The sequence below is a fragment of the Opisthocomus hoazin genome, chromosome 1, assembly GCF_030867145.1.
Source record: "Opisthocomus hoazin isolate bOpiHoa1 chromosome 1, bOpiHoa1.hap1, whole genome shotgun sequence".
Taxonomy (NCBI): domain Eukaryota; kingdom Metazoa; phylum Chordata; class Aves; order Opisthocomiformes; family Opisthocomidae; genus Opisthocomus; species Opisthocomus hoazin.
In genome coordinates, this window is record NC_134414.1 from 64,661,830 (window position 1) to 65,783,813 (window position 1,121,984).

General features: G+C 40.3%; 5 protein-coding genes and 1 pseudogene across 18 annotated transcripts; 2 read left to right on the forward strand and 4 right to left on the reverse strand.

The window, feature by feature from the left end:
- Positions 1–109,829: 109,829 nt before the first annotated feature.
- Positions 109,830–357,962, reverse strand: NALCN (sodium leak channel, non-selective). 6 transcript variants are annotated; one of them, XM_075424290.1, is made up of 44 exons: positions 357,895–357,962; positions 347,944–348,090; positions 345,410–345,592; positions 327,761–327,844; positions 325,610–325,749; positions 324,659–324,787; positions 301,682–301,836; positions 270,650–270,792; positions 270,427–270,531; positions 267,628–267,714; positions 229,671–229,802; positions 222,851–223,018; positions 217,926–218,117; positions 210,138–210,275; positions 206,189–206,263; positions 172,362–172,498; positions 169,789–169,930; positions 156,006–156,079; positions 146,035–146,136; positions 145,525–145,594; positions 144,167–144,258; positions 143,880–144,002; positions 141,510–141,566; positions 141,010–141,130; positions 140,777–140,908; positions 138,819–138,986; positions 136,253–136,357; positions 135,432–135,538; positions 133,509–133,629; positions 133,326–133,424; positions 128,303–128,396; positions 127,705–127,811; positions 127,228–127,302; positions 124,183–124,302; positions 123,056–123,124; positions 121,082–121,230; positions 120,288–120,381; positions 119,368–119,500; positions 118,691–118,806; positions 117,621–117,778; positions 116,832–116,982; positions 114,576–114,725; positions 113,795–113,912; positions 109,830–112,051 (listed from the first exon to the last, which is right to left on the reverse strand). In XM_075424290.1, the coding sequence occupies exons 2-44, from the start codon at positions 348,049–348,051 to the stop codon at positions 111,858–111,860; spliced, it is 5,217 nt and encodes a 1,738-aa protein (XP_075280405.1). In that variant the 5' UTR covers positions 348,052–348,090; positions 357,895–357,962; the 3' UTR covers positions 109,830–111,857. The 6 variants fall into 6 exon arrangements, with proteins under 6 accessions (XP_075280405.1, XP_075280389.1, XP_075280413.1 ...); XM_075424274.1 differs by lacking the exon at positions 357,895–357,962 and adding an exon at positions 357,672–357,825; XM_075424298.1 differs by lacking the exon at positions 357,895–357,962 and adding an exon at positions 357,257–357,341.
- Positions 357,963–366,688: 8,726 nt separating this feature from the next.
- ITGBL1 (integrin subunit beta like 1) lies at positions 366,689–530,426 on the forward strand. Its single transcript, XM_075424326.1, has 11 exons — positions 366,689–366,786; positions 368,061–368,272; positions 438,044–438,190; positions 442,142–442,264; positions 445,813–445,953; positions 448,608–448,748; positions 453,046–453,192; positions 506,476–506,592; positions 521,031–521,177; positions 527,576–527,689; positions 529,190–530,426. Exons 1-11 carry the CDS (start codon positions 366,689–366,691, stop codon positions 529,279–529,281), a joined length of 1,479 nt encoding a protein of 492 aa, XP_075280441.1. The 3' UTR covers positions 529,282–530,426.
- An 11-nt stretch (positions 530,427–530,437) lies between these two features.
- FGF14 (fibroblast growth factor 14) lies at positions 530,438–954,205 on the reverse strand. Of its 6 annotated transcripts, none has more exons than XM_075424363.1 (6): positions 954,099–954,205; positions 953,894–954,021; positions 636,192–636,302; positions 627,345–627,448; positions 539,782–539,980; positions 530,438–537,196 (listed from the first exon to the last, which is right to left on the reverse strand). In XM_075424363.1, exons 2-6 carry the CDS (start codon positions 953,982–953,984, stop codon positions 537,060–537,062), a joined length of 642 nt encoding a protein of 213 aa, XP_075280478.1. In that variant the 5' UTR covers positions 953,985–954,021; positions 954,099–954,205; the 3' UTR covers positions 530,438–537,059. The 6 variants fall into 6 exon arrangements, with proteins under 6 accessions (XP_075280478.1, XP_075280494.1, XP_009931762.1 ...); XM_075424379.1 differs by lacking the exon at positions 954,099–954,205 and adding an exon at positions 710,605–710,645 and having other exon boundaries at positions 953,894–953,982; XM_009933460.2 differs by having other exon boundaries at positions 953,894–954,205.
- Positions 954,206–994,296: 40,091 nt separating this feature from the next.
- LOC142364318 (U2 spliceosomal RNA) lies at positions 994,297–994,406 on the reverse strand (annotated as a pseudogene).
- Positions 994,407–1,034,224: 39,818 nt separating this feature from the next.
- On the forward strand, positions 1,034,225–1,093,582 carry TPP2 (tripeptidyl peptidase 2). Of its 4 annotated transcripts, XM_075424400.1 has the most exons (33): positions 1,034,225–1,034,466; positions 1,040,817–1,040,945; positions 1,042,107–1,042,202; positions 1,042,634–1,042,738; positions 1,043,362–1,043,486; positions 1,044,230–1,044,393; positions 1,045,283–1,045,437; positions 1,046,474–1,046,550; positions 1,047,042–1,047,169; positions 1,049,059–1,049,158; positions 1,051,291–1,051,439; positions 1,051,575–1,051,690; positions 1,053,312–1,053,480; positions 1,055,439–1,055,596; positions 1,058,666–1,058,742; positions 1,059,666–1,059,772; positions 1,060,575–1,060,729; positions 1,062,469–1,062,585; positions 1,064,146–1,064,246; positions 1,066,236–1,066,332; positions 1,066,604–1,066,741; positions 1,068,580–1,068,824; positions 1,069,026–1,069,104; positions 1,071,012–1,071,050; positions 1,078,063–1,078,214; positions 1,078,309–1,078,405; positions 1,079,292–1,079,422; positions 1,080,736–1,080,943; positions 1,089,811–1,089,930; positions 1,090,576–1,091,332; positions 1,091,984–1,092,085; positions 1,092,810–1,092,876; positions 1,093,283–1,093,582. In XM_075424400.1, the coding sequence occupies exons 1-30, from the start codon at positions 1,034,305–1,034,307 to the stop codon at positions 1,090,663–1,090,665; spliced, it is 3,786 nt and encodes a 1,261-aa protein (XP_075280515.1). In that variant the 5' UTR covers positions 1,034,225–1,034,304; the 3' UTR covers positions 1,090,666–1,091,332; positions 1,091,984–1,092,085; positions 1,092,810–1,092,876; positions 1,093,283–1,093,582. The 4 variants fall into 4 exon arrangements, with proteins under 4 accessions (XP_075280515.1, XP_075280503.1, XP_075280511.1 ...); XM_075424388.1 differs by having other exon boundaries at positions 1,090,576–1,092,085; XM_075424396.1 differs by lacking the exon at positions 1,092,810–1,092,876 and having other exon boundaries at positions 1,090,576–1,092,085.
- On the reverse strand, positions 1,091,436–1,099,651 carry METTL21C (methyltransferase 21C, AARS1 lysine). Its single transcript, XM_009933462.2, has 5 exons — positions 1,099,495–1,099,651; positions 1,095,377–1,095,537; positions 1,094,139–1,094,281; positions 1,092,500–1,092,617; positions 1,091,436–1,092,240 (listed from the first exon to the last, which is right to left on the reverse strand). Exons 2-5 carry the CDS (start codon positions 1,095,525–1,095,527, stop codon positions 1,091,846–1,091,848), a joined length of 807 nt encoding a protein of 268 aa, XP_009931764.1. The 5' UTR covers positions 1,095,528–1,095,537; positions 1,099,495–1,099,651; the 3' UTR covers positions 1,091,436–1,091,845.
- Between the last annotated feature and the right edge of the window lie 22,333 nt (positions 1,099,652–1,121,984).

The following is a 1,121,984-nucleotide window of genomic DNA, read 5'->3' on the forward strand; positions in this document are numbered from 1 at the left end:
CTGGCGAAAAATCGCCACCAACATTTTTGATGATAACTTTGAAGTTGGCATAGAAGAAGACCCAACAAAGAAGACTATGTGCATATAAGGCTGTCTCAAGATCCTTTTTGTAACCCACACCAAATACATGCAAAGGAGGGATTTAAACTCAGGGCAGTTTAGTTATTGATGTGAGCTGATGGACAGCATTAATCTTCAGAAATCCCTAATTCTTCATTACAGGAAGGAGGCTCAACCCAGTAACCAAGGTCACTGCAGTCAGCTTCAGCACCGCTGGTGCAAGAGGGGAACCACCTTGGTAAAAAAGGAAAAATTGGGTCCATGGTAGTGTTTAGTAGGATAAATATGACTGCTCTTACTGTTAGAGGAGAAGGAATAATTCAAGGGAGTAATTACAGCTAATAAACTCTGTAGTCCAACCTGATGGATTCAGAATGTTTTTCCCTCACCTCCTTAGAAGAAGACCACCTTTCAGGTAAATCTCTGGCATTGACAGATGTTTCAGCGTGGTTGATAAATTCAGTCAAGGAAGATGTATCATTTTTAATGGTAGTTTTCAAAGTGTCAGGTGTACAGCTGGATTCAGGACAAAAAGTGGACTAATCAGTAATCTGGTGGCAGGCCTGCACAGGTGTTACGGTCCAGGAAGATCTGAGCCTTAGAGATTCGTTGTTATTCCCAGAGTGAGATTAAGACACAAACAAGGTCAAATGCCGCAAATCAAATAGGTTTATTGATCACTTGTTCAAACAAAGGCACGAGAAAACAGCGACAGGAAAGAGAGGAAAAGATAGGAAAGAAACCAACCTAGGAAGCAGTCGGGATAGAGTCTCAAGAGATAGTCACCACCATGGATCCAGCAGCGTCTTGTTGGCCCGTAGCTCCTGTAAGCGTCGGTGGTGGGGGTCTCCATAGTTCCTGTGAGCGTTGGTGGTGGGGGTCTCTCCGTCATTTGATTGCATGGCCTTTTATAAGGTGTTCGGAGAGACGGTTCCCTAGGCAATGGCACTTACCCCATGTTCCCCCCGTCCCGTGCACGTGGTTTTTTCTCGGTCCTGGCTCCAGCAGGTCGGGGAGGGGGTCAGTGTCTAGACACATCCTTGTCTAGTTTGTATTTGGCTGGCCTGCCAGGGGGTCCTGCAGCAAGCTTTGCAAACAAGCTTTGAGGCAATTTTCTTAAGATACGGTCTCAGACAACAGGTAACCCAAGATGTACAGTAAAATAATGAAAGTTCCACTGTCATTTCAAATCAGGCACTCTGCCCTCCTGAATTTAGTGAGGAAGGAACTGTACTTTTTCATCAATGTTTGGTAGAGCACTAGGCAGAATGGAATTGCGAGGTTCGTGTTGAATAGATCTACCCAAAGGCTTACCAGTCTACTTCATGACAAAGGGCTGGATGGCTTTGACATAAAAAAGTATATACACCCCAAATGTCCACAGCTATTGAGACAAGAAGAGTAGGTGATTTTGGTGCTATGAGTCCTGGCATGGTACACTGCTTACACATGACTAATAGAATCAGTGTAGCTGCTGCTTCTATTTCCATGTTGACACGTTCATTATCTTTTCTGCTGATACCCAACATGGATAACTGGGTTATCAGTCCTGTTTGTCTAATAGTATTAAATAAAGTGCCTTGTAAATTCCTAAAGTATGGAATGTACCTGGAGTCCCTTTGTGGCTTCACTGAAATTTCAGTTTACTTCAGATCTGAACCCCCCTTGAACAACCACGGTATGGCTAAGCAAGCCGTTCATGGAAAGCCATTAATTTCTGCCATTTCTTTTCTGCTTCATAGCAGACATTGATGATCACCTGTCCCTTATTTAAGTCAAGAGAAAGGATGAATGTTGCTTTTGGAGTTGCTGTCCTTATGTTTTCTTCACTTTACATGTCTCTTCTTTCCACAGAATAAAAAGCAAGTAAGCAAGCAAGCAAGAAATCCAGAAACCAGCTGTGTATCTCTCAGGTTTTTGTTTTTCTCATCTAGTAAGCACAACTGAAAACAGCATTCACTACAAGTCTCAGTGAAGCAAGCCTATCTTCTTGGATTAGCCCAAGTCTAATCTACCATGCTGATAATATTTTGTCTTTTCATTTCAATGCTGCTACTGCAACACCATATGTCTTTTACATATTTCTGTTTATAAAATACTGACTTTTAGTTCACAGACTCTGTTGCAAGAAAAACAGGCAGATAAGACAGGAGAATACAAGTTCTGAAAGAATAAGTGGGAGACAGGCAACAAGAGAGATGTTGTTTCAAAGGACACAGATATGTTGGGCTTTTGTTTGCATTTGGAGAAGAAATAGAAGACTAGCCATTTCTAATCCTATGTCATAGGTTTTCTTTTGCATTCACCAGTGTTATTTAAGGTATGTATTTTTACTCAACCTGGGGCATTGTTATTGCAGATGACTCCACTCACCTTCATGAAAATACTTCCAGAGGATTTTCCCGTCTGAAAATTTTATAAACCAGCTGTCCTAAAAGCATCCCTTGTGAACTTCCTTACTCAACTTATTTTTTGGAGTCCACCTCAAACTATCATCTATGAACTGTCTTCCTCTGAGGCTTGTAAAAATAGGATTGTCCATTACATTAACTTTTAATTACCTCACAAAACTAGATGCTTTGAATCTGTCCTCTGGGCCGTACACAACATCTGGGAGACTCACCAAGTAATGTGTCTGAATGACCAGGAAGATTAATACTGGAACATAAAAAGCACCCATAGGCACTTTGCATTCATTATTATGGAATACTCTAAAGAGAACTTGTGAGAAATATAACATGAAAATAATCTGTAATCTTGCTGTCTTTGCAATAAATACACTTTGTTATTCTTCCAAGCTACAGCAAATGATACGTTATTGTCACTCAAACTGACAGTTAGCAGAGGGAGGCTGTCACCAGTAATCACAATTGCCACTGGCCAGGTGGCAATGTTACAGCCATTACTCTCCACTGCTGTAACTGTGTGAGGATGGATGGCATGAGGTGTTCTTGATCAAATTTCAGGCTGTAAGATAACCATGAGGACTGATTTTTTTTTTCTATAGGAAGGAAATAATTCACCCATTAGAAAGATTATTTTTTTCCTGAAGAAGACAATGCTATGAGTCCAAAAGGAAATTGTTTTTTTGCCAATCTTTAAAATTACTAGACTAAGTAAAGAGAGGCCAAGCAACAAAAGATGAAGAAGCTGTGGTAGAAAAAGAAGAAGAAAAAAGAGGACTACCCTGAACCATATATCTCTGCAGTCTCAGGCACACAGAGTTGTGTTTGCAATAGCAGCACATTCCCTTCCTCAGTTCTCCTGGCACATTGATGATTTTTAGCTAACAGTCTTAAATTCCTCTATCTTTTAAGGTAAGTAGAAGCCCGGAAGAGAAAACCTGACAGATCTTAAAAAAAGTCAGACAAAGTGATGGTTCCCGCTTGATTTTTTCTTCAAAATCTTGTCTAAATTCAGTAATAATGTAAAAAAAAGGAAGTCTGAACAAGTATCAGCCTGTACACAATCTGCAACAACTCTGGGCTCAGGCCTTCTGCCAGTGTCTCTAATGAATTCCTGTTTTCCATCTGCTAGGTGGCAAAGGATGAGGAGAAGATTTTATGCAACCTCTGTTACTTGGGTCTATAAATGCAGGCAGATATTCTTTCAAAGTTTCTCTGAGGGTCACTTTGTCTTAAAGTTTTTCTGTTACTAGAAGCAAACATCAAAAACCCAAGAAAGGTTTTTCTGCAGTGATTTCACATTTCCAGCTTATGTGGCAATGATGGACCTTCCATCCCAAACCCTCTTGAGACACCTCTCATGAGCTCACTCATGCTCTCTCACTTTCCTCGTAGCTCTGAGGTTCCCTTCCAGTTTGATTTACAGTGGACATACGTAATCCACAGATAACCCCCCAGGCACGTACCAAAAGCCTTTGGTTATGAAACAAGGCAGTGCTGTGACCGAAGCCTGCCTGCATGTTCTTACAGTGACAGGTCGGAGAGAGGAACATCCTCAAAGCTGTGACTTAGTTTACAGCTTTTAAACTTGTCGAAGCAAGGTCTTTTTTTCGTCACTTCAAGGATGACTGCAAGAATTTGGAGGCTGACATTTTTTTTGGCTCTGCCCTGTCCTGCTGAGGAACCAAGGCCGAGAGGAGTTACATGGAAGTGTGCAGGGGCTGGACTTTCAGCTATTTACTTCTTGCCTTTTTTGCCCCACGAAATGAGCCTTGAGCCAGAATAACTGCAAAGTTAGCAGGATTACCTTAATCTCCTGTGCACGTACCCTCTCTTGTCCTCTGTTCTCACCTTAGCGCACTGTCTTGCACATAAACTGGTCTCTGGCATGATCTCCATAGCATGATAAACTATGGTTCTCCTGCCTGCTCTGCCTGAAGATGTAAAGTCTTGCTTAAGACCAGCAAAACCATTCATAATTTTATTTTGGGAATACAACCACTTAGCTACCACAGGAGAGGGAATGTCTCAGGAGGTCTGAGAGCATCTCCACTGGGTGCTTTGCAGCTAGTAAACACACAGCTTCTGTAGCTGCCTGCCTGGCAGTACCTTTCTGTGTAACCTGAAGGTGGAAAATGATATCTATGAACTCAGTCACCCAGAAGAGAATAAAACTAATTCAGTTTATGTTTCTCCTGTAGATTCATTCTGCTTCCTTGTTTATGCCCGAACAAAGTGAAGGTCAGCGTCTGAGTGGGATCGATTCGCAGCTCTGTGAAAGATTCCTGTGCCAAATAACAAACAACGCAGCTTCGGGAGTGAGAAAAGCTAAAGGGTTTGCTCTTCAAGGCAACATGTGTGTCCACTGCGATGCTTAACAATTTCAATAGAAGCTGAGGGAGCTGAGGACTTTGCAGAATGAGATCATGACACAAACATGAATGGGTGGACATGAGGTTGTTTATTATTCCAGGTATTTATGTGCTGTAATCACTGGGCTTCTGATTATTCCTGATCTCTTCTGACAATGTATGTTATAAGAGGTGTTTCAGATTATGGTCCAACAGGGGCACTAATTCATATCTGAAATGCCTGTACGTGAAAACCTGAAATAAGGCATTTTCAGAAGCACCTCCTCCCGGTTCTCTGCTACTTTCTAAGACTGAAAATGTGAAAATGTTATGAATGTGGGGTTTTGGTTTTTTTTTTGGTCCATCAGCATCTAAAAAATGGAATGCTGTGCGAAACAAATGAAAACGAACAAAAGATCAACAAAATTTAGTTAGGCCCTAAAAAGGCTATGTTTAGATGTGGGCAACCAGTTTGTTGATACCAGGTTTTGACCAACATGACAAAGTTGTTTTCTGGTTTTCGGATAGTTTACTTTTGTACAAACAGATCAGAAGTCCTCCTCGCAGCCCTGGGGAGGAACTGCTAATTGACTCCATTTGTTGGAAGAGCAGGATGACTGCAGCCTCCTTACAAACGTGTGTCACTGCCCAGCTCTCTTTAGTAGGCTGCAGCTTTTTGAAGAAGACTGGAGGTGAGGAGAAACAGTGGATTTGCTCCAAAGCTTTGCCTCTGCCTGAAGTGACATCTTGTTTCAGCAATGTTACTTGAGAGATTGTCATCCCCAGAAGGTGGAGAGCTCCTTGCCACCACCCTCCAACCAGGTGGAGGGTCCTTGGATCCTCCTTGGATCTGCCTGCTTCACTCCTTGCTTAGTCGGCCCCTAATTCCTCCTAGACATACGAAGCCAGACACCTTAAGGAAATTAACTGCTGGGTCTTTGCCAGCCGTTCTCATATTTTCACAGGGAGCAGACTGGCTCAGTTGGCTACCTGATCAGCGTGTCGTCCTCCGTCAAAGAGTAACGACAAACAACCGATCGGGAGCAGGGGAGGGTGAGTGCTTCACTCGGCACAACTCGGACCTGCTGAGGATGTGTCCAGAGGCAAATGCAGATTCCTCTGGTGGTACAGGGAAAATATTTCTAGTGTTTGAGGATGAAGATTCATATTCCCGGAGGAATAAAAGAAACCCACAAAAATTATTTGGAAATAATGTCGAAGGAAGTACCAGAAATAAGGAACTCTTGTCTGCTCCAGAATTTTACAGTGTCCTTCATATTGCTGCTCAGCTCCTGCAGGACTGAAGTCAGCATTCCTGAAGCTGCTGGGGCATGAACTGTGGCCGTCTCTCTTAGGCCAGCCACAGCGACAGGGATCCAGCTTACAGCTGTGGATAGTGGGGTGCATTTTTCAGAGGTCTGAAACAAATTGGAAAAAACCCTGTTATTGGCATTAATGCACTGAAAAGATAAGGAAGGTAACACAGCAGTATAGCCAGAGTTTCAGTTTGGAAGCTCTGGGGCTGGGTTAATAACTTCTCCCAGCGAGTTTCCAAATCTTTCTTATCACAGTTTATAAAGTAAGTTGAACCATATGACACATGCAAAAGGAATACAAAGGACCTGTAGAATGACTTTGAGTGGTGAGAACAAACTTACAAGCCCTGGCAAAGGGTAGCAAACATCTGCAAGAATAACTATAAGAAGGCAAAGCCAGACCACCAAGTCTGTACATCAAGAGGCAGCAAGAGGCAAGCCTATGTCAGGGGAAAAATTTCAGGTATACCAGGAGTAAATCCAGAGCATACAGAGAGAACAATGAGATCATAAACATGCCAAGTAAAGCCAGTACTCAACAGAGAATTACAATGGTAGAAGGAAAAAGTTGAGATTTTCACAATCAGGGGAGAGTCCATTGTACAAGTGTGATAGAGAGAAATGCTCGATTGTTCTGAAAATAGAGGCAACATTGCCTAGCTTTAGGCAGCAGTTTGCTGGGTTTCAGGATCTCATTCATGGTACTTGTAAATGAAGCTCTTCTCCTGCTTAATGGTGTTGCATTGTGTGTGTACCCATGGACAGCATAAGGAAATTCCAGATACCTGCATGAATGCTGTGGATACTCAGCACCTCTGGAAAAACAGGAGGACAGGAAAAGCCAAGCCAGGTGAGACCTGCAATCCATCTAACTCACTGTGGTACCTTTCTCTCTTGTCAGCACTGGATGCTTCAAAAGGAGACTTGAGACTCAGATGAGCTGACAGACAGAGGGTACACACAATACTGTTGTGAAGGATGCCATCATTGCCCTTCCCTTGCCATCAGCAAGAGATTCCAAAATAGTTCCATGAAATATGGTGTAACTTGTGACATTCACCTTTTAAATGCTTGCATGAATCTGTTGGTGTCTCCCAAGAGGAACGATAATCCCCAGTGATCTTTAAGGTGAATTGCAATACTGGCTGAGCAATGTAGATAAGAAGTACACCAACATTTTGCTGTTTACCAGTTAATGTCTGCATTTAGGACAGCAGTCACAAGGATGGGGCTGAAGATAGACGTCTGAACAGGTCACAGGTGCTGCTCTTGCCTGGGGAACTCCAGAAATATAAGTTGATGTCTCTGGCCCTGGGCCTGCAGACACCAAGCTTGGGATGGTGAAAGTTGCCCAGCACAGGGCTGAATTCTGGTAGAGACCCAGCTTTGATTTTCTTTTTATTTGCACTGGGGCTACTGAAAGCATTGTCATTTAGCAGTAGAGGATTGAGGAGACCCTTGGGATGAGTGGAAGAATCCGAGTGATCTGAGGCATGGTTAAGTGTCAATGTAAGTATTTTGCCCTCTCTTTCCCTTGCCTGCCTTTGGTAGCTGTCGTTTTAAAGAACATAGAAACCAAAAGAAGATGATAATGAGAAAGCAAAACTAGGATGCTTAACTCTGAAGGACTGCGCTGCCATCCTCTGAGCGAGATGAATGGCAGCCAGCTACAGATTAAGCATCTGAAAACCTATCCTGTAAACTCAAAAAGCTAAATCTAAGAACTTGGAGCTTAATAATTTACAAAGAGAACTCGTGAATAATTTAAAGGTTGCAAGAGAGCCATTCCCTGGCCTGAAATTAGTTAGTCTGGTTGCCTTCTTGTACTTGTCAGGCTGGCAGCTCTTCCAGGGAGGAGGGCTGGCTGTTGTCTGTGCTTGTTCAGTAAGCAGTGGAGCACAAATGCTAGGAGGAAATAATAACAATAAATCAATGGGGCCAGCAGCTAACAAATAGTAACTGCAAAATACAAAGAGGGGTACTTCTAGAGGATTCAGGGAAGTGCAAGCCTATTTGAAGGGAACGATCAAGGCAAGATAAGATTTCTTGACTTGTTACATGACCAAAGATGGGCCAGTTTTCAGAAAGCACAGATGTCATATCACTCCCAACAAGATGATTTCCCTGATGATACCAAGCCCTCTTCCAAGGCATGGGGCTCTACATACCCTCAGTGCCACAACCACATGGATTCCTTAAAGTAAGAAGTTGGAGGTGCTGTCATCCTTTCTGTCCACCTGGCTCTTGAGGCAAATGGTTGTGATGGACACTGCTTGTGGCATGATGGTGCTTCAACAGAAGTAGGTACTGGATAGCAAAAGAGCCAGCCTGAAAAGTTTCAGTCTGGCAAAGTTTTAAGCAACCAAATAGCCAGGAAAAAAAATTATCAGGAAGCCTTAACACAAGGCTTTGCTGCCAGCATTGCCTGTAATCCCATTTCTCTTTCCTTAGAATAACAGAGGTCATTTTTCTCAAAAACAAGCATGCCTTTTTTCTTACAGTTACAGGAGGAGAGCAGCCACCAGATCCAGCCCTCTTCCTTGCTTTCCCCTGGATCCCTACAGTTAGAGCATCACAAAATATAAGTTTTCACCTTTCTTGAGAGGTATATCTACTTCTAAGTCAGCAGTGAAAAGATATCCCAGCATGAGAAGAGCAAGCATTCTTTTGTATAAAATGTCATCTTTTAAATCAAAAGTAAAACCAAAGTTTGAACAGTTGTGTTTGGTAAAGAAGTGCAAGTATGCTGTTTGGAGGTATGCTTGGTGTGACCTGATTTCACCAGTTACACTTTGACTCAGTTTCACACGTTTGTGCAAGGCTGCCAAATCTTTGTGCATGAGCCCGTCCATTGCTTGTTTTCCTTGTTAATTATTTCTGGACACCTTTCACAGTTTCAGTTGCTTTAACAGAATCAGAGAGTCATTTAGGTTGGAAAACACCTTTTAAGATCATGGAGTCCAACTGCTTTGCAAAAGGATAGGCATCCCAAAGGTCATCATTGCATTTCTTTGAACTTTGTGAGGGTGGGTGCTGGTAAGAGCAGTCCTGTTGAGGCCCTGACAGTGTGACATTGTCCTTTACTGACACCATAAAAATTCAACAGGAGAGCTGAAGTATAAATGTCCCGATTCTGACAAGTTTCACTGGTGCTTGCAGCTTCTTAGGGACCGAAGTCAGTCAGCTACAATATTCAAGTCTGACAGTAATTAGACTTTATTAGCATCTCACAGAACCACTTGTTCCTTCCTAACGTCTCCTGAAATTGGAACCTGGAATATTTTCCAGCTGCTGTCCTGAATATTTATGTGCTGCTGCTCCCCATGTGTGCATTCAAATAATCTCTGTAAAAAATGGCTGCCCTAATATGTAGAGAAAAAGCCATCTTTATCACATATCTAAAAATATAGCATGTTTTTAGTATTGTTTGTTATGTAAATGTCACACAATGTCAATATTATTATGGGACAGACGAATAATATGTGTAGGACTTGTTCATCAGCTGTTGGCAGATAAAAACTGGAGTGGGTGGACATGAAAAAGCACCTTCAGATGTTGCCTGCTTGATAAATATTTGGATTGTAATTGCACCTCCAGAAATCAGCTCTAAAAATAGAGCGAGACAAAAGAAAAGGAGATGAGAATAAGAATTTATAATAGTGTTTTGTACAATGTCTCCTTCATTAGCATCCATCTGGACAGAACTGATTAAGTCTCTTAGAACATGTCACCAGGCAGGAGAGACAAAGATGAAAGGCTATTCAACAGCAGACAACCAAGAAGTTGTACCATCGGCTGAATGAATGCCTAAACCCTGACAACTAGCAGGCTGCACTACGTTTTCCCTACTTTCCTTCTAACTGGTGCTGTGACATATGCGATTCAAAAAATGTGCTGTTTTCAACCAGCACTTCTCTGAGATTCCGCTTGCCGTGTAATGAACACACTCAGGGGGCAATGCACAACCTCGTCAAAGGCTCGATCCAGACAGAAGGGCCAAAGTTGACAGAGGCACTTCTAAAAGACCAGGGGGAAATGCATTCTCTACAGACAATTAATTAGAAAAAGTTGATGTAGTATTCAGGCTGCTGTACTGAGCTGAAAAACAAAACAGCAGAGGATAGATTTTCAGGCAACAGGCAATTCATTATCTAACACATTTATGTAGAAAAGATTTACTGTCCATAATAATCTTTTTGGATTAATGGTTTTAATTAGCAGAAAAATAGCAGATTCAAACTGTTGAATCATTCTACAAAGATATCCCACACTCTTTGTTAAAGCAGGTGTTATTAGATTTGAAAAGAAGTCAGGCATGGAAGTATTTTTTTTTTTTCGCTTTGCAAGATCTTTCCCTAAAATATCAAATTAGAAAACAAGCTATTATAAACAAAACCTCTGGCAGATTATGCATTCCGAGCTGTACATGCTTTGTCTGAAATCAGATAGAAAATTTGTCAGGAAAGCATCAGGAGAGTCACTGTAAAACTATCTAAATCAGAGGAGGTTTCTGCAATTTTAGCTTTACTTTCTGAAAAGCAAGGTCTATGTAAACTCTCTGTGGCTGAACCAAACCCAGTGTGAAGCCTATAAGTCTTAAGGATAGTGGAGTTCCTGAGTTTTCTCTAAAGGAAAGCTTTAACATAAATTCCTCATCTTACTGGATACCCGAGGCACCGCCCAGGAGATGTGTCTGTTAAGACCCCTGAGAGAGAGGAAAGCTTTGTTTAGAGCTTACACTTTCTTGGAGGCTACAAAACGCACACGAAGGGAAACTCTGCCTATGAGGAGGCATCCGTCTGTGCCCTGTGGAGAGTATCTGCAAAGCTACACAGGAAAAAGTCATTCTGAAGATCCGTGGTGAGGCTACTGAGTGCTCGGGGATCACTGAGCAAGAGGAGGATGGCGCAGGAGCCCATTCCTATTTTGCTTTTGGGATGGAGAGCACGTTTCTGAGAATGGCTGATTTCCAGGACTTCTGCTGCTGGTATATCAAGCTGAGCCAGGAGGTTTTGGAGTCCCTTTCTGCCTTGCCAGCAACTGCTGTGAAGGGTTTTATTAGTCTGGGCAGTGTAGCAGAGTTTGGCTGCAAGTAGCTGATCCTGTTTTGGGAACTCCAGCAGTTCCTCTGGCTGACCCTAGGCATCTCCCCTACCCCATTCCCTTCCTTAGCAGGCTTGACAGCTTTCCCCGTCGGAGTCAGGCTGGGTCGCTCCCAGCTCTTCTCACGCAGGCTATGGATTGTGCTAAAACTCACATTTTTCTGAACATATGTATCTTGATTTCCCATCGAAACAAGCCTGGGATGATCCCTTCTTCAGCCCGTGTGTCTCTCTCCCTACTCTTAATAACTCTTGAACTCAGGAGCTGTTTCCAGCCAGTTTTGACAGAAAGACAGAGGTCTCAAAAGCAATAATGTTTTTACCAGTTTTATAAAATCAAGCTATTGGATAGATGAGAAATGGGAGTATGAACACTTGCAAATTCACCCCTGGCTTATGTCTGATCCCTCTGGCTTACTGGCATCACTGAGCATGCCAGCTCAAGGATCACTGCCAAGATATTCTGTGGGAAGACATTGCATGTGTTTGTGGTGTTAATGGAAAGTTGTGTAATTTGGCGAACAAAAACAATATCAGAGAACACAAATGGCAATCAATGGAGGCTTTGTCACATCTGATGCTCATGGAATTATTTATTCTGCATGAGTGAAAGACCAGTTTACAGCCAACATTAGAAAATGTATAACTATTCAGCAGTTCATCTCAGTCTGAGAAGCTGTTAGTCAGGTTGTGGGCCAAGGGAAAGGTTTCTTAGCAGAAGTACTGCACCAGTAACATGATCTGCTCAGTGCTGCGATGCTAGACAGGCCAAAATTACAGTGAGGTGTAAAATAAGGGGCCTCTGTGTTGCTAACTGTAGGTTTAACAACAAGGGGGAACAACTGGTATATCCTGAACTGGGAAGTGTCACTGTTGCATTGCTCCTACATCTGCTGTATTGTAATCGTAAGGATTGATGCTCTAATGATGTATTTTACAGATGGGTTGTTTATGACACCATACATCAGGGGAATGAAACCCTTTAGATGATCTCACTGTAAATATCTCCCAAGCAGGGGCATTCTGCTGATATTTATTAGAAGATTTGATTGTGCTCAGGATGGGGACTGGCCATTTCTGTGAGCAATGAGTGCTCTGAAGCCATCTTTTTCTACATATAGACCCAAAATTGCTTAGAGGGTGTTCTGTAAAGAATCAGCCGCTCTATTATCCCCACAGTGAGGCATGTAGGCAAAACTGTATTACTATGCAGTGAGCTATTTAGAATTACGATTCGAAAGAAAGGTCCCTTAGCTTCCCTAAATGAGCTCCAAACCTGTTTAAATGGTGGTTACTAGCTTGCAAGTTGTTTTTTGCCTACAGTTCTTATTGAAAATCATGTCTGCTATGAAATAGAGGTATCCTTATGGCTTTCCCCTCTTTCCCTACAAATCTCCAAAGCTGTGAAACTGAGAAAGTTGGAAAGGAAATGCTTTATAGCATCGTGAATTTGCTGACATAAATACTTACTAATCAGAGTGATAAATTTCTGTCTGATCCAAGCAGCAAAGTAAAATAAAAAGGACATATTTGTGCCAGCGTATATCAAAACCCCTTGAGCTGTGCTCAGCTGTCAGACTTCATAAATACCGGATCTGTCATCACAATTCAGTTGCAACACCACAGACAAGACAGTAAGAAAGTATTTATTTGGTGTGATTGTGATATAAACTTCATGTCTGATTCTTCTCTCCCTCATAAAGTGGAATATTAGATTAAATGTTACCATGTGTGCGCTGTAATCAGCCTTCTTTTCATTGACTTCTTTTTGATCTATGAGAGAACAATTTTGCTTATGTTACTTCAGCCAAGAAAAAGCTGATTATATTAATTTCTGAAAATGTGATATTATTAAAATTGAGATAAATGACTCTGAATAAAATACAGAACTTGGAAAAAAAGATTATTTCTATTATTAGCAACAAGGCACATTCTCTCTGCTGTAATTGTGGGGAGACTTGAAATAACCTGGCCTCTCACCACCATCATGGAAGGCAAAGAGAAGGTGAAAAGTACCAAATAACTGCACTTGAGACAGATGTACTGCATCTCTACTGGCACTACAACCCGTATGTCAGCTACTTGACTTAAGGTAGTTTGGGATCCTCAGAGAGCAGAGAGACAGATAGTTAAAAGGCATTTCTCCCCAGTCACCTCTTTTTATCTCTTCTCTTGTGTCTGTTTTTATCTCATCCGTCCTTTGGCAGTAGGGCGGCATACTAATGAGCAAATACCTGGTGCGGCTGGGAGCGTCACTGGGGAATAATTAAAGCTGGTGCCAAACGCCCATCCTGCAGTTATCAGACAGCGTGTGGTTGTGTGTGAGTGCATAGGAACTCATACACATGTGAGGATCAAGAACAGTGACTAAAGACACTTTTATTTCCCATGCTCTGTAACGAGACAGTAAACATCTGATGTATTCATGTTGCTCCAGTTCAGCCTTTTATCCCTTCCAAAGCATTGCTACTATGCTATGGTTCTTCTAACTCCTTCTTTACTTGGGCTTATACTGAATATAATTTCATGTTTGCAATGGGGCTGCATATTAATTGAACTTTTTTTGTTCTGCTCTCTTTCTCTAAGTTTTTTGAATGCATTCTTCTGAAGAAAGGCAGTGTCATTATACTGAAGCACACAGTCATAGATATTTAAATCAGCTTCTAGATGAATGCAAGCAAATGTCAAGGTGACAGCTTGCTGTTGCTTACAGTTTCGTCTTCAAATGTTAAACCATACATTTAATCTATTTATTATGTGTTCCTGTGACAGCTTTTAATTTACTACTAGCAATGCAAATGGTGCTTTCTCAAACACGTAAGCAATACGTGTCCTGTTGAACAGCTAACTGTTAGCAAATAGTTGTATATGTGTAATAAGTAGATGCTAGAGACCAAAAGACAAGGCCAATGTTTGTTCGGGGGAAAAACATGCTGTGGATGTTTCATTGAATGTGAAAATTGTAGAGAGCAAAGGGGATTTACACTGCGGTTCTCCTGTAAGTAGGCATGTCCCCTCTAAGGCTATGGTGTATATTCTACATTTCCAAGCTACTTTACAAGGTTGCTTCGCTGTCACCAAGACATTTTCTTAAAAAACATCTCACAAAATAAAATATGAATAGTATAAATACTTGGTTTCCTTATTTACCAAGAGCAATATTTGGCTTTATGTATTTTAAGTGCAGTTGGCTAGAAAATTGTCCTGATCTAATTTTCTAGAAGTGAATTAATACCTCCAAGCAGAAACATTTAAAAATACCCTTATTTTCAGCAAAATTTATTTTTGATTTCCTAAAAGTATTTTGAAAATGGTTACGTGAAAATATGTACTTGCAAGTGCCTTTTTACTGTTTTGCATAGCAGCATTTCTGATCGTACTCTGTACAAAAATATCATTAGTGGAAACAAAGTCCATATACTATGATGCATTTGCACCACGAAGAGTATCCAGTGGCAACATGCACAACCTGGACAATGTCACAGCTAAAACAGCATATTTTTCCTATAAAGATCCCATTTACATGAAGGAAAATTACATGTGGCCCAGTACAGTATAATTATTTTATGTTATATAAATAAAAATTTATTCAAATTGATTTAAGGGCAAGTATGTGTGACAGCCTCCCACAATTTAATTTCTAAAAATGACAAAGTACTGAGTTACCATAGTCTTACTGGCTATAATCTGGTGCTTACTAAATATATTTCAAAAGGGATGAAACAACAAAAAGATTCTTCTCTTTTGCTGAAGGATGATTAAAATATGCACCACACAGGGCACATCATCTCCTCCACGATCAGCGCAAAATTTTAATTAGCAACTCAATGTCAGTGGCCCCAGCCACAGCGCACCCTGAATTGGTCAGTGGCATGCTGGGCATTAGGAGCTGGTCAGAGCAGTCAAGTCAACCATCAGCACAGGTTTTGATGCATTTCAAAGTGACGCTGCTGACTGGGTGTAGAAAAGAGGAAAGACAAACTGAACAGAGCGGTAATTGTCAGAAAATGCAGGTGCACTGGCAGGGGGGAAGGAAAAGAAGGGGGCATGGGATTTTCAACATGTAGCATACATGGCAGAGCAGGGCTACGCTCCTTGGCTCTCCCGCCTTCCCTACCAGGGTTCTAATGGAGGAAGTGTCTTTATGAGGATAAAAGAAAATCAATACGTCAGAATTAAACCGAAGCAATTGCGCTTTCTTTCCTGTGTGAGTAAAATGGCCGACATCATTTCTTACAGTCAAAGCAGAGTTTATATGCATGCATTAAGAAGAAATATTTGAAGCAGGTTGCAAGAGGGTGGAAAGCACCTCCCTTTTGCTCTTTTGGATGAAAGCTGTGTGGAGGCAGAGCACGTGTGCAAAACTGCCTCAGGAAGGGAGAGCTAGCAAGCGATGCCGATCTGGTGGCTTGGAGGAATTAATCACAGACAGAAGGACACAGGTGTCAGTAGCTGTGGCAGGGTTTGCTGGCATGTCCGGCAGTGCTGATGCTGCAGTGCTGCTCCCCAGACCATGGCCAGCAGATGTCTGATCTGCCTGCCCTGCACCCTGCCTGCTGGCTCCTGTGCAAACCTGCCAGTACCACCTCCTGCCCATGCCCCGGCTCCCCAGCCGGCTGTGGGACCACCACTCGGCTGTGGGACCACTGCTCGGCTGTGGGACCACTGCTCGGCCACAGGGCAATCCAGAGCACTGGCACCCTGGGATTTCACTTTATAAACTTGTGTGCCTCTGAGCTGGCATTGCAATGCTTGTGCAAAAGGCTGCAGGTAGAGAAACTTGAAGCACAATAGAAGACAGAGAAATGGAAGAATGAGGATGAGGATGAGGACGAGGGTGTTGTCCGAAAAGTGGATTCTATACCTGGTATGCAATAAGTCAATCTTCACACACTCAGGAGAGATTTTGTTTTATTCAGGCCTTGGTGCTCGGTGGATTTTCCACAAATCAAGCACACCCAATGCCGGCTTCTTCGTTACATTTATATATTAAATTCATGCATATTCTATCTATCTAATACATATTCATCCTAATCTACATGTGTTGTGCAACTATGGGGCACCAGTCTTCTTGGCTCCTTTTCAGATCTCTCTGCGCATGTCTTCCTCCTTTGTGGGGGTCTCTAGTTGTCCTCAGTGGTCTTCCTGGATGAAGCACCTCAACTCCTTTTATTCATATATGGTTACATGTCACTTAAGGACAACGTAAGGCTAATTTCTTTTGCCAATTTTCCTTTATTTCTTCAAGAAGGAGAACTTGTCTTTGACTAAACGGATAGTGTTGATGACCAGATACTCTGTCTCTAAACTTAGGTTAAATGTTAACACAATTCTGGTCATGCACTACTTGATCAAAGGGATGCTGTTAAACAGAAACCATACCCCTTCTTTCCAAGGGAAGAACTTGTTCTATTACAAGGGTAAGGAGGAGAGAGTTTTCCTGGGAAAGCTGACCCAGTGGACAAGCTGACCCTCAGGAGAGGGCTCACAGCTGACCATCCAGAATGGAGGAAGGGTCTTGTCTCTGGCCAGTCAGCCAGGACCACCTGATCTGGCATCCCTGTACTCAGGCTCTCTGGGCTGATTTCCTTTTGTTACCTCATGACTGTCCTCAAGGCGACACACCTGTGTATTTGCAGGAGCTTCATCTCCTCTGACCTGAGCTTGGACTGAGCTCCTGACCAGCAACTGGGACTTCCCTGCATTTTGGTATTTCGGAGGTGCTGTGTTGGGGTCTGTCCTACTTCCTCACTGGCTTAGCTGCCTCCCTGCCCAGGTGACAGGTGGTGAAAATCCCTTATTTAGGTGCTCCAGTCTCCCAAATGCTTTTTTTGAGAGATATGGCAAAATGATTCATCCCACTCTGTGGTGGAGGATTGCTGAAGGGCAGGTGCAAATAGGAGGGCTGGTGTCCTGGTTTCGGCTGAGATGATAGAGTTAATTTTCTTCCAAGTAGCTGCTGTGTTTTGGATTTAGTATGAGAAGAATGTTGATAACACTGACAGTTTTAGTTGTTGTTAAGAAACTGGGGACTTTCTCCAGTATCCCATATCCAGTTAGTGAGCAGGTGTGCAGGAGCTGGGAGTGAGCACAGCCAGGCAGCTAGCCCATGCTGGCCAGTGAAAATATTCCAGATCGTAGACATCATGCTCAGTTTATGAATGAGGATTGGCTGGGTGACAGGAATCTTTTTTTCTTTTCTCTGTGTGTTCTGAGTTCAGTTTTTTTTGGATTTTTGCAATATTCACAAAATCCATGAGTTCCAGATTCTGCAATTGCTGCTTGGAGACAGGCTGTGAATTGATCATTGGGTGGTGAGAAAATTGTATGTTGATAGGTTGCTTTGCATAGTCATTACTATTGTGATTATTATCATGATTACGAGTAGTATTAGTATTTACTTTGTTGTCCTATTAAACTGTCTTTATCTCAACCCACGAGTTTTACCTTTGTCTATTTCTCCTTCCTATCCTGCTGCGGGGGAAGGGAAGGTGTGAGCGAGGGGCTGTATAGTGCTTAGTTCCTGGCTGCTGGGTTAAATCATGACAGTTGGTTTCACCTACCCAAAAAAAGGTGCTTCAGTCCATTGTGAAAATCCAGCCACAGTGGGCTTCTCAGATGAGGCAACGTTTCTTCCCGCCATGATGCTTTAATCCTTTGCTGAGAAGGCAGAAACTTTTTGAGTTACATACCAGCTAATCCTGCTGATAGCAAATTCCTGGCCACCTCACCAGCCAAATAAGAAAAGTAGCAAGACCCTCCAACTCAGTCGGAAGAGAAGGAGCTAGCTTTCCCTCACTCCCTTTTATTTCAACCCCTTCCAGGTGGAAAGAGATAAAGAAGCAAAAAAATATTTCCTTCCTCCCCTGCTTTTAGTTCTAAAATAAATAGAAAAATAAATTATTAATAACTAAGCAGAGCAAACTGGCTATGGCAAGTCATTATAGTATGTATATTTGTTTTCTTTATACACAAAACCAGAATCAAAATCTCATATAAGCTACTTTTGGCAGCATTTGAAATTACGTGCTGATCTTTTTATGCAACTATCCCTCACTGAAAAAGCTCCTGTAATTTAAATGCTGTGTGAGGCATTTACTGTTCATGTACAATGCAAAGGTCTAAGGGAGGAAACAGGAATTTATCTTATAGCAGTCATTAATGTGACTGTCTTCAGCTAAGCAGAATAGTACAGTGTTCCTGGTTATACACGAGATTCAGACTGTATTTTTTTATGGTCACATATAAACTGGCCCATAATAGCATATCAATAAACCTCAATTACACTCAGGAAAATACTAAAAGCAAAGCTCAAGTGAAGCTCAATAAAGTCTACAGGCATATTAGAGCTGTGTGGAATAGTGACATCCATCTGGTATTTTTCAGTGACTTCTAGTCAATTACTACATTTTGTCGTATGTAATCCTCTTTTATCTTCTGTTCCTGCTGCTACAGTAATTCTCACTCTGCTACATCTGTGGCTTTACTGTGAATTTTTATCACCTATGAGTAAGTGGATCTTTTTTTCTTTTCACTAGCAGTTGTGCTATACCTGCTTGGGGGAAAAAAAATAAAACAAGAAAAAATAAAAGATTTAATTGCATGAGAAGTGAAACAGAGAACTAATGACTGCAAGGTAAGGATGTAAAATAAACCTATTCAGATATGGGCAGATAACAATGAGCATTGCAAAGGTAACTTTCTAATCAGAACATGAATTGTTGAACACATGTTGTAGGTTGAAGTGTCTGGAGTGGCATGTATTTTTAACAGCCTCCTATGGTTTGATCATATTTATGACAACCCATTAAAAAGAGCATTCTAAAATAAGTCATATTTGTATTTTTCTTGGAGAAGGAATCTTTGGTTGTCATTTCCTTATGATGAACTTTAAATCCGGAGATACATTCTCTCTGTATGTTGATAATTACAAGGTTAAAACCTGCAGCAGAAGAGTTCATCTTGCAACACTGATACTCCATACTAGTCTAATCACATAGAATCATAGAATGATTTGGATTGGAAAGAACCTTGAAGATCATCTAATTCCAACCCCCCTGCCATGAGCAGGGACATCTTCCACTAGACCAGTGCTCAGAGCTCCATCCAACCTGGCCTTGAACACATCCAGGGAGGGGGCATCCACAGCTTCTCTGGGCAACCTGTTCCAGTGTTTCGCCACCCTTATGGTGAAGAATTTCTTCCTAATACCTAATGTAAATCTGCCCTCTTTTAGTTTAGAGCCTTTCCCCCTTGTCCTAGCATGCTAAAGCCTACAAAGGCTCCCACTGGTTTGTTTGCAGATGGAGAGGGTGCAAGGAAAAACCTGCTCATTTCACAGTCTTGTGCAAAGGGCAGGCTTCACATAAATCTTTATACTAGGAGAAGCAGAGGGACTGTTCTCTTGGGGTGTCAGACAGAGAAACCTGTCTTGGTGTAAATTATGGCATTATGGGAATATTGCCCGATGCATGGAGCCATCTTAGAACTGCAGAACGCTTTGGGTTGAAAGGGTCCTTTAAAGGTCATCTAGTCCAACCCCCCTGCAATGAGCAGGGACAGTTCTTCACAGTTACCCCAAATTCAGGGGACAATTCTAGATATATAATGAGCTGAAAGAGTCAAAATAAGAGTAGAGCCAAAGAATAAAAGGATAGGAAGAGCATTGAGAAATGCATGGGATTGACCTGCACCCTGGCTCTTCTGCACTCTTGCAAGCACCCATTTGCATGACGTTTTCAGGTGATTGACAGCCCTGCCATGGAGAGGCAAGTGGAAATATCACTCCATGGTATGGTCTTTCTCTAGAAAGATGACTTTCCTTCTCAAGTACATATTCCCAAAGGGCATGGAGCAGAATTGCTTGGATATTTTTTGTTTGGAAGTGATTTTGCTGAAAATGAGATAAAAAAGAAACTAGGGCTCAGCTTGTTTAGTCAAGTAAAAGAGAGACTGATTGCTCCCTCAAAGTACCTCAGGGAAAGAGGACTCTGTAAGGCAGAGGACAAGGCAGAGAGCAGAACTAAGTAGTGTAAACAGGGTAGCACTATACATCATCTGCAAATTAATAGGTTTCTAAGCAGAGGAAGAACGAGGCTCTGGAACTGCTTCCCAGCAGGAACATGGGCTGCAAGAGGCCAGAGTAGACTCTAGATAGAGCATGATTAGCTGAAGAAAGGGATAAAGTAACGAGATTTAAAAAGGCAGCAGAGAACAGGATTTGATGGTGTGGGAGGTCCCTTCCAGGTCTGTAGTCCTATGAAAAATGTTTTTTTGCTTTAAAAACAAACAAAACCAGGTGAACTATTTGACCTTGTCTGCTTTCTCCAGTTTGAATGAGAATATGATGGATAATATTAGTCAGAAGTACAAATGAGAACTGGTTCAAAATGCACATTACCTCTATTTTTATAACTCTTCCCAGTCCCAGAGAGGAGGATCCAGGGACAAAGCCGCCTGTCCTCTCCCCATGCCAGACAAACCTGGCAAAGGGGCTCTGCTGCCCCAAGGACAAAGGTGCAGCAGTACCTTTGATGTATTCAGAACTGTTCAAGCTCCAGAAAAGCAGCTTCTCCTACACCCCTGAAGAGGTACATCTATGCCTGTGTTGCAATTTGCTTGGAGCTGGAACTTAACATTACCTCCATGTCGTGGACTGGCTGCCAGAAGTGGCCGGGGAGGATGACATAGCTCCCTAGACCGACTAGCTGCCTGGATGCGTGCATTCAAATGTCACTCAGTTCCCACAGTAAGCAAATATGCAGCTGCCACCAGACAGCTGTTACGCACTGTAAGTCCCAGTTATAAAACCTGTTATGTATTATTTACTCAGCACTGACAGCTTGCTCTGCGCTGTGCACACAAAGCAGTGTGCTCTTTGCCTGTGAGAGCTTTTGATCTCAGGGATTAAAAATCAGGCACAACCCGAAGGCTTAGGAGACACATTCTAAATCTGGATTACTGGCTGACTGCACCCAGTATCCTGGCCCGCTGTTGTCTGGACTGTGTATTTCCTTTCCAACACACAGCTATTCTTTTTCTTTCTGTGGAAACCAGGATGCATCAAGGGCTCTTGACCTTTCTGGAGTCTGGATACTGCTGGGACATGTACCTAAGAACCAGGAAACAGTCCAGCTGCTTAATCTGCACATAGTCTTAAGCAGCTTTAGATTCAGTGAAGGCAGAAATTCCTGGAAGAATGGAATCAGTAATTCAGCACTTGCATATAACTTTTAAAACACATATTCCAGTCCTCCTCTGCATTTTTTTTTCCCAGCAGGTCTAGTTATCTGAGAAGACAATTACAGTGATGCACACTTAAACTACCTGGCTCACAGATTGCTCAGGTACCTTCATGACATGGTATCATGCCATTTGAACATAGCCAAGCTCAGTGTCTCCAAATGGCGTCAAAACTAGTTGGCACAGAGAATGGGGAGTGCCTGGAGTTAGCTAACAGTAAATGTGAAGAGCAGGGATATCTGAATCCCATCATTCTTCAAAATCTTGGCTGCTACTTTTTATCTTGTATGGCACCTTGTTTAGCACAAGAGCATTAAACCAGCACTTAACCCAGACTAAGGCTGAATGTGTTTCTTGACCAGGGGAATGTCAGACCTATACCACCCAGCTAGCAAAACAAGGACCTCAGTGTTATGGTAGATATTCTCTCCAGTGGTCCTTGATGGGGTGCATCGCTAGGTCACAGAGACTAGACACCCTTGATAATTTCTAAAGACTGTGACAAGATTCAGGACAGAGGGACTGAAGGAGGACAGCCATTCTGTGTACAGAGAGTGGATAAAAAGTGTGGAAAAGGAAGAAGGAAAGAGGTTGAAATAACTGACTGAGCATGAGGACTGGAGGACAGAGGAAAAAAAGAAAGTGAAAGGAGCTACAAGCTCCTTGAGTCTACTCAGGCTTCTTGAGTGTACTGAATCTGAAGAGCCCTAGCAAAAGTGAGAAAAAGCCAGTGAGCACCGATCTTTTACTGGGTGTGTGTTTTGGGCATGATGGATAGATGTTAATGGGTCAACAGGAATGGGATTCAGCCCAGTGATAAAGACACCCAAATTCGGGTGTCTGTAAGTCAGTCTCTACATGATAGCTGTGAGTACAAGGTCCTGCTATAGTCGGTGGAGGTCTAGAAGGAGGCTAGTTGCCTGTGTGTAGCTGAAGAGTTCTTTCTGAGATGCCATAGATTATCCAAGACACTTCTCTGCGGATACCAGGTGTGTCACAGCTTACTACATCTTGCAAATCTGCTCAGTAACAAACAGGATATCCCACAGTATCTCAAAATGATACTAGATGACTAAGTGTAAGGAACTAAATCATGTACCTGGTTGACAGAGTCTGAGGTGTCCGAAGAGCTATTCATCTAACCCTTGCAAATGATGCTGAATGGCTGGCTGGATGTTACTGGTTCAGTTTAAGAGGAACTCGATCCATTGCATGAACATAAGCATCCCCAGTACCCTGGGGGACCTCTCCTGAGATCACTGGTGGTGCTCAGCAAGCTGCCTCATGCCGCTCCCTGCCTTGGTTACTCTCCAAATTCTGAGTACAGAACAATCTCCAGGTCTTGCTGCTTTCACTGTTGTCAGGCAATATTTCCAACAATTATGGAGTTGTAACCCTCTGCCATGCAACACAATTAATCTTTATGAAGTTGCAGTTTCACTGAAATGGAAGACTCGCTGGTGTCCATTAGCAGCTGCTGATTGATGTAATTTTCTTTATTTTGGCCACCCTTGAACTTTAATTATGAAATTAGAGGTTGTTCAAAATGCCGCAGTCAGACAGTCCACTGTTCCAGGTTCAGTGATGAAATGCTCCCTGGCCTTCGCTTTCTGAGCTGGCTTCCCAACAAGTGTCAGGTTAAGTCAGATGAACAGGGGTATAAAGCAGCACAAAACTTGGCGCTCGGATTTCACAGTTCTTGCTTTATTATTTTAGGGCCTCACTCTTCCTTATAGCAGGTTAGGGACCAGAACCACAAAAGAAAAAAATTCAGCTACCTTTCTAAAAGATAACTCACCTTCAGTGAAGATGCCCCTTCTCCTGTCCTTTTACATGCTTGACATCTGTACATCATATTTGCTTTCCTTCTAGGAAGCAGAACTGGATGTGGTTCTAGCTGAGGAGGACTCTTCTCGTTTTATCGAAGGGGTGAATAAAGGAGGAACGACAAGAAAATAGCTCGAGTCCTCTACTGAAATCAAACCTCTGGAGACATAATCATGATAAGTGTGGGGTGACCTGAGACAGGCTATGAGTGAAAGCTAATGGCAGGGAATAGGGATCAAAGGCATGTAAGTTCCAGAGCCGAAGCTTATTTCTGCCACCCTATTTCAGTTTTAGACACACTGCAGCAGCCAGACTATGCTGACTATAGTTTCAGTTTTGCAAAACCTTTTGACTCAGCTTTTGCAAAATCAAGCCAGAACAGTATGAACCTGGGTTTGCATCTATCCAAGACAGCAATATCCAGGTCAGGAAGGGAGAGATGTGCTTGGGAAGAAAAAGTTAATGTTTCTTTTGTTGATCCCCACACTAAACCTCACAAATGTGAGTGACTTTTCTAATGTTCCTGCCCGATTTTCAGACTATTCAGAAAGTCATACACCTTGTTTTCCTCAATTCTGCATTTAGTAAAACTTGTATACATCTGTTAGAGGTCTCTATTCAGTCAAACTTGAAGATATGGCTAAGCAAAGCCAATGAGACTGTTTGCAGGGTTACAGTGAAGTGTGTGGTTGGGAACTTTGCTGAGTCAGGGCCATAGTGACTCGCAAGGCGAGGTGGCACATAGATTGTTATTTAGTTGTTAGAGGCAGAAATAATTACCGGGTTCTTTCTGACTTTTTGGTTTCTTTACTTTAATACATCTCTTTTATTGGTAATATGCAAAACTATACAGTAAATATAAATACAAAAACAAAAAGAGAGCGCAACTCCTGACAGGCTATACCAAGAGAGGAATAAAACCAGGGCAATTTTATCTGAAACTCTACTGAACCACCATTTGTTCTCAGTTTCTGCTGAAAGTTAACTTTCCATATCATGTGGTGGTGTCTTATAATACATGTAGTAGGAGATTCTTTGAAGCTTACACAATGTCTGCATAGTAAATCAGCGCAGCGTGGCTGGCTTGACACGAACCACAGCCATTCAGTTGTTTTCATAACTCATACGGGACATGAAAACACAAACATATATACTCAAAGACATAAGAAGCTGTGAAGAAAGTGTATGAACAAAACCCAAGAGAAGCAAAGAATAAACAACCAGTCAATTTTGAAGTGAACATATTGTGATAAAAATGTTAGCTCAGCTAAAATAAAGCAAGCAGGAGTGGGAGAAAGTGACAGTGGAGAACAGAGTGGAGTCTGGGAGCTGCAGCAGCATTTCTGTCACAGGAGACAGTTCTACAGGAGAGCAAAGTAAACAGCCTTTGAAGTACAGATGTGAAACAGTGACAAGAGAGAGTAATAATTGACTGTATAGCTCTATGAGTGTCCACAGTGCAATAATACTCTATGAGCAGGGTGCAGGGTGCAGCCTGAAGGGCCGGCTGAGGAGGGAGGGCTGGTGCCCCCCTTCACCCGTTCCTGGCGCAGAGGCACCTGGGAAGATCAGATGTGGGGACGGCGCTTGGCCGTTCTGAAGGAGTCTGCCGCCCACCACTTCATGTGCCTGGTTCTAGTGCCGGTTCCCAGATCTGTAACCACATCTCAGAAGTGTCATGTGAGCTGGAAGGATGGAGAAGGAGGGGATTGCACTTTGGGCAGTGGAGGCTTGGAAAAAAGGCACAGTAGTAGACCTGTTCATGAATCGGGGCAGGTTTTGGTGGGAGTGTCTGACTCTGGACAATGCAAGCTGCTGTGATTTAACATAGAAAACCCCAGTATTCAGACCAGTCAGCAGAGCACCATGGCATTTGGGTTTTGGATGACTTAATGGTGCTAAGCAGCTCTGTATGTCAAATCTGACAGTGCCATGCTGTGCCACTGCCATTCCTCTTGGCACCCGGACATGCATGTGGCAGGGGTAGGATGGCATCGGTGCCTTGCTGGGGAGAAAGCTCTGCTCCTCACTGTTCTCATTCCTGTCAATGCTTTTACTTCCTCTCCTCAGCTCTGAGCCTGACCAGGAAGCCTCACCCACTGAGCAGACGAGGGAGAAAGCAAGCTGTCATACCCAAGGGGCATTACAGCAGCAAATCTTGATTGAAGCATCTTATTTGCTGTGTCTTTTATGGAGGCTTGTGTGTTGGAGCATGACAGAAAGCAGGAAAAGTAGTCTTAAAATTTTCTATTGAAAAGCAGTTAAATTTTAAGTTTTTTTTGCCGGTCTCACTGGTGAACAAACTGAAGATGAGCTCCCACTGCGATGTGCTGGCTGAGAGCACGGATGAGAGCCAAGGAGGCGCAAACGGCAGGGTGTCAGGCAGGGGCGGGAGGTCGTATTGTCCCCCCATACAGCACCAGCACGATCGTCTGCAGAATGCTGTGCCCCATGCTAGTGCCAGGCTTTAAAGGGGAAAAAAAAGATGATAAAAACTGGAGAAATTTTAGAAAGGATGATTTTAGAAGTCTAAAGGGATTGTAGAAAGGAACAACAAGGACTGCCAATATGGAAAATATCGTCTGTCGTGACGGGAAGCAGCCCCTTTAGCCTGCAAAAATAAAAGGAGAAGATCCTGAGCTGAGCCGAGCGCAGTCATTGAACACCCCTAGAGAGGGTGGGAGTATCTGACACTAGAGAAGTCGTTAACCCCCTGGAAGAAGGAAGAGCTCGTGTATGTGTTCGGACTACCAACCGAAGCTTGACATTTCAAAGGGGGTTCGCAGTTTTAAATAGCAAAGGTAATTAATCATTGGAGTGATTTGCCAAGGGATGTAACTTTAATTCAAAACTGAATAGGCTTAAAAAATACATTATTTAACTCAGCCAGGAATTAGCCTACTGTTTTGTAGGAATTTAACGCATATAATCACATCAGCCCCTATGGCCTTAAAATCTATTAAACTATTATTTTTTAAATTGACCCAGGTTATCTTCCCTCAAATAGTTTAGCTGCTAACACAATCACATTAGCCATCTTAGGGGGATTATTCATAATTATGGAGGAGAATGTCATCTCAAGGGAAGAAAGGTAGAGTCAGTGATTTCTTTCCATTGTCTAAATACGTCTCGGCTCTAGCAGAGAGTAATGCATAAGAAGTAGCAGCTGTGTTCAGTGAGGTCAGGCTAAGAGGAGGCATGGTATAGTGGCAGCTTTAGGGGAACTAAAATTAAATCCAGAGGAGACTCTAGGTTAATAAAGCTTATTTCAGAAGAAGGACAGTAAGAGCACTTATTGCCCTGGCCAAAAGACACATGGCATGTTCTGGCTTTTCAAAAGAAGAAAGCAACAGCACAAAACAAGTCAAGTCAAACCAAAATAAAACCAAGACAAACAAATTTCTTAACATTTTCTGTAGAACAGACACTATGGAAAAAGATGAGAGATGTCATGTGACAGTCATGGCAAAAATGACACAATTTATAGATAAGAACTCACAAAGTCATTTAGGTCATAAAAAATATTGTTCAAAATAATTTGAGCTATTTCTGAAGTGGATATAAGCAATGAAAAGAATGTCAGCATATGAGCCCTGCATTTGCTATTAGAGAGTAGGGAATAGCATAATGTAAATATGTGAATAATTACGATACTACAGGCACTTGTGGAAGCAGGGGGAAAAAATGAAAGATGTCTTTAGATGTGAGTCTGAATTTGACTGACTTTTTAACAACTTATACAAAACCTACCATTTTCAATGCATGCTTAACATTTCATACCTGGTGCTGAGTTTTACACTGAGATTAACAATAATATGCATATGAGCTGGAGGAATGAAAGAAACTATGTGAATATCACATCTACTTGGCATTCACTTGTCTTGTGATTACTCAGTCCAGCTTCCTGCCCTCAGTACCGTGTTTACCATTCCCTGACAAGTTCACGTTTTCTGTTTGAACCATTTAAATCTTTTAGGAAAAGCCAAAGCAAAACAACCATTCCTCCCTCACCTCAGCCAGCTGCAAAGCAAGGGTCAGGTGATTCAACCCATTACTTCTGCAAAGTAATACACAGCCTCTGCATTACTTTGCAATGCATTTGCAAAGCAGTGCTAATTTATCTCATAGGTCACGTAGCTTATTGATGCTGTGAGTTGCACTCACATGGTTAGTCATTTTGGTATCAGTGAGATTCCTTGAATGTATAATATCTACTCAGTGGGACTGAGGCTTCCAAAATGGGACTCTGAGAATATAAATGGCTTATGCCCTAAAGCAATAGCTGCAATGCCCTGGTGTGGATTTGCAAAGTGTGACGGAGACTCCAAATGAGGGACACAAAAAAATTAATTATGCAGACAACTGAAATTGCTCAGGATTCCTTCCTTTAGGGGACATCATCCTTTCTACTGCCACTGGCTCATGATTATTTATTTGAGCTCACAGTTTTCCATCACAAAAGTGTGGAGGCACAAATCTGTGCCAAAGGGAGATGGCTTTGGAATTAGAATTGCAAGCATCCTCAGAAGGCTGGGGGATATGTGCTTAAATTGTGACTTGAGGGACAAAGATAGAGGACACTGTTCAGGGGATCAGGTCTAGCCCCTTATGGGGGCTGGGCAATGCTGAACAGACTCTGGATATGTCTAAACAGCAGTGCAAAGGTGAGCTGCACCATGTCTTGCTTCCCCAGTCAGTCACACTGGGAATGCTGTGTGTGACCTTTTCTATGAAAACAGAAAATAGAAAAAAATAAAAAGGGAAGGGCAGCTTCCCTTCCTGTAGAAACCAGGCACAGGGGCAGGAGAGATGGTGTTCACTCAGGTTTTGGTTGCAGCCTGCAGCATGGAGCATGCCCAGAGTGCACACCTTGAGCAGGGCACTGAAAAGTGCTTCCCCGTTGCAGCAGTCGGCTCCTTGCCATAGGTGCACAAGTCCAGAAAGATCTGCGGAATGCTACATGCCCAAAGCTTTCTGATTTCCACATCAAAGATGCACATACATAAAATGAAGAGGCAACTCACATGAACATTACTTTACAGATAAATACAAACTTAATTAGCTGATTCAGTGTTTAAACCGAGAATCCAAAGGATGCTATCAAAAAGGGTTTAATATTTCAAAAACTAGGGAGGTGAGAGCATGCAGGAGGAATAAGGCTGTTTATGGATTCAGTGGTAGCATGAGTGTTATATAATTCTCTGAATTGGAATATAAAATTGCACTAACTCTTTGATTTCCGTTCCACTTTGTCTGAAACAGAAAAAGCTTGCTTGCAGTTTATTCATGCTGTGAACTGGTGTAGAAGCTTTTTGCAGATAGTTTTGGCCTGCCTTTATATGTCATCAGGTTGATTCATGTAACTGAGACCATTTTGACAGAGTTGGCAATACTCTGTCTTCTGAGTTCAGAAAGATCAGTCTGGCTTAGCAAGCGTTGCTTTCCGTGCCTCCGGTGAAGGGGGTAAAGCCTTTCTGCCTCATTCATAGAAGTGCAAAATCAATCGTCTTGGGATTTGCCCCCCTTCACCTTTTTCTGGGTAAATTTATGCGAAAGCAGGAGAAACCTAGGTGACATTGCTTTTCATGGGTGCTTTAAAGCCTAAAGCAGGAGCTGAAAGGGAAGTGCTGGAGAGCAGGCACACAAAGCATCAGGTTTCAGCTTTGTGCTCGACATCCAGACACCAGCATCAGCTTCAGATACCTGTACTCACAAAACATGGTTTGGCTATAAATATTCCTGTGAGAAACAGGTAGGTCTGATGTGTCACCACTTTGATCTTCTCTGGGTGAGCTAAGGAGGGCACCTTGACCCCGTGCCTGGGCGCTGACCCACTGGAGACACATGTTGCTGATGTGTGTGCTAGGTGAGAACACGTGCACAGAGCCCAGGCTCAAGCGAGCAAAACTCCTGTAGTCAAACTTTCAAGATTTCACCGAGTAAAAAAGAGCAGATGTATAAAAGAATTTTCTGAATACAAATTAAAGAAATATTAGTCTTTACACAGAATTGTTCCAGGATTGGCAAGTCTCTGTTGGACTCTCTTGCTATGGATTTGGAGAGCTGGACTGGAGGGACGTGAGACCTGCCACAGCCAGTGTACCAGTGCAATCAGCTCCACTTTAGCAGAGAGAGTTCCAAGGCTGTTAAAAAAACAGCTGTCAACTATTGTGCATCAGCAGTGGTAGACGATAGTGCAAACTATTATTTGTTTTCATTCACAGTGCGATATCAGAGATTGTCCCTGTCCCCAGTGAAATGGCAATGTCAAGAGACAGAATAGTCACAGAGCTTGAGAGGAGACACAGGCAGGGAGGATGACGTGGGTGGCACAAGGCTACGCAGCAGGTCAGTGGCGGAGGGGCGCGGGTCTTCAGTGTCCGACCTGGATGGTGCTTCCTCCCCAACTCTCCGCCTTGCAGCACCAAGAGGCTTGCCACCCTTAGTGTTAGGTCTTAAAATAAACAACATGATAGCATCCCATATGTGGTCGCTGAATTAGTGAGGAATGGAAACTGATTTTACAATCTCTTACATTGTTTCCCTGCTGCTGCTGTCACTTTCCAGCAAGATACCCCAGACAGCAGTCTGGCTTAGCAATGACAATTTCAATTAAAAACATTTGTTTTCACATCCTCTTAACAGTTTCCACATGGTGAGAAGTGCCTCCTCTCACCATGTGAATTTTGGGCGTAGGACAGTGAGCAAAGCGTGTATGCTTCTCTCTATATGGAAAAACGTAATTCCATAGTGGCTTCATTTGGCACCGTGCCGTAGCAGAGCCAGGGTGCTGCACTGTTGTGTATCTCACAGTGCTAATGGGGTTTTATTAGAGAAGATTAGCCTTTTTCCAATTTAGAAACAAAAGCAAATAATATACAAACAAAAAACGAACTTGCATGGAAAGGAGTTTGTTTGTTACGATATCTAGCCTCTAAATATGCTGCTACTAGCTTGCAGATCGTACTTCTGCAATGTCTGGGGTTAAGTACACTTTATGTCAGTGCATGCAGATTTAAAGAAGTTGAGGCGTTCCATAGTTTAATGTCCTGACATTTCAATGTAAACACATTTTTCCAACTATTCAGAAGAGTGTTTTCACATCAATACGCTAGGGTTAAGGAAACATTTGTGATGTGCTGCAAACATGACCATTGACCAGCCTTCAGGTTGGGGCAAAGAATTTGTAGAAAAATGATGTTTTCTGTCTACTAGTAACATAATCTTTGTTCCTCCAAAAGCCTATTTCCCCCTCAGTACCTGAGTCCACCACGTTTCACGAAAGTCACAGTGATCAGCCAGCAGTCAAGGCATCAGGACCTGCCCTGTGTTTGAAAATGATATGCAGATATGCTCATGTTTGATGTGAGAGGCAGGCATGAATAAACCTCTATCCCAGAATTTTTGACCTTGGAGGAAACAATATTCACTATCAGTGATTAAAACCTATCCTAGGCTGAGACAGCAACCTCGTCCCCTCACTTCGCAGGATTGCTTGAGACTTTTTTATGTCCCTCAGCTCTCTAGATACCTCCCTACTTAATTTGAAGGCCCCTCTAGTGCTTATTATTATTATTAATTGCCTGTGAACAGTCACCCTGAAATGACTGTTTTCTGGGAGTTGAGTACCCACTTTTATCCTAAAGCTATGTAACTTCTAGCTTTTGCACAGGTACTTGCTTAAATTCCTGGAGAACGATAAAAAGCTGCATACATTGAGGTCTAGCCTGACCAGTGTCAGCACATCTCTCACCTTGTGCACAGGTGTCTAGCAGTTGGAGCACTTACCCAGAGTGGCAGAAACTCAAAAAGAAAGATCAAAAGGCCCAAGGCAAGCTCAGCTGAGGGCATGCCCCTTTCCAGCCATCTCTGGAGCAGACAGAGAAGGCTGGGTGAGGAGGTGGCTTGCTGCTGACATTGTCCTGGTTCCTCGTCTAGCTCTATGTGTCCTGCATCCTTGGCTGTAAAATGGCCAACCATTGCTCAGGTCATCTCAGGGAAGCACTGGTAGGTACTTCTTCTCAGGAGGACCACAGGTGGATGCAGCCGTGACCTGACAGAGAAGCTCAATATTCCTGTTGTTTTCCTGTGCTCTAAGTAGAAGCATTAAATGTTTACCAGAAATGGATTTCAAATGTTTTATTTCCTTGCATAAGAAATGCATGAGAGGTGCTTTCCAAGTGTTTTGACAGCTATGTTGGGTAGAAAGTTCATCCCCTCTCACTGAGCAGCAGGAGCCTCAGCTACTTCTGAGGCATACCTAAGTCAGGCACCGAAAATGAGCACACTGTGGAAAATCATGTTCTTTTTCTCTTTTGCATCAATAAGGAGCGAAGGTGTTATGTTGCCTGTCTGAGTGACTGCAGGAACTGCTGTTGTGGGACTGAAATCAGGGACTTCCCGAGTAATATGCAGACACCATATTGTTCCATAAGGATCCTGGGTTTTTGTGTTCAGGGGAAAACAGTCTGCATAGAAAGTGATGGAGAGAGGTGGTGAGTTGACTCTAATTTAAACTAGACACCTCTTTTTAGATCTTACAGTTGTTTTACTGGACCGCCTTCCTGTTTCAGGATGGCACTGTGGTCTGAGCAAAGAGAGAGTAGAGTTGGTGGCTTGGAAAGAGAAAAAATGGAGGAGGGGAGTGGGATGAGCAAGTGGGATATGGAAGATGGCAGAGGCTGGCTATACTTCAAGGAAGGCTGAAGAGCAGAACCCCAATGGCTGAAAGTGGTAGATGTGAAAAAGAGAAGAGATTAAGAAATATCCTCAAAAGAGAGCTCTAGACAACCAGAAAAGTGAATGCAGCAAGGCAAGGAGGCAAAATAGATGCTTGCACTATATGAAATTTAAAATAACAATAATAAACTTTTTATAAAAATCACTTACCCTACAAATTGTCTTACAAACTCCAGCAAATGCAGTGGGTTTTGCTAATTTCAATGGGACTGCCATCCTGAGAAAATGTTGTTGAACCCTGAGTAAGTCCAGATTTCATGACATCTGCAAAAGTAAAGGATGTTTTCCCAAGCAGGAAAACTAAATTGAATAAATAGTAAATTTGTTTTTGAACTATTTTTGCAGTCCAGCAAATAGTTCTGGAGTTTTCATGCCCAAATATAGCACCTGAACACACGTATCCTATAGACCAGTGGTATTACTTATTGTGTGGATGTTTCTTCATGTTATTTCTCACTTTCTTCTACAGCAAAGAGCAAGAGCTTAAAGCGGTATTACAGAACTTGCAATTTTATAGAACTGACCCTAAATGGGAGGCTCCTGGAAGCAAGAATAGACATAAGCAACTTTTTGACTAGCTAATTAATAGCTTCTGCATTCATTAGCACTGAAATTAGGATATAGAAAACTAAGAATATATGTATGACTGAAGTTTTACTATGAGTGGACAGTGTAAGGCACAGCTGTGCAAGACTTGCTGCAAGCCTGCTGACCTGAATTTTCATTGACTGCAGTGGCCCCTTGTGAACATCCAGCAATCAATAATTGAATAGATTAGAACAAGAGGTCTCTAGAAGCAAATATTAGAGAAACCTCTTCCAGTATATTGATATTAAAGCAATTTCATCCTGGCATAAGAACAAATATATTTACCAACTGTCTGAGTAAATAAATTGGCTTGTTAGAATTGCTGTTAATTTAACAGGGCTGGGGTCATACTTAAATCACCTTATCTGTCCAAGGATAAGGAGTGGACTAAACCAGTTGTCTCTTTTCATAGTTTCTTGAGAGACGGAGAGACAGACACTTCCAGAATTGTATTCGTCTCAGGTAAGATCGATACTGAAAATGCCCAAGAGAAGTGAGAAGGCCTGGCCTGTGAAGGTGCCTGTCCACTCCACTCATTAGATGGTAATCCTTGTCTAGATATCTAATCAGCAGGCAGTCAAAGTTAAATAATGATCTTCACCACTGGTGTCATTGCTGCTATGCAATGTTCAAGAGGTGGCAGAGAGATACATATCACCCATGGCTGGGAGACCCTAGCTCCTGCTTATAAGGGCACCTGAGAGAAAAAAAGGTGAACTTACATGAGTTGACAATTTCAAATGTCCAGCAGGCATCAAAACTACTGGTCTCCATCGGCCATCTGAGGAATAAACCTTGGTAGCACTGGATGCTTTTCTATCTGATTCGCTCATTGGTCTCTTGAGCATAGATATTGTTGCCAGTTGCCAGGATTATTAATTTGGGTATCTATAACAAACAGTATGAAAATGGACATTAAATATTCATAAAACAATAGTTTTCAGATGCTAAATGATTATTGCTGTGAATGACATCTCTCCTGGTCATCACAGTGGTACTCTGTGTGTATACAGAGAAATCTGGATTGAGGAAGGACCTAGAAAGGAGATGTTACTCTGTACAAGGTTGAGATCTCGGTTTTCCAGGTAAATGAGCAATGCCTATGATTTGGTAATCCATAAAATTCTGATCAATTAGAATTCTCTCTTAGAGACCTGTGTAGTTATCTTTGAGTGTTGATTAAGTTTTGTGATAGAGAAGATAAGTCTCTTGAGAGTGGTGGTGGTAAGAAGTGAGAATTTTTCAGGCTGTTCATGCCTACTTCCTTTTCACGTGACCCAAGAGAGCGTTATACTGTTAGCACTGCCAAATCGAAGGAAGCAAGTGAGCAGGAGATCATGACCCCCGGGGCATGTCCATCTTCAAGCGAGTGGTTAATTAAATTCCAGCATCACCTACTGTGCTTGGTAATGTTTGTCTTGCTGTAACTGCACAAGTTAGAAAGAGGCTGGCTTGTCTGGCAAGATCTTGAAATATTAAATTTTAACAGTGAGCAAAATCAGCATTAGCTGTTTCTATATTGACAGAGAAATGTGGAAAACAATGCTACAGCTGCTCTCAGCAAAGACACGAACACAGGCAGGAAAGGGAGCAACCGTAAGTGTGCTCTAGGTCCATAAGTCTTCCCCTCATAGTGTGCCACAGAACTAATGATTTTTCTTTTGGTTTCAAGAGTGATTCAGTCTGGGAAAGACAGAAAATAAGATACTCTGTAATCTTTTATGAGGATTGCCTCCTTACCACTCTTTGGCACATAATGGTATTTGCTGCTGGTTTTCTCTTTGTAGTTTGATTTGTGGGGATTTTAAAGTGTCAAAACACAGTTTACCCACTTTTTATACACTCATAAATCCAAATAAATAATAAAACAAAAATTGGGCCATTTATTCAGTCACTTTTTGGTATATAACCTCATTTTAAAAATACAGGCTTAGCTGTAGGGTAAGCAATCTTTCAGCATTATGTTTCCAATCTGTCAGTCTGATCTGAGCTTAAAGGACTCATATTCTGTTTTTTCCATAGAAACAAAACACTTATTTGACAGTAAGTATAGCTTAAGCTGCCTTACAGACAATATGCATCCCTACTTCTCCATTGTCATTACCTTTGAAAATTGGCCAGTTGTCAGCTGAATGGACTTTGATACCAGGCACTTTGAAGGTCATTGAGCGGCTCCATACAGAGGATTTACCAACACAAGCATTGACAGACTCTGGAGAAAATGTGTGTCAGGGATGAATCTCATGCCACCTTTGTGATCATGAAAATCACCCCACATTTATGTTTACCAGTAAACCAAGATTATATATCATTAATTATGATTTCTGCGTTGTCTCTTCTTTACAAGGTCCCCTTTCAATGCTAAAGCAGATGAATAAATTTAAACTTCCTGACCAGATAAGGTAATGAAGGTAATGAAGATAATAAGGTAATAAAGATAATCAAGGCAAAGACAGCTCTGCCCTGTTCTACTTTTTGTACTTCATCACATTATTCTCAAAGCCAGGGTTTTATTTCACCAGTGCTAGCTACATTGATGCTCTATTCATTCTCTTTTTTGATATCACGGTTTTCTATAACAAGCCTCTAAGAAGAAAAACTTGCTGGCTCCAGTTCCCTGAACACTGTGGAATTAAAATGAATGACAATGATACAGGTTGCAGGGTCTTAAGTTGTCATTATTAGAAATGCATTATAGACAATCTCTAGTAGTTAGACCTCTATGAGGTAGCAGACTCTACTGAGTTGCTTACTGACCAAGACAAAATCTCATTTCTTGAATCGTACCACCTGAACCAAACCTGAAAACTTGAAATATTCAAGCTGCCTACTTTCATTTGTTCCACTATTTAGTTTTCACAGAATCACAGAATCACAGAATGGTAGGGGTTGGAAGGGACCTCTGTGGGTCATCTAGTCCAACCCCCCTGCTGAAGCAGGGTCACCTACAGCAGGCTGCACAGGACCTTGTCCAGGCGGGTCTTGAATATCTCCAGAGAAGGAGAATCCACAGCCTCTCTGGGCAGCCTGTTCCAGTGCTCCGTCACCCTCAGAGTGGGGTGTTTTTTTTTTTTTTTTTTTTTTTTTTTTTTTTGTTCAGGAAACAGAAAAAAAAATTCCAGCTCCTTTTAAAGATTAAAACTTCATGCAGAAGATGTTTCAGCAGAAAGGCCCAGGGCAAATACTTGCCCTGGTAGATCTAAGGGGGAAGCCTGGAGACTGCAGAAATAAATATCTTAGAAATATTCCTAAAAGGAAAGAAATGGTAGAATTTATTTATTTTCTGAGTTTGGTATAAGCAATCTGTTATTTCTGGGTGGTCAAGAAGTTTACACTGGAAAGTTTATCCTATAAACCCCAAACAAAGCCACACCACAAATATTTAAACAACTATGAAGATTTTATAGTAATAGCCACTGGAAAAACTCTTTTTGAAAAAGTCTCAAAATGAATGAGACAAATGAAAATGTTTTTAAAATTCCTTCAGAAAGAGTTTAAACAAAGACAATGGAAAGTTGTCTGCCATCTCATGTACTCAAATTAGTATGTGTAAATGCTGAGTTAAAAAAAGTTGATTATAGTTGTATGAGTTTACAATTTTATCTCAAACATATTTTTCCTAAAACAATAAGGACTGCTGAACATACATGTATGAAATTAGCTGGTATTTTAGTATATTTTTTTCCAGCAAAGTCACCTTTTCTAATGATTGAGATTTCCCCTTCCATACTTATTACTAAAGTCTACCATGGAACACAATCCTGCTGTCCTTACTTGTGCCGAGTAGCGCCTCGTAGCACCCAGTACATCTAAATCGGAAAGAGCAGCAATTGGCTTAGAACCAGAAATGCATTTGAGCATCTAAGAGAATATTCGCACAGCTCACTGTAGTGCAGTGAACAGATCCTTCAGCTGGCTTCAGCTGAGCTACCTCCATAGCCCAACACTGAGACAGTGGCTAACGAGATGACCAAGAGGCATGGTGCTAGCTGGGCCCAGCTGTGTGTCCTTCTTGGGACCTAAATGGTATTGGTGCTGGGTTGTCACATGGATGTAGTAGTTTGCCCCGAGCTTGACTGAAGATCTCCATTCCATTCCACAGTAGAGACATGCCCTTGTCCTCCACAGTAGGAAAGCACCTGTGATGACCACAGCCATGCTACAAAATTTCTGCTATGTCCTCAGCAGCCTCCAGAAGCAGGACCAAGTTTATTCAGACCTGGATATGTAAAAGTGAGTATGAAAGTCTGAAAAAATATGCATAGAAGTCTCTAGCTACATTTGCTGGTATGCTTTTCAGAAAATTAGAATACATTCAAACTTTGCTGATTTCAGGGGAAGCAACAGTTGAGAACACACTCTGGAAACAGGACTTCACAGAGCTGGGATTAAGGGTGACCTAAATCTGGTTTTGTGTCTAGCATTCTTTTCAACAAAACTACAAAAAAGACAAGAAGAAACAGTTCAGAATCTGCTGGATCTGTAAATAGGAAATCTAACTCCTTAGGAACTATCAGAGACTTCCATAAATGCCAGTCCATGACACATGTTTACATTTAGGCAACTAAGCTTAAAGGATATGATTTTAAATATCTCTGGAGCTGTAGGTAAAAAGCATAAAACAAACTGTGTCACCTGTGGAATTTATCTTATCCACCAGGAGCCATAGAGAAGTCAGGTGTCTGCTAAGAGCTAATTATTTGGACTCCTGCTGTACCCAGCAATATATACCTTCTGGAGGACTCTGTATCCCCCGTGTCTTCAGTGCCTAGCTTTATGTGGGATAAGATCCTGTCTGAAAGTGTATTTATTTATTCTCTGACTATAAGGAAGACTTAAATAATTTGATTACATTAGAAGCCTGCTTTTTACCAGTTGTAGATAGACAAAACAAAACAGAAAAATAAAAGAACTTACAAAATATGTAAACGCACAGAAAATATAAAGTACAGAAACATGAGACAATTAGACAAAATGAACCCTATGTAAAGGGTCTTTGTAGAAGTACAGTTCTTAATTATACTCAAATTTAAGAATGAAACTGAGAAGCACTAACTGAACTCCTAAAAAAGAGCAACTATTTTTAGAGTATCCATTCAGCAAACAAGAACCTTCCATTTAAGTAATCCACTGACCTTTTACAACCTGATTCATGCATGAAGAATTAGCCAACAAATTTTCACTATGGTTTTGGATTGTGGTTTTGGGTTTGGTTAGTTTGGTTTGGGTTTTTTTTTTCTTTTTTTGTAGACCCTGAGTCAGTATTTGCACAGCTAAGACAAACTGAAAGTAATATGCAACTGGACCTAAGCAGCATTGTTTCATGGTGGTGTTTGCAGGACAACCAAAAAGCCTCCCTGTGCTTTGGCAGAAAGCAACGGGAACTACCCAACAACACCAGACCATTCAAACTACCCACCAAAGATACTTTCTTTTGCTGATCAGTTATGCTCTAACATAACCTCTGTGACTTGCCCTTCAGCAGATGACATACATGATCGTTCACTTAGGGATGCAGTGACATTAAATGTTGTTGTGGCATCTTGGTCTCGTCTTGATACAAAATGACGTGGTTCTGCGAGTGCAATATGGTTTGGCAAGATATCAAGAAAAAAACCAATTTCACCATAGCCTGTAACACTGTCTGCTTCTGCCTTCCATGAATCTATGGAGCAATCTCCTCAGCAAATTCTGTGGAAGCAAGACAAAATCAGATTATGTGGTAGTCAAGCTCCTATAGCCCCTTTACAAGAAATGTTATTTGCAATGAGTCAAAGACACAGAATCCATATTGACTAAGAGAGAAGAATTTAATGTAAATATATGAATATTAGGTAGTCATAGAGGGAAAAGCTTGTGTTTAAGAACCTGATGTAAAGAAAAACATCTGGAGACTTCTGATTCCGGAACGGTACATGGATTCTAGCTAACTGTAAATAACCATGAACAAAGAATATCTCAGCAGCCAATATTTTTCTCTGCTGGTATCAAATGAAATTCATTTGGTATCAGCTGGAGTTTTTATAGTGCTAATGGAAGTTATTTTCAGTTATCACGTCAGACCATAAGTATACAAAGGCAGCAATTTTGCTAGTAATCTGGAGATCAGTTTGTATGTAGGGGGTATACTTTAGACTGTTTCTGCAGTGAAAGCTTCTATCTTAATAAATGTGGTGAATCATAAATAAAAAGGAAATGATAAAAAAAGGAACATTCATCTGGAGCTAAGGTGGGGTTTGGAAACAATTCATAGTGTGAATGTCTGAACTCTAAAACGTGATGTCCAGTAAGTCTTGTGCTCAAAGGGGAACCAATGTACCTGAGAACAAAATATCACTGATATTTTTCTTATAATAATTCCTCTGATATGCCTTTAACAAATGATGCAAGATATAAACTAGTCAAATTCTTCTGGGCTGCACAGCATACATGTAATTGAAATTTTTTTTAATAAGCTCATGCATTTTAGCACATACCAGACTGCCAAAAAATTAAGTAGCCCAATAAATAAGGAAGAGTTTAACTCTGCTTTTTATAGCTCTCCAAATCCTATCAGCTCTGCCAGTCTCTAAATGTGGTGTGTTGATTATTATTTCAACACACTTTGGTAAGAGGCAAAATCACTCTCCAAAACTGCTTGCTTAGAAGAGCTTTCGTATCTCAAAACTCTGTTAGTCATTTTCTCTAATGACAAATTTAACATTAGCTACTTAAAATCTATCTAGCGTAATGCATGCATGGTGCTTAGAATTTATGCAACATGGTGTGTTACAGCATGCATAGACAATTTCGCTGTGCAAAGAGAGTGGCGCCGGGCTCTCAAAAAGCAATATGGCTGGCTTTGCTTGTATTGCTTAAAAATGTCAATGACTATTAATGATAATGGCCTTTAAAGATGAATAGAGCTTTTTATAGTACTCATCAGTGGTAGCTATGTGAGATGCAGATTGCTGTACTGCATAGATTTCCCTGGCATCCTGATGCCCCCGTTGTCAGACTGGGAGGTCTATCAGGGTATACAACAGTTCCACCCGTGCCTGACTGCCAAAATGTCTTCCCACTGAAAATAGATTGAAGTGTGGAGGTACATGATATGGACTCAAGTTTAGACTTGTTGCATGGTTGGGATCCAACTGGAATTTCATCATGCTTGGAAAAGGCCCCTTATCCCACCCTCTGGCTGGAGTCCTGTGATACTTACCGCAGCAGCTACATGCTTGCTTCTCATACATTCGTAAAGGAACTGTATTTTAACTCACCATATAATTATGTGCAACATTTGTACATTAGGATGCCTGCTATTAATTCTGATAATGTAACACAGTCTGCCAAATTGTGTATTGACTTTCCATATTTCAGGGAAGTCATGGTCAACTAACGAGATAGATAAACAAAAGCAAATGGCTGAATTTAGAATATATTATCACGCTTTTTTTTAACAATGCTTGACTTCTACATTTACCACTGTTTTACCACTTCTGATAAAATACATGTTATGTGAAAGGCACGCCCTCTAATTTTGTAAAGAATTAAAAGGCCAAAGTAATGCAATGGTTCAAATGTTTTCTTTGTTCTGTGAATAAAACTCACCACTGTTTTAAGCTGAAAAGCAGCTAAACAAAAAATTGGAGAATCTGAAGCTGTCACAGACTTTCAGTCCTTTAGTTTTTGAACCCCAAATAATGGATCTGTTTCTATGTAGTGTGCACAAGACATACAGAGACATAGCTTGAAACCAGCACTAGTTTAATGATTTTCCATTCAGGTAACAAAGAGTTGTGATACGACCGTTTGGTTATACTTCTTTAATGGGAATTTTCTTCGCCTGTGCAAACGATTAGACATCAGCCCACATTCTTTTCTGCTATTCTAGTAAAACAACTGAGTCACAAAACCTACCTGAACTGAGAGGCAAAGGTAAGCTTATGGCTGCTTTGTGTAAGAGGACAAAACCGTTTTCCCCAGCACTGCTCAGATCTGGATCTTCATTGCCTTTCCCTTTGTGCAATCAGCTCCACTTTAGCAGAGAGAGTTCCAAGGCTGTTAAAAAAACAGCTGTCAACTATTGTGCATCAGCAGTGGTAGACGAATACTTATAAGTTCAATATGCATTTATATATTAGCTGTAATTACTGTGCATGTGTTCCATAGAGATTATAATCAAAAAAACAAAGAAATATTTGGGTATGATAGAGGAAAACACAGCCTTTAAGCTGTTGCAAGGACTTCTTAGAATGATGAGTGGGACTCAGGGAACCACTCGTCTTATGCTGCCAACAACCCCTGCAGAGGGACTCCCTTTCATGGTTATTCCCCTTGACCTAAAAGGAGCACTGCTGGATTTATGGGAAATGAAAGACAATACCATCTCCATACCATAAGGAAGTGGAATTACCTACAAACATTATACTTCTCCTTCAAACCTTAACTATACCAACATATGGTCTTACTCAAACTGCACTCGAGAACTCGACAAAAAACTTTGTAAGTTTACACACCAAGATAAAATTCTCTATTGACTGTATGGTGGTACCCTGGCTTGACCAGCCTTCTTGACCATTCTGGGGTGTATCCATTACCTTGAACTATAGTATCCTGGTACAGTCTGAATAGTGTATCGAACTTCCCTCAAACTATGGATCTAAATGTAGTCCACGATCTAATGACGTAGCTTGTATGTGGACTGTTGCTGATCATAGAACTGTTTTACACAATGGAGAGAAAAACCTCCAATTACCACACCGCTAGGGCCAGATTAATTATGGAATTGTACCAACAAGATAACTTGTTCTAATATTGATGAGTACCCATGGGTACGGGTGGTTGCAGACCTTTACCATGCTTAAAGAAGTGTATGTTTGTGCCGTAATTATAGTGCTCCAAACCCTAAGACAAGGTCAGATTGTATGATAAATGTAGATCCCAAACAGGTTAACAAATGGGCATATGATATAGTTTCTAGCAACAATGCTGAGCCACAGGCCAAAAGATGCTGAGTTCTTTTCCAGCATTGTCTAAATGGACATAATAGCCTCAATGAACTCGAAAATAGTATGTGTAGCACTTTCATGCTACCTGCGCTATCCGAAACTGTATGGGTGTGTTCTAATGGCCACATATCAGATTACATTCAACCCTATTGGGAAGGATTAGCATGTACTCTAGGTATTCCAAGCTTGTGCCCTACTATAGCTTTTAATTTCATTCAATCCTTAACAGAATCACGATGACATAGAGCTAAAAGACAGTCACAAATGTGGAGCTCTATGCAAGGAAATTGTAACCTTTTTGCCTGGCTGAGCTATTATACCCCAGCAATGAGACTAAATTTAGGAATGAAAGCTTTTTGGGGTATTGGACAGTAATAACCAACAATTGATTATATATAGAAAATTTGACATGGCAAGTAAAATCCCTAGCAAATTGGACAAGAGCAGCAGTTAATGCAGTTGGCTTGCAGCTGCAAGCTACGTCCTAAATGACGCTACATAATAGGTTAGCCTTAGATATGATTTTGTTAAAAGAAAGTGGTGTTCGTGGATGGCTAAATGCCTCCTATCATAGTGAAACCTGTTGTGTGTCTATACCAGTTATATCCGTCACTTTACATCAAGCCACGGATGAAATGTGCAAGATTGCAGAACAGTCTTGAGAACTCTGAAAATATGAAGCAGAAGCCCTGGGAATGGACAGGGGGGATCTTGAAAATTTTGAATTGATATGGACTAAGCATTAGTAGATGGATCCAAAGTTTGATTCAATGTGTATTGATGTTTATTGTACTCCTTATTGTTATCTGTGTGGGTTTGTCATGTGTAAAATCTTCACTAGTTCGAACTTTTTGTACGTGTATTAGAGTGCTTGAAGTTCATAACCCAGAACATATTCCTGTAATACCTTCTCCTATTAGGGAGGAAGATGAGCCTCTCAACCTGTCTGAACCTAAATTCACCTGATATTCTTTTTGGCAAGATGTGACTGAGGTCACAGGGTGGATAATGTGGTCATGGCCTTGCTGGACTTGTCAATGACATGCTCGGACTCAGGCGCCAAGAGCTGAGGAGTTAATTGGCTTGTGCTTATCTTATCAGACAGAAGAAAAGGGGCATAACCCACCACTGTAAATCAAGTAATCTCCGGGACATGACGGAGGCCATGCAGCCAGATGTTGCTTAATCATTTGGCCTCCCTGAGCACATACCAAGATCCCCGCTCTGTAGGGCCGAGCACCGCTTGTGACGACACAAACTTCCATGCCAAGAGCCAATATACACATATAATAATTGACTTAGTCCCACCTCGCCAAAAGATTTTCAAATGTATAAAAACTGGCACCTGAAAACTCTCTTTGGGAGGAGGAGCCAAGCGAGAACCTTACCTGATGGATGGGTTGACAGGCCTGAACCTCTCTCCCCCCCCAGGAAGGGACGCCTTTTTGGTAAGAGTCGCGCCTCTGACTCTGTCAGACGTATCCCTGGGAACATATTGTTAACTAAAGGGCTAAACCACTACTTTGAGCTCAACTTTTTGTAGACAGTGCATTTATCAACGGCAATCTCAAATCTGTGATACCTGTCACTTGAATAAATTACCCGTTGTTTCATCTTTGCGAAACTGTTTCAGTGAAAGTCCTTGGAAGGGCTCTGACAGGCAAGTTGAATCTGATAAGTGGCTACACACCTAACCCTTTAGACATAAACCATTGACCAAGTCTGGGACTACGAGTAGATCCAGCTGCACCTAGACTCCTCTCTGAGACAGAGTTTAGAACGCAAGGGGGTCTGCTCTGAACCTTGTGACTCAACGGGAGGGCTTATCTTTTTCTGCTTATCAGACTCCTTTACCCCTTTTAAGGCGACACCATGACATCCATACTCACTTTGCATTCATGACTTCAAGGCAGTACAGAATTAGGACTCTTCTGGTGAGTACAGGTGCTCTCATTTTCATGCTAAAGACCAAAATGTTGACTCTGACATCAATGTCTGCACTGATACTAAAGCAAAGCCGTTGAAGTGACATCCTGAACTACCTTCACTGCCAGGTTCCTTGGCTAGCAGGTAGTCTGAGCTATTCTATTCTATTCTATTTTCTACTCTATTCTATTCTATTCTATTCTATTCTATTCTATTCTATTCTATTCTATTCTAGTCTAGTCTAGTCTAGTCTAGTCTAGTCTATTCTAGTCTAGTCTAGTCTAGTCTAGTCTAGTCTAGTCTAGTCTAGTCTATTTTAGTCTAGTCTACTCTAGTCTATTCTATTCTTCATAGCAGCCTCACTACCAAAAGAAGTCCAACATTTTTTCAGAAGTATGTTAAGCAGCATACTTAACATCTGTCATACTGAGAATATTTTTTTCTGGCATTTTCTCTCTGCGGAAAGAATCACATGTGGAGTGACATGTTTAGGTTAGATAGGACATTTTTGAAGATTTTCATCTGCTGTGCAAGCCAACTCTATTTGCATTAAAGAAAGAGACATCCAAGCAGCAGAAGGTTCTGGGTTTTGTGATGGTCCTGCATCATCTAGTCCCTTGAGAAAGCTACTTGTCTGAAACAGGAAAGCTATACAATTATAACAGAAAAGTGCATTATGTCAGCAGAAGAGAACTGTCAACTATGTAGTAAGCCCGCAGCAGGCTTAAAGAGGAAGCCTTAAAGAGGAAGTGCAAGACATTGAGGCTCATTTGATATTTTTTGGAAAGCCAATGCAGAAAGAACAAAAATGGTATTATGTGCTGCTAGGGTGCTGTTTTGCTGAAGATTCATTCTGAATATTCTGTACTAGCTGAAGTGTAGGTTATTTCATTGATTTTTTTCATATGGAAGTGATAAAGGCATACATAGAAAAGGAAAAATCAATAGAAGGTAGGATGCAGCCTTTTAAACTCACAGAACTACGTGTTTGTTTAGGAATGCTACTATGAGACAGCTTAGTGTCAGCAAAGAAAAAAGGGTTGGGACTTCAATTTACCTCTGTGGATATTAATCTCCCTCCCTGCAAACTTCTCAGAATGTTCTTCTCTTTTCTGTCAGCTTGCATGTTTAGTTATCAGTTGTGAGTAAAAGATGAATATGAAAAGAATAAAAGTAAACATTGGGAGACATCACAAAGAGAGGTGGAATCTCCTTTTACTTTTCTTCAGCAGAGATTTAAACAGTTTTAGCGAACTTGTGAAGTCCTACTTTCAGCTGGCACCACTATAGCTCATAGTTGAGACCACCAAATGCTGCAGAGAGAGCCCAGCAGATGGGAATTGTATTGGCAGCACCCAATCAATCACAGACAGTGCTGTAGCTGTTTCCATTATACCTTGTAGCCAACATCCACAACTGGCTGTTTTCAGGTTATAACTTACACTGAGTGTGTAGTTAGCCTTTGTCTTGTTCCTGTTTCTGCTTGCTTAGGACTGAGAAGCTGGATGTTGGGCTGACAGCAGGTCGAATCAATACCAACTTCTTCAAGGATCAGCAGACAATTGGATATGTCAAAGAAAAAGACAAAGTTCCTCTTCAGAGTGTTTTGGTCTGAGATGGCACAGGCTGGGTGTGGCTGTCTTTCAGCAGCCAAGAGACGGCTCAGGGTTGCTCAGTGAATCTTCCATCTGAGCCTGGGTTTGTTTCATGGGTGAATATACTGAGCACTGGGATTCAAGCAGGCTGGTAGCTGTGGTGCTGAATGTGCTGGATCCTTGCCATAGAAAAGTGATGTGAGGAAAAGAAGGAAGCTGCATGATGCTCACTATACTTTTTCCTTTATAAAAAGGCAAAAGACCATGAAAATCTTTCTTCACATGAAAGTCCAATGTAGGAATTTACTGTAGGTGAATCAGGCCTGTTGAGTGATCACCAATGAGTAGAAAAGGCAGGCAGTGCACAAAAGTAGGAATGGACAGTCACCCTAGCCTCAATTGTAACAGCAATAACGGCTTTAAAAACTGCATTCCAAACACTAATAGACCATGTACAATGCAATACCATGCTGAAAAACAGAATTTCAAATGATTAATTAGTGGCCCCAGGATATCTTTCAAAGAAATCTTCATTTACAGGTATGCTTTTCCTTTCTGCAAAACTGTATTTGACACAGAATTTGTAAGAAATGCACAATTGATTCAGAAATCATTGAGGAGCTCCTTCTTGTCCCCATTTTTTCTCACGATGACTGACCTGAATTTCTTTTGAGTCAATAGGAAGATTGCTATGATGCCACTGAGCATCCTGTAAATCCTACTTATCAATTCCACTGAGATTACTTGCAGATATTAAGGCTGAGTAGGTATTTGCAGATTTGAGCTGATATTTATAAAATGTAATACTGCAGTAATGATAAGAGAAATAAAGATAATGTAATTATTTCTTTCTCTAATGGAGAAGAAAAACAGTAATTTTTATAGGTTACGAAAAGCTTGCCATGCTCGAACTAAAAGAATCCCAAACCCATGATATAGACACCGAACATGTTTTAACAAGCAGAGTAAACCAGTAAACCATGAATACGGTAATTATCAATAAGCTTTGAATGTTTACAGTGCTACCATGCTGAAAAAACAGTTTGAATTATTAGCAAATTGACTCATTTTTCTAAGGAAATAAATTGCTGCCTCTGCCTCCATCAAATTCTACATTGAAAGCCACAGGACTTAAGTAACAGAAGGGGGAAAACCAAATCTTTTCTTAACAAAGGTTTTCTGTGCTTTGACGGTAGCCATCTGTCATGGTTGAGGGTTGCTAATACTCAAAAAGGTACAACCACCATACCCAGATGTCAGACTTTTATAAACAGGAACTCCTGAAAGCTTACAAGAACATCAATTTATCAGGTTTCCAAAATGAGATTTGGGTTTCCTGTCCTGTCCCGTCCCTCAGTCTGGAAGTTCAAACTCACTTTCTGTTATCTTATTTAGTTATTGCTCTACATTATCTGTGTCAACAGCCTTTTCTAACTTCTGGATTAGCTAAGTTTTCTTTAATGGGTATTTTAACTGATATTCTCTTACTATGTTCATATTAACAGTGGGCAAAGTGTCAAGTTTCACTGATTTGTCAGAGTCAGCTTCTTGCTTCTTTTCTTTTCCTTAATAAAGTGATCGTTGTGTTCACAGTGTTGAGAAAATTACCTTTTCTTGAAATGCAAATAATGCCCGTCTCCATTCTAGAAGTTACTGTTTAAAAACAAACAAACAAAAAATCAAAATATAGCATTATAAAATAATGATACTCAGCATCACTATATAATGAACACAGCTTGGAAAGAAAATCTTTCCTATTAGGCTGCACTCAAAGTGTCCCTCCAGTGCAAGTCAACAGAGCTACATCAGAGTCCAGTTTTTAATTATTTTATTGACTCAGCACTACCTTATGCTGCCATGAGAACACAGAGAACATCTGAACTTCTTTATTTCTTTCCATTTCTTTTTATAAAAGAGGAAGAAAGAAAAAACTGACACAAGAAGAATGCTTTGAGATTTGAATGCTTGGTATACAGAAAAGAAAGTCCATGATCTTTTCTATGAAGTTTTTTTCTGGGCATTTTGGAGAAAATGACTCCTTCATTCTGCATTCCAGAAAGAACGTTTATAATGGCCCACTCTGAATAGACTATTTCAGAAGGAAACCCCTTATAGGTCCGCTAAAACCATGGTAAATCAATAAATTGCCATTGGTGTTTTGTCTATTAGTTGTCACTTAGTTTTTCTTGATTGAATTAATGCAACCAACAACCTCTCTATAATTGATCTTGTAAACTTCTTAATAACATTAGACACAGTGGGGATATAAGTCTCTAGCACAGAGACACAAAATCTTAAGACTGTTTTTTTCACCTTCATATCAGGTGAGAAACTGAACTGAAGGAGTCTAGAAGGGATTCTTGTTGCCTCCCTTCGGCTTCCTTCTGAAAATGAGACATCCAGTTAAAATTAGTCCTCTGGGAGCTCACTAAGTCTGTAAAGAGAAAAAGGCAGCTCCAGCAGATGATTTTACTTTTTCTCAGGTAAGTGTAAGGTAGGTAGGAGGAGCCGCCCTGGAGAGGAACCTCCTTCTCTCCGTTTCCTGGTGGGTTTGTGAGGAAGCACTTGTACCATCTTAGCCGAACCTTTACAGAAAATATGCCAGAAGCAGATTTCAGCATAGGAAATATCCCTCAAAAAGGGTGTTTGCTGCTGTCAGATTAGCTCAACAATGGCAGAAGTATCAGCTGAAAGAAACCTCTCAAAATGCTTTTGTAGATCTGCTGTGTTAACAGCCAATTACAGAACCAGTAAAAAAAAAAAAAAAGGAAAGGCTGACATAAACACTGTAAATGTTTGTATATTTTTTATCAGAATCAACTGGATGTTTTCTCCAAGTGAGAGATCCAAAGGACACTGTCTACTACAGATCACCCAGCTGGGATGTAAGCACTGAGGAGTTATTCTATAGGCAAGTAGGAGAAATTTCTGGAAATTTCCAGATCTTGGAAATTCTTGAAGTCTGTAGGAGGTAATTTCTTGGCACAGGTACTTAGTAAGACAACATGGAAAGATGCCCTTGTAGACTTGTTATTTGTGAATAGGGAAGGACCCATGGGGGATGTGGTTGTAGATGGCTGTCCTGGCCACAGTGATCGTGAAATATTTGAGTTTAAAATTTTCAGTGTAATAAGAAAAAATGACAGCAGAGACGCTACCCTGGACTTCAGAAGAGCAAACTTTAAGCAATTCAGGGAGTTATTTAGCAGAGTACCCTGGGAATCTACTTTGGAGGACTTAGGAGTCCATGAAAGCTGGTCAGTTTTTAAGAACCACAGGAGGACGCAATCCCACTGTGTCGCAAGTCAAGCAAGCGGGTCAGAAGACCATCTTGGCTGAACAGGGAACTCGTGGAGTTCAAGAGGAAATAGAAATTGTATGATCTCTGGAAGCCAGGTCAGCCTTTGCAGGAAGATTACAGAGCTGTGGTTCATATATGCAGGGAGAAGACAAGAAAAGCCAAAGCTCAGAGTTTAAACTGGCCAGTGTTGTTTCAGATAACAAGAAGGGCTTTTTAAACTATGTTAATAGCATGAGGAGGTCTAAAGAAAACTTTGGACTGTGTGTGAGGGATTGCTTAAGCGATCTGGACGTCCACAAATCCATGGGCCCCGATGGAATGCACCCACGAGTGCTGAGGGAACTGGCGGATGTCATTGCTGAGCCACTCTCCATCATCTTTGAGAGGTCCTGGAGGACAGGAGAGGTGCCCGAGGACTGGAGAAAGGCCAATGTCACTCCAATCTTCAAAAAGGGCAAGAAGGAGGACCCAGGGAACTACAGGCCGGTCAGCCTCACGTCCATCCCAGGAAAGGTGATGGAGCAGCTTATCCTGGAGGCCATCATCAAGCAAGTGGAAGAAAAGAAGGTTGTCAGGAGTAGTCAGCATGCATTCACCAAGAGGAAATCATGCCTGACCAATCTGATGGCTTTCTACGATGACATGACTGGCTGGGTAGATGAAGGGAGAGCCGTGGATGTTGTCTACTTAGATTTCAGCAAGGCTTTCGACACAGTCTCCCATAATATCCTCCTAGGGAAGCTCAGGAAGTATGGACTGGATGAGTGGTCGGTGAAGTGGATTGAGAACTGGCTGAATGGCAGAACTCAAAGGGTTGTCATCAGCAGGGCTGAGTCTAGTTGGAGGCCGGTAACTAGTGGTGTCCCTCAGGGGTCAGTACTGGGCCCAGCCTTGTTTAACTTCTTCATCAACGACCTGGATGAAGAGTTAGAATGTACCCTCAGCAAGTTTGCTGATGACACCAAACTGGGAGGTGTGGTAGATACACCAGAAGGCTGTGCTGCCATTCAGTGTGACCTGGATAGGCAGGAAAGTTGGGCAGAGAGGAACGTGATGAGGTTCAACAAAGGCAAATGCAGGGTCCTGCACCTGGGGAGGAACAACCCCATGCACCAGTACAGGCTTGGGACGGACCTGCTGGAGAGCAGCTCTGCGGAGAGGGACCTGGGTGTCCTGGTGGATGACAGGTTAACCATGAGCCAGCAGTGTGCCCTGGCTGCCAAGAAGGCCAATGGCATTCTGGAGTGCATTAGGAGGAGTGTGGCCAGCAGGTCGAGGGAGGTTCTCCTTCCCCTCTACACTGCCCTAGTGAGGCCTCATCTGGAGTACTCTGTCCAGTTCTGGTCTCCCCACTTCAAGAAAGATGAGGAGCTACTGGAGAGAGTCGAACGGAGGGCTACAAGGATGGTGAGGGGACTGGAACATCTCCCCTATGAGGAGAGGCTGAGGGAGTTGGGCTTGTTCAGCCTGAAGAAGAGAAGGCTGAGTGGGGACCTAATATATACTTACAAATATCTGAAGGGTGGGTGTCAGGAGGATGGGGCCAAGCTCTTTTCAGTGGTGCCCAGCGACAGGACAAAGGGGCAATGGGCACAAACTGAAGCAGAGGAAGTTCTGTCTGAACATGAGGAAGAACTTCTTCCCTCTGAGGGTGACGGAGCACTGGAACAGGCTGCCCAGGGAGGTTGTGGAGTCTCCTTCTCTGGAGATATTCAAGACCCACCTGGACAAGGTCCTGTGCAGCCTGCTGTAGGTGACCCTGCTTTGGCAGGAGGGTTGGACTAGATGACCCACAGAGGTCACTTCCAACCCCTACCATTCTGTGATTCTGTGATTCTGTGACTGATACTTTTTGAAGATGGGCATCTGACAAATAGGGATGAAGAAAAAGTGGAGGCATTCAATGCTTTTTTTACTTCAGTCTTTAATAATACTGGTAGACTTCAGGGTGCCTGGTCCCCTGAGTTGGAGGACCATTAGTGTGGGAACAGTGACTTTCCATTTGTGGATGCTGAAATTGCAAGGGACCAGCTGTATCAGCTGAATGTTCAGAAGTCCATGAGACCTGATGGGATTAATCTCAGAGTACTGAAGGAGCTAGCTTGTTATGGTAGGACCCCTCTCAATCATCTACCAAAAGGTCTTGGGAATCTGGGGAGCTCCCTGATGACTGGAAACTGGCCAATGTTATCCCAATCTACAAAAATGGCATGAGGGAAGATCCAGGGAACTACAGACCTGTTAGCCTAACCTCAGTTCCTAGAGAAAATATGGAGAAGATTATACTGAGTACCACTGAAAGGCATTTAAAGAATAACGCACTCCTCAGGCACCATCAACATGGCTTCACAAACGGCAAGTCCTGTTTAACTAATCTGATCTCCTGCTACAGTAAGGTCACCTGCCTCATGGATGAAGGGAAGGTGATGGGTGTAGTTTTTCTGGATTTTAGTAAGGCTTTTGATACTGTCCCTCACAGCATCCTTCTGGACAAGCTGTCCAGCTGTGGGATGCGCAGATCCACAGCGTGCTGAGTGAAGAGATGGCTGAAGGGCAGGGCTCAAAGGATTGTAGTGAATGGGGCTACATCTGGCTGGTGACTGTTCACCAGTGGTGTTCCTCAGGGTTCAGTTCTAGGACCAGTGCCATCCAATATATTTACCAGCAATCTGGATGCAGGAGTTGAATGCACCATTAGCAAGTTTGCTGAGGATACTAACCTGGGAGGTGCTGTTGACTCTCTTGAGGGACAGGAGGCCTTGCAGAGGGATCTGGACAGACTGGAGCACTGGGAAATGTTTAATGGGATGAAATTTAACAAGTCAAAATGCTGGATTCTGCACCTAGGGTGGAGTAATGCTGGGCACAAGTATAAATGGGGAGAGGAGAGGCTGGAGAGCAGCCCTGCAGCAAGGGACCTGGGTGTGCTGGTCGGCAGCAGGCTCAATGTGGAGTGGTTGGCAGCAGGCAACAGAGTGTCCTGGCAGCCCAGAGGGCAAACCCCATCCTGGGGTGCATTAAACACAGCATAACCAGCCCATCAAAAGACGTAATTGTCCCGCTGTGTTCAGCACTGGTGCGGCCTCACCTTGAATATTGTGTGCATTTCTGAGCCCCACAAATGAAGAAAGATGTGAAGGTCCTTGAATGTGTCCAGAGTAGGGTGTTTTGGTTTGGCCTGAATGAATGCCAGGTGCCCACCAAAACCGCTCTATCACTCCCCCTCCTCAGCTGGACAGGGGAGAGGAAATATGATGAAAGGCTCAAGGGTCGAGACAAGGACAGGGAGAGATCACTCACCAATTACTGTCACGGGCAAAACAGACTAAGCTTGGGGAGAAAAGGGAGTTCAATTCATACTGGTCAAATCAGAGCAGGATAGGGACAAATAAATCCAGATCTTAAAACACATTCCCCCCACCCCTCCCTTCTTCCCAGGCTCAGCTTCACTCCCATTTCTCTAATTCCTCCCCCCGGGCAGCGCAGGGGGACAGGGAATGGGGTTTACAGTCAGTTCATCACATGTTGTCACTGCCGCTCCTTCCTCCTCAGGGGGAGGACTCCTCACACTCTGCCCCTGCTCCAGCGTGAAGGTTCCTCTCTTCGGAGACAGTTCTCCGCAAACTTCTCCAACGTGAGTCCTTCCCATGGTCTGCAGCTCTTCACAAACTGCCCCAACGTGGGTCCTTCCCATGGGGTGCAGTCCTTCAGGAACAGGCTGCTCCAGCGTGGGTCCCCCATGGGGTCACAAGCCCTGCCAGCAAACCTGCTCCGGTGTGGGTTCCTCTCTCCACGGGTCCGCAGGTCCTGCCAGGAGCCTGCTCCAGCACGGGCTCCCCATGGGGTCACAGCTTCCTTCGGGCATCCACCTGCTCCGGTGTGGGGTCGTCCACAAGCTACATGTGGATATCTGCTCCACTGTGGACCTCCATGGCTGCAGGGGAACAACCTGCCTCACCATGGTCTTTCACCACAAGCTGCAAGGAAACACTCTCTGCTCTGGCATCTCGAGCATCTCCTGCCCCCTCCGTCTTCACTGACCTTCGTGTCTGCAGAGTTCTTTTCTCTCACTTCGTCTCACTCCTCTCTCTAAATGCCGTCTCCCAGCAGTTTTTAATTCCCCTTCTTAAATATGTTATCACAGGCGCTACCTTGCTGATTGGCTTGGCCTTGCACAGCAGCGGGTCGGTCTTAGAGCCAGCTGGCACTGGCTTTATCAGACATGGGGGAAGCTTCTCGCATCTTCTCACAGAAGCCACCCCTATAGCCCCCCCGCTACCAAAACCTTGCCACACAAATCCATAACAGGCAACAAACCTGGTGAAAGGACTGGAAGGAATGTTCTGTGAGGAGCTGCCGAGGACTTTGGGCTTGTCTGGTTTGGACAGAAGGAGCCTGAGGGCAACCTGACTGCTCTCTACAGCTTCCTGAGGAGGGGAAGTGGAGAGGAAGGTGCTGGTCCCTTCTCCCTGGGATCCAGTGATAGGACTTGTGGGAATGGTTCAAAGCTGTGCCAGGGGAGGTTCAGACTGGACATTAGGAAGCATTTCTTTATGAGAGGGTGGTCAAAGACTGGAACAGGCTTCCTAGAGAGGTGGTTGATGCTCCAAACCTGTCAGTGTTTAAAAGGCACTTGGACAATGCGCTGAATAACGTGATTTAACTTGGTCAGCCCTGAACGGGTCAGGCAGTTGGACAAGGTGATCATTGCAGATTCCTTCCAGCTGAAACAGTCTATTCTGTTCTAAACTTTGAACCAATACAGATTGTCAGAAATGAGTTTTTCAGCAACAAAAATATTACCTTGCCTTTGTTTTGCGACACATGGACAAAAATAGCAATGCTCTGATTCATGCCCATCAGTTTTCATGAAACCAGGAGAGCACTGTGGCTACCCATCAGACTGTTATTCAATCTGATGCCACTAACTCCAGACCTTTTTTGACTGTTGCCAACATGATATATTCATGGGTGCTTATTCTATACTCTCAGGCACCTCGAAGACGTGGTTATTTCACTGAAATCAATGCAGTCTTCAAGATTGTATTTCATAACAGACACTACCCTATTGATCATGACATCCTTTTTAATCAGTTTTTGTAAAGGTTTTTGCTCACATTTAAGGCACTTGTTTGGAGGCAGAAAACTTCCTGGAGATTTAGAAAGAGTTACTTGATCATCTAGTAAAAATGTCAAAATATTAATAATAAAAATCTTTCCTCCTGTTAATATTGGCTGTATTTTACAGAGAATAGCTGGTTTTGAAGGAACTCGGGGCTTAGTCTTCACTACAGTCCTTTGAGATAGGATGAACATGAAATAGTCACTTCTATTTGCTAGTTACTACAGATGCCTCATGGGTCTTGAAGTTCATTAACCATGCCTTCACTGAAATCTCTTCTGAAATGCAGAGTACCAGTTACATGTTCTGAAATCCTGAATATTTACTTTTGTGTCTGGAGGCAGAACACATACTGTGATTTGTTCAATGAGTGCTTTATAAATGTAATTGCAGAAAAGTTCGGGTAGGCTGTCTTAAAGCAACGTCTGCAGTCATGAACAAACACTCCACTACCATGAACAGTAAGCTTGAGACAAAAATTCAGCTGACATCAAGTCAATTGTAGATATGCATCCTTTGCACAGAGAAGCATTGATGTTTGAGGAAATGTCAGTGGGAAATGCAGAGAGCTCTCCAGAAAAGGGGCTTCTAAAATCTACGTATAGATTTTTGCATCCTAGAGAGACGGTGAACTGTTTTCACCCACTTGGGCAACCTAGAATCAGCACCTCTCTTAACTCACATGTGAGTCAACAATACGTTTAGGTCTTGATCTTGCACACTAAAGCTAAACACATGCAACTTTCTGCAGGCATTTGCCATGCCTTCTAGGAGTCAATCAAAAGTAGGTTTGTTACCTTTGCATACAACACATCCACTTTTTGTTGCAGTTTTCGTAAGTGAACAGCATTTCATCTTGAAATGTAAGTTAACCTTCTGAAATGAAAACCTACCTTACTGAAAGAAACAGCAATTTTTTTCTGTGAGACCAAAATATTATTCCTACTTCAGCCTGCAATAGGCTAGCATCTATACAGACGTTCTGTTATCATTACAGATCTATGATGTGCAAACCTTTAATTGTCCAAAAGGTTACACAAGAGAAAAAAAATCATATCTTAAATTTTGATTATGGCTTTTGCTTTATTGCAAGTTATTTTATCTGAGGAGAAAAATCACAGTAAAGGTTTTTTTTCTAAAATAATATCTTAGATTGTTAAGATCCCTAATGTCACCTGATGATTCACAGTGATAGTTCTCATTTATAGCAAATCAGCACCTAATGGCAAGAAAGGCCTGAGGGGAGACTGAGCAGATTATTTTTTTACAGCTGAACTCAAGCAGCACACCAGCTGTATAATTTCGCCATACGTTACTACTTTCAAGGCAAATGAGAACATTATTTCTCTCAAGGAATGCAATATGGCACTATCAAGCTTTTGGACCTTGTCCCCTGAATGAAGCTTTTATGAAGCTTCAGTACTCTATTCATACTTTTAATAAAGAGGGTATCTCATAAACAGAAGACCCATCTGTACCAGCCTTTGCACTATAGAAACAACTGATCTCACAGCTTTCTTTAGTTTTCTGTGCTTGCATTCTAAAGAAAATATGACTAAAATGGAAATTATCAGGCAAAAGTATTAATTAAAAAAATAATAATCTGTCATTCAATAAAACTATTCTTAGTGAAGCCTTAATGCTTTCTGTTTGATGGGTTATGCCAGTCTCAGTAAGTCTTATCACCTCTAAAAGATTTTCCTTGGTGTAAACTGGAGTACTGCATTCCTGGTAGTAAATTTCACCCCAGCCGTGCATGCATGAAGATATCATTGTGCATTTGCAGAGATGGCCATCCAGCCTAGGTCTTTCTCTTCCCAGGCCACGGATACTTCAACAGTCAGTTGTTAATAACTTCTTATTCAGAGTGGTGTCCACGAATTCCCAGTCATCTTGCATTTCGCTCACACCTACTCCCCAGACAAAGCTCCCTAATGCCTCCTTCCCTGTTCCCTCAAAGCCTGTCAGGGCAGCCATTCGTTAGGGTTGGTTTGCAGCTCAGGGGCTATTTCTCCTTTCCAGGCTTATTCTCAGAGCTTCAGAGCTTTCTGTAATGTAGTAAATATGTTGTTGATTTAAGACCTAATTTCAGAGGGATTATTCACATGATTAAAATTACCGTGCACTAAACAGTCTACAGCATGAACACAGCCCCCCCCTCCCCCCCGAGTCATTTTCTATGCCAGTCTGGAGTTGCAGACTCCCTCTGCAAGAATATAGGCACCACACTGGTCTGTTCACTACCTACACACAGTTCTGTGCAGCTACCTGTCCTGCCTCTGACTGCAGATAAAACTATATTTCCAGGTGGGGAATAGGAGCAGGACAAGGAATACGATGCTTCTCTTGAATACTCTGCCAGCCTCTGACATTTAGCAGCTCAGGCAAGAATTTGAGTGGGTTATGGTTACTATGAATTTAGTAACTGCTAGTGGATTTCCCTTCCATGAGCTTAAACAGTGTCCTCCTGAACTTTTAGTAAGCGCACCATCCTGGGGCAGTGAATCCCACATCTCAGTTAGGACTTATCTTTTGTACCTGCTCCGTGTTACTGCTGTTCATCACATTTTCTGTAAAATAAATGTATATGAAGTTGTTTTCTAACTTTTAAAAATTATATAAGTATGTTATACATATAACATCATAATTATAAGTAGTGTGTTATATTATTAGAATTACAATATTGTAATTGTTATTATTCTGTTCTATTCTATTCATTATGTTATATTATATTACTTTGCATTCCATTGAAATGGGTTGGGGGTTTTATAACCTGAATAAGTTTATGAAAAAGAGTAAAGCCAATTAACTCCCAGATAGATGATGTACAGTTTGGGCCAAGATGGAGTCAAGGACCACAACTGGACTTTGTGAGGTCCCTCCACACATCTGCATCAAATTAACAACTCACAGTGCTTCAGGACCTCACATTTTACCGCTTTAGCTATTTTACCACTGCAAGTTATGAGAAATTTGTCACTGGCTTCCATGGGAGCAGTATGGAGCCATATATGAACAACTCAAGGTCACACAGCTATAAAGTATCAGGTCCAGGAAATGAACCTTTATCTCCTGACTCCTTATGTATTGCTTTAACCTCAGGGTGAGCCTTTGTTCTTTTGTTTTCCTTTAAAAAATATTTTGACCAAAACATATTATTTTCTCCATGATGTTACATGAATAATTCCTCCTATATTATGTCTTGGTTACATTTCCCATAGATCTTTGATGTGGAAAGAAAAATAACATACAGTATCTTCCAGTTAAGTAAATTCTCTGCTGAAAAATTCATGAAGCGATTTTACATTTCCTATTGATCAGATCTTCCAAATAGGCTTGTAAACTGAAACCTAGTCTTCCTCAGAGGAATCAAAATCTAAAGCCTGATTCCATGCTTTCTCACATATTTGGACAACTGTGCTAACAGTAAAGTGAGGACTTCTCCAGCATCCGTAGGTGTTGAACACAGGCAGAAAACCCATCGGGCTGTTTGCGGCCAGCCCATCAGTGACCAAGAATTTTGCCCTCACTCACATGCCCTGGAACACATGGAAAGACACGTGACTGTGGAGCTGATCTCCTGACATAGTTGATGAAGTGTGATCAAAGGAGTTGTGAAAAATTTGTTTCAGTCCAAAATCTATCCCCCCATCAATACTTCCCAAAACAACCTCAGACTTTGAAACTTTTTGCCCATATTTTTTTTGTCAGTTGTTTTATATTGAGGACCATAAGAGATAGCCAGTCAGAAACATGGAAGTCCTTTAAGTAATATAATTTATTAATGGCATGTTCCCATGCTGCCAAAGAGATCAGATGCTATGGCGAAAGAAAAACAACTTGGAAACAGAAAAGCGCTAATCCCCATTATGATGTTCATCTCTATACATTCTCCGAAAGCGTTTTATGAACCCATTTGCAGGAAATGAATCCATACAAGATATGGGCTTAGGGGGGAAAAAACAGCATAAGCTGCTATTTATGTGCTCTGACCTCAGAAATTACATCAGATTGACTGTCAGTCTCTGTAGAATGAATCAACAACAGCCCCTGACACTGAGGATTTATTCCCTTGCTTGTGTCATTTGGTTCCCAGAGACAGCTGTGGAATTATTGCTGTTTGCTGACAGGCAAAAGTGTGACTATCACCTTAGACAAATCAAGAAAATATGATAGGGAGTTGTTTTAATTAAAAGAGAAAAGCAAAAGGGAATTACAAGTTTCATTGAGGAGTGCTGCTTGCTAGTTATCTAACATATGTGGGACTTGTAGGCCACTACAATTAGCACTTGGGAGAGATGGGATGTGGCACAGGATTTGCATCACTAGCCAAGGCAGTTCCCAGGTTTGGGCTGTCCCAGGACAGAGAGCACAGGTCTGGCACTTCTGCTCTTTGTCACTGCCTTTGCTCTTTCCTGTGGGATTGGTGGAAGGGAAAGAGCCAGGCAAGGAAGGGTGTTTGCACAGGGCAAAGCATGTGTTTTGTGGGTTGCTTCTTTGTAGTCTTGCATGCAGCGAATAAATACAGACAAACCATTTTATGTTCCGTCTCTTACTCAGAATCTGTTAAGGTGACACAGAATGTTACAATGTCATGGGTTTCCATTTTGATAGTGTCTCAGATCAATTACCATCTGTAAACTAAAAATAATGATAATCTTAATTTAAACTGGAAATCAGCAAAATACATATGAAATATTAAAAAAAACCCAGAAAACTAAACAGGGAAGTAAAAAATATTAGTAAATCAACTGCCAGTCTGCTGATATATGTGACTCAGCTCTTATTGTTTCTGGAAATTCAAAGACCTTATAAGCAAAACACTTACATAAAAGTGCAGCTTATAACAGTAAATAAAGGCACTTGACTTTGCAGATGTGACTTGGCCATAAGATCTTTCAAATTCTTTCTCAATATATACAAAACCTCCTTAACCTGAGGGAAATTATTCATACATTACAAATTTCAGTTTATACTTCTGCAAGGAATAATTTATAAGACACACATAGAATAAGTTTTGAAATGGTGAACAGCTCCAAGCAAGGAACCGATGTTTCAGGTACCCAAGTTCTTTATAGAAAACTGAAGAAAAAAATTTGTTTTTTTTTTCCCCTCAAGATTTAATCTTGTGAATAATTTTCTCGGTTATTTTCATTAGTGACCTTGGCAAAAAATGTCGGCATTTCACAGATTAATTTTCTAGTGCTGATGTCATAAAGGTGGTTGGCACTATTTCTATCAATGAGAATATTATGTGCAAAGTAGATGACCCTGCAGGTTAGAGGGTTAGATCTGTGGTGAAATTTAATGGCATGAAATGAAACTTCAGGCATTTAAGGATGAATAACAAGTATTCCTGTAGCAATTACTGTTGTGGGTTCATAAACTGAAAACAGGAGAAGGAGGAGAGAGCTGGGTGTGGTGATACATTATGGGCATGGCCATTGTCTGGTGACCTTGCAAAATCACGTACGGATCAAGGATATATGAGCAAGGATGTGGTTAGAGTATGGCTGAAGGACTGGGCAGTGTCCCAGGGACTCATGCTGAGTTGTCACTGTTTAATACTGGTTTAGCCATGTTGTAAGAGCAGCCAGGTGTCTGCCAACATACTTATACATGGAAAAAACCTATGTGAGAGATCTCACATATGTCTCCCTGTTGACCTGATTATCGCGACTCACTCTAAAAGACTAGCATTTCAGTCTGAAATAAGCCACCCTCTCAAAGGGCCATGTACACTCAGAGGTCCATTGCCTCTTGCGGAAGAGCCAAAGAGGTCCTGGTCTCCACTCCTTCCTGATTGCATCATGGGACATGCCAAGGTGATAAGTGACGTGATCCCAGATCGTAATTCACTCTCTCTGCATTTTCATGATGGTTATAGGAATTCATGTGTTCTCTGCTTTTAAATTCAGTAGCTAGTACCCAGGTGAAATTCCAAGCTTTCTATTAAAGTCCCTGGAAGCAGGGACTCCCCTGTAACCGAGTGGTGCCAAATTCAAAGCAGTTGAATTAAATTCCTTTGCCTCTTACAGTAACTTTGAAACTGGGTTTCACACCTCTTCCACAGGCAGACAAGATTATTGTTGTATAGAATGTGAAAAAAATTGTTTGAAATAATTTAGTTTTTCCTCCAAACAGTAAGATTGTAGTCTGTTGTCTATTACAGCAAATTTAATGAACAATATTGAAGCATTGATTATAACTCTTAATTTTCAGCAGAAATAAATACTGAATCCTACCAAACCCCTATCATTAATAAATATATTTGGATAATAATATGTTAAAATTTATAGCTTAATACATTAATAATTATATGTACTTGTACTCCCTGGATGTAGCTGTATCTTACACATCCGGCAGAAAAAAATCCTCTTGATTCCCTGCTTGCAAAAGTCTTGACTATTGGCGAAGCCTTGCTAACAACATTACAGATTCTTACAGCACTTTCACTTTGTATCTTTTTCAGTACTGTCATTCCATGCCTCCAGACTTTCATAAAATGATTTTGCTTCTTAAAAACACAAAAGCTGTCTGAAGGCTGAACATTTCTAGTGTCTATGGTTCTATCCTTTGAAAAATTTTCACACTGTTTTTTACAAACTCCCTCTGACTGAATTTTCTAGGCTTTTGACTGGAATTTTGGCCTAGTTCTATACACTCTTAATGGGTTATGATCTCATAGTTCAGCGAACTTCTGTATTGTCTTGATTTTACCTCCAAGCCTTGAATTCTGATCTGAGGCTGTCTCCTCTGCTCTGTCTCTTCTAGTTGCCATTTTCTCCAATCCCCATTACACTTTGCTTGGGAACTCCACAAGCCTACCAAGACAGTACCTCTAACACTGGACGCTTTGCTTTGTTATTGTTTCACAAAGGATGTTGAACCAGGTTCACGTGCTCAAACATTGCTTAACAGGGTCTGTAGCTGCTAACATACAATGGCTCTAATTGTGAAAGTTACTTTGGGGGGGAAAATACAAACCAAAGGGGAGAGAGAAGGTGAAAAGAAAATGCTGAAAGGCTTTCCCCAGGGTCAGCTAGAAGACGAAGTGATGGGGTTCCCCAGTCAAACATCCCCCTCAGGTGCCCTCTCAGCACAGCAGGGAGACTCCCCCCAAAACATTTTCTGTGATAACTACACACTCTTCATCAGGACCTGCTCACACCCTCTCTTGCTGTTCTCACTTACAGTGCTATGAGCACTGATGGGACCATGCTTTGATAAGGGGTAGGTGCTGCTCTTGGTTGTTAAGCTCTGTACATGCATATTATTGGCTCCCATAATGTAAACCAAAAACTGTGACCAAGGGTAGGAAAAAGGGGGGAAGGAAGGTGGGTCTCTCATGCCAACGGCAAAAATGAGAATCTGCTATAGTCACACTAATGGGGTTTGTAGGTGCAAGGCCATGAGAATCACAACATGAGAGCAATAGTATGAGAGCATTAAAGGAAAAACACAGCCCAGATGTCTCTAGAAAATGCTGCCTTGACAGCCTGGGTGAGAGGGTGGGGAGCTGGCAGTGAAAGGTGGGCTGCAGAGTTGTGACAGCGAGGTCCCCAGTGATGCAAAAGGTACCTCAGACACCGAGCAACATTATGAAGTCCAAGAGTTTCCCTCACTTTTTCACTTCTTATATGAAAATATATTCGAAGTTGCATTCTTCATAGAAATATGGTATAGTTCAAATTTCTTTAATACATCTTGGTAAATGCCTTGCTCTTCCTCCTTTAAGTGCAGAGTGCTAAACAAATCTTGAACCTCTGATGGGCAGTATTAAGGAATAGTTTCAGAAGTGGGAGGGGAAGATGGGTTATTTTCTGTTCTTGATGTGCTCTGAAAAGTTAATTCAGAGATAACTGAAGAAAATGGCTGTGAAGGCAGGAGGAAAACTTGTACTCCCTTCTACTAGCATCAACTGAGTCTAACAGATCCCATTCGCACTAGAATGATTGATTTTCTAATAAGCCAAGCCAGGAGGTAGCCTGTTTTTATGTCTCCTGTCTTTCTTTGAATATTCTGCCTGGGGCCCCAGGGAGGAACTGTCTTTTGTATAAATGAAATCTAAGTGATTTTAGGCATCTCAAAAAGAAAAAATCTATGTGTATGCTCTGCGTGGCAAGGAGGAAAAGAAAAATCTGTATCATTTCTAGTCTGACTGTCAGGCTTCACTTCATGCCAAAAACTCCTTTTTGTAAGGAAGGGTCTTTCCCCTTCAAACCTTGCCACCCTTGATTCAGGGACCTTTGAGAAGGCCCTAAGGTCTGTCTCTTCTCTCCATTGTCCCTACTTGCTTGGTACACAGAGTGGAATTTCCCTTCTGTGGGTCCTGTACCCAGCCATTACGCACTCTGACCGTTTTGAGGTTGCCTCCTTCAGGAAAGAGGGCTGTTGACAGGCCTTCGTTGACATCTCAGGGAGATGATGGAAATAAATCAGTGGGTGTGACATATGTGGTGGGGTCCAAGAATCTCCAGACAAGTGTCAAGGACTACTGTAACTCCAGGGTACCACCTTGCCTGAGCTTATGGTGATCATATGGACCCGGGCCCCAACAATGACTGAGAGCACAGCGTTGAAGTTAAAAGCTGAAATTTTGGGGGGTCTGGCCTGTATGTTTATCCCATGGGAAAAAGAGCTCTGGTGGGAGTGTAGTCACAGCCATGTGAGAATATCCAGAAATAATCCAGAAAGTCAACATACAAGAGGAAACTGGCCCTCATGACCTTAAGCATGGGAGGAGGATGGAGAGCACGCTGAACAGTGGAAGTTGTTCCACCTCCTGGCTGAGCTTCAAGGGTGAATATGGATGGCAAAGATAGCAATGTAAAAGGACATGTATCCAGGAATGAGAAAGTCCGTCCAGAATCTTGAGTCTAGGTGGAGACATATATACTGGTCAGGATTGTTCCTTGAGGGTGGTGGATCTGGCAATACCAGACAGCAAAGACTGCCGTGGGTTTACTGATGTTACAGTGATACTGTGACTGATATGTCTGTGGCCTGGTGAGCATCAAAGGATCATTGCTTTTTCTCTTGGGGCCCCAAAGTAGGTAAGCTGCTTCTCTCAGGCCAGGGAGGACATTGCTTTCATTGAAGGGGGCCAGGAATATAGCCTGGATCAACTTAAAAATATTGGCTGGGCTGAATGCAAAGGTAACATTGTGAAACTCAGCAACCTGTGATACATACGTAACTTGAGAGGATGTGATCCAGTAGTCCCAGTGGCCCTATTATCTGTGAAAATGATGTGCCCCTCAATTAGTCGTAACAGTTATCAAAGCAGGCGCACAGTCACCTAACAGCAGGCAAGCTCTGGTCTCTTTAGGTGCAGCTTAGACATTATTTGAAAATTCTACCTGGGAGACCAAAAATACAGAAACCACCTGGCAGTGGTCAAGATTTCAGCTAATATAACCTACATAGTAAGGACTGATGTCAGAGGACCCGTCTTAGTACTAGAGCTTAATTAGGTAAATGTTGCAGCAGGTTTTGGTTGACATAACTTTATGGGACACAAAGCCATTATGCAGCTTCACATCAAGAGGAAAACTGCAGAGCTGAAAAAGAACTGCAATAACAATGAATGCAAACATAATTTTTTAAAAAGTTCTTCTAATAAAAAAAAAGGCTGAGCATGAGACTTTTTTCATTAGCTTCGTGGATGGGTTGAAAATCCATGAAAGTGAGGGAACAGTTGCAGTGTCTCCTGCTGCAAAATACTGAGGCAGATGTAGTACAGTCCAGCCCTAGCAAGGCACCTGAAGGAAAGCCAACAACACTCTCGTCTGTAGTTCTGGCTTGCACTCCAAGCAGTGTCTGGCAGTGAGCAGACTGTGCTCTTCGTCTAAAATCGAACATCTACAAACAGGTTCACATTCATCAGAAGTAGAGTTTGACAAAGTTACAGACAGAAAATGAAGAGATAGCGAGATCCCTGCCATGAAGAGTTTTTGGTCTACTGTAACAGTTGCCTTTTCTGCAGAATGCAGAAGACGCCCACAAGCCCTCCCCTTTACCACTCTATACCAATCACACTGCTGAGACTGGTGTATGCAAACTAGTATAATTATACCATCTTAAAAACTCCGTGGACCCTCTTATTTTGGTAGAGGTGGTTTTTTTTTGGCTGGACCGGGTGCATAAGTAAATGTCAGTTTCCAGATACAGCTCAGCTAATGGAAGAAGATACAACCCCTGGATGCACATTATCCCATTTTGCTGAAGGTTACAGACTTGCTAGTCCAGTTATTACAAGTTCACATTTACCACTTTGGCTTCAGTGGAGCCCAAACTGCACTTCTGTCAAAGCTGAAATTCATTTAATGGAAATACGCAAGATCTGAGCAATCAATATAAAAAGTATCCAAATGATCACCTTACTATCTGCAAGCAGCTCCTTTGGCCTTTCTGTGGTGATCAGGGATTCAGGAATGCCATTTTTTTTTTCTGGTAGGCATCTTCCTTATTGGGTTTGAACAACTCTTAAGATTTTAGCATATACATCTTCAGCTATGAGTCCTTGCACCAGTCCTCTGTAGGTATGGACTTCGTGATCCATGCACCTGATTCTGCAGGCTGTTAAATGTGTGTGTGTGTAAATCTGAATGAGCCACAGCTTTCCCAGTCCTTTCTGCCCCCTGCAAAATTCTTCCCATCCCCTCTCAAGCCTGGCCACTGACTTTCTGGACTTCACCAAAGACCTTCCGGCTTGCTGGAGGAGGTACAGGCTCCCAGCTCTCCGCTCTCTGTGCCCCTCTGCTCTGCCATACCCTGCAGCCTCAAGAACCTTCTCCCCATTTAACTTGCTTCCTAACTTTGCCAAGGAACACAGCAAATGACTAAGAATACAGAAGTAAAATAAATACCATCTGTTTATAAAAAATTAGCATAAATAGTGGCGATCTAAATATGCAACTGAAATAATAGGGAAACCCCTTATTATTCAATGCCTTATTTCACATTCTAACAGACAAAAGCAGACACTTCAGGTTTTTTTATATATATAAAACTATTTGACAGGCTTTTTCAACCTCATACATTAAACAGCTAAGGCAGGCATTTATGCTACAAAGAGCAAGGTTTGGGCCTATAGACCTGCAAAGGAACACACGCGTGTTCTTCCTAATTTGATACAGCCAAAATCAGTCAGGTAATCTTTGACCAAAGATTTAAACTAAGACAATCAGTCTGAGTCTGCCCAAGGAGAATTAAGGTATTGTTCCACTGTTAGGTGGGCAATGGTTTCTGGCAAGGGGTAGTCAACACCTCTAGAGCTGGATGGGGAAAAGCAAAACACCTCTGTGGCTTAAAAATGCTTGGATGATTCAGCCTTTAGGAGGTAGTGTCACTTCCAGGTGGACAATCTGAACTTCATTTGTAGCTGAGTCTTTGGCTGTAGCAAGAGAGGGAAGTTGATGTTAGACATGCTAGTAGGAAAATGTACATGGCTACATACATATTTCATGGGGTTATTTTTAGTGTGTGTCTTGGTCTGTTTCTACTCAGCTGCCCAGTAGGCCTAGGACACTAAAGAGATTCAGTAAGGAAACTTTTGGCATTGTTAAAGATTTACTCTGCGATATGGCACACAGCCCTGAGGGCACCACTAGGCCTTCTGTCTTCAGTGGTCTTCACCTAGCACAGCCCACCCAGGACCCCGGGCCCCATTTCAGTGCAGCCGTGCCCCATCCCAGCTCCAGCGATGCCGTGGGAGTGCCTACGCTCAGTCTTGACTCCGTGCTGCCTCTGGCCAGGCTGGGACCCCAGCTTGTTGCTCCTCAAAAGCACCAGGAGCTCTTGGTGGCCCCATTGTTGGCCCTGGCTCTACCCACAACACTCATCCCTGAGGTCCTCACTGCACCTTGCTCCCCAGCCCCAAGGGACCAGCTGGTCAGCACTGATTTTGAAATTTACGATGTTTCTTATATAAAATAACTATATCTGCCAACACCAGCTAGTAGGTCTGAAGGACTTTTTCCAGACCAACAGTGTGTGTGCTGTGCTCTGCCTGTACCAGCTCCTTGCCACCTCACCTGCTCTGCCATCCTGGGTATGAGTCGCATGCTTTTTTCCCTTTACATGGGAGGCCCCTTTCCTTCAGCCATCGCCTCTGGTGTCCTCTGTCACATCTCTTAGTCATGGCACTGTCCTCTTCCTACAGCTGCATTCTTCTCATGCGGGAAAAGGTTGCTGAAGACTCAGTATTGGCTTGTCTCCAAGGGAGGATTGCAGGACCTGCTGAGCATGAAACGAAGTAGACTGTCTTGGGGAAAGAGTGGCATCTGGGGGATGAGATTCACCCATAGTTAAAGACACCTAAATTTAGGATTTCACTCTTAAGGATCTAAAAGTGAGCTGTGCCTCTAACACTCATGTCAGTCAATATTGCTTTCCAGTGACAAAAAAATGGTTGCTGAAATACCATCTCCTGTTGAGTCACCACCATTTAGAAAACCACTTTCACATACCTACTTTCTGAAACTCAATCGCAGGCAACAAGCTGGATTCCGTTGCCTGCACAAGGGTAGTTTTGGAGATTCCCTAGGCTGCAAGATATTTGCATGAGGTTCAACAAGGTCAAGCGCAAGGTTCTGCACCTGGCTCAGGGTAATCCTCAGTATCAGTGTAGACTGGGGAATAAATGGATTGAGAGCAGCCCACAGGAGAAGGACTTGGGGGTCTTGGTTGATGAGAAATTCAACACGACCCAGCAATATGTGCTCACAGCCCAGAAGGCCAACTGTATCCCCTTTCTGCCCCTCTCCTCCCCTCTGGTGAGACCCCACCTGGCATCCTGCATCCAGCTCTGGAGCCCTCAGCACAGGAAAGACATGGACTTGTTGGAGCAGGTCCAGGGGAGGGCCATGAAAATGATCAGAGGGCTGGAACACCTCTTCTATGAGGAAAGGCTGAGAGAGTTTGGGTTGTTCAGCCTGGAGAAGGGAAGGCTGGGGGGAGACCTTATTGTGGCCTCTCAATTTATAAAGGGGGCTTATAAGTAAGATATAAGTAAGATGAAGACAGACTGTCACTAAGAGGGCCCTCACAGAACAAGGGCAATGATTTTAAACTGAAAGAGGGTAGATTCAGATGGACATATGGAATAAATTCTTCATGATGAGAGTGGTGAGACACTGGAACAGGTTGCTCAGGGAAATTGTGGATGTCCCATCGTTGGAAATGCTCAAGGTCAGGGTGGACAGGGCTTAAAGAAACCTGAGTGAAATATGGTCCTGACCATGGCACGGGGGCTGGACTAGATGATGTTTAAAGGTCCTTTCCAACCCAAATCATTCTGTGATTCTATGATTCTGTGGGGTTAACAAACACAAAGGAGAACTTTGGGGTCGACCCACATTCTGGAAGGCCAGGCAGGGTGTCATGTGGCATCTCAAATACACTTAAGTTCCTTTTCTTCGGCAAAATTTACTGCCTAATCAGCACCATCACTGGGTTCTAAGGAGTGATTCAGTTCACTTTTCATCAACTGAACACATCTCTTGGCTCCTTTGACAGTATTAACAAGATGTCCATTGACTGGAACAGGAATTTAGATACACCCATTTGGATTCCTATATGAAGACACCCACATTTAATTTGTGACTTGAATCCCGCTCTTCATCTCTTTAGCAGTATAACAGTGCCAGACTATTTATAAATCTTCAGCCTAGCTGGAGATTTAAAAACAAACAAGCAAGCAAGCTACTATTAAATCCAAAACACTTTAAAACAGCATACCTTTTACTGCAAGAAGTTACAATATCTTATGTCTTTTAAATGAAAAGTAATATTCTCATAGATTTCCAATTCCTTTGTACATACATGAGGCTGGACAGTTCAGAACAATGCCAAATATATTCAAATTTTTAATGACTTTGTAGGAGCTGGCACCATAGCTATATACAAATATCCCTTCTTATTTGTAAAATAAAGTCCTAACCCTGTTGTCAATTATGGTGTAAGCATCCTTTAGACCCTTAATGCAAATAAGGAATACTTCCATAAATAACAATGTGCAGTCTCTCATTCAAGGTCCTGACAACCCTGACTGCTCATCAAGGTAATACGAGACAGACGTCGCAAGAACAACCTTAGGAATGTCAGTCGCGTACTTTGTCTGCACAAGCTTTCTTGCTGTAATCAACACACCTTTTTATTTCCTTGTTTAGGCATCAGCAGAGAGATGTGTCTTTGCATTTCAGTAAGCGTATGTAATCCCGTCAGCAGTAAAAGAGATTGGAAGCAGCAAGAGAGGCTATATCCTAAGACATTAATCTCTCATCTGTGCCGGAGAATTGTACTGTGTTGGCCTAGGAGTACAGAGATCTCATCACGGTCTCTTTCTGTAAATTCTGTATAAAGCGGTAATGAACAAGTGTCTTTTTTCTCAGAGATATTTTTGTGATATTCTTCTCTGTTCGCCAATTGTGGAATATCAGCAGGTCATAGATTACCAAATGTCTTTCTGCAACCCCAAAACATTTATTACATAAGAGATAAAGAGAAGAAAAATGTATTCTTATGACAGAAAGGGTATTTTATCTCCTTGATAGATGCAAGATTTGATGGGAAATCACCTAGATCCCACTTTACCTGTGTGAACTTAAAAGTGATTTATGCTGAAAACTGTAAGAACTTACAAACCTATGAAGAGAAGAAATCTCTGTTAAAAAAGGAACAATGTATTTTATCTCTGTGCATTTCCACCAAGGTTTTGACAGTTGTAAGGAAGCCTAAAGCTAGGTCTGTAACCGAGTGTAGGCACCGATGTTTGGATCTGCTTTTCAAAGGCAAGTTCTGTATACACAGGTTTGAAGTCTGTGGCTTTTAAGCAAATGTACCTTCTTCTCTTACGAAGCTGGAAGGAGTTACAGAAAGTAGGGTTTTAAAAAATTGAGCACAATCTCTCTTTTCTTGTCTGTAATCTATGAATGAAATTTCTCAGGCAATGTTGCTGGGCAAGTCTTCATGTGGGTTTTATTCCACTGAGAGAGATTAGAGAAAATGAGAAACTGAAATGGGGCTGCAGTTAAGCGGAGTTGGCCATTTGTCACGGCTGTAGACCTAGGAGAGCAGAGGGAATAACGCTGAGGCTGAAACACTGGAGAATGTCTTCAGAGTGAAATGAGCAGGAATATATTTGATGGAAACGAATTTTCTTCCTTTATTCAATGTTTTTGTCTCAGAAATTGGAAAGTGCAATGACCTAATTATATTTCTTTATTGTACTGGCATGGCTTCAAGTGACTGCCATTTCATACTGATTGAAGATTGTAGTTGCTAACCATGTTGCTGTAGAAATTGCACATGCTCTTTCACTTCAAATTGAAAGTGTTCCATTCAATGAAAATAGTCTCTCTGTGCTGAGAGTTGCAGCTCAGAAGTTTGTCCCACAGGTTTTCCAAGCGGTGAGATCCAGGGAAAAAAGAAAGAATGAAGATTTAGAAGGAAACTGTTTTCTAGTCCTATCTCTGTGACTCAAACACCAGAAGACCTTGTTCAAGTCGCTTGTGCTCTTTATGCATCAGCAAAAGGAAATAACGCTCCCTTTACTTCTCAGTGAAGCCCCTTAGGGTTCACAATGTTTTAACTGGCAAGAATAGCCTAGATGCAGTCCAGAGATTCAGTGATGGTGAATATTAGCAACAGAAGTGTTTGTTTGTCCTTAAAGGTCAAAGGCTGAAGTAAAACGTGTATCATCATCTTGCTTACTTGTTTTTATTACGTGCTAGAAAGATTACAGCCTATGAGACTTCCTAAATCACTGATTCAGCTGTGAAGTAAAATGTAATAGTTTATTGACCTGTCATTTTACCAAACTACCCATGCACTGTTAAAAGACCGCTGGGGATGGTAGAACTTGCATTAATGTCTACATTCATTGGCTACGTAGATCTGAACCCCTCTGTACTTCTACTATAAGAGAATTCACGACTGTATTTAATTAATGCTAGGTTTTAATGATTTTCATTATAATTTACTGTGTCATTATGGCTTATTGTAGATGCTCAGTTTGAAAGGAGATGACAAATTTGTGCCTGGAAGAGATGGCATTTTTTAATTTTGCAGGTGATTAAAAAGTATAGGCCAAATTCTGTCCCTAGATTTCACTGAATTCCTCTGAGATAGAATCGGCCTTAGTTTACAATAGACTTGTGCAAGGCTGCAAAGAAAGCTCATTTGCACAATGTTGAAAGGACAATGTTCTACAGGGTATATAAAACAGCTCAGCTTGTCTTTAACTGCTACATAACTCGTGTAGGCTCAAGCTAATTACTTTTTTGGCACAGAGAGACCTGAAGTCTTAGTTGCTTGTTCTGAGCTGCCACTTATAAATTAACTATCAGTATCTCCCAAACTTGTGTGAGTTCAGTGGCTTATTACTTCAACCAAAGGTAGCATATAAGCTTTATATATCAATTTATGAAATACATTGGTTTTTCTACTTGAACTGTTGTTAAGACCATTACTTTTCTTAATTCAAGTTCATTTTACCCACTTACATTTTCTAAAGTTTATGTACTTAGCTGCCTAAGCCTAGACAACTAGTGAAAAAAACTCACAGGTATGCATTTCTTGCAAGAGTTAGAAATAGCTTAACTGAGACAATATAACATCTTGTGTTTAGAGAACCAGGTCTCCTACTGACATAAGAACACATAGCATTAGACCTTATGTGGATAGGATTTGAACTTTTAGGGACTTTCACCATTTTTTCAATATCTTTCTGAACTGTGTTTTCTATGTTAGGAAGGGTCTGACTGTAAAAGCAGAGTAGAGCCAGATAATATTTTACATGAATCTTGATATGAAACGGTTTATGTTGCATCCCAGTATGCCATAAATCAAAACTGTTTCATTTTGTAGTCTGTTTTTCTTTCTCTCTGTTGAAATGTTAATCTCTGAATTTATATGTAGACTAGAATGGAAAGTTTCAAAACTGAGTGGCTGGCACTGATTTCGGAAGTCTGATCATAGTTAGTCAAATTTGAAAGTATTGGCCCAAGATACCGTGTACTTTGGAATATCTCATTTAATATCTCTTTGAAACCTGTTCATGCTTTATTGCAAACAGTGGTGTTGACCTGTGTGTGGAAAAGACTTTTCTTCAGCAAATTTTCATTGCATATGTTCCTCCTCTGTATTTTTGATTTTTTTTTTTACTACTTGATCTGGTGCTAGCATCTATGCAAACACTAGTCAAATTTGTCTACAAAGATAAACATCTTTTGCAGAAAAGTCAAACCAAACAAAATGGAACTTTTCTCCCTTACTTTCCTTTCTCCCCTACCCAGGTTCTGGGTGTGACTAGCAGCAGATACTGCAAGACTCTGATTTGGCAGAATTTCAGCAGCTTTGTGTGCACACACACAAACCTTGATTCACATGAGCACCATGCAAAATCATGTGGTACAGAGCCTAGTTAAGAGTTTTAGATGTTTTAGCTAAGGCTCATATACTCTTCTCGACATTGGTGCCTCTAATCTAATCAAACAGTTTAGTCTTCTAATTTTGTTTGTTCATTTCCTTGGTTTCTTTTTTCTCAGTGTGAGACGATCATATTTATCAGTCAATCAATATGTTGTTTGTGAGATTGTAATTTAGTCTATGAATATTAGAACACTGTAGATCAGCAGGATCCTCACAAGCACACCTTTTTTTCCCCACAAATGAACTAATGTTTCATGTTTTTCATTTAGATTTCACTTACCCTAATGTGAACAAGAAATCAACAATTCAAACTGGTGGCATTGATAAAGAGGCATAAGTGAGGTGAGAACCCACCTGAAAGGCTTGAGTAAGGTGCTTCAGAAATTTTTTCTGTGCATATTTTATTATGCCATTGTTGTTAGGTTTCTTATGCAGGACCTAAAGACAGATCTGATTTGCTTCCATGACAAAAGACTAGCAAAGTTTACAGAAATGCAGCACATTATTTCTGCAGTCTGCATGCACAAGTCTTTTGCTACAGAATAGCTTCTGTAGTTGTAACTAGTGGTGGCTGAAGAAACTTGGATTCAAGGGGTGTAATCAGGATAAAAGAAATGATGTATTGAAAGGGTAGATTTTACTGGCAAGATTTAAGTGCGTGCAATCCATGACTGTAAGGTTGGACCATTGACTGGGAGTTCCCAATTGACTTGAAGAGCTGAATCTCACTGCGCACCCTCCACAAATGCTGCTGCTGAATAAAGCACTGCAAATTCCCACCATGGAAGAGAAAAAACTCTAAATCTGTATGGCAAATAAACAAATGTTCCTTGGAGCATTCATTTGGTACATCCCTGTGGAAAGGGGAACTTCCCTGGTGAAACATGCTGAGAACACCGGTTGTCTGATGTTTTCTTCATTCTGATGAAGTCTAGATGCAATTTCTTCAACTAATCTTAGCCAGCTATGGGTGAAATACATAAATCTAAATTCCCTTTTCAGTCAGTAGAGGGAAAGAGGCTATGAAGAAGGGCAACTCATCCCTTCTTTGGACAGTAGTTAGAGGGTGCATTGTCACGATCAGCCTAAGTCTGTATGAGATGGGATGCTGTTGAAGTGACTGGCCCCAAGTTCCTTCCTGTCCCCAGCTGAGCATCTGCTCTGCCTTCCCTGTGATAAGTCTAGCAATCATCATTTTCTTCTGGTAAGACTATCTAGGTAACCTGAGAGCCCAGGAGCTGAACCATCCTTTACTTATACATTTCCTGAGGGAGACAGAAAATAACAAATTCTTTTCTAAGGAGAATTGATGAAGCTAATGGTCAGATCTAGTCTGCCTAACTTAGAGATCAAGCTGGTTCTTAAAATTTAGGCAAGCAGTGGGACAGTACATCTGAGGGAAATGCCTCAGGTTGCCACATAATCAATGACACCTTATTTGGGTGGATACATTCTCCTCTCTAAGACTTTGAAGGTATCTTCCTCTCTCCACTACTTCTACAGGGGTGGTAGGCATTAGTTTTAAGAGACTGGGAAGGAATTCATCATACCAAATGAGTATCTAAGATAGTAATCCTAAAATCCTTTAATATCCATGGAGAGGGATACATTGAGGGTGCAATTCTCAGTTTCTTTTAGACATCTAAAATGGGTCAGATGAACAAGACTCTGAATGTCTTTATTTTTCTACATGAAACAGGGAGTCTCAGCTTATTAGTTCAGGTGCAAACATCCATATCGTAAAGCTATTGTTTCCAAGGCTAAGTTTACTCTCACCTTATTTATCAAAGATTTACATCCATGACAGACATCCAGTTTAGGGGACTAATTGCCCCTGCCCACCTGGCACTTTTGCCAGATCATACCTGTGTGGCTTCTCTGACGTCTGCAAACGGAGGAACTTCAGCTGTAACCTTTCCCTTAGTTTGCATAGTTACAGGATCTGACTTCTTTGCTAAGTTGCCTGATTTCACAGAAATTATAACAATTTTAAGACAGATCTGTATCTAAGAATACCTAGAGATAAACATCTGCATTGTAGATATTTGAAGTTAGGTAGGCTGAATCGCATCCAGACTGGTCAGGAAAGACTGCTTCCATGGAAAAACATGCTGAAATGGGTCAGGAATTTAAAATAATTACTTCTCCCTACTTTAGCCTAAGTGAGCATTTAAAAACAATGTTGCATTTAACTCTACAGCAATGTGAAGTGCATTTACTGTGTGAGGGGAATATACACTTGAAAATTTCAATTAGACTTCAGTGAGAAGTACCAAGAGTGTGGTGGGAATTGAAGCCCTGATATTGCGACTGGGCTTTCCACTTCACTTTAGCAGCACAGCATTAAGTCGATAGTGAAAAGGATGTTATCAATTAGCATGTACAATAAGTGACTCTTCGACCTAATTACCTGCAGTGTTATCCTAGTTGTAAGAGATGTGTTAGTAGTACATTTACAGTGCACACTCGTGTCCAAAACAGCCTATCCAATTCCTCTAACATCACACTGAAAATGGGGTTAAAATACCTCTGTGACACTCTTCCATGGCTCAGCAAACTTGGTATCAAAAATAAACTTAGCTCCCATTTCGCCAATCTGAGTGATGTTAAGTGATCAAGAATGTCAAGTCACCTCTTTGAACAGGAACAGAACAGCATTTGTTGTGCTCCTGACAAGGCATGAACAAATTTACCTGTGACTAACAAAAGCCTATGGTGGGTAAAAACACTTTATAATTAAAAAGGCAAGTTCTCTTTTGTTCGGTTCTTCCAGCATCGCTATTAATACACATCTATTTCTCAATTCCTTCCTGGGAATAAAACAACAGTTTAAACAAAAGTAGCTCCATTATAACTCTGCATTGCATTGCTTTATCTTTTTTTCTGTTCTGGTGACAAGTTCACTTGGAGGTTAAGATAGTCTAATTGCATTAACTATAAGCTTTAACAGTAAGGAGTGGTTGGATGCTATGGTATTGTTTTTTTTTTTCCTGGCAGTAAAGACGACTAAAGAAGTTCCTGCCTCCTCTCAAACCCAGCTACACGCGTCTATACTCTGGAGGCAAGCCAGTCCCACCTTCTGAAACTCGCTCAGATAACTCGGGTATATGTGTGTTTGTGCTTTAAATTGGATCAAGAAAGTGATCCAGATTCTGACAAACAGATCAAAAATGTGGGTTTTTTTAATCTTTACTAATTCTATGTTTATAGTCTAATAAGGAATATGTGTGTTCAGATCAACACCAGACCGCTAAAGATCACATATGTTCAATGAAGTAAAAAAACAAGATAAAAGGCAAACCCATAGCAGTTTGATATACTTTTACTTTTAATGAGCTAGGTCAGCCCTGGGTTTCATTAATTCCCTTTTTAAGGAGAGCATAAATGATTTTTCCCGCCATAAAAATCTACCGTTTTTCCCACTTACTCATGGCAGGTGTGAAAGATGTGAGTTGCATCTCTTGGATGCCTGTGTATCTTCCTGTTTGATGCTGAGATTCAGACGATCTTTTACCTGCCGCTTGCAGAGAATTGCTGGGATTAGTGACCTGGTAGAGATGAGGTACTTTTGTTAGTTAATAAAGAAAGAACAAAAGTGTGTGGCCTTTTGGGAACAGTTAGTTTCATTCATGCTGCTGGGTATACAACACAACATTGAGGGTCACATACAACTTGCTGACATTTGATTGCAAGGCTTTTCTCAATGCACATCCATCTTCTCTGATCGAAGGTCCCCACTGGTTTAATTTTCCAGCTAGGCAGCTGTACTTGACCATAAAGTCTGCTATAAAGAACACACTTTATACCTCACACTGCCCAATTTTCATCTTCAAGATTCTTCAATATCTTTAGAGTAACTTCTGCTTACTTTTCATCCAGCTTCTGTCTTAGCAAGGATGTTGTGGTGGGTGGAGCAGCCCTTTGAACAGACACTGGAAAGCAGGACATACACAATAGCTCTCCTGCACATAGGCATTTACTTTGCGTGTGGTTGGACAGTCCCTATATTTTCCATTCTTGAGACAGCTTTTCAGGCACCCTCTGCTATGAACAAAATGTCAGCACATATTTCTTCTAGATGAGGTGTTCGATTAGAAAAAGCTTGTGTAAGGGGAAGAACCATTTCTTTTTCTAGGACAGTGGTGTCCTGTGGGTTTTTTTTTTTTTTGCTAGGGTGAATAACTGAGCAATACAATGCTCATGATTTTAAAGCGAATAGGTTTTTATTCAATCTATGTACCTGGCCACCCAAGTTGCATTCATTTGAATTGTGCAGCAAGAAAGATATAGAGACAATGGTTCAGATCCTCAGACTTTGTAAACCATAATGGCTCAGAGGCTTCATGGCCATAAAACTTGGCCCAACCAGAATCATCTCCCCATGGAGGACGTGCACTTTGAGTATTATCTTCCATCTGTGGTACTGTGCTGTACAAGTTTAAAAAACTGATACAGACCTTCAGGAAAAATATACAAATTAACAATTTATCTATCTTTGTTTATAATGTAGTAAATTTATGTTTCCTGCCTTCTTTTAATAACATTTTAAAAGCTAACTTTGTCAATGATCATTAGAAAAGCCTATACAATTCATAACCTCCTTCATATCCTGCCATTTTTCAGCTCCCATTCAAACTGAGAATATTAAATTGCATCTCAATGTAGTTTTAAATCAAAAGGGAAATTTTGAACTGTTTTTGTTAATAAGTAAATCAGCTAACTGGGTCCACAGTCACAGTAACCTGCAACAGGACATGATTCCACAAGTTTACCTTCCCTATTTTGCTGATAAAACTTAGTCATAACCCAAAAGGCCTGTGTCCAGTAATGAAGAGAATCTCCAACCCCAATCTTCAGTTCCTGGAATGCCTGTTAAACTGACTGACAAGGTGTCATACAGATAGCTGCAAGTCTTCTTTCTTGCCACTATAGAAGAATATTTTTCAGTAGAAATCAGCCTTAATACAAGTATTTTACATTCCAGTCAGCATGATCATAGTGTTCCTCCCCACCCGGCTGTATGGCAAAATACCTGCTTGGTAGTAAAAAGCTATTAAGCAGTTAAGAATAGTAGTTCTTATGCTATATGACTCATACTCACTTTTCGTGGGCTCTCTAACTTTCCTGCAGCTGGTAGACTGATTTGCCCATTGTAGCAAGCAATCTCAGGTTGAAATCACTGGAAATTTTACTGAAATGAAGACTGCAGTCCCTGACTTACTGTTCTGCCTTAAACATAATGACTAGCCACTGTACTTCATTATGGCCTAGGTAAGGTCTAGAAGGCTGTGGCACAGACTGCACTATCTTGATCCGTGTATAGTATAGCTCTTTGATAAAGAATTAGACGAAATCTAATTGTTATGTAATGTGCCACGGATCTTTTATTTTTCTGATCTTCAAAAAATAGTCTAATGCAATGAAGATTTACAATAAGATTTATGCACATTCGGATAACACTTCCCTACAGCGTTGATTTCAAAGCTTGTCAGTCAGTTTAATTCAACATTATAACAAAAACAAGTCTAATATTCTTGTCTTTCAACTAACTCTTATTTTGAGAAAATCAAGCTTGTAATAACAAGAATTAGAGCCGTAGACCAGCAGTGCACAATAATGGCTGAACCTCCCAGGGAATGTAGCTGTATTTCACAAAAGGTGAATTGATTTATCTTCATTAAGGAATAGAAACCAACCACAACAGATCACACTGAAGCATTTACTTATCTAGATTCCAATTTACATCTCCACGTCCTGTCATCAATTAAAAGAGAGGTGTTAAACCCTTTTCTTAAAGATGCTGAAGACTTTTTCTTTTGTTGTTTTTTCAGTTACGGATAAAAGTCAAATGCTTCCATTTCTGGAAACCCCCTTTAAGGATACAGTGGAGCCTTGCTACGGGCTTATGCAAGTGTTCTTCTACAGAATCAGATAGGTAAAAGTAAAAATGAGTGAAATATTTCTTTTCTGCCTTAAGGGTGTGGAGGGAGAGAGACAGGAAAAACTGATGAGGCATTTTTAAGTGCAGGGAGATTTAAGAAGGACCCCTGTTTTAAGCAGCAGTGTATGAAATGATAGGAGACGAGTAAAAAGGCTTGGGGCTGTAAGTGGAATTTGGCAGGGAAACAACATTTGCTGAAAAGAAGGATCTATGCTTGTTGTGTGGAGAATTGGTTTCATTTGACCAAGCGATAAGCCTTGTCAAATTATGAGCTATCGTAAAATTTGCAGCTTTTAAAATGTACACGCAGATATATGCATGGCAAAATAAGCTACATAATGAAAAATCTAGAGAGGTAAATTGCTGCAATTCAGAGAAGGCTTGTTGAAAATGTACCTAGCAAGCCTCGTCAGGCACTAAATGACTGCTTGTGCAAAAAAGGGTTCCTGCTGACTTAGTAAGAGATGTTATGCTGCACTTACACCTCCTAGGGATGCATTGCTTGCTGGTCATTGTCAGGGACAAGATAACGGACAAAACAGGATTTTGGTCCAGTTCCATGTGTGCAATTCCTATCTTTCTAAGAATCTAAATTTTACCTGAAACTGAAAAGCTAGTGTCCAAACTGGGATCCCCTATGCAAAGCTCACTGCATTAGAAAATGCAAATCGCACTTGACGTGTCTGGTTTCATTAGATTAAGGTGTGAGCATTGTGTCATGCCACAAGGAAGCCAGTGGGCCAAGACCACTGTTAATTTTCATATCAGTCAGTACAAAGGGACATTTTGCTTTGCAGGTCAAATTCCCAGCTGAAGGTTTAAGGATGCTCTTTCGTGCCTCTATATTCTAGATCTGCAGAAGAAGCTGCCCACACAGCTAGACAGTATTGCTGTTGCCTACTACTGTGCATCTGCTTCCGCATCAATTTTGTAGTGATTTTGACATCATTCTGCAAATCTCATCAGAAACAACAGTGGGTTATCTTCATAAGGTACAATCAACTCTTTTTTGAAAAGGATAACAGCTTACGTCAGATGAAAGAAACAAAGCTCTGTAGGAGCTGTCTGTAGGAACAGGGGTCTTGTCAACAAAGCTATTTGAGAGGTCAGTTCCAATTGAAATTGTATCTTAATATCACAAATTCCTATAAATTTCATCTGGGGGAAAAAAGTGCAAGCTTTGCATTAACCATTTTTGTGACCACTCAGCTCCTTCTGCTCTTATACTTAAAATAACTCCTTAAGCACAGTCTACTTTGTATTACATATGCTGTCTCTTCAACATCCCTTGCTTGCCATCATATCAGGTTCAAGTTCTAGCCAAAACATTTGCAGAAAGTTCCTACCCCTGAGAGCACTAATCTCAATATTTACTTAGTTACGCACTCTTACTAAACATCCCTAGCTAATACAAAAGACAATTAGTTCGCTGATTCATGGACTCTTTTTCTTAGGTTTCAGCTAGGAGCAATAAAAAATGAGGTTAAACGTGCCTTTGAAAAGGCAGTCTGGGTTACAAGAAAGCCTTGAGTTGAATTGTAGATGTCTATTGATGATTAGCTGCTTGGTTCAGTGCTGGTGCAAACTTCTCATCTGGGGAGCTGTTGATTTTATTGCAGAGAATTCTCAAAGTCTGTTAAAGAGAGCTGCCCCAGGGAGCCCCGCAGGCACCCTACACCCGTGGTGCTGGGCAGCGAGTGTGGTCAGGCTTTGCCTGAACCCAAATGTGTACCACAAAAAAAATAACAACACAGGAGAGCTGGTCCTGGGTGGAAGGTACCTAAAAACTGTTCGGTTAAGAACGAGCACTAAGGGCTCCTACCCTATTTAGAAAGCTGCTGACTGAAAAAAGAAAAACTTTGAAGAATTAGTCATTGGAGTCCCTGCGTATTTCAGATCTGCAAAGCAAGCAGGGCACCATGCCATATTTCCCTCTCCCTGGGACTTGTTTTGTGAGGCTGACTCCCAAAGAGCTGTCAGCCAGCTGCGCTTCTTAGCAGTGATGCTGAAGTGTTCACTCAGGAAAGGAGGTAGGAGGCATTTAAATCACTGTGTCAGGCTGCCAAGACCAAAGCAAAAGTTGCACATTTTTAGAAGTGTACTGTGGCAGAACATCTAATAGCCGTAACACAGCGCAGCCATTGTTAGGAGTGTGACACATGAGTGGCCTTTGCCTGGGACATGGCTGGTGGCACCTGCAGGGGCTGCCTCCCCCAGTGGGAGAGCAAAGAAGGGAGAGCCCCAGAACCTCCTTTCAGAGGGCTGGAGCAGGAAGATGAGACTGGCGCTGAGCACGGGAAAATAATTCAAAGAAAGAGAAGAGGAACATCCCGGGGTCACTCTAAGGATCTGGAGAAGGAGCACAAGACTAGTGACTTTTCACAGTGCTATTAGCTCTTTAAGGACCTGTGCCCAGAAACTCTCAGCCATCAGAGGGCAAAATAACCAACTTGGTATGGTGCCCACTCTTAACTCTGTCATTATAAAATTCAGATGATTGAAATTGCTGCCAACACAGGGAAGAAAACAGGGTAATTAGGCAGCCATGTCACTACTCTTCTTTAGTTTGTATTACCAAAGCAGCTAGAAACAGGAGGTATTTCTGCGTCACTGTGTGTTACACAAATACAGAACAAAGAGATGGTCCCGCTCCTCACAGCCTGCAATCTTAATATCCACAAACACCAGACCTTAAAGAAACAATGAAAATGTTGAGAAGTGTGGGTGGTAGCAGGCCAAGCATCTCCCCAGGATCTGCCTGTGCTGAGGGAGGGAGAAGGAAGGGGGGGCTTCAGAGGAGGAATCATAGAATCATAGAATGGTTTGGGTTGGAAGGGACCTTAAAGATCACCTGGTTCCAACCCCCCTGCCATGAGCAGGTACATCTTCCACTAGACCAGGTTGCTCAGAGCTCCATCCAACGTGGCCTTGAACACTGCCAGGGAGAGGGCATCCACAGCCTTCCAGAGGAAGGTTCATACGGTCTTTGGCTGGCACAGCAGAGCCACTGAACAGACATGCGGACGGGGTGAGATGGCAAAGTCACAGGTTTAGGGAGAAAAATCCTTGTGGTGATGTTCTGGCTGCATGTCAAGAGCACAAGGTGACATTTGTCATGAGCAAAAGCTGCTGTGCCAGCTGAGATGTGGGACTGTGACACTGGGAGCAAGTTGGCAAAACAGCCGGGACATGTACGGGTGCATCCCGGGCAGTCTGCGTCAACTCTGAGGAGCAGAAAGCCAGGTTACAAATAACAGCATTATGCTGCTGCTGGAACTAGGCAGTCAATTGTAGCCATAAGTGTTTTCTGAAAAAAAGAAGAAGAAAAAAAGACAATCCCCCCCCCAGCCCTAGGATTTAGAGCTCGTCAAATCTTGTGTCAGTTTGACAGTCCTGGAGCCTGAAGTCCTCTCATTATCCACAGAACAGGTGCAGCACAGAGGCAGCAGGACAGGCTTTTCAGCACTGATCTGACAAGCTTGCCTTTAGCAGTAAGATGCCAGTTTTCTGTGACAGATAAATTGTTGACCTCCTGATGGAGTCTGCAATTTGTGGTGGTAGGAGCAGTAGGGTTTGGGGAGCGATTGTGCTCTCGTGGAGAGCTGAGTTGAGGCAAACCACCAGCTTTGTATACCCTGAGTGAAAAGTCCATCAGCAGTAGTGCATTAGAGTCAAGACCCATTACAGTGTAATTTAAACCAGGACCTCACAGACAAAAATTAAGGGCCCACTTCAGCACTTAAACATGTTCTGACAAAAATTCTGTGTGTTGCCTTTCAGACCCTCGAACCATTCAATATCTTACAGATTCCCCAATTTGATCTTATCCTTCTTGACCTAGCTCAATAACCGGGACACGAAGACTTTAGGAAAAACTGGTGAGAGGGGCACGAGCCAGGTTTGATCTAGAATTGGCAGAGCCACCTCACACACAGATGCTTTACCCAACTACACATACTTCCACTTGGAAGCTGTTTCTCATTCAGTGTTTGTCATATGCTAAACTCACAAGCAGCTCAGCCTTTCAGGACCTGCTGTTCCTGATAGCCTGGAAGCCGAGGCGGAGGAGGCGGGCTGAGTGAACAATCCTGCAAACTCAGGAGGAACCAGATCTCCCATGTCCTGGTCCCTGCAGAAGTGTCCTAACCACCTGGCAATCATGCAAGAGGCAAGGACAATTGCTGCTGTGTGTTTTGAGCTGAGATCTCTGCTGCTCGAGTATGTAAAGATGGCTCCTAGAATACCTGGCAAGGGCCTCTTCTTTCTGACTTAGGTCTCGATACCATCATTTTTTACGTGTCTGATCTCTATTGGTAGTCTCCCTGTCTCCATGGATAGAATAGGTTTTCTATGTTATTGAACCACAAGTTTATTCTAAACTAAGGATTAGTTTAACCAAAACTGCAGCCCAATTTGGAAAGCATTGGTCAAGCAAAAAATCTCATGCCTTAGATATATGATAGGTAGATATCTACAGTTTTTCTCAATTTTTCTTCACGTCTTGAAAACTTTCTGCATCTCACCCTCAACCGTTAATTCCTCATTGGCAGAGACCATGGTTAGCCATAGTTTAGCTTGGGGCTTCAGTTTATTTTCTTTGTGGTTTGTATCAGGCAAACTGGCTTGTAAACCTCTTGTGCTCATTTAATGCTTGGAATTGCTCTGGTTGTGTTTAGGAATTTCACTAGTTTGTACCAGGTCCCTGAAGTACTATCAATATTGTTTGGGATAGCAGAATGCCTTTTAACGTGCATTTTCATACTCTGCACTGCCACTGGAAGATGTCACTATTTTTCAATATCTAATATCTGTTCAAAATTAAACAAATTCATTCAGAAAGCTCCACACCTACTTCCTTTTCAGATATAGATTATCTGTGTGTGTGCAACAAAAAACATGAACTTCATCACATACTTCCCTACCACCCTTTTTGATGTCAATAGTGATATTCTCCATCAGCATACAATAGGGTGAATACATCTTGTTGTCTGATTTAAAGTATAGAATAGATACATATACTGAATATTTTTATACCATTACTTTCCATTTTGCCATCTGCATCTATTTTATTTAAAGGAAGGCTTGTTTTCTTCTAAATATGTTTTGAGTGACTTTTAGTGCCTTTATCAGTATTGATTGTTTGCTTTCCTTACCCGTATTTTTCAGCATTTCCTTTCATCCACTCTCTATTCATCCAAACTTCATGCATGGATTTGTTTCAAATTTTTATTAAACTGTAATGCTTAATCCTTTTTTTTAAAGCAATGGGTTTTTGCCCATAGTATTTATGCAAACTTTGATTTCAGAGCATCCTTGAACCACTTTTAAAACTAGTCAGCTATGCCAACAGTTGCTCTAATTTTTAGAAAACTGTTTTTAAAGGCATAAGTTTATACATCATCTATTGGTGCTATGTCTGTCTGTACTACACATGTAATCAGATCATGATCACTGCTACCTAGGCAACAGTTAATTTTTAGGTCATCTTGTACTGGTGGTTGGCTTGTAGAGTACTGCATCCCCTGGAAACAGGCATTTATTGTTTTCTAGGATAAAAACTTCGCTCTAAACAGCAGCTATTTACTGTCAAATGTGTAGATGTCTTTTCTGAGCAATCGCTGTAAAGTCCTTTCAAAATGTGGAACGACTTTAAACAATGGTGCTTAAAATTTGATGATATCGACTATTAAATTACCTGAACAAGTTACTCATCCAAGAAGGGGTCATCACTTCAGAAGCAGATGATCAGCCCTCCAGAGTGGGAAGACAGCTGATATATCAGTTCATAATTGCTTGTTTTGTGAGGGAATCAGCCCATTTGATCTATATACACCCGAGGGGAGACTCACAGTTTTAGGAACAGTCTGTTGTGCCTGGACTGACAGCTTCAAGGCAAACACTTCACCTCCCTCCTCTATGAAAGTGCAGCATTGCCAGGTGCAACTAGGAGATAAGAATCATAAAATCATAAAATCATAGAATGCTTTGGGTTGGAAGGGACCTTCAGAGATCATCTAGCCCAACCCCCCTGCAATGAGCAAGGACATCTTCAACTAGACCAGGTTGTTCAGAGCCCCATCCAGCCTGGCCTTGAGTGTTTCCAGAGATGGGGCCTCCACTACCTCTCTGGGCAATCTGTTCCAGTGTTTCCCCACCCTTCTGGTAAAAAATTTCTTCCTTATGTCTAGTCTAAATCTACCCTTCCTTAGTTTAAAGCCATTACTCCTTGTCCTATCACAACAAGCCCTGATGAAAATCTTTTCCCCATCTTTCCCGTAGGCCCCCTTCAGGTACTGAAAGGATTTTGAGATTGAGAATAAGGATTTTGAGATTGAGATTAATTTTGAGATTCTGGAATGATCTGGGTGGAAGCAGAATTGCTTGGACTTCGTGGACAAGCTGACTAGTCCTGCTTGGCAATTCTTCTATTAATTCTATTAATTCTTCTATCCTTCTATAAGGACAGATGAAACAGGTGAGCATGATGGCTTCTCGTTCTATGGACATCTGACATTACAGCTTGGAGGCTCCTGCCCAGCTGCTAATCCCTTTCTTGCTGTCTGCTGGTTGAGCTGACGCCCACCCAACTGCTCATATAATCACAGGGACTCCATGTCAAGCCCTTGGAGGAACATTAACGTTGTCCAAAGTGTCAGAGTCCTGATGTTCTGTACCCAGTGACTAGAAAATCTCCCTCCACCTCCCCTTTGGTTACAAGGGAGGCATTAGCTCAGATCATACTGCCATTATTTTTCTTTAAGAGAGGAAGGTGGCACTTTGCATATTAACAAACTGAACTCATACATCCATTTTCAGAGTTAAACAGGGCAAACAGTCAGGAGATATTTATAATAAGTTCCCAACCTTACAGTAAGTTTTAATATTTGAAACACTTGGGTAGCATAACAACTCAGATATTTAAGTGGTTGCCATAGGAGGAAAGAGAAACATTTACTGGCAGTGAAAGAGAACTAAAGCAAGTCTTGCAAGGTACTGTCCTGCATTATCTCAGGCACTTCAGTGTCAATGGGGAATTGGGCATGGCAGGCATCCAAGAGCTCAGCTTTTTACTAGCAGTGATGTTCCCTCTAATGTTTTCGCTTTGAGGGAAATTCATCAGATGTAAAACCTGAAGACACATTATACTGTTCTGATCATCCTCCATTACTCTTGATCCACATGTTTCAATACAGCCAACCCCAAATGCTCAAAATTCACAAATCACACTTTCATAAGTGATCTTGAGTTAGAAGGCATAACTTTTTAAGGAAAAAATCATAAATAACAAAAAGCTTTTTTATTTCCTTCTCTTTTATGAGCTGTTAAGGTACATATAAGTTACTACCATAAGGATTCTTTTGTGAAAGTTAGGTCTAGATATTTCTCCTTGCCTTGCCTTTCATGTTTTTTCCCTTCCCTTCCCTTCCCTTCCCTTCCCTTCCCTTCCCTTCCCTTCCCTTCCCTTCCCTTCCCTTCCCTTCCCTTCCCTTCCCTTCCCTTCCCTTCCCTTCCCTTCCCTTCCCTTCCCTTCCCTTCCCTTCCCTTCCCTTCCCTTCCCTTCCCTTCCCTTCCCTTCCCTTCCCTTCCCTTTCCCCCTTCCCCTCTTCCCTTTTCCCCTTCTCCCTTCTCCCTTTATCTTCCTCTGCCCTCTCCCATCTTTTTTCTTTGTTTTTTTAAATCGATGCTGAGATTCTCAGAAATAATATGATCCTGGACACTAAGAAATACTCTCTGCAGCACAAGACTGCTAATAAAAGCCAAAGTGTTAGCAATACTGGAATTTACACTTGTGGACAGGGTTCCCGGGCTGCTCTTCAGTTACCTTTTTGAATATGTTTTTGGAGAAATGATCCTTCTTTCCTTGCTTTCTCGATAAGAGAAGCCCTGGGTGAGAATGTGTCCTGCTCCATTTTGTCTCTCTTGGCTAATTACACATTGAAGAGAAAGGTTACGAGTTACTCTTGTGCTTGGCTTCAGCTCTTTAAAGGAGGGAGGGTAAGGCATATCAAGTCTGTGAGATCAGTTTCTGACTTTCTCTAGGCCATGCCTTGAAAATACGATTAAAACTGATTTAGTGTTTTTAATTGCTCACAAAAGATCCTTGACTATTTAACATGAACTGCAAAAAACAAAAACCCACCTTGTTTTAGACTGTGGAGATGGGATTCAATAACTCAAAATGTCTGCACTTACATGTCTATATATGAACTGGGTGTCATATCTCTGTTACAAGCAACAGAGATTTCTGGAGGAACTGACTTCTTCATCTTTCTTGAACTGGGGAGCCCAGAACTGGACAGAGTACTCCAGATGAGGCCTTACTAGGGCAGTGTAGAGGGGAAGGAGAACCTCCCTCGTCCTGCTGGCCACACTCTTCTTGATGCACCCCAGGATCCCATTTGCCTCCTTGGCAGCCAGGGCACACTGCTGGCTCATGGTTTAACCTGTCGTCCACCAGGACACCCAGGTCCCTCTCCGCAGAGCTGCTCTCCGGCAGGTCCACCCCAAGCCTGTACTGATACATGGGGTTGTTCCTCCCCAGGTGCAGGACCCTGCATTTGCCTTTGTTGAACCTCATCAGGTTCCTCTCTGCCCAACTTTCCAGCCTATCCAGGTCATGCTGAATGGCAGCACAGCCTTCTGGTGTATCTACCACACCTCCCAGTTTGGTGTCATCAGCAAACTTGCTGAGGGTACATTCTAACTCTTCATCCAGGTCGTTGATGAAGAAGTTAAACAAGGCTGGGCCCAGTACTGACCCCTGAGGGACACCACTAGTTACCAGCCTCCAACTAGACTCAGCGCCGCTGACGACATGATAGAAGCCTATCAACATGCTTCTAATTTGCTCACCAATGTGTGACCTTTGTCTTACGGTTCTGCTACGAGAGTTCCAAAAATTGTTTTGGACCAGTGGATCATGTCTGAAGGAACAAAACAGCAAATATATGGCTGCATTTTATTATGGCTAGTAAATGCTAATAAATGTTAATGTCATTTTCTAATGTACCAAAGAGTGATCTCAGACTCCAGTAAAAGAATCAGTGGATTAGTCTCAGGTAGGCAAGAGATGGATAAACCACTAAGCTCAAATATCACAGGTTGATAAGGAAAATGGAAAACTCAGGGAAGAAAGAGCGTATTTTAAAACACTGCAGTCAGATTGCTTTTTGTTGCTATGGGTCCCTGTCCAGACCTTCCCTTTTCCTCCCAAGGGCTCACGTTTCCACAGGTCTTGTGCTTCTGCCAGCACCATGGGGCCACTGTTGGCACCTGCTGGTGTCTGAAATGGTGGTAGATGCTTGTGTGTGGGCAGCTGAACCAAGCAGGTGAAGGCTTGAGGTTTTGCTGTTTGCTGAGATCATTAGGACACACTTGTTCTGGCTCTGTGGCTTCTCCCCAGAAGCCAGATGTCTGGTGTCTTCCCCATGCTGTCTGAACAAACATCCCCTCCTGCTAGAAAGGATTCCTCTGCTCTGGGGAGTCCTGGGATACTGCATTTAGGCAAGTGTAAGTCTTCATAGTACCACTGAAAGCGGAGATGTTACGTGATCCCAAGTCTGGCCCTGACGGTCACTGTATTTCACGTAAGAAATGTCCTAGACTAGTCTTCCCAGCATACATACAGGGAGATTTTACTCCACCTTGTAAGGATAAAACAGAGACCTCCCATGACTAAAGTGGAATCCCAGAAGTTAAGTATACCTGTGAAAAAAGCAACAGAGTGAAGGGATACTCTCAGCATGGAGTCAGTCAGCCTTGAAAAAATTATTGAAAAGGATAGGAAAAAAATTAATGCCAAGTACTGAGTTGTTATAGATCCTTGTTAAATGAGAAAAGCACAGAACATTATTTTTTCTCTAGGGATTTTTCTCTAGGGACGAGCAGCAATTTCTACCATATTTTAGGTGAACAACAGAATTGCGACATTTTTACACGTTCTTTTCTTCTGGTTGAGACAGACAACCGGTTATCACAAGAACTCGTATTTATTATGCCCAGGTGAGCAGAGAATGATGCATAAATGTAATTCTTTCTTTCTGCTGTAATTCTGAGACCTGCCTCAGCAGGCTGTAATAACAGCTGCCCACCCACGAACACAGAGACACATGATAAGATTATTGTGAGAAAGATTGGTTAATTGGATTAATTGTACAACCGCATAGATTCTCAGGAACAGTCACAGGGAAACAGAAATCTCATAGCAGGCAAGAATTATTTTTTCAAATTATCAATTCAACAGGGAAGAGAACTAGATTTCCACTGCAGGATTTTTACACTCAGAAACCAGCTTTTCTGAAGAGCTGATGTCTTCGATGAACCTGGGTGAGTCTGAGCCCTGCCCATGCCGTGCAGCTTTTGAAAGTAAATCTTTTGGTGTCCGGGGCTGGTACCATGGCTGCAGAAAGCTCTTGTGGTGCAGCCAACATAAACACTGCAAAAGCTGGAAGTGAGAAGCGTTAAACACCAAGCAAAGGAGCCATCACTGTCTTTATTTCTCCCTTTACAATTTATAAAGTATTTGGAAGAAGGCAGTTGATGTAAACATTTTACAGCCCTTTCTCAGCCTTGTTGCTACTTTTCTGTCCACTTTTAATCAGAGTACTATAACAGCACGATTGACAAGAGATAGGGTATTTTCTGTTCCTTAAAATCAGAGGCTTGCTGTGCCCTGCTAGTTTTGCTACCTATTAGCCAGAGGGAAATCTGATGTTTTCGCTTGTCTGGTACATTGAAAAACACCCCTTCCAAGGAATTAGAGAAAGAAAATAGTGACTGAACATACAAAATAGACAGCGAGATGACAGCTGGATGATGGCAATAATATGTAATCTTCAGAATGAATTTTGTTCATTAAGCCTGCAGGGATCCCACACTCAGCTTCTGTAAAACAAGGTCTTTAAAAATTGCACATAAAGACTAAAATGGCCATAATACTTCCTCTTGTAAGTGATAAAGCAATCACTTAGAAACATGAACGATGGCTCTGCAACGTGACTTGGGTCTGTGTGTGACAAGGACCCAAAGACATGAGTTCCTTTCAGAAATGATTGTCATTGAGAAGCTCTGGAGTAAAGCTATGTGAATAAGAGAAGTTGCATATCTCTTTAAATAATACAGAGAAGCAGTTGCATTTTGTTGTCTGCTATTAGCTGCATTATGTATGCCATCCACATTTTCAAATCCTCTCACGAGCTGCCCTTTTTTCCTTTTATCTTGTTTCCATTTCTGAAGTGAAACTCTGAACCCACTGAAATCTGCAGAAGTCTTGTCTTTCTTTACTTGTCTGTTGGCAAATAGTCATATTTGGTTCACCTCAGCAGCCCAAAGGAAAAGATGGGTTTTTTTATATATCCAATGTAATTTCATATCACGTGACCCTTCCTCCTTCCTCGCTGTCTTGCTGAAAAAATGCCTTGTCATTCTTCCATCTTCTTCACTGTTGACACTGGCAGTAGGTGCAAGCAGGTGCTCAAGGAGCACAATAACTTCGGTAACAGACATGATTAGCTCTATTATTGACACTGTTAGCAGTTGTGTACTGAGGGTTAGTGTATACTTTGGAGTATGATGGAGCTCAATAACCTTGTTTGCAAGCGGAGGCAAATGACTTGATCAATCCATACATTCACCTCTTTTTTTCATATTTAAATGACTATTTCAGATTCATCAGTAAATAATAGAAACACATTGAGTAAATCAGTCATTTATTAAGTTGCTGGGGAATCATTTTATTCATATAAGGTATCTTTGCACAAATCAGCAAGAGCTAGTGACAAAAAGCCAGTTATATCTTTAATCCATACTTGCAGTAGTCAGAGCCTTTTTTGCAAAGGTGTGTAGCAAGGAAAGACAAGCTTCGAAGAAAATGGGTAACTATCTTTGCTACACAGAGACCTGTTAATAAATAGACTGGCAGAAGGAAAAACAAGTTAAATGGTATGGGCAAAAATCAGTTGAGCCTGTGTAAACTCATCAATTAAACCTCAGAGAGTCTGGGGCAGTCTGCGTGGGAGCTGTGACCTCTTTGTTACTGACTGAGACCAGGCTTTTCTAATTAACGTGACTCTCCATTGACCACTGCATTGATGATGAGTTTTGTGCAGGTACCTGATCACCATTGTAAATAGAAGCCCAGATATTCAGACTGCAGGTTCTCCACTATGTGCTGCTGATGTATTTTCTCTCTGCATGCAAGACATGGAGCACTACAAAAGAGTTGCCCAGGCACTGCTCTGAAAATTCAGTCCACACAAGTCATCTTCTTTTTCGTTTTTGTCATTCAGCCTTACTGAGTGTGACCTTCCATATATATGGTTTTATTTAAGCGATAAATTACATCCTCGTTATGAGTATATTTTCTTATAATATCCAATAGTATTTAAATACACCAGAGGTTTTTGCTTTGTGCACTTTATGTAGGAGATTATTGCATATTGACACTTTTGCCTTAACAGAGGAGAGGAATATCTTATAAAAATTGATGGTTTCTACTACATGACCTTTTCAAAAAGCGTTATACGTTTTACTTAAGATTCACAAGCACTTGGAAGGCTACTATACACATTACATTTCTGTCCAATTTAATTTCTTCACTCCTCTTCTTTCTTGAAACAATTAGAAAACAGAAAGTCTTTTCTCTAGCTTTAAAGGGAAGACTACTTCTTAATGGAAAGCAAACACGACCTTCTCAGAAACATCATTATATCCTTACACAGATGGAGACAGAGGTGATCAGTGACTAAACAATAAATCTGGGTTGCCTCTCCAATGGGAAAATTAAAAGTGTCAGGGCATGAGCCTAGGCACTGGGACGTACCTGTGATACTGCAGAGCTGTTACAACAGTGCCTGGCATGCCTTCGGACCACGCCAGACCACACAGAGGGTGCCCGCTGCAACTACATAAGCTGGCTCCAGGCTTCACATTCTCGTATGCGAACTGGCATATATTCACATTCCTCTCAGTTACGTGTGTTAGGCAAATTCAAAATATCTGTTGGGATAAAGTCACAGTTCAGGCACCTCGGCTAAGAAAGCTCTTCAGAAAGGAAAAAAGGGTGTGGGAAGAAACTGACATAAAGCTGGAAATAGTTTCACCTTTGCTACAATCTGGACTGTGTCCAGAGAAGGGCAACGAAGCTGGTGAAGGGTCTAGAGAACAAGTCTTATGAGGACCAGCTGATGGAACTGGGGCTGTTTAGTCTGGAGAAGAGAAGGCTGAGGGGAGACCTTATTGCTCTCTACAGCTACCTGAAAGGAGGTTGTAGTGAGGCAGGTGTTGGTCACTTCTCCCAGGTAACCAGCAACAGGACGAGAGGCAATGGCCTCACATTGCATCAGGGGAGGTTTAGACTGGATATTAGGAAAAATTTCTTTACTGAAAGAGTGATGAGGCATTGGAACAGGCTGCCCAGGGAAGTGGTGGAGTCACCAACCCTGCAGGTGTTCAAAAAACATGTAGACACGGCACTTCAGGACATGATTTAGTAGGCATGGTGGTGTTGGGTTGATGATTGGCCCTCTTAGAGGTCTTTTCCAACCTTTATGATTCTATGATTCTACAATAAAGTGAAGTCAGAGCTGTTAGTGAGGGGATGTCCTGCAACAGCTAGGTGAGAGCCCATGGGGAGATAGCTAGAGAAGGGCTGCAGAGAGGACCCAGGGTTTCGGCAGCCACAGCTTAGGAAGACACAGGGGAAAAATGAAAAAAAAAAAAAAAAAGGGATAAAGTCCAAAAGCCAAAAGCTTTGGAGGTGCAAGGAGTTGGTGGCAAAGTTGAGAATCCAGGAGGAGTCTCACTAAATTAGCGCTTGGTGGGGGGTGGAGCTCCTCAGCTGCCAGCTCACACTTTTCTATGCGATTTCCCCAACACAATTTAAAACACACGTTGGGGTTTGCCTCCACAGCAGCATTACCCTCTTTTTCTGAGGAGAGGAGAGGAATGTGTGGGCTTAAAGTTAAAAAACAGTAACAAGGGTTAACATCCCTGGGGACTTCATTTTAATGTTTCTTTCTCAGAAGCGCATTTCTGGTGCCATGCTGGGATTCTAACAGATGAAGCATTTCTGGTTCCATGTTCCTTAATATTTCACCCTTTTATCTTCTGGTCCAGTGAGGAAGTGATGCAGAACTGAAATGCCACCCATACTGTGACAATTCAATTGTTGTTTTATATTTTAAAAATGTCCTGTTGTTCACGGAAATACAACACCACCAGAAAACCAACAGGAAGAAGCTGCATTTGTTTACTTGCCTTAACCACCATGTTTCCTTTGTAAATATCTGGTAGTGATGTGGCCAGCTGGATTAAAATAAATGGGGAGTTAAAGTATCAACGCAGGAAAAAAATTTCATTATAAGCAGTGCGAGGCCAAAAGGAAGCCATCCAAAAATGTTATTGTTGCGTAATTTTTTGTTGTATCGTAGAACATAAACTGAGGTTTGACATCAAACAACATACACTAATCCCAACAGCTTGTGTCCTTGTGTTTTTAAAGTTTATCATCGATGACATATTTTGCTCTTTTGTCACAAGTTAACACTTTTGCATTTCCATCTCAGCATTTCAAACATATTTGCTGCAAGGTGGCAAAACATATCAGAACTGCTTCTGAATATGTTGACCTTGAATTAGATATCTCTTACTGGCAGTGTAAGGCTGGTGACTCCTGCACCTCATCCAGGGCTGGTTGACCAAGGGCTTCTAAACATGAGGGTGGACAATAGTGGGTGACAACATATGTGCATGTACACTTACAAGGCTGAACAAGTTTGTGTGTAATTCAAGAAATACGTGGTTTGATGTCCTGAGCATTTGCTTAAGTTACTTGTGTCCATCTGGTACCGAGAGCAGCTAACAATGGGACCCTACCGAACCCCAGAACAAACCAGGCAGAGGCATTTGAAACAAACTCTCCAGTTACAAGAATAATTCTGTACCTTTTTCTACACTGTATAGCACATAGTTTTATATCAACTATGCAAGCAATGGAATTTTTTTTTATAAAATAGCTAATTTTGAAATTGAAAAGCAGATAAGTACACTGTATGTTTTAAAAGAAATTTGTAATTTAAGGGTTCTTCTCAATAAAAAGGGCCTGGAGTCCAATTTAATAGGCTTTTATTTCTAGAGTTGCTAAATCCTTCACTGCTACATTGCAGTAAGAGAAAGCCAAGTGATTACTGATGTATGCTCTAATTAATCATTTTCCTGTTTTTTCCAGATCTGTCAGCACCATCATTGCTCCTGTTTTAATAACAAAAGATGGAAAAATAGGTCTAATTTAAAACTGTTGCTTAGTATAACATGGGTGGGGGTGTAGAAAACCAGAAAAGAAAAAGCAAACAAGCAGAGATAAAATGATTAATGATTTATTCTAAAACCACCATTGATTTAACAATTTGGGGCTGAATGAGGTATATTTTGGAAAGACCAATTAGCTGACGGCTAGGAGAAGATAACCATGTGTGGAATGTCCTTGCTGAGTGCGTAAAGACAGCGGTATCGAAAGGTTAAAAATGGATGCATGAGAACCTGCTAGGAAACAATTCAGAGCTGAACATGCATGAGGTCAAGTGTGAAAACCATTTCCTGCTTATACTGTTTTTTATCTCCAAGCAGAGAAGAAATCAATCATCCCATACAGTGCACACTTCTGAATAAGAACTAACCACCCCATTCTGGGTAGCCCATTCACCTCAGCTCCATGCATTGCTAATAAAAAAAGAAGAAGGAAAGGATCTTTTTTCTCTGTTACCACAAATTAGGAACAGTATTTTACTTATTCCCCTTGGTGCTGCTTTAAATTCAGGTTAGCTCATGGCCACTGCACACCTGAGAGGGACACAGAAGGTAACGTACAGCTACAAAAATACACGCCATCGCCTGCTTTGACTTCAGCAAACTCTGCAGGCAAAGCTTCCAAGCTTGGGAGGAGTATTTGCCCTAATTTGTGGAGCAGCATTTTACCATTCTCCTCTCTTTCCCTTTCCTTCTCTCTCTCTTTAAACAGAGGTGATTGCCTACGGGAGCTGAGGTAGGGACTCATAGACCCCATTCCATCTGTCAGTTCCTTTCAGTGCAGATGATTTCCTTTTCTCTGTTAGCAAACATTGATTTTCTTAGCTTTGTTTCTTTGGAGCTTTAGTCTCCAAGCCTCTGCTCGCTCTCATTGTGCTGCTACAGATCATCAATAACAGCAAGAAAACCTCTGACAATAATGCAGGATACTTACCTACTGCTTTTTAGCCAGCAGAGAAAACACAAAAGTACAGAAGGAAGCAGAAGGAAGATGCTTAGGTGGTTAATCCCTGCTTAAAACCCTCTTTTACTGCGATGCTGGCAGCAGAACCTGACAGTGGTCAGGCTGCAGCTGAGCAGAGACCTCTGCCTAAAACTGCAGTCGGCAGCATCCCTTCAGTTCGCTGGTCTCTTGTGTGTCTCCATCTGGTTTACCCACCCCTTGTAAACTCTTTTAACTAGCGACCACCTTTTCAGCTTCTGTGTCACAGAGAAATGCCATGCTGCTTATTCTGTTTAAACCCGATCTAGATCAAAGAGGTTTATTTACTTATTATTGGCACGTAAGTAACGAGCACTGAAGCACATTCAGGACAAATGCAACAGGTAACCCACAACGCTGGACATCATTGAAAAAACGATCATGAACACCTACAAATTTCTGAAGACCTTTCTATAATGAAAGCCAGGATGTTTTGATTCTATGCCGTCACTCACTCCCCTTGCCAACGGGGATGCCCTGGGTGCACACCCCGCCTGTGCGATGTGCGGGCGCCTCAGCCCCGTGGGTAGCCCTGCTGTTCCCTGCCGAACCACTTCCCAAGCGGCATTTCAACCCAGGGGATTTCATTTCCAGAGGTCCATATCCCCGCCTCCTGTTGGGTGGGTTCGGCCTAGCTTGACCCCTGTCCCTGACTTAAATCAGGCTGTGGGCTACGTGCTTGTCATACTTGTGTCCCCACGCCCCGCAGCAATGAGGCGTAAAATGTGTGTTATTTGCAGCCTGGCTGTAGTCACCGCTGAGCAGTGCGGAGACACTGACATGCCTGTGTTAATACTTGGGCTTGGCAACACAGTGGTTGAAAAGGCTGGTTTGGTCTCTTGTTTAACAAAGCAGAACATAAACTTATTATTTTATTGTTATTTTTAATTGAAGTAACTCAGGATTGAGCTACCACTGCTACAACAAAAGGCTTTTCCAGAACCCTCTTTTTCTGAGGCTTAGAAATATTGTCTAATTTCCATTCTAAATGTATTCATGGCCACTTTATACCCACCAGTCCTTGCACGAGCAGTGTTCATTAGTCTGAATAACAGCTATTTCACAGGCTGCAGCGCTGGATGCCTGGTAGGAAGCTCCAACAGCCAGGCAGACTTGTGGGCATCCTAAATCCATTTTTCAAGGAATTCTTCAAGGCTGGGGGAACAGCTTGTTGAGAGAGCTGTACGGAAGCCAGATTCTCAGCTGGAGGGGAATGCTAGCAACAGTAGGAAAGATTTCTGGATGAAAACCAATAAATGCATTATTATACAGGATTTTACATGCAGTGGGACACAGTTAGCTTCACTTGCGAGTGGAAGCCAAATTTTCCTTGGCCATTATCCTATCTCCCGCATCTGATACAAGATGGCTTCCAAGGGAAAAAAGAAACTTTCCAGAAGAAAGTTGAATCTACAGCTGGAGATTTAGCTACACTAACTTAGCTTTTATTAAACAAAAGGAAAAGAAGATTAATGCTTTAGCTTGCATACAAGAATGCTTAACTCAGCATGTTACACTTTGCCAGTGTCAACGTGTTGTCCCAGGAGAGCCTCTATGACAGCTCCTAGAACTGCAAGAAGTGAAGAAGTGATTTGTGGCTTTGTATCTGTGGACTGGTTGTGCTCATTTATAGTGCTCTTGGGAGGCAGCAGGGAGAGGCTGGCAACTCGTGTCAACACATTGTCCTGGGACATTAGGAAGCATTTCTGTACCGAGATGGTGGTCAAACACTGGAGCAGGCTTCCTAGAGAGGTGGTTGATGCCCCAAGTCTGTCAGTGTTGAATAGGCATTTGGACAATGCCCTTCACATACTTTAACTTTTGGTCAGCCTGAATTGGTCAGGCAATTGGACTAGATGATCACTGTAGGTCCCTTCCAACTGAAATTGAATTCTATTCTATTCTATTCTATTCTATTCTATTCTATTCTATTCTATTCTATTCTATTCTATTCTATTCTATTCTATTCTATTCTATTCTATTCTATTCTATTTAGTCTATTCTAGTCTATTCTAGTCTATTCTAGTCTATTCTATCTCTTTCCCATGCCTGTCCAGAATACAATTTTCGGCTCTGGTGGGATACTTTCTTCCATTTCATTATGTTTGGTTAGATCAAATCATCAAAGCCTTCCCTGGCACAATGTTGCAGCTTGCAGCAGCAGTAAACTCTGATTTGATTGCCCCACACTAGGGATGCTACATTGTCCAGGTATCTCCAAAATTTAGTGTAAGGTCTCAAAGTTAAGTCACAATTTCTTATTGCCCCTCCTAGAGAAGTTCTGGAGCTGCCGCTGCTCCTTCCAAACCAACATGAGCCTGGAGGTGCCTCCACAGGCATGCCCTTCCCATACTGGATTCACTTCCACTTTTTAAGTGTCCTGGGTTTCTGCTTATAGCAGCACCCAGTTGTGCCTGTGTTCGACTGCCTAACAAGTAGGCACTCTTTGGCAGCTTTTCTGCCTAAGGCTAGTGAGTCCGCTTGCTCTCTGTGAAAAGAGGGAGAAAATTGTTTCCATTATTTTCATATCATGAGCTTTCCAAACCACATCGAGGAACTATTTTGAGGATTGATTTTTTTTTTTTTTTTTACTGTATTTGTATAAAGTGCAAGCATTCACTGTTAGCTTTGGTTTTAAATATTGCCTTCTCAGAGTTCACTGATGACTTTCAGATAGTTTGGAATGTGTTATGCCTCTGGCAGGCATCCTGAGAAATTTATGAGTGCAACCAGCCTCCGGTGCTTCAGGGGTCTTTGAACAAACTTATGTGTCAGCATAACAAGAACGAGCAGCAAGCTGCTGTTGATAGTCAGGGACCTTCTAAGACTGCCCAGGGACAGGAGGTTCTGGAAATTAATAACCTTTATGCTTTAAGTTCTGCTTTTAAAATGTAAATAAAAATAGTTGTCTGAGGATGGACCACTTGAACTCTGGAAGTCTAGTTTTAGGCACAGGAAAGACTTAATACATAGATGCAAGACAATTTTCTTTCTGGAGTCCAGGAGCTGATTAAGCTGTCACTTTTCAGGTTGCTGCATATCATTGATGGACATCGTGCAAGATGGCTCATGTTGTTTATGTATATTTTGCATGTCAGATGGAGCCCATGGCTGGACTTGCACAGTGGAGTCATACTTCCATACAGAATCCTATGACGAGAGTCCACCCTTGCTCTGTTGCTTAACAGGGAAGGCAACACGGTATTTGGTCATCACTGAGAGAGTCTGGGCCCAAGCTGAGCTTCTTTTAAACATGGGGCTGTGCCAAAGGCCCCAGATATTTCTGTGTGTGGGACAAGATAGCGGAAGGCAGAGCCCTAGCAACAGAGATGTGTGGAGTAGGAAGCACCTGGGTAAGTCTCCCACTCGACAGCGGCATTGCCTGGTAAGAAGCGACCCCACCCCACCGAGCTGTGGCACGTTTAGCCCCATAAACTCCAGTCTACAAATGGACAATCCTCAGCCACCATGCAGCCATGGCCAGACACCTCCAAACTACCATAAATGAAAACTTTTCCCCATCTTGCCACTTCCCACAACTCAGGAGTCAGTGCTGAGATGTCTTCTAGTGCTTCAGAGGAAGCCATTTTCTGCAAAACACCTTTTTAGTTGAAAGTAGGAATAGTGGGTCTTCCGTTGGAGCGGAGAGGAGCAAGGTGCCTGTGGGGCTGGGAGCGTCACCTAACATTTTGACAAGGCAGAAGCACTTCTGCTCAGGGATTTGGGAAATACAGGCAAGTTCTCCTTCAATACCCTAAATCCCAGTGTCTGTAGAATCACCCGGTCATGGGGTGCTGAGTGGCAGATGCAGAAATCTTAGTGCCTGGGCCACATGAGCAGAGCGTCGGTGTCACTGGGGACCTTGGTTATGGGCACGTGAGGTCTACAGCGCTGCCTTATGCGCGTGGCCTTAGCAAGCTCGTTCCCCAACGCCTAGGTCCATGATGGCTATGTGCCATGGACTGGGCACCTTCCTACAACAGCATTTTCAAAAATACTCTGTTCGTCCTGGAGTCAAGGCTCTCCATGTCCACAGTGGTGTGGTCCCAGGCTTTTGTGCACAAGACCTTAAAGATTCTGGGCCTCAAAGTACTTCAGGCAAAGACTGCCTCTTGCTACATATTTTTAGAGCATCAAGGAGACCTGAGCTTAGCAGGAGCTGTCAAGCAGAAAGCATTGCTTTTGTGTGGCTCCCAGGTAAATACAGAAAAAAGGACCATCCTTGGTGAGGAGGGCTTTCTCTGAAAACTAGGAGATGCTAAAATACTTATTATTTGGAGCCTGAAAAGCTTGACTGCAAAGTCAGAGTAATTTTAAAGCAAACATAATTTTAAAGCAAACATACTTTAATGTTTGTTTTAACTGGATTTTTTCATAATTTATCTCAGCAAAAGAACAGGTGGTCAGGGCTTTCATGTTTGGCAACTCATATTGCATCTATGCTTACATGTCCTGCAGTGCCCCACATCAGTAGGGAACAGCACTGTAAAATAATAAAAAAGAAATTAAAATCTGCTTTTATGCTGTATTGTTGCTTTGTCTATTGTTACTAACAGACTCACAGGAGAAGAGTAGAAATTAAAAAACTGCTGGAGTGAATTCAGGTAATTTTTAATTATTTGTGACACTGGGAATGAAACGCTAATTGCAAGTCAATGTAGCAAAGACTTACTACTACTGCAGCAACTCCTGCCAGAGAAGCTCCAGCCAGATTAACACTGAGAGCACATACTCTGTTGCTTCAGGGAAACAACACACCCAGGGGGACATAATCAATGAAAGGGTGCCTCAGACGAGCACACCTGTCAAAGGAGGTGAGGATTGGGACAATAAAGCTAGAGGAAGAATTCAGCCAGGAGGGAACCGACTGCATGTGCTTGGATGAGCCGTAGGACACGCCAGGTGTGAAGATGTTTGGGAAGGATGAATGAGGGTCCGTTTGTGTTGGCAGTAGCTTGAAGGGAGATGCTGTATCTAATGGACGGGAAACGTGAGACCTTCACAGCCCAACCAAATGCAAGGAGAGACTTGTTACTGCTCCTCTGTTTGGCCAGCGATGAGCCACCGGCACCCCAAATCACCAAACTGGCTTCACGGCAACTGGCTTCTCAAACTTGCAAAGCAAGGTGAAGAAAGGGAATGAAAAGCATGTTTCTGAAATCAGGAGCCCACACAGTCCGTCCCTGGATAGACCTTGTCAAAGTTTCCTGGGTGCAGTGCAGTTTTTTTAGGCCTTTGGTTTTATTTTTAGATCTGACAGATTTTTACTGGCTTGACCTGTTCTTTATTCCATCTCGTTGAAGTAAAAAGCCAAAAGCTTTCCCAGTATGTGCCACACAATGTGAAAGCTATTGTTCACCACAATACAACTAACAGTATCAGAAAAGGCTTCTCTTCTACTTTATGTAATATTTCAGTGCATATAAATTTTACTTATAAGAAACATTATTATAATATAATGGAAAAAGAAAGCACATACTGCCAGTGGGACTGTGCTGATCAATACTTACACATCTCCCTTGTATTGCTTAATACTCCAGGAGCCAAGCAAAAAGGCATGAATACTGTTAGAGGATTTTTTTTCTACTCAAGAATTTTAAACTTTTTCTTGTAGGTGCCGTTACAGACCTGATCATAAAACCAGAAGACTGAGTGCACTGAGCCAAGATAAGGATCCAATATCCTGTCTGTGGGAGACAGCAATAACAGATGCTCGGAGAGAAAACGCAAGAAATAGCGCATTTATAGAGTGATCTTTCCCCTGGTATGCGCTCGCTGTTTCCAGCAATAACCACTTAAGGGTTTCCCGTGCCAGCCGTGGCATCCAGACCTCCATGTTTAATGAGGGACTCCCCTCACTGGGCTGTCATCAGGTTGTTGTAACGAGGTCCTGAGTAATTCTGCGCCAGCTGGAGCTGGGCAGAGTCCAGACGGCTCCCAAAAAGGGCTCCGAGGTACCGTCCCGAGGGAAGACCTCCTGCCTGGCACCCTCCTGCAGCACGTAGACCCACATCTCATCCGCTCCCCTGGCGGCTGTGTGTGCCGAGTCCCTGGCCCCAGCCACCCGGCTCTGGTCTGCGATGTTGTTCCTTGGGATGAAGTGACAATTAAAGAAAAAAAGAAAGAAAGAAACCTGAAACATCAGCATTTCCAAGGGTCCTCCTGGTAACTTTTACTGCTGGAAAGCTGTAGTTTTGTGTGTTTCAGGAAAAAGAGGTAAAGCCTACACACACTTCTCTACAGTTTACTGAAATAGCTTTCCAGGAACTGAGCATACTGTTGAGTGAATGAAGGACTGCTTCTTCCCTTAGGTCTCAGACATTACTTTCTAGAATACATTCAATACATTGAATTTCAGTAAGTCCAAGTGGTTTTTTTTCCCCTCCCAGTATTTTTCCCTTTGTGCTCAGACCTGCTACCACCCTCCCTACATCCCCACAAGAGCGGCCTCGCTGTGTGCTGGGGGGGTGCAATGGGTCCGTGTCACCACTCAGTCACGAGGTATCAGCACAGGGCGCAGGGCAGCTCTGCTCCGAACAGGATCAGGCTTCTGGCTGAGTCTGCTTGAACTATGCCCCTGCCCTGTTTTCCAGGAGGCAGAAGGCCCCCAGAAGGCAGAGAAAAAGAATTAAAAAAACCGCAGTTCACAGAACTTTTTATTCTGGAGCCGTGGAGAAGTTGTACCTCACCTAAATGGCCCGTGGTGTCACCGTGAGAAAGCACTGCTGGGCCCAGCTCCCTCCCAGGTCCTGCATCAGGGGTCCCCCGAGGCTGCCTGTTACCGAGATGTGCTTTCTGATGTCGAATTTCTCCTCCAGCTGGGACACTGCAGCTCTGTAATTCTGCTTTGCATGATGCGGGATTTGTGAACTTCACCACACCAGGACTGGGGATAGAACTGAAACGACAGCCAGTGCTGTAGTAAATTAGCAAATCAAAGCGTAGTTATTAGAGTTAGAGGCCTTAGGGTGCTGCATTGCAGTGAAAAATACATCTATATACTGAGTGATGGGCCCAGTCTTTACACACTGCATTTTTAGGTATGTCCGATTGATCCAAGTTGAAAACCCAACCAACCTGTTTGCTTCCAGGCAGACACAGCTGTTGGGAGCCTACCGGTCCCTCACATCCCGGGCCTTGAAGAACTGGCTGGGTCAGCCCGAGGGAGCAGCCTGCAGCTTTCAGACTGCAGCAGGGATTGCTCTGGCGGAGGAGAGGGTGAGGTATGACATGTCTCAGCCACCCCAGGGGACTTACTCTGCTGGATGCTGGTTTGCCACAGCAGTGAAGCAGCCCTGAGGGTTATACAGCACCTGAGGAGCAGAACATTCAGAGACATGATTTACCTGCAGGCACATGCTCAGTGCCATCCATGAACACTTGCAAAAAGGCTGATTATGGAAATGCGAAGAATTTGGAAGATCCTTTTTGGCCCCATTGTGAGGGCTGAATGGGGAAAAGCACGGGAGGAAGCACATATGGCACCTACAAAAGAAAGCAGTGAGCACCTTTGATTAGGAGGCTGTCATGTTAAAGAACTGCTGCTTGCGCTTTTAATACCTCCTTACACCCACTGCTCTGTAACAGGAAAGCCTCCTCAGAGACCTGCCTCGCTCTCTTTTCCGCTATCTCCACATATGCCAGATTTCTTTCCAGCAGTGCTTGTATTTCACCCCTTCTCAGCTGACGAACCTCCACGCTGACAAGCTCGTATAGCTTCAGCCAGGTTTCTTTGTTTGCGGGAGAGCACTTGTCCTGGAGAGGTTCACACCGAAAAGAAAGCAGAATCTCATGGTTCTGGCTTTTGGTTTCACTTATGCCCTTGTCTTTGAAGCAGCCTGAGACACTGTGATACACCATCCTTTACAAGAGGAAAGGCTTTTCTTTGTGCTCTGAGGAGTTCATTCTCTCTCTGACTAGTAATTTTGTAGTGTACTATACACTCACTTGCAGGTGTTACTGAAGACAATTTTTGTGCCAGTTAAAGCTGTGACTTGGCACAGAGAGCATATAGCTTTGCAAGTTGCTTTTCTCCTGCCTGGAGAACACATGTTTCTCCTTTCTGCACCTCAGCTTTGGGGACAGCACCGTGCTAAACAGTGGCACGACCTGTCCTGCTGAGCTGCTCCTCTTCATTTTCGGCAGAAGCTACTGAAGACACAACTGTGGCAACCGTTGTCCCTGACTACCCAGCCTCGCACTGCTGATGTGGTGAACTCGCTCTTTCTCCCGAGCATGACAGCGGCCCCAGTATGGCCCCAGTATGGCCCCATGTCCTTTTCAAATAAACCCTGAAGCCCCCCTGGCTACCGTAACGCCCCTTGCATTGGAGCATTCTCTTCACGGCTGCACCCACCACTACCATGAGACAGTGGGCACCTTGCGGACTAGCCCCAGGCCAGCCAGCTAGCAGTCAGTGGTGACGGTGAGCCAGCAGGCTCCTGCTAGGCCTTGCCTACTGGCTTCTTCAGGTGAAAAGAAAACTAATGTCTGCAGGGAAGCTCTGTAAATGTTTCCTGAAAGATGATTTTATGCATCTTACATTCTGCCTTTGCTGCTGGCCATTGCACAGCTTTCACAGGGCTCGCAACCATAGTGGGGCTCTCCCAAGGAGCGATGCCCAGGAAAACACACCCAGATCCCCCTCAACCGCAGTGTTCTCTCCTTCCTCCTTCTTATGTGCCCTTGCTGCCCCCATCCTCTACCCACTGCGCGACTCTAACTTCGCAGCAGCCTCCTTACATTTATCAACAGGATGATCACAGAAGTTTCCAGGAATCTGGAAACTTTTAGGAATCTGGAATCCAGCAATCTGCTGACCCTTAACTTCCTCCCCCATAAATAAATATTGGGTGGAAATGGAAAAGGGTAATGGAAGGTTTTTACTCTGGTTTAGGCTCCAGATTATATTTTTCTGCTGGTAGGTATCCCACTGTGCACAGGAGAGAAAATCTTTCACCCCTTTTCTTAGCACACAGAAGCTGAGCAATGCAGGCGGTGTTTAACTGTAACGCTGAACGCAACAGGCAGTCACGGCAGCAAGTGGTGAGGCAGCGGTCCCTCGCATGCTCACAGGTTGTGTGCCAGTTCCCAGACGTCGCTTAGCAGCAAATTTCAGATGCAGATGTGCACTGAGGATTTTAAATGAAATTCATATGCATTTCAAGTCAACTAATCCCTTGGTGAGACAGCTTACCCGGCAAATATTTCGATACGGCATAAAGTCGTGTGGTTTATGTTGGATGAACACTTGAGGGGGAAGCCCCAAATAACCAGCGTAACCAGTAATGTGAAGCAAAGATGAGGGCATGTAACTGTATGCGGGTGAACCACAACTGGACAAGTCACTGCACGCAGCTGGGTATGGTACGCATGTGGGCATGTGAAATGGAAATAAACTGCAGCAGCTTAAAGTGCCTGTTGAGGAGGGACACCACGGGCTCACTGCAGCCAAAGGGAAACTTCATGCTGCTTTTGGTGGATGGTGTGTACCATCCTGTGCTTTTTTCCCCTTCTCTCCCTCTTACTGTAAAAATTGTTATGAAAACATAACCCCAAGCACTCCCAGCTTTTCATGCTAAAGCACAGAAAGAAAGCTGTGCTTTCAAATATTTGTCAAAATGATTAACTATCCATCAACAAAATATCATCTGTAACGGTATTTCTCATCCAACTACAGCTTGTGAGTGAACATATGTAGATGCTTACAGTCAGGAAAAGAAGATCCAGAAATAAAAAGCAGGCATCACAAAAAGCAGGTGTCACCATTCAAATTATTGAGCATAATTTCTGTGTCCAGGAAATGAAATACGCATTTATTTTGTGGCACAAGATTTCTGACATCCTTAGCTATTTGTTTCTCCAACTTTCGGAGACAGATTTTGAAAATGGTGTCACTCCTGGGAATTGAAATGCAAATGTAAGCTGCATTCCAGCTGACATGCAAATACCACAATCATTGGAGGCAGAGAAAACGAAATGTTGTTGCTAAGTTAATCTTCTATTACAGCTTCCGCACACATCATATACAAGTGGGAATGCAAATGTCACTAGTTGCCCGAAAAGTCATGCTTCCACAAACAAAATAAAGCATTTTTTTGGTAAGTACTACAAGGTTAATGAAAGGTCCCTTGTCATACAATGATGTTAGAAAGTTCTTGTCACTGTGGTATCTAAATACTCTACAAAGCAAAAAAACCCCCAAACTTCTAGCACAAAGACGATCAACCTCCTAATCTTGGTTTGTGTGTGCATGTGCAGACAGCCAACCTGAAGTAACGCCAGCCCTCTAGTGTTAAAAAGGAGTTTAAGCTTGTCACAGTTTTGCAATACCTCCGTAGAAGGCTCAGCTATCGAAAATTGTTGAAATGGCCTGTCTTTGGCATCTCTGACTGTCCAGCTCAGGGGGAATACAACCTTTGCTTACAAATGTGGATGACTGAACAGATATTAGAATAAAACACCGTACCTAGATTGGCTCAGAAAACCATTTCCATGGATAGTACCAAGACCTTTTCCTACTGAAAAGTATGGATTTACTTGAAAGAAGAAAGGCTTGGTGAAAGCAGTCTGAGTCCAAGCTGGCTGCTTGTGTCTAAAAGTGCAGTAAGACAGAGACGGGTGCACCCGGCTCCGAGGGCACATGGCAGGAGCTGTACAGCCACACCGCATGGGCTGCGACCCTCTGCAGAAGCCCCGTCACATCACGGCACATACCCTGGGCCCCATTTGGTGTTTGTGGGGGCCTAGTAAAATCTAATCATCATATTCGTTGTCTGTTTCGTTCAGCTCAGTTGTCTGGGATACGGCAAGGAATGCACTGCGCTGGCCACAGCGTGAAACTGAGAGCTCTGATGTCCTGCGTGCTCCTGGCATGGCATGGGGGCTTGTAGGGACGCTCGGGGCTACATCGTACCCAAGGGCTGCACAAGGTGGAGGGAGCCATGCCCGGCACAGTCTCACCCCAAATGTCTCCCGGGGAGTGGTTCCTGGTGTAAATCACCCCAAACTGCCCAACAATGCCTTGGGGCAAACTGATTGGAGTGGCGCAGGGCAGGGCTGGGGCTGTGCCAGTGGCAGGCAGCGTGGATGCGCAGGGAGCAGGGTGCACGCCGCTCCTCAGACGGCTTTTGTTTAGCACCTCAGCGGCTCCCAGAGATCTTAAGAAAGGCTTCCTCTACACAAAGGAGTTACAACCATACAATCAAAGGTTTGGTTTTAAAACCAATTAAGAAGGGTGATGTGTAGACCTGTGGGAGCACTCCTGCCATTAGAATAAAACCAAGGTTATTCAGGTTTTAACACAGATTAACAGAAAAAATCTTTAAACTGAAATAAGCATTTCCACAGGTATTCAGACTGATTTAGAGCAATCAACTTGCAACAACAGGTTAAATTTAAGCTGGTGCAACTTCCTCATGTAGACAAGGCCTTACAGGTACCTGCTGAATTGACGAATGCATATGAAGTTGAAATACAACTATAGGCCAAGGTCAGAGAAGTGTTCTTGCTGTTGCTGATCCAATTAAGATGAAGGATTTAATACCTGGCTTTTTAAACCTAGAGTATTTTACAGAGCTTAGAAGAAGAAGCAACCGGGTGAAGAGTTAAACCAGCCAAGTTCAGGGCATTGTATTTTCCGCTGGAAACTGAAAAAACGCTAGAGCTAGCTATGAGCAACTGCATTTGGGACCTTCTCCCTCACAGCAGCTAAAACAGTTCACCGGATTGTGTCCTCAGGAGCGTCCGCAGCACAGGAGTGGATAAATTGCACGCCTAACATCACCACTCTGAGAATTTTGGCAGAAAAGCCGAGGCAAGCCTTGCTGCCCCAGCTCGGCTGCTCTCAGCCGCCCCAGCTCTGTGCTGCCTGAGTGGTCCCTTTCCTGGCAGAGCAGCCTGAGGGGCCCTGCATCTGCTCGGTGGAGCTTGAACTCCCCTCCATGGTGGCTGTGGTGGAAAAGCCAGGTTTTGCCATGGAGGGCAGAGGCACAGGCACCTGTTTGCATCTACCAGCTTTAGTTGCTGCCAACAGTAGGGCGGGCAGGGCCAGCTGTGCCTACAGGGACACCGCAAAACTCACCGCCATGTGTCTGGTCATGCTGGAGGAGATGGCAGGCAGCTGAGGAGGAACTGGGAAAAGCGATTATTTTTTTTCCTTGGTGATGATTAGTTTTTGTAATACTTGAAGTGCTGAGGAAGAAGACCCACAGTGATGTCAGCAAACCAATGTTTTGACTGAATCAACTTCAGCAAATTAAGCAAAATATTCATCATTGAGCAGTTTTTAACACACCGATAACCAAGGCAGTGTTCCTCCTTTCCCTGCATGCCATTTTTCTGTATGACATTGTTCTTACGCCAAATACAAAAATCTATAGGAATCATAAAATCATAGAATGGTTTGGGTTGGAAGGGATCTTCAAAGATCGTCTAGTTCCAGCCCCCCTGCCATGGGCAGGGACATCTGTTTCTAGACCAAGTTGATCAGAGCCCCATCTTACTTTGAACACTTCCAGGGAGGGGCATCCACAACTTCTCTGGGCAACCTGCTCCAGTGCCTCACCACCCTCACAGTAAAGGATTTATTCCATGTGTCCAATCTGAATCTACCCTCTTTCAGTTTAAAACCATTAACCCTTGTCTTGTCACTACAGGCCCTTGTAAAAAGTCTCTCTCTGCCTTTCTTTTAGGCCCCCTTTATATGTTGAAAGGCTGCAATAAGGTCTCCCCAGAGCCTTCTCCAGGCTGAACAGCCCCAACTCTCTCAGCCTTTCCTCATAGCAGAGGTGCTCCAGCCCTCGGATCATTTTTGTGGCCTCCTCTGGACCCGATCCAACAGGTCTGTGTCTTTCCTGTGCTGAGGGCTCCAGAGCTGGATGCAGGACTCCAGATGGGGTCTCACCAGAGCAGAGCAGAGGGGCAGAATCATCTCCTTGACCTGCTGGCCACGCTTCTCTTGATGCAGCCCAGTATACGGCTGGCCTTCTGGGCTGTGAGTGCACATTGCTGACTCATGTCCTGTTTTTCATCCACGAGGATGAACTTTTTCGTGGTAGACATAACAAACAAATCTGGGTGAAATTTTGTGCACGACAAAAATTCATGGGGAAAATCAGTTTTTCATTGACCAAAATATTGACAATTTTAAGTCAAACATAGCAAAAAGGTTTTGATGCCATTTTAAAGTAAAAAGAAGAGACAAAGCATGAAAACATTTCAAAACTGAGGTGCATTTGAGAAATGGGCATATTAAGAAAAAGGTAAAACATTTTTTTTGTTTTCTTAGCTTGGTCAGAACAACTGAGAAGCTTGTCTTTATGTAGGAAGATAGATTTTTTTTTAATACCTTCTAAAATGGAAAAAACCCTCAAAACCCAACAGCCAAGTAACTCCTCCTTCTATCTTCTTCTTATTTCTTTTTCCTTTTTCTGTTTTCTTTTTTCTTTTTCTTTCTCTTTTTCTTTTTCACTTTTTTTTTCCTTTCTTGTTTTCCAACGTGCAGTAAACAGACTCCCCAGGCAGTATGAATTTAGAAAATGTGAGAGATGAAAGCACCTGATCCATAGAACATGTAGTTCTGTGGAATGGGTGCTGAGATAAAAAAGCAAGACTCATTACCCTTATAAACTGGTATCAGGCACATTATAACAAAATCACAGCTGTGTTGAATCCTCCATTTCTTTGGAACATGTATTGAGAACACAGAGTACGCTAAGGCACTGTCCACCTTACATGCAGTTGGGGAGCAAAACCTAAAAGAAAACCAGAATACAGGGCACGAGAGAGGATGTGACTTCGAGTTTCTCTGCCAATGAACTCAAGGGCAAACCCTCTTCTCTTATTTTTGGGGCTGAATGTGCTCACAAACAGTAATCGCACCGCAGTGACTTGCATCATGTGGAGGATCCCATTAGAACTTGACTGCCCAAGTCTCTATGACTTACTGATGCCTATCTGGTATAAACCAGTTTGTTTCCAACTTTGACAAAAGTTTTTCTGAAACAAAACAATGCCCGTTGAAACACTGGAGGCTTGTGCCACTGGTGGCTGCTGCTTGAAGAAAAGGCTGATGTCAACACCTCTTCAGGCTGAAAGACAGGTGTTTTTTCCTTTTCTACTTGTACTTAGACATTTCTTGCCTTTCCAGTAAGCTGGCTGTTTAGGAAACACAGCTTTGTAGGTGCCCAAGTAATTTGCCTAAACTCCCCAGTGCAGATATGCAAGTCAGGCAAAAGCATGAAACCAGTAAGGGTACTGGAACGAGTATCTGAGACAGGCATCTGCGGAAGGGGGATAGAATGGCACTGCCTGTACATTTATCTCACTGATGGGTTAATAACTTGGTGCTTAGAGGCTCTTCATCGAGAACAATGGGCAACAGCTGCTAATGTCGTCTGACACATGCACCCTTGGGATGAAGAGGAAGGTTAATTGAATTCTAGCGAGGCTTCCTTTGTGTTGCAGAGCAATTGGACAAATCAGAGCAGCCAGCTACCCAGCATCAGCCTATGCGTGGTGGCAAGTTCATCTGCAGTGTGACTAAACTGCCTTCAACAGAAGGAATAAATTTAGCCTCCTAAAGCTAAATTCAGGGAGACTGAGATAATCCTATTGGTAATTTTGACTGACAGCTCAGGCCAGTGTTTGTTTTCACTTGTCGAAATGTTGTAGGAGAAGGAGCAGGCATTCTTGGATGGGAGGTTTAGCACACATCTTGCTTGCTGGGGCTCCAAATGTCCTGTTACAACAGTGTGAACTCTTCTGCTTCAGTTATTCGTGGATATCCTTATCTGCGCAATAACAAGAGCTGTGGGCATGTTGTGAATAAAAGAAGAGAACAAATAAGATTATTCACAAAGTCATTCACTTGCTTTTGGCATCTAAATCTTGGCTTCTGAGAATCTGTGATACTGGTCTTTGAATGCAGACAATGTTGAATGTAATGTTATTTTGAAGATGTTTACGCGTGATTGGTCCTCATTAGCTAAAACAATGATGGTATTTCCAGCTTGTCAGATAAAAGTGTACTTTATGTTTTTAGCTCGTAATTCAGCTGGCTATCTTCCAGTAGTAAATGGTTTCAGGTTATTAATTTCTTCACTACAAAAGTGATTTTCTGAAATCTGACCTGACTTTGGAATGATATTGAGCTACATCTTTGCTGCACGTTCTCAGGCTTCCCACAAGCTGTGTTTTATTCAAGCACTGACATCATGTACTACACTTCTTGCCCACCCAAGCCACAAAGACTTTTACAACTTGCTTCCTACGGAACAGAGCTCTCTTAGTGGATGAAAAGGAGTCTTTTCATTTGTACAGGGTAACTCTAGATTTAATTCCAGGAGCCAAGGGCATTGTGGGTGGTAATATTCCCCTGGCAATTTTTTTGTTTACCTTTGTCTAGGGTCTGCTCTTGTTTGAACTTTCTCTCTGGCTGTCTGGACTGACTCTGACTTCCTGATGCACCGTTCCCTCTTTGTCACTCCCCATTGTTTACGCAGAGGCTGTTTGAACTTCCATTGTTTTTCAACTCTCCTCTCTGCTTCTTCACCTTCATGTGCAAATGTGCACTGGTTGCTCTGCTGCAGAGTAGAAGGCTACCACTTTCCTTAGTTATGTCAGGGGTGCCATACTAAAGAGGTTTTCACCGTAACCTAGTAGCCTGGGTGCTCTAGTACGTATTATTTTCGTATCTTTGTAACTTCATTTCTCTATCTGCAAAAGTTAAATGGGGGAATAAACAGGTGAGCATTGCTTTCTCAGAGCCAGCTTGCTGATTAAATTAGATGGTCTAGGGATCTCCAGTGTTTTGGAAGACATTGGACGGCAGTCTCGGAAACCATTACAATATTTCCACCACAAATTTCCCTCTGACACACACAAAGACACACAGACACTCTCTGTCTCTTTCTCTCTCATCCAGGCTGTAAAGCAAACAAAGAAAGGGAGTTAAATAAAAATAAATAATGAACAGTCCTATTTAGTCCCATTTTTTGACTGAGACCTCCTGTGGCAGTACTGATGAGATTGGTTGCTGGACTTCACAGAATAGTAGGGGTTGGAAGCGACCTCTGTGGGTCATCTAGTCCAACCCTCCTGCCGAAGCAGGGTCACCTACAGCAGGCTGCACAGGACCTTGTCCAGGCGGGTCTTGAATATCTCCAGAGAAGGACACTCCACAACCTCCCTGTGCAGCCTGTTCCAGTGCTCCGTCACCCTCAGAGGGAAGAAGTTCTTCCTCATGTTCAGACGGAACTTCCTGTGCTTCAGTTTGTGCCCATTGTCCCTTGTCCTGTCGCTGGGCACCACTGAAAAGAGCTTGGCCCCATCCTCCTGACACCCACCCTTCAGATATTTGTAAGCATTTATAAGGTCCCCTCGCAGCCTTCTCTTCTTCAGACTTCTCACCAAAAAAACAAACGCCGTCCAACTAGAAGAGTTTGAAAGCACCTCTTTAAACAATCCTGTACAAACCACACACCTAGCCACTGTGCAGCATTATCACAGATGAGCCAGATATAGCGAATGCAGTTGGAATGAAAACCAGAGGGAGGAATATGGCTTAAAGCAACTCACTTTTATTGACAGAGTACTGTAAGGCAAGGAAAAAATGTTTGTCAGATTTTTTAAAAAGAAGATTTGCAGCAAGAATGATTCAGAAAGATCTGCAGTTCAATATATTATTGAACTTTCAAAGATACTATCTTTTATAAATCCAATATTTATCTTTTTGTTGTATATACAAAAGCTCAACTTAAGCACAAAACAACACAAAAGAAGGGATTTGCATATGAAGTTTTGTTGATGGTTCATAATCTAGTAAACAAGAGAATGCACATGTTCTGTTACTATAGAGTTACACTTGACTAGATTTAAACTTAAATATACCCCAAAACACAAAAAAACCCCACAAAATACAGATGTGTTCAATATGACTATTTTCAAAAAAGATCTAAACCATGTTCAACCATACACAGGGAACAAAACATTGATAGATGCCAAGAAAACTGTATTTTATGGCCAAACTCATTTTGCATTTATGGTGAAGGCATCTGTGAAAACAACGATGTATTCTGACCATTCTACACTAATATTTTGGCCAGAAAACATTGCAAAGCACTGGCTTTTGTCTGCTTTTTAAAGGACATATTTTTTAAGTATTGATGTACATTAACTGTGATCCTCTTACAAGATTTCACATCAGGCCATGTCAGAACAACCTATCATTTCCATAGGAAACAATGGTAACAGAAAGGTCCCAGCTATGCTAAAAAAACCCAGTTGGGCCCAAGCTACAAAATCTGCAACCTCTTAGTTCCTCCCTGAGGGAAGGGTGCATTTTTACTCCATATTTTCAGACAGCATTAAATTCTGAAACTAACAAACTCTGCTGCATTTTGTGGCTTTTCTTCCCCACCTCTGTATCTATAGCATTGGCCTTTCACTTGAAAAACTTTTATGAAAGGGATAGCTGCTTCTTCACAAGCGATAACGTAGCACTATTTGTGCTTCATAAAACAAAAGAAGTCTAACAGGCCAAAATACGATGCGATGCATTGGGATAAAAGGGACAAAAGTACTTAACCACAGTACAGTGTCATGCCTTAGCTTTGCAGGGCTGTAGCATGAGTAGTAACACGGGTAAGTAAAATTCACTTCTACCTATACAGGCAAAACTGAACTGTATTTTAAAAGCCATACAATACTACTCTGTAATTAGAACCTCCAACATGCTAATTTTTATCACACAGACAAGAAGAAAGTTATCTTACGACTACACAAGGAAATGGGACCCAATTAACAGATGAACAATGACACCATACATATATGTAACCAGTACATTCTGAAAATGAAGCATAACCCATGTTTTTCACATGGAAGTCTTTTGCTGGATGCTTAAATGCACAGTTTTCATCTCTTTTCAATTTTTTTTTCCCTGTTTTCTCTATGAAAATCAAGCTCTTTGCATAATTAACCAAACCCCAAAGACATTTACACTTTAAAAGCCAATTCTTTCAACCTTCTGATTTTAAAATGTGTTATCCCATGTCTTGCATATTTTAAAAAAAGGCCCAGAAAGAGCTTAGAATTGTAACTCAGAGTCTGTACTTCGTAAAAATACTTCCCTTGAACATGAAGTCAGTGCTGACCTCTTCAGGTCATTTGTGAATAATAAAAGCTTTCTAAAGAAATGTTACTAAATAGGAACTTACGGAAAACACAAAAAGAAGAAATACATTACCCCTGTATTGTGAAGTGTTGCCACTTTAAAGTACCGTATAGATTGAAGAAAAACACAGAGCTGCGTATATCAAAATACGTTTTCATTATGCAGCTACAGAACATATGAAATCTCTCAATGCTCTGTCGCTAAAGGCGATACAGTCTCTCTGGCTTTGTTAGTACTGCTATTGTATACAGGTTTCTTGAAATACTGTTAGTACCTATAGAGGCTAATTCTTACATATAAGTGTGTGCTATGCTTCATATGGCAGAAGGACAAGCATTTGAAAAAATTTCTGACACTGATTTTAAAGAAATTGTACATCACACAGCGTCTTCAATTCTAAACATAGAAAATCAGATTGTACTTGAAGTTGTTGTTGTTGCAGTATGACTTAAATTTTTCTCAGATATCAAGAAGGTCCTCACCACTCTCATCGCTCTCCACAGTTAATTGTCTTGTCCACCATTTCTTGACTTCTGATCCACAAGAAGCAGCATCAGACATGGGATTCATTTTGCATACAACAGATTTCACAGTTGAACGTCCACCAAAGCGGAGGTTGACTGAAGACACTGAATGGCTTATTGGTTTGGGGGCTACAAAATTAAACAGAAAGTTCTGTATTAGAGTAGGTCTGCTTCTTGAACATTTTCGCTTAGAATTTAGGCATACAGAACTAGCCAGGCTGGGGCAGCTTTAAACTGATTCTGTGCAGAAAGAGTAGAGCTCTGTTCTAATGTTAGTTGTATTTTCAGCTCCAGCTCTTCACATCTGCTGGTAGAGCAGTGTAACTGGGCAGTTCCTCACTCCCTTCTGCTGAGACAGCTGATGCAACAGGTCTCTTCTTACCTGGCTCATCGCAACCTAAATGGTTTAGGCAGTACTTACATGAGCAGATCTGCTGGCAAAATGGTGAAAGTGGTAAGTGCCAGAAAAAGGGAGGGAAAAGTGCATTTAGGGGTGGCAGCTACACCTAGAAAGTGATATTTAACTATGGCCTAGGGGTGGAAGCCAGTACAAGGTGCTGGTATGGCTTTACGAAAGCACTAAAACCAATGTGTAAGTACATAAAACCCACAATTGATCTTAATGATGCTATTCATGATCTTAAATACATGTCTTTGTTGGACTGGAGGCAGACTACTTATTATCTACTGGGCTGTACTCTGCAAGGAGGCGACCCTCCTTTTCTCAGACCGTCTGCCGAGGAACATTCAAGATTGACATGGCTAAGAAAGGAAGCCCTGAACTCCTCATTCTCACTTGAAAAACCTATCAGTTGGCTACAGTAGTACAATTCCTCTTTAGCATGGTCCCTCTTTTTCTCTCTGTTCCAACAAAATGTTGATCTTTGCTGCCTAGTGACATTTCAGGGCAAAAGATGGATTGAAAGCTCTCTGTTGAGCTGTCCTGTTTCTTGGACAAGTACTCTGATCACAAAAGTAGGGTTAATGGTAGCCACAGCATGACCATCTCTTCTACTTCCACTGAGATATGATTAGGGTCTGAACAGCAGCAGCCTTTGAAGGCAGCGCACTGACTCGGAATAGGACTGACTGACGACAGCACACACCTAACCTGCTGGTCATAAGCGTGGCAGGCAGCAGAGGTCAATATGTACTTTCAGAGAGAATATTTCAGGTGGTGGAGAGTGCTCTTAAGCTAATGACTTAATAAGGCCACAGACTGTACCTATGCACCTCTCCCACCCTCCTATAAGGCATAGTCTAGCCTTTCTTTTCTAGCGGACTGTAGTTACTAGAATAACTTGAGGATGATTCCTGTTTCTGAGAAAATAAATGGGAAACTGAATGTACACCCGGCCAATTCCTAGCTGAAGTGAAGATATAAAAATGTATTATTATGGTGTAAGGTATAAATCATACACCTGGTATGCTTAGACAAGACAAGGCAGTCAGAAGTTATTACTGTTGTTAGGAAAAACTTCACAGAATCACAGAATCACAGAATGGTAGGGGTTGGAAGGGTCATTTTCACTGTGCTTTAATATGATAAAAGAGAATTCTAAATGCACAAGATGCTAGCCAAGCATACGGGATGGTACAGCCCCCAATCGAAAGACCCTGAGTAAATGCATGAAAAAAAACAACAACCCAACCGCCTGCACGTGGCAATGCTTGAGCCCATCTTCCAAACTTTCAGAATTGGGAGGGAGAGATTGCTGTATTTCATCATGCATGAGTGTAGAAAAACCCTGATGTGGGTGCAAGCAGCAGGTGGGAGTTAGATCTGTGAATCATGAAGTGTCTCGTGGGCTTGTTATTATACAGCAGTGATTTGCCATGTGGGAACTCTACTGATAAACATTTTTCACTTACCTGATGGCAAACGCCATTGTCCAAATTTCCGCTGAGGTTTCCCAGCATCTGCAGAGTCTTGTCGATAGCCACCTCTGTCAGAAAGTGTTGGGCTAAGGAGCTGCTGCTGGCTACTTGTCTGAAGAGAGAAAAAAGAATCTCAGTCATCGTTCCCCACTGCATGGGAATAATCCTAAGAAGGCTTATCTTTCTATTCTGTTTCCAAGCTTTATACATGAATACAAACAAAACCTATTGCCACTTTTTAAGGCAGCATAGTTTCTGTTCTTTACTGACCCAGAAAATTACTACTAATAGGAAAAAATAAAAAGTCAAATTGGGCTCAATTCCATTATACAGTCCCACCTAAGGGTACAAAATTGTTCTCAGCCTTCTACAGTGGAGTCCTTATGTTGTACCTTCTTCATTCCCTACCCTGGACGAGGCCAGGACTCCTACTCAGAGGACCCAGCACGCTCAATGTTGCCACTCTCAGTGTAAATGCTTGAACAGGAAAGCTTCACATCCTTGAGCCCATACACAGATCACGCTAGAGCTGGAAGCTGGTGCTGCTGTCGTACAGCTGAGTTTGACCTTTACGGTGCTAGCAAGACAGCTAACTAAGCTGGGGAATTACCGCCTTAGACCATCTTGCCTTTACATTTGAAGGCAAAGACTGAAGCAAAACAAGATATTGCTTTCAACTTTCCCAGTTAAAATGATGTTTAAAAAAGAAGAAAGAAGAAAGATGGAAGTTATCTGAGTTTGTTCTGAGTAGCTGATAGTCTTGTGGTTAACGTACCTCTGGCTGTGCACTGTTATCCTGATTGATAGCATTCATATCTTCACTTGGCTGCGTTGTCTCAATGCTGGGAGGATTCAGAAATCGGCTCAGCTCCTGCTGTTGGCTCTCTCGTAGGCTATGGATAATGCTGCACGACTGCTGTTGTTTCTATCAAGGTACAAGATGTGACAACAAAAATGTTCTCGTCGGTGTGTCAGTGTTTGATTTTTTTTAAAGCCTTCTAAATATTTAACCAAACGGTGAGTGCCAGATGTGGATACCAGGTGCATCAATAAAGCTACATTTATCAGATGGTTGTTATTTAAATAAAGTGACTTCCAGCATATGTCTAACCTTTATGGAGGGAATAGAGGATAAAACTTATATTAAGTGGAAGGCAAATTGCTCAAATGTTGGTTTAAACCTAGAGTTTAAAAACATACAAAATTTTGAATTTATGAGTTAAAAGTTCTCGCAAAGAAAAAGAAACAAGGAAATTCGTAGAGATTCACTAAGAATTACACAAAGGAAACGAAAAAAATCTGCTTTCTTTCATGGACTTTGGAACAGGCTGTCAATAAGACTGAATAAAACAGTAGTGGAAACCTTGGGACTGAGTATAGATTTACAATACAAATAGAAAAACAAACCCACTATCTTTATAATCTTACAATCTAATTTGCTTTCAAATTAAAATAAACAGCCGTTAGGAAGGGTTTCTCTTTCCTGGGTTGTTTTCACATGCTCCCTCTAGAGACACTTAGAGACTAACAAGAGAATTTGAAAATATATATTAACTTCCATAATTACATTCAGTTTATAAAAGGTTCATATAATGTGAAATGATCTGAACCATATTATTAGAGTGAAATGAATAGCATATTTACTTTAGCGTAGTGTAATTCAATACCATAATGAAATGAACAACGGAGTTGAACAAATCCAGAACTGAGAGCTGAGATTAAATTTACTGCCATTATTATTACAGAGATGAGATCAAAATGAAACTATCTGATTATGCCTTGAACACTGACGTTTCAGCTGGAATATACATTACATTCAAATTGTCCACTGATGTTTTTTTATAAATTTACAAACAGAAAAAGCCAGATTCCATGTTCACAGGTCTCTGTGAAAAACCTTCATACATAAGAAGTAAGCTTTTCTAAAAATAAAAAAAAACATGCATCAAAACCTGGACTCTGCATTACAATAACTAAAAAATCAGTCATCAAGGCAACCAGGTTGTGACTTCTTACATAAAGGAAGAGTTGTTTTTGGAAGAAAAGAGAAGAACAACTGCAAAACAAATTTCCTGATTTTTTAAAATATAAATTTAATCCCAAACAAATTTCAACCAGCATATACTGCAGCTATCCTGATCAAAGGCAAAGTGTTTCTGATATCAGAAGCACTGCATGAACAGAATACAGAAGGACTGGCTAGGTCTATACTAGTAAATGAAACAGACTGGGATTGCATGCAGTGCTGAAGCCAAATGATGGGCCAGGACTTGCATGGTCTGGCTGATCTTCCCTCTACCACACAAGACAGCTTCAACCACTGTCTACTGGGAGCACTCTCCACCCTGACCCGTGCCTGGAGGGCAGTGATGCTCCTACGGCAGTGGTCTGGGAGAGTATGAGTATGCAGAGGCCGAAACTGTGCTGAGGAACATGCTAATGAGTGACCCCATGCCAGTCCGGAGCCAATGCCTTGGTCCTGCTTCATTTACTGGCACAGACAGAGCTACTGTGTGCCACAGTTCGTACACCTGGTTTGCATGTACACACCACTCATTTGCACACACAGTCACTGTAATGGCTCACTGAAATGATGTGTCTTGACACGGGTTCCATTTGAAGAGTCATCTGCTGGTGACTGATCATGGTATCTTCTGCCAGCAGAGGCAAGGAAATTACACAATTACATTCTGTGAGGAACGATTAGGTCTATGAGGTTTCATCGAATTACATTGTTTTTCCTTTATTCCTTTGACTTTGGTCTCTGCACATGCATCTTCCTGCTGTATTGAAAAGACAGATAAATTTTTGGCAGGAAGACAGTTTTTGCCTTCAAAGGATGCTTATTTTTGTAGCACTTTCAATTGAGCTGTAACATACTTTTTTTTGCTGAGTTAGCAACTGCTACGTATTTCTTCACATAAATATTATCGTGACTGCAGAGTAAATGAAGCATAGTGACAGCAAATTCCAGCATTGCTGAGCAGTACAATTTCTGTAACCACTTAGATCCTGGTTTAGCTTGACTTACTGCTCTGATTCGCTTTAAACACTTCTTCAGCCACATGCGTATGGTCTGTTTGGCCACCTCCTCTTCTATGGTATATTCCAGTTGTTCCCTAGCAAGCAGCTCTTCCAGTTGAAGACTTTTTCTGATATCAACAGACCTATATGAAAGCATGCTGGAAGAAACATAGATATATATATATTTTTAATGCCCATGACCTTACATTTTAATTTAAAAGCTCATATTTAAGACCTTCGTGCAAAAATACATAATTCAGGTGTGTGCAATAAAATCGCATTTGGAGCTAGAAAATGCTGAAATGATTCCAGAAGAGACTTGTGGTACTTAAAACAAATGAGGACCTTATCACCTACCTCTAGCTATCCAATACGGGTGAGCTACTGAACTGTAAGTATTTGTGGTCATTTGGGTCTTTCTTCCCCCTAAGTGTTTATGCTTGGATGTTCTCATTTCTATTTTATTTCTAGTCATATTCACTGTCATGATGTGGGGACAACATTTCATTACTTAGGATACAAGAACAACACGTGACTGCTGTTTATGACAAACTGTCTCCAACGAAAACACTGCAATTACTTAGAGCTGATTTCCTAGGACCCATGTGTTCCATCGCTAATATTTTTGCAGGAAAAAAGGGAAATCTGGTCTTTATATTACATTTGAAACGGCAGTGCCTCTGTGGGTATCAGTCTTGCCTTTTTCCAAGCCTAATGAATACCTGTTAGCCTGGAGAGAAACACAGGCCACTACTAGAACTACTGTTCTACAAATATAGAGAAGATCTCAGAGTACCTGAGCACATCATGGAAAGTGACATCCCCACCATTATGGAGCCGTTCCATTTCATAGCACATGTGCTTGAACAGCAGCTTGTCCTTGTCGAGATCCACCTCCAGCCTGCCCCGCAGAAGCCTCAGCAGAAATTTCACTCGGAAGGTAGGGATTACTCCCTGGGTAAAATTGCATAATAGATGGTAAATTATTACTGCGACCTAACAACCAACTCAGACATTCAACTTGATCAGTGAGAGGAACACTATTTCTCCAAAGACTCTGTGTCAAGTCCTGGCCTATTTCAGTCACTGTGAATACATTACTGATGAATATACACATGCAGCCAGCTTTTCAGCACATTCATGGAAGTCTTCGCTGTTATTTGACTGATATACAATGAGAATCTGTGCTGTTAATTTTGCCAGAAATTTTTAAAATTGCTTGGGGATTTAGTTTCCCCTTTTGCATTAATCTGTATTGAGAATTATACGCCCAAATAGCTGCCTTTGAGAAACTGAAATTAAACTTCAATTTAAACATTCACAGCCAGGCCTATACCTGACTGTAAAACTGTCCTCTTCTCTGTGCACCTTTGGACAGCCGAATGTTGGAAGTTTTTACTGGCTTTTCAAAGGTCTTCTGCTCTAAGAGTCAACCTAGCAGATGTTGCACTTCCTGTGAAAACAATTTTGATCTGCTGTTAAAAATTATGACTGGAAGTATTTCCCTCCAAAACTGTGCTTTGCACAAGTCCAGGCAGATGACATCAGTTGCTCTTCCCTTATCTACCAAAGCAGTAACCCCGTTGTAGAAGGCCATCAAATTTGTCAGGCATGATTCCGATCGTATTGATCCTATTAATACCTACATGTGTTTTCAAATCTACTATTATAAGTATTTCACAGTAGTAAAGAATACAGGTTAGTATTTGAAGGGCCATAAACAATGTTAGATCATGCTTACTGAACTTTCACAACCTTAACAGTAACTGCTCAGTGAATTTTGTCAGCACGCTGTTTTCCCCATATCGATTTTCAAGGAAAAATGTACATTTACTGGATTTCTGTGCTCATTATCAAGTTTCTTACCTCTCTTTTGTCATCAACCATGTTCCATATAATTTGAAAATGCCTAAGATCATTATAACTTAAAAGTTGGTCTTCTTCGGTTGAATAAAACAATGAGAAATTCTCCACAATGATCGCTGAAAACCACAAAATCAAGAAAGCCTGTAGTTACTTTTTACATGGTTAATCTCTACAAGCCACAATACATTTCCACAGAATATGAATTCTGTTGTGCAAACTTCACACTAATAAATGTCTTTAGCTGTATGTTCAGGCAAGGATTTTGAATAAGTAATATACTGACATGCTATGTCCATATTCACTGTTCTCACTTTTTAAAAGTTATATCTTAAATGCTGGTGAGATGCCTAATCTAACATCTTCTAAAATCAATTAGGAGAATTCCAACGATATTGGGATAATGTTGCCTGTGGGAAGGAAAAGCTCAGAAAATAATATTCCTTAGGGTAACTATACTCTGCAAACACAACACATCTCTTTGTTCAAAAAACTTTCATTCCCAATCTTCCTGAGTTTTAGCACACACCATGCCAGAAAACTATCAAACCCATCATATGCATATAAGGTAACAGTGAGCGTACAAGGTAGCCTCATATCTGGATGGCACAACAGACTCAAGTCTAACATACTACATGCCAAGATGGACCTTTTTCTTATTAATGTACATTTTCACTTACCAACAAGCAAATTTAGCATGATGTACGCAATGATGACATAAAATGAACAGAAATACATAAGAGCACCAGCATAATTTCCACAGTCTGTTTTCCAGTAGGTGCTGTTATCTGGTGTACAAAATGGAGGCTGAACCTTCAAAACAAAAGAAAATAAAGTCAATCAATCATAAAAAGAGATTCTTAATTTCTCTGCAATCAATACTATACTTCTGTCTATCAGTTCTTTAAAGCTTCCCAGTTAGGGAATAATACTGTGGACGTTCTTGTGGGCAGGTTTTTTTTGTTCCTTTAGTAGTTAGAAATCAAAAATCAGAGAGAGTTATGACAAAAAAGGCCTAGGCGTGGATCTCACTACCACACATAAGGCACATTGTGCATTATGCCACTTTAAAAAACAACTTGGTGCTCTAAAACACGGTGCTTTTCAAAAAGCTTTCTTGCCCATTCATTTTAAAAAGGAAGGGAATATGATTTTCATCGCAATGGAAATGACAGACACTTACTTGGGCAAAATAAAATGATTCAAGGACAAACTGAGGTCCTTAAGACTACTGTTCACACAGAACAAGCCAAAGTGCGGGCATCGAAGACAAAGTTAATCTGAAAAGCCACCTTGCCTCCGTCAAAGCAGAGATAACAGTGGAAAAGTGAGTTACTGCACTTCTGATTTTGAAAACATATTTGTATTTTTGTTTTTAAATCATGTAATAGCCTAGCCCCATGAAATATTACACTGTGAGTGAGTGATTGGAACTGCAATTTGTGCATCATGTTCTGAGGTTTAATGAACATCATATCCCTTGAAGAGATACGGGCAATCACAACATTCCCTATACAAAGCTAAGACACTGGAAACACTTTGAGATCCAAGGGTGTCTCCTGTTTCTTGCCTACTTTATCTCTGGCAGTATTGTATTTACCATGCAGTCATGCATAATTTTGTTCCAGTCTTCACCAGTAACTATTCTGAAGAGTACAGTAATAGCCTTGCCAGCTGATGAAAAATTTGCGTGTCTGTTTTAAAGAGAGAAAGAGAGATCATTTCATGTCCCAGAACTAAAATGTTGGCAAGAAAAAACACAAATAATCTCAATTTTCTATTGTTCTACTGTTTTAAACTAAAAATACTTACAGTATTATTTGAACGGGCTCATTGAATTATTTATTCCATGACTTAAGCTACAATAACTGAACTCTAGCTCAGACATAGGTCTGAGTATTTTGGCTCATTACATTGAAGAGCTAAAGCAGACTCAAGGCCAGATCCTATCTCCTGTCTCCATTCTCCTCCTGCAGCCCGACGATGCTATTGATTGGGAAATCCCCAGTGAAGAGTCAGTTCACAGCACTGTCCCCTCTCTGTACCAGCCTGGTAAATGGATCCTGTTCCTGGGTGACACCGATAAGGTGTAGCAGGTACACTGTGTTTCAGCAGCCCGGGGCCAGCGCAGTGCTGCTTTGAAGCATATTCCATCTGGCATAATGAAGAACAGCTGTCATTCTGCTCTGGGCTGGGTCGGGTGTCATTTGGTCCAATGCACAAGGACTGGAAAGATGGCTCAGTGTCTCCTACCAGAAATTCTGTTTAGAGCTCTTCAGCTAGGCCTGGGGACTTGTCTGTGTTTCACCACAGATAAACTCTTCTCTAGCAGAATGTGATTTTTTTGGGCTTTTTAAAGAACATCTCCATGAGGTAGTTAAGCGCATACTGTACCTGTTAATGTTCTCTCCATATTTCACTGTACCAAATAAAACCACTCCAGCAAAAGCATAACAAAGAAGCAGTAAGAACATTCCCACTATGATGAAGAAACTCTTGTACATGCTGACAACCACGGTCAGGAGTAGCATTTTTAGTGTCACCTGGAAGGACAGAGAACAAGCAATCCATGACGCCATTGAGGAAATCAGAGATAAAAGGGAAAAGAGAGTTATTGCATTTGCCATTTTGACAATGAATTCTTTACACACATACTTTAATGGATGAGCCCAGTGAAATGGTACATTACGAATTTGATTGGAACTGAACATTTTGTATCTGTCTCTAAAATTCAATATGCTCTTTACTTGTTGAAGAGATCAGCATATCCGCCTACCTTACGAGGTCAAGATGTTGCTCCTCAAAGAGTATATATAGGATAATACAGTGTAGGACAATAAAGCAATAATACAGCTTAACTACAATATTCTAGGATCAGTATACTCCAGAAGTATCAAAATCAGCGTTGCATGAACAGTGGTGTGGTGAACTACTTTTGCCTTATCTGAAAGTGCTGCTAACTGTTAGGTGGAAACCACAGATACTGCAGCCTGTCTAAAGCAATGGGTTGATGTATAGAGAGGAGCATTTCACTAAGATCAGCACAGCTTGATTAAACTAGTAAATTCTCATGCAAGTTGGCCAAAGAGCTTAAGAAGAGAGCATAGTTTAGAAAATTACATAGGCTGTAGGCCTAGATAATAGATACTACTTTTCCATACATGCATGTTGTACATTTTACTCTTGAAAAAGTTATTGCCTAGATTGTCCTAACACCCTTAACCACTTTGGATGCTATGGAAAATTCTGTTTAATGGGACTGAGGGTAGCAGTTTTCTTTAGAATCATGCCAAACTGATAACTCACACTGACTTTAAGCTATCTCATTGCATCACAACAGATAAATTAGTGAAATTGATACAGCTCCTAATATTAAAGCACAAATGACTAGGTTAAAACCTTGAAAAAACTTTAGAATCAATCAGAAAGCTTTGAAGGCAATCACTTGGTCTGGCTGCACAGGAGAAGCAAGGATTTTTCATTTGACTTCCAAGGCTTTACAGGCTCTGTGTAGTTTGATTGAAAGAAAATTTTTTATCTTTACTGAACAAACCCTCTGACTTATTGTTCTTAACCCCAGCAACCTAATGCAGCAGTCTTTTAATCACATTTGCTTTAATATGTCAGACTTCACAGAAAATGTTTGGATAGCCTAAGAAGTTCTACAGCAAGAGAATGCAGAGTGTCACCACTTGTTAAACAAATGTGTTTGTTCTCCACCTACGCTTGTTCTGCCAGCCTACTCTCAATTACACCAGAGCAAATCCAAACACAAAAGAAATGTAAACTTTTGAAGTGACTTGCTTTGCCACCATGAAATGTTTCCAGAAAATTATCTTGGCCCAGTATTTTTTCTAAATTGAACATAAATCCTTTACTGTGATGAGACGTACATTGTAGAGACACAAGACACAGACCTGTCTGTGAGGAATAAATTTCTATAAAAGAGCACTATCATAACAATATGAGAGCATCACCCACCACTCCACTAGTCTTGCAGAGAAAATAAGTAAACAGCATGCACATCACACCACACTGAAATGGCAAGGACTGAAAGTAGCACAATGTATGTTCAGAGTTTTAGAGACCTGTTTTAAAAAACTGTGTGGTATTGCAGTTGCGCTCTTTTTTTTTTTTCAAAAAATGTAGCTTTTCCAGTAACCATAATATAGTGCTATTATACAATATACCTAAAATCCTGACATTTTAAAGACAGCGTGTGAAACTGGCAGACTGCTGCTTGAAGTCTCCTGTTTTTTTGGCATGCCAAATGAAGCCGTACAGAATGTGCACTAGAGATGCATAGCAACTAGTCCTTTAATCTATACATGAGCACTGCAATGGTTGCAGTTCCTAATTTATACTTACATGCTTCCCACAAATTGAGAAAAACCTGAAGACAATTACACACGCCCCCATCATGTATGTGTATGCATTCTGGAATGGAAACACAGAAGACTTAATACATTGTCCCCCAGGGATCTCATGGAAACATCATAATAATTGGTCTTTTAATAATGCAGGGCAGTTGCCATATGAAATAAGAGAAATCATAAACTAGTAGCACTAGTATTTCAGTAACAGGGGAGAAGTAAGAAAATCACAGAAGATGCTCTACCACTTCAAAAACACTACTCCAACCTCTCCACACATCAAATAAAAAAAACTTCCATCCTTCAGTAGCTGGGCTGTAACTGTGTTCAGCAGCCCCAGTCTACTTCTCTAGGCAGTTGCTGGCTTACAGAAACTCCTCAGGCCTTCCAAGCTACTCAGCAGTAGGGAGCAAACTGTGAATGTCAGGGCAAAATGACCAGTCACACAAGACAGGTTTTCCTCCAAACAGAGCTTGGGGCAGACAAGAGAGAAGCCCACAGCCATTTTAGGGTTGTGACTTTGACAACTTGTGATTGATGACAAGTATCAACTATCCCTTCTCCTTTCCTCACAAATAGGGGGGTAGCCAAATTTAAAAACTGGTGTAGGATGGAGGGAGAGCTGCTTTCCTCCCCTCTCCTCCATGCCTTCTTGGAATAAACCTTGCCCTTTAGCCGATACCTGTGGTCCAGAATCGCTGCTGGATTTGGGACACATTGCATTGTTCAGCAATTTTGAACTTTTGCCTTCTTCCAGTCCTCTGCTCCTGTCTGAATTCTATGCATTGCCTCTTTCTTACTTGATGCTCATGAGACTGCTGTTGGCAAGAGCTCTCAGCCTGTTCAGATTCCTTCCTTTCCTCGCTCACATCCCTCCTTAAGACTTCGGTTTTCTACCACATTTAAAGACTCTACCTCATATTAGTAAGACAACTTTTGTACTTCATCATTGCCCAAGACAATGATTCCTTCTTCTTAGCATCAAGCTTAATTTGTTTCAGCCATATTTCAGCCTTATCAAACTCCCAAAGATTTATCGGGATGTACAGCAGTGATTTTACTGTTGGTGCTTAACAGATAAAATCAACCTTAAACACTGGAACTGTGTTTTGCAAATCTTACCAGTAAGGCAAAGTGAAGTATCACCCATATAACTCCAAGAGATGTCACCAAGAGATCGTACCGATTTCTTCTGCTTTGCCAGAAGCCAGAAGGTGACATGGCAATAATCTTCATTGTGACCTATGGATAAAAAGAATTTCTCCATTGTACTGAAGAAATGGTTATTTCTTGCTATAAGAACCTTTTCCAGTCGCTGAAATGTTTTGTTGAGTTCATCTCATGAAACAGTTTCAAGCAGCCAAGGACAGGATTCATGTCAGCTAACTGTCACCATGTGGACAAGTTAGGCTGCTAGACTAACCGGATCATATAATCTTCCCTTAGATGGATGAAAACTGGTATTAGTAGAAGGCCACAGATCACCCAGACCAGGGGTATTCCGGAAGTGTCTCTCTCTCTCCATCAAGTATTGAAGGAAGGAGTGCAGCTTACCACCTCAGACTGCATAAATTACTGTATAAATTGCTCAGGTGAATGTGGGCTTAAGATTTCCTATAGTTAAGCAAGTCATGAAGTTAGAAAAGGATTATGTCAATGACAGGTAGCTAAAAGAGGCAGTACTATCCTATCCAGCTAGCTGTTTCTAATCCGGCTAAAATCACATAAGCACATTTGAACTCAAGAATATAATTGTGTTCTGTGGCACCTATAGTTCAAATTAATTAAAAAGCTTTCCCACATTGCAAATATTTCTTGCTTTAAGGAATACTCCATACTCAGCACCATCTGTACTCAGCAGCATATAAGAGAAGAAAGCCAAGAACACTAAAGGCAGTACATTTTACAATGTACCTGGTAAAAGACAGCAGCCACAGTGCTTGACATTTCCAATACAGGTAATAAAAGTGCAGACAGGAAGCTTAAGAATAGATACTGATAAGAAATAGTCACAACAGCTAACAGACATCAAGGTAGGGTGATGCATGTAGAGGGAACGCTGGAGAGTTTCTCATACGCAATTTGTATTAAGCCTCAAAGCAAATCAAGTGTTACTGTATAAAGACTATAAATGCCAGGCATTCATTACATTATTTTTTCCATCCTACCTTGCAACACTGCCATTTAGCAGTACTCTTTACATTTCTGAAACCTAAATCGTATATAAAAGGACACTAGTTTGAGGTAAAAGGCTGATCTTCCAGTTAGTTTTTTGCCATATAATGTTTTCTGAAGACTGACTACAAAATTGAGAATATTGTCTCTGAATCTCTGATTATCATTTGAGGTGCCTGAAGGTATCTTGTCTCCTTCTATCCAGTCAGCTGAGATGCCACAGAATATTGGAGACAGCTGTGTAAGGCTGGCAGGGATGACACAAGACCTGCAAACATCCCTGCCCTTCTGTAGCAACTAGTGGAGGTAAGGGGAGATCAGCAAGAGTATCCAAAAAAGCTTTTGATGCCTTCAGTTATTTAGGCAACTGAATCTCACCCTATATCTCCCTTGATCACAGGGACAGCTTAAACATCTACCTCACACGTAGAATATAAACACCCAAGTTCAGGTGTCTACAATCTTGAACTGAATACCACACCGCACAAATAAAAAATCACATCTTACTTTATTCTGTGATCATCAGTGTGGTAACAAAAGTGAGATCTCCAAACTCTTCCTATTCTTCTACACCGCATGCACTGATGTGAGCAGCAGAGGTTTAAGACTGAATCAGGAGTTCCTAGACTGGACATAGGGCCATCAGCTATGCAGAAAGCTTTGGCCTTCCTCATGGACCATGCCTGCTAGTGGTAGCAGACTGTGTACATAGCAGACTATGCTGCGTTAGTGAAGATCCTGGGCAGGCATCTGGTTCCTCTCTCCATAAATCACGGGCACTCACAGTGTGATGTGATGGCTTGCCCATTGAGACAGTCAACAAATTTTTCTTGGCTTTGACAAAGTACCTTTGAAATTCTAGAAGTGCATTTGTCTCCTCTGGCAGTATAAGAGAAAAAAAGTATTTCTAAAGACACAGTTACTAGATAAAATAAAACCTGTCTGTGTATGATACAAATAAAACTTTTCTGTGTTTACTCAGTCTCTCAAGAGATACTGATTTCTCCTGGGTAGGGAAAAAAGAAGCAACAACATGGACATACTCTAGCTACTGCTGCTACAAGGTATTCAATTCATTGTTTATTCATCACTGCTGGCAAGCCTTATCACTGGAACATAGGAACTGTCATCTTCGATTAGAGCAGTGAGAAATGTAGTTTACTATCCTGTTTCTGATAGTGGTCAGTATCAGCTGTTCAGAGGGGACTGAAAAGAAAAATAGTCAAACACAAACTTATAAAAGAATTATGTACTAACCTAACCACAGAGGAAGCATCTTCTTTAACCTCATACAAGTGTGCTTTGTTACACTACAGATATCCTTACACATAAAAAAATATATGCTTTTAAAAATGTGTTTAAGTCCTTAGATTCCAATCTTATGAAAACAGGCTAATTGCACTTTGCACAGTTGATTGTGGTGACAGTTTTCTGATAGACAGAGAACCATTACCACACAGGATCAGATCTGTACAACAAAAGAGATAATACTGGAATTTGACATAGCTTATTAAAAGGTATTAAAATGAAGTATGATAATTAAAAAAAAACCAAAACTGAGAGAGGTTTGATGATATCACGGTTACAGAAGGGTGCAGATTAACGCAGCCTGTTCCAAAGAACCAGGCAAAATGGAAATGGATCGAGCAGAACTTCCATGATGTAACACAGACCTTTGTGCTGTACAGGGTGAATTTAATCCAAGATGTTCTGCAAGAAAAGAGTTCAGTAGGTTCACCAAAACACAAGCTGAAATGCTCAGAGTTGAATATATATAAAGGACACAAAGCTGAAAGCGGTGAAATATGACTATAACAAATTAGAAGTTTATTCCTACAATGCGTGTTTAAAGACAAGTGACATGGAGAGCCCCAAACGTAGATGTTCAGAAATGAAAACCATAGTGAAGAATGAGACAACATCCCTAAAGTCAAAATGAAATATATACATACTAGTCTTAATCTCAAGAAGTCATAAAATATATTACTTTACCTCAAGGACAAAAATGAAGGTGAAAACAACAGACATTGTTGCTAAAGGCACAGTCACCGGATCTGCAGCATCCCACTGAAATGCAAACAAAATCTGGTCATAGAAGAGTAGCTGTTAAACAGAACTAAATGTCTATTCATTGCCTTAACTTTTCTTGCAGGTTTTGTTAATGAATAGATTTCAATTTAAAATATATCCAGACAGGAATGCCATCTTGGTGTATTCTCCTCTCACAGATTTACAGCTTAACTGCAAATTAAAAATAGTGGGCCAGACTACTAAACGGCAGAAATTGACTCAGCTCCGTAAATGACAATTAATCTACAGTGATCTGTGCCAGCTGAGATTGCTGTATCTAGAAATCACATTTCCCTACATTCATCACAATAATGGCTCAACTGATTGTTAACTGGCGGTAGGAAATGCGCAACACATGTTGTACTACTATAATGAAACACGTAAAAGAAACACAATTACCTTAACTGATAACAACACAGACTGGGCCAGAACAAGTACAGCAATAGTTCTCTTAAAAAATGGATGCTGAGTTATATCATACATCTTAGCTCTAAAGCCATCGTTATCTGAAAAAGAAAGAGTTTCTTGACATCTTTTCCATGTTCGTTAGTGGCAAAATAATCCTTTGCCAGTTTCAAAATACATTTCTAATTTTCTGCTACAATTTTCCATATCAAATAGGGCTTCTGAACATATAATTTCAAATACTGAACACCACTGTTGCATGAAGGCTTTGGTACTTGTAGGGCAAGTGCATCATTCAACTGCTGTCAGGTTAATACATTCCATTCATATCACTAACAGCCAACTGCAAATATTTTTCATTTAGAAATTCATTTTTTCATTAAGGCTTATCCTAAAACCATCGAAGCGCAACCTTTTTTGGGTTGATTTTAATAGCCTTATGCAGAGATCTGTAGTTGGAGCCTGTTTCCACATTAACTTATGCACAACCTCCTAGTGGCCTCACGATTACAATTTTAATTTGAATCGCAGACTCCTGGGGAATTATGAACACTAGAGCTCAACATGAGTAAAATCAAAATATCTTTGATACCCGGACGAGGTGGGAGATGAAGAGGTTGTGCTATCTTCAGTCTGCTTTTCAGATCTTCCCATCGTCTCTGATCTACAGTCAGTAAAGCTGTCCCCTTAATAAACAAAGAGAATCGTATAAAGCTTTTGTCATATGAAAGCTAGAACATCCAATGCTGTAAACATGAAAACAACATTCCGTTTGGTGCCTGAAATAAAATTACATATGCATCTCTCCTCAGATAAGACACTGTTTGGGTAAAGGAGCCTGAAGTGTCAGCTGGTACTCAGGAGGATTTCTGGATGCATTAGCTGTGAGTTTCTGGGACTCAACTCAGCAGGCACAGTTGTTGCACTTTGTAGCAGCAGCCCAGTGTGGGCACTGAAACACTGCGGGAGGTCTTCCATTTGACTGAACATCACTTGCCAGGAAGCATTGTTTTAAAGAGTGGTCGATTTTGTCCGGACTTTGCTGCAGAAAATCCTGTGGCTCGTCAGTGCAGCTACAGTTTCTCGGGGAACGAGCCCTCCAGGAGACCATTGCTGTTCTCTGGAGCTCTTCTGCATGGGGTGTAATTGAAATAAAATAATCGTATGCTATGAACCTACATGAGCTCTCCACAAAGGAAGTGCAAGGAAAGGTGGAGATACACCTCTAGGGTGGGCAGTGGTACATGGCAACGTGTGTAAGTGTTTTCACAACACAGGAAGAAACAAGCAAACCCCAAACAGAGTTTAACATTATTTAAAGCGACCTTCAAAAAAAAATGAGGCCCTCATCACTTCAGAGTACTGTAAAATCTCACGGAAGGAGTCTCGAGTTACAAAAACAAAGGAGACCTTTTCAAGGTAAATGTCACAAGCCTGCCTCCCAGTCAGCACGGAGCCGCACCGAGCTGGGTGAGGGCTGGTGTGATCTTCGGGGCTCGCCTCGGCATTGGCTTGGGTAGACGCTGGAACTGCGGCTGGCTGTGCCGCTGATAAGGTCGAGATTCCTCGCTCTCAGCGGACATAATCTCTTTACAGAGCTGTGTCCCCAGACAGCACCCTGGGAGGAGGTGCCTTCCAATGAGATGCGGACAAAGCAACAGATCTGAGGATGCCTGTTACTTGTGTCAGGCCCAAACCACACCATTTAGAAACGCTCAAATTAAAAGGCAACTCGTTCACCCCACTGAGTGCGTCTGCTTTATATTCTCGGAGAGCTTTCACTGCAAACAAGACAAAAGCTGGCAAAAAAGCAGACCTTTGTAAAATTTAGAAATAGTGATGCCAAGATGCTCTGTTTCTCAGAAACTACCACTTCCACCAGTGGGATCGTTGTAAGGGGACCACAGAGCAGAGCCCCGCGAGAGGGACTGCTGCTGGGGGAGCTGCGTTTGCATTCGGCCTGCAGCTCAAAGCTGCCAGGTAATATTTGAGTCGATCACATCTTCACTGCCACCTGAACATGTCACTTGGGTGCATTGACAGGCGGGGGTTTTGAAATCGGGGGTGGTGGCAGGCTTCAGGCTACCGTCCTGTTGCTGGCACAGCTGAGAGGCAGCCCAGAGACCCTGTGGTACTGCCCAGTCCAACATCTCCCACCTGCAGCTCTGACAGCTCACACCAAATACTATGGTACATCTGAAAATATTTTGGTGTTTTGTTTTTTTTTTAGAACATCATTCGTTCTCACGTAAAATAGTTTATTCAGCTATGTCCAACTTTCACCCTCCTCAACAACTCCTGGCACTACTCTAACTGTATATCAGCTGTGAACTATCTAAAGCCATCGTCTACTTAAGAGACCAATAGCTTGGCCAAGTAAGTAGTTTTAAGAAGATTCAACTTTACCTCACACAGCGGACTGTTTTGCTCTCTTCCTTCTACACTAGTTGCTAGCCTTCTCTCTAGCTTACTTCACATTTTTTTCAGTTCCTGGGCATTTCTTCACTCTACCTGAATATTGATTGGGCTGAGATTTTTTTCCCCCACTGCATAATTAACTAACATATTCATCTTTTCAGCTCAAATCTGAAACCATTTTCTTTTCCCTATAGTAAATACATACAAAGTAACTTGTATTCAAGAAAACAGAGAGAAAAACAAACATTACTTGCCACAGCAGCTACCTGAGGTTACTAAGAAATAAGTGAAAAAGCTGAACCAGATGACATTGTTCATGAATGATTTATACTGGCTGCATTTTTAATATCATGTAAATTCTATAGAAATACAGCGTGATGTACCTGTTCAGTGTAATTTACAGGGAACAGTTATTAGTAAGTAGCTTTTCTGATGTTCAGACTAACCATTTCCCTGTTTTCAGATACAGAACTGAAGGACTAGAGCATTAATATCTGAAAAAGTGGCTCTAGTTTGAGGAAAATATACAAGCAGAGAAAACCATCCCAAAACAATAAATGTAAAAATCAGATAATTTTCTGAAAGTAATGGGAACCCTAAGTCAGGCCCTACACCTCAGACTTACACACTTACACTGGCGGCTCACGCAGGGGCAATCTGGGCTAAGATGAATTGTTTATCTCCTGTGCTCACAATCCTTAATAAATCTCATGTTCACACCTTCCTGTTCCCTCTCATTTTGAATCACAGCGAACATAAACAAACTTTCAATTTCCACATGAGTTTGAGCTGTGCTGTGTCTTTAAAGCTGCATATCTAGGAGGAGGGAATGAAATACGAATCTGATACACAGTCACGTATAACTAAGGGTAATTTTCATTGGTTCATGTTCATATTTTAAACCTTAAAAATCAAAAACTGGGGAAAGATTTACACTGATATTGTGAGTAAATCCCTTCAAAAGTAACCTATGGATTGGCCCAGTTCACCTTATTTCATAGTCAACACCTGAATAATAAGTTCCCAGTCAATGACATCTCACTAATTTGTGAAAGAAATCTCACAAGCTGCCTTTGCAGGAGGCAGGCTGACACAGTGAACTTGATCTTGTGAGTGACTCCTACGGAAAGAGTGGGTGAAAACACTGTCTAGGAGATTGACAGCTCTTAGTAAGGTTGGGCCTGTTGATACAAAAGCACAGTAAAAGTTGTACCAGTAGCAGCAAAGACCCAGCTCCTTTGGTACCTTTTTTTCTATGACAGTGGCCAAAAGTAGACATCTGTAGGCGTAGCAAAGCAACCCAGGGGAGCAAGTGGGGCTCCTGATGATACTCCATTGCCCACAGAGCTGGCTCAGAATTCATGACAGATACATTCAAGACCACATGCAAAACCGAAAGGGAAATGCACCACTTCCTCACTCCCAACACCACACGTGCCACTCCTCAACAGGGTAAAGGGAAGATGTTTGATCTGCCATCATCAAAAGCTATTTAAGAGCGAACTCTGTAATGCGATATTTCTTCTTCTCACCCACACTCGTGCTTATGAACAGGTTTTTGAGGAAATTGACCTGTGTAGAAAGTGTAAATGGGAATGAAGAAACAATTTATATGATAGAAATGCTCTGCTAACATCTCAGTAGGGTTTCATGGACTATGATGTACATGAAAGAAACATATATAGCTAAATACATCATAGCTATAGATGAAAAACGTTAAAATAATTTTAACATTTCAAATAATATTTTAATTACCTTTATTTTAAATGAAATGACTTGATTTTTTTTTCAAGACTTGCTGAAAAATATTTTGTATTCATCAGTGTAAGGCTGACACATTTGAAAGAGAAGTAATATCACACAGCTGAACAGGAAGGGGCAAAAGCTTCCATAAAAATCCAATGGAATTCTCATACTGGAGAAATTTCAGCTTTGTTAATTCACTAGTCAAAATACAGTGAATAAGAAAATAAATGAACAGCACATTGCTCCTTGTTCTCTAGAACAGATGTATTTTAACAAGAATGACTGCACTTCATCTCACCAAAATCACACTGGAGACATGCAAACACAAAAATACCTTCTGAACAGCAGAGGTTTTAGGCTATTTATTTGGCTCACAACCTGCTTGACTTCAATCCATGATGCCTTGCTTGCACGGCATGCTTACCGGACACACGGTAGTGTGCTGCTCAGCTCCCTTCCAGCAGGAGTCCAGTGGTTTCCCTGAAGGGCAAACTCAACAGTTGTGTTTGCTATGGAGTTTGGGCCAGGGCCACAGTAGGGCCATGGCCAGCACCCAGTTCGTCTCCAGCAGTGGCACACTGGGTTGCCTTGCATCCCCCAGCCCCAGAGTGCACAATCATCCTTTCTCTGTCGTGCCACAAGTGACAAAAATATCACTCTAGCTAGCTGCAACCTAGACATCTCATTATTTTTGGGACTTTGAACTGAAAGATGAAAAAAATTAATAATTATGTCTTGATGCCACAGGGGCACCACAAGAGGCTCAGAAAAAAAAGTCAGATTAAGGGCTGCGCAGTGTGTATGTGGCAGTCCCATCCAGAGGATGCTATCTTTAGTGAGTGTAGACATCAGCTGCTCTGTAACAATTCACCTGGGGACAAGATCTTCTACTTTTCAGGGTAATATGCAAAGCCCATGTGAACTGTGTTTTTTTCCTGGAACACTAGCTACTTTCTTGTTTGAGTGATGGACAATTAATTTCACGATGTACTCTGATTTGCCAGGAAAAAGCCATGCAGCTTTACTTTGGATCTGACATACTGCTATTGCAGGGCTCTAATGAGACCCTTTAGTCGCAACACGTACAAGCACAACATGTCTTTTTACCTGCCACTGCATATATGCCTACATCAAACCAAAACAGCAGAATGAGGAGCATCTGTAAACACATTGTGCCTTAGGTTCAATCTCCGTCTGGAAACACAGCTGCATTGTAAATAAACTCCAGACAGCTTTGAAAGAGTGTGTGATGGATTGCTGTCACCCCAGGCTTGAGTTTTGTAGCAAATATGGATCAGGTGTGTCTGAAGCCATACTTGCAGGCTTGCAGAATGTAAGATTGGTAAGTCAGTCTTACAGGTAGCCTTACCAGGTAACGTAGACAGTGGAGTATCAGTTTCAGGTTTCTTACAGAGCCATTTCTACACACAATAAACCACCTCACTCAGTACCTTGTTTTCATTGAAATTCGCAATGACAACTCCAACGAAAAGGGTCAGTCCAATCATGCAGCCAAGAAATACAAAAACATGAATGTAGATTCCATGGATCTGAATAGACAAAAATAAGATTAATAGTTAAAACAAATCAAAGTAAGTGTTGTACAATTCAAGGACTCTGATGTGTTTCCTTACCGGCCCAACGCGATGAATAATAACATCTCTGACTTCCACCCAGCCTTTTAATGAAAGAACTTCGAATAGTGCCAGCATTGCGTTCCCCACATTGTCAAAATTAAAATTCCGAGGATTTGCCCTGAAATGCAGTACACAAATAGGTGTAACTTCAGCAATAAAGTTGTTCTTTCTAATTGTTACCTTGATTCTTCATAGTCTAACACACAAATACCTTGCAAACTTGGTCTGAAAGCTTCCGAAATATATCATTCAGTCTCAAGAATAAAACAATAGCAATAGCAATAAATATGTACAGCATAATTTTTTTTTGATCTCTATGTATGTTTTATTTTCTTACTCAGAATCTTATTTTTAGCATTTTTGTCAATGAAATTAGCAAAATATAGCGTTCATGGAAAAATTGATCTGATGGCATCAGCCAGAGTCTAAAATAAATTTACCTGAAGGAGATCAGTCTCAAAACCATCTAAATGATTCAGACTCCAAAGTCAGTGAGATCTTCTAGAAAATGCTGTTCCTTGTTTCATTATTATGGGGAACTGATGGTCTAAAGCAAAACTTACTGAGAGGTCATCACATCTTCTTGGCTTTCCTATACCATATGTTCTGACCTTTTGTATCAGTTGAGATTCAAGAGGATGTTTCCATCTGAACATTGGAAGTACCCTCTTTGGGCTAGGTTAGCACATTGCTCTGTCTCTACAATCCAAGAGAGATAATCTAAGGAGCCCAGTTAATTTTCAACAATTTATAAAGTAAATAGTTGTATTCCTGAAGAATTATGAAGTGTTTGGTGCTTCTGAAAATCCAACCATTCAGCGAAAAAGAGAGCTCTCAGATGCAGGCATTTCTTTTAAATGCGGTCCTTCTACTGACACCTGGCTCTTGAAAATCTGGCCTGACACAGCCAACAGGTGGTAAAAACGTCCTTGCAGTAAAACATTCTTCTGCAATAACAAAACATTCCCCATAGTTTACAGTTATGCTGATTAAGATAGTTTTTGCTTATTTCTGGGTCAAGCTGAAGAGGACTGAATTTGCTTACTCCAGGAAGAATTTGTCTGAAGCATACAGAAACAGAGACTTCTGCAGATATCAGAGTTTCACTGACTGTTCAAATCACAGCATACTATTTCATTAGGGTAGGATGGCTCTGAATCTACCACTGCTGGTACATTCTTTATCTGCGCACATAGTCAATTAAAATAATTGTGGCTGTTAAGCTGATTTTGCAAAATGCCACCAACTCACAAACGTAAACAATTAAAAAGAGAGTTTTTTACCTGTTCAGGTGTTGGGAAATATTAATTGGGCTTTATCAGAACACTAATCACAGACATAATATTATCTCCTAAATAATTTTTACTCCACTACTGCACCAGATAGACCACAAGGATTCCCTGCACTGGAAAGAGAAAGAAGCTGCTAGCTGGCATGTTTGATGGCCATAGAAGAGAGAGGCTGGGTTTAGGCATGACTTGCTCATTTTTTTTTATGGGTGGGTGTAGGCAGGTTAATTTCCATTTCTTTTTCTTCCCATCCTTTCCTATTTACTCTTAGGTTCTGTTGTTGATGTATGGCTCGCAGGATCTCATCATAATAGTACTAAAGAAGAATTAAGTGATAATCTTGGCTCAAGACAAAAACTCCCACTGTAATAACAATCACATCTAATCCCTATCTAGGTTCAGTACCTACGGGTATTTTTTTCTTTTCTGCTTCATGAATAGAAGCACAGGTTGAGTCTGGAAAAATTTCATATATCTGGCTTTTTACTAAATATAGCAGAATTTTTACCCTTAATATCATTTGATTTACAATAAAAACGCTCCATCAGTAGTTTAATGCCGTGAAATGTGAGCCATTTTCTACATCAACAGCTGTTTTTGAAGAAACACAGACCAATGTATAGCAACTCACCAGACTCGCGGCACCCAAAATCCAGGCTTTTTCTCTCCAGGTCTTAACTTTAAATTGAGATTTTTGGAAACACTTACATTTATTCTGAAGATGCCATGACAATCTTCCTACAGTGAAATAAACCACAGCCTGAGATTAAATAATGGCCTGTGAGAGATGTGAAAATACCAGTATGGACAGCACTCTTGCCATGATGGTGAAGCAATGTAAACAGAAATGAAGGGTTATTTACAGGTCTGGGATTAACAGTCATGGACCTACACGCAAATGAAAAATGCATTTTAGGAAGGATTCAAAAAACCCTTCTCCTTCCAGGACTGAGAGTGTCGTTCATTTTACAAGACTATCTAGCCTTTCACGTCTTTGCTAAAGACCATTGCTCTTTAGGTGATGCTGATATTTCTCCAAATGGAGAAGAAACATGGTTAACTTTCTCCACGTAACCTACACAGCAACCCCAGCGCTTCTGACCTCTAGCAGCCTAACCCGATTGTTAGCTGCTGACCTAGGAATGCAAAGGTGTCATTTTCCACGGTTAATTCCATACGACATCCAGTCCTTTGCAGATAATATGGCATGAATTTGACCACTTTTTCAGAAAGTCCCCAATGTTTGGATTTGCTTTACTTTTGCACATGAAAACCCAGCCTTACCCTCATTCACTCCTTTATCACCTTTCCCTCCACCAACCCTCTTCTGAACAAGAAAGTGCCCAAGATCTCCAGCTCTCATATGATAGCTCTGATTGCCCCACTTGCTTTCCCCAGCAAGTAGAAATATCACAGCATACTACTATTTTGCAGCAGAAAACCAGTTCTTACCCTAGAGATGATGTGTGGATCATTGCATTTAGCCAGTTTTCCAGCAAATAGCTGCACTCCAAAGCTTGCGAAAACAAGCATTAATGTCAGCAAAAGAATAGAAACCTGTAAAGATAAAGTTAGACTTGTCAAGCTCTCCACCTGCAGACTTGAAAAAGGGAGTCAGATCCTTCTGCAAACTGCAGGGAGGATTGTTTAATTTCACAAACTTGGACATACAGCTTTCATGACAGATCTGTTACTTTAGCTTCTGATCCAGTAACCAGGAGTTGTGTTATTATTGATATTATTATTAACATAGCATCTAAGAATTGTAGACAAGGATCAAAGCTCTCCTGCACACAGTGTACAACCTTGCTAAATTCTGTATACATATGAATTGCCATTCACTTTAAAGAGAACTCTTGAAGTACTTAAATATGTGCTGCTTCTGTTTCGCTGAGTCAGGCTTTACTAATTAATCTGAGTAAGCCATTATTCGATATTTAAATCCAGGATAGCTACAATAAAGATATGCCAGAGCAAATTATGATGTAAATATATGTAATAGAGTACAGTATCTATGAAATGCTAACTAGATTTATACTTGTTATCCTTGCTCTATTACTGTCTGCAAATATTTTTGTAGCTAACCTTTTATGACAACCTGAGCTAATACAGCATTCTACTAAGGAACAAAATTTCTGTTGCTTAGGCTGACAAACATCACATAGGGTCCCAAGACAATAAATTAGGTTCTGATCAAGCAATCACAGACTTCATTACTGTTATTATCATTGGAAGTGTATAATCATGACTGTAATAATAACAACAATGACATAACAACGACATCCAGATCTGTGACCAACAACCGCATTGTCACAGAATCACAGAATAGTAGGGGTTGGAAGGGATCTCTGTGGGTCATCTAGTCCAACCCTTCTGCTGAAGCAGGGTCACCTACAGCAGGCTGCACAGGACCTTGTCCAGGAGGGTCTTGAATATCTCCAGAGAAGGAGACTCCACAACCTCCCTGGGCAGCCTGTTCCAGTGCTCCGTCACCCTCAGAGGGAAGAAGTTCTTCCTCATGTTCAGACAGAACTTCCTGTGCCTCAGTTTGTGCCCATTGCCCCTGTCCTGTCACTGGGCACCACTGAAAAGAGCTTGGCCCCTTCCTCCTGACACCCACCCTGAAGATATTTATAAGCATTTATAAGGTCCCCTCGCAGCCTTCTCTTCTTCAGGCTGAACAAGCCCAGCTCCCTCAGCCTCTCCTCATAGGGGAGATGTTCCAGTCCCCTCATCATCCTTGTAGCCCTCCGCTGGACTCTCTCCAGTAGCTCTTCATCTTTCTTGAAGTGGGGAGCCCAGAACTGGACACAGTACTCCAGATGGGGCCTCACCAGGGCAGTGTAGAGGGGAAGGAGAACCTCCCTCGTCCTGCTGGCCACACTCTTCTTGATGCACCCCAGGATCCCATTGGCTTTCTTGGCAGCCAGGGCGCACTGCTGGCTCATGGTTTAACCTGTCATCTACCAGGACACCCAGGTCCCTCTCCGCAGAGCTGCTCTCCAGCAGGTCCGTCCCAAGCCTGTACTGATGCATGAGGTTGTTCCTCCCCAGGTGCAGGACCCTGCATTTGCCTTTGTTGAACCTCATCACGTTCCTCTCTGCCAGGCTTTCCAGCCTATCCAGGTCATGCTGAATGGCAGCACAGCCTTCTGGTGTGTCTACCACACCTCCCAGTTTGGTGTCATCAGCAAACTTGCTGAGGGTACATTCTAACTCTTCATCCAGGTCCTTGATGAAGAAGTTAAACAAGACTGGGCCCAGTACTGACCCCTGGGGGACACCACTTGTTACCAGCCTCCAACTAGACTCAGAGCCGCTGATGACAACCCTCTGAGTTCTGCCATTCAGCCAGTTCTCTATCCACTTCACCGACCACTCATCCAGCCCACACTTCCTCAGCTTCCCTAGGAGGATATCATGGGAGACTGTGTCGAAAGCCTTGCTGAAGTCCAGGTAGACAACATCCACGGCTCTCCCTTCATCTACCCAGCCAGTCATGTCATCGTAGAAAGCTATTAGATTGGTCAGGCATGATTTCGCCTTGGTGAATCCATGCTGACTACTCCTGATAACTTTCTTTCTTCCACTTGTCTCTGGTTGCCTCTCAAAAAACTTGGAGGTAAAGACCTTCAGCGTGGAAATCAGGTTTACTTTTGTTCTTGCAGAGCTGCCCTACCCTACTTCACATCTTCCCTCCCCAACTAGAAGTATGAATAAGGGGTAGATTTTATTTCGGTAGTCCTCCTGTGTAATTATGGCCAAATACATGCTGAATGAATAATATAATTTATAAAAGAACTATTACAGCAGCTTTATTCAATATAAATGTACATGAGTTACTGATATACCTAATTTTTAACCTGTTTTGTGGTCATCTGCAGTGGTAGCTACAATGAAAAGTAAACAGACAAGAATGGAGAAAAGATTAGAGAACATAAACATTACAGCACAGTGGTATCTTATCACTCCTCTGTATCTTCTTATTAACAACAAGAACAAAATAACTGGCACATACCAAAAAGATTTCCTTAAAGCCACTAAACAGCTCTCGCACCACTTTCCTCATCTGGGGGACCAGTTTGAAAATCCGAAGAGGTCGGAGGCAGCGGAGTACCATTAAGAGCTGAGCTCCAGACTTGGCAGGGACATTCTGAGGCATCCAGCACAGGAATATCAAACTCACCTTGAGGACACAGGGCAGAAAATTGCAAAGAAGGATTACACTTTCAGTGTTTTACTTGACACAGACACAGCACGGAAGATCAATAAACACTTCTATTCCTTAATATTAAAGGGAAGATTAAGGCAAAAAAAGCCTAATTTAGAAAGGACTTGGATTTCCTGTGCCCTGGCTGATTGTCCTAACTAATGGACATCAGCTTCAGCCTCTGTCTTCCCCTTTGACTCAAAATCTATTCTATTCTTTTCAGCAGATGGAACAGTTCCAAAAGAAGAAATCAAATTGGCTGATTCAGAGCAGGGACACGAACTATATTCTTGGAGCAGGCAACATCATCTCTCTACCCCCTTCTCATTTCAAACAGAGATTCTATCCTGAAACTGAGAAATCCTCACCTGGAAAGTCTGTTAACAGTTTCCTTGACAGTTTTTCCAATCACTTTGTTACAGCCATAAGTAGTTTTGTCACCGTGTGGTTTTACCACATGAGTATTATGCATTTGAAAGTGTTTTCAAACAGCATGGTTGTGTCTTGTAGCCTCAACTATCTCTGATAGATTGTCAGTGATTGTAATCCTTATTTTTTATAAACTATATATAAAGTCAACGTGATAATAGGGGGACAGAGGTGAGAGTGTTACAAAGAGGTAAGTGGACAAAAAATGGTGGATCAAGCTGATATCACCAATATGATTAAAGACATAATACGATTTGTTAAAAACAACAGTGGTAAAAGACAGTCGCTCCACCAAAACAAAAAGATCTGCCAGTCCTTCTGACTTACGTTCATATTCCTTTAAGATCACCACAGGCACATATGGAATATCCTAGCTACACCACCTAAATTTTCCTTCAGACAAGCAGAGGGATTCAGGGGGATTTCAAGAAACTAATGCACATACTGATTATGCATACTACAGTAGGAGTTTTGTATAAGTATGCATATTTTTATTTATGCTAACAATGGAATCTTTGATACAAATTGATCATGACAAATTTTATGCAGCACATCTGTCTGGTGAACTAATATCTGAAAGATTTAATCTAAATCCATCAAAGCCATTTTTCTTAGTAATTTCTTCAGTTAGAAAATTTTTCATGTTGTATTATACTGAGCACTGGTTTTGACACATTCTGTGGTGTTTATTGTCATACATGAAGGGGAAATCGACCCCTTTCTCTTATATTTGAATGGAATGCAAGAAATTTCCAGGGGACAAAGAAAACAGTAGAGCATTTTTTTCCTGAGAACCACTACTGACAGGTATGGAATATAGAAAGATGCTGCTTTGCTTTCTTTCTGCTATAGCAACACCAGCAATGAGGACGTGCCCTTCTGTCAACTGGTAGAGGCTTTTGAACCACCTCCTATAAAGCAGGAGAACTGTCAAGAGGAGAGGAAGAGAAAAATGACTAAGAAATAGATAAAATAAAGATTCTCCTGCATAAAAGTGCTGAAGGAAGGTCAGAGATCTTGAGCTTACTTTGGAATGAAATCAGGCCTAATACTTACAACATGTCAACAAATAAATAATCAAAAGGGGCCATACAATGGCCCTTCACTAAATTGCCATGTGCTTATCACATGTCAGTGTATTTTTAGATGTCTAAACAAGTATTTGTACACATAACTGACTGGACTGCACATGAAAACAATGATATTTGCACACAAATTACACTACTGCATTTGCACCAGGATGCAGAGCCAAATTTTAGCATTACCAAACATTTATATATCCAAAGATAGCAAAATTAAGAACGCTACAGAATCCCCCAATAAATATAAAAACTTACAAGATATATAAATATGTCCATAACTCCTCCAAAGTCCCTGATGACAGCTGTTGGTGTAAAAAACAAGCCATCTGCCATAATCTTCAGATTAAGTTCAATGCTCATGAATATTACAAAAACATATTCAGCAATCTGAAAATCAAAGCAGAGAACAGTCATAATTTAGGAACAGGCAGTGGAGAAAAACAAGAAGACTGTGCTTCATTAAATGTAAAACGATTCAGTGACAGTACCTGGAGCGTTGGAGCATGCATAACTCTTCGAAAGGGGGATTCGAACATCATGGAGATGCAGGAGCATATAGTAACAATGATCATGACCCAGTCCAGGTAAGTAACCAAACCCAGCAAGTCGCTGCGAACAATACACAAGATAACCATTACACAGATGCCACGAGTGCCCTGTCACTTTTATTGTGTCTGCCCCACAGTTCAGTGCTTTCCTGCAAAAAATAAATCAAGCTGAGGAGTGTCAAAGATTTCAATATTTCAGAAATGTGTAGTAAAACTAGGGAAGTTACATGCAAGCGAAGAAGAAAAATCTGATAAAAAAATCCCCTTCCTATTCATCCTCATCCCCAAACAACTCCATGTGAAGAGGAACTTTTTTAGGGGAAAAAAAAAAAGAAATACACATGCGCATGCACACATACACACATTACATGCATGTGTGTGCTCACACACTTATACTGCAGGCTTATGTGACCAAGCAAAGTGACTTTTGCAGTGCTTACTAAAGCTGATGATATTTGGTATTTTTCACAGCTCCAGTAACAGGGTCTGTTTTAGAACTATAAAAAGAAGAAAAGATAATCATTTACATTTTATTTTAGTCAGCATTATAATTACACCATGCATCAATCACCTCAAAGTAGTTTATATCCAAAACGAGGCTACATTTTATCTTGTCTTAATTGTAAATGTCTGTATGTTTCATTTAATTCTATGCAATTCTAGTAGTGTCATGAATGCAGCTAGTATCACTCCAATTCATGGCCTACCTGTAACTCCTCTAATGATTCTTTAAGCTGCTAGGTTTTTTTGGGTCTTGCTTTTGTAAGCAAGTACTTAATTTTGTGTTTTGCCTGGGGATGGGGGCGGGGGATAACCTGCTATTGATTTTTATGTTCCAAAGTGCTTCCTCAGGAGTTCTCTCCTTCTGCTTCAAAACCTCTTGGATCACATTCGCAGCTGACACAACAAAAATCCTTCCACAAGCCTATTTCTTTTATTATTTCTTCAGTCACTTTCTGATGAGTATTTCTAGACTCTCCCTATCTGAATTTTCGTATGAAGTTGCTGTGCTTCACCTACCATATCCAAACACCCATTAGGAAGCCAGAGAGAGTGAGAACCACTCTGTAAGTAATAAGCACATATCTAGGTGACACGAGTGAAGTTCTTGCTCCAGCAATTATTCAGCCTTTTTATGCAAAGCAGAATGGCTTCAGCAGGAGAAGCTACAAGAATCATATTCAAGCAGCCTCCCCTGCCCCAGTGGTTAGGGGCACCTTTTACTTATCTTTCAAATCCTTGTAGCAAATCATGCCGAGACAGGATCTGCACTGCGGTATCCTATATCCCATGTGAGGGCTCTAGCCATTGGGATGTGAAATTGCCATCACTTCCTCGCTGAGCTTGAAGTGAAAAACGTACTGACCTGACATTACCACCAGAAAAGATTTCATGGTTCTGAATTACAAGAACACAGGATGCGTACAAGGAGAACAAGAGGCATCTTCCACAAGCCAGGTTCACCCACTTATACCAGTCAGTATACAGAATATACTGGGTTTGGTGCCTTCCCGCTGAAACCACTGACTTTGTGTCTTCTTAAGTTCATACCTCTTCTCCATATTGTATATAGTGGCATTTCTCAACCTTTTTTACTAGAAGGAAATATGTACCTTATCAGTTTGAAAAAGATCTCTAGAATATCTTACTTGGCAAGCTGGGTGGGACACTGAATAAAGTAGGTAGGTTTTAAATAAATGAAAAAATGACTGTTTAACAAAATCAGTTTATACATATAATTGCAAAAATTTTAATTAAACTATTTATAATATAAATACCCTGTTCGTCTTGGGCACTCTACAATGCTAACAGGCACTGACATGTATTTGACAACTGTGTGGGAATGCATGTTTGTGCGTTTTGCTTTGCTGTTTTAATTTGCAACTGCTTCACAGACCAGCGAACCGCAACAAAGTTAGCAGTTGCACAGAAAAGCAGGCACCTAACTCGAGTATGTGCTTCTATGTAGGTGGCAGAACACTTAGATATGGGTATTGTAAAACTGGGTATCTAACCTTCCTGTTGTTCTACCTAAAACAGAGAACAGAGAAAATCGATAGTAAAGCATGTGCTGAAACCAGATCTTCCAAGTGCCAAGCTCACAGCCTCGAGTTACCTTCTATCTTACACGTTGTCTGTTTGCAAGGTGACGTGCATTAACCTTCCAAAATTAGGGTGCCAGCTACGGACACAGGTTTCAAAGAAGAGCTATAAGATGATTCTGTATCACGCTGCTTTGTACATAGATCGGTATCTGCCACATGCACACACCTACAATTCAGTTACTGAGTCTTCCTGGTGTTCACCTGGTCCCAGCTTTTCTCCTTTTATCTCGCACAGTTGAAACACCTCCTCATCTCATTCTGGGTCTCTAATTATGGGCTAAGGAGTCTTTGGGTGAGCACAGATGGGATTAATTTCTCTTCACCTTTTTCTATTCTTTGAGTAACTGTTGGCGAATAAAGACTTCCCGCCTTAGGAGAAGGAACAGGAAGGGAATAGCAGGCTGATTCCTCAAGGTCTAAAAATGAGGGGATAAAACTACCCTTTCCTCTCAGTTCATGCCTGCTTCCCCACAGTCTTGCCCCATCTCAGCGTCGCAGGCTGCTCAAACATGCCTGCCCTTACACAGCATGTTATTGCTTCCTTTCCTCCAACATCAAGACCCTACCATAAGCAACTGACTGCCAGCTCGTGTGGCGACCACATTATAGGCAGCTTTCCTTTCAATAGAGAAGTTAGACCTAGATTTCTGAGGACATGAAAGTAAACACTTGCTGAAACTAATTGTTGATACGGAATAAACTTACGCATTAAAGCGAGCTCGTACCACCACTCGGCAGAAATTCCTGAACCTGTGCTCACGACCAACTATGAAAAGTGGTTTATCAAAATACGGATGATTCTCTCGCAGCTCCTCTTCCTGGACTTTCCTTTTGAAAGATGAAACATAAATTAGTAAGTGATATGCATTATACCCAGCAAAAATATCCTTACACTTCATTCTTTCTTCATCATGACTCTCAATGCTTCTTACTTCATACAGAGAATACTTAACACAGAAAAGTGTGCACTCAGACTTTTGATTTTTAAATACCTTTTCATTTCAGCTTGTTCTTTTTTTTCTTGGATCATCTTTATCTCACTGTCTTCTCTCTGTGCATTTCTGTATCTCACAGTGTTGGAGTGCTAGAAGCAGAATGATTCCTTTTAAATGAGATCTGTGGGTTGTTGTTTTTTAATGTTTCAGATGAAAGCAAGATATGGTATTTTACATAGAAATATTCAAATGAAAAATCTTATTTCCAAAGGCACTGCACATCAGCTCAGTCAAGCATATTGTACAGTATTTTCTATCTGAAGCACAAGGCTGCTTATTTTCATCAACGTTAATTTCAGTTTTAATTTCATGCATGAAGTCCCATCCAGTGCAACTTTTAACTTTAAAAGCAAAGGTCTTGTAAGTTCAGCCAATCTCTCTGAACTGGAATGAATACCATCAAAGTTACTGAGGGCAAAGACCGGGGAAGAAAAGGCTTTAGACGCCTTTCAGCTTCTCGAGCCTGCTGCATGTGCTGCCACGCAGCGAGCTGTGCAGAACGTACAGTCAGGGACTGCAGAGCGCAGGGATGGGGGAGACAGTGGGAGGAGAGCTGCTCATCCTGTGGAGGGTACAATCAGTACTACTACGGAGAGTTAAGTGCGTCTTTGGAGCGCTCCTGGAAGTATAATGCTGGATGTTACCCTTACTATTGGACACAAGCAAAGCCACATCTGCTTTAAAATGTTAGTTACCTACAGTTTCTTTCTACCACCATGCCAGGTAATTCATTAATTACTTCTGACACAGATGTTTTTAAGCATGAAGCACATCTAGAAAATGACTATCATAGTTTGGAAATGGAGGAGCTAATATCGCCCTTTCAGTTTTGAAAGTCACAGAGATCCACGAAATGTCATTATGAATTCGCAGAAGTGAAAATGCACTCAACTGCATGAAACTATAGCACAGTGAAATCTGTGATTGCTATTCTCGCTTTTAGTCTTTGCCCTTTTGTTGGACAGTTCTTATGTTTGAAAAATATTGTTACTCTTCCACGGGAAGTTTTGAAGTGCTGTTTTGACAGCCTGAGTTATTTGTGTAATTCCAGAGTAAGGCTTTTTAAGGTGTCCTGAGTAGCAATTGTATTCCTAATGTGGTCTTTACAGCTCCAGTGAATCCATCTCAGCAAGTGTTTCAAAACCAGTAAGTCTATCAGTGAAATAACGTTCTCGATTATTTTGACATAATTCTAACACAATTACAGTATTTGTTTTATGATTTCAAGATTTCAGAAGACATATTGTAAACAAGATCACAGATCTTACATAGTCCTACACAAGCATTCATTATGTAGTACATATTCTTATTTCTTACATTCTCAAATTGAAACCATCATTTCTATGAGGACTTACATCTTGAGTCAATGTTTCAAGAGATTTTCCTCTGCTGATTCGCTGGCTGTTGGAACCATGCCTCAGTGACCTGAAATAATCATAATCAATTTAACGATACATCTCAAGATGAAATTTTGACCTTTGTAGAATGGCCATTATAAAGCACTGCTCTCTAGCCACACAATATCTCGAATTCTTATCATTTTTCTCTCACTAACATCAGAAGCTTATATGTTCTTCAATTGTTTTCAATCCGGTCTAACGTAAGCCAATTTCTTTCCTTCTGATCTTTAAATTGATAGCTTTGTAGTCAGCAAAGGAAATGACATTTGAAATAAAAAGGCATTTTTTTTCAATTTATACAGTACAATGGATTTCATTATGGTTACAATGAAGAATGTAGAATTCAGTTCTCTGTACAAGTAAGTAATTTCAGTTTTTCACACGTTAGGTATTGCTCAAATTTAATTCTTTTTGTCATCTTTATTTTAAGAATATTTTTAAACCATCCTTTCTGTCTATGTTTACCTGCGTTCTTGTCGTATATGATGCTGGACACTAAGTATTGACCTTTCCTTTGCAGGCTGTCCCTCAAAGGATCCACTCAGCATGCGTTGTCTAGTGCAGGCCCTACGAAGAAATATAATGGTGATGACACAGAGTTTTCAGTATAAATGATAATTTCTGAGGTAGCGCATTCAGACAAGTCAGCTTGGCTTTCTGGGAAGCAATGGCACAGCTTAACAGACAATAACAATAAGACAAAAACGGACTTTCCATGAAAACGTATCTCCAAGGCAATGGTCCCCACTCTGCAACATCACTGGTCATCTAATGAACCTTCTCCATGCTTTAGCAAGGCCCATCTTTGACTTTTTTTCAGTTTGCTGTATAATTTATGGTCTCTCAAGACTTCACCAAGTGTGAAAAGGGTCAAGAAATGCACCACTCATCAGCAAAACCAGCTTCTCAGCAATAAAGAGGGGAATAGTACAAGTACAGCTGTCATTTTAGGCAGGTCCCTTTCAGGGCTGTTTGTGGCAAAACATTTATGTACACACTCAAGACTTACAGTGCATCTTTCAGTGTTCTTCTGCATAACTGGGACTACATATGGTTTGAAATGAAAAGCTGCACATTGCCGATATCCTGTAATATGAAATGTCTGCTTTCTGGGAACACATTGAACTTGCAGCATCTTGTTGTGTGGGTTTTTTCACTTCTCTGCTCATTTGTTTCATTTTGCTTTTCCTGAATTTTGGCAAACACATCTTACACTATTTTGGCAGAAATTGGTATTGGCTGATTAGTAAGCGTGCTACAGCTAAACAGAGCACGCATATCTTTATTTTGCTGGCCAAAGTGAAAAGGATTTGCTTAAAAAAACCAGAGGTTTCCACTGCAAGAACTCATACAACTCTGCTGATGGCTGAGAAATGGAATTTCGTCCAGGAATGCTGCAATTCTATGTTTACACAGTGCACACCTTGTTGCTCACTTTGTGCTCTGCAGTCATTCAGAGAAACTCACACATGACGCGGCTAGTAACATACTTTTTAATTAATTGAATGTCCTTTTTCTTTGAAAACATGAAAAAACCTACATGCTATTGGAGTGACCACTCTATTCGCCAGTCTACTGTAATGCTTTGGGTAAATGCTATTTTTGACAGTATGGGATGATCACGCTTGATGGCAAAAGGTGTCCCAGGCACGTTCTTTCCCCATTATTACTCTGTTTTTTCCCTCTTCTCTGCTATTTCTCCTTCTTTTGGAGAACAAATGACGGGAGTAGAGATCCAAAGTGAGATCTGGAACAAAAATGAGCAACTTAGCATGCTTGTCAGTGTCATCACTGACAATCAGACTAGCATTCTAGAAAAATACATTGTGCTACACTTGTTAGAGAGGGCATTAGATTCCACTACACTGAACTGAAGGATCACGCCATTTAAGAAAATGACTGCATAACTTATAAAACACAGCTCATCTTAGCCAAATCACGAACATTTTAATACCAATGGATTTTAAGCACTGTATTATTGAGGATAATACTACGTAACACTGTCAGAAGACAACAGACATATCATTCAAATACCCGTGCAATTTTCTTACAAAAACACCTCAGCTAAAATTATTTCCTAAAAATATATCCTACCTAACTCCATTAAAATGACAATCCAGTTTTTCCCATCAGAGGCAATGGAAAGTTCTGGGGTCTGACTTCTGTACAGAGGCTTCTTGCTGTGCCAAAGAGGGTAACCTATCCTTTTTCCTGTAAATATGAATTATTGTGCTCTGCTTTTAACAGCTAGAAATGATCTTCTTGACACCAAAAAGTGATTCACACATAAACTTCTCATGCCCCTGAACACAGGTTACTTGAATATCAAGTTATGTAAACTCTTACTGTCCACAATAAAAGAGAACATTAACTACTCAAACAATAAATTCTTTACCTGGCCAATGAATGGGATGGGCTATTTGATTCTTAATGGTATAACAAAATACACTTAACCATATACTATATGGAATGGGGATGCATAAAGGGTAACATTGGTAGAAAGATTGTTAGGATTGTCTATGATCTCTGTCCAAGTTAGATTCCTAAATCCATACTTCGAATTTATATCCATTGCCTCATTTTCAATACCTCTGGAAGCCCTGCAGCTCCTACTGAAGTCAACAGAGAAATAATGAAATGCCAATTGTATAGCACAGAGATCAGAAATTGTTATCAAGGAACTGCAAATAAACTTTTTGTATTTTCAGAGAAAAAGATGCTGTGCTGAAAAGGCCATGGCAACTTTTGACAGCCTTTCTCCTAGCATTCTCCACTTCCTGGGAAATAGCGCCTTAATCTTCCTTGTATTAACTCTTATGAAAAGCCACGCTTTGTCTTCATTTCAACTCAGGATCCAGATATTTTTCAGGTGTTTAGACACCGAGAGTTGCAGATTTCTGGAGACTTTGAAAAAAAAGGCAGGTACTATGAAGTTCAAACTATTTCATGCTTTGGAACCCCTGAAAAATGAGTAGTGAACAGTGTTCAAGTAATATTCTTTGAGCTAGTGCAAAATGTTAAGTGCTTTGATTGATACTACAAAATACTGTACCCTTCACGAATATCCTGAGGTCTCTTGCAGAGGGTATGCATATGGATCCCACTTGGACTTTTTAGGGAGGCATCCTTTCCACACAAGTGTTTTCTCATCTTCTTGCATTCCACTGTAACACCGATTTGTAGTTTTTCTGTATTATTTAACGAGTGAATACTTGCGAAGTAACTGCACTAACTGCATATATTACTATATACTTTTGTTCTTGTTCTCCCTGAAAAGGTGCTCACACTGAAGTCTTAGCAGTGTGGCACGCTTCAGTAAAACACTCAAGTTATCAATATCTCATTCAGCATTGTTTTCATGATGACTATCTTTACTAAATCTTTCTATGCTCTCATTGTATTTCCATCTAACTTGGAAAATATGGTTAACTGTGACAACCTAAGATTCATGGTGAATCCACCTGATAGAAACGTTTGTCTCTTTCGTTCTATAAATTTAATCCAATAAGGCACTCTTTGAACAACAAGCAAAACGCACATTTTCACCACAGCTACACTACTGTTCTTTGGGAAAAATACACTATTTTTTGAAGAAATCTGAAATTGGCTGCTAAAATAAAATGAAATATTAATCCAAATTGGATAATTCATGGTTTTTCTTTCCCATGTTTTTTCTTGTTTCCTTCCATATGTCTCTAAAGGACAAAACAAATAGTCATTTGTTTTCTTTAGTGTCTGCTCAGTCTGTTGAACTATGGTAGCTTACTTTCTTTCCTTTAGTCATTTTGTATTCTCATTGTCATTCTTATTTAACTGCTGCAGCTCTTCCTCTACCAGATGTTTCTATAATAATTATTTTCCTTGGATTACAGAAGACTTGATAGAATCAATGGGGTACGAGGATGGTGAGGGGACTGGAGCATCTCTCCTACGAGGAGAGGCTGAGGGAGCTGGGCTTGTTCAGCCTGAAGAAGAGAAGGCTGAGAGGGGACCTAATATATGCTTACAAATATCTGAAGGGTGGGCGTCAGGAGGATGGGGCCAAACTCTTTTCAGTGGTGCCCAGCACCAGGACAAAGGGCAATGGGCACAAAATGAAGCAGAGGAAGTTCCATCTGAACATGAGGAAGAACTTCTTCACTCTGAGGGTGACGGAGCACTGGAACAGGCTGCCCAGTGAGGCTGTGGAGTCTCCTTCTCTGGAGATATTCAAGACCTGCCTGGACAAAGTCCTGTGCAGCCTGCTGTAGGTGACTCTGCTTCGTCAGGGGGGTTGGACTAGATGACCCACGGAGGTCCCTTCCAACCCCAAACATTCTGTGATTCTGTGAGAAGAAGGAACGTCAAAGGGCCATCCAGTCTTCCACCTCTCTCAAAGCAAGATCAATGATACCTACGCTGTTCTGGGCTGACGTCTGCCTAACTTACTTTTCCATACCTGCAGTGTTGGAGACTCCAAAGCCCATTAACTCTACTTCACAACAATGCTTTATGATGATCTACAACATGGCACAAACCCCATAAAACAGAGTAACTTCTTACCAATGGATATGTGCATTCCAATATTTATTTCTGTTTGTCTCTGCAGGAGGCAGATGAAATCCAATGACATTGTACACTTGTGGAGATTTAAGAAGGTGGTGACTAAGTCTGGATTTTGCTCCCGATGACAACAATCATCATCCAAGCTTAACTCGAATATTTGTTCTGAGAAATGGATGGTATCAAAGCCCAGCACCTCATAAACTGAGCTTACCTGGAACATTTGTTTTAAGAAATGCGTGGTATCAAAGCCTCACAGTTATAAAGAAACAAATCATACTCTTAAGAGACAAAACATAAAATGTATACAGAGAAACTTGCTGTAAGTGATGTAGAACTGAATAATACAAGACAGTTATTTAATGCAGGCAAATTTCTCGTAAAGGATACCAAAGGTATGCCTTCTGTGATGAAACGATGTGGACAAGTGAAAAGCAGTGTTTGACACACTGAACGGTAGAGCATTAAACCAGAAGGACCCTGATAAACTTGAGGACTGAGTCACCAAAAGCTTCAGCAAGTTGGACAAGGAAATGTGCAGTTTCACGCCTGGTGCAGAACAGCTCCATGCATTCATGCAGGCCATGGAGTGGCTGGCTGAGGAAAAGGATCTGGGAGTTACATTGTGCACTGGGTCTGCATGGGATGGAGATACCTGGATGCTAGCTGGATGAATGTGTTCCTGCCATCAGTAAGGCAAACTGCCTACTATATTAAGGAGGAGTGTAGCCCGCAGATAGAGGGAAGTTATCCCTCCTCAACTCAGAGCTGGAGAGGCTCCACCTGGAACACAGTTCTGGGTACTCCAAGAGGGATGCTGAAACACAGGAGCAGGTACAAGAGGTCAATGGCCTACAACACATGACCTCTAGGGAGACTTGAGGGAGCTGTGCTTGTTTGTTTTGATGAAGCGCATGTTACAGCATGAAGCAAAACTCCTGTTATGGCAACAGGACAGAGCAGTGAGCAATGGCCAGAAACCGTGGCTTGGGGCTTCAAACTGAGCTTCAGGAAAGCTCTCTCTCAAGGACAGGGTAGTGCAGTGCTGGAACCAGAGCAGGTGGAAGATGCAAAGCTGACTTGATCCAGGGTTAGCAATAGTCGTACTTCAAGTGGGCAGTTGTGCATCATGGCCTCCAAAGATCCCTTTCGACCAAAACTTCTATGTTCCTGTGATAAACAAACTAATGAAAATGCCTGCTCATTCTCTTACGAGAGGCGGTGTATTAGACTACTGTATTAGAGTCCAGAGACAGTTTATTCAGAGATTAAATTTGTAACTTTCCTAGAAGCACAGAGAATCTTGTTTCTTGCTCATTTTAATATTCAGAAAAAAACCACTGTATTTTGCAGAAATACTTGTATGGACAGCCTGAATAATCTCCTAGCATATTACCAAATTAGTAGAATGGATACTTAATTCAAGCAATTATTTTTTTTCCCCCAAGATGCCGTCATGGCAGTCTCAGTTTCAACCATTAGATAAATCCACTTCACTCATTTAGTTGTTTATGAAACTGAACATTCAACTTCAGCATGAACTATGTTATTCCATCAGGCCCAGTAAATGCATCAAACAAATCTTGACTGGAACAGTGAAAATCCTTCTGCATACCCTTAGCACCAGTTTATAGTTTGACTATAGCATCAGCTATAATCAAAAGCAAATAAAAAGATGCCTATTTTAAAAATGCTAGTTTCCCAAAATGACACAATATATAATTTATAATAAAAAGAATTTTTGTGATTTTGGTGAGTTTGATTTTCTTATCAACAGACCAGAGGACTTCTAAGTTATTCCTTGTATTTTATAAAATAAGGGCATAAACCTTTTTGTGAGGAGGACCAGTCACTGGCACAGGTTACCCAGGGAGGTTGTGGAGTCTCCATCCTTGGAGATATTCAAAAGCTGTCTGGGCGTGGTCCTGGGCAACCTGCTCTAGGTGGCCCTGCTTCAGCAGGTGGGCTGGACCAGATGACATCCAGAGCTCTGTCCCTTCCAACCTCAGCCATTCTGTGATTCAGTGAAGCATGATTTAACAGAGACCAGAATAAGGTTCTGCACTACTGATACTTTGATTGTATTTTGGACTATGTGAGACTACTTCTAATTTGCTCAGTTTCCCCACCATTCTGTGCTGTTTACAATTTATCCTCAGCACTGGAGAGAATGCACTGGCTTATACACAGCATTTTGACTGGACCTTATCCACCTTCTCTACTTCAGAAAGCCAGCGGGACTAATAAACGACTAGACACCCATTCTTAGAGAATGATCCTGCAAGAAATGAGGGTCAGAAGAACCACAGGCACAAAACTTGCTTTTCAGACGAAAGGCAGTGCCCATGGCAAGAGAGAGTGAGACAAAAGTGGGAAACACTGAAGATACGCGGGAACGGTGAAATTTGCTAGAAGCCATGGTTATTGCTGCTGAGGGAAATGCATCATAATTTTCAGAAAGAAATGGAGCTGTTTGTAATTCAGAGGCACTACTAAATGTGATTGCGTTTTGAAAAAGTTGTTTTAACTATCTGTAACTCACTTTTATCTCATTTCATCTTCCTCAGAAGGGTGAAGTCCCCACCTCACAATGGATTTCTGTGAAGGATTCAGCCACTCTGTGTTCTAACACTGGCAGGGGTGATGATACAAATCACTGGTCACAGTCAAAGTGCCCAAGACAGTAGCTGCTACATCTTTGACTCTGTTCCCAGAATTAACTGCACCAAGACCTCAAGGGGGCAAGGTGAAGGTTGGTTTCCAAGCAAGGATCTTCAGAAAATAGGTGGTTTCCCTTGAGTGCAGTAGGAAAGTTGCAGGAAAATGAAGAGGCCCGAGACCTCTGTTTTGCTGCATAATGTAACATTAGATCAGCAGGTGAGAAACCTAGGATTGCATGTATGAACTGTCTCTCTGGGTGGTGAAGGGCTGTTTATGCCCTTCTTCCTCCTCTTGGGGAAGAAGATGTCAAGATGCAGTTCAGTATACAAAAGGAAAAACAAGGTATGGATAGAGGAAGATGCGAAAGACACATAAAGGTACCTGTGTGTAATGCATACTCCTTCTATGAAGAAACATTCTCTATGGCTATCTTGAAACATTCAGAATTGGAGTAAATTATTATTTGACAAGGTTTAAAAAGTCAGGGGAAAAAGGTAAGAGGTGGACTTAAGCTAAAACAGATTTTAAATTCTGTTTTCAGTATGGCAATTTCATCAAGTTGAAATTGCCCACGGGCAGCTTTACTGTGTAGAGGCACTGTTTTAGATAAAAGCTCCTCAATTTTGGTAGATAAAAATTAAAAAGGCGCTATAAGGAATCTTTTCAGAAGGGATATCCTAAGTTACCTCTTATTGTTCTTAGCATAAACACCATTTCTTCTTTTGTCAGATACTTTGAATAGCTGAGACTCAGCTACTTTTATCAAGGAGTATACAGCATTTACAACTAAAGTAAAAATAAGAAAAAGACTCTCTCGTGTCTTCTGAATTTGAGCTTTCCAGTGTTCCTTGAACTGAATCCGAAGTTTCAGCCGTAAATGCCATCCTTTCTTATAACTTCTTCTTCTGTTTGTAAAACTCCTCTCCATCAACACTGGCAACACTGGCATCAACACGGAAATACTGGCAGCGCTCAGGGCCAGCAGGCCCATCACTGGCAATGCTCCCTACTGGCACGCCCACCAGACACACCATGCACACAATTTTCTTATGCTGGAACAGAGGCACTGGAGATGTCACAGTTCAGATCTTACATAAAAATTTTTGGGCAGTAACAAGGAACAATAAAGAGTATTTGTTCCTTTTTCTCAGGAGGAGATTAAAGACTGCCTCTTTGTAAATGACTTATGAGCATTCCTAAAAAGCATTAGAAAACAAATAAGCCCACATTCTGCTACTTGACAGAAGATCCCTCCCTTTCTCTGTGTTCCTCAAAAGTTCATCAATGATGACCCAGGAAGTAGATAAGAAAGCACAACAAATGTACATTAAATTAACAGATTAATTAAAGTAATAGATTAATAGACTAAAACTTTTTCTGCCTGCAAAGTTTATCTTCAGAGGAATTCAGAGGTGAAAGGATGAGTAGTCCTCCAAGATACAAAATTTCAGCAGAAGTTGTGCTCTAAAGGACCAAGTCAGCAGGATTGAAATTGGAAGGACTGATGTCTGATTCTGTCCTGCTGCCTCTGAGAACATACTGAAGTCCAAACAATGGTTTGCTTGGATTCTCCTTCCACTCTGTCTCAGACTTCTCCTGAAAAGGAGAAAGTTCGGTGTTGACTGAAGAATTCATCAGAATTCTGACTTTCAATTTGCAGGACTTCATTTTTTCTTCTGCATAAGAATGAATGTAGCCCCTACAGATGTCACCATTTTTTAACATTTTAAAAATATAAACCAGTAGGATATTCTCTTTGTCTTTGTTTTCTCTGTGGTACAGTATGAGAAACATGCCAAACAAACTGACGTTTGTGTAACCCTAGAGGTGTCAACAACATTTCACAGTTGTAGTATAACATAGAATTTCATTACAAATGTTTTACTGAAACACTGCCATGAAGCCTGTACCTAAATCCATTTTTTTAAAAGGTTTTTGATTAGGACAAAGGGACTTGTACTTATCTATCTGTAACGGCAATGCCTGTAAAATCAAGGTACATTCACATAACCGAAAGAAATGCTTACAAATATCTATCTGTAACAGCAATGCCTGTAAAATCAAGGTACATTCACATAACTGAAAGAAATGCTTACAAATGGAGACCTAAGTTTTGTTAAAATGGAATACTTATGGTCTTGTAGTTACATTTCTCAGTAACATTTTGACAAAGAGCATTCATTTGAATTAGTAATTGTTCATGTTTTCATTACCGTGGGTTTAAAGACAGATAAAGTTGCACATTAATTTCTACATTTCTCCCTGTGCTGTATTCTTAGAGAGTATTAAAAAGAACTAGAGATGTAATATTTCTCAAATGGCATGTAATTACTAGGCACTTTTCACAAAACTTCACAACTGAGAAATCACACTGAATTCCTGCTGCACTGCTCCTCATAAAACACTGCCGTACCTAATCTAATCCCATGGCTGTACTTCCCCGATCAGTTATTCCTGTTTCTACTGCTTATTTACTTGGGACCGGTCATTCACAATATTCTGGAGATGTACCCACTTTGGTGAGAATGTAAACCTCAAAAAAAGAATGATCTCCTGATGTATGCAGGCTTTGCTAATGCACCTCATATCACTGATAGTAACTCTAATGTAAAATCAATAGCAGCATGAAGAACTGCAGCATGGCGTTACCCACACGGTAACTTCAGACATTGGTCTTGGAGACTTAGGAGTGCATCACTTATGGCCCTGAGTACTTACTTGATCTGGGATACCAAAATGAGTCATCATTACAAAAACATCCAGGAAACCCTTCTACAGAAGTCTGGGTTCTGAAGTCTTCTTAATTGTACATTTCCTACTTGGAATATGGTTAGCTGTAGTCTGTGCTTTCTAGTTTACAACCCCTGTGAATGGTTATGTGTATATATATGCGAGAACTAGGCTGGAATTCTTTAGGCAAAATAACACCACTTACGAAGAGACATTTTTTGGTTAATTTAGAAGGAAGACATGAAAAGAGCTGAAATACGATCCTTCTACATGACACAGAATTCAAATACATACTGAAGAAGCACAGTTTCTCTCTTGTTGCTGTTCAAGCACATAATATATCCAGAGAAAAGAGCAATTTATCTTTGATAATTAAGGTAATAGACGTACTATAAAGGGATATGCAATCATAAATATCATACATACAGTAACATTCATGAAAAACAAGGTTATGAGAAATCAGATGACAGTCAAAACAGTATCAAATCACTGTTGACTCTTACCTTAGGATTTTATTGATTGCTGTCTCTTTTTCCAGAAGATTTCTTGCTCTGATGCTGAAAACAGATTTACGGAGCTACAAAATTAAGAAAAAGACACTGTATTTTTTAATCGCTGTAAAATGTACCATGTATTTGATAGACTAATGAAACACTATGGTGCTGAGTATATGCAGAATTAAACCCATAATGTTCTCTGTAATAAAGCTGTTTTTCACAGTCTGTGGCAGAAGTGTCCTCTTCCAGGAAAAGGGTGGTGGAAAAGATCAAAACATAGAACAAATTCCTTGAGAAATATGTAAGATCCTTGTCTTATCTTACAGCATTTGGTCTCCCCATCCCATTCCTTAGCTAGTTCTCGGTGCAAAGAAGCAGGTAGTTTTGTTGTCCAGCACTAACATTATTCCCTTTGTTACAGATTTCTTTTCTTCCTTGGTTGGCCAAGTCACACCTTTGTCTTGATCCTTGCTACTCCTCCTCCACTTTGGATTTTGACTGGGCTGGCTCATACTCTGGAGACACCTTGACTATACAGGAGAGTCAGATAACAAAGCTTAGATGTCTCATTTCAGCGCCTAGAGTTAGGTGAGGTGAAAGCATATCTCCTGTTTTTCCTGAAACCAGGCCTGCCTGCCTGTTCTTGTCCTTGCCCTTTTCACTATCATTTTTTTTACTTTTCCTTTTTTCCCTCAACGTAGAACAAAAAAACATGGTGAGCAAAATGTATTTGCGCTTGCCTCTGGTCATGAACAGTGTTTTAGGCATATTCTTGTGAACAGGACTTACTGGACATTAAACGAGGGACTGAGATACAAGAAAAAACAAGCACTTAGCTCCTACCCAAGTAGTAACAAACATGGCAAATCAAAGAACGAATCACACCTGAAGAATTTAGCTGAGGAATTGCACCTGTGATCAACAGAGAGCCTCTGGCAGGCACCTTGTAAGACTTAACTCTGTCAACTGTTTGGAGATTGTTATCTTGGAGCAAAGAGTTGAGAGAGATTTGGCAGCTCCTAGCAAGATGTGCCCTGTTTTTGATTGCTCTGAAATGGAATCTTTAAGCACATTTCTTTAAAACTACTTATTATAAATATTGGATTTGTTTAATTGATCTGTGTCCGACCTAAGGATATAAGTAATAGATTTCTAAAACACTACCTCAAATCCAGAGTCACTTGACAAACAATTTTGCTAGAACTTCTCTCAAGACTCAGATTGACTCATTCACAGTAAGATGTCTTTGGAGAAAAATAGAAGCCTAGAAAATACCTTAAAACTTGTTAATTATACTGGCTGTCCTTAATAAAACGGCTACTGCTTTTTAAGCCACACCTGTAACAGCAAGCTACAACCTCTTTCCTAAGGCTTGCCTTTTCAAGTGTGGCCCCTTTAACCTTTCTCAAGTCCTAACCCATCTCTGTACAGGCTGTGGAAGTAAGAACATAGATGATTTGAAAACACCACTATTTTGAGATTCTGTGGGTTCCTTAAAAAAACTGCAACTTGCAAACTGAAATAAAGCATGCAACACTTCAGAATGTAGTTTGGAAAATAAGGTACTGGAATTTCAGGTAAGGTTAAAAAAATAGTAACCGAATTACTGAATATTTGAATATATATATAAAAAAATTGTTCCATTGCCTCGACATGGTTAACATCAAAATAAACTGAAAATCACAGTATGAGATATACCATTATATTAAATATTGTGTAGGGGTAAATACTTCATATATGGAAACGTATTTGTGTAGGTTTTAACTCACTTGCAGTACCTCAGCACAGGTTTAGAGGATTTATCAGCATGGAACCTTACTTTGGATTTAGATATAACTGACAATGGTGAAAGCAATGGCACCATTCTCACATCTTTTTCTTCTAATGTCAGTGATTAGTAACTGGAATCCCAGATAATTGATTTTTCCCCATATCGGGATTGTGGAAAGCACCCTCCAAACCACAGGAGTATCTATCCTTTTGCAAGGTGTCAGCTAATGATTTTTTGGGGGCTCAACTAGGAACATCAAACTTATGGTGGAAAGGTGGAAAACAGCTTTTTTCAGTTGTTTTGTCCTGTTATAAATAATTGCTTTAGAATAATTGCAACTACATCAAACATCAGGGGGAAAAAAGTGTGCTGCCTACTAATGCGTCATGTCCACTTATTTCTAATAATAATTCTTTGTGTGTTAACATCTTAGAAATTGAAAAGATTTCAAACACAGAAAGCATTAATTTTCTTTTAAATTTCCAGTTTTTGCTGATCTGATTTCAGGAAAAACACTGAGGCAAATAACTTTTCCTGAAATTGTCTACGGCTGCCTATATGGCACAGGCCACTGCTATTAGGTGTTTAAAACAGGTGCCAAACCACCTCGGCATTAAGCGTGGCCCAAGCAGGGAAACTCGCCCAGGCTGTCAACACAGGAACGTGCCCTGGGAAAGCAGGAGCAAGGAGTCGACTTCTTTTCAAAGACTTTACAAGGAGGCTGAGTGCTTGTACAGACGTATTTAGAGCTTCCCAGGAATACATGAGAATATACAAGTTCCTATATTTTGGTGCCTAGGGATCTCAGTGGTCCTAAACGGAACTGATAATGCAACCCAGGCACTTCCAAGGATCATGGTTTCTGAAGATGCTGGTCTTCGTTGCTCTTCAGGACTTAGGAGTCCTTGCTTCAGCAGAACCCTGGTGAATTTATCTGAAATCTAAAATATCCAGAAGAAGCAATACAAGATAATGGTTTTAGATAGGCACAATTGATCTGTTTCTCATATTTAAAGGAATCAGCAGTCAGTCAAACAGCAACATGCATATGTCAATATGCGTGTTGAAGAAAATCAGACATTGCTATAGATTTTTAAAATATGTGTCCTTATTTCTATATTAGATAAATAAACCAAACTGCTTTCCATTTAATTTTCCTAATTTTCATAGCACACCAGGCAAATGCGATGGAACTATACAAACAGAAAATGGGGGTGATGATCAGTATTTTGTTTAATTATGTCTAGATGCCACATACTGGTGTAGATGGAGGTTGGCAATTAAAACTTGTGATACCTGCCGAGTTCTTGAATGTTGGAGAGGAAATTATTAGCAATGTTAATGTACAAAAGACACTACTTCAACAGATGATGTGGAATTAAATAAGTACAGTATACTCTGCTGAGGTTATTTTGGGGTGTATCTGTTTAGCCTGCTGGGTTTTTTTATTACAGATTGTGATGTACTGTGAGGACACCCTCAGTGTATCTTTAATAGTCATTATTTATTTATTTACTTCTTTATGCAGCCTCTAAGTACACTCAGTGCAGAAATAACAGTGCCATATAGCTTTCTGCTACAGAGCACTATTTTTTAGCACAAGACACTGTCCTGAAATCACCTAGCAGCATCCGATTACTGTTAAATGTGTTTCCAGCAACACATTTTAAAGAACTCCTGCAGGTTACTTTAATCTGTAAGGAACAGCTGTGACAGGTCAGCAAATTACCGATAATATTTCCTGGATGAAAAGGTTTTAGATGTAAGGCATGTGCTCCTACAACACCACGAATAAAGCTCAGGTCTTGGTTCCCACATTCCTTTGAGTTTATTTACACAGATGTGCCCACAGACACAAAATTAGGATATCTGCTGGTGTGACGCTTCATCTGCAAGCCCTGGCACCCTGCACCGCTGCTGCTGGCAGGACAGACCTCAGGCAGACAAAGGGACTCTGTCCTGGCAGTGTGAACTTGATCTGAATGCTACATCCTATGAAATCTCATTTGTCCAAAGCGACAATGACAAAGCAATAAACCACTCTAACTGTTGTAAAACACAGCAAAAACACAGCTAAAACACAGAACATTGTTGCTCTGCAAGTGCCACCCGCTGCTTTGAAAAGGTACTGCAGACTTTTAAAACTTATTTAGTAGTATATTTAAAAATTCCAGGCTTTCTACCCTGGAAAAAGAGTATCTTTGACATCAGATTAAAAGCAAAGCAACACAGGATGGTACCTTCGCTAGATGACAGCTAATGACTGGGTCAGTCCTACAGCCTAGGCATACTGGCACAGCACTTCTGACTTCAGGGGGATCTAAGCCAATTTACATCAGCTAAGATATGGCTCAGTGGTTTTAAGTTTTGAGAAATGCTATTCATTGTCAAGGGTTTGATGTATTTTGCTAGTGACATGTTTGCAGTGAGCAAACCCCAGCAGGCACTGCACAAAGCAATTGTTTTCAATGTGAATTTGACAGAGAATTGTATAGTATCAACAGGTAAAAACTGTGGTGATGTAGTGTATTATTTTTGTATCGGACCACTGCAGAGTTGGCCGAAGAGACAAGCATTGGTGGGTGTTCTGCAGCACAAGGTGAGACAAGGTCATAAGTAAATCAGGAGATACAAATCCCTGAAATGTTTGGTTGACAATGGAAAAAAAAAGTGCATGCAATGTATTTTTTTGTAATGCAATTTCTTAAGTGTTATAAAAAAATTAGAAATTTTAGCTTTAGCTGTCGATAGCAATTTTTTATAGGCAACTGCAGGACCATATGGGAATAGTCTTCTGTACCACGCCAGAAATTCCAAGCAAGAAAAAAAATCACCCAAAGCTTCTGTTTCAGTTTGGAATTTGCTGGATGCCAACTGATGGTTTATGTAGACTTGCAGAATGAACAGATTGTTAGGTATTACATTGTTATTTAAACACGTACAGCTTCTCGCGAAAATATGAAGAGTCAGTACAATAAGCAATGTATCAGAGTGATTTTTAAGAAACAGTAGAGAAATATTTGGGCATAATCTGTTCAAAGATTGAACAATCCATTAAATACAGGATATTTTTGGCCCACAGGAGTTTCCTGCGTAGCCTCTCACAAGCAAACATTATTATTTGTTCAACAACATTCTGCCTACGCATCTTTGGCCTGAAGAGATCTATGAAAATGAATGTGACAAAAATATGAAGTGTTATGGAAGGTCAGACTTCATGTTGTTTGTAGGTACCTAACAAAATGTTCAAAAGATTTTAAGCAGGTTAAGTGACTAAATCCTATAGAAATCAGTGGGGAATTTCTCAAGCTTTTTTGAAAACTTTACTTGATACCTACAGAATCATAAATGATGCAACTGCAAGGGGCCTCTAGAGATCACCTAATCCATTTCCCTCTCTCAAAGTAGAACTAACTATTTTCATTTGGACTGCGAAAATCTGGCCCTTGGCGAGGCTGTCCTACGTAAGCAACAGGCTTGGGAAGCAGTCAAGAAAGTGGTCTAGCATTAGATAAGTGCCACAAGGAGTCAAAGGCTGTCCCTTTTGATCAGATGTCTAGAATGAGAAGTGGACATAATCTCCTCAACTCTTGGGAGTCACTGACCTGAAATAGCCTTATTTCATTCTGTAGACCTTGATTGCTGCCTGTCTCTTAAGGAGAGCCATGTTCTAATTAGCTGACTACTGGTCTGGAAAATCTACATGTCCTTTCATAACCAAGAACCTTTTTCAATTAATTCTGAGAATGCGGACAAGGCTAATATTAGCATACTCATAAACCCCCCCAAGACTTAAAGGGGATGGTAACAGTCCATCTCAGACACATGAGGGAGCAGCTCCAGGGAGGGAGAAAAATCCCTCTCTTTTATGTTGTGTCATACTATGTTTGGGTTTTGCCCTTTGGCATTTCTGAGTTTTTTACTTCCAGTGGTTTAACAGGTAGGTTTTTCACAGAATCATAGAATGATTTGGGTTAAGAAGGGACCTTTAAAGGTCATCTACTCCAACCCCCCTGCAATGAGCAGGGACATCTTCAACTAGATCAGGTTGCTCAGAGCCCCATCCAACCTGGCCTTGAGTGTTTCCAGGGATGGGGCATCTACCACCACTCTGGGCAACTTGCGACAGCGTTTCACCACCCTCATTGTAAAAAATTTCTTCCTTATATCCAGTCTAAATCTACCCTCTCTCACTTTAAAACCATAACCTCTTGTCCTATCACTACAGGCCCCGCTAAAAATTCTGCTCCCACCTTTCTTACAAGCCCCCTTCAGGTAATGGAAGGCTGCTATAAGGTCTCCCTGGAGCCTTCTCTTCTCCAGGCTGAACAGCCCCAACTCTCTCAGCCTTTCCTGATAGGAGAGGTGTTCCAGCCTTCTGATTATTTTTGCAAGTGTGACCTTGGACCAGTTGTTTCCTATCTTTACTTGATGCAGGAGCCAGGGAGATCTTGGAAATGTTAGTACAGAGGGTCGGGCAGATTACTCATGGCAGCCAACAGCAGGGTGGCAGTGATGACTGCTGGCCAAGCTGATGTGGTGTTGTAACACATTCTACTGGGTGCACAGTGATGGTGCAGAAGGCTCCACTCCATACCTTGAGTTGGGGATCTTGAGGCTCTAGGGAAGAGGGCTGGCCTGGGAATGGAAGAAGACTGATACGGACTGGGAGTTTCAAGTGGGAGGTAACTTGGGTTGGGGGAACAAGAAAGAACATTACTCCTGGTTGTACAAGCACACGCATATAATTCCCTTCGCTATAACAAAGTGATCACGACTACATTTAATCAGTTCTTGTGAATGTGTCCTGTGAGTGGGTGAGGAAGACCGAAGGGCTTGGTGCAGGAGATTCGGATTCCTCAGTAGCAGCAGGAAAAGGGAGAGTATGGGCCCCAGACAGAAGAGCTTTCCTGTAACTGAGCACCTCCTTGCCTCTCCCTTCACTCCAAAGTAATGCATGCTCTTCTCTGCTAAAACATATCAGCCCTAAAAATTTTGCTGTGTATCTTGTTTGATTGAAGAAACAGGCAGAGTATGATCAGCCCTTGTGATTTAATGTGTTTTCACAGCATTTGTATGAAACCTTTGAAATCTTTTAGTGCGAAACTGATGAAGTAGAAAGCTAACACCACAAAGAAATGCTAAATTATGGCACTTTTTGAAAATGGCAAAGTGTCCAGTCCCCAGCCTCCTTTCTTTCAGAATGTAATTAAAAATTGGTCTTTTCCAGGCAGAATTTTGAACATACTATGTAGAGTCAAGAGTGACAAAGCAATTTAAAATCATCCGAAGCCAGAGACAGACCATAACAAGAACAAAGTCTTGTTACTATTGCAATTCTGTCTTCTCTGCTCTGACGGCAAACGTGGTCAGGAAAGTTAAACATTAGCAGCTGAAATGTGTATGTGGTAAAATATTTAATGACAAAGTGTCTTTTTCTATAAATTGATTATTCAGACACAGGTACATAAAGACACTGTAACATATCCATCTCATCTGCATATGAACAAAATCTTTAAAAAATGTGAAATAGACAAAGACGTGTCCTGATTAATTTTCAGAAAACCTGAAATATATCACTGCATTTACATATATTAACTTCATTAGAAAGATCTGATGAGAACAGACGTGGGACAAAAATCACCTTCTTTGAAAATCAAGACTGTAATGAGCAAGAAAATGCTGGATTCATAAGCCATTCTCATTCCAGCAGGTAGATTCTTTTCATGACTTTTCTGAATGTTATAGTTAGATAGATTTTGGCAATATCCTGTGAATGACATAAATAGGTAAGACTGAAGAACTTGGCTGTGTTTAATTAACAAGCAGTATATGGAAAGTGAAATTGTAGGACAGAGTTCTACTCAGATACTCAGTAAACGGAGATTAAGATGAAGTTTGAATGATTTTTGTAGATACTTAGGCACAAAGTTCTGCAAGAATTACTTCAGAAAAATGTAGTATTTATTAGTGTTTAAAAATAAATAATCTTTTCTACTTGGAATTCATATGCAATTACGCTTTACTAGTTTCTGCTATATTCAAAATTAATGTGATAAAATTATTTTTTCAAATTACTTAGAGAAAAGAATAACCAGGAACACAGTAGAACGCTATCGTCCTTTATGTGCCAAAATTCTGCTCTGAACAACAGAATGCCCAAAACAAAGATGAGAAGAGGCTGATTAACTTGTAAGTTTATTACAATAAGAAGTGGAAATTCTGGAAATGACAATTTATGAATAAATATTCTACCCTTGGTTCTTTTCTAAGAAGAAAAATTACAAATAAAGTTTATGGCTTCATGCCTGATGATTTCTGAAAGATATCTTGGGACACTCTGTCTTCAATACTAAAAGCTATGCCTTAGAAAAGCTGAAAAGCTATTTCAGCTTTTATAATTACAAATACCTTCTGCAAGGAAAAGTCCTTTCAGAATACATGTGTTTCTTTTCACCAGAAACAGAATAGTCAATGAAAGCAGTTGAGCACAGATCAGAAAAAGACATGCCGGAACAAATTGCCAGATTAAACAACAACATCTTATCAAGAATATCTGGCATGTCTCAGCAGCTCACAAATAGGGTATCTACGATGTTAACCAAACATGCTCTAGAAGTTGTGGGCAATCCTGTGTGCTAAATTTGTGTGTGAAATTGTAAACTGATAAAATCATAAACTTTCCCTGAGGTGTTGACAGATAATGATTTCTACATAAACCACAGGGTGTTGATCTCCAGGGAAGTACTGAGGCCCTTCCAGCATGAGGCTTATAATCAGGCTGATGCTTGTGTTCCATCCCATCTAACTTTAATGGATATCAGCAGGATCATACCTGGCAATGAAGGCAAATAGCCTAAAAAAAGCAGGTGCAAAGCTCAGCAGCCCACCTGCAAAGCAACACAGGTCATCATGAACATATCACCTCGGTGCTCCAACTCCCCAAAGAACACAGAATCCAGTGCGAGGTCTGCTGCGTAATATTCATAGATCTCCATGGTAATGGCTCTGGCTTACCTCTGAGATCAGCTCTCACTTTCTGACCACGACCTCCTGCCACACAGGTACAGTCAGCTATAAGTAGGAAATCAATGGGAGAGGCATATGGCATGGGAGGTCGAGCTTTCACAGGAGCTAGACCTTAATGATGGATCTTGCTCCCACAGGAAAAAGGAATGGCTACTAACTCCACTGCTTGCAGAGCTAAAAACAAAACTCACACAAGTGAAAGGAAACAGAAAGGAAACAGGATGATAAAAAGGACAGGAAAGAGAAAATATGTTTGCTACTATCCAATTAATCTTACAAACGCAGAAATAAGGTGGCTGGCTTGTTTATATTAATTCAGTTAAATGGGAGATGTTCAAAGTCTGAACTATAAAATACACAGATATATTAAATGCTCTTTTGCTTTATTTTGTAATTCACTCCTACTGTGCCACTGCTGTAAACATGCACATGGGTATCTGTCATATTGAGCCACAGGCATTTTCAAAGTTCACCTCATGTGCCTGTCAGTTTTGAACTTCAATTTAACAGCAATGTGCTGTTTTGTGGCCAGAGATATGTAACCAGTTCAGGAGTGACCTCCTCACAACAATTTTCTGCAGGGCTTGCTAGAAGTTGTATGGTCTTAGAACAGCAGTGAGGTGTTTCTGTGCTCCTCTGATTCTAGTCTTGAAGATCAGAAGCCAAGGCAAATGTTCTACAGCCAACTCAGTTGTATTTTACTGGATACCTGCTTTGCTGTAAATCTTACAGCTCGTTTAGTTCTTTGTCCCCCAAAACTTGCTGTGACTATCCCTCAGGCTCTGTGAGAACCACCACAATGAGATGTCCTTGTTTTCTGCCAACTTCCTGTCTTCTCATCCACCCACTCACACAAGAATTTTGTTTCCATATTTCATCCAGTTCTCCTGTCCAAGAATTTACTGAAATATTGGTCAACTAAGGAAACTCCCAGCATAATGTGAATAATTTTCATACAAATGTGGAAGTATAAAAGAACACTTCCTTCTCTGTCTCTAAAACTCCCCTTCTCCCACATCTACAATGTTCATTTAATACCGTATCTTCCTCTTTTCATTTTTTAACCCTTTCCTCAGATACTTTTTCCATTAATTTTATAACAGCACTGCCTCCTTATACTTGCACTTCTTCTGAGCTGTCTTCCTTCTTTCACCAGAAAGTATCTTCATGGTACTTCTACTACAACAGGGGTATCCTCACCAACCTGGCCAGTCCTAGTTTCTATAATTAGACCCAGAGCTCTTCAATTCATGTCCTGCAGACCACATCAGGATAGACTAGCTCAGCACGCAGTGGAGAAGGTCTGTGGCAAGATCAATGGGTTTAAGAAAATTTGCTCAGCAGGACCTCAAGCAGAGAGCAAAAAAATGACCACCCTGAATTTCCAGCAGTGCTAAGCTCAGAGAACCACAGAGAATCCCAGCTTTCCACACAAAGTTACAGATAATCATGAATAACTCAACCAAAGCATCATGCTAAGCAGCCTCCCTGCAGGTCGAGGGAGGTGATTCTGCCCCTCTGCTCTGCTCTGGTGAGACCCCACCTGGAGTCCTGCGTCCAGCTCTGGAGCCCTCAGCAGACGAAGGGCATGGTCCTGTTGGAGTGGGTCCAGAGGAGGTCCACAAAAATGATCCGAGGGCTGGAGCACCTCTGCTGTGAGGACAGGCTGACAGAGTTGTGGCTGTTCAGACTGGAGAAGAGAAGGCTGCAGGGAGACCTTATAGCAGCCTGCCAGTACTTAAAGGAGGCCTACAAGAGAGCTGAGGAGGTATTTTTGACAAGGGCATCTAGTTATAGGACAAGGAGTAATGGCTTTAAACTGAAACTAGATCTAAAAAAAAAATTCTTCACTACGAGGGTGGCGAGACACTGGCACAGGTTGCCCAGAGAAGCTGTGGCTACCCCTCCCTGGAAAACTGTTCAAGGCCAGGTTGGATGAGGCTGTGAGCAATCTGGTCTAGTGGAAGGTGTCCCTGCCCATGGCAAGGGGGTTGTAACTAGATGATCTGTAAGGTCCCTTCCAGCCCAAACCATTCTATGATTCTATGATTCAAGCATCCATAACTGAGATAGCCCAGGTGTTGCTGGCATTGGATGCACAAGAATGAACATGGCACAGTCTGTCTCCACATACCCACTCAGACCCCACGCATCAAGACAGAACTCTTACAGGATGTGTAAAAGGTCAAGGGCATGTAGGTATCTAAAAGTAATTTTTAATATTAGCATTTGGTTAGTTTATTACTTTGATAATAGTTTAGAAATTTGGAAGAGTTAGAAAAACTTCTGGAACTCGCAGACTCCAGTAGAAAACAAGAGTGTAGCAGAGAAATCTGTTTTCCAAAGCTGTTCTTTTGATTTGGCATAGATAAAAATAATTTCAAACTGCTTGTTCTCATGGTTATGGTAATATATACAAATAGATCATTTTTGCAATTACTTTGAGAAGGTAAAATACCTTAAAAAAAGAAAGAACACAATGAAAATCTACTCCTCTTCTACAGCTTAAAACACTTTTTCAAGGAAGTGGGTAGTTATAATGCTGAAAAGACTTACTAAACCCATTATATAGGAGAACAAAACTCGATTTGCTTTATTGATCATCATAAATTATGGGTCAGATACTGATTTTAAATACAAAACCAACACCATATAGATATAGCGGCAGATTGATAAAGAAAAAAAAGAATGTTGCTGAAGTGGTAATAAGGGAATGTATGTATTAAGTACTTCTCACTTCAGGAAGTGTGGAATGCAGAAACAGTGATGTAAGTCCAGGAGAACCTGGTGGAACTAGCCACAGTTCAGACACCACAAAGGGAGGACAGTCAAATCGTCAGGCAGAATCTCACCTTTTGATTCCACCCCATTGTTTTCATCAACTACAATGCAAAAAAGATGTGAAAAGTTTCTGAAGCCACCACACTGCTATCAGGAGCAGTGGGAATGCATCCTACTAGACACCGTGATTAGTAAAATACTTGGTCAGGTCCCTTTTTTTTACAAAGAAAAGCAAAGTATGCATGTAAGGTTTATATTTAAGTGCAACCAGTCATTCCAAGCTTGTTTTAAGGATAAGATATTTTTAAGAAGATTTGTTCATACAAAAGTGAGGTTGCCTTGGCAACTGTAACTATAGAAAGCTAGAGTAATTGCTTTCACAAAATCCTTCTTAGTGCTTTCTCCCTCTTAACACGAATGTATAAATACCTTGTTTAAAGCTACATTTATCAGAAACACTACTCATCATTGATTCTGCCCTTGAGCCATGGGAATCCAAAAGTATGTGCTTAAAGCAGGTTGAATAGTGCAAAACCAATCTGCAAACTCTTTTTTCAGTTCAAAAATGAAAGTGAGATCATGCATGTTTGCTCTTGGAGGGAAATGAAAATTCGAAAAGAATGCAGCATTCTATTTTCGTATTGCACGATCTCATTGAACAAACTCTGCCATATATTCATCTATCTTCAAACACAGTAACATTTCACTTCAGTGAACAGCAGGCAGAAGGAATTAAGGTTGCAATTTAATATACCTACACCATACTCATGTAAACAGATCTACTGAATCCTTGCACAGCTTTGCATTGCATACTGTGGACTTTTCTGTGTGGCTGGGACAAGTTTAAGGTCTCTGTTCATCTCTTCATTATATGGTAGAAATGTACTCTGATTTCCCAGGCACAGTTTTGATTAGCAATTAGCAATATTTGGCATAGTTCTGCTGACCCCTAGGCTTGTCATTTACTACCTTTTCCAATTTTTCTGCTGGGCTTGTTAGAGTAGATGATGTCCATTTAGGCTTGATTCCTTTCTGTGGCCTTCCTTTTACTACAGACCTCCCCCTCAGGCCATGCTGTTCAGCTTTGGCTTACTGATGGCACAGTATACATCAGCCACAGGAATGGGTTCTTGCATTGAAACAGGGATGGAAATTAACAGTAGTTTGCACATTGCCTCTTTTAATTCATTATCAGAAGAGTATTGTTTTCCCCAACTCTGCTTCCTGCCTGTATGAATGCCATCCTGAGTTACAGTTGCAAAACACACGCTAGGAAAGCCAGTTACACTGTATAACTACATTCGTACCCTCTTTCTCTTCCTTGTCTGGGATTCTGTATCTTAAAATGTATTTACAAACTCCTGATATTAATCTTCAAACAGGATTCAAGCACCCTGTTATGAATACTGAAAAGACTTTTCTTTGTCTGTTAAAATGTCACAAACAAGTTACACAACTCTACAAGTGATAAAGAAGTGATATCTATCACTGCAGAAGCCACTAGAAATCTGGGAAACCAGTATCTTCCACAATGCACATGAAGATTTTTGCTGCCCCTCTAGTTTTGCAAAGTGCCAGAAGTCACACACACTTACTTATGCATCATCATCATCATCATCATCATCATCATCATTCCAAACAGTCTTGATATTTTTCAAATCCAACTATCCATTCCAGTCTGGCTGGGAGACTAGCATCATTTAGCACAATGGGTATCAAACACATGTATTCAGCATCCATTTTCTAGCAATTCCTAGGCCAACAGAGGGTTAATGGACTCTAAATTAGAATAATTCTTAAATTTGCACTCATCTCCACAGAGACTTTGCTTCAATGAAGTGAGTTTTCAACGCTGTAACAGTATCCAGGCACTCAAAAATCCAATGTGATATTCACAAACTTTAATTTTCCACTAGCTTCGCAGTGATTAACAGCAAGACTACCCAAAAAAATAGCATCATAAGACAGAGGCACTGAACAAAATTATGTATTAAGTCCTGAATTTTGAAGTCAAAGGAGACAGGGAAATTTAAACCAATTAAGGAGCTGCTGTGATGTCTGTTTTAGGCTAAATTAAATATAGCCTTTTAGCTCGTGTTCAGTCATCCTTGTGTTCACTTTTATGTGGTTTGACAAACTGAGTAATCTGAGGTCTGTCCTCACAATACTCAAGGAAAGATATATAATGCCCTTTTACTTTTGATTTACCTTTTGATCTATATATTTGTTTTCTTCAATTGCTGATCTCTTAGAGTGGTCACAGGAGGAAGACGATGCTGAAGGCAGTCTTCGCAGCAAACAGGTGGTATCTTGTTGCTGGCGATCAATAAACTGCTTCATAAAACTTTCCCTTGTGAACAAATAGAAGATATTGATGGATTAAAATCCCAGGAAGAGTTACTATTTGGCTTTCTTTATGATGTGTCATAACCCATTAGTGCTAAGATGGATAAACTCCAAGTTGTACTGGGCTATAGACGTCTAAAGGGACAGACTGATAAAACTTCATTTATTAAAGACATCCACAACTGAAATGAGAGGTGAGTGGCTTGCATGTAGTTTCGAAGCAAATAATTTTATTCCTTTTAATATTTATTTATCTAATTTATTTATTTACCGAAGTGAGCTCTTTCATTAAACAGCAAATTGTTACTTCAATGTAAATCAAACGCAGATATAATCCAAAGGAAACATACTCTCTGAAAGAAATTCTTGAAGATGTCAAACAACATCTGTTCATATAACTGCTCTGAACGCCAGTATTAAGGTGCTTCAGCAATTCTGTGCCTTACATATGTCATGTTTAAAATGTAGAAGCATTTCTGTTTACAACAAATGTACATTCATCTTGCTGTATTTCAAGTTTAGTAGAGTTGCCCTACTGTCATTGTAAATCGACTATGTAAAACCTAATTTTTTGTCTGGAGAGATAGTTCTACATAGTACAACAGGTTCAGATTTAAAGATACGATTTGCTAGTGATAGTTTGAAGTCTTTTTCAGTAGTTCGCATGATCATGTATTAGTCTAGAGTGTGCTGGGAAAAACACAGCTACAAAGCAATACCAAAACACACTAAAACTAGGAGAATGGGCAAGTTCGGGGTCCTGCACCTGGGGAGGAACAACCCCATGCACCAGTACAGGCTTGGGGCGGACCTGCTGGAGAGGAGCTCTGTGGAGAGGGACCTGGGAGTGCTGGTGGGTGACAAGTTAACCATGAGCCAGCAGTGTGCCCTGGTTGCCAAGATGGCCAATGGGATCCTGGAGTGCATTAAGAAGACTGTGGCCAGCAGACTAAGGGAGGTTCTCCTCCCCCTCTACTCTGCCCGAGTGAGGCCCCATCTGGAGTACTCTGTCCAGTTCTGGGCTCCCCACTTCAAGAAAGATGAAGAGCTACTGGAGAGAGTCCAGCGGAGGGCTACGAGGATGATGAGGGGACTGGAGCATCTCCCCTACGAGGAGAGGCTGAGGGAGCTGGGCTGTTCAGCCTGAAGAATAGAAGGCTGAGAGGGGATCTAATAAATATTTATAAATATCTTAAGGGTGGGCGTCAGGAGGATGGGGCCAAACTCTTTTCAGTGGTGCCCAGTGACAGGACAAGGGGCAATGGGCACAAACTGAAGCACAGGAAGTTCCGTCTGAACATGAGGAAGAACTTCTTCCCTCTGAGGGTGACGGAGCACTGGCACAGGCTGCCCAGGGAGGTTGTGGAGTCTCCCTCTCTGGAGATATTAAAGACCCGCCTGAACAAGGTCCTGTGCAGCCTGCTGTAGGTGACCCTGCTTCGGCAGAAGGGTTGGACTAGATGAGCCACAGAGGTCCCTTCCAACCCCTACCATTCTGTGATTCTGTGAAGAATGCCCTCACTATGTAACCAATCAGTATTTTGATACTAAAAGCAAAACATTTATGACTGCTTCCTTGAGGTTTGGAAGGTTGTTTTTCCTTGACCCTTCTGGCCAGTATTATTCCTTCCATTCAGCTAAGATGATACAAACAGGTCAAACCAGTTGCCTTAGCTTCCTTACGAGTTTAATCAAAAGAAAAGTAACCTTAGGAAACGCAGAGCAACGACAGCCATCCTCTCTCTGGCATGTGCTTGGTGGGGATACTGGAATGGGCATGGCCAGAAGACCTGTTTGGCCAGTCTGTGCTCTTTCAGTGGTCTTAGCAGCCTGTACGTACTACAGCAGCCCTTGGATTTCTGTAAGCTTTTTTTGGGACCATACCAAGAATAATTGTACTGTAACTGATGATCTTGTAGCCAACTGAGGGTCTGATCCTTTGTTAAGGCAAGCTTTACAGGAAAGTAGTAACCATGCAAATACAAAGAGGGGACAAGGTCATGACAAAGTAACTGCTATTGGATGGTTTGTGTTATCCCCTCTAATGATTTGCTGCCAGTTGACCTTATCTTTAAAAAGCTACATGAGAATTGATTAGACTGCTAGCTGGCTATGCCAGCCAACAATCTAAAATCCAAACAGGAGTGGAGAAACAACAACACGCTTGTGAGCCATATTGTACTCGTTACGGTTCCGGTCAATCTGGCTGCTTTCATGAATTCATTGTAAGGAGTGCTAAGAATATTTTTTTTTTTCAAAAGTAAAAATGAGGTAAAACAAAAATGTCACATCCTTTTGACGCCAATGTTAATTCTGTTTAATTTCTGATTTTATGAACTATCTGCCTGACACACAAGTGAAACAGTTCAATATTTTAGGTGCTACATGGCACCAGACAAGTTTACAGCATACTAGCAAAGGAAATATTTCAATACCTGATTTTTGGAACTGTGAAATCTGAAGGAAGCTTGGAGATTTTCACCATCTGTGGCCTGTTTGGGAATTTTTCAAAGATGCGTAGACGCAATGGAAGCTTCTCCTTTGTATCCGCATTTGCTTCACTTTGCTTTAGCTGAAAACAAGAAAATGAAAAAAACATGACAGAAAGGGAAATTTTGCTTTGTAATATCCCAGCCTTTCTTTTCGGAATCCAAATAATAGCAGCAATCATTTAAAGAAACAGAAGATGGCAGCAAAGAACTACAGAAGGTAAATCTGAGTTTATTGGTCTGCTTGTGCTGGAAGCTGAGAAATACCTAACAATACCATGCCTTTAATGGAAAGTCATAAAATGGGAGGATTGCTAATAATTTTAATTTTAAAATACGAAGCATATTAGTGTCCTATTCAATATGCTTATTTCTACGTTTTCTTCACAGATCCCCAACACTTTATCAAGCAAATAAACATCCATGATCTTTTCATACTAGGCACATCTTTCTGTATATGCTGACAGCTCTTCGATATTCAAATAGAACATAGCATTCTAAAAGGGAGAAATTTTAAAGGAATACAGCTCTCAGAACACGAAAATAACAGGAAAATTAGATTCAGATGAATATTATAAGTAATAACAAAGGACTCAAAAGAATGCATCTACATCAGCAATTCTGATACTGAGCTGCAGCAAATCACTTAACGAATGCAGCATTTGTAAGTATCCACAAACAGTAATTCCATGGAATATCACACAACTAAATACAGAAAAGGCAGATACATCTATGTGGACAGATGATGGCTAAATCTAATGATACAAGATAAAAAAGACTTGATATGGAGATATGATTCCTGAATTCTGACTACTTTATGTAGTGATTCAGTTGTGTCATTGCAAGAAAATACAAAGTCAAAAAGAATCAGTGAAATCAGAGACCGAGGGAGACTGAGGGAGGTGATTCTGCCCCTCTGCTCTGCTCTGGTGAGACCTCACCTGGAGTCCTGCATCCAGCTCTGGAGCCCTCAGCAGTGGGAAGACATGGACCTGTTGGAGTGGGTCCAGAAGAGGCCACAAAAATGATCCGAGGGCTGGAGCACCTCTGCTGTGAGGAAAGGCTGAGAGAGCTGGGGCTGTTCAGCCTGGAGAAGAGAAGGCTCCAAGGAGAACTTATAGCAGCCTTCCAGTACTTAACGGGGGCTTACAAGAAAGATGGGGACAAACTTTTTCGTAGGGCCTGTGTTGACAGGACAACGGGTAATGGTTTTAAACTAAAAGAGGGTAGATTTAGACTGGATATAAGGAAGAAATTCTTCACTATGAGTGTGGTGAGGCACTGGCATAGGTTGCCCAGAGAGGCAGTGGAGACCCCATCCCTGGAAATATTCAAGGCCAGGTTGGACGGGGCTCTGAGCAACCTGGTCTGGTTGAAGATGTCCCTGCTCATCGCAGAGGTGCTGGAATAGATGACCTTTAAAGGACTCTTCCAACTCAAACTATTCTATGATTCTATGAAATTAATTTTTGCATTTATTTTAAATGGTATGTGTATTGCATACTATTTCCGTTCTCCTTCTCCCACAGGCTTAGAAGCTTACATTTTAAAACAGATTTTCAACATCAGCACCTGCAGGGAATACTGCTGATAGACATCAGCTATCGATCTTTACCAGGGGCAATTGCCCGGGAAATTGAATGGACTTCTAACTCTCATTTGCACTGCCTAGTGAAACGCAAGCTCCCACAGCATGCTATAGAAGAACAACAGCTCTGCTGCAGTGTCATGCTATTGGCGACATCACCACTTCCAGCCATAGGACAGCTTAAGCTGAAAATCAATTCATATTTCGTTGGGTACAAGTTGTCACGTGGACTAAAAACTGAAGAGCTACACACAAAGATGAATGCGTAATGGTAAAGCACTGAGTCAGAACTGAAGGGGAATATTGTGTAAATCTGTATTATGTCCAGTCCTACTTAATTGCTTCATTAATTATCCTTAAAAGGAAGAAATAATCACATGAATGAAATTCACTTGATATTAAAATGTGAAGAGTTGCAAATACCACGGCAGACAAGGAAAAGGACAGATTCAGAAATAGGGGCAGGAAATAACAGACTGAAAAAATTCTAGACCAAGAATAAGGGCAGAAACTAAACAAGAACTTCTACTTCAATACAGCATCAAAAGGCCAATTTGGGCACCAATTACATTACCAGCCAAAGGCTGTGCTCGCAACCCGTCTCTGTTGGTTAGTCATTATATAGTTTTAGAAAATGGTACAGAGGAACACAGCTCCTCTCCTAGCTGCTTTGAAGAGACCATACCTGGATATGCATTCACTTCTAAACACCATTTTATCACTCTCACACTGACAGGCCAAAATAACGCCGAAAAGAGCCATGAAAACCAGGGGAGAGCTACATAAACCAACTGGGACAAGGGAGAAAAAAGGAGAGAAAGACCAAAGGGACCCAATATTTATACTACATCTACCATAACTGATAATAAAGTAAGGGGAGGAGAGATGATGTAGATTTATGTAAGCAGTATTTGAAAACAAATAATTTCAAGAATATACTAGAGTACCCTAAATATAGGAATGAGAGGATGAAATTAAGAAAGGGAATTCTTAGGCTGAGAATAAAGAATACTTCTTTACAGGGAAATCTCTAAGTGGTTAGAGAGGTCTCCAGAGGGAAGTGTCTCATCATTTCAAATTCAGACTAGACAGAACCCTTGAAACAACAGAGTACTCCAGAAGGAAATCCCTCACTGACAAGGACATGAATTGGATAATCCAGCATGGCTTTTCTGCAACATTGTACTGTTGCAAAGCTTTGGGAAGTGGTCATTTTTCAAGAGGAAAAAAGGTTTCCAATTTCTGCTGGTTTGCTTTTTAATAAGAAATCATTGCATAAATACGCAGATTTTGGCATGGACAAATGACGTCTCTTACAGCTATAAACTCCTGTTTGCAGAAGTCAGTCTATACAGAATAGAGAGCATATGACAGATTGTAACGTTGTCTGAAGACTCTGGGCAGAACAGATCAGGGAGAGCTTGGAAGCAGGAAACTGTACAGTTCAAAAGGTAAGCAAGGGGACAGCAATTCTCCCTGTCTAAACAGGAGAATGATTCAATATAGGCTTTAAAATAACATAAAGTCAAAGCAGTTTTACAGAATATCTCCAATTACTCACGCTGTGATAATATTACATATTCGGGAGCATGAGGCATTTAGCTTCACTGAGTTCTTCTCTACACACTTAGGGTGTAATTGTTGCTCCACATGACATACATCCTATTTTGCATTGCTGCTTAAAACCTTTACATTTCAACTTTCTTTACTTCATAACAAACACTTATATTTTTAAAGGTACAAGATTATGTTGAAATGTGGCAATGATGGTGCAGAGCATTTCTAGTAACAGCTAAACCCAAAATAAAATATCAGGACATTTTATCTATGATTTTAGATTTTACTTATTATTATTACTATTGGCAAAGAAATGCACACTGGTCTGATTTGCTCTGCGTGGTCCTCAGTCTCCAGCGCCAAAGAGCCTACTGGCAGCAGTTCACCAGCATTCTGTCATCCTGACCTAGCTAAATTCTCTTGTGGCTGCTAGAACAGTTCCTGTAAAGCCAATGCAGGAATTTATGTCTATTATTTCCACTACTTCCACAGTGCTTGAGTGTACAGGGGCAGATTTAACGGCACAATACATACGGTACAACTGTCTGCTCTGAACCTAGATCAGAACTTATCCAAATCGTACATAAACGGTGAGGAGTGGCAGAGAAGAAACCTTAATTCAGGATTCCAATAGCAGCATGAATAATACATTCAGATATGGGTCCCTGAAATCCAAGGTCTCCCTGATCTGTTCACATAATTGCCTTAGATCAATACAAAAGACAGCTGTGAGAAAGGCAGACTTATTGGTGAAGAGAGCATTTTTGCGTTTTTTTTTTTCTCCCAGAAAGGCATTATGGCCATGTCTCCATTCGCATCAGAGCAGTTTGAAGTGAATCCCCCAACCATTGGCAAGTGCTGATTGATGGTTTAGTTTATGAGCTGCATTGGTAAGCACAACAGATTCTACCTGAAGGAAACGAAACCCCAAACTCCACCTTGGTTACACAGAAACGCACTCCATGCACTGAGACTGACGTGAGGATCCCAACCAGTGACTGGTCCTTAAGGCAGCTTCCAACCCCATGTGGGGCATGTAGCCCAGCGTGAGACCGAGTCTCTTCTGAAGTGAAACCCCCTGAATGACATGCACTGCAAACACGGCGGCAGCGGCAGCTCCGTCATTGTACTCATTCTCTCCCATGGCGCAGCCCAGGCATTTACGCGGGACGACCTCATTCATACTTACTTAATATAGCTGCAGCTGTAAATTTCTTTGTGACTTCAAGGCTTCCTTACAAAAAGGAGATTGCTAAAACCAGCTTTAGCATAATTAAGATCTGGGCCCTTAAAACTGAAGAGGACCTGTAGGCGGTTGTCCTAAATGCACACAGTACCATGAATGGTGGTGAAACTGGAAGACTGGGGTAGAGGTGGGGGAATAAAAGAGACAGCAGGTAATGAGTAGTGAGAAGAAAGGGTAGGGTTAGCTCTTTAATGCAGACACACGCTGGCTGTGGTCAGACAATTGTGCTGGGAGCAATCACTGCCTCACTGGAGATTACAGCCTTCCCAGCAGGAAGCCGGCATCCCCCACGTAACCACACCGGTCCCACCAGCCCAACAGAGCCGTGCCACGAGACTATTCATAAACCATCCCTCCTCTGCCAAGCTACTACAGCTTTCTCATCTGTGCTTCAGAAAGGAAAGCACTAACATTTAAAAATTTTTAAAAATACACTATATTACAGTACTGGAGCCACACAGCATACACAGTGTTATGCAGAACCTGAAGAGGAGAGTAAGACAATGGTTGTTCTTAATTTTTTTATCTTAAAACAGTGTAGTACTGTAGTCACCCAGACATTAATCACTGCAAGTGTGGTCAGGGTGAAAGTAGTGAGATCTTCTAAAGTGCATATTGCACCTTCTTTGACAGCAGTGACTGGAGTTGCTGAAAAAACATTAAAGCACTGGAGTGAGACAAGCAGCAGGACGTGCTGAGGGGAGCCGTGTCCCCGCAGTGACTCCCTGCGTTCACCAGAAGAGCCCTGCCACAGTGTCCTTCGGTGTTCCAGGCGAGCGCGGGGCAGCGTTGTGCCTGCCCTCCAGCCGACGTCCCCGGCCACAGAAGCAAGATGAGCGATGTGTCTGCAGACGCAGAGGTCTCAGGGGTTGTGGGCTCCGGTGGGAGCTGACAGCCTGGAACACAGAAGTGCTCCAGGGTATGGTAATACCAATGCGATCACTTGAACAGTTCAAAGGGTTAACGAAGGTGAGTATCTTTTAATATCACCAATTTGCTTAGATTATCTTTTAATATCACCACTTAGAGACAGAAAGTAATGTTCTTGCAAAGCAAACCGAAAGCTCAAATTTAACACAGTCATTGAGTTTCTAAGACAATGACACTGGTGAGAACACGTCAAAGGAGAAACAGAATTAACCACAGCCAAAGGAATAAGACCTACGCTTCCTAACTTTTTGTTTTGTTCTCTATTAATTTAATTCTGATTATGGAAGAAGAGCCAGCAATGTGCAAAACACAAAGAGTGAAAGATGCAGTTTGCATATGGTCTGTGAGGCAAGTGTATGCAAAAGTCACTTCAGCGTTCTGTAAGTATTTCAGTGAAATTAAATGATTATGAAAAATTTACCGCAGTGCTCTAACTCTTCCATTTTAGTTGACAGTTTTCTTAACAGGCTGAGATCAATCATGTTCAAAATTAAAAGCTTTGCTACTGATGTACACACAGTTTATTTAAGAACTGGCCAGCTGCCCAGAATAATTTCACGGTGACTGAAAAGTTCAAACCTTTTGAGAAAGTACAGGGGGTCTCACTACAGGATAGTTTTAAATTAATATTTTTTGGTAGATTATAGTGCACTGCTACATATCAACATTTTGCACTGCAAATCTCCTTTAGGAGCTGTATTTGAAGAATAAAATGACTATACAATACAATATCTGTGTTACACTCTTAGCAGCATATGCTATGTGCTCCAACACTAAACACTTTGAGCATGAAAGTGCATGGGGATGAAAGACATTGCGAACTAGATATCAGCACCCATTCAATAGTTTTCCAGAATTATTTACTTATCAAAATTCTCAGATTTACCATCACCTTTGTCTTGTCAAAAGGAGCTTTGAATGAAATTCAAGTAATTAGTACTAAATGACATGTAAATTAAACAATTAAAAATCAGAAAGGCAGATTAAATGAGCCGCTTTTTTTCTTTCTGTATTATTCTGAAATTGGATAGACCCGGTAAATCTTTGGACATGAATGAGCTATGCTAAAAGAAGACATGCACATGGGTAAGCTTTCACAGCCCACTCTCATCTTTAGCATCAATTTGTATCAATATTTTTGTACCTGCATTTGATTTAAAGTTCAACACAAATCAGCTGTTCAGTTATTATTATTTATGCCTGCAATTGCATTCACAATAAAGAAAAAGCTCAATTTTTTTTGCACCACAAAAAAAGTAAGTCAAAAAATAATCTGGAAATTAAGGTAAAAAAATGGTCAAACTGAATTCAGGTAAAAGTAACATTTGCAGTATTGACAAGCAGCATTTGTGACGTCTGGATCATATTAGCATGTCTATTGTGCTATATAAAAGACTGTTAAGGGCCTAACCCCTTGCCTAAGGTCAGATGGTACCCGCTGACTTCAACCACACTTCGTAATGTTTGGCTCTGGGTTCCTCTAGGCCCTGTGGGGTGGCCCTGAGACATAATTACGAGAGTTACTTATCTACAGGTTTTCAAACTCTTCAAGGCATCTGAAGCAACATGAGAGCTTTTACATGCAATTCCCCTGAGCAGCACTTCTGCAGGACGACATTTGGGTTGCATCTTGCTTACTTTGAGAGGGAGCAGAGCTTGCGAGTTTGGCTGAAGGTGGGACAGCCTTACAGGACTGTGTGGCTTAGAGTCCAACCTGGTGAGGCCTTGTCCACGCGTTCTTTGAAAGCAGTCCCTCAGGTGAAATATTCCCTAAACCACACCAAAGTATCGTCTGGGAGAAAGCAGCCGGAGCTACAGGAGAGAGCCAGCAGCGAGCGAGCAGTGAAGCGGCGTGCACAGACAAGGGGTTAACGCTTCAGCTTGCTCTCTTGTCCTCTTTCAGTTAACTGCCTAGATGCACCTGTTCTGAATTCTGCCCTTCAGGCTCACCTAAACAAAGGGGGGCCCTGCAAGCAATAAAAAATTCTCCCATGTAGGGACTGTAAAACAGAACCTAAATTGATTTTAACCACATTCTGTGCTGCCTTCGGGAATTTTCAGTGATTACAGTGGTGCTGGCATTCACAGTAGTGACCGCACTGTTGACAATATAAGGGTAAAACAAACTGAAAAAGTTCCTGGCAGATGGAGAAAAAAGATTACACATATATTTCTCACACGCACAAGATTTGGGTTTTTTATAAATAACTTTTCTGTGTCACAGGGTTTATATGCTGTGTGTAGTACGATTTGGTGTTGCGACTGCTATTTCCCAATTGTTCCCTTACATAACTTTATCTTTAATTTTGCATGAGGTTTTCCAAATTAATAAGATATTGAGTAAGGTTTCACAAACATGGGGTTTTTAATAACTTCCTTCCAGTAACTGTAGCTCCTATCAGTTCTTCAGGAACAAATGTTCCTGACAAGATGTGCTTGCAATTCAAATGGTACAAAACTCCTATAGCAAAATTTGGCTAAAATTTACTCAATCTATTTAGTAGAGGACAGAAATCCACTGTTTCAGAGAGTTTCCCTTTGATTAACTGAGACAAATGAGATTAATTTTTCAGAGCTATTACTTCATACTGTCTACAGATTCAGGCAAACATTGCTGCCTTGACTGCACTTCAGCCACATTTCCAAATCTTTTTCCCCTCTGCAGTGACAAGAATGATACCACTTTATAGAATGAGATCTGAGATTCTGCGCAGTCAGTGTCCATAATCAGGGCCCCAGAAATGTGCTTACCAGACCAGATTCAACCTTCTTGACTTTAGACTCAGGTACCAACCTGAGTTAATTAAGTTATGGCTGCGTTAGTCACTCTTTATAGGCAAAAGTGATGCAGAGGCACTTGTAGAGGTCAGTTCAGATCTTGGGCTGGCTATGTCTTTCAGACGTCCTTATTTTTTTCCATTAACTAAGTAAGGAACTTGAATCCAGTATGTTCTTTAAATCAGACGTGTGATTCCCAGTGTTAGGTAGAATGAATCTGGTCCATAGCATCTGTGATGGTATTCACCTCAGTTAATTATAGTTGTCCAAATGTGAACTATATCGTATAATCGTCTAGGCACTTCCTATATTTGAAAAAGGTATACTCCAGATATTGACTCATCCCATATTAACACAGAAGACAAGCAAGTTGGAATATCACCTTAGGCTAAGTCCTTCATTGAACGTAGAGACAGTATAAGGCTCCACTTATACTAGTAATGTACAGGGGTATGGGTCTAAGAATGGGAATAAGATTGTCCATTGTGTTACACTGTTAGCAAGGCCACTTGCACAGTTTTGGTCTCGGCCAGCTAGTATGCTCCCTGAGCACAGTCTGGGGCTTATCCCAGCTGGGGACACTCCCAGTAGGCAGTATGGACACTTCCCATTTAAGTGGTGCGTAGTTTTGGAAAGGCAAAATAACTTAGCTGTACGTACAAGCCAGGCTGTGCTGGCTGGCCAGCCAGCTTTAGTGACAGAGAGTTGATCCTGGACAGACTGCTCTCTTGATATAGATTTGCCAAATTATTAGCTTAGAGCAGATGTTCTAGTTTAGATAAGATACAATGGCTTACATTATATATGATAAGCCCCACCCTTATTTTAAAAATGTTCAGGGGTAGGTACATTTTCAGATGGATAGTTTAAAATAAATAATGGAAATGAAAGACAAATCTAATGTTAACATGCATGACTATTCTTTTAAGAGCTTTTCCACATATGAATACAGCTTTACCATTTTCATAGTCACTATTTTTCTCTTGGGATAAGTAGCAGAAATATTTTTGTTTCCATACAAAGGTTAGTGAGTCACAAAAGAACGTCCATTACAATAAAAAAATGCATTACATGCTTCATTTAATCAGAGGAAACCGCTTGAGACCTCACTTAAACTAGGCATCATTATTTGATATGAATTGCATACTTGAGGAAAAATAAGCAACTAATATATTATCAAGTGAACAAAAGCACAAGATGTATGAATTCTGCTCTTGTACAAACATAATCATCCAATATTGACTAGGTACAAGATGTTCATCTTCAAGACTTATGGTAAAATTCATTGCAACCTGAAAGGGTGCTTCTGTGCAGGAAGCAAAGAAAGTAGCATTGCAGGACAACTCAGAGACTCTTAATGTTTGCTTACTTCTTCCAGACCCCGCACAAAGGAAGATTCCTGGAGGTAGTTCTGTAAATGGTGCTTGCCTACATGTAGCCAAGACACACAACTTCATCTGCCCTGCTGGGTTCGCAGAAAAATAGAGCCAATCTGGGAAACAACAATTGCAGACAGACTTTCAAAGGTTCTCACCACAGGCAGCTCCCATTTACGTAAGAAAGAGCTGAAGACAGAGAACCAGGCTGTGACTGACTGAGGAAGTCATTACCTTGACTTCCTATCAGGATACAGATGGTGAGAGGTATACAAGATGCTGAACAGCAGTGAAATCACAGAGATGAAAGACTCCATCTGCAGAGAATCTGTGTTTCACTGCTCACAGTTTAACAAAGCAATATAACTTTGACCTAGGCCCTCCTAATACCAAAGTACAGGAAGACTGGATTTTGATCCATACATGCAAACCCTTTATTCTGTGTGATTTGTATAGGCTGCTCTATGCATTGTCCGGGGTATTACATGGGATAGATCACCACTAAACTGGTGTGGATGTAAGGCATATCCAACTTGATTTACTACTTGGTGTCATCTGCATGGCAGGAAACATACCTATGCTATGTGAACCTAATTCCAGATTCCAAAACCAGCCTATGTGTTCCCTATGAATTTGCAAGTGCTGCTTGAAGTGGAGGCAGTTAGGTGTAAATGCTGAACTGTATTTGACACAGACCGTGATGCAGCGTGATGCAGGTGCTTGTGCAGCAGGTTGCAAGCAGTTTCTGTGGCCTGTGGCAATGCAAACCTACGATTCCTTCTTTTCAGATGTGCTGCGGTGTCTATAGACATTCTTGTAAAGGGACACTTTTTTGACACAGATCAATATAATATCATCTTCTAATACATAAAGGATCTCTTCAAAGACAAAAAGAATAATCTACTCATCATCACTGCAGCTAGGACAAGAATGTTTCATCTGCAACATGGAACACAATTCAGACTAGATGCCAGAGAAATCTTTCTCAAAATACCTTACGTAGGTACCTAATGTAATGATGCATTATTCTTGGCCCTACTGGCAGGACAAACTAAGCAAACCTCAACCACTGTGCACAGTACTTTTTTTTTTTCCCAGTAACACCAGTGCTTTTATTAGTAACACCATTATCATGTGTTTTTTCTTCATTAAATGTATCCAGCTAAATATCTGTGAGGCTGTACACTTGCTCCGATCTCCATCTAGTTACAGATTTGTTTGGGATCAGAAAACTGGAGAGGGTCTGTGGAGGCTTCGCAAAGATGATCAGAGAGTTGTAGAACTTGGCAGATGAACAAAGACTGAAGGAATTGAGCTTGTTCAGACTAGAGAAGAGCAGGGTCAAGGGAATCTAATCACAATCTTTCAATATCTAGAAGGTGCTTCTAGAGAATACAGAGGCACACTCTGCACAAGGAGACTTGGTCACAATACAAGAGGCAAAGGGCACCAGCTGCTTCACAGAAAATTCTGCCTAGATAGAACAAAGCAATTCTTCACTATGAAGACAAACATTGGAATAAGTTGCCCAGAGATGCCATGGAATTTCTGCCACTGGAGATATTCAAGACTTTGCCTGATAGGATTCCGGGTATCCTACTCTAACGGCCTGCTTTAAACAGCATGTTGGACCAGACGGTCTCCAGAAGTCCCCTCCAGCCTAGACTCTTCTATGATTCTGTGATTTGGTCATAGCTATCAACCCTAAGACATCAGATAATTACGCTCTTCAGTTTGAGTGTCATGCATCTGCCATCTCTTGATAATCTGTACTTTTGTTCAAACGTTTACCGGGCCCTGTTAGATTCTGTGAGAAGGTAATTTATGTAACTTAGATTCGAGCTAGAGTTTGCAACGAAGATAGTGGACTAAGTTCTACGATCGAATATCCTTAACACTGAGAAAATGTAACTGAAGTTGAGAAAAATTTCATAGCTATAGCTGAGGCCAGAATCCAGTTATTTCTTTAAAAAAGAAAGGCTTTGTCTTTGCACAAATAATCTGCCCCTTGCTTTTTTGTGGTTTCTTTGCTTGTTTCCTTGTTTTGAACCAGAGGCAGTACCTTTAATTTGACACAGGTGGCCTGAGTTTTAGATTCATTGCAGTGTTACAATATTTCTCCAGTACAGAAATTCACACAGAAAGTTAATGTAACCAAAGGACACGCAGAGGCAAACCTCTGAGTGGTAGCTGGGAGGACACAGAGGCTGATCTGCATAACTTCAGAAACCTTTCTGGCTGGACTAGACGAAAACAAAGACAGCTTGGTGTTACTGGCTGCCCTTTCTCCCACACAAGTTTGCTGATGAAATTTTAGCCAGGGCTAGATTCCTGCACCCTGTTATTCCCTCTCACAAGAGACAGCGATGATTCTCTGTGTTCTTGTGGTGATAGATTGCTTCTTTAAAGGGGGAGATATGGGTAAGAATTCTCCCTTAATTCTGAAATAGTGCTCCCACTCGTTGGATATTATGCAGGAAAACCGTGCAGGCTTCCTCATCTTCTGTCATGTTTTAAAAAGAGTGCCTGATCCATTCTCGAGGAACTATAAAGAGCAGTCCTCTAAGTGGAAAATAAGTGACTGACTTACACTCAGGTACCTAAAAATTTCAGTAAAAATGTAATGAATTCATCCTTCTAAGCAGCTAGTTTTTTTACTGACTGAACAAGGACTGAACGTGTAAACAAGTGCATAGATCCACCAGCTCTTATGGGCCTAAGACACAGTTCAGAAAAGGCAATGCAGACCTGTGTGACATGGACCCAAAGGCAAACACAGCACAGATTTTCAAGAATCCAGTTGCCATCAAAATAACAAGTAATGCTACCCAAGCCCTTTCCTTCCTTCTAAAGACCTACAGGAATGTCCCTTACTTCAGAGAATAGAGCATACAGAATCGCCTATGTGCTCTGAGAAGCACTCGCATTCTTCTTAGGTATTCACCAAGTAAAACAAAAAATAAATATTAGATGAGCTCATGGTGATAGAAAAGCTAGGTAAGCATATTTTTCCCTGGTGGTACAAATGAAGCAGCAGAAGCTTACATTTATATTTTTGTTACTGCTGTTCACACATTCATAGCAAATCTGACTCCCATCTCTTCTCCTTGAAAAGTGTGTGCTTTGAGTATGATCTTTGACTAGAATTTTCAAAGGTCCCTATTTTTTTATACAACAAAACCTTCCTCCAAGGGAACGCCTCTTGAATGTAATGTGTTTTCCTGACAAACAATACCTTATTGCATATACTAGGTATTGGAAACTTCTGAATTAATACTTAGGTGTTTATTTCACCATTGGGCATCAAATATATAAGCTGGAATTTATGATCCATTGATACCGTTTTTTAAAAAGGTGATAGACGAGGTAAGAGGTAGGAAAAAACACAAGGTGGAAGCTACAGCCTTCAGGAGACTTTCAAAACTTTCTTAGTTATTGAAAAATGAAAGAGTCTGGCACAAGTAGTTTTCTGGATCACCACATTATCCAGTCTTGAAAGGACAGCTTGTTTTCTAGAAATGGACATATTCTCTGCAAAGGTTACTACTTTTGAAATAGCACTACTTTAAATGCTTTGTCTGTGGCCTGGGAATGGAGGACCACCTTCAATTTCGTGAACTTTCTACTATCTTCTTTCTATGATTAAAAAAAAAAAGATTTAATGCATTTTATGTAGTACTTAATATTCAGTTTGGAATAATTATTGTACTTTTCAGTCCTGCCACTTGTTAAAAATCCATTTACATGGGATTAGATACAATGAAAAGGTAGTTTTTTGTTTTTATTCTATTTTGTAGTTATTTCCCATTTGGAATCACCTCAGGCACTGTCCTCAGAATAATAAAACTCTGGAGGCAAGTAAATCTAACTAGGTCTTTGATTCCCCCCCCCCACATATAGATATATATAAAACTTTATGCCGAGTGTGTTTAAATTAGATATACCAATTATAACACCTTGTTCGCACAGTATGTTCACGAAAAATCCCCATGGTGAAACTCCTACTTTAATGCTGAAACCCCAGCACTCAAAATTTGGAAGTGATGCTACTGCTGAAATTGTCATTGGCATCTTCCTAGATCTGCTGAATGCCTGGCGGTGCTGGGTGAAAGGCACAGGGCTCCAGCAATGTGTTCTGACCAAATGCGCTCAGCATCCCAGAACGGGGTGCAGGAAGAGAGTCAGGACCAGATGAGGTTTCTGCTTTGCAGCTCTTCGCTGTGCAACCCTAATGGGCATCATCAAGATGAAAGAAGAAAAAAGGAAGCAAATTCTTTAAAAAGGGAAGAAATATCTAGCTAGTTCTTAAACGCCTCTATTGAAGCCTTTGATTTTTCACAGCTCTGCTCCTGGTTTACAAGGTGCTCCTGTACATATGAAAACACTTTGGTCTGACAGGTAGAAAGACTCCAAATCCTATCTTTTCCGTCTCCTCCTCTACTGACAGACAAAACACCTCTTCTGAGATATCACTCCACACAGCTTTTTGAGCCAGGTGCCGGAAAAATCAATTACCAGTGCTTGACCCACCACTGTTCCTAGTCTCCATCACAGGCAGTAGTGAGCCGTGTGCTTTGGTTCCACTTATCAAGAATCTTGGTGAGGGAGGAGAAAAACTCCACACTGAAAAGTACAACTGGGTCAAAAAGCGTGAGTACAGTTTTGATCCTCACTGAACAAAGTTGTTAAGAGGTCTGCCAAAATGATGTTTGCATTGCCAGGACAGCGAGACTCCTCAGTATTAAGAGGAGTAAGGTCAAAACTCTCTTCTGAATGAATAATGACTGTAACTGAATGGCCTGGATTTCCCCTAGAAGCAACTTGCTTTCAAAATACTAAGCTGCCTCACCAGAAAAGAGATTTGAGGAGAGCAAATGGAGACAAAGAGAAAGCAAAAAGATGAAATCCCTGAAAAACAGAACCAGTGAAGCATCAGCAAGCTAGCCGCATGCAGGGAGACAGGACTTCTGATTATTTCAGACTGTCTTGCTAACATTTTTTCCATTATGGACTAGATATTTTGAATTCTTGTTAAAAATAAAATAATTTCCAGGAAATGATGTTACAGAGATTCTATCCTAGTAATTCCACATGCTGATTTATTTACTTAGAAAAAACCTGGGAGGGTTTGTAATGAATATTAAACATGACTTTTTCCAAGATGCATTAGCAAAAATGCCAGATTTGCTTGCAAATGCAGATCACTTCAAATAGACCTACCCAGTGAAAAGAAACTTCAGTCAGATTCTAAAGCTGCATGTACAGGTGTACAAAGACAGAATACAGTGAAAATAATAGCAGGCATGGTAGGAAGAAGAGAGCACTGAGGAAGCATTTGTCTGGAATGACTGTACATCATGAGCTAGGGGGCATCAAACGAAATAATTGAGTGGCAGATTCATAAGTAGAAAAAGAAATAATGCTTTTACACAGTGCATCATTAAATTTATCTTTGCTATCAGAGCAGTAAATGCTAGAATATACACAGATTTCAAAATAGATTTAACAAACACATGCAAGAAAAAATCCATCAAGAACTACGAGACAAACATACACCATGTTGGAAGTTCCCAGATCCCTGGAGAGTGGCTACCAAAGTACGAAGTATCACTGGAGAATGAAATCTCACTATGTGCCTTCCATGTTCTTACGCTAGACCCTAAACATCTTTTACTGGCCACTGTCAGAGACTAGATATTGAACCAGGAAGACCTTTGCCTTGATCCGGTACAGCTGTTATATTCCGAGCCTACGGGTTCTTCCTCAGTAAGCTTCATAATAAATGTCTAAGCACAATATTGGCATTATTTTTTTCTACCAGAGACATATATAGTGAAATTGTATCATTGGTCACAAGAAACTGCCAAGTGACTGTCAGTGCCTCGGTTCTACTTTCAGGTGACATTGATACCGATATAGTTAGAGCTAGAAGGGAGACACAGGTTACCAGAAGCTGTCCTTACCCCAGAAACTGGGGGTTCTTGGGGTAAGGGCTGCAGAAGGTTTTCCTTTGATGTCAGTGGCCGTCATCTTGAATACCAAGAAATATCATACTTAAAGAGCAGTAATTTTAGGGTAGAGGTCCAAAAAGATTTACGTTTTAATTTAGTACACTTGGGTCACCGAAGTATAAGTCTCCAGTAGGACTTGCTCTCTTAGGACAGTCCACTGCCATTCCAAACAAGATATGCAGGTCCTCCACATCGTTTTGGTACTGACAATGGATAAAATATCTTGTGGAATTAAGACATGCCTGGTGGAAGAAAAAGTACTACACACATGAAAGCTCATTAGAGGCACTGTTGGAGCTCTAAGGATTTTATTACTAAAGAACACTATTCTTACAAGGCATGCACACACATTTTCAAGCTTTGAGAATATATTCAGCACTTACATAAAATTGGCCTGATTTTAAAAGGGAACTGTTGTCGTTCTGCAACCTGTAAAAATCAGGACACTTTGAGAAACTCTATATATTTGGCAAGCTTATTGTGTGTGGGTGTGTGTGTACACCTGCACTCACATATGCATATGTAACAAAGGTATCTGGAGGACTGAAATGGAGGAAAACTTTTATGATTCTGAACGGTTTGCACATATGTGTGTGTGTGTGTCGATTCAAAATCATACAGGCTGCTGGTATTAAAAAGCAAAAATAGATATTATGTTTTTATGGTTGGGCTGGAAAGCAGACCCAAAATTTACATTTAGGCTATGATAATCAGATGCCTAGAACAGAAAAATAAGCATCTGCAAGTACACTCAGGAGGTCTTTATATCCATTACTCTTTTCAGATAACATAAAAACAACTGCAAACAGAAGAGCTTGTCCTGACATTTTGTTTGGATCTTTTTTGCCCCAAACACAACTGCTTACACTACTGCCTAGAGCGTACCTCATCCTCCCAGAACTCACATGTTATTTTTAGTGCAGAATGGAATGTAGCACACTGCAAGCATTTTAACTACCTCAAGGCACTGGTGGTATAACCAAAAAATATCTGCTCCAGAGTCTCTTTTGTATATTTTAAAAGATAAATACTAAGATTCCTTTTTTTCTTCTCTTTTTTAAAACCTGTGTGAAATACTTTACACTTGACTGAAGTACACACGTTTCAGAAAGATGTGGTCAATGGAAATAAAAATTAGCATCATTCTTTGTCCAGAGCTGAAGTATACCTTTTCTACAAGCTCCTTGCATAACTCTCTGCTTCCCCATCCTAGTTTTTAATCTGATGTCTGGAAATCTCTGACCTGTAAGTAAAAAAGTAATTGCTATTGGCTTGCATATTTAATGGCTGCACTTCTATAGACTGACCACTTCCACGCATAGGGGCATAATAAGAACCTAACGTGACTTTTAATTTTGAATTACTTCTCCAGTAAAAGTTTCACCCTGACACTAAATTAATTTCTCTCAACTGTAAGCAATTAACCAAGGCACCTAGCTTAGTAAACCAGGTATGCTGGACTCCAGCCACAGGAAAGAATGAGCTGGTGGGAGGAAGGGGGCAGAGAGAGAGGGAAATCTGCAGAAGGCAGTTTAGCACTCCTAAGATCTCGCTCTGTCTCTGAAAAAGCCTGTTCCTCTCCATTGCAGAGAGAACTGAGTCAACCGTATTGCTGAGGCCAGAAGTCCGAGGGAGTGAACCCAAGCCTTAAAGTCAGCTCTTATAAGGTTTATGTCAGTGAGTTTTAGCCCAACCAGGGCTTTAACATTTAAATGAATAGTTGTAAGCCATTATAATCTAAAATTCTGGGTGACATTTTACAATGGCTTTGCTACTAATTTAAACATTTACAGGACTGGCTCAAACTTTACCAGTAGATACGCCACCATAATTTTTGTAAGGATTACCTTACCATTAGCATTTTAAACCAGAAATTAGTTTATGTTTCTATAAAGAAAAACAAAACACTTGAGAAGTTTATAGAATAGTTTGCCAAGTCATACAACCAATACTATTTTACCACGCTGAGTCTGTGCCACTGCCCAACTAGTGGCAGCACATGCACATTAACCGAGACCTATGTTTTGTCTGCTGCTTTCAAAGGATCTGTTCACATAAGTGGAAACTACAGAAGCTCATTAGATGAGAGTAAAGTTCAATTTGTGCGTATTGTGCATCTTTTTTTTTAGGACACCATTATCAGAGTCTAAGCACTTACATAAACAAAAAGCACAAAGCACGAGGAGCCCTTTTCTCCCTCATCTCCTAGTAAAACAAATCACCATCCTTTAACCATTCTTGTGGATATTACAGTAGTGCTTAGAGGTTTCAGCAGAGCCTGAGACCACATGCTGTATCAACACACTGTAAACAGGCGTCATCTGTCTTCATGAAGTTAGAATCTGAATTCACCAAGACACAGGAAGATTGGACTGGAAGAATTACTGTTGACGCAGTTTGCTAAATATGGAAGTGAAAGGCTAGCATTTCACTCATATTGAACTTGCTTTATGCTTTTATGTGACAGTAAGAGGCCTCCACAGAAGTAAGGACTGGTCCTTAGTGACCTGCCCAAATTAAAAAACAAAGCCAGGTCTCAAGAAAATAAACCCTTTCTCCCCTGATTTCGCAGGGACACTGAAAGCCTTTTTGGAGCTCAGGAATGAAAAGGGGTAGTGGGAAAGGAGTGGAAGAAATGAAAAGATGAAATCAGGCCCATGGGTCATCCTTGTTATCTGAAACCATGCAAGGGGTCACTTTTGCTCTGTTGGGCATGATGTAGTGAGGATAGTCCTGGAAGACTGCAGTGGTAATGATGATGCAATGTTGTCCTAAGGTTGTACTTGACATAAAAAGTCAGTGACATGATAGCTGGCAACTTAATTCAGAAATCTTAACTACTACTTGATCACTGTGTGAAAATTTTACTGAAACACTGTGCAAATAGGAATGCAGCATTGCTGCACTGTGATGGCCAGCACACGCCAAATATTGTGATGGCTACGTAACATTATCCTTCCAATTCATATTACGCTTCCTCTGGTGGATAGGAAGCTTCATTTTGAATTATATTAATTTCAGTTGCCCTCAGGGGACCTTGAACTAACAGACTCGATTTCTACACAAAGTCATACCGAGCAGAGATGATGATCATTATATAGTTTGTACTGCAGTTCACCTTAGCTTTATACAACTTCATTCTGTTGAAGTTAATGTTGAAGCTCCTGTCAGCTTCACTTGCATCAACAAGTCTGCCTTACTATTTTGCAGTGGCAGATATAACTGTTTTTTAGTTAGTGGGGTGCCTAACCGCAAACTATAGGAGACATACGTGTGCGTGCACATATGCATGTATAACACAGAGGAGGTTTGAGAGAACAGTATTATACAAAGCCAGAATAGGCGCTATTCATTTTCAAGGTAACACTAACAAGATAAAGAAAATTTAGTTGTTATACACTGGAAAATAGAAAACAACAGCCATCTCAACGTGAATGACCTTATAACTTTCTCCCAGCCCCTGCTCATGCTTAATCCAAATTGCCACATCACTGTGAGGTTAGGGAGAGTCAGTGAAAGCCCCATGCATATGCATAAGGACATGCATTCTCAGTAACACCTTAAGTTAAAAAAAAGTATCTGTTGAAACTCTTACCATCTCGTACACATTGCAACACCCAATAAGTTTCCACAAGAATTTTTCTACTTTTTTTACTAGTACTTTAATGCATTACAGACTTTCAAGTCAGCTTTGAAGACAGACACATTTTGAAAGAAAATATAAGTGGTGCCAAATATAAATAAAGACTACGTTATGGCACTCAGAGAAAATCTTCTAGTAAGAATTTTTTATAACTCCTGAGCTCCTGTGTAAGCTACAGCTTCAGTAAATGAACTGGGAAAGTTTGATCTCCTAGAACTGAACCAGAATACCTTTTTCTTCTCATAATTTAAAATCGAAATATATTGTAAGAATTTTAAGAGAGATTCACCAAGTTTTTAAACAAGAAGAAGAAAAACAACTAGAGGAAGAGGAATAGGATAAAGGACAGTCCAGAACCACAGAGCTGAGGTACAGTTTTATGCTGTGGAGGCCTGCATCCTGTATATTCCATGAAAATTTGGTGTCCCTTGCTTCTTGAATGGCTTTAATCTAAGCCTACAATATCTTCATAGGACGAGGTAAGTGGATAAGACCTGTCACTGGAAAGTCTTTTTAGAGGTGCTTTATGTAGATCTGTTGATATCCCAATTTAGAGATCAACAATGACAGCCGGCATTAACAGTTTTGGTTCCTAGAGTAGCTCTGGCAAGTCTTAAAACTGCTTGCAGCTGTTGCAAGCAGCTTGTTTCCTCTCAGCTCATCTAAATCTTCTCATGAACCCAGAGTTAGTTGACATACATCAGGAACTTACTTAAGACATGTAGGGAACCAATGAAAACATCACATTTTCCTCTTCTGTTATCAGTATGACTATCCAGACCCAAAGGCATATACTTCACATAAGGAGCATTCTGAAACAATAGGCTATTGCATACAGCTACCTTGTTCAATACAACTTCTTTGTTTGGGGTAACATTGGTAAAAGTGCCAACTGCTTCAAGCTTCAATACTGCACATGTTCTGGTTTCAGAATAATGCAGGCTCTTGCACTTTAAATATCAAATCACAGATGGTTTGCACTGCAGATAGCTGTGTAACTGCTTTCCTCCAAAATCTGAATTGTTTATGGTTTGGTTTTCATCATAGGGAGAAAGGGAGGATCAAGGACTCTTCCAATACTTTATTTTCTTTTCCCTAGCACAGTCCTCTAAAATGGCCTGCTTTCCAAACAGTCACTTCCCTCCCAAAAGGAAAGTAGTTTGCTTTCAAAAAGTCATGCATCACAGCGTGGCGAGCAGTGCAAGACCACTGGCTAGCTGCCATGTAAACATGTTCTGTGAGAAACCAGGGTTCTGCACTGGGGAGAAAAAGCCACATAGAACCTTAGTTTCTGTGCTTTCATTTTAACAGAGATTAAAATAATTGCTTTTTAGAGCTCTCTTACAGTGTGTAAGTATATTTTCTCGATTCCCAAATCCACATTAAGGAAAAGCTTTTACTTTCGTATTGTTTCAGGCATCCCATTTCAACTATCCTTCAGACCATACAACCTAGACTTCCTTCTCCTACTGGGACCAGGCTTAGGTAGAACTTCTTGGCTACACTCATAGTACTGGAGCATATGAGCTTCAGTTTGGCGGACAGTCAGATTTTGACTTATCTTCTCCCCATGACCAGTTCTGCTGAGTAAATCACTTTGTTAGCCCTCAGTTCAGCAAATCTCCCACAGGGGTTTAATTGTGAAGATTTCTGGACCAAAACAAAGGTAAGGATCAACACAGAAATATTTTTTCTTAGAAGTTCACAGTAAAAAGTGAAAGAAAAGTAATCAGGGCACTTAGTTCAGGTTGCTTTCTTCATTTGTTCTGCAGATAATAATACAAAAAGATGCAGCAGGAGGGTCTAGCAGAAGCTATAAAAATAGCATGTATTTTCACTAGCTAGAAAACCAGTGAGCTGTGTTTCAGTTGTTAGAACTGCTTTACATGAAGAGATGATGAATATCCGGAGGGCAAGAGTGTATGGAAATCAAATTTCACAGCTTAGTATCTTGAAACAGTTAAAAAAGCAACTCAAAACTGGAAAGGTGTAAATATACAGACAGGCAGCTTCAGCAAACATCATGAATGTATACTGAAGATGTCAGTAGCAAAACCTTGGCCTTTTCTTCCTGTTCATCCGATTTCAACAGAACGACAACAAAAAAAACTCAAATGTGAAAATGAGTTAAAATTTGCAACCATCCCCAGCACTGAAAGCAGAAACATGCTATGTGTGAGAGAGACAAAAACACTAATGGAAGATGAGGCTGCAGACCTGACTTCTGTAAATAGTTCTGGAAAAGATCAGTTTATTGCTCATTTTTATGTCTTTGCCAGTATAAATTTCATGTTGGGAACCTAGTTTGTGTGAAAGCTTTCTTTTTGCATCACAAAATTTCAGCACTGTGTATATGCCCTGGAGACAAAAACACTGATAATCAATTTTTAGAAGGATGTTTTAGTCCGAAAGAGAGTAGTGATCATTCCCAGAGCAAGAGCCAACTTTAAAAAGGAGAGACACCTTGAAACATTTCACGCAAACCAGTGCTACATCCGTGAATTTATGGAGCCTCTCTTAATAAACACATGGTTGTTTTGCAAATTTCCAGCAATGGGAGGATGGGTAAATTCCTTTGATAATGATCGTGAGGAAGTGACTACTGCAGTAACAAATGTGTGATCTAATGTAAACAAAAGACCGCATTAACTGTGTCTGGATATGAAAGAAAAAGAACGAATTACTGAGAAAATGGGAACTATAACATGATAGCTGAGGGGAGAAAGGTGCTGAGCATATTGAGAAGATGAATACTGGAGCTCCACAGTAAATAAAAAAAAAAAAATCCCAGTAACTTGATATTGCGGCAGCTACACTGGCTAACATATCATTGCAGGGAATATAAGACAGATATCCTCAACATCATTGGCAGTGCAGTGAGAGCCTTATTCTCTGGGGAAGCAATTCTTTGTATCTTTGTCTTTTAAGACCAAACATAACTACAAAAACTTGCTAGTGAAGTGTGTGAGAACCACATTTCTGACATATTCCCCCAGCAAATGGTGAATGGTTTCACACCGTGCACTGCTTTTCCCCCTGAGCACACCTTTAGCTCCACAAGTGAGCCAGGGCCTGTATTTCCTCCCGAGCCAACCTGGGTCGAAGTCAGGAACTTTGGCAAAGATCCTGCTGGATTCGCACCATGCACCTTTAGAAAACTCACTGAAGCGCCAATGCCAGGGACCCGATGTTTAATGAACCTAAGTTCACAAAGGAGGAATTAGTTCTCTGCTGCAGGTGAAGCGAGATGATCAGCTTTGAATATTGACTTTCAACCTTCTTTCTTGCCATTATCATCTAAATGCCTAACTTAAATTAGGATCCCAAACCCAGGAACTTCAGTAAAATGCCTAGTGCTACCTACCGTGAGTTTGGGCCTCAGTAATGTAAAAGAACCCATATAATTAAACGTCAGTGAAAGTGGGTTCCTAGTTCATTAAAGTTGGAGATTCATGTCATTTAACTTTATCCACTGAAAGCCAGACATTTTGCCTAATTAGTTGTCTAGACTGACTCTGTAATAGAAAAAGAGAACACCCAACTTAGATGGGATGAATCATTCCCTGGAGGGTAACTATGACTACAGGCAAGTTCAGATGACTAGCTTAGGCTACTTCTCTAACTTTTTGCATGGCTAACAGGTGACATGAATCCTATCCTTTGACATTTTAGAAAATTCCAACCTTTAGCTAAAAGAATGAGAATTTTTTTCTTCGTATATAATTGTTCTAAAACTTAAGGACAGTTGCTTCTAGACTTCTGGGTGCTGGATTAACTATAGAAGCATTAAAAATTTTTGTTATGCTGCTTACTGCCTAAGCACACAAAATTCTCATGATTTATTTTTTTCAGTGTATGTCAGAAGATACACTCTTACTTCTTTCTTAAAAATAACTGCATTTTTTTTAAATGCACAAAGTTTTTTATTCTTGGGAGATTTCTTTTACATGGTTTAAAAATGTGAATGTAATTGCTCTAAGTTATATATGAAAAGCACAGACACTGGAAATATTTTTTAACTGCATCAAAATAATAATTGTGTAATCAACAGCTGATTGCACATGAATTTAAGATCCAAGCTACAAACTGTACCTCTTCTCTCCAGCTTACAGACAACTACAGCAATAACAGTAAAAGAAAAATTATGTTTGTTCTGTGGATGTAAGTTTGAATTGTCTGGCATGTGAATACTGCTTTAGTTTAATGAAAATTCCAACTCTACAAGCAACTGAGTATTTGTGACCCTCCTAAAATCAACAGGGTACTACGGAGACCAGATTCCTGCAACACTGAAAAAAAAATATTTGATTCTACTTAATATAAATGCCTGGTTTGAATCTTTTATTCGAATTCATTCTACTTTAGAGAAAAATGTAGAAGGACTCAGCACAATCTCTTTAGAGGCTAACGCTTTGTCTTGACTGACATTAACCAAAATTTCACTCACGCATTCTTTAGTGAAAGGGGAGCAGTATCAAATTCATATTTAGAATATTTGTGCCAGAATTATCTTGTACAATGTTCAGAAAACATCACTCTCCCTTTGGATACTAGGAGGCCAAAAGTCTCATTATAAATCAGTGATTTTCTAACCTAAAGTACTAAACAGAGTAGTAAAGAAGCAGAAGTAACTGCTTAGTGAGGGAAAAAAAGGTGTTAATTGCTGTTTCCCTGACAACAAAACCAGAAAAAACAGGGCAGAGTTTAAAACCAGAAGGATTAACACCTAAAAATGAACACTTTTTTATTATTATTCTTATTCTTTTCAAAGACCTCTGTACCCTGCTGCTGGAGTTCTGGACAACTACGTGGTACTGGATCTCCCCATGCCCCCCCCCCCGCCCCCGCCAAAAAAAGAAGAGTGTTATGGAATTAGATTCCACGATAGTTCTGCCATTTTTGACAGCACCCAAACTCCAGTTAACTTTCTTCTACTGCAGTTGCTCCTTCTTATCAGACAGATTGCCTGATGCTTTCCTTTTATGCTTTGGCTGTAAAAGTCCTGTCAAGACCACCAACATTTGTTGAATTGTCTCTTTTTTCCAAAGCTTCTAAGCATTTCAAAACCCAACCCTGAACCACCGACATCAAATTGAGCTGTTCAGACATTAATCATTGTTGAAAACAAGAACTGATCTCAACAGACAAAACCAGCAAAGGAGCTATCGCTGTCTCCAAGCTTCTTTGTTTATGAAAGTTTCTATTTTGAACATCAAAGAGTTAAAAATGAGATCTAAAAAAGAGAACATGAACATGGTAAGCATCTGCTATTTTTAAAAGCACAGAGGCAAAATAATACCATTCTAAAGGCAGAACTTTTTAAAAAATATATATAATTTAAGTAGATATATATACCTCTGCAGCCTCCTGCATTTGCTGCTTTGATACAGATTCAAGGGGATAAAAATCTTGCATATATTTCATGGTGTTAGGCAGAACTGGAGGGAAAGAAGCATGTACATCTGACAAGCACCTTCACTGGTGAGAGTGAGAATTTCATTAAAGTAGAAGAATGTCCCTACTGCATACTCCTGTTTACTCCTCCAAGCATGCCTGTTGCTAGGTAGTAAGCCATGTATTGGGAAAATAGTTTTAGTAATGAATGCCATCTGTACTCATGTTGTGAGTGTGCACTAGTGAGCACAGACAGTACACGTGTGATATGACAAAGATCTGATCTTCCTTAAGGGAATATTCCTTTGAAGCAGCAGAACTACACTTATGTGAGATTTCAACAATTTAAAGTGGATGACTGACTGGAGACACCTAAGCATTAGAACACACTCTGTTTGATTCCTCCCCATACTGGGAATTTGCGTATGAACCCAGAGATGTCACTGTTCCAGCTTTGATTCTCCAGTAGCAAAACGCGGACACAAGAATCTTGTCTGACATAAGCTGTAAGATAAACCCTCCAAAGTTAGTGAGGTAAACTGGGGTTGTTATCATAAGCATACGGCAAATCAAGAAAATTTTATATTTTAATACTGTTAAAAGTTTATATATTCTAACTGTGGAATTCCAGGAAATAGGACTGCAGAAGTAAGATTGCACGGCCAAGGAAGTTAGGTCACTGCTTATACTCAGAGATGCTTGAGATGCTTGCTCTTTCCCTTGTGGAAACAGAACTCAGTAAATTGGTGGCACCTACGGTTTTAGCCATCAATGGGCTACAAGAATTTAGTTAATCCTTACACTATTTGCAAATTGCTTCTGAAATCCCATTCAGATCATGGAACATTAGGGGTGTAAGAATGCGCGCACCGGGTTAGATCAAAGGTCCACATCACCAGAAGCCTCTCTCTTACAAGGACCAGCAGAAGGTGTCTGAGAAATAAGTGTAAGAACAGATCAAGCACAGAGCAATTATACTTCCTGCGTGCTTTCCTAGCTTTGACAACGTCTGAGGCTGAGAGCTACATCTAAACTATCAGCCCTTACAGGATTTTTATTCCCTTCATTTGCCTTAAAACTAAACCAATTTGATTTGACTGAGTGTTCTTTCATTTTCTTATGGTGGAAGATGTAAAATAGTCTTCTCCTGTTCAACTTCTCACACATTTTGCCATTTCATACAACTCTGTCTTAGCTTTCTTCACAGTCACCTCTATTTACATTATCCTTTTCTGCACATTTTCTAAGTTTATTATATCTTGTTTTTAAAAAGATGGTGTGATGTTATCTGCATGCAGTATTCAAGACATGGAAGCATCTTGGATGTATACAGCAGAACAGGAACATTTTCATTTCTGTTTAACATTTTTTTCTAGTAACTTTTAACAATGTGTTTGCCTTCTGTTTTGGTAAGCACTGAACTGATAGGATAGAGAATATTTATAACAACTCAAAAATATTTCTGGACTGATAATAGCTTAATTAAAACCTACGTTCATGTATCTAGTAGGCTTCTTCTCTATGTGTATTTACTGACATTACATTTAGTCAGACATTTTCTCAGACACAAAATATGAATGGTTCACAGTCAGCTTTAATTTTGCATGCCTCTACTTTGCATCATCAGCAAACCCTGTCATCTCACTATTCACCGCATTTTGTAGATAACTTACAAATAGTGAGCAGTACAGGTCCCAGCCAAGATCTCGATGGAATTCTACTGGTACCTTTCCTTTATTATTAAAAACAATCATTCCTCCCTACCTTCTGTTTTCTATCTTTTCATTACTATTCCACAAGAAAATCTTTCTTCTTAAATTGTGTAAGCTTAGAAGGGATCCACTTTGTATGGTACCAGGGAAGCTGGGACAGACACTTGAGAAGTAGTGTCATGCAGGTGTCATTGCTGTAAACTACAAACTATGCTGCAGGTAAAGGAAAGATAATTCATACAGCTCGCGTAATATAATTACTATAATAATATGATTTCAAAATTTTCAAATTCTAATTTTCTTGTGGTCACCTTACAAAAAAACATACCTCCCTAAAAATTGCCCTCCAAAGGTATCCACTTCTCTTCAATGCCTAGAGAAGCAAACCTGCATGAATATTTCAAACTGCATATACAACTTTGTAATATATTAATGAAGTGGGATGAAGTTTAAAACTCCGTAACATTTCAAATTAACTTGACTGGCTGCAAAAACTATTTCAGGGACCAGGTACTAAAACAGTAGAGGAAGCCCAAAATGGAGTAATAGACATGGTAAAAGTGAGTTTCTCTGTACAGAACGAGGTTGTGGGAATCCTAGAAGTTTACAAAATTCTGATAGGAAACAGTAAAACATAAACAAAGCCGTGTTAAGGAGGGGACATAAAACTAGACAAGAACAACACATATACAGGCTTTTATACTAATAGGAGAACCCTAAAAAATAACATGATTGAACTAGAATTCCTGTTATTAAAAAAACCCACAATGCTGACAGAAAAGACATCTCAGAAACTTGGTAGAAGTAACAAGCAGTAGGATCTGACAGAATCAGAATATGCAGAACCAAGCAATGCATTATCCAGACTGACAGTATGCTGCACCAGTGAAAGAAAGATTGGTGATATTTGTTACAGAAAATCTACAGTCAATAAAGTGAATCAGTTAAATACATATACAAACAGCATAGGTCCCCTCTGTATTGAAACTGCATGCCTAACTGGAAGAAATATTCTACATACGTGTAGATGAGGATTAGACAGTAAACTCAATACGCAAAGTAGTATAAAAGGCCTGAAGACGAGCAGTAATACTAGTGGGAAGCCTTTGTTTATCCTCATATATGTTTAGGAAAGGGTAGGAGAAAGAGATTAAGTTTTTACTCGTGATTCCTCACTAAACTATATAGTCAGAGAACACCTAGGTGAAGAAGCACCTCATGGTTCAGTACTAAGCAAGCTCTACGTTATAAAATAAATATCAAAAAGCTATTCTGTAACAGTGATAAAAATGCTATTAAATTCAGAAATTTTTTTATAGGTAGCAGGTCAAAACCATCTACTACATTGAATTTAAATGTAAAAATTAATTATGTAAAATCACAAAGCTTTTGAAAAGATATTTAAAGGAATAGCCAAATTACAGAAACGGGGAGGAGGAGTGAATGGAGTAACTTTAAATACCCTGTTTTAGAAGCACAGAACACATCTACCACCTACAGAAAAACTTCAAGAAGGTCAGTAAGGCCAGCAATGTCAACTGGAGTGCAAAGAAGGCTTTTAAAAGTAGAGTGCATATGTTTCAGAAAGGGAAGCCATGTGATAAGCAAAGAATAGAGAAAAAAGAATAAATTTTGGCAATTTTTTAATAAAATAATAACATGGCAGATATGGAAAGATTTTGAGGGACTACTTTTTAAAGAAATAAAATCTAATAATGAAGATTTTAAGAACATACAGAAAGCAGCAAGATTCACAGAGTCTAAAAGAGCAACAGACTATTAATCAAGAGTGTTCAGAAAAATAAAACTAAAGCAAGAAAGCAAAATAAATTGTGTTGACCACAGAGGAGGTCAAAAAAGACCCTAAGCCGTGCTGAAAACTAATCTGCAACTAAAATGTCAGGAGAAAAGCTTCTGGAAGATAACTGACACAAGGTCAATATGTTACTTTCCAAGATCTGATAACACCCACTCAAGACTTCTAAAGGATCTCAGATATAACAACGCTGACATGCTAGTGGTGGTGAATAACTTGTCACCTAAATAAACTTGGTAGCTAGAGACAGGAAAGTAGCAAATGTGACTAACTTTAAAAAAGAGCTTCAGGACAGAGCATGGGAAATTACAAGTTAATCAGTCTGACTTCATATCTAGGCAAACTGAATAGAAATGTCGTAACAACAGAATTAGTAAATACATGGAAAATATAATGGGAAAAGCTAACACATCTGCTGTAAAGGAAAGTCATGCTTCACAATCCGCTAAGACTACTGAATTTCTAAAAAGAAAGTCCAAACCTTGTCACAAAAGGCAAAAGAAATCAAAGAAATCCTTCCAGTTTCTTTATAAGTTTGGGGCAACAGTTTCTGGAGAGGGTGGAGAAGACAGGAATAAAAGAGAAGGAAGTTAAGATTGTAGCTGACAGATTTCTTGTGCCTAAGATTGGTATCATCCATATGACTGATGCACCGAACACCACGGAAAGGGGCCTCATGGGAAGATGAGCAGGATCAGCCTCATACCTGAAGACTAAGTTGTGTGTTAGGGTCAGTCTGGATTGCTGCAGAGGATCAAGTTTATTGTGGCTATGAGCTATAGTACAACCCCTTTTCACTTGACTTGAGCTATCATGGCAGACATTGACCAACCTGATCTTCTATGACCAGGTGACCTGCCTAGTGGGTGAGAGAAAGGCTGTGGATGTTGTCTACCTGGACTTCAGCAAGGCCTCTGACACTGTTCCCCACAGCATCCTCCTGGAGAAACTAGCTGCTCATGGTTTGGATAGGTGCACGCTCCACTGGATAAAAAATTGGCTGAATGGCTGAGCCCAGACAGTGGTGGTGAAGGGAGTTCAATCCAGCTGGAAGCCGGTCACAAGTGGTGTCCCCTAGGGCTCAGTTTCGGGTCCAGTCTTGTTTAACATCTTTATCAATGATCTGGATGAGGGGATTGAGTGCTCCCTCAGTAAGTTTGCAGATGACACCAAGTTGGGCAGGAGTGTAGATCTGCTTGATGGTAGGAAGGCTCTGCAGAGGGATCTGGACAGGCTGGATCTATGGGCCGAGGCCAGCTGTATGAGGTTCAACAAGGCCAAATGCCGGGTCCTGCACTTGGGTCACAGTAACCCCATGCAATGCTACAGGCTTGGGGAAGAGAGGATGGAAAGCTGCATGGAGGAAAATGACCTTGGGGTGTTCGTCGACTGCCAGCTGAACATGAGCCAGCAGTGTGCCCAGGTGGCCAAGAAGGCCAACGGCATCCTGGCTTGTATCAGGAACAGTGTGGCCAGCAGGAGCAGGGAGGTGATCGTGCCCCTGTACTCGGCACTGGTGAGGCTGCACCTGGAGTACTATGTTCAGTTTTGGGCCCCTCACTACAACTAAGACGTTAAGTTGCTGGAGCATGTCCAGAGAAGGGCAACAAGGCTGGTGAGGGGTCTAGAGAACAAGTCTTCTGAGGAATGGCTGAGGGAACTGAGGTTGTTTAGTCTGGAAGAGGCTGAGGGGGGACCTTATTGATCTCTACAACTACCTGAAAGGAGGTTGTAGTGAGGCAGGTGTTGGTCTCTTCTCCCAACTCACTAGTGATAGGACGAGAGACAATGGCCTCAAGTTGCATCAGGGGAGGTTTAGATTGAATATTAGGAAAAATTTCATTACTGAAAGAGTGGTCAGGCATTGGAACAGGCTGCCCAGGGAGGTGGTGGAGTCACCATCCCTGGAGGTTTTCAAAAAACATGCAGATGTGGTACTTCAGGATATGGTTTAGCAGGCATGGTGGTGTTGGGTTGATGGTTGAACTTTATGATCTTAGAGGTCTTTTCCAGCCTTAACGATTGTATGATTCTATGATTCTGTGACATAGCAGAGAGGATGAGACAAGTGGCAGAACATGGGAGATGTACTGCGAACAAATGGAGCTGTAGGAATACAAAGAATGATTCTGTTCTTAAACCAGCTGAACGGTGTCTCGGAAAAACAGATTCTTTTCCTGTGTGTGCCTGTGGTGCTAAGTAAATCACTTTAATTAATCCTTTATAAGTTTTATGTTTCTTCTAGATACTTACGAGAGGTACAATAAAAAAGTCAGGAAGGACATTAATAGTTTTACCTTCGTAGCAAAGCTCTAATGCTGTGCAATAAATAATGCACAGGGATCACACATTGCACAATAACAAGAAAAAATATTGACTACTGCCTTACTAAAGTGAGCTCTATCTACTCTTTGCACTAAATGAGGCCAGACTTTTGGAAAGAATAATATGTAATGCCGTAATTAAAAACTGAATCACGATGTACATTCTTAACTAAGTTTCCACTGGTAAATTCAATTCTAAAAGTTTACTAGCTTTTAAATACATTATTTCACCATCTCACTTATAATCTCCTAGTAATTTAATGTATTTTTTCTTTGATTTATTCATATTTAAACCAACTGAACCAACACGAATACCAAGTGTTTACGTATCACTTTACTTTTTAGATTACATTGCAAATATTAACTAATTAGTTCTTTCGCAATGATCTGAAAGAGTAATATTATTTTTCTTATGAAGTTCAAGAAAATGAATTAAGTCCTAATTAAGAAGGACACATCCCAAAAGGGATTATTAGCTAGGTGTGATTTCTGTCCTAAATACATTCTCCTGCTTTCCTTGAAAAGCATTCAATAATTCACCATTTGACAATGCTGTGGGCCTCACGCTTTACAGTCGTTCTAGACAGGGAAAAAATGCAAACATGAGGATGGAAATACTTTTGAGAGCATTACAGTTTCACCATTTTCCACCAGTGAATATACTTTACATTAACAGTTTGAATTATTTGACTCCTCCCTTGGAACACCATTCAGCTTTTAATTATAGATGTAAAAAATTTTTCTCTGCAGCAATATAGATATATTTCTTTATAGAAATGGTCTCGATTAAAACCTAACAGTTACCTCACAATCCTCCTTCTTACAGTCCATTTTTTTAGTGGAGAATTCAAAATATCATTGAATTAAAAACATTTTCTGCTTTATCTTCTGAGATAAGACAGCCAATATTTCAGTATAACAGCGCACAGTCACTATCGGCACTGAGCCTGTGATACCATCACATTTACCCCACAGGAAACCTTTTCTGTTCTAGACAATCAGTCATCCAATCATTCCTGTAATTCCATATAATTCAGCTCCAAGAACCGGCCTCTTACATTCTTTCACCTTAGGCATTTTTAAAACACACAGCACTTCGTCTAACATTAATTTGTTTGGATAAAATACCAGAAGGGAATACATTCAGTAGTACTGAGTAATAGTCTTTGAAGAGAGGCTACTGTTTAAAGCAGCATTCCAAAAGCATAAATACAAGTGAACTAGCGTCAGCCACCTTGGACATCTTTATATGTCATAATGGTGTACAATGCATATACATTATGCATAATATATATGGTCATATATAAAATGACCATTTTGCCAGTCAACCAAACTGGCATGTGCAGTAGCAAAGTGCTGTCCTCTGTTTAAATATCCAATTGGGTCATGGAAACAGACTACCAATGTCACCATGGTGCCACGCTGCCGGGTAGCTAGAAGGTCTGGTGACTCAGGCAGAGGTTTTACTCTGGCCCAGCACCACACTCATGCAGTTATGCTGCTGTCAGTGTCAAAGCTGTGAAGTTGAGGGACTTGGGTTTTTTAATTCTATTTATGTCTTTTGCTTGAGTGTGCTCTACTGCTGTTACAGAGACAGGATTCCTACCAGGCTAACAAGATTTCAGGCTGACACAGTGGCAAACATTGCAAGTGGTGGCCTCTCATCACTGCTTTTTGTTCACCAGTTCCAGAGTGGGCTGCTAAAACACAAACTCCTGCTGCTGCCATTTCAGAAGCAAAGGTGTAGACTTTTAAACTGATTTATGAATTGCTTAGTTTCACAGAAAAGCCACAGAATTTCGTATCTTAAGCTCTTCACTTCAGAAAGTTGATTTGTGCTCCTAACTCATGCAGATGTGAAAATTTTCCTATCAGATTATCAGTACGATATGACATTGTTTACCATACATCTGAGACATTTTCATTTCAGATCATTTACCCCTTGAGACTGGCAAGGAGAAAAATGAATAAACTTGATAAGGTCCACTCTTTGCATACTCAAGACTGTGTGGCCATCCCAAAATCATCTATAAGATCTCTCATTTCACTTATGTGAGCTGATGAACTGAAATCCAGTACTTACATTTTTTTGTGGCAGAAAATACCTGCCCTTTTAACTTATTTCAAGTTTGCAGTATATACTGCTATTTAATACTGCAACAACAAAAGCAATATTGATATCTGGATTGAATTCTATAAAGATGAATTTAAAGTAACTATATAATATTGTCATTTGTCAGTCCCTTGAAGTAACAGGAGATTGGGAAGCAATATTAGCTTAACACATTCTACATATTCAGTGAGCATACATGAAACATACAATCTCTAAATCCACAAATGAGAAGACTGTTGAAAAAGAATACAACAAACACAAACAAAATAAATGAATAAACACATCACTTCGATTTTAAAACTGAAAGAAAAATAATATACAAGGAAAAATAAGGGAGTGGTTACTTGGCATACTAGTTTCAACTAACAGTTCAACGTAAAATAACTAAATTGTCTTGTGATTATTTTTCAAGAACTGAAAGAACATAATTCTACAATTGCTGATGCACCTGAAAGATGAACAAAGCCATCAAATAAATGGTGAAAGAAGGCTATAACCCAAATATTACAAAACAGGTTTCCACATATTGAGCTCTCAATTTGCTATTTCATACATGAAATAGGCAGATGCTGACTATTTTGCTCCTCTTTGTGCAGATTAAAACACAGCTATATATTTATTTAAAAGCTGCAGATACCTTCCTCTCTGGTGGTTCGTGCACAAGGTCAGAATGGCCAGCATGAACTCTCTAACTACATTTGTTTTATGTAGTTGTCATTTGGGGCTTCAAGAATGAGAGAATGGCTTCTTGGTAACCATGGTCCCCAAATCTGGAGAATCAATCAAGCAAGTTAACTTTGCCACATGCCTTTAGCACTCACCTAGCACATTCAACCTTGTCCCCTCTACCCCTTCCTGTCTGCAGACCCTTGCCAGTGCTCCCCCCTGAAGCGCTGCTACGGTGCGCTCATAAAGTACGATAGAGAATCACAGCATGACTTGTTTAGGAAGGGACCTTTAATTATCATCTAGTCCAACACCTCTGCCAAGGGCAGGGAGATCTTTCACTAGATGATAAGCAAAAAGATGACCTAGCTGTGTTTAAAAATTATTTCAATTACATGACTATCTAAGTTGACTTTCACTGAACATTTGAACGAATTTCTAAATCTCTCTTATAGTCTCTTAATTTCTACCTCACATTGTGTGATGGTCAATTATCTAACAAAATACTGCTATTCTCTTCATTTTGATGAAGGTGTTTCCCATCTTTTACCATTAAAAACACCAGTAAAGTAAAGCTTTATTGAAACTATTTCCAAGCACAATAAAAACATGTTCTTACTTGTTTAAGTTTCTTCAGATCTTCATCAAGTTCCAAGTTGTCCAAAATAACAGCAACAAACAAGCTGAGCAGAATCTACAAAACAATTGTAAATTATTTGTTAAAGCTTGCCTTCTTTTGAAATGGCATGGAAAATGAAGGCCCTACTAATGTAAATAGGAGTCTTGCTCTTGACATCTGTTGAACTAATATCACCTGCCACTATATGTCTGCTAGCCATTTTGCAAGTAGCAAATTTTTTTTTTAGCTTATCATACAATTATTATATGAATTTAAGAATTCTGAATTCTAGGTTTTATGACCAATTCCTCATGTGTATTTAACAATATACCCATCCAAATGTATTTCACATGAAAAGAAAATTAAATTAATCAGAAATAATAATAAATAAGAAACACAAAGCAGAATGTAAAACAGCTTGTAAAGCTAAGGTGCTTTTCAATTAAAATGTGAATTACTGGCACAGTGGCCACCTAACACTAATTTACTTTCTGGACTTGCTTAATGCTCAGAGTACCTCTGTGCAAAGTAGCTAACTCCCCTTTGAAAGAAAAGCAAGCTGCCTTATTACCTGCATGCTCTGGGAGCCACAGTATAGGAAACTCATGCTCTTTCCTTTACTATAAATTAAATAGTGTGTAGATATGCCCCTAGGAGGAAGAATGCCAGAGGAAAAAAAGTGTATATCAGATTATTATATTTTTCTTGTGTAGAGATACTGACCAGAGGCCACAGAAGCTGAAAATGTGACTGATATAGCCGAGAAGCAGACAGAACTAGGGAAGCCAGGATGCAGGCAAGGGAGGACACCACCGTTCAGCACATATCTTTAGACAACTTGCAACTTAAGGCAGTAAATTTCTATATACATAGCTTTACAGCTGTCAGTAACTGCCAAGGGTTTAGTCTCTGATGTTCAAGTCAAACATCCTCAAACATACTGAGCTCCTACAGGAAAGCACCAATTTCCTAGAGATATCAGAAGGAATCTAAGTTCTTTTCTAAAATAGTCGCAGGGCTAAAATATTTCTGTGGTCTTGGACAACCGAGTAACAACGAGAGCAGATATATCTGTCCACCACTGTTGTAAATGAAGTGTAAGTTTACCTGTCACTCAATCATACTGGAAAATTATTCCCCAGTATTATTTTTAAGTAGCTTAGTACACCAGACAAGGAGTTTGGAACTCTAACTGCATCTGAGCTGGGTGTCTGGACCTTGTTCCAGAGCAGGATTCCCTTTCCCTCCATGAACTGTAAAGGTACAGAAGACACAGGAAGGACTTTCACTCATAAGCTTATAAAATGTCAGTGTTCAGAAAAAGAAATGTTCTTTTAATAGGAAACTGGCCTTAGAAATACACAGAATTCCCTGCAGCTGTTCGAAAAGGCATATTATATATGCCACATACTTAAACAGCACCTCATACAGTTTTCAATGATCTGGCTACTACGAACAGCGGAAGTTAAGATGGCCTTCAGAATGGCAAAGCAAGACAGAATTCTGATAAAAGACATAATCCCTGGCACAAACTACTTCAATCCCTAATTGCTCATGAACAGTTTTGCTATCATTCTGTCACGATTTTACAGTATTGGTGTTTTTCTTCTTCAGATACTCTATACGGTCTATGATACTCCAGTACCCGCAGCTCAGAGCATACTGGTTAGCGAAGTACAGTTCCACACTAAAAAGTACAGGGCTCATTAAATATATCACCCCTTTATGCACAGATATGTATCAAGGCATCAAGGCTTTCATTAACTGCCTTTTCACTTTTTTTTTCAACAAGAACCAAAGATGATGTATCACAAAAGAAAAATTAAACACAAACTTGTTATTTGTTTAACTTCCTCTGCTGCCATCTCAACTAATAACAGTCCTTGCTTCCAACAGAGGTTTTGGTTTTTGAGCTTCAACTTTTCTTTGCCTGCTAATGTGAAACCTATTCATTTCTTTCCAAGGCTTTACAGTCTGCTTTGCCAAATGCCTGCAATTATCACTTCTCAATTCTAATCCTCCCCCCTCTTCTGGCTGGTGAAAGTTGTTTCTTCATTCGACTTCACTCTTATTATTCACTGATGGCTGTTTATTCTTAGAACTCTTCCCTCTGGTTTTAGCAGCAGCCCAACGATTTTCATGCTCCTTTACTAATTCCATGTTATTTTCTTTCTTTAAGTTTCTTTTGCCTCCAGACAACTCTGCCCTACATAGTGTATCTCTTCCAGGGTCTGAGGAAGATCTTAGAACTGAAACTAACAAGTTCGTAAGGCCAGGTAATTCTCCAAAGTTGTCTTGGCAGAGTTTCTTCATCCGTGTAAAATTTGCACAGGTGAATGAGAAGAAATGTGTACACATCCGAGGCAAAGCAAGGACCGTGTACTTAAATGCAAATTCCCTGTAAAAGGACTGAGGATGGTGTACAGAAAAGTGACCTCGCTCTAGCAAAATAAGTGCTTTGAGTTAAAAAATGGAGAAGTCCCAGATGACTCTTCTAAAACATGAAACGTAAAGTAGAATACTAAAATTGCTCTTACAGCTAAGTTACTTCCCAACTAAGGTGTAAATTTTTAGCACAGAGGCCATCTGACACTAAGTCACTTTATAGACTTGCTTCATGGTCATCTAAGAGATAAAAATGGATTCCAGTTCAGACAATGTTCTTGGTGAAGAATCAGCAAAACAGCAATAAGATTCTCTAACCAGTAACTACTTTCAAATCCATGAACAAAACTCAATTCCCTTTTGCTTTCTATCCTCACTTCCCAAAGAGTTTCAAAGATCACTTCAGCATGAAAAGTTGCTTTTCCAGACCTGAAGAAATCCTCTGAGCCTTGTGAGCAAATTACAAGCCCGATATATCTGCTGATACATACATTTGTTTGGCCTATACTTTAATTTGGCTAAGCAGCTCTAAGAGCATCAAATGCACTTTGATGCCATTTATAAAGTGGTCAAGATACCAATCCATATGAGGGAACCCACTGCACCCACAATTACAGTCACATTATTCAGTCTTTAGGAGTGAAATAGGACATACTGTAAAGTAAAAGAAGTAGATGGAAGCTGACACAGAATGTATAAATACAGGTAGTACCTTACGTAAGTACACAAGTACACAACTGAGCAAAGAAAGAAAATGGAATGAAGAAAATGAAAATAGGAGTAAGTGCATCAAAAACCGCAGTGAATGCAAAATACCAAATGAGCATAAGTAGGAGTGAATTAAGGGTCCGTAAAATAGTTATTACCCTGATTGCGGTATTTTCTCTGTGTTGGTATTCAAAATACAGTACCAAGCCCTTATTGATACAAGATATCAAAAAAACTGTTTTCCTTACCATTTTCTATACAAAAATTTAATCACCTCATTTGCAATGCGCACAGAAAAGATGTTTTTTTAGATAGAATCCCCATTTTCATGCATGTGCAGGAACTGCTTTGTTAGTTCTCATCCTTTTATTGCTTGATATACTATATCGTATATTTTCCATGCATTGATTTTGCATCAGGTGAAAGGAAAGGAGCAATTTCTAGTTAAGAGTTTATATCCTGAGGCTTTACACTTCTCACTTTAACTACTGCTGCAAAGAGAATGCAATGGAAGCTGAGGAGACCACTTCTACATGATAAATAAAACCACTTGCTTAACTCTGCAGTCATTAGAACCGTGGAGGCACAAGACAGATATCAATTGTATTGTTAGTTGAGCAGTGTAACTTGGATCTTATGAAGAACAACACCTCACACCAGAACAAAGGCTCACCACCTTATGCCAAATGGCTGAAGGGTAAATTCTACCACATCAAAGAACTAATCCTAAAACTCTCTATGCTGTAAATGAGCATCACAATTAGTTTTAACTGGCTGAGAAAAATAAGTAATACAACAGCTATGAGAATAATTCAAAACAAAGAAAAACACAGCACATTTGCAAGTGAAGACTTACCAGAGTAGCAAAAAGATGATACAGTATAAAATAAATAGCAACTACTGGTGCCCACATATGACCTACAGCATTCAGTGTCTGATCCATGACATCCACCCATCCTTCCTGTGTAAGAATCTGAAACATCGACATGAACGCCTGTAAGAAAAAGAATTACAAACATATTAACAATTCACAAATTATATGAATATGGTTTTACGGACACATTCCTCAAGTTGATTTCAACTTTTAAAGTCAGGTGAAATGCTATTCCAGAGCTAAAGGAGAAATAAATAGATTAACTTTTGACTGAACTGTAATCTGCAACTTGTAACGTAGTCCTAGCTCCATTAGCCCATATGAAGAGTTTTTTGGTTTCCTCCAGGGCTGACAAAATAGGAGAAATACCCTGAGCATCAGAGATCATAGTTCTGAATGTTATACTTATTGTGTTTTTTGATTATGCTTATTTTCTGTGTTACCTCTCTATAAATATACCTATAATAAAGTGTTATTATTAAACTTCACCATACATTTATGTTATCTTTATAGCAGCAGCATCCTAGGCACCCCACAGCTGAGACTAACCAACACAAGGCAAAGTCCCAGCACTTCCACTCATTTCAGCCAGTCAGATTCTTCCCCTATACATTTTGTAAATAGCATTCTTAGTGGGACTGTTCCTGTAACATTTTCAAATCCCTACAAACCAGGGGTACATGTCAAAAATAGAGAGAATAACGGAAATGTTTCAACCAATTGTCTTTGGTGATAGGAATATATGAATCCAGATAAGCCTGGAACCCAGACATCTTAGACCTTTGAAACCCCAACTTGAGCCTACAGCACAGACCAGAACCTAACTCAACATGCACAATGTCTGACGGTGACATATACAGCATACACAGACACTGAGGACTGTGCTCTGCCTCAGCCACAGAAGTTTGACTATGGTATCAAAGTGAAGTGTGGATCTTGACAGTCTTCAGTCTCTCAATGAGGACAAACTGTTGCACAAGTCTCTTTTGCTTTTGTCTGACAGGAAAAGTACTCTCTTTCCAGACAGCAAGGATCAAAGCTGGTATCTTACTGAAGTTTAATATATAACAAAAAAGTGTTAGAAACTGAAGATGTTAACAATGCAGCTTCCAGATAACAGCATTCCTCAAATTCGAAATGTTGACACAATGATAAAGACATACACATCTACGCTCAGTGTGCCTGACACCCCCAGCAACAGCAGATTAACACAATAATGCACTTAGCACAAAGAGAACAGGACTCTTGTCACACCCATGAGAAAACAGTCCCTGGAGAGCCCTTCACTTCGACTTTAAGCCCAAATGCACGCTGGAAAAGCTGAAAACATGCAGATATATAAACATGTGCTTGAAAAACAATAAAATGGGTTCTAACTAAATTTTAAAGCTGCCAGCAAAACTAATTACAGAATCACAGAATCACAGAGGTTAGGGGTTGGAAGGGACCTCAGTGGGTCATCTAGTCCAACCCTTCTGCCGAAGCAGGGTCACCTACAGCAGGCTGCACAGGACCTTGTTCAGGCAGGTCTTGAATATCTCCAGAGAAGGAGACTCCACAACCTCCCTGGGCAGCCTGTTCCAGTGCTCCGTCACCCTCAGAGGGAAGAAGTTCTTCCTCATGTTCAGACGGAACTTCCTGTGCTTCAGTTTGTGCCCATTGCCCCTTGTCCTGTCGCTGGGCACTACTGAAAAGAGCTTGGCCCCATCCTCCTGACACCCACCCTTGAGATATTTGTAAGCATTTATTGGGTCCCCTCTCAGCCTTCTCTTCTTCAGGCTGAACAAGCCCAGCTCCCTCAGCCTCTCCTCGTAGGAGAGATGTTCCAGTCCCCTCATCATCCTCGTAGCCCTCTGCTGGACTCTCTCCAGTAGCAACTGGAGGGGAGACTTCAAGTTTATGTTATTAATATTAACTACAGGCAAGTACTTTGCTTGGACTCCTTATCAAATTTGCAGAGTTTTTCAAACAAAACAATGTTTTCTCTAAGCAGTTTCTCCCAATGCAAACAGGACCCTTAAGGTTACACCCACACCCTTAAGGGACTCCACTCTAGGCTGTGATTTCTATCCTGCCACGTAGGCCAATTTACTCTAGAGCAGACTGTCCATGTCCCATGCATCTAGCACTTGGTCCTCCATCTCCTCCTGGCCCTATGTGATGTCCCTATGGTGATAACACATCATTAATATTTGGTGACAAGCAGCTGGTTCCAGCTATCTGAAATAATAACAAGGATGTGGCATAGCTTGCCACATGCTGTTTCTGTGTTATGAAATCAAGAGTGTATGCTATATGCCTAAAATTTGAAAGGAGGGTCTGCAAGTGCAAAGCTTGCTGGGGTGCTGTAGCAGGGCTTGGGTAAGGCAGAGATGATGTAATCTGGCGCACCTTGTTATGTAAAGCACTGCATAAAAGGCACTGCCTTTTGGAGTGCCCAGCTGGAGAGAACTTCTTCCCCTGCTCGTGCCCAGGGACTGCCTTGGAGAGAGTTCGCTGGAAGCAGGAAGCAAGTTAACAGCTAAGCAGCATCAGTATCAGCAGGCCAGTGCTCGAGCTCAGCGTCTGACCATCTTTCACTGACCACTGATAAGGATGCTAGGACTGAAGCTTTTTCTCCTCTGTCCATTGTAACTAGCACACATTTTAAAGCAGTCAAATTGGATCATGTTGTCTCCAGATGTCCAGAGGAGGACCTGTGCACTTTGACTGTGTTAGAGGGCTCACAAATATTTAGCTGTCAAGGGCTTTGTAAAAAATGTGCCTGTTGGCTCTCTCAAAAAACCCACACCAGAATCCAGCTCAGTTTCCTATTTCTGCTATGTTCTGTGGCACTCTCTGGAGCAGACAGAAGCATAAACACAGTTAGGCTAAGACCACGGAGTTTGAGAGCTATTTTTACAGCTGCTTTTCAGAATTAAATCACTCTAATCAAATTTTCAGAGATGATTAAGCCTACAAGTCCAAATCACTCACAAGAAGTGAAGCTATGGTGTACATAGAACAGATCAGGGCATCCAAGTGAGCAATTGCACACCTTGGGGGATGATGTTAAGCATGACTTTAATTTCTACATCAGCAATATCTTGACCAAATGTAACATCCCAACCCTTCCTTTGAACATACAGATCCCACAGAGAACAAAAGGTAGCATAAACTAGAAGTAGCAGACAGAGAAAACTGCTTGCAACAACCTTTCTGTAAATCCTTTATGTCAGTTGAAATCTTTGCTGTGTCATGTGTTAGGAGAGCCCCAGGAGGGGGGCTGGAATTTGCACTGTGCCCTCCGCTTGCATGTTCCTGCCAGTAAGCTTGGCCCTAACCAGCACAGGGCTGACCTGCGGCCAGGTCCTCCCCGAGACCCCACCCCGTTGGGTTAGTGTCCCCTCACAGCCGCACACGCAGACTGCTTACGCTACCCAAAACTGCAGACTCTTACTAGTCATTCTTTTCCTTACAAAAAATTATTATAAGGGTTCTGCCAAAAAAGCCCCCAAATCCACCAGCAAGTGTTATCTAGCTCTGCAAAATACCTCATGTCTCTCCCTACGCAAGACCTGCAGAGAAGGAAAGGTCTCAGATCTTTAGCTCAGGAGAGCCCTTCAGCAGCCAGAGGAGCATGCATAAAACACGCAGCAAATTCAACCTCCTTTATAGCTGCCAGTGGTGCCTGAGGGTGAAGATGACAACTGCCCCGCCAGTGCCCCACACAGCTTCACAACCCTCCTTTGTGAGGGGCAGGCGCTGCTTCCCCACGCTCCGAGCATCTCAGGGCAGCGGTGGTCACATCTGTCTGCTGTGACACTCCGTGCCGAAACGCAAGGTGCGCACTACATTAGGTAATACACCCCACTGCTGGATTTAGAAACACCTGAGGGACTGGATAACTGAACTAGTGCAGTATCCCGTCTTCTGAATCACACTAAATTAGTATAGTTTATTGCTTTTTAAAAATACATATTTTAATTAATTCTTCAAGGTATAAACATACTTCCAGTACAATGTTGTGGACCTCTCATTAATACCGGCACTAGATTAATTTGGAAAAGACATTCTTTTAACATCATAAAAGTCTAATCTTCCATCTACAACAGTTGTCCATAAAACATATAGTTATATAAAATGGCCTTTCAGTATAATTTAAACATTTTATTATAACATTAGTCCAATGTATGACAAAAAAATTAGTTTTAAGAAAATACAGCACTGCACAAAGAGCGTGTGCTTTGCACCCAGCAATCTGCTTTGAAGCAAGTTATTTTTAGTTGAAAGGTATATTTCCCACTGTTTATTTTAAAATTAATTTGAAATGCAACTAGCTGACAGAATCAACATCTGTGAAGATGAGACTTAGAGATTTATGCAAATGGTGATTTTCTGAATTAATTTGTGTTATAGAAAAGACTGTCAATTTCTTTGAGTATTTACGCCCTATTATTTAATTAGCTGTTTTGATGATGGAAGTCATACTACCTTTTTATTTATAGTGGAAGATTGGCAAAAGTTCGATGGAACACATGAGCCGAAGTGCCAATTCTGATATCGTGTCCAACTCTTACAGGGGTGGTGTCACACAAATTACGACTTACAGTTATAACATACTTGACGTGTAACTGCCACTTGTCCATAAAATATTATGGGCCAAATCCCAGTAGCCTTATTCATGGCAGTAGTCCTACAATCAGTGGGGTTAATTCCGCAAATAAAGCTAACAGGACTTAGGCCAGCACTGTGAAATGCTTGCAATCTGTTCTACCTGTGTAAACTTACCTTTTTCTCCTAACAGAGTCATGAGTGCTCAATAACACCCTGAGAGAAGAGTAGCTGTCCTGTAAACACGTGGCAGTGGCACTGAGATTGCAACTGCATTGGAGAATTAAGACTACATCATTCAGCCTTTTTAATGGATGATGCTCAGGCTGAACCAACATTTCACAACTTGAGCTCAAGGCTAGGAGTGATGTCCTGGTTTTGCTGAAGACAGGGGGATTTTTGCTGCGGAGATCAGTTGGGCCTGGCTTTCATCTTGTGTTGAGCCATTTGAAAGAAGAGCAGCATTCCCAGCTTTGTAATTTGAGACACTGAGTAGTCAACACATGGCCCCAAAACCCAAGAGAAACTGGGGCACAGAAGTCAGAGACACTAACAACATGTTTTGTTTTCCATGCAGTGAATTCTAAAATTTCTTAGCGGCCATCTTACACCAATGCCTTTGAACAGACACTGCCCCCCTCCTAGTTCCTTCTTCAGGGGTCCCAGCCACCCCCTGTTCTTCTCATGGCTCAATATGTGCGGCCCAAAAAGACGTGCAAAGATAGAGTTGGCAGACCAGTTAAGAACAGTATAGCAAACATCTATATTTTTATACTTACTATTAGAGAGAAAGCCAGTCCATTTGGGAAGTTGCAATGGCCAAAAGAAGGGTGAAATTTGTAGCCATGGCAACACTGAGCTTGTGCCTATTGACTGTTGTCAGGAAACCATGTGAAAACATGCAATTTAGAGGCATTAGTGAAAGGAGGAGGTCTGCTTGTTCCAAAACCCATACTGTGCCTTCTTGTAAAGCACTTATGGTTTCAAAATGATTTTAGCTTTTGTCTGTTTTAGCGCAGAAGGCACTTTAATGCACAAACTCAAAATTCAGCCTCTGGTGTAACCATTCTTGCTAGTGTGCTTGTCCTCTCTGTATTTGTAATTGAAAAAGTCCACAGCAACAGTCCTGGCCATTTTAGGTTTTTGCTCTTCTTTGCAAGTAAGCCCCTAAAAACTTCTTGTAGAATAATCTGCTGATGCAGATTTCACACCACCTCCTACATTATATAGTAATGCAAGCATGTCTTTGGGGTATGGCAAACCCCAAAGCACATATTTTATAACTATCTTCTTGTAAACTGATTCAGCAGTCTTTCTTCAGAGCACACAACACCAGCAGGAATCCTCCAGCCTTTGCTAGGAAGACACACTCCTTTGGAGGGACACCATCACTCACACCATCAATCACAATTTTTGAGTACAAAACTTTCACTAACTCATTACCCTATTAAGAGATATTTCATTAGAAAACTACAAAAAGAAACCACATACTGTAAGGTATACTTCCGAACCACTCATAACGAGGTGAATATGTATACAAATAAACATTAACCAAAAAATAAGGAGAGACTCTTGTTTCTGGCTATCACATAAAAGGTATTAAAATATTTCAGTTCAGTACTGCTGAAACACCTTTTTATTATTGGTAACAGGTCTTCTGTTTTTCCAAAACATAATTCAGAAAACGGAAAACAAGTTTGGATATTTTCTGTTTGTAAAAAACTGTATAATTTATGGAGTAAATATTTTCTCATTCTTCAAACACGTATTTTAGAATATACATATATCTGTTAAAATTCAATATGATAGAAGTTCTTATTGAGGCCCAAATGGCCTCAGATTGAAATGCCCAAAATAATTTAAAATTTTACTAATATCTTGACGTATCTTGGGAATGTTTTCCTGCAAGTGGATCATTCTCAGTTACTTCTACTAATTTATCCACTTAAAATGCGCAGGTGGTTGTGAATCTGTCTTATTTTAATTATACTACAGTAATTCTTTCAGGACTGTTATTGCCATTTTGCATAAATAATAAAAATAATTCCAAAACTAAATTCCATGGTGATTTTAAATTTGCAGTCAGAAGTTTCTTTCAGAAGTTATACACGGGAGTTGGGCATTCAGTAAGGTGGTACTAACACTCAATTTAGAGACAGAAGCCCTACTTCATTAGAAAAGATTAAGTTTTATTATTTTTTTTTTTGCTTTCTTCATCATTTAAAAAATGAACTATACTAATTCTTAATCATCCTACTGGCTGCTTTTCCTAGCACATTTTCCAAAACAGAAAGCATGGTGTTACATTATTCCCTGTGGGTAGGTATTTTTTGTCTTACATTTGATGGCAAACCTCCCATACATCAAGTCCAGGTTGATAATTACAAATTGTGGCCAAGCCATTTTGTTTGCTAAATGCATGACCCTTGAGGCTGTCTTATTCATTGTTATTTAATTGTTCCAATCAATGCACTTTCACTAAAACAGATACATTGGATAACCAAGCTAGAATGACAGAAACAAATAAATTGTGACTGGAAACAATCCATGTACATTCAGTCTAATCCATTATTAAAGAAATGGCAGTATTCTCATTCAGAACAGTGTACTTCAATAAATACATTAGCTCCAATTTCCACTGATTTTCAATGTTCTGTTCTAAATTAATGCAATGCCCATAAATATCCATTATTTATATCCAAAAGGCAAACACTTATTTTGTCAATGCAGACAGGTTTTATAACCCTGTGTAAAACAAACATTCATGTACAAATTAAGAACAACCACTTTCATAATATGAAGATAAAAATCATGTGTAGACATGTTCTATATACATTTTGTGGCTAATATTCACAACTGCGCACGACTCCTCTTTCTGCAGCATGCTAGACTACCATAAAGCCATATGCTTTGTTGTGTCACCACAGCGTATACACAGAATTTCTCTGTGTTCCCTCAATGGCAGATATAGAACACCTAAGCCAAAGACAGACACTGAAGGACTACACGAAGACTGTTACACCCAGAAAATACAATTCTTTTATCTATGCATATGGAGATAAACTGCTCCATGGTTCTTACAAGGAAAGGAAGACTGCTAATGTAATAACAAATACGACATATCAATGACAAGAAAATAATAACAAGCAATGAGTAATCGATGCTTTTTACACTTACCCGTGGAAAGGTGGTAAATCTATCCAGTTCCTCCACAAAACAAAACATCTGTAAACTGATGGCTGACATTACGATTAAAAGGCTGGCAGTAAACACCACCAAACTCCCAAGTTTTTTTCCTGGTCCAAATATCTTATACACAAAATCCTCCAAAGCAGGAGAAATCTTTATCAGCCGAACTACTCTAAGAACCTGCAAAGAAAGAGAAAATAGAACTGTATTAGTTATTTCATTACTACTTTAATCAACCATTTTTTCACAGGATCAGAGACTTCAAGGCCAAAAATGTAGCCCAGTGAGTATCAGGTTGCCACTGCTTGTCACAGACCACACATTGTGTCTTAGGTTAAAACACAAGTCCCGGAGCCTGTCAGGTTTTGTATGTACTTATCTTCGCCTGCCTGGAGATTTGCTTCAGCTAGTAACAGCAGTTACCCAATGACTAGGCAACTGTTAACCTGCTTCGTCTTTCGCTTAGCTTTTTACGATTGTGTGGTGTAATGCTTAGTGTTACACATCTCTTTTTTTCTAAAGTATAGTAATAACAAGCTGTAATTTTGCATGGAATGAACTATCTGTGACCCTTTAACAAAATGCAGCATCGAAGTGTACAGCCAAGGGATGACAGCAGGGGCCTTGAGAGTTCAGGCACAGGAGGATTACCCAGGGCCCCCACGGCTGTGATCAACTCGCCGATCACCAACAGTCATCACAGCAATGCAGTTAGGTAAAGTGGGTTGTGGGGTAACAAAGGGAACAAAGACACAGGCAAAATACAACACTGTCCTGTGTTTTAGGAATTACAGACCTATGAAGGTTTACAGTGTGTTAGCAAACATAAGAATGGCTTCAGGCAGAGGTCAAAATATATCAGTCTACATTTAGCAACTGAGAATCTACTGCAGTGCTAGGTAAACTGCTCCAGTTTGATTATCATCACTGTTAAAAATTCATACTTATTCTAAATGGACAGGGTCCTGAACAGTCTTTGAAGTAAGCTCTGCTTTGAGCAGCAGGCTAGATGAGATGACTTTGAAAGACCACTTCCAACCTAGATTTTTCTATGATTCTGTGTTATTTGTTATATCACATTACATATTCACATACAGAGCTGCCAACTCTTCTTCCACAAGCCATTTCTCAACTTCTGTGACCCAAGACAAAATTGCTTGCATAGCGTATCATATAACCTAGCAAGTTCGGTAATGAATGTATTTTGCTTTTTCAGGCTGCATACAACAAGGGAAATTTTGGGTGGCATTTCTCAGTATCAGAGGAAACAGCACTGTGCGCCACTGACGTATTTGACACCTCTCAGTATTAGTAGTGGTGGTTGAAGCGTGATCATGTGTGGAACTCCTGACCCATCTGCTGCTGACTCTACCTTGGAAAAGCTGCTGACAGCTCTGATCCTCCTACTTCTGCCACTCACACTGGCATGAACAGTGACATAACATCAGTATCAACAAGAGGCAGTGGCAGTCACAACAGTTGCTGGTGACAACAGACAGCAGCATATGAGGCAAATGAGATTCCGTGGTTCTTACAAAGAAAAAGAGTCTCTAGCCCAAGGTATTACCTATATTTCCACAAGAATCATATTGAAACAGAAAGGTAGGAATTACAGTGCAATTATAGGCTGACCTTATGTACAAGTCACATACAATTACTGTGCTGCTTTTGGAGAGAAAATAAGTTTGACAGAAGAATACGGTAGCTGTTTACAGAAAGACTTCACTGCCTTGCAGCTTGCTAATAATGTACGCCTTTGCATTTCACATGAAACTCATCTTCCTACCTATCTGTCAGGTATGCCGAATATACTAGTCATCTAGGCTTTACTGTCAAAGGCGAGAGAGAGGGAAGTCAACTCGAGAGAGCAACTAATTCCAAACATAGCAGACCCCTGTGTGAGATGGGACGAGCCTTCACTGTTTTCAGCAGTTAAAAAGGGTCCTAGATACCTAGGTTACACTGACAGCTTAACTTTCATAACATTAGAACAAGGTGAGACAAAGTGGTACCCGTGATCACATTACATATAATCTGAGCACATGAAACTGGTTAGCAAGGCAGTGACAGACAGCGAGACGGGTGAGATTTCCAAGTACAATGGACATGTAAACATGGTCCTTTCTTCCTCACACGATCTACTTGCAGCATAAATGCTAGCTCTGTTCCCATCAACACTAGTTTTAACACTGACCTCAGTGAGGTGAAGATTTCATGCTGGTCAGTATTCCAATTTGTGTTAGACAAACTGTACTACCTGCCTTACTTTTTTTGCCCTTCCTTTGGGGAACTTTAATTTACCTTTAAGAAACACTCTAATCTTATTGATTCTATTTGTTTTTTTCAATTATTTTCACTAAGTGACAAAGTGAATCTAGCAAAAGTACACTCTAATGAACATTCATGCATTCTATGCAACTGAATCGTAAACTGTATTACATTTAAGAGCTGCAGAGGTGCGCTATGTGGATTAAATATAAAAATACGTTAAAAAACAAATGAAAATGAAAAATACAAAAGAGAATCCACAGCTTTGTTAAAAATTATGGCTGCATCTACTAAAATTGATGATATTTATTCAGGAAATGACTCAGCAGTGTCTTCTACAAGCACAAATACAATACCATCTCTTCAGTGTAGTACAGGTCAAATTTTGTTTAAATCTTTCCCTTTTACACTGGTTTATTACAAATCTCTACAATAACATGCAAATTTTGTCATTTCTCTGCTGATTTTGTGTTCTGCAGATTATAGCCATGGAATGGTAGTCTTTCACAGAGGGCTTTGCAGAAGTGTTCTGAATGAGCATAAAGTGAATGCAAGGAAGACAGGTGGGAGAGTGGACAGTAGCCAGTGTGGTGAAGAGTGAATGATGTGTTGGCAAAAGGTAATGATAAAGACCAATGAATAATGCAGACTGAAATATATGGTAAGGAAAACCAGATAAGCCAAATGATATTTCTACTCACTATCCCGGAATGTGTCAAATAAGAATTCTGTTTTCTGTAATCTGTTTTGTTGGCTGACAAGGAACACATTTAAACTGTCGTCATTAATACCTAAAGGCCTGGAAATTTGCCTAATGCCAAAACGTATCCATGTGAAAAAGATGTTTTGACCTTGGTTGATTCGAAAATGTGTTATCTTGCTTGCCCAGAAGCTTAATTGTGGGGGAATACGGTGTGTACTTCCGTTATACACTGACAGCAAAGGTAAAGCATTTTCCAACCTTACTGTCATTTGCCTCTTAGGGGATCAGGATTGCAAAATACAACCCAAATCTTTCAGTGTAAGAGGTGTTTCTGCTTGTAAAATGTATGTCTCTCATTTATTTGGGGAAAAAAAATCACTTTCTGACATTTTCTATCATAAAAGCTAGCCCTGTTTTAAAAAAAACTCACCACCACCCCCATCACACCCCATCCCAGGAAACTAATTAAATCAATTAAAAGGAAAATACTTATTATTTTATTATCAACATCTGGCTACATTTTAATTATATTTTCAATCCTATGAGTTAGTGATGATGTTACCTATTTAGTTCAATATATTCATAATTTATGCTTAAAATTCCTACAAAAGAAATCATCAGATGTAAGCAGACTTCAACCTAAAAAATCTGGACCAACCACAAACTACGTTGCTAACTGTTGTAACTGAGAGCTCTCAGCTAGGTTTCCTGTGTGCTTTTGATACAAGAGTGCAATGGCATGCTCCTGATAGATCACCCTTTCTTGCAGGTTAGAAATACCATGTCACATTTAATAACAACATTCTACATGTTTCGACAGCATAATGAAAGCTATAACTATCTAAAGCCTTTAAATGATACCAGGTGAAAGCAAAATGGAATTTGTCATCCTGATAGCTTTCTTGACCAGGTTTGTAGAACCATTCAGAAGAATATACAGGATGGCATTTGCAGAAATCTGAAAAGGCCAGCACATTTCAAACCGCACTCGGGGAGGTTGCTCGCCCATATTGTACTCACTTGATTACAATATGTGTCACTATAGCTAATCACATTTATTGACAGGACTCTGTCCGGTGATTTGCTATTTGCCTTTATTGATTATTAATTATTCACCATATCAATCTACTGCTAAATAATGGACAGATATGAAACATTTCTTTTTTTTTTTTTTTAGAAAATCACTTTCTTTAGCACCGTAGAACATAGCACATTATAATGAATCTCAGTGCTTTCTCCCACAACTGGAGGAAGCCCAAGCACTTCAAGGACGATGAATGGGGAATTGGTTGGACTGGCTGACAGAGGGAGAATCAGAAGTCTGAATTAATCAGTCTTTCTTTGTCTCTCCTTCCTGCAATTCCTCAAAGTGAAAATGTGGGAAGAGCCTCAATAAACGCACTTTTCCTCTAGATGAGGAATGGTTGGAGGGCTATAAAAACAAACACTATGGTGATTCTAGAGAAATTACCTCGGAAGACCCATCATAACTGGAGCAGAGACTCTTAGGCATGTGACTGCCAGAGATGAAGATGTGGAGAAGCAACAGCAAGTATACTGAGGCCTCAGGGAAAGAAGCCAGAAAAGCAGCAGTGAGCACTACAGGAAGGCAACGCTGTAAACAGTTGTGTGCAAGGTCAAGGCTGACTGAAGGACAGTCAATAAACTTTTTCAGAACCTACTGAACAGTGTAGCTCAGGTAAGAAATGGGAGTTACTGAAAACAGAAAGGACTTCTCAGCAAAGTTAGAAAGAATCCTATTTCTGTAAATCCACCCAATAAACATAGTTAAGAACAGATGTATTTGCTATTTTAAAAATATCATCAAAATGAGTCAATATTGTGAGAACATCTATAGATTGGAAGTAAATGAGAGCAAAATGTTGATGTGTAGTTTTTTTAATCAGTGTATAAAGTAAAATGTAAAAGTAGCTGATCATACCTGAAAATACGTAAACTGAGAGTGATAGAGGTCTGGATAAATATGAAGAGTAGTTCCAACTACAAGCAGCAATTCAAACTTGTGAAGAGATGAGCTGATGTATCCTGTGAAACCCAAACACCAGATCTTCAGGAGAGCTTCTAAATCAAACAGAACTGTAAAAGCAACCTAGACAAATACATAAAACAAGAAAGATGCATTCAGAACACTGAGTTAAATGAAAAGTTTCTACGTCATGATGTTTATGAAGGTTTTGTATGGCAAAAATAGAGATCTCCATAATATTTAACAAAAACACTCATTCCCCAAACAAAATAAACAATCAATAATAGATTTCTTCATATTGGGTCATATTCTTCCTTAAAATGTACACTTTATGAAATTTTCTGAAGTCTTAACACAGACATGTAGATTCCACAATTTGGAAAGCATGAATAAATCCATCCAGCTGACCTTTATGTACACAGATAAAGAGGGAAAAAATTATGAATGTTTTTTCAAAATGTGAAGCAATATATACGTGCTGTCTGAAGAACTTTAAGAGATCTAAGGAACAAACCAAAGCTTAAAGGTGTCTTGTCTGAAAATTGCTACTTCAATTTTCTAAAGCATCTGTAGTAATGTGACAACCAAAACAGGCAGAGAAGGGGTGATGGAATTTAAGCATCAGAACAAATTAAAAAAAGAGGAAATTCAAACTCAGTTCAAAATTGGTAAATTTGCCATATTTTAAAAGGAGATGGTGTTAAAGAAGTTGAGCAAACAGAGCAAGGTGGGAAGTTACAGGGGAAGAAATCTACCTGTAGGCACTGGATGACTGGGAGATTCTTTCAGAGATCTTTCTTGAAATACTTACACACCAAAATGCATGATGTTCTTTATTTTCTCTTTCTTCTCTCACTACTAAAAATCCTTCTGGCTAGACACACTTCTTCCTCACCCGCCACCTTAATTTACCACTGTATATCCTTTGAGATACTCTCTCTCTCTTACCAGCAGCCAGGAAACCTCATGGAAAAGATGTTTTTCCTCGACTCCGCGATTTTCCTCTCTGACCCTTTACACATTTTGGGGTTTAAACAGGCACTGAAATAACATAGGTGGCATCTATACACAACTAAGACTTTCAAAGTGCTGTGCAAACATTAACAAAATACAGCTCAAACTTCCTTTGAGTGAAAGCACTGTCAGTCTCAACATGGAAAGACTAATTGACTGTGGGCCATAAGGTTTACTGGATTTGGCAAGGGATAATAAAGATAGAGACCAAGATTTTAATCCTGAATCTGACACTGACAGTCTCTGGGATGCTGCCTTAAGCACTTACATTATTTAAACTTTCCAGTCCATCAAAAATATACTTATCAATGTGAAAGAAGGGTTTTGTGAGACAGCTAAATAAAATTTTACATATTTTATGTGTACAAGACTGTCACAAGCAAGAGTGGAGATGGAAATTAAACACTGAAGTTTATCTCCTGTGTTTATTTCCCTAGTCCACACAACTGTTTATGAGCAGGGCTACCAGCTATATTGTATGGCTTCCTCAAGGCATGCAAAATAGCTACCAGGTTTCACATGCCCTCTGAATGAATAAATCAAGGCAAAATGCTTCACAGCAGTCAAAAAAGTTTCTTTGCTTTAGGAAAGAAATACTAGTAAGAAATATTTGTGTGACTTCAGGCATACAAGTATCCATGTACACAGTGTAGGGACACGCTCATGCTCATATTGTCAAACGTATCTGGCCAGTTTTTCAGCCCTTGTTCTGGTAGCTCAAAGAGCTCAAGAAGAGCAATGAGACAAGTTTGAATAAATTATCCCTTTACATGAAAATCTCTATCTGAAACACAAGAAAAATGTTTTATCAAAAATTATAAAATGAAAGCTCACTTTTAAAGGAAAAAACACCTAATTGAGTCCTGAAAGAATAAGGGGAGCGAATTAGGAAAAATGTAACCGTGGGTAGAAAGCAGCTGGAATTCAGCTTCAGAGCAGGTGGAATAACAATGCCATTTAAATACACACTCACACACATATACTTCAGAGTACACAGGCTTCCTATTAGGACAAGACTAACAAATACGATGTTAAGTGTATTTTAATTTATTCTAAAAATGTGTGTGGGGGACCATTTGCATTTTACATGCTTGTCAAACAAATTCAAACCACTAGCACTTAAAAATGTATCAGATGGTTTGCATAACATTTGATTACATTTATACACCTGTCTTCCTGCTGACAGAGCTTGTATTTTTTTCCTTCCTTGTAATTAATTACAGGAGAAGATTCAAAATATCTGACTAGAACTTTTTGTTAGGTGTGAAATGTAATACAATTTTATAGACTTTTTTAAAACTGCAGTCACTCCTTTCATTGCTGTAGAGACAGGGGAAAGGTAAATTCACATAAGAAGCCAGAGCAGACCCACAGAGAAAAAGCAGGGGTAATGCACAAGCAGCCGCCCTCCACCAGATTGCCAGTTCTGCTTCGTGGAGGCCAAAGAGAAGCTATCAGGAACGGGCTGCTTCTCTGAGGGCTCCCTCCCATTCAGTCACCTGGAAGTTTTATGGTGTTAATGTTGCCTTCAGCAGCATTAACTTTTGCCAGCAGCCCCTTAGCATTTTTTTTTTGCAGAGGCAGAGCTTGGCATCAGCCAGTATCCACCAGTGACAGGTCCAGTTAGTTTTTCTTTGTAACTGTGGCTTACTTGAGAGGTTATCAAGCTGTTGGGAAAGACAAGAATTTTGCCGAGCAGGATCAGTGGGATTAAGGGCACAGACCTCCAGCATCTCCCTCGCTATCAGATTTGACACAGCACTCAATTTTTCCTTCAGCCAGGACAGGGCAAAGGCTACACAAAGGCAGCAGTGCAAGGGGACAGACTGCAAAAGGAACCTAGGAGGAAGTGTATAGGAGCACCCGATTTTGAACTCTGGTTTTCGGACCCTTTAAAGCAGTGCGTGTAGGAATCTCACACATCTCCAATAAGACTTCTACTCTGTAATCTCTTTTAATGGAAGACAATGTGGCAGTTGCATACAAAAACAAACATCCATCACTATTCTGTCTAGGTATTGAGCAGGTAAAGTCAACATCTTCAACAACAATTACCAAAATGAGTTTGAAGCTCTACTCTTTACAGGTTCACGGATGCTGCATTGGGGTTTGGAGTCATCCTGCTAAAAGTCTGGTTTTGCTTAACCTGCAGGGCTGATGTATACAAGTTGAAATGCTCATCAGAACCTCTCACACACTACTGGGTATACAAAATTATGCAACCAATGGGATCTGGGTTTAAAATTCACTCCTTGTTTTCTAACCTTTGCCTCCTTTTCTCTTGCATCTGTCTTCTCTTTCCAACAAAGAAAACAGTGTTTTTTTTCCTTGGTACTGGGTATCTCAGTAACTTCACTTAGATTTATCTACTGAATTCAAGTGGATGTATTTTTACAGTTCTAAGCCACTACAACACATGGTTCATAGAATGGATCGAGTGAGCTATTTTATTAGACCACATCTGCTCTTAGGACCAGCAGCTTCCAAAATGACTTCTGGAAAATGTATCAGAAAGCCAAATATATTTGCTGTAATCTGTCTGGCTGTTTCCTTTCGAAAAGGGAATCCCCACTGCTCTTGGCTGCTCAAGCAAGCTCCCTGTGAAGGGAAAGCTTTCTGCAGCCTAGCCTAATGGACAATCCAGAGCAAAAGCAGTGCATCCTGCTCCAACCAGTCTCCCTCACCAAGGACACAAATGAGCCACTGTGCAATAATCTGCATTGTTTGAGTATGCAGCCTTATCAAGGCTCTTAAAAACAACTTCTTTGTATGCCCTGTGCTGCAAAGTACAAGTTTCACAATAACTGAGTAGGAAATGACATCAGCTTATCAATTTCTAATCTCTCCCCAGATTGTTTGGTTTTTTTACTCTTCTGCTCTTCTGTATTTTATACTGCTATATTGTATTTTATACTTCCTGCTGTAAGATCCTAGGTGTTTTTTCTTGTTTGATTTTTATAGTGTCTCTAGTAAAAGCAACATAGATTAAAAAAAAACAACAAAACCAACAAATGGACATCAAAATAGTATACCTTATGACTAAACAAAATATCTTTCTCTATTCTAGGCTAATTTAACTCATATACTTAGAAAAGTAAATATGTAGAATGTAAACAAATTAGTTTTCTGACATCCTCCCCACTAATAAATCAGTAATGTAAGCTATGCAGAGACAGAAAAATATATCTTTAGAGAAAATCAGACATTGTTCTTAGGGCAGAATTATAATATACTAGTCTACATGATACACTCATCTTGAATTATTAAACCCTGGCAAGTGTTTTTGTTGCAAAAAAACCCCCAAAGCCTACACTTGAAATAGATGTTGAAGAGAATGTTTCTAGCACTGATTAATAAAAGCATAATTATACTATATATTCAGTGCCAAAATAGAAATAGCACATGCAGCGTTTCCTATTTTGAATATAAATAGAATTAATGTTATTTGGTTAAGAATCCAGGCTCTGCTTGCTGTATCCTGGGCACAAAGCAAAAATGCCTACCATGGAAACTTCTGACTTCAGGCTTTAATGCTGACTTAATTATTTGATGCCGGCCTAGGATATTGTACTGGTTTTGGGTGGGATAGAGTTCATCATAGCTTGCATGGTGCTGTTTTGCCTATCTGATTAAAACAGTGTGGATAACACAGCGATGTTTTAGCTATTGCTGAGCTGTGCTTGCACAGCATCAAGGCCTTTCCTGCTTCTCACACTGCCCTGACAGTGAGCACAGGGCCGGGACAGCTGACCCCAACTGACCAGAGGGACATCCCACACCATACGACATCATGCTCAGCAATAAAAGCTGGGGGATGAAGAATGAAGGAGGGATGATTCAAGTGATGGCGTTTTTCTTGCCAAGTAACCGTTACATGTAACATTGCTTTCCTGGAGATGGCTGATCACCTGCCTGTCGATGGGAAGTAGTGAATGAATTCCATAGGTTGCTTTGCTTGTGCACGCAGCTTTTGCTTTACCTATTAAACTGCCTTCATCTCAACCCATGAGTTGTCTTACTTCCCCCTGCTGATTCTCTCCCCACCCCACTGGAGGAGAGTGAGAGAGGAGCTGTGTGGGGCTGAGCTGCCTGCTGGGGTTAAACCATGACAGAGATTAAAATGAGTTTTCCTGTCCTCGCTTCTATCTTCAAACCTGTCCAGTGGTGTCATAACAGAATCCAGCATTTGTTGGTTTTATTCCAGTGTCTTATTCCCAGGATCATCCTCTTTAACATGCATGTCATTTTTTGAATGTGCTCAGAACTTGAGATAAAATAAAGGTAATACATTTCACAACTACTCTTGTAATTGATGGCTGGGCCAACATTTACTCAATGTTCATACAAACTACAGCTGTCTCCAGTGGCATGAGAAACAACAGAGCATGACACAGCACCAGTGTCTCTACAATCTGCACTTTTGTGGGGGTTTAGACTCTGGTGCTACCGTTAATTTTCCTTTGCTTTCATTTTTGTCCTGGAGCTGGTGAAGTCTCAGTTTCACAGGATTTTAAGAGATCAGACATAAATTCCAAAACTAAGATAAATTAAAAAATTAGTATCAACTCAATCTCCCTCAAAAAAGGGAGATTCATAAAGCGACATAATGTTACACACTGAAGAGTTTAAAGTTGGGCACCTCAGCCTGACTCTCAAATGTATTTCGACACTTAAAACCCCAAGAGTACAAATCATGAATCTTTTTGGCTTGTGATTCCCCTGCCATTGGCATTGCTTTGTTGCCAACACAGCAGTACCAATGGCAGAGGAATCACAAGGATTATACTGCTGTCATGTGCTCTAGACTAAGAATGTCTCTTCTGGCTCCAAAGAAGGACTGTGTAATTATCAACACCAGAGAAACTGCAGCAATCATAAAGCTAGACATGTGCACAATCCAGGCAGCCATGATCAACAGTTGCGGAGAACTGATTTCGATGCATTTCAGCACTGGTGGCTTTATATTCAGCTACAGTGACAATTCACAGTGTCCATGGAAACTGATTTCACTCGTGATTCAGGAAAAACAAGTATCTATTTGAAGCTATTCCTGTGCATTAGTACCAAAGACTTCAAATATTATTATTTTTTTAAACTGAAAAAAATAGTACTAAAAGACATGTAGGCAATGTTCTAGGATCTCTAGTGCATGCTCTACAGTAAAATCCTTGACCAGCTAATGACACAAGCAGGCTCCCTGCCAGAATGTCACTTATAAAGAAACTTTTTATTTCCACTTCACTGGTTCAGGAGCATAGCCTCCTCCTTCACCAAATTCGTAACTGAATCAATGTTTTTTTTGCAGTGTTCTCTTGAGGTTACTGAAGCCAAGCTATTTGCAACCCTATTTTGGTTATGCTTAAGGACTTTCTTGCAGCTAAGTATATGTCAAATAAAGATGATTTAGGAAGAAGTACTATATTATTTAAAGACAGTGTTCTGTCATTTTTTTAAAGTGAAATTCTTCTGGCTGTTATGCTCCTGCTAGAGAAAGATAGCAACCCAGCAGCCATGCCTTGCCTGAAGATGTTATACTTAAGCCTCAGCTCATTACCACTGACATTTTGTTTGAGGAAATTACCTTTCAAAAGGTTGTAAGATAGGGCTGTCAGCTATTGTCAGACAGAGGAACTTGAACAAGTTAGCAAAGAATTCTTGGAATGCTTAAGGGAATAAAAAAATTACATACTAAAATGACATTCACATTTTCTACTTTAGCTTATCTTGAAAAATATCTAGATAGTAATTTCAGCATACTCACCTCAGCTAGGTAAAATTCATCATATTGTCTCTTAAAATTTTCTCCTTTGTAGTAGTTACTAGCAGCAACAATCACATCTACAGCCACCATGCTTAGTATGAACATATGAAACACAGATGACCTCATCATTTTCTGAAAAAGAAAAGAAAATTTTATCACCAAAATTAGTCAAACTACATGCAATATAAAGTTTTCTTACACTGTCAAAACATTATCAGCTATAATAATACGTTATTATAAAGCTTCTTTACATGAATGTAATTTATTACTCTAAAATATGTTCTAATAAATTGCTTCAACTGCTTTACATGTGCAAGTTGGGGTTTTTTTACTTTCCATTTTTTCATTTGCTAATTGAGTACTTACCGAAGTTTTACCATTTAATATGCTATTCACTGCTTTAGTACATTTTCAAAGCATAAACTACACTTCTAACTACTCAGTTGCCCTTGGTTAATACTCCTTCATTATGATTTATTCATGCAGATCTCAATGACTTATTGTTCAGGAACAAGTAACATCAATTCTATCTTGTACACTCCTTTTGCTCAACAAAGACAAGTAATATGGGATTCACCTGATGTCAAACTATTGCCTAAAAGTACAAAACATATCTAGGTATAGTAGATATGCACATCTGGGCCAATGAACTGTGAAGTACTTCACAGAAAAGTCATGTATCTGTTCACGCAATGCTTTGTGTCACCGCTGCTGCAATCCCACAAAAGAGAAATGGAGGCACATAGCACTGGCCAGGAGTTTACACCCATGAGTTGCCAAAACAGTAGTGATAAGAGGTATGCCAGAAGTTCAAATAATTAATTTCTAGGCCCCACCAGAAAGAGCATGGACTTATGATTTACCGTGGAAACTTAACCACCACCCTCACTGGGCCAGCCACAGCTGTTCCAGTACAAGCTAGAGTCAAACAGGCAGAATGTAGTGTTACTTTACATTAAACCATCTTTGAAAGAATGGTCACTAATATCTACATTTTTTACAGTCTTCCAGAAGTAACACAGTTTATGTCTTTAATGCTTATTTGCAAACACAACATAAGTAAGTTATGCACCATCTTGGTTCCTTGTGTTTGTGTGTAAATTTGTGTTCACATTGGAAAATGCCATTTTTATTTGCTTCTGAGTTTACATGTAAAAGTGCCTGACATAATTTCAGGAAAAATAAAACTCAAAACATAGAAGAACTCTGCCTCATCTCAACTTTTTTCCTGAAGACTGTGTGCCTGTACTGGTTTATAGTCACAGAATCATGTAATTATTTAATTTGGAAGGGACCTCTTGAGATTATCTAGTCTATCCCTGCCTGCCCAAGCAGAACCAGCTACAGCAGGTATTCCAGGACTGTGTCCAGTCAGGGTTGAATATATCGACAGCTGAAGACTCCACAACCTGCTTGTGCACCCTGTTCCACTCTTTGACCACCTTCACAGTGAAAGAGTGCTTTCTTGTGTTTAGATGTTAAAAGTTAGACAATGTCCCAGTGGGAGATAGAAGTAAAATAAAACAATGGAATCTCTGAGATTAGAAGGGGCCTCTTGAGATCATCTAGTCCAAACTCTCTGCTCAAAGCAGCGTCACCTAGAGAAGGTTGTTCAGGACCACATCGGGTTAGGTTTTGAGCGTTTCCAAGGACGTAAACTCTACCACCTGCCTAAGCAACATCATCTTGTGTTTTTACAGTGAAAAAGTTTTTTCTCATGTTTAAATGAGATTTCTTGGTGTTGCCATTTGTGCCCATTGCCTCTTATCCCACCACTGAATACTACTAAGAAGAGCCTGGCTCCATGTTCTTCCTCACATCAGGTATTCTTCCACACTGACTAAGATCTCCTCCCCAGCTTTATTTTCTCCAGGCTAAACAGTTGTAGCTCTCTCAGTCTTTCCTCACTTGAAAGGTGCTCCAGCCCCTTTATCATCTTTGTGACCCTCTGCTAGACTCACTTCAGTATGTCCGCATCTTTCTTGTACCGAGGAGCCCAAAACTGGACACAACACTCCTGATGGCCTCACCAGACCTGAGTAGAGGGGGATCACCTCCCCTGGTCTGCTGGCAATGCTCTTCCTAGTTCTGCCCAGAGAGTTGTTGGTCTTCTCTGCCTCAAGAGCACATGGCTGGCTCATGTTCAGCTTGTCTACCACAGCCCCCAAGGCCTTTTCTGCTAAACTGCAGCTGGTTGGTGCCAAGTCTGTACTGGCGCATGCACTTAATTCTTCCTTGGTGTAGGACTTTGCTTTTCCCTTTCTTGAACACCATGAGGTTTCTGTGTGGTCACCTCCCTAGCTATCAAGGTCCCTCTGAGTGGCAGCACAACCATGTGGTGTATCAGCCACCCCTCCTCATGCAAGCTGGCTTCCTTCTGACCCTACCAGCATAAAATGGTTGTACGTTCCAATCTAGAAAGGGAGGCTTAGGAGACAAAGCCTGAAAGTCAGAAATTTACAGAACAAGGCTGGGTTAATAAGAAAGCCTAAAGAGCAGTGAGGTCACCAAAACAGAGTGGCTAAATGAAGTCTTGCTTTTATTTTTGATCCACAAGGCAAGCTACAAGAATATAATAATTAAAGGTAGGACTACTGGCATCAATCATGCACGAAGATGATCAGAGGGCTGGAGTACCTCTCCTACGAGGACAGACGAAGAGAGTTGGCGCTGTTCAGCCTGGAGAAGGGCTTTTCACAAGGGTGTGTAGTGATAGGACAAGGGAGAATGGCTCTAAACTGAAAGAGGGCAGATTTAGATTAGATATTAGGAAGAAATTCTTCACCATGAGGGTGGTGAAACACTGGAAAAGGTTGCCCAGAGAAGCTGTGGATGCCCCCTCCCTGGAATTGTTCAAGCACAGGTTGGATGGAGCTCTGAGCACCCTGGTCTAGTGGAAGGTGTCCCTGCTCATGGCAGAGGGGTTGGAACAAGATGATCTTCAAGGTCCCTTCCAACCCTTACCATTCTATGATTGTATGATTCTATGATTTTTGTCAGTGGTGTGATTCAAAACAGGTAGCATTGTATCTGTTACATTTCTTTTTCACACAAGTTCTAAACAGATAGTCTCTCTGCATATTTTACACTGTATTTTTAATAGTGTCAAATTTTCCTTCATAGTAATGAAGTATTCTGCCTCAATTGTGAAACGACTTGCTAAAAGAAATTAGTAAGTGAGGCTGTGAAATTTACTTTTCTCTCCCTTCACAAAAAAAAACAACAGAGAAGCAAAATACAGGAAGAATAAAAATGCATAAACCGCCATGGTACACATGTACATACATGCATACTTTCTCATACAGTTTGTACCTTTGGACACTCATGAAAAGATTTTCCAGTGGTATATTTAATGCTGCAAAATAAATTACAATAAACTAAATAATACCTTAATCGCTGTATGATTCAGTAAAATTCAATAAAGCTTATTGTCAATTACTAAAGGTCGTGTTCCCACCTCAACTGAACTGAAAGGAGATGATTTAGCTAATGGACAGTATTATGCTGGCACAACACCATTCAACACCAAGATAATAAAGAAGGAGGTTCACATAGGATACAAGCTAGGCACAGGCTACATAAAGGCAGGAACAGCTGGCTGAGGCAGCAAATTAGGAGATGGCGGTGGCAGGCAATGTGAAAAGCAGCTAGTTGCTGGCAGAAAGACAGAGAGCCCATGGTGCCAGCAAGGTGGAGATATCTGAGCAAATACACATGCACAGCAAAAACACTATGCTGAGGAGACCCCAAAAAGAAACTAATTACTTTTGAATCATAGAATGGTAAGGGTTGGACAGGACCTTAAAGATCATCTAGTTCCAACCCCCTTGCCATGAGCCAGATTGGCATCTGTGTTTCTTAATTTTTTCTACAGCATATCAGAATCTAGCTGTTTGCTTGACATGAATGCTACTCATGATAAGCGGCTTTCGTGTTGGCCTCTCAGAGACAGACTGCAATATCCTTAGGAGATCAATCATAGTGCTCTAGCCCACACACCTACTGTGCCCAACTTTCCCCCTAGTTTAATCTGTCTTAGTTTGTTCTTTCTGCATCACAGAATTTTAATTTGGATTTGTACTCCTGAAATGGCTCAACCACACCTCTGCTGTAATGTTTGACCATGAGAGTTCACTGTTTATTTACACTCTTCTGTATTTGGAATGAAGTCTAACAGAAAGCTGAATTTAGCCCACAGCACTTGCCCAAGCCTTAAAAACCATTTTGGATCACCGGATCAGCAGTGTGTCATTTGGATTACAGCCCTTTTCAGAGCACCCAGCCATGGAAAATTCTCTATGCAAACTTGAAACAAGAGACATAATGCCAGTTTTTGTTCTTGTTTAATTTACTGACCTTTTTAAGCCCTTGGATATCTGTCTCTTAAACTGTGTAGTAAGAAGATGAAAGAAGTGTTCCGATGTCGCTGTCAGCCAGTTGCATGATGGGAAAACTGTGTCTAATATGAAACTGGACTTAAGATTAGCTGTGTTGAAGCAGTCTCAACTGAAATGCCTGTTGCTGCAATCAATCAACTAAAACAATGAAGAATTTCTTATATTTACTATGAATCACTTCTAATGCTGGCATCTGCCTTCAAGCAGGATAATGATTCTCGGTGTCCAGGACACTGTGAAGAACGTGGATGGCACAGTGCATTAAAAATGCAATGGCCATCCAAAATAACACATGACAAAGCACTAACGATCCAAATTCTTCCAGTGTTCAAAATGCACAAAGGAGTTGAGATTTGCTTTGTGCCTAGTTGGGAACTTCATGAAAGCAGAAAAGACTTTTGAGATACTACTCATTTATTTAACATTAGGAATGTGCGTGTTACAGGTGAGGAACTCTAAATGCAGATTTGTACATAATATTCTGGATTCATCCAAAAGCTCAACTAAGCAATGACACTGGAATTGCTGACAGGAGGAGCCTACCTGGGTCACTCAGTCTTATGGCGCATTACCATGCACGGCCTAAAACAGCCTTCTGTCACCCCAGCAGTATCAGAATGGGCTATTGGTCTACTACTACTCCTTCTACCTTCCTGCACAGAGAGGGAGGATGAATGTCATAAACTGGCCTTTGCCAGCTCACTGCTGTGGAGAAAATTCACAGCAGCTGCCACCTTACACAGTCAGAGCCCCACAGATCCTGGCTCAGGAAAGCAGTCACTAAGAAAATTAGAATAACTGAAGATAGAATTACATTTTCCTAACGCTAAACCCCTTTTTGGGGATTGATATCAGGTCATTCCTTGTACCACCATCCTTTACACGGGATTTTTGTTTCAAGTATAATGGATCTTGCTTACTAAGCAAGCAGGTAAGTGTTGCAAACTTCTAGGGTCTGGCTGACTTAATAGTAAAAGAACACATACACCATGTTACCCTGATATTACTAGCTTAAAACTGGCCAGACTGGTAATGTTCAGTATTATCATGTGAACCCTTGAAAAAAGTGTCTTCAAAGGGCTCACTGGTTTTAGTTCAGACCTACAGAAATTCAGACTGCATTTGACAATGCTTCAACACTCTTGGACATGGTCTAAGAGAAAAAAAAAAGAACAAATTGGCTTGAAGAATAAAAAATTACCGACAAAGACCTCAAGCTTATTAGTACTGAGCAAGACATGGTGAGGATTTGATATGCAGGAAAGCTCTGCTTATTTTGGTTGTTCAGTGTGTCAGAAGCTTAGAGTGCTTAATTGTCAGACTGGTAGGGTAGCTCTCAAAAGAACCAAAACCAATTAATGAACAGTGTAAACATCATTTAACTAAAAGACTTTGATAATCACGATACGGGTAAGTAGCTTTTTTCCCATTTTTGATACTCTTGAATTGTGTATTCATCAACAGCAGTAAAAACACAGTTGTATCTGTATCTCTTTATATTTTAGATATACTTTAACACTTCATAAAACAATAGTTATCTCCTCCTCCATGTTTTAATAGGATCGCTCAGGCAAGCTGGTAACTCCCTCTTTTTCTTCATTGCTTTTGCTATTTGCCGAAGGGAGCTAGGTCCTGCTAAAAAATTCCATCCAAGCTTCCACCTAGCGCCACTAAAAGACCTTATACTGGCTACATGATTATTGCGGTTAATTTTGTACTTATCGCTGTAACAATATTGTAGGTTATTTGTACTCATGTCTACACATGCCTACTGGAAGACCATCCTCTCTGGTAGGTAGAATAGATTTTGATTCGTTAAAGTTGTTGTTTAGATGTGTATAAAAGAGTTGGGTGGTATTTTAAAACAGTTATCACAACCGGAAAGGTTACATTTGTACTACTGCAGTCTTTTTCACTTATGAGCATGCTGCAGCCTAGATCGTACTACTGTAGTGGCATGAAGGCAAATAGGACTCCCAGCTCATTTCTGTGCACAGCTCCGCCATGACTTGTGGTGGTGGTAGGTTTTGTGACTGCACTGCAGGTCTTACGGTACCTGATGCTTTTCTTGAAGCCCCATTAGCTGAGGTCACGTAAGTATCACACAATACAGAACCCTTGTTCTGTAGCTGAAGAGCTAACAAAGCATGACTCGACTTCATTACAGCAGCACAGAAAACAGTAAGTCAAATTAAAAATAAAAATGTATTATGAATAAATTCTCTTCTTTTTTCAGCAATTTCTTCAGAGCTTGGCCCACAACTTCTAAATACATGTAGCGGGATCATGGGTTTTACACAACAGGGGCAGTTTAAGTTGTATGCATGGCTTCCATACCCCTAAGAAACTAATACAGGAAACAGTCACTCAAGGTGCCAGCCAATCTTGATTTGATGTGGAAAGCAGGAGACACCACATGCCTCAGAAATTCTTATAAGGTACTGGTCCTGCAACAAGACTAGAAATAGCAAAGAGAACTCGATCTTTAGGATTCTGCACAATATGATTTCTAAGAGTCACTGAGCCAAGATTCAGTCTTGGCCTAAAGAAAAGGGCAAGTTTTTTGATCCTGTACAAGTTTAGTATACTTGTGTTGTTTATTTTATCTTTTTTTTTTTTTTTTAACAAAGTGCTTGAAGATACCTTGACTATGAAAAGAGCTTTAGAAAATCACATTCTATACACTGCTAATCATAGATAATTCATAGCATGAATAGGATAAATTTGATTTTCATCTTGTTGGTTAATGGCCATCTGAGCAAGTACAAAATTGTGAAATTGCAGGAAATTTTCCCTTTTGTTTGCAGAACACTGTAGAGCATTTTACAAGCTGTGTAACTAATTTTCTATAAACCATTTTGCTTTCAACTTACTTTATGACTGCCTGACAAAGACATGCTTGTAAGGAGAATTTAGCAAATTATTCTCATGCTCTGAAATATGAACATTTCTAAAAATGATTAAGCATTAACCACAAATTTTAAGGGAACAGGCTTTTTAATATCTTGCATTGATGCAGTTATTTTTTAGTGTGGGACATTAAAAAAAAAATTGTAAAACTGAGATATCATCTACTGTATTTGAGAGGAACTTCCAGTTGCTAGACAAATTCAAGTAATGCAGCTTCACTGGGGAAACAAGGTAAAGGGTGAGGTTTTAACTAAAGACTGTGAAAGGGGTGGCATTTAGACACTGCAAAGAAAACAAGTCAGTAGTCTCAGCTCAGATGTTACTAACTTTGGAGATAGCAGCGATGCGGTCTTGGCTTTTCAGTACAAGCTGCCTGTCCCAGTGCAATGAGAACAGGGTGATCCTTCACCAATTCAGGCTATAGAGACTTGCTTTAACTTTCTTTATGATGGCAGAGGAACTTCTTAAGGTAGTGATGCAGTAGAGATGAATGTAAAGACTCTAAGATTCATAGCCCAGTGAAAAATCTCCTTGGAAACTCTAGTCACTTTAAGATCACCTTAGCATAGAGAACCTTTGTTACCAGTTGCAGGAGATAATACAGAAGGTATAGGGATATTCAACGAAGCACCCACACCTCAAAAAAGCCCCAAACCAAAATTAAACATCATAACTCTTGCAAGTTTTAGACTATGCAGTTGGAAACCTTTCTATAAGTGTTATCTGGCTGCAGCAGAGCTGACACTGGCCTGGAAGAAAGGGCAGCACAGACAGTAAACTGTCCTGGCTTGAAAAATATTCTACGCATTTCAATTTACTGTGCTTTCTCTTTCCACCTTCTACCTCATCTGATTAGTATGCAAAACTCAAGGTAGGCACTGAATCTGTGTTTTTACAGGGCCTCCTACTACACGGCCTCAAAATAAGCTGGAAATGGGACTATTACCAAATAATGGCAGCATTTCAGGACATGCAAATATGTGCTCCGACATGTAAGCAGGGTCCTGCTTTTAATGCTATCACAATGTTTTTTAAAGCAACAAATATAATTTTTCGATTATTTATAGCTAAAGCCATACAGAAATCAGCAGTTACCAAGGTCTATCTTCTGATACTCCAAATGTCTCTGTAATATTTGAAAATACCAGCAATTCATGAACCTGTCATATTGTACCAGACTCTCCTGCCTTTTTGCATAGCAAATTTTGATATTAAAAAAAAGCCTACTTAAAAAAGGGTACACAGTTAGGAAGTAAATGACTGGAAATAATGATAGAAAGCTTACTGAAGAGAAAGGAAAAACTGTATGATACAACTTTTCTGAGCAACCAAAATTAAAAGGCAAAAGTTTGTGTCCAAAATTAGGCACTTTTTTCCTTACATCCTAGATTTGATAGCCAAAGTCCTATTTCTGCTATAAGGCTAAAGAATAAGTGTTGTATATGCCTCCTTCAGAATAACTGCATCCTGTTTCATATCCTGCAATAACAGAATAAAAAGCAGTAGTACAGATACATTCCTGGACGCCTCTTACTAACAGTAGCCACTATTCTCCTCCCACAAACTTCTAGGAGAACAGTCAAAAAGAGAAATGGTGACTCTTCTGCCCTAAAAATCCATGAAATAATGGCTTCTTTGAAACTGAATGAACCACCTCCTCACCAGTTGATAAATCAGCTAGCACAGATCCGTCATTTTCTCTGCAAGCAGACAGAGAGGAAGTCAGAAGCCTCTCAGTGACTGCAATCTGACTTAGAGAAATGGAGAGCAGCAGCTGCAACATAAAAGAAACCTAAAAATATTACTTAAATTGTTCGTGATGACAATAATGCATAGAGATTGTTACCTTCCCCTCAGATTTTAGAGCTGTTAGTAAGCATATCATCACCTCAGCAGTAATTTTGTTAAAGATACATACTATAAAATGCAATATAGAACCCAAATAATATGAATACAGATATAACTCTTTTTCCTAACCACTGCAACACAGTTTGATACAAAAAATACAATGAGACAAAGTATTGTATAAAAACTGAAATGAAATAGGCTACATTAATTTTTGGTTTATATCTGGTGACTTTATCTAAGTTGTAGGGATGAAGTGGACCCTCTATCTTACTAAGGTGTAATTAATCACCTACCTGTCCTATGTGGATTTGTATGCTCCCCAGCACCACAGTACTTTCAAAAAGAAAGTCTACAAAGTTATCTTCCTCTCATAATAAATAATACTCTAAATTGCAAATTGTCACTGACGTCTTAGCGGCAACCTAGATATCTGAACTAATTTAAAATCACAGTAGTAAATGTGTTTAACCTCAGGTGCAGAAAGAGGTATAGACCCAAACACTCCCACCTGGTCCCAATATGGATTAACATACTATATATACATAAATGTAGAAAAAATACATGTATGCACATATGTACTTGTGTGTGTATATATACACTCATAGGGTAGGCCAAATTTACACCTGATTTGTGATGCTGTGCTCCATCAGTCACCTTATGATGGATGCATTTGACATTCTTAATGTACTTATCTAGGTGTTTCTCTGAAAACTCAAGCTGATTAAGTATCTGCATTATAACATTGCCTGTATTTATATACTGCTGGTAAACCCTCTAGACACAATCTTCAAGTATGTCAACAATGTTGGAATTTCCTCTGTTCGTGTATTTTTATTTTGAGAGTATGCTAACCACAAAGGAAAAAAAAAAACAAAATAATGTTGTGCTTACTGTGCATCAGGACAGCTCCATCTCTAATACTAAATTAAAAGTTTGCTATTATTAAAAAGCTGTACTATGTATGAGCTGTGGTACATAATATATTGATCACTCCTTCAGAAACACACTGATTATTACATGTGCTTCAACTTTCCCCCAAATTTCAGGGAAGGTAAGCGAGGAGGGAAGGAATTTGGAACCTACTTGCACTGTAATTTTTTTCCATGCCTTCAAAATTTCCATAGCTTTCACATTTTACAACTCCAGGAGCCTCACTTCCAACAATTTTCAAGTAGCTCTGCTTCCTTGAATTCTATGCCTTTGAAGGCCTCACCTGGAATGTCTCCCTGACCTTGCTTCAACAGGGTGCTTACTCTTTCAATTACATGTCGGTTCAAGAACCATGTCTTTGAAAGGTCATTTGTTAATCAGATGTGAATTAGCCATTTTCTCTGTCTCTGTTTTCTTTGGTGTTCTATGTCTTGATTCATTCGAAATGTGTTTTATGTTATTGCAGTAGTGTACATTTACTATCTGCTTTATAAATATGAAGAAAAACATTGCTGCTCTTATAATGAGTAGCTCCTGAGATGAAAAGGCAATAGACCTTAACGTAAGAATTGCACCACACTCTTCAATTGGTACTTACTCAGGATGATCATGAAATCTTTCAGAATTCACGGTATTATTTTTAGGCTATAGCATTACCTGTGTACCAAGACAGGTACAGCTGAGCTAGAGAGAAGTTAAACACACTGCCCGCCCTTTATTGCCCCCTCACAGTTTAAAACACCTCCTCAAGTATTTAGCCCAGATTCAGTTTCAGCTGACGGTGTTACTGTGTCAACTCAAATGAGCAAGCTGCTTTTGTCAAAGTTGGTACCTCCTAATTCTGCATAGACTCTGTAGAAGAAATGGCTTTTCAGGGAGAACCCAAGCTCAGCGCTGTACGTATAGGTTTTAGCCCACCCCTCCTCACAACAGTGTTCATGTACCATGAGCAACTTACGTGGGTGTTCTGCGGAGAGTTTAAAGTGACAGAGGGCAGAAGAGAGCTGACACTACTGAGAATGAGTTGGAGGACTGGAAACACAAATTCTACTGTTAAGAATACTTTAAGGCCTATATTCTAGTTCCTTTAAGCTCATGAGAAAACAACATACAGAGCAATTCAGGATAAGAAGAAACTGAGTCAGCATTTGCCAGCAACGTCTTGTACATGGATGAAGCACCATTTTGAGTCCCCAACTACTTCTTGCTTCTTACATACTGAGAAAGCACTAACAAGGCCATGTTTTAACAGAAAAGAAGAACAACAAAAGAAAGAAAAAATAAAAAAGAAGAATAATTTTCTTCAGTTTGAAGAAGTGGTGATGAAAAAACAAAAATGAAATCCAAATGCTTCAAAGGTTATCTGACATGGAAACAACAAAAAATACATCCCTCTAAACAGCTTATTGTCTAACTTCAAAACATATGTGTGGAAGCATTCAGTTCTCTCTTCAGATATTTTGCTGTCAGTACTTCCAAACGGCACGAAAAATTAGAAAATGAGGCTCTAAGAAAGCAGTTCCTCAAGGAAAGAGACATTTTCTTCAGTGGGTTTTCTTTTTACTATTAGTATATTTCCAGACAGTAAGAAAAAAACCTCTGTCATGGAAACGTTTTATACTCAGCTAAAGACCCTTACCTTCTCATAGTTCTTATCATAGCTTCTTACCTTAGTACCATGTTTATTACAGCATACAGAAATTCTTCAGAAGGCTGAGCTAAATTTCAGTGCTTTTTCACAGCTCTTGTATGGTTGAGCTGTTTAAAACATACAGAAGTACCTGATCAGCATTAGAAGTAGTAGAATACTTCAGTTCTTTGGTAACTAAAACTAACTAAAAACTGCCAAATATGTTCTTTAGGCAATTAAGACAACTCTACCCAGAATTAATGAAAATATTTTCCTGGGTCAGACCAGCCACTTGTATTGATAATTGGTTTCTGATTGCAATGCCTTGCATAACAGAGTACATTAATCTTCTTGCTTACCATATGTACTGTACTTGTCTTGGGAACACAGTGTACAATAAATATAGTTCAGACTGGCAATAGTCACCTCACTTAAAACATTTTTTGCTTCTGGTCTTTATCACTTTTACACTTTTGTGTGCCTGAAACAGGCAACAAACATTTCACTTCACATTACAAGGCTTAGACCATTCAGAAACAACCAGTCAGATATGCGATGGGAAACACAAGGAACGTATCCATAGTGGTACGCTACAGAAAACCTAATTATTAGAAAAAAAAATTTTTCTAAAATGAGTTACTTTGCTATATAAATAAGTAACTAAAATTTAAATGGAATTTCCATCTTCTGATTAGAACAGTTTTTCCTTCCATTTTCCTTGCATAATTTAATTACCACACTCTAAAACTTGTGATTTACATATAAAAGCAGAGATTACTTTGAAATAAAACAAATACGCCATTAAAGAAGCAATGAGATGAATAATTAGAAGGAGAAAAAGACTTTTTGCACTTAAGACTCAAAACCTACTTTCTAGTAAAGCAGTTTCCATTCAAACAAAACACACAGAAGAGAATCATTGGAGTATTTCCCCCTAAATGAAATAGCACTGGAAACTGCTGACAACTTACAGGCTCTATTGCTTTGAGCAGGGGGACAGCAGAGCTCATCAAAGATTTTGATTGCCCTTAATTTGGAGGGCAAGTGGTGGTGATTGCTTATGCACTTCCCTTTTTCTTACAAAGCATCTGTTCTCCATCTTCACCAGATAGACGACTTTTACTGCAGTCAAGCTGTGATATCCCTCTTCCTTCCACCAAGGTAGAACCATCATTGTAGATCTGTCTGACCAAAGAGATATGGAAAGACCACTCAAACTAATGTGGCTTTTCAGAATGAAAATAGGTTGATTCCAAGCTGAAAGATTCATACAATTTTTAATTGTTTCCCTCTCACATGTAGGAGCACAAAAAAAAATATTTCCCCACTTTCTAAAAAGGTCATGATATTAAGGCTGGATTTGGACTGGACCACACAAGAATCCTTTTTCGTTAGTCTCTTGGAGAGGCTGGAGTCATAGCACACAGGAGATTACAGCCTTCTGGTTATTTTGAAGCTCGCTTTTCCAAATATGGTTGAATATCAACTCAAACTGAGTTGGGTAATTGAATATGCAACACAATAACTCTTCAGTTTCACAACCACATACAAAAGTTACTTGTAATTGCCATTTTCATCAAGTTTATAGTGCAACATTTCCATCTTTCTCTTAAGAAATTTCTTAAAAGCAAGAGACCTACGACAGAGAGATTGTCTCAAGCCTAATACATGCATCATTAATCCAAACTTCAGTCTCCTTTGAAGTCATTCAAACCCCCCCCAAAAAAAAACCCCACAAAGAATCTTTTAGAAACTTCCACATCACTTCCATTTTTTGATTGTTTTTCTAAATAGGAGTAAGAGCTAAGAATGCAGAAGCCATACGAAAAAGAGATAAGCATAATGTGTAGTGTTCATAACTACGGTCATACTTAGGGCATAAAACCAAGCAGGTCCTACAACAGGCAAATCAACAGGTGCACCAAATGCAGGTACGAGTAAGTCTTCTTTCAAAGCCTGGGAGATTGCGCACAGGGGGGGTACAATTCAAATTTTTGGACTCCATTCACCACCACTGCTTGCCAAAGATGTGATAGCTTCTGCTCATCTATACCCAGCAAACTAGAAGAGCAGTTTAGCTGCAGGTAGAGCCGATTTGCAACACTGACAGCTTTACCACCACGTAATTAAGAGCTGCTTCACCGAATGCTGCTAGAGATGGATAACAGCAAAATAAATGGGACTGATCAAGAAGGAAAGAAACACAAGGTAATTTGTGCTTTTGGATGAAAATGATAAATTTTGGGGCACACCCTCAATACTGAGAAGCGACACGGATAGAAATAAGTTGATTAAGTAAGGGAGAGGAAAGAAAACACACAATTTTCCCTTCACACAAATTCCTGAACTCTTACGATGTTGTTCTCCCCATAAGCCATCCTCTCAAAAATGACTCCCATACTTCCTTTATGAACTTTCACTTCAGAAATACTTACCTGATGTGAAAGCACATGGGGCAGGAATTAAGAAATCTTATCCTCGCAGGAGGGGAAGGACAGAAAAGCAGAACAGGAGCAAAGGAGAACAAAGGGTTTAGCACCACGGTGAGCTTGTAAGAGTAGTCAACAGAACCATGGGCAGCAATGACTGAAGCATTGCTATTCATGGGCTGTGAAACTCACTCTAGGATAAGGATTTACATGAGCCTCACTTCTGGTTCCTGCTCTTCAGCTGGTGAATGCAGTGTTTGCCTAAAAACACAGAACATTAAATCTAACTGGGAATTGAGAAGGAAGGAAATTCAATAAAAGAAAAAGTCAGGTTAAAAGTTTGCCATCAGCACATACACAGCTGTTTCTGAAAGTTTAATTAATAAAAAAAACCTATAATTGTGAATTGATTTTGATAGATACTAAATCAAAATGAAGCAGCTAATTAGTAAACTAAATCTCTTCTGGTCTGATGGTAAGAGTTTCTATTGAAGTTAACTTCAAAGGATTTCTTTAAAAATATGAGCATCAAACATTTTTTTGAACAACAAAGGAACAGTCTTTGATAGGAAAATGCTGTTGTCCTACATTTGTAATATATAATTCTTATTTGATAATTCTCAATGGAATTATAAGGTATCTCATAAGACTTGAGGAAAGAAGAAGCATGCCGTAATTAAATGATAAAACAAACTAATAACATAAGTCAGACAACATTGATGCAAGTTCTGCAAATTTAGATGTTTTCTCATTTGAAAATCATTCAGCTGATTTTATTTTTCCAAGGAAGATCTACAGCACTTTAAAAATGGCCACATTAATATTGTCCTGGGTTTGGCCAGGACAGGGTTAATTTTCACCGGAATCCAGGAAGGGGCACAGCCGGGGGGTGGGGGCTGACCCCACCTGGCCAAACAGAGCCCGGTATTCCATACCATGTGACGTCAGGCTGCGTTCCGGTGGGGGGGGCGGCGCGGGGGGAACGCACTCGCGGCTTGGGGGGGCGCAGCGCCGGTCCTGTTTCGGGAGAGCGGCTGTCTGAGTTGTACGGTTCGTTGTTGTGTTTTCTCCTTATTTGTATCGTCGTTGTTCCTGTTTCCCTCTGTTTGCTGTTCTGTTAAACTGCCCTTATCCCGACCCACCAGTTTCTGCCTCTTTCTTTTCATTCTCCTCCGCACGCCGGCGGGGGGAGGGGCGACCGCGTGGCGCTTTTGTTGCCGGTGGCAGCCGAAACCGAAACATTAAATTGGCGCCCAAGCGTGGGGCAGGGATAACGGCAGGGCTGAGCAGCGGTTGTTAAAACAGCTTTCTTAGATTTTGTTAAATTTTGTTATACGCATTTTTCTGTGTTAAATAGTCGCCGGTAAAAATGTTTCTGTCTTTGATCAGATGGCTGTGGTTTCTGAATCCTTATTTGCAGTATGTATTCAATGCCATGCTGTTCATCATCGCTGGGAAAAAGATCAGGATGATAATTTTGCTCTACCTTACGATATCGACTTATGATATGATAACATCACTGTGCATGAAATTAGGCTTGTATTTGCATGCGGCTCTGCGGTCATTTCCGTACCTCGGATCCTATGTCTTAGAATTTGTGAATAATCAAACCCAGTCTGTGGGGAAAACTGAAGGGGATACCTTCCCCCACTCTTTCGCTCCCCCTCTCTCCTTCAGGCCAGTTCTAACGGCTTTTGATAATTTCGAGTACCCGTGGGATGCTCAGGCCAGCACTCTCCTTTTGTTCTGCCTCCTGAATGGATTTTGGTTTTTGTTTAGGGTTAAGCAAGTCGTTAAGAACATCGTGCAGAGACCTGCCCCGGGGCTGGATAGCTGTGAGTGGCTGGGTGTGTGGGACAGCATGGGCAAGTACCTAGGGCAGTGGACACCTCCGGTGTTTTTTAAACTCACCCCTGAGGAAGTACAGAATCCGGACAAACTAGTAAAGTATCTGCAAAAAGTGTGCTGCCACCCTGGGAACTCCAGAGAGACACAGATCACTGCAACGTGCTGGGGTCTGGCCCACGCCTACCGAGCCCTGTTCAACACTGTTCAGTGCCTTAAGGGGGAAAGGGGGGGAAACGAAGCGGCAGGCACTGCAGCTGGCGCTGCCTCCCCAGCCGGCCCTGCAGCCCCTCCAGCCCAGCAGGCAGTCCCAGCCCCCCCGACCGGCACCACGGCTGCTGCAGCCACAGCTGCAGGGTCTGCCTCGGTTTCCCCAGCGGGCACAGCAGCTGCTCCAGCCCCAGCTCCAGCTACAGGCACAGTGACCAACCTGTGCAGGTAGCAGTCGCCCCCGTAAAACTAAAGAAAGACGCAAAGAGAGCGGATCGCTCCGGGAGGGATGATGATGAGCCAGGGTCATCACGGGAGATAGAGACAGAGATCATCACCCGGTCCCTGTCCCTGGGCGAGCTGCGGGACATGCGGAAAGATTTCAGCCGCCACCCTGGCGAGCACATTGCCACCTGGCTGCTGCGGTGCTGGGATAACGGGGCCAGCAGCTTGGAATTAGAGGGCAAGGAAGCCAAGCACCTGGGATCCCTGGCCAGGGATGGGGGCATTGACAAGGCCATTGGGAAAAAGGAACAAATCCTCAGCCTCTGGAGGAGACTTCTGTCAGGCGTGAGGGAGAGGTACCCCTTCAGTGACGATTTTGTATGCTATCCTGGCAAGTGGACCAATATGGAAAGGGGTATTCAGTACTTGAGGGAATTAGCTGTGCGGGAGCTGGTTTACTGTGACACAGACGATGAGCAGGTACCCACAGACCCAGATGAACTCCAGTGCTCACAATCCATGTGGAGGAAGTTTGTGCGGAGCGCACCCTCCTCGCATGCCAACTCACTGGCAGTTGTAAACTGGAAAGGTAAAGACGCACCAACAGTGGATGAGGTGGCTGTCAGACTCTGCCAATATGAGGAAAGTCTCTCTTCCTCCCTTGTCTCAGCCGTGGAGAAACTGGTCAAGCGACTAGACAGGAATATGTCCTACTCCCCACCTGTACGGGCCAGTGTCTCTGCTATTAGGGGCAGGCGTTTCTCTGCTCAGGAGAGGGAATACAGAGGCTATACACCCCGGGGCACCCTGTGGTTCTACCTGCGTGACCACGGAGAGAACATGAGGAAGTGGGATGGAAAACCCACCTCAAGTCTAGAGGCCCGAGTACGTGAGTTGCGAGGTAAAACAATCACCAACGGGGATTCTGTTAGGAAAAGTGCTGCTCCAGTTTCCAGAAGCCAGCTCTCCAGACCAGGTAGACAGTTTGACCTTGATTCCGATCCTCTGGAGGGGACCTCCAAGTCATTTTTACAGCAGGTGAGCAGCAAATTCTCTGACGAGGATTAGAAAGGCCCTGCCTCCAGCCAGGTGGAGGAAAGGGACAACCGTGTCTATTGGACGGTGTGGATTCGGTGGCCTGGCACGTCAGATCCACAAGAGTATCAAGCTCTAGTGGACACTGGTGCACAGTGTACTTTAATGCCATCAGAGTTCAAAGGGTCAGAGTCCATTTGCATTTCTGGAGTGACAGGGGGGTCCCAAGAGCTGAGTGTACTGGAGGCTGAAGTGAGCCTCACTGGGCAGGACTGGCAGAAGCACCCCATTGTAACTGGCCCCGAGGCTCCGTGCATCCTTGGGACAGACTATCTTAGGAGAGGCTATTTCAAGGACCCAAAGGGGTATCGGTGGGCTTTTGGCATAGCTGCTGTGGAGACGGAAGAAATTAAACAGCTGTCCATTTTGCCTGGTCTCTCAGAGGATCCTTCCATTGTGGGGTTGCTGAGGGTTGAAGAACAACAGGTACCCATCGCAACCACAACAGTGCACCGGCGACAGTATCGTACCAACCGAGACTCCCTTCTCCCCATTCATCAGCTGATCCGCCAGCTGGAGAGTCAAGGAGTGATCACCAAAACTCGCTCACCCTTTAATAGTCCCATATGGCCAGTGAGAAAATCTACTGGAGAGTGGAGACTGACATAGACTACCGTGGCCTGAATGAAGTCACACCACCGCTGAGTGCTGCCGTGCCAGACATGCTAGAACTTCAGTATCAGCTGGAGTCAAAGGCAGCCAAGTGGTACGCTACAATTGACATCGCTAATGCATTCTTCTCCATCCCTTTGGCAGCAGAGTGCAGGCTACAGTTTGCTTTCACCTGGAGGGACATCCAGTACACCTGGAATCGACTGCCCCAGGGGTGGAAACACAGTCCCACCATTTGCCATGGACTAATCCAGACTGCACTGGAAAAGGGTGAAGCCCCAGAACATCTGCAGTACATCGACGACATCATTATATGGGGCGACACAGCGGAGGAGGTTTTCGAGAAAGGGGAGAAAATAGTTCAGATCCTTCTGAAAGCCGGTTTCGCCATTAAGCGAAGTAAAGTCAAGGGACCTGCGCAAGAGATCCAGTTTTTGGGAATAAAATGGCAGGATGGGCGCCGTCAAATCCCAATGGATGTCATCAACAAAATAGCAGCTATGTCTCCACCAACCAGCAAAAAGGAAGCACAGTCCTTCCTGGGTGTTGTGGGTTTTTGGAGGATGCACATCCCAAATTACAGCCAGATTGTAAGTCCTCTGTACCACGTGACCCGGAAGAAGAATGATTTTGAATGGGGCCCTGAGCAACGACAGGCATTTGAACAAATTAAACAGGAGATAGTTCATGCCGTAGCCCTTGGTCCAGTCCGGTCAGGGCAAGATGTTAAAAACGTGCTCTACACCGCAGCCGGGGAGAATGGCCCAACCTGGAGTCTGTGGCAGAAAGCACCAGGGGAGACTCGAGGTCGACCCCTGGGGTTCTGGAGCCGGGGATACAAAGGATCCGAGGCCCGCTATACTCCCACTGAAAAAGAGATTCTGGCAGCATATGAAGGCGTTCGAGCTGCTTCAGAAGTGATCGGCACTGAAGCACAGCTCCTACTAGCACCACGATTACCGGTCCTGGGCTGGATGTTCAAAGAGAGGGTCCCCTCTACGCATCACGCCACCGATGCTACGTGGAGTAAGTGGGTCGCTCTGATCACCCAGCGTGCCCGAATGGGAAACCCCAGTCGCCCAGGAATTCTGGAGGTAATCATGGACTGGCCAGAAGGCAAAGATTTCGGAGCATCACCAGAGGAGGAGGTGACACGTGCTGAAGAGGCCCCACTGTATAACCAGCTGCCAGAAGATAAGAAACAGTATGCCCTGTTCACGGATGGGTCCTGTCGCATTGTGGGGAAGCAGCGGAGGTGGAAGGCTGCTGTATGGAGCCCTACACGACAAGTCGCAGAAACTGCCGAGGGAGAAGGTGAGTCCAGCCAGTTTGCAGAGGTGAAAGCCATCCAGCTGGCTTTAGACATTGCCAGTCGAGAGAAGTGGCCAGTGCTCTATCTTTACACCAACTCTTGGATGGTGGCCAATGCCTTGTGGGGGTGGCTGCAGCAATGGAAGAAGAACAACTGGCAGCGCAGAGGCAAACCTATCTGGGCTGCCCCATTGTGGCAAGATATTGCTGCCCGGCTAGAGCAGTTGGCTGTAAAAGTCCGTCACGTGGACGCCCACGTCCCTAAGAGTCGGGCCACTGAAGAACATCAAAACAACCACCAGGTAGATCAGGCTGCTAAGATTGAAGTGGCTCAGGTGGATCTGGACTGGCAACATAAGGGTGAACTGTTTATAGCTCGGTGGGCCCATGACACCTCGGGCCACCAAGGAAGAGACGCGACATACCGATGGGCTCGTGACCGAGGGGTGGACTTGACCATGGACACTATCGCACAGGTTATCCATGAATGTGAGACATGCGCTGCAATCAAGCAAGCCAAGCGGGTAAAGCCTCAGTGGTATGGAGGACGATGGCTAAAATATAAATATGGGGAGGCTTGGCAGATTGACTACATCACACTGCCACAAACCCGCCAAGGTAAGCGCTATGTGCTCACAATGGTGGAGGCCACCACCGGATGGCTGGAAACCTACCCTGTGCCCCATGCCACTGCCCGGAATACCATCCTGGGCCTGGAAAAACAAGTCCTGTGGCGACATGGCACTCCCGAAAGAATTGAGTCGGACAATGGGACTCATTTTCGCAACAGCCTCATAGACACCTGGGCCAAAGAACACAGTATCGAGTGGGTGTATCACATCCCCTACCATGCACCAGCCTCGGGAAAGATCGAACGTTACAATGGGCTGCTAAAAACCACTTTGAGGGCAATGGGGGGTGGGACTTTCAAAAATTGGGATACCCATTTAGCAAAGGCCACCTGGTTGGTTAACACCAGAGGGTCCACCAACCGGGCTGCTCCTGCCCAGTCAAAACCTCAGCGCCCAGTAGAAGGGGATAAAGTCCCTGTAGTGCACATGCGGAACATGTTAGGGAAGACGGTTTGGGTTAGTCCTGCCTCGGGCAAAGGCAAGCCCGTCCGCGGGATTGCTTTTGCTCAAGGACCTGGGTGTACCTGGTGGGTAATGCGGAAGGATGGGGAAGTCCGATGTGTACCTCATGGGGATTTAATTTTGGGGGAGAACAGTCCATAAATAAATTGTATAAAGTTAGTCGTTAAATAACCCTGTCACTGTCTGTTATCACTGTTATAATTGTTATATTTTGTACCAGTAGTAGCATAGTAAGAATTCTCCAGATTAAAGAAGGATGGACTTTTTCGATGAAAACCTAGCAGAGCACAGCAATGATGGAACTGGACCTGGTTTTCAACAACTGGCATCCAGCAACTTCATCAAGATCAACGTCTCCTGCAGACTGTGGGCACGGGCCACACCAGATACATCAGCCGTGAGCTCCGGATGCAGCAAGTGACCGCCCATCACCACGCATCACCTCCCCTGCCACGGAAGACCATAACGACAGATGGAGCCTGAAGTCATGGATTAAATGAACTCAACGGACACTTTAGAGTGATGATCCATAGACTAAGGGAATGATATCTGGAGACAGGAGAAGTGGTGGTGATCAACTGGACAATGGGGGACCTGGGCATGACGTAGATGGTATGGAATAAGGGGTGGATAATGTCCTGGGTTTGGCCAGGACAGGGTTAATTTTCACCGGACTCCAGGAAGGGGCACAGCCGGGGGGTGGGGGCTGACCCCACCTGGCCAAACAGAGCCCGGTATTCCATACCATGTGACGTCAGGCTGCGTTCCGGTGGGGGGGGCGGCGCGGGGGGAACGCACTCGCGGCTTGGGGGGGCGCAGCGCCGGTCCTGTTTCGGGAGAGCGGCTGTCTGAGTTGTACGGTTCGTTGTTGTGTTTTCTCCTTATTTGTATCGTTGTTGTTCCTGTTTCCCTCTGTTTGCTGTTCTGTTAAACTGCCCTTATCCCGACCCACCAGTTTCTGCCTCTTTCTTTTCATCCTCCTCCGCACGCCGGCGGGGGGAGGGGCGACCGCGTGGCGCTTTTGTTGCCGGCGGCAGCCGAAACCAAAACAAATATCTATCATGAAGTAATATTTCCATTTATACAGTCATCCCTGAAAAACAGGAAAATGTAGGAATTCCAGCTGTTTTATAAGTATTAGGTTTATATGATTTTGATTATATCCAGAATTAAGAAATTTATTTGTCTTTACTGAAAACCATGGCTTTAATTCTGGCCACTGAAATACATCCATAACTGAAGAACTATTCATAAGACATCATGAGATATACACTCTCAGTGCATTTTTATCCTGTTCAAATTCTTTAAAGGGAATCGTTGTCACTGATACACTGCAGTATTATGAAAGAATATACTATTCTAAATACCAGTGAAGCAGAAACTCTTTAGACCTGTATGTACAGTTTTGGCTACCTAGAGAATTATTTTTAGCAGATAAAATCTGATGTGTCTGTAAACCAGAATGTGCCCTCCAAATGCTTCTCATTAGTATCATGATGGGCTTTTATACCTACTTGAAGAGTAGGGCCTGCTGAAAATGAATTACCACAATATGTGATACAGTGTTTGCACTGTGAATTCATCTGGAGTCTTGAACGTTTAAATGGCCTAGGGTTTGAGCTATCATCAATGACTGTCTTAAAATTATACGAATCGCCTCCTGTTGATGTCTCTTTCTTCTGATTATAAAGTGCCTAAGGTGATCAACTCCTATTAGCACATTTAATTGACAGACTCCTACGACAGCCAAATAAATTCCATTCCTTCTATGTCTATGTCTGTACAACCACATCTATGCATAAATATCTATTCTTTCCCTCATTCCCACCCCTAAGGCTTTTAAGTAATTTTTAAATTAATTTCTGGTTAATGCTGCTATCCCAGCAGTGCAAAGATTAAAAACATTTAAATTTAAACTGCATCCATCACTGCCATACATCCCCTTCTAAGCCACAGTTCTATACAATTATTCATCCTTTGCATACCATATCTATTCTTCTTTTAAACAACCAGTAGGATTAACCTTACTGGTTAAATATTCATGATTAATGCTGAACTGAAATGGTGTGTACAGCATAAATTGTACATTGATTTACAACATGGGGTTTTTTTAAGTGAAAAAGGAACTTCAGTTCCAGCATTACTACAGACAATTTTCCAAATGATCTGCAAAAGTAACTACACTGGTTCATGTATACCCACTGGTATTACTGTCCTTTCATTTAATTGATAATGCCAGTTACCAGGGTTTTTAGTTGAATACATTTGCATAATCACAATCCACAAAAATGAGTAAATTTGTAGCATTTACTATATTTCTTGTACATACATTTATCTGTCTCAATATAAGCTCCTTACTGGTTTATGAAAACATAGCACACTCACATAGAATCATAGAATCATAGGTTGGAAAAGACCTCTAAGACCATCAAGTCCAACCATTGACACAACACCACCAGCCTGCTAAACCATGTCCTGAAGTGCCACATCTACACATTTTTTGAACACCTCCAGGGATGGTGACTCCACCACTTCCCTGGGCAGCCTGTTCCAATGTCTGACCACTCTTTCATAAATACTAAAAAAGAAATATTTCCCACTATCCAATCTAAACCTCCCCTGATGCAACTTGAGTAACTTGTTAGTTACTTGGGAGAAGAGACCAGCACCTGCCTCACTACAATCTCCTCTCAGGTAGTTGTAGAGAGCAATAGGGGTCCCCCCTCAGCCTCCTCTTCTCCAGACTAAACAGCCCCAGCTCCCTCAGGTGCTCCTTGTAAGACTTGTTCTTTAGACCTCACCAGCCTCATTGCCCTTCTCCGGACATGCTCCAGCACCTCAGTGTCCTTCTTGTAGTAGAGGGGCCCAAAACTGAACACAGTACTCAAGGTGCAACCTCACCAGTGCCGAGTACAGGGGCACGATCACCTCTCAGCTCCTGCTGGCCACACTGTTCCTGATACAAGCCAGGATGCCGTTGGCCTTCTTGGCCACCTGGGCACACTGCTGGCTCATGTTCAGCCGGCTGTCGACCACCACCCCAAAGTCGTTTTCCACCGGGCAGCTTTCCAGCCACTCCTTAGAGATCAAGATGTTCAAAGCAGTCAAGTGGATTTAGACACATAAGTTCCACTGAAGGAATGAAATAGGTACAAAACAGTTCTTGGAATTGATGAAGCACAGTACACCATTAATTCCCAGACCTAGGCAGCATTCTAGAAATGTGTTCAATGTTATTCATAAGCAGTAAAGTAAATTTCTTACAGCTAGAGTAAATTTAAGGAACTCCCTTTTTTCATTGTATTTATAGCTGGGAGAAATAAACAGCTAGTTTCTCCCACACACCCCTAAATCTTCATGTTTTAAGGAGGAACACTTAGCAAGACCACGTCCCTTTTGCCTCATGGGTTTATGGTATTTTTATTTGTTTCAGGACTGTCTGACATTTAGGTTTGTTTCAATCTGCCATTCTTAATGACTGCAAAACCAATGTTATATACTCACAACATTAGAGATGAAATCCTTCTCCATTACAGCCAGTGGCAAAATGCTTGCTGAATTTGATGGTGCCGGGGTTCTACTGTTTCCCTTCTGCACTTCCCCAAAACAAAAACAGAAAAAATCTGGAGGAACAGAGGGTGAAAAAACCTATATTTGTCACATGCTCTTTCTTCCTCACCTCTTCTCTGAGGGATACATGGAAGAAGGTCTCCAAGCATGAGTGCTTGGCTCTGCTTAGCTCTGCAGAACACCGAGAATGTCCCACAAATTTCCTTTCAGAAATCCAGTCCAAGAGCAGTGAATCATCCTCTTTTGCAGCACAATCAGTGAATAACAACCTGCCTCAGAACAGTCAACTGAAAGACTGGCAAGCCAAAGCTGGTATTTCTGTACCATACACAGCTCTTTCTTTGCCCAAGTAGCCTTGCAGGCAGATCATTGCTCCAGGTTTGGTTTTAGCTAACGGCATTCTCACCTGCAATAAACTCTGCTCAGTCTGCTCTATCTGCTAGGAAGCTACTCCTATGGCCTCTCGAAGGATGCCTACTCACCGCCACCTCGAAGTCTTCTGGCATAAGCCGTAAGACCCTAGTGCTGTAACATACCAACATCTTGTCCGAAATCATCCACATCCTTTGCAATCATGTCCATCTGAAGCACGCTCAGTAGCATCCTTCAAAAAGGTACAGTGGTCCCTTCTCTCACAGGAATCCTTCTGACCGGGAGCACACACAAATAAAACAAATACCGTCCACTACAAGACACAGTGTAAACCAGACTCCCATCCATACCTGAACCCTTACCTTTCCACAAACAATGCCAATGGGATCAATAGGAGCACTGGGGCACAAAATCCTTACATATTTCAATGACTTTAAAGAGATTCATACATATGCTTATGCTTGCTAAACTGCATTTTTTTCTGAATAAACTACTGGTATTCAGGAAACAAAATAAGGACATATATGCTTAACAGTTTCTTAGCTGAAATTTACTTCCTGTTAAATCTGTTAACAACAGAATGTATTTAAATCCACAAAGCTATGAATCACCAAATGTTGTAATTAAGGTCATCTGTGTCTGGTGTGTGCAGGCTATAATACAGCTTTTATTGACATGGTCACCGAAGTCCTGAACTTTTCAGGGAACTTCAGGGGGCTGTAGGATGCACATCAGTTGATGAAATATCCTGCAACATGTGGTGTGAGTAAGGCAGAGAATGGCATAGGGAGAAGGATGGCTTCATAGTTAAGGCAGACAAGTACTTCCTTGGAGAACTGTATTCGATGTCTGCCTCTGCTGAAAACTTTGTGATGCTAACCAAGCTGTCTGAAACTCTTCCTAGCCACTCACTACTGGAGTGTTCCTCATTTTAAAGGTATCCGACTTCAGGGTGAAAATGTGAATTTCCAGTGTGTTGCCTGCCATGTCCTGTGGTGTTTTTCAAAGGTATAGCTGAGTGCTGAGTTCTAGGTGGTTGTGCTTTACAGTTATGCCTTACTATTGCCATAGGACATATTTCTCTCTCTTTTTTTTTTCACTTTAAATTCAGTGCTACTGGTATTTCAAACTTGTATTCAACAAAATCACTTTATATGAAGTGTGTAATATACAGAAAAATGGGAACTTTACTTAAAAGGGATAATGTAGAACTATGAAAAAAAAAGGTTGGTTTGCAGAATTTGTGGTTACGAAAATTTTGCCTTTCAAATAAGCTTATCGTCGAGAGCGCTTAGTAGAATGACTACTATGAGTTCGTGATGAAACAATACCAGCCAAACAGCCGTACCCTGATCTCAGCAAAACACTTCTACTGTGGGTAGGTATGGCTAAAGTCTACCTGATACCTAGCAGTGCACCAACCACTGTCTGATTTAACACAAAAAGATCTAATCTAGGCAAAAAGAGCAGTACAGGAGCTCTTTCGGTTCCACACAGCATACAACAGGAGTGTACTCAGCAGAAAATCAAGACCCCCACTAGAAGAAATGGTTCAGATTATCTTTCAGAGTCAGAGCATGAGATTGCCCACCCATAACAAACTTACTCAGAGGGCTCTTACAGTTGTTTGCTTTGTTTCTGCCCTGTTATGGTAACTGATATGCATAAAGGTATCTATATATGTGTATGCACATGAGTAAAAAAGCATGTTTATCTTTATGACCTCTGATTGAGTGGCAGCAACTAAATGGATGAGGGAGAGTAGAGTGAACCGTGAGGGTTTATCAGCCTTGGTTAAGCATAGCTGGCAGAGAGCAAAGGTTGCTGAATCTCAGCTGGAGAAGAAAGAGAGAAAGAAAGAGAGAAAGAGAGAAAGAGAGAGAGAAAGAAAGAGAGAGAGAAAGAAAGAGAGAGAGAAAGAAAAAGAGACAGAGAGAAAGAGAGACAGAGAGAAAGAGAGAAAGAAAGAGAAAGAGAAAGAAAGAGAGGGAGAAAGAGAGACCGAGAGAAAGAGAGACAGAGACAGAGAGAAAGAGAGAAAGAAAGAAAGAGAAAGAAAGAGAAAGAAAGAAAGAAAGAGAGAAAAAGAGAAAGAAAGAGAAAGAGAGAAAGAAAGAAAGAAAGAGAGAAAAAGAGAGAGAAAGAAAGAAAGAAAGAAAGAAAGAAAGAAAGAAAGAAAGAAAGAAAGAAAGAAAGAAAGAAAGAAAGAAAGAAAGAAAGAAAGAAAGAAAGAAAAAAGAAAGAAAGAAAGAGAAAGAAAGAAAGAAAGAGAAAGAAAGAAAAGAGAGAAAGAAAGAAAGAAAGAAAAGAGAAAGAAATTAAGGATCTGTGAATGGATCTGTTGGTGGTGTCTTCTAAGCTACGCAGTACTGGGAAATTTTACTTTGGGCAGGGGATGAAATGGGGTGACAGAGCGTAAAGATAGTAATACTTCTCTTGCAAACAACCATGAATAGTCAGTGGGATGCAGTTTTTCAGTAAAAGAGAAATGGCTTAGAAGACACCAAGGAAAACTGCGAACGTATCCAAGATGATAGTTCTGAGCCAACAGAATAACAGGCTGGATAGAAAAACTGTAGGCAAATAAAGAGAGCATGAGGGATAGAATTGAATGTACAGTCAGCTTTCACTAATTAGCGTTCCAGTTCCTCCTCTGAGTTACCTAGGATCCTACAGAGGGAAGTGGAGGCCAGAAATAAAGAAAGGAGCACACCACATATACTGCCAACTCTGCTATATTAGCAGTGTCTGTAGTAAAACACCTTCTGAAATCAAGCCCACTAGTGTATATATCTGCTTTCCTCAGTCAAACTTTTCTGAAAAGTTTATGATGAGAAGAGGAAATGATTTATATACACTTGGGGTACTGTGCAATTAATAAAATGTCACTGCATAGATTATACACACCAGGTGGCATTAATGGCAAAATAATGTATAGCAGTTAAAATGTGATGTCTCAAGCTACTATTCAAAGGATGAGGTGAAGATTAAATGAAAACGACTGATTGTGGAAAGCAACTATGAAAAATCCTGAAACACTGCTATTTCAATATGAAAAAGCATGTTGTGGCTCTAGGCCTATAAAAATATAAATAATCTATGTCACAACTAGCAAAGAAAGTATCTGCCGAAGGTGCCTGCTTCTCTCCTTTAAGTACAACCTTCTGTGCCTCAGCTGGATAACTAAATTTTAAATACCTAAAGTAAGTTACGTGTCCATTCCTGCCCATAGGAACAACTGGTTATTGTGTACTAGGGAAGACCGTGCTAGTGTTTTGCCAACGGTCCTGAGAAAAGGAAGCCCATATAACAGTTCTGCACTCACCTGAGGTGGAAAGATCGAGACTGCTTGTGTAGACAAAATGCAAGTTGGGGAAAGAACCCAGCTCAGCTGAGGGACAGTTTTTCAGTTGTGATTCATGTTTGCCTTTCTCATCTTACAAGAGAGTAAAAGAAGTACCTACTGCACCGCACCCTTATCCCTACCAACGCAGAATTATTCTCTAGCCTTTTGTCCAGGCTGACCTGACAATGGCTGCAGCCACTGGAGGGTATTTCCCTGATACCACACAAACTCTTCCACAGGATCTGCAACATTGATTGTTGGACATAAATTCTCTCTTTCTGAATCTTACCCTGTTAGTGTCAGTCATACTTGCTTGTACCACATAATGTACACCCTGCTCTACCCTGTCCCAGTTTTCTGTCCTCTCTACTCACTGCTTTAAAATACTTCGCATTAACAACCAGGCTTGTTTGTTTTCTGCATCTAAGTATTGCACTGTACCCTTTTTGCCTCCATGTTAAGGAATAATTTGTTAAAAACTTTTTACCTGAGGAAAACTCATCCTCTGGTACCATCCAGTACTTTTACTCTGTTAAAAGCAATGAAAGCGAAGAAGCAACTACAAAAACTGATAGCCATATCCAGTCTGCTTAACTGTTAGCCGGCTGCATGGCTCTGGTTTGGACCTCTCCAGTTAGTTCTCCTTAAAACAACACCCAAGCATGGCTCCCCCCACCTGTACAATCCTCTAACATCACAAAAGTCTTTGGATCCTTGAACAACCTCTGTCGCCCTGGTATCAAACCTGACAGCATGCAATACATGATCCCAGCATCAGACCATAAAACTGCTGTTCTGGTGAGCTGCAACACAACCCTTGCATTATTTTGGATACTCAGAACTGAAAAAAAAACCCCACAGAGAAATAATTGTGCCTGAAGGACACAAGGACACCACAGGGACCCAGAAGAGACAAAGGGCCAAGCACTGTGTAAAGTGGGCATGATCGATCTGTTCTGGAGAAGCAAGTATGGAAGGCTGAAGTCCATGTCAGATGGCCTCTGGGCCAGGTATCCATCCTGGCCCTCTTTAGCTAGAAAAATTAAGATAAAGAGTCTGTAAAAGGAAATGCACAGTCTTATAGTGACAGTTCAGGTTTTTGCATTGTCTGAAAGCTCTGAGACACGAACATAAAAGGATTTTATTTTCTGGTGTGGAAAAATTAAAATAACAAACAGAAAAAGAAGACCTCAAACTGCAAAATGCTCACCCTGAATGCCATATTAAATCTCGGGCTAGAAATGAAAGCACATCTATGCCAAAGCAGCGTTGCAAACATGTGCCATCAGTTCTCATACACTAAACACGAAGAAAGTCAGTCTCCTTCCTCCACATGCCACATTGCCAGCTTTCCTCTTCACTCCTGCCAGGCCTCAAAGAACCTCTTTTCAAAGGTCTGAGGTAAGGCTGGAAAGAAAGGGAATTGTAGGAAGGGGAAGCAAAATTGTGAGGGATTCAACTTGAAGATCTGAACTTACTGTACTGCACTGCAGCCTTCAACTTCTTAAAATGCATAGGTCAGCTGAAGACACTTCCCTCTAGCTGGCACTTTAAGAATTCACAAAGCATAAAGGATGTAGACTTTTGACATGGCTGTGCAAATACTTCTCCATATAACAACTGCATTTATGTCAATGAAAACACTCATAAAAACATGATTCTCAGAGGTCTAAGTACCTTCTACTGATTTCAGTAGGATTTAATAAATGCAGAATACTTACGAAAATTCAACATGCATGCTTGCTGAAGCGGGACTTAATTTTGCTTTAAATCTGCACATCAAATATATACAATCTAGATTACTACGGCCTACTGGAGTAAGAGGAAGTAAAGACTTTGGCTTTAGAGATTCACCCCAAAAGAAGCTGCACCCCTAAAATAGGAAAGTAAACACCCTGCGCTCTGATACAGTCTGCAGAGTGATGGGCAACACCAGATTCAGATCCTCAGCTGCCCTCTGGCAATGCCCATCTCACTTCTATTGGCTCTGTGCCACTACGATCCTACCACTGGCATCTGCTAAGGGCTTAGAGACATGTGAGAGGAATCAGGATGCACTGATTCTCAAAAGAGTTAGAGTCAGTGTTCAGAATACCAAGAATACGATGAGAAAAGGCAAAGACAAAGAAAAGGCACAGATTTTTTTTGGTGACATACATTCATGAATAATTGAAAGTAAAAAATTTGATCTGAATATGAAACTGCCACTTGAAAATTTTATAGTTTAGTAAGAGCTGTTTGTCTAAATACCTACTAGCTCAGACTCATTCCACTTACTCTTACTTACTGAGGTGCTGAGAAGGCCACACAGTTTATGTAGCCTCTCCATGACAATGAAGAAATACAGACAATGAGAGAGGCAATTCAGCATCCCCAACATGTGAATTACCATCAGATTCATAATGGGAATCACTCTCTCCACTGACTACTGAGAAGCCCAAAGGATTAGAGACCTCAACAGTAACAAAAACATATTGCAAAGTGATTTTTTTTAAAGTTTCAAAAATCTAAAAAGAACCTCTATAAAGAGCCATCTAATAACCTACAGAGCTGTAGTACATGATGTTCTTTGCCGTCCTGGCAAAAAGAGACCTTTCTTTGAGAAATACCAGAAATAAGGAAAATATTGGGAGGAAAACAATTCACTTGAAGAAAAAAAAAATCCCTGCTAGTTTTATTCTAAGACTCTGCAGTCTTCCACTTTGCTCAGATTTTTCATCCAAGTTACAGCTCTAAAGGAAGTCATGCTGCTGCTGCTGCTGCTGCTGCTTGCAACGCTTTGATTGCTGTAATTGTGCTAAACACAAAAAAGCTACATGACAATTTAAATACCTGTTTTCAGTTTGATGGGATTTGAAACACTGGACATATTTAACCCCAGAAATAAAATTTTCTAAAGGAAACTCAGCTGAACTTTAATTTTAGTGGCATTAGTGAATAGTTTCTATAATCCACTGACACTGATGTGCCCCAAAATTTCTAAATGCAAATTATGAGTACAAGCTGTACTGAAGTCCATTGCTGAAAAGAATGCTAGAAAAATGGTCCACTCTGCCAGTTCAGATCATGCCAAAAAGACTGATGGTAAAAAAAAATCCACATAGCCAAAGCAGTCTTTTAAAAATATTATAACAACTTGCATATTTTTATTGTGGGAGATTTTTTGCTTATTAATTTGACCATGATGTTGGAAGAACTGAATGTCACTACTTCATGCAATTTATTGGTGAACTGTACAGGCCTGTGTGAAAGTGGGTCAAGATTTATAAAAATTCTTTATGTAAAGCTTCTTACTTGCAGAGCAGAAAGTTTTTCTGGGGCCTCGTCTGAAAATTAGGAATTACAGAAAAGGTTCTACTTTCAGCTTGTCCAAATATAAAGGGAAGTTCAGAGATCTTGACTGATTATTAGTGTCAGCCAAGGCTTCCATAACTCTGACACACAGAGATTTTTGAAAATCTACTGCCTCAGACAAATTCCAAATACTTGTTCCCAAATCTCCCAAGGAGATGCCAAGGGCCCAATGTGACTATGTCTTCTGCTGCAGAAGGCCCTCCTCTAACAAAGAACACTGTCAAGGAAAACCACTAGCCTTTTATAAGCTTAATCATAGTTTAACACCTATCTGTTTTGGCTTTGTGATGGGATTCTGATACTTTAAGTCTGCAGGAAAATTACATGTTCAAGCTGAGGAAGTCATGTTCATGAAATCTATTTATTCAAATGCAAAACAGTGAAATCAATAGCAGGTTTTCTTTCTTCTTTGTTTAGTTTCTGTGGTTAGATTGCCACAAACTGTGGCTAGTAATTTACTTCGATTGTAATGAACAAGAACAGACAGTTCAGCAAGTAAATGGAAAACTATGGAGAAGAAAGTACAAACACAAAAGAACTATGTCTCTAACTCATTGTTAACATACGTGCTTCGGTATAATGGTTATAAAGGAAAAGAAGGCAGGCAGGCAAGAAAGAGGGGAGGGAGGGAGGCAGGTTGGTTGTATGCCTTGCAGACTGGAAATATGCATGCAGTTCTTTATCCCCTTGAAATTAGTTTTCTTTCAGATGCATGTGTAGAACAGCACAGAAATAGAAGCATAGACAAAATTACAATAGGAATCTATTAATCATTAAGTTAATTAATGTTTGTCAATGCCAGAATGTTCCCTGTGGGAGATTTGACAGTTGTGTTACAAATGACAGCCTTGTCACCAAATGCAATAATCTCTTTTTTTCACAGTCCTTCCTGATATTCAAGGTCTGTTTCCCTTTCTGAGTTTTCCTCATCACTGATAACTCTATTTGTATACACAAGCATAAACATAAACCAGCCATCCCCCTTGCTTGGTGTTTATAGTCCTCACACACACCAGCCCTCCTCTTGTTACTGATTGCATGTTACAACAGCCTGTGACCCTGTCATTGTCAAGTTTCATTGTTTCAAATTCTTTGCTTTCTTGAAAAGGAGCATCCACCTAAAAATTACAACAAATAATCTTCACACTACATTTTTTGTGATTTCTGAGTAATTTCAGGAAAATCAGCAAATTAACTCCTCGATTGTAATCAACTAAAATGCTACATAGTTACTTTATGTAACTTGTTCCTACAATATGTTCTGGAGGCCAAACTGATAAATGGGTTCAAAAAAAGGCTAGACAAATTGATAGGTGATAAATCCATCAATGGATACTAAATATAATGACCTAAATTTAACATCCACTTCAGAAAGTCCCTAAATGACTGATTGCTGGAGTCCAAGACAGAGAATGAGGACATAAATGGATATACAGAAGCTCCGAGAAGGATGATCTATATATGCCTATTTCTGGTACTGGACGATTTTGGACACATGGCAAACGCATTGTTTGTCTGCTGGTTTTATGCACAGTCCGACATGGGGCTTACTATTTTTCAGGTCCCTTTTAGTAAAAAAAGTAGCAAATTTAAGTAAACATAAAAGTGCATATGGGCAAAATATGTTTGGTTCTCCAGTTTTGTGAGATTATCTTTTTAATTCGTATCAGAAAAAGATAGTGGTTCTCAACATCGCAGCAGCAGCTCATTTACATTACACTTGCCCTGTCCACTTCCTTCTCCAGTTAAATGGACTGTAATCATTTCAGCTGTCTGAACTCATAATTTCTTTTAATAATGTCAACTGAAGTGAACATCAGTTTACATTACCAGATGAGACAGTGAGCTGAGGTGTCCCAGGAGTAAACTCACTGAGCTGCCATTGTTACTGTGGTTAAAGTCCCTGAAAACAGGGGGCAAGCAGACAGCAGAGGATGGGGGAACAGCTTTACCTTCCTCACCTGAAATGGCACAAAGCCGACACTGAGCACAGGCTTAACAACAGCTCATTTTGTGAATGCCCAGTCAGAGTCCAAGAGTGAGCCAGATGTTGGAGCTTACTCCATTCACCACACTTTCACCATTTCTTCCCATACCTTATATACAAGTGGAAAATACTGGAAGCCTCTCTCTTTTTTTATTTTTTTATTTTCATAATGCCCAGGATTTGCTGTCTTCCCATATGCAACCGAGAATAGGAAGTTTGGATGGGGATGGACTTTATTTGTTCATGTTCTTCTGTTACCAACATATTTACTTTCTCTGCAGAGTCTTCCATTTTACCTCATATTTTTTCACCGTTTTTACTTCACTAAATCTAACAGCTTGCTTTTACATTACACTTTGCATACTCTGCTCCCGAGTCTCCTCAGTAAAACTAATATGGTTGTTTTTCAGCCTTGTTTCAGTGCCAAGTACGTTACTGAACTATCCAACTGATGCAATTTCTAGGATTTCTAAATGAGAACAGGGCACAGGAAAAAGAAGTAGAATTTTTTTTTTTTATGACAGCTTCAGGAGTTTAGGATTTGGAATCAATTTAATCTGTTTCTGAATAAGCTTATATAATATACTCCAATAATAAACTCATTCAAATAAAAACTTAATTTTAGCCAACTGAAAGGGAAGATTTTTCTTTCACTGTAAGAAAGGATTTCAATTAATTAAAAGAATTGTATTGTATATGTATTTAATTTAATGAAAGCCACTGTAGGTAAGAAGAGAACAGGACTGAGCAGGCTTACCATCTGCTTGATTCGAAAGTTACACTAAAGGGCAAATTACTGTATAAATAGACTACCACACTTTTCTGGTTCATCAGTAATTATTTCCCATGAAAGAGAAGAAAACCCACTTGTGCTCTCTTCTGTTACTCCTGCAGTGAAAATCCCCAAGTACTGTTTTGTCTCATTTCTCTCTCTCTCTTTCAATATATCCATTCTGAAACTGCTAAAACACTCAATTCCTGCTTCTGTGGCCATGTCTCCTCCATCCTCCATATGTTTTCTGTCTTTCAATACTACTTTTGACTTTTTTGTCTCTACTTCAAGGTTCTCTAAAATTCTGTAACTGTACAGAATCCTGTAACACCTTCAGTTAATAACGGGTAGCATGAAGGACTAACTTTTTTTTTGAGGCAAACAGATATGACAAAATTTCTGACATTAATCATATGTTCAAGAGTGCTGTAATCATAACAATGTTACTTGCTTGCTCGGATCCTAGCTTTGTGACCTTCTATTTCTTCCTTAGATGGAGCACATATGATGAAAAGTGAATACAGTATTTCTAATCTGTTGAAGGTTTTACTGTCAAAAGTACAAGTGCACATACAGTTTGTGAGTAAATGACCACTTCCATTCAAGCCAATACATTACACACAGTGTTCCCAAGCTTTTTCTAAACATCATTCCCATCTCCAGCTGTGCTTTTCATTTCTACTGGACATACGACCCCAAAATATTAGAATGAACAGGGAGTTGCTGTCCAGTTCACTGTTCCCCCCAGGAACCACAGCTCCAGACTTTCTCTGTTCATTACAAAACCATGTATTGAGAAGACTGCAGATGTCATTACTTATGGTGCTAGCAATACAAACCACAGTTTCACAGAAGACACCTGAGTTGAATCTTTCCTGTTCAGCTTTAAATGAGTATGTGTATTTTATAACTCTTTGCAGACAGGAAGACAAAGAGAATGAGTGATAAAAACATCAACAACCTCTAAAATTAACAGGAAAGGAATAATAAGAAACACACTATGCCTTTAACTTGGGAATAAAGGGGTACATACATGCTGAAAGAGTTTTTTAAAGGATTTTTTTCTGGAACCTGGTGTTCAGTTTTTCTTTATTTGTGAACTGAGAGCTTCCTACTGTGCTCGTAGGAGTAAATCACGGTAGGAAGGAAGTTCTAACACACTACAATGTGTTAAAGTAATATCAACAACAGCAAAATAATGTGGCAATGTGAGAGCCTCAGCATGCATTCATGCCAAATGGTTCATGTTGAAATGGAAAACACAAAGATTATTTTTCAGTGACAAAAGAAAATCAATATTTAAAAACAATGCCAGTCATTGAGAACAGTGAGAATAAGTAACAAAAGACCACAAAGCACTTTTGGGAACACTCAAAAGAAAAACAAAATAAATATAAAACCATTATACCTAAATAAAAGCCACTTTGCCCCACATCAGGATAGATTTGCAAGTCAAAATCAGAAACCATACTGATACTAATTTTTCATGTTGCCACTTCCAGCCACTTCTGAAAATCTGAAGAAAACATAGGTGCCTGAGTTGAAGTTCTTTGAAAACAACAGATTAATGCCCACCTTTCTTGCCCATCTCTCGTCGTTCAGTCTTACTCTTACTTACTTGTAACTGCTGCGCTGCTGTATAGAAGAGCCCCTTGCAGGTCCCAGATCTGTTCGCACACGCTGGTTCAGTTCTGCCCGTGTGCCACGCGCCCACCAGAAAGGCAGGAGGGCTCTCAGGAGGGACAAGCGGGGGTACCCTGGCCAGCACAGCGGTGCTCACCTGCCCAGCAGCTGAGACATACCAAGGCACACTACTCACTAGGTGAGATTCTGAAACGCCCTTCTAATCCCCTCTTTGCAGATCAGCTGTTACAGAAGTGTAAAGACATGGTCAGCCTGCTTATTCGTTTTACCTAATTGAGCAGTTTGGTGCAACAACAACGCGTTTGTGTGAGACGAAGCGAGCTACAAAGGTACTGCACAGAGCCTATGCAGCATCTCTGGCTGAATTATTGTCTGCTCAGGAATAACACCAGACCTGCATTGCTCCATGTGCCATAGCAATGTTCCACCTAGGCTAGCAAGGCCTGCCAGGCCGAAACCCCTGACCTGGTCTGTGGTTGTACCAAGCATGGTTGTACAAAGGACAAAGTTGCAAAACCCAGCAAATCCAGCTAGTCCACATGGAGTGTCTCCCAAAACCTGTATTGAGGAGGTTTTTATGTTACACACCACACATAAATCACATTATTCTTTCCCCCACCACTCCCTGCTTTAGAGAACTGGACGTATGTATTTACCAACTCAGATAGATAGCACAAGCCCGTCTTATTGGAGCGCCTCTCAACTAACTAATAGGTTTAAACACCACAGTAGCCACACCTAGGACAGACACACTGTAAGGAATGTGAACTAAACCAAAGACACCTATTAAGTAGTTTTCTCAGGGTCTACAGGAAATTTATGCTTGGCCAATAAATTGATCCCAGATCTCCAGAGTCCTTCTCCCTCTCCTTAGCCACCAGGATACTTCCTCTCCTGATGCACAGTACAGCTTGTTGAAGCAGTAAATTCTAAATAACTCAATACACTGAATAACTGGAGTTTCACCAAAGCACAGACCCAGACCCATGTACAGAACTTTTAATAATGTTCCCTTTCGTATTTGAAGCAGTAATATTTACAGAGCCCAGAGAGGAATTAATAAAACCAAACTTAACTGCAAAATTTAATTAAAATGATACAGGGCAATAGAGAGTCTTCACTACCTTTTTCTAAGAACTCCATCTTTTACAGGATATTGAATGACAATATATTTAGCTAATAAAGGTCAGAAGAATGCATATTAATTGAATGTATCCTAAAGGCAGGACATATATTCCCCAAACTGTTTAACTCTTTCCTAGATTCAGATTTAGGCACCATGTTTCTCTTAAGGAACAAAACTCACCCAAACCCTTAGAGTTTTCATTGTGAGTTCAGGTACATTTTATCCACATACCTGAGACTGTTACTTGAGAACACCACAAATGATGTTCCTGTTGCTGTCAAAACCAAGAATTAAATTTGGGAAGAGGAATTATCAGTTAAGACATATACTATAATTAAGTATATGGCAGTGGTTTGACAAAGCAAAGACATTTGAGAATGAACAGCTTACGGAGGGGATGAAAGGTGCTCACCAACTTAGTGTTCAGCAATGTACATGCTGCCAACAAGTACATGTATTTTAGTTTATACATTAAACCAAACATAACCAAAACTGCCAGCAAACATGATGCTATCAGATTGCTATAGTAGATTTAGCTTTCTACTCTGAAACAAGTTTGTTTCATCCAGAAATGACATTATTTATCCTGCAAATAAAAGTTGGAGCTGCTGTAAAATGTGCTGTAATAAAAAAGGGATTTATAAAATTATTACTCATCTTAGTCTGGATTTATTTAAACTTTGAGGATAGAGTTTTACAAACTCGCCTATATCCAGTTGAGAATACTAAATCTGGAAGTTTCAAACACTCTATGGCTTACTACCTACATGCCTCTTCCCCCTTCTTCTGTGAGCCTATTTTCAAGATGGAACAAGAGAAACGACGTACTTCTGTGTTTATTATGATTAGTCATGCTTCTTGGCATATGTTATTGTACTTTGCAGTTAATAAACAAGCATTTCTGTTGTGAATAACCTAGGAGTGGAATCAGTTCATATACAAGGTATGAGAAATAAAGGATTACTACTAATGTTATTTCATATTTAAAAAATCTAAAATCTTTCTCTCATGAGCACACAAAATACAGCCTTTACAAGGAATGCATTTTTCTAATCTTATCCCTTTGGGTGTGGCATATCTTTCTTTGTCAGTCTGTGATTTTCATGAACAAGCCTGCACCGCAGAAAGCAACGGATTTAAAGAAATTTATGACTAAAGCTGTTGTAGCTATTTCTCACCACAGTCTCCTTGTGCCAACATTTGAGTGGTAGTGGTTACACACACTGATTTATTAAAAAGCAGCGTCATACCTGTAGACACGCAGGAGCTCTGCCCTGGGGTTTATTCACATCAACAGCCACAAGCTGCCAACCTCCAGCAGCATCTTCATGAAACATCTTGAAAGGGAAAACTGTTGTCAGAAATGTTTTACATGCCAATAAATACAAGCGAAATCTAATACACTTCCCTTAAGGACCTGCGCACATTTTGATGATGGATAGTTTAAAATAAGAGGGAATTGGTTCTTACCACTACAGAAAAAAACAATGTGCTCTTTTCCTAACATGAACAGATTCTGAATTTTACTCAGATAACATAAAACACAATGTGTCTCTGCTAGTCCTAATGTAGGAACCGATTCTATTAACCTCTGATCAGTATCATTAGACAGTGGTACCTGTTCAGAATAAATTCCTTACTGAGGTAAGCTCACCCTGAGGCAACACAAATACATTGTGACCAAAAAATAAATTTCATGGTGCATTTGGAAATAACAGACAACTTTGTCCATTTTAATGGCAACTTTATTTTACTCCAAGGATCAGACTTTATTTTTACTTCACTGATGCATATCAAGAGTAGCTGTACAGTCCTTCCGTACTGTTGCACAGAGCTTGTAATTCCTGCAGAGCTGAATGATGTCCTGGCTCTAATGATGTTAGTGGTAAAGGCTCTCTTGACCACAGTGGTATTCACATTTTACCAGTAACCTCTGGAAGTGTAGGTGTAGGCATTCTGGCTTTTCTGTTGTGTTTGTTTTTTTTTCTTTAATCAGAAATCAGGACATAAAAAGATGCAGACTGCTGGACATCAGGAACAGTGAGAAACCATGTCTGGAAGTGATTAACACTGTCCTTGAAAATGTCCTTGAAGGAAAATGAATGGCTGTAGCATTTTGAATTGCCACCTGAGAGTCTGTATACACTACCTAATGCTGTGTGCCGAAGTTCTCACCTCAGTCCCACCTTTTCCTTGACACCCAGCACCCAAACAAGTCACCTCGAGAACACAGCCACAGCAGCGCGGCTGAAGCTTAAAAGCCATCCTGAGAGAAGTGCTCATTAGACTGGAGACAGCGTCACGCAAAGTAGCATCGCTGCACCAGGAAGAGTTGCCAGCTCAAATCAGAACTGAGCTACTCCTCTTGGTACCACGCTTTAACGTGCAGCACTGGAGTGCTTTACAAGAACCTCCCTTCATTCTTCTCCAGAGATCCCTTCCTTGACTTTGACTCTTGGACACCCATTTTCTCTCCTATAGGACTTTGTTTCGGGACCAGTTTAATGATTTATGAAGTGGGCAAATGAAACAAGATACTGTTGCTTCTTCTCAAGGTCATTTCACATACAAAAAATCCAAGGTTCCTAACTTTCATCTGGTGCTTTGAACAAGCAATGATGCACAGAATTTTCTGCCCTTCCTAACACAGAAAAAGAGAAATAATTTTTGAAGTTTGGTAAGCTGGACTCTCTTTATGTCTTATTATGACACTGACTCGAGGGACAAAGTAACCATTTGCTTGCCTGCAACCAACATGCTATTTTTATTTTGCGTGATGCAACTTATATTCAACATGTTCATATTCTTTGGCATGACAATATTATTTTGGAAATTTCTTTTATCTTTGAAATTCCTTAACGCTGGCTGCTTCTGGACTTCCCCTACATTAATCCCTCTGTTCCAGCTTCTAGTTCAGAGTATGTCGATTAAGCCTCTGTGGCTCAGGAATTTTTCCCCTCAGAGATGAAACGAGGGAAAGACCTTTTTTTGTTATATTTTAAATTGATATCACAAAATCTGCACTGACAAAGACATATATAGAGTAGAAATTATTGCCACAAAGTCTATTTGAGGCAAAAAACACAGCAGAAGGCAGGAAAGGACTAGATTTACATATGGATTACAGGAATATCCAGAGGAATATCAGAAAATATTTAATAAATAATTTTGAAACACTTCATCCTCTGGCTTCAGAAAATAAATAATCTCTAGCTACAGAGGTTAGAAAAATTTTCCTTATGTGTATGTTTCTTGCATCCGCCTTCCTACGGGCTTTTTGCAGGCAGTCAGTACTGGTCCCTCTTATACATGGCAAACTGCACTAGCCTGGAAAAGCCTGGCCTTTCGTACATTCAGGATACATAATATGACTGTTACAACAGTGAGCGGGAGAATTTAAATCTCAGTCTGTTAATCCTTCGTTTTCATACTGGGTCTTTCACACCACCCAGCCCACACATAGCACCCTTCCTATCATGGCGTCTTCCTACCCATTATCTCACATTCAGGGTCTCACTTTCTGTGGCTGCCTCAAATATTAGCATGGATCTTTCACTGCCTCAGCACCTCACTCCTCCTCGGTCTCAACCTGCCCTTCTCAGTTCCAGAACCGGCTTCCTCAAACAGTTCAGCTACTCTCTGACCTATCTTCTGCCAGCTACAGCTCGCAATTTCAGCTCTTCTTCCTTAGCACAGAAAGTGATATTCAACAGCAAACCTAATTCCAAACCCACCAATGACATGCTAAAAAAGCATTACCCTACTCCATTAAAAGAAAATAAAAACCTAGCGATAATATACCCAGCCATATAGAGAACCATATTGCAGTCTCCTCTATTATTCTTTTTTAGGAAAGCCTAGCTGCACATAGACTCTAGAATTTAATTTTATACGAAAATTCATATATCAACTTTAAAATACATGTAGTAGCATGCAAAGTCAAATAAATCAGATAAAATAATCATTAACAGGAATTTTTGGCTTATTATTCATTCATAAACAAACCCCAACCAAGCCCCCAGAGAATCTCAGTATCTCAGGTGCTTCACCTGGGTGGTGGCAGTTGAAGTAGTACTGCTCCTGGACCCCCACATCTGCTGGAACTGTACTCTGATCTCTGCAAACGTTTCAATGATGACTGCGATGAAAACATTCTGAAAAAACAACATGAAAGAATGGCTGACACAAAGCTCAGCAAGCAGAAAAGAGAAGAAATTCATCCTAGTATGATCTACATTTCAGACAGTTTTAAAAGAACACATTTTTCAGTACCTTAACAAGCCAGGCCAGAAAGAAAATTAAGGTGATGAAATAGAAATATGAACGCCATCGGGGAAAGCTGTCGATTGCTCGGTACATAAGGAACACCCAGCCTTCCTGAGAAGCAGCTTCGTAAACAGTAAATATGCTTGTGCCTGTCAGAGGAAAAATGAAAATGTTTGGCATTAAGCCTCCCTGAATGTTTTCAATATCAGCAAACCATAATCTTTCGTCTACTTTATTTTCCTTTTCTCTAAAGGATATCAATCAGCTCTCTTCTCCCCTCTTCAAAGAGAAGTTTTTTCAAGTGCATTTCTATCTTTCTTCCTTTTGCAATTGAGTATGAATTGGTTCTGTATCAGACCAGACTGACTCCCTTCTCTCCCTGGACACACACGCATAATCCCTCAGCTGGGTTCACTGGCAGCATGCAAGTGTCTCCAAGGGCAGAATTTGTCCCTTCATGTGACTTCAGCAGCACATGTGAGAAAAGGCAGATTTAATTAAAACTATCAGGATCAGCATTCAGTAGGTGAAAGAAATCACACACTGAGTAAGCAGCAATACACTGAGAAGATGCCTGACATCAGCAAGCACAGTTAAGAGTCTACAACAAGCTACCGCACAGCTTCGAAATGCAGGCAGGTAGCCAGGGTAGCTGCATTAACACATGTGTTGCTTTGAAAAACGCTAAAGCATTTTTAAGTTGAACTTCCTATAGCACTCTGAGGAGGGGGGAGGAGGTGGAAGAAAAGTTATGAGGAGCTTTTGTGTGCAGAAATCATTTGTGAATGAAAGCTATGAAGTTACTAATTTTAAACTTGAGATGCAAACCCATCCTAGTGTCTGAGGGATAACATGCTCCAGCCAGCTCCCTGTTCCTCCTTATCTCTGCAACGCAAGCTTCAAAATACAGACTGTGGTTAGGGCTCGTGCAGCATTCTTGTTTGAAGTAATTTTTTGTTCTGAGAAAGAATACAATTAAGCTGTGAAATTAAACTGTGAAATCTCACAAACTGCTGTGAAATCTTGGAATTGTCGTACAGCCACCTGCCAGCTCCGCTCCACTACTGCTTGGTCTCATGAAATCTCTTGGACAAAAGAGAGGGAGCGTGAGGAGTACTGACCTTAGCACAACATAGCAGCTGCTAGTAACACACGGACAGTAAGCATGAGCCAGCCGACTGTCTGATCCTGTTCACAGAGAAAGGGTTCTAGTCAGAAATTCCTGAGTCCAGGAGTTTCCCCAAAAAATCACACCAGGCTATATGGAGCTCTGCACTGTTATTCTCCCACTGAATTTGCAGCATCTACATCTTTTTGTCTGCTAACACAGGTAGGATGAACCTGGAATTGGTTCTGCCTTAGGGAATCCCTTCTGCAGAAAAATCTTCACTGATAAGAGCAGACAGGGATGAATGGAATTTTTTCTGTATAAACTTGCCCTCTGATATGTAGATGTTGAATGGTTAACATGGTCATGATGGGTAGGCAAAAATGTTAATGCTTTCTGTTAACTTTTCTGGTTATTGGATTCCTTCCTATTTACTGCATATGGTTCTCAGAACCAAGAGACAGAAATAAAAATAAAAGGAAAGCAAAAGCATTCAAACGTAGATAGCAAAACCCTTTCTGCTGTTTCAGAAAAGAGAGTGGTCTCTATCAATACTGAAATATTCATCAGTGATTACTTCGTGGGTATCTTACATTTCAAAAATTCATAAAGTAATGGTTAAATCATCTAATATTATACTGTTGCTGAACTGATTAAATTATTGAATAAAATAGTGCTGCTGAAGACAGGCAGAGATTAAGAAAAGAAAGGAATCTATTAAAAGTTGCTGGCTAGGAAACTGTAATTAGTCATTACCAATGGGAAAGTCACAGTGAAGATCAGTAAAACGGGGGATATCATGAAAAGTATTTATAACACATACACTGGGCCATCTGCCACAATAAAGCAATACTGTGAATAGACAAAAATGCACAATTAACCCAATTAAAATAATATATATTTGTTTGTGACACTAAATTGAAAATATGGCTTGTATATAACTGGTACAGGTCTTCTTAAGGCTAATAGAAAGCAATCACAACTAAGAATATACATCCTTACTCAACATATGTAACTAGAAAGTAATAAAGCTTTCAGTACTGATGCCTGGTACCATGCTGTTAACTATCTCTGGAAATACTGTTCCAACTAGACACAGAATAAAGGCATGACAGTAAGGGATCCAACACCATGAAATGTTTTTTTTTGAAAAGAGTAATTCTTAGTTAACATCTGCCTTAGCACATGTTTTTCCTCTTCTAAAAGTTACATTTGATGACAATCAGCAACTGATTGTATTTTTTCTGAGTATTTCTTTAATATCTGACTACATCTTCCTAAAGCCAAAGTGTAAGTTATTAAAAAGACTCTCCTTTAACAGCAGCATGTCCTGCTTTTCTCACCATGTTCAAATCCATATGGAGGGAGAAAGAGTATCAAAATTTTAAGTGATGGTGGGATACAACACAAAAAACCAGACACAGCAATGCTGCCACGTATGAAATCTAACTTATGCCCCTTAGATCAAACAGCAAAATTCTCTTTTTCCACAGGTGCCGGTATTCTGTCTATCAGTGACATAGCATCTTCTACCAGTTCAGAGGGCTTAAGTCCTGACCACGTTGCGCTAGGAGTCCCATACTTAAGGCACATCAGAGCACAGGACATTGCATAAAAATTAGGAATATGGGTGGCAGGGGGAATGGGAGCTTGAAAACCTGCAGAGCCTGGCTATTTTGATATACAACAGGTTTTACTTACTTCAAAATATAGTCATCTCTTGCCAACATCCAGAACATTTAGATCAAGATTCGTGCAATCTAACTACAGGGATCAGCGAGACATTTCAGTCATGAAAAATATTTGAACCATGAAGAGGGTTAAACACATGTGTATAATCACATTACTCATCAGTTTAGGCATGTTGTCATGGGTAACTTGTTGAGTTTGGGACTAGGATTTCAACATCTGCATCTGGAATATTATTAAATCTTGGTAAACAAAAACATCTAGAAAATATTTATGGTAATTTTGCCATTTGTTTCAGTAGATGGCTAAACCTTGGTGACAAGAAAGATTAAAGCCATTTAAGAGGAACTTTCTGATGACAACAGAAGTAAAATAAAAGAATGTACTTTGAAATTTTTTTGTTTCACTGCTTTTGCTTGAACTTGTCTAATAAAATCCACGTTTTGATGTTTCAGTAAAACAATTCCTTTAACCACGCTGATGGTTAATCAAAACAAGGAAGGAAAACATTTCTCAACACACAGATTAAAACTAAATAAATCAATACCATAATCTGTATCATCAGTCTCATAAGGCCATTTTTATGCAACCAGTAAACACTTGTAACTTTGGAAATATTTCACAACTGCACATGGTCATTAGCAAAACCAAAAGGAAAAAAAGTCCAGAAAATGGAAGATTTAGTGGAGTATGGGAGAAGAGACTGAATCTTGCTCAACTTATGCTACATTTTCATTTGCTTCACACCTTATGGAAGAAAAGACAGCAATCAGAGTCAAACTGTATCCCTACTAATAATGCACGTTTAGGTATATTTGCATTCAGCACTGAAATGCAGGGGGCTTATGCCTTCCTTCAATACATGTCTCCTTTGGACCTATCAGCTGGGAGCATCAGCCTAAAGGGGCATAGAGGAACTAGTTGTTTTAACACCAAAACGGTTGTAATAAATGAAAATTTCACTGGTTTCCATGCCATCCCAGGGAGCAAGATCACCTGGCTCTTCCATGTTAAACAAACAAATAGCAGGGAGAAAAGAAATGAAAGAGCCAGAGCACACAGGTGATGATTTCGCACAGGGGAGTGAAGAAACCTCTCCTGCCAAAATCCTATCTTCTAAATACTTTAAAAATGTAGAAAGTATTTATTTAAAAAAGCACTCACAGTTGACAGAAGAGAACAGCATCACTACAGTGTGTTTTATATTTACGCATATTTTGTTTGTTTTCTGCTTGTTTCTGTGCCTCTGTCACACCACCATGCTTGGTGGCATCAGCTCTTCCTATAATCAGCTCATTCCGCGAATGGACATCATCAAAGGGACTGTGCTGAATAATGCTGTAATTTTATAACTGCAGAATTAAAGGAGCAGAGCTAAAAGGTCACACAGATAATTCACTGAATCTGGAAACAGAACCCTTTCCTCCTTACTCTGTGTTGCGTTCTTGCCTCTAGATTAAAAATCCCGTATTATTGGAGGATGCAGGATGTTGAGGTGTTGTCTTTCATTACTATCTTCCTTCCACGTGATTTGCAGCTATTCCAAGTCAGAAACAAAAAATGAAAACTAAGCTTAGGTATGCTATTAATTCCAGCATTTTATGCATGTGTAACCTATGTTTATTGACTACCTTGGTTTACCACATCAGGGTTCTCCCAGTTTCCTTGTGCCTGCTGTGAAGTTGCTGTGAAAGGAAATTTACAGGAGGGCCCCTTTACGTGAAAAAAACCGGCACAAGTTTGATTTTGTAATTTTTTTCTTTTTAATCAGGAATTATCCAGGCAAGTAAAAACGTATTAAAAGCTTAAAACACCACATATTGTCACCAACAAAACGCCTCAGATGCCAGCCGGCAACGCGCCGCTTTTCCTTACTTCACAGCAGCCGCCAGATGGCGATCGTGCACCTCGGGCACATCTGGAACATCAGGAGGCGGCGGCGGGCGGGCGGGCTGAGCTCCCTCTCGGGCGGGTAACCTGCCTCCCGGGCGGGTAACCAACCTCCCGGGCGGGTAACCAACCTCCCGGGCAGATAACCTCCATCCCGGGCGGGTAATCAACCTCCCGGGCAGCTGGCCTCCCTCCTGGGTGGGTAACCTACCTACCGGGTGGGTAACCAACCTCCCTGGCGGCTGACCTCCCTCCTGGGCAGGTAACTTACCTACCGGTGCGCCGGCAAAAGAATGCGATTTTCTATTTCCCGGCAAAACCAAGCAGCCTTCTAGCAGGAGCTGCTGTCTAATTTAACTCTGCTCGTTGTGCTGAATACTGAAAGGTAGCCTGCCTTCAGGTGTTTTTGTGAATGCTATGTCCATAAAGGAACAACCTCTCACTGAGGCTACAGAAATGTTATCAGCCCCTTCTGTTCCTGCTTGCTCTCACTGATAAAATGATGAAGCTGAACGTTCCTGCAAGGCATGGATATTCTCTCTGACCAGTCAGCTTTTAATTTACGTCTGATCTTTCAGCATCGAGTTATTTGCGTGCAGTCAGGATTTTCCAGCAGTCTTACACTATCGCTTTGGTGAAACTAGAAGGGAATAGAAATTACCCAGAAATGCAAGGCTGAAGTTGCTTGCACGTCTGGGAAGCAGCTGGTAGATAGGACTGAAATCAACATAAAGATCAAAGCCGGAACAGCTTCATGGGGTTTCTTGCTTGTCTCTAAGTGAGCAATCCAGCCTATTTTACTATCCCAGACCAACTCAAATCAGTCAGTTTGCCAGCCAGCAGAAATGAGGAGGAAAAGAAGAAAAACGAAACACACTAATGCTCTGCTCTTCCTTTGAAACTTCAGACCCCAGTGCCGTTTCCTTGGGACTGAGCTGTGGAAAAGGTGGCAAAACAGAAACTGTACAGAGCACTGATTTACAACAGCAGAAGAAACACACTGCCAGTCTGAACGCAGTATTTAAACCTTTTTAAGTAGAGTGACTTCAAACACACAGCAGTGATGTGTTATTGATTCATTCTGAAAATGTTTCCTTATGAGAAGATGACGCTTCTTCATATGAGAAAAAACTACACGCAGAGACTGTATAAAGCCACCAAGAAGGAGATACAGAAACACTGCAAATACAACGGCTCGGATCAATGCAATTCGTTCCACAGACTCAGTAATGGAAAGATGGAAAGTCAGCCAACTTTCAGCAAAAATTTTGATGGACTTCGTTGCACTGTTTGCAAGTATTTTAGAAATCTGTTCACTATTTTGAAGTGTTAGTTTACTAATACGAACGTAGCAAGGCTGGCATACGTATTGACCACACAGGGTAAACAGGAGTACGGCAGTTCGTGCTTAGTTAAACCGTTACTGCCTTACATCTGATAGTGCTTGTGGTATTTTACGCTTTACAAAAAGAAATCTGTTTTGCATTTCTGAACAAGTTCATGGTGTAAACAGGGACAACCATTCTTCAAAATCACTTTCGGTGTGCATGTTTATGGATATTTAGCTGGACTAGCATTTATATTTGCTTTAACACTTATTTCATTAAAATGCTCATCAGCTACATGTTCACTAATAACCTAGCAAATAGGAATCCAAAATGACAGCAGAGCTCATAAGCTGGGTTTATGTGCATAAACACGGTCTGCTTTTTCCTTTTTGCGACTACACAGCTGTAGTGCTAATATACACTCTCTTTTATAATCACTACTTTTTTGTGTGTGTGGCAGCTTTACAAAATTCACTGGCAGTTGACAAGAATCAAGGAAATACTGAGCTGTGAATTGTTCACACCTCGCACACCACTACCTGGAAGCTCTGCAGCACAGTCAACAACTCCCTCCTCTCCTTCTCCCTAGAAAGCCTTTTTAAGGACGCAGCTTTTCTCAGAACCCTGGGCTCCCCTCCTCAACAGAACGGGCAGAGCTTCGGGCTGGAGCCTGGAAGTAGGACACTGCCATAGCTGTGCTTTTCCCTATCAGGGAATCACACTGTAATAATACTCACTTCTTAGATCTAAAAACCAAGAATACAGTAATTCATAGGCCTTGATTTTAAGAGTGACAAACGCCGTGAAGATGGGCCTGCCACCACCTCAGTCTTTCTAATGAAACATCTCTGATTTGAAGTACAGTCATAGTAGAGTAAATGACTGCTACAGTAAATGTTATGACAAAACTGTGTAACAAAAAACCTTAAACAGAAGAACTCTACAATTTATATTAACTTATTCCTTTTAAAATGAGCCATCTTTTTATAGGACTGTTTCTTCTTTTAAAATACACTATGTATGAAGATGCCTTTAAAACCATACAGTAAAAGTGACAGTCCAGAAACTAAACATTCAGAAATTCACACAAATTGTCACGTTAAAAAGTTGATGAACACTTTAAGGGTCATCATATTAAACAGACAAATTTAAGGCATGTTCTCAGTACAGACACTATTCGAATTATCATTCAGCCATATATTAAACTTTGAGAATGACTGTTAAAATCAGTGATGCATCCCTTTGTTAGAGAGAAAACAAAGCAGGCAAATCTTCTTTGACACAAGGCATGTAAATTCAGCATTGACTTCCATACACTGTCAGTCACAACTATTCACTTGTTGCATCAACTTTTTTTTTTCCCAGTAGTTACAGACACAGCAATCTACTTCAAGTGCAATCCTAAAACATCAAACCTAGCGTGCATAGTGGCGTCAATTAATGTGTTTAATTAATCAGAATCTTTGTAAGAATTATCAAAGAATAAAACCATAGAACGTCTCCACATAGTAACATTTCCGCATCTAGAGTGACAACGATGATACTTTACCCAAAAGCAGAGTTAAATAAGAAGCATGACTGTAAACTCTACCATGAGAGATCATTTCATAAAGTCTTGAGTCTGGTCAACTGGTACCAACTGTCTCGAAAGCATGAAAATGTGTGGAGGCAGAAAAAATGCACTAAAAGAATAGACGTAGGAGCTAACGAGAATATGCCTTAGTGATTCAGCTGAACAGAAGAGTAACTGGAGGACCTTGGCATACACAGAGCCCCTAAAATTTTGCGCATCTTTGGGAAATACAGATTACAAGAGATTGCCTGACCTACATGGAGCATTTCCAGTGTGATATTTCTATTAGCAAGAACTGAACAATCAGAGAAGTTCAAGACAAAAAGCCTTATAGGAAACAACAGGCTGGCACAGTCCATAAAGAAATATCATGTCAAGAAAGTGCTAAAAAAGATCTCGCAAGTGATTTTCAAACCTACTGCAGTGTATTTTATTTGACCTCCACAACAATGTGTTTCCTTATTTCCAGTTGCAGTGCAACCCCTTCATCCTAAAGTTTCAAAACAATCCAATCAATTAGCAATTCAAAAACCCTACAGCACAAATATTTAACAAAGGAAAGAACCTCCTTGCCCCCAGCACAGGTTTAAGAGACAGAAGAGGACCAAAGAGAGCTTTAAATTCACTTTACAAGAACGCGTGCTGGTGACTGTGTACAGGCTGGCCAGGTCGACAAAGAGTTACAGCAGGCTAGGTATGATGGGAGATAGGAAGGTATCCAAGGAGGAAATTACACAGTATATCATTTAATAGCTTATGAAGGCTATATTTATTTTTTTACCATAGGGTAGGAGAAACAACAGTTTAAGGCAACCTTGACAACCAAAGCTGCTGCACTGCCCTAAAGCTCCATTTTGGCGCCATTCAGTTCCTTTGAGCATCACTTGTGAAATCTACGCACTTCTCTGAGGATGTACTCCCTCCCTTAAAACAAGAAAATCAGCCCCTTCCTCTACATGGAAAACATTTTCAAAGGCAGTTGCACGAAATTTTATCCCTCCTGCAATCAGTGGTAAAACTATTGTCATCTGTTTTTAAAAATTGCTCCCCAAAGCATCCTAATTTAATTTCCCACAGCTATAGTGTATGTCTGAACAAGCCTTTATTCTTTTCTGTATAAAAGTTTAATCTAAGGACAACAGTAGAAAATTCCAATGAGCAAGACCTGCTGAGTATTCAGTGACCAGAAATAAGACAGCAGCAGCGGTTAGCTCAAAGCATTTCTGTCAAAAAAACAAAAGGACAGTAAAGCTTGCAAAGAAACTTGAAAGCCGAGGAGGTATTATAAAACAGATAATGTAAGAAAACTCCTTAGCCTCCACGCATCTGAATAACAGGAGCAAATATACAGTGCCAAATGCATCCTAAGAGACCAGTCTAACTGAAGAGACAAAATCTTCCTTTCCTAACAGGGTGAAAGGAGCTATATGATTGACTGTTACAAGAAAACCTAATCGACACTCAATGACCTGTTCAGCTATTAATGAGTTAAGTACTCCCTGGTATCTGTTACGTGCCACTAGAAGTAAAATAATTTACCTACTTTGTTGATGTGAGGGAGAGGTTTGCCCACTAGCCTAGTATGTGCAGTTAGGGAGACAACTTTTTCTTCTCTCCTTCAGAAAATGAAAGGTTGAGTTGAAAAGAAAATGAATTCGTGTAACATCTGACTTCTTTTAGTCTTGACTGTCTTAAAGAAAATGTTTGCATGACCAGAGATCTACTGGTTATCAGAAGAATTCTTGGAAGACTAGCAGTAATAGACTAAGCAGCTGGCAGGTTTATTTGGAAATGAAATTCAAAATCTTTGGCAAGAAAAGCTGTATAAACTGCCAGATATTTTGGAGGAGAAAGAACGTTCAAAGTTTTAACACACTCTGTTTAAATCTTGTTTTCAGTATTATCTCTTTCTGCAGAAATCCTTTCTGATCTTTATGCACTACTGAAAATAGTTCCACACACCCATAACAGAAATTTCCTGGACTTCTCAATGTTAAATCAATGATTTTTTTTTCCTCAGATATGCCTTCTCTCTTTTTTCTCAGCATCAAGTTTACCTGCAAAGATATTTATTCTTTGTGTAGGTGTGTGTCAGCTTTGTGCTTTGACTTAAAGTTGCTTTAATTTCTTATAGACCTATGATATTTAACATATTTTTCTTCAACGATTTTTGCCAAAGTGGAAAATGTGGTGTTTTGTACTGAGCCACATGAAGATGTGGCTTGAAAAACAGGACTGTTGTATGAAGAAAAAAAAAAAGGTTTGGCATTGCTCAGTGAAGCAGTTTCCCAAGAAATACAGATCAGACCTACCCCCAGTAATTTTTTACCAAAGGATGAGCTAAACAGACCTCGTTTTCCATATGAAAATAATTTTCAGTTGGTGAAATGAAATCAGAGATTTTAGATCCGAAGGTACAAACAAGCAAAATACATAAATTTGGGGATGACCTTCTGCATGCCATTTACTTCACAGCGACTACTTCTTTGCCTACTCTTCACCTTACAAAAGACCTTTGGAAGTCTACCCACTCCCTTCACTGAAGTAACACGTCTGCAGGTCCTATATGGCTTGGGTAGAGGTTTATACTGTTACATTATGTCCCCGTATTTTTCAGAACAAGAGACAAATCCTGATCCCAACTTGGAAGCTCTGCCAGCACATTTATGTAATACCGAAAACTATGTTCACAATTTTCATATCATGCTGCCCAAAGTCAGGCACGTGAGCTGCTGTTCAGATAGCTGCATATAGTCTGATCCTTTGAGATGCTGAAGGAGACAAGTTCAAAATTTTCAGTCCTGGCCTGAATGCTAGTGCTTGAAGCCAAAGGGAATTTTATCATACCTTTGGCAGAAATTGAGTTAGATCTATGGTTCTGAAAGACTACCGTAGAAGTTCCCGCAAAACATAAAAGATGTTGGGAAAACAATATATTTGATCTGTGTGTTGTTTTCAAAACACTTACTAAACTGCCTGACATATTAAAAATAAAGCTAAAGATTGATACTGTAAGATGTATCCAACAGCAGAAAGCACACCTGTTTCCAGACCCATTCATTCTACAGCATCTGGGAGATGGGCTTCCTAAATGAAGACAAATGCAACAGAGCATCTAAAAAAAGCGTGCTTTCAAAACTGACCATGAGGCAGATCTGTGGTTCCCTGGCGTTCAAACTATTTTCAGTGACTCTCCTAAGGAACTTGTAAATATCAACTAAATGCTTTTAGCAGGATTCAAGCACTCAGGTCAGAAATAATTGAAATAGAGGGAAAACAACTGCTAGCAGGCAATAGCAAGTACTGGAATAACTGAGAGGACTATAGAATTGTGTCCTCTAAACTCTTTAAGAATACCTCAGATAAGCACCTATGAGAATGATGTAGGTAGAGGTGACTCAAATCTTGGAGTGACCAGTCAATGAGCTGGACCTTGAAACAGATATCCTTTTGAGGTTTGTATGGGTTTTCTCCAGTTTTACAGCATTTAAGAAATCTGTGTCACAAAGAACCTCTGGAATTGAAAACACTTTACCTGCAAGTCTTGTTTTCTGTGATATAATCATCTAAATGATCTGATTTACACCTAGACAAATATCATACTTAATCCTAACAGCAAGACCTGAAAACAGAAAGAAAAATCTATTTATCTCCAGTCACCAGATAATATTCTGAGTTATCCTCTGTATAATGAACAGAAAGCTAAACAATCTCTTCCAGGAAAAGAATCCAAACAATAAAGCACTGATAAAGTTTTTTTAAAAAAGACAAAACAAAACAGCAATGTGAGAGAATATTAGAATGAACTCATACAAGGAGAAAATGAAATCACAATATTAGGTGGACAAGGTATGTGATGAAATCTGGATTTGTAGTGAAATCCAGTGATAAAGAACTTCAATGACTAAAAACATCCAAAGATTTTTTTTTTTATTACAGCTAAGAGCATCAAACAACTACCCAGCTTCTTTCTATAGTACTGACGGTGCAAATTATTTGGCCTAGCAACCAGATGGCTTTCTTGTCTAACATCCCTTTATTTATTGGACAAAAAAACAAAAAACAAACTATGGAAATTAAAACTGGGAGAGCAGGTGAGAGGAAATCCTCTTAACTGTTTCACAGTCATCTAAAGCCAGTACAGTGTCTCATCCTTACTGGTTACAAAAAGAACGGTATTACCATGCATGAAGTAATCTGTGTGCGTTTAGGCAGCACATAGACACCGCCTTGTCCAAATGCTGCACACAGACACTACAAAGAAAAACTGAGTTCAAAGTGCAAAGAGAACTTTGCGTTAGGGTTTTGCCTGGAAAACTACTGTAGGAGGTGCAGAGCCAGCTTCCACTGCTTCTGAACCAGCTAAATCATATTCCTCAGCAAAAAGCCCTCTTTTCTTTTTCTTCCATAAAGCAAGCATTTGTGAGTCATGGGTTGTAGATCTAACTTCTGTAAAGTAGGAGATGTAAGGTAACACTGTGAATAAATAAAATGTCATTCAGGACATGATTTGATGACAACCTAACTCTGTCTGTAAGACTCTGAATGCCATGTTAAAAGCATCACAGCCACGTGACACAAAGTACTGATTTGCTATAAGCGGATTCTGCCATTTCAAAAATACCCTTTTTTAGAGGGTTTCACTGAAAGGTTGCACACTGCAACAATGTATTGTCCATCTGCACCCTAACTTGTGCCACAGTAGGTATTGTCTGGTCTCCTACCTCCAGCATAAAGTTGGCCCAAAGGATTACGCTGGTATAAACTCAGTATTGCGTGCCTCTCAGTGACTGCAACAGCAACACATTTGCGTACCCTGCCTCATCCTGAGCAATCCCTGCTGTGGGTCTAAACACAGGTCAAACCACAGCCTGAGTCTACTGCAAAGCAGCACTTCTGCAAGCACTTACGTAGTCATACACTGTAGCTCCTGTTCCCGTGGACGTGCCTGCACCAAGCACATCTCCCTCCAACCCATACACACCTTCAACACTATTCCAAACAGGCTCACATCCTCCACAGGCTGACATTCCCTCGTGCCACACATACCTTCTATACCGGGTTATACAATCACATCCCTGGTGAGCTATGACACCAGGTATGTGACATAACGCTCATGGGAACTTTGCACTGAAAAATCCCACAACATTTTTGAGGTATGCTTTGGGACCACAGGGGTGACTTGGGGGTCCAGTGGAGATCAAACCAACCACTGTACATATGGATGCACAACCATTCTGCTCTAGAAGAGACTAGGCTTGAGTAGTGTGAACACGAATCAGCCTATATCACATTGTAGACCAAAGATCAACGCCAAACAGATGATTTTGTTAGTGCAAATCCCACCTCTAACTAATCTTCACAGTTCATACACGTATTCACAGCATATGGCTCAGCAGCACTATGCATCAGAAAGACAGGTGGCCAAATATCTAAGTGCAAATACAACCTCTGGCAGTAGGAAGTTTCTAAGTTCAGGTTGCCAGAAAATGGAAAATATAGAGGGCAAATATCACTAAGCACTCATCTGTGAACATCAAGAAAGACAAAAGGTAATACTGGCATTGAAACAAATGGCCATGAACATGACGTAGGCTGATTTTAGTAATTTTCTAATCATTGGAGAAATAAAGTCCTGAAAGAATTTTCCATCTTGTTTTGCCTCTTTCATTCCTAAGCTTTCTAAGTTGCGACTTCATACTTCTATGAACAATGGATATGGCACAGTTCCCTATGGTCACAAGATAGAGTGGACAAGAGCATCACCAAGGTTCCTTCCAGCTGAAAAACAAGGTTTCATCAGTAAATGTGATGATACAGGCCCCAAACAAAACCCCACTAAGTCTAATAGAGTCCAGTTGTTCTAAATAACACAGGCCTAATCCTCAATTAGCAAACAATACAAAAATGTTAATTATTTCATTTTCATTGGCTTCCTGACAGAGGAAATTTCTAAGAATGCTTCTAATGAAGTTATGCGGGAAAGATTAAGACTGTGCTCCCTTCTGGAAGTTCTCAAGAATGTGGCTGATTCAATAAAGTCCTGCACAACAGCTGGGGAAGGTCATTCTTTGGTACAGAGTCTGGTTTTGTTGCAATATATTTGTTTACTCTGAACTGCACGGAAATTCTCCAGGGAGAACACTTTGTAAGTTGCACCTTTCCCACTGTACCCGAGCACACTGTGGACACAGCTGCAATCCTGCATCTGTCTGTGGTAAGTGAATTTCATACAAAACAAACAATATCCCCCTACTTTGGTCAAAAATGTTCACCACAGCAGCTGTAATCATTCGAACACTCCAAAAACTGCTGTCAGCATAGTGGGTCAAGTCTATTGCTGACCTTGATATTTAACCGAAATGAAGGACTGCTTAAGGACCAGAAGGAACTAAACCTGTGTTTAGAAAAAGCAGAAGAAGTCATAGTTCTTGGAGATTCCAAGAGTCTACAGATCCACGAAAGCATGTGTGTTATGGATTTCACAGATTTCTAAGGAACGAAATGAAATCAGAAAGCATCGGGAGAAAGACAAGTTGATGGAGACTAGCTAGTTTGGTATGACAACATAAGTCATCACATCTATCTGACAAATTTGGCAAAATATTTGAGAAGATAACAGACAGAAAACAGATTGGTGTGAAGGAACTAACATAGTGTACTTTGACTGGGTTTAAGACACCTGTGAAATTACTGTAGAGAGGAGGTTAATGACAGTTTGAGTAGCACAGAAGCAGCAGCGTTCTTCACTGGATAAAATGACCAGGTAAAAGACTAATCTGATTGTGAAATAACTATACAGACATCTACTAAATTAATCGTACAAGCTCTCCAGAGCAACCACTCAAAAACAGTGTTCTCCCCTGCTACTCCAAACTCTCTTCAGCATTTCACTTAGTGCCCCAACTACTGCAGTCAATATCCCTAGCTATTTCCAGGGCATTTACCACCTTGATATGTGAATGTCAGTGAAATACACATCTGTGGCTACCGTACAATAATGGCAGAGTGCTGACTTTTTAAATGGCCTCTGCAGTGTGCAATTTTCGTTCTCTGCCACTACCCCTCTGTGAATCGCCATTATTGCGCCATAGTTCTGTATGAGATACCGAGGACAAAAAGAGAACACGTAATGGCAGAATTATGATTCTACACGAAATGTAAAAAATGGAAAAAGCAAAAAGAAAACACAGACAGAGTTTGTCCTGGAGAAAAGGATTAAATAGTAATAGAAGTGAAGCTTTTTTGTTTGAGAGATGATGATAGACATATTTAATTAGTAGTCACTTAACCTCAGAATTCTAAGTAAAATGCCTAAAAACAGCAGATGAAAAACCAATGCAAGAAAAATATTCATATGCAGAATATATCAAACTTGGCTAATACAGCAGGATATGTAAGTAGCACACATACCACTATAAAAAACATGCAAAACCTGCCACACGCAGGTAGTTAGAAGAAAATAACACCACCATTCATCAGAAGAGACATGCAGAAGTCCTGTTATGACTAATCTATTTTATTGGAATTTTTCAGCCCCTGGGTAGCTTCTGTCAAGATGAATCAGCTATGTATGGAGTCAGCTCCTTGAGAAACAGAACTGATTTCTGAAGTTTTTATTTTGTACACACTACCACAGAGCAGCTATGCTCTGTGAACGGTCAGATGTCCCTGTGTTGTCCCAAAAGTGGGATCCTTTACCCGGTGTGCGATATGCCAATACGCACACAGAGCAGAGTATTGCCTTTATTGCATATTTGTGCAGATACGGGCGCTAGGTGACAGTTCCACAAAGCTAGCACACCGCTTAGCAGAGTCACAACGACTATGTACTCTTACAAAACCAAAGAAATTACTCATTATATTCTGATTGGTTCATCGTATTGTATGCTTATTTTAAAGGTATACTCCTTCCTTACTTAACTATGCATGCTCGCAAGCTGGGGGGGTGCAGTCATTTTGGTTCTGAATTGAATCAGTGGTCATAATCTCCCCCTGCCACCTTTAACTTTTTCCCAGTTACCCTAGATTTTTGTTAACTTCCTGCTTCGTCAGCAGTCATCCAGCTTTCGGTGCCTTCTGGGCTGGATGTTCCCCTTTTGTCAGTCTGTTAGCTCCTCTTAAGGGCATAATTGTTAGTAAGGCATGCATTGTTTATACAAAGTAGTCAGGCCTAAATTAAACAATGTTACTACAACCGAAGTATTTCTACACTGTATTACTACAACACAAGCATTTTTGCCCTGTATCACTACAACCTAAGCACTACTATGACCTAAATATTTCTGCCCGATATCACCTGTCGCACTGGTGACTGAGGGGGCTGCTAACCGTTTTCACTTCTTTTGAATTTTATGCAATAAAAATAAATTCTAATTCTTTCAGTATCATGAATTTAAAAAGTGTATAGCTTAGCTGGAAACAGGGGCCCAAACTCATTGCAGCTGTTTAAGTGACAAAATTGGGAGCTTAGTTACTGCAATCTTCTTCACAGGGGAAAGAAAAAGATGATACTGTTGTGTGGTTTACTCCTTTTCAGACGTGAACCGAGACTCTCAAACTGCGGATTTGTGCTAATTATCTAATCTTAGGAGGCATAAACTGTGGCCAAAATCTCTTGCTGAAATTAGGCAAAGTACTGATCATTTTGGTACTCTCTACTACAAGGTGACTGTAGTACAGTTTTGTTGGAAATGTAGAGGATAACCTTCTAAAAGATAGATAAGATTTTTGTATAAGAGTTGAAAATACTGACTGCAGTGTGGGAGATGATGTATCTTGATGCTTCCCAAGACGACCAGTCACACCTTCCCTGAAGATGGAATAGCATGTCTTCAAAAAGTCTTAAATTCTGCTGAGTATTAAGGAGAACCTCCAAAGCAGCTTGTATCATTAAAGACTCTGTCCACTGAAAATATCTGTAGAGACTTTCAGAAAGATAGCAATTATTTAGAAGTATAGAGAAATACAGAAGTAGGAACTATTCGTTAGATGTGTTAAAGATTTATGCAGATCACCTGCTAGATACTGCAAGATCTAGCTCCCAGTTTGATCACAACCAAATCAGAGTAAAGAATACATAAGGTACTTAATGTTCTTAGATAACTCTTTTAGTCTTTCAAGTAATTTCTATTCCTTCTCAGTTGCTATGAGAAAGGCAGTAACTGGAAGTGAACAGTCTTAGAGTTTTCTGAAGAAATATTCCAGTAGTTCAGAGGGGATCCAAAATATTACACTATTCTTTTAGCTTGTAATCTCAGTCTCTTCCAATACCCCTCAGTGCGTACTAGATATTGCGTAAGAATTTCTTCCCATGGCAATGTCATGACATTGAGCCTAGAGCAGAATACAGTAACCACTGAAAGTCCCTAAGAACAGCAGCGAAAAGACACTTAGGGAAAGAAACATTCAATATTTAAATATTTGAATGGTAGAGTAATACATTGAGACGGTGCACTATTTAATGAAGAAGGAGTATGCCACTGCACATTTACCACAGCACACTGCAAGGGTCGCAGCATGTATGAAGTCAGTCACCACATATGAGTCGATGTGCTGGAGAGTCACACCTAAGCTTCCGCTCTGTGTGTGCTGCCCCCTCTAGAGTGACCACCTGCGATCTAGATTTTCTAGAATAGCAATATTCCCCCTTACTCCCCAGCAGAAGTGGGAAAGTCAAGGTGCAAGCTGGCCCTGTGTTATCAAATCAAAGGTCTTAAATCAAAGATGATTTGGTAAGCTGCTCTAATTACAGTAACAGAGGGCATGTTGCATGACTGTTGTAGACTGTATTTGTAGTGGGTGGTTTTTGTCATTTCCACCAAATTTACAAAAACGCTGCTTAGGGTAAAATAACCAAATCTCAGGAGGCAAGGTAAAAACAATGTGTCCCATGCATTATGCAAGTGTTGAAGGTTAAAGCCTGTAAACTGGTCGTGTACTGAAGCTCCCGTCTGAAAGTGAAAATCTTCCACTGCGAAAACAATCACCTCTATTACCCAGTAACTGCAGCGTTCATTATGCAGAGCTATATTGTCTTAATAGCACTGACTGATAATTAAACTGATAGGATCTAATTTTCTTGGTATGGAATGACAGGTTTCTAATTGCTTAACTTCATGCTTTGCCTATTGGCTAAGAGTTTCCTGCTCCTTCCTGTGGCTGAAATTAGTCACGCCTTTTGTTTCAGGGCTGTCGCACCTTCAACTCCTCTTTCTATTTTTTCCCATTGTTCTCTGTTCCTCCTCAGACTGTGAGTTGTTGAGTAGCTATCCACACAGTTATTGTCTTCGACATAAGCCTTCTTCAGTTCTCATGCAGAGTGCAAACTGGTGGGCTGGGAGGTTGTTTTTGCTTGAAGCAGCTCTTTCTATTTATTTTCTTAGTGAATCCTCATTAAGGAGACGGTCTTAATGTGCATTTATTTCGCTTTGACCATAGCATTCCTAGCATGCATGTGTCACCTATTTGCTTTACTTAGCCTCTCATAGTTACCCGACCCTTTGGTTAGCACTCTGCATTAGAGAAAAAAGAAATGTCACTGTAGATAACAGACCTGAGTGTTTCAACTCACGCTTCCCATAGGAATTATAGGTAAGCAGTAGCAGCAGTACAAAGGCAAATTTCCTCCTTCACCTTCACAGAGCACGTATCATCCCAGAATCACGCTGGGAGACCTCACTACGCTGGAGCAGGGGCAGCAGAAACTAAGTCGAAGGTCATCTGCGGAAATAGCACTGACACTATGCGTAACGCACAATCTGCGGCAGCGGGCACTGGCACACTGCAGACTCTCCTTGGGATGCAGTGCAAAGGCTGCCCTCAGCTACGGGCACCCTCCAGGAGCTTGGGTCCTGCAGAGCCGCTTGCAATGTCTCCAGCACCAGATTCCCCAGCAAGCTCCGTTCCAAGACTTCTTAAACCCTGTGTTGGAGCAAATAAGCCCTCTTAAAACACAAACCAGTAAGGAGCAAGGGGCAGGGATATCCAAGTGGTTCAGTAAGAAGCCAACAGCTGTGCTGGTGCCAGGGAGTTCTACTGAATTTTCATTTTTTTTCATGATTATGCTTGTGATCTCCTACTAATCACAGGGGAAAACTTACGTAGAATTTAAGACTATGCTACTTGAGATACATTAAGAAACAGTACATGAAGTTACATGTCAATAAGGGATCGATATGTGTGAGGCAAGACAGCTTACAGTAGAAAAAAGCATAACAAGATGCAATTAAAGCTTGCATTTGACACGCATCAACTTTCACTTTCTTATACCCTTCAATTAAGACAGCCTTTCTGCCATACTTTGCTCTTCCATCTCTGCAGCTCATGACCAGTGACAGTTTATGGGCCTTTTACTCAACATCAGCAAGTATGATTTTTTTTTTTTTTAACACTGCCATACCTATCACACTATTAGCACATATTTTAGAAAGGAAACTTCAAAACACTTGTTTTCAAAATGAAATCTAACCAAAACATATTGGTTCAGCGTGAAAATCATTCTTTCTGCACTCCCAGGCACAGATGGGAATGAGAGACAGGAGAAAGCGCACAGCACAGATGTCAGACAGGTCATTAAATTCTGTGCAGCATACTATAATGACACGAGTCATATATCAAACTATATATAGCAGAAAAAGGTGGCCACCAGGAAGGATCCACAATTGCAAACAAAACTGAGAAATAAAGAAAAAGCAAAGCTTTCCAGAAAGTTGTTTTACTCCATTACAGATCCAACTATTTAGCTGGTGCAACTAACACGAACACCCTGAAATGGCAGGGGAAAGTATGTTCCACTGAATTCTCTCAGCAGCAGTAAAGTTTTCTTTGACTGTCAGTACAGGACAACTGTACTAATCTATTCACATTAGTTTCACCTGATTGCGTAGTTTAATGCAAGACTCAATTACTCTGGGATTAACACAGCAATAAATTAAAATTCTGGAGGACTGCTCAAATTACTCTAAGTTTCCAAAACTCTGCCACTTCCCACATAACATTGTTAGTGTAACAGCTAATTCAATGGACATTATTTGTGCAATTTTTTTGTGTCTCTAAACAATTGCTTCAAAAAAAAAAAAGAAAAAGTCTTAATTAACTAGGGAACTAAAACAGCCTCACTGAGAAAAATGGCAAGCACACAGAAATATCAAATGGCTAAGGGAGTTACCTGCAGCATCCTGCTATTTTTTTAATTTTTTTTTCAAATTCAAGCCACTTATTCAGTTGTCTAAAATCAGAAGCATTGTCTTAGTACCCATTTTTGAAAATCCATGGGTTTAGGTATGTATCTCTCTGTGTTACTCTTCCAGCAGAGAAATACAAAGAGTTCACTGTGACCATCAGTGACAGCCAATATTTACATTCCAGTCATGCCCTTGGACCAATGCAGTACAACCAGTTTCACCAGTCGGTGTGTGCTGTGGAGTGCCAGGACACTGGTGCCTCAGCCCTGGGGAAGGGAGACTGGAGCTGCCTTCTGATCCACATATTGGGGTTCCTTCTCCCACAGAAATCAAGCAGGAACAAAGAAGTAGCAATGAAGTATCTCTCTGGTATAAGGTCACGACAAAACCAGGACCTGAGACATGCAGGGCCCCAGTTGATATATGGCCTTTAAACAAAGCCCATTGGCTTTCCACTGCAAATTCAGGGCCTTACATAATGTATTTAAGACACAGTTGTTTCTAATCTGCTGAAAATTTCTCATGAAAGGCTCTTTGCTAATACTTTCTCCTGTGAAACTTAATCTACATCACCCACACAACAATGATATACCAGATGTGACTCCCTTCATCAACAGCAAGAAATCAGAGAGCTTGAAGAAACTGAAACTTCAGAAAACATGCTCCCTGCTAGAATCTGATTGTTTTGGCACTGTGTTCCCTGCAAACCAAGAACTGACCTGTTTTTTTCCTTTCCACATACATCCACAATCCATGCAAACTCATTGACTAACACTGCCTTATGTTAGAGAACCTCCACTTTAAAATGATTCTGCTTGTTTAGATGGAATTGTCATACTAAAGAACAAAATTCAAATAATCTAAAAATGTCTGGCAAACTACACCTCTTCAGTGGAAGGCTCTTCAAGACCTCAGGTCTGAAAGGCACATTCAGTCCTATAGCAACAATAATTTTGCCATGTGCCACAGAATTTTTGCTGAATTGACCTAATTTACACACCCTAAAACCACTATCACCCCCAAATTGTTTGGTAACTGTCGTATCTCATCTCTGTCAGGAAGATACAGTGAATCACATATATTTGTCTGCTTTTTATAAACCTTACTGCATAACTTTTACAGTATATATAAACAGCATATTTATGATCAAAGGCAGGCAGTAAATAATAAGGGCAAATCACTCAGTGTCTGCCCAGAAGAAAACTCCATACTGAGGATATTAGCATTTCTAAAATCAGTTGGCTGCCAGCCAGTTATCCTGGGGAATGTCTTAAAAACTGGTATTGTGATTATAAGGTTTATGAACCCTTGAATAAACTTCTGTCTAAATGGAGAAAACAGGTATAACGAGGACAGGACTGTCTCCAAATCAACAAAAAACTTTGCAGCGGCAACAACTCAGTATGAGTGTCTTCAAGCCCACCTAACACAGCAGCACGAGTGTTCTGACAGCATTGTATCCGAACAGAACAGAGACACCTCCTTTTGGAGCTGAGCTAATGTAGCAATAAAGCATCCATTTAAGGGGGAGAAGTGACAAGCATAAGGTGGGATATCCTTGCCAAGCCGCAGAAACAGTGGACCACCACCACACAACACCACAGCCATGGAAACTACAGAACTGGTGACCTACTTGAAAAATTATGTGGCTAATTCTAAAGTTCTTGCTAATATTTCTTATTCAAAAGACGCAGAAATAGGATCAAAATACAAAGTCTACTTTGCAGAATGTGGAGACAGGTCAAGGGGAAAAACTTCTTGTTGTCTGTCGTCTGCAAGCTGTTGGTTTACCAGATTCTGCTTTACTGTGCAATGCAAAGATGTGCACATCCTATGGACACTGCCAAGGCTGGAAATATTTGCGCCATATAAACACATTTTGAAAAATTGTTTGCCTAGTCTTCTTCATTTCTGTTTCTGCTCATAAGCAACAGTCCTTTCTTACTGCACCAATTTGAGAATTAAATCGTATCATCCTGCTTCTTAGACAAGCCTGTGTAATTCTCGAATAGCAAAGTGAATTTTCTACACACTGCATTGCTAAATCTCTCAGTTCTGACAGTTCAAGATTATACCAAGCATATTTTCTATTTTAAGGTTAAGATATCAACTAAACCACTGCACATGTCAGCAGTTGGGAAAGAATGGACCAGAATGCCTGAAACTATTTTAACTGTTCAATTAGTAAGCTAATAATTAATATTAATTGCACATGGAGGATAAGGTATTCAAAAGAGAAGCTGTCTTAAGGAAAAGAAAAAGTGGTAACTCAGCCACCTAGGTGACATAAAAGCATGAGAGGCAGCACATGAATGAGGCATCAAAAAAGTTCTGACTTGGTGAACAGAATAAAAATCTAGAATTTTTGAGAAAAAAATCACCAAGGAAAAGCTACCTTTATAGCTCTGGATGACAAGAAGAGTTCCTAAAACATTCTTTCTTACTTGATGGGTTGAGAAAATTTTAGTGAGAGAAAAATTTATGTAAAAACTATTATCTTGTATCCTGTACAAGATTTAATCCTAACAAAGAACACAAGCAAGCATAATGTAAGATGAACAGAGCTTCCAATACTTGCAGACTCACATGATGGCAAAAAATACACGTTCTATCAAAGAGCATAATGGAAAGAGGGCTTGTTGGTAGAACCCTTGTAGAAAGATGGTCATTACCGCACTTTCTGAAGCTGAGCCTCTAAGCAAACTGGCATTTGGAACCTCAAAGGAAAGAGCGGTTCAACACTGAGTGGAATTAAAGGTGAACACTGAGAGAGAGGAGTGTTGTGTCAAAAAATGCTTTTTTGTATTCTGTGAAAACGGAATATATCATAGATCTCCATTTTTTTCCCTACAGGAAGGACGAATGGGTTTAGAATCCTTAAGAAAAGTTTGAGAACAGGAAAATGTAAAACCAGAAGTCAAGTCAAACAACACTTGAAAGTACAAATGCTAAAATACAGCACAGAAGAGAGGTGTGTGGACTGAAGTTGAGACAGGTGAAGGAGCAAAGGTGTTTTCCCTCAGTGTCTCTTTAACTGTTTGTCTTCCTTGCTTCTCAATACCTGAATGAGTGATTGTAAGTTTATGTTAACCAGCAGTAAAACAACTAGGTGAAATTCCCTGAGGGGAGATATTTTTGCCCATGACAGTGCCTCAGCTGGGATCAGGGCCCTACTGCTGTCCATCTGCAAGGCCTAGGAAAGAATTCCAGTGAGAAAAAGAAAAATCTATTGCCATTTTTGAAAGAACGATTTTCACTGGGTTCTCAGTCAGTGGACTAATGGGGCGTGCTTTAAGTCACTCTGGCTCACATTTAGAAAATAAGAGTTTTATCGCTAGACAGTCTGAATGGCTTCCCTAATTACATTCTGACGCCTTCACACATTAACATCATTATCACTTGTCATGTTACCACACGATAACTCCACAGGCTGCGGTCATGGATGAAGGCCTCCTTATTAAGCACTTTACATGCAAGTGCCTGAACCAAACAGCTGCATAAGTGGAATAAGATTAGACCTGTTTATCAAAGTATTTAATACTATGATGCACTTGCTAGGATAAACAGAGCATTAAGACTCAATACATATATCAAGTGTACATACCATCCATAGAATTAAAGAGTCTGACCACAAATTTTGATGAAATCATTACTGAGCCAACGCTTCCCTCATAAGAGCTCAATCTCTCAGCCTTTAGCGGGTACAATTAAATGGAGGCTCTGTCTTAACAATTACACCCGCTCATTGCTTTGTATGACCTGACTCAGAGCCGAGGGAGTCAGGCTGTGGTGTCGGTGCTGATCCGCGTTTCTGGCCATCTGTGTCTGTGCAAAACAACACCGGCGTCGTTCAGGTGGAGATGACTGTATGAAAGGGCAGCAGGGGTAGGAAGGAGGCGTACAGCAGGCTGAGAACACCCTTCCAATCATTTTCACTATCAGTTTTATCTCCTACTCTGATTAAATAACCTGCAAATATAATTTTTATTCTGTTCATCAATTCATAATCCATTGTTCCTCATGGACCTGGAAGTCTCAGAGCTGGTAAAGCAGGCAGCTGCCTAGGACAACTGATCAGTCATAATCCACCTGCTTCTATTGCTCATGCCAGGGGCTCCTAATGCCACCAACAGACAAGTGTGTCGGGTGGGCGTGGAGTGACGGACAGCTGAAAAGATCAGCCATTGCCACCAGTGACAGCCCTTTGCTTCATCCAGCGGCAGCAGGAACAGCAAGTTGGATTTTCAAGTGTTTTCTTTTATGTTGGTATGTCTTGTTAACATTCAGCCTTCTAAATGTTAAAGGTGGTTTCATACATTTTTGTGTTAGGCAGTCCATGGAGAAAAATTGGAAGTAACTTCACGGAAGAATGACACAGAGCAGGAGTTTATAGCACTCTCTCTAGTCACTGAGTCTCATGTTGCCTGCTCTCCTCTGGGGCCAGGGATTCCTGCTGCTGCAGCCTGGGAGGGAGGGAGGGAGGTGGAAGGGCTCGTGCTCTGCCCCGGCCCCTGCACGGGGGCGAGCAGGGCATCCTTCGCATCCTTCCAGAATGCAAGTGCCTCACTTTGACCACATACAAAAATGTGGGTCACTTCTACTGTCTCTTTAAGAACCTGTAGCAGTCTCCTGCAGTCAAATTCATTATATGGGTGTCCCCATAAACAGATGGATTTGTAGCTCTGAATGCTTGCTGTTTCTAGGAGTACCTAATCGGGGATCTGATTCAGGCTGACTTTTCAGCTTTTATTCCAGACTGGTATGAGCATCCTTCCTCCCTTTCCAGCTGTTTGGCTTTCATGTGTCCATCACACCAACCACTCAACACACTACTCAGCCACTCTAATCCTAGAGACAGGCACCCAACCTCTAGGCAACACTAAATCTCTCATGGAAAATATACTTAACCGTCTGTGGCAGTGAGGCACAAAATCCAGATTCACGGTGTACATTCTGAACCTTAATTCCTTCCTTCTGAACAATGGACCTAATGCCACCCCAATCTTCTTCCACTCTGAGAGTAGCGCCTTCGCAATTCAAACTGCTTGCACACTCTAAGTCTTTTCCGCATCATATAGGAACTCCTCAGAGAACCAATGTAAGTCCCATGTTTGGTAGATAAAATTTCAATTTATGAGTAAACAAAGGGACTATTTTGATCCCAGTACAAGTCTTTCATTGAAACAATACCTATAAGTGGATTGAGGAAGTTGACTTTGGCCCCACTGTGATGTCTGCTTTAACAAACACTAAATTAGGTTCACTTTTAATCTAATCATGGTAGACATTTTTCAACAGTGACACAGAAAATCTTTTCTTCTAATTACCAATTTTTAAAAAAGCTCTCAACTGTAGGCATGTCAAGAATATTCAAACTCTGGGTCACATATTATAAGGGAAAAGGCCTTATAGTAAAAGTGGGAAATATCTGAGACCTAAAGCTCTGTTGCTGTTTTACAGCCCATGAAATGAGATGATTTTGCTGGCTCACCATGCCATTGAACAGTGTTCAGTTCTACTGTAAGGAAAGTAAGGTTTAATACAGATGCAATTTTTGTATATGTGCTTTGAAGCACTCCTTACCACTGAAATTTCATTATTGGTCTCCAAGATACATGTGTGTGTTTATCCTGTAAACTAAACATTAATAAGGTAGTCTTTGTCAAATACTTTCTGCAGGTATGAGATGTAATTAGTATCATTTAATAGGGTACTGGCCCTAGCAAATGACAGATAGGTTGATCAAACAGCACAGAATAAGATCTCCTCCTTTTCCGCTCAGAATGATCTTTCATGGCATAAACTTCTTTCCCTTACTTTTTAAAGAATATTTTTAAACTTTTTAAGTTTAAAAATTTTTTAAACTTTTAAAGAATTTTTTTAAACTTTTAGGTATCCTTCATTCTGGACTTTCTTTTCCTTTTGAGAATATTTGAAGCAATATGTAGCACTCTAAATCATGAAAAAACATTCTCTAGGATTACGTGAAGAGTAAAATCAGTAATGTAGCTGCAAGTGTACATCTGTATATGATTACAGATGATTGCACTCATGAGACATGTGGAATGATTACTAGCCAGATGCTACAAAAATCTGAATGCAAAAGGATCTGTACTGGGTGGAAGGTACAGGTAAGGAGGAAAACTTCCCAGGATCCAGCAACAGCAGGGGTTCTGGCACATTTGTGTCTCTGTGGCACCCTTTCCAGCAGCACCCACATAGACAGCTCTACCAACATCCTCGGTGTGGCCCTGATAGCAATTACTGCCATGTTAAATATTGACTAAAGATAGGTGCACACTCAGATACAGTGACACGGAAGGCAGAACAACTTGTCATAGTTCTCCATTTGCCAAGTCTTGCACACTTTTATTTAATTCAACAATTACATTTATGCTTTTTAGATATACCAGATGAAAAGACTCATGCAGATACAATCACATGCCTAATGAGCTGTACAATTACTGGTGTTTATTCACAAAACAAAGGTAATTTTTCTCAGTATTTAGCTCAACATTTTTTGCACACTTTGGGATACTGTCTTCCTATCAGCTATATTTTATGGAATTAAACACAGCTAGGAAAAACACAGAGAAGAGAATAAAATCAGAAAGAAGAAACAGGCCAACTGTGAATGTACCCGAAGCTCTCAGTGGGAGACAAGGCTGAAGGCTGTTCTAATATGAAGGAAACATCAACCTTTTAATAGAAGCCTGAATCAAAATCAGCTAAGAAGTCTGAGAAAAAGAAGAGTTTGACAGTACCACACAGGTATAGTCAATAGTAAGGAGCTTTGCCACCCACATCCACACAGCCAGGCAAGCCTTTCATTCATATCCTTCCTCTTACTCCCACTCAGCCCCACAGGTAGTATTCGAAAAATCTTTCGAGCATCCCGATGAATAAAAAACTCCATTTAATATGAAGGCTCCAACTGAATAAGAACACCTACTTAAGTTCTCTGTCAAACTGTTGGAACAAATACTTGGTTTCTACTGAGTTCATGAGAAACTTACTGGAAGAAAGCAGTAACTTCTTGTAGCCTCTCTTCAGCTGGAATCTGAAACATCTCAAGCCACCTCACTTAGAGGGGCAGATTATTCTCTCTATTCTGTCCTCCCATTTCAGAACTTCACAGAGAAAGGGATTTGGGGTACTGAGGGCTTAGCTAATGGGTTCTCCACTCAATGTTTCATTAATTCACCAGTTTCACAAACAATTCTAAGACAGACCTCTGTGACTGTTGCTCATAACTTTCCTAGAGTTATAGCCAGACAGAACTGCCCTGGCTTTTAGTAATTTCGCTCTCATTAGAGACTACACTGGTGAAGCTGGCAAAACTGACTGGTGTTAATTTCATTCTACATCTAATCTAGAAATATACATGTTGAAGAACAGAGGCACTAGCTGTAGATATATGCTGATGTGGCCCATGTTTGAAAAATTTATATTATTAATACATACTGAAAGGGTGCAGGCACTGGAGAACCTATGGCACAAATCTTACTTTATTACTTCTGTACAAATGCAGAATGGAAGCAGGTTTTGTAAGAGACGAGAAGCACCTGACCATCTACATCTTGATTTCAAAAGGCTTTTAACATTCTCTTACCATGAAAACATACAGAAATATGACCAGGTGAAACTGCTGTGTGATGGGTGCAAAACCATTTAAGTGTCCGCATGAGCAACTATTAATGAAACATTGTCACGAAAAGGAAGACTGTCAAACAAGGTTTCAACAGAGTCTGATCTTGGTCTGGTTCTATTTACTTTTTCACTCTTGACCAGGTTGATAGAAAATAAATTAACTCCTCAAATTTCAGCTAAAAGTAAGCCAAGAGGCACTGAAAGTATTCAGAAAGAAAGAATTAGAATTCCAGAAGATCTTTGCAAAATGAAGAAATAGTCCGAAAGAAAAAAGAAAGTATGCTTTTCAACAGAGACAAATGCAAGCCTTTACATTTTAAAAGAAATAATCAAGTAAACAAATAAAGGATGGGAAACAGTGATGGCAGCTCTTTCAAAAGGACACAAGGGCTGTCACATGAATCACCCACAACATGCTGTTCTGAAAATGGAAAACATCTCACTGGGATGTAGAAGCTGTAATAAAGCTTAAGAACACATAAAGTAATGGCCCTACTGGGGTATTCTGCCAGTACTGAACTTCAACAAAGAGGTAAATCAGCTGGAGAAAGTCTAGAGAAGGACAATAAGAATAATTTAAGGTATAAAATGTAAGTTCAATAGCAAAAGACTGAAACATTTGGAGCTATATAGCCCAGCAGGGCCACAGAGGGTAGCAGAGGCATAGTGATAGTCTAGAAAGATGCAGAAAAGCTTTTTTAAAGTTTTCTCTATGTCAGTAGTGAGTAAGGTGAGAAATTATAATCTTAAATTACAAAAAAGATAGATTCAGGTTATACTTTAGAAAAAATATTCCTACGAGTACAGACAATGAATCAGTACAATAGATTGCCTGGAAAGATTGTAAAGTCTGCTTCACGTCAGAAGGGGATGGCTTAGATTATTTTGACAGGATGACTTCAAGCTGTATTTATCAGTCGTCTGTACCTGTGTTCTTCCTTAAAATATACATACATACTTGCATAGAAGCACACGTGAAACAGATAAACAGAACGCCTCAAAACTAAAAATAGTACATTTGGGAAATAAATACATTGTTAAGTAACAAAACTTACACTATCATCTTTCCAATTTTCATCCCTTTAAAGCCAAAGCCATTTATAAAAGTGGGAGGAAGGTATGGCCAAAATTAAGGGATTATCCAAATATGAAACTACCTAATTGGCATAGGCCTCACAGTATAAAAAACTCTATTAACTTTCATCTGATTAGGACAGTTTGGTCTTCACCCAGCAATAAAATTGTAAAACCCCCTCACTTTAAAGAGAAGAAAAATAACAGAAATAATCAAATTCAAACAGGCATAGCATGTACTTATATATCACAAATTAAGTGGTACTAATTATACAGTAGCTGCCAAACTGCTATGCTTTTGTGATTTTTATAATGATAGATTTCAGGAACCAACAGGACAGGCTGCATAATAATATCTGCAAGTAAAATATCACTGAATGTATACAATAAAATAGCATAATTACTCAGAAAATATGTACCGCATTACTTACCTGTTAACTACATACAAAGGGGCATCACAAAATGTAGATTTATAAAATATGGATAAACTTGCTGGTTATAACCCTGTTTATAATATTTGAGGAAGCTTATTTAACATTTTTTGGCAAAGCTGTTGTGTCTTACCCAGTTTTTTAAAGTTTAGCTTTCAATTGATACTCAATTACTCGCTGCTGTACTGAGAGGTGTTATATCCTGGTTACCTACTTCTAGACAAAAACAATATATCAATGACAAGTCTCCTAAATCTATTAGCAATCTTTGATCTTTAAAATGCAACACTCAGAATGACATACTGATCAAGTACAGGACTGTGACTCAGGAGATCAGAGTTTGAGCCCTGTTTTTCCAACCAGCATTGCAGGCACCCTGGGACAAACTTTTTCGCCTGTCTTTGTCAGTCTTCCCCCATCATCAAGAACATTCTGGCCTCCTTTATTAAGCACTCTGAGCCTTGTTCAAATCCTCTACCCACTTCAGCTTGTCTAAGGCATTGCAACTACTTTTCCCTGGTGACCAGGTAGGCAGCTAGAATAACGGCCTTCAACGCCACAAATAATTTTGCATGTCAAGATAAGCAGGGTGATTTCAATCTGAGGCATAATTACGCTGGTGATACACCTATCCTACCTCCTCTGCCAAACCATCTCAAACTAGAGAACTTGCATGTGGATGTTTTTAGCTTCTGTGTGTGAACACAGCTCGTGTTCACCCAGGCATGGCAGTATGTCACTAACTTAGGAATGTGAAGGTTCTCTGAGAGATCAGACAGGGTTATCCTTTGAGATCTACTGCAGAAAAAAATGTATATAAAACATAGGTATCAGTAGTGATTATCAGTAGTGCTATTCAGCTAGCAGTACCGGTACAACTGGTATGCCTCTGACTCCCAGAGGAAAGAGAATGGAGCTTGGTTGAAATCAGTTTTTTCTCCCCCTCTCACAACAAAAAAGAAAGGACACAAATGGCAGGTTTTGTTCAGAAAGTATTTGGTATGAGAGAGTACTTGTTGTAACAGGACTCTGAGACTATTTCTTGTAACTCTTTGGCTCATTGTGTATATTCAGCAGCCTGGGAACCAACTGAAGTGATTTCAGTTGCAAAGGCTTTCAGTATTCAAAAAAACTTTTTGGATTGCAGTCATTCAGTCATTAAACCTTTTTATTACATTCAAGTTCAGCTGGGGCCAGGATAACAGTCTGGAGCTCAAGCCAGGAAAAATGAAAAAAAAAAGCTTGTCAGTCAGAGAGATGCCTCAGAAAGAATACGGCCTGCAGGCATGCTTTATCATTTGAAGGGACTTCCCTACCTGTGCTGAAACGAAAATTAACAGCTGCAGGCTCCTGTTGGACCTTTTTCTGTTAAATAAATGTGAGCTAACCACAATGTTCTGACAGGGTAGCTGCATATTTTCCATTTGGATATGGATCTTGCCACAGCTGCCCATGCTCTTGCCACCTTTCCTGAATTATTGTTCTACGCTTGTTTCCCCATGGGGATGACATGACACATTGCAGCTAGCAGAGAAGGTATTCTCCTGGTGACTCTGCAGTGTTTTTCACAGAACACAAAATGCAGCTGTACTGCAAAATCTGCCTGACTCCCAATCATTTTTCTGGGTGATGTTCTGACCTACACAGTTTGGATTGAGACTGCCACAGATACACATGCTCTCAGTTTCTCTCCCTCCTTCTCTTTAGAACCAAAATGATTCAAAGTAATTCTGGGTGGTTTTTTATGCATGGGAATTACTACTAAAATTAGACAAATAGGATGCATTATATACTCTAAAATGAATCATAAATAAAACACAGAAATTAGTCATCACATTTGCATACTGGTGATAATCAACAGTTGACTCTTCCTAAATAAAGACATTGTTTTAAAGTTATTTAAATCCTGGGATCCCAGGCAATGTAAAAATAGATGATAACTTCATCATTCCAAAGCAAATAGCACAGCTTCTTTCTGGCGTGTGCTCTACTTGAGCAGAATACTGATTGCACTTGCTATCTTTTCAGCACAGATATGAGCTATCTGTTCTATTAATTTCATAAACATTTTTAAATGGATACTGAAATGGATGTTACCAGTAGGACAGACCTATCTCATTAAAGCCACTGTAGCCCAGCTCTTGCCTGCTTAGTCCCAGATCTTCAAGGTCCATGCACTTAAATCCAGGTGGGCACTGGTAACCTTCTTCTAGCTCTCTGGAACAGTGGGTGTCTGGGATAGCTAAATTATTCCAGGTCACATTTCTGTGAAAAATACAAAATTAAAGTGTTACATAAACTCAACCCATAGCAAAACTAAATACTTGAAAGCGAGAGGACTAAAGTGGAAAGTACATCAGCTATTATTTTTGCTATCTGATGTTCTTTGCTATATGTTTTTTTCCTTAATTAAGCACTTATTGCAAAGGGCAAGCCAACTGACTCCTAAGACTTCAGTCTTATATAATTCTAGTACAAATAGCAACAGCAGAATTTTCATACTAATGCCTAGAGACCCCATCAAAAGTGCAGACTCTCTAAGACACACAGGAGGTAACATACAGCTGCACGAACAGTTCTTTAATGCAGTTCAGACACTGCTTCAGGCTCCTTTGCAAATACCAAGAGTGTGTTCAACTGCAGTCAACACTGTGACTTTGACTTCCACACACACTACCTGAGTAAGCTTTGACACTCTTTAAAAGGATCACTGTGGATGACTTGCCAGCCACCTGAATATGTATTTAGCTTCTTGTACCCTGAGGAAGAACTTCTTTACTTTGAAGGTGACAGAGTACTGGAACAGGCTGCCCAGAGAGGTTGCGGAGTCTCCTTCTCTGCAGATATTCAAAACCTGCCTGGATGAGGTCCTGTGCAGCCTGCTCCAGGTTAACCAGCTTTGGCAGGGGAGATGGACTAGATGATCGCCAGAGGTCCCTTCCAACCCCTACCATTCTGTGATTCTGTGACACCTTGGTCAGGCCAGGTTTCCATCGCAGATGGACAGCCACAGTCACAGGCAAGAAGTCAAATCATTACAGGTTTAGTGCAGTCAGTACCTAGGTATTACTGTGACAGTATCTAGGTATTGCTGTGACTGAAACAGATCTGATTCACTTTTAGTTCACTCCAGTAATGACTTGGTAGAACAGGTGAAAAAATTTGCACTGGTTTGAACTGGTTCAAACTGATTTATGTTGGTAAACGTAACTTTCAAAAGCAGAAAGATCATGAGACAAAGGGCAGCATGGCAACACAGTGTGTTGGGCATTTTTTACTGTTGCCAGAGGCTGAGCATCACTTGTCGTTGCAACTTCTCTGGCACCTGGGGCTGAGCTGCTGAAAAGAGTCTATCACACTGCACCAGAATGGGAATTCAGGTACGTTCAGCACTAATGGACATAGAAGCTAAAAGGAGAGGGAGGACAAGTTTGTACCTCTCTGGTCTGTTAAATCTCTGCTTGCGGCATGTACACATGACGATGGGTATTCAAGTACTCCCAAACTTTGGTAAGGAGAACCTTAAGCAGTTGATTCCTCCTGAGCACTGATAGCACCCAGTTAATAATTGCAATACATAGTCCTTTGCCAAAACCAAACACTGGTCACCCCATTTCCCAAGAAGTAGTTTAGTTAAGAGGTAACCCTAGCAAACGGCCCCTCTCCATCCTGAGCAGGTCCCTGTTAGGGTCTACAAAGCAACACAGCACAGTATTACAGCACAGAAGTGAGGATTCACGTTACTTGTGCTATGAGTCAGCTGGGTAAACCAGAGAGAAGAAAGGTTGCAATATGACATGGCTCCAACTATGCTGAACAGGTACACAGCTAAGCAACACCCGTTTTTCTCCTTGCTTCTCTTCTCTCATCCAGCAAATGAAAATCCTGATTTTTGGTTCAGTCCTAGGGCAATTTCAAATCAGACATTAAAAGCTAATCACAGCGAGTTCTGGTCTGAGAAAAAAAAACAGTTGACAGCATTTTTCCATTCATGTTCAGGTTGATTCTGACTTCCTGGTCACAGCACAGACTTGATACAGAAACACCCAAAATGAATTGCTGAAAGTTACAAAGTAAATCTTGTAGTTTTCACCCTGTTATCTTGAGGCTTCAGACCAGTGCCTTAAAACTCACCATTTTAACTAATCTTGCTTGTCCACAGAAAAGGTTAAACTTTTCAGTCTGCCCTTTAGTATACTTTGTAACTTAATGTTCTTCTGAAAGTCCTCTTCTTTTAATCTAACTCAGAGTTGCATTTTGACAACTAAATTGGGTGAAAGGAAGCTTTAATTACTTTATTTTTCTTGCTTTTATGCACTGCATGCAATAGCAATACATTAGTCTAAATCCGTCAGTGTGAAACTAAAGCTTCCTACACACATTTTCCTAGGCAATTATGAATGCAGAGAAATAACTGTAGTTGTACCCATTCTGTAGTCATTTCTTCATGATACAAGAAAGCCATACATATCTGCATGGATGCACACACAGACATGTACAGCTCCAGCTGAAGATTTAAACAACACCCTGAAATTTAGCTATGTGTGTTAACTAGAAAGATGCACAAGCATATATACACTCACTCCACTTTTTGTAAACATGCTCAGTACACGTCACTCAAGAATCTAAAAATTCATCTGGGGACCTTAATTCCTTTATACTAGAATATGTTAATTCATACCCAGTTGTATGCTTTAATTACATTAGATATGGGATACTGCCATCAAAGAGCCATTATAATATACAGAATTATCATAAGACAACATTTAATGGATATTTTCAGAAATGAAAATGAATCATTGGCTCGAGCACATTCAGAACCCCAGATACTGGCATCTAATGAATTTTATATTATGGTTGGCATTAGAAAATCACTCAGATCCAACAGGCTAGCAGTGTTAGGGCATATTATTAAAAGTATTGCTGGCTCATTCACCACAATGCAAAACACTCATTTTAAGTGCTTCATTTAAACCTAGGTCATTTTTATATCCCATCAAACCTCTTTCTGAAGAAAAGCTGTCCCCATGCACTGAGTATGATTTAGGCTAAAAAGTAAGAATCTCTGCTTATAGTACCTGTACAGATATAGGCTTTTTTTTGACCAGTGTCACTAGGCAATTTGTGTTCTGCCTCAAGACAGTAAATAAGCATAGACTAGTCTACATGGACTAGACAATGTTAGACATCTAGTCTAGAAGTGGCTAGAATACCAGACATTTTCAATATCAGATGATTTAAATTGTTCTATTCCTTCACAGGCCATACTCAACATCCATCACGTACTGAGATGCTGAGTCAGCACATAACTAGTTTTAAGCATCTCAAAACTTTGATTAGACAATGTGCTTAAATATCTTGCTGAACAGGGTGCCTTGATAAAATTATGAATTCTTGCAACATGACCAAAGAAATAATTCATCCTAATAGACCAACTGAGCATTTTTATGCAGAGCATTCAATGTGCATGGAGTACAGCATCAGCCCAACAAGGAAGCAGAGAAATTAGTTCTGCACAGGAATGCAAAGGATGCAGAAGGAGAATTGAGTCCACATTTGCTTGGTAAGAATCCTCCAATAATAAGATTGTTGCAAAAGACATAGCAGTGCTACTCTGACATGTTTTTAACCGCCTGAAGAATGTTCTGACTACATACATACATACACCACGAGAAGTACCCGAATTGATGTATCTTGGCAGTACATGCGCCTGTTTTCCATGGCATCTGTAGCAAAACCGCTCTTTCAATCACTATGTGCTCATGTGTCATGGTTTAACCCCAGCCGGCAACTAAGCACCACACAGCTGTTCGCTCACTCCACCCGCAGCAGGATGTGGGGAAGAGAATTGGAAGGGTAAAAGTGAGAAAACTTGTGGGTTGAGATAAAGAACATTTTCATAATTGAAATGAATAACAATAATAAAAAATATTGTAATGAAAAGGAAAATAACAAAGAGAAAGAAATAAAACTCAAGAAAGACAAGTGATGCAAATGAAAGCAACTGTTCACCACCAACCGACAGCTGCCCAGACAGTCCCTGAGCAGCAGCCCCCTGGCCAACCTTCCTCCTAGTTTGTTGCTGAGCATGACGTCATATGGGATGGAATATTCCTTTGGTCAGTCTGGGTCAGCTGTTCTGGCTGTGTTTCCTCCCAGCCTCTTGCATATTCCCAGCCTACTCGCTGCTGGAGTGGCACGAGGAGCAGAAAAGGCCTTGACACTGTGTAAGAACTGCTCAGCAATAGCTACACATCCCTGAATTATCAACACTGTTTGCAGCACGAATTCAAAACATAGCCCCATACTAGCTACTATGAAGAAATTTAACTCTTCCCCAGCCAAACTCAGCACAGCATGTGAGCACAATCTTTCTTTGAGCACAAACTCTCTTTGAGCACCATCACTTTATTAGGGTTGTTCTTCAAAGAGAGGTTTTGACATCTTAAGAGACAAATCACCCGTGGTAGCTCCTAACTTCCTATTTTCTGTTAGCCTGACCTTCTGTGCTGAAAATAGAAATGGAGAAAAAATGAGATTCTTTTTTATTCTGGTATTCTATTAATTTTCTAAGATATCACCAGAAAGCCATTCAAAATTAACAATCTATTCATGTAGCTATCAGATCCAGAAAATCACAGAAAAAATTAAGCAGGATTTTTATTGATAAAGTATTTAAAAAAATATTCCAAATGGTCAATTAGGTAATGAAGTCACTAACTAAAAATGAATTAACTGGAGCTGAAGGATTGTCTGTATTAGTTGAAAGGAACCATATGTCTCTGCACCAACACCAGGCACTGCACAGCTGCTGACTAAAGAACTACTGTGTTGGTAAAAAAACCATAGCAGACATAAAAAATGGCTGGTGGATCATGAAGCAAGTAAGTAGCAACTATACAGCTTCCAAACAGGGAGCAATACATCAACTGGGACTTCAGAGGAATTGGCACTGGGTTCTGTGTTATCCATTATCATTAGTGACCTGTGGGACTGTGTAAACTCTGCTTCATCGAAATCACACAAAGCATATGTTGAAGGATAACAAAAAGCTTTGAGAACAGAGAGATTAAAGGTTACTCTCAGTAACTGTGATTTAACATCAAGTAATGAATTCTGAAAGTGATAGAACCTAAATGCAAAATGGACACTGCTGTACAGAAAGCACTAATACTGAAATAGGCTTCAATCAGATGATCCATAAGAGAGAGATTTCTCTTTAAGGTATCAAGAATTCAGAGTTTCCTCTTCTGCTATATGAATTTAGATGTCAAGAGAAGTGTGGCCAGAAGGGCAAGGGAGGCAATTCTGCCCCTTTACTCTGCTCCCGTGAGACCCCACCTGGAGTACTGCATCCAGCTCTGGAGCCCCCAACATAAGAAGGACATGGATGTGTTGGAGTGGGTCCAGAGGAGGGCCACGAAGATGATCAGAGGGCTGAAGTACCTCTTCTACGAGGACAGGCTAAGAGAGTTGGGGCTGTTCAGCCTGGAGAAGGAAAGGCTCTGGGGTGACCTTATAGCAGCCTTCCAGTACCTGAACGGAGCCTACAGGAAGGATGGAGAGGGACTTTTCACAAGGGTGTGTAGTGATAGGACAAGGGGGAATGGCTGTAAACTAAAAGAGGGCAGATTTAGATTAGATATTAGGAAGAAATTCTTCACCATGAGGGTGGTGAAACACTGGCCCAGGTTGCCCAGAGAAGCTGTGGATGCCCCCTCCCTGGCAGTGTTCAAGGCCAGGTTGGATGGAGCTCTGAGCAACCTGGTCTAGTGGAAGATGTCCCTGCTGATGGCAGGGGGGTTGGAATCAGATGATCTTTCAGGTACCTTCCAACCCTTACCATTCTATGATTCTATGATTCTATGATTTTCATGCCTATACATTTTTCTACAAGACTCCTCTGTTTTGCCATATTGCCAGAACAGGAGGCAAAAGCAAGTGAGAATATAGCAATAAACCTGAAATAAATCTGGAAGAGAGCACAGAGCTCCCTTCTGCAGAGAAGTTCCTGCAGCTCAAATTAAATTGATTCTGGGCCAGGATCACTCAATAAACATTTTCTGATAAAGTAATACTGTGGTTCTACGTTGAATTTAGACAAGCTTTCTCATGAGTATTAGTAATACTGCTCTCTTACATTATATAGGTAAATGATATCTAATTCATTGGTCTTTATGCTGAAAACCAGGGTCATCTACTACCACGAAACACCTTAACTGCACCACTCTAGACAATTATTATAGCCCATGACCATTTTTTTAAGCTTTAAATTCTATATTATATCAGTATTTTATGAAATGAGATGTATTTACAAGCTGGGTTCATAGTGGGAAAGCAAGGTTAGATGTGTCATAAGCATCCTGATTTTAGCAATGTTTTTGGAGCTTTCTTTGAAGAACCAAAATATAAATGCAAGATATGTATAGACTGGCAGATTAAAAATTACGGAACCTCTCAGGTCACAGATCCGATATAGCAAATACTAATTTCTAGGGTAGCAAACATTAACTTCTGTCTTGCCAATCATACAGAAGAACAGATCTTCACATCCTGTGTAGAAAAAGACTTAGCCACAAACACTCTGCATTCTAGATTTAAAACTCCCTCCTGAAATTGAGTCAATGCAAATACCCAAGACTTGTAACTCAGTTTGATTTTCCTCACACAGACAGGTAGTGCCATTTGGGATGCCTGATGGTGACCCGTTTAATCTTTAGGTGCTGATGCAGGAGGTCACAGGTCTCTGTAGGTCCTGTGCCACACCTCAGAACCCTGTGTCATACTTGAGTGTCTTGCACACATCACCTATTTCAAGTAGCACTAAATGCCTACACATGGATAACAGCATGAAGCCCTTCAGGTTAAAAAAATGATGGTTCCTATGGTAAATAAGCCAAGTGATCAGCCTTAGTTTGCTTTCCCCTGATACCAACATTCAGTTTTAGAGCACAGAACCTTGTTTTCCAATAAAGAGACTTTCCTTAAAGAAGGTAATTTACAGAAATGAAAAAGGAAAAAAAAAAGATAGTCCTGGCACATCCATAATTATTCGCTGTAATTTGATACCAATAAAAATGAGGAAATTTGATATTAAGGTTCCTGTGACAACATTATACCAGCAACATTGTGTAGAAGGGACGTTTTAAATAACTTTTCCATTTAGAATCTGTCCTTTTAAAAGCTCATATAGCTCATGCCAACTACTATACAGCCGCCAATATCACTAGGCAGTTAAAAAGATATCTTTCATACTCCCATTTACACTTGCTTTCAGAGACTTGCGGAATTTAAAAGATAGGAAGCCTAGATGGAAAAGTGCTTGCTTTTTATCTGAATCCTTGTAAAAAAGAAAAGGGAGAAGGGTTAAAGTTCATTTATTGCTTGGTGACCGTGAAAGCAACCTAAGCACCTAGGCAAATTTCCTTTCATTTGCCCTTTTAAACGTGTCTTTTATTCCCAAATTTGCACGTTAATTCTCAGAGTGTTAACCCAAACAAGTCCATTTTCTCCAGTGGGAAGCTCTGAACATACAACTGCTGTTAAACAGATAGTTCCTAGACTACTTCCTTACACACTGTTGCTCTTTTTACAGAAAGACCTAACAGCAGCCTCTCCTGCACAATTGTTAGAATACTGTGTTGTAATAAACATATTTGTAAGAATTTTGTTTCTATCATGAAATTTTCTATTGATCATTTTTGTAATTATTATCACATTATGACCTCAGCTTAACAAGGAAGATATAGACCCTCAGCAAGTTTGCTGATGACACAAAACTGGGTGGAGTGGTGGATACACCAGCAGGCTGTGCTGCCATTCAGCGTGACCTGCACAGGCTGGAGAGTTGGACACAGAGGAACCTGATGAAGTTCAACAAGAGCAAGTGCAGGGTCCTGCACATGGGGAGGAACAACCCCATGCATCAGTACAGGCTTGAGACTGACCTGCTGGAGAGCAGCTCTGCGGAGAGGGACCTGAATGTCCTGGTGGATGACAGGTTGACCATGAGCCAGCAGTGTGCCCTGGCTGCCAAGAAGGCCAGTGGCATCTTGGGGTTCATTAAGAGGAGTGTGGCCAGCAGGACGAGGGAGGTTCTCCCTCCCCTCTACACTGCCCTAGTGAGGCCCCATCTGGAGTACTGTGTCCAGTTCTGGGCTCCCCAGTTCAAGAAAGATGAGGAGCTACTGGAGAGAGTCCAGCGGAGGGCTATGAGGATGATGAGGGGACTGGAGCATCTCTCCTGCGAGGAAAGGCTGGGGGAGCTGGGCTTGTTTAGCCTGAAGCAGAGAAGGCTGAGAGGGGACCTTATAAATGTCTACAAATATCTTAAGAGTGGGTGTCAGGAGAATGGGGCCAGACTCTGTTCAGTTGTGCCCAGTGGCAGGACAAGGGGCAACAGACACAAACTGAAGCATAGCAAGTTCCATTTGAACACAAGGAAGAACTTCTTTACTTTGAGGGTGACAGAGCACTGGAACAGGTTTCCCAGAGAGGTTGTGGATTCTCCTTCTCTGGAGATATTCAAGACCCGCCTGGACAAGGTCCTGTGCAGCCTGCTGTAGGTGACCCTGCTTCGGCAGGGGGGTTGGACTATGTGATCGTCAGAGGTCCCTTCCAACCCCTAACATTCTGTGATTCTGTGATATTCTGTGATGTAGAAATCAGTGATACTGTTATTTCTAAAATTTGCAGTAGTAGTTTATCATTATTATTGGGTGTATTTTTTTGTAAGTGTACTGTCAGCTAATTCTCCTGTCACTGAAGTCAGACACATACAAAAAACTTCAGTGAAAGGAAGTCATACTGTACTTGAGTTCTATTGATAGATCTTCTAGCTTGTGCAGAAAGAGATGGTAACTTATGACAATGCTGCTGCCGGAGTCATTACAGGTTCTAGAACATCCAGGAACAGTATCATTCAAAATCACCAGTGATAGTTAACGAAATTTCAGACACTACTTCTCTGGCCTGAGGATTACAGATATGTCTAGGCACAATTCTTCCTCTAATATTTTATAATATTTTATAATCTTAGCATGCCCAAGGGTCATTTTTAAATGTCATGTTTTACTTTTAGACAAACTTAGGTCTAAAGTCATAATGTACCATACTTACAGAACCAGCTTGCCGTTTTTAATCTGAGAACAAAATCTGTTTCATCTTTTAAACTGTAAGTGTGAAAACTTCATCTATATTTAATGTTTCTCGTAATTATATCCGTAATTATAACTATGAAGCTTTCAAACCTTTCTGGTAACATATTGTCTCTGATATCTATTTATTATTTTTATCACATTAAAAGATAAGAAAGGGCATGCTTAAAGGACTCATGACTTTAGGAACACTACAAACATAAAGCTTAAGCTTTGGCAACATTCCATATTTTACATTTTGACTTGGCAAACACAGATGTCACTACTCAAGAATTAGTAACTGAGGAGAATATCCGACAGCATCTGCTATGGATAATTATATTCAAATCAACAGGCCCAAATAACTGAGGGCATCTCTCATCTCTTCTATTAATTTTTAATAAATCTTGAAATAGCAGGGAAATTCCAGAAGAATGCTAATGTGCCATTAATTTTTAAAGAACAAGCAGCATGACTGATTAGCCTGACATCAACCAAGACAAAAGAAAGAGTGAGCTGATACGAAGTCTAACTGACAAAGAACTTCAATGTAACTAACGGCAGACAGTATGGATTTAAAGAAAATAATTCTCATCATAATAACGTGATTTTGATAAGATTACAGATTTGTCCAACAAAATTGCCTAGCTTAGACTTTGTAAAGCAATTCATTCAATAACACAAGACGGATTAAAAAGTTGGCACTATGAAATATCAATAAAGCTACATGGGCTGAAAACTGACCAACTGACATGTCAGAAAAATACTTGCCAGTAAAATCATCATCATGATCCACTGTAACCAATAAGGGAGCAACAGGTATAAAATCAAGTATACGGATAAAAAAAGTAAATAACAATGCGGACAGGGCAGTCAGTTACCAGGATCATTTGGTCACCTGAATCAACTGAGACAAAATGCACTTTAATAGAGACAAATGCAAAGTTATAAATGTAGACCACCAAAAGCAAACTTTATGGCCTACGGCCTATTGAATAAAAGGTATAAAAGAGAATGGAAATACTATATTACAAAATATAGATGCTACATGAAAGTTTGAGATGAGGGGATAGTAACAGAGCATCCTCTCATATTCGTACCAATATCATCACAGCAATAAAAAGCCAGTGCTTTCCCAGACTGTACAAGCAGAACAATAATGAACTAATGTCCCTCTCTGGATGGCACTCATATAAACTGTGATTAATATTACGTACAGGGTTTTTGTTTCTATTTTTTTTAATATTTGAAAAATTGAGGAAATCATACAAAGACATGAAAATAAGAACACTAGAGAACATGCTTTGCAGTAAGAGACTTAAAGAGCTAAGTAATGTTATCTTATTAAAAAGCATATTGAAAATTGCCTCAGTTGTGCATAAGTGGATTCACACAGAGCAAATACTGAGAATTAAGGTTCTGTGTAATCTAGCATAAAAAAATAACAAGAACAGAAAGCTAACAGTTGAAGCCAGACAAATTAAGATGATGCATTAGGAACCTATTTTTTAACAGTGAAACAGTTTTTTGTATAAACAAAAAGTTCCCTTACTTATGAATTGTTCTGCCAACTAATTGAGAATAGATACATATCTAGGAGCCACACTGGATGCAGACACAAGCTATAAAGTTTTATAAAGGGGAAACAAAATGAAGTCTGACTAGGTGATTCAATTGTTTCTCTTGACTCTAAATTCAATATATAGATACTGTAATATTTTACTACTGCTAATATATTGTCTTTCAGTATATTTGCCCCAAGGTACATAGGTTTTTATATCTTTATATCAATTCAGATCTTTTATTCATTTCTATGTTCAGTTTCAGATTTCAGTATTGGGGTTTCTCGACAGTTTTCACAGTCCTCTAGTGTCTAAGCTTGAGCTTTTGTGAACAGAACTTGAAGATTCTTACTTTTTTGGTCAATTTTTCAAGAAAAAAATTGTTTACATGTTTATTCAACAAATTAAGAAAAGTACTGGTCTTACTCCCTTTCTCCTCCCACCCATATTCAGTAATAAGGCGTGATTAAATCAGACTGTCTATTATATAAGGCAGTAATACTAGGGAAAGTTTCATTTGATTTTGATTGTAGCATTTTTTTCATTTCGTACGTGACTTAAGTTAGGGTCTACAAAATGTGCCTTTGATATTCCATCTATTCCTATTCACTGCACAGGAATTTTGAAGAGATTCAAATTAAATCACCGACCTTATCTCACATGTCAGGATGTGAAAATTCAAAGACCCAGCATCTCTTAGCTGAACTACTGGAACGAGCTGCACAATAAAAAGCTACAGCTCTGCTGTCCTGACTTATCCCACCTCATTTTAGGCAATGAACGCAGACAGAGAGAGAAACACATCTCCAGAGGTTTGGAGGTTGATGGGTTCAGCCACACTGCAGAAGCATCCTTCTCTCTCTGCCAGCCAGAAAGGGAATTGAAGGCATTTAGGTTCCTAACACAGGTGCTAACATCAAAACCAGGTGACTCTGTACTCATGGCAGATCACTTCTGTGACGCAAAGCCAAGGCTGTCACTGCCCAAATGAAAACAGGATGGCTGCAGTTGCTTAACAGTTTTGACAATCTATTGGTCTGATCATTAGTTACTGGCATTAGAAGAAATTAAATTCCAATCACTCTGTCATTATCCTTCAGAGTAACAAAGACACTGAAATTATCCACAGAAGAATGAGTAAAAGAAGAAATCTTTCCTATAGGCAGTGCTGGAATGTACATCCAGGCACCAGAAAGGAAAGCTCAAAGAAGAAAATTTTCAGAAGTTCCAGTATGGATTTGTTCTTGAAGTACTATTCATGAACAGTACTATTCTGAGACTTTATCAAATGCCACCTGGCATAACAACTCTAGACAGCTCATTTTTGTGACTGGTCAATCAGTCATGAGGGAGCTGAGTTCAAACAGTAATAGCAAGATATGTTCGTTAATGCAAGACTTGATTCACAGGAATCAAAACTATGAATTAATGGCATTTGCACAATGGAGGAGGCAGTTGCTATAAGTGCTAATACATAGGAAATCAACAGGAAGAGTTAAAAACAAATCTAGCTAGCTTGCAAGAATCTGCATTTCAGCAAGTTGTATCAAACGAGACATATTTACAAGTTGAAGGGATCTCATACCTATAGTACATATTACAATCCAATTAAGTATTTCCCTAGAGAATTCAAAAGAAAGAGTGAAAAACTCATCTGTTCTCTTTTAAATTGCCAGGACATGAGCTGAAATATATGAAACAATCTAAGCTGAAGACTGCATCCATTTTGATTTTAAAGTATGTTCCGGATCACTTCAAAAAACCTAAGTTTGCATATCAGGCTTGCCTGGATTAAATACAGAAAAATAGCTTCTGAGTAGCTGTCTACCAACTACAGGGAAAACACATGGTCATTAATCTGCACTGTAGGATCTGAAAACCTTAAGGATGAAGTTCAGCTGGGATTCACTTCCATCACAGCTCACAAGCACTTTTGGACCCATCACTCACAACAGCAGCTAGCTACAACTAGCAAGCAGAGGAGGTTTCTGGCTTTCTCCTTGGACCACTGCACCATGCAGTTTTCTCTACAAACTTTCTGCTGAGACACAAGACAGGGTAATCAACATCGTAAAAGAATACTGCCCTGAATCCAAATCTGAACTACATACAAAACAAATTCCTTCCTAAAGCTCGTGTTTCGAAGTGTCAAGACCATACTTAGGATGACTTCATCAAAGGCATTTACACAGATGAGTCACTAAGGTAACACCTTAAGCTGCAGGAGATGGGACTCTTAGCATAGCAAAAGAAAACGGCTGCTATCACTGAGCATGTAAGAACAAATTTTCAACATCATCCAGCTAGCTTGAAATGGAAACTACTTAGCATTTGATGACTGGCCATTTGACTGGAACTGGCCATTCCACCAAAGCTCTCACTTTACCTAGGTGAAAGCAGCTTGATCTCTCCATTTTATAGCATGACTGGTACACAAGGTGGACCGGAAGACTTATTGTCAAAACTGGATCGCTGTTTTATCTGGTTGAAGGGCTTCCCTGGCAGACATTACAGAGAACAATATCATTAAAATATGCAGCTTCAGACCTCCAGTAAGGTCAAATAATTTTGTCAATAACGGATCTGAAATGTTGCTGGGGCTCCAAGAAACCCAAATGTAAAAGCCCAAAGTGGTCCAGCTTTCAAGCCTACAGGCTACATCCAGCTCAAGAGAGAAAACTAAATGAGCCACTGTTAGTCTGTAACCAAAGCTTTTTCTTCAAAAAACAGCTGAAAAGCCCTTCTCATTAACCTGCCAGGTAGAAGGTGTACAAAAAGTTGGTCTGGATTGTAGTTTCAATACTGTCCCTAGGCAATGGCCATGATGATCAAGAGACGAGGCAAGCAGCATAAAAGATCAAGCTGTAACAGGTAATAACTCTTCTTTCTGCTGCCTTTGCAGGCACCCCACATAACGAGAGAGTGTGAGGAGGCTACTTCTTTCTTTGAGGTGAGCTAGGAGGGCAGGGATGAAGAGCAGGAGCTGGAAGGGAGAGGGTGGGCAGTAAACTACGATCTGTGAAGAAAGCTGGGCAAGCCGGGCATCAGTGAGCCCAGCAGAGCCTGTTACGGCAGGGACATCAGGGTGGCCAGTATTTTAGGCACTGGAAAAGAGGGAATGGGGTGCATTTGTGTCAAGTACAAACAGTGTGGTTCACTGACTATAAAGGCAGCTGATGAGTCTGTTCTATGCTAAGGAGACAGGGAGTGATGCTGGATTTGGGGGCTTTTCTGGAAATTTATTTAAAACTCTTCTATGTTACATGAAAGGGAGAGCACAAAGGACCAAGGAACTGACTAAGTAAGAGGCTGGAAAAGCAGTGGCGGGGAAAGGGGATGCACGTAAAGATTGAGTAGGAACATATTTTACGTTACTGTGAAGCAAAAATGAATAATTACACCTCTGATAGAAGTATGTTTTGGTGAGAGAATTGCATACACCATGTGGGATAGGACAAAAAATTAATTTGGAACATTCAAGAGCACGCTTTCACCCCAACTCCAAAGTTTAGTTGTACACAGTGAGAGAAAACCAGAAGATGCAGCAAGCCACTCTCTCACCTCTGCCCTAACACACAACAGTTCCACTCCTGCATCCAGTCCTCCCCATTTTCAACATGGCCTCCTTTAAAAGAGATGTAGCAAAGGCAAACAGCTCTTCCGATGCTGAGGATAATGATACCTGACTTTCGTTATGTCAAGAAGGACCACACATAATCATAGGAATATAAGGCTGGAATGAATCCTCAACAGAACATTAAATATAGTTCCCTGCCCTGACTACTTCTGTCTTTCCCAAGAGAAGTTCCTACAGCCTGTTACAAAGATCCCCAGTGGGGAAATTCAGAATCTCTCAAACAGATGGACTCCAGTGCAGTCTTATCCTTGAAACTACAAAGCTTTTTCCTGATATCCTATCTAACCTCAAATTTTCTTCCTGAAATTTAATACAAGTACTTCTTATCCTAGTAGTAGTACAGACAAGTACCAGATTCCTCTTCTCTGTGCAACAGTTTTTATCCACTCAAAAACTGCTACATGCCCACTACTTCCCTTTACTGTCAAATGCTCCTTATCAGCTCTCCCTATGTATGTACACTCTTTCCCTTTTCACCTCCTTTAGACTCTCTCCAAATAATGCCTATATGTTGTCTGATACTGCAATTTATACACTTCCACAAGAGCACAATTCTGTTCTTCTCTGTTCCTCCATTATGCTCCCAAAACACTTTATGAAGAACTACCTCCTAAACAGCCATTCTCAGCGCTGTATTTGTACAGCTCATTTTTTCCTAAGTGCAGTATATTGTCTCTGCTGACTTTCAACCAATTTTTTCAGAACGTGTCTCCAATTTGTCAAGATCATTTTCATTCTAATCTTGCCTTCCAAAATGTTTACAGTCCCTCCCAGCCTCATGTCATCCTCAGTGCAGTTAGTATGTTCTATCTGCCATCATCCAGGATGCTAATGAAACTTCCAAATAGCACAAGACAAACTTGTGTGGATCCCAGTTCTTTCTGTTCCGATAACAAGCCATTAATACAACTCAATGAGCATGTTTTCCAAGCAGTTTTGCACCTATTCTATGATTATCTTAATTTTAACCATGTTTCTCCTTGCAGCTTACAAAAATGTCCTGTGAGACTGTTGCAAAACATAAAGATAAATGTTCCTAAAATAAAGATACACGTTATCCACTCTTCTCTCCAATTCACATGGTTGTTACCCTGCCACAGCTAATTATATTGGATTGAGATGGTTTATTCTTGACAAATCCATATTAGCTGCTCCTCGCTTTCTTGTTATTTTTCCAGCTGCTTACAGATTTTTGTTTATTCACTACAGAATTCTCTCGGGGACAGAAGTTAAGCTCACCTGGCTTTTCTTCCCCCGTCTCTAATTCCTTCCTCCTTTTTAAACTTCTTCTGTTTTCCTGTCTTCCAGTTCCTCAACCCATCCTCCACAAGTTCTCAGAAATAATAAAATAGCTGAGATGATAGCTTAAGTGTGTTCATAAGTATCTCAGAATGATTAGTCTAGCATTTCCCAGACCATTCTGAATTGTAGTAATCCAAGGGAGTGGGAGAGGAATCAAATTTAGACGTCGCATTCAGCTTCCAGAAAGCAGTATAAAACTGAAAAGTCATCTATTTTTCGAAACAATGTATGAGATGATAGATCACTCATAGAAACCGAGCTCAAGACTTTTTAAAAACTTCTTTCTTACTATTTCCTGTAACTGCTTGCATATCCAGAAGTGACTCTTCCTCCCAGCGTTTCCAGGCTAAGGAAGATGTACTGCTCAGTTGTAACTGCTGTCTAACCTGTGAATATCAGGACACCCACAGACATCTCCATCAGTTGTCTGGTTTCCTCTTGCAATACAAAGAAGAGAATTTTTCCAGCTTCCCTTCTATTCAAGAAAGCACCCCATCGCCAACCTGGCAGATTCAGTGGAGCGCACTCTTACAGTTCTGTTTTTCTAGTGATGTCTGGCCTATCCCTCAATTTTAGGATATACTGGAGCATGTCCTGACTTGCGGCATCCTGGCCTCCTGCAGGTTTCCTGTGGAAAGTTCAGAACTCTCTGGGCCTTAATTCTGTACAGTGATTAGACGGTAAAAAGCTTGTGGATAAATATAGAACTTGTTGGAGTTGTAGTAGTTGTAGAAATGTGGCAGTTATGTTATTTAAATTCTTGTATTATAGTCAGCCAATTTCACTATAGCCTATAATATTCACTCCAGTTTACTCAAAAGGAGTACTTACTAGTCAGAGAAGGAGACGAATCCCATAAAGGCTGACAGGCTGTGTAGAAGTTCAATAAACTTTGACATTTTCACTGGGACAAAGAATTCTGTAAACCTGAATGTCTCCAAATCTTAATACAGGTAAACACATATCATTACTGAGACACCAGATGCTGAGGTTATTGAGTTCCAATCACTCTACAGTAGATCTTGATTAAAAGGTCACCTTCTCACTCAAAATGGAGCTGGGCAAAGAAAAACACTGGAAAGCCTGTGTGAAACGAATCAACAGCCCAACTGCTTTGGATAACTGTCTATGTGACAGTTCTAGACAAAAGCAGGATTTCTGCTCAGAAATCACATGCCGTCTGAAAGTGAGGAGATTCCACTCCTGAAGACTTCTTCCCTCAGGCCATCACCTCAGCACTCTCTTCCATCCTTTTGATAGGATCCCATTTGGATTGAATTACTTCCCTTTTAGTATGACGCTGTATTTTTCTTGATTTCAGTTGGGGTCTTCTCCCTGAGGAGTTTATACCAGAGGCATATCACCATTAACAGAGATTGCGAATAAATCCCAAAGGCAGTATGAAAGCAGTGCTTGTTGTTCAGCTAGCATCAATAAATTAATGTGCCCTGTTAAAGAAGTCCTGTTATGTTGATTTTTCAAGCTTCGTCTTTGATTTCTTCCCTTTCTCGGAAATCCAATTACTCATTCATATTTTCCCACTGCTGATGTGAGACAGTATCTCGAACCCCTTCTGTTCTTTATAATCATATTTACTTATTCTATTAAATATCTTGGTGAATTTTCAGCTCCAGAGTCTTTGAAGCTGTTTTCTGACATTTTTGTGGCTTATGCATAGACAGATGGAAAGATGACCAAGAACATCTTCGATCTTTCTGTTACTTCGTAATTATTTTTCTTATCTGTTTTCCTGGGCAGTTCCTACTTTAGACAAGAAACCTTGCAAAGCATTTTAAATTGACTGCCATGGTGACAAGGCAGACAGGTCTACAGAATCTACACCCTACCGAAAGCTTTAAAAAAAGCCCCTTAAAGAATGACTTTGGGAGAAGAAATAGGTAAGTACTACATTTTATGGTAGTTAGCCATATTAGCCTTCTTTGTTTTGATAAGTGAAGGATTCCCTTTCCCTATCTCCCATGCAGGCTGAGAAGTACAAAAGGAAAATTTACTGTTGTGGAATAAATTCAATCTAATCATGCACTATGAAAGTATTTTTGTGTAGTCAAACACATCTTGGTAATAAAAATAAAGAAAAAACTCAGTACCTAGTGTATGAGGACATATAAAATACTCTAGCAGAATCAAAGCAATGGTTTGGAAATAATTTCTTTCTCCTGCCCTTGTAGAAGTAGCTTTTATATACTGGAGGTGCCCAAGAGCAAATTACAGTAGATTTGGGAACATAACCTATTTTCCCCATATTTGTTCACTTCTTTGAAATTAATCTCAGATAGAACAAAATAACCTGTCAAACTGCTTATAATGTATGGACTTCTATAGATAATTGGATTATACATACATTACATTGCAACCATACTGTATATCTTTCAAGCAACTAAAGAAGATCTACACTAAGGAAACCCATGTAATACACCGCTTATTGTCAGAAAAAAAGATATACCGATCCAAGAAATCATCAGGGAAAAGCTATGACAGCACAGTTGTAAGAAAATAAGTAATAAACACAAGGGAATACTGAGTGATAAAATTGTCTAGGAAGAAGACAGTGTTCCCTGTAGGGAGCAAACGTCTCACAAAATAAAGAAGATTATAAGAATGAGGGAAAAAATGATTTATCATCAAACAAAAACAGAAAAAACTTTTCAGCCTTTGGAAGGAAGTCAGATTTTGCTGATTTCACAGATGGAATGAAAAACTCAGACCACAGTTAGCTCACTTCAGTATTTCTGTTTGTCAGAGTTAACATTAGAAAATGACTGAGGAGGCGGAGAGACAGGAGGTCAGGCAGTGTGGGCGTCAAGAAGGATGGAAAGATAAAAGGACTTGCAGCAGACAAAGAGGCAGCGAGTGTCTGATAAGGCTGCCACGTCCTTTAAAATAAAAAAAGAATAGCAAGATTTTAAGATGCTGTTTTCAAAAGACACTTGCATCCCTTATAATAATAATTCAGAAGGCAGCAGATTTAAAAAGAGTGACTTCTAATATTTCTGAAATAGATGAAGTCTTGACCTCAATAATAAGACTTTACCCTTGCCACTTGCCATAGAATTCAGCATAATATCAGGCAAATCACCTAAAATTAAAGTTCTCACAGGTGGTCACAAATTGGATGCTTTTCATTTTCTAGTCTTGACTGGGGAGCCTTGGATCTGGTTTGCAGAAATACTGAGTATTTACAGCTGTGGCTCATTAAAGACTCTGAAATTATCTAAGCCCAAGTATAGCCAACTTTGGCTGCTCTCCATTGCCTGGAACAGAACCACCTGAGACAGACAGACAGACAGACAGAACTTCTGAGAGGAATGTTTAATCCTCATTACAAAGTTGATAAATTGAACCTCAAATACAGAAGTAACATTTGCCTATGCAATTTTTGCGCTTTTGTGCTCTACTACATCTCAGCTAATAAACTCTCAGAAATGGTATGTCTTCGCCTTTCAAACTACATTTTGGACCAATGTCTGCCTCTAAATTGTCCTCTTTTGGCACTGGAACAATTATTTCTTTCTCCATATTTATTTTCCCAGCCCATGGTTGTTGTTTTTATAAATTCTGCAGCCAGCTCTGGGAAGGTTAGCCCTGACCTACATGAAGAAGGCATAGCCTAACTCTACTCAGAGTTTCTGCACTGCATGCCTCAGAAATTAAAAAACGATCAGATATGTATGTGTGCACAAGGTATAACAATTAAATTTACAGACAAGAAGAAGAAATAAGTGTTTTCAGAGTGGGAATGAGCCATAGGTCAAAAGTAAGGTATAAGTCCACATGTCAAGCAACAAAGAAAAAAAAAATATTGTTCTTTGTGTGAGCACCATTCATTTGTCAGAATAAATGAGGGAGCACTTCTAGGAAAAAAGTGTTTTTCAATGTGACTGTAGTCCTCACAGATAACCATGGGGGCCATTTAAAGTTTCAGTTCTGCTTTGGAGATGGCAAAAGTGATTAATTACTTTCTGAAGGTGTGCCATTTGTTACTTCAGAAGACTTCTAGCATCTATGAGATAAAAAAAAACAGTCCTAGAATAAATCACTAATCATAGAGTAATTTAGGTTGGAAGGCACCTCAAAAGATCGTTCAGTCCAATCTTCTGCTTAAAGCAGGACTAACGTCATACATGGACTGGGTTGCTGATGGCCTTATCCAATCTAGTTTTGGAAACTTCCCAATGACAGAGGTTATATGTTTTCCCTGGGCCACATATTTCAGTGCTTACCTGCTCTGAGCGAGAAGAATTTGTTTTGTGTCCCACTCAAATTTCTCTCATTAGATCACGGGATGATTGCTACTTGTCCTGTCAGTGTGCAGACCTCTAGCATTTTTCTCCCTGCTTGTCTTTGTTTCACACTGAAAAGACCTGTTTCTACTTGGCTCTTCCTTGAAAAAAGCTGTGTTGTACCTTTTGAGCATCTTTCATTCGTCTCTGAAGATGTTTTTCAGTCGTACTGTATTTTTTCAACATAAAGTTGTAGTCCATCCTTGATCTAACATAATGCTGTAGACCAGCCTGTCCATAAAGAAACTTTGGGTTTTCGTTCTTTTTAAGTAATACATGCACTCCTATTTTAGTCTCTTTGTTTAACATTTCAGATCCTGTGTAAGGATTTAAAAGCACTGTATAAATGTGATGTTCTTTTTGGAATGAATTCAAAAGCTGTTGTAAATAAGTTTAAGCTTTTACTCTATCGCAGTCGTGAATTTCATTAATTATCTATTTAAAGGTTTTTTTTCTTCGTTTTTAGATATTTTCTCTTGATTTGTATGTGCTTACTGTCAGTTTTCATTAGCAGTTACCTGTTGGAGGATTTAGCTTAAGTCTTCAGTCATGATTTTGCGTACTACTGGCACAGAATGCAAAAGGTATAATTTCCGATGGACATCTTTTTATACCTTTAAACACTTTCAATCTCAGCCCTTCCATTAAAAGGCTAGTCGCTGTGCAAATGGGTATGTACAGAAAAATAAAGCTGATGATGGTTTTGATGCCATGAAAAGCCGGAGTTGAAGACTCAATAGTCGGTGGCGAGCCAGCCGACAGAAAAGCTCTAAGATAAAGAGGCTCCTAAATAACACTACTTAGACAAGTTTGACTTTCTGTTTTGCGGGGGGCAGAAAAGCTCTAAGATAGACAGACTCCTAAATAATGTTCTTTAGTCAGCTCAGCCTTGGGAGCGCAGATGCACCAAGCTACAGAGATAAAGAGGCACCAGGAGGGCAACAAGACCAAAGCAAAACAACCTGTAAGGACACGGTATACGTGATCTTAGAACTGAGTCTGCGCAGAAACAAAGGTCAACCAGTAGACACTGTGATGAAGGGTACAAGGCTTCATCTGAAGGCCCCCGACAACCACTCAGGGACGCTAACAGACATGTGTGAAAGACATTAACATATGCTAATTTGTTCTTGGAAAAGTCATGAATATGCTAAGCATTTCTCAGAAATAGAATAAATATGTATATTGTGATTTTATTTAACCTGAAATGACAGGGTGTTTGGCGTGCATGTTTGGAGGAGAGATTCCCCGTGTGCCTGGCACCGTAATAAAGGATACCTGCTTAATAGTCTTATGACTATTGAGTCTTCAACTCCAGCTTTTCACGGCATCAGGTGCCTACCCCAGGTACCTAAAAAGTAACTTAAACTAGATTTGTAATTTTTAAACAGCTAAAAAAAATATACACACTTGATGATACTGAAAGAAAAAGGAGTTAAGGCTAGACATTCAACCTCAAATCTAAAATTTCATTAATTCTGCATGCTTGACTTTTCCAACTTTAACCAATCTTAGACAGGGTTTTATTTTTATTTTATGTACTGGATATTTGACCCTTTTAACCTATTTGTGTAATTCAGCTTTTCAACAACCTAAAATTGAGTTGTTTCTGTAAAGTTTCTTTTTGTTTTTTTTAAATAAGGAAGCATTTAGAGAGCAAGCCATGCAGAAAAAAATTCGACAAAATTTTTATGGGCAACCTTAAAGTTGTAAACCTAACTTTCCACGTTGCAAACATTATTATGTCCCACTTCATCTTTTCCTTCTGATTTCCGGGAAAAGCTGTATCCAGTGACACAAGCAATTACATGATGCTCTATTTTCCCGGTGTTGTCTGTTCCACTTCTTGTTTTTCCAAACAGCATTGGTAAATCACAGAATAGCAGATCTTTTCATTACCACAAACATATTTTTCACAAAGATTTTTTCCCCATGTCTATGGGAAACTGTAAAAAAATATGTGCTATAAAGATTTTCTTCTAAAAAAGCTGGAAAGTCAGAATGAAATATCTCATTTCCAGTCTAGGTGAAGATTAGCCTCGTATTTTACTACAGTATTGATTAAATAAACAAGAAAATATCCGAAAGTCAATTTTTTCACTTAACAAAATACCATATAATGTCTAGCTTATTCTCATATAATTTTGTAACCTTTTTTCTATCTGACTTTTAATAACCTCATTTTACATTTGACAGCTCATAGGCCCTAGTTTAGAAGAATCATGTAACACCAGAGTTTTGTGATAACCAGACTTATTATTCAGCACAGTGGCAGATTAAGCAGTGTTTTGCTTTCTTATAATGTCTACTCTACTTATTTTATGTTCTGACAAATTCAATACAGGAACAAAAGGATCCAAATCTGACTAAAATAAAGGCTACAACTTCAGAGCTTACATTTCCCTATCCAAAGAAGCAGGGACAAAATGAAGAAATAAATGCAACACAATCTCACAATGTAATGGTGGTCGAGCATACAGTCAAGCCCTCAATTCAACAGGACATGTAAACATATACTTATCTATAATTTTATGAGCCATCCCAGTGACAAGAGGCTATATTGTACTTCAAGTTAATCTTGTGTTTAAGTATGTGCTGAATCAAAACCATGATGTATACTCGACCACCAGTGTAAAATAGTACTCATAAGTATTCTCCAAAGGCTAGGTAAAAAGGGTCTTTGAGCATCAGTTCCCAATGACCTCTTAATCCAGAAAAGGTGTGAGATCCTAGGGGTAGTTTTGCCCTATACTTTAGGTCTGGCCCGTCACCCAGATGTTCTGGGAAAAGACAGGAGAATACAGTGAAAGCTGATGAATCATCAGCGACCTGAATCAGCTGCAAGTGGCAATGCTCCTCTTAAAGCCTCCTCTGCTCTCCTGCTCTCTCACTCCCCCACACACATACACAGTCACTCACCCCGTAACTCAGACTTCAGCCCCATGCCATAATTTGTAATCTCTCTGTCACAGTTAATATTTGTATTTTTCATAATTCCTAAAATTTTTGTTTCCCCAATTTATCTCAGTGTATTTCGGTGGACTACTTTCAATCTATCAAATCCAATTTACACACACTGATGCTAACTACAAATATACACACATGCACTGAAAGAACAGACCCATGTCATGCCCACACAGGCTAACTCACCCTGGCTGTGTGTCATCGGTCACGCAATGGTATGTAAAAGTTCCAAACATCTGCACTCCCAGGATCCCATACAGGAGGAGAAAGAACAGAAGGAAAATCGAAACGCTCCAGATTTGCTCTCCGGAACGCCTGGCAAAAAGATAAATATGACACTGAATGTACAGGCAATGTGAAGCTTCCTCTGAAAAGCTCCAGAATAGAAAATACGCTCACATAGAGAAAGTAGTATTTCATCCTGCAGAAAATTTGTCCTTAAAATTGATCTCTCCCTCTGTGCAGAGACAGAAAAGGGAGACATGATTTTTTCTAAACCCTTAAGTTAGGGTAATAAAACCAGCTGTAAACTACAAAGGGTGGAACAATAAAAAGCCCACATAAAATGTATAATTTCTAGCTGTTGTAAACTAGTATCTAATGACTTATACAGACAAGATATGATGATGAAATAAAGTTGATACCAAATAAAGACCAAAAAACTTTCACGTTACCATTACACAGCTTTTGCCTTTACATGCTTCATCAAACATACTTATGTGTGTTTACTTGCATGTAAACATCTCTATACATATACCAACACAAGTACACTCGTAACTGTAACAATTAGGGCATGTGCTCATGTGTTTTTATTAACAAATATCGCTCTACTAAGAGTGTTCACCTTGATTATTAAGTGCCCATATTAACACAATTTACTGCCATTGGTTGAAAATTGCTGGGTAATTGTTATCAGCAAAATGCTTTAAGATTTATTTAAATATTTGACAGTTTTGATAATTTTCTAGGGAACCCGATGATTCCTTAAATATGCAAAATAGCAAGAACTTTTTGGCCCAAACTAAAACTCAGGAATACCAACTAAGCATGAAAGGTCATTCTCTGAGCTGCATAATCAGTCTTCAAAGTCAAAACTGAAATTTTCTCTGTTGTTCTTCAGATAACAGCCTTACTTACTTCAAGATATTTGTTATCCTAGTTCTTGGCAGCTCAAAACGAAAATATATCCGGAATGCTCGAATCATAATGAGCGGCCGTGGAATCCGTAACATGCCCCAGGGTGACATCTGGTCAACTATTTCAGCAATTTCAAACACCTACAAACAAAAGAATCAGGAGTTTTTCTTGATGACCCTGTCCAGTTCCTGTATTCATTTAGAGAACTTTTAAAACTATGAACACTACACATGATTTTTATTTTCATTTTCTGTCTTGTCTTGGTTTAATTTATGGTTCATTTTAACTATGTTTTTTAGAAGAAAAGTCTCAGTAAATCCTTTAATCCATTTCTAAGTTATCCTAATGAAATTCCAAAAATATACTCTGCCTATGTTCATAATGCTTCTGTCTCAAACAACTCAAGAAGACTGTGCAAGCTTCTGTCAGCTGCCTGCTTCTGTGCTAGTCCTACGCCACAAGTTGCCCACAACTTTGTTAAGAGTGAATAATTTACATTGCCAAATATGAAAATCAGTATCTGTTAATGTTGCACACCACTAGGGTTTTTACTATTATATAAAAGTACACATACACAGATTATGAATCACAGAATCACAGAATCACAGAATAGTAGGGGTTGGAAGGGACCTCTGTGGGTCATCTAGTCCAACCCCCCCGCCGAAGCAGGGTCACCTACAGCAGGCTGCACAGGACCTTGTCCAGGCGGGTCTTGAATATCTCCAGAGAAGGAGACTCCACAACCTCCCTGGGCAGCCTGTTCCAGTGCTCCGTCACCCTCAGAGAGAAGAAGTTCCTCCTCATGTTCAGACGGAACTTCCTGTGCCTCAGTTTGTGCCCATTACCCCTTGTCCTGTCACTGGGCACCACTGAAAAGAGCTTGGCCCCATCCTCCTGACACCCACCCTTCAGATATTTGTAGGCATTTATAAGGTCCCCTCGCAGCCTTCTCTTCTTCAGGCTGAACAAGCCCAGTTCCCTCAACCTCTCCTCGTAGTGGAGATGAGTTGAAACATGCTTATAAATTCTCCATTTAATACCAAGTGCATGAGAAATCTGTACATGTTCTTCTCCTAGACTCCATTTACATCACAAATTTCAGCCAAGCCACAGGACAGTGAAACCGTTTCCTTAATACATTGACAGGTTAGGCACTCCATGAAGACTATTTAGCTTAATGATTGGGTGAAAATGTCTTGTTTTAATCCTTGCCTCTCACTCTCTCAGGGTAACTGCTTAACTTAATATTTGCTCAAAATACTAAGAAAATGGAGGGGGAACCTGAAAACGCATAAACTGGGTAATCTACAGTGCTTATCTGTAATGATCAACCTTCACTCTACATGTGTACACAATGTACCACAGTTTCCACTTTGTGTAAAGCAGAAAATTACAATGTGTCTTACATTATTCAGAAGTGGATAAGTTATGCCTAACAGCAATCACTACAGAACTTTTACAATCCTTACAGTATCGCAGGCCCAGTCTCACAGTCTTCAATTTGCTCTTACCCAAAAAACAGGCTACGGTTAAGGACTGATTGGTTTGCAGGACACAATTTGACCTGTACCTTAACACTCTATGCTTTTTTGTAACATGTACAAGTTCCATTCTTTACGAAAATTTATCCATTTTTTTCCAAATATATTTATTATTTTTTCCATTGTGCTTTAACTTGAATTTTGGAAAAGGTTTTGTTAGGTGTGGGCCATATTACATGAAACCTCTCCACTCACTGTATCACTATGCCTACAGCATGGCAAACATCTACCATTGGAATCATTCTCTCTTTAGTTGCCTAAGGTGGTCACCATCGCATCTTACTAGACTCAACGGAAGGAGATGAGCACAACTGTCATACGGAGTAAGAGATACATGACTCTCTGAAGATCCTTCTCTTTCCTTTTGACTATGCAGAGGGTTTATGATAAAAAGCTTCAGATTAATGTATAACTTCTCAGTAAGAAAAATTAAACAAGATAAATTCTACTTCTAATGTGCAATTACGGAGCTATTGAAATCAGCACAGTATTTTAAAAACAATTTGACCCAAGTACAGCTATACTGCCACAACTCGTAATTACTTGGTTGTGCCACATATTTTTCACAATTAAGAAATTATTCATTGAAAAAGGTAAGTGAAATAATTACCTGTAAAACCAGTGACACCCAAAGACAAAAGACCATGAATCCATCAAACACACACCAGCGATCCTTTACATAGGAGCTATCACCCTACAAGAGAGAGAACAGCTAAGAGGCAGATTGTTGTTTTACTGTCAGGATTTACAAATATCATAAACAAAAGTTCTCAGAAGAAGGAAAAGTCTTCTCTGTACCACTTTTAAAATGCCACTTTTGAAAGACTCCTAAAGCCTAGTATCTGAGCCAGAATACGCTGGAAACATAAACACATCTTCTGGGCGAATAAATGGTAGCTTCATTCTTGTGCAGTGCTCCTCATCTTGTGTCAAAAAAGAATGTATAGAGAGATCTATTATTCACACTTTGATGTAAATCAAAAAACACACAAAAAAAAGGGCATTGAACTCACTTTTCCATTGCATTGTCCATTACAAAACAAGCAAAAAAAATACACATGAAGTGTAAAATGCTAGCAATCTAGTACTGTGCCATTCAAGTACTTCAATATTGTTCAACAGCTTCGATTAAATTGGTATCATTTTACATTACTTTTTTCATAAGTTTTCAATCATTTTTCAAGCTCTAGGAAAGTCTTGCCATTTCCAAAACACTGGACAGTAAACACCATCCCATCACAGCATAAGCTTTCACCTTTTTTTGGACATTTCCTGAGCAAGTCTTCACCACCTCAAAAGGACAATGCATTCTTCAGACTTCATTAACAATAGGTATGGTGAACTTTTCAACACTGACATCATTGGCACTCCACTAATTGTCTAGCACAAGGACTCAGAGCATACTTTTGCACTACTGAATAAAAAAAAAAAACAAACCTCAGGAAAGAAAACTGAGCACTGGATCCTTGAGGACCCATACGCCCTCCTACCTGTTCTCTGGCTCTGCTTTAGGCTTCTTCAAGTAGCTCTCTAAAATAACACCTGAGCATGGTTTTGGTGATAGTCCAATCCAGAGATCACTCATAAAAGGCAGCATGGAGAAGACTGCATCCAAGCTGAGTTTTATCCATACTACAGTATTCTCAACCACTGCTCCAGCTTGCATGCTTAGATATCCTCATGTCTCACAACGACTTGCAACACAGACCCTCCACTTTTTTAGGTAGATGACAGCTGAGAGTTAGACAGTTTCATGCACCACATGAAGCACAGAGGAAGCAAATGCATATACATAGATGCAGCTTGTTGAAAGAGAGACAAGACCAGACCTAAGGAAAGTGGATATCCCAGTTTCATGTTGTATAGCAGTAAAAACATACCCAGAGACATTGCCAGTGTATCTCAGGGCACATAAACATCCCTTTTCAAATGAGGTTTCTCCCAACAGATTAAACATACCCTCCTCTTCCTTACACGTTATTTGGTTCCTTTTCTCCCCTTAGCACTCTTCCAGATACAAACTACAGTGTTTGACATCCACTATTCACAGGCATAACTGGGGAAAAAATTATTGCCAGGTCTCAAGAATCTTGAAGACCTTACCGGACTTTGGCCTGCTATGTGATTCCTGGCTTCATACACACTGTTTCTTCTCTCAGGGGTAGTTATTTTAGTTAACCTGTACTTGTTTTTAAATGTCTCAGCATTTTTATTGATTCTAAAAGCACAGACAAGATGTTTTGTTTTAATCTAATATTTTCAATGACATACACTATCCTAAAAATGATTTATCATTCCTTGCAATAGGTGACAGCAAGATATATTGTGTAAGTACAGGCAAAATATGTTTTTTTTTTTAAAGTTTTATTTCAGTTGCAAAAAACCTTCAGGGCAGAAGTGAACAAAGTAAGGAGATAAGGAAAATACAGTAAGTGATTTTCAAATCAGAAATAAAGGACAGAGAACTTCAACACCATTTTCAAATAGAGGATTTTCTAACATACAACGATGCTCAAATTCTCCTCAGTCCAAGAACTAAGCAGATGAAGACTGCAAATCAGGGGAGCAACAGACCAGGAACTTTTGCACCTGAATTTTAACCTGTCCTTCTTGAAGAAAGTAGACTTAGTTCACCAAGTCAAGCCTGAGTTAATCAGTAACTCTTTGCTCAGGGCTAAACAAACTCAGCTGTTTCAGTGGTCATGCTCAGTAACTGTGAAGCAGATAAATGTTATTTCTCTGCTGAGATCAGCTACCAATACCCTAAATCTCTTACTAGTCTCTCCTCTGACCCTGTTCCCTCTCAGTGAACAGATCTCCAGTGAGATCTGTATCAACATGCAACTTGAGTCCTTCACTTGTGCTTCTGAACAAAGATGCTGATTGGTCTTTCTCTTGCTGAAGAACTCTTTGAAACTTACTTTTTTCCTTTTAAGCACACTTCGTCTAAAGCAAGAAGTTTTCCCTGAGTTGTGCTGTACAGATCTGAGCATGAACTCATGCTGTATTCACCCTCCTCTGAATAACCCGTCAAGCACTCACTAAAAGCCAAATCTTTTTTTAGAAATTGCTTTTTCTCTCCACAATATGTACAGCATGATTGAAGCAGCTCTGCTGTTTTCTCCTTACAAAGGAAGATGTCGTGACCCTTTCCAGTCTTCTCACCAGTCAGGCTGCTCCACCACCTCACTTATCATCACATCAGGCCAGCTTCCCCCGCTACATCCTCCCTGCCAGGGAGGCTTTCAGAGGATCACCCACAGAAACTCAGGGCACCTGAAATACATCTGTAGAAACTGCTCATTTATGGGGAGGTTCTGGCCCCTTCCGCTTCGCATGCAAGGTCATCTTTGGCAGAATCCTTTTCACATTTGTTGGTGGGCTGGCAGTGGACGTGGTGAGGAATCTTTAACACATTGATGCTGTGGACTGGCATATGGGATGTCATTTGCTGTTGGAAGTATTTTTAAAGCAGGATCACATCCTGGGTAATGTGAAGATCAGAATATACCTTTTGGTATGAATCTTGATAGCGCTACTTCCATGAAAAATCTAATTCTGACTAAACACAGGCTAGCACTCACATATTAATAGCAATGAACAGTGAGTTTCATTCACATTTGGAAAAAGCCTTGGGCTGAAATTCCACACTGACAGTCAATCGCAGCCTGTTCTTACACTTGGAAAGGAACATAGATACATGAAATTTAAATACATCTGGTGACATCTTACCTAAAATAGCTGAAGTATTGCAATGTCTTAATCCCTCACCCTTTTTTCATCTTGTCTGCCGAAATTTGAGAATTATTGATGAGGTTTCTTTTAGCATTTTTTTGTGAATGTAGTATCCCAGACCATTTAAATTATGGTTTATAAGTCTTTGAAACATGATCTAAACATTTGCAAAAGATGAAGAATTAGTACTGTAGACTAGAAGCCTTGTGCTGAGACTAATCTAAACTTCTTCAAGTCCATGACTGCAGGCTTGGGACAGCCTTTGGAAAGCTTTAGCATACTAAACCATGCCCTGACTTCATGCCTCTCCCAGGCAAACTAAGGGGTGCCGCTCAAACTCAGTGGACTAGCTAACAAAGTAACAGCTATTAAACACAAAACATTTTAAGAGACATAAATCTGAAGTCCAAAGCTGCAATATTGCTTAGCTGTTAGATGGATCAATCTTTTCTTTGTTAATTAGAGGCCTACTCATCATTTTGTAATACCCTTCCTAGTCTCCCCAGACATTTTCTCCTAATATGCTTCCATCTTTTCCCTCCATATTTATTTACAACTGGTCAGCATCTCTGTTAGGCTAGTACAGAACCACGGAAATGGCTTTCTTGGTAAACCACACATGTGGAATGGATCGGAAGTCTGCCTCTCTCTTAGAGATGTTAATCTGAATTAATCTGAAATTTGACATCCTGAAAGAACAGACAAGCTTGACATAAAGGTCTGTAATTAAAATATTCTCTGCCCTGTAAGACCTTAACCTAATTTTCTGTGGCAATGTTGCCATAACTAAGAAAAAATACCTCAAGTTCAGCATAAGATCCTAGTGTTTCTTTACCTCTTCGAAAATAGGACCAACAAATAAATCTCCTCCCTTCCCTCTACGTTCACCTTATTTCATCAGTTTTTGCCTAATTTTAGCCCCATTACATTAACTGAGTACAATGTATTAGCTTATTTGTTCATTTTTTATTTTCACATACAATGCTAATACCCCAATAACAGCACTGAGATGATGCAAGATACACCTTAATTGTAACCAGACAAAATTATTAAAGATAAAACACCTATTGCCAGTGCCTTAAATAGTCATTACACAAGTTCACAGAAAAAAAAGCAATTTTATAAGACCTAACTCACTGGAAATGTGAGACAATACAAAATACAGACAGAACCACAGATAGAAGTAGTAACACCTGAGGGAGTCTTTCCATGAGAGCCATTGCAGTTTAACTTACACCAGAAGGGAAGACTAGCCAGACTGTAATTTTTTCATAACAGTTTATTCCATTATCAACCTTACTGAGAACAAAATGCTCTATGAAATCAACATCTGAATCGCATAAAGCAATCTGACAGAAGATTGGTTATGTCTGCTAATTCTGTTAAGCAATTTCAGTCTCTCATGGGTAAGGCAGACAGCTTAGCTAGATGATAGCACAGTCACCTCACATGTCATTTCTGCCCTGCTTATCTCTCAACATCTCAGGAACACCTCAGGGTGAACAGCAAATCCCTGCAAGTGAAAAGCCTCCTCTGCCTCCCTGCTTGCCTCCAGGATTTCCTTTTTCTCTCTCACCCCTGACTACAACCTGTTCTCGGAATCCTTCCCTCCCGCGTCTTTCCAGTCGCCTCTGTGGGAAAGCTAAATAAAAGAAGTGACAGGACATTTGCTCTGAGTAATCAGATTTATCATCATCTGCTCTGGAAAGGAGTCCTGTAGGCTTGGGTCTGTCATTAGGAGAAGCTTAGTCGCCCACTTTTCCTCACAGTCTCTGACAAAGAGGGTAACTGAGAGATGATACAAATGCAAAGAGACCAGCAAGCTCAGTAGCAACCAGCTACTTCGCTATTCTATCATGGTCACTGGATCCTGCATGTGGTGGTGGTAAATAAAGCACATCAACAACTCCAGCAAATTCTGCAGATCACCCTGTGGGCTACTTTGTGTAGCACTACAAATAAGCATTAAGGGGTGGAGGCTGACGTTTACTGTTATTTTAGGAGCAGCAGAAGTGCACAGCAGGAAACAGAAGGAATTGAGGGAATCACAATTTGGAAGAATCATTTTTCCCCCCTCTGCTACGCTTATTATAACGCAAAAAGAGCAAGCCAGAAGAGAAGGCACAGCTGAGTTAGGAAAACAAGACTCGCCCTCCCTCCCTCATTCCCATACTCCACAGAAGCACCACAGGGCACGGAGGTTGGAGTGGGACAGAAAATGAAACCAGAGCTCAAGGGAGCACCTAGCCTAACCTCCCTCTCCCCCCAGCAAATGCAGATAAAGTTATACACGCATACATACACGGAGGGTATGTACCTCCTACCTGGTCACACATACACATACATCCCTTATGTTTCTGGCTCAACTTCAAACTTTCCCTATTTCTTTAAAAACCTGCAGGTTACAGGTCTGTTTAGTAGCAGAATGATGTGGACAATCTAGCTCAGCACACAACCTGTCAAATACTTTCCTTCCTCACACAGACAAGAGAATGAAGAGATACAGCCTATTCAAAAAGAAAAGCTGCCTCTGACTTCTGTTCTCATTTCTCCTCTTCTGTTCTCCCAAAATAAAATTATTTCTCAGATGTGATCATGTGTCAAATATTAGCCCCCTTCTTCCTTCTTCAGAGCTTTGCAACTCCTCAGCTGCCCTGGCGACCAACTGAAGCGGTACCTGAGACAGAGAGACGACTCTCAACCGCACTACCTACTTAAAGTCCATCTTCTGCTCTGTGTAGCATTTTATTATGCAACAACCAGCAATTTATATACTAGCCATCTTTTACTGTAAAGTACTTCTGTAACTGTAAAATGATCATCCATGCAGGAAAGGAAGGAAACTTTTTTTTTTTTTTAAAGTTTGTGTTTGGGAAAAAAAGAAACAATAAGGGGGGAAACATCACAGCTTCTTATTTCTGTATGTCATCTTTTTCTCATAAAGTGCGTTCATTCACAGTGAAAGAACTTACTTAAAATATATCCACATAACAGTAATTAATTTGTAATAGCCAATGGAATTAGAATTGCTGTATGAACCTCAACTCTAAATCATTACAGTGGGTGTAATATCACTTTATCATCAATGAGTTAAGTTCAAATTGTAACTACTCATGTATTGTACTGAACTCCTCCATGATCAGATGCTTCTAAGTAACATATTACACTGTGCGTAATTTATCTTTGTCATAACACGTTATGTAATATTTATATTAATCTTGTAGTATACATTTGAAAAACATTGCAAAAAATCACTTGATGTTACAGCACACAAAACAAAGTTACTCTATTTATAATTAAAAAAATGGAACACAGCTCTCAATGGTTCTTTGTCTTAGAGGGTGATTCCACACGTTACAGGCATACAACACACAGTTCCAATCTATCATTTTAAAAAAGCTATAACCACTACAGAACCACTACTTCATCAGTTGCAATAATTAAAAAACCTCAGATTTTAAGTAAATTTGTTGAGATTTTCAGGTTATTTTAGGAACTACCAATGAAGATGTAAGGCTATTTCATTCATTAAAGAACACTCTCAGGCATATTTTTAAGGCATAGTAGATTTTTGTTAATTTATGTAATTAACTTCAACAAACTTAGTATTTCATGTTTCATATTGTAATGAGAGGTTTTTAAACTATAGTATTCACCATCTCAGTTGTTGTTTCTAACAGAAATAAAAAAACCCACCAAAAAGTCTGTACAGGAAGAAACAATCCCAGCCGTGAAGTAAGAATCAAGACTTTCAAACAAACGAGGAAGGACCAATTTAGTTGCTAAAAATTCTACAACAGTGTCTGCTGCAAAATAGGGGTGGGGTGGGGAAGGGGCAGACTGGGAGGCATTAAAAAATGGCATTTTAAACTAAAACTGTTAAAGAAAATGTAAAAGCAAACCAGAAAGAAACATGAACACATTACACAACACTCCTTTCCTCAAGTACAAAAAATATCTAGGAGAATAACCATTTCCACAAAACGATGCAAAGGAATGCCTCAGCCCACCTCCTATATCAGCCAAATCACCCTAGAGCATCTCAGTTCAGCTGAGTAGTAACTAATTCAGACTGTCCACTATTCAGAGCTGCCACACACAGCCTTCCTATACAGTCAATAGAGGACAGATGCTAACAGCATCTATATAAATAGTTATCTATACCCAACAGTAGGTATGGCTTCCCATTTGGGAAAGGAGCTTTGCTGGGGTATTACATTGCTGCTTTCTTGATACACCACTTTACTGCTGCAGTTGGGTGCCATCAAGCCCTGCAGAGAGATTTTATGGGTTACTACACTGAAAGCCTGAATTTCATTTCCCTCTCCATCTGCTCACCAGCCAACTGTATTCGGTGTCGTAAGTATTGCCTTGGCTCCCTTGGATGTCTTAAAGGTTCAGCAGATCTAAAATCGGCTGATCAGGAGGAAGATGAACAGGAACCCTCTATCTGGAACAGCACTCACTGTTTCCAGCAAGTGCACAGGGAAAAAGTCTTCACTGTGAGAACAATCAAAATTGGAACACGCTGCCCAGAGAAGCACTAGCACCTCCCTTGCTGGAAATATTCAAGATTCAGCTTGATAGGACCCTGGATAATCGAAATTAAGACCCTGCTTTGAATAAGAGGTCAGTCTGGACCATCTCCATAGGCCTCTTCCAACCCAGACTCTTCTCCGGTTGTGTGCATCTAAGACTATCTCCTCAAGATGCCAGTTCCTTGCGGGAGACCCCAGTTCTACATTTAGTTCCACATTCACAGACATTTGTTTGTGTTTGGAAGTACTCTGCAGCCTTAAGAAGGCAATGTGTGTTAAGCACGGCTGTGCTTCAGCCAGCAGTATTCTGCCCTCCCCCAGCTCCAATATTTACAGCAGATGCAATGTGTGGGTTTGGATCCAAATGATTCAAGGTGAAAGCTTTCACTCTGAAGCATCAAATATTGCCTGGAGATTGAATAGGGAAATTTGATAGCCAAATGGTCTGATCTAACATGACAAAACTCGGATTTATGATCGTCATTCACAGCTCTCCTTCAACAGAAAAAAGCCACAATGATGAAAGTTGGACTAGATAAGAAGGAGGCATTTTTCAGAGAGAGGATTTTATTATTTGGTAATTAGCGTTATTAAAAGCTGGAGAATCCATTTTATACTACAGAGACCAGGAAAAGCTTATTGAAACAACAAGCTTAGTATAGCTTTAAGAAAGCAATATTTATATTAGTGGTGGACAACACAATATTCTGAAATGAAACTTTTCATTCAGTTTACTACCTTAAAAATCCCACACAAACGTCCTCATTTTCATGAAAATACAGCTGCACGGAAATGTTCTTCTTCTATTCCGCTGGGATTTGGATGTCATTAAGATTTTTTCATCTTGAAGTCTTGTTTTATTCTCTCAAATTAAGAGAGAAGACAACATGGGCATAAAATAAAATAAAATAAAATAAAATAAAATAAAACAAAAATTGTTTTTTTAATTATAGCAGATTTCTCTCAAAATTCAAGTTTCCACACAGAAAGGCACATTAGGGATGAAGTTCCCTCTCTTCCTACCTGAATATATAACATGTTATGCAATATGTTGATTTCACTGCTATCCCAGCGTATGTGTCATTTTACCCTGACATGAAGCAATACATTAACAATGTCCCTTGATAATAGCCGCTTTCACAAAGAAAAACAGCAAAGTAATCCTTGAAAGTGCTATTAGAAAGGGAAAAAAATCAGCATTACCGAAAACTAAAGTTTATTTCATGTAATTGGGCTGTATATTGAAAGAGCAATTTCTAAATACACTATGAAACTCAGTATGCTGTATATTTTTTCTTAGCACCTTTAAGGTTAAATTATGATCACCATGGTAAGTCACTAAGTATTACATGGACACATACTTCAATCCATGCCCCAAAATAATTTCTCATTAAAAACTTCTATGACCCATTGACTGGTTATTTTAGAAATACTGCCTACATGAGTTCACTAAGAATTTAAATGCCTTTGATTTTCTAATAGTCTAACGCAAAAATGGCGCAAAAAGTCCCACTGTGTAATATGCGTCATTACCTTCCCATGACAAACACTCCAACAAAACAAGTAACCATAGAAACAGGTGCGTATATTCTAGTGCCATGGTGTCTAACCTTCTCCAGCCCCCAGGCAGTATCACCCAACTAGCCGCACGCTGCAGGCAACTTTGGATTTGTTTTCCTCATGATAATCAGGTTTAATTTTTTTAATTTCCTGTGACTGGAAACTGCATCGGAGGATTTCGCTAGCAACATGATCCCAGTAGGCTGGGAACAGATGTCCTTGCGATGGACATACACACTTAGCAAAACAGCAACAGACAAACACAGGAAAAAGGTGAGTCAGATGAATCAACTTTTGTAGACTGAAGGTCTTATTCAAATAATGGATATCAATACTGTGAAATAATATTTAAAACTCACAATCACAGCTGCCAAAATAATCCAGTATTTTTAAAGTTCAATTTTAAGACAATTTGAAATCATACACTTCTTGACAACACAGAATAGCATGGCACCTGCATTACACATCCAGGTTTCCAACAGCATTATACCTCATATAGAATTCTATATTTTTAATATACCTGTGTAAAATAATTTGACGTGAGGACAATTAATTTTACCTTATAATCCCAAGAAGTAGAGTCAAAGAGGAAACTCAAATCTTAAATCAGCTAGGTCTTTTTTCATGTTTGTTCTGTGAGCTTTTTACTACCACAGGTAAGTAGTTTTCTGTTTTTTCCCTCCACATAATCAAACTCTGTTTAATCAAAGCACCTCATCATTTTCTCACCCTTGCCACTGATTCCACTGGTTACGCCCCTGCCCTCCAGATTGAAGTTCTCGCTCCTGTTTGTGACTTACTCATCCTGAGACTGAGCTTTCACCACCAGGCATCACGAGGACACCAAAGCATGCTGACATGGGATGACAGGAGCCAAACATTCTGTTTTACTACCTGACCTTTGAAAACACCACCACTTCCTGATCCTTAAATCATTTATATGCCACGGGGTATACAGGACATCTAAAGTCACAAAGCGCAGTAATTTCAGAATTTCCACCTTTCGTTTTCAGTCTGTAACGCAGCAGAAACTCCCTTGACAAAGTTACTAAAAGCTGGTGAGCAAGCTGACAGTGTTTCAGCACAATTCAATTAATACTTCCATCATTTATCAGAAGGATTAAACTCATTTTGTAATTTCTCCATTCTCATTAGATGAAGGTGGAATGTTTAATATTAAAAGTACTGAAAAGAAGGAAAACCAGATACTTGTAATAACGTGCAGTAAACAACAGTTCTGTAATCCGTAACTCAAGACAAACTTCTGAATTAGGATGAATACAGAAGAAACTCATTTAAGCATAAATGAGTTAATGCCATAATGCTGCGAAAAGCTTCCCCCATGTCTGATAAAGCCAGTGCCAGCTGGCTCTAAGATGGACCCGCTGCTAGCCAAGGCCAAGCCAATCAGCAACAGTGGTAGCGCCTCTGTGATAACATATTTAAGAAAGGGAGGAAAAAACCCTCTGTGGTGAAATGGCAGTGAGGAGAGACCAAGACACCAAGGTCAGTGAAGAAGGAGGGGGGGAAGGAGGTGCTCGAGACACCGGAGCAGAGAGTCTTCCCTTGCAGCTCGTGATAAAGACTATGGTGAGGCAGGTTTTTCCCCTGCAGCCCATGGAGGTCCACAGTGGAGCAGATCTCCACCTGCAGCACATGGAAGGGACCCCACACCAGAGCAGGTGGATGGCTAAAGGAGGCTGTGACCCTGTGGGGAGCCCCGTGCTGCGGCAGGCTCCTGCCAGGACCTGCGGACCCGTGGAGAGAGGAGCCCACGCCGGAGCAGGTTTGCTGGCAGGGCTTGCGACCCTGTGGAGGACCCACGCTGGAGCAGCCTGTTCCTGAAGGACTGCACCCTGTGGGAAGGACCCACGCTGGGGCAGTTTGTGGAGAACTGTCTCCCATGAGAGGGACCTTCATGCTGGAGCAGGGGAAGAGTGTGAGGAGTCTTCCCCCTGAGGAGGAAGGAGTGGCAGAGAGAGCGTGTGATGAACTGACCGCAGCCCCCATTCACCGTCCCCCTGTGCCACATGGGGGGAGGAGGGAGAGAAATGGGAGTGAAGCTGAGCTTGGGAAGAAGGGAGGGGTGGGGGGAAGGTGTTTTAAAATCTGGCTTTATTTCTCCCTATCCTCCTCTGATTCGATTGGTGATGAATTGAACTTCCTTTTCTCCCCAAGCTCAGTCTGTTTTGCCCGTGAGTAATTGGTGAGTGATCTCTCCCTGTCCTTGTCTCGACCCTTGAGCCTTTCATCATATTTCCTCTCCCCTGTCCAGTTGAGGAGGGGGAGTGATAGAACAGTTTTGGTGGGCACCTGGCATTTATCCAGGCCAAACCAAAACACACCCCACATTGCTTGCACTACAGGGGAAAATTCCTTCTATCGGCAGACAACTGAATGTACAGGGCTAAGCCCACATGGCTCAGGTAAGGCTCCATCCTTGATTCTCTCCTCAAGCAGACAGACAGCAACTACAGCAACCAAAGCACCTATCAGAAAAACGACCAGAAATAATGCTCTGTGCACAGGGCTAATGCTGCCAGGGAACACCCAACATGCTGAAAGCCACTGATTTTGGTTAACTAAGTAATCTGGCCTTTAGTACTTGACAGAAACAAAGGAAACAGCTCCCACCCATTGATGACCGCGCTGGCATAAGATTAAGCTTTGTTTCAGTTCCTGCATGAATTCACTGAGGAAGTGCTGAAAGCTAACGGTGCACCCATTCACCTCAGCCTCCAGCAGGAGTACTGAAGTCAGTGAGCAGCACTCAGTGCTACCAAAATAAAATCCGACAAATCCACTCGCAACTACTTCAGTCAGTACAAAAGTTTTGCTGTGAATGTAATTGATTTAACAATAGGGGAAATGTCAAGGACCATTACTTCTGACTTTCTATACTCTCCGTTGTTAGCTGACATGTGTCACAACTGCACAGTGAAAAGAAAGACATTTCTATTAAATTCAGCGCACCACTCATGCTATATAAAAAAATTTCTGATTTTCAGCATGATGATACTAAAATAAGTGTCAACTAGACTTTTTCAACAGACAGGAGAGAGAACTCTCACACTTTTTGTTTTACAGTGTTACTCTTTTAACAGAGGAACAGGATAAGCCATGCCTCCTTTTCACATGATTTCAATACAGGTTTTCTAATACCAGCATGATAGTGATAAGAAGTCACAGAAAGGATGTGGTATAATGAAGATAATTTCACATATCCTCACAGTGTCCATGGAGTGAAATAACTATTCATCCCTCATTCCGTAAAGGCTGAATTTTCACCTGAGACATCTGTTACTTGGTTCCTTTTTGTTATCGTGGATGTGATTTCTTTCATACCACAGACACAGTTTCCTCAAAGTTTCTCAGATTTTGGCATTTCTGGTTATTTTCTTATATATAATGCCACCAGTGCAATTGTGTCTAATATGAGCAATTTACCTGGCATAGTTCTCCATCTCCTTACTCCATCTCCTAATACAAAGGCTGAAAGTAAAAACTTCTACGAAAGATAAAATATCTTGAAAGTAAGGTACCCTTACCTTGCTCACACCCATGTCAGACAACCTTCAGAAGACACCTTATTATAAAGCAGAAGATAGCTTTTGCATCACAATGATTAAAAGAAATACAAAGTCCTCCCATCGCAGGTTAGGCTATCTGCTCTCTTTCAGAAGTCTGACGCTCATCTAATCTCACATCTGTTTTAAGCCTGAGAGTTATCTTTCATTTCTTTAATTCCACCCCCTCTTTTTTTCAGTGAGGAGATCATTTTGGAAACTTTCCTTGAATCAATGAACAGACCTATGTCGAGCACATACAGTCATATTCATAAGTGATACATGAGTGGGCATGTAAATGTGAGCTTTGATTCTGAGGGACTACAAGTCTTTTCAGCTAGGTTACAAGTTGATTCATGAACTATTTCAACAGACACAAACATTAGTTAATTCATGGTGCTCTCAGAAGCCTGCCAATCAATCAGTAAGTTATGCTGTAGATGTAAACTGCATGTAATCAGGAGACCACTTTAAATCTTATTCAAGATACAGTGAAGGAGACTGATCTGCTTTCACTTAAACAGACTTATTACTTCCTTGATGCAGCTGGTTATAGCAGGGCTCTTTCTGACCAAGGAGCCTCAGACATGAAAGAAATCAGAACCAAAGAGTCACTGAACTCTATTCACATTCTGGGAAATCAAGATCATGCAAATAAATCTAGTACCAGCTGAAGAAAGTGTAATTCTGAACTGAAGAGATCATGAAAACACTAATGTCAAATTGAATTTAGTAACTTCTACTATTGCACCAAATTTATTACATTTTATACATCGGCACATGGTGTGGTACTGCGATGGCCAAAATTGCATTTATTTTTTAGAAGGCTGTAATTTCATTCATAAAACCAAAGAAATATATTACGCTTGCACACAATGTTAAACTTTTAGATTCTTTACACAAATATAGATCGCCAGTAGCAGGCAGTAAAATGAAGATAATTTCAGCTAAATGTGGAAGTTCCAGTTTTACAATCCCAATTAATCAGAAGTTAGCCACTTCTCTAGACTTTGCCTATGTCTGCAAATCTTCATACTCTAAGTGTTCTGGCAGTCACCTTATTATGTGTTTCTTGATAAACTCCAAGTAACACAGAGTATTTCTGACCTGATAAAATATTACTTAGAGCCTAAAAAAGTAGTTGCCAGAGAAGCAGAAGTATTCTATGAGAGGCTAGCTGATAACAAACCCATCACTGTTCACTGTATCAACATAAAAGAGATCCCTGACTCCTTGTGAATCACTGATACTCCACTGCATTATTCAGCCACCCTGGTACCAGTAGAGCTTTGTGTTTCAGGATATTGCAATTCAGCCTCTATCTGCTGAGCAGGCATACCTAAGTATAGTTGGGAAAAATATTACACCATGAAGATGATCTAACTTCATGCATTTCCATCTTATGTGAGAGAATCAAAAATACAATTAAATTAAGTAATCTCTTGAAACACCCCTGAATTATTCACTGAATTGTATGAATGATGAGATTAGACAGCACATTAGAACTGGAAGACTTTTAAGTCCATGGCAGTGATGGCTATTGTTTGTTCTCTATTGTCAACAATAATTAAAACTAGATGTTTCATTTCATTCAATTAAAACATGCCTATTCCTAAAGTCCACACTGTTCTGGTGTCATTAAATTTTATGTAAAATTTGTGTCAACATCTAGCCTTTCCTCACGTACCATGTTCTGACATTCAAACAAGTCAAAATCAAGAAGTCCCCTGGCCTTTGTTCTTACCTTCAATCACCCCTGAAGTAGAGCTGCACTTTATATTTAATGTCTCTAGGTCTGAGACAAAGAAATAATATGTATGTGATAACCCTGAAAGAACCTCATTCACCATTTCATTAAAATGGCCTTTTTAATTTTACACACTCCACAGCTTTTTTAACGTGTAGAAAGTCTGTGATATTTACCATTAAAATTTAATTTTTTTCAATGACTTTTAAAGAGATCAGAATTTTTAATTTCTGAAACATTAGGTCTTTAAGATGTGTCTGTAACACAATTTAGTAGACATCTGCTAACATGCTTCATAAGCCATTCCTACAAAAATATTGATGTGGCTAAGTCACATCATCCATTAATTCATGTGCTACTCAGAGAACAGAATTTACAATGCTCTGAAATCATTAAAATGTGTGATCCACATAGCAATGTTGCAGGAAAAATATTTAACTATGAAAATTTGCATATCTAGGAATGCAGCAGTTTTTTAAAATAATGTTAAAACATTGCTGTACTTATTACAGCATATTTGCATGACTGAAATCCATTTCAAGATTATTTGCTCACAAAAATCTAATAGGTTAAACATAAATCAAAATAGTAAGCCATGAAAGTTTCTCTTATAACTACTTGAATAACTTGCTTGATGAAGTAATTAACACCTAACTTTCAATATCATCAGACTATTCAGCTGGAGGCCAGGTAGTATTCATGGCAGTTATTCTCTAGTCAGTGATATTATATATTTACTGACTTCATCTATGTGAAACAGATTTAATACTGTGTACACAGTATTTTACTAAGCTACTCTATCATTTCACAGTGAGCTCTAGCACAGGCCATCATTCTTCAAGTCAGAACACCATTTTGAATATAAGCATAAAAATATGTCGTAAGAAACAGACTGACTTGGTCAAATTCTCTCTCTCATATAAAACTTCATAGACCATTACAAGTAGTCTTACTGTTTTTACATACATTTTATATAATGCAGCCAGCCAACATTAGGCAGACTGTCCTAGAATTTTGTATCTAAAAAGACCTCAACCAGTACAAAATTATAGCCTGTATTTAATTTTTCAGATATGAGTTTCAAGGTAAAGACATCAGTTCACTTGTTCACGACAAGTAACGATAGCCTGTAATACTAAAACCCATAATACAATTATCATATCACAAGCTTTTCAGTACTTTCTTCCCAGACAGTGCCTATAAACTGAATATAATCCATTACACTGCACATTTATACCCACTTCATTTCTTCCAGAGGAGTCAATCTATCATAACACCTCTTAGAAGCAAACAGTGTATGATAGCAATAATAAGGAGTGTCAATATACAGTTTCAAAAAAAAAAAAAAAGGACCACGGACCCTGTAGTAGATATATCCTGTACTGTGATCTTCTGGTTTCTTTAATATTTGTATTTCGTGCTCCTTGTCTAAACACGTCTGTGTCTGTTTTCTTTGTAGGTGGTAGATATTTATATGAGCAGTGCCCTTGTAATTCAAAGAGTCCCCTGTATCGATTGTCTTCCCAAACGAACAAGCAACCACGAAGACTCACAAGGCACAGGCAGCCCAAATTTTGAACAGATTTTACTAGCTCAGCAACAGTTCTTCAGAAGGAAATATGAGTAATAAAAGGCACAATGCCACAGCAACATTTCAGTTTAACTTTCCTTCTGGGGTAACAGAACACTTCGATGGATGTATCACTTCGTCAGTTTATACAGGGAAAAGGGAAACTTTTTACAGACAAAAGGCTCGGATTTGCAGAAACTACTTTCCTTCTCTAAAACCCCTGGGAACCAGAGGAAGTACATTTCTCATTTGTCCTCAGAAGCTGTTAATTAGACATGTCTTAACATTTTCCAAATCTTCATAGCTCAGCTATACTCACATTGTTCTTAATTGGAACTTAAGTGCATGGTGCCTACCTTCTCCATAAATTAGGTTTCTCGCTGGACTAAAATCTTGCATTAATCATGGTTCAAAAATTTATTAGCATTTCATTTCCTAAGGCTTTCACAGAAATACCGATTTATGGTAAAGTTCAGTAGAAACATATGGCAATACATTCACTGATCCTACGTTCACTAAAAGTCTTGAATGCACTTAAATTAGGACTACAGTTCATAAACAAATTTCCTTATACAAAGATGTTTCATATACAAAACATCTTTATTAAATGCTAATAGGTTTCTAAACAGTGCCTTATTTTACTTTGATTGCCACTATCTTTGGAAGTCCATGGATCATTATGTTCTTGGCAGAGTTATAGTATTTAACCAATATTTTCCCTAGAATCAATAATCCAAAGAGTAAGTCAAGTAGTTCACTAAAAAATGATTATTCACTGATTAGCATTCAAAGAAACAATTTGATAACATACTGAGGGAGCACTCAATCCCCTAATCCAGATCACTGATAAAGGTGTTAAACAAGACTGGCCCCAAAACTGAGCTCTGGGGAACACCACTTGTGACCGTCCACCAGCTTTTCATAGAAGACTGGAAACAATCATAAAAAAATACTACAAAATAATGATTACTGAAAAATTCTGCATTTCACGTTCTTCAATATCTTATGTATGCAAACGAATTAGTCCAGCAACAACAGTAAACATATGATAACAGAATCATTTGTTTACCAACATGCATTATATTAAGAAAAAAAATTCAGTAAAGCAAGATAACTTTCTCACTTAGCTCACAGTAAGGCATATGTTCCTATTTAAATAACCACACAACAACACATCCAGCCTTCTGAAATTAAAATCAAAGTTCTAAGTCCTTATATGGATCTCTAGACATTTACAAAATATTCTTGCTAATGTACATGTATCTTATTTTTCTTTTCATTCTTCATATTAATACAATGAAACTATTTCTTAGCAGAAAACTATTATTACGAATGTTGGTATTATATTTTGAGGGGATTAAATATGCAGTACAGCTGCATCTTTGTCAATCTGTCTTTTCAGTTTATATGCGATAGTGTTGCCTAGAGTTAAAAACAATCACAGCAAAAAGAACTGGGAAGTTAAAAAATGAAGATCAAATGTCACCAGCATATACTCAGATCATTTGCTTGAGGACTTGCAGAATACTGTTTAAAAGCTTACCTTAACTATCCCACGGATATGCATTTTTGCTATCATCTCTGCAGTGTAAAGAAACATCAATAGAGTGTCAAGAGCAAATGTCACATACTGGAGAGGAGGATAATGCTCAAAGGTTTTTGGAGTGTTCATACAAACAGAAATAACACTGATGATGGCACAGATTCGTAGTAATGAGTGCACCCACTGAAAAAAAAAGCAAAAACAAACCCAAGACATTGTGAGATTGTTTTCATGTTCAAAAAGAGCTCAAATATTTAGCCTTCATAACTTGTACTGGCACTTTCTGTAAACACGTTTGCGTTTTTCTTTTACACCATGATTCACATATTAAAGGTCTTCATCCAAAAATAAGCGCTCCTGACTTTATTTTGGTTTTATATATACACACACATATATATGTATGTGTATATATATACATATATAATTTTATTAGTTAATTTGGGAAGTTGTAGAATTCAGAAACCAAGAATTAAGAATGAAGAAACTGAAAATTAGGATTCCATCATTTCTACTTTGTAGCTTTTGTAATCCGATTTCTCTTCAAATGACAACTTGTCACATTTATGTGCAGACAATAAGTGGAATTAGTTGATGTTACACATTGGGTGAATAAATTAAATGAAAATATCTGTGGAAAAATTTAGTTCCACATTCAGATGAACTGATTTTTAAATCAGTTTACAGTTCCAAAAATTAAGTGAGAGGCATGGGGATTAAAAGTATTCTTCCATTTATGAAAAGAAAAAATATAAAAGAGACCATGTCACAGAAAGCTACTTTGTAACATCACGATTCACTTTTCTTCCAAACAAGTTTTGTTGCTATAAGAGAACAGTTCACTTCTATGACTACTTCGGGCTCAGTCCCACTACAATCATTATTAATAAGGCTGATATTCAGTGCCAGTCACAGTGAGAGGTCTAAGAAAATAGTAGAATGTATCAATACAGGGGTTTAAGGATGCATTTTTTTTCTTTTAAATTAAAACACCACTGAAGCATCTTGAAGACAGACAAATGTAATGAATCACAGTTGATAAGGTCATATCTATCAAAACAAGAAGAAAAAAGATACTTCAACATGAAAAAAATTTTCCAAACAAAAAAACCACTGAAGCGTGTTTACAGCAATTTTTCATCTGAGGAACAATTCTACATTAATTCACACCACCTCAGACCTTTTGATACCAACAAGATTTAAGAACACTCGCCTAACTTAACACTCACTGTACACTCACCAATGCGTAATGATAGTTGACCTGAACTGAATAGCTCTATCATTCGCATACTCTGAGCCCAAATTAATAATCTGGGCCTGGAAGGCACATGATGAATGATTTCTTATGTCCCTTTAATATCCACTTTGTTTCAAATCTTGTTTCAACTGAAAAAATTAACATAAATATTAGAAGTGTGGCTGGTATCAAAAATGTTGTCTGCCACAGTAAAATGTCAGTATTGTACATGCTAAGCAATATACAACTAGTCCATCTCCACGACAAGAAAAAAATTATTCCATCAAAAAGCTGTGTACTGTGTGCTAAGAACCATAGGTAGATAAACCAGCATATATTTCGATGACATTTTGAGCTTATAGCAGCAGTCAATACAAATATTCTTTAAAACATTATGTAGCATAAATTAATATATGGGTATTGTCTTGCCAATGATTTAGGTGTTAAAACTCAGCAGAAAAGCTGAGGGGATCTGGCACCCATGCCACAAATCATATGATAGTTCCATTAAATGAATGTAATCTAACAACGTGTATTATTTCAGAATATTTGACTTTCTGTTGTTACAAAGTAAAAATTTATACACTACTTGAAGAGAAATGTGAAAATGCCTTCTCTGTAAAACATAAATCATTCAAAATTTAGGAATCTCAGACATACGCTGCCTGTTGAATAAATAATTTAATCATAATAACCATATTTACATGGCAAAGGCATTTTCTTAATACTGCACGTTCTATTAATAACTCCACTTCCAAAGAAGCTTTCCCCAGTTTTAAGTTGCCAGACACTTAACATACACCTATCTATTGCTTAGGGCAGGTTGTAGGTTAAATGATACCAGAAAAATGTGAGCTGTACTTCAAAATAACCAGCCAAAATATACTTTTATATTCATAAGTGATGTAAAAGGAGATTCAAAAGTCAAAAGTGTCAACTGCTGGCTACCACTGTAGCAAAAAAATGCTCCTTTAGACATCCTTTTCAAAAGCTTGTTTTACAAACTTAACTTCTAATTTCAACAAATGTTAGGAACCAGAGACATTGAAATAATGGCTGTTTAAAAAAACAATCAGTAGATTAAGTGGTTGGCAAACACTGTTTGATAATCCCCATCAGTCTGCAGCAACCAAAAGAAACCTTTTTTTGGATCTTTTGCAAAAAATGAACTGGCAGATTAGCAACTATAGCTCAATATCCGTTCCTGACAAATAAGTTTAAAATCTTTTGTGGAAGTCATATTTCAACAATACAAGTTACATTTAACTTAAAATTAGTAACTACAGAAAGAGATACCCACTGGTTTGTTAATCCACAGAATATCTGCATTGTCTGACAAAGATTCATCAGGACCGAAATCTGTAACTGGCTGGGTTTCCACCCTTGAACTTTGTTTCCTTTTTAGCATCCTGAAGTTAACTTTTGTTATCTATAATCAGGAAACCTCCTTGGGGAGAAAAAAAAGAGCAGACATTAATTCACTCCGACCATTTCAGAATGCATTTTGAACAGCTTTACAAACAACCTGGAGCATTTTGTTTTCATGCAAACTGCTTTTGTACTTAACGATTAACAGGATCTTCATTTTATTAAAAAGCTTTGCCTATATAAATCACTGACATGACTCTTGTTTGTTTAAAAAAATTTACATAAAGGTATGCAATGCAAACAATTACTGGAAATTTAACAATGCTGACAGAAAATTCATACCAATATGCATAGAATGCTATTGCTCTGAACTTAAACCCAGAGTAATCATTGGATGGATTTGACCTGGAGCCATTTAATTTAATGGTGACATTTCCATTTATTACACTAGGCTAAGATAAAGCCCAACAAGCCAAAGGCAAACAGGCGATGTTAAGCATCCAACAGATGTTAGTTCTTTACTGAAATCAGAAGAGTCTTTTTGCTACATATTACTATTAACACGCATTTTTCTAATCCTTTTTTTTTTATATTAGCAATTATCTATCCAACAGCCAGACAGCTGGCTGTCTCTGGGGCTTGTGTTGGCACATGGAAGCACTGGTGAAAATGTGTTCTTTCCACAAGGTCACGCCGAGTCTGGACACTCCTGTGCAGCTGGCACAGACTGAGCATTCTGTACAGTCAGCAACGTGAGCCACGGCTAGCAGACACACTACGAGAGCAGAAACATGGGCTAGATCTCACTATGGACTTTCCCACAGACACAGTACACAGATCTCAAAGAGATGAAGTAGATACACTCTTCCAAGGAAGAACAGGCTGCCCAGAGGGGAGCATGGGACTTGCACAAAAGCTGTCATTCATGAAATACAATCCCTTACAGATTTTTTTTTCAGGAAAGCGAAAGAGAGGGAGTAAGCTAGATCTCAGGACCTTGTTGTGTACCTTTACTCTGGATCAAGTGTGGTTTGTAAATGACACTAACTGGAAAGTTTGTCAAAAATAGTATAAAATGGAATCATAGAATGGCTTGGGTTGGAGGGGACCTTTAAAGATCATCTAATCCAAGCCCACCTGGCACGGACAGGGACACCTTTTACTAGACCAGGTTGCTCAAAGCCCTGACCAACCCGGCCTTGAACACTTTCAAAGATCTACATCTACAACTTCTCTGGGCAGCCTGTCCCAGTGTCTCACCACTCCCACTTTAAAGAACTTCTTCCTTATGTCCAACCTAAACTGTCCCTCTTTCAGGTTAAAACTTTTGCCGCCTTGTCCAGTCCCTACAGGCCCTGGTAATTACAGGCCCAAGTACCACAATGGTGACTGCAACATGAACGCAAGAGACCCTGTCCACAAACAGCCGGAGGAAACAGTGGGCTCAGGACTGCAGAGGGACCCGTGTGCTTGGTCTCAGCTGGCCTTTTCACCACATAGGCTGCTGCTTCACGTTTGAACACCTATACATCCTTCACTGTCTCTTCTTTTAGCTATTATGGCAAACATAACCTATTCACCTTCTTCCAAATCCCTCAGAGTTGAGTCTACTCTACTCTACTCTTATTTACTCTCTTTCAGATTCAAGAGGCCAGCTTCCGTCTCTGTAATTCCCCTGCTGCATTTTTAGAAGAGTCCTTCTGTGGTTTCTTTGACCGTGTCTCTCCACTTAACGAGCTCCATATGTGAGCTCCTTGCAAGCTTCTGCAAGGTTTTGCAGTACCTCTTTCATATCTGTCAGTAAACTAAAACTCTTGATCGTGATGACTGTGCCGTCAGTACGACCTCGTGTTTTCCTTCCTATATGCACCTATCTTGTATCTCCTGTCTAATATTTAAAAAACAAGTCTGAACCATTGGTCTATCTTAGTATAGACCATCAAGCAACAGAGTCAAAGTCTCGGACCGATGCTCCCAGCTGGAGGAGCTAACATTACGCAATAATTGCTTTTTTAAAATAAACAGAAATTTTATAAAGGCACAAAATAAGGGACAACTTCTGACATCTTTATTTGTGTTGGATGGTCAGTGACAACAATCTTGGCACAAATGAAACCAGTAAGCTGTCACTAAAAAATATGCAAATATTGTAAAATAAACATTATAAATGGTCTTTCTCTAACAAATGAAGACTGAAGTAATATCCATACAAGTTGTACGTTCTCTTAACCCTCAAGCTTCATGCTCCAACTTCTTTGCCATAACTGAACTCACTACTTCCTCCTCTTTAGCAATTTTTTCCTGCTTTCTCCTATTTATTTCTAAGCCTAATGTATTGACCTATTTTCTCGACTTGGACCAAATCATAACCAGAAATGCTTGAAGCCTCAGAGATGTTGGTATACTTTTTGAGGTCATGAAGTCTTAAAGTGGCTACATTTAGCACAGTGATACGAAGTTTATTCCGATGTCTTGGGAGCTGCACTTCTCAAGATCTTAGAAAAAACAAAAAGACACTTTCTAAAATGTTTCATGCAAATATGTTCCTTTGGAAACTGTTACTCAAAAGCTAATCAGTGAATTAACAAAATAATAATTTTATGTTTACCATTTCTGGTAATGGCTATGACAGTGCTCCTAGTCAACTCTTCAGAAAATATGTACCAACAAACAGAGAACCAATAAGATAAGTACAATCAATAATTATGAGAAAAGGCTCAGGATATGAAACACTGACAAGCCACTATTTTTTTTTTTTTTTATAAATGACACTAAATAACAAGCTGTGTCCATTTGGGGAAGAAATTAGGTAATTATCAACTGTCTGTTAGAAAGGCTCTGTTGTTTTTATGCTTTTCTCAGTATTGCTTATTTATGCATCTGATGTGCAGGAAGATTAGCCATATCCTTATAATGAAACTGCCACTTACCCTTTTACCCAGTGACTTTTTTTTTTTTTTAATTGATCTAGGCACAGAAAATATTGTGAAATTTAGATGTCCACTCAGTTCACATACTTAAATGTTATGACTAAAGAGATCAGAATTCTTATTTTTAAGAGGTGACCTTGAATAAACATATCACCATGTATACAAATCCAATGGAAGGGAGGAAACATTTATGGAATATAAGAATCAGCTTGTTTACTTCTCTACTTGAAATGAGCAGAAATGCCCACAAAAAAATGCAAAATAAAGATGACAAGCCAAGAATCTTCTGGAAATGGTCTTCAGCAAGATTACTGAAAGTATAGCATGGCTGATCTCAAGCTCTTATACAAATTTTTGTTGTTATTCTCCGTACTTTTATTTTTCCAGGCAACGCGCAGGCTCTCGCATGTGTCTGCTACTGTAGAGCAACACAAAGCCCAGTGCAGCCTTGGGACGGCCGTGTGTGTAAGGAATTTTAACTCTTGGACTACAATCCCTTCTACACCTGTTTCTGCAAGCGGGAACCAGCTGAAAGATGAAGAGGAGAAAGCGAGCTGTGCACGAGCTCTTTCCAGCATGAGACACGCAGTGAGCACCACACCAAGCTGTGCTAAAGGCAAGGCTGTAGTCCTCCCTAATGCCGACCACAAATTCACCCCTGCAGCTCCTGCATTGATTACGACACACATCATTAGGTCTTTCTTTGATCACAACCTGTTATTAACATGAAAGGCTTAATACTTTCTCTAGGATACATTTCCAGCTCCAGAGTTTTTAAGAGAAAATGGGTGCAGGGCAAAGACAAGTTTTGAGACAGGAAAATACCATGGAGCTTTGGGGCTACATTCGCTTCCCATTTCTTCACAGTATTTTCTTCACAGTAACAATGAAAATCCACAGCACAGGTGTCAACCTTCTCAGAGATGAATGTAGTGTCTTTGCTTTCAAATCTCTATTTTTAGAAGCAAAGACAAATTAAAAGAAGAAAACTGAACAGAAAATTACTCACATACTGAGCCCCTCAGATCCGTTTGGTTAGCCTTTCTTCTTCTTTCCCTGAGCTTGCAGGTATGTTCACTATGCTATCTAAACCACCACCAACCACTAAATTTGCAGCTTCTGCTGAAATTAAAGTGTGCTAGCACAATAGTTGGTGAACTTAAGACCCACTGTGTACTTGGGGAAAAAAAGTCTAAAGGTTTAATCCCACTTTGTGATAACCACACTAACCACAAGACACTCCTGCTGACAGAAGTTTGCACTTCCTACAAAAATCAAAGGACAAATTTTGAAAAGTAGCTGATTCTACACAACATCAAAAGCTGAGAAGTCTGTGTCTTATTTATAAAGCAAGCTCACTGTACACACCATAATCTACTCAAGAAATCTCTATCACCAAGTGAAGAAAACATGCTTACAAATGCTGTGGTAGACAAAGGAGGCAGTTGAAAAATGACTTCACAGAAAAATAAATAGGAAAACAAAGCAGATATTCCCACCTACGACTCATGGAGAGAGTTTAAAAATCAGACAAATCCTTGGAATCAGCAATGTCTGGCTTCCAACATACTATATTCCCTGCCTATTGACTTTGTCACCTGAGATCATGTAAGGTCCTCCCAGGGCTGGCCACCTACAAGCAGTCTCTTCAACGCCGATTCTCTCTACTTTGAAAATGTCAGCTCCCCTTCCAACTCTTTCCAGAGCTAGGACACACAAAGTGGCACACACGCTTCAAAGAGAATAATTATCTTTGAACCTTTTACTATCTGTGAAAGCTAAAACAGGTGACAGGAAGAGGACATGAACACCCATACATATACCATGACGACAAAACTCCACTTCCATACCATACATTTAAAAAAAAAAATCAAACTACAGGCTACCTTAAAGAAGAAACTGCTCTTAACCGTAGTACGCATTATACGGTTATAGGAAAAATCTCAGTTGTCATTCTTTCACTTCAATAGCCTTCTCCTTTCCCTCTTAGCAAATTGCAGCTGTTTCTCTATTGCCTGCTCCCTCCATCCCCACATTCTTCCATCCCAGCTTTTGGGTGCAGGTACAGCTGAAGGGCATTTCAGTATTTGTTTCCATGTAGCAAAATATTTGTAGTGAGCAAGTCATACACATGCTGGTACAGATATATTTAATTTTAGCAGGGTAAAGACAGATTTCCAGTGGATTTCCACATGGCACACACCACTACGGATGTTATTAACTCGTAACTAGTTTCAATGAAAAACTTATTCCAGTACTTTTTCTCTCTGTGTGGTATTGTTTCTGCATCTGATAAAATGTTCTAAAATATCTCTTCATTATTTTGAACACAGTACACTGCTAATAGCTGATCGAACTTCGGTATTCATTAAAACCAAACAGGATTCTTCACAAAGAATGTATACTGAAGGAAATAACCGAAAAATCGGTTACATTCACATTTTCAAATCATTCGGATACAAGTAGGAAAGAACAGCTGGTGACATCTTGTACTTACTAACAGGACCCCAAACCAAAAATACCGGACTGGGGTTCACGGATGGAGTAAGTTTTAACAATTGCCTAAGGCTGCCAATGTAAGAAAGTCTTAAAATAGACAGGTGTCCACACTTTAGCTCTTTGCTCCCAACATATCTCCTGCGTGTCTTATTATTGGCTAAGGACAATTCTCACACAATACTTATTTCTTAACTATAAGTTCTTCCTCTCAGACCTAACCAAAATAATTCAGACCTACTCAGCAGATGGAATCAAGTATCACATTGCATACAAAAGCAGATCTCATGTGAGCCAGATGTACAGCCTACCACTATTATCACATAATGTCATATCACCAGTCCTTTTTACTATAAACCTTCTCACATACAGAAGACAGTATTTCAAAGAAACTACGCATGCATATACTTGGAGCCACGACGCAGTCAGATAATGAACTTCAAAATTTGAAACAGAATTGGTTAGCTTTTTGACATTTTTCAGTTAAGAAATTGGGTTGAGAAAGAGAAAAAACAACTGAAGATCATTTTTCAAACAGCACTGTTAAACCACACCATGGCACATTCCACCACATTGCTTCTTTTACATACAAAATAGATTTCAAGGTACTCAAAAGCTACTTCTCTACTAAAGAGCAGGTACACTCTCACATTTCACAGTTCCAGCTCCCCAAGTACCCTGAGAGCAGGGACACATCCAAGCATGAAGCAGCTACTTCCCTGTAAAAGTTATCAGCTTTTTCTTGTAGTGGAAACCAATGCACAAGTGCAGTAAGCACCCTCAGCCTCCCTCCAATATATTGGCTGTTGGCATAACTGGACAATGCGACAGCTTTCCAAGCCCTACAATTTTAATCTACTCTTAGACATTATTCTGTCAGAACAGTTGATAAAATGCTAAAATTTAATGGTACCCACTGAATGTACAGTAATTATATGTAGAGAATATACTGATGGCAATCCTTTACGGATATATAGCATGGTTTAACAGCTGGATTACTTCCAAAGTTCACTTCGACCACGGCCCACCTAGCCACCACTTGCTGCCATAGGATTAGTCTACTACAATGTAGTCTATATGAAAATCCTTAAGAGTCCATAGCTGACAAAGACGTTGAGCAATGTGCTTAGTAAGAATCACGCTGGAAAATATACAAGAGCAGTGTTCTGGGATTTGCTTTTGCGGTTTACTCATCTCCAGGTGGAAATTGTGTTGTAGACCTCTGTGAAAGCAAGAGGGCAGGTAGCAGCAGGTCATTCTTTGAGAGGATTCAGGGAGCAATCCATCCTCTCTTTGAAATATCCCATATTCAGTAACCTGCTATGAATACTGCAGATCTATTTTCCAGGGTTTTAAAGAAAGGGATGAGGGCATCCTTCCCAGAATGATGCAGGGGTGGAAAGGAGCTTCTCCGTAGGCAGATGGCTGGCAGCATGCCTGCTTAAGTGATTATTTTAATGTTGCTGGGATTTTGTTGTACCACTAATTACATGTTAGTGTGCCTAGAACCTTGTATACACATCTTTTCATAATTTAAATTGAAATACATTAAAAATTAAAATAAACAGTGGTTATATTCTCTTAGCATTGTTACAATTTTTGCTAGAATAATTATTTAAGAAATTTGAATATTCTAGATCACCTTCCCTTCCCATATTCTTCCCTTCCCATCATTTAAGGAGTCGTCAGTGAAACAGTTAACACCTACGTATTTTAAATTTGAAATGCTGAAGAAAAAATTAGGACTCTTCCTTTTTATCCTCTTATCTTTCCTTTAAAACAAACAAATCGACACATGATACACACTTCCATTGCTGCAGGGCAGTTCACAGAAGTTGCAGCCATAACCTTTGGTACTGTACTACCATCTTCACAAGCACAATGATTGAATGTAATTCCCCAGGAAGAAAAGGCCAAACCCAAAGGCTTTTGGGGAAAAAAGAAAAAAAAAAAAGAAAAAGGAAAACTGAGATCATAGTATCATAAGCTCACTCAGGTTGGAAGGACCTCAGGAGGTCTCTAGTCCAATCTCCTGCTCACGCAGGGTCAACTCTGGTGTCAGACCAGGCTATTGCCGTTTACTTGGGTTACTCCAGCCTGGTCTTGAAAACCTCCAACGATGGAGACTGTACGATTTCTTTGAGCATCTTGTTCCACTGCTTGGTTGTCCTCATGGTGGGGAAAAAAAAAGAGATGAAAGATGAAAATATGACAGAAAATAAATAAAGGAAAATTACCTAGTAGAACCAAGACAATTTGACACCATAGTCTAGGAATGGTATGTCCCAAAGCAAGAAATCTATCAGTACTTAACTGATACAGGAAACTTCAAATGAAATAAAAGAGGCTATGGAGACAAAGAAAGGGAGACCAGAAAAAGATTGAAAGGGAAATAAAATATGATTCAAGCCATAATGCCCATATTAGGGTGACTTTGCTCTTTACCTCCCAAAAGTTTTCATATTCAAAATCTATGGGACATCCAAGTCATTTTCAAACCATGGAAGCATTCTATTAGTAACACAGTAAAAATAATCTGTGAATGCAACATCTCTACTTTACTCACAAACACATCAAAAATCTTGTATACAACTGCCTGAGTTCCTAAATACTTACGGGAGTGGGGAGAAAACCCAAATCCCCAGAAGCCAGTAACAGTTCTATCTCATCATGAGATACTCATGCCTTAAGAAGACATTGTTACCCGTGAACATCGGAAACTCCCCACCTCTTCTAGAGCTTAGTTCAGTAGCCCATCACCCCCTACAACACAGCTTAATACTACTTCTCTCCTGTGGTGAATGTTTAAGACCTGAAACCTCTATGACTCAAGACCTGGGTTTGGATGAATGCCACATAGGTCTACATACTGTTCATGGTCCCAGCAACGTCCAAGAAGCTGGAAAAAAGTCAAAACAGAGTAAACTGTATTTCCAGGAGTTATAACTTAAATGGGAATGAACTGTGATGGACCTAATTTCAGATTAAAATAAAACTGACCCACCAAACAGACTATGGGTCCACATTTATAAAGCACAAATGACATGCTGATTGTTAGAGCTTTAAAATTACATTTTAAAACACAGTACCGAGCTCAAATGCTTAAACAAAATTTCCCCCAAACTGTTCCTAAAGGTTCCCAAAGGAACCTTAACTTGCAGAGATACATTAACTTGCAGAGAGCTGGAGTCTTCTAGCAGCCAGAGACACCAACTCAAAGAAATGTGGTTTTTTTCTCCCTCCATTAATGTTTCTTAACTTTGTGATTTTTGCAGCAAAACTTAGTTCATTGATGATATGTATTATCCCTCTGTTGGTCACTTAGAGGGCAGGTGGGATGCCACTGCTGTGGAAGGAAATGAAAAGAGAGGGACAATGAAATGAAACAGGAAATTGAAGGATGCTTAAGACAAAACCAAAAGACTCAAATGGCATTTAGTTCGTATTTTCTCGCTGTATTTCCCTTATGAGTGACTCAGAACACAACAACGGGTAGCCAACCAAATCACAGCTGACTTTACAGCTACACCTGCACATTAAGGCCATCAGAAACCTCCACCCTTCTTAGAAACGTGTCTCCGACGTTACCGGGAGTGCTAACATGAAGAGATTTCAGCAACAAACAAGGTTCAGCACCCCTCTCTCCACTCAGTGCACACTGCTGAGACCCCTGAAACCGCGCAGCTGACTTCAGGCCTCGGCACGCCGCTCCCCCCAACCACCCCAACCCCGCGAACCAGGCGAAGCCTCCCCTCAGGGCAGCCGCTCCCCACGGCGCTGCCCGGCCCCGTCCGCCACCACCCCGCTACATGAACGCACCCCCGGCCTACGACAAACGAGGCGGCCCGTCCGCCCCACCGCCCTGGCCAGCCTCAGGGACGCAGCGCGGCCCTTCCCCGCCCCGCTGAAGGATGCGGCGGGGAGGGCCGGCCTGCCCCAGCGAGGCCCGCCGGCAGCCGGCCCGCAGCACCCCCGCCGGCAGCCGGCCCGCAGCACCCCCGCCCACAGCGGGGGGAGGACGGCTGGGGCGGGCGGTGAGGAGGGCGCCGCCGCCGCCCCTGCTTCCCCCGCGGAGCCGGCCGGGCCTCTCGCCGCGCCCAAGCCCTCCCCCGCGAACCTCCCCGGGAGAGCCACCGGCGGTGGCCGGCGACCGAGGGGCCGGGGAGGGCGGCGGGGAGCAGCCGGGGCCCACCGCGTCCCGAGCCGAGCGCCGCGCCCGACGCCGCCGACCTACCGCCAGCATCTCCCTTCATGGCGCGGTCGGGAGGGGCCGCCCCCGGCCCCCGGGGGCGTGTGAGGTGTTACGGCCGTGTGCCTGCCTCGCACGCCGTCCTCCCCGCGCCGGATCGGGGCGGCGGGGCCCGCCCGGCGGCGGCGGCCGCCCTCGGTCTCTCGGCAACGGCGGCGGGCGGCCGCGGGGACCGGGCGGGGGGGGCCGGGCGGGGCGGCCTGCTTACCCGCTCTGGGGCTCAGCGGGCTGGCCGGCAGGCGTGCGGTCCGGCTTTTGGGACGATTTGTTGGGTTTTCTTCTTTGTTTTGGTTTTTTTTTTTTATGTTTTTGTATTTTTTTTCCTGATGATGGTCTTCAAGTCCTAGAGTAGTTTCACTGCTTTCGAGGAGAAACCCTCTTTGCACATCTCAAAGCTCTATTTTTTGGTAGTCACGGCGCTGCTTTGCCGCTGCAGAGCGTTGACTTCCCCGCTAGCATCAGAGCATCAGCTGGGTGCGCTGGTTAATTTTCAGATTGCCAAAGAGCCAAATCAAGGCTCAATCTGGAGCTCCACAGCGATACAAACTGGTAAAACGGCATCGCCACAAATAAATGAATAGATAGATAAATAAATAAATGCTTGGGAAGCAGTTTCCATGAATGAAGTCGGCTTGTTCCAATCTCTGTTTTTATCTTCTTGGGTAAAAAAAAAGTAAACTAATGTGAATTATAATTTGTCTTTAAATGGTACTGGTTGATGCGAAATAATGTGAGCCCATAGCCTTCTGGAGCTTGTAAAATTAGCAAAATTAAAGATGTAATCCTGCAAATGCAGTTGTTGCTGCGTTGGCGTTAAAGACATGGAATAGGATTTGAAAAACAAAACCCTTAGCAAAATACCCCAGAAAGCAGAAGGAGAGTGTATGGCATAAATTGCATTAGGTTCCTTTAGATTATATCTCTTTGATGCTTACAACAAAAACTAATGAGCCAGTTAGAGCTGGCCTCAGGATTACGGATGCAGTCCTGCCAGCACTTGCGTGTGCGCATTACCAGCATTATCAATTCCAGTAAATTTAAGCACCTAATTTTAGTGTTTGCGGGACTAGTGTCTTTGATAGCAATCAGCCAACTGATATCTCATGGGGAAAAAAAAAAAGGAGAACAAGTCAATTTAAGAATAAATATGCTTAACAAATAAAGCTCTTCACATTTCGCCTTTTTCCTCCCCAATTATATTTTATTACTTGGGGTAAGTTGCTAGGCAGCATTATGCTGTTGGTAATAGCATCTCATCAATGAAAACTGACAGCTGCAAACAGTACAAGGTTGCAGCTATGTCTAAGCAAAAGAAATCGGCACTTGCCAGCAGAAGTGACTTTGTTTTTCTATGGATATACTGGCCTAGGAGAAATAATTCGTGATAGAACAGTTGAGGTTGGAAGGGACCTCCGGAGGCCATCTGGTCTGACTGATCTGCCAAAACCTGGCTCAGCTAAGAGATCTCACTGGCTTGCTCAGGGCTTGATCCAGTTGGGTCTTGAAACACCCCCTCCCCCCCCCAAGACAGAGACTGCACAGCCTCCCTGGGCAACCAGTTCCAGACTGTCCTCGTGGTGAAGGATTTTTTCCTCACATGTGGTTGGACTCTCTCTTGTCCGCTGTCTGTGCTCCTCCTGCCACGCACCCTTGGGAAGAGCCCAGCTCCGTCCTCTTCAGATCTTCCTCATAAACCCTGCCCAGCTCCATCCTCTTCAGATCTTCCTCATAAACCCTGGCAGACTGCTGTTAGGTGCCCCCAAGGCCATCAGTTCTCCAGGCTGAACAAGCCCAGCTCCTTCAGCCTCTGCTCACGGGGTAAGTGCTCCAGCCCCAGCCACCTTGGTGGCCCGCTGCTGAACTCCCATATTAACAGAGGGGCTCAAAATTGGATGCCATATTTTAGATACCTGTTAATGGGTGCCAAATAAAAGGGGATTAATTTCCTTACATGGGGTTTGTATTATAGAATATGTATTTCCTTATGTATTTCAAACTTCTGCTTGTACCTGGTATCTTATTTTGTAACAGTGTTATATTTTGCTCTACCTGCCCATACTAAACCTCTGTGACCTGCTGTGCAGCAGAAGGTAGGATTCTCTTGGACAACCTGTCCATGAGCACGATTTGCATCAGATGGTGCTAATGCTGGAGGAAGGGTTTAGCCCTTGATGCCTCGATGTACCTGCCTATGGGCAAAGGAAGAACAGTAGTGTCTTCCATTGGAAGAATTGTGCAGGCAGTGAAGGTCTGCTGTTTGCAAGAAAAAGCCCTTTCTCACTTTGCTATTTCACCACAAATTTACTTTCACATCTGTCAAGTGAAAAACAGTTATGAACATTTTAGACCTTGAGTGGCATATATCATGTATGTGAGGATAAAGTGGAAAACATAGATGTTTATAAAATTGCTGATATAATTTTGCAAAGAGTCTATCAGTCATTTAAAGTCCATGCTGATGTTTAATATTTAGGGCTGAACTCTGCTTTTATTCTGATTTAGAAAATTCCCATTGACCTGAAGCCATAAACACACAGATAAGAACTGAATTTGGGAGTTAATCTTAAGATGTTACTTTATAATAATATGAAATAGGTCCAAAGGAAAGAGACTGTCTTAGTAAAGATTCATCTCTCATGTCTGTAAATCTAGAACAGATAAAGGAATTTCCTTATTCAATCTTCAAACTTCAACACATGGTTGAAACTGGCCATGGAGAAACTTCCATTAAAAAGGAAATTTTGGAAAATTCCAGAAGACTGATATTGAGAATTCAGGGGGAGAATTCTCAGCCTTACCTATTGCTTTAAGTTCTGTAACATGATCTGCAAACACAGTAAGATCTTCCTAGACAGGTAATTAACAAACCGAAGTTTCCTAGACCTGCTCACTCAGTAAATCCTGAAGAAAAATCGGGAATGCAAAGAATCTACATGGTTTTGCATGTTTTGTTGCAGACTTTGGATAGCCCTCAAGCCCTGTTCGTTTTCTGAGATGCAGTTAACTCAAGCAAGTAAAAGGATAAAAATTAGGAGTGAAGTGTTTCTAGAGTGTGCCAAAGCAGGCAAGTGATGAACATCTTCATCTTCCCCATTTTCAGTGGAAAGGAGCAAGACCCGAGAAGGCAAAGCAATAGCAGGTCCCCAATACAAGTTGGGGATCAACTCTACTGTCTGATAAAATCCAATTGCTGCTTTCCCATTTGCTTACATCTGTATAAAAATGCATGCTTCCACAGCAATACGTGTATTTTAATTATCCTGCTCTGCTTGAAAGAAAGTAAATCCACATTAGAAATAGAGAAATTATGCACTTTTTTTTCTAAATTTATTTGAGAGCTCTCTTATCCTGTCTTTCCGTAACTATCTGTTAAGGAATTGAAGAGTAATGTAAACAAATTTTAAAAACATCCAAAGGAACAAAGCTTATTGGAAAAGCCATTGTAGGAATTTGATTTACAGCTTAGAAAATAATTCACTGCTTGGTCAGATTTCAGATATTCCATAATGAGTATAAGAATTCATGAAATACTCATTTTGAAATGACGCTTGATCTTTTAAAAAAGGTCACAAAATGTCATTTAGAAATTCAGAATTAAACTTCAGAGCCAAAGGAAGATTTAATCATTTAGGCATAGGATACAAGTCAAAAACTGCTCTGTTCCCTTTTTGTTGCTGTCTAGTCCCAGGGCATCCAAATTCCTTAGTCATCTCAGTGGTGGTTACCACAAAGTTCTCACTTAGTCTAAAGTCACATGCTGAGCAGCGCCCTGCTCTTGCCAGGGCTCGGCGTGATTCAGACCAGCCCAGCAGCCTGGCTTGCTTCCATCCGTTGGCTCTGTGTGGCTCTGGCTGAGAGGTGGTCTCGCTCTGTAGCGTGGAACAGTACAGGAATGGGCACAGAGCAACAGCAGGCTAACGACTGCAAGAGAAGGTCGGTTTATATGCATGAGTAATTTTTGTCAGAATGGATTACAAAACTGCCATTCTTGAGTGTCTGTGACTGTGTCAACATTGATGAACCAGAATAAAGGACGTGGGAATATGGTTTTCAAAATTTCAAACCTTAAGGAGGGTCCTGTGTCTGCAACTAACTACGCATGTATTTGGTTCGCTTTCGAAAAGTACTGAGTACTCGGAAAAAGGGCAGTAACGGCGTTTCCCCTGCCCGTCCTTTTTCTTAATTTCTGTCTCTCCTTCATTTTTGATTTAATAACAAGCAGCAGGACCCAGTGCAAAACAGAGCATTGAAACCATACCAGAGTGGTTGCTGTTGTCTGAAGAGTCTGATGTGCGTATGTTCAACTCGGGCACTCAACCTGAGTTACTGCATTTCTGCCTCTAAGAAGTCAGCAGTATCTATTTTTTAATTTACTATCCCTAGAAACAAGTCTTTGGTCAAAAAGATGAGATTGATCTTTCATTATAACTCATTCAGGTAGCTAGTTAATAAAATACAAAAATCACAAATATTCTTTAATGTATTTGCCACTATTTCAGATTTTTCAAGATTCCCAGCAGCAAGGAACATTGTCCCTTTGAGAAGTAAGGCACAGTTTGACTGCAGAGTGACGGTTTATGTTGGAACATGACATGCCCATTTATTTCCTTTCTTGGCCTCTTCAACAGTACTGTTAGCTTGGATTACGCTGGACCTTGACTCACTTTCTGAAATAAATGCTAAATGGTTAAGAATGCAGTAGTGTGTTTTTTAAAATGTACTATTATTACTGGCATTCTGAGCTGTCTTGCAAGCTAGTGCTTAAAAATCTCATGCTGCCTTTGTAAAAGCAGCGTGTTATTGGCATTTGGGGGAATTAACTAGTAAACATTAAACAAACAGAAGACCTACCTACTATTTAAAGTTTCAGCTGGGACCTGAAAGAGTAAGCTAAGGTTTTACACGAGAGTATAACACAATAACATCCTGATTAATGTTGGCCTATGAGCTGTTTGGGTGGCTTATATTCCGTACTATTCAGGCCAGCTACATTCAAGCCAGCTCAGCTTTAATCTTGTTCTAACCTTGATCCTATAACTCCAAAAGCTATTTCTATTCCCTGTGTGATACCATCAGCTGTCCTAGATTCCATGTCATGTCAGCAAAATGAACACAAAATTTTCTGTTCTGCACAGCTCTGGTGTACTCTGTCTCTTGCTCCCTTCCAAGGATGCCATCGACTAGCACAGCAATGATGCTTAACGGTTGCATGCATTTCTGAACTGTTTAATTTAGACAAATTTTAGTTAACTCCATCAAGCACTTTGGTCCGTGGGTGTCAAAGTGGTTTGTAGTAGATCTTTACAGCCATCTCATTTAGTGATTGCATGAATAATCACTGGAAGCTTCCAACTCTCCTCGTTCCACATCTCATGGAGAACTAGTAACTTGTGTGATATGTAGGGTTTTCAACTTGTGGTTAATTTTAGAAAATTGCTATGTAAGCAAATGCCTCTGCAATGTCTCCACTGATATAAACCCCTGATGTTACTAAAATGGCTTCCATGGAAACCCAGGAGGAGAATTTGACAAATTTTGGTGGTCTCCAGTTATTTTTTAAGCTTAGACTGTTCACTGGATGTGTATTTAGCTTTGTTTTGTTAAAAAAGAAATCCTTAAAAATAGCATGGAATGTAGTTTGCCAACCTAATGGCTTTGTTAAAGTGACAGCAAAATTAAACTGGCCACTAAAAGGCTGTAATAAAGGAGTAAAAAGAGTCCATCTGCCTCCCCACACCAAATCAAATCTTGTTCAGTAGCACAGTATGTCATCAGAGTCATAGAATTATGGAATATTTGAGGTTGGAAGGGATCTCTGGACATCGTCTAGTCCAACCCGCCTGCTCGGAGCAAGGTTGCCTAGAACTGGCATCCCAGAACCCTGTCCAGATGGCTTTGGAGTATTTCCAAGGGTGGAGACTCCACAACCTCTCTGGGCAGCCTGTTTCAGTGTTAGACCACTTTCACAATAAAAAAAATTTTTCTTATATTTTTTCCTGACTTTTTAATATTATTCTAATTCACTTTACTACAAAAACAATTCTGACAAAGATAAGATACTGCTTGCCTTTAAAAAAAATAAAAATAAAAAATTCAATGCCTATGAATTACCTAGTCTACCACAGGACTTGCAACTTGGTTTTCACACATAGTGTTACATCGCACTTCTTCACAGTTCAGAAGGCTGTGAAACCACAAAATAGCCATCACCAGTTTGGATAGGAATTTACACTACTAGTTCCTCTCCCAGTAAACGCAATTGCAAGAGAAAGACTTATCCCAATCTCTGACCATACCAAATCCTGCAGACTTTTATTAACATCACCAATAGCGATACACTTCAACTGAGGTTCAAGTGTAGGTGTGTGTAGCAGCACTTATTTTCTTGATTCCCCATCTTTATTTGAAGACATTTCTTGTCTGACAAGTATTATTTAAATGTATTGCCTGCTTTTTAAAAGGCTGCTCAGTGTTAGCAGTGTGTTCCAGCTCCTCCTGCTCATCAACATTGCATTGAATTTTTCTTCTCTGCCTTTACTCTGTTGTGTTAGAGGCACATACACGTGAGAGCAACTGGTAAACTTAAGCTCTGGGTGCAAGTTTTAAATACTCCACCCTTGGACTGTGTAACTGCGCCTTCTCCAAATTTAAAAGCTCCATAGCTGAAAGGTGTGTATTATCTAAGACCCTGATAGATTTAAATAAATAAAAAAATGAGAGAGAGATAAGGTCGACATATCACGATGGACATCTTCTACTCATACATTTGAAGTTATAGTTTGCAGGCTGCTTGAAGGTCTTGTGAATACCTATCAGCACCAGTCTGCACAGGGAGAAAGGAGGAAGACAACAGATGGCAACATTTTAGTTTGTGGATTAAAGATGAATTTAGTGCCAGAAGGGAATTACCATTGTTTAAAATGCAAAGCTTTCTATTTGCTCTTCTCTAACTCCAGACTTCTGGCAGTACAATTTTCTGACAATCATATTCTTCTTAAACATGCTCTCTTTTTGAATCTAAGGGGTTTCCATTTTTTGTTGTTTTTTCTTTTATTGTAGTGCTACAATAAAAACAAAATTTGAAAAACTATCCCACAGGTAGAATGCATAATGCTGCATTAAGCACGGACTTCAAAATTCAAGGACTGTCAGAAATAAAGGCCTGCCAATATTACTTACTTTTTCCCTAGACCCATTAAAGTCAAATGCATGAGGTTAGCACAACTGTAAGCAATCGCAAGACAGAAGCCAACTGATCACTCTTAATACAGGATTTTTGCCAGCTGCATTGCATGACAAAATTCCATGACATATTTGCAACACGAAATATACTATAAAGGGCAGCAAAACAATTAAATAATCTATATACGGGGCTCTTAGATTTTTTTACATCCTAATTCTGCTTGCTCGTGTTTTAGGGCAAAATATGTGTCAGATAGAGGATAGTATACTACAAGTAGTGAGCAAAGTTTTACACTTCACAACTTCAAGATCACCTACTAAAACAGAATAAAAGTCTTATGTTTTAATAGTCCATTGGAATTGTGTTTAGCTTTAACCTGTATATTCCAGGGAAAAGGAATGTATATTTACAAATACACTAGCACAGATTTTGTCCGATCTCTACTCCAATGTTTCAGTGAAAGTTTATATTTCAACTGAATGGGTACTTGACTAAAAACTAGATTTTACAGGCCCCAAACTGGACTTTAAAGGTTCTTTTGGCATCTACAAGACCAGCAGAGCAAAGTCAAATGCTTGATGTGTTTTGTTTCTGCAGGAAGATCACTAGCAGAACCAGTTGTGTTAGCTGGAATCCTGGGAATTGTACCCTTGAGTTCACTATGTTAAATGTAAGATGCCTAATTACACTTTTGGGAAAGGCAGCATCCGAGTCAAAGGATTTTTAACCAAATCTTAGAATGTTTTCTCGAACAGTATAATCTGTGGTGTACCAGATATCTAATATGAAAATAAAGCAAGAGTTATTCATTTTGAGAAAGCTACTGAGGACTTTAATCTCCAACATGGGCTCTGGAACCAGTCAGCTGCCTGCTTCAAAAGTGCACGTGTGTGTGCGTAGGCTAGGACACCTATACCCTACCAACTTTTGTGGTGGCAGTTTGTTTCTTTAAGAGCTCTCCATCCTAAGGAGGTATCAGGTGACCAGCAATTTCCCAGGCCAACCAGAGGGGTCCAAAAGTGTTGCAACTTTTCCATAGTGTAAAGAAACGCATGTGGCCATTCCTGACAAATTTCGCTTATTTGGAGAGACCCTCGCCCATTTTAGCTTGGTTTTAAAGAGCTTCCAAAATCTCTCACTGCTTTGATGAATGATTGTACTGTGCGTTTTAATGAGGCATTAGGAAATGGCTAACTAATAATATTGTTTAATTAGCATTCGCTGGGGCCGGTGCAGGTTGGCAGCCCGCGGTGTGGCAGAGTGCGATGGCGTGGGCAGGTAGCCGTGGGGAAGGAGGGGAGGGAGGGACCCGGGGAGGCGGCGGGAGGTTGGGGCTCCAGCAGCCGGGTGGGAATGCCGCCGCTGGGGAGCACTGGTCCCGTCTCCTCGGCGGTGCATTTTTCTCCCACCGCGTTACCCAGATTATCCCGAGCAGCCATCCGTCAGAGGACGGGGGGATGCACATACCTCGAATATTTACGGTGCCTGCGCTTTGAGAATGAGACAGTTCGTTCACATCTGTGAGCGGGCCACTTCTAAAACGTCAAAATAAACCATCTGGCTGCGCAACTGTTTCTAATTACTTCCCTGCCTTGACTGTAAACTTCGGGGTTTGGCACCGGCCTCCCTCCCAGCGCGCTGCCCAAATCCCGCTCCCAGGCAGCTAATCGGAGCCACTGCAGCACGGGGGGAGCTGCCTCGGAGCAGGGCTTGTCCAGCTCGCAGCTCTCTGCACGCCCGGAGGGTCTGTCCAGACGTCTGTCCGGCCATCCGGCTGTCTGCAGGAGCCCTCCAGGTGCGGCATAGCGCAGCTCGCGCCATGTACACACAGAGTCTGTCAGGGCTGGTGGTCCTGCTGCTGGTCTCCTCGCTGCCGGCCGGTCACCCCACACCGCCGGCCGGCCCCCTGGCCCTGCGGTAAGTGTGGCTCTGAAGTCTCCCGGGGGGTTGTGATGGATAGATGAGATATCAGGAGCATGGAGGCTGGGGTTGCGGAGGGGACAGTGGAGCGGTTCACGAGCTCTTCTTCTGCCTGCTTAGAAGTAGCACTGAGGGAAGGGCTCTGGGTCGCTGGGAACCTGGATAGGTGTCGTGTGAACTGCGGGGGGTTGTTTGCAAAGATGATGCGTTTCATGCCCGAGACGCGGACCTTTAAAACCGTGCAGGGGGGAAGAGCTGGATAGCGATGACTCTCTGCATCCAAACCTCTAAATTCTGCTACCTGAGAGGAGCAGGCGCCTAGCCGCAACCCCCCGTGTGTTGCTGCTCTTCGAGGCACGCTGCCCTGTGCTCTTCCCCCAGCCAGGGCCAGCACCTGCCTGTTCTTGGAGCCGGCAGCTCCTTTGCTCCAGAGCCTGCAAAATCTCATGTCTGAGAAGTGCAGGTGCTCGTACCTGAATCCTCAACATTGCCTAGCAGCGTGAACACCGATTTTTGGCTTGGCCAGTCCTTTGTTCTGTTTTCCTACAATCCAGCTCCTGAGGAGGCAACGTGTGATTTTCCACGTGTGCGTCCTGAAACACCTGGTCTCTGTGTGCTCCTGTGCACAGTACAATTGCATGGCAGAGCTGCAAGTCTTCAGATCGAGCATCCAGATTCTGCTGACTTTAGTAAAACTACAGCCACAAACCATACTCCTGCTTGGAAATCAGTAATTACTTCGGTTTCCTTTTCCAATGAGAGCATGGATCCCATGTATCTGACAACAAGAAGGATTACTTTGGCAAATGTATTTTGTTAGAGTCAACTGTCAGTTTGCTTTTTGATATCATATATTCCTGTTACGCTACCTAGATGTTTGGATGTATATATATCTTTTCTAAACCTTTTGGAATAATTCAGATCAAAATGTTTTGTGATTAATAATCAAACTATACATGTATATGCATGTATGCCAGATATGCATAATGAAAAAGAAGATGAGCCTAATGCAGTTAATAAGGTAAGTAAAATACAATATCAGCATTCCCACAGGTAGCAATGAGATTTCTGATGAAAGAGAAAAAAATCGGGTGATTTGAGGCAAGTAGTAGTTTACAACCATAACTAAAATGGTGATGTTTGAAACAATATCCCAGGAATGGGCTGAAGCCATGGCAGGAGGGTGGTTTCCCATGAGCCAAGCTCTCATCAGCTCTGGGCTGCAGCCGCTGGCTTTGACCACAGCTTGTTTTCTTTGCTGTCTTCTGCAGGAGCGGTTTGGGTAGTCCTTCTTCTTGCCGGCTGTCCCGGACTGAGTCGGAGCTCAGGTGCCGCGTCCCGGGGGGGAAGCTGTGCAGCAACCGAGGCAGATGCGAGTGTGGGGTCTGCATCTGCCAAGTGACGGAGTCCGGCAAGTACTACGGCCCGCTCTGCGAGTGCCACGACTGGGTGTGCGAGATCTATGATGGGAAGATCTGCGCAGGTAAGGAAGCCACTATGGTGACAGAAGCTTAGAACATCAAGGGTATATATTATAAGCAGAAATACATTGGGAACACAGCACACTGAGATAGTAGAGACATGGTTATGTATGTGTCCCTGAACCGTGACTCTGAACAGGATTGTGGGCACATCCAGGGATTTCACCGGGTTAAAGAATACAAGTCAAAGGCACTGTCTCTGCCGTAAAATGGGACGTTCCCCAGCATGAGCTTCATATGCAGCGGGGGCAAAAGCAGGAGCTGCTTTGGGTTGGAGGCTCTGCAGACTGTTTTGAAGCTAATACAGGACACAATACTGCTTGAGTTTTTCATACAATATTGCTGCATTTGAACTGCTTGCCTAATGATGGCCTATGGTATCTACCAAGGCTTTTAACTATCTCTGAACAATCAATTTTGTCATGTAATTTTTTTTTTTTTCTCCTGCTATGAGGAAGGTTTGGTCTAACAGGTACTACACTGAGGGCATATAAATATGAAAACTGTGTTTTTCTCTAAGTAATGGTGATGCTTTCCAAATAGAGACTCAATCCAATGTAATTGTATTGTGATTTCAGAGATTTCCCCACTGACACTGTGTTCTTTAATGACAGATGAAATAACATACTTTTCTGGGACAGAATTTAGTCCCTGACAGTTGTGGAACAAATCACTTGGTTTGCATCTAAACATTATCACTCTTTCATCTTTCCAGCTGTCTTTACTTAAGTTTCTGGGCTATTTCAGTCAGATTTTGGATTTTTTTTTTTTTTTTTTTAAGCAGCTTAGAATAGGATTTTAGAAAAAGGCAGGGAGAAGAAATGCCATCACATTCCTAAGGGGATTCAGCCTGGAGCTTGATGAAAGAGGCCACAAGGGTACTTCATTTCTAGTATCCCTGCTTCAACAGCTTTACCAGATTCACACAAACGTGTCATCTTTTCAGGCCAAAAATTGCAATTAGGTCGATGGGAATGTTGCAGGAATTCTCCTGGTAAGAGGATAATACAAATGCATTCCAGGAGTGGGTTTGGCAAAATTTGTAGGAAAAAAAGAGCAACTTATTTTAGCAACAATGTAGCTGAGAATAAGAAGTCCAATAATAACATGAAGAGATCAAGGATGGAGTTATGAGAAAAATATTTGTATTTGGCACCTATGACTTTAGAGTTTTGTGGAGAAACTGATTTAACTACTCTGTAGTCAGCAGTTGTAAGTCCAGTTACATAAGAAATACCGGGGCTCCGCTGATCAGTTCGGTGCTTTGCTGTCCCAAACGTGAGTTTTCTGCTTGATGGTGTGATTTCAGTATGCTTGCTGTCATTGCTGGGGTACTTGTATGAGGTGAAACTGAAAGCTCCTCCAACTTTAATATTCTGCTACAAGCTCCACTATTATGTTTCTGTTAATGTCACGAGCATGGCTGCAAGTTTTGTCAGTGCTTTGGTGGAAAGGGGCGCTGACAGGATAAACAAACCCCAGAGATTTCTGACAATATTTAGCTTTCGTGTAGTACTTCCTGCAGCAGTTCAAAGATGTGAATGTGAAGGGATTAAAAGTTTTTTAAAAAACATTTTTTTGTAGATGTCACCTTTTGTAGCTGGAGTATTGAAGCCGTGTTACCACTGAGATGTCAAATAATTTAAATTCACTCTTCTGGAAAAAGAAGTAGTAAAAAATTCAATACAAAGTAATGGGGAGGGAAACAGCAGTGAAGGGCCTAGGGGTTTTGCTTGTTTGGTTTGAATTTTTTGACAACAGTGCTGAAAGTCCAGCTGGCTTTTTTTGAGTCCAGGGCTGCCCAGTACTGCAGGAGAGGCCCTGGGTAAATTCTTTGGGGTTGGGACACGGGGTCTTGATCTGGGTGGTGCAAATCCTCCTTCCAGGCTGTGCTCCTTGCCCTCTTCATTTCCCCCTCCACATTTTTAGTCACTTAACTTGAAGTTGTGTGTCTATGGAGGAGGGGAGAGTAGAAAAGATGGTCAGATCTAGTAAAACTGGCAGGAAACTGGCCTTATGTTGTGTAAATAGCAACCCACCACCCCGACCCTTCAGTAAACTGCATCTTCTGATGTTTCTTAATGCTACACCACAAAGCTGATTCCCCATACATGACATACTTGCCTCTTTTTTTATTTTTGACTCAGTGATTAAATTATATTTCCTTTAGGTGAATAGCCAGAATGTCTTACTGCAGTTCTATTCCTGTTTCCCGCTTTTTTCTTTTTTTTTTTCTATTTTTATTTTGATTTTTGCTGTCTCATTTCACTGCGGGTCTCTGCTGATGAGTACAACAATAGCTGCCGACTAATACCATGTGCAGAACTTGCAGAGACTAATTGAATATTCCTCTAGAGAGTCACGGTGTTTGAGATTAATGCTGTCTCAAGCAAGCTACTTTTCAGGCTGCCAGAATGATGCTTTTTTCAAGTGACTGATGTCTAATCACCGGTGATGTTCATATTCAGAGTTAGACATGCAGAGTTGTTTGAGTCACTGGTGCCATAGATAATGGTGTTTCCCTGCCAGTCAGTTCAGGCATATCGCCACCTCCCTCTCCTGTCCAAGCTAAACAAGATACTTAGTTTCTCAGTATGCGGCTCATTGTCTTCAAGGCACTTTCTGGGTCAGATTCATCTTCTGGAGCAGTCCTTGGACACTCGTATTCTGAAGAGGGGGGTCCTGAAGATAGAAAATATTTCCTTCTGTTTATGACTTGCTTTTTCTTATCACCTTGTATAAACAATGGAAAAGAGATTATGCCGTGAGTAATGAAGAGGAGCAGATACAAATATCTCTGTGCTTTTACCCTCCCTTGAGACTTCTCTACTGTATTTCACTTCCGTGATGTTTCCAGGTGCTTTGGAGGAAATTCTGATCATTTTTTTGACTGTTATCCCACTGAGATTGATAAAGCAATAGGTGACCTCTCATGGAGTCAGAAACGAAGAAGAGCAGAGAAATGAAGTGCTGCAGTCTGAGTCCTGCTCAGTGGCCTTTTTGTCTGCCTGCCATAACATGGGGTGTAGAGGAAAGAAAAGTGGAGTCCCAATACTATCATTCTCTTTGCAATGTGGGTGACATCTTTATTTTGTCATTTTCTGCTGATCTTCAAGGAGATGTGCTGAGAGGAGGAAGACTGCAAAACACTGAATCAAAACCCCAAAGGATTTGTGCATCATTCAGAGCAGACAATATATTTGTTGCTGTTTATCTGCAGATAGTAGTTCTGGCCTCGGACAGTTTCATGTTGCCTCAGGCTTTATTAGCAGGAGTGAAGCCTGTGTTGTGTGCAAAGGAAAGTGGAATGCGGCACTAATTCCTACCACATCGCTGCCTGATGCCTATTTTTCTGTGTTTTTGCAGTACAGAGCAAAATCACTTTCAGTGATTTTTTTTTTTTTTAGTTAAACTTTTTTACTGTGCATGTAATTAATGAAGATAGAAAAAGTAAATTAAGCATAGACTTCCATGGCCAAGTGGAGTGGGAACACTAGGTGTTGCTAGGGAATGCTCCACAGAAATTGCCAGCTGGAACATGAGACAGTATGATTGCACTGCTCATAGCTGGTGAGATCAAGGAGCAGATACAATTCAGTGTCAGCAAAGAGTGCAACATAAGAAGAAGTGTCCTCTTTGCTTGCAACTATATTCATTATCTTAGTTTTCCATACTTACTAAGATTTTATAAACAATTTTTCTTCCAAACCAAAATACCTTTTACACCTACTGAATAATAGTGGTACTATGTGATTTACCACTGCCATAAGCAGTTGCTGGGGAACTTTTGTTGCCTCTGTCCAGGCCACTGAAAGATCTTTCTCTTTCTTTCTCCAAAGCCATAGTTACTGTAAGTGCTGTACCTATTTTAAGACTAGTTCAGCAATGTAATGGCAGTGTTAGTCGTACGCTTTTACAGCCAGAAGTGGTATTATAGTTACGTGAAGGACAGAAAGATATCAGTGCCATTGATTTCCACTCTGTAATGCTTTAAACTATGCAGAGGACACAAGTGAAAAATCAAATCGACAGGGAGTGGATGTAGAAATACAAGATAAATCCAAATTAAAGTATTGATGTAATAAGTAGTTATGCATCCATGTGAGTTTCTTGGATATATGGCCCTATATATCAGTTGGAAAGAGCTGGAAATTGAGAATGGAATCTGGACAACATTTTGAGCTGAGGGCTGCTCTTTGCACGAAAGCTGAATAGTGTTTTTAAGCAGAGCTATCTTAGTTGGGTTGGGAATACTCTAACAATTGTGCCTTTGTATTTGTATTGAAGGGAGGTCTGACACGCTGATTTTTCATTGAGCAGCATTTCTTGCTAGAAGTGTGAAGAAAAGCCAGTGTGTGACCTGCATTGATTGCTGTTTTATCTGGAGTGAAATTCAAAGCCCTGGATTTTGAGAACAGGTGTAAGCCTCTTCTCTGTCAGAGGCCACATTTGAAGAGATTCAGCTGTGGCACATGTGGTCATTGGAGACACAGCCTCCTAAAAAGACAAAGTTAAAAACAGGGCAGGAGGCTACTGATGGGAATGGAGGTTGCAGTTCTTTTCTGACCTGGTTTGCTTTAGTCTGGATTTCAGAACTTGGCTTCAAGTGGCATTTCCTCCTGGAGCAGGGATTTGTAGGTGTGATAATAGCATGCATATTCATCTCAAAACAAGTCTCCCAGACTCTAGTAGAAGTGAAATTGTGATAGCATAGACCTCACTGTGGGCTCGTTGCCTTGCTAAGCGCATGAGGTCCCGGGCAGACTTACAAAGTGCAAGCTAAAGCCCATATTATTCTTGGCTTTATGCTGTTGGTACCTGATCTAGGTAAACTCAAGCAGCCTTTGATACATCTACAATTGCTCTAGTTCCAAATGCAGTGTGTGTTCACAGCAGTTGCGAGCAAGGCACGAGGAGGCAGCTCAGAGAGGCACCATGAGGGAAATTACAAGGGAGGCGTTTTGAAAGTATTTTATTAAACGCTTTGTTGCTAAATGCCTATCCCTTGTTTTGAGCACCTTGAGTCCTTTGTCCTTTTCAAACTGAAGCACTCATCTGCAGGTGTTACTAGTGGAAAATGTATGCTAGTTTGAAAACTAAAAGTGAATGTGCTGGGTATGTGGAAGGAGAGGCTTTTGGCAGCACCTGGCAGAGCTGGAAAGCACCTGTTCTGGCCATCACCACCAGCAAAGCAGGGAGGGAGCAGCATTCTACTTCACCTTTTGTCCTTCTTTAGGCTGGGGTGACAAGCTTATCTGTTGCAGAGAAAAATCAAACCTTTGTGCAAGTTTTGACAATGTAAATGAGTGTTCTGAAGTGAGTTTGAATTTTTATGCTATTCGTGGGCTGATAATGAACTGAAGTCTTTTTTTATTTATTTGAAAACATACCCTTCATGACAAAACTGCTTCACAGACTGAGCCCTTTTATGAACACTTGGGTTTCATTATGATTAATATGGAAAAGATACTGATGATAGAAAATAGATGGTGTTGTTAATGTTACAGAAGAATGTATGAGTGATCTTATTTGCTTCATCGGTGGATGGGTTTCAGCAAGTGTTCTTATGACAGCCTTCGTCAGACAAACTGACTGGCTTGGTAAGATTTTCTATGCTTATTTAAAGTTTTATTATTGATAGGTGATCCTACAAAGGGCTTCAAACCATCCATTGTTTCTTCCACTGGACCATAGACCTTTCAGTGTAGGTGTTCCCAGGTAGTTTTCCCTGACAAGAAACATCACTGATTTAAAAAGTTTCCATGAGCTTTTTCAGCAGAAAAGAAAACATTGCTAGTGCTGTCGCAGGAAAAAGGGCACTTTGTGCCTAAAAAGGACTGGTGCTTGGCTGCCATGCAAAGAAAGACCCCAAAGTATATATGTGGTGCTGGAACCTATCAGTACTTTAACTAGAGTATATGGTGGTGGAGGGAGGTCATGTTACTTTGTGGGGCACCACAGTTGTATTCCTGGTGTCAAATTTCCTTTGGAGCTGGAAGGACTATGAAGAACACGGCAAAGGTGAAGGAGCTGGAATTTGAGGTTTTTTATTTGATTTTTTTTCTTTGATTTCTTTGCGGTTTTTTATTTTTATCTAGAAAGAGGGTGTTGTTTTGGCCCAAACCACTTGCAAGCCCTGCTCATAGCAATTATTCTACATTGAAAGGACACATGTCCATACCCGGTGAGGTATGTTTTTCTCCACTTCTCTATTCCAAGTCTGAATATGTAATGAAATAATGTTCTTCTTTTATACAATATTTTAAAAGGCTGTTTAAAATCTCCCTTTCCTGGTGATGGAGTGAGCCTTTATTTGCAGATAGGGGTTTATGAGCTGGTACATTGGGAGTGGGCTGGAACACGAACTCAAGCAGTTACATGATCAGGTTCTCATATGAAGAGGAATAAAGATGCAACGGAGTGTAATTGTAGTTGCACCTGTCCCCTTTCTTGAAAGGGCAAATACATTCCTAACACTCCTAAGACCTGCTTCGCCCTTCTGCCTGTCCACCTGAGTAGCAGCAGTGATATAATCTGGGGCATTTTCTTGCCAGCAGCTTAAAGAGTGGCAGTCAGAGTCTTTGGAGGCATATCTGGGGCATTTTACGGAGAAAGTGACTGGGAGTGCCAACTCTGACACTGGATGGAGTGAAATGAGTTATAACTTTGTGATTTGGAAAACATTACAGCCAAACACTATTGCCTCTGCAGCGGCATGCAGCAGCGGATATTGTGTATGGAGCACCTGGTCAGAGTATTCTGTTCCTGGAGGTGATGCTGGGGATGAGAAGAGGTGCCAGCAGGCTGTGGGAGAATCCTGCCATGCCCCAAACAGACTGCCACAGTCCACCTTCTTCAGTCACGGTTTTTCCAGTCCTATTCTTCCAGCAGCTCCAGTTCAGTCTTTTAAACCAGGTTGTGTCAGTCATTTTAAAAATTGGGGATGTTAGCTTTCATGATCCACAGTTATAGGCTACTGAATGCAAAACCAGCTCTTTTAAAATGTTTTTTCCCATTTTGCATGTAATTTCCTATTTAATTAAAAGGATATATTAGAGTTATTTAAATCTTGAAGGTGTGTGGTTGACAGTTAAATGCTAAATCTGACTCTCTACTTTTAATGAAGAGTCTTGTGCATTTGCACCATGATACATCTTTTAATTTTGTATTCATTATGGTTTTCTCCAGTGGACTTATGCTTCAATGGCAGAAGGGAAATGGTAGCTTCCTGACATTTGAAATGATTTAGTTTATGATCTTGATAACATGTTTAAAGCAAGACATAAATGTTAATCATTTACCTTAGTCCATTCATTTGTCTGAAATGTGCGGAACAAGTACGGCAAAGCAGTTTGTTGTGATGCAACACAGATTTCTTTATGCCTCATTTCCTTGCTGCAAGTGTTTTAAGCTATGTTTTGCAGAAAGTAACTGGATATTTGTTAAAATCAATGGTGCAAGTTGATTGAGTCTCAGAAGACAGAAGACCCTCTTCTTCAGAAAACCCTCTTCCTCTCCACTTCCTGAGACACCCAGACTCATTTCTTGTCTGTCCTTTCCCCTTCAGACATTCTTGAATATAAGTAGAGCTTGTATGTGCTTTGAACGGCTTTTTAGCAGATGAAGATACAGGCATTTCTTTTAGGGGTGAATAGCAAATGGCGTTTATCTATGACCAAGAGGTAAACTTACATAATCAAATCCATTTCTGTGTCTGTATGTCCTGGTGAGTATGTGCTCTAAAAAAATATTAGTTGAGGGATTTTCTTTGTCTTTTCAGTTGTACACCTATAGTTTTTGTCTTGTCCTTGGAGCAATTCCTGTGACTTTTAAACTAGTAACAAACCTGGATGTCTAAAATACTTTTCTGTTGTGAATAACCTGTTTTCCAAAGGAAGAGTTCAGAAGCTGAAATGGAACCACTTTCCCTTTCTTTCTCATATAGCCGCATTGTTTTCTTTGGGGAATGAGACACTCGACTGTAATCTCTCTTTCCTTTGAACAGGGTTTACTGGATTATTAGGGACCACAAGCTGATGGTAAATTCAGCTGCCGTGCTCATACAAGTGGAATAGATTCCTTCCCTCCAGAAAAGAATGCAAGCCCCACTCCAGGTGGTGAGAACATGTCCAGTATACGACACTGGACTGTAATGATCACAGCATCCAGCTCTGATATACACCATCTTTTTCAGTTCTTGCAACAAGTTGCTAGAAGGTATATACTTTTCTGCTGATATTGAAGAGAGAGGGAGATGAGGGTCAGAGATCAAAAATATACTTCTAATCATCTTTAACTGATGGTGAAACGAGCCCAAGTATCTGAGTCCCACTCAGGGACTCAAACCACTGAGTCCCCATCAAGTGCAAGAATAAAATGTGATAGTATGAAAATTATCAGTTAGGGCTGTGTCAAAAAAGGGTAATTTTTTTCATGTTTAGATGCTAAAAATAGTATTTTGTACAAATATGTTATGTATCCCTTTTCCAAAGAGCCATCTATGCATTACATACTACTGAATTGTTGATTCCTATGTACTGTTATTCAAGTGACGGCAGCTTTGATTTATGAAAACAGCCAGTGTTTTTCCAGCTTAAAAGTGTTCCACCTATAAATAAGGAGGTGAATTTCTAGCAGGTCAATCCCAAAAAGAATCGGTCAGAAAAACAGCTTGGTCATTCAGACTATTCTGAAATAACTTTGGTTAATCGAGCTAAGAGTAATTATTTTCAAAGCTATTCCAGAATGACAGGCTTTTAAATAGAAAGAAGGTTCTAAGTTCACATCCTTTTAAGCCTACCGTGAAAAGATTGTAAAGAAATGCTGACAACTGCAGGTGCAGTGACATGCCTGGTAGACTGTGTTCCAGAGAACAGTCCTCAAAATCATGGTTGGTAAAGTCATGTTTTGAAGGATTACTGGAGAAGTTCTGACCTTTCAGTTCAGGAACAGGGAAGAACAGACATGGAGAAGGACAACCAATGTCATCATACTTGCAGAAGGTCCAAATCATGCTGAACAGTGGCGGTGACATGACAAAAATCCATATAAGAACATGTTGCAGTGTGGGTCTCCTGAATGCATTTGTAGAATTGTGCCTTTTAATCACTATATGCTTTACATGTAAAAAAATACTTAAATGCAAGCTCTCGGAACACACCACACTTTCACCCTAACGATCTGCACTGACTTGGTTCTTTCTCAAGCAGTTTTTAAACTGGAAAGAATAGCAACAGTGAATTAATTGTACGACAGTAGTCTGACTTGCAGTGATAAGGCTGAGATGTTCTGTTACAGAATCATAGAAGTCAGTATTACAAATTTACTTAGCTTTTTTTCTGGTGCCTTTGTAGTCAGGTAAATTCTGTGGGAAGCAGATAACCAGCAAGAAATTTATTTAAAATCAAGATGGTCTTGAAGCCCTTCATTGGAGTACTGTTGTAGGACTGGTAGTTCTAATGACCATGTTTTGAAAGAATTTCATTTCATTCTTGCTTCTGTTTCAAGCCACAGACAGTCCTCATCACAAACACAGTGAGTGTAATGAAGCACAACTCCCAGTCAGTGCTTAGGAAGAGATCCAAGTGCCAGCTATCGCTGAAAGAAAATTGCCCATCACCTCCAGAAAGCGCAGTTTCTCTAGATGGGAATTGGGAATGTAGGAGCAATTGCAATTGAATACAACTACTCTCCATGTATGTGGGTTTGCCTACAGTCTACGTTTGTGGAAATCCTTTTATTTAAGGCAAAATGCCCAAGTTCTATTTTTACAGTTATCCTTTACGGGAAAAAAAGAGATCAGTTTTAGCTGGCCCAGCTCTCATTTAGTTTCTTAAGCCTGGCTGATTCAGCCACTGCAGCTTAACCTAAGGCTGGCGTGCCCTAGAGAGCTCTTGGAGCAATGTCTTTCCTGCTTCCGTTACTGAAAAATCCATCTGAGAACATCCCAGAATGAGCCACTCTGCGTAACCTGTTCCTCCAAAAGCTACAGATACAGTGAAATTTTCTTCTCATTCCCGAATATATTCCTTGCTCATTTCCAGGACTTTAGGGCATCTTGTTACAGTGAGAGGGACTGGAACATTTCCTACTGCCTTTTTTCCCCAAGACTGATTAATTAATTGAAGCATAGATGAGAAATGTTAGAGCGTATCATTGGCATTTGTTGTAAACTGCTTTCCTTTGTACGTGGCCTCTTCTAAACAGAGGCTTAACTGTGGCATAAATTTGTGTATCACAATAAAAAATAATTGTGCAAGGTCTTTTCAAGATTTATAATGCTTAACTTCCTACTAGCTGATTGTGTGTGACACACAAATGCAACAAAAAAATGGACTGGAGATGGGATTGGCAAAATTACCAAACCCCAGTCATGTACTTTGTTAGATTTAGGAGTGGATCATGTCACTCATCTCTACTTTTCAGGTTAAAAAAATGTTTTAATAAATGGAAATGGTGTGGCTTTTTTTTTTTTTATCTAAACAGAAGCCTGTTTTCTGCTGACATAAGTCTAATGAAATCAATACAGTTATGCCAACAGAGAATTGGTCTCACAATATTTCCTTCCCTTATTTGACCAGAATCTCCAGTTAATAGCAGACAAAAGTACAACAGCATCATACAGACCCTGTCATTTAGCTGCAAATGGTAATGGTATGCAAATAATAACAATCATGAAATCTCCAAAGTTTAGAACACTTTTAAGTTTGGCAACATTTTACATGATTTTCTGTTTTGTTTTTCTTCTGTGTATTGTACTGCTGCAAGGAGTTACTTGTTAGTCAGTGGTAGTTTGACAGGACATTTACCAAAATAATTCTTCTCCAGACTGGCAGAGTTGGACTTACCAGAAATGAGACTTTTGTGTGGAAACATTATGATAAATTAAAGGTAGTCTTTCAAAGAGTTAGACTCTTCTGTATGGATTAAGGATTCGGTTACACTGACAGAACTATCCCAAGTTTTATTAAATGGTCTGCTGATTTGGAAAGTCACAGTAAGATTAAGGTTTTGTAATTGGATGAGCAGGGTTTCAGTCCCTTCTCCCCTCACCATCTTAATGCTTTTGTATATGAGTTCTGTGGGATTTTGGTTTGTGACTAAGAAAATTCCATTTTAAATGCAACTGTTTAATGTTTAAATGTATGTCTGCTAGGCTTACGTGCAGCTTGTAAGAGATTTTATTTACAGATATTATCCAGAAAATATAGCATGGTTGCTCGGTAGGTGGTTTCAAAGAGACGTATCACATGAGAATTTTTTGAATTAAGTTTTTGCAGCAGAGTGTCTTGGAGGATATATCTAAATAACACAGTGACCACAGACTTCATTTTATTTCATGGGTGCCTATCAAAGGAACTCATAGTTAGAGGTTTTAAAAATAATCTTACTCTGCCTGGGACATCGTTTATGAAGCTCTTTTAAAACAAGCACGTAGTGCCTCTGGCCCTTCATATGGGCTTCTAGTCCTCTGTCTTTCAGGGTTTCAGGTGTTGCCTTGGCTTTTCCTCCATCTTTATATGTACGAGCAGTGGTTGCCAGCCCCACTCTGAACAATTTGGTTACGTCCAGTTGCCAGATCTTTTTTCCTAATTCCAGTCCCTGTTCTCAGAGTCTTCTCTGCTTTTTGGGTGGTCTCTGTATGGCCCAAATCCTTGGCACTGCTTGTTACATGTTTCCTAATCCATTCCTCTGGCACATCAAAGAACAGTTTCCATGAGGGCCTGGGTGGAAGTTAGACCCATCTTGGCTCTCTTTATACTTCTTGGTGGCTCTTTGTCAAACTGATGACCTCTGCTTTAACACTTGTGATTGAGGACTATTTCTCAGAGGAGGCATGCCTTCAACAGAAGTTGAACTGCCTTGGGTATTCACTGACCTTGTAGAAGTTAACTGCAGTTTTATGAAATTGAATACTCTTTCTTAGCTCATACTTTATTCATGTGGGTGTTGTTCAGTTGTAGAGGCTCCTGGTAGGATATGAATCTAAACCACAGATTTTTTAGAACAGGCATAAATCAGGTGTACACTGCTGTATCAACATTTCTTCCTGCTTCACCCCTTTCTCCTTCCTGGAGTAGGTGGCACAACATACTGAAATTTTAATTTATTTTAGTTACTCCAAATTATCTGTGCATTGCTTTTCTTATTATTATTGATCAGAGTGAAAAATCTTGTCATAGGGAGACTGTGGAATCTGCCACTGTGGGGTTTCAAGAACAGGTTGGACTGTTAAGTTGGACTGGCAAGTTGGACAGGTTGGACTGTCAAGAACAGGTTGGACTAACTGATCTGTCAGGAAGGATCAACACACACTGCTTTGTGTCTCCAGGCACAGAAGTGGACCGAACAATCTCTTCCAGAGGTCTCTTTAAGGCTGATTTTCTTTAATGCTGCTGTGAAACCAATTCTCAGCCTGGTGTTCTGCTTTAGTGAGGAGGATCTGTGGTGGTGTAATGATAGCTTTTGTCATACTATTATGTTTCTCCATATAATAATTTGGAAAGGTATGCATAACCATTGATTTTAATCTGTTAAGACTAAGAAATTTCATCGTATGAATTATTTATAATACTGTACAAAATATGAGTGTCGGTTTAAAGTTTCTAAATGACTACATTTCTGAATGACCGCTACCAAGTCTCTAAGCAGGAACGAACCTGGGAACAAGCTTGCTTCTTTAAAGCTTAAGCATCTTTTCAACAGAGAGGCATAAATCAACACTTTCTAGAGATACATAGTGGATTGACTTCTGTAACAAGCTCAGAGTCATGGAAAACATTTTTTATCTAACCCTTGCAATTTGATGGTAAGTTAACATTGGAAGCATTAAATTTTTTTTATTTGCTTTGTTTAAACAAATGGATTCTTAATCAACCACTGACCTTATGGGTAACTGGCAAAATATACAAAACAGCAAGGGAAAGTGAATGATTGCCCTGCAGTTTGATGTGGGGTGATATAGACCATGACAATAATGATATTCTAGAAGCTCCTTATTCTTGTTAGCTTCATTAAACCGCAAATAACATAATTCCTACTTAAACAGGAACTACATCTGTTCTGCATTTTTCACTGGAAGTAAATATGTAAAAATGTTTTGTCAGATAATGTAAAAAGGCTAGCACATAGTACTACGTTGCTAATAAACTTACACAAATAGACTAGTTTTTTAAGTGCTGCCATGGGGATATGCATTCCCTATATTGTCTCAGTGCAACATTACACCCCCTAGAAAGTTATTTGTTCTTGAACAGCAAGGCACTGAACCCTGTACTGATAGTTGAAATCATTGCCTAGATTGATGACAAGTCAAAAGATGTTGCCATTTTGGGGGTGCAACAATTCTATCAACCTGGTTTCTTTCATATCAGTGGGAATCGGGGAACGGCCACTACTATTCCCTTCTTCACCTTTAATACACAGGTTAATGCCATATACACAACATACAGCACAAGTCTGTATGAATGTTTCTTGTTCCCTCTTTCCATCTGTTGGTCTTCCCTCATGGCCTAGGCACGTGATCTTCATTGCAATTCTTGTGCACGTTTTCAGGAAGGAAGTGGGGAGCTCCACCCGCACAGAGAGCTTCCCCAGTCTTCTTTTCTCCTGCATCCAAGCAATATGAAAACATTGCTGCTAAACTTTTCCTTTATCCCAGTGTCCCCCACATCTCTTTAGGCAAGCCCTTCACAGAGTTATGTTTTGCTGATAATATGTCATTCATTGTTGCTGCTGAGAAGCAATGATTTCAGAAGCTGCTGTAAGGGAAATACCTGCATTTCTGGACTGTATATTCTATAAAACCAAATAACTTCGTGGTGCTTAAAATTTTTTGTTCCATTAACCTCAGAAGAAAAGACAATATTTTTAGAAGGTGATGTTACTCCATCTGTACTGTGCGACAGAATTGCCACCTCACCAGTGTAGTGACAGAGGCTGGTGTTGAAGAGTCCCATAGCGTCTTGGCATAATGGACATTCCCATTGTAAGCTATTCTTCCCCTTTTGCTCTGTCTTTCTTCCCCATGTGAGTCACATAAGCAGTTTTAAATGTCTTTCGGTGAGTCATATAGGATTGCTGATGGACAGTTTTGCCAATTCTGTCCCTACTTTAATGTCACTATATGCAGAGTCTCTTTGCTACCTAAAAGCCAGCATTTCATTTGGTCATCTACTTGACACCTTTATAATAACTACTTACTTTCCTTAAGCACACTTCTTTTGTCATAGCAATGGCAAAACCTCAAGCTTTGTTTTTGCTCTGAACTGTCAGTTTGAATTTTTAAATCCTTTTTTAAAAATGGATCAGACTGAGCATTACGTTGCCTGCATACCTCCTAACACCTTCTGGCAAGCATCAGAAGCCAGAAGTTCCACTCTGCTGTGGCTTATTGCTTGGCTGAAAATGAATCAAAACGCACATAGGATATTTAATGTGGTTAAAGTGAGAAGAAGGAAAAGACTGAAGGTTGGAAACAAATGTAAAGACTTCGTATGCAAGCAGCAGCTGGAATGTATGAGACTACACGCAGTACAAAGTGTTCCTCAGAACAGGAAAATGTAGATCTCTTATAGCCGCCACAGTTTTTAAATAGTGAATTAATTTTGTAATGGTAACATTCACAAAATTCCTAACCCAGTGGTTTCATTCAGCCTGCAAATGGAGACAAATGCCTGAAGACGTTGTGTGTGTGGTATAGAAAGAGGAGACTAAGCTGGCAGATGCTAAAAATTGATAGGGGAATACTAACACCTTTCCAGGCAAACAGCTAGGCAGGAAAATCCTATTTCAGACACTTGGATAGGCTAGATATATTCCTAGACAAAATGTGGGAGAGAGCCAAAAAAGATGATTTGTTTGACTGCTGTGCTGAAACGTACTGGCATTACAAGATATATTTTAGCATTAAAATGAAATGAGCAGACAAATGAACATAGTTCAATGTCTTCTTTGCTTCCCCCCCTAGTAATGGCTTCTTCCAAGGTAGCATTTTAACGATTAAAGTACTTTCACACTATTTGTTATAAAAAATGTACTTAGAAATGCAATTTAAATAAATATATTTCCATCCCCACCCAAAACACTCGTGCTTGTAAATTAAGCAGTTAAAAAATACTTGCATCTTAGCTTTTGAAACTTCTAAGTTTGACGACTAAACCAGATCCTGTTCAGATGCAGTGGAGTGACTTGGAGAGCAGAGCATCACCATCTAAACACGCTTCTGGTTTCTGTAGAGACAAATAAATGCAAAGTTGTATGGATTTTCTTGTTGTTTTGAGCTATAAACGTTAAAAACAAAGAGTCATTGTATTTTAAATGGAATATAAGCATCCATAATGCTTTTAAATACCGTGTGTTCTGCTGTTCTTGCATGCGGTTTTTCTGTTCATGTAGCATGTACGTTGGCCAAGGGTGCACTTTGCTATGCCTGGCTTTCAAACAGTTCCAGAGCCAATACAAGAGCAGCTTTGTCAGGAGTTACTTGGTCTATAAATGCATCTTGAAACTATTTTTTCATTTTCTTTGCAAGATGTCCTAGTGATGTATTCAGATTTCAGTTTATGTTTGCTGCTGCTTTCCAAACACCTACTGGTAGGATGTTCTACAGAGGGGTCTTTGAAAATAGTGTATTACATACCATTTATGTCAGTCCGCTTCTCAATTTTTGTGTTTTCTTTTAAATATATTTCCACCTGTGTTTTAACATGGCTGGGAAATGTGATCACTTTTCTGTTTTGCAAAGATCCTAAGAACACTCTCTGATTTACAGATCTTGGGGAATGAAAAGTGATACAGAGCCATGCGGTCCCCTGAACAGATTTGTGGGCTTCTCTCTGTAAACGTTTTAAGCTACTATTGTCCTGAACATTCAAGACATATTTTTTGGTTCCCGAGTAATGAGACGTGGTCCTGAGAATCCCATAAAGAATTGCACAATTCCGAAATGAACAGGGAATTGACAGAAACATTGGTGTTGAAACAAATACTGTAGGGGATGCCTAGAGGCAACCCTTCATCCTGGAGGATGAGCAGGAGGATTTCATCAGAGGGTGAAAGAGAGGATTTCATGCTAGATAATGAAATGAGGATAAAGTAAATAGGCACAGATACAGCTGTTAATAACTATTAGAAACAACATTAATTTTGCTTTGTTGCTTTGCCTGCCTGCAAAACTTCAATTACTTTGCCTGCAGTGTTTGTAGTGATAGTAGTAAAATTAGAACATGCAGGTACAAGTAGCAGAGGGTACCTACATAGGCATTTGTTTTTCAAGCAGCAGAAATGGTGGGGTTAGGAAAATTAAACTTCAGGAATATTAATAGCATCTGTGTTGAGAGAGCATTTTCAGGCTCTTCTTACCACTGGTATTGACAGTAGGTGTCTTCTTGTGTCACAATTTTGATTATGTTGCACACTCAACTCTACAGGCAGACTTACCTTCATGACCAAAAGAGAAATTTCAGCGCTCCTTTCTGAAATTTGGCTGTACATCCATCTGTACTCCCCACCAGGAATCCATCATATGTCAGAATCAGTTATTTTTTTCGCTTTTGTGAAAAGTGCTAGTTCTCATGGTCAAGAAGAAATTTTGGCAGGAAAAAACTGAATATGTGAGTTAAAGACCCCTCTGAAGGATATCCCTTTTTCTGTATACCTCTTATTATAAACATACCAGACATACCGAACTTAAATCCAGCTGGTAGCCACTCACAAGTGGTGTCTCCCAGGGCTCGACTTTGGGGCCAGTCTTGTTTAATATCTTTCTCAATGATCTGGATGGGGGAATTGAGTGCTCCCTCAGTAAGTCTGCAGATGACACCAAGCTGGGTGGGAGTGTTGATGTGTTTGAGAGTAGGAAGGCTCTGCAGAGGGGTCTGGACAGACTGGGTCGATGGGCTGAGGCCAACTGTATGAGGTTCAACAAGACCAAATGCTGGGTCCTGCACTTGGGTCACAACAACACCATGCAATGCTACAGGCCTGGGGAAGAGTGGCCTGAAAGCTGCCTGGTGTTAAAGGACAGTGTGTGTCCAGCCAGCAGCGTGCCCAGGTGGCCAAAGAGGCCAACGATATCCTGGCTTGTATCAGGAATAGTGTGGCCAGCAGGAGTAGGGAGGTGATCGTGCCCCTGTCCTCAGCACTGGTGAGGCCGCACCTGGAGTACTGTGTTCAGTTTTGGGCCCCTCACTACAAGTAAGATGCTGAGTTGCTGGAGTGTGTCCAGAGAAGGGCAACGAGGCTGGTGAAGGGTCTAGAGAACAAGTCTTATGAGGAGCGACTGAGGGAACTGGGGCTGTTTAGTGTGGAGAAGAAGAGGCTGAGGAGAGACCTTATTGCTCTCTACAGCTACCTGAAAGGAGGTTGTAGTGAGACAGGTGTTGGTCTCTTCTCCCAAGTTAACTAGCGATAGGATGAGAGGCAATGGCCTCAAGTTGCTTCAGGGGAGGTTTGCACTGGATATTATGAAAAATTTCTTTACTGAAAGAGTGGTCAGGCATTGGAACAGGTTGCCTAGGCAGCTGGTGGAGTCCCCATCCCTGGAAGTTTTTAAAAAACGTGTGGATGTGCCACTTTGGGACATGGTTTAGTAGGAATAGTGGTGTTGGGTTGATGGTTGGACTCAGTGATCTTACAAGTCTTTTCCAACCTATGATTCTATGATTCTATTCGGTAATATATTTTGCCGTCACAAGGTAAGGCTTGTGCAGTCTCAGGGCTCGTACTTTTTACCATCTTTTTCAGCAGCATTGGTTAAATTGTGAAAACAGAAAGAATGGGCTGGTTTGTAGCCACTCTATTAGAACAGCATCAGAGAATGATTTAGGTTGGAAGAAACTTGGGGAGGTCAGTTGGTCCAGCCTCCTGCTGAAGGAGGGCCAGTTTTGGATTGAGATTAGTTGCTCAGGGTTGTCATAGATATGCAGTTAAAACATGTCTATGTGACAGGATAAAAAAAAATCAAAAGAAGTACAGTTGAACTTCTGCTGAAATAATTAATCTGACACATTTGACAAAAATGAGAAACATTTAAAAACATTTTTTGACATGAGGAGATGGGTTATGAAACTGAACTGATTTATTTTGCCATTTTCTTTATTAAAAGTAGAATGCTTTTATCCTGCAAGTTGTTTTGTAAAGCTCTGTAGTTTAAATCAGAAAAACACCCAAGCCTTGAGATAAACACAGAGACAAAAAAGAAAAATTTTGTCTTGGATTGTCTTTTAAGGAAAGGCTGTTAATTAGGCTAGTTGTGCCTACCTCATTAGCACACAATCAGTCCATCTGCCCGAGATTACTTTCTGTTTCTCATGTTTCTCTGACCTCTTAAGCCTCTAGCAGACTTGGCATTTTCTGCTGAATAAATGCTAACTGGCTGGGTTGATTGTTCATGGTTTTCTCCATGAAGTGTGCGATGGGCATTTCCTGTTGGAAGACAAGCGGAAGGTGGTACATGATACTTGTCAGAAAGCAGGAGGATAGACTTGCTTAGTCCTGCAATTAAACATTTATGAAGTTGCAAGACCTTTAAAGCTCATGAGTTGAATATACCCTGAAAGAATGAACATGAAAATTTCATCATTCAAATAAGAAAAAAAATGGTTTTATTGCTGGGGCCCAAATGTCTCTCTGTTAGTGTAGGATGCAGTCATAAAACTACTATCTGTGTCTCAGACTTCCTGTCTAGTAAGAGGCCACTAATGATCAAAAACAGTGACATGATTCATGGTTCATCACTGCTAATACCAAGTTGTGTTGTGACTGGTCACTGAAGGCTTAATGACTCCAAGTCTCACAATTTCTGGGGGCTTCAGCCACAGCTTTTTTCTAGCATTTAATTACAGCCTTGCAAAGCCAAACGCTTTGATGCTGCTTAAACACTGGGTTAAGAACTGGAAGGTCTTGTTGCCCTAGTAAACGGGACATAATGTTTACCATCCTTCCATAAAAAGCTATTTTAGATGATGGTTGAAGACTTCCACCGAGCTGTTTGGTGTGAAAATATCTAATATATTGCTACCATGTACTCAGTCTGGTCTTGTCTGTTAAGTCCATCATCAAGAATAAACTTACCAGCAAAAAGTTAAGTAAAAAACCCCACCTAGGTGACCCTTTGCTCTGTTCGTCCATCAGCGGGGAAGTTAACAGTTTGTCTATGATTGCCTGTCTCACTTATCTATTACAGTCTATTTGTTCTTCCTAACCTGTAATTACTTCACTGGATCTGCTGAAATATCCTCTGATTCACATTCAAACTATTTTCAGAAACACCCTTTCTGGCATGGCATTTCGTTGCTCAGTAAATATGAAGAGATGCTCAAGATTTGCTTTATTACAAAGTTCTGAATAGCACTGTGAACTTATTGCAGTGGGAGGTTCCAGCCTGGCAGCAACTCAGAACTGATTTGCTGCATAAACTGAATGCCAAGAGATGGAAGCAGCAACGGTAGGAGGCACAATCTTGCCTCTCTCCAGTACTAAGAAACTAAGTCAAGGCAGTTCCACTTCAGTGGGATACTCTTACCTCTTCCAACATTTTCTCTTTATTTTAAATTCCAATTTGATTTTCAACATGCTTAAAAAAAACTTATGAACTTTTAAAATTTTGCGTTTCTGCCATTTTGATTGTTTCACACTTCCCTGTGCCTTAGGTGTGAGGGAGACCTAGCTCGCTGCCCCAAGTGGGCCAGATGTTAAGACCATGAATGACCTTCCCCTGCGAGGAAGTGGCTGGAGGTGACCCAAAAGGATGGCTGAGTGCCTGGCTGCGTCACGCGCTCTGAAGTGAAGGTGGCGAGCACATGAATGCAGCCCACCTTGAGACATGGAGCAACTCTGCTTGATCTCTAGAAAAGCGTGTCACTCATGTATGGCTGTGGTTTCCTGTGTATATGTCTAATTTGTTTGTGTGACCGCATGGTTTTACTCCCCATCCCCAAATGGCAGGTGATAAACGAGGAGACCTGCAGGCTCGCTGGATGTCAGAAAGTGTGTAGCACCTACTGGAGGGTTTAGGGGGACGGCGCTAGTTTCTGGGTGTAGGCAAGCGAACCAAGGAGCCTCTGCTGCCAGAAGAAATACAGATTTGTTTCCATATCTGTACCAAGAGCTGGAGAGACTGTGTCTAGGTTTGCTCAAGCAGACAAGAGCACACTAGATCCAGATTTTTGGCCTAATAAACTATCCTGGTAAACATTTTAAAAGCCAGCAAGTCTTGGGATACCCCATACTTTTTGTCCTGACAAGAAACAAGAACTTGTGTTACACTGTATGTACAAATGGGAATGATTAAGCTCAAAGAGGCATAAGATCTCAGTGTGGGATTTTAGGTTAACTTTTTTATTTCTGAGACACGTATTGCTACTGGGAAGTTAATGCCTTAATGGCTTTCCTTATTTTTCTACTTGCCTTTACCTTTGTATTCTTTAATATTTTTGGTGTATAGTTCTAACCTTTCATTCCCATTATTGTATGTATGCTGTACTGTAGTACTAGAACTGACAGGTTGTTCCCATTTCTGTGTACAGGGTTTTTATTTAAAAATGGACTACTGAAAGGTTATAGGAAAAAAAATACAGCAAAACCCTTGCCAAGCCAAGTCATTACTTTTAGGACCATCTCTTATTCTTACCCTAATGTCCTTTCAGAAAAAGAATTTTTTAAAAATGTTCACTGTACATATGAACTGGTTGAGTAACACAACAGTACATTTTCCCCAACTTTGATGAGGAAAGTAAGAATTCTGTAGTGCTCTAATACTCAAAAATGCATGTTGCTTTTAGTAACAAAAAAACAACAAAAACAAAAAAAAGCCTGATATTAACTTTAGAAGAAACAATACTTTGAGAAAGTCAACAATATGCTATATACAATTATCACTGCAGGCCCTTGAATGAAGGGTAATGAAATTATATGCAGGTGTGAGTTGCTTATAACACTTTTGGAAAATGTGTCAGACTGAAGAGTGTGAATAATCATTAACAAATTTTTAAAGGACTACAACATTTAAAACTGTTAGGAGAAATTTGGGTTTTACTTTAAGTTACATATTTTCCTTGCATACTGCTTTATTTTAATAAGCGCTGTCAGTTGAGGAGCATTTTATTGTCCTCACTGCTGTCAGTCTATTCCCATGAAGCATGATTAAATTAAATTCTGACTCTTGACAGTTATCATTCACCCTGCTTTCTTAGAAAAAGATGCTTCCCATCATACTTGGGACCTGTTGCCTTACTTGTTTGAAAACTGCCCTTTTTACTGTTAGCATATGTTGCATTCTTATGGCTAGAATAATACAAGGAATTATATATTATACCTCTTTTTTTTTACTCAAATAAAGACCACTAACAATGTATCCAACTTAGACTTCAACTTTGCAAGTGATGTTTTTTTTTAAAGTTACATTTCAAATTTTTTTTACTTATTGATTTAAGATTAGTGGGTTTTAATGCTGATTAAGCTCAGATTGCTTATATTGGTTGAAGCTTCCTTCCATTTACCTCCTTGGTGTAATCTGTACACTGTACTTCTGTAATCTGAAGTGAAGTGCAGTCCTGTTTGAAAAGTTGCTCTAAAATAATATTCTCTACTAGTTACTTTTCAGCCAGTATTAAATATCAAAAGAAATGAATGGAAAAAAGAAAATTGGTCAACAGTCTGATTAAAACAGGTGTAGTGTCCAATGTTATTGACATTAAAAAATCAAATACAAAGTGGTTGGCAAGTACAAGGAAAATGAGTTCAAGGGGCAAATAGTACCTTGGGTATGAAAGAAATTTTAAGACTCTTCACTGCTACCTATTTCCTTTTTCCCTTATCCACTTCTTTCCCTTTAATGAGATGTTACTACTTCTTACAGAATTTAGTCAGAAGAGGTAAAGATGAAACATAAATACTGAAAGACTTATTACCTGCGAGCTTAAACAGCTTTGATGTGTAGAGTTGTCTATTAACACTAAATCAAAATACCTGAAGTAAAAAGTAAAGCGGGTGAATAGTATACAAGACTGCCAATTTAGGCAGTTTAATTTGTGATATTTTTTGTTTAAAAAAAATTCTCTTTGATACCAAGAAGTGTCCAAAGGAAATACAAGTAACACCTAGTCCTATACAGATTTATATCCATTACATATGTTGGATCTGCCCCACTAATACAGTTGAATATATAATGAAACAGAACACTACCACTGTGACCACTGCCTTGGGAAACCATTTGAAAATAACACATCTTTTAAGTATTTTTCCCAGTTCTTGGACTGTGGTAGTTAAAAAATTCTCTTATTAAGAACACGTTGGCGTTTCTTAGCACTTCTGAGTGCTTTTGCAGAAAAGACAAATTTGTTCAATGGGTATTAATTTTCTGTACTTAGAAAGAATGACATATTGATGTCATGTGAGGATTACAAAATACCATCTCAACCCTTCATTGCCAAGGGCAAAATTAAACATTCTTTACTAGGAAAAAACATTTTAAAACTAAAATTAAAACATTTAAAATTTAAGCATGAAGAACTTGCACACTGGAATTATGAGGCAATGCTCACCATATATTTTATTTTAGAAGAATTAAGGGTTGCTGTGTAATAGTGCTATTAAAAAACTCCAAAACGAATGATCCAGGTGACCTATAAGGTATTCTAGGTTTGGGGTGATGTAATAGAAGGGCTGATATGGGATTTGGTTGATAAAGATTTAAAGAATAAAAATATAATTTATAACAGTCAACCTGGTTTTATGGAAATGAAACTTTTAAAATTACTTTTCTTCAAATTAACTTGGATTAGTTCTTTGAAGAAATTACAAGTTTGGTTGTTAAAAGTAGTTACTTAGCTGGGACACTACATTTTTGTGTGGGGTTTTTTTTGTTATTGAAAGCCTTCCAATGTAAAAGAAAATTGTACCGTCATTAATGTCTACATTAAGCAGTCTCAGAACCAGGCACTTCTTTTTTTGATGGAGTTAAATTTTATTGATGTATTTAATTTTTTTGATAGATTTATAAAAGTTGTTATGGGGTATTATCACTGACTGAACATCTAAAAACAGTCACTATTCAATTTATTTTCTTATAGTGACCTGCTGATTTAAAAAGGCATTGCACATTGATTACAGTTTATAAGACACAGAGACTGGCAGAATGGTCGATAGAGATATTTGTTATCATTAATGTTAACGCATAAGCAAGGAAGCAATAAATACAACAATAGTAATTCATATTTCAAAAAGAATGCACAGTAAAGGAGAGGCTGAGTAGAAAGACCAAGACTGAGGCACATGGTGGAAGATAAAGACTGATTCCCTGGAGGAACTCAAATTTGTTTAAATGATCAAGATATGACTTGTTTATGTTAAAGTATATTCACACCTTTTTAAAAAAAACCTGTCCCATACAGATAAGAGATGACTGCAGGTGAATACTGGAAAATAGGCACATGGTTTTTGATAGTGATGGTGTCACACAGCTCAAAATTTACCTGCCCTTTGAGGAACTGAGAGGATTTTCTTCTTCAGAGGAGCACCTCTTTTCTGGTTTTAATTTCCTCCAGTCATAGACCCCAGGACTGAGCCAGCATTTAAGGCAGCGTCTGGAAATAAGTACAAAGCTACCAGGGACAAGAATTCACAATTCCAGATCTTGCCTGAGCTTCCCTGCCTACCCTTAGCTAGATTTATTATTTGCTTTTGCTCTGCTTGCCTTTTCAGCCTTGTAGCTGAAACACCTGACATGCGTTCCTGCTTCCTTACCTCTGTGTTAAAGGAGACATCCTTCTGCCCGCAGTCAGGCGCAGATGACTGCATCACAAGGCATAGCAATAAGCATTGAAATAAGCCACCTGTGGAAATCATATATTTGTTTATTTTTCAGCATCATTAGCAAAGGTATATTCTGGGACACAGTGGCAGAATTTTGCCGGTATAGAACCATGAGTTCAAGGCGTCAGCATGCTAGCGTGGTAGGTTATCCTGGCTCTGGTGAACTTCTTCAGTCAAGACTACATCCTTGGGCTCAGTGTATGAACAACTACATCTGGCCTCTGCACTTCAAGCTTGATAGTCTGCACTATCTATGAGTCTACTCAATGTGCTCCTTTTAAAAGGGGAAAGCAGCTTTACAGCATCAGCCTGGAGACAGCCAGGGTTCTTTATGCTTTATTTGCTGTCAGGGGATGCCAAAGTTTTAGGTGTCAAGATTAGAATGATAATGTGTCTGACACCAGTGATGCTCACATGATCCTTCTTCTGCTAATGAATCTGGCATTTGATGATTAGGTGAAATAGGTCCAAGGAGCCAGGAAATCTCAAGAATATTAAAAGAAGTGGAAAAAAGCACCAGAAGTTTCTTTTCATCACTAAATTTGTGATGTTGACTTGGGGTAGGGAGGATGGAGTGTCCGGCTTTTACCACCCAGACTTCTCTTTTCAGAGACATACATAGAATAAAGACCGTGTCTTTCAAGGCTGTCCTGGAAAGTGGCCAATGCGTGGGTATCACTTTGATTAACTTGTAAAAGAATCCCTGAAATAATAGTATTTAACAACAATTATTGTTGTAACAAGAAGAGATGATTGCATCTTACTGATGTGCTGTCTATGGATTCTTTGACAAAGTTACTGACTCTGTAAGCAGAGAGCAAAATACTAATTGAAATTGGCACTGACCATTCACGGCAGACAATCTGTGTGTATCGAGGAACGTTTTACATTGGAAATCAATTATGAATACAATGAATTACTGAATATAAAAATTAGAAGTGTATATAGCACTGAATTAAAATCAACAAAAATTAGCCTTAAATTGAATGTCTGAAATGAGAAAAATAACACTGAGGTAATAGAATTCATTATTCATCAACAAGATCATTATTTATTCTTTCGTGGTTTTGTTATGCACTTTAACTAGTTTGAAAAGGCTGATGAATAAACTTTTAAATTTTTGAGATACTGTTCAATTAGATTTGGTAGCAAACAGTGAAAAACCAAGCAATCTGACAGATTATAGAAGGATTTAGATAAGTTAAATGGATGTGTTAATAGATGGCAAATGCTATTCAATCCACTTAAATGTGAAAGAATATGTAAGAATATAAAGTGAAATACGGTGGTATCTGTTCGTAGGAAGGTTGTTTCAGAGCACAGGCCAGGAGGGAGAATACAAGTGATGTACTGTAGAAACAAATCATGAAGTCTTAAATGCAGTTAATGGCAGTGGGGGAAAGAGGGACAGCAGAATACACTGCCTGGGGAGATACTTGCTGCTGTGGTAGGAAGCGATCCCTTCCCTTCCTGATCAAGGGCAGGATGGCCGATGGGCCAGCTGCAGGGAGGGAATTTACAGACTGCTGGGAAGATTCACTGTATCACCATCATCTCACTTTCTCCCATGTCAGCTTGGGCTTTAAATGATCCCAGAAGCTTGTCCTCTGCAATAAGAAAAGCAGGTGTATTGTAAAGGTCACATGCGGTGGCATTTTCACCAACAAGTGGTGTTACAGCCTTGCCTTGGTGCGAATTTTGTGTTTCTGACTAGGAGGAGAGAAATTAACTCTATTAAATTAAATCCTATTTGTGCAGGTTGGAATTAATTGCTGGGTCCAAGCAGCGCTTGCATTTCCTAGGCAAAAAATCTTGTGGCATTGGCTTTAAAACAGTGGCAAAAACATTTTGCTTGAGGAAAATACGTGCTGGTTCTTTAGGAGATGAGAGTTTGTTAGCACTTAGCAGAGCCACGTCTCTCTTGGCAAACAGATGTACAAGAAGGCACAATATTGGGTAAAGTGTTTCCATGGTGATGTTCAGGCCTCTTGTTGGCATCTTTCAAGTGAGGGTTGTGAGGTGTAGTGCCGGGCAGTACAGGGCAAACGCTTTTGCTTCCAAGCACCGAGAGGCAACTGACCTTTCTGAACTTCTGCAAGGCGTGAAAAGGCAAAAGGCAACAAGGTGGTGGCTGCAGGAGGCTTTTTGTAGGAGTGTCCCTGTATCGTTCCAGGTGGGAGATAGCTTGAGACTGCCTTTTGAGGGACTGCAAACAGAAGGCCTTTGATGCTACTGCGAGGAGAGAAGCCACAGAAGGAAAGCTAAAAGCTGCTGATGCAAAAGGGTAACTGTTTAAACAATACATGTGAATAGTCGCCCAGACAACGACTTAGCCAGATGGTTGTTGGCTGTTGGACTTCAGACCTGAGCAAAGTCAGATCCATGGGGTTGAAGGGATGGTTATTATACTCAAGTACATGCAGATAACTGGAGAAATCCAGCTCCTATTTAACTGGATTTTTTTCTCGTTGTGAGGAGCAGTATTTCCAGTGCAGTTGAATGAGGAATGGATTTTGCTTAAAGGCCTGTCAAGGGTGCTGAGATATTAATCTTTTTTTTATTTTTTTTTTTTAAACCTGAGCTTGGCTGTAGTCCTCTGCCTGATGTATGAAGAAGAAAGGGTGTTTCCTGCAGGATGATGGGGAGGAAGGACCCCTGGGTCCTCTGGAGGTGACTGCACCATTCACAGCTCTGCAGACTTTTTGGATTTGCCCAAAATTTCTCACAACAGGCATTGTTGGAATACTGTTACCTGAAACCATCTTTGCATGGGTGATGGAACATGAAAAATCTTTGAAGTTACTAAAGAAAAGAATGTGTGTCTTCATGCTGTCTCTGAATACACAATTCAGAAACTCTCTTAGTCAAACAAGTAGATGCAAACTTGAGGAAGTCAGAAGTTAAACAGGAAACAAGGTTTTCACAAAAAAATGATGTTTTTGGATGCAGTGTGTATTTTTAAGTTTAGCAGGTATACACTATGCACCACCAGCCTTCCAGCAGATCTTTGTGTTGTTTTGAGTTAGGGCTTATGTGAAAATGGATATGCAAATAAACTTTTCACATAAGCTGGGAAGATGAACTCCAGTAGTAGATGCTGTCATGGCAGGATGACTGCAGTGAGACTGTGAAATAAATTAGGGACTCCATTTAAAAGAACAAGGGAAGAATCGTGACTTTCTTCAAAGTGCTCACAGGCATTCTGCTAATGAATATACAGGATATACTCAGTGCTTTCAATGCAAATCATGAATTTATTGATTCAGTTATCAACCCACAAGTGAATGATGGTAATAGGGCTGCTTTTGCAGCAAGCTTGCAGAGAATGGTAAGCACATCTTTTCATGATAATGAGCCAAACTGCAATGAAAACCAAGCAGTAGAAAGAAGGATAGGGAGAACTTTTGCTGACAGCAATGTCCATGTTCTGAGCACTGGAGGTGATGCACCACAGGGCACGATTGTCCTCAGCACCAACTGGAGCTGCCGTTTCTGGAACATGAGAAGCCTCAGGTCAGACAACGCTCCCAAGAGAGGGTGCAGCTCTCCGGATCTGGGGATGCAGGGGGTGCCGGGAGCCTCTCGCTGAGGCAGGGGCTGGGGGGACGATGTCCTTGCCTGCAGGTGGAGGCGCTATGTCACCAAGTAAAGGAACTGCAGGAGGAGGGCAGCAGACGGCACGGCATCAGAGATGATCAAAAGGAAATTGCCCAGATCTCCTCCAAGATCATGTGGCTACTGGAGCTGTACTGAAGGAGGGGCACACACAGTCTGTGTTTTTCAGGCTGGAAAATGATGGCAAAGGCTGGAAGCTTGTGACTTCTGGTACCCACAGAAGAGGATCACTGCTCTGGTCAGTGCCCTGGTAGCAGATGAGAGTTTGTGAGCTATCTTCAATGGAGAACCAGAGCTGACTGATCCTGAGCCAAACAGCAGCACCACGAGGAAGTGGCAAGGGATCACTGTGGTGGGGAATGGAGATCACAACCTGGTGTCCTAATCTGCTGTCTAGGGTGGTTTGTTGCTGGCCAGGGGTGAGGATCTGGGATGTGGAGAGGTTGCTGAGCCTGAGCCAGCACTCAGACTATTAACCCTGCTGCTCTTCCATGTGATACAGACAGGGGAGACCCGGAGCATATCAAGCATGACTACATGGCTTTCAGGGTGAGGGTCAAGACCTTGGAGGCCCACGTGGTTTTCTTCTTGATCTTACCGGTTCACGAGAAAGGGCTTTTATTTTTAAACAAAGGTCTTAATTAAAGACAGATCCAGTTATTTCTCTAGTTTTCATGAACCTCTTTAGAAATGGAGTAAGTAAAATGGCTAGAAGTGCCTTTGAAAACAAAATACACTCCATTAAAAGAGTTTACATTTTAAAATAATATTAGCCTTTATAATATTCTGGTTTAGATCTCCAGAATGTGTGGAAATACCTTTCAGTAATCCTTTTCTTTGTTTTGATTTAAATCACAACCTTCGATGTTGGGGAATATTTCTGTAAGTGGTAGAATCCTTGTAAATGGAATAAACTTCAGTAAGGTTTAAATATATTTTAAACTTAAGTTTAGTATGTACATCTTATATGCAAAAGTGCTGCACTCCTCCTAAGGGCAAAGTCCTGGTCTTTGGAAATCCGTTCTTCTTTTCCTTTCAGTGCTAGGAGAGATTTTATTCACGTAGACCCTCAGAGTTTGTGCCAAAGGTTAGGTTTTAATTTTTTGTATAGTCGTTGGATATCCAAATGCATATTTATATTTACTTTAACTCACTTCTGTTGTACTTGCTGTCATATGAGTTTTGTCTCTTCTCCTGTGGAAAACAGTAACAAATACAAACACGAAAGAAAGAAAAACCTCATAATTTATGTTTGGCAATTAGAGACATGGGAACTCAAGCTAGGCTGTAGGCTGTCTTAGCATTATTAGTTATATTTTGTCAACAAAAGATATTCAGCATGTACTGCTGCAGAGACCAGTGAAAGGATCACATCAATGACCACTAGAAGTTTTAATTTTTTAATGACTCTGCTATTTCAGTGCAGAGAAAAAGAAGAAAGAAAATTAAGCGCGGTACTTATAATTCTGCTCCATTGAGATGGCCGTAGGAGGGTGTGTTGCAGTTTTGTCAAAGAAACAACTCCTGTTGACAGCACTAAATACTGTGGTTTTGTAAAGGCTGTAAAGTCATACACTGTTATCAGCCTCTTAACTACTTTTCTACTTTAAATATGCAAATGTTGTGATCTAGAGTTCATTCGAACATCCTGTTGCTCTACAGAAACACTGGTGAGCTTTGTTTGGGTTTTTTTATGACTCTTCTCAGAAATCTTTATTAAAAGAATGTAGAAATGGATTTCTGTTTCAATTACTTGGTACAGGGCAGCAGTAGTTACAATGAATTAGAGGTACATTTAGCAATTAGTTGTTTAGTAAATGTCTTTCTCCTGTGATCATTCTGAACTTCCTTGACAACAATTGGTGAAAGCATGGCCTGAAATGAACATTTTTCCCTAAATTAAGTTCCAGTAATTAATTTTTTACTAGTAGGATTCCTGTGCTGAGCTCTGGGTGTACTTGTGTAGCAGAAACATCTGGTTACTTGGCAGATTCTGCAGACAAATATGTTGCCAGCTTCAGAGCTGTCTCCTCATTTGCCTCATGATTTGGCTTTTCTTGGCAGATCGATTCGAATTCCTTAATGCCATTTTTTTTCTGGTATTCCTTTTATGACAAAGGCAATAATTAAAAGGCTTTAAGTTTATTAGTGAACGTTTATATGCTGGAGGTTCTGCTTGGAATATCACTAAAAGAGCACAGGTGACAGGAAAGCAAAGTTTGGAGGGAGTATAAATTATTCACTTAAAAATAAATGTAGTGTGTTTGTGTTTTCATGTAGCACATAAACCAGCTGAAAATCCCAATCAGGACGATGATGGGTGCTGTCCAAACACTGATAACCATGGTACTTACGGCCCTGGAGAGCATATATACTCTGACAGTATTTGCACAAAATAGATCTCAGCATACTGTACATACATTTTTGCAATTGCAGTTACCAATGCCCATGAGAAAGCCCCAGGGTATCTGGCAGCATTTCCGAAGGTGTCCTGTATGCTGCAAAAGTAAAACAGCTTTTCAGGAAAAATTAATGACTGAATGTGGGGAAGTCTTGATAGTAATACTTTGAATATGACTGTTCAAGAGTGAACATCATGACAATATACAATGCCTGTAAAATACAGCAAGCCCTGTCAATAACATCATCCTCTCTGCGCACACTGACAAGGAATAATCAACATATTTGTATGTTTTCAGTGTTTCAGGCTGTTATAATTTTCTAATGTTTTCCAACCAACTGCCCTATCAATGGGCCATTTACCTTTCGACAGAATGCTCTATGTAATTTTGTTCTGTGCACCTACACTGTTATGTTACGTGGCTGCTCTTGGAAAAACTTTGGAGTTTGAGTGCCTTGTACCCACGTTTGCTTTTACAAATGAGGTGTGTTTATAGTGAGAGATGATTATGGCATTTTAGGTTGTGCTTTCATACATTTTTATTACGATTTCTATAGTGAGTTTTTGTTTCCCTAGATAATAGATGAGTAACATAATCCCATTGGATATTTAAATTTTGATCTCTTTTGTCTCATTCATATAAATGCTATTAGGGAGGGTTATTTGCTTCACATTATTTTGCTAGAATAAATTTGACTAGCCTCAGAGGCAATGTTAATCTCTTTTGATGCTAATTCTGCTTCATATGCCGAGACCAGGTAGCAATTCTAGGTATTAATGAGATCATAAGTGTTTTAGGCAGTTTCTTCAGGACCTAATTCTTTAGTCTGTTTTATTATAGCTGGACCGTTCATTCGGTTACATGTGCTGAACGTCAGTCTTCGTGACTCCACCTGCTACTTCTCACTAATTTTGCTACATACAACATGCAGAGGTCCTGGTGGTATCAGAGCTGTGTGGTGCACAGGCTGCGTGCTTGGTTTGTCGGAGATCCCCAAATCGTGGTTTGCCTGTGGATAAAACTGTGGAATGGGAGACAATTTCTAAACTGTGATACTGAAGATTCATGTAAACACTACCTAGTGGAAAAGCAGATAAGCTGGAAAAGGTTTTGTGAGGATGTACAGACTTGTTCCAGCCTTTTAAAATGAAATTCAGTTTAGTGTTTTGAAGTGTAAAATTAATCCAGATTAATAATTTAAAAATAAATTGTCTGAATGGTATCATATTTGGCAGCATTCCCATCTCTTTTATGTATGTAAACATGTGCTATGCTGCTGTATTAATGAACTATCAATGAAAAGAAAAGCAATGCTGGAGCAGGGTCTGACATATTCAGATTTGGGAAAGATGAAAGTAACTCTGTGTAGCCACTTTTGAATGCTTTTATTCCTAACACCCTCAAGCCACTGTCCCAGATCGTGTCACCCATGTGAAAATATGTTCCCTGTGGTTCTATCAAAATAACTGTGACCTTAGTATAACTACTGGAAAAAGTGACGGCCAAACAAGCAAATGCGGCTTTAATTTGCTTTCCTCTCTTTAAAAAACAGTAGACAAATACCTTTATGATAGCTTCCTTTTTTTCAGCCTAATTTTCTTCTTTTTAAAAATGCCTGTTCAACTTCTAGGCATAGGCACTTCAGTGTAAGTGAATACTGATGATGAATTAATTCAGTCTACACTAAATCTGCATAGGCTAAAAGTAGGTTATGGTACAAAGCTCTGGTTTCTTGCCAAAGTGATAATTTGAGGCCAGCAGAAGTACATAAGAATGAATTATTTTACTCGTCTTTTTTTTTTTTCTCAAAAGAGGAGTATGACACTAAAATGAAGCTGACTTTTTAAAACTAATTATAAAATGTTACTGTAGCATTCTACTTTTGTCTCTGAATTGAGTATTGCTGTATTGTTATCTTGTATATGTGCTTTCAGTAATTATCCTCTAAACTCAATATTGCTCCTTACAGCTATTGATTTTGATTTAATATTCTTCTTTTGAAATAAATCATGTTTTTTCTATGCCTCATTTTGGGTCAGCTGTGATTTTCTCTTCTATACTACCAACTCTGCAGTGGGGGCCATTTTGATCTAGCTGAAGGGGTGTCCACGGTTGTGGGTGGGTTTGGTTTTTTTCCACTCCCCCCCCACCAAAAACAGGCTAGCCCAGGCATGTAAAAGAAGGCTATGATGTTTAGGTTATCTTTTATATTGTTGGGAACGAATTGTTAGGTTTTTGGACACACCTCTTTTCTTCAACAAGCCACCAAATAAAGCCAGGGAAACCTTACATTTAGACAACAGCTCTTCCTCTGTGACGTTCCAAATAGATGAATCAGAAAGAATTTGGCTCTGGATTTTGAAAGATGCTGTATGAGTGCTCAGGGTTCATTCCTTGTAGGTCAGTTCTGCAGGTGGTGCTTGGATAGAGTCTCAGACTGAAAGCTGAAGGAAAAAGTTTTCATGGCTTTCAAGGCAATCAATAGGGACCCAGAACCACAGCCATGGAGCTTGCAGTACAAATGTTCGGGGAATCCAGAGCAGCTACTTTAAGTGACTCCTTTCAAATCCAGACTCTCTCTTTGTTGTGCAAAAAATGTATTCATACTTTTTTTTCTGTAGCATGCAGTAAAATTATATAAATATAAGTATATTTGAACTTGTAGGAAACTGTCTTGCATAGTCTGTATCATACTGAAATTTAAGGGCTTGGTTCATCCTCTTACAGTGTGTGAGCCCTAGAAAATTCTAAGTGTTAGAAGAACCAGTGGGAAAAAAATGTCTGTATTGCTAAACTGTGCAGCTGTTTGTAGTAACGTGTATGTTAAACTTGATGACATTGTAACTATTGCCTTTTTATCCACTGAGTCCTTAAAAAAGTTAATTTTCCAGCCTGGAAGTTTAAAAAACACTGAAAGTTAATTTATCTAGTAGTTTTCTGGCCAGGTGGCCACATTTAATCTCTGTTTTAAGGAGTAACGATGTGCTAGAATATTTTTCTGCTACTGTGGGTAACGATATTTTAAGTTGTCATGATTACACTGCTGCATTTAATACAGAGCTCACACACTGACTACAATGGGAGCAGAATTTAACTGATAGTGTATAGTGTTTGTGCCCGGGAAATTTTACACTTTAGGTGAAGTGAGGCAAGCTCAAGAATAGATCTTAGGTGAACAAATGTGACACTCTTTATCCTTAGGGACCAAAAAAGCATGCAGTATGAACCACAAAAACTTGACATGCCCAGACTTGTATGGTCTACCTTACTAATTGCTCTAAAATTCCTCAATGGCTGCTGTATTTTTAAAATATGAAGAGAAAATTAGTGTGCCATTGCACTTTACAAAGAATTCTTGCACATTTAACTCACCATTTTCATCATTAGTCAGGAAGCAATTAACATTTTAAATGCTAATTTTTAGACCATTAGAGAAATATCTGCTGATATTAGACTGCTGCAATGGGATCATGCCACGGTAGATTATTGTATCATGAAGACTGTAGGGAAGAATACTGTGTTTCAATTCAGAGTCAGCAAGAAGTGATACAGTACAGTTCCACAGCAAGCTGGGAAATTTATTTTAACCTCTGAAGGAAAAATAACAAAGCAGAGATATATAGAAAGCCTTACTAGAGAAATTAAAAAGTAAAACAAGCAAGAAAGGTTTTTCTGAACATCAGAGTTGTATCATTTTTTAAGTAGAACATTTGGATTAGCATGTTTTTGCACATTTTGCATGAGAATTTTTTTGCCTGTTAGCCTTTTGCTGTTGTCACATCACTGGGATCATAGTAAAACAATGACACCTGGAGAGCTCTGGCACTCAAAGGCTGGAAATTATATGTAAGCATATGTGCCCACTGATGGGACATGCAAAGGACTAGGTTTCCAGTTTATTCTCCTTATTGTGTCTCATTCTGGTCAGCAGAGGAGATTCTGAGATTGTATGGGATGTAAGAAACTAGTGTATGAGAGCTGTTTTTAGAGAAATAGAGAGACCAAGTCAGAATATCATGCTTAGGGGACAGACAACGGGAGCAGGGCTTGAGACCTGCCTTTGAGTCCTGGCTTTGCCAGTGACTTGCTCTGTGGTGTTCAGTCAGGGGTTCTGCTTCCAGGAGAATGGGGTGATGAACACAGAATCACAGAATCACAGAATGGTAGGGGCTGGAAGGGATCTCTGGGGGTCATCTAGTCCACCCCCCCTGCCGAAGCAGGGTGCACCTAGAGCAGGTCTTGAATATCTCCAGAGAGGAAGACTCCACAACCTCCCTGGGCAGCCTGTTCCAGTGCTCCATCACCCTCAGAGGGAAGAAGTTCTTCCTCATGTTCAGATGGAACTTTCTATGCTTCAATTTGTGCCCATTGCCCCTTGTCCTGTCACTGGGCACCACTGAAAAGAGTTTGGCCCCATCCTCCTGACACCCACCCTTGAGATATTTACAAGCATAAATTAGGTCCCCTCTCAGCCTTCTCTTCTTCAGGCTGAACAAACCCAGCTCCCTCAGCCATTCCTCACAGGAGAGATGCTCCAGTCCTCTCGTCACCCTCGTAGCCCTCTGCTGGACTCTCTCCAGTAGCTCCTCATCTTTCTTGAACTGGGGAGCCCAGAACAGGACAGAGTACTCCAGATGAGGCCTCACTCGGGCAGAGTAGAGGGGAAGGAGAACCTCCCTCGACCTACTGGCCATACTCCTCCTAATGCACCCCAAGATGCCACTGGCCTTCTTGGCAACCCAGGGCACACTGCTGGCTCATGGTCACCTTGTCATCTACCAGGACACCCAGGTCCCTCTCCGCAGAGCTGCTCTCCAGCAGGTCCTCCTCGAGCCTCTACTGGTGCATGTGGTTGTTCCTCCCCAGGTCCAGGACCCTGCACTTGCCCTTCCTTCTTGGGGCGCTTGGAGCTTCATGTCTTCTAGGCTCTGTTGTAATTACTGTTTATTTTAAATAATAGCTAATTGCATATTTGTATCTTTCTGGACAAAGACAACCAGAAGAGAGTTAGAAAAGTTATGGAAATGTGTGTAGTCTCTGTTGCCCTTCTCCCTTCCCATCCCTTTGAATGCAAACATACTAAGTTTTAGAAAATCCCGGTGTTAGCTATTTAGATGTGGAAGTGTGAGAGAGACTTTGTTCTTCCATTTTGTCATGCTACTAGTCATGATAATTGGAAGAGTCATGTTTTATTAACTACAGAAAAAAAATTACTAGATCATTGAATGCCAGATGCTGTTGGTTAGGACATACATTTTTCCCTAAGCAACTTCTCATTTCCATTTTGCTAACATCTGTATGACACCTAGCCTCATAACAAATGGATGGTTTGATGAATTGGCTGAATGGTGTGGGCTCTATTAGCCCTCAGCTCTCTCCTAGATGGGTGACAGAGTTTGAAGTCATTCTTCTCAAACTCCTGCTTTAGCAGCAGTTTTACTAGTAATAAACCAAATACACTATGAAATCCAGTTATGTCTGCTGAAGTTGACTGGTTGTACACTCAAAAAGATGCACCTGTCTAGCAAAGTACTGGCAAATGTCCGTATAATGAGCTTGTTATTGCACATTCATCCATTTTTCTGTTTCCAGCAGGTAGCTTTGCAGAGCTCACTGGCAGTGTTCATTGCGCTCTGCCAGCAAACATTTGTTTACATCGTGATTTATATCTGATAGATCTATCTTTGTTCAGTCCAAGTAATTTCACTTGAAACCAATTATAACTTTTAAGAAATGTGAAATCTTCTGTTTTCTGCCTGCCATATAGGAAATGTTGTTAACTTACTTGCAAAGCCATAGTCCAGCTGGACTTAATGGGAATGTGAGCAGGGGCTAGCAGTGAATACTTCATCAAAGTTGCATGGGTGTTTTCCACAAAGCCAATTACAAAAGGTGTCAGGTTCCTAACAGGATCGCTTAGAAGGTTCTGCAAAATAAATAATAAAATATTCTAAGCAAGCTGTCAAAAAATAATAATTCTGTAATAACTACTTATGTTAAAAGTTTAGTAGGAAAAAAACACTGGCAAAATGACAAAAACAGTACCAACAAACAGAATCAACTGAAAGGTTAACAAAGTCAAATGAGAAATGACTACACAGAAACTGAAACTGACTTGACTGGAGTAATTTCCCTGTCTAAACCACATGCGTAATGTTGTATTTATCTGCTTTCTGCGACATGTTGCAATGGAATTGTTTCACTTGTTCAACACTTTTAGAAAATGTAATATTCTCTAAAATTAAGAATTTTTACTAAAAAAGCTGAGAAAACCAATGAAGGGTCATAGCAAGCCTTGGATCCATGTGTGCAGTTGCAAGATTTTGCAAGGGCAAGAACTGGCTTACAGCTGCAGCTTTTTGTAGACGTACAAGAATCCATGACTGATCATACAATAAATACCTACTTTAAAAACAAATTATTTGTAGAAAGTCCCAAATACAGATGATGGATCAAATCAGTGTGTACAGCCCCCCTCTAGCTTTTCTTACTGATGCAAGATCACAGTGACCTTTCATGTTTTCATTCCAGACAAAAATTTCCTCACTTCTGCAGAGGAAAAGGCTCTCCAGAATGTCCCGTCCTCTCTTTCCTACAGGAACTTGTAAAGTTACTGTGCATTAATTAACACCCATGGCAATTTTAGACCATCAGATAAGTCAGTTCTTGAAACAGAAGTGGGAAGCTAGTATTGTGTGAGATGTTTCTATCCCGCACTGGTGAAATTAGGGTGGAAATTGCTACCAAAAATAGCAATAGAGTTTTGTTCCCTGCTGCTTCTTCCTTTCTGTCTGCTTCAGAGAGGCTGAGTTAGAGTACCAGGACAGAATGTGCTGGGACCATGGGTGACACAAGATCTTGAGGATGAAATCTACTTTCACCAAGTCTATCTCTCATTCAGATTGTTTTCACTGCAAGTTCAAGCCCTGGTATTAGAAGTATGACTGCCCCTTGGCTTTGTGGCTTAATGGTCTGTGGGAAGTCTGTGTTCAGGTCACCTCAAGATCATGCAGAGATCCAACTTTTCAGCTTTACTCAAGTCCTGGTGTTCCCTTCCTACAAAGTGGGTTAATATGTTTAGAAGAATTTTCTCACTGATCTATTTTTGCCAGAAATAGTGAAAGGGAGAGATTTTGGCTGTGAAGTAGGCGACAGGAAAATGCATACTGAAACAACTTAAAGCATGCAGAAGATACTATAACTTGACTAAGAACTGAGTCTCAGCTGCCACAAATATAGTGCATGGCTCTTCCAGGAAGTATTTGCCTGCTGTACCTCAGTCTCACCATGAACTGAATTTGAAACAATCTTCGGTATCCAGCATTCTGCATTTTACAGTCTGATAAATATCATAATCGTATTACTTTCATTTAAAAAAAAAGAGAAGGGAGTTCTACATTTCTTACCCCTACACACATTCCTGCATGTAATCCAACCGAAAACATCCTGACTTGGTATATGTTATTGCTGGAAAGTCTGGAGGTATTTTGCAAGACTGTTGATACTAACACAGAGGAGAAGCAATTCCATAGAGGCAAAGAATGTATGAGTTTAGCAGCTGTTTCGGGCTTTGTTCAAATCCTGTTGAGGTAAAAGAAAGAAATTGGTAGATATTGAAAGGAAATAATTGTTCTATTAATATATGTTGTAATCTCAAAATAAAAACACCAGGATGAAATTCATAGTATAATTTGCATTGTGCTTACAAATTAAACACTAGGAGGATGTCTTCGTTGATATAAACTTCATGTATTTTTGGGGGCAAATGTCCTGATGTGGTTCACACAGCGATAAAGGCTTTTTAACAATTTTATGTCCTTTCAGTACCTGGAATAGTAGTGTTGAACTGTCCCTGGAGTCACCTGTGTAATCCATTCAAAAACAAATTTGACAAATGTTGGGGAGAGCAGGCTATGTCCCAGAAGGACAGATGGAAACTGGAAGATCTAAGAAGAAATGTCTATGATTTACAGAAGACTGTAGAGAACTTTTTGGTAAAAAAAACCCATAAAACCTGTTCCATTCTGCGGTATTGTATCCTTAGGAACCCAAATCACTTTCCATTTGACCTTTTCCTTTCCCTTTCTCTTCCCTTCTCATACCGAATAGCATTGTTATGGTGCTCAGCCAAAACAGGAGCAAAGGGGTAGCTAGAAATTGTTCCCTGTTTCATGCCTGTGCTACATGTGTGTCCCTGAAACATAGGGAACATATCCAATTCAAGCAATTCTCTTTATGTGCAGAGTCCTGCTAACTGTGAGGCCTAACCACAGGATCAGAAATTCTGGAGTTTTCAGTAGAGCTTTGTTTTAGAGGGTGTAGAGGCAGAAAAATCAGTATAAAACCCAAGTTAAAAAAATCGCAGTGCTCTTCAAGGCTGCCGTTCTGTGTGAAAGAGGAGAAGAGGATACTTTGCTTCTTATATTCAATTAATAAATAAAAAGTATGCATAATAACAGCCTAATGCCATTAGTATTTGATCTCTCAATTTCCTTCAGAAGAAATGCTAGTTTAAGAAAAGTCATTACAAATGTGAATGATTGAAAAAGAGAGTATGCAAAGAAAAACAACAAAACCCAGTTTGATCTATTTGCCTTCCTTAAAACCTAGTTCCTAGTACTTGATGATTTGTACTGAAAAAATGCCCACTTCCTATCTGCAAAATTATTAAAAATAAATCTACTATGATTCACTGCTTTTCCTGTTATTGATGATGTGTGATTGATGCTTATTTTCTGAATATATTTTTACTGCATTTTTTAAAAATTTGTTTTGACATTTTATGGCAGCATGTACAACAGTAAATACTTTTTCTTAATCTTCCTATTTAGTTATGATCTGGTTCTATCCCTCATGCAATACCATCCTGTCCCGATCCGATGTCGGGGAGGCTTCGATACAATCCCAAGGACAAGATTAAGATGCAAACAGAGTCACATGCCGTGTAACCTTGTAAACTTTATTTCAGTGAACTGGGAATCAGAGGTCAGGCAGAAACAGCAGTGGGGGGAGGACATGAGAAAGAAAGAAAAAAAAAGGAAAGAAAGGGCGAGAGAAAGAAAGAAAGGAGTAAAGTTGAGCAACCCCAGCGGGCAAGGAAAGGAGTGTGGGACAGGGGATCAGTTATCACCACCATGGATTCGGCGATGTCCAGCGATGTCCGGTCGGCTCAGTCTCTGTGCAGGCGTGAAGGTTCCGAAGAGGATGGGGTCTGGCATCAAGGTGGCAAGGAGGAGAGAAAGAGGGCTCAGAGGAGCATGTGCTGCACTTTTATAGGGGCATTTGCCCATGTGCTGTACGTGCAGCTCGTGCCATACGTGCTGCCCGCTTAGACAAGTCCTCTCTTGCCAGTCTACACACTAGTCCGCGTGCAAGTGCTTTCCTGCAGGTCATTGTGGCGGTTTTTTTGAAGGCCAAGAAGAGACGACAATGGCAATGTCTAGACAAAACCAGTTCGTAGCGGTCTCCTACACATCCCCAAATGAAGTATACATTTTTGTGCTAATTATAGGTATTTTTACTTTTATAGATATAAGCTGTATTTTATGTATGTGCACGCTGTGTGTGTACACCTCTGTATGTGGAAGGGAGTTGTCTGAAAAAGCACTGGAAAAACTCCCAGGTGACCTTTTATGAATTTTTTAATGCCACAAAAGTGATGTATATATAATATTTAGCTCTTTTTAAAAAGTGTCTATATACTGTTCTTTTAGACCTCCATGGAGATAGTGAGCAGCAGATACATATATTAAAGTTCTAATAGGGAAATTTCTCCACTCTCCCTGCTAGTGTTTATTTACATAGCCAAATATTGAAATGTGGCAAAGTATTATTTTTGTTTCTGTTACAAAAAATAATCATGAAACAGACTTTAGCTGAAGAGTAATAACCACTTAATCATAGAATCATAGAATCATTAAGATTGGAAAAGACCTGCAAGATCATCAGTTCCAACCATCAACCGAACACTACCATGCCTACTAAACCATGTCCCAAAGTGCCACATCTACACATGCTTTGAATGCCTCTGGGGATGGGGACTCCATCACTTCCCTGGGCAGCCTGTTCCAATGCCTGACGACTCTTTCAGTAAAGTCATTTTTCCTAATATCCAATCTAAACCTCCCCTGATGCAACTTGAGGCCATTGCCTCTCATCCTATTGCTAGTTACTTGGGAGAAGAGACCAACACCTGCCTCACTACAACCTTCTTTCAGGTAGCTGTAGAGAGAAATAAGGTCCCCCCTCAGCTTCCTCTTCTCCAGACTAAACAGCCCCAGCTCCCTCAGCTGTTCCTCATAAGATGTTCTCTAGACCCCTCACCAGCCTAGTTGCACTTCTCTGGACATGCTTCAGCACCTCAATGTCCTTCTTGTAGTGAGGGGCCCAAAACTGAACATAGTACTCAAGGTGCGGCCTCACCAGTGGCGAGGACAGGGACATGATCACCTCCCTACTCCTGCTGGCCACACTATTTCTGATACAAGCCAGGGTGCCGTTGGCCTTCTTGGCCACCTGGGCACACTGCTGGCTCATGTTCAGCCGACTGCCAGCCAGGACTCCAAGGTCCTTTTCTGCCATGCAGCTTTCCAACCACTCTTCCCCAAGCCTGAGGCGTTGCATGGGGTAATGTCTGGGTTAAGTTAATACTAAATATTGGTGGGGCATACGGGGTAGGGAAAGTAGTTTATTTTCTGTTGTGGAATTTTTTTAACTTCAGAATAATAAAGTTATTTATGTGGTGACAGGATGTCTAAACTAGTAGCTGACCAGGATACACAGTGTTCAAAATAGTGATCCTGCTCCATGCTAGGTCTCACTGGATCTACCAGCTCTTAAATGCAAGAGAAATGTCACAGCATTATCAGGGACAGTAAAATGAATTTAAATTCCTTTAGGACTTATGTTTCACTACCTTTGATTTCACATGATAGTCCTGTTAAAAAGTTGAGTATGGAAGGCAAAATTATAAGAATTTCTTCTAACCTAGTAACAGGCAGGAACACAGTCCTGCAGGGCTCTTCTGTTCTGAACTTTAGTATTTCTTTCCCCAATCCTATCCCTACCTTGGTCTCCACCATCTGTTCCAGCTTCCTTTTCACTTCTTGCAAATATCGGGGTATCCTTACCACTGTGATCTTGCACTGCTATCACTGAAGACCTACCCATGTTAATATATATTAATATGTTAATAATATGTATGTTAATATTATCCAGAACACTTGGTCCACCTAGGTGATGTTTCCTAAATATTAATTTAGTTTCTTTTTTATTACAGGTATTTTCCAGATCTCCATTTTTCAAAATATCTACTTTCATACAGAAGACACATCCTGAAATATTTTTACTTTCTCTTTTCACGGTCAATAGACCCTGTCTTTATTAATGAATACTCTTTCTGCTGGTGCTTACCATAGTCAAGTTTTTCGTTTGTGCTGGCAGACACTATTTTTCACCTAGATTTGTCTCCTAACTCTCAGCCCTCCAATAAACAGTTGTACTTGATTAGCTCTCTATTTCTGTATTACTAATTTTCTACTTTACGTTCTGACTTTTAAAATAATTTTCTGTTTGTTACAGTCTCCTTGGCACCTAGGTGTGTTAGTATATTGTCTTCTCATTCTAAATATGTGTTTATAAAAATATCTTTACTAATACATAATCTAACTTTTCCTTTGGAAAACCACAGGCATTTAGAGGAACACCCCCCAATAACCCTAAATAAACAAACAGCCCTTCACATGTATGTCTTTAGACATGTTCATCCATGTAAAGAGATTATATACAGTATTTGCATGCAAGAAATTTTATGACTAGATGCATTTTGAGCAGCAGCTATAATTCGTGAAAGCTTAAAGCCTGAAGCAATTTACGGACCTCTATTGTGTGTGCAGCAAATGGAATGAAACCTGGCACTTGTTGCTAGGCAAAGTGTGCCTACCAACATAGCACTTAAAAGTAATCTGCAAAGATCTGGCAGTTTAACTAGTAGGAATGCTAAATTGCTTCCAATGCAGGTTGCCTGTGATGTATTTCAAAAATGAATGTAAACTTCTTTTCCTAACCAGTAATTCATGCCCACAATATGTAAACCCCGCTGCTTCCGTAGGCTGTCAGATCCATGTGGGAAGAAAAGAAATATTTTGGGGGGGCCTTTTGCTGAGATGTGCTGAGCACCTCTGAAGATCCCTTGATTTAAGCAGGAATTAACACAACTCAATTGCTGTGTACTTCACACAATCTGGCTTTTGAAAATCAGTACCCATATTCAAGGGATTTAACACTGGGAGAGGTGCAGATGTGACAAAGGAATTTAGCTAGCATTTTGAGTAGGTTCGGTGTTTGCTTCTGCTCTGTTGTATGCTGTGGACACTGAAGTGAGAGGGAAAAGTTTGTGGAGTTTGAGGATTGGAGAGGTCACAGGAAGACATCCTTCAGGGTATTCCCAAAACACAAACAAAACAGCGAGTAATCGGTCATTCTAGATGAGAGGAAATTGTGTTTCAATATTACATGTGCATTTGGGTGGTCTATGTAGGAGCAACTAGAAACATGTGTAAGGATTTATATGTTCTGTTTGTCTAATCTTAAAGCCTTTCCAAGATTTAAAAAGAACCCCACTGCCTCATTGGGATGAAACCAAGCAGTGTTCTTGCTGAATTCGTAAAGAGACATCTTTTTCAAGAATGTTACACATTATTACACATACCTTTACTTTAAAATGTTTGTAACAGAGAATGTATGACTAATTTGTATTCAATTAGAGAATAAAGCTTCCTTTATTCCACTATGATCTAATTCAGTTTTCTCCTGTGGACTGCTGTATTGCAGGTATCTACCAAAGATCCCAGATACATACATTTTGTAGCTTTGTAGCTTTGATTGGCAACTGTAATATAAATGAAATTCTGCTTTGCTCAATGATTGTCATTCAGACATTCTTTGCAGGGAACACGAATTTGAACTAATGGCAAGAAAATTAAACAGTTCTTCTATTGAGTTGTTAATTCTTATTATAAAGGCATTTCCCTTTAGGGATATTTCATTCTGTTCAGCAATATCTAAAAGGCCAGAATTGATTCTTGATGGGATCGCACCTCATCCTTTTGACTGACAAGGTTGACTCTTTCTGGCATGCTATTTTTTTGTGGATTTTTTTTTTTCTTTGTATTGTCCTCCCCATGTCACTGCTTTCTTCCTCCATCTTTCACTTCCTTCTCCACTTTGAGTTTATATGTAGGCTCAAGTGCAGGGTCCTGCACCTGTGTTGGGGCAAGCCCCAGTATCAATACAGGCTGGGGGATGAAGGGATTGAGAGTAGCCCTAATGAGAGGGACTTGGGGGTACTGGTGAATGAAAAGCTCGACATGAGCCACCAATGTGCGCTTGCAGCCCAGAAGGCAAATTGTATCCTGGGCTGCATCAAGAGAAGCGTGGCCAGCAGGGAGAGGGAGGGGATTCTGCCCATTCCTCCTCTCTGGTGAGACCCCACCTGGAGTCCTCTGTCCAGCTCTGGAGCCCTCAACACAAGAAAGACATGGATGTCTTGGAGTGGGGCCAGAGGAGGCACACAAAAATGATCAGAGGGATGGAGCACCTCTGCTGTGAAGAAAGGCTGAGAGAGTTGGGGCTGTTCAGCCTGGAGAAGAGAAGGCTCTCCGGAGACCTTATTGGAGCCTCTCAATATCTGAAGGGGGCTTATAAGAAAGATGGGGACAAATTTTTTAGCAGAGCCTGTTGCAACAGGACAAGGGGTAATGGTTTTAAACTAGAAGAGGGTAGATTTAGACTGGATATAAGGAATAAATTTTTTACAATGAGGGTGGTGAAACACAGGCACAGGTTTCCCAGAGAGGTAGTGGAGGTCCCATCCCTGGAAACACTGAAGGCCAGGTTGGACATGGCTCTGAGCAACCTGGTCTAGTGGAAGATGTCCCTGTACACGGCAGGGGGGTTGGAACTAGATGATCTTTAAGATCCCTTCCAACCCAAACCATGCTATGATTCTATATGTTTTAACAGTTGTCTATATTTTTTCACCTTCCCTTTCCATTTTCCTTCATTTTTTGTTCTGAATCCTCTCTGAAGTCCTGTGGTTTTATTCCCTGTGCTCCACATTGTATCCAAGTCCTTTTTACTCATCTGTGCCTGCCTCCTTTTCTTTCTTTAGTTTCTTTGTTCACACCCTCATACTCTGTCATTTCTTTTTCATTTGCTTCTAGGTTCCTTACACATACTGTATTTGTATCTGCCTACCTCTACAGCTGTAGTTCTTAGGCACTTAAAGCAACTCTGACATTTTTACCCTGTTCCTCTCCCTTCCTCCCTTCTCCAGTACTATATGTTGTCCTTTTAGCCTATACTTTCATCTTTTTTTTTTTTTCCTATGGAGAGAATTGACTGAAGATATTTACTTAAGAAGAAATATGTTCCTCTTAGATTTTAATATTTTAAGTACCATTTGCTAACTAGTTGTGTTGATCTGTCATTCACTTACATTTGTTGGTTCAAGCCATCATATTCAGTCTTACGCTTATCCATATTCATAAGTTTCAGAGTGTTGGCATGAATTTGTTGACCTTGTCTAATCTGTCATTCAAATTGATCTAGTTCCTAGAACAACTAACATATCCGTAATAAGCAGACATTATTAATTTCTGTGATAATTGACGTTTGACAGAGTATGAAAGATAGCCAGGGTTACACTTTGGAAAAACTTGGTGAAACAAAGCTATGCTACCAAAGGAGGGATCAGGGGAACTTGGAGTTGTTTTTGTCTTTTAAGGCACTATTTTAACAATGAATGATTGTGTTATTCTTCTTTTCTGTGACTCTACTAGGTTCTTTTTCCATGTTAGTTTCTTTCTTTTTGTCTTTTCTTTACAATTCTCTTAATAACTACTTAATTGTCTGACTAGCCAAGGTCTTCCTGTAACTAGATTGGTTTGTGATTGTGTCACGCTTGAAAAGACATGAATAACCAGCACGAACAGAAGAATTATGAGTGCAACACACGTTGTGTTAGAGTTCCCATTAGTGCATCTCAGTCAGAAGCAGAAATGCCTTGTTTTTATCCTTGATTTCTGAACTTTCCTTATTGACTTCTTTTAGTTTTTCTAGACCTTCCACCTCCACCTTCCCCCGCAAAATGTTTTTAAAGTGTACAATTAAGAGAAGGCCTAGGGGAAAAAAAAAGAAAAAAATACTTTTGTATTGTGAAATCAGCTTGGTGAAACTTCTTTAACTGTTGGACTTTTTATATTGTCTCCTATAAAATATTAATCATCCTCATCTCAAACTCAGGCTTAGAAGAACAATAAGACTTACGTTTAGTGAATCCCTAATTTAAGAGAGCGATTTTTTTTCTCTTCTTTTTTCATTTATTGCCACCAAAATTCGTAGGAATTTTCTATTCTGAAGGCTGACAGAGAATCTGTCTTTTTATTTGTGTATGTGAAAGATTTGTGAACAAAAGCTACCTAATATCCTTTGTTAGAACAGCCTTCCTTTCTGCTACAATGAATGAGGTTTTGAAGAGTATAGGGAGAAGACCACTGACTTACATGACCTGAATGCGGAGACAGAGCTTGTCTCACTCTGCCATATGAGTACCTTGGAACATTAGCTAAACTCACTTGTCTTACATGTTTTCCAGTACATTTTGTTCCCTATCTGTAAAGCATCGGTGACTTTTTTTCCCCACAATTTTTTGTATTGTGAATGTAAATGGCCACACAAACACCTAGTAGTAGATTGTGATATGCCAAGATGATATGGCAACGGAACTATATAAATACCTAAAAGAATTCAAGACTCCACCCGAAATGACTTCAGAACATTGAGATATATTTTTCCCTGGGCTTCGTACTTTGTGAGGAATGGAAATGTCATTCAATTGTTTTTACTGATTTTTTTTCTAAATTCATTACTTATTAGCACTACATTTAAATGTGCATCAAGGAGAATAACAACATAAAGGGACTGATTAGTTCAATTATACCACCCACACCTAGAAACAAGCCTTTTATGCTAGGAATCTGAAACATAATATTTTAAGAACAAATAAAATGATCTGGTCACCTTTTATCTATTATGTGCTTCTAGTTTAAAAGACTTCTCTGATTTACTTCAAACCAAGGAGTAAAAATAGAGTTAATTTCAATTTGCCATGAATTGCAGTCTCCAGTACTTTAAAAAAGTATAATACTGTGCTGATTACTCTTTGTTTAAAAGAACGATAATCTGTACATACTGTCACAGTTGGAGCCCTGTTCCCACCTGCCAGCTATTTTCTCACTGTGTCTCTGGGCAAGCAGTTTTTCATTTTGCTCTTTAAGTTGTCTGTCATAAAGAATAAATAGTTTAATAGTGCCTACCATGCAAAAGCTGCGCATTACTTTGCCTCTCCCTTTATTGTCTGACTGTGCCTTTATAGAAAGGTCTGAGCGTATTCACCCATCCAATTTTGGTGGTGTCAACTGCTTTTCCTAACCACTTAGGTGATGATGGCACCTAAGTTAGGGCTAAAATGCTTACGTTGGTTTTCAGACTGTTCTGTGTGGATCTGTGAGTGGCCATGAAGTATATGTAAAGTTTTCACAAAATGCAACTGAAGAAATCAGGTTCTAATATAATATTTGTCAAAACAGATAGGTTTTCTGAAAAGGATAAGATGTTGGCTGGCAAATGTCTAGGGGTCTGTAAAACAAGAATAATGTACGTCCTGGTAGACTTTTTTTCTACAGGAAATAATCAGGCCTACTTCAGATCTGAATCAAACCAAACCACTTGTTGGAGCCACCTATCTCACTCCCTAAGAGTATAGACAAGCATAGGGTCATCCATGTCTTAACTTCACCAAGGAACTCAAGTGCATTCTTTGATGTGGGAAGAATTGAAGGGCTGTGTAAGAATTAATAATACTCAGATACCAGGCTAATCTAGAGTGCTTTCATAATCCTCTGTAAATAAATATCTTGAAAAAAGTAAAAAAAAAAAGATTAACATCCCTTCCCCCTCCTTTTCTCTGCCAGTCTTCCTATTTGCAAAAAAGGTGCAATGATTTGTTACAGAATCCTGCTTGGAATACCTTATTTCTGTTACAGTCTCTTCACTGATCCTCGTGTTATTCCACTGGCTGAGCCCACCTTCTGACTGAATGAAGTCACTGGATCAAACATTGTTCAAACATTGTCAGAAGTCAGGATGTTACCGATCCAGACCTGACCTTTTATGACAACTGGCTGCAGTTGCAATGTATTTTAGTCTTCTGCCTCTGTTAGGTTAGGGATAAAATTTCCCAAATACCATACAGCATGTTTTGGAAAGTGAAGTGTATTTTAGTTTCACCGAGGAGCCAGTAAATTGGCAGTAAATTGTCAAGTGTGTACTTTGGAGACTGTGATAACCACAGGAAGTGTTGCAGGAGGTTAGGCTGGAATGTAGAAGAAGCTGTCAACATGAGGCATGTTCTAGCAAACAGGATCCGTCTTTATTTTGCTGAACTTTAGATTGTCCTTAAAGCTTATGAAGAACCCCACAATCTCTGAACAGGTTAAAAGTTTGCAAATATTTATCTTTTCTAAAAGCATAGGGAAAAAATTAGACAGTATTAAGAGATGATTAGTGATCAAAAGGCAAGGAAAGAAAAATCTAATACCTAGCAGCACAGTGAGGGAAGAGTATAGCCAATATAAATCTCGAGAAGCATTTGTTTAATATCTGGCACTGCTGAAAAGAGTGGATGAATGTGGGCACAGCTTCATGTGCTCAGAATTATATTTCACTTTTGACCCATGCTCTTCATTGGGATGCTGGGACATGCCCTTTTATGTGTGCTTGGTGGTCAGATACTTTCAAAACTTTCTAAAATGAGATTTTAATGCACCTGTATTTTTCCCCCCAGTAATGGACTGTTGAAATTATATGCAGTGCTGTTTGTTTTTAAACATTACTGCAAGCTATCACATGCTTGAATACTGTGTTTTTATACACCTCTTCTTTTTGCAAGAAGTTTTCCCCCTATGCTAACAGAAGTTTTGGAGAGGTATTACTATCTGGTATTTAATGATTAAAATCTATGCTGTCACAAGCTATGAAACTGTTGTTCATAGAATCAAAGAATCATAGGTTGGAAAAGACCTGTGAGATCATCAAGTCCAACCATCCACCCAACACCACCATGCCTACTAAACCACACCCCAAAGTACCACATCTACACATTTTTTGACCACTTGTTTCTCGTTTGTGTTTTCTGTGTCAAGCATGCATCTGCATTGTTTTGGAGAGGGAGGAACCACGTTTCCTACCAGACACAAGTCTAAAGGAGATGGTTAATGATACTTGCGATCTTGGCTTAGAGGTTCATAAATTACCTGGGAACTTTCTTGTTTAACCCAAAGACTGAAAAATACATTTTTGATTTAAATCTGAGGAAACTCATTAAATTTGTTTATGCTTTCTTGTTGAAATTCTGCTGTGCAAAACATACCCATTAAGAGTTTATTTTGAACTGAGCTTTTTAACAAAAGCTGTATGAAGAATGTGCAAGTACATCCCTTAATTTGCTACATATGTAAAAATACCATTAAATAAAATCATTATTAATTCCAATTAGCTAACTATACTTATCATGAAGTTAAGGAGAAAGTGTATTTTGTAAAGCGTATACACAAACTTGATAATAAATAATAAAAATTAATCCATCATTAATAGATAACACTAAATATAATTATTTCAGATAAGAAAGTACAGCTTCTTAGAGATCTTTGATTGGAAAAAAGTCCTTGTATCACCAGTCAGTCATTCCTCAGGCACAAGTACTGAGTAATGTTAACTTTTCATGATGCTACTAAATTTCACTTAAATGTAGTCATTGTGGGAGGCTTGTAGTTGTTTTAAAAGTATGTTTCCACTTTTCTCCCCTCCAGCTCACTATGCAAAGGAGATGTAGCATAAATTTATTAGCTTTTGACTCATAGTCATCGAATAAGCCTTGTGCAGTGAGTTGGCTCTAGTTACGCGTAGGTTCCCCTGTGTGCAGCTCGTGTACAGATTGTGCCGAGCTTGTAATTTTGACCTTTTGGGCATTAGGTTTACCATGCTGTGAATAATGTCTAAGACTCATTTTTGTACTCTGTAGAGCTGTGTTATCCAGCTGACTTTTTCCACATATTATTTATGTAACTGGCATGTTTACTGTGAGCTTGTTTGACCAGCTGCTAACCAGCAAACTGTAGAACGTCTGATTTTTGTTGGAGAGCGCCACAGAGAATTGTAACACACCTGTACTAGAGGTTGTTATGATTCCCAGTAAGAAAGGCACTCAGACTCCATAAGATATTGTTTAAAAAACGTTTTCTTGGAGAGAACACAGGAAGGAACAACACAGATAATCTTACATCTCTTCAGATGCTGGCAACTTTAAGTTGTGCAGCAACAGACAGACAGCCTGCCTGGATCCTGTCTGTGTGAAGGTTCACCAGCATTATGGCCTTCAGATCTCTTACAGGATTTTCTTAGAAGTTAACATTATTGGTCATTTCGACTGTCAAGCAAAAGGATGTTCACATGAGAACTTAAGACAAAGGCAGAGACACACACGTGACATCCTTGCCAGGCATTGTTTGTGAGCCAGTCCACATATTTCTTGTGCAACAAATCAAATGTTACTGCTGCTAATCTGAGCTCACCTGGTCCTTCAAGAAAAGTTTGTGGTGTCTAGCTGTGCTCTACTTAGTCTGCAGTCCCACCTGCATTCATTTCGAATGTGCAATGTGTATAACACAACTTTAGCCGTAAATAACTTTCTGATTTTTTGTTTTATTTTTGTTTTTTTTCAGTGATCTGATACACTGGTGAATTTTGAAGTTAGTTTGTACTTAACTGGATATATTTTAGCCATATCATCTTTAGCTAACTCTTCAGTTTAGTAACTAAGCTTGTAAGGTTTAGCTACAAACTTCCCTTTAATTCTGCTCTTCCTTCAGGTACCCAGTAAAGAACTAAAAGCCGGTCTTCCCACAAAATGTCTTCCAGTATCTTCCAGACTTCCCTGTAGTGAGTGCTTGCTGGTGTTACATGACTGATTTCTTCAGCAGGTGGTTCACACTCTCTGCAGCTCTGTCTTCAACAGCCAGGAGCAGGACAGATGGGGGCACCAGGGCAGCCCCAGTCATCGGGAATCAGGCATCAGGCACCTCCCTGGGGATGAGTACAGCTTGAGGGCGGGCTGGGATGTGGGCCCGCGGGTAAGCCAGTCTCTGCAGGACCAATGGCTGGGCAGGGCAGAGCTGCAGGGAGCTGCAGACCAGCCCTGCTGGGGCATCATTGATGGGGCAGGGGCTGACAGCCAGGGTGGCTGATATGGGGACCTGGGCCATGGGCAGGGTAGGGACAGCTCTGCGAGGCTGAGCAGGGACAGGGAGGGCTGGTGGTGCCCTCAAGGCCCTAACAGGCTCACATATCTGCTGAAGGAAATAAAAACATTGCAGGGGAGGGAGCCCCAGAGTTTTTTACTGTATGTGTGGTCACTGATGCTTGGTCAGAGCAGACTCTCAAAGCTCCAGGGAATATTGGGGTGGGAAACATGGCATTTACGAGGTGGAGAGAGGCAGTAGTCATGGAACCACCACCTAGCCATATTTCTGTAGACCAGAGCACTGGTGCTGCCGACAGTAGGGATAGCAGAGAATTTTTGAAATGAACAGGATTTCACTGGAAACTTCCCATTTGTTGAAACCAGAAGGAAAAGAGCTTTCCTCAAATTGCTTTTCAAAGAACTTTTTTTTCTCAAACGATAGCCACTGAGTGTTAGATTTTCAGGTCGCTACCATAGATGTCTGAGGCTGGAAGCGTTAGGAGTCTTTCATCTCTTTTTGGGACTATGATCCACAGCTGGAAACCTTGAGAGCTGTGACACAAACATGGGTTCTGAGGTTTCCAGACTTACTGGCAGACAGCTGAAGAGGTGAAGCTGTGGAGGCTGTCAGGTTTTCACGAGTTGCTTTCTTGTGCCAGTGGGAGTCTAGAAGTCCTCTGATGGTTTGGCTTAGATCAAGTAGCTGTAGGGCAGGCCTTTGGTGGCACAGTTGTTAATAAATTTGTGTGCTGCATTTTTTTGAAAATAAATAATAATCCTGCAGCATTTGGGGTTTTTTTTTTGGGGGTGGTGAAGCCTAACATCAACTCTTTAATCTTACAGAGAATCAGGAATTCTCCTTTGTTCAGTTTTGGATCATCACTTTTGAGCTTATGGACCCCAAAGGTCATGTGCAGCCACTGACCATGGGAGCAGACAGCAAAGGGTATCTGGGCCAGCACTTGTTAATGAACCTGGAGCACACACCAAGTGGCTCAGACTCAGGAAAAGGGATTTATTTAACTCAGTTATTTCAGCTATTGAGCACAGTAACACAAACACGAACCTGCTAGGTTTGTAAATCTTTCTTTCTCACAAGAATATAGTTTTTGAAGTAACTATAAGTTTTAGTGTCTGCATGGCTAAACATGTGAAGTGCCTTTGCGTTTTTTTCCTTCTCTGCAAGTTAATTCACGGAAAAGAATTGTTCATATCTCACGCATAATTTTATTTTATATGTGCAGTATCTGTATGAAAGTCTAACTAGGAAAGTAACATATGGAAAAGCAGTCTTCTGGAGAAGCCAAAGAATACTCGCTCCACCTACCAAAAGATCTTCCTACTTAAAAGTTGATTATTTTTATTCTTAAAAAAAATGAGAAACCATTTGGTTAAAAATAAGTAAGGAATCTTTCACAGAACCATTTCATTATTAATGGAAACCTTGACTCTAGACTGTTTTGATGGATAAAACTAATTTATCTCTGTCTCCCTGAGATATTTATATCAACTGTCTAAACAGCATGAATCACATTTAAAATTATATCAACTTGTGCCACCTCCGGGGTAACAAACTGGAGCTGATTCAACGGAGTGTTACTTTCTTTTATTTTAATAATTCACAATATCTAATTGATTTTTATTACAATTAAGTCTGTTCACTTTACAGGGAATTTGAATTCACGGCCAATAGGTGGAAAAAGGAAATGCCACTAATTGGCAGGATTGTTTTTTTTTTCTTCTATTTTGTACTATTTAGTACAGATACAGGAAAATTGCATATTGTCTTTGTTTCTATGTTTCTAAACTATGTTTGTGTATATGTAGACACAAACTTATTTATACTGATTACACATATGCAGTAATAAAACACAGTTTTTTACACATGTAGGGTTTATATACTCTTCAAGTTAAAGACTCTTAACTATGAAAGACAATTTGGTATCAGAGCACTGTCCAGTACATAATAGTGCTAAAAACATGTATTATCCTTGCCATGTGTTGCAGCTGGAAACAATGAACAAATACACAAATACAGGCTGGGTGGAGAATGGATTGAGAGCAGCCCTGAGGAGAAGGACTTGGGGGTGTTGGTTGATGAGAAGCTCAACATGACCTGGCAATGTGCACTCGCAGCCCAGAAGGCCAACCATGTCCTGGGCTGCATCAAGAGAAGGGTGACCAGCAGGGCAAGGAAGGGGATTCTGCCCCTCTGCTCTGCTCTGGTGAGATCTCACCTGGAGTTCTGTGTCCAGCTCTGGAGCCCTCAGCACAGGAAAGGAGTGGACCTGTTGGAGCGGGTCCAGAGGAGGGCCAGAAAAATGGTTTGAGGTCTGGAGCAGCTCTGCTTTGAAGAAAGGCTGAGGGAGTTGGGGCTGTTCAGCCTGGAGAAGAGAAGGCTGCAGGGAGACCTTATTGCAGCCTTCCAGTACCTGAAGGGGGCCTGTAAGAAAGCTGGAGAGGGACTTTTGGCAAGGACATGTAGTGACCAGACAAGGGGTAATGGCTTTAAACTGATAGAACATAAATTTAGATTAGATCTAAGAAAGAAATTCTTCACCATGAGGGTGGTGAGGCACTGGAACAAGTTGCCCAGAGAGGCTGTGGATGCCCCTTCCTGGAAGTGTTCAATGCCAGGCTGTATGGGACTTTGATCAACCTGTGGAAGATGTCTCTGCCCATGGAAGGGGGGTTGGAAGTAGATGATCTGTAAGGTCCCTTCCAGCCCAAACCATTCAATGATTCATAATTCTATGAACACAGTATGTTTAAACCGAGTAGGTGAAACAAGAATGTTTTATTTTCTTCAGTTTTGCTTCTTATTCATGTCATCCATTCTTTTCCCCACTAACTAGAACAACATTTTCAAAACCTTGTAAATAAAAAATTTATTTGAATTTTTATTTTTAGTAAATAGCCTGTTGAAAATGTTTTAACTTACTGTGCTCAGTTCTGGGCTCTCCAATATAGGAGAAATACAGAGCTACCAAAGAGTGTATGGTGAAGTGCCACAAAGATGGTAATTAAAAGTGAAAATAACTCCTTTGACCAGAATGGGGAAAAGGAATAAAAGAGACAGGTTTGGACACCCACAGTGGGTTATTTTGGTTTACAAGTCTGTGATTAGCTAAATACCCTCATTAAGCACTATAGAATTAGATCATCCGTATTATACTTTTTTAACAAATGTTTGCTGAAAACTTGGTTTCTAATGCCTTATTTGGGGTTTAAGCAGAAGCAGGTAGATGAAGATGTAGAAAGGGCGATATAACCATATTACCTGACACACACAGAGTTATGTGCAGAGAAATTTTGACAGCACATGAGATGATCTCACCTAGATCTGTCTTTTGCTGTGACTGATCTTCAGTACTTAATAGAACAGTGAGAGAGAAAAATATTCAGAAAATTAGACCAAATAATGGACCATGTAAAAGAGTAAAAATCCTTCCTGGCCTCTTTTCAGAAATTGTTGTTCTGAGGTTCTGAAATACAGGATTACGGAATCACAGAATCACAGAATGTTTGGGGTTGGAAGGGACCTCTGTGGATCATTTAGTCCAACTCCCCTGCTGAAGCAGGGTCACCTACAGCAGGCTGCACAGGATTAGAGTAGTACCTGTTAAAAACAACCTATGATCAGCTTATGCAATTAAAGTCTTTTATTAGCATTACTGTAATTTAAATTCTAATCTTGGCAGTGAAATCGCAATTGACAGTAAGTGTAGTTTTAAATTTCAAGACTAAGCAAAATCAGGCATGATGACCTCTTTGGACAGAGAAAGATATCTGTAGTCTCGGTAGGGGAGAGTATTGTCTTTTTTTTTTTTCTATCTTAAACAGATTAAGTACATGTTTGAATTCTTTAAACAGCCTGATGTTTTTATCTTCTAGAAATAGTTTTCTACTGATACTGTTTAATTCATTTCAATGTCTAAAATACCCTCCAGGGGACAATTTTTAAAATTTTTTTAAAAATTCCAGTTTAATTTTCTAGTCTAATTCCATTTCTGAAGATACTGATTTTAAAGTATTGTTTGATCTGATCCACAGTTTTTCGTTTCTATTACTGTAATAAATAAAAGGTTTTATCTAATGAGAACACATTACTTACAGATCACGTATACTTCTGATGTGAACCTGAGGTGCTTTCTTAAAATATTTTTCTGCAAATACTAATACTTTTCATCTCCTAATTTAGCAATATTACTTTAACATCACCTTATTTGTACAATTTGATTTGGGGTATGGTTAGAAGAATTTAAAACTGCAGTATGCACATTAACTCAAGTGATAGAGAACACACTGAAATATTGAGTTCCTTATATTGACATGGAACAAAGAGGGTATTGCTGGAAATAATATTGCAGAGTATGTATAATAGAAATATTTACTATAGCTAGTTGATTTATTACCTAGATATTAAGTAACATCAGTACTCATGCCCTCACACCCACCTCTGGCATATTTTTTATGTTGTAATGTGGGTTCTGATTGATTTTCTTCATTTAGAACGCTGTTGAATATTTGTTTACTAAAACATTGTGCTAAGCAATCCCTGCAACACATAGCACAAGCGCAATAGGACATTTTTTCTTCTTAATCTACTAGAGGGCTTTTCCTTAGGAAGAAGATACAGTACTGTCTTATTTTTCTCCATTCTCTAGTACCTCTGTTCAAGTTATGATTTGACACCATTTATGATGTTTTTCTTGTTAAAAGGCATCCAGTAATAACTAATTGAGATTATTTGTCACTATTTTTAATTTTAATTCTGAAAATCCATTTCAAATGGACTTAAAGGAGTGGGGGGAATCCACTCCTTCAAGAGAGCTGAGACACAAACTGTGTTACAGACCCTGTGTACTCTTGTCACAGAGACTCATTTGCTCTCCCAGGTTGCCCAAAGGCTGGTGTTGAATGTTTGTATCCATTATTCTGAGCTTCTTCAAGGTCTGGACACCCTAAATAAACACAGAGAAACTGGCATAATGTAAAAACTTAGAAGTACAAAGGTTTTTTTTTCATTTTTAATAGCCTTTTGAGAATAGGTAAATAAAGGTTTAGTTTTTTCCTCTCTAAAGCCTTCTGGTGTTTGTGTGTTGCTTTGGAAATCTCTGATGCAGTTCTTATCAGGGCTGTGGTTTTGTTATAAAGGGACATGAGTGGCAAAATTGGCTTGAAATGTTCTACTATCATTAGGCAGCTGTTTTCCATCAAATTTCCCACTGGCTTTTTTTTGAATTGTTTCTAAATTTAAACCAGTCCCCTTAACCAATCTATAGTTTAGCCTTATAGTGTCAGCGCAGGAAGAGAAACAAGTGATTGGGGTGTGAAGGAGGAGCCAGTATTTTTGTGAAAACCCCATCACTGCTGAACCTCATTTCAGTAAGGACAGAAGCCCCGGGGTATACTGTAAAGGTCTAGAAGACAACTGGCTTTCATCGGAGGTAGCATAACATAAACATCCCCCAACCATAAAGAGGGATTAATTTCAAGCATATTGACATGGGGAAAAAAAAAAGGTAATGATAACAACTCTTATTTTCAGAAACAGTAACAAGTTTTTCAGAAACTACAACTCCAACAATTCAGAAAAATTACTCAGAGATATGCTTCAGCTGAATGCAAGGCGCAGTTATTGAGAATCTCAAATGCAACTAAACAGAACAGACCATTTTGCTAATCTTATCCTAGCGTAATCTGAAATATTTTCACTAGCTTTACATTGGTGTATAGTAGCCGAATCTGCTTCACTAGCTGCAGCAAAGTAATCCATTTGGAAAGAAATTTCGAAAACATCTTCACTGTGCTGGTCTAGGTTGAAAGTTCAGAACAATGTTTTAATTTTTTACTTTGCCAAAATTTTCAACTCTTGCAACTCAATCATACCTTCTATCTAACATCACAATTTAAAGCAGGAATCCATAACAACAAGTTCTTCATATTTCTTCACCTGTTTCATGAAGTGTTTTTTAGATTTGAAAAGCACTTCGTGAATCAGTGGTTGCTAAAAATGAATAATAATGAGCCCAATTCAATTATCATGCCAGCTGCTGATTTTCTTCTGATGGCTGACTTTATGCTATGGAGAGGAATCCTTATGCTAAGTCTCACCTGCCTGTAGGAAATTGATTCCATTACAAATTTAAAATGAGAACTGCCCTCAGTTTTGTTCTTACATAGAAAATTGAGCTTTAGTTATTGAATATAAGTGACAGCAAGGACATCGGAGTGTATTTTAATGTCTGGTCAAACAGCCTGGATCTTTGTACTCCAATAAGAGACTTATTTTGTAGTGAGAGTTACTTTGCTATAACTAGTGCTGCACATCCACATAAATAGGTATTCTACCAAAGACAGTATCTCCAAGACCTTTGGCTTAATGAACCAAGGATTTATTTAAGAGCTTGGTCCTTGCAGTTTAACAAGCACATGATTATAGTTCTACAGTTGCCCCTAGACAGGAAGTGCTCTTTTGATCTTACTGAGAAAAGGGGTGAATGTAGTTTGAAAGGTACTATGTTGCCTCACTAGGTTTGTACGTTTGTTTGTTTGTTTTTTAAACTAGCTATCTCTAATCATACATAACATCCGAAAGCTCTCAAACACTAAAAAATTTTCCTTTCCAAAATTTCTATGACAACGTTACTTATCATTATCAACTTTATAAAGAAGAGAATTTAAGCTCATCTCTAGGAGCCCTGGTGATGTTGCCCTGTGCCAGAGGTTCTCCGGAAAATGAATGATCCAAGAGTTGAACTCAGTCACCTTGCTTTCAATGTGAGGTCTTAACCTCAAGATCAGTCTTTTCTTACTTTTCTGCTAAGCGGTTCTAAAGGGTCTGCGCTTTTGTGCCCCACCATTGTTCAGTAGACGAGATAATGACGATACATAGATATGCATACATTCACACATGCTCTTAGGTGGCAAGAGCACGGTAGGTAACAAAATAAGTAATTTGTTTTGACGGTTTGCATGCCTATGGAAAGTTTAACTGCTACGATGTAGCAGAGCTTTCAGCTGTAGTGAACATTAGCACTGTTTTGGTTTCGGCTGCCGCCGGCAACAAAAGCGCCACGCGGCCGCCCCTCCCCCCGCCGGCGTGCGGAGGAGAATGGAAAGAAAGAGGCAGAAACTGGTGGGTCGGGATAAGGGCAGTTTAACAGAACAGCAAACAGGGAAAACAGGAACAACAACGATACAAATAAGGAGAAAACACAACCACGAACCGTACAACAGCCGCTCTCCCGAAACCGGACCGGCGCTGCGCCCGCCCAAGCCGCGAGTGCCTTCCCGCCGCACCGCCCCCCCCACCGGAACCCCGCGTGACGTCACATGGTATGGAATACCGGGCTCTGTTTGGCCAGGTGGGGTCAGCCCCCACCCCCCGGCTGTGCCCCTTCCTGGATTCCGGTGAAAATTAACCCTGTTCTGGCCAAACCCAGGACATTATCCACCCCTTATTCCATACCATCTACGTCATGCCCAGGTCCCCCATTGTCCAGTTGATCACCACCACTTCTCCTGTCTCCAGATATCATTCCCTTAGTCTATGGATCATCACTCTAAAGTGTCTGTTGAGTTCATTTAATCCATGACTTCAGGCTCCATCTGTCGTTATGGTCTTCCGTGGCAGGGGAGGTGATGCGTGGTGATGGGCGGTCACTTGCTGCATCCGGAGCTCACGGCTGATGTATCTGGTGCGGCCCGTGCCCACAGTCTGCAGGAGATGTTGATCTTGATGAAGTTGCTGGATGCCAGTTGTTGAAAACCAGGTCCAGTTCCATCATCGCTGTGCTCTGCTAGGTTTTCATCGAAAAAGTCCATCCTTCTTTAATCTGGACGATTCTTACTATGCTACTACTGGTACAAAATATAACAATTATAACAGTGATAACAGACAGTGACAGGGTTATTTAACAACTAACTTTATACAATTTATTTATGGACTATTCTCCCCCAAAATTAAATCCCCATGAGGTACACATCGGACTTCCCCATCCTTCCGCATTACCCACCAGGTACACCCAGGTCCTTGAGCAAAGGCAATCCCGCGGACGGGCTTGCCTTTGCCCGAGGCAGGACTAACCCAAACCGTCTTCCCTAACATGTTCCGCATGTGCACTACAGGGACTTTATCCCCTTCTACGGGGCGCTGAGGTTTTGACTGGGCAGGACCAGCCCGGTTGGTGGACCCTCTGGTGTTAACCAACCAGGTGGCCTTTGCTAAATGGGTATCCCAATTTTTGAAAGTCCCACCCCCCATTGCCCTCAAAGTGGTTTTTAGCAGCCCATTGTAACGTTCGATCTTTCCAGAGGCTGGTGCATGGTAGGGGATGTGATACACCCACTCAATACCGTGTTCTTTGGCCCAGGTGTCTATGAGGCTGTTGCGAAAGTGAGTCCCGTTGTCCGACTCGATTCTTTCGGGAGTGCCATGTCACCACAGGACTTGTTTTTCCAGGCCCAGGATGGTATTCCGGGCAGTGGCATGGGGCACAGGGTAGGTTTCCAGCCATCCGGTGGTGGCCTCCACCATTGTGAGTACATAGCGCTTGCCTTGGCGGGTTTGTGGCAGTGTGATATAGTCAATCTGCCAAGCCTCCCCATATTTATATTTTGGCCATCGTCCTCCATACCACTGAGGCTTTACCCGCTTGGCTTGCTTGATTGCAGCGCATGTCTCACATTCATGGATAACCTGTGCAATACTGTCCATGGTCAAGTCCACCCCTCGGTCACGAGCCCATCTGTATGTCGCGTCTCTTCCTTGGTGGCCCGAGGTGTCATGGGCCCACCGAGCTATAAAGAGTTCACCCTTATGTTGCCAGTCCAGATCCACCTGAGCCACTTCAATCTTAGCAGCCTGATCTACCTGGTGGTTGTTTTGATGTTCTTCAGTGGCCCGACTCTTAGGGACATGGGCGTCCACGTGACGGACTTTTACAACCAACTGCTCCAGCCGGGCAGCAATATCTTGCCACAATGGGGCAGCCCAGATAGGTTTGCCTCTGCTCTGCCAGTTGTTCTTCTTCCATTGCTGCAGCCACCCCCACAAGGCATTGGCCACCATCCAAGAGTCGGTGTAAAGATAGAGCACTGGCCACTTCTCTCGACTGGCAATGTCTAAAGCCAGCTGGATGGCTTTCACCTCTGCAAACTGGCTGGACTCACCTTCTCCCTCGGCAGTTTCTGCGACTTGTCATGTAGGGCTCCATACAGCAGCCTTCCACCTCCGCTGCTTCCCCACAATGCGACAGGACCCATCCGTGAACAGGGCATACTGTTTCTTATCTTCTGGCAGCTGGTTATACAGTGGGGCCTCTTCAGCACGTGTCACCTCCTCCTCTGGTGATGCTCCAAAATCTTTGCCTTCTGGCCAGTCCATGATTACCTCCAGAATTCCTGGGCGACTGGGGTTTCCCATTCGGGCGCGCTGGGTGATCAGAGCGACCCACTTACTCCACGTAGCATCGGTGGCATGATGCGTAGAGGGGACTCTTTCTTTGAACATCCAGCCCAGGACCGGCAATCGTGGTGCTAGGAGGAGCTGTGCTTCAGTGCCGACCACTTCTGAAGCAGCTCGAACGCCTTCATATGCTGCCAGAATCTCTTTTTCAGTGGGAGTATAGCGGGCCTCGGATCCTTTGTATCCCCGGCTCCAGAACCCCAGGGGTCGACCTCGAGTCTCCCCTGGTGCTTTCTGCCAAAGACTCCAGGTTGGGCCATTCTCCCCGGCTGCGGTGTAGAGCACGTTTTTAACATCTTGCCCTGACCGGACTGGACCAAGGGCTATGGCATGAACTATCTCCCGTTTAATTTGTTCAAATGCCTGTCGTTGCTCAGGGCCCCATTCAAAATCATTCTTCTTCCGGGTCACATGGTACAGAGGACTCACAATTTGGCTGTAATTTGGGATGTGCATCCTCCAAAAACCCACAACACCCAGGAAGGCCTGTGCTTCCTTTTTGCTGGTTGGTGGAGACATAGCTGCTATTTTGTTGATGACATCCATTGGGATTTGACGGCGCCCATCCTGCCATTTTATTCCCAAAAACTGGATCTCTTGAGCAGGTCCCTTGACTTTACTTCGCTTAATGGCGAAACCGGCTTTCAGAAGGATCTGAACTATTTTCTCCCCTTTCTCAAAAACTTCCTCCGCTGTGTCGCCCCATATAATGATGTCATCGATGTACTGCAGATGTTCTGGGGCTTCACCCTTTTCCAGTGCAGTCTGGATTAGTCCATGGCAAATGGTGGGACTGTGTTTCCACCCCTGGGGCAGTCGATTCCAGGTGTACTGGATGCCCCTCCAGGTGAAAGCAAACTGTGGCCTGCACTCTGCTGCCAAAGGGATGGAGAAGAATGCATTAGCGATGTCAATTGTAGCATACCACTTGGCTGCCTTTGACTCCAGCTGATATTGAAGTTCTAGCATGTCTGGCACGGCAGCACTCAGCGGTGGTGTGACTTCATTCAGGCCACGGTAGTCTATTGTCAGTCTCCACTCTCCAGTAGATTTTCTCACTGGCCATATGGGACTATTAAAGGGTGAGCGGATCAGCTGATGAATGGGGAGAAGGGAGTCTCGGTTGGTACGATACTGTCGCCGGTGCACCGTTGTGGTCGCGATGGGTACCTGTTGTTCTTCAACCCTCAGCAACCCCACAACGGAAGGATCCTCTGAGAGACCAGGCAAAATGGACAGCTGTTTAATTTCTTCCGTCTCCACAGCAGCTATGCCAAAAGCCCACCGATACCCCCTTGGGTCCTTGAAATAGCCTCTCCTAAGATAGTCTATCCCAAGGATGCACGAAGCCTCGGGGCCAGTTACAATGGGGTGCTTCTGCCAGTCCTGCCCAGTGAGGCTCACTTCAGCCTCCAGTACACTCAGCTCTTGGGACCCCCCTGTCACTCCAGAAATGCAAATGGACTCTGACCCTTTGAACTCTGATGGCATTAAAGTACACTGTGCACCAGTGTCCACTAGAGCTTTATACTCTTGTGGATCTGACGTGCCAGGCCACCGAATCCACACCGTCCAATAGACACGGTTGTCCCTTTCCTCCACCTGGCTGGAGGCAGGGCCCCTCTAATCCTTGTCAGAGAATTTGCTGCTCACTTGCTGTAAAAATGACTTGGAGGTCCCCTCCAGAGGATCAGAATCAAGGTCAAACTTTCTACCTGGTCTGGAGAGCTGGCTTCTGGAAACTGGAGCGGCACTTTTCCTAACAGAATCTCCTTTGGTGATTGTTTTACCTCGCAACTCACGTACTCGGGCCTCTAGACTTGAGGTGGGTTTTCCATCCCACTTCCTCATGTCCTCTCCGTGGTCACGTAGGTAGAACCACAGGGTGCCTCGGGGTGTATAGCCTCTGTATTCCCTCTCCTGAGCAGAGAAACGCTTGCCCCTAATAGCTGAGACACTGGCCCGTACAGGTGGGGAGTAGGACATACTCTGTTCGAGTCGCTGGACCTTCTGGGACAATTTATTTACAGCTGAGACAAGGGAGGAAGAGAGACTTTCCTCATATTGGCGGAGTCTGACAGCCACCTCGTCCACTGTTGGTGCGTCTTTACCTTTCCAGTTTACAACTGCCAGTGAGTTAGCATGTGAGGAGGGTGCGCTCCGCACAAACTTCCTCCACATGGATTGTGAGCACTTAAGTTCATCTGGGTCTGTGGGTACCTGCTCATCGTCTGTGTCACAGTAAACCAGCTCCCGCACAGCTAATTCCCTCAAGTACTGAATACCCCTTTCCATATTGGTCCACTTGCCAGGATAGCATACAAAATCGTCACTGAAGGGGTACCTCTCCCTCACGCCTGACAGAAGTCTCCTCCAGAGGCTGAGGACTTGTTCCTTTTTCCCAATGGCCTTGTCAATGCCCCCATCCCTGGCCAGGGATCCCAGGTGCTTGGCTTCCTTGCCCTCTAACTCCAAGCTGCTGGCCCCATTATCCCAGCACCGCAGCAGCCAGGTGGCAATGTGCTCGCCAGGGTGGGGGCTGAAATCTTTCCGCATGTCTCGCAGCTCGCCCAGGGGCAGGGACCGGGTGATGATCTCTGTCTCTATCTCCCGTGATGACCCTGGCTCATCATCATCCCTCCCGGAGCGATCCGCTCTCTTTGCATCTTTCTTTAGTTTTACGGGGGCGACTGCTACCTGCACAGGTTGGTCATTGGGCTCAGTCACTGTGCCTGCGGCTGGAGCTGGGGCTGGAGCAGCTGCTGTGCCTGCCAGGGAAACCGAGGCAGACCCTGCAGCTGTGGCTGCAGCAGCCGTGCTGCCGGTCGGGGGGGGGCTGGGACTGCCTGCTGGGCTGGAGGGGCTGCAGGGCCGGCTGGGGGGGCAGTGCCAGTCGCAGCGCCTGCCGCTTCCCTTCCCCCCCTTTCCCCTTTAGGGCACTGAATCAGGTTGAACAGGGCTCGGTAGGCGTGGGCAGACCCCAGCACGTTGCAGTGATTTGTGTCTCTCTGGAGTTCCCAGGGTGGCAGCACACTTTTTGCAGATATTTTACTAGTTTGTCCGGATCCTGTACTTCCTCAGGGGTGAGTTTAAAAAACATCGGGGGTGTCCACTGCCCTAGGTACTTGCCCATGCTGTCCCACACACCCAGCCACTCACAGCTATCCGGGGGGCAGGTCTCTGCACGATGTTCTTAACGACTTGCTTAACCCTAAACAAAAGCTGAAACCCATTCAGGAGGCAAAACAAAAGGAGAGTGCTGGCCTGAGCATCCCACGGGTACTCGAAATTATCAAAAGCCGTTAGGACCAGCCTGAGGGAAAGAGGGGGAGCGAAAGAGTGGGTGAAGGTATCCCCTTCGGTTTTCCCCACAGACTGGGTTTGATTATTCACAAATTCTAAGACATAGGACCCGAGGTACGGAAATGACCGCAGTGCCGCATGCAAATACAAGCCTAGTTTCATACACAGTGATGCTATCATGTCATAAGTCGATATCGTACAGTAGAGGAAAATCATCATCCTGATCTTTTTCCCAGCCATGATGAACAGCATGGCAATGAACACATAGTGCAAGTACGGATTTACATAGCAGAGCCACTTGATCAAAGTCAGAAACATTTTTTTTTCTTTTTTACCGGCCACTACTTAACACAGAAAAATGCGTATAACAAAATTTAAGCAAATCTAAGAAAACAGTTTTAACACCCGCTGCTTAACCCTGCCGTTATCCCTGCCCCACGTCTGGGCGCCAATTTAATGTTTTGGTTTCGGCTGCCGCCGGCAACAAAAGCGCCACGCGGCCGCCCCTCCCCCCGCCGGCGTGCGGAGGAGAATGGAAAGAAAGAGGCAGAAACTGGTGGGTCGGGATAAGGGCAGTTTAACAGAACAGCAAACAGAGGGAAAACAGGAACAACAACGATACAAATAAGGAGAAAACACAACCACGAACCGTACAACAGCCGCTCTCCCGAAACCGGACCGGCGCTGCGCCCGCCCAAGCCGCGAGTGCCTTCCCGCCGCACCGCCCCCCCCACCGGAACCCCGCGTGACGTCACATGGTATGGAATACCGGGCTCTGTTTGGCCAGGTGGGGTCAGCCCCCACCCCCCGGCTGTGCCCCTTCCTGGATTCCGGTGAAAATTAACCCTGTTCTGGCCAAACCCAGGACAAGCACGAAATAAAAAAATCTGAACCAAAAGTGGTGCAAAGGTGGAGAGTCTTTTCCAGTGGGGGGAACAGAAACAGCAATAGCACTGCTGAATGCTAGAATTTCTGTACGTGCGTAGAAATGGAAGCAATGGTCAAATTCAGTTTCCGGGTTACCCAATGATTATATAATATAATAGTTTTCATAAACTGATGGAGTTCAAAATATAACTAAGCGGATAGCCTTCTTTTTAATTCAAAGTGCATCAGAATGTTTAAAACCTGACATGGATTATTTTATAGATAAGTGAAGCAAAAGAAAATAAATGAACGAATCTTTGTTTGCACACATACATGTCTAGTGGTGCACTGAACTCCAAAGTCCCACCAGTTAGGTCTGCGCATCGTGTTCAATCATTGTATGCTTCCCAGTAGTTTAGTGTAGAAAGACAGCCAGCCTCTGAGGACTATCCAGCCCACACAGGACCTGAGTCACTCTGTGGAAGGGCCCGTCTCTCATGACAGATTATAGATGAATCCCAGTGAAATCAGGCTTCCAGACTGGTGCCTTGAATACATGCAGTGCAGATGTGGATTGAGAACTATTTGTCAGAGATTTTACATTTGTGTCTTTGCTCTTGGGCCTATAGCTATGCAAACATATAGTAGAAAAACATTTTTAGAATACACTTAGAATGAAGTAAAGACTCTAAGGCCAAAAGCATGTCATCAGAGATTAAAATTGTGGTTTAAATAATCATCTTTCAGCTGAGATATTTGAATTCCTAGCTTATTGCAACTTTGCAAGTGGCTAAAATTCTGCAAGTGTTTTCCATGGAAATACTTGACTCATTCTTCTGAGGTTTACAGACCTAATGCTAGTTTTCCAATATAAACAGGACCCATGTCACTTTTACATATATCACATGTTGCATTTCCAATGCAAGTTTGCTACCATTTTCTGTCCTTACTGACATATCTTCAAGGGTTACATCTCAGATCCTTTTCAGCTGAAGACTTAGTAACACCACATTTCCACAGCTGGCATGAGTATACACTTGGGCTCTTCTTGTTGTTTTCAACTGGGGAGGTCTTAGCCTATGGCATCCTTTCCTTATCCCTGGTGTGTGACTCTGTGCTTTGCATTTCTAGTTTCAATCCACTTTTATTACTTCAGTGCTTCAGACTTTTAGTCCAGTTCATTCTGTATGATTTTCCATCTTCACCTTTCTACTGAGGACTTACGGATTTCTGTCATTGGCAAATGTTGTTAGCATACTCTGAATTTTGGTATCAATATCAGTAAAACACTTTTGGTTTCAAAAACATCCTTTGAAACATTGCCAGTAATCTGCTTCTATCTCAGTAATATCCCTTTCGGTCCTAATGTTTTTTCCTTCCCTTAAACCAAGTTGTGATTCTTTTACATTTCTAGAGTATCTTATCCAGAATATTTTTTTTTTCCTAAGAGGCATTGTATCCAATATATATTATCATATCGGCTAGATTTCCTGTGTTCCTTTACTTAAAAAATCAATTATCTTATAAAGAGAGATGCCAGGTTCATTTGGCATAATGATGGTCTATTTTGGGACAAAGCTGTTATTCATTATATTCCATTTTTCATCACCTCAGTGTCTCTTGCTATGCAATGCTTCATAATTTGTTTTAAATCCTTGCACAGCTCAGGAGGTCAGAGCCACTTGTTTTTATGCTGTCTGGATCATGTACATCCGTTTTTCTAAAAGGGAAAAAAATGTTAGGTTTTTTATTTTTCAGGCATTTGATTGTCAGCCTGATAGATTCATTAAAAGTCTTCGTTATTAAACTGGCCTTTCATGTGCAAGTATTGTAAGTACTCTCGAGTGGAGATTATGGGGTCTCGCCCTCCTGGTCTAGACACTTCCTTAAAAACATTTTATGTCTTTGTTTTGTTCTCATCTTAGATGAGTAATTTTCATTTCCACAGTCTGTATCATTAGCCACACTGCATTTGCTACTACATCCCCATATTAGTTTTTTTTTGGACAGTCTGTAAATTATCTTTAATCTTAACTGCTTTTTGCTGCTTGGTAAAGCCACTCTTTTTCCTGTTTTCTTTTTATTTGGATGATGAAAGTACATTTTAGTACTTGCAATTTTGCAAGATCTGACTCTGCCTGACATTTTCTGTTCTTACTTTCTCCATGTATTTTCTGACATCTGAGACATTTCCTTGCATATTTGTTTAATTTTCCACCCTACAATCTTTCTGAATACTCCAGATATACTCTCTGAGGTGACTGCTCGTCTAGTTAGAAATGGAGCCCTTTGTTATAAAATGTTTTTCCACGTGTTGAAGCTGCAAGCTTTTCACAGCCCACAGCCACAGACTTTTTCTTAAAGGAATTCTAGCACTTCCTTGAGTCTTCATTGTTTCCCTTATTTTCTGTTTTTTTTAAGTGATATTCTGATTTGTTTATGTTTTGCATTCATTCAAGTTACAGCCATTTTTTAAAAAAATGGAATGACTGTCATCATTTACTGTGAGATACAGCTTTCTTACCAACTATTTAATAAGGTCTTGTAGCTCACTTCTCTTGTATTATGTGTGACATCCTCAGATACCCGGGTCTACCCCTTATTGGTGGAATTTATTTTCTGGGAAGTTACAGTATCAGCTTGTGGCTTTCATAGTACTATTTACTCCTTAGTTACTATTTCATAATATTACTTGTTTTCTAAATAATACAGAAATTTATATACAACAAAAGGGATCCTACACAAACCTTTCTGAAAGCAATCTGAAACCAATTAGAAATTTTTTATATCCTCTGCAGTTTTCTTACAGCTTATCACATACTTGGTTTATAGATCAACACATGACTATTTTTGCCATGATGAAGACCATAGGACTGGTACATGTGCACATGGGAAATTAACAAGAAGAAGATTACTAAGTCAAACTGACTTGCAGATCTACTGCGTCATCTGTGTGTCAGGGAAGATACAATGAGTTATATAAGCTATTGCAGGCAGTTTTATGGCCTTGTACACTTTGGGTGATGGGGTTTGACAGTTTTTGGGCAGAATATAGCCATAGTTTTACAACTAAAAAATATACAGTTGTAAAAATTAGGCTATTTTAAGGGTGTGGTCAAGGTGAAAATCATTCATACAATTCATATTAGTTAAATTCCTCATAGTTGCTCTCAGTTGCACACAAGAGATCTTCCATTATGTCTCAGTTTAATTTCATTAATTTCATTTTTTTGTATTTTCCTGTTAAATAAAGTCAAGAAACTGTTCTGTATGGCTACTCTCATGGAAGTCTTTTATTAATTTTCTTTAAGAAGGCTGTATGAATTTTAAATGAAATAATTTTTTTCCTTTATGCACCGTATGTTAGATTAATGCCGCTCTTAACTGCGAGAGGTTAGTGCTGCTGGACCATCAGTACTAACCAGCAGTGACTTCTGCCTTACTCTGTCATCTAGACATGGGGACAGGAAAATCAGTCTTCCTTCTATTAGAACATCTTTTCTTCACCAGCAGGCATCAAACTGTTAAATCACAAGACTGCCTAACATGGAAAATGCAAAGTCATTATGATAAGCAGTCTTTGAAAGGAAGGAAAATAGGGAGATGGTTATGTTTTGTCTTTAGGTTTTTTTAAGCTATCCTAGAACTTATCACCATTTTCTGGAGTGGCTTATGCTGTCGTCTGTCAGTGAAGCAGAGTGATCACGAGAGTGGGTTTTGTTACGTGTTATATATCCTACTTCTTTTTTCTCTGTCCTTTACCAACAGAGAGTTAGTCAGCAATTTTTAAGGTCGCAACTCTTGTTTTAAAACAAGAACTAACATGATTCTCTCGTATGTTTTTGAACTATATTTTTTTCAGCTATTGAACTGTTTCTTGTCTTAGGACCATCTTGGAAGGCAAACAAAATTTTATTGAGCAACAAAAGATACTTCTCTTCCTCTTTAAAATTTTCTATTTACAATAGTAATTAAATTCCTCCTTATTGGCAGCAGACTAGGCTTGTATTTTCAGGCAGTTGACTCTAATTTCAGGCAACAGAAGCACTTAAAATAGACTGCAATAAGATTCTATTTTTTGTGATGTAGTGATTGGAAAAGAACCTTCTTCTGTCAAGATATACACTAAAATGATATTTATTTTAAAATTGAGTATTCTAGTTTAAAGGATTTGCAAATGTTTTCACATCTACTACCCAAAATTGTAAAGGGAAGCTAAGGAATTAAGAGATAGAAATTTGCACCTGGAATTCAGTGTGCAACGTAAATAGTGTATATTGCCAATTCAACTGCCTATTTGGGTTTTTTTAAAGAAAACTAAAGAATTTTTAAAAACTTAAACTTTCCTTACTTTTATAATTCTTCATGCTATTAGATATATTACAATTTTAAAGCAATGTATTATTCAACTGATTGAAGGCTAGCATACCATGTCCTAATGGATTGAGCAGCCTTGGATTCAAAGATCCGGTAAAAACCTAACAGTACAATGTATACTGTTAAGCAGGTATCCTTTATTACAGTGCCAGGCACATGGGGGATCTCTCCTCCAAATGTGTGCGCCAAACACCCTGTCATTTCAGGTTAAATACAATCACAAGACACATATTCATTATATTTCTGAGAAAAGCTTAGCATATTCATGACTTTTATGAGCACTAATTAGCATATGTTAATGTCTTTCATGCATGTCAGTTAGCATTCTTGGGTGGTCTTTGGGGGTCCTAAGATGAAGGCTTACACTCCTCATCCCAGTGTCCGCTGGTTGACCTTTCTTTCTGTGCAAACTGAGTTCTAAGATCATATGTACCATGTCCTTCCAGGTTGTTTTGCTCTGGTCTTGTTGCCCTCTTGGTGCCTCTTTATCTCTGTAGCTTAGTGTATCTGTCCTCCCAAGGCCGTGCTGTCTGGAGTAGAATTATTTAGGAGTCTCTTTTATCCTACACTTATCCCAATTATTCGCTGAGGACCAAGATTTCTTTTGTTTGACTTAGTTATTTTGTCTTAACAACTTAGAATGATAACTTCTGTCTACATTCACCCACTACATTCCTTAATAGAAACAGGAATTATTATAACAGCTACATCATTAGATCACTATGTATTCAGGAATACAAACTGTAATAATAAAAACTACTAACAACTAGAAAATATTATGATCCCTTCTATCATTGCATTGGGTCTTTAAGATACTTCACACTTGGCAAATAATTGCAAGTAAATATACTCCTTTGAGTAGCAAAATATACTGCACTATTAACATTGTGTCAATATTTAAAGATAACATTCAGTTTTGCAGCAGCAGCCAAGTAGAGTCTAAGCAGATGGGAGAGGGCTGGAGGAACTCGTAGCCAGAGGAGGCTTCAGGATGAAGGATTTGAACCTTTCAGTAGAGGCAGGAGCTGCAGCTGCTGCTGCATGAGGGAGTTACTGCTTGCTGCTGTAGCTGGCCCACTCCACGCTCCTTTTCAGGGTTTGTATCATAATAGCTAATCCTGCATCCTCAGGCTGCAGTTTCTAGGTGTTCTTTGCCTACAGCTGGCCAACAGAGTCAATGGAGTCTCTGCATTTGGAATTTTGTTGTGCTAATAATAGTTAACAGTAGCCAAATACGGGAGTGAGAAGAGATGAAATAAAGTCCGTTGTTCATACAGGATGTTTTAGTTCTGTATTCCTTCTTAAAATAAGCATTCATATGTAGATCTATCAAAATAACATACACTAGATTTCACAGTCATGGTGATTTCAGGTGTCTCCTCATATTTAAGATCATATTTATTCGTTTCTATTTTTAACTGCATATGAACTATGTTAAGTGAATCTCTTAATCATATTCATTTAAAAAGATAATTGTTGGAAATCTATTTTAAAAGCTGGATCAGAAATTATCACTTTCTGAATAAAAAAAAGGACTCGACACACTCTTTGCTTCCATTGCTAGGCCATGGGAAGTGTGACTGTGGGAAGTGCAAATGTGATGAAGGATGGTATGGTGAAGCTTGTCAGTATCCAACTACTTGCAATCTTACACGGAAGAAAAGCAATGAAATGTGTAAGAATTCTCAAGATATCATCTGTTCTGGTGCAGGTAAGATGTCTTTTGTTGCTTTTGAAGGCTGGATGTTCTCCCTGTATTATCTTAAGGATCACTGTATTTTCTTTTGTAATTAGCAACTATGTAGGCTATGTTTCAAGAGATTGAGAAATAACTGTATGTGTACTAAAATGCTTAGTTTTGCTCTAGGCCTATTCCTGTGCATATGATGTGCACGGATTCAGAATGCCTACGTTAGTACTCTAGTTTATCCATAGCTGTTTTAGGTTAATGAAACTACGGCTGTGTGATGTATTTTGGCCATGAAAAGGTTGTGGTAATGGCATTAACACAGAAAGTGAAGTCATTTTTTTTGTGTTTATAGCATGCAGAAATGACATTTGCAAATATTTTTTTAGGACATTTATAAACTACAGTTTTGGACACAATTCTGAGTTGTAACAATGATTATTAAAAACAGTTGTGGAAGATCTAATGAATCATTTTAGTAGGGTACTTCCATCTTCACTTTTCTGATTTTGTAACTCTCTTTTCTCTAATTCTTTAATTTTATAACTCATCCTAAAGTAAATAGGAAGCCCTCTCCTTAAAAATATCAAAGGAAAAAGAAACAGCCTTTTAAAAAAGAACAAACAGCCTTCGCTGCACAATGGTAAAATTTTGGGGGGCATTTGCTACCAGCCAAGGTTTGAGACCAGAAGCTGCCTTCCAGTTTTTCCATTACCTTGATCTCCAAGGGAGAGAATGTTTCAAGAACCCCACCTCTGCTCATTATTGCTGGCCTTTAATTTCTGTCTGCGTCTATACATTTTCATACAACTAAATTTCTCACAAGGTAGTTGCTGACATGGGCGAAGAATCAAAAGGATTTGTGGGACTTTTTACACAGAAGCTAGGATCTCACAACAAGAAGTGAAAACAATTTAATGTAAAATTGTAAGCATGCGGCTTACTGAGTGATACATTTCATTTATAAAACATTTCATTTATGACAATAATATAGATTGTATGAAACTCATGATTTTTGGCTAACAAATGAGAGACACCTAAATGAGAAAAAGACTCTCAAAAATAAGCATAGCTCATTGCAATCGGTCAAAGTACTTAAACAAGAATGTTAAGACCTTTTTTTCTCTTTTTTTCCTTCACTAGAAGTGGTCTCAGTCTGTTTATCACTGAGTTTTCACAGGAAAACCAACATAGCTGAACAACCACTTCAAGTGGCTAAAAGCGGAGTGTTTGTGACATCAGTAGAAGAATAAATGCTTATGGTATTGCTGGTGTTAGACAGGACAGGAATTCCAGTGAGACTGGGTGGCAAGTTTGGGGTAACTGATGGGCTGCAACTATACATATTTTGTCTTGATGGGATTGCCTTTCAATCCACTGCCAACATTGCCTTTGGGATCTGAGCTCTGTTTTTCAATTGCCCAAAAAACGGAAGCGATGACATGAGCTGTTGCAAAACCAGCCCTCTGCCATCACACAGCTAAGCATTTATTGCACTGTGAAGCATTTATTGTACTTCTTTTCATGAACCAACAAAAATCTAGCTAAAATTTAACTTTTCTGACAGAACTGTTGCTAATCATTTGTCAGAGCAACTAAGGCATCCTACCTAAACCAAGATTCTCTGTGCAAGCAATTTCCACTTCTAGTCGATGGGAAGGAATGGATACTTTTAGGACACAGTTTGTCTGAACCTCTTTAGATGCCCAATTTATGAATCAATTTACCATTTTATCTTTTTTCCTGTTTGGGAATTATCTGTAAACAAGACATTTTTTCTCAATATTTTTGTTTATAGTTATTTTCCAACTAATTGTAGCAAATAATTCTAGTTCTGTAACTTACGTTATCAGTTGTATTGTTGTTATTTTATTATGTTAGCTCTTGCAAATGTTTTTCAAGTTCACTTTTTTTTTAGATTGGCCATGTGTGTTGCAGAGCTCTATTCTTCTGTTCTTTGTTTGGATTAATAAGATGTTTAGTAAAATTTGTACTGCACTTGTAATGGTGAAATGTAAAATGGTTTCTGCAAACTAGTTGTGTAATATCAGCATAAAACTTCTATTTTGGAGGGCTTTTTTCTGTCAATAACCATGTTTGCTAGAAGATGTATGAATGTAAAGTGAGGAGTATGAATCTTGTGAATTAAGTTCCTTTTATTTTAAATTTATACTTCCTGACATATGATGCCAGTGACTGCTGAAACAGCTTGTGCAAGCCCGATGACCGCAAGGCCCCAGTTAACATTGTATTGCACAAAGTTCCTACTCTTACAATTTTAATGAAGGTGATAGAAGTAGGGAATAGGGATGCGTTATACAGCTGACATGGTAATACATTTTTTTCTGAAGTGATTTTATGGTATTTTTTGTTTTTTGACTCTATAACTCCTTAACATGTATATTTACGGCTGTTATATGTTATCATGCATTATGTTGCAAGCTAGAAAATATTCTGAAGGAGAAGGAGAAGGTAACTTGCCCTGGCAACTGCACTCGATGTCAGATAGACTTTCTGAAGGAAAAGGAGGGATTCTTTCTTCTCTGGGAGCAATTAAATAAACTTTTTTTTGATTAGTAGGGTGGGTCCTTTAGAAAGGCAGCCACCGAGGTGAGGGGGCAACCCTACTCAAAAGACCAAGTAGCAAATGTGCAACCAGACCAGAGGTGGTAGAAGAAAGATCTGTTTAAATACCCATTTCTACCCTTTGCATCTCTCTGGCTTTTCCTTATGTCAGGAAGTTTTCAGTTCTGGTTTATGTTGTGAGAAAAACCAGCTCTACCTTCCAAAGCATCTGGGAATCCTGGGGGTACTTGCCTTGAGGGAGAATCTCAGGCAGACCCAAGTTGTCAAACCACTCACTGGTCTGACATGAGTAAAACCCATCCTACTTGTGGCAAACTAGCAAGTGTCTATTATAGCTCTTATCTTTCTTGCAAGTTCTGCTCTTTTCTGAGGTATCACCCACAAACTGAAGAAAAATGAGCCCTAAATGCTGAAAGTTAGATTGCACCAAAGTCCTGAAGTAAAAAGATGATATTATAGACATTTCTGCAATTCTTCAAATGAATGATATAACTTGTAATGTAGAATATCACTGGGGAAAAAAGAGCTATTGGTGTGCAAATGGCAGGTGGGTGGTGAAAATGATATTAAAATATGAATAAAAAATACTATCAAGAGTTTTAGTAAATACCATAAAATTAGTTGTTTAATGCTTTTAACACACACTTTGCAGTAAAATTGTTAATATGCTACTATAATTTGTACAGTTTGTTTAATGATGCTATGAATATGTTTCTCCGCAATTAGCTTGTCTGTTTGACAATTAATGTATTGCTGTGGTAATTGCTTTCTAGATTGTGTCCTTTTTTCCTGACATCTGATCATAAGTTCTTCATGCAGATGTTTGTCATCAATGTTTCCTTCCTTTGATTCCTGTCTTTTTCTCCAAGGCTTAACTTTTTAAATCTTGGTCCTCAGATGGTAACTGTAGAAATGGGCCTGGAGACTGGAGTGCAAAGGAAGTCTGTGAACTTGGGCAGACATATGTTCAGGTGTCGGTAGCCATGCCCTGTTACTCTCATGTAACATGGCTGTGGAACTGGACAAACCCAGGCTCCATTCTTGAGAAAATAACTAAGTTAAATTTTCTCCTTTCAGTAGGCAGAATATAAAATTTCCGAAGCTGACATCACACCTCAGGTGAATGAAGCCAGAGAGACAACTCTAGGAGTGAATTTTACTTAGGAAAGTATGACGCTGCTTATTAAGAAAGAACCACTTGAATGTCGTGTCTGTTTACAGCTAAGATTAGGCTTTTTGTCGATATGGATTGTTTATGTGTCTATTTGGCTGGATGATCATTAGATTTCAGCCTTCTCAGAAACAAAGTAGGTATGTACCATCTTTGATGGACTAATCAAACTCTTTCCGTAAACTACAGTCATTGACTACTGTCTTAAATGTTTACAGGCACATGCCAGTGTGGCAGGTGTAAATGTGCAAACCCAGAAGGAAATGGACTGGTCTATGGTAAATTTTGTGAATGTGATGACAGAGAATGCATAGATGATGAGACAGACGAGATTTGTACAGGTATGTATTTCAGGGAGTACAAGAAGAACAGTGAAGATTAATACAGGGTGTTAGAAAATCATTTAACTGTACGGACCTCCAAAATGTCTTTACTGAATGTAGGACTTAAAATAAAGGAAACTATACTTGCAAGATTTTAGCTTGTAAGTTTTAAGTGGGAATTTCAGATACAAAAATGAGCTAAGCAGGAGGTTAAAGGAAGAAATCCTATGACATCCTCCTCTTTTCTGAAGAATTGCAAAGAGGGTTATACAAGGTAATTCACTAAGGTAATTCATAGCTTAGTGTGTTTGTCTTTGACAGGTTACAAAAAATGTGAATGCTTTTTGCCACAGAAGAGGGCAAGATGGAGGACACAGAAAAAAACCAAAAGAAAAATATATTGTTAAGAATTTTGGCAAGGAAGTAAAAATTAGAAAGAAGCAGGATGAAAACTGAGAAACAATTTAGGAGATAAAAAGGGAAAGGAATGAATGAAGAAAATTTCACCTGTGATAGGAAAGATAAGAGAATAAGATGGAGTGAACGCTGCTGACAGATAGAAAAGCAACCAAAACTCAAACTGTGCTTCCATTTCATTACAAGATAGGAATTTGGCAATTAAATACTGTGTACTACATACCATTTATGGCCTTATAAATGTTGTTGCCTGTATTACTAAGGAGGCTTGTCCCTGAGCTATAAGATGCTACAAATATTTATCAAGCTATACACATGCACACTGTGTCTGTATGCCTACAGGAGGATTCAGAACTGCTTTTAGGCTATTCATACCCTGATAGTGCATGGTCTGCATGTGCGTGTATAAAGAGATAGTACTTGTGTAAAATAGCTTTGTCTGTCTTTATCCTTACACAAAGAACAAATTATTTTCTACTTATTAAATTGCATTTGAAGGAAAAAGAACTTTTTTTGCACAGGATTAGATAGGGATTTTAAATGAGGGTAAACAGAATGGTCCTCTGAAGTCCAAATCCAGCAGCAGAGTACAATATTTCCACTAATTGTCTAAAATAAAATGAGTGGAGGGCAATAATTTTTACATGCTAATGATCCCATTTCCATTTATTTACTTGTAACCATTACATATGCTACCAAATATGGTAAAAATATATTGTTTATTTAGTTCCAGTAAATTCTCCTTCTGTTCTTTTTTTTCATATTTTTTTCCCCCACCTGTGCTGATGCTGGTTAATAAAGTTAGGTTTTTCTTTGCTTTTATTTCCCCTTGTTTCATCTAATGGTGCCATATTCCAAAACAGACCAGATGCATCTCTGCAAAAAACTAGTTTTATGCATGTGCAGAAATCAAAGTATGCAGAAGGAAAAGGACAAAAAAAAATGGTAGATTCAAGTCTCTAAGGTCTGTGATTCATCAGTATAAAAAGCTCTGATACCTTATGTAAGGTTTGGAGCCTTCGAAAGTACATATAAAGTACAAACTAGTGGTGTGGTTGGCTTTGTTAGGTTGCAACCTGAAAAACTTACGCATGTAGCTTGTCAGTGTTAGATTTTGCTTTACTTTCTAACAAACCTCTGCAGTGCGTAACCACACGTTGAAACAGGGCTTACGCATTAAAAATGGACAGCATATGAACTGAAGGTCAAAAGTACATAATGTCATCACAGAAAAATAAGACTCCACATGCCTATCCGGTTATGGCCTCTCTCTCCCATCCCGATGTCTCCTTTGATACCCTCTATCCCGTCTTTCTTTCCACAGAATTTCCACCACAGAAATAATTTAGTTTTTTTTATTAAGTAATAATAAAATGGCATTCCAATATAGTTCTGCTTAGTGAGAAATGGCCCATGGGTACTCTCCACAGACAAAGTGAACCCCATCAGTACCTGTTATATTTTCACAGTTTGTGTAGCATCTACTTAGCTGCTACATTCCCTTGATTGTCCTTGAAGGTATAGACAGGTTTTGGAGGGTTTTTTTGTCTTCAAAGAAAGCCAACTCAGGAGGATCAAACCAATGAAAAAACAAAAGATTCTGTTTACACACATGTTTCTAAAGCCAGCAGCTGTGAGCTGGGGTTTCGTCCTGGAAAAGCACGCAATGCCATGCTGAGATATGGATAACATGCATTTTAATCTTTGCACAAGGGGACTGCAATTTTTAAGCAATTCACTTCTTAGGTAGGGCAGAGTTACAAAGTTATAGCAAGCTTTTGAAGCCTCAGTTAGATTTTTATCAGTCAGTTGACTATGTATCACTTTTTATTTGAGGTTACATAAACTTTGGAATCAAGCTGCAGCTTATTTTTAATAAAGTATCATGTTTTATAGCAAATTAAATTCTGATCCTCAGCTTTTTTTATCTAAGACTTTTTTGCTCTAATGGAGTGATTGTGTCTTCAGTCAAGGGCAAGAGGTAGTGGCAAATTGTATAATGTAAATCATTTGGGGACTATACAAGTGTGAGTGAAGAATGAAGTAGTGATGTTTTAATCTGCAAAAATTTCCAGTAGATCAAATTAATTTACTCCTTCACCACTTTTCCCTATATTTCTTGTCCACTGTTCAAGAACAACCTTTTGGTGATAAGCAATATTTTAGACCCTTTTTGTTGTTTGGTTATCTGAGTAAGATGTTATTTTTGTCTTCTACTATTTTTTCACATGTAACCAAACAATTGTAATGAAAATTCCATCTGTAGTTGTAAAAACAGGAAAAAATTTTAGTCCACAGGTCTAAATTTGTGCTCTTGATAGCTAAGGCTATAAGTTGACTAGACTTCGATAGAGACAACCTGGTCTACTAAGCTTGACATACCTAGAAGGAAAAAAGGAGAAGATCCTTCTAGTAAAGAATTGACTTATGGCTTTAAGAATAGTAAGAGTTGCAGCTACTTAATTTAAATGCTCTGTGTCATTGAAGCACATGGCAGAAGTACCTTAGTGGATCAAAATGTTCAGGAGCCAGTTTCATGAAGCCTCAGACGACCCAACTATCTTTTCAGGAGATGTGTGGTTTGTTAAACAAACATCTAAAAGCTTCATTTTACTAGTTCTTATGTTTCATGAACTGGTTTATCCATGTTCAAAAATTGTCTCAACAGGTAAGATGGGAAGCCATACACTGTGTAGACAGTTTGTAGTAAATCAAGTTTCCAGTGCTGGAATTATCTGAGTCAAGAACACACAATGCTATCTTCGACATGCAGTACAGTGGGCAAGTGTGTCATATCTTAACATTTAAAGCTGTGCTTAAATTTTAGCTGTTACATTTACCATCTTCCAAATTTACCTATAACATTTCAAAAATTAAGCTTACAAATATAAAAATATTGATGTTATTTTCTTAGTGCTTATTGATTAGAGATCTGTGATTAAATGAAAACTTGTTCTAAAACAGACAGCGAAAAGTATAACGCAGAGATCCTTTCTTTTATTTTATGTAGGCATATACAGTTTATAAGTTGTTTCTATTCTGAGTCTAGCACTTAAAGTTTTTTAAATAAAAGATCAAACCAGTTAAATAGTTAATGCCTTTTAAAAACTTGCTTCTTTCTCACTGTATAAAATTTGTTTTGGATTAAGGCCATGGAAAGTGTTACTGTGGAAACTGTTACTGTGAGGCTGGTTGGCATGGAGATAAATGTGAATTCCAGTGTGACATTACCCCCTGGGAGATCAAGAAAAGATGCACATCTCCAGATGGCAAAATCTGCAGCAACAGAGGTGTGTCATTTGCACGTTCCTTCTACGCATATTTATATAGGTTGTGTTAGTTTTACAATATGCATTTTCTGCACTAAGACAGAGGTTGTGTTTGCTGATAGTTTCTGGTTTGTTCTCACTTATTTCAGATCTGGATATGTTTCCAAGTGAGTGGGGTAAGTAACTGTGTTTAGGTATAGACTTACACAAATCCACACCTGTTTTTAGATTAAGCCAACCCAAGTTGTTCTCATCCTCATTTTTGCAGTAAGACTGGGAAGGATTATTTGTCAGTACATCTTCTTTGGTGAGAGACCTGTCCTGCAAAATAACATATTAGCAGATTTTTGACTTTGAGTGGATTGCTGTTGCAAGGCCAGCAGCACTGTATGTCAATGCACTCTTAAAGACCAAGGACCCACAAATGAATAGGGAAAATGGAAACACAAAGCTTTTTGTTTCCACTGCAAAGTGAAAAAACAACTAAGAAGTGTTCAATAACAATGCTATGGAATGCATACAAAGCTGGAAAGGTAGACTTCACACAGTATTTCTAACTACATGAAGTTCTATTTGCACAAATTTCCAGAATTTTAATTTTACGTTACGCTTATGTCTCATTTTGCCATATAATAAGGTTGCTTTTTATTAGCTGCTATATTTGGCTTCATTGAACAAAGAGTTAAAAAAACTTATTTTTTTGGCAATAGTCCAGAATAATTACGGTAGAACATAAGTGCAAGTCACTGTTTCCTCTCTTAAAAACATATCTAGTGGTAAAACCTGCTATAACGTGAACATCTAATTATCCTGAGAGCATTTAGAAAACTCTTTTTGCTTAATTATGAGGAATTTGAAAGACTGATTCAAATACAGAGATCATGTACACTTCTTTAGTCTTGGGACCTGAACAGTGAAAAAGTTTATGTAATTCTGGAATTAATAAATATCGAGGTGGCTTCAGATCAGATGTTTTGTTTGCACCGAGAAAGAAATTTCTTGTCAAAGCAATTTCTTATTCAAATTTCAGATATTAATGTGCAAGTATTTCTTTAACTGTAGTTGGGGGCAATGAGGATAAATAGTATAGCTGATATTTTGAATAGCTACAATCTCTTATACAAAGATGCATTCCTGGCATATATCTATATTTTTAGTCTTTCATGTATTTGTGATTTTATCCACACAAAAGTTCTGTAGGCTTCTGACTACATAAAGTTGCTTTCCAACACAGTATTTCTACTCTCTTTAGTCCTATTTACACAGTTATCTTTGTTTATACATCTTGTGATGTAGGTGCAGTTCATCTTGTCAGTCTTGAGCCTTCTAAAAATTAAACATCAAGGCTAACCTTGCTGTTTAGCCTCCTTCAGTGCTAAGATGGACATATTGTCTATATTTTTCCACCAACTGTCTAGTCAACCAGCTAAGACCAGATGTGAACCTTCAGATTTTTAAAACTTTGATGAGATGATGTTTTGCATTCTGCTATCCAGGACAGATGATCCAAATTCACTTTAAAGTTTTTTTCTGGGACGATTAATCACTCTCCAGAGTAATTGTCTCATTTTCTGTGGTTTCTTATTGTTGGGTTTTTTTTTCTTCTCCTTCAGTAGTGTCACTGAATTGTGAAAGTATAAAGAACCAAGTACAAAATTCTTGAGCGCAGTCTTGGTGGCTTTAGCACTAAACAGGGAAACAGCTCTTGCCACTTCATGTAACGGTCACACATGCATGATTGTGTAGGCCTTCTCTTTTCAGAGAATGTGCCCATACCTGTATGTACTCTTTAGTCATGTTGCCCTGTTGTCCTCAAATGCATTTTATTGTTCAGAGTAATGTGAATAACAAGACAAAGGCTATGGTGGAGTAGCAGAAGGTGAAGTTACTCCCCAGGAAATGAACTGCATGCATCTGTAAGGTTAGGCTGCTTCTTTGTGCCTGTTGAGATCTCAGGAAAAGTAGTGAGTCTATGGCCCTGAAGCATATTTGGATTTCTAAATAAGGAGAATGTCTTTTTTTGTTCTGACTTTTCCTAAGTATGTAGGATGCATATTCTCTGTATATTGTTAAGGCTGTGCCCAATGAGTATTTCCCTTCTTATTGCAAACACCAGGGTGTGACCCTGAGTATTGACTTGGGAAAAGTGAAAATGTATGGTTGTCATGTAGATCTGTGCGGACGTTCTGCTTAGGTAGAGAATCACCTCCTAGGCATTTTCAGTTGGATTTGAAATTGCATTTCCTGCTAGTTTAAATGTTTATACTTTAACAATCCTTAATTATCCACTGTGCCCAAGTCCAAGTCATTTAAACAGCACTGATTTTTATTGTCATTAGTGACAGGGCAAATTACTGTTGATGTCAAAGATTTACGACTGTTCTGTGCGCTGTGTTTTCCTGTTGATTCCTGGCAAGACTCAACAGCAAAAAGAAACTTGAATAGAAAGCCAACTATTTTATTACTATTACTACTAAGCAATCATAGAAGATTTTAAATCATAGGAGATGAGCATACACTCGTGATTAACACTTGCAACTTTGACATTGCACTCCTGTGAGGGCAGAAAATTCACAGGTGTAAATTCCTGTAATCAAACTACTATTACTTCAGATTGCTCAGTTACTATTCTACCTTTGTCTCTCTCATCTTTTTTTTTTCCTTCTCTTTCCTAGGCACATGTGTGTGTGGGGAATGCACATGCCATGATGTGGACCCAACTGGTGACTGGGGAGATATTCATGGAGATACTTGTGAGTGCGATGAAAGAAACTGCAAAGCAGTGTACGATAGATATTCTGATGACTTCTGTTCAGGTAAATAATACATATAAAAGGAACTTATGTCTAGTTTTAGAACAAAAGCATTCAAATGGTCTGATCGTGCTCTTCTTTAGTACTCCAATTTTTGTAGCTTAAAATATACCACGCTTTAGCTGTTTATTTGGGATTGGATTTTTTAAATTAAAAGACATAATTCTGTGAAAAAAAATGTTTCCCATTCTAAAGCCTGCTTAAAACATGTCTTTTTTTCCATGCCTTTTACAAAAATTCTGTAAGTATGAAATATTTTTAGGTGCCCATCTGCCTTCTAATAGTCTTGTCTTCAGTGTAGTCTAACATAAATTGGAGAATGCTTGAAAATTAAAAAAATACAGATATCCTTCCTTGGAGAAATTTAAATTTGGAAATTTGTGGGTCAATTGTTATTTCTTATGTCATGTTATATGGCAGGGAGAGGACAAGCAAGAGGAAGAAATTAGAGGAAAAGTGAGTTAATGAAAAACAGTACCCTGAGAATACCAATTGACCTGAGAACGAGTAGAGCATCATTCTGTGGAAAATACGAATGAGTGGTGCAGCTACGCATCACTGACTGTACATCTTAGACACTTTTACCTTGATTTTTAATTCTACTTGTACTTCAGAGCATTATATTCAAATTAGTTGAATAATAAGTCCATCCAGTGCATCCAAGGTTTGCAGTATATTTAGACCGATGCTCCATGTATCAACTAACACCAGCTGAGAGTCTGAGCAAGACCTTGCATATAATTTTGTGTTGTTACTGCTAAAGATGCTAATACTGGGCAGGAGAGAAGGGCTTTGATCAATACACAGCATGCAATTTGTATACACAAGAACTCTGCAAAAACAAGTGAGAGTGGTTTCAAAGGGACTTGACAGATTACAGGTTGTCAGCTCTAATGCGTCCTGTAGAAATCTGATCTGGCCTAATTAATAATTGGAAGAATGCAGTCATATCAAGGAAAGTAGTGGTGTGCTATATTCTAATCCCATCACGAGAATGAGAGATCCCTCACAGAAAGATCATAGGAGTTGTCTGTAAGAGGGAGAGAAGGCTAAAAAACCATGATATATAAAATTCTTAGCTTCTTCTTTGCCTCTTACAAAGGTGAAACGTTTCTCTGCTGTTGTGGATTTGTTTTTCTTAAATAAATATTGATGAATCACTAGCTAATAAAACTGTGGGGATAAAAAAGAACGAAGCATTTCTAAAAACCTTCAGTGAATTAATTTGCTTGCTACTGTTTCAGCTGCCTACAAATGTTATATAGGTTTATTTAATTAATAAGCTGGAAAGACGCAAAACTACAGCCATGAGAGCGGCAGGAGAATAGAGTTGGGATGTTGTCAAATTTGAATGTATTACTGTGTTGCTGAGTACGTTTTTAGCACTCAGGGACTGATCAAAATGTCAGCATCAGCTAAGGAACACAAAGTTAAAAAACAACACAGTAAATGTGTTTTGTAGTTAAGGGTGAACACAAAAGTTTCAAACCTACATTGATTAAAGCAAACCTGTGGCATTTACAGCTAATGCTGCATCACTGAAACAAGGCTTAAATTCCCTCCTTCCCAGACAGTATTGCCACTGCTGCTGCCGCCCAGGGTGGTAAAGGTGGTAGAAAGCAGAGTGTAAGAAAGCATGGACGGTTACAAAGGAGTTGAGGGGAAGATATTGCCATCTGACATTGGATTATGGGCTGGTGCAGTGTTCTTTGTTACACAAGCATAACTGTAAGTGAGCAAACCTTATGAGAAATACAAAAGGAGGTACTCATGGCTTGTTTGATGTAACTAAAACTCGCATTGAAGTATAGCTTAGTTTTTCTACCTAATCAGCAAAAATTTTGGTAAAATTTCTTAATTGTACGTTTTAGAAAAGCCTGATTTAGCCTTAGGCGGCCATCCAATTATTTGTTCCTCAAATAGGTCACGCAAATCTCTCCATTTTCATGTGAAACAGCGTGAACAATATCTTATAGTCCTCCTGTTTAGTCCTGTTTCAGAAATGGACAAGATGCAGAAGTATTAACTGTGGTTTATTGTTGTAGACAGACAGAATCTGCAATTAAAGATTTACTAGCAGAATTGTAATTGGACAGCTTTTTTCTTGGTTTATGTGAAATAAATTTACTTAGTGCACGAAGTGTGCACATGTCTGCAAAATTTCCTAATTTTTCTCACAATTGCTTGTAAATTGATTTAGCATGAATCCCGGAGGGATTAGTCAGATTAGGGAAAATAATCCATCTCTCTTAAAACCTGCATCAAATGGAGCTGATGATACAAAAATTTTACTGTCTTGTTCTGCCTTCCTAATAGGTAGAGACAGGATATCACATTGTCCTGAGTAGCAAACTGAAATGATAGGAAACCATGTTTACATGTAAAGAGTTTTACTATAACTGAATGAAAAGCTTTGTTTATTTCATAAGCTACTAATGACAGGAATTGACAGCCCTGCTGTGAGGACTCAAGAGCACACAACAGCAGCTCCCTCCAGAAGCTTCATATGGCTTGGGGTGACTGTCAATTTGCAATATCTCATATTGGCAACCAAATGCAGCCTTTTAACATCTGAAGTGCTCTTCAGTATGTTTCTGAATGACTTTCTTTCAGAGGTGTTCGCAACATTAAAGTGATTCACTTCCTTTAAAGAGAGAATAGTTTTCATGACTTGACATAGAGAGAAAAAAGACTTCCATAATATAATTCCTACATTCACACGTCTCATTAGCTCCTTTGCTGTGGCTCTAGCAAAGAAAATGTTGTATGAAAGCACATCATCCTCTCATAGGTATCTCTCCAGATTAGGGAACGTATGTCCAATTCACAGCCTGTCAGCAGGTACACATGAAAGAAAGATGCAGAATCATAGAGTCATAGAATGGTATGGGTTGGAAGGAACCTTGAAGATCATCTGGTTCAAGCCCCCCTGCCATGGGCAGGGACACCTTCCACTAGATGAGGTTGCTCAAAGCCCCATCCAGCCTGGTCTTGAACACTCTCAGTGACAGGGCATCCACAGCTTCTCTGGGCAACCTGTTCCAGTGCTTCACCACCCTCACAGTAAAGAATTTCTCCCTAGTAAGTAATCTAAATCTACCCTCTAAACAAGAAGTCTTCAACGCTTTTCAAGTTTCCTTGTGAACTGATAAATACATATCTTTTAGAAATACGATATAAGCCAGTCTTAAAATGCAAGTGTGATTAGAAAGAGATATAAATTCTGTGTTGCTATGGTTTTCAAGAAGAACCTGGATAGACAAATGGACATAGAAGCAATGCTTTGGGGTCCTGTGTCCACTGAATGATGATGATGTGAAAATTTTGATAGAAAATCTAACCTGCTGTCAGAGCCCATAAAAATAAATATTTGATTTTGTGGCAAGGAATGTTTTTGCTGATGCTCAGACTTTCCTCATCCAGTGCAAGGAACATTTTGTACTGTCAGATTCCCACTGCTTTCTTCTAAGAGCAATAGGCTCATGGTGAAGACAGCTGGGCAATTAGCTTGGTTTTTCTGGGTCTGGATATGTTAACATTCATACAGAGGAAATAGGTTGTTTGTATGGCTTTCTAGGTTAAGTTCTCAGGAGGGATTCACTCTTGGCTTCTTGGATGTCACATTTTTTTAATAGCAACTTTCCAGAAAATCTTTTATGGAGTTCAGTTGTCCTTCCTCACCTCAACTTGCACAGTGAAAGTTACGTTTATGTTACTATGTTCAGACATCATCAGGAAGAGTTAAGTTAGCTAATGAGATACTAAAACCACATCCAACTGCCCTATTGAAATGAGAATTTCTTATGTCCAGTATTTTATTAGTTGCACATCACTATTTAGTAGAAGGCAGTGGTTTGAGACTTGGAATTGGTGTGACATTGCGTGTCTCTAGTGGATCACATTGATTGCAAGTAGATAAAAGATGGTATTGATATATTGCTTAAAGAATATGCTGCAACTGTGGCAGAAAGAGAACATAAAGGTAAATGAAGTATTTCCTTATGACAGCCCCACTTTTCCAGACAGTGGTGAAATATATGTTTGTAACCTCTATTCTACCCTCTCACATGAGGTATGCCAAGTGCCAAAACATCCCTTAAGAAAAAAAAAAAAAGGAATTATGGCTCAAAAAGGAATGATAGACCAGTGCTATTTTCAGAAAAAAAGCAGATGCAATGAATTGATTGTATTTTTTTCCAGTCTGATTATTTAATGAAACCACAATTTTGATAAAGTTCATCTAATCATGAGGTTTTAATACTTATCAGTAGTACTATCTTTAATTGTATTCATTGCAAAGGTCATGGACAGTGTAATTGCGGAAGGTGTGACTGTAAAGAAGGATGGACTGGGAAGAAGTGTGAACATCCACGTTCTTGTCCCTTGTCAGTAGAGGAAAGTGCTAAGAAATGCCGAGGAAATTCTAATTTACCTTGCTCTGGAAGAGGTAAGCACATTTCTGGAAGAATTTTCATGCACTTAAAATGTACTTCAATTAAAAGAATTTTTCCAGATATCCAGCATTACTGGTACTGAAAAATGTGAACTTTCTTGGCTTACTGTGCATGGATGACACCTGCATAACTTCTGAGTTATGAGAAGGGAGGAGAAGAATACAAAGGTCATCTGATTTTCCTGTCATCTACTGCTTTGTATTTTATTTTACATACCTCAGCATTTGTTTTGGAGGTTTTCAAGGATGCTGTGAAGATGGCTGTAGTTAAGTCTTTACTATAGACACATTAAAAATATGAACCTATTCTATGCATTCTTTGAGAAATCCAGCATGATATTTTCAGCCTGTGTAAAATGTTGTGGCACCGTTGTGATAAGAGCTGTTCAGATTCACGCTGCCTAAGAACCTGTCCTACTGAGTGCAGGACTGACCTCTAAAACGCAGTTGTTCTTGAGTGTAGTTTGCTAGTTAGCCACTGGCTTTTCGTTTGAAAGCATTTGTTTGTGACACTGTGGCCTTTTCAAAAGCTTTGACTAAGAAAATATACTGTCGTACATACAACTGAAATACACATTGCAAGCAAAAGGAAAAGGACCTGAAATTTTCATCTATCACTGTGTGAAATGTGGTTTTCTGCAGAGAGAAGAGAGAAAAGTAAATACGAGACAGATTTTTGCTAGAACTAGTAATTGAAGTTGTTATGAATTCTGCCCACTTAAGAATTTTCTGGGAAAGGTCTAAAGCTACTCATGAATTACTGCATTTGACCCTAAATGTCATTTCATTTGCAATTTCTTCTTTCACAAATACTACCTAACAGTCAAAAATTGCAGGCTGTCCACCCAAGTTAGCACTGGGATAATTGTATTTTTCTCCCCCCGTAAATGTGCTCATAACTTATTAAATGCAGCATTAGCTATATCTTAAAAGAACTACGTACTAACAGAATGTTGCTTGCTTTTTTCTTAATTAAGCTACAGTGTTCCAGTGAATTGCATCTCTCTTTTCTTGCTAAAAATTCTCAAAGGAATTATTGGCTACATGTTAGGTGGAAAATGGGCATCTGTAGAGAATTAACTGAATTTTATTGTTCATGATTATAAGAATTATAACTAAAAGAAAGGAATGTTGACACTTAATGTATTTTGTTATCATTTTTTTAATATTGACTCACTCTTTTCCTGTTCTTATTGGGTGCTGAATGTCTTCTCTCTCATCTACTTCAATAGGAGTTGTGTATGTTTACCATTTGGAGTCAGTTCTATGATTTAATTGCATTGTGCACTATGAGAGTCAAATGACAGAGAAAGGACTGACAGTCATAAAAAGAGAATTAATTCGAATAGAAATTCAAATGAATTTGAATAGATTTTGATAAGTTTCAGTAAGTATAGTGAGAAGAGTGAGTTTAAAGATTTCAATACTAATGGCAATAATTCTATCCTCTTGACTTTCTGAAAGAAACACCTCAGTATTAATGCTGGCAGTGTTCTTCTCTTGAGACACTAGCAGTGAAATAGGTCGCTTTCAAGTGAACTCATTTGACTGAAGGACCTGTTTGTCAAAATTTTCAAATGAAGTACAAGCAGTATCTATTGGAACTAAAGGCTTAATTCATAGCGGCTTTCATTGCCCTTCCTTTGACTTCCAAACAAGAAGAGATCACCAAGTTTTATGAGGAGTGCAAATGGCACACAAGTGGATCTAGGAGACAGTATGATAGACAGCTGCTATGAAGAAGCAGAGATTCTGCATTCCATCCCTGAAAAAAATTCCCATGAAAACAGTAATTTTAAAATGGAATATGGTGTCTTGTTTTAGTTCTATGAAAAATTTTGTTTAGGAAAGTGAGAGGGAAAAAGAGAAAAGGGATTTTAGTCTAATCATCTGTAATTTACTGGGTTTTTTTAGCCCTGAGTCCCTGGATTTCCCTTTCTTCCATAATATTTTGGATATAATAAAAAATGTGAGAAAGCTTCTGTACAGCTGAAGTGATGTATGTGTTTAGTTCCTTGAAACATTGTCATTGAACTTGCACAGTTAAGTTCTTTGGTCCCATTTGAAAATCCTACTTCTCATTATATCTTGTAATGGGCAGAAGTATTACACAAACAAATGAAACAGAACAAAGTTTTCCAGTAAAAATCAACCTCTTGCAAGTCTTCTGGGTTGGGAAAGGCCGTGGACTTGTAACACCATCCCCATTTTTTCTGAAGTCTATAGGGATGATTGTGTGACAAGGAAGGGAAAGTTCCAAAGGAAACTGAAGTGTTACCTTTTCCATTTGAACATCATTGTTTTGGTAACCTCCTTGTAATATTTTTCTATGGTACAAGGACAGTAATTCCTTATACAGGTCAGTAGTCCACTGCACTGCTGGAGAAGTTGAGTGCTTAACGTCATTATTTAATGGGGTCTTTTAGTAAGGCAGTTAATGTATGGAATAGGAGAGCACAGAGATGCAGGTGCATGACTTTATGACCTACCCATGTATTGTGTTTCCTTGAAGAATATTTGCTATTCATCTGTACCTTTTGTTTCAAGGTTAGTCAGCAAAAATTATGACAGCTAACATACTCTTTTGCAATCACTTTCATGGCCTTGGATAAAGACATTGAAGGACAAAGGATTTTCAGGATTTTAATGTCATATAGATAGCCAAAATATGTAGAGTGAAAAAGATAGAACTATTACAATTCATAGTCTCATTCTATAGTCTGTCTAAATGCTGACATATGCTTAGATTTTCAGGTAGAGGAGTTTGAAACTTCAGTTGTGACACTCTGTTTGCAAGATTAACAAAAATTAGATTTCCTAAATAGTATTTTCTGATTGAAATGTGTTGTGGTTTAGCCTGGCTGGGTGCCAGGTGCCCACAAAAGACACTCTATCACTGCCCTTCCTCAACTGGATAGGGAAGAAAAAAAACGGATCGAGATAAGGACAGGAAAAGATCACTCACCAATTACCTCCACAGGCAAAAAAAGACTCAATTTGGGGAAATTAGTTCCCCCTCCCCTCCCTTCTTTCCAGGCTCAATTTCATTCCCAATTTTCTCCACCTCCTCCCCCGGAGCGGTGCAGGGGTACAGGGAATGGGGATTGTGGTCAGTTCATCACACTTTGTCTCTGCTCCTCCTTCCTCCTCACACTTTTCCCCTGCTCCAGCATGGGGTCTCTCCACGGGAGGCAGTTCTCCACAAACTGCTCCAGGGTGGGTCCTTCCTCTTCAGGAACAGACTGCTCCATCACGGGTCCCTCACTGGTTGACAAGTCCTGCCAATAAACCTGCTCCAGCGCAGACTCTCCACAGGGCCATAGTCTCATTTGGGCATCCACCTGCTCTGGCGTGGGGTCCTCTCTCCACAGGCTACAGGTGGATGTCTGCTCCACGTGGACCTCCATGGGCTGCAGGGTGACAGCCTGACTCGCCATGGTCTTGTCCAGGGGCTGCAGAGGAATCTCTGCTCCAGCACCTGGAGCACCTCCTTCACTGACCTTGGTGTCTGCACAGTTGTTTCTCTCACATATTCTCACCCCTCTCTCCTGCTGCAAAATGCTGTTATGCAGGGGTTTTTCCTTCTTAAATACGTTATCACAGAGGTACTGCCACCATTGCTGATGGGCTAGGCCTTGGGCAGTGGCGGGTCTGCCTTGGAGACGCCTGGCATTGGCTCTACCAGACACCGGGGAAGCTTCTAGCAGCCTCTCACAGAAGCCAATCCTATAACTCCCCCAATACCAAAAACTTGCCATGCAAACCCAGTACAAAACGTGAAGTATGATTTCAAAATATGATAATCCATCACTTACACACTAGTGAAAAAAAATCCATGCTGCCTCAGGAAGCACTGAAGAAATAGTCCTTCAAAGCTTTGGCTGGCCATTTTAGTTTTTTGCGCATTTGGCAAAACTTTGTGGCACGGAAGACTATAAACCTCCCAATAATTCAGCTTCTGTCTTTAAAATCTCAAATAATAATTACAGAAGGTGAACCAAGAAAAAAAAAAAGAAGAAAAAAACCCAAACTAAACCACCAAATCCTCTAAATTTCTCATAAAAAAAAGGGTTTGGCATTTATATATTTTTTGTGTCAGAGATTTGGGATGGTGGAGGCTTATATTAAAAAAAAAATTATCCTTCATTTCACTTCACAAAATTTTATAATATTAGCACAAAAATCATGGTGAAATGATACGCTTCAAAATTTTTCAATGGGTCTGAGGGACCAAAAGCTTCCATCTTTGAACTTTGTTTTTGTAAGGTGCTTATTTTATACCTTATACTTTGTTTTTACAGGTAATGATGAATGGAAAAGAAGAGAGAATATTAGCCTAATCTTACTCTGTTTTTACGATTCAGTGACCCAATATGCTTGTAACATTACATTTTAAATAAAGTACAGGGTTTTTATATAAATGTACCCAAATTTTTATTAGTTACCTTTAGGGCAAATTATGTTCCTCCATAGGCAGAAATAGAGAAAACATCAGCAATGCAAAGGAAGAGAATTGTCACGTACCACCCAGATTTTGAGAATCCCAGGTTCCCTTAACTATAAGTAATGTAACCTCAGCAAGAGTAAAAAAGATACAGGAAAAAACAGTGAAGGAAAGCTTTTTTCAAGTAAAGTGTTTAATATATCAAGGATACATAAAAGTTGTATTAAAAATTTTAGAGGATTCAAATGAACTTTTGAAGAACACAACCTATTTATATAATCACTATCTGTAAAATGTTATAGATTACAATTTCTCAATCTGCATCTCACTCTCCTGAGAGCAGAAGAATCAGTGAACTTTTATTCCAGACTGTAATTCGCTTCATGATTTTCCCCAGTCACTCACAGGAATAAGAGCCACTTTCATGGGTGCTGGTCAGCATTTGGGGAGAGCAGAGATGCTGCCAATAATTTGCTTCACCATGGTCTTGTATTTCTTAGCTGCTTCTGTAGGTGAAGGAGAGAGAAGTCTTTATATTGACATGCTGAGTAGTAAGTGAGAATGTCTACATTCTGAAACGATGTTATAAAGGCAGACAAAATGTAAATCCTCTGAGTTACATCAATCTGACTGTCTTTACATTTAGTAGTTCCTGTTATATATGTTGGGACAGAAGGATCAGATTAAAATTTGGGGAATTCAAACATACTATCACTAGGTACTTTCAAAAAATTACTTTCCCTACAAAAGCATGTTGAGGATGAGGGGAGCTTCTGATCTTAGAGGTCTTTTCCAACCTATGATTATATGATTCTAGGCAATTTCATTCATATAAAGCGAATAATTCCTTCTACACTTTTATTCCTGAGAGTGTTTTCTTTTACTAGCTGCATGACTTTTCACTATAGATGTAATACTTTCACAGTGAATGTCTGTCCCTTTCAAGAACACACTGTACAACAAAGCCAGTGTCAGAGATAAAGGAAAAGGCACACCAAAAAATCCTTATGGAAGGAAATAGAAACAGCATATTATTATCAGGATTAAGGGACAAGACAAGCCACTTTTCTCTTTAAAATGCACAACACTCACTCGAGTTTCTCCTCAGGGAAAAAAGCAGATTTCAAAATAGTTGTAATAAAAAAGCCTTCAGGAAGAGAACTGAAAATAAAAAGAGTAGGTTTAGCAAATAATAGATGAGAGATTTTTAAAAAAAAATCTTGTTCTCATCACTTACCCTTAGCGAAGGCAGCCATCCCATGGTAGTAAGCCAAAGACAGATAAATGAAAAATCTTCTTATTGGTAGTGTATTTTACAATTTTAATCTCTTTTCTATGATTACTTTTATTTATTCATCATATGAAGACAAAAAACCTATTTCTTTATTTGTGAAATTTCCCCTTACATTTGTGCTTTAACATTGGCTGTCTGAAATATGCAGGGTTTTTTGATTCTGTACTGAGAAAGATTTTTGTTGTTTTTGCAACGTGTCCTAAATCCTGTTTTCAAAATATCAGTATCAAGAGTTCAAAAGTTGTATATCATTTTGAAAGTTTACTGACATAGTTACTTTACAGTAACTTTGCTGTTTCTTCTCTATTTAAAATAGTCAGATGTTGACTGACTTAGTGGAGGAGCAACAATGCTCAATGCATTATTGAAGATTCTTTGTGGTGAACTGAGAGAGTAAGTCAATCCCTTGTGTTCAGTGCTGAACTCTGTAATGCCTATTGCTAGTCTGCAGGATACCATCTCCTGGAGCCTGGAAACAAAGCTTAGTGGTAAGGGTCAATGATGACTCCGAAGAACAGTGCCATTGACCACTGGCTGCTGTAAAGTCCTAATCCTTTTTGGGATATCTTGGTTGTACTGTTGTATGAGATACACTTCATGCTGCTCTGAAGCATAGCTCATCAAAGCCTTGGCTGGTACAAGAAATGTTGTAAATTCTTATTGATACAACACACCGTGATATGCAAAAGGAAAGAGAAACACACATGGAATAAGTCATATTTGTGTACTGACCAGAGTGGATGGGCACTAGATAAAAAGATATGTGCTAAATAGGTGCCTAAAAGCAGGTGTAACTATACAATACTCTTCTGACCTCCGTGAAATCTTACATGACTGATCATAAATATGACATAAAATGTTCAGCCTGTAAGTAATTTCTGGTGTTCGGTCATCAACTACTATAGCTTCATATAAACCTTTGGATGACATCACCTGGTGTATCTTCAAGGTTTTTAAATCTATACAAACTGTAAAATACTAGTGCCAATCTGATAATCTCTTCAACAGGTAGGTCTCTACGGATAGGTAGGAAGCCTTCAAAGGCCAGCAGGTGGTGGTGGAATGTGCCAGACCATGAGAACTAGTTCTGTGCTATTACCACTGGAGCCTTATTCACCATAGTTTTATGCTCTCACAGTTGTTCTTTTGTTCTAAGTGCAGTTGTTAATTAAGGATTTTGGGGTCCGCCTCTCGTATGATATTGCCAAAATAAATCAACCAAAAAAATTTCCTATTTCTATTAGGTACCTATAGAAAAACATTGTTTCTAAAGCCTATTGCTTGTTGACTTAGTAAAGGAAGCTGGTAGTAGAAGTTGCCATTTGAATAATTCACTATACTTCATATGTGACAGGATGGGGTTAGAGCAGAAAAGTGTAAACAATCCTAAGGTAAAATCTAGGTTACTATCCCTGCCACCAGCTCTTTATTGCAGCCTCTTATTATGCAAATGGCACTGTTTAATTGAAGTGTAGATTACTCTAATGTACATCATCACTGAATTTGGCCTGCTGTTTTCATTCATTTTGCATGACCCCAACATTCTGAAGGAGGTCTTAATTAAAGCGCTATAGTAGACAGCCTGGCAGCAAGTAACGTTATTAGCTGGTGTAACAAGAACAGAACATAAACGCAAGTCATGCATCACGTCTCTAGCTTTCGCCTCATCAGCTCTGAAACTGAGCGCTGTTATACATCTGTGTGCTTCAAGCAGAGAGGCACTCCTTACTATACTAGTACTTTAATGTCAAAGGAGCTGGCATAACAGCGTTTGTTATACAATTTAGTATACCCTTATATGCTGGACTGGCATGCTGAACTCAGTTGTAGTCGGTTGAAGTCTAAGAGAAAAAAATACAGATAAATAGTTGCATCACACTCCTCCTAGATTTGTCTATCAATAGTTTAGATCACTGATTTTAAACTGCTCCTCTGATTCAGGCTCTGTACGAGCCTATCTCTCTCTGTTGAAGCAGGATCCTCTGGAAACTGTCTTTTCTTAGGAAAGCAAATTTGGAACTGCTAAGAATACTTCACCTTTTTCGAATTCTGATTTTTAAAATGCATTTATCTTTTTTATCAGAAGGTGTTTAGGAGCTCAATACTTCAGTATTTCTCTGTAGCGAAAGCTTGTTATTTGTCAGTGATCCACCTACAGCACTCCTGGCTATTTTTTTTGCCTTTTGCTGTTGCCTTTTGGGGAGACAGCAAGTAGGGGTAGAGGAATCAAGGAAACTCTGTAAATCAAGAGAACATTTCATTTCTGCAGTGAACCCATTCTTGCAGTCCTTATAACTCAGTAATAAATAAACAATTCAGAATGTACTTTGTTTCTGCATTAAGAGCTTTTTTAATCTGTTCTGTTTTCGTCTGATCTGTTTCTGAGATGCAGGGGATATTGCAAGAGTCAAGTAGTTCACAAAAAGCTCTGTAATAGAATTTGCTCACGTTCTGAAGTTTCCCGCTTGTTTTCACAGTGAGAAGTCTGAGAAGAGGTAAAAAACAGAGGAAAAGTAACGTATCTGTTTTAGGATGATACTTTGGAATTAGGGCTGTGGGATAAAAGCTCAGTATAACAAAGGAATATTTAAACCATGGCATCTATGGCTGGCAGAGTAACAACCATGGATGCCAAGTTGCAATGAGAACAACTTCACATGCTCTTTTTCAGTATAGCATTTTTCAATTCAAATATCTTTTATTTTATTCTCACCAGTGAGAAAGGCAGTGTAGGACAAAACAAATACTGATGTTTAAATGGATATGCAAGAAGCAGGCACAGTTATTTATATATGATATATTTATGTAATTATTCATATATGATTTATTCATATATAATTATTTATTATGAGTGTGGTAGATGTCTGCTACAGAGCACCTGATCCAGAAAGGATGTAAATGAAGCCTTCTTTAAACAACTGAAGGAAGATACAGGATTGGAGGCCTTGCTAATCACAGGCAATTTCGGTCACCTTGATATCTGCTAGAAGACTGGGATAGCTCAATGCAAGTAATCTAGCAGATTCTTCCCACCTCTCTCAAGCCTCTGAACCTCAAGGCAGGGTCTGAGGGACTTAAATCCTGCCCATTGTAGGAAAAGATCAGTTCGTGATCACCTGAGGAATCTGAACATACATAAGTCCATGGGACCTGATGAGTTGCATCCCAGGGTCCTGAGGAAACTTTAGATGTAGTTGCCAAGCCACTCTCAATCATATTTGAAAAGTCATTGCAGTCAGGTGAAGTTCCCAGTGACTAGAGAAAGGGAAGGATCATATCCATTTTCAGAAAGGGTAAAAAGGAGGGCTCTGGGAACTACTGACCAATCTGCCTCACCTCCGTGTATGGTAAGAGCATGGCACAGATCCTCTTGGAAGATATGTTGAAGCACATGGAAGACTGGGAGGTTAAAGAGACAGCCAAACATGGCTTCACCATGGAGGGAAGATGGAGTGACTGCATCAGTGGACAAAGGAAGAGCTACAGATGTCATCTAATTTGATATGGTCCCCCCCAACATTCTTGCCACTAAATTGGAGAGAGATGAGTTTGATGGATGGACTGTTAGAAGGAAGAGGATTTGGCTGGTTGGCCATGTCCAAAGAGTTATAGTCAATGGCTAAGTGTCCGGGCTGAAACAGTAATGAGTGGTGTCCCTCAAGGGTCCGTACTGGGACGAATACTATTTAATATCTTCATCAGCAATGTATACATTGGGATTGAATGCACCCTCGGTGAGTTTGCAGATGACACCAAGCTGAGTGGTGCAGTTGATACATTTGAGGGAAGAGATGCCATCCAGAGGGACCTTGAGAGGGTTGAGGAGTAGGCCCATGTGAACCTCATAAATTTCAACAAAACTGAGTGCAAGGTCCTGCACCCAGATTGGGGATCTCCCCAGTATCAATACAGACATGGGGGATGAATGGATTGAGAGCAGCCCTGTGGAGAACGATTTGGGGATACTGGTAGATGAAAAATTAGATATATCCATGCTAGAATATTTTCAAAACTCTGTGGGTCGCAGCCCTGAGCAACCTGCTGTAATAGGACTGTTCTGGACAGGACTTTGGGCTAGTTGACCTGTGGAGGCCCTTCCAGCATACATGATTTTGTGTCTATCATTAGCTGTGTATGAGATGTCTTGTAGTCAATCAGCTTTGATTTTGTGTGGAATTTTTGAAAAGGTTTGGATACAACTGTATAACTGTCCATTTGGTGGAATGTATTCTTTCTGAGTACGTGTCTTTGCTATTTCTAAAACTTATATACTTCAGAGAGTAGAAACAATTCCACAGAATAGCTGGAACACCTAGTGAGACCATAGATCACATACAGCTGCAAAATTTGAAAAGCAACCAGTTGGCTTTGTCATATGTCAGTCCTCTCCATCATATTAATGGCTATTAAATCACAGCATGTAGCTTCACCTATCAGGAAATAACAGCAAAATAGGTGATCCATGCACAGATTAGTGCCAGCCATTTCTTTTCAGAATTTTGAAACCTGTTACATGTGTTATAGTTTGGCTTTGCATTCTTTCTGCTTACTGGTCAGAAAAGTAAAGGAGTGTGTTTCCTTGCATTTTGTCATTCAGCTCAGATTTAGATTTTCTTTCTGAGATCTCCAGAAAAAAAGAAACCAGTTTGCAAATGCTTTATTGGCAGCTGTTAAGAGATGAGATTCTTCGTTGTGCCTCCACTGGTGAAAAGGGAGATAAAATGCAGGAATACATTTTTTGTATTTGTATTTTGTGGGCCAATCTGCAGAAGCCCACCAGCCAGCCAGCTTACGTGGTTCTGTTTCCGATGAGCCATATGCCTATTGGAGTGTATTTGGAGGCATGGGTTTAGGGAGGGTTAATCTGGTGGATAACAACGGGTAGGGTACAAAAGGCACAAATCTGTAAAAAAAGGACTTCGTAATTTCACAGCTCGGGGGAGATGTGTTTTTCTGATGGCTGTAAGCATTAATCACATGAAAAATCCCTCTTATTCTCTCAGTTGGTGCTTCTGAAATGCTATTGTCTCTCCACACATGGCAAATTCCTTTTTCATGTGGTGTGGTCTTCCTTGTTCTCGTTCCCTTGATTTTAATTCTTCTTCCAGCAGATGAAGACAACTTCATTCATCTGTGAAAGACATCTGTGAAAGAACTTGAAGGACAGGACTGCCTTCTCTCTGACAGCTACTTGTTTTCTGTACATAGTCTCTTGTGCATCCCAGTCTTGTTTAATTGTTCTTAGCCTGTATCTTCCCATTTTCAATTGGTGGGAGTCTCTCTTGCTGTTTTCTAAATGTCAATATCCAGTGATTGTTAGTGTGTCTTTTGAAGTAATTGGCCTTTTTTCAGGCACCCCTGTTTATTCAAATTGTTTGAGCTTGGCTTCTTGTTTAGCAAAGCAGGGAACATAATATAGAAGACAAACTGAAAAAAAACACGTAATGTATTTATCTTATGTCTATATAACATAAAAATCTCATCATTGAAATTGTTATCCAGAAATGGTATGTGAGAAATAATAGTTTTGCCATAGTGTTGTGTGTGAATTTGGGTTAAACTTTCAGTAGTGCCTGTTCTCTTTACATTCCAGTCCGATGTATATCTGTAGGTGATGCATCTATCTTAGAAGAGTTCACCATGTATTAGTAAGATATAATAGATTACAATCTTAAGTTATCGGGCCAACTTGCGCTGTTTACAACTGAAAGAACATGGTTAGTATTCAAAAAGTTCAGGCAAAGCTTTGCATAAGTGGATACTTGCAAAGTGCTACACTTTGCAGCAGGCTGGCAATTTTGGAACATTTCCTAATGGATTGCTGTGGATTGCTGTGATTATCATAATTGCCGTTACCTAATCAAAGAATGGACTGACGCTCATTTGTGCTAGACTTCCTCTGAAGATTTTGTCTAGTCTGTCTCTTTCATTTGATTGGATAGTGAGCTGCATATAGACCCGCAACACATCAACACCTTTGATGGATGGTATGTGCTTGTAGAATCTAGAAAGGGAATATATCGTTGCCAATGCTAGATGGAGAAACTGCATACGCTTAAGCAGTAAATCCTGACAGCTGGAGGTTTGCGGTAAAATTCCTCTAGTTTCTGCTGAAGGAAGCCTAACAAACATTAAATATACCTGATGTTTAGATATACCAAAATAATATGTGATGTTTTGATATACCAAAATAATTTGTAAGGAGATAGATCATAAGGTATTCTAATTAGGGTTAAAATTGAATAAATTAAATTCAAATGAATAATTATTGAAAAAGTAGATTACATTTTTGCTGCTCCAAGTTGTCATCCTATTTTCCTTCACTTCAAAAATGATGTCTGACATGAAGACAGGATTTACCAATGTCTTGAGTACTTGCAGAGATATGGGAATGATTTACAGTGCCAAAAAAGTTATTCATTGAAATGTGCAAGTGTGACAGTACGAAGGAATGTTTATGCAATGCATACAACACCAGAGGTAGAAGCAGGTTCATTTTATGTTTGCGGAAGCATAGCAGCTATTAAAAACAAAAGTACCTCTAAGTACCTTCTCTTTCATAACTTTGATGTATCAAGTATTTGTAGTTTGATCACAGTAACAGGAGACATTCCAAAAGAATTTCTGCTGGGGAAAAAAGAAGCAACTGAGGTACGTGTACATGTTTTGAGAGCTGATTAGATTTCATAGCTTGTTGACTAGGAAAAATACCTGATATAAAGTCACGAAGTTGTACATTGCAGCAACAAGTGAGATGAAGGCCTGTATTCAAAATTTTTACTCATCCCCATAATAAATATATGTATATTGAAGCATTGCTACATGAGTTAACTTGCATATGGAAATGTAGAACTGATTGGTGTATGCACAACAGAGCATTTTTGTTTACCTGTACAGCTGGCTATGGGGGGGAAAAACAAGGTCAAGTCATCATGTTAAATACATGCTAGCTATTGTAAACACAGTAGAATATTCTGGGTGAGATTCATCTCAAATTTGTCTAGACATGAAAATGTGAGATACTTCAACCTTTGCTTTCAGTGGAATGATAGTACCTCTGAATAGGAGGCGATTTGCCCATTTCTTCTATATTTCTGTGTTATTATAAGATGAATTGTCATCATTCATACTTTTCCCTACCATCCTTAAAGAGAATGACTATCAGGCCAGCCTTTAAATGCCTGCATTTGGGTTCTGTGAATCACACCAGTTTATGAAATTATTCACCCCAACCGTAGTGTTTTACTACAATATAAATAAAATGAAGTCTGTGTGGGCTGGAGCGAAGAGCCTCTCCTGTTGATATGCAGATACGAGTCCTTTTCCTGAATATCTTGTTGTCATTTATGGAGTGTTTTGAGCTGCCTTAACAGTGACATCTAGACTAGTAAATTAAATAGTGGTATGGATCATCCCCAGGCACTGCAGCTTGCTTGCCTGTAATGTCAGATTATTAGAACAGTCACTGGCCCACTTTTGCTCTGTGCCAGCTAGTATACTTTCCAAACATTTCCTGCTCGTAGTTCAGGAATTAGCGTGGGTTAGTGACTGGTCCCAGTAGGCAGTCTGAATGAGGCCGCCTTCATGAAAGACAGCTTGGTAGTATGGATGCCAGTTCTTCCATGCCAGCTGGCCTCAGTGCCAGGGAACAGTCCCAACCCCATTTAATTGACTAGTAAAGAGACATCTATCAAATACTGTACTGTTGTTAAAGTAATGAAGATTGACCTTCTTTCTGCACTGTGGTTGGTGTGGTATCTATGTAGCCCACAGGAACAGATGAGAGAAAGAAAAGAGTTTCTAGCACACCCATTGCCTGCTCTGAAGCTGTTACCTGCTCTGTGCCTGCTCCAAGACAGCAGCTTGAGCAAAATAAATGAATCAGTGTTGTCCCAAAACTGATTTTGTGTAGTGTGACAGAAGATTAATAGCTTTCTAGGCTGACTGAGTGGTTTGATTTCTTTTTTATTTTGTGCTTCTTTTATGAATATTTTTACTTTAAAATACCTTAAAGACTCTGAAAATTCAAATGGAAGCAATTTTTAATCTGAAAACTTCAGAAATGAAAGTGTTCAGGTTGTTGGTGAATACCATGACATGTTATTTTCCAGAATTTGCTTTTTGGAAAGGAAGCCTGGACTTCATGGCAAAATTTTAGAAGTTCAGCTTTCCGTGGGACAAAGAATTTCAAGTGTTTTGAAAATTTGAATTAAAAAAAAGAGTTACAAAAATATTGTGCCATTTTTATGGTACAAAAAATTTCCTGGGCTGGATCAAGAGAAGCATGGCCAGCAGGTCACGGGAGGTGATTCTAACCCTCTGCTCTGCTCTGGTGAGACCCCACCTGGAGTCCTGTGCCCAGCTCTGGAGCCCTCAGCACAGGAAAGACATGGACCTGTTGGAGCGGGTCCAGAGGAGGCCAGAAAAATGATCAGAGGGCTGGAGCACTTCTTCTGTGAGGAAAGGCTGAGAGAGTTGGGGCTGTTCAGACTGGAGAAGAGACGCCTGTGGAGAGGCCTTACAGCAGCCTTCCAGTGCTTAAAGGAGGCCTACAGGAAAGATGGGGAAAGTCTTTTAGAAAGGCCTGTTGTGATAGGACAAGGAGTAATGGCTTTAAACTAAGGGAGGGGTAGATTTAGACTGGATATAATGAAGAAATTTTTTACAATGAGGGTGGTGAAATACTGGCACAGGTTGCCCAGAGAGGTGGTAGATGCCCCATCTCTGGGAACATTCAAGGCCAGGTTGGATGGGGCTCTGAGCAACCTGGTCTAGTTGTAAGATCTTCCTGCTCGCTGCAGGAGGGTTGGGTTAGATGACCTCTGAAGGTCCCTGCCAACCCAAAGCGTTCTATGGTGCTAAAAATGACACCCCACCCTTTTCCTTAACTGGCTTTAGACCTGAGCAGGTTCTAGCCTAATCAATTCTTACTTGCTTATCTGCGTTATAGTTTCTTGTTTGAGGAGTTTGTTATTTCTCTTGAAGGGTTTTGCTATGCCATGCTTATGGTGCAGAATGAGTTATTTCACTCCCACAGTAACTGTATATCAGTACAATGTATGTGAAGCATATAGGTGCAAAGATTAAAAACTTTAAATTCTGTAAGGGAAAAAGCTGTTAAAAAGCTAAGCAAACTTTGCTTTTCTGATTGATAGGCAAAAATAATCTTGCATGTTTCTACCAGTAGTTGTGTTCTGCTTTAGTTAAATTCTCAAGTGCTTTTTGCCAACTTTGGATGAAGCACTGACAGATACACTAGAGATGCAAGTATTTGTAAGAGTCAGAACACTATAAAGGTAATTTATTAAGTCAGTGAATCTCATTTTCAAAGTATGTAGGCTTTCCTATCAGGATCAGAAGTCAGTCTTTTTATAGCAAAGTAACTTTAAGAAGTTAATACATTTAGCAGATGCTGAATTTAAATCAACATGATCTTGATGTTTAAAATGAACTTTTACAGTACTACATTTTGAGGTTGCTTATTTGTTGTGAAGGTGCACAGTGATCAATGGTATAATTTATAAGGAAAAACGCAGAGTATCTTGCAAAAACATAACATTAGATTTTTTTTTTTTCCTGAGGAAACTAAAAAGGAAATGTTATGAGTTGCTGTTAAGTAAGAATGTCTTTAAAAAGGTGTTCTTTAGAAAATTACTTCTTTAGTGTTTTAAAGGTCTATCAAACACTTGTTGATAAAACTCGGCAACATTTTTTATTTGGACAGTGCTTTTAAAGTCTTTTGTTCCCTGTGGTTGTATAAATAGTTGCAACCTTGCTCTGCATAGGAAATTGAAATGTCAGAATAAGCTCCACGAGAGAGAGAGAGAGGTGTGGAATAGTTTCCCTACTTTTAAGTGCTTCTAGAGCGATTTGTGTGCTATGAGAACAGAGTACAAACTGGACTAGATATTCTAACTGGAAGCAAGGAACTTGGGGAGAAGTGAGACTGGGGAGAAGTATCTAGGCTTCTGATCTCTCACTGAGAGTTTTTGCAGTTATCAGTGGAAAGTGGGATGTATAGTTAGCAACTAAGAACATGAATACGTTTTTAGATGTAAGGCTAAATATTGATATGAAACATTGGGAAATAACTTTAAGGTAAAGTGGTTTTCTGCAATTTGTGTTTGGAGAAAACTGACACAAAGTTCAATGACAGTTTGACGTCAAGAAAAGTCAGGCTGAAAGCCAGTCTTCATACTGCATAATTCCTAACAAATTCTTCTTCCAAGTCAAAATCTTTGTCCCAGAAGTTGTGGGTCTCTTTCTGAGACAGCGTTTCACAAAGAGTAACTAGAAATTGCTGTTATACATTATGTCATTTTGGTTTCCTGAATACCGTTAATGCATTTCTTTTACAGGAATTGCCGCAATTTTTCTAAGTAATAGGCCCAGGGGTTCAAATGCTCTGCTGTTTCCTTGCCATCTTCATTTGTCCAGTGCTCAAAATACTTGCAGTAGACAACTTTGTCACTTCTGTTAGGAAAATTATTTTATGGCACATTTGAAGTTTGATATTTGTCTTTGTCTGTGTTCTCTTTATTCTGGCATCTAAATCACACTTCAGAAAGCCAATAAAGCAAGAGATGACCCAAAAACCTAAGTACTTTTGATTAAATCACAATTTCTGTGAAGTTTACTGGAATTTCACCTCTCCGGTTCTAAAATTGAAAGCTTAATGCTGGTAAAATCAAACAAAAGAACTGTCTTAGAATTATAGAGGTTTTCAGAAAGACAGATAAACACCAGATCCAAGAAACTGCTGTCATAAAAATATTAATACTTGCTGAATCTGCTCCCTCTGCAACATGGAGGCAGAGAAGGCAGACAAATGAGATACTAAACATCTATGGCTTTATTTTAAGCTTTGGGGTTGTTGTTTGGTTCTTTTTTGTTTTTTTTTCTTTTTTCTCATGTGTCATAGTCATGGTTTTAAAGCCCAAGTATCCGAAGTCATGCTGTTCCTAATTTTTTATAATGTGCAATATGTACACCCTTTCTTTCTCATATTTATACTAGAATAAATAATTGCTATCTACTTTACTTACTTGTTATAAATCAACTATTGCCTAAATATATGTTTCAAAATGCCACTTTTTTAACAATGAATGTTTTTGGAAAGTTGTATGACAGAGAGCTAAACAAGAACCTTTATGTGCCTAGCAGGGTCCCTTTCTCTATGAGTTTACTTGTGAATCTTTTAACTGCATTTTCTACCTCCTTTATGCAGGCCAACTTTGGAACTGTGTGTTTGGAGTTATTTTATACTATTGTTTGCTTGCTGTACGTGCATTTTTTCTCATTGTGAAAGGTGTCCGTTTTTTAACTATGCCAGTACTGTGTATATTTATAAGGCTGTGGAACACACAGCCGCAAAAATTTTCTTCTTTCTAAGTGGGTCGTGTACCTGGCCTGTTATTTCCTAGCAGGGACTTGTGTCCAAACATAAGGCACTGATGAAGAATAGACATTGAATAGAAACCTGAAATGTAACACCTTGTTTCAAATTTAGAGATTTCTCTTCTTAAACAACCTTTGGAATCCTTTGCAGTGCATGAAAGTGGCAACCTTACCACACCTACCAGCTTACAAAAAGTGCTACTTATTGTTCTTGCCAGTAGATGGCATTCTTTATATTAACTAACTAACTAATAGTTTGAAACTTTTTGTCAGTTTTTTTGTGGGGGAAGGGCGAGCTGATAGACATTCGCTTTTCAGGGTATTCATGGAAATCATACATACCTGATATTTTGAAACGTTTTGTCAAAATTCCTTATTTCAATTCAACAAAGCAATCTTACTTTTTTCCAAAATGAAGCAGTCACTTCAGATTCATGTAATGATGCAATTCAGCTGATGTAGTAATTTTTACTTTTATTTGGGGTGCGGAAGAGAAATATTTAATGGAGAGCCTAGAGTTCAATATTGCTGCTTTGGTTCAAGAAAACTTCTTTAAGAGATATTTCTTCTGCCCTAGTGTTTATTGTCTGCAACACGTATAGACTATAAACACAACCATTTTTTCTGCAGCTCATCTGTAATGACCTGTGGCAGAGCTGGGGCAATAACCTAGCAACCTGAGTCCAGGCGTAATTTATAGATCACTAATGTTTTTCACTTCCCCTATCCCCCACCCTTTTTGAATGCTTAATCCAAAGCCCACTAAAGTTAACCAGGAGATGTATATTTGCAACAGAACTTTTTTGACCTGTTTCAATGAATACTGTAATGAGAGGGCTGATCACAAATTGAGATACTTTGATGGAAGATAACCAGAAGATTTTTACTGCATTAGTCATGTTGTAATCCATGACCTTTGCAATGATAAATGAGCAACTGAAGTGTAGAAGATATTTCAAGATCCATTGCATTTCAAAACATATTGCATATTCCACTGCATAATCCAGATATTGATCATTGTGGCTTTTGTGTGTGCTGAATGTTTATTTCACAGGCATCAAGCAGTAGGTAGGAGCTGAACACCCATGAGGGTGTGTGCACTAGAAGTCTGATCTCCCTTTGCTGGCTACTGGAATGCTGCACACTTGGTTCAATTTACTGTTGTATGTGAACTGAGTCCATCACTTTATGTCTGTACCCAAATGTTCACCCAAATGTGATCCTGAGGTGAGTGTGAGCAGCAGCCTCTCAGATTCCGGGCAGAGAAGCCTCCTCTGGTTAGAGGAGGTGCTGCCAAATGTGGAACACTAGATATAACTGTTGGTGATGATGAATACGTATCTACGAAGTAAAGGATTCATACCAGCAATGGCTTAGTTTCTAAACTAGCCTTTGAATGGCAGTGATTTTCAGTCCCTTATAGCATACAGAGTCAGCAAACTGCAGAACTAAGTTGAAAAACCCTCTGTCCCAGTAGGTCAACTAACCTACATAGGCTTACATCCTGTAGCACTGAAGAAAAAAATAGAATTTTGCCTTACTGCACATTTTTGCTTGTTGGGAAAAAAAAATCTATTTCCCAGGACCATGAGAAGTCTTATATGCAGTGACCTGGTTGCAGTTTCACTGGATACAAAGGAATTAGTCACAGTGGTGATTCTTGTCTTGACTTTGTAGTTACAGGACCAAGCTGAGAGCCAGGGAAGAACAAAGGTGTTTTAATTATCTTTAAGATTATGGACAAAATGCTGTATAAGTGATATTCAGTAATGCTCTGCTACCAAGAGGTTATTCCATTTACTCACTTTCATTGGGAATGTCTTTCACAATGCTGCTTACTTAGGGAAGATGCTGCCACATGAATTTGTCCAAATACTACCTTACCACACAAGGAACTGCATTAATTTTCTGTAGCTTGAGGAGTAATATATTTATTTTTCATGGCACAGAGGCTCAGATTTTTGTGCAGAACACGCACTGAAGCATATTTGAAGAGCAGTTCAAAGCGTCTCCCACCGTTTAGAGTTTCATACAAGCTTTAAGTGGACTCTGAAAGTAAAAGGAAATAATAGAAACCAGAAATATCACAAACCTATGCAGACTTATGTTTTTATGTATGCAACGGCACACTGGAATTCTGTTTGTTGCTTGTATGTTAGATTAAACTAGAGGTGTACTTTAATCTTCATTGTGATTAATAAATTTAATTTAGTTATCCTTAATCCATGCCTTTATGGTAGCCATAGGCTACTAATCTGTTTTACCATTATTGAAATGGTAATTACCTTGATCTGGCATGCAACTATTATAAATTCTGGATGTTTTCATTCAAATTTTTACTTCTACTTTCATTTTTTGGGCTTGTACCCAAATGAGTAATAGTTCTGTTTTACTAGTTTCAGGTTGTTTTAATACTTAAAAGCTGTTAACATAAACAAGAAATATGCGGATATCTTTTCACTGTTCTGGATGTAGAAAGAATTGGGTAGTTAATCTGAACAACCTGCACTTTATTTTTGTATTAGCTATCTTTTTATTTCATATCGCAGATTCAAAGATATTTCTAGATGCCTCTAAATGATGTTTGCCACTGAGCTGTTGACAATTTGAATGTGATCCACCATTGATTGCCATCTAATATAGATATTTACAAGAAATAATCAACACAGGGGCCTCTCAGTCTCATATATATGGTGTATTGAATTTCATTATTGGCATCTTACACTCATTAGTCCTAGGTGACTGATTTTTGGCTGGAGATATCACCGTAATGTTATGGTCAAGAATGTATTTGTCCAGTTTTTGTGAAGATACAGATGAATAGTAATTGAATAATACACATCTAATGATTACTTTATAAGCATTTCAAGTAATTAACATAGCAAAAAAAAAAAGGGTAATGATGAATAGAGGTAAATCATAAGAAGTGTAAATACGGTTTTATAATTTCCTAAGCCTTAATAGTTCTTTGGTGGCAATGGCAACCTAGCAAAAGACAAGGAAAAAAAGCTCTGAAGAGACTGGAGGAAGGACATGACGAATATAAATATAAATGCATTCATTAACATTAATACAGGTTTTCCTGAGATCTGAAATGAAGTGCATAATTATGAGCAGTTGTACCTAAATCAAAGCAAGACCTACAAGAATCTGTCATGGGTAGAACTATCTAGCATGCCAAACTTTAGACATTAATTACAGTTCCATTCTTGGGTCATCTCAGTGAATATATTAACAGTAGGGCACAGGAATTTCAGAGAAAACCTCTCAGTCCTGATGTTGAGCATAGTGAGGCTTATGAGCATCTTGAAGAGATCATCAGTCTCTGGGGTGGGAAGCTTGCACTTCTGTAAATTTGCAAGCTGTATCAGTTTCTATTGAAATCAGGTAGATCATTTCTCAGATGACAAACTTTCAAGGATGATCTAATAAACAGACACTCTGTAGAAAGAAACAAATGGTCTACTAGAGTTCATTCTCCCGTTCGGCTGTTTTTCTTGCTTCTATGTTTAACCTGTAAATTCTGAAGATTAGAGTTCATTTTGTCTATAGCAAACAAGTAGGAAACTTGATATGATGGGTTTGGGCCAGCTAGATCTAGCTGCAATGCAAATAGGACATGCAAACATAGTCAGTGGTAAGTAATATCTAAATTAAATCTGAGGCTGGTTTAGTTGTAAACGATAACTCACACTAAATGACCTTATATATAGTGCTTACTGATATGGAATTGTGTATTGACTGTCATTTTGTCATGTGACAAGTATAGCTGTGTTTCTGAAGAGCTCTTTCTGAGTTGCTAAATGTGGTTCTTTCTCAATGGGAATGACTCCTATCATCATAAATTTGCTATGGCAACATTTTCAGGTTTTGTTCCATCTTATCCATTTGGCTCAGTGTTATAGTCTTCAGAGTGTTATATGTTGACTGAACTGAGTCAGCAAGGTGACATAATCTTGTCTAGATTCATTTAAAAGGATTGTGGAGCAATAGATCCTTTAGATAACGGAGTGTGATAATGATTTTTTCTGCTGAAAAGCTTGTAAAAAGGAAATTTGCCTCCTCATACAGGGCTGACTTTTGCCAACTGTCTCTTCTGAGCTAGAAGAAGGCTATTTCATCTTTCACAACAGCAAGTTTTAATTGGGGATTGACTTGCTCAGTTTTCCAATGGTAGACCATTTAGCCATAGTTAAGGTGGATTACTATAGGCACCATCATTTTTGAGCACTCAAAGTTAAAACTTAATTTTCTGTTGTCTTGCTTGTGCCTCCTTAGGAATTAATATCTGTGAACAGCTGAGTGAGATTTACCTGCACAGGCACTCGCAGAAAGTGAATCTCAAGTCCAGAAGCTTAAAGATTTGCACTCTAATTGCTACACTTTGTTTTTTTAAACTTAGGGCAAAGCTCGGCTTAGCAGACTGGAGGAATTTTTCAGTCTCCTTCCAGAGGCAAGTAAATAAGCCAGTCAGGGACCTGATTACAGTCTTTACATGGAATTACTTTACATTGGGAAGAAATGTGCAGTGCTAAAGGCAATGCGCTCTGTATATTTTATGGAGAACATGTTATGGTTTCTAAACCCCTTTGTCAGAATCCCAAACACCTTGTGCCTCATGCAGAAAACTTTGCAAGACTGATGCTTCAGTGTGGTTAACACCCTTGAGTTCTGAGGAGTACTTTTGATATTTTGATAGTTGTACATCTAGGGAAGCCTTCAAGGGGGGGTCTTCATTTACTGAAATATATACTTGTGTGGAGATAATTAAATCTATGTTACTTAAATAAGTTTTTGCTGAATTGCCACAGAAGTAATATATCTCTATAATATTATTTCACAGAATCACAGATTCACAGAATGGTAGGAGTTGGAAGGGTCCTCTGTGGGTCATCTAGTCCAACCCCCCTGCCAAAGCAGGGTCACCTACAGCAGGCTGCGCAGGAACTTTTCCAGGCGGGTCTTGAATATCTCCAGAGAAGGAGACTCCACAACCTCCCTGGGCAGCCTGTTCCAGTGCTCCGTCACCCTCAGAGGGAAGAAGTTCTTCCTCATGTTCAGACGGAACTTCCTGTGCTTCAGTTTGTGCCCATTGCCCCTTGTCCTGGTGCTGGGCACCACTGAAAAGGGTTTGGCCCCATCCTCCTGACACCCACCCTGAAGATACTCATAAGTATAAATTAGGTCCCCTCGCAGCCTTCTCTTCTTCAGGCTGAACAAGCCCAGCTCCCTCAGCCTCTCCTTGTAGGAGAGATGCTCCAGTCCCCTCATCATCCTCGTAGCCCTCCGCTCAACTCTCTCCAGTAGCTCTTCATTTTTCTTGAACTGGGGAGTCCAGAACTGGACAGAGTACTCCAGATGGGGCCTCACTAGGGCAGAGTAGAGGGGGAGGAGAACCTCCCTCAACCTGCTGGCCATGCTCTTCTTGATGCATCCCATGATGGCATTGGCCTTCTTGGCAGCCAGGGCACACTGCTGGATCATGGTTAACCTGTCATCCACTAGGACACCCAGGTCCCTCTCCTCAGAGCTGCTCTCCAGCAGGTCCGCCCTGAGCCTGTACTGGTGCATGGGGTTGTTCCTCCCCAGGTGTAGGACCCTGCACTTGCCCTTGTTGAACTTCATCAGGTTCCTCTCTGCCCAACTTTCCAGCCTGTCCAGGTCTCGCTGAATGGCAGCACAGCCTTCTGGTGTATCCACCACAACTCCCAGTTTTGTGTCATCAGCAAACTTGCTGAGGCTACACTCTAACTCTTCATCCAGATCACTGATGAAGTTGAATAAGACTGGGCCCAGTACTCACCCCTGGGGAACACTACTAGTTACAGGCCTCCAACTAGACTCAGCACTGCTGATGACAACCCTCTGAGCTCTGCCATTCAGCCAGTTCTCAATCCACCTCACCGATCACTGATCCAGGCCACACTTCCTGAGCTTGCTTATGAGGATGTTATAGGAGACTATTGTTTGAACATATTGACATATTGACTATGTTATTTGCCTAATAATGGCAGAAATGTTTCAATGTAAGGCACTATAGAACCATAGAACAGAATCATAGAAAGGTTTGGGTTGGAAGGGACCTTAATGCTTATCTGGTTCCAACCCCCCTGCCATGGGAAGGGACACCTTCCACTAGACCAGGTTGCTCAAAGCCCCATCGAACCTGGCCTTCAACACTTCCAGGGAGGGAGCATCTACAACTTCCTTGGGCAATCTGTTCCAATGCCTCACCACTCTCATCATGAAGAAGTTTTTTCTTATATCTAACGTAAATCTACCCTTTTCTAGTTTATAATCATTACCGCTTGTCCTATCATCATTAAAAAAAAATCACGTAATCAAAGTATTATGTAAATCTTCATTCAGCTTTTTAAAATTCCTTTGGGGATAGTAGGGGCTGAATGTAGAAACCTTTGTAGCAAGGAGAAGTGTTCCTTCTGCATTTGAATATCTACATACAGCTCAGTAGTGAAGAAATAAAACAAAATAAAAATAAGTTAATCTCCAAATAATGTAAAATGGACCTTGAAACCAGTGCAAGAAAATGAAATGAAAAAATACTGGGAAAATATCCATTCTGTTTTCTTCCTGTGCTGGCTGCAGGTGGCAAGGTGGTGCTAGTGATGGGGGCTGCAGGGGCCAGAGAGGAGAGGGGGCTGTGAGGAGAGGCCGTAACTGTCCTGTGCCAAACACAGTCTGTTCCTTCTGTCTGCAGCCATCCCACCGCAGGACACAGCTGAGCCCTGCAGGCAGGATGGTGACACCTCAGGGGAAGTGTGTTTAAGAAAGGATGGAAAATGATGGAGAAGGAGGATGGAAAAGAAGGGTGAGTAACTGCAGTATGAACACTGAGGTGAAAGAATGGAGGAGGAGGAGGCGCTTCACAGCAGAGCAGATAACCCCTGCAGCCTGTGGAGGACCCGCACTGGAGCAGGGGAGAAGTGTGAGGAGGAAGGAGCAGCAAAGAGGAGCTGTTATGGGCTGACCAGAACTTCCAGTTCCCCATCCCCCTGTGCTGCTCACGGCAGGGGAGGACAGGAGTCAGAAGTGAAGGAGTGAAGCTGAACATGGGAAAAGGGTGGTAGGAGAGGTATCGTTGTTTGTTTGTTTCCCGGTACCCAAATTAGTAATTTAATACATATTTAGTATTATTATATGTTTAATAATAATAATACTATAATTATAATTAAAGTTCTTTTTCTCCAAGTTGGGTCCTTTCTGCCCACTGAATTTAACTTCGATAAGACAGTTCACAATTCAAAGGTTTAGATTCCATACAGACACTTGCATACTGAGGTTATTAGTTTCTGTTTGGTTTAAGAACAAAGCCATATCTTCAAGAAAGGCTTACGACCTTCATTTGGAAGGTGAATGCATCACTTTCTCTGACGGCATTTTAATGATTAAACACCTTCATTACTGTAACCATTTGCAGTATAAATACCCAACAAGCCATTGATACCACCTTCTACAAGAATCTGAAAAATACACAAGCATGGATTCAGGGGCTGGCCCACTTGGAAAGAGGAAAAATGATTCCCTGTTGTCACAAAATCAAAAACTCATGGTCATCTAATCTCAGTTTCAGGAAAAATAAGCTTAATTCATACTATTATATTTATCTATACATATGCTGCTTTAGTAATTTATTTGTCAAATTGTAGTTATCCTAGATCAAGATGAAATCAAGCCCAAAAATCTTTATCTGAAATTTTGGGTAATGATGGTGTTGGTAGTTGTGTACTAAGAGTGGATAGTGACTAATACTTGGTCTGAATGATCCAGACATATAGAAGCACAAATTGCCAAAATTTTACCAAAATTTCTTTACAACTAATTTTTGCATGGTATTATTAGATCTTACCTTGGTGCCACATTAGAAGAAATGTCTGGGTAATACAAATATGCAATCTTCAAGGAACGTAGCCATTGCACTGTACTTGTTTTTTAGTATTAGTGTGTTTTAAACAAGGTCAAGTATTACAGAGTTTTGTATTTCTTTACCATTGGCACTAAATAGCTACCAGGATAGGAAAGAATGGCAGATAAGAAAAAATTAAGTCCAGCATCTCTAAGAATTGTAAAAGGTGATGCTATACTAAGCATAAATATATAAGTTGCTAAAAACTTACACAATCATTAAAAAAGTTAGTAGCAAGGAATATTCTTTTCAAGTCTTTCCTCTCTTCTTTCTTCTACTTCGTATTATTTTAAAAAACAGTACTTGGAGGTATATATTCCCTTTGTGTAGCTTCTCTATTTTAACCTATGACAACAGAATTTAGTAAAACTGTGTATCCTAGAAAAAAGCATCAAAGGTTATGCTAAGGCTAGTTTTATTGTACTCACATTTGGCAACAGATGTCTTAAGATCAAGCTATGACTTATCAACAGAGAAAATGTTGAAAAGTTCAGTCTTGAAAGACATTCCCCATGTCCCCAACATCTTCTACTTCATTAATAAAACACCAAAATGTTGATAGGATATTCTGAATGGTAATGCTGTGACGAGTGGGACCTGTTGCCCATTCCAAAAAGCCCCAAATAACGGTGTTTCTAATTAGGTCTGTAGCAAAGTGTAGCACACAAATTTTACACTTCTTACAGCTGTGTAAAGTGCTTTGAATGTCACAGAGACATACATCACAGGATAGTTTTGTTGTTTTGCAGGTAGCTTCAAGGTAACCTCTTGCTTCAGTCTGAGATAGCTGAGATCCTTCTTAGTGTTTGCCTTTGAAGACACCACATTAGTGTTAAGGAAGCATAAAATACTGCATGGTGAGTCTTAAACAGCACTATTTGTGTGAGAGTAGATGCATAATGGTCAGCTAATGATTCTAGTGTGTCTATATGTTTCATAAACCAAACTGAGGTTTATATTTAGGCTCTGCATTTAGTCACCAGATATCCTGGGCTGTAATTTCAATTACTCTGTGATCATTTGTATTCTCTTAGTGCCTCTGGTCTCCACTCAGGAGACGGCAGCGGTATTTCTGTAAGCACTGTATGCCTGTGTGGCAACGGGTGACGGCTCTTGTCTGAAGAGGTTCCTTGTTTAAGGAGGGACCATTCTGTTCTGTTGACAATGAATAATGGCATATAGGAGATGAAAGGGAACATTGCCTTCTCAGGCTTAGTGTTAGCTGAGATTTTAATTGTTCTCATCTTCTGTGTTATCAATTATAATGTCCCTTTCTCTGCTCCGGGGTTCAACAAACTAAAAGTTTTATTGTGAAGCCTGATATTCCCCAGTAAGAAATATATAATCGGATACTTAAAAACAGCATAAAAGAATATTTTGAACTTTTAGTCTGAAATATGGAGTAACATCTGCTTTCACTGCCCATAGCAGGGCTCAATAACCTTCCTAATTGACTACCACCTGAGCGGAACAATGGGGAGCAATTACAGGTTTTATATAATATTTCAAAATGACTCAGGTTAATTAGAATACACCATATATTTATGGCTGCCTTCATATTTACTCTGTCAGGAATTCTTTGCGCTGCTTTCTGTTTAGTATGATTCGCGTTTGTATTTCGTGTTAGGAAGACTTTTCACAAAGAGAAGTATTGGGCAGTTCTAGTACTTAGGCTTGTTACTTGGTACCTGCTAGTTGGTAACTTAGGCTAGTTACTTGGTACCTGGATGAGAAATTTCAGCACAGTTATCTACCTGATTTTTTTGTTCACACCTTGAAAGCTTCTGTCAGCTGCTTCAGAGAGGACTTTGGGATACTCTAAGGCACAGGAAAATATTCAAAACAAAATGCAAACTCTAGCAGAATTATTAATGTTTCTAAGTGCTATTTGATAGCAAATGAAAAGCTTATCTTCATTTCACAAGTGCAAAGTGCAAATGCATCAATAGCAGTGACATTTACAATTCAACCCATAGCACTAGTGTATTCAAAATCTTGTGGAAGAGTGCGTATTCCTGGCTGCATTCATAACACTGTTCATATTTATGGCTGTATTTTCATTCTTAGGAGTCAAAGAGAACTGCCTACACCTTCTTCAAATTTTTGACCTTCATTTGAAGATGCTGAAATGATCTTTCTGATTGTCATTTGTTTTTCTTCAGGGAAAACAAAAAATATTTTGAGAATGGAACACGACATGGAGTGATTTGTTTGTTTGTTGGTTTGTTTTGTGTTTTTTTCTTTTCTCCTCCTAAGAGTTTACCCCTTTGATACCTGGAAAGAAATGGGCTTCTCTCTACTCTGAGTCAAGCAAGAATGGTTATAATTCATGAATGTTATAAACCTTCTCTCATCTGACTTTTTATATATTATGTCTGCTTGTGGATCCATACGCAATCTTGGGCTGCCTGCTCTTCTGTGCGGGATCCATGGAAGGAAGCCAAGCTTTGTAACCTGGAGTTCGCATATCAAATCTGAATCTTCCAAAGCTTTTCATGGTCAGTGAAGGAACACAGAATCAGATATACTATTGTTTTGCTTTGCTTCAGTACAGCAATTCCTGAGTTGTTCTCTTTAGTTTAGGCTGAATCAGGATCTCTGTGTGTTTTGGCAGATTTATTCAAACTATCAGCTTTACAGATATTCCATGACAGATTATACCTCTTAACTTCCAGTTTATAAACATGGTAGCACAAAACTATTTTCAGTGTCATCTGTAAATATAGATAGATCATGCTTTCCATGAAGATACATTATGAGGTTACAGTCAAACTGTCTATTGTTAACATGACATAAAAATTCCTTTCATGGATGTGTTCTGGGAAAAGAGAAAAAGAGGGTGTGAAACATATGTGTGTATTCCATACTGAAGTTGTTGGGAACAGAAACACTCGAGCCTATTTACTGAGACTTCTTGTTCCTATTGAGATTACTTTATTTTTTTTTTTCTGAATCACTGTGAAATCTGCATTTGTCTTCCCAAGTATTTCAGACACATCCTGTAGATACAGATAGTTAAGAGCCAACCGCTGGTTGGTTTCCCTCAGTGCTTTCCACCGGTTTGTTTTTGTTTATGATGTGTTGTTTGCTTCATTTCTGTGATACATTTGTGCAGTCTTATTTAGCCTTCAGATCATCAAGCTATTGGAGCATCAGTGCACACGGCATGAAAAGAAATGAGTCATTCACCCATTCCCAATCTTTTGTTTCCTCAGCTGAGTGAAGGGTTCAATAAATTACTATGGTTCATAATGACTATAAAAGTTAAACACTATTTTTATCTATTCAGCTGTGTTTTAAATACAGCATTGGGATCTATCATTCTGTCATGGAGAGAGGCTCTGGAAGCATTTGACAACTTATAATCTTTCCTCCTTCACATATTCATGAGAGAGTAAGATTATGCATGCAAGTAACAACTTTACACATTAATTATTGAGTCAGATATCAGGAAGACCATAACTTCATGAAAGACAATGCACAGAAATACTTTGATTTGAAGAAAAGATAAAGCTCAAGGGCAGAAATCCTGGGGTTTGAATAACAGCAGATAATTTCCTGTCCTTCCTCTATCCCTTATCTAAGTTTCAGGCTAGAATATCTATGTTATGAAAAGTCCTGAAGGAAGAACAGAAGTGAGCAGCAGGAGATACAGCTGTTCGTTGGGCTCGTTAATGGGTTTGGTTAATGCCTGATTGGCACCTGTTACAGGTGCTGTAATGAGATCCATCTCTCAGTGAATCAGTTGTGTTTCTTAGCATGGTGCAAAGAGTCAGCAGGGCCATGGCCTTATAACTTTCTACACTTTGATGTATTACTTTCTGCCTGGAAAGAAGATGGAGCCAGCCAGTTGCCTTGCCTGGAACATGCAGCATGAATGGTGGGCTTCTAGTACATCCTTCTCCCCCTTTTATTGCCTGCTTGTTTGCCTTAATTAATCAGTGCACCCATCTCAATACATCAAACAGCACTGGGGTCACCGCTTTATTTGTTCATAGCTGTTGGTAATTCAGGCTACTAACTCCTAGTAATTCAAATGGTTGTATTTTGAAAGCCCCTACACTCATTCTTGGACTATTAGTGCTTTTATGATGCTAGCAATTATAATTCATCCTGGTATTATACAGGAAAAATTCACTGAAGGGATTTGTTTGAAAGACAGGGAGAGAAAAATCCTTCTACTGCCTTTTCATCCACACACTGTAACATAGAAACAATGCTTGGCAGGAGTTAACCCATGATCTTGAATAATCTTTCACAGATTAAAAAATGGAGGCACACTGAGAAATTCTTTTCATTGAAGTGACATTTGGATATGGATCTTCCCACAGCCCTTTTTTTTCTGATAATATGGACTGGATATGAAATGAATTTAGTGCAGAATGAGACATGGCAGTTGTCTTTAACCTGCAAACTCTCATGATAAGTCTCTCATGAGACTAGAGCCCCCGTGGTTTAAGATCATAAATATTCCATTTCTAGGAATTTTAAGTTTTTCTGTATATAACATGTGATATGAACAAAGCAGTTACAGTTATCTACATGCATGTAAGTGAATGAACACAGTAGCAATGACACTTGGCACTGTTGCATAATTTGTCCTGTGTTCAGCCATAGTATACCCTGCTATACAAAAGGGACCCAGGTAAGGGGATCTGAGTTTTGTGGTTTGGAATTGCCAGGATTTTGTACTTTTAAGACTTTATCCTACTGTCACACTTGTTTTGTCAGAAACTGTATTAATACCTTCTAGAATACACTTAATTATTTGTATTTTATTTTATTAGGTGTGCATTGATGTGTTTTGAACCTCTCTTGGTACAAAACAGATATCCTTAATAGACTTATACTGACTTTTTATGTTTCTTCATAGTTGTAGACATGAAATGATGCTATTTGGAGACCTTTGTTATACATCTGAGTTACTCTCAGCAAAGCACAGAAAAATGCATTGTTTGAAAGATATAAAGCAACCTATATTTAAAACTCCAGACATCTCTACAGGTTGAGGTTGTTTCACACCTGTCTTCAATTCATGTCATTTCCTTTAGTTAAATGTATTTTCATTGCAGACTGCCCTATTTATGACCACCTTCTATTAGAAGTCCTCTTAAATTCTCAGCTTAGCTTTGCATTCAAGTTGTAGATCTGCTTTTCAGACTTGCTGCCTTCCTTTGTTAAACACCTTAAGGCTGTTTGTCCTCTTAAATGTCTTTGAATAACCATTTTCGGTGTTTGGAATTCATTCCAACCTATGTATGCTCTTATGCAACATCCCCACCATATCCAGGTGCCTTTCAGTTGCCTGGTAAGGAAGAGTGCTAGCACCTGAGGTTTGCTCTTTTTCTCATCCTTTTCCAATGGAAGGGTGTTTTGTTTTGAGGAAGTGAATTGCTGATTTACGTTAGGAGACATTGAAAAAGAACTACACGTTATCCTCAGAGCAGAGAATGGTAATGTTTGTGGCAGTCTTCATGCTCTGTAAATTTTTGTTTTCCAATTGCAGACCTGCTCCTGAGAATCTCATTGCAGCGTAGATCAGATTTTTGTTTGTTTGTTTGTTATGGATATAAAATAACTTTATGAGTAATCTGGATTTGAGATCTTACTGTAGATCTTGTACTAGAGCTTAAGACAAACCATCAGTTTTTCTAGTCAGCACTACTGACTGACTCAAAGATAAGAACACTGAATATTTTTTTGGCAAGCTGTTTGCTCCTTTAATCAAAGAAAACAGGAAAATAAGTGGAAATTTATTGTTAGATCATTTAGGAAGATTAATCCTGTCATAGTTTTTTTTAAAAAACTGACGCATTTCTGATGGGATGTCTTCAACACATTTATCTTCCCTAGGAAATACATTTACAATAGATGTGGAGCCCAGTTTTGATAGTCTAAGACTGAAAAGCCGAGTACTTCTTTCTGCTTTAATGAAAGTCACTTCATTTATAACTCTAAAGTTCTTTTTGAGGACCCAGCAGGGCAAGAAAAGTGAGTTACTTCAAGTGTGTCCTTTATAGAAATTTGCAATCTATAACTGTTTTAAAGGTAGCTGGCAAAAGCACACTTTTAATAATTAATTTCTGTGTTACTTAGAAGTCAGTAAAATATGTTGCTGTATTGATTCTTGTCCTAATTTATGTATTTAGAAAAAGCATAATCTATTCTTCAAAAATAGTATACAGACTTTGCAAAACAGATATGCAACTTCATTTTCAAAGGAGTGCAGGGTGGAGATGTTGGGTTCTATAAAATATTCTATTTCCCAACTTGTTTCGGGTTTTTTTTGTGAATTGGAAGGTATGGAGTGTAAATGCATATTGTGCATTTCCACCACAAGTTTTTGGGAAACTTATATTTGTTTTTCAAAAAAAATCTCAATGATTTCTCATTAATCAATGAAATTTTTTTTTTCTTTGCCTCCTACAGGGGAAGCATTGCAATAATTTGTGTTAAAAATCTATGATTTTTCTGGGTACTTGAAACCCATCAACTTCCTGGTGCCATAGTAGATCAGAGGAGGAAAACGACTAAGATGAAAAAAAATTTTTTTACTGTGAGGGTGGCCACACACTGGAAGAACTTGCCTAGACGTCTTATGTAGTCTCCATCTTTGGAATCATTCAAAACCCAACTGGACACAGTCCTGGGCGGCCCGCTGTAGACCACCTTGTGCTGAGCAGAAGGATTGGACCAGATGATCTCCAGGGGTGCCTTCCCACATCAACTATACTGTGATCCCCTTCGATTATACTGTTACTCACATTAGCTGAAAAGACTTTCCCACAAGGACAAATAGATCTGTTGAATTTTGCAGCATCTCTTCATGGCAACAGTTTGATTTTCCCATCAGTACAAATGAATTAATTTCAATTAAAGATAATGTGTTGCAGTCTCTGAGGAGTAGGAGACAGCAGTACTAGACACTTAGTCCATCTCTTTGTTAATTTGAGATGGTGTGTTTTCATGGCACTAGGCTAACACCTGAGAGTAGCATTGTCCATATATTCTAGTGAAAAGTCAAATCTAGGGGACTCCTCAGTGTTTGTATCTCTCTGGTTTATATACCTGTTCAGATATTGCTGTTAATTTATGTCATGCTGCATTACCTTTTTTTCTTGCGTAACAAATACACTAGAATTGGAGGCTCACTTGTCACTTAACTACTCAGTAACTCGTTTGCTTGCAGCAGGCAATCCCTGTGACTGCCTGGGCTTCTCTGGGAAGAGACCATTGACAGGAAGAGGAGAGCTGAGGGGGGCAGTTTGGACAGCTGCTCTTCTGGGTTTCAGGGTCTGCAAGAATACATCCCTTGTTGGCTAGTTCAGGGTTTGCTTCAGCCTTTGTGCTAACTAGTGTGGTTCTCCTTTACTGTGATATTTAAAGCCACAGGCATCCTTAGAATTGAGTTTATTTTCATTAAAAATCTATCTGCAGGAGACAGATATATGAGCTTCCACACAGCCTGAGTTCCAGCCACATCTCCCTTAGTTGCCATGGATGATATCTAATCAAGGGCTTAATAAGATTCTTCAGACAAATAGATCATTTCATTAGGAACACAGTCCGTGGATCAGCTCAAAACTTTAGCTTTGCTAAGAGTTTGTCCACTGGGTCTTCTACAGAAAGTCCCAAGTTTGTGTTTCGTAGTATGTTAGCCACGCAAGAACTAGCTCTAGATGTGAAACCACATTAGCTCAGCAGCATGCTTGAGTTGTTAAACTCTGTCAAAAATCTGTATTCATGCTGATAACTTGAGTTCTGGATTCAGCCTTGTTTGGAAAGACTATACAAACTGATCCTTAAAGGTTTTGCCTCTTTCCTAGCAGAAGAGCAGGGAGAAAGCTGACGTGTAATCCCTTACCCGTTAATAGAGAGGCCACCAGGGGCTTGTTCTGTGTTTGTTTTTTGGGTGGACTTGTTGAAAATGACATGAGACAGAATTCCACTGTTTGACTTGTGAATGCCTTTCATGCTGCCGCAGACCTGTGTGCATGTTGCAAACTAGACTGTACCTGCCATTCCAAATTTTCCTGAATCAGGAAGTGATTTTAATCTGACTTTGGGGTGGTGGTGGGGGGTTATTTTACCTAGAATTATATCAGTCTTCAGTGTCATGATAAGTCATGTGATCATGTGATTTTGGTACAGCTTCCTGTGAAATCTCAGCATTTGTTAGTGTTTGCCTTGAAGAAACTCTGGCGTGCATGTGTGGGGTCTTGCATGGGTTTCGTGTATAGAAGACACCTATGTCAATCTGTATCATAGTTTTTCAGGTAAAGGTCTTTTGGGCGAAAAAAGCCCACAAATATAATTGTATTTGCAGCAGAAAAATGTTGCACTTGGCATGTCTTTTGCTTTGTTTGGTTTTGTATGCTGATTTTATTGGTCTTCTGAACACTGAGCCTCTGCTTAGTAGTGGTGGCTTTTCTAGGTTAGGCCTAGATTGTCTTTCGGGTCGATACTAAAAACGAGGGGGTTTTGCTTGTATTATTTTGTGTGTATTTCATATACTGTATAAGCTGTTTGGTTTGTAGATAGTTTTCACTTGTGTAGTGAAACTTCTTGGGAAAAAACATTTCTTTTTCATTAATTGCACCTATAAATAAAGCAGTGGAGGAGCGGATAGAGATGGGTGTAATGTTTCCTGTTGTGATCTTTTTGAGACAGGATAGATGAATGACTCATTCATTTAAGCAGCAGTGCTGATAATGAAGCCTTAAAGGAAAAATATTAAATTCTGTCTATGTGATCTGCCTGTGCTCAGGCTCCTCATCCTGAGGGCGACAATTCCAGGCTCTCCAGGTCTACTGCCACGCAGCCCGCTCCGGCAGTCGCCCGTTGCTGTTCTACCCGCTGACCCCTTTTCACGTCACAGCTTCTGAAAGCCAAACTCTTACTGCGCAAGGTGGAGAGACCTGACATCTCCGGCAGCGATGCTGAGATGCAATGCAGTCTCACTGCTGGGGAGGCGGCAGCACTGCTGCTCCTGGGGAGGAAGCAAAGAGTGACTGACTCTTTAAAATAAATGCTTCATTTCTGTGAGTGTGCGCGTATCTGAGTTTTGACGTGTTTTGCATGCTACTGATGTTAGAGTACATGTGGTTGCTGCTTATTTTCAGCTCATGTCTCCACTGCTCTTTTTCCTCTCACAACTGAGTATCAGTTTCTGCCCTTGTCTGATCTACAGTTACTGCCCCCCATAACTTATGCCTCCCACTTTTTCTCACCGAAAAAATAATGAGTTCTGCTGATTAGTTTCCTTATTTCTTCCCACTCCCTCAGCACCAAACCTCACTAGCCTCCCCACTCCAGGAGGGGGAAATCAAAATAGCAACAAAATTACTAATTCTTCTGTGGCAGCCTTTTATTTGCTGCTGTCAGTGCTCTGCCGTAACTCAGGTTCCCGGGGAGAAGGGTTAAAATCCTAGCAGTTGCTGGGACCTTACATCTTCCTGCACAGGAATTTAATAACACACCAGTTTTTCAGTTGCATGGAACTACCGAGAGGAGGCTTAAATACAATTTTCTTATGACTGTATGAGCAAAGAGGAGCCAATACACTTTTTAATGAAATAAATGTTGTTTAGTTCATTATTGCTTGCTGTTAAAAACAAAAAAAGCAAAGAAAAACAAAACCTATATTAGCTTAAATAGTAGATCTGCAGAATTAATTGCTTTTTAAGCACAGCATTAAACTGTTGCTTGTACTTTTCTGAGCAATTTGTGGTACTTTTTCTTTAAAACAGCAATAAAATTAAATCCCACATTCATGCTGTGTTTAAGGCGATTTTGACAAATTTAAACTGGTAATACTAGGCCTATTTTGTTTCTCTAATAAGATGTTTATGGTGAGTGTGGCGTGCTCCATCTAGGCCTGATTTCCAGCTGAAATCAGGTATGACAGAGCTTGCCAAACCCATTGTGTTCAATCTGGTTAGCAGTAATTGTTTTTATTTTTTTTTCTTCTTTGCTAAACAGAACTCTGACATTTCCTGGAAAAGGCCTGGGATGAATTTTTAATAGTCTGTAAAAATCCATATAAGCAAACATGGCTTTAGCATTAATTCATGCCATGCTAAAATCAGAGGTGGCATCCTAGTGCTGGAACAATGTTTTTCACCACTGGGATTTGCCTCCTGTCTTCTCTCTCTTACCTGTTTAAAGTGAAAGCCATGAACAACAAATGTTACTTTACATTTGCTGCAAAGATGCCTGGTTGGTCTCCAGTGCTTGTGGTGGATATACAGGTCCAAGCTTGACAGCTGAGTTTGGCTCCGGGGGCAGCTGCTTTCCAGTGAGGCTGGATCCTGCTGCTGTCAAATGGTGCCCTGCAGCTCAGGGCTCAGTAGGACCCACGACTACCTTCTGCCCCAAGCATGGCAATGCCTCTGTGAGCAGCAGAGCTGATTGACTTAGAAGCACCAAGCTCCTGCGGGCCATCACCTCTCATGGAAACCAAGAGCTGCCAGATCTTGTGGCTCCTTTGAGTGCTGCAGGAGCCCAGGGCTGGGAAAGCCTGACTTTCACAGCAGCACAAGAGCTCCTGTCAGCTGCTAAAAGATATCTTACAGCTGTAAGGGGCAGTTCCCCCCACATTGTCTTTCTCCATCTGGAGATGCTCTTTGCAAATTTCCCCGTCTTGCAAGTCATAGGTTCATAGAATCATAGAATGGTTTGGGTTGGAAGGGATCTTAAAGATCATCTAGTTCCAACACCTTCCACTAGATCAGGTTTCTCAGAGCCCCATCCAACCTGGCCTTGAACACCTCCAGGGAGAGGACATACACAGCTTCTCTGGGCAACCTGTTCCAGTGCCTCACCACCCTCAGAGTAAAGAATTTCTTTCTTATATCTAGTCTAAATCTACCCTGCCACAGTTTAGAGCCCTTGTCCCTTGTCCTGTCACTCCATGCCCTTGTCAAAAGTCCCTCTCCAGCTTGCTTGTAGCCCCCTTCAGGTACTGGAAGGCTGCAATAAGGTCTCCCTGGAGCCTTCTCTTCTCCAGGCTGAACAGCCCCAACTCTCTCAGTCTTTCCTCACAGGAGAGGTGTTCCAGCCCTCGGATCATCTTTGTGGCCCTTCTCTGGACCCACTCCAACAGGTCCATGTCTTTCCTGTGCTGAGGGCTCCAGGGTTGGATGCAGGACTCCAGGTGGGGTCTAACTAGAGTGGTTGTGGGGTTGTTTTATTTTCGTAACACCAACTTGCACACTGACTGCTTTTAATATATTGGTTGCTAGTGCTCTGCTCTCGGGTGCTGTAATCCTGCTTTGTTCTTGTAGACAGGAAGCTGGATTGCTAATGATTTGCCTAAATTCAGATCCATGGTGAAACTCAGAAGGTGCAACCGTACACTGTGATCCACGATGCCCTCTCTAGTTATTACAAGTAAGCATATAGGAATGGTTGTTTTTAGTGAAAGAAAGATCTAGCCTGATTGAATAGCGAAGTGGGAACACTGTTTTTCTCCAGGTTGGCACCGGATCTCTAACTTTGCAACTACGCTTCCCATGTGTTATGACCAGCATTCAATCCTTATGAGCCATGGTGGTTCAGATGTGGCTTGGTTTTGCTGTGTAAGAGGAAAGGTGGCCATAGCAGTGATAGAAAAATTGCTCTTAGAAAATGAAAATCAGCTGGCAAAGTTTTGAACCATGGTGGTGCAGGAAATAGTATTTCTTTCTGTAGACAGCAGTCTGTAAAATGATCCATTGCGTCATAGTTCAGCAAGGTGAATGTCTTGATTAATCAGAGCTGTCTTCCTATGGAAATGGGATCTGATTATTTATTATTATGGAAAATGTGTTGGCTCTTTCCACAGATAAAGTCATTTGCTTTTAGAAGATAATACAGCTTCTCTCTCTTCACACCACTGCTTGAGCTAGCTGTTGTCTTTAATTCTCTTTTAATGCCACTTCTTTTCTACATATTTGGAAAAAAGTTCCTGAGGACACCTGGGTTTCCACTTGCTGGAGCATCTTCCTCAGAACTACTCATGATCACCCCTTTTGCATACCCTTGTATTTTTGAGATTAATCTACCTTACTTTGCTGACTGTCAGTCACAGTTTCTCCTTCCTTTGTTCTTTCTTTTGGCAGATCACCTCACTTTCTGTTTTCACATCATCCCCCACTTATTATTCTGTGAGCTGTGATACTTACCTGCCTCCCTTGTCCGTTCCTCTTTGATAAGGGAGACCTTATCACTCTCTACAACTACCTGAAAGGAGGTTGTAGTGAGGTCTCTTTTCCCAAGTAACAAGTGATAGGACGAGAGGAAATGGCTTCAAGTTGCACCAGGGGATGTTTAGACTGGGTATTAGGACAAACTCCTTCACCAAAAAGTTTGTCAAACATTGGAACAGGCTGCCCAGGGAAGTGGTTGAGTCACCATCCCTGGGAGTATTTAAAAAATGTGGCACTTCAAGACATGTTTTAGTGGTGGACTTGGGACTGTTACGTTAACAGTTGTATTGTATGATCTTAAGAGTCTTTTCCAACCTAGATCATTCTGTGATTCTGTAGTTTTCAGGCATCTTTGCTTTTCTTTTGTTCCATTTCACATCTTCTTTTCTTAATTTTTCAGAGTGTTTGGAGCACTCCAGACTTATCCTAATTTCTCTCTGTTACCAGTTCTGCTTTTGTATCGTGACTTCATGGCCAGCTGTTTCCCATTCTCCTCATCTAAGAATCTGCTGACAAGATCTTCCTGTTTGCCAGATTTGCAAGTTTTCAGTATATCTGGCCTTCCCTCTTCTCTTCTACATGTTCGTTCCCTATCAAAATTTTACCTTCATCCTCAGCTGTGGCTTTAGTCTTGGTATCTTTTCTTTGGTGGAACCTCTTAGATTACATTTCTTACACGAACTTATTCCAGAGCGTGCTTACCAATGTGTGACTAGTCATTGTAACGGTCTTCTCTTCTCTCCATGTCCCATATTCTGCTGCCTTGGCAACCACTTCATTAACTTTTCCTACTCCTACCCTTAAATGCAAAAGCACGAAAAAAGAAAGAAAAAACTCCCAACAACCTCTCCCACCTTTAAATTCACATAAAATCTCTCCTGTGTGTCTGCCTTGTTGACTTTGGCACTGGCTATTTTACCAGCGAGCTCTTGTTAATGCTAAAAAAGTATTGAAATTTACTTTTACAGGGTTTATTTCACAAGCCTGGTTTATCTGAAGGGTGGAGTTCTTTCCTTCCTCTCCACTGGAGTAATCTTGCGGAGAAGTTGCAAAGAACTACTCCTAAATCACTTGGAGTGGGTAGGGAGTTGCAAGTACCTTCCAATTTCTGTAATAGTGACTACTGTCCTTGGGAAAACTGTGTTCTCCATACATTCATTGGTGGGAAACGGGCAGTTTTATCATATCATTTGTGGGTGTGCTTAGACAAAGTATTCTGGGGGAGAAAAGGCACACAAATTGCTACAGCAGATGACTTTGATGCATTCTTTGTCTACCCAGAAAGATAAAACCACTCAGTCCAATGGCTAGGTCCAGATTCCCCTTTTTAGTTGTTCTTAGCTTGGCAGATATTTTTTTGGTAGAAACTGTTGCAGTGAATATTGCTTTTTCCTTGAAAGGATTGTTTTGTTAGCCAGCAATGTAATTTCTGATGAATTTTTAAATATTTAATAAAGCAATAGGTCTGTAGAAAGAATTCTTTGCATTGTCTTTATGTTCTTACGTGATGGCTGAGAAGACTGTCAAAGCACTACGTTGTGTAATATCTATACTTATTTCCAAAACAGAAGAGGATAGATGTTTTCAATTTAGCATAGAATTCCCTACAGTACTTATCAGGCTTTGCAGTCTTAACATTTTTTAATCAGTTGTAAAAGATCCGCTTACTCTCTGATTTATGTAATAGACCTTAGCTTTTCTATTTTTACTTCATTTGACTTCAGAATGTTTCCAAAGTTATAAAAATTTGACTTTTTGGTATACTTATTTTCATCTTAAATTTTTTCATTTATCAAAGTTGACATAATTCTCACTTTTTAAACAGTGACTTTTAAAGATAAAAAAGATTAGCTATGCCCTTAAAACAAAAGAGACACAATACTTAATATCAAGAATATTACTGATGTTTTATGTGACTATTTTTTGTCAAAATCATATTGACTGAAATATCTAAGCAACTAATGACTGGTCATGTGCTTTGAATTCTCCATCTGCTGGAGAGCTTTTAATGCTTTCAGGGGAATGTTGGAGTTTTTATTCTCTCTCCCTCACTCTTTTGAGAGAGGAATTATAGGAAAAATCATGGGTTATATAAAACTTCCCTGGCACTCCCAGAAGTTCATTTGTGGTAGTAAAGCAGCCTCTGCACTGATATGAAAAGGGCTTTCTTGGTGCCTAGTTTCCATTCAGTTTCAAGCACATCTTTGTCTCCTCACTGGTGTTTCCTCTTCTCCTTGTCCAGGGGGTGACAGTGACCAAGGGTTGAGGGTCCTCCAGACGCGTTTCCTGGCGGTCAGCATTTTCAGTGAGCTGTCCTGCTGAGAGCAGACACTGAGTAGCTGGTGGCAACGTGGGTCAGGACTGAAAGGTGGTGGTAGAGCAGGGGCAGGTGGCCGCACAGTGCGACTGCTGTGTTTTGCAGCTCCAACTTAAGCACCCAGGTAAATCTGCTGCTTGTGACTGACTGGCAAAATGAAGGTGAGTTCCAGTCAAAGCAGAGATCTTGACAGAAGCATGTATCTTATTTAGCAGTCATCCTTTGAGAAATTTGGGGCCTAATGCAGACTATAAACCTGAATTCTTGCTCTCAGAACTAGCAACAGTATTAATGTATAAGCATTTGTTTCAGTCTTAGGCTCTTCACAGTGGTTGCTTGAGTTAAGTAATTAAAATAAAATGCCTTGATTTTAGTGTTTCAGAGTACTGTTGTATTTGTCAGGAAGATTTGGAGACTGATCACGAATCCATCTTTTCTGTGGCATACATTGCGGGAATAGTGTGACCCGACTGGCAGGCTTTAATTACTTGTTGCGTGTGTTTCGGCTAGCTTGAAAACTGCTAACTGTCTTTAATTGCTGGGTTTCATTCAGGTCCTTGAAATAGGAGGCTAAGTATAAATATGTGAAGCTCATAATTATACCTGTTCTCTCTAACTCAGTCTTAACAGTGTCTTTGCATGCTCATGGGTTCTATCAAGACAGATGAGCAAAGAGGGTATTTCTTTCGTGAAGTTTAAACAAGTAACCCTGTAGGGTGATACATAGTACGTCTCGCTGGTCTCCTTTGATAACTCTTGGCTCACGGTTTTATTATTGCTATATGCTCCTCCTGAAACCTGTAAACTCAGGGTTACCCACTACAAAGAATTTACTACTGATACTTGAAATCAGAGAGTGGAAAAATGAAGGATTGTGTTGTTTTCTAAAGGTAAAGTTTTAAAAAGCTGTTGCAATCATGCCCTTAATTCCCTCATTACACATTACATACTTTTCCTCAGAGCCAATCTTTTTGAGCACCGGGAAGAAGCATTATTTCACAGATGCAGTTGCATTTGGGGCAAAGATTTTAGGAGCCATAAGGCAATGTCTTTACAACAGATTAAATAGAGAGCTTTGTAACGAGAGGCTAGTGCACAATCTGGCCAGCTGGCAGCAAAAAGGAAAAATTTGCTTACAAATGAAGAGTAAGAGCTTTTTAACTTGGAACAACTCAGTAGATGATGCAGTTGCTAGGTAATGTCTTTTGTTTCTGAAAAAGTTTTGAGGTGAAAGCTAATCAATAAGGTAGATAGAGTGTGATGTCATTTGTTGCCATGGTTTCTGAACTTAGCAGTCTGTTATCTGCAAATAATACTGATGGTTGCTATGCAGTTACATCTTTTCATATTGTTGTTTTGCCACTATAAAGCTCTCTAATCTTGGATAAAGCTTCAAAGAGCAGAGTGTCTAGGAGTTTAAATGTTGTAATAGATAGGTTTGTATTACAATCCTAAAATATCTTGAAGTTTACTACCTAATAAACAACAGGCTTCAGCAGGAAGTGAACAAGGTTAACATTTTGGTGATTAAACTTCCACAAAGCAGTTGACATTTTCTAGTAAATTAATCTGCCAATTAAATATCTCTGTGGAGTTAGTGCTATGACTCATTACATGGCAGATCATGTAAAAAAAGGGTAAGCAGTCAATCCTCTGGATAATAAGGCAGTCAAATGCATAAAGCTGTAAATGGCTCAAAAGCCATCACAGCTTCTTGAACAATGTCCTTGTGTTTCATACGTCTTTTGCTGTTGGATTGTGCCTCTTTATTATGTTTGGGGTTTGTCAGAAAATATATAATAGCAACTTATGCTAAGCATGAGACAGTTGGACAGGGTGAAGGGGAAATCGGACGTATTTTTCCTGATAGTTGTCAAGGTGAAGGAAAAGCATTCTCAGGTCAGGACCTTTAAATCAAACACAATACTTCATTTTTCATGTTCTATGGAAAAGATGTAAGTTTTACTAGAATGCCGTATATCCTTTATGTGATTTATTGGCATCTCTTTATAGTAGTTTCTCGTGATAGCTTGAGTTATTGAAAGCATTTTGGAGGGACAGAATGAAAATGAGATGAAAAGACAGAGCTCAGTGAGAGCTAGAAAGGGTAACATGGGGTGATCTGAAAGACGAGGTGATTTGTAGAAGTAGAAAATGTTCTGTACCCAGTGGCAAAACATTTTAAAGAAGGGGAGGGCCCACTGGACAAATAAGAAAGAAAAAAAAGCAGAGAGAAAAGAAGAAAAGTAGAAGGCTGATGGAAGAAAGCTGAACTATTTTTATTGGAGTGAGAGAAGAGGAGAGGGGAGGGAAGGTAGAAAAAAATCAGATGATGGCTTGCTGAATTCTTGAGTTTTTACATCTTCAGAGTGACATTTGCCATGCTATCTAGTTTTACTCTTTTTCCCCCAACGGATTCCTCCTCCTCATCTTCCATTTCCACTGTTCTCTGCCTTAACAACACATTCCTTTAGAAAGTGTTTTGCCACCTTCTTTCTTGTCTTCTTCACACATCTCTCCTCTGTGTGGTGACATTGACTATCACATTTGTTTTGAGCAGAGAAGTAATTGCTTTTGTAGTCCTACTTGTCCCCTTAATATAGCAAGCGAATAGTCAAGGGCATGCCCCCAAAGGGAGACATGAGGAAGATGTCACAAGGAAAAGCGAGGCATACAGCTAAAATCTTGCTCTTGCAAAGTAGGCAGGGGTGTTCTCAATGACTTCTCTCCTGGAATTCCTCTAGAAATTCCCTATTGGCTGCGCAGAAACACAATAGCAGTCTTCAAGAAGCGTATCCTCAAAGAACTGCTACTGAGAGGAGGCAGATGGAGGAGACATGCCGGCTTGATGATGATAGCAGATGTCAACAAGTTAACAATCTGAAAAGGAAACTAGCAGCACAGCAGTGCTTCTTACCCAAATGTTTAAAGAGAGGGAGGAGGGAAAAAAAAAAAAAGAAAAAAGAAAAGCAACATGGAAAAGAAGATACAAATCACTAGTGCTGATCAGCAAGAGCTGTAAAAGACTATCTGATGCTAAATCTGTGAAGTGGTGCTGTTGAGTGGATTTGTCGAAAGTATTTCACTATTAGGCTTCCACAAAGGAAGAGCATTTACTTCAGATGCCATATGCCGACTGTGCAATTAGGCTTCCAGTCATACACGCCGTGTGCACTAAAGTGGGGGGCAAGTCTCAGTCATTGCCAATTGCTGTTGCATAACGCTTGCTTTTACAATCCTGGATATGCAGTTGCTTGTGCTGTTGTGAGAGTTCTGTTGTTTGGGATAACATACTTCTCTTTTATTTCTCCAGGGTTTTTATCTTAGGGATATTTTTTCTGTGGTTTTTTTTTTTTTTCTCCCTTAAGGAAAAATGAGATTGACAGACATTTTTTAATACTCTTTCACATTATAAAGCAATTGAATTTTAAAAACATTAAAAGAAACATACATTTCCTGTCTGAGAAAAAGCCCACACACCTTATTATATGAAGGACAACTTGGTGCTTTGTACCAGTGAACAACTTTATAAAACATACACAGAACAGTGGAAAGTCTCAGGCAGCTTTAACAAAAGAATTTCTTAATTTGTGAATTTCTGCTGTTTTTCTTAGGACAAATTTTTATATCAACAGACATTGCACAATGCTGAGTTTAGGTGATGAGCAGACACAGGACTTTGGGTTCCTTCTCCTAAAGGAAAAGGATAAGAGAATCTGGACACAGCAAAATCCCCAGAGCCACCGTGACACTCTGTGCATTGCATATGCCTGGTGAAGCCTTCAGCCTTTCCCAGCCCCTTCACATGGGACTATGATGTTCCATGTAGTGCTGGATGGCCCAGTGGCACTGAGCACGTCACACAGGTTTGGAGTAGGTTTTGCAAGCCTGATATGGAAAGCAAAATAAAAACAGGTGTATCAACATAAGAAATTAGTGAAAGTGTCCTGGCTTTTGAAGCCACCTATGGGCCTAAGGTGAGGTAATGCAACTTGGAACAAGAAGTTATCAGCTACAGATACAACTCTGCCAAGCGTGTGATATAGTTATATGGTAATAGGCAGTTGATTACAGTTACTTCAGCCCGGTTGATAGTGGTGAATGTAGTAGCTGATGCTGTTATCGCGGTTGAGAGATGCCTAGTAAGACTAAGGAAAATACAGATGTTTAACCCAATTATATGCCTTAGCTACTGTTGCTGCGATTTAAATAGATATCTCGGAGCTTGCTGCCAAAAGTTCGCTTCAGTGTACAAAATTATTGAAAAAAAGTAGTTCAAAAATCTGAAGTTTGGAAATTACTTTAGATTTATTAAAGCAATTTTCATTTAATTTTATGTCTGTATGATTCAGCTAAGCTCCTCTCTGGAGCTTTTATATCTTTAGTTGAGGTCTTGGGTCAGTCATGCTAAAAATAATCTCTTTTTATGAGTAGACTTAAGGCGTGTTTGTTTTCTGTGTATTGATTTAGAAACAGGAAGTTGGTTCCCAACCCAAATTTGAACAAGTAGTTGTTCTTGTGATAGTTTCAGCACATTTTTTCCTTTGTATGAGGCAATAAATGCACAATTTTATTTTTCACAATGTACTGCAGAAAAAAAAAAGTGCTTGTTGCTTGATCCTTGTGTGAAAACCCCAATTTTCACCAGAAGATCTCCACAAAATCAAGCCCCCCACCCCAAACCCCCAACAGCCTAATAGAGCAATCCCGTGCACACTGAGAAAAGAAATTCTTCACGGTTCTTGTACCTTCAGTTAAAGTACAAAACCATAGATAGTCCCATCTGATGTTTCAAATGCAGGAAAGTTGCTGTACAAGATGACTTCTCCCGGGCTGTTGACTTTCTGTCTTTCCTACAAAGACTCATGAGGTGCAGAGCACAGCAGACCCGGGGTGCCACACTACTGATGCACCTCACACGCACCTCTGCTCCTATCACTGTGCCGCTCAGCAGGGATGAACTGATGTTGGCACCTGCGATAAGGGTCACCCTGTTGTGATGAGCAGCCCAGTGCACCTTCCTCACCCCACAGCTACAGCTGAGCACTCTGTACAGAGGACAAACCACTTTCCAGGGCTCTGATGTTCTTCATTTCTCTGAGATGGTAAAATATCACTTTAGTGCAGAAAGCAGTGTTAACGTCCAGCAGGAGAATTGATTTTTTCATGCAGATGTTGAACTCCTTTTTGCTGAAGAGGTAGCACCAGCATTATTCTAGACCATCTAGCTGTTTTGTCACAAACCTTCAGACATGTTGGAACATTGGAGACAAACAGAACTGTGCTGATCCAAGTTCGTAAAGGTTTTCAGAAGAGGAAAACTTTTTTTTTCCCCAACGTAACTAGAGGTTGCAGATGAAGTTGTTCGTATGTTACAAGTAGAACATTGCTCCCACTTGCCCAAAATCCTTGTAAGAAGCTAATCCCCAGATATTCGTACTTTGTGTGAAATCAGCCAGATATTCAGGTGTTTCAAGAGGTTCCAAAGACACTTTTTGATGCTTCCAAAGGTTGCCTTTTTCTGGCATGTCATAAACCATCCAGCCAACCAGGTCCAAGAATTACCAGCATTTTAAAAGCCAGAGATATCTCCATGTACAAGACAGAATGATTTTTTTGTCTTATCAGCACAATATTTTTATATGATAAAATATTTTTTACTTGCAAAAAGCCATTCTAGTTGTGGGAAGTCTTTTCTCACTATTTCAGGAACAGGACACGCAAAACAAATTATGTGTGCCCACTGAGAAGTCTGTAGTTGTTTTCTGTTCGAGTCTATAAATTTCTCGACATTGATCAAGCTCAGCTGGATTACACTGCTTTTAATGACTCAGACTGAGCAAGGCAGGGTGAGATTGTCCACCCTATTTTTGGCGGGCACTGCATTTTGTTTGCCCATTTTGTGGTACTGTTTATTCCCTTCACTGGTCTTTTTTCCCTCCACCACTCAGTGAATTTTCCTTCTCCTTACCTGAAGCAGCTACATCCTATCTATTGCTTCCTTAAGTCACATCTGCTTCCTCCTCACCCACTACGTCCCCTGAAACTTTGCGATCTTCTGTACAAATCTTCCCATCCCCCTTCTCTGATTTGCCATTTCTTTACATTATTTTAGATCATCTGTTTCCTTTCAGCATGAAATGGGTTGTGCTGGCAGAAAGACACAGCAGCTTTACTGAATGTGCTCAGGTTGCCTGAGATGATTGCTTGATAACAAAGAAATTGCCAATTTCTGATAGGTAATGATTTCAGATATTAAGCCTGGGACAGCCGTGGGGCAGAAAAGTCCTTCCTAAAGACACATTCCCTTCTATTTATCCCTAGCCTGAAACACTGTCTTTCTGAGGTGCTGACGAAACTGGTTTGCTTTTACAGAAATCTCAGTGCAAATTGGCCCTGTATTCTTTACACATTTAAAAAAAAAAAAAATTACTTTATTTATTTGTTTTCATTTAGAAGATAAAAATTCAGCACCCTGCACAGTAAAATCCTTAAAGTTGTAGAATTATAGACAGGAAAAGCAATGAAGTACATCTTATTATATCCAGTGTTTATTTTTACATTGAAAACTATTGCTGTTTCTTCCTGATAGTTTTGCTGGCAATAACAGCATAAAAATGTTTTATTACACAAACTATCTACTTCCAGCACAGTGTTTTAAAATTAAAATTACCTGTATAAAAGAGACTTTCAGTCAGTCTATATAGGCAGCTGGAAATTGGTTTGAATGCATGCAGCTAATGGTCACTGCATTTGCATGGGAACAGGTTTAATGTAAATCTGGGCATGGTTTACTTTAGTTATGCTTTCATAGATGTTGGACAAGAGGAATGAAAAAATGCTATAGAGTCAGTTATCTCAGTTATGTAACAAACTTATGTGTTTTAATGAGATGTGGCACTTCAATTCCTCTTAAAAACAAAAAACCCACCCTAAGCTGATCTGTTTTCAGTCCTCAAGTAATAACAATTGCCAATAAAAAGCTAATACTCCTATTGACATCAATGGGAGGAAAGAGTACGAGGAAATATTAAGATTGTAGACAAATAAACGTCTTCCATAATTATTCTGGGTTTGGAATTTGGCATTGCAGTAAGCAGGTTAAGCTTTTCAGTGCTAATAGCTACTACAACCTCCATCACAAAGCTGCCTTCATCAGATGATATTTCTCGTCCCTGTTTATTGAGGAGGAGAGGAAGCCACTTGCTGTGAAATGTCAGAGGTGAACTTGTTTCTTTTTACTCATGAAGTGTAGCTCGTGCACAGACAGTTGAGAAGGTGCAGAATATTATAGTCCTTCTATGTTTAATTGTTTCCGTATGCCCTGGAGTTTAAAGAGAATTTAGGATGTGTTTAGCAGTAGCTTTCCGTCTATAATCAGGTTGCTATGGTAAACCTAGTATTCTAGACAAAGAAAGAGTATGTTTAGTAAAGTGCTGATCCCTTTTCAGTATAATGTGAGCTTCAAATTACTTTTGAGCAATTGAATTCGTATGGTAAGTATTTTATCACAATAACTAAGAGAAGAAGGTCACAGAATAAGGAGTGGCTTCTGTTATTTCAGTAGCAGATACATCTGACAAAGTAGTAGTATGGCTGAAGAAAGCTTACCCTGCAAATCTTATATCCTGGTTTTCCTAGGGAAGCAACGTGAAATTTCTTGTTACAAAGTGTTATTAACTTTTGTGTTTATCTATATGGTGATAAACTGAGTTCTTGAAGTTTACATTTGCTATATCTTCTGTAGTTAGCTCTTCAGAAGCAAAAGGACTTTAATTCTCAGTTGAATTATCTCCACAGAGTGAGACCACTTTCCATAATCTAACAAAAATCTCAGTACTTTTGGATGTAAAATGCTCTTTTTAAGCCAGGACAAAGTTGCAATTATTTAGTACCACCACTAAAGTCACTTTTCATATTCCTAGTGCTGATTTTGTCACATTTGTAAAATAAAAGGAATGATAAGCTAATAATTTTAGTATCAATTTCAGCAGCGGTATACTAAACTACTATAACTATCTTTGTATATTTAAAAGTAAAGAAATAGCTCAGAGAAATCCTTTTCCGGAGGACTTACTGGCTGAAGTTTCTGTCCACTTTCAAGACACTTTCAGTTCTGCTGAGGTCCGCAGTCAGATGATCTCAATCATTCCCACCTATAGGTGGGAGCCAGCCATAATAAAATGCGAGGCACTGATATCAACAAGGAATGTGGGGTTTTTGAATATCTGTGTTAGTGTTTTATTCATTAGCTAAGACCAGAAGATTGAGAAAGTAGGGCCTAAATTCCCTTTGTGCTTGATTTTGAGAGGGCAACCTGAGCTTATATCTCTTACATGACAAAAATATGCCCTATCTGCCTAGGGATGGGATATTCCTCAATTTTTTTGCTGGTGAAACGGTTGCACATTAACTAAAATGAATAAATATTAATTGCAGCAGGGACTGAGAGGAATCTGTTCTCATTCCAGTGCAAGTGCCCAGCCACTGGGCTCTCAGGTCATTCTGGCTTATTAAATTAAGCATTACAGAAGGTAATGCTTAATTACAGAACATGCAGGAGCCTCATTACAGAACCTTCCTCTGCTTGTCCCTCTGGAGGATTTTCCATCTCTGCTGACTCCTTTCTTCAAAGCAACTTGCTTAATCTGATTTTATTGTCCTTCAGGCATCCTCCTTATTGTAACATTAGCTAGCCAGGATACCAGTGTTAAAGATAGTTCTTTATTTATTTTATAGAGTCTTCACAGCAGATGGGTCCTGTTCATCAGGTACCTATCTGCCTATGGGTGACTGATTGTGCTTTGGGACATTGCGATGTGACATTTTTGTAAATGTAACCAGACTGTCTAAGGTAGATGCATAGAAAGAGACTGTAAGAGCCCCAAAAACTGACAAGTTGGATTCATTTAAAGTCTTTGTATATTTAAGTACTAAGAAATTATTTTGTTCCAGTTGCTAGTGTAACTGTTCTTCGCAAATAATTACATCTTAGAGAACACAAGTACATAACATCAATCATTCTGTAGACAATAATATCTTAAATGTTGACAAGATTACCAAATAAAACTGTATTTCGTGATGTGGTAGATGCACTTTCTATAGTAAGTTTCTTTCTGGAACAAATATCCTCATATCATTGTCAATGCAACATAGTTTTAAAACTGTGTATATTATAAAGGTATCATAAAGTATTTGCTGTTTTTTCTCTCTCAGCATGTCTTTTTTAAGATTCATGCACTTCGAGTTGATCATAAAATGTCCTTCTAGATTGAATCCTGGCACACAGAATGTCAGCTCAGAAGTGCAATGTACGTTGATGCTTGGGAAGATGAAGAGTATGACAGCTATATAAATGAGCTGGGAATGTTTCCATAAGTAATAATATCCCCCCTACTCCAACTTAATTTGACTATTTTTTTTTTTAAATATCAAATGTCACAAATTTAGGTCAGAAGTTGAAAGAAAAATAGATTAATGATGATCTGGCAGTATGTCGACCTAAAAGGTTTTATTGTCACAATATCTTCAGTTAGAAAAGCCCCACTAAGGTTCTCCTTAACAGTCCTTCCCCATTCAGCAAAATATTTCGGCAAATGCTGAAAAAATATTGTGCATGCTGAACTGTTTGGTTACATATTGAAAGGCTACACTTTGAGGATTTTTTTGCTTTGTAGCTATACTTGCTCCTACTGTAAGTTTGGGTTCTGCAGTCAACAGAGCAGTGTCCAGGCCCCGGTGGAGTCTCACTGCTGTTGTGATTAAATGAGATCGAGAGGAACAGGCTTTTCTGCATCCTAAGCCATGTCTCTGGTGGCCCTTTTTTACACACAATGTCTTTTCCCAAGCCCATCACATGTATTGCTTTGATCCATGGCTTGTGTCGTATTCAGAGTATCCTCACAGTAGCATTGCATTAAAACAATTTAAAAAATACGGAATCAAACTAGAAGTTAGTTAGAAGCTAGGAAATAATGAAACCAATCTTACGCTGAACTGAGTCTATCTTGTGAATGTGCAATGTAAGACTGTCCTTGATCTTAATGTTTTTCATGTCTAACCATTTAATACTCACTGCTCTGAGGGCTTTGGAGTGGAAGGTCTGTGGAATTTTGGCTGGATCCGTTCCCCCTTTAAGCTCTGAGGAGTTCTCCCTTTGTTGGGGTCGATGTAGTTTGAGAGTTAGCGTGACTAGGCCGCTTAAGCAAAACAGTTAGCATAGCTGGACAGGCCGCTGGAAAGGACAGCTAAGAATAACAATTGAGAAAGTTCTGATACTGCACATGATGTGGGTTAGCAAAAACAAGATGTGTTCAAGAACGTGCAGGTGGTCTGTTTCTATTAGCGTTAGTGCATAGTTGCCAATCATAAGGGAATATGGGGTGCGTGAACAGCGCGTGATTTATGTCTGTAGCCTATCCGAATAAGTGTGATCGCGTGTGCAGATATGAAAAATGTATATAACCACGCAAGCAGACCAATAAATCGGATCGACTGTGCATTGTATCAATGTGTGAGAGTCATTCCTGTCCCTGCATGGATGCTGAAACTCGGCATTGTGGTGACCCCGACGTGATACCGCAGCCGAACAAGGCAGGGGACTGCTGGCCGGTGAGGTAAGCCGGGCTGCCCGGGAGAGGCAGGAGCGGATCCGTGGCATGTCGGGGGGGCATGAATATCGGCAGTATGGGTTCCACTGTATCAGGGTTGGAAAAGGCGGCGCAGGAAGCCTGCTGGAATTGGCGGATCGAGCCAACGTGAAGTTAACTGAAGGAGAGATATCGGGACTATTACTGTGGTACCGCTGACGAAAGCTGATAGCAACGACAGATCAGTTGTTTGACTTGGATGTGTGGCAGAGAATCGGAGACTCTGCAGGTCGGCAACAAAGAGGAGCGACAATTAGCTCCTGTTTTTCGAGCTGTCTAAAGCATGATCAGCTGAAAGGAACTAAAGCTCAATTGAAAGATTTTACAGAGAATTTTGAAAGAACAAAGTCTTGCAGTTTAAAATCCCTGAGGAAATCATTACTTGGAAATCAGTGCATACAGATTTAAATGCTCTAAAACTCATAGAAACTATCTTAGAAGCGGCTGCTACTCCTCCACTGTTATCTCAAAAGCAAGGACAGAGCTGCAGTCTTTTGAAATTTAACCCTACATACAATGAAACTCCTAACCCAACGTGAGAAATGCGGGAAGTAAATCCGCCAGAACCTGACGATCCTTTAAATCCAGAGAAATGGGAAGTGGGGTGCAAAATCCGGCACCCCGAAAGTGTACAACAGGGTCCCTCTACAGCAATTGGCGTACCCGACCTGAGATCAAAGCAGGGTGAATTCCAGCATAAAACCATGCAGTCCATCCGCCACAGCACAGCCCGCAGCGCCAGCGACCACCACACCAGATGGATCAGCGAACCTCACACCTGGTGGGGCACACGGCCCTCCCCGTGCAATCGGCGGCACGAACCTGCTGCTCGCCCTCCCCCTCCCCCCCCCAACCCCAGTGCGCCGGCCCGTCCTGGCCAGCCCAGAAGCGGCGCGGCAAGAACCGTCTTCCTGACGTTCAAGGACTTGGTTGGAAAAAGTGTGTATAATTCAATTACTGCAGTAGAATTCCTTGTATCCTGATCGCTGCAAACTGTTCTAGCTGATTATGACATTAATGTATGCTAATGAGTTCTTGAGAGTGCCTGCTTTCTGGGGCTCTGGAGTTAAGTTTTGGAGAGTGAATTATTTTGTTGCTTTCTGGTAATAGACTTTGGGTACCCAGGTAGGACCCTGCTCTTGAACATCAATGGTCCGAGGGATTGCAGGACCTCCAGCCAGCACCGAGGGATTCTCGGGGAGAACCTCTGATCCCTGGACCAAAAAATTCTGAGCACGAACCATTAATAAGACAAAGGCATTCTTCCAGTATTGTTTCTTGTTGCCTGCCTGTTAGTTGCCTGCTAGTCATAGTGAAAGCTTCACAGCATTGGGCTGTATCCCTGGGGAGCAGTGAAAGTGCCCTTCCTAAAACAGAATTGAAAAGAGAGTACTCTTCCTGAAACTGAGGCTTGGGAATTTGTCTGTTAAATGTTGAATGTTATTGTAAGTCCTTGTCTGTTCATAAGTCTTTGCATTGCAAAAAAAAAAAAAAAAAAGAATCATAAGTCTTTGAAACATTTGGATTTATGTTGAAAACTTGGTGTGCTAGTGCGTGTGTGGTCGCGACTATGATTGTGTGGTTTTATGTGTTTGTTGTCATAGTGTTTGTATTTCTGTGTTCTAATGGATTTATTTGGTTTCTGTGATCCAACGGATTTGTCTGGACTAAGTAACTGCCTTTGAGTCTTTGGTTTGGTGAGTTGTGCAGGTATTGTATATAGTTAATGAGTTATACCCTTCGATACATTGATTTTAGCCTAGGGGATTAATATGAATACAGGTTATGGTATGCACTTCACATCTATATAACTTTTTATTAGCATTTGTGTTCTTCTGTTTGTTTTGAATGTTGCACTGTAGCAGGGCTGTTACTGGACCGTAAAGCCAATAGTGATGCTTAGGTGTGTCAATGTAGCACTTGCTTTAAGTTCATTAAAAAAAAAAGGGGGAGATGTAGAGGAAGCAGTGATTATATTGGTTCCGTGTATAATACGCATAACACAAAAGGCACTAGAGACAACTGTAAAGAAAATTTTTGTGATGCAACTAACACAAATTGAGCAAATGTTTTTAAGGCAATGATAAGATAGCTTAGCTTTTTTTGAAAAGAAAAAGGGGGAGATGTTGGGGTTGATGTAGTTTGAGAGTTAGCATGACTAGGCTGCTTGAGCAAAACGGTTAACATAGCTGGACAGGCCGCTGGAACGGACAGCTAAGAATAAACATGATGTGGGTTAGCAAAAACAAGATGTGTTCAAGAACGTGCAGGTGGTCTGTTGCTATTAGCGTTAGTGCATAGTTACCAAACATAAGGGAATATGGGGTGCGCGAACAGCGCGTGATTTATGTCTGTAGCCTATCCGAATAATTGTGATCGCGTGTGCAGATATGAAAAATGTATATAACCACGCAAGCAGACCAATAAATCGGATCGACTGTGCATTGTATCAATGTGTGAGAGTCATTCCTGTCCCTGCATGGATGCTGAAACTCGGCATCCCTTGAACAGGTTGGTGGAAGGGAACACTCTGACAGAGGTTTTGCTTGCAACTTCTATTCTCTCAGGCCTAGAAAAGAAAAACTATAAGGATTTTTGCTTTCCAAATGCCTGACAGAGTATTTGAATTGTTATGTTTCTACGAAGAGATAGTATCTTCGGTAGCCCTGTGCACAGACAGTTTAATTCTAATCACATTTGTTTTGGAGTTTCTGAGATACGTGCTAAACATTTTAGATCAATTATAGAGATTATTTATGCAGTTAAACATGTGCCATAGCTCTGCTATGAAAAGTTGAGATATGCAAAACATACAATGTCAATGATTACTTATTGTTACTGTTTCCACCAAGACATAACAATGATATACTTTGCTTCTGGTTGCTGTAGAGGAGGGATAGTTGTTGCTTTTTTGTTTTACTTTCTTTTAAATAGTGTTTATGTGCATACTTCAAATAATACAGCGTGACTTGTAGTTTGTCTTTTGGGGGGTAGGGTTTGGGTTTGTATTTAATTTATTTTACTGTACTGAAATCATGACTCTAACAATTGCTTATTCTTACAGGGAGGTGTGAATGTGGCCAATGCACTTGTTTCCCTCCAGGAGACAACAGGGTTCATGGCAAAAACTGTGAATGTGATGATCGACAGTGTGAAAATGTGGACGGCGATATCTGTGGGGGTATGCGTTCATTTAATATCATACCGTATTATATCATATCATTAATATAAATTTTGTCAGTTTATAACTTTGTGTTCCCTCTGACTTTCTAACATGTCACTATAGGCTATGGATGTAATTGATTAATTGTAATAGATCATAGATTTTTGTAAGTAACAAGCTCTATATACAGTGAATATTTTAGTGAATATTTATTTTAATACTTCAGAAATACTAAGAATGAAGTAGACTAAATACACCTAGTAGCATAAATGTAAGTGCTGTAATATATCCCAGATTCCGTCAGTGTTCATTAGAGAAGAATACAGACACAGGAAAACCTAAAAAATGAGGTAATTTTACTTTGTGTTCAGTGCAGTTGATGTTTTACAGAGAATGTTGTGTTTTACCTATAGGTTGTAATGACCAGCAATACTTTTGAATATTTCATATTCACTAACAGTGATATGTCTGTTTTCTAAAAAAGTGGTGAAAATATATTACGAAAGAATCTAAAATGCTTGAGATACATTGTCACAGCAAACGTACATGCAGATGGTTTATTATAATGTTGACAGTGAAAACCTTGCTTTTTGATTTTTCAGTAATGTGTGTTGGTGTTAAGCAGTATTTCAAGTTAGCTTTAGATATGTAAATGTGTACATACCATATAGTATTTTAAAAACAGGTGAGTAGTATTTGTCCTAAATGCCGTCTTTCTAGATTTTATTTGCTTTATTTTAAAAATTAGTCTTTGATTCTTAATATTAACAAAGTAGTTGGTATGAATAATGACACATTTTATTATATTCCTTGTTTCTATATAAGAAAAAAACATATTGTTTCATAATCCTTGTGTACATAAAAAATTCTGACTACAGGGAATATTTCTTCAAGGTCTCTGCCATGCAGAATATAGGCATATATTTAATATTCTAGTTTGAATGTCTAACCAGCCATAAAAGTGGTTTATAACATTCAGCATAATTCAATAATATGAAAGTGTAGAAAAAGAGTAATTTGAAGTTAATTTTGTATAAAGGACATGAAAGCAAATAAAAGCACTGAAAAGCTGGATCATATTTGTTATAAATTAGGTAGTTGGGAACCAAAATTCATCCTTTTCTGTGGTTAAAAATATCTCTTTCATTTATATCATTCATATGTTAAGCTATTTGATGACAATGCTTCAATGTTAATACTGCTAATTAAATTCCATATTTTGGAAATTATAGACAAAAATTCCATTCTTTGTTGTTGGGAAGGATACAGTGACAATTTTAATTTTTGTTGGTCGCTAAAGCACATCACACTTAAATGCATAATCACCTCAACACTTGAGCCAGTGTCCAGTATTTTACCGTGCAGCAGACGCTCTAGGTCACACTGTAATCTGAATAAACTCTCCCCTTCAGTCTAAATAGATTTATCCAAAGAGAATGGCAGAAATTAATTGATTAATTTAAAAACCACACACTTTAAGATTATTTTCCTAATATTGAAACAACAAATAGAAAGTAAAGCCAGCTCAGAAATTTACAAATCAGTTCTAGTCTCAAACTCAACATTTCCACTTTCATTCAAGCTGCTAGTTTAGTTACTAATGATCCTCTGCAGGTGAAAGCAATTATATGCAAAAACGTTGTTCAAGTGACTGTGCCCTGTTTGAAATTGCACTGCGCAGTGTCTGTTGACAGGACTTCAGAAGGCCCACCCTGTGATTTTTGCTGTTCTGGGGAGCTGAGCTTATTCCTAATTCTTTTCCCAAAATCGTAGATTAAACACCAAATCAGGATTCCTGTTATCCTGGGCTTTCTTGTAAGTAAAGTGAGAGGAGGAAGCATGGCAGAAGGTGAAGATTACATCCACCAGGATCTGAGCTGGCCTCTGAAGTGCCTCAAGGGAGACTAGAGCACCTTTGCTCACTCACAACTGTCTGAACTTGGTGAGGTGAAGCTGGTCTCTAGACTTTTGGTCTTCCCGATTAGAAGTCGTGCCACTGCTAATACCATCTTCCAAAAATTTTTGGGTATCTGTGGTAGATCTGTTGGGATTCCAATGGCAAATAATTGGCAGATTATTTTTTCATATACTTGATATTTTATTTCTTGTGCTGTCTATGCTATTTCTAAATATAATTTGGTATATTTTTAGATTATTCTAGATTTGGTTGTAATTTACTCCTTGAAGCATGTTCCTATGTTGTTATTATTATTATTATTGTTGTTGTTGTTGTTGTTTCATGATTCCACCCACTTTTCTTCTTTTACAGCCAGGAACTGGTTTCCCCTTTCTCTGTTTCTGTCCCATGCCACTGAAGTGTGTCTTTGTTCACACTTCTCTGGTTCTTCTATATGAAGTGCGCTGAGATTCAAAGTAACAAACATAGATGTCTTACTGATCATTCCATTCACTTCCATACACCACTTCTTCTCCTGGCTGCTGAAGCACTGGAGTGGGTCCTTCTCTCATTTACCCTCTCCCTCCCTTTTTTCTTTATTTTTTTCTTTTTTTTTTTACTTCTGGCAGATCCTGAAACCTTATTTTCTTTGACCATCCAGTGTCCACTTGTGCTTCTGACTCACCTGCCTCAAGAGGCCACCCCCACCCCAGTAACTTAAGGCAGCACCTATTTCGGTGTGAACACTAAGTATAGGAATGTTTGTCTTCAGAGACTCCCCCTCAATTGCAGCTTTCTGTTCACTAACCATTTAGCAAGCAAATTCCCCTCACCTTCCCTCACCTTCAAACTCATAATATGAGCCGTTTACCCCTTATGCATTTTCTGTGACTTCATCTTTCACTTGGTTTCCACCAACATTTTCACTGAAATGTCTATTCCCACAATTTCTGACCAAATGTAGGAGTTTCTGTCATTGCTATCCGTTTCAGATCCACAACAGCCTCTGATGTTGCTGATAGCTTCAGCTCCAGTCTTTAGTAATTGTCAAATGTTTTGCTTGGCTATCACTTTCTACTTTGACAGTATTTTAAATGTTTCCTTTGATATACAGTATTTCTCATATCTCCCTTTTCTTGAGATTCTACTGATTTTAACCTTATTTTCTTTCCCCTTTTGCAACTTATCTATCCACAGAACTTCTCTCATTAATTTTGCTCTAGTGTCACTCACATCTCTCTTCCTTTTGGGTTTGTCCATACTTCAATGTCAGTCTGAACCTCTTGACACCTCTTGCTGAACTACTCATTCCTTCCTCTTTCCGTCTTTTCTTTTCATTACTGTTTTTCTACCATTGTTGCTACCTAGGCAATCACTGTCAGGACCTAAGCCCTTGCTGGCAGCTGTAGCTTCAGAGAATTGTAAGCGGGACTCTGTGAATGTGCAGGGTCTGATGGTGAGCACTGAGTGGAAGACCAGTGCTTTCAGATTAAATGCACGCTGAAATGAGAAATGTGAATGACAGCCTAAATGATTTGAATCAGAATTGTTACTGGCCTCTTCTGACCAGCAGAGATTGATTAATAGCTTGCTTTCCAGACCAGCTGTCTCTGTGATGGTAGAAAGACATGAGGCAAAAGATATGATAAATTAGGGTACAACTGAGTGAAACCCTATTACCATGTTTCTGCATGATTGTAGTGAGTCATTCACTTAAAAATTCAGCTGTCCATCATTGCAGTAGCAGGAATAGAGACATTATGTCTCCACAAAGACAAAGGTTGCAGGAGGACTCGGCATAGTTTCCACAGCACTCTGCTATTAGAAATGGATTCATAGAATCATTGAATGTTTTGGGTTGGAAGGGACAATTACAAACCATCTAGTCCAAGCCCCTTGCCATGGCCTGGGACATCTTTCACTAGATCAGGTTGCTCAAAGCCCCATCCAACCTGGCCTTGAACATTTTAAATGACAGGGCCTCCAAAACTTCTCTGGGCAACCTGTTCCAGTGCCTCACCACTCTCAGAGTAAAGAATTTCTTTCTTATATCTAGTCTAAATCTACCCTCCCTTAGTTTAAAGTCATTGCCCCTTGCCCTATCACTCCGTGCCCTGGTAAAAAGTCCCTCTCCAGCTTACTTGTAGCCCCCTTCAGGTACTGGAAGGCCGCAGCCTTCTTGTCTCCAGCCTGAATAACCCCAACGCTGTCAGCCTTTCCTCATAGCAGAGGTGTTCCAGCCCTCTGATCATATTTGTGGCCCTCCTTTGGACCCACTCCAGCAGGTCCATGTCTTTCTTTTACTGGGGACCCCAGAGCTGGATGCAGTACTCTAGGTTGGGTCTCACGAGAGTGAAGTGCAGGGGGAATCACCTCCCTCATTGTGCTTGCCAGGTCCTCATGTCATCTTCTCCTTCATTTGTCTGCCGCTGTATAGAGACTTAATATACTATGGCTGGAGGAGGTGCCTCGTGCAGCCTTTTTAAGATTGGTATGTTCTACCTAAAGGTCCGTTCCCTACAGTTCAGTTTTTTTCAATAATGTAAGATTCGCCCAGGTGTATTGCAGTGTTGATCCACAGCAATATTTAACGCCATGGGCTTTTTGGCTTTACTTTGTTCTTCGAGTCTTTCTTGTGCAAGTTAATTTCGGTTGGTGCACACACATGACCAGAGAATCACAGGTTTTCCAGCACAAGTTTTTTTTTGGCATGGCTGTGTCACTGATATACACCAGGCTTGATATTTACTTATTTTGTATCCTGGTGAGAGATACTTCTCTCTCTCCTCTGAGGTTATGGCTGTGCTGCTAGCTGCAGATGTGTCCTGTGCTTTCAAGTGTTATTTGTTCCCCTACTGTGTCCAGTCGTGTTTTTCAGTTGATGTCATTGCTGGCTGCTCCACCCTCACTGGGTTTACTGTTGTCCATTATGTTCTGTTCTCTTTCAGAATTGAGGGCAGGCAGGCAACAAAAATTCAGGACAACAGTAAAGATCAATTTGAAATTGATTCGATAACGCTCTTAACTCATTTTGATTTGTTCTCTGGACCATTACTGGCCTAGCTGTCAGTTTTTGTCAATGTAACAAGTAGCAACCACTGAAGGAATAAAACAGAAGCCCTTTTGGGTCCCCTGCGTGCTACTGATTGGTGCAGGATTATGCTGTGTAAAAGCTCTACAATAAAAAGGAACCCAGCAAAAAGAGTAAAAAATTGGTTGAAGCACCACACAAGTTCTTCACTAGGGCTACTGGCAAAGGTTGAGACTCCTAAACATAGCAAGGCCCTGCATATTTCTAGGGATGTTCCCATTTTGTTTTATGTCAGTATTTCAGTCTGTGCTTCATATAGTGGGCCACCAATTAGACAATTAGCTTTGATAAGACCTTTTAATATTTAGTCATGGATGTTTGCACTGTCCTCAACACTAAGAAACAACTAAGCCTCTGGTCATCCCAGTAAGCCAGTTCTTTGGCTGGTGACAACAGAATACTTTGAGAAGTCTCATTTGTTTATTTTCAAGTGAGCAAGATCATTTTGATGACTTTTTAACTATTTGTTTTGGCCATGGCACAATAAAATTATGACTTTAGAGGTCTTCACCAGCCTTAATGATTCCATGATTCTATGAAAATATAATCCTGACACTGTAGGGAATCCAGTTGTGTAACAGCATGTTCTATCCTGTCACATCAAAGAGTAAATGCAGCTATATATTTGTTTGTTTATACCAATGCCTTTTGTTAAAAGGCATTAGTTCTCATCAGTTCGAGATTCTGGTTGTAGTATAAAGGCTTGTAAAAGTTGGAGCAGCTGATCTATTATTGGAGGAAATGCTGAGGTAATTAATATTTCCCTCCTTACTCAGGTCTGCCTTCACTCCTCTTTGTCCTCTAACTGTAGGAAACCAGTGCAGCAAAACTCTGTATGAGACTTTATTGGAGTGGAAGTTAATATTTCTTTTGTAAAAACCCCAAGTACATTAATTTTCACAACTCAGGTGTATTCTGTCCTTGATTTCATTGACTTGCATTCTCACATCCACATACAAGTGTTAGAGCATCTGAATTTAACTAGTTTGGTCAGGATCCCGTGTGTGTGACACACAAGATAGACAAGAGATGCCGCCCATCAATTTCTCAGTAAGTCTTTTTATTTCTTCTTGACTGTCAACAATAAACCGGTTTTAAGACACATCTTTTATATTGTTTATCACCCATCAGCTAGGGTGATCCTTTTGACTCACAATGTTGCTTGCTTTCATCTCTGTAAGTTTTTGGCAAGTCTGGTGCCTGTTCTCTATGCTTCCTCATTTTTGACATTCTTAGGACAACGCTGTTCTTGTTGTAGTCACAAGAAAAGGAATGACAGAAGTTATGTGCTCTGTCTGTGATGACATCCTTTGTTGCTGAACACACAGTGTTCTGATGACAAGTCACCATGAAAGTCATCATAGCGTTGTTTTACAGGAGTGGAGACCTGCTGGTTTTGACAAAATAATCATAGAATAGAATCATAGAATGCTTTTGGATTGAAGGGACCTTCAGAGTTCATCTAGCCCAACCCCTCTGCAGTGAGCAGGGACATCTTCAACTAGAGCAGGTTGCTCAGAGCCCTGTCCAACCTGGTCTTGAATATTTCTAGGAATGGGGCCTCCACTACCACTGTGGACAATCTGTTCCAGTGTTTCACCACCCTCATTGTGAAAAATTTCTTCCTTATATCCAGTCTAAACCTACCCTCCCTTAGTTTGAAGCCGTTAATCCTTGTCCTGTCACAATAGGCCTTGCTAAAAATATTTTTCCCATCTTTCCTGTAGGCCCTCTTGAAGTAATGAAAGGCCACAATAAGGTCTCCCTGAAGCCTTCTCTTCTCCAGGCTGAACAGTCCCAACTCTCTCAGCCTTTCCTGATAGGAGAGGTTCTCCTGCCTTTGGATCATTCTTGTGGCCTCCTCTGGATCCAGTCCAACAGATCCATGTCTTTCTCATGCTGAGGGCTCCAGAGCTGGACATGGGACTCCAGGTGAGGTCTCACCAGAGCAGAGCGGAGGGGCAGAATCACCTCCCTCGACCTGATGGCCACGCTTCTCTTGGTGCAGCCCCGAATACGGTTGGCCTTCTGGGCTGTGAGTGCATGTTGCTGGGTCATGTCCAGCTTTTCATCCACCAGTACCCCCAACTCCTTCTTGGCAGGACTGCTTTCAATCCCTTCATCCCCCAGCCTGTATTGATAGTGGGGTTGCCCCAACCCACGTGCAGGACCTAATAATACATTACTCAGATTTACTGCTATGAATATATGGTTGGTTATAAGTACAGGTTGTGTTTTTAACCTCATTGTGGTGTTTCTTCTGGTGCTTACCTACACATTTCCATTCATACATAATTCACACCAGTTTAGGTTTCCAGTATAAGTCCCTATGTATTGGCAGAGGACAAGGGAAAAGCTGTGGTTTATAAGGTGTACGTATACTTAAAGCCACAATTCCCTGCTTTTCAATGTTTTAAACTTTTACAATAGGGACAGAAGCTTCTACTTCACGTCCTCACAACTAGAGAAGGATTCTAGGATCACATAGTCATCACCAGGACGTACAGTGGAAGTGTTCCCTCTCAAAAGTTGGTATAACTTGCCCCTAATTACCATACTCCTTTGAATATAAATCTTTCATTACTATCCAGCCAGGTAAAGTAATTTGATTCAGAGGAAGTACTGCCTGCCTTTCTTTTTTTTTGAGTATAACTGTGTGTTATTATATGATAAAGATATATAACAGAAACAGCAAATCTTTTTTATGAAAGTTCTATAATCATACTCAAGAATCATGAATTATATTTCTTTTTGTCATCTGTTCAGTGAAGCAGAAACATGATATTTTCAGATAGCATGTTCTTATGAGGACCAATAAGGCTATAACCATAAAAATGATAGAGTTATGATTAATGATATGCTTCATTAAGCGAAGCTAACTATTGATATTATGGTGCAGTTGCTGTCAGACAATCACCTCATTTCTTGCACTAATGTTGCTTCACAGAAACAGAAGTGTCTAGGACATTTATAGAACTCTCTAATATTCCTAAAATGCAAATTAGGAGAGAAAAATAATACCAGCCTATCTCGTAGCCGAAGCACTGACTGGTCTGAAAATCCAGAAATATGAATTCAACTCCTAACTCTACCATGGCTTCTCAGACTACATGGGACATCATTTGAAAGTCTTCAGTTGCGTAGCTAGGCATCTTGCATGATTTCTGATGCTCAAGGCTACCCTTGTCTAACCCCAGCTTGGCTCCTCAAGGACACAGGGATGCCTACATAGCTGTTGCCATCACAACAATGTCCTTAGTGTCTTAGGGTATGTCAAATGGCACTAGGCGTCTGAAATGAACCCGTAATTTCTCTGTGGTTCCTGTTATGTCAAAATAATATTTTACTCCCTGTCCAAGAAGTTTTACATTTCTATTGGAAAGTCTTCAGAACAGGCACCATGATCTTTTGACTGAGGAATCTGTAATACATATAGTTGTTACAGAATTCACTAGATATTTTTATACTATTTAGTAGAAAATTTGTATTGTGGTATTTGTTATTGAAAAATGCAGTTGATTCTCCTGGGAAAATAAAAAAGTTCAAACACATGCTTACTGGGTAAAACTGACGATAAAAAAAAAGTGAAAATTACTGTATTAGCTAGCAGGGAAGTCAGAGTCTACCTGGCATAAAGCTAGTTTGATTTAGGCTTTTATTTTGACAACACTAAGTGGAAAGTTAATGATTCAATGCCTGTGTCCTTGCACTTAACTATTTCATTCTAGCTCTGAGGCACCTCCAGGGGCAGCAACAGATAAATTCAAAAGGATCAGTGGGTATTGAATTAGATACGAGAGTAACTGATGTAGCCAGTATAGGTATTAATGTGCATAGTATATTCTGTATTAAATCAATTTGGTTTTACTTGGCTAATTTTGCTTTCCTAATTTTTCTTAGAATCGCATGACAGATTTCTGCCCTGGTCACCCAGATGTTTGTGCAGGTGTATGAGAAGTTGAGACTTTACATAGATGCCCAGAGAATGTAGTATGTTTAGTTTTTCAGATAGCATATAACAGAATTTAGGTTGGCAGAAAGATTTTTAATTGAATCTTTCTGTTAAAATGAGCAGTAAAGGAACTGCTAATGAAACAACGTTTAAGCTGATTAATAGATACTAATTCACAAAGGCCAAAAGGGCTTATATGTTGAATCTTGTGTATTAGGCTAGAAAAAGCATTACACTATACCCAGGCTTTCCCTGTGTTGAAGTCTGTGTAGTGTGTGCAACTAAAGCCTGTCTCTGAGAAGGGCAGCCAGCCACACTCTGAAGACACCAAGACATGCACAGCCCATGCCAACATCACTAACAAGTTTGTTCCAATAGCCATCATCCTTGTTTGAAACGCTGTTGTTTCTTAAATGAATTTGTCAGTATCAGCTTTTCTCTCTGGTTCTCTGTCTTTCTCTGGTCGTTTGAGAGTCCCCATTCCAGTACTTTCAAAGGTAGTTCAGATCCTGCTGAAACACTTCTTAGTCTTTTTTTTTTTTTTTTCGTAGCCTAAGCAGGTACAGATCTTTGAAGTTCTTTCAACAAGCTGTTTTCTCTGCCCTTTGAATTCTTTGGAACTTTTTGGGACTCTTCCAAGTTTTTAAAATCTCTTCAGATGTGGATATCACAGTGAGTTGTGGGACTTCAATGACTATATCTCATCAGTGCTCTAAATGTTCCTACTAATTTTTGTTCCTACTCACTTCTCTCCTGTTATATGCCTATGAGGATGGCATTAGCCCTTTTCACTGCAGTTTCACTTGAAGTGTTTACTGAGGTGCCTGCCTGTTGTGTTCCTCAAACTGGAGCCACAGTCCACCTCTATTAGACTTCGACAATATTAAGTGACCTGTTATGGAAACGTGATAGACAATTAGTATTTCACTTCACATTTATATTAGGTTTGTCTAACTGCAGTTGTCAGAACTGTTTCAGTCTTATGGCATTCTCTGGTTATTCAGTAAAAATAAAAATAAAAAATAAGTGACCCAGTAATGTTTTTACCAACTCTTCTGACATATTTGGACCAGTTAAGAAAGCCTTCTCACTCAGAAATATTTCTCCCAGATAGATGTTTTATAATATTCTATTACCTTAACACTGTAATGAAATGTTCTTTATCATAGTCCTGTAATAAAAAATAGAAAATTCTGTTTGTATTTAAATACACAGAGAAATATTTACTTCATTTACTGTATTGTTCTAAATCAGAGATCCTGCTTTATGCTGAGATTTTTCATATTCCTAGTACACTTTTAAAACTTCATATTTTTCATCCAGTTACAGATTTTTGGATTTGATGGTTTTTTTCCTATTATGTCCTTTTTATTCACAACAAAATTTCTCATTTATATTGCTTGCTATCCAGTTGGTCTTTCTTACTTTTGCTGTACAGTCTCCTCATACCTAACTCGTAGCGTCTCTCCACTATTAAACATGGGCCAGCTTCTCTCTTCCTGTGGAAAAATGTTGTTGGTCTATCAGATAAATTCTTCATACAGGACAATCAAATTCATATTTCTATAGCTGAAGACTTTTTTCCCCCATTTCTGGTTAATATTGACTTTATTATATACTTATTTTATTATTTTAGTTTGAGAAACTTGTTCTCCTGAAGTGCCAAATTCTGGTTTGGCCTGGCCTCAGTTCACCCTTCGTTATAATCAATTACTCTATAAATAAGAGCCATCTTCCTCTTCAATGATTACTTAAGCTTTTTCATCATGCTCACATTTCCATGTAGTGGTGCCTTTAGTATCATAAAATTATCATGCAGTTTTTTGGGGAACTCCATCAACAGTTGCATGAGTAGTCCTAAACTGAAGTTCCCCACAACCACACGGTTTTGTTTCCAGGCATAGTAAGAAATAATTCATCCTGGTGTCCAGTTTGTTTTGGGTTGATTTGGGTTATAATGGACACCTGCTAATAATCTGTCACAGCTTGCTTTGTTGCTGCATTCATATTTCACATTTAAATCCTCTGGTTTAGATAAATTGGGTTTATTGAGAATTCTAAACAAAGTGACAGTATCTTCAACATCATCTCTTTCTCTCCTTTGCCTCTCCCTGATCACAGTCTTTCTCTTGATTGGAGATTAATGTTTAAAACATTCTGTTAAATATTTAAATGTTCATTAACACAGATTTTTATGAATGAAGAACTATAGTCTCAGAGCCATTGCAATATGCAATTTGTTTGTGATTTTAAGTGTTTCATGTTAAATCTGAATCTATGATAGACCAACACTTTCCAGTAAATCTGCTTAATTTGTGTAGTTAAATCAGTATTTTACCGTGTTAACCAATTCAGTTAGGTTGGACTTCTTCAGTCAGAGATTTTTCTTTTACCTTTTGCTCTGATTGCTGTATTCTTGAATTTTATACTCCTCTATGAAGGGAATTATATTCAGATCTAAAAGGACCTATGAGCAAGAGCAGCCCCTTTTTGTTGCTGCTCTTGCTCATATTTTTGAGAGCCTGGGATTCATTGGAATGAAACTGGGACACTTTGAATGTAGTTTGAATATTACATTCAACTGAAAGCAGTTGCTTGTAATATTTTACCTCTCCCTTTCAGTTGGCTTGTTTGGACATCTTCAGGCAAGTGCAAAAAGCCTCTGGAAGGAGGATACACACAACTAAACCTTGTAAAGCAGTTAATCACAGACTAGCACACATGAAAGATAGCTAGGAGCAAACAAGCATTAGGCTAGACACTTGCATATTCACCATCCCAATGGATAAGGCATCCAAAGAGCTGCAGCTGCCCAAGCTGGTGTCAACTAGGAGCAAATATTATTTTGGTATAATGGATTCCTTAGAGCAAAAGAGTCCTTTATGTTTTGAGAATTTATGTGGCGTAAAGGAGGAGAGGAATGGTCATCTCGGGAAAAATGCATGTCAAAATTTTATGTGGTATACTGTAAACTGTTTACTGTGAATTAATTGATTATTCATTACCTTTTATTTGACTTGTGTAAAGGCTTTACAGACATGATCAGTCTCTGCATTCTATAAATCGTAATGGCTATACCACAAAAATGATATAAAATTATTTTCTCAGTGAAATCAGCATGGATTTCTTCCCATTTGTAGCTAAAATGAGTATAAGTATTTGTATCTCCAAAAATAATTTTCCAGCACTGACATCCAGCTGTATATTTTGCTCTTCAGTGGTTGAGCTAGTCTCTGATTTAATCTACATGCTACTAAGAAAAAAATAAGGCAGATAAAAATGCTCTGACAGAAGCTTAGCTACAGTAAGTTAATACAGACGATCGCACGTTGTCTACCTGGAAGGAGCATATGGGAAAGTACATAAGTTTGTTTTCTACCTCTCATATTATGGTTTGTGGCATAGTTGTTCTTGTTTCAAAGTCTAACACAGAAGGTAAATCTTCTATTTTTGCTAATTATAAATTTGTGATATTTGATATATGTTAAATGCCTATATATAAATTTGTGATTGCTGAATGTCACTTGCAGAAATGAGCGGGAATACTGTCACGATGAGACTGCGTCATTGTTACTGAGCATTTAAAGTTGTATAGATAATAAGATTTAAATAACCCATTCAATATATAGTCTGAGGTACAAAAATTATTCTGAAAATTTAGATTGTTGTAAATGACAACTCCAAGACTTTGGAGCTTCCAGTATTTTCTAATTTAAATTTGTAAAGTATTTGGCCATCAGTAAAACAAGGAATTCCACTTATAGCAGACTACAAGGTTTGTCTCTTCTTTGGGCTTTTACGAGTACTGCCTCCCGGGTTACAATGTCAAGTTGCACTGTTGCATCATGAGAAGTCCACAAATTAGAAAAGCAAAATTGCTGGTTTGCTTCTCTGCGTGCATCCTACAGCTCAGTGCTTTGCCAGATACTCCTACTGCTTGTTCCCTTCCTCCCAGCCCATGCTACCAAATTATCTCAGTCCCCTCACTTCGCCTCCCTTGCCCTACATAGCAGGTAGGATAGGACAAAAGTCACTGGTATATATGCTTTACTTTTAAGCCCAGGAAACTGATTAGCTAAGGAATGGTCTTGTCTGCTGCAGAAATATTATTCTAGGTAGAAAAGTGAAATTTTGGTTGGGAAACATTTCTTTTTCTTCTGTTTTCCATTTCTGTATTGTCTGCGTTTGTTGTCACTTTGTCCTTCTTCCTGGCCAGATTTTCCCCTTAGTTTACTAGTCAACATATTTTCCTTTTTTATTAATCTAAGTACAAATAATTCTTAAAATTTCAATTTAATCTTCTATTTTTTCTTTTTTAAAACATTTATAGCTTCTAGGCTCTATCTTTGATCCATGTTACACAGTTTCTTTGACCTTTCCTTCACTTGTCATTACCTATCTTTCTTTCCCTAACATTTCAGAGTCTATTCCTCTCCACTTGCCCCTTATTTTATGTTTTCTCTTGTTCCTCTTTTCTTTCTCTCCTTTCATTTCCCCCTATTTTTCCCCCTTATTATGAATCAACTTTTGATAGCTATGTCCTCACTCCTGTATTGTTCTTCTGCCTGTCCATCTTCCGTCTCATTCAGGCTTCTTTTCTTGATCTGGGAATTGAAATCTATGCGTCCCTGTGGAGAAAGCCCACGATGGTAGCGTGCTCATTCTTCTTCAAAGTCCTGCCTTGGGGTCATACAAGCCTGTGCTCTGGAGAATGCTCTGGTCTCTCCCTCCTCCCTGCTCCCCCCTCAGCATTTCACTGCAGTATCAGGAGCGAAAGTGCCAAACCTTTAAATGACGGAACTGGGATAGCTATGCCTGAAGAAGAGATGCAGAAGACAAACGGGATGTTGTTAGGGTGATGAGAGGAACTCTTCACAGATTGCCAGTTGGGTTTATGTACAACCAGTTTTAGCAATTGCAAGAGACCCTGGGGGAATTATCTTCATCCTGTACTGTAAGAGATAATCTATAGTAATTGCAGAGTATGTTGAGGGCTTTGCACATCAGCTGCTCCATGCACTGTGGCAGAGAACCAGCGGTAATGGGCTGCTAGAGGAGAATGCAGCTTTTGGTTCCCTTGCCTGTTCTGCTGTGTACTGCACTGCTCTCAGCCCTATGCTGGGGTCTGCTTCTTCAGGTGACAGTATGGGATACGCAGGTGAGATCTTTGGCACTGGATTGCAGGATTAAAGACATGGGAAGGAAGGGACTGTGTTTGCCTCAGTACACTGTGGATTAAGGGACATCACATAAGGCTGAGTTGATGCTGAGCTTTTTGGATCAGGGGAGCCATGCCTATGCTTTTCCGCACATCACTAGGGCACCCTGTTCATCACTAGAATGAGAGAACTGGAGAAGGCCACCCTGCCCTGAAGCTGTGCTGTCCATCTGTCTGTCTGTCTGTCTGTCCCATAGCATGAAATTCACACTGCAGAGGTTTGAAGACCATCTCGGTTGTGACTGCAGTCACTGCTTTCTGCTTATTTTGCTCATAACAAACCTTGGTGTCATTACAGGCCATGGTATCTGCTCATGCGGCCGATGCATTTGCCAGGACGGGTGGTTTGGAAAAATGTGCCAGCATTCAAGGAAGTGCAACATGACAGAGGAGGAGAGCAGAAGTCTCTGTGAGTCAGCGGATGGCATATTATGCTCTGGGAAGGGTAAGAACTGGCAGCTGAGCTACCCCATGTCAGTGCCCCGGCAGAGGAAAACAACCATGTTCTGGAAAACTAAAGTGCATGGCAGTGGGTTGTTGTTTCGTAACCCTTGCTTACAAAGGCACCTATTATTAAAAGGATGTTATATTTGGCTCCATAATGCACTTACATCCATTTTGTCAAACACCCACCACAGCCGGACATGCTCAGCAGCGTTGCTTTCCTATGCAATTTGTTAATAACATATAATTTCCTGTATGTGTTTATCTGATGGTCTGCATTGAACAGCTCTACATTATAAACTAACCATTAGTGCTCCATCCATTTTGAGGGACAGGAGCACTGCCTGCAGTAACACTGCAGCGGGCAAGATGGCAAACGTGATATCTCAGGCAACAGTAAGTGGAGCAGAGAGTTTAACAGCAACACTTGGTATGCTTAATCACCCCACTCCCCAACACAGCAGCAAAGGAAATGTAGACATCTGCAGCCCCCATGACAGAATCCCACAAACTCTCATTTACTAATTTTTATTCAGGTGGTTGCACCAGCTGCAGTCCAGCTATAAAACATTGTTGAGGGAGGAATAAAATTTAGAAAATTTTGATAATTAGCTGAAATTGTTGTCCAAGGTTCTTACCTTGCAGTCTTTCAGGCTAGGAAATTGCGTTACTGGAAACAGGATTTTTTAGGTCCCCCACAGCATAAACTGCCTATTTTTAGAATACATTTGAAAGACAACACACAAAAAACGGGTGGTGGGACTGGCTGGGGGCAAGAATGTACCCACTCCAGACTGGACGTGCCATTTCCTCTGTTTGTATATCCTTGGCGTAGACAGAGAAGAAACCTGCTAGCTGGAAAAACAGTTAGGAGCCTTCTACATCAGACAGATTTCCAATTGTCCCTTTGGTAACTTTTATTTCAGTGCAAAGGAAATTTAAATGGGGTTTCCAGCCTGGCCTTCCATCTGTCTTCTCACTTATCGGAATTCTTCTGCAGAGCACCATTTTATTTTCTTTGTTTCCCCCCAGTCATCACAATGTCATAGAAAATGAGGAAGTTGCACTGTTTCTCTATTGTTTCCAGATGATATGGCTATCTTGAAATTAATGTATATGTAACAGGGTACAGAGCTACTGGAGAAATAGAGTTACTCTGTTTTACTGCAGAGGTTGACTTTTCTTCTCATAGTCTTGGTCTCTCTGTAATTTTTCAATATAAGTTACAAAGGTGAGCAAATATGCTTAAAATCAGCAAAATGTGCTATATCAAATTCTAAATAAATGTAAACGTGAAAAATTATGTTGAATTTTAAAATTTTTTTATTATCTGCTACCTTTTGTAAAGGTGGCCAAGAGCAATTTATTCCAGCCTGTGGGTCTTGCGCCAAGAACTGTCATCTTTCAGCACATGTATCAAGGCTACTATTTACTTTAAAGCTTTGGGAGCAGCTAATCTGGCAGGAATTTGAAGAGACGTCACGGATTATTTTCCTTCTATTGACTATGCTGCGCAGGTGCTGGTGTGGGATCTGGTTGCTGAGGTAGGCTGGAGCAGCCTGAAAGTTGCTCTAGGTTGTAACCAGCTGCAGGCAGGTAGTGGGTAGTGCTTTTAAACCTGGCTGCGTGAATGGATGCTCCCAAAGCCCAGATTTTCTGAAGTTGTAGTGCATTGCTGAACAGCATTTACTTTCTATGGGAGTTGCAAACTTGACCCTAGGTCCATATTCAGCAACACTGGTGAGATTTTTAAGTTTCTTTGGTCTCCAAGCACAGGTCAGCTTTCAGTGTGATAGAAGATTGCCCTGAGGACAGTCAATATAGTAAAGCTATGTCAGATTAGAGGCTATGGTAGCTTTACTGTGGGAACAGTTGGTCACATTTAAGTGCTTGTCCCAGCAGAGAAATACTTATGTAAGACAACTTCCAGAAGTGTGTGGCCAGTGAACATCCAAGAAGGCTACTATCTCCTGCCTCTTCTCTGAGCAGGATGGGGATCACAGGAAAAGACACTCAAATTACTTGTAACTTTTGTTTCCAAGCTTAGATTTTTGTTTGCTGGTTTGTTTGTTTATTTGTTTGGTTGGTTGGGGTTTTTTAGGCAAACCTGTTCTTGATGCTTTAATTTGTGTCTGGAAATCATGTCTTACTGGGTACCCATACTTTAAAACATTGTTCATAGCTAGTGTGACTGGCACTATCCAGAGGTCAAAATGTCAAATTGTTCTTTCTGTTTCGTTACATTGAGCAATAAGTAACCATTATTCATGAAATAAAAGGGAATTTCAACCCTTGCAGTAATGGTGGTTATTCCATCTTTGGTGGAAACCTAGCCAAGATATGCAAGTGCTGTAATGGGTTGAGGGAGCTTGAGCTTCTGTCTGTCAGACTTAATAGACTCTAGGGAGTCCTGGTTTTCAGCAGATAACTGCTGAACTCTTTCTGAAAATTACACTCTGTTAATATAAGCAAAGTTGGACATCCACATTTCTAGGCTGTTTTCAAAATCTTGGCTCGCTGGCTGTGCCACCTGTAGTAAAAGCTCTTCCCAAGGAAAACAGCAACACCCACCACGCTGCTGCCTCCCTGGCAGTAAATGTAGGGCTGCAGATGGCTACTGTAACGGTGCAGGATGCGGGCTAGGTAACGAGCCAAATCCTATCCGAGAGGAGCTGGCCGGCATCCCAGGGAACACCCTGCAACTCATTAGACTGGTTTTAATTAAACTGAGGAGCCTCCCAGCGCAGCATGCTCTGCTCAGGGAAAAGACATGACACATTCATTCTCCCTAACAGATTTTACATTATGGATCCTGATCTTCCTTGGTTGACTTGGTGTTAAATTTGCTGTATCTCCTGCAAAATAGTTTTAAACATAGTGGGCATCAGTCAGTAGCAGCATCAGTGCTTGCTTATGCAGAATGACTTCAGATTTCGTACAGTGTCATGCTCATATTAACTGCTTTAATTTCACTAAAATTCTTATACTATTCATCATTATTTTCAGCTGTCTGTACCTTGTAGTTTGTATAAACAGAGACATTCAGTTTAAACTACCCTGAAGTACATCTTAGTGTAGCTGTTACACAGTGATCATGCGATATGTACGCTATCCTGCACTGCCTCTTTATAAAATGGCATTTTTTATCCTTGTGAGAATGTCAGTATTTTCTGTGCCCATGGCTCAGTAAGCAATACTCAGAACTCAGGAAAAAAGTAGATGCTTAACCAAACACTCCCAACCCCAAATGTTCCAATCACTAGCTCTTCCTGCATATATTTGTATGTTCCATATGTTCCAAGTTAAAACGGCATTTCCCTAAAATTAGGCAATTAGTTAATTTTTGTCAACTTACAATAAACACTAAACTACTTACATTTTTAATTTAAAAATTACATACTTTGATGAGAATGTTCTGAAGTTTTAAAGAATTAAGTTTCAGTGATTGGAGACACTTCAGTATTTATGGGAAAAACCTGGGGAAAATTAGTTGATATCAACAGGTCCATATTTTTTAAAAAAAATGCGTGTTTGAGTTTTTACTATGGATTTTATTCAGAGGTCACTGAAAGGAATGGAAAGATGGAAAAGCATCATTCTATACACTTTGGCTCAGGCCCTGTTCAGAAACCAATGAGTTCTGTTTAGGTTATATTCTGGCATAATTAAGCTTCCTTCTATATATTTTTCTTTAATATGGCGTTAAACACATTGGTGACTTTGTACTGCAATCATTCTGGAAATATTGTAAGAGGGTGGGATTTTCAACAGCATCTAACCCATTTATAAGCACGTTCTGTTAAAAGTTGACCACTTCTTTGGTGGCTTTTTTTTTTAACTTCATCTCACGTAATTGAACACTATGTATGTATTCTTTGTTATAATTTATTTGGGTTTTGAGAATTTTGTATTGGTTTGTGCTGTAACCAGTTCTTAGGGCTAGGTCCACAAAAGGATTTTTTTTTCTCAGCAGTTATTAAGCAACCCACCTTGGGGTTTAAATGTCCGAACTCTGTATAGGCAGCTGAGGATGGGCTCTGTAAAAGCCAGATAGCTCTCTTCAGCTGGGTATTGGAATTAGCCAGGCAGAAGCATTATCTCCTAGTCGCATTTCCAGTTGCAGATAAGCCTCTCTCACCCCCTTCTCGGGCTACAGGCTTCCTGACAAACTGTTAGGGGCAACCATACCTTTCCAGGATTCACAGCCATGAACCTTCTCTTGAAGGTAGGGATGTCTCAGTGTCTTAGAATCACAGAACGCTTTGGGTTGGAAGGGACCTTTAAAGGTCATCTACTCCAACCCCCCCTCCAATGAACAGGGATATCTACCACGAGACCAATTTGCTCAGAGCCCCATCCAACCTGATATTAAATGTTTCCGGGGATGGGGCATCTAACACCTCTCTGGGCAACCTGTGCCAGTGTTTCAGCACCCTCACTGTAAAAAAATTCTTCCTTATATCCAGTCTAAATCTACTCTCTTCTAATTTAAAACCATTACTCCTTGTCCTATCACAACAGGCCCTGCTAAAAAGCCTGTCCCCATCTTTCTTATAAGACCCCTTTAAACACTGGAAGTCTGCTAGAAGGTCTCCCTGGAGCCTTCTCTTCTCCAGGCTGAACAGGCTCAACTCTCTCAGCCTTTCCTCACTGGAGAGGTGCTCCAGCTCTCGGATCATCTTCGTGGCCCTCCTCTGAACCTGCTCCAACAGGTCCATGTCTTTCCTGTGCTGAGGGCTCCAGAGCTGGACGCAGGACTCCAGGTGGGGTCTCACCAGAGCAGAGTGGCAGAATCACCTCCCTTGACCTGCTGACCACACTTCTCTTGAAGCCCCGAATACGGTTGGCTTTCTGGGCTGAGAGCACATGTTGCTGGGTCTTGTCCAGCTTTTCATCCACCAGTACTCCCAAGTCTTTCTTGGCGGGGCTGCTCTCTGTCCCTTCATCCCCAGCCTGTATTGATAGTGGGGGTTGCCCTGACCCAGGTGCAGGACTCTGCATTTGGTCTTGTTGAACGTCATGAGGGTCACATGGATCCGCTTCTGGAGCTTGTCCAGGTGCCTCTGGATGGCATCCCGTCCCTTAGGCGTGTCTACTGCACCACTCAGTTTGGGGTTGTCTGCAAACTTGCTGAGAGTGCACCCAATCCTGCTGTCTGTGTCATTGATGAAGATGTTATATGATACAGCTCCCAATACGGAGCCCTGAGGGACACCACTTGTCGCCGATCTCCATCTGGACATTGAACTGTTCACCGGTACTCTCTGGATGCGACCGTTCAACCAGTTCCTCATCCACTGAACAGTCCACCCACCAAATCTTTGCCTCTCCAATTTAGAAAGAATGATGTTGTGGAGGACTGTGTCAAAGGCCTTACAAAGTCCAGATATATGACATCTGTTGCTCTTCCCTTGTCCAATGGTGTAGTCACTCCACCACAGAAGGCCACTAGGTTGGTCAGGCAGGACTTGCCCTTGGTGAAGCCATGCTGGCTGTCTCAAACAACCTCCCCGTCCTCCATGTGCCTTAGCTTAGCTTGTAGGAGGATCTGTTCCGTGCTCTTCCCAAGCACAGAGGTGAGGCTGACAGGCTGGTAGTTCCCAGGGTCCTGCTTGCTACTGTTTTTAAAAATAAGTCTTCCCTTAAAAGAGAGGTGTCTGGTGCTACACCAGTTCTCAGTGGGTTATGGCATCACCTGAATGTCACATAAAGTCCCTCCTTTGCCTGTGGGGGTGTGAACTGACATCGATGAGGAGGAGGGGAGTGGTTTAACCCAGTAAGAACCATTGGGGTACTCTGCAGGAATGAGCAAACTGCTGATCTGCCTTTACGTGCACAAACTCTTTCTGACCTAGAGCAACTATTTAGTAATTCTATGGGAGGTGGAGCAGCTTCACTTGTGGTGGTGAGGATTTTGGGGGTCTAAATGTTAGTCTTAGGCACTTCTGGTCTTTTGTGCACTCATCCCCAAAGGCTTTAGATGAGGAGAACCATTTTCTTGCTGAGTACTGTTTTACCGCCTTCAGTAACAGTGGATCAGGGACAATTTGAGGTTTTCTAGTGAAAAAAAAAAAGAACAGTTACTGGGAACAACGGCCCTGATTGTAGGTCTCTGAAACCAAAGGAAAGCTTCAAAATGTGAGTCCTGATTAAGTGAAACAGCAGAATCAAAGAATTAGTAGTAACATCCCACCATACTGTGGCTCACCCCAAAAGAATCCTTTTATTCAAAAAGCTTTTAGCTTGATTTTTTTCTTTTATACAATAGCTTCTTAGGCAGCAATTTTGTGCGTATGCCCATGTGTGTAAGTGTGCATGTGTGTGTCTGTGGATGTGATTTTCTAGTCTGAAAATGCCAATGCTCTTTCTGACTGTGAGTAATAATTTTTGTGATTTCAGGTTCCTGCCACTGTGGAAAGTGCATCTGTTCACTGCAGGAATGGTACATTTCGGGCGATTTCTGTGAATGTGATGACAGAGACTGTGACAAACACGACGGTCTCATTTGCACAGGTGCAGTACAGGCTAACCCCTAATTGCTCTAAGAAACAAACTGTGTTGATGGGAATTCTGTTACACAAAGCCCAGCTTCTTCTTTCTCCACTGATGGAGGAAGTGCATTTGCTGGTTATTCAAACCTGCCGTAATTGTTTCTTTGTGCAGCGTGGTAATCAACTTAAGGTTTCAAAACAGCAGTTGAAAGCCTGAGTATGAATTTAAATTAGTAAGCCAGCTATGAAATCTGTCAACAATTTTCTCTGTAACAGACTACAAGTTACTGCTTTTTGGCACAGGACGTACAGTGTCAGCATTGTGATCAGAAGATTTCTTTAACTTTTGTTTTCTTACTGGGCTTTCTATGTGTATAATGCACTTAAGTCACAGACAAAATGCACTTTGATGATATTCGCTAGGTGAGAGGCGTAGCTGTGTGGGCTAACAGAGCTTCCTGGCAATCAGACAGTTCTCTGTGGGAGGCTGAAATGCCTGACAGTTTTCCTGATGACGTGATGGCTAGTGATTAAAGCGGTTTCACCTTAACGTTGTCTGAGAGTTCAGGTGGCAGATGCGGCTAGAAACGGGCAGGCTGCCAACAAACCTTCATGACAAATCCAGTGACAAGAAGCAACATGGGAACTGCTAAATTAACTCACTGGCTGCTTCCTGTTACAAATCTTAATTTTAGAAAATTTTTGCCAAGCAATTATTAGATGTGGAGGAAATCTGCAAGCCAATTAGAGTCAGAGTGGGAGGGCTGACAGTAGTAAATTTTGACTTCCAGCTAGCCCTATTAAAAAGGGTCATTTTCTGGGGGAAAGAAGCCAGTGTAGAGGCAACAGGAGCCTTATCTTCAGCTGCAGCAGCTATTCGTGGGTCTTCATAAAGTCAGTAGGAAGAGGAGCTCACATTGGAAACCCAGGCTGTGGAGGTCTCAAGCTGAGCATCTAGGAGTCGGGAAAAACACTGAAATAAAATGAAACTATGGGTCTCAGTACTTAATGTTTTCCTGCTGCAAGACTGGGCCAACACATTTTTCATCTAGTAGAGAGTTTGAGATATTATTTATTTGTATAGCACTTCTGAGAATTTAAGTTTGAAGTTTTTCATGTTCAGAGTGATGTTTTTATTGCTACTCTGTTTGTAACTTTTTACGTCTTTTTCTTTCTGCATGATAGTTAAAAGTAATCTTGTTTTTCCTTGCACCTTGAGGTACAGTGTGAATACTGAACCTCAACAGCTGGGTACAAACAGTGGCGGCGTAATTACAATATTTGCAATTCTGCTTATGGAGTTATTGAGAGGATGCTATTAATGCTTTGTAACTGTTGGTTTGGGGTGGCTTCTTAATGCAATGTTACGGTAATTGCTTCCTTCCAAAGAAAAAAATAGGGGTGGGGGCAACAATAAAGGAACAATGCAAGTACTTTAGCATGGCATTTTACTTCCCATAAAACACATTTTAATGTAGTACATTTCAATTATGATAATTGCCCTTTATTCGTTCTCTTCTAGGCAATGGTGTTTGTAGCTGTGGAAACTGTGAGTGCTGGGAAGGATGGAATGGAAATGCTTGTGAAATCTGGCTGGGCAGAGAATACCCTTAACAAAGGATGTCAAAGACTGAGGATTTTGTTTGTTTGTTTGTTCTTTAGGCTGCTAGAACATTTAATTTCAGAAGTATTCAGCATATAGGTGTGGGTGTGCATTCATGCACACATAGATGGGTGTAAATAATCTAGGACACTCATCTGAGGGCCAGCTCCTTAAACAAATGCATGACAAAACTGAAAGAAAAAAAATTAAAAATGCCTTGTGAGCAGGACTGTTCAAGCTCTGAAAGGTGAAATCATAAAATACTGACCCTGTGGAACTTCTCCAGAGTTTTTTGGTAAATTCAGTGGGACTGAGATTATACCCATAATGGCTATTTCTTAAGCAACCTTTCGAAAAGGTGTAAGAAAGCCTTTTTTTAACGTTATTTACTTGGTTGTCATCTCTCCATATCAGTATGCAACAGTATTCCTGTAGATGAGGAGCACTAATTGAATATTTGTCAAATAATTAACTTGACTAATTTGATGGTATTTGACAAATACATTGACACTTTTTTGTTTCTAACAATCCTGATTATGCACCAGCTCATAAATCGAGAGAAGTTGTAAAGAAGCTTATCAAATCATGCATTATTTTTCATTTGGTCAAAGAATTGTATTTGTATAACTGAGGTCCAATTACCTGACAACCATAGGCTGAAGACCCAAAATGTTTGAACAGACCCTTGTCCATAAAAGAACTTAGTTTCTGTGGTTAATGTGTCAGTAAGTAGGTTATCTAGTCTACATACTATGATACTTTCAAATACATAACCTATAGGAGTATAAGGAAAGAAAGCAATAAAGATATAAATGTATGATTAGTTATTCTGAATATGTATCCTGCAATTCATATGTATTTTTATCACACTGTTCTATGTATGTACAGTTGCCTAGTCCTCTTGAAAGAAAATGAAAATTTGTTATACTAACAACTTCCAGGATGACAATTCTGTATGCTGTTAGAAATCACTGTTTGGAACAGATTGCACTGTCACACATGGTATTCATTGAATTTAGCTGCTTTTGTAGAAGTGGGGAGCCTGAAGGTCAACTGACTTGAAAAATCAGCTGTGCTATGCAGTAGTCTGGTCTCAGCCAAAGATGTTCAGACAATGGCAACAAAGTAATTAAAGCTTTAATACAGTAAATACGAGCAAAACAGTGGTATGAACAAAAATTTTATTTTTATTTTCCAATGGTGTGAAATGCTGCTCAGTGTGAAATTCACACTGAGTTATGAACGATGTACAACTATTGGGACTTCCCTAACTTATTTACATATGAGTCTTCTTTTTTATACATGTAGGTTTGGCAGCCCTTGAATTATTTAGAGCAAAAAAATATACATACATTTTAGTTTCAAAAGTGTTTACATTTTGTGAAACCATGATTGAGCAAGAGATTACTTAAATGGTTGGAAAATATTTCTTTTTAATACCAGACTGTAACATTGTGGTTTAGGTGCCAAGGTCCTGATTTTTGAAGAGCTACATGACTCAGAAATCAGAGAACTATAAGTCAAACAAAAAAGATATTTCCATTATTAATCTAGAAATTAGTTTTCTTTTAGAAAGGACAATTTTGGAGTAGGAACATACAACGGTAGAGTACATGTAATAGAATGCAAAAAATTTAAACAATTTCATTTGGTCACTTTTATTATCCCCCCTTCCCATGTAGCTTGCTCCTTCTCTTATCCAATTTTTTTCCTTAACCTGGATTCTTTCTTTCTAAAAACAAAACTTGTGAAACTCATGTTCTCAGGGAGTATATTCACCACACGTCCATGCACAATTTCTATAGAAAGTTCTATAGAAGTTATGCAGGTAAATAATGAGACATACATCCCAAGGCTGCTAGCTGCTCTCTTTTTAGATAAACAAAAACCAAGCAGAGTACTAATATGTATTGATACGGTATAAAGAATCTTAAAAGTAAAATTCATCTTGAAATTATAGTTTATATTTTCTACTTATAATCATTAAACTCTGTAGAGTTTTACAGGAATATTTTCTTTTGTCAACCCTGGTGTCTGGAGAGCACAGATTGTTGGTTTTATTTATATTTATGAATACCTCTGACCTGAATCACTTTATAATGTGGGTTTTTTGCATATACATTCGTCTGTTGAATCAGAGTGTAAACAATGAAAGATACAAAGTTTTCATTGATTTACTTCCATTTTTATTTAGTACTGTAATAAGAAAATACTAGATAATCAAAACCCTTATCTAGGTTCAGTAGATGCTTTTGATTTTTTTCATGGCATGATAAGCAGATTTATATATACTGTAGATCAGCCGTGATATTTCAGGTACTCATATTCACAGACAAAAGAACAATTCTTTACAGGGTTGCAATGTCATATTTGATGCGTTTTACTTTGTAAATCGTTTTAATTTTAAATTTTTATACTTAGAGTAAGATCATTCTGATTTCTAGCTAGGGTTTTTTTTGAAAAACAATCATCTCCAGAATTTTGGCTAATGCATGGATTATATAGCCATAGCATTTCAAAAAGTGTTATCCAAATTGTTTGTTAAGGTACACATGGAAAAATATTAGAGTATTCTAAGACAGCTACTGTTAGTGGTTCATTAAAATGTAAGTTATCAAACAAAATGGTGCTATCGCTATAAACCTTAAAGTGTTAACTAAGACTACTAAAAATATAATGTATACATAAATTCCTTTCCAATTTTTATTCTGTTTCTTATAATGTTGATTGAACATTTCCTTCACTCTTCATGCTGAGGCAACTGGTGATGTAACTCCCAGTATATCTGTTTTGTGGCTCATTTCCTTACTAGAAAAATGAAATTGGAAGGAATAGGATTAATATTCCACATATGTGAAAATAATAGTTGTATTAAGAAGTTGTGATTTTACACCTCAAACCCTGTGACAGGAATTCCAGATACGTAAATTGTGAAAACAGGAAGAGGTGTGAAATATACCGTTTTATTCTTCATGCCTTAGGGCCTGTAAAAACTTGCTTCCGGGCCTGTGGCAAAAGGCAGTTCTAGATGGCAAAACCAAATAGGATAAATGGGGATTTCGTACTGGCTAGATTGATAAACCTTGTAAACAAAAGATACCATAGCCTTGCTTTCTTGTTATGAGAGAAAGAACACAATCCAGAAGTGTGCCGAATACTACAATAGACCTGCGGGATTATGCCTATTGTATACAACATATCTGCAATATCATCTATAAACCAGCTGTGGATTGATTTTCTTCTCTAAATTATTATCCTGCTTGCGATCCTTCTTTTCCTGGCCATACTCTCTTTTAGAGACACGTAGGTGAACATTTAATCATGTACCTGCTCTGACATTTCTGATGCGCTGCCCTTGCTTCTTTACAGAATGACATCTCACTTTGTAGCTAAATGATACAGCCAAATGATACTGTGATGAAGAAAGCAATGTTGAATATTTCTGTGACTAGGTAGTAGAACAAAAATTTTATTACATCTTTAAAAAGAAGTCATAGCATTTTCATTAGTCATCACTAAAATCCCCATGTTGTTAGACGTTTTAAAATGCATTCCACAGAATATGAGTTTATCTAAAGGGGCATTTAAAAGAAAGATAAACTCCTTACTTAGTCTAATTGTACTTGCATTCCCATTTGAATGGAGCTGAATAATGTCTTTTTTATACCAATAAACAGATGGATCAGCAAAACACACTTTTAATGCACGGACCAAACAGACTGCATTGGTACCTCCATTGCTTACAGTGGTTTTAAACCAAGAGAAAAAGTTTCCTAATATATACAAAAAAAGCCAGAGTTCTTAGTGTTGTTTCAGGTATATACCATAGTCAAAGTGAATTGCTTTACTTTATATTCGGGGGGAAGGGAGTTTGTTAAGGACCAAACTGACTACACAAGTTAAAGTTTATGAACACGACAGTACATTAAAAAATTATTTGAGGGTAGGTAAAACCCCCACAAATTAAGCAAGCTGTGTTATGTGAACTACAAAGCACTTAAAAGCTATAGACAACTTTCTATAGGGTCTATCATGTGAGGAATCTCATAAGGATTCTTGCGTATTTATAAAATTTTTGAAGTACAACAAAACGGTGCATTGTTGACGTAGTTTATATCTACTTAAAACTGGATTTCTAAAACTGTGCAGATGTGACTGATTTTGCCAAATAGAACTGTAGCTGAAATACAGATTAAAAAAAAAGAAAAAGAGGTAATGACTATGTGCATTGTTAACATATAAAATGGTAAGATGAGGTTGGATTGCTGTGCGAAAAGTCTCTCAGAGATTAGATAAAACCCAGAAGAAGAACAAAATACAAAGCAAGCATGCTCAAGATCTGGAACACTGCAGATTCACAGACAGCTGGACATGTAAGTACTAAAAATCCAATCTGTAAATACAAATTGACTCCATCAGGTTTACTATACAGTACTTTAGTAGCAACAGACAGCTGAAAACAGCTTTCACTTAACAGCAAAATTAATTTCAGAGGGAAGAAAATGGTGAAGTCTCATCCTGGAGAACAGCAAGAGAGGTATTATATTAAGGAGCTAAAATTTTCTTTGGCATGGTAAAAGGGGAGAACTGAGTTTGCCAACCTATTTACATGAAGATTCACCATCCTGTGGCCAGTGCAATGATGTTTTGCACAGTTTACTTCTTTCATAATCTTTTTTGTTGTTTTCTGGTATGCCTTTGTATAAATGTTTTATTCATCATGTTGAATCCGTGTATACAACAAATAAGAATAAACACAAACTGTACAATGCAGACAAACTCTTTGAAAATATGTACGTAAATTTAGTAATACAGACCAACAGTTCTTTGATAGACACAACCTACTACATGCAGTTCATCCTTGCCATCCTCTTCCCATGCAACAGGTGAGACAAGACACAAAATTAAAGGAAGGAAACAAGCACAAAACCCCCTTTGCTATGTTTAAACAGACTGTAGAAAAAATATTTTTTAGGACATCTATTCATTAGATTAAACGCACAGATGCTTTAGCCCATAGTAACAAAACCAGAAAATGATAGAAAAAAAAATGCTGCATTTCCAGCATGAACTAACTGCATGAAATCTGGCCTTAATTATAGCCCCCCAAACTGATTTGCAGAGCATAATTACCCAGGACCAAAAGTTTAACGTTGAAAACAAAACTTATGCAGCATCAGGCCATGAACAGGAACCTCCTTGCATGGCTCAGCCAGGCCTCCAGCCCTGTCTCTCCCCAGGCTCTTACACTGGGACAGTGAAGAAATGGCTGGATGGGACATGAACACACGTATTCCCTCCTCATGAACTCTTAAGAAATTAAGGTAAGAGAGAATGTAGCCTTCAGAGAATCATTTTACTCAAAATGTTGTGAAGTGCTCCTCCTACAATGGTAGCAAAGCCCAGGCCTCCTCTGGGACCCAGTAGACAGTACAATGTCAAGGCTGCTTCCTCCCATGGGTCCTCCAGATGCAGAGCAAGCCCCCAGCTCACCATGTGAGTTGCTTTGGTTTGGTTTTGTTTTATTTTCTCGGGGCTGGTGCACAGATCCCACTGGACCAGATGGGATGAGCAGGGTGCACTAAAGTTTTTTTAATAAAGTGTTGTTTTTCCCACGCACATGTATTTCGTGCTAGCCGGCAAGGACACACTCTAAGTCAGAGTTTCTTTGCATTTTTTTCACAGTATTAGAATAAGTTTGTATTATTTTTTTCTCTACATGGATAGTGGGGTTCATGCTTAACTCATTCCCTCCCTAGAAAGACCCAACATAAAGTGTTAGCTTGCTGTTCTCATATTACATATACAAACAAGGAAGTGTGGCCTACGAAAAAAAGGACTATCTTAGCAGCTTTACAGTAGCCTCTGTGAAGAGTGAGCTAAATGTCGCTTATAAGAAGAGAACACGTTTGAAAACTCGCATGAAGAGTTCATTCAGACTGAATCAGTTGTTCAGCTGAGCAGACAGGGAGTGTGAAACAACCTGCGGCCTCTGTTAGGGACTTCAGCGAAAAGACATGATAAAACAAATTGCCAGAAATACGATGCTAAAAAGGAATGGATGCTTTCCTTTTTTTTTGTCTTTAGATAGCATGGTAACAGCAAGAGGCCAAGAGAGCGTTGCCACACAGTTTTCCCGACTGAGGTACAGTTTGGTCCTTGTTGCCATTTCTGAGAAAGAAATACCTTCTTAACATACAGAGAGTACCCATATTTTCAGCTTTCTGAAAACCCGTGACTAAGTGCGAAACACTTCAGTGGCATCTCTGTGGCATTCTCTAAATTTCCCTCCCCCTTCCCCAACATTGGTTTCATTGCTCACAAGTGACAAACTCGAAGTGTTGGTAGTGTTTCTGGTAATGGGACCCAAGGCTCTGATTTTATAATGTTTCTGATTTCTTCTAGGTTCATGTAGGAGAAAGTACAGTATACAGAGATCAAGGCAAGGCACCTTCAATCTAGCAATTTGGTGGGCATATTATCCTAGGAAGCCGGGTGGAGGTACATAGTGGGATATCAGTGAGGAGATACATAGGACCGGACTTTGCATGCGTAGCTAAAAATAAAGTTTTTTAATATGTCGAGTTTTAAAATTTTTTTGTAAAACACCAGAAATATTAAACTATAATTTGTAACTACCCTTTGCATTGGTGCTGCAAAAAAGAACACAACATCCTTGCCCATGCTTTGCTAAGTAGGAGTGGGATTCAGCCAAAAATAACAATGGCATTAAGTTCGATTCTTTAAAAACAGGAAAGGATTGTATTTGAAATGGATTTAGGTAGCACAATTCTGGTTAGTCTTATTTATTTTTATTTATTGGTGGTGGCTGTTTTTCAAACAATGAAGATTTAGTAGATGAAAAATGAGCCTTAATTCAGGCCTACAAGGCCTACAAAATTCTTTGGACCCACTTTCCCAAAAATGAGTGGGTCTTGCTCGCTGGGCAAGGCAAATGTTACCATTACCAGTAAGCCTGTGATATGTATAAAACACACACACAAAAAGAAACTATAGGGGGATGCCAAACACTCATTTCAGAAAACCTCCCGTTGGTTGTGTTTGACACTCTTCCCTCCATGATAATGCCAACCTCAGAAGCACAATATCAGTTACTAGAGAGTATTCACGTTTAATCAGTATTGTAAGCCAGAGACAACAATCCTATTCTTTATAGATATAATTTGCAATAATAGGTTTTTGAAGGCTTCCTGATTCCCTGATTGCTTTCAAAACTAAGCCACCGGCAACACTTAAGTTATAGAGAAACACAATCCCTGCAAAAGGTCACAGACAGTGGAGCGAGCAGCCTTATAAAAAAGGGAAGAAGAGAAATCCATAATAGCACAGGCTTACAGCATCTAACTAGAAATTATTTGATTATTTGTGTGCTACAAAATAGAACTTAAACACATGGATTTTGCTGAAACTGGACTCAAAAAGGGATTATGGGCAATTGTCAGCAGGCAAGGTATCAAGTGTACTTGTGAAGTATGTCATTCACATGAAGTGTCACAGTCACAGAAAAGATATTAAAAAGGCATTCCAATATCTGGTAGGGCATTCCATGGTCTGAGTTTAGCTGGTTCATCCAGGTGTCTTCTTGTTGTGGGTGGAGCTACACGTTGAGATTTATCCGCTTGCAACAACTCAGTTCAGAAACAGCAACGGGCAAGCCTGCGACTCGCCGCAGGCTGATCCGCAGACACAGAAGAGGGGAAGTCTGGCACGGATAAATCTCTCAACTGTGCTCAGGACTCAGGAAGTCACAACACCTGTGAGGATCTCGCTATGTCGTCTTGCTCTTGTTAACCGGTTTGCCACCATTCATTATTGCAGACGCACTTGTGCTTTTACTTGGAGTTACCCCAGCCTTTGGCACTGTTTCTCCAATATCATGCAAAGACGGTTCTCGATACATGGCAACTGCAGGGAGAAAAGAGACAAGAAGAGGCATTTTTAAGAATGTATCTCATTTAAGATCTCATCTCAAATAGGATTAATTTTCTACAGTAACCAATACTGTAATATAAGCCATGTTCCTCTTGTATGCGAGGGAAGCTACTTACTTTGTTTTGCATGACTGATAGTCTTGCTTGACCCTCCAAATTCCTCAATTCTTCTGTATCTGCCTTAGAAACGCAGTAGGAAACTGCTTGCTTGTTTAATGGAAACTATAGAGGCCTTGGAAATGAAAAACTACTGTTCTGTCTTTGCATGAGGCAGACACACAAAAATATACATATATATATACACATATGTGTGTATACATATATACCCCCTTAAATAAACATTCTGCAAGTTTTTAGAAATAAAATATGATGAAATAAAACAGATGATGCTTAACAAATGGGATCATAGGATACAGTTGTCTAGACTTAAGTGTGCTTTTCCGGTCCTGCGTTGCAATACTAGGCTTGGGTCCAGTTCTATGAAGGTATTTGTGCATTTGCCTCCCAAATCTGAGGAGCTTGGCCGTGATCTCTTAAGGTGTATACTGAAGAAATGTCTAGGACAGTGCTGAGGAGTGTACACAAGAATTTTGGGTTTTTTTCTTCCTCCTTTCCAAAAACTTATGCAGTAGCCACTGATCTCCACTGAATGTAGCAGTGCAGAAAACTCCATATTAAGCTACTAACTGAATTCTTAGAGAAATTAAAAGTTTGCCCCTGGGTTTCAGTTCTGATCTAATCATTTTAAATCCTTTGAGGAAAATACATATGTTCAATTACACAGTTCCATCATTAAGCTGCCTTAATGATTAATACTCTTGGATAATTCAATTTCGCTTCCTGTGTCACTGAATCAGGTAGTATTTCCACTTATACTTAGCTTCAGTAGCATTTATTTATATCAGAGCAATGTTAAAAGACATGTCAAAGCAGTCAAAGGAATTAATCATCACACTATGATTTCGGGACTGGCTGTGTGCTGCCCCAGAGAGCGCAATCCCTTCATCCCTCAGCTAATTAGGGTAGGAGGTAGGAGCATCAAAGTACTGTCCTTGATCTTCAATGGTGTGAAGTTTCATAATAAATATGAAGGGCCCCATAGCATCATTAACTAGTCATATACTTGTTCTAACATTTCCAATGACATAATCTAAATCCTTTTAAAGCTTCTGAAAGTCTGAAATTAAATGTCTTCTTTAGACTACATAAGGCTGGTTATGATCTATGTCTTCAGAGTGCCCCCATAAATGTGTTTAGGACCCTTTGCTGATTAATTAAAAGAGCTTGATGAAATAACACCATGACCTACAAAACTATGAAGTCGAATAACATGAGGTGGAACTATAAAGTAAGGAATTATATAGCAGAGTGGTCGTATTTGATGACTTTCATTGGCAATGTGAAACAAGTTATTTCTAAGCCTTGTCTAAGCTATTTTGATAGAGTCTGACCATCCAAACAGTAATGAAAAAAGTCACTTCTTTCCTAATCCATATGAATTGACATTGCCTTTAATAATGCACTGGTTTTCCCTCTCTACAATTCTTAGAATTTAATATAAAGGAATTGACATATGAAGTGTCAATATTATTGAGAGCTCATGAACATATTGTAAGCTTTTGCAAGACGAGGAAAGCATCAAGGCATCAACTTGAGTTCAAATATGAAATTAAAACAGGATTATTCAGATTCTTTCCTTATGATGGAACTCTGAAACATTTAACAAACCAATTCTTCAATCAAAGATTATAAGTTAAAATATTATAATAAATGGGACTGCTAACTAGATCATTACTCAGGTACGTGTTTTCAGATCCTAAGTAACATGATAATATTCAGAATGACTGAGGCTACGTGTAGCAATAATGTCAATGAAATTTGGAGTGCCACGAGGACGAGAAGCAAAATGCAGCATAGGTTTATAAAGGTCTGCAGAATACATAGGATAAACCAAAAATTCCAAGATCTAAATGAATGGTTTTTCAGAGAATGTGTGACATCATTTTAGTGTGTAATGATAGTATGACATTTATTTGCTTCTATCTTGGTTTAAAGGCCAACTTGCACAAGTTATGTGCATTACATCAATTGGCTAAGCAATATAGCATGATTTATTTTATAAAGAGACCTTTGTGTTTTGTGTTAGAAAGCTTTTACTTTGAAATGCTGACATTTCATCCATTCCCTTTATATCTCCCAATTATCCTACAACTTCCATTATTTCACTCTGCTTAATGAAAGGACTATTTTCTCACTGCAAGACTCACAACAGCTTTTGTCCCTACCAAGAGAATATTTTAAAAACAGCTCAATGCACTTCCACAAAAGATTTCTTTTCTTGCACAATGACCTCTTAATCCGTGGAAAAAATGTTTTTACATACTCCCTTTCTAGCATCACCATGCCGAAGTACAAAACTGCTCCATGAATCTTGGGGATTGTCATTTGGAATGGCCACTGTGCAGGGCACGCACGTTCACAAAGGGTATTTTAGAAACCATTCCCTCTTCTTCTTGTGAGATTTATGGGAGGATCTGCCAGCGATAGACTGAACCTCACCTTCCAATGGCTTGGGTAGAAAATGAGCTGCTGGTTTTGTTTTCTTCACTCTGTTTCCTTTCATGACCTGCCCTTCTTTGTTCAGCCCCAAGAACCAGGCCCTCCCAGACTCCTGTTGTCTGTAGAGCATGGATGAGTAGATTACATAATAATTTTCAAAGACAGACTCCTTGAATTTGCACTCCGGTGTAAAAAGTTCCTGTGGGAGGAAAAGTAAATGTTAAATGATATCTCTAAAGTGCGGCTTCTGTTTTGTTAGCTTACAAATACCTCTTCATAAGTTTAATATACTACTTATTATAAGGTTCTGCTTTGAGACCAGTATATCTGCCTTCCTGTAGAAGACCTCCAGGTGAAGTTATTTCACCTCCTGTGAATACCTCTGTTTTCCCATCTGTGCAACACAGGTCGTATATTTTCGAAGTACAGAGGAAGTGACACAGGTATAAATACACTGTTTAAAATACAGGCATAATTATTAGTGTGCATATTTTTCTCATAGGATATCCTTCTAGAGATTAAGAAAGTCTATACTAAAATAGCACTAATAAGAAAACTGTTGTTCCATTTTAACATACTAAATGTAACAAACTCCCTCTATGGTTTATGACAACTGATATTTGATGCTTAAATATTGTTGCTTCCAACACATTAAAATATATATCATTTCCCAGTGTACACAAAGCCTTAAACACCCCAGAAAGACACTATTTTGATGTACAAATTTCTGTACAAAGAAATGTAATTCCTATTGACATCCCCGCTGTTCATCCCAATACTGGTAATGCTTCTGGAAGCCACATTCTGTAACAGAGCAGTTGTACTAAACTCTTTACTAAGGTTTACCTAAGCATAAACTTCTGGAGCCCAGTAGCCAAATTAATTTATTTTTGTTTTAATAACACAATTAACAGCAACTAAATAAACACTGTGAACATATATTGAGACAGAGTTTCCCCAAATCCTTTGGAAAAAAACCCAGCAAGGTAGCAAGCAAATAAAATCACATTTAAAATATCATGAAAAAACAAGATTCTGTTTGGATGTGATTTTCAGGCTTTGGACCCACCTGCTGAAATCTGCGGAAAATAGTCCCATCATAAAAGAAGGAGATAGATGTGAGAAAGTGGGAGGTGGTTTGCAAAGCTTTCAGAGCACAAAGTTCTCACCCCTGAATCCTTTGTTTTATATTTATATTTCTTTCAATTATCTTTCCCAAGAAGTAAAAATCTGGAAATGTCATAGATTTTCACTTCTCCATTCACAGTATTTTTTTTTTTCCATTTCTTTTTTCTCCTGGCCCCATGCAACACTGAGTTAACACTCAGCAGGTAATGTGTTTTCAGGGTCTTTATGCCATCCCCAGCTGCCTATATACTGTAAGAATTTCACTGCTGTTGCTGTCACGGTTTTCTTTTCTGGAAATCAAACTGCTTAAAGACACAGTTCCCCATACCAGAAAGCACAGATGGTGTTTTTCTGAATCTGCACTAAACTTCACTTAGTGCACGACCAAGTTCTCCTAATGTTACATTAGGTACACAGTATTTGTACTGCCATGGCTTAAGTCACCACCTGGAAGCTAAGCTGTCTTGACAGACACCAGGCATACTATTTGCTTTCTCAATTATGGAGCCACTTTCAACCTCAAATAAAAAGAATTAGTGTATTTTCTCCAGCAACAGACTAAAGGCAGTTACTGCAGCAGCTGGGAAATAATTTGTGAACCCCCCTAAAATGAGTAGCTTTGTGTGTAAGTACAATGAGTGTCTATAGGTCACATTCATCTACAGGGTCCAACAAACATTCTCTGACGTGTGCAATGGCCATCTTTTTGCACTACCACTTCTTTACCACCTATGTGCACTGCTGTATTATAAACACATGCAGAAATGCAAATGTGGTCTGTACTAGAGGCACCACTGAAAGCTAATTGCAGGGGATACCTTAACTGCACCCTTCGCCACGGGGCTTTTTCTCTCTCTGTTCCAAGACTTTCAGACATCTGTTGTTTGTGTCACTCTCCTTTCTCCTCCACTGATTTCAAATCACAGTAGGGTTCAAGGAGACTCAGAATAAAACCAGAAGGCAGGGTGGCTTGCTAGAGGGAACGCCTGCTAAAGCCTAGCACAAGCATATACATGCGAGTCATGTTCTTCAGCTGTTGGAACAGCAGATGCTAATCAGGAAATGCCTACACAGCTCTCCTTATTATTACCTGCTTCATGGCAAATGCTACCCCCTGTGCTCCCCACCAAGTTTTACTTCCTTGTAAAGCTCAATTACCATAAACAGTACTTCTTAGCCAATACTTGCTTTTTTTTTGCTATTAAAAAAAGCTATTTGTCTTTTCATGCTCCTCTGTACTAGAAAAGGTTGGCTGCCTGTAAATGTTATATGTGTGTTTCATGAACAATATCCATTAGGACACTGAAACAAGATTCCTTTAAATCATATCTCACCTCTGAATCTAACCTGTCTCTTTTCTCTCTCATTTCTTTGGCATGTACATTAGTGTTTCTGACAGTGCACAGCATATGAAGCTGTGGGTATTTACCAAGTCAAAAAAATGGATGATGTCAACACAATTACATGGCTACTCCTGGATGCAGACTGATGATAGACTGGACAAACCGGCAAGATTACGATTTATTAGTTATGAAAAAGCATAGTAATAGTCTGCTATTTTGTGGGTTTTTTTGGCATATGAGGAAGAGCCAAACCTGAATACTGTATTCTGCCCAAAAGTACTGCAACTATCCTGCTGCAGATGTCTGGGTAGTGTAACAGCTTTGGACAGCTTTGCATTTATGCAGGATATTAGGATGTAATTCTGCCTGGGATAAACTCTCGGCTAAAATGTCACTTAAATATATGTTACCTTACAGTAGGACATTAGTTCCACCAATGTGGAGAGTATTCATGAACGAAAATTAGGCACCTGATGACGACTATGCCGAACTGCATCCACTAGTTCCTCTGAGGAAAGGATTACTCAGAAAGAGACTTCTGAAATGGGCACCTTCCCTGGGGCTCAGGTGGAAACTGAGTATTTCTAAGTCAAGAATGTTGTCTAAAATCTTGCCTCACACACCATCTCAGCTGGCTGAAAAGCTGCAAGCACCTGTAGTTTCTCCAGTAAAGCAGCCATGACACCTAAAATGCTGTTTCTGCATGTACCTAGGCCAAATCTAGGTCTGTATACCTAAGATTCTACCCAGTAAGAACTGTCAGAAAATAACTAATGTGCTAACAGCACTGACTTTAAAAAAAATCATCCACAGCTGACCTTCTTCAAATCCACTGCTGGAGGGAAAGGCAGTATAATGGTGTTTTATAAGAGAAACTCAATGGTGAGGCCACTCCCCTAGGCTACCTGCCTATCTGTATCCAACCTGAAGGAATCCAAATCTGCATCTGACTGACATGAAGCATTTAGATCTATCCTGCAAGAATGACTTTTTGTGTTTTGATTCCAGAAGATTCTTTGTATGTTGTATTAGGAAGAGAATGAATAAATCACAAAACCAGACATGACTTGCAAGCAAGAACTTGTGCTCAGGATTTCTTTTCCAAGGTCAGTGCCCAGATTTAACCTGCAGTCTTACATAAAAGGTGTTTTTTTCCTGTCAAAGCAACATTTGAAAAATAAAGTATATACTAGCCGCCAATTTCCAAAACCCTAGGAGTGGGTTTTGGCTGTAAACTGCAATCTGATACAGCTTCCCTGGTCCTAGAGAAGTGAAGAATGTATTAAATTGCACCTTGCTGATAAGAATTCTCACTTGGATATTTTTGCCAGCTTCCCATCAAGCTTTTGCTTGATGTGAGTCCTATTTGGAGATGTTTTAATTCTCTCAGTTGCTGAAGCATTAATAAGTACGACAACACACACGTTGTACATTGAAACTCTTGGAATCAAGAAGTTCTTTCAATGTGGAGTTCTTAGTTTTTGGGTGCCCAAAAGAGCTGTCAAATCAGGATTGTAGTATTACATCATAATAGTGGAGCCTTAGATCATGGAGTCATGTGGTGTCAGAATGGACTTTCATTTAAGAACAAAACACAAATAAAATTAAGAAAAAAGAGCCATTAGCCACCTCTCAAGATTAGGAGTGCCTGAATGAAGGAGCTCAGGTTACCTGTGTTGTCAGTATGGAGATATAAGGATAGTTGGGAAGGAATTCAGAGGACAACTGAGATGAAGCCCCTACCAAGTAATGGCTTTCTGTCAATCAGAGGCTGAAGACTGAAGTGATGAAGCTAGGTCTCCTTGCTAATCAATAATATGGCACGGTCACAAACTGCTACAGTTCAAAATCAAAGTACAGCAAACTTTACTGTCCTGCAAACAACTGAATAAATGAAAATATTTGAATGGGTTATCAGTGTAACTTTCAATTGCTGGGTTTTCACAATTTAGTTTGTTCAATTTAGCTAGCTTTAATGAAGTTGCACATATCCATCTGTAGCCATGGTCTTTCACTTAAAATAATCCCCACAAAGCACGCAGTTTTTCTATTACAGCTCTCAGATAGAAGAAATTATTACGCAGCTATGGAGAAGACATCTATGCTGCGAACCGCAGGGTTGCAAAGTGAAAACTAGCATGACAACACAGCTAGCCATATAGCTTCTAGATACTGTTTAAAAATTACTTGAGCACCTGCGATTACAAATTATATCTCTGTTCAGTGAGTCAATCAATAATGAACTGCTGGGGCTGAACAAAAAGTAACCTTCCACTGCACACCATGAGGGACAGCGTAAGACCACGGCTCTACCATGGACACCAAAACAGGCAGTTCCAAGCAGAAGCGCTTCTACAAGTTTCCTACATTCCTACAAGTTACCTTGAACCTTTAAGCCTCTTTAAATTTGTGGTTCATTCTGAAATATAGGAAAGGAAGGTATTGTTCTAGTTACAGCTCACAGAAGTGATACAGCTAGCAATCAGCCTCTTGAATCATAGCCAGCAGCAAACGAGGAGGCAGTGGATTCCCCTGGAGAAGGTCACAACAGGATGCTCTCATCACACCAGGCAGCAAAAGAACAGCTGCAGGCTGAATTAGCTACACCTTCTCCTCAGCGCCAAGCAGAAAACACAACTGCAAGACAAACTCTGAGAGATTGCCAGAAACAGCCAGTCTAACAAAACACAGTAAAAAAACCTGATTGTTGATCCTTTTCGGAACTCAGGACCAGGTGAAAACAATCCTGGTTTTACACCATTTATTATTTGTACTTAGAGGTCCAGGTCATGGAACAGGACCTCAATGCTTTGGAAGTACAGACCCAGTGGAGTCTGTCTGATGTGGACATCTTTCAATCCAGATAGAGCTTGATACAGGGTAGAAAAAAATCCAAAACATCAGATCAGTGATACCAGCATGCTAGTAGCTGGTTATCGAATGTTTTTGGTAGGAATGATGACAAAGGATCTTTAAGGAGAGACTGGAGAAAAGACACCACCAGCCCTGTGGAGGCTCATGGGAGACTTCTGCGCAGTGAGAACAGCAGCATAGAGCCAGAATGAAGGCATTTTGGGGGTTAGAGGCTAGCAAGACAGCAATCAAAAGAAGGAAGTGACATTTTAATAGCGGATGGAAAGGTTGAAAATGACTCATGAAGAAAAATCTTAAAATTGAAGAGAAGCAGTCTGTGTTTAATGAGGAGCAGACACTCAAAATAGAAGAGAAATACAGTTAAAATAATGAAGCTGGGAAATGAACTTTGTGGTAGACTTCTGAACTGAGACCATGGGGGTGGCACTGTATTTCTCAGTGCAGGAGGGGAGGATGCTGGAGTAATCGAGGTGTGAAACCAGGAGATCCGCTGCAGAGCGGTAGGACAAAAGGCCATGTCATAGACATATTTATGCAGCGAGACCTGTAAGATCTGGAGGCTTTGCCTGCACAAGAGAACTGGCAAATACCTAAATTTGTATTTCTCTAACTTGCTGCACACTGAATTAGGTGAGATAGACTACTTTCTTACAGTATACCTATTTGACAAATGCTGGTATAAGAGAATAAGAAAGAGTTACTGAAGATTTCCCATCCATAGCACCAAATTTTTCCAACTCTTAAACTGGCCAAAAGGCCAGTTCAGAATCTTCTTGTTCAAGAGTTCCTCTTCAAATGGCATAAAATCTAGAAAAATGTGGTTAGATACTTCATGGATTAAAGAGAAATTGGTATTACATTCCCTGTATGTTCAGAAGATGTTTAGCTTATCTGGGCCTAAAAGTCCCCTAACAGAAACATAATTTTTAAACATAGAACTAAGAACAAGCACAGTCGGCAGAATTTTCTATGTGCAGACTAACCGAGTAAGACACCAAGGAACAGGAGGCTTTAGCTGACATACTACAGATGTTGCAGTGACTTTACTAACAAAGGTTCAAAATAAAAAACAGTAATAAATTAACCTGCCAATCCTACAGATGCCCCATGAAAGCAGCAAATGCTCAGAAGTCCCTTCACATACTTTCCACAGTCTTCAGACTGAAAATTTCCTTAATAGACTACAACAGTCAGAGAACATCATTACTGACTCTTCAGAGCTACTGTTATATCTGTTCTTTGGAAAGTACCTAAACACATGGACTGTAAAAAAATAAAAATTTAAACAAAAACAGGACTTGATATCATGCAGGTAAAAACCAGAGGTCATTCTTGCTGATTAAAGAATCACTGAGAGTGTAGTAAGGAGGTCAGCATGTAAAAGTAAACCTTTTAGCTAAGATTCCTATCTGATGTTTTAATTTTTTGAAAGACCCAAAGATGTGGCTATCACTGCTTGTAAAGAAACAAAACACAACTTTTGACTAAATTCAGGCAAAGGTAAATGTAAATCAATACTCTTGCAAATATTAGTACTTACTTAAAGGAGATTCTAATTAGCAGGGATATGATGGGAAATATTATTAATGCAGCAATTCTTTTGTTCATGTACATTCATGAGAGCCTAAAATAAGGTCATGAATAAAAGTCACATAGAATACATAAAGACAAACCAACAAAAAATTGCTTGGACAGATTTCTGTGTTTAAGATGGTATTGATGGCAGCCTGAATTTGGCTTCATTTTCTGTCCAGATTGAAATAGAACATAAAACAGCTTGGATTACAAAAAATTCCTTGTTTTATAACAGAAAGGTTGCTTCGCCTACAGCTAGCAGCTATGGTCGCATTAAACTATAACTGATTAAAGGCAATAATATTTTGTATGAAAGGCAGAGCACATACTCACCACTTCCGTAAGCTTACCAGTTGCGAGACTAAACAAAGACAGCAGATAAAAATGTAATTTAAATAATAACTTCAAGAATGATCCCAAATTACTACTTATATGTACTAGCCAGGAGAAGTCTTAGATACCTCTCTCCCTATCCATATAGAAGTTGGTATCATTTCACAAGCAGTGCTCAGGTTTTTATGTTCTTTTGATGGATATCTACAATTCAGAGTCATCAACTCAGTGGGACATGGCTGAATAGAACAAAAATTCTTTGATATAAGCATTTATGGTATATGTTATTTAAGGTTGTACAGTTCTACTCCAAAAGTGACCTAATGTTTTTGAAATGAAGCCCATCATGCAGATCTGAATCATGACTCTTACATTAGGAGTGAGTGAATCAAGGTTGTTTAAATTCAAAAATGTATGAAAGAAGGTTTCGGTGGTAACCTGGAAAAGGATACCAATTTTTAAAACCTTCTTTACAGCAGTTATGTGCCAAAACTACAATACTTCAACAGAATTTCAAGAGAAGAATGCTAAAAAAGTGTTGCCTCACCTGAATAAAAGAAGGAAAATGAATTTTAGAAATATTAGCATTAAGCCACATTTGTAACTATGGGTTTAGAATGGGCTGCAGCCCACCAACAGCCTTCACGTGTTATAGCATGTGGACAAGTATAATACCCTCCTTTATCACTACAGACATATGAAGGATGGTGAAGTTATTTTTCTGCTTCAGTCTCACTCTGAATTTGCACAGAAATGTTTATTTTTTTGGCTTGAGTACATCCTTGGCTTTAAAGGAAATGCAGCCAGATTCCTTGTACAATGAAATGAGATATTCTTTCTCCAAGCGCACAGTCTCCTCCCCCCTCCCAATCCTCATCACCTAGCCTCCCTCAAGATTTAAATTTGCAGTAAAAATCTGCTTTAAGGCTTCAGCTTAAGCACCAACTATAACTCCTTGCTGTACCAACACAGAAAGACATCTTTCATCTCCTGTATAGCATCTGTGATTAAAGAAATCCAGTATCAATAAGAAATGCACACGCCCCAAGGCATAACTAAGAGAAATTGCATGCATTGTAGGGAATATTTTCTTCCACTACTGTTATGGGACATTTCGGAGCAGAACCTGAGTAAACCATCCTGTCTTTCCTGGTCACTTCTACTCAGAACAGCCATAATTCATCAGCTTGTAGACAGCACCAGGTTCTCGGCTAGAAAAGGTCAGCGCCAAGGGAAAAATGGGACAGCACTAAATTAAGAGACTGAAAGGAAGGATTTAACAACATAGCTGTGGAAACAAACCATGATGGGCTGTGGAAGAGATTCTCATCCAGCCACCCATCAATCCACTTTCTGTCCCCAGTGAATAATGCAGGAGAAATACAGACTGCTTTCAGATACAGACCGAACCTTTTTAAATGACAGTGGAATATTTTGACACAGTTTTATGCAGACACTTACAGTTATTACCCTATACAGCCTTCTGTAATCCATATGCCTCACATAAAATAAACTATCAATAAATGTAGCAAAATATTTATTGAAATGAGCACGTACCCAAAAAGAACCAGGGAGGATGACTTTTTCTTACCATTTACCACTAATTAATTCTCTGCTCCTCTGAAATACACTGAAATGTTGGATAAAGAAAACTGATTCCGGTTTTTTTCACTGCATGATCAGTGTATTTGTATTAATTAGCTACTATTGTGCAATGTCAGACGGAACGGTATATTTTCACTTATAAGGTGTTGTTACATAGTATTTGCTGACCTCCTTGAATGTGATAGTATGATGTCTCCATAACTATCTGCCATTGCAAAAGTAAACATAAATATATGCAAATTCACAGGTATTTTGTAAGGTATACTTTAGACTCTTTCAGTTCTACATGTTCCTTCCAAAAGATGTGTGAATTTATGAAAGTTTTAGATGGGTGTCATTTACAAGCTGAGAAGCTAGAAAAAGTTACAAGAACACTCAAGTTATAAGAAGTGGCCTACTTTAGTATACTCTTTTTTATTTCTTTTTTCTTTACAGTTGTGAGCTTATTTTTCTTCTTGCAGCCTTCTTTTATGACCTCTCAGTGCATGAATTATACCACCTAAAGAATCAACTATTATAAAAGAAAGGGTCTGGAACGAATAAAAATCTGATTGACTATGTCAAATATGTGAACTTCTTGCCAATGTCTCTTTGTCATCTGTTTGCTGTTTTACGCTGACTGTTCAAAAGAAGAACATGAGAAGGAAGCCCAGAGGAACCTCAGTCTGAGGAGACTAACACAAGGCAAAACCATTCTGTAATGAATGCAATCCGTTCTCTGAGAAAATGCGTTAGCTAAGTCTTCTCTTAGTTTCGTGACTCAAATAAGCTGCAGTTGACCACTGAAGGTTGGGAAGAAATGAGAACAGAGACCACTTTCGGATGTTTGCTACTTAGCTCTTGTTATGCAGCAAATACATATTTTAGGAGAAAACCAGCCATTCTTTGCTTCTTCCACTACGCATCTGCTTGCCCAGCTTTGTGATTCAACCACAGAAACACCGTTGTTGGTATTCAACATGTTTTCCCCATTTCCTTCCAAAGCACCTTTCACATAAAAAGACAAAGGGCCCTAAATTCCTTCTCTGTTCTTCTTCTTCTCTCTTTTCCCAGTGAGAAGGTAGAAAATTATGGACTGGGGGGCAAATCTGAAAGATGGCCAAAACCTGACAGGCTGACACGCTCTTAAATATTTTCTACTCTTTCCTGTTACGCATTTTCATTCTTTCCTAGAGATGGGTATCTACAGCACTGTTTCACCTAAACACAAAAAGTCAACGCACATGTGATGGGACACCCAGTGGAGTGCTGCTCACCACAGAATGTCTGTACAGAAAAGGTAACACAGGAGCAAAGTTGCCTGTACTGAAATTAATGAATATAAAAAAAATTCCTAAATTTCTTGCAAGTATTTTGAAATGAAAGTGCATAAAATATTTTAATATATACATCTCATGCAAAGATAATTTTCACCCAAATAGTCTTTTTTCACTTCATATATTTCAGTTCATCCAGAGATCTAAAAATATTTTCCTATTATTACTCAATTTTCATAGCATCCACATAGCTGTTACATCAAGTATCCATTATCAGAAGAATCTTAAAGTACAGACATTCACAGCCAAACATTCAAAAGCTGAATAACGAATCAATACCAGAGACAAAATAAAATTCATTCTGTCTCCTGTTTTAACTAAATAATTAATGGGAAATAAAATGTCAGCCACGAAAAGGTATTTTTGGAAAGGCATCACACTGTTAACAAGCTAGAAGTGGTGAAAGGAAACAAGTTAGACACTTCTGTGTGTATCATTATATCTTAAAAAAGCAGAAACTTAACATATCTCATTAAATAGATGATTACATGCAACTCCTAACACACACTCAGCAGCAATGCTTGTTATTGTTACGGATGGGTAACAGCAGGATGATTATCGATACATCCTGATGCTCAGAAAAAATTCCTCTTTTAGCAACAAGCTTATAAATGTTGATTATGAACAATTTGAATAAATAGTTGTCTGGCAAAACCCATAAAGGTATAAAAATCAGAGTGGTAGCAAAGGATTAGGGCTTTTTATTTGCCTCAGTGTTACAATACGCACTGCAGAACTGACAGAAATGTTTGGAGAAAGTTTTACCAAATAGCATTCAGAACAACAATTGAAAAAGCAAGATTTTTATCCATAGCTGCTGACAACTGAGTGATAATCAATGCCGCTACTTGCTCAAGGTATTAAAAATCTGACAATATCCCATAAAATCAGTTAGCCCCTTGCTCTTAAGCCTCTACCTAACTTGTTGTCTACTATAGCATATTCCTGTATCTGTCCTGTGGAAAGTCAAATCTTAAAATTGCACGGATAACAACATATTGATCCTAGAGCAGCTTCAATCTATTCATGACCAATCCTGATGAATAATGAGATGTACAAATATCCAGCTTTTAACCCTTTTAATCTGCAGCTGAGGAACGCAGACTGCAGAAGGAAAAAAAAGAATAATCCCCTTTTTTTTTTTTTCCATCTACAGTACGCTAATGGGAGGACTAACTCCTCTGTATCCTATCGCTTTCCAGCAGAATGCATTACACCATGCCACATACACAACAGTTTTTGTGAAGGGGTGAATAGATTTCCAAGAAAGCAATGAGGTTTTACTTAAGATTACAGTTGCTTTTACTGCTGCTTGGAAGTGAATTTACATCACCTATGTTCCTGAGAAATGAAGGATCTTTCTCTTTGCCAATATGGCTTTAAAAATGAACTATCTATCAACTCGAGTGGCTAATTGAAAAGATAAACTGAGATAGAAATCATATATTACTATTGAATTGTGTATAAAAACAACTGGATGCATAGGAACAGGGTCAAAACTACAGCCTACTTAAAAGACTAAGCTGATCTGTAACCCATCTTCAACGGGCAAAGGAAACACAATTAATACACGTATTAAGGTGTTCCCTCCAACTTTGTCTGTAAGAAGCAGGAGCAAAGTGCTGAATGCAAAGAGAAAACTGTTTTATGGTCTTACAGACAAAAAAGACTGTTTTACAGTCTTGCAAACAAAAAATTTATTTATAAAGCAAAAAGCATGGAGGTGAAAATACCAGGTATTTTGATTCCCAAGTCTGTTGGAAACACAGTTCTTCACCGGCTCCCCAAAGCTGAGGACAGTTATTCATATCTTTCTTTCACGAGAAAGGTATGCATCAAGCTGTACTGCACACACACTGAACTACTGAACTGCAAGGGATAATTCAGAAAGGCTGGAGGCAGGCTGAACTTCAGCCAGTGACTTAGTTACCCCCAGCTGATGCTTGGTAATGCCTCCAAAGTTACCTTGATCTCAGCTGCCTTTTCAGAGAGCGATTACCTCACCTGTCAGTTTTGAGCACTAATTTATCACTTAGTCCCTAGCTCTGTAGGCCCTGGTGGTCCTTGAAAATCAACACTCATACCTATTTATTGTGCCAGAAAAAAGATCTTCTGCTGGTGCTTCAGCAGAGTAAGTGTTTATGGAAAAGGGAATCCACTAGGTGATTTTGGAGGACAAAATATGCAAGCAGGAGAACATACAAAGAAATAGAAAACAGAAAAAAAAATGGTCAGCACTCAGTCTGGGAAGATCTGGACAAATAGCAGGAGTGGACATGGGGCAGAATTGTCTGATGAGACTAGAGAAATTCAGAGAAAAAGCAGAACAGATATTCAGAGAGCTCGTTCATATGAATTGGAAGGAAAGTTCATGTGGACTGAGATACTGTGGATAAACAAACAGGTCCAGAAGCATGGTTCATAGAAACAATATTTCCCTCAGGGCTCTATATTGGGAGCAGTACCATTTAACATCTTCATCAATGACACAGATAGTGGGATTAGGTGCACTCTCAGCAAGTTTGCAGACAGCACCAAGCTGAGTGGTGCAGTTGACACGCCTGAGGGACGGGATGCCATCCAGAGGCACCTGGACAGGCTGGAGAGGTGGGCCTGTGTGAACCTCATGAGCTTCAACAAGGCCAAATGCAGGGTCCTGCACCTGGGTTGGGGCAACCCCCACTATCAGTACAAGCTGGGGGATGAGGGGATTGAGAGCAGCCCTGCCGACAAGGACTTGGGAGTACTGGTGGATGAAAAGCTGGACCGGACCCAGCAACATGCACTTGCAGCACAGAAGGCCAACCATATCCAGGGCCTTATCAAAAGAAGCATGGCCAACAGGTCAAGGGAGGTGATTCTGCCACTATCCTCTGCGCTGGTGAGACCTCACCTGGAGTCCCATGTCCAGCTCTGGAGCCCTCAGCACAGGAAAGACATGGACCTGTTGGACTGGGTCCAGAGGAGGCCACAAAAATGATCAGAGGGATGGAGCACCTCTTCTGTGAGGAAAGGCTGAGACAGTTGGGGCTGTTCAGCCTGGAGAAGAGAAGGCTCTGGGGAGACCTTATTGTGGTCTTCCAGTACTTAAAGGGGGCTTATCAGAAAGATGAGGATTATCTTTTTAGGAAGGCCTATTGTGACAGGACAAGGACAAGTTTTAAACTAAAGGACTAGATTTAGACTAGACATAAGGAAGAAATTCTTTACAATGAGGGTGCTGAAACACTGTCCACAGTGGTAGTGGAAGCCCCATCCCTGGAAACATTCAAGGTGAGGTTGGAACAGGGCCCTGGGCAACCTGTTCCAGTTGAAGATGTCCCTGCTGGTTGTAGAGGGGTTGGACTAGATGACCTTTAAAGGCTCCTTTCAAATCAGGCCATTCCATGATCTTGTGATTCAATGAAACCTCTGCCCCATGTATCCAGTGAAGTGCTAGGGGTTTTTTGCAGAGCTTCTTGTAAATTTTACCACTGCAGAATGGTGTTTTTCCTTATTAAGGTATCTGGGATCAGCTAAACACATAGGAATGGTGGGCCCGAGGGCATCCTGTTTCTCAAGTCTGGACATGCTGCAGCTCTGTCTTGTTTCTTCAGCAGAAAGGGAATGTTTTAGCTGCTGAACCTTTCTGCTGCTCCTCCATTTTTAAAAATTGCTTTCCCTGCATGTGCTGTGGATGTTGCTAGCAGAGAAACTGACCTCAGGAATATTCCCCAGGATAATATATATCTCCCTGCTTTACCAGCCCTCTTCCCAAGCTATGGAACTTCAGACCCATGCAGGACACCTAGCTAGATCTTGGAAGTGAAATGGTATATTCACAGAGCAACTAAGTGACCAGAGATGTTTTGCAGCCTCTAACTATAAAAGTAGGCAGAATTCTGTGTAAACCACTTTTTTAGAGCTACAAAGTGAGCAGTGTATTTGCTCATGATGATATCCAGGGGAGTAGCATCCGCCCCCAGCCTCAGACGATCAGTTCGTGTTAGCAAAGCTATTTTAGAAACTGAAATTAAGTAAATAGAGTCATACTTACAAAGAAAAGGGAGAAAAAAACCCTCTGCTTTATTTTTCTAACCTATCACTGCCTCCAGAATGCGATTGCAGGTATTTCATTATTTGCTCTTATCAATAACAACAAAGAGGTGCAATATTTGAGAAAAAAATTATCAGTTCTCTACCCACACAGTGTCTGTCTCTTGCCTGACACTTCTCAGGCTCATGACTTGTACAACACCCACAGTCTGCATACCTTTTACCAAAGAGTTATCTGGTACCTCAGCTTGTGTATCTACCAAACACAAGACTGACTCAGACATAATTTACATTAGGTTACAAAGTAGAGGTAAAATTTTGAAATACTACACTGCTTGGAAAACTGATATGAAAATGAAAATACTAAAACTCATATAAAAATAAAAAAGTAGGGTCGTCTTTACTCTTCTCTGTATGTCTAATAGAAGCTTATTTGCTTTTAAAACTGAAGGTGAGCCTTTCTCTCTGGTCAAACTCTAAATTTTACATTGAGGTTAAGGAAAGAACTGCACAGCTACCCCTGGACTGAGATTTCACCAAGTATCAACCAGTAAATACCTGGCACGGCTCTATGGCCGTTCACACCAGCGCAGCTCTGAGCCCACAATCACCTGCAAGTGACTGCTGACACGTAGCGTAAGCGCTGCCTCCTCAGCGTTCAGCACCCTTTAGTGGGAATCAGTAAGAGAGGGAGAGGCAGGAAAAAGCAAGCACCGTGTCCGGATGCAAGGGGATTTCTTCACATGAGATAAAGGAAGAAAATAAAAGAGTGAAGACCAACAGTGTGACACAGGTGGTAAAAACATAAACTTTGCCTGATTCACTAACACTCATTTCCCTGGACTTTTTAAGGGGCCTCAGAGCATGGGCTTTGAAGACCCTTAAGTCAGCTAAAGCCCTGAGTCTGAGCACAAACAGATCACACCTTAAGGGTACAACAGGGATGTCATTAATGGTAATTTCTCTGGGACCAGCCTGGCTCCTGCTGGGGATGCGGGTGCTTGGTGTGTGGGAAGCCGGGGGCCGGTGCTGCATCAGGGAGCAGACTCTTTCCCTGGTACCCACCCAGGGGTGCACAGTCAAACCCCAGCTTTTGGGGGATGCACAGCCAGACCCTGGGTTTTGGGGGATGCTTGGAAGTCACTACCACATATGGTAGTGGCAAGCCATGACCTGAGCCTTCTAGACAAACCCTCGTGCAGTGATGGACGTTAAACTCCGTTTGTTTTTGTATTCTTCCAGGCAAGCCCACCAGCCGGTGGGAAGCTGCTCCTGACCGGGTCACGGCTCAAATTATGAATATTAAAATAGACTCTCTCTCCCTTCACTGAAACTCAGCAGATATGCAGCCTTTCACTATCTTGGCCATAACTTTATTATGCTTTTATTAGATTTTGCTTCTAAAATCATGCCTTCGAGCAACTGAATTTTTACTTCTTTTTTAACTTACGGGGATTATTTTTGCTCATGTCACTCCTTGTTTATTTCTCAGGGTAAAGGCCTTCTGTAGGTATCTCTACAGTTAGAAGTAAATAAATTGCCACTTATATTTCATTAAACACATTTTCCTTTCCTGAAAATTCGCTACTTATAAAGGAAAACAGAACTAGTAAGTGGATAGAAAAGGGGAAATTATTCTTTAGCCATATTTTGGTTTACGTGCTTTTAAATGAAATGCTAATAACTGTGCAAAAATTATGCTATTAGCATAATCTTCGCTATCTTAATGGCACAAACATTCTCCCAACTTGCTGAAACCTCTACCAGGAGTCAATCCTCAGGGCCAAAGGCAAATAGACAGAGCATATTTCAGAGCTCAGTAGAAGTACCCTTGAATAATCCATAATCATCAATGTTTTATTTGTCTAAATAAAATATTTATGACTCATTTATGATATTACTTAATGAAACATAAAATGTTATGAGCTATGATTTATTTTATTAAAATAAAAATCAGGAACATTCAATTACTGGCTTGGATAATCTCATCTGAATTGAACCCCTATTGCTGGGCACTCTCTAATTCTTTCTAGGGCTCAGAAGCCGCAAATACATTACTTAGAGAACAACTGTTCTTCGAGAAGAACACAGAGCCCTTACAGCACCCAGGACAGTGCTTGTTATATTTATTTTACATGGAATAAGACAGCGGTCTTAAAAACTCTCAACTGCCTTCGATAACAAAGCCCGAACCTGCAAACACTTACAAATATTGATAACCTTAATTACCTGACATTAGGACGACACTCCTATTTAAGCTAAAGTATATACATAACTGTAGTTAATAACATCTTTATTTGAAAAAAGGTTCTCTGTGAAGCATTCCAAGTATTTATCAATGCGAGTTCCTCTAAGCAGATATGGAGATGACCTCTTCTATGTCTGCAGCTGATAAAATCACAGTTGAAAACTGTCAAAATGCATAAATTTATAATCTAGAGATTTGAAATCTAATCTAAAACAAAATGCCTGGATTGGAATACGTTTCTCTCCTATGCTTTCACAGCTGAGATATTTATTCCAAGGTGATAACTGAATTCAGAAAATACTACTCTGCATAAGTAAGTCATCTGCACATGATGGGAGTGACAGTGAGGGGAACTAGGTCAGCTGTGCTGTTAAAAAAATTAGAGATTACAGCAGCTATTCTAAAACCAGAACAGAAGTAATAAAGTTTAAAAAAGGTCTTGGATTGGTTTACAATTTTAAAAGTCCCTTCCCATTGTTTCATTAAATTTGTATTTTATTCCACATTTCCATTTTCCTCATGCTACAAGTTAATCCAACGCTTTTCTTGTTAAAAGCCAGATTCCCATTTCTTCAAAAGCAAAAAAACCTCACATTTGAACAAGTGTTATCATCTGATTCAGTAAGTCAATACATTTAAATGTCTGTTCTGGAAAAGTAGTGAGCACTTTTTCTATACTACAAGTTAGTCTTCTCTGCAAATATAATCCCTTGCTAAAACATTTCTTCTTTCTGCTTTCTCTCTCTTCTCTAAGTGTTGCTGATGTCAGGTTCAGCATCACTGTCCTGTCTTTCTGAGCTCATCTGAAATCTGAATTAGACACGGTTCTTCCTCCAGTGATACTGGTGTGCTTTGCTTCTTGTGCATTTTCCTTACAAACCCACTGAGAGATATTTTGGGTTGGCACACAGTTTATTATGATACAAATTGAAATAGAAGAGATACTGCATGAGACCAAAACTGCAGGATACTAGGCAGTAACCTTCAGAAATCATTGATTTTAATTTCCAGTTCGTGAAACTGATTTAGAAACGCTCATTGAAAGACACATGAAACTCCTGAATTGCAACAGGCAATAACTAACCCACCCAACCCACGAAAGTCTATGCTGTTGTATCATTAAGTGTTTCAGATCCCCCAAGTGATTCTGTCTTTGGATTGCAAATGCCTCAGTGCTTAAACACACCAGTGACATAAAAAGCCAGGCAGAGATAACATATTAATGGGAGATAAAGATGCTAATACATCTATCTGGCTCGGAACATGGCACTCATCTGTAAAAGGTTAAGCCCAGGTTTCACTGAACAAACTATAAGCGCCACCCTGTTATTTGGTCATTTGGTATTTGGTGCCCCTTGTTCCAAATGTGAACATCCAAACCCACGATGATATCTGCCTCTAGATGAGCACGAAATAATGTTAAAATCATCATTAAAAAGATTTGAGATCTTTTATATCTTCTCTCTGTTTTTTGATCTCATTAATTTATAACAAGTTTCAAGTTTCTCTCTACAAGTAAAGGGAGAAAATAGCAAAATGATTCTTTTTTTTATAAACATGAGGCTAAAGACACTTGGGTTTGAAGAAAATCAGCACAGTAAGCATGCATTCACTCACAGGCTTATTGAGCTTTTATTTACCCAAACCCCTCATCTATAGTGTTGCTCCTAAGCCAGGCTGAGCAGACGGTTGAACGATCCCATGTAATTCCCCACAAGAGAAGAATTGGTGTAAGCCTCGCGGCAGAGCAGTTTCATGAATGAGCCTGCAACACCCATGCTACTCCGTGCAAATACTTATAGAGGACCCATCAAGAACTTAATTTCTATCATCACAGATCTTCTTTCTTAACAGAAGAAGATGAATGCAATTAGCACCAAGGATGAACCCAACACAGGACCATGAGTCCTAATACTCTGTTTAATCCTATAGCAGAAATTGGTGTAAAATCAAGACATTTTTTAACATCAATGGAGGGAAATTCCTGTAGAGTACAGCTGCAAAGAAAAGCTGTAACACCCCCAGGGATTTTTCTGCTAAGTAAATGAGACCTGATTACACAAAGACATGATGAGAAATGTCTTTGGAAAGGTGAGCTGAATTATTTAATTGCCAACTATTGCTAAAAGCTACCTGTGCAGAAAAGCCCAACAGAAGGGGCTGTGTGGAGCAGGAAGAAGAAGGATGAAGGTATGTCCTCTTCCAAGCAACCCTTCATGCCTACTACAGCTGCGAGAGCAAGAGTGAAATAATGGGTTTCCCTATGCTTCTCTGGAGGGGTTGAAGACCCAGCTGTGATTTCCAGAAGTGGAGGCAGGTAAGGGTGGCCTCTTTGCTTGGCTTAGTCCACTGGCTGTGCATTGGGCCAGTGGCCTGAGTACTCAGGACTTGTCAGGCTCTGCTTGGACTTGTCATGGCCTGCCTGGAGCTTTGCTGGAGCTTGTTTAGCTCTAGCAGCAACTACCACAGACTCCCACCATAACTGAGGTCGAAAGAGACCTCAGAAGGTGCAACCTCCTGCTTGAAGCAGAGTCATCTATGCAAGGAGGCTGCTCAGGGCTTTTTTCTGCTATTAGTTTACTTCCTACATTGGCAGCAAGTAATTACTGGAGAATCTCAGTTCTCCTGTAATTAAAAGTTATAGTTTCCACAGCTGTTAAAAAGACTCTGGACAGACACATAGTTCTTGGAAGGCAGGAGAAAATTAAATTAAACTTGATATTTGCTATCTGTTTTTAAATATAATATTTTTTAAATCAATTATTTCCAATGACTTGGGAGGAACAGTGCAATATTGTACCAGCAACAGTAGTTATGCATTAACAACTTTCTAAGGCATTTCCAACTCAGGCCAGATTTAAAACAGCTTTTATCAAATGATAATTACTGTACTGCAAACCCAAACTCTTTAAATTCTAAGCATTCACTTTAAAAAATGTGAAATCTCCTCTGAATTAAGTATCCCCTCTTAACTGACTTACCTAGAAAAAAAAGGAAAAGCTAGAAAGACTGTCAAGCAGGATCTAACAATCAGAGAACCAATATTATTCAAGTAAGGTAACAATGCTCAGTGAAAGCAATACCAAACAATAACAAAAGTTAATCAAGAAATTGAAAATTACTTATTTTAGTGTCAATCCAAACACTCTAGATGTATGTAGACATGTCTTCAGTCTACTTCTGTAGAAAATCAGAAGCCAAATTCTCAGCCAAAAAAAAAGACGTCACCACTTTTTGTTCACATTATTTTCTAGATTAATTTCATAGCCTCAGAAAGAAATTATTATTTTAAAAATATTAAATTAGTGGAAAGAATAGTAAATAATTCATTTTCTGTGCATTGCACTAAGTTTTGGTTTGCAATAAATTCTTGCAGTATATCAGCCTTAAGACTCCTACTCACCATATTGTTAATACCTTTTATAGTACCATAAGAAATAGAGACAGAATTAACCTACTGTTCCACTTCCAATCACTTGCCACTTTTAAATCCACATATGGCTAAGGCTGAACAAGTTTTTGAGAATTCTGTTTGTTTAGCAAAATTTAATAGCAGCTTAAATTAATCTTTCCTTTAAATTCTATCAAGCTTACACTTAAATGTATCAGTAGTATTCCAATATATTTCAATTAGAAATGGGTAACACCAAGGCAGATTTTTGTGTTATATGTTAATAGCTGCTTCACAGAACTGAGCAAACGCTGCTATTCCCATCCTCCTGCTAGAACAAAAGCAAAGGCAGAGTCAGAGATTAACAGCCCTGTGACAAGCAAAAGCAAAGGCATATTTGCATCCTCCAAAATATCCGCTCAGAAAAAGCTCTCTGAGCCTGCCTAACACTCTGTACTTACCTTCCCATATTTACTCCTCTTTCTACACCACCCTTGCTTCTTCTAAGCGCCTGCACCACCTCCCCACCTACGCTCATCAAATTCCTTACTGTCACTTCCAATGTTCTGCACTCCTCCAGGTCTGAGTGAGGGCATCAGCTGGGCCAGGGGCTAGGGAGAGAGACATGCAGCCTCCGAAAGTGCCTGCACCTTGTGGGTCCTGGTTTCCTCAACCGCCTGCAAACCCACTTTGCCTCAGCAGGGAGGATTAGCCTTTGCCCACTTCTAGTCAGCAGCGTAAACATAGCCTGAGCTATAGTGCACATTTCCATGGTTCTCTGAAAAAATTCCTTACTATCAAAGAACAGGTTTTTTTACCCATAGCAACACTCCGCAATAAAATGGATAGGAAGACAGACTTCTTGCCTATCCATCACTTTGTCCAGACAGGAACAAATGAATGGAAACAATAGGACAGAAAGATGGCGGACCCTTCCTGACGTCTCTTCCACAGATAAAAACCTAAGTGTTTACTGTGATAATTTTTGAGCCTGGGATACGAAGCCTGTCAAGGATTTTGCAGCATATGTGCAGTGTTTCCAGTACCCAGAGAAATAAGCTTTGTAATGCCTTACAGTCAGAGACTAGGCCTGTTGCCAATCCTTATTATAATTTTTCAGTGCAGAGAAATGACTGTTTTGAAGACAATCACCCCACAACACTTGAGAGCAGATTTAGCTACCAAAATAACCCCAAAAAATGGGACGAAGAGGTAAAGTTGTTTTTCTGAAAGTGTGGGAGGGAGCAAATGAGCGTCTTTTTGTGGAGCACATAAGGAGAAAATTCCCAGGTCAGAAGCAAACCAGAGTGCGGATGTATACAATTTACAGTTCAGGAAATAAAAGAACAGCAGGCTATCGTAAAAATGGAGCCACTCTTCGCCAAAGTACATAAGCAGCACAGTGAGGTTTTTGTCCTGCAAATTTCTGAGCTCTCCTGCACTAACCTGTAATGAATGTAAGTGGATAATGCGCTGCTAACTCCATGAAGACATAAAATTGGTCTCTTTCCGGGGCTGTTGGACGGTTTCAGTGTGTTCTGCAAGAATAACAATCCTGTGTCTGGTTCACCGCACTGAAGATCACTCAGATCTCACTCTTGGCAGACTAGGGTAAATAACTGAAGCGAAAGTTATTGCTCAGACCTTTAGAGCAAACGAACCGCTGCACTACCCGGCAGGCTTCCTGCTGGTTTTAGTCAAACAATTTCACAAATTCTAAAACGTGGACTTTGGAAGGGATCAGCATCCTCTCCTTGAAACCTCCATCATGGTACAGATGAGTCCGGCGCTCAGACAAGACGGTGAGCCAGGAGATGCTTTCGTGGAACTCCTGGAGCAAAGCATTGCACGCTGACACATTTTGCAAGCTGCCCTATATTCTTAAGAGTGGTGACAAAATAAAATCATCTCATCGTTTGACTTTTTCCCGTGCCAGTCCATGCTGCTTGGCCAACCAGTGTGATAACTGAATAGCTGATGGCATTTTTAATGTGAAAAAAAGCCCAAATATAGGGGTTCGCAGGACTGTGGAATCGCTCCAAGAGGCTTTCTGATGAGTCATTATCCAGCTGTCTGAAGCTTTTGGCAGCAAAGACATCAAAAACATATTACGACTGCACAGCTTTCACTCTTGGTCCTTGCTCCAAATTATTTTTTTGCCTCTATGTACTGCTAACTACATTATTTGTAGGATATTTATTCATGTACTGCTAACTACAATCATCGCAGGATACTTGTACATTTAGTATTCTGCTTGTGCCAAAATATTAGACAGCTGTTGGGTGGCCTTGGATGGTGCTATTCAATGACAGTGGTTGTAAATGTCACATTTCCTCAGACTGCTTTTGCATCAGCCAAATTCTCCTGCTTGTTGTTTTTTCCCCAGATGCCCTGAGGAAGGGTTTCATCCCAGACAGTGACCTACATCAGGGCAGGCTGGCTGCTGCAGCTGCGGGGAGCACCTTTTAGTGACGCATCCGCCTTCCCCCGGCTGAGCTCGCATTCCGACTGCTGTTTCTCATGCAAAGTCTCTTGCACCCCTCCAACCTCCCAGGAAATAACCCAAGCCTTAAAACAAACAAGCAAAAAAATCCTTGGGATTTATTCAGAAAGGAATTGATTACTTTATATTAGTTGTCACTGAAAAATGCTCTGATTGTGCCAGAGAGAGATGAAAAAAAACCTAAGCAAGGGTACGTACACTAATATACGTACATGTCTGCTTAGTGTGTAACTATTTTGAGTACACACTCCCGGAACATAAGACATATACTCTGCACTACTGTATATATATCCAGTGTGTGTATATATGTATACACATAGGATCTCTTTTGCATAACTTTAGTTATCAAGTCTTTTTATGTAGTCAGTTGAGAGAAAGTTTTACCTTCACAGAGTGACCCCTTGCAATCTATGATGGTGAAAATAAGTAGGATTAATTGCCCTCTTAGGGCGTTTCTTCTCTTACACTGGTCATAAAGAATGTCTAGGAGACTGATCCCATGCTAACTGCTGAAGTTCAGAAGAAAAACCCCAAAGCCACCAGGTGCAGAAAAAATACTGAATAGTAAATACATGGCCAAGTGTTATGACAATAAGCAGCATGTCCTTTAATGACTTACAAAAATTGATGTTTAACTTAACTTATTTTGTGTTTAGTGTCACGAGATCTATACTGCCAGCACCCCATTAGCACCTAGCAGAGATACTTCTTTAAAACAAATTCTAAGTGAGCACCTGAATACAATTAGCATTGGGGAACATCAGGGTTTGAAGTGATGCTGGTGTTCACTACCCAGCCTCACCGACTGCACGCTGCAACCCAGGAAGAACCATAACAGCATCTCATGCCTGGGTCCGTTTGTTTCTCATCTTACAGAAGAAAACCCACGCAGGTGATTAGAAGCTGGTTCTGCCCTGACCTCTCAGAAGCTGCAACAGGACTTGCAACCCGCCTTCTAGTTTAGTTACATGGACTGGAGGAACAGGAAGGGTGAGTGTTCTTTACTTACAAAATAAAAAGTAACTGAAAAACAGCAAGTGGAAAATCCTACACATGTTCCTGCTTGCCTGAACAGGCTAAAGGAAGTATCTCAGGAAAAATGTGTTTTTAAGAGACAATTGTGTTTTGAAGAGACAATTACTTGCTGTTCAGGAATCTTCAGTGATGTGTACATAAATCGTACTAAGATCTGATTCTTCTATCATAACTGTCAAGGACATTTTTAAAGCTAGTATGACTTACCAAAATGGCACGTACATTTGAGAACAATTCCTATATGTTTGATAAAATTAATTATAAAAGAAGTATATTTAATTAACAATCATTAGCTCATGCTCCAAACTGTGTTCACACAGGGGGATCGTTAGGTCCATGACCATATGTTTTGCAGTCAAACCTCATGGATACAGCCCACACAGCTTCAGTTACAGGATCAGGGCTAATATAGTTTGTAAAAGAGGAAAGAAAAAAATGAAAGCCAACAAACGACAGTTATTTGGTTTGTAAAAAGTGAAGTTTAAAAGATGATTGGCTAATATTGCTCAGGCAATCTATCTACATCTCCATACTACATCTATCACCATAGCAACTGCAGCCTGGGAGGTGTTTCCAAGACTCTAAGAGCAATTAATTTTCCAGGAGATGTAAAACAGTATCCCTGTTCTTTTGTAAAGGAGTTAGATGGAGTGCACCAGGTACCCCAAGAGCCCAAATATGATAGCTAACATGATTTATTTCCTAGGATCATTTACTCACAGGTGAGATCATTATTCAGTAACATGTTACAGGCATGCAATGGTAAATTTTAGGAAGATAGAGAAGAAAAACATGCTCAGTGCACAGGGACTGGAAATCTGTGAGCTGGTCCAAGGCACATAAGAAGGACTGGGCAGCAGCCTGGTCACTGCTTGCAGGCGATGGGGAAACCAGATGGTGTCTGCTTCCAGCGGCACACACGGTGGCACATGAACCATGACCCAAGATGAGAGGTCTCTCCTTACCCTCCCAACCACAGGCTATCTAAAGAAACCATTAATCAACATAACCAAAAGCTTGCTCTACAATTGTACGGCACCACTAATGCTTTCACTTATGTGCAGCAACTGAACAGGAATTGGCACCAGTATTTCTGCTCTGGGAGATGAAGACCACTCGAACATGTCACTGGCTCTAATAACAACTAGGATCAACCCTGCAGAAAAATCATATTAATGGAACAAAACATCCTGTTAATCATCACCCCATGCTGCATGATATTTTGGAAGCCAACACATCCCAGCAAGTGTGTTGAGATAGCTGCAAGATGCTGTGATTTCATAGGAAGACATTTTCTTTCCGGACAGAGAGTGTATCTTCTAGAGAGAAGGGTGAACAACACAGTGGTCATAAACTAATTTTAGTGAGTACATTTTAAAGTACATGTGGTTTTCTAGACCCTGAGATTTAGTGACCAATAGAAATATCTCACTAATACTTAAGTGTGGAGGAAACTCCCTCCTCCTCATCGGTTCCCCTTCACTACTGCTGCTCTCTGTGCCGCACCTGAGTGGTTATGCATTTTATCAAAAAAAAGATGCTTTTCATCTCCACCTCATTCCTGGATCACAGCCCCCTAATTCAGAAACCAGTACTACCAGTGAAACTTTAGGCAGAACATTGCACTTCTTAGGTGTGCATTTCCTGCAGTAAAATACAGACAGAAGTGGCAACGTACAGCAAGCCAATGCAAATGTGTTCAAGAAGAAGGGCAGCTCCCAGAGTTCATGACACTGACCAGTCCAAGCAACATCTGCGCTGGCATCAACAGAACTACTGCTTTTTCCTCAAACTGCTTCTCATCATCCTTAATCTGACTGTAGTCTTCCTGCAAGCAATTTTACACCTGACATCTCATCATCATTAGTAACCTTACTTCATTCTTTCATTACTGGTGACTCCTTCTCCTTTCCTGGCCTGTAGTTTTCAGAGCCAACAACTTGAGGAACTTCTGATTATCATCTTTTCCTCTTCACAGACCCTGGTAATCTCGTCCTAAATTTATCACAGTGTTTTGCTAGCACTAGTCCCTCAGCTGGTATTCACTTATCTTTTTAATCTCTTCAGGCAGGCAGCTATCACCACATACTTGCTACTTTACCACTATCACCATTTTTCTTAAATGTTATTTATAAATGTGAAAATATTGAAAAGGTCACAGTAATAGCAAGTGTAGGAAGCAGACTGGTGGGACTACACTGAAGCGGCAATCAAGAAGCCCACTTCAATTGATTACTTCTATTACAAAAATATTCCTGTTTGCCTCAGCCTTTCATTGAGGAGGGATTCTGAAACGTTTGAATCGAAACCTACAGAAAAGCTTCTGACTCCTGAGCCAGCTTCTCAGATTGCAGTCCAGATGCAAAAGTCTTCTCCTGGTCGCTGTGTAAAACTGTCAGAGCCTCACCTGAAAAATTCCACACTAATCTCAGCATGGGCTTAGCTGGAAACTGCATCCCCCCATCTGAAAATTTAAGGACTGCATCTTTGTTTTATTCATTGTAAGATTTGTACAAGAGCTTAGAATGCCCCAGTGACCCAGGATGAAGGCATAGGGTGCACTTCACATTGATGCTAGACAAATCACATCTGCTTTGGGTGCTACCACATGTACTGCCCATGCATGCTGACAGAAGGCAGAATAGTCCCTTCACACAGCATTGCAACATCAAATTACAGAGCCATTTTCTCAATTTCAATAATTTACCAACTTGTCATATTGGATTTTCTACAGTTGAAAACTTTGGTACTTCAGAGTGGACATGGTGGGGAAACACTCCCAGGCCAAGTGACCTCCAGCTGGTTGAGGAATGGAGAGGAGGGGGAACTTCAGACCCCATTCACTTGCAGCTTGTTCACACACCTTAAAGCAAAACCTAGGGAATTGTAGACAAGGGGTGAAGGAACTAAAGCAACTTGTTTCATCTGTGGGTTACACATAGGAGCAAGACTGGAAAGATTTGCACAAGTAGTTACACACATAAAAACACCCTGACCTTCTGCTTGCTTACATTGCAAGCCCAAACATTTTTTGAAACACAGGAATAAAGAATATACAGCTTTAGCCAGCTACAGCCAAACTAAGTTTAGGAAGTAAAACTTCACATAATGCACAACTTGTGCCTACCCACACATAAAGTTTTGCATACGTGTGTCAATGCTTTTTTTTTTTTTTTTTGAACTTATGACAGAAGTAGACAAGTGAGCTCAGTCATGTCTGTGAGGCTGTTGTTTACTTTTTACATGAAGCTCTTAAAAAATCCCTTAACTGTGTTGCTTGTGAATGTTTGTACTAATTTGATCATGCAATTTCTAGCAAGTCCAAACATGCACCAGTACCTTTTTTGTTGAAGGAATGTCCCTATCTGTAAAACAGAGCGGACATTAGTGATTAAAGAAGACGAGTTGTGTTAATGCCATCTATTTCCAGCTGATAGGCCACCTAATTCTCTCCTTTAACGGACTCTCAGACAACACCCAGTTTAACTGCCTAAGAAAGATTAATCCATATCAAACAAAAACAACTCAGCCTTCCCTTGATGAAGAAGTAAACAGGCAGATTCCCAAACTACATTACCGAAAAGCTCCTTTATCTTGCTGGTGACATGGTCCGTCAGCCAAGGATGTTCCTGTGATGGAGCTGAAGAACCTCGTTTAAATCTGATGAGTCAGGTACTTCTTGAAAGCATGAGTTATAATAAAGATTATTAAGCATGCTGGTGAGTAAGAAAACAATTTACTCAGTGTCATCATAGTGAAGTATTTTAAAAGTAGGGAAGCCACACAGGATTTCAAAGATTTCATTATTATTTTCCAGTAACGTAGTTTTTTCTACATTGCACATTATAATTTATCTGATAGGTAATTGTGTAAAAATAGTCCATATTTTCAAAAACAAAGCAAACAGAAAAAAATAGAAGCAATATCATTTTAGGAAATTGTTATAGTGTAAAAGTATATAGTTACTGACAATACTGGAAACCAGGGTGAGGACAAAAATATATGGCCAAGATTCCTACCCATGATTAGAAATACAAATGTCCAGCACACCGTCACAGACAGTGCATAAACATGGGCATACATTTATAAAGATGCATGGACAGAGTTCTATTCTCCCTCCTCAGTTCAGATTTCCAGCTGCAGGCCTCTGCATTTAATAAAAGTCAGAATTAAAGCTGCTTTTTTTTTTTTATTTGGATCATCTGAGAGCTGCTTGTGGAAAGCAGGAAGGTGCTTTACAGTATAATCAGCAAACGGAAAACAGTGTCAGTAAACCGAAACATTAGGAAGAAAGTAATTTTTTTATCATGAATTATGAGCCTTTCCACTTTGCATATCTCATAAGTGTTCTATAGCTTTCAAGCTTTTCAGAAATGCTACCCTAGGAGATATACCGATGCATGAAAAAGCAATTATATTTTCCTTGCACTAATTTTCATTTCAGTACAGCACTGTCAAAGTAATATATTTATTTGAAATAGTTTGATAATTTAACATCTCTGCTTAAAAATAAAAAAAAGAAAAACTGAAAATCCCTTTAGCTCAGTGGCAATTCAGAAGACAGGCAGGAAAACCTTGCAACTCCTGTGCCACTACAAACCTCATTGTCAACAAAAGACCAGAATGAGGACTGCAGGTACCTGAATTTGGAGACTTTCTAAAGAACAGTGTAGCTTAAACTAACCTAACTGTTGTCCAGCAGATCTGTGGCCCACTGTAGCTACCAACACCATACCTTCTCCCAAAGGTACTATGGCCTAGTGACAAAATGAGTGGCTGGCAGCTGAGTCCCAGCACGATGCCAGTAAGGATTGCTCTTAAGGGGAGAAACACCCAGTTAAATATGGATAAACTTCATTTGAAGATACTGTCATTAGAGCAGGGCAAAAGAGCTTGAGTAGGAGCCAACAATACTTTTCCTAAAAGTGAAATGTCCTGTAAAGATTTTGAATAAATGTCATTATCATAGTAGTGAGAAGTCTGGGACATGCAGCTACTTCCACTCTTTTCATCAGAGCGAGGACTTTGTCTTCCTTCTTTTCTTCATCTCTCTCTCAAATACAATGTAACCCAATTAACACTATATCTAACCCTTATCAGCACCTTCTTCAAACAAGTTCTGAAAAGGAAATCAGAAAACATGTTCAGTTGTGTATAATGAGGAAGTTAAATAGTACAGAATATGTTCCTATTATTAGTGGGAAATAATTGATAGTTTAAAAAGATTATTTCTCTCCAGCTACATGCAGGTACATTCATCAATGAGAAACATGTCTGTAAACATATATATGTCCATCTCTATACAAATAGAAAAATGGTTCTCATGGGCTACTCTGCATTAAAGAGCATACTAAATTTTTAAACATAAGCATAATGCACTTCCTTTAACTCATAGGTGCTCCAATGTGCCAAGAAAAAAAGCCCCAAACTTAGAATTATCAAATGTATGCTGTCCAGAAATGGGGCCTTCGGGAGAAAGTTTGACCACTACCTTCCAAATTTCTGCCATGCTAAGCCTTAGAAATGCATGAAGTATGCACTGTAGGGGAACAAAACTACAAAAATTTTAATAAAATCACAAATCTTGTGCTTATAAATCCCTTTATCACCAGAAATGAAACCTATTGCAGCTACTTCCCAATACTGTTGTCTTTGTGCATACTGAAATTCATGAGGGGCCTAGCTGCTTCTTTGGAAAGTTTCTGCAGACATACACATAAACTGAGAAGAACCTGTCCTGCAGATACAGAGGTACCCCTCTCTTCTGCATACTCTGTGGTACAAGGAAAGAGGTGGGTTCAAACCCCAAAGGAACAAAAAGCCATATCCATGCTTGTGGGCAAGCTTTCTAGCCTCCTGCCTACAGGCAAATGGTGTGAGATGCTGGTGACCCTACCAATACATTTATAAAGAACAAGCCCAACCCTGCTGGACTCCTGTCCTCAAACAGAAGACAGACCAGATCTCAAGATGTCAAGATGACCAGGTTTTTTAATTATTACTTTCATACAGTGTCAGTGGAGAGAGCTGAGAGAGCAGAAGTCAGGTCTGACTGGCTTTGTGGGTCAGGAGGAGTGCTCCAGACCCCTGGGGCACCCAGGCTGCTGCCCTCCCAGTATGCTGTGCAGGGCATCCGTGCTTGCAGTGACGCAGGGGGCTGCTACCAAGGGTGGTCTGTGGTCAAGGTCTTGAGAAGGCTACTATCTCTCCATAAGTTAGGAAAAAAAGTCTTTAGGTATTTTTTGAAGTGGAGATCTAGATGTTGTGTAGCTAAACACCCTTCACTTTAAAGTCTTCATTAAGTTACTTTGCATTTTGTAATAATGTTTCACAGGTAGCCTTGATTCCAAAGGTGCGTTTTCAGGGTAGCATGTCAAGCTGATTTTACTCTGTGCTTTCAGCTGTAGTTTTGCTTCAGCAATGGTGAGTTTTAAACACTTTAGCTGCATTGCTGTTGCAACCCTAGAACTGCTGTAAGAATTCGAAGGAAAAGTTTTTTTTGTGTTGGAGAAGTGAAGGGGACAAATATGGAAAATGTAAAACATCTAACTGCCTCCTGGGTGTGAATACAAAAATTGAAAATTGCCTGTAATTGGAAATTACAGATTTCCATCTGTAAATTTATGCTGTTGAACAATAACTTTTCTTCTGCTTTCCAAAGTGAAAGCAAAACTCTCAAGTACTGAGAATACTGTTAAAGAAAGAATACATCACTAAGATAACTGAGTGGTGTGCTACTATGGTGTTTGTTCTAAGGAAAATTGAGCACAAAGCCCAATAAGCAAGAAAGGAAAGATACTTTTTTCTGCCTGGAATAATGTTATCTCCAACTGATTTGAACGGTGAACTGCAATTCTTTTGTTTTATTCAGACCTTTCAAATAATTAATTTTGCAGGGTTCCATGATACCATATTAATGCCAATTTGACATTTTGTTACCATTGTTTGGAAATGAAGGTGATCCTCCTTTCTTTGAACACTGACTCAAGAGTGCCTCAATAACATTCTTAGAAATCTGAGAAATTATTATCTTGATGAAATGAGGGGCTCTGCAGATGATACTGAAATCTGTGAATAGCCAGGAGGTGAATTACAAAAAGAAATAAAAAGCCATACACAAACATTAACATGCTCTCCAAAATCGACTGCCTGGAGGGTGAGCTTTCAGTCTCAAGCAGGATACACAGAGGTTACAGCTGGAGGAGCTGGAAGACCTCTTAGGTTCTTTTACCCCACGATTACACTCTCCAGAATGACATTTCCACCATTTGAAGACATGGTGAAAGGAACAGACATCTATTTACTCGTTAGACTTCTTGGTTGATGAGCAAATCAACACGTTTCCTGTGTGTTTATTTGACTTTTCGTAGTCACAGTTTGAAGAACACAGAGCCTGCGCATGTACACAGCCTGTGTAGGCTCTTGCTTCACTTTCAGACACCATGCGTTATGGAAGTGAAGCTGAAATCTCCAGCACGCTTCAAACACCACTGATTTTCTGTTGTAGGTCTGTAATTAAAAGCCATGTTTGACATCTGAATTTAACTGACACCCATATATATGGCTTCGGGCCGGTCTCCACTGCTGTTGTGGTTTGTGTAACATTAATTGAAATGCTTCCCTTGAAGGGAAACTTTCTGACAGCTAAGCAAGTAAACAGCTTGGATTCCAGTTCCCTTCAATCACTCTATTGATGTGATACAGTAGGAAGTGATTTTAAATCTAAACTGTCACTAAAGATCAAACCTCAAGGTTAAAAATATGAAAGAAACAGATAACTGAAGTTTTTCGCATGATGAAAAAAAAAGGTTTATGCAGAACTGTGTTTTAGTTGTGCCAACTTTGAAACAGATTGAATCAATAACAGGCTGTATGCTGCAGAGATGCAAAGCAGTCAGGAAAATCTAGTTAAATAGACTGAGGCCACCTAAGAAAATCCCTGAAAAATGCCCCTAACATCAAACGCGTTTATTAAATTATGACTTGTGCTTGGAATGCTGATTGAATCCGCTGTAGGTTTGGATGACAGTTTTGGTATGAAACAGGCTAGCAAGAGCTCTTGCTTGTCAAATCAGAATGGTATAGATATACTGAAATCACAGAATCACAGAATCACAGAATGGTCGGGGTTGGAAGGGACCTCTGGGGATCATCTAGTCCAACCCCCCTGCCGAAGCAGGGTCACCTACAGCAGGCTGCACAGGACTGCATCCAGGAAGGTTTTGAATATCTCCAGAGAAGGAGGATCCACAACTTCTCTGTGCAACCTGTTCCAGTGCTCTGTCACCCCCAAAGTCAATTAGAGAAAGAATTGGTTGAAATGTCCAGCTGTGTAAAAAAAAAAAAGATAAAATCCCCAGGGTTAGGTCACCTGAAGCCCTGCAGTTTCCACTCTGCCCTTGGTAGCCCAGAACATCCCCAACAGTCAGAGTGCAGTCCTGACTCCACCAGGGAAGCCAATGCCTCCCCAGTCCCTGGAGGAGGGGTTATGGACAGGATTATGTGGACCAGAGCAGAAGAACAGCTTTTAGGGGTGCTTAGGTTATACTTTTCAGAAATGTTACGTTAGACACTGGGCTGTTCAGTGTGTTTTGTTGTTGTTATAAGAGCAAGCAAAACAATAAGCCATTTCGTACAGCATCCTTAAAATGATCTCCTCATCATGCAAGAACAGGGGGGTGAAACGACTTGTCTGTATAGTAATACATGGTACTGTTCCCCACGTGTAGATCACTTTTGTAGCCTTTGCAAGGCTAGAATCATTCTAGCCTTTTGTTAACAGTCTGTTCACGTAAAAACTTTATCTAAGGCTCCTGTGCTTCAAAATACAAAGCATTCCTTTTACAGATTTGACGGAAACATACGACTGTAGCTGTTGGAGTAAAGCTATCAGAAACCAGATTATTTTTAGTCCATTTTTATCTTGTATATCAGTTTTATTTTGTTGATAAACATATGGCATAATTTGTTTTTCAAATATCAAGAGGGGTTTTCTTTCTGCATTACCTAAATTAAATTGCTTTGAAGGAAAGAGTTGCATTGGACTGTTGCAACTGATTTCCAAATCAGAAGAAAAGTAATGATAGTATTTTGAGCAGAAGGTAATCTTAAATAGTAATACATGAAATGCAAGTGGAAAACCACTTTTATTCAAAGTATTACTTCAACTGTAATTGAGAAAAGTGTTTTTCCAGAATATGCCTCCTATGCATTATGTGCTGTGAAGTAGTGTTTAAAGAAACTTATATACCTTATGTTAAAAGATTTTCATTAGACAGATGTCTCCATCTACAGCTGAAGTACTGGAGCAAGCCAACAACCTCTCTTCTTCACACGCCAGAAATCAGCCCCGAAGTGTGCCTCCCCAGAACCTCACTCACCTGACTGCACTGAACAATTTACGTCCTAATGACAACAGAACAGTGAACACCAGTTTTTTACTTAAAATTTGAATTGAAAGGTAGCTATAAAATTAACTAAGCATCAAACTGACAAATCTTAAGGCTAAAATAAACTTTTTGTGTGTGTGTGTGTGTGTGTGTTTAATCACCTTGCACACGTACAAAGGCTTGGACAGACACAAGATTTGCCCCAAAACAACTGCTGACATGTCTTCTCAGACAATTTCACAGTAAATGTTTCACCGCACACACAGCTGAAACCACTATTTCCAGCCTAGGGGGACTTCAAATCAGATCTTACAGTTCTCAGACTTTAACTGAAAGATATCTTCCATATTAACCCTGGAACAGATTGGTGATAAATCACCAAATTTTGAAAGGTCAACAAGAGCTTTCTGTGTTGAAAGCTTTTCTCTCTAACCTATAACAAGAAATTTTCTGAAGAATTACTAGCACCAGGGTGCACAGAGAAGCAAGAGAATACACAGAAATGAGAGAACAGAAACATACTGCTGCTTTCTCAAAATAAAATCAACCTTTCTTAATTCCTTAACTGATAATAAAATTCGTAGGCTTCCCAGTATTTGGCTTGAAATTATGGTGACTTTGTTGGTTTTGATTTGCAATGTGTTCACTTCTTCAGCTACATCACCAAGGGGGACCATAAAAGAACTCTTCTTTATTACTCTGTAGGCATCGCGATCCATCTTTTCTTAATGAGTTTGAGCACTGTTTCAGGAATGACCACCACCATAATTCAGATGCAATGCACCAGCACTTCGACCTTTTTAAAGCTTAGACTCTATCTCAAATGCTTTTGCATTTCAGAACAAAGATTCCTTACTGGGTGGACAAAAAAATCTTTACCAGTCAGCAAGCAAGGTGCAGAAAGCTACCTCCACTGTTCTTTCTCCTTATTGACCAGGGAAATCATTACTATTGAAAGCTTATGGAGAGACCATTACAGAACTTGAGATAAGACTGAAAATAAGTGATGCCTTTATATAATAAAAGATATTTAGGTTTACTTTGCTAACTGACAGATCTTCTGTTGACAGTGGAAGCCAATAAGCCTACAAGAAAATTGCACAGTAGGACACTGGGAAGAATTTGTGTCTGAGATGCCTTCCAACATGACTGCTTCAGATAAAGAATAATAAAAGTTTCTTTTCATGTTTAAGAGCTTCATTCAAGCTTTGACAACTAAAAAATCACCCAACGAGTTGCACAGTATAGAATGAATGCAGTTACTGGGATGTTTTTTTCTATATATAATAACAGACCCTTTAGCTTAAGAAGTCACTAGAATAAACATATGTCATACCACAAAGAAGAGAAATGAAAAACTCTTCCCTATTCAACTACAAGAATATTAATTGCAGATGGCAGAGGAAAATATCTTCTTTTATGTGCACAGCTGCATAGTTATGTGGTGAACTTCAGGTATGAAGTAAAACTCAGAAAGTCATGATGCAACAAGTAACAACTTCCCTCTGCTGCATGAACAGATTTTAAACCACAGAAATGAACACCAAAAAAATACTTTTTGGATTTAAAATCGTAAATAGTTTTCTTCCACTTCAGAACAACTCTTGCTCAAAGTCCCAGAGCAAATCTCTTTTGCTATGAAGTTTATTTGTGTTTCCTCTCACCTTCCACCCAAGGGAACCTTGGAAAGGGCTTTAACAGAAGCACTGACAGGAGTACATTCACTGAAATACTGCTTAGAACAGTGATTTACACATCTGGCTGAAATATCCAACCACTGGATGTCACTGTTACTCCACACGAAGTAGGCAAACACAGCCATGAGACCACCATCACCATCATAGAGTAGCTGCCTACTGCTAACATCTTCAGAACAAAAAAGAAACTTTGAAAAGTACAGTGAATTTAAAAGTCAGGAGGAGTGCAAGGCAAAACCATGCTTGAAAAACAAAGTCTCAGAGAGTCCGCAGTGCAAAGGGTGGTCACTGGTGGCCTATGTTGCTATGCCAAATTTTGGCTTTGAAAGAAACTGAAGGCAAAACTGTCTTTTCCTTCAGAATGGGAAAATGGGAGAACAAGTCCTTCTTCAAGCCCTTTACACTTCTGAGCTGCAGACTGTTTTCAACAGATACCCATTACATACAGCCATTTTTCTGCAGGTTCTTTTGCGGTTGGAAGAAGACTGACTGACAGGATTCATTCAGTTATCACCACAAAGACACACATGCACATGCCCAAAAAATTCCCATCAGTCCTCAGCTGGGTATCCTAACAGTGAATGGTTTTCAGTTCCATGAGTTTTCCATGAGTAAGTTGGTTTTCTGGTGTGAAGGGTTGTAAGCTGCTTTAAGATGCTTCACGTTGCACTGTAAATGGAAATTTCAATACTCTTAAAAAAACAAAAGAAAAAAAAAGGTATGTTCATCTTCTCCCCAGAATGCAAAAAACCCCTTCTAGACCCCAAGTGATTTTCTCTGTGCCAGCCTTTAACATGAAACTGCTTCTATCTAGTGGATAAGGCAAAACTCTATTTTCCTTTTGCCTATCATGCTTCACCAAGCAATTGTTTTATCCTTATCTTAATCTCCTCACCTGGCTGTCTATACTATTTCCAGTAGCCCTTGAAAATACAGAAATAACTCAGCTTGCTATTTCCAACATCACATCTGAGAATAAACCTGAGGCTTTCCGTAGAATCCAAAAAAAGATATTATTTCAATTTAACCTATAATTAATTGTGCTTAGCCAAAAAGTATGCTCCTAGTAGATGTTAAGTCTGTACTTTAAAAGCAAAAGCAGTCCTCATCCATAAATGGTTATAATTTATTCTCAAAAGATTCATCTTCTTTAAAATCATTTCAACTTCTGTTTTAAACATCATCTGATGATTTCTGAGACTCTTCTTTCAAATTAAAAGTGTTGGGAATAAAAAAAAAAAATCAGAAGTTCATAATGAGAGTTTGAAAGGTCTAAAATATGCAAGCATAAACAATAAAATTCTGTCCTTAGATATCCTTAATTCTACTGCCTCATTTCACCTTGCGTATGTGATAACACAGCAGAAAAAGAATTTCTAAAAAGTCATCTATGCATTTTTCAGTTTTCCTTTGCAGCTAAATGTACACGATATTACTGAACTTTTTTAGCCTTGTTACAACAGGATCTCTGTATTATCATCATTAACTATGGGAAACTCTAACTCTACTGAGATACGGATTCAGATTTAGCACAGTATCTGTATTTCCAGTCAATATGTGAATTTGTTACTATAGCTAGATGTTATATGATTTTATGGTCTTGCTGCTCATGTGCTATAAATTATTATGATTCTAATTAAACTTTATACTGTAGAAAAGCTTAGGAATATTTAATCTGTATAAAAGGGAGGACAAGAATGCCTGGGACTCAAAGACAGAAAAGGCAGATAGAATGCCTTAAAGATGATCTGTTTATTTATTAAAAAGCAGCAGAAAATGCCATTTTAATGACACAAATCGAGGGATTTCCAGTGAACTAAAAAAGTGGAGTCCATACAGCTTTTTCACTATAAAATGCAGCACTGATTTCAAATTTTTACACGGCAGAAAAAGAGAGATGTGGGTCAGGCATTAAATGAGATTGAAAAGTCATGGAAATTCTTCGAAAGTTAGAGACAGGGGAAATAAACAGCCACCGTGAAAATATTTCAAGCAAACATGACTTTTTAACCATCTTGGTAGCTCCAGATGACAGAAAATGAAAAATAATCACAGAGTTGGCTTTTACTGAATGGCTCATCAAACCTGGCTTGCCCTTGAAGCTGGCAGGACACGTAGACCCAGCATTTCACAAGGCGTACACAGAGCTTATCACATGATGACCACAAACTCTGCCAGCCCCTTTTGGTGACCACGAGATGGTCCACAGTTTACTCATTAAACGGAATTTGGTGGAAGCATTTGTATTGATGCAAATCATCCACTGGAATGATAGATTGTAAAAGGCAGTCAACACTATGGCATGTCACATGTACCCTGGCCACTTTATGCTAGATTTTTGTCTGTCATTTACACTTACTTGACTTCTCTTTGCACTTATCCGCTAGCCAAATAAAATGTGGGTCATTTCAAACTGCAGTCAGCCATACAGATTCTGACACTGCCAGCTCTTTTGACTTCAATAGAAAGGAAGAAATTGGTCAAAGTTTCATGAAAGAAAAAATAATCTCTGAAAATGTATTTCTATTGTCTTTAGACTGTTACAGTGATGAAGCCTGGGTGATAGAAACAGGGGGGCGAGGGCGCCAGGGGAGGAGGAGCTCTGATTACTGGAAGACTTCATGCAGTATATTACCAGACGGTGAAAAATACTGAAATTCCGCAGATGGTACCTTGAGGCATTTCCTGGCGTTAGATAAGTCCTAGTTTGAAATTTTTCCCTTTAATCTTTTTGCACTGACTTTAAACGATTTCCTTTTTCGCAGCGGGTTTTTAAGCAACTCCTGGTGCCGCCTGCCACAGAGGAGCTCTGACATTGCAAGGGTATTTTCTTTGATGAACTGTAACGAAACTTGAGTGCGAGGTGCCATCGTCTTCAGCCTTCATAATGGGATTGCTCATTAAATGGAAGGTAAACATATTAAGAATGACCATTTCTATCCAATCATTCGATTTAGGAAAGGACAGATGTTCCTTGCAAAGTCAAATAGCATGGCAAGGTTACCCATAATAGGCATTTTACAGTACTGGTGTCAGCATTCAGACATCATCTGTTTACCAATAGGTATCGCTGTCACTATTGTTGAGCTTTTCCCAAAGCTGAGGAGAAAACTGGAGAATGACAGAATCACAGACAGTATCTGTGGCACAGTACGCTCACCAAATGTTGATATAACAGAGATGACCACTGTTTTCAGACACGCTTGCAGCTGCATCATGTGTTTATGCAAGGAAAAAAGAGGAAAGTTTAGTGCTGGAGGTGCCAGAACTGCACAATCATTTCAATACTGTAGGGGCTGATCTCGCAAATGCTTCTGAGCTTGGTGCTGATTACCGTGAATACCCTTACTAAAATTAATGGAAGTACTCAAGCAAATAAAGCTTTTAATGCCTTAAATTGCCTGAATCTTGAGGTCCACAGGTGCATAAATGTAGATGATTACGCCCACATGGAGTCCCCTGACTTCCCCAAAAAAACTCTATTTAGGTGAAATCATCTGCCTACACTGTGCTTTTTTTAAAGATTAGAGATGCAGTTTGTGGAATAACATAATAGATAATTTCTCTGAACTTCAACAAGAAATTATTTTCTTCTTGTTCAGACATATAAGGAGAAAATGAAATAAAGATACAATACAAATGCCAAAATATAATTAAGTTTGACAGAAATGTAGAGACAGCCACCTTCCAGAAAATTTTTTGTGACCATAAGAAAACTCTACTTTTATATGGCTATGAAATCCTCAACTACAAATTGAAAATAATATTTATTTTTATAAAAGATTTTCTGCTTTTCATTTGGAATTTGCACAGTCTTTTAGACGCATTGATGGTCACTCTCACCAAATATTTGTCCCCCCAACTCCCATTTTAAACGTTGACCAAGGATCCAAAGACTAAAACCACAAAATTCATGTTGATGTCTCAATGTGGCACTGTTCTGTACACACGCCCCTGCCCTCTGTCTACCTTCATCTTCTTTCAGCTTTCAAGCTTTCAAGCTTTGCATTGCAGAAGTTTCAAAGTAACTAAACACACAAAAGCTCAGAGAGATGGTAAGGTGCTAGATATGATCTCACTCTTTTCAGAGTTCCTAGCAGAAATGCAAGTAAAGATGATCTCAAACACGGTTTCTTAGGCTCAATACCATCATTAAAGCATCCCTTAAAATTGACCATATGATGTTGTTCTGATTAATTGTAAGAGAAATTATTATGGATACAGTATATAGTTAATGGTTTTGCATCCATTTATTTTAAGAAATTTTCATTTTATCAATTAAATTAGAACTACTTTGAAGATTGCATGCAATATTGGATCTGGCAATATTTCACCACCCAGAAAGCTAATTACCACACCTGTTGCTTGTTGGGTATTTAATTCCACTCTTACATTAGACACAATGTACTGGCACTTTTTAAAGCTGATACTGGCTTCACTTTTAATCCATATTTTCCGCTGGTTTCTGTAATGTATGCCAGAATAATCCTCAAACGGATTACCTGCACCGTACTCCACATGATACAGTGTAAACATGAAGCTTACTGGCAGTTACTAAAAGAACTAATTTTCTCAAAAATCACAACTGCAAAATGAATGCAACCTGTCACACCAAATTAAGCACATAATAGATGCGTAAGAAGCCTGCTTTCATCTAGGCATAAAATATACATGGTCCCAGTGGGCTGCTGAGTCTCTGTTGACTTGTAGCTAGGGAGAAAGTGTGGGCCCATCTAAGTCCTGACTCTAGTGGCACAGAAACCAGCTCACAACTCTGGAAACTAAGCCAGCCAGTAAACTACAAAATACTGATAAACCACACATTTTTCTCAGGCCACTAAGACATGGGGATGATTCCAGGTTTGTTGAAACAGTGCTCACCATGCTATTTTCTTTAGGGGCAGGAGAATTCTACAGTCAGTCGCCTTTTTATCTCTTGTGAGAGAGATAATGTAACTCCACAATTTCTGCCCGCAGATGAGAAAAGTTGTATCTGTAGGTATGACACACAAGGTATATGTGAATATGCATGACTGACAAGTAATGTATATTGTAAATCCTTTGAGCCAAGAACTACATCTTCTGTGTTTTGCACAATTCTAAGGTACCAAAGTTCTGTAGGTAACAATAATCATCATGAAAATCTCTACAGACAGCTGACAATTTTTTGGCATTGTGGGAAAGAACTGAACATATATTCTTTTTCTTGAAAGTGAAAGAGCTGTCTAAGAAGAACCTTTAACAACCATGTTCATTTTCATTACAAATGGGAATTAGTGGGGAAATTCTGATTCTAATGCTATGCCAATATTGGCAGAAAGCAAATGGACTGACTGGATGTCAGTTAATACAGTATCAATCCCAGGCAACATAACTACCAACCAGAAAAAAAGGAAAATATTGAAAGATTATATTGGATTTAACTAGTAGAGAATTAAAAGTTAGCAATTTAATGAATTAATTAAATCAACATGATACCATGGAAAATGTATTTTGTCAGAGAAATGCTGTTTCATTCTCTGAGATGACTTTAAATTAGGTAGTTGACAAAGGAAATTGTGCTTATATACACCATATTTCAACTTGGTAAAACATCTTTCGTGATACTTTAAAGTATTTTGGCCAAAAAAGCCTAAGAAAAGTCTCAACCACACTCCTTTAAGAAATCATCCTAGATTCGTGCTCCACGATATTCATCAACGATTCCAGGAAGTGTCAGCTGATGAGAAAGAGAGGTACTAGGTAGACTGCTTGGTAAGAGGGGCAAATTCAGACAAAATACATGTTAATACAGCCACATGGAGATTCAGGCATTTAGGGACAAGACGCAAGTAATAATTCTAAAGCAAGAAGGAAGAATTATGGAAAAAGCTAACTTTAAAAAGGAAAGAAGGTCAGCAGAGGCCAGTAACTTTGCATGAATTCTCAGTGCCTTGGCAAACAGGGCTTACAGTAGCCCGGACTTGATAAACCAAAGACCAGCTAGTATTCAGGGGAGGAGGCTTCAACTCTCTATACAGCGTGATCAGGTCAGTGACGGAACAGAGCGTTTACATTGCTGATGTCCATTCTTTTAAATTTGGGCGCATGGGAAGAAACAGCTGTGAATCTGGTTGGCATTGCATTTATCTGTTCTTTCATCACAGTTCTTTTTGGAAGATGTATATTACATATTTCTGAGGACATACAATGTTGAATGTTCAAAACGATACAAGGTTGTCTGTTCAAAATGTGGGATGTCTCAGCTTAAAATGTGTAAACCTGGAAAGCTGGTAAACAAACTAGTCAGCATAAACCTGTTACTTTTGTATTTTAGTGTCTACTGGACTGTTTCTGCAAAAAAGCTGCTTCTGAAATCTCTCTCAGTGTATGCTGTCCATCATTTAAATTTAATTTAAATTTACAGGAAGGTTTCCAAGGGACATTGGAATGAAAATTACGTCCATCAAAATTTATTTTGCATGAATAATATACCACCGCAGTATCTACTGAAGATAGTCATACAAAAACTCCTTGCTCTGGGACACTTGGGAACATCCTATAATGCAATGCCATGTAAAGAGACATAACCAAGGCAACTTGTAGCATCATGAGTATACTTCTGTACCCATACTAATTACTCTCAAGAGAAATTCATTAGAATGGGCATAGTGCTAAAATGATACAGCTACAATGCTGCTAACTGCACTAGAACCAGCTCCTTTGCACCAAGCTTGGCTGTCTGAATGGTTTTACCTTTTGTTACAGGCTGTGCCCTACACTTAGAGGAAATGTTACTGATTTTCCCTTCACCCTCCCCCAGTAACCGTGGTGATTGCAGGAGAGTTATCACCCTGTTACAAAAAGGAGGAAGTAACACGACATTGAATGAGATAATTGGTGAACTTTAAGGGGATGCCTACATGCCAGGACGAAGCTGAGCAAGTTTTGCCTTGTGCTCTGAGGCACAAGACAGCTCCAGGTCATAAGCTCTGTGACAACACAGTTCTGAGCTCAGGCTCAAAGGTTTATTGAGAAACAGAGTACACGGGCTGCATGTGTCGTTGTACTAATGCAGATACATGAATTTTTAGTCAGATAGACCTCGTAATCTAATTTGCCGAGATACAGGTCAAATTTGAGCACACACCATCGACCATGCAGGCAAAGGCACAGCATACCAGTGGCAACGCCAGGAACAGACGTTCATTATTCGGTATTCCATACCAAGATAAAACCAAGATTGTGTAGAAGGGCTAAGAATGCATCTATTCCATCTTTTGGTGACCATATCCTAGAAAAAGTATACATTCTTCAAAGAAAGCTATATAAAAAGTGACTTGCTGTATGTGGATAGGGAAAGAAGTATTCCTAGCAAAACCACTGAACAACCTTAACTTTAAAATCAATTCTTCCATATTTATGTTATTATTTTATACAATATAAAAATATTAATAATAAAAATACCTTCTATTCCATTGTTGCTAATCTCTAATGCATAGTTATGAAACCATGAATGCTAACCTTTGGCATCCAGTATCAGACTGTAAAGCGTTTAGATGTGAAAAAATATTTTTTGCAAGTTATAGTAACAAGACTTATCATCATATATTATACCATGATATCAGGAAATGTTTCTACAATTGACTGCATGCCCAGTGAGAAATACTCTCTGAATAAAACTCTCTTCAAGTAGGAAAATATTGCACGCCATAGCTTTGCAAAAAATAACCTGATATGACAGAGTATGGTATAAAAATATACCTCTGCAAAAATTCAACAAAATGCTGTGATTTTCTTAAATTCTGAAAGGGTGTAAAACAACCAGAAATGGGCTACTATTTTTGGTTATCTTATGAAAGGAAAGAGCAAGCCACAACTGGGATATAGCCACTGGATTCTGTCTAACAGAGAGAAGATTTTCAAGACAGGAGTTGTTATGCTACAGAGGGTACAGAAGTCTGAGGGGTGAAAAGAAGGAACACTATCACAGAACTTTTCTAGATCGTACTGAATTCAGGGGAAAGAATAACCCAATCTTCACAAAGTGAAAAACTCTGGCTCCCCAATCTGTTTCCATCCCAAAGCAATCATCTACCTTATCAAATCTTGCAATGTCCTTATCATTTCAATTATGTTCTTTGCATTTTTCTATAACTTCATTCATGTATTTCATAGTGTTTCACAATTTGTGTTATCATTACTCTAGTCTTTCACTGAAAATGTCCTCCAAGATTTCCATTTTATCACTGCAGAGAAAGTCAGAAAAAATCATTCAATGAAAAAAATGTAAAAAATAGTTTGCATGTTATTGCTCAAAAAGTTTTAAAAGAAAAACTGGTAGTCTAGGTCATTTATATAGGTCATTCAGTACAGTAAAAATATAGAAATATATTTTATTTCAGTGCTTAGTGCTTTCACACCTTCCTAGTTAGCATCAATTTTTCAGTACAGGAGTATAGACAATGGTGCTAATTCCAGTTTTAATTAACAATTTCATAAGTAATCTGATGGGATAACAACATTAATTAAATTCACAGATTGACAGTTGCTGTAAGCACTAATGGGATTGGGGATACCATAAAAAGGAATGACAATTCACTAAGAGGAATTCCTCCCCAGACCTATTAACAGCTAATCAAAAGTTAAGATTTTAGGTTCTCAACATCACCTACTGTATTTTATTAAAATGTGCTTACTATGATATAAAAAGTAATGATAATGGTAATACACAGACACAGAAAGAAAGTTTGTCTCACATACAGTAAATGTGAAATAAAAACATTTGGAGAAAGTGTCTTGGAACATACACACAGAGTAGGCGATTTTGAGAACACTTATCCCAGTGTAAGTCCCAAAGAGCAAACGATGGTGAAAATTCCATCTTAGAGAGGTATGTGTAGTACAACTCTTCATTAAGAATCTGATATTTTGGTTGTATGCTGCTGTATTCACAGAATTGATTTCTTAATCCATATAGAAACATAGAATCATAGAATCATAGAATCATAGAATCACAGGTTGGAAAAGACCTCAGATCATCGAGTCCAACCATCCACCCAACAACAACATGCCTACTAAACCATATCCTGAAGTGCCACGTCTACACATTTTTTAAACACCTCCAGGGATGATGACTCCACCACTTTCGTAGGCAGCCTGTTCCAATGCCTGACCACTCTTTCAGTAACGAAATTTTTCCTAATATCCAATCTAAACCTCCTGTGATGCAACTTGAGACCATTGCCTCTCGTCCTATCGCTAGTTACTTGGGAGAAGAGATCAACACCTGCCTCACTACAACCTGCTTTCAGGTAGTTGTAGAGAGCAATAAGGTCTCCCTTCAGCCTCCTCTTCTCCAGACTAAACAGTCCCAGTTCCTTCAGCTGCTCCTCGTATGACTTGTTCTCTAGACCCCTCACCAGCCTCGTTGCCCTTCTCTGGACACGCTCCAGCAACTCAGTGTCTTGTAGTGAGGGGCCCAAAACTGAACACAGTACTCCAGGTGCGGCCTCACCAGTGCCAAGGACAGGAGCATGATCACCTCCCTACTGCTGTTGGCCACACTATTCCTGATACAAGCCAGGATGCCGTTGGCCTCTTTGGCCACCTGGGCACACTGCTGGCTCATGTTCAGCTGGCTGTTGACCAACACCCCAAAGTCCTTTTCCTCCATGCAGCGTTCCAGCCACTCCTCCCCAAGCCTGTAGCATTGCATGGGGTTGTTGTGACCCAAGTGCAGGACCCGGCATTTGGCCTTGTTGAATTTCTTACAACTGGCCTTGGCCCCTCGATCCAGGCTGTCCAGATCCCTCTGCGGAGCCTTCCTACCCTCCAGCACATTGACACTCCCGCCCAGCTTGGTGTCATCTGCAGACTTACCAAGGAAGCACTCAATACCTTCATCCAGATCATTGATAAAGATGTTAAACAAGACTGGACCCAAAACTGAGCCCTGGGGGACACCACTTGTGACCGGCCACCAGCTGGATTTAGCTGCATTCACTACCACCCTCTGCGCTCGGCCATTCAGCCATTTCTTTATCCAGTGAAGAGTACACTTGTCCAAACCATGAGCAGCTAGTTTCTCCAGGAGGATGTTGTGGGGAACAGTATCAAAGGCCTTACTAAACTCCAGGTAGGTGACATCCACAGCCTTACCTTCATCCACTAGGCGGGTCACCTGGTCATAGCAGAAGATCAGGTTGGTCAAGCAGGACCTGCCTTTCATGAACCCATACTCAGGAAAGGCAGGTCCTGCTTGACCAACCTGACTGCTGATACTACACTTGGAATGTCATATGCATTTGAAGCTACTCCATGCTGCTGAATGTGAGCAGTTTTAGAAGAAATGCACAGAAGTGTTTGCAAAGGTTCCTTCATTAAAAAAAACCAAAAAGGTTGATGAGGAGAGAACAAAATCCAAAATTCCACATCCAAATGTGCACGTAGAAAAGGGGCCCTCAAGAAGATAGAAGCAGACATAGTTAAAAATAACAGGGTTCACGTTTCTAAAACTAAACTCAGATATTGCTAAACTAGCCAGGCTAACGTCTTTCCAATCATTAAATTCTTCTGTATTGTGCTACACTTAATTGCACTCATTGTCTAAGAATTAATATTAGCTAATAGACTTGTTATCTTCTTTATTAGTGCTCATTATGCTAAGCTACACTGCTGTATTGGACAGCTGCCATTCGTATTTGATTTAAATTTTGTATACTAAATATATTTAATCTGTTCGCTGCTGCCAAACACTAACAAAAGGGAAGAACTCTGGGAAGCAAAACTGAGTTTAAACATCTAAATGAACACAATCCATTTAATAAAGTATTATCAAAAACCGAAGAATAATCCTACTTCGACAAAGGAGAAGAGCAGGTGGGATAGATCTTTCATATCATAAATATCTATCAAACTGAGATTATGCTAAATCCATTTTTAAAGGATTTAACCTTTAAAGAGCTTTAAAGGATAAAGTTTAAAACGTGTCTCATATTTCACCAGACCTTTAAATGTTTAAGTCATGAAAGCATTGTTGCAATGATTGCAAGACTGAGTCGCTATTATACAGAGGTATTTTGAAATGGGACTAGGACACCCAGCTAGAAGACAGAGTAGGTCCTGCTATTTTAACATAAATTTTCTTGTAAAATTTTTACTAGTTTCTCAGAAGTATGAATTGTTATGCTACTAATTAATTTTGGTTATGTTTTTTACAATTGCTTCATGTATTCTGCCTGATGACTTGCAGAAAGGTCATTTTGCCATTGATTTGATCTATTGTCATATCTTCAGTCTCATGCCTGTGTTGAAACTCCATTGATGTTACTGAGTGGTATTCAAAATAAATTAAAAAAAAAACTGTAATAGTCTGATTCTTCACTTCGCCATAGAACAACTCTTGACCATAGTAAAACGATACAAAGCACCTCTACAGTCAATGCCACTGCTCCAGAAAAAAACAGCTATAATAGAGTAGCGTTTGTTGCTATGATCAGTTGGGGGATATTGCTTGAGGAACATGGGGAGGAAATCAGGCTCATTTACACCCAGCATTGGTCACGTGCAGATGAACATAGTTAGACCCAGCTCACTGCTAAAGACGACCGGGTCTTGATTCCGCTCCTATGCTAAACTGTGTGCCATGGTGTACTAAAACCATCAAAAAGTGCAATGTATAAGTACATATCCTTGCCAGGTAACTCGGCTTTCTGAAGTAGGGGAGGTGGTATTTTGCAAAGATGACTGACTTCTTGACAATGACATTTTTATTAACTTACAACTTCCTCATATTGAGTCTGTCTGAACAAGTGGAAAAAGAGTGAACATCAACATATGAACAACTGAGTAGCACTCCTGAGGGACTACTTAGTCAGCTGGTGGGTGCCAATACAAAGGGAGGTAACGGAGGGATGGCAACCCACGGCTTCAGCTATTCAGAAGCTTTTGACCCTGTCAAATCAAATGGCACACAATGGACTGCAATTTTTTCCAGAACAAAAAGAGGAACAAGAGTCTCAAAGATGAAGCATTAGAAGCCAAGAGTCTATCTGTTTTTTATGCGTAACTTACTGAAAATGATGTCTGAAGAAAAGAAAAAAACATGTATTTGAAACTTTTTTAATTTATTTTTGAAAACTAAACATAATTAATGCTAAATCTTTGATAGAATAAGTGTTTTTTTCTGTCAAATATATATTTTTTCATTTTAGTTAAATAAATCACATCTTTAGCTTAAAATTAACAGAAGAATCAACAACCGTTTAAAGAACATTATTAACCAAAAGGATAGTGAAAAAGACAAGCTGGTTGAGTGTGTGTACCTCAACGTCTCAGCACTGATGTCCTGCAAGAAGCTTGATTATGCCAGAATTTATCCTACCAAAGATGTCCAAGCTGGACCTGTAGTTTAAAGGCTAGTTGATAAAGATAAAGGCCTTCAGAATCCAAATTCAGCCTAATTAAGTGACATTTTGGTGACTCCTCTATCTTCTATCCTACTGTCTACAGAGGGTGACAGGAAAACTGAACTCACCAGTCAAGCACGCCAATTGGATACCTGAAGTCTGGGGTGAACCTAGGCATTACCCCAGTTGTTTCTCAGTGTGCAAGACATGACAATCATGCTCTACATAATCACAGGAAAAAAAACCTCGCCACACTTTGCCTGCTACAGACTTTTATCTGAAATCAGATTGATGATAACCTAGCCATTTGGGATGACAGATTTGCATTCAGATGATGCTCTACAGGGTATTATCACATAACTAACTCTTCCCTGTCCTTCTCTCCAGTTCCCACTCATAAGGTTTTCCTGTTTTGCTCTTGCACAGCAAATGCCTAGCTTTAACATCTTAGCAAATAAACAGATAAACAGGCTTAGACAATTGGCATCGTCCCTCTACAGCTTTTATACTACTGTGTTGGCAAATACAGGTGCTGGTCCTCCCTCAATTCACAAACCCGTAGAAATGCTTCAGGTTTTCTCTTTAAAGCCATTGTTCATCCATTACTCCAAGTTCAAGTAAACTGAACCATACTTTCAAAAATCTACAATCAGGAAGCTTGCTCAAAAGCTCTCTCTGAAAGAACAACAAAAGCAGTCAGTGTTTTCCTCCGGGAACCCAAGTTCTCCAAGAAGCACAAAAGCAGACAACCAGAAACCAAGGAAAAGATTCCCTAATTTTGTCTGCAAAATTGGTAATGAATCAACAAGATTGTAGGGTGTTTTTTTTGGCAAATTTTTTCCCCAATTATTAGAAAAATATTTTGAACAGTGAAATGGCAAGAGTTTGCATATCAGTCCATATATAAACACCTTCAGCACACCAAGTCACAAAAAATAGCTGAGGGCCCTAGGATGTCAGACTCTGAATATTATTGAACAGGCTCCACTGAATATGCAGCTACATTTATGAAACTGTCCAGTCTTTGCATGATCAGTTATGTTTACTCTTAATTCTAGCAAAATCATCCACCACCGAAATTCCTGGGACTCCTTCCTTCTTCCTAATTTCACCTGTAGTTTTCAAAATCACTGAATACCCTCCGAAGCATGACAGCCTTCGCTTCCCCTGCAGTGGTGTCCAGGCAGACCTGTCTAGCAGAAATAGCAAAGAAAGAAGGGGGAGGGGGATGACACAAAAAGGAGACCTTTCTTAAATTAATATTTTTGCTTGCTGCTATACTCTAATGCTTTTGGCGATGTATGAGCATGGCCTAATCCCCTCAGATCACCTTCTTTTCGCAGAATTCGGTGTTGCCCAAGTAAGCAGGGTTACTCTGAAGCATTTCCACTCCCTTCACAGCTCTGCTGCAAGACCTGTCACACTAAGAAGCATTCAATTAAGTAAAACATGACTTCCCAACTGTTTAAATAATGCAAAATGCTAACAATATTCTAAATACAGGAAAACTGGTTCTTTAATGCTCCTTTCTGACAGTTCACCACAACTGCATCCATTTCAAAGGCTTCTGCTCCCCACACAGAATTAAACAGTTGCTACAAATGTCCTTTGAACAAGAGCTGCCATCAGTGGGATAGGAACACAAGCAGCCTCGGGGCTGGTATCAAACAGTCCCCCAAAAGAAAGATTATGAAGCAATCAAGGATGTCTAAAGAGAGAAATCTAGGCTGAGAAGTATTTGAGAAATGCTTGTGAGAGATTTCTTCCTGAAAATATATCAGACATGGTTTACACTATAAAGCATCTTCTACCAGGGCGGTCCAGGGCATATTCTAGTTTCAGTCCCGACAGCCAAATCCTGACCTTCTGCAAGAGAAATAAGAGCAATCCTTGAAGTTACGTGAGCCTTTGATTGACACTTCTGCACTGTGGCAGTCAGTGTAGGTGTCTGTCAGCACAAACAGCTCTAACGTCAATGTGATCGTGCCACTGTCTGCAATGCTGGCTCTGCTGGTCAGGTTTTCTGACTCTGCTGCCCAAAGATTACATGACTATAGATTCATAAGCTTTAATATGTCACTGGGTCTTGGAAATGTCCCTTCTTTACCTAGGTTATCAGCACAAGTGGACACTAGTGCCCTAGATAAGGAAAGGGAACCTGGGGTTTTTTTCAGCCTGAGAGCAAAAAAGCCCAGAAGCCAAGATGTCAGATATCAGAGGGAATAGATGCTCTTCCTCATGGTAACCAGTTTGTCTCTGGGGCATGTACGTGGTAAAAGAACGTACACAGGGTGACAAATTGTTAATCAATCACAACTTGTGAAGAGGAGCATGCCAAAACAATTGTATCCCTAGCGAATCTGTCCCTGATATCTAGTGTGCGGTGGTGTTGTAGGTTGTTTGTTTTTTACTTTAAAGCAATAAAGTCAACCAAAAAGTCTGCATTCCCAAAGAAAATACTTTATCAGAAGTTTCTAATGTAGTCAAAAGTAAAAATGCTCACAAACAAAGGAGACAAATAAAAATGTATATGAAACAGTACCAATTCAAGTTGATTTAAGTGTGGTGAAAATATCAAAGCATATCTGGAAAGAATGCAGCAACCTAATACTTGCACTATGCCACATTGCAGATATACCAATCAGGACACATCAAAAGTGGTGGTTCTACAGAAAACCACATGATTTTGTTTTCAAGATGAAAAGTTAGAGTACAAAGGAAACTGCTTGTACGCTGTACCTCATTTCAATAATCAGGTAGAAACTGCTGAATGTTATAAGAACAAACCAGCAGTAACAGTTCCTCTGTCAGGACTGAGATTCATTTTATCTTTCGTATACCGGTGCACATTTATTTAAATTTTCATGGAGTAATGACTGTTTTGTTCTCTCTCTTTTTTTTTTTTAAAAAAAGGAAGTTTTCTCTTAATATGGGGAGGAAGCAAAACAAAGACTCTTGCTCAGATGGCAGTAGAGTAGGTGCTGGCCCAAACTTTTGTGCCACACAATATTCTCATGCTCTGCTGAGGAAAGACGTGCCACAGGCAGTATGTATCTGCCTTTCTTTGCTGCTGTGCTCCAGCAGGTCACCTCTGCGAAGATGTGAGGGGCACGTGTGAACATTGACAGTTCTGAGGTGGCTCGCAACAACAGCAGCAGTATCTAGTGAGTTAGGATGTGGTTTAGTTTTGTGATAGTTCTGCTGCCTTTATCATTTCATTCAGTGTCTGCAAACCAACTTGCACCTGCTCAAATAGTACGTAATCCTTTGTCCTCTCTTTTTCAGTTTCCTGAGGAAAAGATCAGTACCAGCCAACAAGAGTTGCCATTGGGATAGTAAAGGCACTGAATCCTCCCGCTTGGCCCTGCAACTTGTTGTCAGTGAACGATAACTATGTTTACCCTGGATTTTCTCATGCCAAACTAATTTCCTTTGTCCAATTCTAGGCAGGACACCAAGCTATATTTCTGTCATCAAACCAGCTTTTGCTTGTCTCGCAGCTGGCTCATTGCAGGGATAGGAAGAGCATGATGTGGTATTGCAGGGATGGTATTCCCTCATACAGAAATTCTGCAACAGCCAAAAAGTAGCTTCATTTTCCCACACCTGCCACTGAACATTTAATGGGCTCACAAATACTATTCCACTGTAAGCAACTGGTGTGTAAATGCCTGTATCATCTGGTGACTTTCATTTACTGCGGACATCATGCATCCCTCAGATGATCTCATTTCCAACGTAGCACCCTTGGTTGCTCTGGCAGTTGCTCTGAATGAACAAACATAAAAGGATTCATCGTATATATTCTAAAACAAAGTATCTCAGGTAATTTTTCCAAAATAGAAGCTTCTGCCAAGGAAGTGGTGAAGTGACTGAAAGTCAGTTTGAGAAACAGTGGTTAGGAAACAAGTTGGAGATAGTGGCTGAATACTTCAACAAATCACATAAAGCAGAAGGTGGAAAAATGAAATTTTGGGGAGTTTGATCCTCATCACCTACCATATCCTGAAAGCAGCTCTGTTACAACATGCCACAATGCTGTATGCCTGAAGGTAATATTAGGAGAGTCAGTGCCTGCATACTGCTACAATTAGTTTATGCCACTGCAAAATGTTGTTGTGTGAAAGGTTGCCTTAGAAAAAGATTAAAATATGAAAGAAATACAGTATCATAACAAAGTTAGAAGTTGTGCCCTACCAGAAATATTACTAGTGCAGTATTTCAGTGCAGCGATGTGTACTTGTGGGTAGCAGTGCTTGGAACTTTTATCCACACCAGATTAAAAATAAATAATGCTGGCTGTATCTTTTGAAATCCTAGAAGAATAAATGTAATGTATCTAGTTATTATGCAACATGAGACAATATATAACCTGAAATAGCATAAAAGTGCTTATCACAATAAAATACTTTTAAAAGGTACATTAACATGGTTGACTCCTACTGATTTCAAAGTTGATTGACTTATTGACTGTTCAGGAATATGAATCTGGACTTTAATATAGTGTAATTACTATGGAATACTATGATATATTCTACTGAGTGTACTAATATATCACAGCACCAGTAACACATGAAGGTAAATCCTAGATTTGCAATGGCGGTTTCTTAACACGTTGTTGTAATTGTCACTTCAGAGACGATACACTCCCCAAATTTAAAGTCAATGAGAAATAATTCTGGATCACAGCTTTTACCCCGTTATTTCGTGTACAGAGAGCTCACTGGGGTTACAAGATTCCCGTCATAAACATGTACAGAATAAACAGCACTGTATTAAGCTGTAGTACAAATATTTGGCTTATTGCTTCATGGTTCACAGATAGTTTAATGATGGAAAATATGCTCCTTTTGTATTTCATTAACCTTCTCACTGCTCTGGGCATAAGTCAACTCTATTGCTCTAAAAATGGAGGGATAGAAAACTGTGAGGTAAAAAACTGAAATTCAACAGTCACTAAAATTTAGTCACACACCCATATCATATTCAGAACTGATGAGAAAATGACCATTATATAATATATATATTGTATATTTTGATTAATATATATACATTTTCTGTATATATATACTTATATAAATTATATAATACTTTACGCAGGTATTAATCAAAATATTTACACTTTGCAATTGTGAGCTGGCATGCATAAATCTTGTTGTAAGGAAAAATATGTCAAGGGTGTAAAAGGGATTGCAAAATGAAACTATTAGAAGTGTGCTTCTCACCCTTCTGAAAGATGTCTAAATTATCAGCAGTAAAAGTTCTCTAAGCAGGAACCCCAACACTCTTTTGCTTTTAAAAAAATCATGACATTGAATGCCTTTAAGGGCTAACTTCAGTGCTGTCATCCAGCGAGAATCTGGAAACCCTCAGATCCCACTCCTTGAATACTTACAAGTGATGACATCTTAACACACAGAAAAGCTGCTATTGACCCTAAAGTGATTGCTGCTTGTCCTAGGATGCAAGCAAACTTAAACTCTTTTTTTGGGATATGAGCAGAATCAAAAAGGAAAATCAAAAAGGGCTTGTTCTGCAGCCTCTCAGGGATTCAGAATAAATCCACCCAGATCACAATAACAGAAAATAAGTAATGTGTATCTCTCTAGTCTGCCACAGTTTTGTTCCAGGTGGATGGAGGGAGGAAAGAGAGGAGGAGACTCTATTAATCATCATTCTCTATACGGCTTCAGTACGTATGCTATCTGCTTAGAGATCTCATTTCAGCGGGCTTTCATGCCAGAGATCTGTGTATGAGAAGAGTTCTGCAACAAAAATTCATCAAGACTAGGAAACCACACCCAAATCTGGATATATTTATGTGTGTTAAAATAACTCTTCCTCAAAATAATCTGAAAATTTTAACAATTTTATGAGCCCAAACTGGCTTCCTAGAAGAAGTATTTATGTACTGCTGGGTTGGAGACAATACGTACCAGAGTGTGATGGCTTAATTACAAAAAGATGGGCATGAGGGAACTGCTAAAGAATCATTTGGATGAAACTCCACAGCTGAGAATTCAGACGTGTGTTTGCAGAAAGCATCGCCGTAGCCAGTATCTATGCGTAAGCTGCCACCAAACAGATGCAGCTCTGCTTAGGGTGAGCAGAAGCAGGCGGCCAGGAAATTGACTGCCTGGCCTCCAACACCACTGATGGGCAGTGCTGCCGTGATGCTGCGAGTGCACGACAGCAAAAAACAACGCGTGCAGGCAAGTTAGGAAGTAAAGATGACAAGCAGAAGGCGGTGTGCAATATTTCAAGTAACATATATATATTGAACCTTTAGCTTTTTTTTTTTCTTTTGCACTGTCAGATGCATCAACAGACTAGATTTTGTCCTATGTCACATTTATAAAATAGCAGAGAAAGCCGCGTGGACTTCGGTGCATGGTTGATGTTGAAAGGGGTCTCTAATCCGGACTAGGATAGCACATCCTAGGGAATCTCCCTTCTCACCCCTGGGATCCTGTCACACAGATACTAGTCACCTGTGCAGGCGACCGTTGAGGAAGAGCTTGTAGGATTTTTCCAGTTTGGCGGAGAGGTTGGTTACTGCAGTTATCAGGGACTTGCTGGGTCTGCTTGACTGCGTGTTACTTCAGGGCACATCCTGTTCCTCATAGTGATGTTTACGATTGACTACAATTAGAAAAAAAGCTACTTCTTGTACCTTAACCTTTTCACTCATCATTTTGCCTTCAAGACATCACTCAGCCCCTTGGCACACCTGCTACATCTAACCACTTCTATACAGAACAGCATGTGAAGGGATTTAAACTGAGAGTTAATTATGCTGATATGAAGCCACCAGGGAATATGCCAGTGCAGATTGCTCATTTGCCTCATGGGATAATATGTCAAAAAGAAAGTAGCAACAACATGCCAGGCAACCTAATGTTTCCGAAGCTTGACACAACACATTACAGGAATGAAAGATACTAAGCTTTAATAGAATCCCATGGCAAAGACAAAATCACATGGCTTGAAAGGGAGGTTTACATGAGAGCACAGTTATGTTTGTGGATAATGAGATCCTATCATAGCTTTATCTTCTGTACCAATTTCTCCTGCACATTTAAAAATCTGTACAGAAGATAGACATGTTTAAACAATTTAAAGACTGTAAACATCACCTGTGCGAAGCTGAAAAAGTGTAGGTTAGTGGTGACAATCTCAACTTCAGATTTTCATTTTGGCCTAGATCTCAACAGAAAAGTCTATTTGAAGCTTCTGCAGTATGCAGGGAGTAGCTGAAACACAGACCATTTTTAACTCCTGTTTTAATTTTGCTCTCTTGTCTGTTTTGCCTCAGATTTTTGCCTCTAGTCTTCATTACCGGGTTTTGAGAACAGCTTCCAGCCCACCACTTCCCAAAGCTATAAAAAGAGCAGCACTTGAAATTCTTACAAATGTAAAAGAACTTTTAACCTGCCATTTAAGCAAATGGATGAGTAAACAGTTTTTCTTTGTGATACATGTTAAGACAAAACGTGTGTTGGACTCCCCCAGACTCGGGGACTAAAGAACAGGAAAACTAATATTACCTCCCTTTCTGCCAGAATGAATAAGATATTATGTTCTTCCATTTACATCATTTGTATGAATTGCTAAAAAACAAAATCTTCTTAGTGACTGCTATTTTAAACTAAGAAATTGTCAGTTTTCGTTGTGCATAAAGGATCCAGATATGATTTCTTTAATCCATGACACTTACCAAAGGTCTGTAAACTGCAATTTAAAAAAAAAATATCAAAAAAAAAACCACCTTAGGGAAGTATCAAAAAAGGAAGAAAAATGCAAGAGAAAAGGACTTTATGCTTTCATATCTCAGAATCTCTTATGGTGATATTTTTCATTAACCTGACTGATGGCATGAAAACGATATAATCAGATATACAGGCTTGAACTGTGTGCATTGATCACCTGACCTGGTAGCAAGGGAGCACCTTGATAAGGAGAGGACAGCTGAGAAATGCCAAGATTAAAATCGGTCTGGGGGCTCCTCACAGTCCCAACCATGAGGCAGAGGAAGAGTCACAGCCCTCGCAGCCGCCTGCAGTAAACCTGCCTGCTGATACCCTTCAAGCCCAAAATGGCAGCATGCCTACTCTTCTGCGATGGCTGGTGTTGCACTACCTAGCACCGAATCGCTGAATGTCCAGCTGAGGAAGCACGAAAACCAAAAAAAGGGCTACAACAAACGTTTTGTGACAAGAAGTCCCACGCCACACCTAGCCTACTCCAGCCACCTCGCCACCGTGGCTAGACTGCTGCTGCTCACATTAGCCGTGCCGACATTTCACAGCAGTGTAGCACAGTCAACCAGCAAAGGAGTAGTCTGATACACTAAGGCTCAAGAGATCTGTTATTTCTAGTGTCTGAAGCGTAAAACCACCAACTAATAAACACAGAATAATGTTCCCTAGTGGCAAACTGCAACAAGATTCATTGATTTTTAGCTGTTGACTATATATACTGAAGCAAGCTGTGTTTTGACTTGTAGAATACCGTATGACATGGAAGATTTTAAACAAACACATGGCAAAAATATACAGTTACGTCAAGTTCTTGACAAAAAATGATTTGGTCTCTCCTCATTTCCATTGTCTGAAATTGTTACAGTTTTAAACTTATTGGTTTACAGGAAAGTCATAAGACATTGCTTAAGGACCAGGTTTGAACACATCTGACGAGAATAAAGAAATTTTAAGTTGAACTGAACATGAAATGTGAGCAAAGGATGCTCTGAGGGAATGGTATGGCAAGTGTGACCTAGGGAAGGAAGTTTCAGGCATGGCCCTGATGTCAGTCAATGTTTGGTACCTTTTGCTCTAACTGAGCAATGACTAGGAGAGGCCAGCTGGTATAGTCTTTAGAAGTTTCATCTGTTCATTGTAGCTGCAATGCTGTTAAGTGCATATTACTAGCTCAACAGAAAGTCAAGTCGCAAAATTGTAGCTTAACTGATCACTGGGAAAACTTATTTTCTCTACTCTCACTTCTCTGTTGACATTAAATCCTTTCACAAACTATGTATGGGGTTTAATTCCATGAACAAGGAGATGAACTCTAGATTATCCATATTCAGGTTTAGGTACAACCTTGAACACTTTAATCAGCTGAAGACCTAGGGATGACTACTAGGCTATGGATTTGGTGACTAAAAATATTCTGGTACTGAATCCAACACCTAGTCTTCCTAGATACTATGAAGAACAGTGTTGAAACTGGATTTTAAATACTTATCATGCACAAAAGAGCAATTGTGAAATTCAGTCTATGCTTCTTGTACAGATATCTCCAGAAAACATAGCTGTGCTATGAAATCTCAACAGATCAGATCCCCTACTAAACACAGGGGTACTCTGTAATGTTCTTTTTAATAAAAAGATTAATGTTTAGGAAAAATTTACAAGATATTTATGAACTAGACTGTGAAATTTTACTTGCAAGATCCTAAATGTGTTTAATTTTTTTTAGTTCATTTGTACACAGAATTCTTAAAAAATGCTTGTAAATGGTACACTTAACTACACAGAGACATTTGCACACCATTAAATCAATAAAGTTCTGCCTTGTTTACTCATTGAAGGTGTTGCACAAGAAATCAGAACTATTTCAGACATATTACTCTTCCCATTGTATTGACAATCCCTACACTGAAGGATACATAAGAAATTTCGCTACAGCTGTGACCAAAACCCCACGAACTACTAAGAAACACACTGGTGCAACCATTCATCGTTTGACTTATTTCCAATTCTTATTTAAAACACGCGACCATTTTTAGTGGCATATTACACCTAGGAAGTGAGGCTGGGCTAGAATTACATGTAAAATGGAATACAAAAGGAGTAAAACCCATGAATGTTATGTTTCTAGTTTGTCAAGGAGTGGATTAAGAACATATATAAAGTCAGAGGTAAAAACTGTAACACCACATAGGCTGAAGCATTTGGAGGTCAAATGCCATGATGTCAGCAGTATTACAAATTACTTAAATTTGCATCAACGTTGACCACATGAATATGAATCAACCTCCTTTCTCCTCCAGCCTAAAACCATCTCCCAGATGAATTTCTTTTTCTGCCTGTTCACATGAAGTGATGCAGTGTTTTGGCCAAATGGAGTTTTTGGAAGATTGTGCAACAGTTCAATGGAGAAGAGCAGAGTGCACCCTACTGCACAGCACCAGGGGCTGCGCAGAGACCTCCCCTTCCTCCAGCAGCTCCAGTGTGACCGTTCTATAATCTGGAGTCTCACCAGGTCTGGAGCCTCAAACCACAAGGATAACATTTAAAGTACTGGCTAAACAATGAAGGTGATAATACCACTGCTAGAACTGACCAGTTCACGTTTGCAAAGCACACTGGAGAAGGAAAGTGTTAGTTTAGTTTTGAATTCTGAAGCACATGGAGTTTACTAAAAGCCATAGCTGATGACAAAAATAGATTCTTTGAACCACAAATTCGTAGATTTATAGAGCTCTGAATAAAAAGTCAAAAGGAAAGAAAAGTACAGCTTTTAACAGGTTTTTAGATTTTAATAGAAATGTTTCTTCTCACTTCTTCAAATCTCCAAATTTAGTAGTTTGTAAAATAAATAAACAAACCTTTACAAATGGAATTTGACTTAAATGTCAGTAATGAGACAGACAGGTGTTTTTCCAGAACTAAAACAAACACTGAAATTTTCTCCTATATAGACAGAAGTGAAAAAGATCCTATCTGGCAGCTTAGTAAAGCCAAGTCTGAACCATCACAGACTGTGAAAAACCAAAAGCTAAAATTTTATCAAAATATCCAGTCTTCCTTCTGAAAAGGCCATTGGTTATTCATTGCACTGAAAACTCCAGAGAAAAAAAGGAAAAGAGAAAGGATACCTAACCTTACCATACATGAAAACAGAAGTTTTAAATCAAAAGTCAAGGCAAAGTATGGGCATAATGCAAAACACTTGAGTTCAATGTCCTCCAATACACAAAATATTTCAGGACATCAATTTTACACCTACATTCAATTCTAAAACACGTAAAATTTGTTATGTCACTACTGTCTAACTGTAACTGATATTGAAATGTCACATTAACATGTTGCTTTAGCTGGAGTTAAATCTGTTCTCTCAGAAACAATAAATCATTAATAAAAACATATCCTTGAAAGTACTGTCTTTATTACATAAAACATAGATGCATCCTTAATAGGTGTTGAAAAGAAAAATAGGCAAGAAAAAAATAACAACTATCTGTACTTACTATATATTCACATATACATCATTGCACTATGTGCTATATCTCAGTTTTATAGGCAACAGACACATCAGCTGTTTAACTCAAGCATAACAAATCATTTTAATAGTATTGATTTGCAAATTTTGCTCACTGAATTACATTGCTTCAGCCATTTGAAATGAATGTGATCACTACCAGTAATTTCTGGTGTTTCTTTCATCAACACAGCACCATCATTAAACCACAAGCAAATCAGAAAATCGTTCCAGATGCTATAAAATAAATCTGTCCTTTTATCTGAATTAAAGTATTCCTGAGTCCCATTGAAGTTCTCTGCATTTGTTTAATAACCGTTATCATGAAAATCCCAAACTGAAAATCAGGAGGACTTTTCCTTATCAAAAGGACTCACTATAGCACATTGATTTCTGTATATACAAAAAGCAAAAATTGATTTTTTGTATGTATAAAAGCCAAACATTGATTTTTATTAGTTGCATAATAACAGCTGTGCTGCTCCCTTTTCTGTGAGCGAATGACTTCCTTTCTTTACTGCTTAAGTCACGCCCTCACATATTGTTATGTTACATACACCTGCTTCCAATTGTGTTTGACAGTTCAAGCTAGAATACTTCATACTTATGAAAGTGAATATATTTTAGGATTATATATTTTACTGCACAGCATTTGCTTCTGTTTCTATGAGTGGGGAAAAAACAGAAATTACAACCAAAGTTCCCCTCAATTTTTTATCCCTGTTTTATGTTTTTAGTCAAAGATCTGTGTCAGAAAGTGTTATACGAATCAGTGATTAAGAACTGAACAAAGCTTAACAAGACATATTTCACAAGTGCCTAGTCTCCTTTGTGGTCTGAGTTTTAACAAGTGGCCCTAGTTAAAAAGAAATAATAAAATTTCAGCCAGTCAGTGCTACATCAGTAGCACTCTTCAGTCACGTTCTGAGCTAAAAACATAACACTCTTAGAAATAAATTACTGTGTTTCCATTGCATGAGTGCATGTACAAAACCAGGTATGTCACTCTTAAAACCTTGCTAATTAAAACATACACATGAAAATTTGATACTCGTAGAATTTCCCAAAGCTAGTGCAGAGAACTACACTTAAGTATCCAAACTGCTTTGTCTATCTCAGTGTAGCACCGTCAGGCTCGGCAGTGGTGTAACGACTCCTCAGGAGGAGTAAAAAGCAAAATGAGCTGTTTTCAGCATCTGTGGCTGGTTATAGACAGCAGTGACTTGTGCACCCGTCCTCTCTGAAACAGGTTTTGCAACAGTGACCCACACACCTGTGACCTCAAAGTCCAGCTTTGCAATCTGTGCCCAGGAACGAACCAGACCACCCCACAGGTACCCCCGCGGGACAGTGCGGAGGCAGCAGCAACCCACCTGCCCATCACCCTGCCTCTCCTTTCTTACATTATCTTCCTGGCTCATTGTCTCAGCTAAATAATTGCTCGGCAGAAGTAAGCACAGCTTTTTTGCAGGCTGATTACATTACCCCCTGTGCCCACAGCTAGGCCCCCACCATGACAACTCTGCTTTGCAAGAATAATGAGTATTGGCAGATCCTAAGAAGAGGCAGAAATCTCCCAGGCATCCAGCCCTGTCTCCTGGGTCTGCCCTGACCAGGGACGACGCCAGGTTCAGAAAGCTCAGGAAACAGCTGAGATGGCATCACCTTGACACAGGCGCTTGCAAATTATACACCAATACAGCTGTCTGCTAATTACTGTAAAATATATAAATAACAGCGGTGATGTTTCTTCCAAGAGCAAAAACCACGGGCGGCTGTTACTCAGTAGAGAAACTGAATTTTTAAAAACCTGCCTCTTGAAGCTACAATTTAAGCCTTCATATTGAATTCTGTACCTATAAATTATGATAAATATCTTTGCACCATCAAGGAGTAATATGCAGCATGATGCCAGCTGCTGGCTGTTACCAAATATTTATCACCACGAATCTGGTGGAATACTGCCGTAGCTGAGAACAACAAGAATACAATTTCGGGGAACATAAAAATAGGGCAAAAAATCTTCTTCAATACAAGTCAAAGGGAATGCAGAGAGGTATATCAGATTTATATGTGTCCTCCAAAAATCTTTAAATACTGCCTTTATTCTACCTGCTTCACGCTGTGTAGTTAGTAACAGCGCAGCACACAGCAGAATTGCAGCAATATAAACCTGACTGCAATCTTTTTGAATATAAGGCTCCGCAGAGCAGACACACATCAGAACAAAGTCCTTCTAGCCCTGTAACCCAGGACAGTGGACAAAAATAGATTCCTACAGAAAGAGCAAAAAAACCCCAACAATAACATAGAAAGCACATGGTACATGGGGAATCAGAATGACTTTCTTTAAAAAAGGGAAAAAAAACCCCAAACCCATAAGCCATCATCAGGTATATTTCTAGCATGCTGGTGGCCTGTATAAAATGATGGAAGCGGTTTATGCACACTGCATGCCTTCTTATAAGAGGTATAGCAACAACATCTGCATGTAGTACAAGGAAGATGGAGTAGGATGGAGGCAGACCTCTTTCAGCGAAGATGAAGAATGTTCAAACAACAACATGTTTCTTTACAGATGTCTTAGAAGATACCAGGCACCATTTTAATTTGTGACTTGTACAAACCATAAGATTAGTTCTGGATGAAGGACACGGTGCTGATGTAACGTGGTTTTGGACTTTTCATTGTGGAATTTTCAAGTTTTCAATTAAACATTTAAATCAATTATCTATACACCAGTGGAGAAGGAGGTTGGGGAATTTAGTATGCTGAACTACACATAGCTGCGATCTCTATAAAATTTTTTTCTTTCGTGATGACTCCAATTACAATATACTGTTCTGTCAAAAAAAAATCTTCAAAACATTTAGCTATTGCTGTACTATATGGCTTAATCAAAACATGAAGTTTATCACTTTATACACTGAACATGCATTCCTCATGAACAGTCTTTACAAACCAATCAAGAAAGAAACACCACCATGACACTGAGTAATTCTGTGTGCCAAGAAACATATTCTATCATATACGAAGAATTTGTATTCTTAAATAAAACCACCAGAGTAAGAACTACCTGCCCTAGGAGACTGTGTTCAAATTTAGCACATTTCAAAGAGAGTTTGATTATTTGGACAATAGCCTCTAACAGAACTAATTCATCTTATTTATTTTCAGTAATGTACCTCCTGATATATGTTTGTGTCAGAGAACAATCAGGTCAGTAGTCACTTTGCACCCCAAAAATGCAGGGCTTTAGAACTTTTCCTCAAGTTAACCAAATCAATGTAACCTTGTACTCTATCAGCAAGCATTGGAGAAGCCGCCACAAGCACTTCTATACTCTTTCAGTTGTAAATTCTTGGACCTGGTCCATGAGAACTACTGAAAAATATTCTTGTATTTTGAAGGAAGTAAGGTTAGATGGGTGTCTTCATCACCAGTATCTATTAGCTTACTGAACTAAATGAGGTTGCAGACTCCTCTTCGCGATGGCAGTTATATTCCACGCCAATGCCTACATAATTTTACTTCATGAATCTTTTATACCTGTGTACTACTAAAGCAATGTAAAAAACTAAGAAAAATCATAGCAGTATAACGGATTACCTAAAATAATTCCTGATCCACTTGTGAAGAAGAATATTAATAGTTTGGTGCAGTAGGTTTATGTGGCTCCAAAACTTTTGACTAAATATGAACTTCTGCTATTTATCTTTTACTGCATACATCTAAAATTCAAGTAGTTCCTTGACATGAGACTATTTTGTTCTGAAACCTTTTGGTCAACTTAAAAAAAAAAAGGTTGAACATTCAAGTTTTTTGTTTTTCGTGTTGTGGAGGCTTTCTAAGTCTTGAAGTCATAACCATCTGTCAGATTGTTTCCTAATCTCTGTAATATTTCTAAAGTATACTTTACCTTCACAGTAAGCTCAAAGGTTGTGCCCTGCTGCACATCCATGTTGTATTAAACTGCCTTCAAGAAGAATTTGTAGTCATTAAAATGATTTCTAGTTTTTGCTGGAAAGTAAGAGGGGAATGAAGAAGTGATGCACACTACAAGCTTAAACTGAAGCTTCTTATGAAAGTACATTTTAGAATATAAGAAAAAGTCACATTAAATTTTACAGAAAAGGTTCCTCAAAGAATATGAACTTCAGTTATTACTGATATCTAGTACGCTAACAGCACCTCCTGGAACCTAGCTTGCTTTCTACTTGTGATAAGATTTCATTTCTTGACAATTAATGGTTACTTCTGTTTTTTGAAGTAGAGGACAAATGAAAGGGTATGCAGCATTCAAGTTTCATCCATGACTTAGGAAAAATATTTCTCTACTCTTAACACAGTTTAAATAAATTGCTGTTCTGTGGTTTCCTAACTTTTTTCCCCCTCTCAATAGCATGGAATATTGTATGAATAAAAGGATTATTATGCCATTTCTGAACTGTCATCTGGTTATCGTGCCTTTCCCTTCCTGAACATTGTTTGCTCCTAATAGTGAAAAGCAACTCAAACTAAAATGCACCCAGGACAGCAGAGGGCAAAGATGCTGAAAATCTTGAAGAGAATATGAACTATTCCTAAACACAAAAGGATAACTTAAAATACAATTTTATTCTTAAACGGCTTGCTAAACTAATTAAGAGTTGTTATTACTGTCTCTCACTTTATAAAAATATCACCTCTCAAGAATATATCAAAGCTGCTCAGACCTCACAATGAAACTAACGCCAGGAAAACTGAAATGTATATCACAGAAATAAATGCTTTTTTTTTGAAGTGTTAGCTGTTCGGCTACTTGTGAGTCCTTTTACATTTTCTCATTTTCTCATTTTTCTGTGATACCATCATTGCACCAGAAAACAGGCAATTGTTTCTACATTCTGTTTAATGAAAAAGGGAGTGGAGTTTTCAAAAGTATTCACTCTTATCTGGGTTTTGCTCCAGCTGAATTTAGTCCAAGTTTTATGCTAAAATGAACATTTTTACGCTTGGGCCTTTGGAGCTGCTGAAGGAGGTTAGGTGCTAGCTCCATTGTAGCTACAAAACTGTGCTGCTGTTCCATGAAATGTCAGCTAGGGACAGAGGCCACACGTTACTTCTTCTTTGAACTCTGTGGGAGGTTAAACAGAGATCACTTCATGCATTGTTTTCTGACAAATAATTTAGACTTAACTGTTTTTGTTTTGTTTTGTTTCCTCAAAGACAAAAACGAAGGTATAGACCTCCATGTAAAAAAGGGCACCACTGAAGACCAATGTATTCAATCTCAAGTTCAAACATATTCACGACATTGGGCAAGAAACTAGAAAAATAACCAGTAGGAAACACTGAAATAAGCAAATCAAAACAGAAAGTGAGTGGACAAATATAAATGGAAGGATTTTCTACGCTCTGTGGCACTAACTGGATTTAATTTTTATTTTGATTCATTGCCAGTTCCCTTCCTATATTCTTCTTTTCCTGCATTACCATTCAAAATCAAGCTCTAGCTGTGTTTTGTAAGGAAGGATCAGGATGAGAAATTTGGGGATTGACATTAACGTAACTATCTCATTGCAGATCTCCAGAGGAGTAGATTTTGTATATTGGCTGTCACTGAATTCAACAACTTCCCTGTCATGTAACAAATGACTCCTTTTTAAAAGGGAGTGTATAAATATTACCTTTGAATTATATACGTTAAATTCATATCGTAAGATATGATGACAGCTACAAATTACAGTGATTGATTTTTTTTCTGAAATCATATCACACAAATCAAACAGCCTCACCTTATTGTCATAGAGTAAATTTAGCCTCCTATGTATTCATATATGCACAGTATTCCCTAAATTTGTTTTAACACCCAAATGAAGTAGAGCAGATTTTAATTCACAGCTTCAGAATTCAGGAAAAACGCTGTTACTTCTCACTTTCTGCTGATTATTATAAATCTTTGTTACAGGTTAAACACAAAAAACACATACAGAAGAGGGTATATCCGATGACTTACAGGAAGACAGCCTTCTACAATAAACAATAAGAACATCACCATATACCTTCTTTTTTTGCTAATTGCTGTGGAGATATTACAAATATCCTCTCAAGGGATACTAGATGCAGTGCAGTCCTTGTTCTAACAATTAGCTGTGAATGCCTCAGTACAGAATAAAAAATTCCAAATGGAATAAAGAAAGCTGCTTGTGTTTAGGACATGGTTATGAAAATTTAGGTACACAAGATGAAACAAAACCATAACAGTATCTTGTTTTGTGATGACAATATTTTAGGACACTGAAATCGGGGGAGAGGGAGGGAGAGAGGGAGGGAGGGAGGGAGGAACAAAGGGAGAGATGGAATGAGGGAGAGACATGAGCCCTGTAGACCAGGAGGCCAAGAGAAGTACAATGGCAGGTTGAGCTACTTTTGGAGCATGAGTTATCTTTCCTTTCCAATAGACCAGTCCACCACTAGCCCACATGTAAAAGTAAGACAGAAAACTGTATTGTACACAAAATTGACAACTATCTGCTATAACCCTGCACAAGCCAGTGCTATGTAATCACAGCATTACTTCTTTACAAGCAGATGCAAACAGTTTTTCTCTGAAAACTCTGTCTAGTGAGTCACATACATGGAACTGATCTGCTTCAGAAATCACCTCATCTTCTGAAGCATCCCCAGTTACTAAATTCACTGGTATTCTTTAAGCCTCCTAGAACAAATGTGACATCTGTGAGAAATTCTCAAAGAAAACCAAATTCCCATGGCACTGTGAGATGTCACTGACCCCAGAAAAGTACTCCTCACTAAAAAAAGAGGCAATTCTTGATTTCGGCCTTCTCAGTCTGAATTCCACAGGGCTCTCACAGTCTTCAGTTAATCCAGCGGAATTTACTGTAACGTAAACAATCAAAGCATACATTTAGATTGCTATTTCTTTATATTTGTAAGTCGGAAGTATCCAAGGGACTCCAAAATAATGATTCATAACCTATACCAACCATATTGAACAAGTCTGAACATGCACGGCAACTGAAGAAATCTTCTCCGGGAAATAAACCAAATACTGACTGAAATTTATCAAGCTTGTGAAATTAAACCTAACATCCAGAACTGTGCAGCTTTTAGTAGAATTAAAGGCTGACACTTGCTACTTTTTCAAATTCATGCTGCTATGTTTCCTAAATGACAATGCGTTTTTTACACTTAGAATTAACTAAGTTTACTACAAAGGAAAACTCAACTTCAAATCCGATTAATTGTTACCACACTTACTGGAACAGTCTGTCCCCTAACTATTTCGATTCTGACAGCTTCCTTGAGAGTTGCAGTCCCAATGACAATATATCCAAGGTAAAGAAGATTGCAGTTAGTAATTAGTTGATTGCATTATGTCTCAATGGCCAGGAGTCATAGACTGCGTAAATCAGAGTTATCACGCAAGTGTTAGACTGGAAAACTGTTTTTGGTTACAGAGTTTATAGACCCTGCTGAAGCTGCCTGCTCTGAATCAGAAGCAAGTCTGTCTAGATCATGCTGACAAGTTTGTCTAACTCATAATTAGAAACCTCAAGTGAGATGGTTAATAGATTTTTAGCTTTTCCCAGTACCTCGTGTAGTTAAAGATTTTTTCCTGACTTTGTCTTCACTGACAATTAAACTCATTACCTCTTGTCCTATCCTAGATGAATATAAAAATCATTGATTGCTTTTCTTGCTCCTCTACAGTACAGATTAACGTAATCCCGTTCCCTCAACAGCAAAACCCTACTAAATTCAAGGTATAGCATACACAAAGTTTTCTTCTTACCACTAAAAAAGAAAGCAAAGAGACTGATTTCACACAGTAAACTTCCATATAAATTCATATGGGATGTTTCTTACTGTATTAATATTTGTATATTTATAAAATTAATTATTTTTAAATGAATTTATCTATGATATCTAGAAAGATACTGTTTACTAGATTCTACCTCCTTCTCCCACTCCGTCCCATCCCTCAAAGCTAGACATAATGCTTCCCTTGCTTTGGGTTTTTGGGTCCTACCTTATCCCTCACTGCTTCAAGTGCCTTTGGTATGTTAGAGACCAGACAACAGCAGGCACTTCTGACTGAATACATCTAACTAGTCTAAAAATCCTCTAGCTTTCAGTGAGTCTTATTTTGACTCACTCTTCAGTGGGTCCGGTTAGGTTCAGATTAGTTCTGGACTACTTTGAACTTCTCAACGCCATACAGAATCACAGAATCACAGAATAGTAGGAGTTGGAAGGGACCTCTGTGGGTCATCTAGTCCAACCCCCCTGCTGAAGCAGGGTCACCTACAGTAGGCTGCACAGGATCTTGTCCAGGCGGGTCTTGAATCCTGCTAAAGAGGGACCTATAGGTTCGTTTTTCCTTCTCTCACTTTTGTTGTGTTTATTCAGGCTCTTCTTGCCACCTTTTGTATTTCCCACTAGAACTTTTAGAGCTTTATCTTTTCCAAATTATGCGCTTCCGTTATTCCTCTCTACCCATCCTTGGTTGCATACCCTTGTTTCCATTTGTTCTAAAATTGCTATGACTGATAGTCAAAGCAGTTTCTTACTCTCTTTAGTTTACAACAATTTGTCTAGTTTTTCCTTGATCTTGGCACTTTTAATAACTGTCAGCTCTCCTGAATAGAACAGCCCATTTGTTTTCACTCTGTGTGTTGTGACCACCTTTCCCTGAAAGCAGCCTCCAAATTGAGGTTTTTCCCTAACTCCATAAACTCACAATTCTAATTTATGCACTGAAAGAATAGGCCTGAAAGATTTTAGGGTATCTCTCTGGGATATTGATTTGTTTGGGCACATTCTGTTCCTTTGCAGATTTGCGTTGGTGTGTGGTTCCAGAGAGAGCTCCACTGAAATGAATGTGGCTCTGCCGGAGTTACCATAGAACATCTGCATAGATTCATTTAGAGGTCTGTCTAAACAGTTGACAAAAGGCAACAATTGGTTCGGACAAAGGGGTAGAGGAGGAGGGAAGCAAGGCAGAAGGACTACAGTACCAATGACAGGCACACTGTATTACTATCAGCACTTGTATCTTTCACTCCAGGGGAGGATACTATGCGCTATCACTTGTATCATATGATCAATAAACACTCACTGAGTTAACAAAACATGTGGAAGTTTAACTTGCATTGTAAATGCTACTTCTTCCTAAAAAAAAACTTGTTTCTTTCTATTTAACATACAATCTCTGTCTTGTAAATAGCCACACTTTTAAGTGAGAAACATACACTGTAGATAATACTTTCATCTTTGTTAAGAGGTGCTTGTGATGAAAAAAATTAAAGAAAAAAATCCTGTTCTTTGGAACTTTCCAGTCTCTCCCTGTGGAATAATTAAAAAATACTAAAGTTCCTTACCCACCTTATTTGCATGTATCACATTAAAATGGAAGTACTAAAAGTAATGAACCCAAACTTTGTGCTATGAGAAATTCTTAGAATATACTGCTGGTTTTTTAATGCTCTGAAGCATACTTTCCAACACCACGAAGATATGAGGAAACTTTTTTCCAAGGATTTGTCTTAAGAAAATACTTTACTGGAGTGATTTCATTTCTACATAAAAAGGTTATGCTGGAAGCACACTTAAGAATTATCTACAATGGAAAAGAGGTTTCAAGTCGTCGAAACTAATGTATTTAGAGTTCTATTAATCTTTAAAGAATCACTTGACTTCTAGCTAATCACTTTTTAACTAATGTAAGAGAATTCTTGTTTAAGGATATAAGGTAATTGTATGGGAGATCAAATGCCCCATTTTCCCATGTGAAAAAAAACACAAACAGTAAAACGAAGTCACATCAATTCCAAAACCTTCCATCAACATAAGGTCCTCTAAAAATCTTATCTCTTTTGGGTAATGGAGAAGTAACACAGCCTTCTGAATGTAAGAAGTTGTAATAACAGTACGTGTAGAGGAAGGGAGAAACAAAGGAAAAGCTTCATTACATATTAATAAGGCTTCTATTTATACTGTAGGTAGTTTTCAAGTTTACATAATAAACCTATATTCTGCAGCTTAAAATCACAAATTACCCTTCAGATCACAACAGTAGAGAGTATGATATATTTATTCACAGGTTTTTACATTATCTACCTCCAGTAAGAGATTTGATTCACTATCCTTTTATTCATCTGGGTCTTTCTCATTTCAAAACAAACTCTGCAGCAATTTCTATTTCATATATACGGGGTTTCAGGCACACTTGTCTGCTTCCTACCTCCTCCTGACAATTGTCCTGTTGAGCCACTCATAGATGGGCATCGGAAAACTGCATTCACATTATCATCCCACATTTCCAAGTTAACTGGAAATTTTTACTACAGCATTTTTTTTTTTGTTAAGGTAGCCAGCATCAGACTACGCACTGGTGGCTAGTTGGTACAGTATATCCTGATGCGTTCCCTTTGAAAAGTCTTTTTCTTTTCTTTAACAACTAGTACAAAAGTCTTCCTTTGAACAGCAATGCAAATGATTACACATAATGGAAAAGTGGAAAAACTTACCAAAATAACTTTGCTTAAGAGTTTGCTAACTCCATGTATATACATTTAGCTCATTCTGTTACAGAAGTATGCATTTATCTTTGGCTCTGCCATTCTTAGGGTCATACAGAATGGAAAGTATAGCCACCTTTCATGTACCCTCCATATCCTTCAGGAAAGGAAGCAACCGTCATAATGAACAAAAATAGAAAATTCGATGGTAGAATCTGTTATACATGCATTTTTCTTGGAAAATCGTTTGTAGCTGGGTTTTGCATAAGCTACTTGCGTAATACTCATAGATTTTGATCCCCTCAGGCATACTGTTTGCAGCCTAATACACCATGGCACTAAGCACCTGTAATTTTAACTGCAGTAATACTGCAGGATGGATTTATGCTCATGTTTTCTTCAGAATAAAGGGTGCTGTTAATTAGACTCTAATGTTGACTTTTTCTGAGAAATGTAGGTGATGTTTCTGATGTTTCATTACCTTTTCAAGAATTTCTTAAGCAGTGTAGGAAAGAAAAATGAAAACATGTATATTAGCCAGTTCCTATACTCCTCTTTTTTTGGCAAAAGGCATAACTTTTCTTTGAATTTCTTAATACTATCATGACTAGCAGACCATTTCTAGGACAACGTTCATGCCACCTTCTGGACCACTAATTTTGAAAATACAATCCAGAAAACATCTGAAGCCAGTCTTTGAAGTGAAAAGGGTGACAGATGCAAAATATATTTGCATGTATTTTTTTCCCTGGGATGCAGCATTTGAAAATACAGAAAGTTGGGAAAATAACCCAAACAGATGATATGGGGCTTCAAGTAAAAATTATTGAGAAACATTCTTGAAGCCCATAGTAAATGCAGTCATACAATACACTCCATGCATGGTGAACTACACTCAGGAAAAGCGTTCAGGGAGTTGTATTAAGCTCCCCAAGGCCAGAAGCTCTGACAAGCGAGAAGATAAGTCTCTTAAGATGCCACTCTAACAACTAGATTTAGATGTTATTTGATTTTATTTGTCACCATCTTAAAAAAAATAGTAGCTTAATGTTAAGGTGATGCTTTGGTGTCATATTAGCTTTATTATACAAAATAGATATAAAGCCATTTTAATATAAAGAAATAGAAACCTTAAGTCTCAACCTAATATCTTTCATCATTATGATACTTTTAAGACAGAAGAGAAACTACTAAGTACATCTCATCAAAAAGAGAGAACCTTGTCTAATTTTATTGACATAACTCCTTTCAAGCATCAAAAGCTTTACAAGTGAAACCATTTAATTAAGTAGAGGGGACTGTAGAATCACAGAATCATAGAATGCTTTGGGTTGGAAGGGACCTTTAAAAGTTATCTAGTCCAACCTCCCTGCAGTGAGCAGGGACATCTTCATCTAGACCAGGTTGCTCAGAGCCCTGTCCAACATGGCCTTGAATGTTTCCAGGGATGGGGCCTCCACTACCTCTCTGGGCAACCTGTGCCAGTGTTTCACCACCCTCATGGTAAAAAGTTTCTTCCTTGCATCTAGTCTAAACCTACCCTCCCTTAGTTTAAAACCATTACTCCTTGTCTTATCATAACAAGCCCTACTGAAAATATTTTCCCCGTCTTTCCTATAAGCCCCCTTCAGGTACTGAAAGGCTGCAATAAGATCTCCCCACAGCCTTCTCTTCTCCAGGCTCAATAGCCTCAACTATCTCAGCCTTTCCTCATAGGAGAGGTGCTCCAGCCCTCAGACTATCTTTGTGGCCCTCCTCTGCACCCACTACAACAGGTCCGTGTCCTTTTTGTGGTGGGGGCTCCAGAGCTGGACGCAGGACTCCAGGTGGGGTCTCACCAGAGTGGAGCAGAGGGGCAGAATCACCTCCCTTGACCTGCTGGCCACGCTTCTCTTGATGCAGCCCAGAATACAGTTGGCATTCTGTGCTGCAAGCATGTTGCTGGGTCACATCCAGCTTTTCATCCACCAGTACCCCCAAGTCCTTCTTGTCATGGCTGCTCCAAATCCCTTCATCCCCCCAGCCTGTATTGATAGTGGAGGTTGCCCCAACCCAGATGCAGGACCTTGCACTTCACCTTGTGAAACCTCATGAGGTTCACTTAAGCTCACTTCTCGAGCTTGTCCAGGTGCCTTTGGATGGCATTCCATCCTTCTGGCGTGTCAGTTGCACCACTCAGCTTGGTGTCATCTGCAAACTTGCTGAGGGTGCACTCGATCTCACTGAGTCATTGATGAAAATGTTAAGCAGCACAGGTCCCAGTACAGAGCCCTGAGGGACACCACTTGTCACCAGCATTCATTTGGACATCGAGCTATTGACCACTACCCTCTGGATGTGACCTTCCAACCAATTCCTCTTCCACCGAACAGTCCACCTGTCAAATCCATATCTCTCCAATTTAGAGAGAAGGATTTTGTGAGGGACTGTGCTGAAGGCTTTACAGAAGTCTGGACAGATCACATGTATAGCTCTTCCCTTGTCCACTGATCTATTCACGCCATCATAAAAAGCCACTAGGTTGGTCAGGCAGGACCAGCCCTTGGTGTACAAATGTACAGCTATTTTTCTAAGTGATATTTACATTTCCAGTCACCTCTGGTTCTATTAAAGGAGGGGGCCCAATGTAATAGCAGCATTACAGGATTGCGGTCTGGAGTGCTTACCCTTTCAACGCATTTCACTTAGTAGTTACCCATAAAACATGGATTTTATATTTTGAAACTATGGGATTTTTAAATAACTACAGATTGTTCAATTTATATGCTTAATTTTACAGCTGAAATGATTACTTATGTTTGACCTGTTCAATATTGCTTTTGTTTTACTGTTCTCCATTCTAGAAGTTAAACCTAAAAGGCAATAAAGTCACATTTAGCAAAACTTTTCCAAGAAGTAGAAGATTGCAGTAAAAGTTGCAGCTTGGTTCCTGGTACTGCCGCTTTGTTTTACTCTTGCACAGCTAGGAGATTTCCATGGTCAGGACCAAACTAGTCAGATCAGGTTGTGAAAGTAAAGCTTTATCTGCATATTGAAAAGGTGGCTCTATATAAAATTCCCCTGGGAGAAATGACATCCTCGTACCAGTGTTCAGGTAATCCAATTAGGTAACAAAACATGCTTGAGGTAAGAAACAGTCACCAGAAATAGAAAAAAAAAAAAAAAAGAGAAGCAAAAAAGCTCATTTTAGACAGCTACTTTGAACATGAGATTTTAGCCCATGGCAAAGAAACCGTATGAAAAAAACATTTGTTTTCTCACTGTTCTACCACTGTGTTCATCATTTTGCTAAAGAGACAGGACTTTTACAGAATCTACCTAAGGGGCATTTCTGGAGACAGCATGTGGACGAACAATGCAATTTTGCCACGGTCTGTTGGCAGAAATTCAGATATTCCACACTGCAATCTACACTTGCTGAAAAAAGAATTTCAAAGTTTTGTTAAATTCATTCTACTCTAAAGGTGTCTCAAATAATTTGAATCCAGGTCATGATGAATTTATTATGACTTTTAAATTCAAGAAAACAGAGAAATTCATGTACCTGCTTTCTAAGCCAGTCGGAGCTGGGCTTAAAGACAGTCCAGGGAAAGAACTAGGGGCTGTGTGCAGACTAGCTTCTACTGCTACATGTTCACATATCTCAGATCTTTGCTATAAACTTAACACTTGACAGACACTTCTGTTACCGTGGTCAGTTAAACAGTTCCCAGTTAAATGGCTTCCTAAAGTTTTATTTTTAAAATTCTTTTAAAGGAAGACCAGAATGCTTACTGGTGTTCTTGCACAGGATACATGGGAGTTACAAAGCCACATTCATTCCTGCATGTCAAGTTCTTTGGAGTCCCCAGGTGGAAGCCGTTAACAAAGCAAGAAGTTTCTGTCACTGTATTACGAGTATTTGTTGGCACTGCTTAGGCTCTGGCTTCACAAAGCCTTTTTCACAGAAGCAGCACATTTCCCCCCTCATCGAGGCTATCCATGTGTATGAAACTGCTGAAGTGTATGAGAAATCCTTGGCCAATTCTTAGGTTAGCATAATATAAGATTATTATTTTAACAACCTGTCCTAGAAAAATTTGCCTTCCTGTCAATGTTTCTACGCTGATGTTTAGAAAGTATATGACAAAGAAATATACGTTAATGAAAATAATTCCTTATTTTTAGGTTTACTTGTTTTACCTATTTATACTATAAAATAAACAAATTAGTCTTTTTTATTATATATTTGATTATTTTTTACAGTTGGAAGTAGATATTTACTTCAGAATAAAGGAACAATATGTCACCTTAATAAGGGCTTATCCAGCAGAGCTGGCTTTCCAGGTCACTCCAATCACAGAGCGATATCAATTTGACATTAACAGAAAGATACTACCAACAGTCTCCAGCACGAGCTGGAGAACCCCCTGCTGTCTGCCAGTGAGGGGAATTGAGTTGGAAACCTTTAGAAAAAGCAGCAGGCCATGAAATGCCAAATAAAATTCCTTCTTCCATCCAGAGATAAAGGAAAAGAGTACAGCACCACTTTAACAAATATGCCTTGACAAAAAAGAGCGAAAATAGATGCAGGCATTTTTCAACATTTGTTGCTTTGTCGAATGGAACAACGTGAAGAAAAAAGGTTGTTTCATCTTTTTGGAGAAAAAAACCCATCACATATGCACAAACATATTGATTGAACTTCTGAAGCCCTTTTCTTTTACAAAAATACCACCCAGTCTGATTAGAAATTACCAACTGATGGTAATAACTAAGAAGGCAAAACAATTCTCTAAATTTCTCTGTTTTCTTCTAAAGTTATTGTTACACACCTTTGAATGTAATGCTTCCTGATTTGATTATCAACACTTTCCTTTTATTGATAGAAGCATGAAAGAAATATTCTGAATCTGCAAAATACACAGGTTCAGTTTTTGTAAAACTGGATAATAATTTGGATTATTTAGGATACATTGACAAAGAATAGGTTCGTTCTCAAAATAGTTTTGTAATTTTTTTTTGCTTTAATGTCTGTGATTAAATTACTTTTTAATGTATCATTTACACTGCTTTTATTCATGTATGTGGGGATATATACTAACATACCCTTTTCACATATAAGCAATAAGAGTGTTATTAAAAATGAGTTTGTATTTATGTTGTTATTTTCTTGTGATTTTCTAGATTTTTGAGTAAAAATTACAGGAAGATTTCAGTATTGTCCCCAAGCCTAAATCAGAACACTAGTCAAGATCTTGAAACTGTTATTAAGTAATTATTTCTGGAAATAAAGTAAAATTCTTACCTGGATGATTTAAAAGTATCACTTCCAAAATACTTTACTTTCTAGATAATATATTAAATGAAAAATAATTTAATTTTCACAAGTTGTCATTTTTACTTTTTGCCCTGCAAAGCCATTAACCAAGCAAGAGTATTTACTAATTTTGCAATACTCTGATTAAATTCCAATAATATAGACAACAGACAATATCTATTAGAATAAGTAGTCTCTTTCATTTTACCTTGTATTAAGTAAAATGAAAAATTGAAAAAAACCCACTTTTTTTTTCTGAATTAGGTGATGTTTGAGCCCAATCAACTTTCCTCTGCTTCAATTAACACTCCAGAATTGGTGTTGTGAACAGCTACTGTATCACAACTGCTATTCATCATTCCTTTATTCAGTAATATCAGAAGTTACCAGTTACACTCATGGACTTCTTTTGTGTCAACATTTTCTTCACATTTCCATGACTAAAATTTCATTCTGCGAATCTTTCCAAGAATCTTGTACCACTGTAGGCTCACATAAAACTATGTATACTGAAGTTATGTGGATAACAAGGTTATAGCATATTTATTTTTAAGACCAGGTCTGCAGAACTCCATGCTATATTTCAGAGTTTGGTATATCTACAGACGAATGAAATTGAACATGCCTCTTCACAGATAACAAAATCTGTGATCTGCCAGAATAAAAGGATACTGTCTGAACTTTGCATCTTGACTGCATGTGACACGGCCAGTGGCCCCCATTTCCTATCAGGGTAATTCCAACAATTTCACCTGAGGATATTTTTAGCTTGAGTAGTTTCAGGCAAAATTTACTAGTGAGACTGTTTTCATATGATCGGCAGAGCATGAAGAGAACATGGTATGATCTACCTGTCAACCACCTAATCCTAATCCTTTTTCCTGCATCCTTCTTTTTCAACACCATACTTATACACCCAAAGTTGTGGGTTGGACACAGTAGTTTAGACACTATCTCACTATTCCTCACATGCTATCTATAGAGCAGACACCTCCACACAATAATCTTTGAAAATTGAAGATCAACTGATCTCTCTTCTACTCTAATCATGTCAGTTGAAGAAAAGTGGCATTCACAGTCCTGAGTAGGATAACACAGGAGAGGATGCTGTCAGCTGTCAAAGATGCAGTGAAATTTCTGCAAGTATTGAGGGGAAATATCAAATTTTATCTCTTACTCTGTTTTCAAAGACTATTCTTCAGCCACCTCCAAAGCTCAAATAAATGCTAAATGGGTGATAGAACTGCCTCAGCTGATGCTTCTGAAGCTGTCACTTTCAATGCCTGAAAGGCCAATTCTTTCATCTCCTTTGCTGCTGGTGCCAATAGATACTTGAAAATGAAGAGACAAGGGCACACTCCTGATTTTTAAATGTCAATAAGAAAATAGTCAACTCAGTCTCCCTTACAAACAACATAAGTGTTGAAAAAGAACATTAAATGCTGCCTCTTGCTATCTTACCCTAAGCCTTAAAAGAAATTCTCCAGGAAACAGAAAGGGAAAAAAAAGCACAAGGTATGAAGGTTCAAATTAAACATACTTCTCACTGACACCATTCGGATGTTGAAATAAACACAGGGATTCTCCCTGCTATACTTTGTTCAAGAAGACGCTGAATGAGAACGATACTTCCACTTACCCAAATCCTTCTGGTACCTAATGAAGTATAGCCCAATAGCTCCAGATCCCACTAGAATGAATGGGAAAAATCCCACCAAATCTAAAAATTATTCTATGCCATCATAAAAAGAAAAGTAATTCTTGTGAAAGTATGAAATTACAACTGTGATGGAGTCCTGAAAGAATACATTCTTCAGTTCACATCTCTCTGAGAACATCAATAATTTACAGAGACAGTTCCTCCATATTACTCTTCATTAATTATACTTTACTTTTTTGTCTGACCAGTCTATTCTCAGATTATCGCTGTAACATGCCCCTTGCTCTTCCCTTGGCAGGGAACATCCAAACAAATTCTAGGATAAAAAAAAAATACCAGCAAGGGTTGAGGAATGCGGTTAATCACAGGCAGGTCTATTTTTTAATTAAAATTTTATAAAAATTTAACCCTCATTTTTTAAAATAAAGCCATACTCAGCTGATAATGTAAAACTGGTGGGAGAAACAGTAGCAATACTTGACAAATAGATTCAAAAAAATCTTATACTTCTACCCACTCTTAACATCTTATAATCTACTTTTAGGAGTAGATCTTTTAATATATTTTTTCATTATTCTCTTTCCTGATGGTCTGGACTGTGCCTGTTTTGGCCTGGAGCCTGAATGGCAATGTGACAGGGTATAACTACTTAGGGGACATCAGTCACAAGACGGAAGTCAGATGTTGGCCAAGAGGGACATGAGAAAGAGAACATATTATGCTTTTGAAATGTTGACTATATTTTGTTTTGTGCCTGTGGTATAAAACCCTTTCCCTATTTTTTTTAAATTCACCAGCCGTTAGGCAATTCTGCAATAAGTAAACAATTCCATGGTGAATTAGGCAATCACATCTCTTTTGTGGAAAACTCTAGGTCTTTAGCTTTGTACATCTGTGGAGCTGCAAAGGACTGGCATCTCATTTTCATGCTGAAACACTTTGTTTTCAGCTTTGCAGCCACAATCACACTAAAGATTAAGTAATATAACGTAAATGCCTGGCAATGCCAAAAAAGTTTTATCATCCTGTTAGTAAGCCAAATCTATCCACAATGTGACTTGCCATTGGAAAAAGAAATCCACAGGTGCACAGAAGAAATTAGGTCTTCAGCTTTTTTTTTCACTTACTCGAAGTACAGGGTTCTCCTGCAGATCCTGCATATTAAGTCCAGTGGTTCATGTTTTGCCAGGTAGTGGCATCATGACACTTTTTCTTACAAAATGTTTAGCGATAAATATATCAGGAGAACAGAAAGTAGAGAACAGTCACAAATGAATTCAAACATGATGGGGTGAGTAAATGACTCCAACACTTTTAGTGCAGGATTCAGGTTTGACTGATGATTTTCTGCAGATTTATGATTCCTTTTGAGACACCCTCGGGGAGAGACAGTATGTCCCCAAGGCTATATGTGTAGTCTGCTAAAAAACGAGAATCCTTGTCAAGTCAACAGAAATCAGTCAAAAGAGATTCTCATCTGACAGTGAAAAGAAGATGTTGAATAAACATTGCACAATAAACCTCACCATTTTAACCCTTGCAAGAGGGATTTTTGAAAGTGCTCAGTTATGCCAACCTTGCTACCTGTGAGATCAGTAATCGTAATTAGCATCAGTATTAGGCTCACGCTTGGTACTTCTGACAATTTCTGAGCACTCTGATATCCAGACACTTTTTAAAAATTTGAAACTGGAAATTTTATTTGATTAAAGATGCATGTGATTACACTAAGCTACTGGCAGAAAAGGCCCCACCATTGTTAGTGTTCTGATGCCACATCACAGCTAGCGCCTGGTCAAGTGACAAGACAGATGAACCTCATACATTCCTCCTGGAGATCTGTATCTGCCTTTCTCTATCTAAAACTGCCTCTCTAGGGGTTGAATAGTTTCCCAAATGGGGGAAAGATGAGAGGGCAGGAAAGAGTCACACTCTACAAAGAAAAATGTCAAAATTAGGTTGTGAGGTCTATAATACTTGTCTAAATGGGCACATATGATCATGGGCTAAGCCATGGAAATATCTCAGGGATCACTGTTAGGGAAAGTTGCCAGCAGACAAAGTGGAGGATTGAGGAATTTGAGGTAAGAAACCAAGAGCGAGATGAAGACTTGATGTTTTCTACAACTACGTACAAGAAGTTACTGGATTTTTGCCTTCCTAGCTAGTTTTGTATAAACAGACACCTAAAAATCAGTCTGAACTCATTCATTTACATTGTAAGTGAACTCTGATCAGCCAATAGTTAATTCTAAATCTAGCTAAAGGGAAAACAAATAGTCTCAATTCTCCTTTCAGAGAGGTTTGGTCCCAGTGAACGAGAAGACTTCGGAGATGGTCACTGCCATTTATGTGGACATATTCACCCACAGTCAGTCACAGCTCTGTAAAGATGCACACTGTAACTAGTCCCTGGCCACAGAGGATCCATCGGGGAAGGCTGGTGGTACCAGCCTCCGCCCCCCCCAGCACACACACATAAGATGGGGGGGCCTTCAACACCCTAGGGCATCTCCCAGATGAAGAGGCTCTGCCAAGAAACAAGAGGCCAGGCTAAGGGGTCATTACTCAGGACATGCAGAATCAGCATTTCTATGGGTCTGCCCAGATGGTCAAGTTTCCATGCAGGACCCAGCCCACGGCTAAAGCTGACTCACCAAGGAGGAAGAAACTAAAACATCCCAAATTCTTCCAGAGGGGCACTTGGCATATGGGAAGATTACAGGGGATATAAATTTGGCACTGACTGTCATTCACTAATGTTAGCTACACACTTGTCTATTCAAGTGAAAAAAAGAATATGCTGCAACAAGAAAATAAACATGTATAACATCAAGGTAAAACAAGACAAAAAAAAAAAAAAAGATGAAACCTGTTTTTTTCCAAAAATGCAAAAAATGTAATGGATATGATGCATATATCAGTCATTAACAGATATAACACTATTACAGAAGAGATCCATGGCTACTGCATTGCAAATAAAGGTTTTGTTTTACGACAGTGGTGAAGACCGCTGTGGCCTTTTTCAACATTTGGTATTTATAAAAACATATCTTTTATACAAAGCGCTAATGTGTGGGGTTGCACACTACAGTAACATGTTAAATACACCATCTTTCTTTTGCAGCTCAGTCTTAAGGACTACACATTATATACAAAGAGTTGTGTTGCAAAAGTACAATGATAAATTAATACTCACACACTTGAGCCCACATCATCTTATTACAGCATGCCTTACCAAGTTCCCTGAAGTAACAGGATGCTTGCATAATTTTCCTTGATTACATAGGTAAATGCAACACTTTCCCCTTTTATGTTAGTATTATGAGATTTAAATGTAATGTTCTGATCCAGTTAGTTAGAAGTTTTAGAGAAATTATTGAAAACTAACAAAACATGCATTTGACTACTTCATTTCTGCAAGATAATAATGAATTTTTCTCGCATAATAAAAGCAAATTTTTGCCTGACCAAAACCATTCTTCATCCCACCAGAAATTTTTTTTGAAAATAGACTTTCTATTTAAAAGCTCATAGTTCACTTCTGTTCATCTGTCTTGGTATTTAGCCATGTATCTTTTGGAAATAGCCCTGAATAACAGAAGCTGCATTAGCTATGCAGCTACAGCAGTGACAGACAGAACCACACGTGTCTAATTGTTACTGTTCTACTCCACACAGAGTTAATTTTTGTTTCTTATCTAGAAACCTTGAGGATGCATTGAGAAGCCTTCTTCATATCATAAGAACCAAATTTCTTACGAAAGGGATATAAACTTGCCATGAAATCCATCTACAATTGTCTTCAATATTTTGAATATTCGTTAACCAATAATGAAAAGAACTAGTAAGATTTTGTTTTGGAAATATTTTTTTTTATAATTGTCTAAAACGTGAGAAACTTCAAATCTTTGGTAGCTACTTTTCATACTTTGATGCAATGAATGAGTAAGATTAAATACTAATAAATAGAAAACTAGACATTTCAGACATGATCCTTTTGTTTGTACAGTGACAATTACCAGGGAAGTAAAAGAACAGAAGACAAGAGGGTTATTGGAAGACTCTACAATACACAGTGAGACAGAATTAGACATTCAGGATTATAGACAGCCCCAAATGTCTAAGAACAACAAAGCTGAGATTAAAGAAACATTCAGAAAAGTGTAGTTGTATTTATACAACAAAATAAACATTGGCAAAAAATACAGGGAGGTTACCATGAGGGACAGAATTACCAGAAGCAGAAATTTGACAGAGTAGATTAAGCTGCTGGTCCATCAAGCCTGTGCTCAGTCTTTGGCTGTGACCGTTGCACAACAGTTCAGAGGCAAACTCCTTCAGAGCATCTTCAGTAAGCGACGCCATATATTGAGGAAAGCATTCCTCTTGATCCCTGTGGCAATTATCTTACTTCCTGAAGCATGAGATTTGATGTATTTTAGCATACCTACTTACAGTTACTATTTCTTGTCAAACAATCATTAGTTGAAAATCACCCAACTGCAGCTGCTGACTCTGTGATCGTCTACACTTTTGCAAGAAGTTTGGAAGAGCAGCTTTTTAACCTTGATGCGTTTATGTACATTTCTATAATCTTAGTGAAAGAGAACATATATATCAAGAGATGTTTTGCATGTGTGCAAGAGAGATAAATGTGGGAAAGGAAAATAAATACTTTAAGTAAATATTAAAGTGTTTCTTACAGATAAGAAATTTTGGCTAAGTCCTGTCAAGGATACTGTTGACTGTAATGAACCAAACAGGACATTCATACTTGGTTTAAGTGGCAAGAATCATCACTGCGAGTTTTGAGTCAAATTGGGGTTATTCCCCAGTACAGAGTTTAAATGGCAGGAAAGTTAAAAAGCTGCCACGGATCAAGAAGCTACACTGAAATACTGGATTTTTTTAGTGCTAACTATCTTTTTGTATATTCAAATTAGCATATTTATTTATGATCTCTAGTTCAAACAGTAGCCATTTCTGCACCTGAAGGACTCAGAGAGGTAGTAACAAATGCAAGCATCAGACTCGAACAATGGTGATGTCATCAACATTTCTAAAATTATGATATCATCACAGGGTTTTCTACAGTTCTGCTCTGCTTAGTTGTGCTATTTCTCCACTTTCTTAAATCTCTGCTTATCATAGGTCTCCTCACGTCAGCCTCATTTCACTCACCTCTTCCCTTCTCACTTCTCTCCTGCCCTATGAAAGTCTCATATGTCTGTGCATGCCTTCTTTTTCACTTACCTTGTGTGTGAAAACACTGGCTTCAGCACATCCAATCAAAAAATGTACTGAAAACCTAAACCCCCGAAAAAGTCGTGCATTTAGCACTTATTTTATACCCCTTTTCTTCTGTATTCTGTAGCACGGACATGTGGTACTATTTTGTACAATACAGCAGGGCTATGCTATCTGTGTCATCTAAGTGCCACCATAGAATAAATAAATACATTAGCAATTTTCTGTATTTATTTTTGGCAGGCAACTTGAGAGACGAATTAGCTACCTCCAAACACAGATGTAAATAATCATAAACTGTGCAGATGTTTTCCTCCTCCCTGTCATGTTTCAACTACTTCTGGAACATGCTGAACTTGTTTACCTTCTGGGCAATGCAGCCGAACTAACAGAGGAATATAGCCCTGAAACACGCAATTCACCCCTCTCTCAAACAAACTTTTGTCATATGAAGCCAATATAGGTCACGTTCCAACTGATATCAAATAGAATAAAAAATAACAAGCTATGCAAAAAAGGTATTCATACATAAGAAAGCACTTTAGTGGTAAGCTCTTAAAATTAGCTGATGGAGATTGCATAAGGTCTCTGTGTTTACACTCTGAAAAATACCACTGTTAACATAACTAATTTTCAAAAGTCTTTATCAGAAGCTGTGATTTTCAAATAATTAAATTCACCCCATTTTCCAAAGTGTGCCAGAGTAGTTCCAAGACACAGATAATGACAAGTGAACTAAGGTCCTGTCCCTGTGTTACCAAAGTCTATGCTGGCAGATAAGAGGGTTGGGAACAGGTTGAGACCCTGAAGTGTAAGTATGACATAAGAAAGAAAATTATGTTTCCTGTTATTAAAGGAGCCACTCCACTCTGATGTGCTTACATTCACTAAACCACACATACCTCAAAATCAACAAGATTTACTGTATTCTATTATTCAGTATACTTCTGACTACTAGAACAAAAGCCTACCTCTTTAAAATCATAGAGCGAGCTCATATTTATCCATGTGTCTCTGAATAGATATATTCTTAATTATTTCTACAGTACCTTGCAAGATGGGGAACAATTTCTGTCAAAACCTAAGTCAACCACTGTTATACTGTGACAACACAAAATCAACACAAAATGTTGCCTCGATGTCACATTAACATCTTTTTGATCATTCTTGTAAAACACCATTAATTCTAAAACATTGTATTTCCTCTTTGGTTTTGTCTAGCTTAAAGTTCATTCTGTTCTGTTTATTACAAGGTTTTATGTACCTTTGAACTTCACACGCTAAGTGTTATTTTTCCAAAGCTCAAAGAGAGGCTCTATGAAAAGCTACCAGAAACTTGTTTTTTGACTAGCTTTGATTTAGACACCAGAAACACGGATTACTTTTGTTCTCACTGTTTCACAGGCTGTACTGTCTGTGCTCCTATCTTCTTCCTTGAGGCTGAATTTTGTTCTACTCAGACAGGTCAATTAAGGGGACTTAAAGAAGTGGTGGAAATACCAGCACTGGGAAGCTGCTGAAATGTCAGGAGAAACCCTCAAAGGCCTTTCTTTCAGGTGAGAGTTGCCAGAGTGATGCAACAAATACACTTCCCAGTAACAGATATTGATGCTTTCTCTCATTCATGAAGGCTGTGACACAGACTAACATCTTGCTGCCGCAGAAACACCACCCAACCAGACCCTTCCAACACCCCCAACACCGTGTACTGTGGCAGATCAAACACAAACCCCCATCTTACAGGACGATTATTCTGTGAAGTGAGTAGTGTGCCATCCCTGCTTCTGAAACACTTTATTAAAAGTTGGTAAGACCTCCCGGAAATGCAGCCGTGTCTCTCCAGTACTCTCTGCACCCTTCCAGCGAGGTTCCCACTGTCCCATACCCAGAAGAGGAGCTCTGGAGCTGCAGCACACCACTCCAGCCAGGCACCACGCTGGAAGAGGTGACCAGGCAGGTCAGACCTGGCCCTGCAAGCTCAGTCATCTTTTAAAGCATCTTTGTAGTTCATCAGCCTAATTAAGAAACCATGCAGTGGATTGCTATGACTTTAATATCTGTTGCTGACAGTATCACAGGTGTACTCTTTCCTTTCTGGTTTTGTCCACATCACAGGTCTCAATGAAAAGTGGCAGAAGAAATGGTTAAAAAGGAAACAAGGAGAAGAAAGCACATGCAGGTAAATGTATTTTAGAGTTAGGAATTTTTTTCTTTCTACATTTTAGTTTTTCCCTTTTCTCTTACACTGGTATCCACTAAACATTGGTAACACCCTGCTAAAATGTTCCTAGGATGAAAAAACCCCCAAACAGTAGCCCTGCCAAACCCTCCCAGATACATAAAGTAATTCTTGAGATAAATTATTTGATATAATCCACAAAGATTCTCATATCCTTACCTTAGGAAAATAGTAATCATAAAATAGACTAACATTTTTTAAGTTTTACCTCAAAGTTCACCCTGTTACAATAGCAGAAAATCCTGGAAGCAAAAGAAGAAGCTGCAGCCTCCCTGAAGTTTGAACTAATGAACCTTTTGCAAAGTGGGTCGACCAAAATTAGCAGCAAAACCAACAAAAGCTTCTGCTGTGTACTGCACTGCCGTCTTCCTGCTGCAGGCCATACCTGTTCCCCATGGAAAATCCCTGTGGCTGTGCTCGTTTTTTCAGTGCAGGGAGCCAGTTCCCCTCTTTTTGATTTTGACAAGATCAACGCTGGAAATAAAACCTTATCTTGCCCACCCTTTCCAAATGTGAGATAGGAGTAAGGCATATTTTTGGACTTTAACATATAAAGCCCGTGACTACTATGTAAAAATTCTTCCTAGAAAATGAGATGATTCTTTGTGGAAAAATCCAGCTTCTCCAACTAGCTTTCACAGTGATGAAGTCAGTCACAAATACTGAATTATTCACAGTTAATTAATCCACCTAAAACAAATTTCAACTCTGTTTTCTAATTCTCATTGGTCACTAACATACAGCTAGAATTGGGAAGCTGTCACTAAATAAGTATTTCCTAATTCTGAGTGGATATATATGGATATACATATATACAGAAAAAAAGTTGGATGCGGTAAACCAAAACTTCAAAAAAGGTGAGATTAATGGATAGTCTTTAAGTGGGCTAACCCTTAAAAGCTCAAGGGAAAAAACCAAACAAGAAAAGGCTCTTGTCCTCATATTTTATATGATAGAAAGTAACGAATAATGGTAGGACAAAAATTACTTTAAATGCATTGAAAAATAAGGTTATAATTATGGAAAAGTATTTTCTGTCAGGAATTCTGGAAAGCCTTATCAAACTGCAAAGATTGTGCTCTTCCTTTATTTGACAAGGCTTTGACAGTGTGTGTTAGGGACCCTGACTCAATCAGTCCCCAAAGGACAGAATACAAATCTCAAATGCTGCAGCAGGCAAAATAGGTATGAAAAGCTCTTGAGACTGACTTTCCTACACAATTTGCTGTCCTTCTTTTTCTGTTCTAAGAAATACAGTTCTAAGAAAGAAACACTCTTCTATGATATTTCCGTACTTTTCATCTGGTTCTAATTCTGTCAATTCATTGAAAAAATCTTAAACATGGCAGAATAAAACAAAAATAGAGAATCCCAAACCGACACAAAGAACCATTAAAAAAAGGACAAAAAAACCTCACCTAAACAAAACAAGCAAAATATGCAAATTTGCATTTTATGATCTGTATGTAAAACCGGTCTGTCATTGTACCTACTTTTTTCTCTTACTGAGTACTTCGTATCAGAGAAAGCAGGATCACACATAACACCTTTCCTGTCAATGCTATTGCTTAATTAGTCAACATCACGTGAAGCTTATGATAAAATTGGTTGAGTTGGGGCCTTCAGTCTCTGAAGAGAGACATCAACACGTAGGATACTATTACAAGCTATGGGTTTCTTATATTGTGAATGGAAAAAGGGACACTGAGGTGTTCTGCAGAGAAGGGTCATACAGGACTTTGATCTCAACTTATAAATACCACTTAGACTACAGTGCATGCTTCCATTATTTGGAAATGTTTATAAGAAACTAGTAATATATCTAAATATATGTATATTTTAACTAGCATTCCCGTTATGTGTCGCTTCTTTTTCAGTGAAGACAGCTGGCATATGAAACTTCGAAAACTTTTTTCTCCCATCCATCCCTGAATAGTCAAGGGAAAAACATATATGACATGTAGTACACAACTTCTGCATTGCAGGTGCAACAGACACGCAACAGTGACAAAAAGTCAAAAAAACCCACCAACAAGACAGTAATATAAAGTGATTGGTTAAAAATATTTTTATATAACTGACAGTATTTAAAATATTCTGCAGGCAGTATTTCTTCATCTTGATGCTCAGGGAGAAGACAGACTTCTCTCTGATTCTTTGTCTTCTTATTTTCAAATGCATTAGTCTCTAAACTGAAAGCAGACAATTGCTAAGACAAAAATATATCATCAATGGTTTCAACACATTAATATGAAACGATAAAACCTGTATTACAGCACTGATTTTTTGAGATCATTACCCTTGAATTTGCATTAGATTACCAGATATGACTACTTTTCTACTTGACAAAAGTTTAAGTTGAAAATCATTTTGTAGGCATATCAAAACTAAAGGCTTCCACTCAGTTTTCTAATGTGTCACTTCTCTTTGTCAGTTAACAGACCAGCCATCTTTTATTCTCTGCATGAGGAAGAGTCAGCAGTACACTCCAAAGACATTAATTTCTTTACTTCATGCAAGGTAAAGTGACAGACTGAGATACTCTGCCAAGAAATGTTTAAGTGAAATACACTCAAAACATAACAACATTCACAGAACAAATTTCAGAAGTGCTTAGCTGAACAACAACTACAGGAATATACGAAGTCATCAGGTCTAAAAATCTTGCCATTAGTGGCAATGAAGAATGTGCAATCCTGCAAATCACCAAACATGGATTATATTTTCCCTATACATAATCTTTTCTTTATACCCATGAAACTGATCACAACCTAAGTAATTTGTGTTCCTCCAAAAGAAGACATATGAAAAAAGCAATCCAGGTTCCCACTGGCATGACAGAAACATCTTGTTAGCCCTGAGGATGTTCTAAGGGTTGGGTTCACATCCATTCAAAGCTTGGATCCAGCCATCTCCTCATAGCTCGCCTAGTACTTTCCATTCCTTTCCCTTCCCCAGATGACACCATTCATTTAATTTGAACTGTTTCCAGAATCATACGTAAACACAGCGGCTGACAGAATTTGTTCATGTAGGGTCCCTCCCTCTGCCGAATTACCTATCAGGAAACTGTTACATTTTCTGAAATTTTTATTTCTTTCTGAAGGACTGAAAACTCACTTCAGAAACAGTGCTGGGCAAGAATATACTCTTACCTGTACCAACACATTTTAAAAGTCCTGTTCCTGCCATCACACTGAAATGAACTCCCCACATGAAGCAATGAAACTGGGAAGTCAGCAATGCATTTTCTCTAACAGCTCCTGTTTTTTTCTTCTAGTTTTCTTCCTTCTGATGGCAAATATTCAGTGTTTTCCTGTGATACAATTTTTATTTTTAACTGAAGAAAATAAAGGTTTTAGATCACACTGCTGCTGTTTCCAGCAGACATTTTATGAAGAGGAATTTTATCTTTGTCTTGACATTGACATTCAAGTTTAGTTCCATTTTTTCTCCCTAATTAGCTTTTCCAAGACAATTGTATATTTGAAGCAAACCAAATACTTTCCCTCAGGGCATCAGAAACATAATCTGTCCAATTTCCTTTCTATGGACATTGAAAACAAAGCACTGTATTGTAACTCAGTGGGGAATTAAGAACTATGTGACGTAAAAAATGGAAAAAGCACTATGTAAATAAATTCTATACAGACGGCAATAAAAATAATGAAAAATCCTTTAAGCCACCTTGTTAATACCTCACAGAACTGCCTGCTCATATTAAAGTCTGTTTGTCTTTCAAAGGAGGCTGAGACACTAAATTTACACAAAACAGGATTTTCATATTCACAACAATGCACTGACTGATTAGCAGTAAATCATTTGGAATATCTTAAACAAACTGAGGACTTTCCGATCACTTTATCCAGCAGTCTTGTTTATGACTCAAAAGATTTTTTATTAAACTTTGATCATTCTACAAAGACACAGCCCCTCCCAGAACTCTTTATTTTCCCGATACCTGAAATAAAAAAATCAGTAATGTTAAGCATATAATTACAAGATTATGATGATAAACTATAAGGCTGTTAATGAGTTTTTAAACAGAAGGTACACTTGTAAGTCTTCTCAATAAATGTAACTATTGGAGCAGCTTTTGGACTCTGATCAGCAAGCCACTAAGAAAATAATGGCAGGTCTTTCTTCAAAAATTCTGGAGAATGTAATTGAAAATAATAATCTTGTGGTGTATTGCACGCTACCAGTACAGCCTACCAGCAAAAGAGCTGGACTTTTTAAGGACTGCTAACATGCAGACTGTCATACACAGTACACAGTAATTTCTACTGTATCCCACTGGTAGATATGCTGCATACGTACATGGGTACACAGATGTGTATACTCTATGTATACACTTATAGAGACACTATAGAACTTCCTTTAAGTGAACACGCATCTCATTCTGGTGTAGACTTCAGCTTCAGCTGTGCGTTCTAAACATTGTTCAGAAAGGTACTTACTGATGTGTAGAGGAAACCTTCTCCATTTAGGGCTATATACAACCCAGTCTTTACACCCTGGATAGCAACAACTCGAAGTCCCACTGGTATAAGGTTGAATAATGCTGCGAAAAAAAACATGACCAGAAATGAATATATTATGGTTATTAAAATATTCTAATACATATCGTTAGTAAAAAGAAAGAAAACTACTCCCTGAATATTTTTTTCTGATTTTTAAAACAAACTAATTCAGAAAATCTTGTTTGCAGTAAAGTTAATCTTTAAAATTAAAGCCTAAGTATCTATATCGCAACAAGTCCACCAATAGTTCAGTATTTGGCACAAATGCTAACTAGCAAGTACAAAGCATACCAGACTGGACTGTAATCATTTAGGAAGCACTGCAGACATGAGTATCTCAGGGTATCTGAAAAAGGTCAAAGAGCCCAACAGTTCCTTCACCAACAGTTCCTTCACCAACAGTTCCTTCACCAATGTAGACTGGTTATAAGGGTAATACTTGTGAGACACCCTGCAAAAAACGTATCTCTCTGATTCTGGCAAGTAGGTTTTTATTTTCTTAAGCATTTTTATGGTTTTGGATTAAGACATAGTCTCATTAAGATTACTTTCAAGGGGTCTTTGATTTCAAATCCAAACTTGTTTTTGCTTTGATACAAGCACTAGTACACAGGCCTCAGGTAAATAGCGGAGGCTTATCCCAATTCAGGAAAGCACTGAAATATGTTCTTGACTCTAAATGTGTATAAATGCTATTGAGCTGAATATAGATCATGTTCAAAGACTGAAATTCTGGGAAAAAAAAGGTTAATTAAAAAACGTCTAATAGCAGATACCTTAGCAATGGTATACAGCTCTGTATCAACAAAAACAGCCACAGCTTTGATTACTGTCTGAAAAAGACCAGTGAGCAGAGCAAGAGTTTACCAGCCTCACCACAGAACAACAAAAGAAAAAGTCATATAAGTAGGAGACACAGACCAATTCTTCTTCTAAAACTTATGCAAGCACACTTCTGTACTAACTTCACTGACTCATACTAGGAAATCAGATGCAAAACACACATCAGCCAGCCTCGGAAGAAAATATCTGGATGAGCCAGAGCTCCTGCTAAGCGGTTTTGCCCTGTGCATGAGTCATGGATTCACAAGTGCTTGGATAAAAACCAAAAGCACAACCTATGTGTTCAACATAGGCAGCAGGGACCATGGTTCCATCAAGTGACAGTGAGTTCCTCAAAACTTAGGAAGGGTATCCATAGGTGTGATGAGAAACTGTACCCTATGAGGCTATCTGTAATCCGAATATCAAGGGTAAAGCTCAAATCAAAAGAAAGAGTGTCATGTAATTGCAGTGGATAAGTACATTTTCTCAAGGTGTGAAAACTGGTTGGTCAAAGGACACAAAGCCACAAATTGTTCACGATGAAGATGATCAAATCGTTACAACTGAGAAAAAACATAGGTTGGCTATTAGAATTTAAAGATAGAAGTGGATGGAAAACACTGCCTTTTCTTCAACATTCTCATGCAGAAAAAAAATACATAAGAATATTTTAGGAATGCACAAAGCTAGTGTAAATCTGCAAATTGTTGTAGCAGAGCACTTCCTACAATTGTAGAAAAAGAAATATATTCGAAAGAGCTCTGGAAGAACAGAAAACATATTTATGGGTTTACAAAGAAGAACAGAAGAGATGACATCAGACAAGAACTAGCACAAATATACAGCATTTTCACTTTCTGCTTCCAAAAGTCTTCATCAAGTTAGGATCTTACTGGGTTGTTCACCAGGAAAATACTGGGTACAGAGAAGGTTCCCTCTCTTATCTATAGAACATAAATGCAAACCAGTGAAATATGGTACTCGTGGACAAGATATCCTAAGAGTGTATAGGCTAAACGCTGCATGACTCAAAGGCTTTCTAATGTTCAACACAATTTGGAATTAAAAAACCAACCAGCCATTATCCTCAAATGAAACAATGTAAAAACCAGCAAAACCACTATTGTGGGTGGTGGAGGGGGAGTCTGTCACAGCAAAACTAGGTTTCAGATGTCAGTGAATTTGTTGTTTTTCTAGGAGAAAAGAAATTTCAGGAGGAAACCTGGATATGAACACCATGCTAGAGGGAGGGCAGCACCAACTGAGGTGATGCCAGGAAGGAAAAGCAAAGAATGCTTGTGTAAAGAAAAGAAGTGGACACAAAAGACAAGTCAGTCATGGAAAACTGTTAATGAAAAATAGCTCCAAATCACAGTGGTTCAGTCAAAACTTATGGAACGTAGATATAATTTGCTGTATTATCAACAAAAACAAAGCAGCAAAGCTAGAAAAAAAACAACCACCACTGAAGGAGAATCAGAGGCCTGTAACATGGCAGTGTTTTATAAAACCCATAAAATTACTAGAGAGGCTTATAGTTGCTGGTGAATTTAGACAGCACTGAGGAGGGGATACAATGTATCTTTTACTGCCACCCACTTTTAATCGGAGATTATTAGAGCTGCTGTAATTAGTCTAAGACCATAAAATTTCAGAGTGTGATCTGAAATGCTGTGATTCTACATACACAGAATAATCAGTGACTTCCACAAAATCTTTCAGACTTGGGTGAAGCTAGGGAGGCCAGTTTACCTTTGATTATTGATTGATAAATGCTCAGCAGTGTGCTTCATACTAGAGGTCAGCAAAACACGTACCAGTAAAGGCACAGCATGTGTTTTTTGTGTACTTGGAAGCTGGCCAAAGGAAATTTGATTTCCTCCAGAACCTGGCCTTGCACTACGCTTTACTGAGCAAGACTTTTGTGCCCAATTACATATTTCAAACCTTCCTAGGATTCACCCGTGCTACTCCTCACATTAATAAGAACCTGCCTTGAGAAAAGCAGAAAGCCTTCCAGAGTTTCCTGGCATTTCAGGTCTGCACAGCCAAAGACACGCCCTTGCCTGAGAGGGGTGTGAGAAAGAACCACGCCTCCAGCTTCCCTCTGTCTTTAAGACAATGATCCAAAACCAAACTCAAGTGGGAGTTAGGTCCCTGAGCATCTTTATGTACCTGAACGTGGCCCACTGAATCCACAGGTGAGTTGAGAGAGGGAGCACCCTGGAACAGCCCAGGAAATAAAACTCCGCCTGGTGGTCAGTGCTCCCGTGTTGCGTGCTGAAGTAAAAAGCCTGGCAGATCAAACTGTAAGACGGATGTGGGAACATCAGGAAAATCAAGTGAACCGATCGGCAAAAAAGGTGCGAGTAAAACCCTTTCTCCTCTCCAGCGCTGAGCTTGTGCACACTCCCTTAGCTCTGCTTTGTACTCCTTCTAAACCATGACTGTGAAGCAGATGGTTTCTTTTCCTTTTCCTAAGCCTGCAAGCCTACTCCTACTGCACACAAGATCACAAAATGGGGGCAGGGGGGACGGGAAGGGCAATTAACAGCAACAACTGGCAACAAATGGCATGAACTGGCAGGGGGCTTGGATTAGATGATCCACAGAGGTCCCTTCCAACCCCTACCATTCTGTGATTCTGTGACAAAAGTTCTTGATTTAGCTGGTGTGATGGGGATTTGCAGGAACAAATTTGAGTTGAACTCTAATCCTCCAAAAGTTCCAGCCAAAGTTAAAGTCCACTTTTTGATAATAACTCCTTCCTTGAGCAAAATACAAGCCCACTACATTTCTTTTTCCTTTTTTTTTTAAGTAATACCATCACAGTAAATTAACTTGAAATCTAAAATGCTTGAAATCAGAAATTTCCATATCCTTGTGAAAGTCTATTTAGGTAGCTACAAGGAAATTGCCATTACAAATCACTGTTTTTCTCAAGAAGCTTGCTAGAGACCAATAGCTTAAGGCTTATAAATTTGCTGTCTGTTCTGCATGGGCACTGCCCTAGCGTCAGTTAACACACTTCCCACAGCACCAAATCTGCAATCAGATAAAGGCAACTATTTCTTTAATTTGTTTCCATCTGCAGGTCTACAGGCAAAAATAAGGACTCCATCAATGAGCGCAGGGAGGTTGGCATTCACAGATCCATCCTTCCAATTCTTGCGGAGCAAACCCATTCTACCTGCCTATGTTTACACAAGATGTAATTAAAACATACTTTTTAGTATGGCTGAACATGGCCTTCATCGGTCCTGTCACACTGACTAAGATTATACTGATGGGAGAAACGGTCTTATCTAACTCCCAAAGGTGACGTCAACAGATGACTAAATGCCTATGTAATTCTTTGAAGACAAACTGCAGTAGTAAAGAGACTGCAAATATTTCAGATCAGTAATCCAAATTTAACAGTATTGCAGGTGGTTTTTTCTAATCTTCATGTGCTTTATTTCTGTCTAATTATCTCCGTTACCCTACAAGGGTGCTGTAAAATAATAAAATAATATCTTCAAACTAAAATATGATAGTCATAGGTACCTTAGAAAGACATTAAATGTTAACACTTCCATATTCAGTTTGGAAGATATAAATAGAGCATTGGGAAGATGCATTAGAAGAAGAAAATAAAGGAACGTTAAATAGTTACATGATTTCTAGAACACCAACTTTACCAGGCACCAAGTGCCATGAAGGAAGTAAAGCATGTTGCTGCATAATTAAGCAAGAGATGTGCGCAGCACAGCCAAATAAAAGTTGCTTGGGTAGTCGTAACTTTGGCATTTAACAGTTTATGGAATAGGGCTACAAATGAACAATGCGCGTTTAATCTGTTTTAAACAGAACTCTAATTTCATAAGGGGCACAGATAGAAACATTTGAGTGTTAAAATCTGATTTATCACCCATCAAGGAAAGTATAATAATTTATGCTGAAATTTTCAGTGGCTGTTGGCTGAGATATATTCTTCAGGTGAAGCAAAATAAGCCATAGGGCTAAGAGATTCAGAGTTTCAATCTCAGAGATTAAAGAATCAGAATTGCTTGTTTCCAAAGTTATTTAGTCTTCCTACTAAACCTATCCTTCATCATTCATGAAACAAAATTTTGAAGACAGACCAAAGCCTAAAAATGAGCCCTTTTGGGTGGGGAGGAGAACAGGAGGGGAATGCAAGGCTCTTCACCAGAAGCACAACATGGAAATCTCTTCTATTTCTTTATAGTTTCTGTGTAGTATATTGTTTTTCCTGATTAATAATGATGAGGCCCATGGACAATGCTGAAGCAAGTTCCTTTTTTACCAAGTAATGCTGAGAACTGCTGTAAAATCCAGGAAAATCAGAGTAGAGAGGGACAGCTATGCTGAGTAGCTCACTAATCAAGCCTACAGCTTTAACCACAGCCACTTCTGCTTTTTCTACAAGCAAGTCACAAAAAAAAACGCAGCAACTGTAAGGCATTAGAGGAAAGAAAAAGAGAAAACCAGCTAAGATAAGAAAATCTATGTAATAAGGCCTGTTTCCACATATCATTGAGAGTCTGGCAAAAAAATACAGACTGTACAGACAAGATGGTTTAAGTTAACAGCTGTGTTCTGGTGATGGGATTTAAGGAAACTCAGCACCACTAACCAATAGGGGCATTAATTAATACTCTGTCACAAAACATCGCTAACTTGGAAAAGATATAAGAAGAAAATACAACAATGAACTGAATCCCATCACTCTATTTAGGTTGGGTTCTGATAGCACGGACACCAATATGAGCAGACAAAAGTACACTCAGGGATACAATTGCAAGTAGTCACATCTTTCTTCCTTTTTCATGCAAGGGTTTGTGTGCAGTCATGTATAAAAAAATCTTGCCATCCATCTCTGCAGACCCTAGCTTCTACCCAAACTTAAGGCAAGCTGGGGCAATGGCTTGTGCTACAGGAGCTGACCGAAACCATGGATGACACTCGTTTTGACTCCAGGCAGAAGCAAAAAGTCACATAAAGAGACTACCAAGAAGTTTTAAAGATTAACAAAAAGTGGATGTGAACAGAACTACTCAATTTGAACCGACTACATCTTAATCTTTGCGCTGCCTCTCTGTAACACTGTGACTCCAACAGTATGTAACTTGTGCTTACCTGCATACATATAAAATGAGTACAAAATGATATATGTACTTGAGGGAATTTTAACTTCAAGCAGTCCTCTAACTGCTTGACATAAGAAATTGCAACAGCATAAAAGGTAACAGCATGAGTAAGCTTCAAAGAGTTTTCATGCTGAAGACAAAAAAGCCAAAAATCACTTCTTTGTCCCTTGCTGATCCACTCACTCTGGTTTGCTCAACATCCAGCTACTCAGATGGTCAGTGCGTGAGGAGGGGTCTTTCACAGGCTTCAGGGACAGTGAACAGTGCAGAAGATGGGTGGAAGGCTGACAGAGCTGCACACGCTTCAGCAGTCTCTATTTCCTCCATTTTTATGAAACACACTTCCAATGGTAGTCATCCTCACCATCAAGGTAAGCGTATAATCTCTCCTATTGACAGCTAGTATACACCCATCCCTTCACCCGTGGGACGCATTAAATAGGCAGCAAGAAAGCTCCGAGGTCAGAAGCAGGATTTTCTCGCTCCCAAGCACAGCCCACCAGGGAGGGGCACTGCCTCCTTCTCTGGCAGCTGATAAAATTTATTTACCAGTAAGGCTCAGACAGAAATTATCATGATAAGGAGCTCATAAAATAGAAGATAAAAAGATTAGGAACTCTATCCATGAGACTTTTTTTTTTAAGAGAAAAGGCAAAACAAAATATGCTGCAATAAAGAAAAGTAATAGGCAGCAGAAAGTTCATCAGGAAATGGAAGGAAACAGGGTGGAAAAGGAAAAAACAGAAAAAGACTCAGCACAAAAGAAACAGATGCATATTCATATAATCATAAATATACCACATGGATCAACCTTTCCAACTATCAATATAGTGTTGGTACATATATACTAGGAAATTTTAAGGTGGAGATTGTATGCTTTCCTGGCCAATACATGAATTTTACATCCTTACGGTCTAACCTGTCTTTACTAAATAATATTATAAAATTGCACTAGTGAAAAAACAAATAGAGAATCACATCAGTTAAAGAGAAAAAAAACTCACTTCATGGAAAAGAACTTGGTATAGCCTACAAGTCATGCAGAAGTAAAATACATTATCTAACAGTACTTATCCAAAATCTGCAATACTTCTATCTAGTATTTGGTTTGGTTTGGAGAAATTCTACATTTCAGAATATTTATAATATAGAACATGCATTCTGCATTTTGGAACAATTCAGAAGAAGAAGAGAGATGGACAGATAGATGGAAATCCAGAAAGGCAGGGAGAAGGGGAGAGGAAGGGAAAAGGACATAGTAAGCAAAAAAAAGGAAGATCTGTAAAGAAGACAACAGTGAAAAGAGGAAAGAAAAGCACTAGCTCAGAAGAGAATCAAAATCCACAGAGCTCTAAGATAAAAAAAAAAAGCACAGAACAGAAATTACTTAAAACTTTCCAAAATTGTTGTAGTCATACACACCTCCTTACTGAAACTGAAAATAAGAGAAAGATGGGCAGAGAGAGGAGAGTGAGAGAGACACTCTTGTGCTGTAAGACACATTTCTCAGACTTCATAAAGGCAAAGCTTCTATAAAAAGCAATAATTATCTTGTCTGTACAAGGTCTTAGTATCTGTTCCAGTACAGAAGTGGGCATGAGAGATGGACACACTGAAGGCAGCAAAGAAACAAGGAACGGGGGGGGGGGGGAAATCACTTGGAAAACAAGCACAGAAATATACATTAAAATAGATTAATCAATTATTTTTCTAAATTCTAGAAAAAATAGAGCAAGAAGAGATGATCATGCCATCTGTTGATGAAATGTGTTAAAAATTACAGCCGTGCTTTAACAGTTAAAATGGGGACCTAACCAAAGTAAAGCAAAAACCTCAAATGCCTTAATTTCTATAGGCTAATTCCAACATTTTTGAGGAAACTGAAGGTTTATTTAGATTTGCATAATAAGAAGATAAATCTTTTGTATTAAAAATGCTTAAAATAGACCTCCAGATCACAGAAATATGTTGCTTAAATATCCCATTATCATTAAATTAAACAAAATAGAAACGTTCTCTGCTAAACGGAAAATTAAAAATCAACTCTTTCTAGAGTAAGAACAGGTTTGCTTAATTATAATTTTCCGCTGAATTTATGAAATGTGTATAAGCTCATTGAATGACAATATGTGGCAGTATTATAGGAAAAGAGTACCAATGTAGCAACCCACGTGGCCTTTCCAGACCTCTTTAGTTTGGAACATTTTTGAAAACTGCCACTGTTGCAGCCCCTACACTGGCAGAAATTCTCTTAAAATCATTGGAACTCTTGCTGGTATAGGGACTGTAAGATCTCCAGCCCAAATTCAGCAAGCTTTTTCAGCATGTATTTTAAGAAGGACTTTGATAATTAGACAGTTGCTTATTTGCTTTCCTGAATCAATGCCTACATGACCAGATTTTTCAAAGAAATTGTGTTTCTTTTGGTTTTTTTTTTGTTTTTGAGGGGTTTTTTTGTTATTTATTTGAAGATAAGAAATTTATGTTTAGTATATAGCTTTTATAAAACAATTTTTGATAGAATTTTGCCATATTTATAAAATTACCAGAAGACAAACATTGGCCTAAATATCTTACCCCTGAGGTCCATCAGCACGTACGCCTTCCCCTTCAGAGGGAATGCATTTAGGCCAACATCCTGCATGAGCTGTGCTGGCAGTCATTAGGCTTCGAATGGCAGAACCCTCCTCGTTTTGACAAAACACATTCAGACATCCTCCAAAGGCATTAACACCGTGTCTGCGCGTACACACTCAAGCAATGCAATGTGCGTGTGCGATGAAGACATTCCCTTGGGGCAGTCACTTACTAGAATTACTGCTGTCATCCTTGGTTCCATCGAGACTTCCATCGGGATGCATTTGCAAGTAGTAGCCTTGCCTGCAATATAACCTGGTCACTATACCCTTGAGCTGGGGATCTGAAAGACAAACATATTTTGTCACTAGCCTCAAAACCTTTTCCAAGAGTTATCCCTACTTCTCTCACTGTAGGAGGAAGTTTGGTGAAGCAGCATTGCTGACTTAAAAGTAAGTACTACAACAGGATGGGTCCTAATGGAGATGGAGAAAAAACTCGTTGCAGAGTATTATTATGCCAGTGGTGTGTTGCCTCCAACATCCTTCATTATAATTAGCAGGAGTAAAACACAGAAAAAAAAGAAGCCCCAAACTCCTGTAGTCAAAAGACTTAAACTAGATAAAGCCCTGCAAAAATTTTAGATGTCAGCAACAAGTATAGAGCCTTACAAAAACTAACCAAACATTAAAAAATCCCCATTCTTTTCATAGATGTTAGTGACTTGCTATACTTCACATAAATTTGAAGGTCACTTGCACAAAAAGGTCTGTTTCCTTTCACTCTGTACCAAAAGTGAGGAACTTTTCTGGTGTAATATTTTGTAACAGTCTCATCTGAAGAGTTCCCAAAATATTTTACCAATCCAGAAGCGGACACAATTCATCTGCCCTCTCCCACGCCCCAGGGAATAACACCCACAGTCAAGGCAAGACTTCTCAGAGTAAAAAACCTGAAAAAAACCTTAGTAAGCTAAAAGTATATGGGAAATTCAGGTAGCTGAACAGTTAAGCTACCCTGTTCAATACTCTGCATTTATGAAAAATTCCAAGAATGGAACAGAGGCTGCCAAGCCACAACTTGGATTCATCTCAAGGATGGTGCCTTACCAAATCACAAATTAAGCTGCTGCAGAAATGGTTCAGTGCTGTGAAAGAGGACATAATATCTCAAAAAAATCAACAGCATTACCTCTGTGTGAGAATGGTTTTAATATTGTTAAACATAAACTATTAGGCACAACTCCAGGCAGCCAGTAATTAAACTTGTGGGGACAAGGCATTAAAAGCATCTATATTGTGTCATGCTTAGCTCCACAATAATGAGCTAAAATCATGAAGACTTTGAGATAGATATGTCATAAAATGAACAAGTGAACTTCTAAAGAAGACAGAAATTATTTCCATGCAAACCTGTGGCCAGAATATAAAATCATCCTTGAATTTGTGTATAATTGCTCTCACAATCAATCATGCTGGGTTACTTAGAGTATCCTAAGGGGACGTGAAAACAAACACTACTAAACAAAACTGCTTCTCAGTGGAATGCTCTGAAGTTTTCTATAGAGGCTCACTTCCATGAAATAATTATGAAAATGGTAAGTTTTTCTTGAATATCCAAATTATAAAGTCATGTTAAACAACAAAGGTGTCTAAATTAACAATACAAGATTAAACTGTCAATATCTCAGAAACTGTTACCATAAATATTAACACTCTAAGACTTTTGAGGCATGAAAACAGATAATATAAATACTTGATGATCAATACGTAAGCATATTACCACTTTTTTTTTTGCTTCTAACTGTAAATTTTGCTTTCTGTGAATTTTTTGCCTTAGCAAAAGTTTCTCTGTCCTATATAAGAATATTCAGAAATAAACATTTTTTTATATTTATGGACAATAAACTGTATTTTCTTTGAAGGTACTGTCTCAATCAACTTTATCAGGCAATTCAAAAATGTTTTCATAATTTAAAAAAAGAGTTCCTCTTACACATGCACTATTCCTATCAACACATGCTTTCAATGTCCATTTCCAATCTGATGTTTTTAAACATAATTGCTTTACACATATTAAAATGGCATCTTAAAAAAGCTAAAGAAAAAAACCAAAATTATTAAAACTATAGCTTTTAAAAGTGTTTACAGGAAAAATATCAGTATTTTGAAAAACAGTTTCTACACCCAAAGAATCATGAATGAATGCTTCTTTGTCATTACTTCTAGCTCAAAGAACTATCTCACAGGAAGGCAAAATACAGTCAACTCACTATCACCAGCTGTTCACACCTACTGCTTCAAGGGGAAAATGTGAAACTTAGAAGTGACTTTCAAAGTTGTTCTTTGTACTTATTCTATTAGTTTTTCTAAATTCACACACAAAATCTAGTTTCTAACAAGAAATTGCACAATCACTTGTCTATGTTTTCACCCAAAACACTATTAAAATTTACTCTTCTTTACCAGATATCCAAAATTATATCTGACTAAAAAAAGTTCGGTGGATAACTATGCATTTCAGCTAGCATTTCAGGCTATGTGAAATGAGACGGTGGTATGAACCCCCCATTTGTTTGTTTATAGACATCCAAACACAGCAGAGCAAGGACTATTACAGCATGAGTACAGAGGATCCTAGACATGCACTTTATCTCACTTGTATACAGTTTTAATGCTTTCGTTTGTCAGAGAGCTGAACAAACCTGTCCCAAAACATAGCTTTTTCACTTGAATATTTAATTAAGAACTGGAATGTACTACTAATACTGTAATACTAATTAATATTCTCATTGTGTAAAGTACATCTCTGTAGACTAATAAATGGCAAAAAAAGAAATCTGTTTTGTCCCATTGTTTTCCTGTGGATTATTAGAAAATTTTTTACTCACCCTCCTAAGAAATCTTTTCTACCTTAAAATCCTACTCATCCTTCGCAAGATTAAAACTTTTATTCCTGACGAGTAATTTAATCATGCATTTTTTGCTAGTTCTTGTTCATACTATTTGGTTAATATATATCACAGTACTCTGGATCTAGAAATAAAAGTCATAGACTCACAGAACCATAGAATCATAGATTCACAGGTTGGGAAAGACCTCTAAGATCATCAAGTCCAACCATCAACCCAGGATCACCATGCCTACTAAACCATGTCCTGAAGTGCCACATCTACACGTGTTTTGAATGTCTCTGGGGATGGAGACTCCACCACTTTCCTAGGCAGCCTGTTCCAATGCCTCATCACTCTCTCAGTAAACAAATTCTTCCTAATATCCAATCTAAACCTCCCCTGATGCAACTTGAGGCCATTTTCCTTTATCCTATTGCTTATTACTTGGGAGACTGACCCCCAACTCGCTACAACCTCCTTTCAGGTAATTGTAGAGAGCAATAAGGTGTCTCCTCAGCCTCCTCTTCTCCAGACTAAATAGCCCCAGTTCCCTCAGCCACTCCTCATAAGACTTGCTCTCTAGACCCCTCACCAGCCTCGTTGCCCTTCTCTGGACACGCTCCAGCAACTCAATGTCTTTCTTGTAGTGAGGGGCCCAAAACTGAACACACTACTCCAGGTGCAGCCTCACCAGTGCCGAGTATAGGAGCATGATCACCTCCCTACTCCTGCTGGCCACACTATTCCTGGTACAAGCCAGGATGCCGTTGGCCTTCTTGGCCACCTGGGCACACTGCTGGCTCATGTTCAGCCGGCTGTTGACCAGCACCCCAAGATCCTTTTCTGCCAGGCAGCTTTCCAGCCACTCCTCCCCAAACCTGTAGCATTGCATGGGGTTGTTGTGACCCAAGTGCAGGACCCGGCATTTGGCCTTGTTGAATTTCATACAACTGGCCTTGGCCCATCGATCCAGGCTGTCCAGATCCCTCTGCAGAGCCTTCCTACCCTCAAGCAGATCAACACTCCTGCCCAACTTGGTGTCATCTGCAAAGTTACTGAGGGAGCGCTCAATCCCCTCATCCAGATCATTGATAAAGATGTTAAACAAGACCGGACCCAAAACTGAGCTCTGGGTAACACCACTCGTGACCAGCTGCCAGCAGGATTTAACTCCATTCACCACCACTAAGTCAATAACAACTAAATGTTTTAGTTGAACAGTGCTTAAAAAACTGGGGGAACTGGACAACAAGACATGGCATTTCTTTGATCTTGGCCAAAAAAAAACAACCCAGATATAGTGATGGAGTTGTACGAAATGACTCATTAATCTCACTGCGAGTCATAATAAGCAATAGTCAAAAAGACTACTCCATACAGCCTCTAGGCATATATCTCCAAGATGAAGCAGACAATCCTGTCAGGCACAGAATTTATCTCTTTTCCTTGCAGAAAGATAAATGACTCTTGCAGGTCCTTTTTGAGACACCTGGGCAGCAAGCAGAGAAGAGAAATCCGCTAGTCCCTGTATTTCTACAGTGTTTTATCTACCCATTGTGACTTTATAATATTACAGGAACAGTCTCAGCTTCAGATGCTTTTCAAACGAGTTTCTCAAATCCTTCTTGACTACAATTTATATTTTTTTACTGTCTGCTAGAAGACAGGAGCAACCAGAAATGCCTGGAAACACCAGCCAAAGACTGATGCTGCCTGTCCGCAGGTGCACTGGTTATGTTATGTTTTTTAACTCACACCACAGTAATACAGGTAGACAGACCAGCAATTACCCTTACCCTTTACATGCCACGCACACCTTTTTCTTCCCACATGAAAAAGAAAGGGAATGGCAAGAGAATACAGCAAAATAATAAAACACAAATGAACAGGATGAGAGTAGGCGACCTCACCAAAGAGTTCCCAGCTCACAGGATTTTATTGTAGATTTTTTGCTACAAGTTCTCTTGAAGTCCTAGCCACCACAGACGGGTGATTATGTGAAAAAAACAGTTTCTATTTAATTTTAAACACATTGACTTCAGGGGAAAAATTACCCCAAACCAGCAAACTTCACCATGGATCAACATCAAAGACAGTTCAACATCTCCTAATGATTTTTACTGATCTTATTTTGCGCCTTGCCTTCTCATGTTGAACAGTTCAGCGTGACAAGTCTGCAATGTCCCACCATGGAAAGAATTATTCTGACTTGTAGTTATTAGAGATTGTCGCTAAAAATTCAAAGACGTTGTAGTGAGCGGACAAAGCAGCAGCTTCTCAAGCCTCTCTTCCACAGCAACCTGTGTGACAGCAGCCACTTGCAGCCTGCTTTTATTGCTTTTTTTCTCTTGTCAGTGGTGACAGCAGGATGCATGATTGCAGTTAACATGCATGCTCTGTCAGTAGCTTTTCTGATGTCCTCAACAAAGGCAAAATTTAATTAACATGTCTTCCCTTCTCCCTGGAATAGTGGCTACAGAAATGGCTTTGGCATTAACCCATGACAGGCCGAGTGCAGCTCTTACTTTAGAACAACTATGACAATTTATGTTTTCAATTAAGAATATTTTCTGTTCACAAATTGAATGGTTTTAGCATCTCCTTCCCCACCTCCACAGGCTGCCAGGACAGATCCCTTTAGAATTTTTATAGGTTTAAAACAAACAAGGGGACAAAGTCATTAAATAGGCATGTAAGGCTTTTACCTTTCTGTTGAGATGCAGAAGAATTTAAAATGCTAAAAGAACAATGGTGAATATGCCCATTGTAATTTAACACCATGAAAAATGAATCGCTTAGCATCCACCAGAGTTTTAATTGTTAGTTTAATTAGACCTCCCTCAAAAGAGCCCTACCGTAGGAGGGCTTTCTTTGCCTGTCATTATTTGCTTATTCCTTCTTCTGGGTCAAGGTACTAAATAAAAGCCTGCTTGAGGTGGAAAGCAAATGCTTAATAGTGGGTTAGTTCCATATCAACTCACATTCTTATGGAGAATAAACTGCACTATCCAGTCAATTACCAACCTGTCATAAAATGAGTTGCTCAGCAAGTCAGATGAAAGCCAGTGTTTAGAGGTACATTCTGCTTGGATAGCATAGCATCAAAGTCATGTTAACAACTGGTAGCTCCAGCTCCTTCACATTTTACTTGCCCTTTATTCCTGCAGTTCCCTCCTGCAGTTTTTACTTTTGGATATTTCAGTACTAAAATCTGACTCGTGCTGGTCCAGAATAAACCAGGCATCTTTTTTTTAAGACTTCTGGTGTTCCAATAGTTACCATGACTTGATTGTCGTTTCTGGCTTGCTGATCTTGTGATCAGCATTTGTTAGGAATCTTCTCCCTCATCTGTTAAACTCTATTTGAAATATCAGAAACATTTATAATCTGTATTAAGGTTAAAAAAACCCCAAACCTGGCAAAAGCTGCAACCCCTAGATATCTTGTGAAGTGGGAAGCAAAGTACTCACCCAAAACAGAGTGTCTCACCCACTCCAGACCCATCTCCCAGTTAGTTCATAAGGCCTTGGACATGTAAAAGGTCAGTTTTCCTGACTTTTCACACAGGAGTATCCTGACAGTAGTGTTGTGTGGAGTTTTAGACTGGAATTCCTGCAGTCTCTGCTGCTGAAGCCACTCTACTTTGTACAATAATTAACTGCCTACCATGGGCGGGATTACACCCCATCCACTAGACCACAGTTCAAGGCAGCCTCCAGTCCTTCACTGACTTCTGCACAGAAACCCATCGATGCTTCAGATTAATGCCTGGATACTATTCTAAACTCTAAAACATGTGTCAGTACTACTTAGTATATCAGAAACTTTTTCCACTAGGCAATTCAGCTATGGAAGGAGGGACCAAATCCCACATAAAATGACATTTCCTTTTTGGAAGGAAACACTTTTCCCAGTTTCCATAAGTTGTCTTGCTCTCCAGCATACTGTTTGTGTTTAATTGCAACACTACTCTAACAGGTACAGTCAGTGCAGATCATTGCATTACACTTTTAACTTTGTTTTTGGCAAGTTTTGCATTGTCATTCCAGCACATAAAAGTGCGGTGTGTATGTGTGTTACACAATCACAAAAGCAAGCTTCCTAAGGCAAGTACATAGCCAACAGGGAATTCAAATGCAGAATTTTGTACTTCATTTAAAGGTGATAAAAACCTAAATAAGCATCTAAAACCACAATGTTCCTTTATTATTATACTCCTCAGCTGTTCTTATGATACAGCTCTTGCTTTCAAAAGCTTTATAGACTGTCCTGTCACCCAGTGTCTCAGTGTTTCAATGTTTCAAATTTTCTGATCGTGTTGTTTTTACTTTCTCTCATTGTTAACAGGAAATGACAAAACATGCACATTTATATGCTAGTGCTTCTTGATTTGATAATAATGTTTTAAATATCTCTTAATACACACCAGAAAACTAAAGTTTATAGAAAAATTTAAAGAAAAATATTTTTAAAAGAAAGTTTTTCCCTATTCAGAACAGAAAGGAAAGGATATAATGTGAACTCAGAAAAGCAATAGCTTCCATTATTCCCTGTTCCCATAAGTAATAATAGTACTTATTCCGAAACGCGGTGGCTTTGTGAGACTATTTCTCTGTGATCACTTATTTTTCTGTCCTCACGATGATTACAGGGCACTCAACTTTGGTGTTTATTTTTGACTCAATTTTTTGTCCATTCACGCCTCACATCACAAGCTCATCTCCCGCAGAACCTCGCTTTGAGAGCACATTTAAGAGAGACAGAGAGTCCTCCGATGTTCCTGTGCTGTCATTGTCATCAGCACTTCTACAGCGTTTATGAAATATCCTGGTAAACTATGAAAGTGGGTCGGAGTTCTGCAAAGTGGTTGCGTTTCTTGAAAGCACAGCATCGTCCCCTTTGTGCTGATGCCCTTGCCTTTGTATTGCAAATGTTTTTATGTTAACTGCAAAATGTGCTCCCTTCCATTTTTTTGCACTGATGTTTTGTCTGTAGGTCTTACATTTCAAACTACATGAGATTTTCTTATTGCCGTGTGGTTTTACTTGAACAAATTTGATTGTCATTAGAATTACAGCAACTTGGCTTCTAGCTGGGATAATTTTTATCTATTCAGATTCATAAGATGATTGGATTTAATAGACTTGTCTACAGCACAATTGTTAGTAGTTTCTTTACCAGCCATATTACTTTTGGAGGGTATTTGTTGGAAAGAGAAGAGATTTAGGTTGTTAAGAAAGCACATTGTTCCAAAATCATAATTTTACACGGATTTGGCTGTTTAATTGTAGTAACTTCATTTAATAATCTGCATATGTCCTCCTACTGGACTATATTGTACATCTCTGATGTTTCTGATCTTGCAAGGCACGGATTTGTTGGGATGTATCTCCCTAAATACTGCCTTCCACTGTTGACCCAAGTTCCTTTGAATATGCTAAAATTCAATGATCTCTAATTTTTCAGTATCTAAAATAGCTGATGCTATACACAGGAATATTGAAAAGCCGATTGCTACTTCCAGGCTTACTTAGATAGCACTAGTCAGAGTCCAATGGATTTAACTGTTATCTGACAAGCACCAACTTTCACTGATATAAAAAATCATCTTTGCAACTCTCTCAAAGTTTACTTTGAAATGCTAAAAATTCTGTTGTCTGAAGTTCCATGTTAGAGCACTCTTACAATTACAATTTTCACTTGTTCTTTTAATTTGACATAGGTCTAAAAAGTATTCTGTCTTACTAAATCCTCTTGACTTAGATAAAATAATTTTCTAGTATTTTGTTTAGGACTCCTTCCTATACCTGAATGTCTTGGTTCTACCTGTTATTTTCTTGCTTCTGAATTCTGACAGTAAAATATTAACATCATACAAAATATCATTTAACATTGCTCTTTAAAACAAAAACATTAAGCAGTAGATCCCAGAGTTAAGTAATTTCCTTATCCTCATTTTTGCAATAATCTCCACTTTGTTAGCTTCCTGCAAAAAGGTGAAAGACTCAACTTTGGTTTAGTCACATGCAAAAAATACCAAGGCACCATAATGTGACAGATTCTATTATCATTTAACTTATGTATAAAATTTGACTAATGCATTGTCCTCTGAATCAGTAAACAAATGGGGTTTAAGAATGAGATTTCTCTGAAGATGTCTCTGAACACTGAAAGCACAATAGGATGGGCATAGACGACCTTTCCAAATGTAACTGAATATATTTTACATAACACCTAATTTACCAAAGAATGAATTTGATTCTCCCTTTCCTAGATAATTCATATTTTTAGAAATAAATGTTTAAACTTTACGTTTATTTTTACAGTCTTGTCTATTTGTCTCCTTGCATGCTGCATTGCAAAGCAATAAAGTATTTGAAGTCAGCTTCTATTTCTTTCACAAACTGACTTAGAACTACATTTGGAAAGCACCTAAACAATCTATTTTAAAAGTATTCAAAACTACTATGGCAATGCTCAATGCAGAGAGGATAACAGCATAATTTGTAATGCTAAATCAAATCCTAAACGAGACTTCCTTTTCTGTTGTTACATACAGGAAGCTTCCATAATATCGGTTGGCAGGGGTCCTTAACTTGCTATTAACTTCATTTAATTCCTGCCAGAATGCATAAAAGCCCACAAAATGAAGTAGTGTATTCCCCCTGCTTAGGTATGCAACAGTATCACTTCTGAAATGTGCACCTCAAGAACACAATGTGTTGTATTTACTTTTACTTTCTAGCCAATGGCACAAAATATTGAAAGAAGTCATTCGCATTACTTTCAAGAAATTTTACATTTTCAACTACAGACTGGCCTCAAAAGTGGAGGCAAACAGAATAATCACACTGCCAAAGAACCAGGACAAAGGAGAATTTACCTAGTTACGAAGTGATAACTGGAAATTGCAATATATGTCACAGACTTACTGCAGAGCAAAGACACTCAGTTTTCTCTGATAGCTGAACAACATATAAGGCTTTCCTGGTTTCAGGTGCAGCAGATGGCAAATATCATCTAATGTAGCGGTCTCAATTTTTACTGCCATCACAATAAACAGATACGCCACTACCTTTTAAAAAGTCACAAAAAAATCACAAATTATAATTTCCACATTAGCTCATTTGAGATGAGATTCATGCAGGTTTAAAAACGTAAATCAGAAAGCCAACAGAAACATGACTTCTTGTTCTTTGTCATCAGTGCAAACAATTTAGTTTATAAATCATAGAATCATAGCATGGTTTGGGTTGGAAGGGACCTTAAAGATCATCTAGTTCCAACCCCCTTGCCATGGACAGGGACAGCTTCTACCAGACCTGATTAACAGAAGCATTCAGTTATGACCAAAGACAACTGAACCTGTTTGATACTTTAAAAAAAAACAATCTAAAATTACTCAAAAGGAAATAAAGAAGTATTCATATAGTGTTCAATGATGTACAAAACACACGGATTGCTTGTTTTATTTGTATCCAACAGAAAGCATTTACAATGCAAATGTATGGATCACCCAACCTTCAGAAAAGTGGAAAAATAAAAATTTTCCTTAGTCAAACATTATGTATTTTTATATACTATTATTTAATCCTTATGCTTTAACACAAATCCTCACTGTCAAACCACTTCTTTCACCAACACTGTCTGACCAGATTTGTTTACAAAGACATAAAATCCCAGTAAAATGAGAACTGTTAAATGCAAATTACATTTCAGTCCTCTTCAAGAACAAGTAATACTACTGGAGATATAGAACTCCAAAGATATGTGGCCGGGATGAAAGGAAAATTGACTGAGAAATGGATAATCCTCCTGTGAAAGGGAAATAAACATATTTCCATATTTGTTATTAGTTAGGAACAATCTTTATTTTTTCTGAATACCGCAAGATTACAGAACTCCCATCAAACAAGTTGAACTTTGCACTGCTAATATGAATAAAATACCTTATTTATTTAGAAAAATATTTGTGGAGGAAAGCATGAATGCACGGACATTAATTCACATGGAAGCTTTACAAAAGAATTTTTAATATCATTATACATATTATACCATTAATAATTATTTAACATTTTTTATAACATTTCATTACTCTTTCACAAAGGGTTGCTATTTTCAGTTTAATTTCCAAAATCTCTAACAGCAACAGAAATGAAAGGAAGGCTGCATCACTAAGAAAAGTACAATTGAGGATCTGATGCCTTTTTTTTTTTTAAACTAATGATATATCCAAGAAATGTCATGAGTTATAGGAACCAGATTATTAAGAACTACTTGAATCAGAAAATAGCAAGTCATACTAAATATTTCAGCTGTTTCATTTTTGCAGTGTAACTAACTGTGACTCTGGAATGCTGTTTAACCAAGGACCTGCTGAAGAAGTAGCAGACATTTTCCTATACTTTATTTTACTGTACACACAAGCACTTGTACAGTTTATTTGCGAGAATGCAGTGAGATGGAGAGACAGAAAGAGAAGCAAAACACGGCTGCTTTGGCTTTCTGAGATCACTTTTTTCCCCAAATCCTCCCTGTGAGAAAGTCCTCTTCAGCCTGCAGACTGAAAGGTCTCATGATCTGTGGTATTAAACACAATTCAGAAATCTTAAGAGAAGCAGCTTGGAAAACTGATCTCCAGCCAGTGCAACAAGAAAATAATCCCCTGTACTTTAAGAACAAGGTCTGTACCATTTCTAATACTCTATATGAGTCAGACTCATTTCTTCTATCATTGGTACGATGAAGCCTTGCTTCTTTATTGGAGGTGCTTCCTGCCTATTTTTTGAGTTCAGGGTTAACTTGGGTCACAACTTCACATTTTTCTTGTCTTCTCCCCACCTGTGCTATCCAAGAAAACTTGGAATACACAGAAAGAAAACAAACTCTTATGAAGTTACATGACCCTGGGAGCTGAGTTTTAAGGAAATCAGTAGATTTTGACACTGAAAATACAGGACAGACCACAGAAAACTGTGACAGACAGTCACTCAACAAATCTTTTTTGAGGGACCTGAAGCCACAGCCTTGCTTCTCTGAAACTGCTCTTGCATCAAGACTGACTGTAACAAGAAAAAAATGGCTGTAAGTGGTAAACTCCTTCCATGCCACCTAATGCTTCTGGAGAATAAAAAAACAAAAGACAAACAAAACACACAAAAAACCAAATAAAATCAAACCATTTATCCCACCTAGATTACTCTGACTCTCTTGCAAATGCTATTTAGTCCAGATATTTAGCTACTAACAGAAACTAAGCAGAACTATACTTGAAGCACCTATGAGAAAACCAGCAGAAACAGTTAAATTCAACTCAATTATTCACTAAAAAGGAGTAAATCCTCCAATTCAGAGTCTTTTGATGATATGGTGTAGACACAGTCAGCAGAGACTACCCCAGCCTCTCACTGGCACCATGAGCTAAACATACTGTTCACCTACAAAACCCGATAGTATTCCACAAAACCTTACAAGATTGCAAATGTCTGCCAGGTTTTGGAGAAGCTCAAAGTTGGTTCACACGTTAATGGAGACCTGCCGGAAAATACCTCAAAAATGCTGAAAGATCTTTCAATTTCTAAATCTAAATTTTATTAGAACACAAACCAAAACAAATAGCTTTTAAATATATAACCTTAACCTAAAAGTGAAATAAAAATAAGTAAGGGCTTTCTAAGAAATCTGCCATCCTATCTGGTACATTTTTGCAGTGACTTCATGATCTGTTTTTTCATCCTGCTTTGCCTCCAGTCCCACCCGCTCACCACGGAGAACTGGCTATACATTTATCACCTGTACTTTTTTTCACCTGTTCAGGTGACAGGTCTCTCCTTGCTCTATTTCTCACCTCGTATCTTTCACTCGCTACCTGCTGTACTTCTCAGTCCAGTATCCTTTCCCAGCTGTGCATCTCCAACTATGCTGAGCAGTCAAGAGGACATAAAAAGACAGCCCTCCTCCCTGCTGTCCAATCACATCTCAACTTTAATAATAAAACACGTTTATAAACTTAACCAAATAAAACAAATATGCCACCTGTCACATATATCCTCCTTCAAAAATTTATAGAAACACTCAGATTCTCTTTAGGCTAAATATGCTTTTAACAGAAGATACAAACTCCACCTTGTAGCTACCAAGAAATAAAACACAGTCTATACTTTTTGATTTTATACACAGAAGTCTGTCAGCACATTGAGCCAAAGCCACCAGCAGCTTCATCAGTGATTACAAGCATTTTGCAGAGTAGTGAGTCAGACTGAAGATCCATGGCAATTCTGAATGTGTATTTTCTCCCAAGATGTGTAATACAAAGCTGGCAAAAAAACCCCAAACCATAACATATTGCTCAAGTCTGCTGAGCTACAACACTTCCACAATGATGGCTCCTTCTTTACTGTCTGCTTGGCCAAAATCGGTTACACCAACGTCCTCCCTTGTCAAGTTTGGCATCATCTCTTAGTTGATTACAGATACCCAATTATGTGTGCGAAGACACAAAATGAGGTAAATTCCAGACCTGTCATTGGTGTCTTCGAATAACATAACAAGTGAAATTCCTCTGACCATGTCTGGACATCTGCCCTTAAGCCAGTGATTTTGAACTCCTTCAAGGAGTGGGGAGAAACAGGCAGCTCTAGGTATGGTTTCCCTCATCCTGAAGCACAGGTCAAAAACGTACTGAATTAATTACACCCAAGAGAGCTTACTTATCCACCCAGAATATCTATCATGTGTTCTTCAAGCCTGTTCACCCCCTGGAGACACTAATGCTCTCATCCCTTTGGACAAGCCTTTCCTCCACAGGACTCAGTTCCAGCCCCTGTCAGACTATTCTGTTTGGACTAGACTTATGGCCTGAACCTGACAGCCACTCATTCACTCGTGTTAGGAGACCGACCTGTACCATAAAAATGCAGCCATATGGGCACAACTAAATTTAAACCAGTTTGTTTAGCATCCTCAATTATCAGCTGTTGACTTTTCTCATGCCAGGGTTTCCACTCCACCCTTTACTTCGAAGCTTGTCCTGAAAATTGCTTTACAGAACACACGCATTCAACTAGCATGTTTTAAACAGACATTAAGAGCAATTGCATTCTGCAGATCCATTTGCTTGTATCATGTTAGCCCCACTGAAGACCAAGGTTGTATCGTGTGAGCCAGCACTCCGAAGAGCCAACAGGTATGTTCATAAAGAATAAATTAGATCCTTTTGTGAGTATTAATATTAAACTCTCTTTAAATTTCTTGTTTCCTGCACATTTATTATACCAACAACTTAAATGTTATTCAAAGCTGAAAGACTAGAGGTTGAAAAGTAGGAAAAGCAGGAAATTTGTCCCCAGGACTTCCACAGCTACTTTTGCCTATGGCTGGTGACGCTACAGTGACAGCATGCTATCAGCACACATCGCTGAGCGGCTGCAATGAGCAGTGCACATTTTACTCTGTAATAATGTCCTAACGACAGCCTTCAACTGAATGTTTCCTCCAGCTTTCTTTAGTGTTGCAACCCTGATGTCTGAGCCTTCCACAGCCGGGGCAAGGCTAGCAGCGCCGGGCCAGTCGGCAGGCTGGTACGCTGGCTCCAAAACCCTGTCTTGGTTTAGCGTCATGTGAAAAACTCACTGCCTGTCCCTCAAGTGCTCGTATTCGGGCTGTCTGACACGCAGTCCGAGGGCTGCTCCTCTGTACCACAACTAGAGGCATTGCTAGTGCTTCCCGTGTTGTGCTGCAGGGGAAACGCTGCACGGTTTAGTATCATAACATATCTCCATTGCGTGTTTACATACGCTTCAGAAGCAAAATAGCATAGCATGAAATACCTAACACTTATATTTTTTAACAGAACAGAAATTCAAGCCTCTCCAGCTCCTAAGTGTAGCCAGCAAACAAACAAACAAAAAACCAGGAAGGATGTTACTAAATCAGAAAGCTGTCCAAAATTAATCTTCTTCCTTTTCAATAAAGCTCACATTATAACGGAAGTCCTTATTTATGTTTCAAAGGCTTTTGATGTAGTTCTCTATTTCTGCGCTCAAATACAGCAGAACTCTCCAACATAAATCTTGTTCAGATTTGACACGCAAGCCAAACACCCTTTTCTACACACAGAGAGGAGGGGCATGCATGGGCCTTGATTATGCTTTATTAGGTTCTTCATTAAAATCTGTGTCCATGGCCCCATCAAGTAGGCCACGCTTGATTTTTCTGAGACTGTATTTTCAGCTGAATACAAAGTGTGGGTTTACCAGAGAAGGAAGAGGAGGAAAGGGGAAAGAGAAGGTAAAAGCTCCCAGCACCCCAACTAACAGTCAGCTGTGTGCTGCCGCAGAACTCACCCACGATCTTTTTTAGTGCGTGTTTTGTTGGCAAACCAGAAATCTGCCACTTGAATATTCAAAGTATCCCTTCAGCTGTTCCTAGGGAACATTGCACAGCAGCAAAGGAAGCGCAACACATTGAAATGCAGCTGAGAAACGACTTCACTTTCAGTGCAAGGCCTGAAGATGCTGGGCCATTCCCTCGCTCAGATACCCACACAGTCCTTGAGACGGCGGTGTCAAAGCAATAGCGGGGTTTTTCAGCAGCTGCTTCCTTGTTGCAACCGTAAGTAGAGAAGTAGTGGCAACTCACCTTGCCGAGAAGGACTGACACGCACGGCTCAGAAACTATTTGCGCCAAATGACTTTAGGTTTCTAAGAGGAGCGCCCTGATTTGCGCTCTGAAAGGTCATGAACTACTCAGAGGACCCAACGCTGAAGACAGAAGTCTGAAGTTGGATGATACGAATAAAGGAACCATGGTGTCACCCAGGATGTCTGCAACCAGGATGGCTGAAAAAGGACTTGGGTCTGAGTCTCCATAGCACCTGCAACTGCCTGGAAGTAGGACAGCTGTCTTTCGTTTTTAGAACCAAGATCGACCAATAAAATTTTTTTGTAGATTACAAGAAGAAAACAAAAAGAAAGAAGCAGAAATGAGTGGATTAAAAGCTTTTCCATAGTTCTCTGATAGGCCAAAGTGAGCAGAGGTGTACCACTGGCAGTGGAAAAAGCATTGGGTCACACCAAAACAAAATTATCAAGAACTCAGAGTTTAAATCCTTCATTTCCTGACAAACTAAATACTTTATTCAGTCAAAGAATAAATGTTTCATTTCAAATATGAGTGCAATTTTACAATTTTAAAATTAAATTGACTGACAACTTGAAACAAAGACTTGCTTCAAAACAGGAAAATAATTATAATAAAAATTGTAAAGTATCTATCTGAAAATCAAAGGTTTACTCCAAATTGCTTCCTGGTTGACCCCTTTCCCCTACAAAGAGCAATATGGTTAAACTAAACACGTCTATGTAGACTCTTCTGTTGCTTTGAGTTCTACGTTTTAGAATCAACAAGTTTGCAAATGAAAGTATCTTCAAAAATAGTCCTGTCTTACCAAATACCCTGTCTAAAGTAGAGGCACACAAATCCTTTCCACCTGAGATAATGGGATCAGTTCTGTGGCTCCTGGTTTCACCTACCAGCATAGTTCTGATGTAAGTGAAAGGACGCAAAACCTAAAGAACTCATCACAGATATATGCCCTATTTGGAAACACAGAGACACAGAGGAAGCTGAGTATTACTACCAGATTCAAATTCTCATAAGAGCAGAACTGACACCCTTCCCACTGGGAAGGTGCACTCAGAGAGGACTAATGTGCTCTACTGAATTTCCTTGGCTGATTACTGAAATCTCCAGACGTCCAGCTCTAATGCAAAGAAAACCCAAGTTAAGTTTCATTTCTGCCCAAAACGGCATCACGAACTGCCTCTGTATTTCTACTTTGCATTTTTACTTTTAGAACATGGTTAGTTTTGAATATTTTGACATAAATATTTTAAAGGTCAAATAGTTATTCACGGAAATTATTATTCAAATTCAAAGTAAAGATAGATTGTTGCCACTGAATCTAGGTTAAAAAAAAATGTGGTAGCTACAAGATTTTGTATGTGTCCTTGTTGATTACAACATTCTATAGACTCTAACGAATATAATGCTACACCAGAAATCTAGCAGCATGAAGCTGAGGATGGCCCTGTGGGCAAAGCCCAGAGGAGTCAGTCAGGAGTGCAGCATGGGTCAGGCTTCACTTTGGAGGGGACCGGGCTAGCCCACAGCACTGTGGCACGTTCCTGGAGGAGCCTGAGCACTGGCCTCATCTTGCATAGTCACTGTAAATAGAATCATAGAATCATAGAATCATTAAGGTTGGAGAAGACCTTTAAGATCATCGAGACCAACCATCAACCCAACACCACTATGCCTGCGAAACCATGTCCTGAAGTGCCACATCTACATGTTTTTTAAACACCTCCAGGAATGGAGACTCCACCACTTCCCTGGGCAGCCTGTTCCAATGCCTCATCACTCTTTCAGTAAAGAAATTCTTCCTAATATCCAATCTAAACCTCCCCTGAAGCAACTTGAGGCCATTGCCTCTTGTCCTATTGCTAGTTACCTGGGAGAAGAGACCGACACCCACCTCACTGCAACCTCCTTTCAGGTAGTTGTAGGGAGCAATGAGGTCTCTCCTCAGCCTCCTCTTCTCCAGACTAAACAGTCTCACTTCCCTCAGCTGCTCCTAGACCCCGCCGCCAGTAGATTTCCACGCAGAGCCTAAGCACAGAGCAACATCACCGCCACTTCACAGACAGCTAGAATGAAGCAGAAAATAATGTTCCCGTCGTGAAATACTTTTGCAGGATAGAGCCCAGAACAGAGCTTACTTCAAGAAAAAATAAAACTGAAGGAAAAAAAATACCAGAGTAACTCACACAGAAATAAGTAGCAGCCTGGCAATCAGCACCCACCAGAGATTCAGATTAAAGGCTTTTTGTCTGAAGCAAAGCAATGTCCACATGATAGGAAAGTGCTTGAGCCAAAGAGCTGCTTGTTACATCCTAGGGTTTAACAAAAAAAAATCTCCAGCCTCGACACACTGTTCCAACAAAATTTTTAACAAAACTATCCTTTTCTGATGGAAGTTTGACATTTGGCCAAGCCTGACAGAACAGTAAAACAGTTTCAGGTAAGATCAAAGTATCAGTCAAACAACCTCTACCAGAAGGTCAGAAAACCATAGCCCGTCTGCCTAGGAAGAAAGATTACTTGCAGACATGTGACATTTTCACTTTACTTGCTCACCATAAAATATTTGGTCAATTCCTTTCTCCTTATCTGGTGATGACAGACAGTCCTAAAGAACTACTTCACTTTTTTAAAAAAAAGCAATCAAAGCATAAAGAACAAAGCAAAATGCAGCTGAACATAGCACAACAGGTCACTTGAACAAGTCACAAAATAAATTACCCAGATCTTCTGAAGAATCTTGTATTCATTAGGGCAGAGCATCACTATTGCTACAACAACAGCACACAATCACAAATTCAGCGCGTGCACACACATGTGCACCATTCCACCCTCTACAGAACAGGTGAAGCCTACTTACTTCTGTCATCACTCCTTTGCCATTATGTGAAAATACTAAGTGGCACAAACCCTTACAAAATTTATGTTCAGTAGCACTGCTAAAAATACATCCTAGAAAAAATAAGCTATTTAATTTGTTCAAACATATTCTTAACTCATTTTGTTAAACCATGTAGCATACTTGTCTCTGCTTACTTATAGTGATGTCTGGAACTTTGTAACCTACACAGCTCTTGATGTTGAAGCGAATATGTTGCTGTGTCTCCGTATCTGAAGTTTGGCATGTTTGCTTACATTCGGCAGTGCAACGCCTCCAAGAGTGTAAGCTAGAAGACCAGTGCAATGTACTGAAATCTGTCTGGATGCCAAACATGACTCATTTTAGTAAGCATCCAGTAAATCTTCCACCAACAGAATGATTTTAGATATATTTTAAATGAGGTCTGATTCTTTATGAAACATATAATAGCTTGATCACTATTGTGTTGGGTGTTTTTTAAAGCTTCCATTCAAATGAAACCTTTGAGCATGTATTTCTAATAGGTCATAGCAGTTTCATGAATCCATCGATATTTTTCCTTATATTCGAAGTGAACGTGAAGATAAAGGCAGATGTATCTTTGATTCAACTTTAACGCACAGAAAGACAAGTACTTGCAGAGACGGTTTTATCCTTTGGAAAGACAAAATTACCTCCGTCTTTAATTGAAGCAGAAAATATTTCTGGTTTTCTTTCAAAACTGTGAACTAAGTAACCTTGTATCTACAAGATTACTCAGAAAGATACATTTGTTATAATGCTTTTTTCTCTAAAAGTTCATAAAATTAGTACTAACGTCATTCTTGTTTCTCAAATAGAAGAATTCAAACATTCCCATAAATACTTTTTTTTAATATATAATATATACAAGAACATAACCTTCCCTTTAAAATATGTGAATTACTGGAAATACATGATGCAACATACAGGTTTCACCATCCCTCACTACATTTGGCACAGCTTGCGTGGCTTTATCCTTCCTCCCTCAGCTTCCCCTCCTTTACAACATCTGATCTTCCCACACCTACTAAGGACTATCAGGAATGAAAGGCAATATTCTTTCACGATCTGTCAGATGTGTTTGGGAAGATGAAATTGGGGACAAAAATTTTCTCGAAATGGAAAGGTGTGATGAAAAAACAAAGGCAACCCATTACAGGTGATTAGGGGATTTTAAGCAGTGTTGTATATCTTACCTCATTTAAGATTCCACAAAGTTTACTTTCTGTCGCTTAGGCAAACTAAGCCAAAATTAACACCATGGACCATGATGCAGTTTTTACTAGCTCATTCCTCACTGGTCCATTTCAGCAGCAGTGTAGAAAGGGGTCAGGTCCAGGTATAAAGGACAGGGTCATATAAGTCCTGAGTGTAAGCAGCTTGAAATTTTCCATAGTTAAATCTATACCATTGTAATCAATGGCCTTGCTGGACTTGTCAATGCAAGACAAAAGACATGCTTGGATTCAGGCACCAAGAGCCAAAGAGTTAACAAAGGGAGCGATTGACTTGTGCTTATCTTATCAGGCAGAAGTAAGGGGGGATATCCCATCACTGTAAACCAAGTGATCTGTGGGGTGCAGCGGAGACAACATAGCCAGAGATTGCTTCAGATAAAGCACAGATGGCCCCTGGAAGCGCATACCAAGATGACCACTCCGAAGGCGTGTCAAACTGCTGAGTCCTGCTTCCGATAACACGACATTCCATGCCAAGAGCCAATCGATACACAATAATTGACTTAGTCCCACTTCACAAAAAGATTTTCCAAACATATACAAATTGGCACTTGAACACTCTCTTTGGGAGGAGGAGCCAAGCAAGAACCTTGCCTGACGGACGGGTTGACGGGCCTGAATCTCTTTTCCCTCCCCCCAGGAAGGGACGCCTTTTTGGTAAGAGTCGCACCTCTGACTTTGTCAGACTTATCCCCGGGAACACATTGTTAACTAAAGGGCTAAGCCACTACTTTGAGCTCAATTTTTGTAGACAGTGCATTTGTCAACGGCAATCCTGAATCTGTGATACCTGTCGCTTGAATAAATTACCTATTGTTTCAACTTTGTGAAACTGTTTCAGTGAAAGTCCTTGGAGGGGCTCTGACAGGCAAGTTGAAGCTGATAAGTGGCTACTTACTTAACCGTTGAGACATGAGCCGTTGACCAAGCCTGGGACTACGAGTAGATCCAGCTGCACCTAGACTCCTCTCTGAGAGAGAGTTTAGAACGCGAGGGGGTCTGCTCTGAATCTTGTGACTCAACGGGAGGGCTCTCCTTTTGCCGCTGATCAGACTCCCTACCCCTTTTAATGCAACAGCCATTAAAACCTACAAATGTAAACAAGGCCAGAGGGACATCAGAATCATCAATGGTTAATGCACAGAAATGTGCTTTTGCACGGTGCAAAATGCACTTTTTCCTCATCAAAAGTCTGTTCATGTATCTACTACTGCCAGGGTTACTTCTAATGTGCTGTAATGGCTGTTCTCACAGCCTCACTTTCTAGTTCCAGTGGTGAACTCAGAATGAGGAGCAAGTTCTGCAGCTTCATGTGCTAAAACTAAAATCTCGATCTTGAAAGATACATGTAACTTCTGTACATACAGAAACTAGTGAAATGGAATCAAAGTCTCTGGTTTTGTTTATCAAAACCTGCACAGAAGTTGGTTATGGTCATCAGCAAGTTCCAAACTTGCAGTCCCAGAACCAACTAGCTATATTTTATTTTACCTTTACAGAACTGAACCTAATTCCAAGTATCTGTCTGATTTAGTATCAGAAAGCTGAAAGAAAAATAAACTCAGTGAAATACACTGGGGATGTAGGGGTAGACCTGAAGTTCAGACTTTTTTGCTGCATTTTTGTATTATTCATCTTTAAATGTCTCTCCATCCATAGCAAAGACTGACTTTGCTGCCAGCCTCGCTCCACTGACCAAAATCGCACAATTCCTTCAGGTAGTTGGCTGTCACAGACCAGTAGTTATTCCCCTTGATTGTGTTTTAACACTTGAAACTGCAGGATCATGGCAGATAAGAGGCATTAAAGAACTAATAAAATAAAAGACTGAATAATTCATGTTATAGGACTTTCTGAATAAGCCTTGTATACCTAACTTAGCCTTTTAGATGGAATAAAATATGTATAACTCATTTGTTTGTGATTTTTTTCCCCAATTGGGCAATCAAGTGTCTTACCAATATGGCTATACAGTACTGCCCAGCGAAGATGTGTCTGTCAAAACAAAATTCATGCAGCAGGAAAACTATGATATAATTGCCATCACAGAAACATGGTGGGACAACTCGCACAACTGGAGTGCTGCAATGGAAGTGCTGCAATGGATGGCTATAAACTCTTCAGAAGGGATAGGCAAGGAAGGAGAGGGGGTGGGGTAGCCCTGTATGTTAGGGAGGGTTTTGTTTGTCTAGAGCTTGATGACGATGATAGGGTTGAGTATTTATGGATAAAAATCAGGGGGAAGGCCAACAAGGCAGGTATGATGGCAGGAGTCTGTTAAAGGCTTAAAGACCACTCAACCAGGATGAAGAGACAGATGAAATACTCCATAAGCAGCTAGAGGAAGTCCCGTGATCGCTGGCCCTTGTTCTCGTGGGGAACATGAACTTACCAGATGTCTGCTGGAAATACAATACAGTGGAGCGGAAACAGTCCAGGAGGTTCCTGGAGTGTGTGGAAGATAACTTCCTGACACAGTTGGTGAGGGAGCCAACAGGGAAAGGCACTGAGATGGACCTGGTTTTTGTGAACAGAGAATGAATTGTGGGTGATGTAATGCCTGGAGGACATTTTGGGCACAGCGATCACAAAATGAAAGAATTTTGATTCTCAGAGAAGGAGGAGGGGTAGCAGAACTGCTGCCTTGGACTTCCGGAGGGCAGACATTGGCCTGGTTAGGAGCCTGGTTTACAGTGTCCCTTGGGAGGCAGTTCTGAAGGGAAAGGAGTCCAGGAAGGCTGGACACTCTTCAAGGAGGAAGTCTTAAAGGCACAGGAGCAGGCCGTCCCTATGTGCCGAAAGACGAGCTGGTGGGGAAGACAACAGCCTGGCTGAACAGAGAGCTTTGGCTGGAACTCAGGAAAAAAAGGAGCGTTTAAGTCCTTTGGAAGAAGGGCCGGGCCACTCAGGAGGACTACAAGGATATCGTGAGGTTACACTGGGAGAAAGTTAGAAGACCCAAAGCCCAAATAGAACTTAGCCTGGCTATTGCCATAAAAGACAATAAAACATGTTTCTATAAATACATTAGCAATGAAAGGCGGGCAAAGGAGAGTCTCCATCCTCTATTAGATGTGGGGGGAAACTTATTGACAAAGGATGAGGAAAAGGCTGACGTACTTAATGCCTTCTTTGCCTCAGTCTTTAACAGTCAGCGAAGTTGTTCTCCAGACACCCAGCCCAGCCCCCTGAGCAGGAAGACAGGGATTGGGAGCAGAGGAAAACCCCTAAAATCCAAGGGAAAATGGTCGGTGACCTGCTAGGCCACACAGACACACACAGGTCTATGAGGCCAGATGGAATCCACCAAAGGGCGCTGAAGGAGCTGGTGGATGTGCTCGCCAAATCCCTTTCCATCAACTATCAGCAGTCCTTGCTAACCAGGGAGATCCTGGTTGACCGGAAGTTAGTTAACTTGATGCCCATCTGTAAGAAGAGTTAGAAGGAGGATCCTGGGAACTACAGGCCTGTCAGCCTGACCTCATTGCCAGGGAAGGTTATGGAGCAGATCAGCTTGAGTGCCATCATGTGGCACACACAGGACAGCCAGGTGATCAGGCCCAGTCAGCATGGGTTTATGAAAAGCATGTCCTGCTTGACCAACCTGATCTCCTTCCATGACAAGTTGACCCACTTAGCAGATGAGGGAAAGGCTGTGGATGTTGTCTACCTAGATTTTAGCAAAGCCTTTGACACTGTTCCCCACAGCATGCTCCTGGAGAAACTAGGTGCTCATGGCTTGGATGGGTGTACATTTTGTTAGGTAAAAAACTGTCTGGATGGCTGGGCCCAAAGAGTGGTGGTGAATGGAGTTAAATTCAGTTGGTGGCCAGTCACACGTGGTGTTCCCCAGGGCTAAGTATTGCAGTCATTTCTGTTTAATGTCTTTATGAATGATCTGGACAAGAGAACTGAGTGCTCACTCAGTAAGTTTGCAGATGACACCAAGTTGGGAAGGAATGTCAATCTGCTAGAGGGTAGGAAGGCTCTGCAGAGGGATCTGGACAGCCTGGATCGATGGGCCGAGGTCAATTGTAGAAATTCAACAAGGCCAAAGGCCAGGTCCTGCACTTGGGTCACAACAACCCCACGCAACGCTACAGGCTTGGGGAAGAGAGGATGGAAAGCTGCCTGGCAAAAAAAGACCTTGGGGTGCTGGTCAACAGCCGGCTGAACATGAGCCAGAAGTGTGCCCAGGTGGCCAAGAAGGCCAGTGACATCCTGGCTTGTATCAGGAATAGTGTGGCCAGCAGCAGTAGGGAGGTGATCGTGTCCCTGTCCTCAGCACTGGTGAGGCCGCACCTGGAGTACTGTGTTCAGTTTTGGGCCCCTCACTGCAAGAAGGACATTGAGGTGCTGGAGCGTGTCCAGAGAAGAGCAAGGAGGCTGGTGAGGGGTCTAGAGAACAAGTCTTACGAGGAGTGGCTGAGGGAACTGGGGCTGTTTAGTCTGGAGAGAAGGAGGCTGGGGACACCTTATTGCTCTCTACAATTACCTGAAAGGAGGTTGTAGCGAGTTGGGGGTCAGTCTCCCAAGTAATAGGCAACAGGATAAAGGGAAATGGCCTCAAGTTGCGTCAGGGGAGGTTTAGATTGGATATTTTGAAAAATTTCTTTACTGAAATGGTTGTAAAGCATTGGAACAGGCTGCTCAGGGAAGTCGTTGAGCCACCATCCCTGGAGGTATTTAAAAGACGTATAGATGTTGAGCTTAGGACATGGCTTAGTGGTGGAACTGACAGTGTTAGGTTAGTGGTTTGACTCGATGATCTTGATGGTCTCCTCCAACCCAAATGATTCTACGATTCTAAAACAGGCTTGGACTGGAAATGTTGTTCTGACAAAATAGAAAATACAGCACACTTTGCAGTGAAAAACTCCACCAACCTAAATATTGGTTGCTTTCGCATATGACAGTACAGTCATTTTCTGAACAGCTTTGTTTAGTAAGTTGTTTGTATTACTACTACTTTGATTTCCAAGACAAAGTTTTAAGCAACCAGAGCAGTTTCCAATGCACTGCTATGTCCTTCTGTTTGGAGCTGCTTATGAAGCAGACCACAAACCATTTCTGCTCTGGTTTTGGGTGTTGAGTGGTCTCAAGGTGTGGGCCTAAGGCAACATGCCTTCCAGCAGTCTAAGCTTTGTCACAACACATCCAAAGAGAACTATGGCCTCGCCTGTATCAGAAAGTCATATGCTTCTCCTCAAGAGTCCAGTTGCTTGTGGAAGTAACATCACCACCGTACATACTTGCCATAGCAGTCACATAAATATTTGGAGCAACCTTAATATCTAATATCATAACTGATCTACATGTGTTCTGTATCTATAGCTGCATCTTGTTGCTAGGGATAGTCAAAATAACATTTTCCCTCCCTTCTACAGATTTTTCTAATTTAACTTGCAGACACATAGTTACCCAAGTGGCATCTAAGCACTGTGGCATCTGTTTCACTGCTCCCAGTGGAGCAAGAGGTGAGATCCAGCGCTGGTTGATCTTATTGTAGTGACTAAGCCACAGGCTCATAGCTAGCCTTCTTTCAGCCTTACATTCACGATGCAGAAGAGTGGCAGCATAAATCTCTGTGACTCCAGATGGCAGGACTGAGCAACTGCATGTCGGGGTGGGTGGTAAACCATCCTGTTCCCTTTCAGAAGTATCTCTGCTGAAGTTTACAGGCAAAGGTGGTGGCAAAGGGCGATCAGAGCTATAGAAATTAGTATTTGTCCTTCCCCTGTGGGAATGCAAATAGGAAAATACCTGTCATGCTTCAAATATAGAGCCTGAATGACCCCAATAAAAAAAAAAATCTATTCAATCTTCTCCTCTGCTTCTGAAATAGGAACTTAGATACCAGTAAATAAATAGATAAACTAAAAATATTCAGAATTAGCTCACTGAAAACTGCCTCACAATTTTTTTAAACACACTGATCCAGTGACTCCCTTCGAAGAGAGAATCAACATAACTAGCCACACACTCAAAATGCAGAAAGCCAAATTGGATCCAGTATGCAGCAAGACCAAGGTCCAATTCATCATGAAAATGTCCTCTCAAAGCTCAGACAGGGATATAAGACCAAAAAAAAATAATAATGATGTTTCAATAGTTATCCCCTAAAGACACTTTTCTGTTTCCATGGCAGTAGACGATAGAGTCCAAAACTGTGTAATTTTCATGCTACTTAAAAAAAAAAGGTGCCTTTACAGGGGTAAAAATTTAACGTTGTAAACAAATGGAGGCATTCAGGACTCACTGGGCTGTCAACATATTAAAGCCACTGTGTGAGACATTGCTGATACTATGGCAGAAGTGAAGAAACATTTTTTCACCTCCTACACAGGTATGACATATCCCTAAAAAAGAACACGGTATGCCACTGTCTATTGGACTCAGGATGAGAGTTACGCCATTAGTCTTCTGGTGTCACATCTGAACTGCTCTGGACAATAAACAGCATACACCCAAACTGTGCCTACATAGTAGCACACATCTCTCCGAAAATCAGCTGGAGCTAACACCATTATACCTATAAACTATTACATAATACAAAACTAGCTGCGTCTCATATAAATAAATAGAATAAAAAGAATGAGGAAATCATTAAAGACTGCTTCTATGTCAGGTCTTGTCTGTAGTAGTCTGTGTCATCCTTGATATGATTAATGGTGACAGAAGTACCTTAAAAGAAGCAAAACCTTTTTTCTGCTTCAGGCTCCAAATGTGGCTGGTTTCCCTACTCTAATTTGGAAATGCAGTTAATCATACTACTCATATAAGTAAGAAGCCTAAATTCAAAGATATCTCTCTAAACCACCCCAATTATGTCCTGGGTGGATACTAATAACAGGCCAGAAATAATTAAAAAATTTTAAATTACATCGTCTTTACAAGTCCATTTAATCTAGAAGTACTTACAACTCTAGTCAGGTTGCTCAGGTGCATTCAGCTTCCCCTTTCCACACCCTAATATGATTGAATTTTCTTAAAGCTTAGCCAAAATTTTCAGTGACTGACTTTGGAATAACAGCATCAGCAGTTTACCAGCAATGCATTCCCCACTTAACTACTTATACTCCACCCTTGTACTACTTATACCTAAACACTCCTTAGCAAAAAGTAGAAAAACAGCTTATCTTGCTTACATCCCTCCCTGTATTTAAAGCAAATGCCAAGTGTGAAAACCAAAATACGAATGTGAAGTTGGTAATGAGCTGACAAAGTTACAGTTCAGAACCTCTAAGCACAAATATTTTTTAAGAGAAGAGTCACTATGTTCCTCATACTTGTGCCACTCGGGCTGCTTAAACCATGTTTTTTTAAGCTGCTATTAAAATAGTGTTATGGGATGTTCACAATGCATAAAACAGCAAGTGTGTGAACAACTGAACACTCAGTAAATGTTGCAAGATTTTGGAACAGTTATGAACTATAATCCATGAACTACAGAGTTTAGGTTACAAGGGAGAGTGATTGATGAAAAACCTTTCTTCATCACATTCATGGACATACTAATTTGTTGTAAGATTGCTCTTAAAAACAAAAGAAGAAATAATCACGGATTAAAGCCATATAAAAACATAAATACCCATTTTACTCCTACTCCAGCAAACAGATTGTTCTTAATGAAAGACCAATAAACTTCACACACGTTGTTCTGATCACAAATATTAAGTCTGCTGTTATATAGAAAACTGTTACAGATTTGAAAAAAAAAATATATCATACTGAAAGGCTTCTTGCTGGTGCAGTACTTACTGTTTCTTTATAAAAGGTACTTCTAAAAGATGAGCGCTAACTTAATCTAGGCATTACAGATATGTAACGTTTTCATATAAGAAGGTATATATAAACCATAAAATTAGTACTTATGATCACAGAAATCTGAAGTAAATAGTTTCCTTTCAAAGACGTCTTTCATTCACAGTACAGAAAATGCTACAACAAAAGCATAGTATTTTTAGTAAAAAAACCCTTTGGCTCTAGTTTTATACGGTAAGTAAGGAAGCGAGTCTCTCTAACACTCAGGGAGTGCAAACTCTCATCATAATCAAACTACATATACCTGTAATGCATTACTGCATGAAGGGAGACCCTGGTACCAGCTCCCACCTCCAGGCTCATAGCTCTACAAGAATCTCTGCTGTAAAGAAACTTGCTGACCTTTTCTTAAGCCTGACATAACTGCTCTTTGCTGAGTGACTTTGAAATTCAGGAACAAAAATGCCTTGAGGCTTTAAAAGTCCCTTTTCATTAGGACATGAAATTCCACCCAGGTTTACCTGCACAGTGAACCATTAAAAAATGAAGACTAATTTAAAAAGCATTACTTCCGTTCTTTCATTTGCATTTCTTCAAAAACCACTGGAAATAGTCTAGGAACCAAAACTAGACTCTTTCTGGAACCAGACCTCACAGTACCAAAGGAGGAGCAGTGGCAGCTACACTTTGTGGATACACCTTGGAGTTTGCAAGATGAGACACAAAGGGTAGGCTTTGCAATGGAAATGATAGCTAATTAAGAAGGATTTTTTAACCTTTTCTTTTTAATTAAATTGTACAGAGAGAAAAAGACCATGTGCTTCTGTTTCACAATACTGAATTATTCTTACATGAAACAAAATGCTTGATTTCATATTTGAAACAAATGCTGAGTTCTATCATTTATTCATGCTGATTACTGCCAATCAGTAGTCCAATCCTGGCTCAATTTACAGTAGCTTTATAGCACAGTAACTCCAATGCCTTTTAAAAGTTGTACACCTGAGCAAGGGATTAGAGTCAAGACCACAGATTCAATTAAATTGTTTAATTTAGTTACATCCTAGAGATTAGACTTCATATCCTAGAGAAAGGATATACTTCACATTCCTATTTCAGTCAACATTCTTTGGCTTCACTTATGAAAATCTCACCGAACAACGAATATCATGTTTATTATTAGCTTGTACTCACCATTTTATGAAATGGCGACCAAAACAACCTGGGAGCCTGAAAACTCTGAGGGAACAACGTTTCAGTATTTTTTTCAACATAGTCCATCTATTTAAATTTTATATCAAGCTTTTACTATTTACTTCTTTCAATCTCATATTACCTTTCCTTTGAAAAATCAAAACTCTCCATCTTCCTTGGTTATATATTTATTTACTTACAGAAATGTAAATTTAAGTAAGATCACCTATTTCAGGATATGCTGAAATCACCTCTAGTTTGTAACATAGGATCAGAACTTGAGAGTCCTGGACTCGACTCCTGCCTGCCTCTGACATGATTCAGTTATATATTCGTAAATCCTGGCACCAAAGGCAGCCAGTTTCTTTCTTGGCACCAGGAAAGCATATGTTCCCTCATTTACAGTCCCATAGGAAAATATATTGGAAGCTAAAGCTGATCTCATCAAGTTATCTGGTTTATACAATTGAAATGAAAAGCTAAACCCCTAATGTACAGAAATGTTGCGGTCTACAATGAAATGAAAGCAGGTTGCTGATTTTAGATCACAGTAGAGAAAATCAGAGCTTTACTAATTTTCTCATCTTCTGCTACCACGGAACATAGTATCATATATTCTTTCTACTTTCACACCACTCGGTGTATGATAGAGCATAAGATCTGAATTAGCACTAGTAACTCTTGAGAACAAAACCATACCAGTTCCAAAGGGTTTCAGAAAAAGCTGATGGCACAGAAAGAATACATGCTGTTGGGGTATATCTTCCCATCTATCACTAACACTACTGCTTGCCGAAAGTAAAAAATCTTACATATGAGCAAGCAAGACAGGCCTCATTTACTGATCATGAAAAATGGGTATCCAGCCTCACAGCGCTGAGTATCTTCAAATTCCTATATTGTGATTAGAGTCTATATCAAGACATTAACAGCAGTTATCTGTAATAAACTTTTTGAGTCTTATCTCTATATCAGAATGAATTACTGCTGTTTATAAGCTACTGACTTGAAAATTCATTATTCAAAATGAGTTTTAAGCAATTATTTTTGGTTTAATTCAAATTTACAGACTGAAATACCATGAAAAAATTGACATCCACTAATAGATTATATACCGGTAAAAGACAGAATTCTGTCTTTAAGCACAGCATAGAAACCTCATCTTGCCTATAACATTTCTATCCCTAGACCACCATGAATCAGAAACCACCTACACTGAAATATCCCTTAATATCTCTATTAACCAGATTATTTAATTCTACAATGCATTTAATAGATACAACAACTAATACACGTTACAATAGAAGATCACTACATGTGGACAGAAACTGTCTGAACTTTGGAGATCCAGGAAGGTCACTCAAGAATGAAGAGTTTGTTTGCTAATGAAGAGTTAAATCTCCAATTACCAAGTGAAGATAGTGAAAAGCAACGTTTTTATATAGCATAAGTGAAATTTGGGTTCCTCCAATTTTGCATATCCTCCAGATACGCAGACTTCCTGAGGTAAATAAATGTAAAGCAGTGCTTATCAGGAAGAAAAATGTGACCAAAAAAACCCAAACCACACAAAACTTTACAGACAGAACAAGTAAGGAATTCAAGCCAAAACAACTGTGAAACCTTTAAGAAATTTCAGCGAAATCTTAACTTGCAACTAGCATCAAACTTAGAATATTGAGAAAACGTAGGTTAAAATACTTACTGCTCTGTGAAGTTATCTGATTTCTACTTTTAGGACAATATTTTAAGATATTCAATGGGTATAGTTAAGTTTTTCTACTCATAGGAGATCTTCTGAAATAACATTTGTACAGAACTACATGTATGTTAAAAGCTTACTATCCTATCACCCATGTTTGAAACATTTCCAAAAATCAATAGTGCCTAAAATTATGTTACCATTTCAAAGTTTTTTTTCCCCGTTTCCTCTCAAAAAGATTTCATTCATCACTTCTAGAGCCACCAGGACCTCTTCAGAATAAAAGAACTACAGTCCAGCTTTCACTACAATTCTTCTCAAAGACTCCTTTAGTAAACATAGGGTCTATGTGAAATACTGAATGCGTGGGAAAGGAAACTTGACACTGAGTCTAGCAATCCACATATTTCAAAATTATTTTTAAATATGCTTAGAACATTTTACAGGAAAAACAGCATATATACACACTTCCAATTTGTGAAGATCATGCAGTCCTTTGACCAGATTAGCAGCAATGAAGGAATCAGTTTTGAAAAATCAAAATTATTTTTGTATATACTGTTAAGACTGGGCTTATAGTTCCAAAAGAGTTATGGGTTAATCAATTTCATTTGAAGAAAAATAGTGAAGAGTAAGCAACATCAGTTCAACACCCAGAAAATTAGACAGTCTTGCACCCAGACAATGCAGTAGCTGTGGGTTTTAGTGAATTCTGCCAAGCAGAATTAATTCTGAGGACAGTCACATAGGAAAGCGCAGCTACAGGTTTTGGTCTGCCAAAACTCTGAGCAAGCCAGATCATCTGAGGCTGGAGCTAGCTGACTGGGATTCCATGAGGTTTCTCAAACTTCAGGAAACAAGGCACATCAACCTGCGCGCACTGATCTTCATTTCAGTTCCGTTTACATGATTCCACAAGCAGGGGAACTAAAAGCTGCTTAAGGCACTATGTATATGGGGAATTCTCTTACATCTGGGATTACGGGCCACTACCACTTCTGCCACAAAACATTAGCTGGTATACTGAGAAATTTTCCAAAATTCTTTCTTTGGAGAATTAAATTAACTTTGTAGATGCAGTAAAATCTCATCAGTGCTTTTTCTGAACATGTTGCCTAAGTCTCTCTTTCTCATAAATATTAATATACAAAATCAGAGGCCTAGTAATACCAAAATTCATACACTTTATGTATAAATTTAGAAGTATTAATGTGGTATTAGCAAAGAGAAACAGTAAACATCACACTTGTTTTTTAATACATTTAAATGTTGAGTGTTTTTCAGTAGAATACTCTCAAGGGACCTAATTAACCAAATGACGATGTTTCAGACTAATAAAGAAGCTAGATATGTAGATGAAAATACAGGCTAAGAAGTCTGAATTTGCACTAGTGACAAGCATACGTTTTTAATCTCTGTGTACTGTAGTTGCATGAGGTGAAGAACTGACTTTTATTTTCTTGTTTTTATTGGGTAGCCCCAGGTTATATAAGGTTATTTCAGACAAAGACTCAAAATCTTCCCTGTCAGTTCTCCCATTTGTGATTACATTACCACAAATTAAACCATTATAACTGAACAACCTCTAATCCAGGAGAGGATGATTCATAATTGATTGATGTCTGGGATCAGTGTCAGGCAAGATCTTGGCTTCATGGCTATTCAGAAGTTAATGACAGTGATTTCTTCATCAGATGACAGGTAGAACAACATAAAGACAAAATAAATTTGAAATATCATAACACTAAACAATATGAATCAAAGCTGTCAGGCAAATGAAAGTGGTCTCATCCACTCCATAGTTTATCAGACAAGTCTCCCACAGAAATCACTTTGCCAGATTAATTCATTAATCAAAGTTTTAGAAAAGCTGTTTATAACTACCTTTGTGTCTAGCATCAGAGCCAATGTATAAGCAAATACCCTTTATCCTGTGTGAGGTCCTGGATGTATCTTTAATACTACCCTTCCTCAACATTAGCCTCCAAAAACACACTTCTGCTAATATTTTAGTGTGCCCCTAAAGGAAGCACCATGAACAGAAAACTAGTGACAACGACAGGAAAAATTTTGTATTCAGTTGGGGATATGCATGATTTTAGCATGTTGTGTATTCATAATAAATTAATTTGCTCACAAATAAATCCCATTGAGCAAGAACAGTACTAACAGGCATTTTTTAAGAATAGAAATAAAGTTTTAAGTTTAGAAATAAAGAATCTTTTCAAAAGTTTGCTAACACGTTGGTAGGTGTGTGTACACTGTGCATATCTGTTCAGCTAATTCACATTAAAATGTTGTATATGTACAAGAGTAAATGTATAACTTCAATTTAAAAAGTAGCATCACCAGTTTTTGCTGCCTGACAATTTCATAGATGGAGACACTTACTTTTCCTATGTAAGTACAAAGCAAACCACTTTTTTATTCCATGAAAAAAAAAAATCTAGTTTTTACTGCTCAGCATAACAAATATTTTACATATACTTCTACTCTTCCATTGAATTGTATGAGCATGCTATGGATGGTGTGTCACGTCTCCATTAGCTCATTTTTCACAGTGCTCCTTGACACTCTGTTTATCATTTACACAAGGTTTATTTGTCAAAATCCCTAGCACTTTTCTGACAACAGATGTTTTGAAATGCATCCTGTTTTGCTTGGCAAAGACTTCTTTGAATGGATTTGACAGTATGATTTCGGTGAAGAATTCAAAGGTTATATAACTCAGTTTAGGAAAACTAATAAGAGACTCTCATAAATGCTCATGTTGTCACTCATATAAGGTACTTTTAAAGCACTGAGTCTTATAAAATGTGCTTTTTCTGAATGATAATTCATTCTAAATTATTCTGCACAAGATATTTAAGTAATGACTTCTGCTTGATTGTTTCTTTGGTTTCCTTCCTAAATAGCGTGCAACTTTGAATCCACAGGTATTTCACTGTATGCATCATGGACATACACAGTAAAGGGTACGACAGTGTTTTTTCCAGCAGGCATTCTTATGGATGGACAGTAATTCTGAGACCTTAACGTAAATTAATGGATAAACATTGCCAGGTCTGCATTTGAAGGATTCTTAGAGAAAATAAACTGGGGGTCTGATGCTGCAGACTTTACTAGCGAATAGCGCTTGTTCTGATTATGCTAACTGAAATCATCTGTAACTGTGGTGTGCGTTACAGTGAAGATATAGTCTAATCCAGTTCTCTTATCCAAGTATGTCACAAAGTGCCTTACAAAAAATGAATGAATGAAAAAGGATGAGTTCAGAAGTCTCTCCAAAGTCCCTTCCTACCTAAGAAAAAATTCGGCATGTCTGTGCTGTGAGAGAGTGATCTCCTCCTGAAACAATAATGTACTCAAATACGGGGTTTTCCCCCCAAAGAAGACTGCACCAGGTGGTCAAGAACAATTGCCCAATTAGCAGATCCCCCTAAACTAGTGTTCTTTAGCAAGAATCACACATGTGAATCCACCATCATAAACCAAGTACTCTATTCTTCTTTTTAAGCACACATGCAGACTGCCTACAAATAAGCCACCACAGATTTTGCCACTGACATGTTCTCACTCATCTTTCCTGTATCACCATACTATCTAAAAATGGCAAGATTTAGCTCACATTAGGAGGTACAAGAAATAATCCTTACAGTAATAAAGCCACGTAAAAACAAAATTGTATGGATTTTGTCAGTGTGAGCTACTTCAAGTATGAAGCATGGAAGAAAAGCAGGAGGGAGCAATCAGGACAGAACACAGAGACGCTTCTTAAAATCATCTCCTGACCCAACCTGAAGAGGAGCCGTAGTACCCATACCAAACTACAACACATGGTGGCATTCCCTGATGTGACAGAGGGTGGCTTATACTTCACCATTGACTGGTAGGTATCAGCCACTTTTCGAATGAGTCTCACTCGTCACGATACAATCCTTTTGTTCTAAAACTACTTGTTTCCCGAGGACGAGTACAAAATAAGTCACTACACTACCATTTCTGAACAGTGTTGCATATTGAGCTGAATGACACAAAAAAAAAAAAAAAAAAAAAAAAAAAAAAATAGAGAAGTCATTGCAATATCATTTAACTCCTTTTATTTCCAGGGTTCTAATGCGAAGCACTGATAAAATGCAGTCACCACGGTACCGGTTTCAGGCCATCTCGGTCTCGGTTGACCACTGGCCGTCTACCCCAAGGAAGAGATGCTTCCAAAACTTGCCGGTCCGTATGACCCGGGGTGGGCAGGGAGCAGAGGGACCCGCGCCTGGGCACCCACCGGGGCGCAGGGCAGCTCTCCCACGTCGGTGACCGGCAAGTCACCAGGCAGCGGGACCCCGGCGCTACGGCCAGGCTACCCCGAGCCCCAGGGCGGACGTGCAGGCGGGCGGGCGGGCGGGCGGGGGTCCCGAAGCCGAGCTTCCGGGGCCGCCGCGCCCCTCGGCCCGCTGGCAGGGAGCCGGGAGCCGCTCGCTGACGGGATGGGGAACGGCGGTTCGCGCCTGCCACCGCTGCGGGGCCCGACCCGGGATGTTTCTCGCCACAGGTTGCCCCCTCCCGCCCGCCCCCCCTCGGGACACCCCTCCGGGTGGGCCCGGCCACCGGGACGCACCTTGGCGCCGCAACCGCCGCTTCTTGAGCCCGAAGATGCGGACCTTGGAGAAGATGTCCACCAGGTTGCCGTTGCACAGCCCGCGGTTCTTGCTGGGGCTGTTCCGCCTCCTGCTGGCCGAGGGCCGGTCCCAGTGCTGCTCCCTCGCCTGCCGCTTCTGGCGGATCAAGCCACTGGCGATGGCCGCTGCCATGGCTGCTCGCCGGCTCGCCCACCGCGGCGGGCAGGAGGGAGGGCGGCGGCGGGGCGCTCAGCCCCGGCGGGGACCCATCCGCGGGGACGCGGGAGAGCGGGAGCCTCCTCCTCCGAGCCGAGGCGCGGCCGCGGCGGGGCACCCCCCCCCCCCCTCCCCGGGTCACCGCATGGGTGCCCCGCCGCCCCTCCCGCCCTGCCCCGGCGCCGGGGAGCCTGCTCGGGCGGCGGGGGTCTGCGGGCGGGCGGGCTGGAGGAGCGGAGCGAGCGGCACCGGGGGCAGAGCCGCGCTCGGTCGGGTCCGGTCGGGTCGGGGCCGGCAGCGTCCCCCCCCTCCCCGGGGCTGCCCCTCAGCCCCGCACCGCCGCCGCCCGCTCTCCCGCCGCTGCCATCGCTGCGGCCGGGGCCGCTACCGCCGCCTCTTCCAGGCTCCCGCCCGGTGATTGCCAAGTGCTTCAGAAATCAGCATCTGGAGAGAGAGAGCGATCTTCTGCTCCGGGGAGAGAGCTGTGATCACGGGCTCCTCGGTCCCACCCCGCTCCAGCCTCTCCCCTCCACACACGCACACACGCGCACATGGGCATGGGCACGCACCGCTGGAGCTTTTTCTGTCCTCCCCAAGGCCGGGGGGCGGCGAGGGCGCCGGGGGGGGGAGGAGGGACGGGGCGGGGGGGGGCAGGGGAACAAAGCGAAGGGGGCGAGGGGCGGAGGGAAGGGGTGTTATTGGCGCGGTCTTCTGGTGGGAACCAGCTGCCTCCGCTCCCCCTCGGCTTTCCGGGTGGCTCCGTGCCGGGCTCCCCGCCGCACCCAGCGGTGACACCGGTAGCCGTCCCCGTCCCCAGACACCCCCCCCACATCCACCGGGGAAGCTGTGGGGGCAGCGGGAGGAGGCTGAGCGGGAAGGGTTGCGGGCGCGGGGCACGGCGGCAGCCCCTCTCCCCCCCCCCCTCTCAGCACCTGGCCGCACCCCCTCACCCCGCACCCCGGGAAGCGGCAGGGCTCGGGGGGGGGACAGTCCGACAGGAGAAGGGGTTTCTGCTACGTGCAGAGGTTTTAGAACCGTGGGGAAGCAACACGCCGACGAGGCCGAGGGGACCTTCCACCCAAACCAGCACACGCTCTGCAGAAGAAAAGGTTATAGCACCCGCGGGTTTTTAACTTGGAACACGAACTGATTTCTGAGGTCTCAGAAACACAGAAGGAATTCCATAGGGCACCCGCAAACAGCCGCAGTAGGCAGATTTATTGATCACCAGCCCTATGTAAAATTATATTTCTTATTTTCTTCATAGTCTACGTCTTGGAGCGCTTGAGCAAGCAGCAGCCAAGCTCGCTAGACGCAGAATGGCTAAGGAGTCTCTGCCCCGAGGATCATACTGCGTAAAACACAACACCTCCTTTCTTTCCTTTTATCTTTTTCTGTAGGGTCTTGTCCCTTTTCAAATTGGGGCTCGATATTTTTCAGATTTCCTTTCTGCCAGCCTAACGGTGAAACTTCCTGAAGCTGTAACCAGCCAGAGGAAAGTAGAAAAAGGGAGCCAGCAGCTACACAGGAAAAAAGTTCAGAGTTAACCTATGAAGAAGGGCAGACGCTTGCACACGGAAATATAATTAATAAATATCTGATTTTTATAATGTTTTCAGAATACTCTGATTTGTTATTAGATGGTTCTTTACAAGAAAAGCTTATGAAGTGTCAATATCCACCCAGAATAATTCACTGCTGTGCAACACAGAACCTTGTAGGTAAGAGTAGGTTCTCGGTTCAGCAGAGGCTTCAGCATGTGTGATATTGACCATTATTTCCCTAAGTTCTCTAATCTACAAAGTGCTATTTTTATACAGAGGGCAAAAGTGTATGGCGGGAACTCCCTTATACGGGGATATTATGTTAATACTAGACCAACTGGGAGCAGAACATGCACAATCGGCTCTGGATAATGCATTTTAGTTCTGTTTAAAAGTGTCTCTAAAGAGATTCAGCTAAAACACTCGAGTTGGATCTTCTGTCTGGCGATTTTTACAGCGCAGAGATTTCCTTACAGCGGCTACAACTGCTTTACCTAATGCAATTAGACAGAGAGGGGCTCTTCCAAAGTTTAAATTTCACCGGGCTGGTTTTGCGTGCTTCTTCCCTCTCCCACGCTTCCCAGCAGCGGACAAGCCAGGGTGTTGCCTTCCTTAAGTCTCCTCAAGACAGAAGCGTTTCTCCAGACGCCGCCACAGTGGGGTTCCTCCCCCCCGCCCCGGTCCTCCTCCTGCCCCCGGCCCCGGTCGCGCCCGGTGCCCGCCGCTGCCTTCAGCACCACGGACAGCGGCGCAGGGACCGGCCGGGCACGGGCCTGGCGCCGGGCGGAGGAGCGGAGGACGGGGAGCGGAGAGCAGACAAGCCCGACCCTCCACTACCCTTCATCTCCACAGCAATTTAGCAGTGGAATACACCAAGCTCTAACTTTTGCACGAGGAATTCTCTCAAAAAAGATGTAGGTTCCGCCTTTTTTTTTTTTTTCCTGGAAGGCCCCCTTTCTGTTATCCAATGATGCTATTCATTATATACTGTCTACTACTACCGTTCCCTTTCTGTAGTTTCCTTCAAACACTGGGCCTTCGCCAAAACACACTGACTTTTCTCAACGATACGATGCTCAGGGTGATGGCAAAGAAAGGAAAGAATGAAGGTGAAAATGGGCAGTATGCCTATAGACAAGAGAAAATGTGTTTCTTACTTCAGAGATCAAAACCAACAGCTTTCTACTTGCATCTCAGAAACACAGGGCAGTTGTTTACAGCTTGAGGTTTTGCAAAGAAAACTCAAGAGAGCCATCTGCTGTCTTAACCTGTGATAAAATGTGGGCAATTCTAGTCAAAGTGAAGGTTTTGCCAACAGATGGATTGTAGAAGTATGAACATATTTGCTACCTTGAAGACTAGCAACTGCATAAAATTATGCACTTAGGACAAATGGAAATAGTTACAACATTTCAAAATAGAATTATGTTTCTGATTAACAAAACTCTGGATATGAAAACAAACCATTAAAAGCAAAGAAGGAGAGAAGAGTTTTTCAATACTTTCTATTTTCCCATCTATTAATTTGCAACTACTAATTTATAACGATTTCAGGAGTTTTCTAAAACAAAAATGTTTCAGAATCTTTAAAATTTCTTGCCTGAACACATTTTAGAGGATAGCATTCAACAGATATAAAGTGTGCTTAAAATACTTGCTTTACTATATATTAGGGCATGAAACATTATTATTCCTTAAATATATTTTTTTCTGTATTACTGGGGAAAAAACATATTCCATGTCATCTAATTTAGAATGTAAACTACAATGTGCTATTTTCAGGCATCAAAGTTCAGTATTAGAATATACACTGTTAATATTCATGTACATACACGTACTGGTGATACACAAAATGCTTTTATAAGGATTTTCATTTGGGAAAATGAGATTCTATTCTTTATAGTCTTTCCTAACCTAGATCCATAGGCTACAAAATTTACAGAATCGAAAATGTCTTCCTTATGGTTTAAGGGCTGTGTTATGTTTTTTTTTCTTTCCTTTTTTCCTTTTTTTACTTGCATGTTTCGCATCAGGTTGGACAGAGTTGCATTTCAAGCCACAAAGTAATTTTTGGTTAATGGAGACATGAAAACTCTACCGAGTTCTTCCTTTCATAAACCATTTCAATATAAACAAAAATGTCTTTCTGAAGGTATATGCCCACGTACACACACTCCACTCACAGTTTCTCCTCCCAGATATCCTAAAACCATTCCTCATATCAAAACAAAACAAATCAAATCAAACCCTAAGAAAAATACCCCAAAGTCCTTACAAGCATATATTTTCTACAAGTGTAAAATGTCAGATTATTGCATGGCTACTAAACATGTTTTAGTTTCATGAGCTCTAGTAAAGTTTTTATTGCACTTTCTTGCCAACAGCAGGCACACAGAGCTCACTTGTCCAGTTAAATACTCTAGAACACGATGCTGTAAAATAAACCTATCATATTCTAGAAATCATTAGTATTGTGAAACTCAATGTTCTTGCAGACTCTAAAGAGTTGAAGAACATTTTGTGTTCCTGAAAAAGCTTTTTTTCTTTTTTTTTTTGAAGGTGGTGTGTGTTATAGTTGTGAACAAGAGTAGTACCTTATTCCTTAAACTTCCATTCAAACTGGAAAGGCTACTCTAGGGGTAAAAGTACCAGTTTAGGCATAAAAATTGCAAAGTATGCATAAGGGTACATCTGGGCCATCAGGAAAATTTAATGTCTTCCCAAGAAGAGACATCTCAGCAGTGAAAAAATACTTGTTTATAAATTCTGATGGATTAATTTAATCAACATTCCGGCACTTTTGATAAGACAGCAGACTGATTACCAGAGTGCTGTTTTCAGCTAAGGTTGTGAGTCTAAACATTTTTTGTTACTGCTGGTAATTTTGGTGGACAGTAATTCAAGTGTCTAAATTCATTTTACATACTAAGACCCCTCCACTCCCACAAAATGTTGTCATAAGAAAATGTGATACAGTTCTACAAATAAGGTTATTCATATAACTACCAACTGGTATCTGCCCAAGGCACACAATGTGTACGTAAAGTGGGGGAGGGTGGGTGTTGGTAAGCAACAGTAACTTCCAATTCTTGATTTAATTTTCTTGGAAAGCAAGGCTAGAGCAAGAGATATAACCTAATGACTTGAACAAGATGAAAGAAATATGACCTAAGGCTTACTCTGTAGGTTGGTTTTTAATTGTTTTAAAAATTATCAACCTAAACAAATGTTTGTCAACATAAAAGATCATATTTGTGATGACCTTACCAGTATGAACATATTAATTCATAGATAAGGAATCCCTTTTTAGACAGCTTGGGTGCATTCCATGCTTCTAATAAGACTGGTATAATTGTGCAATGAGATTTGAACAGTTTATATTAGGTCAGTTTTACATGTTCTTGTATGTTAATCTGTGTATTATTCTCAAAAGGTACAGTTAATTTCTCAGAAGACAATGCACCATGAAGCACTGCAATTTAAAACCGTGAATGCCTTGGACAGTTGATGCTGGTTGCTTAAACTTTGAAGAGCATTAAGAACAAAGTTTAATAAACATGCTAATGTACTTTGCAGAATTTGTATATCTGTGCTTTTACACAGTTCCAGATCAAAAGCACTCAGCTTTCAATCTCAGAGTTCACCAGGAACTCAAGGAGCTAAATTCGTGCCTATTAAAATTTACTAAATACATAGGACGTCCTATGTAGTCAATTGTTTAAATGGATCAGGCTTATCCCTTTAAATAAGACAAAAGTAAACTTCCAGTATGTTGTTTAAAAGACGGCACATGTTTTAGTCAGCTTCTTCACAGACTTTGGACTTAATCAACCTTATACATCCAAGTTATTAAAACATAATCAATTTATATGCTAGAATAAATTAATCCATCCTGCAAGGAAGTCCTACATTAGACGACTGGTTATGCAGAGAGCTACAAAAATGGAAACATTAATACACATAACACCGGAGGAAGAAAGAATGACTACACCAGCTCAGAGCAAATGCAATATTTGTTCTACTTTGACCGGTGACATTTCTTTCACACATTACCTGGGATATGTCTGCAACTCAAAGCACTGAATACCTCTATGCTAGTAAGGATTCAAGTTTATTTTGACAAGTAAAAAAAATTGTCTCGTAGATGACCAGAATGACAACACTGATTAGATATTGTCTTATTCTTCAGAAATTACATAATTCTCAGATTGCTTGGTTTTGCTTTTGCTTTTTGATTTTGTTTTCCTCCTTCCTTTCCCCATGTTAAATTGTGTTGATTATACTGTAGTAATGAGTCTCACAATAGTGCTGTGTCAAGGAAAATACCTGCTTTACTTACTTACAGTTTAATTTTCAATTCCATTTGCTAACTCTTTGTTATTCATCAGGGAAAAGTGAATGGAGATTCTTAAGCTATTTTTAACAATTCATCTTTCATCAAGAAAAGATGCATGATTACAGCTCCTGACTTTTAGCACACATCCTGTGACATCTTTCATGACTTACCCTAGTTTTCACTCTATCTGTCCTCTACGGATACCACTGCTTTATAGACCAGGTGAACAAAAGAAATTAGCTGGATTGGCAGGAGGACCTGAACAGCACACAGATCACATGAGACTCCCCAAGACAGCTCACCCAGGCCCGAAACTTATCTCCAACAAATCTCTTCTGAGCAACATTTAACAACAATAGTAATAAAAAAAAAAAAAATCAAGAGCACTTTCAGGAACAAATCTGCAAAAGTAATTAAAAACAAAATATATTGTGGTTTCTGCAGCAACATATATATGAGTTTAACTTTTAAATAGTCCCGTTCAAGAGACATTCTTAATTACTCACAACAGAAACACACTGTGATTTGTTTTGCTCCCACTGAAGTTAATAGCAGAAGATCTGCCACCAGAGTGCTTCAGACAAGGCTCCAGTGATGCAAAGCCAGAACAACAACTTTGGTTGAAGAAAAAAGAAACGAAAAAAACCCCACATCTCTAGGCCACACAGATGCACAGAGCAGTTTAAGATTTAGAGACCTAAAAACAGCGTGGAAAGCTTCTTCATTAATTTCTCTCACACACAGCTTAAAACAACATCTGTTGCATTTGCTTATCTGGCCACAGCAGGCTTTTCTTCTGTTCTGCCTGACTTCTGAAACACGCAACAGACTTTGCTATTATTCTTCCAAGTACCTGAAAGTCCTGCTAATGTGAGTCTGCGTAATTTTCTTCTACAGAAACAAAAGGAATTCCATTCCAGAAAAACTTGGTCCCTACAGTGAGCTTCCTCTGGAGTCCGTACAGCTGGCAGAGCATGACACTATGCAAGCTGTCACACCTGCTTGACAGCCCTCCCCTGCGAGGGTTTCCTACTCCTACAACAGCAAAAAAAGTTAAGCAGATTGCAGTGAACTTACTTGCAGTCTTTTGATTGGAATCATCACAAATATTGTCCTAAACACACACTTTTTTTTTGCTGCACTAGTTCTAGAAAACAGATGGCCTATAGAAAAGTAGCCGTCAAGATAACTATGTCTTTATAGAGGAAAAAAAAATTCAGCTCTGTGTATAACAGTGATTTGGAGAATGTCTACCAGCATACACATAAGGGATTGTTCCTTTCATAGACTTTGACATTACATCACTATATTAATTGGTTCATTAGAGGTTCACTTTCCAACTGATATCTTCATAGAGGAATTAAATCCTGTAGTCTTTTTGTTAATGAAATGAATATTATCAGTGCATACATATACCAGGATAAAATGTATGAATATATAAAATTTCACAAAAAAATTTTTACACATGTGTATATGTGAGCATTTTTGTATTTATGAGAATTTGAGGCGATTGCTAAGGAGATATGTCTATTCAGATGCCTTGTCTGAATACCATTTAGAAGTGAATAACTTATCTGCACATGGTATGACATGTAAAATCCAACTTAGACATGGAACCTATATCTTCTGTCTGAGATTATTAGGAAACTCAAGATGCCATCCAAACAATAAATGTGTGTGTGTATATCTATATAAACCCGCTATATAGCCCAAGCTTACTAAATGTGTTTTTCTAAAGACCTCCAAAATATTAATTTTAAATCTTTACATAAGGGTTTCTTGCTTTCCTCAGAACAGATATGAAAATGTGAGAAAAAATGTGTTATGTGTCTGAACTTTACGGACAAGGGAGGTGTTGGATTTTGGTCATCTCACAGAGATCCAGTAGAAAAAGCACATTATATCTGTTACAATAGAATGCTGAACAGAAAAGACAGGATGAGCCGAGATGTACATAAATTACTAGCTTGAGAAGCAGAAGAATGATTCCCCCCCAAACACATCCTGTAATCCTGTAAGTACAGAAAGTGATTGTCCCCAGCGACAAGAAGGATTGGAACATGGCTGTCTGCACACTTGCGTGCACACTGACACACACACATCTATAACACACCTAAAGAACTTAACATTTTCTAAAAAAAGCCACATGCTGTGTTTCCCTCTTTCCAAACAAACAGAAAGTTCAGTGCATTGTCTACTATTTCGATTGAATGGAGTAAATTAATGACAGATATAAATCTCTGAAAACAAGTGTCCCTTAGGTTCTTTTTAGTTAATCTAGATATTCAGGACTATCTGACAGGATAATGCAGTTTATATTAGCACAGGAAGTCACTTTTGCTTTTTTCCCCTTCGTGTTTCTTTCACTCTGTATTATTTTCTTTGACCGAAAGATTTTCTTTGTACTGGTATACTATTGTTAAGCAACAGATGCAAACAAGTATTATCTACTACAAAAAAACACCAGAAGAATATTGATCTAAATAACTTTTTTAGATACCAGACTTTCCTCCTTCTCTCTTTGATAATCAGCCTACTTCATCTCTAGCTTCGTCATTAACGGTGGTAACTGCTATATCAAGCTGCACATTTCCATTTTACTTCTTCCCAAATAGAAACATTGATTTCTTCTATACTTCATTTATACGTTTAAGAAAAATCTAGCATAACCAGCAATGAATGCTTTGACCTAAAACAAAAAGAATCCAAGAACTTCTGCTCACCTATCTTGTTATTCACATACTAGAACATCAAGAGAGAAATTCATAGACTTTTACTATATTTTTCTTTATTTTGAGGATGCAACAGCCAGAATATAATGAATACTAAAATTACTTTAAATCCTGAAAAAATATTGCAATACCTGCTCTTATTACCATGCTGACTTTCCTGGTTATTAGTTCAAATACTATAACATTTATTATTAGTGGTAAGAGCATGAATACTCCTAACATAGTGACCTGATTTTACAACACAGTCCTACAAACCTAAATTCTGAATTATCTTGCAATCAAGACTGTTAATTCATCGAAACCTTTCAACAGCATATTGCTCTAATGTGCAGTGCAATTATCTGATTTGCCAGCAGTGGACAGTGTTACTCTAGTTATTCACAGATATATTGACTGGGGAATAACTTGCAACACATACTGGTGAATTTTTCTTTTATTACTTGCACTGCTGTAAGCACTGTGAGTTATTTGTACCAGGCAAAAGCTGTGTAAAAATTGTATGGTAGGAATGTTTTTCAACATCTGTATGATAGCAGAGAGTCTGTCCCTTTCTTTAAAAAAGCTGTTATTATAAAGTAACCTTAAGAAAAACAAACACAGGCTTATTCACTTGGGATTGCTTTTTTTATCATAATAATTTCAAGTCATAGAAGGTGTTCTGATACAAAAAATGAAAATTTCTTCATTCCTCCTTTTCACAGAATAACGGTTATGGCAATAAAATTGTGCATCTTTTCTATTGCTTCTATAAACCTATCACAAGGAATGAAATCGGCAAGATAAAATCTTCTAAACAGTATATTTACATCAGTAACTTGTACCATTTGTTGAATAATATTATTGTTCAAAATCTGTAAATGACATGTTTCACCCACTGATACTTTTACAGGCACTTTAAAGTTAAGCTGATGTATAGATATTTGGTTTGGAAGGAAAAACAGCTGTAAGACCAACACAGAGAGCTGCAGAAGGATTTGCTAGTTGGAAGAGAGTTTCCATTCATCTCAGAGACAGAAAGAAAATCTATGCATTTAAGAAAAGCAATGCACAGGCTTAATCACTGTTAATAAATATTATCTTCTTAGGCACAGTTACAAGAGTTACAGCTATCACCTTCTAATCTCAATACTCAAATGATTCATTAAGCTGCCCTAAAATTCCCATCAGTCTAACACTATCATAAAAATGCACTTTTCTTGTAAGAATGTGTAGTACCTTAACAGCAAAATGCTCATTGTCTGGTTAATGCAGCTGGAAACTTACAAATAGGGCTTAATAGTCTGTTGCCAGCACATGCGCACAGGACACCATAAAAGTCTACAAGAACTATGCTTTTTGTCATACAAAAAGTCAGTTGCAGATCCAGCCTATTTTTTTTCTTTTTTCCTGTTCACCTCACTTAGTAAATTGATGAGAACTGCCATGCAGTCTGGCCATGCAGAGCTGGAAAAGTTACACACGAAGCGAGGAGAGGGGCATGCCTTTATCAGTGGTGGGGTAGTCTCAGATCAGCCTAAGACTGTTGTGAAATTGCCTTCCAGAAAGCTGGGAAGTTCGGAAAAGTTGGTGCGAGGTCTAGCTTCTAGCTGGCTGTATCTCGGTATTTGAGAACCCCGAGCATCCACTGGGTCAATGGCTCTTTGTCCACAGCCTCTTATTATCTGGGTAAAAGTGACTTAGAAACCATCAGTCACTGCATGAACCCAGTCAAAACAGAACAGTCAGACTAGCCTGAGAGACTGCTGAAACTGTCCTCCAGTCACACCAGCTCTTAAACTTGCTCAGCCTTGAACACAGGCAGGCAGAACACTGTCCCTTCCCAAAGCCCACTTTTCCCAATCCATCCACCTTGAAACTGGACTTGCAACTGGTGTACAGCGTCGCCGCTCAGACATAAGCCTTTGGAACCCATTTGTTGCCAGAAGTCTCCAAGTATCCCTTGCACTGGTTCAGGTAAGCCTTATTTTTAAAAAAACAGAATAGAATCAAAGTTTCTCACCAAGTTTCAAAGTTTTTGACTTCTTTCCAGTCTTAGTTCAAGCACTACGGAAAGTTGATTTTAGCTACAGATGTAGGGAGGAAGAGCTAAATTAATATCAGGAAACAGCTTGATGAATGGAAGCTCTCTTTCATGCAATCCAAACTGTACTCTGTAAACAATAAGTGAGAGGTTCTGGCTATGCTAGACTGATAAGGAAGAACAGAAGTCATTAGACATGGAACATACTGACAGCCAAATTGCTGTGAACCATAACTCCTTGGCTAACATTCTCTCTCCAGAGACAAAGCAATCTTTTCTGGACCTTAAAGACTCAAATATAAGCAATCTACACATCATCATTTGTTGTGAAGAAAACATGTGCTTGCCATTGCAGTTTTACACATGTGGAATAGACTACCATACCATGTTGCAAGTATCACTCATAGAAGTAAAATTTAAATGATTTTGTCTACAATTGAGTTATACAAAATAACAGTGATTTCATGCCACTCACATTTTTTAAATTGACTGCTAAAACCTTGGATACAGGTAGGTCAACTTCCCATAGAAATCCATTTTTATTATTTTAAATCTCCTAATTAAAAAAAAAAAAAAAAACAAAAACCCAACCAAACAGCTGCGTCTCAGTATTTCTTGAAAATATAATCAATCTTGCATATCATTTCCTTTGAAAAATATCAGCAGATACCTTGCAGACCAGCTTCCTCATTATTTCAAGATTTAGCCCACACCTAAAGAAATCTGCCTGCTTGACATTGCTGAAGGCTTAGAGGAAAACAAAGAAAGAGCACAATTATCTGGAATAATGATGTTTTGTGATATCCATTATCTGTTATCATCATCTGAAAATTCTTTTACAGTTTTGTGCAAGGTTTTGAAAAGATATAAAAAATGTAAGCTTAAAATTGTCCAGTAATGAAATTCCTATTTCTTAAAATAATAGATTTTCTTAATTAAAAGCATGTAAATGACCAGTAAATTTACTAAAACCTGGATTTTGTTTACAGTAGAACAGTTTTGGTTGAAAGGGACCTCTGGAAATCCCTTTACAAAAGATTTTGTAAATCAAAAATCTGTGCATGCAGACCTGGTTCTCAACATCACAGACATATATCTAAATCTGACATTTTTGTTTCCCAAGACAGAAGAATACTTCTGTTTTACAACAGGATCTTTTAATTGAAAATGTGTGCAAAAAGGATTAAAAATATTTTATTTAATATGATTTATATCTGGAATTATTTCTTATCAGAAAATAGCACATTAAACATGTTGTGCTGTTGGCAATTTATACCTTCATTGTTCCTCGTATGCTTCGCATGAGATGGGATTTTCTGAAGCACAGACAATCTTTACAACTTCCAGTAGCTTTTCAAAAAATGATTTTCTGATAGTCTTGGTTTACTATCTGCAAGACTTAAACTTTTACTCTATACGAAATTAATGTACTGATGGTCTAAATAGGTTTAAATACAAATATCAGTGGTTACCTCAGAAAGTTTAAGCAACTTCTTCAAAGAATATCATGGAACATAATTTCTTACATTTTTACTTAAAAAGGATTTCCTCAACAACTGTGCTTAAAAAAGGCATAGATTTAGACATATAACACATAGCTACATAGAATTTTCCCACTGCTAAAAATGAAATGCAAAACTGGATTCTAGAAAACAAAACTTCATAGCCTATCAAGAGTGGATGTGAAGGAAAAGAAAGCTACAAGACACATGGGTATAAGATAAAAGATACTTTTTAAAGTCCTCAGAATATTTACTACAAGGATAAAGAAATTACATGTATGTTATACGTATAGCCAATGTGAAAGCATGCAAATACAAGAGAGACTGGATGATAATATAACTGCAGATGTTCTTCAGAGAAACTAGTGATCAATTTAGTGATCCAAGCAAATTTCAGATCTAGTCAATTCTGAAAGAGGTTTGCTTTCTGCATTCTAAGTATTCAAGAAAACTATGAGGCTATAAAAAAACCTTTTCAGACTGAAAGAGCAAGCTTCTTTTGCAGACTGAAAAATAAAATGGCTGGCTTGCTCTATAGAAGCAGAAGTATAGGGAGGAAAATTACAGCAAAATCATATTTAATTATTTTTAGAAGCAAAACCAGTTTCTAGGTAAGAGTACCACACTGTTACCAGTCAGCAAATCTGATCTTACTGAAATGGAAATCTATATCATAAGATGTCATATATAGTAGACTTAGAGCAAATATTTTAGTAATTTCTGTCACCACTAACAACTTGAAGTCTAAACCAGAAGGAATGGTATCATTTCTAATGAAAGATACGGAGGTTTTTCAAGGAGAAGCCTTGCTCTGTGCTTCTTTTTGATCTGCTTCAAATAAAACTAGGACCTTTTGTTTTCAAACAAAAAATAAGAAAGATCAGTGGATTTGATGGGTAAATCAAACTCATGGCAAAGTTGCCTTAATATGAATTGTCACAGAGCTTGAGTTAACAGCGACCTTCACAGTGGGTTCAACAGCCTGTACGTGGAGGCCAACAGGTATTCTGAATCACTGCATGCAAGACCACACTTCCACTGACTCTAGTCTTTAGGTTTAGATTCAGAAGGCTAATTGTGCTTTTCTGAAACACACCTATTATGCTTCAAATAGTATAAAGTATTAAAGTTCCTAAAGGGTTTTATACCAACAAACAAATGTTTGAGATAAGCTTTTAAAAAAGGGAATTTTCAATGGTGTTAAAAAAAGTTACTTATTTTCAGTCGTTAATAAATCATTGTTTGAACTAGGCTTTCTGTGTTGCAGCATCAGCTGAAATATCCTGGATTTTCTTTTTTTCATATTTGTAATGCTCACACTCATCAGAAATATTTAGGCTATTCAAATGTTCTCACCAAAGCTAACAAGGGTGCTGATTAAAATATTATGTAAAACAGTTTTAGCATGAGGCATTGAAACATTCTAAATTAACAAGGATTACTGACTTTTACACCTACAGTTATATCTGCTAAAGCTTCAATAATATTGTGTTGTAGCTCTGATCGTTTTTCCTGGCTAGTTGGTGACGCCTGAACACACACAGATCTCCTTTCTTCTCACTACACCCAATCCATATTCTGACGTACCACCAAAACCTAGTCTGCATGCACTTTGTTACATACAAAGGCTCCCATTGTGGCTTCATCCTTGGAATGAAAATATAGTGTTAATAGTAGTGTTGGCATATATTCTCTATAGTAAGAGCGGGCTATCTCTTCTACTATTTATCTGCAGTTAAGTGGCAAGATATTGTGTTAATGGTGGGGGTTTTGGGTGGGAGGGCAGAAGGGGAGCTAGAGTATCAGATGAAAGTCTGAGATGGTCTTTGTTGTAAAGCACTTCTAGACTGCAAGACATTTTCTGAGAACAAAAACATCAGTCTGCTTCACATACTCTGAATCTAAAAGAATATTTCCATTTGAAAACCTATTTCTTAGTTGAGGTAAATATTTGTATCAAAATGCTGTATGGTTCGTTGGTCTTTTCTATGTGCTTAAAGCTAATTTTGTTCACTGAACTAAGTCATCTATTAGCTAAAAACACCCACTTGATGCAGTTCTGTCATACCTTACTTTGCTGAGACAGAAGACATAAGTTCATTCCGTGTAACCGTCAGCACATTTTGATATTTCCTTGGGAAACTGAATTTTAATTTCATTTTAATTTAAAGGCAAGCTAAAGCTGCTGCCTTGCTCTAGGTCGTTCTGCTCCAGATGAACACAGATGTCCAAGCAAAAAAATCCCTCCTTTTCTCCAAGATCTTGCGGATGGTCAGCTTTCAAATGAATATTAATGACAACAAACTGACTTTTCCTAAAGTATGTTTTCTGTGTCCCTTTTCTCTGTTTGGCAGAGAGCACCATTAATCCCCTCATTAGTCTGCTCAATCCCTTTGGCTTCATTAACTTTTCTATGGTACCAAAAAAACAATTCTTGCACATAGTCAAGATCCAGTCTGAGTTACTTTTGAATTATTAATTAATATGTTCTCAATCCATTATAATAAAATTCTATCCTATGTTTTGTGAGGGCCTTTCCTTTGTATACCACTGAAGTCCCACTCCAGCCTTATAACCTGATGGTTATTGACTGAGCTCTTTGGAGGACAGTCTCACACTTCTTTGTATGTCTGGTACCTAGTGCGAGTTCTGAACCTCTGTGACAGTTACACAAGACAAAGCCTCCAGCCCACTGGTGATCTCCACATGTTAAACATCTCTGATTTCATCACCTATGCATCCCAGTAATGTCTTCCTCCCATAAGGCAAAACAGAGGGCTGAAATCAGTGCTGTTGCCAGCATCAGAGCATTTGGAAAGTTTCGACGTATAGCACAAAGGTGTGCTTCCTTTAATATAAATTACACTATACAGACAGGCTAACTTTAATATAAATAGGACCATATTATGGCTGCTGTCTATATGCTCTTTTAGTATAGTGGTAATCACAATTCCTAATATAGGAAAGGGAAAGAAAACTGAAGAATGGGAAGTAGCTTTTAAGAGACTAAGTACAGTTTTCTCTCTGACACACTCATTATGACTGTCAGTTACAGGTAATTTCCTTGCTTACCCTCTCCCCCCACCACAGGCAAAATATAAGAGCAAAAACTCCCAAAACAGACTTTAAAAAATCAAAATTTTATGAGTATGAGAAGGAAATCAGGATGCATTCTTTTAAAACCAAGATCATAGAGACTCAGAACAGCCTAATTTGTTTGCAATGCTGCCTTAACTGATTTCTTTCCAATTGAAAATAGTTGCTATTTTATGACAAACATTAAAAACAAATGCCAAGGTAATATAATCTCACTCAGAAGTGCAGTTACCCTATTCCTCCCCCCATACACTCTAACCAGCTGGTGGCACAAAGAGCAAGAATAACGCTTGAACTCACCCAAAACATATTCTGTACTACTGTTTCCTCGCAACAGGATTAAAAATAATTCCTCTATGCTCTGCGTACCGCTGATTCAACTCAAAGTCTAAACCAAGATTACTCAAATTTTGGAAAAAATCTTAATGTCTGTTATAGCCCCTTAAGAAATTTTCAGATAATCAAAGAAAAGTTGCTAACAAAACACTGTGGCAATCTTGCGTAGGAGATCGTGCAGGAATGTATATACAATATACACAAGCAATAACAGCTCTTTAAAGACTCAGATTCTTTAAAGACAAAGGATGCAAAGAACTAGACTAAGTTTACCTAAATTTCATCACTAGGAATTTGGAATTATGGCTCCCCCTGTTGTGGACCAACCTGTCCAAAGGAGACGAACACCCACCCAGCCTTTGGAAAATACTCACCACCCTCTACTGATTATAAAGAAATCCATGCTCCTAAGTATCAGGTGAGACATGAGGGAAACATTCAACAGCTCTGGTACAACAGAAACTTTTTTGCACCCAGCTACATACATGGAGTTCTCCCCTGTCTGTCCAGTTCAGGATCAATAGCTGTGTTTTCTTCATAATCCAGGTCAGGATTTTACAAGCTAATATTGTAAAACTTGGCAATCAGTTATCTTCATTCTTTCTATCCAGTATTTTGCTAACTGTCCCTTTTTTTCTTTTCTGCATCTCTCTCTGTTCCCCTCTGCGTGTGAGAGATGTACCGCAGAAGCTATTCTCCCTCTGCTGAAGGGCAGGTTCTGACCAGAATCAGAGACAATCCAGAATTGGAGAGCCCGTCTGGAGTCCTGCATCCTGCTCTGGAGCCCTCAGCATAGGAAAGACATGGACTTGTTGGAGCCGGTCCAGAGGAGGCCACAAAAATGATCTGAGGGCTGGAACACCTCTGCTATGAGGAAAGGCTGAGAGAGTTGGGGCTGTTCAGCCTGGAAAAGTGAAGGCTGAGGGGAGACCTTACAGCAGCCTTCCAGTACCTGAAGGGGGCCTACAAGAAAGCTGGAGAGGGACCTTTTACGGGGGTGTGTAGTGATAGGACAAGGGCTAATGGCTTTAAACTGTAAGAAGGTAGATTTAGACTAGATAGAAGAAAGAAGTTCTTTATGATGAGGGTGGTGAGGCACTGGAACAGGTTGCCTAGAGAAGCTGTGGATGCCCTCTCCCTGGAAGTGTTCAAAGCCAGGTTGGACGGGGCTTTAAGCAATCTGGTCAAGTGGAAGGTGTCCGTGCCTGTGGCAGGGAGGTTGGAACTAGATGATTTGTAAGGTCTCTTCTAACGCCAACCATCCTTTGATTCTGTGAATCTATGATCAGGGAAGTCACAAGGCAGGGTGAAGCCACTTTGCCTCTGAGTGCCCATGTTGTGCCAAACTGTAGTCGTCATGGTGCTTTTTTTATGTTGGGATGAAACAGGAGACAGAACATTGGTTTGTTTAGCACCGTCAACTTGTCTTTGTGCTTAAATGGTCATAAATTTCATAACTTTCAATAGATGCATTAGAAATTTATTCAAATGAAAAGTAAAGAGAGCAGACATAATTCATTAGCCACATCTACTTTAGCTAAATAATTCCTTGGGGAAACAATTACATTCAGGTCTTGCAAGAGTCACTTTCAGTAGAACATCTAGAGATGCTAGATTCATTATAAGAAGATCTTGGGGATTAAGGGACAATACAAATTTTTTTGTTTCATTTTTTTTAATTATCCTAAGCAGTAAGAATGACACACAAACTTTGAGGATTATTATACACTTGTTTGATTAGGTAACACTTTATTGTTCTCCTGAGCTATTTATCTTCATGAATCACATGCCACCAGACTTGCTTCCAGTACTTCACAGCGACAGAAATTATCTAATGTACTTTCTGTCTCACTGCCTTTTGCCTCCAACTTTCTGTCCTCTCTTACTTCCCCTCTACCCATGATTCTTTAGGGGACCTAATGAATGCTTATAAATATCTGAAGGGTGGGTGTCAGGAGGATGGGGCCAAGCTCTTTTCAGTGGTGCCCAGTGACAGGACAAGGGGCAATGGGCACAAACTGAGGCACAGGAAGTTCCGTCTGAACATGAGGAAGAACTTCTTCCCTCTGAGGGTGATGGAGCACTGGAACAGGCTGCCCAGGGAGGTGGTGGAGTCTCCTTCTCTGGAGATATTCAAGACCTGCCTGGACAAGGTCCTGTGAAGCCTGCTGTAGGTGACCCTGCTTCGGCAGGAGGGTTGGACTAGATGACCCACAGAGGTCCCTTCCAACCCCTACCATTCTGTGATTCTGTGAAAATCACTTGAATATATTGAGACATCAAATATCATTCTTGCCTTCCCATTCAGTATTCTAAATCCTGTCATTATTCACCCATCCTGTAAGGGATTTCACACTAAGCAATCACTGAGCCAGGTAAAGAACAGCCCCAGGAACAGCAATTGAAAGGCAGGAAACCCCACTCTCATAGAAAAAAAATGTTAGAAGGCTACTGACATGCCTGTTACTCTCCTCTTTCATTATTTGCTGCACAGGGCTATAGCCAAAACAGAAGGAACAGAGTGTTCCATCTCATTGATCTGTAAACTGCAATTCCCAGACCCCTCCTATCTGCAAGGGATGTGTAGCTAAAATCTCTCATTATATCTATAGCCCCTAGCAAGTAAGTGCACAACTGCAGAGGTTATATCAAAAAAAGAGCATCATTTTCTGCTGTGTCAGCTGGGCATTATGGCAGAATAAATCAACTAAGCTTTAATATTTAAAGTAAGGAAGAGGTTTCTGGGCCTAACCTCAGGAGACGATTTTGGCTGTAAATATCAGTCTGACAAAAACAAACAATTCCAGAGTAGTTCATAGCACAATTGCAAAAAAAACCCTAAAATACCTTCTTATTAGTAAGGACAAGAAACTACAGATGAAACAAATTTTATTCAGAAAATGCATGATTCTGCTTGACAAGTAAACTGCCTTTGCAGTCATAAAACAGTCATAAAACATGAATATTTTCACCTTTAGAAGTCACATATGAAATACATGTATTAATGGTTTTAAACTAAAACAGGGTAGGTTTAGGCTAGATATAAGGAAGAAATTCTTTACAATGAGGGTGGTAAAACACTGGCACGGGTTGCCCAGAGAGGTAGTGGAGGCCCCATCCCTGGAAACATTCAAGACCAGGTTGGACAGGGCTCTGAGCAACCTGACCTAGTTAGCGGTGTCCCTGCTCGCTGCGGGAGTGTTGGACTAGATGACCTCTAAGGGTCCCTTCCAACCCAAAACTTTCTATGATTTCTATATTTTCATTCTAGTGGAGAAACAAACAGAAGCATTAAGGGAAAAAAAAAAGGGACTAATGTTCATGGGTGGCAACACTGGAAAGTTTTAGAGGTGTAGTCAACACTCCTTTAAAACTCATTTTAAACTAGTTATACAAAACTCAAGGCATCACATTTGCTGGACAGTTCTGAATATGTCAACTCTCCATGCTGCCTAGAAAAAGTTAGCAGTACCAGCCATTATTCTGCATATCACAAAATAATTATCAACAGTATTTTTGGCCAGAGGAGAAATTGACTTTCAGCATTATTCTACTTTTGTTGCTGAAAGATCACATTTCTTAGGTTCAAATAAAATTTTGTTGGAGTGCAGGGCTTAATATATTAGCATACAAAAGGCTAGTATTCTAGCTAGCGGAAAACAAGCAAATCTTCTTTTCTGACATATCCTTGAAATGAAAGGTATAAATTCAAGTAATACTGTCAGCTGCTTGTGTTACAAGCCATTTCAATGAGAAAAACTCACAGCAGGTTGCTTAGCCATTAACAAAATCAATGGCTACAAAAATTAAAAGGTTGACAAGCTGTTTGGAAAGATCCAGCCATTCCCCACTCCTTGTACATAATAGTGAGGTAGAAGCAAAATGAATTATCATGTCAATGTCAGTGCAACACACAAAAGAATTGTCAACGATTAGTCAATGAATGCTCCCACCAAGGCATTCAATGTGTGCAGACATCTTCTCCCCTCCTGTGCACTTTCTTCCGACTTTGAAATTCTGGAAGGGGCAGTAAGTAAGGCTCAGTAATGAAGAGCCAGAAATAGGACTGTCTCTTTCTTTGGAAACCGTTAGAGGTAAAGCAATGCAATTTGCTGGTCTCGGAAGATATGTCTAGTTTCTGTGGAGATGAAAGGTCTTAGCCAAGAGCACATTTGCATTTTCTCAGTGTCTGTTTAGGTAGATATTGTAGATATTCAGATCCTGGCCAAGACACAGTTTCATTTTATGCTGATCTAACCACTAGTGTCCAGCTCCCTCTGTTGGGCACTGCTTCTCTCCTCCAATGACCAGCAGCTTTAGAGGGAGTCAGAGCAGTGCATTGATCCAATAAAAAACCTGACATTAGTTTTAGCAGATTAATCTGCTGAATCATCACGCTGATCCTGCTTGCCTTGTAGCCACAGTGACTGAAGGCAGAGAAGAAGAACGTGAGGCCACAAAGAACACAAGTCCTACCAGCGGAAAGGCTTTGTAAAAGCTTGATATATGTTATTAAAGTGCTTAGTTCTCTATAAGAGATAGTTTTTTTGCATACTTGAAATTCTGAAGTTTACATACTACTCTGGGAACTGTTAGCACAGAAGGAGTTATTGCTGCCTGAAGTCTATGACTCTATATTCTATCACAAGGACTTCAGAAATATTTGAAATAACTAAATTACATTTTTTAAATCAATGGAAATGTACTTTAATGAATGTTACAGATATTCTTTGTAAAGAGACAGTATCACATGCAAACAGTGATGCTGTTTCAAAGGCAATGCCATGGACGTAGAATAATTTAAAGACTTTTCTATTGAGAGAAAGAAGATGCTTTGGACTTCAGGACTTTTCAGGCTATCATAATATGTTCACAAATGCTTTTCTCTTGTTCTACTTTGTGTACATTTCTAGATCAGCTACTATGCTCCCTGCAGAAAGAAAAGCTAAAAAATAAGAATTAAAACAAATAATATTTATTCACCCAGCATGTGCTCTCACCTTTGTGAAAAGATATAGACTAGTTGAGTCTCAGTTATGACTACTGAAGCACAAGACTTGTAATGATATGACCTCTGCTTTGGAGTTCATGGATACTGGCACAAGAACTACCATCATTCCACTGGAAAAGTCCTATGAAGATCTGTGGTACTTTGATTCTGTCTTGGCTCTCCTGTGTAGCAACTGAGTGACTTTAGCAATCTCATAATGCATTCAGACCATTTATAATTTCCTCTCTGATGCTTCTTTTCAGATAATTTTACGACTTGTAGCATCAGGCACCTGTGAAGACCTATCCTGGTCCTGGAAAGGGAAACAGAGCAGTGAATTAAAGCCCTGAAGAGCTACAGGGGCCAGTGACATCTAGTTCTGATTATAATATAAGTCCTCTCCCCTGTCTAATAAAAGTAATATCTAGAAGAAGCCACAATGTACTCAAGAGCTAATTAGTCATGGAAACAGAAGCAATAAGCAGATCAAATTATCTTTCCACTGTTTCTTCAAAGAAGATGCTATTGGAGAAGTAAGTATGAATGACAGACTCAGTGAATCCATCTAAAAAAAACCATAGAAGAAAACCTTGTTTATAAACTAGAAAGAATGTTTGCACATGAACATTGTTTTGAGATGTTCACTGACCTGTTTTCCCAATTATTTCAAGCATACAGATTCAATCACTAGGTTGTGTGAAACAACATAGAAACTGCATATTTATATTTGTTATGATGTTGAAAACCTCTTTCATGCCAGCCCACTTCATAACAAGTACTTATTTTTATTACAGTGATAGCACTGAAGAAGTGACTTCTCATGGAAATCGATGGCAAAATGTCAAAAATTTTGACAGATCAGACCTAAAATACCTGCCAATTACAGTACTCCAAGTTTATTTTGGATGCATTTAAAAATGTTTAACTCTACTGGGGCAGTGGGGGGAAAGCTACTTGTTTTTTCAGCTTGTAAATTTAGTCATGTAACTAGAAATACGAGAAAAGCATAACAAAATACTTTATTATACGTAGTTTCTGCTTTTCTGTTGTGATGGCTCAGAGCACATTAGGTAGTCAGTTTAATGAAAACCATTAGAAATTTATGTCCAAAAATTATCTATGCTTAAAAAACTGCCCTATATAAGAAGTAGCTTCAAAGGTGAGAAGATTTGTGCCATCTTCCTCCAAAAGAGGGTGTATGTTTAAATCCCTGGACCCCTAACTCCAGCCTGGTATGAAGTAATAATATTTAATTTGTCTTAAGCAGTATTTATAAAAGTAGGGGAAAAAGGGAAGAAAGGGAGGAAAGCGTAAGGAAGAAATGAGATAATAACTACTCAAAAAACATGAAGAAAATATTTTCCCAGTGATGGACAAGAAGTATATAGAATAATTCAGAAATGAAGTTTTCAAATATAAGTTAATATAACTGTTTTTAAAGTGTCATCCTCAAGAAGAAGGTTATTATGTTATTCTTTTCAAATAATATCAAAGCTTCTCAATTTGCTATGGCCTTTAAATATAAAGGCATACTTTTATTTGTAAGATATTTGATACTTCTTTTAATAATTTGAGTCCAACTGTTGGTTAAAGAAATGCCTACTCAGGCATAGTTGAAAGCGTTTGGACTTTCTAATGTCAGTGCAAGTCTTGATTTATGTAAAATGAATGAGAAGAGGCAGGACATCTGCACTACATCCAAAGGTCTCAAACTACAGCAGGGGAGGTTTAGATTGGATATTAGGAAAAAATTTCTTTACAGAAAGAGTTGTGAAGCATTGGAACAGGCTGCCCAGGGAAGTGGTGGAGTCATTGTCCCTGGAGGTGTTCAAAAAGCTTGTAAATATGGCACTTCAGGACATGGTTTAGTAGGCATGGTAGTGATGGGTCAATGATTGAACTTGATGATTTTAAAGGTCTTCTCCAATCGTAATGATTCTATGATTCTATTCTATGATTCCATGTGGACTAAAACCAGTGTTTAAAAGGGTCTGCTTACAACTACTTTAGCAGTCTGAGGACAAAACTAAATTTACATTTGAGGGATTTTTCCTCAAAATAATTAAAAAACCCTATAAAGAACTCTCTTATTCCACTAGAGATTTAGAAAAACACCGCTGAGCTATGCATTCTTCCGAATTAAGAGAACTTGCACTTAACTGATGGCTTCACACACACCAGTGACTGTGTGAGAATCTCTTGCCTTTGAGCTCACTCTCAATATCCTATCCCATGAACTGCGAGAAATGTCAGAGACTTTCATTAAACAGTTAGACCAAGATGCTACATTGCACAAGATATAGGTATACACACAGAACAAGAACATGTGGTTTATTACTTATTGTGAAATAAAGCATATCAGGAAGGTTTTTTTTAAACTTGTATGTAGAGAATTTGAAAATAAATTATGGACCCAAATATTCATATGCTAGTGAGATTAACCACAAAGTCAGCACTTCTTCTTTCCACTGTGAAGCAGAGAGAAATACAGTCACAGTTATACATGTAGAAACTGAGCTGGTGAGAAACCCATGTTGGTCTTCTGAATATTTGGCTCAAAAGTTTGGCATTAGTGAATAAGAAATTAGCCAGTACTAACTGTTTCTTATTCTACATGCTAGATTTTTCTTTAATCATTGGAATTTTAATAAGCAGCTTTAAAATTTTATAATATGTCTTCTCAGAATGTTTTAAAATATCTGATAGTTTGGGCTTACTATTAATGAAGGGTTCCTATTAAGGATTGTTTACAAAATAACTATGTTTCTTTAATTCAGATATATTTATGAGACTTTATTGCCTAAAGCACACAACACTGAAATAAAAGAAGTTTTACTGAGGGAAAAATATCTCTTTCTGTAAGAAATGATAGCTGAAAATTGTTTATGGTAAGTTTAACATTAAAACATACATAGTAAACCCACAATATTCTGTATTCTATTAGAAGTTAGGGGAGGGGAAAAAGAAAGAGTAAGTTGTCATTTTTAGAAGATCTACTTCACTTAATATACTGTAACAAATATGATGGAAAATTAAATTTTCTTGGACCTTAAAAGCAAACATAATTCATCCCCAAAAAGTAGAAGGAAAAAACCTGCATGTCCTTGGAAAAAGTTGGTCGGTCAGTATATTCAGTCGTTATGTAACACCACCTCACTATTTTGTGGAGCCTTGTGGTAGGTATTAACATGCCAAACAATTACACTAGCCCTAACTGCCCTTACAAGGATGGACAGTCTAAGAAATCAGAAACAGAAATGTGTGAATTAAAATTAATTTTTTTAGGAAGGGGGATAAAAACCAGAGTGTATTTTTTCCTGAAGAATTTTATCTACCTTGGCATTTTGCTGAAAGGCATAATTTTGGAATACCAAAAGAGCTATGAAAACAGTTATTAAGCCTGATGTATTTTCCATGTCATAATCCTTTGCTAGTCCTTCTTTAAATGTGTGAACTAATTTGCTTCAGCCATCAAATAATTTAAGTTAAGGATGAAGTTAATGGCAAGTTTGAAACCTAAGATCAAATTCTTTTTTCATTTATCAAAGTGAAAAAATGTCCTTCTAAAAAAAAGAAAAATTAGAAGCTTACAGGATCAGACTTTTACACTTTTTTTGACACTTTCCTAAAATAAAGTCGTTATTTGTTTAAGACTTGTCACAGAAGGAATCATGCCCTTAAAGGAATATTCTACAGGAAGTTATCATTAGGCTAGTTGTAACAATTCTCATTAACAGAAGAAACAAAATGTTTCTGCCGCCCATATACCATCAGAACCAGCAGCTCCAGTCACTGATGTATCATAGGAGCTCTGGCTACAATGGCAGACATGCACGAGCACACAAAAAGCACCGTTATTTCATATCTAAATCAAAGGAATAGGATTATTTTCTTCCTGTTCAGCTGTAAGAACATCTTGTTCTGAAACTGGATGCTTGCAGCTGAATTTTCTTTTAAAAATAATCCATTGGACAGAAATCATATGCATGTTGCTCTGGTCAATAGTTTCTAAAGGAAATTTCCAAAGACACCCTTCCAGTCCTCAATCATACCAACGAGAAGCTCGCTTCACTAGCAAATGCTCATGTATTTATCACCTCAACTTTCGTCCTCTCAACCTAGGCCAAAGCTTTAAAGGCAGGCTCTTAACTCCAGAGGTAATTCTTTTAGGATTTCAGCCTACCCACCTCAAACACTAGCAAAAGTTGATTAGAAGGCCAAATCAAAACCTTTGCCCAAGGTTATAATGTCAGGCATGTTACAAGACAGCAAAAAATCACCAAGCCCTTTTTCCATCTGCTGGACTCGTGCAAATTCCTAGTGTTTATTACAGTAAAATGTATATATGTTAGTAGTCGGTAACTTAGACACAATTTCTAAAATAAACTTATGTTTTGAAAAGATAAAGATAAACGAATGGTAAAATATGTCTATTGGAAGAAGTTTTGAGGAAGATAGCTGTAACACCTGATATTGAAAGGAACAGTTGCCTGTGTAAATTGACTTAAAAGGAAGATGTAAATATACCTTTTGAAAAACTTAAGCTGAGTAAAAATGTCATGAAATAAATATTTTTTGAAAACAGTTGTCTTGAAAGAAATGTATTCTCACTCTTCATTGTCCAGCTATTGTACCATAATGCTAATGCTTGAGAACTGGGAAGCGTACAAAATTAAAAACAGAAGCCAAAAAAAAGAAAAAAAGGGAAAAATTAAATTATTTCTGTGACAGTGGAATACATATGGTGAAAACTAAATTTAGTTTGGCTGTGATCCGATACATCCCATTAATTTTGGCTTTCAAACAGAGAAAGGCTGCTTGGAACCGCCTCAGCACAGTGGGGTCCTGGCCCGAGACACCAAGGTATTAGAGGAGAAGAGTAACTGCTCATAAATATTCACACGTGTATATAAAGCAGCCAGGAAACAATGCAATAATTCATACAAAATTCCACATATCCGTTCTCCCCCACCCGTCATTTACCTCTCTGAAATGTATCTGCATGAAGATCAGATATTTGTCCTTAAATGCAGCCTACTAGTGTCTAACTAAGCACAAGCAAAACTCAGACAATCCACTGTTAACAGGGCAGGGTTCTGTAAGAGAAATATTAAAGTTGGTACGAATGAAAAGAACGGAAGTGTGTATTTGTAGCGAAAGGGTGGAGGCAAAGCGAATGCACAGGCATGAGAGGGAACAAACTTTGGTTTACAGGATATAGGATTCAGCATCATGGAAACAGTTCGTCAAGAGCATCCCTAAATTACATTCAGCTCCTGGCAGGAAAACATACCTAAGGAAAGCTGCCTGCAAATTGTGTGTAAGTCTGAACTTTCTGAGTCCCAATGATTGATTTGCAGGCTCTGTCCTCATTGCACCTCTTTCTACCTGGCAGCCTTTCTCATTGGACTGAAATAATGAATTGCTGTGTGATGAACTTTCCACCTAAAAAGAATAAAGCAAGCTTTTTCTGTTTTCATCTAACATTCCACAACTGTGTCCCCAGTTGCTTCTGTAGCCTGACTTGCAACACGGGCACTGAAGATCCATAGCCTGGAAGGCCACTGTAGATATAAAAGTTCCCAAAGAAAGGGAATCTCAGAAACCCAGCACTGCCCCCCATTCACTTGCTGTGGCATTAGAAAAAGATCTGTCACTTTGTGTGCTAAACTGAAAGTCACAGTGTAGACTAAAGTAGCCTATACTGTATTTGTCTGTATATCAAATAAAGATGACCTGAGAATGAGCAAGCCAGAGCTGTTTTACACCCTACAGGCCTATCCACGAAGTTTTGTGTTCAGATATAAATTATGACTATTTGGAGAACTGTTCTGAGTGACCTTACAGGAAAAAAAAAAAACAAACAGAAAAACAAAACAAAAAAAAAGAAATAAACAACATCCAGAATAAATTAGTAATCCTTCGTATTTTTCTTTTCTTTTTCTGAAAAGCTTGCCAAATGAAGTCTGTTATTGAAAGGTGTGCTTATCATTCTTGTGAACTTTGAAGACAGATTTTACCTGGGCAGATGACAGAAGTGAGAAAAGGAGAAATAAATAAACACCAAAAAAGCAGCTACAAAGACTTAGTTTCTCCCACCCCAATTGCTTTCTCTTTTGATCTGTTGTGTTCCACAACTTGATAAATGGCTAAATTAAGGACGGTACTTGAAACTGAAGTGTGAATGAATTGCTTCATTAGTGACTGCAGGCTCCATTATGGAGTAAAAGTATACAACCGAGGTTGGACATAAAAGTAAAATGTGTTTAGGGTACACTAAAAACCACAGTAATGTTTCAGATGTAATCTTGCAAACTAACACAAGTCAGCTGGAACACATTAGCTGTTTCTGACTGTCGAAATAAGACATTTAGAGAGGTATTTCTCTGGCTAAGATTCAAAGACAAAATTGCCACTTCTACTGCTGAAGTACTGCAGTTGGCCCTAACTTACAGGTGAGGGCACTATAAGCAAAACCAAAACCTTAGAACAGGCTAAATGCAGATATATTTAAAGTCAAATATCTTTCAAATGCACAACAAAAACATGTTCGCTGACATTTCAAATTACAGAACAGTAACTCCCAAGCTGAAAAGCATTTAGTACTTGGTATATCAACATTGTTACTTAGAAAAGAACTGCAGTTTTTCCCTAGAAAATGTATATTATATACACATGCATATAGACATTTAAAGAAAATAGCCTAAAAATAAAATTAGTGTAATCAAATAGGATTACATAAGAAAAGTTAAATCTGCTGCCCAGTGCACTTGAATCAGGGAACAGTCTAAGATATGACTGTACAGCAAGAGGAATGAAAACACTAGCTCAGGCTTTTTCCTCTGTGGTTATCAAACCTCACTTGATAATGTTGCAGGAGACCTGATATTCTAAGGTAGCTCCGTATTTTCTAACTAAATGCAACTATAGAGCATTCCCATTCTTGTTTTCAAACAGATTTCTGATAAAGTACACCACACACTCAGAATAATTTGAAGTTAATTTTTTTTCTAAATTGTTAAATACTGCTTAAAAATTAGAAATTACTATATTTTTGTCTTACTTTTACTTTACTAATTGTAAAAGCATTTCAGAAGTCAGCTACCTTGAGTTTTCCATAAGATATATCATTTTAGCTCAAAATATTTATTTGACTTGAGCAGGAAAAAAGGGTCTGTTTAGTCACTGATATAAACAAGATGATTTTAAAGAACATTCATCAGCAAAATGCTTCTCTGATATTTAGCAAAGAACTTTTTCTGTTTAGTTACCTCAGTATATAATCCAAAATTCCAGCAAGAAATGAATAACGTCTTTATTTAAAAATTTTGAACCAGGTTTGGACCTTGACTTCACAAAAATTTTGTACAGTCTAAGATATGGAACACCTGAAATCTAATGCATTTTTCTAGAAGGACTGGTAGGAAAAAAATGTAAACTATTGTCTGAAAACTGGTATGAGACAACTGAAGATGATGGCATGGCGCATGCACAAGAGTGCAGTCTTATATTTGGCTTCCTCTGAGTAAAATTCTTAAAAACAAACAAAGAAAAAAACCCTTCCAAGAATATGAATGAAGGAAAAAGAAAAGGAAAAAAAAAAGAAAATAACTACAGTCTCTGGGATTTTAAAACTCATGAGACTTCCAACAGTTTGCAACCTTGAGCTATTACTGCATTACACCAAGCAACTACATTGACTTTAATGAAACTATGTAAGTGGAAAACTACTGTGCTGAAGAACTTCATGCAGAGAAGACAAATGGAAATATTTGACTCCATTACCAGAAGAAATCTGTCATCCTTCCAGAAGCACTAGACATTAGGTCCAAAACCTAAACTATCAAAATTTTCAACTAATCCAATGTTTGCAGGTTGTGTACACTGGGCTATAAAATGCCAAAATCTTGCCCCACATTTAAATCCATCAGATACAAATGTAAACAAAGTCAGCTTGGCAAACAGAGGGACCCACAGTGGGACTCACTTCTGAAAGCTGGGATATCGGGATGATTTTTCCATCAATCTTTATACAGCCTAAACACAAAGGCTAGTAAACTTGAAATCTAATAGATCAAAGTCATCTACTAGTAGGGCCAAAACAATATCCTGTGTGCCTAAGTGGTTTGCTCAATGACTTCTTTATTCACAACAACACTGGGAGACCTCTCTAACCCCAGGATGGTCCCCAGGACCCCAAGACAGGGAGCAAGGTTGTCTGGTTAGTGTGACGAACCAAGAGGAGGATGATGATGATGAAGTTGCCTAGCCTAGAACACTGAAAGCAGACACTTCTCTTCAGATCTGGTGATTACCAAAAATCTCCTCAAAGGTCCAAAGTCTACTCCTTTCTCCTAAAAGCAGACAGTTTGCACGTCTTTGAGAAAGGTGATGGTCTTTTTTTAATTAACTATCCTAGACTACCCCATTTTCACTGCCAGAGGTAATTCACCTTTGGAGTCCCGCAACTGTACTGCAAGTATGATGCCTCTGAATCAGCCCTGTTGGATTTGAGGCTCAAGTCTGCCGGGGTGAATTAAAATGGTTTAAACTCTGTTATGCAATTGACATAGCTCAGTCCAGTTCTTGTCTCCCTTCCTTGAAAGTGGAAGCCTTAGGTTCATTTTGGACAGAAGACCTTCCTGTGTGGGTCCTATACACCAAGGCTCTGGTGCAGGAGGTGCTGCTGTCCCATGTCCCACTCGCCCCTAGCCACGAGCTTGCTACCAGGTTGCCTCAACCTGTTGACAAGAAAGTGTTTCCTAATACGCATTGAAAAAAAATTTGAGGAATCTGGGGTAAGAAAACTGCCTCTATAGAATTTAAGTCCCCTCAATGATAGGTGAAAGCTGAGAAGAGCTTCTTTGGGCTACAGCTTGGACCTGGTTTCCCAGGAGGTGTTATTCCTAATGACATAGTTCTCTATAAATATTGCTCCTCAGTTAATGAGAACTCAGTTTTCTAACATTTTGAAAACATAAGTACATAGAATGAGCCTGAAGACACAAAAAATATTAAAAAATGTCACAATGAGGCAAAGGCAAATTCTCTTTCAACTCAGTGCAGTCAGGCTATCACCACACTTTTCAGGTTTTGAGAGTAAACAAGTCCTACTTTCCTACACAAATATTCTAGGTTAAACCTCTAACACTTAGCAAGATGCTGATGATGTTAAGTAAAAAGTTTGAACAGCTACAATTACAGCAGAACTGTAGAAAACCCAAAGCAATGCCTTGCTTTTACAATAACAAAAAAATAGAGAATAAAAAAAATCACAATTTGTCACATAAATGTCATCATTTAACAAAAATATTTTTTCTTCTGTACTTATTTTGCAATAGAAACCATTCAATATGAATGTAGGCATTTATCTGATGTATATTCCTTCCACAAAAGTGGGGTGTTTTTTTACACGAACAAGTAAGTTTCGCTGAATCTTCCTTGCAAATGAAGATTAAACAGTTGGTGTTTATCAAACAAATGATGAGAACACTGTCTGGTAAAACACAAATTAAAATCTACTGCCTAAATTAAAAATATCTATGGTGGCACCTACTGGTATTACTTAGGAGCCTAAGCTCCCAGAAAAAAAAATAAAAAGAAATACAGGCCTACTTTCCCACCTTCCCTCTTCCTCTACCATCCTTCTTGTTGCCACCAAAGGAGCCAAGAACCCCAAAGCTATAATTCATGCAAGAGTCCTGTGGATCATACACTTTCTAGGGTCCTCAAACATATCCATATATTACCGATCATTCATCTTCCAGTTTCAATTTTACTCCAAAGTGGTAAAAGCGATGTTTTAAAGTAAGAATTTCAGATAGTGCAATTGAACTGCAACGGTTTGTGATGACCGAAACTTCACTTTCAGTGCAAGCTGTTTTGATCATGTATATAACACCAAAAAGAAGGTAACTTAAATCATACGTGTCCCACCAAACAGAAGTTAATTTCCACCAGACCAGAACTAAACACTCTCCTTCCAAGCAGATTCACAAATAAAGAAGAAGTCCCAGACATTTGATATCAAGCCCTGTGACAAGTAATTTATTTCACGCAGGACACAAAAACACTGACACTGGAAAAGTGGTGTAAACATTTGAGGCTTCCCAGCAGTCCTCTGCCGATGTCAACTGCAACAGCAGGAGAACCTCAAGGCAGCAGGATGACATTGTCTCAGCCAAGAAACTATACATTTTTGGAGATTATGTGCACACAGAAAGAAGTAATTTGCCTAAGAGATGGCACTGCTTATGACACAGAAGCCTAAATACTCCAGGGGAGACATCTTTACTTCAAGGCTTCACACAGGTTTGAGTCAGCAGAAATATTTACCTAATACTAGCACAGATTCATTACCTTTCATCAGAAAGAAAAATACCATTGTCATGCTCTACCACCTGTTTCCAAATCCCTCCTGATATTTGGTTTGGTTCAGCCAGATTTACTTTCTTTAATTTGTTTGGGTTTGCAGGCCTGCCCAACAAATACAGCAGAAATAATTTTTTGTCTCTTGCAGAGAAGTTAGCTACACATGTAAAAGAAAAGAATAGCTTTTTTAATAAACAAAAGGATTATTTTAGAAAGACTAAGTATGCATATCATAATAAACAAAGTACTCATGCAAATTAATGTCTGGAAACAATGTTTGATTTTTAGGCTAAGACAAATGCGTGCTCACACATTCCTACTTCACATAAATGCATTTAGGGAAAGGCTAAAGTAACAATGCAGCTTATCTATCATAATTTTTTCATATTTAAGATAGTTTCTTTTCCTTGATTTCTCTGGATTTCGCTTTTGCCCTAGCTGGAAATGTAACCAAAATCTTTGTCTGTTTATGGAACCACAGAAAATAAGATACTCACTATTGTAAAGAAGACAAAAAAAGAGTTCAGTAACAATGTAGTTGAATGTTAAATTTATGAAGACTGCATCCCGAATAGTGAGAAGAATAAGTAAAAAAGCTAGAATAGGTTTGTTTTTCATTAAGGAACTGTATTACACATTTTAAAAGGTGTGTATGTGGGTGCACACTGCAGACAGATGACAAATCATCCCTTCTGGACAACTATGCATTATGATTATTAAATGCTAACACAATTATAACAGTCAGATACCACATTCTCTCTAGATATGAAGCTAATATTCCACAGATGCAAAATAATTAGTAAATTTAATACATACAATTCTATAAAGAAGGCTAGAGGTTGCTTCAAAGACTACATAATATAACAAATTAAATTAAATTAAGTATTTACAGGCTCCTAATGGATGAAATTTATTACATTGAAAAGAAAAGGAAAAGACACATCCAAGAAGACGTGAAAAATTTTCAGATGAACCAAGTGAAAAAGTTTCACTGGAATATTCTGTGATGCTTTTCTACTGAAATTTGTGTTTCCTCTTTAATATGATGCTGGTCTTAACAAGTGATGTCAGCTTTAAAATGAGCCTGAAGAACAGAATGAAGCATGGTGGTAAAACAATTTATGAAATGATGCATAAATAGCCTGTGCAGTTTCCCTATGAGACTTGACAAAACATACTGGCTTCTATCCAGACATCAGAATGTAGTTAAGTATGATTTGTTATGTATATTCATGGATTACTCACATCTGAATACTTTGCTTACTTGAACTGCATTAGTCTATTTGGCCCCGATCTACAAAATATTTTAAGTGAAAAATCAAATTAGAGCAACTTCTCCTGAGGAAATAAGTTTCTCTTTGTCTCCCTTTTTTTACAGATCTACAGCAATTAATATTTTGAGACATTTGATTAGTGTCAGATCATTAATCTAAATATTTAAAATAGTGACAGATGGTGCCAATACAACACGCAGTGTGATCCTGCAAGAAGGAGAGCCCAGCTATGGGAGCAACACCAATATCCCATATGTTCAGGTTGGTGGTGAACACTTTACAAAAATTCTTTAGTCCCAGCATCAGCAGAATTGCCACAATTTCTACATAAACCAAGAAGCTGTCAAACTACTTCAAGAACCACCCCATGCCGAATCTCTACATTTTCAGGCCTTTGTCAGGACACTATTTACAAACACACAGAAAAAAATGGCTTCACTGAGCCAAGAGAAGCTCCATTTTCTCTCATTTGTAAAAATGAGAAATCTCTCACCTTTAAACTCCTGCCAGGTTGGCCTAAATCTTATCTGTGATGATTCAGTAGGTCACAAGTTTTGTTCAAATAAGTGATATCTGATGATTACTTCTAGCGAAAGAAGAACGGAGAAATATCCAAGCAGCAGCATTCTTCCCTTGGTCTGCTTTTCCCTCCCTTTCCCTGATCCATGTAAATATAGTGGTTTGTAAATGTTCTGCATATTCTGCATATTTCACTATGGTATAAACAACTTTAGCAAGATATTAAGAAAAAACACAACCTCCACAGCACACCCCCAACAGTAAAGATGTTATCTTTGGCCATGTGGCCAACAAACACATTGGTACTACTTCCTATATTGAAGTACACTTGCTTCATCTTTCCTGTGTACCACAGACTCTTCTGTCCTCTAAGACTTGGTTTGCCCTGCTTCATGGTGACTAACACCAAATTTGAGAGTGTTTAATGCAGCCACATTTCCATGAAACTCCCTCTGTGGGGTAACTAACACAATGGGAGGCCAGTCACCAGCTAAAGACACTCTAGAGATGTTACACCACCAACATTAATTATGCTGTTTATCGTGCTGTCCTGCTATGAAAGCCTAAAGCACGTTCACAAGTCCTATGGATCGTTATGCTCTGATCAGTAGCACAGATGTGCTGGAAGAATGGAGAAAAGGATTAAATACCAGAATTTGTTCTAGAATACAAATAAATACTGCTGCTAAGGGTATTTAGGTAGAAAGAAATGGACCTAGTCAGCAGGAGAGTGTTGTAACAAACTTTTAAGCAGAATGGAGAAAAAACACATCCATTTCAAAATGGAAAAATCATCCAATTTCTTGTTTTACCATTGAGCTATCTAAATAATACAGTCTAATTTTTTTTATTTATTTATTTGAAAATGCTTAGCATCCTGTAACTATGGTAACAATTTGCCTTGCTGAGTGCATCTTTGTTAATGTCCCCTTGCTGTAGAAATGCTTCCATCACCATCTGGCAGCAACAATTTTCTTGTTTGAGCGAAATTTCCTCCAGAGTATAAAAATCAGGCCATTTATTTTTAGAGGTCTGACTGCCCCAGCTCCTATCGACTGGCAGAGTCCCAGTCATAACCTCTGCAAATTTAGTCACGTGATTTTGATATCTTAATGAAGGGGACAAGCAGCAGTGTAAAAATTGGTTGAGTTACAAAGCTAATCAGTTGTCCTCTTGCTTTTGATAGAAAAGGTTTATTTTTCAAGCTTTTTCAAGGAGTGGTATTTTAAAAACCACATACTCCATTTCACCTCCTCTGCTTCACAGAAAATCAGTGGTATTAAGCAGATGGCAAAATGAACTCCATTATTAATAAGACAGGTTCCAAGAAAATTTCATGAAGACCGGGAAGCCTTTGGTTTCCATGGTAAATCATTTGACTCTAATACACTTAATAAACATGTTTAACATTCCATACTCAGTGGGTCAAATGGAACTAATGTAATCACAGTTATTAGGTCACATAAATACGATAAGAACTCAGAAGAACAGCAAAATACCAAATATATACTGACGATGAGCCAGGTTGGGCAGATATAGAAGCAAGAGTCTTTTCAATCATGGGCCTCCCTACTGTCTACATTGACATTTCAGTAATTCTTCTGAATTCTAATCTAAAGCAGAAAATAGTATAATAGTAATACAAGTACAAAATAAGCATTATTTTTCAGTTAGAAATAATATAAGTACTACTGAACATTTAGTTAAACTGAATTCCTTTGGCCATGGTTCTGTTTTGCATATCTGGTTATTAAAAGTCAGTTGCTTGATGAATGATTTATGTATTAAATGTTTTCTTCCAAATTGCATAAAACCAGCCAGATAATCCTTCTGGTTTTGGGAGGAATACAAGTAACCACCAAACTGATGATAAAGCTTAGGATAAATTTTCTAGACATTTATTTATGTCTTTGGTGTGCATGCAGGGTACAGACCAGACATAAACACAGGACCACTTTTTTCCAGATCACTCATCCAAGCTTGTGCCACTGTTGATTCCTCCCTTCACACGTCCAGAGCGTAACACCAGAGAGTGCTCTTCTGCTCTCTGCAGCGAACATGTAAGACAGGCTCCTTTATATGCAAAAACTTGCTTTCTATGTGTCCGCATATACAGACAAATCTCTACCACAGAGTGATTTTTTTGTTTCCCCTGAAAAGAAATGTTTTCAGAAAAAAAAGGAATTGACAGTAGCAGCTTAGGCTGGCATTTGGAAACAATGGAGAGAGCAGCATGTAGCTTGACAAGAAACTTATTGATGGAAGAAATGTATTGATGATCACAATGGGAGAGTTGAGGGACTGCAATAACGTTCAATTTCTAGGATGATTCTGTAGGGTTTGAGTGCTTTGTAGAACAGATATGTTTTAAACTGAGCATATTTAACATGAACACTTGAGAAAGAATCTGAAAAAAAACCAAAAATACTGAGTCTATTCTGCAAAGTATCAAATAAGTCATATTTCTCAGTGAGAACTCCTTAAGTTACCTCCGAGAAATGACTAAATGTCTGGTTATCTTTGATGATTCAACATCTCTCAGGCTTGGAGTCTCAACAGACCTCCAAAACAGCCATTTTACATAACTGTTCTTTTTAACATTACTGCAAGCTTCCCCTCCTTTGGGAGGAGAACTATCATTTTTATTACGCTTCTTTAAGAAATAAGCTACACATTTATTAAATATGAGATAAATGTTTTTATGAAAGGACTGAGGAGAAAATTCTCTATTAAATGTCTAATTTTATGTTTTTTTAAAGGAGGTTAGCATGTGTAAGACAACCTTAGAAAGGTTAAATGATCTCTGAGGAAGTCCATTACCAACTTCCTGACCAGAAAACACAATGATAGCATGGAGTTCTTCAGGTAAAAGGATAAAGCCAAATGTTTCTGTTTTCTTCTTCATAAGGTGAAGAAGTTTTACTTTTATCGAGATAATTAATTAGTGTTATAAACTGTTATAAAGTGCATCGTTCTTTTCACTGGGAAAACAGTCTTCTGTTAAAAAGACAAACGTTGCTTCTTCCAGTCTCCTTAGTAAATTTAATATGTATACTTACAATGCAGAAGAAACTATGAAAAAGTCACATGAACAAAACCAGTAGAATTCTCAGAGCTACAAATTTCTTGAACTGAGATGTGAAATTTACAATTTACCACACCCCAGCCATGAGTATTGTGCTAAGACAGGTATCTACTTGGGTGGTTGGGAAGGATCAGCTTCTGATGGGGCCAGTCTCTCTAACAAGCCTGAAGAAGCATCCCGCAGTCATTACCCGTATCTTGGTGAGTCTAAAGAGAGATGGGCTGAACAGTCACCCTGCTTGTCACTCATCTCCAGCAACGCTGTGGAGGTCAGACATAGCTTCACAAAGCTCAGCCATGTTGTAACATGAAGGAAGAAATGGCATGAAGAAGTGATTTTTTTTTTTTTTTTTTGAGCAGCATTAGACTGGAATTAATTTCGTAGATTGAAAGAATCATAGAATGATTTGGGTTTAACTGCATATGCACTACAGGTTTGCCTCACCTCAGGTTCGTGAAAGGTAACATTTCGGTAATTCTCCTTCACTGGGAAGCAGATGCGTAAGAAGGCTGCTGGTTCTCTTTGGCTGACATCCATTCTTTTTGGACATCAAATCCATGACTAACACTTTTCTTTTCACTGTACTTCCAGAATCCCATCTCAGTGTTTAACAAGAGAAATCTCCTCTCTTACTACTGCTAATGAGAGTTATAAATAGCTCAAAACAGGCAGAAAAAATTGATGAGTACATTTATAAACTTTTTGAAATAATTATAGACTGAAAGATCAAAACCAGAAGACACCAGAAACTATATTAAAGGCAACAATCATTCCATTCACGGTAAAATAAACATAACATACTTGGCATAAAACAAGACAATTATAAGCTATGGGTCAAAGAAAAGTCAGCCAAAAGTATACCCCAGCTGCAAAAATAAACAGGCATGAACATGTAACTAGTATTAATCTGATTTGATACACCTGAATAACGGTTTTCATGTACTGAAGCAATCCAAGCCATGTCATCTTTCTAATTTATATTGTAAAAATTCAACATCACTGGAGAACCAGAATGATATTTCTAACAATGTATTAAACTTTTATATTCTACGTATTCATTCTCAAAATCTACCTTTCAGTATTCTCGAGTGTTGCCTTTCACTATTTATAACAGAAAAATGACAAAAATTTAGCAAATGGCAGAAAATACACCCACAAACCTGTTACTAAGTATCTACTTATGTCCATAGGAAAGCTTTGCTTAAAAAGGTTTGTTGTATTCTTAGCAGATTACCATATCTACATCATCACATTAGGAGGGTTGTTGCAAACTGTTTGCAGGAAACACAGCAAGTACAATATTGACATGCTGTAACATGTATTTTCCATTCACTATTCAGCCAAAACAGTTACTGGTGTCTTTGCTCCTAGCCATTTTCTAGCATTTGCAGAGATACCAAGGACTCTCTGGGAGTCCCCCAGGTTCCACTTTTCCTCTCCCCTCCAACTGGTGAAAGAGTCGAAAACCATTTCACCATTCCACATCCATTGCCATTAAAATATCTTTCATCCACTGTATTGAAATAAAGATAGTAAGTACCATCATAAGCCAGAGGTGGTGGTCACTCTGCTATAGGCCAAGAACAACTCTAGAAATTAAAACAGACAACTTTCTAGGCTGCAAGGGGAGAAGGCAGCTATCATATCCATAGGTTTTGTGAGGGTTATACAGACAAATCACGATCACCTTAAAAAAAGAAAAAAAAAAAAAAAAGAAAAAGAAATGCAGACCCCTCTGCACCCAGCTCAAGTAAAACTTATTCTACAGTAATTATACTTCCTTTTGTAACTTTTAAAGTGTCATTTTTCTTGACATCTTAGTAGCCCATGCACTTTCTGTCAAACAGACAGCTCTATTCAATGTGTGTCATGTCTACGCAATAAAGTTATGAAAATTAATGATAATGTTATGAACCTCAGAATAAAAGCAATTAACTTTTTTCTAAATGCCAACAGTGTAAAACCTCTACATCTTAATTAGTTCTCTATCATCTCACTCCATATTCTTCCACAACATGCAGTTATTATTTAAATAAAATACACTTTGGGGACTCATTTTCCAACATGATGGAGTAGTTTTGCTCCATGTTGACAATGTGAATTCAGGTTTTACCCTAGTCTGGGAAGAATCTCTTCACTGAAAGGCTGAACTTCCTTTTAAATGGACCAAGCACAGATGGATCATCCAAAACCCCTTTGTTTCCAGTTTCATGGTAGAAAGAAGAGAATTATCCTGACCATAGGCATCGTGTCAGCCCATAAACAATAACAGCATACTGAAGATTCAAGAAATCCATTATATTGGGTTCTTTTCTTCACAGAAAAAGAAAAAGATTCTATTTTACTGAATATCAATCAGATAAAGTTTACTCTTCCTTTTTCATTCACTTTCTTGATACACGATCTGTGCAAATCAGTAGATGTACAGGGTCTGATCCCTGATGTGCTTTTACAAAAAGGAGCACAGAGTCATTACTCTGCTGAGGATTTACTGGGTTTTGTTCCTGTTTTCAACCAAAATGGAAAAGCTTACCGATCATTACAGCAAGTACAAATGCAGCTTTTGTTTCATAATTATCACAGCTATTCAGAACTCCAAACTATGACTTTTTTTTTGCAGTAGCTGTACTATGTGGATCTTAGGGGTGTCATAGAAACTAGGAATGATTCACTGGGCAGACATGTTCCCTCTCAGTCAATAGTGAACCAACAACCGAGAACAACACTAAGAAAAATTGGTCTAATGAAGACGATATCTTTCTTGAAATAAGTTTTTGACACATCATTTGCTTTTCTTTATTCCTCTTGATAACTGAATTCAATAAAGCATTTTTTCCATAATCTTTGTGCTGCAGCTATGATGCTTTATATATCTGCCTGATAAACACTTCCAATTTGTACCATTTCACAAGCGGGCAGAAGTGTGAGGCTTATGACAGAAAAAAACCGTAAAACTAAAACCAGATGACATCTTTTGAATAACTTCTGTGCTTTTGAGTGAAATGTTCAAACACGACACAACACGGTACTTTTTAAAGTATAATATAACTGCTCTGTCTAACAATAACCTTCCCCTTCATTTTAAGAGAAAAATCCCTCTATTCTCCAGACAATCTGTGTTACGCAAGGCTGGGTACCATCTCCTTGTGCCATTCAAACTAATTAAGACTCTGCAACTAGAATGTAAGTTTATAATACTTTGATTAAACTTGACCCAGAAAATCAGGCAGTTCTCTATCAGCTCTACAGTATTAGCTTTTCAAAAAGATAGCACCCTCTATGCATGTAGTCAATTTATTTTAAACAGAAGGGTGGTTACCCTTTCCCCATCACAGCTGATATCTCCAAAATCCCACATACAGTAGCCTGTTAAGTATTTTAAAAGATAATGGATGACTAGAGGACTTCAGATGTCACAATGGGATCTAGAACGTTCTCAGTTTAAGTTCAGTCACAAGTTTAAGTTCAGTGACCAAGAGCGAGCACAAGCTGACCCACTACCTATGTGTCATACATAATATTTAATTTGTATTCTTTCTTAAAATGCTTCAGGCATTTAAGTGACAAAAACTGGGAAGATGTGTTTTTATTAAAACAGCAAATATCAGTACAAGACATCACCATATGACTGAGAACTTTCTGTGTTAATACCGTTAAGTAGGGAGAGACAAAAGAGAAAGGGAAAATTACATACCACTATTTTGTGTTTGTTGTAGTCCTCCCTCTTCTTCCACCCTACAAAACAAGATCCCATACAGCAAGCGTTATCTACCTACTAGGAAGCAGGAGGCAAAAAGACTGTCAATCACAGGGGTATTACATACAGCAAACTTCCACCCTTTCTCCTCCTTGTAGTCATTAAAAAAATAAAGAAAAATTTTGTAGGATTAGAAAATATATTGTTATGGAGAAAGTCAGTATAGTGCAAAAAGGGGAAAGAGGGAGGAAGATAGAATGTCAGAAAACAAGACTATGACAAACACAATTACTAGTATGTAATTTTAAACTTTTGTATGTCCTCTCTCCTCCCATCCTACAAAACAAGATTCCATACAACAAGCAGGGGTAGTAAGAAATGAAATTAGGAGATAGGCTCCTCTTATTTGCCAGCCTGAGGAACTCTTCTATCAAAATCATTCAGATTAAGCAACAAGTCTTGTTGATAACAATAGTGGCAAGAACCAAAGGATCACTTCCCAGCTTTGTATATAGCAGAGGTTGCTGCCTCAGTCCTTTGGTCTAGAAGATTAAAATGCTTCCAATACACTGCTCATGAACAGGGAGACATCTAAGGTTTTTCTGTACCCAGTGGAGTATCTTCATAGTACTAAGTAATGATTATTTCAAGTACTACGAAAAACTTCCTTTCTCATGGAATAAAATAGACCTCTTCTTCATGTGAATGTGGTCTGGGTCAGGGAAGATGCAAGTACATCTGGTGGCTCTTAAGAAAACCAAAGGCTACAGCAATTCGTGTATAATGCTGAACACTGAAGGAAAGAAAGATGCACTACACAAACAACTTCATCTGGAAGTAGTCAGTTCAGAAAAATAAAAAAGTCTGACTCTGAAGGAGGTTTGTGTAGAAGGAAATCAGAGGGCTCAAAGAGACTCACACACAAAATTTTGGAATATCCACATTTTGAAACACAGACTATCCTTTCCTTATTGTCTGGGGAGTTCTGTCTTGAATACAGCAGGTACAGAAACACTAAGAACTGTTTTTTGATGATCTTACTAGAAAGGAGAATTAACACCCCATAACTTCAGAGACCACTTGATAACCAAACTATCCTAAAATAAGAGAGCTCAACAGATGTAGAACAGCTTCAATTCTTAAAAGTATAAAGAGAAACTGATGTGGTAGTTATAAGACAAATAAGATGGAATTATTACTGAACAGAGCGAGGTAGGTGGGTCAAAGCTGGATGTAGATAGGTGCAAGAAGATTGAAAGAATGTCTGTTGAAATACACACCTTGCTGCAGAAGGTTATGTTACTGTTTCTACACACATATAAATCTCAAATTGCAAGTAGGCAACTAAGCCAAAAGGGGAGGACAGGGGAGATAGATACTCATGCATTAACTGGTCAAATGTTATAACAGGAAAAGTTTAGAAATGCCGTTTCCTGACACCTTAAACACATGTTTCTTATAACTGCTAGTTCTGGATTATAAACAAGCTGTTCTTGAGAAAAATGTACATCACTCCTCTATATCAGTTCACAGAGGAGCTACAGTTCATTCACTAAGCTATAGGAACTGGAATGTAATTAAGCTGTATATTTTGGAATAATTCTTACAGTGTTAGGAAGCCCGCAAACTTTAGAGAGTGATTTTTTCTTTAAAAAAAGACATTTAGAAAATTTTATCTACAACAGATGCAAAGGTTTGAATGTATGAAGGCTAAAATTCTTCAGTTACTTTTGAATTCTTCTTTAGAACAATATAATTAAGTCACAGGGAGTAGACAGAGCAAGAGAGAACAGTAGTATGATGGAAGAAGGAAAATCCAAGAAAAGACTGAAAACAAATATTCATCTTCTATAGGTTGTTTTTTTTTTCCAAGAGTAAACCCAACAGAAGTAAACTTTGAAGGCAGGCTGAAGATCAAATAACACAATATATTAAAAAAATAAACTCAGAGTCAGAGAAACTGTGAGAAAATAGAAATGTTATGTCAGTCCCAGGGAACAGAACAACTAAAACAGACGGTAAGAAAAATGAATTACCTATTTGCCTTTTGTAGATACAAAATACTTAATAAAGTTCTATTTTCAGATAGCAAAGAGAAAATATTCACTGATGACAGCCAAGAAAACTGAAAAACCACAGGCCACGAGGACAGGAGAATGCAGCACCACTAGATGACTCACTGGGTTAGGGAGGAGGCAAACTGGATCCCGCAGCTACTACACACAGGGAGGTGATACAGCTACCATGATACCCAGTAACCTCTGGCTTCCTAAATATGCCATTCATGGCTGGGCTACTTGAACAACAGCCTTCAAACAGGCTCAAAGTCACCATCTTACTACAGATCCAGAGCATGTAACACCTCTGCTGTTGTACCTACAGAAATGTTTTCCAGAGGAGAAAGGATATCAGGTAGAAATTCCAAGAAGGAGTGGAATCAGGATCTGTAGCACAGTGCCACATTTCTGGTTTTTTGGCTGTGGAGCCCGTTTTGACCCTACAGCCACATGGAGCTCCAGTCAAGTCTTGCTTACACACATCAGCCACTGAAGACAGAGGATAGCAGGCTTGGATTTCCCATACGTGTTCAAAGTCCCCTCCTTCATATACTTTATATTCAGCAGGAATATCCTAATAGACCTAGAAGTCAGATTACATCATCGTTAAATGCAGTTTGCCATCAGATACATGGTGCCTGCCCAGATTAATTGGAGTAGAGCCTACACAGTGTACACAGTACAGAACATCAAAGGAGGCCCAAATCTCACTGCGCAGTGCTGGTAACACAAGCGTAATGCTCTTAGGCCCACAAACACTACACTCAGTCATCTTCACCCAAAATAATACGTATGATTTTCTCGCCAAAAACACGTTAATGGCCTTGAAACCCACAGAGAGCACAGTAAGAGCTGTCATTCACTCATGGTGCCTGGAAGATCCTTCAGAATGAAAAATTTCCCAAAAAATTATTTAAGCAATTCCTACAGTGCAAAATTCATTCTTTGGAAAAAATCACCAAAGCAATTATTTCAGTTAAATGTATTTTTAATTAAATGAAATACAGACATTTGTATCATTCTTTCTCCTGCAAAAAACTGTTTGATCCTAACCAGATCTCATGAACTTGCAAAAGATTTATGTGCAGTGGTAGTTTCCTTATACAAAAGGTATAACATAGTGAAAAGACCTGTTGAAACTCTCTGCTCAGTATAAACCTGAACTGGCCATTTTTTTGGTGGTAAACGTCGTATCCTAAAGGTTCTTGCAAATTCACCTCAAAATCATTAGAAAGATCTTTCTCTCATAAGAAAGCTGGCCCAATTGGCAGTTCTACAGATCTGCAAAACAATTATTTTTGGTAAAGTTTTGTATCCATATAAACATCATTATTTGAACTATAGGTCCCTGGTCTGAGTAGAAGAAATCCATGATGCTGGATCAGAAGCAGGCAGTGCAGAAACAAAAAGAAAAGAATATTTTTCTGTGAAAGGGACAGTCTTTTCTAGCTGGGACACGCTGTCCTTAGCAAGTAGTGAATGTAGACAGAATAAAGAGTACAGAGTGAATAACTATTAAAAAAGAGAATGACTAAATAATAAGAACAGTTACAAATAGATCCCCTATTGGGCAGTGGAAATACAGGACAGTTTTATCTATTGCAAAGAACATTTCAGCTGCCAGAGTACTTTGGGGGAAATAAAAACAAAAAAAACCAAGAAACATACTAGGATTTAAAAAAAGGCTACTGAGGGATCTTTTAACGATTTAACAAGAAAAGGGCAGAAATGGAAATATCTCCCAAGATTCTGAGAAGAAACTACGCCCAGCTATACCTTCCGTTTGCATTTTAGCACGAGTTCAAGCAGAAGATACACACCTGAAAATTACATTAAAATACTGGAACTCCTGGTTTGCTTGAAAGCCTGTTTGGCAAAGGAGAGGAAAAGATTACAAAAAAGAGAAAAAAAGAAAAAAAACACTCCAACCAACGAACCCTGGGTCATTGAGAATTAGACTGAGGATATTGGACAGCTACAACTAACTCCCTCTGCCAGAGAGTCAGTAGTGTTGGATATTTGTGTGCCAACATGCAGTGCTCAGAGCTACTACAATGCAATTTTCCTGCGTCTCCAAAAGACAGAGGCAACCTGTGACATGTGGGCCAACAAAGTCAACAAAAGTTTGAATACAATTTTTTTTCCTCTGAGCTGTATTTAAAGCATGTAAAAGTAGTTCTACCTCGTGCCTGAAGACCATTGTCCTTTGGATGCAAAAGGCTTGGGCTCAGAAGCACAAGTGTTAAGAGAGCCAGTGAACTAAGGTAGCATGCAAGTGGATTGTTTATACCTTCTGTTATTAAATTGTCTTTCTATGTCCTCCATTCAAGAAGATGGAGCTGTATTGCTTATTGTATGCAAAGTTATTTTGTGGGATAAGAGAAGTAAGAATATATGAAAATAAAATTCAGATGAAATCTGAAAAACAGGGCAGAAAATTTGTTTGGGTGAGGCTCACCTATCTCTGAAAGATGAGCATAAACAGCAGTACTGCAATTGCCACACAAGAACAGCATCTTAGATGTTGGAGCTGGAAGAAAGGAAGGGAGGAAGAAATAAATAAACTACCTACTAGTAGAGAGTATGGAGTTCAGTTTTCAGGTGTTTACTCCTATACATCTACTGCTCAAAAAAGTGCAAAAGTACAAATCTACAATACTGGTAACATTTATGAAATGAAGGACACCAGACATTTTTCACGCATTTCAGTTGGGCATGCAAACAACCTTGACAAGATCACACAACTTTGTTTCTCTAGGGTATTTTTATTTTTAACTGCTATCATCATAGGGAAAATAATGGTGAAAAGATTCTAGACTGGAAAATTATTGTCTGGGTCAATTAGGCTTATGTACTAGACAGCTCACTATAAATGCACATATTGCCACATACAGTGAACTGTAGAAATTTCTTAAGTGTTTAGAAAGGTAGCTAACCTCCTCTGGCCAAATAACCTTCATAGCACTACCAAACTTGTTAGATATGCACATAACAGCTCTCAAATTGAAACATAATTAATAATTATTCTCTAGTCACAACAGTTAATCACTCACTGCACTGTAGACAGGCAATGTGTCAAGAAAGTACCAGCTGTAAAAATGCAGCCATATAATTAAATGAGTTTATTTTATTTATATTTCAGCACCTTTTGCTACCCTAAGTTTGCTTCATAAACAATTACAGTTTGACAATATAATTTTTATTATTTTAATACATTTGCACATGAAGACAATTATGTTCTAGGTGCCCTGGGGAAGGAAAGAAGATAGCATGAATTCCCTAGGATATAGACACTGTAGTTGAGTGCAGGTCTGATGGGATACGATTATGGGCACTGCAAGGAACACCAGAAACTCATGAAAAAAAGGAAATTTATATTACTTTACCAGGCTTATTCAAGAAATAATAGAATAATACCATATTACTTATATTTGCCCACTTAAAAACCTGCTATATTGACACATTTAAGAGAGATCCTTCCTCAAGGAAGGGTGTCACTCCTCAGTTGTATGAAAATTAGAGCACATGAATCAACTTTGCTGTCAGTTTTTACAGCACACAGTGGGTTTCTGGACTATAACTAGGCCTCTAAGCTACTACTGCAGTATAACTAACAGGTCTTCCCCTACAATCTCTGTGCAAATCTATTCAGTTGTGGCGGTTTATCCATCATTTCTTTGAAAAGACTACTTGCTTCTTTAATTCTGCCACTAGATAAGGACAATTATATGTAATATTTTGAGTTGCTTGCCATATAAGCATTCATTTTTTGTTTGAGAATACACAATGAATGATACACTTCTTCTGTAAAGCAGCAATCTTAGTATACATCTGATACAACAATACTAAAAAAATCCCAGATTTCAGTGAATAGCATACAATGGCCATCAGAAAAGACAGAATAGAAAATCTTCTAGAAAGCACACACGCAAAAGCTTTTATAAAAGACCAGGAACATGTGATGAGAAGATAAAGTGTTACATGTAGGTTTTACATGGAAGTCAAGAGGGGCAATGACAAGATATCTAACCTGGAGGAGAATGCGTTATCCCCAAGTACAAAAGCTGAACCACATTTGAACAGACTGGGAAAGCACACAGGGAGGAGAGAGAAAGAACATTATGGAGAGAGGGAAAAGAATTGGAGGCAGACTGGACAACACAATAAGAGAAAGTCTCCTTGTGCGTGTGTGTGTTGCAGGAAGGCTGGCATTAGAAGAGATTAAGATAGAAGATAATTAAAAGAGGAGAGAAGCAGACATTTAAAAGATCTGAAAATAGATTTTAAAAGAGGATAAGTAGTCTTAAAAAGAAAAGAATAACATGAAAGAAACATCCACACAGTAAGTAGAGTGCAAGTAAATAAATGACACCTTTCTAGAAATCTCAGTATTTATGCAGGTCTCATCAGCACTCTACTCTGACTGCCTAAAATAACTTCTAGAAGCCATAAAAATTATACAATACTTCTGTGTGTTTAGACACAGCATTTAAATGCCTGCCATTATAGAACTGAATACTGAGCTCTTTTTGTGTGCTACAGAAATTCACTCTAACACGTAACAATTGGGCTTTTTTTCAAAAACTTATACCCCCTCAAGCATTAGAATAGGAGCTAAGTTGACTAACATCAGTTGTAGAAGTGTTGTCTGTGTCCCCTCAGAGCATCGCTTATTAACTTTTTCTTCATAGAACATAATGTGCTGAAGCAAGAAGAACACATTATTTTGGGCTGTAACAGCTTGAATCCAGGGCTGGCATTTTGTCCAGTCTGCATATCAGACAGCTGTTGAGTGGTACCTAACTTGCATCAACAATTATTATGGGTCCAGGGCATTGTGTAGAATGACAAATGTCTTGTTTATTTCCAAATCTATTCACTGAAAAATCTCAAGAATGGGCACAAAAGGAAAGAAAAATAAACTTCATACTGCATGGAAAATGAAGTGCCTACCTGTCTTCTGTACCTTATAAAGGTCCTTCTTTTTACAGTAAGTATGACCACCCTTTGTAAGTTGTAACTTGTTTCATAAGACTAGTGATTACAGACTGTATTCGTGCACGTTCACTTGGTCTCCTATAACTCTCCACTGAGTGAATAAATGAATACTGAGCTATCTCCTCTACATGCTAGCCTCAGAAAGCGCCATTCAGAACTGCTTTGTAGATGATTTTTGTAATTGCCTAGATTCCACTCAGGTACCTAAAAAAGATTTTCCAGAATGCTTAGCAACTGACATGTTTAGCATCTTGAAAAAAGCTGAGGTCTTATTTTGATAGCTAGGTAAGATTGGAGTAGCTTGGTGGTGTTTTAGAAGAAGCAAAATCTAGTTCAGGACACCCAAACTTCTTCAACACCTAGTGAAAGATACCTTAATCGTACTGGAGTTAGTTTGAACCTTAAATATATTTTTCAGCACAGTGTCCAGGTCTGCAAACACGTTAAGCGGAAAAAGATACAGCCTGCTACACACCTTCTTGACTTCTGTGAAGTAATAAGGAAGGACAGCATAAGACATAATAACATTAAGATGCAAGACAAGAATCTGCTCACTTCAATGTACTCAGAGCTATTAAAAAAGAAAGTATATTTACCCAGTGCATAAAACCTGATAGTTCTGAATACGTACAACAAAAGACTCATCTGGGTTAAATACTTTATTGCCCTAGACTGAAATATTTAACCCTGGAAGTGTTCAAGGCCAGGTTGGATGGAGCTCTGAGCAACCTGGTCTAGTGGAAAATGTCCCTGCTCAAGGCAGGGGGGTTGGAACCAGATGATCTTTAAGGTCCCTTCCAACCCTTACCATTCTATGATTCTATGATTTTAATTTCCTAACCAGTTTTCCTTCAAAACAGTATGATTTACTCTGGCTTCACATCCCACTATCAGGGATGTGGGATGTGAACAGTAGGATGAGAGACTGCGAATGCGAAGACTCCTGGAGCTGGAGGAAGAAGGCTTCGTGAGTAGGCTCCCCTGTAGTAGACACCCACAACCAGTTTCCCTTTGTTGCCTCTGTCTCTGGTTCTTACCCATAGGCTTTCGACCTGCTCATGACTATTGTTCCAGGACAGCCTTCACACTGTATTGACTTCTTGATGTAGAGGGCAATGTAGATAAAATTTTCACAGAAAAAATTTTGAATGGATTTCCACTTTGAAGAGTCTCAAAATTTCTTGACAAGTAAGGAAACAAAACAAAATTTGATTTCCTGTCAGTCAACATAGTAATCATACACATCATAGACTTCCTGCAGCAAAGCCACCCAAAGGCAGGCTATCCATATTCCCACAGATGAACCCCAAGATTTATGCAGTCCCCCTTGCCCTGTAGCGCTGCTCCCCCTAAACCTTCCCACCATTAGGCAACAGGCAGCATCTGAAAACACATGGGAATGGCAGAGCCCAGCATGTCCACATGCACGTAGTACATGCTTTCTCTCTTATTTCTCACATATGGTCATGGTTTATATACCAGGGAACACCAACAGACAGTCAGATGATGTGTCGCAGTTTAGGAAGTGGGACCTGTCACTGCTCATCACGAGTTTATGAAGCTGTCAGGGTCTCCTTCCCTTCTCTTTGTGGAATTTCCTCAGAGGTGTAGAGGACAGACATTTTTTAAAGTATGACAGTAATCTCCATTCCTGACGTCTCTAACAGCCACAGGAATTCCACGCCACACAATCCAGACCCTCCTTCAAATTTCTGCAGGTGACTGATGCTCAATCAGCCAGGGAAAAATTCTTTACTCTGCTCAAAAGTTCAGGTTTCTGTTGTTGTCCCAAGAACATTTTGGAATATTCTGATCTCGGCAAGCACTCAAAATTGGATTTAATATAGCATTATGCAATCACCAGAGGGTAAAATTAATCCCTGAACAAAGACACTGCCAAGCAGTTCAAGGGAAGCAGGACTGAGTGCTGCCTGGAAGAGGATATGCATTTCTTAGCTCAGGGAGTCAGGTCCTGCAAACTGAAGAGCTCCCTGCAAAGTTGGAAAGACGCTCAGCACTTCTCAAGATAACGTGAGTTGTTGAAGTTCGATTTAAAGAAACCTCTGAGAGTCTTAACTGGTTTAGAAAATAATGTCACCAGTTCTGTTTTAACATTTTGTTCCCAAAAGATGTAAAGTAACCTGGAAAAAAAATTATACGACCCAAAAAGGAAAATGCCTAATTTAATATCATAGACATCTCAGTCACATGAGCTGGAATATTTCAGCTAAAAAATCAGAAGTAAAATGTCTTCCAGTTTATAGGTGGATGAAACCACAAAAGATAAATATTGTGCAAATAAATACAAATGAATACTTTTCTTGTTTGAGTGATCTGACTGTAGTCAACCAATTACATACACAGCTTATTTTTGTAACATGAAGACACACCACATCCAACACTTCAACCTAGGAGAAGAGTAATATCACCACTGAAGAACAAATGAGAATTTTAGCTAACATCTTATATGCTACATCTCACCACCACCCCTGCTGATTCAGAGGAACCTCTTCTGTACTTACACGTATGCAAGGAGTTATAGTAGGATACAGGTTGCTGTGGGTTCACATTACAAATCATCACAAGGATGGATATTCAGCATGTATCATCACAGTCAAAACTTAATTATTAAGAAAATCAGAAGGCAGCAGACCACTGTTATGAAAAAGACTGATTTAATTACTGCTAATTTAAGATGATAAATGAACTAGTTTTTTTTTCCAACCAGTATTTCAGCTTAATCAGTAGCTTGCACAATAGGCCACAGCTTCAGCATATTATCTTGATTTAAGCACTTCTGATAATGCAGTGTAAAATACAGCTAAACTATTCTGTTATAAACTACTCTTTGGCTCTGGAAAACAGAAGGCTTCCATATTCTATCCAGTTAGTAACTTTTCACTAAGCTCTATATGAAATTAAGGTTTCCAAATTTTATTGACACTTTCTCATTTCTCTAGAAAATTCTTTGATAACTATTAAGAATAAAGGGGATAAGTTAAAAAAAAAGATAAAAATAAAATGGAAAAAAGGAAGCGATAGGATATTCCTCTTCCCAGAGAAAATGTCCCTTGTAGCTGGCAGCAGGAAGCATTACAAATCAGTTGTTCCTGAACCAAGACAAGAGGAAATCAGCTGTTATTGACATCGAGGGAAGATGCTGCCACATTTCAAGGAGATTGCATGTCCAAGAACACTAAACCTTCTGGACACAGCATCCCTGCCATCGGACTAACTCCGCCCACTGTGAAACTACCACATGTTAAATCATTTGAAGCATGTGAATACAAATTCTTCAATCTTATAAAGCCTCATATATGAGATTTCTGAAGTCAGTAGGACTTCAGCAGCTTGTCAGATAATAAATTTTTCTTATTAACAATCAAGAAGTCTTGCTGTAATTGAAGAATTTGACTATTGGCCATGTACAGAGCAATGCCAAGGAATATTCACAAAACATTTTCTCCTGTACACACAGCTTCAGCCTTCATAATTGCTCTTGCCCTCACTTGTTGGGGTCAAATTCATCCTAGCAAGATATCCTCTCTAAGAAAATCTACTGAAAGGAAGACTGGAAGTGATACCTGCTTATGTTTTCATTTAAAGCACCTCTCAACCCCGTCCCCGAAAAATCCCAACTCAGCAAAACCCAAAACAGTGGATTACTTTCTTATGTGTAAAATTCTTCCTGATGATTGAGGCTTAAAGGGTACTTCTTGCTTCATTATTATGAAAAGCAAGAATTCAAGGTCTTTAAGGAAGCTTCAAAAATACATATTTTTACTATAGAATGAATCAATTTATTACAGCGAAAATTACCTAGATGATAAAAATTTACTATTCTCAGAATAAAAGGAACAAAAATATTTAGTTATTCATTCTGGTCAAAACATATGATACAAACAAGACATGTCTACAGTTACACTATCTCCACTCACACGAAAAATAGCAATCAGAAGAAAACAGAAGAAATTGAAATTTTTCCTCTCATAAGCACATGTATTTTGTATGATATAAAGACCTTCCAGAGGTCAAATTCCAAAATAGATATCAAATGTCCACCATCCAAAGTCTTTTTAGGGAAAAGACACAAGAAAAAGAACTGTTTTCCAGTTATTGCCTCTGACATTATGAGGAGGTAAAGATAAGAGTCCAAGGGGTACAACAGGTCAGACACATTTCTGCTCAGCAGCCACTTAATCTGCCACTCCTGAGCATCCTCCAGAAAATAATATTATTAAACATTATAAATCAGGCTAAATTTTGCATCCCTGTAAAGGGATCCAAAACCTGGTATGAATCTGCAGCCTTGCAACTGGGGAAGCTGCAGCCTAGAGCCACCTCCACAGGACAAAGCATCTGAGTGCTCCTTGTCCTCCAGAGTTCCAGTGGTTCTTTGCCCATACCTCTCCTCCACTCTCCTTACAGATTAACAGTTATCAGAGGGTTCAACCCACCCTGCCCTTTGCCCTGATGCTGCTTAGGGTCAGGCAATGAATCAGCAAGTGGTTCAAACCAGCTGGGTTCTTTGTGCTGGGTAGAGGGTACGATTGTTGTCCTTTTTGCTGTCTTCATAACCCCCTTGCCTGTCATCCTTCTGTCCTTTTATAGCTTTTCTGTGTTCTTTTTTAAGATCTAAAACCTATTTCTTATTCCCCTTTTCTCCCCTCCCACAGATGTGTTTATTTCAGTTTCTAAATCTCTCCTAGAAACCAGAGCTGGGAAGGCAAATCTGAAGACGCCCAGCAATCTCAGTCAAAATAGCAGCACTAAACTGCCGCCTTTGCCCCACAAAAAGTCTTTGCAGAGGACTTGTTTGAGCAAAATATTTAAGATAGATGCCATTGCAGAGACAGCACAAATTTTCTTTATTTTGGGCTGTAACTGTGTGTTGCACTAGGAATCGTACCCTGTGAAGAATGGTGGGAAGTCAGAGCACTTTTATTAGAAACAAAATAAAAAACAATGTCAGGCTTTGTTTTTAAATGAAAATCAACAATTTAGTTACTCTTCCAGAAAACAAAAATTGGCTTTGGTGAAAAAATTAATATTTTAAAAGTATGGGATCTTTTAAACTTTCCTTCAGGATAAAATTAAAACAGAATTGGCAGAAAAAAAATATGAATGCAAATTACAGAGGAGAAGATGAATTGTGGAAGAAAAAAACTTATCTGTAACTGTATTCTTAAATTCCTGACAGCTATGTCCAAACTCTGGTAAAGCCAACAGAAAATTAAAATTTTGCCAATGATGTAGGAAACATAAAAAAGTGAAAGTTGTGATAAATTTTTTTAAGACAAATGAAGGAAGAAAGTGCAGGAAGATAATTAAAACAGAGCTATTTGTTCCAGTTACTTGTATGCAGCAGGAACATGAAAAGGCAGGAGGTTAATTATAGTCTGTAAATAATGTTTTCAAGTGAATAGCTTTGGTAAGTCAAATAGGTTCTCTGGAACTGCCACCACTATTTACTGCAACGACATGTCCAGAAATATATATTAGCTGCAATATCTACGGAGTGATACATAGCATATTTTCTACAGAAGCTCAATTCCTAGGTAATATCAATGATTCCCATGTGCAATTTTATCTATATTTCTAAGCTTTCCCACCTTTACTTTTGTGACTCAATATTATTCTTCCTCTTAGCGTTACAGTCTGAAACATTCCAAATGCATTACAGCACTTCCGAAAACCACAACGCCCAGCTGCTCCCCACAATGTCTGGAAGCACCACCGCACACAGCTGTAATGCACTGTTCGTCTCCCACAGTAATCACATCATTTATATGCCATTTATGTGGGGGTTTGTAATATCATTCAGAAAAGCACTGTAAGCAATATTATAAATTCAGCGCTGCCAGCGTGATGCTTACATTTTCATGTTAACTGATGTTTTCATCTCTGAGAAGTAGCGATACGGTCACTGATATCAGGTAAACTAGGAAACACCAAAATAAAAGCTCTGTTGCTAACACAGTTTGGAATAACTCACTCTTCTCTGGACAGGGAAAAGCCAATGATAAATTCAAGAGGATAAAAATGACGATGGGCAGCGCAAGTGTGGAGTTTGTTCTGCGCATTCAGCAGCCCCTCCTTTGGCTGTAGCCACCCAACTCCACACGCCCCCTTGCTCGGTGCCTTTCCTCAGGAAACAGGGAAAAGAAGACCACACGCAAGTAACAGAAGACTTGCACGTTACGACGGTGAAGAAAGAGAAGCCATGTCACATGATAAATTTATGTGTGTAAATACACTTACCTTTTTATCCACTGATCTGTGGAATTTAATGCCTCAGACATTTGCCTTGCTGCTTATGTGGTACAAGATTATGTGGAACAGTTTTGATTCATCTACTTCAAGATTGGAGAAAAAATTGAGAGATGATGCTCAACATATTTAAGAGGATTAATTTCAGTTAATAAAACTTTGGAACAATCTCAGCAAGTTATTAAATAGAAATGATTGAGCATTTTTAGAAAAACTATTAAAAGCTTGTTAAAAATGCATGCAATCTTGCTTTCTTTCATGAATTTGAAGTATACTCTTAAACAGTTCTTTTAAATGTATATAGTGCTGAATGAAGAAAACTTACTGTAATTCAAGCTTGCATTTACTTATCTATATACAATAATAAGTGAACTAAGCAGAAGGAACAGAAAAATCAGAGGCCATTAGATCATACAGTCATGCAGCTACTATGAGAAGCCACAGAAAGCACTTTATCCATTAATTTATGGAATAAAGTCAGACTACTTTTGTGAAAATACAATGTTAAATACAAAACAAAGCTGTGCAGTTCTATCTGAAAAAAAAAAAAAAAGTCTTTTTAGGTATAAGGAAAACTCAGAAAAGGAATGGATGAGATGGTAGGAAAGAAAGGTGCTAATAATGGGTGAGGGCAAAATGGCCAGAAAACACCTGACTAAAAAAAAAAATAATAATTTTTTTTTACTAGTGGTAAAATCACATTATATTTATATGTTCTATAAATATCTAGACATATTTTTGTATGCTCTATCAATATAAATATATGTGAACATATATAAATATCATAATGGGACCAGTCCTCAAAACCAGATTTTTCCTATGTTTTCAAAAATTTCATAGGTTTTTATTACTTAAAAAATAACCTTATAGGTGATACCCAGAAATGAGTATTATGAAGTTAAAAAAAAAAGATGTATTTTACTGGCTGGTCTGAGTGTGCATATAAAAGAAAACCCATTGTTCTTTATGTACATAAGGCATATAATTGCCTTTTTACTGCTGAAAACCTGGTGCTGGAAGCCCATGCTCTTGACAGTGCATATTACCACTTGCACCAAAAACGACTCTAACTCCAAACTTTTCGTATATTGTGCCCCAAATTCTTTTTGGCAAAGTGAGAAGAAAAAGTAAAACAACAAGTAAAAATTGTTTCCATTCCTAATTTGTTTCAAACCTCTGAAATCTTTTGACAAGGTTGGACAGGCCCAGCACACAATTTGCAGCCTTAACAAGAAAAGGTACTATGAAGAAGAAACATCCTGGTTAAACCCCTTGCCTTTGGACAAGTTCAACAGACAGAGGCTTGTTGAAGTTTAGCAGAATGTGTCTATAACCTCTGGGTGGACCCTGAAAAAAACAATCACGGCTACTCTAGAAACCAGTAACTATTTATCTGCAGTATTATTAGAAATTTAAAACATTTCACAGAATCACAGAATGTTCGGGGTTGGAAGGGACCTCTGTGGGTCATCTAGTCCAACCCCTCTGCCAAAGCAGGGTCACCTACAGCAGGCTGCACAGGACCCTGTCCAGGCGGGTCTTGAATATCTGCAGAGAAGGAGACTCCACCACCTCCTTGGGCAGCCATTTCCAGTGCTCCATCACCCTAAGAGGGAAGAAGTTCTTCCTCATGTGAGAAGGGTAAATGGTAATGATTTTTTTTTTTTTATTGATATAGGTGAACCCACATGTTTGCACCAATACAAGAATTAGATTTATGGCAAAAAACAGTTTTTAACCTTCTGAGAAGTAATGGACGTAACAAAGAACACTACTGATGAAACTAAGAATTTGCCCAAAGAAACAAACCAACCAACCAACTTTCAGATGCTCTATTAGAGCAAAAGCACAGGAGACTTGTAATCCTAACCTATATCTTTGTTTTACTTGTCAAATGGCATCTACATAACATAGAAACATTCAGGAGTTAAACTTCACCAACAAAAAATGAAAATTGCACTTTCAACTAGTTTCTGGATGTACCTTTGGAAATCACAAACTTTTTTATCATCTGTTGTCTCATAAGAACAATTATTTATGATATCAGATGGTTCAGCATTTTTTCCCATAAAGAATTCCTGAAATAATGTGAGTGGTAAAATTAAGACCCCATTCCATTGACTGTGCTTACAGCTTTCTTCAGAGCATTATCTCCACTTAACCGCTGTGATTTAGGTGAAGAGTGTGTTGGGGGAAGCTACCTAACAATAAGACAAAGCACCCACACTCCACCTCCTCTGTGTTTCTTCACCATCTTTTTGTTATTTTCCATACTTTGGCCCACTCATCTCAATTTGCTTTAACAGTGTTATTTAGTTTTATCACTAACAACAAAAATTTAACTTCTTCGAGATATTGTTGAACATAAAACATAAATAAAACTAAAGGAGTTGCTTAACAAGCTATTCTGTTTTTTCTAAATGCACTAGTAGAACAACAAAAACCCAGAATACCCTAAGGCAGTGAATGGTTGCATCTTTCCAATTACATTTACAAAATGTTATGACACACAAGGCAGCTCTGAGAACTATTCAATAAGCTGGAACACAACACATATTATTGATACTGCCTCAAAGGTGAAACAATCCTGATCAATACATACCAGGGCCGTTAAAAAATAAATAAAACTCACCAGCACTCCTTTTTATTTACTTACAGTTGAAGAACTGAAGAATTTGGAGATTAAAGACAAGCACCACACCATATAGTCATAAAAAGCAGTAAACTGTAAGATCAGCTATTTTCAGGTTATGAAGTAATATATAACTCTTACTGTTGAATCATTTAGAAATATGAAACAAAACTGATGGCTAGACAGTCCACATAAAACAAAGGCCTTTAAAAATACATAAGAAAATAGAAAGATCTTGAACATACAAAGGCAAAATGGAGTTTACTTTCTATAATCTTCTGTTTTCTTCTTATATACAGATTAATTAATACAAGCTCTGTTAATTTAGCTAATGCATCATTAGATTAACTTGGATGCAAGTAATTGTATCTACTTAACTTCACAAGTTTTCAAGGTATATTTGGTGCATCACAGTTATCTATTTCCATAATTCTTCATTCTTTTCATTTTATTTAAATTAATTTTTTCTTTAGCTTGTGCTGAAACAAGAAATTAGAATAATAAAGCAAAATTATAATACAAGAAATCCAGTCGCCATTAGACCACTGAGACATATCATATTTGAAGGCTTGAAACCAAGCACCACTAATTATCACAGAAGTTTTTCCTCCTGCTAAGAAGAGAAAAACAAATCAGATACGGGAGAGTTATCTGAAACAAGAGTAATGTGAAGAATATACAAACGGCAGGAAATTAGAAGGCACAAGGCTCAGAGCTCCAGTCTCTGTTTATTTGCCATTCGTTATGTATTTTGTGTCATTTTCGGAACTCATAAAGGAAAGATTTCATAGGTTCAATGTGGGGGGCAGACAGAAAGCCTGCAGCTTTTTATAGAAAATCCTGGTGAAGACAAGTATGTTCAGATCCCAAAGACTGGTGCTAAATAATGGAGGCAACATATTTTTGCTGTTATCTCTGTTTTATACATTTAAAAAATGTAACTGGACACTGAAGAAAATGTAAAAAGACTAAAATGTGAAAAGAAAATCAAGATTAAAATGAAAACTAATGTGATGTTCTCTTGTTTTGTTTTCCTGATGATGAAGAACAGTTATTACCTGAAGTGAGAGGTGAGACTAAGACTAAAATCTTTCAAGACTGGATTTAGCTTATACTCTACATCAGATTAGGTCACAGTCTTTCTGCTGTTTAGACGCTGAATTACTTTTAATAATGCCAGAGATCTGTTGTTTTATTCACATGTATATTCATCATTCACTACCATAGTTTCTCTGTTGCAAGTGTTACAACAACTTGAACTCTCTACCTGGATAACAACCAATTACTGACTCTGTTTGTTACATCATACACGAGTAAAAAGGAATTAACAGGCCAAAATGAATAAGACCTTCTTTGAACAACTCTGATCTCTTATTCCAACTACAAATATCACAGTTTTCATGAAACAACTTTAATGAACATAAATTATATACAGGAAAACGCATGGGTGTTAAGATGGCTATGTCAAATTCTGGTTTTTTTTCATTTTGTCCTCTTTATAAAGCTTACGTAAATCATATTTGATGTTAAGGTCATCAGAGGGAGTTGATGGGGAATGAAAAAAATAATTGATGGAGCCTTTAATGCTTATTTACCATGAACTGACTTGCAAAATGCTAGTCTGCTATGAAAACTGTCAATTCCTCATTATTATTTTTATTTAAATTATTTTGACTTCCGCTGTTAATTCAAATTAGGAACTTTCTCCCACTTTTTTCATATTTCACTTAGTGATCTAAGAGCAGCTCTTTGGCAATTCTTCCACGCAGTACAGGGTAATACTGTCATCTTTTTTTTTAAAAAAAAAAGAAATACATGAGAGAAAGAGCAGATGTGAAAAGACATCAAAATAATGATTTGCCAAATCCAAACATTCAGCTAAAACACATTTGTCACTTTTCTCAAGAATGGAATGGTTTTTTTTTGAGGTGAGAAGAGGAAAGAAAAAAGGAGGAAAAATGAAACCTAGAGAAGTAATAATTAAATAACATCCCCAGCAAAGACAACACTTGCAATATGGAGATGCTGTTTAAGATCTACTTGCTGCAAAACTTAACAGGAGGTAATTTTTAACCTTGGTGTCCATACCCCAAAAAATGTTGATTTTTAAGCTCTTTTTAGTCCAATGATTAAATATAGTAAAATGGCAAAAAAATTGCATTATGTCTTCACTGGTTGATTAGCTACTCTGTGACGGATGCACATGCCCATCAGCTCATCTCCAAACATTCAGTCTTGCTGCACAACAGAATGCATTTAAATTGCGACATGTCCTATGGACAGGGAGACTGCTCCTCCCAACTCTTCCTACATACCACTTTTACTACAAAGAATTTTGTATCTTTTATCAAGTGACATTAAAAATGCCACACATCATGCAATAAAAAACAAAAAAACATCACCTTTAAAATGTATTCAGGCTCCACTTAAGCATACAGCCCACTTCATAACTTTTTAATTTGCAACAAATATTTAATTAAAACGACTGTAAAATAAGCAAGATGACATTACTCTAGCAAAGTCAAAGTATGATTCACCACACAATACTGTTTTCCATAGCAACTGCTGAAGAAAAATTATTATTACACATGCACACTCATACATACATGTACACTTACAAAAGGAAAGATAATCCTCGGTTGCTTCCTAACGATGCAGCCAAAAATCTAGGCCATATGCAGGGAAGAAAAAAATTTAAGAAGATCTGCTTAGAATGGATACTTAGTTCTCCATTTTCGGGGGGGGGGGGGATGAGGTGATATGGTGATGTTTGTGTTTTTTTCTTTTGAAGAAAATGAAGAAAAACATTATTCGGAGCCAGCAAGCATCTGACACAGGAATAGAAAAAAAAATTCCCAAACTCAGTTATTGGTCACTTCCATTCCCATAACACACTTTGGATTTGGGGGGAAAGTTCAGATTGAATTCTGTTGAAGAATATTGGAAAATACTGGAAAATTGTACGGATTTTAATGAAGATTTAGTTTGAAATGTTACATAAACTAGGATTCTTCTGCCTTGACAACAATACCGCTGTGGGTGGGGAATGTAAGAGTTATCTGCAAATTCAGAAGCACCACAGTGAAGGTAAAAAGAAAGCAACTGTACAAGAAATATGGCAGTAAATGAAGCTGAGAAAGGGCAGGTATGAAGGAAATGAAATTCATGGTCATGCTCTTTCTCAGTGGATATTGTAGATCAATCAAGGCATAAATAGGTCGCTGATTTGAACAGATCTCAGGCAAAAATCCTGAGTCAAATTAAATTAAAATATACACCCTCTGACTCTGGAAGCCCCTAAACTGCCTGTCACCGAAAAATTACTTTCTAGGAAATGTATCCCTACCTGCCCACCCTGTTTTTAGTTTTCCCAAAAAACCTGTTATTGAGTGATGGCAAACAGAGCTAAGTGGACCTTTGGTTTGGGCAAGCAGAGTAATTTTAACACTGTTACATATAACTGCCTGGATACCTGCCTTTAGATAATCAGAATCAGTCCCAAAGATGCAAATGCCCAACATACCATCTAGGAAAATAAAAAAGCACAGCTCAGGCCCGAGCAGGAGCCATCACCACACTGTAAGGCACAAGCCTGGGTGCCACATGTGGCAGCGGGAGGCAGAGGGGGCCTCAGCCAGCCTCTCCGTCCTCCTCGCAGCACCAGTCTGGACCAGGAAGCAAGCAGAGCGCGCTTGAAGACCAGTCAAGCTCCCATAGCATGCAAGGAACGATCGTCCTTCAGTTGTTCGTATGCAAATATATTTTAAAAGTCTGTCGTGAATCTGTTCTCAAGAGGTGTTTCCTTTAGAATTACAAAAGTCAGTCTTGCTTTTAGCAATACAAAGTCAGCTTGGTAGAAATAGTCCAATATGGATAAACTTGTGACAAAGCATACAAGTAACACTGCTAAAACACGAGATGCACATCGCTGTGCATACATACTATTGGCCGACATACTGAACCAAAACCTGCTGCAAACCCTGGAAGGATCCAAACCTCCTGAAATGAGCTCTGGAGGAAGGTCTGCATATGGAGAGCTTTGCAGCAAACCCCAAACGGCTGGCTGTAGATGTTTCCCTTCTCTCAGAAAACAGCACAATGAACAACAAAACCCCTACTAAACCATACTAAGACGACAAAATCTGATCAAAATACTGTACAATGAGGTGCTTGGAATACAGTAAATTTAAATGAGAAGATTTGATTTGAGTTAGTATACTTTTAAACCACTTACTGCATGTTAGTAGAAATTTCGATGATTAATATAGCCTGGTATTAATACTCCAAGCGCTAAATGTGCTCTACAACAATTTGGCTTAAAGAGATGTACAAGTTCCAGAAGGTGAGGGTGCAAACTGTTGAATGCATCCTAAAATAAAATAAACAGCAGAGGGAGGAAGCAAATGCCTTCTAACAAAATCACCCTATTTTTAAAACTGTCCCATTTTTGGGTCTTTCACATACATATTTCATTTTTCTCTTTTGGTAGAGAAAAGACAACAGTCTCTTATCAATCGTTCACATTTCTAGGCTCAACTTCCCCATGGCATACAGCTAATTAGGAAATGTATTAATATTAAATAACTTTTTTCTTCAAGTATATCCTGCCATCAATTATGGGCTTATTACTGCCTTTTACACACATAGTGCTGTATCACCAGAAAACCTAGAAGGGGAGAAAGGCTTGACCATAAAGCAATACTATTTCTCTTTTTTCAACAGTCAGTGTTCAGTGGAGGCCTTACTGCTGACACTTAAATGTTTATCCTCATTGCTGACAAATATGAGCTTTCAGCTTTTTAAACAGTATGACTGTTCTGTGTCACCGTGATGGAATTCTTCATCAGCAAAAGAGAGAAATACAAGAAATCAGTAATATCAGAAGCTGGCAACTTTTTTTCATTCCCTTAAGAATTTGACATCAAGCACTATTTCAATTTAAATATTACAGCTCTTCATGTAAACTTGCTGCAGGCTGGTATTAGTTACAACCACAGGCTGCTGTAACACAGTAAGGTTTAATGATAAAACTCTGCTGCTTGCACAATTGATTCTATCGGGACAGTGAAATACTTTGGTGTCCATGAGGGGAAGTTTCAGGTGAAGTTTGACAGCCAGGATGTCAGAGCACACCAATATGTCACTGGAGACAGAGGGTCCTGGACATTGCATTGACTCATGCAAATTTCTTGCCAGTACATTGAAGTAATCGTAGCTTCCACACTGCACTGGTTTTGCAAGATGTCATTAGTACCACTATGGCTACTCCTTCTACTCTCAGAACTTAGCCTAAAAGTTGTGAGCATGCCCCAGTGTCTCACAACCTTGCAGTGACACCACGGAGGTGGCTCTCTTGGTACAGTGCCCCACATATCAAACGTGCCTAGCTAGGTAGTCCAGCAGAATTCGGCGCTGGTGCTTCTTCGCTTTGGTAGGAGTGGTGACCAGTGGTGAATGCAATGACCCAAGGCTGTTTTCTTAAAGCAAGGGTGTTTAGGAATAAATCACATCAATGAGAAGCACTAAAACAGAAAGAGGTCTACATGGACGTCTATTTACAGGACACCAGCAGTGTGATTGGAGTCATGAGTGTAATAGACACAGATTTATTCAGGCCAAGCCTGACTGGGGTCATCCTGACACACACAGCAGTGATGTGGGAGAAATGGATTTCAGTGCTAAGCAGATTCTATCAATATCAGCTAAAAACAAACAAGGAAAAAAAAAAACAAACCATGAAAAACCAAACCCCATGCCCTCTTGCTATCAATGACCCAAAGGAGAAAACCACTGCAAAAACGTCAATTTTTCCCTTGCTCAATATACTTCATAGCATTACCAGTGTTATCAAACTATTTCTTCCCCAGTAGTGGCTCAGGGATTTGAAATGAGAAAGCAAGCACAATCTGTTTTTAATTTATTAATAAGGAAACAAATTCTCCCCTCATTCTCCTCTCAAAGAAAAGATGCTGTGATGTTTTGTTTGACTGTGCTTCAGTTTTGGAGTCAAAATAGCTAACTGCCGGAGGTATAGGAAAAAACAGTTAATTTATTTCAAAACCTACGCAAAACTACACATAAAGGGAAGTAAAATACTGTTAATTGTTCTCTGAAGCACTTTCCTACAGGCAGCAGGAGGGAAATGGAAGTAGCCTACTAAGAATACATAAATATTCTACTAATGGACACGGGTAAGGAGAAGCATCTTCATTTTCTTTCCCCTGTGCCAGTTCCTCATCAAGATCACATTAATCACATGGTAAACTCCAATAATTACACACAAGATTGTATGCAAATTCATAATTTTCAAACATATTTGACACCAACATTTTTATTAGCACGCCCAAGATATTTACACTCCCTGAAGCACAACATTTCACAGATTGTTACAAATCTTAAACATTTCAGAATATTAAAACAACTCCCTATTCCCCTCACATCCTGATCCAAATCTCTGTTTGGAGTAGAAGAACAGCATAATTTACAGCATGAACTTCATCATCTATTCAACTCCAATAGTAGCAGCAGTGTGCTTTCAGATAGCTTGTCTGGGGAATCACTTGTCAAATGCAGCTTTTTGACTTTGCCTAATACTGTGTGGTCTGGTAAGGCCATGGAAGCAACTGAACAAGATTAGACTGTGCACTTCTTCCTAGTAAAATTTAAAATTTCGAACGAAAACAAAACCTAGCCTCAACAAAGAAGCAGCAACACAGCCCTGGAGCCTGCCCTGCTCCAGCCGTTTCATCTCTGTCCCTCTGAGGCAGTGTGTGGGGAACAGCCTCCTGCGATTCAGTCACAGCTTTACACAGTCCGAGTTGGCAGTGCAGGACAACAGTATCGCCAGCAAGAGAAAAATGAAGAGGGAACAGTAGAAATACAGGAGCTGGAGGTCCTGGTCCCTTCTGTCAGGCAGGACTTTGCCCCTCTTGGCCAAAGAAGAAGCATGAGCAAAGGCTCGCTCTGGTGAAGGCTGCTTTGTGCCGAGGTCTGTGAGCAGATTGAGCCCTGAACAGTCCGATCAGAGAAATCAGCAAAAGCCTGCAGGAGCCAGACACATCTGTTCACCATGTGTCTTTTCACTGATCCCTCCAAGAGAAGGTATTGCCGGTGCATTTTCTTCTGCTCTCCATATGCACACGAAACACCTGTTAGCCCTCTCCTCTCACCAGTGATTTATTACAGAGCTTTGCTGGCCCTCTAAGGCCGATACCTGTCATTCCTCCACCTTAAATAAAGAAATGGATCATCACACACTGTCATATATATTTTAGAAGTTGTTAGAGCCAGCAGGCAATGGAATTTTTCAGAGCATGGGTATGAGCAAACTGGCTACTGTAGAGGCACAGGACCTACCACTGGTCAATCTCCCTTCACCAAACTGTGTATGCTGCAGTGCCAGCCGTGCCAAATCACTGAACTTGTGTGCTTGTCCCCAGAAAACATTGCCATCCGGGAGAAAGCTGAGCATAACAGCAGTTCTGCATCCACAATCCACACGTGGTACAGCCTAGTGGAAAGTAGCTGAGGGATTTTCAGCAATTCGCTGCTCTAGAATTAGCTAGAAGTCCTCCCAGCTAATAAAAAGACTATTTGGTAAGCACCTTTGCCTTTCAGACAGAAAATTTAAAATGAGAATTTCAGAGGGAAGATGATGAGATACTATTACAAAACAAGAAGTCTGACACTTTTTTCTAACAAATATCTAGCAACACTTTAAAAAACAGGCAATGACTGCAGAAGAACCTCAATTTTCTTTAGATCTCCTGCACGCCTCTGGTAAAATTAACACATTATGAACTCTTGAGTGGAGCAGAAAGAGGGAAAAAATGTTTAGAAGATGCTTTGAGAGATTTCCAGGAGAGAAGCAAGAGAGTGAGACAAAAGCATCACTGTACTGAATAGAAAACCTGAATTTACTATCATACTGTGACAATAAGCATGGTGTAAATGCCACAATACAGTCATGGCTGCTTCAGTCCATTCCACCTACTGTATTCACAAACTCTGGGAGAAGTACAACACTGTGAAAGAAGGTGAGCTGGGGATGACCCCAGAGACCACCGTGCTTGAATTTGTACATATCTTTTTTTATATATGTTCTCACAGCTCGCTTTCAGGTGCAGTCGGAGGAGACAACATCTTAATAGTAGGGACAAATCTTTAAATGATAGGGAGATCATTCTGAGTTACAGCAAGAATTTTTCACAGTAGACAGGGAAAAAAGAGGGGAGCTGCTAGCACTGCTGGTAGGTTTGTTATTTAAAGATTCAGTTGTTGTGGTGAACTGTCGTATTAGCCCCATGTTCCCTCCCTCGGAAGAGCAGGCTTGTGTCATTCTGAGTTCCTTGGGAAGCCACTGGTCAGAGGTTAGGGAATGTCCTACAAAGTACTTCTGAGCAATGAACTAATTTAATGCAGGCATCTCTATTTCATTTCTTCATCGTTCTCTCATCACTAACTTTCTGTAATGTTTGTATAAATCCCCTGAAGAATTGTTCTTATATTGGAAAGTAACTATGACTCTGGTAATTATGCGGGTCTTATTTGCCTTATTCAGCTGTTATGTAGTGAAAATAAGGTAGTCTCCGTATGAAAGACTTAGTGGTCAGCAAATATTCCTTTTTTTGTTTTCCCACCAGTGTTTCAAGATCTGTACTATTTTTATTTCTGATTACTAACATATCTGGTTCTTGTTTCAAAGTGATTATGCCTAGAGAATTTTGTCCTGAAGTTTTGCAATGAATAAACTTAAAAAAACATCTGATGATCTTGTACAGAGGAGAGAGGGAAGTAGTCACACTGTCTCCTCTTCATGCAACCAAAGCAGCCAGGGCAAGGGACAGGACAAAGAAGATCAGGCCACCAAGCCTTGGTATACCACATTTTGAGAATGGATAAATGTGCTCAAATAGTATATTTGTGAAAACTGGATTCCAAAGACAGCCAAGCACTGAGGGAGAAAATGAAAGCATCCCATAAAGGTACTGGCAGTTTTATAAATGATGAACAATCCTTTTAATGTTTCTGTGATACGATTTAAAGAGTTCTTATCACTTTACAAGAAATCCAGGCAAGAATGTTCCTGTCTCCAACAACATAATTATTAAACTGAGATATGTACCCAGTTTCAAAGGCACTGGAGAGCAGGCTCCTTCTCTCTCAAAAAAACTTGGGTAAAAACCAAGAAGCCATAAGGTCTTTTAATTTACAAGCTTTCGTAAAACAGAGAAGCAGATCGGATCTTCAGTGAAGCAGCCGGTTCTGAGGGTAGGCTTTCGGTACCATATTAATTGGGGTGATAGGCCAGACTTTTGCAAAAGCATCCGAATTTACTTTAACCTCACCCAAATGAACAGTCCCACTGAAACCCAAACTTTATGAGAAAGCCTCAAATACCAGTACCTTCATACTTGGAGATAGTTAACAGGAGATGCAGTATGGGAGAAAGGTGTTTAAAACACATTTACGTAAATAAAAATCAAGAATAGCAGCCCTGCTTCTAGCAGCATTCATTACAGGCTGCTGAAAATGAGTCTGTTACCACAGTAACCAAGCTAATATTGGCTTTCCAGCTTGCAGGCATTAAATCCCTTAAATGCAGGTGCAAAGTATGAATTCACAGTTTTGGAGCAGGTGAATTTTCTCTGCCAAAAATGTCGGAAGTGAAAGAAAGAAGATGCTATGAATTTTTATGGCAAAGTAGTAAATCAGTTATCCAAGAAAAGAGGTGTAGGGGCTTGTGTTAGTAATGAAATTTGTGCTGGATGGAGCACAAGCTCTAAGTACACAATCCCATTGTTTTTACTCAGAAATAACAGGCATTATTTGGAGAGTTATTCTGGTGTTTCTTAAGGTGAAATAGAATTCATTTCACCCCCTTTCAAGTGCAGGAACCACAGGTAAAATATAGATTATTTTTGGTCAGGTGAGCAGGTGAGGTCTTGAGTATAAATAAGCAGTAAACCTGTTGAGACAGAGCGTCCTTTCCATGGTTGATTCCCAAAGGAAAAAAAAACTCTCAGGCTTGTAAATATCTATTATATCCTGAGGGAACTGTACTGTGCTAGCCTCTCCTACCAAACAGTTTGTACAAATAGGTTATATCTAGATGCAGGTCATAGATATGTAATTTTTTCCTAACTTGTTGATTAGTACTGAATTCCAGGAGAACATTCACTGCTGACTCTTCCTAGAATTATTTTCAAGGCGCTCATTTTAAAAGCTTTTTTTTTTCCATTTATATATATATTGCTCTTTTGTCTTGTAGGTTAATTGTAGTCTAAAAAAAAAATCCTTACAAACTAGCAGTTGTACAAATCATACAAAGAATCCATATAGTCCAAAGAATTTCTGGATTTCATGTTCAAAATTTGAAAATGGAATTGCATTCTGGAATTAAATCATTATTATATCATATTTCTAAAATAGATAAATATATGCATACAGCATCTGACTCTACTAACTGTATAGCTTCTATCATCATGTCATGAGAAATCTTTGCAAGTCTGAGAACATGAATGTTTGGGCAAAAGAAGCCAAAAGATGCTTGTCTCGGCCTCAGGGGCTGTGGATGACACCAGGATGCCCGAACCTCTCAAAGGGACCGCACTTAAGGTGAGGTTCATGAGTCACTTCTTTTTCTCACCCTATGACTGACTCAAGCATTTTAAAAAAGCACGACGGAGGCAGGCAGCCAGCTGGGAAAAGCCACCCTCAGAGCAGCTGGGGCAGGCTGGGTCACCTTAGGAGAGTTTTCTGCCTCTTTCAGGGCACAAAATCACTCAGGAAGCTCCAGGTCATAAGGCCCACACTTCGGGGTAGCCAAGATGACATTTCCCAACTCATCTGCTGTTTTTTTCAAAATTATTTCAGATAAGCTTGTTAAACATTAGAAATAAATAATAAAAGAATGTACAAAGAGATAAATAACTGTACTTGTATTGCCGTGGTCATAATCAGAGATTTTACTTAGTGATTCACAGAATCACAGAATCACAGAATGGTAGAGGTTGGAAGGGACCTCTGTGGGTCATCTAGTCCAACCCCCCTGCCGAAGCAGGGGCACCTAAAGCACAGGACCTCATCCAGGCGAGACTTGAATATTTCCAGGAAGGGAGACTCCACAACCTCTCTGGGCAGCCTGCTCCAGTGCTCTGTCACCCTCAGAGGGAAGAAGTTCTTCCTCATGTTCAGACGGAACTTCCTCTGCTTCAGTTTGTGCCCGCTGCCCCTTGTCCTGTCGCTGGGCACCACCGAAAAGAGTCTGGCCCTATCCTCTTGACACCCACCCTGAAGATATTTATGGACATTTAGAAGGTCCCCTCTCAGCCTTCTCTTCTTCAGGCTAAACATGCCCAGATCCCTCAGCCTCTCCTCATAGGAGAGATGCTCCAGTCCCCTCACCATCCTTGTAGCCCTCCGTTCGACTCTCTCCAGTAGCTCCTCATCTTTCTTGAAGTGGGGAGCCCAGAACTGGACAGAGTACTCCAGATGGGGCCTCACTAGGGCGGAGTAGAGGGGAAGGAGAACCTCCCTCGACCTGTTGGCCACACTGTTCTTAATGCACTCCAGGATGCCATTGGCCTTCTTGGCAACCAGAGCACACTGCTGGCTCATAGTCAACGTGTCATCAACCAGCACTCCCAGGTCCCTCTCCGCAGAGCTGCTCTCCAGCAGGTCCACCCCAAGCCTGTACTGGTGCATGGGGTTGTTCCTTCCCAGGTGCAGCACCCTGCACTTGCCCTTATTGAACTTCATCAGGTTCCTCTCTGCCCAACTCTCCACCCTGTCCAGGTCTCGCTGAATGGCAGCACAGCCTTCTGGTGTATCAGCCACTTCTCCCCGTATTGTGTCATCAGCAAACTTGCTGATTCACCCAAATGATTTTAATAAGTCCTTCCTCTCTGAAGTTTGACTGTCAGAGATGACATTTCAGATTCAAGAAATCTCTGAAGCACATTATATAGAGTAATTGTAACTTTTTTTTTTTTAACAAGCAAAGGATAAACACAATAGGTTCTTATAACAGAAATATTGGAGCTTTAATAAGGGTTGATGTCTTTGCCAATATTGTACTAGAGTTCCGTTTCAGGACCATGATCTTTTAAGCATCTATGCTGATCCACAGGGAGTTTCTGAATTAACTCTTAACATTTTTCAGTATAAAGGCTATTCAGAATATCAAACATTTAACTAACAGACATATTACTGAAGCATGACACTATCCTGAAATCTATTTTTTTCCTTTCTCATATGCTAGTAACACCTTGAACACTAAGCAGCATGACACAGTAAAGTCACTGTCTTCTGAATCAACACAGATCAAACAGACATTTCTAAATACTGCCAGCTGGTGTGCTATAGACAAAAATCTATACTAATGGTTTATTACGCAGTACCTAAACATATATAGCATGGCTGATTAATAAAAGTATTCTAAGATGTTTGATGCATGGGAAAAAGGAATGCAACCTGCTAGCAGTCAGACGGAAATGCTCAGAAAAAATGTTTTTCTACAGTAAGCGATGTTTCACTGATTTCAGAAAAATTTGCAGAGCAGCATCCTATAAAATAAATGTATCTCAACCTTCTAATAAGCCATAGAAACTATGCTTCCATTTCACTACTTCACTTTCAATCTTATACCAGGAAACCTGGAAAGTTTGTTGACAGTTCATCATCCCAGTACCCAAGCAGTGGTTCAGTGTGTGGAAGAACACCAAGATTCAAGCACTCGATGTCACTTATGTGCCCTTGAGTTTGTTTCTAAATAACTGAAAGATGTTGTCTGTACTGCCTTTCCTCCAGTCACACACAAACCAACATATCAAGCATGTTAAGTATGTCCGTTCGACAAAACACATCCAAATGTCAATTCTTTAAGCTTTCAATGAAAGGTAAGTCAATATAACAAGTATTTTGGCCAAAAGAAAAAAGTCTTGAATAAATCATCATTTAAGATATCTGTTTTATATCACATCTAACAGGAAATGTTGACCAGAATGCAAATAATTTTAAACTGAAATTAAGAACTGATTTCCATAAAATCTCTAATAGCTATTAGCAGTTAGGTAATATCAATATTATCTAACATAATATGGAAATGTTATGCCTTTAAGTAAAACAACTAATATTTTTTTCCTTTAATTTTTAATTACAAATTGGTACCAAATACAATCTAGCAGCTTCAGGCTTTCAATAATTTTGATTAAATGCAGAAAGACTCAAAGTTTTTGAAACTTCAGTTTCTCTGCCCCAGGGCCCCCAGTATTAAACTCTGTTACTAAAGGAAAACCAGCTGAACTTATAATAATGAGTTTAAGCAAAGTAGAAAATACCCATGGTGTTTTTAAGAACGCCTATCAAATTAGAAGTCTTAAAAAGGGCACCAAACCAATGAAGCATGGGACTGTTTAAAATACAGACACTAAACACAGGTGATACTGAATCGAGTGCCTTGCAGAAATTCAGAAATACAGTCAGCAGGCAGAGCTGTGATCTGTGTATAGCAAGGTATCACTGATGTTTTTGTGACAGGTCCCATACATAAAATCATACTGATTGGCTAAACTAAACGTTCGTCCTCTGATATCTTATTGACTGCATCTCCTGTGGTGTCTTCAAGCTCTCATAACGAGCTAACCGGGTTGCAGTGTTCTCTATCAGCCTGTAACTATATTTAAAGCAAACAAAAAATACTGACCCGTTGCATTTTCCAGATCTCTTAAATGCATCACTAGTATCTGATTTGTTGAACTTTGTCACTGACTCAGAGCTTTGTGGTCAATTCTTCCAAACATCTTTAGTATAAGCTAGCAAACCTGCAGATAGAAAAATGCTCTTGTTTTTTAGCTGATGTTTAACTTCCCCTCTAACTTCTGTTTAAATAGGTAATGCGGCACTAGTGCTCTGACAACCTCCCACCTTTCCTTAAAGAAAAACAATTCATTACTTCTGTCTTATCTCCATCACACTTGATAACTTCATAATTCAAACTGATACCAGTGCAGAAATTCTGATATGTCAGAGCTTAGATGTTAACTGAACTTTATGTGCTGTGCATATAATCTTTACTCGAGAGTCTAGCAGTGTCTAACTGCTTCATTCACTCACTCTTTCCTTCCTGAGTTCATTTATTCCGATGATTTAACATTCCCTAAGAGTCTAGGTAACGTCAGTCACCTCAGCTATCACTTGTATGTAGAATATATTCCATTAAATTAATGGAATGTATAATAAAAACACTGCATATAAACAAGCACTTTACATTTCAGAGCTTTGGCATTTTTCATCTACTTGTGGGAAAATGAAACAGCCTTTCAGCACTTTTTAAAACATTTTTTAAAAATGTAAACCTTAAATATTCTGGAGGATTTGACATGTATATGTTGGTTTAACACTTGTACGATAAATAAATAGTCTGAACCAGCACTAATTTCTGACTCTTTCAATTTTATCGTTTGAGAAACAGTCACGTAGTATATCAACATAAAGAGCCCAGTCTCGCAGTTTTGCAAGCTGTCATGCAAGACAGCTAAGGGTCCCGACACTGTTTCAAGTAAAGGTGGTGTATTCTTGGTATGAAAAAATAATGAAATATTAACCTTTGAGCAAGACAACCGTTGTTTACCAACATTCCCCAAGCACAGGCCTACTTTATATTCCCATTTCCTTCATCCACCTCCAAAAGCCCTGCCCGTTTTCAAGGCTTCCTGCAACATTTCTCCACGATTATAATTTCCTTTAGCTTCACCAGTCATACAGTGTTATGACATATAATGGCATATAAGCTGCATCCATTAGAAAATCAACCACATTTTCCTTATCACCTTCACACTGGGTTCAGTTGCTGGTAACATGGTAAGTCACAGATTCCTTTTTGATGTTATAGAGTGTGTTGTTGTGTTATGGAATTATTTCCTTATGCTACAGAAAGTTTGAAAATCCTATTTGGTCAAAGGAAAATCTATACTGAAAATTTCCGGCTACATTAGTTTTTTCAGTTGGGCTCTTAGCAGGAAAGAATATCTAATTCTTTTGTCAAGAGATTAAATAAATATACCACATGAAGGGAAAACATTAAAAAGCAAGAATAAACAAGAAAAACAAAATGAAGCAAAATAAAAATATTCTCATTTTCATAGAAGTAAGAAACATCTTTTCCTCAAGGGGCTGTCACTGAACTGCGCTAAAGACAGACAGAAGGGTAGCAGCACACAACCACAAGCACTATGCTCTCCAACGCTTGTGTCGTACTTCCCTAACCTCCTCCTTCCCGTTGAAAAAATGTATGACAGTCATCATTCATGCATATTCAGACCCAGCTGAAGTTAGCAGTTCCCCGATTTCAAGAAGTGAGGTAAAAGAAGTGAGAAAGCCCACGGACTGCTGCCGTGGGTAGCCATAATCTGTAAGTGACTTCAGACGAGATGCAGTCCAGAGGAGGAAGACACTGAGTAAACAGGCTAATTGGGCAGGCAAAACCTTCCTCTGTAAGTCATCAAAACAATTTTTTTACCTCCACATCTATGACTTTAGTTGATTGTCCTTTAAAAGAAGAGTAATATGGTTTACTTTGGAAGGATTGTTTTATTAGGTATCTAAATACATATGCTTTTTTTTTTTTTACCAGACAATGACCATAGGCAACACTTCAAGTTTTTAAAGTAACTGAGGATTTCAACTAAATTCTACTACTTCAACATTATGACCAAACTGCAGCACTTTGCACATTTACATTATCATTTTAATGTACAGAAAATTTCTTTCTGTAAAAAGCATTAATAGAAGATTCAACAAATTGATTTTGTTCTCTGCAGTAAAGCACAATGAATATTTAAAGCCAGTTCCCCAGTGAGACTCCACAAATAATCTTATCAGAGACAAATATTGCAGCAAAATTCTGCTGTCATTTGAAATAAACCAGGATCAGCAGAATACTTTTAACTGCGCTGCATAGCTTTGGGTTGAGGAGTTTGTGAGTGGCTTCCTTGTCCCATCACACTAGACAAATCTCTAATTTCTACACATTCCCAATGAAAACATTCTTCAGATAGATATGAATCAAGTAGCAGACATTTTTAATTGCTCAAGAATAAAAAAAACAAGAGGCAGTTTTCTACCTGCCAAATAGCAGGAATAAATAAGGGAAGTATCCTAGAGGTGTTCTGCTCCCTCCAAGTAAGGAGGAGCTTGCCTTTGGCCCTCATGAGAGAAGAGAAGCCAACAGGACCACAAAAAGCTTTGCTCAAGTGCTACCAACTCGCTTCTTGCAGCAGCCTTCTGCGCCAGGTGCTTGGTGCATGTGCACACTCGACTTCCCTGAGATGCTGCCGTGGGTGCTGTAACGCCTCATCCCACAACACGTGCAACTGAAACTGGGGTTTCCTTCAACAGAGGTCAATCGCCAAAGACGGTGTTGGATTTTTTCACATACGGTAAAAGCACAATGAAAACTGGCACCTTTGTAGTCAATTCAATAACACTATGCTCACTGTAACGACTAGCATCCATGGCAGAGGGAAATAAAGGCCCTCCGAAACTGTGACACTGTAAAATTTTAGCTGTGCTCTGATCTGTTCACTAAATATCTCTTCTTCCCCTGCTGAGACCCTGACAGTGAAAGAAACCTTGGGGAAAAAAAGTAGCAATGCTTCACTGAAAAAAGTATTCGCTGATTTAGCTCTAGCACCAGAGCACAGTGAAGTGGTTTGTTCATTTAGATTGCTGCAGTTCTGCTAAACTTAGTAAAACTGATGTCATCGAGCTCAGAAGCATCTCTAGAAATATTCACAACACTTCTTTTCAGAGAATGAAATCATCTGAGGGACACAGGCAGAGCAGGGTGGAAAAACAAAATTAAAAAAAAATAAAATTTTTGAAAGTTGTTTTCCTGCTTCGACTTTTTAGAGAGTTTTCACATTTCATGAAAGAGAAACAACCACCAGCTCTCCACCAAAAGCATGTGAGCCAGAAAGGCACTACACCAGCATAGAACCAACACAGGCGTGTGCGCCTGGGTCTCTCACATTTCAAAGAAATAATCTGAACTCTGAAATACCACTTATTCCAAGCCAGATCTGTTTCATATTAAAACAGATGTTAAGTCCTAGAAAACTCTGTCAAAAGTAACATTTGGAGACATACTTAATTTTGATAAAGTTGGATGGTTTTTGCCAAAGGCAAGTGAAATATTGAAGAGCAACACATAACAACATAGCAACCTACATAAGCCTACTGTAGGTGACCCTGCTTCGGCAGGGGGGTTGGACTAGATGACCCACAGAGGTCCCTTCCAACCCCTACTATTCTGTGATTCTGTGATTCTGTAATTAAAATAATTCATATCTGAATACTTGATCAGAGTACAAATTCTAGGACAAATTTCTGGGGTGTAAACAGTAAGAATGTAGCAAAACTTGGCTCCTTGTGAACAAAACTGCAATCCCACAACAAGCTGTGCTCAGGCAAATTGGCTTCTCTAGGTCTCTGAGCAGGATAGCTGAGAATCTAGGTAAATTTTATTATGAAAAATAAAAAAAAGAGAGAAGGAAAAAAAAATGAAGCCCAGAAGGCATTGGTGTCTATCCTCTGTTTTTTGTAGCAATATTCCTTGGAATTACAATTCACCTCCCACTGAAGGCTCCAAATGTTAACATCAACCAGTAAACCTCTCTGAAGCAGTGCTGACATACTGAATTATTTAAACCAGAAAGTCTTCACAATAAGGTGTTTTCAAAAGCAGAAGAGAATTATTATGCTGCAGCTCTGTTTCATGGCTAAGTAGTCAGAAAATAAAAGTGTTCTCCAAACTTGCTGTAGAAGTGATATCAGCACCAGGGGCCATCAGTGGGAGGTGAACAACTGAATCCTACCCTTGGAAAATGCTTTCACACTTTTTTAAAGGAAGAATAGATAGGGGGGGAGAAATCACTTTGTCTATTGCTCTCGCTGAGTGTGGAGTTTACTGTTGTTAACCACTTTCAGCTCTCTTACTGATAGCCTTGAAGTTTTCTGCCACCATCCCACTAAACAAGAAGGGCAAAGGTGAGGAGGCACAACGTACGGTGTAGTGATACAGACCCTGTTGCTGCTGGGAAATGCAATGCCTAATGCACATGAAAGTAAACACACCAAACACCGATCCGGACCGATGCCACCAACCCTGTTCTCCCTGTCCAATCTCCTCTCTGGTCCCCTCCTCCTCTCCTTGCCTCAGAGGCAGGGCTGCCAAAACAGATGCCCAGGGGAGCAGCAGCAACCAGAGCGTAACCTCCGCTGCCGGGACGGCGGGAGCCGGGGTCAGCTGATCTGAGGCTTGGTATGGAAAGCGTAAGGAAGGAGCCTTTACGCACTGCTAACCCATCCTTTAACATGTGCAGTCAGGCAAGAGACTCTACCAGCCTCCCACTTACTGGGATGCAGTACGGTTTTCGGCATGGTATCTTTTTTATGCTTAGCGGATTCTTTTTTTTTTTCCCTAGAGAGCAATAACTCATCTACGCAATGGGACACATTATTACATAGAGTTCTGCATCCTCCCCTAAGAGGGATGGTGCAGAAACACTGCAAGTCACAGTATCACACGAGAGAAAAATCTGGTTCTGAGTTTCAGATTCAGCATCTCCCTGTGCAGCTTGGCATCTGCCGCCAATATGATATTTTTCTTTCCAGCTCAGAACATATGCCTCTTCGTGCATGAGACAAGATTGGACAACGAATGACATCATCTGTATCTTTGTTAACCCATTTTCAGGAAAGCGGGGTCCCTTGACAGTTGAATTTAGAAAGATAACCGTGTTATCCATGTGCTAAACCAAGATAATCTCCTGTGTTTTGTTTCTTCTGGCATCTTTTTTAGCACTTATGCAAATAATATAATTTATTTCAGCCATTTACAACATTAAACATGGAATTCAGCAGACAGTATGCACGACCAAATTGCACAACCATATGAGAATGAGATGGTTTCCAAAGATAGTTACATTAAGCTTACATTTCCAGAATAAATAATTAAGTCCTCATGCTCCACATTTAAATATTTATACAAATACACTGCTTGTCACATTTAGTTTGATTAAACTGTTAAGAAAAAGGAACTGTGCAAGAAATCAGACTTCATCCAGGAGGAAAAGCTATTTATGTTGAAGTTAATTATACGAAATTACAGAAGCAGCAGCAGGTCAGGAATTGGTCCTTCAAACCCACACAAAGATCTGACCCCCAGCTCATTTGGGGAAGGTTTCCAACCCAAATTTTTTGCATTTAGCAAACAAGACCCTGAGCTTATTTTCCTCTTTGTCTCGTGGAAACATGAGACATGTTTTCCTCTTTCTCCCATGAAAAGTCTTATTCATAGACTGAAAACACACTGTAGTTTACAGACTCTTCTCTGCATAATTTTCTTTCACAACATGCTCAGGAAAAATTATTGGCTTTCACAGCACACTCTCCACAACTCCTTGAAGCAGGAAGAGAAACATTAATAGAAAACCTTTTTCCTTTAATCTCAGCAGCATTTTTCAGTAAACTTAAAAAATCCTAAATAGCCTCAGAGAAAAACCTGAATCTGTGATCCTGTTTAGAGATCAGAATAGGGATTGATTCTGATCGACATGAGATCAGCTGCTGCAAAGTTTAGGGGGACAGAATGACATTCCTCCTCTAGGAGGAAGAAATCAGCTTACCCTTTCTCACTGGCATTAATTTTGATGTGACTAAGGCTATCCAGAACTCCACACATGACATTTCGTAGTACTACTAGGAATTCAAGCTCTGACTGTATGTGCAATATTGGAGCACTGCTGCAATAAGACTTCTGAATAGGCAAGTGGGTCACCTTGATCTGAGACAGTTTATTTTGTGTTCTTCGGTAATCAAAGCGGAAAAAAAAGGATAACAGGGGTCTACTATGTCACTTACCAAATTCAAGCTGAACAGCATTGTGTAAGAGCATTTATTTCACGAAACAACTGGCTAGTGGGAGGGATTCTGCGGGACAAGCTGGACTGCCAAACCAGTCTACAATTCAAGCTCGTGAGGGATCTGCCCTTGCATCAAAAGGCACTGAGTAGAGGCATTGTGCACAGTACAAGTAAAACAAATTCCTCTTGTTCCTATGTAGTTATTTTAATACCATTTCTGAAATAAGCCTATGAAAGCCAGATTAGGAACTCTGCAAAAATTCACAAACGGCTGTCATACCTTTCAGTGGTGGTTGGTGGTGCAAGAGCACAAAGAGTGGGAAGGAAAGAGTGGGATACTGCCTTTCATTGACATGGACCTGCCAAAAATCTGCCAAAGAGGCTTCTTTTATTGCATGATTCAATGAGACCAAAGAATTTAGTTGTGGTATCTATGAGGCAAGCTAGATTCCTGAATGCAAGTGAAATTTTGCCTTTTTCACTGTGTATTTGGTTGACATATTTCCTCATATTCCACTTTCCCTTAACTTCCCCTCACAAATAAAAAGTTTCTTCTTTTTCCTATTTCCAAGCATGAATACGTAATTATGTGAGAATGAAAGTGAGACCAAGAATACATTCAAAGAGGTGATGGTTTAGTTTCTCATTACCAAAAAGTGAGAACTGCAGCTTTGGAAAAGCTCTTCTGCAACGTGGGTTTATGTTTAGGAGAGTTCTAGTGAGCCTGAACCTGGTCCCCTTTATTGCCTGCATCTGGGAAAAGTTTAAACATAATTACATACACAAAAATGAACCCATATCAAGGACAGAACTGTCGCACTCTCAAGATAAATAAGTAAGATTGACTATTTCTCCATAGTTTGTCAAGCAAGGAGAAAAACAGGTGGACAATTACAGAAAACTCCTGCTTCCCTCCTATGTAGGCAAAAGTCAAATATGCAGCTACAGTCCCCAAGAAATAAAAATGGATAATCAGGAAAATTCATACAAGGAATTGTTGTAGAATTTGTACTACTGATAAAAACTGCCACCACGCCACAGACCTGCTTTTCTTCAGTAACGGGGCCAGAAAAAAAAAAGAAAGAGGCATCATAGGCTTCACTCTTGTGGACGAGTATGGGAGGAAGGTAAGTACACGTGATATGGGTATTCATCAGCTTGACCTTTTCAGGAAATGGATTACCGGGACCCTTCACTTCCTCCACTTTCATGTCTCTGCCACCAAAACAGAGCAAAGAGCAACTTTTCTGTGTCAGAGAGTGCAGCCATCAGGAGCTTTATTATTATATTTATTACTACCTAGAGAAACTTCCTGCCCAACAGTCTTCAGTGCTGGCAGCCTGCTGAAGAGAAAGCAAGGCAGAGCGCATGAGCTGTTTGCTGCACCTGCCAAACTGTTCCTGACGTTTTTACAGGGGCTGGGGAAAGACTTTCACATTGACCATGTAGCAAATCAGAAAAGACAAATCCCAGTCAGGATCTTCGTAAAAAGGCTTCTACAAACCAGGCCTTGTTGTTGGACCTGTACATCACAAACATTCCTGCATATTTTTTCTTGACTGTTTTAACTCGTATTAGTAGCTTAGTGAAGTAGTTGTAGTAGAGAATACTTTACACTCACTTAACCTGGACCTGCCACTGAAAGAAACCATCCCACCAGGTTGGTTCTAATCTGGACAAACTATCCAGCACTGTTTACTGCTTAAAGGTTTGCAACAGTTCAAGGCTCTGGCTGGCACAGACATAGGAACAAGGGGCAGGGGGTAGATCACGCACTGGACTTTTCTTTCAGGAGTAGACCTGACATTAAATATTCAGGAAACTACGATCAAAGATCTGGGGTATGGGAGAGGGTTGGAATTATTTTGCCATTATTTTCCACCACTTTCAATATAGACTGGTTCAAGATAGAAAATAACTATTTACCCCAAATACCACACATATTTGCAATGTCTCATAAGATTTCAAGTTACAAAAACATACAGGTTAGCACGGGACATTATTTGAAGTGTTAAGACTCAGAGTTATTCTTCAAAGAACCGTGCAGTACTGTGATCTGAGAGATAGTCCTTCCCTTACCTTTCCACTGGCCCATGGTTTCTCCTTTATTTTAGTACTTAGCCATGATCATGCCACTTCCCAACAGTCATGCAATCAAGGCATAATTTGTTCCATCAATAATGCAAGAGATCATTTAGAAAAGTATTATTCACTGTCAGATGAGTCTGACTCAAGGAAAAAAATGTCCAGAGGTTGTAGAAGAGAATGAACTATTAACCATACTATTAATTTCTCAGATCTCACAATGTGCTACTCTCTAGTCGTCATTCCTTGAATATAAGGTTTCAGAAAAGCAAGTTAAAAGCTAATCCATTGTAAAACAGGAGAGAATGATAACACTAACCAATACTCCCTTTTCTGCAGCAAAGAAGGAAAAGTAATTGCAGTGACAAAACATTTTTAGGTTTTGTTCTCAGAGTGGCAGTGCAACCACCATATGAATAAGCAGATCTTATAATTGTATTAGAGATAGAACAGGTATTTTACCACATACGTTTAACATCACATGCATACATGTGCTAACTATAAGCAGTGTTTTCTTGCTTGTAGATAGGCTATGTTGATTAAAATATTTGCATTAACACAACTGAAAGCAAAGCCAGGACCCATTTCTTTCTGGGTTAAAGCAAAAAAACAGTTTTTTATCATGTGTGTTAGGAAACAATTCCTGTTAGGGAATATGTTTATTTTAACCTTTCCATGTCATTAGTAATAGCAAAAATTCAAGTTCATGGAAGTAACTAATTTATGCTGTAGACCTGTTCTGAACACATAAAGACCTATTTTATGAAAGATGTGAATAGGCATATTTCTTTTTGACATTCTTAGAAAGAATGTATGCTGACAGAAGAGCATCTGGTCTTCACACCTCAGAGAGAACAGTTTCAGTACCCATGTGGTTAAGATGTCTGGCTTCCTGCATTTGGACAGCAAAACTTTTTGGTTTGGATCCTGAATAAAGTTTATCACAAGTCCTTCTAACAAGAAGCAGCTTTCTACATGCTGCCATGAAGGGACTGAATTACTTTGTGATACAGTAAAAGATGCCTAATTATTCTTCGAGACTTTTTCCCTCAGTCATTCAATTGGCCTTAGATCACCTTCATTGGATTCAATTACATTTTCTCAGGAGGAAACTGTAACACATTTTCCCAATATTTTAAAGATACTGGCTGGGAGAGGGAAGGTCTGAAGGAAAAAGCCTATCGATTAGAAAGCTCCATTAGTTGCTACAAAAATAGGTTTTTTACCAGATTCATAGTGCTAGCATCAAAGATGCATTGGTGACAGGACACTTCTTAATATTCACAGAAGCATGAGGAAACTCCTGGGTCAAATCATTAGCATAAATTACACATATAATTGTGCTGTTTTATCAAACCTTCTTTGAAAGCTCAGGCATGACTATGCATATGAATTCTACACACCCTTTAATTTTCGCTTATGGTCTGAACATTAATACTAAATATTATGTACTTTGTGAACGACATAAATACATGGTTCTGAAATTTAAAAAAGAAATTCAGGTTAATTCTACAAGTTGTTCAGACATGCAGCTGTTCAGCTGAGATACTCTGCATGACAGACACTCAAACAATCAGACAACGAAGCTTTTTTTTTTTCCTGTTGCATAATATTTCCACTGTACTATACTGAAGCATTGTGCTCTGCAGTAAAGAGGAATGCACTTAAAATGCTCACGAAGTCTAAAGAGCACATTGAATCTTCTGGAAGTATCACCATATACTTCAGCAAACAGGCCATGCAGATCACTTTCTTGCACACTGCAGAAGCTGTCATACTGGACATGAATCTTGTATTTCAATGTATTTCACTTTTTATTGCATAATAATAACAAAATTAAACAAACTACTGTTGGCGTGGGTTACGGATCTGTTGTAACGATGTGACCCTAATATGAGTATGATCGTTCACCTTTATTAGTCAGCAAAAACAAGGTTTATATAGCAAAACTATTACAGCATCTGAATGGTTAAACCCCCAACCCATATATAGGGAAAACTACTGCAACTCGTGATTGGTGCAGAGCTGCATCTCAAAGTGAAAACAGTACTGTGGCAGGAAACAAAAACGTGGCAGGAAGGAAGTGACAGTGTGGCAGGAAACGGTGACGATCCCCCTGCTCCAGTGTCCCGAGCTCGTCGCTCTCCCTTCCCAGCAGGGTTCCGTGTCAGCCGCTCCCAAGGCTCACTTCCGGATCGGAACCTGGGTTGCTCAACGCACCAAACTATGTCCCCTCTCATCCAGCCAGGACTCCACAAACTACTTGTTTTCAAAAGACTTCATTAGAAGCAAAAGGAGAAACAAAATATCCAGTTGCAGCCTCACAAAATACGGAAGGCAACACATCCGGTGTAAATTGGGAGAAGCTCAATTTTTACATCATCCGCTTATGGTGTGAATAAGAGCCAAGAAGCGCAAAGAACGTGGGAAAGTTGCATGTTCTGTTTCTTAAAGAGATCAGGAAAAAGTTTTGCAGATGCATAAAGAAGCTCAAATCAAGGCCATGTAGACTTCTAAATCCCTGACAGCAGTTTTCGAAATCTCCACTGTTACTTATATTTGTCAATAATGATAAATCCATTGTGCCTGTTTGGGAAATAATGTCAGACAGTTTAGGAAAGAAGATTAAAGAAAAGATAAAGTAACTCCTAGTAGAAAACAATGGTTATTTGAGGACGTGCTCATTTTTTGAGAGTAAAGTCCAGATATGTGAATTCTGCAATATGATTCCTTTTGGATTTTCTTTCTTAGTTTGCACCCCATATTATGCCAGAAATGCAACAGATTATTTTGTCCCTGAGACTTATCTCCAGCTTTGGCTGATGTCTAAATACTCATACATGTACAGGATGTATGCTGGATACTTGACCGAGTAACTTGTTTCCCAGTAGCTATGGTTCATGAAGTACAGGCTCAGCTATGAATTATTCAGGATGACACTGTTTCTAAGTAGGCTTTCTGCTAAAAGTGCCGTGAACGAGTACAAGAAAACCTAATTTTCTAGAAGCAAATCAGTTAATTTTTAGAATAGTCATCCATCCAAGTATTTGAAAGAAAATGTTTTTTTTAATTCAAGAAGACTTTTTAAAATTTTTTTAAACTCCTCTATGTAAGAACATCAGTAGAAAATATCCACCTCTATCTTGAGATTAAAAATAATGTATTGTATAAACATCAGTGTATTTTCAGAGTTATCTACTTCATAGCAAGCATTAATTTCAAATATTACAATTCTAAATATCCAGAGACAAAGCAGATGGCTTTTTCTCAGACCTCTGTTGGTCACAGTGCCAGTCAGTCCTCATTCCCATCCAGCTTTGTCCAGAACTCAGCAGACATCTTAGTCTGAATTATCGAGACTTCTCAGTTCTATTTAATTTTTGGTATTTGTTCTTGACATTTTGGAAGCTCAGGACTAGTAAAATCTCTGGTGAGCCATATTTCTGAGTTATTCCACATCAGTTCATGCTTGGTTTAGACCTTTGTCTTCCCACCAAAACAAATTTGAAGAACAGGGGATAAAACCTAAGAAGCCTCACCAACAACAGCCTACCGCAATTTTTTATATCAGTCTGAAGATCCAGACACAAGCAACCGCAAATCTGAAGAGTTACTACAGTGGGGACCATGCATGGGGAACAAAGCTTCTCCTGTTTCAGGAGAATGCTCACCACCTTGTTTCGCATATTCAGAACTTTTTACTTTCAGGCTTTCCCAGACACAGATTTCCTAATAATACTTACTTATTTCCTTCGTGCATAACTAAAAATCAGAGAACACAGTTCTATCAGGGATGCTCTCGTCCACTGCTCCCTGGTGATAGAAACCAATGGCACCAAAGACGTGAAGCAGCTAATTTTATCCAGTGGCCTTTATCTTGCTTGCAATGAATCACATGTAAGCACTTCGTCCTTATGGCCATATTAGTTCATTCTGTACCAGAGAGTAGGAAGTAATATCTTTCTCTCCCTCCCTCTCACCAACCTTAGATTCTTACATGCAGTTATGCAAATAATAACCCAGTGAGTATTATAATGAGTTCAGAGGGAATTAAAGGTCTGTCAGGGTGTCCACTTCAGGTTACTGCATATGTGATCTATTTAAAAGAAATCTACTGGCATTGACATTTTACTAAGACAGTCTTAGGGAGGATTTACATAAACCAGCTAACATGGGTAATAGCCTCCATCAGCAAAGAATGATAATATTTATTTCCACAAGAAAGTTACTCATTGCACACCACTAGCATATTAGTGTATTCTAAATCTAATTTAATTTAAAAATCTTTACTTCCAGTGAAACTTGTATATTCAAAGTATATCTATTGACCTACCAGAACACCATAAAAGTAAAAAATACTGATTTATTTAAACATCTTTATGTAACCCAGTGCCCAGGAAAATGAGTTAAAACAATGTACAGGCTCACATAACAGATGCCTTCACAGATTCTCTTACAGATTTTCAGAGTATCTTAGGTTAATGCTTTTGCTGGCCTTTGCTCCAGAGACAGTTCAAGCATTTTTGCACCAAATAGTTGCAAAAGTATTCAGATTCTAGCTGTGACAAATCCTGCCCAGGAATAAAGTTAATGTTGCTTCTATTGCAAGCTTAAATAACTAATCACCTTTTCTATTAATGAAGACTGCCTGAAAAAAATCACTATATTCTTTACATAAAAGAATCTCATGTGGCCGTATACAAGGGAACTTGAAAAATACGTTCAAATTTTACAACACGGAATAAAAAAGAATCAGAAATGTAAGTTTAAATGATTTGTTCCATAACTTTGAGACATAAATATACATCACAGACTTCTAGTCTTTCAACTTGGCCCAGAAAAAAATCATAGAATCACAGAATCATAGAACAGCTTAGGTTGGAAGGGATCTCAAAAGAACATCTAGTCCCACCTTTAGTGAGAAAGGGAGCCTAGATGAGATTAGCTAGCACTCTGTCTGTGTCTAGTTACACTAAAAGTCTCACTGAAGTGGATGAAAATACAAGTAGTAGGTGAAAATTAGAACAACTGCTCCTTCAGCCAGCTCAGCTGGCAGTCATAAAGCCCAAGTACTTCTAGTGCAGAGAACACGTTCCTGAGCTCTGCAACTCTGACTGCTGAAGCTCTTCTGTAACATTTGAGCAGAAGAGCGAGACATGTCTAGTGAACAGAGTATCTAGAAAATACCTTAGTCTCTGCTCCCACTAATATTTCAGTATTTTATATATATAACAGGATACAAAATTAAGAATGAAAGATGGACCTCTTTCCTAGTGGGCATTTGTTTACAGGGGTATTTTATCTAGTCTTATTTTTGAAGAGACTGAGCTTAAGCTCTGATCAAGAACCACAAGCCTCTGTCCAACCTGATATCTTATTGGGCAGTAAACCAATCGAAAAACAGGCTATATTCTAGTATCAATAATCCCTTCCTTCATCTACCCACTTGCTTCTATTCTCAGTGAATTTCTAACAAGTCAAAGACATTACAAAAAATGTAATAAACAAGACTTCAGTAAAAATAGCATCCTACGAGTTCCAGTTTGCAGAACACAGCATGAAATTGCATTACTTGTATTTTCACTCTGCTTGCACCCATCTGCCATCCTTGGTGTGGACATGGCAGGCGAAAGATTACTATTTATGGGTACTCTACACAGCAAACTAGAAAATAAAGGCAGTGGTCAGTTATCCCCATGACTTTTAGCTGAACGAGAAGTGTGTTCCTCCCATTGTTTTTGCTGCTTCCACATGGCAATTTGCAGAATGCCAGAATGCTCTGGTCTTAAAATTCACTCTGTACTCCCAGGAAAACACAGCCGAGGACCTGGACTTGAGTCTTAAGAATCCTAAACACAAACAAAAGGAAATTAAAAGAAGTCTTAGAATAGGAGAGCTGGCCAAGCTGTAATTGAGACATTGCCAAAGGCTTGCTGTGGAAGGCTGGAGGTCCTGCTGCTGAGATTCCAGTGGCTGGCAACAAGAAAAAAAATCCCTTTGAGTATCTTCTGAAAACTAGGCCTGACCTATCTCTTTAACTTTGCTGACCTTTCTTTCCAGGATAGGGTGTGGAGGGATGAGGGAAAGGGACCAATACATGCACACCGTGAAAAATAAAAGAGTTAGAAAGAATCTTACACATTCCCTATGCTATTAACTGCTGCGGCTTCCATGAGCTTAGTTTATGAAATATGCATTTTGGTACAAATACCAAAATAAAATCTTCCCTAAAAATAAAACTGAAGCTTAATCATGTGTATATATATTTTTATATGCACAGAAAATAATCTTATTTTATGAGGGACAGAACTGGGAGGAGAGAGAAAGATGAAGATTTATTTTAGATTTATGTAGCTGGAACCTGTTCATGTGGAACTGTTGTCCTATTGACAGAAAAAAAAAACCAATGCGGTACCTCTTACTATAAAAAAACCCCAAACCCTCTGTACTATTATTTGTGTTCTATACTTTCTTATCTGCAGGAACCTCAAATTTCAGTTCAAGAGGTCTTTCCAAATTTATCCTTTTTTTCCTACAGAAATTTTGCTGACCATTTTCTTTTTGCATAAACTATTATTAGAAGTAAATATGAATAGCATATATAGCTACATTTAATCACTGGATATATATTTATTTTATGAGGCCGTATTACCTGGCCCATCCACCAGTACTGGCTGGAAAGCAACTTGGTGGAGGAGGATGTGGGGGTTCTGGTGAACACTGAGTTGACCATGAGCCAGCAATGCACCCTCACGGCAAAGATCAACAGCCTCCTGGGCTGCATAGTGTGGAGTGGTACCAGCAGTCGAGGGAGGTGATCCTTCTCCTCTGATCAGCACTCGGGAGACAACCCTGGGGAGCTGGGTCCAGATCTGGGCTCCCCAGCACAAGAGAAATGTGGATATACTGGAGCCAATCCAATAAATGCCCATGCAGAAGATGATGAAGAGACTGGAGCATCTGTCATATGCAGAGAGGCTGAGAGAGCTAGGACTCTTCAATCTGGAGAAGAGAAGGCTCAGGGAGATCTTATCAATGTGTATAAATACCTGATGAGGGAGTAAAGAAGATGGGGCCAGACTCTTCTCAGTGGTGGCCAGTGACAGGACAAGAGGCAATGGGCACAAATTGAGATGCAGGGAATTCTGTTTAACTACAGGAATTTTTTTTTACTGTAGGGTGGTCAAACACAGGAACAGATTGCAGAGGTAGGTGTGGAAATATTCAAAACCTGACTGGATACAGTCATGGACAACCCGGTCTAGGTGACCCTGCTTTAGGCAGCGGCATTGGACTAGGTGATCTCCTGAGGTCTCATCCAACCTCATACATTCTGTGAGTCTGTGATCTTTTCAGCATACATTACTTTGTTCTGACTTGTATTCATTCGTCGTTTTACTTTAAAACATTTAAATTCTTCTATGAGATTTTTTGGACCTGTAGAAAAATAAGAGTTGCACAACCCACTTTAACGTGTTTTTCCAGTCATAACTGTTAAGGTTTTAGAAAGTTCAGCATACTACATGCCTCCCTCAATTGATGTACTTGATGTACTGCAACGAGTTAAAGATCAGTTTAGCAATTAGAGTCTTTGTAATACCCACTGTTCTTTGCATCTCTCAAAGCCAATCATTAGCTAATAAAGATGCCACTAGTCTAAAAAAGTTGTCCTAAGTTTACGTGGCTAAAACAGTGCATTATGTTTTCTTCTTTAGTTAGAAATAAGTGACTGTCCTTCAATAGCTGCCATAAAAGAAATAATGTCTGTAAGTTCAAAATTATTTCGGATCTTTCTGTAATGACTTTGTATTTCTTCCTTCCAAAACAAGGCAGTATATTATAGCAGCCAAATCTGCAGGGAACTGGGCTAGTCAGATGCCATCAGTCACAAATAATACTTGGATGACAAAATGCCAAGAATTATGTGGAAAAACAATGCCACAAAACCAAAGGCAGTCCAAAATAATTACAGAAATCATCTAAAATTTATAAAATCTCAGTTAAGTCAGGATAAAACTTTATTTTAACTACTTATTCAGCCTTAATTTATTTTCTTTCAATAGTCTAACCTAAAGAGGGGGCTCATGCTGCTATTGATAGTGAAGGAAAGACATTTATATTCACTGCTGAGGAATCTTCCTGCTTGTTTCCTCCCAAACTTCTTTAGCAGGCCTTGTAACCTACACTTAGGATCACAACACTGCTCTGCTGTACGGATCATGTTTTTCTTACATTTTTGTACTATGCATAGCCTGGTGGGGTACTAGTCTATGTGGGATCTCGAAATGCTACCCTAACAATATCACCTAATTTTACTCAATATTACCCTAAAAATAACAACATTACTCAATATTACCTTAACACAAACATGAAATCACTGCCTTCTCTAGCAGGAGGTGTAATATGTTACACCCACCCAAGCCTAATCACATGCTGCCGCCAAAAGCACATTTCCATTCTACCTCCCGCCAAATCTCACAAGCACGTGGTTGCAAGGCAAATGGGATAACTTTGATGATCCTGTGCTTCCTTTAGTTAATTCTACACAACAGAAATCAATGTGACTCATCTAGATGCTGCACAAGTGCAAAGGGGGTTGAAGCTGCAGGTCCCTGGGGGGTCGTGTTGGGATTAGACCCTCAGTTCTTTTTTATCAGCTGTAAAAACACCGCGCCCCAACAGACCCCAAAAAAACTTCAACAGGATGCTGACTGATCATTAGAAGCATGAAGATAAACTGAATGATCTTGTACATACATAAGTACTGTCATGTCACTGTGTTGATTTCTGGTTTATCCTAATAGACTACTGATGGAACCAACTTGGCTGTAGAGATATCCAATCCTAGCTTCAGAAACGTGACAGTAATAATCATGCTTAATTGCAAAGCAATGCACTGACACCCATCAGTCAAACAAGCAGAGCAACTTAGAAAAACATATGCCAGAGGAAGGAGTCCTTGATTAAAGTCCTAGCCTTGGACGCAGACTCAATTTCTTGCTCTCCCATAAACCTCTCAAAACAATTTACTGCTACTAAATCTACAGAGTGACTGAGAGCATTCTAACACCAAATGTCAGAAGTCCAAAACTCATAACGTCTGGGCCTAAATCCATAAAAGTACTTAAAAAAGTAATCCAGTGAAAGAATTTGCTGACTTAAATTAGGTGTGTTGAAATGGCAATGTCTAAATAACGTCCATTTTTTTAAATTTTGGTCAAAGAGCAGAATGGACAATTCAGAGCTAGACACAGGGCACACATACAATGCACAAGAAGAATTAGAGATAAGGCAAGAGACTCATGCTCCAAATGGCAAGTCATCAAAAGCCAAGCAGTGGGAAATACAATTAACAAGAGATGTGAGCTCATCTTCCTTGGAGCTTCATCTTCTGATCTGCTTGGAATCTGCAGCCCTGATTTTAGTGTGCCAAGCAGTGCCTGCAATTTGTCTATCCAAGAAACAAGCTGGAGGCAGGAGAGGGCAAGTTATTTGCCCTTCTATAAAAGGCAGCAGTAACTGATCCCTAGGTGAACTCCAGAATTCATGTGATTTTCCTGGAGGGCTGGTGTTGGCCTCACTGAGCTCCATAGAGCAGGGCCCAGAGTCACAGGCTGGGACTGGGCTGCACCATGCAGCCTGTCTCTCCTGAAGCCCGGCTGCTGTGCAGGCAGCACTGCAGGCAGCACTGCCAGAGCGAGATGTTGATGCAGCTGCCTAACATCTGGCCATCACCCAAAGATTGACTTATGTGTCCTGTTCCCTAAGACTATCACTACAGTCTACAAGAAAGAGTCATCATATAAGCAAATTTTGTCTTTATTGGTGCTGGCAATAGAGTTACAGTATGAAAAGAGCAAGAGTAATTGCAAGAAAAATATTTAGGAAAATGAAAAATCAGAACCTAGAGAGTGGATTTTCTCATATCACCCAGCTCAAGGCTTGTTCCAGGCCATGAAACAAAGATGAAACTTCGCCACCTTTCCTAGTCCCCTACCTAACTGCCTTACAACCAGCACTATCTAGGGGTTAGGATGTTCAAGTAGAAGCCTACAGTCACACACTGTGAGAAGTCTCTTTAAGGGTAGTTTCAGAAGTTTCAACAGTTAAAATCATTTCTTCTTTTGCCCCTATTTGCAGTCTGGACTATTTCATACATCTGGCAGAGGTTTTAAAACAGCAGGTTGTTTCTTCCTCTTCTTTTGTAAGGAAAAATCAGCCAACCAGAAAAAAAATGAACATCTAAGGAGCAGAGGAGAAAACCCCTTGTCTACTCCTAAAAGAAAAAAGCAAAGCGTAAGAAAGCTATGTTTTCATATGTGTTGTGTCTCACCAGAGAAGCACTGGTTTAAATTTAGACTGACTACATTGAAATAGCACCTTGGAACAATTTCAGAAAGCCTAAAACCATAAACAATAGAAAAAAAGATTTACTAAAAAAAACGACACCAACACCACACCCTACTGTAAGGAAGGGCATCATTTTGGTTTTGATACACATGATTAAAACTACAATAAAGGCAAATCTGGTAATTTGTTCCATTAGCCAAGATCACTCCGAAGACACTCAACCTCCATGGAGAACAGCTGGGAAAAGCATTTGCTCCTGCCTGCCCCACTTGCCAGGGCACATGCCAGAATGTGCGAAGAAATGGCATTAGACCAAGTCGCCTGTTTTTTTTACACTGGGAGAAGAAAAGGAGTTCTTTCCTCGCTCTCCCATACTGTGTTTAGTCCTACCCTGGAATTCAAATGAAGATGTTTGCTACTCAGCTCTCAGGTATAATGAAATGACCCTGGTGCGTTCTCCTTCACCTGCCTCACAGCTGGCATTTCCATGAGTTGCATCTTCACAAACATTCCATGGTTTAGACCTAAGACATTCTAAAACCTTTTTATATAATCATTAGATATCTCTGTGGAGAATGCCATGAGTGTCCTCGCCATCTTACGATTTTTAAGCTAAGATTTGGAAAGAACAGATTCAAAAATGGCCACAGGATGAAGCAGGAAAGAACCAGGTACAGCTTAGAAATTGACTCTCTTACTTCTGTTTTGTTGGCTCTTTCAAGTTTGGCTTTATCTACTGAGAGGTGCAAAGTTGTGGGTTTTTTTAAGTCTTAGGGGTTATTTTGGTCAAACTGTATCTTAGCCTGGGAAAAAAACCTGTTACCAGAAGAAGATGGGTTTGCGCATTAGCTTATTACTGAATAATCGTTACCAAGACGTTTTTCTCTAGGCAGGTGGTTCACTCACAAAAAGTCTGGAAAATGCAGCCTCACCCATTATTTTTTTTTCTTTCTTGTCTATTACAAAAGCAGTTGATAACGGAGTCTCTGTTCCTGAAGTTCCCAGATACATATTTTTGCACGCACAGAGTAATCCCATATACTGAAGAATTTCAAGCAGTTCCATCTCGTTTTGAGTTTCAGTATGAATTCAAAGACCAATATCGTAAGCAAAACCATCTCCAGCATTAGCTGCCTCTAACATCTTCTCAGTTCAGTTCTCTTGTTAGCACTGATTTTTCCTGTAAAACTATGCAATGCTATTGCCTTCCTACATATGTTATTAGGAAAATAGCATCATTGATTGCTAAACACCAGGTTGTTTGTGAAGGAGCTAGGTCTGAACACTGAGCTTAGTACAGTAAACAACTGAGGAGGAGTTTTGGCTATAAATGCTGTTAAAGATGAAATTCATACGAAAAATGCTCTGACATTGTTTGAAGATGTGCTGCACAAACAGACAAAATCCAGTGTAATCTAACGCTTTTCACAAATTTTGCACCAAATATCTGTGCTACAAGAACGATCCTATAAACAAAAGCACTTAAGTGTCCTCTGCCTCAGTAATTAATGCCAACACGTAAATTTCATACTACAAACATCAGTTAATTATTGCTTGAAATACCTAAACATTCCAGAAATGTCAGTACAGAATCAAGACAGGTTGACTGTGAGCCAGCAGTGTGCCCTGGCTGCCAAGAAAGCTAATGAGATCCTGGGATGCATTAGGAGGAGCGTGGCCAGCAGGTCGAGGGATGTTCTCCTTCCCCTCCACACTGCCCTAGGGAGGCCCCATCTGGAGTACTGTGTCCAGTTCTGGGCTCCCCACTTCAAGAAAGATGAGGAGCTGCTGGAGAGTGTCCAGCAGAGGGCTACGAGGATGACAAAGGGACTAGAGCCTTTCTCCTCTGAGGAGAGGCTGAGGGAGCTGGGCTTGTTCAGCCTGAAGAAGAGAAGGCTGAGAGGGGACCTAATATATGCTTATAAATATCTCATAATATATGCTTATAAATATCTCAAGGATGGGTGTCAGGAGGATGGGGCCAAACTCTTTTCAGTGGTGCCCAGTGACAGGACAAGGGGCAATGGGCACAAACTGAGGCACAGGAAGTTCCGTCTGAACATGAGGAAGAACTTCTTCCCTCTGAGGGTGACGGAGCACTGGAACAGGATGCCGAGGGAGGTGGTGGAGTCTCCTTCTCTGGAGATATTCAAGACCCGCCTGGACAAGGTCCTGTGCAGCCTGCTGTAGGTGACCCTGCTTCGGCGCGAGGGTTGGACTAGATGACCCACAGAGGTCCCTTCCGACCCTGACCATTCTGTGATTCTGTGTGATTCACTTACACTTCCACAAACACGAAAGCTCACTTTGCCGAGTGTCTGGAACCTCGATTTAGCGCGAGGCGACAGACTTTGAGAGACCTTATGTCCCTGGGTCACCGTAACTGTAAATGTCAAGCAGTCATTTCCAGAACAAGGATGTCAAAGGGCACAAGCCATATGCTGTTTGCTGTAACTTACATGTGTGAAGCAGTTACTCACGTAAATCTCAAATAATGATTTTCAGTGGATAAAATATTTACTTTGGCACTCATTTCGGCATCCACCTTGAGTTTAAATAGGAGTGTTCACTAATTTTATTGAAGGTCCTCCATGCCAATTGCTAATATATGTCTATATTTGCAACGAAACTATGCTGTAGGATCCCAAGGCCCAATTTCCTGCACTTGGGACTCAGAAGAATTTCGGTTTTCTGCCAGAATAATTAGGAAATGAGTCCACACTCTGGTCTTGATGTTGAGTCTTTCTGAGTGCAAATGATGCAAAGTGGTTAGCTCTTCGCTCCTAGATAAAAAAGTAGGTCTTCCCTCTAACAACAGATTGAGGAAAACACTTCTCCCAAAGCATTTTACCTATCATTGCATTTTGTGGTACTCTGATATGAATTATTTTTTTCAATTCCTCAGAGACCTTCCTCACTTTTCCTTCAGAAAGTTAAGTTCTAAAATATTAATTTGTTTCATACAGGTTGCTTCATTTGCTTTTCACTCTACTTGGGGCCTAACTAGTTTCCCTCACTTCTGGGTCCAGCCCATTAGCAGAATTAGAAAAAGGGATCTGATCCTAGAGTAGGCTCTCATTGTTGTTAAAATCTGTTTTCACAGGAGATGCAAAGTTAGGTGTTCAAAGCATTAACAACATCCCTTTGAAACAGAAAGTTCCGATTTTTCAGAGAGATACCATCCCCTGGCTTTGTGAAAGCTTTATGCCTACAACACTCTCTCTAGAGAAAGGAACATTTCAGCCACAATGACAGGGAGATTTTGATAGGAAGAAGATTACACTTCCATTGGGTATTGTAAGTATAAGGCTTTTCTGTCTGTGAAGATAACACCGTTTTACCACTTCTTCTAAGTCACTTTCAGACATGTTCATTATTTACTACTGGAATGGTTAATTCTGTCATATGAACAATGTTAACCCTTAGAGTTCAGTCTTTTGAATACACTCCTTTTAAGTATGTTCATAGTAGGCACAGTTCTTGTACAGTGAAATATTTGTTCATTATAGTTAAATTCAAGCAGTATTACACTTCGCAATAGTTAATTTTCTTAAAATATTTTAAATAGCATTACAGAAGGCAGCTGACAAAAGAATTCAAAGTATATTAATGTGGAAAACACTAATATCAATTTCACCAAAGAAGAGTTTCACTATGTATGTTTAATTTTTTTCCCAGTCAGAATCTTTGGCGACTTTATTATTAACATACACGAAAACATTGGACTGAATTAATTCCCTTGCTTACAGGTTCTATGGTGTTTGTATGTACCCACGTGTACGACAGGAACCAAGGGTCTGTGGGGCAGAGACCAAAATTGACCCACTGAGAAGAGTGGGAAGACCCCACTGACCCTGCATGCACAGACACACAGCAAAGCCCAGTCCCTTCCCTTGCTCTAACTGTAAGATATAGCTGAGTACATGGATGGATTTACAGCACAGCTTTGACTTCTCACACAGAGATTTATTGAGCTGTAATGAATTACGAGAGTCCCTGGAAACAGGTTGTTGGTGCTAGTCCTGTGAGATTGCTGAACTCCACTGACAGGCTGGCCGAGATGAGGGCAGTGCCTCTGGTCCGAATTTTTACAGTAGCTGTCAGCAGATACACACTACAGATTTAATATGTCATGTTACTTGAAACTGTGTACACATGCACACAAAATCATCCCTGAAAAGTGCAATTCTGCTATAAAGCTGCACATATCAGCAAATAACAGTTGCATTCCCAAACTCTCACCCTTCCAAAACTCCCCCTGGCTGTTCTGCAAAAGTGCTAGATTATTCTGATAGCAACTTATCTGTGACAATACTACAAAACAGTTCATTTCTCACAAAGAAAGAAAATAATACGTCTCAGTAAGTCTTAAAAAAATTAATGTAGACTAGAGTATGGACATTAAATGAAAACAGCCAATTCTAAACCAATTCCATATCAGCTGTTTTAAGAACTCACAAAGGAGTTATGACCATTCAACACATTTACTGGCAAAACACTGAGGAAGGCTGAAAACCGTACAACCCTCCATTTCCAGGACCAGTTAGCTTTCATTCCAAATCAAAGTGTTGTTCTTCTAATGATTCTCTTCAAAGACCAAAATTCAACCAATATCAAGTTCATAAAAGCAGTCTAGAATCCCCATGCACTGCATAAGGACTGAATTAATAGCAGCAAGCCCTATCAGAAGACCCATTCAAATCAGACCCTGCTTTACTTCTCCATCCCAACAATCTCAAACACAAAGTCCGCAAAATAGCAGCAGGGAAAAAGGTTAAGTACAAACCTAGTGAAATTCCTGTCAAGAAAAAAATGGTGTTTTTCAAATTCTGCAGTTTCATTAACATTATTTGGTATTAACCTTATTTCCCTTACTGCTTTATACTGTCTCATTAGTACAGTGGTCAAACAATACTCACAGTTCATCTAAAAAGATTTTTTTTTCTTTTAGAATTACTTACCAAGTGTTTGTCATAACTGGAACAAGAATTTGAAAAAGCCCATAGTTTGCTGCCCACATTTTGTGTGATGACCATTATTAGGTTCAACATGAGTACAGTGGTGTTCCCGTGTGCCTTATGTTTCCACTAACAAATCACTGAGGGAATGTATTCCTGTAGCCAAATACTACTTCAACAGTGGTAGCTGTCCAGCTTCTTACAAATAACGTTGTATTAGGACAGACCATTACAGGACCTGAAGCTGCGATCCTGAGATACCAGATCATCACTCAGTCAACAGAATCTGGGAACAGGTGATCTAATTTGCCCTACTGCAAGTGAGACCTCTCCAGGTTTTACACAAATGATGTTTGGTTTAGAAAAGTGGTTGAATAGAGGGAGTTTTGATGAGCATTATGTTGAGAAACAATTAGCACGCACAAGCAGAAGGAACAAGCCTTTTTCTGCCTCAGATTTGGCTGGACAAGGGAATGAACTATCCTGCAGGACATCAGAGAGGGGGGAATCATCTGTGCTTAATGCTGCAGCATCCCCTCTTCATAAAGAAGCTTAATACAACCCATCATACCTGGGGGGAAAAGGCAGTCATCTCTGAATCCACCCAATAGAGTATCAAAGAAGCTACCATATCTTTCTAAAAGTTGTTAGTGTATTCAGTGGGACTAAAATGAAAAAGGCTGAATACTTTTAACACAGGAAAAAAACCAAAGAGGGGAGTAAAGTGCCCTTTTAATTACAGGTACTCGTAAAGCGAATGGCTTGTGGAAGCTGTATTTCACCAGCACAGCTAACATACTCGCTACAGCCAATACACAATTTGTTAAAATGAGCTTTTCTTTATTTAATATACATCTAGTAATACAGGAGGCAGGGAGACTCAGTTGTGCCTAAAGCCACCCAGCTCCATTCCCAGAGCAAATAAGTCACTGCTATGGCAAAAAAGTATGACCTTACGACTCGCCTCATTCGGTGTGTTTTGACAAATTACTGAAGAACTCCAGTTCTTCAGTACCGCATCTATTCAAGAATATTTATAGGCTTCCTCTACCCGCTCATCTCCTCACTTTTTTTCACTAAAAAGACAGATCTCCAAGGATGACTAACTGGAAAGGGGAACACAGGCGTCCCTATTGGTAATTACAGCTGCAGTAGACTGCCAGACTCATGGGCTTGCATCTTCCTCCAGGGCTCCAGGCATCACAAAAGAGACTCTAAAATTGAAGAAAACTACTGACAGACAATTACCGTTTTACCTCAAGTTCCACTAAATTATCCAAGGGGTTGATGACTAACTTTATTGTGAAATTAAAAATTGAAATGAGATGCTGGAAGGTTGGATGAGAGGTAGTTAGACCAAGGTGTAGGATCTCCTCATTAAAACCTGAGAGTCGGCTCTGAGTCCTTGTACTGAGTAAAAGGCCATCTAATGAGTTTCAAAATGCCCAGGAGGAAAACATGATTACAACTTCCTAGCACATGCTGCTTCCACAGGGAAAATAGTTTGTTCTCTTGTTTATCTACGGCAATAACTTGTTGACCAAGGACAGACTTTCTAAATTAAAACTAGAGCTAAAACATGTCTCTAAGTATGCTACCATAAATGTAGTCTTTGGTGTACAATTAACTTACCTTTGTGTGTTAAGATCATGTAAAACCAGACAGCTAAGCTTTCAATGATCTACGACACTTGAGTATGCTTCTCTATGCCATAAAGCACCTCGTATTAAACATTACTTTACAGCAAAGCATTGAATCAGGGGTACAAATTAAAAAATGAACATTTTACTGTTTGTGTGGCTTCATATTTCTCAGCTGATTTCTGTTGTCAAGAATTTCCAAGTAAAAAGTCTTTCATGTCAAAGATTCAACAACCTCATGCATAACAATTCAAAGGAAGAATCTGATCTCTGTGAGTGTCCCACCTCTGAAGAGCTTGAAATTTTATTTTTCTTCATTTCAGATCAAGAAACTAAAAGTCTATTGTAAACTGAGTGGAATAAAATAAATGAAGAAGAACTGAAGGCCAAAAACTTCTCTAGCAAACTGATGTTATAAACGTTGTATGTTTTAACATACAATGAAACTAGAAGGCTTCTGCTTGCTTACAGGCAATGTAGAAGTATGACAAATGTCTGTACCAATGGTTTACGGGAGCAGCAGTGCCTGCAAAAGCAACCAGCAGTTATCCCTGTGGTAGCATCCCTGGACAGGAACTCACAGGTAGTAAAGCTCTTCCAGAGAGTTTTCTTTCCTCCTCTGTTACCTGCATTTATCAGCTATCTGCCTGGCACGAGATGTGGACAGATATCTGTAGACAAAGCATTTCAAAGGCACAGAGAATATCTTTCTTTGTTGTTATCTGTCTGTGAATGTTTTTGTGGGAAAAATATCCTTAAAAGCCCCAAAGAGTTAAGCTGGAAAATGATGAATTAAAATATTTGTAACTAGTTGCATATAGACAGAAGAAAAGCTCCAAAGGTAGTATACTACCATGAAAAAATAAGCCTTTCAGTTTGTGTTATAGTACATTTTTAGAAGTGAAACTGTTAGACACACCAAGCACTTCAAATATTGCACATGGCTGGGCATTTTAACAGCTTTCACAAATAACACTTTTGACATCCACTAGAGCTAGTACTCCTAATGAGCATAAAAAGAAAAAAAAATTCAACAAAATCCCAGCAAACTTTTCAAATGTGAATTTAACCTGACAACAATCTTGTAAAAGGTTGGTAATTTCAGAGTTTCCTACCAGGATCCAAACAGAAATAAAATCAAATTGGGAACAGAAGCACTGATGCATGGGTAAGACTGGAGATTCCTCAAGCTTTCTGAAAAATAATTTTATACACACAGAAATGCTTTTCATCTGCATGAGAACTTGAGTAAAGTAACTGAATGCATAATAAATGGTAATATTTTTAAAAGCAGCGCTCTTCATTCACCTTCATTTCTTTAAGACTGAATTAATGAAAAATGGATTTCTTAAAATAAAGGAGGAAAAAAATCTAAAATATTTATATTAGTCAAATGATAGAATATGACAGTTCATTAATTCAAACAGATTAAATTCTTCAATGTAAGAGCATCAATATATCAGACAGATCGTACAAATTTAGCATGCTAACTTCAGTCTACTTTTGATCCACTGTAAGCATTCAGTTAATTTTTTCTTGCCACAGCTTCATCTTGCAAAGATTTATAGCTTTCTAATTTTTACTCTGTAATACACTCCCAGATCTCAGTGGAACTATTCATGTCATTAAATATAGAGAATACACATACGTCTTTTGCAGGAGTAGGGCCCAATTCTCAGACCAAGCTCTTAATTCAAGTAATAAGTCACTATTTAAGTAGGGAGGCAAAGGTTGCCAATTGCCTGTATCACTCATACAGTTTTCAGAATGTTTGCTCAGGAGGAAAGAGGGAAAAACCCCTCCCCTTTAGCAGAGTATCTAGGCAGACCATTCAAGGGAAGATGTATTCTGGGTAAAGATTGACAAGTTACGAGTCTGTGGAAAAATTAAAAATGAATATATAAAAGAATGTCTGACTATTTTAAGGTAATTCATGTTTTCACCTCAACATTTGAAAAAGCAGACCTTGGTCTGTTACTGTTTTTTTTTCTTTTCTAGTTACAGGCACATTTTCAATTGAAAGGAAGTGCAGAGAAATGTTTAAGGCAAACGTCATGGTAAAAGCAGAGAAACGAGGGGACTTAAACCTTTGAGGAACAAAATCCTGAGCCAGGATTAAAGAAAAATACAGGCTTTTCACAGAATCACAGAATGTTAGGGGTTGAAAGGGACCTCTGGGGATCATCTAGTCCAACCCTCGCGCGAAGGGTCACCTAAGCAGGCTGCAGAGGACCTTGTCCAGGTGGGTCTTGAATATCTCCAGAGAAGGAGACTCCACAACCTCTCTGGGAAACCTGTTCCAGCGCTCCATCACCCTCAGAGTGAAGAAGTTGCTCTTCATGTTCAGACGGAACTTCCTGTGCTTCAGTTTGTGCCCGTTGCCCCTTGTCCTGTCCCTGGGCACCACTGAGAAGAGTCTGGGCCCATCCTCCTGACACCCACCCTTAAGGTATTTGTAAGCATTTATAAGGTCCCCTCTCAGCCTTTCCTCATAGGAGAGATGCTCCAGTCCCCTCATCATCCTCATAGCCCTCTGCTGGACTCTCTCCAGTAGCTCCTCATCTTTCTTGAGCTTTTATCAGTCTTTGAGGCCTATATTCCCTTCACTTGCCTTCAGCAATTCAGAAGTTAGACATCTATGCTGAGATACAGTTCTTGATTCAAACACCTGACTTTGGGTGCTTGTATCCCCCTTGTAATCACTTGAGACCTAGTCAGTATCTTCAAGGGTGACAGAAAGAGTCATCTCATCACAAGCAAGCACCAGTGCTGGTTACCTGAACAGCACTCTCTGCTCCACCTGTCATGTTGACTGCATCTCCACTGACTCTAAGAGGTGCCCAGGCACCTACTCCAGACAGGTTAGCATCTTCCTGGAAGTCTCAGTTTGGACCTAAGTCATATCTTTCATCAATGTCAGTATTTCAGGCTTTTCTAAACCCAGGGAGGACAACAAACCCCTCTCAAGTAAAGTTCATCCCTTCCAAAGTGCGTATAGAATAAATAGGACAAACCACCTTCCAGGGGTGCCTGCTCTGCTCCCAGCACCACAAGTCAAGGTTCACTGGCTGACTTTGGAACACACGTACTGAATGAGTCTCATCACACTTTAGAAACCTACAGTGCTATTGTTAAAGCTTCAGATCAGTGAAATAAGTCCCACTACTGAGACTGTCTGGAATGGGTGATCCTCAGTAGTTTACTCTTTAGAGATGCTATTTCACTTAAACTGGAATTCAGTCAGGCCCACTGGAGCCTGACTGGATGGCAAGATGAACAGTGGATATGCAAGTTTGTCTGACACTGGTGCCCATCTGAAGCCCATTTATGCTTAGGGAAACCCAGTATTTTTGCCCATGCCCCATCTCTGAATGTGAAGTTTCAGTAACTTTACTGTAAAAGGGATGAGCTGCTTTTCCATTTTCTGGAACTGTTGTTTTACCGCCATTACTATTATTTCAGCTCTGTGAAACAAAGCTCATTACTGTTTCCTGCAATTCAATTTTGCACATGCTTTCTTCCCTCAGTTTCACTGTACCCCTGGGTTCCCCATCCTACTCGGAGTCTATGACTAACCTCTGTCTCAACAAATCCGGCTGCCCACCATCCCTCCTTCTTTTATGGGCTTTGATTATAGCCAGTAAGATACTTTTCCTCCCACTGATTACAGCTGCCCTACCTATTTTCTTTTTCCTACCTCTGTAGATGTACTGCCTGTACAATCGCAGTCCCTGGGTGGCCATTTTTCCACCTTCTGTAAAATCTTCTTCCCCTGCCCTACCCTTTCATTGGTTTTACAGTTTCCTAGGTATGTTTGGGTTTTCATGTCTCAAACCCCACAGCAGTGCTTCACACTACATGCTTAGAAACTAGGACTGAATACTGGCTCTCCAAGTCACAAAAATAATACACTCTGAGGATCAAATGCCTCAAGAGCAGACATAAAAAATTGATGGAAGCCAACAGCCAGAACTGGTTTTGCTGCTTAGACACAGAGGTGTGCTGAAAATAGAAGGGGATGATCTGTCTTCTCTGTCTACAAGCAGCTTTGTCATCAAGTGCATTTACACTGCAGGGTAGAATAAGGCCCATTGCATATACAGCATCTTGATAAGAGTACAACATAAACATGCACATGGAGACGCTAAGGCAGTGCCCTTTGCATATTCAAATGATTAGGAAATCTAGTTCTCATCCAGCACAACCCACCAGGCTCAGCACGCTGCTTTTCAAATATCGTGTCGCTCTCCCAGCACATACATGTGTTACATTTTCAGTCCCTGGCCTCTGTCCTGGACCTGCTGTTCCTCTCCCGACAGCACGGATGCGGTCAGTCTCCAGGGGTGCACAGGCAGCCTACTAGTGACCCCACAAAACTGCTTTTGCAAATTTACACTCGCATGTATCGATCTACTGTGGAAATGCTGCCACCTCCATAAGAGAGCAACGAAGGTACAGCAGCTCATAGCTCAATTCTCAGCAACCTGGGCAAAGCTGACACTGCCATAGTGTGTTTCGGTAGTGGATTAAAGCCGATGTGCAGTATACTGTTGCTCAGTCTGCAGAACTTGAGCAGACCTTGACCAAAACCCCAAAGCTAAAGCTCTTACTCTTATGAGGAGTCCTGTAGGACTGATACGGCATTGCTAGGGGAGAGAATGATGGCCCCAGGCTGGGCCATGGGCAGGGTGGAGGAAGGCCCCGGAGGAGGCTGGGGAAAGCCAGGAAGACCCTTTTGTGCCCTAACAGTGGATTTTTGTGGAGGAGGTTCATCACATTTTGGAATGACAAAGTCCTGTTTCCAATTATTGAAATATGAGCAGACTGCAGTTTGAGAAGACACTGCTGCACTGTGAATCAAGCTGTGCTGAACATCACGTCTCATTGTATATTCTCATCTCCATGTCTATGTTTGAAAAGAGAGACTTCGTAATGAGCTACTTACAAAAAAAGGGCACTCGTCATTAAAACGAATGGGTGTGGACTGATCCTGCAGCTAAGCAGGCTTAGACCTTTATTAGCATGCCACTTCAACCACGGTGAGCCCTCTTCAAAAAGAGAAGTAGCTCAAAGCAAGCAGCATCTGCAGATGTTCTGCAGCCATCAGCGCAAGGTGTATTTCAACAGCCTGAAACCCTGCACTGCTGGCAAAGCTATGAATCTGTGGTCGATACTATAAGGGGGGGCTGAAATAAAGGAAATGTTTTTGATGTTCCGAAGTCAAAAAGTTTTCAAGTCTTTCAAAGTCTTCACAGTTTATTATCACTCACTGATTAATAAACTACCAGTTCTATAAATGATCAGCCAGTGAAGTAGATAACTTGGAATATATTTAGTAAAGATGAGGTTACATCTATCCTCTGTACATGATTTCTGAAGTTTAAGTCCTGGCTCCACTGAACTCATAGGAATTTCATAACTGACCCCTGTAGTGCAAGATTTCACCAGCTATTCTGTTTGTTCATACAGGCATTGAATATCTGACTTTGAACTTATGTTTCTCTGCACTGGCTCAAGTGTGCTTCAAATGCACACAGAAAAAAACAAAAAGCAAGAATATACACCATTTACATTGTGCCTGCCACTACAGACATCCACGGCAATGTGAATTACAGTGGTCCAAGTCTGTAATTTCTAGCGATATTGATAGTTAAATCCCACTTCAGACCTGAACAAATAATAAAATACATACTTCTAGTATACTCAGATCACATCCTTGTGTCCTGAAATCTGCTTCCAAGCACAGAAACAATGCTTTTTTTGTTCTAATCATTCTTAAGGTATCTGACAAACGCAATATCCCTACAACAGCCACAATCAAAAGGTAGAAAACTCGTATTACAATAACGTAAACAGCAGACTCTACCAATTTGAAATATCACACAAAACAATAATTTATTTAAAAAAAAAGCACAAACCAATATTGTAGATTGATGTATAGGCAACTTGCGGTGGCTTAATAGTTCAAGTATATATAACATCAAGAAAAGTTACATATAAATGTAGTTATTTTATTGAATGTGCCAAGAACAATTTTAATAAAAATTTAATCATCTTTGTAAGTTTTACCTGGTAAATTAGTGCTGCTTATTTGGCAGGCAGTAATTTGTTAATCCAAAGTGGTCAAACTATTGTGATTTATGTGACTGTACTCTTTTCGTGTAACCACTGTTGAATACCAATTACTTCATACGTGATACTTACCTTACGACTTGGGAGAATCAGCCTCTCCCACATGGCAATCAGCTTTTCTTAAAATTTTTATTAAGCACTGTTTGCAAATGTAAGGTGCTTTGAACCCGACAGTGCTAAATGCTGCTAGCACACTGAAATTACAGGTAAGACAAAGATCTTTCATAAATCTTCCTAAATCGCAGTTTAGAAAAAAGTGGCAACTCCTTGGATGCATAAAAGGTTCCATCTACCTTGCTACACTAAAAAAAATTAAGACAGATATTTGCTGGATGCTTTTTACTACAACCTTGAAAAATCACTGCCAATGCAAAAGGTTTACCTGCTCTGCATGGATGAAGACCACTATCTGTAACAAACTCTCAGAATTATTAAATAGAAAAAGCAGAGCTTGATTCAGGACTACAAACCTTAAATACCTCAGCGAGACTTTCGACAGATCGAGAGGGATTAATTATATCAATATCTAAAATATCTAATTTGGACTACAAAATGTCCTATTTAGTAACAAAGTTTCCTCTTTACATTTGCAGCAAAGCAGCAGATCTGATTCTTTTTAGCTGATTTTTCCAGTGCTGGCAGCCATGCAAACACAAGGTGGCAAAACCCAGTTCCCGTTAGTGACACCCAAACAGCAGTGCCGGCTCAGAGAGCGTCCAGTGCTCCCCACGCTCCCACCTCGCCTTGTCCAGACACCCAGCCTGTTTCCCAAGGGGAGAATGAGAGGGTCAGCAGGAGTAGAAAAGAAGAAAGAAGAGGGTAGGCACCCTTTGTCCACCCTGGGGTGCTGCCAGGGTGCAGCTAAGAGGCACCCCCAGGAGCTCGGAGCTCCCACAGCTCTGATCTAGACACGGTCTGAACATCAGATGCCCCCTGATTCCTGATAAATGCAACCATTTAACATGTAGTGTCTGTAAAACTCCGCGTACTGATGAGGGCATGGGTTCAGATGTGACAAGGTTACAGAACTGAGCCCTGCAGGCAACTCAGTGCTATTCTCATTATTGATATCTATTGCAGCAGTGATATTGACAGTGATCAGATTGGATCCCTTGCACTGCACTGCGTGCGAATACGCGAGATGGCAGTTTTCCACCCAGGAAGGTTTTGTGTTCTAAATTTAAATGAGTTCCCGTTTATAAATAGCAACAGAACAATGTGGTTAAATAGTCTCCTTTGCCAGCGTCATAATGATTCCAAATGGCATCAATGGAAGCAGAGAAAATTAATAGCTTTGCCTTAATCCTTTATACGTTATGTTGAGGAACTTGTCAATACGACTCCATCCCCAGCACTTCTATTCCTGTAATTTGCTGTAAAGAAAACTAAATAGAATGCCCCTAAGGACAAATCATCTAAACCAGAAAGGGGGTGAGGATTAAGCTAAAAGGGTCAAAGTTGAAGATACTGCCCATGGAGACTGCTGAGATTGACTGTGCTTCTTAGAAGAAAAAAAAATAAAAGCAAGAATCACACAAAGCAAAAGTAAAAATTAACTTTCCTGTTTTCTAGTGGAATTCCCTTACAGTTTAATATTGACTCTTTTTCTTTAACAGTTGGATACAGCATGCTATAGAACATGGTTTCAGTGTGTTGCTCAGTGCTGGTCTCCATTATATTGCTGAAGTTTACGGAGGCATAGTTAAATGCCATGTAAATAACAAGCCACAGCACATTTTACCAGATGGCTGTTCAAAGGCTTGTGTAGGCATCCAGAAAACCTACAAAGACAGCACTCATAATGGGAGTAGTTACTAAGTGCACCTCGAGAAGCAGTACAAATACGAACAGAGATGCAGGAAAACAGCTAAAAAGGGAATAGGTCTGATGTATCACTGCGCTACCCTAGTTTCACATGACTAATTCCAGAAATTTGCCCAGGAAACAGTCCAATTCAGTTTTGGTGGACAGAGTTAGAGTGGTTTTAGGCAGAGTAACACAGCAATGAATCAGATTTTCTACCAAATCTTATAGATTTCCCCCTGTCTAACACCAGGAAGAAATACAAGATATCTTTGAAAATAACTGCAAAATTATGTCTTCATAGTGCTCACCACACATTAAGAAAGAGGAGCAAGATGTTTCCCAAGGCCAAAAGAAAGTGGGAAAAGTTACTTTCATTACCAAACTAGTGACATGTTTTCGAAATTTGGGGAGATACAGCATTGCCTTCCAAAGCAACTATGTGCATACACTCTGAGAGCCTGGCTGCTCAGATGCAGAGGTACACACTGCTGTACCCCCCCTGGGAGAGAGCTGCATTATATTAAAAACAACAAAAACCCCAACCCAGTCCAGTGTGCCATGCAGGTTTGCCATAAGCTGCTACAGGCTGAGGCTTGCTGGGAAAGCTAAAGTGCAGATACAGGTTTAGCCAGGAGGTCGCTGGCCTCTTTGCCAGCAGCAACTCAAGGCACCTTGCAAAGACTCAGATTTCATCTTCTTGTTCCCATGAGCTCTTTCTTTTTCTTTTTAATTTATTGCAAGTCTATGTCTAGATATAAGTGAAGAATATATAAGTTTATTTCAACTCCACTACAAAAAAAAATTGTCATTTCCAAAGTGTGCTGATGAAAACAAGTTTTAACTGGAATGTAGTAAAGGGAAATATCAGAGTTTGAACAGAGAAAATATCATACAAGAGTCTTTGTAGTAGAATTTCTGACTTGAAATCAAAGCCAAAAGAAAAATTACCTTGGAACATGCAGAGCTGTGATGACCTCACATTCAAAGGGAGGGGACTTCTGACCATGGAGAACAGGAGTGAGACTCAAAAAAGAGGGGTTTAATATAACCACCCACACAGCTAAGTTTATTAGGGTTTATTAGGGTTTACAAAATGGTAAAAGTGTGAATATGAAACGTGAGATTGTAGAGTGCTGAAATACGATGCGAGGAGAGAGTCAGGTAAATTAAATACAGTAAGCCTTAAGAACAGGTGGATGGGAGTTCAGAGGAATTAATGCTGGAATCCGGGTGAATGAAGCAGGCTACCTGAAGAGGCTGCTCTTCAGGGAGCTTGTGGGGGTGCCATCCACCTGCCCAAGCGAAAAGAAAATCACATCTGACGACTCCATTATAGCGATACACATTCTGAACATTGCTTTTGGTGTTTTGGGGTGGGGTTTTTGATGTTAACCTTTAACCAGTGAGAAGTCAAATGTTCCTTCCCCAAAATCATAAGCTGCACTTTCTTTTCTTCACTTTCCTGTTTTGGGCTTCCATTTGCCCAGAGACATGTTACATATCATCATCTAGAGAACTTGTAGGTGAGATACATAGAATGTGGGAAATAGCTAGATACCTTGAAATAAAATGAAATACAATGAAATAGTTATTGCAGCTGGGGAAGAGTGTGGATGATATGAGATAATATCAAGGGTCTGCATGGAACATGAACACACTGGCAGAGTTTCTATCTGTAATCAGTATTTATTCTTACATCTCCAGTAAAGTACATTCGAGTAGATTCTTGAAGCTCTCTTTGGTTCTTGCTCCCCTTCCCAGTAGTTCTGCAGTAGGAAATTTCCTGCTTTTTTACTTTTTTTCTTTTTTTGCGGGCAAACCCAATATTGAAGTAGAGATACTACACTTCATGTTCATTTTGTTTATAGCAGTAAGAATAATTTTTGGTAAATTTTAGTTTAAGTTATCCTCTTTTATGAAAAGCTTTCCTTTCCCACTCTACAAATTCTTTTCTCCTGCACTCAGGGATGTCTCATCAGTTGAAGTTTAGCCACTGGGAGGTTGGGGGTGCCATGTAAAAGCCCTGATTGACCAATAACAAAATTTCACAGTTGATGCAAGGAAACATTGAGGCTCTTTGCCAATGCAAAAGAAGCAGCAAACTAACCAGCTGAAAAAATAAACCAAACCAAACCAAACACAAAAAAGAGTAAATATGTGGGGTTTAAGGTTATTTAAAAAAAATAACAAAAAAACCCCACAACTTACAGGAGTCCAAATTGCAGTGCTCCTAACATGCTAAGCCAATGAAGGCAACATATGCAATGAGCAGATGCTCACAGTGCATTTACTAGATGCACAACTGTGTATTATATAAAGTGATAGCACGTATTGTTGGTGTAAGAGCATACTCTCATCACAAAACTGAAAAACTAATTTATTTCGGTCAGAATGAAGTTGTAATCTGTTTTCAAGAGAAGTGCTTTCTACATTTGTTTTGGTTTGTTTGATTAATTTGAATGTCATCAAGGCATAAGAACAAAATCTAGACTGCAAAGAACTTTTTTTTTGTATTATTCTACGTCAGACATCAGTGCTTATTAAACAGCCTCAAAGCCAATGGTCTGTTAAACCACAAGTTTTTAAGATACATACTTCTACCTGTTCCTATCTAGCAGCAGCTGTGAAGAAACAAATTCCTTATTAATATTTCATCTTCCTCAGTGAAGCACTGAATTTTCTGTAGTACAAGAAAGGAAGCAAAGACAACAACTGTTCTCAAATACAAACCTGTAAACTCTCCATTTACTATCGATGTAATATAACTTATCAAGTAGAGTGATATTTCTTTTCAACAAGGATTTACAAGCCTAAATTTGACTTGGCATACATGTATTGTTAATTATACATCCATAACAATACATACATGTATTGTCATCAACATAGATGTCGTGTTCTTTGCATAGAGGGCACAAACATTTCCAAGTAAAAGCACAGACTGTGAAGAATGAACATTTTGTATCTGCCCATCGCTCGCATAACTGGAGCCTTTTACTTAGTCCTTTTAAAATACACAGGTTTTGTCTTCCAATCCAGTTCAAGAAATGTTACAAGTGATTCAATGGTTAGGTCAAAGGAAAAGGAAAAACAGAGACCTTAGCTCAATATTCTCATCTGTTGTAAATGCACCCTATGCCCTTAGATTAAGGCACTTCATCTTCTTGCAAGTCCTTACCTAAAAACGGGACCAGTCAGGGTTAGGGGCTTTTATATCCTTTGGTAGAGTACTGCTTCTCTACAAATCTGAGTGAAAGAAAGTTGTTTGTTATACAAATTTAGTACAATAATAAGCAGGTGACATCACAACTGAATATGTATTTCCTGCTCTTTCAAAACAGCACTTTCCAATAAATCAAGATAAAAGATACTAAAATCATGCTGTACTTTAAATAGGAAAATTGACAGGACATTGGCTACCAAAACCAGGAAACACCTTGTTTTCTGTAAGGATTTGTTGGTGGTGGTTTTTTTTATGGTTCCATGATCTAAATTATATCTAAAATCAGTGCATTTCAGAAAATGACTGTCTGTATGCTTTTTTTTTTTGGTATGTGGGGAGAGGTTTTCTACATATTTTAAAGAAAGGAATAATCTGGCCAACTTTAACAGCAAGTTTTAGTTTTTGGGATGAAGTCCCTGCTAGCACCCTTTTGAGTTATTTGGTGGTTAGGTAGATTCATAATGAAAGCATAGCTTTTGTTCTCAGAACGTTATCCAAAAATCAAACAGTAGTATAAGGTGCAAATCAATCAAACTAGACTTGTCAGTGTCAACACTCCTTTGTGTATCATGTTTAAAATGTATACACTGGAGAGCGGGCGAATCAGATATCACTCACGTTGCTAGATACATGTGTGATAATGCATATGATAAATCCTAAAAATTTTTGAAACCATCTTCAGAAAGAATCCATGAATGCAAACCACACAACCCACATGCGAATCCCCCGCAAAACCCACCTTATTTCTTGTGATATCTCTGTGCCCAGACACAAGGCTCCTAATAATCTTTTAACTTTAACCTTTATAAGGAAGGCTCAGTAGAAAGAGGCATTCTGTCTTGAGCAGGGACAGAAAGAAGCACAGGGAATTCATAAAGAATGAGATATGTTAGTCTTTTCTACCTCTAGTCTCTCTCTTCTCTCTCAAGAGACAGAAGGAGATTCCAGGTGAACCTGCCAAAAATGCAGGGGAGGTCAGAGACCGTCTGCTGACCATTCCAGTAACAGCCTTCTCCAACAGCAGTGCTACTTTGTTCATAATCCTGAGAATTTTAAATGGCCAGTCTCACAGATTAGCCAGTACTAAACAGTTAAGGAGTAAACCTTATGAAATTCAATATGTGCTATTTTTTCATAACCATTTTCATTAACTAAATCTTTTTTTGTTCTAACAGTTTTTAAAAACTCTATAGCTGGTGAAGATGATTGAGTCATCTGACTTGTACCAACTTCCCTATTCCTTTGGAAATCGTAAATCAAATGGGTTTAACTGGTAGACTTTGGGCACCACAAATCAGAAAGCTCTGGTAAGCCAGAACATGTATTGCAGTTTCTTCATCTCACAAACGCCTGTAAGACTCATGAGGATCCTACAAACCAAACTTGCAAGAAATAATCTCTGCTGAGATATAACCAATATTTCAGTTGCAGCGGGGAAGAGGGTGTGGAATAGCCTAAGACTTCCAGGATTGCATGTTTGTCATCAATTGAAAAATAGGAGAGAGACAAAACTAGTTTAGCTGAACAAAGCATGTGTAAAATACAAAATAAATGCAGCAAATCCGGCACATATTCCTTGTCAAATCTGGCAGTTCTGACAAGAAAACAGAAAAAAACTGCCTGAATAATTTTAGGAACATTAGGAACATCTGAAAACCAGCACACTACAGAGGATATTTGCTAAGAGTAAACCAAAGACATCTGTGATGGCAAGTAATAAAAACTGACACTGTTTCCATACAAGGGAAATGACGTACAATTCACTAATTCCATAAGTTTGCTCAATCTTGATGAAACTGAATGGGAAACTGAACAAAGGCAAGATAAAAAACATGATGCAATCTAATTTTGTTCGGTCACACTTACAATCAGTCCCCCTGTATGGCTGGTGACAGGACCAATAACCAATAGACAACCCCCCCCTTCCAGGTTCACTAAATAAAACCTCACTGCAAAACTTGAAGTAAACCCAACTCTTTTCTTCTTAGTTTGGAGCCTTTTTACTTGCTGTAGTTTCCTTCCCAAGCTAAAGAAAGAATCAATGCACCTCCCTAGTAATTTCAGTGACTTGACAGACTTGTCCATATCCAAAAGCTGTAAACGAGGAATGCAATTGTAGTTCTCAAGATACAGCTGAAAGAGCCCACAAACCACTTCAGTTCCACTGCATATTTGCTACGACTGGACAATATCCAGCACAGAAAATCCCAGTCACTGCTGCCGCCAACCATCACTGTTTCTGCTGCAGAATGCAACTGCAATAGACTTTCAGGATCTCAGCAGATTAGTGGAACCAAACGCTTTGCAATATGAATAGGTTGCAAAGCTGCTGCAAAACTAAGACCACCTCACAAAACAACATTTCACTGATACATAATGTGGTTGTGTACACACAACTACCTGCAAAGTGAATTGTGCAAAAAAACCAGCTTGTTCAGACTACTTAAAGGGTGTTTTCCTGTGAAACTGCACTATATAAAGAACAACATGCAGATAAAACAGTACACGGACAGCACAATGAACACCATACAGAAGAGTTCACCTACCACGCAAGATTCCAGGTGAGGATGGATTCCTCTTTAATCGTGTCCTCCCTGAGACTTTGTGCATATTAATACACATGTAAGTGATCCCCAAAATGCCTAGCACAACAGCAATGTTAGCAATTATCTGTTTCAATCGTATTTAGTAAAAGAAGTAAAAAATCAGTCTTGCTCTCTTTCATCCACTCTGCACCAGGTGCAAGCAGCAAGAGGCATTGTTTTTTTGTAACAGATTGGTGGCGATTGCAGGCAACTCAACAACCAAGGTTATAAAAGAGCAAGAATGTGAGAGCCTGAGCGGAGCAGAAATAGAAATTGTATCATTGTCACATACAGCAAACAAGAACACTCGAATACCAGGTTGGTAAAAAGGTCATAACCCATGTATGTCAAAGCAGGACGGTGAAGGGGTTTTCAAACCCACCAGTGAATACGTTCATAGTCTTTGAAGGAGAGAGACTACCATGGTTTCAGTGGTAGAAGCACAGGCAGGGCAGTAGAATCCTGACCCTAGACAACTGAGGCTTTTAAAGGTCTTTTAAGTAAATTTGTGTGAGTTTTTGAGTCCCTTAGGAAGAGAGTGGATTGTTTACGGGAAAGGAGGAGTTAATAGGGAGGGCAGCCTGGGCTGGAAGAATGTTGGGCAGCTCGTGAGAGCACGTGAAGATAAGAGCAGGGCATTAGGGGAGGAAAACAAATGCTGTGGGGATCACGCTGGGGAGTACAAGGCCAGGGAATGTACCATTGCTGCAGAAGGGCTAAAACCAGCTGCTTCTAGGAGGGAATGGTGAGAGCTGGAGGAAAGACAAAAGATGTTTCAGATATAAAACAATGGGAGGGAAAAATAGAAAATCATAAGTTGGCTCAGGCTAAGGCAGCTGTTTTAGTGGTGTAGGAGAAAACACAGGAGAGGAGATGGGACGGTGAGGACCACAACTCTGACAAGAAGATGACTGAGAAGCTTAAACAGAAATTACCTGGTAAAATGGGTAGAGCAGCTGCAGTACAAACCAGAAGACGGCTAGCAAAGTGGGGCCCTGAGGACCAGCACAGGGGCATTTGGGATAATCTCAGTCCACCTGGGACTACTCACTGTGAAAGCAAATCAGCCCCAGTTGATCAATGCTGATCAAAATCACCTGGCTTAAACAGCCTGTGCAGCCACCAAACGGGCCATGCACAACCCACAGAAACATCAGCCATGAGGAATTAACAGTGGTTACAGCCAGCGTTGAGATGTGTTGAGGCAGCTGGAATTGGTGTCTGCAGAGCTTTATTTGGAAGAACAAAAACGAAATGGGTCCAGAGTCACATATTGTTAAAAGCAGTTACTGTCTGTAGTTGTTAAACTGGTGCTGAAGGGAGGTGGAGTCTAGTTATGGTGAGCCAATGTTCAAAACTATAGTGCTGGAGGATTGACTCATCTGTTGCACATAATTATGGGGCCTCTGAGCCCTGCTAACATAAACCATCTGAATTTGGAAGGGCAGGCTGGCAGCGTTGGGAAGACTCTCCAGGAAGGAGGAGGTTCTAAGGAACCTAATTAAAAAACTGAGAAGGCAAATAAACACAAAAGTAAAAGAAATACAAGGACTTATAATGCTTGCTAATACAGGCCCCGAGGGCAAACAAGCCTAGACTCTGGAAACTAAGGACAAGATGGACCCCTGCCATTCTGGATATGGAGCTTGCCTGCAGGATGACACTGAGGGTTTTATTTCTATTTTTCCAGGAATGCTGGGTGAGTCATGAAGACAGCATTTGAAATAGAATGAAAATAGGAATTGGAAGAAAAGATGGAGTGCCTAGAGAAGATACAGCCAAATGGAACAAGAAACTGCTTACCACCTTCATGCATTGGTTTGCAGAACTGTATGCTAGCAATGAAAGAGAAGATCTCCAGAGTCAAGAGTTGAAACCAGTGCAGGTGATCTCTAGCAACATGAAAGCAACACTTTCAGCTCCACTAGCTGAGGAGCAGTCGGACTTTAAGATTGGGCAGGTCTGCTCTCTTGACCCTTTGGGACACAGTGGACTAAGTATGATCAGCCAGAGCAGACATATACTACCAATCCTACCGGGGTAGCTGTAGACGTGATGAAAGGCCATAGCTTGTTAACAGAGTTTGGTGCTGCTATTGATGTCTTGAAACACACTGGGTGCCTAGGGGACACAACTTATTGGCAAGTCTGCAGGGAGGGGTGGTGGTATTGTATTCAGCAAGACAGGAGAAAAAGGGCATTTTAGGAAATGGCTTCTGATTAGGAAATGGTCTCGTTCTGGATCTGGCTAACAATTGTTTGTGTGAGAGTAATACAGAAACAGAAAGCCCCATAGTAATGTTGGTTACACAATGGTGAACAGCAGCGAAGCCCAAGAACCCCGTGAAACACTGCAGAGGTGAGCGGCAAGAGAAGTTTGTACATATGTGCTCAAGAAAAATTAGAGTGTAGAAGGACCGATACACTTATATTATGATCCAAAACCACAGAAACCATAGAAATGTCCAAGTGAGACTGAGGAAAGATTATGACCCACTATTATCAATCCAGTGGATTAAGGAGTACTACTTCAATCACCCAGTTTATATCATTTACCAGTGTATCAAAGGGTGATAGATGGATAAGTCTGGGTTTCAGGGCAGTAAACACTGTCGTTCCACAAGCAGCACCTAGTGCTGTTAAATTGCCAAAACGCACGGCCACAGATGTACAAGGACCAAAGCAGTTCTCAGTCACAGACATAGAAACATTTTCTTTCTTTTTTTGGGTGTGGGTTTTTTTCCTTTCCCCTAGAAAGGACTGCTCGTAAAAGTTTATTTCTATATTTCAAGGGAAACAATATTACTCCACATGAATTCCTCAAGAGTTTCACAACGGTCCTAAAGTCTACCAAGCACACATCACTGAATGTGCAATAAATTAATACATGAGAGAGGGAAAAATTAAATGTTATAGATGCTGTAGTACATTTCTGTTGTTTTTGTTCAAAAACTTTATATTTTTAGTTCATACATCATTCATACACACAAAATTATGTGTTCGGCTAGTAAGGAACAAGAGATAAATCATTCAGTACCACCTATAACTCCTGCGACTGATAAAGCAGTTTAGTGTATGATTTAAATGAGGAATAAAAACCTTAACAACATTTGAAATCTACCGATGGCTGAAATATCACTCAAAATTACTCTTCTGTGTTAAAAAGCAGGAACAGACTAAGCTTTTATATTGTGAATTGTTTAAAACTCCCTTTTCCAAAGTATGTGCATCATGAAAAAAAATCCATTTTCCAGATCTTTTTTCAGTATAACAGACATCAGCCTTAGATCACTTTTTATCACTAGACGTTGATACCAGCAGCCACATTGTGCAGCAGCCAGTGATTGAAAACAACAATTTAGCTTTTTGTAAAGCAATTGGCGCTGCAGTTATCTGAGTGCTGCTTGACAGGAACTGCTTGCAACCTACTCTGGTTTCTGCTTCCCCAGAACCGATTCCTGTGGAGTTCCAACCCAAACTTCATCATTCAGAGGTAAAATTAGACAGCAATATTTTAAGAATTGTAATGTTAGTGTAACTGTACAGCTTAAAAATCAGTAACGGCACCTGTATTTTAGCATTTGACATTACAAAGTATTTTAAAAATAGCACAGGACCAAAGCCTGCTTAAATGAAACAGGCTAGGAGCAATATTAGAGTGCAGGTTGAACTTAAATTGATGTTTTATTTCTGTATTTTCATTGAAGTTGACAATCTTTCTCAAAGGCTCTGTGAATTGCTGGGTCACAGAAGGGGCAAGGACAGCAGTAAAAATCTGAGCCTGTCTGTGTAAAGATGATCCTGCGTTGAACAAACTATAACCAATAATCTGCAAACTGCAGTTTTTCTTCCAGGTTGATCCCAGCCCAGCGTTTACGGTTTCTCTTTCTGATGTCTCCCACACTTCCACTTTAAGGGAGGAAAGGCTGAGGGAGCTGGGCTTGTTTAGCCTGAAGAAGAGAAGGCTGAGAGGGAACCTTATAAATGCTTATAAATATCTTAAGGGTCAGGAGGATGGGGCCAGACTCTGTTCAGAGGTGCCCAGCGACAGGGCAAGGGGCAACGGGCACAAACTGAAGCAGAGGAAGTTCCGTCTGAACATGAGGAAGATCTTCTTCCCTCTGAGGCAGACGGAGCACTGGAACAGGTTGCCCAGAGAGGCTGTGGAGTCTCCTCCTCTGGAGTTATTCAAAACCCACCTGGACAAGGTCCTGTGCAACCTGCTCTAGGTGACCCTGCTTCAGCAGGGGAGTTGGACTAGATCCCCAGAGGTCCCTTCCAACCCCTACCATTCTGTGATTCTGTGACAGTAGCCTTGTCTGAAGACATTTGATACATCGCTGCAGCACGATGGCATTACGGCATCCCTCTGGCTGCACGCGTGGGTTGGGGAGAGGAGAAGCAGAGGCGGGAGCGTTCGTGCTGTGTGTCAGAGTGTTTGCAGGCAGCCTGACACCGGGCTGCGAGCAGAACATTTGCCCTCCGCACGGTAGGTCCACATGGACTGTGGGCAGTTTTCTGAAGCCGCCAGTGGTAGACCAGACTTGCCTCACTGTCCCCTGTCTGGGGGAGCCAGTGAAACAGAAGGCTGGCAGACGACTGGCTAAAAAACTTCTGCTTCGCTTATTTAAAAATCCGCATACATATTCAGGTAAAGCTTTAACAAGCATTGTTTCCCTTTCTGCCGTTGTTTGGGGTTTTTTTGTCCGCTAAAGACAAGGGGGTCTCTACCAAGATGTGAATGAAGCCGGGCATGTCTCAGGGAGAGGGAAGCTGGTCTCGGCACTTCCCAGCATCAGCAGGTAAGAGGGCTTTCAGATGTCAGTATCCTCATCCACAATGCCGGCCTCTTTGAAAGGCTGGAAAAGCCTCAGCAGCAGCTTACAGTCATAAATCAAAACAATAGCTCAATGCAAAATGAGGGTTTGTTCCTATTCATCTAACATCTTACAGTGCCACACTTTCTGAAGGCAGAAAATAGTCTTCAGCTAGAAAATAATTTTCCTTCTATAGTTTTCTGTAACAGAGACAAAGGAAAAATCATAAGCTGCATCCACCTTTCTCCGCATTATACAAAGAAAAAAAATCTTGCAATGCAAAGACCACTGTTGATTTCAACAGTTAATCTAGGATCAGGTACAGAACGTTTGGTCTGTGTTTTTTCACCCCTTTTAAATGGAAGTCCTCATGTAATTTTAATAGCAGTGGCGTAACCTCTACAGTTTAATGCTGTCTTGCTAATGAATGAAAAGAGATGTTAGCACACTCAAATTATTCTCGAAGATAATAGCAACCAACAGCCTAAACAATCTACTTAATACATTTTCTTGAAGACTACCACACAGAAATTTTCAAGTTGTTCCATCCCATACTAAATACCACTTTAACATACTGAAGGAGAAAGAATGTTTTAAGTGTACTGAACGTCTATTAAGACTTACGTTAAGAGCACCTTCATTAAAATCTTGATTAGTTAAAACACTTTCATTTTCATTCCTTTTCTTGGTTAACTACTGTGAATTTTATTCTTTAATTATGTTTAAGTTCCTTCTTTGGTGCTATGTATGTGTTGCTGATTAATTCGTACAGCTTTTCTTGTGGTGGGCATAGGCTTAGGTAGGCACAGGCTCAACCGCAGGACCAGTATCTTACCTGATTCCAGCTCTGGTACTGCTCAACAGGCACCATTTCAACTGTTGTGGATCCTAATGCTTAGCTATGTCAACTGTCATAGGATTATTTAATTAAATGGTCTCTGGGGCTGCCGTATAGACTAATAAGCTTTCAAATAATCTTGATTCTCACATGCAACGTGTGCTAGCAGTGTAATGGCAGCTTGGCTCCAAATATTTCCATTCACAGAGCAGAATGCATTTGATGAACTCAAGATACTTCCACCTCCTCTGCAATCTTGAGCCTTCACACTGTGTGTGTACACTCTGCAGACTTTTATGCCAGACAATGATAAAGACTTTCAATAGGCCCCTGTCTTAATAGAGCTGCAAGTCCTACATCAGCAGCAGAAATATAAAGCCCAGTGTAACATTATGGCAAAGTCCATTATTTAACCTTTGGATTTCATACACTGCCCCACTTGAGCTTTACCCTTGCAGTCTATAAGGTAATAATAGTCATTTCAGTGAAATTGCAGCCTTGCAAAACTCTGCTACATACACAGCCTGCTTCACTGTATTACAAGATTTACAAAGCAATATGTAGGAACTGGAACATTTTAAAACCTGATGCGGATATTTGAAGTAGCAAAGCACTTTACAATAGTTAACGGTAGCAGACAGATTACAAAAATGAGTTATGATAATACTACTTTTCTGTAGAAGTGTGAGAAAAATAGGTGTTAAGTCTCCTTTTTATTGATGCTCAAACAAATACTTTTTTCCAATATTCTCTAACCCATGTCAGATCTTCTTCTGTTAAAAATTCCTTTTGCTCCTGTCACTCTCTGCACAGGAGGGCATACATCGCTCCCCTACCCCAGCCTGTTCACCGCTAATTGGACTGGGTTTCTCATAGGCTTGCAGGTCCCCATACATGCGCAGGCTGTCCAGCACAGGAGCAACAGCCCATGGTGGTGGCCCAAACCAGGTGGTACACTTTTCTGTCCTTTCCTGTTCTTGCAGCCTTTATATTTAATAGGGCTAAGAAAAGCACTATCCTTGTCTGCCCAGGAGCAAAGGCCAAAATGGCCTAGCAGTGTCACAAGCCAGCTCACCAGCATGACCCTCGCCTTCTCTTGCAGATGCTTTATCTGACCTAAGAAGGTCTGCTTTCCTTATTCTGTAACATACTCTGCATGTTAATACCCGCAAGCCACATGTAGATCAGCAATGAAAAGAAGAAATTTAAGAATTAAGAAGTGACTGACCCAAATTTTCACACTTTTCTCAGGGGAAGGGGTTTTCATTCCCTTAAGGATCGTTGCTTTGCCTTGGGAAGCAAAGCCCCTGAAATCTGTATTTTGTATGCCGCACGTCTGATGTGAAGTAACAGTAACTTGATATGAAGGACATCTTGAAATATTCTGCCTTTGTGAATATGAATGCAGGAATCTGCAGAAACTGTGAATGAACATTTACAACAAACTGTGAGCCTCCTACTGATGCACTCAAATACAAAACAGGAGGCGAGAGAGAGAGGGAAAAGAGATGAATTTGTTTTCCTAGCAAACAGCTGTCTTCTTTAACAGAAGAAACTAAAAAGAAAACAGTATGCGAAGAGGCCAAAAGCTGCATTAATTACAGTATTTTTAGATGCTACAAGCACAATTTTGATAAACACTCTTAACTGTGAAAAAACTGTACTGTCAATGCAATTAAGTCTTTTTTCCTGGTGCAGCATCATCAATGCATGTGCCTGCTGAGAATATATTGTGGGCTGTGCAGTGCAGTTACCCTTTGATTAATGATTCAAGGCAATCAGTAGGGACCACACGAACTCCTGGGGGATGCCACAGTAAGCAGCACAATGTCATCATTTAATTTCTTCTCTTGACCTACATTAGTAAGAGTGGAGCCACAGTCACTACGAAGGACCAAATTCCAGCCATATTTATAGAAAAACAGCTCCCACAGAGTTAAAAATAATAGGTACACAGGTTAAGAGCAAAATTTGGCATGGAGAGATTACTTCTTGGATATCTGGAGGGATGTTATTTATTTATTTAGATCAGCTGGAGGATGTGGGAAGGTGTCCGACTAATTCTTATGTTAGCTTTAATGGCTGGGCTGCCATGAGATGTGCATACCAGAAAAACCAATCCCTCTAGCTGGAAAAAGCTAGATCTTGTTTTTTAGGTGGTTAGTACTTCTGTTTAGCCAGAGCATGGCATTAGAGCTGGTATTTTATCAGGATAGACCTAAAAGTCAGCCTGAAATAATCTTTTTGCTAGAGGCACCCACAACGAGCGACATCAGCCTGTCAGTTGGATTGCTTTTCTCTACTGACACGAAGTCCTCCGTTTCAGGCCAGTGGGCAGTGATCATATTATCTCATGAAGTATTCAAAGAAGAGCAAGGTAACACAGCATACTTGGTTTTGTAGCCTTCAGCACCTAGAAAACATGAAGAAGTTCAAAGTGTTGTAGCACCACCATCAAACAATGTTCTCTACTGTTTGGGTAGCAAATCTGTCCTCTGCTTCCTGAACCGGGTCTCTGTACAGTGTTTATTCTTGCCCAAGGTCTCAGTTATTATCTCCAAGTACGTCATTGTTTCAACCAAGGTTAACTGAAAGACCAACATTAACGACGTTGCCAACAGCACTGTTTCTCTGACACGCTGATATTTTCTACAGTGAGGATGAAGTTCATCTGTACTAGAAGCATCATTTTCTCCAGGACTCAGTGTTTGGAGTGTATTTCCTGAACAACTAAAGGGCATCTATGCGCTAAAGTTATTTTCAGCTTTGACTTCATTTGTAAACTCAAAGCATCTCAACTATTCTGATTTTTTCCCATAGGGAATAGATGCAAGAATAGATATGATGGATGCAAGTCACATTACTTTCTGCACTTCAGAAAGCTGCTCAAACACTACAATATGAAAATCTACATGACATGAAATGGAACTAAAGAATATAAATGCTTAGAGATATGAGATTACAGATAAGGAATAACTCTGGCTGTAGTGGGAGCTGTCAGTTTAAGCAGCTCCACTGGGTTGTTAATCAGGAACACACATATCAGTGGAAGGTTAATATTTTTGCTAAATAAAAGTACTATAAAATTTTCCACATTTTATTTAGAAAATGTAATCCTTAAAGTCCCTATAATGTTGCTTATGAAATGTAGTCCACACGGTCATACACACTGAAAATTGACTTCAGATCTATGAATTGTGACCCATTAAATACTTCTTCTGAGTATGGTTGTAAAAAAGTTCCAGACCAAAACAGCATACTGTGCTTAGGAAGCCCACAAGGAGCTGCATCTAGCCTAGCATTGAAGAAATCAGGCAGCAACACTGCAGCTCCATCAATTGCCTACTAAATTTGAAATTGACCAAAACTTGTAAAGACATTAATTGTTTGGTGCATTCACCAAGGATTTATCTTTTTATCTTTCAATGTATAAGAAAGCTGATTTTAAATTTGGTAAGTCGCAGCAGCTGCTGAAACCATCCTCTATGTATTTACAGGCAGGTCACCAGCTGTCACGGGCTGCCATAGCTTTCCTCACCTTCAAACTAGGAACAGTTTAGTGCTTACACGTTTACAACTGGAGTGGTACACAAAGCTTACTGTCTCATAGAAATAGTCTCAGATTAATATTAAACAGCTTAAACATTAAGCTTTATCTGTTAAGCAAAACCAGTTATTTCTATTGCTGAATCAATATGACTGGTATGTACCTCTTAAATTAGTCATGTATCTCTCTGAGCTACTTAAGGGGGGTTAAGTTCTTTTATACGCATCAGGCATAAAAATACAACTCTCATCCTTTTTTTTCCCCCATGCTTTCATATCCATCTCTCTCTATGTAAAGAAGTGATCCATTCTCTCTGAAAAGAGTACAATTTTTAACCCTCAGAAACCAGACTTCAAAATCCTTCAGATGCTTGGAACTGTGCTTCCACGCTTAAGCAGAACTAGCCCAAGACTGAAAGTTGAGGAGCAAAGGTGCTTTATTGGCAGACAGTCTCCATTCCATGGATTTCTCTAACCCATTAACTATTTAAGATAAAAATAGGTCCTTGGACAAAACACCAGAACCATTATATCCTATTTCTGCTGCCCTCTCCTTGTGAGCTCTACCAGCTAAGAAGCTCTGTCCTCACAATTCAAAAGAGGGTAATTGGACTGATTTCACCAGTAGGAAGGAAGGTAACTCAGTCAGTGTTTATCGCAGACTTGTATTTCCCTGGCAACACAGTTTAGGCACTTAAATCCTGCATCAGTGACACCTTGAATGTGTATGCACACTGCAAATGGAAAAAATAACTTAGAAGCAGCCAATCCCACTTTAAGAATAGAACTGTCTAGTTTTATTCCAAAGAAAGTGGGATTGATTGTTCTTTAGAAAAGCCTTCCTCTCTCCTCTGACTGTGGAGAAAATCTGGGTAAATCCCTGGAACCAGAACCCGTTTCCATGAACTTTGTTGCTGCTTCCTTCGTGCCTCATGTTCTCATGTCTACACTCATCTTCTTAACAGTCATTGGACCAGAGCAGCCCAATTTGATAAGAATCAAAACTGACAAACTATCTACCTGATCGAGCACCTCAACATCCTTAGGGACCAAAATTCAAGGTCCAAACAGGAAAAACACATGACATTACCGACCACACAGACAGGACAGCAGCACGGGCTGCTAAGCCATGGGAGCTCAGAGGCAGGAAACATGATAATAGTAGAATCCTTCAATTGCCCTTACGAAGATTCACACTGGTACATAACACAGAGCTCATGTTTTTATGAGGCCATCAATAAGCACATCTCGAAGCAGCTGTGAAGGCAGGCCACAAAGTGAGACATCTCCCTCAAACTTGCCCTGACTATCACACGTGGCTTGGCCCAAAACTGCACATGTGAATCTAGATAACCCTGTATCCCTACAGGAGCAACAAAAGCCAAAACAATACACTGCAATTTTGCTCCTTTTCAAGAGGTAGAGCAATACAAAGATTAAGAAACTTGCTTAAGATGAGTCACTAAGAGAATTAAAACCTTACAGACGTGTGGAGGTTATTGAACGAGCAGCACCGAGGAATGCATACTACAGATTTTTTTAAAAATGTTTTTAGAAAGGATGGAAAAGTCATGAGGACTGAACAGCAGGTAAGGGAGGTTGTTAGAAACAAGCAGGCATCCCTCAGGAGGCTGAAAATGTGTCATACCTAAGGAAAAGGAAATAATCATGATTTCTGGCAGATTAAATTTAAAAACATAACTGGGAGGGTCCAAAAGAGAGTTTGATAAGCAACTGGCAAAAGGAATTAAGACTAAATACAAAATCTTTCTTCAAACACATCAGTTGCAAGAAGCTTGACAAAGTCTGTAAGGCCAATCGATCATCAAAGTAGACAAGAGAAACCTGAGAGACGACAAGATTACAAAGAAAAAAAGAAATTCTTAGTGTTCACTGTAAAAGAAACTGGGTAGATTTCCATGGTGAAATCCTTGGTTTTTGGGGACTCAGTAAAGGAGACCTCTGACTTCTCTATCATATTTTACAGTTACTTAAAAGTGACTGGTAATAAACTGCAAAAACCTTCTGGCATTCAGTAAGCAGTTCTAAGAGAAAGCAGGGATTAAATTGGTAGTTACCAGCAGTGGTGAGTAACCTCTCTCTACAAGCTGTCAATATAGTTGAACATGGTAAATGCAAGTTGAATTTTTCAAAATTAGTTAGATGATAAGTAGATTTGCATGTCCAAAGACTAGCAACAAGGCTGGTGAAGGGTTTGGAGAATAAGTTGTGTGAGGAGCAGCTGAGGGAACTGGGTCTGTTTAGTCTGGAGAAGAGGAGGCTGAGGGTAGACGTTATTGCTCTCTACAACTACTTGAAAGGAGGTTGTAGCAAGGTGGGTGTCAGTCTCTTTTCCCAGGTAACAAGTGACAGGATGAGAGGAAACAGCCTCAAGTTGCACCAGGGGAGGTGTAGATTGGATATTAGCAAAAATTTCTTCACCGAAAGGGTTGTCAAGCACTGGAACAGGCTGCCCAGTGAAGTGGTGGAGTCCCCATTCCTGGAGGTATTTCAAAGACATGTAGATGGCACATGGTGACTTGGTGCACTTGTCAGTGTTAGATTTATGATTGGACTCAATAATCTTCAAGGTCTTTTCCAACCTAAATGATTCTGCGGGTCTTTTTTCTTATTCTAAATAGGGAAAATTCATAAAGTTTGATGCAAGGACCCTTACATTTCAAGTAACACAGATCTTGTTTTGTCTTCATTAATAAGCAGATGACTGATCTATTTGTCAGAACTTGAAATAATAGTTTAAGCTGTAGTGCAAGTATTTCAGCTTGCCCTCACTTTCCTCACAGCATACTCCTTTAGACACTAATTTTTGATTATTAATTCAATGGGAGACTGAATGTAACAGGTTTAAAAAACAGACGCTTTTTGTTTTAGATGAAATATTTTTCCAAGCCAAAGCATGTTATCATTCAAAACCACAAAATAGATGTACTGTAATAAACATCCTGCCTGAAAACAGGTCACTGACAGTCTGAGGCAATTTAAATGTCTTTCCTTTCATGCATCAAACTGCCTGCCTCTAAACTGCTTGCTTCTTTCACTGATGCAGATTTACCTAAATGACCTGATCTTTGAAGAAAATTGACTAGAAACAACCTAGCAAAGAGATAATTTTATTTTGTGTTGTACTATATTGAAAGATGTTATTTCTACATGTTTATACAGCGTTTTCAAAGCAGTGATTTCAAAGTAATTTTGTTGCTCATCATTTGTACACAGACATCTGCTTCTATGGACAAAGGTGATGTCAGATCTGATGCATTTTCCAGGAGGAACATTTGTCCCTTTTTTTCTGCCTGAAATATGCATGTTGGGCTTTTTTCCTTACCTCAGAAATCTGAGCTGTCTATAAGTTATATATATCTTGTCTGTCTATTTATAAGTTACATTCTTCTATTTCCTCACAAAAATTTCAGTACTGAGCAGGTCCAAGGGTTTGTTTGATCTGGTATTTTGTTTCCACTAATGGCTACAGCCATCTGCTTGGGGAGAATAAAAACAGGGGCAACCATATAGAATCACAGAGTCATAGAATCATAGAATGGTTTGGGTTGGAAGGGACATTTAAAGATCATCTAGTCCAACCCCCTCTTCCATGGGCAGGGACACCTTCTACTAGGTCAGGCTGCTCAAAGTCCCATCCACAACCTTACCTGGAACACTTACGATACTTCCCCTGAGTACTTTCCTACCTTCTAGAGGTTTTGCACTCAGCTGATTTCCAGAGCCTGATGTGGTTTCTGTGTTTAATAACCCCCAACATATACTTCTTCCAAGTACTTGTCCATTCCTTCCTTGAACCCATGTAACCTTCTATCATTCACAGCATCGCCCATCAGTAAGCTCCTTGGTTCTGATTCCCATTGCACAAAGAACTGTCTCTTTTTTGTGTTTTGTAATGGATGTCCTGTAGATTAATTTGATGCCCCTAGTTCTTCTACCGGAAAAAGCATCAAACACAATCTCCTCTTGCCATGGCATTCACGATTTTAGAGTTATTATATCCCTGTTTCCTCCATGCTCCCCACCTCCATGTCATCTGTTTTTCATGGTATGGTGCATTGATCATGGCTGGCTGCCAGGTGCCCACTGAGCCGCTCTATCATTCCTCCTCCAATAACAGGGAGAGAAAATTAAAAAAAAGCTCATGGGCTGAGATAAGGACAGGGAGATCAGCCACTGCCAGAACAGACCCAACTTGGGGAAATTAATTTAATTTGTTGCTGATTAAATAGAGGAAGATAATGAGAAATAAGAACAAATCGAAAAACACATTCCCCCCACCCCTCCCTTCTTCCCAGGCTCAAATTCACTCCAGACTTCTCTGCCTCTTTCTCCCCTGAGCAGCACGAAGGGAAGTGGAATGGGGGTTGAGGTCAGCTCATTACACACTCCTCTCTCCCAGCTGCTGTTGCACAGCAGTTTTTAAGCTTTCTTAAATATATTATCACAGAGGTGCTACCACGGTTGCTGATTGGCTCAGCTTTGGCCAGTGGTGGGTCCATCTAGCAGCTAGGTGGCATTGGTTCTGTCCAACAAGGGGGGGCAGCTTCTGGCGTCTTCTCACAGAAGCCACCCCTGCAACCCACTTTGCTACCAAAACCTTGCCATGTAAACCCAATACGCTTGGCCAGCCCACCAAGTCATAGATTGCATGGAAGCTGTTCTCTGCCTTTGACTGCCCTCACTGCTTTTTCCTGAATCTTTTTCACTTCTGCAATATGTCCTTTTTGAGGAGAAGAGATATGAAAGGTGCAGTGTCAAGATACGTGTGAACTATAGACTTACAAATGTTCAGCTTGTTCTTTGTTTATTTTTTTATTCTTTTCCTATAAATTCCTTATACTTGACATTTTCTGATTATTACTGAGATGACAGTTCTATAAAAATAACCTTCATAATCAGTAATGTGTCTATGACACTATTGGTTCTCCAAAAACCAGAGTTTTTTTCTGGGCTCCTTTGCCAAGATCTCCTATCCTCTGACTTACTGTATCTCTGGTTTTATTTAAAAATACAGTTGCTAGACACATGGGATGAAAATTAGCAGTAGCAAGAAGTTGAAAATTACAAGAATGTTGAAGTAATTTGCACGGTTCTTGTTTGTGTAAGCACTACAAAAAAAGCATTACTTTTTCCTCATGTATTAATTCAACCTCTAACTCAGATGGAAAACAAAGGAACAAAGGGAAAAATTATAACAAAGAATGAGAAAACATTCATTTGCTCATGACCAAGCCTAACACCCTGATTAGGATGTGCTTACTGCTGCCCTGAACCTAGAAGGGGGTCTCAGTAGGCCAGGTGGTATGCCAGCCATCTGGGCTCAGGGGTTCTATAATGAGCCTGAGGTTTTACTTTTCCCTAGGGAAATGTAAATCCTGCATGCATTCAACTGTTGTGTTTCTGATACACGTGTTTGCACAGAGAAGATAATGAGATATTTCTAAGTGGCAGATATTTCTGTAAAATTCATGAGCAATCCATGCATCACGCTCTAAGAAAATCAAGAAATTAATCAGTCACAAAGTATCCTTTCTTGTTTCAGAATTTTAATTTTTAGAGGAGCTGTGAAAACTGTAAACTATCAAGAAGTCAAAAGTTAACATTGTGCAACAACACATGATTTCTGCATCTGATTTGAAAGCTACCTAATAGAAAGATTTAAGTGCCTATTTCTTTCATTAAAGAATGCTGGTGAATAACACAGTCAGTGGTGCTGTTGATCTACCGGAAAACCAGCAAAGGAAAAGAAAAAAACACAAAAAAGGCATATTTCAGAGGTTTTGGCACGGAGAAGAACTATCCAAAAACATGAAGATATACAGCTTAGGGCAGGAAGCCTTTCATATGAATTATACAGGCCACAGGATTATCTTTCAGAAGTGGCTTTCAATAGCTTATGAAGAACTGTTCAAGGGCAGGAAAGGATGGGTGACTGGAGAGAGTGTACCTCCACTGTTACAGTATAATAGCCAGAAGCTTGGCACAAATCTTTGGACCTGAGTTACTTTCACTTTTGGGCTGCTCCAGAGGCTATACAACTATTACCTGTACCTTGCCTGGAGCTGGCTATAATTCCCACTTAGACAAGATGTACTAGAAATATTTTTGGAAGCCTACAAAGTTCAGAAATGTTCACGTTGGAGAGTTACATGATGTAATGCTGACTTTAAGCAAACCTACAGTTTATCAGCTAAAAAACACCTTCAGATGTTTTCAGCAAGAGCCATGATATTGAAGAAATTGTTCTTCAATTCATTGATTACACTAGGTTTTGGGTTGGTCTGTAATCGTTGAACGTTAAGAGTAACATCATAGATGAAAGAATTAATTCTATCAGGTAAGAATTTGTTAAGCAGGAAAAGAGACAAAGTAAAAGCAAGCCAAACCAGATCCAACTGAAACTGCTGAGTTACTCTGTTTTGTTGTTTTACACCCCTTAGAAAGACACTTGCTTCCTGTTCATTTAATATCAGCCTTCTATTGCCGTTATTTCATTCTGTCTTTTCAACTTCAGCTAAATGACAGCTGAAAGTCTTAGCAAATGTCTCTTAAGATTTTTGGAATGTTTTTTTCCAAAGAGAAATCATGACTTGACCAATTTACTCTAGCTTGAGAAATAAGAATCCTTCAACACTGTCAAGGCAGGAAAGGGTTTAAAAAGTTACTTGGAGGTGATCATCAGCTATACAAAAAAGAAACACATGACAAAAACTTGAGCAAGTTACTGTCTAACCAAAAGGCACAATGTTCCTGTGATTAGTGATACACTTCAATCACTTTGAAGACATTTACGTTTTCCTCCTGATTCCTGAAGTGAAGAATAAAAAACCAGCAGAACACAAGTTCCTCTAAGCTGCAGAGATCCTCATTGAGGAAAAGAATGGATTTTAGGGTTAAATTCAGAGACATCCAATCACATACTGAAAATGAAATTCATATGTATAGTAGTCATTCAATCACAAGAGTACACATGCACTCTGCAGCATATAAGTTCTAACATGTAATGGAGAATGTAACTTTTTAATAGCTCTAGAAGACTCAAATGGATCTGATAATAACTTTTCAATAATATTCCTTTTTACATGTAAAGAGAGAGAATTGTTAATCCATTTGCTTCTTTATTTCATATTTTGTTAGAAACGGATAAATTACACTAATAGGATTAAATTGTAAGTAACTCAATCACAAATCAAGTGAGTGGAAAGCAAAGATTAATTAGTGGTGTAAACAAGAGAAAGAAAATTAAGCCTGTGCATATGGACTATAGGATAGAAAAAAATAAAACAAGCCAGCTGACTAACTAGAAGAGGTAATGCTGTCCACAGAAGCAAACCAAGCATCAGACTTTCTTGACTTTTTAGACATCATTTTTTCTTACCTAAAAGTAAATTACAAATTAACTAAGACGGTAATGGAAGAGACATTTCTGAGAAGTACAAAGATTATATGCCAAAAACCTGAAACAATGAATCTCCGTCCTTTCTGACCTCTGTCTATTCTAGATACCCTCTAATTTGCAAAAAGTATGGTAACGAATAGATTCCTTTCTTTTAATTTAAGCTGACTCATTTACTTGCAAATTTATGTACGCAGTTCAGCACCTCTTAGAAGTGTTCCCCTCAGTCCCAACCTGTCCTCATATCCCTCCTCCTTTTTTTATTTGAATTTTTCCTGTTAACTCTCACCTTCTCTAACTGACAGTTTTCCATGTGACGTTATCAAACACTTCTTCCAAAATGATAGTACAAGATACTTCTCAAAGTGGCTCATCTTTTCCTAATTAGTCGTCTGGGGTCGTCTACTGAAGGATGGTGTTCAAAGTTCTCAATACCGTTATATTTTTCTTAGGAGGCTTGGAGTTTCTCAAACTTACCAGCATCCCCAGTTCTTCATTGGCAAAGGGTTATGATTCCCTCCCTCAACAATATAAAAAATTCACCCTCATTCTTAGAATTGTCCTTTACTGGACCTCTCCACTGACGTTACTGACACATTTGAAAACCTATGTTTTATGGTACTCTCTTCCAGAGAGACAAAGCCTGCCTGTGAAATTTGAATAACATCACTACTGGCAACGCAAAAGAAACAAACAAAAAAATGCCAACAACAAAACTTCACTTTCAGCTAGCATCATTTTCTCCTCTTCCCCCTGACCTTTTCAAAAGCAAGATAAAGATTACTTCAAATGAGGTGTACAAAATGAAAAACACCATCCCGTTGTCCTAGTAGTTTCCTTTGGGGAAAGCCTCTGTTCGAAAGAAGTGACTCATTAGTTTCTGTGCTTTCCAAATGACAAAATGCCTTCACTGCTCTCCCCGCGAGCACTGTGCTTGACTTGCCTTCCATTGCATTGAAGAGATGTCGGCAACAGTAGCGGTTTTTTACTTCAGGATTGGACTGCCCTGTGAGACCCCTGCTCTCTCTGAAAACACGAATCAGGCTTCATGGAAAAAATACAAAGACATAAGTAGACTTGTGTCTATGAAGAACAGCAGAATTACATATTTCTGGGAAGTTCTAAAGTACACCAATAAAGCGATGAAATTAAAAGCAGAACGAGTTCTGCTCTTTGCGAAACAACTGAGGGCAGCTACGTTCCTTCCTGAGGCTGGAGATTTGTTCAAGCCACAAGGCTGGCACCGGGACACGCTGTCAGATACTGGATTACCTAGATAACCAGTCCAGAGGGAGTAAGTAACAGACACATTTAGCCTCCCACAGTCAGAGGTAACCCAGTGGAGCCCAAAGGGACTGTAGCGACCAGGGAAGCTGTGTTTGGATTCTGGCTCTACAAATAGTACCAGCCCTCAATGAAACCAGCAAAACAGAATCCAGGTTTAGGAGATCTGTGTGAGAATCAATAAAATGAACAGAAAGAAGACCAACAGAGTATACAGGAACAAGATACATCTCATAGAAAAGCAAAAAAAAAAAAATCTTAAAAATTCATTTTAAGGAAAAAAACCCGAAATATGCAAAATCCTTATCCTCCCTCTTACACATACACTGTTTTAAGACTCCCATATTTTTACGGGTTTTTCTGGAGTCTACAACAAAAAGTTGTTTTAGCCATGCAGTGCTCGGATACAAAACTCTCAACAACATTAATAGCTCTATAGATGTATTTAGAGGAGTATTGGAAGACTAAAAATTGGCTGGCAAAGGAGAAGTCAGTAGAAACATAGATTCAGCTTTCCTTCAAACATCATTACTTTCAGTTAAGAAGTTCTGCTGTGGCACTTAATCTTACCCTCTACAGTTTGCAAATGACTCATCAGAAACGTACCCACTGAACACTGCTATGTAATTACTGTATCTGCACCGATGGTCGACTGTGCAGGTGTTCAACCCAACCTACAGCTTCTAACTCTAGCGTGAATATCCATGACCCCTTGTTAGCACAGCACGTTGGGGATGACCTGTTCGCCAGCAATGATGGCTGCCCACATCTAGACTACCTGTCAAATCAGAGACTTTGACAGACTGCCGTGGGGTCCTTCCACATGAACAGCGTGCTTCCCAGGCTATTCCTAGGATAGCACGATAACTCACTGCACCCTTGCCAAAGCACTCAGGACTTTGCCACGAAACCAGCCACCAAGCAGCCTAAACACCAGGCTGTTCCTAGCATTTTTTCCCTTTGGATCTTTGTCACAGACCTTGTTTCTCTTTCCTCTGAAGAAACTTTTTTCGAACACTTTCATGCCCTGAATAGAGAATACCTGAGACGGCTTCCTAATGTGTTTTTAGCAATGCTTGCACTGAGGCTCTACTCTGAATGTGAGAACAGGATGCCTTGACAAAACAGCTCCACATCCCAAGCCCAAGTGTGGAGTCTGCCACCATAACTGTTCTGATTAAAATAGAAAGCATTACTGAACACAGACAAAAAAGGCCATGAAGTACAGATTGCTAGGCTCATAAGCATTCTTCAAATGGGTCATCAGGGTTTACATTTACAGTACAGATGCTAAAACCAATGCTCTAACTTCAAAGTCAGTATGTTTCTCAACAGTTTTTTTAAAAGATTTCTTCCAGAATTCTCATAGGAAGGTGAATTCTCAGCATGGACTAACATCATCAGAAACCTCATTGAAAGGTTTTCTAAACATACAAAGTAATACTGAGCAGCACAGACTTAGTGGAATTTGATGCTGTCCTTATAATTACAGCTTAAATTTACTTTCAAGTGAAAATGAAACATTTTAATAGGAACCATTTCATGAATACAAACCTTGGACTCTTAACTCAGGATTTTCTCAGTTTGCTTAGAGCACCTATAAACTTTTGCCCCTGCCTACTATGTAAATGGCAGGCCTCCCTGGGATTTCTACAGTGCTTTGCATGATTCCACCGAACAGACTTTTCAGTTAAGATATACTGTATTATATAAGTTACATAGACAGATTTCAGATGTAGAAATCTACAAGAATGGAAGAAACTTTTAGAGCAATTCATTAAGACAGTAGCTTCACTGATCAGTTGTGCTAGCTGAAAGTAACCTGATGCCATAAATACGAGAAAACAGACAGTCTTCCATGTTCCCAACATATTTGCACATCATGTAACTTGACGTACTAAAATACACCACCTGATACATCTGCTTGCCTTTTATTAACAGGGTAATTTCTTTACACGTTGAAGTATATGTGGGAATTTTCGTCCCTAAGTTAACAGCTTAAGGTTAAGTTAACCTGTGAATAGTGGGATACTGCCTACAAGGAAACATTTTTATGTTTCATCTGACCTCTCAATTTTCCTTTATAACGTGTACTTTCTATCATTACTGTTTTCAGTGAGCTTGGACGAAAGCTCAGGACACTTCTGTCTAGAACTGGAAAAATGAAAATAATAACTTGTATATATTTAGTTGTTTAAGAAATGCCTTCTAAGTTTGTCCAAATATAAAGCAATAATATGCATGGACATACTATTATGAATCTTGATTTCCATATATGAGTTTCATACAACTACCACCTAAATTACTCATGGAAAATGTATTTGCCATCTTGAAACGAAACCCCTGTTAGCAACAAATGAATTCACATTACTGAAACATACTACATATACCATTACGAGGTGAGGGGTAGAACCACGGCCAGTGAACACGCCAGACAAATCTCTTTTGAACCCACAACGTACTCCTGAGCCCAGGCAACGAAGTCCAGGCTCGACTTATCAGCACTCCTTGGACTCTGCCAGCACGGCGAGGGCAATCACACAGCGGTGCCTCAGTGTCAGTGCGCTGTCAGCCAGGGACTCGCCGCTGCAGAATAGAGCCCTTGTCCGTCCAGGGATAATATCTAGAACAGGCTCAGCAAAGCACAAATGAAGGGCTAATAATCTCTGCCCTAGAGAGCACACCCTCTGACAGTTTGATGCTGCACTGAAATTCATAAGCACAGCTCATCGGTCCACGTCAAAACCCTCAAATACCCAGAAAACTCTGCATAGTCTATCGTCTGCTCATGAAATTGAGACTCAGTGCTTTAAAAGAAAAGCTACAGATATAAGGTATTAGGGTGGGAGTAATGCAAGTAAACAAGTGTGTTTAAGTTTTCATTATTATTAGTGGAAAATTTCGCATTTCTTCTCAATCAGCTTTGCTTTTTATTTTTTTAAGATACTGAAAAGACCTTCAGATCTGGGTTTTGTTTCTTCACCTAATTCATCCCACCCAGGATCTATGAAGCTGGCAGTATGCTATATAATTTCTCTGTTTGCTCTTTTCTTGCCCCAGTCCCACAGGCTTCCCAATGGTGAATTGACTGCACCAGATAAAGTATCATTCAGGTCAAATTTTGAAAAATTGTTTAATACAGTTTTTAATAAGATGAATTATTTTTTTTTAATCTGTAGTTTTTCTTATGATGTTTGGATCAATCCATTATCTAGCAAATAAAAGAAATCACAGAAAGAAATATCTTAATGCTCCAAGGAACAAATTTTTATTACAACATTTGGATGTTTTGATATGAAGAATCGTGACGGCCTCCAAAAAAGTCATTTCAAGCAGGCAGGTTAGTATAGTTTTAAGACGGTACACACTAACACATTCTCCAAGCACCCTTGCTGGTTGCTCTCTTCCTGTCCTCTCTTTGTTCAGGAGGTTCATTGAATCACAGTTTTTTTGCCTGCCTGAGGTTCACCCACTCGTAATCAGCAATGAATCACATCTCTGTAGCATCTCCTCTCCTCCCGGCCACAGTCTCCAAACAGAAGCAGCAGCCCACAGATCAGCTCCTGATTTCAGTCATGCGAGCGGTTCTCCCACCCCAGGAGATGTGGGCGACCACCTGTGGCATTTGCACAGCTCAGGTGCTGGCTGGGTACCGCAGGGCAGCAGGGCTGCACTGCATCGGGGATGCCGGGGGAGCCCAGCCCCCGGCAGCGGGAAGCCATAAACCGACAAGAGCTACCACAGTACCTGCTACAAAGTCCTTTTCCCTCCCATGCCACCTTTCCTCATCCATGAAATGCCCCACTACTCCCCTTTCTTTCCTTCAGGAGTATGGCTCTAAATCAAAGTTTCTAATCCAGATTGTAGTGGCACCACCCAGAAGCAGTTGCTTCTCCTGTTGCTCTGTTCACCTGTGCTGGGGTGTGCCTTATCCCATTCCTGCAAGTGACTTGGGTTACTGACTGATAAATGGTTCAGAAAGTAGTTGATCTATCTTTGTCGTCTTTTTTTTTTTTTTTTTTTGTCCCCAAATCTTGTGAAAGCAGCTGGCAACATGGGGTTCAGATTGTCTTGTATTTTAAAAGTAAGCTAGATGTTCTACTCATATCAGAATTAGTGATTATTGTAGTCCTGAAGTGCTGGGGCTGATTCAAGATTTTCCACTGCTGATAAAACAAAACAGCTCCTTTTGACAGTTTAAGTTATTTTTACTTTATGTACATGTTTTTTTAAAAAGAGGTTTTATTGCCCAGAACTTTCTTTCCAGAGCCCATTCTTTTTTACATAGACATGTCAAACAAAGTAACAGAAAGAACACAGTGGTACAGGGGAGCAAAAGATGGAGGAAGAGAACAAGCGGAAAAAAAAAATGAGGCTTACAAATCCATTGAAATCTTCATGTTCGAATCACAGCAATACTAACAGACGAGCTTATACTGAGGAGAGGGGCAGGCACAAGAGCTGTTCACAGACCTGAGCTTGGCAAGAGATGCTAGTACCAACCAGCTTTAGTGTTTCAAGTGCCTCCTTATGAATATGTAATTTTGGAAGATTGTTTTCCTAGGCTTTTTGTAGAATCAGAGAGAACACAGAAATCTTCCAGATTCAGGGTACATCTCTTCTGACCGGAAGGCCAGTTTAGATTTCTATGTTAGGTGTCTATAACCAGCCAGTATGGATATCCCAGCTGAGATATTCACATGTTTGAAGTTAAGAATGTGATTTCAGAGGACTGACCACTAGAACTTCGTGATACACCTAAACAATATAAGTGTTACCACATTACAGGTTATAACCGCATGCATTATTCAGACTGCACTCACAAAAACTGTGTAAAGATTCATAATGCATCCCAATATCCTAACGTTTCTGGATTAAGGCACAAAAGAAGAGCAGAAAGGCAGATACGATCTGGAAAAAGATTTAATACCTTTGACAGAAGGAATAAAAATTGTGACAGGTGAACAAAGGAACAATAACAAAAGATCCAAGAGAATAAGAATAAAATTGCATCTTACATTAGATTAATTTATCTCTATTTTGGGGATAAGAGCATAGGAAAGACATGGAGCTGTTGGAGCAGGTCCAGAGGAGGTCCACAAAAATGATCGGGGGGATAGAGCACCTTGCCTATAAGAAAAGGCTGAAGAGTTGGGGCTCTTCATCCTGGAGAAGAGAAGGCTCCGGGGAGATCTTGTTGTGGCCTTCCAGTACTCAAAGCAGGCTTATAAGAAAGATGGGGACAAACTATTTAGCAGGGCCTGTTGTGATAGCACATGGGGTAATGGTTTTAAACTAAAAGAGGGTAGATTTAGATTGGATATAAGGAAGAAATTCTTTCCTAGGAGGGTTGTGAGGCACGGGCACAGGTTGCCTGGAGAGGTGGTAGATGCCCCATCTGTGGAAACATTGAAGGTCAGGTTGGATGGGGTTCTGATCAACTTGATCTAGTGGTAGATGTCCCTGCTTATTGCAGGGGGGTTGAACTAGATGACCTTTAGAGGTCCCTTCCAACCAAACTATTCTATGATCCTATGAAGAGAAGGGCTAGGAGAAGACTCTGAGTGCCAAGCGAAACAGTGGAAACAAGTGAACTCAGAGGATGAGCAACCTTCACCGCTACCCCTCTCATCATTCGCCAAAGTCGCAGACTCACTAGGACAGCGAGGAACCTCCTGCTTTTTGAATGTTGTCCCGTCAAGACCCGGCAGAGAGGTGGGTGCAGATTTTACTACCATGCCCATCACCTCTGGCTAAATCTTCAGCAGGACCTGTGAGTCATCTGTTTCTACTGCTCCCTATTTCTCTCCTGTCTGAGAGTCTCTCTTTGACATGCAAGGCCATCTTTTTCACAAGGCAACATTTCTGTGAACTTGTGACAAATAAGGCAACTCCGTAATATTCTCTACAGCCCATCCCGCTACAGGTTTGCCACATCGCAGAGCAGCTGATGAGACCATGTGTTCTGCCTACGTCTTTCCAGCACCTGAGACAAGAATGGCTTTTTCTATTTTTGTTGCTTTTTTTCTAGTACATTTTGTCTTAGGAAAAAGAACTTTCAAGTAGCAGTCCATCTCAACTACCTTTTTCTCTTCCATCCTTTCCCTAGTAGCTAAGGGAATGATCATTGGTTCTAAATATAGTACAAGACAGTGAAGCAGGATTTTTCCCCATTAAGAAAACAGAACAAACCAAAACAAATCCATATAGTTTCTAGGGAAAAAGGGAGTTTAAAAAGCAAAACAAACATTCAAATATTCTTCAGAAACTGAAGTCGCTGTTTCTGTTTAAGGTTTCCATTTCTCGTCTTCACTTGTTCTCCTCTCTCTGATCCATCCTGTCCAGACTTTGATAAATATTTGCTAACATGAAGAAAGCAGCCCACAGTACCCATTGGCATCTACATTAGCATGTGGACTGCTGCAATAGGAACAGATCTGTAGAGCAAAGCATCTGGTGCTAGGGATCTGGCATCCACTAAAACGCTGATATAGATACACTTCAGGTTACTCAAAACTGCAAATGATCTCTGAATTCATTACCCACAGTGAAAGAGACATATTAAACATCTTAGTTCACCAGGTTCATTTATAGAAACACAGTGTAACTCCGCTTTTTCATCTATGTAAAAAAGTGTTACATTAATGTTAGTAACAGCAAAAAAACATTATATAGATTTCAGAATTACCTGTTCTAGCAGGTGAAAGCACCAGGGTAGTGAAGTAACATTTTCTGACACTATTTGAGCATATCTATCATTACAGTAAAGTCACAGAAGACAGTCTTCTACTTCTCTGCTGAAAAGGCAGTTCAGCTTAGTGAAAGCTCGCACATCCACTGTTTTGTGGGGTGGGGGCTGGAATCTCACTGTAGCTTCTTCTTTGAGATATCTTTGACTATCACTTGTTTCTGGATCAATATTTTAATTCTAAGTTTACTGGATAAATACCTTTTGTTCAGTTCTCCTTAGGTCCATTACAAGATATTCACACCTTTCAAAAAAAAATTATCCTTTAATATCTACAGTGAACAACTGCAGAGGAATTCTACGGTGCCCGTACTGACAGGCACTTTCTAATCAGCAAAGCCAGCTGTTGTGACCAGCATGCCTTTCCAAACATGCCATACCCTACTTGCTTTGGAGCTCCATACTCAAGTGGTATTGAAGATTCAGGCCTCTAAATCAACTTTAACATTCAGCAGAAAAGGGGAAAAGTTAAAAATCATTTCCAAAAGATGTAGAGGAGAAGCAGAAAAAGCAGCAGCTGGGTTTAACAAAATGTTTGTGACCAATCCTTACATGGATGGAGCTCATGGAAATCGCCTGTCTCCAGGCTTGCCATCACCCGGTGTGGAATTGTTCTCACAAAAAGAGGTTGGGTTGTCTCCAACCTTTCATGTTGTTTTGCTTAAAGTTCAAGAATGAAACAAAATAAAGCTGTGTCTAGAGGGAGATCAGGATTTATGCACCTTCAATCTGCACTATACATTTGTGACCAACCTACAGGGATAAACAAATAATCAGCCCAAACTGCTTACATAAAATTAACACTGCAAATCATTATATCAGAACATGCTAAAGTTGCAAATAGCAAGTGTTTAAAAGTCAAAATATTCAAAAAGGAAACCTATCCATAAAATCTTAATTCAGTGTTTCCTGTACAGGCAAAATGTATCAGCTGTTAATTGCACTTTCATTTCCATACAGGAGAGTGGCTGCTTACTCTTAGTGAAATTGCGAAAAAGAAAAAGAAGAAAAAAAGAAGCTGTGCTTGTCCATTTGAGATCTAAGATGAGTCACATTCAGCTGTGGATCACCAAAGACCTGCCAGAGTACATACAAATTGAAATTCCTCAGAATTGCATGACTTCTGTTTCCCTTCAACATACTTTCTTTCAGGTCTAAAAAAAAAAAAAAGACAGAAATCACTAAGCAGCCAAAGACATTCTGAGGTAAACACTCAGCACCAAGAGTTTCACTGCTACGGTTAAGTTTGGCGAAGTTGTAAACTTCTCAAAATAAGATCTTCCAACACAAAAATGAAACAAAACAGAACTACCTGGTTTCTTAAAAAAAAAGAAAAAGACATCATTCACATGATACGAGCTGTCCTAACCGCTTCAAGAAAAAAAAAATTAAAACTTGCTTTGCAATGCTCTCTTTTCATTTAAATAATCTTTCGCAAGCGCCTGACTGCCTTGTGCAGAAAGATTCCACCTGAAACACTTGTGACGCCAGTGGGTATTCTTCAAGATGTTAGCGGGTGCCTGGGGGGCTCTGGGTGCCTCCCTGTGGCCTCTTCTGAGGCTCCCTTCAAAACACAGAAGCACCTTCTGTACGGAGGTACAGAAACCTCGTCCAGCCAGCCCAGCCCTGATTCCAGCAGAGACTTACAGGGTTGTTTAAGCTTGTGCACCTTAAACGGATCTTTCCATCTATGAAGGAAGAGCCATTGGCAAGCATTGCCAGCTTTCCCTTTCTTCTCCTCTAGAGGTGAAGTGTGCCACATCATCAATCATCACCAATGCAAGGAAGAAAACAATGAGATAAAAACACTTTACTGTGTATAATGAGCGGTTTATTCTTATGATTATGGAAAACATTTTGAAACTGTTAAGATTAAACACCACAGGAAGCTGCTGAATTACATTATTTATCAATATGATCTGTACAAGTATTTGGCCCCCCTCATCCTGCAAATAATTTCCCCTATGTAGTGCTTTGCCAGGCACTAATTGGTAGCACTATAGGTAATTTTACGGTATATTTTCCCTTGCTTTCAAAGTCAAAGAATGAAGAATAATGTTCTTAGGCTGATATTTTTATCCTTTTTTTTTATTCCTTAAGGAAAGATTACAGGAATAACTGCTAAAATTTGAAACATGCCACATGTGGTCTTCACTGACTACTAATTTTGGATTTTACTTCATATTTTTAAAAAAAGTGTTTTCACATGAACAAAGACATTTATAGCTTCTGCAAGTATAGCAGAAAATTTGTTTTAGCATTTAAGCAAATATGTTTTGAATTTGATTTTACAAACAATTAAATATTGCAGTAACTTTAGGCACATTATTCTGTAAATTAATGGCACTTGCCGGTCAGATTAACAATGAATACTCAACTCATTTCAAGGGTGATTCAGAGCCAACAGTAAAGCTTTGTGACACAGTGTCTTCTGACAACATCCATTTACAGATCCAAATGTGTTGCTGTCCAAGGGTGATGGACAAATAATCGTGTCCTATAAGTGGCTAAGCTAATCACTTTCATAGCATGAAGGAAGCACATTTTTGACTTCTTAAACAGCTCGTCCTGATGAATACCAAGGGAACAGATGTTCTGTAGGTTACAACAGTAAAACTCCTCTGTGGCTTACTGAGGTTTCTTTTTCCAGCAGACCTCTGATATGTTGCTTACATAAAGTCTGGGAAGCAAAGAAGCTATTTCATGATCAAGTGTTTTAGGAAGTGATCACGGGATACTTTCTGGTAACACAAGCATCCAGAGTTATTGCTTTGTTTCAGTGGTCTAGGGAGGTGATTCTGCCCCTTTACTCCGCTCTGGTGAGACCCCACCTGGAGTCCTGCGTCCAGCTCTGGAGCCCCCAACAGAAGAAGGACATGGATGTGTTGGAGTGGGTCCAGAGGAAGGCTACAAAGATGATCAGAGGGCTGGAGCACCTCTGCTATGAGGAAAGGCTGAGGGAGTTGGGGCTGTTCAGCCTGGAGGAGAGAAAGCTCTGGGGTGACCTCATAGCAGCCTTCCACTACCTGAACGGAGCCTACAGGAAGGATGGAGAGGGGCTTTTCACAAAGGTGTGTAGTGATGGGACAAGGGGGAACGGCTGTAAACTAAAAGAGGGCAGATTTAGATTAGATATTAGGAAGAAATTCTTCACCATGAGGGTGGTGAGGCACTGGAGCAGGTTGCCCAGAGAAGCTGTGGTTGCCCCCTCCCTGGAAGCGCTCAAGGCCAGGCTGGCTGGAGCTTTGAGCAACCTGGTCTAGTGGAAGATGTCCCTGCTGATGGCGGGGGGGGGGTGGAACCAGATGATCTTTAAGGTCCCTTCCAACCCTTACCATTCTGTGATTCTATGATTTCCAACAGCTCGAGCTTAGTCAAACTATTCAGTTGTCTAAGCATTTGTATGATGTTATATCTAGTAGTTCTGTAGTTAAGGCTTTAATTTTAGGTAACTATGACAGAAAGCACTTGGAAAGAGGAGTAAAAAGCAAATGAAGGTAGAAGTTTACAAATTTGGGAGAGATGCCAACATCACCTCAGACCACAAGGCTATACTGCAGGTTGGGTAGAGTTCCCCCAGGAACCACGGAGCCGGATATCGGTACGAAGGTTTACAGTGATTCCACCTTGTCAAGATCCATGCTCAATGTGATGCAGGCCCTTGAAGATGTAAGGCACAGATGTATACACCAGTCACGTACACTTCTAGATGGGATGGATCATATCCTGGAGTTACAGCTGAGAGCTTGATCCTTATATTTTAAAGTGAGTCTCACTTCTTCACAAACATTCAAAATCTAAGAGAGTTGATAATACATAGCTACTATATATGTAACTCCATCATTTTCAGTTTATTAGACCCCAAACACAATTTCTAGAACAACAAATTACAAATATACAACAGTGACCTAAATCTATCTTCTGTCCATTCGTGTGTGTAGTAGAAGCTTCAAGTTCTTGTCTGAGCACAATTATTTCACAGGATATCATACTCCTCATCAGAGGCATCCTTGTTGCCGCAAAAGGTTTATCTTCATGACACTTCCACAACAACCGAGGGACCAAAGAGACTTTCTTCTACTCAAAAGCCTCTTACTTGGCTGGAGCAGCTGCCTTCATGACTCTCATACCTTTTTGCACGCCAACTGCGAGCAAGGGCAGGGACAGGGACAGAGCAGGTACGGCAGGCTGCTTTGTCAGCTGCCACCAGCTGGCGCTTACCTTGAGCAAGCTCCTGTCCTCCCTCACATGTGCTTGCAGCGCAGTGTCAACTCAACACTAACAGCTTTGCCAAATTTTCTTCCTCCCTGTCCAGAGCCTCATGTATCTACAATACAGTGAGGAGCCTGAAGACTGGAGGTACCTTAATTTCCTACAGTGCACACCTAAAGAATTTTTGTTCACTTTTTTATTCAGTCAACTCCACAAATGTGTATGCTAATGCCAGCTGGGCCGAGGGTATTTGAAAAGCTAATTCAGCTCTCTGCCCCGACTCCAGAAGATGAAATACTTGAACAAGTATGTCGAAGTACAGTGCAGTCTTATGCCTGTAGACTGCTGCTATGCTTAAACATTTCTGTACTGTGCAACGTTTGTAGCAAAACGTTCCCTTCAAGCATTAGCCATCTGGCAAGATTTGCTTATCAAATCTTTCTGCATGCCTCAAGGGAGAGCTGTGGGCAGATCTAAGGCAGTAACAAATACACCAGATTAGGCCCTTGATCTTTTTAGATTTTATCGATTTTAATGGAGAGTAGGGAGAAGAAGAATATTCAACATACCTTACATCTCCATAAAATTGCCCTGTATTTTGGTAGCATCTACCTTTCCTACACAAAGAACAGTCTGTGCTTTCAAAGCACTTACAGAAACGTAGATTGGAAACGCTAACCAGAAAGGAACCACACAGCCAGGCTAAGTATAATTATCACTCTAATATTCAGATCAACTCAAAATATCTTAAATTGTTCATCACATCATAGCCAGTGATAAAAACCTGACACCTGAGAATAGGATGCTGGCTTACTTGAGGAATATTTGTATGACTAACCAACCATGTGCTTGAATTCAGGCTTCAGAATCAAGCCAATAGTTGGTAATTTATGCAATTTCACAGATTATTTTATTTGCAAAACACAGTTGCAATTTTTTTTCTTCACTCTTCAGAAGATACAAATTCCATCAGAAGAAAATAATGTCAGGCCTAAGGGAAGAAAAAGCATCCCAGTTGTGGATTTATGATTTTGTCATTTGGAAGGCTGCTAATTCAAGCTCCCTCCCTCCCCTTTCATTTTTATATGACTAAGTAAGAAATTTCTGTCAGAACAATCAGTCAAAGAAATAATACACACTGTACTCGATGGAATATATCCAGTAAATAATCATACTGGAATCAGTTTATCTCCAAGAAATTGAAGGGTATAGGCTCCAGCTGTTATGTAAAATACTTTCTATTGACTGAAACCAAGTGAAGACACCACCAATCCAGAAGATAAATCTCCCTCTTCATCTGTTCTGCCTCTGCATAGCCAGTACTTCTTAATACTGATGTTCAGACTCTGGAAAGCACATATTGCAGATTAAGATACCTCAAACCCTCACTTCCCAGTTTAAAAATCTTGTCTGATGACACAAAAATCAATATATTACCTGACATTCTGTGAAAACCAAATATAGGGTTTTTTCTATTTAATCACAGAATCACTCAGGTTGGAACTGACCTCATAAAGTAAATGGTCCTGCTCACAGGAGAGTCAACTCTGAGATAAGACCAGGTTGCTCAGGGCTTTACTCTTTCACATCTTGAAACCCTCCAAGGATGGAACCTGCTCAACCTTCATGGACAACCTATCCCACTGCCCAAGTGTCCTCCTGAGGTGAGAAACTTCTGCTTTATGAAAGGTTGTAACCTCCCATTTTTCAGTCTGCGGCTACTGCCTCTTGTTCATCTGTACACACCAGAGCATGACTCAGACTTCCCAGTCCCCTTTCTGTAGGTACTGTGGGCCTGCTGTTAGGTCCTCTGAAGCCATCTCTGTCCCAGGCCCCACTTCCTCAGCCTACCCCAGTACTGACCAATTTGGTGGCCATCTGCTGAGATTAAATCTATCAACATTTTTCTTGTACTGGAGTATGTAAGAGCCATAGTCAGGCATCAAGGTGGTGTGTTGAGCAGAGGGGGACAATCACTGTCTCAGTCTCCTGGCTGTGCTCCTCCTGACGCAGCCATAGATAGTGCTGGCCATCTCTGCTGCCACAGCTTGCTGCCGGCTCTGTCCAGCTCAATGTCTGCCAAGACCTCTGGCTCTCCTCTGCAGAGCTGGTCCCCACCCTGTGTTGTTGCAGAAGGATGGTTTATCCCAACTGCAAGACTTCACATTTGCCCATGTTGGATTTCATGATTGTTCTGTTGGCTCACTCCCTTCCATTATCTAGGTCCCTCTAGATGAAAGCCCTACCCTCCAGCGTACCAAGGGCCTCAGTTTGTTGATGGTGCCTTCCATCTCCTCCTCCAAGTCATTGATAAAGATATTAAACAGAATAGGACCCTGAACAGACCTTTGCAGTACTGCACTTGTAACTGACCTCCAGCTTTAGTACAATTACTGAATTTTAGCCTGACCATCCAGCTGTTTTTTTCAACCATCTGGTAGTCCTTTGATCTAGTCTGTAATGACCTAATTTGGACAGAAGAATACTGTGACAGCTGGTATCCAAAGCTCTGCGAAAGTTGAGGCAAATGACATTCACTGCTCTCCCCTTGTCCACCTATCCAGTAATTTTATCAAAAAAGGTTGTCAGGTTTGCCAGACATGATTTATCCTTGGTAAATTAATGCTGGTTGCTTTCAGTCACCTTCTTTACATGCCCAGATATGTGCTCCAAGAGGACCTGTTCTGTAATAACCCTGGGGGTCATGGTGAGGCTGACCTCCTGTAGTTCCTTTTTGCCTTTTCTCATAGAATTATAGAATGAGTTGGGTTGGAAGGGACCTTACAGATCATCTAGTTCCAACCCCCCTGCCATGGGCAGGGCAATGAAGACGGATGCAACATTTGTCTTCCTCCATTCATTGGGGACCTACCCTGATCTCACTAACTTTCAAAGATGATAGAGAATGGCCTTGCAAATACAACAGTCAGCACTCTAGGCAGTCTTGAATACAGACAGGCTGTTCCCACAGACTTGTATGTGTTGTGCTCTCAGAACTAATCCCTAGCTCAGTCCTTATCCACTGCTGCTCATTCTCCTTCTCCTCCAAGCCATTCACCAAGCACAGAGGCCTAGGACACCTTTCTGGTGAAGACTGAGGTAAAGACATTGAGTACATCAGCCGTATCTGCACCTCCTGTTAGTAAACCACCCAGCCTATTCACCAATGAGCTCACAGTTTCCCTGTTTAGCAATTCACTATTAATGTAGCTTGATAAACTTTTATTTTCCTGGGTATTCCTTATTACTTTCAGCTCTGGTTGAGCTTTGTCTTTCCCAACACCATCCGTACAAGGCTGGGCAGTGTTTCCATATTCCTCATTTGTGACCCATCCTTGCTTCCATGTGCTCTGTACATCCATTGTGTGCTAGAGCTCATTCATGAGTTCCTGTATTAGCCCAGCTGGTCTTCTGATATAGTTATTAGCTTTGCTGAATATCAGGAGGCATCATTTTTTTGCTCGGAGGATGCTGTCCTCAAGGACCTTCAGACACTGTCCTTAAAGACCTGCCAGCTCCATTGAGCTCCTTTGCCTTCAAAGCTGCCTCCCTTGGGATCCTACCTACCAGTTCCTTGCAGAAGCCTGGGGTCTCCTGAAGCTCAAGGTCTGTGCTCTGCTACCTGCCTTCCACACACCCCTCGAATTTTGAACTCCAGAATTTCATGGTCCCTACAGTTAAGGCTGTCACAGATTAATTATCACATCCAGTTGAACAAAATGATTTCTTGTTTTGCATAGCATATCCAGGAGACTATCACCTTTGGCCAGCCAACATCTCATCCACGCGAGGTATTGGTATCTGGCATTGGAGCCAAGCCTCCTGGATTGCTAGCACCCCATTTTGTTCCCTTCTAACAGTGAATCTTAAAATGGTTAAAATTTTTCCCCCTGGAGGATTTCTAAGTAAATCAGGTAAAGCCTTTTACGTTTCTCTGATTTTTTTTTTAATTTCATCATCATAGTTCAGCATCTTTTGAGTATATCTCAGTCTTGCAATATTCCCCTCTGGTTTGCATCCTACATATACTTTCATGGGTTGTTAGATCTTTTTCACACTAAAAATTTTACAGAGCTGTACTTCAATCCATAGGAGTATCATTACTTCCTCAAAGTGAGCTCTCCTTCTTTCTTTAATTTATGAAAATCTTTCCAAATGGTCCTTATGAATAGTATTTCTTTGCTATATACATTACTGAAGTTAAACTTACTTGTTTTGTTGCTTTTCCCAGAACGAATGAGTTCAACCTAACTGCCAGATCCTCTCTCCAAGTCCATAAGAGCACTGAAACTCAGGATGATACAGCGATTTCAAGCCAGAAACATTTTACAGAAAGAAGGAAAGGTGACTTTAGCTTCCCCTAGGCCAGTTTGGTAAGTAAGGTCCTGTCTTGGTTTCAGCTGGGTTAGAGTTGATTTAATTCCTAGCAGCTGATATAGTACCTGTGTTTTGGGTTTATGCTGAGAATAATGTTGGTAGGACACTGATGTTTTAGTTGTTGCTGAGCAGTGCTTACACTAAGTCAAGGAATTCTCAGCTTCTCATACTGCCCTGCCAGCAAGTAGGTTGGGGGTGCACAAGAAGCTGGGAGGGGACGCAGCCAGGACAACTGACCCAAACCGGCCGAAGGGGTATCCCATACCATACAACGTCACACTGAACAGTAAAACTGGGGGAGTTGGCCGGGGGTGGCAGCTGCTGCCTGGGGACTGGTTGGGCATTGTTCTGCAGGTGGTGAGAAATTGCATTGTGCATCACTTGTTTTGTATATTCTTTTATCATTAGTTTCCCTTCCTTTTCTGTTCTACTAAACTGTCTTTATCTCAGCTGTCACGGTTTAGAGCAGGGTGGCAATAAACAGAGTGGCAGATGATTTCTATTAACCCCCACCCTCCCAACAGGGGAAAGGAAACAAGAGGAAAAGGGAGAGAGACTTACAAATTGAATATTAAAACAGCTTTACTAATAACACTAATAATACTAATAAGATTAATGATAACAGAAATTTAAAAAATATATACAAAACCAATACTGAGTTTCCCAGAATTGGGTGCCATGGGCACTGGCGTCCCGCCAGCAGCTGCCAGGCAGCACCAGGCAGTCCTGGGATGGCCTCGGCAGCAGACAGGAACTGGACTCAGGGATGCAACAGATAGGAATCTGGACCAGGATCACAGACAGAACGAGGACCAGGGTCCTCTTCAGAAGCCGGCCACGGACAAAGGGAGCGAGACCCTTGTGATCCCCCAGCTTTAAACTGAGTATGATGCATATGGCATGGAATACCTTGTTGGTCAATATCGGGTCACCTGTTCGGTCCACCCCTCCCTGCAAGTACGACTCTTCACGACTTCTCACCTTTAACCAAAACCAGGACACCCACGAGTTTTAAGTTTTCTCCAGTTCTCTCCCCCATTCCTCTGTGGGGGTGTGAGTGAACGACTGTGTGGTGTTTAGCTGCTTGCTGGATTAAACCCCAACAGTACTTTTTGGTACCCAGCATGGGGCTCAAAGGGTTGAGATAGTGACAGATCTGACCAAAGAGTATTAAAAAAAAATTGTTGTAAGCATTCATTATAGTAGCTTAATAGTCACTGGTCACAATGCTGATTTATTTGCTCTCAGAGTTGTTGTGCTTGTTCTCAGAGCTGTGTTGTGTAGCTCCTTATTTGCTGTATATGTTCCCTGCTGTGCTGTTTATTGTCTCTGGGGGCTGGATTAACTTTATCATTTTGCTGTACTGTGCAACACTGTCTTATGATACGATAAAAATACCAGTTGTGAGACTAATCTGGTATTTGTACTCAGCGTTGCCATCATCTCCATACTTCAGGAGACATCTTTCAGAGAGTATTAATATTACACTCTCTACCTTTTCTCCTTGGAGAAGCCAATCTATGGATGAGACAATGGGGGACACCCCCCTGCTCCTTCACCTGCCCTTTCTCCTTTACCTTCCTCTTCTTCTCCAGGCTACTTACAATAGCTCTTCAGAATTTTGAATGTCCTTGGGATGTTCAAACCAGCATGTTCCTATTCCTATGTCTCCTGAATGTGTTTCAGGTCTTGTTTAAGGTTATACAACCATTTAAGAATACCACCCAGTGATCTGCACTGAGGCTGGACAGTTCTGAGTAGCAGGTTGTGTGGGACAGTATGCCTAAAAAACAAGATTTTTTCCTATTTGCAAATGACAAAATGCATTCCTTCATGTACCACAAATCTCAGTTTGGAAAGGATTGGCAGCTTGGAGTTTTGTTTAAAACCTAAGCGTTTTGAGGTTTTATTTTAGGATTACTGTTAGCTTATGAGACTCAATATGTCAGCTTATTAACTAATTCTGTAATATAATTATTTTTCCTATATGTAGCCCTAAACACTAAGCAAAGGATTGGGGAATTACGTAACTCATAGAATCATAGAATAATTTGGGTTGGAAGGGACCTTTAAAGTACATGTAGACCAAGCCCCGTGCAGTGAGCAGCGACATCTACAGCTAGGTCAGGTTGCTCAGAGCCTCATCCAACCTGACCTTGAATGTTTCCAGGGATGAGGCATCTACAATCAACAAGCAACTGTATGGCAAAAAGGGAGTATGGGATGATTTGTTTCTCAGTTGTTGCTCAGCCCAAGGGAGCTCGTGCAGAGGAGCAGGGTAGGCAGCTCTGCTGAAGGCTGGGAAAGGGACCCAATGCAATCAACTGACTAATCCTTCACATGCATGTTTCAAACTTTCCCTAAACAGCAGCACACAAGCTGAAAAGAATGATGTTAAGAAATGAGAGATTCCTCAACCAGGCAGACTGATGCAGAAATCAAAGACGACAGTAAAAGGGTAACCAGAGTTCGACACTGCAAAATACTCAGTGTTGTGAATGTAGATGAATGTCAGAAGCACTTTCCAGATTTGAGGATGTCACAGGACCAGCACCTTGGAGAATAACTGTGGCAAATATTGATTTGAGCAAAATGGTTTGCAGGAGAGGGTGATCAGGGAAAATATTAATGCCAAACAAACAAGGCATGGCACTCATTAGTCCAAAAAGAACTCAATTTTTGTCTGAGAATTTACAAAGAAATGTGGAAAGTAAGGAGTATATATTTTTTGACAGCTGAGCAATACTCTGATCAACCAAGTGCTTTGTAAACACCTGCCTGAATGTCAGGTCAGATGAATCAGTCACATCTGAGTTTATTCTTCTTCAAACACAATTAGTTTTTTCTTCTAAACAACGGGAAACCTTCTAAAACGTGACTCATGCATGTGTTTGTAGCTGAGTGTCTATGATGTGAAACTTACTCATTCCAGGACAACTTGTAGCTTGGTAAGAAATAGCCACAGTGCTCCAGCCTGCAGATGCCATCTACCCAGTCCATTCAACGGTGTACAATCACATAATGTAATAGCAAGTCTTGAGTCAGCCTTGCCGAGGCATGCAGACATTAGAAAAGGAGGGTTAAAGCACTCAGAGACACCTCCTAGAACAGAGCGGCCCTGACCCAGGACCTAATACCAAGTAATACCCCAAAGAACTGTTTGCTTCTCTTATTTTAATGGGTAAGAAAAGAACTGTAAGGGCTGCATACACAAACACACACACGCGCGCGCGCATATAATATGAGTAACTGCATTTATGCTTTTCTAGACACCACTACTTAAGCAATTCTTGGGTGTTAGGCTTTTATTATTATTACTGCTTTTTGTTGTAAACTCAACCCATATATGAAGTGCTATAAGATTAACTGTGGGTTTAGATAGTTGAAATCTTGAGCTAATTAATTTAATGCTTTATTGATTAACAGTGAGAAGGAAGCACCTAAACCAAAGCCTAGTCAAAAGAGGCAAAACCCCTAAGTAACTTGTGGAAAGAGATATAAAGCACACTTGGAAAAAAAGTCACTATGAATTTTCAGCAACCTCTTTGTTTGCACTTGGTAGGCACAGAAGGGTCACAGAGCAAGTCCGACCCCTGCTCCTGCTCCCCAAGGACATTGCTCTCCATGTAATTATTTTGGGTACAGCTGTTTCACATAAAGTGCAAAATAGATGTTCCAGCACAGATTTCAAGTACCATAGCACTCTGGCCTGGGGCACAAGGGTAGGTGAGGTTGTGTTGATGGAAGAACATGTGGTCCTGCCTCTCAGCAATTCTGCATCCTTGAGCACTGAGGCAGGGATGCAACGCAGGTACGAGAAATGCCAGCACTCAACGTAGCGTGCTTCATTATTCATCACAGAAGTTGATTGTATCAATGTGGTTTGTTTGGTCTAGGAATTTGGCAACACCAAAGGAAAAAGGCCTATTCTGGGTATCAAAGTCCATATCAACACAGAATCATATAAAGGTCTTTACCCTCCTCCCACTTGGGCACAGCTTGGCAAAATGCTGCAAATCTGAGAGTCTTCTGCTCCCAGCCATGCTTTGTTTACTTCTAGTCTCACAACGACGTTCCCACCACCCCTTTCTTAGGACCCTTTCTCTAACGACCTATATTTCAAAAATTCATGTTATTTGCACCTCACACATTTCCATCCATGTGTGTGATATTCCCATTACAGATTTGTTCATCTTTTCCTGGCTGAAAACTCAAATAAAAGGACCCCAGGCATTGCAGGAGCATGCCATACACATCTGAACAAGATCTCAGCCTCCACCAAACCTCAGCATGATAATTAAAAGTGGAGTCCTCTCATCCTACTTGAAAAAAAATCCAAATCCCCTTGTTTTTAAAACAAAACAAGGAGCTTTCAAAATAAACCAACAGTATGTTTAATGCAAAATTACTTTCAAACATAGTGTTTTATTGTTTTGAGGTAGCCTGAACAGCCTACAAATACCTGAATGCTTCTCGGAATCCAAAAACTTGAAGAACAAAATTAGTCCAAACCTCAAAGTCAGAAGTGCTAAAAACTTTCTAGTTGTGTACAGTATTAACTCTGCAATAAAGCAGAAGCCAGTGTTCAGCCTGCTTGTTGATTTATGTGGAAAAGTAAATTAATCAAAAACACACTCTTTCGCTTCACTGATTTATTCACATGTACAATTTCACTAACGCTAGCTAGAAGCACAGAAGTTCATTAATGAGAGATTAAGCCTCAAAATCCTCTTCCTGAAAAATCTGAAGACATCAGTGAATTTAACTTCTCAGAGTGCTGTGACTGAAGCATGCCCTCAGTACCACAGTTAAAAAAAAACCAAAATTGTGTAGCTATTGAAGTGCCTAGTCATTCCAGATAGAATCACTAAGCTGTCCTGCTATCTGAAACTCTGTCCTTCAGACTACTGTGTTTTAGTAAAACAAAAATAAGCTTGCTTTTTCTATTCCAGAACATTTAAAACAAATCTTCAGAATTATTGGAATGGGGCATATCATGAGAATTTTCTTTTCCAACTCCAGGTTGTTGAAGAACGGGTGAAAAAGGAACGTACATCTCTTCATCCATTGCAGAAATAATTAAACTGACACATATGTAAGGAACCCATTTCCAGCAAAAGTAAGAAGTGCATGTTTTACAAGGCTACACCTTCTGAGGTATTTGGGGCAGACTTGTTAAGTATAGCACCATCCTAAAACTCAATTCACTAAAATATTAATATGCCCCCCCAGTCTGTCAAAGAAGTTTATATCAGGATTTAAATTCTGTTATTTTTTCCCTAGAGAATCTCTATTTTAATGATTTTGTTTCATGCTTCAGTCAAAAAAAAAAAAATATTTTAAGCATGATCATTCGATAAATGCATATCAAACACAAAAACTTTCCTTAGCTTGGTCTAATATAAAAATATTACTTGGCAACAAAAATTCTCTCCTTCCTTAGAGCATCCATTTTCCTGCTAAAGAAACTGAAAGGTGATATCGCCTATCTCCAAGGCTTCTTCACAGCTGGACCTTCTTTTGGAGATGTAACATCTGCACTATGCAAACCCCCATCAGTCACAGCTCAGAGACTCTCTAGAGGTGCATCATGCGCGCCTTAGCAACTTACCAAAACCCATTCAATCTTTTTAGGGAAAAAGCACCACCGGGCACAGGCAATCGCTCGCCAGTGACAGCCCAGTTATTGGACAAACATGATAGAAACACATTTCTCCCGGCCTTGTCACTATTTCACGGACAGTCCACTCTCAGTCCCCTAGACCTGCATCCAACATCTTCAAACCTCTAAGGTTGATCTATGTTGCCCATTCATGATCACGGCAGCCGTCCCTCGATCGCTGCCTCTCCCAGATGTAGCTGCTGCTTGACCCTTCCTGCTGAAGGACAACCATGGGTGACCACCTACCCATCAGCTACCCCTGGCTAGCAAGGAGGGAGCATTTGGGGTTTAGTTTTGGGTCTGCGGCCCATCAGTGCACTCACCCTACCTCACATGGACAAGCTTGAGCTCAGCCCTGGCCATGCTTTGGCACACCTTTCCAACACAGGCACGTTCCTCTCATCTTAAACATCCAGTTAGGAGTCCTATCATCATCCAAACACATGCCGCAAAAGCAAGCATTTATATTCTGGTTTTGCCTTTGAAAATCTATTGTGCAAACATCATAGAACATCATGTTTAAAGCAACCAACTCTCCTTCTCAACCTTGACCATCCTGTCAAAAAAAAATATGCAGACTTTGATTCCCTTCCTTGAAATTTCTACCAAAAGTGGAAATAAAGTAGAATTTAAAGTGAGTGTTTCTCTTTTTTAAAAAAATTTTTCTTCCCTGCCAAAAAAAGTTTGTTCAACCATTTATTTCACATCAATTTCCTATTTTGACAATGCCACAAAATACTAAATCAAGAAGTTTACCCAGTTTCATACTCTGGAAAAAACTGAAAGGGGAAAAAAAAAAAAAATCTTAGGTAATGTTTTTTCACGAGGAGTTTACAGAATCACAGAATGTTCAGGGTTGGAAGGGACCTCTGTGGGTCATCTAGTCCAACCCTTCTGCCGAAGCAGGGTCACCTACAGCAGGCTGCACAGGACCTTGTCCAGGCGGGTCTTGAATATCTCCAGAGAAGGAGACTCCACAACCTCCCTGGGCAGCCTGTTCCAGTGCTCCGTCACCCTCAGAGGGAAGAAGTTCTTCCTCATGTTCAGACGGAAAAAGGTAGTTTAATCTTATTCTCATCTATTATTTTATCATGTGAAATTTTTTAAAATTTATTTTGTTTTTGGAAGAGTTCATCAACACTCACTGTACTTATTAATTAGGAAAAGTTACCATTTTGGATTTTCATCTCGTAAGAAAATATTAATTACACCAAAATCTCATTAAGCTGCCATCCTATCTATGCGAACAAAATTTAAGTATGTCAAATATGTCAGATGAAACTAATCAAGAAAAATCTATTACTTTGTATCGTGTTCATCTATGACCAGAAAAACAAGACTTGTGATGCAAATATCAAATCAGCATGCAAAATACTAAAAATGCAGGCTTGGGAAAGAAGAAAACAGCTAAATGGGAAGAAAAGGAATACAACTGTGTTTAATGCAATTATTAGGTGCACAGTAGGTTAAAACATTAGCTTGCAGCAATCCTAAAGAAAAGAGATATTCCCAGGTGGTATTATTCTATACAACTTTATGCCTCATCCCAACAAAGAGCCTTGAATTGTGCTTCTGCACATCCAGCAAACACCCATGGGCTCACAAGAACAAAAAATCAGCATTTTCAGATTACTTTTGTTGGCTCCCTTTATACATCGTTGCAACTGCCACTTTTTAAAATATTAAACACCCTGGAAGAAACATTGACAAAGCCTGAGATTTGAAAGAAAGACCACTAAGCTGAGCCCACCAAGAAAGCAATTTATCTCTACAGCTGGCATTCACCTCACCTGCTCGGCAATTTAAAGATCATGTACACTTAATGAAGTCAGCTACCCAGGGCAATTATGGCATTAGCCTTTACAAATAACATAAATACTAATAAGGATTTTATTTCCCATCCATTAAAAATCTGTAGGTTATAATAACTCCAATTAGAATAATAGTCATTTCTCACATTAATTCCCACCTCCCCAAATACTCAGTTTTACAATCAATAAGATTTTTGTGGATTTAAATTTTACTTTTCACCCAAAATTCAAACACCTTTTCAGATGTAAACTTACAACACACTGCTGAAGCACACATTGTTCTCTCTGCTCTCAAAAAGGGGCTGTAAGGAGGTGGAAGTCTTGTCTACAAAAAGGGAGATGATGAGGCTGATGTGAATTTACAGCTTCGCAGCTACTTCAAGGCAGCTGATATGCCCACTTCGTGAGGATGCAGTAAACACAGCCACCTTGCGGCACATCGACCAGGATCAGCCACCAAGAGACCCAGGTGCAGAGGTATCCATGGAGCAACATGGCCATCAGCAACTAATGTCCACCACCTTTCTGCTCAGCATTTTCAGTTAGGATCAGCAATGTGACCTTACTGGGCACAGGGGTTTCTATTCAGGTGGGCACAGGTTGCAAGCCTGGGTCGGGGGATGACAGCATGCTTGGTGGCCGCGTCAACACGCCTCATTTAGCAGCAATGTCTTCTTCGATCCATTTAATCTACATGTGGAATTATACCTCACTCCATTTTAACTTACTTCACATTAATGCTTCTCTGTTACAGGCTCTGTGCAACTTGCCAAAACCCAGGAGAATATGTATATCTATACAGGTACATTTGTAAGAGAAGCAGAAGGTAGCAAAGCCAAGTCCAGACAGAAATGGGAGGACTTCCCTGGAAGGGTAACTGAGTTAACTTGAGGTGTCATTGCCTTCTAAGACAAAGTATCCTGCTCAGTTAATGCAGGGCAGGCAATGGACATCGTCTACCTGAATTTCTCTAAAGCTTTTGATACAGTTTCCCACAGCCTTCTCCTAAAGAAACTGATGTGTTACGGTCTAGACAAGCGGTCTGTGTGGTGGATGGGGAACCGGCTGACGGGCCACACCCAGAGGGTGGTGGTAAATCACTCCTTTTCAAACTGGAAACCTGTCACAAGTGGGGTCGTCCACGGATTGACTTTAGGCCCAACGCTGTCTAGTATCTTTGTAAGTGACCTGGATGATGGGATCAAGTGCACTCTGATTAATTTGCCTGTGATACCAAACTGAGTGATGAAGTGGACGCTTTCGAAGGCAGAGCCACATTGCAGGAAGACCTTGATAGGCTGGAAGAGTGGGCTAACAAGAACTTTATGAAGTTGAACAAAGACAAATGCAAGGTCTTGCACCTGGGAAAACATAATCCAGGAGTGCAGCACAGGCTGGGATCTAACTGTCTGGGGAGCAGTTTTGTGGAAAGGGACCAGTGGGTTCTGGTGAACAACAAGCTCAATATGAGTGAACTGTGTGCTGCTGGGGCAAAGCAAGCCAATGGGATGCTGGGTCACATCAACAAGGGCATCACCAGCAGAGACACAGAAGTTCTTATTTCACTCAATTTGGCATTTGTCAGGCCACACCTGGAATAGGTCACACCTGGAATACTGTGTTCAGTTTTGGTTCCTGCTATACAAAAAAGATGTGGAGAGGCTGGAAAGGGTCCAGAGAAGGACTGGGAAGCCTGCCACGTGAGGAAAGGCTGAGAGAACTGGGTTTGTTCAGCCTTGAGAAAAAGCTTAGGGGAGACCTTATCCCCTTGTTCCAGTATTTAAAAGGTGGCGACAAAGAAGATGGAGACTCCCTTTTTACAAGGAGTCACATGGAAAAGACATTCTGATTGGCCAAAAGAGGAAATCTTTTCACAATGAGAACAATCAGCCATTGCAATAATCTCCCCCGGGAAACAGTGGATTCTCTAACTTTGGACACTTTTAAGATTTGGCTAGACAGGGTGTTGGGCCATCTTGTCTAGACTGTGCTTTTGCCTAGAAAGGTCGGACCAGATGATTCTTGAGGTCTCTTTCAAGCTGGTATTCTATGATTCCATGATTCTATAAAGTCATTCCCACCACATGCCCAACCTCTCCCCACAGGCAGTGAAGAGAAAATGCCTGGAGAGCCACCACTGCTCACTGTACACCATCCAGCACAGGGAATAGGATCGATGTGGTGCTGGCACAGGTAGTCAAATGCCAGGACAGAGGTTACTAGTTTTAAATTGGTGCCGGCACATCTATCTGTGATACTTTTCCACACGGACATCCTCTGCATCTTGTTGAGATGCTGTTGTCAATCAAATAGTTGCAGGTCAATGGGCTGTGGTTGATAAATACTTCCAAAATGCATAATCATAAATAACCCTGCAGGACAGATAAAATGTCTAACAAACCTCATCTGCTTAGAGAAATTCCTTGCTTGCATTTAACCTTTTATTTTGATACTTCAGCACAGATTTAGGAAACCTTGGCTTTGGATACCTTATTGCAAACACTGTTTCACTTCTGTAGAGTACAATATAATCCATTACTCACACAAAAATTATTGTCTCAGATGAATTCAACAGTGAGACTTATCTTACAAAATATATGTTTATGCTCTACATAAGACAACTACCAAATCATTGTGTATTGTTAATACATGGAAAACCTGAGATAGAAGTCTTACCTCAAAAGGAAAATATGGCAAAGATTTTACAACTAAAATTTCTATGTATATTCCATATGAGATATTGTAACAGGCATTCAAGTACACTGCAGTTGTTGAATCTCTGGTAATACATATTTTCACCTTTCCATTCTGATTATTAAATCTGCTGTACACTGATCACTGCAATGAAAAATGAAACATTTCAGAACTGTAGGAATTGTATTGAACTAGTATTCTGTTCCTCCATAACTGACTTATTCCTGTATATGTAGGTCTAAATGCTGATGACACAAACTAGAGGAAAGCCATACGAAAACATAGAGAAACACCTCCCAACTTGTACAGGTATTACATTCCAATGCCTATCAACAATCTCTTGTCAGGAGATTATGAAGTTGATACAGTGGTGGTTTGTGAAATGCTGTGAAGTTTCAGCCATGTGGGACTATATTAGGGTTAAGATTAGGATTAACCTGGTTTGCAAAAGCTGTTGCAGATACCTGCAAGGACAGGCAAAAATCATTGATTTTATTTTCAAAAATAGTAAGGAGCAGGATGGCTGTAGCGTGAGAAGAGCAGGGGGATCCTCCCTTCTGGGAATGAGCCCCATCCTTACTGGGCTCATATCTGAATATGGCCCAAAAAGTAAATTAGGAATAGGAAAAGTGTGACTGCAACAGCTGCTTCAAGGGACAGGGATAAATTGGGACAGGGATAAATCAGGACAGCTCTCCCTCCTGAGCACCTAGAGGCCAGGGTGTGCAGAGGGAAACCAGAGTGAATAACCACTTAGCCTTCATTTCAAACCCACCCAAACTGTCTGTCCCCTTCTCACTCTCTTGACAGCACTGTTGAAGAAAGGTGAAACAGCTGTGTGAAACACAGCGCTTTTAAGAGTACTTATCTGCTATCTAGTAAAACCTGTTCTGAAAGCAAGGTGGAGGCCCTCTTCATGCGTTTATATAAAAACACTCCCTTTCAAAATAGACAAGTTCACCTTTGCCTACTACTAACAATTACCTGTTGACCTCAATGGCTGTTTTTATCTCCCTGCCTGGGGCTTTGTGGGCCACATTTAATGCTGGCTGGGAATTAAAGAAAAAGAAAGAAAAAGTCCAATGCCACTGTACATTAGCTTCCTAGTTAATGCATGTTTGCTCTGCCTGATTTCGGAAAATACCTTGATTTTTTACATTTGTATGGAATAAATTAATTTTATATAACGGGAAAAAAATCTCCACAAGTCATATGTAGGCCTTCATATAACAAGACAGAGATAACATGGTTTATCGAATGAAAGTAACATATCCAGACAAACTTACAGCTGTGAGAATACAACAGTGAAATTAAAAATAATATTTCATTCTAATTTTTCTCAGACATGAGAAAAATTGTCTATCATTTTAGGAAAAGAATTACAGGAACACTGAACTATTTTTCTGAAGTCATTAGATATTGTAACAACACATTAAAGTCAGTGTAATACTAGTCTCCAGGACTGTATTATTCCTAGGTGTTGAGAAGTAAGGAGCGTTAAGAAATAGCTGACATTGTCTAGACAGAAAGTACTCCTACTTCATTTCAAGTTTTCAGGACGTATTCCCTCCTGACCCTTAGCAACTATTTTGTCAGCTTGGAAGCATGAAAGGAAAGCCTCTAAAACTTTAAATACTGAAATTTGGGATAATTAGTGAAAATAAGGTTCACAGTATGCTTGTTTTGTCTCCAGCACCTGCTACAGCTGCCTATTAGAGACATACTACTGTGCTAACATTGTATGGATTTCTCATGTTACCAAATTGATCTTTCTCCAAGAATGCCTTCCTCTCCTGAAAATAAAAATATGAAAACTTGGATCTGAACATCACTCATAATAAATGCTGCAAGCCACAGGTATGATGCATCATCGAAGACAAGAAGCCACTTTTGTTAAAACAGGAGAAATATTCTGAAGTATAATTCAGCAAAAAAAAAGTAAAAAGTCAAAACAACCTGAAATTAAAAAATAAACACACGACTACCGAGTCTAAAAATAATGTTGTGGGATCAGATACATAATTCAGTCTGTATACACAAAAAGAAATTCCTACTGACTAGCAACTAAGCTTCCTCAGAAATTTATAGCTTAGTCCTACTCTCAGAGTAATGAATGCTTATGAATCTTTTACAGAAATGAACGCTTATGAGTCTTTTAATTTTACTGGAAGGCACATGGATCTTCCACTCAAGTAAAATTATTGCTGAGTCTTAATGATTTATTTTTTTATTATTATTACTTTCTAAGCATGGAAGATTTTTCATTTTGGCACTGATTTCCAGTACCTGTTCATAATGGTACTGCTTTTGTTTCCTGGAACCAGTATAGTCCTTCAGGGGCAGCCTGCACAGCCCAAGGTACTTTTGGCGACCATGCTCCAGACGCATATTTGAATTGTGCGTTTCCAGCAGTTAATCTTTCCCATGGCTTGTTGTGTTTGGACCTTTGTAAAGCCTAATCTGGCCCAAACAAGAGCATTGTCAGATTTCTCACAGCTAGGTAACACCTGTTTCCCCTTACTCTTAATTTTTAGGTGGCTGCAGTTCACTAAGAGCTGAAAACTATGAAAATACTGTCCTACAGGTGTAGATTAGAGACATAATCATGCACACAGTTCTTTAAAAAAAAAATCAAGTACGATCACTTTTAAAATATATGAACTAAATTCTGTATGTGGGATTCTTCTCTGCAGACTTTATCAAGATAAGGTTTGGACCACCAGTTACTAAAGATGGAAACATAACTTCTATTTCTCTCTGTTCCTTAATAAAAGCTTTCTGATGTCCTTAATTGAAAGTTCTGACATATTTAAGAAGTACTGCCTTGGCTAGTAGCATATTTAAATCTGTGTAACTGAAAGAAAGAAAACTATAAAAATGAGACATATTTTGTAGAAGTACAAACTGAAGAAATCCCCCCATTAAAGGCGGCTTTGAAAATGAGTGGAAAAGCAGTGTCAATTTTTACCAATATTAATTACTCAAGTTTGTGATCCAAGATGCAGAACTGAAATCTGACTTTCCAGCTTTTGACTTCTGAAAGTTCAGAGTGGAGTTTCTAATTTTCATTTGAGTAATTCATACACTTGTTACCTGCTTCTGTGTTGCTCCCATTGATTTTAACCTAAAATGACACTTTTAGAAAGTGCTGACTTAGTGATGAACAAACAGCAGATGATGAATCTGGTTGCTGTTTGTATAAAACAAAGAACGGGTGGTAAGGCAAAGGCTGGCACAGTGACTAAAGGAAAAATCACCCAAAATGAGCCAGATGTTCAGCTGAATGGCGGGTGGGTGAGGAACACCAGGACTGTCTCACGGGTGAAGTGGCAATTCAAACCCCTCGCTTCGTGTCTTCTCTTTTCTGGTACAGCGTACCAGCAACAACAGTAAGAGAAATTCAGTTTGGGATGAGACTAACGAGTAAGAAAAATAAGTTATATGAGTTTAATCTGGCATTTTTGGTTCAGGCCCAGGTGAGGGTGTTGTATTGATCTGGGTAGCTGTGCCATGATACCACAGCAAGACTTGAATATCGAAGTGGAGAATCCCACAAAAGGTGTGGCATGGACTTTTGAGGAAAAAATCATCTCAGTGCTACGGAAATTTCTCATTACCGCTGCAGAGATGTTTGCTTTGTGTAAGGGATAGAGGGAGGGAGGAGGGCCTGTTCTGCAACAGCTAGCACGGTATAAAACACCTCTCACAGGAACATCTAAAGACATTTTATAAATACTGATGAAGTCTCCTGAGACCCTGACAGCTTTCAGAAATAATGTGCTTGTATTGTGGAAAGTTACTCTGCTGTCTGGAGGAGTTATCGAATTGCACAAGACCATAAACACTTCAAGCTCTAAGTAAACGTAGGTTATTGAAGAAGAACTGTAAGAAAATATTGTGGCATAAAGACTTTTGGGAAGGAGGGAAGCTTTCTCCTGGGAGTGATGCGCCGCGTTTCCACCTCCAGATGTTTACAGCTACTGCCTGTCACCAGCCTGCCACCAAGGACACGCAGCCCCTCGTGCAGGACAGTGCTGGTCAGTGGGGCTCAGGCCTCCCTTCCTGCTATTTAAGCTTTTTCTTTCACGGTGCCTGGGGCAGGCACCCATCTTACCTCCCCCTTGCTACAGCTCAGCGCCTTGCCAGACTGCAGCAACAGCGGCTGAAGAGATGCTTACCTTGCTTACTGGATGATAAATTTACAGCTCGAAAGATTGTCAGCTGAAAGTGGCTTTATATGTTTTAAGCACATGATTTTCTCCCACAAATACACTTGTCTTAATACGCCTTTAATCTTGTTAGCAGGCAAGTACTTGGAAGCAAGCTGCAAAAAGTCCATTAAGTGTCATGAACGCTCTCTGCCTAGGTGCAATTTTAATTTAACTAATGTTCTTTAATAACATGGCATCTGACAGGCAAAACTATTTCCATTCAGAAAAGAAAATGCACAGGAAATTTCAACGACTTAATTTTGTGAATACATAATGGTAAACAAATTGTATTATTAAAAAGTAGGTTGTTCTACACAAGATCCAGTTGCCAAAACAACATTTCACAGCACTAGCAGCATTTTGACATTTATACCTATAAAGCTATTATTATGTATCCATTGCATTACAGTGATCCTAGTGATTGCTCTCATAACCAAACAGGGAAACACTTTGGACCAACTGAAAAACAAGAAAAAAAAAAAACAACAAAAAGAACAGAGCTGTCCCAACACACTGCAAAAAGGCAATTAGAACTTCTGCTGTCTTTTGCTGAAGTTATTGATATTTTTTAAATGAGTTCTCAGTTTGCACATTGAAATTGAAAAAAAAGGGCTGGCCATCTATCTGTGCCAAGTCAGCGCAGTGACTGAAATCTGCATAATCACTAGCGTTTATTTTCACTGATTTTCCTTCTGTGCTCTTGGGTCACAAGAAGCAGCGATGGACACAGCTGCTGGCTTCCAGAGAGAGTTAAGCCCTGAATTGCCTTCCACATCACTAAATTCACCACAAGGAATTTGTAAGCATGGTTGTTCCTGAGCACCTCAAAGTACCTCTAAAGTACCAAAAAGTACACATTTCTCTGACTGGATTGTATGTGGGTTTTTTTACTATACAGCGATACAAGATTGCCTTCATATTGTATATTTAATTGACAGTGAAGCCACTCAAAAATCAGTTGTGACTGGACTTCTTCAGGTGAACACTCAGGTGGACAGTGACTGATTTAATCTGTTCTGCTGCTTCTTAGTGCTAACAACTGCCACTCTAAAAAGTCTCACAGGAGAGTTTATACAGGATTTTGCAGACTGGCCATGCACTTCCCAGAATACAAATTATTAGGTCTTAGCTCCAAATCTTTGGAAATTATACGTATTACTTTTTTTTTTTTTTTCTCTTTCCTTTGAAATATTCTACTCTCTAAGCTTAGTGAGCTTTATCCTGCTTCTGTCACTACTGTTGAAAAATGCACAGAATATATTCCTTGAGTGAGTTTTTGGAGTGTGTGTCAGAGCTGTTTATCAAGTACAAGGCAGACGTATGCTACTGCTTCATTCTGAAAAAAAAGTTAATCAGCAATTGCAAAAAATCAATCCGTGTGGACCAAGCCCACCAGAAACCAAAGACCAAAACCCTTTTCAGATACAGTATTGAAAAATCCCAGCTAAGGGAAATACAAATTTTAGATTGAAAATGAAAGAAGTCTTAACAGTGACAAAAAGTTCCATGTGAAAAAAAAAAAATATATATATATATATATGTATAATCATCCAAGATCACAGATATGAAGTTTACTCATCCACATGTTTCTTAAATTATTGCAGGAATAGTTCACACAAATGAGGATGATATTGAATGACAACTATTTGTTCAAACAAAGGCATGGGAAATAAGCATCAGAAATTTCCTTAATTTAGTCAGCGTTCAGAAACAGTATTATGTGTCTTATTGATGAGTTGTTTTCAATAGTAGTGAAAACACACAAAGACAGTATGCACAGCTACATTGAGTCAGAAACATCTATGAACGAAGCATAAATTGTTTCACAGAGGCTCACCCCATACATCTTTGATGATCTGCTTTTAAACCTCTGCCTCAAATAATAGCTTTTTAATCAAAGTATTGAATGTGATCAAGAGCTCAGAGTAGATAAAAAGTAGATACCTTAAAAAGGCAGTGTTAGCTTTATTAAAAGCACTCTTGGCTTTGCCTTTTAGTCATACAAAAGGAAAGAAAAGTGAATTAATCTGAGATAGTTTGAACTGGAGGTCTAGGCAACCTTGTTAAAATGCTTGGTTTTGGCTGGATGTGAGGCTACTCCTTTTCACAAACCTTTTCATCAAACCTCATCTGTTTTACCTGACTTCTGTAGTGAGGCATGACTTATAATTTGGGAGTTTTCATATTTTATTTCTAATAATGAGATAATATCACCTGAACATTGCTGATCTTTTTAATCCAAGCCTCACGTCCTTTCTTTGAACTTTGGAATGTAAAGAGACCTTGGCATATATGGCAGATACAATAAGCCATGAATACAGTTTTGGATAATCCTGAAATTTTCTCCTAATCAGGTTTTTCCCTAATCTTGTTACTGGAATAGGAGCTTGAAGTGTTCTCTCTTAGCTATAAGAGGGCTTCAGCGTCCATATGAGCGTGGCAAGAGAGCAGACCTCATTTGTGTCACTTCAGTGCTCTTCTTCCCTTATCTGGGAGTATCATAAAAACATAGGACTAGAAGGATCTTTAAAGATTATTTAGTCTAAATTCCAGCACTGAGACAGAATAAAATAAACACAGTGGATGTAGGCAAAATAATAATTTAGATCTGCCATTAAGGCAAATTTTGTTTTAAATGCCAGGTGAATGTACAGTTAGTTGACGAAAGCAGTTCTCAATTCGAATTCACTCCTTAAGGTCATTTCTCCAAACATTCCTGTGTACTAGTCATTAAACAAAGACTTAATTCCCCTTGAGTCACTTGAATTGCCTGCAAAAGAAAAGCATGGTATGTGAATATATGCAAAACACCAACTGAAAGCCAAAAAATATCTTATTGATGAAGGCACTTGCTTCTTTGTGCTTTGTTTTGTTAAAGGGGAGGTTTAATGGAAAGTTATGATATAGAAAAATTATCTTTTCTTTACTTTGAGTATGAAATAATTAGAAAATTAATAAGAAAAGTATGCAGAATTTTTTCTAAATTATAAAAGAATTATAATTCTATTAATTTTTAAATTCAAATATTGCTATCTTTTAAAAGTCACTGATGATCTCTGCTTACTGTAAATGTAAAGAACAAATAAAGAATATAGAGCTGTATTCTGACCTAGATTTGTTCACTTTGTCTAGTCAATTCCGTTGTGTTGACATGTATCCAAGTTCCTACTGTAGAAAAAGGAGATATGCCAAACTTGGCTTGTGCTGAGCTTACAGAGAAATTACAATGATTTTAAGCTTGTGCTCAGGAATCAGAAAAGATATTTCAGATCTTAGAACAGATATTATAAACAGAATAACAGCAGACTCAAATGTGTATTCCTAAAGACTATATACACAGTTATTACTACAATGAAACTACAATGAAACAAAACTATTTTTAAAATATTATGATGTTGCACATAAATTGTTAATTTAAAGAACGTTATTATGGCTGCAGAAGTTATTTGCTCATATTCAGCCTTTAGGAAATGCCAGAACTAGGAGTGCTCATTTCTTTAAAATGTTTTTCCACAATGCTTAGGTCTTACTAAGTACACCAGCTTGACAATGCTCATTTGATGAACAGTTATTCAACCTTTCATTACTGTTGGAGGCTTAGCCCAATACCTTATTTGCTACAAATGATTCAATTCCTAGTTTGAAAAAACAATCATCAATTTCCTTGTGGGTTTTCTGAAGGCTGCCATTGTTTATGTTAACCAAAGGCCTCGGGAAAATTCATCTCCTTTGCAGGTGAGGGCTGTAACAGCAATCCTGATTTCACAGCTGGGAAGCTGTGACACAGGGACGTCATGTTCAACGTGTCCACAAATACTGAGTGAAAACTGACACATTCCCACCGAGCTTATGTGAACTGAGGTACATGGAGGTTCACCATTCAGACAGAAATTAGGATATTTCCATGGGACAGGCAAATAGTTGACATGAAGATAATCTTATCCCTCCCACAGCAAAATGTCACAGTCTTCCTCCTAACCACTAAAGTACTGCAGTCCTTTGCATATGGGGTGTGAGATAGTTTGGCATGTGGAAAAACTTGTTAGGTTTGCCAGATTTCATTCTTAGAAAGGATCTGGGGTAGGGGTTTTTTTTTCCTCTCTCTCCTTTGTGAAGTTTTCCCCTGAAGCTCAGAGGGAAGTGGCCCCAGAGAACAGACGGGGCTGCAGGGTGGCTGGGAGAGCCAAACGCTTCTACAGCAGCCACCAGACTTCAGAACACATCCCATGGCACAAGTCGTCCGTGCTTGGGCCATCACCTCCCACTGACTGTATCCTACATAGAAACAAAGCAGCAGAGTAAAGGGTAAATACGGTGAAATTACTGTAGTGCTCATGCCCTAGAGCTGTCACAACGATGACATTCAAACATTAGCCTCAGTACTTGCATGGTATTCTTCAGGACCATATCTACCTGGCCAAGCCAAGATATCTATTATACAGGTATTTAAATCTGAGCTAGTCACCCTAGGCTCTCTTTATAGTCAATGGGGAGAAAGAAGCAGTTCTAGGGCATGATTCATCTCCTCCTAAGGCAGGTGTCCGAAATAGGTCAGATGAATCATGCCCTAAAAGCATCTGTTTCTTTCCATTGACAGAAAAGGGGCCAACACCAACCAACTCAGATGGAAACTGTTACCCCATAGAAAATCTCTGAAGTTCGGGGAGCTGAACCCCACCCATGGACTGCAAAGAGGTTGAGATGCCAGAACTCGACCTTGCCAGGAGCAGCCTTGCTAGGAAAAAAGGTTCTTTTTTTACTCATCCTCCAACCCGTTCCCAAAACTGCATCTTTATCTTTTCCCTTTCACATAGGAACTGTTTTCCTATTTCCTTCTTTCAGGGGCTCAGGTCACCTTGAGCTTCGCAGTGTGCCCTTCCAGCAGCACTCCTCTAAGTGCTTTCCCTACTTCCTTAGACACTTCCCCTCCCCTGCAGCCTTCTCCTGAGTTTGTTTATCCCTTGCAGCTGCATTTCATCATCCCATCTGCTGTCTTGCCAGTGTTTGCGTTAACCATTTCTCTGCTGGAAAGAGCTTGTAAATCCTATGCCACACAATGACTTTGGATAGTTTTACTAGCATTTATCCAAGCTGTGCACACTGAAGAGCGTGTATGCACGTTAGCTTATTGCATTTGAAGGAAACAATTCGGAGAAGTGATAAAATAATGTAAAAATGTAAGTGTTCTGGATGTTTTAAAACAAGAACAAATTTGTGCTTTTCCCCTCAAAAAGTATTCTACAGCACCCAAGCACCTCACCCTATAGTAAAGAAAGTACTGCAGCAGCATAGTAATGGTGATACTATAATTCAACCATAACGATAATAAAACCTGCAAATATACAGAAGTAAATTGCATGAATGAAGAGACCACTTCTTATTTTCTTCCACGTGGAACTACAGTCTATACACTTCAGGAAAGAAAATGTTAACTGTGTTTCAGACAAGTTAGATGTTATATTACCGTGCACCAACACAATATAGCAGCAGTAGCACAGACAACTCCACAAAAAGCTAGGCGAAGACAGTGTCTCGTGAATTCTTAATTCATTAAGGAATGAATACACTCCTACAATTTGTAAAGAAACAAATCTGTTCAGAAGAACAAGGCAATTTGGGGAAAGGAGGAGTATCTAATCATTTTCCTTTTGATCTGAAAATATACCTTTTAAGCATCACTATGTGCAGATGAAAGAACAAGAAATAAAGGTAAAAATAAAACTATAAATACCAAAGGCTCTATAAAAAAAAACTATCTCTGTGAAGTTCTCCCAGTTCCTAAAAGGTAGCTATTGTCTGGAAGAGTAAAAAGCAGATAATAAGAAGAATAACTTTTGTCTCTATAATATATGAATTTTTCTGTGTTTCTAAGCTTTATCTTTCCAATTCCAAAGTCATCAACTCACACAGCTGTGAGGAAAACAAAAACATTGTGTAGTCTTAGGTTTAAACAGCACAAAAGAAAGATGTCATTTTAATTTTACTTATATAAGAAGTATTACTGAATGAAACGGAGCTATTCATCTACATTTGGCTACGTGCATACTTGTAGGATTACAACCTGATTCACGACTAAGTGTATTTCAAAACCTGCAACTCTGATGAATTTTTCATATCTAACAATTTCTCTTTTTTATGCAGTTCAAAGAAGATATGGTAGTATGAGTGTAAGGTAGCAAAAATTATTGTCATTTGGATCAAGCATCCTTTTCTCCATAGGGAAAGTGTTTATCACCAAAGAGCATGAGAGCTGCCAGTCATTTGCATGATTAATAAAAAAAATCATTCCAAAACCAAACATACGACTTTGTCAAAAACCTGTAACTGGCACACTGAAGCTGTGACCTGGCAAGCTGTGCTCCAGTGGACGCGAGAGAACTGCCATGCCCACCTTGAGATCAGCTATGGGAAATAGCCATGACCCTAGAAGCAGCAGTCTATCCCTGCTACCCAGCTGCAAGAACTGAAGCTCAATCTCTTGTCCTGACTTTATCACAGTGCATTTATTCTTTGGCCTTCAGAAAAAGAAATTTGGAAATCTTCATTCCAAGTTTTATGGCAGATGTATCTAGAAGATATATAGAAAGCCAATTATTTGACAAGAGAAGGGGTGTGTGTTTATTAGACACAGTTATTGTCTTTAATTTTTAAAAAGAAACTTTTCAAAATTTTTAAATTTTAATGGCTCATTTTTCTTGAACAAGTATACATTGTCTCAATAGTACACATATATACTAATCTTACCAGCAATACCACTGATACTTTCTGAATGCATCAGAGATTTAAAAAGGATGCCATAAATGTGAAAATCAGATTTTCAGTGGCATCTTAGTGCTCTCTTTTTTTCACTTTTTATTATAAAAGAGAAGATAGAAACCTAGAGCTAGGAAAAAAACAGAGAAAACTTTTCTAAAGGTATATATAGTATATGTTCTAAAGCATTCTCAGGCCAAAAGTCTCAAATTGGCCTTGACAAAAATCTCTTTAAAAATATTTCCTATCCATTATTTTTCTTTCTAATTCCTCTGTTAAACATTGTACTACTATTATTCACACTGAGCAGAACAGCTACGCACTAACAGATCAGACATTCATATCTGAAGTGAAAACAATCTTCCAGGATTTTAATGTGGCTTCTGTGCACCAGCTTTGTTTTATTCCCTTGAAAATGAGACATATACATTAAACAGGTCAATTTTATTGAATTAAATCGTGCTGTTTGCCTATATTTTCCATCACAGAATATTTGTAATTGTAACATTAATAATCTGCTAAAGGTCCGTACTAACACGGAGGAAAGTTCAAGATGGCACTCTCTTCTGTAAGTTGCTCAGTCACGACTGCTCGACAACCATTCCCATTGAAATTTAAGAAAAAAACCTGAAAGAAGGTGACAGATCTACACCTTTCCTATCTGTCTTGTTCCTGCCATGATACCTACAGAAGAAACCCTCTGCGTTGTTATGTCCCTATACATATTTATGCTAGCTTTTAAGGTGCTGTCTTTAGGCTTAATCTCCTTTGTATCAGGCTATTATTTTAGAGTCCCAATTAATTTTAACTGTTTTTGTGTTGCACAAGCCAACCCTCATGCAGGTGTCATGGCCCCGGTGTTTCCTGGGCCATGGGAAGGGATGGGAGTCCCAGGAGAAGCTGGGCAGGGCCATCAGGGCCCGGCGGTGCACTCAGGGCACAAGTACAAAATAGCAAATATATTTCTGGGAAAAGGAGGTGCTGCTTTAAAAAGGAGCAGCTGGTTACACAAAGGGGAAGAAAAATAATTTCAAGAATCATAACAACTCAGATGCATCATGATACCAAAAACAATTAGTTTTACATTCTTTAGGCTGTGTCGCTGAAATGATTACCTGTAATGGTTGCATTGCCACCTTCTTCCAGCTACACTGGTAGGTTTAACAAAAGGTATTAATTCTGCCAACACACCTTGGTTTGCCCTTAGACCATCAGGACCAGAAAAATGCTACCCACAAAGAAAGTCAGGAATGATAATCCTCTTAAAAGCTGTTATCGTTAATACAGGTACCTCCCACCTCTTAAAATGAAAGGGAAACAGTGGGGGCAGAAGTCTGTCCTTAGGCTGTGCAGTTCTGCTCGCCTGACTGCCTCTGTCATCCACAGACTGGGATGTGCTGGACCAGGATGCACAATATGACCACGTTTTGCAAACGTCCAGGACAACATGCTTGGTACTTTTGTGCAGGTTTGAAGCAGGAGTATCACACTCTACTTCTTTATCTTTTCAGAAAACAGGAAAAATGAGCACAAAATTTACCATACTAATTCCATATGTGCAAATTGTTGTGGCCTGGAAGTGTGCAATTCTCATAAGCTACTTCTTCCCTCTTTGTCAAAAAATCCTATCTGCATGCAGTTTGTTCAGTTATAACAGTTCCTGAATGTCTAGCTTATTCATGCACATTAAGCATTGTGTCCTCACTTCGGACGTAGCACATGCACCATCTCGTCCTCTTCAAACCTCTCTCCATTTCTTCCCCTTGTTTAGGTAGCAAACCAGAGAGAAAGGTTTTTAACATTCTACACTTAACGGATAGATACCAGGTACTGGATTTACCTTTGATATGGCAACTACCTCCAGCACAAATAAGGTACAACTCGATTCCATACCACTCTTCAAAGCCTGGCTGTTACACATTTTTTAGCCAGTGTAACTCAGGGTCTCTCAATTCATATGGAAAAAAAAAAAAAAAAAGGAGTTCAAATAGAGATCTTCTCTAAATTACGCTTCTCCATCCGGAGAAGTACCTGGTATAGCTAATGCCAAAATACCATAAATCTGTGTCACATTCAGCGTCTTCTTTTGCAGTGTGGTAGAACAGGACTGATTTGTAGATCAGTCATACAAATCAGCCATAAGGAAAGGAAAGGAAAGGTGGAGATTATCCAAAAGTTTTTAGGACATCATTCATTTCTGTCAGATTTCTGAGTTTCCAGGACAACCTCATGTTTTATTAAGTGGAAAATTGAAAAAAGAATGTACTGGAAGGATATGACTTTGCAAGAGATTGCTCAGACGAGATTCGTTAAGAAGATTGACATTTACAACAATAAAATTTATTTATGGTTCATGCAGCAACCAGAAAAAGTAGATCAGGTTGCAGTGGATTTAGGTTGGCCAAATGCATTCTTGGGAAATAAAATAAACAGCTCTCGGTATCAGCATACCAGTTGACAAGTCTTTTAGCAAACTGATACTGTGAAGTGCCCTCCAATGGCCATGTGCCAATACTGTTATCCCGCCTCTAAGTAGCTAGCTAGCTGTTAAAGTTATCTGTCGAGAGGAAATAGCAACAACGATATTCTGTTTTGATTGTCTTTTAAAGTGCTGTCTTGGTACTACCAGCACCTTGCCAAGGAAGTCAAGGTATCTTTCCTCAGCCTTTTTAGACAGTGCTTTTGGTTAATATTCTTTGCTCTTAAATAATAATAAAAGAATTAAAGAATAAAAAATACAATAGATATGTGTATTGCTGTGAATTAACATGTTTGTCAGATTTCCCCATCAGTTCCTCGAGTCTGTTTGTGCACAGATACAAGCCCCAACATAATCAATTACCTTAAATAACTATTTCTGTGCTTCATCTCCCCATTCACTTGCCTCTCTCAAGCTGTACTGAGACTGTGCACAAAACAATCACAGCCAAAAAGGCCATAGTAAAAGCATTCAACAGTTAATAATTATTTTTAATTCTCCATATTGATTATGAAAGACATTGGGAATTGGGGCAGGTGTTCAAGATTTCTGGCCAACATGTACCTCTTCAATGCCAGGATGAGTCCTCTCTGCAGAAAGTCCCAGAAGCAAGGATATTTCCTTCAGTACTAATTATTCCTCTTTCTCCTTTATTTATTTTACTCTCTTGAGCAAGCAATACAGTTTTCTCACTCTTTCTATGGCATTACAGTCTCAGATGCCTACTCACTATCAGCAACTCCCCCACTCCTGTGATACAGCCTTCTTTATCTCTGAACAAGAAATTTATCACTACATTAGGGGAGGAAAGGAAACAAACAAAAAAAACAACAGCGAGGCTTTTGCCACAGCCTTCACATTATTGCCAATGCCAGATGTTCACAGTACTTGAATCACATCCCCACACACTACAAGGCAACATTTAGGGCAGGTGGGAGAAGAACAGCATCTAGGTGCCTTTATTTTGCTTTATGGCTTTTGAGCACTTAAACAGAATTTTCGAATAATTTCCTGACTTTTTTCTTGCAGGCCATAGAGCTAAGAACGTATTAAAAACTATAATTGTTTTTTGATATTTGTATTGCTCCAAGAACTAGAACATTAAGAAAGCTTCCTAATCAGCGATACATTCCACGCCTACGGGCAAGGTAGTCCTTTTCAGTCTATCTAGAGAAGTTCTCTTCCAGTGTATCCTAAATCTATAGTCTTTGTACCTGCCATTTACCCAAACAGATAATTAAACAAACATTTCATTAAGCTTTATCTGTGTTTAAATTAATCTCTACAGAGCAAACCTTTGCTGGTCATGAAACAGCAGCTTGGAATCAGGGGGGTTATTTTGTGGTGGTAACTATTTACAATAATTCTCATTTCAGCAAAAGTTCTTCGAACCAGCATGTCAATACACACTTAAAAAATGGTTGGAGATCAGTTGTTGCAGAGGATTAAAAAATGGTGCTTGCTACTGTGAGCATGTGTGAAAGCACATGTACAGGCATCTTCAGTTAGTTGTGTTCATTCAGCTGTTGTTATTCCAAAAATAATGGATTGGATAAAAAATGGTAGGCATTTCTGTGTGCCTTTCTTGTCTGGATACAAGCCAGAAAACAATTTTAAGCTTAACTGAAAGACTTTTTTAAATTGTTTTCACAGTTTTCTGCACTAAAATGTTATCCCTTGCACCATTCTTTAAATACGCATTGGGCTTAGCCAAGCTATAAAGAAAGGGCTCTGAAATTCAAATGAAGAAAAAGACAGTCCCAATTGCTCTGTGACTAGGAGATTTAATTCCTTCCTCATTCACTTCCTAGACACAGCATTCGGCTCAGCTTTTTTAACACAGGTGCTTTAGACATGTATAATTCCTAAACCACATAGCAGCCAGTACACAAAGGGCTGACCCGGAGCCGAGAAGAAATCCTGAGCAATCTACAGCACAACTGCATGCTGATTTTGTGACGCAAATTACGCATTTCTTAAGCAAGATTTTATGCCTGTGCTCAGCCTTGTCGGCTCAATCTGCCGGACTCTGGCAGCTAATTTGCACTTAAATTTTCGGCGATGAAGCAGTTACCTGTGGAAACAATCAAGTTCCTCATATTGCAAATGAAGAAGGCGAATGCCTGCAGAGAAGTAGTATGTCCGTCTAATATAAATACACAGTCAGGCAGAATGGCTCCCTCTTTGGACACCTCTGAGATATCTAACTCTTTCCACTTGTACTTTTACGAAAATAGTTCGGTAGACTAAATTAATTTTGGTGAATTAGGAGACTAAAATTGAAGACCATGCTAAGTGAAACTCCTCACTAGCCAGCTCTATTTGGCAACAACCTTTACCTGCAACAGATTCTGACCTCTCAACCTTGTATATTGCTATTAATTAAATATTTATTCACTTCCGTGATGTTAATGCATTCAGTTATGGATGCATAGTTGAGCAGAAAATTTAGACAGAGGTATTCTGGTATTCATGAGAAACCCGGTGACAAGAGTCTCATGCTAATGCATCAGTAAATCTGGGTGAAAATCAGCAGATGAAAAGGGAAAGACAAGAAAAACCCATGATTGATACTGTATGTTTTAAATTTCTTTTTCTTATTCCACAGAGGTTAAGAGGAATAGGAGCGTTTATAAACATCAAACCCAAGAACTACAAGAAAAAGACAGCATAGTAACAAATGAAAAGAGAGATTACATTTGTGATGTTTCAGTAATGACTGCGATACTGAAATCCCTTTTCAAATTTGTCTTTAGAAAGATAAAGAAGTCCGAATAAATAGAAAGCAGCGAAGACACTGTAAAATAAACTATTGAGCAAATGAAGATGAAAGAGCACATGCTACTTAGAATGAAGCCTATCATACTATGCAGCTGTCTTGGAAAAGCCACAGGCAAGTAAGTGCTGGAAAACTGGAGGAACACGCTACTGGCTCACAGAGGAAAGAGAAGGACTACATTTTTCAAATACATTATTCATTGTAACTACTCATGGTCTTTTTATTAGACCAAGTAAAAAGGGCAAAACAGGTACAGCAGTACCAGTAAAATGTATGTGTAGGTATAAAAATGCAGGTAATGTCCCATAAACATTTTATTAAAATTTTAAAAATGCCAAAACACAAGAGACTTTGCAACCGAACGCTTCCACAATGTGTATTTCCTAGATAATACAAAGGATGTTGTTATGTCTTCTGTTCTTTTAATTTTTCTTTCTGCTTACAGAAATTCTGATTTTTATCCACTCCCTCTTCACTGAAAAGATATCTGAAGCTCTTTAAACGAGAGGGCAATGACTCTACTAAAAATGTTTGTTCCTAGTGGCTTAAAAAAATGCCTATTTCTTCTCCAGATAAAATCCAGTGGAAAGAATACCAGGGGCACATCAAAATACCAACACAAAATCCTTGAGCATCTTATCTCTATTAAATTATACAGAAAGAATGCAAAAATGGTTTTAATTTACCTGTCGTAGCAGCTGCAAGGACAAATGAATGCCTAGAAGAGACGGGCAACATTCCTTGTAAAATAAAGGGATGAATTAACATTAGACCCTGCTGCTCACAGCCATATAAGCATTGGATATTACTGAATGATTTTAAACGTCAGGGCAAATAAGCATTCAGTTCCGCATTTATATCTTTCCCTGCATATTTCCATGCACCCACATGTAATACTGTTCTCCTGCTGCTGCAGCAGGCAAAAAACTCCCACCAGCAAGGTTAGACCAGAACTCCACACTGTAAACTGCAAAATCACTTCTAGCTTTGCTCTGCTACAGCTTATATTCCTGTAATATGGTTAGCACACAGGTGTGCACAGAGGTTAATTCTGGCATGTCGGGGGGGCTATTTTGAACAGTGGAGACAGACAGGTTAAAGTATTTCAAAGAAGGGGATGGTGCAAAGACGACTGTTTTCATTTTGAAGGTTTCAGAAGATACTCATTTGTGCTTCCAGCTCTTTTATGCAGAGACAATATTACAAGCCAGAACTATGGCTGAGGACAAACAGAACTGCAAAATGAAAACTAGTCTCAGCTTCAGGCTGCAGTTCAGTAAATGTAACTCTGGCTAAACATAGCTTTTCCTTTTTTTATAAAAACGAGCCAGAAACCCGTGCAACTCTATCATAAAATGGTTGGACCAATTCTTGTATTTGATGGCAAATGATGCTGGTGTCCAGGTAAGAGAAACAAATGCTTCCCTGTTGAGTTAAACAGATGTTTTTAATGGAGTTGAGAATGTAATTGTTGTGGAAAAGGAGACTGAAAAGTTGTGGGTTGCAAGAGTGTAAAGGGTAGCTGTTGCAAGGCATAGGAAATTCTAAAAATAGAGAAAAATTAGGAGATTTTACAATCACGAGAGAAACAATAACTTTCTCTGATCAGTTGGAATGCAGGTATTTCTTTTTCTTACTAAAATTCAGTTGGATTAAGCTTTGAGCTCCAGGTAAATTAACCAAAATTCTTCGATTAGAAAGTTTGTATAATGTGAATTACTGGCATATTTCTAAAATTAAGTAGGTTTTAGAAACTTGTAATATGTTTGGAAGGAAAAAAAATCCTAAGAAACAGAATTTTCTTCATATAAAGAAATGTTAAATATGCTGAATTAAACTTGGTTCATGTTTTCAGTCTATAAAAAAGTCACCTGAAACTTAATGTTCCTTAAGCTTTTTTTTAAAACTCAGATACTGCTGTCATCAACAAGACCTTGTAAAACTACTCCATACATTGACAGATGCAGTTTGTTAATAGCATGACATTCAAAATACTGCAGTAAACAACACAGAAAATGTAAGACTGCAAGGTGTGGAGATTGCCATTATTAACAGAACGGGCAGAAATTCTGTTTTTGGATAACACAGCTATGAAAGTTTTCACTGTTTTTGATTATTTTTTTTTGCCAGCACTTTCGAGTGTAGAACATTATTATTTTTTGACTGTCTAAATTAAACTCCTCAAGATGATCTGATACAATGCATATGCTGTGATATGTTCTTGACTTCAAAGGTAGCGGACTTTCAGAAGCTCCCACTGTGTCAGTGCTAAATTCTGGATTCAGTTATCTCCTCCAAGACACACAGCATCATTTTGAGTACCATGAGATGTCCTGTCTAACCTTAGCTACCACTTCATAAAGCAGAGAGTTTCCTAAAAGTCTTGTGGTGTATTAGTCAGCAGTATCTGAAATGGTGCTTCACCCCTATCTTTTGTCAATTGAAATCTGCCTGAAGTATTAAACTTTCAGAATGAAAGACAGAAATTAGCCTACAGATATTTCTGATCCATACTAATAGCACATATTGTACACCGGAGAAAGTATTACACATTTAGATGTCTGAAAATGAGGTTATGACACAATTCTGAGTAAAAAACTATGCTTAGTGTTTTTGTTGATAAAAGGTCTTGACTCTTCACGGATCCCACACAAAAAGACATCTTTCCAGAACTGAAGCCTGATTAAGTTTATCCTTGCTTTTCTCCTTTTCAGTGTGACTGTAACTTGAGCCCAAATTTGCCCAAGATGATCTATAGCCAAGTATCAGGAATACATATTACACCACATTGGCATGAATGTTTTAAACCTGCAATAAAGAGGTTGACACATTCTTGAAAGTTTTCCTTTTAAAATCAGTTAATTGATTCACATTTTGACGTACTAAAGTTTGGATTGTAGTTACAATCCATTGTCATCACCACGTTCAACTAGTTGGCATCAGCTAGTTTGCAAGCAAAATAATCAAAAGAAAAGGGTGATGCTAAGAAAGTGGGAAGAAATTAGTTTAAACTATTCATAGAAATTTTAGCACCATCTGCTAAGGTACATAAAGTCTCAAAAAGCAGTATAAGCTAGCCAAGAGTTAATCACGAAATATAAAACTCAGAACTATGTTGTATTTTATGTTAAATGCAATAGAAGGCAAGCACAGGAGCTAAGTATTAACCATGTGGAAAAACGACATGTTTTGACATGTTAAATACTATAGGTGCAACATTTTCCAAATACTTTTGGAAGTTTAAGCATCTTGTTAGGAAGGAGAAGATCCAACATCCCTACCTCTACCTCCACCTCCAGCACTCAGCAGTTACTTAAAGAAGAGGTGCTAGTGCATAAACCTACATGTGTTTCTAGTCTGATTTCACTGAAGGAGGACTTCACTAGAAAGAAGTAAAGAAAGTCCAGATAGGACGCAGTTACATATGAGGAGTCAACAAGCTGCATTTTGAGTTTCACCAGTTTTCATGGGAAGAATTTGAAGGGTTGGGTAAAATTACTGTCCCGTAAGTAAGGTCCCCTTACTCATCAGTTAGAGTATATTTTGGCAATGTAAAAGAGCAGAAGAGCAGCCTACACAATACACTTAGCCTAAAAAGTGGTCTTGAAGAATCTTCAGTAAGCATACTTATTGCAGTGTATGCTTTATGATGCTGAGCAACTGTGTACTCCATGGAAAACATTCACTCCGTATCTTTTGCAGAAGACAGACCAAAGGCTTGTAAAGAGCTGTGCCGTGGGAATAGTTCCTAACGCCTAGGGCCGTAGAACAGACCTTCAGCAGGACAATAAAGCCACTACAGAAAATACTATTTATCTGGAAACTAACATGTTTGAAGCCAGACATGACTGTCACCCTGTGCAGTGTGAAGCTTCCTACCAGTCAGACCAATGCTAAGTACTATTTGAGTTTGCAAACACTGAGGCAAGCAGAGAAAATCACTGTATGCTTACGCACATCCCCCCATGACAATAACCAAAACTAATTGCTCAAAGTTCAGACCTGTCCCCTGGTGTCAAGCAGAGCTAGTTCTCCTGCTGAATTGGACAGGAACATAACTGAGCCAGAGAAGTGTGATGACCTGTACGCAAACCCAGTGGAAGAAGGGTGTATATATACATACAAGGGCATATACTAACTTCCTCTCCCCACGTCCAGCACTTTTCCACTTCTCTGCTCTTCAGAAGAGAGGGCAAATAATCCTGGTACTGTGATTACCTAAGTATTACCATTTTCATATAACTGTATTCTTATTATGTGTAACTGTAAAAGGAAAACTTTGACAACACTCCTTCATGAAGTACTCGAATCAGCTCATAAATGTTACAGTGTCCCACAAAAATTCTGTGGCCTCTGTCAGATTAAAGACATTGAAATCTACGTTAAAAATTAATTCTCTCCCCACCAGCTATCTAATAATCACCAAGCACCCTAATTACACAAAATTTGAAGTCCATTACATATATTTATTACACTTAAATCTCTTCCACCACCAATAGAGTTCCCTTCAAACTTGTCCCAAGCACTTATCCAGCTTGGTATCACTTTGCTGTTGAGCTCACAGGAAGGTTTGTGAGGAATCAAATATTCTTGTGAAGTACACCAGTGAAAGAAAGTGCTACTACACTTCTTAAATTTCTGCATGGATTATGTAGTAGACTGTACTGCTCTGTGTGATCCTGATTTTTCAAGGTTAAAGAGAGGAGGATTTGGCATGGCAGTATTTGGAAGGAAGTGTGGCAATTGGTATCTTTTCCACAGTGAAAACTGGCAGAAACCGCTGTGTGGCGTGGCCAGGCATCCAGCAACTTGCTGCAATTGCAGACTGCAGTATCAAACAGGAGGGCAATTGGCATCCCTTCTAGTGAACACCTGCAGTACAAAAGGAGACTTGTGATAATGGAAGCCTCTAAAAACTCGTTGTGACATCTATCCAATCATAAGTCTTAAAGCCTATAATAGCCAGAAAATCATTTCAGTTTTCTATAATCTTACTACTTGCAAAAGCAGGAGCCTTTAGTGAGAAAATTGGAATACATGTATGGAGGAAGTTAGGTCAGGTGTTTTCTCTGCGGACAGACTTTTTAGCAGGGCCTGTTATAACAGGACAAGGGGTATTGGTTTTAAACTAAAAGAGGGTAGATTCAGGCTAGATAGATGGAAGAAATTTTTTTTTACCAACAGGGTGGTGAAACACTGGAACAGATTGCCCAGAGAGGTGGTAGATGCCCCATCCCTGGAAACATTCAAGGACAGGTTGGATGGGGCTCTGAGCAACCTGATCTAGTGGTAGATGTCCCTGCTCATGGCAGAGGTGTTGGACTAGATGCCCTTTAAAGGTCCCTTCCAACCCAAACTATTGTATCATTCTGATCAATTCCAGATATGGTTAAGTAGTTCTCTCTTCAAAGACCTCCTGTTCTTATTCCAAGGGTCCTTACCAAGGAGCTTCCCATCCTTCACAAAGTCTTGAGAAAAGGAGGGTCAGTTCAAAAGAAATTTGTAACTGACCTTCAGATCTGGGCAATGGATCCAAACTTGCCTCACAAAGCTGAACACTGAGCTCTGCTCCAAATACTAGCTCTGCATATCTCCACTGTCAGAAGTCATCCGAATCTATAAAAAAAAATTTCTGGTACAGAAATCATAGCCATTTTAGAGCACTCTTCTGAGAAAGGCCTCATACAGTTGTAACAACTGATCTGTAACAGCACAGTCGTAGTGACTTCACCAGAGTAAGCAGAATAAATTCTTAAACCCAACAATCAGCACAAATTCATCAGCTTTTTTGACCAATCTAGCTACGAAGACACAAGAGCCTCCCAGGGCCTAAAATATTCAGTGTTGCCTCATCTAGCCGAAACTGAAGCTTTTAGGAAGAAAACTGGCACATCCAAGGCTTCACTGAGATGTAAACCTTCCAAGGTTAAAATTAAGGATGAAGGCTAAAGTTGTTGACGCTATGACAGTGACAATGGCCATTGTGCTAGAGTAAGTGATATTGTCTCAGGTTCAGAGAAAGGCTACATCAGCCTTACAAGCCCTATAGGAAATTAGGAATTTATGAGTCCTCTGCTCTTACCATAGCGCTTTGGGGTGCAGATGTGCTCCCTGCTTCTATCTGAGGAGTGGGAATGACTGCCAAACACTTTCAGGAACAAGGAGAAGACAGTCCTGAGGATACAAAGTGGTACTGTTATTCTAGGTCAGACTGAAAGGAGTTCTGACTCGATTTATGAGTGGCCAGAAATAAAGACGCTTGTTTCTTGTGGTCACGTCAGGTTGGCTGCTTCAGCACATGGATTTCAGCACTTCTTGCGCTCTGGTGGCAGAGCAGAGCTCACAGCAGTGATATATTGCCCAGGATGCTGCATGAAGTGATTTGATATCTAACAGCATCAGCAAGTACATGTGACTGGTAGAGATTGGGTAGGCTTCGCAACAAGTTTCCCCTGCTGCCACAGCTGCCCATCTTGTGGTGATGCAAAGAAAATATTCCTGGCCTTGACCCAACTGATTACCCTCAGTACTCTTTTTCATTAAGTGGATGAAGAAAGGTGATTAGAAAGCCTGCTGCCTGATTCAGCAGCAAACACATCAAAAGCGTATAGTGTCTGTGCTAGCTCTGGAGAAGGCAGTCCAGTATTTGATGCTGTGCTTTGCCACAAGACCTACTTCCAGGCACAAGGGCCGGAGGGATGGGCATGCTGCTGCCCATTGTCCCTCAGGAGATCACCCATGCTGGGCTAGCTGATTCCCCTGGTGTTATTCTGCAGGGGAGCGTTGTTCTCTGACAGATGAAGAGCCACAGGTCATCTGTGAAAGTCCCACGGCCCCCTGCTCCGGGGCAACCATATGAGTCATTTTGTGCCTAATGCTCACACCTCCCGCACACCCTTCTGGGGAAGACAGCCTTGAACATAAGCCTGACACCCCAGCAACTCTGCAGAGCCACATCTTTGCTGAGAAAACAAAAGAGTGCAGAATCTCTTACATAAAGGGCTGAAGATGAGCAGTGGAGGAGGGAGAGAGGTGTCTTCCCATAATATCCTGTCTTGGAGAGTCTGCCAGCAGACAAAGCCAACGCTCTGGAAGCGGTTCAGGTTCCTGCGTTGTTGAATAGGTCTGAACCTACTGTCTCACTTTAGACTCGAGAATTATTGGGTATAAAACAATGAATTTTTGCCCAAAGTGCTCTGCTGCACAGATCTGCAGAAGGAAGCGCACTTTTGTCTGCTGTCAAGAGAAAAAGCAGATCAAATAATCTAGTTAAACGAGTTAACAGACTCCAGCAGACCTTCACTGAGCCCAGTGTCACTGCTAAGAAAAGACATTGGGAACTTTTGAAGTGTTTTACCCTTTGCTGCCGCTCCACAACAAGGCCCAGGTCCTCCAAGGCAGGCGAGTGCCCAGCTGTCGTTGAAGCCAATGGAGGGCCTCCACTCACAAGCAGTCCATTTGGGGTGCAGACTGTGTCTCAGCACTAAACAGAAGTCAACTGAATATTTATTACTTTTAAGTTATTCTGAATTCACAAATAATCTGCTTTTAGCACTGCCTTTGATTAGACAATTTCCCTTTAAGAAATGTATGGGGTCGGTTGATGAAGCAGAAAGCACGCTACAGTTCCTCCAGTCATAAAGTAGCTACTGAGAGTAAAGTAAACATGTCCTAAAAGAACAGTGATGCACATCTGTTTACATTGAAAAAAACAAACAAAAAAACAAAAAAAACAACCCAAGGAAACCTGGACTCCTAAATTATTTTTATTGTTTCAGAACAGTTGTCTTGGATATCCACACCTAGTTTATTGGACCTCTTAAAAGTCTTTGACAGGATGTCAGAATTATACAATGGCTTTTATTACCTTTAGGTTAGTAACCAGCATGACAAGAGCCAGACACTTCCCAAAATTGAAGGGGCACTCACAGCACACATGCTTTTCCCTTACAGCCTTAACCTGTTGGCAGGATAATTACTGTCAGAACACACTGAATCTTCTTCAAATAACTGTAGTAAAATAAGAAAGAAAAACATAGTTCACCATTGGATTTTTTTCTTCTAATTGCATATTTATCATATTTATTGCCCTTCACTGAAAACCACAAGATCACTAGTCTTTCTGAGCTTCAAAATATCTAGATTCTTTGCTTGTGCTCTTCAGGCCTGGGTCCTATTACATGACACACACATTTAATGACACAAATATTGCTTGTCATGAAGAATTATATCCAGAAACAAAACTACTATGAGACTCCCTCTAACAATATGAGTAATGCAAGACACAGTGGCACCACTCCTTTGAGGATTTTTTTCTGTATTATTGGCTTTCCCAACTGGCTTTTAACAGAATGATGAATCACTTACTGATTATGAGTGATCTCATCAGCACTAACAGCGTCATCAAGACTTAGCGCTGTGCCTTCTCTGAAATGCTTCTATCAGTAGCCAAGGATCACATGGTAATTATCAAAGGCATCAGAGGCAATTCAAATTATTTTGTAGCTTATTACAAGTGCTTTTGATATACTGCGTCCTTTCCTGGGTGCAGGTGACCCAGATACGTTCTAAACAGCTTGAAATTTAACACCTCTGACCTACACAAGGCTTGTTCATAATGCAAAGAAGGATACCTCTTGCTTTTGTATAGTTTATCTATTCCTAGAAAGAACCTATCCCATCACACACAGCAGCTGAAGTTAGAGCAGTACATAGTGCTTGCTTTTCTTTAAATTTCTATATAACGAGCCTGTTTGCAAGCCACATTATTTGAATACTGGGTTGATATACCAAGAGTTATCTCAGTTTCTCTGAGGGATAACTGTGCACTTCAGAAAAGGACTATAACATTCTCCATAACTATATGGCAATAGCAGATGACTTTCACAGTAGTCCACCAACACGTTATAGCCATGACTGCAGTTAGGACTCAGGTTCATTCCCTAGAATATACTTAGACTTAAATAATTAATTGTTAATTAACAAAAAATGAAGAAGTAGCCATCTTTCTAATGAAAACAATGTAATTCCAATAAGATATTGGATAAATTATGCACATTTTTGGACAGCATTAAACAGGCTGAATTTTAAGCATTAACTACAAAGGAGAAATTTCCAAATACCATTACCATTCCTACTAAATCACCAGTTCTGCCAAAAGACTTAAAAGATGTACTGTCCACTTGATTTGAAAAACAGTATCCTCCAAATTAAATGCTTTTTGTTATTTCACAGGTCAGAAATTACTTTAACTCTACAGACTGCTTACCATCAGAAGATAAGCTGTAAAGGGATCACCTTCCTCTCTCTTCCAGTTACTTCTTTGCTTGTCTAGGCAAAACATTCCTCTCCTTTAACAAGCTCCAGGTGTCAGTTTTAAAGAGGAGGTGGACCTTAAGAACTTATCAACCGTCACCCCCTGAGTTCCTCACATCATCCCTTGCTCATCATCCTCTCCTTCCTTTGCTGCCACCGTCACCCCTTCCCAGCTGCTTTGCAGGCAGCGGGGAGAAGCTGCAAAGCCACACCACGGGTGCATGTGCACACCTCCCCTGACCCTGAAGATCTGGCACGTTGCACTGGCTCCAGCACAGGACCCACACGGGCCCATGGTGTGACCAAGCGTGATGGTGGGGCCCAGCCATCTCCTTCATGTGGCAATTATACTTGTTCCTCCTCATAGATACTAAAAAAAGAGGAAATCTCTTCCAAAGTAGGCCCTGAACACGTGCTGCTTGCTATCTGCATCTTCATTGATGACATGACACATTTGTCACATGGTTCAAGGTGGAGAAGCTGAACCATATGCTCTGTGACCACTAGTAAACCCATAGCACTTGTCCAAAGGAAAAAATTGCTGTGTGTGTACTGACAAAATCTAACACGTTTCTCCCAAGTAGCGTCATTTACACTCCTGCAATGTGTATGGGGAAAAACACTTGGTAAATAAAACACCATTCTATGAGCCCAGATCCATTTTGAACTGACATTCCTCACCCAGCACTGGGTGCGATGGGGACGCACAGGAAGGCTATTGCAGAAAGGCAGCACAGCAGCAAACCATTCGGAATAATTTAATAACCTCCAGCCCAACACATCCCTTTTCTCACACACAGATACATCTATTTCAGCGTCCTCAGATCGATGGCTTCACATTTACAGACTGAGGAATCTCTGCACTGTCATCAGGCACTGCTTTAAGCAGCAGAGACATTTAAAGCAGGGACAAATATTGCAGAACAGCTATGCTGCACCATCCTGCTACTATTATTTGTTTTCTCAGTATGCTTCCCAAGGGATAGAAGTGATCTCCACAGTGTACAAACAACATCACACCGTTCTCTTCAAAGCATGAAAAAGATACCAAAGTGAAACATAACTCAAAGGACGACCTTTATGTGCTATTATCAGCAGTGCAGTAATTAATTTTATCTGCTTTACACAAATGAAATGAATAGCAGTATTGCACAATATGTGAACGACTGAATGAATAAACAAACAAACAAATAAATAAAAGAATGGAAGCCACCAGAAGCCTCTTCCAATACATCCCACTTTGTTCCCCTTTGTGAAGGTTCACATAGGGGGCAAAAATGAAAGACAACAGCTAGCAACCCTACATCTGTGCTTCAAAGCACTCACTTGTTCACTCTGAAGTGTTACAAAGAATATTTTGGCTTCAGATGCCAAGAAAACCTTCCAGCAAACAGGACTTGATTCCACCTGTCATCTAATATCAGGGAGAAGAAAGAACCCTGCTGGTGTCATTCATGCTTTCAGACGTGCGCGAAAACTTGCTGGCCCGAGGCAGACCGCATCCAGGCATCATCACCTGGATAAGGGTGGGCTTGGTCTGCCTGTGGGTGGGTTGTAATGGGATAAACTGGGAAGTCAGGGGAAGAAACTTCTTCACAACTGTTGTAAGGTTTCAGGCAGAGACATCTGAGGCAGATCAAACAACTGCTTAAACTGTAAGGTTTCTAACAAGGCAAACCACACTGCTATGTACCACACAGCCTACTCCTTCTTAAAATCACAGGCAGATGTCTCAGAGAAAACCCAAACTGGCATTCTTGCATGTATTTTAAAGAGTATTTTCATACCTGTCATCCTTAAATTTTAGCAACAGACATGCTCGTGACCTTAATCCAACAGTATGAGGCCTCGTACTTCTGAACACAAGTCACAGAGAGGAGTTAAGCGGAGCCAAGAGATACACTTGGCTTTGAAACTACCCTTGGTTCTCCCCTTGATTAGTAGTAGACATCAACGTTTGAAACAAGTTTTAAGGTAATTTATGTGAAATAATCAGAGAAACTGAGAGGTAATTCTTTTACATCACAAATATATATGTATTTTCATTTGCTAGAAATACTCAAACTCAGTGTTACCTCCCCTTTCACATTTCCAGTAAAATTAGTATCATATGCAGATTAAGCTTTCCCAAAGAAAGTGGTGACTCACTTAAAAATGTCATTTTTTCTTTTGCAATGACATAACAACTCTAACTGAGGCCACTTATCAGCTTCCTGCCGCTGGTCCATGCTTGGATAGCAGTGAGACACCAGGAAGTATTCTGCGCACGCTCAAGTCCTCTCTGCATTTCTGAACTGCAAGAGAATTATGCTTATTCACAGAATCACAGAATCACAGAATAGTAGGGGTTGGAAGGGACCTCTGTGGGTCATCTAGTGCAACCCCCCTGCCGAAGCAGGGTCACCTACAGCAGGCTGCACAGGGCCTTTTCCAGGCGGGTCTTGAATATCTCCAGAGAAGGAGACTCCACCACCTCCCTGGGCAGCCTGTTCCAGTGCTCCATCACCCTCAGAGGGAAGAAGTTCTTCCTCATTGTCCTGGGTTTGGCCAGAACAGGGTTAATTATCACCGGAATCCAGGAAGGGGCACAGCCGGGGGGTGGGGGCTGACCCCACCTGGCCAAACAGAGCCCGGTATTCCATACCATGTGACGTCAGGCTGGGTTCCGGGGGGCGGGGGGGCGGTGCGGCGGGAAGGCACTCGCGGCTTGGGCGGGCGGGTGCAGCGCCGGTCCGGTTTCGGGAGAGCGGCTGTTGTACGGTTCGCGGTTGTGTTTTCTCCTTATTTGTATCGTTGTTGTTCCTGTTTTCCCTCTGTTTGCTGTTCTGTTAAACTGCCCTTATCCCGACCCACCAGTTTCTGCCTCTTTCTTTCCATTTCTCCTCCGCACGCCGGCGGGGGGAGGGGCGGCCGCGTGGCGCTTTTGTTGCCGGCGGCAGCCGAAACCAAGACACTCATGTTCAGACGGAACTTCCTGTGCCTCAGTTTGTGCCCATTGCCCCTTGTCCTGTCACTGGGCACCACTGAAAAGAGCTTGGCCCCATCCTCCTGACACCCACCCTTCAGATATTTGTAAGCATTTATAAGGTCCCCTCGCAGCCTTCTCTTCTTCAGGCTGAACAAGCCCAGTTCCCTCAACCTCTCCTCATAGGAGAGATGCTCCAGTCCCCTCATCATCCTCATAGCCCTCCGCTGGACTCTCTCCAGTAGCTCTTCATCTTTCTTGAACTGGGGAGCCCAGAACTGGACACAGTACTCTAGATGAGGCCTCACCAGGGCAGTGTTGAGGGGAAGGAGAACCTCCCTCGTCCTGCTGGCCACACTCTTCTTGATGCACCCCAGGATGCCATTGGCTTTCTTGGCAGCCAGGGCACACTGCTGGCTCATGGTTAACCTGTCGTCCACCAGGACACCCAGGTCCCTCTCCGCAGAGCTGCTCTCCAGCAGGTCCACCCCAAGCCTGTACTGATGCATGGGGTTGTTCCTCCCCAGGTGCAGGACCCTGCATTTGCCTTTGTTGAACCTCATCAGGTTCCTCTCTGCCCAACTTTCCAGCCTATCCAGGTCATGCTGAATGGCAGCACAGCCTTCCGGTGTGTCTACCACACCTCCCAGTTTGGTGTCGTCAGCAAACTTGCTGAGGGTACATTCTAACTCTTCATCCAGGTCGTTGATGAAGAAGTTAAACAAGACTGGGCCCAGTACTGACCCCTGGGGGACACCACTAGTTACAGGCCTCCAACTAGACTCAGCGCCGCTGATGACAACCCTCTGAGTTCTGCCATTCAGCCAGTTCTCAATCCACTTCACCGACCACTCATCCAGCCCACACTTCCTGAGCTTCCCTAGGTGGATATCATGGGAGACTGTGTTGAAAGCCTTGCTGAAGTCAAGGTAGACAACATCCACGGCTCTCCCTTCGTCTACCCAGCCAGTCATGTCATCGTAGAAAGCTATCAGATTGGTCAGGCATGATTTCCCCTTGGTGAATCCATGCTGACTACTCCTGATAACCTTCTTTTCTTCCACTTACTTGATGATGGCCTCCAGGATAAGCTGCTCCATCACCTTTCCCGGGATGGAGGTGAGGCTGACTGGCCTGTAGTTCCCTGGGTCCTCCTTCTTGCCCTTTTTGAAGATTGGAGTGACATTGGCCTTTCTCCAGTCCTCAGGCACCTCTCCTGTCCTCCAGGACCTCTCAAAGATGATGGAGAGTGGCTCAGCAATGACATCCGCCAGCTCCCTCAGCACTCGTGGGTGCATTCCATCGGGGCCCATGGATTTGTGGACATCCAGATCACTTAAGCGATCCCTCACACAGTCCTCCTCGACCAAGGGAAAGTCGTCCTCTTTGTAGGCGGCTTCTCTTACCTCCGGGGCCTGGGATTCCTGAGGGCCTGCCTTGGCACTGAAGACTGAAGCAAAGAAGGCATTCAGTAGCTCTGCCTTCTCCGCATCCTCCGTCACCAGGACACCCGCCTCATTCAGCAGCGGCCCCACGTTGTTCCAAGGGCTCAGCCACGCAGTGCGTGTGGTACTAACTCCACATTCTGATTTCATTGCAAAGCTATGGGGATCCGATTTTGAGGATTGTCTGCACATCAGGTCAATGGCCCCTGTTGATATCTAATTTGCACTGATCACTCAATCACGTAAAGCTCTATGTTAATTAGGCCAATAACTGAAACATATGTAGGGAGATTTAAGCGTTGCAAAGCTGACAAAGATTACTCAAGTATCAAACAAAAGAAGAACGAAAGAGCACATTTCAATGGGGTTATTAATTGTATGAACAACTTATTTTTAAATGATCATGAATTTTTTTTTATGCTTAATTGAAAAAATAAGATAAATGGAAGAACAGAGAAAGCTCTTTACTCCTCCACTGCCACAAACAGTGACAATTCTTAAAGCCAGAAGTGCCATAGCATATCTCTAATAGAGTAGCACAATCACACATTACTGCATAAAAAAAATTCCAGTACCTTGAAGCTTTTTTCCTTTAAATTTCAGAATCATGAAAGTTCTTTACAATTCAAGGTTTTGTAAAAAAAAAATTAATAAATGTGTAGTCTTTGTGTTCATGATAAAAAGCTTGAAAATGCCACATAAAGAAGTGGTGTAGAAAGAAGTTCAAAAAAAAACCCCAGAAAACACTGTAAGCATATTATTTTCACTACAAAATATGATTCCATATGTTTGAAATCTATTTTATGTTTTTAAACAAAGTATATAAAAGTAGGTTTGGGGTATCTTTTCATTTGTTATAAATCTTCAAGCATTTAAGCACTGTATAATTAAGACTTCCCTTATTTTGCAGGTGGAGAAGCAGAGACATAAAGTAATTTGAGACCCAGTGTTTGGAAATGTTCACTAACTTTGATTTTTTCCACACTGTGTAACTCAAAATAAGCTACTCTGGACTACATTTTGAGATTTTGAATACTATTGCTGTCATTGATGTTTCTGGAGATTTCTCAATATAGAAAAAATAAGGGTGCTACGAGGACTTTTTTTTTAGAAGAGGCCCATAATTTTGGAATTGACTCTATGCGTTGTCCCAGAACTCCCTGAATTGTTGAAGTATGCTGCAGACATGTTTCAAAGCTCATCTCTTTTGGAGGAACTTGCTGATTTTATGTGTTACACTTTCCAAATGACATTACCTACAGGTGTATCCGTAGCCTGATTCACCTGTTGTTCTTGATGTTAAAATCTACTGAGAATTCTCGCATTCTAGGGAGAATAAGCATCATTTTATCCTGCAGGTGATTTCAGGGATTACGGTAAGAATTTTAAAGGATAAAAGACATAAGTAAAGGAAGAAAAATCTGGTCAAACTTAAATGTGAGACTTTCAAGGAGTTTATGCGTCTGATCACGATTACCAGGTTGAATAATATTGTATTTTGATAAGTTCTGTTACACATCTACACGGGAAAACATGGATTATACTTCAACAGTGGGGATGTGCTAGCATGAAGAATCTCACTATTCATAGGCCTCAGCTGTATTTTAAGCACATTTTGTTTTGTTAGGTCAAGTTTGTGTCTTGCACTGTTTTAAACGAACCCATTGTGTAATGCTCTCGCTTCTTTTTTTCTGTCAGCATGTAGACACAAAGGTGATTGCCTAATTAAACAGTACTGCTACAAGAAGCAAATTAGCACCAAGCCTTTTCAGAAGAAAATTGTATAAAGAAATAATTAATCTGTTCATAAAATAACAAAGTCAAATGAATCAGCTTACAAAAAGAGATGCATTTCAACATGATGTCATCCCAAAGACACACTATTTCAAAGAAGGCTTGTATTGGTGTAAACAGCCTCTACATTATCTAGTTTTAAATTGCTATGAAGCAAATAAGGATTTCTCATTTTAAAATATATTATTTATTTCTTTTTGCCATCAACAACACGTGTATATCTGATGGGTTCCATTAGTTCAGAGTCTGGTGTTATTTGTACTGGAGCAAGTAAATATTTCATGTATTTTGCTTTTAAACACCAGTTTCTGTCCTTGTCAGTAGATGTTTATTGTGGCTAGTCAACACTGAGGGATATTTACCTATTGATTATTAAATTTTACCCAGCACAATAATTAACCATTAATTCTTACTTAAATAATAAGTTAAAACTGGAGGAACAATATTTCTTGGATGGAAAAGAGACAATGAGATGAAGCAGGATCTTTGCAATAAATACCATATAACATGTAATTTTCCTGAAATGTACACTTCTACTACCTCTAAATGTATTGTTCAATTATTAAAAAATTCTATTTATTATTTAAAGTAGCAGTCATCACTTTCAAAACATTTGAATACATCTTTCTTCATTGGCAGAACTCTGGATATGAAAAACTGAACTTTATTTTAACTAGGAGCTCAGGGTTAACTGAATTGACATGCAGCAGGTTCTGCAATCTGCCCGCATCTCTTTAGACAACGTGGTCTTTCCAATGCTGTGTTTGAGGCAGGACTGAATCTCACAATTCCAGAATGACTAAGAAATTGAAAGAAGAGGAAACGGCTAAATGAAGCTAAGGTATATTTCCTTGTTCAAATTAAAGTGTGAAGGCAGGGTCTGCTAATACACTGCAGAATTAGAGCCTCTTTGTCTTTCTGCTTTATAACAATATATTTCTACAGAAAAGTTTTATTTATCAGAATTTTTTTTCAGGAATGACTTGCTATAATTCACCCTTCAAGTAACTATATTGTGTCATAAATTTTGTCATGTATAAAACAATTTTTTCTAGATTTCAAACTGCTTCATAAAAACTTCAAACATACTGTGGCAGAAATAGAAATTAGTATTATGTCACTGACAACATCTCTTAATCTTTGTCATCCCTAAAAGGACTTTAAAACTGCTATTTTCGTACAAAGTAGAAAGCAACTTAAATCACTTGGAAAATATTTTTATATACTTTTGACTGCAGGCTGAAGAGATAGAGTGTCAGAGATGAGAGGAAATTTCATTGCATGTAAACAATTCTGAATCTTTTGGAGTTGATAACAAGAGGGAAATAAAAATTTGTACTACACACTTTTCAAATGACCATCGATATTTAGCTTTACTGAACACTGCATCACGAGAGCTGGTAAATACCTGGAAACAAGTACTCATCCTAAATTTCATTTATCTCTAGACTAGATGGTGCCTACAAATAGTGTCTACAACCAGCAGTATTACTAGCTGCAGATGAAGATATCCTGTCAAAACTGAATTCAGTTTATACAGTATGCATTCTTATATTTTAAAATATTCCTAACACATTGTCTTTTCCTCTGTTAAAAAAACCCCAAGGAAGCAGCAGATTATTTTCACTGGGGTTCTGTGATAACAAATAATTAATCTGGAAACATTTTGGTATTTTCTTGGTTTGAGGCATCAATGGCCACAGAGAGAAAGATATCCTTTCAAATAGGTCACTAATTTCAAGTAGAACTGATACATGATTAACTAAGCACGTTAATGATAAAGCTTCTATCCTACTGTGTAGCAAAGAGCAGTATGTAATTTTTCACAATTAAGTGATCAATGTAAATATTTATGCATAATATGCAATAAACCAACATATTTTCTCCAGAACCCTCCTTACTGTTGAATTAATACTTCCTATATTTTCTTATTTCTCAGTGTTAGTACTGCAAAAGTTTCAAGAATTCTGTTCTTGAGCTGTGCTAGGGTTGTGTTTGTGATTTGCTTGATTTGCATGCTGTCCTACATCTGACAGTCATTTCTAAACGATTGAGAAATTTCTTCTGCACAAACTCCAGTAAGCCCTGTGACAATTACTGCTATCTCTGCAGATGCATGAAAACTGCTCTCCCACTCGTTTTTGAACATGTAAAGCCTTTCTTTTTGTACTTTGACTCACCAGTGTGATGTTACCACCATGGTAGTACTGAATACAAATACGAACAGATTGACTAAAATATATTTATACTATCAAAATGTAGACTTAAATCATTTTAGATGTCCTTTCTTCCATCCCTCATGTCCAATAGACCTGAGATTCTGCACCCTATAAAGGTGATATTCAGCTATGTAATCTGCCTCTAGTTATTTTGGTTTGTTTTTTTTTTTTTTTATTTATTTCCTATTTCATATTTAAGTAATCTGTTAACAAATTTGAAGAAGAAATTTAGGTTCTTTTAGGGTTTCATTAAGTTACGGAAGAGATCTAATTATGCAATACCAAATTTCTTCTTTACTCCAAATTACACTGCTCAACTTCAAATGGCAGGGTGATTTGAGGAAGAGAAAGAACTGTCAGCCAAAAAAAAAAAAATTAAAAATCAGAATTCCAATTTGTGACACAAACATGCATACCTTCTTCAGAATTTACCGTCTCTTTTTTTGTTAGGTCATTCAGCCTCCAAACTGTAGTCCCAGTTTTCAAAACAAGCAAATAGTTCAGCAGAGTCTTTCACCTCCATTCTTATCTAAAATGTACATTCAGTCCTTACGCTTTGGGGTGCCCATTTCGCTTACCTTTTTGGCACCTTCTCTCCAGCATCTCCTTAGTGAGCCAGAACAAATCAGCACCAGAGTACAAATTATCTCCCCATACTCCTGCACATGGCCTGCTGAGACTGGATGAAAATGTCAGAGCACTGGTGAAGGAAGCAACATCCAGATTTTGCTGGAAAGAGTTGTCTTGCCCCTTTTTTTCACAGCCCTATCACATTTCAGAGCAAAGTACTCACCGCACCTTTTTAATAATACATAATAGCACAGCTGAGGTGGCACAGACATACTGTTCACACACCCACCAATGTCCCTCTCCAGAAGTTCTGTCCCTTGCTCTCCATCACCCTACTAGCGTAATCAGTGGAAGCCTTGTGTGTAAAGCCACATCTGCGACCTCTGTATCAGATATATAATTCAACCCTGTGAAAACACAGAAGAAGAGCCTCTCTTTGTAGCTGATTTTTATCAGAAACATTGTTCTTAGGCTGCATTTTACCCTGAAAAGGAGGTTTAATCAACACTTACATTGCTTCAGGTTGTTCTACAAAGGTACGATAGATTGAGTGTTCCAGTCTTTCACAGGACAAACAAATGAGAAAATCTGCGTCCCTTCTAAGTGTTTTTTTCTCTCAGAAAGAAGCTGGAGAATGGATATCATAAAATATTGGAGTCATGGTCATCCAAAGTCGCAAAACCTCTAGGCATATTTTGCTTAACACAGGACAAAAGCAAAGACTAACTGTGTTTCAGAGACCTAAAGCCTTATTTGCAACAAAACACTACTAGCAAGTTTGATGAAGAGGAGGGCATGGAGGAGGGTAATGATGATAATCTCGTGCAGTCATGTAGTTTTTCTATTATACTTCTTGATGTCTTAGATAATATCAAAGATTTTCTTCTTAATAATCACCTCACTCTGTCTGCCATGATCTACCCATTATGGACTGTTTATTCTTTTCTGTGTACTACAAAAACAGATAACCACAAAAAAGGCCAGCAGATACAAACACATCTAAACCTTAAAAGCCCCAAAGGTAAAAAGGGAACAAAGAAGATATTTTGTAGTGCAGAAGCCTTTTACAGTTCATTCCTTTAAGTAACACAGCAAAAATGCTGTTCCTGCAGGGGACAATAACATTTCTTAAGAGAATTTGAGGAGAAAAAAATATAATGTTACTGCCAAGAGAATTGTAGAGGTTGAGAAACAGGCAAATTTATCCTCTGGAAATAACAATTAATTAGCAAGAGATCTGATGGCATCTTTAAAGCTTTTGAATGTTACCTCTGATGTCAGATTTCTGAACTGCAGTGTGATATGACTTGCACTCAGCTGACGTTTTTGGGGTTTGCAACTGTGTCACCTAGATCCTTCCCTTTAAACAAACAAGTAAAATACCCTCCAAAGCGGTGTTCTGAGGAATAAGCCATGAGAATGCTCACCAGCTCTCCCCAAGCCTTTGTATCCAAGGCTGCTAACATTTCAAAGTTTTCTGAATACCAGACAGATCTCACTTCTTTCCAACAGCTTTTTTTCCAACACAAAACCACTCTATATTTTTCTGGTAGCTACCTCTGAGATGAAGTCCCAGGGAAGACAAGGTTCTGGTAGTTTATAAAACATTTTAGGACTTCCAGGCTCCACCCTAATCTATCCTTTGATCTGTTATTCTGTCTGAGAGGTATAAAAACCTTTATGTTCATTGGGATTTTGCATCATCTGAGCTACAGAAAGAGTGCAGCTTTCATCCTATGGAAAACATGCCCAGGCAGAGCTGCGAAAAAAAGTGTCTTTGTTAACAGAACTGAGAGACCATCTGGGCAGTGTCTGTCCTTAAATTCTTCATCCTTTACACTCAGTGTTAAAAATACTGGAAGAATAAGGCCTATCTGTGGAAAAAAAAAAAAAAAAGAAAAAGAAGGAAAAAAACTTTTGAATGAAAACTTGGAGAATAAGAAGTTATCAAAAATATGGAGTAGAGGTTTGAATGGAATGTCAACGAATTTCTTTCTTCCTTTCCACTGTATGCCAATGTCCTTCAAGAAATGCTAACCTACTCTCCCTGGGCAGGGGAGTCAGAGCTTCACTTTATAATGAATGCAACATCAATATTACCAGTCTCCAGTTCCAGTTTTTAGACATTTATTGAGGGAGAAAAACAAAGGGTAAGGAAGAAGGGGGGTGGCAAATGTACTAGGATGCAGAGAAGAGAAATTGTGCATGCATGTGTGTGGGAGAGCAGAATGAGTTCAGCAGGAGGAAAAAAGTGAGCTTTAAATCTCCTTCCTGCCTTAGCCCAGATGTTTTTGCATCATCAGATTTTGGTCCAGCATCCAACATTGAGACTCATATTCTGATGGAAAGCTAATTTATAAGCCTCATTTGAGAATGAACTTCGTTTAGCGGAAACTATGTAACGTAGAACTGAATCAGAGATTGCTTTTTCTGCAGGTAGTAGTTAGGTTCAGGAAGCTGAAGGAAGGAGATTAGGATCTGAAAACCAAAAGAACCTGAGCAAATTGAAGAAAAAGGAGAAAGGAGGCTGACAGGGTAATTGCAAATATGTAACAGCATACATAAAAGTACCATATAGCAATATATTCAAAGTATCAGAAAGAACCTGCCTGAGCCATTTCTTTTTTTCCTGCTATGCTTTGCCATTAGGAAATATTAATGGAGAGATATCTTGCCAAAAAATCACTAACATTTTGTTATTGAAAGGCATCTGAATTTTATGATTGGTAATGAATATTTTACAAAATTATGAATAACTGCATCACTGTCACCCTTCCTGAGGGCTGCAGAATAATCAAAGTGTGTATAAACAGCCTAGAAACAACACCCGTGAGAGTTATGGCCATACAATACTTTTACTTTGTTGCAGTATGTTTACATTTAAAAGATACAGTTTAATTAATGATCTTGACGAGGAACTGAGGAAAATGAGAAAAGTGACTACTGACTGTTTTATGTGCATTACTTTTGAAATAAGCCTAGTACAAAAAAAAAGTGTATTATTCTGTCTGGATAAATAAATGAAATCGTTTATCATTTTTAGTCCTCAGTTGTGAAAAAGACGACTTCATGCCAAAAAATGAGGCTACAATTGGCAGATAAAAAAATTTTCAGGAGAAGCAGCTTTCTATATTAGATTGTCTCTTTATGAGTAAGCAGAAAAGATTACTATGAGACTAAGCAGATCTACAGAAAAAGACCTGGAAAAACACACCTTCACTGCAGGAGGAGTCTTAATGACAGCCACTAATGACTTCTGCTCTTTTAAAGGAGCTTCACGTTCTAGAATTCAAGAAACTGGTTATGGAGTCCTAGTACATTGAAACAAATGCAAGTGAGAAAATAGCAAACCTCGTAGCAAGGAGAAAATCTGTTGCATGGATGTTTCTAAAGATTTCAGAGGAAGTACAAAATATTAGTCCTATAACAGAGACTGATAGTTGAGATGAACCTTGAACCGAAAAAATCATAGTAACACCGTATCATCTATTCCCTACCTACGTGGGGCTAAAAAAAGGGCGTAGACCCATGACTTCCCAGGGTTAGCAGAAAGTTTCCTCAAGAGACTATAATCAACTAGACAAAAATCAAACCCCAGCAAATGGTGGGCTTGCTGGTAGCAATATTGCACTGGAATTCATTTGTTGAGCTATAATTTTATTTTTTAAAAAAGAAGACAAGGGGAATAGACACAGAAAAGAAAGGCAAAACACTGGATGCTTTCCATTTCTTGAAGTTAAGATCCAAATGTAACATCAAGATGATGCTAATATTACACAAGCTTGCTGCACTGCACCAAACTCGCAGAACATACTGCACTACTTAAAACACTGCCACACTCTCTTCACAAACAGGCTGACATAAAAGAGCCTCCTAAGTTATTTCTAGCATTAAGCTGTTCATCAGTCAGAAAAGGCATTCATTTAATCATCTTTAAAGGGTGTAATATATTGCTGTGTTATCCATTCATTGATATGTATCCAACATTATAGCGGTGTGTAAAACTAAAACCCAAAATAATTGTGCTTTTCCACTACACAGAAGCTTCCTTTTGTGAGCAAAAAAACAGTGTTTCTTCACCTGCATCGCTGACGTTTGGCCCACAAAGGCTTTCTACTACAAAGGATCATGCAGTTTTATAGCAAGACACAAGATGAGCTGGGCAATAAGTAGGATAAATGTCATGTTGCCCTGCAGGAACAAAAGAAAAAGAAGCGCTGAAATATTTATAATACATATATCAACCTTTGTACAGTTTAAACATTGAAATTTGCCTAATTCTAGAGTAACAGAAGTCAGGGAGAAGCCTCTTCAGGAGAAACATACAATATTTGCCTCCCACACTGGTGCAAATTTTATCAACCACAATAATGCCAGAGTTTAATTGTCAAATCCCAATCCAACACACTGGCAGAGGATGTAGGATGTCAAGCAGGTCTGGTCCCGTGCCACACACACGCCTTACATTGCATCTCTGCATCATTACAGCTTGGGTCTGCTCATTTGCCCTTATGTTTGGATTGCGCTGGCATCCTCCATATCCCTAATACAGGACATACGCAGCTCATCAGGCAAATTTTATGCATTAGCTGGCTAATTAACACCTCTAGAAAAGGTCCAGAGACTTTGGTTGGATTAACATCTACCTGTTGGGCACTAATAGACGTGGCCAAGCATTGGCAGAGTATTAAAATGTTACAGCTGTTTCTTACTAGGTTTTAGCTAGGTCTGTGTACCCTTGTTGTAGGAAGGAAGAGCATCACCCAAAGGACACAGGTGAAGCTGCACAAGCTAGTTTCCAGGCCAGAGGCTGGCTTCTGGCTCATTTTATTTACTAGTAAAGACACAACCAAGCAATTCAACCTACAAAGAGACTAAGCAGTCACTTGTTATCACTTGTGGAGAACAGGAGATTTTGACATGTAAACAGTAGCTAAGACTCTTACAACAGCAAGGAGCCAGTCAGCTAGAAATACCAAGATGGCTTTAGCTGGTGATCTGCAGTCCATACTGCAGAAAAAAAACACAAAATCCCTAAGGTCTGTGCCTGTTAGAGCTGGGGTATCTAGCCTGTACACCCTGAGTCTTTATAGGGCCATATCTTCTCATAGTGTTCAGTTTAGGGTAACCCTGTAAGAAGATTTTTTCCTTCAAACAAAACCTTTCCCGTTTCCTGTTTTCCTTACCAACAAGCAAGAGTCTGCCAGGAATCCCAGACCCCCTCAGGGAAGGTAATGCAGACCATGGAAGATCTGCCTGAAGCACTGATTTTTCCACACACTACCATAAATCTCCATTTTGAGATTTAAAACTGGTGACAGATGCCAGGCCAGATCGCTCTCCCTAAGGTGCACTGGGGCAAGTGCCAGGGTCAGACAATTTTTCACTAGAAACTGGACGAAGAGCATGACCTAATTCTAGCACGTGTACACTTCTTGTGCCAGAAGAACCTCCAGTAGTATTACTAGCTGTGTCCCATATGGCCTATTTCTGTTCTCATTTTGATACAAAAATGCTGCTACTCCACCTTATGGGACCAATCCTTTGGTTTTACTTGTTCTATGACTTCTACCAGATACATCTTAGTCAGGAAATCTAAATCTCAAATAAAATGGAATAACCTGTGTAGTACTAATGAGGTTACTATATCTAAGCCAAACTTGTTGTTAGTGATTTTCCATAACTAAAGAAAATAAATGCCTTTCCACCTTTGACGGTACATTGAATCTTTCTGTTTATAAACCTTTGATGTGGAGTGTACATGAACATGGGAAGTATTCCACCAACTCTTCCACAGCAATGTACTTGCACTGATAATAGCTGTTTGACCAGTTAGGAAAAAGGAAAGGAATACTGCAGATCTGGACGCACTGTACGAAGTGAAAAAGAATAGGGTGGATGACAAACCATAGAAAGGTAAGATATTAAAAAAGAGGGAAGGAAAAACAGGTGAAGAAAATGAGAACATCATGCTGCAGTTGTACTGAAGAATCTGCAAGCCTTAAATACTTGTCACTCACTTATGAGAGGAGAGGAGAAATAAGTCAAAAATATATTATGTATCTACAGGCAGGGTATTTTTATATTTAAAACCATCTGTCTTACAAAAGTTCAGGTCGCATCATTCAGTTAGATAATTATAAGCCCTTCCAGAGACCCAGTTTTAGTAGAAAATGTTAACTTGATATGAGTTCCTGGCCTGAAATAGCTCTAGGCTTTGCTAAGGCCTGACGGAGGGAAAATGGATGTAGTCAAAAATCCTTCCAGTTTCAGAAATTCCTGCTCCCTAAGGGAAGGTAGAGTCAAACTTTTAAGGTTGCTCCAAGTCACTGGGACCCCAAGAGCCCCGGGATCCCTAGTTCAGAATGCCGCAGGCAAGACAGAGCGAACAACATCCTGTGGTGGATTTGGATAGCGGGATTTTTTTAACAACCAACGAGACAAAAGTTTTACTCTACTTGATTCTGAAGCACCCATTTCCTAACTGCCCCCAGTGCCATGGTCACTAGATTGTGCCATCCCTTTCCAGCAGGGAAGTCGCTGGTGGCTCAGGACAGTTGGGAAGAAAGTCAGGTCAGTTCCTGCTGTGTCTCTGCTCACCATGATCCATCATGAGACCCAGATGCTCTGCTCTTCTCCCAGGAGTCTCCTCTGGATGGAAGACACAATGATTTTGACTAGTTACTGATCAAGATGACGAAAGGATCAAGGACTGAGGCAACAAAGTGCCCTGTATCACACACCCAAAGATAACTTCCAGCTGCTGCCTGAAGCCCTTCTCCTGGCAAGCCTCTCTGCAAAGTGTTCTCCTCCTATCTCCTGCAACCTCCCTCTCCCACCAGCTGCCTTTTTCTTCCCAGACCTCTTGGTATGGTCCCTTACCTGTCCCACACACCGTCTGTCCTGTATCAGATTGCTTCAGTTTCCTCCTTCTCTTCTGCATGACCAGTTTGGGAGTGTAAGCCGATACCATGAGCAGAGCTTGGCAGCTTGGGCTCATTTTTGCACAATGCTACCCTCCACATATCTCATTATAGTACCCTCCAACAATCAAGAGGTTGGGGCTTTGGTCCCAGAGGCACCAAGAAACCATATTTTGTGTCCAGGTTCTCCAGTTCTGCTTTGAACAGCTGTAGCAGGCACAAACACATTGTGCTCTGTGTGTTCAGTCTACACTAGCAGTGCTCCAGGGACTCACGGAAAGGAAGCTCATCTTAGGATCCAAACAGGGTTTAAGTGCAACCTATTTGACCACATCTAGAATGAAACAGTTTGTATATTCACAGCGGTCAGATTCCAGTTGCCTGAGAAATTTTACAGTTTAAGAGAGCATCACTCATGCTGCTTTTCCAGCGTTAGGGAGCCAATGATCTGCATCACAACCTTGTGTGCTGACTTTCGAATTCTGAGACGTTTAAATTTTGACATTCTTCTTTCGGGTCCAGCCCTTTCTGTTTCAGTCCGTTTCTTTGAATGTTCTTGGTACTATCATTAAAAAGTCTCAGCCACAAAGCCAGTGATTGATGTGATCAAACAAGGCACCCATATGACTTGCCAGATATAATACCGTTATACACTCCTCAGTTTAACACAGATGCCAGAACATATCTGGCTTTCTCCTTTGCGATAACATGGGAGAGACATGCAGCAGAGAGTCAGTTTGCAGAGGATAAGGCAAGAACAGGAGGTTGCTACCTGTCACTGTGTGGTGATGTGTAGCGCCATCAGGGAAGATAAAAGGAGTATTCAAGATTCAAAAGGATCATGAAAGAAAGAGTTTTCTTTTTGGAAATAAAAGCTAAAAAGAAATCCTTACAGACTCACATATATCTTTTTATTTCAAAAGATTCTGAAATGCTAGAATAATATTGCAGTGTCCGCTGCCACCCTTCCCAGAAGCAATAGGCTCAGAGAGAAAACAATTAATGATCAATCCTTTTCCAAAGCAAGGCAACTGTGATGACAGGCTACCAAGAACCTGTCAGATCTTCTCATGGAGGCCAGTCATTTTAACATTGTCCTAATTGTAAAATGGGCGGTCAGGTCAGTGAGTGCTATCAATCTTTTCGGAGAAAAATGAGCACTAATTGGATGCTTACACTTGATTGTGCAGCTCAAAGTCTGCCCAGATGTGTTCTGCCTCAAAATGCTCTGTCAAGGAGTCAGAAAATACACCAGACTATTTTTGAATGTAAACTGGAATCATGACAAGTTTCATCAAGGTTAATGACATAATCTTCTAAGGTGCCATGCAAATCAAACACAAGAGTTAAATTTTCTTTTACCTTCAGGGTTGAGGACTAGAATTCTTGTTGCTTGAAATTACAGAGAGCAACACAACCCCCAGATTCCACTATAATCATCCACTTTTGAGTCAGATATGTGAAGGAATGAAAAACAATGCCACATACATATTACAAAGCCTCATTGAATACCTTCTATACTTAGTTCAGACGCCTTATGCTGCTTTATCATAAATGCATAAGACATTGCATTATTCTGGACTAAAAAAATCAACATCTTGGGAGCACAGCAGAAATAATAAGCTAGTTATTACACTGAAATTTTGTATTTATTGTTTATACTTTGAATGAAAGGGAGGAAATCAGAAATCTCTAGGTCAAAGGCTTTTGAATGGCAAATTGCCCAAAATATGAAACAGAATATGTAATACATATATTTGTTATTACTTTCTCTACCCGTATAGGTAGTCATATTCTTTTTACTGCTTTTTTGTATGACAGCCTCTGTGTTCCACTTCAGCAAATACTGTGCAAGGGGGCTGCAGAGTAGATCCACTCTGGAGCTGTGGCAATTGTGAGGACCACCCATAGTTCTGCATTATACCTCTTACATTTCCAGCATCTGCTTAAGATTGACACCAAAAGAAAGACCAAGAGTAACATAGACCATAAACGCACCAAGTCCTCAGCCGGAAGCAGATCCTTGTATCTGGCAAGAAAAAAGGCAAGGTAGTTTTCTGCTACAGATAATGCTATGTGTTGACACGGAAAAATACTGAATATTGATGCTCTGTTGACTATTAACATTTTTATTACCTCAAGAGCATCAAAGCCAACATCAAGAGCCTGAGTGCCTATCTTACCCTTTTCAGTTCAAAGATCCCTACTATGAAATTAAAGCTCTCAAGATCTCAAAGCACCACAACAGACCAATTGATGGAGATTACAATTTGATCATATCCTCTATATAATAGCCATCTGACTTGATTCTGTTTTGTAAGGTATGGAATACAGCAACCGCATCAGATCTCACATTGATGCTGTGACTGCAGACTATGTAGACAGATAATGAAGGACAGACTAATACTGAGTAACTTCTTCCTCCAGAGGAATAATCTTGATTATTTCTTTGCCAGTAAGTCACAACAGATGACAGTTTTAACACTGACCTTTAATACAAGTTACCTCGCAGTAGGAGAAACAGAATTATTTAGCCTATAACAACTACACAACCAGTAACAACTGTATAACACTTGTGTAATCACTAGGCTTAAACCACGAAACACAAATCTAAGCAAATAACTTTCCCTTCCTTATAAGTGATTTCAAAGGACATTTGCTCTGCCTAAAGGTCAGGTGAAATGATGGATACAAAAAACTTTTCCGTTCCTGACACTGTAGTTGTGAAGAGAATGTATGGGGTGATAACCATTGTTCTATGGCTTTTGCACCCTCAAAAGCAGGGAGTTTATATAGGAATTATAAAAGGATGAAGAGGAGGAAAGAGAGGAAAAATAATTTTTAAAAATCTCAGTAGTGTTCCAGTATCATTATCTTGTCTTCTGTCGTGTATATGTTGAAGTTCTTTTGATTCTTCCCAAGAGACTGGGAAGTCAATCCACTGACTTTGGTGAGAACGACATCAAAATTCCCACACAGGAGACAGAGGGATTGCTGAGCATAAATAGAGACATCTACATGTTCACATTACGGTTAATGAGAACCAACTGCACAAATTGTGGTAATTCCTTCAGCCAATAATGGCTGCTGTCAGGATGCGTTTAAGCATTTGTAAACTGCACTTTCCCTGGACAAATCTGTATGATGCAGGCAGAAGCATAGCTGAATGCAGTAGTTTCCTCAGGTGCTGATGACACTAAAGTACGGTAATGAGATTGTAGTCGGTCATAAGTTTGTAGTTGTGTAGCCTACAGTGAAATGTGTGCTTCTGCACCCCCTTTCCAGATATAGGTGAACGCTAGTTTGGGGATGTCTTTACCTGCTCTGATCATGTCTTCCATCTGCAACAAAAAGTCACCAAAGCCAGGTGCACGTTATGAAAGGCAAGCAAGTAGGAGGAATCCAGTCTCTCCAACTTGCATATATGTTTTACAACACTGCTGAAGCATCACAACTGAAATATGTACCAAAGTTTCTGATACAGTCAATGGAGGAGTTGCCTTTAAGAGCTCCTGAGAAAGGCCAGGTTTGGCCCCTTGTTACATAAGCAAGTTGAATACCTTAGTCTGGCCAACTATTGCCTTTTTAATGTGCATTTGTAAAAGTTGTTTGGCAAACAATTAAAATATGGTGCATATGTAAATTGAAATAATTTTTTTTATAGAGCACACAGAATCACAGAATCACAGAATCACAGAATGGTAGGGGTTGGAAGGGACCTCTGTGGGTCATCTAGTCCAACCCTCCTACCGAAGCAGGGTCACCTACAGCAGGCTGCACAGGACCTTGTCCAGGCGGGTCTCGAATATCTCCAGAGAATCCACATAGTGACAAAAGTTAATTCTCCTTTCATGTTATTTGTGATTAATTCAACAACCTCCATAACATCAGCATCCTGCAATCCTGAATGAGATACTTCAAGACAGAATGCAAAGGTTACATCACAAGGAAAAATGTTTATTGCTGTATACTGATAATTGTATCACATCCCTGCACTGTCTGTGACTTTTTTTCAGCAGATTATAATATAATTTGTAACAATAAAAAAGCTAAAATTATGTCTAACCATCTATAGCAAAGACATAAATAGAAGGAGCCTGCAGCAGGAAAAGTGCATTTATAACTTCTTTCATATTTCTCAGTGTTTCTTTTTTTTTTCCTACTTCTCTTTGAGGGTAAACAGTGCAATAATCAACTCTTTGTCTCAGTTAACCTGTTTCTGTTAGTTTATATTTCTGTCTTCATACAAGAATCTATACTCTCATGTTCTCTGAAAAAAGTACTTTTACTGAAAACTGCAGCTCCAAATAAATAATGTTTTAGCATAAAATATGAGACACCATTGACAACAATTTCAGATTTTAATTTCTTCTGGTTATTTTTTGAGTGTGTTTGATGAAATAGTTTGCATATCTGTGTATGTTCTTGTGCAGACGCATACGTAGAATGAAAGAAGCTTAAAATAAGTGATTCGGGTATCTCCCCGCCATTGTACCTAGCACTGGATTCTGCTTCACTACAGCTAACCGTAATCTGCTGTTGTTTTGGCTGCAGCAACACATCTTGTGGTGTTGGCAAGAAAAGACATTATTTGAATTAGTGGAATTGACCTTGATTGGAAGCAAAGTCAATCCTACCAACGCACATAGTCACTTTGCCTGTCCATCCCAAGGGTTACTCTGGTGCAGGCAACCCGAGGGCTCACACTGGCAAAAAAATATCCAGCAAAGATAAAAGCTAAAGTTCTTGGTTACTGTCAGCTGAAAAAGGTCACTGGAAAAAAAGGGGAATACTTTCAGTGACAGCCTAGGTAATTTTGGAGCCTACATCTCATCCTCATACAGAATTTAAGAAGGCAGGGCCAGACTGCTACACGTTAAGGTGCCTGAGGCAGGAGCTAGCCTCTATATAAATTTCAGCTGTACCCAGGGACTGAAATCCCATTAATTTCAGCTAGTTCAGGCCTGTCATTGGACTGGTAATAGTCCCCAGCAACCAGTTACTGCACAGTGGCTGAACCCCACAAAATTCCCAGCTGTGCTGTAGGTTATTGGTAAAACCATTTTACTAGATTTTTTTGTACTGTTGTGATGAAAGAAAGACATGAATTCCACTGTTGCTCTCTTTCTATTACCACCTGAATCCCTATGCTAGTAATTTATTAGGTTGCTCTGTTTCAAAACTGCAGGTGGTAATAGAAACTGCAGAAATTTAAGACATGTTCACAGTTTGATGTGGTGGAGTTCATAAAATATAATTACCGTGTGGCCATATGAACACTGCATTATGAAGGTGTGGATCCTAGTCTGATTTTATGAACTCCCTGTACATATCTTTGCTAAACTACAGCTTATATTTTAATCATGAGAATAGCCTGGAATATCTATTATTATTTTTGCTTCCATTTTCATATGAAAACTAAAGCAGTGGTGGCATCGCTAATTAATGGAGATTTCTGAATCCTGAAAATCTTCTGTTCAGATGAAAACATCATCAAACAAGATGGTCAGATCAGGAAAGTGAAGTCAGGCAGACTAAAAATAAAGTAAGTCTTTACCAGACAAGGAATATCAGTCCAGCTATCAAGATCCCCCTGTGAACCAAACGAGAAAAGGAGGTTGAATTTTTCAAAGACAGACTATCCTTTAAATCTAGGTGAGAGAAAGGAGGAGTTTTAAGCATACAGAGAAGTAAACCAGATTCTGTATCTATATTTTCCTCGTGCTAAGTGAGAGCACGGAGTTCCTGCAAAGTGGGTGCTGGGCGTCTCAGGAAGCCACAGGAAAGCCTGAGCCCCTCGTGGCGATGCTTCTGGCCGACAGCGTGCTCACAGGACCCCAGGCCACACTGCTCATCACACAGCTGAAACAATAGCCTCATTCAGAAGCATTCAGAGACCACGAACTCTTTTTTTGATCAAGGAGCAGAGGAGAAAGAGGCCAGAACTGGAGCGTACTCAAACTAAAGGAAGCTGAAGGGAAAATGTGGTTTCATTTGCAGTGTGCCATATGGCAGGAAAACGTCCCTTCAGAACACCCTTTCTGGTACCTAAATTAACTAGGACTGTGCTGTGATGGGATATAATTTGACATTTACCTTCTTTTGTTTTTCACGGCTGTCAGTTTGGAATACAATGCCCCAAAATGGTCTCAGGATATCTCCTGTTCAATTATTCAATTCAATTCACTTATTTTTATCTAGCTCTTCATTGAGAGATTGCCATGAACCACACTCAAGGAAATAAGATGCATGAGTAATTGTCACTTCTGTATTCTTTTGAAATGAAATACATTTTATTGTTCAGCATATCTGACATCCTCACCTCCTCTTTTAGCTCTGAAAGTTCCAACGGTAAGTACCTGTTGTAAATCACGTGTATAAACTCTGCTATTCCCAGAATCTCAGAGTGTATATTTTCCACATGTGCCAGCACATCCTGCATCATTTGGGGTGTGAAACATGCAGCAGAGAACCAATTTGTCTTTTTATTGAATCAAGTCCTTAAACACAAAAAAATGGAGATCCACAGTGAAAGGACCTATAAAAATTCCAGCAAAAAAGCAAAGCCTAAGCAATGAATAAAATAATCTCATTAAATTGTGCCTGCAAAGACCAAGTCAAATTCACTGTTTTCTCAAAGGCAGTAGTAAATTCTAACAGCCCATTTATGCAATATTTTCTCACAATTCTCCATGCATTTAGGGCAGACACTTGATACAGCATGAGCATAATATCTGGAAAAAGGAAAACACACAACTGTACAGATCATCAAGATGTGGCAGCCAGCTCTAGTGTCTCAGCTCTGTCCATTTATCTTTTTGTTCCAACCTACTTTTCGCAAAGGTGCTTCCCTAGTTCTGTTGTTGATTGAATGCACAGTTCTCATTTGGGCAGGCAGCTGGCAAGCACAATGTTATTCATGACAAAAGTGAAAACCAACAAATTGGAGAGGCTTGAGCTCTAGTAAATGAAATACTGACTCTATATAAATGGAGCATTGACATCTGTACTCTGGACATCTCCTCTTCCTGACCCTGACTTGGCATGTCAAGTATGCCAATGAGGATGGGGTAATTTATGTCAAAGAAGAAAGACCATATTTGATAATCTAATAGTCACTTTGAGACTGTCCTGTAACTTCCATTAGAGCACAAAAAAACTGGCTATGCTACCGAGAGAATTCACTATTAAAACCTATAGTTTCCTCATTATCTAGCTGGATTTGGCTCAAGTATTGAAGTGTGTATTTAAAGCAGTGGTTTAATTCAGTGATTGCAGAGATACTTTCCTGGAGATCATGAAGGGTACCCTTTGATACCAGGTGGACTGTTCACTCTGAAAGCAAAGGATTGCAATCCTGAAAAATATTTTACCCCATAAATCCACGCCTCTGAGAAAAACCATCCAACTAGGGGCCATATTCGCAGCCTGGAAGAGGGGACAGAATCATGTTAGGCAGCTGAAGCATCTGTAAGGACTCACCAGCGGCTCCTGAGCTGCTGGAGAGAAGAAAAGCAGAGAGCGTCTGTTCAGCTGCAGCAGCGCTGGCTGGAGAGACTACATGCCTGCTAGCTTGCTAGTGAAATCCACATGCTATTTTTCGGGAGATCGAGAAAGAAAGGCAGAGGTAGGCAAAATTACCCGAGAAAAACTGCCTTTGGAGAGGAAGCAGCTTTGGAAATCGTGTCTTCTCAGAGCAAGGTAGTTTAGCCACAAACTCTCCGACAGTTTTGAGGTTATCAGAGGATAAGGTATTCTAGTGGGGAAAAAATGGTGGTTTGTGGGCTTGCAGAATGTTAAAAGCCACAAACAAGCAAAATCATACACATAAAACAAACTCATTCCTCAGTAGTTCCAGGCTGATTAAGCAAGAAACTCCTGTTGTACTGAAGGATGATGCATTGTTACATTAAATTGAAAATATACTCTCTAATCTCATTCTTCAGTCAAGCTGGGCAAGCATCTTCAAGCTTTACTTTTCCTCCATTTTGTTCTAAAGATGAAGACTGCAAAATCTTGATTAAGCATGCAGAAGAATGAACTACAGTTCAAGATGAGAGCAATGAACGGACATCCCTTACCTTGACCTCCCTGAAACAGATGGTTTTGTGTTCATTGTAAAATGAAAAATGAACAGGAAAGCTAACATGAATTCTTGAATCTTTATATCACAAATTTTGTCTGCAAAATATTCAATCTTTATTCCTCTACTAAACCATTCCTTTCAGACAAAATAGGAAGTTGCTGAACTATCATTTTGAAAATTGTTGATCATATTACAGCATTTGACACATATAAGGAAGCAAAGAAATACTGATCAAAGTGGTCATATATCAGCTGGAGCCTTTTCTTTAAGATGCCTTTAAGATGCCTTGGTAACTGGGCCCAAGAGTACCACTCTTCACTGTCAACAACTGGGTACCCTGGTTGCTTTGAAAGCATTGCAGCCTTAGTAGTTTTAATCTACAAGCAAAATAAAGGTCTACATTTCACTCACTACCAATTCTAGTAGCTGAGAATGGGAAAGCAGAGAAAGACATCAAGAATCTTGAGAAATCATCTCCTACCCTTGAGAGAAAAGAAGAGAGACTGTTAAGAGCAGGATGTCTCTTAATTTATAAATCTGGAATTTTCCATATATAAGTCAATTGACCTGATTAATCTATACATCAAATACTTATATCAGAGATTCATATTGGCCACTTTTGGACAAGATTGTAACTGTTACCAACAGTTCTACTTAATACACACATAGACACCAACTTCTGCATTGCCTCGGGACACTGCAGGAGCAGAGATCTAACTGCTTGCAGATTTTGCCATACAAAAGACCCAGTGACAGCCCTCATTAAACCCCAGCAGAGAAATTGAGGTACTGCTGAGGAACTGGGTAATGCAGCTCCAATATTTGCCTTAGTTGTAAGATAAGATGCCAAATACTTGCTGAGGGATAAAAATTTTCCAGCAAATACAGCTTTGTTTTTCCATTTTACCTTCTATGTATTATGGCAATAAGCAAAAGGAAATCTGTCCTGGCAGAAAAATTGTAATGACTGTTTTGCAGGTCTCTCTTAAAGGTCAGTGGGGGTCAAAGACCGTACTGCAGCAAGGCTCAAACCTCATTGTAAGAATTTTAGACATCAGGAATCACTGTACATGGCTGGAAAGTGCTTGGCTGCAACAATTACGTATTTTCTACTTATCCTTAACAAGATGAAGGCTCCAAAGGACCCAAAATCTAGAGAAAGAAGGGGAAGATAAAAAGAACTTCTTTCAGGTTGTGTGGACTTCCTGATTCACCATTTTTCTTCATCGCAACAAAATTTGAAGGGTTGCACCAACAATGAAAAAAGTCAGGGACTGGGGATAGATAGTAGAAAGAATATGCTATGCATTTATTGGGTCTCCCCAAATGGAGATGCAACATATGCAGGAGGTGTGTAGAAAGAGATGGGCTATGTAAAAGGCTAGATGAAAGTCCTAGAGGGGGAATTCTGTCTTAGACAGTCAAGTGAAGATCCAGCTATGAATGCTACAGGTAGGAGGATATGATGGTGTTTAAGGCAGCAAGAAGGGGTCTTGATGCCTTGGCTGTCCCCATCCAAGAGCTATAAGGCAAAGACTCCTCTGGCAATAGCAAACAGCCAGCCATGCCTACGTGGCTCCATTCTGATATCAGCAGCAGTGCAGTCTTGTTAATTTTAACTCCTCTCAGATATCTTGCTTGCTGCAAAATGAAATATCTTGAGCCCACATTCTCACTTCAGCCACACAGTTCAAAATGAGTCTTTGAACATTGCACCACAACTTGCCAGATTCTTTTGGTACACCTACACTGCTAAATTACAGAAATTTTCCCACTGCTTATTTGATATTTCCTCACACAGCTGAAGCCTTCAGTTACTATCCTTTCTAAAAAAATCCTAGTCACTTTTCTGCAGACATTTCTCTCCACAAAGTACAGACTGTGCCAAAAGGCAGTAGAAACAGCCACCACACGGTGTGCTCCAACTCTGTCCCAAGTTTTGCAGGGTTAAGCACTTGCTCCTTCCCCAGGGATTGCAACAGGCTGGGTATCACACCTGGAAATGCTGCTCTGCAGGGCAGCAACACACTCCCCACGCAGAGCCCAGAACCAAGGCCAAATACCACATTGTTTCCAGACAATCAGTCTGCTCTGGAGAAGCTACTCCTAAAGAAAATGGTTATGAATTATATCAGAGTCCTTGGCTTTCTTTTATTAGCAGTAGGTATAGCTGTAGTGTCTAAAAAACTGTACAAAAAGTCTTGGAGCCAGTATTTTGAGGATGCAGATCCTTGTGTAGAAGGAAGAACAGAGAAGGAGGGTAGGGTTTTGCCCTATAACAAAGGGGGCACCTTGGCAAGAAGACTAAGATTAGATCTGCACCACAAAAAAAATGAATACAAACTCTTTTAATTCTGCTGCCAAATCATGTAGGAGGATTGAGAAACTTGTAGGCAAACAGATTTGTCTGCAGAGAAGACGGTATTTTCTTGAAAAGGTTTTTCTTTGCTTGGTTGTCATTTTATTTGATGGACTTTGTAATCAAGCTGGGCAGGCCTGCATAGAAGTTATTTAGGGGTCCTGGTGAGACAGCTGCTTGAGGGCTGAAATATGCTACAGTAGTCTTGATGAGCCTGAGTAAGAGTGGCTGCAAAACCCTTAGAAGGGTGCAGTTTTCCCAATGGGATCCTCAGAAGTTGGTGACTCTGTAGGCTATACATCTTCCATGGACATTCTCCGTGACATCTCCTTTGCCTGTCTCCCACTCTTTCACATCAAGGGACTTAAATTTGCACCCTTCGGGCTATTAAATGAATTAAAATACATAGTCTTCAAGGTGGAAAGGCTGTTGATCTGGCTTCTGTAAAGATGACAAAAAAAAGTCACCTTTCCTCTCAGTCAGAATAAAATCAAATTATACACAGACTAAATTAGATTAGAGAAGATCTGTTTCTTGAAGTACCTTATCTGTTCTCTTCTCATTATATTCAGTCAAAGCAGGTGGATTCACCAAATGCTGTTTATATCTGTGAGCTTCACGCTTACACAGGGATCAAATTCTGATCCGGTAAAGGTTTAATTCATTTCAACAATGATATGTATAATCTTCATCTGACTCCAAAGCAGAGGATTTTAGCAAGAAAAAGTGAGTAAACTGCAATGGGGCTATAAGTGCATTAATGGCTCCTGCTAAGTCTCAGTGATCCTCTTACACGTACACAGGCTATAATGGATCCAGAGCAGGCGAGAGGCAATGCATGGCAGTTCCTGCATAGCTCATCCTGATGGCAAAACAGAAACATTCCTTGTGGACAAGATCAGGGAATTGAACTTTTTTCAAAAAAGGCTTAGCTGCTCAGCAGCTACCACCGAGGTCTGGTGGACACGAGTGGGATGAAAGAAGATGAAAGAAAAGAAATTTATCAGGAGTAGTCAGCATGGATTCACCAAGGGGAAATCATGCCTGACCAATCTGATAGCTTTCTACGATGACATGACTGGCTGGGTAGATGAAAGGAGAGCCATGGATGTTGTCTACCTCGACTTCAGCAAGGCTTTCGACACAGTCTCCCATGATATCCTCCTAGGGAAGCTCAGGAAGTGTGGGCTGGATGAGTGGTCGGTGAAGTGGATTGAGAACTGGCTGAATGGCAGAACTCAGAGGGTTGTCATCAGCGGCGCTGAGTCTAGTTGGAGGCTGGTAACTAGTGGTGTCCCCCAGGGGTCAGTAGTGGGCCCAGTCTTGTTTAACTTCTTCATCAACGACCTGGATGAAGAGTTAGAATGTAGCCTCAGCAAGTTTGCTGATGACACCAAACTGGGAGGTGTGGTAGACACACCGGAAGGCTGTGCTGCCATTCAGTGTGACCTGGACAGGCTGGAAAGTTGGGCAGAGAGGAACCTGACGAGGTTCAACAAAGGCAAATGCAGGATCCTGCACCTGGGGAGGAACAACCCCATGCATCAGTACAGGCTTGGGGTGGACCTGCTGGAGAGCAGCTCTGTAGAGAGGGACCTGGGTGTCCTGATGGACGACAGGTTAAACATGAGCCAGCAGTATGCCCTGGCTGCCAGGAAGGCAAATGGGATCCTGGGGTGCATCAAGAAGAGTGTGGCCAGCAGGTCGAGGGAGGTTCTCCTTCCCCTCTACTCTGCCCTCGTGAGGCCTCATCTGGAGTACTCTGTCCAGTTCTGGTCTCCCCAGTTCAAGAAAGATGAAGAGCTACTGGAGAGAGTCCAGCAGAAGGCTACGAGGATGGTGAGGGGACTGGAGCATCTCTCCTATGAGGAGAGGCTGAGGGAGCTGGGCTTGTTCAGCTTGAAGAGAAGGCTGCGAGGGGACTCAGTAAATGCTTACAAATATCTGAAGGGTGGGTGTCAGGAGGATGGGGCCAAGCTCTTTTAAGTGGTGCCCAGTGACAGGACAAGGGGCAATGGGCACAAACTGAGGCACAGGAAGTTCCGTCTGAACATGAGGAAGAACTTCTTCCCTCTGAGGGTGACGGAGCACTGGAACAGGCTGCCCAGGGAGGTTGTGGATTCTCCTTCTCTGGAGATATTCAAGACCCGCCTGGACAAGGTCCTGTGCAGCCTGCTGTAGGTGACCCTGCTTCGGCAGGAGGGTTGGACTAGATGACCCACAGAGGTCCCTTCCAACCCCTACCATTCTGTGATTCTGTGATTCTGTGATTCTGTGAAAGCTCATTTTCAAAGGAGCCTGGTGCTCGATGACTCCCCTAGAAGGGAACTCGAGAAGGCATCTAGTCCTGTTCCCAGCCCGAAGGCAGTAGCAGCTACACCTCCACATTACATGAGGACACCTCATTTTTCAGGGACCGGCAGTATATTTCGTCTGATCACCTGAGAGTCTGAAACCGCAGTTGAGCTTTCAGCCTCACACACCAGGGTGAAGGGTGCACGCGAGCACTTCTTTTTCTGCCTCTGTCAGCTGACATTACAAAACATAAGGCCTCTCCCTGCGAACTGAGCATCCCTTAGATTATTAAACAGTCACCGCTCTAGCAGCAGCAGTTCTGTGCACGTTGTCGTCTTTCTTACTGTTGTCTTCTATTATGGGTGGGGTTACTACTCCAAGATGTTCTCCAGTCTGGTGGAAACACAACATGGGAACTTATGAAATTCATAAATAAAACATTCTCATGCCACTGGAAAGAATAAAACTAAGAATTTTAAACAAAAATTAGTTCCTCCTTGCCATTTTGATAGGAGACATCACCTTCTCAACAAGTCAAAGTCTAGATGAGCGCACTGTATTATCTCCTAGATAAGAGGTAGCAGTAAATTGAAAACTTCACAACTAAGTGACAGTTGCGTCACTTTTCCATATAACCATTTACCACTTTCATCTTTGTCCACCCCCCCATTCCTGTGTTTTGCTGCATTCATTTAGTTCTTTTAAACTTTCTGATTAACTAACGCACAAAACAGAAAAGATAAATGTGAAATAATTGGGGCATAATTCTTATAGTTCCTTTAACTATTGTTATCTTGTCTTAGCTTTATAAGCTGTATTTTTATAATTCTAACACACTAAGCATGTTTGCTTTTAGACAGCTACTGTTATTGAGCTTTGTTTCACTAATTTCTGAAAAAGAAATATATTTAATATTTTATATAAGCATTTCTTAAAATACAAAGCACGTTTAGGACCTGTTTTTTAAAGCTGTTAGTCAAAACAAGTTCAAATGCATAATATTGAGAGGTGATCCCTTTTTTTTTGTGACCTATATATTTATACATAAAAACTCATTTACATATAAAAATGCCACAGCTTTTAAGTGTACTATTTTTCTGATAGTAGACATCTAATCAGATAATATTTGCTATGCATATGTCTAAGACCTTTCAGAATTACAAACAAAACCTTTACCCCAGTGAAAAACTTTCAGGAACATGAGAAACAAAACTTCTAATTCTCACTCACTTAGTTTGAACATCAGATGAAAATGCAATGGTTGGTTGCGTATCTTGTACCAAAGAGGACAGAGTATCAAAAATTATTTGTAACTGTGCATATTTATTAAAGGCCAGCTACCTGAAGTAGCTGAGAGGTATAGAATACTGGTGTCTCTGATGGGGACAAATTAGTGAATGGTCAAAAGTTTTTAAGTATAATTCAACTTCTGTCTCTGAACACTGCCCCTTGATTATCAGGTCCACATCTGCTGGATGCTCATATACCACTCGACTAATTTATACAAAAACTGTCCTTACAACTGCTACTTGTGCTCGCATTTAAGTTTTGGAACTTCTTCCTTTACAATAGGAAAAAAAGGAACTTCAACAATATGAACTTTTATAATAGGAAACTTTTTCCTTTATAATGCGAAAAAAAGAGATAAAAAATGTAGGAAAAAAAAATCAACACATGAAGGACAGAAAAAAGGGAAAAAGGGATAAAAGTTAGAAATTCCATTTTGTTGTATTCTGAGAAGTCATGAGGCTCTGATATTAGCTCAGAGATGAATGATGTCACCTCAAGGCTACCTTCGTCATCATCAATGTCTTGCACCTTGCATAGGCCTTGTTTTAAGAACAGGGAAAATCAGATAATCGTAAGATAAATTCAAGTGGTGAGGAAGGATTAATGTTTGATTACCTCAGCTACCACCTTATTTACTTGAATTTATCTAGCCTATATGTGTATACCCTAACAGCATAGATTGACAAGACCACATCTCTTCTCTTTATTTGTTTGAATTTCTGAAAATGTGAGAAAGGAAAGGAAACCATTCAAAGCCATGTAATTATAATAGTAAGCATCTAAACCACTGAAAAACCTATGCAATATGATTCATCAACCTGAATGCAAGAGAAGACTCAAAAGGTAACTTCAGCCTTTAGGAAGTGGCATTACAGCAACTTATGAAGTCTTCTGCAATGGTATGGAATAGTATCAGGCTCCTGTGAAAGCTGAAGAAATACAATACAATTTTAAACATGATAGCAGTCCATTTCAACCCATCTCCAAGCTCAAAATCATCTTGTAAAATAGCATTGACATTTCTTCAGACAAACTGGGCAGACAATTTACGTAAACATTTTCACTGGCACAAAAACATTTTCAGCAGATAACTACATGTTCCTCAAAACAGTTTGTTCATTAGAAGGCAGAAAAAATGGAGCATTTTTCTCTTGAAGAAAGTGATGCATATAACTCTTCTTGCAATCCTCTCTAAATCCAGCCAGCGGGGTGGAAGCCCACAGTGCTAAGGAGTCACATCAGATGTCCAGTGTCATGTAGCGTACACTTAAATAAACCAAGCCTTGGGACAACTTAAAACTACAGAGCAGCAGATGCGATGAGAAGAAAGCTGAATTATTCTGACTGCAAGGTAGGAATAAGTTAACCTATCACGGATGGTGACTGAAAGAATATTTGATCCCTCCTGGTTTCCTTTGGAGGACCTTCATTCATTTGATGTCCAGATGTCAGCTAGAATCACCTCTATTAGTATGAGCAAAATTCTTACTCTCCAGAAACCCTGATACATAGACTAGCAGATTTCTCACTGTATTACTTCTTTTTAAAAAATCTTTTCTTATAAAATATATCTTAGAAGCAACAGACAATAAGGCACACTTCCCTTCTCTAAAAGCTGATGTCTGATACTCTCATAAAAGTGTGTTCTCTTGTAGCCTTCAATTAAGAAAATATATTAATAAGTGAAAATGAAGTAGCACAATGTAACAATCGAGTAATCTCATTTTACTGGCCAGATCATTCATTCGTACTGTGATTACACATTGCAGCTCGTAAACTGCAGAGATACTTCCCAGCTGCTTCTTGTCACTGTCTTATCTGATCCAAAAGGTGCTCCAAGCCATGGTCCGCCGGGCTCTGGCAGGCAGATCAGAGGCTGCCATGGACACAGCTCCTACCATAGACCCAATTCTGTGCTGGCCCAAAGGGACAGAAAATGGGCAGCAAACTCTGTTGGATGCGGACACAGATGAACTCAGTCTTGCCTACAGAGCTGTATGAGAAGGTGCTGTTGCTGCTGTTCCCTTCTCTCGCTGTCACCCAGGTGTACCTATGTCTTTTCCTTCTCCCCTCCTGACTCCTGCTTTGGCACTGTTTTCAATTCTGCATAGCACCAGTTTGATCCAAGCTCAGGTCACCTCAAGTCATCAGAGTCTTTTGCACTGCTGGCTCTAGGATTCCTATGCACAGGAACACTGGTGATGAACAAAGACCTGCCAATTAAATATTGAGTTATATTGCAGTAGTAATAAAGGACTAATTTAGACGAGCTCTCATTTCCTTTTATTATATCACAATTTCTTTTTGTAGGCATACATTGCTTGCTCTCTGGCTCTGCAAGGCGAGTCAGACCCGCACCGGTGAAGAGCTGTCTTGTGCACCCTGAAATTGCTGAGAATTGTGCAACTTGGAAAGCCAGAATTTTCTCTAGCTGGATCTAACTCTGTTTATAACCTCTGTTTTTTGTTTCCTTTGAACAAGATTATAAAGACACTGTGGAATAGGTTACAATTCTTTCACTATTTTCTTTACACAAGTTTTATATGAAAATAGGAGATACTCAAATGTCCAAACTATTTCAGGGAAGAAATTTAAAAAGAATACTACAAAAGAGTTTCCTTTATCCACATGAGGCATCAATACATCATGAAGACCAGACTAAACTGGTATATCAGATTCTATGTAAAGATCTGAAATCTGCCTTTACCATATGCTAACTTTTCTTATGCTTATGATTAAATTTGGCAGGCATGCATTGGATAGAGAATATTTCTGGATAAATATGTGTTTGTTGTATTATTCAGGATTTGAATTTGGGATTCCTTAAGGCTGTTTTCTATTTCTTAAGTAACAAAGACCAAATACAACTTTCCACGGAAAACTGACCCTCTTGAAAAAGCTATAGTGCACCCTCCTCTTGTAAATCCTGCCTGTCCTACTGCCTCAGCAACAAAGGTGCAAAAGCGAAACAAGCTTTACCACCTAACAGCTCATTTTTGAACTTTGCTCACTGAAAGTAAAATAGTACCTGAACTACTCACATGGGTGATATTGAACTAGAAGGACAGTTTCCTGACTTAGGGTAGACTCCATCTAACCAAGCTTAAGTGTTTAAAATGAAGGCGTTCACATTTCCAGGTCAGACACTTGATATTCATCTGATAAAACAGACAGCTATTTTAGCACGAGAATTTTCGCCTTCTTGAGTAGCCTTTTCTTCTTTACTCACTGTTAACAGTGCCTAGAATGAATAGCTCACATTCAGTAGTCTTTCAGATGTTGAAAATCAAACAAAATGGATTCCACTCATAGTCACAGTATCACAGAATAGTAGAGGTTGGAGGGGACCTCTGGGGATCATCTAGTCCAACCCTCCTGCCGAAGCAGGGTCACCTACAGCAGGCTGCACATTACCCCTTCCAGGCGGGTCTTGAATATCTCCAGAGAGGGAGATTTCACAACCTCCCTGGGTAACCTGTTCCAGTGCTCCGTCACCCTCACAGTGAAGAAGTTCTTCCTCAATATAGGAAAAATAGTCCTTACGAGTCTTGAAGCTGTAGAGTAAATCCATACAGCAAAACTTTTCTTCTTTGTTTCACCAAGATTTCAGCCTCTTCTACACTGTAATTTAAGGGTGTTACAATGCACAAGAACAAACAAAACATCTCGAGGGGCTCCCTTACTACTGTTACAAAGAACAGAAAAATTTTATTTTTTGAAATTTCAGGAACACTTAACTTTCATTTCTTTTTTACCTATTTTACATGATGCCCATCTATGGATAGGCCACTTCAGAAAACTGATAAGCACCCGTTTTTCTCAGGACATTGGTAAAAGAGGAGGAAAATCTCAACTTCCACGGACTTTGTTTTCTGAGCTCTCTATAACCTCTTATGCAACATCTGATATATTTGATTTTTACAATCCATATAGACTTGTCTCAAGTGTCTTCCTGGAAATGTTCCGATATCATCGCTAAGCTTTCAGATTGTGAAATAATGCAAAGAGAACCAAGAAATATTCTGTAACCCATGAGACCAAAACATTTATATACATGTTTACCCAAAAGTACTGATGTAGTGTTCTGATGTACATGTGAATCTAAAGCACCTAGCTGAACTGGTAACCAAGGACATGAAAAACTTGGGATTTGGCCCCAGCATACCTCTTTGATGTCCAACATAGGCATCAAGAGGCTTTGAATAACTAATAGAACTACAGCTGAAAATCTTTTTCTTAGACTTCAACCAGAATAATAATTTGCTATTTTAGAAAAAAGTCTTAAGAAAAATCAAGTTCTTGTCTGAAGAAAGTGATGGTGGAACTGTCAACTACAGCAAGAACCATCAATGCAGGTGATGATACACTATAGGTAGGCATGCCAAAATCTCCCCAGCAGCACTGATAATCTGTCTAAGCAATGCCTCAGATAAAACACTTCTGGGAACAGAGATTAACACATTCATCAGATCAGTGTTATCCTTGGCCTGAGCATGTGACAGTAAAAGCATCATTTTATACATATATAACCAAAGCATACTAGTTTTGCTCTGAGTTTAAAATTTCTGGAATGACTAACTGAGGGAGATGAGATAAAACAACTCTGCAGCAACTGAGTTCTCAAAAACATTAGATTTTCAGTGTGAATAAGATGATTCTGAATTTGTAATATCATCAAAACAGACCTGCAGCCAAGTATAAACTCTTTTTTATTTGCAGTAAACTGTACATTTCCTGACCTATCACATGAATGATTATTTCAGTGGCGTTGCTGCCTGTCCAGATCCTATGCAAAATCAACAACTTTCCATCTGGCCTGATGTGCTGAGCACCATGCTGCGAAACACAAGACAAATATCACTTGACTACACCTCCTTTGCACACATCTCTCCTTCCACCTAGAAATTACAATAAAGCAATACCCAAACGAGTTTATGAGAGGAGTCTGAGTGTTTACCAGGTTGGTCGGTACAGTAGCAGGAACCCTGTCGACGTTGCCACATGTGCAGAAAACCATAAGGAAATGTCCACTGCATAAATAGAGATCAGCTCCAAAGTGCACATGCATGAAGTCTTCCCTTCCTGGGATGCCTGTCTATGCAGTGAGCAGGCTGTGTGCATTTGGATGCAGTAAATCTGATGCGCTTTTTTGTGTGTCAGACTCTCTGCCCATGCCCAGATCAGCTCAATGGCACATACACAGTTACTGCTATCCCAGATAAAACTGACTTGTTCCGCAAAGGACCAGCAGATGCTCTTGCGTTTATGGCACCTGTGTATTTTCAGTTCTTCAAAGTGCTAAAGTGGATGTCAACTTAACGTTGTTTAAAGTTACAGGATAACCTGATCTCCTTATAACCACTGAGGACCTCATCCTTTCAATCCAGGAAAGGGAAGAAAGGACCATGGAGTTTTTTGTCTAGGAGCCCCATACAGTAAGTACCCCCTGCAATCTGGTTCTGGCTATAACATCTGCTGAGGAGCTGGTGAAGGTACAAGGCAAAATCTCTCCTTAAAGATTCAGCCCCAAAATATGCATTTTGTAATTTTAACTACATTCTTCCGCACTAAATATCAGACAGGGAAAACGAATGGAAACATTGTGAATTTGCATAAGACACATGCAGTGCAAGGAAGCTTGTGAATTAATAGGAAGAAGCAAGAAACTATTTATTCCAATAAAGTTTTTTTTTAGGAAAATAAAAAAGAATAAATAATTTGGAATATGCCATATCTTCAGTGTTGCTGCCCCTCATCAGAGAGTGACATTCTATTAAAATAAATAGTATCTACAGATTACCTATAGGAAAAATACATTCTATAATGTTTGAATTTTTAGTAAGCGAGTGAAAAGAAAGGAGATATAAGCAATCTTGTACCCTTACCGAAGAAAAAAAGGTGCACTCAACTTCCAACTCAGCCATTCCTGGATTTTGGAGGAAATCAAAGAATTCAACTTGAGTAAATTGACTAATCTCAGTGATCGTATCACTTGTATCTGTGGCATTCAAGCCCTACCAGTATTAAGTCCTGGATTATGTGTCCCATGTTTGAAAATTAAGTACACAAGTCCTGGACACGTAGAGTATACTTGACAGTGGAAGATAAGCAGCACTGATTGCTCCAAAAATAAAACCAAGAAGATTTATTAGTGAAAGCTAATACTCAGAATGCAGGCAAAAAGGCTGTATTTGTTTCAGTGGATTTGCACTTTTTTATGCAAGAAAGGTATTTACTGATACTGAACTTCAAGTTAGTAAAGTCAAAGATGATGTCTTCCAGGTTTTTTGATGGCTGAATCATTTCCCACACTTTTAAAACACCTTCCTTAGCAAGTGGTGCGTGCCTTTCCTTGGCACTTGAGTGTAACTACCTTTGAATCATCAGATTCACTTAGTGGCACCATGTTACCTAAAGAGCAATGCTAAATCAGATAAAGAGGATAAGAGGGACCACAAAGTGGTTTAGTGTGAAAAAGGATTAGATGCATTTATTATAAAATAGCTGCTTCTTTTGGGGAGTGAGGCAGTGCTCTACAAGTATTTGAAGACTACTAACGCCATTTTTTGGAAAAGAGATATTTTAACATGCAATACAAAAAAAAAAAAAACATAAACTGTTAGTATTAAATCAGTAAGAAGTGTATTTATGCATATTTCCAGGAAAAGCACCCTGCATTCAGCCATAGAACAATCTGGCAAGACAAGAAATACAAATCTCATTGTCTGGGGGTTTTAAAATAGAAGCCAGTATTATTTCAGTAATACAGTAACAATACAGCAATTCCATATTGAAATACAGGGAATGATCTTGTGTTTCCAGGAAACAAGCATGATAGATCCTCCTATCCTTGCAGCCACAATAGCACTATTGTGTACGATGGGACCGTCTTCTTCTATCAACGCTTTTTGAGCAAGATAGGAATACCGGAGATTCATGCAAGCCATACTTTTCTCCCCTTTATCCTCCTTCCAGTGATACTCATTCCCAAAAGGACTGTGTTTACTGCTTCCTTCTCTGACAGAACCACTTGGGGATGTGTTAACGCAGCGCTTTTGTAAAGAATGAGGGAAAAGGATCTTTATTTACAGGCTTGCTCTGGCTTGCACATCAACACAGCACAAGGCAGAGCACAATGCTCTCATCACAGTAGCTAATGGTGTGCCTTAATGCTCATATCAGGAGTTAAACACCCCTTTTTACAATCTTTTCATTAAGCAATGCAATTATTATTGCACAGACAGCCTAGATACCATCTCCCATAACTGTATGATATGCAAAGCGGTCAGATAAGTGATCAAGATTGTTACTTGTTTTTTAATCTCCTGACAGACAAACCAAAATTGCAATACATGAACTACCAGCTCCTTCAAACTTCAGATGTATGCCCCAGTTACCTCAGAAGGTAATAAATTATGTGGTAGCCATTCAACAATTTACTTGACAAAAACATCAAGCTTTTAACAGTTTCAATAGTTGAGATTAATGTGAAAATTTCAGTATTTCTGAAAAGCTGCTTTCTTCAAGACTGTAGTCTTCGTGTTATCTGCAGACCACAGAAGCAGCAAAGGCTAGTAAAATGTTATCTATTCAGTTTCTTCTTTGCCTGTAAGTCCAAAGTGTTTTGTATAAAAAACATGCAGTTCAATGTACTTTTTCCATAATTACAAAATCAAACCCATCAGACTTTATGCTAGGTAATCTTGCAGCGAACATTTTCACCTACTATACTTATTTGTTTCTGTCAGTGTTGATAGCTGAAAAGGATTGCACTCGTTCTCTCGTGGTGCTTTTGAGCACATGAACAATTGTGTGTGCTGCTCCCCTACAAAGCAGAAGTGAGAACTTTGCTGTTGGACCCATCTCACACGGTCAGGCAGAGCAGATGTGCCAAGCACTGAAGTCACCAACCCAGCAGGACTTTCCCTGTGCTTGGGATGCAGAACCAAGAAGAAACTAAGCTTGCAGGTGCACCGAGACAGGACTGTGGGAGCCCCTGTCTGCAACAACTTTCTTGCTGAACTTGGCCACAGTGCTAAACTTTCAGCTTACTTCGTGGTTTCTAGTGATAATTTCCTAAGTTATGACTCCAGGAGTATTTGAGACCATCCACTGCCACAGAATTACTCTGTTGATTGCTGTCAGTACAGCGAAGAGCCTTGTTTCATCACCAGATTTTGAATCTTTCCAAATATCCTCTGAGATGATAAAAATCACACGGAAGAGAAATTTGAGAAATACTATCTGAATACACAGGTAGGTGTTTTCCCAGAATCAATTTATTTCCAAACTCCTCAGAACTGTCTCCAGATCTGGCATATATGCCAGAGATAAGTGGATGCTTCCAGTATCACATACAAGGAAAACAAATGAGCACAAAAGGATTTGGAAACAGATAGAAACACTTTCACACTACGGACAGATTTTTATATTCTTTTAATGTCTCCTGTGAAGCCGTCACAAAATTATGATTATAAATCCCTTGTCTCTCACCTTCTTCCCTGACACATACACATCATCATCACATGCACATAGAGCTGTATAGCTCAGCCAGTCTCCACAATTACTCTCAAAGGCTGATCTTTGAAAAGCTAGTAGATCCCGCTGTATTTAACTTCTGGTTTCTTTGACTTACATTTCTGTCACAAAAGAAATACTATTTTTGTAAAAATGTGAAGTCATTGAGGTATTATGGGAAATACAAAAGGACCTTAAAAGGCTAAAACAGCCTGTGAAGAAAGAAAAGTGAAATTTGGTTTGAAAATGCAGAGAAAAATAACCTGACAGAAGTGTTCAACAATACAATGTCGACACTTTCTACTTAACCAGTGCCTTTTATGGAAGAAGCTAATGTGCTTTACCAAATGTTGGGAATAATTCTTCCATCCTACACCTGAGGTAGCCAAGGTCTCAAAGTGTCGAGTGACTTGCTTAAAATACAACATAAAGAAAAATGCAGGTAGTGGAAGAAATACAACTTGTCTGTGGTGTTACATGCCTGCTCACAGGATGAAGGTGATGGTCAGAGGGATGCCAGAGACTACTTTAGGTGTGGTGGGATTCTTCCACCTATGCCTTTTAAAATCGTTCCTGATCCTCTATTTTGTTTTTCTGCCGTTCCTTTGTTCTAGCTTTGGGTCAGCTCGTGACCGACTCTGTTTCTATGCAAGGGAATAAAAGCATAAATCTCCTATTACCACCCTAATGACAATATGTGTCGCATTTACCCTTTCCAGCATGCAGACAAGAAAACTGGTGATGCAAACACACCTTCAGCCTCCCTGGAGATGACAAGAAACCTCTGGATTTCGACTATAAAAGGTTTTTCTTCTACTCTTGAGATTGTGTTTGGTCAGAAAAACCACCCAAACCCATATCTTTTGAAAAACCTCCTTTGGGTTTTGGGGGGATTTCTCTTCATGGACTCATCCCTTTTCTTCTTTCTGGGCTTTTTATTGCCATGGCTTCTGTTGTGGGTTTGCATGGCAAGGTGTTTTTTTTGGGGGGAAGCTATAGGGGTGACTTCTTTGAGAAGTTCCTAGAAGCTTCCACCATGTCTGACAGACCCAATGCCAGCCAGCTCTAAGACAGACCTGCCGCTGGCCAAGGCTAAGCCAATCAGCGACGGTGGTAGCGCCTCTGTGATAACATGTTTAAGAAGGGGAAAAAACCTGTGGTAAAATGGCAGTCAAGACAAAGGAGTGAGACCATGTGAAAGAAACAACTCTGCAGACACGAAGGTCAGTGGCAAAGGAGGGGGAGGAGGTGCTCCAGATGACAAAGCAGAGACTTTTCCCTTGCAGGCCATGCTGAAGACCATGGTGAGGCAGGCTGTCCCCCTGCAGTCCATGGAGGTTCATGGTGGAGCAGATCTCCACCTGCAGCCTGTGGAACCATGGTGAGGCAGGCTGTCCCCCTGCAGTCCATGGAGGTTCATGGTGGAGCAGATCTCCACCTGCAGCCCGTGGAAGACCCCAAGCTGGAGCAGGTGGATGCCTGAAGGAGGCTGTGACCCCATGGGGAGCCTGTGCTGGAGCAGGCTCCTGCCAGCACCTGTGGACCTGTGGAGAGAGGAGCCCATGCCAGAGCAGGCTTGCTGGCAGGGCTTGTGACCCCGTGGGGGACCCACGCTGGAGCAACCTGTTCCTGAAGGACTGCACACTGTGGAAGGACCCACACTGGGGCAGATCCTGAAAAATTATCGCCCGTGAGAGGGACTTCACACTGGAGCAGGGGCAGAGTGTGAGGAGTCTTCCCCCTGAGGAGGAAGGAGCAGCAGAGACAACATGTGATGAATTGACTGTAACCCCCATTCCCCGTCCCACTGCGCTGCTCACGGGGAGGAGGAGGTAGAGAAATGGGAATGAAGTTGAGCCTGGGAAGAAGGGACAGGTGGGAGGAAGGTGTTTTAAGATTCAGTTTTATTTATCCTACTCTAATTCGATTGGTGATGAATTAAACTCCCTTTTCACCCCAGGTTCAGTCTGTTTTGCCCGTGACAGTAATTGGTGAGTGCTCTCTCTCTGTCCTTGTTTCGACCCTCGAGCCTTTCATCATATTTCCTCTCCCCTGTTCAGCTGAGGAGGAGGAGTGATAGAGCAGTTTTGGTGGGCACCTGGCATTTATCCAGGCCAAACCAAAACAGTTTCTAAACACCATTCCATTTAAAGAGAATCTAGGTAGGTGTAAATGTTGTGTATGTAAAAGACCTTCAGTGAGACAGAGGGTAAGCACGCACTTAGTATTTTGCTGAGCCAATAATCAGTCCCAGGCTAAAAAGCAACCTGAATGCCCTGTGGGCTATGTGTTTATGTAGACTATCACTGCTTTAAGTCAAAGGTCCATTTTAGGAAGCACTAACACCTGGTGTATTGAGAAAAGAGGTCTTATTTGCTACTTCCCTCAGTTGTTAATATTACTAAAATTCCACCCAAGTTTCCAATTAGTCTGAACTAAAGGTTCAACCCTTCCCTTCATAGTTTCCTAAATGAGAATCTCTGAGCCTAAATAAACATAATATTTAGTTTCACTGGAATACAGAAGAGATTCAGTTCTTACTTTTAAAAATATTCCTAGAGCGACTGTTCAAATAATTCATACCTGATCTTTATCTGGCTGTTACATATATCTAGGACAGCTAAGTGTTTAAAAAACAAAAGATGTCTATTCCGTGGATTCTTGTTTTATTTTTTTTTTATTAAATTGTCACAGGCTGAATGTGGAGAGCTTTTAAACTGATTATATAACTCACAGAAAGATCCATTCCCTCCTTAGTCATCACGAACGCTATTAAGCGAGCAGCAGCTATCCACACACTCTTTTTTGCTTTTATCATGAAAACAGAACAAAACTTATCAGTTATCAAACACAATGCGTTCTCTGTATGAATAAATTATCTTGTGGTTATAACTTACAAGATGTTCCCATCTCTATTCATACCAAATGCATCAAGTCATTCAGATGACAGAATGCTACAAAAATTATCTGAACTGTCAGGAAGATGCAATGAGTTATTGTATAAAGATTATTCCAATCTTTACCAACTCAAAACAGCAGCAAAGAGGGGAAAAAAAAAAAAAGTCTTTCAAGAATTTTGGTCGTATATGTATTTCGGAGTGAATCATCATTGAAGAAGTCATGTCTGTTCTTTCTAAGCAGTCAATGATTTATATTTTAGTGATGCTTGACAAGGAAGTCATGACCCTTCTTTCAAATTAACCTCCCCTCCAAAAAAGCTTTGTATAAAATTTTGAAAGTATCAATAATTTTAACAGAAATTAATATAGAGTAACAAATATTTTCTTATGTTTCCCACTCAGATAATGTCATCCTCCATGAAGATGTAAAGCCTGAATCATTAAAGTCACACCTGATTTTTAAAATATTTTTGCTTGACTCTGACAAATTGGCACTCCAGTTGGAAGGAGTTCTACGGATGAGTGTGATGTATACCGAGCTTACTGATAAAGCTTGAAACTAGAAGAGGTCTTTAACCTTTTCTTTATGATTCTGCAGCTGGAATCTGGTCAAAGAGTGTTTGATAAATATTTGCATAACTGTAAAAAATATCTCAATCTATTAAAAATCTAAAAACTTTTTCTTCTGTCTATTTTAGCGATTATAAAGCCAGTTCAAGGTTTAGGTTTTCACAGTAAAGCACGTCTTTTCAAAAAGACTTTTTTCATAAAACAAAATTGTAGCTTCTTAAATCAGTAAAAGAAGGTTAAAAATAAATTTTATTTTTTTTCTGGAGACAGCAACTTCTCCCTCAACTGCAAAAACTTCAAGCAGTTTTCACTTGAGCTGAGTCAACACAGCTTGAGCTGAAGCATCTGGTCCTATGAAAGCTGCTGTGAGAGTTTGCAGAATTTTAAATCCTATTTCAGGAGCATTGTGGTGGCACTGTAATTATCACACTGCACTACTAAATAGGCTCGAGATCCATTTTAAACACTCAGAGCTTGTGCTCCAGCACCACCCTGAAACAGCAAGCTAGGCCTAGCCAGTGGCCTGACTAGACTAGTCCAGTAATATCTCCTACAGAAGCATCCTTGGATCCTTTCAGAGGAAGATGCAAGAAATCCTTAAACAGCCAATTATTAAATGAGTCTTTTTTCGAGAAAAAAAAAATATTCCTAATCCCCCAGTAACAACTAAAGTTCGGATTATGCCTTAAAGTGTTGAGATACTGAATTCTCCTCAGAGGGCAATTCCCAGAGGTGGATCCTCAGCACACAGGCTGGTGTCATTACGCTGAAAGCAGCAATGGCCATGGCTGAGGCACCAGCCCAGTTACTGGTGTTTCTTTCTAATCCCGGCTGTATGTTTGAGTGCTTTATACTCCATATAAACCTTCTGCCATCCTTTTAACGTTAACTGTTTTCTTTACTGATATTCACGGGCATTGTAGATCTGCAGGCATTTCTTGCAGTACAAATATTTAATCTATTTTTCATTTCGCTGTACTTTAGTTTGCTTGGTTCTACATCTCTGAGTAATCGCAGTTTTTAATCTACCTTTCTCAACACTTTACATTCCTTACTATCCATCTGCTTCCTAAACTGAGTGGTCACAATCTTTCAAATCTTTTTCTCCATCCAAGACTTCCCTCCTTCTACTATTCCCGTCTGTTTAAAAAATGTTCCTATCATTGATCTTCAGTCATATTTTTAACAGTGGAGAAAAAAAAAAATCCAACACATTGGTGAGTAATATTAATCAATACAGAGTACAGAATCTCCCAGATTATTCCCAGAAAAAAATGGCTTTACTGATTGACCTCACATGTAACAAGGTCCCATGTTCCTCCTTGTTCAAGCTCCACTTAAGGAAGTTGACACTGAAAGGGGAGTGCTACTGTGGAGGAAGTACGGGACCTTTGCAATCCTTTGTGTGGGGCTAGGTGACTGAAAAACAAGTTCCAGGCTTGGTGCACTCACTCTACACAAATCACAGTCTTCACATTTTACTCCTAAATGTTAAGATAGAAACACCAGCAAAATGTGTTAAAATCGGAATAAATGCACTCCAATGCCTTTGACCTTGTGATCCATGACACACATCAACAGTTACCAGATTATAAAATGTTCTCATTCTGCCTATAATTTCCTAAGTAACATATTGAAGCAAACAGCATTATCTTTCTGATGTGAACCCACAACATAGCCTTCATCCCCTTAATGTAGGCCCTAGGAATTTTCTAGGGAAGGCAGCAGACAGAACATAGAGCAGAAGAAACAGTATTTGACCATTCTGTTGTTATTCATCAACAAATAACATGCTGCCATTTCCTTAGCATAGCACACTGAAGCTACTGGAGAGAGTCCAGAGGAGGGCTACAAGGATGATGAGGGGACTGGAGCATCTCCCCTACGAGGAGAGGCTGAGGGAGCTGAGCTTGATCAGCCTGAAGAAGAGAAGGCTGCAAGGAGACCTTATAAATGCTTACAAATATCTGAGGAGTGGGTGTCAGGAGGATGGGGCCAAACTCTTTTCAGTGGTGCCCAGCGACAGGACAAGGGGCAACGGGCACAAACTGAAGCATAGGAAGTTCCGTCTGAACATGAGGAAGAACTTCTTCCCTCTGAGGGTGACGGAGCACTGGAACAGGCTGCCCAGGGAGGTTGTGGATTCTCCTTCTCTGGAGATATTCAAGACCCACCTGGACAAGGTCCTGTGCAGCCTGCAGTAGGCGACCCTGCTTCGGCAGGAGGGTTGGACTAGATGACCCACAGAGGTCCCTTCCAACCCCTACCATTCTGTGATTCTGTGTCATACATTGCCATTTGCGGAGCCAGGGTCTTCATTCCTTCCTTCCTTCCTTTCTTTTTCCAAAAGGAGGTGATTTGCATCTGTGTAATTTCATCTTGTATTTGTATAATTCCACCTTAGTTTATTCCAGGGCATGATCAAAAATATGTATGGCTGTTCTGCTGTTGCACTAATTATTATAAGAATCTTTGATTTATCAAGCACATCTAATTTTTCCTTTTACTCTAATATTTTTCTTAAGTGATGCTCTCCTGAGTAATCATGGAATTAACTTGAGGATCGTTTCTCCTGCATCAACCTTAACCCTGTCTTCTTTGATCAGACATTATCCAAACTAAAAATAAGATGGCTGAAAATCTTTGCAGATGATCACAGGCAACATAAAAAATTGTGCCTTACAACATGACAGACAAAACTATAATGGGTCTGGTCTGTCTGTGTATAGATGACTCAGTTAAGAAGAAGAAGGTAAATTGAGACATCATCTGGACTGCTGCTACTCTACGGTATGGTTCATTCATGAGCAAATAGGAACATACTGCTCTGATAGTGGAAAAGCAAGATGGGAAACTCCCTTGATTTCCTGCCATTCACTGAGTTTGCACATGCAGCACATTAGAAAAAGAAGCTCTGTAATTCCAAACCATGTAAAAGAAGAGCTTTTCCATGTCTGCATTTATCTGCTAATTTATGGAAGCAGTTTAAATGTTGAACCAGGTTACCAGAGAGGTTATTGACATCTCTGGAAATATTCAACATTTGACCCTGAGCAACCTCATTTGGTGGGGCCCATACTGAGCAGGAGTTGGACCAGAAGAATTCCAGAGGTCCCTTCCAACTTAAATTACTACATGATTCTGTAATGCATATCTTAAATACTTAACTTTAGAGGTATTGAAAGGCAAGGTAGGTTTTTGACCATCTCCTCACACTTTCTTCCTGGAAGGAAGCAGGTATCAATGATCTTACATATAGTGCTTACAGAAGAGAGGGCATCAGATCAAGGGCACATGATCTATAGATCATCCAAGGCTACTGTGAGAGTAAAATATTCAAATGCAATTTTTTGGTTCCTTGAACCTACCTCTTGCTTAAGAGAAAATGGGAGATGCGTAAATTTTGTACAAGTTATAAAGACATACACTCTTGAATTTCCTTGTTGTTTCACGCCTTCTTTTCAGATTGTGAATATCCCAGTCTTTCTTAAATTTCAGAATAACATCTTCTTCTTGGCCACATGAGCTTCTTTTGTATTTTCCATTGGAAGTATCTAACTATCTGACCATCTTTCGTCTTACTTCAACTTCATATGGCTTGAACTCACAAAAGCCTTTGTTTAAAATGGGACATGTTCTGAGTATGAAGACAGATAAGACAAGTTGCATAGAATCTCTAAAGGGCTGAAAGGAAAGATTACTTGAAAGAAGAAAACGCCTGTTATTCATTCATAAATGAGAAAGTAGAAGGTGGTCGGTGGTTTTAAATTGTAAGACTAAATAAGGCTAATTCTGAAATCTAAAATACAATCTAAAATACAATGTTGAGACTGAAGTATCAAGGAATGAAGGCATCTAATAAGTGACTAGATTTTAATGTGACCAGGCCTGTCTAAACATTCATTGGTGACAGCTAGACAATATTTACAAAAGCTGTTGCAACACGAGCCTGTATGCATAACAAAATGCAAACAGTATGAGCTGTCCTTCATCACTTTTCAGGCAAGTGCAAGGTCACTCAGGCAGAGGCTACATCCATGGCAAACACTATCACTATGGAGCTTTAAAAAGTGGAGTGAGGAGGCTTTTAGTGAAGCAAATACCGCCCCCTAAATCTGTCTATAACAAGGACTGATTTTCTCCTCTGTGTTTCTCATCAGAGCGAACATTAGTGGGAAGAAATTACAGTACTGTGCAGATGCTTCCTCCCTGCCAAAATGAAGGCATTTAGGGGAGGAGAAAATATAAGTTGCCTAGTAAGGCGTTTGTTTTCTTCTAGTAGTTTGGTTAAAGTAGGAAAAAGAATTATATAACAGAGAATCCACCAAAAAATCACAGGTATATCCTCCATCTGACACTCTGCTGAATCAAAGACCTTAAAAACAAAGTGCGTGTGTGCACGTCCCTGTTACCACAGGTTCAATGTGTGTTTTTAATTAGATGTGATAACACAGTTAAAACTGATTTTAATGATTAAGAAAAAAATTTCCTGGATATGAGTGTTGTAGTCTAAAGTGATGAATAGGTTCATTTACCCAGCTGATAATCATGAAAGGAGCCTGGATGGGCTTGTTTTCTCTAGAAACGGTTGCAGAAAAATGGTTATCCGACAAGTCCTTTATCAGCTTTCTATGATATGAAATCTCAAAGATCCCTTATGAAGTAAGGATATGTTCTAAGGGGTGATGTCAGAAGAAATGTGATAGACTGCCAAAAATCTTATATGAAAATGTTACTTTAAAAACCCTGTAGCATGTAAGATATATCAAACAAAATGAAAGGCAACACGTGTTTAATTTAATAAAGTATGCTTCTTTCAGGCCAAAAAATCTACTTTGGCTTCTAGGCTGGCTTTTCAGTTATGAGTGTGGGAAGACTTATCAGCCAAAAATACAGGAGTTCATCAGTTCTCGGGGAAAAAAGAAGAAAAACCATCAGGAACCATCAAATCACTTAGAATGTTCTTAAAAATTCCCTACTAGTTTCTTAATTCAAAACTCTAATTTTAGGCAAAAATTTGGATTTAAATAAAGCAAATTGGGGTTTTTTTACGGAGTTTGTGTGGAATGTCTCCTGGGAACTCTGCGTTCCCAAAGCATAATGCAGGGTAAGCATTGAGGTTAGTGATGTCCAAAAGGAACAGGGGAATGACAGAAACTGAGGCAGGCTACAGGCAAAGTATAAAAGAGGTAAATGTCTATGGTACTAGCATCAACTCCTTACTTTAAATATCTTCAAAACTACGGCAAAGCACTAATTTTTATGGCAGGGTACTGTCCTAGCAAAAAAACAATATTACCTAGGAAGAGATTATTCACAGCATTAGCTGAAAAGACAGCATGCAGACATTTTGCCCAGTATAGACAAAGATAAAGCAATCCTTTGCCTGTGCCATAAGCAGTGTTTGGTGACTCACAGAGAATTCCAGTTTAGCAGAGCTAGTAAATAAAATTTGTTTTTAACTTCAGCATGTTTTCCAGAAAGATACCCTGTCTAGATTTGATGAATTAAGGAGGCAGAGAATATAGTCCCTCAGTGATTTGTTCCATCTATCATTCACTTTCACTGTTAAAAAATTTACACCCAGTTTCTAATTTGATGTTGTCTGGTTTCAGCTACCAGACATTAGTTTCTGTTGTGCCTTCCCCATCTAAAGTAAAGAACAACTTCATTTCTGACACATTCTTCTAGCCCTTGTAGACTGTAATCAAGGCACTTCACAAAAGGCTGGGCTACCCAAGTGCCTTTCTAAAAGGTATTTTCTCCAACTTTAAAATCCTTTTTTGTGTTTTTCTCCTCCAGCTTCTCCTTTTGCTCAAGTCTCTTGAGAAATCAGTGGCATCAGAACTCCACACACTGAAGGATGTATTAGCCATCAGAACAATGCTATACCCATCTGCTTTTACCTACAATATTTTTGCTAACATGCTCAAAGACCGAATACTGAATTTCTGACAAAGTATCACACTGGTGCCTATGTTGAGGTGTTCGCCCATCATAATTCCCAAGTCTTTCTGAAAGTTGCTACTTTCCTGCACACAGTCTTCCTTTCTGCAGACACTGTCACCATCCCTTGTCCCAGTGTACACTTGCTCTAGCAGACAGACCCTCCCAAACAACCCAAGTCATGCCCCATGATTGCTCTTCCTAGAAGGCGCAGTTCTCCACTCTTTATATCATTCTTTATGTTTGTTTTAAATCAGCAGTGACTTTTAAATTTCATTTTGAAACTTTAAAAAAAATGAGCAACCTCTCAGATCCTAAAGGTCCCTAAACTAGAATAACATGTAGAACTAAATCAACAGCTTTATGAAACTGTTTAACTGTCTTGTTTAACTTCTTCATCAATGATCTGGATGAAGAGTTAGAATGTACCCTCAGCAAGTTTGCTGATGACACAAATCCGGGAGGAGTGGTAGATACACCAGAAGGCTGTGCTGCCTTTCAGAGAGACCTGGACAGGCTGGAAAGCTGGGCAGAGAGGAACCTGATGAAGTTCAACAAGGGCAAGTGCAGGGTCCTGCACCTGGGGAGGAACAACCCCATGCAGTAGTACAGGCTTGGGGCGGACCTGCTGGAGAGCAGCTCTGTGGAGAGGGACCTGGGTGTCCTGGTGGACGACAGGTTGACCATGAGCCAGCAGTGTGCCCTGGCTGCCAAGAAAGCTAATGGGATCCTGGGGTGCATTAGGAGGAGTGTGGCCAGTAGGTCGAGGGAGGTTCTCCTTCCCCTCTACACTGCCCTAGTGAGGCCCCATCTGGAGTACTCTGTCCAGTTCTGGGCTCCCCAGTTCAGTAAAGATGAAGAGCTACTGGAGAGTGTCCAGCAGAAGGCTACGAGGATGGTGAGGGGACTGGAGCATCTCTCCTACGAGGAGAGGCTGATGGAGCTGGGCTTGATCAGCCTGAAGAAGAGAAGGCTGCAAGAGGACATAATAAATGTTTATAAATATCTCAAGGGTGAGTGTCAGGAGGATGGGGACAGGACAAGGGGCAATGGGCACAAAATGAAGCACAGGAAGTTCTGTCTGAACAGGAGGCAGAACTTCTTCCCTCTGAGGGTGACGGAGCACTGGAACAGGCTGCCCAGGGAGGTTGTGGAGTCTCCTTCTCTGGAGATATTCAAGACTCGCCTGGACAAGGTCCTGTGCAGCCTGCTGTAGGTGACCCTGCTTAGGCAGGGAGGTTGGACTAGATGACCCACAGAGGTCCCTTCCAACCCTGAACATTCTGTGATTCTGTGATTCTGTGATTCTGTGAAACTAGATTTTACTTACATAGATTTCTCTCTGTCATTCAACATACTTTATAATCCCTCCAAAACGAAACAGGGGTTGTTTGGTGAGACTTATTTTCCATAAAACCATGTTGACTGGCATTAATTAACTTCCTATACTTTAAGATGCTAATAATCACATCCAGTATCAGTTTTTCCATTAGTCCCGGACTGATGCCAACTGGTGGTTACCCATGTCAGAACAACTGTACTTCTCTAATGTTGGAGCAACATTGCCCCGTAGTAGTTCTCTCAAAATGTAATACTTTTCTGATATTTATTAAAAATTAACACGAGGGCAGCAAACATCTTCCCAGTCAGCTACCTACAACTTCTGCTGATTTAAAATTCTTTATCCCTAGCACATGTTGTTTAACATCCTAATTGTTTATGAACCACAATCAGAATGACTTATTTTTATGCAATAAGAATACATCATCCTATTTCTTTCCAAATTCAGAAAAGGAATACTTCTTGAACAGTTTTGTTTCTCCTGAATCATGCTAACAATTTTATAATTTCCACTCCATATTGAACTGACACCTTTGACAACATATCTTTTGTTCTTAATCTATTAAAAAATAAAAAAGCTCCTACTGCTGTTAGCTCTGTCAGGCACAGATTTTTCCTGACAACTTTTAACTGAGATTTTCTGCTTTTACTTGTAATAAACATATTTAGGTTATGATCTATAGTCCCTGGTCCCCAAACAGCAACCATGTTCAAGTACTATGGCTAATTCACATTTATCCATCATACTAATGACAATTTACTTTGTACTGAAGGCAATATTCTCCAGCTCGACATTACTTGCTATCTTTTTCAAAAACTTTGATGTTTTATTGTTTGTCGTGTGAAACTGAGCACGTGCCACCCAAATTCAGTATCTCTTTCCTCACATTACACACTGTTCTGTATCTGGATGGGGACAAGGAAGAAATCACAATATGTACTGAAGGTGTGGCAGTAGAACATCTGAGGTAAAATCTGAAAAGTAACACACTGTGAGACAGCAGGGGTTTTATTCAAATCGTTGCAGCATCCATAATAGAAAAAGATAAATGTCAGCGAGGACAGGAGAATCTGAGAAACAAAACTAGGTAATTTAGTCTGCCTGGTAATAATATTAGACTTCACAGAAACACAGAAAATTACTATAAATAAAGATAAATATAAATCCCGACCCTAAAACACATAGGAACAAGAGAGTTTTTATAGTGGAGGGAAGCAGCAGTATATCTGAAAAACATGATAAGAAATGAGTGAAGGGATACATTCAACAGAGTATGAATGAATACAAATCTTGAGTTACAAATCTATAATATAGAATTGGTATTTCAAAAGTCAGTAGACCAATAAAAGAAAGTCAGTTGCAGTTAATAGCTCCAAATGTCAAGTGTTTATAGATATTTCAGCTCTATATGCAAAATATGTCACATGTGCTTGAACCCTAAAATTACGGCTTCTCAGAACAGCTTCTTTCACAGTATGCAGGACTTGAAGCTGTTCTCAGGTTTCTCCTCTAAAACATGCTGGAATCAGTTTAAGCACTAACTACAGCAGAGCCACTAATTAACAATGACACAATACAATTAAGTTCAACTCCGTCCAAGGAGTAATCATACCATAAATTAATAACGTCACACTAACTTTCTGAGACGGGTATTTAAAAAATAAATGAAGAAGCTAATCGAAAAGACACAGCAGTAAAGAGTGAGTGCACTAAACTTTTTAATCACAACATGAAGAAAACTCAGGATTTTTAAACAGTTTTAGGTGGTAAAATATCAATACTTATATCTCTAAATAACACTGGAGGAGAAAGAAAAGAGAAAGAAAGGGGAAAGCGTGAGTACTTCTATGCTTCAGAGAATAGCATTTAATTTTAGGCAAGTCAATAGGAAGAAGTGATAGCAAGTAAAATGCTTAGCGGGAAAAGACCATGGACACCCAGCAGAAGAGTTCACAGCAGACTTCCGCTCACCCTGCAAATCAATAAAACAAACAATGCTGTGATGTATAAGGTACTGAAAAGAAAATAATATTGTAATGGTTATAAGGCTGGTACGTGAATCAGTACAGCCTTAACTGGAACACCATGTTTGCCCCTCTGAAAGAAGAGCTACAGGCAGTGCAGAATAATCCCCCCCCGCCAAGTCTCTAGAGCCATAGAAACACCAGAAGATAAGGGCAACAAAGTTATTAAGTCTGCAATGGGAGAGATTTCAGTGAAGTAAACAAAAAAAGATTTAAAAAAAAAAGGAAGAGAGTGCGTGAGAAGGTAGATCTTATACGCACTTTCGTACTCATAGTGATAAGGAGGTGATTGACTAGACTGAATAGTCACAAAATTTAAATAAAATTTTGAGTGAAATGCTGAGAAAATCCAGTTTGCTCTTCTGTTGTAGAGACAGGAACTTACAGTTCACAAAGAAAGAGCACGTTTTTTACAGATAACACTTTCATTGTACACATAAAGTTTTAAAGAGTTTTGAAGTCTATATAGAAGCCCTTCCTAGTTTAAGGGACAAAACTAAAAATCCTTCTTTGATCATTAACAAATGGAAGACATACCTGAACATCCTGGGTGAACCGGATCTTAACAGTGAATGACAGACAATATCACTAGCAATCAGTGATGAAGGACCTTGAGAGGGAAGATAAGGGGTGCCAGGGAAAGATGGAAAGTCCAGGAATACGGTCAAAGTAAGAGCTTAGAAAAATAATTTTGTAGCAGATAGAAGTGCGCATGGAAATACTGTACTCTGCAAGGCCTACCTCTTCTCTTTCCCCACGTTTCCCAGAGGGTGCCACAAATACAAATGAATGAAAAGGAGGAAGCCCAAAGAGACAAACTGGCAAGCATGATCGTCAAGATCATATCGTGCCCCAATATTTGCGATATGCAGTCAGGAAACCTCCATAAACTTGTGTAGCAGGAAAATACAACCTCATGCTCTATGTACAATTCATTCAACATGTTTAAATCTCAGAAGAAAGAAAAACTAATATTTCAGGTAAATGGTGGAATTTGAGAACTACATTATATACATGACAGAGGAGCTTCCTGCACCATCCAAAATAATGTTAGGATTGAAGTTCTTCTGCAGATGTAGCATTGAACACTGTGTAACGTTCCTTGGAGGCCCCTCTGGGTTAGACACCTTAGTATCTCATGAAAATCTGCCTCCCAAGGGCTAAGATTCCAGGTAGAAATTTAATTACTGTTCGGAGGAAACAACCCATGCTGCCACACAGTGTGCTCATAAAACAGTCTTTAGAAAGTAGGTAAATGGGGGAGCATGGCAGCTTAAAGCCCTGCTCAGCCTCCATCGCCTAGCCCTGTGTGGCAGCCTGTCATGGACCTGTACGTAGACTAAAATAGTTCAATAAATTAGTACTGTTCTGCTTCGATTCTTTAAAGAGGACCTCTAGAGAAACAGTCACTTTAGATAATGAGTTCTCATGAAATGCCCTACTTGATCATTACAGAACATTTTTCTCTATACATTTTCTGATGGGTTGAATGGAAACAGTAGGTTGCCTTATTAGTGACTCTCCCTCTCTTTGTCTTCCAAAGCTGCCTTTTTTTCACGGGGAAACAGCCTGATGCTGAGAATAAGGCAGGTAAATATTGACTGGTCTTCATATCAAGTCATACAATCGCTGCAGATGGACTAGAATGAGATATAATGATAAAACAAACTTCTTGATCTACTCTGGATCAACGTTTCCTGCCTTCTGCCATCCAGGTGAAATTCAACCAGTCCAATATAAGAATACAGTGCTAGACATCCAGGTCTGAGTGAACCAGCCTGAGCACTCTGTATTCAATGGAAAGAAACTAGCATTTCCACAGAGCTCAGCCCAAACAACGTATATCTAAACATGGTTTAAGCACTTTCTGGAATTGTCTATTTCTCTCTGTCAGCTATAAAATGAAATTAGGATTACCAGATCAGATATAGAGGTTTCATTCTATGGCATCTATAGCAAGATAAGAGGCAAAACCTTCTCACCTCTACATGTCTGCCCAGAATACTTTAACATACGCTTAAGCTTCCTCTTTCTCTGCAGTTTTTTAAGGCTTGTTATTCCGGGTGCATGCTAATTGTCATAAAATTGGTCCAAGCTCAACAAGGGAGTGGGAAAGGGAACACATTGAACATCCATCTGCTTACCCCTTGCGGATCTTTGTAGGATGTCCTGACTCTGAATAAAATTCTTGGCTCCAAAACCTTAGAAATTTCCCAAAACAAATATCAAGACCTGGATCCTACTTTCTTCTGCCCACACCCTGATGCACATTTTTTCTAAGAAAATGTGTACTGAATTTATTTATTCTTTTCTCCGCAATTCGATGAGCTACAAAGAGGTCTCATTTCAATTACTTTCCGGTCAGCTTCTACAAAATATTTTTTTCAACGTTCTACAGCTTTCTGAAAGACAACTCATTTGCATTGCCTTACTTGGCATTTGAGTAATGTGTGTCCTCGGACGAGTCAGCTCATGGACCCCAGCGGTCAGAGCCTCTTGAATTGAGGCCTGAGCTCCACCACTTTTTCAGGGGCGCAGAGTAAAACACCACAACTGTGAATCGTGGATTCACCTCAGAGCAAGCTGTGCCACTGTTGTACCAGCCCATCTCCCACGAAAGCCCAGTGCCACAGCTCAATTAGCAAAACATCCCTTCACTTTACCAGTATGCATTACATTTCCTTTTCTAAGGCATTTACACCTATTATTTTTAGAACTTCCTGCAGAATTATTTGATTATCAGATGTCAAGTCAGAACAGATATAACCCATCTTATTCTCCCCTTCCCCTGCCTCCACAAAAAAGGGAGAAAAGCCTTGGTGTGGTGGCAAATTACAAATAATTGCAGTGGAAGCAGAATGAGCTCAGTGGCCACAAGGCTGATCCACAGTGCTGTGCTGGCAACTCAGCCGAAGTCCTGCTGTAGAAAGGCCAGCATCCCCTCATTGTTCCCTCCTTATTTTAGAGCCTGAACCAGGGAATCCTCCCTATTAGAGGGAAAATCCCTCTCTCTCCTCCGTGTTTGTCATGTACCTCCTGAAGCAATGCAAGAAAAGGAGAGAAGAAGATCTAGATGAGCCTCATAAGTAATCCACAGCCTTTCAGATGGCTACCAGGAGCCAGTTCAGTTTTTGGCAGACGAGGGCCAGATGGCTATGATAATTCTTCTGCTTTTCTCCACTAGTGTCACACAGCTCCACACAGCCAAGACAGAGAAAGGGTGGATTTTCTCCAGGTCTTTCTCCAGTCTTAGAGACTAGCCATCACCAGGCAGTCAACGGCTGGCTGCTGGTGAGATGATGGAGGCTGGGAAGCTGAGCTTGCAAATGTACCATGCTCAACCACATAAATGCCTCAAACACTTGTCCTCCCTTCCAGAAGACTGCTGTATTTCTTGGCCTGTCCTATCTTTATAGGCCTTTGCTTTCCACCAGTTAACAGCTGTTTTCTTCTCATCTCCCTGTTCAAAAACAAAACTTAGAAAATACCATTAAAAAATCCTTTTTTTATTTTCATTTGAACACACCTCTAATGTCTTTGCTGAATGAACAGTAGCTGGGTCTTTCTTTTGTTTACAGATGTGCACTAGAAAAATCAGCTATTCAACTACTGATTTTTAACAGTAGGTCAGTTTTTAAACTAATTTCAATTTTTAACATTAAGAACAGACTTCTCTGTACCACTACTGAACTCCAAACAAATTTATAAATACACTTTAGAAGATGGGTTTTGGAGAAAAACAACTTCCTTGTTTTATTACTTATTACTTAGAGAAACCCCTGGAAAAACAATACTAGCCTAACCAAGAGGTGGCAGCCATCATTTAGCGTTGTTTGTTTTTAGCAGTCCTCAGTATCTGCCGGTAATGATAATGCTGACAACCAACAATCTTCTCCCAATGAAGGAAAAGGTTTCATCCCACCTGGGTTGAAAGTGGGATGTGGGAGTTAATCCCTAGAAAGAGAGAATTATAGGCATCAGATAAAAAATGCCTAGAGTAACCATGCCAGGATTTAATGTCCTCTTCGATTTATTTATCTTTTAAGAAACTGAAATTCTGCTATGGTATTTCTATGATAATTGTGTGGGAACAGCATAACTTCTATTTGATTTGGAAAAAATTAAGAAGCCTTTCTCCTCCAGCATACTGGAGTATCATCAAGAATGTGCCAAATTATTTTCTTTACTTATGAATTAAATTTAGACCTCATTACAAACCAGCTTAAGGGCAAATTTTTTTATTGCTTCCAGAATCAAACTTTTAATAGCTTCCAGTAAACTTCACGAATTATATCCTTCTAGTACTAGAACTGTTAATTCTACGTAATATTATATCATTTTCTGTATCTTCTTACAAGTGTTAGAAAATGTTCATAACTGTAATTTTAATTTAATTTATTGCTTACACCTTTGAAAAACAAAAAATAATGGGGAAGCAAGATGATATTAAAGATGAGTATCAGTTCACCAATGATAAGAAAGTTGAATAGCCGAGTCTTGTTTCTAGCTAATCCTATTTAAAACCAACAGAAGTAAAAGCATAGATTAATGAGAAATCAAACATTTTTTAGTCAGATAAAATAAGATTGGTCTCCACTGGATCTTAGTATGAAACTTCTTCCCCCTGAAACTGCATGAGAAAACCTTGGGGGGGAACCCAACTGTGCATTAAAGGTCTGAAAGAAAATTTTGGAACTTTATTTCAAAAAGTGTTGAAATTCTAAAACATGTTTATATGAAGCAAAGACATCTCAATGCATTGAGTACATACCTTTCTTGACTATGAAGGTGCTTACAGGGTCAGATTAATGACAGTTTTTTGAAAAAAAAAAAGTCTCCACCTCTATTACACCAAACAAACTATTCAAAATACAGTTTTACTGGAAACCCTCATTCATTTTTGTACTAACGGACAATGTACTACTTCAGGACCAAAAAAGATGAATTTTTCTTCTGGAAAATCTTTTCATATGGACAGCTGTCTTTTCTATCATCCACTTAGTCCCCATGCCCCAAGTTGTCCGATTTCCAAAGACACATGGATATAGTCACTGCATTTTAACGTGATTAATCTTTCTTTTGAAACCTATAAAGCACACAATGCACAGTGAGATAAATCTACTTAAACACTTCTTTTGAGAACCTCTTCTGCAATTAACCAACCCTGCTAGACTCACTCATCTCTGACAAGATAAGACTAACTCCCAGTGATGTCAGGACAGAGCCATAGATAACAGGAAATAACAGGAGATCTTTTCTCTTAAACTACTTATACATGTGTTTAAACACATGTGCATGTGTATGCACTATACATGGTCAGTCACTGCTGTCACACACTAAAACTACTCTCAAATGTGGCTTTAATTTTGCAAATAACAAACAGTTGTGAAGCTTAAGCTCTGGAGAGAGTATTAATGCACCTCCATAGTAAAAGTCCTGCTTTGTGGCCGTCTGACAATTATAATTTCATGTTGAAAATAGTCATCTGGCCTGAAAATTACTAGATACAGAGAACAGAAAGGATATTTACTCAAAACCTCAAGAATATTTAAACTTAGTTAAGTGATATGAAGAAATTACTTAAATTTGCAATGCTAATCAGATGAACATAATATTAAATCTTGTATATAATGTTTGTCTCTCGGTAAATGCAAGGCAGTTTGCTGTTACCCCTTTAAACTTACCAGATTTTAATCTTTCTGAAAAGTCAAGCATTATTTGTACTTAATCAAGATTAATAATGGTATGCACCGTGGCCAGCACTGTGACTCAATCCCACTGCCAGTTACTCTGGTAAGTTATTAACCCAAATGTGTGCTGACATCCACCAGGATTTTTGCAAAGATGACTTCAGCAGGATAAGGACTCTGTGGTGCAGCCCATGAGTGACCATGCTGCGTCGACTGACTAGCTCGATCTCGGGAAGAATTCTGGTCTCTCTTTCTGCACAGTAACTGAGGGAGCTCCTCTTTAACTTCCCATTAAGGTCCTGCTGTTCTGAAATGCACGGCCAAGATCTCTAGTTTCATATCTTTGATGGCACAAGGTTAGTACAGAGTGAGGAAAGCAGATAGCAGTTAACATTACAAAAGCAGTACTACTGTCAGGCTGTTTTTTCTTCATACCTTCCTTGTTCATCACTAACCTAAAAAAATCTCATCTTCGGTATTTCATTATTTGGGGATTTAAGACCCACTTATGAGTAAAATTTGTTCCTACAAATGTGAATATCTTTTGATATGCTCAGAAAAAACTCCCTCCAAAATTGTTTCTCAGGTGACTAATATTTGTGATTCTCTGTCAATCTCATGAAATCATGCTATCTCACAGTATTCAAAACCATTATTGTCACTTTCCAGGAACCAAGGAGTCTTGGTTATTTTTCTAATCAAGGTTTGGCATCTAGATATCACAGTGAGAAGTACTTTAAAAATCCACTTTATCAACAGCTGAGACAGAAACTTCTTTTGTATTACCACAATCAGCAGGCAGTTTTCAAGGCACAAATTTAAGAAAATGTGAGGATTTCCAATGAGACATGATTTTCTATCAATGAAGCTGATGAAAAGAAAATGGAAGAGAAGAAATACCCAAAAGGGAAATGTGTTTTACAATTGCCTCTATCAACACATTCTTTGGATGAGCAAAGCAAAATATGGAGGTGATATATTACTTCCGCCTAGTGAACTCTTGTCATCAACCTGCACAAAAATCTGCCACAAGTCTGCATCTGACCCGAGAATACATGGAAGCTACTGAAAAAAGATATTGTCTGCAAGCAGAGTGTCTTTGCTGCTCTTCTCCTTCCACACACCTTTATGGTGGAATTCTGAGTTCCTACCGTTGTTAGCTCTGCCATAAATATAACTTAATTTGGTCTTAATTTCTGAGATGTTCTATTAATTCTCCTTCAAAAAATAAAAAGACAAAGATTGAATTCTATACATGAAGAAACTATTTTAGAAACCAGTCAACCTCCTAAGTGTGAAAATGTTCTACAATCACCAGAGGAAAAACAAACAGCAATAACAGAAAAGGCCATCTCAGCTCTTTTACCTCCCTCATACAGGAAACTCTTCTAACAAAATTGTGCATATGTCACTGTAACAGTATCTGGCAAGATGATAAATATTATTTTGACCTGTTTTGACATTAGTAGTTTTAGAACACAAAGTCCTAGTTTAAAGGAAACAATGAATGAAAAGGTCTCAAGAATATACACTAAAGTGCAAGTCTATGCAGGAAAAAAAAATTGTCGTAGACCTAAACAACCCTTATAAAGTAAATTCTTTACATTCTGATGAGAAAAATAACTAGGAATGCTTTGGCAAAGAATTTTCTTTCCCCTCATAACTGCATCAAGCCCTTCTATTTCTTGTCATCCCACAGTCTCTTTTAAAACACTGGTTTCCAAAGTGGAAGTCTTTGAAGTCTGCTAGGACCCTCAAAGCAGGACAGGTAGGAAGAGAAGTGTCCCCTGCAGGCAGCCCCCTGGCAGGCATCCCAAGCCCCAGGTGGGCAGAGTCTGGAGCCTGGATGGTTCCCCACCATAGCCCTTCCTTCCCGCTGCCGTTCCCTGCTGCCGGACTATGCTCTCAGCCAACCGCAGCTCGGATGCGCAGAGTGGAAGGGCTGGTCCTACCTGCCGAAGGGAGGTCCCCTCCAGGTAGCTGCTTTGCAGAGCACAGGAGAAGGGGTGGTAGAGAACTGAACAGTCCCTCCCTGATGGGACCCTACTGCATCACATGAGGGAAACGTGTGGGTGCTTGTGTGTGTGCTTCTCTATGTCATGATGTAGCTCCACAAATACTTTTTCTCAGAGGCAAAGCCAGTTTAAGAGACTCCTGCTTTGGCTTTGGGTCCCTGTGCAGCTGCCATATCTCTCAGCTGCATCAGTTGTGCACTTTTTCTGAAAAGTTATTTTTAACCCAAATTACTTCCCAGTCCTGGTGTGCAGAACAGATCTACACACCACCCGTACCAGAGCATTCACAAAGTTGGAGAGTTGAGGTGGGAACGTGGGAATAAGCAGCAAGACCAGAGATCTCCTCAGCTGCCTTCACATGTGCAAATAGGTCCTGAAAGTGCACATGTGTGCCCCCTTCAAACTCTTCCAAGCATTTTTTACTCACGCTGTAAGAAAAGAAATCCAAAAAAATGAGGTCAAGCCTACCAGTGACACACTGCTCATTGCTTCAGCTTCTCACCTTCCAGTAACACCACCAGATCAACAGCTACTGTGTAAAAATAAGTGTAATCATGCCTATATAATAAAAGAAAAAGGTTAGAACAAGGAGAGAAGTAGACAGTGCAGAGAGGGAATGAAAAGAAAGAAACTGAAAGATCCAACCTTTGGAAAAATAATAGAAAATAAATGGAAGCCAAGCATAGGGTCCTATTTCAAGTCTGCTTTCTTTTTGCATGCTATCATGGACATCCTCACCATCATCCTCCTCACAAAAATAAGTACAGTGTACACAACCACAAGAATATTTTTGGATAAGAGTAAGGGATATTACTATAACAAAATGGTGGTTGACTTCAATACTTTCTTTCATTCACCTGTTACAGAGTTCTTGTGTTTGTCTCTTTGCCTTTTTGAATCATTAGATTGATCTTTCCTCCACATCACACACACAGATTTTCCCAACATTTCTATTCAATTTTCAGTGCAAAATGATTGGGAGGTGACAGAGCGTGCCATGCTGTCTTATGCAGATGACATCTGTAGAGCAGACGCGATGATTTGTTTGAATGCATCTGTCCTGCCCACTTGCTAACACACGTAGTGCTGCGTACAGAGACATCGCTGACCTGATAAGACCATTTGCATGATTATATCTAAGCAAAGCGTTGGTGTTTGGCATGATGAGATTAAATGAATTGTGATCAAGTGATTTTACCGCTGTATTTTTATTCATTCTGGGGAAGGACGCTTTAAGGACCACCAAGGTTCACTGTGAGCTCTTCACGCCAACAGTATTTCCATTAACACTCCTAACAAACCCACAGCCTTATTTTTGTCAGCTAATGTGCAATGTGCATGCCAACAGGCAACACTGCAAACCACTGGCAGTCACACAGGAGGAAAATGTATCCCTGCGGCAGGTCACTCTTCCTTCAGCTAACAGGTGCCATTCCCTGGCAGACATCTGCGTCCCAAAAGTCAGGGTTTTATCAATCCTGCCTGATTTAGCAGAGGGCATGGGAAACCCTGGATCTTCCCCTTCTCCCAGTTCAGCTCCACTCGCCCAGCAGTCAGCTGGCAGCAGGTACCTGTTGCCCTGAAAACTACACTGATTATTTTGTTGCCTCGCACACCAAGCACAGCGTTATTAAGGCTGACAGACAGAGAGACACATCTCTGGCCTTGCACACACGTATCACAGAGGTGGACAGATCATTGAGCGGATCTGTAACTCCACAGCTGCTCTGGTATCAGAGGCAGGGCGCAAGGCAGCTGCTTACAGAGAGATTGCTAACCCCCTCCCTGGTACAGACACCTCCGAACCGTGCAATTAGGCAGGACTGCTGCTGCCCTCCTGCACGCTCTGCAGATAGACCCGCTTCCACCTCACCAGTGGCACGCCCCCCTGTGCTTTAAAGGCTATGAAGAACAATGTGCTTCTGGACAGAGAAGCAGCCATTTATCATATATTATAAATTACAGAGGAGAAATCATGTGATGTATAGTTTGCTTTTCCTACATTCATGTGCCATATGCAGACTCGGTAAAGTTTGGTTGTATGATTAAGCAATCCCAGCTGCTAAACTGATAAAGCAAGGAAAACATCCAAGGATTTATCTTTTCTTTCCTCATGAAAAGGGCAGGAAAACCAACATAATTTGACATAATTGTTCCATTTGATTGACACTTCATTTTGCTCATCCATATGAAAAACAAAAGGCTACATTAATAGCAACTACGGCAACTAGCTTTTTTCTCCAGGAATTGACTGCCTTGAGCCCTGGAGGAGTTCCCTCACAATCTAGGCACGTGGTAGAAGAGCAATGGCACTTCCACAAAAGCCTCTCAGCCTTTTCTTTATTTCCCCAGTGGGAACCACATAGAGAGTTTGGCCTCACTTGCAAATACTTTCAGGAGTGCCTACACTGCTGTTGCCAGAGCCTCCACTCCCAGCTGCAGCACAGCACACGGAACACAGCTACGGCCGTGCGCGGGGCAGCAACACGCTAGGAACCATTTCAATGGGAAGCAGCGAAAAGCTTCCTTGTGAAAAGCACTGGCCTCTGTGGTTTCATTCCATGCTGTGCCATAGCCCAAAGGGGAGAACAGGTAGCAGGTTACACATACACACGTTTTGCCCCCTGCTTCATGCCCCATGCAGTGGTCTTGACGATTAATCAGAAATCTGCCTTGTAGTTGAAGGAGATGAGTTTTTCACATCAGAACCGATAAGCTGGCAGCCATCAGAGGGAAGTCCAACCAGCGCTCTCCATGGCATCTTACATGGCAGGTCATGCCCTAGTGCATACAATTCCTTACACACGGGCTAGTGCCCCTTTTTCTAACCTTGAACAAACCTGAGCAAGAGAAATACTGCAAAAGCATGCCCCACTGGTTTCCTTTACTTCTTCAAAATGCTTGTACTGGATGACTTTCTAATTCTTACTTTCTTGAATTAGAAATAATAAAAGACTTCGAGGCTACTGACTATTTCTGACATAAAGCAATTATTCTGTGTCCTTCTCTTACGCACACTGACATAACCACTGGTGTGCTGGGTAGACTGATTTCCTCAGCAACAGCAAACCAAGGCCAACAGTCAGCAATGATGTTAAACAGGTGTACTGCTTGATGCAGGCTACCTTGCCTTTACCTCTGGCATACTCTGGCAGCTCTCACTACTCAGTCTGACTCAATATTTTAAAAGCACTGTTCCCACACCTTCCTACATATACTTGGCACAGTCCTTTGACCTGCTTCAGCACTAGAAATCTACGTAGCTAGCACTTGGTGAGAAGGAGCTTAAGAAGGCTATGAAAAACATTTTTTTAGTCTAACTAGTGGTTCCCAAGCTGTCTGGACCAACAGATTGCTGTCAGACCTTGACATTTCTCCTGAACCACTTTGTACTGTGCCACTGAGCAATGTGCCTACCACCAGTCAAGGGACACATTGAGTTATAGACAGCAGAGAAGTGATGACTCCCAAATCAGAAGGCATGTAAAAGTATTCACCAAATGAGCTTCAGACCGAAATGAAGTAATCCATGGGACTTATTCTAGAAGACCATTACCTAAAATATTAATTGTGGAACAGGGAAAATAGTAAATCAAAGTCGTGTAATATAAACATTGCAGAAAAGAAAGACACAAGACATATAAATATATTAACTTATGAAAAAGAAGAGTCTTACAACTATGTTTACGCAAGATGAAAGACATAAATAAACTTTAGCAAGAGGTCAGCCTTTTTGTGCTAAATCTTCCTTAGACTTCCCTAAAGATGTCACTTCTGGGATGCAGACGGTGTCCCTTTGTGCCTGAAACTGGGAACTGAGCATGAATATGAGTCATTGCCAGAAGAACACTGCTCCAGGGCAAAGCCCATCTTTTATTACCTAATCGCTAAAATTAAGCTGCTTTATTACAACTATGGTAAGTTGTTGCAGTTATGGTATCACCCTGTTTCCAGGCAGATTCAGTCTAAGCTCAAGCTTGAATTTTACAGCCTGTGGTTCCCTAAACCATGATCTTGTTTGGTAGCCTGTGAAACTTGTGAAGGCAAAAAGTTTATTCCTTCTACCATTTCTTACCTGTGACTACTTCATTTGACTTGCCTTCCCATGATATTTCTCTTTGGTCTGTTCTAGGTGAAATGCAAAAGGCAAGAACTTTCACAGCATGCTATAAACGGTCTCTGAAAGTCATTGCTACACCCTCCTTAGCATACTAGAAACAAACCTTGTGACTTTCTTACTTCTATGTCTTACCCCACGTTTTTTCATTTCAGGCACTGGTATGAGAGAGTTTGAGGCTCTGAGGTACTGTTTAAGGCCTAAAGACTCTGATGTGCTATATTAGAGCTAGCGGAGGTGTCAACAAAGGCTGCCAGGTGTTTACTTCTGTGGGACAGCTTTGTACCATTTTCTGTAGTCTCAAAGACTTCCAGGAATCTGCTGACAGCAATTCAAGGACTACTAGATCCAAGCCAACTAGCATGTATCAGTTAGCTTGAAAGTCAATGGGTAAACTTCCTCATTTTTTTCTCAAACCCAACCCAGAATTATGCATTACTTAAATCCCTCAGCCTCTCCCTAAATTCTTTGTCCCCAGGCAGCATTACTCACATTGCCAATCTGCATTCAGCTGCTGAGATTTCCCACTTTAAAACTGTGTCAAGATACTGATGATGTTTTGACAGTGGAGGCTGTAATGTAGCAGATTTGACACAGCTTAGAAAAAGGTAGAAAAAAATGTATTCCAAATACAGGAGCAACCAGTTTTAAAATGGTTCCACAAGAAAAGCCAGGCCATCATGGTAACAAACCATCCATAAACACAGAAATGGTGGCTGGCAGAGTAGATTATTTTAAGACAGTCTCTTCTCAATACAGAAACTCTGCAGTACATCTTATTATGCACTAAGGCTCAAATTTTTAAAATATGATTGTATAGAGTCAGCATCCTAAATCAAATGTAAGTGCCATATTTCTAAAAGTGCTGAACACCAGAAAGTCCTGCTGCAATGCTTCCTACTTCTGTGGAGTGTGGACTTCACTATGATGAATACTTCGATAAAACCAAGCCATTTATTCAGATGTCTAAATAAGGGCTGAGCGAGCATACCAAATTTCAGACTGACAAAAATTATTCCCCACCAAAACATGAAATGTCTCTGTGATGAAAATGCTGACACATTCTTAACAGTAACAGCAAATCAAAATCCTGGAGTAGATTGCAAATTCACTTGTTCTCAGAAACACAGTTAATTTCATTAAAACACATTTCAACTGCTGTTTGAATCTCAACTCAACTTGGCAAGCAGGGTTTTTTTAGATGCATGTGTACAGTTCCTGAGTAAGTCAGTAGATAATCGGCATTTTTATAGAAGCAAAACCACGGCCAGAGATGCCCTTAGAGCAGTAAAATCACGTAACTTTGTGTATCTAGGAGAAAAATCAGAATTTCTGATATTTGTTCAAACCATCCACACATCCAACATAGGACTACCAACAAGGGTTTAGGGAACAGAGGGGCAGGGAAGCAGAGCTGGGCACTGTGAGAGGCAGAAAGTCATGTGTTCATAGATCCACAATCAGCCAGGGCCTAGCAAATCTCTATGTCTTTTTTATTTTAAGAAATAAACACAAGATACAAACCCTGTATTTTTACAAAACAAAGTATGGTGTAGAATATGGATATATTTTGAGGCATAAGCAATATGGATACGTTTTTACTGACTCTTTTAGTTTAACTCATTACTTCCCAAGCTCAGCCCTTTATTTTTCTCCTGCTGTCAATAGTGGCTGCCTGGACTCTTTCCATATTAGGCTGCATTTTAGTTTTATTTCAGTAAGACATTGGACTGCAATAATCGAAATGTTAAGGATGGATTCTTAGCAAACAAGGGAGACTTGTATTTCAAAGTAAAATGGTACCGTACCACCTGTGCCATTTACAAAACATGGCATCACATTGTCCTGAACTAACCACAGCATCTTGCTGTGACTCAGCTGAATTCTTAGTTGCAACATCCTCTCTCAGCCAATGGCACAAACATAATGAGAATCACAGAATCACTGAAGGTTAGGGGTTGGAAGGGACCTCTGTGGGTCATCTAGTCCAACCCGCAGGTTGAAGAGGGAAAGAATCTGATGACTTTTTTGTTTCTGACTAGACACAGTGGATAGAAGATATAACAGTAGAGCTATGGCAGCTAGAGTTATTATGCAGGCATTTGAAGGCCGTAAGAGGAACTGGACAGATCATAAACTAACTCAGAATTCTTAATTTGGCCAACCTCATCATATTTCTGACCATTTCACATATGCCCTTAGTGCATATGAAACACATCCACAGCATTGCTTAAATTCTTCATTCTGCATTCAAGACTTTCACGCTTCTTTGACAGTACATAGAAGGAAGCAAGCAACCTTTAACAGGAGAGTTGAACAGTAGCCACAAAGCTGGTGCGACTAGCTTCTGCAGTACCAAGGGAGTTGGCAGAAGTGCTCACCAAGCTAATTTCAATCCTTCATCAGCAGTCCTGGCTAACCAGGGAGGTCCCAGTTGACTGGAAGTTAGCAAATGTGATGCCCATCTACAAAACGGGCTGGAAGGAGGATCCAGAGAACTACAGGCCTGTCAGCCTGCCCTTGGTTCCAGGGAAGGTTATGGTGCAGACCACCCTGAGTGCCACCACACGGCACATACAGGACAATGAAGTGATCAGGCCCAGCCAGCACGGGTTTATGAAAGGTCCTACTTGACTAACCTGATCTCCAATGACAAGGTGACCCGCTTAGTGGATGAGGGAAAGGATATGGATGTTATTTACCTGGACTTTAGTAAAGACCTTGATACTGTCTCCCACAGCATTCTCCTAGAGAAGCTGGTGGCTCATGGCTTAGACACGTGCACTCTTCACTAGGTAAAAAAATGACTAGATGGCTGAGCCAAGAGAGTTGTGTTGAATGGAGTTAAATCCAGCTGGTGGCCGATCACAAGTGGTGTTCCCCAGGACTCAGTATTGGGGCCAGTTCAGTTTAGTAACTTTGTCAATGACCTGGACAAGGGGATTGAGTGCACCCTCAGGAAGCTTACAGATGACACCAAGTTGGGCAGGAGTGTTGATCTGCTTGAGGGTAGGAAGGATCTACAGAGGGATCCGGACAGGCTGGATCGATGGGCTGAAGCCAATTGTATGAGATTGAATAAAGCTAAGGAGGTATTTAAAAGACATGTAGACATGGCACTTTGGGACATAATTTAATGGTGGACTTGGTAGTATTACGTTAAATGTTGAACTTGACGATCTTAAGAGTTTTTTCCAACCTAAATGATTCTACAATTCTACAAAGAAATTCTATGATTATGTGATTCTACTCTGACCTGGAGCCTTCAGTGTAGAAAAGGCATGCCAGAAGTTTGCTAGAGTAAGAGATCTATGACATGTGCTACATTAATGCTCAGAGGCTAACATTAATTGACCAGGAGAGGCAAAAGACCCCTCACTAAACCAAAATTTATTCTCCTGTCAAGAATGGTGCAATAAATATAAGATTCCTGATAGACTATTATTTTCCTCTCTTTTTCAGATCATCTGCATGAAATTCCAGAAACAGGATGCTGTACTGCAGAATTGCTGGTGATTCTGGTGTTCCCACTCCCACCAGAAACTCTTGCTTTTGTGAGGCTGAGCAAACCAGCTCTCTTGAGGGTACAAAACACTCTGTCTCCAACACATGCACTTGCATAAAGCATAGTATGACCCCACCAGTATTAAAGCAATGGCTGTCATAATAACCTGTGGATAACTGTTGTTCAGTGAATATGCTTTATGTTGCTTGTCCAGTCTCCTGTGGAGTCCAGCAGAATTTCTGCCCCATCCTCCAGGGTGATTATGGAGTAACGAGGACTAGGCGGACACGTACCTACGGCAGTGATGGCCATTCCGTTAGTCACGTTAGGCACAACAAATACTCAGCAACTGAAGCAAGCAACTGGCTGAAGAGCTGAATGCTCAGAGGACTGAAGTGATGCTGGCAAGGAGAAAAGCAAATTCTTACGTAATAGCACTCCCGGTGATGAATGTCTGCCCTGAGATCACTAAGACCTTCAGTAAACTAGGATGTTCACCTGGATTTATAAGTGTTTCTGGACATCTAACTGTAGCCACTGCTATAAAAGCACCTTCCTCTTTCCACGTCTTCAAGAAGGTTGGACTTCATCTTGCCAAGATGAAGCCTTCATGAAGGCTGAACTATAATGCCCTCATACGTAAAGCCTCCTTATTATTTACATAGCTATACCTCTGAGCAGTCTTTACAATTCACCTCTCTCCTTATGACACTTGTAATCTTTAAAGGAACTAATTCAGTCAGAGAAATCAATAGCATGTGATTAAATGCATCACTACCTGCCTGCCCTGTTAAACAACAAGTCAAATTCAATAACATTAAGACCTCTTTAAAAGCCGATTGTCATGCAACCATCTTCATGTGATCCTCCAGAAAACCTATATCCCATCACAGCAATAGGACTGCCATTTTCAACAGCAAAATTCATAAAAGCATTAGAGCTTTTTCTTGACACCACACTCAGAGATGGAATTAACTTCTAGAAGAGAAAATAGATTCTCAGCCTTCACAGAAAATTGCAAAAGCTACTGTCCCTCAGGAAATCTAAGGAATAATACAGTTCTGTTATTATTTTGTAAGTGGAAAAGAGAGAGGAATTGTCACCGACACACACTTCTTAGGTTTTGCAATGTACCTGAGTAATACAGAAATGAACCCACAAGCAAAGAAAGATCCACCTTTGCTCTGCTTTGTGGACTGCTTTGGCTCTACAGATCAAAGCATAACTGCAAGTTACTTGAACTGACTGCCTACAATGGAAAAGGGATATGCATGAAGTGATGGATATGAATGTTGAGATGGGCAGAAAGCCGAAAGCCAGAAGAAATTCCTCTTGACTTTGTTGATCCTCACCAATGGACACAGCCAAGTCAAAGCCAGTTATTTAGCTCAAGCCACTTTTGTGATTTCTTTGTCTCTCTTTTCCCCTCTGTGTAAAGCACAAATCACATCTGTGACCACATTTCTTGTCAGAGCCTGAACTAGAAAAACAGTTATGAGTTTTCTCTCTTTTTCATAAACTTCAGCTGTAGGAATGAAGCTGTTACATGCCACAAAAGCAGCATTTCCACAAAGCCACCAATAAGGTCCGTTAATATAGAAACATTTTGAACAAAAACAGTTACTGCTATTGCAGTTACAGACTCCAAAATGCTCTTTTTAATCTTTAACACAGATTCATGGCTCCACAGGTCCATAACTTTCTGTGAAGAAATCACAATCTTTGGTCTTGTTACTATCAAGGTTTCTATGGAAAATTCTTTTCTTCTTTGGAAACCAATGACAGATTAAAGATTATGTACACACCCACACGCACATAAACATATTATTTGGTTTACTGGGTATATTCACCTCGCTCTGAGAGAAATATAAAAAAGTCTGGGCATGGAAAACTAAATGTGAAAGGAGAAGGCGACTTCGAAGTTGTCTCATAAATCAGGTATTAAGCTACCTGCACATTTTCAAACACTCCTTGGCACTACTGTTGCGCTTTGGAGCCTTACAACCAGGTTTCCACAGGTAGGGGCGTATACTGCACAGCCTGAGCTCTGCTAGCTTTGATCCCTCTGACTACCGTCAGCTCTGAGTTACATCTGTGAGGCCTTGCCCAAATCAGTGCTCGTGTGCCTGGCTAATTGCTGGTCATTTTCTCAATGGCAAATAGCACTGACTCAACAGCAGCTACATGTTTGATCTTTCTCCCCAATCACTGGGGAAGATGAAAATGCATCTAGTCTTCAGCCTTTTTCAAAAGATCAGTGATGAATGATACATACAGCAGCTTTCAAGTGGATAAAGAAAAAGGGTTGCAGTTTTTCATGAATAATAAAATAATGAACAACTAAGGGATACTATTTATAGCATACAGGTGCAAACAATTGCCAGTGACAAAGTCCAGCTTCAACCTGACAGTACAATAAAAATGATAATATTAAAAAAGCAGCAGTGGCTGCTACAGCAATAGGGAAGATGAAAATCAGAAATACACCGTTTTCAAGAAAGGAAATTGCAGCTGAAACTGAGTAAGAAGCAGGACAATGCACACGCTTTGCTTAGCGGCCTGCTGTGTAAGACAGTGCTTTAGCAACATGTAATTGTTAGCTTAAAGAGTCGCTTTGACATTGTTTACCTTTGTGTAAGAATACATTATTTAGCAGTATGCAATTGAAATGAATGAACTAAAATGAAGAATTCAAAATGGTATGAAAGTTTAGAAACAGATATATTAATAAGAAACAAAAATCTCACACTAACTGCAAAGTGTTTGATATTGAATATATGTTTGCTAGACATCAATAATAGGAAATACACATAATGGTGACAACCCTTAAATAACTGAAAAAAAGCTAAAAAATAATAGAGTATACTAAGCATTACACCACTTTCATAAAACAGTGGATATAGTATATCCTCTACTGGTTTTGAATATGCCATAAATTGCTACAGAGGGATTACACACTTAGAATTATAAGCATGTGGCTACTGCCATTATAATGAACAGATTACTGCTACAAATATTTAAAACATAAGCAGTATGTATGTAATGAAATTAATTCTGACATTTACAGCATTGCATGACCTTAAGGCAATGCAGGCAAAGTACCTGCAATGCACCCGAAAGCTGCTGTACCTGTCAATAAACTGTAAGATTGCATGAGCTTTGAAAAGAAACAGAGATATCCAGAGTCCGAAATGAGTGGAAGACAGTACAAAACCCATATTCATATGTATAAATATATATATATGAAAGTACCATTTTTCAGACTTTCCTTCTTATTCCTATAAAAACTGTTGGCAATGCTCATTTTTATTATGTACTTTAAATTAGAGAGAATGATGCACATAACACTAAGAAATTACAATACATGTAATACTTTAGCTGTGAATCTACCCTGTATAAACAAAGTGTATACAAAGCAATTTCATATCTTCAGAGATCATGACATTTATAAATTACTCTCTTATAAAATGAGATTAAGGTTGCTAAATGACCCATGTATGCACATTTTACTGCAAAATGAGATCCATAACTCATAACATGATATTGGTATATGGATACCCATACAATACACTGATCCTTTCTACCGCAGTGGGTTTCCAATAACAGTGCTGACTTCAGTCATGTTTTCTTTGTACCTTTCTTTAGTCATAGAAACAGCATAGCAGCATTTCTAGAAACAGATTTCACAAAACACACAAGTCATGCACAGAAATCCCTGAGGCATCATCCCTCCTTCTCAAGCAATGAATGTGGCTCCCAGCCACAAGTTATTTCACAGCTATGGCAAAAAAAAAATATATATATGCTCACTGTAGTGTGAATGCAAGAAGCTGAAGTCCTCAAAACAATGTATCCAAAAACATGTATATTAATAAATTACTAGCATTTGTCTGTATTGAATGGCACTCTCCTACCCAAATCAAAAGCAACAGGCTTTGCTAAAGTTGTGTTATAAATACAGACAAATATTGCATCCCTTCTGAGCATATCACCCAGCACATATTTATGTCTTCAATACCACTTTGAGGTACAGAAATGTCCTTCCCATATTGTAGAGGGGGATTTAAGAAAGGTGGTTTGGTTTTCTCAGCTTTCCTAAGAAGTCTACAGAAGAAAAGGAACAAACTTGGTTTCTGGAATGCCAGCTAGCATCCTTCCTACTATACTCAGCATCATTTCTGACACTTAAAGTTGAAAATTCAGTACAAAGCATATTACATACTGCTAATGTGGACTGTACTGCTGAGGCAGTTAATTCATGCTTTTGTCTTCTTTTCAAAGGAATTTCTGAACAGCTGGATTTACTGTATTATAGAAGATGCGTACACCAAATCTCTGAATTTCCTTTCACCTGTGCTTGCAGGTGAGATCTCAGAGTTATCAGAAAGTAGTTTGCTGGGGGCAGATTGTGGTTTGCATATATTGTTATGTTACTTTGAGTCAAACATGTAATCCAATATGATAGCAAAACTTCATGAATTCTAAGCACTGAAATACCACGCTTACAACGTGAAGTATTCTGATGTTTGAACTGTGAGAAAGACAGAGTATCTCCCACAACTCCAATAAAGGCATTTACAAAATTATGGTATAACATATGCAGAGTCCCACTTTTTTAATAAAATCATAGAATCACAGAATGATACAACAGTTTTGTTTGGAAAGCACCTTAAAGATCATCTAGCTCCAAACCCCCTGCCATGGGCAGGGACACCTTCCACTAGATCAGGTTGCTCAAACACCATCCAACCTGGCCTGGAACACTCCCAGGGAGGAGGCACCCACAATTTCTCTGGGCAACCTGCTCCAGTGCCTCACCACCCTCATTATAAAAAATTTATTTCTTACATATCCAGTCTAAATCTACTCTCTTTTAGTTTAAAGCCATTATCCCTTGCCCTATTGTAATAGCCCTGCTAAAAAGCCTGTCCCCATCTTTCTTATAAGCCCCCTTTAAGTACTGGCAGGCTGCTATAAGGTCTCCCTGCAGCCTTCTCTTCTCCAGGCTGAACAGCCCCACCTCCCTCAGCCTGTCCTCACAGGAGAGGTGTTCCATCCCTCTGACCATTTTTGTGGCCTCCTCTGGACCCGCTCCAACACATCCATGTCTTTCCTGTGCTGAGGGCTCCAGAGCTGGACGCAGGACTCCAGGTGGGGTCTCAAGAGAGCACAGCAGAGGGGCAGAATAACCTCCTTTGACCTTCTGGCCATGCTTCTCTTGATGCAGCCCAGGATACAGTTGGCTTTCTGGACTATGAGTGCACATTGCCAGCTCATGTTGAGCTTCTCATCCACTAACATCCCCATGTAAGTTCTATTAGTTGACACATTAAAGAAATATTCTATTACACCATTACAGCATACTTTTGTTGGGAAATACCCACAAGCTTCAAGGAGCCAGTAAATAAGCATCCTAAAAGGATACTGTAAATGTTGTCTATATAGAGAGTAAGTCACATTTCACTTGCAGTACACAGTACATCACACTACAATTATACTTACCTAAAACTCTAAACTTCTCCTGCATTTTGTATTCCCAACCCTGAGTTTCTCTTCCTGATTAACTTCTGTGACAACATCATACTAGTACTTTAAGTTTCAATCCTTGATTCTGCAAGGGAAACAGACGATTTATGCAGCGATGGTCCCGAAATCAACAGTCTAAAATTTTTCAGCTTGATTATGAAGATTGCTAGATAACTTACTCTAGCTGTTAGTGCCTGATAAGCAGGCAAGTACTTGCTGGTGAGAATTATCATTCTTTGGACAGCTTTATCATCAGAACTACAAACAGCTGTTCTTGAAACCAAGCTTTGGCTTCATTGCATTAAGCTTTGCTCACCATTCCTCTTTCCAACACAAGAACTGGTAGTGGCATACACTGTTTAAGTCTCCTTCAATTTATCCTGTCATATTTTATTCCAACAACATAAACTGTGATATTGCAAGATACTGAGTGTTATAAAGTACTGTGTGACTTTTACTCCTCTGAATGTCAATTAGAGTTCAGTTTCTTACAAAACTGGGATGATACTCCCTATCTTCTGTGAACAAATAATCCATGAAAACAAAACAAATCTAACATGCTGCATTAAGTATATTTCCACGGCAAAATTGATCAAAGTCTTCTTGCAGATGTCGGCAAATTCTGAAAATATTTTTGCCAACCATAAAGCAAAAGCTATTAGGAGATTACAGATCTACAATTCAGCATGCAAATCCCCAGGTCTAGTGTTTTTCTTACAGTCCACAACTTTGCAGTGAAATCTGCAGAAATTTTAAGAATCTGTTACGAAGTTTAGCAGACTGTGAGGTGCTGCACAGAATGAACCTTCTTCAGATCACCTCCTTCTGATGTTCACTGTTTGAACATTTTACATGGAAGACATCAGCATGTTTGCAGTTGGCCTTCATCTTTTACAATCTCTGCTCTTAAGCCATACTGAAGTGGAAACTGATGAAAATGTACTGTTATCTATACATCCCAATATTTTGTGATTTTTAACCTTCTAAACATAGAGATACTGCACCGCCATTCCCTCTGAATGTTTAGAATGAGCAAATCTGAAGAAGATTTGCAATCTGTTGTCCTCTTTGTATCCAGTCCAGATTTTGAAACAATATAACATGGTATTTTCAAATATAAGTGAGTCTCCAGTGAGCACACGATCAGTACATGAAGTCACTTAAACTATTGCCATCTGCATCAATATTATTTAAATATTGGCCTGAAAGATTTCTGCTTACAGCTATGCATTGAATATAGTCTATAAAAGGCTAGATATCCCACTTATTCAAGATAAGCAATAGTGCTGAGAAATAAAAAGCAAAAGAGTATTTATAAAAATTTAAACACTGAAGGATACTACTATGTGATAAAAAATAAAGGTTTTCATAAAAAATTTTTGGCATTCAGGTACATGTGAGCAAAACTTTCAATCGATTACATCATCGTATACTATCCAGAAAAATATATAAATCAGCCATAATGGAGATGTAGCCATTTCATAGACTCTGATCTATTTATGATGCTTTTAAACAAGTTACGGCAAAACACTTCTTGCATAATTTAATTGACCTTAGGAACTCTTTGTAAAGTGGAAAAGGGAAATTTCACTTGTATACATAAAAAGAAGAGATTCCTAACACCTAAATGCCATCTGACACCCAAAGAAAAAGAAAAAAAATCCCCGTGTTTATAAGTATTTTATTTCAGTAAAGAATCAATTTTATTTTGTTTGTGCCTGATGGCCAAAGCTACCAGCATCTGTTGATATGTCTACCTATTGAATGATTTATATTGTAGGTATAATATTATAAAACCAGAGCCTGAAACAAAGAATTCTTTGGAACAGGACCATATTTATATTCATCTGAGAGCCAAGTTGGGAAAGCACTCTTGACTACTTTGTTCAAACAAAATACAGGGCATAATACCTATGCCTGATCTTTTTTTTTTTTTTTCAAAAAAAGAAGTTCTAAGTGCAACCAGTTAGTTTTGGCTAACCTAATGCAGTGATTGCCAATATGTGAGAGTTTTCTAGAGGAAATACAGAACAAATTGTGTCCTACTGCTTCCAGTTACCAAGAATGGGATTTAAAAAATGGAAGAAATAGTATTCCAGCAATGTCTGCTGGCAAAAACAGTCTGTCAGATCAATGACAGTCTGACTGCGTTTTGAAAAACTCTGAGATCTTTCCAACTCATGCTAAGATTCAGTTCAGCCCTCAGCAACATAGTGCCAACACCAGCCATTTACTATAAAGCAACAGCTCTGTTTAGGTTGAAATTTGCATTGCACTGCTGGTGTGCTCCACAGTCCCAGTGGTCCCATGGCTGAAGTTGTGTGCCAGGGTGCCCTTGGAGAACCACTCCTGCTATGTGAACACAGGGTCCTCCAGCAGATAATGCAGTCCGCAGGTAGGGGATTGTGCTACCAGCTGCAAGACAACCTTGGGTGGCTGAACCGCAATTGGCTGCTGACCACCCATTAGGACCACAGGGTAATCTGGGTTGGATTCTTGTTCAACCGCCCGCTCACAGCAGGGTCAGCTCCAATATCAGACAAGGTTGCTCAGGGCATTGTCCAGTTCACTCTAGAAAACCTCCAAGGTTGGAGCCTGCACAGCCTCCCGGAGCAGTCTGTGAGTTTAGCTGCGTGGTGGGTGCCTACAGTTGGTAACTGGCCTGAGCTTCATTGCCCATATACTCATCGTACACTTTGAGCCCTTGAAACGAAATGGACTGGCGTCGTCCTTCTCCCTCCATGCTACACCCGTCCATAATGGAGACGCACATGCTGTGTGCCGGATGAATCATAACATATGAATTCCACCTCCCCCTCAGATGTAGTAAATGCAGCTCTGTTGCAGCACCAAAACTGCTTTCTGAGAGAAGTACCTTATTAGCAGTAACTTCAGGAGAAAGGGAAATCTTGAACTCACCAGTTACATTCATATACTAAAAAAATCAACATTAATCATGCCTTTGGAGCTTGTGCTCTGGAGAGCACTTTTTAAAGCAGCTTCTATGGATCATTTTCATGTGCGCAGGAGCAATTCTCTCGGTATCACTCTCAGCAACTGATTATTTTCACTGTCTCTTAGAGAATTAATTCAGCAAGAGACAATGGAGGAGAATCAGGTCCTTATTTACAAAATAACCCATAAAGACTTTAGTTAATATAAAAGAAAACAAGACCTTTTTTGAACTTAACTTGGCTATTTAATAGTGTTTTCTAATGAATAAAGCAAATTACTTATATAATAGTATATTCATAGTGCAGCTAAAATGCTAGTATGCTACCAGTATTCATAAGACTGTCGCGTAAGGGACATAAGGTTAAGGCATTAACAGATAAATTATTTTGTCTGTGGTTAAGGACTCCAACACAAAGCCTGAAAGATTGCTTTGCTTATGTCAGATGCATATTACTAAAATGCCAGTGACTCCCCTCTGATTTAGACTAGTTATTCCAGATTATATTAAATCAAACCCAAATCCTCGGTACACGTCCTAAAGGGAACCCTGCACTTAAGAAAAATGCAGGCTTTTGAAACCCAGAATTAGAGCCTCAGCCTTTTTGATGACTACTTGTTGTAATCCTATTTGTTTTGCAATATTGTCTCAGCTCTGGATGGATGCTGCTCTGTCTTACGACTTTTTAACAATCTCTAGAAAGAAGATACCTTTCCTGACAGTTGCTGCAAAAGCAAAGGTAGACAAAAAGGAGAGCTTTGCCATGTAGACTACATGCAACAGTAATTAAGCCTGTGAGCAAAAATAGGGATTTCAGTTTCTCCCTAAGGAAACCATTCTTGAAGAAATCCTCATACAAAGGTTACCCGTCTTCTTCTAATTGCATGAACTGAAAATGTCATAGAAAGACCATTTTAATTATAACTACATTCATTTCTATCAGAACTGCAGGTGTACACACTTGCAAATGTAAATTCAATAAGGCTCACCCTCCTTTTTCAATTCTTAACAGATGTGAATAGCTAATCTGAAAACTCACCTTTTAATTGCACTTCTTGACACGTCAAACTGCGTACAGGTATTGTGTTCAGAGGCAGCAGTGCATAATCGAGCTGTATATAACCATTAAGACTACCTCCGGCATACAACTCTACTTACGCACATGTGACAGCACATGTAATCACATAAAATAATTTCTATTGCCTTCCAGGCTGGATTTGAAAAGGTGATGCATATGTGTATGTGTGTGCGCATGTATATGCACACAGACCAGAAGCAAAAGAGACTGGTGGATATTTATTTTTCTAGAGAAATGATGACAATAGAGTTTACTTGCTTTTCCTTATTAAAGTGAAACCATATTTCATTTATTTCTTAGCTGGTGAGTCCTGCACTTCCCCAGGGTGTTTATGTTTCCATCACCACTCAGTTGCAGATCGGCAACTTAATCTATACAGAAGAAGTGACATGGCCTAATGGAGCACATCTCCATACCCTTTTTGATTATCAGACAAGGTTTTGGATTGCATTTTCCATGCAATATCAGGTTCAAGGCCCTAATCTCTATTTTTGAAGCACTCGGTGGCTGAGCATAGAATCAGAGAATCAGAGAATCAGAGAATCACAGAATCACAGAATCACAGAATCAGAGAATGGTAAGGGTTGGAAGGGACCTTAAAGATCATCTGGTTCCAACCCCCCTGCCATCAGCAGGGACATCTTCCACTAGATCAGGTTGCTCAGAGCTCCATCCAACCTGGCCTTGAACACTGCCAGGGAGGGGGCAGCCACATCTTCTCTGGGCAACCTGCTCCAGTGCCTCACCACCCTCATGGTGAAGAATTTCTTCCTAATATCTAATCTAAATCTGCCCTCTTTTAGTTTACAGCCATTCCCCCTTGTCCTATCACTACACACCCTTGTGAAAAGCCCCCCTCCATCCTTCCTGTAGGCCCCCTTCAGGTACTGGAAGGCTGCTATAAGGTCACCCCAGAGCCTTCTCTTCTCCAGACTGAACAGCCCCAACTCTCTTCGTCTGTCCCCATAGGAGAGGTGCTCCAGCCCTCGGATCATCTTCATGGCCCTCCTCTGGACCCACTCCAAAACATCCATGTCCTTCCTATGTTGGGGGCCCCAGAGCTGGACGCAGGACTCCAGGTGGGGTCTCACCAGAGCGGACTAAAGGGGCAGAATCACCTCCCTCGACCTGCTGGCCACGCTTCTCTTGATGCAGCCCAGGATATGGTTGGCCTTTTGGTCTGCAAGCGCACATTGCTGGCTCATGTTGAGCTTCTCATCCACCAGTATCCCCCAAGTCCTTCTCCTCAGGGCTGCTCTCGAGCCACTCTCCACCCAGCCTGTACTTGTGTTTGGGATTGCCTCAACCCACGTGCAGGACCTTGCACTTGGCCATGTTGAACTTCATGCAGTTCATGCAGGCCCACCTCTCCAGCCTGCCAAGGTCCCTCTGAATGGCATCCCTTCCCTCCAGCGTGTCAACCACACCACACAGCTTGGTGTCGTCGGCAAACTTGCTGAGGGTGCACTCAGTCCCACCGTCCATGTCACCGATAAAGACTGAACAGCACCGACCCCAGTACCAACCCCTGAGGCATACCACTCGTCACTGGTCTCCACCTGGATATCGAGCCATTGACTGTAACTCTTTGAGTGCATCCATCGAGCCAGTTCCTTATCCAACGAGTGGTCCGTCTGTCAAATCCATGTCCTTCCAATTTGGAGGCAAAGACATCATGCAGGACAGTGTCGAATGCCTTGCACAAGCAGTGTGGAATTGGCAAATAATTTCAAACTTTACTACAGTAAAGTTTTTCTTGGTAAAATATATAGACATCAGAGATGGGGCTCATCTTCCACTTCAAAGGCAAATTGCATTCCTTTGAATCTTCCCTAATAACCACACACATTTCTCCAAAAAGTCAGAACAGTTAGTTTAATAATATGCAATCATATTCTTAGGAAAAGGATGAAATGGTTATTATTACACTCTATATTATTATGATACATTAATTGTATTATTAACATATATTTATGTATTAACATGTTATACTAATCTTATATAATGCATTTCTGAAAGGAGCAACAATGAAAGAGGAAACTATTTCCTGACATAAGCACTCTTCAGTGCAAGACAAGGTTGTAGTCAGTCACCTTTCCTTACTCCACAAATGCTTTACTTTGCTCAGGTACAGTAACGGATAAATATCATTATCCTATGGCAAGAACATGATAAATTAGCTTAGACATTGTATGTAACTCTACAGCTTTTTATAGCTTGCACATGCCCACCCACACGTGCCACTGTCGACGGCCAAAAGACCTGCTAAAGCAGTTAGAGTAGTATTCACCACCTAAATACAGTCTAATTTTTTTACCATATCAGTCTAAGCTGACTAGTCTGGTTAAGGCGTACTGGTTTTTGCAGCCAAGAGAAGGATTCAGGAGAGCAAGATCGCTCCTATAGCACCTGACTGCCCTTCTTTCCCAGTCTCTTATTATCCCCTGCCCAGCTAGAACTGGATCAAATGAGGTGTCTTTGGCACAAACTCAGAGCAAGACTCACACTCTCACCACTGGTTTCGCATACTGACTGCACTGCTGCATCTGACCTCTTGCCATTGCAACATATTAGAGTCTCTCTGTTTTTCAGAGAAAGTTTACCAAGAGAATTTGGACTCACCTTATTTTTATGTAGCGTATTAGAAAGCATCTCTCAGTATACAATGAAACATCTCATCCTTGCTATTTCACTTCCTTTTCACTTAATCCCCAATTCACAAAATTGGGTCATTTTCAGTGGGTTTACCACATGAAACTGTGAGAAATAATAATAGCCAGCAATTAAGTCAAATTTAGCACTTATTACTCAACAAGAATTGCCTAGGAACAGAACATGTTTTCCATAAATGCATTCATTGTTCAAAATTCTTTTGAACGTGTTTTAATGCATGAGCCTCCTCTCCTACAGAATATTAATAAGCTGCTCATTGCAAGAATGTATCAGAAGTTGGATACTCACAATTCAATGTTAAAGTTAATTTGACAGGTCTCAAGCCAAACGTGGTTTTTTGCTGATTACACAAGCATAACTCATCTGATCTGCAGTATGTCCGTTCATGAACCTGAATCCCACACTTGCATTTCATTAAAATTCTACAATAATTTAAAAACCAATGTTTTTCTAAGTTCTCCTATGAGTAACCACGTTCTCCTGAACAGAGTCAAGCTACCTACAGGGAAAGGTCAGAGTTAAACAGCTTCCCCCAGCTCTGTTCCTACTCTGAGCACAAATCCAAGAAGCTATATACATGAAATCTGACTATAAAGTTCTAAAGAGGAAACATACAGTGTCTTTGCCATGATATTAAGATGATTTTGCTTCCCTTCTGTTTGTATATAAGAAGAACAGGAGCTATTGTCTTTCTGTGCCACACAGTGTCGAATATTAATAATTTCATAGAAAATATATAACTGATCCATCTGGTATTCATCACCTTTGTCTCACAAAGCAAGGGTCTGTCCTCAAAGACCTTTTTAAAATATGTACAAAGTCTGCGGTACCAGATGTGGTTTTCTGGACCATTTTCTTTTTCAAGTCGTAACATAACGGCAGACCTACTACAAAGTTACAGTTTGCCATCTCTCTCTTTTTAATTTCAATTATAACTTGCAAAAATTCAACTTCCCCTTACAATAGGAATCACTCAGGTTGAATACTCATTATGTGATCAAAATAGAAAGCGAGGAGTTGGAATAGGCATGCTGTATTTATAACGTCCTTTGACTGTATCCCAGCTTTAGCTTCCCAGCACAAAGAATCAAGTCTTTAAGTTAAAAATAGTTTTCAAGTCTTTGGTCTTTAAGTTAAAATTAGCACTCAGAAACATTCACACTTAGGGAATTATAGCTCAAGCAACAAATCTCACCATTTCAGTTACAATATGTGATAACACTCTTCTGCAAGACCCGAAAAGCTAACATAATGGGATGTTCCCTATCAGGTAGAGACTCAGGAGGTGTAGCAGCTCCAGGCTGGGCATAAAGGGGGCTCTGAGCCAGAAGCTCGAGCATGGTGCCACAGACGCCGTACTACGCACCCAGCCTCTGTCCCACGGGCTTGGGGGAACAGTGTCAGGTTGATGACGACAGTGCCGCATGGCAACGAAGTGGATCTGCTTCGGGTCCGTGTGGCGTACCTCTGGCCCACCCGCTGTTTCAGTCACCGGCCTTCCTCCAGTAACTCATGCACTCCACTGCCACGCAAAATGCGAGTCTAAGAAGCAGGCAGATCAGATTCAGTATTTATGCTTTGTGCAAATACAGGAGGCCTCACACCGTGCACAGCAGTAAGGAAGTCTGCCTAACGTTTCTCTAAGCTGTTTACCTGCTAGCTCTCACTCCCAAATATTTGCAAACCGCTGAAAATGACAACTTTTCTTCATATCAGCTATCTCCTGCTGGCTGTCTAGCATGGTTTGAAATTTCCTATCTAACCACCGACCCAAGTAGGAGCCTGTAACAAGATAAGTGGGTCAGCGAAGGTCTGTTTCCCAGCCACCATTTGGCACAGACCAAAGCACCTGTATTGGCCAAATCTCTGTACAGACTTATTTTCCTGAGTTGGCCTGGATATCCTTTCACCAGAACTCACTGCTCCCTGTGGTCCTCCACAGCTGTGGACAAGTCCCCAGTCTTGTCCATAAATTCGAGCATCGGGCATTGCTCCTGCCCAGTTTCCCACCTCTTCCAATACTGCTGTTTTCCTTTTTCTTCATACTGTGCGCTCAATTCAAGTACCAAATGACCAGCTCTTTTGCCTCCTACCCTGTAGATATTATTTCCAAACAGCTCTTACCCCTTTCTTAATCTCACCTTTCCCACCCTGGGATCTGATTACTTGCAAATGGGGGTAAGATGGGAAAATATAGAGATTCTGGGCATCTGCTACACATTCTTCTTTGGTTCTCTCTCTCCCACTTCATCCTAAGTAAAGGGTGAGGATGGGTAAGGAGATGCAGCAGGCTTCTTGGCTTGCCCCACAGGTTGCCGCTCCCAGGACAGCGGAAATTGGTTCAGGCTGTGCAACAGCTGCCTCAGCTGGAAACATCCTGCACCCCGGTCCAAAGCCATCTTCCACCCTCCTGCTCTGGCAGTCATCCCACCTTCTGCAGCCAGCACTGAAGCAGAACTGCTGAGCTGTCAGCAGCTTCTCACAAGAGGCCAATTTTTACGCCGCATAATTGTAGCAAAAAAAAAAAAAAAAAATTCATGAGAGTTGGCAACCCATGTTAAATTTGCATGCATATCTGATTAGCTGCATCTTTAGAATACACGGTCTTACAAAATATTGCAAAATTATTCATTTTAATTTTTTAAAAGTCTGGATTAAATTCTGTCAAAATATAAAGCCTATTTTCTTCTTCCTTCCCTCCTTCCAAGTGAGCATAATCCAATTTTCCTTTGAAACTGTAGCATTTTATTTTGCATTGCTTGGGAGTTATGAACAAAAAGAGAAAAACAGTAATAGGACTGAAAAAGGAATTTTCTAGCTTCATCTTTATTTAAGCAGTCAGAGAATGAAATAGGACACTTTCCTACAGTTATTCCTCGTCTTCCACCCACTTCCCTAGAAGATATCTAGAAGAGCAGGCTCCAAACCGGTTAATCACAGCTTATGGAAGCCAGTCTCTCAGAGGCAGTTTTATACATCTCCTACATGCCCTTAGCCTGAGAGTTCAGACTACTGAGATCACTGTGCAGGAAAGGAGCCAGGACATCACAGATCAAGGTGCAGATGGGAGATCTGCTCTGGCTCACCTAGACAGTCGGTGTCAAAAGGCTAAAAAATGTAGTTTCTGTCCAGGCTTCAGTATCAAGGCTGGAGTGCACCAGCAACAGACAAGATTTTCACCAGTTTGCCAGACTGACTGGGACATATTTTCTGAGTCTGGAAACCACGGCGTTGCTGGAGGATTCAGGGGAAAGGGTTGGGGTCACATTTTCTGACCCTGCAGAAGAATTTGGTGCTCAGATGCTGCTGTTTCGCCTTTGCCTGTGATGCTCGGATGACAAATGCTGTGTTTCAGGCTGTGGCCAGGGCCAAACATGCGTTTCAGCTGGCAGTCTCAGCTCACAGCTTGGCCTCTTGCATCCAGCGGAGCTGCCTGGGAAGGCAGCTGACACCTTTGGTATTGCTCATCATGTCACATGGGATCACCCTAATCCATCCCATCTCCCCACTATATTTGGGAAGTCAAAGTAAGGAAGAAAAAACACTTTCTTCCCAAGAGGAAGGACCCAGTCTTATTTCCTGCCTCTTTATTTGCCAAGCTACTGCATGTGACAACCCTCTTCAAACCCACACCCATCTCAAACCTGCCTCAAAATCTTCTTCCCAGTCAAGCAGAGGTAAGCCCACCTAAGCCATCTTCCCAATCACTGGGTCCTCCCTACAACCAGAAGCTTCCAGCAAGACACAATCACCTGCCTTCATCCCACCTTCACCCTACCTCCCTCTGTGCCTTCTTGGCCCCCGCGGCTCAATGGGCAGACTCTCCAGCACATGTCCAGAAAGGTTACGGTTACGTGCAAGTATCAATCAATATACAAACTGGCATGACCACTGATATTATATGCCACACAAACAAAAACTGAAAGTCTGTAATAAACACAACGCAAAATACTTACTTCTGTGTGCATGAGCTAAAGCCAAAGCCCCTCCTTTCCCTTCTCTCGTGGTTCCAAAGGTGTACATGCTTTATTCCATAAATATGCATTATGCAAACTGCCAAATAATATTATGAGAAAAGCTGTATCAATTTGGCTACATTTTCTTTAGAATACTTCAGGCAGCATTTTGAATGCTGTATTTTGCTCAGTGTGAATATCTGAGCACTGAGGCTACTTTCTCAAAACAATATTTAAAAAATTTTTAGAACTCATTTCAGGACTTCCATACAACGTCCTGGGTGTGTTTGTATAACACTTTTGGAACAGAACAACAATGCAAATCCCAGGCTTCTGTTCAGAAAGTGCACAAAGGAAAATGTTGCAGTGGCTACACTGATTTTGATTCAGTACTTCGATACATAGGTGCTTACGTACATTTCACAAAAATAAGCCTTCCATAAAGATTTCCTATTAGGAGGTTAGAAAGCCCAAAGTCATAAACCATTCCCCGTGTCCTAGGTAAAGTCCATCCAATTCTGTGGTGAAACACTACCTTCCATTTTTCATTATCCTCTTACAGTTTTAAATAATGTGGTCACCATGGTTCATTTTCTTTGTGGCAAAATTTTATGCTCTAGTTCATAAAAATAGAGCATAAAGTTTTGCCACAAAGAAAACACTTAGTAGTGCCTGGTCATGTTGACATATAAGTGAGAAAGCAGGAAACAATAAAAAAAGAGAAAATCTGGGAACAAATAAACTATGAGCCCTGCATTCTTTTGTCGGTTCCCAAACAGTAGCCGTCAACTCAAACAGCAACTGCAACTATTTCTCTTGCCAAAGTCCACAGAGTCTCTGTGGTCAATCAGGTGGCAGTCCTCAACCCTGAAAGGTGTTTGCACACTGAACTCCTGGTAAGCAACTGGCACCTACATTAACTACCTTCTGCACATGCAGGTGACACCTCCTCTCCCCAGTTAGGCCCACACCAGTAACAAGATGGCATGACGTACCTGGCATCTGTTTGCATTCATCAGGTTTCTTTAGCTCCAGATAAACACCAGTTTCTGATGGGTCTAGGCAGCTTTGGTTGGAGCCACTTGGATGTCTCTGTGTTGAACTCTTCAGCACACCATGTAATAGGAAACATTATTCACTTGGGCACAGTGCAGCACAAGTACACACAGACAGCTTGATTTCTAATCACACCTGAGCTAATAAGTCCTCCTGAGACTTATTAGTGTCAGCTTGAGCTGTCTGGAAACGTCTTGCCCATATTTAAAAAAAACTCTCAGTCATTCCTCTGAAAAGGTCTAGTGCATCCATTCAGTAGAGCAGATGCCCGTAAAATTTAAGTCTCTGGTTGTGCTGTGCATGCTTCAGCCCAGGATTTTGGTAGGTGAGCAGGGAGGACTTTTCTCTCCAGTTGCTCCTAACACCCTTCTCAGGCTGCCGGGGAGGTCCTCCTGACGGTGCTCCCGCAGTGCTCAGGCGATTCTCAGTGCTCAGACAGCGAAGACAAAGAATAAAAACCAATAGGCAATCAAGTAATTACAGCCCAAGTCTATCATAATTAATACATATAATGGAGATCACTTAAGAAGAAAGTTAACTGCGCTACCAACAGGAGATTGCTTTATAACTGGGCTTCTTATTCCTTCCTGGTACAAGAGCATGCAAACTAAGGCATTTAATCCTACTGCAGTAGTTAAAGCATTACAGCTTTCTAAAGTCAATTAGACTTAACATTTGAATGCTTAATTTTGCAGTTCCTTTTAATGAATTTTAATTTATTTGTTTGTTTTTAATAATGTATTGACAAATATTGTCAAGCAGCTACAAAAACAAGTTGAAAACAAGCACTGTGATTACATGCACCAGGTTGAACTACCTCATATCCCTGGGAGCTATTTACTTTTTTTCAGATATCTGGATGCCAGGATATGAACGCTAGTGAGCAAAGAATGGTTTCATGGTTAAGGCATTGAAAAACAAGGCTGTGTTCTTAGAAAGAATATTATACAAGATATGAAGTCAGTGTGCTTTTCTATTCCTCCTTTCCCTGTGCCTAAATAGAAGTTAGTAAGACTCCCTTAGTCGGTAGAAATTTTGGAAGCCCTAATTAACATCTGCAGAATAATTTATGATCATGAATGGATACAACTATTTCAAAGCAATTAATTTTTATTGGCTATCTTTTCTACAGTTCATCTGAAAAAAACTGCACGTTGCAAACTGGAATTTCTATCTACCATAGAAAGCAAAGGAATACGGAGCTCCTGGTTATGCCCTGTTCTCTCAGAGCCTTCAGCACACTACTGAATGAATGGATTTAAATGGACCCGATTTTAAAGGAAAAAAATAAAAGTAAAGACACCACACATCACTGTTCCCCCTCCCCCCAATAAACAAAGAAAATGCTTGGCATTATCAACGAAACCAGCCAAAAACTTTTATCCCTTTCTCCTTCAAATCACTACAGTCACAAAATATTCTGGAGCACTTGTCATTACTTCTATTCATACAGAAAAAATGGTAATGCACTTGTTTCAGATATTATATTATGCGGCAGCCCTTCTAGGAGGAAAGTGCTGTTGTGACAGAAGCAGATCTCCACAGCATCACTGATGTGAAAGAAACCCTTTCAGTTTTCATCAGCTGAGACACTGTTCTATGGTGAGGGGCCTGGCTAATTTTTCTCCTGAGGCTTTTGGTATCTGGTGGCAGATCCAATAGCTCAAACATAGGAGAATTGTCAACACTGTCCCCGCATCAGATATAGAGAAATGCTGATGACTCCTGGGCAATTTTCTTTCATGTGTTGATAGAGGGAAGGTTGCGGCCAGAGGAACTGGGGCATGACTTCTTTTCTTTGTTTTCCCACTGTCATTTGAGCCCCCTGGGGTCAATGTCGAACAGCTTTTCTAACCTGAACCAGGAAACTAGAAAGCTGGCCGAGGCATGCATATCTGCAGTGAAAATGTTTATTTACATCATATGCCCATGCATTAGCTTCATGTCATAGCCACAGTCAAGGAACTGGTCTTAAAACAAAACCAGGAAAAGGAGTGATCTCAACTCTGACACAAGCAGGAGGTGGTTCTTTGTTCCCTCACCTTGTTGATTGTTGAAGTCACCCTCACTCAAGCATAAACAGCTGAAAACACATCCCAGTCTTTCTGCCTGCATTGCATGTGCCGTGTTCAAGTCATCTGGATACCAACCACATCCAGCTTGGAACAGATGCTCAAAGTGCAGTAGAACAGGTAACATTTCTTCCACTCATGTAAATATTGTATGTTAGCAACTCTATGTGAGTCACAGCTCAAATTCTGAGATGAAAGATGCTAAAGATGCCATTCATCTACCTGCTTATACCCACAAGTAGTAGCCATTAGAAGTCACTATTTGTCAAAGATCTGAAATAACATCCTGTAACTTGTTATTGCAATTTCTACAACATATGGCAGCAGCATACACTGTCAACTGATCCGAGGAAGTGAGGAAAACAAGAGACTTTAATCACAGTTTAAGTAGAACTACCCGTTACACCATAGGGACATATGAGTGAGGAGCTGGAAGCACCTAAAAACACTTTGAAGAAAAGATTACGAACAACTGAGGTAGAGCTGTCAATTTTAATCGCTGTCTATGTTGAACCAGAGTACTGACTTTGCAGTTGTGTCCCACGTGTCATTGGGAATCCAGGAATTACATACCTTTTTAAACAGCAGAATCGCACCACTGTGGCTTCAGAGACAGATTTGTTGTAACTGGAAGAAATGGGGTATTATGCTACGTCCTGCAGCCCGCAGGCCTGCCTCTAGCCTTCTGGCTACTGCAGGAAGAGCAGAGACATGGCTTTTCCTACATTGTCAAAAACCAACCTCCTGGACGTCCCTCTATGCCCAGCATAGAAAAAATCACTTTGTGCCAGCCACTCTGCAGGAAGACAAGGGAGAGAAAGAGCTAGGTACCGCCTTGTCCTCAGTATGCCAAGTGCAGAACTAAGTATAATCTTGCCCTTACCATCTGAATAGCACCATTTAAATGAGTGCATATTATTGTATGGGGATTTTCTGGAGATGCATATGGCACAGTCAGTATATATTTTTAGTGCTTTTTTTCATGACCATGGCAATACTATGCAGATAAAGCAGAAGCACTCAGTAATAAAATCCTACCCTTTGCCACTGCTCAGGGAGATGCTGAATTTGGACAGAAAGCAGTAAGCACTGTGGGGTCTTGGGATAAAGAACAGTGAGCATCCAAAATTCTGTATGAACTGTATAAATGACATTCTTAATCATTTTTGTCCCTGAAAAGGTATTTCAAGGAAGACAGGTTTCTGGTCTTGGTTCTAAAAGTGAAGATGTATATGACCGCATCTTCAGTGCCTCCACTTCTATAGCTACTGTGACCTATTTAGTTAATAAGAGAGGACGAGCCACCGATAAGACAAATGAAGCACTACCTTCCTTTTACCTCTGGAACATTTCCAAAGACCAATGAAAACTAAGAAGGAAATTTACTTGGTAACAAGGTTAGCTAGAGTAAATAGTAAGTAATTACTGTCTTTTAAAAGACATTGTTAAGACACACATACTTTCCTCATTTCCTGCTGAAGTATTTTCCTATTTGTATAAGTAAAATCATTTTAGGCTAAAAGAGTAGTATACAAAACAAATTAAATAGAATTCACTTTGTATCTGTTTTCCTGGTGCTTATTAAATGTGAACATTTTTCTTAGTCTGGGCAATGAAGACATCCTAAAATCTTTAATTTTATTTCTTAACTGGTTTGCTCTCTCTTTGACATGCATATGTTCGCTGGTTCTGTTCATAAGGTCCTGTATATGGCTGTATTTAATTTTTTAATTATTTATTACAATAGGCCACCGGACCACTCCCTAACTAGGTCTCTTAGAAAAAAATTATACATCATTTAGTGCCAGTTTATAAAGAGAAAATGCTTAACAAGTCAATACAATTTCATCTATTTACACAAGTGACAACTTTGGCCTAGCAATCTCAGTGGTTCTTGTATCTCCCTTAGACTTGCAATATTTTTCTGTTGTATTTATAATAAAGTATATGAATGAAACATATCAGTTCAGACAAGAGCTTGTGAATTGCAGGAATTGTCATCATTGTATGTACAATTCTTCAAAACTGCAGCCTGAGACTTGATGAGGTGGCAGCGTGCAGCTCAGTATGAATGTACTGTATGGTGAGTCTCTGGAAACAGTAAAATCAGTTCTTATCTAGGTCTCTTGAGGTACAATAACATCCAGAAAGACTCCAAATGTGGAGAGAGAGAGAGGAAAGGCAATCTGCAACACTTTTGTTCTAGGTTCCAAGTGCAGATGGAAAGAATAAAAAAAAAAAACATGGAAGGAAAGATACTCAGAAAGAATAACTTCTTCATTTCTGAAGGATAAATAAAACAACTGGATTATTTGCATGAATAATGGATCTTAAATGCAGCAAATTTGTATCTGCTTTTTGCTACTACATAATCAAAGGTTAGCAGCTTTACCTAGGTAAGACACAGACAGGGCCTTGAGCCAGATTTTGCTGAACTGAGACAATTTTTTAATGATTGAGCTCTTCATTAAACCTATCAAAATACTGACATACATTGGTAAAACTATACAGCTGGGAAAGGCTGGTTAAGAAACTGAATGTTCATACTACACCTGAAAACCACATAGGCCGGTTGCATGTTCCATTTTACATTGTTGCTAAATTAATAGATCCTGTTCATTAAATAAGTATAGGGAAATTTTCTCTCCAATGCTCATCCAAGCCAAGGGCAGTGTTTCCCCTTACTGAAAATACCTCTGGGCTAGCATTTTTTTGTAACACAACTGATATTCCAAGACATGACAACTAAACCATGAGTCCGATCCCACCATTAATCTTACACTCTACCTTTAAGAACATTTTGTCATCTGTTAACAGCACAATGGGAATTTTTATAATGTATATTAACCTATTTAACTCTCAAATTATCACTAGACATTTTAAACTAAAACTACCTGCAAAGAACCAAAATCTAATAGAACTAGCATCCCCTGAAAAATGCTTCATGCTTCTTTGTACATGCCAGACTATAAGATATCAGGGCAGTAATACCAAAATTAATGTGTAAGTGTTCTTTCAGGTCCTTGTACATCCATCATAAATACAACCATTTGGCTTCTGGTTAGACATTATCTTCTTAAATCCTCATTACGGTATCACCAGAAATGGAGAGAAGTCGAGTGGGCACAGCTAAAATGGCTGCTGCATGATAAAGAAGAACCAAAATAAAGGTAATTTTGTAAATATTAACAGACTCATGGTATCCATGAGCTTGGAAGAGCAGGAAGGGAGGGGAGTACACAGTGAATACTGTCAGTATAGTACACGGAGGTGCAAGAAGGCTCTCTGTCATAAAATTTCCCATAAAATTAAAACTATTTTTCCACCTTCTGTAGAACAGAAGAACTTTTAATAGCCAAAGTTTAATAGTTTAATAGCTGAAGTAATAATAGCCAAAAACTTTGATAATCTCAGCCAGAAAACCCAAAGCTCATTCACAGGACATCTGGGGACCAGCGGATTTACCATCTTTGTTCTTTCCTCCCTCTACTCCACTCACGCAAATCCCTCTGCACACAGGCTGAATGCTAGAGTGAGCAGGGCTTGTGCTCTCTCTTGAGAAATTTCAGAAGCCTTTTCCCTTCCCATCTGTTATTCGCATCCACCCTAATTTGTTCTGAGCAGAGCTTGTTTTCAGACGGGCAGTATTTGCCCCACTGTACCGTAAACTCAAAGTTCAAAATCTCTTTGCTCCGAAAGCTAAGGTTTCTCCCATTACGAAGCAGCTTTGCCATGCTTAACCTCATTAGGTAGCAGGGTCACGCTGAACCCTATCAGGTGGCGAGGCCATGCGCCGCGCTCCGAGGATGACGGTAATTGTCAGCACAGCATTGGAAGCAGGAACCGGAGACTTCCTCTCAGCGCTGAAGGGAACTGTAGGAGAGAGACCACGAGATTTCTTAGGGAGCACAGCAGAGGTCTCCTAGCTCTCAAGCTTTTTAAAATCCATCAGGATTTAAAATACACGGAAACATACAGCGCTGCCGAGGCCCCGCACTGAAGCGAAGGATGTGAGCTGACGGAGGCTTTGTATTGTACCACGGAGGTGGAGAGAGTGGTGAGAAAGCCTCGCTCCAAATCCCATCCCTAGGTGGAAAAATTTCCCCGCTGGGTGCTGTAAAGCAGCATTCTCACTCTCTCTCTAACAAATCTATCTGAAAGGAAGATGGGGGAGAGAGCTGAAGAAGGAAGGAGGGGAATAAGCAGATGGGCTGTAGTAGAAGCCATGGCACTGGCAAAAGTAGTTTTCCCATGCCCATATCCTCTGTGGGCTAAGAAGAGGAAATACAGGTTAAAGAGCTCTGTAACGGGACAATACCTAATGAGGTAACTATGCATCTAAGGACAAGAGCAGTGCATCCAGTCACCAGCCGTGGAATATTGTTACAAAAATGGTGTCTTTTAACAGGGCTATGACAGGAAAAGTAGGAGCAATGGCTAATTTATGACCTTGAAAATAGTGTTGTAACAATTTGCCCAGTTAAGAGCGAAACAGAAAAAAGAAGACAGTCTACAAATGCACACTGATGTAAAATGAACTTGTAAAAATGTCTGAACAAAAAAGCTTCAGCTCCATCCTTTCTGTATGAAAGCATTGGGTGTGATGAAACATCTGGCTCCTCTTGAAGCACAGGTATGACTTGAGCCTGCGAAGTACCACACCACAGACAGTCCTACTTATTAGCAGTAAGACAATTGTTAATGTAGTGCTGCTCACCACTAATTTAAACAAATTGCACATAATTGGTTCCTATAAACGCTCCAGAAAACACTGCTTCACTACCTTGGCCACCTGACTGTCTCAGTGTATCCTCAGACTGAAAGGCTTAGGCACTCACAGAGGGTACCATGAACACTGGGTTTGGTATCATGGAGCTATGTGGCTTAACTGCCCTCCTAGGTCAAACAGCACTGAACTTAAAGCGAGAATTTTTACTTTTTGTTTCAGTGACAGACCTTTATTTCATAATTAGTTGAAGAGTGTGCTACAGTCCACTGCACAGCACGTTACATACTGGCCATTCCACCAGTGCTCTTCATATACTCACCATTATATCTAACCTTAAAAGAATTAACATTTTTAGTGCTATTCATTGAAAAGCACTGTTAATATCAACAGATGTCACATGTTTCTACACTAGCCAGATCTTTCTGTACTGGAATAAAGAAGAATTTAAAAAGATAAGTACTCTGTCAGGGACTTAGCATGCTGTTGTCGCATATTCCCCTCACGGAGAAAACATTAATGCCACATGTCAGGGGCAAGGAGACTACCATGTGACCCGTTTACTAATTTGTGTAGTGCAATGTCTGCAGTTTGAACTTTCATTCTCTGATATTCCTTTTTTTAGAAGTATTTTTCAAAAGGATTAGAAATTCCTGCTAACTCAGCCTTTCATTTTATAAATTTGCTTCAAGGTCCTTCATTGAAGACACACTGAGACTCCTGAAATCTATTTGTGTAACCTCCAGCTTGTTCTGGTTTCTGCTGTTGCCTGTACCTAAGAGAGTGAAAGCAATGAAAGAAAGAAGAACTTTGGGATTCTGAGAAAAAGCTCAATTGTCTTTAAAGGGAAAACCCAAGATGACCATGTCCACATGGGAGGAAATTGTTGTTCTGTCTCAACCGTTCATTTGGTGCTTATGCTATTTGGTTTCTGTAGACCTATATTAGTTTCATTATATGTTAGTGCCCTTGGATGCAAACTGGGGAAGACTTGCTTGTTCTGCAAATTAGTCACTGTAGGTTAAAATAGACAAGAAGATGGAGAACACTGCGGCTGATGCTGTAAGAAATATTCAAGTAACAGTAGATTAAGCACAGAACCATTCAATCTGTACATGAAAATTATTGTCTTCACAGAAACAGGGGCCTCTCCTTCTGGAGACCAAGGACTGGTGGATTAGCAAGAAAAGATCTGAGTATTTAAATTTAGCTAGATTTTAAAAAAACAAAGCAGTGTGCCAAGGCAAATAAAGGCTCCCTCTTCTTTTCCTCTGAGGGCAAACATCACTCCCATCACAAGAATGATTCCATGCTCTGGCCATGGAGAGCATGCTCCCTTTATCCTCCAGTAAAACCCTTTGGAGGTCTTTGCTGGCCTAATCTGACAGTAGTGTGTTGCAGCGTAAAGCAAATAGCAAGGAACTTCCAGAAGCAGGATTAAAGCTGGTACTTTTGGGTAACACAGCAAGAAGAAAGACACTGTGAATGAGAAGATACCAAAAAACTTCATTTACCCAGCCTGGAACAGGGAATGAAGAAAAGATATTTTCACTCTTGGAAAGAATCTCAATGCAGTTAGTCTGGCCCAAGTTGGCTTAATTGCCACATTGTGTGAAAGGTCCTAGACATGTTACATTAAAGTGCTAGTAGCTGAAGAAACAGTTTCCAAGATACCTAATAAATTGAGAAGTATTTATACTGAAAGTCTTTTACTCCTCTACTGCTAGAAACACTTTACCAGCTCAGAAGATTTGACTCGACTTCCAGATTTACAGAGTGGTTAGAGTGGTTTCAGAAAGCCCAGCTCTTCATAACAAGCCCACATGCTGAACACAGGCCCCCATTGTGCTTTATTTTAATGCAACACAAAACTGTGTCCCATCATTAAAGCTTTTCACTATTGGCTTTATTGTGGGCAATGCAAATGTTAAAATCTCTGTTCTTGTTAAATGGAGCACACTTCTTAGTCCTGGATTAAGCAATGATACTTGGGTTTCTTCAGATCTTTAATTTGTAAAGGAACAGTTATCTTAAGGGTTTTCAGGGAATTCATGAAAAGAGGAGAATTCACTGCTTAAATTCAACCTTTTCATATTTAGCACTAAATGCAAGAGTAAACATACCCTTTGTATCCTCAGAGGAAAGAATTTAGAGATTCCAAGTGCTATAAACTGATTTCCCTAAAACTACTTAAAAATAAAACAAAACAAACCTCAAACCCAAACTACTTTATGGTTTCTAATTTTCATTAACATAGGCAAAATACAAGCAAATATACTGGAGCATGCTGTCAGAGTATAAGCCAGACCCTTTTAATTCACAGACCATGACCATGTTTAGCCTGCCAAAATATTTAAAGCATCAATAATCAGTAAAAATGTTTCTTTACTTGTGCTCCTCATAGCTATACAAGGAGAGAGAGACACTGGTGGTCATGTGGGGAGAAATATATACCCTTTAATTAAAGGAAGATCAAAAAGCATGTGCAGCAGCAACTCAGGTCGGTGTCCATAGCTCAGCAAACAGAAGATGGGTGTGCAGTAAAACAACAGGTTACTCAGATGACTGATAGTGTTGACCAGCTTCATTGTATACGCTCACACAAACGAAGGGGTGATCTGTAGTAAGGTCAGTGAGGAGGAAAGCAAGTCCAAGTCAGTGAAGCGGAAGAAAAAGGTTTTGTTTAGAGACAGAGGAAATCTCCTGTACTTCAGCTCTTCCTTACCCTGAAGCTGCATCTTCTTCTTGTCAGAGAGACGACACAGGGGAAATCTGTTGCTTTCTCCAGCAAGACTGAGCCCCCCTTCCTGTCTGGTTTGCCCTCATCAGAAATTCATTATGATTCATTCCTTGCAGACTTGTTCTCTGCTGCTCAGCTGCCAGACTTCCTCCGAAGAGGGGTACTCTGGTCTCTTTCCTCTGCCAGCTTTTCACAGGGTTAACCAAGAACCCAAGGGAAGCCCCTTCCTAGGTGCTCCTTCCTCACAGGATGAAGCTGGAATTCACCCCTTCTACTGAAGCTCTAATACGTCCCTTGCCTGGCTGGGATGATCTCCTATGCTATCATTAGTCCAGGTGCATTCCCACACTAAGGATGGGGGACAAGTAAATCACCCTACAAGCAGAGCCTGCCCTAACTTTTCTTAGTGGAGGTGAAAGGCGGTTTCTGATCCTCCTTGGCTGTGCTCATACCGCTAAACAAAAGAAGTGCTAGACCTCCGGTCACCCACACTTGTTCCTGAAGTCCCAGGCGGTTTTGGACCACTTCAGCGAGCTCTCTCCAAGCCAAATCTGTTAGGGAGTGTGGTAACCACAAATTATGTGGACATGAGCCAGCCAGAGCCATTTGGACTTGGATCAATCCCTGGCCCTTTTTAATTAAGCAATATAAATTCAGTCTTAGGTTCCTGAATAACCAGGAGGAGTTTAAAGTGGGGGAAGTATATCAATGCCAAACTGAAGGTGGACAGTTCTTACTCACAATTCTTACTTGCCATCTGTTAATGAGAAGAAGAGACTGGCTCTCTCTTTGAAGTTACTTGCAGATCTCCAGTATAAGCTTCTTGACACAGATGTACAGTGATCTACCAGGTCTGAATGGCACCTAACATTCTTGGCCTATTTGACTGTGGAAGCTATCGGAAGCTATTGGAAGAACAGGGCAAACTTATACCGAACCTATACTCCCCTCCTTCACAGTGCCTAATGCTTACAAGTGTGCAGAAATTCCTTTGAAACCTCCTGACGGAGACAAAAGCTATTTATATGTCTCCAGTGTTTGATATTTCTATAGTTTATATCACCCATTTCATGGCATCTGATACAAAGATTTACAAAGCTTAAGATCCATAGAAGCACATGCACTGCATTTTGAAAGTTGTGTTGTAAATCAGTTGGGGGGGGGGGGGGTGGAATAATGCATTTCACCTCACCAGCAGTTACTGTGGCACTACCCTGACTGTTCCAGTCCAGCCCCAGGACCACCCTCGCGGGCAGACTCATGTGCCATCTCTTCAGCAGGAGAGCCTGCAGGTGTTAGCCCAGGCAGCTGGAGCACACGTAGGGCTCCACATGCCCAGGCGGGTCCAAACCAGCAAGGGCTGCTCGCGCCGACGGCTTGCAGACTGTTGGCACGACAGCAGGCAGGCAGGCAGGAGGTACCGGACACTCAGCCTAAGGTCACCCTGGAGGCCGCTCCTTTGGAGCTGTGCAGTGACAGCTGGTAGACTCATCACAGTGTGGGAGCACCTTCATTTATAAAAGCAAAGCAACATTTACAAGGATATCTCACCTTTAGCAAGATAGCTATAAATGGAATAAATTGAGAGAAGTTAGACTCTCAAAAGTAACTCTCTTAGATGTCCTTGGGAAAGAAACACTTCTAGAAATCGATATTTTCCATGAAAATTTCAGATCTATTTGCTTTTCGATTGATAAGTAGCTTAAACAATTTCTAAATTCTGCTTGCCTGTAGGACTCTCTATCGCTAACTTTTCTAAATGACTACAGATTCCTTTAATCCCTTTATTATTTACTTTATAATTTCTTTTGTCACCCTGGTTTTTCATCTCCCTCTGAGAATAAGTGGGAGAGAGAGCATCCCACACTATTCATGTATCATCCACACAGCACTTGAAAAAAATCTCACCTAATGTACTAACATCGCATTCTGACTTACTTTTGTTCGAACTTCATCAAGTTCCACCCCCAAACTCTTAAGCTATATATATGACTAAAAGGTCTTAGTATTTATCTTTTCCTCATCCTCTATTTTAAATCTATTAGCAGGTATTCTTTTTGGCAGACTGCTTAGACCATAGTCACTGCAGTCAGCCACTGAAAGTCACGGAAAATGGGCCTCAGCAAACATAATGAATCCTCATGTTGATGTTTCTCCTGAGATTTTATGAAAAGGTTTTAACCTAGCCTGCACAACTTACAGCTTACTTCTGCTTTTGTTATGATGTCCTAAGCCGCTGCCTCCACTTTCATCCTGATGGGAGCTGGCACAACTGGAATGAAATAATTCTCATCCAGCATCTAAGAGGCCATGAAACTAAATAGCCATACAGTTAAACTACCATGATATGCACCTGCATATCCTTAGGTTATATTACTTTTTCTCACTGTGCTTAAAGGCTTTTTTTTTTTTTTAATCGAGCACACCATACTTACTTCGGTATCTTGAGGAACCCCTTAGATTGTGTTTTTCTCAATGGTGTATGTCAATGGTCTAAATCAACATGTGTGATGTCGAAGTGCTAAGAAAGCCAATGTCTTCTAAGATATGCTTCCACTGAAAACCTTCAATGAGGAGAGAATATCTCCAGTGGCCCACAAATCACAGGAATCCTCTCCACTTCACGTCAGTAATACCACAGATATATCATTTCTCATAAACTGCAAAGATGAACTGAAATGAGGAAAGACACCAGAACACAAAATCACAATGGGTCCATTCCCACTACCTTGGTGCACATTCCTCCCGACATGAGTAAACTCACTGATTTTACCCAGACATGTATTACCTAGGAGACTATAACAGCTCTATTTTTTTTTCTCTTATATGTTTACAACTTCACAAACATTATCAGGGCTGAAAGTCCAGCTCTAAAACAAAACAAGGCCTCCGTCAAAAAACATAAGCCTTCAATACAAACGCTACGTAATGACATATTTGCTGTAAAACAATCCCGTATTGCTTTTAGGTGCCTTGTTCCATGGAAGAAGAGTCCATCCTACAAGTTTCAAGGTTAAGGGAATTTATCTTTGACATGTTTCAAAACTTTGTGCAAGTAGGCAGAGCTCAATACTTCAGGACACAGGAATTAATGACACATATAGTCACTGGCTTTGTCAGAAATGTCCCTGGTCAGCAGGAACCCTAGAGCATGTTATATTCCTCTCGTACAATAATGTCTCAAAACTAGACCATCAAAAGTGAACTCGATCAAAGGTGAACAAGGTAAATCAAAGATCAGTAAGATCTAGACCACAAGTTCGCTCTGTTTGTACCCTGCAGAAGGAATGGACATATGGGGCATGCCTTGCATCCACAGAGGTTTTGCAGCTCTCTGGGAACTCTTCAGCAGGGTACCATGGCCACAAGCTTCAAGGAGGCATGTAGCACCCATGTGAGCAGGCAAACCCAAGACCTGGAATCAATTCCCTAAAAGGACCAGTAAGAATTGCTCAGCAGCATTATGCAGAAAACTTTCCTGGAAGCTGAGGAGTCCTGCTTCAGCAGCAGAATCCCACATAAAGCGTTTTATCCTCAAGTAAGTAATATCCTCAAACAATCCCCAAAACCAATGTAAGGGATAACATTTGTTCTCAGGTCTTCTGAATTCTTTTGCTTATTTTACTGTCTTTTCCCAACCAATCACAGGTGCTTTACTGCCCCTGCATTTATGTACTTCTGCTACTATTCTGCTATTGTAAATTAGCAGAAAGTGGAAAACAAATCATTCATACAGCTCATGCCTAATAAAACAAAGGATAGTCCACCAGCCTACCCTTCATCCATCATAAGTATTTACTACATCAGTAATAACCTGTACAGTCCTTCTGCTCACTGCCACTAGCTAATTATACAAAGTGGTGGAGAGAACTTCAAAATACCTGAAAGAAATATCACTCCGTGCTAATTTTCCCCAGAGACCCTAACCCAATGTGAAAAGTTGAGACGCCTGCATGAGCAGAAGGTGAAAGTACTGAAAGAGATGTATTTGGGACAGGTCAAGGTCATATTCACAGAGATAAAACAGGTCTGAGTAAAGCCAGGAGGCTAGCAAATGTCGGTACTGAAAGTTGGTATATCCCTGTTTTTTGAGGCAGAAAGTCTCCTTCACATGGGGACAAACATCAAAAAAAAAAAAAACCACAAAAAACAACATTTATACTGGCAAGTGTCAAGGAGCAAATCTCTGGAGGGTGCAAGGCTTTACGGATTTTAGTCCACCTATTAATGCCATTTAAAATCATGGATTTTAGCAAAAGCTGAAAGAATCCAAGCCACAAAATTGCACCTGGGTTTTAGACAGCCTGAAGTTGATTCAAATCTGAGATCTTGGGTTGATCTCCTAGTGGGATAATCTGCCTAAATCACATTTAGGTTCAGTTTCTCAGGGATATTAACAGTCTGGATATTGACTTGCAATTTCTAGTTTCAGGAAAATCAGAACTATAAAATGTTTTGGGTATTTTTTGTATCATGAGCACTATGAATTAATAAGCACTACTACTACTTTAACCTTTATTAAGATACCACTGATAGGATACTCTGTTTTATAAGATGCTGCTATATTAATCATTTAGCTGATTTTTTTTAAGCATTTCCCTACTGTATAATTTTTCCACGTCTTTTTTCTTGATTTTCCACTATGTTTTGCACTGGTAGTTCCTGTTCATTGCATTCAATGTCAGTAAATGCACCTATATTAGCAACGAGTGATGTGTGTAGAAACTACTGGGCAACAGTAATGCTCCATAATACACTTCTCTAATGAGACACATGAACTGGGAACTGTTTGATCTGGACGTTTTGTTTAAATGTAGCAGGACATGCTTAGCAATACACTTACTGACAGAGTAACAAGGCTGGCAAACTTGCCGTCTTTAAATTAACATTTTCAGCTCAAACCTCATTAAAGGGCAATGAAATTCCTTTGTATTTCCTTTGCTAGCACTGGTGAGAACCAAGAGATTTATATGTAAACAGAAGTCTTTGCTTTTATATGCAAGCTCTCTCTCCTATTTAAACCATCCAATGTGGGTATAAAATTACAGTTTTTGGTCACACTAGAGCTTAATTCTTTAAAAGCTTGTTCAAGGGAGCAATATTCTGCTTCTTCCCTCAAGAGAAAGGACTTTGTGAAAACATGCCCTTTGCAGGAGATACTTCCTTATCCCACAGGCCTAGAAAATCCATAGGAATGAACTCCTTATAGCTGGATGAAAGCAGAGCATGCAAAGGTATGTGTCAGCTGCTGCCTCGTCTTTGTCCTCCAAAGCCAGAGTCACCCAACGTCCTCAGCAAAGGCAAGTTATACTGTGCAGGAACTGAGGTGATAGAAATGCCCAGGATTTTCTTACAGTTCAAGGAAAGAGAAGACACAATGAAGGAAGTGCTCTTCACCTTAAAGGTGAGATACCCTTGAAAAACTCCCTGTAACCGGTAATCACAAACACGGAGCAGGAGTAGCAGCACCAGCCTCTGTTTTTCAACAGGACAAGAACCAAGGAGTACCCACTGAAAGCATGAACACCTCCATACCCTTTCCACGCAGCACGTGGTTGCGTGGAGCTCGCTGCCACACAAAGATTTTCATGCCCAAAATAGAAATGCTGTTTGACAAGGAGAGGTGTGTGGCTTCTTCAGAGGCTGCTACATGCAGTGGCCCGAATAAAAGCTCCGGCTTAAGACAGTCCGGTGACAGCTGAAAAGTGAGAGGATAGATTTGGGGAAGGATCAAACCCAGATTTGCCCCTGGCCTTGTATTTTTCTTATGCCACCTGATGCACAGGGCTGGAGACTGAACATGTTCAAGAGCTAAGGGACAAGTCCTGCACATTTTGTGTCCGCACTATGTTCTTATCTTTCCAAATGACAAAGCTGCACCAAAAAAAAACCATGGATGACATGACGAATTTTCAGCGAAGAGCAAAGTCTGTTCCCCTGTCAGCTCAGTGGAATACAGACCTTTCTCGAATCTCCTTAAAACAATTTTTTTCATAGAGGATTACAGATTATTTGTATCACTACCCAAGAGCAAAAGCCAAAACAATTACAATGGAATTAAAATGTTAAAATGTTGTTGGTTCGATTCTATTGTCTGATGGGACCAGGTTAATTTAGTGCCACAAAATGATTAAGCCAAGCAATTTTCAAGATACTACCTTCAGCAGGTAATTGCTATACTTGTTCAGTGCGATTCTGCATGCTGTTTCCAGTTAAAAGTAAAATAAGCAGGTGTCAGAGTGAGAACACAGAATACGGACATTAAAATTACACCATCAATTTCTGCTGGCAACTGAGTGTCATTTACTGTCATTTGACCCACACAGCCATCCACTGTTAACCCTCAAACTATTAAAATGTTGCTTATTTTCAACACAGTATGTTACCTAAACTAGTGTATTGAATTTTACTGCAGAAGGTGTTATTATTCTGACTTGTGCATTGAATTTTACTACTGATATTATTATTCTGACTGCCCAATGCTGCCTCATAAGCAACTAATTACTTTCCTCGCTACTATGTAATGTGAGTGCTTCTAACAGAGTATGCTACAGACACACAAAACCAGAATTCCATTCATCCATCAAAAGCCTTTCACTTAATGATTTTCGAGTTTTTGCCCTCAGAAAGATCCTCTTCAAAGTCAGCGTGCTCCCCACTGGAAACACAAGTTTGTTAGTTACTCATATGCTATTTACCTTTGCGTCAGAGTACCTTAAAGAGAATACATCACTTACATATGTTTGGCTTGCTGTAAGTGCAGTCCATCGTGGTGCCAAACGCCATCAGTTCCCTTTGCAATTACAATTTTCAGTACTTCTGAGTGGCTCAGAACCTCTAAGGGTCCACTTTCAGAACATGATCATTTTTTTAGTAGCAAGCCTGAAGATGGATACACTCCTCTGAGCACTTTGTCACATGGTCTCCAACAAAAAATATTTTCTTCCCAGTTGCTTCGTTTGTTCTGACAGAAGAAACGCACTCTGTGCAAGAAGCATGCTCTGTCTGAACTAAATATGGCCCCAGTCCTGCAAAGTTTATTTCCAGCTACACTGGTTTTCTACTGTACCCATTCTTTCCATAGAGTGGCAGGTAGCTCTCAGGTATATTAATTGTACATCAATTGTACATCAAGCCTCGTGCTACACCACAGTAACCTTTTTTCACAACAAAGACTGCAAAATTTTAAGATCGTTCAATGTTTTGTTACTCAGTAAGTTGTTCAGTAAACTAGTAATTTGTCTTGGAAAAGCTATCATTCACTGAAATGCAAAAAGCAAACAAAAGGACCGACAGCACACTTGAGCAACGTTCAGGCATTGCCTGGGATTTTTAACAAGCAGGAAAGCAAGGCATAGGGAAGTAACAGTGTATCCAAAATGACAAAAGCCATCCGAAACAGAATTAGATGCAGAAACAAATCACTGCTACCAGAGTAACAAGGTCATCCTCCACTGAATGGAACCTGCTCCAGCAGGACTCGGTGCTCACAGGCACATTTGGCAAACGTCTGTAAACATTCAGTGGAGATTAATTCACACACAACCACTTCATTTATCCAACCACATTCTAGACTCATAGCGTTTCGTCCTACATACTGAGTGACTGTACAAAAATCTCAGTAGTGACCCCACCAACTACGAAATACCACCCCAGAGTCAGTGTAATGCCCTGCTTCCTATTTCTTTACTTTTATGAAGTCCTCTTGAAAAACCTGTTCACAGATTCAGACAGTTCTCTCCAGATTAAGTTTTTACAGGCATTTACTGGACAGAAAATCTTTGCAAAGGGAAAAATTCCGAATGTCTAAATCACTCTTTATCTAAATTTGAAGTCAATAGGAATTGTAGCTCAAAATTAATACACTTAACATAATCAAAGCAGGTAAGCAGAATAAACATCAAACTCAAATGAAAACTGCATACACATAAATATTTAAACCAATGACATCTGTAAATATATTTCTTGTATTTTCCCTAAGCCTAAGTCATCCTTTGTATATTTGAATTAATGTATAAATGGCCTGTCATTAGCAGACATTGAATTAGGTGCAAGCATTTTATCACAGTAGGGAGGTGCATGAGCAGGCATAAATTTCTCTCCTTAACAAGTAGAACACGCAATTTAATTTGATCAAGAATAATTAAATTTGTCTAAATTCAGGAAATGCATTCCATAGAGGATAAAACTTCAGTAGGGGAGGTACATGTAAGTAGGCAATTTTACATCTGAGCGAGAGAAACACACCACGGTTCAGTTAACAGCACAGGAATTCTGGTATTTAGGCAGTCAGAGCTGCTACGGAAAAAAACTTCCAGGATCTGATTCTGCAGCTCTTCCTGAGGCAAAATACCCTTTTGTCTTTTGGTGGGAGGTTTGTTTGCTATTAGTAAGGAAGGCTGGGGGGGGGGGGGAGGGGGCAATATACTTAGAATTCAGATGAAGACACACACTATATATTTTATGGGCAGGACCGAGCTTCTGCTTCAAACAGATATAGTTTTGCATGGCTGTGCTTAGAAACTTTTTCAAACCAACAGCCAACCACGAAAGAACAGTCTGATTGTCTTATGGAGAAGGAGTTTAACAAGGGACTCCGCAGAGATCCCAGTTCAGTCACAGTGTGCACTTCAGATGCTCTTCTTTTTAAACAGGCTTTGTGTTTGAGATGATTGATATGGGATTGATACTAACAGAAACCAAATTCCTCTATCAGCAACATATTTATAGCAATGCCAATTTCCATCTACTCTTCTGTCAGCACCCCTGACTGAGCTGGAGAGATGCCTCTGCTTGGAGGTAAAGGGTGAGGAAACCTGATCTATCTTCTGCCTGCTGGACTGCCACCGGGAGCGAAACATGACAGCAATTCCTGCCATGGGGGCACCCGGTACTCCAGCCAACTAACTCATCTCCCATGGGCGCTCCAACAGCTGTCATTGGGTTAAAAAAAAAAAAAAAAATCTATGTACTTGCAGCATTTGCTTCAAGAAATGCCCCATGACACCCTCCTTCCCCATTTCCCCTCAAGCCCCAAACCCTCCCCATGACTTAGCCATGCCCTAACCGATGGTACCCAGTTTAGGGCCCTCAGGGGATGGCATCTTGTCATTGCAAGCCCTGGCTCAGGCGTTACAGTCTCAAGCAACTTTTAACTCTTTGTGAGAAAAAAGCCTCTTTTGTCTCACACATTGTGAAGTCCTCTCTGTGTGTATGACAAGCCAGAACGCCAGAGCTAGATGGAAATGACTACAAAAGCAAGTGAGGCCTAGGGAACCTAACACATCGCAAATATTCTCATGCTGGACAGGATGCTGAAGATATGTGGGGCTTCATTGCTTTTTGTACTATTTAACTCAGGAAAACTCAAAAAAAAAAATCAGTCGGTGCAAGCAAAGCCATACCTACTGATTCTCTAAAGTTTTTCTCCTTATGAGGAACTGTAAAGAGGTAAATAATCTTAGCAATCGTAGCAACCAAAGGCAGCTCCTCTTTCTGGGATTTCGAAATTGAAACAAATTTGGTCATAACAAAATTATTGCCATATTAAAACCAAAGCCTCTTGATGCAACCCTACCGGGGACTTGCAGCGGACACCCCATCCCTCCCCGCCCCGCTCCGCTCGCCCCTGGCTCCAGAGCTCTGCTCGGTGCCGGTGAGGGCGGTGGGGCCAGCGCGGCCCCCCGGGGATGGCCGGCGACCCCCGGGAGGAGCCCATGGCACGGAGGAGAGGGAACGCAAAGCAGAGAACACCTGGAAATGAGCCACCCAGTCCCGTTTCTGGAAAAACAGACCAGCTGTTGAAAGGGACAAAAAAAGCGCACCGGGCCGAGGATAACTGAATAAACCGAAACCACTGCCCGCCTCAGCTGCCCAACCTTCTCGGTTTTCCGCTCGCTGTGTCCAGCGGCAGCGGCTCGCCCAGGCGCTGCCTCCCGAGCCCAAACAGCCCCATCGCTCCCGGAAAGTTCGGCGGGCCGAGGGGCCCGGGGGAGGGCCGGGGGGGCAGCGGCGCGCCGTGCCGCAGCGGGGAGGGGGGTCCCCGGCTCCCGCGGGCCGAGCTCTCCGCAGGGGGGGAGCCTCACGGCCCCGGGCCCCGCACGGCATCATCGCGGCCCCGGGTCCCCCGCGGCAGACCCCAGCCCGGGCGGGGGCGATCCGGCCCCGGAGCAATAGCGGCCGAGCCGCCGGCTGACCGGGCCAAGCGGGCCACCGGCCTCCCCGGGCGGTTTGGCGGGGACGGGGTGCCAGGACGGGGCGTGCGGCTCGGCGGGGCTCGGCGTACCGGACCCTCGGCCGGGATCACGGCGCAGACCGTGAGAGGGAGAGCGGAGACCACGGACGCGGCCGGCGGGGAGGGCAACCGCAAGCCCCCCCGCCCCCGCCCTCCGCCCGCCCCGGCACCCCCGGCAGCGGCGAGGGGTGCGGTGCCGCTCCCGCCACCAACACCCCTTCGTCCCGTGCGGGGGGGGGGGGGCAAACTGTCCCTGGGCAGGGGGAAAGGTGTGCTGCGGCGCCGGGCACCCCGAGGGACACGGCTCGGCGTCGGGGGCTGTTTCCTCAGGACCATCCCCTCCGCAGGGAAAGGACACGGGCCGGGGGGGGGGACGGCGACACGGGGACATGACGGACATGTTCCCAGGGGCTGGGAGAAGGTGGAAGGCTGGGAGGAGGCGGCCGGCTGCCCCCCTGCCCCTGCTCCCCCCCCATCCCGCCTCGGGGGGGGGGGGGGCTTGGAAGTTGCCCCCGGCCGGGGGGGGGGGGGGCGCGGCTGGCTGCCGAGCGAGCGAAGGGCGCTTTGCGGAGCATTTCGGCCTCTTTGGTATGCTGAGAGGGGGCTGCTCTTTGCTGCAGCGGCAGCCGGGGAGGAACGGGGCCAGACGAGCTGGCAAACGGGAGCGAGGGAGCGGGGGGAAAGGAAAGGAAAAATCCGCCGAGGTGCCCACCGCGGCTCTCCGCACCCGCCCTGAGGTGAGCGAAGCAGGAGCCGGCACCCCGGCTGCCGGGGCGGAGAGGGGTACGGGCTGCCAGGGCCGCTGCTTGTTGATGTTGGGGTGTCAGAGAGGCAACGAGAGCCTATGATCTACTACACTGCAGTGCCAGCGTCAGGAGCCTCCTGCTCGGGAGCTGCCCACTGCAGGGCAGCCGGCACACACACACACACACACACACACACACACCGGCGCGCACACGGCATTCCTCCCGTCGCAGCCCGGGGTCCGGCGGGTCCCCGCTCCCCGGGGCACCCAAGTGCCCGCAACCAGCCCGCCGGCCGGGGCAGCGGGGGGGACCGGACCCCGGGGCGCTCTGGGGGGGAGGAGGCCGGTATTTCCCTTGGAAAGCTCCCCCGCCCGCCGAGCATCCCTCCTCGTCCACCGCCCCGGGCAAGGGGGATGTCACAGCAGCAGCGTGGCACACACACACACACACAGAACCCCCCCACACACACAGAGCCCCCATCCCCCGGGCCCGGGCGGCCCGGAGCACCTGCATTTGCATTTCTTATGTAAGGTACTGCAAGTTTCCCCCTCGGAACCGGGCTGAACCGAAGCGCACGGCGCTGGCTGCCGGGTGGAGGCGGAGACGCAGGCAGAGGCACCGGCATGTGCCCGGCGGGGTCAGCCCGAAGGGGGGGGGGGGGGAAGGCGCAGCCACCCGCTCGGCACGGCGGGCTCGGTCGCCGTCTGGGCACAAGCCCTAAGGCAGCGTCCACCCCCTCTCCTCACCCCCCCCCCCGCCTTCCCGGCCTTGAGTCCCGGGGGGGGGGGGGGGGTAAGGGGGAGCCCCCAGGCCGGGGGTGCCGGGCTCGACTTCGGAAAGCCGAGCGAGGCGGGTGGGTGGGTGTGGGTGGGTGTCTGGGGGTGACACGCTGCAGGCTGATCGGAAAGTGCGGTGCAGGACCCACCGCAGGCAGGGCCGGCTGACACCAGCGCGGGAGACCCGGGCTCCTCTCCCTCGGCCCGACCGGGGGTGCGCACGGGGGGCTCGCAGCGCGGGCGGGGGCGGGGGTGGGGGGGGCTCTACCGCCTTCCCCGCAAAACGGGCAGCGACATAAAACTTTCCTCCTCGGAAATCACACACAGAAACTAGGAGACGCGGGCTGGGCTAGGGTCGCCTTCCATCATCTTTTTTTTTTTTCCTTTTCTGTGGTGCCAGTGGCTGAAGCCAACCCAGACCGCTCCTTGCTTATTCCTATCGTATGCCCATGCATGTCCGTGCCGGCCTGGCCACATCTCCCCCTTCTCCCCTCAGCAGGACTGCAGATCTACCTCGGCGAGCAACAGACAGGGCAGCATAAAAGGAAAACAGCGCGGTGCAATGGATTGCTTACCAGTTTGGTTCTTGTTTTTCTTAAGACTCTTGCCACAAAGACACTGCAGCATATGCGATCCTTTGCTGAAAATGTTCCAAAGAAACCACATTGATTTGGGCGAAAAGCAATCCAGCAGCTTATACACCCTGAGAAAGAAGAGATCCTTGTGGTTGCATAATGATAAACTGAGACCAGTTCTCCTGAAGAGGGGCACCAGTTTTACCATAGAAAAAGCGGTTATATTCCGGTCTTCTCCCAGTTTCTCCTCCTCACGTGGTGTATTTCTCCGAGACTTTCCAGCGGAGGCTTTTCTCTCAGCCAGGCTGAACGGCTGTTCCCCCCCCCCCCCCCCCCCCGATCAGCGCCGGGTTACAACCGGCAGCGCGGAGAGGAAGCGAGAGAAATCCCTCTCCCCCTTTTCTCCTTTTTTTTCCTCCAGCGCGAAGCCGAACGGAAAGTCGGGCGGCGAGACCCCGGCCGAGGCCAAAACCCCACCGGCGGCACCGGCGGCAAGACGCGAGAGGAGGATCCCCGGAGAGACCACCATCGCCCGGCGCGCCGGCCGCCGAGGAGGATGGGTGGATCCGCAGGAACAAAAAAGCCACGGCAGGATCCGTCCTACGGGGCGGCTGCCATTGCGCGGCCCCGCCGCGGGAGAGCCCGGTTTTCCCGGAGGCGCAGGCACAGCTGACCCCGGCCGCGGGAGCCCAACCCCGCCCGCAAAGCCCCCGCCGCCGCCCCGCAGGCCCCCCGCGACGCCGCCCGCCCTCCCGTCCCCTCCCCTCCCCTCCCTCCCTGCCTCCCTCGCCCTGCGCGGGCCGCCCGCGTCACGGACCCGGCTCCGCCGCGCGGGAGGCGGCACCCCCCCGCCACGCGACCGCGCCGCAGCCTCGCGCCCAGTCGCCGGCGGGGCCCCCGGGGGAGGGAGAGGGGGGGCGGGGAGGAGCCGCCGGGCCCCGCCGGCCCCGGCCGCCGTCACGTACCCACGTGCGGACCGGACCGGCGCCGCCCGCGCGGACCCCGGCCCCCCCCCCCCCCCCAACCCGTGAAGCGTCCCGACCCCCGGGGGTCGCCCCGGCAGTGGCGGGCGCCGTCCGCGGCCTGTTGGGAGGAGTCCCGGGCACCGCAAATTCCGGTTTCGACCAGGTGCGAGAGAGGAATTCTCCACCCTGAGGGCGGGAAGGCACCGGCATGGGTTGCCCAGAGGATCTGTGGGTGCCCCGTCCCTGGCCGTGTCCAAGGCCGGGCTGGGTGGGGCTGTGAGCAGCCTGGACTAGTGGAAGGTGTCCCTGCCCACGGAACGAGATGAGGTGTCCAGTTCTGGGCTGCCCAGTTCAAGAAAGATGAGGAGCTACTGGAGAGAGTCCAGCGGAGGGCTACGAGGATGATGAGGGGGCTGGAGCATCTCTCCTACGAGGAGAGGCTGAGGAAGCTGGGCTTGTTCAGCCTGAAGAAGAGAAGGCTGCGAGGGGACCTAATTTATGCTTGTAAATATCTGAAGGGTGGGTGTCAGGAGGATGGGGCCAAACTCTTTTCAGTGGTGCCCAGCGACAGGACAAGGGGCAATGGGCACAAACTGAAGCAGAGGAAGTTCCATCTGAACGCGAGGAAGAACTTCTTCCCTCTGCGGGTGACGGAGCACTGGAACAGGCTGCCCAGGGAGGTTGTGGAGTCTCCTTCTCTGGAGATATTCAATACCCGCCTGGACAAGGTCCTCTGCAGCCTGCTGTAGGTGACCCTGCTTCAGCAGGAGGGTTGGGCTAGATGACCCACAGAAGTCCCTTCCAACCCCGACCATTCTGTGATACTGTGATCTTTGAAGATTCCGTCCAACCCACACCATCCTATGATTCTGTCAAATACCTGCCAAAACAACCCCACAAAGCGCCCGCTGCTCAGCCGAGCTGAGAGGTCCACCGGCAGACAGACCAGCTCCCGAGCGGTGCCACTCGCCGCCCACCACAGTCCCACCCAGGAGCACTGCCCTTTCACCAGTTGTCCCCAGTCTCTGTGGGAGGGCTGCACCAACCGAGCCCGCAGCCAGTGGCTGCACCCATGCGTGGCAGCAGTGGCACTGGAAGAGCTGGAAGCTGATGCCAATGTTCTCACTGTCCCCTGTAGATGCTCTGCTGGACTGTGGATACTGGAAGGTGTTGGAAATGATGGGACAGAGAGCATGAATAAATGCAGGAAAAGATGATGAGGTAGTAGCAGAAAGGAGCTGCTGAGAAGGAGGTGGAAGGAGAAAACAGGGGCAGTGGAAGTGGGACAGTGAACATCTCTCCTCTCCTCTCCTCTCCTCTCCTCTCCTCTCCTCTCCTCTCCTCTCCTCTCCTCTCCTCTCCTCTCCTCTCCTCTCCTCTCCTCTCCTCTCCTCTCCTCTCCTCTCCTCTCCTCTCCTCTCCTCACCTTCCGCTGTCTCTCATCAACGAAGTCATCCATATGCACTTTCTTGGCCATCTTTACCTCTTTGGACAAAGGTTCACTCTTTGACCTTTAATTTTTCCAGCAACAGAGTACAAAGTAGAAGTACCAGGACACTATCTTCACTTGCAACATTTCTATTAATATTTGCATTCCTTCAAACGTGGTCAGAGGTTGGTGTTTTCTCCTGAAGCTGTGGAAGCTGCTGTTGCTCCAGGAAGCGTAAGACGAAAGTATGAAAAATGCAGGGGTTCATGTGTGTGCTTTTCCCGCCCTGCCAGGAGCTCCCTCTGATTGCCAACGTTTGGGCAACTCTTACAGTAAACATTAGGTCATCCCACCAACAAAATTGCTGGGAACCGAAAATTTTCCAATGGCTTTAATTTCAGTGAGATTCTGGATTTATACCTGTAGATGAACTGCTTGGTTGCCAGATCCTCATCTACATGATAGTTAAACATCATTGCCCTGTTTTACAGAGAAATGAAGAACGACGTGCAGGCGTGAAGGGCTATGTTGGGAGAAGTGGCCACCCAAGGAGTTGGTGCAGGGGGTAGGTGCCTACCTCTCAGCACCCAAGTTTGCAAAAATAAAAATAAGCAAAGCTTGACCGATAAAATATAAGAGAAGTTAGAAAGAGAGTGAGGCAAAGGTCAAGGAAGAAGTTAAGGCTGAGAAGCAGCTCAGTCTCTTGTCCCATCCCCTTGGCTGTGGTGCCTGTTGAACCAACGAGTTGTCCTCCCCACCGCGCAGACATTACACGGCTGCTGGGAAGACGAGCTGGCTCGGCCACTGTGCAGCCAGCTGGCTGGGAGTTCGCAGCAGCCCCAGCGCTATTCAAGGTGGCTCATATGTCACGGCTCTCCACAAACATAAAATTGATCTAGAGCCTTCCCAAAGTATCTGAGGCCTGTGCCTATCCTTCCTTGACCACAAGAGCCAAAATTATCTGGCTGGGAACAGCCTGTGATCTGCAGAAAACAAAAAGTCATTGACAAGCTTTCCACCCAAGTGATTGGCTTATATTCCTCCCTCAGGCTAGCATGCAACTCCCTACTTCCTAAATGAAAGCAAAACTTCTCTTTAACATCTCATCGTCATTCAGATGTCGGGAATTGTGGCTGCAGAACGGAAGGGGGCTGATTCTGATGGTGACACAAGCTTTAGGGTTTACTGGAATTAGAACAGAAGCAGAAACTCCGTATCTCAACCAAGAAAACGAACATTCACCTTGCCTGTCTGGTAACCGAATGCCCTTGAGGAGGTCCCCGAAACACAGCAGGCCTGCAGAGGAAAAGAGCAAGAATTTATTCAGAATTCCTCTTTATGCAAAGTCAAAGTCATGTAAAGATTAGCCTTTCGAACAACGAGTTGACCTAATGTGGAAAAAAACAGGAAGTCTTTTCTTCTCAGGTGAGGTATGTGCAACAACCTTAAAAAGTCTAAAACATATACTTAGACCTATTTAGCCTAACTATAAATTATCCTTTTCAACACTTTAATTAATTTATAAATGGCCTGTCATTAACTGACACTGAACTGGGTGTAAGCATTTTATTACAGTAGGAAGATTCATGAACAAAAATAAATTTCATACTTTATTGCGTAGAATGTGCAAGTGATCAAATCAAAAAACAACCTGGAAAAAGAGAAGGAAACATCCCCTCAAGGGTTCTTCTCTGTCTTAGGACCACAGAGTAAGACTTTACTTGAAAAGGGATATACACATAAAAGGTCAACAGACCCACAGAAGAAAATGTCACCTACATAGTCTTTGCTAGTCAAGAGAAGTGCAAAACCAACAGGTAATATTTGGTCAGCTCTTCATCCAAGGATTTCAGGTTCCCAGTTGGGGGAAAGAGAGAAAGCAGTAGTGAAGTATTCTGGTCACTCAGGCTGTACCAAAAAGGCCTCTGATTGATAGAGACTGTTGCAGGTTTGAGAGAGGGGAAGAACATAACAGAATGAAAGGCCCCTTGCTTTTACAGCATACCACCAAGAATCCCCGTCTTCTGGATCAGAGACAAGAAGTCATTACCTAGGGACTCCACGTGGGAGGCCAGGGTGATGGTGATGGAGGAGCCAAACTGCAGGTAACCCACCCTCATGGGGTGGTGGCATCAGAGGACTCATTTCTATGCGAGGAAAATTAAGAAAAGCCCTGTTCTGGGAGTCTTTTGAGGACAGAGACAGTTTTCCCAAGAAAAACCATTTTCCAAAGTGTGCTACCATATCAACAGCTTGTATAGTAGTCAGTAAGACTGTGGTCTGAATAACCCCCTCAACACAAAGTTTCAGTATACATTGGTTGCAAGACTAAATTGGACAAGGTTAGCTGTTTACTCATTAACCGTAAACTCCTTTCTCTTCCAAAATACAGAGCCTGCATAATTCCCATATGGTCTAAGAAAATGTAAATACGGTAGCTACCATTTAGTGAGACTGAGCCTGCAGAACAAGACATCGAGATGTCTACCTGCAAACTAGATGGTTATAATCCATTATAGTCCGTGAAGATCTGGAACTTGATTTGGCTGCAGAAACTTAGACATCTAGTGCCATCTGAGACTTCCTAGGATATCTTGCAAAGTAAGGCATGGCAGATATGCTTCTGGGTCTATGGGAGACCCAGGCCCTTCTGGAGCTGCAGGTAGAGGCCACACAGGACATCCTGCAGCACCTCAAATGGCCAGTGGTGGTTATCCACGGGTAGGCAACTGTGTAGAGCTCCTAAGTGCCTATTGATTACAACGGAGCCTAGATACTCAGCTCATGGCTTTGCAAATACACAGATAATTCCATTTAGGTGTCTCACCCACAAGCTGTATCCCAAATGTTTATATTTAAACATATCCCAATGTTTATAACTGTAGACTTGCCATCCTTGGAGACAGCTAGTTCTGAACTCTTCATCATAGTTAGATAACAGGTACATAAATTTTTTGACTCTTCGACACAAAGAACATCAGAAAGAAGTGCCCAAGTAGCAACAAAAATTGAGATTAAGGGATCCAGCCTTTTTGGAAATGTCACCTTGCTCCTAGTGGGAAAGAGAAAAAGGAGAGGAATTGTCATTCCCCCACAATTCAGCAAGCAGGTGCACTCATTCTGAGGGAACGAAAAGGATGAGTTTAAACACTGGATGATCTTACAGATTAGAACATGCTGATCCACCAGTTCCAGTCCAGTGCCAATTTCTGTAGGAGTACAAGGGTGGCATTTCTTGTCTGAGAAAGGAAGGGAGACAATGGGGAACAGACCATGTTCTCACAAGCAGATGTTATCCAAATTCATAACTACATATATACAAAAATAATTTGCCAAATATCAGGATTTCCCTGTTGTTGCAAGGTGACGAAAGAGCTGCAGGGAGTTCCTGGGGCAACTCAGGTGAACAGTGCCCTAAACTGGTGGTACGCTGGTGCCCTGTACCAGCCTGTACTGGTGCACCAGGCGATGCCTGGGTGGGTAGCCTGAGTAAAGGTGACCATACACTTGTTCAGGGATTGTTTTCAGTTACTGAGGCAAGTGCATATTTGCATGTGCATGAGTGGTGTCCTCCCATTATCTGTCTCTGTCCTACCAGCCTGGTATCTCCTGATGGCATTGCCTGTGTGGGAAAGCAGGAGCTAACCGAATGGGAGAAAAGGGGCCTTGAGCTGCCTGCTCGGTAGGGTCCCAAGGTCCTGATGTTCAGGAGAAGCAATTCTGGGAGGAATCCTACTGTCTTCATACAGTACAGTAAGATGTCATGAGAGAGTAACTGGGAGGTGGGTGGGATGTGAGTGTGATGCAGACTGAGGGTTACATGAGATGGTCTGACACTCAGAAAGCCAGATCAGAAACCCTGGTCTGTTGCCCTGTTTCAGACTTCAGGCACAGTGAAATGCTTTACAAGGAGTGCCATGATCACCTTACTGAACAATTTGTTGTTATTAATGTAATAATGCCAAAGAGCTTTAGTCAAGGATCAAGACGTCAGCATGCTGGGCCCAGTAAAACGCAGTCAAAGACTGTGCCTGGACTAAGTCTATCTTTGCAGGAAAGGATAAAAGACCTTATTTGGGAGAAAGAACCAGATTGGAGCAGCTCAGATATTGTCCCACATTAGACAAAATTAAGTTTGTTCATCAATCTGTAAAAAACATGAGATATATTCATAGAAGCACATAAACGCTCCTGCATGCTGTAACTGTATGAACACGTCCCCTGACAAATGTGAGGTCCAGTGGCCATAAACACTGATCAGTCCGCGGGGGTGTGTATCACCCCTCCTTTTTCTAAGGGAGAAGCTAAACGTGGATGATCTGGCAGAGCACAGAGTCCAGCAAAAGGGGTGACACATGATGCGGAAAGGACCCGTGTAGGCTTGCAAGTGGGATTTGTCTTCAGGAAGCCTATTAAAATTCCCCCCATCAGACTTGGGGCAGACGTGCCCGAGCAGGTTGTGATGGCCGTACTTTCCTCTGCCTAACCTGCGGCAACTGGACGGCAGTGAGAGATTTACAGCCTGCAGCCATCTCCTGGCTCTGCTGTTGGGGGCTGCCCCGGTACCGACTCCAGCCGGCTTCAGCCCAGAGCCTGTCTCAGCTAACCAGAACTTTGGAGAGCAGAGTTGTGGCCACTCCACGGCATACGAGCAGCTGGAAAGCACTCTGGTTATGGCAGGCTGCGCAATGTCGCTGTTGAAATTGCGAGGGTAATACTGCAGTGTCTTGCTCTGTGGAAACACAAGTCAGTCATTGCAGAGCCCGTAATCTGCAGCAAATCTGAGATAATGTTGTTGTCATACAAGCAAAATACAGCTATGGGTACTAGAGCAGAAGGCACTCGTTTTTAAACAAGCCTGGTCCCGGCACCACTTTCCAATGCAGATCGTGCCTATTTTCTTTGCCTTCAGTAATAGAAGTTTCATAAAGTGCAAGAGCATGTACTACAGGGCAGAAGGTAGTAATCTGAGAAATATAAAAACACTGAAGAAGCAGTTACGGTTAAGATAAAACAAATACACAGCCAAATGTCTCAAAGACTTAAGGACAACATCATTGAAGAAGCAATGAACTGTGAATCTAAGCAAATATTACAGATTTTTAGGACAGAGGAAAGACTTAAAAATAGCTTAGTCTAAGTTAAAAAAGTTTAGGTGACACAATGGTTTGGTATCTGTAGTTGCTTGATTTAATTTCAGGTATGTATAATTGCTATGAAGACTGACTAGTGAAACTTTTATAGTTCTTAAAGGGCAAAACTTTTGTGTAACAGCTTTGTGGCTAAATTAAAAATTGTGTCAGTGAAGGACGGCCAAATGCTTCAAGTGGTTTAAGTGGAACGTAATAATTCTGCTTCAGTAGAGCTTCCAAAAAGCTTTTACGTTTGTGTCTCAGTTTATATTTATTGTATTTGAAAGATGTGAAGAAATCAAACTACTAGGGAAAGAAGATAACCATAGTGTTTTGTCACTGGCCTGAGCAATAGGAGTAACAAAGTCTCTGAAAGATCCTTAGAATAGAAAACCAGCAAACACCAATGAAAGCAGAAGCAAAACAGGATACCTTATACTTAATCTGAAGATCCAACAAGGAAGTATAAAATATATGTTGGTCTAAATGAGAGTGTAACTGATACAGAAAGCAGAGACTCAGTTCCTGACGAGATAAAGAGAGGTACAGTGGAGACAAGCCTGAACACATGTTTGCAGACTGTTTATATTTGCCTTGGCGCCGTTTAGCAGAGCACCCTAAGGCAGCAGCTGCACTGATTAAAGTGGTGGGCACAAAAGGTGGTGCGGTGGGCTGCCAAGCTATTGAAACAGATCGCAGTGAAGTGTGTAGACAATGCAGGACTGTCAACATGAGGACAGATCACCAAAGAACAGCAGAAATCTGTTTTCCCTCAAAGCAGAACAGGGGAATTTGCAAACATGTACCTGCTGGACACAGGGAACTTATCTTCAGAAGTATTTTTATCTGCAGTATTTTCATATTAACACATATGTTCTCTGAAACAATAATCATCATTCACAGGAGGAAATCAGTCCCCCAAAGGAAGTGAATCCAAACTATTTAAAACGCAAATGAAGTAGATGTGTTTTCCTTTAGAATAAATTATTTTCCAGGCTTGGCTTGTTGTGTAATGCATCTAACTTAACCAGCAATATCACACTGTCGTAAGATAAACAGTGCCCTTCAAATACGAAATAAATAGTTGGATATAGAAGTTGACTCACCTATCTAGTTGCCTGACATAGGAACTGATCTTACTGAAACTGAAGACTCTTGGTCATGGTAGACAAGAGGGAAAATCCAGTCTGCCCTGCCTGAGCACCTTTCCATTGATTATGCAGAGAATGGAACCCAGCCCACCTCCAAAATTAGCTAGCGTCTGAAGTTGTAGACCTGGAAGCGAGAGACTCTCTTCAGCCTAAAAGGCGGGATTATCTAATCACTATATCCTATCATTGCCATTATCTGTAACAACAGTCCAATACAGAAAAGCATACACGGGCCAGGCATTAGATCTTTCCCCCGTCCGAAGGTCTTCGAGTCCTACAGTAGATTCAGGATTTCTCTTTCCTGACACGTCCACAAACATGTCAAGCTCAGGAGAGATCTGAGGCAGATTTCTAGTTCTTCCATTGCTTTTTCTGGCATACTGCAGGGACACATAGGTTGTCCCAAGTTGGGTACAAATGAGAAGCATTTTTAAGTAGCCTGATGGAGAATCATGTGGCTGTATTTCTCAATGAGAACTTAAAAGGGATGCAGTCGCCACTGCACTGCCCCTCCAGACGTGAGGGAAGGGAGAGCTGTGTGCAGCGTAGGAGGATGGACAAAAGATCAGTGGGCAAAGGAAAACATGTTATTAAACATAACTGAGTGAGGAGGTAAGGAGCCTTCCCTTTTGTTTCCCAGCTCATGTCAAAGACTGATCCCTTTGGCAGCAGGGCACACCTACAAATGCAGAACTGTACTGGAGAGCTGCTGGAGCTCCCTCGTTCAAGAGAGGGAGACATAGAAATTTTGAATGCTCTGTAAAAATTTGCCATTGTAAGGAAAAAAGCAGTTCTTTTTATCCCATTCCCGGCACAGTCCCTGACACTGTCCTTCCTGGCATCGGCATAATGAATGAAGAGAAATTTCTATGCATGTGTTTTCATGAGTGTTAGGACAAAAAGTAAAAGAACCATCCACTGAATTGCTTGCTGGAAGGAGTTATTGACACTACTCCACCTGTTTCACATCTAACGTTAGGGGTTGCAGCCCAGACATTACAGATATTTAGGTATTTCCCACTGAAAGCAATACTTTGAGGACTTGACCCAGGGTCATAATGCTAAGGTCACTGACTGAAGCTTTTTCTCTGTTGTGTACTACAAACATGTCAGATGCTATAAAACAACAATTTGTGAATACCCCAGGTAAATAAGACAAAAAACAGTTAAAAGAATTAAAGAGCTTAGTAAGCAGAGACAGTGCCAAGAGCCGTTGGGTTTTTTCAGTGAGAGCATTCTACATGCCAGATTTCATTATCACTAACCATTTCCACAGCAGAAGTGATCAAGAAGAACAAAGATATTTATTCTCCCTTTTTTTCTCCCCTGACCATGAAGGTAGCCAAGGCTTACCCAAGACAGAACTAATTCAGATCTAGCTTGAGTACCTTGACACGGAATTTTGCTATGCCATTGAGACACAACTGAGATTTGGAAATCTGTCCTCCCGGGTGACCCACTTTTGCTTTTTCCTGCTGTATAAATAAAGAAAAATCTTTTTTTGGTAGAGACCACTCCAGGAAAACTGCCCATTCTTTAGCTCCGAAGCCGTGCTTTCTATTCCAGAAAACTGTATGTTTTCTATGTGCTCTGGTTCTGAAAGCTTATTAACATGAGTATTGCTGAAGACAGCTGTAATAGGACTTCTTTTTTTTACACCTGGGAATGCAATTATTCTACAAAGGGTGTATAAAGTGACTATTCAAGACAATTCAAATTTTGATGCCTGATGATAGTCATAGTGAGTGGATTTCAGCTCCCAGTTCAAAAGACCTAAACGTCAGATGTCCACGTGTATTTACACATATTCTATATATGTCTATGTGTGAGAGAGCTGTCTGTGTTCCCAAGATAGTCAACGAGATTTCCTCAGCACAGTGAATGGACTCTAAAGGAGAGCAAAGTCTAGTTTAAAGTTTTTCCGCTCACCTCAAAACGGACAGGTCAGCTTTGTGTCAGGTCAGCTGAAAACCACTCTTGATTCCACTGCCTCTACTGACTAGTATTAGATAATAGAGATTACATTTACAAGCCTTAATCTGCAAATTGAATCCAATTCTTTATTACATATGGGTGATATGCCAATAAATGGAAAGTGAAAAGAAGTTAATTTCAAAAATTAGCATACTGGCAATAGAGTGAATAAAACAGTAGGCAGGTCAGGCATCTACTGATGAAAAATACCTGTGTGTGGACATGCTGGTTTCTGCATGTGCAAGTTAAGCTACATCGGTTTAACTTTCTACTATGAACACCACCCACATAAACAGCTTGATCTTCTGAGATACTGAGAATTCATACTTTCTGGAGCCAAGAAAAGCTGCAACAGCACATGAAATCTGAAAATTGGGACATTTATTTAGATTGCTCTGAGGCAATGTTGATTTAAATACCCAGCTTGAAAATGTTGGCCACATCTTCTTCAGTGAAGAAAGAAAGCAGTACCTTAGCACAACTAGTGAAAAGCTCTTTATCTGGTCCTACCATTATTATTCCATGTTCTTCCAGGTAGCATCTTTGCTTTTTTTTTAGTTTTTCACTTACAGGTTCCTGTATGGTGTAGAGATTTGCACCACACAGAAGTCATGTCCTCCCTCGCCTTTCTCCTTGTGCTACCATGTACACAAAGAGTTGGAAAGGATTGGGTAAGTTGAGACTTCTGATTTATCATTATGTTACATTTATTCTTCTGGTGTAAGTGACTATATAAGCAGTGTAAGTGACTATACAATCAATGTAAGTGCCACAAAGGCATTTTCTATCCTTATTTACACTCAGACCCCCTTATTGTCACTGCAGTGTATGAGAGGTTTTAATCTGGAAGGAATTTACAGTTGCATTCACTCTAACGTCTTGTATTCTGCAAGAATAAAGTAGCAAGGCCTATCTACAAATGAGAGTTTTGTCTCAAGTCCTTTTTTGGCAATATTTTGCAGAAAGACAAGGGTCTGGAATGGATTCTTTTTTGCTATACCAATAAAAAATAAGCAACTCCAGTAAAGATGATGAAGACAAAATAAACACAATCTTGCCTTAGAAGGAAAGGTGCCAAATTACACATATAACTTTTTTTTTGAGGTCTTCCTCTTCATATCAACAGCCAGTGGATGCTTGTGCTGAACAAACTGTTAATCTAGAATACCTTTCTAAACTACTTAAAAAAAAATAACAAAGGAAAAATATTCACTATGAGATGTTAACTTTTTTTTCATATTTTTGCCCACCTAAATGATTAGTTTCAGGCCTTGTCAGGGCAACTAACCAGCTCTTCAGCTACATTAACATGTTAATTTTTGAGTAGCCACTTGAACTGCACAGAGTTTGCACAGTGATTACCAAACACGTTCTAGTTAAAGGCTTTATTCTGTACTTGGTGCACGGGCCTTAGAGGTAACAATCTACTGTTTAATAAATTAAAACACATAGTGATGTACTTTTGTACTGCAAATGGATGAGAACATACTGTAAATAATAAATTACAAGGGACACTGGCAATGTATCTACCGCACATCTTAGATCTTGCATTTCATCTTAGATCCTGCATTTATATTACACTAAATGACTGCTCTGTGGCTTGTGTCATGGAAGCGTAGAACGAGGTACATTAAAATGGACTGTGTTAAAATGTGAGTGATGTTGGAAAACAAAGCCCAAGTTTGTTTCCCATCTGCATTCTTGATAATCTGGAGTAACTGTCAAATCACTGGAGTTGCTATTCATTATTAGAGATACAAATAAGAGCAAAGGATGGCTTATAATAATGGCCTAATCATCCTCTATGGAAACATCTGAGCCATTCTGCTGTTACTTTTTAAACAAAAAAAGGACTGCTCGGGGGCAGCATTTAGTTAGTTTTCATTTAAGAGAGAAAGCAACAAAGCATTAAAAAACAGAATTAAAGCTATTTGTTTGAACACTGTTACCCATCTGAAGTCAGATCTAGAGCAGCAAAATCAAGAACTCTGGAAAAGAGCATAATAAAAATTAATACAGGTTCCGATGTCACAGGAGTTGCAGAAATTCTGCCAACAGTTCTTCAGCTAAGGCTCATTTTCACACCAAATGATGGCATGACACGGCTTGCAGAAGTCATTGAAGAGTGAATAGGTTACTGATTACATTAATTAATCCTGCCTCCAACGTGTATTAGGAGTTTTAGAGAGAGTCCAACTCAGGTGGCAGCTGGCAAGGATGAAAATACTGCTGTGGAAAACTAGGCAAAGCAGAAAACAGTTGCGCTCTTCAATAAATAAACTAGGGTCTAGTATTTCTGGAATATATTCCTAGCATATTCTGAATCCCATCCCAGGGTTGCTTGAATCTGGGCAGCAGGCAGCATTTTCCACGCTTTCCCTTCTGCACTGGTAGAGGCAGGAGGAGCATCTGCTGAGCATAAGCCTGTAGGAAATAAGACACTTGTCTAGATATCTAGGCATGTAGGGTCTGGCTGTCCTTGGCATGTTTTTCAGGGGAAGTCCCCAGTGACTGGAAAAAGGGAAACATTGTGCCCCTTTTCAAAATGGGTAGAAAGGAAGACTCTGGGAACTACTGACCTGTCAGCCTCACCTCTGTGCCTGGGAAGATCATGGAACAGATCCTCCTAGACGATATGCTAAGGCACATGGAGGCCAGGGAGGTGATTCGAGACAGCCAGCATGGCTTCACCAAGGGCAAGTCCTGCCTCACCAACCTAGTGGCTTTCTATGATGGTGTAACAACAAGGGTGGACAAGGGAAAACCAATGGACGTCATCTATCTGGATTTTTGTAAAGCCTTTGACACGGTCCCCCACAACATCCTTCTCTCTAAATTGGAGAGCCATGGATTTGATGGGTGGACCATTCGGTGGATAAGGAATTGGTTGGATGGTCGCAGCCAAAGGGTAGTGGTCAACGGCTCCATGTCCAGATGGAGAACAGTGACGAGTGGAGTCCCTCAGGGGTCCATACTGGGACCGGTGCTGTTCAATATATTTATCAATGACTTGGACAGCGACATCAAGTGTACCCTCAGCAAGTTTGCAGATGACACCAAGCTGAGTGGTACGGTCGAGACACCAGAAGGACGGGATGCCATCCAGAGGGACCTGGACAAGCTGGAGAGGTGGGCCTGTGTGAACCTCATGAGGTTCAACAAGGCCAAGTGCAAGGTCCTACACCTGGGTCGGGGTAATCCCCACTATCAATACAGGCTGGGGGATGAAAGGATCGAGAGCAGCCCTGCTGAGAGAGACTTGGGGGTACTGATAGACGAAAGGCTGGACATGAGCCAGCAATGTGCACTGGCAGCCCAGAGGGCCAACTGTGTCCTGGGCTGCATCATGAGAAGCGTGGCCAGGAGGTCGAGAGAGGTGATTCTGCCCCTCTACTCTGCTCTGGTGAGACCTCACCTGGAGTACTGCGTTCAGCTCTGGAGCCCTCAGCACAAGAAGGACATGGAACTGTTGGAGCGAGTCCAAAGGAGGGCTACAAAAATGATCCGAGGGCTGGATCACCTCTTCTATGAGGACAGGCTGAGACAGTTGGGCTTGTTCAGCCTGGAGAAGAGAAGGCTGCAGGGAGACCTGATTGCAGCCTTTCAGTACTTAAAGGCAGCCTACAGGAAAGATGGGGACAATGGGAGTAGAGACAGCAGTGACAGGACGAGGGGTAATGGTTTTAAACTAAAACAGGGTAGGTTTAGGCTGGATATAAGGAAGAAATTCTTTACAATGAGGGTGGTGAAACACTGGAACGGGTTGCCCAGAGAGGTAGTGGAGGCCCCATCCCTGGAAACATTCAAGACCAGGTTGGACAGGGCTCTGAACAACCTGGTCTAGTTAGCGGTGTCCCTGCTCGCTGCGGGGGGGTTGGACTAGATGACCTCTAGGGGTCCCTTCTGACCCAAAACTTTCTATGATTCTATGATTCTATGTTTTTGACTTACACAGAGAACAGTAAATAGTCAGCACAGGCTGATTTGATAGTTTCCTATTCTGGTTTATGCTAATCTCTCTTTACATCATTCATAAACTCTCATGGGATCACAGAGCTATGTAGAGAGCTCTACAAGTACGGGAAAATCAGATTTTGCTTCATTAACAAGTATCTTCATAAACCTGTTATTACAAAGAAATAAAATTACATTAGAACTAATGAGACACCCAGGAGAAGAAAACAGACACAGCTCCCGCTGCAGTGTACCACGCCAGCAACAAGTGCCCAGAGCTGGTATAAGCATACTGCTATTTCTAAATGTGAGTGTTTTGGTTTAGGAATATGAGGGCCCTACTTCTTCCTTGTTATAACATACTTTGTAAAGAAGCTGTGTTAAGAAAGCACAAGAAATATGGTTTGATAACAGGAAAGTTTAGATTATCCCTGATCTAGGCATAGAAAAAAACTCTCATGTCTCTTTTGATTTCATCTGAAAAAGCCGGGAAGCTAAAACATGCATTAGTCAACAGGAATCAGCTGAAAATCTTTAACCAAAATAGCTACTAAAACTGTAATTTCTTTATTATTTGTTCTACTATTTAGGCACCAAATCTAAGTCTTACTGTGTTATTGAGGTTATTTCCAAGTTAGCTGCCACAAGGTACCATAAAATCAGAAAGCTTCGGGGCTTTTCTGCAGTAAACCTTTTTAGCAGACATCAGCTGCCAAATTGGGCGAAAATATGGAGAGATGAAAACCAACAAAACTTGAAGTTCCTCCCTTTTGCCACACTCAATGCTAGATGCACTGCTTTTTGTCATTGTCCATCAACAGGAGTAGAAGATAATGTTCCACACAGCATTAAAAAAGGACACTGTCAACCTAGCTTTAATAAATTAAACCAAAATCTAATGAAGCTACTTTCTCAAAAGGGCACCTGCCTCTGAGATCATCTCCTCTATATTCTTTCTCATTATTTAAACTAATTTTATCTAATTTAATTTTTTTATTACTTTTCCATTCTCTGCTGCTGTGAGGCGATTTCTTCCCCCTACACAGATGCAAACAGCTTGTAAAGATTCCCCTGAGGATGCCTGGAAGTAGGACTGAGATCTCAGGGACCCCTGATGCATAGCCATGTCACTGTGAGAGCTTTATGCACCCGCAGGCACCCACCCGTGTCTGTTCGTCGCTTCTCCTCTTCCTTAGCTTCAAGCAGAATGGGGCAAATTGGGAAAAACACTAATGTTTGATGTTGCAATTTTTAACTGCCCTTGCTTAGTTGCTGCATGACATTAGGATGCTTAAAGGCATTACAAAGGGGGGTTAAACCCCTGAGGCAGAGACTGTAGTATTTGCTTCCTGAGTAGCTGCTCTGTCCACTACCCTATCCTACAGAAAGGTGGCAGCAGCAGCGAGTTTTACAAGGTTGGAGCAAGCCTGCTAGCTGCAAAGGGAGACTGAAGGACCCTTACTTAAGGACACGATCCTGTGAGGAGAAAAGGAAAAGGAATGGGATGTCTATGTCAAGCCTAAGACCAAAGATGTACTTGGGTATACAGTATTCCCATCTTGACTCTCACCTCACAACCCTGCACTCAGTAGCTTGACTTCAGGCACGTTTCTGCTCAATGTGATAATTATTTGGATCCCATACAGAGATCTGCCTCAATTACCTTATTCTTTACACCATCTAAGTTCATTTTTGAGTGTGTTCTTAGGATGCTCTTTGCTTTTGTTCTCATTGATGCCATTAATTCTTCAAGGCTCTCAGACCTCCATGAAGAATCCATTGTTTCCATTACGTGGTGGTTTGTGTTGTTTAATCAGAGTCGTCCCAAGAAAACACTAAAATCTTCTTTCCAGAACTACATCATTCAGACCCTAGAACACCAAATAAAGTAAACAGTTCATTTTCCATGGCAGCTTGGCAGTTATTCTGTGTGTTCCCCTTAAGTCTTTTGGGTACCTAGTAAAGGAAAGGTCTTCCTCAGGTCCATTGGAGTAGTGACTTCTCCAGAGTGATACCTTCTGTTCCTGCTTCTTCTCAGGGCATCACGAAGGCTGACCACATGCTTCTGAGACAGGGAGCAGATTCTTAGGTAAGTCATCCTTTCCCTAGCATCTGCAGGGATTCACATCAGAGAAACAGCTACTGTGTGGAACTACACATTTTCTGAACACTCCGAAAACATTTACAGATTAACTAATCTCAGTAAATTACATTTTCCTACTGTCATCTAGCTGTGGTTTGCAACTTCAGCCACAGCTCAGATGCTTTAAATTTAAGCTGCCCTATATACAAGGTCTAGGCTTTCATCCTAGAAGAAACAGGACTATTGAATTCCCATTTCTCATCCCTTACAATAGGGCATGACATCAACCAAAAGGACACTCATCTGCTATGCAAAGAAATAAACTGGAAATAATTTATCTCCAACTGAACAGTTCTGGGAACACAGGTCACACTTTCTGAAAGTGGCGTTTCAGAGAACATAGGCAGTGCTCTGCAGAAAGCTGTCCAGTGCCACTTGTGATAGCAGTGCTTGACTCCAGGTCTAAACTGCATCAGAGAAAGGTAACTATCCTTCTGACATAATTTCTTAATGATACCTCTCCCATTATGTCGCTGCCATATAGTACAGGTCTTCCAGCTGAATATAAGTGCTTTTGAAAATAGCCCCATGGTGGTCCAAATCATGATTTAGATAGCCACACTTGCTAGTCCCACCACTTCCCGGTCCATATCTGTTCCCTTCTGCCTGAGGGTGGCCAGCTGGCTCAAGTAGGCTACACCACTCCTCCTCACCTCATTCCCAAGGCAGCTGATGTCATTTGCATGCACAGTTGCAAAGAAGCCACTGAGTAGATCAGTCTGGTTAACTCACCGTGCTCACCCTCACACACATACAACACTCAGATGCTCATCTCCTCTCCTAGGACAGAGGCCGGTTTGCATGGGCCTTGCTGATGCATGCACCTCTTCTTTGTGGTTTCTGCTGCCTTCCTATCTGGTCTTGAGTTTTGCAGCCATTCATCTCTTCTGCCTGACTTTCTGCTCACTTTCCACTTTTAAAGAGGTGATCATTGTTCCAAGTTTGGTCTGTTCTTCAGTTTTTCTGCAAAATGTAGGAGGACTTCAAGTTTCCTGCTTTTCTCCACAAAACATAAGTATGAATGTTTAAGCTTCCTAGTTCCCTTCCTTGTCATCGAAGCCACTTTTTTCTTCACCCTGCCACCTTTCTTTTGAGCAGCCACTGGCCCAGACCGCTGTGGTGCTGACAGTTCAGGAAGGTGGTAAGACTCTGGTCAGCATGATTTGTATGGACAGACCTTTCTTCTGTACAATGTCTTGCTGACTTTGGTGTGAGCTCCCTCTGCCTCCAGATTAGCAACTCCAGGACCTTCACCAGCCACAGATCTGTTGTCAATACCAATTTAGAGGAATGTAAAGCCATCAGATCAAAAGTAAATGCTTACAAGCTTTCAGCTGTTTTTAGCAATGCAGGTCAGATGTGACCACGCAGGAACAAGGCTCTGTTCTCAGTTTTAGGCTACTGACAGTTTATAAGACAGTTCTGTGGCCACATCCAAGAACATCTAAAGAAGTCAATGAAACTGAAACAAAATTTGTTTCTGACTGTTTTCCAAGCCAGGAGCATATATCTAAGACATACCATATGTTCCACCACTTACATTTGCACAGCTGGCAATCACAATTTGGTTGTAAAGTGACAGATGTGGAATAAAACCATTGAGGAACAATAAAAATTAGAATCCCATGAAATCAGTTGTACATGATGATCACTTATCAGAACACGGTTATATTTTAACATATGGCCCTTAAAAATGTTACTTAGTATATTTTAAAATCTCAAAGAATGACCTTTTTAATTGCTGATAAAATTGGCTTGCTCCCCAGGCAGTCCAGTTTTGATGAAGCGATAAAGAACTTAACTGTTTCGTGACAAAAACTAAATAATGCATAGATTATATTTCCAGGAATATATTTTCCAGATGAAAAAGGAAACTTAGAAACATGGTGTGACTTATAATTATCATTTTTTAAAAATTCATAGTGAGAAGAAGTAGAAATCAAAGTTATCACAAGCTACCATTATAAACATTAATTCAACTGATTAAAAATTATATAAATAATTTATCCAATTTTAATAATAGAATAACAGACTAGGTTTGATGAGCTAATAATACAAAGATTTATCTACAGACAGAAACACATTATGCACAGGGTAGATCATTTTTCATAAAAGATCCATTCCTCTTCTTATGAAAAGACTGTGGGACTTAAACTACAGAAGCATCACAGGATACCCCAGTGTGGCTGGTGTAAACCCGTCATGGTAACTGCACCAGACATGTTGATTCATATCTTTATTCTAACCCTGTTACTTTTCAAATAGTCATTTGTATAGCATGACACAGGGTCCAATGCTGCCTTTTTAAAGCATTTTTTCTCATATTAAATGCTATGAAAGCATTTTCTTGTGAAGAAATCATAGTTCGTTTTACATTTCTCTTAACAGCATTTACTTAACGACTTCACCACTTTGGAGTTACAGCTGGGACTGACTCATAAGATATTTATATAAAGGACTATTTTATCTTGTAGCTGAATTCCCATATACAGACAAACTCTAACCATAGATAGAGCAGGACAAGACTGGTACCAAGCACTGTGGATTTATATTTAGGATTGCTGAAGACTCAATTTTACAAAATGCTTCTAAAGTGATCTTACTATTTATTAATTTCCTAATAGACTAACCTGAGCTTATTTCTAGGCAGAAAGTGCCTGTGAATCTTGAGGAAAAGTGACCGTTGCTTTTTCAGTCCATTTGCTACCCTGTTCTACCCAGAACGTGTGGTAGTTACACAGCTGTATTGATTTGTTCCTATCATACTACGCTCAATGAGGTACCTCCATTATTTCTCAACAGAGCTATTTGAAAAGCATTGGTTCTTGTTCAGATGCGCTCTTTGATGAGTTTAAAGTAATATTTTGTTATTTCTCCCTGAAAAAATAAAAGAAGAGTATTTAAGGCTTTGACAAGATCCGTTCCCTTCCCCACATCTACAGTTTTGTCAGTGAGGTAAGCAAAAAAGAGATACGACTAACTATAAATAACTGAAATCCCCAAACAGTAGTCAGTACAGCCTAAAAAATGAAAGATTGAGAAAAAAAAATTGTAATTTGGGGGAAAGGAAGTGGTTGATGGAGCTTATCCGCTCTCAGGATAAGAGCTCCCAGGCCCCCTCTCAGCTCTATCGCCTGCCTTTGGCCGGCTGTTTTCAGTAACTCCTTCCCCATCCGTGTCCATACGTCCCTACAGAGCCCATTCACACAAACCTGCACACAGGGCTTTTATGACAAACTGGCTTTTACCTTTGACAGGAGGAAGAAGGAAGGGAGGAAGGAGTGTCCTAACCTAAAGTCTTAAAATAATAGTTGTATTTTTCTCCCTTGCAAAAAAATGTCTTTTAGCTCTGGGTGTCTGCTTCGTCTTGTTCATTACTGACATACTGTGGAAAATGTTGCTTTATAAAAGCCTCCAATCAGTATAATAGCTATGTGCTTACATTGGTAAGACTTGGAGAAAGCCAGCTGATAAACTTGAAGGTAGCACATTACTACAAAGTGGAGGTCAGCAGTCCCTGCAGGGTAAGTTAGCTACCTCTGTTAGTAGCTAAAACTCAGGGGTTACGTTAAAGCTTTCACTATACTACACGTCTCATGCTCTCCTCCACCTCAGTGTCATAACCAATTCATACATATTGGCAACTTCTTGACACGGCTGACTGCAGAATTACAGCTGTTCAGCTATTTCTTGCAACTCAAAAATGGAGCAGACTCCATCACATGACATATGTGTGTTATTGCTGGAAAAGAGGAGGGAAAGTGTGTCAAAATGACAGAACTCACACTTGAAAATCGCTGGATGACAGTGTCTGAGGTAAGACACCCCATGTCTGCCCTTTTTCACCTGGTAGTGTAACCTTTTCACCTGAGAAGAAACAGTGGAAATTTTCTCTCCTGCATAGTGCACTGGAACCTGTTTGTTAGGAGATTTTCCTGGGAAAGATGGAGAAAATCTGCCCTGGGTCTATGAGGGTGCACAACCAAGGCTGTCCCACACTGGAGCAAGCATTTTCATCATTCTGTTAATATCTACATGATAGGAAAGAGGGACACCATGGTTATCATTTTCTTTTCCAAAAAGAGCTGGTCATGCTTTATTAGGTCCATATCTTCAAAGAGGACTATGCGGAGTGGATTCTGAATAGACAAAGTCCTCTAGCATTTAAGTCTCTGTGCAATTAATGAACAAAGACAAGCATCTGACTTACTGAGGCTGCATCTCCCTTCCAGTGTCTTCAGAGACACCTACCCCGCTCCATTAACTTTAAAGAAAACGTAGGCACTTTTTTTTCCCCTGCCAGGTCCAAACACCTAAAATTTCTGCAGATTTTTGCACATCAGTTAGACACACTGCATTTTGTTTGCATGGACTCTCCTTCCACAGGACTTATTATAATAAGTAATTTTAAATTCCTAGTGTAATATCACTCTGTGTCACATCACTTGTTACATACGTTTGGTATTTTCAGGATACAGTGGAATGATCAGCTGACTTCCAGAGGATCAAGGAACCAAACTGACCATCCACTCCTTGTACTTTCTTTGGTCTGTCTGTACAGCACAAAGTGAATGTAAAACACCATCTACCAGAATTCTTGGCTTTTTCTAAGCTAATACTCAAAGAATTATAAGTGTCTATGACATGGCAGTATTTTATTCTGTGTTTGTACCCTCTCTAGCTCAAAGGAGTCTTGAGCAGCAAGCGGAGTTCTGGGATGCTATGACTAATGTGATTGTAGACGAGTGGGGTTTTTTAATCTCAAAATGTCTTTTTTTTTCTTCTGTCTGCAAAGTCTATTCTGAGAGGATTTTAATAAGAGCTTGGAGCCAGATTTTGAAGGTGTGACCAAAAGCAAGTGGTGGGACGTTGATCATGGGGGAAAAGGGATGGGAAGCAATGCCCCAAGGTGAGGATGCAGATCATCTAGGTAGAACAGGTCCTGGGAGAAGTGAATCCGAGGCATTGGACAACTATGCTAGCTCTGTGGAGAAAAGGTAAAGCAGACCTCATTACAAATTGATTCATTTTCCGATACGGATGTGCTGTACAGATGTACAGGTGGTGGGCACTTCTCCCCTGTGTGAGAAGGACCATTTCTCTGTTTGCTTGCACCATCTCCATTTGTCTTTGCCATCTGAATGTATTTATAGCTTCTGGAAGCTCCTTATCTTGGAGATATGTGTCAGGCCCTCAGAGCCTGATAGCTACTGGTCTTCTCCTGCTTTTGCTCGGATGTAACACCTTTCGGCTGATGGTAGCTACAAGCCTAAATAAACCCTTTGGCTCTGGATGGATGGCACCAGCTCCCAGTTCTGGAGGATGATCTGGGGTCTTGTCCCAAGTGCTGCCTTCCAGATGTTGCAGAAGTTGTGTGTGGCTTGGTGCACCAGCTCCCTGCTCCTGGCTGAGAGACCCACAGAGTCCCCTGCGGGGAAGGAGAGAGGAACCAGGACAGGCAGAGGTGGGCTGCTGGCCACGCTGGCAAGGTGCACATATTGTGTCAGAGACCGAAAGGAGCTGGGGATAAGAAGGGTTCAAAAGACCCTCAGTAAGTAAAAAGCTTTGGGGTAACAAATGACATTTGATGGCTGGATTTGATGCTGTATTCATGAGGGAGATCATTAAGAGAAGTGGTGATTTCATCTTTTCATGGAGTATGTCATCTTCAGAGGCCAGAGATGACTGTTAAATTACTTAAACTGACTTCTCATGTATTAAAGGCATGTAAATGTCACCCACACATTCCTGTACTGAACACAATGACTTTAATTAGACTTAAATATTTCAATCCTCAGGCAACTAAACCCTTTTGCACTACAGAAAGGGAACAGACAAGACTGAGGCATCAGTCTATAGTGAAGGGGATCTACTACAACAGAAAGGACCTGTTTTTCTTTTAGTTAAATTGCAAAAAGTGTCGTGACTCCTTCCACTATGGAGATACTTTTCATCCCAGAAACATTTCTTTATCATCCTAGATTTGATGTTCAATTGGACAATTGTTTTGAGGCCTCATCTGGAGTACTGTGTCCAGTTCTGGGCTCCCCAGTTCAAGAAAGATGAAGAGCTACTGGAGAGTGTCCAGCGGAGGGCTACGAGGATGATGAGGGGACTGGAACATCTCCCCTACGAGGAGAGGTTGAGGGAGCTGGGCTTGTTCAGCCTGAAGAAGAGAAGGCTGCGAGGGGACCTAATAAATGCTTATAAATATCTGAAGGGTGGGTGTCAGGAGGATGGGGCCAAGCTCTTTTCAGTGGTGCCCAGCGACAGGACAAGGGGCAATGGGCACAAACTGAAGCACAGGAAGTTCCGTCTGAACATAAGGAAGAACTTCTTCCCTCTGAGGGTGACGGAGCCCTGGAACAGGCTGTCCAGGGAGGTTGTGGAGTCTCCTTCTCTGGAGATATTCAAGACCCGCCTGGACAAGGTCCTGTGCAGCTTGCTGTAGGTGACCCTGCTTCGGCAGGAGGGTTGGACTAGATGACCCACAGAGGTCCCTTCCAACCCCGATTCTGTGATTCTGTGATTCTGTGACTCTGAGTAAATGTCAATCACCAGTCTACTGACAGGTGCATCACAGAGTACCAGTCCATCTACCGTCCTGCATCCAGCTCCAGTCAAAGTCTGATGGTTTAGAATAAGGAAGAAAAATGGAGGAAACACAATTTGGCCAGTTCTTCTTATTATTCAAATGAGGAGCCTTGGGAACAGATTCCAGCCTTTCATTGTAGAGCTGCCAGTTCTGTGGGCCTGTTGGACCTTCCTTCTAAGGATGTGTGGCTGAAAGTGGATGGCACAGAGATATCTGGAGCCACAAGATCCAATGCAAGAAGGAACACAACCACCTAAACTTATTCAGGTATCTGCCTATGCAGCCTTCAAGCTCTCAGAAGCTGGATGAAATTCTATCTTTAGGATGGCAACTAACGTCACCTGCCAATTACAGTGACTGCACCACTCTCCAAAATCAGTGTTAATTTATCATCCTCCCTGTTAGAAAACTGCATCATATGTCAAGGTGGATTTGCCTGACATGCTCATTGGATCTGGTTGTCTCAAGTTATAGAAGACTGAAAGTCTTTCTTTCCTAAAAGCCAGAACTACAGACTTTTACATATTTTTTGTCCTACATGTATGAGTAGCTATGCAAGATCTTATCTCAGCCTCCCTTTTATAAGCTGAATAGGACCAGCTTCTCATCTTAAGAGGTATTTTTAGCGATTTCATTTCATGACTCTTCCTCTTGAAGTGGGGATAGCAGAGCCGCTATGGCAGTCCAGCGTATTACAGTAGCACAGCATATTACTGCAACACAGTAGTACAACTATTGCAGAAGTAGAACTACTACAGTGGTGTGCTGCTCCTATGTGCAAAGGCAATATTGTGCCCCCTCCCCCTTCACTTTGATACTGCCTTTTTTTTCCTTGATCAAGGGTCATGCTGGTACCTCTAAGGACAGTGTAACACTGGAAGCTGACAGTGAGGTGATGAAGACGTCCACTGAATAGGCAAAAAAAAAAAAGATGAGACTTACTTTCTGAATTCCAAAAAAAGATTTCTGGAAAATATTTCGGGGGGGAGAGGGGGGAAATTGCATTTTTAGTCTTTCTGAAAGTGGAGAACTAGAATGTTTGCATATTGCATTTTAAAAAGAAACAATACACTACTCGACAGATCCATGTCTTGTCATTATGGACCTATTACCACTTCACTAAAAATACATGACAAAATTTTAAGATTCAAGGACAGGGCAAGGAGAAAATCATACAGAGATGAAATATCTTGACTGCCTCACCCTTCATCTCAGAGTGAGGCTCAAATCCAAAAGGAACTAAAAAGGTGAGGTCATGGCACATTTGATAGCAAACACTTGGCCACGGATAGTTCTAAAAACACACCTGAAACCTGTACAGGTGCAACTATCTACAGTAAAAGGTGTTTAACTCCCTGATTAAGTAGGTAACGGAAAATTTAGATGCAAGGCCCACAAAAGCTCTGATGTGTCCAAACTATATCCCTGAAAAATGGTCTGGAGGCCATTAAGTCAAACAGATTCATGTTGCTAGAGATATTTCTCAAGATAATTTTTCAAACTATAGTTTTATTAATAACAAGTTATATCAGAATATAGTAAAATATTCTGGAATATATGTAGTGACCAAAGCAAACTTATTTAGAGATATCTCATAAAAAAGATATATCTTACCCTCAGGGAAAACACAGAAAATAATTGGACATTGTTACTCCAGAAAAGAAAAAAAATTTCAGAGAACCATTTATGACAGATATTTTAGACCATATTAATCATCACTTAATGGACACCTATATGAAGTGTAAAGAACATGTCTCTTTCCTTCAATCATAATCGGCCACTAAGTGAAAGGAGTATATCCAGTTTAAAAAAGTGTATTACACTGACAGTAAAATAGTCATATAAATAGTTTACAACCATTTCAGAGTGCAGTATAATATGTTGGCTTAAGTAGATCATGAAAATTGTGCATTTATGCTTGCAAATTGAATAACTGAATATTCACTGAAGAGGAAAATTTCGTAAGCTACTAATGCTAGTCGGATACATGATTTCCACCATCTCCCTATGGAAGTTTGGTCCTTAACTGATTTTTGCACATTTAAAAGTCTGTCCTGCAATCATTTGATCTAAAAAACACAATTACTTTTTTTTTCTTTTAGAAGAAGTATTCTTGTTACCAAAGCTTCAGTGGGGGTGTAGCTCCCCAGGATTTTGGTTTCTGCTGATGTTTTCACTCCTGAAGGAACCAGGAAGCTCTCAGAATGGGAACCTGACATCTTGAAAGGATTTGATCTCTGAAACCAAATAAAAGCAAAACAAATTGAAATGACAGAGTTGCTTCCACCATCTAAATTTGGAGCTGAGGTGTCATGAGTGTATACTGCCTTTATTTCAGGAGGTACAAGCAGAAGTCATAGAATCACAGAATCACAGTATGGTTTCGGTTGGAAGGGACTTTTAAATATCATCTGGTCCAAGCCCCCTGCCATGGGCAGAGACTTCTTTCACTAGATCAGGTTGCTCAAAGCCCAGTCCAACCTGGCTTTGAACACTGTCAATGATGGGGCATCTACAACTTTGGGAAAGTCCAGGGAATAGAGTAACCCAGGTAACTGATATTGTCGAGAGGGTATTCAGCTATGGATGCTGATGATTCAGTGACTGATCACAGTTGGTTGTGACTAAGCTGGACCTGAATGGCACATGGAACACAGTGCCTTCAACTTTGACTTCACAGAATCACATAATCACAGAATGAGAGGGGTTGGAACGGACCTCTGTGGGTCATCTAGTCCAATCCCCCTGCCTAAGCAGGGTCACCTACAGCAGGCTGCACAGGACCGTGTCCAGGCGGATTTTGAATATCTCCAGAGAAGGAGACTCCACAACCTCCCTGGACAGCCTGTTCCAGGGCTCCATCACCCGCAGAGGGAAGAAGTTCTTCCTCATGTTCAGACGAAACTTCCTATGCTTGAGTTTGTGCCTGTTGCCCCTTGTCCTGTCACTGGGAACCACTGAAAAGAGTTTGGCCCCATCCTCCTGACACCCACCCTTGAGATATTTGTAAGCATAAATTAGGTCCCCTTTCAACCTTCTCTTCTTCAGGCTAAACAAGCCCAGCTCCCTCAGCCTCTCCTCATAGGAGAGATGCTCCAGTCCCCTCACCATCCTCGTAGCCCTCTGCTGGACTCTCTCCAGTAGCTCCTCATCTTTCCTGAAGTGGGGAGCCCAGAATTGGACACAGTACTCCAGATGAAGCCTCACTAGGGCAGAGTAGAGGGGAAGGAGAACATCCCTCGACCTGCTGGCCACACTCCTCCTAATACATCCCAGGATCTCGTTAGCTTTCTTGGCAGCCAGGGCACACTGCTGACTCATAGTCAACCTGTCGTCCACCAGGACAGCCAGGTCCCTCTCCACAGAGCTGCTCTCCAGCAGGTCCGCCCCAAGCATGTACTGATGCATGGGGTTGTTCCTCCCCAGGTGCAGGACCCTGCACTTGCCCTTGTTGAACCTCGTCAGGTTCCTCTCTGCCCACTGACTTCAGTGTTCCAAGCTTGTTGAGTATCTCCCTTAAAACAAAGGGTTTCCCTTTGAATGTTTCCAGTCCGTGTATCACAATTGTTCTTGATTCTTTCTGTTTTGCCCTCCCGAGAAGCACCTGTCACAGGTTCTGTCAACCTCCTGATGCTACAGTCATTCATATAAATTGAGTTTCTCATTATATTGCAGAAAGCTAAATATTGGTGGAGATTGGGACATATAATTAAATATATTTACTTTTATGACAAATCATAACACCATTCAGCCCCAAATTTTTCCACCCACATGAGTTTTGTGCATTTCTGCTCCACAGAAGCTAAATTCATTTTTCTTCATGGTCACTTGGATAAACAGCAAAAAGAGGTATCATGGCAGCCCGTGTTTTAGTCACAGAGACAATCTCCTGCGACATCAGCAAATCTGACAAGCCCGACCCTGAAGGTTACCCCCATCCCAGTAGACCCTGGAGAAGGCTGATGTGCTATCTTTGGCCTTCAGCTAGTGCCAGGGAGACAAGCTACACTTACTGTTTATTAATGTGGTATCCTACACAGGAAAAGATAGGTCAGAAACTCCACTTTTTTCTGTCTGTGCCCTATTCTTGTCTCACAGAAGAATGCCATTCTGTTCTTTGTCCTTTCCTCACTTGTGCAGGGGCTTCTCTGTGTCTCAGCACTTGCTCATACAGCAGAGACCTTTACGAGAGCAACTAAAAATAAATATATTCAGTCTTCCCTGAGCTGCAAAAAATTTTCATCTTGTTCATCTTTCTGGAAATTGTAAGAGGATGTAGAATTAACTTCTACTTTTTAAATTATTAAATACTTAGGTGCAATGGTTCCTTTAGAAAAGGTTGAGCTCAGATGTAAATCCAGAAGTCCTTTGATTCCTTCAGCTACTGGTTCAAACCTGCTTTCCCTCTGGTCTTCTTGAGGGATTATCTTTCCCCTGAGGAAAAGTGTGTGTCAGAGAAGGAATCTGCCCTGACTGGCTCCCGCTTCTTCCTTTTACTTTCAGTGCAGGATCTCCTCTCCTGACCTTCTGCCTCTACTCCAAAACCTTTTTCCTTGAGCAGTTCTCCAGATTCTTTTACAAAACTGATTTTTTTTTCTGATACATGCTGCTGTGCCGTATGGACACCAGGAAATGTGCAGAGTAGCTATTCTTCTAAGAGCCTAAAGGTATTCTGGCTAGGCTTATGCTGGTAAATCATCTTTTAGGTAATAAAGTCTAGGATATGCTTGGGGAAAACAGTGTGCACAGTCCCAAAAGATGAAACTCATGTGCCATTTTCTTCTCTGCTACCAGTGCTGAAATGCGATTTGAGAAGCAACAGGCCGCAGAACTTTTGGGTCCATTTGGGGAGGTTTTGGACCTCTTCAGCTCTTCACCAGCTTCTGAGGAGTGAGTGACAATGGATGTTCATAAAACAAGGTGGCGGTGCTGTTGCAAGAGGTCTCACTCGATCACGTGGATGTTCCATTTTTCTAGCAGGACCCTGGGCAAGAGTTGGCTGACACTGGTGGGTGTAGAGAATTGCCACTGCATCTGGACACTGTTTGATCACTTCCATTCTTAACTTCCCTGACAGCCAGTTCAGCAAGCACCAACAAGACGCAAAACAAGTTGCACCAAATTTGTGAATATTTTCTTAGTTACATGCCTTTCTATATTTAACAGTATTTGAACTGGAAAAAAAAATCCATTTAGGAAGACTGGAGCTTAAACAAAATACAATGAAGAAGTTATAAATGAAACCATGCTTATGTGAAACTAATGGCATTCATGAACGGTAGGAAAACTTTTTTTTTAATGGATGAATGAATTTTGATTGCTTTACAGTTCTTGCCTTTGCACTCTGTGTGTGTGTATGCATTTGGGAATGAGACCATCTTCCCTGCTGTGGTTGCTTGCGGGAGTACCAAATCATGCCTCTCTACGAGTTTAACAGAAGTGACAACACCGGTTGTCATATGACCGTCAGAAGATGGATGGTTGGGAGGAAAAGGCAAACTAGAAGGAGACAGTTTAGTGTTTTGTTTTATTTTACTTATTAAAACTACATTTCCTGCTTGACGGACCCGCTTTCTACAGGGGAGGAGGGGAAAAAGCAACTGATTCACAATTTTCAAATGTGATTATCTCCTGCCTCTAGAGGAATTAACACAGCGAGTTGGGTCTTTCAGCCACTGTGACTAACAAGAATCCTTTTCTAATGCATTCTTATATTGGGTATTCATTCACTCTCCTTTTGTTTATTCTTTGAAAAATAAACAAAGCCTGCAAATGTTTGAGACAGTTTGATATTGATGTTGGGTCAGGCTTCAGATTTTGATATTTATCATTTGTTCAGTGAAATGGAACTTTTTAAAGACAGTTAATAAATCACTTTATGTCAGTTGAAAAGCGAACCACCAGGAAAAGAATGGAAGTGGTAAAAAGACTTTTAAAAATATCTTCTACATATTCTGTGACTCTCTGTGAAAACTGCGGAGAGAGTATTTTCAGTCAGTCTTCTTCAATCCGTTCCTGCTTGTCCTCTGAAACTTTTTATGTGGCTGCAGGGTCTAGCACGAAATATATGTGCACATGCCAAGCTGAAAGATAAACATGATTCTTTGTTCTCGCTGGTCCCTCTGCATAAACCCAGCACATTGTAATGGAAATACCTGCAGGACCTGCGGTTCACCTCTACAGGCTGATGTGAAAGGTGGTTTATATCTGGAACTACCAGAACCAACGTGGCATTTCTAACAATAGACCAACACCAACAATTCATGAGTGAAATTGCCAGTGAAGTAATTAAATGGCCACTTCACTTAAACATTTGTCTAAGTGCCAGAAAGTTCAATGCATGAAGTTACAGGCTTTGTGCAGTACGAAGAGAGAGAGCGTCTCTGGGATGGGCACTTAGAGCTCATCTGGGCAGACGACAGGATGCCACCAGGGAGCAGGCCAGGACCCCTAAGCTCAGAGGTACACCTGCGTTCTCTCATCTGGGCACACTCATGTTCTTGCAAGGTCTGAAGATTTCTACAGTAGCAAAGCCTGAACTGAATCTTTGCTTAAAGCTTAAATACAGACTCTGGATTCTAGTATAACCCAGATGTGAATTTGAATGCTACTGCCTGATTTCTGCTAACATTATAATTATAGAGTGATATAACTGTATATCATAAAAGACCTGAAAATGTAGTCCTAAATTTGCATCTCTTCTTCATGTAAAAGACCCCACCTGTGAGAAGAAACAGTTCAGTATGAATTCAGTATTATTGGTTAAGTTTCCTTATATGACTCAAAAAAATGCAAATTCAACAGATGCAAATATTTCAGAAGGAGCCTGGAATGTCTTTCATGACTGTTATTATCACAAGTAATCACATCCTACAGTGAAGCCAGTTTATTCAACATTTAGTGTACTGGACAACAGGAGTCTTTTGTGTGTGACAGCAGGTAACAAAGTATAGCACCTTTTGTAATGAATTTTTTTCACATCAGTGACTGTTTTGGAGCATGTGATGGAGTGTGCAATATTCACGTCATCATGTTCAGCAATCTTACCCAAAGCCTGGTGATTGTTATTTTTTAACAGCAGAAAAAACAATTCCACTTTACTGGAATTTGTCATTTGACTGCTTTGACAATTGCAGGATGTCCAACACATGCAGGACAAAGACAGGACAAAATTAGAACTACCGCCCTTTTTGGGTACAGTGTTCTTCTTTCAATTGCGTAGTCATCAATATTCAGCACTTCAAGTAGTAGTATGTTGTGGTTTTCTTGCTTGTGATATTTTGATGCCTTCATAAAGCCAAAATGGCACATTTAAAACCTAAAGGAGTGATGAAATACGGAGCCAACATGAGGAACCTCCGCAGGTTTTATCAACGCACTCTTGACTGATGTATTAGAGCAGGGTAACTCCACTTATTTCTGCTACTTCAAGAAGCTGTTTCTGATCATATCAAGCAGAAGTAGGACAGCTGATCTTCTTAAAGTGTGGCCTAAAGAGATCCTGGAAGAGGCGTATTTGTGTGCTTCATCTCTTTGAAGAAAGTACTGGAGAAGAACGCAGACGCTCACAGTCTAATTCTCATTTACAATAAAGCCCTCTCACACTGACCTAGCTGCTGATGCAGGGCTTTAGATCATGACGAAGGTACAGCCGCACTTATTATTATTTATACTCTGTCATATCATGAAGATTGAATTTCCAGATTCTTGCCCTGATGGACCAATGTGGCCAAAAAGCATTCACCTCGCTTGCGTGACTACCCTCGTCATCTCTACACAGATTCACCCAATAAGTAAAGGATGAGTTTTAGTTTCCACTGAACTCAATATAAATGACTCTATAAGAGGATGAAAAACTAAGGCCCTGATCCTACAAACATTTTCTTGCTTGGGACATTTTACTTCATTTGTCCCCTTGTATTCCTCATCTTGCACACCAGCTTCTTCTTAGGGTTTTGCCCCATACTGATGTCTCATGGGAAGTGCAGCATCCCTGCCAGGACCTTGTTTTTGAGGCTGCTCAACACAAGACCAGCTCTCACATCCTCGCATACAATGAGCCTCGAGGTCTTACACACATCCAGTTTTGTCTTTCTCAGAAGTCCTTGAGAGGGAAAAGTAACGAGCATTCCTGCTCACTTCTGTAAGCATGGTCTTATTCTCCATATTTTATTCTTTCTCTCCATGTTCCCTCCAATTTGGTACCAATGAGGTTCGTTGATCTGTTATGTCCAGTTAGGATGTAAGCTCTTCCAAGCACACGTGCCATTTTTTGTGCTTGTATAACATCTGACTCCAGCATGACCAGTGCAATGGATCCCAAATCCATACTAGGGCTACTTGTATGTGCCGCTGCATTACAGATAATAACAATATTAGCAATAGTCATAAGAACATATGATTAGTGCTTCATTTTTGTTTGTATAACTGTGAACTACACAACTGTGGGTTTTTTCTATGAAAAAAGCCCTGTGATTTCAGCAGCAGTGTAGGCTGATTTCACGAGCAGGTAGTACGAGAGAAAATTTACCCCAGAGTCCTGATCATCCAGCAAACCTTTTACTTTTGATTCCCATGACACGACTCCTTTGTGAGAATATGAATTCTCTGAATACTTATTTTGAAGGAATAGCTCCTTTAAATGGGGTGCAGGTGATGTGAAAATATAATAATACATTATGCAAAAACAAAGCCTTAGTTAAGTTTTCAAGAGCACTGTATAGCCTTGATTTCAGTTGCTTCAGTTCATTCCATTTTTTTTTTGAAGCTGTGCATTCTCCAGAATGCTTCCTCCAACCAAAGAAGTAAGAATAAAAACATTTCCATTTGGCATTAGTTATTCTATTTCTTTTCAGAAAAGAGCAGCAGTCTTGGTAGTGTTCATGCTCTGCTATTAAGGGCTAAGAAACCTTTTCCTTAATTATATTTTTTCAGACAATGCCTTCATTTCACATTTCCCAAGGCAGATAATGCCATGTTGCAACACATCAAATCCTGGCACACCAGCCACACACCTCATTATCCCAGGTCATGGGATGGAATACGACAAGCCTGGTATAAATGGATGTCATGGAGCACAATGGAGGATGTCAGGGATGAGTGCTTGGCATGCAGCACTTCTCTGCAATGTGTAGCGTGATGAAAGAGTGCCTTAACTCGCCAGCATCTAGAGGCAACAAACTGCAAGTATGTGCAAAAGCATAAAGAACTCCAGACCGTGGTAACTTGCTCCCTTTTAAAAGCTTCTAAATAGAGGTGGTTACCTAGTTAAAGTTGTAAGTAGAAATGTTTCAATATAACAGGATCTCAGGCAAGAGGAGCCTCTTCCTGTTTCTCATCCCTCAGGATCCATGCCATTCAGCTTGGAGAGACAGTATCTCTCTTCCTCTGGAAACCATCAAAGTTAATGATGCATCTTAATTGTCTATACAGGAAAATTTGACCCTGACTTCAGAAGAATTGCTTTGTTAGGCACCTAAAATGCATGTACAAGCAAACTGCTAAACTAGGCAGACTTGATACAATCCTCCCTTGTTTCTTGTCTTGGAAGTGTATTGGGTTTATTAATGACTAATTTATTTTATGTATGGAAATACTTTACAGGTGAAAAAAATAAATACAATCTCTAAAAAATTATTTTTACTACATTAGAACAGAACCCAACGGTTTTAGTAAACTAATCAAGATATAGGCATCAAACACTTCTAAAAACCGTAGCTAAAACTTCCTGTAATCTGAACAAAAGCAGGAATTAATTTTGCAACCAGAATCCATTTTCAGCACTTACATATCCTGTACCCATTAGGGGCAGGGTACACATAACAGGGGGACTGAACTGTAATAAATGAAAATAGCTTAATGTTTGGGAAAAAGAAAAGCTATCAGCTTTCCCAGAGAAATAAAATAAAAAAAAAATAAAAACCAGGGCTCCTCCATCTCATGTTCTATTCATCAGCCTTTCATCACCTCTGGCATTCTTCGGGCATATTTCTATGGTGTTGTCTCCAGCCTTGAAATGCATTGTAATATTTTGATGGCGTGTACAGTGCTCTGAATCCTGTAAGTAGCATTCGTTCTCTCAAGGTGATGAAGCTTAGAGGCAGGAGGGTTTGCTCTTTGTAACAACAAAACCAAGGAAGAAAATGATCACTCAGAGCAGACTAAGTATTTTGTGCAAGAACCCCCCAAACTGTGCTGTTTCAGCTTGAGTGGGCCTATATTTTTAAAGCTGTTCCACTGAAGCCTGAAGTACACATATGGAAGCAAATTTTAAATCGCTTTTGCTTTCTGGGATTTTTTGTAGCTATTACGTGAATTATTTAAATCTGTTAGATAAAGTGGAGGAGAGAGAAGAGGGCTCACTTGCTCTTTAGTGCTCTCCACTGAAGGGAGCTGAAACTCCCTCCCAAAGTGAAAATGCAGTCCTTTTGCAGACGTGTGGCCAACGAACGTAAAGCTCAGTAGATGCCACAGTTCTGTGCCCATTTGCATGCTGTGTTGTCCTGAAACTAAAACGTTTGGGCTCCGGCTCTCTGCTTTATCAGCGTGCTTCATCTTGCAAGGCCGGAACCTGCGCAGCAGCGATGCTCTCGCAAAACACCGTACGCACTCCGGTGCCGCCTCCCCCTCCTCCCCAGCACGGGTTTGCCTTGTGCCCTGCTTCTTCCAGGCCCCTAGCTGGGGTCCGGCAGGCGGTCGGAGGAGCCCCGAGAGCATCCCTGGGCACTCGCAGGCTCCTGAGCTGCACGTGGTGCTCGTGACGTGCAGCGCCGAGCCAGGCGCTTTGGGGTTGCGAAGTATTGTATCAATAGAAGGGGACTGTGTGCACACAGCATGAGTCTGTTCGTCTTCCCCAAAATTTACCGGCGTGACTCATGACTGGCTTTCTCCTTGCCGTTAATGGGATAATTGAAATATTTTTCCAGTGGTCAATTGAACATGCTTTAAGCCCAACAGTAAGATGACAGGAATGGCAATTATACTCCCACGCACATTCTGTAATTTTTAATCTCCACGGGCTGGGCAGAATATATGCTTGTTTTCTAAAGGTACGGCAGTTTGTGGTCGTGCACCACAACGCTGCGCTCTCCCCACGGCTCACGCAGGGTTTCCGTGGGCTGCAGGCGGCGGCTGGGGTGGGATCAAGTCTGACTGCGGGTTGCTCAAGCTGGGATGGCAGAGGGGTGAGGCGAGGGAAGCAAAGAAACAGCAGCAGAATCAGTGACTGAAGGGACGTATGGAAAGGAAATGTTATTAATGACGAAGCAAGGCAAAAATACTTAGTGAAGGCAAAGTGCAGGATGATACCCGATGGATAGCTGGAAAAGAGCTGATCCTGAGCTGAGGGATAAATGAGGACGACAGACAGATGAAGTGAGATGGAGACAGTGAAGTAAACTACTTGGGCTGGTACAGAGAGGGGATGAGGGAGCGTTGTGTAGCAGGTGCGGTAAGGAAATGAGAGGCTGAAGGTCTCCTGCTGCCTTCCCGTTCATTACATGACAGCACTTGTCAACCAGAGGAGCAGCCTCACAGAAGATGCAAGCAGTAGCCTTCCCTCCAGAGCTGGCCAGCCCCAGGCAGACCTACAGGCTCTTCACACAACTGAACAGTATTCATTGTCCTTGTGAGAGCTCTCAGCAGCCAAATTTGTGGTGCTGACAACACACTCAGGGGTCAGTCAGCCTTGTCACGCAGGCGATGCTTCTGATGACCGAGCTGTTGCTCTTGGCCCCGGCCAAGAAAGCAAAAGTTGCAAGCTGTTGCACTGATCGTCTGAAAAGGGACTCTTTGTCATTTAGGGAATAACCTCACTTTCTGCAGCAGGGGCATGTCTGTGGCACCATCAAAGACTGAAGATGTTTATAAGAAACGTCTTTCAGGGCCGAATTCCCTCCCTGGTGCTAGCTGACTGTTGAAGTTACACATGCTGCAGTCTATGAAGTACGATTCTGATGTAACTCAGTCGGTGCAAGACACTGCAAAATGGGGGACTTGAACTGGACCTGATTGCTTTGGGGTGCTGGCAAAAGAGTCAGATCCAGGCTTCCCTTCTTCTGCAGTTTTTCGACATTGCCCAGTGCAATGACAGACACATTCACTTGAGGCTCCCCTCCAGACTGTTGTCTGGGTGCAGAAAATGGTAGTTTACGCTAGTGAAGTGCTGGTATGGCCACACAGCTTCGGTTTGCACGTTGAGTCCATTCACACCCGAATCCAGACACTGTGCAGAACAAACTTTCTTTGACTCCCCCAATTTCCTGCTGTGTCAGCATGATTCACACGAAGCATGGATGTGAACGGGAGCTTTATACAGGAGCTTTGCTGGGTGAAGGGCTTCACCCAGTGACGTTATGGCAGCTTCTTGGTTATGTACTAAATTAAGGACAGATGACTTTTTATTTTAAAACAACTTCATATTAATATCCTTTGAAATACCTAACTGGAAAATATTTTTTTACAGCTAGATGGAATGATTATAGCACTTTAAAAATCAATCACTGTTCCCCTTTTAAAAGGTTCTTTGCATTTACCAAGCTGATGAATAGCCTAATTAAATTCAAAGGAGTTAAAAAAAAACAAGTTCAGAAACTGAAGCACGCTGAAGTGCTATTTTGGGGAACACAAAATATGACTATGTCAAAAGCCTGGTGAAGCAGCATGTGATGAAAACCGTCTTACTCAGTCAAGGCTGCTCCCTTTCTATCTCTCATAAAGATTTTGAATGAACAACAGTGCTGTTTTTCCAGGCTTGGAGTTCCCATTTCATCTTCACCTTTTTCAATTCCAGTAGTGATGTAAAGCAGGAGCAAATTATAAATGCAGTAGTGTAAATCAATACTCTTTATTTTTCTTCTTCATGGAACTGTGGATGCATAATATTTTTTGTAGCTTATTTTACTGTCCAGGCAGAGCACAATTCTGTTGTGCGAGGCACTACACAGACCATAAAGAGGGCTGAGCTACTTTAGTGTAAAATGGACATAAGAAAACAAAAAATCCTCTTGAACTGGGAGATGTAAGAGATACTACTGTATTGCTACAGCTAAAATATTTTCTTTTTCGTATCTGCTTGCCCACCCTCCATGCAACAGTTGTAGGGATCAGGTGTAGGCAAAATTTTGAACCATTATCTCAATTTAAATGGGCTGAAAGAAACAGAAGGACAAAGAGTATTAGGGCTGTTATCTCTGTTCCAAATCTGAAAAGGCTGACTGCAAAAGAAGAGTTTTAGGTAGAGGCAATGATAGAGAAGAAAATATGGTTGTGATTAGAGAAAACATACCATCCAGGCAAACAGAGACACGGTCCAGAAAGAAAGTCAATGGGTAGGTGAGAGATGGAGTTGAACTACAGCTGAGGGACAAGTGAGAATGTGAAGGAAATAGGAGGCAGCTAAGGCAGAAACTGACGGCGTCAAACCCAGAGGTAGTGGAGTAAGTGAAGGAAGTCAAAGGACTGGAAAAAATGAGAGCTGTGGACAGACACAAAGTGCCATGTCCAGAAAACACAGAGAACGAAATGTTAGCAAAGAGCTTATTAGAGCAGTCTGCTGAGAGAGAAAAGGAGGAAATAGCAGGCATGGAAGAGTAAAATCCAGCTCTAGGCCAGCATGAAGTGTGGAGCAGCGCAGTTCAAAGGAAGGGGCAAGTGTCAGCTAATGTGAGGAAAGGGATGAAGCAATAGGGGAGGACGCTGAGCCACAGTAATAAATCTGTGGTTTTTAAACACTATGCTCAGTGAAATGTGGGTTGACTTTTCTTCAAACTGTCAGGTTTTGAGGCATTCTCAGGATTACTCTTTGCCTTGGAGGAGAGAAAATGAGAGATTACTCTGATTTTCTAGTTGTGGATCAATGCTTTAGTGAAATAAATAGAAAAATTTCATGTAAAAAGAAAACTGCCAGCAGCTCCTTTTCTTGTTTGGATTTCTTTTTGCTAACACATACTGGAGTTTGACATTGTTTTCTCTTTGCTTCCAGATGCATTAGCACACATGTTTCTACAAGAATAGTGTCACTGGCAGTTTTGGATTGACTTCTGCTACTGACTGATTTGGAAAGTGAAGCCTTCTGGGGGAGATAAGCTTATAACTAGCTCCATAAAATTTCTACTTGTCTCTTTTTTTACATTGTGTGGAGGTTATCAGACAGCCAAAGTTCAGTCACTCTCAAGTGCCGTTCACAGCTCAGGAATATACAGGTGCCAGAAGAATTTATTGCAGAGTGCCACAGTCTGATTTCAGTGTGAGGATGGTCTGTCCAATGAAACATTCATAGCTTGTAAAATTTGGAGTTTCAAAAAAACATCTCACAGTGAAAAGCTGAAACCTGTGATAAACTTAATAGGTGGGTTTGCTAACATTTTTGTTTTGTAAAATTCACGTGTCTGGAAAAAATACTAATCTCCTGATCATTTTATTTAGACATTATCATTATTAGTTAAATCTTCTTTTTTCTTCTTGTACCTTTTTTTTTTTTTTTATCCCTTTGCATTTCAGTAGATCCATGATCTTGGGCTAGTGCTAACAATGCATCCTTCTACCAGTAATTCCTGGCAAATGGCTGATCTATCTCCATTGAGTAGTGACTACAGTTGCATGTTTGGTCAGCTGAACTTTGGAAATTTTAGAATCTGTTTAGAATCATAGAATGGTTTGGGTTGGAAGGGATCTTACAGATCATGTAGTTCCAACCCCCCTGCCATGGGCAGGGACATCTTCCACTAGATCAGGGTGCTCAAAGCCCAGTCCAACCTGACACTGAATGTTTCCAGCGATGGGGCATCTACCACCTCTCTGGGCAATTTGTTCCAGTGCCTCACCACCCTCATTGTAAAAAATGTCTTTTTTATATCCCATCTAAATGTACAGTCTTTTAGTTCAAAACCATTACCCCATTACCCCTTGCCCTATCACAACAGGCCCGAGAAAAAGTTTCTCCCCCTCTTTCTTACAAGCCCCCTGTAAATACTGAAAGGCCACAATAAGTTCTCCTTGGAGCCTTCACTTCTGCAGGCTGAACAGCCCCAACTCTCTCAGCCTTTCCTCACAGGACAGGTGCTCCAGCCCTTGAATCATTTTTGTGTCCCTCCTTCTGGAGGGACAGCTCCATGTCTAACAGCTCCATGTCTTTCCTATGCTGAGGGCTTCAGAGCTGGATGCAGAACTCCAGGTGGGGTCTCACCAGGGCAGAGAAGAGGGGCAGAATCCCCTCCCTTCACCTGCTGCCCACACTTCTCTTGATGCAGCCCAGGATAGGGTTGGCCTTCTGGGCTGTAAGTGCACACTGCCAGGTCATGTTCAGCTTCTCATCAACCAGCATACAGCATACTGTTGCTTTTGTATGTCGACCCAGGTTCGCAAGGCATTAACAGGATGATTATTATTGCCTGATATTGCTTTGTGCTGATCCCACAGGGTGCCTCAGCTATGTGTATGAGTAAACAAGATATACATACTGTTTTTCCATGTTTAACATAAAAAAGATATATGCCGGTTGGAAAAACTGCTTCTGTGTTCCTATGCTTTATTTTTCTTTTGGCTTACTTCATTCATAAAAACTATGCTCTGTGTGCATAAGGCATAAGTGACCTCTAGCTTTAGTTTTGGGCATATGAAGATATTGCCCAAGGTGCCCAGTTTCATCACAGCACTTTCATTACTCAGCTCCCAAGAGGAAAGACCCTCATCCTTCTTGAATCCCTTGAACTGCACAGCACTGGGAGCAACAGCAGAGAAATGCAAGACCATCTAGCAGTGACATGTTTCACTGGTTATTTGTCTGGGTATTTGGACTTCTGGGTTTCTGAATGTTCATTACTAGCTTCTCTCATATTGAATGTAATCTTATTTTAAAAAACCCACCATTATGGCTGCCAACAAACATTCGCGATGCGGGTGGGAGAGTTTACATACTAATGGTACGTGCTGTTATTGACACCAGAGCAGGATCTGTGCCAGGGAACAAGCAAGGCAGGTACTGCCCGTGCAGGAAGAGGAGCTGGGTGCAGAAGGTGGCAGTGGGGCAGGACCCTGACCCACCTGGTGCAGACCCACAGCACCCAAGCAAGAGGAGCAGAGCAGATCTGGGGACAGTCGCCCAGGTCAGCCGAGCATTCAGATGGCCAGGGCAGCTCATGGCAACAAGGCAGGGCCAAGGCCAAGCTGGGAAGCCAAGTCAGCACAGCAAGGCCAGGCTTAATGTGATACAAGACTGAGCACTGCCTTTCCTATTGTGTAGCTCAGGCAGGGACAGAGGGCTGAGCTTAAAGCTCAGGTTAAGTCTGGGTTTAAAAGCAGATACCAAATTAAAGGATGGTAGGACCACTCTCTCTGGCTTAAGCATGGGCAGCCAAACCAGAGGGAGGTGGAAGAGAAGGTGGAAAAGGTTGCAGACTCTATTTGTGCATGCAGGGCCATGAAGCAGATAATCATAGAATCGTTAAGGTTGGAAAAGACCTCTAAGATCATCAAGTCCAACCATCCACCCAACACCATTGTGCCTACTAAACCATATCCCAAAGTGCGACATCTACAGGTTTTTTGAACCCCTCCAGGGATGGTGACTCCACCACTTCTCTGGGCAGCCTGTTCCAATGCCTGACCACTCTTTCTGTGAAGAAATTTTTCCTAGTATCCAAAGTAAACCTCTCCTGACACAGCTTGAGGCCATTGCCTCTCATCCTATCGCTAGTTACTTGGGAGAAGAGACCAACACCTGCCTCACTACAACCTCCTTTCAGGTAGTTGTAGCGAGAAATAGGGGTCCCCCCTCAGCCTCCTCTTCTCCAGACTAAACAGCCCCAGCTCCCTCAATCACTCCTCATAAGACTTGTTCTCTGGACCCCTCACCAGCTTCGCTGCCCTTCTCTGGACACCCTCCAGCAACTCAATGTCCTTCTTGTAGTGAGAGGCCCAAAACTGAACACAGTACTCGAGTTGCGGCCTCACCAGTGCCGAGTACAGGGGCATGATCACCTCCCTGCTCCTGCGGGCCACACTGTTCCTGGTACAAGCCAGAATGCCGTTGGCCTTCTTGGCCACCTGGGCACACTGCTGGCTCATGTTCAGCTGGCTGTCAACCAACACCCCATGGTCCTTTTCCACTGGAAAATTAAAATGATAAGAACAGATACTGCACTTGATCTTATCCAAAAGGCCTAGAAACAATTCAGAGAAGCTCGCAGTCCTGCTCTTCAGTCACATAAATCAAGGAAGCTACTGTGGCATCCTGCAGTTCCTGCCCTGCCTTGTCTTCCAATGGAAACCAGCCTGTGGGCAGGGCATGGAGGAAAGACAGCCAAAGCTCTTATCTTAATGTGCAGTCCATACATGGCTCAGATATGGACCTGTCTCCAGAAGGTGGAAGACAACTTGGCCTTTGTTGTTTAGGCATAGATACTGAGGAGAAAAATGGTATAAGTGCCCTCTAATTTTGGTGTCCACATTGAGACAACCAGATTCTGGTATTTCAAAGTTGTTACTCTTTTGCAGCCTATCACATGCAGGATGGAGGCCAGTTGTACAAGAGTTAACATGAGAGTCTACAAGAAAGAGTTTGGAGTGCTAGCCAGGGTGTACTTCTAGTAATAGCACCACAGTGCTTGTTTTGGGATCTCAATCCAGCATCTAACTGTTTCTAAAGTGAAGTTACCATGCTTGTTTTGGGGTGCAGGGAATCCTGCAGTTCCATCTAACCAGTGCTTAGCACAGATAACATCTTCAGCCACTGTGATGATCAAACTCTATTGCCTCTACCACTAAACTAAGCATGTTTGGTAATTTTCTAAATTGTTTAAATTTGTGCAGATCATTAGGGAAAAGAAAACATACACCCTGCCAATAAACTTGAAGATTCTTCTTTATAGTGTGGGAGCATTAGTACTCTTCACAAAAATGCTTTTAATAGAAGAACGACAAAGAGCTTGTTCCCAGTCTCATTTTTACCTAAAATCTTGCAAGAAGCTACAAATTCCCAGCCTAGAAAAAAAATTAGCCCAGAACTTTGGTTAATCTTTGGTAACATTTTAAATAACTGGAAACAGAATCTTCTAAGGGAATGTGTCAGGGAAATTGAACTGTAGGAGGGACTGTCAGCTATGCCTACGATTTCTTATACTCATCTCCTATTGGAGATACCGCTATATAAAAATCTTCAAATATGATTAGCATGAGCACTGCACCCTTCTTAATAGTTTTCTTTATTTGAGCCTGATAATTGTCCATTACGTCACCATTGCTGCAGTTAGTTAATCACACTTACCCTTCTCCACAGGTTTGCTTTCTTTGCAGTTAAGTTTTACCTCAAGTAACAGCTCTTTTTAGTGCTGTTGCCTTAGGGTTTAGGAACATCCTAGTCCTTGTTTCTGGCCTCTTGGGACATGCGGAAAACATAGATGTCTTAAACTAAATTCAGGAGGAAATGCGGTATAAGACCCTTTACCAATACTTGAGTGACCCTTCTGCACATATCTAGCTTTGAAGCGTCTGAAGTTAGATTAAATTAATCCCATCCCAATTGGAGTTTTGCACTATTACCTTCCTCACTATCAGATGAAGGACAAAGAAGCATGAGCAATTCCCAAAATCTTCACCTTCACTTGCAGGCGTCATCTGACATTTTAATGTCATTCTCCAAGAGCAGTGAGGATACTATCCTGAACGCAATTCAAAGTAGGAAAATTCAAACCTATGCAATCAAATAAACAGAAGGTTAATAGTTGAGTCACATCTGCCAACTTTAGGAACTAACCAAGTCTAAAGGCTATGTTGTTGTCCAAGGTCATGACAATCCAATGGAAGGAGGATCTGTAAGCCATTGTTAATCATAACACGGCCAATTTTTAATTGAGAATACTTTCTAAAAAATAAGGTTGTGATTTCCCTCTAATTCAGTCCAACAGTTTCTCATTTTTATTACTTTGCAGAAAATAGATCTAAACCAAATCCCTCATGGCTCTGAGGGAATATCAGGTCTCCCCTTCTCAACATGTTACACATGGATTCTTACAAAGCTGTTGGCTTTTGTCCCTGCTGGAGAAACCCTTCACTTGCATTCTTCAAGAAGTAAGGTTCTGATAAATAGCAGAAAGTCCTTCTTTCTCATCAGCTCTTCCAACTGCTTCAAGCCAGATGGAGTGTTCTCTTTCTGCTTCTTCCACCTTTGACTTTGGAAACGCTAAACTATTTATTGTTCAGCAAGAAGTCACAGCTTGTCTTTCTCTTCTCATCCTATTTTGTACCTCCTGTTGCTGTAAATAGTTCCAGACTGTCACTGTGACTCTGCTTCAAAGCTTCTCCAAGCTTATGGAGGATGACTGACCCAGGTTTCGTCAGTTGCTCAGTTGTCCCCAGGGATCCCAGCACTACCACTGTCCACAGCAATCCCAGGGGTACCAATTCATCTTATTCTAAAATAGACACCTAGGACAGATTAATGTGCCAAGGGCCTCATCCAGCTGTAACACTTGGGAAAGCTGGAAGCAGCAGCAGAAGCACTGGCAGTTGCATGCCCGTAACCTCGAGGAAGACAGCATTGCTCCGGTCATTCCTGCTTCATGTTGAGAGGATTTTCATCTAAACCACGCAGGCTCGAGCCTGTTTATTTCCATACAGATACTTAAATAAAGCTAAAATTTTACAGAATTTGATAGCACTCGTTTGGAAGAATTGAGGTTAGAGAGGAGATGTTTCGTCAAGTCTTACATATTTAGTAACTGACATTTTCCACTATATTTAGCTTGTGTACTGAAGAGCAGATAGCTGATTATGCAACAAATTGAACTTTTTCTGGCCTCTTTGCAATGAGCAGGGCATTCAGCACCCTGATTACAACTGTAAACAGTTAATAATTATTGTAATAAGGACTGTTATCATTAATCTAGCATTAAACTTCTGAGATTTTCAAAGCATTTTACAAAATAATGGGAGACTTCTAACACTGCTGTGAGTTAATTAAGACCTGACATTCTCCTTTTTTTTCTTTGGAAATGAGGATTAAGGGCTTGAGCTAGAAAGGAACATAGATGCTACTGACTCGGGTTTCAGTTTTAGCATTAATAATATTGACATTTAATTAACTGTTTAAGCTCATATAGCTTACATGCTTTAATATCATAACTGTAAAGTTATACTAAGGTACTGTTGGCCAGACTTTTCCAGAAGCTTCTCTTGCTATTTATAACGGAGGCACAATTAACCTGAGTATTAATGAACATAAATCTTTCTAGTGTAACATTTTTAAATGTGTGAGGAAAAAGAGGAAGGCTGGAAGAAAATTCATGCCATAGAAGCCATTATTTTTTTTTTAATCCCCAGTTAATGGTGAACCAACCATACAGGTATCAGACAGAAGGCATTTTTTTTTAAGAATGGTATTTCTGTCAGTGTTTAATTTCATGCAGTTGGCACTTTCCAAAGATTACTGAGGAAATGGGTAGCACTGCAACTTTGAGATCTTAAGAAATTTCCCCAGACACCCAGGCCTTTCATCTCCCAGCACTCTCCTCTAAAAATTAAATCCTCGCCCTTCAATAAGTGACTGAAACAGATTTCTGAAGCATCATTACTGTGCTTTATAACTCCACAAGTAAATCGGGAAAGATGCTGCACAAGAAACAAACATCTTATACTCTTTGTTTTCTCTCCAAGTGCAAATTATCAGTGCTATGCTTATAAAGTCTATCTGTTCTTCTTTTTGTAATCAATCTTCCAATCATTTATTCAATTATCATGGTAAAAGAATTACTTTGACTGGTTAACTGTGCAGTAAATTTGTTGTTATTAGTCAGCAACATTTCCTAATACTATGTTTGTGTGTATAGCTGTAGGTGAATTGCCAAAGTAACATTAAGTCAATAGTGAAACCTGCAGTTCTTCTTTCTAATTTCTCAAAAAAAACAGTATTCACATTTGAAATGAAGCAAAATTTAAACAAAATCTCTGTAGCTGGTTCTGTCGACTTCCTGTTGTTTGATTCATTCATGCTTATGCAACATGCGAGCTTAGCTGTGATAAGCCTTCCAGTGTTCCCCCCTTTAAAAACCGCAAAAGTTATTGTTGATTAATTAATGTGTATTTTATCATCCACTGAAGCGTCACCCCTGGTGAGATGGACGAATCTATATTCTGTATCCCCTAAGGGACCACACATTACCTGTGCATTACCTGTCCAGTACCACACATCGGACACAACGAAGGAGATCGGTTTTATCTGAAACAAGCTGTATCTCCCAAGACAGCAGCATTTTGCATTTGACTTACTGTACACTTGTGCAAGTATTACTGCATGCAAAATCAGTTGATTACTTTTGTTTTTCTTCTGATAAAGACACAAAGTCTTTCACTTCCCTTCTTTGATTTACTGACATTTTGATGTAACATTTAATGTGTTGTTTTATATGCTCTTTTCTCTTTTAGTAAATCAACTGCGATTATATTTTTGACATTCGTTTAACTGTGACAAGCAGCAACTTCAGATTTAGTAGAACTTCAGTTGTTTCTCCTTCAAACATTTATATTCCTTGATTTTGTTGTAAATCCCTCTTCCAAAGGAAAAATGTGTCAGAGCTAAGGAGTAGTAAAAAGAATTTCCCAGTTTCCATGTGATCCCATCCTACCTTAACGCAACCACATAACATCACCTATCAGCCAGTAAGGAGGAAAAAGCCTTGCCCACAAAATAAATGATATAACACTACATAACCCTTGTCCCTTCAGCTTTCCAGTCTCAAAGGAAAAGAAGTTTTATGCTCTTTTCTTTCTTTCTGTAGCTGTTTCTACAGTTCTGTGGGTTGGGTGGGCTTTTTTTTTTTTCCCCTAATAGCAACTCTTGGGATTTGGAGAGCAATGGACTAGTTCACTGGTTAGTTTCCTCAACTTTAATATCCACGATTTTTCTCACTTCTCTTAGGCAGCAGATACAACGGCTGAAGTCCTGACTGCTTTGTGACATTAATTGGGAAGCTGACACAGACACCAGCTCAGATCAGAAGCAAGCACAGAAGTGTCGGTCTCCAAGCTCAGACTCACGCCGCCACCGTGGCTGCCTGATGGCTGAGCCATGGTCACCATCGACAGATGTGCCCCAGCTGATGACAAATGGGATGCAATATGATGTAACTTAGTCCGCTGTGAAGAAGGATAGCACCAAGTTGTTTCCAATACATTCATCACAGGCTAGGAACGTGTGCACCAATCGCTCGTGCTTCTCGGCAGATATGCGCTAACGTTTTACCCTGTGGCAATCTGGTCGAGTATCTGAGCCTACTGAAGAAAGCAGTGAAGAAAGTGCTAACGCAGAAAAGCTCATTATGGGGAGCTTGAAGGGAAGAGAGAATATTTTGTCATGGTGACAATGTGTTTGGAGTATTGTTAGAAGCGTTTGGCGTACCACACTTGGCTCCTGATGCATGTTTTCCCAAACGTGTTCAGAGGTTTAAAGGTTATAATTAAAGCCCTTTATTTAAATTACTGACTGCTGACAGTGTTCAGAATTTTCTGGGTGACAACTGTATTGCTCATGATGTACTGCTCAGTTACAAGTTAGTGGTGACATTAAATTTATATGACGCCAGTATATAAGTTAGCTAGAAAACCATGGAATATCTCATGAATCCATTTGGGAAGCCACTATCTCAGAGGCTTGCTCAGATTAAAACTCAGCTTTGCATAATCATCTGATATGTATGTACCAACAGATTCAGAAACTTTACTTGTTTCTGGATTACTGTTATTAGTTAATTTTCAGTCTGTTAGGAGTATCTCAACACACATGTTCATCAACACAGATTACCATAGTTTAGTATCTTCTCACTCGTTCTTTCATTTTCAGGCAGTGGGTCTGTTATGAAAAGTGGTATATTACTTTTAATCATTTGTTCTATTTTAACCTAGCACAGCCCACTACCTTTTGTTCACATATGTGGCGGAATGTCACTATGGTAACAACTGTGCTATTTTTTTCAGCTGTTTTAATGGTATGCTAACATTTGTTGGAAGCTAGAGATTTTGCTGGGGTGCTATTTCTCACATCTGGAGCATATTGCCCACTGAGGTTTCTATTGTTGATTCAATTTCTGGTTATAAATACAGACCTAAATTTTATTTGTTATCCTTGGCTTTCTCTGAATGAACTAAATTTGTGGGTTTGTATTCTTTATGTGTAATTTTCCTTAAGACACTCTGTGAAAATCACTATGTAAGCACAATTTGTGCTGCATGGTGTTATTAAGTATTCTCTTTGAAGTTGTACAGTGAAAGAACTGTATAATTCATGTTGTTGTAGCTTCCCAAACAAATACATTTTGCTAAAATATTTTGGATTAAAAATTGATGTGTCAGGTAGCTACTTCCCACTGATTTTGAAGTGAACACAAATAGGATAGACTGGAGGATTTTCAAAGATGTGTTCTCATGTATTTTCTTCGAGTTGAACCTAAAAAGGCTTCCACTTTCAAAGGTACCACATGTAATCTCCTATGCCAGTATTCCTATGGGGGTCAAGATTTTAGAGTCAGATCATCAATAACAAAATGTATACTTCATAGCTGGGTTATGTGAATCTTTCTCCTTTCTTTCACTTTGAATTTTAATATAATACAGATCATAGTATGGAGAACCATGGTATGCAGTACTGCCTAAAATATTCTGCTGGTGAGAAGGCAATGTAAGAACAGCTATTGAAAATAAAAAATCCCATTTTTACATCAAACCAGGAGGTGATTATGCACTGCTACTTCGCAGTTCACCATAACAGCAGTGAATAGTGAATGACTGCCTCAAAAACACCAGTAGCTGAGTTTCGGTACATATTTTAACCAAACTGCACTTCCATAGTAATGACCTCTGGTGCACTGGATATCTAACGTGGTTTTTTTGTTGCACCAGTATATTTTATGACAGATTTTACAGAATTTGCTTTTAATGCTTTACAGAAGGATAGCTTTGTCTGCAGAGCTGCAGTCAAACATTACCCTCGGATCTACATGATCAGCTTTCATTTATCTCCACGGTATTGACAAATCTATCTACAATCTGCTCTAATTTCACTACAACATAGCTTACATAAGCAAAAAGAGTTCCAATTCAAATTAAATCCCATATATTGCCTCTTTAATAAGCATTAAAGAGACTAATAATTAAAGATTATTGAAACAGACTTAAAACTGTCTTTAACAGTTGAATTACCAAGTTACAACCATTTCTTGGTTTATTGACATATACAGGGCACGGCAAAACTTTACACACTCTACTAAGCTCTACTGCAGTCCAATTTTGACTTTTTTTTTGAAGGAATCATCACCTTTCTGAGTCACTGAGGTACAATAGCATCTCTTCCGCTCTTGTCATTGGCTCTTTCCATCAGTTTCTCTCTGGGTCACCCCTCTTCAGTTCACCATCCTGCCTGCTCTGCAGTCTTTCCATTCCTCAGTCAACATATTGCTGGCATATATTTTTATTTTTCGTACTTTTCTGGAATCCCACTTCCTGAAGGACCACTTTTGCTCCATGTTCTCTGTAAACACTCTGTTGCATACTTGTAGCTTCTTAAAACTATGTCTGCTCCTCTCCCCACATATTGGGAGGGGCGGGGGGGAGGGCAGATCTAGGCTAAGTAACTCAGAAACCAGACTTGTGCCTCAGTTTTCTGTTCCTAGTTCATCCGTCCTTTTAAATTGGATGTCTTCTGTGTAGCTAATGGAGTGAAGAGTGTGCTTTCGAAAGCTTTCAGGTTTTATCTCCACAGATTTTAAGTGCAAGTTAAAAGCCTAAATTTGGCAATTGTGCCGTGTTCCGTGACCCTTTGGAAGCAGAGATGGGATATTGTTTAGGCCTGTACTTCCTCAGCTTAAGACTACTAAAATTGAATTTTCTTTCTTCCTATCCCTCTTTTATGTTATTTTCATTGACGCTTCAGATGTTCTTTCAGTAATTCAGATTTCCAGCTGTGCAGTTCTCTGACCTGTCTTATGCTTCTTGTAGGCAGATTTACTTTTCTAACATCCTTCGAAATCCATTCTTTTCTTTACATTTCCACCAGCAAAATCTCACATCATGTCAATTTTTTTTTCTCCAAGGTTACAATATCCTTCTCTTCCTCCAGTCTCTCTCGCTGCACATTTCCTTCTTACAGTTGTTCAGCTTGCAACATTTATTCAGTTCTGCTCTAAATTACAACTGACATGAGTTTTGAGATCCTCAGTTGGGTTCTTACAGCTTGCAAGATAAAGCATTAACTCTGCTCTCTCCTGTTGAGAGAATCCATGCTGAGTTGCTGTGTAACTGTCATTCTGCTCCTCATTTCAGTGCCCTTCAGCCCTCATACTGCCTCTTTCGTCCTTTGTCGATTTTCCAACTTTATTTGCCTTTTCTCCCTCTTTTGGAGGTTTTTCATGTATCTCTAGCTTAAGCTGGTGGAGGTGGGGGCAAAGCAGAATACATGATGGTAGGTTCCTGTTCTAAGCTGGCCTGGCAGGACCCTTCTCCTCTCTCCATTGACTATGGAAGGAGGCAAAGACGTAAGCCTCTGTTGGGCCACCCATCCACTGTGTCTTCTCCTACACTCTTCCCTCTGCTTAGTGATTTTCTTGTAGGAACATGTCTCCCTGTAACTCCTTCCAATCCAAAACCTGCTTCTCTGTCTTCAGCCTTGCAATGCAACAGTGATTCTGTGGGTCATTGCCTAGTGGATAGGGCCAACAGCATCTTCACGTTGAATTGCTATGGAGAGCAGAGGAATTTATCCTTTTAAATCTGAAGGATATTGGCAACTGTGGCACTTGTACAAGATGTTCTCATGTGCAGGGAGTGCTTCTTTCAAACTTGATTTTTTGTATAGCTTTTATTTCTACAAGTAAGATTTCTTTTTAATATCGAAGCACTCATGTCAGGAGATGGTTTTTAACCTTCCTTGGTTTTATGTTTAAGCTGCACTGAGAGTAATATTTCAATTAAAATATTTGCCTTAGACTTGAATGACAGAGCAAATACTAAGGAGAGATTCTGCACCACAAGAACTACAGAGAGTGAAACAGTCTTTACAAAACACACTTTTCATCCTGCTCACTTGAACAGTGAACAATCACACTATCTGCCTGTGAGCTGCACTTTTTGTCCTAATTGTACTTTGTGTTCCTTGGAGGGGGTCACACAGGACAGAAGACACCCATTCATTCTAGCATGTGTCAGTTCTAGTGGACTTCCACTCCACGGGATATAGCGTGAGCTGATCAGTCATTTTCCTACAGAAACCCACTGCACTTCCACACATCTACTATCGTGTCTCACTGACCAAAAATTCTGGCCTTGTTGAATTTGTGTAAAGTCTAGAATGCTGTTGACAGGAAAAAGCAATAGAAGGCTAGTTACCTGAGTCTTCCTTTCCATTCATAAAAATCACCACTCTCTCTTCAGAGAGAGCTGGGCAGAGAGGAACCTGATGAAGTTCAACAAGGGCAAGTGCAGGGTCCTGCACCTGGGGAGGAACAACCCCATGCATCAGTACAGGCTTGGGGTGGACCTGCTGGAGAGCAGCTCTGCGGAGAGGGACCTGGCTGTCCTGGTGGATGACAGGTTGACCATGAGCCAGCAGTGTGCCCTGGCTGCCAAGGCGGCCAATGGCATCCTGGGGTGCATTAAGAAGAGTGTGGCCAACAGGTCGAGGGAGGTTCTCCTTCCCCTCTACTCTGCCCTAGTAAGGCCCCATCTGGAGTACTGTGTCCAGTTCTGGGCTCCCCACTTCAAGAAAGATGAAGAGCTACTGGAGAGAGTCCAGCGGAGGGCTACAAGGATGATGAGGGGACTGGAACATCTCTCCTACGAGGAGAGGCTGATGGAGCTGGGCTTGTTCAGCCTGAAGAAGAGAAGGCTGCGAGGGGACCTTGTAAATGCTTATAAATATCTTAACGGTGGGTGTCAGGAGGATGGGGCCAAGCTCTTTTCAGTGGTGCCCAGCGACAGGACAAGGGGCAATGGGCACAAACTGAAGCACAGGAAGTTCCGTCTGAACATGAGGAAGAACTTCTTCCCTCTGAGGGTGACGGAGCACTGGAATAGGTTGCCCAGGGAGGCTGTGGAGTCTCCTTCTCTGGAGATATTCAAAATCCGCCTGGACAAGGTCCTGTGCAGCCTGCTGTAGGTGCCCCTGCTTTGGCAGGGGGGTTGGACTAGATGATCTACAGAGGTCCCTTCTAACCCCTAACATTCTGTGATTCTGTGATTCACTGACAGGTATTACTAGCTCAATATGGAGGGAGGGGTTAATCCAGTGTTTATATTGAAGATTCAAGATGAAAAAAAAAAGGACAAGAAAACTTGCTATATGATCTTTTTAGCTTGTTTCACTGCCGCTGCAGAACTTTATTTCTGCCACACAAAACTCATAATGCCTGTCCCATCTGACTTCATATGATGGATTACTTAAAGTGAAAAATTATTCAGAGATAACACCTCACATAATTCCAGTGCAATCTCACATGAAGATAAATGCTTGAAGTGCTCTGAGCTCACACTTGTAGAAAGGAGAGACTGAGGAAGTTCAACAAAAAGAAAAGCCAACATGAATGGGCTTTCAACAGAAAGATGAGAGTGGAAGTGTGAAATAAGACATTATGGCACTCTGACAGAGCGGACAAAGCCTCATTTACATCTGATCAGTGGTCCTTGCAGTCTGGGAATGAATGGAGACGAAACATGACTATAACACAGTGTTCTCTGAGGAGTGAGGTAAAGTAAAACTAGATATTAGAAAGTCAGATCCCTGGCAAAAAGACTAACAGGACTGACACAAAACAGCTTCCTTAAGATCTCCTCAGCACTGGAAGTTTCTTTTACACAGGTAGCTTCAGATAGAGACTTTCAGTGTTTGCTCTACTCGGTTAGTGGCATCCCCACTTAAAGCTGGTGTCAAAGGTCTTGGCCTTGCAGTCTAGAAACTGAGGCTAGGATTTATAATGTCTCCTGCGGTTCCTTCTGCGTCTCCTACTGGTCTGGGACATCTCAATGGTGGAAGTGGCACAGCTAGTAGATCTGGCTCAGTTTTCTGCCATGTTTCCACACTGATTTTGGGTGATGGCCTAGAGATATCTCTCAGAAACACAGCAACAAAGGTGGGAAGACAGTATGGTACAGAAGCCAGGAGACTGTATGCCCCAAAAAGCTGTCTGAGAGTTAACAGTCACAAATAGTTCCTTTCCAACCATCTCTTTGCACACAGCAGTTTCCTAGATATAACAGCTCACATGTGCCTAAGAGGAACTGGAACTTGGCATAGGCTCTGACCACCTACAGGTACAGAGGCATCTGCATACCTCATCAACAGCAGAGTCCATGCATGCCTTCACAACTCCCGGAAGGCTCTCACTTAGCTGTGAGCGAGGAGGTAAGGAAGGCTTTGAAGACCTCTTGGAAGGGGGGTGGGAAAACCTTTGGTAGTCAGTAAGTAGGTGCCCTGCTTTGTAGAGCCATTCTGCCATGGGGTCCCTCTGACCCCATATGAAGCACCTAAACCCCATGGAGTTTTCTCCATGTGAAGAGAGTGCCAGCCTGGTTACCTCCTAGGATTTGGACTTTGCAGGACTTGAGGTACATATGGAAGCTGGGCTGTGGGATCAGGGGGGGTCTATGCCTCTGGCAGAGATCTGGATGTAATGGGGGCTGCCAAGGGGTTACTGCATGGCAGGAGGAGGGGGCCCGAAAGTATCACGTGCTGACTGTCACTGGCTGGGCCATTCTGTGTCATACAGCCTGTTCTGAACAGTGTTTCTGCCACACTTGACAGTGTCCATCGTGAGGCAGGCTCTGGCTGCCTTAGAGATGTGTGCTGTCCAGCATTGAAACTTCTGTGCAGTAGGGAAGAGAAGGAGTTCAACAATCCTGCCGCTCCATAAGACAGCCTTAAGGCCAACACAGGCTGCACATCTTCATGTCCTGAAGATGCTCTTAGAAATTCTCCTAGAAAATGTCACAGACATAGCCCATACGGTCCACCTTCAGTATGCCACCTTTAAATAAATGTCTTTGTCCCCGGAAGTAAAATCTGGTAGCATCTAAATATTTTCAATTTTGATGCTATGCCAATGTATCTGAATGCTTTTTACATACGTACAGATCAATTTCTAGGAGCAGGTGCTCTTTATACTCCCTGAGGAAAAGCGTGTCTTTGTCTAAAGTCAAGCAAAAAAGAGGAAAAGAAAAGCAATAAGCAACTTTAGTTCCTGCCATGCAGGGCTGTTTCAGATGTCATTCAGCAATCAGTTATTGCTCTCCAGTTAGAGCACTTGTGGTTAAAGAAGTTTTAACCTTAGAATTTAAAATAATTAAAAAAAAAAAAGTCAGCATTGCTACCCAAATTTTGTTTCAGAGCAAGTAAATTTTATAATATCTAAACGGACAGTAAAAACTTCTTTCATAGGGAACTAATGTCAGATTCAGCTATAGACAAAACCTAAAACTGACAGAAAAGTCTGTAACACCTGGACTTTATGACTTGCTAGAGTAAACAGGACAACTTCTCAGGGAGACAATATTACCTTCCTCGTACTGTGGAAAGTATGTTAGCAGTAAAGCACAGTAAGTGGTATGTGTGCCAATATGCAAAAAAACTTGCTCAGAATTTTTTATGCTACTTCAAAACAGGTGATGTAAAGACAGCTTCAGATTTTCCTTGTTTTATGGATTTACAAGTACATCAGAAAAATCAGATAGACCTACTTAGAGTATCTATATTCCTTAAACTGTAATAACTTTTTTTCCTTAAATGTTATATTTTCTCTCTTTTTTTCTGATTTTCAGGCTAACAGATCTTTGATTTTGCAATGTTTTGTGTTGCAGAAGCCTCATCTTTCTTCTATTTTCTTGTCACTTTTTGGACTGTTTGTACTTCAGGTACATCTAACAATATATCTGAGCTATAACAAGGAGGCCAGAATTCAGCACAGTATTCATGTTAGGGACCTACTACTGTTCAATATAATGAACTTTTTAATACGTGTTTTTCAGTCTTCTCTTACAGACTGGCCCTTATACCTTCATACGGTCAAGCTAGGCTTTTCCCAGTACTGTACTTTGCAAGATGGAAAATTGGCAGACCTCTATTTGTCACCTAAGAGGCACCGCTAATACATAGTTTCTGTAGCTGAATGTAATTAAGATATGCATTATTGATGCGTCTGTGCAAGAAAACAAGCAGAAAAAATGTATCTTTGTCATCAGGATCATTCTGAGTATGATGCATCTGTGGATATTAGTTTTACGTAGTATCTTACAAAAACAGTTCTGCTTTAATTAACCATCTGAAGTAGTTCTTTCCTCCTTTAGTTTAACAGGCTTTTTTGGTTTCCCCATCAGGATTCCTGTGTTCACTTTCCTCATTAACCTCCCTCAACATAATCTGATAGTAACTTAATTTTCTTTCCCTGAATTCCCCCAGTCATTTCTCTGTTCATTTAAACTTAGCTCTGCTCACTATTTCTTCCCCTTTTCTTCATCCGTTTTTTACCTATGAACTCTTAATTACTCTTTTCTGAACACCATGCGCTTCCTTTCCCAACTGCTACATCTTATCCATTTCCAAAATTTCTTCCTTATGGAATGTTAGGTCATTCTGTATTTGAGGACTCACAGCTTTCTTTGCATTCTCAAGCACTTCAGGACTACCTAGAAGACTCTGTTGGGCTCAGGACTCATTGCAATGCATGATCCACTCTACAAGTAACATAAATGTCACGGGGATGAGGAGCATTGCCTTTGAATGAGGAATTGAGGTGCAGAGATGACATCCTGCCCATGCAAGCCCATGGCAGAACTTGGAGACAGTGGGCAATGTAATGCTTTACCATCAAACCATCTCACCCTTGTAGCTAGTAATACTGAGTCATGGTTATCAGTCACAGAGGAGTACAGATGATTCAGACGTTCATTAATGAAGCACTCTTTGATGAAGTCAGAGGCTACACTAATTAGGTTCAGAGATACAGCCAGAAGATTCAAGAATCTTGTTATTTCCTTTTGTTTGCTTGTAATTGCTGTTCTGCAGTACAGCAGTTTTCTACACTAAGGGATTTATTTCTAGTTGCTACTGAGTATTACATTGCCCTTTAATGTAACTCTCTGGTGACATTTTTAAATGATTCATAGACATTTTATATGTACCAGCCTATTTTTTAAATGGAAGATGTAGAAGAAAATCTTAAAAGACACACATCTGTACTGGGAGCCTTGCTGAAGACATTAATTTGAGGAGTCAGTCGTCTTGGACAGGTCACATCTGCTCTGTTAGGGCTCATACCTAGGGCTTGAGAAGCCCCTATGTTATTAATATAATCTGCAGCTTATAATATAGCTTTGGTAAAGGTAAACTCTATGTGGATGAAGGGGTGGTATGTATTGATCCCTCCCGGCAAAGCGTTGCTCGTTGAGGAGGGAAGGAGCCATGCCACGGTTCCCCTGAGCAGGCAGGGCCCAGCCGTGCGCTGGGCTGCAGGTCCAGCGCGGCCTCGGCCGTGCTGTGCTGCACGTGGCCCTTGGCACGGGGTGGGCTCCGCCGCCTCGTCAGACCAGGGCAGCCCGCAGGCAGCTCCCACCCTGTACCAGCGATCACACCACCTGCCCAGCCCTGACTTCACCTACAAGGGTAGCAAGAAGTTCCCGTGTGGGCATCCTTTAGGAGGAGAGTTGTTTTCTCATATGCAATACAATTCTTGCACTGTACAACATATTGAATGACCGAAAAGGGGGAGCTTCTCTCTACAGACAGCATCTGCTCTGCACAGCACACTGGGAGAAAATCATCCTGGCTAGGTCTGATGCTGCACGAACACAGGTACCCAGCATCTGAAGGGACAGGCCATTTACTCGCTATCTGTATTCCCCTTCCTATTCTGTGTCATTAAGGCAGTTATCTTATTAAGCCTCTTGTTGTCAGCCCTTTCTTACTGAGATCCAGGAAGAGCCCTGCACCGGCTTGCCTTCTCTCCAACCCATCACCCCCCTTCCTGCTCTCACACTGTGCAAAGAAAGTCACCAAGACTCTTAAATGAGCACTAACCTGGTTTTTAAGACAGCTGAAGAGCAAAAGCTGAAAGAAAAAAAAGCAGAGAGAGAGCAAAGCAGCTCCCAGTAACTGAATTCACGACCTCTCTCTGAATTATGTATCGTTTTTTGAGGTCACTGTATATGAAAAAACAGAGTGTCTTCATTCATATAGCTTAGTAACAGGAGGCAAAGCAACACAGGGGAAGAAATAAAATTCACAGTATATTTATTGCTAAAATATTACTCTGAGCTTGGAAAACCAGCACCTGAGGACTTCTGATTCTTAGGCAAGAAATTTGGTGGGGTGTCTATACGCTTACAATAATACTTAGATTTTTCAGGCAGAAAGTCAGATGATTATATGATTAAATCATGGGAGCATAAATCAGAATTCTCATCCAGGTGACTTTCAGGAAAAACTTTAATTAAACTTTGATTAGGTGTAGATTCGAGAGGAGAGGTATTTTTGGCTTGCCTATCCACCTCTGTGTTCATGTCTCCGTTTGTTCACTGTCTAATAATTTTTGAACCTATCATTCAACTTCAACCAAATTTGACAGACTGGTCGAGGTCTTGAATACATCAGGCAATGGAGCAGCTGGGTAGAAAAAGGTCCCAACAGAACACTGCCAGGAAAGGAAAGGCAGTGATTTCTCAGCCTCCTATCAATCCCCAGGAGAAGCTGTCGCCTGGCAAACAGCAAGTGCCTGAGGGGCAGCTGGCCAATGCACACCAGCCCAGAGCCCGGCCGAGCTCAGACTAAGCTGGGAGCACGGTCTGCTGCACTGAAAGATGGGGAGGATGAGAGCTGGGGCAGGGAAAACCAGCTCTCGTCCTCCCATGGCACAGGGAAAACCAGAATACACCAGTTCTGATCCTCGGAGAACCGCTTGCTTTTTCCTCTCTCCTTGTTTTTTTAAAACTTTATGTTGTATAACAGATGGAAATGTTTCTGCCCTTTTTGATCAGTCCATAAAATCAGTTAGCCCGTATCCTATTTCAGCAGTGGCTGGAACACAAAAAGCATTGGTAGAAGTACAGAAATACGGTGGGACCCCTATTCCCATGCCCTCTCAGTTAATAGCTGTAGCTTGGCCTGAACACGATATTTTGTATCCTTTCTCTTTTCTAGGTTGGCTTTCTGAAGGAAAAAGGAATTCACGTGCTTGCTCTGCCTACCTACCCGTGTGTCCTGATGTCTGTCATGCCCACCAAAAACCATTGAACCCACCGACTGTTTTTAGCAAAACCTGAAAAAAAAGAGAGAACTCTGTGATAAACCAAGTGAAAATTGGTGGTTCTGGATATGGGCTTATATTAACGTTCCCACCAAGAAAATGTCTGGCAAAATTCAGCTGCAATGCACCTGGTTTGGCACCAGCCCGGGACCCAGCCGGCACACAGGGAGCTATGGCAGTGCTGCCTCTGGCAGCCGAGCGTCACGGGCTGGGGGATTCGGGCTAGGGCACATTGGGTCAAAGCCGATGAGGGGACAAAGGACACAGTAAATCAGCTGGATTACAGACAACTTGTTTCAGAGTTGTTTTCAGACTGTTGCTTCTGTAACAAAAAAACAAATACAAAAGATCATAATTTTTGTGTCAGTCCCTTCATGTTAGTTACCCTGGAAGAAAGGAAGAAAACGCTCCCTGGCACCATGAGAAAGTCTGTACAGAATATTTGCAGGGAGTGACTCCATTGTATTAGCAGAAGCTTTAACCAGAATGACTGAAGTGTTTATGAATTTTTTAATCCATGTAAACCACAGTAGTTTAATTACATATAAAGAAAGGATTGCATAACCTCTGTAAGGTGTTGAATATTTCATCTCAGCCTAAGGATGATAGAGTGCTCCATTAGTTGAAAAAGCCCTTGAGGATGTGCGAAAGTGGTATGCGAGAATGTCTCTATGTATGTTAGAACACAAATGCAGGCACATGCTTATATATATGTTTGTGTATATGTAGGGGAGGAAAGAAAATAGCTATAGGCAGTGTAATATTGTCAGGGGTACATTGTATCATACTGAGAAGCAGCAGCTATTTATAGAGAAAGATATGATCAGCTTTCATTATAAAATCCTGTCTTAACAGCACCATAATTTTGACTTGAAGCATTGTTTTGGCTTGAGTCTTGCCTTTGATTTCTTCTAAAGACAAAAGGGAGTGCTTATGTAAAGTCTGAATAACATTCATAAACTCTTATCTGAGTATCAGGATGTTAAACAATACTCTGTAATATTTGGCATTTGCCTGAGATGTCTTTGTTTTTATGTAATCGCTGAATGTTCAAACTCCTTGTGGCTATTTGAAGAAAACAAGATTTAATTTAGCAAGGTATTTATTGTTAATTTGTTAGATAATTTGGTCTTCACTGACGTAAAGAGACTTTATTCATTCAGTCATTTATTTTGCTCCTAGCTTCACCAGAAGCACAGTATAAAACATACAAATTCTCCTACCCGCAGTTCAGAGACGGCGTATACTACATTCCCTTCAGCTCGGGACTACAGGTTCACACCTTCTGAAGAGCAAGGACCTGAAACAAGTTCAGCGCCCAGGTTGGGTTAAGATAAATTCAGCTATCCAGCCACAATTGGTGAAGCAAGAACATCCCTCTCTGCGCAGGTGCTGAAAACTGTTGCTGATACATTAGTTTTATTTGTCTGTCCTTGCCACATCTCCTAGATTAACCCATTAATAGCATGTAAGAATTTAATCATTTAAAGCTGTTCCATTATTTATCCCTTATAAAGTACAACATTTGGCTTTTCTCCCTCATCACAGACCTGGAGCCAAAGTCAGCTCCGTGTTAGACAGCAGTGTTTTCGTGAGGTCCAGAAGCACAGGGACAATGTTCCTCTGTAGGAACTCAGTCCAGAAGGCAAGGGACACCTGCCCAGGCACAGGGATCACTGCTGCCGTGTGGCAGAGGAGAGCAGGCAAGGAAGAAGTTCAGCCAGCACTGCTGTCGCTTGCACGGCAAACTGCCGTTTGCCTCCTCTGTGTGACCTCCTCAAAAGCCCATCTCTCCTCCCATGTATCTTCCCAAAAAGACAGAGCCGCTTGTCGAGTGGGAGTCTGGGACAAACTTCATGGTACAGCCACTGAAAATCTTTCTCCAAGAGCCATGTGGCCAAAAAAAAACAGTTTTATAAAAAAAACCCTAAGTTTAACTAAAGGTCTTTAAATGTCCAGGGAAAGGGTTAAAGCAGTAAATGGCTGGCCTTTGTCATTTCCCTGTGAAGCTGAAGAGCTCTGACAAGCAAACACTCCGCTCTGTTACCATCAAACCAGACTGCCACTTTCCTGCCTCCTCTTTGATTTAGTCCAAGATATCCACAGTGCTCCCTGGCCCACTTTTCATCCCAGTGCCGGGAGTTGGGGGTTGTCCTGAGCTCCTCAGTGGGAGGGCCCTGGGCTGGCCTCCCCGCCCCATCTCCGTGTGTGGTGTTTCTTCCTGGGTGGATGGGGTGGATGACAGACCCAGCTGAGCCCACCGAGCCCATTCCTTTCACACTGCAGCAAAGGCAAAGCCCACGCTAAGCAGCAGCAGAGGCCAAGGCTTTCCCCTTCAATGTGCCCCAAAGCTCCCCAAAACCCTGAGCCTTCAAGTCGTGTTTGGTCGGTGCAGGTGCAAGACAGGTTCAGGTCCAAAAGGACGTGGGCTCACGCTGAAACACAGTGTCAACCTTCTCGTCCAGTATGAGCTCAGGGTTGTGTTTAATTTGACAAGTTTAAACAAGGTTTTTAATGAACATTGGCATGGGAGTCAATCACAGAGGCAAGCTTTTCTGAGGTAACTCCGGGAAATGCCATCGGCACACCTACACAGCAGAAGCTCTCTTTTCCCTCTTGGTGAGGGGTCGGGAGTCGTAGGTCTCATGGCTCCCCAACAGCACCTGCCATATAAACACACTGGACATCTTCTCAGCAACAACTGCATCTCACTTGGCTTCAAGGGTTCATTCCCTGTGTCAGGCTGTGGTCTCACTGTTACCCTGATATTATGGCTGGTCACCACCAAAAAGGAGACGATTCACTTCTCCATCCTACTCCTTTCCCACAATAAAAACAACAAAAAACCCAAAACAAACAATCAAACAAAAAACCCCTGGTTTGCTTCGTGCTAGGATAGCAAAGCGAATTTGTTTCCAAAAGCTCAGCAGGAGTAGGCATGCAGGAGAAGGCAGTGCGGCAGACTGAAAAGGAAGCGAGACCTCTCAGTCGGCAGCAGAGGATTTTAAATCCCTTCACTCTGTCCTGTGAAAATGAAGTTATGAATGTAGAGAGATGAGTGGCTTCTAGCCTAGTGACTTTAAAATTGATCTTACCTAACTGCAGTCCAAGGCAATTTAACCAATAATTGAGTTTGCTCATTAGAAAAGTTAATTGCAGAGAGATACTTGTTGGGATTGCTCAAGGCGGAGTGCATCAACGCTTTAGGATTGCTTTGTCAGTGCCTCATGCTGTCCACATGAGGAACATGCCCTAAATCCCATTTCTCCAAAATGGATGCTTTTAACTCTGATTTTCGCCTTTGAAAAAAAATAGCTTTATCAGTCCTGGTTATCACCTGGATGATATAATTCCACTCTGTGTATTTCAGCTGTTCCCACAACTCCTCTAGGCAGTTTTTCAAGAAATATCTCATCGTTGTTCACTGTCCTCTTTCCCCTACTCCTTTTCTTTAATGCCATATATTCAGACAGAATGTTGTCAGTTAGTCCAATTACACCACAGATGATACTCCATCAGCCAGAAGGAAGAAGAGGAATGACAGAGGCTGGTCCAGACACATGCCAATATCTAATTAGTTGACATCTTGTGAAATCCTGAAAGATTTTTGGAGAGTGGGGGTAGGTAGTAGAAGAAGGGAGTGTGCTAATAGGTGTTGGTGACAATTTTTCCCAATAGTCTCCAAAGGATGCAACTGATGCCCCTGTCTTTGAGTATTTTGAAAATTGTCATGGGTAGAGCATTTTTCTATCTGTAAGCATTTTCCATCTCTACTCTCTATGATGCTGCCAGGAAACACTTCAAAGTTAATTAGAGAATATTTGTAAAGCGCTTTGAATATTCAAGTGCTGTATAAGTACCGCGGTATTATTAACTACGATCCCAACGAATTAGAGAGGAAGTTCGGACTCCAACAGCACCAAGCAAGCAGTGGTGCCCGGCAGCCTTAGAGAAGAGGGGAGCTGGGTGAGACGAGGGCTTCAGAGATGTATTGCAAGTTCACCTGAGACAGGCGAGTAGCAGCAGGAGGAGCTGGCCACCCTAAACCAGCAGTCACTGGAGTGGCTCACAGGTATAATTCTCTGTTACTACAACTTTGTAAACAGAAATCTTCTGCAGCGCAGCATTAGTAGTTACCAGTTCCTAGTAGGGAGGAATAACCATTAGCTTCCTCTTTGCTACACTGGTCCAGTCCCTTTTCATATAGAGGATGAAGAACTCGGGCCTTTCAGTATATGACCATTTCAATGTTGACTCTTCAACATTCTACACGGAGCACCTCTCATATTCCCGATCTGACGGGAACGGCTCTTCTCCTGGGGCTCCAGCTGGGCTAAGCTTTTCAGCTGGTTCTTGTCTCTCACCCATCCACGAGCATAAAACTGGAAGTGATGAGAACTCTGTGATGTCTTTGATGGTTTTTTGGTAACTTCTCACCGCCCCGCCAAGTTATACAAATAAAACTCAGCAATGGGCTGAAGCTCACTGAGGGAAAGAATCTAGAAAACTTGTGGGTGGACATATTCCCAATATTATTCCTTCCCAGTTGTGTCACTAAGCTGGGCTACGTAAGTTTGAGGAAGCAGAACTTGAGGCCAGGGAAAAAGCGCTTTCTTATAGCAGTCTGTTACTCCATTAATGCTTAGAAAATTCACTCTTTCCAGGAGACTTGGTTCCTTTGAAATCCCTCCAGCCTGGTATGGTTTGAACCAGAGGTCTAGTGACCTGCAGCATTAAATTTTGAAAAACAGTTGATTTCTGTAGTTTCTTGGATCCATGGAGGCACAGGTAAGCTATTTTACTTACCTTTACTCTTAAGAGAACCATGGAGATCCTCATGGGACGGATTCCTTGTTCACTTGGGGTATACTGTGAAAATTGTGATTGGCAGCTACCACCTGCCTGCGCAAGTGTGCCTTACTGTGCACGCAATGGTCTCACGATCCATGAGAGCTTTGACTGGCTAGCAGTTTATAAAATCAAGGATTTTATATTTAGTGAACATGAAATAAATAAATTTAGGTATCCAACACAAGTACTTAGAAATCCATTTTAGTGCACATCTTGTTGTAATTTTCTAGCCTTTCTTATCCTCTGCTATTGCTCTCAGCAAATTCTGGAAAATTCAAGGGAGAAGAAAGGGATAATAAGGTTATTCAAAAAATAAAAGAAGCTTCTCTTCAAGCACATTAAAGACATTAGAGGCGATTGTACATTTTATATAAACAATAAGACAAGGTGAAGGTGATGAGCAGGACTCTGAACACTGTTAATATCAGGACATTTGCCACTGATTGCAATGGTATGTGAAGTTACCTAGCCTCTTGCAGGTGGTGAGCATTGCAAAAATTTTCATGCTTAATTTTAAAAGCCAAGAAATTGAATATTACATACGCCAGACTGACTGAAAAGGAATTGCACCTGAGGTTTCGGAGTCAGGAAATGTGCACTTAAATCTGTTCATTAATTTTACGTCTTTTCTCCAGGAACAGGCAAGCAGAACGCCCACACTGATCGTTGGCAGGTGCCGCTTGACTAAGGAGCATCATGCCTCCATGGTACAAGTAGGACAGTTGCCACATGCCCGTGCTTCAGCGTCGAGCCACGAGTCCTCAAGCTGAAATCTGAGCATGTGTCTGTGGGAAGGTTGCGGTCCTCAACCCCTGCAACACAGCCGGCCGGTGCCTCGCTCTTCTTCCTGAGCCACTCCAACCGACCGTCCAAGTTGTAATGCTCCAGGTGATGAGCCCTGGATATTTTAAATGTCCAGCAGTGCTTAAATATTTCATTTGGGCCTTTTAACACTGTTCACAGATAGGAAGCTGCCCTGGGTGGTGAATCACTTCAGTTCCAGTAGGGCTTCAAAGGGTCTGGTCACAGGACTGAGAAATCCCAGCACTACCCCAGGGAGTGCTGTGATTGCAGCGATTGCTCTTGTCAGCAGGAAAGGAAAAAATCCCAACCCAGTGACAGAGCAGACTTGACAGTGCACAAGGCTGGAAGATCCTCAATGGGACACGTACAAAAAAAGGCTGTTTTTAGGAAGCTCATAAAATGGAGAAAGTAGCTATTGATTTTATCAACAGGTAAATAACAGCATTTCTTTTTGCCTACACTTCTGAGTGGCAGTGAACACTGGAGCCTACACGACATGGAAAGGAGTGACTCCTGCCTCTTCTGGATATGGCTGTTGCGCTGTAACTACTTACCTCTCCTGCAGGATACTGTTTAACCCTGTGAACATCAGGGTTTCGTGTTTAGACATCTAAGAATACCAACAAAACAGCATCTCAAGCTGCCAGCCAGAATCCCGTCAGATCAAACTGCACCACCAGGGCAATAACCTGAATGAGTTCAAACAAAGGGTTTTGCACTATCAGTGCTTTCTCTGGGGGAGGTATTTGGGGAAGAGAAGGCTGGCAATCCTGCGGCAGCACCAGCCTAGGAAAGCTGAACCGTTACTGGTCCATGGGACTGCTGCTTCTCGTCTCCTGGCAGCAAGAAGCAACCACCCCTCCTCTTCAGTCCCTCCGCTGCCGCAAATTGCTGTGGAACATCCAGGTACCTCCTTCCTCCATGCTCATACTCACTGAAACCTGGACCCGAAACATTGGGAAGAAGCGTCTCTCATCCCTGTCGAATGGACAATGCACAGGAGCCTCGTCACCTTCCTGGGCAGCTCTGGTGCCTGTTGTGACTCTGTCACACAGCAGGGATTGCCACCAGGAGGTTTCTGCAGTAAGTAGCGGTGGCCCCAGCTGACAACCATTTCAGCCACATTAACCCCCATTAACAGCCACCACTTCACTGCTGCTGTCTGCCTGCACTCCTCCAATTGCCAGAATACTCCTCTTTGTCAGAGGCATCATCTACAAATGCCATCACTTTCATAATTTTTTTTTTTTTTTTAGAATAACTGTAGTGCAGTTTATGTCTGCATCTTTGCCACAAAAAGGGAGACAGGCTTTGATGGCCTATTTTTGTTCCACTTCAGTTTCAAGGCCACAGCAGCTAACTCCGGTGACTCCTTCCCCTAGACATTTTTACCATAATTCTCTCATTCAGATAGTTTCAAATAACAACACAAATGTATGACTTGTTGCTATATGTATGCATATATATATATTTATATAAATTTGTATGTATAAATGGTCTATACATATAAATGGAGTGTATATATATGGTGTGTATGTGTATATATAAAAAATAGTGTATATATATAAAATTGTGTATATATACATAGAAATGGTATGTGTATCTATGTCTATATATTCATATATATATATGAGGCATAATTTAGGAAAATGTCCTAAACTATTACTTAATTGAGTGGCAAATAAGTCCTAGGTGACCCAGTAAACAAAACTCCTCCAGTAAAGCCTGATTCCTGCTCCCTTCCCTGCTTGAAGTTCACCAGCAGTTTACAAGAGCAGCTGGACGCCTCCCCCTCTTCATGAAGGGAGATGAACAGTCAACTTCTCTGCAAGCTGTCAGACTACAAGCCTACGTACGCTTTAGAAACCGAGCCTGGTATTTTGTTGTTTGAATTCTATGGTCCACTAATAAGGTTTGAAACTTGTATTAAAGCTGCAGTGGAAGTGGCACTGAGAATGCTGATCTCCCAGAGCAATGAGGAAAAGCGAGATCTACTCTTTTTTTAATGTTTATCTCTTTGTTTTCATTAATAAACTAACCTGTCATGATCTGTTCCAGCAATCTTCACTTGAAGTACTGTTAACCTATTGAGCCATAATACATATTTTATTTTACGACAAAACTACCATAATGACTGAAATATTTGCAGCATGCTAGTAATGGCTTTGCTGTTTGATTACACTCCATTTCATATCAATAACTTATTAGTGTAATTTTACAACAAGTGTGAATAACAAACATATACCTTAAAGCAAAAGCTGGGGGAACATGAGTATTTCTCATGAGAAAAAGTTGGTTCTGAGGTTCATGATATTTTGTTGGTAAAATAACATAGCTTTTAATATTTTGTTCACATTCTAGCTGCACAAACTGAAATACTAGAAGATTATAAGGCAAAGAAATCTAATAACTATAATGTCTGACAGAGCCTGAAAAGCAGTGATTCCACTAGGAAGATGCAAGTTCTGATATGCGAGGGCATGCAGTGGTAAAGATTAGTAAATACTGTAAAAATTTGCAAACAAAGAAACAAACATTGATATGAACATGTGGAATATTTCTTTTTTTAAAGGACAAATTAAACATTCTAAGAAAAATATATAAAACCTTTGACTGCTGTCAAAGCACTAAAAGGGAGAGGAAGGCAAATTGGATCAAGCAGTCATTCCCAACTGATAGACCAAAAAACTTCTTTATTTGGTGGACAACCAGTAGAATTACATATTTTCCTGTCAGGGGTCTTGCAAATCATCTTAGAAGCCATGTTCTAGTACATAGCCTGTGACATCTCCCACTCTCCATCACAATCTTCCAGTACTCACAGCTAAGCAATTATAAGGCAACCAGATGATTTGTATTTAGTCTTTTGAAAATTATTAAGAAATAAAATCATTATTAAATTAGTAATTACTTGTCCTTATAATGCTATATTAAATGCCACATTATAAATGAATTTGTATTTTACAATTTTATTACAAAATTATTACTTTTTTTTCTTGTAATGACATTTTACAGGGACTTCAGTAGTCGGGTGAGCAATACACTTCCGAATTTGCCTGAAGCAGGCTTTATCTAGAGAAGTTCATCTTCATTCCTTCACATTATCCGTGTTGATTAAAATCATGAAATAAGAGTGGCCACACTGACTCAGGCTGGAGGTCCCTTCAGCCCAGTACCCGGTCCTTGGCAGTAACCAGGGGAGGATGCTCAAGGAAGCATGGAAGAACAGGACAGACATGTAGGCTGTTTCTCTTGGCCAATATACACTCCATCTTTTTGTGGCCTGTACACTTAGTGGTTTATAAACACTTAACAACTTGCTACTTGACTAAGAACCATGAGGTCTCTAACCCATAAATTTTTAGTAGCCACAACATCTCATGAAAACGGATCCTGCAGATTAACTATACTGTATGCAAAGGTATACATCCAGTTTTTGTTTGCTGCATGATAGGTTTTGTACTGGAAGATACAGAGAGGAACTCATTCCTATTCACCTTCAGCACGCAACTCATCCATTTACCGACTTCTGCCTTATCCCCCTCTTTTCTTTCCTTTCCAGACTACTTCCAGAGTCCCAGTTTACTGAGACATCCAAGAACTTGCTCATCTTTGTAGCTCTTCTCTGAAATTCTTCTAATTCTGTTTTTCTGTTTCTCCTATCTGGACATTTTTTTGTATTCTTCCCTTTTTGAGATTAAGCAAGCAGAACTGTATATAATGAACCATGGAGATGTGGCATAATGATGTTCTGTCTTATTCTCATACCTTCTGCTAATAACTCCTAACAGTTAATCTGGTTTTTGACCTCTGTCAGGCACTGATTTGATGTTTTCATCAAAATATCCAGCAAAATCAAAAATGCCATTTCTGAGTACATGTACATATATGTATATATACATATTATTATGTGTCATATATAAGATACTCTCTTCCTTTGCCCTCATTTCCCTGAATCATTTAGTATTATCTGAAACCTCTTACCTTGCCACATCCCCTTCTCCAGGCACACGCACATGTCCCAGCATGAATCCGTGCAGAACTCATTTATCACTTCCTCCCATTTAAAGAGCTGAAAACGTATTTCTGTGCTGTTTCCTATGCCAACCAATTACTTGAACATGAGCCACCAGCATCCCCTGGCAGCAGAGACGGCCAACAGCAGCCGGGGCTGCACCAGCAGGAGCACAGCCAGGAGATCGGGAAGCGTGGGTCATCCCCTTCTGCTCAGCACTCACTAGACCACAATGAGATACCATCGCCAGTTTGGGAAAGACAGTACAGGAAAGACATCGGTAAACTGCAGCAAGTTCAGTGATGGTCAGGGCTGGAGCAGTGCTCTTGAGGAGAGCCTGGGGCAGGGGGCTTGTCCAGCCTGGGGCAGAGATGGTTTTGAGGACACCTCACAGTCACCCCAGTGCCTATGGGGAAGTCATCGAGGAAATAGGAGTCAGATTCTCCAACGTGGTGTGCGGTGGGAGATTAAGAGACAATAGGCACAAGTTTAATCTTCTCTGAAGCTTCACCTTTCTCTCAACCAAAAACATTTTAAAACCTGTGGACTGTCTGCACTGATTTAAAAACCAGTATGTTATGTCCATGCCTCACAGTCTTTCAAGGCTCACAGAAAACAACTCCTTTATTTTCGAGGATCCAGAAGTCTTGGAGTCCCATTCTGAACTGGTTTTCACCTCACAATGACTTGCAATTCCCCTTTGTGACTCCACTTTCCTGATCATATTTGTATTCCTTGCGAATTCATGGGCAAGGATAAGTAGAAGACTGACTCCAGGAGACATTATGGGGTAGTTATCTGGACAGGGCACATAGGTGTTAGGCATTCCATTGGTGTGATATGAGAAAAAAATAAAAAATTTATTTAATTTATTATTAATTAGGCCTAAGGGTTATTTTGGAGGAAATAAAATAGCAATTGAAAAGGCACGTTTTCTGATTTCCCAGTTCTGTCTGAACAGTAAAATATTTTGAGCATTTAATCAAATCAAAAAATCAAAGAGTATCTAGAAGGTCTTCCATGCAAAGATCTACTATTTTATTTTTCTACTACCAATTTATTTATCTAGAAAGAATGTTTTTCTTCTAATACAAAGATCTAATTGTTAGGACTTCAGAATAATGAAATAATATATTTTCGTTGCTCTACAACTTCTAAGGTGTAATTTTTAACAGAAACGCTGGATATTCAATGTACAGAATTAAGGACACAGCACTAGAAAGCTATAGAGTTATCCCACAAATTTTTGTTAAGGCACTACAATTTAGAGCAATGAATGATGTTTCAACCATGTTTACATAGAGCAACAGTCACATCTAGTGGCCAGAAAGTTAATTACTTAGTCTATAGACTTTGCATGGCTAATCTGAAAGGCATTTTTTATATTGAGTATCAGATGCCAATATTTTCTATTTACGTTGTATGCATCTTAATAAAATTTGAAATACCCATAGAAGGAAGTCACACATATATCTGTGTACAAATATACACTTTATAATTCTGAATTATGACAGCAAAAAATGCTACAACATTAATGAAGGAAAGAAGAAATTCAGAAGGCATTTAAAGATACTCACACAGGTAAAGAAACCTTCTTGATTTTGGCATGCAATGATGGCACTTATCAATCCAGTCAAATGTAAGATGTAAAATGGTAATATAGCCAGAATTATCAAGGATTTGAAGGTTTTATATCCTTTAAAGCAGAAGGACTATCCTGAGGCTTGCCATATATGACAGCAAGCAGGCATGTACAATGTTTTATTAAACCAATCCTTCAGGGCACGTTAGAGCATATGGTTGAAAACCTTTCCTCTCTTGGCTAGCCCAGGTAAGTTGTTCTTTTGGTGGAAGAGAGATCTGCCTGGTAAAAGAAATGGAAATCTTCCCAGAGATCAGACTGGGGCTCCATGGCCAACACTCTGAAGGACTTCAGAAAAACTATACTGATTTCCTTGGCTCCCCCAGTGCAGCCACCTACCACGGCACCTGGCCTTCCTGACTGCTCCACGTAGGGCCACCGGTGCCTGAATTCCCAGTGAGGACTGATCAGCAGCATCCAGTCCTTGGGTTTCCCACGCAGAAGAGAGGATATGGCACTACGGACAGACAGGGAACATCTCTGCTCCTCAGCCCAGCCCTATGCGGGATGAGCTGATGCTTCATCCGATGCTGACCTTGTCCTCTGGCCTCTCTTCAAGGGACAACACAGGCAGGAGGAGGCTGGACATGATACAACAACAGAGTCTTAGAGACAGGCAAGGAGATGAACGAGCTGCTAACAAGAGTCAGCCATCCCAGAAAGTGGTGAAAGTAAGCCCAACCACACAGACAGACGGAGCTTTGAATCAGATGCTCTCTCACAAGTCTGGGCACAGTTCATCCTGAACCACCACACAGAACAACCCTGTATGGTCGGGTCTCCTTCCTAAGCCTGAGGACAGCCCTTCCAGGAAAGACATGCAACACCTACTGCTTTTCACATCAGCATGAGCTGTATTCTTTTGGTCTATATGATATTCCTTGAGCATCCCTTCCCCAAATTTCCTCTGCCTTATGGGGAACTGATCAATATCTCCAGGAGTGGAGAGTCTAACTATATGTAAACTACTTGGGGATTTGAGGTATGGGATCTGGGTAGTGCATCCAGAGTGTATGTTCTTGTTACAAGACTGCCAAGTACTCTTGTAGAGCGCAGTTCGGTAAAAACCAGCTACACTGCGCTAGAATGATATCCAACTTTCCTGGGAGCTGGAAATAAGCCACAGAACGAGTAGAGGGTAATCAAACTCCTTCCATTGTTCATGGGAGCTCTGCTTGACTCTTCCATATTTGAGGGCATTGTTTTCTAGGACATTAAATAAATCCAAGTGAAGCAGGTCATTCCTGGGTCAGGCATACTTTCTGGGTCAAAAGCAAAGAGAAAAGTTCTGAATCACAGAGTTTCTGTTAATAAGAACAAAGTAACAGTAAAATAAGACATGCCAATGTGCATTTGTAGCATTGCCAGCATGAAAGGTTGCACTTAGCCTTGTCTAATTTACTCTCCTATCATGCTTCATTCAAAGATGACCCAGGAGTCACAGATATCTTCAGTAGTAAATATAGCATGAGTTCCAGCTGTTCTTGATAGCTCTTTTCTTAAGAAGTGAATGAGGAAAGAAAGGTTGTTCCTTTTAGGCTTGCATTGAATTTGACATGACAGTTAGGGGCATTTGCCCACTGCTGGTGCAGCATGTGGCATCAACACAACAGGTAGCAACAGAAGGTGTTGTGCTGAGGTGCATGGAGGAACAACCCCCGAAACCTGCCACAGACCTACTGACCGCGACAATCATTCACATTTACTTGTTCTGAAGCACGAGACCGCACTGGAGAATGAAGCCATGTGGGAGACACACAAACAAAACACAGATCCAGCAAGTAGTTTTTGCTGTCTTGTTTGTAGATGTTTCCTTTTCTCTGTCTGAAGGCACAGCACTATGTCCATGATAAAAGACACAGCGGATAGAACACAGCCAGAAACATCACTCATCTTGACTGGCATGTGTGAACACGCTCACGAATCACATGAGATGTCCAAGGCACCCGAGCTTCTCACACAGCCTTTGGATGAGCTCCATTATTATGAAGCCATACATTAAAAGCTCATTTTAAACTTTATCATACATGACTGGCATTAATTGCAACAATGCACAGAGAAAGAAAACTGATTAATTTTTAGTGGATGTCCATATTTTTTCACCTGACCTTCACAGAATCACAGAATCACAGAATGTTCAGGGTTGGAAGGGACCTCTGTTGGTCATCTAGTCCAACCCCCCTGCCGAAGCAGGGTCACCTACAGCAGGCTGCACAGGGCCTTGTCCAGGCAGGTCTTGAATATCTCCAGAGAAGGAGACTCCACAACCTCCCTCGGCAGCCTGTTCCAGTGCTCCGTCACCCTCAGAGGGAAGAAGTTCTTCCTCATGTTCAGACGGAACTTCCTGTGCTTCAATTCGTGCCCGTTGCCCCTTGTCCTGCTGCTGAGCACCACTGAAAAGAGTTTGGCCCCATCCCCCTGACACCCACCCTTGAGATATTTATAAGCATTTATAAGGTCCCCTCTCAGCCTTCTCTTCTTCAGGCTGAACAAGCCCAGCTCCCTCAGCCTTTCCTCATAGGACAGATGCTCCAGCATTTTTGCTCCACAAAACACTGGTGGTTGAGACAACACTACCATAAAAGTCAATCACCTGGAAAACAGAAAACCACAGGCCTTTATCGTGTATGGGACCTCGTAATTTTCTCCTGTGCTTCCTTTTCTATGGTCAGTCCAGGATGTCACATAACTGTCTCTATGACCCCGAAGAGAGACAGCAATATCCCTACTCCAAGCTACTAACATGTTCAAGTAGGCCTTAAAAAAAAAAAAAAGGAAATTTCTTACAAGATGTAAAAAATTGCTACATATTGTAACTAGTTTGTATGAGGTTTGTAGCTGCCTCTGCTTTAAAATGGATGTACACTTCAACTGAGTTTTTGTGGCACTGCATGGTGCACAACAACAAAGATTGATTTAAGTGGGGGATACAGACACCACTATCTTCAAGGAAAGAGCTGCTCCTGTTTGGAGAGGTTTCTCACAAAAATCATCTCTTATATTAAAGGAAATTCACAGTAACTTCTCTTACCTTGATGCATATTTCTTTTTCTTTTCTTCCAGAACAAGCTAGTACTTACAGCATATTCCCTAATCCTGACTACTGGAATCCAATAACTCTGCCGATTTCCTATTCATGTAAGCCAAAGAAAGCTACCTGGTGTTCAGATTTGTCCCTTACAGAGACAAGAGTTAGAACTTCAGAGCTCAGATCCTGTCTCTATGTCGTGGTTTAGCCTTGCTGGACATTAGGTGCCCACCAAGCCACTCCATCACTCCCCCTGCTCAACTGGACAGGGCAGAAAAAATACAATGAAAGGCTCATGGGTCAAGATAAGGACAGAGAGAGATCACTCATCCGATGCCGTCATGGGCAAAGCAGACTCAACTTGGGGAAATTAGTTTCATTTATCACCAATCAAACCAGAGTAGGGCAATGAGAAATACAATCAGATCTTAAAACGGCCTTCCCCCCACCCCTCCCTTCTTCCCAGGCTTAACTTCACCCTCAAATTCTCTACCTCCTCCCCCTGAGCAATGCAGCGGGATGGGGAATAGGGATTGTAGTCAGTTCATCACAACTTTGTCTCTGCCGCTCCTTCCTCCTCGAGGGGAGGGCTCCTCACACTCTGCCCCTGCTCCAGCATGGGGTCCCTCCCACGGGAGATAGTCCTCCATGAACTGCCCCAGTGTGGGTCCCTTCCACAGGGTGCAGTCCTTCAGGAACAGGCTGCTCCAGCGTGGGTCCCCCACAGGGTCACAAGCCCTGCGAGCAAACCTGCTCCAGCGTGGGCTCCTCTCTCCACGGGGCCAGAGGTCCTGCCAGGAGCCTGCTTCAGCACAGGCTCTCCACGGGGTCACAGCCTCCTTTAGCCATCCACCTGCTCCAGTGTTGGCTCCTCTCTTCACGGGCTGCAGGTGGATATCTGCTCCACCGTGGACCGCCATGGGCTGCAGGGGGACAGCCTGCCTCACCATGGTCTTCATCACGGGCTGCAGGGGAATCTCTGCTCCAGAGCCTGGAGCACCTCCTCCCTCTCCTGCTTCACTGACCTTGGTGTCTGCAGAGTTGTTTCTCTCACATATTCTCACTCCTCTCTTCTGCTGCAAATGCTGTTACGCAGGGTTTTTTCCTTCTTAAATACATTACCCCAGAGTTGCTGCCACCCTCACTGATGGTCTTGGCCTTGGCCAGTGGCGGGTCTGTCTTGGAGCCAGCTGGCATTGAGTCTGTTGGATACTGGGGAAGCTTCTAGCATCTTCTCACAGAAGCCACCCCTGTAGCCGCTCCTGCTACCAAACCTTGCCACGCAAACCCAGTACACTCTATTTTAGTTCAGGCTCATCTATAATAAAAAGCATTGCCAAAAGATATTGTAAAAGTGGTTACAGGAAAATTTGTAAATATTCTTTGTTGGCTTATTGCATAGTTTCTGGCTAAGAATATGTAGTTTGAAATGCCTCATATATTTAGTTCTAAATGAACAAAGCATTTCTCAGATAAAAGCTCCTGATTTCCATCGTAGGGAATATGAATATAATTCATATATGCATGCAGACACATGATACATTCTTCAGCCTTTCCAAGATGGGGCTTTAGATTTTAAGCAGATATAGGAAATTTTCAGAAACAACTTGTAAGGATGTACGATTTACATTCCATTATAAATAAGCTTGAATCACTGTGCTTAAATCTGTAATAGTGTGTGCTGGTTTTGGCTGGGATAGACTTAATTTTCTTCCTAGCAGCTGATACGGGGCTATGCTTTGGATTTTTGCTGATAACTGTGTTGATAACACAGTGATGCTTTAGCTGTTGCTGAGCAGTGCTTGCACAGTGTCAAAGCCTCTTCTGCTTCTCACATTGCTCCACCAGCGAATAGGCTGGGGGTGCACAAGAGACTGGGAGGGGACACAGCTGGAACAGCTGACCCCAACTGACCAGAGCGATATCCCACACCGTATGACATGTGCTTAGCAATAACAACAGCAGGGAAGAAGGATGAACGGGATGTTCGAACTGATGGCATTTGCCTTTCCCAGTAACCGTCAGGTGTGATGGAGCCCTGCTCTCCCGGAGATGGCTGAAGACCAGCCTGCTGATGGAAGTAGTAAATAAATTCCTTATTTTGCTTCGCTTCCGTGAGCAGCTTTTGCTTTACCTATTAAACTGTCTTTATCTCAACCCACGAGTTTTCTCACTTTTACCCTTCTGATTCTCTCCCCCATCCTGCTGGAGGGCAGTGAGCGAGCGGCTGTGTGGTACTTAGTTCCCTACTGGGGTTAAAACATGACACAGTGTAACCTGCACAAGAGTATTAGCATTCATAAATTCAAAAAGAAACAAAGCTGTGGTGTCTTACAAAATTCGACTAATTAAAAGGCTAAAAACCTCAAAGTGACTTCCATGTAACAGAACAAACACTGTTGCAATGCCGACTGCTTTGGCAATCACCCTATTAATACAGTACTCCTGTGAGTGCAGAAATTTAACATAACAAAAATCAGTGTGAAACCACATAGAGGAAGAAGGTGATACCTACGTAAAACAAAACCAATTTTGGTCATTTACATTTATTATCCCATTGATTGTTCTCCTACACTCACACGTTCATCTGCAGCAAGGTGCGTGTCCCCCAGTCTGGCCAACTTCACTTAGACCTGACACAGGGGATGAGGGACATCACCTGTCAACTCCTAACTAAAGACCCTGGGATCCTCTTGCTGACAATGGGGTTTAGACATAGGTTTTATTCACTTTGAGAGTTAATTGCTACGGCATGAACTTTTGCCTCAGAATCTTGCTTAAAGTTTCCTCCTTCATCAGCTTTTGGAAAGGTGGCTACCCGTGGTCTGTGTACCCTCGTCTGGGCATTTTTGTGGCTACAACCTTGCTGCCATCCTCCTGTTCTCAGAATTTAAGTCTTCTGCTTAAGCATTGTCATGCTGTGACCCCATCAGAGCTCAGGCCTTCTGGTCTTGCTGTAAACAATGCATTCCTTGGTGTTCACCCCGTTGGCTGACGTTAACCATGTCCTTGGTTATCACTATATGATGTTCTTCAACCTTTCCTTGGTATTGTTTTTTCTGGTACTTCTACATACATACCTCTCCATCCATAATTCGTTCTACTAATCTTTGTATTTCTATTATGAATCTCTGCATGTTATGCAAAGCAAAGTCTGGGAAAAAGGCTCAGTTTTGTTCCAAGCTTCAGAGAAACCTGAAAAATTAATCTGCACACTCATCTCTAAAAACAGCAAGTACATATTTATATTCAGCAATTTCTTCGCTCATTTCTGCAGCATAGTTAAAGAAGACCCCTTAGGTCTTCTTGCACCTCTCCTCCACTGATGAAGGCATGGCTGTCTCAGTTTCATTCATGTTCTTCATCAGAACACATTACCTTGACTTTGAATGCTCCCAGCTAAAACACGGATCATGGAAGCCACATTTGCTGTACCCTCATCAATCTGTGTTATACCGTTGCAAACCTCAGCTATGAGTTAATGACAGAATCACATTCTCTCATTCCTTTAAATGTCTGTCTCATCTCCCCCACGTGGGGCAAAAGAATCCATGTCTAATTCTCTTAGGGAAAATATGTTTCTAGAGAGTCACTCTGCAATTGGAACACAACCTCCAGTAATTCAGGTGATTCTGAACTAGGAATTCAGAGAAGAAATGCTTCCTATAGGATCATCTGCCAGCTGTGCTGAGGGCCTGTGGTGGCCCTCCAGGCTCTTACAACCCGGGATGTGTCAGAGTCCAATTTTCTCTGTGCAGGTTCTTTGAGACGTTCTACACGAGGAGGGCTTCATGTTTAATACCAAGTTTCCTAGTCTATAGATACTTGATGTTACACAGCATTTTGATTTAGCAGAGTTATACAGCAATGTGCTAAAATCACAAGTGCAATATAGCAATTGCAATGCACAGTTGGATCATAATACAAACCCGATTGCCATTACCAGTCCCTGTACGCTCACCATTGTGACACTGGGCATCCCAGCCTCCAAGAGGGAATACGTGAGCTGAATCCAGCTCAAGTCAGTTGCTCTCTTCAAAGTTCATTTTCTTGGTTGTTCAGCTTTTATACTTTTAGATTTGGCTGTCGCCTACACACTTCTCCACCCATGCTGTTTCTCTCCCCTAATTATGTCAGGCAAGGCTGTTTACACAACTCAAAACCCCACTGGCACAGCTGAGTATCTAAAACAAAGGTCACCCTCTACACCCTTTGCGCCGAGTTAAGTTCGGCTTTCCTTACAATAATTGGTGGCAACGCCTTATGTTCTTCTCTGAGCTCATCATTCTTGTCCATCTCCCCTGACCCTTCTTTCATTGTAGGCGTTTGTTGTCGCAGGGTGAAATTCTCTTCTTTCTTTCTTTTTATACCAGAAAAAAAGAAACCATGAAAAACATTCATTAGTTAAATTGAAGATAAAAGGTGAGTATGCCATCTGGGCTTGTGCCTCTATCCCCAAGGAAATACTTTTTAAAAGAGCAACCGTACTAATAAATATTCCACAGAAGACCACTAGATGTTTGAGGTTCAGCTGGTGCTGAACTTCAGCTGCACCCTTTTGCTGAGGCCACAGCCTTGTTAAATGAACCCTAGCTTCTAAAATTTTCAGGACTGATGAGCAGCATCTTCTTACGAGATTCTTACCAGCAGCATTACTGAGAAAGTGTTAAAAGCAATACATGAACAGCTTTCCATATGCATATAATTTCAGACAATTTTTAACAATTTTGTAAATGACAATACAGCCTAAAACCATTAGCTGGGCCTCAAGAGTCTGTGACAGAGAACAATAAGAATTTATTAATTTTAGCTTCTGCTAACTCTGACAGGCACATTGGAAATATAATTATGTTGGAGAGTAACAGCCAGGTGTTGTTGACTAATGATCTCATCATTTTATATGTATTTTTATATACAATTATCTTCTTATTTTATATTTATCAAGGGATGAACATGGCAAACTGACCCAATCCGGTAAATAACTTCACGAAGACAAAGCTGAGGATACATTGTCCAGGAAGGAAAAGATGGGTATGTGTTTTTCTCTCTGTGAAGAAAGGGCATCAAAGTACTCACTGCATAGATCTGATGCCTTTGCCCGTGCTCAACTGTTCTGTACTAATCAAACACAAAAGTACTAGGATTGAACCTTCTCTGAAAATCTTTATGAAATAGATCCACAAATAAAAATTAAGACAGGCTGGTAGCTACTCAGGAACTTTGTGAAAGTCTCAGTACAGGGTCTGGTAATCTAAATTAGATTAGATAATAAGATAATAAGATCTAAATACTGTGTGCTGTGGACCACGTGAAATGGCCAGGGCTCCCCATGCAGCGCCGTAGTCCCACAGCCTGCTTAACTGGGGAGTGCCGTGCTGTGAGAGACTGTCTCCACTCTGCACCAGCGCAAGCATGACCAAAGTGGCACAGGAACCTGTCTCTCTCAGACAAATGCTCCCAGCTGCTTTCATGGGATAGTTTTCAGCCAGATTTTTTCCTTGATCTGCTCCACCATGAAGCCACGCCAGCACAAGTGACTGGGGAAGCAGAAGAATGAGAGTGAACAGTCACAGATCAGGCTGGGAGGGAGTGGGAAACTGTTCCTTCTGGAGGACTTGCGTAGATTTACACCTGCATGGGAATAACGAGAGCCAGGGTGAAGGGAAGTGAGACAAAAGGCAATGGCAGGAATTAGGTACATCCCGATACCCACCTCATTCAAGGACCATCTGTTCCCATTACGACCTAGAAGTTAAATACTGAAGCTAATCCTCTCTCATATAGTGGGAATGAGGAGGAGTCTCTGCTGAACACCTCAGTAATTAATGAACTCACTCAGCACACTGAAATGCCTCCCTTGCCTAATGTGATTTGACCAAACGCCTCTTCTCCCGGTCTAACTGGTAGGCTCATTCCTCCTCTCAACATGTTGTAACTGAGGCAGGGCTGAAAGAAGACATGAGTGGGTGAAATCTGTAACCTGGTGACTAAGGTAATTGCTTGCAACTGAAATTTAAAGAGTTCTTGTGCTCAACTCCAATTGATGCTTTGCATAGAACAATTTGGTGTTAATTACAGAAAGAATGAAAACCACAGTGTTTCTCCATCCATGTCAATGCCTGCAATAGTAAGATAGGTCATGTTGTCTCTTGTTCACTTTGGGATGCTTCCACGCAAAACAGAAACATCTGACTCGGAGAGAACCCTGCAGCAGCTGGAGCATTCGGTTTGCAGAAAGACACAAGCTCAGACAGAAAAGAGATCTGAATCTCAGCATCCGACTTTTAGGCATAACGCTGGGCAGAAGACAGGGCAAGAGCCCTCAGTCTTCTTATCCGAAATGTGTTAGGGCTGCACGTGAAATCACAGGAGATCATTGGCTCGTCCCTGCATCCTGACAGGCCTCACATGTGAGCAAGGTGGGGAATTGCTCAGGGCTGTCTAGTCGGAAGCAGCTTTCCTGGCTCTCAGAAGCAGACCGAGAAGCGCACCCGTATCGGGAGTGTTCAGAGCTGAACCCAGACGGAGCACCACAGGCCCATGGACACCTGCCCACCTGTAGACGCCTTGATGTTGCCAGGCCTCCTAACGCGTGCTTCCCAGTAGAGGAATGACCATCAGGGGAAATGAGCAGCCCTGGCTTCCACTGCCTTCAGAGGGATCTGCAAATCATGCACACCTTTGAAAATCAGAGCCTTGGGACGTGGCAGCAGTCGCTTACTCTTGCACTCTGGCTGAGTCCCCGGATTTGGATGCAAACAGCTGAAATGGTTCCCAAAATGGAGATGTGAATCCATTTAACACAGCAAACCCAGATGAACTGCTGTACAACCTCAGATCGCGAGAGAGGCTAAATCATTACCGTAATGACCAAACCATACCGCCTCAAGAAGTTTTGTGACAAACTCTCCTGACTTTTCAATAGGGCAGCTCTACTTTTGCCTTTACTTTTGTGGAACAGCAACAGCATTACGCAAATCAAACTAAAGCCCTGTTTATTGCAATTCAGAAGCTTAGATACAGTAAGGGGAATCAATGTTGAGTGTGCATATTACCATTATAAAATAAATATATTGCAGAATTATTGTAACAAGCTCTACAAGCAAACTAAACACCAGAAACCTGAGCAGCTCAGAATTAAATGTAAAATTCCAAAACATCTCAATGTGCTCAGATCTGCAAAGGCTCAGTAAGATGCACTAACTTAACCTTAACCTTGTGTCCTAATACAGAAATTGTACTCATACAATTAATAAAATACAGTTCTATTTTAAAGACTGTAACCAAAATTAGGTTTTCTTTCTTCTCTCACGGTGTTGCTTTAAAGCCCGTTTTAAGTCTTGTTTTTTCCTGTAGAGCCTGCCCTGCTACTTGGCAGTGCACATCATTAAGTTCTACATATCTGTACAATTAACATACCTGCTAATTAGATGCGTTGTTTGTGGTATAACTCTTCACACCAAGGCAACAGCACAGAAGAAATCTTCATGGCTAGTAATAGATGTTTCCAAACTGTAACATGCAGCTTGTTTATTGAATGGGATATGAAACATTTTCAGAATGTGATGTAACTTCATGTCTCAAAAAATACTAGGAATAGGATATATGAAACTTCTGTTGATCGGAATGTGCTGCCAGAAATACAAGCATCTCTCACTGAGATGCATTAGCAATGATACACAGAAGGAAAACTAAACTCAAATGGGCAGTGAATTACATATGAAACAACTGAATAACCACCTTGTCATAATAATCCTCTCCCCTGAAGTAATATCAGTTAAGGTTTTACATAATTCTAAAAAATCTGAATATGGCTGTCAGACACGAGCAGTATTCTAAGAAAGTCAAGCACATGGTATCTAGACATCAAAATGTAAAATTTTGACTGACGATCGAAAGCCAAAGAGAGAAACAGACTGAGTTACACACTATGTACATATGGTACAGCTTTGCCTTTTTATTTTTTTTCTTATAGTATGCCTTTCTAAGGCAGTGCTCTTCAGGTTTATTTTGGTACTTGCATAAAAATTCTGTAGATCTCTAAAGCCACTGATGAGCTGGAAGATATTGCCAATGGCAGCCCACAAAATGTGGAAAATGCACAATGTACCTCTATTTGCTAGCAAAAGCCCCTCCCATTTCTGCTAAGAACAATGCCAGATTTAGTTCAACGGAGATCAATGAGTGACATTCAGTAATAACGTCACCAGACCCATGAATCAAAAATATAAAACCCCAAACAAATAGAAAAATTCTCAAAAGCCAAAATCCCCTTTTCTTTACAGGGATTATGTCAATACATCCAGATAAATGTCACCTTTTTCTCCCAATGTAACTCTCTGAATAGAAACTTGCCTCAAGAAAGCAAAGTGATAACCAAGTAACCAACCAGTTTGTACACTTACTGCCGGACAAAATGGCCAGAAAGCTATTTGTCAGACACTATAAATGTACCTTTTGGAAAGAAGTTCTTTGTGTATTTGGGTTCTGATACTGAACAGTTCAGCTTTCTTTGCGAGCTTATAGGTGACCATGAAGGCTAGAAGCCACAAAACCCATTTTCATAGATGAGATTTTCCCTCCACTGCTTCACCAAAAATTTTATTTGGAGCTCGCCACCGCCTTTCGGTAGCCTTTGTATTTTTTCTCTCTGCTGAACAGTCGCACAAGCATCAAGCCGCCGTCCAAGGTATCATAAAACCTGCGTCCACCCGCAGCAATGGAGACGCCGCGCTGCCGCAGGCGCTGCAACATCACGTGCTTTTATCCCGGACAGTGAATCAACAAACAAATAAAATTAAAAAAAAAAAATCAGAAGCAAATGTTTGCACTTCGGCTCTGCGCCCGATTCAGGGGATTTCGAGCACCCCGGCGGCTGCAGCACCGGCACGTCCCCTCAGCGGTGCCTGAGGGAGGGAGGGAGGCCACCCGCCGCCGGCACCGCCGCAGGCCGCGGCCGGGCAGCAGTCCTGAGGCGGGACCGAACCCCTGCGGAGGCCGCAGCCGTCCCGCCCGCCGGCAAGCGGAGCCTGAAGGTGCCCTCTGCGCCCGCCGGCCCGGCCCGGCCCGGCCCTAAGCCTCCCGCCCCTCCCCGGCGTCTCCGCCTGCTCCGCGGGACGTGGCCGCCAGCGCCCCCCCGCCCCTCAGGCCCGGCAGCCCGTCCCCGGTTCCGGCGCGTGCAAGCAAGTCTCTTCTCTGATTGGCTGCCTCCCCCGCGGGCCCCGCCAGCTCCGGCGCGAGCGCCAGCCCACCGCGCGGCCTCATTGGTCGGTTTAGCCCCGGCGCTCTCTCGCCGCGGGCCGCCGGAGGGTGCGCCTCCCCGCGGATTGGTGGGGCGGCACGGCGCATGCGCCTCCGCTTGGCCTCGCCCACTCTCCCCTCACCGCCACCGCCCCTCCCGCCGCCGCCGCTGCTGCCGGCCGTGTTCTGGTCTGGCGCGGCCCCGTCCGCCCTCCCGCCATGGCGGCCGCCGCGGAGGAGCCGTTCCCCTTCCACGGCCTCCTGCCCAAGAAGGAGACCGGCGCCGCCGCCTTCCTCGCCCGTTTCCCCGACTTCGACGGGCGGGGGGTGCTGCTGGCCGTGCTGGACACCGGCGTGGACCCGGGGGCGCCGGGCATGCAGGTAACGGGCGGTGGGGAGGAGCCGGCCCCCGCCCTGAGTCACGGCGGGGAGCGGCGGCGGCCGGTGGGCCCGCAGGGGGCGGCGGGGGCAGCGCCCGCGCCCTGCCGGGCTGCCCCCGTGGCCGTGGGGCGGGCGGCGGGGGCCGAGGGGTGCCTGTCCGGGAGCGGCCACGGCCCCCGGGCGGCCTGAGGCGGCGGCGGCTGGAGCGGGGAAGGCCCCTGCGGGGCCGTGCGGGGACCTGCGGTTGGGTGTCTGCCGGCGGTTCCCGCGGAGCGTGAACTCGGGTACCGGGGGGGGGGTGGCCCTGCGAAGAGGGGCTACGCACCGGTCCCTTCGGGTGCCTGGGCAGGGGTCCTCCCTCCAGGCTACCCGCGGGCGGTGTGAGGCGCTGAAGACTCTCCGGCTGCCTTCTGCCGCCTGGGACCCGTTGTGAAAGGACGCTTTGTGTTCCCGTGGAGCCTGGGCGCTGCTTCAGCGGTAGGTCGCTGGAGGCTACGAGCAGCCGCTTAGGTCTTCTGCATGAGCAGTGTATTTCTGGCAGAATTTGGGAACCTCTCTCTCTTAGTGTATTTTTTCGTGCGTTGTATTGCGAAAACAATCTGTATCAAGCTTGGTTCTGCCAGCTTTTTTTGGACCTGCCTGCTTTGTAGCTCAGATACCGCGCGGTGGTTGGCGTTACGATCGCAGTCTCGGTTTTGGAGATTTCTGTGTATGTGATTTTAATTTTGGCATTTCTCAGCACTGCTGTATTTTTTTTAACTCTTGTCTCTTAACACTTCTTTATCGTGTAAGTTTGTACGTGGCCTTTTGTGTCACTGCTGCTTCCAATTACTTGTCAGCTTGTTGTCTCTGGGATGTGGCAAAGGAAGCCTTGAGAAATGGTTCAGAGAGAATTGTATGCAACTTGCTTGGATAACCGCATCCTTTATTTTTTTAATGAAGTAGGGGCTGTGTTGGTTTCTGCCCTTTCTTTGGCACAGGCACGAGTTTTACTCCAGTGTGGCCTAGATCAGGGACCTAACCCTGGCAGATCTGTAGCTCAGTGTTCTGAAATGACTCCTGATGGGAGGTACGCGAAAGGATCAGTGAAGGAGAGGCAGGGTGGAAGGAGGTACTGGTCAGCTGTAACTTCGATTGTTTTAAGCTGGAATGAAACTGGTGCTTTTGGCAAACAGTTGTCGGTGAGTGGAGGAGTAATTAGGAAGCTTAAAGAAAGCTAGCCAAAAAGCAAACGAGATGGGCAGACTAGAAAGTAGTAAAAGATGATTAGGAACATGTGAATATAGATGGGATGTACATAGTTGTGAAGTTTCACATATGCAAGCAAGACACCTAAACCTCTAGAGGTTATAAAGGGGGAGCAGTGAACAAAAAAAAGCACGAGTTTATGGGCAGCAGAGGGAAGCGTTGTCCTGAGATAGGTAACCCATGGCTTGTAAGGGATAAGGGATACTTTGTACCTGCATGATCTCGGTGTTGACCATACCAATTTCATTTAACCTATTTTCTTTATACGGAGGATGAAATTTCAAGTAGTGAAGTAAAAGATTTGTAGAGCACTTGGGGGGGGGGAATATGTAATTCATCTTGCAGTGGGTGACAGTGAGTTTGCAAGGATGTTAGAGAAACAAGTAAAGAAGCTGTGTGCTTTCCACACTGCCCGTTTAATACATCTGACTTGGGCTACTTGCTGAACTACGGAACAGGGAGCCTTGTTGCACAGGGTACAGGGAATTACGAGGGAGACATAGGCAGTGCGCAGCCTGTAGAACAGCTTTGTAAGTGTGTTTTCAGCAAGAGGGTGTCCTTGCTCGGTGGAGTGCTGGGCAGTTTACATTTTGCATCCATGGAATAAGACTGTGTCCTGGGCAGAGACAGCATAGCTGTGCTGCGACAAGTAGTTTCTAACCTTGGGACAATTGTTTTTTGGGGACTTTTTTTGGTTTTTTTATGCCCCCATCTGCTGCTGCTTTTGCTTACTGTCAGTCGTCTTGTCAGTTCTTGGCCTGCCATGAAGTTAGAACAATGAGAGTTGAGTCAGTTGCTTAGAGCAAAGAGAAGGCATTATATGTAGCAAGGTTAATAGGTATCACAACTTTGATTTCAAGTTAATGTCAATGATGATTACAGGCCAAAATGAGCTACCCTGTTTTGAGTATAGTGGGGGTTTTAGTCAAAACAAAACAGTTCATGTTTTGTTTCTCCCTAGTGTCTCATTCCTGGGTAGGGTTCCTTTGCTTGTTGATGTTATGCTTTGGTTTGTAAACACTGACACCATAAATGTATGGCATATGCTCACTTGCTGAGGGACAAAAATATTTTGGGACAGAGTATAACAGAGAAGCACCATTATATTTGTTTTCTTCCCTGGACACTTGCTGCTATAGAGGGAATAGTTACTGGGCTTAACAAACGTTTTTACATCGATTTCATTTTTCTGTTGGTTGTCTTGCTTTGCCACACAAAATATTGATCTAACTTGTGCTTCCGTTTTCTTTCTGAATCTTTTGCAGCCAGTGCCCTCTAGGGAACTCTTTTCACCTTGTCTTCAATTGCTTTACACTCCACCTGTTGATGCCAACCATAAAGTTCAGTTTGTCTGCTTCTTTCATGCTATTTTTTTCCCCCTTTCAGCCCTCTTGGTAGAATGTGTTTCCTGTTGTTATCTGCCAAGTCATGGCTTGTAATTCCTCATTAAGGTACAGCCCCTGGTGAGATTTTAGGTGGGCAGATAAGGTATGATTAATGGAGCATTGTGATTGTGTATTGTTTGTTCAACCCCACCCTGTCCTTTCCCTGTTGCAGTTGTCACTTCTTGTTATATTTCACGATATATAAATCAGTTCGTCTACTTCTTGCAGTTTTGCTTATTTTGTGAAGTGCCTGTTGGAACTATTATTTACTAAAATTAGCTGGTGCTTTTACGAGACGCCCTTTTAGCAGTAGGAGCTAGTGTGGTTTCACTTGCTTTTCAGCGTGGAGTTAAAAAAAATACGCTTGAAAATTATTTTATTTCTGATGATGATCAGCTATCCCGTGACTGAAGTGCTGAAGAACTTGTTCATCTCTTGTTGCCGCAATAGTTATCAGTTGGAATCGGCAACTATGTATAGTCTGGCAAAAACATGCTCAAATGCGTGTCTTTGCCTTTTAATTTGAGATTGTCACAGATGTTGGTGCTCCTCTACTTCTGCTACACTGATCAGCTACCAGGATTATGCAAATTGATTATTTTTAATGTGCTCAGTTTACTAATTTATTTGTTGTACAAAGTCAGGGCTAATGTGAAAATATGTTTTTCAAACTTGAAACTAAAATGTGTAGACTACAAAAGCATTTTCAGCTACAAACTAGTAGACTATAGGCAAACCATGCTATTAAATGTAGGATTGGGGATTTTGCTATAAGTACACTATAAAATATTTTTAACTGTATGAAAGTTCTTCATCTTTTTAATTTTAATGCAAAAGGTACTAAAACGTACGTTCTGTCTGTGATAAATTCATTACTTCAGGATTTTTCTGTTCACACAAGGGAATTGATCAGATTCAAGTGATCCCCACCCCCCTGAACTACAAAGCTTGAAAAGGAAAACCCAGTTGAACTCTGAGTTTCACTGTAGCATTACTACTGGTAGGCAGTTTGCCAGACAAGGGTTCGTGTCAGCAGAAGAAGCCGTATCGGTTACTTGCACTAAATGACCGTGAACCTGTCTGGATCGCTGCTGTTAGGAACTGGACCTTGGACCTTTGCACATGAAACTCTGAGTTTCTTGTGTCTGACTGAAAGACTCTGATTTGTTGAACATAATTGTACAAACTCATGTGCATGTGTGGACCTGTTATTTGGCTAGGAGGCGAAGAGCTGCAGAGTGTTGGAGTTGCACATTGCCTTCCTGCCTTTTAAAACTACCCAAGCTCGCTACAGCATAAATCTGTGTTCTGGCCACCTGTTGTTGTATAGCTTGTCTACTTCAAACAAGTCATCTTGGATTACATTTTCGTTCTTGTTTTCTTGTGATTGATCACTGAATAATTCACTTTGATTAGAGGCATATTGAAAAATGTCCGATTCTGATAATCTCAGGTTTGACTTTCAGTTGCTTTATTATTGGAGCAGCTCTTGACTTTTCTGTGACTGGAGACTGGCATTTAAAGGCACTAATTAAAAACACTAGAAAATTATATGGTTTGAGTGCCTGCACACTGTGTTTCCCAAGTAGATTTTCACTACTGTGTAACTGTTGTTCAGTACATGTTTTACCAGGTTAACATGCTTCAACAATTTTCTTAACTGAACGTGAATTTCTATGAACAGAGTAACGGTATTGGTTTCTGTAATGGAAGTTCTTCCTTAGCAAGCCTCTCCAGAAGCAGTATTTGTTACCTTCTGGGAAATAAAATGAATGTCCTTTTTGTGGTTGCTATGGGTTTGGGATTTTGGGGTTTGGTTCTTTTTTTTCAGCTGTTTAAACCTGGTTTTATTTGGGGGGGAGGTGACTTGTTATTTTTCTGTTTGTTTGGGGGGAGGGGTTGGGGTTTTGTTTGTGTTTGGGTTTTTTTGTTGGTTTTTTTTTTTAACCATGTGAATGTCAGACCTTGGAAGTATTTGTCATTATTTGCTGAGGTGTGATAAAAGCTTGACCCTTGTCTTTTTGGCAGCAACAGAGTGACTTTTATGAAACAGTTTGATCGTGTTCTTAACTTCCAGCAGCTGAATTCACAGTTCACAAGAGCATGATTTGAGCCAAGCTACCATCCGTATATGTTATGTTTAGCATCAAAATTATTGATAGAGAATAAAGACAGTAATACCAAATATTTACATGGTAGAAAAGAGCAAATGTTGCTGCTTTTCTGAATAAGAAGCTATTTTCACTTTTTGTGTAGTTAGTGTATAGCAGATGTTGGGAAGATTATTGATTTTGGTTTTTTCTTTTTTTAAGTAAATCTTTAATGTAGAACTGTAAAAATAGGTGCATATGGCCAGTTCATAGAATCGTAGAATGCTTTGGGTTGAAAGGGATCCTTAGAGGTCATGTAGTCCACCCCCCCCCTGCAGTGAGCAGGGACATCTTCAGCTAGACCAGGTTGCTCAGAGCCCCATCCAACCTGGCCTGGATGGAGCATCTACCACCTCTCTGGGCAACCTGTGCCAGTGTTTCACCACCCTTATTGTAAAAAATATCTTCTTATATCCAGTCTGAATCTACCTTCTTTCAGCTTGAAGCCGTTACCCCTTTTCCTATCACTACAGGCCCTTGTCAAACGTCCCTCTTCAGCTTTTTTGTAAGCTCCCTTTAAGTACCGAAAGGCCACAATGAGGTCTCCCTGCAGAGCCTTCTCTTCTCCAGGCTGAACAGTCCCAGCGCTCTCAGCCCTTCCTCATAGGAGAGATGTTCCAGCCCTCTGAATTCATGACCTTCAAGCAACTGCTACTGTATATGGAATATAGTTTATTTGCTGAATTAAACTCATATCTACCAGATGAAACATATTGTTACAAGAAGAGAACATTGAATATTTTTGCTAAATGTTAAAAAAAAAAACCACAACAGAATCATACTCTTGGTAATTGAGTGGAAGGTTCCTCTAAATGAAAGGAACTTTAGGTTAGTGGTTTATTTTTTGATGGGGTTTAGTTGCCTGGAACTACTGTAAAGTCCATCAGGGCTAGTATTCATTTAATTTGAGGAGGCTTTAACTTTATGCTTGTAAACTCTTCTTAGATAGTCAGCTCTCTTTCTCCTCACCATGGTAAAAATGCTCCTTATACAGTATTATGTGTGTATAGCCATAGCTCCTAACGCTTCAGATTGATGAAAACACAAAGCAGAATCCTTGAAACAGAAAAAGTAAGATGATGGTAACTTGTGTTCCTTTTAGGTTTAAGCTGCGCTAAGAGTCTCAAGGTTGCAAGTGCATGTACTTCAGCATCTTTCATTTTGTTGGAATTGGGCATTCATTACTGTAAAATTTGACCAGAGTGGTGGGATAGAAGGAATGCAGGAAATCATTTGAACACAAATAGTAGTTTTTGCAAATAGTTTTGGAAATCTAGGCTTCATTTTAAATTGAGGCTCCTGTACTTTATTGATACTTTTTTTTTTTCTAAATCCTTCTTTAGAAATGAGTTAGTGTATTTGTAAAAACCAGAAAGATGGGCATGTTATTCTTAGTTCACTGAAAATTTAACTAATTTCAACTTTAACAAAAGTCGATTTTATGTCCTTCAGTTAAAGGTGTTTTTAAGAAAGTTGATAATTTTATTAACAGAAATGTAAATTTCCTGGTTTGTATGTGAAAGGGTAATCAGCTACCTCTTCAATTTTTCTGTGCTCATATTTTCAGATTACAACTGATGGGAAACCCAAGATAATTGATATAATTGATACAACAGGCAGTGGTGATGTAACTACGTGTACCATTGTAGAACCTAAAGATGGGGAAATTACTGGTCTTTCAGGAAGAACTTTAAAGGTGAGTATTTGGTGGCACAGACACCGCTCGGCATCTTTTTCGTTCTTGTTTAACACCAAATTTAGAACCTTTTTTGGTTTCTGCAGAACTTGCTTCTTTTTAATCAGATCTTATCCAAAACTAATACTGCATTTTCTCATCTTCATAAGGATTTCGTGATATTTCTTTGATTTTTCATATGTCTTATAGTGAATATTCTCTATAGCTGAGTGGGGGTGTGTACAGAGTTTTGTTGGAGGCTTGATAAGTGTTTAATTACTCTTTGGTAAAGTCAGTATCCGATATAGTTTTGGAAGTTGGCTGAAGAAAACATGCTAACATGCTTTAAAAATATCAGACATGGTTCTGTGTGTGTAAGTGCTAGCATTTTTCACATTCGTGTAAACTACAAGAGGAATCACGTTAAGCTGGTGGTAAATAGTTCTAGAGACTGAAAAATCTGTGAGGACTTAGTTGTAGGCTCAGCGCGTTCTCACTATGAATAGAGCAGAAGTGCTGTAGGGTTTTCAGAAAGGATACGATGAGATATAGTAGAGGTCTCGGCTACGTAGAACTGCTGGTGTTGCTGACGTGTGCTTGATTGGCTGGGTAGATTGATGAGGTGATATGGGGGTAATCAACTCTTTGGACCTCTCCATGCTACCAGCTTTCTTCTGAATTGTGCACAGGATATGATTGTAAGGGTGAATCTGTTGTGCTCTTTTGCTGCTAGTACTACAAATAGTGGATCTGATTGATATACTGAGAATCTAAACTGCAGCAAGATATGAAATTAGGCATTCCAGTGTTTGTCATGACCTCTAACCATAATACCCTTTCATGCTAGGGTGGGTTTTTTTTGTTTATAGTGCTGTTATTTCCCCAGGCCTCTACTCGGTAAGGTCAATACTGGGGGTGTATGCTTTAAGAGTAGAGTATCAGGGCAACTGATACATAAAGATGTTCAATGGCAGTGTCACATGAATTGATACCGATTCCTTTGGAACTGGGTTGCAATTGCTATGTCATGTTGAAACTTCATGCAGTAGTTACTGTTATGGAGACAAGGAATTAAATTTGCGATATTTGCAAGTCTGTTCTGCCAAGCTGTCTTACACAGTGTTATTTGGGGGTTTTTTTGATGCCATTATTTACTGTATTTATGAATATACTTTTCTGTAGATTCCAGCAAACTGGGTAAATCCTTCAGGAAAATATCACATTGGCATGAAAAACGGCTATGATATCTATCCTAAAGCTCTTAAGGAGAGGATACAAGTAAGAAATTGTATTTTGCTTCTGGTGTATAGTCATATTTCACTGTTCTGATTCTTAAGTTTTTCTAGGAAACTGCAGCATGTGATTTGTTAACACACTTAGACTGCTAGCCAGTGCTTAAGAGATGTTCTCTCACTGATTTTTGTTTAGTTGTGATACAATCCATTGCTTCTGTGATTTTTCAGAACAGCAGGAGGTGGCCGGGTAGTCCTCGTGACAGTGGTCCAGTAAAGCAAAAAGTCTAGAAATTACTGATGCCTGTTTCTTTTTTCTGTGTAGCAATTTATTTATAGTATTGTTTGTTTATAGTATTGTATTGCACTTTATTAGCCGTTGTGTCTCAGATCACAATTTTCAAGTCATTTTTGTAGTCTTCATACTTTGACATATGTATTGATCAATATATTGAGGAAGTTGGTTTTCTTTTACAGAAGGAACGCAAGGAAAAGCTCTGGGATCCTGTTCACAGACTGGCTCTAGCAGAGGCCTGTAGGAAACAAGAAGAATTTGATGCTGCTCATAGCTCTCCCTCCCGGGTTTGTAAACTTGTTATTTGCAACAGTTTGTTACTGGTTGAGAGGATGAAAATATTTTATTAGATGAGTGAAGGAAAGATACTTATGATTATTCTGGTAGATAACTTACCATTGCATCTTCTGATTAATTTTAAAAGTCTGTATATGGATGGTTTTGATTTGCTTATTGTTGTTAACTTTCTAAATTTGTTGTCAAATATGAAAAGGGTGTTACTTCAAATACATCGTAGCCTGTTTTTAGTAGGTTTTATTTTTAATTTATTATGCACTTTTTTGAGGCTGTCGTCCTTGCTGTGTTCAAAGTTGAAATCTTCTAAACATATCCTTTCTAGGTACTATTTCAGTGAAGAACCACAAATGCCTCATTGAACAATCTGTAAAAAAATTGTGGGCTTTAAATGTTACAATTACAGAAACTGGAGCTAGTTATACATAACATGACAAAAATAAGTAGTGCACTGTTGAAAGCCATTGAACTTCTTGATGTTTTGTGACTCCTAGGATAGTCTTAGATTCTCGGTAAAGTAATGGAACAAATGTATAGCATCAGAAAGGAATATAGGATTACCTGTCTTCTAATAATTTTAGAAATACTCTTAACTGCATTTTTGTTGCCTTGTTAGGTAAATAAGCTAATAAAGGAAGAACTGCAAAATCAAGTGGAACTGTTGAATTCTTTTGAGAAAAAATATAGTGATCCTGGCCCAGTATATGATTGTCTAGTATGGAATGATGGTGAGACCTGGAGGTAAATGTCTAAACTTGTCTAACATGTCTTGTTCTACACATAAAACAACAGCTGGCGTTGAAGACTTAACTTTTAAATCTGCCCTCTTTATAGAGGTCTTAGACTATTTCAAAGCAAATAACATTTGCTGTATCACTGGAGTTTCATGACAAAGTTCTGAATCCAAATGAAGATGGGATAGAATTAAGCCTTATTAAAAACAGCATTACAGAAAGTGTAAGCTTGTAGGATTTTCCTCTAAGGCAGAGTAAAATCGCTTTGATTATCCATTGGTGATAAGAAAAAAACAAAACCAAAAAAATAAACAAAAAAAAAACCCCAAAACCTTTGCACAAACTTGAGAGTGTAATATGGCACTTTTCCTGACTGATAATGTGCATCATACAAAACAGTTGGTAAGGCTCCAAATGTTTGTGTACCAGCACTGAACAGCCAGCTTTAATAAAATTTCTTCCTTGAAGAAATTGCCTGAATTTCCATATGCTTGCTTTTCAAAGACAGATTTATTTGTATTCAGTAGTATTTGAAAATCAGTTCATTTGGAGATCTTTATAGTTTCTGAATCTAAGTGTAAACAACCAGGTTTAAAAATATTGACTTAAAGAAGTAAGATACCATAAATGCAGAACCAGACTTCTTGAAGTCTTTGTGGTACCCTTTGCTTAGGGGGATGGGAGGGGGGCAGAAAAAACTGAAATTTTACAGCAGCTGGAAAATTGCCTTTTTTTTGTTTTTGTCGATAGAGCCTGCATAGATACAAGTGAGAGTGGTGACTTGACTAGCTGTACAGTGCTGAGAACCTACAAAGAGGCTCAGGAATATGGATCTTTTGGAACATCTGAGATGTTGAATTATTCTGTGAATATTTATGATGATGGAAACCTTCTTTCCATTGTGACAAGTGGAGGTAAATGAAAGTAATACTACGAAAATTTTGCTGTGTCATGAGAAGCAGCAAGTTGAATTGGGTCTTGATTCTGATACCTGGGATGCATCAAGGCAGCTATGTTAATACAGCGTTCATTACTATAGCAATCAAGATCAGTATTCAGATTTGTTGAGGGCCCCAGAGCTGGACTCAGGACTCCAGGTGGGGTCTCACCAGAGCAGAGTAGAGGCAGAATCACCTCCCTCAACCTGCTGGCCACGTTTCTCATGATGTAGCCCAGGATACGACTGGCTTTCTGGGCTACAAGCACACATTGCCGGCTCATGTTGAGCTTGTCATCCATCAGTACCCCCAAGTCCTTCTCCTCGGGGCTGCTCTCGAGCCACTCTCCGCCGAGCCTGTACTTGTGTTTGAGATTGCCCCAGCCCACGTGCAGGACCTTGCACTTGGCCTTGTTGAACTTCATGTGGTTCACGCAGGCCCAGCTCTCCAGCCTGCCAAGGTCCTTCTGAATGGCATCCCTTCCCTCCAGCGTATCAACCAAATGCGAGACCTGGTCTTTAACCTTCTTGAATCTCCTACAACTGGCCTTGGCCCATTGATCCAGTCTGTCCAGATCCCTCTGCAGAGCCTTCCTACCCCCAGGCAGATCGACACTCCCACCCAACTTGGTGTCATTTGCAAACTTACTGAGGGAGCACTCAGTTGCCTCATCCAGATCATTGATAAAGATACTAAACAGAACTGGCCTCAATACTGAGACCTGGGAAACACCACTTGTGGCTGGCCGCAACTGGATTTATATACTTACAGGTCAATAAGTGAAATTTAATTGAGCTATAGTCTATTAAATTGGTATAAATGAAGTTCACTAAACATACAGTGATACAACTTTTCATTTGCTCAGGAGCACATGGAACACATGTGGCTAGTATTGCAGCTGGATACTTTCCAGAAGAACCAGAACGAAATGGTGTGGCTCCTGGAGCTCAGATTCTTGCAATCAAGATTGGTGATACAAGACTTAGCACAATGGAAACTGGCACTGGTCTAATAAGAGCTGTGGGTATTTCACTGAATAAACAATTAATCTCTGGAGTTGTGGATAATTGTGGGATATCATGGAACACTTTCTGCTCTACTTGCTTATAGGCTGTGTTTTTATCATTCTAGATTTCCAACAAAAAAAACCCAATAACCAAACACCCCCTCCTCCAAAAAAAAAATCCAAAACAAACAAAAATAACTCAAACAAAAAAACCCCACAAAACCAACCAGAATATATTTTAAAACATATCTTAAGACTAATGTTTTAGTAGAAAACAAGACTTATGTTAAATACTTACAGGGTTTTTCAGACTATTAGAGTTGCAGTGTGTCTGGCTAGCTAAACACATGGGCTATGTTACTTGTATGCTTATTTAAAGTTCCTTATTCTGTATTGTGAATGTATTTTTTATCATTACTTAGATAACTATTGAGTACACTAAATAAATCTAGAATAGAGACTACTATCTACCCATGTGGCTGAATTTATTTTAGCTCTGGTTCTTAAGAGTGAGGAAGAATATAATTCATTTTTAACGATAAAGGCCCAAGACCTTTTCTGTGTAGTGAGTTGATGGGGAAAAATTTTACACAAGAAAAGGAACTGAAAATAGAAAATTATATTTGTGTCCCATAGAATATCTTACTATAGCACCATGAAGATGTACAGTAATGTTTTTGTCACTTTTTGGAATTTAACCAAATTGCACAGGAAATGAGAGTTCTATGCTTTTGAGGGCAGACGTTTGAGATAGTACTAATGATGTCTGCAGTTTTCTCTTAGGATAATGTCTTAATTGATAGCTTGGGACATGGCAGGAATAAGCCTGTTCACGGAGTGTGTTTTTTTTTGTTTTTTTTTTTTTTATTCTGTTTGTTCACTGGGAAAATACCACTTAACTGATTGAAGTACATTAAATTATTTGCTTTTGTAGTCAAAAAAAATTTAGCCATTTTTCTTAGATCTGTAGCAGGTCGGTTTAAGCAGATGGTTTTTGTCGTTCTTGCTCTATGACTAATGTCTATTTTGCTTTTGTTTTTACTTTATTAGATGATAGAAGCAATAAAATACAAATGTGATCTTGTCAACTATAGCTATGGAGAGGCAACACATTGGCCAAATTCTGGGTGAGTACTACTGTGGTTAGTTAAAGCATTTTAATATCACAGAAGTGGAATTACATTTGTTGAGCATTGTGTAAATGAACAGTCACTAGGAATGAATTGTCCAGGCCCAAATGATTCATGTACAGTGATCTGTTGCAGTTAATGTTTTTATTTATCTTTGAAAGTTAAGTAAACCTATTGAAAGTGCTATTGATTTATAATACAAAGAATATGTTAGAATAGCAAAGACCTTTTGTAGTTGGAACACCACATATTCTGGGGTTTTTTTGAAGACCTGATATTGCTACATAACTGTTTCTTTTGTTTTTAAAAATAAGCTACTTGTTGTGGTCAGCTTCTGTTCTGGAACCGCCTCTGCTAGGGAAGCAGGCTGCATAATATTTCTTGTTCTGTGACTGGCACAGGGATTCTACTAGAAATAGGACACTTGCTCTATGGGAATAAAGCAATATTGTTGATTAAATGAATTTTTTTTTTTCCTCTTACATCAGGAGAATTTGTGAAGTAATTAATGAAGCAGTGTGGAAACACAACGTAATCTATGTTTCAAGTGCAGGAAATAATGGCCCTTGCCTTTCTACAGTAGGATGTCCTGGTGGAACTACATCTAGTGTAATAGGTAAATAATTTGTTTTGAAAAAAAATGTTGACAGTATTCGGCTTCTGTCTTTTCAAGCTTTGTGCTTGTGTTACATGTTTGAGATCACTGGTTGACTGCTAAACTAAATCTAAAAAAATATCAAAGACTACTGGACTACAGGAATAATTCTGAGGAAGGCACTTGCTGTATGCTTAGGTATAAAAATTTAATGGTTATCTTGGTGCAATTCAAGACCTTGGTTATGTAGAAGATATAGGTAGGAGGCGGATGGTCTCGATTTGATGTGGCTTTGTATAATATTTGTAAAAGAAATCTTTGTGGTCTGGCCTATTTGAAGATTCCAAGATAATTTTTTTTACTATAACCATCTAAGTGCTCCACTAAGACCATTAATTGCTTGTAAATGCAACTTGTAAAAAATATAAGCAAGTTGGATTCTGATTAATCTTCTGGAAGGTCTTGTAATGCATTCTGAATTGTCAGAACCACAGTTTTAGATCAGCTGGCTTTATCTGATACTCTGATTTCTATTTGTACTGAAATGAAGCTTTTGAATTTGGATACAAAATAATCCCATGATGTGGCCTAGACAGGTCCTTCTAGGTGAAGAATTCTTTCAGCTGCAGTGCCACTTCTGTGCAAGTCTATTATTGGCATAGGAATGGGTTTTTATGGTGGACTAGTGTGTGGTTTTGATATTTCACTGAGAGACTGAGGTATATGACTTAGCAGAACATCTAGCATTTGGGGGTAACTTCCCTAGTCTAAATTTTTATATAAGTCCTCTGATGGTGCATTACTGCGTTACACAAGGTGCTTGTTAAATCTCAGAATTCTCATGCAAGGAGACTAATGGGTAGACTTGAAAACACTATTTCAGGACAGCTAGTAGAATTAAAGCTGATTACTTTCTGAAAGTTAATCTGCAGTTACTCCACTGCTGAGACTGGGGGTTGGAACTGGAGCTAACAAGCTCTTTTCAGATCTACATTGGCTTTGCTCTTACGGTGCCTCTACTCTGTCAGTTCAGCTTACGTGTTGTATCACTCTAGGTGATCGTTCACTCTGCACACAAAGTAGCTTGCTCCTTGTCCTCCATCTGGAGTGAACCAGATGGGGTGGTGGTTTTTTTTTTTTTGTTTTGAGAGCAAAGCAAATTACAGTCAACAGGCTGGCTTAGTTCACACAGGCAGTATGGACATGGACCTTGCCAGATTTGTTTGTCAGCTTGGTATGGTAGTTTTCTACCATCCTGACAGTGCTTGTGCCATAAAGCAAATGGAGTGTACACTTTAGAACAGGTACATTGTGCGGATGCAATGTTCGTCCTTGACACCGTGTTTTAAAAATACGGCTTCAGCAGGCTTTGATGTAGTCATTTGTGTGCTCTGGGCACTTTGAACTGATATACAGGAAAGTGATGACTGTCTCATCACAGTGTTTGAACTGTGTGGATGTGGCCATCTGCTCCAGGTGGTGTAGCTGTGTGCCACGTGAAGGTGAACCAGTTCACATCCATTGCTTCGAGGTGTGGTGGTTGTGGTTTGTACCAGTGTAAACACAGCCAAAGGGGTGCGGGAGAGAGTGGAGACGTGTAAAAGTGATCTGTTGTGAAAGAAATGTAGAAGGCAAATACATTGTACTCCAGTTGAACAAAAAAGAAACTTTGAAGTTTATGTAATGTTTTAATATTATACAGTATGACCATCAGCATTGTTACTATATGGCATGCTGCTTTACACTTGCTTTGTAAAAATATCAGGATTTAGTGAGATGGAAAGTGTGTGTTTCCATTTTTATGTGTCAAGCAAAAATTCTTCTCATAACGAATTTAAAACAGGAATATTTTATTTTTGCTTTTAATAAAAATTCATTGTACGTCTAAAATGCTTGAATGTTTTTTACAGGTGTTGGTGCCTATGTATCACCCGACATGATGGTTGCTGAATACTCTTTAAGAGAAAAGCTGCCAGCAAATCAATATACTTGGTCATCTAGAGGGCCTAGGTAGGTTATACTAAAAGAACAAATTTATTAATTTGGGGTTCAGATTATGTAATTCAAAATCTCAAAAATGGTCATTAATACCAGAGGAAAAGTAGTTCTTTCCCATGGGACAAGTGTAGGTAGCCTGCTGTTCTTGGAAGGCCTTTGTAGGTCAGGCTCTAGAACTCCTGGGGGAGGGGGAAGACCATTGAACTGTCTCAGCACAACCTCTATGTTTCAGAAAAGTGTATTTGATGAGTGCAAAACTATTCAGCAATGATAAAAGTTGTTGAAAAGTTGTTTGGAAATTTGTTCCTTTTCTGGAGTTTATTTTTTCAGAGGATTTTTTCCGTAGTATTCGTTTCATTAAGTCAGTGTGGTGAAGTTAATTGTTCTGTTAGTGTTGAGGATTATAAGAAATGCTGTTACTGCAGCAGTGTTACTTCTGGCTTCAGTGGCGTTGCTGTGACGGCACAACTTACTCAAGGGTTTTGCTTGAGTCCAGTAGAGGTGAGTAGGTAGAAGAAAATGCGTTTCTGCCTCACGTTATAGAAAATTATCTCAAAGGTCTATAAAAGAAAATTCAGGGGCAATGGAAACTTCAGTTTTATTTCATGTCTTGGAAGCATTTGATCGTAATGTGGTAGCCAAAAGAAGAAAAAAAAGGTAGCGTCTCTTCCTGAGTTCTTGCCTGTGGAATTGTTCTTGTGAGTCGTGGAGTGACTGTATACTGTCTTTTGTAGTTTAGCCTACAATAGTATTGGGTGAAGGGAAAAATAAAAGATGTAGCTTGAGGTTGGTCCTTGGTTTATGTGCTGGTTACATAGCAAATGCTATGCATTGGTCTTTAAAGTTAGCTGTCATGGTGTTTTTATATTTACAGGCAAGTGTATTGTTCCAAGAACCTTTCATGTAGGGAGAAGAGAAATGTGGTCTCTGCCTTCAGTTGAGAAAGGGAGAAAGATTTGTAATTAATATTGATATACATACACACACACACGCAAATACATATAAAAATTACATTTTGTGTGCTTTGTCACTTTGCATTGTAAAATAGTCAGAATGAGCATATGTCAGCTGAAAGGCCTGAGACTGGCCAAAGGAGGATTCCCCTTGCGTAGGGTGCAACGCGGCGGTGACTGGAGAGTTCCTAAAGCTTTGCTCGAGCAGGCTGGGGGTAGGGGATCGGTCTGTCCGAGTACGCAGTAGAGACTCTCAGGCAGGTACGCTGTGCACTGCTTGGGCAGAAGTGTCGTGATACAGAACCTGCTGTTTATGTAGGGCTGTCATAAAATACGTCCAAATGTTACATGACAGTATCATACTGAGAGTACTCTGAGACAGATTTTAGACATATGAAGCTGTTAGTGCGGGATATAAATACCCTAAAATACCTTCCCACTCCACAGAACTTCATAGCTCAGAAACAGTGCTGTCGTTATTCAAGTGATGGAATTTTTATTTATGCAGAGCAAGAAAGATAGAGTATATCTGCCTCATATAGTTGAAAACTAGATGCTGCTTTAACTGTACTATAGGTACTTGATCTGTTCTTAAATATGCTTGGGCAAGGAAGAAGGGTGACTTAGGCCCAGGTGGTCCTGATCCACCTCTTGCCATTCCTTTTTTTGTCTTCTCCCCTTGTTCTCCTTGTCTGAGGTTCTGTATTGTAATTCAGAATTTGACCTGGTAGTGAAGTGGCAATAGGCAAAATTAGAGATCTGGATTTTGGATATTTTCTGGTCTTCCTGTCCCTTTTATTATTTTTATTTAAAAATAATAGTGGTTAAATAGGCTATGTAGAATAGTAACTTATTTATTGAGGTGTTTAATAGCTTTGTTTGCATGCATTTTCTAGTTCAAATCTCAGAAGATACGTTGTTGACTAAACTGGAGCCTGGTGAAGAGTATTGAAGGAGGAGTGAAAGTTCAGAAAGCTTTCACTGTAAAACAGGCATAGCTGATGATTAATGTGACATTTTAAATTGCTACTTAGTGTCATGTTTTTTCTTGGGTTTAATGGGTTAATAGATTTAGAGGAGTAGTATACTTGTGAATGTTCCCTAAAGCTAAGATTGAAGTGCACGAATACCTTCAAGATAAAATGTGCAGAAAAAGGTATTTGTTTTTCAACCATTCTGTTTTAACCCTAGCACTGATGGAGCCCTTGGAGTAAGTATCAGTGCCCCAGGAGGTGCTATTGCTTCTGTTCCAAACTGGACTCTGCGAGGAACCCAACTCATGAATGGCACATCCATGTCTTCTCCCAATGCATGTGGAGGCATTGCATTAGTATTGTCAGGTAATTGTTCTACAATGTTAAAATATAGATGAGTAGTCTAAAAGTGATGAGATACTTTCCTCTCTAAAAAAAAAAAATTGCTGTAACTTTCAAATTTTTTGTTGTATCCAGTAATACCCTTATTTTTAATTTCAGGACTCAAAGCTAATGATATTCATTACACTGTTCATTCTGTCAGAAGAGCTTTAGAAAATACTGCAGTGAAAGCTGAAAACATAGAAGTATTTGCACAAGGACATGGTATTATTCAGGTACTTGCTAGCAAAAAACCCAACATAATATAAATAACTGCCAGTGGAAAACTAACCCACAAAAAAAGAGCAACTTTCTAGATAAGCTCACTCAGTTTGCTCCCATGCTACTTGATTCAGAGATCCGATTGAGGGAAAAGAAGGGAATGTAGTAGGAGGGGAGGAGAAATGAGACGTTTCTTTCAGCATGTAGCTACTGTAGAGTAAATGTGTTAACTAGACACATTCTTAGACTGGTCAAAAAGGTATGTGGATGTAAAAATGGAATGTGGGGTTTTCTTCACCCACACGTGGGTTTTGATGCCTGAATTCTGTCCTACTGTCCAAAAATGTCTTTATGCTATTCTCAGAGCTGAACTTGTTCTGTGTAGGCAAAAGCTGGAACTGTAAGTTCTGGGCAGTGAAAATACAGAGATACCCACGCTGGTTCACAAAGCTGTACAGCTGCAGTTGTGCGATGACTTTGCTCTGGGCCTGCACAGAAAAGTCTGAGTGTTGTTTATACCCTGTGGACTTCTAAGTAGCTTGGAAATCTGTGATGTGATCTTTTGTATGATGAAGGCATAGTGAATGACAGTCTCCCTATGCATAAGCTTCGGTTCTTAAAGAGCTGCTGCTGTATTTTGCCTACAGTCACTCCCATCCTAGCCAAACAGAGGTGCTGAGATTTTTCTTTCATCTTAAAAGATGCTAGACGTTAAATGCTTAGCCCTAGACTCATTCTGGAGACACTAGAACCTAGTAGGTAATGTACGCTCAGCACATCTGTAACGCTGAGTTTGATATAGAAGGCAACAATGATGGTAGCCATATCAAATAAAAAACGTTGCCACAGAAAAATTAAATGTACCGGTCATTTCTTATGATTTAGTAGTGTGTGATTAAAGCGCATGTTACAACATGCCATTAAAATTCCGATTTTGGAGACGGAGGCTGCTGTATGTCCACTTGTCTCAAAGGAGACTGCCCTAATCTCCACCAATGAAGGTAGCTAACTGTGAGGTAGAAGAGAAAGTAAGATTTTTGAAGTCAATAGAATAGGAAGTGAGACAGAAGGTTGTCTTCTTAAAACAAAAAGGTGAGCTTGTCATCTGAATTTACTGTGACAGCTCATTTACTTAAATTCAGGGCTGGATTTCATGACCTGATTTTTCTACTTTCATATCAATATATAAAACTGACATGGACATCCCATAGTGCTTGTCTCTTTTGAACTGCTCAACTTCTTGTATAAAATGTTTAAATGCTCTGCTAGTGTTCCTCCACATAAGAGAAAGGCACCTAAATTAGTACAGTAGGTCTGGGCCTTTGAAGTTCTCTTTGTCTTTGAAGTCATCTCTGGAAACTTAGTTAGGCATCTTTCGATGGATATATAGTAAAGAACATTTGTCTTTTTTTTAATGTTACTGAATTTCTGTGCTCTATGTGGCTGTTGCAGACAAAAATGTTGCCTTATATTCTACACTGAGTATAGTGTAAGGCACAATCAGTATGGCTCGGGTTGCATGTGAGTTACTTCACTGTTTGTTGCTGTGCTTGCTTCATATTCATATTGAAGATAATATGTATAAATGACTGTTAAGTTGAAATTTGTTAATTTAGAATGTGTTCTTTCTAACAGGTTGATAAAGCCTATGACTACCTCATTCAGAATTCATCATTCACCAGTAACATAGGCTTTACGGTTACTGTTGGCAGCAACCGTGGAATCTACCTCAGAGACCCTGCCCAGATAACTGCACCTTCTGATCACGGGGTTGGCATAGAACCTGTCTTTCCTGAGAATACAGGTAGGAAAGAGCTTTTATGTGCGGGGGGCGTGTGTGTGTGTGTGTGTGTAAAGTGTAATCTTTAAACAAAGAAGCTGTGATAACGAGACGTGATAGGAATCTGTACCATAAAAGGAGTGAGTGTAACTCTGAGTTTCATGGTAAATGAAGGCATGCAGCTAAAAACTTTTCCATTCTAACCTCAGACTTATATCTGCAGTCCTTCCATGTGTTGGGGGAGTCTGTTGTTTCATCCTTCCTCTCACTGAAAAAATGCATCTCTCCTTCGTTCTGAAGTAATTAAAAGCGAACTTGTGGGGCCAGGGAAGAATACGGAAAAAGAATGAAATATCCCTAATGTTTTATGAAATTGTAGAACTTCAGGGTTTTTGTTGTAGATAACTCCTGACAAAGAATGATTACTGTTTTTAACGATGAAAGAACTTGCCCAGAAATTAGTTTCTCAGTAATTTGAAGACTATAAACTCTAGATTTGAACTTTAAAGTTTCATCAACCTGAGAAAAATCTTAGTTTAGCAAACTAGACATCCATTCAGTATCTAATAATGGATAAACGTGAGTATATCTAAAAGCAATACAGGAATTGATGCAGTTTAGTAACATACTAACAGGGTAAAAGTAGCTCGTGCAAATCAAAAGAAGGTTTGACATCTTTTCTCCATAAAGCATTTTGCTCTGCTTTGCTTTATTAAATACAAATTGGAATTTACTAAGAGACTGAATTACATTGTATGCAAAAAAGGATCCATGTGAGAGCTTGTTACAGAGATTAATTCCTTTCCTAAAACCGGTGATCCCCAAGAAGCTTGGCATGTGACAGAGGTGAGTTTATTTAGGGGCAGAAAGGGTATGAATTAGGACAGGTTACTGACTCAGAGTAACTTAGTTGTTTGACAGGTTACATTGCAATCGGTGCTTTTTATATTTATCATATGACAGAGAAATGAAATAATTATGTGATAGACTCTTCTGCAGGAAGCAAACAATCTGAAAACATAGTTAGATATTTTAACAGATGACTGGCTCGTAGTATGATGTTGTTTCCTTAGTACCTGTCCAGTTGTCATTTCTGTGCTGTCTCATGTCTTCAACAAGACTGAGAACCAGTCAACAACCAACAAGGTTGAGAAACTGTAGTAAGAGGTTAAGGGAGACTGATCTGCTCAGTCTGTCTGTTGAAGTTCTCTGAGTTTTTATTGCTTCTCGTGTACCTATGAGGGAATTACATCTGATAATGGAATGCTCTTAACAAAGATGTAATGAAATGTTTGAAAATTAAATGAAGTGAAAACGTGGAAGTTTTTTTTCAAAGTGTTATTACTCTATAGAGCAGGAGAAGGCTGGGTGTTAATCACTAAAACATTTCAACTAGGCTTGGATGTTTTTCTGGAAGCTGTGCTTTAACCAATAGCTTTTTTGACATGGAAGCTACTGTGTGATGTCGGCTAAATTGAGTGCTTGCAAAGTCAGACTAGATTGACGTAGTAATTTTTTAATAGACTTTACCTTGCACTTGTGTTGCTCTATAATGTAATTTGGTAATTAGTGTAACCTTCAGAATAAGTGCAATTGCTTTTTATTGTATTTTTCTGCATTAGGCAAGACTTTGTGTCTATACAAGAAAGTTTATACCTGCTTCCAGACTATGTTGTGGGTAACTGAAGTGTTGCTTACTGGCCTACCTTTGACTTTGTCAGATTTGACTCTTTCGGGGGGGGGGGGGGGGGGAAGTTCAAAGCTGGGTACAACCTTTATTTTACTGTACACTGCTGCTATTCTGCTTTTCTCAAGTTAAAAGACATAATATAGAACACTGTCGTGTGACATCCAGGGGCCCTAAGGAATTGGTTCCTATTGCATTTTATTCATGTGTTTGTTTTAATGGCAAATACTGTGTTATAGCAGAATATGAGCATGTTTGTGTTACTGAACTGTTTTTTACATTTGTTTCTTGACAGAAAACACTGAAAGAATATCTCTCCAGCTTCATTTAGCTTTAACTTCAAATGCGCCGTGGGTCCAGTGTCCTAGTCATTTAGAGCTTATGAACCAGTGTCGACACATAAATATTCGTGTGGATCCACGTGGCCTGAGAGAAGGACTACATTATACAGAGGTATTGAAGTATTTGTGTTCTAAGAAGGATTTTGTGCCCTTTCCTTTTCGTGTGGTTTCTATCAATTTTTATAGAAGTAATTTTTAAGGAAATAAAAGTTGTGTGCTGTATGGAGCAGAAAATACTGCTACACCCCTTTTCACTATGCAGGCTGAATCCAGGGTCCAGCAGTGGTTATGCTATTGGGATGCTAGTGGGACTTTGAGTGTCTGCGTTTAAAAAACAAAAGCATATAGCAAATATAAACCAAATAACCATTCATTAAGTTTTTTTTCCTCTGGATGTATTTTCACCTGTGACTGTTTGGCTCAGTCCTGTATTACTGAGGACAGAGATTTGTTTTTGAGGTCTTAAATATTTCTCTTTCTGTGGTGGATTAAGGGCTGGCCTAGCTTTTGTGGTGTTTCTATGCAGTCTTATACGGACCCAAGATTTTGCTTTGCCTTGAGTAGTTGCTTGGATACAGTGATGCACCCTATTTTGTTGTTTCCTTACCTTTACCTCATCCCGTTTTAGAAGGTGAAGGAGAAAAATGTGTGGTAATGGCTGTGTACAGAAGAAGCATTTTCCTGACTTTGAGCAGCTATATTCGGATTTGGATAAATTTAACATGAAAACAATTAAATTTCTCGTTTTCTCTCCTAACCATCCTCTTTTTACTCCTGCAAAAGAAACTTGCCAACAAAAAATATTCTCCAGCTCTCTCCATCCTCATCCCAAACCTTGTATTAACATTGAAATGTTTTCATTGCATTGTAGTTGATCACAATGAAGATGATACCAGATTGCTTTTTAGAAGTGACCTGCTTAAGATGCTTAGAGTTGCAAGTCTTCTATGGTACCACTGTGAACATTTTAGCAAAGTGATGATGGAACAAATTTTCAGATACAGTATTTAAAGCTTGGCCATGAAAGGCATGGTAAATCATAGAATCGTAAGTTGGAAAAGACCTCTAAGATCGAGTCCAACCATCCACCCAACACCACCATGCCTGTTAAGCCATATCCTGAAGTGCCACATCTACATGTTTTTGAAACACCTCCAGGGATGGGGACTCAACCATCTCCCTGGGCAGCCTGTTCCAATGCCTGACCACTCTTTCAGTAAAGAAATTTTTCCTAATATCCAATCTAAACCTCCCCTGATGCAACTTGAGGCCATTGCCTCTTGTCCTGTCGCTAGTTACTTGGGAGAACAGACCAACCCCTGCCTCACTACAACCTCCTTTCAGGTAGTTGTAGAGAGCAATAAGGACCCCCTCAGCCTCCTCTTCTCCAGACTAAACAGTCCCAGTTCCTTCAATTGCTCCTCGTATGACTTGTTCTCTAGACCCCTCACCAGCCTTGTTGCCCTTCTCTGGACACGCTCCAGCACCTCAGTGTCTTTCTTGTAGTGAGGGGCCCAAAACTGAACACACTACTCGAGTTGCGGCCTCACAAGTGCCAAGTACAGGGGCACGATCACCTCCCTGCTCCTGCTGGCCACACCATTCCTGGTACAAGCCAGGATGCCGTTGGCCTTCTTGGCCACCTGGGCACACTGCTGGCTCCTGTTCAGCTGCCTGTTGACCAGCACCCCAAGGTCTTTTTCTGCGAGGCAGCTTTCCAGCCACTCCTCCCCAAGCCTGTAGCATTGCGTGGGGTTGTTGTGACTGAGGTGCAGGACCCGGCCTTTGGTCTGGTTGAACCTCATACAGTTGACCTCGGCCCATCGCTCCAGGCTGTCCAGATCCCTCTGTGGAGCCTTCCTACCCTCGAGCAGATCAACACTCCCACCCAACTTGGTGTCATCTGCAAACTTAGTGAGGGGGCCCTCAATCCCCTCATCCAGATCATTGATAAAGATGTTAAACAAGACCAGATCCAAAACTGAGCCCTGGGGAACACCACTTGTGACCGGCCGCCCACTGGATTTCACTCCCTTCACCACCACTCTCTGTGCTTGGCCATTCAGCCAGTTCTTTATCCAGTGAAGAGCACACCCATCCAAACCATGGGCATCTAGTTTCTCCAGGAGGATGCTGTGGGGGAACAGTGTCAAAGACTTTACTAAAGTCCAGGTAGATGACATCCACAGCCTTACCTTCATCCACTAGGCAGGTCACCTGGTCATAGAAGGAGATCAGGTTGGTCAAGTAGGACCTGTCTTTCATGAACCCATGCTGGCTGGGCCTGATCCCCTGGTTGTCCTTCACGTGCCCAGTGAATCATAGAATCATAGAAAGTTTTGGGTTGGAAGGGACCCCTAGAGGTCATCTAGTCCAACCCCCTGTGTTTGATTTCACAGTTTGAAATCAAACTGTGTTCTCAAACATAATCCTGGAAAACAAGGACTAAAATATTTTGAATACAACAGTGATGAATTTCAACAAATTTAATATTACAACAAAGAATTTCACTAGATTCCCCAAAAAGTTGGAGCTCTGGACAAGAGAGGGTTCGAACTCATGGAAATGAGACAGAAAGATAGTGTCCTGCCCTCCGGCCAACCCTGTTCAAATACTGAGCATGACATTTATGGTATGGAATATTGCCACTGGCCAGCTTGGGCTAGCTGTCTGGCTGTGCTCCCTCCCAGCTCCTGCACACCTGCTCACTAACTGAATATGAGAAACTGGGAAAAAGTCCTTGATATCATAGCAACAACTAGAAACGTCAGTGTTATCAAGATGCTTCTACTAAATCCAAAACACACTGGCTACTGGGAGGAAAATTAATTCTATCTCAGCTGAAACTAGCACAAACAAAAACAGCTGAAATAAAATAATAAGGCTGTTCAGGACAAATTCTGAGTTGGAACTAGGTTGAGCTTTTGATGTAGGGATTATCAAATGTGGGTTGAAAACTTCTGGGGAAAGACTGAAATAAGTGTGAAAACTAATTTTTTTAATTTTTTGTGAATGTTGCTGTTTTACTGTTTCTAGGGTGACAGTGGTCAAATGAAGATCTGTTTTTCTCAGTGATAACTACAAAGATTCAAAGTACTTGTCAGCTTGTTTAAGTTTAATATTGTCTTCTATAACTAAATTTTGCCCAAAGATTATAAGTGGCTGTATTTCATTTTGTTAGGTGTGTGGATATGATACAGCAATGCCTAATGCAGGCCCTCTGTTCAGAGTTCCAATAACGGTTGTTATACCAGCAAGGTCAGTAAACCCAGGCTTTATATGAGTTTTTAAGTTCAATTTAGTTTTTCTGTACCCACTTGTTGTCATTTATTTTACCACGTTCTTTCTCTGGGAGTTCTTGAACTTACTACTAACATTAATAAGGGAGCAGAGATCTGGAAAAATTCTCGCTGCAGACTTACACAGCAGTGGCTTTTTTCTAGTTCTGGTCCTGGCAGCCAGAAGGCAGTGTGTTTTGGTGGGCTTAGCCACAGTGGCAGCAGCTTCCTCGTCCATCAGAATACATATGATTTCTGGCTTGTTGACCAAAGTATCAATCAATTTACTCATAGTTGTAGGTCAACTGGAATTTGTTTTTTCATTTCTGACTGGTGGACTAGAGTACGTAAAGGCAGAGGGCATTATCTGACAGGTGAAGATTGAGACAAGCTTCCATCATGACCGCAAATTTAGAGAGTTGGTGTTGTGCCCATCATTAGTTTAAACATATGACTTCTGTGATGTTGAAAAGGAAGGAGAGCATCTTCTTAAACTTCTTCCGCGGACAATCTGCCCTGAGAAAGAAGTATAACTTTTCTCTAAGTCACTCATAGGAATATTACTTCTTACATACCTTAGCTCACTTTAGTGGAAAGTCACTCAGCCAGGAAAAGCAGATCACCTGAAAACTAGGGTTCTTTCATACTTATGTTTAAGCACAGTAACTTCAGGGAGGCGGGGAGGGTGTCTACAGAATATGGTGGAGCTGGTGTTTTAAATCTTTTAGATACATTGTGCTGTCAGATTCTGTACTAGTACAGATTAAAATAATTGGTGCTGAGGACTAAATGTCCTCGTGCACTTTTTTTTGAGAGTATTTTTGCATTTAGAAATACTTGGGGGGGGGGAAATGGCTTCACGGCTCGTTTGATTACTGTTTGTTTCTTCTTTTTGACATACAGAGTAGATGAATCATCAAGCTATGACCTGACATATACAGATGTTCATTTTAAACCTGGTCAAATCCGAAGACACTTCATTGATGTTCCACAGGGAGCTACGTGGGCTGGTGAGGAAAATTACCACATTGATTAAATTTTTAAAATCACATCTGTCACACTTGATGAAGTTGTTTTGAAATCATTTTGAGTTCTGCCTGAATAAGAACTGAAGGATTTGATCCATGAATATGTAAAATATTTGTCTGATTTCAGGCTCTTAGAGGAGTGATTTTGAGTTCTCTCATGGTTTCTGGTATAGTAGAATCCTGATTCTCAGTCTTCTAGAAACCAGCAAATACAATCTGAAGTGATTGCCCATAACTGGAGGATTATCCCATGTTTATGGAAAAATATTACTGTCTGAGGTTTGCCTAGTTTTTAAAGTGTATGGATGTAGTGTCGAAAGATGTCTTACATGAAGAAAATGTGATTTTCACAATGGGCAAGTAGCTCATAATTCTGCAAGGAGGAAAAAAGTGGGGTTTTTATCTTCTTCCTGCCCGAGATGACTAAGACTTTCAAGAGTCTTTCATTTAGACTGAAGTTAGTGGTAAGACTCTTAATTTGGAATTCAGCAGCGGTCTGTCCTGTTCAGATTATATATCTGTACTATCTGATTAATTTTCATCATTTAGTTGAGTGATGTTTCTCTTAACTGATCTCTGAACTTAGGTAGTTTTCTTTAATCTGAAACGATCTTTGTAAATACCTGATATATAAGCATTATTCACATGTGGAGCCACTTGGGGTGCTGCGTATCTTCTTAAATTACAAATTACTTGTGAAACTGTTGTTTTTCTGGTGTATATCTGCTTTCCTTCTAAAATTCTTGGCTCTTGAAACTAAACTTAATTTTTTTCTTTAATCTAGAGGTGACAGTATGTTCATGTTCAGCTGATGTGACTGCCAAATTTGTGCTTCATGCTGTTCAGCTAGTGAAACAAAAAGCGTATAGAAGTCATGAATTCTACAAATTTTTATCCTTACCAGAAAAAGGATCAGTGACTGAAGCATTTCCTGTCTTAGTAAGTTACCTTAGGGTGGTGTGGGGGAAGAGAGAGAACATAATATGTCAGTGCAGAGTAACATAACTCCTTCTGGATTTTTTTCAAAAGAAAAACCCCAAACTCTCAAAATCATATGTTTGTTACAGTAGTGAACGCATCTGGTTTTCAGTTTTGAAAAGATCTCTAATAGCTTGCTAGTGTTTCTTAATTATTTGGTAATGCACTTGTAATGCATGTTAATCTCTTCAATTTATTGGTACTTGTTAATACAAACCAGTTTGTTTCCTTTCAAAGAGAGGCTGTGATTTTTTGGATAGATGTAGTTCAGCATATTTTGCCTTTAGAGCTTAATGTGGTAATCTGGGACATCCCGGTATTGAAGCCAGGTGATAACTGACTGGCTTACATTCATACTGCTTAGATATAGCAGGCTTAGCTTGAATAATGCTAGCTCAGGGGTCCAAAACAGAATCAGGGGGTGCAGCTAACAGTTCAAGATTGTGGATGATAGAGTCCACTTCTTAAGTTTGTCCCGTGCCTTGCTGAAATTAGTTGTATAGCTCTAGAGCCTAAGAGTGGTTATGATCTCTGTGCTTTTCTGTCTCTTACCCTCTGTGAAAATGTCAGGCGGGGGACCCTAAGCTAAGTTTGTCCCACTGACATGTCAATTTTATCATGTTAGTTAAAAAAAACACAAAAAAACCCCAAACCTCCCAAGCATCATGTAATCTTGTTTAGAGGGTGGGATCTCTTTTTCTGATGCACATTTTCACAGAATCATAGAATGGTTTTGGTTGGAAGGGACCTTAAAGATCATGTAGTTCCAGCCCCCCTGCCATGGGCAGGGACATCTTCCACTAGACCAGGTTGCTCAAAGCCCCGTCACAGAATCACAGATTGTTCAGGGTTGGAAGGGACCTCTGTGGGTCATCTAGCCCAACCCTCCTGCCAAAGCAGGGTCACCTACAGCAGGCTGCACAGGACCTTGTCCAGGCGGGTCTTGAATATCTCCAGAGAAGGAGTCTCCACAACCTCCCTGGGCAGCCTGTTCCAGTGCTCTGTCACCCTCAGAGGGAAGAAGTTCTTCCTCATGTTCAGACAGAACTTCCTGTGCTTCAGTTTGTGCCCATTGCCCCTGGCCAACCTGGCCTTGAACACTTCCAGGGAGGGGGAATCGACAGCTGCTCTGGGCCTCACCAGTGCCTCACCATCCTCATCATGAAGAATTTTTTTCTTATATTTAACCTAAATCTACCCTCTTTCACCTTGAAGCCATTACCGCTTGTCCTATCACTACATTTTCTTGTAAAAAAAATCCCTCTCCAGCTTTCTTGTAGGCCCCTTCAGGTACTGGAAGGCTGCTTACAGGGTCTCCTTGGAGCCTTCTCTTCAGGCTGAACAGTCCCGATTCTCTCAGCCTTTCCTCATAGGAGAGGTGTTCCAGCCCTCTGATCATTTTTGTGGCCCTCCTAGGGTAGACATTTTCTAGGGCACACATACTAAACTCAGCTATGAATTAACCTGTTTGCCTAGTTTTGATGTCGTCAGTCATACTATTTTGTTGGAGCTGTCTTGTGTTTTCTGGACCAAGTGTAATGTCTTACTTGATACTGTACAAACCTATACAATTGGAGTAAATTGGACATAACAGAGTATTTTTAAGCTATACTGTTTTTTTTGCTTGGGATGAGGGAGGCTAGGGTGAATAGAAAGGGAAGATGGGAGCTTGAGTGTAACTTTGTGCTTTTGTTCCCTAGGCTGGAAAAACCATTGAATTTTGTGTTGCTCGGTGGTGGGCAAGCCTTAGCGATGTTAGCATTAATTACACAATTTCTTTCCATGGTGTACTGTGTGCTACTCCTCAGCTAAACATGGTATGTTTTCCAGAGTGTTTCTTTTGAATTATTCTGAAGTCCTATGGTATCTCGGAATGAAAAAAGCTTTCGTTCATTCTTGCCTGTATTTAGAAAGACTAAAAGTATCTTTATATGTGAGATGTTCATGTTTGCTCTTAAAAATAGGAGTTTAGTCCCATAGAAATGCCAATTACCACTATTTATGACTTTTTCTATGGCTTTTGACTATAAATCGGTAGGGGGGGGAAATAAAGAAAAAAAAAAAACCACCAAACCCAACACCAATAGAAAGGACATACTAAAAGGCTGAAATTGTTACTACACTTACACTAGCAAGTGTTTGTGTGAATAAACTTTGCTGGGACCACAGTTCTTGAACTTCAGTATCTAGGCTGCGCTTGCTAAAAGACAATACTCTGAATAACATTTCCAGAATAAAATGTCATTAAAATTTATTTTCAGTTCAGTGTTTTATTGAGATGTGTTAATTGGCTTGAAATTCATCATTTAGGGCAGTTGAAGCCAAGGTGGACGGGCAGTGTCGTGACTCCTAAGGCTCTGTGATACTAAAGGATTGAAAAAGCTGCTAAAAACATTAGTACCATAATATTTACAGTACTGTCTTGCTCTTGTGTTGTTTGCTGTCCTGTGCAACCTGTCTTGGCTTGACTGTCTCCGTCAGGAGAGGGCTCTCTTTGAGAGCTAAGATGTCAATACCTACATGAAGCAGCACCATGCTAATTTATCCTGGCTCCTCCCTTTTTTTTCAGCTAAGGGCCGGAGCAAAGTATAGCTGTCCTACAGGTGAATTTGGACGTATTCAGGTTCTAAGAGCTGAAGAAACTGAGGGGAAGAAAGAGTGGGTGCATTGTGCTAAGTACCAGGTCTTGAACCAGCAGAGCAGGAAAAGGAGCTGGTGATGGTGGTGGTGTGCACAGCAGCTCCCCCCATGCCAGCAGGATTACATCAACTGAATAATTAGAGAATACAAACAGTTTTGCCCTTCCTTCTTGAGCATCTGTAACATTAATAACGTAAATTTTAATAGTGCTAATATACTAGTGACTTTGTCATAGGATACTGCTAGAAAAAAGGTTTTCAAATTATTTTTCCCATCACTAGCCTGTGTATGTAGTATTCTTTTTTTGCAAATTTAAACTGTTCTGTAATAATAATCTTAAGAAGAAGGACCATAAAATACTTGTTTTAATATTCTAGATGAATAATACTTGTATTCATTGAATTACATATTCAAAGGAAATTGTCACAAATGCACAAACAAAACCCAGCCCTACCCGAAGTGTGACTTTTACAGTTCTGTAGAAAGTACTTAAAATATTAAGCAGGGGAAAAATGTAAATAAGACTTTAGCTCCAATTGCTAAAGTTCTGTAAGTCCCAATATACCTGCTGTTGTAAAATAGAATTAAGCTTGTGACACTTTCAGACTCGCGTAGTATAACTTCTTATACTATAAAGAAATACAGCTTGCATTGTATTTTTGAGGGGACATATCAGATGGTCCACATCTGACGTTGTAAGTGCACAAACTTATAATTGTTATATACTCTTTCTTTAGCATGCTTCAGAAGGCATCGTACGATTTGATGTTCAGTCCCTGTTGAAGTATGAAGATATTGCTCCATGCATAAATCTGAAAAGCTGGGTTCAGACACTCAGGTAGAGTTTCTGGGGAACTCTGTTGGAAAAGTGGGAATACTGTTCATGTTAGTCAAAACAGTAACAAGTTAACAGTGGAATTTAGGATAACAACAATATTCTTGTCAAAATTTAAGCAGGTTTGGAAGCATCGATTAATAAAATCTCTCAGCATTCTCTTTTTTGATTTCTTTTAACTTCAACAAAATTTGAGAATTATGATGACTTTTTCCATGCAAATGTTTTCCTTAAGCTAGTTAAAAAAAAAAAAAAAAAAACACAAACTTGTACGAAAATATTCTGTTGCTTTCAAAGGAGACACTTAGAGGTAAAAGGCACTTTAATGTCTAAAAGAAACTGTAGTAATTTGGTGCTACTGTTTGATGTTTTGGGGTTTCTTTAAGCAGCTGCTTCAGAGCCTGCCCAACTTTGACTTGGAGAGACTGTCTTCTCTCTCTTGGTCATTTGGAAGTGTTTTTGTAGGGTCTGGTGCAGAATTTTGTGTGGAAAGTTGTATTTATCTTGTCAGTTTGACACACGCTGATTTGGAGGAAAAGCTTTGCTGGAAAATTCCCAACCAGTGCAGCAATTACTAAAATTGGTTGCTTCAGGAGGAAAAAGAAATGCCATACAGTTTAAGCACTACTTTTAAGACTTGGGCCAGACAAGTTCACAGTGGTCAGTAATCCAAAGTTTTCCATTATTTGAGCCTCTGAGTGGAGACCTTGCGCTTTGTCTGGGGCTTTTGGATACCTGGAATTGTAGCTGGAATTGAGGTCGCGAGGCGTTTATTGGTTAATGGACATGCCACCTAATGTTTGATTCGGAAATGCCCAATTTGATATGCCATAAGTGAGGAAATAAAACAGTCCCCTAATACATCTTTGCCTCATTTTTGGATTGTAAAATAGAGATCCTCTTACCTTATAATGAGAAATATTTATGTATTTAAATTAAGGCATGAATAGTGTCTCTTGACTGAAGTAATAACAGAGGGAAAAAAGACCTGAATGGCTTCTCACTTGGTCTTTTGAGTTTCAAGTGCTTAGAGGCAGAATGAGTATTAGGGAGATGTATCATGTGTGGTATTACTCTGTTCTCAAGTCTTCTGTCAGCAGTCTACCTGCTGTCTGCCAGACTAGGAAACCTGCAGTAAATGTACCTGTGGACTGACTCGGCACAGATATTTTACTGGGTGACCAGTCTGTGCACTCAACAATGAAAGAGCTGACAGAATCTTACAGAAAAATCTTTACCATGTAATTAAAGGTTGTCAGAATGAATGAATGAAATGTAAATTTAAATAAATCCAGGCCACGCTCATTCTGCTATTCTTTGTTTCCGAAGCTCTGATTTTTCGATGTCATTATTATTTAGCCTATATGCTTTGATGCTTAAGGTCTAAAGTTTGTGCTGCTCTGAACAATAATTTGTCCTAATTCTGTCTGAGTTAACATACACCACATAGTATATGTTAACGTTCTTCTGTGTTACTACTCTGTAAAGCCTCTTACAGGTTCTCTTCTGATATAACCGTCTGTAACAAACAATTATCAGCTGTTTCTTCTGTCTCTAATTATTGTGCCATTAATCTTTCAGTCTATGAATAAAAGTGCTGATTGCAGCACGGATACTAGAGTTGTAAAGTAACCTGATTTTTTTTTTTTTCCTGATCCTGAAGTCTGTTGGGTTCCCCACCCCCACCACGTGTTTTTTTTTTTTTCCAAAATGGCATTTAATTTTGAGGATTTAGAGCATGCTTGCTAAGTTCTATTGGCTTCTTTTTTTGGCAGTGTCTGTAATGTCACTAAACCCTGTTTTTGAACTGACATTCATTTTAACTGAGGAATTTATGCTGCCTGGATAGGTACAATATCTTAAGAAATATTGTTGCATGTGCTGAATTCAGTTGTACTTCAGGATATGCTTCTGCTTAAGCAAGACAAATTTTGATAGAGGATATGTGTTTCTTAAGGGTACCTTCTGTTGTTTTTTGTTGTTTAACTGCAGACCAGTGAGTGCAAAAATAAAACCTTTGGGCTCCAGAGATATTTTACCAAATAATCGTCAACTTTATGAGATGATTTTGACCTATAACTTCCATCAGGTAAGGTTATGGGTGGTTGTTTTTTTTAAAGTTGCTAATATTACAGCATATTTTCTAAAACTAGATTTTAACTTTAACTAGCTTTCTGTCAGAAACAAGGTCTAGATTCACACTTTAGACTCTCTACAGTCCAAATTCTGATTTGGTTCTCTTTAGGAGCTACTGTTGCTTGAAATGCGCTTTAGTTCAGTTATCCTTTTGAATACGTGTGTAAGGATTATACTTGTTTTATTCAGTAGTGGATTAAGTGTTTTGACCTTTCTTTTAATAGCCTAAGAGTGGAGAAGTAACTCCAAGCTGTCCACTTCTTTGTGAATTGTTGTACGAATCTGAATTTGATAGTCAGCTGTGGATTATTTTTGACCAGAACAAAAGACAGATGGGTTCAGGAGATGCCTATCCACACCAGGTACAGAGTAATGTATTTATTTTACCTTCTGTTTTCTGCACAACGTGAAAAATTTAATTCTTCTTCATCTCCCAGGCCTGCTGTTAGCTCTTAACATTTCCTGATGCATAGGTATAATGTTTTATCTTCACAAGAAGACAGGTTCAGTGGTGATATATTTGTATGGAAAAAAGTAAAGACAGGTTTGTTTCCATAGAATAGAATATTATGATTATTTTTTTTTCCCTCTTCCAAAGAAGGAGAAAGAGTTATGGTGTGTTTTATTTCCACAAAAAGCTGTTACCTTGTGATTTCTTGTGATTTTGCCTGGTGCTTCTCAAGAAGTGAATTCAAGTTCTTGTTGTCCTTATGTTTGGGGTTTTTACAAAGATGATACCTTGAACTTTTCTGTTTAAGGTGGAAAGGATCCATTGTTTTTTCTGTAGTCTGACTTATCTGCTGGTACATCAGAGGCTTCTGTCTCCACGAAGGCGGTTTTCGGTGCTGTTTGTGTCTTCAAACAGCCTGTTAAATGCTATAGCTCGGTTTATTTCCTGGTGCAGTCTTTCAAAGGGAGTTTTCCGCATAAGACTTGCAGAGACCATACCCTCAGTGGGAATCTCTTTCTGCTGGAACAGTGTGTTTGGATCATGCGGGGATGGGAGGGGTGGTAAAAAAAGGAAAAAAAATAAAAAGCGTGATAAACATTTTCCATAGTTTTTTTGTTTTGAAACTATTTTTTAACAATCCAAAATCACAGTTTAACTTCATCAATGTAATGTGTATTTTGATAAATTGATCATTCTGGAAGTACTTTAGAGCATGTTTTTTGAATTTGTTAAATAAATTAATTTCAGAAATTGCATTATTTAAACGTCTGTTCCTTAACCTGCATTTTTAAGTGGCTATAAAACCTAAAAATTGCCAGAGTAGTCTGTTAGTTACACCTGGTGGACCACCATGCTGTAAATCTCTGAAGTTGTGCATCATAGAACAATTCTAAAGCAACTCAAAATTATTTAATCCAGGAAGAAATACCAACAGGAAGCATGACCTCCTAACCCAGGAGAGGGAGATTCTGTTCTGAATTATTGTCCCTTTCTACTTAGGGCTGCCTTTTGTATTATAGCAGCAGCAGCAGAAAGGAAACTTGGCATGCTACTACTCAAAACAGCCACAGGGTGCCTTTTAGGTTGATAGAAATGAAAAAACGTTTTCAAAACAAAGAATTTGAGTGTCTGGGTAGTTCTGGGGGGTATTTGTTGGTTTGGGGGTGGGGTGGGGTCGGGGTGTTTTGGTGGGATTTTTTTAATAAACGGAGAGGATTTTATGTGCATATTCCTAACTGAATATATAAAAAGCTCGGGGCAAAGTCTGTCGGCTTTTTAAACTGCAGCCTTAAATCTCACAGGAATACTGGGGGCTGCAGTGTGAAAGCTGGTATTAGTGTTTGAGGCAGTAGAAGATACCCTGTTGAGTTAAACCACACAGCACCCAAATTTATATAGTAAACTGATAGTATATCAAGGCAAACCTGCTAGAGGTTTTGAACTGAAAGTTTAGCAAGAATTCTTATTGTTATTCGAGCAGTTAATAGTGTTGGACTAGGAACAAATGATGTCAGCCTGTTTTGTAGTCTGAAAACTTAAATTTTTTTCAGTCAATTGAAAATATGTTTTGGCTTCTATCAAGTCTGGAAAGCACTCTCTTTTTAGGAGGTTCCAAAACTAAGCAGTCTAGCATATTTTAAATGGCTAGAGCTATATGGATCAAGAAGAACATGACAGTCTTATTTTTGGGTTTCTTTGTAAATGGTGAATTATTTAGTCTTGACATTTATGAGAACTTCTTTCTTTCAGTATTCTGTGAAACTGGAAAAAGGAGATTACACTATTCGGTTACAAATTCGTCACGAACAGAACAGTGAGCTGGATCGCATCAAAGACCTTCCATTTATTGTTTCTCACAGGTTGTCTAGTACCTTGAGCTTAGATATTTATGAAAACCATAGCCTTGCTCTCTTAGGGAAGAAGAAATCCAACAGTTTGACATTACCACCGAAACACAGTCAGCCATTCTTTGTTACATCTCTGCCTGATGACAAGTAAGTTACTGAAGTCCTGTTTTTCTCATCTACGTCTAACCAGCTGCCTCCGCACCTAACTAAAATGATGCTTTGATAATGTCTGTATGTTTAGGCTTGGTAATTCCGCTTTTGTTCTTTCACTCTTTGAGTTCTTTATTGTTGTCCTCATGGAACATTAATGAACCTGGTTTTAACAGTGAACTTTCTTTCTTTGGATAGAATACCTAAAGGAGCAGGACCAGGATGTTATCTTGCAGGAGCTCTTACACTGTCTAAAACTGACCTTGGAAAGAAAGCTGTGAGTATTTGAAATGGATGATGGCTTCTTTTTCTGAAACTTTTGAAGCGAGTAAATGGCATGCTAGGAAGTGCAGTATTTCATGGTGTTAGTACTTTAAAGAGCACTAGGTTTAGTAACTTGACACATTTTAGAAGCAGTTGTTTCATTACAAAGCCAGAGTAACTTCTGAGTAGTTCTATTTTTAATTTTCATTGTATAGTTTCAAATTTAGTTGCATTTTCTAAATTTTGAATTCTAATTGTTTTACTCTGAATCCTTGTATTTCTAGATGCAACTGCTTTTTTGTTGGTGTGGAGCCTTTAAAAGTGATTTTGTGTGATTGTCTAGCTTAGTATAATTTTTGAATGAAAAAATATGTGCGTATATATTGTTTTGTGCATGTTGGTTTTCTAATAAACAGCTGCACTTTTCCTTGCATGCATACAATTTTCAGCAAAAATACGTACTTTCTTAACACCTGTGTGTTCCTGTTACAAAGTAGTAGGAATTTTGCTGACTCAAATGCATAAGCAGGTATTCTTATGTGCTGCACACTGATGTTGTCAACCACTAATATGACTGTAAGCTCCAACAGAATGATCTCTGTATGTGACACTGGAAAAAAGCTGTAGGGGGTTTTTGCTCATGATGCAGCATCCTGTAAAAACTGGTTTCTAACTTGCATGAATCTGTAGTGCAACAGTGATTGTAGTAACCAGATCACTCTTGTGTGCATCTGGTGCTAAGGTATTTCGAAGATTCCCTTAGCTATTTTTAAATAGATGGCAAAGCTGAGAATAAATTTGAATCAATGCTGGTGATTGTTAGTGTTTAGAGGTAGTTCATCTATGTCTGTATATCACTAGATGTGGCTGAACACCATATGTAAAACTAGGGTATGTTTTCATAGAAAATAAGTTTCTGTGAGTAGGTGGGCACATAACCTTTAGATCTTGTTGAGTAGAAAAGTTTAGTTCATTCAGTCTGATTTGTTGTAGGTAGTACTTTGGGGCAGATTGCATGTAACTGCAGGTTAGATAGTGTCTGTCAGGGAATTCATGTATCGATGAGGAAAAACCCAGTAACTAAGAACTCTAAAATACTTAGTTTTATATTTCTTTGTGATTCCTACAAGGTTGCAAGTATACTTTTATGAAACCCATGGTCAATCCATTATAGTAGTATAGTATAGATTCCCTAACTTGGATTCTGCACTTCTTTGAAGTATTGGTTGTAATTCTCATCTATCTTATTTTAAAAACAGACTAAGTGGTTATATACGGTGATTTCTGGGATGGGAACTAGAAGGTAGGTAGGTATTGCCTGTCAGATTTCGTGTGATGAGGAGTGCTTAAGAGCTTACACAGACAGAAATTCTAGCTGAGGCGTCTCATGTCGTAGTCTAAGGCATTACTGTTATGGTCATATTTCACTGAAAAAAGGATGGTATCAAATAGCATCAGATACTTTCTACTGCCTTTAGTGAATGTCAGCATGTACCATGAGACAAAAGAGGAGGACTAGGCAGCGAAGTTGTCTCTGGGTCAGCAAGTGGATGCAATGTGAGGGGAAAATGTATCTCATTTCTGTGTATTTATTATGAAATAGAACAATGCCACTAAACAGTCAAAATCTAAAATCTACACTTTTAAGACTGAATTTCTGTAATTTATTAATTTAAGCTAAGTGGTTAACAACACTTGCTTGTCTTACAGGAATAACAGACTGTATACACAATAATGCATTGTTTTATTAATTTTAAAAGCCTGGAAGAGCATGCTTTAAGAGCATGTTTGATCATAGATGTGACTCTAGAAGTTTAAAAGTCTGTAGGTTGAAAGTGTAACCATAATTGTATAGAGAAGGTGTCTCCATCCTGTGTGGTGTGTGCATGTTTTCTTACAGTATGTTATTCTAACTCCCAGGGGCAGTCTGCAGCAAAGCGACAAGGAAAATTTAAAAAGGTACTGAATGTTAGTTTTTGAAAAAGATATACTTAAGTCTTTTTGCATATGACTTAAAGAATTTGTCGACCAGTATTGGTTTTTGTCTCCCTCATCTACCTCCTTAGTCCTGAGTTATTTACTTCAGCACCTAAAGTATGTCTACTGGTAGAATGACAAAACACTATTGTAATACAAAGCTGAGAGGCACGTGAGCATACAGATATTTCTGCACAAGTGCTGTAAAAATGCATGTGGTGATTAGTGGTCTGTAACTTTTCTGCTTATGAAATACTCAGGAATCTTTAGTGTTTGTGGTCAAGATTCTTCTGTGGCACGTGTTTCTGCCTATTCTATTCTGTCAGGAAATTGAGAGCTGAGTACTAACCTAACACTTTGATGTAGAATTGAATATCTGATTGTGTACCAAGTCTACTGAATTGAGAGCTGACTTCATTACAGTCATAAGAACCATACTGTAGCAAGTAGTTTTTTCTTAGGAGGGATGGACTTGATTGACAAGTCTCTCAATTCATGATTCTACTCAAACTGAATTATAACTTATGATAGGCTAGAGCTTATACAGTGATGTAGCAGGTAGTAGAATTTACAGAAAGAATTTTGGAGCATGCATAACATATTTTGGGTACGGAGTGAGTGACTTTTAACATAGCAGTGTTTAAAGTTGTGCTTTCTCATATCTTTACATTAATACAATATTCTGCCAGCAGTCAGAGACTGAAACAGTCTTTATTTAAAAAAAAAAAATAATAGGCTACCTTTATAAGGCTACTGGTGTTTTTTTCTTGTTTTGTTCTGAAGTTATAAGGCTATTTACGTTCTTTTGTTTTCAAGGTACTGTGTTCTGGAGTGGCTTGCAAATTAGTCACAATTCTTATTAGAAGTAATGCATGAGAATCATGAGTAACAATTTATTGCCGTAATCTGTTATTTTGTTAACAGTGAGCTGGTAACTGAGCCTGCTAGCTTACTCTGGTCTTGGTGTGGTAACTGTGTGGGAATGGGATTAGGCTTTACAGGAAGGATTTTAATGTGTGTTGGTGTAATTTTATTTTCATACTGTATCTGAAAATTATGCAGATCACTTTTAGAAAGGTGATTTAAAATCCCATGTGAATATGTGGCTTCCTGATGAATAGGGTATAAAATCTTCACAAAGCGAATCTCTAACAAGGGAGTTAAACTCTAATCACAATTTAATTGGGATAACAAAACGTATTAAACAGAACCATGCATGTTCTGTTGTTTTTTCTTTTGTTTTTAGAACAGAGGTTTGTGTTCAGATCTGAGCAGTATACCCACCCAAGCCAAAATAAAAACTGTTGTTCTTAATACTTCTGCCTGTTATTCATAAGAGGCATCAGTGTACTAGCAGCAAATAGATGAAACGGTGTATTTCAGAGCATTGATCCAGAAGAGCTGTATTACTGAATATATTTTTCTGAGAATGCAAATATGAGAGCTTCCTAGTTTACAAGTTTTGAATATTTACCCTACCCTGTCATAAGTTTACATGCAGTTAAGGTGTTTTCCAGCATGGAAAACATGCTTATTTACTTCTTTTGTGACCCAGTCAGTCAAGAAGGTATCTGTAGATTTTTCATATTTTTCACAGACAAGTCCAGGCCCTCTTGTAAGGTTTAGAAGTGTTAATTTACAAGTCCCATTTTTTGGGGGGTTTTGCTCTGATACTGGTGACTAGTCTGTGGAAAGCTTTTTTTTTTTTCCCCTCCGTTGAAAAGTGAGGGAACTTGTTAGATTGTACCTATATACATGACACTACCAGAAATCCAGGGTGGACATTTCTGGTTGTTTGAAAGTTCTTTTATTTGCACAGAATGGCTAAGGCTGGAAGGGACCTCTGGAGGTCATCTGGTCTAATCCCCCTGGTCAAGCAGGGCCTTCTAGAGCTAGTTTACCAGGACCACAGAGCAGCCTGTGCCCACTGTTCAATCACTCCCATTGTGGAAAAACGATTTCCTGATGCCCAGAGAGAACCTCCTGTGTTTCTCTTTGTGCCCACTGCCTCTTGTCCTGTAAATGTGTGCCACTAAAAAGAGTCTGGATTTCTCTTTTCACCCTCCCTACAGTTATTTACACAGATTGATGAGATCAATCCCCAAATGCTCCCCATCCCTCTACCCTCCAAATGTCTTCTGTTCTCTAGGCTGAGCAGTCCCAGCTTTCCCAGCCTTTCCTCATAGGAGAGATGCTGCAGTCCATCATCTTCGTGGACCTTCACTGGACTCTCTCCAGTACGTCCATATCTCTGTTGTACTGGGGAGCCCAGTATTGGACACAGTACTCCAGGTGTGGCCTCACCAGTGCAGAGCAGAGGAGAAGGATCACCTCCCTTGACCTGCTGGTAGTATGTCTAATGCAGCTCAGGATGTCATTAGTGCTCTTTGCTGCAACGGCACATTGCTGGCTTACGTGCAAGCTGGTGACTACCAGGACCCCCAGATCCTTTCCTGCCTAGCTGCCTTCCAGCTGGGTGGCCCACAGCATCTACTGGTGCATGGGTTTATTCATCTCCAGGTGCAAGACTTTGCAGTTCTCCTCTTTGAACTTCATGAGGTTCCTGACAGCCCATTTCTGCAGTCTGTTAAGGTCCCTCTGGATGGCAGCACAACCCTCTGCTCTATGAGCCACTCCTCCTCATCTGGTGTCATCTGCAAACTTCCTGAGGGTGCAGCAAGTCCAGATTGTTAATGAAGATGTTGAACAAGATTTCATCCAGTAGTGACCCCTGAGGTACGCTGCTAGTTACTGGCCTCCAATTGTGTACTGTTGATCAGCAGCCTCTGAACCTTGGCCGTTCAGCAGGTTTCAATCCACCTGACTGCTCATCCAGCCCATACTTCAACAGTTTCTCTATTTTGCATGAAAGGAGTTTGAGGTTATGCCAGGAAATAGCAGCCTAATTTTCCAAAGAAGGTAGTGAATTCTTCTATAACAGGACAAAAAATGTCAGTGGGTTCCTTCCACAGAATAAGCAGGTGTCTTTGTTTTAGCAGAATGGTATAACTAATCTATAATTTTCTGCTCGAAGAGCCATTCTGGGGAGCTGAATTTTATCTAAAAAGAACCCCAAACAGGAAACAAAACCTAAAACAACCCTTGGGCATGGGCTTTTACTTAATATCTTCCTGTTTTCCATGTGTCTGGACTTAAAGAAAAAAAAAATCCTTTGACTGCTGAACCTGTGATATGTATGACATTCAGAATTCAGTGATGTTTTTACTTTCACCTGATCCCCACTGAAGCACGGAGTGCTGTACTGTCGTGGGCTGGAAAGCTGATGTACCCTTAGAAGTGCCCTTGGTCTCTAATGGGGAGGCATGTGCTGAACAACGGTGTGAAAAACAAATTGATTCTGTGCACTTTCTTTTTTTACGACATACCTTTTGTAATGCAGTTACAATCTGATTATTTTTTTCCCCCTTGTCTCCAAGTTTTGTCCTGAACATAGTTAGACTTTTTCTGATCTCTAAGAATTATTTTTTGTTGTTTTACATAATGCAGCTTTTGAACAGCAATATGCAACAGCTAGCTGAGGCATAGAAAATTTCTAGATCTTTCTGCCTACTTTACCGTCCTTTCCTCTAACTTGAAGCAAGAAATGTTATGCCTGTATTGATACATACTAGTGGAAGACTAATAAATACCATTGTGAAGTCAAACAGAAATGGATGACTTCCTTTGAGCATTAAGACACTTGCCCTGTTTAATCAGGAGGCCTTCAAAAATAGGATGAAGTGCATGTCTGATTTAACTTTGTGTAAGCCTGGCTGGTGACGTCAAGAAACTTCATTAATTTTCAGTCAGAGTATTGCTGTAAAAATAAGCAACATTGCACAAATTGTATGCATCTGAAAGTAGATACAAATTCCATACAAATATTAAATTGTGTGTGTATGCACATGTGCGTGATATTTATTAAGTGGGAAATGAGACCTGGGATGTGGTCCTTCAAGGAGCTGCTTTCCTGTGGTTAGTTTTGTTGTGAATGCTTGAAAGTACAGATAACGATAGTGTTCCTATGTTTTCCACATAAAGTACCAGATGTTGAATCATCAGATGAAAATCTAAATTTAAATCTTTAAACCAGATTAAGTTAACTGTTAATGAAGCTCTGGTAAGAGGTGACTGTTTTGAGGGCATTGTGCTTGTTTATGTATGCAGTTTGTAGTTCTAGTTAAAAGTAAACTCACTGAGGCTTATCAAACTGTGCGCAGAGTACACTGACCAAAGTGCATATCCTGTATGCTTCCAAAGTTTTTAATATTGCTTATTTTTTTAGAGGATAAACAAAGGGCAGCTTTGCCACTAATTTTAAAGTTTCCTTAAAGTAATTTTTTTCAATGGTTAACATGCTCACTGGCTGCCTTTCTCTGTCTGTTGCTCTATATCTTTTTATAGGCATCTATAAAATCCAATCCAGTACACTAGCAATTCTGTTCCTGTGGAACCTTTAGAGTAAAATATGAGTAAGAAAACAGATTAAAGTGCTGAATTGTGAAGAGTTGCCTTTCTTCTCCTTAATCTCTAATGATGAACGTTTCTATAATGGCAATGACAGTGTTGTTCTGGGATCTTCTGGTATCTAGGAGGTTGCCAAGCTTTATAGATGATGATAGTGTTTACAGGTAGAATAGAAAAAAGAAAGAAGCCTTCAGTCTATCTTATGGTCTTGTGATAATTTAGTTAAATATGGTAAGCACCTAAACCATTTCTATCCCATGAAGTAAGTTTGATGTCTGTAGAGAAGAGTGTGCCTCTTTTTCTTTAAGCTGTTTTCAAAAAGGAGGGTGCCTAGTTCTGAAGCTCATTGCTTTTCTTTCAACGGTCATAGCTGGTAATGCTTGCAGAATCTCATGAGGCGAAAAGTACCTAGCCGAGAGAACGGGGGAGATGACATTTTACTGTTGATGGTTTAGATACATAGAATTAGTCTCTTAAATGAAAGTGTTGATCTGCATGAGATATTGTTAATCTAATTACGCTTGGTCTGAAACTTAAACCGGAGGAGTAGAGCCTTCTCATACAGACAAGACTTGAGAATGCAGAGGCCATTGCGATACATAATTCCAAATATATGTTGCCAAGTAAGAGCAAAGATGACTTACAAGAAGGGAATCCTGAAATATTACAAGAATCTTTCTAGGAAGGCAGGTTTCTTATTTAGGAAAGTATTAGTCTCAATAGAGCATGTCTTTTAAAACACACTGTTAACTACCGATTCAGGTTTTTGTACTAAACTAACTTCTTGGCATCTTAAAATGTTTGGTTTATTTTAAGGAACGATGTTGTTGCTTTCTGTGGTTCTAATTACCTTAGCCAGCCCCATACTATGTTCCTCACTTCTGTGTCCTCCACTACATGGGCTTGCCTCCATGACCTGTTTTGTCATGCCCTGGCCTAGGTCTTGCTGAAGTCTTATTTAGATGTACTGCCTGGTCATGCACTTCATGCTTGAAATGCAGGTGTGCAGAATAGTTCCTGTGAAAGCTACATTTTAATGTAGATTAGTGACCTAAACTAGGTTTAAAAAATAAAAAAAGTAAATGTCAATTTTGTTGTTCATCTGTGATTATCTATTAAATAGCTGGAAAAATTGTTTTAAGGGAATATTGATGTCACTTTCTCTTACCAGTATTGTTTTCAGTAACCCATACCAAGCTGCTGGTCTGTCTGAACTATCAATTGAAATAAAATTCTTCTGTATCAGTGTTAGTTAGTAGTTTCAGAAGTGTAGTGTTGAAGTCCATTATTTCAAGATTATGCACAGCAGTTTCTAACAGTCACCTTTTTACTCGCTATTTTTGTAACCTGAAAGAACTCCATCTTGTGCACTGACCTGGTTTATGGAAAATGTATTCCCACAAATATATTTTGGAGTAATTATTACGATAATTAAATTGCCACAGCAATCGAGCATGCAACACAATATTTTGTACATTGTTGCAGCAGACCAATATTATCTAGAGGATTTAAACTTAAGTGATCTTCTCTGCAAAATATCCTATATGTAAAATAATGGGTCATGTGTCCTCACTGTTTGGGGAGAGGTTTTTTTAAAAAATGCAATATTAAAGACAAAATCAACAAAATGGCCTTCCCCAGCAACTGTAATGTTTTAGAAGCAATGACCGAAATCTAATGCTGGCTTATTTGCAAATTTATATGTAAGTCACCTTAGGAAATGGACTTCAGAGTGTGGTGTAAGATCAGTTAAGGTTTTCCTTTTAAATAGCAGTAGCTGATTTTCTCATGGTAATTGTTGATTAGTGTAGCATGAACTCAACCTATAGTGGTATTTCTGTGCTAGCATATAGAGTATATAAAAAAAAAAATCTTGCTGTTATGTCTACTTAATTTGAGCACAGATACAGATGAAACTGGAAAGTCTGTAGCAGTAAACTGAACAGTTGACTGAGAATGCATCAGCTAATTCCGTGGGTGCATGGAAGAAATATTGTCTCGGGAGGAATAAACTTGTGTATCCTATCCTGATTCATGTTTATGCTACTGTAGGGTTTTTTGGGGGGTTTTATTCATTTTTTTAGAATTCAGTCATCTTTATTTTGTTTTATTGTATTTGTTTATTGCCAGATCTGTAGAATAGGATCACTACTGATTTTTTTATTTTGTCTTTTAGCCAAGTTACTTGCTTTTTTCGTAAACAAGCAAACAAAAAAACTCCACTCTTCTGATTTCCTGACTAATATTATGTCAAATTATTTGGATACAAAAATGTCAAACTTGCTAAATTTTAAGCTTTCTTGTCTTACAGTCAGTGTGCCTGTTTTAATGTTTCCATCCTTGAGTTGTTTAAAATGAAAAGTTAAAGCAGATCCTGAATTCTTAATGACAAATACCTTTGCTCTCAGAATCTTTACTCAGTGTATGTGTAGCTCAGAGTAGTTGCTTGCTATGATTTAGCTTTTGTATAGCATCAGAAAAAGTGTACTGTATCCCTCTCAGTATGTGTATCTTTTCCCACCTCCAGGATGTCCTTACTGTCCACTATCATCTGATACCATCACCATCAAAGAGTAAAAATGGCAGCAAAGAGAAAGAAAGAGAACAGGAAAAAGAGAAAGATGTAAAAGAAGAATTTGCTGAAGCTTTAAGAGATCTAAAAATACAGTGGATGACCAAGTATGTCTGCTGTCATGACTACACAAGCTTGAAGCAGCTGTACAAAAAACCGTCCAGAATCTGTGCTTTCATGCTATGTCCCCCTCTCTTCTAGGCTGGATACCACTGACATGTATAATGAGCTGAAAGAAGCATTTCCTAATCATCTTCCATTGTATGTTGCTAGACTTCATCAACTGGATTCTGAAAAGGTTATTTAATATTTTTTAAACTTGATTTGTCTCACTGCATCCATGTAGCCTAAACAACTGAATCTTTCTTCATACATGTCTTGAAGTGACTGCCATAGCTGTACTCAGTACTATAAAGCAGAAATTCCTAATTAGATTGACAGCTGCCTCCCTAACTGACTGTGATTTACTTAATCCCACGGCAGAATGAAAGGAAGTATGCCTACCTGCAGTATATTTGCTTATCATTTACTTCCTGTTAAGTTAAACACACTGTAAGTTTCCTTACTGGTTTAGGCTACAACAATATTGTTCTAAATTGTCACTGAGACAAGCACACATCCCTATCTGACCCTCTACTGGATTGGTAAATTCTTCTGGCAGAATTGCTCAGACAACTGAGGACAGTAACCCCTTGAAATGACACGGCTAAATCTACCATCTGTCATTGTCCTCAGAAATGAGAACTGTGAACAGAAAAGCTTACATATGTCTGCTTTTTTGTTTGTCTTGGAGATAAATGGCTCTGTGTATATGTCAGTAGCTCGATTATTTTTCTGTTTATTTGATTCTGATTTTATATTTATTTCTGAAATGAGTAACTGCCACCATTATATAAGAGGATTAATTTGTACTGAAAAGTGGGTTTCATTCTGTAAACTCTGCATTTTGCATATACCCACCTCATATTTTACAGTTTGTTTTCAATGAAACGGACTACATATACAGGAAATCTTGATAATGCAGGCTTATTATCAGTTTTTTAAATCAAAAATTGGAGAAAAGGCCATGTTGAATTATCTAATGTTATTTCTGCATACCTTTGCAATTATCGTAGTGTTAGTAGAGTCAGCATTCAAGTAGTGTGATTTCATAGTGCTAAAGACCTTTTTTATTCTTCTTTTAGGAACGAATGAAAAGACTTGATGAAATTGTTGAAGCTGCAAATACTGTAATCTCTCATATTGATCAGACAGCATTAGCAGTGTATTTTGCCATGAAGACTGATCCCAGGCCTGATGCAACTACTATAAAAAAGTACCTACCCAGTAAATAATTTTCTTGCATCCTATTTCTGTATTTTATGTACTTTTTCTCTGCCTATGAGAAATGGAACAACTATAACCTTTCTGAATAACTTGTGTAATTTTTTGGGCACAGGTAATTTCAAACTTAATTGCAATATTCTTTTGTTCTCTTCTTACATCTCTGGAATGCGAGAACACTGAAACTTGCAAATTTTTACGTAGAAATATTAAATAAATTACACAAAGACGCTTTCAGGATTTCAATGTGTCCAAAAAAATGCGGTGTTAAGTTTTTGCAGCAAGCTTTATCTCAGAGGGACCACTAGAATATTGATGGTAGAGGTGTGTGTTCTGAATGCTACCTGCCTTTTCATAGTACTTTGCAACCTTTTAGATCTGCATTTGAAGAAAAAATTGACAGCAGTCTAAGAAGTAGCTGCTTGCAAAGGATTCCATTTGTGAAAAGCATGATGACCATACTTGTTCTTAAGAGTATTTTTGAGACCCACTTTTTTCTTTAGTTTTAGAATGTTCCTCTGAATTTCCAGTATATATCCTTAGGAAAACAGTGTTTTGAAGGTGATACCCTACTCAGGAGGGTAACTGGTGGATTTCGCAGTGCGTGGCATGGTGCTGTTTTAGTCACAAACAGAGCAGCAGATTTGAAGATCAGATCCTTAAAGTGGGAGATGCATATTTGTTGATTATTTTAGATAAAATACCAGATTTCAGTTGTAAAAGTAGTCTGTCTGTTCTAGCTGTCCTGAATATTTATGTGTAATTCTAGAATTGCTGATATAAAAGCAAAGCTATGACCTAGTAGACTTCATTCTAAACATTTCTTGGTAAGTTGACCCATTAGGTCATGTGGTTGAATCTAACATCTGAAATTAAACACCAGATTCAGTGGTGCTTTAAATGGTTGCAGTTCCTTTGAAGTCAGCAGAATTGTATCTGCTTGTGTTAGTGGTGGATTTGACTCTCTCTGTTTATAATGCCAAGAACTATAAATCCATATTTCTAGATACTGGCTTATTCAGTTTTAGAATCCCGAGTTGCCCCTGCCTTCAGACATCAAAGGCATTTCAGACTTAGAAGAATGATTGAGCTTGTTTAATGCATAGTGTCTCTAGGTAATTTTTTACAATTAGTTTAATTTGTAGTAAAGAGCCATGCTTTAAAAATTATCTTTGTGCTTATTTTGGTTTTGTATGTACTGACTGCTGTAAACTTCTCAGTTTAAACTTCATACAGCGCTGATTGTGTTCTTAATAAGGTGTTGGCAAAAAGTCCTGAATATTTTTCATGCTGTTTTTTTTCTAGTGAGATGGAAAAACAGAAGACTACTTTAGTGGATGCACTTTGTCGAAAAGGAAGTGCCCTGGCTGATCAACTTCTTCATCTGCAGGCCCAAGAAGGGGCTGCTTCCAGTGAGGCAGAAGGCAAAGATGAGGATCATGAGAGCTGCTCAGAGGCTTTGACAGAGACATTCTGGGAAACAACAAAATGGACTGATCTTTTTGACAGCAAGGTAAGAGAGCAGAGCAGATTTTTTGTCTTTTGCATGTTGGGTTTTTTGATGGTTTCTCCTGAAATTATGCACCGCCTTTGTGTGCGCAGCCTCATACATTCCTCCTTCTACTTTTTCGTGCTGTCCCCATATGTTGTGCTTCCTTAATGGCCTTTTTCCACAGAGGTTTTGCAAAGCCTGTGAAATCCATGGTAAGCCCATCTCTGTGCATGTGAATGTGGAGGTTAAGGGAAGGGTGTGGAACAGTACTAGATATCCATGAAAAAGCTGCTTGCTTTATTGAATTGCTTCTTTCTGTACCTTTCAGGGAATGTTTTTGATTAACCTCTGCGCTGTTCTAGCTGTACACACACAAAAGTGTGCAGCATCCCTACTCTGTTCAGTCCTGCATTCTGTAGCCTCTTCTACACTATGGACGAGAGAAGTTTTGTGTTTTGCTGTCAGTAATGTCTGTAGAGGTAAAGGAAGAAACCCTTGAAAATAATTACACTTACATATTTATTAGCACAGATTTCCCTGTCATTTCAAGGTGCCTAATTCTGAGATGTAAGTTTCTGTCAGCTTCGTTCAAGACAGCTGTTCCAGAATGAAAAAAAAAACCCACCCTGTTGTAGGTGATGAGTTATGTAGCTTTTAATTTACAGAGTTTATGACTTTGTATGTTTAACTGTTGAGTTATTGAGTATTAATGAGTTGCTGTACTTAAATCTTGGATAAGGCTGTGTTTTAGTGGAAGATGAAGTGACCAGTGTATTTGTTTATAATTCAGTTAAATTGCCAAAGCGCTTCAGATAGTTACAACACAAACTTTGACACTAAAAAATTGCTTAATTTCCTTGACAGTAAATAATCTTCCTGGTAAGAACTTATGCATTAGCTGGAGCCCTGAATAAGAAAGTTGATGGTGGTTACTCTCACTTCTTCTAATGTATATATTCTTGTACATCTGCATCCTCTTAGCATTCCTCTTCTAATCTTCAATTTATTATAATATCCTATAGTAGCAGATTTTGTGCTTTAATCATATTGTCTGGCTGTGTATTTGTAAATACAGTACTGTGTTCCAGTACAGTGACCTCTGGTTTACTTCTCTTTTGATTTTTAAAGCTGATGGGAATAATTTCAGTGGAGAAACTGCCAATATAGACATCTTGTTGGGAGTTTGACTATTTGTTATGGGTTTTTTTCAAGACAGATGCTGATTCCTGGCGTTCTTGAGCTGTGTGCTCTAGACCTGAAATGAGTAACTATGATTTGAATTGCATAAATCAGGGATTGAACCTGTCTCTTTGGCTACCCATGGATTTGTCTAAGTGCATATTCAGGCATTGCTCTGAAAATTGATGCTTCTGTATGGTTAAATTGGTACTGAAACATCAACAAAACTTTTTAGACTTTTGTAGCATTTTATATGGAAATAACTTTCATTCTATTTACACAGTATGTCTGTCTCCTTTTCCCTCTTGGTTTTACTTGTGAAATTGAATCTAAACTGACTGTCCTGAGCCCTACACAGCCACTTGCTCGCTCCCCCGCAGCAGGATGGGGAAGAGAATTGGAAATGTTGAAGCGAGGCAGCTCGTGGGTTGAGATAAAGACAGTTTAATAGGTAAAGCAAATGCTGGGCACACAAGCAAAGCAAAACAAGGAGTTCATTCACCAGTTCCCATCATCAGGCAGGTGTTCAGTCATCTCCGGGAGAGCAGGGCACCATCATCCGTATGTGATGTGGTTTTGGTTTTTGTTTTGGTTGTTTTTTTTACTGTGAGGGTGATCAAACGCTACAATGGGTTGCCTGGAGAGGTGATGAAGTCTCAGTCCTTGGAGGCAGTGAGAACTGAATCAGATGTGATCCAGGGTAACCTGCTATAGGTGGCCCCGCTTTGAGCAGGGGGTTGGCGTAAACAATCTCCAGAGCTCCCTTCCACCTTTAACCATTTTGTAATTCAGTGACTGCTTTGCAAGTAATTTACGTAGCTCACTAGTTGCTGTGGTGGTTTTCTTCATGCTTTTTGTGATCTAGGAGCATGTGTGTTGGTCAGTAATGATGTAGTGTTAGTTTTGCTAGCTATCAATTTAATGTGTCTAAAGATCACCTGATGGATGTATCCTCTCATCTCTCCCGTGATACTGTTCAGTAATTCTGATCCCAGCAGTACCTATAGATAAGGTAAAAAAAAAAAAAAAAAAGTTTGAAGGGAAAGAAATACATGCTGCTAATTAGAGCTTTCATATGATTATTGGAACTGTGACTTTTAATTGTTCTCTATTCTACTTCAAGGTTTTCTTTTTCTGGAAACTCTTTGAAAGGGATGAGGAGTGAGAATAATGTGACTTGAGCCTTGATGGGTTTGAGAATTTTGCTTTGAAAGGAGATAGTAGAGCACTCCAATGATTTTCCCTGATAACAGATTTGGAGAAAAGGACTAGGGCTAGGGTGAAAGGAATTATTTTCAATTGAGAACTTTTTTTGGTTTTTCTTTATTGCTTCCTAGAAGTTTCACACTTGCTGCTGTTCATATTCTTTTCATTTCCTTTACTAACAGGTGTCATGTCCGTCTAGTAGTTTTCTTAGGAACTGGCTGTAGTTAGCAGTTACACTGTTCAGACCAGCTGTTTCAGTTGTTAGCACTACGCTTTCCGGCCGATGACGAAATGTTATTTGGTCATTCAAAACCATAAAGATACGATGAGGATCCAATTACACTTTATTTAGCTTTTTTAAGGGTCACGATTAATGCCTAAGACTACAACATTGATATGGCCTGACACAGAAAAGCATAAGAAAAAGCATAAGAAAAAAACTTACAGTTATATTTCTCCTGTCTTTGTTGTGAACTGTGAGAATAGCTTTACATGTGTGTCATGGACTGTAACTTTGCTTCAGAAATTAACTTAATACTTCCTTCATTCCACCTACCTCTGCCAAACTTCATTTTATGTTCAAGCTGTCTGATCAGTATGAATTCATTTTTATTTATAATGACTGACAGGTTTTGTAAGTGGATTGTGCTTAAAGCTCTCTCAGCTTCCTGTCTGAATAAAAGTAAGTGTTTTCTGCCCTAGAGATGGACCAATAGAATGTTTTCAGTATCTGCAGAGGCCTTTGGTCTTCCTCCTTCGCACTAGCTTCTGTCTGGAAGAAACAGTTGTATGAATCTCCACCTCGGTGCTGCATGCAATATGCTGTTGTACTTGTGGAATATTTTGCTATGTTAAAAATAAATTTAATACCTTAGTGCAAATGTTATTTTACAGACAGTTAGAGGAAAATATGGAGTTTTGACCATTTAAGGGGAAATGGTACTGTTCATGTAGCTTGCTTCCTTTGAGATGGGGAGTTTAGGAACAATGTTGAGGACTTAATTTTGTGAAGTAGTATTTAAGGCTTCAAAACAGATTCTGTCTAAGAAACAAGTATTTTTGCTAGGGTAAGGGCAAAAACATTTATTATGGTCTTCAGTCTAGCTGGCTTGAGCTTGGCAAAATTTGTCTTGGTAGAAAACAAGAAATTATGGCTTTAACAGCCTTTCTGTGGTGGTATGTGTTGTGTTCCACAGTATGGTGGACTGACTTAGACCAGGCTGATAAAATGAAGTGTTGTGACTCTGCTCTATCGCCTAGTCTTGCATGAGTCACTTCTTTTTGGGGAACAGAATGGAATCACAGAATGGTAGGGGTTGGAAGGGACCTCTGTGGGTCATCTAGTCCAACCCTCCTGCCGAAGCAGGGTCACCTACAGCAGGCTGCACAGGACCTTGTCCAGGCGGGTCTTGAATATCTCCAGAGAAGGAGACTCCACAACCTCTCTGGGCAGCCTGTTCCAGTGCTCCGTCACCCTCAGAGGGAAGTTGTTCTTCCTCATGTTCAGACGGAACTTCCTGTGCTTCAGTTTGTGCTCATTGCCCCTTGTCCTGTCACTGGGCATCACTGAAAAGAGTTTGGCCCCATCCTCCTGACACCCACCCTTGAGATATTTACAAGCATATATTAGATCCCCTCGCAGCCTTCTCTTCTTCAGGCTGAACAAACCCAGCTCCCTCAGCCTCTCCTTGTAGGACAGATGTTCCAGTCCCCTCACCATCCTCGTAGCCCTCTGCTGGACACTCTCCAGCAGCTCTTCACCTTTCTTGAAGTGGGGAGCCCAGAACTGGACACAGTACTCCAGATGGGGCCTCACCAGGGCAGAGTAGAGGGGAAGGAGAACCTCCCTCGTCCTGCTGGCCACACTCTTCTTAATGCACCCCAGGATGCCATTGGCCGCCTTGGCAGCCAGGGCACACTGCTGGCTCATGGTCAACTTGTTGCCCACCAGGACAGCCAGGTCCCTCTCCGCAGAGCTGCTCTCCAGCAGGTCCACCCCAAGCCTGTACTGGTTCATGGGGTTGTTCCTCCCCAGGTTCAGGACCCTGCACTTGCCCTTGTTGAACCTCATCAGGTTCCTCTCTGCCCAACTTTTCAGCCTGTCCAGGTCACGCTGAATGGCAACACAGAACAGAAGAAGTTCGGAGGGAGGAAAGGTGAAGTAGGGAGGTAGGATCAGGGATAGACCTTCTGTGAATGTGCTTCAAAGGAGGGTCCTCAAGAGTCAGCCAGCTGATTCTAAAGCACTATGTTGGAAACAAAAACGTGGAGCTCTTCCTGCACGTGGACATGGCTTTGTGGCATTGGCATGTTAAAGATGGAGCAACTGGGTGAGGAAGGATGGAAATAAGGCACTTTGAATACTTCACTGATCATTTGAGTATATATATGGTTTTAGATAGAAACATTGCTCTAAGTTTCTTTACTTGTAAGCTTCCTGTAAGTCAAAGTACATGCAGATGTCGGTAAATTAAATGGCTAAGTAAATTTTTGAAAACAAAGAGAAACCATGTTTTCTTCTATGTTGTTTTTAAAGACGGACCGGGGACATCATCACTTTTCTGCGCGTTTCTGCTCACCCTCTAGTAAACCAAGTGCTATCACTTGTTTGACCTCTCCTCTGCAGATGTAGCACCTCTGTTGCCCCAGGGCAATTGTTGGTTCCTTTGAGTTGCCTGGTTTCCACTGAAGTATCGTCTTGTCCCCCTATTGTAGCAAGCACGCAGGGAAGCTGGTGCTGACTTTTGATAGTGAGTGTGTTTGTTCACACTTTCAGCTATCACTTGTCTCTGAAGGTTTATTTTAGATGAAACACAAAAGAAAATATTTGTCCCCTGTGTACACAAAAGTCTTTCAAATAACCTCCAGTTGAGTCAGCTCGATGCAGCAAGTATTTGATTGATTATGGTAACACATTTGTGAGAGTGCTTTAGGGTTTTAGTAACAGTTGTGCAATTTTTCTTTTACCTAGAACGTAGCTTTAAAATTTGTGGGCCAAAATCCCTGGTTTTAAACAAAACTGCTACAGGAGAGTAGTAGGATGTCGCCTGTTTGTTACTGGGAAGAACTTGTCTGCAGAGTTTAATGCCCCTCAACCTTTAAATTGGCTGTTGGGAATAAGCAAAACGTCGCATTTAAAAAGAAGTTTAAAAACAAATAAAAGGTCCAGACCCTTTCCATCTTGTCTTTTAAACATCTTCAACCTGGATTGTTTTTTCTTTTACTGTATGCACTGTCAGATTCAGCTGTCTCTTCCACCTGGCTGTATTTAGTCACTGCCAAAAACTTGTTGCTGGATACTTGATTCCCTTAACTCCCCTCCCTCTCTTGAAAATATGATGAGTCAGTGTTTTTATATGAACATCACTTATTTGTAATAAGCCAGTTGATTGAGCAGAGAGGAGTCAACAAATGTAGGTAAGAAACCTTAGTTTATTGCCATAGGTGTATGTGAACTGGAAAAAAATAATTTGGTGGTAATTATCAACATTACAACTACGTGTTCTTACAAGTAATTGGAGTGTGTTGTCTATAGATTATATTGCTTAACCTAGTATTTTAATTATTTAGAAAAGTAGATGCATTTTAATCAACAGTTCAAGTAATGACATAACTGATTGTAGAACGCTGTTTTCCTTTCTGTAGGTAGCAGTATTAGGATACTAGAAAAGTTTTATTAGGTACTTTAGTCCTGCTGGATTCAAAAGTGTTCTTTTTTACAGAGTATTTTCAGGCTTTTAAATACTTTAGCCGTGCAAATATGTTGGAAGAGTTTGTTTCAGTATTTTACTGTCCTAAATATGCATCTTGATGTAGCCAGTAGCAAGCTAGGCAGCTAACTAGGAGGTGGGCATGCAAGTACTTTCATGGGTCTGGCTCTTAGCACACTTAGTATTACAAGCCATTAGCTTGGGGAGTGAAGTATCTAACAGCAATTTCCCACTCAGTATCCTAGAAGTACACGTTGCCTTTTCTTATTACGCTTTGTTGACCACTCTGGCCAATTTCTGGGCCACATCACTTGTTCCCTAAAAGCTAGCCTTATTTATATTTGTTGAAATTATGAAATAATGTTGAATACTTAGAATTCGTCCCTATTCCTTCATTTAGCAACTGCTTTTAGATAATACAGATTGGTTTATTTGCTGTTGTTATACATTCAGATAGCAGCTGTTTTCTCTGTTATATCTTAGTAGCACTCCAGTGTATATTTTGTTTACACATATCAAGGAATCATAATCTTCACTTCTGTGATCTTGTAAAGCTTGCAATATTTTAATTATGATGTTTAATTTGACCAGTATGTATACAAGTTATAAAGTATTATTTCTTATCTGACATTTTTTGTTTGTAAACCTGTTTTGATTTTAAAGCATCTCATGCATTATTCTTAACTTCTGAAGTGCTTATTAACTTTTTAGTCGTTTTACTTGTATACAGCTTTTTTCCCCAAGCACTGAGACAGTAATTATTGTCTTTTATGAAGAGCTCTTGGAGCATTGTTTTCAATCTTTTGGTCCAGCAGAGAACTTTTTTCTCATTTAGAAATACCCAAACTTTTATTTGGCCAGAGCAAGGGTGTTTCGTAAAATGCTTTGTTTTCTTGCCACAAAAACTCTAGGAAGCCCTGTTACGAAAGAAATGCTGTCAAGTGGCTTTCCTCCTGCCTTTGTCACTGATGTTCAGTAACCATTCAAAACTTACAGGGTCAGGTAAGAGCTTTCTTACTAGAGCAGTGACATTATTTCTGGTTAGCCTCCGAGATGTTATATTTGCTGAGAGCTCCAATGCATTTTTCATTTGATTATTTTGTTTTGGTTTGGTTTTGTTTTGTGATTCTGTCATCTTTTACAGAGGGGATTTTTTTAAGTCTAGTTTAATCAACTAAAACTGCTAATGGATCCACTGAGCAGTTATTCAGAAGTGTTTGCTAATGTGTTTTGCTTTAGGAAAATATCCAAAATAATTGGATTTAGAATGCAGCATGCAAAGTATTTTTCCAATAGCAGTATTTGGAAAATCTGTATGTGAATGCTCATTGTTGCATATATGTGTCTGTTTAAGCTACAACAGCTTAAGTGAATATTTCAACGCAACAAATTAAGTACTTTAAGACAGAAGAACAATAGAGCAACTCTGAGTGCTTGGCATATACTTTACAGCTTCAAAATAACACCTTTACTTGCTTGATAATTAAGCTTGTTGTTTCTTTTTTTTAGCTCAGTCTTTTTAAGTATTGACCCTGCAAAGACGTGTATGTGTGATTAACATTCAATGGAAGTGTTCAGGCAGCTAAAATTAGGCAGGTTCTTCAGTCCTTGGGGGATTCAGATCTTGGTTTCCTTAATGTTTGTATTCTTAAGAAATATTTAAATTTTTTTTGCTGTAATGCAAAATACTTATTTCTGAACATTTTTAAAGTGTTTTTGTTAGCTCTTCTTAATAAGATATTTTAAGTGGACAGTGGGAAAACGTAACTTTTGTTGGAGGAGTCAGAGGAAAGGAAAAATACCATAATGAGTGAGGGGAAATGAATAACAAACTCTAATACAAGATTTCATAAACTTTGCCAACAACAGAAACACCACCATATTCACCAACTTTGCTGCTATGTCACTCTGTAGTAAAATATTTTAAAAAGCCATGTACTGTGAGTGTTCCAAAGGGAATATATGAAAAAAAGTCTTGATTGCACTAATACTTAGTGCTGTAGCTGGTGATATGGTATGAACTGTCTTGCAACACCCTGAATGCTATCAGTGTTTGGGTGTTGAGAACCTGATTTACTTTACATTATTAGTTCTTAAGTAGACATATTCATTTGTGCATGTTAGTTATAGCATTGACAAGTATTGTAAGCTTTCTTTTTAGCATTAGTAGTAAGAGGAAGATTTTTTTATAATCTCTTCTTAATAAATTACCAACAGTGAAGAGCTGACCCAAAACCTGAGGTTTGTCTTCATACTTACCTGTCTTCATTGCTTGTTTATAATTGTGTGCATTTCTCTGTATGCATGTGTGTATGTGTATCATTCACTATGTACGTTCATACTTGTTTCTGCAGTAAGTTTGTGACTTCCTGGGAATCAAAACTCTCAATTGGGTCTTTGTTTCTCTTGGTCAAAGATATACCTGCCTGGTTCTTGATTTTTTTAATATTTTTGTTGTTGTTGATGCTGTACAGTTGCTTCTAGAGAACGAAAATCCAAAGAAGCTAGAAATGTGATGAATAGAAAAATTAGAATAATGACATCTGTGTTACATAAGATGTTCTGAAGTCAAATATGTTTGTGAAGTCAGAAATAGTCGCTAGGAAGTTCATGTTTATAACTACTACTGTGAATCATCTGTTTTACTGCAAAGAAAAATGCAAGCTATCTCATGTAAATGTTTTACTTCGTTGAAATCACTTCTGCTACCTGAACAGAACCTGCTATTACTTGTTAAGCATTATAAGATTAAAATATTAAAATACCTAATTTGTTTTTGTTTTCGTGTTGTAGGTTTTGACTTTTGCCTATAAGCACGCATTGGTAAATAAAATGTATGGGAGAGGTCTCAAGTTTGCCACAAAACTTGCGGAAGAGAAGCCAACAAAGGACAACTTGAAAAACTGCATTCAGGTAAGGTGTATTTGATAAAGTAACAGGCTATGTTCATGCTGAGTAAGCTTTTAAAAGTAAGATATAGGTGTTTTTTGAATTTTGATAGCTTTTACATTGTAGAACTCACTAAACTTAACATTTCAACTTTATCCAGGCTTTTCTGGCTTGGCCTCCATTTTTAATAATGATTTCTGCTTTCTTTTTCTAGAATAGCTGGTTTGTGAGTGTCTTTTTTAGTAGCTTTACTTTCTGGAACTTACTGTGCGGCATGAAGAAAGCAGAAGACGTCTTAGCCAAAGATCTTCCACTTATTTAAAATCCTGTTATGTTGCTGTTTAATCACTGTTATTTTTACTAGTATTAATCACAATTATTGCTAGTAGAATATAGGTGGAGAATTAATGGGAATTAATGTAACTCCTGGGACAAAATTTTTGTGCATTGAGTTGAAAGGCCGTAGATCATATAGAATGGTTTTCTTTTTCACTGTTCAGGACTAAGTAATTCAAAGATCACTAGTTCTCCAGTCTGTTATCTTTCTGATAATAGATATCTTTAGTAAAATGTTGATACCAATGCAGTGTGTGTTGGAAGGATTTAGATTTTAAAAAGAATAAGACCCTAGAGCTTCTCATTTTTTTAATGTTTACTTTTTTTCTTCAGCTAATGAAGTTGCTTGGATGGACTCATTGTGCAACTTTCACTGAAAACTGGCTTCCTGTCATGTATCCACCTGATTATTGTGTATTCTAGAAAACCAACAATTGTAAACTTAAAGTGATTTTATATGGGGCAGGATATGAAAAGATAAGTTTGACTTTTTATTGGAACGCATGTTTTCATTACTGAATGCTGATTATTAAATTGTGTGTATTTATCAGTAAAGGCACCTGGGTACAGCTTAATACCTATTAAACTAACTCCTTTCACCAGGGAGTTTCCTTATTGTGCATCCCATTGCTGGCAATGGATGTGCCAGAACTGCCAACACCATGGACTTGGAATTAGGCTGGGAAGGCTTACTGCATGCATGTTAGGTTCTTAACTGTTACTTTTAACTGCAAACCTGTAAAAGCTGTGTATTTTTTACAGTAAACTGAATTTTAACATGTTTGATCTTAATTTCAGTTGTATGAAGGCCTTAAAGCTACTTCAAGAGTAGCTAAAACCTTATTTATTCGACTAAAGTAACGGGACATCAATACCTGTATTGTTTGCAAGAGTTTACATTTAATTTTTTTAAGAAAAATTCAACCTCTCAAACTGTTACAATGTGTAACTCAGAATTGCTGATGCATAGGTGCTCTTGTAAATCTTCATTTTGGAGTGATTTCAGGCAAACTCAAAAATCCTTATGAAGCTGAGTATCAGGACAGGCTGATACATGTATGAAAGTGCCAGACAGTTAAATCTTGATCAGGTATTGTAAAGCTATACATATATGTTTAATAATGTTAAAAATGTAAAACACAGCAGAATAAATGTGCGAAGTTGAAGATCAAAAACCACCATGTGCACTCTGATACTTTAAAAGATTGTTTTATAATTAATAAAAACAAATAAGCTAAAAATTGTATTGGTTTCTGAAAGACTACGTAAATGAAACTTGCTGAAAGAAAATAGCTTACAAACAAGTTCAGTGCATCCCAGAGGATCAATGCTTTCTGTTAAAGCCTTTTTACTAACTATTGCTACTAACATTGTTCCTTTAGTGGAGTGAAATTGGTCTGTTTTAACAGATCATATATATTAGCCAGAGACAAATTGCTATATCATTTGTCTTGCCAGTGTTTTTTCCATAACTTGTAATGCAAAATTTGGATACAACTGCAACTTTACAAACATAAATGCACAGAAAGTGCACTGTAATGCTGCAAAACATTCCAAACTGTAAGGTGGTGCGACTAAATCAATAATAGTAGTAGTTTTCTCTTCAGTTCTCTCTTACTGTGGCTTTAAGCAGCTTGACATTTGATTCTGGAAATTCTGCTAGAATGGTTGTGTTAAATATATTGCCAAGTTTTTCCAAAAATTCATAGTCTGTACTGAATCTGAATTTATTTGCCCATAGTAATACTGTTCCTGGCTTGCAGAAATACACCATTGTTGCTAGCAGGGGGTCCAGAGCTGTGTGATGGTACACAACATCAGTTGCCAGCAGGAAATCATAATGGTAAGTTGATACAGGAAAGTCTTCATCGAGGCCTTCTCCCCATACTAGTTTTCTCACTTCAGGCTTGTGCATATTCGTGTTTTGTGTATTTCTTGAAATATTATATGAGAGATTTTCTAGAACTTCAGGCAAATCAGTAGCTGTAACATAAGCTCCTAAAGAAAACACAGATTTGTTTCAATTCATAGGTATGTAGTTGAACATATATAAAACTTTGTCTACGTAACTTCCCCAGCTCCCCCTCACCAATCGTTACTTTATTAACAAAGCAGTGCTTTACAATAATTTTCATTTTAAGAAAAAGCAGTGATAAACAAAATTTACTTCAACTGTTGGCTCATTGCCTAAAGGTGACAGTGGCAGATCTAGATCATCTTTCACCAGAAATCCAAAAGGAAATATGAATTTACTAACCTAAGATACAGGCCACAATGGAGACCAATCCTGTTCCAGCGCCAATTTCCAAAACTTTTTTGTCTTTGAGGTTGAATTGTTCTTGATTTGATTCCAGATACTGAGATAAAGCCAGTGCCTAAAACAGGTTAACATATATCCATAAGAGGGTAACAGGTAAGTTGTACAAAAATTCATTAGATGTTTTTATACAGGGTTTTTTTTATACAGTGAAAAATACTGAAGGTTGTAACATGAAAATATAATGGAAAGAATTATGATGTGTCCTGTTTTTATATTAAAAAATTAATTAAAACCAGCTTATTTTTAGTTTTAGGTTTATGGGATATGGATTTGCTAAACACTTCTATACACTGTGAGTCCTCTGACGGCTCAAGGTAGGCAGTTTTTAGGTGTGAACCATACAGTCAGAACAGGAAACAAAATGTTTAACAACATGTAAAAAGTAATGTTCTGGTTTATTATCATAGATGTTATGGTTTATTATCACTCTCATAAAGTAGATTCAGGTTTCAGCAGAGATTTTTTTTGAAAACTGATTTTTTTTTTCTTTTTTTTGTTTCAAAGAAAATACTACAATTTTGTTATTTACCAACTCAACACTTGTTTGTTGATAATAGTATAGGCTTAAAAACAAACAAACAAGAACAGCAGCACTGTATGGACATATTGCTTATCAGACCTTTGTAAAGATCTTACCGATAGAATATAAATTGACTGTTTGTAAACAACATAAACCGATGCCAAAGAAACGAACTTCCCCCTTTTATTTGTCTTCTTTAGAGTTGTGTTACTGTTTTAACTCTTGTGCTGTTCATAATGCAACACTGGCTGCCTGCTCTGGGAAAGCTGACAGCTAATGACTCGCCAGTCCAGTTTGTGCAACCTCTCGATTTTCTTGGAAAGTTTTACCATCTGCATTCTGACACCTGATTAATGTGCGCACTGATGATCTGACACTTCAGAATAAGATCCTGTTTCACCCACCCGTATACTTTCTTTTTCTCTGTTGTTTTGAAATTGTCTGCCATTTTCTGTGAGCTTTTTCAATAAATGTGGATCTGAAAAATTTTGAAATGCTAATTTGCATGTCTTTCAGTTGACGCTCTCTTCCCTCAAAGGCAGTTTTCTCAGTCCACACAAAATTCTGCTTTTAAGAGCAGGATAAGCAAAGACTGAAGAATTGTTTGCAAGTATGGTTTTCCATACGCTGTTCTTAAAGAACAGGCTGGAACAGTTCCATTGCAGTATGGAAAACCATATAAGAAGCATATTTAATTGATTTACCTCCTTTATTTAATCTCTCACAATTTTCTTTTTCAGCCTCCTTTTTGTACTGCTGATTGTTTACTTCCCAGTAGTGACTGATCGGAAACATGGAGGAAGCTGAACACTTCCTCCCAGGTTCCCTTTCTTAATTTTTTTCAGTATCTGCATCCAATGTACAAATACTTAGGTGCCACAGTGAGCTGGCAAATTAGCGCATGGCAGAGCTTTCTGCTGAAGTACTTCACAACTTCATTCTGCGTAGGGGAACCTCCGCTGTCAGAAGTGTCATCCAAAAAAGGTCCCTTAATATGTGAGACACTGTCATGGGTTACTCTTATGTCAGCTTTCTGGTGCTGTGTCATGTGCTTACCCCTGGCCATACCACGGCTCCAAAGTGTTCAATGGACTCTTGAATGACAATCTGGTGGCCAACATACGTGTAGTGCTCTTTGTCAAAGTAGGGCGAAATTCTAGGAACCCAGTTCTGTAGTATTTTAAGAATTACTGGTGAATCTGAGAGAGAAAAGACGAAATTTGTATCTTTATATGCAGTTGTTTATATGTGACTTGTTAAAAGCTAAGAAGTATTTTGCAAAGATAGTATGTGGGCACATGGACTAGAAGAGCCATCAGGCCCTTGGCCCTGGGACTGGTTGCTGCCCAGAAGCGGACGGTCTGGCTGCAGTCTACCAATGCAAATATGTAACTCTGCTAATAATGGCTAGAAGACTTTCGGGACCAAGTTAGCTTGTGTTTTGGGGTGTGCTGTAGTTCATGCTGTGCCAGAGTATGGCAAGCAGGGGGTTGTGCTGTGATTTTCAGTTGTGAGGCCAACGGACCTAAGACATTGTGCGTCCTTTTACAAAAGAAGAATTTAGATTTACCTCTTGCATTGAAGAAAACCTAGCTCTTTTTAGTAGTTATTTTTTAACTAGTCTTCCACAAAAGGAGGGTCATAAGATACTTTTTAAGTATATGCTGACATATGTGGTGCTGCTCAGCAGGTGTGAGTGCTACAGGTGTGCTAGCATGTCTCATCATAGCGAGGAGGCTTGTAGGTGAGGTTTTTCAGGAGAGCTCTGCTGAACTGCTCCATCTGATCTCACTGAAGATAAGAACGCTGTTCTGGATGACTGCACTGTTGTTGGAAGCCAGTTAGCAGGATATGCATAGATGATACAAAATTAACTTTTAACTGCAAAGAAAAATTTTGCTCTGGCTTGCTTGGATTTTAATTGATGCCTGCCTGGAAGCCTTGGTAGGTGTTTGAGCAGTTCAGCCTGTTGAAATTCATAGTACCACAGCTTCAACAGTACCAGCCCAGTTAACGCATGTTACAACCACATCTCTGATTGTAATTGAGAAACAGTACTTAGTTGTCTAAATAAAAAGCAGAGACATTTTTAAAAATACATCGTAATTATGGAGGTAGTCCTTCTTGTAGATTTAGTCTGATAATAAATACAAACATAAGGGAAAATGGTGGGGGGAAGATAGCGGTCAAACGGAAAAGTGACACAGTGACAACTACTATTTGAAGGCGGAGAAAAGTGAAAGTGTGAAATGCTAGCATGCCATAGCAATTGCAGTATTTAAATTGGATTAAACCTGAGTCGGATTCTGCTGTTGATGCATGCTTCGAGCCACAGGTGCAGTTTTCAGAGTCACACCACTCTTCACAGGTTTCTTCTTCCTCCATTTCGCAGTCCATTACTCTTTGAATCTTGGTGGGGAATGGTGGCTGCTGCGCAGAGATCATGGCAAAAGAGCTGAAATGCAAAGGGAAAAATAATGTTGTAAAAGCTTACGGACCACTGTCCTTGTACGAGATCTGACTGGAAGAAGACAGCGAGTGGTTTGGGTGGGCTTTGGTGTGGGGTTTTTTCAGTTAAACGTTGAAGGCCCAGAAAGCCACGATGAGAGGTGGCATCCCCACTCCACTGGAAATTGCCATGAGCACTTTCTGATAATGCAGTAATATTATCAGAGTTTTTATTTTATCATATTTATTGTTTTATTATGTTGATTTTATCATTTTATGCAAGATCTTAGCATTTTGTCACTAAATGAATGCCACTAATCAGTCTGAAAAGTAAGCTGCCTGCATGGTGCTGCTGTCAGTTGAAGCAATAGCTGAGGAAGGTTAACTGTCCCGTCATGTCTACAACTTATCTGTGTCATTTACCGTTTCCCAAAGAACTCAGGGCTTGGCATTCCTGCGATGAAACTGGTTCATTTGCTGCAGCTAGCACTCTTGATTTTGTCCCCTTGTATACAGTTGCCTTCTCTTCTCTGCCCTTTCCTGCAGAGCAGCTAATTGAATTACTCTGGGATGCGGTGAATGGCAGAGGGTGCAGATTGCGGTCAGGAGGTAATTGCAGTGAGAAGTTTGGATCAGTGAGCTTTTTGGGGAGCTCTGTGTGTGTGTTATGAATGACTGTGCATCTTCAATGTATAGGGCAGCACCTAGCATCAGGAGGAACTGTTTGATGCTAGCTAACAAGCAGTAAAAGCAGGAGTAGGACTGGATCTAAATTTGCCTGGGGAGAAATACAAAGCTTTTTGCTTAATTAGAGTTTTCTTCAGTGATAGCAGCTATGTGTATGCATATCTGTGTGTATGTGTGTAGATGTGTATATATACACACATATAAATTGTATGAAGAGAAAAAAAATGGTTCATAGCTTGCTCTGGCCAGAGGCTGCACAAGTTCACCCTTCCCACGTATCACAAGGGCCGAAGTGTGCTACGTCTCGGTCCGTGACTGGCCTCGCTCTGCTCATTCTTGAGAACGCCTGTCGGTTTGCGCTCTCTGGCCGCACGCACTGCCGACAGAGCGTTGTGTGCTTTGGGCTGCATCGTGCTGCGGGTGGCTGCGCTCTGCTCGATACCCTGGCCGGAAGGGGGAGAGGTTTGGCAGCACCCCGGAGCTTTGACAGCGCCTGCAGGTAGTTTTTTAAAGAGCGGGGTGACTGCTGACTTGGGTGGTTTATTTGAACACGTGATACTGACACCGCTGCAGTTTTACTGATACCTGATATATTCCTTATTGCTACTCTGTTTATTCACAAGGACAGGATTTGTGTTCTAACTCCTCTAGCACTGCATCTGTTCAGTCATGGCAGTGATTTTGTACTGTTTCAGAGAAGAGAGTGTTTCAAAGTAATCCGACTTCTGCAGATGGGGCTTTTTTTTTTTGTTTGTAGTTTTTTTTCCTCAGAGAGCCTTCACCTAGCTAGTAACAGGTTCTGGCTATGCACCATTTGTGTATAATTCGAGATACGATGATGGTAGATACCACACTGACAGTAATGTTGCAGTTACAGCATTCTCTGGCTTATGAGTGAATGCATCCATATTCACGTTTCACACGTGAAAGTGTGCCTCCTTACAACAGCAGTGGTTTCTATGCAGTCTCATGTAATTAAAAGTATACTTCCAGTTTTCAGCAGTGCTTCTTTTTCATATCTTGAGCTAGAAGAAAATTGGTCATGTTTAAATGTTTTAGGAAATCTCTGGGAAAACATATGAACACCTGTGTAACTGGCAAGGTTTGTAATGAAAATAGAAGTGTGTCCAAACTGGTGATGGCTACAGCCGGAAAGCACTTCACTGAAGACCCAGTCTTCTGAACATTTCATCTTTAAAGATGCAAAGCACTACATTTTCAAAGCTGTTTTTTGGTTTTTCTTACTTGGTCGGGCTCTTCTCTATGACTTAAGTGAAAGGCCAGTCCTGAAATTACAAAGCGAGAGGAGACTTTGCATTGTCCAATGCCCTTTTATGTAAAAAGCAGAAAGGCTTGATTAATGAGTAATCTGTTTAACATGTCAGTTTGGGTAGAAAGTGAGCCTTCTGTATTTTTTTTCTTTGCTTAGGTAAGTTCTTACTGCAACAGCTCAAAATTTCAGTTGGCTATGCACAGTAGTGAATACCACAAAATAGCTTGGAAACAAGCTTAAATAATGTATTTGTTGACCCATTGTTAAGTACTTCAGTAAATACAGTTGCATCTCTGGTCATGATACATATATATACCGCCCTATTATCACTCATTCAGTACAGACTGAATTCCAAATTAAATTAGACACATTTTCAAAATAAAAATCGCTGCCCTCTCTCGTGCTTTGTCCTTTGAGCTCCTCTAAAAAAGAGGAGTCTGCTTAAATATTTATAAAGGTGCTTTGCTGTTTTTGTTAAATCCCTTCTTAAAATGATCAGGAGGTCTAAAAGGCACCAAGCGATGACACCGATGTTGTGGTAAGACTGGTGTGGTCCTTAAGTCCATCAGTTGCCCGAGTTCTGAGAGGGTAAACTGGGGGGATAAAAACTGCGCTTTGCCATCTGTATGTCATGTAACACACTGGGCTCTGGTTAGTCCTGGGGCTGCTAGGTGCTGTAATAACATCTTTTCATTGGCAAAATAGAAAGGTGGTGTTGGGTTTGGGGTTTTCTTAATATAGCTTACTGCCATAACTCTTAATGATGTATTTTATAAACGAGTAAAAAGGTAAGGCCTTTTAGCTGCAAACTACAAGTCAGATTTAGTCTTACAATTTCAAGAATTCAAGTATGTTAGCATCTTGGCCTTAATGGTGCACAGCTTTATTTCATCTTTTTAAATGACAAACTGCACCTGAAGACTACAGACACAAGTGAGTGTTGAGTAAAGTATTTGCCAATAGGTGGTGGTTGCGTTGTTACGTACCCTGTGTGTAACACAGTGAAGCTGCTACTGTGCTTCTAGAAATGTAAATACTGACACTTCTTAATATTTTGACATTTTTCTGATCCATATTTCACTGAAAATGGTATATCTCTAAAAGCATTTTAATTTCATATAATAATATTGCAACTGAAATCTGTTCCCTTAGAAAATGTTGGCTCTTTCTGAATGTCAGCAGCTGATTTCTTTGCAAAATGATCCTGAGGGGAAATCATCTAAACTGTATGCTTTCCAGAGTCTTTAAACCCGTATTGACTTCACTAACAGCCTTAAACTGTTGTGAACAAAACAACTTACAAAATCACATTTGATTTCTTCAGAACCTAAGGAAGAAAGAGTAATTCACAAAATTATCTATTTGACAATGCAACATAAAATTAACAAGGTAATTAAACACTGAAGGGCAAATTGTAAGATGATGATAAACCTTAAGGTAACAGTTTATCCCCTATAAGAGTAAACTTTGTGCCTCTTCATCTTTCAGAATCCAGTGCTTGGAAGGAGCTTTTCAAATCTAGCTGCATGGCCCACCACCCCCGCCCCCCCCCCCCCCCCAAGAAAAAGCAGATTAGTCAGCAGTACGGTGTCACTGGGTCTTCAGCTGTAAACACAGCTCTGCTGGAACACATTTCTCTCGCCTCTGCACAAAGTTGCACAGCATAGCCTGCTTTAGGCTGAATTATCTGGGCAAAATTTCATGGGAAATGCAGTTGCAGTGTGTTCTTTGCTAGATGGGGCTTAGCCATGCACTCATACCATACGCAGACGTCCCTGTTTCTTTGAGCTCATGCAATTTGCTCGTGTTCTTATGCACTAGATTAAAAAAAAAAAAGTATTATAGAAAGATGAATATAAATGCGAGGAAATAAAGGAAATGTCAGTGCTAGGAACATCACTATAGCAAACCTATAGGATACGCATCCAAATGCTGAAAAGCAGCAATGACCATCACTGCTCGCGAAATAGCAGGGGTTGGGTGAGCTGGGTTGTGCTGGCTGACCTGGAATGGGAGAGTTCCGACGGACGCCTGTCCTGGGTTGGTCAGCGGAGAAGACGGATGCGTGCCTGATGAGGTTAGCTGGACGGCTCAGTGGGGACTGCAGTGACGGAGGGTGCTGGAGGCTTCCCGCGGGCTGATGGGACGCTCCAGAGGCTTTTATACAGGCGTGCACGTGGAAGGAGTAACGCTCTGCCCCGGCCAGTCAGGTGGGAGGCTATTTACAGTAACATTACCAGGCAGCGCTCGAAGAACTTACTATGTCACGCTAAACTCTCCCACGCTGGCAGTACAAAATGAAAACACACCTCGGCTTTGAAGTCCTGAGCATACCAACCCTCAGAAACGAAACCTCGGCCTCCTCCGACCCATCTCGTTCCGTTTCTGCGGGTGAAGCGGTCCCTGCGTTCACCGTATGGCCAGCAGCACCGACCCAAACAAGCAGCGGAACTGTGGGCAAACCGGCGTGTAAAGAATGTCTGTGGCCGCCCGGCAGGAGCCCAGACGCAGAGAGAAAGTTGACGGAGCTCCCGCTGCCAGGGAAAGGTCAGGTCTTCCTCGCCCCGCCGAGCGCCTGGCTGGGGAGCGCTGGGTGCCCGCCCCGAGCCTCGGAGGGCACGGGGAGCTGGCTGTCCTGAGGAAATAACTCGCAGCTTTCCCGTCACCTCCGGTGCGGGCTGTGCCTGCGGGGAATGCCGAGTGCTGGGAGAGGCAGCACAAATGTGAAAAATCACACTTTCATCGGAAAGTCTTGGAGTTACTTGGTGTAAAACAGATGGATGTTACAGATACTAGAGATAAACCAAATATGTATTCCTCATATGTTTTGAGATTTCAAGAGTTTATATAGAGATTCTGTAGAAAGAAATTCAGCTAGAGGGGAGAAAAATTTAAAGGGAACTTTGGAAGTTGTAAAGCTAGAAAACAGCCCCTGGCTAAGTACAGGTTTGGGGCAGACCTGCTGGAGAGCAGCTCTGTGGAGAGGGACCTGGGTGTCTTGGTAGGCAGCAAGTTGACCATGAGCCAGCAGTGTCCCCTGGTTGCCAAGAATGCCAGTGGTCTCCTGGGGTGCATTAGGAAGAGTGTGGCCAGTAGGTCAAGGGAGGTTCTCCTGCCCCTCTACACTGCCCTAGTGAGGCCTCATCTGGAGTACTCTGTCCAGTTCTGGGCTCCCCACTTCAAGAAAGATGAGGAGCTACTGAAGAGTGTCCAGCAGAGGGCTATGAGGATGATGAGGGGACTGGAACATCTCTCCTATGAAGAGAGGCTGAGGGAGCTGGGCTTGTTCAGCCTGGAGAAGGCTGCAAGAGGACCTTATAAATGCTTATAAATATCTTAAGGGTGGGTGTCAGGAGGATGGGGCCAAACTCTTTTCAGTGGTGCCCAGCAACAGGATGAGGGGCAATGGGCACAAACTGAAGCAGAGGAAGTTCCGTCTGAACATGAGGAAGAACTTCTTCCCTCTGAGGGTGACGGAGCCCTGGAACAGGTTTCCCAGGGAGGTTGTGGAGTCTCCTTCTCTGGAGATATTCAAGACCCGCCTGGACAAGGTCCTGTGCAGCCTGCTGTAGGTGACCCTGCTTCGTCAGGGGAGTTGGACTAGATGACCCACAGAGGTCCCTTCCAACCTCTACCGTTCTGTGATTCTGTAATGAACGACTGCAGGTTGGCATTAGAAATAAGGGTGGGGGAAAATGTAGGTTTTAAACTGAATTTATAGGCATTTGCATCTTGGGATGAATAGCTTTTGAATTCAGGCAATGCTCTCCTGAAGAGAGGCAGAGGAAAAAATGAACCTTTTCTATTTCACTCATTAGCCACCGTGTGTCTCTAGTAGTCACACCGAGCATAGGAGAAGCATGGCTGCTCATTCACGTGCTCGCCAGTTTCTTTCCTCTGAAATTTGATAGCTAAAATGACACTTTTTTTCCTGTATTTGACACCCTAGCATTAAGATATTAACTGTATTAAACTGATACTGTCAACATTGCATTTCACAGGCCCGCCTGGCTTCAGAAGCCGTGCAAGCGAGCGGTCCCGAGCTAGGTCAGGAGCTGTTATTAGAAAGAAAAGGCAGATAGGCTGCTGCTGGAATGACTGTCATACCTTTCTTTAAAGATGTGGTCTCTTTAGCAGGCATGTTCCTGCTGTCATATTTATTGTATTTGTCACCAGGGGTGCATGCAGCTCAGATGGGTCCTGCTCCTAAAGTTCTGTCCTAAGCTGTGGCAGTGGGGTTGATACTGAAGATTAAAAATTGTGTTTTTTTAATGAAATCGGAGGAACTGGCTTACTCTATATTTTGTCTCTTGTGTAAGCAACTAAAAAGTATGATGACTGTAGGAACAGTGCTACAGCTTATTTACAAATGGTGTAGGTATGGCCTCATTTTGTGAGTGCTACAGGAAGCAGCACTGATACTCTGAAATGCAGCTGTTGTTGACGTACCTTTACTGTATAATTTCTACGCATGCTTGTGCTGCCGTCTGTCTTCAAACGTTTCTTGTTTAACATTGAAAATGAGTGTTGCCCGGAGGTGTAGCCCCGTGGAATTACAATTTCTTCAGACTTCTGTGAATGGGCAGGCTGAGGCGAGTGCAGCACCTCAGTTCGGTGTTTAAAAGGGTGATTTTCAGTTATTAACACCCAGTTCCACAAAGCTCCCAAGTACTTGGTTAGCTTTTCTGGTTTTGTAAACGCTCATGGGAATTTGCCATCTAGACCGTTTGTGAAAGGCAAAATGCAACAGGCTGGCAAATCAAACTTGCAATATTTTTAGAATGTATTTATTTTTCATGTGAGCTGCGTGGCTTGGGTTTGGGGGGTTTTAAGTCTGGTTGTATGAAACGTAATTGGTGGTGTGGGTCTTCTTCCTTTTTAGTGCTGTCAACCAGGAAAGCTGGGAAGAGTATTCTGCCCAGCTCTGCCTGTCACTGAACTCGGCAGTAGTATGCTCCTCGGTGTATAGGCAGAGTAGAACTATATTCATGTTACTGGATTATCGGTTAGAGTGATTTAAATTTAAAATGAATGTAAAAGTTCCCGTGCTGTTAATACTAGCAAGTTCAGTGTAAAATGAAGTAAAATTGTTAAAACTTTAATTAAAAGATTGTCAGAAATAGGTATGAAAATGTTAAGGTCTTCTCTGAACCCATCAGGAGCAAGAAGCTTGCTGGATTTGTGCCAAAAGAACACAGTGTTAAAGCAGACGAGATAAAGATATTATTATAGATGAAATTAAGTCACAAATCACCAGGACCAGACAGCAATTACCCAGAACTCCACTGTGAAATGACCAGCCCCGCACCACAATGTGGTACCTGCTGCTTAAATTGTCCAAATGTGAGGCATGTTTCTAAGGGTGACTGAAATCAAGCTTTGCTGGGATAAGAGCGGGGGAGTTACCTTCTGGTTTAGTAATTTGTTAACAGCAAGGAGGTAATAAGTGGTCAAGCTTACGATGTCCCATGGGGAGCTGCGCTACTGAGTGTATTCCTAAAAGCGAATGGGAAATGAAGAAAATAGTATGGTGACAATAATGTAGAATTATTCGAGATAGTGAAAACAAAAATAAGCTGGAGAGTTCCAAAAGGATCTCTGACACGGTCTGAGGGGTGATAATGTGATAAATGAAATTTGGTGCTGACAAGTATAACATAGTACACAGGGACAGCCTCTGACTCATTACCACCTAGGAAAGAGATCTTAACGGCACCAGAGACAGCTTTATAAAAATACCTTTGCAAACCATACCAGTAATCAAAAACATAAAAGGACTGTTGTGTTTTTAGCTGAAGAAAAAAAAAAAACCAAGACAATGAAAAAGGAACATTTTTTTTCCACTCTAGGAATTCGGAGTTTGTCTCGTGTGTTCAGTGTGTGACTCCAGTCTTCCATCAAAACACTGGGGGTCTGGGAGCTCCTGCAGGGATTGCCGGAGGTCCTGGGTGGGCTGGTGAGCGGCGGGCAAGGAATGGCGCGCTCCCGGTTCTAGAGCAGATTCTCCTTGTTGCTGTAGGCATCTGCTGGACTTTTCTGGATGTGGAAAGCATGTTTGCATTCTCCAAATCGCAGGGACTTCCTAACTGCTGTCAGCAGCCAGCTAAATGTCTGCAGCGTGGCGTTGACAGGGACTGTGCTGTTTGCTGAAGTACAAACAACTGCAAGGTGAAATTTGTTCCAGGTTAGCATCTTCAGTTTGTTTGTTTGTTTGTTTCTTATTCCTTGTGGCTGTGGGATGAATCCCCAGCTTAGTCACTAGCACCCGGAGGTAATACTGGTGGCCTTCCTGATTAGCGGCAGCCGAAGGTGTAAAGCAACACAGAACATGATCCTCAAGCCAAAACCCGCTGTTATTTTTAAAGCGAGAAATCCTTTCTCCTGTGTACAGGCCTTCCTTTGCTCACCTAGCTGAGGTGGCTCCGGGATGGGGACTCGGCTACTTCCCTGGGCAGCCTTGTTCCAATGCTTCACAGAAGCGTTCTTTTTGTTCTTTAAATGTTGCATGTTAAGTTAATCAGGCTTAACTGTATTTGCACATACAGTGGGATGACACACATCTGAAAGGAGGGAGCAGAGTGTTGCCAGATAATTATTTAAAATTGTGCTACCACATAGGGGATCTTCATGTTCAGGAGCTCAGAAGAATGAAGAAAAGCTCCAAGCTTTTATGCTGAGGAGAGGGACGCCAGGCTGCCCTGCCTCGCGTGTTTCGTGCCTGCTCCGTCCTTCCCTGGCAGTGCAGAGCTGCTGGGGAAACCGGTGCTGCATCACTGGGCTCGCTGCAAGAACCGAGATGGTGAGGAATGGGAATGTTAACTGAGAGTGTGTTTCCATTGTCTAACCATCCTCCACGACCTAAGGTGCTCTGGATTAGGCTCAGGAGCCTTGTTTATGAGAGGATAGGTGTGTTCTGTGCTCTGTGTCCACCTGTGTGATCTCTTACCTGTTAAGCAAGCACTCTCTCTGCCTCACAGGAGAAGCAAAGAGACAGCCGAGTCAAGATTTGGCTTTGGGTGGTCTGAGTGGGACCTCCCTTCACTTGTCTTTATGTGAAGAGCCCTGGAGTGTTGTTGCTTCTCTGTAATACCAGAAGTAACATTTTTTTGGTGGTTTTTTTTCCCTATTAATTTCCTCATTGTTGAGGTTTTTGTCCAGCTTCTGTAGGTGTCTTTGTAGCAAAGACCCATTATTTAAACGAATACAGGTAGTTTAGACACCACACACTTGCATGAGGAGATGGGTTAGAGAGCTGCAACTGCAGAGGGAGGGCAGCGGAGGGAACAGGCAGGCACAACATCTGGCACCACTGGATGTGAAAAGTGCATTTGGCTGCATGAAATCAGTGGTCTTGTGGTTTGAAGTTGTGTCAGGGGAGGTTCAGATTGGACATTAGGAAAGATTTCTGTACTGAAGAGTGGTCAGGCACTGGAACAGGCTGCCCAGGGAAGTGGTGGAGTCACCATCCCTGGAGGTGTTCAAAAAACGTGTAGATGTGGCACTTCAGGACATGGTTTAGCAGGCACGGTGGTGTTGGGTTGATGGTTGGACTTTATGATCTTAGAGGTCTTTTCCAACCTTAATGATTCTGTGATTCTAAGTCAGGGGTGAACCAGATCCTTTGCCCTCGCAGTCACATGCCGACAGCAGAGGCAATATAACACACCCAGGGATTTTTTTGCAGCTGATTAACTCCTGTTTTATTATAAAGCCACACACTTCTGCTTCCCTCAGCAGTGAGTTTTGGGGATATCTTCAAGCCTTCTATAGTTAATTTTTCAAAATCTGAAGCTGTTTGCCTTCAAGGGATTGTTTTAGTTTGAATTTCCTCATTGATCTTAGTTCTCTGTATTTGGGCAGCACTGTTTTAATAGGGACAGGTTTTTCCCTTGGTGCCACCTCTTCCTCGTCTGTGTTCCCATCCCGCCTGCTTGGAGATCTGCTGCTCCCTGGGCAGAGGAGACCTTACAGCTGAACTTTCAGCTGAACCCACTCAAAGCTTGGGAGGAATTTTACCTCTTTGCTGAGGAGCCCTCTGCCCTGTTGCGGGTGTTGTCTTACCCCCACGGTCCCTCTGCCATTTCTCAGCCGGTGGCTCAGGGAAGGACTCGATGCCATCTGCTATTTTTTCCTTACGGCAAGGGAAGAGATCTTGAACTAATTCCAGGGGGCTTTTTATAGAGCGGAGAGTGCAATGGTCTTAATTTACTGAACTGGAAGTTTTACAGCAGGGCTGCCTTTACTCGACCTGTTTGGGGCCGGTCCCTGCGCACGCAGGTGAGAGACCAGCTTCAGCCGGCTCTGCTGAGGGCGGGCACGCCGCGCTCGGTGCCGCAGGCTCGGGCTGACCACAGTCACCACCACACAGAGATAAAACTGGCGGGGCTTTTTTAACGGCCCTTTTCGTGTGGGACACTTAGTTATCCCCTGTTGTAATAGTATTTGCCTAGGATTAAATTCTGCTGGCGCCAGGGAGAGTTTTGTTGTGGCGAGAGATGATTAAATGTCTGAGTAACAAGAAGGCAAGGTCTGATTAATGGTATCCCACTGAAGGGTCTCCTTGCTCCTCCTCCACTTGTGCTTTGAAATCTGGTGTTTCTCTAGAAGGAAGAGAAAAATGGATTTAAAGTAATATCAGATTAATAACTAATGAGTAGCGCAAGCCACATTACAATTAAGCAACTAGTTTTGCGATGGTAATTAGAAATTAGTCTTTGCAGGCTACTGTTAGAAGTAACTCGACCTCATTAAAAAGCATCGTACGGAAGAGTCTCCATTGACTGGCGGCCACCTTAATGCGATGTTTTTTAACAGACCTGGCCTTCTGTGAGCGTAACTGTACAAGTACAAAGGGCAATAGAAAGTCTGTTTCCTTAACTACTGTACCTGCAGATCAAAAATCTAATGCAAATCAAAGCAGCTCTGTGCCTGAATTAGCCCTCAGGCTTGATGACATTATTGAAACCGTAGTTAAAGTATCAGATTGTGACCACAAGGTAAATTTCTGTGTCACTGGTGTCAGTGGGATTTTTGCCTTGGACTGTGGAAAATGTGATATTTCAAATATTTCATCATTTCCTCAGGTTTAGCTATAAGAGGGCTCTTGTGCATTTGGTATTGTGCTTTTTCTTTTTTTTTCTGTTTTTTTTCTTGCATTTATAGAATGAGTTTGAGTGCGAAAAGGATAGTTTGGAGCCTCCAGTTTCTCTTGGATTTAATCAACATCCACGTGCTGCAGTATGCGACACGTTTGAAAGCTCAGCAGGCTTGTCTAAGCAAGAACTGCAGAATTTAATCCTGAGTCACTACTAATATTTATTTTTTAAAAACTCTGTTAAGCTCCTACATCTATCATTGCACCTTTGTAACTGCTTTCCAGAGCTATAAATTCAGTACTGGCTTACCTGGTGTACCTTGCTGTGCACCTGCTTCACAGGCACCCCTGTGCTGGCCGTCTCCTAAGCAGGAATTAGGGTGCTGACTCTGCTCTGCAGAAGCCTGAGAGGATTGCGGTCTGGGTATTTCAGAAACAGCTTTCTTCCCATGACAATCAGAAGTCATCGTTAAGCCCGTCCTAGCTCACGAAGGAGGGAGCTGCTGGCGCTGTACCCCTCATCATTTCTTTAGGGCATCAAACCCGGTTCGTGCTTTTGGTCTGCAGAAGCAGAGATTGGGCTTTGCTGCCTGTTGGGGGGGACATAAAGCGAAGTCTGACTGCTCGAAGGGAGAGCTTTGGCACTTGTGGTTTTTTAATTGGAGGGACGCTTGGATCTCGGCACGTTTCCTCCGCCTCACCCACCTCGATGTGCTTGGTGGACGAGAGAGGTGAGCAGTGCCAGGAGCGCGGCTCCCGGGAGGTGGTCAGTCCTGGCAAACCTTTGGTTGTCCCACTGCCTCAGCAGCCGTGCGGCGTGCGTGCAACGTGTCGGGAATGGCCCAGAGAAAGCAGAATTACATTATCTGGAAAGTACCAGTAATACTTAAAGCTATGAGAGATTTGCCTGGCAGCTTTTGTAAGGCTGTTCAGAAGAGATATTTTGGGATGACTCTTACGGCAAGGTTACAACTATTCCCCGCCAGCACCACCAAAAAGACGAGGGGTCGCTTCATGCGTTCTGAGCCGGTGCTGGGCCCCGCAAATACTCTGTTGGCCTGCTCCCCTGCGAGGACGCGGTCCCAGGCGGGGAGCCAGGGGCTCGGTATTCAGGCCAGCTTGGGGAAAAAAGACAATTGTTTTAAAAGCTGTTTAAGGGACAATTATTTTAAGAGCTGTTTAAGGGCATTTCAGCACAGACAGAAGCTCAGAGGAGAGGTGGCCGTGCTGCAGGAAATTACCATCAAGTGAAATGTATGTCGTGAGTAACAGTATCCTGCTGCAGAGCACGGGCTAATCCAGCGCTACCGCAGCAGCAATCCCCGGCAATTGCATCTGCTGTTACAAACCCGTTTCGGTGTCCCTTGCTCACTCTCTCCTCCGTCCCAGAGCTCTAACCTGCCTGTCTGCAAGCTCGCTGGGGCTGGAGGCACCCTGCCTTTCCGCCCTGGAGGGCGATGCTCACGCCTGCGTGCACAGAGGCGATGACCTCCTCCTCTGCCACTGCCCCCAGTGACGCCTTCCTGTGGGGGTATTACTATTCATGAATCTCCACAAGAACACCGTGCCATTGCACAGATGCTTTTACGTTATTTCTCTTTCTGGGCAAATATTGAAATGTATTGCTAAGATTGCAAGGAGCCCTCTCTAGCTGTTTCATATGGAAACAGTTATTGTGAATGCTATATGGTAAATGCTTTCCTATGCAGCTATCCTTGTATGTTATTAAATTCATTTAGAACTATATTAGTCTTATTTTGGTTCTAATTGTCACCTGTTCTGTAGTATAGCTCTTCTAAAGAATGTGATGAGTGGTAGTACCGTGTGAGCTGAGCAGCTTTTCCCTGCAACAACTGCCAGCTGCAAAGACTTCAAAAAATAAACAGGCAAGAACTGAGCTTTGCAGCATTAGGCTCGTTTATAATAACATGTCATCTTTGGCCCAGGTCCTTGATCTAACACTTCAGTGACTTTAGACAGTATTCTTGGTTCGGTGGGTAGCGGCTCAATGTTCAGAAGAGTCTGACTAAAATACGATCTAGCCAAAAGGAAAAGACAGGAGCAGAGACAAGAGACATTGTCTACTATGAACTGGACTTGTTGTAATTAATATGGCTCAACTTTTTGCGAAATGTGTAATTTAACTTGTATAACTCTGGTAACAGTGGCCTTTAAATACAGTATTTCTGTAATATTAAATACTGTGGGTATATCCAGCGTCTGCGTGAGTTAAGGCAGCTGTACCCTTTTTGACCACCGTCTCTTACTGCTCCCGCGCTGAGTGAGATGTCTGCAGGCACCGCTGATTTATCGCTCTGATTTGAACGTGGTCAGCGCTGGACCCTGCCTGTCCCTGCCAGTAAAGCTCCTCCACCACTGGAAGCTGAGGCTTCCCGCTGCGCCCGCGGGTTTCGGGGATGGGAGCAGCCTGGCGTGCCCGTCCCTCGCCGAGGGACACGATGCTCGCCCCGCTTTGGCCCTCCTGCCGTGTGCTCACAGAGGTGTCTATCGCGAAGGCTCTTGCGATGGTTTTGGGGTTTTTTTCAGTCCTTGCTGCCCCGATCCTGGGATGTCACGTGGGCGCTGGGGAGGACGCGGAGTGCGGTGATGCTCGCACCGTGCTGATCCCGCGCCAGGTTCGCAGGCTGGTGACAGGAGTGGCTGCTTCTGTCCCCCTGCCCCGGCAGGGCCGTTTTTTTAGATGGTTTTTGGTAACAGACACTGGTGGTGGGAACCAGATGCTCTTCGGGGACCACCCCGGCTGGCCTCAGGGCAATACATGGTGCTCTGAATCTTAAGCCTATATTTAAGTGCCACCAGCAAAGAAATTCAATATCCTAACACCGTGAACAGACTCATCCTGCTGAAAGTCAAGTATGTGCTGAACATGGATAGTTCAGCGTTGGTGAGAAGCTGAGCACACCAGGGAATGAGGATGGTCCGGGCTCTGGAGGCATCCGTACCCTCACGCTGTCCGTGAATCAACTCTTCCGTCCCCATCTCCTTTCTACAAGCTGAAGGGGAAGGCAGCCCTTTACAAGAACCTTGCGACAGCTACAGAAGTTCCTGAAACACCAGAAAAAGGTTTTTGTTGTTGTTGTCTAAAGGAGTTGCTACTTCTTTCTTCCCCAGCCAGTGATAACTTGTGAATTGGTTCAGCCGAATCAAGTACCAGGCAAATTTGCTGTCCCAGAAAGCCTGTGCGTATGCAGGTTGTTTCTGTGCTTTTAGCCTCCTGGTTTGCACTAAAGCTTCTTCATCAATGACCTGGATGAAGAGTTAGAATGTACCCTCAGCAAGTTTGCTGACGACACCAAACTGGGAGGTGTGGTAGATACACCAGAAGGCTCTTCTGCCATTCCCTGTGACCTGGACAGGCTGGAGAGCTGGCCAGAGAGGAACCTGATGGGGTTCAACAAGGGCAAGTGCTGGGTCCTGCACCTGGGGAGGAACAACCCCATGCATCAGTACAGGCTTGGGGTGGACCTGCTGGAGAGCAGCTCTGCGGAGAGGGACCTGGCTGTCCTGGTGGGCAGCAAGTTGACCATGAGCCAGCAGTGTGCCCTGGTTGCCAAGAGGACCAGTGGCCTCCTGGGGTGCATTAAGAGTGTGGCCAGTAGGTCAAGGGAGGGTCTCCTCCCCCTCTACTCTGCCCTGGTGAGGCCCCATCTGGAGTACTGTGTCCAATTCTGGGCTCCCCAGTTCAAGAAAGATGGGGAGCTACTGGAGAGTGTCCAGCAGAGGGCTGCAAGGATGGTGAGGGGACTGGAGCATCTCTCCTATGAGGAGAGGCTGAGGGAGCTGGGCTTGTTCAGCCTGAAGAAGAGAAGGCTGCGAGGGGACCTAATTTATGCTTACAAATATCTCAAGGGTGGGTGTCAGGAGGATGGGGCCGGACTCTTTTCAGTGGTGCCCAGTGACAGGACAAGGGGCAGTGGGCACAAACTGAAGCAGAGGAAGTTCTGTCTGAACATGAGGAAGAACTTCTTCCCTCTGAGGGTGACGGAGCCCTGGAACAGGCTGCCCAGGGAGGTGGTGGAGTCTCCTTCTCTGGAGATATTCAAGACCCACCTGGACAAGATCCTGTGCAGCCTGCTGTAGGTGACCCTGCTTTGGCAGGAGGGTTGGGCTAGATGACCCACAGAGGTCCCTTCCAACCCCTACCATTCTGTGTGATTCTGTGTGATTCTGTGTGAAAGCTGCTCTTTTTTAAAAAAAAAAAAAAAAAAAGCTTCTGAATTTTGATGCTAGGGAATCCCTTGAATTGCACTTGGTGAGCTTGAAAACTGGCTAAGGGGGAGCAGAGTTTATCCCCTGAAGTGAAATGATTATTTTAGTGAGAGAGAGAAGATAAGTTTGCATTTATCCACAAATATATGCTCTAGATGTTTATTGCCTGTCCCTGTGCAAACTGTTCATTTAAAGCTTCTATTTTTGAAGCAGGAATCTCAGATAACAGGTCTACCCAAACCCATCTGAGTTTAGGTGTCATCTTTGCTCTCCTCTGCTGCTCACGTGGTTGTGTCTGGAGCTGACAATGGAAACCTCCCATCATCTTGGCACCAAGGTTTCCTCTTATCCCCACTACTCCTCACCTGACACGGAACAGCAGTGTGGCATTGGGGGCCTGTTGGAAGGGATTTTGTTATCCTTGCACCTGCTCACTGAGGCAAAAGGAAGAGACTGGAGCTATGTGCATTGCTGTCTCACAATGGAAAGACATACTCACAAACAAGAGTATTGCAGAGTACCTACATGCAGAGACAATTCTATGTATTTGCCGAGTGACTCTCTGCAAAGTCATAGAAGACACTGTAAGCAATTAAATACGGCAAGGCATTAAAGCTCTTCTCCCTCACCTGGGGATGATCCCCATGAATTTCTTCAGCCCCCTCCTGTCATGGCTCCGGTGCAAGTCAAGATTTCTCTCGCTCTCTGCTGTCTCCACCCTTTTACTACTGCACGCAGCAGCAGACCACAGTTCTCACCCAAAAAGGCAGGCAGACAAAGCCTGTGTACGCCAGTGACAAATTCTGTCTGAATTACTCAGACACAGGGTGCCACTCTGCAAAGTCTATGCTGCTACCGAAAAAAAGAATTTCAAACTACTGAATTTTCACGTAAAATGCACAAACTTCTCCTGAGGACTGGGTTGGCAGTAAAAATACAAAGACCTCGCGGCGCAGCTCTAAGTAATAAGAAAGCACTGGGGGATCTGTGATGGGTACTGTCAGTGTCAGAGGGCACAGCTCGTATTACTTCGCTAGGGTCACCAGGTCAGGGAACCGTAGGAGAAAGAACGGAAATTTCAGCATCAGCCTCCAGTGTGCTTTTCAAGCCAGAAAGCAGTACGTAGCGTAAAATCAGTACAGAGTCAGTTGGTGCTGCCCTTGGGAGCTGGCGGTGGAGCCACCACAGGCAGCAGATGTGACAAAAATCTTGTGAACAACACCAGCACAGACTTGTGAACATCATCAGTGCAGACTTTGGCTCTCCCTGCCCAGAGGTGTCAAGAGTGCCCCTGGCACCGACCCCATACTGACGGCGTCCTCCCGGCCATCTTCAAGACGCTACGGGTAGAACGCAGTGGCCTAAGCATGGGTGCCCAAAGCCCTCTGAGACACCTTGGCAGGTCCATAGGAATTGCGTGAGGGTTGACGGAGAAACCACGGCACTGCTGGGAGACCCTCACCCTCCTGCAGCGGTGGCTGGAGTCCAGGTGGGGTACCCAAGGTTGTAGCAGAGACCTGTATTTAGGCTACTTAATCCTGCTGGGGGAGGAGACTGGACTCCAGGTGAGAGCATCTTGATTCAGGCATCAACATGGGAACCAGTTCACTCCTATCCATGGAGATATATTCTGTATAATTGATGACTCTGAAAGTAATTAGTCTCTCTAAAACCAAGATTCAGTTGCCTAAAGGCAAGTGTCTGATGCTATTTTAGGTGTTGTGGAGTTACCCCCGTTGGCATCCCATTGCTGCACCAAAAAGAACATGGGGTTCCTCCGTCTTGCGTCGTCTGCCAGCCTCGTGCAGATGTCTCATCTGCCCCAGAGTATCAAATGGCGCGAGGAACCCATGTTAAGGGAACTGAAGACCATCCGTGCTGGTAGGGCATCTGAATCATCCTCCCAGGCTCCTTTGACTGTGTCAACCAGATCTCTGACAATTATAGTACGAGCCGAGACACTAAATTTTAAGAGAAGATATAAACCTATCTCCCCCAAAATAAAGCACTTTCACTGAAAAAATCATGAGAGTTGGGACACTGAAAGCCCCTTTTTAACTGCAGTTAGATGATTTATGGGTGCAACTGTCTCTGTACCACCTTTCTCTTACCTCCCAAAAGAGTGATCTAGCTTACAGGCAGATGGTTATTTTTAAGTCAGTTCTTCACAGTCCCTCCTGTTGAAACTGTACCCCTGGTATGAAGAGGCTTGAGCATCCCCTGCTACCTCGAGATGGGGCCATAGCACGCGTTCGACCAGGGAGTCAGCAGCAAAGTATGACATGAGGCAAGGGGCAGACTTAAACTTAGGTCTTCCCCTTGCAAGGTGAAATAGGTGGGAAAGTGTCGCTTCGGGAAATCTAGCAGGTCTTGTGCTTGGACAGAAGCATTTGGATTTGACTAACTGTAACTACAGCCAGCAGCTGACGAGAGAGAGAGAGATTTCTCCAGAGCCAAGCAGCAGCTTAGGGTGAATTCACAGCATATACATTTTGGACTTGGCTGCCCAAGTGGGACTTACGATTGCTGTTTTTTCTGTCTGTGTCAACCCTTGGGAGAAATGAAAAGTAAAATGGGATGGAAAGCATGTCCCCTCAATCAGTAACATGAAAATGATTCTCTTCCCAACAGGAAAACATTCTCTTTCCTCCAATCTTCTCTTCTTGGGGAAGATATCTAGGTAAAGTTAGAAAGGTTTAAGAGCTACAAAAAAATGTGTATAATGAATATCGTTGTTTTAAATTTTGGCTACTAACTAGAAGCTGTACTTGCCATCGATGTAATAGTCTAACTGTCATGTAGCATAATTTCATGAAAGTCTCAGAAAATTGGGTCGTAGAAGGCCATTCTTCCAGCCCAAGGCAGGAGCAACTATACCTAAACCATTCCTGGCAGATGTTTGTTTGCCCTTCAAGACCACGAAAGAGATGCAGTCTTCATTCTACTGAGGCCTGTGATGAACAGTGCAAGGGCAAACACAGGGCCTGGGTGCAAGGGCAAACACAGGGTTATGTGGTTTGTTGCTCTACAGCCTCCTGTTGAAGCTCAAAGTCAGAAGATCACTCAGCTGTATCACAGTCATTAAGGACATTCCAAATCTGATTAAATCCACTAAGATTAAATTGAAAAATATATGTAAGCACTTTGCTGAATGACAACTGCAAATGTGTTTGAGCGTGAGCTGAGATTACTTGCCACCTTACCGTATCACTGAGACTTACACGGCAAGAAAAGACTCCAACCCCTTATGAGCCAGAAAGTTTCAGCGGGAACAGTAAGTGTTGAGTGTCCTCCGAGTTAAACTGTGCTTCTTAGCGAGATTACAGGGCAAATGCTCGTTTAAAGAGAATTAATAGCATAGGTAGACAGATACACTGCTCTATTCCCACCCCCACTAAATTTCAAAACTATTTCTGAACCGAAAAGTGTGTATGTCACCCACCGGCACGGACATCTGTCCTGACAGAGGACCACGTGGAAGGAAACTTTGCTTTGGCGTGGGGTGGGGTTTTTTTTCCAAACTGCATCAGTCTGAAGACCGGACAAGAATGTACTTACTCCTTAAACCTGGAATGGGATCCTGCAAATGGAGCTATATCCAGCAAAGTTTTATAGGCTCAGAATTATCTCCAGCATCTGTGCAGGAAACATGAGAAAGGACATTGTCTCTCTGTGGTTTACGATGTTGCTAATGAGGGTAAGGTTGCCTCCGGTCCCTCTTGTCAACTGCCCCATGCACACTCAAGCTCTTCTGTCATTTCAAGCCCCCCTCTTCAACACCGAACTGCTAAGTGCTCTTCTCTACAGGCGACCACCTAACAGGTTGGATGTGCTGCAGTACGCCTGTAAATGCAAGAAGACTTGTCTGAGAGCATTCTCTTTGGCATCTGCTGCTGCTCTTCTGTATAAAGCCGTATCACTGGTTTGTGTGTTGTCTGACTACGAAAACATTTCTCAAAATTTTCTCTGCTGCTCTGCTGCTGGGAGAATTTGGGACCAGTTAGGCATTGTCTTAGTCCTTGGTGCAGCTTCAAAGAGCAATGCTGGCATGACTATTTTGAGCATTGTAGCACAGCTCTTTTCAGCCAGCTGCTATCTGGGACCAGGACAGCAATAGCCAAAGCCACCAGAGTCAACTGGAAGTAGCCAAAGCAGCATAAAATCCCTTAAAAAAAAAAACCAAAAACAAACTTCCAATCTTTTTTAAATGTTTGACAAAACAAATATAGCTTCAGTTGAAGAGGACAATTTCTTCATACATACTACTTACAGTGTTTTAAAGGTTTACTTCTGCATTTCTAATTTAACATCTGGCTATGCTGCTCTGAATAGGAGAAGACTTGCTTCTGTGCTCAGAAGCTCCTTTAATAAGGATCTTTGATTTGTTGGTTTTAAATTACAGCTCATAAAACATCAAAATTCTTATTTGCTACGAAGCAATACCTAACAAACAACAGAGGAAAAACATGCATGAAGCTAAGCTTGTCGTGTGCAATACTTATCTTTATACTTAAATGCACCAGTGAACCATTGTGACCTACTATTTAGGAGAATGCCTTGCCAGTGTTTGCTAATCACTCTTCCTAACGGTAACTGATATCCTGGATGGTCCGACAAATTGTAAGTCAATCTTCAGGTTCAGTGCAAGGCAATATCCTGAAAGAAAAATGACTTGGGCAGTCTGTGATCAGCAACTTGAATTACAGCCTTGGTACTCTGAGCATCACACTGTTTCATTTAAGAAGCATGACCACATGTTTGCGAAGTGAGGACTGGTTTTTTATTTCATTGCAGAAGCCAAATCAGAAATCATAAAGATAGCATGATAGCAACAGCCTCCCTCATCCAGAGAAGCCAAAACCAGAATCTAAGTGTTAAGTATGAGGGAAATAATGGTATATATGAATAATATTTTATAGACTATGTATAATACTGATTATAACATTGGGCTGATGATTGTTTAATAAGAGAGCTTCTATGCTTTTCCCATTGCTCCCATCTCTGCATACAAACATGGTATTCATTTTTTCCACTGTGGGTACCCATTCTTACCAATTTATCAGAAACGTTTAAATGACTGGTGTCCCTTGTCTCCAGAAAGGTCCCTGTGATATAATCTGGGCTCTGCAGTGCTGCTGTAAGGTGGGACAGAAGAGAAGCAAAGGCCAGGGGCTGCCTCACTTTGCGTCCCCGCTGGTGACACGAAGGACAAGGCTATAAGCCTCGCTGGTGACATGAAGGACAAGGCTATGAGCCCATGGGCTCTGTCCTTGCTGCCAGAGCATGTGGGGTTAACCTGAACGGTGCCCGGTGTGTGCAGGGAGAACCTGCTGTGGTTGTTACGCTAGTGGAACCAGGATGGGAGCCAAACACAAAGCAACAGGCCACTGGCAGAGGCATGACAGGCCATGCCACCCAGAGCCAGCCGGGGCATTTCTGACCTGCTTTCTTCAAGGCCTAATTATCTCAGGCTGCATTTACAGTGAGCCCCGAGTCCCTCCTGAGTCCGGCATCACAACGTCAATTGCTCGACCCTAAACCCAACCCACTCGGGGACATCCCGCACAGGCACCCGAGCTGGTTCCTGGGAGCTCTCCGGGAGCGGGGCCACCAGCAAGCTGGGGCTCACGGGGAGCTTGGCAGCGTAGCACCCACCTCCACACCGAGAAGAAGACACCCTTGGGTTGTCTTCACCCTCACTGGAAGCAGGATGTTTTGTGGTAAAGGAGGAAGAAGAGGAACTGCGTTCTTGCTTCCATGCCCCATCCTGTGCTGGCTCAGAGGCTCCCACCCTGCCAAGAGTCCAGCAGCTGACTTGTTTAACTCAGCCTGATGAGGTACTCACACACCAGGACTGAAGTCTGTGTTTTGGGGGCTTGTCCTCTGCAGGAGAGCTGCAGCCGCCCTTCCCAAGCCAGATTCAGGAGCATCTGGACCCAGCACGTTTGTATTGTACGTGGACAGCAATAGAGGTGTTGAGAAGTCACCTCTCACTCTTTTTTTCTCCATCCTCCCTCTTACCCTGCTGCGTTGCCAGGACGCTCTCCTCACTGCTTGGCCAGAAGTATCACTGGCACAGTTTTAGATGAGCAAGGATTCCTTTCACAGAAATAGAAGCTTTTCTAATCTTGTCCTTTCCCTGCTTTAAAGACCTGCATTTAGAGCTCTGACCAGATGCCTAATTTGTTGTCGTGGCTATTAGGGCATTTCTTGTTTGAGAGGACGGTGAGTAACTCAGGCTGCCTTTTCTTCTGGGCTGCTGGACCACAGGGAGAAGCAGCCACACCACCTCACCCAGGCACCTCTGTCAGGTGGCTTGAGAATCCAGGCACCGGGATTCCTGGTTCCCTATGGAAAGGGAGCTGTGGTTCCCTGATGGAAAGCCATGACCAAGAACTAGTCCAAATGTAACTTCAACACACCTAAGAAGTGCCCAAGTGCACTACTTATTGCATCTACAATGTAACGTGGCCTCGGCAGACCAGAGACCCCGGCCCTTCCAAACCTGCTGAACTGGTACCTAAGCAATTGCATTATTTATTTTCACCTTTCTACTGTCAGTTACTTTTCTTACCGACTCACATAGTGTTGAGTTTTCCAGAGCAGGGACCGTGTCGGTTTGCCTGTAAAGCACTCAGCACAGTGAGCTTTCCACAGCCGCGTGTCCTTTCGTCCCAGGCAGTGGCAGATGTCCCATCCGGGCAGGGATTCCACCTCCTCCTTCAGGCCCAGGGAAGGGGAATAGGGAGGTGATGAATTCTTTGAACTGCAGACTTTAACATACGTGTGCTGTAACGTCTCTGATTCAAAGCCACCTAGTGCAATGGGACATGCTTGTGCTGGAGTGGAAACACAACCCTGCCTGTTAGAATAAAGGTCAACCATACAAACTAGGCCTCCTAATTCAATGATTTTATTTCACTGAGCCAGGACCCCAAATTCTAATTCACTAATGTTCGTGGTGGCACACATCTGGCTTATCTCTTGGGCACGTGCAGCTCTAAGCATCAAGTAATGCACAGCATGCTCAGGTGATGGATGTGCCTAAGAGCTTATGTTTGACCTTGGTCCCCGCTGCAAACTTCAATGTGGATGTGATGTAGCTGTAAGGTTGTTCAGTTAAATACGGTCTCAAAAGCAGCTTTTTAATAAGCTGCAGATGCATTTAAGATGTCTTCGTATTTAAGATTACTTCTTATTTAAAAGATCCTGGGAGCGTTTCTTTCTGTCAGAGGTGCAGCTCTTCACAAGTAATTATTCTTGTATCCTGAAGTCTCCCAGCCCCCCTTAGCAACTTTTCCTAAAATCCTTTGACTTTACTGCATAGGAGGATCCTGAAAGTGTTGGGAATAACCTGTTCCCTTACCTCAGCGCACTGAAGATGCATCACCCACTCCTGGCACAGTCCTGCTGCCCCATTCAATGCTGCTGACTATACATACACCTAAGAGAAATTAAGTTTAGGTTGAAATACATATATCCATATAGAATCATAGAATTATAAAGGTTGGAAAAGACCTCTAAGATCATAAAGTCCAACTGTCAACCCAACACCACCATGCCTACTAAACCATATCCCAAAGTGTCACATCTACACTTATTTTGAACACCTCCAGGGATGGTGACTCCACCACTTCCCTGGGCAGCCTGTTCCAATGCCTCACTACTCTTTCAGTAATTAAATTTTTCCTAATATTCAATCTAAACCTCCCCTGATGCAACTTGAGGCCATTGCCTCTCGTCCTATCGCTAGTTACTTGGGAGAAGCGACCAACACCCACCTCACTACAACCTCCTTTCACATAGTTGTAGAGATCAGTAAGGTCCCCCCTCAGCCTCCTCTTCTCCAGACCAAACAGCCCCAGCTCCCTCAATCACTCCTCATATGACTTGTTCTCTAGACCCCTCACCAGCCTCGTTGCCCTTCTCTGGACACGCTCCAGCACCTCCATGTCTTTCTTGTAGTGAGGGGCCCAAAGCTGAACACAGCACTCCAGGTGTGGCCTCACAAGTGCCGAGTACAGGGGCATGATCACCTCCCTGCTCCTGCTGGCCACACTATTCCTGAGACAAGCCAGGATGCTGTTGGCCTTCTTGGCCACCTGGGCACACTGCTGGCTCATGTTCAGCCGGCTGTCGACCAGCACCCCTAGGTCCTTTTCCACTGGGCAGCTTTCCAGCCACTATGTGTGTACATGGACTCTACACACATTTCTTTAAAAAAGACCTCATAAAGCCTTTGACATACACCTATTTAAAAACACATGGTGAGCTTTCTGAACCCAGGTGAACACGTCTCGCCTCGAGCACCCCCGAATTCATCTGGATTTTAACTCTGCGTTTGGATCCCTGTGGCACCGGGAAACGCTGAAGCTGGATGCCTGCCAGGCACCGGTCAGGCCAGCGCTCCCCCCAGTTCTGCTCCCCACACCTCCGAGGAATGAGGGAATACCCTGGCGTGGTCCTTCCCCGGGAAACTGAGACCTGGAGCCAGAAGCGCATGTTACAGCCCTGCCATCGCCTCGGCCACTGATCCGATAGGATGGTGCCAGCGCGTCACTGCCGGTATCGGTCACGGCGTCAGAGGCGTTAACACCCGATTACAGGAGAAAATGAGCTCTGCAACCACAGGAAAAACTGATGCTGCCTTTCCGTTGTCCTGGGAGATTTTTGTTTCTGGGAAAGAGTGGGTTTTTGTCAAGTATGAAATAAAATCACTCTGAGATGTGTTTTCACTAAATTTAAAATGAGGGCTTCTTTTAATGTGTAGTTGTTCTTCCAAAGTACAAGGGACATTACACACAGAAAGATTCTGCTAATGTATGAGAGTGGGGAAATCAAACTGTCTAGCACTATCGAAGACCGAAGTTATCTTAATCAGCATCTGAGACCTTCGGAAACACAATTTGCCTTGCTCCGTTTTTATTCTGTCCGTTTTTCACACCCATTGGCACGGGTTTTTATGCCTGCAGTTTCCAGCATCCATGGTGAGCTGTTACGTGACTCCAAAGGGCTGATGCGAAGAATGGCAGCGGGTATCACCCTCTGCACGTCAGTGTTCAGGATCCCCCTGCCTCTGTGGGGGTTAGGTTACTGGTGAACGAGAAGGCCTTCACAGTCAGAAATACCCTGGGGACAGTCCACTTCCCGACTTCCCGTAATAAGCAGCAAGGGAAGAAAATCTGCCAGGTGTACCTGCAGACACAGCTGCTCTCTTCACTCCCTCACGCAGCTTTGGGGCGTCCCTGCCTCGGCGAGCTGCGGTCCCTTCCCTTACCCTGGGGGGAGCAGGGAGATGCCCTGCCCCGAGACGCGCTTCCCTGGGCCGCCCTGTGAGGGTGACAGAGGCTGGGCTGTCCCTTCACAGCCACAGCAACCAGATGGCCAAGAGCCAGCCGCGGGGCCGGGCTGGTCCCGCGGCTCCCCCCGGCTCCTGTCACCCCACGGCACGCTGACGCGGAAAGCAGAGTGGGCAGGGCTCTAACCCTAAAGGGGCAAGATGGGGAATAAGTTTCTCCATTTTTTTGCCCATTCAGTTCCTTGAACGCAGCAGGACTTCTGATGGGAGCATTGTAAAGCAATTAATTGATGGAGTCTCCTTCTCTGGAGATATTCAAGACCCGCCTGGACAAGGTCCTGTGCAGCCTGCTGTAGGCGACCCTGCTTCGGCAGGGGGGTTGGACTAGATGACCCACAGAGATCCCTTCCAACCCCGAACATTCTGTGATTCTGTGTGTGTGATGGAATACAGGAGATGGCTGGGACTGACTGGGAAGGGGCGTAAAGGGAGTATGGCTTCGCACGTCCACCTTCCCATGGGACGCAGACATCTTGTCTCATAGTGGGAGCCGAACCACATGCCTGTGCCTTCTGGCAGTCAGAAGAAAAATGGCCTCTGGGCATGTTGGGGCTGCCTCCTGCTGCCGAGAGGACTATCACCCCTCCTGATGGACCGGTAACGGCACGTTGGGCTGCTGAGGACAAGTCGGTGGTGCTCACTTGCCCAGGAGACTCCATCCAGGGAATGGGAGCTGTGGGGCATGACCCAGTTGGACTGTTGCGGGTACCTCTCCTCTGCCTGGGCACAGCCATGATGGAGGTAAGCTCAAGCATTCCCAGCTCTGCCTTCCTTGACCTTCCTGCAGGCACCCAGCAATTTCTTGGATCATACCCTGGCATCATTTTAAAGCCCACCACTCTGCTGGGCTGGGCAACCTCAATAACTGTTTGGGACATGGTGACAGTAGGGTGGGAGGCTCCTCCAGAGCCAGACATGGCAAGTAGTTACAGAAGAGCCTTGTGCTACACCCAGACCACTCCTGCCTCAAACACAGCCTTGGACACAGTCTCGTGCCAATGGAGCAAGCTCCTTGACCTGCCCACCTCTTGCTGACAGAGCTGCCTCATGCAGCACGCCCACAGACGCTACCTATATCAGGCACGGCTCGAGGAGCACATCTGAAAAACCATGTTCCCCAGTGGACACTGATCTTGCAGCGTCTGGCTGCTGAAAGCACGGAGGACTCTGCCGCTGAGACGCACAGCCCAGCCCAGATGCAGCCATTTTTGGAGGTCGCTCATGAGCCCCGCGGCGTACGAGGAAGTGCTGCCTTCACCACCATGGCATCATCCATGGGCATTCTGCCTATGCCGCACACCAGATGCCTTTCATAAACATGCTGTGCCTTGCACAAAGACTTCTTCATTTATATATTGCTGACTGATTGATCCTGAAGGGCTAGGATGTCGGGGCAATACTCAACACATATTTCTGGCCCCTGGAAGCTTCAAGCTCACTACCCTAAGCACTGAAGCTTAGCTTCCCGCAGCAGCACGGCGTTCACTCTGGGCTTCAAACCCTGCCCCGCAAACAAACCAAACATCTCAAGCCGAGCTCCATGCCGCAACGTTTTACTTGTTTGATGCAACCAGCCTAGAAGAGGTTTTGGTGGGCTTCTCTGAAATGAGGGCACTACAGACATACCTCTGGCTCTTTCCCTTCTGATGGGTGTTTTGATGGGGATTTCTGGTGTCTGGGGAATATCTGGAGAAAAATTTTCTGAAGGGAGCAGCTGACCGGCAAGGGATCTACCCACCCTCAAAGCCGTCATGTGAGATTTTTCACAGGATGCCAGAGAGGGCATCAAAATCCACAAGATCACAGGTTTTC

Coding starts and splice junctions, on each gene's coding strand:
- METTL21C (XM_009933462.2), bottom strand. CDS start 1,095,527: ATGATCTCTGCGCAGCAGCCACCATTCCCCACCAAGATTCAAAGAGTA. Junction 1,094,282..1,095,376: donor AACAGCAGAATCCGACTCAG/GTTTAATCCAAT, acceptor TTTCTCTCTCAG/ATTCACCAGTAATTCTTAAA. Junction 1,092,241..1,092,499: donor CATTGTGGCCTGTATCTTAG/GTTAGTAAATTC, acceptor TGTTTTCTTTAG/GAGCTTATGTTACAGCTACT.
- FGF14 (XM_009933460.2), bottom strand. CDS start 954,101: ATGGTAAAACTGGTGCCCCTCTTCAGGAGAACTGGTCTCAGTTTATCA. Junction 636,303..953,893: donor GAAAAACAAGAACCAAACTG/GTAAGCAATCCA, acceptor TTTGTCTTTCAG/ATCCCCAGCTCAAGGGTATA. Junction 539,981..627,344: donor AAGGTTTCCTCTACACATCA/GTAAGTACCTTT, acceptor TTCCTCCCACAG/GAACTTTTTACACCGGAGTG.
- ITGBL1 (XM_075424326.1), top strand. CDS start 366,689: ATGTACACACAGAGTCTGTCAGGGCTGGTGGTCCTGCTGCTGGTCTCC. Junction 506,593..521,030: donor GGACGGCGATATCTGTGGGG/GTATGCGTTCAT, acceptor GTGTCATTACAG/GCCATGGTATCTGCTCATGC. Junction 521,178..527,575: donor CATATTATGCTCTGGGAAGG/GTAAGAACTGGC, acceptor TTGTGATTTCAG/GTTCCTGCCACTGTGGAAAG.
- NALCN (XM_075424290.1), bottom strand. CDS start 348,051: ATGCTAAAAAGGAAACAAAGTTCAAGGGTGGAAACCCAGCCAGTTACA. Junction 223,019..229,670: donor ATGAATTTTACCTAGCTGAG/GTGAGTATGCTG, acceptor GTATTTGTCTAG/GTTGCTTTTACAGTTCTGTT. Junction 128,397..133,325: donor CGAATTTCAATGAAAACAAG/GTACTGAGTGAG, acceptor TTGTTTATTAAG/GGGACAGCTTTACTGACTGT.
- TPP2 (XM_075424388.1), top strand. CDS start 1,034,305: ATGGCGGCCGCCGCGGAGGAGCCGTTCCCCTTCCACGGCCTCCTGCCC. Junction 1,034,467..1,040,816: donor CGGGGGCGCCGGGCATGCAG/GTAACGGGCGGT, acceptor TCATATTTTCAG/ATTACAACTGATGGGAAACC. Junction 1,051,691..1,053,311: donor AAGGACATGGTATTATTCAG/GTACTTGCTAGC, acceptor TCTTTCTAACAG/GTTGATAAAGCCTATGACTA.